Genomic DNA, 1,153,433 nt, shown 5'->3' with positions numbered 1-1,153,433 from the left:
TTTAATAGGTCTTAAAAAAGTTTTAGATCATTTTAAAAACTAAAATCCCATCCTTTCTATCCACAACATTATAAATTCTAATATCAACTGAAGTAAAAGTCTTTAAATCAGTTAGTAATAATACCAAGAATAATAGACAAGTTCGTTATATAATGACAAGGAGGTCAATTAATCAAGAAAATGGAAAAAATAAACTTTTCTCTCACTAACTCTCTTGATAGATACAGTATCAAACTACTTAATATTAAACACACTAACAAGTATGAAGGTTAAAAGAAAGACAAAAACAATAGTTTTCAATGTCCTCTATGGTTGTGATGGATAGATCATCCAGACAAAATCAACAAGATAATAAGTTGAACAATTAAGACTTGATCAAACACATAGAAAGAAATTTCTGTCCAATAACTGCAGAAATTATTCTTCCCAAGCACACAGGGAATATTCTCCAAAGCAGTTCAGATTAAATGACATAAAAAAAAGTTTTAGATCATTGTAAAAACTGAAATCCCATCCTTTCTATCCACAACATTATAAATTATAAAATCAACAGAAGTAAAATAGTTGGAAATTAAAAAACCCCAGATATAAAAGAAATCACAGAAGAGAAAGTTAAATGCTCTGAAATAAACGAAAGGGAACACAATATGATAAAAACAGTAGGATCTGCAGAAGCGATTTAAATAAGTTTATTTTAAAAATTCCTACAGTAATATAAAGGAGAATTTTTCTCAATAGAGAAATTATAATTTCTTCAATAAATTTTATTGGAAAAATTAGCTATTCATATACAAAATGAAATTGAACCCTTTCTTACACCACTCACAAATTTTTCTTTCTTTTTTTTTTTCAGTTTTTGGGTTACACCCGGCGATGCTCAGGGGTTTCTCCTGGCTCTGCATTCAGTAATCACTCATGGTGATGCTCGGGGGACCATATGGGAGCTGGGGTTTGAACCTGAGTTGGCCATATGCATGGCAAGCACCTTACCCACTGTACTATCTCTCCAGCCCCCACCACTTACAAAAATTAACTGAAAAATAAACTAAATACGAATGCGAAACAACAAAACTAATTTGTTGTTAGTAAAAACTAAAAACATGGAGCGGCTTCGGGGTCTAACACATTTTTGGATATGATACCAAAATTACAAATCATAAAAATTAATAAAGGGAGAAACTTAAGAAACCGCTAAACCACCAGGAAAACAAAAAGGTAGCATATAGAATGGGAAAAAATAATTGCAAACTATTTATTAGGTAATAGATAATATTCAAACTATATAAAGAAGTGATCTAATCTAATAATGTTAAAACAATCCAATTTCTAAATGAGGAGGCTTTCAGTGCCACAATCATGACAGAGTAAATTGTATACTTTCAACAGAAAAAGGGTACTAAACATCAAAGAGGACCTGGTTACTGAGAGAATGCTGCAGCTTGAACCAAACCTGGGGGACTGTAATAAAGAGGACATAGAAGAGATTCATGATGCACTGAACTGAAGGTAGGTAAAGAGAAAGGTATAGGTGCTGTAGTCAGAGACAGAGGGGAAAAAATGCAGAGCAGTTGCCTGAGTCAGGAGATCTAAGGAGGAGAGAGCAAAATGGTATACTAACAGGAAATAAATCCAAATGAAGCCCAGAGAGATAAATTAAGCCGGAGTGCCCCATGCAGGTCAAATCAGATAAGAAAAACTGCAAGGAAAGAAAGAAAATTAAAATGCACAGACCTCAGCGCTTCACTGAGGGCTCTTTCCTTCCAGAGAGTCATTTGTTCTTACCGTTTCTTCAAAGTTAAGGCAACACCTAATCTGTGGCTTTTAATCAGAATAAATCATTACCTACTGAAATGTTAAGATAAGTAAGAAATTAGTAAGATAATCCATAGCAAGATGGTTCCTCATACTGAGTAAATGCAACCTTAGTGGTCCTTACTGAGCAGCGATAAGTGAAACAGGAGGCGGCCTGGTTTGGAGGAAGCACATTTCACCTGTGCTACTTTATCTTCGTTTCTTCATCCTTTCTGTTCTCTCTTTTCCTGAATTCCTTTTCTGAGGGTTCAACAAATTATCACAACACACACACAAGTGATGCTGTATTCTATGAACTAAAGATGCAGATGAAGTGGAGAAGTTCAAGAATAGCATAGATAACTTAAAAGGAGAAGAAGGTGGGGTGGAGAAACTTCCCATCTGTTTCTAGACAGAAACTCGGAATCTTCAGATAGTGTTATCTAAAAAATAGAAATCTTTGAGGAATAAACAGTAGTAATAGTACACTCAACTAGCATAGTTCTTATGGAAACCTGAACATAAATATAAAGAAGAAAGAATGTAATGTCCCTCTGGGGGGCTGGAGTGATAGCACAGCGGTAGGGCATTTGCCTTACAAGCGGCCAACATGGCCGACCCGAGTTCGATTCCTCCGCCCCTCTCGGAGAGCCCGGCAAGCTACCGAGAGTATCTCGCCCACACAGCAGAGCCTGGCAAGCTACCTGTGACATATTCGATAAGCCAAACACAGTAATAACAAAGGAGACTTACTGGGCCGCTCGAGCAAATCAATGAACAACGGGAGGACAGTGACAGTGACAGTGAATGTCCCTCTGATTCTCCCTCTCCCAGCTGGGTAACCCGGGACAAGTTACTCAGCTTCTCTGTGCTTTAGTTTCTGCATTTTATTACAAAGATAATACTACTGTATAGGATTATTATGAAAATTCAAATGAGCATATATTCTCAAAAAATGCTTACAAATTGAATTCAACAATGCATATAAAAATTGTATGTTATAATCAAGAGATTTAAAGAAAGGATGTAAGAATAACAAGTAATCCAATTAATGTGATATAACACATTAACAAAAGGGAAAATAAACTCATATGATTTCAGTAGACGTAGAAAGGCATGTAGCAACATTCAACATTTTTTTATGACAGAAACTCAACAAAACGAGTATTACCACCATAGTCTTAGCTAATACCTCTATTACACCTCATAATTACATTTATTTTATTGTTGTGAAATTGCCATTGGGCTACACTAGCACGTGACAGGGACAAATGGAGACTGGCGCCCGCTGGAGCAAATCGACGACTAACGGGAAGTTAAGTGATTAAGTGAAGTGATCATATGCACAGCAGAGCCTGGCAAGCTACCTGTGTTGTATTTGATATGCTAAAAACAGTAACAATAACGGGTCTCATTCCCCTGACCCTAAAAGGCCCTCCAATATGGCAGCTTTGGGAAAGACAACTAAGGAGAGGCTGCTAAAATCTCAGGGCTGGGATGAATGGAGACGTTACTGGTGCCTGCTCGAGTAAATCGATGAACAATGGGATGACAGTGATATAGTGGTATCATTTAAAATTTACTTAGAAGTTTTTAGATATCTAATACCATATTTTAATCATGGAGGTAATTATTTTGTAATGCACAAGGATACCAAATCAACTTTTTATACACCTTAAACTTATGTACTGTTGAATATCAACTGTATCTCAATAAAGCTGGAAAAAATAAAAGCCTTCTGCAAACTAACAAAAACATAAGTAAACTAGATGGGGACAGTTTAGTCATGTTGGGATTTGTACAAATGACTTTATTTTCCAGTAGCATTTATGATATTTTTTTCAAAATGATACTGTTGAGCCCAAATAATTACTTTTTAATAACTGAGCATTTCCTTTTAATCATTAGCCTAAAGCTAAAGGTCAAGTGATAATATGTGAAAGTAGGTCTTTAAAGGAGAATGCTAGACCTAAATATGTAGCACTATAGCACTGTCCTCCTGTTGTTCATCGATTTACTCAAGCGGGTCCAATAACATCTCCATTGTGAGACTTTTTGTTACTGTGTTTGGCATACCGAGCACGTCATGGGTAGCTTGCCAGGCTTTGCCGTGTGGGCGAGATACGGGTAGCTTGCCAGGCTCTCCGAGAGGGGTGGAAGAATCAAACTCAGGTCAGCCAATGCAAGGCAAATGCCCTACCTGCTGTGCTACTATGCCATTTTAGTGGCATAGTAGTATTTCATTGTGTAAATATACCATAGCTTCTTTATCTAGTCATCTTTGAGGGGCATTTAGGTTGATTAATTTATTCTGAATAAAGATGTTATGAACACAGGGGTGAAAATATTCTTCTGAATTGTTTTATTCTTCAAATCTACTGGAAAAATACCTAGGAATGGTGTTGCTCAATCATATAGAATTTCCTATTTTGTCCTTTTCAAGACTCTCCATATCGTTTTTCTTAGTGGAATTTACATTCACAATAGCATACAGCCGATTTCCTTCATGCTCCACATTCTGACCACACTTGTAGCTTTCCATCTTTTTTGCATAAGCTCATTCTCACCGGTTTGAAGTAATAGCTTATTGTGGTTTGATGTGTATTTCTTTAATAACAAGTGATATTGTATTTTTCCCTTGTATCTGTGGGCCATATGTCCATTTTCTTTGGAGAAGTTTCTATTCAGATCTTTTGCGCACTGTATAAAATTGGGTTTCTTGGGATTTCTTTGTTGTTGTGCTTGACTTGTGTGCTTCCTTTACTATGTTTTACATTAACCCCTTGGCAGATGCTTATGCACCAACACTGTTAGACCTCATTTTTTTTAAAAAGGGGGGGTTGTTACTGTTGTCTTTGGGGGGCACGCCTTGCTGTGCTCAGGAATAACTCCTGAAGGAGCTCAGGGGACCGTCTCTAGTGTCAGGGAGTTAACCCAGGTCAGCCATGTGCCAGACAAGTTCCTTATCCACTACACATTTCTGGTCCTTGTAATAACTTCTTTTATGGTGTAAACAATTTTAATTTGATAGGTACTGGTTTGTTTTCCTCTTGTTTTTGTTTTCCTCGTTGGAGTTGTCTCCAAATACAACTCTTATGTTGAGGTCCCAAAGTGAATCTTGTTTTATAGGGGTCACTCCCAGCAGTGCTTAGGGCTTTGGGGGTCACATCAGGAGATGCCAAACAGTAAGTGCTCTCAGTCCCAGCCGTGCTGGGGATCCTCTGAGTCCCTGGGGGCGTCCGCATGAAACTGGCGATCCAAGTCCAGGTCTTACACATAGTAGGCACTGGTTTCCACCCCCAAGCCATGCTCTCCTTCCCTCTTCTGTGTATGTTATGGCTTCAGCTCTTATATCCAAGTCTTTGATCTATTTTGAGTTACTTTTTGATTCTGGTATTAAATTGTCATCTAGTTTTTATTTTGGTTTTGTTTTGTTTGCATGTGACTGTCCAGCTATCCCAAAACTACTTGTTAAAGATTTTTTCCTATATTGTATGTTCTTGCTCCTTTATCATAAATCAGTTTTGTGTGTGCGTGTATTTATTGCTGCTCTCTCTATTCAGTTCATTGTTCTGTGTGACTGTTTTGCTACACTTTTTAATTACTATTTCTTTGCAGTCTAGTTTACAGTCAGGAAGATCAATACCCCTTTTTCTTCTTTTTACTCCCAATTCCTTGGCTTGTACAGGGTCTTTTGTCAAAATAATTTTAAAAATCTGAAAATATTTCAATGCCTTAAGTCCCACTATCAGAAATATTATCTTCTTTAATAAGTCTTATGGGGACAAATGCAGATATAAAGTCCACTTAACTAATATTCAGTGGTCTCATGAGCTTCAGAGCTGCTCAGATTATGCGTTAGGCTTCTCACGGCTCAGCTAGACAAAGCCTAGAGAGCTACCAGCTTTCTTTTTGATTCTTCTCAACTCTTCCACTGGGTGTGAACCTCTGGCCAATCCTATAACTAGCAAACCAGATGGTGTGGATTCCGTCTTTTTGCTCTCCCATTCCCACTCCCACTGTGAAGTATGGCTGAGTGTACACTATAATGAGGGTGCTCACAGAGCATACAGTCACAGGGCTGAGCTGGTACAAAGAAAGAAAGAGGGCATGAAGTGGGCACTCCCCATGGGACTCACTAGGAGCAGTTCTGTCTTCAGTCACTGCACTGTCCTCACTGACAGCTGTTCTCAGTTCTAAGGCACAGTAACTCTCAGAAAATCAGACCCAGTACACAGAATTTCTTATTCTTCTAGAAATTCCAGTTATTTTAAACATATTTCTTATTTATCTTTTTATTTTCTTTCAGTCCTGGGGATCAAACCCAGGGCCTCCCACATGCAACATGCAGATCGATCACTGAGCTACCCTCCCAACCTTCCTACTTTTTATTTTATCTATTTATTTGCAGGCAAGTTATGTTTTGGATCCATATCGAGTGGGTCTCAGGAGATATTCCTGGCTCTGTGCTCAGGAGTTACCTCTAGCAGTGCCCAGAGGACCATATGCAGTGCTGGAGATCAAGTCAGAGTTGGTTAAAGTAGTATATGCAAGGAAAGTGCCTTCTCTCCCATTCTGTCTTTCTGGTCCACCTTCTAATCTTTAAAGGGCAGTCACTAAAACAATAAAATTTAGTCCATTACAGTGGAAACACTGGAAAAAACTTAAGTTGGGAGACATTTCACAAAATACCTGACCTACATGTGCCAAAGATATTATGCTATGAAAGACAAAGGAAGACCTGGGACTTGTTTCAGATAAGAAGAGATTGACCAGAGCAGAGTGAGGGAGGAGGAGGGGGAGGAGGAGGAGCAGGAGGAAGAAGAGGAAAAGGAGGAGAAGGAGAAGGAGGAGGAGGAGGAGGAAGAGGAGGAGGAGGAGGAGGAGACTGAATATACAGGTATATGAGTGGTTTACGTTTTTTTCTTTTATTAAGGATATTACTGGAATGGTTAATAACATTGAAAAAGGATCTCTAAATTATAATTTTAAAAATAGTAGGCATCATAATTGCTTGATTCAGTCCCTGTATTACAGGGTAAAAGAACATCCTTATTTTTAAGAAAACACTATTGTGAACAGTACTGCAATGAACATATAGGTACAGATATCATTTCTACTGTGCTTTTTTGCATCCTTGGGATATATTCCCAGAAGTGGTATTGCAGGGTCATATGGAAGCTCAATTTCTATTTTTTGAAGGACTGTCCATATTATTTTCCAGAAAGGCTGGACTAGTGGGCATTCCCACCAACAGTGAAAGAGCTTCCCTTTTTCCGCACATCCACACCAGCACTGGTTGCTTTTGTTCTTTTGAATGTGTGCCAGTCTCTGTGGTGTGAGATGATATCTCATTGTTGTTTTGATTTTCATCTCCCTGATAGCTAGCGATGTGGAGTATTTTTTCATGTGCCTTTTGGCCATTTGTATTTCTTTTTTGAGGAAACTTCTGTTTATTTCTTCTCCCCATTTTTTGATCGGGTTGGAAGTTTTTTTTCTTGTACAATTCTATTAGTGTCTTGTGTATCCTGTATATTGATCCCTTATCAGATGGGTATTGGGTAAATATTCTTCCCATTCTGTGGGCTCTTTCTGTATTTTGGTCACTGTTTCTTTTGAAGTGCAGTAGCTTCTTATTTTGATGTAGTCCCATTTGTTTATGTTTGCTTCCACTTGCATGGTCAGTTTCATCCTTAAAGATGTTTTTAGCTTCAATGTCGTGGAGAGTCCTACCTACATTTTCCTCTATGTACCTTATGGATTCATGTCTGATATTGAGGTCTTTAATACACTTTGAGCTGACTTTTGTGCCTGGCATTAGACAGAGGTCAGAGTTCATTTTTTTGCAGGTAGCTATCCAGTTTTCCCAGTACCACTTGTTGAAGAGGCTTTCCTTGTTCCACTTCACATTTCTTACTTCTTTGTCAAAGATTAAGTGGTCATATATTTGGGGGTCTGTCACAGAAAATTCAACTCTGTTCCATTGGTCTGCAGTATGTTTCTAGCCCAGTACCATGCTTTCTTAATGACTACTGCTTTGTAGTACAGTTTGAATTTGGGGAGGGTGATGCCACCCATCTTCTTTTTCCCAAGGATTGCTTTAGCTATTCATGGGGGTTTATTGTTCCATATGAATTTCAGGAGTGTTTTGTCTATTTCTTTGAAAAATGTCATAGGTATCCTAATAGGGACTGCATTGAATTTGTATAGTATTTTGGGAAGTATTGCCATTTTGATAATATTAATCCTTCCTATCCATGAGCAAGGGATGTGTCTCCATTTTCCAGTGTCTTCTTTTATTTCTTGAAGTAGTGTTTTGTAATTTTCCTTGTGTAGGTCCTTCACCTCTTTGGTTATCTCATTGTTGTTTTGATTTGCATCTCCCTGATAGCTAGCGATGTGGAGTATTTTTTCATGTGCCTTTTGGCCATTTGTATTTCTTTTTTGAGGAAACTTCTGTTCATTTCTTTTCCCCATTTTTGATGGGGTTGGAGGGTTTTTTCTTGTACAATTCTACTAATGTCTTGTATATCCTGAATATTGATCCCTTATCAGATGGGTATTAGGTAAATATTCTTTCCCATTCTGTGGGCTCTTTCTGTATTTTGGTCACTGTTTCTTTTGAAGTGCAGAAGCTTCTTAGTTTGATCTAGTTCCATTTGTTTATGTTTGCTTCCACTTGCATGGTCAGTGCTGTTTCATCCTTAAAGATGTTTTTAGCTTCAATATTGTGGAGAGTCCTGCCTACATTTTCCTCTGTGTATCTTATGGATTCATGTCTGATATTGAGGTCTTTAATCCACTTTGATCTGACTTTTGTGCCTGGCATTAGTACCCTAAAACAGATGACTGGTTAAAGAAACTTTGGTACATCTACACAATGGAATACTATGCAGCTGTTAGGAGAGATGAAGTCATGAAGGAATCACTAAGAAAAAGATGGCTGGAGGAATCGGTAGGGATGGGAGATGTGTGCTGAAAGTAGATAAAGGACTAAACATGATAACCTCTCAGGCTCTGTATTGCAAACCATAATGCCCAAAAGTAGAGATATATTATGGGGAAATCATGTCTACCATGGAGGCAGGGGGAGAGTGGGTAAGGGGGGGTATACTGGGGATATTGGTAGTGGGAAATGTGCACTGGTGGAGGGATGGATGTTTGACCATTGTGTGATTGTAACTCAAACATGAAAGCTTGTAACTATCTCACGGTGATTCAATAAAATTTTAAAAAAATAAAAAGAAAAGAAACCACTTAAGTTTTTGGTATTAAAAGAATGTTTTAATTGAAACTAACTCTCAAATAGATCAGAAACAAATATAAATCTACGTTGGTCATATGACTAGCTAAATGGAAAGCAAGAAAAGAGAATGATAAAGTAAGTGTGGGCAAGTAAACATTTAGTGAAAGTGGCCACTTAAAAGTTTTCTGTAAGAAAAAATGTATAGTCGAAGTGACATCTGCACTTGTTTGTTCATTGCAGCACTCTTTACCTGGAAGAAACCTGAGTGCCCAAGAACAGATGATTGGTTAAAGAAACTTTGGTACATCTACACAATGGAGTACTATGTAGCTCTTAGAAAAGATGAAGTCATGAAATTTGCATACAAGTGGTACAATATGGAAAGTATCATGCTAAGTGAAATGAGTCAGAAAGAGAGGGATAGACATAGAAAGATTACATTCATCTGGGGGATATAAAATAACAAAATATGAGATTAATACCCGAGAATAGCTGAGATCAACACCAGGAGGATTACTCCATAGCTTAGAGGCCAGCCAGGCATTCTAGGGGAAAGCGCAGTTCAGATAGAGAAGGGAGCACCAAATAAAGGGTGTTTGGAGGATCCTCCCAGGAGGGGAGACGCAGATTGAAAGTAGACTATGGACTGAACATGTTTGCCACTCAATGCCTCTTTTGCTGACCACAACACCCAAAAGGAGAGAGAAAACAGGGGGAAATGCCCTGCCACAGTGGCAGGGTGGGATAGGGGGGATGGGGGGGAGGGATATTATCCATGGTGGCGGAAAATGGGCACTGGTGGAGGGATGGGTATTTGATCATTGTATAAAAGAAACCCAAGCACAAAAATTTGTAAATCTACAACTGTACCTCATGTTGTTTCACTAATAAAAAAAAAAAGTAACTAAAAAAAAAGTTTTCTGTAAGAATAAAATCTTGTCAAAACAGCTTTTAAAAAAACAGTTTCCAAGTCAAGAAAAATCTATGTTCTATCAACATGACGGTTTGAGACTTCTTGCTCTGTGACCTAGGACTGCCAGATCAGAGAAATTTCCCGAATTGCCCTCAGGGAGCTTTCCTTCCCCTCCTGACCTTAGGACAATGGAAACATCCGAAGCACCAAGGGTGCCCAAAGAAACCGCCAAGCCTGAAAGCCTGGAGGCTGCAACCCTGAGAGGGTTGATGATGCTGCAGCTCAGAAGTAGGCCTGGGAGACCATCTAGCCAGGCCTAGAGAAAGGCAGAGAAGGCAACGGCTCCAGGGGTATTCTGAGAAACAGGAACAATGGCTCTTTGTCATTTTTCTGACCTAGCACATGCGCAGTGGGGGAGTCACCAACCTCACACACAGCAGCCTGGTTCTCTTCATCTTGGGCCTCAATTAGCTCAGCCAGGAAGTATTCCCCATATGTCTCCTTCAGAAACGTATCATGGCGCATCAATATTGGCATAAGAGCATCATGATCTTCTACCCTGTTGAAGGGAAATAATTAAGCCAATTCTAGTTGCTTCTGTATTTCCTTCAAAGAAGCATTTGCTGCATACGATGTGCAAGAGGCTTTTGTGTTAGTGAGGGAATATGCACACTAACAGGAGAGTCCAAGAACAAAGCTGTTAACAAAGGTTTGCAATTTTAAACCTTTCAAACATTCCAAATAGAAATAAGTAGTTTGAACCGGAGAGACAGTCTAGTGGGCAAGGCTCTTATCCTGCACACAGCCAACCTAGGTTGCATTTCAGGCACCACATACAGTCTCTCAAGCCCACCAGAAATGATCCCTGAGCACAGTGCCAGCAGTAGGCCCTGAGTGCCACTGGTGTGACCCAAAGACAAACAAAAAGTAGAAATAAGTACTTTGGGGTGAAGTGTAATGGGGTCAAGCAGTGAGAGGTGATCTCTGGGAGAGGGACCCCTTAACTGAGACCTAATGAAAACAGGGCGAGGAAGCTCTGGAAAAAGCCTTGAGGTGAGACTTCCAGGTGGAGGGAACACTGCCTGGTGTTGACTGAAGAACTGTATTCGTCATGGAAGAAATGGGATAGCATTTACCCAAGGTAATCCAAGGAACACAAGAATACCATTACCTAGAGACAATTGTCTACTATTAGTATTCCTTCTGGAATGTCAAAATTATGTGTTAAATATTCTGAGAACTGTTACAATAAAAACAATGCTCACCCATGGTACCCTTTATTCTTGCTATACTTCCCATGAAGGGGGAAAGTACTGGTTTGAAGAAATAAGTACATCCTCCCAATATCTCCATTCTAAAGAGCCATGATCTGACATCAGAGCAGATACATGGGTCCAAGAACCATGATGGTGTTGATCCTCGGACTCAATCTGTTGCCACAGTTAATACTCTGTCTTCTTTTAATACATTCTTAGTGAAATGGAGAGTGTTACTTTACCTGTCTAAGATGTTCATATCATTCTTTTCTGGTATCTTTCTTATAAAACATTCCAAGTCTGTATTAATGTTTTGCAGTGTATCTGATTTGACTGCTAAACTTTGCTAACTTAAGAAAGGACTGTTAATCCCCCCCTTATTTTTATTCCACATTCATCACCAGTTTAATATTTTAACATGTTCTTTATGTTAGTAGTGGACCCACTACTAACATAACCCACCACAGTAAGTGGTTAGTTTGTATATTAGTAAAGTCTCAGGGTCATAATTATCTACATCACCTCTGTCTTTATACCTCTCACAGCATCCCTAGAGCCAGCATCATTCTAAAGATGAGGAGAATGAGGCTCCAGGGTTGATGGGCTGATTTGCCCGAGATGACAGCAAGAGAGCTGATTTGGGACCTGCTCACATATCACAGTAAGCCAACAAAGTGTTTCAAAAATATTCCTTTATTTTGATACTTCCTTTACAAGGTCTCAGAGACAAAAATAGAAGAAAAACACATCTTTGGTTTAAAAGCAGGAGCTGGGGTCAGAGAGCTAGCTTACCAGACTGGGTGTATGCTCTCAGGGGGAGATCCTCATTAGAACTCTGGTAAAGGAGCAACCCCAATGCACAGAGACCCTAAACACTGCAGAGTATGACCAAAATATTTTTATAATAAAATAGAAGCAGGGATTGACATCATGAATCAATCAGCTATCCCTGCCACAAATGCCAAATTTAGTATCTAAAACCCTTACAAGTTAGTTAAATTCTCTATGCCACAGTTCTCTCAATAGCTATAAAACCTAAGATAATGATGTGTGAAGTACTTTTGCTGTTATTAATTTTACTCTTTAGGTAGAAATAATCAATAGTAAAAGAAAAGAATACTTATAACCAATGCATAGAATAAGGGAGCATTAAAGAAGTTTGAATTAGTTGCACTAATTTCCTAGTAACCATTCCAATTCTTCAATTCCGTGCATTATCACTAATCTATTCAAAGCCCTACTCTTCTCACTTCATTTTCTTAAAAACCTTGGTCAGGGCCCAAGTTCTGACATGAACACAGGGCCTTTATTTTCACTGTTAAGACCACGATCTTTTCTTTTTCTTCCTTCAATCTACAAGGCAAGCTGATGTACTCATTGTCCCAAGATTATATCATCTTTCCCATTTACACCTTTATTTTCCCATTAGAATACCCAGTCACCTCTGCATAGATCAAACATGAGTTAAGTTCAACACTGGATGTAGTTTCCTAATGCAAGTTATTACTCATTAAAATCTATCCTCATCACTTTAACTAGCATCCATCTTTACTGATATGTAACATCTGCTTATGCCTTAGCTGCAGGCAGCTACAACAGTCACAGCCAATGTGAATAGGGTCCTCACCACAAGCCAGTCCCTCACCCAGTGTACCACATGCCATGCCATGTCCTGGCATGCACTGAGGGAACCATCCCTGAGCCCCTTTTCCAGGTGAGAGGTCTGTCACCTGAAGGATACATCTGGGGACAGACTGAGCCAAGGCTCGTGCTGACGCCTCCACAGAACCTCTGCTTAGCCTTTGACTGGGAAATCAGCATCTCATCTACAAAAGGGGCAGCAGGGTCAAGTCTGTTGGAGGGCTCAGGGCAGTGGCACAAATACTGTCCTCCAGCATCCTGGGAGGAAAGAGCCCACTGTGGCAGCAGTTGGCTAGGAGATTCCTTCATGAGTCACCCGGAAACCTAGCTAGCTGCTTCTAAATGCACATGCTCCATGAGCCTAGACTGTCTTGCTGCATCCAAGAAGCACTCAGGTCTCTCCTGAACTGCCAAAGGGTGCTGCTAACATGGGGGGGGGGGGGGGGGAGGGACTTTCTCATTACAAAAGAGTTTTTGGTGATACTGTTTTTTTTATTTGGATTTAGGGTGAAGGGGTCACGCTGACAATGCTCAGGGCTTATTCCTGGCTGGCTCTGTGCTCAGGAAGCACTTCTGGTGGTGTTCAGGGAATCCTATGTGTGCTGAAATCAAACAGGGGTTGACCATATGCAAGACAGTGACTTGGTCCCTGTGCTATTTCTCTGGCTCAGGGTTTTGTTTTTTTAAACATGTAGAAGAGACTGGCAGAGGGACAAAGTCACGCGGGTTCCGGGGCCGAGATCTCCAAGCCTACTCGGATTTGGGCCAAGCATCCTCCACCCAGCTCCTCCAAATTCCAGTAGGCGGGGGTCACACCCACCAACTGGCCCCCTGGCGCCGTGTAATCCCATCAGTGGCCAAGACTCAGAGACTATAAAAACCAGCTCCCGGAACCGCGCCGCCGCGAATGCCGCGAATGCATCTTTTTATGACATCTTATATCTCATTCCTACTTTGGACAAACTGGCAGGCTACCGAATGTAGCCTGCCCACACGGCAGAGTCTGGCAAACTCCCTGTGGCGTACCCAATATGCCAAATACCAGTAACAATGATGGGTCTCATTCTCCTAAATAGCCTTGAATGTAATCTCAGGGCTAGCATGAAGGAGACGTTACTGGAGCCTGCTCGAGGCAATCGACGACTAACAGGATGATTTGTGATTGATTGTGATTGTAGAAGAGACTAGTCAATAAATCCACTTTTATACATCTAAACCAAAACAAAAAGCTACATCAAAATGTAATAATAATTTTTCAATAATATGGGAAATACATTAGTATCCTAGTAATTTGTGTCATGAGCAATCACATTGGGAGCTCCGAGATCATCTGTGACCAAAAGGCTTGACCAAAAAAAAAAAAATAGGACCAGAGGGATAGCACAAAGGGTTAAAATACTGGAGCGATAGCACAGCGGTAGGGCGTTTGCCTTGCACGCAGCCAACATGGCCGACCCGAGTTCAATTCCTCGCCCCTCTCAGAGAGCCCGACAAGCTACCGAGAGTATTCGATATGCCAGACACAGTAACAACAAAGTCTCCAATGGAGACGTTACTGGGCCCGCTCGAGCAAATCAACGAACAACGGGAGGGTCTTTACCTTTGCCTTTTTACCTTTGTATGCAAGTGACCTTGGTTGGATCTCTAGCACCATATGTGTTCCCCAGAGTACCCCCCATAAGTGACCCTTGAATAAAGAGCAAGGAGTAGCACCTGTGCACAACTAGATGTGGCGCCATACCTCCCCCCCGCCCACACACACACACACACACACACACACACACACACACACACACACAAATCAGAGCTCTGAATCTAGTCATGAGAACTCAGCAACCCATTAACAAAGTTCTCCACAACCATATCTCCATATGAATCCTTCCTGGAAAAAAATCAAAAGAAAACATCCAAATTGTGGAGCTACAAAGAGTCTCTCCCTTGAGCCCTTTCTAAAATGGATAAAGAGGAACTTGTTCTGCAAAATGCTTTATTTGTGGATGTTTGGTGGATGTTTGGATGCGAGATGCGTGCTGAAAGTAGACTATAAACTGAACACAATGGCCACTCAATACCTCTATTGCAAACTACAACACCCTAAAGGAAAGAGTGAGCAAAAGGGAATGCCCTGCCACAGAGTCAGGGTGGGGTGAGGGGAATGGGGTGGAGGGTGGGAGGGCTACTGGGATCAGTGGTGGTGGAGAATGGGCACTGGTGGAGGGATGGGTACTCTATCACTGTATAACTGAAACCCAAGCACGAAAGTCTGTAAGTCTACAACTGTACCTCATGGTGTTTCAGTAATTTAAAAAAATGCTTTCTTTGTGGTAATTGATAATTTATGATCTTGCATCAGCTCCAGTGCTAATGATAAAGTATGACATCAGCCTCACAGAGTCTCAAATGGCACATGACAAAGTTCAGCAGCACAGAAACAAAACACTGCAGCTACAGAAAACAATTAAGCCAGTAAAAGTTTTAAAGTCAAGGACCATGTAGTCATAAGCACAAGTGCTAGAGCTGGGGAGGAGAGTCACCACTTCCTGGGAATTGTTCAACACAACAGGTTCATGTGTTGGCACTTTTATGACCTGCAGCCATTCAGTGATCATGATGGAGGATCATATAGTCCATCAACAAAGACTGTAATGGAAATGATGTGATTCTCTGAGTGCAAAGTGACATTCCTTTGTATCTTCCATTCCACAGTGGCTTGGAGGAGGTAATGATGTGCTTTATAACTCAGTCAGTAATGGAATATTTCTTTCAAACTTGCAACAAAAGGTTTATCCCATAAAAACTGAAAACTGGGGAACTCAAATGTCTGTTAAACTCTGAGGAATGTGCCAATGAAAACAGTTAATTCCAATAATTAAGAAATCAAAAGCTTTTCAGGGACCCCTGGAAAGGATCTCAGATGAAAAAAATCACATAAATGGGAGCCATTGAATGTGATATGGAGAAGCATGTGACCCAGTGAAGAAAACAGAGATTTGACCAAGAAAAGCCAGGGGGAAAAAAGGTTGAGAAACACAGCTCTAAACTCAGAATAAAACAAGAATGACAGAGTAGGATTGAGCATGTAGCTGAGCAGTAGAGCACTTGCTTAACATGTGAGGTCCTGGGGTCAATACCCCAAAAACACATAAATACACACACACACACACACACACACACACACAACAGAGACCTGCTAATTTGTGGAAGGGCAAACTCACTCATGATTACCCACTTCGTCACTGATCAGGGCTTTCAAGGGCCTCACAGAACTTTCCCAGCCGAATAACATGGTCTTTTGATGACAGATAAACCTTATATAGTTCAGAGAGGAACTGCAGCGATAGTATAGTAGGTAGGGTGTTTGCTTTGCACAGAATCGACCGAGCTCGTTCCCCAACACTCCATATGGTCCCCTGACTGTGCTACGAGTGACCTGAGTGCAGCGCCAGGAGTAAGCCCCGAGAGTCACCAGGAGTGGCCGCAAATTTAAAAATAAAATAAAATAAAACAAAACCAACTGTTTCAAGGTAGACAGGCCCAAAGGCTGCAGACAGCTCTTCCATATAATTCTAACCCAGGGAGAAGTCTCCAGGCAGGTTTGCGGGAGGGGCACTGCCTCCCTGGCAGCAAGACAGCCTCGCACATTCACAGATGGGAAGTTCACAGTTAGGAGCGGCAGGGACAGCCACGCACAGAACAGACCACCTTTGCATACAGAATGCTGGCGCTGCCTCCTTCTCCTGTCTGACGGCATTTTCCACATTCACAGAGGATTTGCATTTCATTAGCTAAACTGGAAAATGTACTGTGGAACAAGCGATTCTCATGTCACTGTAAATGCCATAAATATTGTATTTTTTCATGCTAAGAGAATGTGTGTGTTCTAAAAAAACCAATAAATGTAGAAAAAATATGAAGAAGCCAATTTAGTGGCAGTGCTAAAGAATATAGTGCATTTGGGTTAAATGAGCCTTTTACCACCATTTCATCTTGGGACAGGAGAACCTGCAGTTGGTGCCAAGTAGATTTTTCTTTTCATTCAGTCTGATATGAGAAACAAAGTACCTTTTCTTCCCAAGATCTCTTGTGACCTCTAGTGGTCTTCTTTAAGAAAATCAAATACATCATTCTTAAATCATTTTTAAATATGTTCTATTTTGGAATTTTTAAATCAAGCTGGAAACTACTTAGCTTCTTCTCCATGGGAAAATATCATTATTAAAATTTATAGAAAAGGGGCTGGAGTGATAGTACAGCAGGCAGAGCATTTGAGCACCACCAGGAGTAATTTCTGAGCGGAGTCAGGAATAACCCCTGAGCACTAGATATAGCCCAAAAAACAAAAATAAATAAATAAATGAAAGTTAGAGAAGATTTTATGACTTCAAAGAACCACAAAGCCAATTAGAGGTCCCTGTCATTTAAGTCACCGGGGTCTGATCCAAAAGTCTAAGTGGTCACACCATCATTCCAATTGAGCTGTTAACCTAATTCCATTTGCTGGATCATTTTTCTGGACACAAGAAGATCTAGGGTGAAGTTGCATAGTTTTTCTACCTGCTTTCATACTCTAAGCTATTTAAAATTTAAGCATTAGAATAGTCACTGTCACTGTCACTGTCCTCCCATTGTTCATCGATTTTTCTCAAGCGGGCCCAGTAACGTCTCCATTTTGAGACTTTGTTGTTACTGTGTTTGGCATATTGAATACGTCATAGGTAGCTTGCCAGGCTTTGCCATGCGGGCGAGATACTCTCGGTAGCTTGCCGGGCTCTCCAAGAGGGGTGGAGGAATCAAACTCAGGTCGGCCATGTTGGCTGCATGCAAGGCAAATGCCCTACCCGCTGTGCTATCTCTCCAGCCCATTAGAAAAGTCATTTACGTGAAATTACTCATGAGTCTAAACCAAGTACATTCCTTCAAATCATGAGATTACTGGGGCTGAGGAGAGAGCTCATGGTTCAAGGAAGCATGCCTGCATGCACAGGGATCCGAGTATGTCCCAGTACAACACATCAGCAAAGTACAAGACTATCAAATGCTTCATAACAGGAACTGCTTCAAGAGGTGAAAGTATTTATAAACCACCAATCCTAAAGTCCTATGTTTCATTTCACCTCTTTGATTTACAAGAATATTTTTAGGAACCAGAGACAAGACAGGGGATAAGGTGTTTGTCTTGCATGCAGCTGACCTCAGGCTGATCCCAGGCACCACTCCTGGTCCCCTGAGCACCACACCTGTTCCCTGAACCATCAAAAGTGACCTCTAAATACAGAACCAGGAGTAAGAGCTGAACTCTAATGGGGGTAGCCCAGAAATCAAAAAGAAAGATTACTTTTAAAAAAAGTCCTTGTAGAAGGGCCATCCCCAAAAGGGCATGGAGGGCCTCGAGGTTTCCTGGAGTCTGGAACAGTGGTGCAGACCACAGTGCTCAGTCCAGTGGGTGGGGCTGAGCCTGGTAGTGCTCAGAGGGTCTCTAGATCACCTCAGCTGAGCTAGGGATGAGGGATTATCAGGGATTTTACCGGTGGTATTCAGGGCCCACCAAGCCACACAAGGCAGGGTGCAGGGACCAGTGCACAGGCAATTGAACCCAAAGCCTTACACAGGGTGGGCTTGTGCTCTAACACGTGAGCTATCTTCCCTATTCATCTCCTAATAGCAACTCATATTTACCCAAATTGTTTGGGGGGGGAGGGAGCACTCCTTTTGGGGTTTTTTTGGTTGGTTGGTTGGTTTGGTTTTTTTTTCTTTTTGGGCCACACCCAGCAATGTTCAGGGGTTAGTCCTGGTTCTGCACTCAGGAATTCCTCCTTGTGGTGCTTGGGGGACCATATGGGATTCATGGATCAAATCCAGGTCGGCTGTGTACAAGGCAAATGCCTTATCTGGTATACTATCTCTCTGGCCCCAGCACTCCATTTTAGTCACACTAATCCTTTCCTGGTGAATTCTACTTCATCCCGATGGAGACTTGAAAAAAGTAGTCTACCCTCAGAAAGACTGTTGCATTACTCTGAGAACATCTCAAAAAGACACTAGTGATTAAACTTTACTAGAAATTACAAAGGTGTGCCCAGAGGCAGCTATACTTTATTTCAGACATTATACAAAATAAAGAACAGTAACTTCATAATTAGTGTCTAAGTAGAGAGGCAGATTAAAGCATGATTTTCCACATGACTAAATCAAAGACACAGAACCAGGGATTAGAGAATTAATTTGCTCCTTCTAAATCTGTTGCTAGGTAAAGGCCAGAAAGATAATTATGTCCTCAAATTCATCATGGTTTAATGTCTTCAGAATTATCAGTGCAAGTAACTACCCATAAAACAGACTCAAAAAAGAGTGAGGGAAAAAGAGAAATAAGGTAGCATAAGAAGGTCTGGACACACTTACCTGACGTAGGAAAATGTCTCCTTTTTCCTATATGTGGAAAAAAGACCGTCTACATACGTACATTTTCAGGTACCCCTTTAAGTACCCCTTCAAGTCAACACCTTCAAGGATAAAAACTCAAATCTGAGCAATATGGAAAGAGACTTTCTTAAAACTAGTCACACCTGTCCACCTTCATCAAGGAAAAACATCAACTTCCTAGAGTAACAATTTGTTTATAAATTCACTACGTTGCTCAAATTTTTGCTTGTTTGGTTGGTTGGTTTTGGGGCCACAACTGGCAGTACTCATGGCTTACTCCTGACTCTGTGCTCAGTGATCACTCATAGAGGACTTAAGGAAACTGTATATGGTGCAGGGATTGAACCTGGGTTGGTTATATACAAGGCAAGCACCTTAACTCCTATACTATCTCCCAATCCTAAATTGTCTTTTTTTTTTTATAAAATTCCTTTCCTCCTTACAAAGTACTCAGTGCCATATTTTTGCTAATAGAGACTTATTCCTCTTGTGATTCATTTCTTGCAAATTTTCTTTACATTGGACAAGTGGGATATTTTACCAACAGAGGCTGAACAAGGAAGACCTCAGGATAAGGAACAAACAGATTAAAAAACCATTGGTTGAAAAAAAGTTAATAAAAACCTAGGCCACATTGGTTGGAGAGTTAGAGTCTATAACACTCATTTTCAAGGGCAAGAAGCATAAAAGGAAGAAGAGGGTCTTATTGGATGGAAAGGGAGGGAGATGATCAAATCCAAAAGATCTTAGGATCTAGGTGCCAGACCTAGAATGAGAATATCCTACAAGTTTCCTCAAGTAGCCTCCATTTTTTTTCTTTTTTTAATTTTCAGTTTTATTTTCATAAAGTTGTTCACAATAATTGATTACATTAAATATTTCAACACCAATCCTACCACCATTACACCTTCCCACCACCATTATTACAAATTTTCCCACCATACAAGCCTGGCCTACAGGCAGAAGTAGCCTCCACTTTGAGTGACAAATAGGCATCAGTGAGGAGATCAGCAAAGCTGTCGCAATACTACAAACGACAGAAATATTTGAGTTTTAGATAAGCTGCCTCTGGACTATAAAATATATCGGTTTTAGTATTAGATGTATGTTTGATTTTCTATTGCAATAATGTCTCAACTAATTCCTATATTGAATGTATTTGTTTCAATATTCCTCAAGAAAGATACCAAATGGATTACAATGAAAGAAAATGCTTTTGAAAATGTGTGCCCTCATCTTTACTGCCTCTTGATCCTTCCTGAAAGAACTTTCTGTTTTTGCACACACATGTCTAGTCCACAAAGCTAATTTCTATGGACATTATGTTTTATATACATATGTATGTATATATGTCTTATATATTCTATTCACTTAAAATGGATCCTGCAAAAAGTAGACTAGAAGAGACATAAGGACTAGTGGAGGAGGGTCTTGGGTCCTTTGGTGGTGTTGAAGATGCAGTGACTTTGTACATCAAAACCATACACTTTAACATTACTGTAACATATTAAACTACAATAAAAATTTTTAAAAATTGAAAATAAAGTGTAACCTGTAAAGTATCATTCAGTTTATAACCTGTTAGTTTGCCTAACAGATTTATAAACAGATTTAATAACCGAAAGCATCCAACATTGATGAGGATATATTAAAAAAAAATGACTCCACAGCCCCTGCATGTAATCAGCCCAGCTTCATAGCTTCATGACTACTCTCAGGAAAAATACCAAGTCAAACCAATGAAACTCATGGGTAGATGTGAGGTAGACCTCAGGCTGAAGACCCAAGAGCCCCTTCAGGAGAAGGGTGGGTGAGTTCCCACCCGACTAAGTCCCAGAAGCCACACCCACAACCCATGGTCACCACCGTAAAAGCAGCCCAACTTCACTGTTTCATGACTAATTTCTGAAGAGATGCCCAGCAGAGAAAAGTTTCAGATACACCAGTTTTCGGGCTGCAAACTCTTTGGACCTTCTCAGAATAGGGGCTGGCAGCCCCCACTACTGCTGGAAGCTCCAGCACCCACACTCACACCCCATAGTTGCTGCCAAGCCAATGTTCAGCTTCACAGCTTCATGGCTAATATCTTTAGAAGTACCAAACCAAGACAATGAAGTTCACAGGTACAACAATCTTTGGGATGAATATTCTGGGTCCCCCTTGAGATGGGGGTAAGCTAAAAATTGTCCCCATTCTCAGATCCTGGATTTCCTCAAGGGTGCAGCTATGATATCTCCAAATTCCACAATACCGACAGCCAGTTGGAGCACAGAAAGTTAGATAGGAAAGTAGCACAGGAGCCAAATGAGCTCAATAAGCAAAAACAGTAATACAGAAACCTTAAACCATAACAACATCTCAGTAAATCCTCAGATAATGAGTTTAATAACCCCGCTGTGAGATATAGAAACTTACACCAATTTTCTTTTACTGAACTATTTTTTCAATAGTTCCACTTATCATTTTGTTGTAACAAGCATAAAATAAATTATTTTGTGCTTGCCAAGGGAGAAGGCTTAGGGGAAGAGGTTGGAAACTAGGGACAAGGTGGAGGGAAGGTCACACTGATAGTGGGGTTGGTTTAGGATATTGAATTCGACTATACTGTGAACAGTTTTGTGAACCAGGATGTTTAAATGCAGTTTTAAAAAAGAAAAAACTCATGACTTTATTAGTAAATGACACAAGATTACTATGACTGAATAATTTGGTAGTTTCTATTTTTAAAATTTAATGTTTAATTCCAGAAATTCCACTTCTAGGCATATAGGATATGTTAAGTATTGTACAGAGAAAAAAAACATGAGCAACTGAAAATACATGCATGACTGTTTATTAAAAAATTATTATTTAAAAGCTGAGAACAAATTCTATAAATAAGAAATAATTGAAACAGAAATGGACAAACAGCAGAGAGTAGGGTACTTTTCTTCCACATGGCTGACAGGGTTTGACCCCTGGCATGGTATACAGTCTCCGAAGCCCACCAGGAATGACCCCTAGAGCCAGAAGTAAGTCCTGAACACCACTGAGGGCTAATAACCAATTGCTTATTTAAGTAAATGTACTGTCCCCCAAATTAGTTAGCAAGTGGCAGGGAAAAAAATTTAAAGTGAAATGTGGATATAGTAATTGTTATTCTACAATACTTTTAAAACCCTAAGCAATTTAGTTACGAAAATTTCTAATAGCATAATTAAATCTGTGTGCAGATAGCTTTACAATATGACTTCTTAAAGAATATAATTTCCTGGAGGGGAGGAGACCCTACTTAAATGATGCTTATTCAAGAGAAACTTCACAAATCAGGGGAGATTTAAAAGGTATGGAATAAACTAAAAACGTTATTTTACGCTCAAAATTATTTTTTTCCATTTTATCTGGCTTGTATTGGCATATGTGTTATTATCAAAATGTTATTATTTTGTAAAGAACTTTACAAAAATAAAATTATAATTTGGTAGGGGCTGGAAAAATAGTACAGCAGATAGGGTACTTGCCTTGCATGTGGTTGACCTCAGTTGAATCCCCAGCACTCCATATCTATGATTCTCTGAGCACCACCAGAAATATTTCCTGAGCAGAGCCAGGAATAACCCCTGAGCATCACCGAGTGTGGCCCCAAAACCAAAAAAATAAATTAAAAAAACAAAAAAAATATCTGATTTTTAACTATGAACAGAAAGTGAAAAAATACTTTCCATAAAGAATTTCTCCTTTTCCTAAATTAGGTGAATAATTTAAAGCTGAATTTTATTCTATTCCATGGTTATATTTTTTTTTAGAAATGGATCCGAGAATGCAAAGAAAATGCTCTACCCGGAAAAGAAAAATACAATCGTGTTACATTGTTTTCATCCCTCTCTTTGCTTTCTTCCATCAGCAAACTTCTCTGAAGGCTAACAAATATTCCACCGCCTTCAATTACTTATCTCTCACATATTTTATTCTTTGCCATTAGATTCCCACTATCCAACTCTGCACTTGAAGGTAGGATAAGATCAAAGCCCAATTCTAGTGACTAAAAGTAAGGTATTGGTGACTGAGTGGTTCAGATTGGTAGAGAAGAGTTAAAGAAACGAATTTGGGGTAAAGCCAAGATCCAAACCCTGAGGACAGTAGAACTGAAAGCCAAATGAACAAAGGATAAAAGAAAAGCAATTCAGGATTGAAGGATGGAGGATTTTGGAGGCTGGGAGACAGTCCTGAGTCAGAGCAGACCTTTTCTCCCAATGTGCATTTTACATCTTCTGGTTTATTAGCATAACATTATCTAAGTTATTATTGGGGCCACACTTAGTGTTGCTCAGAGCTGACTCTGGCTCTGCAGTCAGGAATCATTTCTGGCAGTGCTTGGAGGACCATATGGGTGCTGGGGATCAAAGCTGGGTCAGCCTAGAGCAAGGCAAGTGCTCTACCTGCTGTACTATCTTCCATCCCCAGAAGTGGATCTTCTAGTATTGGCTGTTGGATTCACTGGCATAGAATTTTTGTAGTATTCTCTTATCCTTTCAACATCTGTAGAATCTGTAGTGCTATCTCAAAATAAAAAGTAAAGATTCTAAACGAAGAGAAAAATTGAAATCTCTTTATATTGTTGGCATAATGTTCAGTATTCCATATGTTGAATATGTAAACGTACTGTGGTATATTATTCTTTCGCTATTAGTAAATTGTTTTTTTCACTCCATGATCAGTTAGGTTAGAAGTTTAATTCTATATGTCTGATGTGTATCTTTTAAAAAAAATTCCATATCCAATGGCCTCTTTTTCTATTCAAATTACCTTATTTCCCTGATTCAGCTTTCTGCTTTTTTCCACATCTGCTTTCTCACTTCAAAATATTTTTGTCAGGGAAGGTTCCAGTAAGACCATGATAGCGGGAAATGGTCACTCTGGACCAGGACTGAGTGTTAAAAGGAGCTGAAGTGATATGCATGACACCCTCTTAGGGCAATATTGCAAAGCACAGAGCCTAAAAAGGGAAGCAAAAGTGTCCAGCACAGAGCAGGCCAGAGGGTGGGAAGGAACCTGGAGACCCTGTGGAGGGACCTGGAAGCTGGTGGAGGGACAGCGCTGAAACCCTGTGACGGAAACCCAATCAGGAATATCTCTGTAACACAGAGTGACCCAATAACTTCTTGTTTAATCTTTCTGTCAGATAAGCAATCTTTTTAATCTTAAGCTCTCCTCATGTATGAGAGGGCCCGTATTTCCATCTCTGTCCTGTCCAACTAACACTATTTCAGTCAATGAATCTACCATCCAAGTAGACAGGTTTTCTACGTGAAAACCCTGCCACTGAGAATGGTGACTCAGGGTTTTCAAGTTTAGGGTGGATGGTAGATTGGAACTAAAATAATTTACAGTCAGAAATGGAAATGTAGTTGTCTGGATAAAGCTGTGGAAACAAAGGTACTCCTCCCATCTTACCTGGCTCTCCGTATGTGCAGCTGGGGGTAGTGATTGTGCCTGTGACATATATGCACAGAAAAATCCTCATCGAATGCCAGACTTGGAACATTCCCCACTAGATCAAACACGTTTATGAGAGTTGAGCCTACATCACAGAGACAAAAAAAATACCATCTCACTTTATCAGAAAATAACAATACAACCTCAGAAGAAAATACGGTGTCCATTGTAAATTGTTTGAATTGTTACAGTTAAGTAAGTGCATTTTATCTTTAGTATGTGGAGGCCATTCATGTTTCTGTTAGCAATGGGGCACAGCAGATGACTGAAGAGACCTTACCTATGCTCATGTAAGCGGGCACGATGAGAAATATGAAGTGCAACTCTGGCACTGCTTTAAACACAGTCCTGGTGAAGGAAAGGCAGAGGTTTAGCTGTTAATAACAGAGCAATCCCACTATCTGCACCTTACTGGCATCAATGCCATCACTAAATGCAGTGACCCTGAATCGACATGAGTTTCTTTTCTCCTCTGCAAAAGCAAGTCTTGTTCTTCTTTACTTTTCCTTGGATTCCAAACAATTCTTTACTTATCAATACCATGGCACTAGAAAAATAAATGAATAAAGGGTGCCATATTCACACAGTACACCAGATTTCTGCAGTCTTAACCTCTGACCTGACATCGAGATGGTCCAGTATGACATTACAAAATGACTTGAAAGCTGAGCACACAACCCCCTAAGGTCTGCAGGCGTCAGAGCCCCAGAAGCCCCACCGATCATATTTCAGTGTGCCGTATCACTCAGGATGCTTCTGCGGTCTGTCATGACAATAAACATTTCTAAAGATATGTTGAAGAAAAACTGTTTATAGGAACATCCAATCCTGTAATGCTTTAATGCTTCCCCTCCTTCCAAGGCCATTTCTTCCTGACTTGCCCTGCCTGTTAGCCTCACATGACCGCAGCTAAAAGGATATGTACTAAAGGGAGCATGCATTTAAAGAAATAGGTTGTTTCTTTCAGAACTATCACGGATATTCACAATAAATGCTTTTATAGTTATAAATAACAGACAACAGAGAATTTCTACCACAGACAATTTCATGTCATTTAAAAATAATTTTCTTTCCTGTAATTTTTCCCATATAATTAATATGTCTTATCTGAAATGTCACTATCAATAGCCAATATCCTCCCCTCCCCAACAACACAACACACCACACACACACACACACACACACACACACACGTGTAAATGGCTGCTCACCGCAACATTTCTTTGCAACAGCCATTGGAATACTCATCCACAGCCACAAAGAGGTGCATGAACAAGGTGTTCAGAGGCTGCCAAAGAAAAACAGAGCATGATTAAGGGCTGAGTCAGTACTCAGGCCGTTGGATCCCAATGGATGGGAATGGGACAGTCACCAACTGACACATGCTGCCTGGTCTCTATGGATCTAAGGTCTTTGATGTTTAAAGTGGCAGCATTACCCAGGCAAGCATCTGAGCCAAATCTATGACCCTATTTGCCACTTACTTTCCTCTTAGCTCAGAATTATTCAAGGAATCAGAGATCATAAATGAGTCCTACACACTGAGTCCTTCCTTCCCTGCCCTTGAAATGAAATCATGGGCAGGGAAGTGCCTGCAGGGAGTGAAATCGATTATTAACTCAGTGGTCTCGCCCTCGGGGTGTCTACGCCAAGTGAAAGACAATCGCCCTTTCCCAGGGCTCTTGAGTCAGCAGCTGCTGCCCCATTCAAGTGACACAAGGGAGAAGCTCTCTTATGAATCTCAAGGATGGAAGGCAGATGCCACGTTATGAATCCAATGACTTGTTTTGTTCAACATTCCCAGAGTCAGAATAAATATTACTCTGGGGATAGCAGAAAACCTGGGAACTGAAACGTCAAAGTAGCAATATTCTACAATGCCTTTCACGTTAACTCCTCAGATCTTCATTAGTTTTGTTGTTGTTGTTTTGGGGCCACACCTGTGGTGCTCAGGGCTTACTCTTGGCTCTCAGCTCCTCACTCCTGGAGGTGCTCAAAGGACCATACGGGGTGTGTGAGATTGAACAAGGTTGGCTGCATGCAAGTCAAGCATGAGCTCTTTATGTATTTGGAGGTCTCCCCAGCAGTTCTGGAGGCAGGGTGTACTCAGATGTCACCCTTGGTGACACTCAGCCCAGCAGGGAAGCCTGAGGAATCACTGTTCAAAGACTTGGTGCTGAGAGCACCAGAACTGCACCCTGGGGTGCAGAGTGTGACAGGAGTTGAACTTGGGGTCTTTCAGATACGAGGAAAGCACTCTACCCTTGGAAGATAGTAACCCTTGGAACTATCTCCAAGACCATTTGAAGTTTCTAAAAAAAATCTGTATCAGGTCTAGAGAGACATTCCAGCAGGAAAGGCATTGGCTTTGCATGTGACCAACCTGCGTTCAATTCCCAGCACCCTGTATCATTCCCCAAGCCTGTCAGGAGTGATCCCTGAGTAAGCTCTGAGTGCCTCCAAGGATTCACACCCACACCCCTCCAAAAAAATGTTTTGTACCATTACTCCTTGTTTTGTTGGTTTTTTTTTTTAAATAAGAAGTTGGCCTAAATAGGGAAGACCTGTTTTGTATATACAGAGTTTCATAGAATGTCAGACTATCTCAGTGACTATGGAAAAAACTTCAGATTCTAGAAATGATGCAAAAATGAGGTGGCTGACTTGTGAATGTGTGAGTGCACCTAAATCTGGACAACAGGTGTGCTGTACGTATTTCTAGTTTTCGTGGAATTTTTTAGACTCTCACGAGCCTTGGCCTCCCCTTCGGCTTGACAGTGTTTGCTTTAAGAATGCTTATCCACATAAAATGGATAAGCAGACAAGAATTTTGTATTTGTTTCACCCGCCTAAAAACTCTCAAAGGTAAATTACAGAAACCTCAAATTCCAAATAACAAGAATAACAACAGTTCTGATGTAAACACTTCCCATAATTAAGCCCATCTAATCAATTCCACCACAATCCTACCTAATACTGGACTTAAATTCTAGCTCTAAGAATACATGGTTAATTTCTTGTCCTTTTTACATCCCATTTTTATTTCTCCCACCAGGAATTCAGGTTCCCCCTACTGTGGGAAAGTAAGGAATTCTATGGAACCTTTTGTCAATAAAAATGGCATGAAGGGAAGGAGCAATTACCATTACATTAAAAACATATTTTAGCATTCCCAAAACTAAAAAGTCAGTCTAGTAAACTATACCAGATAACAAACAAGACATAAAATGACATGAACACAAAGTAAAAGCAGAAATGATGGGATGAATATACAGCCGCATCGTACAGTTGCCAGGGAAGGGCATCAGCAATGCCACCGGCTCAGGGCACCATCAGAACATCTGCTGCAAAAACAATACCGAGTGTTCATTTTGCTTTTTTCATAAAACTAGAAATCTATGACTTTCTTTTGGATAGCAAAAATAGGCACCAATGTAGTTTCTTCATAAAGACAGGGTGGCATCATTCAAACTTTAGGAAGGCAAGGTATACCTATGTTATTTTTGAAGATTTAATTTTTAGCTTTAAAATTAAAATAATTTAATCAGTTGAAAGCATCCTGGGGAGAAGTAAAATTTCTTTTTCCCTATGCTGCCCAAAGGAAAATAATTTAAGCCATAAATGGAAGTCACTTACATAATTTAAATTTTCTAGTAGATATAATAAAAAGATAAACAGTGAAAATTTTATTACATATTTTCTTTCATCCAATATATTAAAATTATTTTAATAGAAAGTCAACATAAAATTGTAAGATATTTTACATTGATTTTTCTACAATTTTCAGTCTTGTTTATATCTTATATTTATTCAGACTAGTCACATTTCAAATAGTTAATAGTTGTATATGGCTTAAAAGAACAAAGAAGGAAACAAAGGGAAAATTAATGATTGATGTTATTAATTTATAATTTTCCAAAAGGTAAAATCATGGTCTGAATACAAATATAAAATGAATATGTCTGAGATTGATACATTCAACCCATCATTTGATGAGACAACTAGAGAGATAACAAAGATTCACTACACTTGATGAGCTGGTCACTTTAGTTAATTCAATAAGGGAATCTTAGAGTAGGATTGCTGTATATGTTACAAAATAGTCTCCTGTTGGGACATAAACCCCAACTCTTCCTGGAGACATAAACTACTTATATCTCAAATGGAAGAAAATTTATAAGTGAATAGCTGTTCCTACAACTGTCAAGAGCTGTGACAATAAAAATCCAATCACAGGTACCACAAGTATTGAATTGGAAGAGCCTTTGTGACCTATTTCTAAGTTTCAGGTAATTTTCCTCATAGTAGTAACTAGCACAGTGGGTAGGGTGTTTGCCTTGCAAGCGGCCAACATGGCCGACCCGAGTTCAATTCCTCCACCCCTGTTGGAGAGCCCGGCAAGCTACCAAGAGTATCTCGCCCGCACGGCAAAGCCTGGCAAGCTACCCGTGACGTATTCGATATGCCAAACACAGTAACAAATGTCACAATGGAGACATTACTGGGCCTGCTCAAGCAAATCAATGAACAATGGGAGGTCAGTGACAGTGACAATAGTAACTAGGTTTATGGATGTCAGGGATGAGAGCAAAAATGACAAGAGGAAGGCACCATCTAGCAGCCAAGTGAATAAGCTAAATATTATGTTGGCCGGATCTGAGTGTGAACTTGCAACAACTGTGGGGTGTGAACTCACTCGCAACTCATTCATGCCCCTGGGGACACACTATTGAATTCCACCAACTGACAAGCCTGCTGCTCCCAGTCAGTCTCTGGCTCTCTACCCAGCTGGGCCAGATGCTGGACTGGTTCTGGACAGCAAAGGGCAGGGAAAACTCAGACTGGCACCAGTGACCAAGATCCCAATTCCTTGAAGACTGTTGCCTTGGCTTCCATCGGCCTAGAGTTTGCCATGTGTCTACAGCTAGAAGATACCGAGTTAGTCCGATTCCACTATGAAAATCAGAGTGAAACGCGTCTGAGGCCTTATTGTTATTATGATGGAAGGTGTATGTGTGGGTGTGAAGTGCCCTCCAAGCAAACCAAAGGCTTCATACACTGAGACATAGAATGCTGTGTAGTGACCTAGAAAGCACGTGTTCTCACTCCACTAATTCTTTGCTCTCACTTTTCATCAACAAAGCATGACTTGGGCTTTGCCAGTAGCTTACTGATCTGGCTTTCACTGTCCTTTTCTGCTTCCTGTTCCTACCACCAATAACTTTATTTCATCATGATGTTGTACGCTTGCTGCTGAACTGCTGGGTCTAACAACTGAAAAGCTATACCTCTGAACACGAGACTCCCTTTTGAAATGAAGGCTTGTAAGCATGGTGCAGGGTCGGCCACGGCCCCAGAAACACAAGGACTTAATGCAGAACCCGACAGCTTGGAGCAGAAAAGTGAACGGACTATGCGTTGATCCAGGCCATCAGGTCTGTCCGGAGGGGAAAGGGTGTTGCCCCATTCGCCCTCTCCTCTCTGGAAAGAAAGATGGCGGCCACATGGGAGCCTTGTGGACAGCAGGCATGAGCCGGGGGAGTGGGGGCGACTAAAACCTCATGGGAAGGGGGACGTTCCGGTCCGTCCTTCACGTCCTACTGAGGTCAACAGTTGCCCCCCGCGAGCAGCTCTCCAGCATGGCCACAGCCCCATAAGCACAAGGACTTAATGCAGAACCCGGCAGCTTGGAGCAGAAAAGTGAATGGACTATGCGTTGATCCAGGCCATCAGGTCTGTCCAGAGGGGAAAGGGTGTTGCCCCAGTCGCCTTCTCCTCTCTGGAAAGAAAGATGGCGGCCGCATGGGAGCCTTGTGGACAGCAGGTATGAGCCGGGGATGTGGGGGCGACTAAAACCTCATGGGAAGGGGGGCGTTCCGGTCCGTCCTTCACGCCCTACCGAGGTCACCAGTTGCCCCCCGCGAGCGGCTCTCCAGCACGGCCACGGCCCCAGAAGCACAAGGACTTAATGCAGAACCCGGCAGCTTGGAGCAGAAAAGTGAATGGACTATGCGTTAATCCAGGCCATCAGGTCTGTCCAGAGGGGAAAGGGTGTTGCCCCAGTCGCCTTCTCCTCTCTGGAAAGAAAGATGGCGGCCGCATGGGAGCCTTGTGGACAGCAGGTATGAGCCGGGGTAGTGGGGGCGACTAAAACCTCATGGGAAGGGGGGCGTTTCGGTCCGCCCTTCATGCCCTACCGAGGCCACCAGTTGCCCCCCACTAGCGGCTCTCCAGCACGGCCACGTCTCCAGTGCACAGAAACCAATTTCTTAACTATCTGACTTTCAGTAGAAATACTTCCAGGTTCAATAAGTAAAATAGCAGAAATCCAAAACCAACATTTAATTCTTGAACCCAGCTGTAGAAAGCAAATCACTTCACAATGCTTTTTCAGCATGTCTGATTTGGGGGGGGAGGGGTAAACTCTAAATAATAGTGGTGAATCTTTTATTGAAACAATGAATCTAATCAAAGCAGATAGAGTGTTAACTAGAATTCATCTGCCTCACAGGGACTGGGAGGGGTGGGGGGTGGGGTTTTATTGGGGTTCTTCATGGTAAAAAATAAGTTTTGGTAAAGGGAAATGTGTTTGATATTTGCATGACTGAGACCTAAACCTGAAAGCTTTGTAACCTTTCCCACGGTGATTCAATAAAGAAATAAAAAATAAAAATAAAAAATAAAAAAATAAAAAAAAATTTTAAAAAAAAAGCATGTTGCAGGGTGACTCACTGTGCACGGAATATCGGAGTCGAGCTCCCGGAACACAGACACCCAGTTGTCCTGCTGGGCGACATTCCAGTTCGGATAGTCCACAAAGATGGCGTGGGCCATGATCTCCTCTCTGTCATTATGGAGGGTAATGGCAAGGTTTGCCTTTTCCCTGTGAAAATGATTAAAAATGTACAAACAAGTAAGAGAACCAGAAGTGAGAAGATGAACCCATGCCCACCTCCTTTGATTAGCAGAGCTCAGCATCTACCACACAGGAATATGACCTTCAGAAAAGATGGGAATAAAATGCCAGCAATGCTGAGAGTAGACATTTCAGAACATCTGGTGATACAAACTAAATTTTTATTGAAAATTACATTTCAGAGGGTCAGAGTGATAGTATAGTGGGTAGGGTATTCTTGTATGCAGCCAACCTGGATTTGATCCCCAGCATCCCATATGGCCCCCTGGGCACTGGAAGTACTGATTCCTGGGTACAGAACCCTTGAGCACCACTGGGTGTGGTCCAAAAACAAAACAAAAAAGGAAAAAAATTACAGTTCTGGGGAGATAACACAGGGATTAAAGTTCAGGCAAGATATGTGCTCATCTGGTCCCAGATGGGGTAGGTGCTGTATCCCACCTTCTCCAGATGGAACCCCAATGACCATGAGCCTGCATGCAGGTAACCAGGACATTGTTTCCAAACCGTGCGGCCGCATAAGCAGCTGCGCAACATCTTCCTATATACAAAGTGATCTATGGAAAGTAAATCATCCAACATTTCTTCCTGAAAATAAGACTTAGCTCTTTTGCAAACCACAACACCCAAAAGGTGAGAGAGAACAGAGGGGAATACCCTGCCACAGAGGCAGGGTGCGATGGGGAGAATGGGGGATGGGAGGGATACTGGGATCCGTGGTGGTGGTAAATGGGCACTGGTGGAGGGATGGGTATTCAAAATAAATAAATTTTAAAAAAGCAAAATAAAAAAAAAGATATGTGCTCATCTGATCACCAACAGCACATTGCTTGCTTCAGGTGTGAGCATGCTGGGGTGGATGGTTAATCCCTGAGCCACTGGGCCTGAGCAGCACTGCATCCCCGGGATCTTTCCTCGAGCCACAGACCGGGGAGCTGAGAATCACAGAGAGGCCTCCAGGCCTACTGAGCATCACTTCAAGAGAGTCTCTGACCCCTCAAAAAAGAAATTACATTTCATAGGAAAGGTGTTATAGTTATCATCAGTACTTAATATCTTTCCCTTTAAAATGCCATATTTGGTTACATTTTCTCCTTTGTCTCCATGTCAGCATTTCTTCTGGGTTGACGTAACCGTGGACAATCAGGATAGACCACGGTCGGGGGCTGAGAAGGCCACTGTCAATGGAGCTGTCAGGGCCCAGACAGAAAGGTCCTGGATACAAGGGTACATTGCTCCCTCACACACAGCAGCTAATCTAAGAGTTTACCTTCACCTCCTAGCATTCTTGATCTGTTTTCTAAACTCTGGGGGCAGGGGCCTGGATTCATTGATTCTTATAGAAATTGGGCATTTAAAACATTAGCTAATAGAATCACAGAAATGAAGGCCCTACAGGGGCAACCCAGCGAGTTAATAAAGTTAAGAGAAGAAATGTTTCTACTGACTCTTATTCTGGTCAAGAGACATCTTGATGAATAATCCTAACTGCCACTTTGTCAAATGAGCTATGACTTAGAGACACAATAAAGTTTACTATAAAAATCATTATTTGGATATTGAGATGTAGTCTTCAGCTTAAAATGTAATTTTCATTTCCTTAGTTGATTGAAACCTACTAAGACCTTAAACTGGAGGGAAAAGATTCAAAAGTTGCTCAAAAAAATGGAGGCAGAAATTACCATTGTCCTTATTAATGGGACTAGGAGAAAAGATGGAATCCAACCAAAGGAGAAGAACAGCCGAGAAAATAGAAAGATATATGCGTGCTTCTTAGTAGCATGTATAAACAAGCACATACATATATAGATAGATATACATAGACATTGAGGTCACACCCAACAGTTCCAGGAACTGCTCTGGGCTCAGTGCTTGGGGATCACTTTGGATGAAGCTGGAGGAATCATGTACTTCCTGTACTTACTTTTTTCTTTAAATCAATTTACTATGACTTAAATATTTTAATGAGAACTCTACGTTGCTATGGTACATGGAAAACAAGCACCCCTTAATATAAAGTAGAAAATAACCATAAAAATAAAAATACAGTATTTGAAACATGAACTGGAGTGATAGTAGAGAGGGTAGGACATTTGCCTTGCATGCAGCTGACAGGATCCTTAACACCACATATGATCCCCAGAGCCCTGCCAGGAGTGATCCTTGATCACAAAGCCTGAAGCACCACCTGAGCACCACCCAATGTGTTCTCCCATAATCATGCATGTGTGCACGCGCGTGCACACACACACACACACACACACACAGAGCCCTTGGAAAATCAAAGTTGTGCAAAACTTTTGGAAATGTGCTATGCCTGTCTGTTGGCACCTTTCCAAGGAAATCCCAATCCTTGCATTTTTTTTTTGTATGTTTGTATGTGCTTGCTCATACATGCTTTTCTTGACCGTCCTTCTTCTTTGGTTGGATGCCATCTTTTCTCTAGGAGAAATTAATAAGGACAATGGTAACTTCTGCCTTCATTTTTTCTTTAAGGAACTTTTGAATCTTTTCCCTCCAACTTTAGGTCTGAGTAGGTTTCAATCAAGGAAATGAAAATTACATTTTAAGCTGAAGACTACATCTCAAGCACAGGGGACTCCACCTGGTGCAGCTGGCCCATGGCACTGCCCAAACACTGCAGCCAGTTGACCTTGGCCCTGAGTATAGAATACAGTAACAACACAAAGGACTTAGTAGCATGAAGATCTATTCCCCCAACTTCTATTATCTGAGTCCCTGAAGCCCCTCATTCTACTTCTGAAGTTGCTCCTTCCAGCTCCTGGTTCTTTGGGTTCCTGTCACAAGATGCCAGCACCCTGGCCTGAGTTTCATTCTGAGACCTTATTCTAAAATCAGATGACAATTTACCAGGAGCACAGGATCCCATACAAGTCAGTAATGATGGCAGTGGGGGGTGGGGGGGGGGAAGAGGGCAAGGGCTGAGGCCTGGAAGCCCCCACCCCCTTGGGGAAGCAAGGGAAAAGTGTTCCTGGAAACCCAATTTGAATTTGAAATGCAGTTATTCATGGGAACTGTGGATGGTGGTTGAATTCTATAGTACAGTTAGTACAGGACTATAACACACAGACATTCTATATTAAATGGGCTTTTGTGCACTGGCCTGGGAAGTCAGTCACAAATAACTTTATTTCTATGGGAAAATACACGGCAAGTTCCAAATGACTGACAACAAAAATCGAACATTTGTAGCATCATCCTTTTGAATGTATAATTTCCACTTCTTATTACCTTCTAGTCATTAACTCCTCTATAGGAGAGATAAGAAGCCCTGGTGAGCACAAAGAAAGGGGAGGAGGACCAAGACAAAGGGAGAAGCTGCTTTCAGGGACGGATTTTAAATGATTCACTTTAATGAGCCCATCTAAACCAAAAGAGGTCTACTTAGGCACACATGTGTATATATTTCACACAAAATAGATTAAAGTCCAAAGATTGTTATCCAGCAATAGAAATCAGAGTCTTCATTAGAGTAATGTCTCATTTATTCAATTGGTTTAGGAAATTTTCCAAGCACAGCCATAACTCATTTCATTTAACTATATTTGATGGGAATCTTGGCCAAACAGTGTCCCTGTTTTCTGCTTTGTTCAGCAGCAGGAGTGACAAAGGGTCCGTGCTCCCTTTGTGCCACTGCACACTGAGCCACAGCCGGCTGTGGTTTCCCCACCCCTCCACACGCACGGACTTCTTCACTGCGACATCTGGAACTTGCCAGTTCTTTCAGCCCTTTTCCCACACATCTGCTGTTCCATCTCTTCATTTTCTCTCCTGAAATTCTGCAGATTTTTATGGTGAGATTTTTATGGCCTGTATCTGTAACTGAGCTAACCAGCAATGAGATCAAATGGAATTAGTTCTTAATTGAAAATATAGAGCTTTGGGGCTGGAGAGATAGCACAGCAGGTAGGGCGTTTGCCTTGCATGCGGCCGACCCGGGGTCGATTCCCAGTATCCCATATGGTCCCCTGAGCACCGCCAGGAGTAACTCCTGAGTGCAGAGCCAGGAGTAACCCCTGTGAATCGCTGGGTGTGGCCCAAAAAGCAAAAAAAAAAAAAAAAAAAAAAAGTAGAGCTTTGTCTGACTTAATAGTTGAAGTCTTTACCCAAGAATAGTAGAAATAAGTAGCAGTAGGATTGCTCCACAGCTTAGAAGGTGGCCTCACATGCTGGGGGAAAGGGCAGCTCAGACAGAGAAGGAATCACCAAGTAAAGGGTGCGAGGAGGGCCCGCTTGGGATGGGAGATGCGGGCTGAAGGCAGACTATAGACCGAACATGATGGCCACTTAATAACTCTATTGCAAACCACAACACCCAAAAGGAGAGAGAGAGAGAGAGAGAGAGAGAGAGAGAGAGAGAGAGAGAGAGAGAGAGAGAGAGCGCAAAAGGGCATGTCCTGACACAGGCAGGGTGGGGTGGAGGGGACGGGGTGGGAGTGGTGGGAGGGGCTCTGGGACCACTGGTGGTGGAAAATGGGCACTGATGGAGGAATGGATACTCGATCATTGTATGACTGAAACGCAAGCACAAAAGATTGTAAGTCTGTAATGGTACCTCACAGTGATTCACTAATAAAAATTTTTTTAAAAAATTTTAAAAAATAGTTGAAGTCTTTAAACCTAATCATGAACAGTTTTGTAATGGTGTATAACTCATGGTTATACAATAACAGGAATTAAAAAGTAAAAAAAAGTACTCGAAGTCTTTGAGTTTGATTCTGCCATTCATTTTTGTCGCCCTTCCAAGTGTGGTCCAGGAAGAAATACATAGGTGAATCACAAAAATCACAAGAAGAGAAACTGAAACAGTAATCAAAAGTTTCCATAAGACGGGCCACAGCAATAATACAGTGGGTAGGGCATTCGCCTTGCATGCAGTCAGCCAGGGTTCAACCCCCCAGCATCCCATAGGGCCCCCAGAGACCGTCAGAATAATTCCTGAGTGCAGAGCCAGGAGTAACCCCTAAACATCACTGGGTATGACCCAAAAAGTCAAAAAAAAAAAAAAGAAAGAAAAAGAAAAGTTTTCCTAAAAACCAGAGTTTAGGACTTAATACTTAACCAACAAATTCTGCAAAATATACAAAATCTATCCTACTCAAACTCTTCCAAAAAATCAGAGGGAGAATCCCACCCAAACAAATGTGAAGCCAATGTCACTCTAATTCCCAAACCGGAAAACAAACACACACCAAAAAACAGAGACACAGGGACTGGAGTGATAGCACAGCAGGTAGGGCGTTTGCCTTGCACACAGCCGACCCGGGTTCAATTCCCACCATCCCATATGGTCCCCTGAGCACTGAGTAATTCCTGAGTGCAGAGCCAGGAGTAACCCTTGAGCATCGCCAGGTGTGACCCAAAAAGCAAAAATAAAATAAAATAAAATAAAGAGACACAAGGGGCTGGAGAGATAGTGCAGCTAGTAGGGCATTTGCTTTTCATCCCATATGGTCCCCCAAGCACTGCCAGGAGTAATTCCTGAGTGCAGAACCAGGAGTAACCCTGAGCATCCCTGGATGTGGCCCAAAAAGAAAAAAGAAAAAAAAACAGATACAAAAAACAATACCATAGACTATCTCTGAAGAATGTAAAGGCAAAAATTAACAATAAAATCTGGTAAGCTAAATCCAAAAAGATACCAGGATGATCAAAAGAAACAGTGACCAGGATACAAAGACAGCTTATGGAATGAGAAAGTATATTCACCAAACACCCTTCTGATAAGGGGTTAATATCAAAAATTACATCAAATACCATAGGAAAATGGGGTGACGAAATGAACAGAAACGTTCTCAAATAAGACATTCAAATGGCCAAAGGGCACATGAAAAAATGCTCTTCATCACTAATCATCAGGGAGATGCAGATCGAAGCAACAATGAGATATCATATCTTAAAAAAAAAAAAGCAACCAGTGTTGGGGTGGATATGTGTAAAAAGGGACTCTCCTTCATTGTTGGTGAGAATGCCGACTGGTCCAGCCTTTTTAGAAAACAATAGAGACGTTTCTCAAAAAACTAGAAATTGAGTTCCCATTTGACCCAGCAGTACCACTTCTGGGAATCTACCCTGGGGGCCCAAAAACACACAGCAGAAACACCATCTGCACTCCTATGTTCATTGCAGCACTATTCACAATAGCCAGAATCTGGAAACAACCTGAGTGCCCAAGACTAGACAAATGGATAAAGGAACTACAGCACATCTACACAATGGAATACTATGCAGCTCTCTGGAAAAATGAGGTAATGAAATTTGACTCAAATAGATGGACATAGGGAGTTTCATGCTGAGTGAAATGAGTCAGAAGGAAAGGGACAGATATAGAATGACTACATTCACCTGTAGTATGTAAAAATGTAGTAGAAGAATAATATCCATGGCTTGGGGAAACAGGGGTTAAGAGAACTGTCAATGGTTGGAACTAACCACAAGGGTGTGTGGGGCCGAGGGTAGGTAATATAGGGAAGAAACCGCTATGACAATAATAGCTGGGAATGATAACGCTGGACAAGATCCAGGGTTAAAAGTAGGGAAGGGATATTCTTGATAATATTTCAGTATCAATATTGCAAACCACAATGCCCAAAAGGGGGGGGGGAGAGAGAGAGAGAGAGAGAGAGAGAGAGAGAGAGAGACAGAGACAGAGACAGAGAGACAGAGAGAGAGAGAGACAGAGAGAGAGACAGAGAGAGAGAGAGAAAATTAAAAAATATATATCAGGATGATCAGTCATTACCATTAAGTGGGATACATTTCCAATTTGCACAGATGGTTCAACATATATAATTAATGTAACACTACAGTCAATAAAAAGAACAAGAAAAAAACCCAGTATCAGTAGTGTTTAAAAGTCCTTAACCAAACTCAACACCCATTTATGACAAAAATTCTCAGTAAATTAGAACTAAAAGAAACATATCAACATAAAAAGACTGTATGATGAAACCACACTTAACTTCATATTGAGTGGTAAAAACTTGAAAACTTTTTTCTTAATATCCAGAACAACTGGCAGGCTACCTAATGTAACCTGCTCACATGGCAGAGTCTGGCAAACTCCCCGTGGCGTACCCAATATGCCAAATACCAGTAACAATGATGGGTCTCGTTCTCCTAACCCTGAAAAGCCTTGAATATCGCACTTTTTAAAAAAATCTCAGGGCTAGGACGAAGGAGACGTTACTGGGGCCTGCTCGAGGCAATCGACGAACAACAGGATGGTCATGATCGTGATCCGGAATAACATAGACAAAAATTTACTCAAATATACTATAGACTTAGATATTAGATCTAAAACCATAAAGAACATTAAAAAAAGAAAAGAGGTGATGCAATTCAGGACCTCAACATCAGAGATGTATTTCAAAACTTAATTCCAATGACAAGGAAAACAAAAGCAAGAATAAACAAATGGGCTACATTAAATTAAGAAGCTATTACAAAGATAAAGAAATTGCCAAAAAAATAAAAAGGTAACCTTAAAATTGGAAGAATATATTTGCATATCATACATTTGACAAGAGGTTTAAATCCAAAATATGAAAAGAGCTCACACTCTCAAAAAAAGCAATCCAATATAATAAAATGGACAAAAGTCCTGAATAGATATTTCTTAAAATAAGACAGAGAGTAAAGATAGGTCAATGGACTGTTGATCTGCATGCAAAAGGTGCAGGTTTGATTCCTAGCATCCCATGAGCCTAACATTCACCTGTGTGAATTCACATTCACATTGTATATAATACGTTAGAATGGCCTATGGCAAAAATATTGAAAACTTCAATGACAATGTTGCGGAGTAGAAGGAACTCTGGTACACTGTTAATGGGGAAAGTACACCGGTTTAGTTGCTATAAAAATAGGATAGAAACTGCCTAAAAAATAAAAATGGAAACCCCAATGATCCAGCAATATTATTCCTAGGCATTTTTCTGATAGATATAAAAACATTCATTCAAAAGGAAACTTATAGCCCTATAATCGTGGAATCTTTATTCACAATTGTAAAAATATGGAATCAATCTAAATATCTATGGAATCCATCTAACTATCTAATATCCCCTAAATATATACATGGACTTTTCTATTTATTGTTTTATCTATTCAATGGAATACAACTACTAGAAAATGAAACCATAGTTATTGGCATAAAATTAATAGAAATTAAGGTGGCTATGCTATGTGAAAGAAGTGAAGAATAACTATCAAATAGTTTCACTCCTATACAGGGTGTAAATTAATAAAACAAACTGGCAAGAGACAAGAACTAATTCATATACTCTGAGGGGCTGGACAAAGCAGTCTTTTTGGTGGGAGGATAGCACTGGAACTTAAGAGGTGGGAGTGATGACAATTATAAACATATTGAGGTGAAAACTAAGCTCTCACTTCCATAATACAGCATACCAAGCAGAAGTCAAGGAAAAAATAAATCTTGATGTTCTAAGAGTAATTACTGATTCTTTAAAGCAGCAGAGTTACCTTTCAGACACAATAACTGATTCCTTACTGGAGGCAGTAGAGTTACCTTTCAGAATCAAAGTTATTGATTGGTTTACACACTTTCAGATGAAATATTACAATAAGACAATTTAAAATTTAGTATGCTTAAGAGCAAATCCAGGCTTTATCACTTGCCAACAACTTGATCCAGGGCAGGCACTCATTTCCTCACGGTGGTAGCTACCTCCAAGAAGTGTCAGAATATTAAATATTTCCAAAGCACAGAGCATGGCAGAAAATAAGTTCTCAAAACAAGTGGGTAATTATCATTAATTTGACCCATGTCTCTATCAATGGGCAAGGAAGTTGAGATTGAACTCAAGTTTTTCTGAATCCAAAACCCAGAAGAAATCTTTTCAAATCAACTGTTCTTATGACTGTTTTTCTTCTATTTTCTTGCCATAGGTCTCCTAAGTACAAAGTAACAGAATTCTTTCCTGTAATGTGGTAAAATTGATAAAATTTGATAAAATTTGTTCCTTAGTCTCCTTATCCATGTACTTACAGAAGATAGATGATGTTAAGCTTCCCAAAAAGCTTCTGGGTAAATTTTCTAATAAGCTTTTGGATACAACAAATATCCTGAGATTCTGTTCTTCGGCAATGAACCACTTCTACCTTTCCTCTTGGAGAAGTGAGAACTGACATTTTTTATCCTGTCCTAAAAAGAGAGAAAACAGTCCAGTTTATCCAAGATGTCAAGCTCATTCGGTCACCATATTTACAAAGTTGAACATTATTGCACTTCCATGCAGAGGTATTAGACAGTTCCTGGGGTGCCTTTCCTCTGGGGCTGGCTGCAACAAATGTGACCCCAATCCAGTTGACAGGTTTCTCCCCAAGAAAATTATGTTTCTGAGAATTCATTTGTCTAGAAATTTCTGCAACCGTAATCTTTGATTATAACAAAGGTATTCCAACAATAGAATGGACACCCATTGAACGAAATGATTTACTGATTCAGTTTCCTCAAATTTAATCAGTCACCATGGGATGTGGTCAAGAGCTAAATGGAAATTACTCACAGCTGCTGCCCACGTTCCAAACAGTTCCCCAAACTGAAGCCCTGAAGGGCAACAGTTTGAAGAGATATTTTGAGACCAAACAAAACAAAACAAAACAAAAGTTCCGTGGTCAATTAAATACAGGAAATACTACTTATGACAGTCTTCCTGAGGGATGCTCATGTCCATTAAAGAGTCTGAGAAGTTCGCAATATTTGCTTCCTTTGTATAACCCAGTCTTTCCCACACCCCTGTTAAAGGGGAAATCTAATGACAGTGACCATGAGAGTTTAATACTCAGGAAAAAACTTTTGGGAACACTGCTGACAGAACCAACAGACCACAAAAGTGACTTTAATCTGTGAGTGTGTGTTTTTCCTTTTCTTTCTCCCGCCCTTTCTAGGGAAGAACATTCAATTACGTATCGGTGAGCTAAGAAAAAAGACAAATTAATTTTTCACTACTGTATTGATTCTGAGAACTATAAGAATAGTTCTAGTATCTGAAAGGCTGCTTTATATAACCTCACTCTGGTTAATTCCCCCTTCCAAATGTAATTAAAGGTATTCTATCTTTGCTAATTTTTGGACATCAAATATATGAAATTATACCATGTGATGGTGTTCTTTTAAACACAAAATATATAATTACATCATTTGGATTTTTGTTATTGTTGTTGGTTGGATATGTTCTTGTATAATTTTTATTTTCTCAAAGTACCAAAGAACTTGAGTATTGTATAGTATCTGATACATCTTTTTTATTTTATTTTTATACAGTTGTTCACAATAATTTATTATATTCAATATTCCAACACCAATCTCAGCATCATTGTACCTTCCCACCACCACCCAAGTCTGCCCCAAAGGCAGATCCTAAATTATCGATTTTGTATTGCTTGTTATGAATGATCCAAAAAGCTTTCCTTATAGGAAAGTGTGTGAAAATTGTTGTATCTTTGGAGCTGTTAAGCCCCTGTATTAGAGATCACTTAACACACTTATAAATTGAGCATATATATCAATCAAGATTGGTTGCTTTCTACTTTACAACCCATCAAATGTGGTGTGCTACTCTTGGTACATTGGTGGCATAGAGTATGAGATATTGCTCCAGGAATTTTAAAATTTTCTCTAGAGTGATAGAACTGGATGATGATTTGGGGGTTCTGGAGACATCTCTGCAGCATTTTGCTCTCTTCTGAGATTTATTTGTGAGTCTCTGGATCACGGGTATTAATGAGCTTATATGTGGCCCAGAGGCAGTTTGTGGCCCTAACTGCCTGGCACTGGGAAGCACAGGAAGATGGAGGGGGGGGGCACCTATTCTTGATGGTGCAAGCCTAGAGATTTCAGTCACAAACCCCACATACCTGGGTTTTTCAGTGAATTCATTCTCATCCATGAGGGGCTCATCCCCAGCCTGTGAAGATTGGCCATGAGCATGGCAGTGATTGGGTTCTGGAGGTTTTTGGCTGCCGACGCTGTTGGGGCAGGTGGTGACCTTACCTGAGGTGCCCCAGATGAAGTCAGACAGGCATGGGGTGAGGAGGTATCTCTCACAACAAAGATTCTTGAGTTCATCTTTTTGCTAAGGAGGGATTTTAAATTCTGGATCCATATCTAGAATACTATGAATTGTCAACTTATAATAAGTGATATCAATTTTACAGGGCAAAAATACAATTTCTTTAGATATCTAATAATATTAAATCTCTGCCTTTTCCTTTTTGGGCTATACATGGCAGTGTTCAGAGATTACTGCTGGCTCTGCACTCAGGAAATAACTCCTTGTGGGGCTTGGGGGGGTCCTAGAAGATGCCAGGGATTGAACCCTGGTCAGCCACGTGCAAGCACCCTACAAAACGTACTATCACTTTGGCCTCTGAAAAAGATTTTCTTTCCTTTTCTTTAAATTATTCTGGACTATGTCCAGCAGTGCTCAGGGTTACTCCTAGATCTGTGTTTGGGAGCCCAGATGATGCAGGGGCTGGCCACATGCAAGGCAGGAACCTTAACCCTTGTACCATCTCTCCCACTTTAAACAGCTTAATTTTTGAAATTCTATTAAATTCCGAAGTTTAAAAGTTTATTACATTATTAAGTTTTTAACTTATTAACTTTGAGTTTTTAGTAACATCATTAATTCATTGCCTCTCTAAATTTTTTGGGTGTGGTGTCTCCCAATCTAGTACTCAGGGGCCTGGGTCCACGTGTGGTGATACTCAGCCAACTATCAACAGTTCAGTGCTGGAGCCTAGCTGTACTGAGGCTATCAGTTCACAGACTGAGGTGCTAGGGCTGTGAGGGGCTCCCTATGTGAAATCTGGGATCATATTCAAGACAAGTGTCCCTGAACTCGCAACTTTTAGCCAGTCTCTCTTCTTGTCTTTTTTTTTAATATATATATATATAATTTTATTTAATCACCATGAGAGCAGTTACAAAGCTTTTGGGTTTAAGTCTCGGTCATACAATGAAACACCCGTACCTTCACCAGTGCCCATTCTCCACCACCAAAAACCCCATTTCACACCCTTCCCCTACCTGTGGGGCAGATGATTTCCACATTACTCTCTTGCTATTTTTATTACATTCAATAGTTTGACACCAGACCCACCATTATTATTTGGGATTTTACCTCAACACTCAGATCTGCTGAAAAGGCAACAGTATACAATTTGTTTTCTATTGCTGGTTATGAATAACATATGATATCATGTGGCTGCAGTAGTGGCCACGCGATTTTAAAATTCTGAAATTTTAACACTTGAATCTGGAGGCATTTCTGCCAAAACCTGCTGGGTTCTGAGATTTGTTCCTGAGTCTCTGGGATCATGGCTGCTTAGTAGCTTGATCAGGAGCCAGAAAGGCCATTCATGGGCGGCGATTTGGGGTCTCATTGGGACAGGAAGGAAAGGGCCGGCTCCACCCCCATCCTGTGAGGCCCTGCGTGTCTCATCACTGCAGGCCCAAACCTGATTGTCCAGTGGCCTCTGGAGGATGGCAGCCACCGGGCCGCCAGGGGGAACAGGCCAAGGCATGAAGCCTATTCCCACCTGGGTTGGCCCAGCGCCGGTAACCTACTGCAGGGACCAGACGCATTTCTGCCAAAAGCCGCTGGGTTTCAAGATTTGTTTCTGAGTCTCTGGGATCATGGCAGTAAATGGCTTGATCAAGAGCCAGAGAGGCTGTTCATGGGCGGCAACTCGGGGTTTCATTGGGATGGGGAGGAAAGGGCCGGCTCCACCCCCATCCCGTGAGGCCTCACGTGTCTTGTCACTGCGGGTCCAAACCTGACTGTCCAATGGCCTCTGGTGAATGGTGGCCACTGAGCCGCCAAGGGGGAGCAGGCAGAAGGACAGCACCCTTTCCCCCCTGGGGTGGCCCAGCGACAGTAACCTACTGCAGGGTCCGGACGAATTTCTGCCAAAAGCCGTTGGGTTCCGAGATTCGTTTCTGAGTCTCTGAGATCATGGCCGTTAAGCAGCTTGATCAGGAGCCAGAGAGGCGGTTCATGGGCGGGATCTCATTGGGGTGGGGAGGAACGGGCTGGCTCCTCCCCCATCCCGTGAGGCCCCACGTGTCTCGTCACTGTGGGCCCAAACCTGACTGTCCAGTGGCCTCTGGAGGATGGCGGTCACTGGGTCGCCAGGGGGAACAGGCCAAGGCATGAAACCTATTCCCACCTGGGTTGGCCCAGCGCCGGTAACCTACTGCAGGGACCAGACACATTTCTGCCAAAAGCTGTTGGGTTTCAAGATTTGTTTCTGAGTCTCTGGGATCATGGCCGTTAAGCAGTTCAATCAGGAACCAGAGAGGCCATGCCTCCAATTATATAGCTGAGCAGGAGGTGGTTTGTGGGTGTGTCTCCCACATACCTAACTTTTGGCTGTTTTCTTTCTTGGCAAACTTTACCCCAAGTTTTTGGGCTCTGGCCAAAGGCACAGCAGCAATTTTGGGGTATCTGGAATTCTGATGGCGCCATCAGGCTACTGATGCACTCGCCGCACGGGTACAGATTGACCTACTGGCAGCACCATACTCCCGTGTCTGATACATCTTTAAACCCATTTCTCTTTTGTCAGAATAAGAAACTGAGGTCCTTGAGATAAAGTTCCTTATCTCAGGACATACATCTTGTCAGGAACAGCTCTGGACATCTAGTACAGCCCATCTACACACTTCACACTGTCAAAGTGTTCTGTGGGCTGGCTCATGGTAAGCGATCCTCTGTCCTCATGGTCCACTGGTGCTCAAATGATGTAATCCAAATGATGTAATTACTATCTGACTTCTCTTAATCTTCAGGTGTTAAGGGTTTGAGGGGAAAGATTGTGTAAGAAAATACAGGAAGATGGTGTGTCAACCAGCCTTTATCTGATGAACTCATATCAACTTGAACCTCATAGAGTAACTATACTTTCTTCAGTGCCCTGTATGCAAACTCGTCTCTTGGAGATGACCCTCGGTCATTCAAGTTGAAAGAAAGTGATAAAATAGTTGAAAATGCCAATTAATTAACTTAAAGGGGGGAAATTAAACAGGGGGATAACATAGATATTACTATAGCCCAGAGAATTCTCAAGTCCTAACAAACCTAACTTTCTCTCCTCTAAGAGGACAAAGTGGTTGGGGACCCTTCACCTCATGTGTGCTACACAGCCACTGTCTCCAAAGACCTGGTAACAAAGTGACTCTGGTGAACGGTGGAACCCTGGCTCCCAGGCAAATTTTGCACTGTGGAAATGTGGGGCCAATTTTTTTCCTACATTTTCAGATATCATTAAAAACTCCTTTAAACTTGATTAGTCACCAACCCTATTGTAGCAAGGTCACCTGTGTGCGCTTTCTCAGCAGCGTGAAAACACAACTACCATAAGGTGACTAATACGAACCATGCTCAAGATAGATGCTGTGAAATTAGGTACCAGCAATGGGACCCAAATTCTATCACTTGTAAAGACAAGGCTATGTGGTTTTGGGTAAATTATCTGAACTCTGTTCCTAAGGTTTTCTTTCCTATAAATAAGAAATAATAAATAACCTCAAAGAGTTATGCAATCTCAGAGAGCTGCATAAATGAGTTGTTAAAATACAGAATACTGAGAGTAGCGTGTACTAGTCAATATTATAAATATTATTTATTGAGCATCAATATTCTCAGAATTCACAATAGTGGCTATCAAGAAGTCTGTAAAGTCCTCTCCCACTGCAGAGATGCCAAGCAAAGGAAATCAACAGAGCCTGGCAATGTTTGCATGGCACTTCATGGCTTTCCTGTGTATCTCTATTTTGTTGATGACCAAAGTGTCAATCAATATCTTTTGGGATATGCAGATCCCTTTACATAAACAAGTAAGATTTAATCAAATTGTATTCAAGTTTAAATGTTGTGAAAGCACTTCCTTTCTGAGATTTTTCATGACCAAGCTGCAACATAAATTGATTTTCATGTTTTAACTCTAACGCCACTCTTAACAAACTAGTAAAGATTAATTGTTAATATTTGAGAGATAGAACAAGGGTTAAGGCATTTGCCTTGCATGGTCAACTCCGGTTTCACCCCTGGTACCACATAAAATTCCATGAACGCAGAGTCAGGATTAAGCCCTGAGCACAGCTGGGTGTGGCCCAAATCTCTCCCCACAAATGAATAAAAAGTAATTTTAAAAAATAACCTCTACATGCACAAGCAAGTCATTGCAATTCACTCTCCATTATGCCATCTCAAAACATGGCATTCTCATTGAGAAAAACACAAAATTATAAATGAGACTAAAGTTTTTCTTCAATTGTAGGAAAATTTATATGACCAACTACCACTAGAACCCTTTTTAAGTATAAACATGAGTGACATTAAGTCCATTTACTTTCTTGTGTAACTATCACTGCCATCCACATCCAGAATGTTTCTATCTGAAATACTGATTTTGAAGCCTTGGGTCCCAATCCAAGTCCCTTCTTTTTCACAATTGGACATGTGTATCATTCCAGATGGCTGTTTCAGTTGAATGGACTCAAATATATTGACGGAATGACACAACAGTCCAATAGTTGCATAATCATTAGAGGGATGTGTCCCTTCGGGAGACCTTCCACATTCTGTTTCAAGAAGTACTAACAAGAAATGAAATGAAGGTAATAAGGACCTGGCAAACTACCATCTTAGTGGCTTTCAGGGTTCTAGGTAGTTTTATCACAAATGTGTCGCTACAAGTAACACATTTCACTGTGTAAGTAACTGGCCATAGATAATTTTTCTGTTTTAAAAAAAAAGATAAAACAGAGCCAGGGATATGTCTCAGTGGTGGGAGCATGTACTTCCCAGGTGTGAGGGCCTGGGCCCAGTTCCTGCTACCTTAAAAAGAGAAACAAGAATGAGAGGAGAGATACTGTCATTATTTTCTAGCTTAGTATGCCAACCGGCTTTATGCACTTTTGAGGGGGATTAAAGGAGGCACCTGAACAGCAGTACTCAGGAATATAGACTCAGCCATGAGAGGAGACACTCCCCAGCTCTGTGGCCCTCGTGTTTGAGTGCATGACCCAGCGCTGTGGTATTGCTCAGAACCATTCGTGCTGGGGCTCACAGGGTGAAACCTGGCAGTGCTGGGGAGGCCTTGCTGTACAGAACTGAGCTCAGGGCCCTGCACATGTTCAGCCCACACTCCAGACCTCAGCGTTGTTTCCCCAGGCCTACATGCTCTGATTTCATGCTTCCAGTAAGTTTTGTTACCTGTTTTCTATGTAGTCAATACATGCAGTTGTTGACATTCATTAAATAAAACAAAATAAACTTTCAACAGATTAAAATTATATACAAGGAATTCTAAATGTTTTCATGTCAGTTCTCTTTATGTCCCCAAACATATTTTTAAAAAGGGGGGAGGGGTGATCGCACAGTGGGCAGGGCTTTTGCCTTGCACACAGCAGACCTGGGTTTGATCCCTGGCATCCCATACGGTCAACCTGTGTACTGCCAAGAGTAATTCCTGAGTGCAAAGCAACGAGTAACCCATGAGCATTGCCAGTGTGACCTCTCCCCCTCCATAAAAGCATATTTATAGTGAAAAGTTTAAGTTATACTCTGGCCAAGTTTCTCCCCACCCCTTTTTCAAAACTACTTTGTTACTGAGGTAACGTGATTACAATGGTGTTAGTGTTAATGCTTTTAGCATGTAACTTTACTGTATTTCATCCACTGTTTAAGATCACAAAAATTTGTATTTTTCCTTGTATAGATCATTATGAGGGTTGTAGAACTGTAGCACTGTCCTCTTGTTGTTCATCAATTTGCTCAAGCGGGCACCAGTAACGTCTCACAACAACTTGTGAGACTTGTTGTTACTGTTTTTGGCATATCAAATATATCACGGGTAGCTTGTCAGGCTTTACCGTGCAGGCAGGATACACTCTGGGTAGCTTGGCGGGCTCTCCGAGAGAGGCAGAGGAATTGAACCCAGATTGGTCACGTGCAAGGCAAACACCTTACCTGTTGTGCTATCGCTCCAGCCCTAATATTTATATATGGTAAACATACTGTCTTAGGTGAAATCAAACTGGCAAGGCAAACAATAGATCTCTATTGTTGTTGCTATTATTATTATTGTTGTTGTTATATTTCAATTTATGTTACCAATTTATATTACTGGTATATTGGTGGTGCTCAGGAGCTATTTTTGGCTTAGTGCTCAGGAGTCACTACCAATAGGTGTTCATCTAGTGCTAGAGCTCAGCACTAGAGCGCAAACTCAAGCCTCCCACTAGCCCTTTCAGCTCTCTCATCTTCCCCTCAACCAATTATTTCATTCTATATAGCAAAATAGACCAATAGCAGCAAAATGTTTGTTTTGAACAAATGCTTATAGCAAAGACCATATGGCCAATTTACCAGACACATAGATGAATAATTATATAAGCATCTTTTATATTTTTCACATCCTATGATTGTGACATTTGGTGTTTCCTACAAAAATACATAGAGATTAAGAAGTTTTCAAATTGCAAATGTTATATTTTCCCCTTCTTCCTGTCCACGTGTTATTGAAGTGGGAGTCACACACAACTGGTTGTTGGGTGAGGGTGAGGAGTAGCACATTTGAGATGTGATGTGCACAAACACTTGGTTGCAGTGCATCAGGAATCACACAACTTTGTTTTGCCACCAGGGGTGCCAAACAGTAGAGCTACTGTCATGCCACTGTGTGAGGACCTGTGGGGTCTAATTTCTGGCACCATGTTTGAAAGGCAAAAGAGTTCATAACCCCAAACAATCCCCTGGTAAAACTTCTCCAGAAAGCACTTCTGTTTTGTTTTGGTTTGGAGTGTTCAGCCACACTTGGTGGTGTTCAGCGCTGACTCCTGGATCTATGCTCAGGAACCACTTCTGGAGGTACTTAGTGACTACACTTAGGAACAGTATCACACCAAGTCAGCTGTGTGCAAGGCAGTTATGCCTTCCCCTCTGAACTATCTCTCTAGCCCACAAAGAACTTTTTAAAAATAATGCTGGGCATGGTCATTAGGTCATTTCTTCACTCTGAGAAGGCTAATCCTGTGTCAATTAGGAAATGGGATTTTATCATTAAGCATGTAATATTAAGTATTATTATTTGTATTTTAAGTATTATCAAGTATGGTAATACACAGTAACTACCATGTGTTACAAAAGGTTTGGTAAGACTCCAGTAAACCTAAATACACTCTGTCAACAAAGAAGGTAAAGGTAAAGGTAAAGGTAAAGGCCCTCCCGTTGATCGTCGATTTGCTCGAGCGGGCCCAGTAACGTCTCCATTGGAGACTTTGTTGTTACTGTGTCTGGCATATCGAATACTCTCGGTAGCTTGCCGGGCTCTCCATAGCACAGCGGTAGGGCATTCGCCTTACAAGCGGCCAACATGGCCGACCCGAGTTCGATTCCTCCGCCCCTCTCGGAGAGCCCGGCAAGCTACCGAGAGTATTCGATACGCCAAACACAGTAACAACAAAGTCTCCAATGGAGATGTTACTGGGCCCCTTGAGTCAACAAAGAAATTTGAGAATTTTGAAAACCACAACAAGATTTAAAAAAAGAAAAAAAAGCCTGACATAGTATGACAAAGGTCTTCCTGCTCCTTGCAATCACAGTGACCACCCTCGTATTCTCAGGACCTAAAACAGTCCATGGTGAGGACGAGGCACCCAGTGAATGGTCGCGGGAGGGATCACCAAATTCAGTCTCCCAAACTCCCACAATACCACAACAATCAAAAACCTAAAAGTCAATGTATGAAATTTCTTACTACATGGGAATTTGTAGAAAAGACTGATCAAAACGTAACAATTCATGTACTATCTGGATACAAATTTTTTTCCCAATGTTCAGGTCTGTTGAGGACAGTCAGGATCTTTTAACTGCCTATACACATTTCATGTTAAAAAAAGGATTCGAGAGGGAGCAAGGTCTAAGGACTGTAAATGTTATCTTATGTCTTCTTTGAGTAGGGATAGACTTCAAAGTCTATTTCCAGTCAAAACTACCCTTAAACATTTCATTCTCTTTTTTTTTTTCATTCTTAATTTGGGGACTTTTGGGGATTTGTTTGTTTGTGTTTCATTAGTGCTGATAAGATTGGCTTTGATTTTTAACTTAAAATCAAACAGGAAAGAGACATCCAGTATGTGTGAAACATGGTGTCATAAGCTACTGCTACAAATATACAGAAATTCTGAATAAAAAAATACAGGAAAGTATAGAGGCAAAATTGAATAAAAAAAATAACTTGTGAGGGCTATTAACTGCATACATTCCATCAATAAATGCAATGCAGCAAAAAAGAAAGAAAGAAAGAAAGAAAGAAAGAAAGAAAGAAAGAAAGAAAGAAGGAAAAGAGAGAAAGAAAGAAAATAATTACAGAACAAGGGCATTATTCACCCAGATGGTAATGACTATGAACAGTAACTAAGGATGAGATTAGATCTGGCCCCAGGGCAGAGTTTTCATATTAACATTCTATAGGGAGAGCAGGGCCGGGGAGAACAGAACCAAAAACGCCTCCGTACAACCAGACTCCAGAGGATGAGACTCTCTATGAATGAAGGAAAGACAATTCTAAACAAACTAGCCGAAGGAAGTAGTAAGGAGCTGTCTTTGTTCTTAGCTTTCTGTAGAAACCCAAAATCAAAAACAATCTTTAGAAGGAGTCCAAATTTTATACCACTCACATGTGGTATCCCAATCCACACTACCTATACATTATGGAATCATCAAAGACTTCAGATAAAAGACACTGAAAGTCAATCTGAAAATGATTATAAATAAGTATACTTCCAATTATTAAAATCCTAGAAAGTAAAATTTAAGTCAGAGATGTAATTATGAAAAATAAAAAGCAACTCTGAAATGGACAAAATATAATCTAATTGAGTTAAAAATATTAGATGATATTGAAAAGAATTAATAAATGGAAAGATAGTTGTGAAGTTACATAGGAAAACTGATAAAATTAAACTTTAGAAAATGGTTAATACATGTCAGACAGGATATTAAAAATCCTTGTCTTACAATAATTCCAATTTCAACAACAAATGAAGTTTTGTTTGAAAAGAATAGCATGCAATATCTCCGTGCAGAAAAAAATTTCTAAATCCTAAATATAGCAGTGTAGCACTGTCCTCCTGTTGTTCATCAGTTTGCTCGAATGGGCCCAGTAACGTCTCCATTGAGAGACTTGTTGTTACTGTGTTTGGCATATCGAATACACCATGGGGAGCTTGCCAGGCTTTGCTGTGCGGGCGAGATACTCTTGGTAGCTTGCCAGGCTCTCCAAGAGGGGCGGAGGAATCAATCGAAGTTGGGTCGACCTGGTCTGCTCTGTGCAAGGCAAATGCCCTATCCACTGTGCTCCAGCCCAATAAGTATATAATAGTAAAATTACAACATCCCAAAACATAAAGAAAACTTGAAAGCAACCAAATAAAAGACATTGCCTTAAAGAATAATTAAGCTATGAGTTTATTTCTCAAGAAAAAAAAAACAGAAGAAGCTAGTCATATAAGGATTGTTAAACATCATTTGTAAAGGTCAGTATAATAAATATTTTAGGCTTCGTGAGTCACCCCCATGGCAGAAACTGGCAAGCTCCTCGTGGTGTATTCGATATACCAAAAATAGTAACAACAAATCTCACAATGGAGACATTGCTGGTTCCCGCTTAAGCAAATCAATGGACAATGGGAGGACAGAGCTACAGTGCATGAGTCACATGTTTTTGCACAATTGCAAAACTGCATTTACAATTCAATAACCAACAGAGAAAATATGAACACAAGTGGACAGTATCCCAATAAAATTTTACTATGAACACTAAAAGTAACCTTTTTATGATCTTATTTATATTCTAATATATTCCTTGGTATTTGTATTTGCTTAAAAATATAAAAATTCTTAGTTCGCATTCCATAAAAATTATATAATAGGCTGAATTTGTCTTATAAGCCACAGTATACCGACTACCAGAATAATATTTTTTTAAATATAGAGGGAAAGGAACATTGATTCTATTAACATAGAATCCTATTTCTCGCCAAGCAATCCTCAGGAAAAAAGATAAAGGGAAGCAACACTTTCCCCAACTTCAAACTGTTGAATTACTGCAAAATGGTAGTAATTTAAACAGCATGGTACTTGTATAAAGACAGACCCTCAGATCAATAGAACAGAAGTAAAACTCCAGAAACAAACCCTCGGGTATAATATGCTCAGTTAATATTCAATAATGGAGCAAAAAACATGAAGTGACAAAAAAAGTGTCTTCAATAATGGTGTTGGGTAAACTGATTGGCACATGGAAAAAAAAAAGAAAAATGAACCCAAATCTCTTCCAAAGGGCATGCACAAATGTTAAATAAAAATGGATAAAAACCTCAGTATCAGACCTGAATCTATAAGGTACACAGAGGAAATTACAACCAGAACTCCCCATTACATTGAAGCCAGAGGCATCTTAAAGGATGAAATGCCAATGACCAAGCAAGTGGAACCAAAGATAAACAAATGAGGAAAAAAAGATAAGCAAATGGTGGGAATATATTAAATTAAAAAGCTACTGCACCTCAATGGAAATGATAACCAGAATATAAAGACAGCAATGGACTAGGAGAAATTATTTGCCCACCACTCATACAAGGCATATAAAGCACTAGCAGAACTTCACAAGAAAAAAAAATCCAACACATCAAAAAATGAGAAGAGATGAACAGAAACTTCCTCAAAGAAGAAATGCAATGGCCAAAGGGCACGTGGAAAAAATTATCTATATCACTAATCACTGGGAAAATGCAAATCAAAACAACAATGAAATATCACTTTACACCCCAGAGACTGGCACTCATCAAAAAGAACAAAGAGCAACTAGTGTTGGTGAGGATGTGGGGGGGGGAGGGAAGGGACCTTTATTCACTGCTGGTGGGAATGTTGGCTGGTCCCACCATACTGGAAGCCAATATGTCCATTCCTTTTTTTTGAGACATGACCAAGTATACTGACTTGGGAGCTAAGAACTCTGGGGCTTCTTGAAGTGGGAGCTGGCAGCATCCCCCAAACCCCAGAAGCCACACCCCACATTCCACAGCCACCACAACATCCCAGCTCTACAGCTTCATAGCTAATCTTAGAAGAGATGTACGAAGCCAAAACACTGAATCTCATCAGCCCAGTTCCACAGATCCTAGAAATCCTGGAGCACCTAGTCACACTCCCGACTGAAACACCTTCGAATTCCACAATACTGACAGATCAGTAGGAGCACACCATTAGATAGGGAAATAACAGAGAATAGAAACCAACTAAATTGAGTAAATGAAAACATAACACAGAAGACTCAACTAGCGACAAATGGTTTACTAAAAAACACTCAATGACTTTGATGATGCCATGGTAAGATGTAACAATTTTCACAAATTTCCTTTTACTTAAGTAACTTTCAGTAGTCCCACTTAATATTTTGTTGTAACATCGCTAATCATTAGAAAGATGCAAATCAAAACAACAATGAGGTATCATCTCACATCACAGAGACTGGCACACATCCAAAAAAACAAGAACAACCAGTGCTGGTGCTGATATGGGGACGAGGGGACTCTCATTCATTGTTGGTGGGAATGCCAACAGCTCCAGTATTTTTGGAAGACAATATTGGTATTCCTCAAAAAACTAGAAATTGAGCTTCCGGGGGTGTTTCGGTCAGTCCTTCACGCCCTACCGAGGTCACCAGTTGCCCCCCACGAGCAGCTCTCCAGCACGGCCACAGCCCCAGAAGCACAAGGACTTAATGCAGAACCCAGAAGCTTGGAGCAGAAAAGTGAACGGACTATGCGTTAATCCATGCCATCATGTCTGCCCGGAGGGGAAAGGGTGTTGCCCCATTAGCCCTCTCTTCTCTGGAAAGAAGGATGGCGGCCGCATGGGAGCCTTGTGGACAGCAGGTATGAGCCGGGGGTGTGGGGGCGACTGAAACCTCATGGGAAGGGGGGCGTTCCGGTCCGTCCTTCACGCCCTACCAAGGCCACCAGCTGCCCCCCACTAGCGGCTCTCCAGCACGGCCACGAGTCCAGAGCACAGAAACCAATTTCTTAACTATATGACTTTCAGTAGAAATACTTCCAGGGTCAATAAGTAAAATAGCAGAAATCCAAAACCAACATTTAATTCTTGAACCCAGCTGTAGAAAGCAAATCACTTCACAATGCTTTTTCAGCATGTCTGATTTGGGGGGGGAGGGGTAAACTCTAAATAATAGTGGTGAATCTTTTAATGAAACAATGAATCTAATCAAAGCAGATAGAGTGTTAACTAGAATTCATCTGCCTCACAGGGACTGGGAGGGGTGAGGGGTGGGGTCTTATTGGGGTTCTTCATGGTAAAAAATAAGTATTGGTAAAGGGAAATGTGTTTGATATTTGCATGACTGAGACCTAAACCTGAAAGCTTTGTAACCTTTCCCACAGTGATTCAATAAATAAATAAATTTAAAAAAAAAAGAAAAAAAAGAAATTGAGCTTCCAATATGACCCACAATACCACTTCTAGGAATATACTCTGGGAACCCAAACGCACACAGGAGAAATGCCATCTGTACTTCTATGTTCCTTGCAGCACTATTCACAATAGCCAGAATCTGGAAACCACCAGAGTGCCTGAGAAGAGATGACGGGTTAAAGAAACTATGGTACATCTACACAATGAAACAGGAAAAACGAAGTCATGAAATTTGCTTATAAATGGATGGATACTCATGCTGAGTGAAATGAGTCAGGAGGAGAGGAACAGACATAGAACAATTGCATTCATTTGTGGGATATAAAAATATAGAGTATGAGACTAATATCCAAGAACAGTAGTAACAAGGGCCAAGAGGATTAGTCCACAGTTGGAAAAGCCTGCCCCAAGTGCTGGGGGATTGAGAAGGGGCCATTATGATAATGATAGTTGGAAATGATCCTCTAGATAAGAACTGTGTGCTGGAAGTAGGTAAAGGAACAAATATAATAACCTCTAAGTACATGTACTGCAAACCATAATGCCCAAAAAGAGAGAGAAAGAGGGAGAGACAGAGACATAGAGATAGAGACAAAGATACAGACAGAGACAGAGAGACAGAGAGAGAGATAAGTTCTTGTCATAGAGGAGGACTAGGGGGTCTGGAGTGGGGGGGGGTGTGAGGGAAGATAGGAACATTGGTGCTGGGAAATGTACATTGGAGGAGGGATGGGTGTTGGAACATTGTATGACTGAAACCCAACCATGAACAACTTTGTATCTGTGTATCTCGCTGTGATTCAATAAAAATAAATAAAATTTTGGGAGTCATCTGATAAAGGGTTGATATCAAGGACATACAAAGCACTGATTGAACTCCACAAGAAGAAAACATCACCCCATCAAAAAATGGGGTGATGAAATGAACAGAAACTTTCCCAAAGAAGAAATCCGAATGGCTAAAAGGCACATGAGAAAATGCCCTACAGAAAGGAAGAAATCAAGCTCTCACTATTCGCAGATGATATGATACTCTACTTAGAGAACCCAATAACTTCCACCAAAAAACTCTTAGAAACAATAGACTCGTATAGTAAAGTTGCAGGTTATAAAATCAATACCCAAAAGTCCATGGCTTTCCTATACGCAAACAGTGAGAGAGAAGAAAGCAACATGAAAAAAACAATCCCATTCACAATTGTGCCCCAGAAAATCAAGTACCTAGGAATCAGCTTAACTAAGGAAGTAAAGGACCTGTACAAAGAAAACTACAAAACGCTACTTCAGGAAATAAAAGAGGACATGAGGAAATGGAAAGATATCCCCTGCTCATGGGTCGGGAGACTTAACATTGTCAAAATGGCAATACTACCGAAAGCATTGTATAAATTCAATGCAATCCCTATAAGGATACCCATGACATTCTTCAAAGAAATGGAGCAAACACTCTTGAAATTTATATGGAACAATAAGCCCCCACGAATAGCTAAAGCAATTCTTGGGAAAAAGAAAATGGGAGGAATCAACCTCCCGAACTTCAAACTGTACTACAAAGCAGTAATAATTAAAACAGCATGGTACTGGAACAAAGGCAGAACTGCAGACCAATGGAACAGGGTTGAATACACTGACATCTCTCCTCAATCATATGCTCATCTAATCTTTGATAAAGGTGCAAGTAATGTGAAGTGGAGTAAGGAAAGCCTCTTTAATAAATTGTGTTGGCATCACTGGACGGCTACATGCAAAAAAATAGGCTCAGAACTCTGCCTAACACCATGTACAAAAGTAAGATCAAAATGGTTTAAAGACCTCAACATCAGACCAGAAACCATAAGGTACATTGAAGATAAAGTTGGCAAAACCCTCCATGACATTGAAGCTAATGGTATCTTCAAAGATGCCACGCCACTGGCCGAGCAAGTGAAAACAGAGATAGATAAATGGGACTATCTTAAACTAAGAAGCTTCTGCACCTCCAAAGAAACAGTGACCAAAATACAAAGACAGTCTACAGAATGGGAAAGGATATTCACCGAATACACATCTGACAAGGGGTTGATATCCAGGATATACAAAATACTGGTTAAACTCCACAAGAAGAAAACATCCAACCCCATCCAAAAATGGGGCAATGAAATGAACAGAAACTTTCTCAAAGAAGAAATCCGAATGGCAAAAAAGCACATGAGAAAATGCTCTACATCATTAATCATCAGGGAGATGCAGATCAAAACCACAATGAGATACCATCTCACACCTCAGAGACTGGCCCAAATTCAAAAGAACAAAAGCAACCGATGCTGGCGTGGATGTGGCGAGAAAGGGACACTCCTTCACTGTTGGTGGGAATGTCCACTGGTTCAGCCCTTCTGGAAAACAGTATGGACGATTCTCAAAAAATTAGAAATTGAGCTCCCGTTTGACCCAGCAATACCACTCCTGGGAATATATCCCAGAGAGGCAAAAATGTATAGTCGAAGTGACATCTGCACTTGTTTGTTCATTGCAGCCCTCTTTACAATAGCCAGAAACTGGAAGAAACCTGAATGCCCAAGAACAGATGACTGGTTAAAGAAACTTTGGTACATCTACACAATGGAGTACTATGTAGCTCTTAGAAAAGATGAAGTCATGAAATTTACATACAAGTGGTACAATATGGAAAGTATCATGCTAAGCGAAATGAGTCAGAAAGAGAGGGATAGACATAGAAAGATTGCATTCATCTGGGGGATATAAAGTAACAAAGTATGAGATTAATACCCAAGAATAGCTGAGATCAGCACCAGGAGGATTACTCCATAACTTAGAGGCCAGCCGGGTATCCTAGAGGAAAGGGCTATTCAGATAGAGAAGGGAGCACCAAATAAAGGATGTTTGGAGGATCCTCCCAGGAGGGGAGATGCATGTCGAAAGTAGACTATGGACTGAACATGTTTGCCACTCAATGCCTCTTTTGCAGACCACAACACCCAAAAGGAGAGAGAGAACACAGGGGATTGCCCTGCCACAGAGACAGGGGGGATGGGGGGATGGGGGTGGGAGGGATATTATCCATGGTGGTGGAAAATGGGCACTGGTGGAGGGATGGGTATCTGATCATTGTATAATTGAAACCAAAGCACAAAAAATTGTAAATCTACAACTTTAAAAAAAATAAAATAAAATAAAGGGGAAAAAAAAAAAAGAAAATGCCCTACATCACTAATCATCAGGGAGATGCAGATCAAAACAACAATGAGATATCATCTCACACCACAGAGACTGGAACACATCCCAAAGAACAAAAGAAACCGGTGTTGGCAGGGATGTGGCAAGAAAGGGACTCTCCTTCACTGCTGGTGGGAATGCCGACTGGTTCAGCCCTTTTGGAAAATAGTATGATCGATTCTCAAAGAATTAGAAATTGAGCTCCCATTTGTCCCAGCAATACCACTCCTGGGAATATATCCCAGAGAGGCAAAAAAGTATAGTCGAAATGACATCTGCACTTGTATATTCATTGCTGCACTGTTCACAATAGCCAAAATCTGGAAAAAAAAACCCGCGTACCTGAGAACAGATGACTGGTTAAAGAAACTTTTGTACATCTACAGAATAGAGTACTATGCAGCTGTTAGAAAAGATGAAGTCATGAAATATACATACAAGTGGTACTACATGGAAAGTATCATGCTAAGTGAAATGAGTCATAAAGAGAGGGACAGACAGAAAGATTGCATTCATCTGCGGAATATAAAGTAACAAATTGGGAGACTAACACCCAAGAATAGCCTAGATAAGTACCAAGAGGTTCACTCCATGCCTTGGAGGCCAGTCGCACATGCTGAGGGAGAAGGCAGCTCAGATATAGAGGGTAGCATCAAGTAAAGGGTGTTGGGAGGACCCTCCTAGGATGAGAGAAGCATGCTGAAAATAGACTGATAGCCACTCAATGCCTCTTTTGCAAACCACAGCACCCAAAAGGAGAGAGAGAACAAAAGGGAATGCCCTGCCATGGGGGCGGGGGCGGGGAAGGGGGGAGGGAGGGATGCTGGGAGCATTGGAGGTGGGGAATGGGCACCAGTGGAGGGATGGGTACTCTATCGTTGTATAACTGAAACCCAAGCACAAAAATTTGTAAGTCTACAACTGTATCCCCTGGTGTTTCACTAATAAAAAGTTTTTTTTAAAAATTTGGGAGTATTTTGCCTGCTAAGGGGGCAGACTTGGCAGTGGGAAACTGGGGACAATGATGGAGGGAAGGTCACACTAGTAATGGAATTGATACTGGAACACTGAATGTCCAAAACAACTGTATTGTGAACAACTTTGCAAACCATGGTGTTTAAAGTAAATTCATAGAACCCAGCAATTCCACTCCTAAGAATATATCTCATGGACCCAAAAACACAACAGAGAAAAAACATTGGCACTCTTATGTTCATTGCAGCACTATTCACAATAGCCAAAAGCTGGAAACAAGCCAAGGGCCAAAGAATCGATGACGGGATAAAGAAGTTACAGTACATATATGCAATGCAATACTTCTTGGCTATAAGATAAGTTGAAGTTGTGCAATTTGCCAAGACATGGATGGATCTGGACAGTATCATGCAGAGTGAAATGGGTCAGATGGAGAGGGACAGACACAGAACTATCTCAATTTTATGTGGGATATAAAGAACACAGGAGGGGAAAACTGATGCCCAAAGGCAATAGAAAAGGCCATAACCATGCTGCTGGATGCCACGTCACTCAGGGCTCCCCAGCGGGTGAGACCTCCCCCACCCCAAGGGACCCAGACCTGGCAGCCGAAAACCTCCAGAACTTAACCTCCTTCAAGCTCATGGTCACTGTCCACACACTCCTCACCCACGAGTGAACCAATTTCTGGACAACATATATATATGTGTGTGTGTGTGTGTGTGTGTGTGTGTGTGTATGCACACAAAGCTCAACCTTTAACAACATGTTAGTGATCTCTCATAGAAGGGCTTAATGGCCCCTGGGTGAAATACAACAATCTATATACTCTTTCCTCTAAGGAAAACATCTTTTTTTTAAATAAGTTTTATTGGATCACCGTGAGATACAGTTACAAACTTGCATGATTACACTTCAGTCATACAATGCTCGAGCACCCATCCCTCCACCAATGCACATTTTCCACCACCATTGTTCCCAGTGTCCCATCCACTACCCCCACCCCATCCCACCCCCTGCCTCTGTGGCAGGTACAATCCTTCTTACTCTCCCTCTAATTTGGGGCATTATGATTTGCAATACAGATATTAAGACAAAACATCCTGTTTGGTCCTTGGTCTACTTTCCGCACACATCCCATCCTGGGAAATCTCCCCAATTATCATTTACTCAGTGTTTCTTTCTCCATCCCAACTGCCTTTTCCCCCAGCACATGGGGCCAACTTCCAAAACATGGCATGATCCTCCTGACCCTTAACGCTACTGTCCTTAGGTGTTAAGTCTCATATCATGCTACTTTATATTCCACAAATAAGTGCAATCATTCTATGTCTGTCCCTCTCTTTCTGAGGAAAATTTTTGTAGCATTTTCAGATGTTTTTCATAATAAACAATACAAAATAAATTATTTTGGTTGTGCTTTGGGGCAGGGGTTGGGGTTCAGGATGGAAACATCTGAAATATGATGGTGGGAATGTGTAATGGTGGTGGGATTGGTGTTCAAACACTAAATGTAATCAAATATTGTGAACTACTTTATAAAATAAAGAAAATTAAAAGAAATAAAGACCCAATAAATAAATACTGCAGACTTTGTAAGCAAAGAAATAAATGATTTTCATGTAAGATCTTACATAACCATTATCTTTTATAATTCGCTCTGTGATTTAGGTAATTGTGTCCTTTCCATTTGATTGCTTAGTTCATTGAAGACAAATGCTGCCTTTTACACATCTTTGTAACGTGTCCAGTGTTCATCTGGGGGGTTTCCCACGCATAAAAAAGTGTTTCATACAATAGAAAAAAAAAGACAATAGAAAGAAAAGCAGGAGAACTGGTCCTTTGCAGGAAGCTTGTCACTGGGGAAAGAGTGGGGATAGGACAGGGCAGGAACGACTAAAACAATGATGAGGTGAAGCGGTTACTCTGGATGAGGACTGGGTGCTCAAAGAAGGTAAAGTGACATGAATGGTATCCTATCAGAATAGTATTATAAGCCACAGTGCCCAAAGGTAAAAAGAAAAAAAAAGGTAAAAAAAAATAGTGCCTACCATAGAGGTGAGTTATGGAGTGAGAGAAATTAGGGACATTGTTAGAGGGAAGTGGAGGGATTTGTATTAGAACATTGCATGGCTGAACTCAAACACGAATGATTTTGTAATTCATGGTAATTCAAATTTTAAGTAAGTAAAGTAAGTAAAGGCCCTCCCGTTGATCATCGATTTGCTCAAGCGGGCCCAGTAACCTCTGCATTGGAGACTTTGTTGTTACTGTGTCTGGCATATCGAATACGTCACGGGGAGCTTGCCAGGCTCTGCCGTGCGGGCGAGATACTCTCGGTAGCTTGCCAGGCTCTCAGAGAGGGGCTGAGGAATCGAACTTGGGTCGGCCATGTTGGCTGCGTGCAAGGCAAACGCTCTACCACTGTGCTAAAAATTAAAAATGGGCCGGAGAGAGAGTATAGCAGGTAGGGTACTTGCCTTGCATAAGGCTGACACAGTTCAATCCCCAGCACTGCATATGTTCCATCAAGCACCAATACAAATGCTGTATGAAACAGAATTAAGGCCTGAGAACCTCTAGATGTGCTCTGCCTCAAAAAAAGTACTAGAAAATAAAAACTTGAGATGATAGGATGGTGATAGAAATGTAAAGCATCCTGAGTACGTATATCTTTGAAATAAGGCTAGAGATATTTATCTTTTTGTTTTGTTTTGGGGCCACACCTAGCAGTACACAGGGCTTACTCCTGGTTCTGCACTCAGGGATCAACCTGGGAAAAGTTTGGGGAACCATCTGTGGTGGTACGGATCAAACCCAGGTTAACTGCATGCAAGGCAAATGCTTTACAAGCTCAATATCTCCAGCCCTTAACTGAACTTTGTTAAATATTCATAGTTATAAAATACTTGAATAATATTAATCTTTTATAACTCATAGCTATTTACTTTTTAAAATTACTCCATTTTATTATAGTGATAAAATTGAATTTTTCTTATTTCTAATTTGAAAAGTGGGGTCATTTAAAAATAGTTAAATAAATAGTATAAGTATGTGCAAACATTATATTGGTTACAAATAACTTGCTTGAGAAAGCAGCATAAAATGTTTTTCTAGAGCAGTATCTATGAAGGTAAATGTGTTATTTCTACATGCATAAACACAAAAAAGTATTTCAAATACCAAAAACTACTTGTGACTTTCAAATTTCTCTTAATCATTGAGCAATCAAGCCATGAGAAGCCAATGAGGAATATGAAATTCATCAACTAAGGGAAAGAAACCAATTTGAAAAGCCTATGAACTAGCTAATTCCAATGACACAAAACTCCAGAAAAGGGAAAACTATGTAAACATTAAATACTAAATATGCAAAAGTCAGTGCTTGCCAGAGACAGGGTGAGAGAAATTAATATGTGGAGCTAAGAGAATATTTAAGGCAGCCGAACTGTTTTGATTCATACTAAGGGAGAATTGTCATTATATCATGTGTCAAATCCCACAGAATTTACAACACTAAAAATGAATCCTAATGTAAACCACGGACCTTGGAGCGTGAGTAATTGCCTATCGCTAAAACAAATGTGCCACTCTGATAGATGTTGATGGTTGGGAGATAGTTGACAGACAGAAATGGAACAAATAGGAATATCTTTTTCTTTCATTCACGTTTTCTGTACAAATGAAGCTGGTTTTAAAATTTAAAATCTTTTAAGTTCCTTAACCATTTGTTTTTTTGCATATAAGTAATTTTTCTGTTTTTTTTTTTCTTTTTGGGTCACACCCATTGATGCACAGGGGTTACTCCTGGCTCTGCGCTCAGGAATTACCCCTGGCGGTGCTCAGGGGACCTATATGGGATGCTGGGAATCAAATCTGGGTTGGCAGCGTGTAAAGCAAACGCCCTACCCGCTGCGCTTTGCTCCAGCCCCTAATTTTTCTGTTTTGGAAGCAAGTCGAGAATTATACGAAAGCTTTACTGCTATCAAAACAACTGCCATCCTCATATTACTTTTATAGTTAAGGATACTGAGGCAAATAAACTTTACAGAATTACGGCATACTCCAAAAATTTAAATATTTGTTTATCTGACCACAAAGTGTGTTGGTTTGGTAGTAATCATTATTTTTCCTATTATGTCCTGAAAATACTTTCCGTTTCCTTAAAACTGCCTGCAAGGCTTAATAAAATTCCTATTGCTAAAATAACAAAATAAATTAATCAATCCATTTGAATTAAGAATTTTAAGATATCTTGCGATAATCCGTCCACAAATGAAGCAGCGAGGATCTCCGATACTACAAAACCTAGAATGCAATTGGGTACCAGGCCGTCGAGCAACGCAGCAGCGAGCCCCTTGGCATGATGGGAATTGTAGTTTTCTTGCCGGCCTCTTTCACCCTCGAGCAAACAGTGGGTTTGGGTTCCCATTCCCCTCGCCGAGCGCCGGGAAATCACAGGGCCATGTGTCCTCGGACGGTCGTCCCAGTCCCAGACTGACCTGGGAATGCACTCCTGATCCTTTGCACTCGGTCTCCGCGTCCCTTGAGGGCCAGCGAACGCTAATCACCTAGCCCCAACTGCGGGACGCCTTCGAGTGCCACCCAGCGCCCAAGGAGGACGCGAAGTCTGGTTACCACAGCAACGCCCCGCCCGCGGCGCTGCGCATGCGTCTGGGTTAAAGGTCAGCTGCCCCTTCCGCATCCGGTGGTTCGGACTCCCGCTTGCCGAGAAGTTCGGGAGCTGGGGTAGGGTGCCGCTGCTGCGCGCTTTGGCCGGGAAAGTTAACTTGGAAGTCCAGCGTTCGCGCCAGGAGAGTCGCCATGGCGGCGTCCACCGCAGCCGGGAAGCAGCGGATCCCCAAGGTGGCCAAGGTGAGCTCCCGAGGGGGCTGCAGGCGCGGGTCCGGGGCGCGCCCACCCCGAGTGCCCGGGTGTGTGGTGCTGGCGGGAGTCGCCGCTAGGGGAGTCTTGCGGGGCAGTGGGCAGTGGCCGGGCGGCCCGCGGGTAGCACCTGCTCGGCGCGCTCGAGGGGATGGGGTGCTTGGCACGGTCGCGGGGATGCGAGGCGGGGGCTCCGGGGTCAGCGTCTCCAGCAAGCGGCGGTCGCTCTCCCCAGGCCTGCGCTCTGCGCGGCGCCCCCGAGCGGTACATGGCATTGGGTGCCCCCCAAACAATAGATAGCATTGGGTGCCCCCCGAGCAGTAGATGGTATTGGGTGCCCCCCGAGCAGCAGATAGCATTGGGTGTCCCCCGAGCAGTAGATGACATTGGGCGCCCCCCGAGCAGTACATGGCATTGGGTGCCCCCTGAGCTGTAGATGGCATTGGGCGCCCCCCCGAGCAGTAGATGGCATTGGGCGCCCCCCCGAGCAGTAGATGGCATTGAGTGCCCCCCGAGCTGTAGATAGCATTGAGTGCCCCCCCGAGCTGTAGATGGCATTGGGCGCTCCCCGAGCAGTAGATGGCATTGGGTGCCCCCCGAACTGTAGATAGCATTGGGTGCCCCCCGAGCTGTAGATGGCATTGGGCGCCCCCCGAGCAGTAGATGGCATTGGGTGCCCCCCGAGCTGTAGATAGCATTGGGTGCCCCCCGAGCAGTAGATGGCAGCAGGCAGGGAGTTCGGCCCCCACCGGCCGACCCGAGTTCGGGCCCCTTCGCCCCACGTGGGCCCTGAGTCCCGCTGGGGCAGCCAAACGGAGAGAAAAAGAAAATAGATGGCAAACGTATCATCGCAGCATAATGCAGACTAATAGAACAGTGAATTTGGCATCTGGTGTTCCCATCCGAGGCCAAGAGTTAGCTAAGAGCCGCCAGCTCTCCCTGGAGCCCGTTCTCCATTCGGCTCTCCGGGTTGCCCCCCCCCTCCCCCCTGTCCATCTGCCTGTCTCCCTAGATATTGCAGTCAGGGTAAATGGGATCTAGGCTGTTACCATTATTACCGTCATTATTCCACATGCCACATGAAATGCTACTTTGTATCGTTCAGTTCCATAAATTCCTTGGGTACTGGTGGCCCTAGAAATATGTGAGCCACAGGTGTGAATTGGTTTCCTGGCTTAAGAGAATTGCAGCCTTAGGTGTTTGCCCATCCTTGACACCCCATACAGCCCCACCACACTAATAGAAGGGCCTGAGCACAGCCAGTGTGGCTCAGACCGCTACCCCACCAAAACACTTTAAACCCTTAGAGCTTGATTGAACAGTCAAGACAGGGCTGGAGAGATTAATGTACTTGCAGAGGTTAGTGTACTTGCCTTGCACACAGTCCACTCTGGCTCCTTCCTCAGCTCCGCATAGAGTTCCCCAGTGACACTGCTGAGTGGGGGCCCTAAACCTAAATAAAAGTTTAAACCTGGTGATACTGATACTGATTTTTATTATATTTTATTTCAATGTCATATTGAAATAATTGTATTGATTACAGGGCATGTAATCAGTATAAAAATCTTGATGTGGTGGTTCATGCCTCTTGAGTCTTCCAAGTCTGATGTGTATTTTGCTCTTAGAGTCCATCTAATTTTAGACTCGCCCAAAATGATTCACGGCTTCTTTGTTAGACGGAATAGCTCTTAGACCTCAAGCAGCTTACAGTCTGACGGTGGAAACTTACCAAACACCGTCTTTGATTTGAAATGCAGTGATATGCCAGCCAGATCATCTTTCTGGGGCATTATCAGCCATTCCAGCCATAAGATGAAGAATTTTCTAGAAGTTGGAGTGCTAGGTGACATATTTGTATATATTATCTTCCCTGAGTACATCTTAGAAAACCTCTGCTGAGAATTGTTAGCTAGACAGCCTCAAAGTAAGATGTTATAGTAGTCAAACGGAAAAATCCTGCTGGTCTTGATACAATTTTCTTGAAACTTTTACCTATGACCTTAAATATAATAATCTTTTTTTTTCTATTTCGCTTCAAGAAACTAAAGTATGTCATAAAGGGTATTTTTTTAAATAATAATTGTTATAAAATTCACTTCCTAAAAGCATTTTCGTTTCTTAAACATGTGTGGAGAACATCTACTAAAATTAGAAACACCTGTGTCTTTAAAGGTTAAAAACAAAGCTCCAGCTGAGGTACAGATAACTGCTGAACAACTCTTAAGAGAAGCTAAAGAAAGAGAACTTGAACTTCTTCCACCTCCACCTCAACAAAAGATTACAGATGAAGAGGAACTAAATGATTACAAATTACGGAAAAGGAAGGTCAGTCAAAGGGGTATATTTCATTCTGTTAATATAAAGTGCTTAGGGTTTACAGAAATTATGAGCTAAAATTTTAGTGTGTATAGCTTAGTTGATAGTATAACTTATAGTTACCAGGTAGCTACAGTTTGTTGAAATTTATAAAAATATGTCATAAGTTACCACTTTCAAAGTATAAAGAAATTAAATCTACAAGAGACATAGTTTTTGTTGCAAAGTGAATGAGATTTGGCAGTTTAATAGACGAAACAACTAGTGTTTGGAGGAAGGTAAGCTTAGCTGTATGTCCTTTTATGTGTTCTGATCCATATTGTGTGCCAAAAATGGGCCAGAAAAGTAATGCAGAGAGTAAGGCTTGTGCCTTGCCTGCAGCCAACCACTGTTAAATGTCTGGCACCACATATGGTCCTCCAGGCTCTGCTGGCTTGACCTTCCAAGTACTGAGCTGGGAATGGTCCCTAAGTACTGCCAGGTGTGGACCAGAGGATGTACCTCATATGTCAGGCTTTCGGTTTGATCTTCAGTTCCACCTAGCTCCTGAACACTGCCACAGTAGTGACACTGCAGTAACACCAGTAGTAACAGTGAGCACAGAAAGGGTTAAACCCGGGGAAATAGCCTAATGAACACTGGGGAGTGTGATCTGATTGCCTCCTCCAAGAATGTGGGGTTATTTTAAACCATGAATCTTTTGTATCCACCTTAAATAATCTTTATTGAATTCTATTTGAATTTCAGAGACATTTCTTATAGAACTGAAATAGTCATTTTTTTACTAGTAAGAGATACAATATATTAGATGATTAACTCTCATAGGCAACAGGAGAAAATATCACCAATTGCTAATAATTCTATTTGTCTTAAATTATTCTCTTTGTATGCATGTAAGATTTTAAAGAAGTACCTGAGATAATCTTTTGTGGGTTTCTTGTTTCTCAGGAATTCTAGGATGTTATTTCTTAAGAGCCCCTCTCGGAGAGCCCGGCAAGCTACCGAGAGTATTCGATATGCCAGACACAGTAACAACAAAGTCTCCAATGGAGACGTTACTGGGCCCGCTCGAGCAAATCGACGATCAATGGGAGGGCCTTTACCTTTACCTTTTTTACCTGAGATAATCTTTTGTGGGTTTCTTGTTTCTCAGGAATTCTAGGATGTTATTTCTTAAGAGCAAAATGAAATACCTTTTTTGGTTCAAGGGTAATAGGTGAAGAATGTTGTATTTTTGTATTATTTTCCCTTTAACATGACTCTTCGCCTTCCTTCAGACTTTTGAAGATAATATACGAAAAAACAGGACTGTGATTAGTAACTGGATAAAATACGCACAATGGGAAGAGAGTCTAAAGGAGATTCAAAGGTAAATTGCCGTGAAAGTCAGTATATAAAGGTATCAGATATTAACAGGTACGGAAAAATATAGAGAGTTTGCCCGTGGTAGTATTTCATTTTCAGAGTGTAGTTCATGGAATCCGCGGGTTCCAGTAGCACTGAAGTAGGCGAGCCCTGCAGAGAGCCACAGAATTTGGTCTGCAGGCAAGTTTCAGCTCCAGAACACGCCATCTAGAGAAGCACTATCTGATCTGCTTTCTTCATAATAGGATTTTTTTTTTTAAATAAAAAGTGTTCCACCGAAAATGAATGGTCAAGACAAAGAACACGATTTGGTCCTTCCTGTATTCTGTGTTCTGCTAACATAACCCCTGCCCTGGCTATTCCTACCTGCTGTCACTCCTCAGAGGCAGCATGTCTCTTTACTCTGCCACCTGGCTTCTCTCTCTGTAGAATGAGCACCATGCCCACTCACTAATTTCCCTCAGTGTCTCAGTTATGGAGTTACCTACTGCTTTGCCTTTCACCAATTTCTATTTCTCTTCTACTTCCTGGTGCAGATGTAGACTATGAAATTATCTCATTGCATCATAATTTTCTACAGGTTGATCTAATTTTGAGTCTTCCTGAGATTCTATGCATAATGTATATCCTCCCCCGCGCCCTGCCCCCGCCCCCCCCCCCCCCCCCCCCGAACCTGGCTATAGTAGATACTCAATAAAAGAACAAGACATTACGGGTGGTTTGAAATAGTTGACATGTGTAGTATGTGTACTGCTTCTGAATTCCTTTAAATCTTGCTTCTTGAGGGCTCGATCCATATACGAGCGTGCTTTAGATGTGGACTATCGAAATATTACACTATGGCTGAAATATGCAGAAATGGAAATGAAGAATCGCCAGGTCAACCATGCTCGAAATATATGGGACCGAGCTATAACAACCCTGCCCCGAGTCAACCAGTTCTGGTAAGTTTCTAATCTCACAGCTTTAAAAAAATTATTCTTAGTTAATTGTTTTTCAGGTACTATGATTATAGTAGTGATAACTTCTGTGGTTTGTTCTACAAGATTATTACACCTTTACCACCACCAAAGTGTCCAAGACCTTCTGTCACTGACTTGGCATCGCTTCTAGCCCTACTCTTCCTTCTTCCCCTTCCTCCATGGCTTGGTGATCAAAACGCAAAGGTTTGTCATCCATGAATATTATCTATTCTCTTATTTTGGCAAGCAAATTTCTTTTTATTATCATTTAGGTAAGGTGGTTCCAGCAGTGTTCAATTCCTTGGTATTATTGGTGTACAATTTTACTGTAGCCTGCCACCATCAGAATGCCCACATCTTTCTGTCTCTGTGTCGCCTGCAGTTGGTCTTCATCTTGCATCTCTCCCCTCACTGCTTGGTGATGAGTTTTGCGATGCTGGGCCAAGCATTTATTACTGTTCAGTACTGTCTACTCCCTGCTTTGTCTCTGTTCAACAGATGACAGATCATCTGGTATTTGTCCATCTTCCTCTGACTCACTCTACTCAGCAAGATGCTCTCCAGTTCCATTCAAGTGACAAACAGCTTTCTGGTTTGGTTTTGGGGCTATGCCCCCCAGCAATCAGGGGTTAATCCTGACTCTGTGCACAGGAATCACTCCTGGCAGACTTGGGGGACCATATTGATCAAATCCTGGTCAGCCATGTGCAAGACAAGTGCCCTATCCACTGTACTGTGTCTTCGGCCAAGTGACAAACAGCTTTTTATAAGCTAGGAAATTTCTTTTGTTTTTGTGTATCTTTTATTTACATAGTTTTAATCATGCATAACTTTTTGTCTATCCTAATTTTCTTTACATATTAAAATAATACTTGAGGGGAGGCATGCTAGACAGTGATTAGCCTGGTCTAGCATTTACTGCACAATCCCGGTTTGCTTTCCTTCCCTACAGGGTCCCTGGAATGTTGCCAGGCACAGCCCTAGAAGCTCTGAGCACCATGGAGTGGCCTTGGCTGTTCTGGCATTCAGACCACGCAACACTTCCACTGAGGCCCTTGCTTTGAATTGCTGGCCGGGTTGGCTGAAAATCACTGTGGGAGGCACCTCCCCCCTGCCCTCCCCCCACCCCAAATTAAACTATATACTCTTCATTATCCCTCAGTCTTAGTAGCCATGTTATGAAAACTTTGCCATCTTTTATGCATAGAAAACTCCTTGCTGGAGTAAGCCATTCTCTAAGAGAAAATGGACTTAAACACACAATCACCACCATCCCGCTATGGTTTTTCCTTCTAGATTTACAGTATAAGCTGTAAGGGAAACAGTATAAGCTTTAAGGAAGATAAATCCTAAATCTTCCTCATAATCAACAAATCAGGAATTACCTGATTTGGGGCCAGATGAATAGTACAGGGGTAGGGCACTTGCCTTGCATGCAGCCAACCTGGGCTTCATTTCCGGTACCAGTGGTCCCCTGAGCACTGCCAGGAGTTACTCCTGAGCACCACTGACTATGGCTCAGAAACTAAAGAAATTGCCTGAAGACTTTCCCCTTTGTCAGATTGCTTATAATATTTCGAATGTGTTTTATTTTTAAGGTACAAATACACATACATGGAGGAGATGCTAGGGAACATTGCTGGTGCCCGGCAGGTGTTTGAGCGTTGGATGGAATGGCAGCCCGAGGAGCAGGCCTGGCACTCCTACATCAATTTTGAGCTGAGGTACAAGGAAGTGGATCGCGCACGCACCATTTATGAGCGGTATATCCTTTGGATGGCCTCTGAGCGATGCGGTGTTCTTGGAGATCACTGCTCCTTGTCTCTGTCCTCACAGTGGGGACATGCATTGTTTCAGAAGTCTTAAGGTCTCAGCAGTGGCTAGAGAAGTCGGGATGATGTTTGCTTTTCTTTTTTATTTTGCTTTTTTAGATAGGCACTCTGATGTACAAAGTTTCTCATAGTTGAGTTTCAGGCATACGGTGTTTTGGCACCTCTCCCCAGCGTCAGCATCTGCCCACCAGTGTCTCCCTTTCCCATCCCACCCCCCTGCCTACCTCCTTGACAGCCACATGTTAAAGTTTGGTTATTGTAGTTTGGAGTTCCCACTTTCGGCTTTGTTATTCTGTGGTTCAAATATAGGCACATGACAGTTCATCACCGCTGTGTCTGGTGCCCTTTCCCTGCCCCTGTGACCGACCCTCTGTCCCCTTTCCCGTGCCCCCCACCCCCACCCCTTGTCGGTTTCTTTCTTTCCTTCCCTGTTCTCAATTCTATAGTCAGGTTCCAGAATAATGTAGGTATCCCCCTTTGAAGCCCAGAGAGTCCTTTAATTCCTTTGACCTATACATTTTCATCTTTGAAACGAATAAAAATTCTACTATGGGTTGACAGTGAAAATTAGATGATATATGTGAAAGCATTATTATCAGCTAATTTCAGAAATTACCTACTAGTTTCTGTATTTGAATTCTACTTGATAAAATATTTTTTAACCTCAATATCAGCCAAGATTTGTGGCATTTTTCACAGACAAGCACTGAGAGGTGAAAAATTTGAAACTCCTAAGAAAATTGATCCTAGTGTGAGAAACCCAATATGGGCCAGTCTATGGGTTTTAACACCCATGTCTGATAAAAACTACCAGGAATGGTTGATTTTAGGAGTTAAAAATACTACATGGTACAGGTTTCCTAGATGTTATACGTATGTTCTCTCTGTGAGGAGTGATTTTGTATTCTGTAAGTCTTTTTCCCAAGTGGGTGATACAGTTCTCTGTAGAGTGCTGATATGGAGGAAGCAGGGAAAGCCATACTTTTTGTCTCCTTTGCAGAGTATAGAGTAAGAATCAAGGCTTTTGAGCAATTTTTGTATCTTCTGTCAAATTTACTTTCAGTTCAATAAACTTTTCATAGGCCTTGGTATTAGTAGGCATTGTTTTAAGCACTTGACAAATACAGTTATTTGATCCTCTTGACAACACTGGTGCCAACATTGTCATACCACTCCATTCTATACATGAGGAAACTGAAAAGGGAAAAACTAGCTTCACCCTGTGCTCATAGGTAGGAATGGAGATGGGAACTGGTCTCAGTGAGGGCTTTAGGGTCAGTGCTGTTACATTATTGACATTTTAATATATTGCTACCTTAGAAATTAAAGGTTTCCTCGAGGAAAATAAATTAAAAATAGGTAGATTCTGTTAAGATACATTAATTCAGAACTTTATTGACTCAGTAGATTCCATTTGTGACATGTTGGTTTTCTCTTAGTCATTAATTTAAATATTAATGTTACTGAGCGTTTAACCTGATAGATACCATTTATTGAGCATATTCTTTTGACTGGAAACTGCAAGAGCTACTCAAGCATTATCTCGTTGAAAGTCAGATAAGGAAGTTTGTATAATTTTTCTCTATTTAAAATTGAGGCTCAGACAATAGCTTCTTTGGGATCACATGATTAGTGAGTTCTGTATTTTCAAACTTCTGTTTGTTCTTCCTACTAAAGTATTGAGTAAGCTCAAGGACAATAGGCAAATAAGACACTCCCTCCCTCAGAGAAACAATTTTATTCACTCTTAGAATTTAAAGATATTACATCACCATTGTAGTAGTAATTTACATTATCAAGAGTGTGTGTGTGTGTGTGTGTCAGCTTTTGTTTTCCTTTAAGTCGTGTTGCCTCTTACCTGATATTTTCCTTAATTCCGTTGCACTTGTTCTTGTGCATCCGGATGTTAAAAATTGGATCAAATATGCCCGCTTTGAAGAAAAACATGGTTATTTTGCCCATGCACGAAAAGTGTATGAAAGGGCTGTTGAATTTTTTGGAGATGAACATATGGATGAACACCTTTATGTGGCCTTTGCCAAATTTGAAGAAAATCAAAAAGAGGTAAGCTAAAAGAACTTGATTGACTATCATGCATAGTAACTTAAAGATCACTTCCTGTGCAGTGAGATTATTAACACGTGGAGAAAATATTTATAAAATATATAAATATGATTACTGAAAGTATGTATTTGTGGCTAAATTTCAAATTGGGGGCTGAGCTTATAGATTTTAACTCTTTTGTTGTGTTTTGTTTGAAAATTAAATCTTTATATCTTGATGTAAAGTGAGTCATTTGGTTTCCTAATTGAAGACTTTTTTTTTATTAATTTATTTTATTTTTGCTTTTTGGGTCACACCTGGCAATGCTCAGGGGTTACTCCTGCCTCTGCACTCAGGAATCACTCCTGGCAGTTCTCGTGGGACCATATGGGATGAGGATCAAACCCGGGTCAGCCACATGCAAGGCCCTCCCTGCTGTGCTATTGCTCTAGTCCCCCTAATTGAAGACTTTAAAATGATAACCTGGGAAATAAAAAAAAGACCACTCAGAACAGAGAACAGAATTTGAAATGAAAACAGATTGTCCTCTTAAATAAATGAGTTATTTTCTCCCATAATATAATAGCACTGTCCTCCCGTTGTTCATCGATTTGCTCAAGCGGGCCCAGTAACGTCTCCGTTGTGAGACTTGTTATTGTTTTTGGCATATCGAATACACCACAGGGAGCTTGCCAGGCTTTGTCATGTGGATAAGATACTCGGTAGTTTGCCAGGTTCTCCCAAGAGGGGTGGAGGAATCAAACCTGGGTTGACCGGGTCTGCCGCATGCAAAGCAAACGCCCTACCCGCTGTGCTATCGCTCCAGCCCTACATAATATAATATATAAAATAATTCCTTAATATCACATACTATAGAACTAAGAGAGGTGGGTTGAGTTCAAATGTAGAATCTTAATATTTATCATGATGGGACTTCAAATTCTTTTAGTCAGTGGAAAGTATTGACGTCTACGTGGCATCCTATTCATATTCTAAGACGAGCCTTAAGCTAGTTCAGTATTGTATTGGGGAAAGGATAGTAAATTGAAAGAAGGGTGACTTTGAAATTGCCCAGGAAAAAAGGGAAGTTGGCAAGAGGAACAAAGTAGTAAACGTGACAGGACTTGTTAAGCGGTGATGTGGGGAATGAGGGAAGGAGAGGAACCAGGTATTTCCTCAGCTCTGGGTGTAAGCAAGCAGAAGACAGTAGGTGTTGCTTACTAAGACTGGGAAAGGCCCATGTTTGGTAGGGAGAAATAGTCGATATTGATTCAGTTTGGTTGAGATGGCATTCCATTGATAGGTTAAGTAAGAGAGGTGGAGTTCCAAGTATGGTTATATCCTGACTGAACTGCTCTGAACACAAAGGACAAAGGGTCTTATTTTGGACATTATGAGACTTTAGAATGTAAACTTGCAGATAATTTGGTAGGGAGAGGTCTTCCAGTTATGCTGAAGGAACCTCAGGGTGCAGTTACTTAAGGCTGCTTGGGCCCAAAGGTGCTGGAGGCCACCACGGCCCACCTACAGTCTCAGAGGCCTCCAGGACTACACTTCAGAGCTGGTAGGAGCCATATGATGCCCACGATCAAACTTAGGGCCTCAGGCATGCAAGACATGCTACTCTCCAGCCCTTTACGCTATTTCCCCAACCTCCATAAGGTTTGATGTTTTAAGGTTTTCTAAGTTATAATTAGAATGAGAACACTATGTTGTGGACAATAATAATTTATCTATCTTTAGTTTGAAAGGGTACGAGTGATATACAAGTACGCACTGGATAGAATTTCAAAGCAAGAAGCCCAGGAACTCTTTAAAAACTACACCATTTTTGAGAAGAAGTTTGGTGATAGGCGGGGTATTGAAGACATCATCGTAAGTAAACGGCGATTCCAGTATGAAGAAGAAGTAAAGGTGAGTCGTGGTGTAGATACTTAGCTCAGCAGAGAACTGAAATGCGCCACTTCATAATAGTTACAGTAAAGTGAGTAGTGGCAAGTTTGGTGCTCCAATAAATCGACAGCTATTCCACAGGTAGAATAAACCAGTCCAATAGAAAGTGCAGCGTACATCATTTGGATATGCTCTGAATATTGAAAGTCCCTTTGTAAATTGCTGATTGTGTATTCAAGTTTGAGCAAAAAAATGTACTATCTGTGTTTGAGAAAGGGAAGAGTCAGACTTGATCAGAAAAGCCCACTTTTTTGTATTACCCTTTTGCTTGACTTCTTGAAGGTGAAGATAATGGTTTTATTTTCATCTTCTGTAGGGGGGAGCTGCATCCAGCTGTGCCTGGGCTTACTACTGGCTTGGTGCTTAGAGATCGCTCCTGGGCCGTATGTTGTGCCAGGGATCAAACACAGGTTGCTTGCCTGAAAGGCAAGTAGATTTAAATTAAAAGACAGCATTCCCCTTTAGTATTCTATGTATTGAAAAATATTTCTGCTTAGATAAATTAAGATATCTCCAGAGGATTAGTTCTAAATGAAATCAGCAAGGTATGTTCAAGACAAATCACCATTTACAAAACTGGTATCACAGTGAGCACTGTATAATTCCATTGTAATTTTTTTTTGTCGGGGGTCACACCCGTTGATGCTCGGAGGTTACTCCTGGCTCTCTCTGTACTCAGGAATTACTCCTGGCGGTGCTTGGGGGACCATATGGGATGCTGGGGATCGAACCTGGGTCGGCTGCATGCAAGGCAAATGCCCTCCCTGCTGTGCTATCGCTCTGGCCCCCATTGTAATTTTAAATGTAGATTTAAAAAATATGTAGGCATACATAGAAGCAAATGCATTTATGAATTAAGAGACGTCTGATTATTGACTATTTGAAGAGTGATTGTAGATGAAAGGGGCCTACTGGGACATCTGCTGTGCTCTCTGATTAATCATTTCTATTTATAAAACCTTAAATACGCCACTTGCTACTTTTTTTCGATTGGTCCACCACATGCATAGATGCTCAGGAAGGAAGGAAAAGCCTTCTGGTGCTAGGATGGAACTTAAGGCACTGCACTTGTCCGGCAGACATTTGCTTCACCTCTCTAATGCACATCCCCCAGTGGATGCATGTATGAGGGTGTGAATGTGTATGTGTTAGGGGCAAGATGCTGGGGGCATTTGCTCCGCCTCTTTCAACTGCATCCTGGATCTTCAGGGGTGAGGTGGGATGGGAGTGTGTGGTGTGCAACCAAATGGGATGCTGAGGATCGAACCCAGGTTGGTCATATGCAAGGTAAGCACACTACCCACTGTGCGCACAAGTGTGTACACAAGACTACACCCAGGCAGACATAAGGCAAGTGTTCTACTACTGATGTATATTCCCAGCCCAAGAATAATTTTTAAATGTGAAATCGAATGGATACATTACTTAAAAAGCATGGAAAGTCCGTCTAGTTATTTTAGCTCATATTTTCTAGTATTCTTACAAATATAGCTCTTGCTTTTGTTTATTAAATCACTTGTTTTTCTAGTATTCTTACAAATATAGCTCTTGCTTTTGTTTATTAAATCACTTGTCTTTCCAGGCTAATCCACACAATTATGATGCTTGGTTTGATTATTTGCGCTTGGTGGAAAGTGATGCAAAAGAAGAAGTAGTCCGAGAAGTCTATGAAAGAGCCATTGCCAATGTCCCACCCATTCAGGAGAAAAGACATTGGAAGCGCTACATTTATCTTTGGGTCAACTATGCGCTTTATGAGGAATTGGAAGCAAAGGTAGAAAATTAACTTTCATGTCTACTGTTGATGACGACTTCTGCACCCTGACCCCTCTCCCCCACCCCCCAACACACACACACCTATACTTTAGCTGTTTGGATAGGAACTACGTTTTTTAAAACAAGGGAATTTTGTTTTAGATTCTTATAGGTTCTCTTCAGCAATATGATTATATATTTTGTTTAGCACCATCTTAAATTCTATAGATCTGGGTACAGGAGATAAGTTTTATTTTGTTTTTTAAACTTAAGGTACTATTCGGTATCACTTGAATATGAAAATAAGCAACCAACTAGTCCTTCATTTAACTATACTTGGCTCCTGGTTTTCTCACAAAAAGAGGTTACAGCTAGATTGTACTTTTCACTTTTACTAATGATCAAGTGAGATTTTCATATTTCTGAATGTTGCACGTATGTAAACAGAAAAAGATTAGTTTTGCTCTTGATCTAAGGTAGAAAACGTCATTATTTCTTTTTTTGCGATCAGACTTTCAAAAAGCCTTTATACGAGATGCTCTTAGAGTTCTGTGACTGTGTTTGGAGATTCTTTCAAACTATCAGTTTTATACTTTTAATTATGAATAGTGTCAAAACTTGGGAACAGCAGATTGTGAAAACATTCCATGTTGAGGGTGTACCCCTTTCTTTTTATTAGTAAAATTAGTATTCGATATGCCAGACACAGTATTAGCAATACACCTTAATATTTTGTGGAAATTTCTCACCCATTACAGGATCCTGAGAGGACAAGACAAGTGTATCAGGCATCTTTGGAACTAATTCCACACAAAAAGGTACAAGTGATTAAAAAATCTGCTCTTTAATTGTGAAATAATCAGTAAGACAAAGTTCAGCTGAACATTTCCCTGTACTAAGCACCCTGGAAAACAAACTCTTTTCAGCCATAAATATCTTACTATATAATTGTAAGGATTCCTGTGTTAAATGATGAATGATGCCGATGATAAGTTGTAGAAATTCAGAATAGGATTGTAATTGGAGTCAGTAGCCTAGAAGGTGGAGCACATCAGAGGAGAAACAGCACGTGCAAGAAACCCAGTTTCTTGGCATCTGAGTAGGTCAGAGCATGCCTGGGGAACAGTAAATTTTCTTGAAATGAAAGTTTCCCTCTGCTCTGTTTCCCAGTGTCAGACAGTTCCCTTCTATGATAGAAGGCTGTTTACACACAGAGCACAGCCAGATCTGAGTAAGAGCTGCAGGCTTCTGCAGAAAAGTATCTGCATCGTGGTGTCAGTACAGCCTAGCTCTGAAGTGTTAGGGAAACCTAATGTCTAGGGCCTTCTGTTAATTTAAATACAATGACTTGATTTACTCTAAACACATATCTGAAATTAGATGTTTTGTGCTTTGTTTTCTAGTTCACATTTGCCAAAATGTGGTTATTATATGCACAGTTTGAAATTAGACAGAAAAATCTCCCCTTTGCCAGAAGAGCTTTGGTAAGTAAACAGACTCATTGTGCTTCATGAGTTCTGTACGGGAGGTTAGAACTGCAGTCCTCATAGCGGCATTGACTCTTCACACCTTTATGACTCTAGACCTGTAGAAAGCACACAGTCCTTGACAACAGATTGGGTTCTAGTGCATTACTTTTTCTTTTGGGGGGGGGGGGCGGGGTGAGGAAGGGCATAGTAGGAGACACAGCACTGTAGTGCTCAGGGCTTCCTCCTGGCTTTGTACTCTGGGATCACTTCTGCTCAGGTGACCAAGTGGGATGCTGGGGATTGAACCCAGGTTGGCCATGTGCAAGGCAAGCCACCCTACCCACTGTACTATCTCTCCAGCCCCGCAGATAATTTAGCTTGGGGAAATTAACATTTTGTTCTAATATTTGAAACTTAATAGTTACCAGGTCTTTCCATAACATCATGTCTTAGTAGTCTAATCCTGTACAAAAATTTTTGTGTATTAAACACATCTCTTAATACTTGTTCTAAAATTTCTTTTTTTTTTTTTCTCTTTGCACAACTTGCATTGGCACTGTTAGGAAGCAGAGGTACTCATTGGTCCTCGGGGCCATGGATGCCAGGGATAGAGACAAGGTCCCTTGCACATGCAAGGCATATGATTTCCACTTGAGCCTCATTTCCACCTCTTGTTAAGATTTTTTAAGTGGAGGGTCCGAGAGATATTACAGCTGATTGGTCACTTGCCTTGCTTGTGATTCACTCAGGTTAAATCCCCAGCATCTCATACAGTCGTTTGAGCCCTATCGGGAGTGATCCCTGGGAATCATAGGTTTGGCTCAAAAACAAAATTTTCTTGAAAGGATCCAACATAGACATACCTAAGAAATACATAGATTGGGGCTGGAGCAATAGCACAGTAGGTAAGGCGTTTGCCTTGCACGTGGCCAACCCGGGTTCGATTCCCACCGTCCCATATGGTCCCCTGAGCACCACCAGGGGTAATTCCTGAGTGCAGAGCCAGGAGTTATCCCTGAGCATCGTTGGGTGTGACCCAAAAAGCAAAAAAAAAAAAGAAAAATACATAGATTCCTGCAAAAACGCACATTTTTAAGTTATGTTTAACTTCTTAAAAATGTGTTTTAAAATAGTTTCATTTACACTGTAGTATAGTAAAAATATCCTCTACTTTCAATGGCATCTAAAATGAAATCTAATTTTTTTTTTTTTTTTTTTTTTGCTTTTTGGGTCACACCCAGCTTTGCACAGGGGTTACTCCCGGCTCATGCACTCAGGAATTACTCCTGGTGGTGCTCGGGGGGCCATATGGGATGTTGGGAATCGAACCCAGGTCAGCCGCGTGCAAGGCAAACGCCCTACCCGCTATGCTATCCCTCCAGCCCCAGAAATCTAATTTTTATCTAAAAATCACAAATCAAATCACAAATCATCCTGTTAATCGTCGATTGCGTCGAGCAGGCCCCAGTAACGTCTCCTTCATCCTAGCCCTGAGATATATTCAAGGCTCTTTAGGAGAATGAGACCCAGCATTGTTACTGGTATTTGGCATATTGGGTACGCCACGGGGAGTTTGCCAGACTCTGCCGTGTGGACAGGCTACATTCGGTAGCCTGCCAGTTTGTCCAAAGTAGGAATGAGATAATAAGATGTCATAATAGGATGTCTAAAAATGTTATTCCTTAAATAAGAGAGATACAAAATAATCACATAAATGACACTCACGTATGAAAAAAAAAGGCCCTATTCAGGGTCAAGACACAGTTTAAGAAATTAAGTAAACCACCAGCGGTTGTCCAGACAATTCTGAGAAACTTACTGTCTGTTGAACAGACACCAGTGGGAATTGTCCCTCTCCACAGCTTTACTTGTTTCCTTTGACCTCTTAGGAACTGGCCTGAACAGTGTGGTAGCCCCAAAGGAAGCATAGCTTGTCATGTTTTTTTCTGCCAGGTTTTTTGCTCAGCAGAAAACAGCTTCTTGAATAGGTACAGGTTGAACCCATTAACTTACCATAATGATTTGGCCATTTTATTTTCCAGGGAACTTCAATAGGCAAATGTCCAAAGAACAAGTTATTTAAAGGTTACATAGAATTGGAGCTGCAGCTTCGAGAATTTGACAGATGCCGGAAGCTTTATGAAAAATTCCTGGAATTTGGACCTGAAAATTGTACGTCTTGGATTAAATTTGCAGAATTAGAGACAATCCTTGGTGATATTGAGAGAGCCCGGGCAATCTACGAGTTGGCTATAAGTCAGCCACGCTTAGACATGCCAGAGGTAAGGAACTTGAGTTGAAATAGTATGTTTAGATATTCTCTGTAGCGTGTAGCACTGACATCCCATTGTCATCGATTTGCTCGAGCGGGCACCAGTAACGTCTCCATTGTGAGACTTGTTACTGTTTTTTTTAGCATATCGAATATGTGGCCAGTAGCTTGCCTTGCTTTGCCATGCGGGCGGGAGCTCTCAGTAGCTTTATGGGCTCTCCAAGAGGGGCAGAGGAATCGAACCCGGGTGGGCCACGTGCAGGGCAAACACCCTACCCGCTGTGCTATCGTTCCAGCCCTAAATATTCTCTAGTAATACTTTTATTTTGGGGGAGGGGGGAGCACACTCAGTGAAGCTCAGGGGTTACTCCTGGCTCTACACTCAGGAATTACTCCTGGCAGTGGTTGGGGGACCATATGGGATGCTGGGGATTGAACCTAGGTCGGCCATGTGCAAGGCAGCACCCTACCCGCTGTACTATTGCTCTGCCCCCACTCTAGTAATCATTTAAATGTGTGTGCATTTTATAGCACAAAGATACTCTTAGCAAACCTACAGTCTTTTCCACTCCAATTAGGGCTATTTTGTTTGGGGGATAGGCTAGAGATTCGAATTGCCCTCTTCTCAGATAACAAACATCAGGATGAACTGGAACATAGTGGGGTTAGTTGATGCTCTTCTCCTTTTCTCAAACAGAATTGCAAAGGGTCTAGGACAGGCAGCAGGCAGTCCCATCTGGAAGTTAAGGGGAATAGAGGTTGAAGCAATACAATTCCAAGTTCCAACAATTGAAGAGGCCTTAACTAAACCAGAATGTCTTTGAAACTACAATTATCATTCTGCAGTACTGGAAAGTCATCCATTGAAGTCCAGAAATCATCCCTTTGGTATTTTAACTGTAGCCACAAGATGGCACCAAGCACAGTTAGTGCTAATTTGAATAGCAAGAGCTTGAAAACCCAGCCATTCTGTCAATCTTTTACTAAATAGAGTATTAATGGTTTGGGTCCACTGACTGCGTTAGGACAGGCTTTTTATATTTTTGTGGTACCCGTTGTCAGTTTCATCTCCTCACCTGTCAACTTCTAGGTGTCTGGACCACATCTTACTCATCCTTGTCCTTAGCAGGCTATACTTAGCAGGTTGATAGCTGTTTACTCTGCTTGTTGAGTTGAACTCACAGTCACGGTCCTCCCGTTGTTCATCGATTTGCTCGAGCGGGCCCAGTAACGTCTCCATCATGAGACTTGTTGTTACTGTGTTTGGCATATCGAATGCGTCACGGGTAGCTTGCCAGGCTCATATCAAGGAATTTACATTGATAATTTTAGATCGTATATACAAATTTCCTATGGCTGTTTTCACCCAGAAATTTTAATTGCATTGGACAGCAGTATGACAGTGTCATGAAGATTTGGCAAATAGCCCAGCACTTAAAACTCCAAGAATATGGGTCCATTTCAATAGTACAGTGGGTAGGTTTTTTGCCTGCACGTGGCCAGCGCAGGTTCAATCCCTGACATCCCATACGGTCTTCGAAGTCCTGCCAGAAGTTATCCCTAAGTACAGAGCCAGAAACCCTGAGCACCTCTGGATGTGGTGTGTCCCATCCCCCTGCCTCCACCCCCCAAAAAGACTTGTTGAATCCTTTTCCTTTTGTCTCATAATAAAAGATCCTAGCCAAGTTTTGGGTTGCATATAAGTGCCAGTATTTATTCACTTGTCTTCTGTTCCTTGTTTATAGAAGTCCTAGGTTCCAGGATGTCTCAAGTTGGGATGGTTGTGCTTTGAGTAAGGACATGTTGCTGAATGTCAAGACTGACCTATTAGATTATCTTTCTTAGGTGCTTTGGAAATCCTATATTGATTTTGAAATCGAACAGGAAGAAACTGAAAGAACACGAAATCTTTACCGACGATTGCTTCAGCGGACACAACATGTCAAGGTAGCCTTGCTGTATAGATTGTTTTTACATGAATCTGCAAAGAAATACTTAAAAAGTATTATAAAGTCTTACAAAGAAATACTTCATCCTATGTTATGACTGATATTTTAAATTTTTTGTTTTAAATTACTTTCTTTCTTTTCAAAGGAACCTGAATCCCACTCAGGTTAAATCTTAACCAGGTCAACACTCGTATGAATAATTTGAACAGCATGGATTAAGTAAAAAATACTTGCAGGTTTTAAGACTTATTTCAGACATCTAATTAAATATAAAAGTAAACTGCTTCAGGAAGCTGAAAGGTCAAAAGTGCCTGCCATAGAGGCAGGCTGGAGGGAGAGAAACTAGGGACATTGGTGGAGGGAAGTGGGCACTAGTGAAGGGATTGGTGTTAGAACATTGTATGACTGAAACTAAATCATGAGTAACTCTGATTTTGAAATTGATGGTGACTCATGAAAAAGAAAAAAGAGAATCAGTAATACTGTGTAAAAAGAAAAAAAAATAAATGCTTAAGTCCTGTTTTTAAATCTTTCAAGTTTTGGAGGCTGAAGAGATAGTACAGAAGGTAAGACAGTTGACCCAGGTTTGATCCCTGGCATCCCATATGATTACACACACACACACACACACACACACACACACACACACAAACCACCAAGCGTAATTCTTGATGCAGAGCCAGGAGTAACCCGAGTACCATACTGCCAGGTATGGCCCAAACAAAACAGGTTAGGACCAGAGAGATAGTAGAGAGGTAGGGCATTTTCCATGCACATGACCAACACAACTTCGTTCCCTGTCATCCCATAGTCCCCTGAGCACTGCCAGGAGTAATTCCTGAGTACAGAGGTAGGAATAATAACCCCTGAGCATCACCAATGTGGACCAAAAATCAAAAAAAAATTCCCCCTTTCCCTCAGAAAATAAAAGTGTCAAAAAGAACAAAAAAGGCACATGTAGCATGTTAGTAAATCTATACACACTTTGGGGGAAAAGTAAACTACTTCAGCATTAGTCTATTAAAATAGTTGATATTGGGAACCTGAGAGATAGTATAGCAGCCACGGGAACTTGCACTGTGTATATCGTACCTTAGGTCCCTAAGCCAGGAGTAAGCTTCAGCACCAGGTATGGCCCCAAAACCAGAAACCATAGTTGATATTTTATGTTCTTACAGGTGAATATATATACATATATATGTATGTATGTATACACATATATAAAATGCAAGTGGTATTAACAGGAAGTTAGCCTTATTATCATTACATTGTCTTCTGAGTGACACGGGTAATTTGACAGAATTTTTTTAATAGGTATGGATCAGCTTTGCTCAGTTTGAGTTGTCGTCGGGGAAAGAAGGTAGTTTGGCTAAATGCAGACAAATTTATGAAGAAGCTAACAAAAGTATGCGAAACTGTGAAGAAAAGGAAGAGAGGCTTATGCTGCTGGAATCATGGAGAAGCTTTGAAGATGAATTTGGAACAGTAACAGATAAAGAGAGAGTAGACAAACTCATGCCAGAGAAAGTCAAGAAGAGGAGAAAGGTCCAGACCGATGATGGGGTAAGAGCTAGCCCTGAAGCTGTTATCTCACGAGTATCTTGTATCATGAGAAGGGCAAGTGATTTTGAATTTTATACTTCCCAAGTGGTGTGTTTGCAGTTAGATAATGGGAGTAGACAGTCTCTAGGTGAGTCTGACAACTATAGACAAAGCAGTGTATATAGTCCGCCCATCAGAGAAGGGAACTGGTGACAGCTTCGTAAGGATAGTTGATTCTAGGATCTGCATGAAGGGGCATTTCTGGAGCATTGGGCAGAAAGTTAGTGTTAAGGGAAATGTAGCTTACCTTTTCAACGGAACCCAGTCAGAGAAAATGTGGATTATAGGAAGGTTTTTAGACACAAAATGTTCATGGTACCTCCTGTAGGTGCTCCCAAAGGGCTTATATTGGAAGAGACCTACCAGAAAGCTATAAAAATCAAATTGTGGTCAAAGCTGGAACTAGAGAAGTCTTTGAAAAGTAAAAAGTGACTTACCGGAGTTGGTAGGAATATGAGGGTAGTCAGAATGATAATGTAGGTACAGATCAGTGGGTTTTATAAGTGCTTATTTACTAAGTAAATCTTGGAAAATGTGAAGGCTAAACCTAAAACTGCAGAAGAGATGTAGACACTGAATATCTTCTTAGTTGACTATTTAAGAGCTGTACTTCTTCCTTTTTTTCAGTATTTTTTGGTCCAGGATTTTGGCTGTCTGAGCTACAGTCACAGCAACACCAAATCCAGAGATGGTTACTCATTGTCAATCTCTAACTGCCTACCCTTTGACCTTCTGTAGTATACCTTAATATTGTTTCATAAAATGAAAAGGTTAAACTGTTTTCACAGAAAAATCCTCCACTTTAACCAAAATCTGAGCATCTCAGCCACAGGTAGCTATCTTTAACTTTGGGTTTTCTTTTTGTTATTTTTTTGTAGTCTGATGCTGGCTGGGAAGAGTATTATGATTACATCTTTCCAGAAGATGCTGCCAACCAACCCAACCTTAAACTCCTGGCCATGGCCAAACTTTGGAAAAAACAGCAACAGGAGAAGGAGGCCGCTGAGCAGGATCCAGATAAGGATGTCGATGAGAGTGAATCCTGATCTTTTGTTCATACTGAGAAAAAAACTTTATTTTTATAAATAGTTTGGAACTTGTAGGATTCCTGTAAAGGTTTTGTATATATCAGCAACCGCAAATTGAATTTTTCAGCAGCTACTTTTCAAATTACTTCAAAATACACTGGGGTCTGTTTTGGGAATTAACTGCTGGATGTTTTTTTTTTAGTCTGAATCTAAACATTGTTTTGCCCACCTCCTACATCCAGGGATCTAATTAAGTTCTCTATTTTATACGGAACTGCAGATTTTTGAAAGAATCTTTTTCTAGAAGTTTTGAAGTTACATTCCGCAATACTCCAGTTGCCTGATCTCATGCTTTTGGATGGTATTTTATGCACTCAACTCAGCTTTTTCATGTCTGAATTTTCATGTCTGAATTTTTCATGTCTGAATTTTTCATGCACTGAATTTGAGCTCCACTCCTGCCTCTGCCACAGTTACATAATTTACCCTTAATTTCAGTTTACTCATACATACACGGGCTAATATTTTTCCAGTTCATTTTGAAAATTAAATGATAAAATATCATTTAAGTGCTCAGAATAGTGTTACTAGCAAGTTTATTTATTCCTTACTATTGACAGCTATCATTACCCGCATGACAGCTGTCACTTAAAACTAAATGTTTTTGAAAGCATTACTTGGAAAATAACTTTCTAAATAAGATCTTTTTTTCTTTACTAAGAAATTTGAATTTTAATTATGCTGTAATGTTATGCAAACTAGTTGAATCCTCTAGTGGTTTGAGAATTGCTAACACACATGCTGTGAAAAATTTTCATCCCATGCTCAAATAAATATGAAAAACCAAACATTAAGTCTTGTTAATAAAATTTCTTTATACTTAGATTGGGTAGAGCCTTTGATACATTTAATTAGCAGTACAGTCCATTTGTTTCCAAGCTACAGAATCATTTCTACCTAAAATACCAATAGACATCTCCCATTGTGTTGCAGATGTATCTACCCTGAGGGTTGACACATACTTGCCTTGGCTTTGGTGGTTTTGTTTTGTTTTGTTTTGCTTTTTGGGGTCTCTCCCGGTGATGCTTAGGGGTTACCCCTGGTCCGGTATTCAGGAATTACTCTTGGCAGTGCTTGGGGAATCATGGGATGCTGGGAATCAAACCCAGTTTGGCCACATGCAAGGCAAACGCCCTACTCTCTGTGCTGTCCCTTCAGCTCCTTGCCTTGGTTTTAAAACATGTGAAAAGCAGCACAAGGATGAAAGCTTACTCACTGATGTAGTGCTCATGTTCTCAAGCAGAAATGATTTGCTTTAACTGATCTGAGGGATTATTTCCTTTAACTTGACTTGCATTTATCAGGACTTTTTTCCCCCTTATTTTGGTCACAGCCCAAACTGTTTAACTAAAACTGCATCTATACCTCAAAGGCCAACTGCAAATTAATCACTAAATTTTAAACTATTCACCCAGTGTTACTAAATTGTATCTTGAAAATACAATAGTGTGACGACAATAACTAGACAAAAACCAGAAAAGTGAGGTTATAAATTTTAAAAGATCAAAACTTTATTTTCACCTTGCTGCTTGAGTTCTTTTAAATGGTCCCATTGTGTATCCCAGAGTGTTGAATTACTGAGATGTCTAGTAAAGTGGAGCAGTTAGGGTTTTAATATCTTCAGTTAAAGAGTAAAGGAGCGATACAGTCAGGTCAGATTTCTAATGTGTGACTTAAAGAGTATTTTTAGAGTTGTCTTAAGTCACTTGTATGCATACAAAAAAATCAATGACCATGTTCTCAACATAAATTTCTTGCACATTCCAGCATAAAATTATCTTGGGGGAACATAAAGGATCAGTTGTTCACCTTCAACTCCATCAAAATAGATGCTATAAACAGTAAAAGCTTGGAAATAATCATTTCCATGGGTTTTATCTTGTTTGCTCACTGGTATTTTCAGGTATTACAGGTGATGAAAACTACACATAAAAATGTGTTTTCACATGCACTGTGCTGGGGAGCCAGGAACATGGCTCTGAGGGTTGGAATGATGCTGTGCATTAGGGGTCCCAAGCCCCACTGCTGGCACCACTGCCAAGTGTGCCCCATTTCCTCCAAAAAGAAGTAAGTGCTTGACCTATGATATAGTGATAACGGCCTTAATTTAGAAATTCAGGGGGGCGCGGGCTGGGGGGGAGAGTGGCGGGGGGGGACAGAACCAGAGTTTCTCCTTTTAAAAAAAAAACATCTTTTTAAAGTTCAGTTTGGAAGCTATTTTGAGTGGTGCTTAGGGATCAGATCAACTCCTGGCAATACTGGGAGAACCTATGTGGCGCTGGGGACTGAAACTGGGTCGGCTACATACACAAGGCAAGCGCCTACCTGCAGTACTATTGCTCTCACCCTGAAAGGCAGGATTTTAACCAAAATATTTCAAGATAAGGTAAATATTTAGGTCTTGCAATATGAATAGGAACTAGGAAGAACTGCATAGAAACTAGGAAGATCTGCACAAGAAAGGATGCTTACGTATATGCTGGAAAGATTATTTTAAGTAAGCACTTGAAAAAATGCTTAGTGTATAAATGAAGATTTGCCAGTCAGTCATGGTCCTCCCATTATTCATCGATTTGCTCGAGCGGGCCCAGTAACATCTCCTTCGTGAGACTTGTTGTTACTATGTTTGGCATATTGAATACATCATGGGTAGCTTGCCAGGCTCTGCCATGCGGGCATTATACTCTCGGTAGCTTGCCGGGCTTTCCGAGAGGGGCGGAGGAATTGAACTTGGGTCGGCCATATTGGCTGTGTGCAAGGCAAATGCCCTACCCACTGTGCTATCACTCCAGCCCAATGAATATTTAAGAGAAATATTCTAAATTACGATCTCCATTCAAATCATTTTAAAACCATTCACAAAACATTGAGTCAACAATGCATTTTATTATACATCTTAGATTATACATTTCATATATGCTTTTAAAGCTCTAACAGATCAATACAAAATAAAGTCTATATATGCAGCAGTGGTTCTCAGGCCCAGAACTGAGATTGAAACAATTTTTCCCCCTAGCATAGAGTAAATATCATAAACCATGATAGTGGAATGTTTCCCTTCTGACCTAGCTGCCTTTCTGAATAAATTTTATTTCAGTGAACAGCTATAGTAGGTATAATATTGTTAATTAGAAATGAGACATAGAAAGTTTATAACCTATGTTTTCCTGAAGTCTTTAAGAACTAATTGATTACTTTTTCCTAACAGAGCTCGACGATCATCCAATGAAAATAACACTGTTCATAAAATATTTGGAACTTCAGCCTAAGAACCACTGCCCATGGTTATTCAATATCTTCAGGCCTCACAGGATGAGGTAATGGTATGATGGATTTCTTCTCAGTGTCCCTGGAAAGGGCTTTCCTCATATCTGTTAGGAAGCAAAGTTGAATGTAAATACCCAAATATCAAAGCACGCAAATCAAATTTAAAGTCTATTAAGTAAAATTCCCATTCACAAATACATCAGATGCTAAAGAAATCTCAGTTGAGATTTCATCTCCTCATAGAAATGATCTTTTAACAGAATCTTAGTGAAATAACAAGATATCTGTAATGGGATAAAACAGTGATTAATTGAAATTCACCGCTGGTTAGTTAAGTGGGTTTGGAAAAGGCAGGTTAAAAGAAATTAACCTCAAAATCTAATTCCAAGCAATATAATTTTGTTGAACTTATCCAAAAGCAGAATTTTTCAGTCTGTAGGAAGAATCTGAATGTTTCCATGTCCTCTTAGAGATGCTCTCCCAGGAGCTTACCATAAGCATCTTCATCAGGCTCGCCATTGCTGGCTGAATAGTACTCGATGACAGTCCTGTACACGCTGTAGCCCAGCTGCTTGTACATGTTCACTGCAACTTGGTTAGAAACTCGTACAAAGAGATCCACAAAAAATCCACCCTTTCTTTTAAGGGAAAGAAAAAAACAAATTCGGAAAATGTCAGGCAAATGTTAGAATACCTAAAAAATTTCAGTGAGAGGGACTTAGAGCTTATCAACTTTAATTGCTGAGGATAATTATCTTGCAGTATAAAACAGATGACTTTCTGCTTTGCATACTAACATTTCAAAAACACAGATCTTCATAAAAGATAAAAGCATTTTAAAAATTCTGTTACTAGGCTTACATCATAGTAATTGGCAAGTTCATTTTGCCAGTCATGCAATAATTTCAGTCATTTATATACAGACTGGAGCAAAACGCCAGTGTGGCCATGACCCAGCTGTAGCAAGAGAGGACAATGGTCTCATTCCTGAAGTCTCCACCACCTGATTCAGTTGATCCTGCTGATGAATGCACTGTGTTGAATTACACTGTGTATATATGGGTGGATTTGTATTATGTGAGTTAGCATCAGTGTGACTGTAACTTGTTCATCCTCACTTTGTTTAATATTCCAGTGTATAGATAAACACTGCAGGCTCCATGTAAACCCTGTGAACAAACATTTCCAATTTTTATTACAAACTGTTCTGTTTATGAATATTCTTGTGGTTCTCGTGGCACAATATAGATCAGATTTATAGAGATGGGGTATGCACATCTTCAGTTTATTAGGTAGTATCTATCTCCCAGCCTGCTTACAATGCCATACCTTATTACACCACGTGATCAAGACTGCCCGCAGCACTTAAGTCATCAAATATTTTTATTTTTGAAAAACTTATAGTGTACTGGTATCTCAGAGCAAATTTAATGGGCATTTCTGATTTGAGTTTATTGGCTATTTAAATCTCTCACTCTATAGTACTTATTGTTCTTTTTATGAACTCTATTTCTTTCCTCCCAACTGTAATTCTCTAAATAGATGTTAAAGATACCTCTTAGAGATAAATTTTAGAGATATCTTGAACAGTTTTTCTTTTTTCTAAGTTCTTGATTACTTTGATACCATTTAGCATCTTTTTCTAAATTTTACTGTTACAGAAATACAAAATTTTATACCAATTTCAACTGTGAATAACTATTCTAAACATTTTTGGGTCTTGAAAGTTATATAGTTTTATACCAGTCAAGTATGCTTAGTCTCTAAATATTTGTCTTTTATTGTACTATGTCTGCTTTTCCTTGAAATTATCAAAGTCTGGGGGCTAGAGAGATAGATAGTGCAAGGGGTAATGCTTGCCTTGCATACCAACACTGATTTTATTCCCCCTCCCAAAAAAAAAAAAAGGTTGAGAAAGGTTCCCTCTTTTTTCTTTTTGAATATAAAAGTGAATTTACAGTCATTATTTCTTTAAGATTTGGTAAAATTTACCAGAGAAGTGATAGTTTTCATTGTGGAAAGATTTGGTGTTTGTTTTTTAATTTGGTCCACACCCGGCAGTGCTCACAGGGCTAATATGGGGTATCACGGAGCAAACTCATATTGGCCACACAGTAACAACACTTTTTAAAGTATGTCATTAATAAACTATAAATGATAATCATACAAAAATAATTCTCTTTCTTATTCAGTTTAGAGTATTTTAGAATCCTTAGGGACTTAGGGACTAAGAGTTGACTTCTTTTTGATTAACTCTATTTCTTCTCTCAATGAGTTCAAGTTCCTCTTGCCTACAACTTGACTCAGAGCCTCAGAGCCTTTTTTCAGGTCAAGATTACTAATAAAAATTTAAAATAAATAAATACCATTTAATCATTAAATACCATTTCTAAAAAAAAAAAGATTACTTCTTTAAAACTTAGCTTTATCAAGGGAACAACATGACAGTACAGTGCGTAGAGCCCTTGCCTTGTACACTGCTGACCTAGGTTCAATCCCAGCAACCCAAGCACCACCAGGAGGGATCCCTCAGTGTAGAGATAGGATAACCCCTAAGTACTGCCAGTTATGACCCAAAAACAATAACAACAAAACAAAAACCCCAAAACATAGCTTTATCAAATCTACTGATTATGTGCAGAACATTAAGAGCCCTTCCAGTAGGTATTTCCTGTCCTAGATACACTTCTAGGCACTTATGATTCAATACAAAATAAAACAAGCAAACAAGATCAACAAAAAAACAGCAGCACAGGAATGCATGTGGTTGTATCCAGTTTGTTTCCAGCAGTTTGAAGAGCCATGCAGTCTCCCAACATGTACCAGTCACTTAACAAGTAAGATTATTTTTCTTTTAGTTTTTCCAAAAAGACAGACCATATTAACTGCTTATAAACAAACTATTTTCTTTTGTTCTAGGACATTACAAAAACGAACTAGAGATGCTCTGAATCTAGACATTACTGATAGAGAATTTGCAAACTTATGTCCCAATGGTGAGGATACTAAAAAAAAACCTTGAGGCCTAGTCTTCAATTCCACCAATACACAGCTTTATAAATCTCTGGCAAACCGCTCACTTTGCCTGTATTTACCTCAGTGGCAAAACAAGAACAGCAGACTCATTCTGAATATTGAAAAGAACTGTTATGAGGACTGTTACACAATGAAAATGAAATTCCTATAAACTGTAAAGTATAATAGTTAACCTGAAGGAAAAAAGTTTATAAATGCTTATCAAGAGAAAAGAACAAATGGTATTTGAAGAAATAGGTACTTGAAATTAAAGGATCTCACCTTTCTGAAATCTCCTCCAATAACTCCATAAGTTTTGCAGCCAGACCCAGGCGTCGGAACTCGGGGGCAACAGACAGAGCCGTGACGTGGCCATGCCATTCCTCCCTGGCGACTGACCCTTCCGCCTTACCCATAACTGCAACAAGATTTAATTCCAGGATTAAGTGCACAACTTCACCAGAAATGTTTCATAAGTTTGGGACATTTGATCATAAAGGAACATATGACAATGACAAAGTTTTCATTTCAGGTCCTTCTTAAGTTATCTAGCTAATGGTTAATAGTGCTCTTATTTGAATGTCACTTTTAAGTACAATGTTAGATCTAACTGAATCAGAATTAGAAAAAAGTTAAAAGAATGTTAAGCTGAAACCACTAAATTTGAACACAGACCCATAATATACATTTTTTTAGTCTACATATATATGTGTAGGCATGCACGTATACAGAACTGAAACAATCTACAGCTCAGATTTTTATTAGTAATGTACTAACCCAAATAAATTACAATCCTTGCACTATGTGCCAAATAAACCATGTTAAGATTTAACATAAATACAGTATTGTAGCACTGTCCTCCCGTTGTTCATTGATTTGCTCAAAGAAGCCCCAGTAACGTCTCCACTGTGAGACTTGTTACTGTTTCTGACATACTGAATAAGCCACTGGGAGCTTGACAGTCTCTGCTGTGTGGGCGTGATACTCTCAGTAGCTTGCCGGGCCCTCCGAGAGGGATGGAGGAATCGAACCCAGGTTGGCTGCATGCAAGGCAAACGCCCTGCCAGCTATGCTATTGCTCCAGAATGGGTAGGGCGCTTGCCTTGCACGCAGCTGACCCGTGTTCAAATCCCAGCATCCCACATGGTCCCCTGAGCACCGCCAGGAGTAACCCCTGTGCATTGCTGGATATGACCCAAAAAGCCAAAAATATATATCTATAATGAAAAATTCAAGATGATGGAAACCGTATCTGTCTGTGTCCCTGGTCCTAACACACTCCTTAAGACAGGGGAGATCAATGAGCTGTCAAAACGATTGGAGAAGAATAAAATGATAGGCATTGCAATTAGCTTTCCAATTCTATCTAAAAATCAGTTGAAATCAATCATAAAATCTTCATTAACTACCTATCAAAAAAAGTGTCAGTAGTATTATACTTACTGTAACCCATTAACTCTCCACCAGGAGCCTCTGCAACAATGAAGTACTCTGGCCAGTGGGCAAGATACTGTAAGTAAAAAGGAATCCCATACTATGTCGAGCTTGTTAAGGAGTGTGAGAAATAACGGAGACTAACAAGTTCTTCATAAAGTTATGGGTACTCTGAAGAAAGATATGCTTTAGTTCCCAGGCCTAAATAAGTATGATGTCTTAGGAGAGCACTAATTCCTAACACAGCTGCACAAACATATATACCTCAGATGTGAATGGAGACAATACGAAACGTGCAAAAATCAGGCCTCTAAAGCTGCCTCTTCCTACAGATCACACTGTCTAAATCACTGCATAGCACTTGCTACCTGATAGATATTCTTGTTGAATTAGCATGTCCTCTTAGTCACATCTGTCAATGTTTATTCTATCCCTGGTACTTGGCACAATAGTAGAACTCAATACTTTTATTTTTCTGTAATCACACTGGAAAATTAATGACGTGTCCTTACTTTAGCACCAGCACTGAATCTCAGAAAATAACTTTGAAAATTATATACTTATAGAGGTAATATAACAATTATCATGTTTTTCCCCCTCCACTGATTCAAATTCTCCATTTTTAGCAATGTGGAGAAACGCTGACTTGAGTGAATACCTAGATAATCTACTCATTACTTCAACTCATCCTCCCTCAATGTCTTTATTAACATGTACATTTCTATGTTACTTTTTGATGTAAGCTTGCTGATCAGGAGATACCATCAATCATACATTACTGGGGGGGTGGAAAAAATCCTAGGAAACCTAGACAATAGTGAATTCTTCTTTTGAAAGATGGCCATTATTCTGAGTACTCTACAAGCATAACTATAGCATGGTAGGCCAACCAGCCTTCTACCATTCAGCCACTGACACACATCTTAGCACACCCTTTCAGTTAAAAGAAGCCTCTAGAACCAGTCAGACCTGGAATAGAGACTAGTTACCTGTATGTATCTAGTTACTTTTTACTGCTGTATAATACTTCTGATGGGAGACATGTGGTTTCTTTCGCATTTCTCAAGTAACTTTTCAAATCCCTCATGAATATACCATAATTTATAGTGACTACAATATAACTTACCATTTCCTTATTGTGTGGCTGTCATCCACATTTTTATTATAAATCTAATATTTTTAAAGACATAACTAGAGTTAACCAACATTTTCGTCAAGGACTGGAAAACAAATCTTCTAAGCTGTATAGCCTTTACGGTCACTCTTACACTACTCAAGCTAAAAACATGAACAAAGTCCTATATATTATGTAAATTAGCACAATGCTCCTCCATAAAATGTTATTTATAAAACCAGACAGCAAGCCACACATTTATGTTTGCCAACCTCCAACTTTAACTGCCTCTATTTCCAGGAAATGGATTTACATTGCCAAAGTGTTTTAGAAAGATTGCCAACAGTTTATATTAGTAATTTCTGTGACTGTTCCTCTTACCTCATTCTTATCACGATGGTGGGGGCGTCCTTTGTTGTATTTTAGGCACCATGATTTAAACAGGTTCATGCATACGATGTTCCAACACTACACCCCTCACAAGAGTTATCTCCTTCTCAACTGTTCCCCCACCACCACCACAGTAAGCTCAGTTCAGTACTGGATTTTACCATTGCTTTTAATCCCAGTTAATTATAGGTCACACATAGCATCTTGATTTCATTTTACTGCATATGACTTCTGACAAACTAAACTCCGTTATAACTAGGTAAGTTTTCCATGAATCTGGTCAATAAAATTCCATAGGAGTGATATAGTACTTCCCTTGAAAGAGAAAGAACTTTCATCTTCCCGGGGCTGGAGCAATAACACAGCGAATAGGGCATTTGCCTTGCCGTGCTGACCTGGGTGTTCGATTCCCAGCATCCCATATGGTTCCCTGAGCACTGCCAGAAATAACCCCTGTGCATCGCCAGGTGTGACCCAAAAAGAAAAAAAAAAAACAACCTTCATCTTACTGTCCACTGACCTGGGTGTGAGGTCACTGACCAACCACCTGCTCTCAATACGTTATTAAGGGCAGGTGGTTGGTCAGCACAACCCACTGTATTGAAGAACCTCCTTTGTTGAATACAGCCAGACTTATTAGTTAGGAGTAAGGTAGATTCAGGAGCTTGACTTACAATTTAGATGAGGCCATTCTATTAGAAGTTCCTTTGGCAAATTTATGACAATTTTTGTTTCCAGGTTGGTGTTTCATGACATGCAAGGCAGTGTTTTTCAACTCCTATTTTCCCCTTTGTTTCTATATATTAGTTTTCATTTAATTTTTTTTTGTTGTTTTTTTAAAGGATACAGTTTCTGTAAGTGGATCCAAGTTACTGGAAAGAAACAAGAGAAATATCAATAATCTGTGTTTACAGAACTAATTTAACTAAGCCTATTAAAACTAAAAATGCAACAAGGAAAACAAAAGGTGCTAAACCCACAACCTTAAAACCAACTCTAGGACTAAGGAGATGGTTTATATTACCTAGTGACCCAGTAGGCAGTTACAATGACCATAAAGATAGCCATACACTTTCATTTTACTGTTTCTTTACCACATAACTTGATAGTTAATGAATATATATCATAGTCCTGGCACACACTTCATACAAGCTATAAGTCAAACTGCCCTGTGATCTCCACACCTCTGCGACAAATCCTTTCTCCTCTCCACTACCCACTGAACATGGGTTCCATCACCACTTGGTTGCTGCTCCCCATTTCTACATACCCACCTTTCCTTCCCCACTTCTCCAGTCCTCTATTTCGAGGCTGGAAAAAGCCTCCCAGGCCTGATAGGTGCTACTGCATGCCAACCTTGCCAGCATCTCTTTCAGACAGAGCATGTCTTTCCTATTCATCTGCAAAAACCACAAAGTTCTTAGTTTCTTCTTCAATGAACAGAACCACTATTTTCCATCTTCAACTCATGCTGTCTTCACTTTTTCTCTTGGGTATCCATACAAAGTCTTATTTGAAACCCTAAGCAACGCCCAAGTGATGTCTATCACGTTTTAGAACAGTTCCCAAACTTATGGGACTCCAGAGAACTTACGTTTAACTGGGTAATAGCTACTGACATTAAGATGAAATATTTTTACATGATAAGAAGAGCCTTTTAAATGGAAATATAATGAATATATGCCATTAGTTTCAGGTACACAAGATAATAATTCTATATTTGTAAATACTGAAGCATGATCACCACAGTAAATCTGTCACCATATGGGGGTATGGTGCTGCCAGCAGGTCAATATGTACTCGTGAGGCAAGTGCATCAGCAGCCTGATGGTGCCTTCAGACTTTTAGATACCCCAAAATTGTTGCTGTGCCTTTGGTCCGATCCCAACAACTTGGGGCCAAGTTTACCAAAAAAGTCATTGTCACTGTCCTCCCGCTGTTCATCAATTTGCTCAAGCAGGCCCAGTAACGTCTCCATTTTGAGACTTCTTGTTACTGTGCTTGGCATATTGAATATGTCACAGGTAGCTTGCCAGGCTCTGCCATGTGGGCGAGATACTCTTGGTAGTAAACAGCCAAAAGTTAAGTATATGGGAGACACACCCACAAGCCATCTTGGGCTCAGCTATGTAATTGGAGGCATGGCCTCTCTAGTTCCTAATCAAACTGCTTAATGGCCATGATCCCAGAGACTCAGAAACAAATCTCGAAACCCAGCAGCTTTTGGCAGAAATGCATCCGGTCCCCACAGTAGGTTACCGGCGCTGGGCCAACCCAGGTGGGAATAGGTTTCATGCCTTGGCTGTTCCCCCTGGCAGCTTGGTGGCCACCATGCTCCAGAGGCCACTGGACAGTCAGGTTTGGGCCCACAGTGATGAGACACGTGGGGGCTCTTGGGATGGGGGTGGAGCCGGCCCCTTCCTCCCCGCCCCAATGAGACCCCATATCGCCACCCATAAACAGCTTCTCTGACTCCTGATCAAGCTGCTTAACGGCCATGATCCCAGAGACTCAGGAACAAATCTTGAAACCCAGCGGCTTTTGGCAGAGATGCGTCCGGTTTCCACAGTAGGTTACCGGCACCTGGCCACCCCAGAGGGGAAAGGGTGCTGTCCCTCTGCCTGCTCCCTCTGGGCGGCTTGGTGGCTATCATCCTCCAGAGACCATTGGACAGTCAGGTTTGGGCCCACAGTGATGAGACACAAGGGGCCTCATGGGATGTGGGTGGAGCCGGCTCTTTCCTCCCCGCCCCAAGGAGATCCTGAGTCCCCGCTCACGAATGGCCTCCCTGGCTCCTGATCAAGCTGCTTAATGGCCATGGTCCCAGAGACTCAGGAACAAATCTCAGAACCCAGGAGGTTTTGGTAGAAATCCCTCCAGATTTGTTAAAATTTCAGAATTCCAAAAGCATGCAGCCACTACTACGGCCCCATGACATTATGTTATTCATAACCAGCAATAGACAACAAATTGTGTACAGTTGCCTTTTCAGCAGATCTGAGTGTTGGGGTAAAATCCCAAATAATGGTGGGTCTAGGGTCAAAATATTTAATGAAATCAAAGTGGAGAGAGAGAATGTGGAAATCATCTGCCCCACAGGTAGGGGTAGGGTGCAGGATGGAGGGTATACTGGGGTTTTTGGTGGTGGAAAATGGGCATTGGTGAAGGGACAGGTGTTTCATCATTGTACCCAAAAGCTTTGTAACTGCTCTCATGGAGATTCAATAAATAAATTTATAAAAAAGTAAGGTGGAGTTCATGCCCAATTCAATCAGCCTAATCAATGGTTTAATAAATAGCAATACTCCTACATTAAAAAAAAATCTGTCACCGTATACCTTTAAGTCTCCCTTTATGATGAAACTTTTTAAGACATATGCACTCAGTAACTTTCAAATATGCAGCACAGTATGATAAAGGCTATAATGTATATTTCATATAAATAAAGGCTATAATTTAAATTTCAGAACTTACTTTTGAACCTTTTGAGCACCTTCAGCTATCTTTGCATGAATACCTTATTTCCCTGCATAATGATCACCACTACAAAATCATCTCACCCTTAAGTACACTTGCAGAAATTTTTTTGTCATGAAATCTACATCATGCAAAGAAATGCAGTGACTTTTTTTCCCCTTTTATTTTTTTTTAAGTTTTGGGGCCACACCCAGTGAAACTCAAAACTTACTCCTGGTTTTGTGCTCAGGGGCGCTCTGAGAGGGGCGGAGGAATCGAACCCGGGTCAGCCGGCCCGGCCGCAGGCAAGGCAAATGCCCTACTGCTGCGCTATCGCTCCAGCCCAAATGTAAAAGTTTGTTAAATTGCAACATTTCTTCCTTCACTGCTTCATTCCCCCTTCATCACCCTTATCCAATGGTTGACCCTCAGGGTTCTCTACCAAAGTGCCCAAATCAGAGTAAGAAACAAGAGAACACGGGAGAGGAGGGAGCCCCTGACTGGCACACTCTGAAGAGGCCCTATCAAGCTCGATGAGTTTTGAAATCTCATTTATTTGTTGGAAATGTCCACAAGTGCATTCCTCCTCCTTGTCTCACTTTCATATAAAATCACGCCCGTTCCTAGGCCTTCCCGTGCCTCCCTCGCAGGCACAGTCCTGTCCCAGGTCCACACCTGTCACCCCTGCACCTGCCAGGATCCTCTCTGGCTAACGAGACCCTCGGCGGCTGCTACCTCCTCGGGAAGCTTCGCGGGCCAGAGCCTCGGTCAGTCTCCAGCACCGAGAACTCGCATTTCAGAGACGTCCCGGGGCAGAAGCCGAAGTCTCGGTCCTGCTCGGAGGGAGTCTCGGATTCGAGTCCTACCCGGGGGGTCCCAACTCCCGGGCCTCGGAGCTTGGCTTTTTTCTCAGGGTTCAAACCAGGCTCAGCAGTCTTTCAGGACAAACGACACGATTGGGGACTCGGGACAGAAACATCGAAATAGGGTGGTGGGAAGGTGTAGCGGTGGCGGGATCGGTGTTTAATATTAAATGTAATCAAAGATCGCGGACTCCTTTATAAAATTAAAAAAGTAAAATGAGGCTGACGCTGCCAGCTCACAGGCTCGAGAGGCTGTTAGGGACGCGGTTCCCCCATGCCGGGATGACAGCCGCCCATGGCCCTCGGGGCGTGATGCCCCCGAGGCACACCCGCGACGGTGGCCGAGCCCCTCGAGCCCTGCTGACCCCCAGGCCTCCCTCTTTGCCGCCGACACGACCCCGCAGACCCTCCTCGCCGACCCCCGCCCCCCGCCGTCCCTCCCCCCACCCAGGGCGCAGGTGCCCAGCCCGCTCCGCTATCTCTGGGAGGCGGGAGGCCCGAAGCTGCAGGCCCCAGCCCGGTCACTGACGGCTGCGCCCGGGCGCGCGCGCGACCCCTCCGCGGCCACACACACACACACACACACACACACACACACACACGCACACGGCCGCGCGCGCCCCACTCACATGTTGTTGAAGCGGAACAGGTCGTCGCACGTAAAGGCCCGGAGAGTGGTCATCTTGCCGTCGCCTCCCGAGCCGGCGGGCTACGACCGGTCGCTCGCCCCGCCGGAAGTGGCCTGGCCAGGAACTTCTTCCGGGCCACGAGTTGCTAGGCAACGCAGCGGCCACGCACTCCCTCTCGTGGGCAGAGTGCGGAATTGCCACTCCGCTCTCAGCGGGTCCAGGGCTTCCATTCCCCAGCCGCAAACCCTGAAGCCCTCCCCAAGTGACTGTAGGGAAAACACTACTGGTCAGTCATTTGGGGCGGAAGGGAGATAGTACAGAGGTAGGGCGCTGGTCTTGCAGACCTGGGTTTGATTCCTGGCATCCCGGATGGTTCCCCTAAGGACCTCCAGGAGTAATTTCTGAGCACAGAGCGAGGATTAAGTTCTGAACACTGCCAGGTGTTCCCAGCCCCCACCCCCACCCCCCCGAATTTTCTTTTTTTGGTACATGTTGAACATTTTATCCTTTTTTTAAAAAGAATTTTTATTAGTGAAACACCACGAGGTAGACTTACGAGTTTATGTACTTTGGTTTCAGTTTTACAATGATCGCGTACCCTTCCCTCCACCAGTGCCCATTCTCCACCACCAATGATCCCAGTTTCTCTCCCATCCCCCATCCCCATCCCACCCCACCCTTGTGGCAGGGCATTCACTTTTGTTCTCTCCTTTTGGGTGGTGTGGTTTGCAAAAGAGGCATTGAGTGGCAATCATGTTCAGCCTACAGTCTACTTTCAGCATACATCTTCCATCCTGGGAGGATCCTCCTAACACCTTTTGTTTGGTGCTCCCTTCTCTATCTGAGCTGCCTTTTCCCCTAGCATGTGCAGCTGGCCTTCAAGCCAAGGAGTGAACCTCCTGGTACTTATCTCGATATTCTTGGATGTTAGTCTCCTATTTTGTTACTTTATGTTCCGCAATATGGTCGATGGTGCTGAATCCTTTGCGGAACCCGGCTTGCTCTCATGGTTGTCCTTCATCTAGTGTTCTGCCAATCCTATTTAGGATGACTCAAGTGAGCAACTTGTAGATGACAGACAATAGACAGATCGGGCAATAGTTGCCAATGTCATGGATGTCTCCCTTCTTGAACAGTAGTACAGTCCTGCTGGTTTTCCACTGGGACGGAACCTTGCATTCAGACAGGTAGCGTGTGAAGAGCTGAGCCAGTGTATTGATGAGTACTGACCGGAGGTTCTTCAGGTGTTCAGGTCTGACCTTGTCTGGGCTGGGTGCTATTCATTTCTTTACTGACAAAATGGCGTGTTGGATTTCGGAAGGGAGAACATAGAGAACGATATATCCATCCTGTGGAATTTGGTATGTCAGCAAGTGAACATGTCTATCGAAGAGATTTGAGTAGAAGTCATGGATAATCTTCTCCATTGCCCTTCTGGAAGATGTGATAGATCCATCAGGATATCGGAGGGCAATCATCTTGGTCTTTAGTTGGCGAAGGATAGGCGGACGTTGTGAATGCTTTTCTCGGCTTCTGCCGCATCTACCAGCACTTCTGCTCTTCTCTCTTTGAGGTCATCCTTGATCGCATCTCTGCACTGCTTTGCGAGCTCAGATGTTCCCTTGCTGTTGCCTGAGGCATGCGCCAAACCACGCTGGCGAATAAGCTCCAATGTTGTCAACAATGGCATCTTCCAATGTTGCTGCAATAGTGCCAAAGAGCTCCCAGTTGGTGGTCGTTCTGGGAGTTCTCTTTTTAAACTTTGCAGCCCTTTCTCCCCACTCTGTGAAGTAGAATTTTGCATGAAGGAGATGGTGGTCCGATCCCGTTTGGAATTTTGGGACAACAGCGACATTGGTCAGGCAAAACCGTCGATTGAATATGATGTGGTCTATTTCGTTGTGGAATCATCCACCGGGAGACTCCCATGTCCAACGTTTAGATTCTGCCTTCTGGAACTGTGAGTTACCATGGATGGTCTTGGTCGACATGATGAACTCAGACAGTCTCTCACCCTGTTCGTTTCATTCTAGGCCATGGGTCCCGATGTGAAGTTCTTCAGCTGATCTTCTCGGTCCTATCTTGGCATTAAAATCACCCACAATGATCTTGTAGAAGGTGTGGTCTTCTTTATAGAACTTCTCCAGCTCCATGTAGAACTTCTCAATTTCTCCTTCATCATAATTAGATGTTGGTGCATAGACAACGAAGATAGAAACTGCTGGCAGTGAGCCACATCTATTCAAATGTAAACGTCTGATTTGGGTTGTTAGGCATTCAAATGAATCAATGCTCGTGGCCAAGTTTGTGTTGACAAGGACACTGACACCTCTGACACCTCTTTTATCACATGTTCCGAGGATCAATTCTTCTCCAGTGTCGAAAACTGCATCATGAGATTGGTGCCTTCTTGTCTCGGTCAGACCAATGATGTCGTACTTGATCTTTCACACTTGTACCATCAGGTTCTCTATGGATGCATCTGATGCTAGCGTACGTGCATTGAAAGTACAGACTGATCATTTTTGTCTTCCTTCGTTGTGGCAGCCTAGTTCGGCCTTGAGATTTTATCGGCTTCTCCTTTCTCATTCTTCTCAGTGCTGCCATGTTGTTCAAGCCTTCAGGGTCAGGTGAATGAGACACATTTAATTACTGGTTTTGGCATATTGAATACACAACGGATAGCTTGCCAGGCTCTGCCGTGTCGGCGGAATACTCTCAGTAGCTTGCCAGTCTTTGCAAGAGGGATAGAGGCTTTTGGGGCGATCTCTAATCGCCCTCATAGGTGTTACCATATTTGAACCCTATTAAGTATGGTATGGCAATTTCGGAAGATGGGTATTTAGTGTCTTATGATGTGTCGCGTGGGTCTGGAAAGCGTCCTGGAGTGTGGTGGCGGCTGGGTAGTGGAGGTAGTGTCTGTAGTGGAGGTCTGCCAGTGGGGTATTTATCTGGTCCTGGTAGGGGTAGGGTGGGTCTTCTGTGCGCAATCCGATCCCTGGGTCTCTGGTGGTTGGTGGAAGCAGACAGCGCAGGGTAGGGTGGGGCTCCTGATTATAATCCCTTTGTCACCTGTGGTTGGTGGGAGCAAGCAGAGAATCTGCAAAGGATTCAGCACCATCGACCATATCCACATGATAACCAAGCTCATTGAGGTTTCTCGGGAGTTCAAGATGCTGCTCTGTTTAACGTTCATTGATTTAAAGAAGGCCTTTGATTCTGTTGAGATGGAAGCGGTCATTGAAGCCCTAGCCAATCAGGCCATTCAAGCTCAGTACATCAAGATCCTCCGTGAGCTGTATTGCAGATTCACTACCAGAATCTCACCATTCTACAAAAAAGTAATCATCGATGTCAAGAGAGGGGTTTGGCAGGGTGATACCATTTCACCAAAACTCTTCAGTGCCACCCTCAAGAACATCATGTGATGACTGGAATGGGAAGGAATGGGAGTGAAGATAGATGGTCGGCAACTACACCACCTCCGCTTTGCTGATGACATTGTTTTAATAACAGCAAACATCAGCCAAGCAGCACAAATGCTGGCCGACTTCGACCGTGAATGTGGAAAGGTTGGTCTACAGCTGAATCTTATGAAGACAATGTTTATGAGAAACAGCCTCGTTCCTTACGCCCCATTCGCTCTCAACGGAATGACCATCTCCGAATGCAACAGCTATGTGTACCTAGGTCGGGAAGTCAACATGACAAATGACCTGGCACCCAAGCTGCACAGGAGGAAGAGAGCAGCTTGGAACGCCTTCAAGAGCGTTGAAGAAATAGCTAAGAGGACAAAGAACCTCCGGTTCCGGGCACTTCTCTTTGATTCCACTGTTCTTCCTGCATTAACATATGCCTCAGAGACCTGGGCCCTACGCAAACAGTATGAGAACGCTATTCGGGTCTCCCAAAGAGGAATTGAAAGAGCTATGCTTGGAATATCACATTTCACTCAAATGAGAGAAAGAATCCAGAGTTCCAACATCCATCGACGATCAAGAATCAGGGACTCTGTCTCATTTGCCAAGGTGTCAAAAATCAGATGGGCTGGTCACGTAATGAGATTTAAAGATGACCGCTGGACTAGAGCTGTTACTGACTGGAATCCATGGGATGTCAAAAGACTGTGCGGACGCCCACCTACCAGATGGTCAGACTTCTTCATCAAGATCATGAATGATCGGTTTGAGGCTCTTCATGTTCCTAGAGCGAACAGACGCCATTGGGCTACACTAGAACCAACAGGGACAAATGGAGACATTACTGGGGCCCACTCAAGCAAATCGCTGATTAACGGGAAGTCAAGTGATCATGTGATATTCCGCAAATGAATGCAATCTTTCAATGTCTGTACCTCTCTTTCTGACTCATTTCACTTAGCATGATACTTTCCATGTAGTACTACTTGTATGTAAATTTCATGACTTCATCTTTTCTAACGGCTGCATAGTACTTTATTCTGTAGATGTACCAAAGTTTCTTTAACCAGTCATCTGTTCTTGGGCATGCAGGTTTTTTCCAGATTTTGGCTATTGTGAACAGTGCAGCAATGAACATAGAAGTGCAGATGTCATTTCGACTATACTTTTTTGCCTCTTCGAGATATATTCCCAGGAGTGGTATTGCTGGGTCACATGGGAGCTCAATTTCTAATTTTTTGAGAATCGTCCATACTGTTTTCCAAAAGGGCTGAATAAGTCGGCATTCCCACCAGCAATGAAGGAGAGTCCTTTTCTTGCCACATCCATGCCAACACGGGTTGTTTTTGTTCTTTTGGAGATGGGCCAGTCTCTGTGGTGTGAGATGATATCTCATTGCTGTTTTGATCTGCATCTCTCTGATGATTAGTGATTTTCTCATGTGCCTTTTAGCCATTCGGATTTCTTCTTTGAGAATGTTTCTCTTCATTTCATCACTCCATTTTTTGATGGGGTTGGATGTTTTCTTCTTGTGGAGTTCAACCAGTGCTTTGTATATCCTTGATATCAACCTTTTATCAGGTGGGTATTGGGTGAATATCCTTTCCCATTCTGTAGATTGTCTTTGTATTCTGGTCACTGTTTCTTTTGAGGTGCAGAAGCTTCTTAATTTAAGATAGTCCCATTTGTTTATCTCTGTTTTCACTTGGTTGGTCAGTGGAGTGTCGTCTTTGAAGATACCGTTAGCCTCAATATCGTGGAGGGTTTTGCCGACCTTGTCTTCAATGCACCTTATGGATTTTGGCCCGATGTTGAGATCTTTAATCCGTTTTGATTTGACTTTTGTGCTTGGTGTTAGGTAGAGGTCTAAGCCCATTTTTTTTGCATATGGTTGTCCAGTTATGCCAGCACCATTTGTTGAAGAGGCTTTCCTTGCTCCACTTCACATTTCTTGGTCCCTTATCAAGGAGTAGATGTTCATACATTTGGAGTTTTTGTGTATGGATATTCCACTCTGTTCTGTTGGTCTGTGGCCCTGCCTTTGTTCCAGTACCATGCTGTTTTAATTATTACCGCTTTGTAGTAGAGTTTGAGGTTGGAGAGGGTAATGCCCCCAACTCTTTTTTCAAAGAATTGCCTTAGCTGTTGGTGGGCATTTGTTGTTCCATATGAATTTCAGGAGTGCTTGATCTATTTCTTTGAAGAATTTTATGGGTATCCTTATAGGGATCACATTAAATCTGTATAATGCTTTGGGGAGTATTGCCATTTTGACAATGTTAATTCTTCCTATCCATGAGCAGGGGATATGTTTTCATTTCCTTGTGTCCTCTTTTATTTCATGGAGTAGCGTTTTGTAGTTTTCATTGTAGAGGTCCTTTACGTCTTTAGGCTCATTCTGAGGTATTTGATTTTCTGGGGTACAATAGTGAACAGAATTTGTTTTTCACGTCACTTTCTTCTGTCTCACTATTTGCCTATAGGAAGGCCATGGATTTTTGGGCATTAATTTTATAGCCTGCGACTTTACTGTACAAGTCTATTGTTTTTAGGAGTTTCTTGGAAGAGGATTTAGGATTCTCGAGATATAGTATCATATCATCTGCGAATAGTGAGAGCTTGATTTCTTCCTTTCCTATCTGGATGCCTTTAATGTCTTTTTCTTGCCTAATCGCCATTGCAAGTATTTCCAGTAATATATTGAACAGAAGTGGTGATAGTGGGCATCCTTGTCTTGTCCCTGAACTTAAAGGAAAGGCCCTTAGGATAATGCTTGCCATGGGTTTGTCGTAGATGGCTTTGACTATCTTGAGGAAAGTACCTTCAAAACCCATTTTGGTGAGAGTATTCATCATAAACGGGTTCTGGATCTTGTCAAAAGCTTTCTCTGTGTCTATTGATATGATTATAAGGTTTTTATCTTTTACTTTTGTTGATATGATGGATTATTTTGATTGATTTCTGAATGTTAAACCATCCTTGCATCCCTGAGATGAATCCCACTTGGTCGTGGTGCATGATCTTTTTGAGTTGTTGGATTCTATTTGCTAATATTTTGTTGAGGATCTTCACATCCGTGTTCATCGGGGATATTGACCTATAGTTTTCTTTGTTTGTGGTGTCTTTGTTTGCTTTTGGTATTAGGAAGATATGTGCCTCATAGAAGCTGTTCCAACCCCCAAATTTTTTTTGGTAAGCTTCAGGCCATCAAGTCATTCAGCTACATACTAGGGTACCAAAACCTGACTAAATATACCAAAAGGCTTTTTTTAATTTTTATTTTGAAATTAGATTTATTAGTTTAACCATTTGCTAATTTAACCATTTACTCATCCATTATAAAACTATGCCTATATTCTTATGGTTAATTTGGACTGTGAAAAAAATTTAAATGGAAGGACCACCAAGGATCCAAACATTTAAAAATGTTAATATTTGAGACAATTCCTTCGTGATAATATATACACCATGGGTTAGCCATCAAAGATATAAGGACCTTATTTGTAATAAAAGAAAAAGTATCACTGTATCATTGTCATCCTGTTGTTCGTCGATTTACTGGAGCAGGCACCAGTAATGTCTCTATTCATCCCAGCCCTGAGATTTTAGCAGCCTCTCCTACTCATCTTTCCCAACGACTGGAGGCTCAGGGTCAGGAGAATGAGACCTGTTATAGTTACTGTTTTTGGCATATTGAATACACCACAGGGAGCTTGCCAAGCTCTGTCCGTGTGGATGGGATACTCTCAATAGCTTGCCGGGCTCTCCAGGAGGCATATATATATATATATATATATATATATTTATATACATAAATATGTATATATGTGTTTCCCTCTGTGATTTGTTGCCTACTGTCTGACCCCCATCAAACATGGTGCAGTAATTATGGTAGAAGTGTCTTATGATGTGCCACAGGGTCCGAAAAGCAGCCTGGAGCATGGCGGCAGTTGGGTAGTGGAGGTTGGCTGCTTGGACCAGGTCCCTTGGGGTGGGGAGAGCTCTAGCCCACCCCTTCTGGTCTGGAATGCCCCCAATGAAAACAGTCTGGTGCAGAGTCCAGTGGCATAGCTATGGGGGCCTCATTTTATGCTCCCTTCCAGAGAAGCAGCTGTGAGTTCTCGAGGGTGGCCGATGAGGAGTTTATCTGGTGCTGGCAGGGAGTGGCTTTTGGGTGTGACCCCTGTGTTGCTGGAGATTGGGGGAAGCAGGCAGAGGATCTCTGCTCCTGGGTCCTGTTGAGCCCCGAGTCCAAGGTCACAAAGTTCCACATTTCTTCGGTTCTGTGGGACTTCACTCATGTGTGAAGCTCATCCTGAGCATCCAGAAAGCATCCTGGAGCATGGCGGTGGTTGGGTAGTGGAGGTCAGCTGCCAGGGCCAGGTCCCTTGGGGTGGGGAGGGCTCTCACTCGCCCCCCTCTGGGGTGCCCTGAGTGAAAACAGCCTAGCAGGGAGTCAGGTGGGGAGAAAAAGTACCAGAAAAGAAAGAAAGAAAGAAAGAAAGAAAGAGAGAGAGAGAGGGAGGGAGGGAGGGAGGGAGGGAAGGAAGGAAGGAAGGAAGGAAGGAAGGAAGGAAGGAAGGAGAGAGAAAGAAGGAAAGAAAGAAAGAAAGAAAGAAAGAAAGAAAGAAAGAAAGAAAGAAAGAAAGAAAGAGAGAGAGGGAGGGAGGGAGGGAGGGAGGGAAGAAGGAAGGAAGGAAGGAGAGAAAGAAGGAAGGAAAGAAAGAAAGAAAGAAAGAAAGAAAGAAAGAAAGAAAGAGGAGATGTTATCACTCTGGAAGCAGACAGAAAGCCACCAGGCTTTAGGAAGTTAGAGTAGAATTTGCAACCACTGGCCTGTGTTGAGTGAGAAAGGGAGTGAAATAGGAGTATACAAGGCCCAGAACTATGATGCAAGCCATGTGCATGATCTCAAACATCCTGTAGCACTTTTTTAAAAGAAGGTAAGTTAATAAGAGAGGGTACAGGAATATGCCTAAGGTAGGGAGCATATTTCAGGATTCTGAGGTTGAATCCATAGCAACCCAAGGTCCTCTAAGCACAGCCAGGAGGTATACCTCCAGCACCAAAAGGTGTGACCCCCAAACAAAGCTAAACAATCCATAAAAGAGATTTATTGAGCAATTTAATTATTTGTAAATATATATCTTTTATTACTCAGTAGATAGAAAATATTGCAATGTGCAATCAATAAAAAAATATGAGTTTGGGGACTGGAGTGATAGCCCAGTGGGTAGGTCATTGGCCTTGTAAACTGCTGACAGGTGTGCTCCAGGTGGAACCTACCGGCCTCTGGTGAGATGGGGTAGGGCTGCCCCCGGGAGAGGCCAGGTGAGATTTTTAAGTCTAAATGAAAGTTGATCTACACAAAGACAACTCGTGACTCCTGCAAACCCTGCATCTAGGGTCACCAATATGTAACCATGGATAAAAATTAAGATGTGGATATGTCATTTGGAATCATAGTAGCTAGATAGTAAAGGCAATGCATTTCAGGGCTTGGGAGGCATAAAGGAAATTAGAACATGCTGGAAACACAGGGAGGGTCTCCTTTGTCTCACTGAATGCCTACTTTTGTCAAAAAAAAAAAAAAAAAACACCTGCTACCAGTTTCCATTCCTGAGCACCCTGAATGACTCATCTTCAAAAAGGGAGCCCAGCAGTTGGGTATTTAGGAATATTTATGTAATGAGTAGGTGAACAATGATATAAAGATTACACATAACCCTTAGATGTTTATCAACAGGGTGATCAGGTTATCAACAAACTTCTTTCACTGCTTCCATTTTTGTATCTATGAAAGGCGCATAATCAGTCATATCTTTTATGCTGGGTTGTCATGAGGATTAAATGAGATGTTTATAAAATAATCACACATGCTTGGCATTTAGGTGTTTGTCAGGAAAAACCATAGGAGTTGGAGAGCCCATGAGTTAAGGCCCATGCCTATGTGAGCCTGACCAGGTCTAGGCCTCAGTATCACGTGCCCACCCCCAAGAGCCCACCATGGCTCAGTCTAGACCTGCAGTTCCCCTTCCAGCAGCAGTGTCAGGTAGGCCCAAGGCCCACAGAGTCCCTGGCCCCACAGGGCCTAAGCAGCATCCTCAGGCCCCCTCACACTGTACATCTGAACAACAACTTAGCTCAGAAACACTAGGAGTGGCCTCCAAGCCACCTGAGCATAGCTCAGAAACACTACCCCGGTCCCTGGCCAGAAAAATAAAGAAAATAAAGAAATTTAATATTTTTCATTTTGGAGAATTCCAGTTCTGAGATGGAGAGAGAAGAAGCAAAAATCCCGATGTCTTCGCACGATGGATAGAAGTGTCGCCTGTGTGGCTCACAGCCCCGGGAAGCAGGTCCCTGTGCTCTCGCTCTCTTGCTTCACCCACCCAGAAAAATCCATCACCCACAAAAGAGAAAAAAAAATCATGCTGCTTATTCCCCTCCCCCCACACCAAAACTATAAACACAACTCAATATATGGCTTTTATTTTAAAAGTGCTGGGTAGGGTGTTTGTTATAACATTATAGTGAAGGTTATGTGTTCATGATAATGTTGAGATTCATGGTGTGGGTGTGCACAGTTCACCTCACTACATGAAAGTGCCCAAGACCAACCAACCCACGCCTCTGTGTCACCTCCAGTTCATCCACTCCAAATCTAATGTTCTTAGTTCTCCAGCAGCCAGAGTTTGTTTTCAGTTGATATTATCCATACCCTTGTTTTGTTTCCCTAACTACCATGCTTAGTGAGATTATTTAAGGCTTGTCCTTCTGGCTCTGTCTTATTTGCTCAGTCTAAGATATCCTATCTCCATCCAAGCTACAGAAAACAGCATGATTTTATCTTTTCTTATATCTACACAGTATTCCATTGTTTGTATGGGCCTCTGGGGTGTTTCTATACCCTGGCTATTGTACTGAGAGCTGCAATGAGTATGTGTTCCTGGTTTAGACTTTTTGGATTATTATATTTTGTGTTTCCCAGGTAGATGCCAAGAAGTGGAATCGCTTGACCATACTTTTTGGTGCTGTTTGTTTTTTAGTTTGTATTGCCTTACTAAAGGAGACATAGGCATTTTAATATGAAAATTAATAAACTTGTGGAAATGTACAAAGAAAACAATAAATTACTCAACAATGTACCATCCAGGAATAAACCATGTTTATCCTTAAATACCTTCAGACATATGGGGCCAGAACTATATAGTAGAGTAGGTATGGTGCTTGTCTTACATACAGATGACCCAAGTTTCATCTCTGGTACCCCATATGGTTCCATAGCACCATCAGAAATGATTTATGAACACAGAGCAGGGAGTAAGTCCTGAGCACCAACAGATGTGGCCCGAAAACCAAACCAAAGCAAGAAAAAAACAGAAAAAGCACTTTTTAGATTTCTTTGTTTCAGTAGGAGAGAGATTTTTTACTTCAAGTGGGGACATATCACATAGGTCAAGATTAAAGAAAAAGTATTACTTTAATTTCCCTTGACTTTAACAGAAAAAAAGAACTGAATTAAAAAATTAAAGACATTGTTGGGTACGGATGATCCTCAAAAAATTAAAAATTGAGCTCCCATTTGACCCAGCAATACCACTCCTGGGAATATATCCCAGAGAGGCAAAAATGTATAGTCGAAATGACATCTGCACTTGTTTGTCCATCGTAGCACTGTTTACAATAGCTAGAATCTGGAAAAAACCTGAGTGCCCGAGAACAGATGACTGGTTAAAGAAACTTTGGTACATCTATACAATGGAGTACTATGCAGCTGTTAGAAAAGATGAAGTCATGAAATTCATACACAAGTGGTACTACATGGAAAGAATAATGCTAAGCGAAATGAGTCAGAAAGAGAGGGACACATTCGCCCTCTCCTCTTTGGAAAGAAAGATGGCGGCCGCATGGGAGCCTTGTGGAGAGCAGGTCTGAGCCGGGGGTGGGGGCGCAACTGAAACTTCATGGGACGGGGGTCGTTCCGGCCCGTCCTTCACACCCTACCAAGGTCACCAGTTGCCCCCCACGAGCGGCTCTCCGGCACGGCCATGGCCCCAGAAGCACAGAAACCAATCTCTTAATTATCTGACTCTCAGTAGAAATACTTCCAGGGTTAATAAATAAAATAGCAGAAATCCAAATAGCGGCCAAGACATCATTTAATTCTTGAACCCAGCTGTAGAAAGCAAACCATTTCACAATGCTTTTTCAGCATGTCTGATTGGGGGTGGGGGGGGCGGATAAACTCTAAATAATAATGGTGCAACTTTTATCGAAACAATGAAGCTAGTCAAAGTAGACAGAGTGTTAACTAGAATTCATCTGCCCCACAGGCATTGGGGGTGGGGTGGGGGGGGTTATTGGGGTCCTTCGTGGTGAAAAATAAGTATTGGTAAAGGGAAATGTGATTGATATTTGCATGACCGAGACCAAAACCTGAAAGCTTTGTAACTTTTCCCACAGCGATTCAATAAATAAATTAAAAAAAAAAAAGAAAGAAAGAGAGGGACAGACATAGAAAGATTGCATTCATCTGGGGAACATAACGTAATAAAATAGGAGACTAACACCCAAAAATAGCCGAGATAAGTACCAGGAATATTACTCCATGGCTTTGAGGCCAGCCTCACACACTAGGGGAAAAGGCAGCTCAGATAGAGAAGGGAGCACCAAATAAAGGGTGTTGGGAGGTTCCTCTCAGGATGGGAGATGTGTGGTGAGAGTAGACTATAGACAGAACATGATTGCTACTCAATATCTCTTTTGCAAACCACAGCACCCAATAGGAGAGAGATAACAAAAGGGAATGCCCTGCCACAGAGGTAGGGTGGGATGGGGGGGATGGGGGGTGAGAGGGATACTGGGATCAGTGGTGGTGGAGAATGGGCACTGGTGGAGGGATGTGTACTCGATCATTGTATAACTGACAGAATAAATAGCAGCACAAAAATTTGTAAGTCTACAACTGTACCTCATATTGTTTCACTAATAAAAATTTAAGGAAAAAAAAAAGAATATTTCTTAGGATGTAAACTTTTTTTCTTTTTGGGTCATACCCAGTGATGCACAGGAGTTATTCCTGGCTCATGCACTCAGGAATTACTCTTGGTGGTGCTCGGGGGACCATATGGGATGCTGGGAATCGAACCCGGGTCGGCTGCGTGCAAGGCATACACCCTACCCACTGTGCTATCACTCCTGCCCCTAGGATGTAAACTTTTTACCTGTCACATTGTACACACTATCCATTTTAATTAAGATTTAATTTCAAATTGTTAATAATAAATTATATTTTTATAACTAAAAAATAAAGATATTGTTGGGCACTAAGAAATATAGGTAACTTAAGTTTTGCTTTAAATTTTAAAATCTGGGATTCAGTAGTAAAATGTGTGTCGTGCATGTACAAAACCCTGCAAGAGTAATAAAGAAAGCTTTAGGAATATATTGTATTATGCATATTTAATGTTGTCAACATCTCAACAAAAATTTAAATATTTTATTTATTCCGTTGATTTGAGGATCAAACTGGGGCCAGTCATGTGTTCCTCCAGCCCTGGAATCTTATTTTAATTCTTCATTTTATTTTATAATTTTAGGTGCTAGTATCTGTTTTGGGGCTGGAGCAATAGCACAGCGGAGGGCGTTTGCCTTGCATGCAGCCAACATGGCCAACCCGAGTTCGATTCCTCCACCCCTCTCGGAGAGCCCGGCAAGCTACCGAGAGTATCTCGCCCGCACGGCAGAGCCTGGCAAGCTCCCTGTGATGTATTCGATATGCCAAACACAGTAACAAGAAGTCTCATGATGGAGACGTTACTAGGCCTGCTCGAGCAAATCGATGAACAACAGGAGGACAGTGACAGTATCTGTTTGACCTGATGGGTGATTTTGGCCTCTGCTGCTGCACCCTCCAGAGTGTGTCCTGTTTGTTTTATTGTTACACTTCTGAACATCTATTTAATCTGTGGTAATGCTGGCCACCTCTCCCCCAGTTTTGCTGTCTCATGGTTTTTATGCCTATTGTTGAGTGGCTGTATTTTACTAGTATTTACTGTATTTTACTAATGACTGTATTTTACTAGTTTTCTGACTCCATTTTTCATTGGGATTAATTGATGTCTGGATGTATTTTTATTTGTGTTTTCCTTCACTTTGCTTTTTTGCTTATTTTTCCAGCTACTCATGGTTCTTGTGCTCTTCTCTCAAAGCCCCTTTTTCTCTAATATCTGGGCATTAATGAGTTCCATCTCCCCAGAGTTTTATAAACATAACTTCTCTGTTGTTTCATAGTATTTAAACTTTCTGGAGAGAACAGAGACAGAGTAAGGCCAGTATGGTCTTATTTTCTGCCCTGTGGGTGACTTACTTTATGTTGCATGTAATTAGTCAGATCACGTCTAGGAAATGAAGCAATCTTAACCACATCTGGCAGTTCTCATGGCTTACTTCTCCTGTTTCTGTGCTCAGGGGTCACTCCTGGCAGTACCCGAGGTACCATATGTGGTGGCGAGGATTGAATCTGGGTTGTCCATATCCATGGCAAATGCTTTACCCTCTGTACTACCTCTCTTGTCCAACAGTGGCAAATTTTAAACTTAGTAAATATCTAGTTCAGTTGTTTAACACTAGAATTGCGATATATATATACATATATATATATATATATATATATATATATGCTGGATTCCTTGCACTTAGCCAGTGGGAGATAGATAATGGAAAACAACAGGGTTTTGCTTTTTAAAAACTCAATATGTATGCAGTTACAATTCAACTCAAAAATTGCATTTCTGGGTAATAAATGGAAATTTAAGTTCACACTAAAACCTGTAAACCGTTATAGGCAGAATCAGAATTTATAGAGGGTGCATCAGAAGCCTGATGGTGCCTTTAGACTTCCTGATACCCCAAAATTGCCACTGTGCCTTTGGCCGGACCCCACAACTTGGGGCCACGTTTACGAAGAAATTAAATGACCAAAATTAGGTATGTGGAAGCCACACCCACAAACCACCTCCAGCTCAGCTATACAACATTTATTGACCTTGTTTCAGAGACCCATAAATCTCAAAAGAGATCAAAAGCTGCAGTTAGACTGGCGGCATGGGCACGCCCTGCAGGGCATATGCCAATAGTTTATTTCTCTGGAAAAGATGGAAACAAGGGCCATGATCCAGAGATACACAAAAAAATCTCCGAACCAAGCAGCTCATTGCAGAGATGCTTCTGGACTTTAAGCCAGGCTGAAATCACTGGATGCCTCAGATGGGGGCAGGCATCGCCCCTCCACTTGCCCCTAAGAACCCCAGCGGCCACCAATTTCCAGAACCCAATGAGAGGTGCAGGTACGCGGTTTCGGTGACAGCAAACTCCAGGCCTCAAGGGGATGGGGTGGTCCTTCTCATCCCCACTCCCCATGGACCCTGGAGGTCATGCCCACAAACTGCCCTGGCTGCTACTTAAACTCCTTAACAGGTATGATCCAGAGATACACAAAAGAAGCTCCTAACTGAGCAGCTCACTGCAGAGATTTCTCCAGACCCTAAGTATCTAAAATTTTAGAATTCCAGGAGCATACAGCTGCTCTTGCTGCTGTGCGACATCTTATGCTATAAAAAGAGATACAAAAGAGAGTATGGGAAAGATTGTCTGTCATAGAGGCAGGAGGAGGGGTGGGATGCAGGGGATACTGAGAACCTTGGTGGTAGAAGGTTTGCACTAGTGGAAGGTTGGGTGATTGATCATTGTATGATTGAAACTCAAACAGAGGAAAGCTTTGTAACTGTATCTCAAGGTGATTAAAAAAATAATTAAAAAAATCATTAAATTAGCATTCTGAGTTTAAAAAAAAAAGTAATGTGGAGTTAGAGTTCTAGTTCTCACTCTCAGAGAACCCAGCAGGCTACTGAGAGTATCATACCCACCTATATGCCTGACTAGGAACACCTGTAAAGGTGATTAGAGGCTGTCCCAAAAGCCTCCATCCATCTCGGAGAGCCCAGCAAGCTACCGAGAGTATCCCGCGTGCACAGCAGAGCCTGACAAGCTACCCGTGGCATACTTGATATGTCAAAAACAGTAACAATGAATGGTCCTCATTCCCCTGACCTTGAAGGAGCCCCCAATATGTCATCGGGCTACACTTGCACATGACAGGGACGAATGGAGGCGTTACTGGGCCCACTTGAGCGAATTGAAGAACAACAGGGTGATAGTGATAATGAATGTGGAGTTCATGCCCAATTCAATCAGCATAATCAATGGCTGAATAAATAGCAGTACTCCTACATTAAAAACAAAAGAATTTATAGAGGGACTGTTAAATGGACATTATAGCTTAATAAAACTGGCTTTAGAAAAACAGAAGCAGGCTAGAGTAGGGTAGGGTAATTGCCTGGCAGGAAGTCTGAGTCCCCAGCATGGCACAGTGGCTCCTGCCCCCCACCAAGAGTGACCCTTCAGCAGGGACCCAGCTAGGAAACCCTAGGCACTGCGGGGGTGGCACAAAACAAACACAGAAAGACAAAAACCAGAGTTAACAGTCATTATTACATCCCCAGTGTTTCAATAACTTGATTTAAAAAATATTACATTCAAGCTGAGTCCCACAGTTATGTAGACTTCTAAGACATGCTGCTATTGCTTTCCATTTCAGCACATTTTATTTTATTTTTGACACACAGAAAAACACTGTTTCTGTTTGAGTGGCACATTTTCCCTGTATTAAAGATGACTCAGAGAACTTGTATTTATCATTTGTCATTGTGTAATTCCTTTTACTGCTTAGTTGGGAAAAAAGACCAGCCTTCACCACATTTTATCACGAAACACTCTCCTACTCATTGAGATGAAATCCCCTGTAAATAGTGCTGACCCAGGTTTGCCTCATCACGGCCCAATTCTCTGTTTAAACACGCCAACAGCTTGATGCTTCATCTGTTTTCGTTCTGTTTCTATTGTGGAAAGAACCAAGGGCAGTCAATGTGTATTTTGACAAATCCTAGGCAAATGCTTGACAGCTTGGATGGGTGGCAGCTTTCAAATAGAACATTTATTTTTAATAAAATAATAAGAAGATCAACTCTGACCATCATCTGTCTTAGTTTTACAAGGCATGCTGTACAAATGCAAATGCACTTACCATTCACTCACCCTCCTACTACAAACAAACAAGACTGACTGCATTTATCTGCTTCTCATTCCGGTAAGAAGATTTTGTTTTTGCCACACCCAGCAGTGCTCAGGGATTGCTCATGGTGGGGCTCAGGGGCCCTTATTTGGTGCCAGGGATTGAACCCGGGGTGACTGCATGCGAGAAAAATGCCTTACCCAGATGTACTATTTCTCCAGTCCAGAAAGAATGTGTTTGTTGTTGTTGTTTAAGTACTGTATAAACTCAGAAGTAGAGAATGGAGGAGGAGACCGTAGTGAGAACTGGCAACAGAGCCATGTTTGCTGCTCACAGCTTGCCTCAGCAGGCAGGGGCGGAGATCAGCGACTTGGGCAGGGAAGGGGAGAGGGGTGGTGGTTGGTTTCCCCCGCAGGCAGGCAGCGTTGCCGGGCTCAGGGCGCAGCAGGTGGCGGGCGTGAGGGAGGGGGAACGGGTGTGCTGGGGAGGCACCAGGAGGTGAGTGCCTGTTCTCAGAGCAGAGACCCTGGACAAAGCATGTGTTCTAACCATTGGGCAGGACAGCTGGAAACAGGGCAGGCCCAGAAGTCGTCACCCTGAGAAGTGAACCCCCTGCAATCTCTTTGCCTCCCAGCTTAGCTCCCCAAATGCTAGCAAACATTAAACCCACCCTATCACACACAGTTGGTTATTGAAGGATTTTTCTGTGAAATCTTTCAGACCGAAGAGCAAATATTTTGGGCTTCTTTGGTTTGATCAGGCTGTCTCTTGATCATTCTGAGGGCAAGGTCATCTGCTCACAAACTCTGCCCAATACAGTTTCTGTTAAGTTTTGTTGTGATTTACCTTTAGTCATAAATACTAAAAGCACAAAGTAGAGGCTCCAGCCTCAATATAGTGATTAAAATAATCAAACAGAAAAGTAGGACTCAGAGGAACAAAATAAAAGATCTAGTTATAACTAATACTCACAGAGATAGGAAAACATTGCATCCGTAGGGTGCAAAATAGTGTACAAATCACATTCATAAGCATAAAGTAATTCATAAATATTAAAGATAATATTTGGGGTGTACGGGGGGTTGTATGCTCAGTAGTGTGCAGTGCTGAGGAAAGAAAGTAGTTCAGTCACCTGCAACACAAGCACCTTACCCCAGGGACTTACTATCTCTCAGGCCTCTGCATATAAATTATCCTAAAATTGACAATTGATGCAGTGTACCCAAAGTTTTTTTTTAGTTTTTTTTTGGGGGGGGACAGCTACTTGTCTTTTATTATCATCATTATTGTCATTATTGCAGGAAATCATTATAGGCAAAATTCTTAGATATCTGCAATCTGAAAACTTCCTTTTGAATTTTCCAACTTCTTTTGTTTTGTAGGTTTTTGAGACATTCTCAGCCCAGTCCTTGGGGGTCACTCCTGGTAGTGCTCAGGGATCCATAATGGAACCCAAAGCTCCCTCTTGCAAAGCATGTGCTCTAGCCATTGGGCAATCTCCATAGCCTAGATTTTCATGCGGAACAATTAAAGGATTTATCAGATGTCCATGTAGTGTGCCTTGTCGAGATGATTTCCCCTAGTTCTCATGTAAGTTTTTTAGTTTTTAAAAAAAAAACATTTGCCATCAATGCGGTTTAAATGTTTTAGTACTTGCCTTGCATGCAGGAGGCCCTGGGTTTGATCCCTGACAGCCCACAGTCCCATGGCACCTCAGCCTGGCTCAGCCCACCCCAACACCCTGTAGCACCACCAGGGACAGCCTCCACAGCCTCTGAGCCACTGGGTATGAGCCCCAGACTCAGCAATAACATCAAAAGAAAAAAGTAAAGAAAAAGAGGAAGTAATAATTAAAACATATTTTACAAAGGAGTCAGTATGGTAGTTCCTAGTTATTTAATTTACAGGAATTTTAGGAAAAGAAAACAAATAAAATTGGAGAGAAAATGTCATTTAAAACATCAAAGAAATGGTTTCAGAAAAGAAATTGAGTTCCAAAGTAAAAGAGAACACTTAATCTCTCTCCAATCAAATTGATGAAAAGTTCCAAATCAAGATCACTGTATCACTGTATCACTGTCATCCCATTGTTCATCAATTTGCTTGAGCAGGCACCAGTAATGTCTCCATTCATCCTAACCCTGAGATTTTAGCGGGTGCCACACTGAAGGCTCTTTCAGAGTCAGGGGAATGAGACCCATCATTAATACGGGGTTTTGGCATATTGAATATGCCACAGGGAGCTTGCCAGACTGCCATGCAGGCAGGACTCTCAGTAGCCTGGCAGGTTCTCTGAGAGCGAGAACTAGACTTATAAGACTTCACTCCCGTGTGCTTCCTGGAGCTTGGTTTTCTAGTCTCTGGATCTTGGCCGTTGATGGAATTACACGGCGGGGGCAGTTGGTGGGTGTAACTGTCTAGCTATTGGAAGATGGGGGATCTGGGTGGAGGAGGCCCAGTCCTGATTTGAGCAGGTTTGGAGATCTCAGCCCCGCGTCCCGCACACCTAGGTTCCTCTGCCAGTTCCTTCATGTGTGAGGCTCGTCCGAGGGTGTGGAGAGTGGTCTTGAGCATGGCTGTGGCTGGGTTCTGGAGGTCTTCAGTTGCCGGGGCTCTGCTCAGGGTGGGGAGGGAAACTCAACCAGCACCCCCCCTCCAAGGTGCCCTGGTGAAGACAGCCAGATCCAGAGACTATAAAACCAAATCAAGATATATCACTGAAATTTGAAAACATTAGACAGAAGACCCTACATGTTTCTGAGAAATAGGTTGTGTATTAGGAAGTGTTTGACATGTAACAAATTACCCAGTCTTCATGACTGAAAATAATGCATGGAGTAATTGGGTAGAATTCTGTTCTGGGTTGGATTCAGGTTAAAGACATGATCAAAGATACCCCCCTCCCTCCGCCCCATCAACCCACTCACAGGTCTGAGTCTATGGTGGATGCCTGAGACTTCTCTCCTTAGAGCTTTAGTTTGGATTTGTTCATAAGTTGTAAAACAGTTCTCCACAACTGAAGAGCCCACCTAATACCAAAGTACTTTCCCAGTCTCCACTGGCTTTAATGACTGGGGCCAGACTCACAGTGAGAGATTATCTGATGGTCTAGATAAAGTGAGAGGAGTTTCTTTGGGAGTCATTGTGATGATCATTCAGGCCAAAGTCAAGGTAAATTGTAATATGGGTAAGGATTAGTTATCAAACAGCATCACATTTTATTTTTTATTTTTATTTTATTTTTTTTGCTTTTTGGGTCACACCCAGCAATGCATAGGAGTTACTACTGGCTCATGCACTCAGGGATTACTCCTGGTGGTGCTCAAGGGACCATATGAGATGCTGGAAATTGAACCCGGGTCGACTGCGTGCAAGGCAAACACCCTACCCACTGTGCTATGGCTCCATTCCCTAGCATAACATTTTTAAAGAGTATCTCTGAGAAGTAAGAGAGTTAACTATTTGGATGGAAAATATCCATCCAAATAGTTAGCACTAGCAGATAAAGAATCTGAAGAGCATGTTAGGTCCTGAAGCAATTCACCTTCAGAAGATTATAGTGAATGATGTGCCGCAGCAAAGCAAGGAAGTGAAGAAAGTGGACAGACAGGAAGGCAGGAAACAGGATATTGACTCTGGAGAAGGGCCTAGAATTCCCAAGGCTCTCTAGCAATCCTGGAGACAGCTGGTCCACATCCCAACAGGACAGCTCTAGGAGGGTCTCTCAATGGAGGCAAAAAGAAAATAGTACATTTTTTTCTGAATTATTAGGTCACATTGAAAGGAATTTCTCAACACTGCAACGGAGATAGAGATGAATTTACAAGTACTTTAAAAGAAAGAAAACCCAAGAAAGGTCCCTAAGAGACACCTCAAATTCTGGAGGACATCCCTCTCATCTCTCATCTTCAAGCACCAAGAACTATATCCAGGACTAAGCATATCTCCAGGATGGGCTGAATATTACCAGGAGTGACCCCAGGACCCTCTGAGCACTGTTTAAGAATCCTCCCCCCTCAATAGACAAATAGAAAAAGTAATTATTACTCCAAGAGAAAGTAATTATAACTCCAAGTGGGGGTAACCAAAAGAAAATATAGAAGCTGGAGTACATTAGGTAGAGTGCTGTCCTTGAACATGATCAACATAAATTTGATCTCTGGAACCATCTATGACCACACCACCCTGAATGCGCCCGATCTCATCTGGTCCCTGAGCCTGCCAGGAGTGATCCCTTAGTGCAGAGCCAGGAGTAAATCCTGAGCACCATCAGGTGTGGCTCCCAAACAAAACAAAACAAACAAAAACAAAATATAATTGCACTGTAGTTTATACCTAAAAATATAGTGTCATACTAAGAAAACACATTAATTCATCCCTATTGTTCTATAATTACTTAGGGAGAGAAAAAAGTGCATGTGTGTGTTTATGGTGAGGACAGATGTCTCAGAAGGTTAGCCTTTTGCATTTCATTATTTGGGCTCAGTAGTTAATGTCTAATATTGGAAGAGAAATCAAGAGCCATTTGTTTAAGTCTGTCTCTGGAAATATGGAAGTAAATAATGAATACACATTCATTGTACATTATCGAATATTATCCCCTTGTCCTGTTGCTCAGGGAAGAAAACAGAAAACGCAACGGGGAATGGGCAAGGACCAGGGTACTGTGTTTCCCTGTACACCAGCAAATATTTGACTATGAAAACATATCTCATAGGGCAAGAGAGATAACACAGGGACTAAAAGGCACTTGCTTTGCACACAGCCAACCCAGGTTTGATCCCTGGCACCACACTGAGTACTAAGAATGTGGGGCATGTGGGGCAGGGATTGAACACGCTGGGGCTGTGCTGTCACTTGAGCTGTCGCCCTGACCCCCATTTTTATTTTTTAACAAATCCTTACCTTCACCCTCCCTAAATAAAGTGCGGGGGGGGGGATCATTGACTGAATTCATAATTATTATTACTGGTTTTTGTTTGTTTCTTGGGCCACACCCAGTACTGGTCAGGCATTACTCCTGGCAGGGTTAGGAGGACCAAAAGGGGTTCCAGGGATGGAACCCAAGTTAGCCACGAGTAAAGCAAGTGCCTTATTTGTTGTACTCTCTGCCCTGAACCTCCCACCAATATGCATTGCCTAGAGAAACAAACAGGTTCTGCAGGACTCACTACCCTTTCCTTTTTTAAGAGTCATGAGTTCAAAGTTAGTCCAAAGGAATGCACCTTTCCAAACACATTTTAAATAACTCACTCCTTGTTCATCAAAAACAAGCCATTAAATGTATCTTCCATGTTTTTCAAATTGGATGAGTAACATGGCCCTAATAATTAATAGATCCTCAGGGAATTAAATCCCTCTAAAAGTAAGCTGGCTGTCCTTTCAGAAAAAAATTAAAAAGCTCATAAACATTCTACATGATGTGCTTACAGTGTGACTAATTAATTATCCCAGTGACTCGTTCCTGCATGCACATGTGCAGACACTCCTCTGTGATACATGTAAAACAGTCGACCCAGACAGAAACTTATGGCTCAGCGTCGCTGCCCTCCCCATGAGGCACAGGCAAACACCTGGTGAAACTTGTGTTTGGGTTTGTGTCCTTCAGCCCCATCTCAATGACTAAGGCCTTCTCTCCCCTTCAAGACCTTTTCCTTATGAGAGCAACAGTAGAATGAGTAGCCCTGAGGGAAACACTTGTTTCCTGGGATCTGAGTTTTTAAACTTTTAAAGGTAATGCAGATGATTTTAAGTCAAGTTATATATACTTTTTGAGTAATCATCATAGGCAAATTTCTTCCCGTTTCATTCAGGGTTGTAAGAGCAGCACATCTACATTTGTTAAACTGTAAAAGCCCTACAAATGCCATTCCCCAAATATACTTTGATCTAATGCTTCTCAGTATACCTCTCTCTCTCTCTCTCACTCTCATACACACACATATATGCACACAGACGCACAAACACACTCTCTCCCTCTCTCTCCCTGTCTCTAACACACACACATACACACACATTCTCTCTCACACACACGCACACATATGCACACACACTCCTTCTCTCTCTCTCTCTCTCTCTCTCACACACACACACACACACACACACACACTCTTTCTCCCCTGCACCCCACCCCCCGCACTTTCTCCTCCCTTCTTGGACCTACGGTATCAGGTAGGGCTGCACTCAGACACATGGCCACAGTATTGGTGGGCCACATAGGCCCAGACAGGGGAAGAATATAGGCTCAGATGCCCAGGAGAGCACAGGTAGTAACAGGTGCTGAGCACAGGAACCTCCAGAGACTAGGAAAGCTGGGACAGGATAGGAACTTCTGGGGTGCAGTTGGGAGGCCCAGTGACAGGTCCAGGCACAGGGATCTCGTCTATGTCCACATGGCCATGGCCTGAGACTGAAGAAAGCATACGTGGGATAGAGAGAGTCGAACAGGGGATCCGTGGGATAGAGAGAGTGGAACAAGGGAGTGGGAAGACTGCAGGGGGCGAGGCAGGAAGTCATTTAGGGGACAGGTAGCATCAGGGACAGGCAGGTGAAGGAGAGGCCTTGACATATGCGGAGAGACCTGGACCCATCTACTTCATCTATACAGTAAACTAACTTTCAGTCTTCCGAGTTTTATATGCAAATCTTTCATACAATTTTCAAGAACCCACCAGCACAGGAAAAGTTGCTTTCGTGTTAACACTTAACCAGCTCTCAAGAGATACAGTGTTCAGTCGATGGATTTACATTTTCAGCAGCAAAATCTTGTACTTGCTGTTAAAGGATATTCACCGAATATTATTTTCATGGAGATTCAACTATATCTTAATCTGAGATGTGTAATTCCTTTCATTTACTTATGGTGAGCCCTTTACCTTGGAGTTCTGCCCAGTTCCACCTAAGAGACACGTGTACTCTTTCTTGGCATATTCCTCTCTGGAGATACCTGCATTCTCTTGAATGTCTCTGTATCTCTTCCTGTCTTTCTCCCTTTCTCCCTCTCTCTTTTTATCTCCTCTCTTGCTCTCTCCACTCATATTTATCTAAATAAAATTATTTTAATTTGGGCCTGGAGTGATAGTACAGCGGGTAGGACATTTGCCTTGCACACAGACAATCTGGATTGATTGATAGATAGATAGAGTTGATAGGGGAGAGAGAGAGAGAGAGAGAGAGAGAGAGAGAGAGAGAGAGAGAGAGAGAGAGAGAGAGAGAGAGAGAGGTTGTACAGGGTTTATCTTATATCCTGCCAATACTGTTTGAATTCTGGTACCACATTCGATTCCCAGAGTGCTGTCAGACTTCACTAAGTGCACAGCCTGAAGTAACACTTGAGTAACTTGAGTTTGTTTGCCCCAAAGCAAACAAGCAAAATAAAACGTAGCTTTTTTAGTTCAGAAGATGGCTCACTGGCTTAACACATTTGTAGGTAAGTACAAGGACAGGACTTAAACCTTAGTGCTGCCACGTGTCCTGATGTGCTCAGGAGAGTCTCTTGTTGGTCACCACCAGCGAGAGTGCCTGGAATGTGGCTTAGTGGAACGGAGGCAGAAAACAGCTTAGCAATTTAAATCTCTTGCAAGTGCAAGCAAGTGCAAGCAAATTTGTGAGTCCAAGCCAGGTCTTCTTGCAGTGGCTGAGGTGGTTCTGACAGCAATGTTGCTGGGAACTGAGACAGTAAGGTCCAGCAGACGGCTCAGTGGTCTAGAAAGCAGTTAGGGAAAGTGTGTGGTCCTGAGCTTACTCCCTGCTGCCAGTCATCCATGGTCCAGGGTTCCCTCTCCACAGGCTTCCAGTCTTCTAGCTAGTTCATGTATCTATATATTTTTTATTGGTTATTTGATCTTTGGTATCTTATTATTCTTTGCATTTTTCTTTTCAATTTATAGTAGATGCACGTCTGTTTTGCATGGCATATTTTGAACGTGTATGTGTGTGTGTGTGTGTGTGTTGGTTTGGTTTTGGGCCACATTCAGTCATCCAGTGATGCTCAATGCTTACTCCTGGCTCGGCTCAGGGATCAATCCTGGTGGGTTCTGGGGACCATATAGGGTAATGGAAATAGAATCTAAGTTGACCATATCCAAGGCCAGCTCCTTAACTGCTGTACTACTCAGGTTCATGCATAGTGTTTTGTACATGAATAGACAGCAGAAAAAGAGAAAGGTAAAATTGACCAATATATAATGAACTCATCATTTTCTCATACATTATAGAATTTGTAAGAAATAGGAAGTTTGGACATCGATTCTAAAGAAAATAAAATCATCTAACTTATTCTCTTTGCTAAAACATAATGCTTTAAACATATTCATTAAAATTATTTAATAAATCCAATTAATGCAAATGTAAATCTCTGCATTTATCTTCATAATAACCCATTGTATCTTATAGGTAACATGCTAGCATGAGTAAATGGAAATAAATGTGGAAATTTCTCAAAGTTCATTATCTAATAATGTTTAATGTGCTTATGATACACTAAGGACTCTTTAAACACTTCTCCTTGGTTTCTGGATCCAGCAGTGCCCAAGGCCACTCCCAGCTCTATGCATGAATATTGCTTTCAGTGCAGCCAGGGTCTCTGGGGGGAATCCAACCTCCCACACGCATGTGAGCACTCAGCCTGCTGAACTATGCCTTTGACCTTGGACTAAACTCTGCAAGGCTCTTATAACCTCACCGCATTACAATGAGCCACGGTGCTCTTGTTATCCTTGGTCAGTAAGCCACACGTTCAGCAGTAACATATGCTTTTTGTTTATATCTATTTTATAGATAATGTAGTCATAGTCTTACCCTTCAAACCCTTTCCTCGTTAACATCCCAGAACCACATCAGCTAATTTGGTAGCCACATGTCACTTGTGGCTCAGAGGCATTCATGAAATGTCTGGTATAAAATGAAGTGTGTAATGAGTGCAAAAATACACTAGATTTGGGGTCAGATTGCTGGTAGAGCTGGTAAGACACATGCTTTGCATTCTACCAACCCTGGTTCAATCCCCGGCATCCCACATGGTCCCCTGAGTCCCTCCAGGAGTGATTCCTGAGTGCAGAGCCAGAGTAATCCCTGAGCACCACAGGGTGTGGTACAGAAAAACGAAAAGAAAGAAATGCACTCGATTTTACTTATTCGTTTGTTTTTTAAAGGTCACACCTAGCAATGCTCAGGAGTTACTTCTGGCAGTGCTTGGGGGATCATGTGGGATGCCAGGGATCAAATCTGGGTCGACTCTGTGCAAGGCAAGCACCCTATCTGCTGTAGTATCTCTCCATCCCCCAAGAATATTTTTAAAGAATTTTTGGGCCACACCTGGAAGTGCTCAGGATTTAATCATGGCTCTGTGCTCAGAAACCAGCAGGGTTGGGAAACAATACAGGACGCCAGGCATCCAAGCAGGATTGGCTGTGTGCAAAGCAAGGCTTGCTTGCCCCTGAACTATTGCTCAGGACCCTAAAAAAATACACTACATTTTAAATACAATTTAAAAATATGCTTGTAAAATGAGTTTAATATTTGAGACTGATTATTTGTTAACACAGTGTTTGGTATATTACAGGTTTGCTAGAACATTTTTCTTTTTGTTGGTTTTTGGATCACAGCTGGCAGTGCTTAGGGATTATGCCTGACTGTGCTCAAAGATCACTGCCATCCTTGGGGGGTGCTGGGAACAAAACCCAGGCCTGCCACGTGCCCTCCTGCTGTACTATCTCTCCAGCACGAAGAAAGCACTATCAGCAAGAGAGAATAATTACTGACTTAGTAATAATCATTGATATCACCTGCTTCTTTCCCTGTTTATTAATGTGACTAACTAGAAGCTTTTAATTCATCTATGTTGGTTGCTAATTTTTTTTAAAAAATTGAATCATTGTGAAATTTAGTTACAAAGTTGTCATTGAGTTTCAGTCATAAAACGTTCCAGCATTCATCCCTTCACCAGTGTACACTTCCTGCCACCAATGTCCCCAGTTTTCCTCTTACCCTCCCAAGTCCCCGCCTGCCTCTATGGTAGAGACTTATTTTTTCTTTTTCCCTTTTAGGCACTTTGGTTTACAATACTGTTACTAAAAGGGTATCCCAATTACTGCCGGTGTAATCCCAAAAATCAAGAACCAAACCTACAAATACTCAACTTCATTTCTGTAATGAGATTCCACATGACTGTTATGGGGAAGGTCTTTGGACTAAGACAAATCCCATTTTTGTGGAGTTTTTACTAGAATTGAGATAGGCCCTCATTCCACCAGCTGCCTCAGTTCAGTGAAAGCTCGGGGGGTGGTAGGGAAGGTGGATTTTCCTTCTGCACCAGCCTGATGGCAAACCTTGGTTCCCACTTTAACCAGTTTATTAAACGCATTGGTTCAGATTCTCCTGACTAACTCTTTTGACACTTCTGTGTCTGCTCTCCTGGCAGTCAGTGCTGTACAGGGCAACTCTGAACTGGCGCCACTCATGTGAGGATGCTGGTGAAAACAGATCTTTTCCAAACTAGAGCTGGTTTTCTGATACCACTGTCTCCCTTCCTTCTCTCTTCATCATTTACTTATGATTCATCAATGCTATCTGAACTTCCCTATAGCTCCAACCTGATTACGGTTTAGAAAACGACACGTACCACACTGAAAAACACTTATTTTTAGAATTTGCCAATCCAATACCATCAAGTGATAAAAAGACTTGATCCAGATACAGTACCATTTTTTACAGGCATTTGTGTGTGTGTGTCTTTGTGTGTGTGTGTGAGAGAGAGAGAGAGAGAGAGAGAGAGAGAGAGAGAGATCAAGTCATATTGCTACTAATCAGGGTATGCTCCAAAAGTAGATGGAAGATGCAGATTAAACTTCATCAGAGGGGCCGGAGTGATAGGACAGCAGGCAGCTTGCCTGGCATGCAGCTGAGCCAGGTTCGATCCTCAGCATCCCATTTGATCCCCAAAGCACTGCCAGGAGTGAGTAATTCCTGAGTGCAGGGGCCAGAAGTAAGCCCTGAGCATTGCCAGGTGTGACCCAAAAGCCAATAAATAAATAAACTGTCATCAGAGGTGAAGCCATACTTATGAATGAAAGCATTTCTAGTGGGGTTTCCTGCTGTTTGTGTTTTCTTGTAGATCTAAAATTATAATGTCCATATGATGCCGAGACACTTCAACAGTTTCTGTTTCTATTCTGGGTCCCCATGGAAGGAGTATTTGGCTGTGTATGCAACATTAAAATTTAAAAAAGAAAGAAAAGAAAAGAAAGAATAGAAAGCCTTTTCCTTGGCTGACATTCAACTATTAAAAATATTTTTAGATTTGGAAACACATTCTCCTGTCCCTCTGCCCAGCACTTATATTTTTACTCTCCTCTTATTCCTTCCAAACTTCACCAAAATCTGTTTCCTGACAATTTGAGAAGTGAGAAATGTCTGCGTGGGGGGAAAAAAGTGAAGACATATGTTGTAATTCTTAGCAGGGAAAACATTGCTCAATGGCAAAATCAAGGCTGTCTTGTGATGTTTTCATCTGCTCACACTAACATTTGCTATTTTGATCCTGTTCTCATCTCACTGAGGGCTGCTCCGGCTAAGGGCCACTCAGACACTATGGCCCAGAGCGAGAGCATGCATTCTGCGTGCAGGGGCGCCCCAGTCACAGGGTTGATCTCTGGGACCTGGATCATGTCACAGAGCTGGGCAGTAGCTCCCGGCACTGCTGGTTGTGGCCAATCACCATCCCCCCAAATTAAAACACCCCAAGACAAAACAAAACAAACCCAGATACTGTGACCTGCTTCAAATCTGCAGTGTTCTGCTTTCCAAGGATGAGGAGACCGTGATGACCTTCATCTGGAGAGTGGGGAGGACATCCACACGGACTGAATTGTTACTTTAAACATGTATTGTAAATATAAAAAAGCAGGCAATCCATTTTAGTCGTCATTCTGATTTCTAATAGTCCTTCCTACTGTTGGGTTAGAAAGTTTGGTTAAGGCAGGACAAATAGTACAGAGGGGTAGGGTGCTTGCCATGCACTCACACCAGCATGGGTTCAAATCTTGGCACTCCATATGGTTCCCTGAACCCAGGAGTGATGCCTGAGCACAGAGCCAGGAGTAAGCCCTGAGTACCACTGGGTGTGGCCCCAAATGGAAGCAAGTAAATAAACAAAAACACCATCCACCAGGGAATTTCTGACTTTCGTACTGAAAATGGCTGATTTTCATACTGACCAGAATTAAAAAGTAAAACAAACCAAAACAAAACAATCGCTCCCCCCATCCCCAAATCCAGAAAATTTGGTCTATGAACAAAAATTTAGCAAGCAGATACTATCTCCTAGGCATAGTCCCAAGGTCCAGGAATATGGCAGTAAAGAGAGCAGTCTCTATCCTGTTGATGTTGAAACAGGAGGAAATGCTAGCCAGGGCACTTCAGAAATTGTGTAACACTGTGGTAGGGTAGTCTTTAGGGCCCGGATTAACATTTGATTAACTGTGACTTTTCATTAACTCCAACTAAGTCAAGTACTGTCTTTGGATAATACTGGGAATTCTTCCAGGCTGAAACACTATCGTTTCCTTCTGCTCCTTGATTTTCCCCTCTTACCAGTACATAAGCTGCTGGGAAAAAAGTGTAAACATTTTCATTTACTCTCCATGGGTGATCTAACCACAGACACTGTGGATTTCAGATTTACATGACATACGGAGTGCATAATTATATTCTGCTTCTAAAAGAAAAAAAGACAAGTGGAAAATATTTCAAAAATCATTTCACACATGATTATGATACAGTATTACAATGTATTATGTGCAAAATTCCATGAAAAAATCATTTACAAAAGGAAGTACAACACAGTTTCTGCTGAGGGTTCTAAAAGTACAGCAAAAGCTAAAAAGGTACAAGGTAAAAGCCAAGTAGATTTGATGACTCTGCATCTTTACACAGTACAAAAACATGTTCTTGTAACTGGTGTTACATTGATACAAGACCCTCATACTCTGTGCACCCCAAAATAGATTTTACAAAACATAAATTTAACTCCACTATATAGACAATCTTATAACACGAATAGGCTTTTTGGTGTATCTGCAAACTCTTTTCCAAACAGCATCTTCATTAACGAAAGTCACATTACACATTACTTGGTTCTGTTCAAAATAATTTGATATTATTAGTTTTGATTTATGTAGGAAAATGGAAAAAGGGGGGTTATCTTAATTTTTTTCTCACGAAATTTTAAAGATTATTTTCAACAGCAAATTACATACGGTACAGATCTTGCCAAACCTCATGGCATATTTACAGTATTTTCAGTATTGGTGGTTCCATCCATCCATCTCCTTTATCCCATGCCTTTCAAGGAGCCTGAACCAGCAGTTAATGCTCCTTAGTTCTTGATTTGAATCTATATTACTCTCTTGACCTCTCTCTACATTCATTTTTCTCCCAATTCTCAGCATCACTTGGTTAAAACATGAAACAGCACAAAACCACTGAGTATTGAACAAGGCAACAGCACATTAGGGTTCTAAAGACATTCTGGAGTCAGTGTCAGTTACATATTGCCTTAGAGATTCAGCAGTCTCTTCCCACCAAATAGTCAAAACATCCAGTTACAGAAAAGAGACTTTTAAAATGCAATACTCTCAAACCCAGCAAGAGATTCTGTTTTGTATATTAAAGGTTAAAATCACATGCATAATTATAGAATATTTTAAAGTTACAAAAATATCTTAAAAACCAACAGTTTACCTGCAACTGCTATAAACATTTCTATGAAATATATAAAAACACAAAGGCTCTTTTTTAAAAAAGAAAAAAGGAGAAAGAAAAACAAAAAGAAAGCAAGAAAAGGATGGAGCCATCCACAGATTTGAGAAGTACCTGACGCACTGCATTGGGCAGCCTTGTCAAACACCTGCTGTTGAACTCAAGCGGAGAGCTTGTACCTTAATTGTTTATTCCGCACACACACACACACACACACACACACTCACACACACACACATGAGCCAGTCTAGGAACTAGCTGGAGATAGGAAACAGACAATCAGGGATACCTGAACTACTAAACGCAATTTACCATCCCTGAAGGAGAATCCATCTGTTGCACAAACCTCATGTCACCTTGCCTGGGCAATGTGTCTGACGATGTGCCCTTGGCCAATCTCACCTGTGGATGGCTTAGTCACTGAACTTGGAGTCTCCAAAGAGGAGAGACCTTTTCAAGCACAAGTCCGTGGGAGTTTAAAGGCAAGGTTCCTAACCTCCCTGCTTTGGATGCACCGCCGAGAAGTCCCATCTCTCTCTAGGAGGTGGTGAGATCTTCTTCCCCATTCTGGAAGATGACGCCATAAGGGTCACTCTTGATGCGCTTGTAGACGAAATGGAAGATGTGGGGTTGTGGCCGGCTGTGGAGCTCGGCCTTGATTTTCTGAGGGTACGTGTCCTCTGCCAATTGCTGCCAGGTTTCATCAACAAAGAGGAATAGACTATACTCCTGAGGGTCCTCCACCTTAAACTTCTCAGCACAGAGCTGACACACATCCTCAGTGGTGACGTAGGGCCTCACCAGGAGAGTCTTGCCTGTGCAGCCACTGCTGACCTCTTGGAATGCAACTCGGAGGTAATTCTGTGAACAGAAAAAAGAGAAAGATGTTGGGGACAAAGTCAGAAGGGGTGGGGGGATGGAGCAAGGGACACGCACACAGGATACCAGCAACACAAGTCTTTTGTGACTCTGTCATCTTGTGATTTTTCCTGGCACTTGAGGATGTCCAATATGGGGGCCAGTGGCCTTGACATGCAAGGGAAGGGGCTAGTACTGGACAGCTGGGAGAACAGCTGCAAGGACTGAGTTGCTTTTTATTTTTTCCTTAAATTTTTATTAGTGAAACACCATGAGGTACAGTTGTAGACTTACAAATTTTTGTGCTTGGGTTTCAGTTATACAATGATCAAATACCCATGCCTCCACCAGTGCCCATTCTCCACCACCACCAATCCCAGTATCCCTCCCACCCCCATCCCCACATCCCACCCTACCTCTGTGGCAGGGCATTCCCTTTTGTTATCTATCTCCTTTTGAGTGCTGTGGTTTGCAAAAGAGATATTGAGTGGCAATCACGTTCGGTCTATAGTCTACTCTCATCACTCATTTAATCCTCCTGGTACTTATCTCGGCTATTCTTGGGTGTTAGTCTCCTATTTTGTTACTTTATGTTCCCCAGATGAATGCAATCTTTCTATGTCCGTCCCTCTCTTTCTGACTCATTTCGCTTAGCATTATTCTTTCCATGTAGTACCACTTGTATATGAATTTCATGACTTCATCTTTTCTAACAGCTACATAGTACTCCATTGTGTAGATGTACCAAAATTTCTTTAACCAGTCATCTGTTCTCGGGCACTCAGGTTTTTTCTAGATTCTAGCTATTGTCAACAGTGCTGCAATGAACAAACAAGTGCAGATGTCATTTCGACTATACTTTTTTGCCTCTCTGGGATATATTCCCAGGAGTGGTATTGCTGGGTCAAATGGGAGCTCAATTTCTAATTTTTTGAGGATTGTCCATACAGTTTTCCAAAAGGGCTGAACCAGTCGGCATTCCCACCAGCAGTGAAGGGGAGTCCCTTTCTTGCCACATCCGCACCAACACCGGTTGTTTTTGGTCTTTTGGATGTGGGCCTGGACTGAGCTGCTTTATTTTAACTTACTTATAACCATTATTTTAATTGTCTTATTTTTAAATCTTAGGCACCACAATTTATAATCCTGTTAATGAGAGGGTTTCACACATGCTGTTCCAACACCACATCCTTCACCTGAGTACCTGATTCTCTCCACCACTGTCTTGGTATCTTCTAGGCCCCCAAGCCCCATCTCTGCCCTCAGCATCTCCACCCACCATGGTGAGGTCAGTTCTGTCCATTCTCAGGTTCTGTTGCCTTTTAGTTGCTGTATTTTAATTATCTACAAATACAAAAAGAAGGAAGTACCTTCTGCCCAGTTGTGATCTTTCAGTGTCACTAACAGGCCTTTTAAGAAATCCTTGGGTTGGGCTGGAGTGATAGTATAGCAGGTAACATATTTGCCTGGCATGCAGCAGACTCAGATTTAATCCCTGGCACCACATCTGGTCTGAGGTTCCCTGAGCTCTACCAGGAGTGATCCCTGAGCATAGAATCAAGAGTAAGCTCTAAGTACTGCAGGGCATGGCCCAACCCCAAAGGAATAAGAAACCACTGGGTAAAGGATGGAGACATAGTCCAGGGTAAAGTGTTTGCCTTGCATGATTTCACCCCCAGAAACACATAATGAAGTGTGGCTCCAAAGAAAAAAAAAAACACAGCCTACCGGAGTTCAATCCCCAACATCGCTTAGCTAGTGCAGCTAGTGTTGTCCCTAAATAAACAAGCAAACAAAATCAAAAGAGGTCTAGAGAGTTAGTGCAGTAGCAGGTAGGGCGTTTGCCATGCATACAGTTGACCTGGGTTCAATGCCTAGCATCCCACATGGTCCCTTGAACACTGCCAGGAGTAATTCCTACATGTGGTGAGCCAGGAATAAACCCAAAGCACTGCCGGGTGAGGTCTCGAAACCAAAAACCAAAACAAAATAAAACAAAAGGAATCCCTGGGTAAGAGTGTGAACCAATCCAATGTTGGGTTTATTCCTAATTTGGAAAAGAAACCAATTAGCAGAAGAATTGGAATCAGGAAATCTGCAGGAAGAGATACCAAAAATATGTAGCCGTTACAGCAGGCCCTGTGCCAACCGTGGAATACAAAGGCAGTCACATACATTACATCGGACCACAAAGACAGGGCCCATGCTGGACTATTTTCCATCACCCCAAAGGAAATTTCATGTGACTCTTCAATTATACAAGAGCAATATGGAATAAGTTGGCAGGAGGAAAATGTGGATTCTGTCAAAAGTCTTCGGAGCTGGAGCTGATCAAGAGCAACGTGGTGAGACAGGGAAGTGAAAGGCAATGCTTGCAGGCCTGGTAGGTGAATAATGCTGTTTAACGCCAGTCATGAAATAAAAGAAACCTGTAATCTATCACACACAAAGCCCAGAAAAGCTGTGAGGAATCCTAAACTCTACACCAGGTTGTCTGAGATTTTCTGACCCTACATAACTTCTCCAGTTGCCACCTTTTTAGGAGTGAGGTTATGAGATAGGGTAGAAAACACATTTTTCAGAAGGAAAACAAATACATCTTCCACTTCTAAAATTAGTTACCCTACTCAGGAATACAGAGAAACGGTCTCTGCCAAGGAGAAGGTACTCAAGAGTGTGATGAGGGCTTCTGTGTATGACTCTGTGTGTGTGGGTGTGTGACACACAGGGAGAGAGAGAGAGAGAGAGAGAGAGAGAGAGAGAGAGAGAGAGAGAGAGAGAGAGAGAGACAGACCAGAGGAACTTGTGCAAAGCTCTCTGGAGCCTTTGCCTCTCCTCTCCTTGAGAAATACTATACCCTGGCTCCCCGAAAGGCTCTTGTACAGTTCCAGAGTAGGACCCGCATAGGACTAAGCTCAGCTGCCCAGTCCAAATTAATTTTTCTACAGGGGAGGGTTGTGCTCAGGGCTTACTTCTGACTCTACTTCTGGGTCCCTCCTGGCAGTGACTGAGGGACCATGTGCAGTGCTCAGGATCAAACCAGGGTTGGCTGCCTGTCTCTTACACCCGGCATGGTCTCTCCAGCCCCATCGGATGCTCAGCTATCACCACTGGCCATAACCAGCTGCCAGAGCTAATGCTACTTGTGAGATTCTGGGGCCTTCTGTTCCTTGGCAAAGGAGAGTTTTAGACATTGCACCTACCCCTTTCTCTCTTCCCAGAGAGACCAGCCACCCGCAGAGTTAACCTGTCTGTTTCCATCCGGCTGGATCTGAGGAAATCAAATCCACACCGCCTGTGCTAACAGTTTCCTCCTGCTTCAACTTCTGCCTGCTAGGGTGCCTGGCTTCAATCTGAATGGCTGTGGGAGAAATCCTGCCTTCACTTAATTTTATTTCTCAATGGCAGCAAAACTTGGGCTGAACCCATTGACTGTTTTTTCCAATTCAAAGAAAACAGAGAAGTGAAACAACAAGGTCAGAGGGTGTTGAAATACCCTTTTCTGATAGATAATTCTAACAGGACGGCACCTGAGCAGAGCAGGCTGGAGGACCAGGGAACAGCCACTGCCAGGGAGGCAGAGCAAAGCCAAGTGCAGGCATGGAGAGCAAGAGGCCGAAAACCCAAAAACCAGGACGCAGTGCAGAGATGCCCCCTGACCCCGTGCCAGGCTGCCTTAACCAGGGCAACTTGGGGGCGGGGGTGAGCTTCCCTCCCTGCTCCAACAGAGCCCCAGCAGCTGCAAAACCTCCAGAACTCAGTTGCCACCATGCTCACAGCCTCTCTCCACAGGCTCAGATGAGCCTCCCCATGTATCATTGTACTCTAAATTTTAGTATTCCTGGAGTGACATCTCATATTCTACACCACTGATGTACCAAGAATGCACACCACATCTGATGGGGTTTAAAGTAGAAAGCAATAAATCTCATGGGGAGTGGCTGGAGTGACAGTACAGCGGGTAGGGTGTTTGCCTTGCACACGGTCAACCCAGGTTCCATTCCCAGAATCCCATATGGTCCCCCGAGCACTGCCAGGAGTAATACCTGAGTGCATGAACCAGGAGTAACCCCTGTGCATTCCCGGGAATGACCCAAAAAGCAGAAAAAAAAACCCAAATCTCATGGGGAAAAATTATATATATATATATATATATATATATATATATATATATATACACCCGTGATGTATTCGATATGCCAAACACAGTAACAAGTCTCATGATGGAGATGTTACTGGGCCCGCTCGAGCAAATTGATGAACAATGGGAGGACCGTGACCGTGAATATATATAAATATATAAGCACACAAGGCTCAACCTTTAACAAACATGTTAGTTATCTCATTAAGCCCTTGCTTAATGGCTCCAGGATGAAATGCAACACTCTCCACAAACATTCCTCTAAGGAAAATTTATTGGACCATTTTTAGTGGGTTATTCATAACAAGCAATACAAAATTAATTGTTTTGGTTCTGTTTTGGGAGGCGCAGTTTGGGATTTGGGGTGGAAACATTCAAAATATGGTGGTGGGAAGGTGCATTGTGGTGGGATTGGTGTTCAGCTATTAAATGTAATGAATTATTGTGAACAACTTTGTGAAAATAAAAGAAAATTTTTTACAAATCCAACAAAAGGGGCTGGAGAAATAGCACAGCGGGTAGGGCATTTGCCTTGCACATGGCTGACCCGGGTTCAATTCCCAGCATCCCATATGGTTCCCCCAAGCACTGCCAGGAGTGATTCCTGGTGCAGAGCCAGGAATAACACCGAGAATCGCTGTATGTGACCCAAAAAAGAAAAACAAAAACAAAAACAAAAACCAGGGCTGGAGAGATGGAACAGTGGGTAACGTGCTTGCCTTGCATGTGGCTGACCTGGGTGCAACTCTCAGTCCCCTATGTGGTCCCCCGAGCCCTGCCAAGAGTGATCCCCGAGTGCAGACCCAGGAAGTTGAACACCAGGGGGTGTAGTCTTTAAGCCAAACCTCCGCTTCCCACCAAACATACAAAATCAAAACCCCCAAGGCAAGGCGACGGCAGCCTCCCTCCCCATCAGCACACCTGAAAATCGTCCACGGAGGGGACAGTCCTGTTGGTCGTTCTCCGTTTGTGCCACTGCCTCAGGGTGTCTCTGGCCTCAGAGCTGAGCAGTCTGGCTGCTTGTTCTTCTTGGAAATTCTTAATCAGGGAGAGTGCTCCATAGGCGCTGGTCAAGTAATAGCCTCCTAGAAAGACACAAGGAGTGAGAAGCTCTTCAAGTCTTTCCTCTTCTGCTGACAGCAGGGAACAGGAGGCTGAAGCTGGGCTTTAGATTCTCCCACATCCTCTCCTGTGGAACCACAGACACCTCTCTCATCTATCAGGCATGCATTTGTTCCCAGGACTGTACTAAACCGTCCCTATCTGAGTCTGGGTCAGGGAGCCTGAGGGGACTTCCATTCTAATGGGCAAGACAGAAGAAAACCTCTCAGTTATTGCAGTGCAGTGGGAGACTGCTCCACAGAGAAGGCCTGGGCACACAGGCTGACGGAGGTGGGAGGTGCCTGCAGGGTTCCCTACGCAGGGGCAGAATCAGTTGCCTTCAGAGAGGGCCTGCCTGTTTTCAGAGTTTCTGAGGCTGATGACCATCAGCAGGATCTCCTGGCAATGCTGGCAGAGAAGCCAATTTTCAGGAATGATCTTTGCTCAGTTGGAAGGAAACTGCATCTTGCAAGAACTGAAGTCTATCCAAGGACTATCTATTTCTGTTCAGGAAAAGTGGGGTGCCTTGAAATAACTTCTTCCTCCCAATTCCCTTCCTCTGGCAATACTGTCAATGACAGTATTAACTGACAGTATTAACTGTCAACAGTATTAACATTGACATTAACTGTAAATGACAGTGACAAACAGGGAAAAACAATTGGCTGGTGGTGTTCCTTTCTGAGAGTTGGGAGCACACACAGCAATGCTTTCTTGTTTTAGGGTTGTAGTAACAAACTTACAGCAGCACGAGACATGTATATGTCAAGATATGTTCCTAATTTTGTCCTAAACTCTAATAAGATGGCTTGGGAGGAATCTGAGAGCTCTGGTACCACTAGAGGGAGATATAAAATGTTGATTTTAAATGGCCTAGTTGAGCACAGCACCTTTTCTTTTTATTCCTTTTATTTAATTTGGTTTTGGTGCCACAGCTGGTGGTACTCAGGGCTTACTTCTGGCTCTGCACTTAGGAATCATCTTGATAGGCTCACGGGTCTGGGTGCTGGGATTGAGGGTGCTGGGATTGAACCCAATCAGATGTGGGTAAAACACATTTTAAATTCAAATTCTTTGATTTTTGTTTTTGGGCCCCACCCAGCCGTTCCCAGGGTTTACTCCTGACTCTGTGCTCAGGGAACCAAATGGGATGCTGGGGACTGAATCTGCGTTGGCCGTGTTCTAGGCAAGCACACTACCTGCTGTACTCTCTCTCTCTGGCCCCGAAATTCTCAAATCCAAATTGAATCTGTGCTATGAATCCAACTCAGGTACTGAGCAAAGAGTGGGTTTGTAAGCAACAGATCTGAGTTCCTATATGCAGATCACTGTGAGCAACAGAATCTAAGCCCCTGAATCAGGGACCAGAATTTAGTTAGTATTCAGTTTGGTCTAAAAGCTATCATCTCTATGGCCAAAGTAGTCAGCTGCTAAAGCAATTCCCAGAAGAATTCCCTCTGTTCAGGTAGTGATTAACATTCAAGTTGATGGGTGGGCTATCGTCTATGCAGTCTCTCAGTCTCTCTTGGAGCTCATTTGGACCTGGAACTATCCAGGGGTGCCATGGTAGCCTCAGGTATTATTGGGGGATGATTTCTAGTTTTTGCTTAAAGAAAGTAGGTTTCCAGGTGGACACTGAATATTTTTTTTCCCTGAAAAAAAAGGTCAGATAAATTCAGAGACTTTTTTTTTCTTTTTGGGTCATACCTGGTGATGCACAGGGGTTACTCCTGGCTCTGCACTCAATTATTCCTGGCGGTGCTCAGGGGACCATATGGGATGCTGGGAATTGAACCCGGGTTGGCTGCGTGCAAGGCAAACGCCCTACCCGCTGTGCTGCTCCCGCCCCTAAATTCAGGGACTTCTGATCATAAGCAGAATTCCTTGAGAATTACTTTGGATATGTAACCTGGGATGGGGGGGAGGGATGTTGTATTCAGGGGACTAACAAAAGGGGGGGCAGGTAGTTGCATCATCTAAGCCCACATCTGCACATAAATAGGTAACTCAAGGCTTCCAAGTTATCCAGGAGTTCATTTTCTTTCTTGGATTTGCTTCACATCAACATGTCTTGGCAGAAACTTCCTCTCCTTATATAGAATATAGGTCGGTATTTTATCATGCAAAGAATTTGGATGTTTGTTACTATGGTGATCGTCTAGAACAGCAGAAATAACCAAGACCCCTTCTGTGAGCTTGTCTTTTTAAGGGAAAAAAATGGGGCCTGTGCATTGTGAAACCTGTTTATCTTCATACTAATAGAGGAGTCTATACAGACAGTGGTCATGAATTGTGGCCAGAATCATTTTCTTTTCTCCAGTAAATTTAGTTAGGGTTTGTATACAAAGATTCATGACAGGATTTCCCAAGGAAATCATATCTCCAAAATGTTCCCTGGAAGAAACTTGAATGTCCTGACAACTGCCCCCCCCCCCCCGCCCGTATCTTAACCCTAGATATGTATCTTAGTCTCCTCAGAACTCAATACTGGGTTTTCTTCTCAGGGGGGCCTGCCCTCCTCTGCCCCTCTGAGGTGTCGTGCTGGCTCAGGGTTCCTGATGAGCATCTTTTCATTTTGTCTCTCCTCCCCCCCTCCCCAGACAGATATGAATAAGCCTCTTTCATCCCTTTACCCTTTAAACCCGTTTATCTCCCCTGATCAGTATTCAGAGCTCTTGCACCAAGCTCTCCCGGTAAGCTGCTGTGGTCAGCTTGGCGCTCTCCTGGCTGCTCTGCTGTTTGGCTGGAGGGGAAAGATGCCTGTGGTTTTGTCTAAGAACTAAAAGAAGCTAGGTTTAGTTACCATGCCATGATTTCCGGCTTTTTAGTGCATTATTACTGCAGTTTTAGATTGGCTGGATAGAGCATTTTGTGGGAGGAGACTTTGGTCACGTTTATTTCTGGTAATAAGTGTCCAGGAGTCCTTGAGATATTGGGAAAGGGCATATTAGAACAGAGACAAATTTCCATCTCTGGTGGGAGAATTCGGACAGCCACTTCTGGTCACCTTCCCTGTATTGCCCCAGAGCAAGGTCCTGCTCTAGCACTGTGTTGATGACAGATGACAGGTGACTGTCTTCACCTCTAGAAACTGCATGTCAAAGACCAGGATGAGTAAATGAACACAGAGGGGGGAGGCTGCTGAGCTGGTCTTAGACAGAGCCTGCTCCCAGTACACCATGACCCTGCCTGCTGGTGGCCATCTGGAGACAGCAGGATGGTGCAGTGGATTGGATCTGCTTATAGAGAACCGATGCTCTGCAGACCAGGAGGAAGAGGTGGCGGCAATGCGGGGAGATACAGTCCAGATCCAGTTTGCTTTGGTTTGCAGGCCTGCCACCCACATCTCTTTTCTGCTGTTTAAGCAGGTATTTTCATTTATGAAAAGGCGTCATCAGGTCTCTTTTAAGCATACAGCACTCATGGCAGGGTTAGAGTTTTGCTGAAACGTAAAACCTTCCTCTAATTGCTGCCAGATGTTCCAGAATGTGGCTAGTGTTGTGCTCCCAGCATTCTCAGTGACACAGAGCCTGGCCCCTCAGTGTCTGAAGGAAACGCCTCCCTCCTCAGCTTGCTTCCAGCCAAGTCCCAGCTCCTGGACTGGTATCACCACACAACTTTTCTCATTCAAATGAACTTTCCCTGTACCCTCTCTGTAAATTTTAAATTCTCTGCTACCAAGTTTCACACTCATTTATGCACTGATTTGTTCATGAGGCAAATATTTAAAAAAAAATCGGTCACTCAAAATTGTACTAGCATGTGGGGTCTGCCAGGTGCTTTGGTCATTGAACTATTCAAAGAATGGAGAGCATAAGCTTGTTGTTTCATATAAGTGTGTGCGTGTGTGTGTGTGTGTGTGTGTATGTGAGAGAGAGAGAGAAACACAATAATTATAAGTTATTTTGTAGAAGAGAAAATCTGTGAAATTTTCACATTAAAACAACATTATAAAAAATTCCAAAACCAAAAGTGAGATCTTGATCAGTTTCATTACTATAATAGCAGGATATTCTGACAATAGGAATAGTCTGAACATTCTCTAATGAAAGTTTATAAATTTCTCTGGGAACCAAAAACAACATTTTTTTTTCTTTTTGGGTCACACCCGGCGATGCACAGGGCACAGGGATTACTCCTGGCTTTGTACCCAGGAATTACTCCTGGTGGTGCTCAGGGGACCATATGGAATGCTGGGAATCAAACTCAGGTCGACCATGTGAAGACAAATGCCCTATCCGCTGTGCTGTCGCTCCAGCCCCCCAAAACAACATTAAAAAAAACATGGCATTTTTTCTATTGAGCAGCTTTTTTGTTTTGGTGGTGGTAGTGGGGCCACACCTCAGGGCTTACTCCTGGCTCTGGGCTCAGAGACCATTCCTGCTGGGCACAAGGGACCATATGGGGTGCTGGAGACTGAACTTGTGTGAGCCACTTGCTAGTCACTCACTCTCTTTCCCTCTCTCCAGTCCCCAATGAACAGAATTTTTATTGCACCAGACCAATCTCAGTGATGTATAATTACAGCATGGCTACATCTTTGGTGTTTTTTTTTCCTGACCTTTCCAAATTTTCTACGATGAACATGTATTCTATAACCAGAAAAAGTCATTATATGTTTTATGCGTGATGAGAGTAGACTATAGACTGAACATGATTGCCACTCAATGTCTCTTTTGCAAACCACAGCACTCAAAAGGAGAGAGATAACAAAAGGGAATGCTCAGCCACAGAGGTAGGGTGGAATGGGGGGGATGGGGGGTTGTGGGATACTGGGATCAGTGGTGGTGGAGAATGGACACTGGTGAGGGATTGGTATTTGATCATTGTATAACTGAAACCCAAGCATAAAAATTTGTAAGTCTACAACTGTACCTCATGGTGTTTCACTAATAAAAATTTTAAAAAAAGACATTATACGTTTTAATTTTTTAAAAAGGGAAACCAATCCTTCCGTAAAACAAGGAAAAAAGCATCCATATAAACTGCATAATGGATGCAGGGTTTCATTTTGTTGGCAATAAAGAGTTAACTTTTATATTAGGTGAATGTCATCTCAAGAAAAACAAAAAGAAACCAAACTGCAGTAAAAGCACCCACTCCTCCCATTTTTTCAAAAGCACAATACCTTCTCCATGTAAGAGTGATGGGTCTAAGAGCTCCATCATGTATTCGATTTCCGTGTCCAGTTCAAGCATGTCACACTGAGCTATGACATAGGTCAAGACTGGTAAAAAGTCATCAGCTCCATACATCCTTCCTGGGATTAGGAAGAAAGGAAAAGATGAGCATATTTTCAACCTCATTTTTCTTTCCTCATTTACTTGCTATTTTTAGTAGAGAACGAGGAGCCATTCCTGGGAATATGCTATTAACCAAACTGGTGGGCGTTTCAGGAATCCTGTGTAGCTTGTGACCCACCCTGCTGCTTAAGCCTCAGACCAGCCCTAACTCACAATTTCAGAATGATCGTCTGTGAATCAATAAACACACAAGTGCTCCTTGCTTTCATTATTCACATCAAGTTGTGCAATAGAACAGAGCACTCTGAAATACTTTCACTTTCAACCAGTACAAAAAATGTAGTCTTCACTTAGATTAATTCTTAGTGTTTTTTTTTTCTGTACAGAGTAATTATTAAGACCAAACTCAAATGAGAAACAAACTGCTCTGTATTCAATGTGGCCAGGCAATTTAAATTTGCTAACTGGGCACATGTATATGTATGTGTATACATATATATTTCTCGACTGGGATTGATATTGTCATCCGGCCCTTCCTCCACCCACCCACCGGAACATTTGACATTGTCTGGAGATACTTTTCAACAACACAACTACCAGGTGGGGGTGCAGCTGGCATGGGGGATGCAAGTAAACTTCCTCCAGGAAGCAGGGCAGCCCCCGCAACAAAGAATGACCGGTCGAAATGCCATTAGTGCTAAGGCGGAGAAACTGCTTCAGAAGAACACCACTGTGTGCAGAAATGACTTTAAAAATGACCTTATAAACTACAGAAAATACATTTCTTATAAGCAGAATAAGTGAAACTTTATAGGCACTATTCATATGCTGTCATTACCAGACCTGGGACTTTTGTTTTACGGTCTCCTCTCAGCAATTTGTGAGATACACACACATTCCTATCTATTCAAGCAGTGGCTCATGGAGTCTGTGCTTTTTTTCTGTGGTGCTCCTCCAGAAAACAATTTCACTTGGATGAAAAGTAGGTCATTGTCTACATAACTACAACAGACTCCCTGGAACCTCAAACAATGCAGAACTCAATCACTATTCATGAATCACAACCGCTCCTGCATCCATAAGTGCAGCTGGGGAGAAATCTGAGGGTGTACTCTTCAACCTTGCTGAATTCCAGTTACATTTCCTCAGTTTACACAGAACACACAGCCAAGGAAATGGTATCATAAAACCTTCATTATTATTGAATGCTCTAAATTCTTCTACATGCTATGATGATTGACACAAACCCTCCTTGGTTAAAATGTACTGATGAGAATTGTTTTATCTCCGTTTTACCCTTGTGGCGGCTTTTGTATTGTCTCATCGAATCTCCAACTTAGGAAGGATCAGGTCATTTTCAACATATCCAAAGAGAGGATGCAAAAACTATGTTTTAAGGCTGGCCAACAAAGCCAGAGTACCATAATTAACTAATGAATTAACTGATTTTGAGGCCTTAGATTTAAAGTAAGAGCCTAAACTGAATCTGGGTCCAGTGCCCTGAACTAAATCTTTATCAAAGTACCACTGTACAAAAACGTTGTTGCCTTCTTTGGTGTTAGTCCCCAGCTAAATGTCAGTTTGCCAGATATCAGAGTAGCAGGACTTGTGTGAGCCACTTGGTGAAATGGAGAGAGTGAGAGGAGCGATTAGGAATGGGGAGTCTGACACCACTGGTGGGGAGCGGGAAGAGGCTCGCCTGGGAGCTGCTTACCTGAGTTGCTTTCCATGACAGTGTAGATGAGCTTGCACACCCTGAGCAGCAGCATGACTTTCTTCTCTGGTGAATACATTTTCTGCATGGTCATGAACTTGACTTTGATTTTCTCTACATCCACAAAGTCGGGGGTTGGGGCGAAGACCCCCAGCTCCTGTGGGTTCCTTTGCCGCACGAGCTGCAGGTTCTCCTTGAGCTGTTTCCACGAGCCGTCAGCCACGTGAAAGTCCTTCAGCATGGCCTCGACGTGGCCCTTCAGGGGCTTCAGGATGCATTTGTGCATGGCTTTCTCCAATACCACATCTGCCGAAGAAAACGCAGCTAGTGACCACTGTCTGGAGAAAGATGCAAAGCCACAACTGCTTTCTTGGTGTGAACATTCGCAACTCCACACGTGCCAGCAAGTTAGAACTTCACAGCCGCCAGCCGCAAAGCCACTCAGCCCCATCCCCTCATTCCCATAAGGCAGAGAGTGAATCTTCCCTAATCAAGCAAGATTCATATTCATTTACAGACATTAAATACAATCACATATATCTGATTTAACTCCTCTCACACCCTATTCACTCCTCCATAAGCACATTCTAAATATTCAAAAACTTTTTTTTTTAACCTAGGCCTTCAGCTGATCATTCAGTTGATAGGTAAGCAAATATTATTTTAAAGGCAGAGTTTTCTAATAGCAGAGGTTAAACGAGTTCCCCGAAAATATTTTCTGAGGAAGAAATTCAGCTCAATACACGTACTCTCTTAGATTGGATTATGGACCTCCGTCCCCCCAATTATTTTACTTACTAGAGAAGACATCCCTGGGATATTAACTAATATTACATAAAGTTTGCGAATTGGGTAATAGGGTTAACAATGAATCTGTGTTAATTTTGCTGTAGTTTTGTAACAGAATGTTCCTGTTTTTTGGAAACACACCAAAGGCTTTAGTGGATAAAGGGACACAAAGTCAGCAATTAACACTAAAATGTTTCAAAGAAGAAGCCAGTGTCTTAATAGGTGGAGAACAAGCAAATGTGGCAAAGCGCACACATTCAAAGAATCTAGGTGAAGGGTATACATGAGGTTTTTTTAAATGATTTTTGCAACCTGTCTGTAAGTCTGGAATGATTTCAAAATAAGACATTAAGCTTTTTTGAAGTGTGTTTCTGTTCAGGGTTAGGAAACACCTTTTGGCGTGGGACGCATTTCCCCCTCTTCTTGGAACAGTTGCACCATGAAACAGCCTTTGCATTGTTGCCTGATACTAAAATGATCAGTGTCATAAATCTGGGGGTCCAGATCAAAGATGATTTATACAACAGGTTTTATTTCTCCAATGTGGGATTTTCAATTTCAAGTGTCTGCACATTTTCATGAAAGTTTTCTGGAAACACCTAACGTATGACACTGCATTATAACACCCTTTAGAAATCTATGGATACCATTATATATTAGACTGAATTGTCTGAGAAAAAAACTAAGGCAGATGCATAAGTACTAAAAACAAATTTATCTTCCTCCAAACTTAAAACTGATTTTTAAAGTTAATGCTAATCCCATAATTACCAGATTCCATAGTCCAACCATTTTTCCTCTATTCTTCCACCTCCATATCATATCCTGGAGATCTCTTGTTTCAATATAGAGTTCTATATTATTATAGAATAAGAGGTTGAAGCATAAGAGGCTATAAAGTGAGAAGAAAAGCAGAACGACAGTTTTTACTTCATAGCTGACAGTAGAACAAATTACTTCACTTGCATTAATGGTGTGATTTTATGGTATCTTTGATTTTACCTTATATGGTCTTAACAAAGAACAATAGCAATAAAAACTGAGTATTCATTTGAGGTAAATACTATTCACCTTAGCACTTTATATAGTTATCTCATCTAACCGTTATAACAGATCTATTATATTTGTATACTATTGCTACTAAGTTCATATTACAGATGAGAAAACTGGCTTGGCAATGTCTAATGTACGGCTTTAGGTTGCACAGTTATTTTATTTTTTTGCTAGCTTTATGGGGGCGACATCTGGTGGTGTTCATGGGACAAGAAGGCTATATTCAATGGTTCTCAGGGGCCCACTGCATACTGGGAATCAAACTTAGGACCTTGCACATGCAGGGCTGCGACCTATCTTGACATATCCTCAACTCATATGCAAACACTCACAGAATTATTTAAAAAAGCATAAAAAATCTCTTAATTTTAAAATTCTAAAGCTTTAAAAACACTGGCCATTTTATTCATCTACCCAAAGTTTCTGAAAATGCCATTAATGATTATCAGTTAAAATGAGGTCATCACCACGGGCAAAAGTCATGTCAATCATTAATTAGGAGTGTAACGTGAATGTTCTTTCTAGCGTTATTCATCACCATCCCCATAGAGGAAACAACCCAAAGGCCCACTCAAGGGAATGGGTACAATGGCTAAATTCATATATTGAACACTACAATGGAAGTCATCAAAGGCAGCTTCATCGAAAAGGAGCACATTCATTGTACCTTCCGAGGCAACATGGATGAAGTTCATAGATATAATACTGTGTGAAAGAAGCCAGAATAAAAGAGTATGCTCTTTAACATTTTGTTTGTATAAAGTTCTGCAGCAAGCAAAAAATCTATGATGGCAGAAGTCAGGACGGTGGGTACCATGGGTTGTGGGGGCTGACTGAGCCTCTTCAGAGAAGGGACATGCTCTCTGTCTAGATCTGATGAAGGCCGCAGATGTGCGGGTATTTGAACATCTGTCAAGCTGAGCACTTAAGAAGTGTTACTTTACAGATATAAGTGAAATGTCGATCGACACGTATAAATCAACCAAGTAGAAAGCAAGTGGACATGGCCACATCCAGAGGAGCTCAGGGGACCACACAAGCACCTGAACCCCTGCACTGTCTCTCTGGCCTTCAGTCAGACAAATCAGCTCCAAAATGTCATACTGTTGCCTGAGGATGAAGCAGGAAGCTCACTGCTAACAAGCTGAGTGGATCCTATCTTTGCTGCACACATGCAACTCCTTCTTGCTACCAGGAAGGGACATGGACATGGGCCTTACTAACCCCACCTTTAGTCAGAGGGCTGGAACCTAGGTCCAATCATCAACTGCCTATTCTCTTCAAACCCAGAAGACCTTTCTCTTCTATGGAGGAGATTTATTTTCACAGATTTTTTTTTTAAGGTTAAGTTTAAAAATGAGCAGAGACACATAAACGAATTTTGGAACCCATTGGCTTTTGGCAGAAATGCGTCTGGACTTTGCATTAGATTACCAATGCCGAGCCATACCAGGTGGGAAAAGGTGTCGTCCCTCCGCCTATTCCCCCAGGCAGCTTGGTGGCTGCCGTCTTCCAGAGGCCATTGGGCAGTCAAGTATGCGCCAGCAGTGACAAGACACATGGGGCCTCATAAGACGGGGGTGGTGCTGGCCCTTGACCCCCCCTCCCCCGTCCCAATGAGACCCCGAGTTGCTGCTCATGAACAGCCCCTCTGGCTACTGATTAAGCTGCTTAACAGCCATGATCCCAGAGACACACAAATGAATCTCGGAACCCAGTGGCTTTTAGCAGAAATCCCTCCAGATTTAATTATTAAAAGTTCAGAATTCCAAAACTGCGTGACCACTGTGGCCGCACAATATCATATGCTATTCGTAATGAGCAATAGAAAATAAATAGTCTAATATTGCCTTCGTGGCAGGTCTGAGTGTTGGGGGAAAATCCCAAATAATAATGGTGGGTCTGGTTTTGAAGTATTGAATGTAATCAAAGTAGAGAAAGAATAAATGTGTAAATTATCTGCCACACAGGTCGGGGGAGGGTGTGGGAGGGGGGTATACTGGGATTTTTGGTGGTGAAAAATGTGCACTGGTGAAGGGATGGGTGTTACATCATTGTATGACTGAGACTTAAACCCGAAAGCTTTGTAACTGTTCTCACAGTGATTCGATAAATTTATATATATATAAAGAATCTAATATTACATTAAATAAGATCAGCTTGAGAAATAAAAAATAATATAAATGAGACTCATTCCCCAGCATTAGTTTCCAAGGTTTGACCTTTTAGATTCTCCTCACCCCAACCTTTCATAATTAAAAAGAAAAGAAAAAAAAAACACAAAGTAAAATTCAAATGACAGGAAAAACATGGTACAAGTGGCTTTTTTCCAATAGGAAAAATATTTCTGCTCATGAAGCAATGGGGAATAATGATTTGAGAAATCTAAGTATCAGAGCATCTTCCAAAATATTGTCTAAGGAAAAAAAATGATCAGTCACTTTTCTTAATTACTACTCTCTGTTGTATTCTGTTATCACTGGTTGCTTTAAATTCAAGTAAGCCACATTTTAAAACTGGAACAAAGACATGTTCTAGAAATTTCACATGCACTGATTTTTCAAATCCTCAAACAGATGTCATGGGTGGAGGACTACCGTTTCTTCATTTCACAACCAAGGAAACTGCAACTCAGAGAGATCAATGCAACACAGCCAATAAAAGTGGAGTAGGGCAAGGGCGGGGTGGGGGGGAGAGGGGGGTGGGGCACACATAGGATTTGAACCTCCCCAGAATTATTCCTGAACTCTTTGATTATATTTATTGTATTTTGTTTGCTTTGTGGCCGCTTCTGGCAGCGCTCAGGGCTTACTCCTGTCTCTGAGCTCAGGGATCACTGCTGTAGAGTCTGGGGTGGTGGGGGTTCCAGGGATCAATCCAGGATTAACCACCTGCAGGGTAATCATTTTACCTGCTGTAATAGCTCTCTGGCCTGTTTATCATATTTTTCACTAACATTTATCAGGCTTCTATAAATCCAAGTGCTATTTGAAGTAGAGCTGTATATATTATCTCACTATATGATAATCCTTACTTTGGCCCAATAGGATGTGATACCACTGTCATTTTGCAGATGGTAAAGTCATTATCAATCGTATAGCTTTATAATGCTGGTGGAGATAGGATGCACACTCAGTTGTTTCAGTGCTACATAAGTCAAAGACTAAATGGTATGATGTGCCTTCTTTGTATAAGGAGAGAAAAAGGAGCTGATAGTCTGTTTCTATGTGTGCTAGCATCATTTCCTCTGACTGTGAAACTGGATTAAGGATCAGAATTGACATGGCGTGCTGCTCAGTGTGTTCTAAGCACCCTCATATGCCTCAGACCTACTATTTAAATAATTCATCTTCTGAGAAAGAGAACAAAAGGGAATGCCCTGCCACAGAGGCAGGGTGGGGTGGGGAGATGAGGGGTGGAAGGGATACTGGGACCCGTGGTGGTGGAAAATGGGCACTGGTGGAGGGATGGTTATTAGATCATTGTATAATTGAAACCCAAGCACAAAAATTTGTAAGTCTACAACTGAACCTCATGGTGTTTCACTAATAAAAATTAAATTTAAAAAAGACACACAATTCATCTTCTGGGATGGGTAAATATTTCCTGCTTGTCCGGGTGTGGGTTTTCCCAGCAGCTCACCCTGACTTCAGTGTGATGGCTCACTTGGCAGGTGAGCCTTGGCAACATCGTCCAGTATCGGGAAGTGAGAGTGGAGTGGAGCAGCCAGCCTGGTCCCCCTCAGAAAGCCAGGCATCATGCAGAGCAGGAGCACAGTCCTGCAGGGGAGCCCAAGGCAAAGTTTAGGAAATATCTCAGAGCCATCCCACTAGACAGGAGGCAGCAGGGAAATGTATACAATATGGTACCATCCAGTATGATACAATACTATACGATTTCTGATACGATCAGTCCTGAGGGAGGGTTACCCCAGGTGGAAAAGGATGGTGTAGACTCCCACCATTTTCTGATGCCAAGTACTCTGGTGGCTGGAGAACATATCAGACTTGAAAATGTAATGGGTGGAGCAGGGGCAAGGGGCAAGCTGGAGAGATAGTACAGCAGGTAAGATGCTTGTCTTGCATGTGGCAAACCTGAGTTCGACTCCTGGCACCCCAGATGGCGTCCGAAGTATAACCAGGAGTAAGCCCTGAGCATAACTGAGTATGCCCCAAGAACAAACAAGCAAACAAACAAAGAGACAAAAAGCCATGGGGATAGGGGTGAAAGGGGTGGAGAGATAGTATGGTAGTAAAGGAGCTTACCTTGCCCACAACCATCCAGGGTTCAATTCCTGCCCCACCAGGAGTAATTCCTGAGCACAGAGTCTGGGGTAAATTCTGACTATAGCCAGACATGGCCCAAAACAAACAAAAAAAGATAAAATAAAATAAACTGTCACAGGGGCTACTGCAGTAGGATCCCAAACTGCAGCAAGTGAACATCCAAGGGCTGTGGACACAATGACTACCAGAGAGACTGAAAAAACTATGGGCACAGATGTTCAGACACACGGATCAGATACACAGCCCAGCCAGAGCTGTGTACGGACCTCAGTCTCAGTGGGAAAATCACTCTCACTTTCACTCAGAGTCATCACACACTTTTGCCATTCAGTAGAACAATTTATCGAGCCCAGCTCAGCAGAGCTGGCAGTTTGGAGAAATGGAAAAGAGCACCTGAAAAGCCTAAATGTCCCCCACAGCCATCTGAGCACTTTGCTAATACTCTGTGTAAGTTTCTTATAAGGCAGGTCACCTGCTATCCCAATGGTACTCAGGTTCAACAGTCTTTCATTTTGTGATCTTGAGGGAAGAAGATTACTTTTCTGAGCCTCAGCTTCCTCACCTGTAAAATGGGAACTCATAGCTTCCCGCACTCAATGACTGCCTCTAGGCACCAGCCATTTAGGAAGCTAGAGAAATGAGTGGTTCTTTCCTTTGAACCTGACTGAGGTGAGTGCCTTTAAAAACGGACACTAGGACATGAGGATAGTACATAGGGCTGGTAGCTTGTCTTGCATGCAGCTGACCCAGGTTTGATCCCCAGCATCCCATCTGGTCTGTGAGCACCGCAAGTGGTAATTCCTGAGTGCAGAGCCAGGAATAAGCCCTGAGCATCACTAGGTGTGCCCTCCATATTACTGGTCCATGCCCAGCAAGCTACCGAGAGTATCTTGCCTGCATGGCAAAGCCTGGCAAGCTACCCGTGACATATTTAATATGCCAAACACAGTAACAAGTCTCACAATGTTACTGGGCCCATTGGAGAAAACTGATGAACAAAAGGAGGACAGTGACCGTGACAGTTCCACATCCTCAAAACTATACAGCAGCTCAATCTCTTGGGTAACTGAGGGTTTTTAAGACAGCAGGAAGTAGTAGGTCTCAGCCCTACTCCAGATGAGAATGCATGTGGGACAAAGGGTTAATCACTAACAGTTCTTGGTCTACCTGGGGGACAAAAGTCAACCTGTTCCTGCTCGGTCCATTCCAGGCCCCAGGTTGATACTGTTCCTACTGTTTACAGGTATTTATTAACCAGCATCTATTTTGATTGGCTGGGACCTGAGCTCCAGAAATGGCTGGAGTCTCAAACTTCCTGGCATGATGTTTTAAAAATACACTGGACTTTTAAAGATCAGACCTGCCTGACCTTTCATTCCTCTTATCCCCATGAACAAGCTACTCCTCTACTCACTGAAGCCAAAAGTAACAAGTTACGCCTAGACCCTCTGCACCTTTTTACATGCTATTCCCTGCCTGGAATATCCCCCACATGTGGGTGGGTGTCTCACCTTCTGTGATGTGGATTCTGTGAAACCTCACCTCCCTGCCTCTTTCACCTGGCTCCAACCCCACTCTCTGGGTCTTCTGCTATTTTTGGTGGCCTCTGCAGTGAGACTCATCTTCTCTTGGTATACAAGACCTGGGGGTTGTCTTGTGAGTCACTTGTAGTTGCTAGCCTAGGATCCACCCATGTGCTTTAAGAGGCATTGTCCAATTGAAGGGAAAATTCTCCTTTGGGTGATGACATAAAAATGAGACTTCTCCTTACCCCTGCAGAATATAGGACATGCAACTCTGGTCGTGAAGTCATCACTCAGGTGCAGCGCTGCCCACTCCACCCCTATAAACTCCTCTGTTGCCCTGCAGGGATGTAGTGTCCCCTAGAATTGCTCAAGTATTGTTTGCAATGCATACAATGGCTCATAGATAATAAATGACAGGACACCTTATCATTAGAAGGGAAATTCCACCAACCCAGCAGAGGTGATGCCAAGATGAAGATGGGGCACAGAGGAGGTGATTCATTTAGTTTCTTGTTATTTTGGTGACTTCAAGGAAGGATTTCAGGGTAAAGTATAGGTTATAGACTTAATATTTTGTGTATGGAAACTGTCAGATTGGTGTCAGTGCCTTCTAGTAAATGGCCAATAAAAACCAAGGCAGGGTAGAAGAGACCAATCTGCCCGACAGAAGAATTCCGAATAATTTGTGAAGCTCTGCCAGGCTGGAGAGTGGAGATGAAATCTAATCCTGTCATCCCTTCTGTGTCAGCAGGGTTTGCTGGCTGACTTCCAAAGAAGAGTATGGAAGAGTGGGGAGAAGCATTTAGCTTTATAATGCAGAAAACTGACAAATGTGACCTTGAGCCAGGGATCCACAGTCCCTGAAGTGTTCACTTCAACCAACAGAACAATTCAGGGATCTCTTGAGTCATGTTCTCAATTACTTTTTCAGCTGGTGATATGTTCTGCTATAGAGGTCTCTTGGTATCTCTCAAACACTGTGGAATCAAGGATTCCTGGGCAAAGATTCACAACTCCAGAGTCTTAACTAGTTTTTGGGGTGTGGATCATACTCGGCGATACTCAGGGGTTACTCCTGGCTTTGCATTAAGGGATTACTCCTGTCGGTGCTCAGGAGACCATAGGGGATGCTAGGGATTGAACCTGGTCGGCTGCATGCAAGGTAAATGCCCTACTCCACTGTACTATTGTTCCAGCCCCTGAACCACTTTTATTTAATTAAATAAATTTATTTTAATTATAAAATAAGTAATCCAATACTGATGTAGAAATTATGCAACAATTGATTCCGTGTGTGAGAGGAGAAGATGAATCTTGTTATAATCTTCTATTTAAACTAAATTTCAAGGGCTTGGGAGATGGCTCAAAGGGCTGTAGTATATGCTTCACATGATGGAAGCCAGGATTTGAATCCCAATACCATATCAAGAGTGGCCTTTGAGCACTGCTGGGTGTGGACCTCAAACTAAAATAGTATTATTAGCAATAATAATAAATTAAAACAAAATCAATATTATTTAGAAAAGAATATGACCAGTCTTTTTGTATGCTGCAAGAAGTTACTTCCTACCCTTCTCTATACTTGTTGGCTGTAAGAGGACATTTTCTTCTTCCAGGTGATCTGAGGCTAGAATAGAAATCAGTCAAGGTTTTAATCTCTCCTAAGCATAAACATACCTCTTTGGTCATATTTCTTAAAATGATTCTTTATCTAAAAGTAGCAAAAAATAATTCAAACCAGATACTAAAGTATGAGCCAGACTTCAAAATTAATTGTTTTCATTCTTAGAGAATCACTTCAAATCTTTTTTTCTTATTCATGCTATGGTCACTGATGTGTAACCACATTCAAGTATCATATCTCTATAAAAAACTAATAAACCCCTACACATGTAAATGTAAAATAATATTCCCTTTGAAATTAAAATGGAATTAAGTTAAATAATACTCTTAAAATTATCAAAATACTCATTAAAATATTCATTTTAGTTTGCAGAAATTAGGGAAAGCAAGATATCAGTCTTATTTACGTCTATTGATTTTTAACAATCAAATAGTTGACTTTTTTGCATTGTTGTGATAATCTGTGGTAAACTGTTGAATGAAATATAGAATTATGAGCATTTTTGGAATTTGAATGAGAACTTTTGGAGAAATTTTGTTTCAGTTGAAGACTAGAAAACAAAGGGATTTTTCCAAGATTAATATCAAACCAGAATTAAAATAAAAAATACTAACTTAAATAAAATAAAAAAATACTAACCACAAGAATGCAGCAAGTTCTGCAAAATGAAGATTTCACTAACCACAAATTTTGGGCTAGTTTTTCCTTATTGGTTGAAAAAGACAGAAACAAAAATGGCAGGACATGAAAATTCCCAGTGGGAACACATGTTGGAATAGGGAATAATATATCCTGTCTCTACTTTACAGGTTGTAACACAGTAATGAGTAAACCTCATTTATCTATGAATTTACTAATCCCAGGGCTTTAAGTAGGAGTCAAAATCTGTCTTTTCTGTTAAAATATCTGTTTATTTTATGCACCACACTGGAACTGAGGGCAGAAAGTGAAAGTGGGCGGATAGCTGTCCATGTCTAATTTGTGGTCCTGGAATGTAAAGAACTGGCTAGCATGAAAACTCACATTTACTCTCTCTGACTTCATTCTCTGATCAAGAGAGTTAAGCTGATGTCCATGTACTAATAAATATTTATTAAGGAATTTCTAAATGGCAGGTTTGGGGTAGAAGTATTTTTAATTATCCTTAATAGGGATACAACCACCTGGGGTTGCAATTTTCATTTTTGAGATTAAATTTATCTTTAATGGTCTAGAAAGTACAGATCTGAAGAGCTGCAGCAGTAGCAAGGAAAGTCAGTGTTAGATGGCTGAGAACTTTTGTTTTTTTTTCAGTTGTTTTTTCTCTAGGCAACTGATGAACCACTCTTTGAAGAAGACAAATTAACCATATATACTAAAGGGATATGCAGACAATGAGATGGCCATTTTTCACATATGAAAGCTAGTTTTAATTCTAAAGGGAACAAGCCAATAAAATACCTCCTCTAACTCTAATTCCCTTAATTTCAGGATGCACATTCTATAAATCTAGGCTTTAAATTTAAATCCCAGATCCCCTTTCAGAAATTATGGGAAAGGACAAACACAGCTTTTTTTTTTTTAAACAGAAAACCCCAACTGGCATTCTTGAAATGCTTTTAGAATATTAGTGGCCATCTGTGAGCGACAAATTTGACTACTGGGATTCTGGAGATGAAATTTAATGTGAATTACATCCTCCCAGGAAGTGAGACATGGTGGGAGTGAGTAGACAACTGAGGAGAAGATCTAGATTGAATCCAGGTTCTCCAAATTACAGCAATCCTTCTGCAAGTCACTCTACATATCCTGCCTGGCTTCTATTTCTGAACTTCCAAAAAATAAACAATACGCACAAATGTGCCAACCTTGAGTTGGTTGCAAGACTTAAAGGAGTTGCTTCATTACCAAAGATTTAGTAAACGAAGGAATATTTTATTTAAGAATATACAAAACATAGCTAGAATAAATCAATTTTTTTACTAGAATACTCAGTTAGTGATCAGCACAATTTAAGAGGGATTGTTTTTCTAAGAGTCGCTCCTTTCCTTCCGGTAAGGTCTGTAATGAATTTCCCGTCAGCCTCTCTACTGCTCTGACACACTTTCCTCCTAGTTTGAAAAGCCCAGTAAGTACCATGCCACACTTTTTGAAGTTCACTGTACTTTAAAAAGAGGATTATGATTATACTGGTGAAGGGATAGATAAGATGAAAAGCCTGCTTTAATGTGAAAGTTTAAGAAAAGAACCAAGCCAACAAAGAATGCGGCATGGCTTAGAAAGGGAATCCCGAGCTCCTCAGAGAGCTTTAGTCCAGCTGTAGAGAGAGTTGAACTTGTGGTTCCAATTCCCTACACTACTGAATGCACACTGCAGCGAGGGGTGAGGTTAGAAAAACAAAGACTTTGATTATACTGCAACAGAAATGCAAAGTCTTTAGACAGTCCTTAGCTGCTGTGACCTTGGTACAAACAGCTCCACCTGGCAAATCCCACTGTCTTCCTCGTGACACAGAAAGCTGCTTTATTTAGCAGGTAAGGCCAGGTCCCACACAAGTCACTTGGACGGTTGCCTGTCTTGAATGAGGAGCTCCACAGCTGTCTGCCTCCTAGCAATCACCTTAGATTTGAAGTTGGTAGCAGCAGCAAAGCCTCTGCTGGTCTATTTTTTAAAGAAAATGAGCCCTGGTGCTCTCAGACCAAGTGCTGCCTCTGAACCTCACTTGGGTCAGGCTCCGGGCTGGCTGGGCGGCTTTGTGCCTCTGACGCCTTCCTCTGTGGGCTGCTTGCTGCAGCACAGCACATAGTTCACGGCTGACATCAGCTCCAGCCTTGCTTTCCTTGCCTGGCCCCCAAGAAGTGTGTCCTGCAGGTCTAGGGGTTCTTGTAAAGGTTAAGTCTGTGCTGCTCTCCCCTGGGAGGCACAGATCTGGGGGCACAGGGAAAGAGGTGGCTTGCGTGGCTATTGTGCCTTCTCTTGGAAGTCTCGATTTCAATTCCAGAGCACATCCAAGGGCACATTCCTTCCAGCCCCTCTCTTCAGCAACACCCGCTCTAACCACGCCCCATCCAACCCAGCTCAAACCACAAGAAAACAAACAAGGCTTTGATTCCTTTGTGAGAAAAATCAAAGAGCTGCTGAAACTCATTTAAAGGAGGAGGGGGGAAAAAGAGGGAGGGAGAGAGGGAGGGAATGAGGGAGGGAGGGAGGGAGAGAGAGAGAGAGAGATGGGAGGGATGGGGAAAGAGAGAGAGAGAGAGAGAGAGAGAGAGAGAGAGAGAGAGAGAGAGAGTCCACTCTCCACCACACACTGTTTACTACTTTCACCAAACTAACCCAAGCAAAAAGAAGACATTTGGATATCACTTTAAGAATATTTGGTAGCTCTTTTGGCTGCTGCTCCCTAGTGAATGAGATCCCTTGAAATGAGCCTTTAGTGTCAACCTGAAATTAAAACAACAACAACACCAACACACACACACACACACACACACACACAGCCCCATCATCCCTTTAGTACTCTTGCCCTGGAAAAAAGAGGATTTGCCACATTCAAATTTTCCTTGCTACAGCAACTATTAACCAACCAACCCTTTAGTGAGGTTATGGAGAAAGTATTTATGTTCTGGACTTTGGAGAAAACACCTTCCACGTGATCTGCAGTCCAAGTCACTTCTATTAAAGTTACATGAAACACATTTTCCGTTTTATTTTTATTTTTGGCCGTGGTGTGGGGTGGAGGTAAGAATGATTCCAAAATAGTGTCTCTTACTGAATTCTGTGGGACTCAAAGCAGTGGGGGTGGGGAGTTCCCCAAGGAGAAGATCCATAGGGTGAGTATCCCCACAGGATTCCTGGAGGCCAGTCAAGTTAGGCTTCCTGAGTGCAGCTCAACATACTGATGTGTCCACTGTCCACGGCTGCAGCTCTCTGACAGCCCACTGCACCTAGATAAAAACTTTACTTCCCAAACCCAGCAACACCAAACACCCGCTGCCTCGAGAGAGAACACAAATATAGGAGACCCACGTTAAGGAAACGCTCCATAGAATGGCACACACAGAGCACAGTCCCTGTGAAGGCTCATTCTGCAGTTTAGAATCAGCGGCTCCCCAAACACGGCCCAGCCGGGGCTGGAGCAGTTCTTTTTGGGAAGCGAGGTCTACAGCGAGAAGCTGTTTCCACTCAGTTAGGAGCGGGGTGGAAGACTGGCCACTTCTGATCTTTGGAGAAAGCTTCATCCCAAAGAAGCAATTCAAAGAGCCCTTTCCTGATGGCCTCTGGTAATTTATCTACTTAAAAATGAGATCGAGGTGGCTGGAGCATTAGTGCATTATTAGTGCAGTGGGTAGGGTGCTTGCCTTGCACACAGCCGGGTTCTATCTCTGGCACCCCAGATGGTCCCCTGAGCATTGCCAGGAATGATCTCTCAGAACCAGCCCTGAGCACCGCTGGGTGTAACCCAAAACGAGAGAGAGAGAGAGAGAGAGAGAGAGAGAGAGAGAGAGAGAGAGAGAGAGAGAGAGAGAGAGAGAGAGAGAGAGAGAGCGCTAAAGCAGAGAGAGTGCGCTCAAGTTGGCACTTACCTATTTGATCCTCGGGGATCAGCGACTCGATGGGGGGGTCCAGCTCGGAGCTCTGAGACAGGTAGTTCTTCACCTGGGTCATGAACTGCCGGATGGTCTGCAGCAGGTCGGTGCTGGACACGTGGCACTCCTTGTTCTCCTGCAGAAAGCTCACGTAGTCCTGCACCAGGCAGCCGAAGTAGGTGCACTTGTCCCGGGACAGCTCGGCGATCCTGCGGACCATGCGCTTCTCGGGCGTCAGGAAGGAGCTGAACACCCCGCTCACCTTGCGGAGCTGCGACTTCACGAGCCGCGGCAGCACGAAGGAGCTGCTCCTCTTCTTCTTGGACTTGAGCGGTGGGGCCATGGTCTCCTGGTCGCTCTCCCCGTCGTAGTCCTCCGGGCTGCTGGCCGTGTCCCCCTCGTAGCCGAACAAGGGCATGCTGCGCTCCAGGTCCAGGGAGTCGGAGGAGGACGTCGAGATGCTCATGTCGCTCAGCCTCTGCCCGCCTCCGTGCCAGGGGGGCCGCGGTCCCGGGCCGTCCTCCGCGGCGGGCGGGGCTGCCCCCGCGCTGCCCGCGGTGCCCGCGCGCGGCCGGGTCTCGGCTGGGGCCCTGGCGCCGCCCTCCGCCTCCAGGAAGGACGCCTGCTTCTTCAGCCGCGGCGGCGGCACGGGCGGCGCTCGGCTGCCCGGCGCGTCCCCGCGCGCGCGCGGCCCGGCCGTGCCGAGCGGGGCGGGGGCCTCGGGCGCGCCGCCGGGGGTCTCGGGCGGGTCATCGGGGGTCTCATGAGGGCCGTCGGGGGTCTCGGGCGCGCCGTCGGGGGTCTCGGGCGCGCCGTCGGGGGTCTCGGGCGCGCCGTCGGGGGTCTCGGGCACGCTGCCGGCCGGCCCGGGCATGCTGCCGGGGGTCTCGGTCGTGCAGGCGGGGGTCTCGGGCACGCTGCCGGGGGTCCCGGGCACGTCGGCGGGGGTCTCGGGCACGCTGCCGCCGGGGACCGCGGGCGGCGGGGGCCGCGGCGGGGGCGCGCGCGGCGCGGGGCCATGCGGGTCCCCCGGAGGGTCCCGGCTGTGCACCTCCAGGAAGAGCGGGTTGATGAAGCACAGCGCCCCGCCGCCCCGGCCCCGCTCCAGCGCCGCGGGCGCGCGCGTCCTCAGGCCGTGCAGTCCATGCACCAGGCAGAGCTGGCGCGCCGCGGGGCGCACGGCGCCGGAGACAGGCCTAGGGGGAGGTGGAGGGTTGGGGGGGTTGTTGTCAGCTGGAGAGCTCCAGAAATCTGAAAGTCATTATCAGTGAACACAAGAATGTAAATACAGTACACTCGGGCCGCCCCGCACACATTAAACAGCACCCCAGCACGACAACGCGCGTCCTCGGGCAGGGAAGGGAGGCGCTGCACCCGGCCCTGCTAGGCTCCTAACTTTGGAATTTCCTCACTGGAAAGGGGGGGGGGGGTAATGCTGCCAGACCGGGCAACAGGCTCCAGGGGGACTCCAGGGATTTCACTGACAAAGCCCTGCACAGGCGCTGGGGCGAGAGCACAGCGGGTAGGGCGCTTGCCATGCATGCAGCTGACCGGGGTTCGATTCCCAGCATCCCATATGGTTCCCCCGCCCCCCCCCCCCCCCCCCCAGCACCGCCAGGAGTAATTCCTGAGTGCAGAGCCAGGGGTAACCCCTGAGCATCGCCGGTGTGACCCAAAAGCGGGAGAAAAGAAAAGTCCTGGACAAATGACTTGGCTAACACGGAACTCCAGCCGAGCCTTTTCCAGGTAAGGATAAAAGAACTTGAAATCGTAAATCGTCCTGGCAGGATTAACTGGGAAAGTCATAGAAAAAGCTCCCATCTTGCAAAAATTCTGGGTCTCCTTCAAAAGCAAGACCCTTTCATCAACTTCTGGTGGGGGTGTGCACCAGCTAGGGACTCTACAATCCCATTTAAAAAATATTCTCCCCTCCCCCGTTTTTTTTCTTTTTTTGGTGGCACAGGGGATGCACACCCGGCGGCGCTCAGGGCTTTCTCCTGGCTCTGCACTCAGGGATTGCTTCTGACAAGGCATGGGGTGCTGGGATCAAAGCCAGATCGGCTGCATGCAGGGCAAGCATCTTAATCGCTGTAGTGTCTCTCTGCCCCCAACCTACTGTTCCCCTTTAACAGGCAGGACCCAAAGCTGGGCCTGAGGATGCGGGGGGGGGGGGGGGGGGGGGGAAGGATATTGCACAATTTAAGTTTTACATATTCATATGAAAACCTCAAAAGGAGGAAAATTATCGGTCTCGTCATCATAAAAAAACAGGTGGCGTGTGTGTGTGTGTGTGTGTGTGTGTGAAATTTAGGCAAATGTTAAGTGTGAGATCAAGAGCCCACTGTGTCCACACGCCCTGTGCACTTTACAGCTGTGTCTCTTTTCCCAGCAAGTCCAGGAAGGCAGTGGGATGACAAACGTCTGCTGCCCTTTCCACTTGGATGAGGCTCTTGTCTGACTGGGGTTTGCTAAAATGTGCTTCCCCCAAGGGCTGAAGCGGCAGCTTCTGGCGCTGGGGAGAGGTGTAAGCTGGGAGCCAGTGCCCGGCCACTGCTCTGTCACCTGCTCTGATGCTGGTGCTCCTGTTCTTCCTACTGTGAGCCCTGGCTCTCCAGCACCACAGCTGAGAGTTACCTGTGGCCACTGGGGCATAGAAATTTACTTAGTGTGTTGGAGGAAATAATTTTAAAATTTTCTTTAATGGCAAGAAATTCTGGAGGGGAGGGGTCACACCCAACAGTGCTCAGGGATCACTCAGGCAGCACTTGGGGGACCATATGCCGTGCTGTTTGGGTTGGGCCAGGGCCTGCAGTATGGAAGGCAAGCACCTTACTGCTGCACTCTCTCTCTCTCTCTCTCTCTCTCTCTCTCTCTCTCTCTCTCTCTCTCTCATCCTGAAGGCTGGAGTGATAGCACAGCGGTAGGGCGTTTGCCTTGCGCGCATCCCGCCTGGCTGAGCTGGGTTTGATTCCTCCACCCCTCTTGGAGAGTCCGACAAGCTACCGAGAGTATCTTGCCCGCACAGCAAAGACTGGCAAGCTCCCCGTGGCGAATTCGATATGCCGAACACAGTAACAACAAGTCTCACAATGGAGATGTTACTGGGCCTGCTCGAGCAAATTGATGAGCAACGGGAAGACAGTGCTTAAAGTGCTTACAGAGATCAGGGGCTGGAGTGGTAGCATAGCGGGTAGGGCATTTGCCTTGCATGAGGCCGACCTGGTTTCGATTCCTCCGCCCCTCTAAGAGAGCCCAGAAAGCTACCGAGAGCATCTCGCCTGCACGGCAGTCTGGCAAGCTACCCGTGACGTATTTGATATGCCCAAAACAGTCACAACAAATCTCACAATTTCTTGTGAGATGTTACTTGTGCCCGCTCGAGCAAATCGATGAACAATGGGAGGACAGTGCTACAGAGACCAGAAATTTAAAATTATCTACTACTTCCTATATCTATTTCTATTTCCTAATATAGATCTCAGTGGAAATGATCCTATTACCTTTGGTTCTCCTTAGATTTCTGTCTCTTTTGGGGAGTGGGGGATTAGGGGATTTGGGTCACACTTAGAGGTACCCAGAGGCTGTTCCTGCCCTGTGCTTAGGAGTGACCCCTGGCAGGGCTCGGGGAACCATAGGTGTTGCAGGAGACAGAACTGTGAGGTGACATTCAAGGCAAATGCCTTATCTCCCATACTGTCTCTCTAGCCTATCTTCCTAGATTCTATTGCCACAGCTACAGGCTTTATAAGGTACAGAACAATTGGTTAACATGGATATGTTTCTTCCATATAGACTTAAGCCTCAGTGGTACAGGAAGAGAAGATGGTCATTATTATTAAAGTTTGAACCTTTGATGCAGGGTCCAGTGCCAACTCTCTAGTTGTGTTTGTCAAATGAGCAAATATGTAAATTTCTCATTACAAGAAGAATATATTAATTTGGCCTCATTTAGTTCTGATTAGTGGTTGCTCAAAGTTATTTTTCCCTTGATCTTTGCAGAGCAAAGTGCTATCCCTGTACTTCATTTCATCAGCCATGGCAGGAACATACTCTGCACACTGACCACCCAACTCAGAGTCATGTCCTTAAAAATCACTCAATCCAAGCTGGAGAGAAAGTACAGTAAAAGGCACTTGCCTTTTACATGGTAGACATGGGTTAGTCCCACATAGTCCTCTGAGAACTGCCAGGAGTAATTTCTGAGTGCATAGTCAGGAGTAACCCTGGAGCCAGGAGTAATCCAGGAGCATTGCCAGTGGTGGCCCCCAAATAAAAACAAAACAAAACAAAACAAAAAGGAATCCAACAATCTAGTGATTATATTTACTTAAATTTAAGATGTGTTTTAAATTCTCTCCAAATGTACATAAAACTCTGTTGCAAGGTATAGTGCACCCATTTCATTTTTATCAAGACTCTTTTCCACAATCCTATACCAAACTGCCTATCCAACCTGCCTTGGAAATATGTGGCAATTCTTCTGAAGCAATCTATGTTTTAGCAGGACATTTGAAGCTGCTGCCAGGCTTCTCTGTGAATACAGGCTCTACACATACAGGCTCTCTTAGGAATGTTACCCACTTCAAAATAAGTTATTAAGTGTAAGGGGAAAATATGCAAAAAAAAAAAAGGGAACACATATGTCATTATTTGCTGGGTTAAGTGTCAGTTTCTAGATTCTAGAAATCTTGACATTTGTAAATCCCAAAGTTTATTAACATACCTTGGTCTGATTGCAAATCTGCTTGAAAACAAAGATCCTAAGATCACGAGTTTTTTTCCTCATCTAGAAGTAATTTTGCCTCCTACCCTTCGAAAAAAACTCACATGGAATTTCCATGGCAGTGGAACAAAAAAGTGAAACTGGGAGAGCTGTATGTTATGGTCCATCATTTGCTTCTGTGCAGTTGAACAGTAGTACGTTTATGGCACCAAAAAGAGGGAATGTGAATGTTCAGCTGTGAAGCAAGTGCCAGAGCAAAGGTGCGATGGTAGGGTAAGGGATGTGGGCCACACAACAAGTCTAGGATCAAATAACTGAAGAGAAAGTAAGACACAGGTGCCTCTGCCTGTGCTGTCAAATGCCATTCAGTATCCATGTGTTCTTCTAGATCAAAACCAAGGCACATGAGTTATACTATGTTGACTTTTCCTTTCCACCAAGCACCATCTTTCCCCAGTATGATGACACAAAAAACTTGACGCCATAGAAAGCAACATTTCATTAGGACCTGGAAATATTCTAGCCACACTCATTGATGGGAGCAGCTAGGGAGATGTGAAATTCAGGAACTTAGTCTCTGAACTTGGAGAGCTCACACAATGTTTGACTTGGAAAAAGACTCTAGAAAGTATGATTTAGGGATAATGGACCTGAGTTTTGTGATGGAGATGGAATTTCTTTCTTCTTCTTCTTTTTTTTTTTGCTTTAACTATCTATCATTAGACTCTGTTCATGAATTCATTTCTTGGGGGCGGGGCACCTACTTACTTAGTCCCAGCTCAGCTAATTCTTCAAGCTGAGCCTCAGTCTTGGCTGCTGAAATGGCATAAGGAAGCTTCAAGGTAAATGGCAGAACATCCCTGATTTAAAAAAGAGAGAGAGACACACACAGAGAATATTTATAATTATTTGCCTCGTTTCCTTTGCTTGATTTTGTTTTTATGCTAGAGATATTTTAGTTTAACTATTTTAAATGTCCTAAGAAGACTGATCACATCATATCCAACTCTAGGATACAATCTCTGCCAAAATTTATCATACTCTTTTGAGAGAATGAAAGATGAGCTTGCCCAATGTTGGTATCTGTTGTGAGGACCAAATTCCCCTGCTGGGTAACTCAAAGACATTTAGAGCTAATATCTGAATGACTTATTATGTTGGTAGATCTAACATACATAAAACATTTATGTATTAATTTACTAGATGTTTTGAATGTTGGATCCAACTCCTTGGGCAAAAATGTATAATTTTACATTGAGATTTATTAACCCATTGTCTTCTATAGCAGATTCTCAGTTAATAAATATCTGTTAGATTTACTCATGAATTCTTCAAGCTAGATTCTGTGCATTGTCCTTTGTGTGGAGACAAAACTTCTTGTGTTAAGGTAGCACTTCTCTAAATGAAATGCATGAATCCCCCAGGGCTCTTGTCCAACTGAATACTCTGATTCTAGAGGTCTGACAGAGCTGGAGATTCAGCATTTCTGACAAGCTCTCAGGCAAAGCGACTGCAGCTGCTACTCCTGGATTGAAGTTTGTGTAGAAAGACAAGTGTAAAGAAACTCCTGCAGCAGCCCCGCCCCAAATCAGCTGGCATCAGTATAAGCCTGGCAAACACTTGAATCATAGCAGCACAAAGCAATCATCTCAATAGGAGGCAACTGAGTCAGAGTCTGGTCATTGGGAGGGCTTAGTCATCACTAGTAAAGACACAGACGGTGACCTTTGCCTCAGGAAGGGCAAAGGAGGACTCAGGCCTTTTGCCTATTTTCATAGACAAGGGTTAATACTATACTTTGAATATTAGCGAATTTCCCCTAAGACTGAAGACTTAGCCAATCCAGACAAGAAAAATGAATCTTTGTAATGAATGAATACATATTAGGTAACAATGATGACTTAAACAACAAGGAGTTATTTTCTTAGAGGTGGTATTCATCTGATTAACAAAAATTAACCCACTCATTCAATAAATGTTTGTGTGCTGAACACTGTTCCAGGTGCTAGGAAACAAGAGACAGAAGTCCCTGCATGGAGCTTCATTCAAGTAGACAAAGACAATAAAAAACAAATAGGCAAACTTGAGACTATGAGAAAGGAACATGTGACCTTTACCTGTAAGTAAAGTGCAAAAGGGGAGAAAAGAAAGAGTTGCAGGGGAAGCCCATGTGTAGTGGCATTTGACTGATGATCTCAAGGTGTTCAGAGAATGCACCATGTTGGAAAGCACCTTCTAGGCAGAGGGAGTAAGCAGGTGCAAACATCCAGGGCACAAGAGGGTCTGGCATGTGTGGGGAAACAGCAAGAAGGCCACTGTGGTCACTGTGGGAGAGGTAAGGGACAACCCTTGGAACATCTGCCTCCCTTTTGTTATTATAAGATAAACCTGAATAGTTGCTTAGAGAAAATTAGGTAACATTGAAAGACTGAATCATATTACATCTGGATGTCCAAAAAATGATGAACCCTTGAAGTTACTGACAGTGAATAATAACTTAGTGAGTTCAATAAAAAGAAAATAACATGAATGGATGCAATGGTGTCACATGTGAACAAAGGTGCTCCCATATGAGTGTAAGGAGTCAGTGGACAGAATTCCGCTTTCCCGGCTCGTCAGTCCCGGCCCTCCTGCGTCCATGGGACCCTTTCACCCATGCCTTGATGTGCTCACTTCCCCTCCATGTCCACTTGTATCTGTTCTAGCTGAAGCAGGTGGAGATTCTGGCGGGATTTGTAATAGTCATGGCATGAGCCAGGGGAGACCCTAATTATAATCTTTAGTTTGGTTTATGGGAATCAGGACTTTCTAACAAAGCACCACACAAGTATCTATTTCCATGGCTCAACTGACTTTATTGAAATCAACTTTCTCGACCTAACTTTGGAGGAAAACCACACATGCAAAACCAGTCTGTGTTTATTTTAGGCTTGACCTGGCCTAGTGCTGCACCTGAAATCTAAACATCACACGGCTGATTTAGAGTTTCCTTAATAACATATGTGATAGGAAACCACACCTGTCATTTGGTAATGGCTAGTTCTAGGCTTTGAACTACTAGAAAATTAGATGTTGGGCATGAGTCTCTCCCGCTGTGTCAGCTATGGGTGCAAAGGAGCATTGCTTCCTCACATGCATGCGTGTACACAGAAAGCACTTCCTGCTCACCTGCAGGAGGTCATTGAAAGGATCCTGAGATTAAGCCTCATAAAACAGACATTAAAGCTATCATTTTATGGATAAACATTTGACCCAAGAGTTTCAGTAGAGGCACAGTCCAGATTAGTTTTTGACTTTGTATTGTATGTCTAAAAGGAAGGTGGAAACATTATTGTCCACCCACTGATGCACTGTGCCAAGCACTTTAACTCATGTGGAATACACATATGCCCTAAAAGGAAGCTTCTATATCCACTTTTCACAGATTGGGAGCATAAGATGACACAGATAGGGTGTGTTGGAACCCAGCACATGGTCAATATGAAATGTAGTTGGGAGGGGACCCCAAGGTCTTTGTAGCTTTATAGGGTAGCAGACAATAAGGGCTTTGAGGTCAAGGCAATTCAGGTCCTATACTTGCTATTTAATGATGTACACATCTTTAATGATGTACACGCTCTCTCTGAGCCAGTGTCTTCATGATTCTCTAATCTCAGCATTGCTATAAGGGTTAAAAATTATGCATGGACAGTGCCTAGCACAGATTCAGACTCTCCTCTCATAGAACTATAATTCTTATTATTTCCTCTAATTCTTTGATTGATACTCAGGGTATAATTGGAGCATCAGCAGCAACAAAACCAGCTGGAAACTGAGCCACAGACTCAAGGGTGCCACTCCAGACTCACTGATGAGCATTAACAAAAACCCATGGACTGTCCAGCACAGTGACATTTGAAAAAAGGTCCTCTGCGCTTCACTGCTTCTACTAAATTGATAGAGCTACTGCACATTGGAAACCAAGGTTTGCATAACTATCAGTACTCTTAGTTGTACTTTTCCATGTACTTTCTTGATGTGGCAAATCATATGCTAATCGATGCATTATTCTCTCATCCACTGCCAATTTGCATATGCATTCTGTGAGTGTAGATACCAGAGTTGTCAACCTGAATCACTGTCTGTCTGCACATATTTATATACTAAGAATCAACTGACAGATTTCAAAACTCTCTTTGATAAGATTTGGTTAAATCAACAACTAATAATTCAAACACAGATTGTCAGCAACGTGTGATATGTAGTACAAAAAGAAGCAACAAAAACATGAAAAACCTTTGAATTCTGAAGGGGATAAAAAGCAAAAACAAAAAAAAAGGAAAGGGGGAAATGAATCAGGTCTTAGTCGCAAAATGTTCACAGTGGATTATTCTATAAGCACATTATATTGGTATCATGCTTTGTAATTTACAAAGGACTTTCAGGTACTATATCTTCTTCAATCATCAAACAATCCCAGACCGCAGATATTCCACTCTATTGTGAACACTGAGGGGAAAGAGATGGTATCTTTGGTGAGCTGAGGCCAAATAAGGTCTTTCACAACAGTCACACAATCATCACTAAAAAGCAAATTGTGAAGAGTATATATGGACCAACTTTACCTCTGACCCACTAGGGAGTGTTGAAATAGCTTAGTGCCTGTGCCCTGAAGGATAACTCAACAGAGCAACAGGTCTAATTCAGATCCTGAGAAACAACCAAATCCTTAACTTAAAAGAAAATAACACAAATCCAAATAGACTCCTCTACTTGAGAATGATGGCTGTGAGAAGTGACCCTAGTGCCCAAGACCCCTCTAAGGTATGGAGGCAAAGAATCTGTATGTATCTAAACCACAGGATCCACACTACCTGGAGGATGGGGCCCGAATCCAACAATTAAACTTAAAAGACGTATCTGTCAAGAAGTTGGGTTGTGGGGGATTAGTCAGTGGTGGAAGGATAAGGGATGGTGGAGTTGGAGGTGGGAACCGTGTATGCCTGAAAACCTACAGTAAACAATGAAGGAAAGCATGGTGTCTAGATTTAAAAATAAAATAAATTGAAAATAAAATTAAATGGCCTCCATAATTTTATTGGCCTCTGCTCTATGGTCAGCAATGCAGAGGGGTCTGGGGAGCAGAGACAGGAATTAATGCTGCAGGAAGGGCTTCCCAGCACTGCAAAGGACTTGGATGGAAACACTGTGAAGTCTACAAAGAAAAGAAACAGAAAGAAACAGAAAAGAGAAAGCCTTCCATAACTTAAACTTCACGTATTTTTGGTATCATTGTGATTAGTGGTTTACTGTGTGTAGACTGAAGTGGTCACAATAGTCAAGCAGAGGGCAGGAGACTGCCCAGTGGACCCAAGAGCAGGGAGGTAGGACTTTCTAGGCAGGTTAAAGGAAGCCGCAGTTGCAGATGACACTGCATATCCTGGAGAGTTTTCCAAAGTACCAATAGGGAACATTCAGTGTTCTGGGTTTACGCCACAGGCCCCGTTCTGTGTGTGCATGATTGCACAGATGTACAGGGGAGTGTGCGAGGTTTCTGCCTGATGAGGTGAGATGAAGGGTGTTGGGTGAGTACCCTTCATCTTCCACAGCTTGGAAGCATGAGAAATTACACTTCCAGGGGCCTGGGAAGCTTGATCTTAATCTTGGCATGTGGGACTCAGTGACCATCTTATCAGTTACATAAACAAAAGAGTTAATTCTTGGTCCTTTCAAGACAGAATATGACAAACCTTACCTACCCCTCTGCCCTGATTATATTGCACATTCAGCCAGGTTCTTAAAATTGTAAGAGACAAAGAGGTCTTACCTGCTGATGCAGTAGAATGCAACGAGCCGGAATAAATCCGCGAAACTGATTCCAGAGCCTTCCAGGGAAAAGGCTAGAAAAGAGATTTGGGAAACCAGCTGAGTGTTGCTGAGTGTGTTCTGGGCAAGGGAAGGCCCATTCAGGTAGTCTGTGCTTCTTGTAGGGACTGTCTCCAAGCTGGAAACTACAGTGCTACTTATTAGAACCAGCTGGGAGGAGGATGGAGGGAGTCAGGAAGAGACCAGTAAATAGTGGATGGCCGTGGAGTCCAGCCCCTGAGTCACTGGGAGCACATGCTCCAGTGCTTGGTAAACAGACCAGAGCAGGCTGGAATTGCACAACAACTTTTTTTTTTTTGCTAGACCATAAGTTGGGCAGGGGTCAAAAAGCCCAAGTGGCTAGAGAGAGGCCATCAACACAGGACAGGGTTTGAAGACACCAAAACCTCATCATTCTTGACTCTCCCTGAATAAGTCTCCTGAACTACACTCCTCCTTGCCAAACCTGAACTCTTCTGAAAAAGACAGAAGGGAGAAGGGGAGCACAAAGATTGGAGCACAAACACATTCCCATGTACCAACTTTTGGTTAATTTCAGTATGAAGAATTGCTCAAGGCCTATTCCTGGCTCTGTGGATCACTCCTGGTACTGCTCAAGAGCATATAGAGTGCAGGGAGAGAACCATGCGAGGGAAGCAGCTGCTGCATGATCTCTCCCGCCTCCTAGAGGAAGAACTGTCAAATTCCAGAATGCCCCACACGTCTCAAATGCACAGGTTTCACCAAAGGAGAAGAAATGTTCCATCAAGATGGCGTGCAATTATGTACATATTACCAATGGGGGGACAGGAGTGGCTTGACTATAAATATATAATCATTAACTACTTACCTGCCACACCTTCTCAACCAAAATACTACTTATGTAGACATTCTTCCAGAAATATTCTTTTCTTGGGAGGAAGGGGGTTATACTGAATGGTGCTCAGGGATCATTCCTGGGGTGCCAGGGATTGAATTTAGATGGGCCATGTACAAGGCAAGCAGTTTGCCATCTGTATTATCTCTCTAGTCCCTCTTCCAGAAATATTCTAAATGGCACAGGGATACAGCTCATTGGTAGAGCATTTGTCTTGCCTGTGGGAGACCCTGGATTCAATCCCTGGCACCAAAACAAAACAAACAAACCATAAAACATCATAAAAATAGATCCTGGCACACGATGCAACAAAAATATACTAAGTACCCTCAGCTTTATGAATGAATCCTCATTTCCTTAATCATAAAATTTCCCTTATATTCATTTACTTATGTGCATGAGGGGGCGTTTAACACACCATACTTTTACTTATTTTGTTTTGTTTGTATTATTTTGCTTATATAACATTTCAGCGTCCGGGACATTGTCTTGTTTGCCAAGGTGTCGAAAATCAGATGGGCCGGACACATAATGCAATTTGGAAACCACCGCTGGACTAGAGCCATTACCAACTGGATTCCACAGGATGTCAAAAGAACACCTGGCCGCCCACCTACGAGATGGTCAGACTTCTTTGTCAAGACCCTGAATGAATGGTTTGATGCTCTTCGTGTTCCTGGAGCGAGCAGAGGCCATTGGGATACACTAGCATGCGACAGGGATGAATGGAGACATTACTGGTGCCCGCTCGAGCAAATTGATAATGAGCAATGGGATGACAAGTGATACAAGCGATAGAACATTTCCATGGCTTTAGGCATGTGTCACCAATCATCATCTCTCTCTACACACACACACACACACACACACACACACACACACACACACACAACATTCATTCTAAAAAATAGAAAATCACACACACACAAACACAAACCACAAATTGATGAGTTAAGAGGGAGCCAATGTGGGGGAAGTTTAGCATCTTAATCTTTATTATCTGTAAAATGGACAATTATAGTATTTCTTTTGTCCCCATGGGGTAACAGTGGGAACAAAAATTTAAAAAACTGGGATGAAATCTAGAAAGACAATACAGGGAGTAAGGTACATAACTTGCATGCAGCCAACCCTGGTTTGATCTCCAGTATCTCATATTCCTGAGTGCTGCCAGGAGAAACCCCCAAGCCAGGAACAGCTTTAAGCTCTGTCATATCTGGCTCAATCCACACCTCTAATAATAATAAAATAAAAACTGGAATCAGTTATGTGACAGTAGTGCATAAAATAGGAAGTGGTATTTATGATCAAAGATGATGAGAGCACATACCCCCGGTGGCTCACTCTTGGATGTCCCATTGCTCGCACCTACCACCAAATCTCACACTTGGGCATCATCAGACAGACTATGCCAGCAAACATAGTTCCTGTTGCTAAAACTTCTTGTTGCACTTTCATTTGTTACTGTCTGACAAAATGGAGCACTCTAATGAAGCCTCAGGAGGGTGAGAAACCAAATCACAGTGTCAGCATGTTAAAACACTTCATCCAGACACAGAACGTCTGTATGCCTTCTGGTCCAAATGTTTCTTCTCCCAACTCACTCAGAAGGGGCCATTCTGGTGAGCCAGTGTGGGGGTGTGCTGAAAGGTCAGGTTGACTCCTTTGTCACACCAGCTCTTTCAACTATGTTAACTGAAGTGGGGAGGATTGGGGAAGTGCTAGAGGCCTTGGCAAAATAGGGATGAAAAACTCCCAGGAGATGAGACCCAACAGGCACACATGCATACTTAGGAAGGTTTTGTAAAGGCAGCTGTACTTGGAGAAGGAAAGGAAGCAGCTTCCAGGCTAACTAGTTATGGTTGGGTATTATAAGAGATTTACAAACAAGTCAGTTCAAGTCCTTCTTGGCTAACAGGCTTTCATAAGGCAACTCAGAATTACCCTTTTCCCTCACTTCTGTTATTTAATTCACTATCTTTAAAATAGTCATTTTGGAATCTATAATCAGATTGCCTCCTAATGTAAATAAACTGGTATAAATCACTTGCCAGTTCAATGGCTACTCATGTCTTTACAAGTAGAAATGTTTCCTTGGCCTCAGAGACCTTGGAATTCTTGGAGGAAGAACATCTCAGGATGCAGGTTCGTGTCTGAGGTTGATCAGAGGCTGGTCACTGAAAGGCTGGTTGGTGTCACGTTTGTCAGAAAAGTCACCTCTAGCCTGAGTTAAAGGTGATATGGCCCAGCCAGATTGTGCCTATATACTAAGCTAAGTAACTATCTCCCATCCTACCCCTCCCTGTCTGCCCTGAAATTGGTCTCAATACAATACATTCCTTCACATGCAGGGACTGAGGCTTAAGTAGTCTGAAATTGGGAGTAAGTGAGATTCCTGGTCTTGGTTTTATTATTGAGAAAGTTGAGGGCTCCCAAATTTACCTTAATGTTTTTTCTCACTAACCTGTGATTTTAATGATCCCTTCACCTTTGGGATGCATATCCAACTTCCTAACCTTTGTTGAAGGCTGGCAGCCCAGCAGAACTGAGTGTTCCCTTTTTTACTTAAAACTTGGCCTCCTGAGACTACATTTCTGGAAGCATGGAATCGCAGAAAGAAAACCAGTGCTACTGAGCATTCCCCTCCCTTCAAAACTTTAGGCAGCTAACTTTTTCCAAAGGCCTAGATTCTGCCTGTGATTAGCGCATTTGATAGAAGACTGAACAGTGATTGTCCGGAGGGAACACATGGAAACACGTCTGCCCTAGCATTATCCACAAGAAGTGCAGACACAGGATTTTAGCATTAAAAGGCTGAATCACAGCAGCCTGCCTTGCAGCTTAGTCATCAGCAAGCTTGGGAGCTGGGCTCTACTTAACTGGGAAGGGAGTGAGAAGTTGCCTGTATTAGCCTTGCCATCTGCCAAGGATACATTGCATATAGGTTGTTCAACTAAACTGTAACTCTGAGGTTGCTGTTGCTCCATTATACACCTGAAAAACCAAAGTCCATCAAGTAAGCCGTTCAGTGAATAGGAGGCAGTGCCAGACTATGCCGACTGTTTTCATCTCAAGGCTATTTCTACTTCCACAGGCTCAGGAGACCAAAGCCCTGTCAACCAGGACCTGGACATCCAATGACCACTTACTGTAGGTGCTTTCCTTTATGGTAAATTCCTTGAGGGGGCTTCCAAATTCACAGGGCAGGCGAAGGGAGAGGACTTTCTTCTGCATTTTGGTAGATTTACGAACCAGGAAGATCTAGTGAAGGGAAAGAAAAACAAGTTTAAGAAACATCTAATAGACCAGAACCTGGGCAGACAATTTTCACTCATCCAACCTGCACAATTCGAAATTTCTTTGCAGCTCAACTGCAAGACTCCAAGTAAAGAGGCACCAAGAAAAAAGCCATGGATGGATCACTTTCTTTTAGCTGGCTTCAGATCAATGATAATTTGATTTTTGGCCGCTCTTGGCAGTGCTCAGGGTTTCATTCTGGCTCTAGGAATCACTCCTAGCAGGCTCAGGGGATTCTAGGTTGTGATGGGGATCAAACCCAGAGAGACTGCAGGCAAGTCAAGTGCCCTCCTCAGGGTACTATCTCTCCAGCCCCAAAACAGTAGTGATTTTACTTTAATAGAACTTCTCCCTCAAGAGTATGAGTTCCATTCGTGTATGTGATCATTTTCAGTTTGGTGATTGACTTATAAGCTCCTATTCCATGGACTCTACCTCACTGTCTTATATGAATAATTTGATTGAGGAAATCTAAGTTCTAAACACAGGTAACTAAGCACAGGTTCTAAACACCTATCACTAAATCATAGATGACTGCTTTGCAAGTCACTGGCTAATCTGGTTCATGGATTGGCTGGGACAGAAACTTAAATTTGTTGTTTCTAAAGCCTAAATGTCTAGTTCTGCTTTAAAATGACATGATTTGGCAAGATCAGGCATGACAACAATGTACTGGTGATGAAAAATAGAAGCTTCATGTTCAAGGCAGGCTGATGTGTTTTGAGGTTCTCTACAGCTTACACGAAAGCTGTAAACGTCAAGTCTATTTCCTCCCAACTCATCTCACTTTTTGACAGCTGCCTCCAGACTGCAATCCTGTGTTAAGACCTGTGCTTTAAACTAGCCAAGCCCAGTGTTGATCTCAGAATGCCATTCTGGTCAATGAATCATTCCAGGGGGCACCAATTACAACACTACAAATCGAATGATGATCTCTGGAGTGTACACTGCAGAAGACTGGCTGAAACCAGGTTACCTTCCATAGCCCATGACCCTCCTCCAAGGATCCTGTCCTGTTTCTTCTTTTGCCTTTGCATTTGGACACCTTGCTCTCCACTTCTCTACCTATCTTTAGCTTTCCCAATCATCATTCCTTCCCCTGTGTCCAGTCAATAACTCTTTTGGGGATGTTCAAATATCATGGTAATTGGGTGTTTGGGAAAAGAGTCAGACAGGAAAGTAGACCTTGGAGTTCTTTTTCCTCCAGCACCCCTGAGGGGGCAGTTATGAAACTCATCAAGCGACCCATTCTGGGACTTAGTGTCTCTGATGTACCCTGAAACAGATGTTTCCTAAGTACTAGCCTGTTGATAAAAGCCCAACACACTGCTGGGAGGTAACTGCTGGTTGGCTGGGAAGAAGTACCACTTTCTTAAACAGATTGGGATTTGCTTGGGCCTGGAAGGGGAGGAGAATACAACTTTGAGTCTTATTTCCTGAATATCTATGGTCTTAATACCAGAAGCCTAAAAAAGTAATGACTAGAGACCAAATCCTTCCAGCTATTTTTATTAATAAAGCTTTCTTGGGGCTGGAGAGAAAGGAGAGTGGACAAGGCACTTGCTTAACACCTGGGTCCCATTCATGGCACCCCGTGCCTGCCAGGAGTGATTCCTGAGTGCCGAGCCAGAGTAATGCCTGAACACCATTGTTTGTGGCCCCAATACAAAAACAAAATAAAGTTTTCTTGAACACAGCTGCACTCTCATATTTACATTTTGTTTAAGGTTGTGTCGGCACTTCAGTGGCAGAGACTGGCAGTTGTGTAAAGACTGTGTCATTTACCAACCCAAAAGAGGACTCATGCTACCAGAGACCGTCTTTCCAACTTCCTCTCCTCATACACACTCAGTCCACTGCTTTCCTTCTCCCTGATTCTGTCACTTTTCCTTTTAGAGCCCAGATTCATGTTGCTTCTGGCGTCACACTTTCCTCAGACTGCCCATTGTGCCAGGTGTCCTGTCCAGAGATCAGTCAGGAAGGGAAAACATCACTCCTGACTGGTTCTCCAGGATGTCTTGGCAGGAAGGGACATTCAGGATAGCAGGAGTGAAGTCAGGAAAGTAGAGAACTGTTTAGACACATGACAAAGTCCTGCTGCAGCATCCTCTGCAGATATACAGAAGCAGACAGACAACCTGCAAAAAAGTAGGGTCTCACAGGAGGAGGTTCTCATCATAGAGACAAAAACCAGAGGCAACAACTCGGCAGGCTGGCCAAGGAATTCTCCAGGGATGATCAAACATTGTTCCAAGTCACCCTGCATATGTTCCAACAGAGGTCCTGGTCCAGTCTGTTTGTCATATGAGAAACAAAGACTCACTCATAAGTAAAAAAGTGATAACAGATAAGCTCTGGCTGATAAGAAATGTTTGTTTGGGGGCCCAATTGTTACAAAATTATTCTGTGGGCTACTGATGGAATTTTTCCTTTGCTCCTCCATCCATTTCTTAGTTTTTATTCCTTGTTGGATGTTGTTTCAATTTGAATTTCATCCATAACTAATTTTATTCATCCTTTTTTTTGAGGGTGATGGTGTTGGGCCATACCCAACTGTGCCTGGGGCTTTCTTCTGGCTCTGTGCTTAGGGTTCACTCCTGGTGGGGCTCAGGAGACCCTATATGGTGCTGGAGATTTAATTTGTGGCAGGGCCACAGATTAATTAATCTGTCAAGGCAAGAACTTCACCACTCTATAGCCTGTATTTATCCTGGTTTTTTTTTTTTTGTGCCTGCCTCTAATCCAGAGCTTCACCCATGCAAGGCAAGTGTTCTATTTTTGCCTACATCCCCTGCCTCTACTTTTTGTTTTTGGAGTAGAGATAATACTCGAAGTATTGTCTAACAAAACTTTTTGTGATGATGAAAATGTTCTATACTACGTGCCATCCAGTATGGTAACTCCTCAGCTGAATTGTGGCTAGTGCGACCAAGAAACCCAATTAAAAGTTTATTTTTCTCTAACTTACTCAGTTTAAATAGTTTCCTGGAGGGTGTGTGGCTACCATAGTGGATAACATAAGATATGCTAAAAACTGAATTAAAAAAATTTGAGGAACTTGTATAAAGTTGGTCTGGAGCGATAGCACAACGGGTAGGGCACTTGCCTTGCACGCGGCTGATCCGAGTTTGATTCGTCCTCCCCTCTCGGAGAGCCTGGCAAGCTACCGAGAGTATCTTTCCCACATGGCAGAGCCTGGCAAGCTACCCGTGATGTATTCAATATGCCAAAAACAGTAACAAGGTCTCACAATTTGTTGTGAGACGTTACTAGTTCCTGCTCGAGCAAATCTATGAACAACGGGAGGACAGTGCTACGGGAGGAAGTGTATAAAGTTGTGGAGTGGTCTTGATGAAGATGAGACTGGTTTTGGGTAGGCAACAGACGAAGAAATGAATGAGGATTTTGAACCCTGCACAGTCACTGAAAAAGCTCAAGAAAAAGAAAATACCATCAGTTAGATTTGAGAATTCTATGGCTAAATTTTTGAAGGATGGACCCAGTTTAGATGCTGGCCCCTGGAGAGTTTCTAAGGCTCAAACTGAAACGTAATACAGTAGGGGCAACCAAGGACCCCACAATCAGGCTCACTCCCAATTCTGGTATCAATAAGTCCAGTCAAGGCTCTGGCCATTGGCCCTTCCTCATTACCCAGATGCTGCATTATCCTGAGTCCAGGACACTTTCGCCTCCTCCATGGCAAATGGACAGGTTGTGAAGGACAAATAACAAAGGGCTTTGCTCTGGGACCTGCTTCATAGTTTCCAGAATCTTACCTCATTGTAACCCCAGTACAGACTGGGATCCACGCTCCCTATGTGCTGGGGAGAACTCCCTGGAGTTCCAAATCTCTCAAAGGAAGCATCAGCCTTGCCTGACTCAGTCTGTTCTCCGAGTTTCTGAGTCTTACCCCGGGAGGTTGGGACTTTAGAACTTCTGCCGCCTCCTCCTCACTCAGACTCAGCTGTAGCCAAATGGGATGGGTGTGGAGAAGCCGATCCAAAATGCTGAGCCTGCTTGAGAGGCTGTCATAGCCAGAATCTCGAGGACAGGTCTTCACATCCTTTTCCTCAGAACAGTCATCGTCCTTGTGTCTCACCATGCTAAGTAAGAGACAGAGTGATGACAGGGTCAAAAGACAGGCATACCTTTCCCATAAAGGACCCATCCCCCTCTAATCTTGCATACCTTCCCCATGAAGTAGAACACCCTTTCCAATCTCAGAGGAAATGTCTACATAATCTCATAGCATACCATCATCTGTGATCCCCACCACATCTTTCACCAGACTGAAATTTTTCTGAGACCAGAAAACAGATTATAATTTTCCCCGAATCATGTCTGTTAGCCAGAGTATTCAATACTACTCAAGACACCCAATTTTTTATTTCTCACCCAGCTTACTATGCAAACCCATGCATCTGCATAGTTATTCTATACCAAACTGAAATGGTTCTAATTTCTTGTCACACATCAAGGCGCTTTTTAACTAATATGATTATTTCTGACCATGGAATGGTAGTGTTGCAGTTTCTAAAATCATTTTGAGATTATTCATAATATCTATAGTGAAAACAGTACAAAGTTCCAGTCTCTGATTTATGGGAAAACAAAATGTGGGTTATCCATACAATGGAATTTTTTTTAGTCATAGTCATTCTTCCTTTTTATAAATAAAGTTCTGACAGGCTGCAACATCAATAAACCCTGAAGACATCAAACTTAGAAAAAGAAGACAGACAGACGATTAACATTGTGTGGCTCCTTTTTTAGTGGAATATATGAACTATGTAGAATAGACAAACAAATAGACAGAGGTAATAGTGGCTGACTGAGCTGGGGAGGGGGCATGATGGTAGTGATTGCTAATGAGTATAGAGGTTTTTTTGTTTGGAAATAGTGAAAATGTTCTGCAAGTTGTGGCAATGACCATACGGCAGGTGATGCTCATACTGAGCATAGATGGATTGTACACTTAGAAGTTTTGGATTGTTCTTGGCAGCTACCGCAAGAACACAAAAACATTAACTCAAAAAAATATATGTACACTTATGTTCACTGCAGTGCTTAGTACAATAGTCAGGATATGGAAACAACTCAAAAGTCCAAGAACAGATGAATAGATAAAGAAGTTATGGCATATGTACACATGGAATACTATGCAGCTCTGAGGAAAAAAAATAAAACTTGCAGTTGGCTTCAACTTGGATGAAATGGAGGACATGCTGTTAAGCAAAATATGTAAGAGGGAGAAGGACAAATACTAGATAACCTCATTTATCTGTAGTACATACAGAATAAAATAAGGGAATGGACAATATCTAATAAATGACAAAACTTTGGCTTCTGATTACAAAAATGAGATTATGAAGCATTTGGGGGGATGGGAGAAGAAGACTGAAGTGACTTAAAGACAGTGGTGGAGGGTCTTAGACATTTTGGTGGTAGGAAGGTTCAGCAACTTTTTCAGAAGCTTTGAAATTAACACTATTGTAACCTACAATAAAAACTAAAAATAAAAAAATGAATTGCGATGTGTAAATAAGAGCACAGAAGAACTCATACTGACTTTTAGTTGTTGCCTTTGAAATCAACACTATTGAGTTTAGTCCCTGTTTTATAAATCAGAAAATGGAGGCACAAAAAGTCATGAAGTTGTGCCTTTCAAGATAGACCACATGCTGGGACACAAAACATACATCCATAAAATTAAGAGGATAGAAATTATATCAACTCTTCTTTCAGATCATGATGCACTGAAAATAGAAATGAATCACACAGAGAAAGGGAGAATCAAATCAAACACCTGGAAAGTAAACAGCTCACTACTGAAGAACTGGTGGGTTAGAGAGGAAATCAAAGAGGAAATCGAAAGACTCCTGGAAACAAATGAGAATGAGGACACAAGCTACCAGAACTTGTGGGAGACAGTAAAAGCAATGTTAAGATGAAAATTTATAGTTCTGCAAGCATTCATCAGGAAAGAAGAAAGGGCCTATATCAATAACTTAACCTCACAGCTTAAGATCTTGGAAAACAACCAACGAAAGGAGCCTGAACAGGCAGGAGAACGGAAAAAAAAAAAACGGAAAACAATCCAAAAGATCAACAAAATTAAGAGCTGGTTGTTTGAGGAAAACTTTTTTTCCTTGTTTCATTAAACAACTTGCAAGACTCACGAAGAAACACAGAGAGAGAACCCTAAAAAACTGAATCAGAAATGAAAAGAGGGACATCACAACAGTCCCAACAGAAACTGCAGAAATCTATAGATTATCAGAGATTACTTTGAAAATTTTATGGCACAAAACAAGAGAACCTTGAAGAAATGGACAAATTCCTGGATTCTTATAACCTCCCAAGGCTGAACCAAGAAGATTTGGAGTACCTGCACAGACCTATTACCATTGAGGAAATTGAAATGGTAATCAAAAGTCCCCCCACCCCCCCAAAAAAACAGGCCAGATAGATTCACTAGTGAATTCTTTCAACTCTTTAATGAGGACCTGTTTTCAATCATTTTCAAGCTTTTCCAGGAAACTGAAGAAACAGAAACACTCCCAAAGAGTTCTTATGAGGCAAATATCATCCTGATACCCAAAGCAGACAGATATTTCACAAGTAAAGTAAAGTAAAGGCCCTCCCGTTGATCATCGATTTGCTCGAGCGGGCCCAGTAACGTCTCCATTGGAGACTTTGTTGTTACTGTGTTTGGCATATCGAATACATCACGGGGAGCTTGCCAGGCTCTGCTGTGTGGGCGAGATACTCTCGGTAGCTTGCCGGGCTCTCCGAGAGGGGCGGAGAATCGAACTCGGGTAGGCCATGTTGGCTGCATGCAAGGCAAATGCCCTACCGCTGTGCTATCCCTCTAGCTCCAGTGGCGCAATCGGTTAGCGCGCGGTACTTATACGGCAGTACGTATATTTCACAAAAAAAGAAAATTTCAGACCGATATCCCTGATGAACACAGATGCAAAGATCCTCAACAAAATAGTAGCAAATAGAATCCAATGATCCATCAAAAAGATCATATACCATGACCAAGTAGGATTCATCCCAGGGATGCAAGTATGTTTTGACACTCACAAGTCAATCAACATAATACACCATATAAATTAAAGAAGATAAAAATCATATGATCATATATGATCATAGATGCAGAAAAAGCATTCGACAAGATCCAGCACCAGTTTATGATGAAAACTCTCAACAAAATGGGATTCGAAGAAACTTTCATTAATATAGTCAAAGCCATCTACCATAATCACAGAAAGCATTTTTCTCAATGGGTAAAAACTAAAAGCCTTCCCCCTAAGATTGGGGACAAAAAAAGGTTGTCCACTCTCGACACTTCAATTCAATATACTCGCCATAGCAATTAGGGAAGAAAAAGATACTGAGGGCATCCAGATAGGGAAGGAAGAAGTCAAGCTCTCACTACTTGCAGCTGACATGATATTATACTCAGATAACCCTAAAGTCTCTACCAAAAAGTTCCTAGAAACAATAGATTTGTATAGTAGAGTGGCAGGTTACAAAATCAATACCCAAAAGTTCATTGCTTTCCAATATGCAAATAGTGAATGAGAAAAAAGTGATGTTAAAGAAACAGTACTGTTCACAATTGTGCCACAAAAAAACAAGTACCTCAGAATCACCTTAACTAAGGAGGCAAAGCATCTGTACAAGGAAAACTATAAAACTTTACTTCAAGAAATAAGAGAGGATACAAGGAAATGGAAACACACACCACGCTCATTCATATGAAGAATTAACATCGTCAAAATGGCAATACTCCTCAAAGCACTATGCAGGTTCAATGTGATCCCTGTAATGATACTCATGGCATTTATCAAAGAAATTGATCAAACATCCTGAAATTCATATGGAACAATAACCCCACATGAATAGCTAAAGCAATCCTTGGGAAAAAGAAGATAGGAGACATCACCTTCCCCAATTTCAAAGTGGTAGTAATTAAAACACCCTGGTATTAAAGACAGACCTATAGAACAATGGAATAGAGTTGAATATCCTGGCACTGACCCTCATATATACAATCACCTAATCTTTGACAAGGGAGCAAGAAATATGAAGTGGTGCAAGGAAAGCTTCTTTAACAAGCGGTGCTGGGAAAACTGGACAGCTACATGCAAAAGAATGAACTCTAACCTGTACCTAACACTACACACAAAAGTCAGATCAAAGTGGATTAAAGACCTCAACATTAGACTTGAATCCATAAGGTACATGGAAGAAAACAGAGGCAAAACCCTTCTAAATACTGAAGCTCAAGGCATCTTCAAAGATGAAACACTGCTGGCCAAGTAAGTGGAAGCAAAGAATAACAAATGGGGCTATCTTAAACTAAGAAGCTTCCACACTTCAAAAGAAATAGTGACCAAGATACAAAGACAGCCCATGGAATTGGAAAAACTTTACCCAGTACCTATCTGATAGGGGGTTGATATAAAAAAATATACAAGGCACTGGTAGAACTTTACAAGAAAATACACCCAATCCCATCAAAAATAGAGAGAAGAAATGAACAGGAACTTTCTCTCTCTCTTTTTTTAACTTTATTGAATCACCGTGAGACAGTTACAAGTTTTCATGTTTGGTTTACAATCACACAATGATCAAACACCCATCCCTCCACCAGTGCACATTCTCCACCACCAATATCCCCGTAATACCCTCTCTTTCCCACCCTCCCCCTGCCTCCAGGGCAGACAATATTCCCCATAATCTCTCTCTAGCACAGATGACTGTTTAAAGATTTGCATCTCCCTGATGGCTAGCGATGTGGAGCATTTTTTCATGTGCCTTTTGGCCATTTGTATTTTTTTTTGAGGAAACTTCGAACAGAAACTTCTCAAAGAAGAAATTTGAATGGCCAAAACACACATGAAAAAATGCTCTACATCACGAATCATTAGGAAGCTGCAAATCAAAACAACAATGAGACATCATCGCATGCCAGAGACTGGCACGCATATAAATGAACAAGAACAACCAGTGCTGGTGTGGATGTGGGGAGAAAAAGATCCTCACTCATTGTTGGCAGGAATGCTGACAGGTAGGTACAGTCTTTTTGGAAAACAATATGGATATTTCTCAAAAAACTAGAAATTGAGCTTCCGTATGACCTCACAATACCACAATACCACTTCTGGGAATATATCCTGCAGAAACAACACCTGCACTTCTATGTTCACTGCAGCACTATTCACAATATCCAGAAGCTGAAAACAGTCTGAATCCCCGAAAACAGACATATGGATAAAGAAATTAGGGTGTATTTATACAGTAGAATACTTCACAGCTGTTAGGAAAAATAAGGTCATGAAATTTACCTATGAATGGATAGACTTAGAGTATATCATGCTGAGTGAAATGAGTCAGAACAAGAGGGACAGCTATAGAATGACTGCATTTATTTGTACGATATATAAAAAACCCCAGTATGACTCTAATATTCAATGCCAGGGGAAATGGGCCAGGAGGACTGGTTAATGGTTGATCAATGGTGTGGGAGATGGATGGTAATTAAGATAGAGAAGGATCCTCTATTTTAGTAATATGACAATACTAGTTGGCACTTGTCACTCTGGACAAGAATTAAGTATTGAAAGCAGGTAAAGGGATATACATGATAACTTTTCAGCATCTATATCACAAACTATAATGCCTAGAATGAGAAAGGGAGAGAGACAGAGACAGAGACAGAGAGAGAGAGAGGCAGACTGGGGCTGGGGGTGGCTTGAGGGGGTGAGAGGGAAACCGGGAACACTGGTGCTGGGAAATTACACTGGTGGAGGGATGGGTGTTGGAACATTGCATGACTGAAATGCGATCATGAACAATTTTGTAATGCTTTATATCACTGTGATTCAATTAAAAAAAGGAAAAGAATAAGTGATGAAGCTGTCCAGAATTATACATAATCATTAGATGGCAGAGTTAGAAATTGAAGATGCTTGATCTGGTATTCCTCCAACAGAAGACCTTGCCTAGTGTGTCTAGTCACAGCCAAGCCAGCTGCAAACATTCTCCTTTTCTACAATTGCCTGAAAGGAGGAGTTAGTATACCAGTAAGAAGAAAGAGGGTAGGCAATGGCTCCGTGGTTCACAGCGCCTGCACTGCAGGTCTGAGATGTTGGATGCTTAGTGCTATTTATGGGTGCTAAGTGGGACCCTGGCATCATGCAGTCTTCAGCACACAACACATGCAACACACACAGGCTGTGTCTGAACACAATTAAAGCGTGTGGCCCCTGATGTGCATTTTAACGAGAATGTGCATGAGCAGTTAAATGAGCTCAAGTCCCATTCCAATAAGCACGTATGCAAGTACAACCCTGTTTGAGCACTAAAGGTTAAGTGTGTGAGTGCTGAAACCACATGTGTGTGACCCTCACAAGCACCACAACCAAGTGAATGCAACCTCTGTTTATCAAGTCAACAACAGTGCGAAAGGAAAAACATTTTAAAGAGAATCTTAAAACTGATACCGCTTGAGCAGTCTGCTTCAGGATATGCCTCTGTGAAGAGAAAGAGGGTAGAACTCCCCAGACAAGCTCTGGGATCTTTTCACCTCAACATTGTTCAGGACCCACACTTCTCCAGATCTCAATGAGTGGTCTTGGGGGAGCTGTCTTGACCATTTATGTGCAGAGGACCAGATTCAGGTTGGGGTTCACAGGATCTATAATGTCTAAACCTTAATATTGGCTTGAATTCCCCAAGTCTGAGGAAACTAGATGGTGAAACTGCATATTACCTCAGAGTGGGTTCATCCTTCCAACGAAGGAGTGCCACTTCCTTGCAGAGCATACGTTCCACAGAGACTGAACAGAAAAGGCCCATCTGAGGCATCTTTTTCAGATGTGCAGATGTGGGAAGTGCCTGTAGTGGCACGGAACTGGCCGGAAACCCCGCCCTGCTCCTCTTTTACTTTAAACAAATCTAAAGAATCTCATGCTTCGATTTGATACTGACATTTTTTCTCCCTTTAATAATTCAGAATTTTCCTTTTACTCCACTGCAAGTTTCCAGCTGGGGAGTGTCTGTGTCCCAGAAGGCGTAGCGTCCCATTCTGCAAATGTCATTTCCCAGCCTCTGGAATCTTTGTAGCTGGAAGAAAGACTCTTCCAAATAAAGCTGAAGTTAATGTTCCTTTCAAAGGTGGGCAACCTTTCTAGCCCTGGCTGCCCATCAAAGTTTCCTTAAGACCTGTTTTTTGTTTATTTGGGTCATACCCAGTGGGGCTCAGGGACTCTCTCTTGGTGGTGCTTGGAGAACCATATGTGGTATTCAGAATTGAACCAATGTTTAGTTTAAGTTTAGCTTTAAGCCTGTACTATCTCTTCAGCTGCCTCAGATACTCAGGCATCACTTCTGGTCATAACCAGCTACCAGCATGAAAGGCAAATGTTCCACCCACTGTACTATAACTACATCCCACTTGAGGATTTTAAAATTTTGGTTGAGAGATTGCACCCCAGACCAAATAAATCATATCATTTGGGATGTGGTCAGATTTTTTTCAGTTCCCCAAAATGTGCAATCAAGTTTACAATCATCACTTGATACAGGGCTGAAGTCTGTCTGAGAAATCACCAGGGAGTTGTCGACCTTTAAAGGCTGGTTTCAGCCTCAGAGGCAAATTCTGACCCCAAGGCTGCATTTTGAAGAAAGCAGCTGCTTGAGACCTTAGAGCAAAATGTACAGGGATGTGATTCAGTGACAGAGCACTTGCCCTGCACATGTGAGCCCCTCGGTTTGATTCCTGGCACTGCTATCAAAACAAACAGACACTCCCCAAAAAACAACGGAACCCAATCCAACTAGGTGGGGGTGGGGGTGGAAAGTGGGTAAAATGTCAATTGAAGGATGATAAGAAGCTAAAGAAATATTCCACCTCTACCATCCTGGCTTGGTTATACTTTACCAAGTTCCACTCCAACCATGTCTAACATGGTACACCTAACACATATGCACTGGGAGTTGATACACTGACATCTCTTATTCCTAAGAAGGGCACAGCCTGTGAAGGCTCTGCTGTTTCAAGATGCTAGAAGGCCTTTGTTCTGATCGCTGACCTTAGTCTAAAAAGTCAGGGACAGAGAGGAAAATAGTGAACAAGACTCATGACTCTTCTCTCAAAGAAGTAACCATAAATTAAAGCGTGTCTCTGCAAATGACTAAACTAAAGCCTTTATTCAGCCAGCCATTTGAGGCTTGTAACCTATTATTATTGGACAAATTGGCTTTCATTAAGGGCAACAGCAGAAAAAAAATGAGGGAAATATTAGAGCTTTTAAGGCTGGCCCAGGTTCCCTTTAGTGGACAAGGCACCCAGAACCCTGATGCATGTATTGGCCGATTAGAACTCTCAGCAGCTGCCCTTCTCACCGACATGCCTACAAGGTATACACTCTCCAGGGAGCAGGCCCACTGCTGAGCCCACACTGTCTGACGAGGAACAGCCTTTTGGCTTCAAGGTGGGGCAAGTCCAGGATACTTTCATCCTGCAGAGCTCCCAGCAGACCACGAGGCTAGCATCATCCCTCTTTCTGGGTGTCTACCTTTGTCCCATCCTTTATCCCTCCCTGCTTGACACGTCACTCTTGAGAGCCTTTTTCAATTAATTTCTGCACAAGCTTCCTATCCTAGCCTCTGTTTCTGGAGAATACAACCCAGGAACTTGATGACATGACTAGAAGCTAAGGGAATACCTAAAACAAACATTTGCAAACAGACATGAAGGTGGGCAAAGATGAGTGGCTTATGAAAGAGAAGCCTCTCGGGCATCACCCGGAAGTCTAATGAATCACCTGGTCTACACTGGACAGGCTAATGTGTGAGACCTAATCAGGTCAATTTTTATTTTGGGGCGGGTGGGGAAGGCCTCCTAAGTCATGCTCAGGAAGCCGGGAGGCTACTCCTGGCAATACTCAGCCAACTGAACCACACCTTTTAACTTTTGAACCTGGCGATGCAGTACTGCTCAGGCCCAGGGATGCTGGGGCAACTAGGAACATTGCCCACTGCTTAGGGGTAGAACCAGGGACTGACACATGCAAGGCATGTGGTCCAGCCCTTTGAGTTAGCTCATGGCCCCTCAGCAGGTTTTTTCCTGAATTTCATCTTTCACCTCAGTGGTAGGTAATAAAACCTTCACGTAGAATTGAGGCAACCAGGAATCATGAATTTCACCTACTTTCTTTCACTAAACAGGTGAAAGATTATTAGAAAATGAACATTCACAATCTTAAAATATCCCTCTCAAGATTGCTTATCACAGAAGGCCAGGTCCCCTGACAAAGCTGAAGTCTTTCAGACATCCCCTTAACTACATGATCAGTGCTAAGATCTCTAACATCAGGACCTGATACCAGTGCCTCTGGTATCATGATCTGAGAAGGTTAGAATCATACAGGTATTCCTCGTGGCTCAAATGTGTTTAAACAGAAAATGAAGCAGAAGGAAACAATCAGACAAGTCCAAATTCAGGAACTTTCTGTAGAACTACTGGTCTGAAGTCTTCAAATATGACAGTTATGAAACACTTTTCTAAAGGTTATGGGATTATTACAGATAAAAATACAATTAAGAGATGGAAACTATAAGATACAGAGTTGATAAAACGGGCATTAGAATTAAAAAAATATGAAGGATGTTGTGGTTTGCAAAAGAGGCAATGGGTGACAATCATATTTGGTCTATAGTCTACTTTCAGAATGCTTCTCCCATCCTGGGAGGATCCTCCCAACACCCTTTATTTGGTGTTCCCTTCTCTATCTGAGCTTCCTTTTCCTCATTGTATAATTTAAACCCAAGCACAAAAATTTGTAAGTCTACAACTGTACCTCATGATGTCTCACTAATAAAAATTAAAAAAAATATGAAGGACAATTAGGAATATCTGAATATGGATGTATATTAGATGCTACTGAACTTCCTAAATGTAATCCTCTAATTTTACTTATTTTTTATAAAACAATATTTTTTATGGCTGGAGCGATAGCCATAAGGGCGTTTGCCTTGCACGCAGCCAACATGGCCGACCCGAGTTCGATTCCTCTGCCCCTCTCGGAGAGCCCGGCAAGCTACCGAGAGTATCTCGCCTGCACGGCAGAGCCTGGCAAGCTCCCCGTGACGTATTCGATATGCCAGACACAGTAACAACAATCTCCAATGGAGACGTTACTGGGCCCGAATCGATAATCAACAGGAGGGCCTTTTTTTTTTTTTTTACTTTTTATTGAATCACTGTCAGGTACAGTTACAAAGTTGCTTATGCAATCATTGGGTTACAATTATACAATGTTCCAACACCCAGTCCTTCACCAGTGTTTATTTCCCACCACCAATACTTCCAGTTGAATGTGGTCATTTTATTATAGTTATGCAGAAAAAGGTTCCTTTTCTTTGTTCTTTTTATTTTTTTTCTCTTGGGGGGCACTGCTGACCATGCTCAGGGGTCACTCCTGGAAGTGTTCAAGTGACCATATGCAATGCCAGGGAATGCAATGGTTTTGGCTGATGCAAGGCAACTGTCATAAACCCTGCAACTAGATCTTCAGGCCTGAGGGTATCTTAGGGTGATTCTCTGCCCAGTTGGGCCAGTGTTTAATGCAAAGGCCTGAGAATTCACTGCTGGCCAGAGCCTGTGGTGCCAGGGATTATCTGGGCTACACTAGCCATAATCAGGTGTTTCTAGGGCCATACCGGAGGTGTTTGAGGGACCATATGATGCAAGGGCTGTAAAAGCGGTCAGCCACATGCAAGGCATACACATCTACTATATCTCTGGTCCCTCAGGGTTTTTTTTGTGACTATAAATTTACTTTTGTCAATTATTAGTACTATTTCCAAATATCTAAGCCTGCTTTTACAGAGAGATAAAGCTTGGGATGAAGTGAGACCTAGAAGTGAATACACTGAGCCAACAACTAAGTACTCCACAAATGCAAGGTGCCCTGGGGAGAGAGAACAAATACTGTAAAACTCACACCCTATGTTCTCCCCATTCCAACACACCTGGAACGGTGTGGCACTGCAGATGACCAGTGTATCTGTCCCCCTGCTCTTGAGGGGTCAGAGGAGGGAATGGGGTTCTCTAGCTGCCCTCATCACACTTGAGTCCAAACTTCAGAATGGGGGATGAGAGGAGCCTTCCATTTGGCTGCCTGCCCTACATTCCTGGGGCCAGCCATTATTAGCTCAGAGAGCACAAGAATAAAAGCTTGCAGAAAATGCATTCTAATGTAGAGCAGCTGGGAAGACAGCGGGCTGAATTTTATTAACATTCACAGGATCACACTCATCTTGAAGAAACCAGTAATTTATAGCAGAACTTATAAACGGTGCCTCTCCTTGTCCTAAATTCCTGGGTATGGCATCGTCTAAAGAATAAACCACTACTGAATGGTAATATGGATGGTCACTTATTTACCCAAAACATCACTTCCTGTCCAAGTTGTGGCTCTCGAAACATATTGGAAGTATATATAATTTGGTTTTCTTTGATTTTCTAATCTAGTATTTTCCCAAAAAAAGAGACAGATAATTAACAATGCATTGCATAAAATACATTAAAAAAAATCTTGGTAGAGGGGTTTCTGCCTTTACCAGAAAGGGGGGAAAACATACCGGCACAATTCCTACTGTCAATTAACATTGAGTTATAGAAATTCAGTTAGGCTTTTGAATAGCAAAAATAAAGTTAAAATGTTCCTAGAACCAAGGCAAAATAATAAATTATTACTATCAACACAAGTGGTAGAACTTTATCCAGTTAGTGGGTCTCAGCATAGGCACAGAACTCTGAGCAGTAATATGCTCAGTGTTGGAATAATAGTAATAGAACAAGTATATACCAAATCCAAAGTGACACCCCACCCAGTAAGGCCAGAAAGAGAATGCAGAAAGTAGGGCAGATGTGGCTGGTCCTGGCTCAATTCCAACACCACAGATGTTTCTTTGAGCCCTGCTAGGAGTGACCCCTGAGCACAGAGTGAGGAGTAAGTGCTGAGCACAGCCAGATGTGACCCCCCCCAAGACACCTTCATATGCTTTTAAAATAAGCAATTTATACCACTTTTTATTTGATAAAATATGCTTGATGTTTACTAAGGACAAAGCTACTTCAGTTAACATTAGTTGTACTAAGAGGGCCAGGCAGCTGCTCCGAGGATTAGCAGGCACTGCTGGCACGCAGAGACCCTAGGTTTGATGCCCAGCAGCGTTGGGCCCATGTGGCACCTGGTGAGTATTGTCTGGAGTGACCCCAAGGGTCACTTCTGAAGGTGCTGGGGTACCATATGCTGTGCTGGGGATTATACTGGGGTCGACTACATGTAGGGAAAATGCCTAACCCCTGTACCATCTCTCTGGCTCCTTTGTTCTTTCCCTATCCCTAAGAAAAGAATGTGTCTCAATGATTTTGATCATGGTCACAACTGGGATCATAAAGAATGTGTCTTAATACATTAGTTTTGGCTTGTTTGGGGCCACAACCAGTGGTGCTCAGGGCTTACCTGTGGTTCTGTACTCAAGGATCACTCCTGGCAGAGCTTGGGGGACGATGTGGGATGCCGGTATTGAATCCAGGTTAGCTGCACGCAAGGCAAATGCCCAACCCATTACACTATAACTCCAGCACCAATAAATTTTCTTTTTATATGTGTGTGGGACCTTCCAGTCACATTTATATTTAATTATGGCATTTGGCGAACAAGAAAAAAACTGTGGCATTGCAGATGAATTTGGGCATAAACATTTTGGACAGCATTATTTTCTCTGCATTGTTTGAAAAACCTTTGTTTGGAGCTAGAGGGGGGAAATTACCCTGAACAAGAGGACAGAAAGAGAGAGAGAGAGAGAGAGAGAGAGAGAGAGAGAGAGAGAGAGAGAGAGAGAGAGAAAGAGAGTGAGAGAGAGAGAAGAAAATTGCCTGCTATAGAGGCAAGTGGGGGGGGGTGGACAGGAGGAAAACTGGGGAAATTGGTGGTGGGAAATGTACACTGGTGAATGGATGGGTGTTGGAACATTATATGACTGAAACCCAATCATGAATAACTGCATATCTGTGACTCAATAGAAAAAAAAGTAAAAAAACAAACAAACAAATGAAATCCCCAAAGGGTTCTACTATTGCACAGTCCCTCCTTGCCTTCGGTCAAGCTCTTCTTGAATTTCTACTACCACAACAACTTCCTACCTACCCGTGGGGCCCAAGCTTGAGAGCTGTCTATGTCTCTATGTTCTACAGCTGCAAGTAATCTTGTGACCCACTTGATTCCAGGAGCACTTGTTAGGTATACTCTATGTTACAGTATTTCTCTCTAACTAGCCTTGCTTTATGCCTAGGCTTTATTAGGTCAAGCTCCTGCTTTGTGCATGACAGGGTCTGGATGCGAGATGAACAACAGACCTATTAGAAATCAAATAGGCTAGTTATACTGATAATACAGTGATATGGGTGATAGGTATAGCCGTATATCCAAAACAAAGACTCAGCAACACTGAAAACATGAGATCTAAGCAGCAACCACTGGAATTTTGTAATGAGCCTGTCAGGCTGATAAGCTGGGGTTCGGGGAGGGAATACGAAAACACTGGTGGAGGGAAGTTGACACTGGTGGGATTGGTGTAGAAATACTACATGCCTAAGACTCAACTATCAATGTTACTTTGTAAACCATAGCTCTTTAATTAAATTTAAAAAATTAAAATGAAAACAAATCAAATGAGAATAATAGATACTTCATAGGAAAAAAATCAAATAGGTTTAGAACAGTGGTTAGGGCACTTCCCTTGCACATGGCCAACCTGGGTTCAAATACGAGCGTTTCATGTGGTCTGCAGAGCCACCAGAAGTGATCTCTGAGTGCAGAGACAGGAGTAAGCCCTGAGAACCACCAGGAATGGCCAAAAACTATAAAGAAAAAAAAATCAAATAAGTTTAATCCTAGTAGTGAGGAAGAGGAGAAGGCCAGGGACCACAGGGCACCAGGCACTGGGACTCTACTCTTACATGTTTTTTTTTTCTGGGTCCCCCATAGTTTACCCCTGAGCTAGGTCTTTTCTCAAAGAGGCCTCAACAACAAAATCTCACTGACAGTTCATCTCAGGAGACAAAGGGTTCTTGTCTCTGTGTTTATTAGGAAATAGGTGGCAAAAATCACCATAGCCGACAATAGTACCATTGGCCATTGGCCATCTTAGGGCCTGGGGCAAAAAGACGCAGTCCAAGTTCAGCTAGAATAATAAGCCCAAGCTTTCAGTGCTCTCCTCTTCACTGCTCATGAATTCCCTTCCCGGACACCTACTCTAGACCCGCATTGACTGGCAAGCAGTTTTGGGTATAGTCCATGCTGAGAGGCTGGAGAGATAGGATAGTGGGTAGGGTGCTTGCCTTGCCCATGGAAAACATGGATTTGATCCCTGGCACCCCTTATGGTACACTGAGCTAGCAAAGAGCCAGGTAGGACTAAGCCCTAAGCAAAGTTATGGCTTTTTTTCCCCTTTATAGTTTTTTGGCCACATCTGGTGGTTGTCAGGGCTTACTCCTGTCTCTGCACTCAGGGATCACTCCTGGTGGGCTTAGCAGACATGAACAAAGGCAGGTGTAGCCCCAAATCAAAAACAAAACTCAAACTAACCAACCAAACAAAAATACATGCTGTAGTGTTTGGTTTTTGTTTTTGTCTGCACCCATCAATGCTGGGACTTGATTCGTGTTTGGATGTACTCAGGGCACCACAATTCATACCCTGAATCAGAGATCAAACCAAAGGCCCCTGTACACAAAGCATGTGGTCAGTTTACTGAGCTATCTCTCTGGCCCTCTGATGCTGAATTATAACCTAGAATTATAATTCTATGCCCACAACACCAACTCAGGACAATGGTGATATGTAGCCTGTTTAAGGTCCAAAATACAGAATTTCTTATTTCACCACTCTGGTCACAGCACAGTTAGGGTTTCAGCAAAAGCAAATGTGCACCTGCTGGGTGAGCACATAATAAAGAGCATTGGCAGGAAAGTGAGGTTTGGAAAAATCCAAACAGGAGCCCCAGATAAATATACTTTCTGGGGCTTTAGCATACAGTTAACATAAGGATTCACTTGCTTGGAATAAAAAAAATCTCATTTCCTACATAGTTTTGTAAAAACATAGATAGCAAGATGAAATTTTCCAATAAGGAATGTTATGGTTTCAGTAGATTGCATCCTGATTTTGGACTCCTCAGATTCTTCAGGGCCTTGGTAGAAAGAGCCTTTGCAATCAGACTCTGATCAAAGCTGCAGTTGCCTCTTCATAACGGTGAGGGCATGGTCCTATCTTTGCTTGAAGCCCTTCAGTTTCAGCTTACTGTCAAACAATTATTGTTGACAAAAGGAAACTGTTACTACAAAAAAAAATATGAGAAAACTGATTATCAGATCCTGATAACTGTGAGTTACCAATATTCTAGAGAACTGTGAATCAATATTCTTTTTAGTCAAGTTTCTAGGATGTCTCTTTTATTGTCTCCTGATTTTCAGATCTTCGTAAGGAAAGCAATGTTTCCATTGTAGGTAACACAAAAGCTATTCTATAAATAACATTCATGGGCTCTGTTTTGTCAGCATTTAATGCAAACCTTTTGGGGATGGCTTCTGGCAGGCCCATGAAGCTGGTATGTTCTGTGTCTTCCATCAGGTTCTGGTACCAACTTGGTTCTAAGGCTTGCTGTTCTCAATTTTCAGACAGACCAAAAGACTGTAAACTGCTTCTCTTGTTAATTCTGTGTTGAAATACCCAAATATTCTGCTTCTCTGGGGTCCTCCCTTCCTTATAGAGTCCTTATAGAGAGTCCTCAACTATGCCAAAGCCTAACAAAGCTTTTTCACATGATATTGCCACAATCAGCTGTGATGGTAAGAATGGCACAGCCTGGCACATGGCACTGCCCAAGGACACAGCCTCCAGCTGCAAGAGACCAATACAGGCATGCCTTAAGTGTTTGGACCAGGTCGAGGAGAAATCTCAGAGGGCTGGAGTGTGTATTCTGTATGCAGCAGCTCTGAGTTTGAATCCTGGCAGTGCATGGCCCTGGGCACAACAACAGCTGGGGAGATGATCCAGACAGCCAGGTACGTACAGGGACCTGGGTCAATCCCAAGCAATGCATGGTCATCCAAGCACTTCTGGGAGTGGCCCCCAAGCAACAGGAAAACTGTACAGCCCCAATGCTAAGCAGTGGCCAAGATGTCAGTCTTAGCAGGACACAAATTAAGGGCTTCCTAGAAATGGGGGAAGAGAAGGGATAAAATCAGTGGTCTCTGGAAAAACGCTGATAGACAGGCCTCCTATGTAGAGACAGAGAAAGCCACAATTCAGATAGGAGAGATCCAAATCTAGCTGACAAAAATTTCTGAAACAGAATCAATTCCAATTTGTGTTATACATACGCACATATATATACATACTTACATACATACACACATACATACATATAGAGAGAGTGCAAAAAAAACCTAAAGAAATTTCAAAACCTAGCAGTGAATGTCTAATAACTTTCTAACATTTTCAATAAAAAACAAGTTTTTCAATCAAAAAGCCACAATTCCCCCAGTTCCCCTTTTGCATAAAAACTGCATAAAAACTCTACTTCATGAAATCAAGTTGAAGAAGGAAGATTCATAATCATTCTTTTTGTTTGTTTGTTTTAGCCATAATGGTCAGGGGTTACTCTTGGCTCTGCATTCAGGAATCACTCCTGGTGGAGCTCAGAGGACCATATGGGATGCCGGGGATCAAATCTGTGTTGTCTGGCCACATCCAGCGATGCTCAGGTCCCTGAACTCAGGAATCATTTTGTGTGGTGCTCAGGGGACTATATAGAATGCCAGGGATTGAGTCCAGTTGACCACATGCGAGGCAAATACCTCAGCACCGTACTGTCTCTCCGGTCCTCATTCTAGTTACATGTAGACCCTTGATTAATTTCTCCTTTCATAGGAGAGAAACTAACAGGTTAGTTGAAAATTCTGTAGTCTTGAGATTTGGAAATCAGCTATTCATATGAGAACCACTGTACATTTACCCGAGTTTCAAAGGATACTAGAAGGCCATTCATTTATCTCTTAACTTGAGGTCAAAATGCTAGAAATGGATAAAGATGGACCCAGTTCTGACTTGTAGTTTACTGCCACTAGACAAGTCGATAGTTCAAAAACTCAGGAGACAGGTGCATTTGGGGCCACACCTGGCTCCAAATGGCAGTGTTCACGGACCATTCCTGTCAGTGCTGGAGACTGAACCAGGGTCTTCAGCATGCAAGGTCAGGGCCTTAATTACTGTACTATCTCTCTGGCCCTTGTACAAGTTGATAGTTTAAGTTCTCAAGACCTTTAATATGCCCTTATGCCTGAAAAAACAAAAACAGAGCATATTTGGGATCATGGTCTTTATTTCTGTATGAACAAGAGCTGCTGTTTTCTGAAGGTTGAGGCTTCAGTTTGCTCACATACTTCTCTTTTTTCTTTCCTTCCTTCCTTCCTTCCTTCCTTCCTTCCTTCCTTCCTTCCTTCCTTCCTTCCTTCCTTCCTTCCTTCCTTCCTTCCTTCCCCTTTTCTTTCCCTTCTTTCCTCCCTCCTCCCCTTGTTCCTTCCTTCCTTCCTTCTCTTCTTTCCTTTCTCCCTTCCTTTTTTTTTCTTTGCAGGAATAGTTGGGTGACACCCTGTGATACTCAGATAGAGCCTGGGTTGGTCACAGGCAAGGAAAGCACATTATCCTCTCTCTGTGAGAGATCACAAACTTTCTCAAGGTATGTCCCAGAAGATTTTTGTGAAAAACCTTTAGAGAGTTCAGTGACTTTTAAGCTATTTCCTCTGAAGACAAAAAGAGAACAAAACAGAAATGAGAAGATGGCATGCATCTGCTCAGGGAGGAGCACAGAGTGAAACAATTTGGTGACATATTTTGCGCGTAAACTTCCTCTCATTGACTCTCCAGCCAGAGATGAAAGGGCAAATTCTGAGCCAATCCTGGCAGAAGTGTCCATTTGTTCCTGTAAAACAAAGCAACAGGAACAAAGAACCTGTTGTCCTGGTTACCCCTGTAGCAGAAAACAGGAGAAGGAGCTGGCCCGGCTGGGGCTTGGCCTGGCTGCTGACCTGTGAGCAGTGGCAGTCACGGCGTTTCCGGAAAGAGGTATTTCTTGGATCAGCAATTCTCAGTCTAAACAGTATTGGGCTCTGATATTCTTTCATAGTTGTACTAAATCACAATTTCTTTCCAACGCAGCAGATCTCTGTAATAGAATCAACTACCAACACAGTAAAAAGCTAAGCCTATAAAGAGTAAAGTTTATCTAATGTGGGAGTGAGCCTCTAGTGGCATGGTTATCACTGTCTTATAGGAAAGCTAGTCACTAAATTGAAAGTTGCTACTTGCCAATAAATTAAATCGATTTTCAGGACACTCTGTGCCTTTCATGATGATCAAAATCTTCTTGTGTGTCCAAGATATAGTACAGGGGGTAGGGTGTTTGTCTTGCATGAGGTAGACCCTGGTTTTATGCCCCTGCACCACATAGGGTCCTGAGCACTACCAGGAGTGATCCTTAAGCATAAGACCAGGAGTAATCACTGAACACCACCCAAACCAAAACCAAACAAATAAAATACAACAGAACCAAAACCTAACCAAACCAAAACAAAAACCCCACCTTCTAACGAAACAAACAAACTTCCCTGTCAGTCAGTGTGAAAACATGCATGTGCTATCATTTAAAAGTATGGAGAAACAGTGGAAAGACACATGCCAAGACAAAGATTACAGAGTCAATAATACAACCAAAAGTCATCCTATTTTAAGGTATGGGTTCATAGTAAACATTTTTATTTTCACATTTTAATTTTTCTACAATGTACAACAGTAATGGGCTGGAGCAATAGCACAGCAGTAGGGCGTTTGCCTTATGCACGGTCGGCCCGGCCAAGCCAGGTTCGATTCCTCTGCCCCTCTTGGAGAGACCGGCAAGATACTGAGAGTATCTCGCCCACACGGCAAAGCCTGGCAAGCTACCCGTGACGTATTTGATATGCCAAACACAGTAACAGAAGTCTCACAATGGAGATGTTACTGGGCCCGCTCAAGCAAATTGATGAATAACGGGAGGACAGTGCTACAACAGTAATAAAAAAAATCTTAATTTTTTTTAAACACCTTTCCCAATATAACAGGTTTAATCAATCAGAACAGCCTAACCAGCTTTTTGGGAGCATTTTTTGAAAAAAGCTGTGTTGACACCCGCTTCCCTCATACTTTAAAGTTGATGAGTCTTGAGTTTCATACTTTCTAAAACTATTGCCCTACTTGGAATTACTGGCTACCTCCCTAAAGTCCCTAGAACATCTGATAAATTCCTCTATTATTTCCTCATTCCATGATTTGTTCATAAATGTGTTTACTAGTCTTTTTCCTTAGGTGTGTAAAACTTCAGGTTCCATAATATCAGTATATTAACAAATAGCACATGATAAGTATTTTCTTTAAGTTGGATTTAGTTGTTGCTTCATTGGAAACAAAAACTAAAGAGTAGAGTTCTGAGTCAAGAGTTAGTCAACTTTTGGAATTCTATTCCTTGACACCATATACACCTGGGGTTTAAAAATCAGTAGATATCTTAGGTGATTAAGGGGGAATTCATCAAATTAGTCACAGCGGAATATCTTCTGTGGGTATGAGAACAAAAGGCCTAAGCGTAAAACCATTACCACTACAGGACTTCCTCTAGTTAGGATAAAACTACTACCCTCCCCACCCCCCCACCTCCCGGGCCTCCTGTCTAGGCCACCTCTTCTGAGGAGGAGTGACTGTGCATATGGAAAACTGACAGTCTTTCAGAAGATACTGTCACTCCAAGAATAGGAATTTCTGTATCCTGTTTCCCCATCAGCTATTTTTAAGACAGAATATGAGCAGGCAGCAAAGGCAAGTTAGTGGAAATGTATTTTCATTATTCTTCAAAACAGACAACATGTAAGAAGGAATCATACAGTTTGATAACATACCAGATTATTCAAGAAGCCTATAATAATGCAAGATATATCTAATATTCTGTAGGTGATGATTATTAAAAATGTCTCAGGTTCTGCTGAACTGGATTAAAATGCATCATCACAACAGGTAGAAAATAAACCTTTCTTGAAAGCTGAGGCTGGCTAAGGGAGAACAATGTGCAGTAAAATGTTGAGGGTCTTTAAAATGAGGCCCAACCTAAGCCATGGCCACTGGTTGAGACAGTTTACAAATATGACACAGTAAGAAAATGTTTTCTTCACTATACTGCACACAAAACACACATACACCAACGGCATAAGGAGACAAAAATCCAAGATGATCTTCGTACCCAGTGACTTCAATTTCCAAATGACTTCATAAATACGCTCTGGAAAATTTTCCAGAAGAGGGACTGCAGAATAGACAGCACAGTGGGTAGGGCGCTTCCCTTACACAGGATGGTTACTCCACCAGGAGTAATTCCTGAGTGCACAGCCAGAAGTTACCACTGATCATCACTAGGTATTCCCCCGAACCTTTAAAAATAAAACTCCCCAAATTAAAAAAAAATTGAGAAGAGCTAAAGTGAGAGAAAGATCAGAGCAAATTATAAAAGGGGAAAGAAAAAAATTGACATTAAGTTGTGTATTTAAAGTAACTGCAATGAAAAGTTAATATATATTTTAAACACAGGAAATTGTATTGGATGCAGATGTATTCTGTTTAAGGGCAGAATCTAAACTCTATAAATAGCTGTATCAGATTTAGACACACACATTTTTTAGTTATGACTCAGTTAATAGTGTTGGTCAAATCAATTCATGAGAAGCTACATATTTCTTTCTATAAGCACTGAACAAAGGAAAGCCAAAGCATCAGCAAGGAAGAGTTTTATTAGTTCCCACTCTGATTCCCCAACCCCACAGTTCATTACCTTTAAGTTTTGAAAAATATATAAATAATATAATATCTATATATTTATACTTCTCTTAAATTCTTTTAGATTCTCTTTTCAAATCCTCTCCCCGAATTTTCACAACTTCACAGTTCACAGTTTCCAACCCTATTACCCACTGAATATCACTCACTGGTTTATTTTCACTTAGCCTGGAACTTAGACCTGTAAACATATGATGCTCTATCAAGCCCTATTCCTGAGTCCCACAGTTAGGAAACTTATTGCAAGAGCCTATTCCCAAATCACAATGCAGTTACTCTAAATTGCTACCATTTATATGGTTTCAGAAACTCTCTATCAACACACACATCCAAATGGCTAAAAGGAAACTAGCCAAGACTGAGTACAGTTATCCTAGAAGAGGCATCAGTACCTCTCATACTCTCTGGATGGAAATGCAAGAAAGACACTTTAACTCTGGAGAAATGCTGAGCATCATTTACTAATGCTGATTATACATTTTACTATCTAAATTCCATCCAAAATTCCAAATTTCCAACTGATGTGACCCAAAAAGGACATGTCTAAGAACACTCACATGACATACCTCAAAATACCTCCAACTGGAAACACTCAGATATCTGTCAAAAGTACAAGGGACAAACAGTATTGTGTTTGCACAGAGAAACACTGCACCAACCTCTGATTAAAAGCAGCCACACAGCGGGCATGAGGATAGCTCAAAGGCTGAGTGTTTGACTGTGGACTTGAAGAAGATCCCTGGCATCACCCCACATACTAAGTGCAAGTTCAGTGGCATTCCCACGGAAATGGCACATACCACAATGAGCTCTCCAACATACTGCAGCCAAGTTTGCAAGTCTAGTCAGTGTTACAAGCAAGTGTGTGGCCCCTGCTCATTGCAACAAAAAATGATAAAGGGAGTAGTGGTGAGGGGAGAAGGTATGTGTCTTATGATTCCAGAAACTAACATCTGGCAAGAGAAGTGAGAAAAGTGATTAATCTTGGGTTTAGGGTAGACAGTGATCAGAAAGGGGCTTTTGGGAGTGTTGGAAATGTTATTTATTTATCTGGGTGCTATGATATGATATGTTTATTTGGTGAAAATTTAGCACAAGGAAAGCGTTTCAAAAAAGCAGTCCTGGGGCTGGAGTGATAGCACAGCGGGTAGGGTGTTTGCCTTGCATGCGGCCGACCCGGGTTCGATTCCCAGCATCCCATATGGTCCCCTGAGCCTCGCCAGGAGAAATTCCTGAGGGCAGAGCCAGGAGTTAAACCCTGTGCATAGCGGGTGTGACCCAAAAAAAAAGCAAAAAAAAAAAAGGGCTAGGGAAGGCCATAGATGTAGGATAACGTTGGTTTGCTCTTCCTCCCTGGCCGCTGGGAGCTTGGGTTTGTTGATTGCTGCCTCAACCTGTCAATTACCTTTGCCTCCTGATCACTCTGTTGGCCTGTAAGTATTGTCTTTCTCGTCTCCTTAATGTCCTTTGCATGGTTAGTTATTTCAGAGCCATTGCTTTTTGTATGGATACAGGAAGACAGTTAAAAAGACAAGCCTGTAGCTTGGGAGTTGATTGACTCCAGATAATATTACCTCCTGGACTTAAGTTTAAGCTTAAGCTCTCTCGACTTAAGCCTCAGTTGCCCTTACTTTCTAGATCCCCAAAAGCAAGGTCCCAACGAGGGACTGGATGGACCCATGGCAAGTGGTGAGCTACCCTGGCATTGAAATGGGCCTAGTTAAAGTGGCATAATGCTTAACTGTAAGTTAAGAGCATAGTCACGAACAAATTCTTCATGATCGAAAAAGAAATAACTAGATTTGGGCCCTGCTGTGGTTAGGAATGATTGATCCTGCCTGAGCACTGTAGTCTGAGTCTGTGGTGAGATGTCCCAAGGAGAGTCACCCTATATGCCTAAAAGTGTCTATTACTGTGTCCATATAGAATGGTAAATATGGGGCTGGAGTGATAGCACAGCGGGTAGGGCATTCGCCTTGCACGTGGCCAACCCTGGTTCAATTCCCAGCATTCCATATGGTCCCCTGAGCACCGCCAGGAGTAATTCCTGAGTGCAGAGCCAGGAGTAATCCCTGTGCATCGCCGGGTGTGACCCAAAAAGCAAAAACAAAACAAAACAAAACAGAATGGTAAATATGAGGAAGTAGAATTAAAGATATTAATCAAGCCTAAGGAGAGGAGAAACACAGTTAAGGTTGTTTTGCCCTTGCGGGCTGCAGGTGATTGAGAAGACTGGGAAAACATTTTGACTGCGCTTCCCCTGGGGAGGCATGGTTGGGGGGGGAGGCGTGGTGAGAGAGAAGAAAAGGAGCAGCTGCAGGGAGACAGAAGAAGAGGGCAGACTGAGGGGGACAGAGATAGAGGAGGCAGATATAGCGGGAAGAAAGAACTGTGGGGTTAGAGAAAGATGGTGACAGTGACAGAGGGACAAATAGATTGGAGAAATTAGATGGAGAGAGACACAGAGAGACAGAAGGACGGGTAGATTGAGTGAGCAGAGAGTTTGAGGAAGATTGAGGAAGAGACAGAGACAGAGACGGAGAGAAGAGACACAGAGTTAGAGGAGAAGGTTGTGAGTTAGAGAAGGCTGAGAGCTGAGAGGGGAGACTGGAGAGGAAGTTATGGAGAGCGTTGGAGTAAGTTAGAGAGAGGATTGGAGAGAGCTGGGAGAGACGAGAGATGGCTAGCAACCAGCATGGCCCTCGTTCTTCCTTCATCCATCCAAAGCAACCGTTGCCCGGGTGGAGAAGCGACTCGAGAGCACCGAATGCAGGCTGCGCGAGAGAGCCCAGGAACATCCTTTCACGTGTAATCCCCGAGTGAAGGAGTTTACACAGCTCCACGTGGGAGGAAATTACACACACAGACTGCTTGAGTCTTTGCTCAAGAGACTAATCTTGACAGACTCTGACTACAGTGCTCAGGCCGGATCAATCATTCCTAACCTCTTCTAATCTTGTGTTATATTCTTTAGATAAGTGAAGAAGTGCAAGGCTGCCTAAGAGAATGTCAGTCCGAGATGCCTGTGATTTTAGTCTCATTGTTGTCAGATGGTGGCAAAAAAACTGAGGATTTCCATAGAGGCTAGTATTGATGACTAAGTGCTGCTGCTCAGCACTGGCCAGCGCTGGCCAGCTGTGTGACTGGCTCTTGGGGTGCAGGGTGGAGTTTCCGGTCCCTGGACCACCACACACAGCCATCCACTTGAGTTAGAGTCTACTAGGAAAGGGATGACAGTGAGGAAACATAGGAAAACAAAAGAGGTCCAGCTAAGGCAGCAGAGTCTTCCGTGATAACTGGGCTTTGCCAAGATTCTAACGTGCTCACACCTAGACCTCACACCTCACTGGAGGACATTCTGCATGACCCCCCAGGACAAAGGAAGCTTCAGGCACACTCTCAGCCTAGAGGTGATAGGTTCAGGTGGTGCTGTGGAGCCTGAGATATCAATCACTTCTACCCTTGTCCCAGCTGAAAAGTATTATAAAATACTGGGGCCAGAGAAGGGAAAGTCAATTCTTTGTTTTTCCTGTATTCTAATCTTTGAAGGAACTGGAGTAGAAAGAAAGAGTAAATAAGATGCAGCATTTAGAGCAAATGATCAGGAACAAGAAGCCTTTCATTTTCCCCCAGCTTCTGATGTCTGTTTTGGGTCAAACGTAGCAGCGAATGGGGTACATTTAGTCAGCTCCTGCTCTAGCAGCAAAGGTTGACAACAGCACACACTAATAGGATAGCTGTGGAGGAAGCACGGCTATAGCATAGCAAACAGTGTTCTGGGTCTTTTTCTTTCTGAGGGAAGAAGCAGAAGGCCTATCACACATTTTCAATTTTTCACTTTTTACATACTAGCTGGCACTTCCCAATTGCATTACAAGGGTTACATTTTTTTTGTAAATGGCTTCTGATGCTCAAACATTTAAAGGTCTCAAAGGGCTGACATCATTAATGCATCCATTCAGAAAATATTTATTGTACACAGGTGACAGAAGAAAAGTAGTGTTCAGGGTAGTGCTTCCTGGAGGAAAGGCTTTCAAGACAGAGGGAAGAGACAGTACAGAAGCTACGAGGTAGGACCTGGTGGGGCTGGAGTTACGCACTGGAAGGATGAGATTGTAAGAGAATATGTAACCCTTATGTAAGGGAGTGGAGGGGAGGACTTGGATTCCATAAAATATCACAGCTATGGCGATTTCTGGTGGGGTGCCTCCCAGCAGTACTCTGGGGTCCATGGCCCAAATTTAGATCGACGACTGGTAGTACAGGCATGAAAGGTTTCTTGTTTGGAGGCCTCTAGGGCTGTCTGGCCATGCTGACAGTCCTCAAGGAGTCAATGAGGTATCAGGCATAGAACTTGGGGCCTCCCACAGGAAAGGCACATGCTTAACCTCCCCTCTCGCTTGTTATTACTTTTGGGTCCACACCCAGCAGTGCCCAGGGCTTACTCCTGGTGGGGCTCGGGGATCATATACAGTTCAAGGATCAAAATGTGTGCAGGGGCAAGTGCCCTACCCACTGTACAATCTCTCCAGCCCCAATGCTTAATCCTTTGAACTATCTTCTTGGCCCTAATGGTTTTTATTTTATTTTACTATTTATTTACTGGAGGGTGTCACTCCTGGGAGTACTTAGATGGTTATTTCTGGTTTGGTGTTTGGGAAGTTGCTCCTGGCAGTTTGGGGAGAACACTGGTGCCGGGGTGCAAACTTGGGCCTACGACATATACTCAGCCCATTGAACTATCTGTCTGGCCTCTAGTCTTCATTTTAAATGAAAAACGACTAAAGGGTTTTGAGCAGAGTATTAGCATGAGTTAGATTTATATTAATTTCATGAATTATTTTGTTTTATTGTTTTGGGGCTGGAGCGATAGCACAGTGGGTAGGGCGTTTGCCTTGCAAGCGGCCAACATGGTCGACCCGACTTTGATTCCTCCACCCGTCTCGGAGAGCCCGGCAAGCTACTGAGAGTATCTCGCCCGCATGGCAAAGCCTGGCAAGCTCCCTGTGACATATTCGATATGCCAAAAACAGTAAGAATTGTCACAATGGAGATGTTACTGGGGCCCACTCGAGCAAATCGATGAACAACGGGAGGACAGTTTTGGGGCCACACCTGGTGATGTTCAGGGGTTACTCCTGACTCAGGTACTCAGGAATCACTTCTAGTAGTGCTCAGGGGTAGTATATAATATGCTGGGGAATAAATCTGGGTCAGCTGCATTCAAGGCAGTGCCCCCAAATGAGTCATTTTCTATGCTTAGATAGCAGCCCAGAGGAGACCTGGTGGACCAAGTAGAAGTGGATGCACCAGTCTAGCTATTTCAGTAGTGCTGATTAGAAATGGATCTCTTGGAAGGCATACATCTGGGATTTGGAGATGGACCGGAAGGGCAGTTCTGAGAGAAAGAGACCTCAGGGATGACTAGGAAGCCCAACCATCTGGAAACAAAGTTATTAGGATGGGGAAGGGCATATTTTGAAGGGAAGCCAAGGATTTTGTCTTGTTTTTCTAAGTGTGAGACGTCAAAGGTCTGATTGGGCGGACAGAAGAGCGCTGACAGGACCAGTCTTGAGCTATCAGTTGGGAACTACCCATAAACAGATGGTATCAAAGTCAGGAGGTCAAATTGGATTGCCTAAATTAGTGTCAAGAACGATTTTGAAAATATCATGTTGTGTTTACCACATATCAGTATCGTGCTAAGTTCCTTGTAGTTACCAACTCATTTAATCTTCCTAACAGCTCTATGAGATAAAACTCTGTAATTATCATCATTTTATTGGTGTGTACCTTGAGGCACAAAAGTTTTAAGAATTTGGTTCAAGGTGAGTGGGAGAGAGAAGGGGTATGTGTGAAGAGAAGAGGCTCGGGGCCTGGGCTCCAGGTATGAGGAGGGCAAGGACACTAGAGGAAACTACCTCTGGGCCACAAGCAGTAGCGGGTGAACCTAACAGTCAGGAGCATGCAGTGTTCCTGGAGCCAAGAGAACACACTAACCGTGCACACAACAAGGGTAGGTCAGATGGGTGGAGAGCTGGGAACTGGCCATTACATGGAAAAGAGTGACACTGACTTTAGCTAACCTAGTCTTGAAATCAGCTTCCTCCCATTTTTGAATACAGCAATTTTCTTTGTAGCTGAAACTCTGCCACCAGCAGAAACCTCAAAGGTTCCCATTGTTCATACTCATCTCTTCTAGAGGACAGCAGTCCCTGGACCTGTTACCAAACCTTGCCATTTAAAGTGGCAAGAACTTGCATACTTCACATTTTTTGATCATTTGATTTCAAATGTTTGCCTTCTACCTAGGGGTCCTAAAACTCTATTTGGAAAAGGCATCTGTATTCCTATATTCATTACAAAATAATTCGCATTTGCCAAAACAAAGAAATAACACAAGTGTCTGAGGACTGATGACTGGATAAAGAGACCAGGGTGTACATACACATAGAATAGTATTCAGCTAAAAGGAAAGACTAAATCATACAATTTGCTGCTATGTGGGTGGATGTGGTTATGAGTATCTCCATGATACCATATGGATGGAGTAACACACTGAGTGAAGTCAGCCAGGAGAGAGACAGACATAGAATGGTTTCTCTCATACATGGGATATAAAGACACATAGTAGGGGAATAATAAATTGCCAAGGCAAAAGAGTCTGAGAACTGATCATGGAATAGACCTTATGAGAGGATGGGGGATTAGGTTAAGACGAACTTACGATTGGGGTATGTGAGGTGTGGTGTTGGAACGTTGGAAACATGGAGCCATATCACTAACTGTATTATAAATCATGGTGCCATAAAAATTAAAGTTTACCTTATCATCCAACATATTTTCTATAGCGACAACATCTTGTGATGCTTGGGATATACCAGGGAATGCGTGGGGTGTCATGGGGTGTCACGCAGTCCTGGGGGTTGGATTTAGGGTTTCTCATGCTAGGTGTCTGATCTACCACTTGAACCATATTTCTGGTCTCCATTCTATATATATTAAGCTTTTGAACATTGTTCTGAGTAGGGGTCCATGCCATAAGAATAGGGTAAAGATCTCCCGCTCATCTTAATATTAACTATAAGTTGTCACAATGTAGGAAGGGGAATGGCATCAATGTTCAATATAGCAACTTGGTACTTGGAGCAGAATTCAACAAACTAAGAAACTTCACGATGACTATGACTGGAATCAGTCAGGCCATGTTGGCGGCTCAGTCTCACTGAGAACAGTGCAGCAGTGGATGGTCACTGCAGTGCATCAGTGAAGCCACTAGAAGGTGCCATGGCGGGATTGCAGCAATGGCTTCCTCTGTCCCAGCTTCCCTGAAGGCGACCCTGCCAGTTGCAGGCCTGTTTCCCTTTCCTCTCCTCTCGAGGTCAGGCTGACCTGCTTCCTCTGGGCGAGACTCTGCTCTGCACCATTTGCAAACAGTGCAGAGCCCTCTTTCCCAGCCCTCCTGACTTCTCCATTCAACAAATGGAAGAATTCAAGCAAAGCTGTTCAAGAAGAATCTCTGGCACAGAAGTGTCTGCCTCATCGGTCTGGATTTTTCTCATGTCAAGTAAAATCCCACATTCACAGAATAAGCAGGACAATGACTTAGTACATGGCAAACACCACATATGTTGTGAGATAAAGACAATATTGTCTTTCCTTGGTCCTTCCCATTGAAAAAACAACACCAACAGAAAAATGCTTCTGAAATTTCAGTGTTAACAACACAGCATTCCAAGCAATGCCTGTCCATCATAGCCTTATTCACAACAGGTAGTAAAATGAGTCAAAGGGGAAAGACAAATACCATGTGACTTTACTTGTGTGAGAATAGAGAAACAATGAATGTACACAATAAACCAAAACCAGACTCTTACTTTACAAAACCATACTCTACTAAACTGGGTTAAAACAGATCAACTATATTGTTATTAAGGGAAGCCAGACTTTTGGTGACAAGCCTTGAGATATAGAAATACCAGATTAACACAGCCTGTACATCTTAATGTATGTAATGTCTAAATCAATATATAACAATTTAAACCTAATTATGTTACAAACCAAAATTACTCCAAACAAACCCAACAAACACATTAAGTTTTAAAAAGTTACAATGGAATGATTACTAATCATTAAATTTTTAGAAAAGAAAGATAGAAAAAGGTATCAGAGATTAAATAACTGCTAGGCACTCCCACCAGGGCCTTTCAGGATGTAATTCTTCCAGAGTTCCTAAGATCCCGATAGATTATGTGCAGGGAGGGGGGTCTCACTACAACCTTGAACTCTAGTCTGTGATGCTGAGGTCCATTTCATGTTGCACCTCATGGATGTGGGAGAAATAAGGGACAGCCCACAGGTAGAAGCATGTCACAAGTGGAGAAAAGGAGGAGAGGGCAGTAAGGATAGAAGGGAACACTTTGACAATGACAGTTGGAAAAGATCACTCTGGACAAGAATTGAGTGCTGAAAGTAGGTAAAGGGATACACATAATAACCACATAGTACCTGTACTACAGACCATAATGACAAAAGGAAAGAGGAAAGAGAGGAAGAGAGAGAAGAAAAGTGTCTTCCGTAGAGGTAGACTGGGGATTGGGAGGAGGAAAGGGGGATATTGCGGGTGTTGGTAGTGGGAAATGTACACTGGTGAAGAGATGGGTGTTAGAACATTGCATGACTGAAACCCAATCATGGACAACTTTGTAACTGTTTATCTCACAGTAATTTAATTTAAAAAATTTAAAGAGATAAAGCTCTTTGTTTAACATGTCTATTACCAGTGATTTAATTTTGCTCAACAATGCAAAGGGAAAGACAGATTCAATTGGCCGGAGGCCCAACAACACATGGTTCCCTGAGCACCACCAGGAATTACTACTCACTATTGAGCTGAGGATAGCCCTGAGCACCACTGAATATGTCCCCAAATCAAAATAATAATAATAATGATGATGATGATAACAACAATAACAATATTGCAAGGGTGAAATCCCCTAGCTAAAATTCTACAGAGTTTGACTTTACAGTGAATATAAAGCAGGAATCTACATAATAAAAATTGACTGTGGAGCAATTAACTGATCAAAGCTGTTTGTTCAGTTTGGGAGCTGTTGAAATAACTTGGGTCCCTGGTCTACCCCTGTCGTTTTGTAAAGAAGGGAAAGGATAGAATGCAGATAGAACTCAAGCACTCAGTCTATTTAAAGTAGCCGTAAAGTATGTCCCTCCAACCGCACTTTCTTCCCTTCAAGGTCAGAGGGGAACAAGCTCAGCTGGTTTGAAACACACCTGGACAGCCAGAACTGCACTTGCCTGCTTGCCTCCACACGGCAGTTCCCGGCCCAGCGCTGACACGCAAATGCCGCTTCATGAACCTCCCCTTCACACTGCAGAAGGCAACTTAAGCCCATTTCCAGAAGAAAGGGGGAAGCTGATAATGAATCTGGCTTCCGACATGTCCTACTGCAGTGAATCTACTTCGTTTTCCTTGCCAGCAATGAACTCTAGCCTGTAAGAACTGAAAGGCTTTGTGGGTTTCCTGCCACCTGCCAACCAAGGCACTCCCTTTCTCCACAGGAACCTTCTCTGGCCACCCACTCACAACCTGTGTAGGTTGTGCCCTGGATTTACAACCACATCCAATTTCCAACACATTGGTTCACAGTTCAAGCTACGTATGGTAAGGGCTGTTTGAGTTTGTTCTGACCTGAGAATGCAAAATGAGTCCATCCTCTTTAGTGCTCCCCTTTAAACCTTCTGGAGACTGAGGCGGGCTACACTGAATTCTACTTTGCACACGGAGGGTCCCGCTGCGTTACTGTTTCCGTCATTGTGAGAAGGTGGATATGGCAGATACAACTCTAGATTTCCGGGTTCTGGTGCCAGGAGGAATTAAAAGGGTGTAAAGTTCAAGTGCCTTCAAAGTGAATCAAATAAACAAGCAGACAACTTGTTCCTAAAGCCACTCCCCTCTCCTCCAGAGCTGGACGTGGAGAGGCTATCGCATTCCCAGTTCCCAAACCTGTGGACCAGCTAACAGGGCAGCCTCCACCAGCCATGGACCACCAGGCTCCCAACTCGAACCCTGTGCCTCGGCCCCTGAGTTACCTGTGGGCTCCTGCGGGTTCTAGGCCATTTTCCAGACCGACATCTGTCTGCACCATCTCCTGTTTCAGTTCTCCGATCTCCCAGGCGATTGTGTCAATGAGCTATTCAAAGACAAAAATAATGTGACGTCAGGAGGTGGAAGGGGCGTGTCCAGGCCACGCAACTTAAGCCACTTTTGCAGGAGCAGGGAGATGACTGCCTGGGTTTTTTTTTTTTCTTCTTCAATATTAGATCAGTGAATTTCCTCTACCCCAAAGTGGGGAAGTTGGGGTAGGGAATAAAGGAGGGAGCAGCTTCTTAGAAAGAGGAAGAACTTAGGTTTCAGTATTGCCCTCAAAAAGAGAATCTGACGCCCATTCTGGTTTCTCAACATAAATACAGAAAAAGGAATAAACAAATCCTGGTAGAAGTAGGCTTCGATATTTATTTTGTAAAGTGAATATACAAAAGGTAGTCCCTGGATCTGTATGTGTGCAGTCATAATGGGCAGAGAAAGGAGCCTGAAAGACGCATCCAGCTCAGAGATCAACGGTCGGAAATAGTATATACTTTGATCCTGTTCTTTGTATGTTTTTGTAAATGAAAGACTGTTCAGGAAAAGAAGAGTAGGGGCAGTGTGGGGGTATCTGTGGGTGAATGAGCCATAAGGAAATCAAGAGGGAAAGTGATCTCTTGCTTCGGAGGACTCTTTGTTTGTTTTTGTTTGTCTTTGTTTGTTTTGGGCGGTTGGTTTTTTTGTTTTGTTTTGTTTTTTTTGTGGGCACTATATTCAGTCACACCTGGTAATATTCCTGGAAGGCTCAGGGGACCATATGGTTGCCAGGATAAACCCTGGTTGGGTACATGCAAGGCAAGAGTCTCCTCCACGTGCTATCGCTCCAGCCCCTCCTGGGGTCTTGTAGCCCACCCAAAACCTGGAAGAAAGCAAGATCTGACCTGGGAATCTACTCTAAATTCTTCAACTGCATCTTTAATGTGCTATTTAGGTACTAAAACTGTTGACCACCTGTCCTCAAAGTGTGACATGATTCACTCATTTGTTTTAATAGGGTCAGCTCCAATAAAGCTGTGGGGATTGGGGGCAGGGCCACTCTCAGTCCAACAAAGTGAGCCTCTTTTGGGTTTAGTGCTGTGATGCAGCTCAGGCAGGTGTGCTTAGGGTGCCATAAGGCCACAGCTGATGATGCTGGGAGCAGGGTGGGGAGGAGGCAGACAGTGCCAAAAGTGGAATTCAGGGCCTCAGTCTTGATATGTGCCTAATCATTTAAGCTATCTCCCCAGCTCCATTAAGACATTTTTTTCTCACCAAAATGCGATTTATGTCAAAATTAAATATATTTTTTTCTTAATTTATAATATAAAATGTGTTAAGATATATAATCCATATGCTCTTTGGTACCTTCTATAATTTTGAGGGGTGTAAAGGGATCCTGGAACTAAAAAGTTTGAGAGCTGCTATTCTAAGTCATCTTATCCTCTCTTACATAGCTTTTGGCCCATCCAGACACAGAGAAGCTTCATTTGAGTGTTTAGGTTTGTGTTCATCCATCACTCATTGAGTCAATAGAACTTGACAGGCACTCACTCCACTCCTGGCACTACAAGGAGAAAGTAGGGTTGACGAAAGTTCAATTTTTGTGGAGGTGACATTCTGGTGAGGTACAAAACAAAATACAGAGTTCTGGGAAGTTCCAAAATGAAAATAGAAAAGGGTGATGTCATAGCCCCGGCTAAGGGGCCACTCTACCTAGCCAGATGTTGAGGACAAGCCCTTAAGGAAGCAATGAAGCCACTGAAAGGGAGCAACCCCCAGGACCTGGAAAGTCATGAAGGCAGCATGTCAGGCCTCATCTGCATTACAGAGTACAGGAGCCTTATCTCTGAGCTCTTTACACTAAGTGCCATGAGAGGGTGAGAGGGTGGTAAGCCATGAGGAGCACTTCATGTTTTCAGTCTAAAAAGACCATTTGGTCACATATTTTCCAACACCCTTCCCTTCGTCAGTGTACATTATATGACTGAAACCCAATCATGAACAACTTTCTAAGTCATCGTGAATCTCACTATGATTCAATTAAAAAACAAAACAAAACACTGAAAACACCCCACAATTATTTGTTAAACTGAATCATTTGTGTGTATGTAAATTTTATATACCAAAGACATGTTTGTGCATGATAATTATCCGCTCTAGAATAGGGGTTACCTCTGAAAGGCAGAAAAACAGGTGGCATCACAGAGGGATAGATAAAGAGAAGCTTTAGTTTTGGTTGGTTTATGATTATTTTTTGGGGGGGTCATACCTGGTGATGCACAGGGGTTATTCCTGGCTCATGCACTCAGGAATTATTCCTGGTGGTGCTCAGGGAACCATATAGATTGCTGGGAATCAAACCTGGGTTGGCCACGTGCAAGGCAAATGCTCTACCCGCTGTATTATCATTCCAGATACGAAGCTTCAGTTTTTTTTATCATTAAAGTATTAAGCAAATATAGAACAAGGCTAAGATTTGAACAGATGGGTGGTTTGTGAAGCAGGTGTATATTTTAATTGGAAAGTGTAAGATCAGAAGGAGAAATTCCAAGATGGTTTAGGAAGTATTGAAAGTGGTGCATGTAAGAGATGAAGGTTGCTTGGACAAAGGTGGTAACAGCTGAATTACATAGAAGAGGGGGAAATCCAGGAAGTATTTGACAACAAAAATGACAGGAGTTGTGAAAGAGTGAATGTGAAGGTGGAGAGAAGAACTAGTTTTTGGTTCGAGCGATTAGATACATGGTAGAACCTTTGACTAATGGGGAAAAAAGTGGGGGGATCAGTGTCAAGAAAGAAACTGAGCAGGACACTGGTAAGTTCATGTCATATTTGTGTTGCTTCTTGGCAATCAAATAAATTTGATGAATAGCTTTTGATATTTTGGCTGAAATTATTCATATATATATGGAAATGATTCATCTACAGGTTGGTATTGCAAAGACCTATGAGAGGGAGATATTATTTCAGAGGAGGGTGCAGGTGGGGAAGGTGTTCCCATACTTGGAATCAAAAGTGGGGTGATGAGTCATATCCTCCATGTAGGATCCCTCCCCTCTGGTGTGCGACTGGAGTGGGGGCTTGAGGTGGAGCTTCAAGGGGCCTGGGAGCCTGGGGGAGAGAAATCAAGAAATCCCCTTTTGCACACATCCCAGTGGGAAAATGTAAAAAGTCTGACAGTGCCAAATACTGGAGAATGTGGAAAACAGGAACTCCTCCTGCTGAAGGAATACTATTCTTAGAACCATTTTACGGAGTAATTTCTTTTCTACTTGACGGTATACAAACCCAGGTCATTCTGGTTTGGTACGAACTTATCACAACTTACCATGTAATTTTCAAATGATAGAGAATTTTTTGAGACTCATATCAAACGCAGAATGTTTTACTTATAGATTCCAAAGAAATGGGCAAGAGATGACCCAGGTCAGATAAGTATCAGAAAGATAGGTTAGACTAAACTTTGTTTGTGTGACAGAATTGTTTTGGTTCACTGAGGGAATTTTCAGAACTTGTCTCTATTTCATTTTAATTTTGACCCATTTATTTTGGGGAAGTCCTCGGGGTAATGTTCAGGTGGCCTCAGGGCCATCCCACTGATATAGTGCCAACTGGGCTGGATGGCTCAATGCAAAGACCGAATAATGTGATGTTGCTTGGTCCAGTGGGTCTGGGGACAGCATGGCAACATCCAGTGGTGCTTGAGGGGCCAGGAGGGACTGAGGACATCACCTGAGCTCTAGGAAGGAAGGCATGTGTTCTCATCCCGTGAACTACTCCTGGCACCTAAATAGACTCTAATTCAACTCCCTCATCTTCATTCTCTACTTCAAAATATAGTCCATTCCAAACATTCAACAGAGTTTATGTACCTCGAATTGAAATTCCTTTGCTCTTCCAGAATAAAATCAATTTTTCCCCATTTTAAAAAATCTTGCTACAGTTTACATATTAAGTCAACATGGGGCAAGGAGACATTTATAAGAATATCTTCATACATAACATTTGAACTCTTCTAAACCCATGCCACCTCAATAAATAAAAACTATAAATAATATATTTTCTTCACCATTACCTGAAAAATTATTAGAAAACCCAAAGTACAAGCACTTAAATATCTATCAGTAAGGTAAGGTAAGGTAAAGGCCCTCCCGTTGATCGTCGATTTGCTCGAGCGGGCCCAGTAACGTCTCCATTGGAGACTTTGTTGTTACTGTGTCTGGGGCTGGGGCGATAGCACAGCGGGTAGGGCGTTCGCCTTACACGCGGCCAACATGGCCGACCCGAGTTTGATTCCTCCGCCCCTCTCGGAGAGCCCGGCAAGCTACCGAGAGTATTCGATATGCCAGACACAGTAACAACAAAGTCTCCAATGGAGATGTTACTGGGCCCGCTCGAGCAAATCGACGATCAACGGGAGGGCCTTTACCTATTCATATGCAATAAATAAAAAAACACATGAATAGATTAAATAGGACAGAAGTAAACTTTAAGACCAAGGTTCTTCAAACACCTGTTTGCGTATTGCTGCTAATCAATGGGAATGAAAAGGCTGAATGATTGTGTTCCACTGCCTTGGTAATTACTGTTGGTCTGCAGGAATCTGTCAGTCCACAGGTGTTAAAAAGGTGAAAGAATATGTTTTATACTCAAGACCAAGTTAATTGTTACCAGAAGAGAAGAAGAATGTGGATAATTGGGTCAAAAGGAGTCAAATTCACATGAAGAATGGTCTCAGACACTTAATTGCTCAGTGTCACTTATACAGTTATTGTTTTAAAATGATTCACACCTGAAAACTATTCAATGTTATAAGTCTTTGTTACCTCCATAAAAAAGTTTAAAGAACATAATGGTTAAGATTTAATATAGCTGAGCAATAAGTGTTTAGAAATCATGTGATTTTCTGTTTAAAATACTTCATACTCAGGATTTTCAGAAAAGTAAGACAAAGCAATGGTGGGTGTATCTGAAAATGAAAGGAGATAGGAACTATAAAAGCGGGAGAGTCATGAGGGTCTGGAACTGCACAAGCACTTTCCCATTTCACTCTGGGCGTAGTCATGGCTCCAAATGGGAAAGCCACACACAGTCCCCCTGGGAGCAGAGATCCTGGCCGAAGGGGCCAGCCACAGCCTCCAGGGAAATTAGCAGGGGAGGCTCATCCCAGGCAGGAATTGTCCCCTGAGTCAGTCGCCTTCTGCCCCAATCGTTCTCTCAGCACCATACTGATTTGAATGTAGAAATTCCAAAAGGTCTTTCCTAGGAGGAAATGTCCTTTCCCTTGGAGCTTGTGTCAGATTTCTCCTGGTGCTGACACGGAAGCTGATTTTCCAGAACCCCGAGTTCCACACTAAGTTCCTTCTCGATACCCAGCCAAAATACAGATAACCTTGACGTAGGAGCACTCAGGTGCCAAAGCACAGATTTGCAAATCACTTACCTGTAACGCAAAAGGAAGGTACAGTGAACCCCAAGGCACAAAGAGAAGATGCCAGAGGCAACCCTGTGTGTGGGAGGAGACTCAGCCAGGAACAAAGGGTTCAGTTTCAGCCCTTCCTCTTCCCCTTCTTTCTTCTGCCTCAACTCGTCTACCTGACACCTGACAGGACTCATATGACAGACAGAACATGGGGTTTCTCTGAACAATCTGATTATATGCCCATCCGCCCTCTCCACCAATTATCATCCTCAAATATCTGCTTGTACAGAGGCTTGTTAAGGTATTTTGGACTGGATTGGAGAGGGGATTCCACATAATTCATATACATTTGAATTTCTCCATTGTTCCTTACTCTAGATATTTCATCTCATCCAACATGTAATCACTTAATCACTTAACTTCCCTTAGTCATCGATTTGCTCGAGCGGGTGCCAGTAACGTCTCCATTTGTCCCTGTCGCGTGCTAGTGTAGCCCAATGGCATCTGTTCGCTCTGGGAACATGAAGAGCCTCAAACCGATCGTTCATAATCTTGATGAAGAAGTCTGACCATCTGGTAGGTGGGCGGCCACGCGGTCTTTTGACATCCCGTGGAATCCAGTCAGTAACAGCTCTATTCCAGTGGTCATCTTTAAATCTCATTACGTGACCAGCCCATCTGATTTTTGACACCTTGGCAAATGAGACAGCGTCCCTGATTCTTGATCGTTGACGGATGTCAGAACTCCGGATTTTTTCTCTCATTTGAGTGAAATGTGATATTCCAAGCATAGTTCTTTCTATTCTTCTTTGGGAGACCTGAATAGTGTTCTCATCCTGTTTGCGTAGGGCCCAGGTCTCCGAGGTATATGCAAATGCAGGAAGAACAGTGGAATCAAAGAGATGTGCCCAGAGCTGGAGATTCTTCGTCCTCTTAGCTATTTCTTCGACGTTCTTGAAGGCTTTCCAAGCCGCTCTCTTCCTCCTGCGCAGCTCAGGTGCCAGGTCATTTGTCATGTTGACTTCTCGACCTAGGTACACATAGCTGTTGCATTCGGAGATGGGCGTTCCGTTGAGAGCGAATGGGGCATCAGGAACGAGGCTGTTTCTCCTAAACATTGTCTTCGTAAGATTCAGCTGTAGTCCTACCTTCCCACACTCACGGTCAAAGTCGGCCAGCATTTGTGCCGCTTGGCTGATGTTTGGTGTTATTAAAACAATGTCATCAGCAAAGCGGAGGTGGTGTAATTGCCGACCATCTATCTTCACTCCCATTCCTTCCCATTCCAGTCGTCGCATGATGTTCTCGAGGGTGGCACTGAAGAGTTTCGGTGAAATGGTATCACCCTGCCGAACCCCTCTCTTGATATCAATGATCATTTCTTTGTAGAATGGTGAGATCATGGTAGTGAATCCACAGTACAGCTCACGGAGGATCTTGATGTATTGGGCTTGAATGCCCTGATTGGCTAGGGCTTCAATGACCGCTTCCGTCTCAACAGAATCAAAGGCCTTCTTTAAATCAATGAACGTTAAACAGAGCGGCGTCTTGAACTCCCGAGAAACCTCAATAAGCTTGGTTATCATGTGGATATGGTCGATGGTGCTGAATCCTTTGCGGAACCCGGCTTGCTCGCATGGTTGTCCTTCATCTAGTGTTCTGCCAATCCTATTTAGGATGACTCGAGTGAACAACTTGTAGATGACAGACAATAGGCAGATCGGGTGATAGTTGCCAATGTCATGGATGTTTCCCTTCTTGAACAGTAGTACAGTCCTGCTGGTTTTCCATTGGGATGGAACCTTGCATTCAGACAGGTAGCGAGTGAAGAGCCGAGCCAGTGTATTGATGAGTACTGATGGCAGGTTCTTCAGGTGTTCAGGTCTGACCTTGTCTGGGCCGGGTGCTGTTTGTTTCTTTACTGACGAAATGGCGTGTCAGATTTCGGAAGGGAGAACATTGGGAACAACATATCCATCCTGTGGAATTTGGTATGTCGGCAAGTGGACATGCCTATCGAAGAGATTTGAGTAGAAGTCATGGATAATCTTCTCCATTGCCGTTCTACAACTACAACTACAACTGGTCTCATTCACAAAAAAAACAACATGTAATATTCTCTAAAATTTCATTCCTTAAGAGTAAACTTTTCTGGTGACGTTGTCACCTGCCAAAAGAAGCTAGTTCTAGTCAGCTTTCCCATGTTAGAGCCAACAGGAGTTTTAATGGAAGAGGTTTTTATCAAAGTTGGTGTTCTTACCAAAAGATTTTCCAGATCCAGTCATGGAATCCAAGAACCCAATATATGCTGGTCCTGGTCTAGAATCCTCATCTGAAGTGAAAGGGGGACCTTAAGCATCTGCCTAGCTGACAAGAAAGTGGTGTTTCCCATACCCTTGTCTGGTGGTCCAGGTCACATGGGGCACCTGGAAATGTGACCCTGGAGCCAAGTAGCTGTTATTTAGCATAGTCACACGGGACACCGAGCTCCATGGCACAATGTTGTTGGTGGGACAGTGGCTTGTGCACATGGTATCTGTGTCACTTACACATAATTGCCCAAGCAGTGACTAAGGTCACTATCCAAGAGCTAGCCACTGAGCAACACGGGAAGCATCAGAGGCTGCCCAGAGGTAGCCAGGGTGTTGCTTGTGTTGTTTCCCTTCAACAAGGGGTGGTGTGCTTGTCTTTGGAAACAAGGAGAACAAGGGCAGCTGGCAGGCTGGGAACTTCTGCAGTGCCATCGTGGGAAAAGCCCACGGAGGGGCCTGGTAACCGTGACAGCAAAGAGGAGGGCAAGCGGAGTGAGGGGTTGTCTCTGGCTTCCTCCCTCATTCTGGGATTCCCTAATCGGCGACTGTTCTATCATAACAAAGCAGATGAGGGCTGATATTTCCCTTGGATGACTGAACTACCTGACATCCAGCCCAAGGGCAGGAGGAGAATGTGGGAGGGACCTTGTTCTCTCCTGCACATTTGGTATCACACCCAGGGATTGGTCTAGGCAAGGCTGGGCCCATCTCTCTGCAGACTGGAAATCTCAACTCATATGAACTGTTTTGGGGAATTCCCAGGAGGAAGGAACCACACTTCAGGCAATAGGCTTGAACAGTTGTAAGGCAGGTGAGCTGGCTGCTCCAACCTTGGAGTTGGTAATTCTGACAATAAGGGCACAGCAGCTTCGGGCTCAGAAAGGCCTGACTTCAGATCGGTCTTGGCCCACTGTGGGTTGAGTCCTGAATCCACTTGGGTGCACTGGTCCTTGAACTCTGATTCTAAGGCTAGTGCTAAGAGAGAAGAATGTCAAGGAACTAAAATAAGGCAATGAAGCCAGAGAGATATTACAGAGCAAAGGGCAACTGCCTTGTACTTGACTGACCTGGGTTTGATCCTTGCTTATCATATGATGCCCCAACCCCACCAGGAGTGAACCTTGAGTGCAGAGCCGGAAGTAAGCCCTGAGCACCACTGGGTGTGTCCCAAAAACCTCTCTCCCTCTATTCCCAAATAAAGATGATGAAAGGGTTGAAGTACAGAGGGTAGGTACTTGCCTTCTATGAAGCCAAAAGGGGTTTACTCCCTGGTACGAAATAAGCCCTCCCTAGCCCAGGAGTGATCCCTGTGTTCAGAAATAGGAGTAAGTACTGAGCACAAACAGGTGTGGCCACAAAAACCAAGGAGAAAAAGAGAATGAAAAGAACAATGAAATGAAAAGACTGCAAAAAGCACCAAATGCTCCTGATTCGCTTACTATTTTAAGTTCTTATATAATGCTCAAGCACTGATGGTGGCTCAGTCACCAACCAACTTGCAAAGAGGCCCTTTCATCGCCCAGACACATCTGGAATGACAAGGAACAGTGCCTGTGGAACCCAGCCTTCCGCCCACCAATCTGCCCCAAGAGCCTGTAGTCTAAAGGATTTCCCACGGGTAGTTTATTCCCCAGACAGCAGGGCGAGAGAAATCAGCTGCCTGTACCCTCCTTGCTGGCACTGGAGAGCAGAGACAGGGAAAAGGGGGAGAGATTCCAAATCATGTTTTCTTTCTTGAAGGGTTAGATAAAAGAAGAAAATCTGTCTAGAAGGTCAAATAAAAATAAAATGAGAAAGCGCTTATAGAGTAAGCTCTGATACAGTGCTCTTCAAATCCTAAGGCTGAGGCAGGAATGTTATCGGTGGCTTCAGAATGGGATGTGGTGCAGATAACATAGAAACTTGAAAGCCAGAGTGTGGGAAAAGCCGTGTTTGGCTCCCAGCTATGAGATTTCTATTCTCCAAGTGCATCCACTTGGCCTTGAGCTGTGCCCGGGCTTTCACAATCACATTGCCCGGGTCTATTTCTGCTGAGCTTGGTAGAGCCTCCTCCTGGGTTGGAAGGCACATCTCATGTTGGTTTTTTCCTAAAACAGGCTGAAAAACCAAAAAACTTCTTACCAATACTGAATTCTTCTTTACCCCCAGGAACAAGAAAGAAGGGAGGCATCTTTCTTCCCGTGCCTAGCTGAGGAGTAGCTAGGGAAGGACGCTAGGTGTCTCAGAACCTCATGATTTTTGAAGGCTTTGCTTCCTAAACACTGTATGTTACCACTCCCAAAGACATGTGCATGTATATATTTGGAATTTTCTTGTAATCAAAAGCATAAAATGGGAATACATTCCTGTTAGAAAGAAAATGATTACAGTTAGAGCTGAATCTCTTTTGGCCATTACCATAAACCCTTTCACCCACACAGGGGGAACCACTACTAGCGGAGATGTGTGTACATCATTCTTGAATGCCATCATGCTGTTTCTACCCAAAAGCACTGTAGTGATGTTTGGTCCCCTGACTTTCTTATTTCATTTTGGGAAATGCTGTGGCATGTGTCCACACTGACACAGGAAGCCCCAGTTCACTCTTTTCAAGTAGAAATGGTTTCTCATCACAGGGCTATGTCAGTTTATGGACAGACCACCTGTAACCATTCTATTTTGATAGGCACTTATGTCATTTCCAGTGTTTTGCTGCCACACGCAGTCCTGGGAAGAACATTCTGTGTGTTGTGTGGAATCGTAGAGAAGAGCCTGCTTGAGCTGACAGGTCCACACATGTAACCTTGTTCTGCTGGGCTGGGTCCAGCTGACCCGCCTCCACTTCACTTGTCACTTCACTTTCTGACTTCACTTGTCAGGGTCTGGGATGACCAAACTTTTCAACTTTGATCATTCTGATAAACAGAAGTGGAATTCTGTTGAAATTGTTTTGTCTAGGTTAAATTTTGGTTATTTATTTGTATTTATTTTTCAGAGGAAAAATGCTACCCATTTGGGATTTTCTTGAGTTTTCTTATAAAACTGCATTCATTGTCTTAAATAAAAGATTGCTCTCATAGTTTTTGTTGTTGTTGTTGTTATTGTTGTTTTGGTCTTTTAAAGTTCCCTAACCATGTAATGCTGATAGGACCACAGTTTTTATGAATTCTCTTTCTTATTTAGTCTTGTCTAGGAAAACATTTTTTTTAATTATGGGGGGAGGTACATTGAGAGTGCTCAGAGTTTATTCCTGGCTCTGTGCTCAGGGATCACTCCTGAAGGTGCTTGGGGAAAAATATGTGGCACCAGTAAAAGAACCCACATCAACTGTGTACAAACATCTTATCCATTGTACTATCTCTCTGACTCTTAGAAAGATATTTCATTTTTATCTTGAAGTAATAATCAATCTCATCAATTTTCAGCTTGGTCTTAGATACAATTTTGCCCTTTTATATTTATTTATTTCCAGGTCTTTCGTTAAATGAAATTAAACCTGGAATTCAATTTTTATGTATGGTGTGAAGTCAGAACAAAGAGGTGTGGGATGAGGTATAATAGTCAGAGGTTGGTTCCTTAAGCCCTCAAGCCTAGGTTCTGGAGAGCTATTATGGCCTGAGGTATTTACTATAGTTTTTTTTTTAATTTTTATTTATTGAATCACCATGAGAATAGTCACAAAGCCTTTCAGTTTAAGTCTTGATCGGTAATACAATGATCAAACACCGATCCCTTCACCAATGCACATTTTCCACCACCAAGAACCCCAGTATACCCTCCCTCTTATACCTCCCCCTGCCTATGTGGCAGATTTCCACTTTACTCTCTTTCTACAGTCAATATTATGACAAAAGGCCCACCATTATTATTTGGAATTTTCCCCAACATTCAGACCTGCCAGAAAGACATCATTAGGTAATTTATTTTCTATTGCTGATTATGAAGAGCATATGATGTTGCATGGCCACTACTGTGGCCATGTGATTTTAGATTTCTGATATTTTAGTAATAAGTCTAGAGGGATTACTGCCAAAAGCCACTTGGGTTCTCAGGTTGGTTTGTGTGCCTATGGTATCATGGTCATTCAGGAGCCAGAGAAGGCGTTCATAGGTGGCAACTCGGGGCCTTGTCAGGGCGGGGAGCGGGGCCGGTTCCACCTCCTATCCCATGAGGCCTCTCACTGCAGTCACTCGTCACTGCAGTCTCATACCTGGCTTTCCATTAGGTGCTAAAAGATGGCTGCCACCATGCCGCCACTGCCAGGGGGAAAAAGTGGGGGAACAAACACCCTTTCCCTCCCTGGTTGGTATGGCACCATAGTTTAATGCACAGTCCAGATGCATTTTGGTTGGGCATTATGTTTTGCTCAAATTTCCCCATCATTCAAGCCTGCCTTCCAGGGACAGATGCTGAATCATTTACTTTCCATTGCTCACTTTGCATATCAGGAAAGATTGTGTGGCCATGTAAGCGGCCGCACAGTTCAGAATAGTTCTGGTGCCCACATACTGGAGCCATGCTTGTAGAAACTCATGGTCGCCGGGATTCCATCTGGAGAAGGCGGGGAGACTGCACCAACCAATCTGGGACCTCTCAGTGATATCGGCTCGGTATGGGGCCTGGAGAATTCTCCAGGTGTTGTGGTGCCCGCCAGCTAGGTTTCTTCACTGCTGTGTGCCGCAAGATAGCGCCAGGGGGCGGGTTGAGGGTGTGACTTCTGGGATCAGGGGTTGACTGGGAGCTGGGATGGAACTTCCCGGCCCAGCGCCCCCATGCGGTTCAGAAGAATAGTCCTGGTGCCCACATACCGGAGCCATGCTTATAGAAGTTCATGGTCACCGGGATTCCATCTGGTGAAGGTGGGGAGACTGCATCTACCTCGTCTGGGACCTCCCGGTGATATCAACTTGGTATGGGGCTTGCTACAGTTTTGTAATGTGCCCAGAGGCCGGAGGGCTCAGGAGCCATAAGGCAGCCTTGAGTCTCATTCCCAAAGGGAAGAAGGGGTCTCAACAGCTTTCAGGCCACAGTTCTTGGTAGACCTGTTAATTCAAGTCTACTCCAAAGCATTCTAATCCAAAGTATTCAAAACACTTTCAGAAGCTCCTTATTATAGAAAAACATTTTAAACGATGCAATAGGGCAAGGGGATATGGCTCAGTGGATCAGAACATTTGCCAGAGAAGTGTGGAGTGAAGACTTCAAAACCTGGTGCCACCTCACCACGTGCTGAGCATAGTCCTGGCAGCTCTGTTGCCTGTGGTTCCCAGGCCGTGGTGAGTTTCAGCTGCTTGGCAGCCAAGTGTGTACAGGTACCCCAACTGAGTGTGTGAAAGATGCGAGCACCACCATCACCCTGAATGCACCAACATCAGGATGTGCATGAACACCCAAAAAACGGTCTCAGCCCCAGAAAGCACCTGGCCGTGAATAGGAGCACTATAACCATGACTGGCCCCTGTGAGCACCACAACTAAATGTGTGAGCACCACTTCCAGGCATGGTTATGGCTCATTGCAACATCAGTGATGGTGAAGGGAAGGGAAAAGATGCAAAACTAAAAAGTCCCTCATGCCACTGGGTGTGGTCCTGTGGTCGGAGGGGCCCCCGGCACCTCTGGGCCCCAGCAGTGCCTATATTGCTAGACTTGAGCATTGAACTGTCTGGCCTCGTTAGCCAAATCTCACGGGGAATGATACCTATGGCCCCTCTGAGCATGTCCTGGGAGCACCTCCAATCAACTTAAAATAATTTAAGAAAAAAAAAAAGGGACCAGACCTTATCCAACTGTAATAAGGTACAGGGGAGGCACTTGCCCTGCATGCGTCCAACCCAGATTTGACCCCCAATATCCCATATGGTCTCCTGAGCACTGCCAGAAGTAACCCCTGAGCATCACGGTGTGGCCCCAAACTAAGAAAATAAAAATTAAAAAAAATAAGATTTTGGCCAGAATTGATCCTGAGTGCCAAGCCAAGAGTAAGCCCTAAGCACCTGGTCACTGCTGGGTATGACCCAAAAACAAAACTGAAAAGTTCTATAAGCAATCCCCCACCCCAATGCCATCCACTGAGTGCAGTGAAGAGTTGTATGAACAATTCCCTGCATCTATATATTTACTTAGTAGGGTGAGGCTGGGTGCCACCTGGTTTTGCTCAGGCATTTGTTCAAGGATCATTCCTGGCAATGCTCAGGGGACCAAATGAGGTGTTGAGATGAAGCCTGGGTTGGCTGCATGCAAAGGAAAGTGACTTGCCCGCTGTGCTCTCTCCAGCCCCAATTTTCTTTTTTCAGCTTAGAGTAGTACCTAGTAATATTAAGAGGAAACAAATGCAGTAAATAATTTAATATCTACGTGCAGAAGTTTAGCTAAATTCCTGGCTTGGAATTCCCTCGGCTCTACTCCTTCACGTGGTGTGTGCTTGAACGAATAATTCCGAACCCTTAAGTTTACTTGTCTGTGAACTGAAGACCAGAGGGCCGACTTTTCAGAGCTGCTGAAGAGCTTGGAAAGTGCTGTGGCCCAGGTCTGCAGCTATCACAATCCCTCCTACTTGCTGTTGGAGAGAGCTTCGCCACTGACATCCACCAAAGTAAGAAAAATGACAGGTCTGGCTCAAAGGGTGCGGGGTGTGTGGGACGGCATGAAGGCAGCAGAATAATGGTTCCATGTATCCACCAGGACTTGAGGAGATGATACACAGGCAGTCCTAGAGCACTTGCATTTTATGGGGCCTTGTGAGGTGCTGCCAAGTGTCTCTGCCAATGATGTTACTTCCTTCAACATTTCACTGTAACATGCCTGAGAAAAGAAGAATCAGCCCCAGCAGAGGCTCTGTCAACATGGATGGATATGCACCTGCTGCCAGGTCTGGTTCTCCAAATACTCAATTTCCCAGCCACATCTCACAGATGGTCATGTGGGGAACTCTGGTGTGTGTTCCTGTCCCTGTCAGAGTGTGTGTGTGTGTGTGTGTGGGGGAGTGATTGTGAATTGGGAGAGGGGCTGTGTGTCCTGTAAGAGAGGTTCATCCTTATCTGGGTGGGGTTCCTGCCTTGTGTTCTGAGCTGCCACGACAGCTCCAGTCCCCTACGACACTGAACTTTAAGCAGAGGGGCAGGGTAGGAAAAACAGTCCTGCAGGGAGGGTGCTTGCTTTTCCTGTGGCTGATCCCAGTTTGGTCCCCAGCACAATATACAGACTCCTGAGTCCTCCATGCTGTGACCCCTGAACCCAAACCAACCTCTCTGTTCAAACAGGGATGCAAAATGAGTGAAGTCAAATTATTTAATATCAGGTGTTTGGGTATCTCCGTTTAGAAGTCTGGCAACGATTTTGTAACCAGAGTACACCAGCAAAACTTGATTTCTGTATAGATTGATTCCCGATAGTAAAATCAGTTTTGTTAAAGGTTTTGCTTAATGAGACAGTTTTCAAGAAACCCACTGATGACATGACACGAGGACTGACTTGTACTTACAGTGGAGAGAAATATTTGCAATTAAGGGAGCCCTGAAAATTCTGAACTCAGTGTTCCGAGTGTTCACTGTAGCCCCAGGGAACCTTAAGGCATTGATGGTCAGGCTCCCAAAGCTTTAGGTCAGAGCTGAAAAACCTCTGCAAACACCCAGCTGCCTCTGCTGATGCCAGAGTCCCCAGCACAGGGTCCTTCATGCCGTCTGGGGGTGATCAGAATGGTGGAACTGATTCTACACATGAGCCATAGCACCTTTGTGAGAGGAAAGATTTCTCAGGGCCAGAGCCAGCTTTGTTGGGAACACAAAGAACCAGAAAGCCTGTAACCCCATGTCTGAGTGACCCACATTAACTGCTGGAGGCTGGAGTCCCTTGGGGCCTGATTCCTCACATCTGGTTGAGACTATGCTGAGGTGATTCCAAAGCTCCCTTGAAGATGGAGCCAAAGTGAACTGTGGGAAGCATTATTTGAAGCCAACCCTTGGCTGCTTTCCTTCTCTGCCCCACTCTACTATGAATCTCCCTCAGATGCCTGATAGGCCACTTTCACAACCCAAATAACAATACCACCACCAACAACTTAGCACTGGGTCTGTTTCTGGAGGACTGACCTAATATGATTTTTCCTGTTTCTCACTATTTGAGGTAAAGGCTCTACCTTCGAGGGTATTGCTGGGGTCAGAGGGTCCCCCCAAAGCCCCCACCTGCATGCATACCAATTCCACTGAGCAGGGACTACACTGTTTTATATTGTCTCAGGTTTCTCTGTGCTCAGGTCATTCCGAAGCACACATCGCTGTTGAATGTAGTATTCTCTCCTTTCTTCCATCTTCCTCTTGATACTTCCCTGTTCACTTTCCTTCTAGACGGGGGTAAACCAGGACACATAGGAGGTGGAGCCATGAGGAGTCCATTAGAACCTTGGCTTCCCATAATGGGGAAGTAGCTGACATTGTGGAGGACACAAAAAGAAACTAATGCAAGGTTTTTCAGTTATTCAACTCTGCTGGGACAAAGAATAGAGGAAAATCTGTTCTGCAGGGTATGCAGTAATATGCTCTGTATGGGGGTGGGGGGAGTTCCTAACTGAATCACACATATCAGATATGGAAAATAAAATAATACTACGCTATCATTTTATTAATTTTTTAAAATTGGCGCCACATGCCCAGGGGCTTCAGGTTATGGGGTCTTGCTCCTGGGGTGAGGGGTGTAGAGACCTCCAATGACAGGGTTGGATTTAGGACCCCAAGCATGCCAGGCCTATCTACCACTTGAACTATCTCTCTGGTTCTTACAGTTAAATATAATTGATTTGATTGAGCAATACAGGAAATTTGCAGACATACGTAGTTTCCAGTTTTACTTCAAGCGCAGTTGAGAATTCAGAAGCCTGTCATGCTGTTGGTAAAGCAAATCTCCTAGATAAAATATATGCTTTTTGACAGCACCTATGAAGGGAACTCCCTTAAAATGGGTCATTTAGCATGATTTTAATTGTGCCAGATTCAGAACCTGTTCTCTTTTTATTTTTAAAAATGCAAAACTTTGTGATTTTTTTTTTCAGGGTGAAGAGTGCACACCTAGCTACGCTCAGGGTATACTCCTAGCTCTTTGTGGTGCTCTGAGAACTATACATATGGAGTGCTAGCAAACTGCACTGCAGCAAGCTGCATGCAAGGCAAGCCCCTTGCCCACTGCACTAACTCTGCTGGCCCTGTTCTCTTTCTAGAATGAACTCCTGCACATCAGATGGTATCACAGATAACCTGGTATTCACAGCTACCACTGGTTTCTCCCCTTTATCTGTTATGTTCTTAGGAAATTCCACTCTGCCTCCAAAGGAGCATTCACTGGTTTTTAGTGGTGTAGGAACAAATTGCAGCAACTCTGCCTTGATCAAGCTATCATTAAGCAGAAGTCATTGACCTTAAAACAGTTTGTCTAACGACCAAATTATAAACAGCTTCTACACATGTAAGAGAGACCTGAGCTGGTCATACCTGGAAACACATTTCATACTTACTACAAACAGGTGGGAGAGCTGGGAGCAATGGGCTGACATAAGTCAGCAATTTAGGGCAACTCACAGAAACCCAGCCAGAATTATTGCTTTAAATTATATTTGAAATGATCCTGGAAACACTGATCTAACGTTTGTGATGAGACATGATTTAGTGTGTCCTTTGAAAAAGGTGAAAATACAACGTAAAAGATGCATGCAGTGTCTCTAGTTCAACAGTGAAATATGGAAGCAGCTTGTTGGGCTCTATTTTGAAGCAGTCCTTTCCTGATCCTAATTAATTTTGTTAGGTAAGATGTTACTGGTGCCTGCTTGAGCAAATTGTTGAACAACAGGAGGACAGTGCTACAGTGCTACAGTTGTCTGAGGACAGTAGTGCATTAGGTTCCTTTATGACCACAGAAATCATAGATAATAAAGCTTCAGGTTTTCATATTAAGTAATAAGCATAAGGCTAGAAGTACTAAGAAGAACAGATTTCTTTCTGACAGTCAGGACTAATGCTTAGCTACAACCCTGTGCTTTGTCATTTTATTTTGCATTTTTTCTCACTGTTTTAAAGTTACATTTTTATATAGAGTATTTATTAACCACAGGACTAGAGGTCGATGATAGGGGAGGAAAAAAAAGTGCAAGGGGCTCAGTCAAATAGAAAATACCATAAAGTATAAGACCACTCCAATTTTATATATCACCAAGAAGAAAACCTATTTTTTACACATAATACAAGAACCAATTGTATTACAAAAAACATCGCTACAGAATATAAATGATTTTAGAGAGGATAAACTTTGAAGACCCTATTCATGTTAGAACTGAAATGCACTATGGGTCAGAGTGATAATACAGAGGGTATTTCACTTGCCTTTATACAGCTGACCTGGGTTGGATCCCTGGCATCCCACATAGTCCCCTGAGCCCCACAGGAATGACCCCTGAGCACAGAACCAGTAATAAGTCAGTGTGGGATGCCCCCCAATAAGCCCCCAAATTAGTACTAGTTGAAATGTAGTGATCTTGTTCTTCAGAGAACTCACTTGCAGAGTTTGCAGTTGTATAGACCAAAGGTTAGTGCTTGCTTTGCTGTCTTGTGAGAAACGTTTCTATAGGGACTAGCTTCCTGGGATTTATAAAATAGTAACTTGCAAGATGAGTAGCTGACATTCCAGTCTCCTGGGTTCCACTGAGTCCTCAGCAAGGGTGACAGGTCTCTCTTGGAGGCATTCTACATAGGCTTGTTGGAAGCATAGCAACTTCACATCTTCACACAGTGAGCAGGCACCTCAGCACCATATCTCAGGGAAATAGGAGGCCATGATGCCATTACTGTGGAAACTGAGAGCTAAGATTCGAGCACAGTGCCATTCAAGCATTCAGAGGCACTCCAAGGTCAACAAAGTTTGGTCAAGTTCACCACTAAGATGGACCTTGTCTATCCCAGATCTGTTCATCCACAAAAGGCTGCTCCTACAGTTAAGAAAATATGCAAACTTGGGGTGGAGCAAGAAAAAAATTCTCTTTCAAAATCATAGTTCAGTATGGCCCAGGAGGCCCAGGCAAGAGTTATCTGGGGTCCTCTGCCCATTTGCTTCCCTCCTTTATTCTTTTTTTTTTTTTTTTTTTTTTTTGCTTTTTGGGTCACACCTGGCGATGCTCAGGGGTTACTCCTGGCTCATGCACTCAGGAATTGCTCCTGGCGGTGGTCAGGGGACCATATGGGGTGCTGGGAATCGAACCTGTGTGGGTCATGGCTGCATGTAAGGCAAACGCCCTACCCGCTGTGCTATCGCTCCAGCCCCCCCTCCTTTATTCTGACTAAGGTGCAGACTCTGTGAAAATAGATGCTGACTTATGGACAACTGACAAATTGTGGAGAGTGGTTGCTAGAAAGAAAATCTAAAGGTTTGTTTTATTACCCTATATATCATTAGCCAGTTTTGTTGAACTATAGGAAATTGGTAAGTTTAAGGATCAAAAATTGTTAAATACTGGCATGGCAGTATCAAGATTATAAACATTTAACCTTGCAAAGTTAGATACACAGAGTTGCTAATAGGAAGTCGAATAGGCTCTGACTTCCTGTTGACCCTAGTGAGCCAAATCAATCTTGGACACACACTATGTATTTGTATAAAAGTTATGTCTTATACCTTTTGGAAGATTATCTGAGGCTAAGAGACTTGCCAACAATGGGGTCTTGGTAGCATGTGTGTATAGGGATTGGATGTGTGGCTTGATCTCTCTGGATTTCTGTTTCTTCAAGAGTTAAATAAGAGGGATGTATTTCTAATGCCTCTGGCTCACTCATTGATTCCCAGCTGTCCTTCTTTCCCTTTCCGGAATGCAGTGGTATGAGTGTTACAGACACATTCACTTCCCCTTTTTCTGCCTCCATCTTTCCACTAAACAGCTGTCCTCAATGGGTGCTCTACAAGCACTAGGAGAGAAATAATGACTCACTCTTTCTGGAAGATATGTATAAATATATGTGTATATGTATAAGTATATACACACACCCACAAATCTCAGATATGTATAAATATGTGTGTATATAAATGCTATGTATGTATATCATATATAACTTTAGGCTAGGAAACTATTTATGATTCTAGGAATTGACTTAAAGAAATAACCAAATATATGTATATGCATACTTGGCAGCATCATGCATCACAGTGAACAATGGAAAAAGAACTAAATACCTAATAAGAGTGGTATGGTTAAGTAAAATGTGATGTAATAATATAATGAGATACTACACAGTCACTAATATGGCAATTCCGTTTACCTATTGATATGTGTACTATTGGCCAATATATAAATATAGTATTAAATGAAAAAAAGTTGCAACATAGGACACATTCTTTAGGCTTATTTATGTATTATATTTAGATGCTGTGGATTTATATAATATAATAGCATTATAGACAGCAAAATTCTGGACATATGAGCATCAATGTATGCATAGTGCTCACTTCCAGATAGAACAGTTGGAGGAAGGGCATCACAGGTAATTCTTTTTTATGTTTTCTGTAGCAAATAGTCCTTTTATAAAGAAAACACATGTTTTATTTTCAATTTGGAAATAGGAAAAAGTAAAAGGGGGCTGGTGACTTAGCTCTAACTGTTGTAGTACATGCCTTGCATGCAGAGACCCTGAATTCCATCTCTGGTACCACAGTGGTTCCCCAAGCACCACTGGATACAGGACTAGTGGCCCCTGAGCATCTCTGAGCACAAGCAGTAAACCTTCAGGTCTGACCCTTGGTATCCAAAAGAATAAAAGAACTGTTTGGTGGTAGAATTCATACAGATTCTTCAGTTCATGACACAGCAAACTCAACAAGTTTTCTTCAGAGCTCCTGGGCAAAGTGATACAATACCCTATTGAGAGGTACTGACAATGAAAGGGTCAGCAACATGCACTTGTTGGGTGCTGATCTTAAGAAGTCAAAGGAAACCAGATATTTTGTCAATTATCATGGCTAAACTATTGAACTATGGTCCTCTTGCTCTAAGGCTAGGGTCTTGTTATTCAGTTATATCTATTTAGGCCAACATTTTTCTTTTTTTGGACAAACATATTCAATTACATACTGGGGGACTGACTTAAAAATGGAATCAAGTCATTCCTCTTCCCAAAGTATTGCTACATATAAAGAAATTTTCTCTATTTGTCTAGCTCCACTACTACTGAATTCAACTCCAAATGCTTATTAACTTCTAGTGCACAGAGAAAGTCAGGATGTGTTTAAATTGTACTTCCTCAAATGTTTCTTCTTCTTTTTTTTTTTTTAGTGGGGTGTGAGGGTGTCACACCCAGTATATCTCAGGGATTACTACTCCTAACTCTGTGCTCAGGGATAACTTCTGGTGGGGCTTGAAACACCATACATGGTGTTTGGGATTGAATCAGGGTGTGTAGGATCCAATCTGCTGTCCTATTCCTCGGACCCTTCAAATGTTTCTTACCCAGCACTTGCAGTATAAGATGTGAGCAGCCATAATTTTGAAAACAGGGTTACTGCTCCCTAATGCTCAATGATAACTGATGAAATGGGCTTAACATTTGACTGATTAAGGTCACTCTGGGCAGGTGTACATTGGGGCTCTCCTGGAAGGCAGGAAGGCAGCCAAGTGTGCAGGACTCTAGGGCATGTTGCCTTCTGGCTGCTTGGCTGCTTGGTTGACCTTTCTGGGAACACTGTTTTTTAGTTTGTTTGTTTTGGTTTGGTTCGTTTTTTTTTTTTAGGGGGGTATTTTGTTTTAATCATTTAAAGTGCATTTTCATTATTATTTTTGTTCAGTCACTGTGATATACAAAGTTATTCATAATAGGGTTTCAGGCATATATTTTTTGGGTTTTGTTAGTGTTTGAACCACACCTAGGAGTGCTTAGGACATACTCCTTGTTCTGTGCTCAAGGCGAGGTTGAGAAACCATATGGGTTGCTCGGTATTGAATCTGTGTCAGCCATGTGCAAGGCAAGTGACTTGCCTGCTGTACTATCTCTCTGGTCTTAAGGGAATAATGTTTGGCAGAAACTTAAAAAAAATGTTGTCAAAAAAAAAATGTTGTCATGGCCCCTGGGGCAGTAACTTTTGTATTTGGAATTTCAGTTTCAATTTGAAAAAACAAAATGAAATAAAACTAAAATGAACTGGTAGAGATCTATAAAGGAAAGAAAGTAGAAAGGAGGTGTAGTTCTATAACTTGCACCATTAAAACAAAATTTTTTTTTAGTTCATTGATGAAATTGATAATAAAAAGTTATATTTTTTTTCCCTGGTGGCCAGAGAGACAACTCAGCAGTCTGAGTGCAAGCTTAGCATGAAGAAGGTCCAGGTTTGATCTCTGGACTCCATGGACCCCAAGCTTCACTGGGACCAACCCTGAGCACAAAGCTGCGAGTAGTCCTTGGGCATGGCTAAGTGTTGCCACATAACCTAAACAAATAATAACTAAAAATAATCTCTCTCACCCCTCAGCATATAGAAAGGAGTAAGAGAGTAAAACCTGGGGCTGGAAGATAGTGGAGTGAGTGGGCACTTCTCTTTCACAGTTCAATCCCTGGTAATCGCGTAAAGTTCTCGGAGAACTGCCAGGAGTGATCACTGAGCACCACTAGGTGTGGTCCATCCCCTTTCCCTCCCCCACTCCCCCCCAAAGAGTAGTACCTGAGTTCTCATCATATCAATAAAATTAGTTTCTTTCCCCCCTCATTTTGTTATCTAATGAGAAGATATGTTACCTGGGGTAGTATAGTAATCATTTCACAATAAGCATGCTATACCTTAAACTGATGATGCCAATTAGTTATCAATAAAACCGAAGACAACTTCTGTAAATTACGTTGTCTTCTGCACACATATATTTAATTAGGAAAGATGGAGGAAGGAAACTATGAAAAGGGAATGCAGATTTTTTTTTAATATGAAGCTGGTCAGTTTCGGTCTTGTGAAGATGATTTGTAACTGCAGGGATGAATCACTGAGACTTTGAAACTTACTGAAATGCAAAGGGTTTTTTTCTGCATCAGGCAGCAGCACTTAGATGGAGAAGCAGCTGCGGCACCCTTGGTTCCTCATTTCCACAGGACACTCACGGCAAGTACAGTCTGTGCCACACCACACACTGGCACCGCTCCTTTCGACTGTGAGTGAGCACTGGGCACTTTCTGCCCACTCCTGCTGATAACCTGTGGCTGGACGAGCTCAGAGCAGGATGGATAAAGCTTTAGAGATTGATCCCTGTGGGTGCCTTTCATCTCACTCTTATCCTGAGCTTCTTAAAATCATCGCCCCCCCCAAAAAAAAATTGGCTTGTATATCTCATCTCTGAGTCTGCCTTTGGGGAATCTTTTTTTTTTCTTTTTTGGTTTTGTTTGGGGGCCACACCTGGTGGTGCTCAGGACTTACTCCTGGCTCTGTGCTCAGAGGATCACTCCTGGTGGCGTCTAGGGACCATATGAAGTGCCAAGGATGGAACCCTGCAAGGCAAACCAGCTGTACTATTATTGGTCTGGACTCTAAATGAGGGGTTTTTTCCCCAGTTTTTATAGTTTTGCTTTTTTTTTTTTGGTTTTGGGGCTACACCTGGCAGTGCTCAGGGATCACTCCTAGAGGTGCTCGAGGGACCATATAGAGTGCTGGGGATAGAACCAGGAACAGCTGCATGTAAAACAAGTGCCTTAACCTCTATATTGCCTCCAGAGTCCCTCAATATTTTTCTTTTTGCAACAAGTTCAACACAAGACCTCTTAAGCCATCTTGTCTACCTTAGGCTGCCAGATAAGCTTGTCCCTTTAGGACCTCTGTCCCTCGCTCCCAAGTATGCCCAGGAATTGGGTAAACAGAGGTATTTTAAACTATTTTTGTGACTTTGCTTAGATTACATGGGCAGCATTATCGCAATGCTAGTGTAGTCTGCATCTTCTTTACACAAAACACCTTTGATAAAGAAGTTTGCAAGCCTATTTTTGCCATTAAGAATAAAGCTAAAAAAAAAAAAAGAATAAAGCTAAGAGAACACCATCTGCCAGACTGGTATTTCTCAAACTGGAATTCCTGTGTGCATCACCTGTGGACCTTGATACAATGCAAATTCTGGATCTTAGATGTGGAGTAAAGCCCAAGATTATGCATTTCTAAGCCTGAACTTCTGGGCATCTTTGCTAGAAAATGCCTTTGTGGACTAATATTCCACATGTGAAGCAAGGTGTGAATGAGTGCCCATAGGGCACCAGAGGACAAGACTTGGAAAGTGAGAGGGAGATAAAGAACAAGAAACTGGCAAATAGTCACAACTCAGTAGCAACTCTGACAAGTTTAATTTGCTTTGGTCTAACTGACTTGACATCTTAGTAAAGCCCTTCTGATCACTGAATGGACTGTATTGCTTCTAAAGCCACTTCCCTCTCCTGGTCAGCAAACACCAGGAACTGCATTCTGCAAATGACACTCAGAATGAAACTCTGTGCATGATGCATGCCAAACCAGAGAAGTTTTAACCTTCTAATTCAGAACAAGAGAATGAAGAAAGTATATGTGTGTGTGTGTGTTTGTGTGTGTGTGTGTGTGTGTGTGTGTAAGGGAAGAGGAGGCTTTTATCACCATCATCATCATCATCATCATCATCATTATGTCACAGCTGATGGTGTTCAGGGGCTACCCTTGGCATGATGCTCAGGGCATGATGCAACAACTGCATTCTCATAAGGCTCCAAAATAAATTACATGTATATAGAACCTAGACATGTATATTATGGAATATGTCCATGTTTATACAGTTGTAAATGAATGCATGCACATGTGTGTGGGGAGAGAGAGAGAAAGAGTGAGTGAAAAGAAAACAAATGGAACCAATTACCTATCCCAGGTGGATCTGGAGTAGTGGTACTGAACATATAAGCTTCCCTAGTGCTACTCTTGTCTTTCGTAATTATTCTATATGTCCCAAAAAGCAGCCCCTGAAGCCCTGGGGGCAGGAAAGCAGGAGTGAGAATAGCGAACACAAGAACAGAAGCCAGGCTGCCCAGAGCCTTCCTTGACTTCCCCCAGCTATTTCTGCAGCTAACTTTACCTGTTTACTGTTGAGAAATCTTTCTTTTGGAAAGATCAGGTAGTTCTCTTCCTTGTCCTCAGAATCAGCCTGCTGCAGCCTTGAACACAGCCCGAGGACCACAGCCATGGCGGCTCCCCCTTCTCTCCCAGAGCAGGCTCAGCCTGCTCACGCCGCGGTCCCTGCGCTAACCACACCTACGCGGGCCACAACAGCTTCCCTCTTGCTCCAGGAGGCGCTGGCAGGAGGAACGCGAACCCACCCACTCACGAGCCCCGGGCCACGCAGCGCGGCTACAGACTAGCTCAGACTCCTGAGAGCTACGGGTTCTGCGGGGTGAGAAGGCGACTTTCCTGGACCTCAGTTTCCTCATCTGTGAAAGGAATGATGAACACATGAGAGCTGGTGGGAGGGGAGTGGCAGGCACATTCCTGGGAAACCCCCGGCTGACTCAGCCTCCACCGGTGCGCAGGAGCACCTGCAGGCGCAGAAACTGCTCATCCTGGTGGCCTCACCCAGGCCAGTGTTTCCAGGAAAGAAATCGAATTTCATTATTAATTTTGTGTTATTATGGGGGGGGGGGGGAATTAGGGAATTCAAGTAGGAATATTGGGGAACCCAGGGTCTCAAATATGCAAAGTATGCACTTTACCACTGAACAACATCTCTGGGTCAGATTATACATATATATGAAACAATTGTGGTAGTGCTAGGGATTACACCTGATTACGTTGGGGATAAAACACAGAACCTCACACATGCAAGGCATGTGTTTATCACAGTTTTGCCCATGGCCCATCAATTATTCTTAAATTTGAAGTATGTGTTTGGGGGGGGGGGCTCTTGGAGCTACGCCTAGCTGTGCTCAGGGGTTACTTCTGGCTCTGTGCTCAGAGATCTCTCCTGGCAGGGCTTGGGGGATCATATGTGGCACTGGATATTGAACCTGGGTTGGTTTCTTGTAAAAGCAAGACCTTGGCTGCTCCACTATCTCTCCACGACACCTCCCCCGTTTACTTTTAATTGTACATCCATGACGGTGAATAAAACATTTTCAGTGTTGGGGGAAACACTAGGTGCATTTAGTGTGGTCCTGGAGGCAGGCAGGAAAGGGTTGTAGGTTGAGTGGAAGGAGTGGAGGAAACAGGCGGAGCCCATGGGGAGGAGGATCACTCTAGTGACAGCAAATGTCTCACACACAGCGATGCAAAGCAGGCACAGTGCTCCCTGCGTGTCCTCTCTCCCACGACGCATGCCCTAAATTTAGATCCTTTCAAAAGTGGATACTCAACCAATGACCACAAACATCTCTGAATGAAAGGAAAAAGGGACTGTTTATTTCTGTTTGGAAGTAAATTTTGCTTTTCCAAGTTTGATGGTGAAGAGTTTTGAACTTTTGGGGGAGAATTTTTTTAGGGATTATTCCTGGTGTGATCACACATGAAGTGTGGGGATCAAACCTGGGTCAGCCATGTGCAAGGCAAGAGTCCTGCTTGCTCTGGCCCTGAAAAGCCTTGAACTTTTTAACTTGAAGTATTGGTAAGAAATGATGATGTGAAGTCGATGAGATATGACTGACTTTGATCCCCGGGCACCACATATGGTCCTGTAAGCCCACCAGGAGTGATCCTCAGTGCAGAGCCAGGAGTAAGCCCTGAGCACTGCTGGGTGTGGCCCCAAGATCCCAATCCCCACCCCATCCCCATGCAGGGCGGGAGACATTTGCTGTCACTAGAGTGATCCTCCTCCCCATGGGCTCCGCCTGTTTCCTCCACTCCTTCCACTCACCCTACAACCCTTTCCTGCCCGCCTCAAGGACTACACTAAATGCACCTAGTGTTTCCCCTTTGGGTTATTTGAATTGTTCTCTACTGACACTGACAGGCATGCTGAGAATGAGATTCATTCCATGGTTTTATTTTACTTATCAGATTGTTATTTCTCCCCAGGCTTTAAGATTCAAATTCATCCCAATGTTCTTGTATTTAGAACATCAAACAATGCTTATGACATGTTGAGGCAATTGTCGGTTAATGTGTAAGAGTGAACTGATGCTGGGTGGAGAGACAGTAGAGCAAGGAAGGCGCTTACCTTGCATGCAGCGAACCTGAGTTTGAACCCGAGTACCACATATGCCCCACCCACTAGCACTTCCAGACATGGCCCCCAAAAGAACAACAAAAAGAATGAACTGACACTTTTAATTCTTGGAAAATCTTAGGAAGCCCATGTCATTTATCACCTCAAGAAATCCTCCCAGCAGGATCCTCCCAGGAGGGGAGATGCATTTCGAAAGTAGACTATGGACTGAACATGTTTGCCACTCAATGCCTCTTTTGCAGACCACAACACCCAAAAGGAGAGAGAGAACACAGGGAATTGCGCTGCCACAGAGACAGGGGGGATGGGGGGATGGGGTGGGAGGGATATTATCCATGTTGGTGGAAAATGGGCACTGGTGGAGGGATGGGTATCTGATCATTGTATAATTGAAACCCAAGCACAAAAAATTGTAAATCTACAACTGTAAAAAAAAAAATAAAATAAAGGGAAAAAATTAAAAAAAAAAAAAGAAAAGAAATCCTCCCAGCATGCTGACATAGGATTGGGATCTTTGTTAGTTCCATTTTATAGAGGAAGAAACGGAGTCTGTGGTTCCTCCGGGGAAGGCTACTGGAGGTGATGTAGCCAGAACCCTGAGACTTACGAAGTCCCTAGGTTGAGCACATAGATCTCAGACACACTGGAAATACTATTGGGCTTCATTTCATCTGTAAAAATGCATATGCGCAAAGAAAATGCATATGTGCATCCCTATTGGCTGTCCCCAGGATGAACTTACTGACTTTATCTGGGAACCCAGGACTCTTCCAGATCCCCTCCTCTCCCTAGAAACTCAACATTCCTGCATCTCCGTATCTTCTGACTCCTTAGCACTTCCTTCCCTTTGCTGATAAGTGGAGTATGAGGCTGCTCAGGATCCTGTTGAAAGCTTGACTGGAAGCCAGGGCTTAAGGCTGGCATGTACATTTCTCAAATGAGTGCTTGGGGCAACTCCCAGTCCATTTATCTAAAGCTGCCTCTACCCTCCTGATGGGCCCACCCTTCCAAGGACGGTTTGGAGAGTCATTGCAACATGCATGTCATACATCAGTGAGGCCTCTGGGCCTCACAACTGTGTTCTTTTCCATATACTTCATATGGGATTTTCCTATCTTTTGTGGTAAAGGCAGTTACAGCATTAAATATGACTATTTTGTGTAAAAAGAACAAAAATAAACAAACAAACAAAAACAGGAGATCTACCTAAAACTAAATTTTTAGAGGCAGCGGGGGTGGAGGGTGGGGGTTGATGGGAGGGAACCTGGGGATACTGGTGCTGGGAAATGTACACTGGTGATGTTGGAATACTGTATGACTGAAATTAAATCATGAACAACTTTGTAAGGGTCTATCTCACAGTGATTCCATAAAAAAGTTTCAAAAAATGAATGTTTAGCCCCTGAAAATTAAAATCATCAAACCACTGCATTGTCCACTTTATCTAATTTGGTGGGAGGGGGCAAGTGCTAAGTGATATTTGGCCCAGCAGAACAGGACTTACAGTGGGATGTTTGGAGAGTGATTAATTCAGTGCTGCTTGAGCCCAGAGATGTGTGGGTGCTGTGGCGGGGCTCAGGCATCATGGGGTGCTGGGACCAAGCACGGGGCTCCGTGAAGATCAAGCCTGCACTTCAGGTCTCTGAACTGTATTTCCCTAGCCCAGGTGGGCCCCACTTTATTTATTTTATTTTGGGGAGCCACACATGGCCGTGCTCCGGGGTCACTCCTGGTGGTGCTCGGGGCCCAAATGAGATGCTGGGCACTGAACTGGAGTTGGCCAAATGCATGTCCTGAACTACCTGGCCCGTTTCCCATTTTAGGTGGCACACCTGCTCTTTAGTTAGATACAGTTCCCACTTTACCCTGTAGTGCTGTGGATCCATTTGGCAACCATCATTAACCAATTACACCTAGCTTGGCGTTACTACTTAAATTATCCACTTGGCTCCTGTAATCATTTGAAATTGTGACCTCTGCTATATATTCTTTCTGGGTATGCTCAATGACCCAGATAATGGGCCAGGTGAAGCAGGGAAGGTGGTTAGAAAGAGAATGAGTCTGATTGGAATTACATGCATGGGAAACCACCAATAACAATATTGTAAGTTACAGAACTTCAATCAATTAAAAATGTTATTTTTATTAAATACAATTTAAAAAGAGAATGAGTCCTGTTCTCAGAAATCAAGTACTTATTTGCCTTAGCATGTATCTGTTCATTTGTAACTTTTACCTAAACTCAAGACTGCCTCTAAGAATTCAATGCCAAAATGAAATCATCTACCAAGTAAGTGGGCAGAAAACATTTTCTGATAAGGGCAAAGCAGTAAGCATTTTAGCCTTTGTAGGCGATATATATATATTTTTTAATTTTGCCTTTTGGGTCACACCCAGCAAAGCACAGGGGTTACTCCTGGCTTATGCACTCAGAAATTACTCCTGGTGGTGCGCAGGCATCGGTATGAGTTTGCTGGGAATCAAACCTGGGTTGGCCGCAAGGCAAATGCCCTACCCGCTGTGCTATCGCTCCAGTCCCAGGCAATATATTTTCCAAAGCAACTCAGATCCACTGTTTGGGTCCAGAGCAGCACATATAAAGCCATTTACATAAATGAATAGACACATTACAAAAATCACAGGGACTGAATTTAACATGTGCTGACTTTGTCCTAAGTGTCTCCTGTCTTTGATTTTCCTAGTGACTTCACAAACTCAAGGGAGAGAAGTTATTTCAGAGAATATGGGACAGAACAGAAAGCAAAAGATCAATATCTCTGATAAACACAGCAAAAATTCTGAACAGAATACCAGCACCTTCAATTTAACAATGTATCAGGATGCATTATACATTATGAGCCAGAAACATTTACTCAAGGGATACAAAGACTGTTCAATATACACAAATTAAATCAATAAAGGAAAGATGAACTCATAATAATGGCCATAAATGCTAGGAAAGTATTTGACAAGATTTAGCCCCTATTTATATTAAAAGGCAATAGGCCACATATGATAAATATACACTAACATACTAGATGGTGTAAAATCTAAAAACTCTTTAAAATCAGAGAGGGCGGAGAGGTATAGAAGGCATATAGATAGATGGATAGATAGGCATGGAATATTGAGGGAAAGGCTAGCCTTGCATGAAGCTGGTCTGGGTTTGATACCTGTCATCCTATATAGTCCCCTGTGCCCTGCCAGAAGGAAGCACCGAGCACAAAGCCAAAAGTAAGCTTTGCTAGGTGTGACCCAAAAACCAACATAAATAAAATCAGGAAGATGACAAGGGAGTCATCACTTCTATTTAATTTAGTATTAAAAGTCTTAGGCAGAGTGATTAGAACACAAGAAATGAAGAGGCAAGAAATAAAAATAATACAGGGGTCTAAGTCATAGTACAGTGGATAGGGCATTTTTTGCACGCAGTCAACCAGGCTTGATCCTGGCATTCTATATAATCCTCTGAGCACTACCAGAAGTGTTCCCTGAGCAATGAGCCAGGGCTAAGCCCTGAGCATCAGGGTAATACAAAAACAAACAAAATTTTTTAAAAAAAATTTAACAAAAGAAATGGGCTGGAGCGATAGCACAGTGGGTAGGGCGTTTGCCTTGCATGCAGCCAACATGGCTGACCTGAGTTCGATTCCTCCGCCCCTCTCAAAGAGCCCAGCAAGCTACCGAGAGTATCTTGCCCACACGGCAAAGCCCGGCAAGATACCCGTGACGTATTCAGTATGCCAAACACAGTAACAAGTGTAATAATGATACTGGGCCCACTCGAGCAAATCAATGAACAATGAGAGGACAGTGATACAGTGATACAGAACAAAAGAAATGAAGGGAATCCAGATTAAAAAAAATAAAGTGAAAATATTATGAAATATTATTTATGGATAATGTGATAATACATATAGAAAAAAATAAAGACTCCACTAAACAGCTATTATAGGGCCAGAGAGATAGTACAATGATTAAGGTCCTTACTTAGCATGCATTCATGTCACTAATTTGAATCTGGCACTGCCAAGTGTGGACCCTGAACACAGAACCAGGTACAACCCCTGATCATAGCAAAGTGCATTCCCCAACCAAAAACAAAACAAATCTACTAGAAAGAACTAATGAGTACAGCAAAGTGGCGATAAAATACATCAAAATCTATGCATTACTATATGCCAACTGTAAATGAGAAGAAATATTAAGAAAAGAATTTCATTTACAGTTACATCCAAGATAATTAAATTCTTAGGAATAAATTAAGAGAGTATGTGAAGGATCTGTATAACGAAACTACAAGTCACTGTTAAAAGTTATATAAGAAAAAGTCAGAGATACAATACAGGACTTAAGGTTTGTGTCTTGCAAGTGGTCAACAGCCCAGAATCAGTCCTTGGCACTTTCCCCTGTCCCTTGAGCACTGTCAGGAGTAACCCTAAGAACAGAACCAGGAGCAGCCCCAGAGCACCATCATAAGTGGTTCCCCTCCCCAACCAAAAAAAAAAATTCATTTAATGAGAGCTTAAAAGTTGGGATGTCTATTCCATGTACATGGATGTGGAAAATTAGCATAGTAAAAATAACCTTTTTAGCAGAACCAGTATGAAGAATTCCCTTTAAAAATTTCAAAGACATTGATGAAGGAAATAAAAATATTAACCTACTTAAAATCATAAAAGACTTGAATGGCCATAGCAATGCAAAGGAAAAAAATAAAAAATAGGGACTTCATGTTATTTGACTTCAAATTATACAACACAGTGACAGTAATTAAAGTTGCATGATAATGAACTAAAAACAAACACACAGATTAATAGAATCAGAAGCCCAGATATTAACCCACACACTGATATTTAATCTATAACAAAGGTTTGAGGATCATGCAATGGAGAAAGAAGAATGTCTTTAACAAATGGTATTGGGAAAGTTGTATAGATACAGGCAAATGAGACTGCACTTCTCTTCAACCTCTTACAAAAATCAATTAAAAATTTATTAGGGTCTGGAGAAAGAGTACAGACTTACATGCATCCAACCCTGGTTCGATCCTCAGCATCCCACCCCCTCACCCCCAACCCCGGCTTTTCTTTTCTACTCCAGGCACAACTCCCCTGCTTTTGCATATGCTTCTGCCTTGCCCAGAAATGCTCTTATCTTCTCTTGGCTTTTAAGCCCCTGGCAGAGCTCTGCAGAAAGGCAGCCCACTCCAGCCACCCATGCAACGCTCCTGCTCCCCCACCCTGCCTCCAGCCCAGTTTACCCTAACTGCTCTCTTCTTCCCCCATCACCCCATGCTCAGACCCGGACTTAAGGTGTAGGACATTTAAATAAATGTTTAAATATTTCAATATTTAAATGTTTAAATATTTCACATTGAAATAAATGTGCAATATGTGTAAAACACCCTTCTGCACCAATATACATTTTTTTTTCCAGATACAACAAGGGAAGGATTGGAGCTAGTCCCAGAAGAAACAATTCAGAACAATGGCACCAAATCTATGCAACACAATTTTCTTGCTTTCATTTTCTTAACGTTTGAAGGGCCTGGCCCAGAGATGATTTGAAAACCACAGAAAGGGTTCTTCCCTATCTGCCAGTGCTGCCCAGGATTTCTCAACCTTGGTAGATGGCAAGTTGGGGCCAGATAGTTCTTTGCAGTGGGGGAGCTGCCTAGGCATTGTATAGGAAGTCAGATAGCTCTATCTCCAGCCAGAATGTTCCAACCAATGCTATTTCCAGTGAACCAGTGGCATGGGCAGAACTGCTTGTCCTGGCCCAAAGCCCAAGGAACCTTTAACTCTGAGACATTAGCATCTCAGAGAAAATCCCAGAATCTGGAAGTAGAGCGAGAGAAAAGCATGCTGCTGATGTGCGTCCTCAGACGAAAATGATGCACACAGAATGCAAACACACGCGGGCCATGAGGCATCCAGAGGGAAACCAGCCTGCACACAGGACACCCAAGTCACAAAAATGACTCAATGGCCCCCTCTCCCACCACAAGAAATATCAACTTCTTTACTAATGTACCCATAATAGTTACAGACATACCAATCTCACTGCCAGTGTAAACTTCCCTCTACCATACTCTGCAAATTCCCTCCCAGCCTACTGCCTTAACAGGTACATTTTTAGTTTAATGATTATGATTTGAGTCCAATGATTATCATCTTGTTGACTCTATGCTTTAGACATGCAAATATGCCAAACCTCTATACCACAGATGTATCTAGAGTCCCTGACCCTTGCCCCATTGCTTCCTGTCTGCCTCTTCTTTTTTTATGTAGGAGTATTGCTATTTATTCAGCCATTGATTAGGCTGATTAAATTGGGCATGAACTCCACCTTACTTTTTTTTCCTTTTTTATAATTTTGTTTATTGAATCACCGTGAGAAGAGTTACAAAGCTTTCAGGTTTAAATCTCGGTACAACGAAACACCCATCCCTTCACCAGTGCCCATTTTCCACCATCAAAACCCCCTGTATACCCCCCATCCCACATCCTCCCCCTACCTGTGGAGTAGATGATTTCTGCATTACTCCCTCTAGACTTTGATTACATTCAATATTTTGACACCAGACCCACCATTATTATTTGGGATTTTACCCCAATATTCAGATCTGCCAAAAAGGCAACAGTAGACAATTTGTTTTTTATTGCTGGTTAGGAATAACATATGATGTCGCGCGGTTGCAGTAGTGGCTGTGCGATTTTGGAATTCTAAAATTTTAATAATTAAATCTGGAGGGATTTCTGCCAAAACCTGCTGGGTTCCAAGATTTGTTCCTGAGTCTCTTGAATCATGCCCATTAAGCAGCTTGATCAGGAGCCAGAGAGGCCTTTCATGGGTGGCGACTTGGGGTCTCGTTGGGGAGGGGAGGAAAGGGCCGGCTCACCCCCATCCCTTGAGGCCCTATGTGTCTTATCACTGCAGGCCCAATCCTGACCTCTGGAGGATGGTGGCCACCAAGCCTCCAAGGGGAACAGGTCAAGGTATGAAACCTATTCCCATCTGAGGTGGCCCAGCACCGGTAACCTACTGCAGGGACTGGACGCATTTCTGCCAAAAACTGCTGGGTTTCAAGATTTGTTTCTGAGTCTCTGGGATCATGGCCATTAAGCAGCTTGGTCAGGAGCCAGAGAAGTCATTTTTGAGCAGTGACTCGGGGTCTCGTTGGGGCAGGGAGAAAAAGGCTGGCTCCACCCCCATCCCATGAGGCCCCACGTGTCTCATCACTGTGGGCCCAAATCTGACTGTCCAATGGCCTCTGGAGGATGGTGGCTACCAAGTGCCAAGGGGGGCAGGTGGAGGGACAACAACCTTTCCCCACTGGGGTGGCCCGGCAATAGTAACCTACTGCAAGGTCCAGAAGCATTTCTGCCAAAAGCCGCTGGGTTTCTAGATTTGTTTCTGAGTCTCTGAGATCATGGCCATTAAGCAGCTTGTTCAGGAACCAGAGAGGCTGTTCATGGGCAGCGACTCGGGATCTCCTTGGGGTGGGGAGGAAAGGGTCGGCTCCACACCCATCCCCTGAGACCCCGTATGTCTCATCACTGTGGGCCCAAACTTGACTATCCAATGGCCTCTGGAGGGTCGCGGCCACCAAGCCACCGGGGGAACAGGCCAAGGCACGGAACCTATTAACACCTGGGGTGGCCTGGCCTGGGACTGGACGCATTTCTGCCAAAAACTGCTGGATTCCGAGATTTGTTTCTGAGTCTCTGGGATCATGGCCATTTAGCAGCTTGATCAGGAGCCAGAGAGGCCTTGCCTCTAATTATATAGCTGAGCTAGAAGTGGTTTGTGGGTGTGTCTCCCACATAACTAACTTTTGGCCATTTACTTTCTTGGTAAACTTTGCCCCAAGTTTTTGGGGTCTGGCCAAAGGCACAGCAGCAATTTTGGGGTATCTGGAAGTTTGAAGGCGCCATCAGGCTGCTGATGCACTCGCCTCACAGGTACAGACTGACCTGCTGGTGGCATCATACCCCCTCTGCCTCTTCTGTCCTCCATTTCTCTCCTTCCCTGGCCTTTAAATTTCTATAGTTCAGGGACAAAGGTTTGCCCAGCTTCAGTATGTTGCATTTCCTCATCCATCTTTTCTATATACCATAGATAAGTGATATCATCCATTTGAGCTGCTTCTTCTGACTTACTTCACTTATGATATCTTCCAGTTCTATCCAAGTTGCAGCAAACAGCACAATTTCATCGCTCATTGTTGCTGCATAGTTTCCCATTGTGTATCTATATCTATACCACACTTTACACTTTCATTATCTACTTGTCTGTCATTGGATAATGTTGGCTGCTTCTTGGCCAAATTCTGCTAACTCCCTTTCTCCTTCCCACGTTCTACATACATCATCCTACAAACACACGGCTACTTCCTTACGGTTACCAGACAGGATTTAGCCAAATCTAAATTTTAGATTAAACTGGAACAAGTGTTTAGTGGAAGCATACATTAATGAGCACTTCCAACAATCAGGCCATGGAGAAACTGGCTGCCCTTTTCCTACCTTTCCTCCATGCACTGTCCTCCCGTTGTTCATCGATTTGCTCGAGCGGGCCCAGTAACGCCACCATTGTGAGACTTGTTGTTATTGTGTTTGGCATGTTGATCACGGGTAGCTTGCCAGGCTTTGCTGTGTGGGCAAGATACTCTCGGTAGCTTGCCGGGCTCTCCGAGAAGGGCGGAGGTATCGAACCTGGCTCAGCCAGCGCCAGGCCGGGCCATGCTCAAGGCAAATGCCCTACTGCTGTGCTATCGCTCCAGTCCATGTATCAAGGACAGTCTCCTAAGGCTTGGCCAGAAATTGCAGACTCTGTTCCTACTGAACCTCAAACCTCTGAGAAAAACAGAAGCTGAGTGTCTCCTCTCTTGCACACTGCAGAACCTCTGGGGGAGTGCAGAAGGCTGAGCGTCCCACATGGCTGGGCCTCTCTCCCAAGCCAACAAATTATGATTTCAAAATGACAGCTCACTGACCAAAGCCAGTCTCAGGGACATTTTCTTTCATCCTTGGTTTTTAAAATTGGGATTATTATTATTATTATTATTATTATTATTATTATTTTTACAAAACTTGAGGATTTCTTATTTCTCTGAAAAAATGTTCGAATATGTCTCTTGTGTGAACTACAACTGGACGGAAAGAAGTAAGTTTCCCCACCCTGGAAAAGCCCTGTACTCTTGTGGAGATGGTCTTCACCAAAACCGCCTGTCTGACATCAGGCCCACTTGCTCATTTTTCTCATGTAATTCTGTCTGGCCTATATGTTTCTGAGTTCATAATCAAAGAGTTTTTCCATGCTTTGGTCTTCAGGATTGCCTTTGTTGAGCCCTGAAATTGACACCCTTGATGAATGTCCCTTTTAACGAGGGCGGGACTTTGGTTTTCCTTCCCAATTTTTACTATGATTTACAAAGTAAATCTAGTTCTGTAGGCCAATTCTCAAGTTCTGTTCCTTTGTACCTTTATTATTTTATACCTGTGTTTCTTTATATTCTACATGTAAGAGAAATCATTCTGTATTTGTCCCTCTCCTTTTAACTTGAATTAACTCAGCACAGTATTCTCTAGTTTTATCTATATATAGTGGCAAATTGCATGCTTTCATCTTTTCTTATAGCTAAGTAGTATTCCATTGTAAATATATACCATATTTTCTTTATCAAGTTATCTGTTCTGAGAAACTTGGGTTGCTTCTGGATATTGGCTATTGTGAATAAAACTGCACTGAAGTTAGGAGTACAGATGTCCTTTAAAATAATGTTCAGGGGCCATTGGGATAGATGCCAAAATATTGGTCTTATGGGAGTTCAAGTCCTATTTTGGGGGGAAGTCTCCATACTGTTTTCCATAGAGGCTGGAGTAGTCAGCATTCCCACCAACAGTGGGTGAGGGCTCCACTCTCTGTCATTCCTGCCAGCACCATTTTTTTCTTTTCTTTTTGCTGTATGCCAGCAAAAGGTGTGAGGTGTGAGGTGATATCTCATTGCTGTTTTGGCTTGCATTCTGATAAGTAAGTGATAGGAAACAGGAAGCAGAGAGATAAGGAGATAAGGAGATAAGGAGCTTGCCTTTCACACAGTCGTCCAGGTTCAATCTGGGGCATCACATATGTCCCTCTAAACACCACCAGGAGTGACCCCTGGGCCCAGAACTAGAAGTAAGTCCTGAGCACAGCCATGTGAGACTCCCCAGACAAAGAAAAAGTGATAAGAAACACCTTTTCATATACTTATTGGCCATCCATATGTCTTCTTTGGGGACTATTTGTTTGAGGGCTGGACTTCTTAGTTGGCTTCTCATGAACAGATTATGACAGAAATGAGGAAATCACCTTAAAATTAGGTTATAATCAGAGGTGGCCTTCCTCTTTTGTATTCTTTACGGTATCACTGGCCCTGGAGAAGCCAGCTACCATGTCCTGAAATCAGACTCAAGGAAAGGTCCAGGTGAGTTTTGAGTTCTCACCAAGTAAACCTTCTGATGAGGGCCAGAGAGATAGTTTAAAGAACCAAGCACACGCTCTACATGCAGAAGGCTAGAATTTTTATATCTCCCTACCACCACAACTTGCTCTCAATCTCACCAGGCCTTGAGCTGTAAGACACTGAGTTACGCTGTACCCATTTCTGACCCATTGTAACCTCGAGACAATCAAATTTGTGGTTTTAAGTCAATTAGGATTGGGGCAATCAAGAATTACACAGGAATTCATAATGCTGTTCAGATTTTGTTGTGAACGTGGTTTTCTGCTTACCACAAAAAGAATATTATCTTTGGAAAATAGCTTCCGTCCATTCACTGTAGTCCAATGAACCTAATTAAAGCCCACATAAAAAAAATTGTCAGACGTTTTGGCATCTGAGATTTGGCATAAAAAAATAATCACAGGGCTGGAGACATAGTTCAGTGAAAAGAAAAAAGACTCTTTCTTTGCATGTGGCCAACCCAGATTCAATCCCTGGCAACCCATCAGTAGTGATTCCTGAGTGCAGAATCAGGAAGAAGTCCTGAGCAGTGCTAAGGATAGCCCCAAAACAAACAAAGACTTGCTTGGTAGGAAATCTACTTCAAAATTCATGTGGGCTTTTTTAAATTATTATTATTGGGCTGGAGCGATAGCACAGCGGGTAGGGCGTTTGCCTTACACGCGGCCAACATGGCCAACCCGAGTTCGATTCCTCCGCCCCTCTCGGAGAGCCCGGCAAGCTACCGAGAGTATTCGATATGCCAGACACAGTAACAACAAAGTCTCCAATGGAGACGTTACTGGGCCCGCTCGAGCAAATCGATGATCAACGGGAGGGCCTTTACCTTTACCTATTGGAATTTCCTACTTGCTGTTAATGAAGGACTTTGACACAGTGATTATCTATTAAGTTGTTACTTTCTGTTCAGGAAAAAAAAAATCAAGAGAAAGACTTCAAAGGATATTTTTATTATCATATAGATGGTTATCCATTTTGGATTTTAACTTTGCAAAGTTATTATAGATTGTCTTTCTGAGTTCACTAAAAATACATTACCTTGCAAAATGTCATTTGGACCAACTTTACTGGTTTAAAGGCACAGACTGAATAAAGTTTTGACATATGTTCATTTATATTGTATGGAACTTTTTTGTTTTTTCTGTTTGTTCTTGGGCCACAGTTGGCGGTGCTCAGGGCTTACTCCTGACTCTGTGCTCAGGGATCACTCCTGGAGGGCCTGGGAGACCACCTGAAATTCCAGTAATAAAAAAACCCCACCTGGGCTGCTGGGGATAGAATCCGATCCACAACATACAAGGCAAGCACCTTACTGGCTGAATTATCTGTCTCTTAACTTTTTAAAAATTGTCCACTGAAATAATATTTTAAATCTATACCTTTTTTTTTCAATTAACAAAAAAGAAAACCATATTACTGAGGGATACTATTCCATTTAGCCAAAGAATATGAAAAGATGAATTCAAAAGGATACTTGCATTTCTATATTTATAACAAGTACTGTTCATTCTGATAGCCAAAGCAAAGAATCAACCTAAATGATGACTTTAACCAGTCATCAACAGATAGTACTCCCTTCCAAGTCATCAACAGATGACTGGATAAAGAAATTTTGGAAATACTTCTTTGATGTTAAAAAACTTGAAATTGAGTCATTTGGAACAAAATGTATGGGATATTAGATAATCATACTAAATATCATATATAAGATGTGAAAGACGGTTATTGAATAGTTTCACTCATATGAAGAATAATAATTAAAGCAAACAGAAGGCCAAAGAGATAGTGTAGGGGTTAAGGTGCTTGCCTTGCATGTGGCCAACCCAAGTTCAATTCCCAACAGCCCATCTGGTCTTCTAAGACTTGCCAGGAATGAAGTAACTATTGAGCACAGATCCAGGAGTGAGTCCCGAGCACTGCCAGTTCTAACCCCAAACAAGTAAACAAAAAATTAAGCAAACTGGCAAAAAAACAAATCTTTTAGACTCTGAAAACTATGGTAGTTACTAGAACAGGGAAGGGGAAGATGAAAGAAATGGATCGAGAGATCTTTTGGTGATGGGATGACATTGGAAGTTTGTTGGTAGTTATGATAAATCCTATTGACATATAGGAGTTTTGAGATAGATCTCAAATTTCCATAATAATAACAAGACCCAGAGACTGTAAAACCCAGTTCCGGGAAGTGCACGGCCGCAATCTCATTCTTACTTTGGACAACCTGTCTGGCTACCGAATGTAACCTGCCCACATGGCAGAGTCGGTCAAACTCCCCATGGTGTACCCAATATGCCAAATACCAGTAACAATGATGGGTATCATTCTCCTAATCTTGAAAGAGCCTTGAATATGGCACTTTTTAAAATCTCAGGGCAAGGGTAAAGGAGACGTTACTGGTGCCTGCTCGAGGCAATCAACGAACAACAGGATGATCGTGATCGTGAATAGCACTGTAGCACTGTCCTCCTGTTGTTCATCGATTTACTCAAGTGGGCACCAGTAACCTCTCCATTGTGAGACTGCTGTTACTGTTTTTGGCATATCGAATACGTCACAGGTAGCTTGCCAGTCTCTGCCGTGTGGGCAAGATACTCTCAGTAGCCTGCTGGGCTCTCTGAGAGGGACAGAGAAATCAAACCCGGCTCAGCCACGTGCAAGGCAAATGCCCTACACACTGTGCTATCGCTCCAGCCCCCATAATAATATAAATGACAACTTTTTGAAAAGGAAGGATCCATATCTCCTTGGTATCCACTTGCTCATGAAACTTTGTGTTTCAAGTAAACCTGGAGAAATACATGGTAAAGGGAAGCCCCGAGAATCTATTTCACTGCTGACTTTTTAGTTTTTGGTCCATATTCAGAAGTACTGTGATGGTGAAGGAGAGAGGGTCTCACATGCACTCCAACTTTTTGAGGTATCTTCCTGCCTCGCTGCTGGTTTCTAAAAGACAGACTTCTTTAAATGGAGAAGAGAAAAGTACCCAACAGGCAACACCCAGCATCACAAATTCATGGCCACAATATGTGGGAAAAACTACCCTGTAATACGTACCCAACAGGCAACACCCAGCATCACAAATTCATGGCCACAATATGTGGGAAAAACTACCCTGTAATACCATGAAATCTATTATGTTTGGAAACAAGAACAGGAACTCTTGTCCAGTAACTTCATGTCATTCTTAGAAAGCCATGCCCTGGGACACTGAGCTGAGTCTTGGAGGAATTTAAAGCAGATGGTGAAAGATGAGATAAGCACAAGTATTTAACAATGACAACAGCTCACAGGTCCTGGAAGGGGGGTTGGGGTAGGGCAGGGAACGCAACTGTCCTTACCTCTAGAGAAGTTTCCTGGGAGAGAGTTTGCTGGAAGAGCAGAACATGATCTGAGCAGAACCCTCAGCAAGGTCAGAAAGGCTGGGAAAGTCACAGGAGGAAGACAGACCAGTCCCTCACCCTGTCCCTGACGTACACCAACCAAGCCCCTTGGACTTCAGTTTTTCTGGGTAGGCTCAGTTTTTCTTTTGTTTTGTTTCATTTTGTGTTTTGGGAATCCACCTGACAGTGCTCAGAAGACTATATGTGGTGCCAAGAATTGAATTGGGGTTGGCCATGTGCAAATCAAGTGCCTTAATCCCTGCATGACTTCTTGGGCCCTGAACCTCAGTAATGTTACCTGTAAAAAAGAGGATGCTTAGCGTAAGTAAGATATCAGTGTCCAGTGCTTGATGCAACTATCCAACCAGCCGCCACCAACCTGTGGCTACCAAACACTCAAGATAGGATGGGTCTGATATATATGTTCATATACATTTTGGTACTCCTCTCCAAAAACACTTAACGGAGATGTTAAATATTAGATTAATTTTATGCTGATTGCTCACTAACACGGTAATACCTGTATTCGAGTAAAAAGTTATTAAAATAATTTTACTTGTTTTAAAAGAATATAATTAAAAAATATTAAAGTGACCTTTTACTTTAACACTTAAAAATGATACCTTTGTCCTATTTTGTATTTATTTCCATGGAACAATAGTGCTCTAAGATCTCTTCAGGTAAAAGTGTCTCCAAAGAACAGGGGGGAGAGAGAGAGAGAGAGAGAGAGAGAGAGTGAGAGAGAGAGAGAGAGAGAGAGAGAGAGAGAGAACTAAAGACAACTGCCTGCCATAGAGGCAGGCTGGGGGTGCAGTGGCAGGAGGGATGGGGAGGAGGATATTGGTGGTGGGAAATGTATACTGGTGGAGGGATGGGTGTTGGAACATTGTACAACAGAAACCTGATCATGAAAACTTTGTAACTGTATCTCATGGTGATTCAATTAAAAAAAAAAAAGAACTGGGGCAGGGAGGTGCTTTGGATGTGACTCAAATAGCAGAGCATGTGTTTCGCATGTGTGAGGCCCTGGGTTCAATCCAGGGCATTCAGGGGAGGAAATTATTACTACCTTTTTAAGAAAGAAAAACAAAAGACACAACCAAATACTACATCTCAGGTATTCTCTGCAATACTTTCATGAGTAATTACTGAGATGTCAATGGTTCTGACCAAATCTCAAATACTCTTTTGCTTCCCCTGCATGATGTGGTGCCTCCCTGGATGCTTGGCAGGCAAGGTGGTATGTGATCACTGTCTGGGGGTGCTGGCAGATCAAGACAAGTGACGCTTGTATTTATGCTGGTAAGCAGCCACAGCTCCATAGAAGGATTTATTGAATGAAATTATTGACTGAAATGTGACTCTGGGTCCCTCCATTATTTTTTTCTTTAATTTTAAAATTTTGGGGTTTTTTTGTTTGTTTTTTGGGTCACACCCGGCAATGCTCAGGGCTGACTCCTGGCTCTACACTCAGGAATCTATCCTGGAGGGGGACCGTATGGGATGCTGGGAATTGAACCCGGGTTGGCCATGTGTGCAAGGCAAACACCCTCCCCGCTGTGCTATCGCTCCAGCCCACTTCCATTATTTTTCAAGTCTCTGCTATCTCCTTCTTCTATTATACAATAGTGATTTGTTGTGCTGGGTTGTGCGTGCAGAGACATGGATTTTCAGTCGGAAAACTCCAATGGTGGGAATCACCAAAACCAACATGTACATCTGTGCCAATTCTGGATGATTCAAAGTTTACCTTCATGAAGAATTTGTGAAAACGAATGAACCATTGGGGGCCGGAGAGATGTACAGCAGGTAGGGCATTTGCCTTGAATGTGGCCGACCTGGGTTTGATCCCTGGCATCCCATATGGTTCCCTGAACACTATCAGGAGTGCTTCCTGAGTGCAGAGCTAGGAGTAAAGCCTGAGCATCACCAGGTATGACCAAAAACAACAACAACAAACTAAAATAAAGAAAATAAAATAAAATTGATGAACCTTTCAAATACCTAGAAGACTGATAAATAAATGCACTCAGTTGGGATAAAATGAATGATAACCCTTAATTAATCCACTTAGAAAAGTCACCTTTAGCAATTAGATTTCTTCACAGCTAATCAAGCCTCTTACTATTTTACACAGCTACTCTATGGTGTCTGTGAACTACAGTCCTTGCCTTTCTGCTTTTTTTCCTGAAAGACAAACATGACATTCCTATAATTTAAACCATGCAAAGTGACCAAAAGTGGATTTCTTAAACTGAGCCCAGTTGAATGGTACCAGCTTGTTTGTGAATGAGGCTCAGGGCACCTCCACACAGAATGAGTAATTTTAAAGCAAAAAAAAAAAATGTAGGGTCCTTGTCCTCAAACATTTTCCTCCCATCAGTTATTAACTAGTTCTCTTGGGGACAAAGGGAGAATGGGAAGCAGGGGTCTCTAACAATTTGTAGGTAAGTGAGGGCAGATTCTCCCAGGAATTCCTGGAAAAAACAAGTTGCTGAGTGGGCAATTCACTCTAGTTCTCTCCTGGCATCATTCTTATGAGAGGGTCAGCTCTCTTCATGGTCAGAGATGTGACAAAATGGGGAAACACGTTCTTATAACAGAGCCCTATTATGAATTAAAATATTGCTATGATACTGGGAGCACCACTAGTCATTCACAGATAACATTTTTACAAATTTATCTTCAGATAAAAGTAAAAGATCCAACCCATGGGAACCTAGTGTCAGTGGATAGAGGAAGACCACTCCAATACAGGATGGACAGTTAGGAGGGATTGAGTGGTGTTTTAGGGAAGTCAAATACTGGCAGGTGTAAGCTAGAGACACAGCCCAGATTAGCACAATGACAGAGTCAGTAGAAAGAGTTGGGAGGTGGTAGAAGCACAGCCTGCAAGTCGTTTACTATGAAGTTGTAGAATGCTAAGTTGAAACTGGGTCCCAGAAGGAGAGGGAGTATCCAAGAGATAACCTGTAGGACGAAGTGATTTGGGTGAAAAAAATGAAGTTCAGTGGCGCAGATGTACTGTCAGTGTCATCCATTATCTCCCAAATGGATTCACTGTGCAATTTAGGAAAATCAAAGAAAGATAAAGAGAAGTGAGCTTCTCGGCTTTGCTATGGGATCACATGGAACTTTTACAGCTTTCATAACATCATTTTTAATAGTCTCTTGGATATAACAATCCCTTGAAATCTGTGGATTTAGTGTCCACTTCTGTTACGGAGGTGTAGGCAACTAATGATCTGGTCAGGGTAGCACCTGCCTCCTCACTGCATTTTCAGAGAAATTTTAAGTGGGAAGATTCTATTTCTTGCCAGCAGTGGAAGGAAATGAACATTAGGGCTGTAGAGGACTGTGGAAAGTGTGTTTATCTGATATCAAACTTCTGCGGTCAGTGCTTCCAGGATATAAGGCCACATGAATAATAATCATGGGAAATTTTTCGATTATTACAGAATGATCAGCTACTCTATAAATTGTTGAGGGCCTTCATGATCCATGCATGTTCTGTGACTTAATCTGAGTCATTTTCACAGGTAAAAAGATAGGAAACCACAAATCAAGGCTTGCTGTAATGGTTAGAAACTTTGGTTTCAAAGCACAAACTAAATAAGGGAAGTTAATTATAAAAAAGAAGTCCAGAGATTGCCTTTGAATTATCAATCCTTTACACAAAACCTGATGAGTCCTAATAACCAAAAAAGCGTACTAAGCAAGTGGAAATCAAATGGAAGCCAAGAAAGCAATCCTAGAATTCTCAAGTGTAGAAAAGTTCTAGAGGTTCATGTGGAGCGTGGCTTTGGATCAACTTAGAGTTGCACCAAAATGTGGCCTGAACCCATCTTGTTAGTTGAGCCTTAACTTTCAAATCAAAGGTCACTTTCTTAAGAAAGATTTTTCTAAAACTCCCCTGTTAGGTTAATTTTTCTCACTTCCTCATTTGTTGTTATTGGTATTTGGGCCACACCCCACAATGCTCAGGACTTATTCCTGGCTCTGCATTCAGGGATCACTCCTGGCTATACTCAGGAAACCACATGAGAGATGGGGATCAACCCAGGTTGGCCATATGCAAGGCAAGCAAGCACCTTTCCCTTTTTGGCTTGTTCTGTTTGGTTACTTGTTTAGTTTTTTTGTTTTGTTTTTGGATCACACCTGCCAATGCTCAGGGGTTACTCCTGGCTCTGTATTCAGGAACCACTCCTAGCAGTGCTCAGGGATGGAAGCCAGGTCAGCTGCATGTGAGGCATCTGCCTCATGCACTGTAGTATCTTCCTGGCTCCAAGCAATCACGTTTCCTGCTATCCTCTCTGCAGTCCCCACAGCACCCCTTTTACTACTAATACAAAGCAGTGATGTCAACTAGGATTTATAATTAGTTGTTTAGTGTTGAAACTATTTCTTTTTTGTTTTTTCGGGCTCTCATGAAAACTCCATAAAGTCAAGAGTGGCTTCTGTTTTTTTCTGTTCCAGTGCTGAGTGTAGAGTTTAGTTGATCTGAATGCTCAATAAATGGAAGTAGAAACGAAGCAGGAGCATGAAATAAGGGCCAACAGGCACCAAAGTGGAGAGGGACAAACCACTTAGCAAATGAACCTTACCCTGGCATTTTAAAACTGTATCTCTAAAGGAATCTGTATAAAGTGTTCGAAGGGTAGTTTATTTCATACATGCAAATACGTATATGCCAAAATAATGAAATAAATAATACATGATATATGTTTGTTTAATGTTATAATATTTTATGATAACTACTTATAGAATAGCCATGATAAATACAAAGTCTATACAGAAGAGCAACGAAAGGAAAAAGTATAAAGTAACTAATTTACACGGGGCATTCAACAAACAATTTAAGCACTTGGGGCTTGGGGTTGGGAAGGACAGTAACAAATATGATGAGGCACTAGGCATCTTACAGGAGGACAGTATGGCTCACACCCGTGTGGACATTTAGATGGGACATAAGTTTGACTCCTGCCTCAAGTACCTACTTTGCTTCTTTTCCTGGGGCACCTTTAAATTAACCACTTAAGAGTTAAATGCAGAGAAAAACGAGTGACATCAGGCCCAATTCCCTTACAGTAAGTGAGTGGATGGATGGAAACAACCTTCCAAGAAAACTAAGACTCCCTTCTCCAGATGCTAAAGGAGCTCCCTGCTGACCCCCAGGGGTGCCTTGTGCCTCCTCATTCAACAAGCTATAATTCGCAAATCACTAATTCAATACATCAAGTTCTCAACACATCAATTCACGCAGTCCAACATTTTCCACGAGGGCATTGGGACACAGGAATGATGGCAGAAGACTTGCCTCAGCAGGTTGAGGCAGGCAATTCATCTCTTGCCTGACTGATGTTTTTGTAAGACAGACCAGAAATAGCTGTCAACTACCTTAACTGCTGTTCAACCAAAATTAAGAATAAAACACAACTTGATTTACCCAGGACTGCAGGAAAAATTGGCTTTGAAGGACTTAATGTTGGTACTTTCGGAAGACAATTTTATCTTATTTGGGGGGTGGTTCGGGGACACACTGGCAATGTGCAGAGCTTACTCATGGCTCTGCACTCAGGGAACCATATGGGGTGCCAGAGATCGAACCTGGGTCAGCCACGTGTAAGGCAAGCACCCTGACCACTGTAATATCTCTCAGCACCCCAACAACAATTTTAAATAAGCTTGATTTTCTTCTTTTGCAGTGACTTTCAAATCTAACTACTATGTAAAACCCAATCCCACTGTGCTCTTAGAATATAGTGGTAATTATGGAGGAGCTGGAACTTAGGCTAGTACAGACAATGCCTCAGGTTAAGGTGGAGTTAGAGTTCATGGCTTCTACCAGGCAAGAATAAATATCTCAGTGTAAGATGGAATCTAGAAACTAAGGATAAGTCAGGAGTCTGGGGTGGGTAGAAGTGGGGGTCAGAGTTGGGGGACTAGTTCCTGGTCTAAGGAAACTCAAGAATCCCCATCTCCTCATCTGCCTCATGTGGGTAGATGTCATACTTTTAATTAAAATGAGTAATCTATTGAGAAGTGAGACTCTATGTCCATGGAGTTTAACCATTAAAGGATTGAGAATAGAGACCATCTGTGTCAACATACTATTTCTTCTAGGATATTTTTGTCCAGGAAGTAAAGATTACAAACCAATAAATAACCACACTGTTCACTGCAGAAAATTCCTTAAAACAAGTTTGTCCTGGCTTCAAGATTTGCTCACCTTGTGGTAGCTTGCTTATCAAACAATGATTTACTTGTTAGGATGCTTGAAGGTCTTCATTTGATTCTGAACTATTAGCTGCTCAAATGCAATCATTTCAGTTCCTTGAAGATAATGCAGCTTAATGAACTTGGATTGAGACCCCAGAGCTCCATAAATATGTCTCTTAACGTACCTTTGCTAAAATACCAATAAAACTGTCCTTCAATCAGTGAGATTGTTGAACTTAGAGCTGTAACACTTTTCTGATGAATTTATTATTTTTTTAATTTACAGTTTAAATAAGAAGAAATCAGTTTTGATCGCTTAGAAATGGTCACTGTATATGAAAGTGAAAAAATACTTACAACATATTAGGGTAGGCTAATCATTAAGCATTATCAATTTCCCTATGTAAGAAAATCAAGAGGTCTTTTATATACTCCTGAGGGAAAATGATCTGATGCTGGAATCCTTGCTTATTCTTTATCTTCCTTTTTCTATTTTCTGACATGATTCTGTATTTTCCAAATGTTCAACAAGTGAGTACACTTCATTTTGAGGGGAAGCAAAAGGACATAAAGCAAAAATCCCAAGAAGAATTTAACTATTCAAGTGTAAAGTAAAAAGGATATCAAGTCTTAATTTAAAACACAGAGACTAAGAGCATAACACCCACGTGTACCCAAGTATAAACACCCACTTAGAATATGAACACATTAAGGAAGCAAGCACAAAAATTTTGCCATATTAATAATAATACAGATCATGAAAAATTACTGTGCTAATAAAGCTGCCTTTGTCCTATCTTGTGAGATTTAAGAGAATTATGTAATATTTGACAAAAGACACCAGAAATTACATTTACTCACCCTAAGGCACAGGCTCTCCAACGTTATTACCCCTCCTCCTTTCTATAAATAAAATTACTCAGCATTCCTCCTCAGGAACTGACCTTTTTTAAGTGAACAAACAGAAAGCACCCACCCAAACTGCACCTGAGACTACTTCCACCGCCTTGCATCACTCCAGTGCTCCTCGGGGGCTGATTTGGAATACACAGGTGTAGGGAGGTCCAGGGCTCTGGTTGCCCCTGTTATTAACAAATACTTAAAGGACTCATACAATCAAAGAGCAGATGACATAGGCCTACACCATTGATTCAATGGAGTGCTGAGTTCAGCTCCCATCATAAATCTGTCCATGGGGGGGGGGGGGGGGAGTAAAACCCAACAGCTGAGCCGTTCACTACTAAAGATTGCATCCATTGTCTCACAAGAATGGCATCTCTGGGTGCAAGGGCCCTGAGACTGTCTGGGGGCACTAAGTCACAAACTCCATCCTACTGTAAATCCCGGTAACAGCTCCCAGCTGGGCTCAGGCGGGCTCGGTCACCCTGAGCTGGCTCAAAACGCACAGTTTTCCTCTGCAGCTTGCCGGAGCGCCTGCAGCTCCCAGGCAGCCCAGTGAAGCCAGCACGCTGACCACAAGCGATTCCAACCCAGGATTCCTTTTACCTTAAAGAAACTTCCTCGCTTGTCCAGACCTCGGGCGCCCATGGTCCAAGCTGACATCTCCCCAGCAAGGCTCTCTACGGCACGCCTGGGACTCCTGAAGGTAGAGACATTTTTAATGGTTAGTCCAGCCTGTAGGAAATTCCTCTGTAAGCCACAGAACACTCACAACAACAGTCCTGCCAAGATCTTTTTCCGTCAACAACACAGTGCCATTTATTTCCCACCAAAGCCCTTCCATCTCCTTTCAGGCCAATTTCCTGCCTCAGACAGCACAGTTCCTAGCCTGGGCCCCACCTCACGGCCCCACCTCCTGCCTCCCCAGCTGACAAAGAAGGTCTCTGCACTTCCACGCATAATGATTGCTTTGTCTTTGCCTGACCTCACGCTCCAGTTCTACAGGGTCCAATAATCGATGTCACTGTAATAAGCTATGAAGCTCATGGACTTAAAAGTGGCTGATCGTAGAGGGAAGGCAGAAGAATGCGGCTCGGCATGGCCCGGGAAATCCTGCTGGAATGGATGAGGTCATCCTAAGCTCGGCTAGCCCTCTCCCCCAGGCAAGGTCAACACAAGGGCACGGGGAATCAAATCCCCCTATTTTCTCCTAAGAAATCAATGAATGGAGATGGACTTCTGTGGCCCCATTTACAGAGATCAGTTTGTGTAAGAAACAACAAATAAACAGCTCTGAAACCTACGGAAAGAGCAGGGTTTATATTCTGGAACGTAAAGGGAAAGTTCAAGCAGTGATATGATTCTGATTCATCACAAGGCTATCTGAGTTTGGAATTTCCCTCACTCCTGCATGCAAACCCTTTTACCTTCCTCTTCAGCCCTCAAACCTTCGATTCCCACTTCTAAGTACAACACAAACACACCTGGCCACCACACCTTAACCCAGCTAGTGAGTATTGAGAGGAAGGATGCTTATACCTTCCTTAGTTGCTGGGGAGTGGACCAGGATCAATTATACATTGCTTTCCGATCCACACTGGCTTTAGCTCATCACAACATGCACCGAGATACAAATGGTACCAAACACCACCCCAGACACAAGAAGGGAAGTTACTGAAATATTAAGTGGAAACATCTCCAAGGTTATGCTGATGAATAGTATAAGGGACCCAGTCGCTGAGGGGAAGGGATAAGACATGGAAATCACCCTAGCTGCTGCCGTGCTCGGGTTGTTTTATTATTACCCGGGGGACAGAAACAGCAGCGACGAAGTGTTTCAACAAGTAGAGAAGAATAAATACTTAAAATTGCCGTGATAGCAAGCAATTTGAAGTCAGGTTCATTACTGCCCATGATCTCTCTGTCTCATACTCATGACTGACCACAATGACCTGGGAATTCCATCTAGGAAAAAATAATAATACAGAGCACACCCACCCCTCTTTCCAGAACCTTTACTGATTGTAGTTATTCCTCTACGGCTCATTCACTTTCAGGGTTTGGTAATAATCTTCCCTCTGCTTCTTTGTGTTTGTTATTCTGCTCGGGTGATGACAAACATTTCCAAAAACCTACTGAGAAAATGGGCGAACTTTCCATGGCAATTCTGTTGATATCCAGGGCTTCAGGGTCTTGGCTCAGAAACCAAAAGGAGCCCCAGTCCAAGTTCATCACTGAAGAGTAAAGTCCACAGAAAGGAGGTGCTCCAGAAAGCAATGCCATGATCAGAACTTAAGAGTGGACTCTGGAGCCACACGGTAACGTTGTGGAGCAAATAATTAACTCTTCTGACTTAGAAACATGCAAATAAAAAAAGTACAGATCTTGCAAGCAAGTCTAAGGTCAGTGATTCTTCTTCCTTCCAGGCATTTTCTCAGTTGGAGAATTTGACATCAGCCAGCAGTTAAGAACGAATTTTTTTCCTCACTCAGATCTAAATCTCTTTCTTCAGAAGTTCTGTGTTGACAAACCCCTTCTGATGAGCCAGGACAGGCAGGAAATTTCGCCTTTAGCAACGGAGCAACTCAGAATCCAAAGCTTTACTCTTTAATAGCTGCCTGTAAAACACATTCCCTTTCGCTTGAGTGGTATGTGATAAACCACTGAGTCTGCATTCTACCACTTAGAATGTCGGCAGTTTCTTCCAGAAGATCCAGGTGCTTCTTCCTCCTGCTCCAGGCTAGAGATGAAGCAAGTGACAAGAACAGGCGGCCAACTGCCCCAACAGGCATAGATTCAAAGTATGTTTGTAGGTAGGTTGTTCTAATTTTTTTTCAAAAAATAAAGTTCTTAAGAGCACAAAAAAGTTTTGATTTAAGGTTTTTTCCTAAAAGAGTAATAGTTTCCTACCCAAACCATAACCTTAACACCTCAAACTAGCTTGGACAGAAACCTAAAGTGATCCCTTCTGTTCATGTTTGGTTCTCTAGCCCTGCCCTTGAAGTTGCACAGCAACTTCCTAAAGCCTAAAGCCTAAAGCCTAAAGCCACCCCCAAGAAGAGCTAGACAAATAAACAAAACAGGTACCGTCGTTGTTGCTGGAGAGATTCAAAACTTCTTCCAGACTTAGTGGAAGTGAGCTTCTTTGCTGGTTTCTGAAGGGTGAAGCGGATTTTTGTAAAACAAGCCTAGCATGTCCAGCCGATCATTCCAGATGCTAACTGAAAGCTAACAAAAAAAAAAAAAAAGGAGCCCTAATGAGACGAAAGGACATTGCAAACATTTTGGAGCTGCCAAAGTCTTTTCAATAACACCACAGAAGGAATGTAAACGGAGCTGGGCTGAAGGACAGTCTGAAACAGGACGGCCCTATCCTCATTCTCCCCACAACACTACGCTGTCACTCAGCCTCTCTGAGGCTTTGCAGATAACTCCGAGAGCAACCACGAAGGCGCAGGTTCATCTGGAGCTACTCAAAGAATGCAAGGATGTGTCCAGCTGGACCCAGGCTGCCTTGATGGCCTCTGAGCAAGGAAGATAGCTTGAGACCAGTGGCCCAGCACTGAGGACAGGCACTGAGGCAGCGCTGTGTGCTGGAGAAAGGGATCAGAACACCGAGTGCCCGGTTTCCAGTTCACTGCTCAACAGAGTCTGGCTGAGTCACTGGACACTCTTCCAGCTTTTGGTCTACCTGGCCACAGGCCAGATCTTGGCAAGATAGAAGGTCCAAGATGTACTAAGTGGCGGGCATTTCCCATGTCCTCTCCCCACCTCTCCTGGATTTATTTCATCAAATGATTCTCTCCCAACTCTACTTGCCCTGAGATATGTGGCAGGGATAATACGGCTACTGACATCCACTTCTTGTTAGTCCAAGATGAGGAAAATTATCTACCCCATGGGCTTTCATCTCCAAGCTGCAGTGAGAAGTGGCCTCGAAAGTGTTCTAACTGGGCTTTTTCTTCTTTCTAGCAGTTGAATAAGGCAGGGAAAAATGGATTTCTAAGTAAATAGTAATTATTTTAGAGTCATACTGACTCAAGTGGGAGAAAGTGAGTAACTCTTGGGAATCCATCTGCTCCAGACGGATCAAGAGAATTGTGCTTCGCCTTCCCCACACCTCCTGTGTCTGAATTCAAAAATGGTCTCTGCATATTTCCATAATTATCTTTGTACTACCAAGGGCTTTATAGGTTGGACAGAAAAATTGGATTCCAGGTTCAAGTTGTGTCTGTGAATTTTAAGTGTCTTGTATCACAGTCTGGAACTTATTTTCTCTCAGTTGGTAGTTTTTAAAAATCAGTTTAAAAGTACAAATGTTTTCATTAAAAAAAGAAAGAAATTTATGGAATATAAGAGATCAGAAGCAAAAAACTATTTCCGCAGTCCTATTACTCAATAACTTTATTATTTTTTAATTAGCTTTTTTTGGCTTTGGGGCCACACCCTGTGGTGTTCAGGACTTATTCCTGGTTCTTCACTCAGAAATCCTTCCTGGCAGGATCGAGAGCTTTATGGGTTGCTAGGGGTCAGGTCCCAGTCTACCACATGCAAGGCAAGCACCTTCACCCCTGTGCTGTGTCTCTAGCTCCATACTCAATAACTTGAAAAAACAAGAAACAAAAAAGAAAGAATGAAAAGGAATAAGGAACAATGCTCAGTGCCACAAATTTCCCAAGAGTAACCAAAAACTATTTATTTAGTTTTTTAGGCAGTGCTCAGGACTTACTCCTGGCTCAGGGATCACTTTGGCAGGGCTCAGGGGACCAGATGTGCTGGTGGAGATCAAACACTCACGGCAAGTGGCTTACTCACGATACTATTGCTCGTCCCTTATTATTATTTTAAGTTCTGTGCTTTCCTCTCCTTTTCTTCCCTTCAGTGCCAAAGATCAATGCTAGGACCTTGCACAGACAAGACAAGTGTTCCACTGCACTGTAACTGTGGCCCTAATCTTATGTTTAAAGCAAGGTGCCTTTCTATCTCTCAGGAATGACCTGCACATGGAACTAATTCCTGGTGGAGAGCCAGCTTTTCCCTCCTTGAAAACTTGATATCTAGCAGAGACTTCACTTGCTCACGCTGCAGAAGCAGCAGAGGTGTGGACATACCCAGAAAGGCAATGCTGGATGCCTCCCCACCCCCAAACACACTCTGCCTTAGGTGAAACTACCAGCCATAACCGTGAGCTGCTTCTTACCTCCCCCACTTCCTTCTTTGCTCCCACCCCGCAGTTTTTTCTGCTGAAATTTTTAGTATTTTTCTAATTCTTTCAATAGTAACACAGTTTCTGATGTATAAGTTTTTCACATCCTTTGTTAAATTGACTTCTAGGTTTTTTTTTTTTTTTTTTTTTGCTTTTTGGGTTACACCCGGTGATGCTCAGGGGTTACTCCTGGTTTTGCACTCAGGAATAACTCCTGGAAGTGCTCGGGGGACCATATGGGATGCTGGGAATCAAACCTGGGTCGGCCGCGTGCAAGGCAAATGCCCTACCCGCTTGCTCCAGCCCCATGACTTCTAGGTATTTGATGTTTTAAATGGCTTAGTCTCTTTTGGTGTCTCTGTCCTCTAGCTTATCTAGCAATAACCAATTATTGTGTGCTGATTTTGTAGCACACTACATGTGGTATTGGTTTATTTTTCCTAAAGGGCATTTTAGTGGAGTCTTTTGTTTTGTTTTAAGCTTAGTTTGTGTCTTCATTATTGTTGATTTTCAGCAATCTTTTTATTTCATCTTTGATTTTCTATTTGACCCAATACTTATTTAATAGTAAGTCACTCAGTTTTCAATTGTTGGAGTCTCCTCCAACTTTTTATAGTTAACTTCTACCTTTATGTCATCATGGTCTGATAATATACTTGATGATTATTTCTATTTTTGTAAATTTATGGATATTTGAATTATACCCTTGCATGTTGTCTATACTGGATAATTTTCATGTGCATTGGAGAAGACCATGTATTTACTTTTAAGAAGTAGAGGTTCCTGCACATGGTCTATTAGTCCCAATTCTTCCTATTCAACATGTAGAGTTCTCATTTCTTTATTGATCTATCTGGTTCTATCTGGTTAATACTTTTCATTGAAAGAGTGGGGTGTTGGGGCCTGAGTGGACAGTATAGCAGAAAGGATGCTTTGCACATAACTGACCCTATCTTCTATCCTGGCATCCCATAAGGTCCCACAGACCCTGCCAGGAGTAATCCCTGAGCACAGATTCAGGAGTAAGTCCTGAAAACCAAAAGAAAACCAAAAAAAGTAGGATGTCAAATATTCCACTCCTGTTGTGTTCCCACCAACATATCTCCTCAGGTCTATAGCACTTGTTTTATTATTATTATTATTATTATTTTAGTTCACAACCAACAGGGATGTGCTCAGGGATCACTCCTAGCAAAGCTGATGGGACCGTATATGGTGCTCGGCGTTGAATCCAGGTTAGGTGTATGCAGAGCAAATGTGCTATCCACTGCACCATCACTCCAGACCCTAGAGCAGTAGCTTTATAAATATGGCTGGTTCCTCACTGATACATAATGCAGGTTAAGTGTTATGGCTTCCTGATCTACAGATCCTTCAACCAGAATGTAATACGCATGACTGTCTCTTATTACTTTCTTTAGCTTGAGTGCTATTTGGTCTTGATATAGTATCATTGTCCCCCTACTTTTTTTAGTCTATTATTAGACTGTCTGATTATTTTCTAACCTTTAACTCTGCGTCTGTGTTTATCATGGAAGTTCATATGAGTTTCCTGCAAACAGTGGAAGGTTGGATTTTGTTCTCTTGCTATATCAAGCCAGTCTGTGCCTTTTGATAGGACAGTCCAAGCCATTGACATTTAAAGAAATTATGTATGATGGAACTTAATGTCAATTTTCCATATGGATTTTTAAAAAAAATTTTTTAATTTATTTATTTATTGAATCACTGTAGGAAAAGTTACAAAGCTTTCAGGTTTAGGTCTCGGTCATGCAAATATCAAACACATTTTCCTTTACCAATACTTATTTTTCACCACGAAGAACCCCAATAAACCCCTACCCCCCCAACCCTCCCAATGCCTGTGATGCAGATGAATTCTAGTTAACACTCTATCTACTTTGACTAGATTCATTGTTTCGATAAAAGATGCACCATTATTATTTAGAGTTTACACCCCCAAATCAGAAATGCTGAAAAGGCATTGTGAAATGATTTGCTTTCTACAGTTGGGTTCAAGAATTAAATGATGTCACGCGACTGCCATTGGGGCCGCGTGGTTTTGGATTTCTGCTATTTTACTTATTACCCCTGGAAGTATTTCTGCTGAGAGTCAGATAATTAAGAGACTGGTGTCTGTGCTTCTGGAGCCATGGCCATGCCGGAGAGCCGCTCGTGGGGGGCAACTGGTGACCTCGGTAGGGCGTGAAGGACGAGCCGCGAATGTCCCCCTTCCCATGAGGTTTTAGTCATCCCATCACGACCACCTCATACCTGGCTTTCCACAGAGCTCCCAAGTGGCTGCCATCTTTCTTTCCAGAGGGAAGAAGGCAGAAGGGACCAACACCCTTTCCCCTCCGGGCAGACATGGTGGCATGGATTAAGGCATAGTCCGTTCACTTTTCTGCTGCAAGCTGCTGGGCTCTGCATTAAGTCCTTGTGCTTCTGGAGCCATGGCTGTGTGGGAGAGCCGCTCGTGGGGGGCATCTATATGGATTTTGATAATTTTTCTATTCAACATCCCTTCCTTCCTTCCTTCCTTCCTTCCTTCCTTCCTTCCTTCCTTCCTTCCTTCCTTCCTTCTTGCAGCCATTCAGTATTCCTTGCAGAGTTGGGTGATATGCAATGCTTTTTAGCTGTTGTTTGTGAGAATGTTTTTATCACTCCCTTAAACATCATTATTAATCGTGTAGAAGATTCTTAGTTAAAGATTCTTTTCATTCAGTACCTCTTCCATTTCATTCTATTCTCTTTTTGCTTGTAGAGTTTCAGTAAGAAGCATCATGTGACTGTTTTCTCTATATGTGAGGCTTTACTTTTTGTTTCTGCTTAAAGGAAACTATCTCTCTTGTTCTTGCCATCTGATTACAGTGAATCTCAGTGTTGTACTATTTGAGCTAATCGTGTTTTGCACTCGTTAGGCCTCTTGGATTAGGGCACAAGTCTCTGTTCTCAGACTGGGGACATTCTCAGTTCTTATCTCTTCCACAGCCATTCTGCCCTGTTCTCTCTTTGTCTTCATATGGAATTTCTATGATTTGGAACTTACTTCTCTTGCTATTGTCGAATACCAAGAACTCTTCATTCTTTAAAATCTCTTTTCTATGACCTCTTCTTTATTGATGAAAACATGTCCCATGACTTTTAAGTGACTAATTCAATTTTTGGCTGATTCCATTCTACTTTGAGTCTTGCTACTGTATTCTATAGCTCCTTTTATTCAATTCTGTTTGAATTGTTTCAATGAACATTAGAGGACTGTTGTTCTGAAGTGCTCCTTGGGCAGTGTTGTAAGTTCTAATGAACTTTCTTGGGCCTCTGTCCTCATCTGCTGATGCAGCTAAACCCTTTCACTTTTTCACTATTCCTTGTGCTTCCTGAGAAGCTCCCAATTCCAGGTGGTCTGAAGAGTGATCTGGTGCTCCCAATCCTAATATCAGGCTAGCGACTCTGACTCTACTAATGTCTGGCAGCCACAAATGCCTTGTGAGAATTTCCTTTATTTTGGAAATATCAATCTAATGTCTGTAGTTATTATTTGTATGCACCTAAATTTGTATGCATAGGATGTCGGGCACCAGTAACAAACTGTAACTGCTGTAGTATTAAGGTATAATTACCCTGGATCTGGCCTAAGGGTCATAGTTGCTTGGTTTTGGCAGAGTGACCTCACATTATAAGTTGGACAGTGACTGGATATTGTGGTCATGTGTACCCAGTAACAACTGTTCAGCAAGCTGACCTTTGTAACTATGGGGGAAGTTTTAAAACTTTCCACTTCATCAATAATATATTTATGCCCCCCCCCCCCCATTCAATTGTAGTGTGGTGGAAAATATTTCACTTTCTAGGGGAATAAAAGTCCCAAGTTTCATCATTTGCCTACAAATGAAAAATGTAAATATTTACTAACATAATACTTCCATCATGGCCAATTTCAAGTTACCAGTATGACAACAACAGATTTTCAAAATTCATGAAAATGTAACAATCGTAACAAACACTTAAAAAAAGGAGAACTGACTGTAGTTCACTACTGTATTTAATTCACCAACTCTAAACCACAAAGTCTCTGAGAGGTTGCTTTTGTTTCCTCATTGCTGAAGTAAAAAAAGGAGAGAAAAAGGAAGAATCTAGATCTCTAATCAGAAAACCAGTGATTTATCCATGAAACCACATTATTTGTCATTGGTAAGATGTAAAATATTTCTGGCTCCCCTCTTAACTAAATCAAATAGTGCCTCCAGGAAGACTTAAACAAGTTCCATTCATTGTGTTAGTCATAGGTCAGAGACTGAAGAGGAGAAGATTTTCTTTTGTGTTCAGCTCCTTGAAGATTAGACACTGGATAGCCTATCTTATTCTTAATTGAATTATCAATACTTTACATGGTGCCTGGCATGTATGTGCTCAAAAAAACATTTGCTGAATAAGTGCATGAGGTTTTACAGAAAGGTCATTGAAGCTGAAAGGAAGTTTCTGAAGAATTTCTTTTTCTTTTTTAATTTTATTTATTTATTTATTTTTAGCAAAACACTATGAGGTAGAGTTGTAGACTTACAAACTTTCGTGCTTGGGTTTCAGTTATACAATGATCGAGTACCCATCCCTCCACCAGTGCCCATTCTCCACCACCAATGATCCAAGTAGCCCTCCCACCTCCACACCCCATCCCCCCACCCCACCCTGCCTCTATGGCAGGGCATTCCCTTTTGCTCACTCTTTCCTTTAGGGTGTTGTAGTTTGCAATAGAGGCACTGAGTGGCTACCGTGTTAGGTCTATAGTCTACATTCAGCATGCATCTCGCATCCCAAGAGTCCTCCAAACATCCTTTACTTGGTGTTCCCTTCTCTATCTGAGCTGTCTTTTCCCCCAGCATGTGAGGACGGCTTCCAAGCTTGGAGCAGACCTCCTGGTACTTATTTCAACTAAAGAATGTCTTTTTCAATAGCCGTAGATGATGAGAGGAATCAAAGTTTCAAGAATGATGTGGCAAGACCAAATGCTAGAAAGATACATATCATGCTGAGGAAAAACATTATTCTTGGGCTGGAGAGATAGTGCAAAGTGTGCAAGCTTTCAATGAGTAGCTCCTGAGAACAACACAGTAGCTCCCAAACCAATAAACAAACAAACAAACTGGAAAACAAACAAACACAAGAAAAACCAAGCCCATTCTCCATATCTCACTATAAAACAAAAACCTTGTTTTGGGTAATTCAAATGTTCTCTCTGTCACTGGATTTTCCTTGTAGTTTAATCTGGAGGCCTTTCCTTTCTCCCGAACATGTAAACACACCTCTATAAGTCCATAACCATGTTCCCCAGCTCCTTCAATTTCCTGTAAATAACAATTCTAGAAAAGTTTCCAGGTGTGTTTCAGACAGCATTAGAGTTCACAAAACAATAAAAGTTTCACTAGAATAGATACAAACCAGTCAATGAAATAAAACTAACTAAGCACCTTGGCAATGATTTCCTGTCTTAAGACTACTTACTCTACCAACCTATATTTTTATATTTAATGTTTCATTCTGGGTCTACCAACTCTACCAACCTATATTTTTATTTTTAATGTTTCATTCTGGGTCTATGTAAAGCACCAGTTGAGCAGTATGTTTGGCACCCAATTAGAATTTGATAACCCCTGGTCTAGGTTTCATGGCCTTGGTTACTTTTTTTGCTTTTTGCTTTTTCTTTGGGTCACACCCAGAGATGCACATGGGTTACTTCTGGCTCTGCACTCAGGTATTACTCCAGGTGGTGCTCAGGGGACTATATAGGATGCTGGGAGTCGAACCCGGGTCAGCCTCGTGCAAGGCAAATGCCCTACCTGCTGTACTCCAGCCCCAGTGGCCTTGGTTCTTACCTTGGTTCTCACCTTGGTGGCAGAGTGTTGAATTAAAATAAAATACCATAATGTCTACAATTATGGTCTTCATTCAAGTAGAAAAGTTTGATTTAGTGTTCTTCATTAAATAAGTCAACAAAATACTTAAGTTATAAAAAAAAGATCTAGAATTAGAAAAAATTTTGGCACTTAAAGGGTAGGCACTAAACCATCTGCAAGAAAATCTGAAAAGAATAGCTTATTCATTATATGTTTTCATGGCTTAGGTTTTCACTTTTATGGATTTTTGTGCATGTATAGTATTTTTACATGTGGCCTAGCCCTACACTATTCAGCACAGAGCCACTAGTAATACATGACTACTAAACATTTGAAATGTGGCCAGCATGACTAAGGAACTGAATTTTCAGCTATATATTTTAACAAAACCTAAACTTTATTTTACTGACATATTAGTTTACATGACTGCATCCAAGTCTCGTTAAACTGAAACCAGCTGCCTTCTCCTTCCAACATTTTCATGCTGGCAGTTAAAAACATCCCCAAGAGGTTGGGGTGATGGCTCAAGCAGTAGAGCACAAAGCGTGACAGACCATGAGTTCAAGCCCCAGCATTGGTATCCCCCACCACTAGTACTGCAGCCAGTGACGTGCACTCTCAAACCACACACACACACACACACACACACACACACATGCTACAGACATCACATACACCTTACAAACACATATCACACACCACACTCCAGTTACTACATACACACACTATGCCATATCCACTACAGCACACACACACACACACACACACACACACACACACACACACTCAGTAAGCATCCTGCCCCATTTTTGAAATCAATTCCCCAGAAGCACATTTGGGAATATTTTATAACCTTCAACCAGCTTTCATTGATCAAGGTCCTATAGATAGTAAAAAACTGGATCACATGCCTGAGAATTACACTAATGCTGCTTCTTTTAGTAAAATAAGACCCATCTCTCTGACTAGCATGGTATCCAACAAAAGGGAAGGCCAGAGACTAATAATTGTCTCTTAAAGACCTTCCTCTCCTGGCTCTTCTTCAGAAGGCAGAACATGTTTTTGTTAAAGACAAGAAAGGCAATTTATGTCTACCCTACACTGCTAACAATCCCCCTTGGCCTAACTCTAATGAGAAAGGAAGAGGAGGATATACAGTATAGCTCACACCTCACTTCTCTGGGGAGAGTGGCCCTACTGTTTGGGTTCACACAGTGCCTTACACTCTTTACTCACCAAACCCCATTTTCTCTACCTCTTCTGGCCCCATGTTGTTGCCTGGTGTATCGATTTACAAACAAAGGGACTCCCTTATAATGACAGCTTTTGTCACGGCGACTTTCCTCTAGGAATCCCGCTCTCTGTTAGACCTGTGCTTTGCTTCTCCCTATTTGAAATTATTTTCTGTATCTTTCGTATTTCATGGAGGTATACAGTCAGAGTAGACAGAAGTCAAAGTGTTCAGCTGCCAGACTTGTGCCTTACTTCTGCATTATTTTTTTTTGGGGGGGGGGGTCTGGCTGCAATTTAGAAAAGAAAATATTTGTGAACAACTCTTCCTCTTTTATAGAACTCAGTAATATCTATCTACCAAAAAAGTATCCAAAGCACTCATCTCTCTCTAAATTTTTGGCTTCTTTTTCTGAAATGTAGCTTCAAACACTGACTTTCCACTTAACATTCCACATTCCATTCTTGTGAAATCTTTCCTCCTCTTTCATTAAAGAAACACCAGGCCCGAGACCTTGGGCCTCAGCTATTCCCTCACTTGCTAAAACCATCGATGGGGCCTTGGAAAGAGGTGATCTTAATGGTTTTAGCAGCAACTTAATGTTTTTACATCCCTGCTCTGTGTCCATATCGTACTATCCTGTACCTTGCAGGCCCACACAAAAGGAAAGTCCTTGGCAGCATTCTGTTTCACTTTTTTTTTTTAAATTGTAGGGTGGGAGGGCAGCAGGGCTATGTAGTTTGCTGGGGGACACCAGGGTTACACTTGGTGTTACTCATAAGGCCATCTGAACCTGAGAATAAAGTTCAGGTCCTCCTCATGCCCTCTATGAACTTCACCCTCTCATCATAGGCCCTCCACTCACCTTAGAAATTAATATCAATATTCCCTGGTTGGGCACTTAAGCCTGCTACTGATCAGTTACTAACTGCACCTTGTAATCTCAACAGTGGTGTGTGTGTGTGTGTGTGTGTGTGTGTGTGTGTGTGTGTGTGTGTGTGTATGTGTATAGATTGGGTCTGACCCCTCCAGAATAGTGAGCCCATAAAAGTGGAAATGGAAAACATGCCTGATAAGCACCCACCTATCTTTGTTAAGTATTTTCACATGTAAATTTTTGCAAAAATCAATGACCACCCCGCTAAACCAAGAACCAAGTTATTCCAAGTCAGTCACCTAAGCTGGCAGTCCCAAGCTAAGATTCTGAGGCAACACAATGCATGGGGCACTGCTGAGTGTTTATTTTGGTTTAGAAACTACACTCACCTGTGTTCAGGGGATCATATGGTACTGGAGATCAAACTTGGGGTTCCCTCATGCAAAGCATATGCTCCAGCCCTCTAAACTATCTTTCTGGCCCATATTTCTACTTGTTAATAATTATGACTTGCCTCATCTGAGCCAGCTCCCTCTCCTCCTAGATGGAAGAGCACCACACACACACACACACACACACACACACACACACACACACACACACTTTAACGCCTATTTTCTCTTCCCTCACTTTTCTACTGATGTTCCTTGAGAGAGCTCTCAGTAAATCCTTGTACTTTAACCTTTGTCCTAGATTCTAGTTCACTATTTCTCAAGGCAATCTTGCTTGAATGGGATAATATTTATAATTAATAAAAACATTTTACTATTAAAATCCAGAAGTGATACAAAACCAGACTGTGAATAAAAAAAAATTAGATGTTCTTATGAAATAACCACTCTCTCTAGTAATATAACTATCATTATTTAATTAAAAGTGACCAAAAACATTTCCAATTATTGTAAATTTACAAGAGATAAAAACTTATTTGCAAATTACCAAGTAAATTGTTCTGTTATTCATTCTAACATTTCTATAAAATGAGAAATCTTTTTATCTTTATTGACTGAAATATTGTGAGTTAAAGTACTGTTAGTTATGGTTTCATAATTCCAACACCACACCACCATGAGTATCTGCTTCCCTCCTCCAAGGTCCCAAAGGTCTCTCCCTTGCAAACACCAATGTCCCTTCCCCTCAAATTCAGTTTTGTGATCAACTCTCCTGTCCTGTGCCATTGGTCATCTGTTGCTACCTTGTTGTGTATCTCTAGTTCCACTTCAGAGAGATCATTCTTCCCTTTCCTTCTGAGGCTTCACCCTTCATATCTTCTAGTTCCATCTATGACATGGCAAACTGCATTATTTTGTCCTTTCTTGGACCTGCATAGTATTCTATTGTGTATATCACTTAATCACTTAACTTCCCGTTAGTCGTCGATTTGCTCGAGCGGGCGCCAGTAACGTCTCCATTTGTCCCTGTCGCGTGCTAGTGTAGCCCGATGGCATCTCTTCGCTCCGGGAACATGGAGGGCCTCAAACCGATTGTTCATGACCTTGACAAAGAAGTCTGACCATCTGGTAGGTGGGCGGCCACGCGGTCTCTTGACATCCCGTGGAATCCAATCAGTAACAGCTCTAGTTCAACGGTCGTCTTTAAATCTCATTACGTGACCAGCCCATCTGATTTTCGACACCTTGGCAAATGAGACAGCGTCCCTGATCCTTGATCGTCGACGGATGTCAGAACTCCGGATTCGTTCTCTCATTTGAGTGAAACGTGATATTCCAAGCATAGCTCTTTCTATTCTTCTTTGGGAGACCTGAATGGCGTTCTCATCTTGTTTGCGTAGGGCCCAGGTCTCTGAGGCATATGTTAATGCAGGAAGAACAGTGGAATCAAAGAGATGTGCCCGGAGCCGGAGGTTCTTCGTCCTCTTAGCTATTTCTTCGACGTTCTTGAAGGCGTTCCAAGCCGCTCTCTTCCTCCTGCGCAGCTCGGGTGCCAGGTCATTTGTCATGTTGACCTCTCGACCTAGGTACACATAGCTGTTGCATTCGGAGATGGCCGTTCCATTGAGAGCGAATGGGGCGTCAGGAACAAGGCTGTTTCTCATAAACATTGTCTTCGTAAGATTCAGCTGTAGTCCTACCTTCCCACACTCACGGTCAAAATCGGCCAGCATTTGTGCCGCTTGGCTGATGTTTGGTGTTATTAAAACAATGTCATCAGCAAAGCGGAGGTGGTGTAGTTGCCGACCATCTATCTTCACTCCCATTCCTTCCCATTCCAGTCGTCGCATGATGTTCTCGAGGGTGGCACTGAAGAGTTTTGGTGAAATGGTATCACCCTGCCGCACCCCTCTCTTGACATCAACGATCACTTCTTTGTAGAATGGTGAGATCCTGGTAGTGAATCCGCAATACAGCTCACGGAGGATCCTGATGTATTGGGCTTGAATGCCCTGATTGGCTAGGGCTTCAATGACCGCTTCCGTCTCAACAGAATCAAAGGCCTTCTTTAAATCAATGAACGTTAAGCAGAGCAGCATCTTGAACTCCCGAGAAACCTCAATGAGTTTGGTTATCGTGTGGATATGGTCGATGGTGCTGAATCCTTTGCGGAACCCTGCTTGCTCGCATGGTTGTCCTTCATCTAGTGTTCTGCCAATCCTATTCAGGATGACTCGAGTGAACAACTTGTAGATGACAGACAATAGGCAGATCGGGTGATAGTTGCCAATGTCATGGATGTCTCCCTTCTTGAACAGTAGTACGGTCCTGCTGGTTTTCCATTGAGATGGAACCTTGCATTCAGACAGGTAGCGAGTGAAGAGCCGAGCCAGTGTATTGATGAGTACTGACGGCAGGTTCTTCAGGTGTTCAGGTCTGACCTTGTCTGGGCCGGGTGCTGTTTGCTTCTTTACTGACGAAATGGCGTGTCGGATTTCGGAAGGGAGAACGTTGGGAACAACATACCCATCCTGTGGAATTTGGTATGTCGGCAAGTGGACATGGCTATCGAAGAGATTTGAGTAGAAGTCATGGATAATCTTCTCCATTGCCGTTCTGGAGGATGTGATGGATCCATCAGGACGTCGGAGGGCAGTCATCTTGGTCTTATAGTTGGCGAAGGACAGGCGGGCGTTACGAATACTTTTCCCGGCTTCTGCCGCATCTACCAGTACTTCTGCTCTTCTCTCTTTGAGGTCTTCCTTGATCGCATCTCTGCACTGCTTTGCAAGCTCGGACGTTAGCTTGCGGTTGCCTGAGGCATGCGCCAAACCACGCTGGCGAATTAGCTCAAGAGTTTTCGAAGATAGGCGATTTTTTGTGGCTATCTCTCTCTTGGCGTTCCTCGCACATTCATGGAGGTGCTGAACCAGTCGATCGTATTCCTCGTCAATGTTGTCAACAATGGCATCTTCCCATGTTGCCGCAATAGTACCAAAGAGTTCCCAGTTGGTGGTCGTTCTGGGAGTTCTCTTTTTGAACTTTGCAGCCCTTTCTCCCCGCTCTGTGAAGTAGAATTTTGCACGAAGGAGACGGTGGTCCGATCCCGTTCGAAATTTTGGGACAACAGCGACATCAGTCAGGCAAAACCGTCGATTGAATATGATGTGGTCTATTTCGTTGTGGAATCGTCCACCGGGAGACTCCCATGTCCATCGTTTAGATTCTGCCTTCTGGAACTGTGAGTTACCATGAATGGTCTTGGTCGACATGATGAACTCAGACAGTCTCTCACCCTGTTCGTTCCATTCTAGGCCATGGGTTCCGATGTGAAGTTCTTCAGCTGATCTTCTCGGTCCTATCTTGGCATTAAAATCACCCACAATGATCTTGTAGAAGGTGTGGTCTTCTTTATAGAACTTCTCTAGCTCCATGTAGAACTTCTCGATTTCTCTTTCATCATAATGAGATGTTGGTGCGTAGACAACGAAGATAGAAACTGCAGGCAGTGAGCCACATCTATTCAAATGTAAACGTCCGATTCGGGTTGTTAGGCATTCAAATGAATCAATGCTCTTGGCCAAGTTTGTGTTGACAAGGACACCGACGCCTCCAACTCCTCTTTTATCGCATGTTCCGAGGAACAATTCTTCTCCAGTGTCGAAAACGGCATGATGAGATTCGTGTCTTCTTGTCTCGGTCAGACCAATGATGTCGTACTTGATCATTCGCGCTTGTACCATCAGGTCCTCGATGGATGCATCTGATGCTAGCGTACGTGCATTGAAAGTACAGACGATCATTTTTGTCTTCCTTCGTTGTGGCAGCCTAGGTCGGCCTTGAGATTTTGTCGGCCTCTCCTTTCTCATCCTTCTCAGTGCTGCCATGTCGGTGAAGCCTTCAGGGTCAGGTGAATGAGACCAGTTGTAGTTACTGGTTTTGGCATATCGAATACACAGCGGATAGCTTGCCAGGCTCTTCCGTGCGGGCGGAATACTCTCGGTAGCTTGCCAGTCTTTCCGAGAGGATTGTGTATATATCTACTAGATTGTGTATATATCTACTATTGTGTATATATCTACTAGATTTTTTCTGTTTTCCTATTTCCAGTTTCATTTTCTATTTATTCTCTATATCCTTTTTTTAAATTTGTTTTTATTTTTCAAATTAAATCACTTTGGGATATAACCTTACAAAGCTGTTCATGATTAGGCTTCAGTCATACAGTATTCCAACACCCATCCCTCTACCAGTGTATATCTCCCAGCACCAGTATCCCCAGTTTCCCTTCCATCCAACCCCCACTCTCCACCGCCAGCCTGCCTATATGGTAGGTAGTTTTTTTCCCCTCTGTCTCTCTCTGTCTCTGTTTCACTCTCTCTCTCCTTTTGGGCATTGTGGTTTGCAATACAGATACTGAGAGGTTATCATTAATTTCCCTTTGCCTATTTTAACACTCAGTTCTTGTCCAATGTGATCATTTCCAGCTATTATTGTCATACTGGTCCCTTCTCTCTCTTACCTACCCCCCACACCATACTACAACTGTAGATGGGCATTTGGGTTGTTTCCATATCCTTGCTCTTGTACTAAGCACTGTGATAAATTTACGTGTGTAGATCCTTACAAAGTAATGTTTATTTGTTTGGGGGGTACTGGTGGGTCACATGGCAGTTCTGTTTTGCTCTTTTTTGAGAGAGAGATCTCCACATTGCTTTGCACAGCAGTTTGGCCAGATGGCACTTCTACATCATTGAATGAGGGTTCCTTTGAGAAACATGCTTTCAGTGGAGGATATAACTTTCACTTAAAATCTTTCTCGACCAGCTTTGCATAGTAAATTTAAAACTTAAAAATATCTTGTTAAAGTTGGCAAAACCCTCCATGATATTGAAGAGAATGGTATCTTCAAAGATTGGCCACTGGCCAAGCAAGTGAAAACAAAAATAGACAAATGGGACGATCTTAAACTAAGAAGCTTCTGCACCTCAAGAGAAACAGTGACCAAAATACAAAGACAGTCTACAGAACGGGAAAGGATATGCACCAAATACATATCCGACAAGGGGTTGATAACAAGGATATACAAGGCACTAGTTGAATTTCACAAGAAGAAAACACCCAACCCCATCAAAAATGGGGTGAGGAAATGAACAGAAACTTTCGCAAAGAAGAAATCCGAATGGCAAAAAGGCACATGAGAAAATGCTCTACATCACTAATCATCAGGGAGATGCAGATCAAAACAACAATGAGATATCATTTCACACCACAGAGACTGGCCCACATCCGAAAGAACAAAAGCAACTGGTGCTGGCACAGATGTGGTGAGAAAGGGACCCTCCTTCACTGCTGGTGGGAATGCTGACTGGTCCAACCCTTTTGGAAAACAGTATGGACGATTCTCAAAAAATTAGAATTTGATCTCCCATTTGACCCAGCAATACCACTCCTGGGACTATATCCCAGAGAGGCAAAAAAGTATAGTCGAAGTGACATCTGCACTTGTTTGTTCATTGCAGCACTCTTTACAATAGCCAGAATCTAGAAAAAACCTAAGTGCCCAAGAACAGATGACTGGTTAAAGAAACTCTGGTACATTTACGCAATGGGGTACTAGGTAGCTGTTAGAAAAGATGAAGTCATGAAATTTACATACAAGTGGTACTACATGGAAAGTATCATGTTAAGCGAAATGAGTCAGAAAGAACGGGATAGACACAGAAAGATTGCATTCATCTGGGGAACATAAAGTAACAAAATCGGAAACTAACACCCAGGAGTGGCTAAGATTAGTACCAGGAATTTTGCTCCATGACTTGGAGGTCAGTCACATGTGCTAGGGAAAAAGGAAGCTCAGATAGAGAAGGGAGCACCAAATAAAGGGTGTTGGGAGGATCCTCCCAGGATGGAAGATGCATGCTGAAAGTAGACTATAGACCAAACATGACTGCCACTCAATGCCTCTCTTGCAAACCACAGGACCCAAAAGGAGAGAGAGAGAGAACAAAAGGGAATGCCCTGCCACAGGGGCAGGGTGGGATCGGGGGACAAGGGGTGGGAGGGATGCTGGGACCCGTGGTGGTGGAGGATGGGCACTGGTGGAGGGATGGGTACTTGATCATTGTATAACTGAAACCGAAGCACAAAAATCTGTAAGTCTATAACTGTACCTCATGGTGTTTCACTAATAAAAAAATATCTTGTTAATTTTACTCCCCAAACACAAAACACACACAAAAAAATCATTCATTCAAAAAGATAAATTTCTACCAATGTTCATTGCCTTTAGGATATTGAAACAATCCAGGTACCCAATGACAGATGAGTAGACAACAAAGTTGTGGTATCTATATACAACGGAGTACTATGCAGTGACAGGAATGATGAAATAATGCCATTCACCACAACTTAGATGGAACTGGAGTATATCATATTAAGACGGAAGTTGGAAGAACAAGGACAAATACAGGATATTCTCACCAATCTATATATAGAATAACATGACAAGGAAATATAAGATATCAAAAATGGGAAAACTCTTGGCTCCAGATTACAGAAATAAAAATGTCACCAGGGAGAGAAATGGAGTGGGCATCAAGAGAGGAGGTCTCTGCTTAAAATGCTCCCCGCTGACCAGCCAAGAACTTAAACAACTGCTAACAGATTCTAACAAGGACATTGCTAGCAACACAATAGTAGTTGGAGACTTCAACACTGCCCTATCACCTCTAGATAGATCAACAAGATTAAAACTCAGCAAGGAAACACTGGCTTTGAAGGAAGAGATAGAAGAGAGAAGGCTAACAGAAATATACAGGGCTTTGCATCCCTAAAAGAAAGAATACACATTTGTTCCAGTGCACATGGAACATTTTCCAAAATAGACCACGTGCTGGGTCACAAAACATATCTCAATAGAATCAGGAAGATAGAAATTGTATCAACTATCTTTTCAGACCACAATGCAAAAAAAGTATAGTAGAAATGACATCTGCACTTATATGTTCATTGCAGAACTGTTTACAATAGTCACAATCTGGAAAAAGCCCGAGTGCCCGAGAACAGATGACTGACTAAAGAAACTTTGGTATATCTACATTATGGAATACTATGCAGCCATTAGGAAAGATGAAGTCATGAAATTTGCATATAGGTGGATCAACATGGAAAGTATCCTGTTAAGTGAAGAGTCAGAAAGAGAGAGACAGACATAGAAAGATTGCACTCATTTGTGGAATATACAGTAACAGAATGGGAGACTAACACCCAAGAACAGTAGAGATAAGTTCCAGGAGGATTACTCCACAGCTTAGAAGCTGGCCTCGCATGCTGGGGGAAAAAGCAGCTCAGATAGAGAAGGGACCACTAAGTAAAGGCACACTCGGGATGGGAGATGCGGAGTGAAAGTAGACTATAGACCGAACACAATGGCCACTTAATACTGCTACTGCAAACCACAACACCCTAAAGAGGGGAGAGGGAGAGAGAGAGAGAGAGAGAGAGAGTGAGAGAGAGAGAGAGAGAGAGAGAGAGCGCACAAAAGGGAATGCCCTGCCACAGAGGCGGGGTCGGGTGGGGGGATGGGGTTGGGGTGGTGGGAGGGATGCTGGGACCATTGGTGGTGGAGAAAGGGCACTGGTGGAGGGATGGGTACTCGATCATTATATGACTGAAACGTAAGCATGAAAGTTTGTAAGTCTGTAACTGTACCTCATGGTGATTCACTAATAAAAAATTTTTTTAAAAAGGTGACCCCCTCTTAAAAAAATAAAAATAAATTACTTTAGTTCTGCTATGAGGGCAGGGTTTGGGTTTTGGGATGGAAATATTTGAAATATGGTGGTGGAAAAGTGTAATAGTGGTGGTATTGGTGTTTGAATATTAAATATAATCAATTATTGTGAGTAACTTTATAACAGTAGAATAAAATTATGACTGAATCTTTGACAGTGCTTAAAAGGCACTGGCCACTCAACAATTTGCTAAAACAAAATGTTATCCATGGAACTACATCTTCACTACTAATGGTGTTTCATCCCAAGAAGGAAAATTACCCTGTTATTCAAGTCACATGGAACCAATGAGAAACTCATCATTTAACCAACCCGTGGAGCATGCATATGTTTGAATTTCCTGTTTTTCTCCAAGAGGCTGCTGTCCTAACCAGGGTCGGGTATGGTGCGTTTTGTGGCCCAGCACTGCAGCAGCCCTGGCTCAGAAGACAGACTGTCTTCATTTTATACGGGAAAGCAGGAAGCCCTCAGCAAAGCCACACAGCACAAATATCCCTTCACCAACATGGGGACAAGCACACTCAGCAACCACCCAGAAGCCCTCCACCGCTGACTCCTGTCCTAGGACTGATCTCAGTTCTTTGCACACCAGAGTGCCCCTACCCAATGTTTGGGCACTGATGTCTTTTGCAGCCTCTGTCACATAGCAGGTTGCTGATGCTGCCATTTCTCAGGCCACAAAAATGCCTCACAGAGTAGAGAGCAGACCAGCTTACTCAGACAGAGGTCAGATTCAGAGAAATTTAGCCACTTTGGAGCCATCATCCAGAAAGGTTGAAATTACCACTGGCCTATGAATCAGTCCCATTATTATCATATAATGGCTCTCAAAAACTTTCCGCTGCAGAGATACCTGGAGAACAGCACCTTCACCAGCCTTCCCAATTGCTCACTGCATGTGTCTCTTAAAAGCGGGCACTGAGGAAGAGGCATAATTACATCTGTGGCCTTTCTCACAAAAGAAGAGGACTGAATCTACCTATGAGGAGCATCATACAAATCAGAGGGTCACAGAACAGAAACAATAACCTTAAGGCTTAAAAAACTGCAAAGGTCTTGAAAAACAACTCCCTTCGATGGAAGAAGTCTGAAGAAAAATGAATGACAACTAACAATGACTCAAGATCTTAGAGTGAATGCTAAATAAAAATACAAAAATTAAAGGGCGACATTGATGGGATAATTGGTAAAACTGGAATGCAGGCTGTATATTAAAGTGTTGCATGAAAGTTCAACTTCCTAAATTTGGTAACTGTGTTATAGAAATAGAAGGTTATCCTTCTTTCAAGCATTAGTCTAAAATACTACTTTCAAACATTAAGTAATTATGAGTGTAATGCACTTAACTGAGAAATGATGCATGTGTCTTAGCTTGCTTAGAAAAAGGTGTGTCTACAGACATACAGAGAATGAATTTTAAAACATAGCAATAAGATTAAAATGTATTATATGGATAAATAGCATATTAATATTCTACTTACTAATGACTTTAGTGTGAATTTAAAATCTTAAAAAGCATTTCAAAATTTAAGAGTACATTTCATTATTAATTATATAAAACAAAACAAGCTTCTTAGTGATGGCTCAATATTATTGAGCAGCTTATGAGGCAACACTAGAAAATGTTTAATCAGAGAGGGCAGGAGGATTCATTTTTTGTTCATTTGATATAAGATGCATTTGTGGGCATAGTTTACTAACTTACTGAGAGGTCTGTAACACAAAATACTAAATATATTATTCTCACCCTCCGTTTTCATCACGGCTGTGAATTCCACTACACTGTCTTCTCCTCTACATCTCAGAGTTACAAGAATTTTAAATGTGTTCATCTTTCCCTTACTTTTCTTTCATACTTACTATATCACTATCACTATCACCCCGTTGTTCATTGATTCGCTCAAGCGGGCCCAGTAACATATCCATTCGTCTCTGTCACGTGCTAGTGTAGCTTGATGATATTTTGGGGGCTCCTTCAGGATCAGGGGAATGAGAATCATTCATTGTTACTGTTTTTGACATATCGAGTACGCGACAGTTAGCTTGTCAGTCTCTGCTGTGCGGGCGGGATACTCTCGGTAGCTTGCCAGGCTCTCCGAGAGGGATGGAAGCTTTTGAGGCAGCCTCTAATCACCTTTACAGGTGTTCCTAGTCAGGCATATAGGTGGGTATGATACTCTCAGTAGCCTGCCGGGTTCTCTGAGAGTGAGAACTAGAGAACAAGAGGTCGTATGGCCCTGAATGCTTACTCTATATGTGTGTTTATTTTCATTATACTTAAAAATAATCTAAAAATTGAATTAAAGTTTTTGTAGTTCCCAAAAGACTTCTGAAAGATATCTAGGTCCATAGGACCAGAGTATTAGAACCCTTGTCTAAGTTGATCACTTACACTCTTGTGCTATTTTTCTACTGGCATGGTTCTACATCTTTAGAAATGACCTGAACGCCAGAATCATAATCAACAAATACACATTACACACTCAATAATGTGCTAGAATCAGAAAACAATTGGCATATGATGGTTGTATATAGCTTCCCCCTTGGCCTTGAACACATGCATAGCTTGACACTTACTGTGACTGGGATATTTACTCAATGGAAGCAGCCAACTGACACACAGTGGGTGTTTTACACACGTGTGCTAAGTCATAGAATGCAGCTAGCTCCAAGGTGCTTCTGATGTGAGAAAAAGAATAGATAATTCAAGATTTTCAGGTAGATATCCAGATTCTTTTTTTTTTTTTCAGTGAAACACCATGAGGTACAGTTGTAGACTTACAAACTTTCGTGCTTGGGTTTCAGTTATACAATGATTGAGTACCCATTCCTCCAACAGTGGCCATTCTTCACAACCAATGATCCCAGTAGCCCTCCCACCTCCCACCCCATCCCCCCATCCCACCCCTGTGGCAGGGCATCCCCTTTTGCTCACTCATTCCTTTAGGGTGTTGTAGTTTGCAATAGAGGTATTGAGTGGCCATCATGTTCGGTCGATAGTCTACTTGCACATGCATCTCGCATCCCAAGCGAGTCCTCCAAACATCCTTTACTTGGTGTTCCCTTCCCTATCTGAGCTGTCTTTTCCCCCAGTATGTGTTGCCGGCTTCCAAACCATGCAGCAGACCTCCTGGTACTTATCTCAAATATTTTGGGGTGTTCGACTCCCATTCTGTTACTATATATTCCCCAGATGAGTGCAGTCTTTCTATGTCTGTCTCTCTCTTTATGGCTCATTTCACCTAGCATGATACTTTCCATGTAGAACAACTTGTATGTAAATTTCATGACTATATCTTTTCTGACAGCTGCACAGTATTCCATTGTGTAGATGTACCAAAGTTTCTTTAACCAGTCATCTGTTCTCGAGCACTTGGGTTTTTACAAATTTTGGCTATTGTGAACAATGCAGGAATGAACATAGAAGTGCAGATGTCATTTCGACTGTACTGTTTTGCCTCTTTGGGATATATTCCCAGGAGTGGTATTGATGGGTCAAATGGGAGCTCAATTTCTAATTTTTTGAGAATCGCCCATACTGTTTACCAAAAGGGCTGAACCAGTCGACATTCCCACCAGAAGTGAAGGAAGGTCCCATTGTCCCCATATCTGCGCCAACACTGGTTGCTTTTTTCCTTTTGGATGTGGGCCAGTCTCTGTAGTGTGAGATAATATCTCATTGTTGCTTTGATCTGAATCTCCCTGATGATCAGTGATGTAGAGCATTTTCTCATGTGCCTTTTTGCCATTTGGATTTCTTCTTGGAGAAATTTTCTGTTCATTTTGTCACCCCATATTTTGATGGGGTTGGATGTGTTCTTCTTGTGGAGTTTGACCAGCGCTTTGTATATCCTTGATATCAATCCCTTGTTCAATGGGTATTGGGCAAATATCCTTTCCCATTCTGTAGACTGTCTTTGTATTTTGGTCACTGTTTCTTTTGGGGTATAGAAGCTTCTTACTTTAAGATAGTCCCATTTGTCTATCTCTGTTTTCACTTGCTTGGCAAGTGGCATGTCATCTTTGAAGATACTGTTCGCTTCAATGTCGTGAAGGGTTCTGCCAACCTTGTCTTCAATGTACCTTATGAATTCCGGTCTGATGTTGAGGTCTTTATTCATTTTGATTTTACTTTTGTACATGGTGTTAGGTAGAGATCAGAGCCCATTTTTCTCTGCATATAGCTGTCCAGTTTTGCCAACACAATTTGTTAAAGAGGCTTTCCTAACTCCACTTCACATTTCTTGCTCCCTTATCAAAGATTAGATGATCATATGTTTGGGGGGAGATGCCAGTATAGTCAATTCTGTTCCATTGGTCTGCAGCTCTGCCTTTGTTCCAGTACCATGCTGGTTTTTTTTTTCTTTTTTTTTTTGGGGGGGGGGTCACACCCAGCGATGCTCAGGGGTTATTCCTGGCTCTGCACTCAGGAATTACTCCTGGCGGTGCTTGGGGGACCATATGGGATGCCAGGGATTGAACCCAGGTCGGCCGCGTGCAAGGTAAATGCCCTACCCGCTGTGCTATCACTCCGGCCCCTACCATGCTGTTTTAAGTATTATTGCTTTGTAGTACAGTTTGAGGTTGGGGAGGTTGATTCCTCCCATTTTCTTTTTCTCAAGAATTCCCTTAGCTATTCATGGGTGCTTATTGTTCCATATGAAGTTTAGGAGTGTTTGCTCCAATTCTTTGAAGAATGTCATGGGTATCATTATAGGGGTCACATTGAATTTGTACAATGCTTTGGGGAGTATTGCCATTTTGACAATATTAATTCTCCCTATTCATGAGCAGGGTATATCTTTCCATTTCCTCGTGTCCTCTTTTATTTCCTGAAGTAGCGTTTTGTAGCTTTCTTTGTACAGGTCTTTTACGTCCGTAGTTAAGTTGATTGCTAGGTACTTGATTTTCTGGGGCAGAATTGTGAATGGGATTGTTTTTTTCATGTCACTTTCTTCTCTCTCATTATTTGCGTATAGGAAAGCCATGGACTTCTGGGTATTGATTTTATAGCCTGCAACTTTACTATACAAGTCTATTGTTTCTAAGAGTTTCTTGGTAGAGGTTTTTGGGTTCTCTAAGTACAGTATCATATCATCTGCGAATAGTGAGAGCTTGATTTCTTCCTTTCCTATCTGAATGCCCTTAATATATTTTTCTTACCTAACTGCTATTGCAAGTACTTCCAGTACTACATGGAACAGCAGTGGAGTGGGCACCCTTGTCTCGTCCCTAATATTCTAGGGAAGGCTCTTAGTTTTTCTCCATTGAGGATGATGCTTGCCATAGACTTGTGGTAGATGGATTTAACTATATTGGAAAGTCTCTTCTATACCCATTTTGGTGAGGGTTTTTTATCATAAACGAGTGCTGGATCTTGTCAAAAGCTTTCTTTATATCTATTGATATGATCATATGATTTTTATCTTTTTATTTGTAGATAAGATGGATTATGTTGATTGATTTCTGAATGTTAAACCATCCTCACTTCCCCGAAATGAATCCCATTTGTTCATGGTGTATGATCTTTTTGAGGAGTTGTTGAATTCTATTTGCTAGTATTTTGTTGAGAATCTTCACATCTGTGTTCATTAGGGATATTGGCCTGTAGTTTTCTTTTCTTGTGGTGTCTTTGTTTCCTTTTGGTATTAGAGAGATATGAGCTTCATAGAAAGTGTTTGGGAGAGTTTCTGTTTCTTCAATTTCCTGGAAAATTTGAGAAGAACTGGCAGTAGGTTCTCTTTAAATGTTTGGAAAAATTCGCTAGTGAATCCATCTGGACCTGTGTTTATACTCTTTAGGGGTAGCCAGGGGGAGGCATCAACAACTCTTCTCCTAGTTGCCCAAGTTCAGGGTCGACCCGAGTGGCTCCGGCAGCCAGGGTTGCCTTGCCTGGCCTTGGGGCAGAAGGTGGACGAAACAAGGGTCAAGCCAGTTGGTTGATCAGTTGCCATTTATTCCATTCTCCCCACATGCCTGCCCCAGTCTCTCTAGCCTCCCATTCTAGTCTCACACTGCTCCTCATTCCCGTCTTCTTCTGTCTCTTCCACTCATCTCTCCGTGCTTCATCTTGCAGCCTGGGCTCTCTCTCCACGTGCCTGCTCCTGTATTCTTCTACATTCTTCTTTCTCTGTCCCCCTTGCTAGCCTCTCCATGGTAAATCTTGCTGCCCTGCTCTCTCTCTCATTCTCCCCAGCTCTCTTGTCTCTCCAACTCCCCAGCACTCTAGGCTGACACTGCAACCAGTCAGGTAGCAAAATCAACATAAGAAAGCCCTTCCTGAGGGCCCACCAGGTTCAAAGGGAACACCACCAGAGAGGTATTCCAAAGCCCTTCCTGATTGCCCAAGGGCAAAATACTTTCTAAGGTGTTTTTCTCCTTTCCTCAGTCCAATAACTCTATCAGCATCTCAATACTAGTTATTTTTGTGTGGACAGAGTAAGAGATAACATTGAAGCTTGTAGGGCAACTCTCCTGGGAACAACTTGCCAAAGACTCAGATTACAGCATTTAGGCCAGATTAATCATTCCTAACCCTAGCAGGGTCCAAATCTAATTATTACTTTTTGGATCATGACTACATTTGTCCATGACCAAGCTCTTAACTTATAGTTAAGCATTATGGCATTTTGGCCAGGCCCATCTAGATGCCAGAGTAGCACATACCTTACTGCTTGCCCTGGTTCCATTCATTCCCTCATCGGGACCCTGCTTTTGGGGGCACTAGGAAGAAAGGGCAGCTAAGGCTTAGGTGAGAGAACAGATGCCCAGGAGGAAAATATCACTGAGAGTCACATAACAAAAGCATACTGTCTTCTTATGTGCATACAAAAGGACATTGCTCTGAGTAAACTATGCAAAGGACTTAGGGAGAAGTGAAAGACAATATTTACAAGTCAACAGAGCACAAAGAAAGAAGTAACAAATAAACACAGAGGAATAGGAGCATTGTGTTTAGAGCAACCCAGTATACCTCAACTACCTGAGGCTATGCAGGAAGGATAAAACATTGTTATCCTACAGACCTGGGCTTTTGTTTTGGGGGAGACTTGATTACAGTTTCAATATCCTTGATATTAATAGGACTATTCAGGTATTCTAGAACTTGGTTCAGTCTTGGGAGATTATAGGAATCAGGAATTTATCCATTTCTTCTAGATTCTCTTGTTTGTGGCATACAGACTTTCAAAGTAGTCTCTGATGATCTTTTGAATTTCTTTGGTTTCTATTGTGATATCCTCCTTCTCATTTCTGATTCGGTTTGTTAGGGTTCTCTCACTCTCTTTCTTTGAGTCTTGCTTGTGGTTTATCTATCTTGTTTATTTTCTTGAAGAACCAGCTCTTGGTTTCATTGTTTTGGATTGTTTTTTGGGTTTCCATGTCGTTGAGTTCTACTCAAGTTTTATTATTTCTTTCCTTCTGCCTGGTTTGGGTTCCTTTTGTCAGTCCTTTTCTAAGATCTTGAGCTGTGAAGTCAAGTTGTTTATGTGGGCCCTTCCTTCCTGAGAAATGCTCGCAGAGCTATAAATTTTCCCCTTAACATAGCTTTACCTGCATCTCATAGGTTCTGGTGGCTCATGTCTTCATTCTCATTTGTTTCTAGGTATCTTTTGATTTCTTCCTTGATTTCTTTCCTGACCCATTCATTGTTCAACATTGCGTTGTTTAATTTCCAGGTGTTTGATTTGGTTTTCTGTGTCTGTATATAATGAACTTCTATCTTCAGTGCATCCTGGTCTGAGAAGATAGTTGATACAATGTCTATCTTCCTGATTCAGTTGAGATATACTTTGTGGCCCAGCGCATGTTCTATTCTGGAAAAATGTTCCATGTATACTGGAAAAGAATGTGTATTCTTTTTTGAGGGGGGTACAGGGTCATGTATAGATCTATCAGTTCTCTGACTTCTATTTCTTCCTTCAGAGCCATTATTCCATTATTTTCTTGCTGAGTTTTAATCTTCTTGATCTATCCAGGGGTGATAAGGCAGTGTTGAAGTCTCCAACTACAATTGTGTTGCTTGTAATGTCCTTCTTAAGGTCTGTTAGCAGTTGTTGTGGGTATTTGGCTGGTCCTTCATTGGGTAAGTATACGTCTACGAGTGTGATTTCTTCCTGCTGTACATATCCCTTGAGTAATAAAAAATGGCCTTCACTGTCCCTTCTAATCTTTTCAACCTGAAATCTATGTTGTCCGGTACTAGTAAGGCCCTCCAGTTTGCTTGCAGGGTTGTTTTCCAACTTTTGACTTTTAGTCTGTGTTTGTTCTAATTGTTCAGATGTATTTTGTAGGCAGCAGAATGTTGGGTTCTGTCTCTAAATCCATTTTGCCACTCTGTGTCTCTTAATTGGTGAATTTAGACCATTGACGTTGAGAGAGATTATTGTTATGGGATTTTGTGTCATCTTTCTGTAAGGGTTTGTTGTGCTCATAGGGGTTTGTCTTGTCTTATAGTAGCCCCTTTAGCCCTTCTTTTAGGTTTGGTTTTGAGTCTATGAAGTTCCTGAGTTGCTGTTTACCCAGAAAATAGTGTACCGTTCCTTTGAGTTTGAGTGAGAGTTTAGCAGGATAAAGTATTCTTGGTGAAGTGTTCATTTCAGTGAGTTTTTTTACTATATCCCACCACTGCCTTCGGGCTTAGAGGGTTTCCTCTGATAGGTCTTCTGTGAATCTAAGGGATGCTCCTTTGTATGTGATTTCCTTCTTTGACCTCGTTGCTTGCAGTATTATGTCTCTATCAGTGGCATCCATCACTGTAACTATGATATGTCTTGGAGTGTTTTTGTTAGGGTCTCTTTTAGCTGGCATCCTCTGGGCTCCTTGAATCTGGATGCGTGCATTGTCCAGCTCCGGGAATTTTTCAGCAGTGATTTGTTTAACCGTGACTTTTTCAGTGGGACTATTTCCCTGACCTTCTGGTACTCCAATGATTCTAATGTTGTTCCTCTTGGAATCATCCCCTAGGACTCTGATTCACTCTAGGGATATGTTGAGGTCTCTTGTCATTGTTTATTGTTGCCTGTAGGCTTCCTGCAGCTCATCTTCCAGCTCACTGATTCTATCTTCAGCTGTAGCCATTCTATTGTTGAGGGCACAGACTGAGTTTTTTTATTTCATCTACGGAATCTTTTATTCATGACATTTCTGTGTGTAGCTTTCCAATTTCTCCTCTCATTTCTTCCTGTATTTTCTCAATTATTTCTTTCATGTCCTCCTTCAATTTACTGGATATCTGTCTCACTGTTTCATTGAGTTCATTGAACATCTTCATTACTTCATATCTGAATTCTTTATCAGAGAACTCCCTTAGGTGAGTAACACCTAATGAGGCTACTGGTCTCTTTTCATCGTCCTCTCCTCGTGGTGGCAATTCACAGTGTTTCTTCATTTTAGTGTGGTGGTATGGAGATTGAGATGATACTAGAGATTGCTGTGTATGAGTAATTACCTGTGGTCCTATCTGGCCCCAAATTAGGCCGCACCCACTCCCGCAGAGGCCACACCCACTTCTGAAGAGGCCACTCCCCCTGCGGGTACCTGTTGTGTGTGGGGGTACAACCTCTTGGAAAAGGAAGAGGCTCATGAACGGATGGTGGCCCCGTGTCCTAGAGGTAGCCTGGGGCACGTGCTCTAGGAAATTGGAGTTCTGGGTTCAAATAATGACTGACCGGGGCAAGGAGAAAGCCAGGCGCTGGTTAGGGGACCAAGAGTGATTTCCAATTTCTTGAAAAAAACAAATGAAGAACTGAAACTTGCTAAATTTCATAGCCCAGGGGCCAAAGCTAAGTACAACAGGTAGGGCAGTTGCCTTGCATATAGCTAACCTGGGTTCAATCCCCAGCATCCCAGGTCTCCTAAGTTCGCCCAGAGGTTCCCTAAGTGCAGATCCAGGAGTGAGCCCTAAACACTGCCAGGATGGCTCCCCAAAACAAACATACACAATAAATAAAATAAATGTCTTAGACTGATGACTATACTGACATAAAATATGTTAAAGCATATCTAATAAGAAAAATTGTCTAAACTACTCAGACTTAATAACCCGGATACAATTTTAAAATTACACTGTTCTACAGAGAACATCCCCAAAGATTATAGTTAGATAGGACTCTAATAATCAGTTTTGCATCTAAGTTAAGGAACATATTTTATTTTATTTCTATTTGGGAAGGGGGAACTGAGTCATACCTCACAGTGTTCATGGCTTAGCTCTGGCTCTGTGTCAGGGATTACTCTTGGGGGGACTCAGGGAACCCTGAGTGGTGCCAGGATCAAACTCAGATTGAGGGCATGCAAGGCAAATGCCCTAATGCTGTATTATCTCTTCAAACCACAGAAGCATATTTTAGCAGTCCTGTTTTGTACTAGTTGTGTGTGCATCTGTCTTCTATATCCTACCTTCAATTAGTCAACAAAACACACAGATGCCTTCCTTCTATGTGAAATAAGCCATGAGGCCATGCTCATATTATATATGTCTGCAAAAGACCAGTGTTTTTAAAACTCTAAAACAATCACATTTTACCAGGACGATGTGGCTTGGAAGTAAAGAATTTGGCCTTGTTTACTGCTTGTTAGAATTAAGGCTAACATCCTGTGATAGAAGACAGTTGGAGAAGTCAGAAAGTCAAAGCACCCAGTATTGGGTAAACTGCTTTTCTTGTTCATCAGAGCTAAATCTCACTGGTTCTTGAACTGTAACCAGGTCTGGTTATAATAAGAACCAGAAAAGTTTAACCACAAATGGATAAACTTTTTTTGCCAAAAAAGTCTGATGCCTTGCTGGTCAAACAATACCAAACAACTTTAGGAAAGTTCAACTGTTACTCCCTCTCCAAAAGAGAGGACATGAACCCTGAAAAGTAAACAGTGAATCCAGAATGGTGCTAAGTCAGGGAAACACAATAGGTCATTTCCTCCCAGTTATAAGTCTGGCAGTAAGGGAGGTGGGTAATGGAGTAGTGGGCCAGAAAAAGCACAGTGGAGAGGGCACTTGCCATGTACATGCTGATCCCTGATTCAATCCCAGGCACCACATATGATCCCGTGAATCCTGCTAAGAATGATTCTAAGTGCAGAGCCAGGAGTAAGTCCTGAGTACTGCTAAGAACAACCCCAAACCCCAACACAAATAAGCATAAAAAAAATCCAAACACTCTGTTTTGGTACCACACCCACCAGTGCTCAGGAATTATTCCTAGTGGGCTCCAGGGACAACACAGAATGCAAGGGATCAAACCCAGGCCAACCACAGACAATGCAAGCATCCTGCCCACAGTACTCTCTCTCCATCTCCAAGACTAAGACTTTATCCCCTTCCAATTAAATCTTGTTTCTGCTTGAATGATATGCCCCCACTGAGACTGCAGACTCAAATCTGGCCGTTATGAACTGGAGGCTCCTTTCATGGTGCCACAGAGAGACATTCACGCACAGGGAGATGAACATGGCGGGGAGAAGGCTACACGCCCACCTAGGAGTATTCTTGCTTCTGACTGATGAACAGCCACTTTATAATGGCCAAAGCAACAAAAACAGCCCTGAGCACTTGCTAAATGCTAGGCCCTGAGCCAAGCCCTTTATGTTCTATGTTAGTTCATTGGAGTTGTTATAACAAAACACTACAGTCTGGAGTTGCTTAATTTATTTCTGGAGACTGGAAGTCTGAGATGGGGATGCCAGCATGGTCAAATGAAGGCTCTCATGGTGGTATACTTCTCATTGTAGCATCAGTGGAGGGAAAGGGCTGGGGAGCCTGTGAGGTCTTTTCTACAGCACTTCTCCCATTATGAGGGCTCTACCCTACGTACCTTCCAAAAGGCCCTATCTCCTAATAATACTGAACATTAGGATCTAAACATATGATTTGGGGTAGAGGGGTATTACCAACATTCAGACCAGAGCATATTATAATAGATTGGGTTCCAGAAGCAAATTCTAAGACCAAGATTCTAAGACAAGTATTTATAAGGGGAAATACTCCCTGGAACTATTGCCAGGTAAGTGGGGAATGAGATAGGGAAGAAGATTTTCAAGGCAAATACCATTGTGGACAATAAGATTAATCTGACAAGGCAACTACAGCAAGCAGAGTCAAATACAAGTATCAGAGCAATACCATCAGAAAGGGAGAGGAGAGAGAGAAAGAGAGAGACAGAAAGAGACAGAGAGAGAAGGAAAGTATCCACCATAAAGGCAGGCTATGGGGCAGGAGGTAACTGAACAGAAACTGGGACATTGGAAAATGTACAATAGTGAAGGGATAAGTGTTGGGACACTGTATGACTTAAACCCAGTCTTGGACAACTTTGTACCTGTGCACCACATAGTAATTCAATTAAGAGAATATATGTGTGTATATATATCTATATATATATTCTCTTACATGTATATATAATATATATAAATCAGCATATTTAAAAAAAGAAAGGGATAGGGGTACTGGGATATTTGCATAACTAGTTGTTGGTTATGGGTTTCTCCCAAGAGGCATAATTCTCAGTGCTCATTTGGCGAAAAGATGCAACTATAATGAGCCAGAAGTCAGGCTGGTCTGTATTGAAATTTTCAAAGTTGGGCCTCTCATGTGGTCTACATAATTCTTAGAATATGCAGGAGAGGTTGGCACACAAGTCAGACCACATTTTATAGGTATGAAAGTCAGATATAAAGGTGTAAAATAATGTTCCCAAAGTCAAGAGGATGTAATATAATGTTATAAAGCTATCCTACCCTTCTTCTTGCATATATATGCATGCACATAATATTTTTCAATTTGAATTGATTCAACAAATGGATAAGAGTCATATGAGATAGTGCTCATCTTTTATAAATCCACATGTTTAGCAATAGCACAGCAGGTAGGGTGTTTGCTTTGCACTGCGGCCAACATGGCTGACCCGAGTTTGATTCCTCTGCCCCTCTCGGAGACCCAGCAAGCTACCGAGAGTATCTCACACACACGGTAAAGACTGGCAAGCTACCTGTGACGTATTCGATATGCCAAACACAGTAACAATTGTCACAATGGAGACGCTACTGGAGACGCTACTGATGAACAACGGGAGGACAGTGACAGTGACAGTGACATGTATTGTAGAATATAGTCTGTCACTCCAACTTAAAAACCTTAAAACCCTAATGCTCATTACTTCAGAGTGTGGCTATATTTAGAGATAGGGACTTTGAAACAGTGACTGAGTTCAAATGAGGCTGTCAGGGCACAAATTCAGTCTGATCCATGTCCTTTTAAGAAGAGGAATTAACAAGAAGACCCAACTCTCTAAAGAGGGAGCAAAAAGACGGTATCTGCAAGCTAAGCAAAGGAACCTCAGAAAAGTCCAATGCTATGGGTACCTTGATTTTTTTGTTAGATTTTTCAGAGACAAAGAGGCCACAACAGGCAGTACTCAGGGCGTACCCTTGGCTCTGTGCTCAGGGATAACTCCTGGCAGGGTTCAGGGAACCAGGAACCTGACTTGGCCTTGTGTAAGTCAAGTGCCCTACCTTTTGTACTATTACTGCAGCCCTGGCACTTTGATCGTGAACTTCCATCCTCCAGAACAGTGAGTAAGTAGATTTAGGTTGTTTCAAGCCATCAGTCTATGACACTGTGCTACAACAAGTATTAGTAGACAGATTCATACAACATGCTAATTCTTGTCATTGACTAGATGGAGCTATGTGGATGCTAAAAGAAGATTCTATTTCAATCTTAGTGCACCAGCAGCCTTGGTCCAGAAACATAGCAGTGAGTCCTGGAAGACACCACAGTGCTGGAGATCTCTCTGGGCCCCATACCAAGACTGTATCATCAGGGCACTCCAGATGGAGCAGGGGCAGTCTCCCCACCTACTCAGATGGAATCCCGGTTAGCAAGAGCTTCCACAAGTAAGACCCAGGTATGCGGGTTCCAGGGCTGAATCTTCAGGCCACATGGCAGCAGAGGAGAGCCAGGTTGTCCCTCCCCAGCTCCCTGCCTACTATGTGGCCTGGCTGTCACCCCCACAATGTGCCTCCAGGTGCCATCATAGCGCACTAACAGCCCTGGTCCAGAGACTCCCAATTGAATCCCAAAATGGGTTAGTGCTCTACAGAGATGTCTCTGAAACCCAACCATTTACAATCTAGAATTCTATAACCACGCGACCGCTTTTGTGGCCTTGCAAGCTCTCATGATATTCAAAATAAGCAATGGAAAATAAATTATCTAGCACCTGCCCCTGGCAGGTAGGCTTGAATGGTGGTGGGAAAATCTGAGCAAAACATAATGCCCAAGTGTAGAGAGAGAGTATTGGGGAAATTGCCATAGATGCAGGGTGAGAACTGGGATGAGGCGGGGGAATACTGGAGACATTGGTGGTGGAAAATGTGTACAGGTGGAGGGATGGTGTTCGATCACTATATGGCTGAATCTCAAACATGAAAGCTTTGTAACTATCTCATGGTGATTGAATAAAATTTAAAAAAAAGAAGAAGGAAGAAAAAAAGGATTCTATTTCAAGATAGTATGACTTTTTGGTGGAACCAGCAATGCAAAGTAGATAAGAAAGACAAGAGCAGTCAAAGTTATTTGTTGAGTGCAGCAATAGGAAGAGAGCTCAGGAAATGAGAAGAAAGTGGAGAATTTGGCATTTTACACATAAATGCATCTATTTGATCCTCTTGTCAATCTCAAAATGGAGAATCATTGTGTCAGATGTCCTACAATTAAAGTGGTAGAGCTAGGATTAAAACCAAGTACATGCAACCCCAAGCATCCTATCTATTGACTACACCATTCTCATCTCAGTTCCCATTCCTAAGGGTGTAGACTGAAGGCCCAGGGCACTTCTTCAACCTCTTTCAACACACCTTGAAAATTTGGTGGCAGGTCTCCATCTTATTTCTATCAATGACTGCCTCTTGGGAGTCTGTGTTCCACTGTTTTAAGATTTTAAAATGTTCCAACATTTTAAGAATAAATCTCCAGAAGTTGTCCAGCTTGACCTTTGTTCTCCTAGCTAGCTATTCTACCTTCTTAAAGAAGCCCAGCCTTTCCCCGTCTCCTCCCTTACAGTGCATCTCCCAGTGCCCAGGCTCTCAGCTCAGCTACCTGGTCCAATCCACTGTGGGGCCAAATAGCCTATCCTCCACAGTGCTTACCACATCCTGCCTGCTTCTCTCTGCTTGTCCTGTGTCTCCTGCCAGCTCCTGCTTGGCTCTGGCTCCCATGGCTAGGGCGTGCTCTCCAGGCCATGCCAGGGTCTCATTATGAAAAACAGACCCAAACATTTACCCTGGACTGTAGGAAAATAGATGAGATCATGGAATTATTGACATTGATCCCTTTTTAGGAAAACTTATGGAGAATGGGGAGGAGTCGAGATTAAAGAGTGGGTAAATGTTATTCTAAATGGAGGCTTTATTTTCTGAATATGCCAGGAAAGGTGAAGAAACCCATTATTAAGGTGATGGACTTGAACACTTAGATAAATACTGATAGCTACTAAACTTTAGTATAATATTCCTAAAACATGAATTTTGTTGTCTTTTAAATGCTTTCATGCAATGGATCAAGGGCTGTGAACATGGACAAGATTGATTTTAGAAAATTTGACAATACTCTTAAAATATGCTAAAAAATACTATGTGTGGGGGGCTGGAGCAATAGCACAGTGGGTACGGTGTTTGCTTTGCACATGACCAACCAGGTTTGATTCCCAGCATTCCATATGGTTCCCTGAGCACTCTCAGGAGTAATTCTGAGTGCAGGGCCAATAGTAATCCCTGTCCATTTCCGGGTGTAATCCAAAAAGCACAAAAAAAGAAAAGAAAGAAGAGAAATACAATGTGACTACCACTAGATACTTATTTCAAGAATATAAGAACATGAGAACACTTACTCAAAAGCATAAATGTACATCTATGTTCACTGCAGTGCTATTTATAATAGCCAAGATAGAAAAAACCCCAATGTCCCAAACAGATGAGAGGATAAAAAATATCGTCTGTGTACATAACAAAATACCACTGTGCTATTAGAAAATAAAAAATCTTGTCTTTTGCCACAACATGAATGGAACTGAAGGAGGTCATGCTAAAGAAACTGAGAAGAAGAAAAACAAATATTGGATAATATAATTCTTATGTGGTCTTTAAAGAAACAAAGCAAGGGAAATTCTTTCTGCAAGGGAAGGCGATGGAACTAGAATGCTAATGGTGAGGTTAGAACTGTCTTTTGGAGAACCACACGCCATAGAAATGCCTCCAGACCTTGCACCAGGCTGTTTCATTCAGAGCAACCTGGAGGGGGGTGAGTGAGGCCCTTCCCCGCCCCAACGGAGCCAGCCCCAGCAGCCAAAAACCTCCAGAACTCAACCGCTGCCATGCTCACGGTGCTTTCCACAACTCGGGCTGAGTCTCACCCATGAGTGAACCCATTCCTGGACCATGCAGCCCCATTCGCAGCCATGCAACATCTCATATTTTACACCACTGATATACCAAGAGCAGCAGCCTACATTTGATGGGGTTTAAAGTAGAAGGCAACCAATATTAAGGGGAAAATACATACATACAAACATACAGACAGACAGACAGATAGATAGATAGAAGCACACAAGGTTCAATGTTTAACAACATGTTACTAATCTCTTATAGAAAGGCTTAATGGCTCCTCGATGAAATACAACAATCTTCTCACACTTTCCTCTAAGAAAACTTTTCTGGATCATTTTCAGCTGATTATTCATAACAAGCAATACAAAATAAATTACTTTGGTTCTGCTTTGAGGGCAGGGTTTGGGGCTCGGGATGAAAACATTCGAAATTTGGTGGTAGAAAGATGCAATGGCAGTGGGATTGGTGTTTGAATATTAAATGTAATCAATTACTGTGGACAACTTTATAAAAATAAAATAAAATTTAAAAAATGAAACAAAGCAAGGGAAAAGATAATTGCCAATGGAAACAAACCTTTAGGCTCTGCCACAGAACTGGGGATGCCAGCAGCAAAAGAAGTGAGCGAAGGGGAGGGTGGGTCCAACGGCTGTGGAGGAGGCACAGGAATACTTTGGTAGTGTGTGTAATGTAGAAACACTGTATACCTAAACCACAAAACATTTACAGTCTTGTAGATGAATATCAACCATACCCCCAGAATTGAAAATAATAATAATATAATTATAATAACAAATAAACTTTTGGATTATGAAAATAAAAAAATGGAAAAATAAGAATGTGGGCTGGACCACAAAATGATTGTTTAGTTTCCCAACCATAAAATCTCCAGAATACATCTTCTCTTTCAAGTCCATGGACCACAAATGATCAGTGTTAGATTTCTTGCTGTTCTAATCTGCCTGCAAATCTGAAGGCCTCATCTTCCTAACTTAACTTACTTTCTTTCTGGGATTTAGATTAATTTGATCTACAGTAGCCCTAATCAAGAAAATATTCAAGAAAATATTCAAGATTGACTTGCAATTGAATTGGCAAGAGAAATGAGCTATTAAACCAGAGAAATAAGGAATAAGTAGATTTCTTAAAACAGTAAAAGTAACATTTAAATGCAAATAATGAAAAAATGGAGCTAAAGCAGACTGCATTAAAATGTAAAACTTTGGGGGCCAGAGTGATAGTACAGTGAGTAAGGCAATTGCCTTGCACAGGGCCAGCCTGGGTTCAATGCCTGGCAACACAGATGGTCTCCCCAGCCTCACTTGGAGTAAGAGCTGAGCCCAGAACCAGAAGTAAGTCCTGAGTACTGTTGGGTGTGCCCCCAAAACGAAACAAAAAGTAAAACTTTGTTCAAGAAAACATATTACTGATATATATATACATATATATATTTATATATTACAGTGAGCAGGAGGGAGGAGTGTAAATACAGACATCTAAGAAAGAAATATGACCAGAATATAATTTTTAAAGAATCAAACCTGAAAATCAATAAAAAGACAAAACAACATTAAAAAGCATAAAAATCTTCAATGTGCCCTTCATTAAACAGAATTCCTGTATGTACAGTATATGAGAAGGTGTTCAATTTATTACTTAGTAGGAATAGCCACATTAAAATCAGATTGAGGGGTCAGAGCCATAGTACAGAGGGGAGGGCACTTGCCTTACATGTGGCCAAACTAAATTCAATCCCCAGCATACCATATGGTCCCCCAAGCACCGCCAGGAGTAATTTTTGAGTGCAGTCAGGAGTAACCCCTGAGCACTGTCAAGTATGGTCCCAAAACAAATAAACAATAAATAAAATCACACTAAGATATGTCTATGCAACCAGATGAGTAGACAAAATTTAATGAGCCCCTGGAATTCTCATACATTTGTGGTGGGAATAAAATTTTGGTCTAACGACACTGGGGAATCTACCAATATCTAAGTCAATTTTCTTTTCTTTTGTTTTTTTTTGCTTTTTGTGTCACACCCAGCAATGCTCAGGGGTTGCTCCTGGCTCTGTACTCAGGATCTACACCTGGTGGTGCCCGGGGACCACATGGGATGCTGGGAATCGAACCCGGGTTGGCCGCGTGCAAGGCAAATGCCCTACCCGCTGTGCTATAGCTCCAGACCCCGTAAGTCAATTTTCTAACAAGGAAGTTCTCTCCCAGGTATTCAACCAGGAGAAATGTGCATGCGTGCACACACACACACACACACACACACACACACACACACACACACACACCTATATCTACACATATATATGTTTACAGAAAGACATAGGAATCAAATATTTATTCATCATTATTCATAACAGCTTATACTAGAAAGCATTTAACATTCAGCAACAGTAAATAAGATGAATGCATCATATAAGGCTATATGATAGAAGCACCATGAATAAAAGAGTTATTATTTAATGAATGAATCTCAAAACATTGTGTCGAGTAAAAAGAGTACATCACAAAACTACATATTTTATGACCTACATTAGGCATAACAAATATTTGGTGGCAGATACTAATATAGCAGATGTCGTCACTTGGAGGTGACACTGACAAAAATGTATCTGGGGTTGTAAAGATGTCCTATACTTTGATCTCAGTGATGTTTCCTGGGGTGTATATATGAAATTCTCTGAGCTATATATCTAATATTTTACTTTTACTGTATGAAAATTATACTTCAATAAAAATAGGACTTATTTAAGCCGAGAGCAATCAAAAGTTAGACAAGAGCAAACTTTTTTTAAAAGTTGACATTGTCTTCAACAGTGAAAGGGGGGTGCTTAGATCACCCTTTACCCCAGTGTATAGAAAGGAAAAGGACAGAGAATGAAAGAAATCAAGAGGTGGAAAGCAGGAAGTAGTGGGAGACTAGGCATCAGGATTCCAGTAATAACAATGATAATAGACAGGGGTATAGCTACATATCAGATATACAAAACACAGACTCAACAAAACTGAAAACGTGAGATCTAAGCTGCAACTGCTGAAACTTTGTCGTGTGCCTGTCAAATTGACAGATGGGGATAGGGTGGTGGTTGGATAGATAATTATTGAAATATTATTGAAATTGAAATTTTTTTCAATTGAAATATTATCTGCATAAAACACAATGATCAATAAATTTGTAAATCAAGGTTCTTCAATATGCGTTTTAAAAATTAATAAAAATTTAAAAAATAAAGTTAGCATTGTCTTCATCTCAATGAATGGACTGTCTTGGGAAACGTTTTCTTCCATAGGGCAGAGATAATGGATGACTCTGGCAAACAGCCCGAGTAATTCTAGTCATTAAAATAATCCAACCAAGAGCTGTTCTTCTGTCTCCATGTTTATAAACAAAGTTTTGAATCAGGACTTGATGCTCTAAGAAACGTTCTTGTGAACAAAACAAAAACAAAACAAAAAAACAACTATAATGAAAATCTGGAAACAGCCCAAATGTCCGAGAATAGAGGACTGACTAGATAAAGAAATTATGGTAGATATACACAATGGACTGCCACTTGACTATAACAAAGGATGAAATCATGCAATTAGCAACTATCTGAGTGGATCTGGAAAGCATTATGCTGCATGAAATTAGCCAGAAGGAGAGGGAATAGACATAAAATGATCTCTCTCATACAAAGGATATAAAGAAGCATGGTAGGGGGAAAAACAGAGGCACAAAGGGAACAGAAAGTGGAGCTAGTTTCCAATAGAAAACTCACCATAGTGTAGAGGAGGCAGTGGGGTGAACTGAGATGATGATGGAGGGAGGTGAACACTTTCATGGAGGGTGTGGTGCTGGAATTATTATGCATGAAACCATATCAACAGCAGTTTTGTAAAATCACACTCCTTTCAACAAAATGTTAAAAAACAAACAAAAATCCCTACACCAAATGGATGATAGAAGTAATCTAGTCAGAGAGTATCATTCTGAATGAAATGAATCAGAATTGGAGGGACAAACATTGTATGATTGCCCTCATTGCGGGATGTATTAAAAAACATAGTAAAGGTAAAGGTAAAGGTAAAGGCCCTCCCATTGATCGTCGATTTGCTCAAGCGGGCCCAGTAACGTCTCCATTGGAGACTTTGTTGTTACTGTGTTTGGCATATCGAATACTCTCGGTAGCTTGCCGGGCTCTCCGAGAGGGGCAGAGGAATTGAACTCGGGTTGGCCATGTTGGCCGCTTGTAAGGCGAACGCCCTACCGCTGTGCTCGAGATTTATATCTAAAGATACTAGGAACAGGGGCAGGAGGACTGGTCCTGGAAGGACGCCTGCCACAAAGGGGGAGGGGAGTGTAGTTAGGACAGAGAAGGGACCACTATGATAATGATAGTTGGAGATGATCACTCTGGATAAGAATTGGGTGCTGAGAGGAGTAAGGTGATACACTCTCTACAATGCCTAACATGAAAAAGAGGGAGGAATAGAGGAAGAGAGAGAGAAAGAGAAAGGAGTGGGGAAAGGAGAGAGAGAAATGTCATGGAGGCAGGCCAGAAGGTGACTTGGTGGTGAGAAATATACACTGGTAAAGGGATGGGTGTTGGAAGATTGTATGACTAAAACCCAATCATTAACAACTTTGTAACTATGTATCTCACAGTGATTCAATTTTTTTTAAAGTTATTTGGTCTATAGTATATTTGGTGTCTCACTGCAAACCAGTAAGTTGGCACTCTGGCTTATGTATTACCAGTGTGAGTGTAGTCAGTTGGAGTTCAACTTGAGCAATAATCACCATTTGCTTATGCTGGCAAACATCAATTTGACGTGATGGACCGTGATCGAGACAATAGTTAATACATAAACCTTTCTAGCCCTTCTCACTGCAATCATCAGTGTACCCATCAGTACTGTAGTCAACCCACCCAGAGGCTTCCCTTACTCCTGAATCTTTGGTCCCTGAGAAGGTCTCTTTCCACTGACTGAAGATTTTTCATTGTACCCTTCATCTATACCTGGCCTCCAAGCACAACAGTCTGGAACTCTTGATATGGTAATTTCTTCTCCCTCTTAGACTGAGTCCTCTTAAGTTGGTGTCAACCCCTTTGTGCCACTGCCCCGGTCTCCTATGTCTGTACATCACTATCAGTCTGCAGTTTACACAAACCCTCGGACAGTTTCTTCTCTTGGCTTTTAACACTAGATATACTGCACCAGAGGCATATGTCAGCTGAAGCAGGTGTAGGTGGCATTCCTGCTGAAGTCAGGGTTCCCCAAACCTGCACCATCTCACAGCCCCACCTTTACCATGATTCCTACAACAGATAGTAAGGTAACAGTGATGGCCATTTGATTTGCAGGAACTGCGGACTGTACTTCCCATGACTGTGCTTCTGTTCTCTTCTAGAACTCAGCAGTCCCCATGGTGATGAGGGAGATGAAGCACTGCTCCTTGTAAATGCTCACTTAGGAGAAATGATGGTCCATTGAGTGATACCTGATTGTGCAAAGAAATAACAAACTTTTCCTACATTCTACAGGATTCTCATTCCACAAGCATATTGGACAAAATGAGGGATGGCAGAGACGGGAAAGTAACTGATGGCACTTGGATCAACCAAATGTCAATGGCCTTTGTCTGCGTGGCACATTTTTACCAAGCACTCCGGGTAAAAGCACTTCGGCTCAAGGCTGTGAATACAGCATGGACTTTTTCAGAACACTCTGAAATTTACTTGATTGAGAACAAGTCACATGTAGGAAAACTAAAACAAAGGATAGGAGGAGGTTGAGAAAAAGGAACTTGTTTCTTTCTGATAAAACACAAGGAACAAAGAGGGAAATTTTCAATCCTTCAAACTGGGTTTGTTTGGGGTTTTTTGCCTCATATATTAAACTTCACATTTTCTGGAGACTGCTGTTTTGAGGCATTAAGAGACTTGTATTAAATATAAAAACCACAAACCCCTCGCACTTTCTGTGCTGTGCCATTATCTGGCTCTTGGCAGACTCAAAATTCTTCCTTTTAAAACTATTTCCTTTTGGAGGTCAGCTGAAAGTCCAGCTCAAGCACCACATTGATAAACTGAACACAGGGCCACTCTTAAAGGCCAGCCATTATGGGTCCTAGTAGAAAAACACTTTGCGGTGCCAGGCTTCTGAGACATAGTGCCTCAAATGTGGCTTTGTGTCAACGCAGCTGTATCCACAGGGGAAAAGTTAAAAGACTTATTTAAAAATGTTTCCACTTCTGGAAGCCCTCTCTCTGCAACTTTTATGCAGTGTAGGAATCCAGAGCTCATAGGGAGAAGGATGATCATTGGACTTGTGGACCAGGGTTGTGTGTATGGAACCCTTGGAACAGCCCTCAGTCTCTGTTTCTGGGCCCTAAACTTAGATCCAATGGGACACAAATGAATGTCTTGATTATTGGTCAACATCGAGGTCCCGTCGTCCTGTGCTGTTTATATTTAAGGACAAAAATAATTAAACTATATATTCGTTCTGAACACGGGATAAAAGAATGAGCTCATTGGGCTCTTCCCGACCACCCTCCTCCCCACAAATCTGGTGGTTTAAACATATCCAGTTTACATGTCTAGTGATTTTCTTTAAATCCCCAGAGGGTTAGGGATGATTTCTGTCTATACAATGGTCAAGATTCCCACAGGAGTTACCATGATTCATAAAGGATCAACAAGGGGGGAAGTCAAATTACTTGGGTCAATGAAATAACTTATTCCTGATGGAAAATGAAAACAAATTATTTTAATCTTAAGACAAGAAGAGGGGCTGGAGCAATAGTACAGCAGTTCGGGAGCTTGCCTTGGATGGCCGACCCTGATTCAATCCTCAGCATCCCATATAGTCTTCCAAGACCACCAGGAGTGATCCCTATTGTTTTGTAGAGCTAGTAATCAAACCCAGGGCCTCATACAAGTAAGGCAAGTGATCTCTCACAGAGCATCGTCCCTGACTTTACATTACTCAATCAATACTTAATCAATGTATTTATTTTCTGAAGGAATCGATATTTTCAATATTTTATTATTTTGGGGGTCAACACATGGCAGTGGCCAGGATACCTGGTTCTGTGCTTAGGAGTCACTCCTGGCTAAGGGGCCATGCATGGCTCCTGGGGGGGCGTCCATATGCTGTGGTAGGGTTCAAACAGGGTCACGACCACCGTCATAATGCTAAGCAAGAGAATTAACCTTTGCACTATCTTTCCAGCACTGTGGAATCAGTATTTTTTCCCAATGAGACAGGTTATTTCTTTTTCATACTGCTTCAAAATCTAGTGACTATTTACATTTGGAGCACAAATATTCAAAACCATTTATTCAATCTGAAGTCATATTCCAAGAGCTTGCCAGTCTCACGTGGCCAACCTACGGGACTTGGAAGAGGCAACTCCACTCTCAAACCAGTGAATTGATCCCACTGCTAGTGTCCACTCCATCCCACAGCCACATGCATTTTCCTACACGAACCACCCTGATTCAATTAAAAATCACATTCACAACTCTTTAATTAGAACATATTCCAAGGATTGCCTGAATTTCATAGCTTTTTGAGAAATCCCTTTGAGCTTTGGTTTAGGGAAAAAATAATGCTCATACAACAAGTTAAAACAAATAAAATGCACACAAATGCTAAATGCTTTAGGTGAAGAAAAAAGAGGAATTGACAAGCATTCCTGAAGAATATCTTTGGCAACTCAGTTATGTCATTAACCTATTTAGTAATGAAAGAATGTTGACTGCAAGGCAAAGCACCAACTTTTGCCTGCCTAAAGTAATAAAAACAAGCATGTGAACAGAATAAAAATGGAAGAGTTGCCAGGGTTAAAAATCTGAGACATAACATTTATAAATCTGAATTTCTGGCATCTTTTGAAAAATGACAGGTCCTACATGCCCATGTGATAACAGCTGACTTCATGAAGTAGTTGATACTCCTTTTCCACAGGAGAATGTGTTTTCTCGTTGGTGACAGTCCACACTGCTCCCAGTCACACATCAATTGCACAACAGCCTTATTTTTAAGTCTGTGCACCCAGCAGAACACATAACTTAGAGACACAAGTCAGCTATCTGGAAGTATGACAGCCTAATGATAGGGTGATAGAGTCACATTCTATTGGCAATAAGAAAAAAATTAGCAGAAATAAGAGTACCAGTTATCAAGTTTGTATTCAAGTGGTTTTAACTAAATCTCAAAGAACTTTGATCTTATATCTTGGTAGGATACTTGATCTCAGATTCAGAGGCAAATCCATGCTTTTTATCCTTTGAATTTCAGAGATAATGAAGGGTTTAACATATAGCTCACCAGAGCACAGGACTACAATTACTGTTTCCAATATTACTATCCAAACTCTACCTACATCCTTTCTAGAACTATTCTCAAATTATTGTAACATTGCAGTTTGATCTACTTGAAGAATTAAAATATAATTGACATCACATGTAGTTGATTTCTTTTGACATACTCTTTTAAGTTATTTTTACTCTGAATCTTGTTAGGCTGGAGCCATAGCACAGCGGTAGGGCATTTGCCTTGCGTACAGCCAGCCCGGCCGAGATGGGTTCAATTCCTTCGCCCGTGTCGGAGAGCCCGGCAAGCTACTGAGAGTATCTCACCCGCACGGCAAAGCCTGGCAAGCTATCCATGATGTATTTGATATGCCAAACACAGTAACAAGAAGTCTCAAAATGGAGACATTACTGGGCCCGCTTGAGCAAAATCGATGAACAACGGGAGAACAGTGACAGTGAATCTTGTTATATTAAAAGTTATAAATGATTCATTATCCATGCATTACATATTTTATTTATAGAACTATACAATGTATTCTTTATAAAGTTAACATCTTTTATTTGAAACATTTTGAAGCTTGAAAGTGATTTTGTAAGAAAAATATTCTTTTATTTATTTATATATTTTTTGGTTTTTGGGTCACATCTGGCCATGCACAGAGGTTACTCCTGGCTCTGCACTCAAGAGTTACTCCTGGCAGTGCTCAGGGGACCATATGGGATGCTGGGAATCGAACCAGGGTCGGTCGCGTGCAAGGCAACCGCCCTACCTGCTGTGTTATCTCTCCAGCCCCGTAAGAAAAATATTATGATTTTAACTAGATTCATTCTTCTCAAAAGAAATTTAAAGAAAGTGACTCTGTACTTCAACACAATGTGCTATTTTCCTTTTGAAGTTTCCAGTAGGTTATAGTAGTATAAAGATTACTGAAACACACAAGGGTGTATCTCGCTAGTTGTACAGTCAGCTGTGCGCTCTAGAAGCAGTGTCACCCTTTGAACTAGCTGTGCTGTGTAGAAAGAAGCTTTGTTCTCTGAGCCTAAATATCTCTCTACAGTTTGCCCTTGAACAATAAAGGATTAAAGTAGTGGGGCATGGCAACGCAGACCCATTTATATTCCCTGCAACTATCTAAATGTATTTTCTCTTTGTTTCAATCTTCTTAATAACATTTCACTTGTTCTGGTTCAATTTTTATCGATTTGTTTTGAGGACACATCTGTGATACTCGGCAGCTACTTCCCGTTCTGTTCTGGGGGAGTGCCCTGCAATTATGGGTGTGCGGGACTAAACTCAGATGTCCACCATCAAAAAATGTGCTCAGCATTATGACTGTCTTCCCAGTCCCCAATATTCAGGTTTGCATCATTCCTCATCCCATGTACTCTAAAGGTAAATTGTATTCGGCACCTGGCAGACAGAGTATCTTGAAGAATTTCAACTGGTTTTGTTTTGTTTTGGAGGGACACACCAGAAGTGCTAGGACTGAGTCCTAGCTCTGTGCTCAGGGATCACTCCCTGCATGGTAGCGGGATAGCACGCGATGCTGCGGACTGAACCTGGGTTGGTGACGTGAGAGGCGAGCACCCTGCCTGCTGCACTATCTCTCTGCTCTGGATTCTAAAGGTGTGTGTTTGCAGTCTAATACCTTTCTTTAATGAAACCTAGGAAGTTGTCTCCAAAAGATATTTCTCTAGAGTAGATCTGTAGTCCTCAGCTGTTCCCCCACTCCCAACCTCCTCATAACACGCTCTGGTTGTATTGCTGTTTAGGGCAGGAGATTGGAACCCAGGGCTATATATGTGTGTGTGTGTGTGTGTATATATATATATATATATATATATATATATATATATATATAACCTGGCACTCTGTCCTGCCTATTCTGCATAGACTGGCTGACGTATTCTTTTTTCCAAGCTGCAAAGTTTCTGAATCAAACATAAAAATTTCCCAGAGCAGCCAGATGGGAGGGATGTCCCATCTCAGACTGATCTTTCAGAATGTTCTTGCTTTCCTCACAGAAATTCTTCCCAAACCTCTTTCAGGCACATCACTGGCGTGAGTACCTGAAGGAGTAATCCATTCCTTCCCATTCCTTTCTATTTTTCTGAACCTCATTCAGTCAAATTTTTCAAGTCTCACCTCACAGCAGAAAACTTTAAGAAATCTGTGCCAAAGGCTCACAAATAAATCTCAAACAAAGATCAACAGGCTTCAGAGATACCTCCAGACCCCAGGCTGAATCTCATTTCTGAGGCACTCTGGAGGGGGCGGGTGGAGGACAGACCCCAAACAGAGATCTGGCAGCTGAAAACCTCCAGTTAAAAATTTAACTCCACCAGTGTCACCTTATAGAAAATTTCACAATTCCTAGAGCAACATTTCATACTCTTCTCCACTGATATACCAGAAGTAGCACACCATATTGAATAGGATGTAAAATAGTAGTCAACAAATCTCAATTTAAAAAATACTAGCACACAAGACTCAACCTGTAACAACATGTTGATAATCTCTTATACAAGGGCTTAATGGCTCCAGGGTGAGATCCAAAATTTTCGCACACTTTCTTCTAAAGAAGCCTTCTTTGATAATTTTTAATGAATTATTCATCACAAGCAATACAAAATAAATTTTGGGGGGCCTGCTACTGGGGCAGGATTGGGTGGTGGTTGGGAAAATTCAAAATAATGGTGGTGGGAAGATGTACCAGTGGTGGGATTGGTGTTGGAATACTGAATGTAATAAATTATTGTGAACAATTTTATAAAAATTAAATTTTTTAAAAAGTCTATGCTATTTTCACCTTGTTATACTCAATCCCCATCTTCACCTTATAGCACTTACAGGCACCTTATCCTGGAATCAGCAAACACCCTTAGCAGGATTCCCAGCCAAGGAAGTGAAAAGAACTAACTGCCATGGGAGCTCTGTGCCCTTTCCTCAACAGACTTCCAGGGCACATCCTGGTCCACAGCACATCCCTGAATTTTAACTGTGAGAGACTCTGAATGACTTTCGCGTTTGAAATGATGACCTTTAGGTCTGGGAGATATATCAAAGATACCTTCATGTGAAGATGCCAAATTTAATCCCCAGCTCACCTAGTCTCGTGAGCACCCTGCGTGTGGCCCGGTGCTCTGACCATCACTGTACACATGGCTGGGCACCAGCAAAGAGCCTTCAGGTCTGAGCACTGCTTGGGAGGGATGTCCCATCTCAGAGGGGAAAAATAAAAACAGAGATAAAAGAAAAGGTCACTTTCATTGTAGAGTAAAACTTTTCTTAATCAGAAAATTTTTTCTTAATCCAAGGTATAGACACTAAGAGCAGAGCAAGAAGAGGTGCTTCTTCTCTGTTCCTAGCATCACTTCACAGTAACCTTTTAATTCCAAAAGGCAGCAAAGCCTTGTAAGACTGCATTTGTTGAGTTGGAACAACTCCAAGTAAGCTACAGAGTCAGTTCACTTTAACTTAAAGAACAAAAGTCAACTCATGTTCAAGGAGGCTTGAACTATGCCAAAAAATAATAAAGACCTTTATGAAAAAGCTCCTTGCATGGTGTGTGTGAAGGAAATTGTGGCTTCAATGGTCCTCGCTCCCGAGAGGGCAGACACCGGGCAGCAAATGAGAGGAGCCACAGGAGAAAGGGACGTGGAGTAAAAGCTCCATGTAGAAAATGATGGGAACTTTCCAGAATTTCATTACACTTCAGCTCCAACAACAAAATACCTACGTACCTTAACTAAAGAAAAGATATCTCCTGATCAATTGTTATCGACAAGATCAAGGACCATCAATGCCTGTGAGAGGACCTGGGGAACGTGTGTGGGAAGATTATCCGGAGCCCCGGGGAAAGCAAATGTTTCCATTTGAAGCTTGGTCACTCCCTATCATGGATGAAGATGCTCTCCCATCAATTTAGAATGTGTTTGGAATGTAAATACATTTTCTTAATTATCAGAAGTGCTTTTGGATCCTAAGAGACCCAAAAGGTACATATGAATGATTTATATGAATAATTATAACCATTTCTGTGGGGGGCTCTGTATAGAAAGAGAAAAAGGATCTATGCTTTATACACTAAAAACAAAGGGAGAGCATCTCTTTGTTTCAATGTGTGTGCCTTAAACACTGCCTGCTCCTCATCACCTGAGAGAAAATTCTTTATAAAGAACAAACACACATTCTAGGTAAGTGCCCTCTCACTGACACGCTGGAGAAATCCATGGGTGGGTGTTTTGAGATGCAGACTCTTTGGACCAGGCATGTTCTCTCTGAGCTCATTTCCTTAAGACAAGCAATTTATGGTGGAAACTGGCAGTCAGTTTGCAATATTAACTTTTAGCAGTTTTATTCCACCAAATATATATGTAACACACTGTTCAGTGAAACAATATTTGACCAAGTCAGAGAATGAGCGGGGTGTGGTCCTGCCAACCAAATTGTAGTAGAAGAGGAAGGTGAAGGAGGATTGGAAAGGAGCAGAGCAAGGACCAGGTGTAGGAGAAAAAGCCAGGAGTGAGGATTTCACTAACTCTCCCAGGAAGGAGCAGGAGAGGGAGAAAGGGCTACTCTAGTCTAACAATTTTCTTATGACCCAGTGGGCTTCAGGCAGATTATGGGTAGGAAGAAGTATCAGGCCTAGGAGCCAAGCCAGCTCCGCTGCTAAACTGGTTGGGTGACTTTTGGTAGGTGACTGACTCACCTGAGTTTTCATTTCCTTGTCTATAAAATGTAGACAATAGTTCTGACTTCACAGTGTGGCTGCTGCAATAAAACAACTCAGCTCATGAAAGCTGCAGGCAAACTCTAAATCGTGAACACAGGCAGGAAATTCTCATTGCCGCGAGAAAGAAGGTGGTTCCCCTCCCCCATCTTTGTTTTTATTTCTGTCAGAAGTATCTAAGCAATATATAAGAGCAGAGGGAAATGTGCATGTCACCTTCACTCACGGACTACTTTGTGTCTGCCATGGAAACCGAATGGTGTTAGGCAAAGCTCAAGACAGAGGAAGGGGAATGAGCAAAGGCCAGGCATATCAGTGAGGCGCGGGAGTCTTTCCCACTGAGAAAACAAGGAACCTTGTATTTCTGATGGCATCTTGCTGTGTTGGTGGGAGGGGGTAGAGGGAGGGTCCACACTCTGGGGCTCAGGAGTTACCCCAGCCCTGAGCTTAAGGCCTGCTCTCTGCAGTGCTCAGGGGATCATGTGGTTCAGAGTTTATACCCAGACCCCTGTATAGCAAGCATGCACGCAGCCCTTTGGGCTATTCTGCCCCAGAATCCTGTGATTAATAAATAGGTTGTTCCTGCAGCCATGAGAAAGAAATCCCCTTCATGACACAGGATGAGGCCAAATGGGGCAGCAGTGGCTGCAAACACAGTAGCACAGTAGCACTGTCCTCCGACTGCTCATTGATTTGCTCGAGCGGGCCCAGTAATGTCTTCATTGTGAGACTTGTTGTTACTGTGTTTGGCATACCGAATACGTCATGGGTAGCTTGCCAGGCTCTCCGAGAGGGGCGGAGGAACTGAACCCGGCTCGGCTGGGCCAGCTGCTTGCAAGGCAAACGCTTCAGACTCAAAAAACACAGTATTCCCAGAAATTCTCCTGCCTTTCAAACTGTCCCCAAGACCCCAGTTCCAGTTTCATCTCTTTCTAAATTGCCCACTGGATGCACTTCCTCCATCTAGGACTTAATCGATCTATTTAATATTTTTTCAAAGTAGAAATTATTTTACTAAAAGGACACATTGTCAATCCACTACCATTACAAAATCCATAAAACAAAGCAGCTTTTCTCCTACTAAGACAGACATTACCTATTTTGTCTCCTCCACATAATTCTCAAACCTTCTCACTACTAACAGTTTAGAATACATCTTTCTAGTATAATCTCCCCCTTACTATTGAGGTAGATGTGAAAAACATGCATAAGTCTGTGATGGACAGCTATGAATTTTTATGCATATCAGTATCTAGAAAACAAAATACCTCCCCAAATCTCTTTGCCCTCTCTAGACATCTACTTCACAGAGAAGTACTATTCTGATTTCTATCATCATATTTCAGTTTGCCCGTCTTAAACTTTATATATATATAAATAGATCCAAATAGTATGTGCTCTTTGGTACCTGACTTCTTTTTTCCCTTTCTCTTTCTCCTTTCCCTTTTCTTCCCCCCCTTCCCCTCCACTTTCCTCTCTTCCCTTTCCTTCCCTCCTCCCACACTTTCCTCTTCTCTCTCTCTTATGTAAAGAAATAGGCACTATATTAGACCAACTTTCACTGAGGGAACTTCAAAAAAAATTCTTCTCTCTCTTTCATTTTAGTTTGTCCTTCAGCAGAGCTTTACCTTTAGCCCTAACTCAAAGCTCCTACAGGCACTTAAAGTTTATAATCAGATCCAGACCTTTGGTTCTACTAGGGAATAGACCCACTTCTCTGTGGAAGGTAAAGAAATATAAGTCAAAGTAACTAAACAGAAAGTTATTCTATCTATAGAATTGCATATGCCTTTTGACCTAGATATATCATATCATAGGAACTATGCAAGTTAGAAGGCAGTGGATAATATACTCAAAGTACCAAAGGAAAAATATTTCCAACCAAAAATTTTATAACCAGAAAAAAAATCAAGACCAAAAAAGAAATGAAAACTTTTTCAATTTAAAGGCAAACATGAAAACAAAACAAGAGAATTCATTGCTATCAAAATTATCCCACAATATATACTGAAGATTGGTGGAGAGAAATGGACACTGATGAAGGGATCAGTGCTGAGATACTCTATGGCTGAAACCCAGTTATGAAAAACTTTGTAACTTCACAGTGACTAAATTTAAAAGAAAAAGAAATAAAGAAGGTTACTAAGGAATTCTTTCTTGAAATGAATAACACAGTAACTTGAATCTATGTGATGAGACAAAAAGCACTAGTAAACTTAAATACAAAGGAAAAAAGCTTCTGTATCTTATTGACTTGGTAGTAATCTAAACTAGAATGTTCTATTACATTTTCTATCCCTGAGAAAATACTAAAAACCAGAACTGAAACAATTGAATTAAAATAATATACTATAAAACATCTAACACAAAAAGAAAGCTATAATTAAAAAGGGGGGGAAGGGCTAAGACATAGCTTTTTGAAAAGTGAATAGTGGGCCTGCAAGATAATACAGCAGGCAAGGCACTTGTCTTGCATGCAGCCAATCCAAGCATGATCCCTGTCAACCCATATGGTCCCCCAGCATCTCCAGGAATTATCTCTGTGCACAGAGCCAGGAATAAGCTCTGAACACTGCCAGGTATCCTCTCACCAAAAATAAATAAATAAAGCAAGCAGATATAACTAGCCCTTACCAGTATTCATCACTGTTCACTGTATCACTGTCCTCCCGTTGTTCATCAATTTGCTCGAGTGGGCACCAGGAACGTCTCCATTGTGAGACTTGTTATTGTTTTTGGCATATCGAATATGCCACGGGGAGCTTGCCAGGCTCTACCATGCAGGCAGGATACCCTCGGTAGTTGCTGGGCTCTCCGAGAGGGGCAGAGGAATTGAACCCGGGGCAGCCTCGTGCAAGGCAAACGTCCTACCCGCTGTGTTATCACCCCAGCTGAGCAGTATTCATATTAAATGCAGAGACTATATTCTCCAGTAAAGCTGCACGCTCCAGGAGCTGTGGGGCTGGAACAGTTCGGCAACTTAGCTTCTCTTTGAGATTGGCTATGGAGCTGTATACCCAGGTCATTGACATGCTGAAGGATGTCAGGTTGGGTTGGGTTCTGGAGGATCTGGAGATGATTCAGTGGAAGTGAGATTAGTAATTTCCTTCATTTAAACATTTTTTTGTTTGGGGGCCACACCTGAAGGTGATCGGAGCTTATTTCTGGTTTTGTGTTCAAGATTCCCTCCTGGAGAACTTGAGAGACCAAATGGGTGGTGGAGATTGAACTATACCCACTGTAATATCTGGCCCCTAAGCATTTTTAAAACTTGTAATCTAGGTAATAGGGATAAAATAGCGTTAAGGTTATGATATTTTTGTACAAAGTTACTGCATACTACTGCCACCTAGGCTCCAATTTCCCTCCATTTCATTCCTATTTCCTCAGAAATTATCCCTGGCTCTGTGTTCAGGGATCACTCTTGGTGGTACTTAAGGGATCATATGTGGTGCTGGGGATCAGGGATTAAACCTGGGTCTGTTAGGTACAAGACTGTACTATCTCTCTGGCCTCTGTTTAACTTATTTTTCTTAGGATGACACCAAGTTTCGACCAAGTCATAGGAAAAGGCAGGAATTCATCTTTTCTCACAGCTTAGTCCTTTCTCATTCTGTGATAGCACACCTTTATCCACTCCTCTGTTGTAGGATCTCTGGGCTGTTTCCAGATCTTGGCTATTAAAAATAGCACTGCAACACATAGGTGTGCAAATCATCTTTTCAAACAATGTGCTGTGCTCTTAAGGTAGGTGCCAGGAGGTGGAACTGCTTGATGCTGTAGCAGTTACATTTTCAATATTCTGAGAAGTTTCCATGCTGTCTTCAACAGAGGCCAACCAAATTTATTATCCCTTCAACAGTGCATGAAAATTCACTTTACACCACACCAGCCAACACTGCTTTTTTCTGGTGATTTTGAAATATATCCTTCTCACTAGTGTGAAGTGATATCTCACTGTCATTTTGGTTTGTACTTTATTGATAAAGGGTTATGATGAACATTGTCACATGACTGTGTATGTTGTTCATATGTGGGGAGTACACTCCTAGAGCCCTGCTATCTGGGGCCACTAGCACTACGACAGTGTGCGCTCTCCAGGGTATATCCAGAGGTATGAAGACATTGCAACTAAAACATGTATAAGCACTGCAGCCAGGTGAGTGACCCTGTGTGAGCAGATGAACAAGTCTGGGAAATGAACTGTGCTGCCCTGCAAAGTACCTTTGTCAAGTGGTATGACACGCCGCCCCCAGCAATCCTCAGAACCAAGCATGTGTGACAATAGTAACTACAAAACAAAGGGAAGGTACCCTTCGGGCCTCCTGGATGTGTACCTTCCCTTTGTTTTGTAGTTACTATCGCCACTCAATGCCTCTTTGGCTGATCACAGCGCCCAGGAGGAGAGAGAGAACAGGGGGGAATGCCCTGCCACAGTGGCAGGGGGGGATGGGGGGATGGGAGGATGGGGGGGGGGAGGGATATTATCCTGGTGGTGGAAAATGGGCACTGGTGGAGGGATGGGTATTTGATCGGGGTATGACCGAGATCCAAGCACAAAAATTTGTAAATCTACAACTGTACCTCATGTCGTTTCACTAATAAAAAAAAAAAAGGGAAGGGGTGAAATGAGATTAGGATCTAAATAGATATTTCTTCAAAGAAGATTTGCAAATAGTTGCTGAGCACATGGAAAGATGAATGATATTATTGGTATTAGAGAAACTGAAATCAATACCACAATGAAATGCCACCTTACAAACAAACATTCGGATGACTTGGTTAGATTTAATAAAAAAAGAATGAGAGAGTGAGAGAGAGAGAGAGATGATAACAAGTGTTGGTGAAGAGTGGAGAAATTGGAAAAATTGGAATCCTCACATATTGCTAAGATAAAATGATACAACTGCCAAATAGACAACGCTTCAGAAAGCTCAAAAAAGTTGGGCTAGATAGAAAATAGGCATTTGCCTTGTTGGCAGCCAACCTGGTTCAATTCCTGGCACCACAAATGGTCCTCCCAGCACCTCCAGGAGTGATACATGAGCACAAAGCCAGGAGTATGCTCTGAGCACAGCTAGATGTGGCAAAAATAGAAGTTTAAAAGAGGTATCCTATGACACATCAACTTCCCTCCTTAGTATATACCCCCCCCAAAAAACGGAAATGCACACTCACATAAAACCTTTTATGTAATGTTTAAATCTGCATCATCTGTAATTGAAAAAAGTGAAAATAAGTCAATGTCTATCAATTGATGTATGGCATATGTAATGAAGCAAATGCACACACGGAAGTGACTGCAAATGATCATGAAGTTTCTTTTGGGGATAATGGAAATGTTCTGAAATTAGGCAACTGTGATGATGCAAAGTCTTTTGCATATAACAAAATCACTACACTGTCTACTTGGAAAGGGCAAAATGTTTGACGATCATTCATCTTTATTTTCAAAAACTTTAAAAAAATGTAATAATTGCATTAAAATGAAATACACTACTCTATTTCTCCAGGGCACACTTCTTATTCCTTAAGACACAGCACAAATGCAAACTGAATTCACAATACCTGATGAATGAAATATAATAAGACTAACCATAGACTGACAATGCAAAATGCTTAAAAATAAGCTTGAAGAGGTGAGAGCAATTGTACAGAACGTAGGTGCTTGCCATGCAGGCAGCTAACCAGCATTCAATCCCTGACACCCCATATGGTCTCCTCAGCTCCTTCCCCCACCCCACCGTGGAAGAGATCCCAGAGTTAGAGCCAGAGTAAGCCCTGAGCACTGCCAGGTGTGGCTCCAAAACAACACAAAATAAATAAACAAATAAATAAATATAAAGTTGAGGCAACTGACAAAGGTTATTTCACATTCAAAAACAAAAAATTAAAACATTGATAACATTTCATAAATGAAGCTAATATCTCTGAAGACTTTTTAACTTAAAAAAAAAGACCAATTTTTTGTAGAGTGACTTTTTACTTTGCTTTCTTTTGCCTGCTCTCCACCACTTGACATACATTTAAGGGCCTGGGATATGGCTCCATGGTACAGCACATGCCTCACATGTATGAGGCCCTGGTTTGATTTCCAGAACCTTAGAAAACAACCACACTATTTAACTATATTGTGTAATTAGACAAAACATGCTAAAAGAAGATGAAAAGTATACACAGGTGCCTCGTGGATAGGGAAGATCCTTTGCTATACACATACCCTTTCAAAAAAAATGAATCAGAGGAAAAGAAAGATGAATTTTATTATATATATGTGTATGTATATATATAATAGCATTCGTAGATTAATACACATCATGAACACAATAAAAAGATCCAGTAAAGGAAGGTCTCATCTTGAGTGAAGTGAATGAGAAGAGGAAGGACTAAGACAGGGTGATTTCCTTATCCATGATACACAGGATAACTGGATGAAGGAATGCAGTGGAGTAAAGGGGGTGGGGGGAGTGTGCCTGGATCACCCTTAGTCCCAGAGTATAGGGAGAAGTACAGAAAAAGAAACCTTGAGAGGTGAAAGAAGATGAGAAAAGGAAGTACGGAGAGCAGGTGTCAGGAGCCTCGGGTACATTGGTACTGTGGGGAGATGATATAGCTGAATATCCAAACCACAGACTCTACAACAACCAGACTTTAAAATGTAACTGCCATGGACATGGAGAGTATCATGCTGAGTGAAATGAGTCAGAAGGAGAGAGAGACATATAGAATGACTGTGTTCATTTGTGGAATAATTAAAAAAAAATAGTATGAGACTAGTATCCAAGGCCAGGGAAAACAAGGGTCAGAAGGACTGGTCAATGGTTGGAAAGCTTGTCACAAGTGTGTAGGGGACAGAGGGCAGTTAGGATAGAGACCAGTATGACAATAATAGTTGGAAATGATCACTCTGGACAAGAACTTGAGTTAAAAGGGAGTAAATGAATATACATGATAATCTTTCAGTATCTGTACTGCAAACCATAATGCCCAAAAAGACAGAGAGTGAGGGCAAGAGAAAGAGAGAGGGGGGTAGGGAGAGAGAGAGAGAGAGAGAGAGAGAGAGAGAGAGAGAGAGGAAAAGTGCGGGGGGGGGGAAGGAAAGAGGGAAAACAGGACATTGGTGGTGGGAAATATACATGGTGAAGGGACGTGTTGGAACATTATATGACTAAAAACCCAATCATGAACAACTTTGTAACTGTGTAACTCATTGTGATTCAATTTAAAAAAATCTTAAAAATTTTAAAAAGAAAAGAGTGAAAAAAGAGTACCAGTTACTGTGGCAGACTGGAAAGTTCAGGGTAACTTGGGAACACCAGTGGAGGCAGTTGGTACTGGTGGTGGTACTGGTGCTAGAACTTTATATGTCTAAAGTTCAACCATAAATAACTCTGTAAATCAAGGTTTTATTATAAAATAAAAAATAAAACAAAAGGTCCAGTAAAAAGGATGGTTAAGAATTCGACCAAAAATTTTTTTTTCAATTTTTATAATTTTATTTATTGAATCACCATGAGAGCAGTTAAAAAGCTTTCGGGTCTAAGTCTCGGTCATACAATGAAACACCCGTACCTTCACCAGTGCACATTCTCCACTCCCAACAACCCCAGTATACCCCCATCCCACACTCTCCCCCTACCTGTGGGGCAGATGATTTCCACTTTACTCTCTCTCTATTCAATATTTTGACACCAGACCCACTATTATTATTTGAAAATTTACCCCAACACTCAGATCTGCTGAAAAGGCAACAGTAGACAATTTGTTTTCTATTGCTGATTATGAATAACATATGATGTCACATGGCTGCTGTAGTGGACGCGCGATTTTGAAATTTTGAAATTTTAACACTTAAATCTGGAGGGATTTCTGCCCAAACCTGCTGGGTTCCGAGATTTGCTCCTGAGTCTCTGGGATCATGGCCATTAAGCAGCTTGTTCAGGAGACAGAGAGGCCATTCGTGGGCGATGACTTGGGGTCTCGTTCGGGTGGGGAGGACAGGACCAGCTCCAATCCCCTCCCGTGAGGCCCTGCGTGTCTCATCACTGTGGGCCCAAACCTGACTATCCAGTGGCCTCTGAAGGATGGCAGCCACCAGGCCGCCAGGGGGAAAGGCCAAGGCATGAAACCTATTCCCACCTGGGTTGGCCCAGCACCGGTGACCTACTGCAGGGACCGTACACATTTCTGCCAAAAGCCGCTGGGTTTCAAGATTTGTTTCTGAGTCTCTGGGATCATGGCCATTAAGCAGTTCAATCAGGAACCAGAGAGGCCATACCTCCAATTATATAGCTGAGCCGGAGGTGGTTTGTGGATGTGTTACCCACATACCTAACTTTTGGCCGTTTACTTTCTTGGTTAACTTTGTCCCAAGTTTTTGGGGACTGGCCAAAGGCACAGCAGCAATTTTGGGGTATCTGGAATTCTGAAGGTGCCATCAGGATGCTGATGCACTCGTCTCACAGGTACAGATCGACCTGCTGGCAGCACCTTACCCCCTCCAAAAAATATTTCTAAGTAATTCAAATAAATCAGTAAAAGCTCTAGTATGCAAATGGTGGAATTAGAAGTGAGGAATGACCAAAACAAACAAAACTCCTCAATTGAAAGGATAGATACATGGCTCATTTGAAAATGCTGAAACTTCTTCACAATAAAATTGAACATTAAATGAAGAATGTAAGATTTTCTCATAAAATTAGCCAAGATTAGAAAAGAATATTGAAGTTATATTCACCTAGGCTTGATTTTCTCCAAAGGTATTTAAATTATTTTCATCTATACTGAATTTACATAGAATTTCCTTCCCCCACTGCTGTTATACATATAACAGCTTTGAACTCAGTAATTTGCCATGTGCAGTGGAGAGGAAATGAGGTCTAAGGTGAGACTTAATACCTGAGGCTCATTCTTATAAACGGGGACAGTAAAGCTTTGGGGGATGCATCTGCATAAGGCACATCAGTGGTGGTAGTAGCAATGGTTAAGTGGGCATGACAAGACTCTTGCAGTGCCTCCCAACTCTAAAATGAGCATATTTTCACTAGTCTCAAGAGAATGACAAGTCGCTGAATCATCCCGAGGAAATCGGTTTCTGTGTTGAGTTTTTGGAATGGGAGAAAGGTCCAGCAGCCCACACTCCCACCTGTCATACTCCACAGAGAAAAAACACAACACCACAACCAGACATCATAAGTCTGCCAAGGCACCACATTGTCCCAGCTCCAAACCTCCTGACAAATTTCATAGTTCTGACAGCCCACGAGGAGCACTGAAAATTTGATGGGAAAGTTGCATAGAACGCCACCATGCTCACTGAGCGAAAACAATAACACAAAGGCTCAACTAACACCAACAGCTCAGTAAATCCTCAAAAAATGACTTCAGTAGATGATTGAGAGATATAACAATTATCAGAAATTCTATTATATTAATCAATTTTTTATAATTCTATTTACCATTTTGTTGTAATAAAAATCATGCATTAATTTTATGCCTACTAAGGGGGCAGGCTGTGGGGAGGAGGTGGGAAACTGGGGACATTGGTGGAAGGAATGTCACACTGGTGGTGGGACTGATGTTGGAACATTGCCTGAAACAACTGTTTTATGAACAATCGTGTAAAAATTACAATGCTATGTTTTTTAATAAAAACAAATAAACACAGCGTACTTGCAGAGTTTTAAATACACTGTTGCTATGGTTTTCATAGTAATATGAATCATACACCTTAAATTTTCAGGGGCCAGGATGTGGTAGAGCACCTGCCGTGCAAATGTGAGGTCATAGGTTCAGTCTTGTGGGCTTAGTACCAGCCCACAGGTATGATCCCAGTGGCTCTGGTCTTTGTGCTCCCTTTGTCAAAACAAAAGCCTGCAATGGGAAAGTTGCATAGAACGCCACCTCAAGGTGGCAGGGCACCTCAATCAAGTGTGTGATCCCTGGTCCTTGTAACAATTAGATGAACAAGAAAAAGGGGGCAAGAGAAATTTGCACCCAAAAAAATCAAACTTCTTAGAAGAGATAGAATTGGAAAAACTATAGGATAATAACTACAAACTCAAAACCCATTTGTATTATTTAATTATAGTAACAGAACAGAAGCTCAGTATCTTCTCGTATTATAAAAAAAAAACCTAAATATATACAAATTTGTGATTCAATAAACATAAGAACCAAGGGCTGAAGTGACAGTACATCAGGTAGGGCATTTACCTTGCACGTGGCTGACCCATTGGATTCCCAGTATCCCATATGGTACCCCAAGCACCACCAGGAGTAATTCCTGAGTGCAGAGCCAGGAGTAACCCCTGCACATCGATGGGAGTCACACAAAAATAAATAAATCACTGTCCTGTCCTGTCCTCCCATTGTTCATCGATTTGCTTGAGCGAGCCCAGTAACGTCTCCATTTTGAGACTTGTTGTTACTGTGTTTGGTATATTGAATACATCACGGGTAGCTTGCCAGGCTTTGGCGTGGGGGTAAGATACTCTCGGTAGCATGCCGGGCTCTCCGAGAGGGGTGGAAGAATTGAACCCGGCTCAGCTGGGCTGGCTGTGCAAGGCAAACGCCCTACCGCTGTGCTATCACTCCAGCCCACACCAAAATAAATAAATAAAAATAAACATAAGAACCAATCAAAATTATATATCCCTAATAGGTAAAATGAAAAAAAGATTTAAGTAATTGGAGACAGCATGGTCTCCTTACTGGAAGACCACTGATGAAAAAACTCCTTAATTGAATATCAAGATTTAATATAATTCGAGTATATGCCAACATAACTGTGAAGAATGAAGTTAAATTAATTTGTTTCATTTTCCAGAAGAACAAGCTAGTAATGTCTAATAAGAAATATAAATCTCTTTATAGTTTTATTTTAAACAACTGATTGGGGAATTGAGCATAAATCCTTCAGCGTTGGTGTAAGGCTATAATGCAAGTAATTCACTTTAATTTTAATTGAGGCAGGAATTAACCAAGGGAAGGAGGGAGGGAGGGAGGGAGGGAGGAAGAGAGGGAGGAAGGCAGGAAAGAAGGAAATAAGGAAGGAAACATAGAAAGAAGAAGGAAGGAAGGAAGGAAGGAGGGAGGGAGGGAGGGAGGGAGGGAGGGAGGGAAGAAGGAAAGATGGAAGGAAGGTAGGAAGGAAAGAAGGAAAGAAATATGGAAGGAAGGAAAAATAGAAGGGAGGAAGGAAGGAAGGAAGGAAGGAAGGAAGGAAGGAAGGAAGGAAGGAAGGAAGGAAGGAAGGAAGGAGCATCTGAGACAACTGTGCAGTCAGGGAAGGTCACAGAATCACAGAAGTCTGGTTTCTTAGGAATGGGCCTTTCACTGGCTAGGTTAGAGTACACTACATGACATCTGGGTTCCTGGCTAATCATACAGCTATGTAGTTGGAACTCTGTGAGGTACATTCTTATGGCCAGATAAATGCAAGGATTAAATATACCAAAGAATAGGAGATAGTACAGTAGCTCAGGCATTTAGCCTCGCATGTGCAGAGCCCAGAGTTGATCTCCAACACAACAGGGTTCCCTGAGCATTGCTGGGTGCAGCCTAGAAGCCCCCAAGTACCACCAGATCCTCAAACCCTTGCACTGAACCACTAGTGGTTGCCTGGGAATCACTGTTGGGGTCCCTGGGCCTCCCAAGCACCACATCTGGGCACTGCTTAACCAAACACATGTAACCACACAATGTAAAAGTGGCTGGAGCGACAGCCACTTTTACATTGTGTGGTTACATGTGTTTGCCTTGTGCGCAGCCAGCCTGGCTGAGCTGGGTTCAATTTCTCCGGCCCTCTTGGAGAGCCCAGCAAGCTACCAAGAGTATCTCGCCCGCACAGCAAAGCCTGGCAAGCTACCCCTGACGTATTCAATATGCCAAACACAGTAACAACAAATATCAAAATGGAGACATAACTGGGCACACCTGAGCAAATCCATGAACAACAGGAGGACAGTGACAGTAAAAAGTGCTTCCGGGGCTGAAGCGATACCACAGCAGGTAGGGTGTTTGCCTTGCACATGGCTGACCCAGGTTCAATTCCCAGCATCCCATATGGTCCCCTGAGCACTGCCAGGAGTAATTCCTGAGTGCAGAGCCAGGAGTAACCCCTGTGCATTGCCGGGTGTGACCCAAAAAGAAAAAAAAAAGTGCTTCCAAGCATACAGATAGTACTGATGTAAGGCTTTTGTACTGAAGGAAAAGAAAGCAGGAGGGCAGAAGAATTGGATACAAGACATTACTCAACCAACTCCACAGGATGTTACAATATCAGAATTGTCCTAGTTGGGTTGAGTCAGCTCAGCTTTTGCACCCCCTTGTCACTAGTGAATGGATTTGGGTCTCCCTGGGAATGACCATGATGTTAGACCAGATTCTCTCTACCATAGATGAACTAAACCACATTCAGCTACATTCAAGTTTGACTATTTCAACATTGAAAAGAAGTGTCAGTCACTTGATGACATTTTACTCATTTTAGATATATCATATAACCACTGCACAAGTTTTATTCCATAGAATTTCTAGAGAAAATTCCAGCCAAACCACATGTAGAATCTTGGAGACTGAGTTAGTGATTTGAAGTAGGCAGCAATAATATCTGTTATTGTTATCTGTATATGTTCCGGCCTGTAGGAAGAACCATTCTAGCTGGCTATTTGTTAGGGTGCTTCTCATACAACACCAGAAGTCTCTCTGCCTGCCTCTGCAAGTCCTCTTCATCATCTTACATAAGGGTGATGCATAAGACAGCAGCCAAGAAAGAATCCCATGAGCACGCCATGATCAGAAAATAATTTTTAAAAAGTAAATAAATATACAATAAAATATACAATACAATCAGTAAATAATAAAGCACAAACCATAGTACAAGGTGTGATCAAACCATAGTACAAGGTGTTATCTTTGCATGTAGCTGACCCATCTTTGATTCCCAGCACCACAAATCCCAGTCCCCCAAACCGCACCAGGAAGATACCTGAGCACAACCATGTGTGCCCCATGCCCACCTTCCCAAAAAACTGCACAAAGATGAATTAGAGATCACTATCACTGTCACTGTCCTCCCATTGTTAATCGATTTGCTCGAGCGGGCCCAGTAACGTCTCCATTGGGAGACTTCTGAATTAGAGATCAGCACCCTAAAATTAATAAACTATTAACTTAGATCAAAGATCCTATTAGAATAAACAGGAAGTTAGCTAAAGAAACCAGCAGCCACAGACCTCAAACATAGTCATCAGGATAGACACTGGCCAAAAAATGACATAGTTCAACTAAAATTATACACACACATACACACACATATGTGTGTGTATATATATATATATATATATATATATATATATATATATCTGAACTGTCCTGCCTGTCCTCCCTGTTCATCGATTTGCTTGAGCAGGCCCAATAAGGTCTCCTTTGTGAGACTTCTTGTTACTGTGTTTGGCATACTGAATACTCTCGGTAACTTGCCAGGCTCTGAGAGAAGGGCAGAGGAATTGAACCTGGCTTGGCCGGACTGGCTGCGTGCAAGGCAAATGCCCTACCGCTGTGCTATCGCTCCAGCCCATATACACATATATATGTATATGTTTTGGGGTCACACTTAGCAATGCTTAGAGCTTAATCCTGTCTCTGCACTCAGGGGTCAATCCTGGAAGGGTTCAGGGAACCATATGGGTGTGGGGATTGAACCCAGGTTGGCCATGTGTAAGACAAGTGCCCTACGACTGTACTCTCTAGTCAGCCCTTAAAAATTATATTTTAAAATGAAAATGTTGTATCATGGAAATGAATATTTACTGTTCTCCCAAAATTTATGGGCCAAAAGCTCAATGCCTAAAATTATGGTATCTGGGAGTGATTAGATTGTGAGGGTGAAGTCTTAGTAAATGGGATCAGTGCTCTATGTCCAAAATTTAATTATGAATAACTTTGTAATTCATAGTGTTTTAATCATTGTCCTCCTATTGTTCATCGATTTGCTCAAGCATGCCCAGTAATATTGTGAGACTTGTTGTTACTGTTTTTGGCATATCGTATACGTAGCTTGCCAGGCTTTGCTGTGCAGGCGAGATACTCTCGGTAGCTTGCTGGTCTCTCCGAGAGGGGTGGAGGAATCGAACTCGGGTCAGCCAGGTCAGCTGCATGCAAGGCAAATGCCCTACCCACTGTGCTATCGCTCCAGCCCAGTGTTTTAATAACTTTTTAAAAAGAGGTCTCAGAGAGCATCCTGTTTCTTTCCACCAGTGTCCAGGACATAACTAGGAAAAGAACTTTCAACCAGCCATGGCACCTTCATTACAGACTTCTAATCTCCAAGTTTGTGAGAAATAAAGGTTTAACATTTATAAGCTACCCAGTCTGTGGCATTTGTTGCTACAATTAACACATATTAAGGCACCATGCATTTAACTTCCCCTTTTAAAAGAAAATCTTCCGGGGCACCTGTTATTTGCCTCTGCCCAAAGCTTTTGACCATACTCCCCAAGCTTTGCACAGTAACTACCATCTTTTCAACAAAAATGCAAAAAGAAAACTTCAATTCCTGGTCTCACTGATGCTGCAATATATGGTGTAGTGGCATGGTGTAGGTCCTGTCAAGCAGAATACTGGTGCAAGGTTTAGCTGAAAACCAACTGAAAGAGAAGGGGTCATCACCATGGCAGAGCTGGCGTGGCTGGGAGCAGTGCAAGGAAGGAGTCACAGTGCACTGGCTTCCTGACCCTGAAATGCTGATTTTGTTGTGCTATTCTGGAACTGACTTGGGAAACTAAACCAAGCCCTCCTACCCCCACCTCTTGACCCATATTGTGATTCTGAAAACTCAGCTCCTCAATTTTCCTTCCTGTATAAACAAGATAGAGGCAATGCAGTTGTATGTATCTAAACACCTTGACAATCAAATGTATTTCCTATCACTCACAACGCGAAATATAAACTTTTAAAGAAACATTTCTATCAAATGCAATATCAAGTAGAAACCTTATATACATAGGAGACAACAGCAGATGATAGGAAATGGAATTATTCCGTCCCCAGCACTGCAAAAATAAATAAATGAACCAAGAAAAAAAAGAAACTGAAAGAAATGGAGTTGTTTTAACATATAGCTTGGTCTTTCTGTCCTCAGCTAAGAACTCTGACAAACTCTGGTGGCCTTAACTTTAAGGGAAAATACAACGCCCTTAGAAAGGCTGAGCCAGAGAGTCCTTTTTATACTACATCCTGGGGGCTGGAGAAATAACACACTTGCCTTGTATGTGGCTAACCCAGGCTTGCCCCCCAGCACCCCAGATGGTCCCCCCAACCTACCAGGAGTGATGCCTGAGTACTACAGGTATGGGTGTGGCCCCAACCCCTCCAAAACCAAACAAAACTACTATTTTTTTCTGTTTTATCTCCCATCATGCCTTATGTTCTACAATCCAATGCAATGAATCATTATTTTCAACCAAACCTTATAGCTTTCAGTCTCTATGTCCATTCAGATAAAGCCTTCCCTTTTTCTAGCATGTCCATCATAGCTCTCACGATCACAATCACAATCATCCTGTTGTTCGTCAATTTCCTGGAGAAGGCACCAGTAATGTCTCCTTTGACCTAGCCCTGAGATTTTAAAAAGTGCCATATTCAGATTTTAAAAAGTGCCTAACCTTTCACGGCTAGGATAATGAGACCCATCATTGTTACTGGTATTTGGCACATTGGGTGTGCCACGAGGAGTTTGCCAGACTCTGCCGTGTGGGCAGGTTACATTCGGTAGCCTGCCAGGTTGTCCAAAGCAAGAATGAGATAATAAGATGTCGCGCGACTGCAAATGTGGCCGTTTACTTCCGGGAGCTGGGTTTTATAGTCTCTGGGTCTTGGCCATTGATGGGATTACACGGCGCTGGGGGGGGGGGGGGGCAGTTGGTGGGTTGACCCCTGCCTACTGGAAGACGGAGGATCTGGGTGAAGGATGCTCAGCCCCGATCAAAGCAGGCTTGGAGATCTCAGCCCCAGGACCCGCATGCCTTTGTTCCTCTGCCGGTACCTTCATGCGTGTAGAGAGTGGTCTCAGAGTGGTTGTGGCTGGTTCTGAAGGTCTTCGGCTACCAGGGCTTTGCTCGGGGCAGGGAGGGAAACTACAGCTCTAAGTACCAGAAGTATGCCCAGGCCTCCTCAAGACCCAGATATATCATGTGTCACTTAATGACAGGGAGGCAGCCTGAGAAATGTGTCATTAAAAAAATAGCATACATAATAAAGGGGAGCCGGTTGAGTTTCCCTCCCCGCCCCGACCAGGACTCCAGCAGCCGAAGACCTCCAGAACCAGCCACCACCATGCTGAGACACTCTCCGCACACATGAAGGTACCGGCACAGGAACAAAGGCATGCGGGTCCCGGGGCTGAGATCTCCAAGCCTACTCGGATCGGGGCTGAGCATCCTCCACCCAGATCCTCCAAATTCCAGTAGGCAGGGGTCACACCCACCAACTGGCCCCCTGGCGCTGTGTAATCCCATCAACAGCCAAGACCCAGAGACTATAAAACCCAGCTCCGGAACCGCGCGGACGCGACATCTCAATGTCTCATTCCTACTTTGGATAAACTGGCAGGCTACCGAATGTAACCTGCCCACACAGCAGAGTCTGGCAAACTCCCCGCGGTGTACCCAATATGCCAAATACCAGTAACAATGATGGGTCTCATTCTCTTTTTTATTTATTTATTTATTTATTGAATCACTGGGGGAAAAGTTACAGAGCTTTCAGGTTTAGGTCTCAGTCATGTAATTATCAAACACATTTCCCTTTACCAATACTTATTTTTTACCGTGAACCCCAATAGAACTCCACCTCCCACCCCTCCCAATTCCTGTGAGGCAGATGAGATCTAGTTAACACTCTATCTACTTTGACTAGAATCATTGTTTCGATAAAAGATGCACCATTATTATTTAGAGTTTAAGACCCCCCCCCCCCCCAAATCAGACATGCAGAAAAAGCGATGTGAAATGATTTGCTTTCTACAGCTGGGTTTAAGAATTAAATGATGTCGCACGGCCGCGATAGAGGCTGTGCAGTTTTGGATTTCTGCTATTTTACTTATTAACCCTGGAAGTATTTCTATTAAAAGTTAGATAATTAAGAGATTGGTTTCTGTGCTCTGGAGTCGTGGCCGTGCCGGAGAGCCGCTCGTGGGGGGCAACTGGTGACCTCGGTAAGGCATGAAGGACGGACCGGAACCCTTCCCATGAGGTCCCTGCCGCCCCCACCCCCGGCTCAAACCTGCTGTCCACAAGGCTCCCGTGCGGCCGCCATCTTTCTTTCCAGAGAGGAGAAGGCGAATGGGGCAACACCCTTTCCCCTCCAGGCAGGCATGATGGCGTGGTTTAACACATAGTCCATTCACTTTTCTGCTCCAAGCTGCTGATTTTCTGCATTAAGTCCTTATGCTTCTGGGGCCGTGGCCGTGCCGGAGAGCCGCTCATGGGGGGCAACTGGTGACCTCGGTAGGGCGTGAAGGATGGACTGGAAAGCCCCCCTCCGGGTCTCATTCTCTTAACTCTGAAAGAGCCTTGAATATGGCACTTTTTAAAAAAAATCTCAGGGCAAGGACGAAGGAGACGTTACTGGGGCCTGCTTGAGGCAATCGACGAATAATAGGATGGTCGTGATCGTGAATAAAGAACAATTACCTACATTTAGATGGTATAGCTTACTTTACATATGGGCTATTTGGTATATAGTCTTTTGGACCATCATCGTATGTGCAGTACCTCATTGACCAAAATGCTATTAAATGAAGTATGTGCAACTTCCACAAATGTCTTACAAGTGCTTTTTCTTGTCCTGTACAGTCAGTCCAATAGTCCTTATAGACCTATCAGTTTCATCTATAACTATCCTCTCTAGTTATCATCTAAGTAGTCTATAATTTTTCTAAGGCACAAATACAAGTAATACAAGTCATTAATATATCACAATAGGTGGATTTCTCTCTTTTCTTATTTTAACTTTCTTTCACCCACTATTATCTAGCAAATTTCACACATTGGCTCAGCCTAGCAAGAAACTAGTTAACAAAGAAAACTGGAGAATGTATAGCTAGATGGGTCAGTCCAGCAGCAATGCAGAGCAGTAAGAGAAAATCAAAAGTAAATCTAGGGATCATGAAGAAAATAATCGGCTCAATAGGTGCAATTAGGATCTGTGAAATCACAAGAAGTGGGACAAAGGAGAGGAATATTTTGTCAGGTTCAAAAAAAAATTGTTCCTTTTTTGAGACACAGTACACTATCTTTACTATATGAATCAAGAACAAATGCATCTATGCATCTCAATATGAGGGGTTTTTTTTGTTACAAAACAGCAGAGATGAAATGGGGACAAGTATGCCTGGGGGAACAGCCTCCCATAGCTACTGTCAGAATGAGGGATTTCTTCCTGAGACAGAAACCAGGAAGATCAAAAGCAGAACTGATGAGGATCAAAGTAGTCACACACTTTCCCATAGTATCACTGAGATAAAAACCGCATATGACATACTCTTGACCCGCTGTACAGACAGATTCCACCCCCAGGAGGCTGTGGAGCTACTATTATTGTCTTTCTTCTAAAGAAGGAGGAACTTATGGGGGAAGTAGGAGTGAAGGCACCAGAGAGAAGATGTACCGTCACCTGTATGTTCATGATGGCTGGGAATGTGAAAGCTGGTCTGGCACAGAAGACTTGAGGTTTGAGGAGGGATTTTTTTTAAAAAGTTCAAAAGTGAGATGAAATATAAAAAAGTTTTTGTCCCATAAGGGTCTATCTCACAGTGATTTTAAAAAAAAGCCTTTGTCCTGAGGAGGTTGGGAGTTTCTTGAAAATGAGGTTCTGACTCCACCAACATAAGTCACTAGAGGGAGAAGTAACATAGTAAGTTGATGCATTTGCACATTCAAGTCTACAATGAACACAGGAACACAAGCTACAAAGGAGTAGAATATGGGTAAAGGTTCTGGAGTTCTAGATGAATCTCAAACAATGAGATGGTTTAATATGAATAACATCTAGTTCCTAATGACTAGAGAAGGGGTACCTTGCAAATAAAATCAAGCTAAGCAAAACCATAAAATAGTTTTTTTAACAACATATTCTTCACGAACAATACACAGCTGACTGCTACCAAAATAAAAGGAAAGAAAGTCTACTAACCCTTTCTTATTGATGTTTGATATCTATCCTCCAGTTGTTCATCGATTTACTTGAGTGGGCCCAGTAACATCTCCATTTTGAGACTTGTTACTGTGTTTGGCATATCGAATACTTGCCAGGTAACTTGCCAGGCTTTGCTGTGTGGACGAGATACTCTCGGTAGCTTGCCGGGCTCTCCGAGAGGGGCGGAGGAATCAAACCCAGCTTGGCCAGGCTGGCTGTGTGCAAGGCAAACGCTTTACTATCGCTCCAGCCCAATGTTTGATATACAGGATACAAATAAGTAAAGAAAGAATAAGACTGAAAGGCTGGAAGAGTACAATAGTAATGAACAGAATTGAATCCTAAAGTCTATGCGGTGGTTGTTAAAAGAGATTTAGATATCTTCAAGGCATTGCTACTTTATAATTTAGGGGTCTGATGTGCCAGGCCATGGTCCACAATGCGAGGCTGTTTTTCATCTTCAAGTATTCAGAGAGAACTAAAGAGGTGCTTAAACAAAATATGTTGATAAGCTCCCAAAACAAAGGAGGGAGAGGCCTCTTCCAGAGATGACCAATTGATGTGTGCTCTGCTTGGGATTATTTGCAAAACAGTATGTCATAAGCAAAAAAAAAAAAAAAAAAACCCAGACCAAAACAAAAAAAAAAGTCTCTCATTTCCATGGGTCAGCTTGAGTTTCCAAAGCCAAGTTATGTCAATTTAGCCACATTTCCTGTTTATTTTTTCTGGAAGAGCTATTAGACTAGAAAATTGGAAAAACCTGCTACCCATCAATCTTAATTCCCCAAAAGGGAAACAGTAGTCTGTCTTCTCACTATGGCTCCATGAATGTTAGACTAGGTGAGTCCATCCTGGGACTCACCAAGAGGGAAGCTTTGAGGAGCTTTTTTTTTTTTTATCTCTTTGTGCCTTGGATTCCTCACGTGCAAAATGGGTGTTCAACAAAACAACCTACGAAAAAGTACTTCTTAGCACAATGTCTTGACTACTGTAAGAACTAGATAAATGTTAACCATTCTAATGGCTGCTATTAATCACTGGAGATTATTAAAAATATTTTTTAAATCTCGGTTTATTAAGTTGATAAGCCAAAATAAGGAGTATTTATATAAATAGCCATCTCCTTTTACAGAGCACATTCTGAAGAAATAATATCAAATACAGGGGGCTGGAGAGATAGCACAGCGGGTAGGGCATTTGCCTTGCACGCGGCTGACCCGAGTTCAATTCCCAGCATCCCATATGGTCCCCTGAGCACCGCCAGGAGTAACTCCTGAGTGCAGAGCCAGGAGCAACCCCTGTGCATCACCGGGCGTGACCCAAAAAGCAAAAAAAAAAAAAAAAATCAAATACAGGCAAAGCACTTTGCAAGTTAAATTACTGTTAAAATTATGCAACCATAATTTAATAATGTTTATATTAGCACAAGCAATAAGAATGGCAATAAATAATTTAAACTTCATTACACTTATCTACATAAGTATTAAGAGTGGCTTCGCATTCAGGATTTGTAACTGTATTTGTATCTTCCATTGATGTAAATCAGTTAAGTATCCATTGTGCCTAAAAGATTAAACATCATTAGCAAACCCTAATTTTTCAATCCCTCCACCCCTCTCAGAGAGCCCGGCAATCTACCTAGAGTATCTTGCCTGCACAACAAACCCTGGCAAGCTACCCGCGATGTATTCAATATGCCCAACACAGTAACAAGTCTCAAAATGAAGACGTTATTGGGCCCGCTCGAGCAAATTAATGAACAACGGAAGGACAGTGCAGTGCAGTGCAGCAAACCCTCCACCAGTAGCTAAGTTCTAACTTAGAACTCCTAATTCTAAATTAGAACTTTCAATTCTAACATCTACTAGAAAAAGTTGCTTAGAAAATATTCAGAGAAGAATGGTCCTAAGCAAGGCAGCTTTAAAGCTAAAAGCAGGCTACCATTTAGAATCAAGTCTTGAATTTTGGAGTTCCTTTATTTATGTGTTTTCATATAATGTATGCGCTCGTTCATCTATTTCAATGACCCTAAAATTGTTGCTATCCTTTGGATTTATCATAAGAAATTCATTTATTAGTTCCAAATAAATACAACAAGCCTAATAGAAAGAGAAAAGTGCTATTGTTCCTACAGGTTAAACCGAGGCAGTTCTGGAAAAAGAAGGGAGGCATCACCTTCCACAATTTCAAACTGTACTACAAAGTTGTAATAATTAAAACAACATGGTGTTGGAATAGAGACAGACCCACAAATCAATGGAATAGAATTGAATATACTGACACATACCTTCAATTACATGATCACTTCTTAAACAAAGGAGCAAGAGATGTGAAGTGGAGCAAGGAAAACCTCTTCAACAAATGGTGCTGAGAAAACTGGACATCTGCATGCAAATAAATGAACTGAGACCTCTGTCTAATACCAGGCAAGTCTGATCAAAATGGATTAAATCTGATCAAAATGGATTAAGGACCTCAATATCAGACCTGAATTCACAAGGTACATGGGGAAAAAATGTACCCAGAACCATCCATGACACTGAAGTTAAAGGTATCTTTAAAGATGAAACACCACTGACCAAGCAAACATAAACAAATGGGACTACATTCAGATAAGAAGCATCTGCACCTCAAAAGAAACGGTGACCAACATACAGAGTGAGTCTGCAGAATGGGAAAAATTATTTACCTAGTACCCATCGAAAAGGGGTTAATATCCAACATATATAGGGCACTAGTAGAACTTTATAAGGAAAAAAACCTCCAACCCCATCAAAAAATGATGAGGAGAAATGAACAGAAACTTCCTCAAAGAAGAAACACAAATGGCCAAAAGGCACATGAAAAAATGCTCTACACTACTAATCATCAGGGAGACACAAATCAGAACAATAATGAGATATCACCTTACACCACAGAGACTGGCACACATCAAAAAGAACAAGAACAACCACTGCTGGCATGGATGTGGGAAGAAAGGAGTCTTTCATTCATTGTTGGTGGGAATGCTGACTGGTCCAGCCTTTTTGGAAAACAATATGGGCATTCCTCAAACAACTAGAAATTGAGCTTCCAATATGACCCAGCAATACCACTTCTGGGAATATACCCCCAGGGTGCAAAAACACAGAGCAGCAGTGACATCTGCACTTGTATTGCAGCACTGTTCACAATCTGGAAACAACCTGAGAGCCCAGGAAGAGACGACTGGTTAAAGAAACAATGGTAGATGTACACAATGGAATACTATAGAGCTGTCAGGAAAAAAAATAAAATTCGCTTATAAATAGACGGACATGGAGTTATCATGCTGAGTGAAGAAAGTGAGAAGGAGAAGGACAGACATAGAATGACTGCACTCATTTGTGGGGTATTAAAAAAAACATAGTATGAGACTAACACCCAAGGACAGTAGAAACAAGGACCAGAATGAATAGTCTACAGTTGAATACCTGTCTCAAGGGCTGGGGGTGAGGGCAGTTGGGATTGCAAAGGGACCATTAAGACAATGATGGTTGGAAGGGATCGTTCTGGATGGGATATGTGTGCTGAAAGTGGTCAAAGGACCAAACATAATGGCTTCTTGGTATCTGTATTGTAAACTACAATGCTCAAGGGGAGAGAGAGAGAGAGAGAGAGAGAGAGAGAGAGAGAGAGAGAGAGAGAGAGAGAGAGAGAGAGGTGGCAGGAGGGATAGGAGGCATACTGGTGGTGGGAAATGTACACTGGTGAAGGGTTGGTTGTTGGAAAATCGTATGACTGAAACCTGACTACTAAAGCTTTGTAACTGTATCTCATGGTGATTTAATTAAAAAAATTTTTTTTAAACCTAGTCTGTTCTCACCTCCCATTGTAGTCTTGGAAGAACAGATCCATCTACCCCATACCTGTTCTACACCATTTCAAGTCCACAAGTTGGGCTTAAAAGATAGCACAGGCACTTGCCTTGCATGTAGCTGACTCCAATTTGATGCCTCAAATGGTCTGCCAAGCACTACCAGAGTGATTCCTGCAGACAGAGTCAGGAGTATGCTCAGAGCACTTCTGGGTATAACCTAAAATCCAAAACCAAAAGCAACTGAAACAATCTGCAAGTTTTCCAGGAAGCTTAGAATACTGAGTTGACTAGAAACAAAAGACATGTGGGACTCTTAAAGGCTGTACTGTAGACTAGAACAAGCTTTGTGGACCTATCTATGTTCATTCTATAGATCATATTTCTTTTCTTTAATTGTAGCACTGTCCTATAGTACTGTCCTCCTGTTGTTCATCGATTTCCTTGAGCGGGCACCAGTAATGTCTCCATTGTGAGACTTGTTACTGTTTTTGGCATATCAAATACACCACAGGGAGCTTGCCAGGCTCTGCCACGCGGGCAGGATACTCTAGGTAGCTTGCCAGGCTCACTGAGAGGGACAAAGGAATTGAACCCAGGTTGGCTGCATGTAAGGCAAATGCCCTACCCACTGTGCTTTTGCTTCAAAAACAGTAACAACAAGTCCCACAATGGAGACATTACTGGTTCCCGCTCGAGCAAATTGATGAACAGCAGGAGGAAAGTGCCTCTTTTCTTTAATACAATGAAAACTTTATTTTTAAAAAATTCTATTAAAGAACTGTGGTTTACAAAGTTGTTGATAGTTGAGTTTCAGGCATAAAATATTTCAACACCAACCCCACCAAGCAGTGTCAACTTCCCTCCTCCAGTGTTCCCATATTCCCTCCCCACCCTCTGTAGATCATTTCTGGGTAGTCTAAAAACATCTTTTAGATTTAAGAAAGAAAATGAGTCAAGTTCTGGTTTTCAGTTTTTCATCATTTCAGTTTTCTCTTTCCTAACCTACACAAACACTTACAGTTAGATAACTACTAAAATTGAGATCTGGACAACACAGTTGGAACAGATGATAAAAGGTGCAAGTTCTTCTTGGACAAGTGTGTTATTTTTTTTAAGTTGATTTCTTTTTCTTCTAATGACCTTGATTTTTTTTTTTTTTTAGATTCAACTTTTTTTTTTTCCCTTTATTTTATTTTATTTTTTTTAAAGTTGTAGATTTACAATTTTTTGTGCTTTGGTTTCAATTATACAATGATCAGATACCCATCCCTCCACCAGTGCCCATTTTCCACCACCATGGATAATATCCCTCCCACCCCCATCCCCCCATCCCCCCTGTCTCTGTGGCAGGGAAATCCCCTGTGTTCTCTCTCTCCTTTTGGGTGTTGTGGTAATGACCTTGATTTTAAGCTTTCCCCAAAGATCTGGTTTTCCATCATCTTTCCTCATATTTAAAAGTGGCACTTTCTGACATCTGCACTTGTTTGTTCATTGCAGCACTCTTTACAATAGCCAGAAACTGGAAGAAACCTGAGTGCCCAAGAACAGATGACTGGTTAAAGAAACTCTGGTACATCTACACAATGGAGTACTATGTAGCTCTTAGAAAAGATGAAGTCATGAAATTTACATACAAGTGGTACAATATGGAAAGTATCATGCTAAGCGAAATGAGTCAGAAAGGGAGGGATAGACATAGAAAAATTGCATTTATCTGGGGGATATAAAGCAACAAAATATGAGATCAATACCTAAGAATAGCTGAGATCAACACCAGGAGGATTACTCCATTAACTTAGAGGCCAGCCGGATATTCTAGGGGAAAGGGCAGTTCAGATAGAGAAGGGAACACCAAATGAAAGGTGTTTGGAGGATGCTCCCAGGAGGGGAAATGCATGTTGAAAGTAGACTATGGACTGAACATGATTGCCACTCAATGCCTCTTTTGCAGACCACAACACCCAAAAGGAGAGAGAGAACAAAGGGGAATGCCCTGCCATAGAGGCAGTGTGGGAGGGGGGGTGGGGGGAAATGGGCACTGGTGGAGGGATGGGTATTTGATCATTGTATGACCGAAACTCAAGCACAAGGATTTGTAAATCTACAACTGTACCTCATGGTGCTTCACTAATTAAAAAAAAAAAAGTGGCACTTTCCACACCCAATTTTATCAGCTGAGCCCTTTAAGGAAAGAAGGAGAAGTAGCAATTCTTAGGTCAGTATTGGACTGCTGAGAGGAGATATTTTGTCTCTTGTTGGAAGTGGATTTAAATCTGGCTGTCCACATTCAAGAAGCAGAAAGAAGCTGACAATTTCATACATCACATTATTTCATGGGAACTCTCATTGCTTTTTTTTTCCAGTATGATACACTCTACTTTATGCTCAGTGAAGGTAGAATTGGTGTTACAGCAGCTGAAAATGGGAGAGGAGTTCTAGGTCTCTTTCTTTTCAACAGATTTTCACAGCACACCTTTGTTTTTAACTTAGCTGTTTCTCAACATGGAGAAATAACTTGCACTGTCAGTTCCTAAGGATTCCAAAGTTATGTAGCACAAATTATTTTGCTTTCCAACTTCTTTCCAATAAATCAGTTGCCATGTGGAAAAGGAATTTGCTATGGACTCCAATTATTTTTTTTTATCTTGGGGGTTGGTAAAGGTAAAGGCCCTCCCGTTGTTCGTCGATTTGGGGGTTGATTTTTTAAAAAATAATATTCCTTCATTGTTATTTAGGGGGGCTCCAGAGTCATCAAAAGTAAATGTGTTCCAAAGCACAGCACTCAAAAGGAGAGAGATAACAAAAGGGAATACCCTGCCACAGAGGTAGGGTGGGATGGGGGGATGGGGGGTGGGAGGGATACTGGGACTGGTGGTGGTGGAGAATGGGTACTGGTGGAGGGATGGGTATTCGATCATTGTATAACTGAAACACAAGCACAAAAATCTGTAAGTCTACAACTGTACCTCACAGTGTTTCACTAATAAAAATTTAAGGGAAAAAAAAAGTAAATGTGTTACAGCAAAGCGAGAATTACACTAGCTAAACAATAATCAGGACAGTTTCCCTGATAGGATTATTATGGGATTAAATAAATTGATAGATATAAAGTGATTATAAGATCACAAAGCACACAGTTACCACTTCCTATTTGCTATTATTGCTGCCTATTTGTGTGCTTTGTATTTCCCTGCTGGTAGCTCCTGACACTGACACTGCTGGATACACCCCTGTACTCCGAAAGACCATCGAACTTCTTTCCAGTTCTAAGCACTGCAAAGTCACCGTTTAAAAAATAGCATATTTTTCATGGCCTGTAAATTCCATCACATAAGGGACTATTCCAATTTCCCTACTAGGAGATAACTCTCAGGGTTGACAATATCCTGGCACTAAGGCTTATATATATTCAATTAGACAAAAAAGCCTAAGGCCTAAGCCTTCCTTTGTTAACCAAGCTTCTGTACCTGTAAAGATTTCTGGCTAGTGTTCAGGTTCAACTATTTATTATGTCAGCAACAGATAAGGCAGTCTAATTTTGTCCTAAGCTGCAACATTTTAGAGTGCTTTTCACACTGGGAGGAAGCTCTAGATCAATAAGTACATGGATGGTAGATGTTGGAAATGTCTAACCATTAAATATAATTCTAGGTAGGAAGGCTACTCTATTTCCAGAATTTTCTGATGATCACTAGGACATGGATGACATGTGTCAGGCACTTTCCTCCTGATACTACAGACACTGCCAATCAGGTTTCTGAATAGGGCTCCCTCAAAATCCTTTTCAATACATCACTCCAAGCCTTCAAAAAGAGTTCAATGTACTCTGATTCTATCAGTGAAGGAGTGAGGCCAAACAGCCAAATTGTCTTGTCTGCCCAAAGTCTTGCACTGGTCAGCATAGAACATGTTCTTAGTAGCATTTCATATCTCTCTCTCTCTCTCTGTCTCCCTTCTCTGTCTGTCTGTCTGTCTGTCTCTCTGTCTGTCTGTCTCTCTCTCTCTCTCTCTCTCTCTCTCTCTCTCTCTCTTGTTTTCAGGCCACACCTGGTGAGGCTCAGAGGTTGGCTACTCCTTACTCTGCACTCAGCAATCACTCCAGGTAGTGCACAAGGGACAATATAGAATGCTGGATCAAACTCGATTTCTAACTCTAACTATAAAGATGACTGTGTCTGTTATTCACAGAGCTTGGGAGGGTCAACAGGGCAGGTGAAACAGAAAATTCCAAACAGGAGCTCTATTGATTCAATGAGAGGGTGCTACCAATTATCTTCACTGAAAAGGTTAGAGTTATATTTCCTGTATGTTCACATAGTATTTGGTGATGCTCTCTGTATAACCAATAATCAAGTTCTAATGAAGGCCAACCATATCTATCTAACTCTTGCCTGGATGCACAACAGGGTTTTTTGTTTTTGTTTTTGCACTGCTACCTCAAACTTCCTAATGACACATAAAAAGACTGCACTCACTGTGGGGTGGGGGGGGGGGGGCGTGGAATGGGTGAGGGGGGGTGTACCAAAACTGTTTTCCAATGGACCAAGCTAAGACCAGGTATGATGACTTCTTGTTCAACCTATTGAACTGGTTAATCATTTGTTCTTGCTTTTGCGGGGAGATTGGGTGAGCGTGGGGGGGAAAGGTCAGCCTCATGGTGCTCACGAGATCATATTTGGCGTTATAGATTGAACTGGGGGTCTGCTGAATGTATGCCTGAACCCCTATGCTATCTGTTTGGACTTGTTCTTGCTCTTAAATTGCCCTAGCTCCTAACACAATAAGACACTATATTCTGAAGAGGAAAACTAAAGAAATCCTGATTGCAGAGAGAGTAGTCATTGGTCAGGTGATACTGAATGGACTTAAGATTGTCTCTACATCCTGAGGACAGGTATCAAAAGCTTTCAAGCAGTGATGCAAATGCAGTTGGAAGACTGGCAACAATTTAGCATTACTATGGTATGACTTCAGCAATGTCTCTTTAAGTCTGGCCTACAAAGAAAAGCACCTTGGTTGGAAACTTTGTAAAATTAGACCTAAGTGGGCTAGATAAAAACATGTATAAGAAAAATGAATTTTCTCCAGACTCAAAAAAGCTTCAATAATATTAAGATTCAACCCATCCTACATGTGCCATGTGCCATAGAGAGCTATGAGCAATTCCTTTTTCTTTCTTTTTTTTTAATTGAGTTACTGTGATTTATAATATTGATGATAATGGTATCCAGTGTACAAAATTTCAACACCCCACCCATAACCAGTGTGACTACCTCCCAATCCCAAGAAGAATCCCAATTGATCAATTCTTATGGTCTTTGGGGATAGGGATGGGAGGGGGGGATGTGTGTGTGTGTGTGTGTGTGTGTGTGTGTGTGTGTGTGCATGTGCATGTGTATGATGCATGACAGACACACCTGGCAGTGCCAGGGTTATTCCTATCTCAGTGTTTGGGGGTCACTCTTGGCAACACTTAGGGAACAATATGTGCCAAGTATCCAATCTAGACCTCTTATATGCAAAGCATGGGCTCCATTCCATTGAGTTATCTCTTCAAACCTTTTATCTCTTGAGGATAGGAGTGTGTATGAAAAGCTTCTTAAATAAGTGAAACATGTCTTTTTTCATATTAAGTTTGTGTGCATAATGTATAGGAAAGATGACTCCATGGATTACAACAGACCACAAAGCTTCTAATGGAGGCTGTCTGGGTTCCCCAGAGGAAGATGCTAAGACAAGTTCCATCTTCCTCCCAACAACGGAGTCGTTGAAGCTGTTGCTGACCACAGGTACTATGCTGGGCTGTGACTAATCAACTTCCAGAGGTCTCTGTGGTGTACCAAGATCTGCAGGAAGTAGACAGCAATGAATCACAGTGCTCAGGAGTGGAAAATAAATGTGATTCACATTAATGGAAAGAAAAGGTTGAACAAGAAAAAAAAAAACTACAAATTAAAACCACACACTCACGCATCAGCAAATACCTCCCTGAGCATGTCAATATAATTCTTCTTTTTAAAGTTCAAAGAAGGAAAAACCAGCAACATTTCAAAACAAAATTGAATTAAACTGTTTATGGGAAAACTGAACTAGTATAATGCATGCTTTATAAATTATTAACAAATTTAATATAACAAATTATGTTGAAGTTGCCATAAGAAAAAAGAATATATTACTTTTTCTCTATCTGAAACAGTTCTTTATAATCTTTTTTAAAGTTCTGTTGAATACTATAGAATTTTTTACATGAAACTAACTTAAAGCAGACTTCTCTTTGTAAATAGAATTATTCCCTCAGAAGCCTTCTCTCAGGTAGCATCATATAATTTCTCAATAATGAATTCTCTAAAAATAAAAAGGATGATTCCTTAAAAACCCATTGATATACAATTTAAAAATGGGAAACCAACAAAAACCAAAGAACAAAGATAGCAGGACTGATCACTTTAAAATAATGAGGATCATTAGAAACAATGGGTAGAGTCATAGTGCTTAGATTTAGAGTAGGAATTAATTAATAATCCATATGGGTACCAATTTTTAGTTCCTCTGGTAGTACTTAAATTTATTATTTTTTTAATGGAGGAACCAGGGAGATAGTACAGAAGGTATGACGTTTGCCTTGCATGCACCTCACCCAGGTTTGATTCCTGGCATCCCATATGGGAACCTCGGGCACTGCAAGGAGTAATTTCTGAGTGAAAACCCAGGAACAACTCCTGAGCATCATCAGACTCAAAACCAAACAAACAAAAAAGATAAAAAGGAATTTTGAGTAAGTTGTTTTAAAAATGGCCAAGTTCACAAACACCAAATTAAGTTGATATTTGGGTAAAATGGGGTTTATTCTAGAACTGGGTTTATTCTAGAACTTGGTAGATTTAAAATCAATATACATCAGAAATTGAATGACTTAATACAGTGTGGTGGGTGGCTGATTTGATGGGGTATTGTGGACAGCTGTGGTGAGCAGTTGTTACAGTCAATGGTGATGTTAAGGAGAAAAATGATGAGTCAGAGCCAAAGGACAGTAGGTAAAGCACTTGTCTGGCACACAATCAACCTGGGTTCAATCCTCAGCATCCCATATGGTTCCCTGAGTCCCCCAGGAGTGATTCCTGGGTGCAGAGTCAGGAGGAATCTTTGAGTACCTCCAGGTGTGGTCCCAAAACAAAATAAACAAAAAAGAAGTAAAATGATATTATATTTAAAGTATTTCCTTTTAAAGAAAATGACACCAGAATCTGGCACGTGGATGTTCTTCCATAGGGGGAGGGAAGAGAAGGAAAGAAAGGAAGAATCACAGGACTCTTCATTCACATACCACACATGTGTGCAGGGTCCTCACACTAGGATAATTGCCTGCATCGGCCTGAAAAATGGCTTATTTTTGTTTAATTTTTCAAGTTTAGGAATTTTCTTGGGTCTAGCTAACCAAATGACTGAAATTATCACTTTAATGTTTTGTTGTGAGAACTCATAGGCACATAATTGCATTTCCATTTGCCAGTACAAAGAAAACCATGTCAGAAATAGAATTTGTTCTCTGTGGCTTGCATATAATGCTACTGTTTTCTATTCTGGCCAATTAGCAAAATTTCCAAGCCCCCAAGACTTGAAGAGTAGTCATCATTTCAGGCACAGAAAGCATTTTATTATGCTTTCCCATAATTTCTTTATCTTATTAGGTCCACCTCAGCAAAACTGCAGGTTTAGTTCCAGACTATTAAACAAATATTGCAGCAAAATGAGTCACAGGAATTGATTTGTTTTTTTACCATTGTATGTAAAAGTTTATTTATACTAGATTGGATTCTACTAAATACAATCACATTGTCTTCAAAAACAGTACTTATTATCATCAAAACCTTCAGCAAGTCATAATCCTTTTGTTTGTGGAAGGTCTTATACCAAACTGATGATTGATAAAGATGTAGTTGTTGAAAGTTGCAGTAGCTGTGGCAAGTTCTTTATTATTATTATTTGAAAATAAATCTCAGTGCCAGGAATTGAGTCCAGGTTGCATAAACTTTACCCCTAAGTGACATCCCTAATTTGCAGTAACTTCTAAACATAAGACAATAATGAAGGTTGCTACATTGATTGACTGTTTTTATTAGAAAAATTAAAAATAGTGAAATAAAATAATTTATTTACATAAATTTATTTAGATCAATGTGAAGGCTTGAGAGAGACAGATGTTCGAGAGAGAACATGGGCTTCATCAGAGGGAAAAGTCAAGAGCACACATCTCAAGTCAAGATGTAGACCAGTCAAGATCTCCAGGATGGAGCCATAAAGTAAAAGAAAGAAATCACATATTTCTGGTCAAGACATGGGCCAAAGCTCTCCACATGCTCAGGCCAAGCCTCATCCGCAGTGAGTCCGCAGAAAACCCAGGAATTCGGGACTTGTGACTGAAAACTCCAGGTTCAATGGAATGGGGAATGAGTGACCTCCCCCCCATCTCCCAGTTTCTGGCAACTTGGCAGCCACACCCACAAGCCACCTCTGGCTGGCACCAGATAATCTCATCAATAGCCATGACCAGAAACCCATATATCTCTTGGAAAAGAGTACCAAACAATTCGCCATAGCCACACCACCAGACCCTGTACCAAGCTGTTTCATTTGGGGCACTTCGTAGGGGGGCAGGTGAGGCCCCTCCTGGTCCCAAGGGAGCCAGCCCTGCCAGCAGAAAACCTCCAGAACTCAACCATCACCATGTGGCCGCTCTCCACAGGCTAGGGTAGAGCTTCATCCATGAGTGAATCTATTACTGGACCACAGGACATCTCATACCTCCACTCATATTCCAACAGTATTCCAACCAATCTTAGAGGAGAATATACTTTTACAGACACACACACACACACACACACACACACACAAAGTTTAACCTTTAACAACATGTTAGTAATATTTTATTTATAGAAGGACTTAATGGCCCCTGGGTGAGATACAAGAATCTTCACACACTTTCCTCTAAGGAAACTTTTTTGGAGAATTTTCAGTGGTTTATTCCTAACAAGCGATACAAAATAAATTATTTTGGTTCTGCTTTGGAGCAGGGGTTGGGGTTTGTGATGGAAATATCTAAAATATTGTGGTGGCATAGGTGTTCAAATATTAAATGTAATCAAATATTGTGAACTACTTTATAAAAATAAAATTAAAAAAATAAAGAGTTAGGATTAAGGTTAGAGTTTAATGTCAGGGTTAGGGGCTAAAAGTTAAGTGTTCAGGGTTAGGGTTAGGACATGGGTAGAGACAGAACTCTCTTCCAAGGGAAACAAAGAGGAGAGCATAACACAGTTGCCCCCAAAACCTCCCATAAATTGAGGAAGCAGAAACTTGGACACTGGATTACCAAAAAGGACAAAGTTTAATTTGCAACCAAATTGTCCCTGATGATGCCAGCTATGCTTCCTTGATGAAGGCTATAATCTAAAACTAAATCTAAATACAGTAAGTAAAATCTATGCTGTCTTGTGGCAATTATTAATCATTAAATGTTCACTTAGGAGGTTGAAAATAAAATGTGAGGAAAAAAATAAGATGTGGGACAAAATGCAGGATGGAGAATGAGCCTTGATCACCTTTTTCTTTCTCAAAATATTACTGTAATAGCAATACCATCCAATAGCATTTGACCCACAAGAGAACATGTTTCAAAAGTGGAATCAATCTTCTCAAGATGCCACTTTATCAACTAAGTTTATATCATATTCTATTTACTTTTTCATCTCAACAATTTTTCTAGCATCTCTTTTGTAAGCCGATTTCATCTCAAGAAATCATTTTCTCATCCAAATCAGTTGCTCATTCATAAGAAAAAAATCCTCAACCATTCAAGTGTTATCCTGAGATTGCAGCAATTCTACCACACTTGCAGGCTCCAAAGTTATCCTTAAGACTTGAAATCAACTTCTTTCAACTCTCTGTTAATGTTGATTATTTTTTTCATTTTCTCCCTTTAATCACTTGAATGTTCTCAAATAGTATCTTGAATGGTGAATCATCCACAAAAGGTTCCAATTTTCTTTGCATAGGTCCATCAGAGGAAGAAAAGCTATCTATGACAGCTACAATCTTAAATAAAAAGGCTTGAAAGTTAAATTTCTTTATTCAAGGGTTGCAGAATGGATGTTGTGTTGGCAGGCATAAAAGTAAAATTAATCTCCTTGTACATCTCAATCAGAGCCCTTAGGTGACCAGGTACATTGTTAATAAGCAGTAATATTGTTTTAAAAATATTTTTTCTAAGTAGCAGTTTTCAGCAGTAGGTTTAAAATACTCATTAAAATAAGGGCTGGAATTGGACTGGAGATACAGTTCAACAGAAAGGGCACTTTCCTTGCATGTGGCCAATTCTGGTTCGAATCCTGGGAACCACATATAAACTCTGAGCACTGACAGGGAACAGCCACTCTACAGTGCTGGGCTTGGTAAGAAGCAAACAAACAAAAAGGGCTGGAGAGCTAGTACAGAGGTTAAGGTGCTTGCCTTTCATTCCTGCAAGCCCTGACACCACATATGGTCCCCTAGCAACACCAAAGGACATTCTTGAGCACAGAATCAGGAGAAGCCCCTGTGTACCACTAAGTATAGGGAAGGCAGAGGAGGAAGAAGAGAAGAAAAGGAAGATATGGAAGAAGAAAGGAGGGAGGGAAAAGAGCATGGTGCTCCTGAGTCATCACAGGTAGACTGGTTCAGACTCTGGAGCCTTCTGGGAATGCAGGTGGGAAGACTCCCTTTTCTCTCTGAACGTCCAGCAGCCCCCACCCACCTAACACTCTCTATCATTGAAATAGTCCAGGTTTGGAGGCTGAAGATGTAGTACAGTGGGTAAGGCATTTACCTTGCACACAACTGACCCAGTTTCTCACTAAAATCAGCCACTGCTAACTTATTTTCTCCTAATTTACTTGCCTAACCACTGGCACAAGAGCTACAACTCTTAATCTGGGAGAATATTCAGTTATTTAATGATATCAAAACTTATTTTCTATAAATTAGAAACTAAAGCTGAAAATGACAAGAAACACCAAGCATTACAAGTTATATAACTAAAATAATATTACATTACAAATCAAGATAACATTAAGATATAATATCATGCCAATGAAACTGGCACATGTCAAAAAAAATCTAAAAGTCTCATCATAAAATGGAGACTCCCTCCCCCACCAAATAACTTAACACCAAGAAGGCACATACTGACCCACACATCTGATACTTTCTGCTCAGTCTTGTGCAGTTATAAAGACAGAAGCAAGCCCCTAAATCTATAGGCATTCCACAGTGTTAAAAATGCATATGATTTCATTAATGGTCGCATCAGAACGCTCTAGTGGGATAAACAAGGTGCCAGAACTGAGACACCAGAGTTGAGGTCTGTACTCATAGCCCTTTTGCTCAACACATAGAATACATATATATGTGTATAAAATATGTATAAAATATAAAATATTTGTATATATAAATAAAAGGGGCCCTGGTGAGGACAGCCAGGTGCAGGGGCAGGAGACTCTGCGCTGTTCTCTTACAGGAGCTGGATTTTATAGTCTCTGGGTCTTGGCCGTTGATGGGATTACACGGGCTAGGGGGCCAGTTGGTGGGTGTGACCCCTGCCTACTGGAAGATGGAGGATCTGGGTGGAGGATGCTCAGCCCCACCCCGAGCAGAGCTCCGGCAGCCGAAGACCTCCAGAACCAGCCACAACCATGCTGAGACCACTCTCCACCTGCATGAAGGTACTGGCAGAGGAACAAAGGCATGTGGGACCTGGGGCTGAGATCTCCAAGCCTGCTCGGGGTGGGGCTGAGCATTCTCCACCCAGATCCTCCATCTTCCAGTAGGCAGGGGTCACACCCACCAACTGGCCCCCTGGCACCGTGTAATCCCATCAACAGCCAAGACCCAGAGACTATAAAACCCAGCTCCCGGAAGCGCACGGCCGCAACATCTTATTACCTTATTCTTACTTTGGACAACCTGGCAGGTATGTAACCTGCCCACACGGCAGAGTCTGGCAAACCCCCGTGGCATACCCAATATGCCAAATACCAGTAACAATGATGGGTCTCATTCTCCTATCCCTGAAAGAGCCTTCAATATGGCACTTTTTAAAATCTCAGGGCTAGGATGAAGGAGACGTTACTGGGGCCTGCTCGAGGCAATCGACGAACAACAGGATGATCATGATTGTGATCGTGATATATAAAAAAATTCATGAGTTTTCTGCATTATAATGCTTAGTCATTCAAGGCAAGTTTTTTTCCACAGACCTTTTTTATAGGTCTAAGAATACAGCATTCAAGCCACCCATAACATATGCTTTATGACTTATAACTCACAAAAAAACATAAAACATCAAATCTTTTCTCTGCTAACTTGGAAAGAGTTTTGTGAATTTATGACTGCAAATCCCAAGCAATGTAAAAACTCTGTCTCCTTTCCTTCCAGCTAATGTCTCTTCTCCTTCCAGCTACATTGTATGCATGCCAGAAGAGAGAGCCAAGGTACCGGAGTAGGAAAAGAAAAGACATTTTCACAGAATCCAAATCCTTCTCCCAAAATGTAGGAAAATAAACACATCAAGACAATAGATAATTTATACATTCTACCTGCTGCTCTTCATTCTTATAAGCTTGAGCAACTGGTTTGTATGAATGCTAAGTCTAATCATGTTAAGCAACTGCCAAGGTGGTAACAAGTATTCCCTGTTGGAGAGGAAAGCTCATAAACTTCAGAGAATTTCATAAATTTATGATGAAGGAAGACATAGATAAGGTAAGGTGATTAACCCCCAGCTAAAGTCTGAGATTTTTTAAGTTTCTAGAACCAGAGGTTGTGCAACTTTTAATAACCATCTTACCTCCCATTCATAACAAACTAGATAACCATGTTACTTCCCATTTATTATAAATTAGAATATCACTTAGGATTTCAGATTTTTCCCAAATAACTAAAAGTAACAGTGATAAAGGTTTTTAAAGTTCACATTTTATTTGCCCACTTTACCAGGAGCCGGAGGAAGCAAGGTATTTACCCTAAGCCAAAGACAATAGTAGACACCCCGTAAAGGTTCCAGTAAAGGCAGAAAAAAATTTCTCTGACTTTTGCCTTGGTTTGGGCCAGGTGATATGTTTTAGTCAGTACAGCACCTATAAGTCTTGTGTATGAAACCTCTAGGGCATCCACTTGCACTCCTGGTCCTCGGCCATCAACGTGAGAGGTGCTCCCCTCCAGCAACTAGGGCTCACAAGGACTTAGAATGTACCAGGTGACCAGGCCTGAAACTAGACCATAGCAAGAAGCCAAGTCCAACTAGAATTATGTCAGAAATAGTCACCCAAGTGACAGAGCTTCACTAGCCATTCCCCAGATGTGTGTCAGCCCAACCAAGATCAGCAGAGCTGCTCAGAATCCCACCCTGATCAGCAATCCCTAGCCAGCCTTTGGTGGTGTGAACAAGATAAATTTTTATTATTCATCTTTCTACAGAATCTGGGAGTGATTCACTGATTCAGAGATCAAAGGGCAAGTATAGGAAGCATGGGGAAGAATTTATAAGGGTTTTCCTCTTTCCTTCCCTGGAAAAATGGATGGGAACAAACAAGATATAGTTAGGAAGTTCATGACAATGGAAAAGATTTTCCCAATTTCTCAACTAGCCTTGCCTTCATGACATTTGGTGGGATCATTCCAAGATACATCCTTCATAGCCATCACAGGTTCCCAGTGAGACTAAATCCCTCTGCCACAGTGTCACCTGCCCATGGTCATACTCTGTGTTGCCCTCTTCTTATTCATCCTTAATTTTCTAGCTATACTTCCAGGCATGAAATCCATATAAAATATTCATCCCCTAATTCCTGACCCAAACTGAGAAATGGCTCATTTTCACAAAAGATAACCAACATTTAGGGAGCACTTGAATGTGTCAGAGGCATCCCTGATGGTTTCCCATTTTCCCCTCTGTAAAGTGGAGCCACAAACAGTGCCCACCTACCTCTAAAGACTGTTGTGAGGGGGGAAAAAGCATAATGTGTCCAGAACAGACCAGTCTCATATAAGCTTTACATACATGTTATAGGCTGTTGGGCAAGACTTACCTTACTATTTGTCAGGCTTCTAAGCCATATCTGCTGATAATGAAAAGAATGGATGGAACTGAGAAAAATCCAAAAGAAAAAATAAAGAGAAAGGGAATATATTCTCTCTTCACAGAACTTCTTTAAGATTCTTAGCCAGCTGATGGCAGTACTAGCTTTAACTAAGTGACTAAGGAGAACAACAAGATTTTTTTTTTAAATGAGGCATTCTCTAGTAATGATATCTAGGCCACACATTTCTATTGTATAAAGAGATGCCTGGGAAGCAGAGAAGATAAAACAGTGATGCTGGATGTGTTATGCTGGGATTTTGCACTGAATGATGCCAAAGGTACTAGCTTGCAAGAAGAATTTTGTCCAAAAGGATTCAGAAAAACTCTGAAACCTCAGGTAAGTGGAGGGCTAGACTTGATCTAGACATCATCAGGGCACTCCTTAAGGTAACAAAAAATAGCACCTAAAAATCCAGTCTTAAAAACAAAACCCATAAGTGTCATACGGGAAAAGATGGAGAGGTGAAGGACCACCCCTGGCTCTGCTGTGCCAGTTGTGCAGGCTGAGGCTGGTGCTCGGCTCGGTGGGACTGCCAAGGTCACATCCTAGTCTTTGGGAGCCCATGCCATCAAGGATCAAACTCAGAGCCTTATACATGCCTTGCATATGCTCTACCATTTGAGATAGCTCAAGATAGCCCGTAGCCTCCACAAAGCCAGCATTTGACAGGGTCTCAGAGCTTAATCTGGGGAGAATATGGATCATCCAGTTAAAACTCACCTCATCCCTGAGTATTCATGGGAAAGGAGGAATTTCCCAGAGGTTAAATTCTCCACTAGCCCTGCCTTGCCTAATACTCCTCGGATCTGGATCCAAATTATAGCCAAGGAAAGGAGAAGGAAGTACACCCTATTTGCTCTGCAGACACCTGCTTGGAATTACCATTTGTGTTTAAACCACAGGTCACATTAGCATAGTGTTCAAGGCAGTGTACGGTAAGATCATTCACACAGCCTAGTTTCTCTACTGTCAGGAGTAAGCTCTGAGTACCACCAGGTGTGACCCAAAACCCAACAAACAAACAAAATACAAATACAGGATATTGCTCACTGGATAAAGCGCCTGCCTTAAAAGCTTGAGGACATGCGATGAACCCTCAGGCAACTGTGTGTGCCACACATCATTGTGACAGTTCTCTTCTTGGTGCCCAGAAACTGCTGTCTGTGATCCCACTGACACAGCCATTCCCATCACTGCAGGCAGCTTTGTGTGTGCACCACAGCTAAGGTAAGCGTCACAATTAAAAAAGTGTTCATAGGAAAGAGAGCACTGCAACAATGGTGGAAGAAAGTGGCCAGCCAGAGAGAAGGAGAAGGAGGAGGAGGGGGTACCAAAATGCAGTCAAATATTATGTATGAAAATGACAGCAAAAGTACTGTAAACCACAGTGCCTACAGTTATTTTAAAATATACGTATCAGGAAGAAAGAGGAAAGAAGGAAGGAAGGAAGGAAGGAAGGAAGGAAGGAAGGAAGGAAGGAAGGGAGGGAGGGAGGGAGGGAGGGAGGGAGGGAACGAACCTGTTAGGGCAGAGCAATAGTACAGTGGGTAGAGTATTTGTTTGCTTTATACATGGCCAACATGGGTTCAATCCCTGGCATCCCATATGATTCCCCAAGCACTGTCAAGAGTAATTCCTGAGTGTGAAGCCAGAAGTAACAGTAACTTCTGAGCATCACCTTGTGTGGCCCCCCAAAAAAAAAAAACCCAAGAAACAAAAACAGAAAAACCATCCCCCAAACCAAACCAAAACCTGCCACAGGATGGTGAGGGAAGTGGACGCTGGTAAAGGGATTAGTATTGGAACTCTGTATATCCAAAACTCAATCATGAATAAGCTGTATCCATGGTGACTAAGTAAAAATTTAAAATAATAATAAATAATTTCAAAAATAAATAAAAAGGTGTCCAGCTAGGAGAATAGCCCACTTAGTGTCTGTGTGTGAGCACTGCAGCAACTCCCAGCAGCACTGAGCACAGTCAAGTGAGCATTACAACAGCATGGTGAGGATCACAGGAAATAGTGGAGCACCACATTCCAGCCTGTGTGACACCTGCAACAACATCGTTGTATATCATTGCAACAATGTCGACAGAGGAAGGGGAAGTGATTAGAGAACGAAGACTGTCTGCCATGTTGTCCCTATTCATCTATTCTTTTATTTTTTAATTTTTATTTAAAAAAAGGTACCGTTGTAGACTTACAAATTTTTGTGTTTGGGTTTCAATTATACAACGATCATCTATTCTTTTAAGTTGTATTCTGGCCCTGCTGCCACTGAAGCCCTACACCCATCAACCATAGGACCAAATGTTTGGCCCAGGTGAGACTCTCAGGACCACATGGTTTCTTGAGCACTGACTGGAATGACCCCTGAGCACCACTAGGTTTGACCCAACATTGCTGCCCCTGCCCCCAAGAAATACACACACATACACATACACGCATATTATCCTAAAAGCAAAAATTGGAATGAACTCATATATTGCACATTTAGAAGTAATTTATATTTCATTTCTATTTTTTATACCAAGGTCAATTCTCTAGTGTTGCACATGTGAAAACATTTTTCTTCTTGGCTAACAAGCAAATAAACTACAGTACCTCATAGCCCTGTCTGTTCCTGTTATTGTTGAGTTTACTATTTAATTTTGGGGTAGCTATTTATTTATAAAAGTCAAACACAAAGATGTTTGATCTAACAAGAAAGTCAGAGGAAGCAAAAGAGAAAGCCCTGATCCCAAAAGATAAGAATTGAGAAAAGGCTTCAGAATTTATTCATGGAATTTTATAATCCCTATAACTATTTCATAATTTTCAAGAGTTGAAACTCTCTCCAGCATTTACGTAAGTCAAATGTATTCATTGTCTACTATGAGTCAAAGTCTGTGCAAGAAGAAATAAGGTGAAGAAGGTGAGAAATAAATCCACCCCCTGGCCTAAAGGCAAACAAGAAGTAAAAACAATGATGACCCACAGTGGACCCCTGATATAAATAATAAATAACTGATGATTATTTTACACTATATGAAAAAAAGCATCTCACATAACATGAGCAGATACCACGGATTATGAGCTTGTGGAGGGAAGCTAGCTTCCTGGGAGAACTGAACATTTAAGTGAAGGCAAGCTCTGTCAAATGATGGAAATAGTCGCAAAATCCTCGCTAGCTGTGTGGCCTTGGTTGAGCCGCTTCATCTCACTCAGATGCCATTTGCTTTACCTGAAACTAAGTAGAATGCCACCTGCCTTGAGTGCTGTTGCATGGGCTTAGTCAGAGTGCTGATGGAGGAACAGGCCCAGCAGAACACTTCCTCAGGGCAGCTTCCTGCTGCACTTGGGATCACAGAGGTGACCAGAGCTGGTCTCTGGAGACACATGGCCTTTCTCCAGGGCTCAGCTTCCTCATGACACGGTGACTGGTCTCAAAAGCAAGTATGACAGGCAGAAGTCATGTCATCACCCCCGGGAAAGTCAATAGTGCAGCAGCTTTGATTCTCAGTAAGGCAGTCACTGTGTTTCCAGGGGTTCCTTCACTCTCATTGCTCCATATCTAGTGCATTAAGAACGAAATTACTCAGGTACCTGGACACAGATATGCAAACGGTCCTCTTATCAGAGAAGCCAAATCCAGAAAGTATACAACATCACTGTTACACTGATGGATTCAAAAGTGAGATTGTAAAATCCCAGTAAATGCCACACACTGGGTTTCACAGTCGCGCTACGTACCCCACGTCAGGCCAGCCCCAACTTCACCAGCATCCTGCAGGGCTTGTGCCTTTGATCTTCTCCAGCAGCCGTTCAGAAGCGTGGATCTCTCCTCTCCATCACACCTAGAATCAAGCCATGGGGGTGGTTGACATTTCTGAAAACGCATGATCATCCACACAGAAAACATGCCTCCTGAGCCAGGTCTGGGATGGAGCTAACAGAGAAGAGCAAAGCAAGTGGTCTTACTTCCTGCTCTGGGCCTGCATCCCCATCACTGGGCAAGGAAACAAAACAGGGAACTTACTTTACCAGAATGTTCTAGAAATCCCTGGGCCAGTGCTCATATTTCTAAAACTCAAGGATGAGAAGCCAGAGCAATAGTACAGGGGTAAGGTGTTTTCCTTGCACGCAGCTACCCAGGTTCAACCCCCCGCACCCAATATGGTTCGCCAAGCCCACCAGGAATGGTCCCTAAGCACAGAGCCAGGAGTAACCCCTGAGCACCACCAGGTGGGGCCTAGAAACAAAATAAATCAATAAAACTGCAGATTCATCGTTTCCTTTAAGAAATGGACTAGGCCGGAGTGGGGGGTGGGGGTGCTAGAGCAGCCAGTGTGCATGTCCAGCTTGTCTCTAACCTGGGTCCCACTCCTAGCACCACATGGCCTTCTAAGCACTGCACGCTGTAACCTGGAGGCCCTGAGCTCTGCCAGGGGAGTCCGTGGTCCCTAGCGCTGAGAGGTCCTACCAGCAGCACATCCCTCGGCCCTGGTATTGAAGCACCAGCCTGACTGGCTGTGGCTGAGTGTGGTCCCTGGGCTTCCTCAGCACTGCAGGGGGGATCACGTCAGCACCCCCAAGTGGGATGAATCACCAGTAATGCTATCTTCTCCTTTATCAGGTAGATGACAGTTTGTTTCTTTTACCTCTTGCAGGACACATTTCCTAAGTATTTTAAAAGAATCTTCCGACCTAAGATTCTGTTTTTTAATTTGGTTTTGGGGCCACACCCAGCTACACTCAAAGCTTACTCCTGGCTCAGCACTCAGGAATCACTCCTGGCAGGTGCAGGGGACCAGATGAGGTGCTGGGATCAAGCCCGGATCAGCCTCATGCAAGGCAAACACCATACTTGCTGTACTATTGCTCTGGCCCTAATCTAGGGTTTTGGAGCTCGAGCTACTGTGAATCAGCTCCTAAATTATCTCCCTATTTTTTAGTTTCTTTTCCTTTTTTTTTTTTTGAGGAGGGGAGAGGGGAGAGGGAGAGATCAAACACCCATCCCTCCACCAGTGCACAATTTCCACCACCAATGTCCCCATTATCCCTCCCCACGCCCACCGTGTCTCACCCCTTCCTCTGCCTCTATTGCAATTTCCCTTTTACTCTCTCTCTACCGATGGGTATTATGGTTTGCAATACAGATACTGAGAGGCCATCATGTTTGGTCCTTTATCTACTTGCAGCACACATCTCCCACGATTCCTCCAACCACCATTGACTTAGTGATCCCTTCCCTATCCCAGTTGCCCTCGCCCCCAACTCATAAGGAAGGCTTCCAAACACGAAGCAATATTCCTGGCCCTGTCTCTACTGTCCTTGGGTGTTAGTCTCAAATTATTTATTTTATATTTCACAAATGAGTGCAGTTATTCTATGTCTGTCCCTTTCTTTCTGACTAACTTCATTTAGCATGATACTCTCCATGACCATCCATTTATAAGCCAATTTCATGATTTCATCTTTCCTAACAGCTGCATGGTATTCCGTTGTGTAGATGTACCAAAGATTCTTTAACCAGTCATCTGTTCTCGGGCACTTGGGTTATTTCCAGGTTCTGGTTATTATGAACATACAAGTGCTACAATGAACATACAAGTGCTACAATGAACATACAAGTGCATATGCCATTTTACTGTATTTTTTTGCACCCTTGGGATATATTCCCAGAAGCAACACACTAACATTTTCCAAATTATCTAGATCATGTGTACAGTTTTCTGGCAAAGAGAAAGCAAAACAAAGACTTAGTTTCCTTTGACCAAGAATCAAAGAATGGCAACATGAAGAGGCCACACAAGGGCCAGGTGCCCGGCACTGAGACCTGAGAACAGGGCGACTGTGACTCCAACCTCTGAGCAGAAGGACACTGTGGAAGGTGGCTTTGCTCAGACAAATCACGCTGGGCGAATTTGCTGCTACAGGTCACATCGAGGGGTCTGAACGATAGTCCAGCATGTCGGTGTTTGCCTTGACTGACCAGGGCTTGATCCCAGCACCCCCGCTGGTCTTCCTCAGAGCTGCCACGAGTAATCCCTAAGCACTGCCATGTGTGACCCCAAAATACAAAACCATACCATTCATATTGAGTGGATTTACTCACTGAATTCACAGAGTGGATCTGCTCACAGGATTCAAATTACTCCACTCTGTTTTACTCTCTAGATCTTCCTCCACATCTTTCTCCCTGAACTACCTTGAAGCTCTTAGGCGTTCCTATGGGGTTTCTCCACTGCCCCGCCTTCACTGGGGTAAGGACATTACTGACAACCTATGTCGGCTCTGCAGCACTTTCAACTCCCTACAACCAACCTGTGAGATGACTTAGTCTAAGGCAAATTAAACACAAACACAAGTGCAGGTGCTAAGATCATTTGGCAGAACTCGGCAGTGAGGCTCAACTCTTTACAATTCTCATCCCTGGTGACATAACAAAAAATTTTAGCAAGTCCCCTGGACCCCAAATCATTCACAGCAGAATCCCTGGGCATCAGACCCAAACAGCCCTACTACTCAACGAGCACCGGAGGGCTCCAAAGCACAGGGACGGCTGAGGACCAGCAGCCCAGTGATTAACAATTCAACTCTTGATTTCTACCCACAGTCATATAGTTCACACCATGACCTAACTCTACACACATGTGCAAAACACACACATTTTATAAAATAATGCTGAGCACTTACATTCTGCAATTTTCCACTCCATTAACTTCTGTTGAAAACAATGCTGGATGAGCCCCATGTCACAAACTGATGAGTCACAATTCACTAGCGGATTGTGACCATATTTGGAAACAATGCTGCCTTAGGGATCAAGAATATGGTAAAATTAATGATTGCATTCTATTCTTGAAATATAAACCTTTCTCAAAAATTCCCAAGGAGGATGTGAAGCCTAAAAATAGACACATACCCCCAGACACTCATTTAAAAAAATCTTTATTTACTTCAAATCTTTCACTTCACAAACAAGGAAATTTCTCATTCTAAATTTCCTCTGGTCGGAACATCTACTGATGAACATTTTGTTCAGACCACTAAACATTATTTTATTGCTTTGCTATGATATTTTGAGGGTTTTCAACCTTATAGCTTATTTAGATGGTTTTTATCTGTATTGCTCAGAGTGCAGATCTTAATTTTCCCTCTTCCAAAACACAATGCACTCACAGGGCAGAGAGCATGCAGTAGTCATTTGCATTTGGTACCTGTTAACCGAGCTTTAGTGATGATTCTGGCATATATTTCCAATTAGGATTTAACAAAATCAAATTCTACAGAGGTTGATGGAAAATTCATCTGGTCTTACAGTGTCGTTTTCACCTTCAGTTTCTCAATAGTAACCCTGCTTTTGACATCAGACTTCCAAGTGAGTTATTTGCTGCCCTAAGCACCAGAACAAAATATTCAGAATTAAAGGTTGTTGCCAGTACCCAAGTCTCACTCATGTTGCTGCGGAGGCAACTCTAAGTGCTTCAGACAGTTTTCTGAAAGCGGGAAAGGGAAAAGTTCCCCAGACATTTTGATTTTGAAAGATAGCATAATTAGGGAGCCCAGAGATGGTGCACAGGTGGGTAAAGCACTTGCCTTGCGTGTGGCTCACCCAAGGCTGACCCCAGCACTCCAGATGCCCTCCCCCAGCCCCAGTGCTATGAAGACTGACTTTGAGCTCAGAGTCCAGAGTATGCCTTAAATGTCACTGCAGGTGACAACTCCGCCCCCCGCCCCCAAAAAAAACTTAAAAGGAAAAATGGCATAACTGGCTGAATCCAACCCAATCTACAGAACAGATAGTAAAATGCCCCAAAGTGGACCTGTATGGCATATGCTATAAAATTTGCATACAGAAACTTAAAACACCAGTAACTGAGAGGTGACCTTTATGTACAGAAACTCTAAGTATCCATGAAACAGAGAAGCCATCTGATTGAGGCTTCCCTTTGGGAGAGAGAAGCGAAGTTGGAATAGCTGGGGAAGCTGTCTCCACCTCTCTGTGCTGGTCTCACAGAGCCTGGATCCAGAAAGCACTTTCTGAGCAAAGGGAGTAGGTTTCCGACCATCACTGAACTTTATCACAGTTGAGTTCCTAAGAGAAATGTAAATTCACCTCATTGATACTGGCTTCTTAGCAAACTACGACTCCCCTAGGGAATACTGATGTGTTTATTGCCTTGAAAGCCTGAAACTATCTTAACTTTAACTAAACTTTAATCTAAAACTTTAACTTAGTTTTTCCCAGCAATGCATGCCTGGAGTTGAAGGGCTTCCATGCTGCTTCGGACAGGCAGTGCTGGGGGCTGCCAGGCCATCACTGCTGGAGCCTGACGGACAGACAGTGCAACGTCAAGACTGACCTCAGGGCTCACAAAAGCAACCTGTATCATCTATCACTTTGAATTATCTTCCTGACCCCAAAACACTTTTATCTGGCTTTTATCAGTCCAGATATAAAAGAGGGTGGTCTGGAGTGTTGTTTTTTGATCCTTCCTTCTTCCTTTCCTTTTCCTCATGTTTTCTTTGAATTGGCTGTACTGAAGAAAATCATTGCATCTATTTCTCTAGGGAAGAGAGGAGAAAACTACAGATACCTGTGCATTCCCTGAGCAAAACTCCCTGTGGCTCAACTGTCCAATACAGTGGACACCAGCTTATGTGGTGAGTAATCACTTGTTAAGAGGAAATATGTATCATGTTTTGAAGACGGAACAAAAATGTGAAATACTCATTAACAACTTTTTACAATAACTGTATGTTGAACTAGTTTTATGAACCAGTTTAAATTATTAAAATTAATTTTTCCTATTTCTTTTAATTTTTGAAAATGTGACAGCTGAAAATTATCTTAATCTGTTTTTTCAATCTTGTTGATTTGATCAGTTTGAGGTGTTGAGAATGAAATTCAGGGTCTCACACATGAGAGGCACGGATTTGACCACTGAGTCATTATCCCCAGGCCCTAGAAAATTTTAAATGATACAGATGGCTGACAATATATTTTCACTGAGCAATGCTTTTCACAGATTAATCCTCAAAGCCACTAATATCACAGGAATCCACCTCTCACCCTGCCACCTCTTGGCTGAGTTGGCTTATTTACTATATTCTGGGCATGTGCGCGTGCACAAACACACATACACACGCACACACATACACACAGAGTCTATTTAGTCACAAACACCTTTCCCTCTGCTGCTGCCTTTTGCTACTAATCCTTCCCATCCTTTAAGACCTGCCTCATGCCCAATTCAATCAGTTTAATCAATGGCTGAATAAATAGCAGTACTCCTACTTGAAAAAAAAAAAAGACCCACCTCAACATACAACAAGTTATTGCTGAAATTTACTAAAAATTGCTCATATGGGTCTAGAGAAATAGTACAGCGGGTAGGGCACTTGCCTTGCACATGACCAACCCAGGTTCAATCCCTGGCATCCCATATGGCACCGGAAGCCCACCAGGAGTGATCCCTGAGTGCAAAGCCAAGAGTAACCCCTGAGCATCGCCAGGTGTGGCTTACCAATAAAGAATTATTAGCATATGTTCATGTGACTCCTAAACCTTCACAGTCACACCATGATCTAGTCTACTCTAGGCAGGGTCCAGAGTCGTGCTTGTTTTTCAGTCACTATTATTCCTCCTCTCGTTCCATGCAGCTCCCACCTCTACTCCCCCAATCTACTCCCCAACTATGTTTCCGCCTCATCTCCCCTCACCCTGGCCCCCGCTCCTTTGAAGCTTCACTGTACTTAATAGATCTTTATATAACTTTGCAGTGTGTATTATCACATTACATATATGCATGGAGCGATAGCACAGCGGTAGGGCGTTTGCCTTGCACGCAGCCAATGTGGCCGACCTGAGTTCGATTCCTCCGCCCCTCTCGGAGAGCCCGGCAAGCTACCGAGAGTATATCGCCCGCACAGCAGAGCCTGGCAAGCTCCCCGTGACGTATTCGATATGCCAGACACAGTAACAACAAAGTCTCCAATGGAGACGTTACTGGGCCCGCTCGAGCAAATCGATGAACAACGGGAGGGCCTTTACCTTTACCTTATAGTATATCTGCATCATATTATAACTACTTTATGATATTGCTACTTAGATTTTTTTTTTAATCCATGTGTTTCTCTCTGAAGAACAGGGCAAAATCTGCTCATCTGAATCTTCATGGGAAACGTTGCTTGGAGACCACAGCCAGTACTTAACTAGTGCAACACATGTTAAAGCCTGAACGCTCTCTCGCCACCCTTCATACAGACCTCTTGCTGTTAAAACAGAAATGGGGAAATTGTTGCAGGGACACTCCGGAGAGATGGAACCTAGAAAGCAAAGCCAAGTCGCTGGATTCCACGAATCCTCTGGTGGGGAACATCCACAGCTTCCCCGGACAGCTCCTTCACCCAAGGCAGGAGAGGCTGCGTAGAGAATGACCAGGCGTACAACGCGCTAAAGAGGATGGAAATGCCCAACATTCCTGGCATTCTTGCTGCCACCAGCTTCTGATAATAAGAACTGGAGGACTAGTTCCAGTTCATTTTTGGTGTAAGCTCAACCAAGAGATCCCTGACCCTGATTTCACCTTCATTAAGGTAGAAATAAGAACTAGCTGCATAAGAAGATGCTGATAAATATATGGATGTATGAGCAACTCTATAACTCCAGCCCCACCCAAACTAGCCCAACCCCTTCGGGAATATGTTTGGTTATAGTTAATGCACTCTATAGAAATCTTTCCTGCCAAGCTTAGCCCCTGAATCGAGATGGGATGTACCTCAGCAAGGCCTTGTGCTTCCTATATTCACACTCTCTCTTCCTGGAATTCTTTTTATTTCTTTTTGGGTCACACCCAGGAATGCTCAGAGGTTACTCCTGGCTCTGCAGGAGCCAGGAACTACTCCTGGCAGTGCTCGGGGCACCATATGGGATGCTGGAGATGGAATCTGGGTTGGCAGCGTGCAAGGCAAATGCCTCTCACTCCGGCCCCTTGAAAAGGCAAAGAAACTGGTGCCCAGATTGGGGTCGCTTGCTTCCCTCTTTTCCGACCTAAAAGAGTAAAATCTCATCCTGATTCAACTCCCCGTCGTCCTAGGTGCTAGAGGCAGGGAGAAGCTCCACTCTATGCAGATCCCATGGGCCCAACTGTGCTGGCCTGAGGCTGCTTAGCAGAATCGGCAGGACAATTATTCCCACAGTCCTCGCCGTCCTCGTCTTCTTTCATCCCAGTAGCATCCCTAAGCCCAGCCCTCTAGCAACACCACCTACACGGGGACTCTCCATAGTTCAGACTGTCCAGCACCCTCATCTGAAGCTCTGACTGTATTCCTGGCGGCCATGCTGCTCCCCCCACTCCAAACACAGAAAACTGTGGGGTGGGAGAGGAGATGGGGGAGGGAAGGAAATATGCAAGAAATTAACACAGTAAGTATGAGAAATTCCAAAGCAAAACATTCCTGATGAGTTCTCATTCTTTATCTATTTTTGCCTGAAATGGACACAATAAATCATCCCAAATACTTATGTTTGCAGTGAGAATATTGTATTTCCCTATAAAATTCCTCCTGTTAACCATTTACTTCTCCTGTTAAATAAACCTCTGGTAACTTATTTTCAGTATAAAGTTGTTTTCATAATAGCAATTATAGAATATGAAAAATTTCAGAAACAAATTTTTATTTCTTTTTAAAAGCAGTGTGATGGAGAAAATATTGGTAACTTTAAATTACCTCAAAATTGCCCGTTGTGAATGCCCAAAAGAAGAGAAAGAGAGAGAATGAGAGTGAGAGAGGAGGGAGAGAGAGAGAGAGAGAGAGAGAGAGAGAGAGAGAGAGAGAGAGAGAGAGAGAGAGAAGCACCTGCCATAGAGGCAGGTGGGGGGGTGATGGGAGGGAACCTGGGGATACTGGTGCTGGGAAATGTACACTGGTGGAGGAACAGGCGTTGGAATACTGTATGTCCGAAATTCAATCATGAACAGCTTTATAAGGGGCTATCTCATAGTGATTCAATAAAAAAAGTTTTAAAAATTGCCCATTGTGAGGAGGTCCAGAGCGATAGTACAGTGGGTAAAGCGCTTGCCTTGCAAGCAGCCAGTCCAGGATCGATCCCAGGCAACCCATAATATCCCCCAAGCCCACCAGGAGTGATCCCTGACTACGGAGCCAGCAGTATGTGTAAGTCCTGAACACTGCCTTTGGGTGTGACCCAAAGACCAAAGGGCGAAAAGTGTCCACTGTGAGCTTTCATCACAACTCTAGGGGCCTTTCCCACTTGCAGGAGGTGATATTTAAGTGCGGCCAAGCCTCCCCTCCCGGTGGACCATCTTTTACTCTGCTGTGTTTTCTTTCAAAGAAGCTATGGATTTTGTTGACTCCAGTAATCTAAAACATAACACTGTACCTCAAAATCAGAACCTTTGGGCTTCGCTTAAATATCAAAATGAAATGAAATAAAATCTACATGTTTATTTTGGCATATTTTTCCTCAAATAAATATGTTCACAATATTGGAAAGCTTTTATCTTTAGAAATCACCAAGAAAACAATACACACACACACACGAGTATATCTCCACGGTAATTTTTTTTTTGGTGACCATTTTTAATTGTATATTGCCAATTAGAATACCATTGGAGCAAACCATTCATTTGTTTAACAATTTTTTTTCTGGATTTTGCTCAAGGTCTAAGTTGGAGAGATAAAAGGCACTGTTTCTAGGTATAGGCGTCTGAAACACACACAGAGATATATGCAGTGACCAGGAGAAGCATGGGAAAAATGGGTCTTTGTTTTGGGTGATTTTGTCTTGTTTTGTTTTTTGTTTGGGGGTTGCACCCAGCAATGCTCAAGGCTTCCTCCTAGCTCTGGCTCTGCACTCAGGGATCATTCCTGATGAGTTTGAGGGACCATGTGGGATGCCAGGGATGGAGCCTGGGATGACCACATGCATGGCAAGTGCCCTACCCACTGTACTATTGCTCCAGTGCCCTGTTTACTTTTAACAGTTTGATTTATTTGATTTGTTTGATTTATTATTTCCCCTTTTTTGTTCCCTCTGCTGGGGGCTGGAGCGATAGCACAGCGGTAGGGCGTTTGCCTTGCACGCAGCCAACATGGCCGACCCGAGTTCGATTCTTCCGCCCCTCTCGGAGAGTCCGGCAAGCTACCGAGAGTATCTCGCCCACACGGCAGAGCCTGGCAAGCCACCCGTGACGTATTCGATATGCCAAACACAGTAACAACAAAATCTCCAATGGAGACGTTACTGGGCCTGCTCGAGCAAATCGATGAACAACGGGAGGGCCTTTACTTTACTTTACTTTACTTTACTGCTGGCGTTGTTGCTGTAACTATGCTACCCACTGGGGTGGCTTGTAGTGCTCACAGTGCTCACGCAGCACTCACCGAGGGTGCTCACCCCCATACTGAAGTCTCAGTGCTCACATACACCTGGCTGCACTGTGACAAGAAATTACTTGTGGCACTGGGGGATCACAGAGCTGCCAGAGTCAAACTAAGCACACAGAATTGAACTTGGGGACTCAAGCTTGCAAGGCAGATGTGGCAACCGCTCACCCCTCTCCCAATGCCTCGCATTTTAGCACAGACAAAACCACTCAGCCAAAGCAGCATGAGAATTCCAGCTGTTCCCAGGGTGACTATTAAGTCAGGTGGAAGGCCAGCCCAGGAGAGGGCCGACAAAGGGAGGGTTTCCACCACACAGTGCACACCCACAAGCGCAGCTACTCTCTACAGGCACGGACTGTAGGTGGATGGACCACAGAAGGCAGGTATGAAAAACCTCAACTCCCTGGTTGGACTAGAACCAGAAAGGACAATTCTAGACACAAACACTAAATGGAAGTAGACACACTCAACTGTGCTAACAAGGAGGAGGAAGTACTAGATATGACCAGAAGAAGAAGGAAGCCGGGAGGAGTTGGTGTGGGTAAGGGGATAATTATTTCTTTTTGAAAAAGATTTTTTTTTGTTTTTGTTTTTGTGCCATACCCGGTAATGCTCAGAGGTTACTCCTGGCTCTACACTCAGGAATTACTGCTAGAAGTGCTCAGGAGACTTTATGGGATGCCGGGAATCAAACCTGGGCCAGCTGCATCCAAGGCAAACACCCTACACACTGTACTATCTCTCCAACCTCTGATTATTCTAATTTTAGACAAACTGGATCAAATTTGAAAAGAACAACGTTAGGAGTGATCCCTGAGCACAGAGCTAGGAGTAAGCCCTGTGCACCACCAGCTGTTGCCTCCTATTGAAGAAAAAAGACCAACACTAGTTGCTGGTTGAGAAATTAATAGTAATAAGTGAATACTTCTATATCAGAATTAAAATCTCCCCTTTGGGATTGGGGAGCTAGTACAGGGATAAGGGCTCTTGCTTTGCATTTGACTCACTCACCCAGATTCCATCCCTGATACCACATAAGGTACCACCAAGTACTACCTCTGAGAACACCTGGTGTGGCCCTACCTGCAACCCCCCTCCCCCCAGACTATATAGCGCTGGTGAGGCCTTGGCCGTGGGGATGAAGGGCCAGGACACAGGAGTGGGAAGCTGGTCTGCCAGCCTGCTCCACTCCAGAGGGGCTCACAGTTGCTTCACTCCAGGAGAAGCCGAATCTGAGGTCTGGGGGAGACACAGATCGAGTGTCCCTCGGGCAGGGACACTCACAGGGACAAAGGCACCGCTCCAGCCCCATGAGACATGTCTGCAGGGAGAAAGGCCTTTATATCAGACTCCATTTTGCCTCACTCTGGACACTGAACTTGAATAAAAACATGATGAAGCTGATGTCTGTATGGAAGTGGGCAGAAATTAAATACAATTTAATCTTGTATTTTGTTAATCTTGTAAGTGCAATTTTATCTGGAAAATTTCTAAAGAAATGCTGCAGAAGTGACCTGGAGGAAAGTAAGAAAGGTTTTCCTTGCATGTGAAATGGATTAGACTTGATCAGTAGCATGTTGGTGGGCTTAGGACCAAGAGGACAGAAATTAGAGAAAAGCAAATTACAAGATAAAGAATTTTCATATTGTTTTTTTGTTTGTTTATTTTGACTTTTTTGGGTCACACTCGGCGATGCTCAGGGGTTACTGCTGGCTCTGCACTCAGGAATTACTCCTGGAGGTGCTCGGGGAACCCTATGGGATGCCGGAGATCAAACCCAGGTTTTTCGTGTGCAAGGCAAACGCCCTCCCTGCTCTGGCCCCCAAGAATTTCCGTACTGTTGCATCTATTAAAAATACATAGCTCTGAGCTGTACAGCGGGTAGGGTGCCCCCTGCACAGGTCTGATCCCAGCACCACATGGGGCCTCCTCAGCCCAACAGATGATGAAGAGCCAGGAGTAAGCCCTACGCACACCACCTGGTGCGGGCCAAAAGCAAAACACAAACAAAAAATTAAATCGAATTAAATTAAAAAATAAAATACAGGGGTTGCATTATATATTATACAATGAATATTCTACATGAAAATGCTACCTTAGAATATTAAGTAGATAAATATTAAAGTCCGTGTGTGTGTGTGTGTGTGTGTGTGTGTGTGTGTGTGTTGCCAGGCCGGGATCTAATTCAGCACCTCACACATGCAAGCCATATATATTTTCTACTACCTGAGCCGCATGCCTGTCCTTGAACACCAGGAGCTTGTGGCAGGCCACGAGGCTTTTATTGTTGTTTGTAGGGGGTCACGCTTGGCAGCGCCAGCGCGGGACCCAGGTCTCTGGAGCTGGGTATGAGTGGGGAAACGTGGTCCCAGGGATCAAACCCAGGGCCTCACATGCTGTGCTGTGTTCTACCAACTGGCTTTCTCTCCGGGTCTTATTTGTGCTTACATGTACACACATGTGTTAGCGGCGGTATGAACAGTCATACGCTGAAATGTGTTGATGCTCAAAACTGCCTCCTTCTCATAGGAGCTTTGGCTGCATATTATCTGCAGGCCTTTACTCCTTAGCATAACAGATTTTCTGTCCCTGACAGGCAAGGAGCAATCGCAGACTAGAACAGGGTTGGGGGTGTCTCGAGTCAAGCGCGCCCTCTACTGTCTACATAGAGAAGTGCAGCTTTTACCGCCCAGAGTAGCTCAGAGGGGGAGGTCTGTGATTCCCCCAGGAACCCTTAATCCGATCTATTTGGCTCTTCTGTCTTGATAACACCACCTCCAACAGTAAGTGCCACAAAATGCTCCCCATTCTCTCGCCAAGCTTTGCCTTTCTTGAGCGTTGCCTAGGGTGCGGGAGAACTCCAGTATTTCCACTCGGGCCCCACAGTCTTTCCCACTGATGTTATCTCCATGGTGGCCCAGTGTCCTTCCTGTCCTCTCCCCACTGTGCGAGGTCACCTGCGAACAATGACGGACTGCAGAACCAGTCCATCCGGACTGGGATGTCTATCTGGCTCCTAACAAATAGCCTGGTGTTTGGAGAACTGCCTCCAAGTAATACTGAAGGCATCTGTAAAACATGGGTTTACAGGCTCTGTTGATTTTTTACTTGGAAGCCACACGAAGATATTTGAATCAAAGCAACCACTAGGTATACTGAGTTATTAGTCAATTATAACTCAGGGCTAGTAACAAAGTCTTTTATATTGAATATATATGTATATGCACGTATAATGTATATATACATATAAAACCCAAACCTATCCACTGAACTATCTCAATATACCAGTATCTGTAAGTATGCAAATAAGAAACTCCTTACAAAAACAAATAGGGATTCATACACACACATAAACCAGTTGCTTTAACTATTTTCTGACAAATAATGCATATCAGAAATGGCCAGAATATGAAACAGAGAGATAGTACAGTGGGCGAAGTGCTTGCTTTGCACGTGGTCAACACCAGTTTCTTCAGCATAGCATATGGTGCCATGAGCAGCGCCAGGAAAGATCCATGAGCACAGAGCCAGGAGCAAACTCTGAGCACTGCTGGGTGTGTCCGCCACAAAAAAAAAGAAAAAGAAAGAAAGAAAGAAAGAAAGAAACCAGAATCACTGAAACAACATCCAATGCATCCCCAATTATATCAGCAAAGGGCGGAGTTCTTGACAGTGTTTGCCACCCAGAACACACACAAATCACAGAAGTGTCTGGAAAAAACAAGGCAAGCGGATCCTGTCCCCATGCCCAGTCCTTTACCTAGCCCCTGTGATATGTGCTGTGTGTGCCCACTGGAGCCAGAAACCAGAAGCCCTGCTTCCCAGGACCATGGCAGGATGGGAATGGAACTCGCTCCCCCCAACACCTCTGTCTCGGTGTTGGTCTAGAAATTCCCAGCGCCCCCAGCCCCTACCTTCAGCGGGGTGATACCATTAGCATCATTTGTACCACAGTGTGAAACTCTTGCCCATGGAGTAGATTTTCTCACCATATATCTAGGACAGAAGGCCTTTCTCTTCAGATGCCTCCCCCCACTCCCATATCATGCTCCCCTTGATGACTCCCCGCATGAAATACTAACACCCAGATCTTTGCTCAGGATTCTAGGGAAAACCTGGGTGGTTTTTGTTCAAGTCTAACTTGGCCAATGACTTTCCAGACAGACAGCTTTCGGTGTCCCAAGCAGACAGGAGCGGGGTCTGGGGTGGAATGCTCTCAGGTCCAGGGCGACTCACAAGAAGGTCCTTGTGGGAGAGTGTCGAGCACACAGCCTGCAGTTTTCTCCATTTCCAGAGTCACTGGTGCATTTCTGGCCACATATGTAAAGGACAGAGGTGAGGTGAGTACTGTGCATTCCATGACCAAAGGCCTGTGTGCAGAGTCCTGCTTGTGGAATGAATGAAAGAGGAGCTCAACTTGAGAAAACCACACTAACCTCAACCACACGTGGTTAAAGGCAAGAGAGCTGGAGTCTTGGTCTGAGAACTGAGCTGGATACGGGGTGGGGGGAGGGGCTGTGGGAGGGGTTCCTGGGATATTAGTGGAAGGAAGCAGGTGCTCTGGCAACAGATGTGGTGTTGGAATGATGTAGGCACGAAACTATCAATAAGAGAGATAGCACAGTAGGTACGGCACTTGCCAACCCAGGTCCAATTCCCAGTCCCACATATGGCCCCCTAAGCCCTGCCAGAAGTAATCCCTGAGTCTAGAGTAAGCCCTGAGAATCTCTGGGTGTAACCCAAACTGCACCCTGATCCCCCCCCCCCATTCCCCTCTCCCCTGTGAAGAGAGTATTGAAGAGGCCATGGAGACAGTACAGCATATAGGGCATTTGCCTTGCACATGACCAACCCAGGTTCAATCACGGCACCTATACTGTGCTCCAGTACTGTCAGGAGCGATCCCTTAGCACAGAGCCAGAAGGAGACCCTGACATGGGTGTGGCCTCCAAAAACAAACGAAAAAAAAAAGAGTACTGAAAATCACTATACCTCAAGTAGAAACGGAGTGGGGGAAACATTTGCTGTGATGTCACTGTCACTATCCTCCCGTTGTTCATCGATTTGCTCGAGCAGGCCCAGTAACGTCTCCATTTTTTGAGACTTGTTACTGTGTTTGGCATATTGAACATGTCACAGGTAGCTATACTCTTGGTAGCTTTCCGGGCTCTCCGAGAGTGGCAGAGAAATCAAACCGGGTGTGGCCAGGCTGGCTGCGTGCAAGGCAAACGCCCTACCTCTGGGCTATCGCTCCAGCCCAAGACCCCGAGATGAGCTGCAGCTAGATTCTTCAGAATTCTCCCGATACCTTAGATATTCTTGAAATCCAAATACTGACCCAGGCTGCCACCCACAGCGAACACTGCTAGGAACTTAGGGTTCGAGCATGTGGGTAGGGCAAGGGGCTTGAGATTGTTCTGCATTTTCTCAGTTGGCTGCGGAGCTCCCTCTGCTGGCCTGCAAGCATGAGGCCAGCAGGTCGCACTGGGCCCTCCTGCCCTTCCTCAACCCACACCATTCTGATGCTAATAAAGACCCTTACCAAGGCCTGCTTTCCCAAACCCTCACAAGCCCAAACTGGATTTTTACATTCCCCGCAAAAGGCAAAAAGCAAAGAGAGCAGAGTCATTGTTATTTTGCCCAGCACCAAGACAGAGACAGTGTCCTGATGAGAAGTGAGCGGCCTCAGTGGTACCTTCCCTGGGAACTGCTTTCTGCAGGCAGTAGAGGCATGGGAAGATGCATGGTGCTGACTCATACCCCATCCATACCATACCACACACACATGGTGGTCTGCTGGTACTAAGGACATCGCACATCCTGCTTTTACTAGATGTGAAGGTTACTTTACAGCTTCTGTGTTGTTTAGTCTGAACTGAGGTGTTCACTCTTTGGTGCAGGAATCTTTCCAAGTAAACTAACAGTTATTCTTTACTTTATACCAATTCAGTTTATAAGAGATTTCAGAGGCGAATACTCAACCCTCAGAAATTGAGTACTTGCTGAAGGATCACAATATAATTCATCTGAGCACCAACACGGGGACTCCTTTCATAAGTAAGAAAAATGATGATGAGGCAGGACAGAGGAAAACACACTGACCTTGCATGCAACCAGCCTGAGTTTGATCCCTGGAAACCCTCAAGGTCCCCTCACCCCCACCGGGAGTGATCCTTGGGTGCAGAGCCAGGAATGAGCCCTGAACACTGCCTAGCGTGACCGTCCCCCCCCCCAAAAAAAAAGAAAAATGACAACTGAACTGGGTCATGTTTAAGAAGCCAAACTGGGGGCTAGAGCAATAGCACAGCGGGCAATAGCACAGCAATAGCACATGTGCTATTGCCTTGCATGTGGCCAACACGGGTTCAATTCCCAGCATCCCATATGGTCCCCCAAGCACCGTCAGGAGTAATTCCTGAGTGCAGAGCCAGGAGTAACCCTGGTGTATCGCTGAGTGTGACCCAAAAAGAACAAAAACAAGAAGCCAATGTCACGGAGAGCCTGTTTCTATGCAGAGCAAGGGAAGCAACAAAAACCAAGGAGAAGGGGGAGCACTTAAAAGCAGGATCACTGAACTTTTACAGAGATCAGTTACTGAAACTAACAGTTATTTAAAACTCATTAAAGTAAAGGCCCTCCCGTTGATCATTGATTTGCTCGAGTGGGCCCAGTAACGTCTCCATTGGAGACTTTGTTGTTACTGTGTCTGGCATATCGAATATGTCACGGGGAGCGTGCCAGGCTCTGCCGTGCAGGCGAGATACTCTCGGTAGCTTGCCGGGCTCTCCGAGAGGGGCGGAGGAATCGAACTCGGGTCGACCATGTTGGCTGCGTGCAAGGCAAACGCCCTACCGCTGTGCTATCACTCATTATTCAATATTAATCAACCTTTTAAAGTATCTATTTCCTGTCTGGCACTAGGTGCTGTGTCCAGGCAAAGAGCAGCTAGGCAGGGTCCCCTGGGAGTCCCCAGGACAGGAGATAGTTCAGGGGTTAAGGCACTGACCTTGCATGCAGCTGACCCCAGTCTGACATCTCCCGGCCCTGGAGCACCACCAGAAGTGATGCCTGAGCAATGCTGGGTGTGCTCCAAACACAACAAACAAAAACACTTGGAATGCCCTCACAGAGAGCTACTGAGGAAAAGGCAGGTGGATCTAGGGTGACTTATCCACTGAAGGCTTCAGGAATGATTCTCCTGCAAGCGAGAGGTGGGAGAGCGGGGGCTGGAGAGAGAGTACAGTGGTAGGTGCTTACCCTGCATGTGGCCATTAGGCGGGGGGAGATCCCCAGCATCCCACATAGGCCCCTGGACATTGCCAGGAGTAATTCCTAAGTTCAGAATAAGGAGCAAGCCCCTGAGCATCGCCAGGTGTAGTCAACCCTCACCCTTCCAAAATCTCCTTTAAGGTTCATTAAAAAATTGAAATGGAAATATATGCTCCAATGATGCTGCCTTGGCATTTATCTGAAAGATGTGGAAATACTAATTCAAACAGAGGTCTGCTGGCCAGGGCGATAGCATCGGGTTTCTGGCATATGCCTTGCAGGCACCTGACCCAGGTTCAATCCCAGTACCATTTGACCTCCTGAACCTCACCCAGTGCAGCCTGGAAACACCTCACCACCACACCCACTGTGTCACCAGGGGGCCTTCGTGATCCCAGCACTGTATCCCTGCATCCGAGCACTTAGCAACCTGCCCAATGGGCTGAGGATGGTCAGAAGTGGGCGCCAAGCCCTCTAAGAATGGCTTGGGAGCTCCCCCTGCCTCTGCCTAAAGATATTTCCACCCCTGAGCTCATAACTCATAAGATCACATCATTTGCAATCACTAAATGCCCAACATTGATGACAGGATAAAGAAGTCAGTGTGCATCTCTAGTCAGTAGAATTTAAAATGATGCTATCATGATTTGGGAGGCAAAATGGATGGAACTCAGGTGATCAAGCTAGCACTGTAGCACTGTCCTCCCATTTTTCATCGATTTGCTCGAGCAGGCACCAGTAACGTCTCCATTGTGCTATTGCTCCAGCCTGTGATCAAGCTAATTAAAGTAAAAAAGTGAGGGAAGAATTACTGGATGATTTCACTCATGTGTGCAATATGTAAAAAAGCAAAGAAGCTGGCAAAAAAACAACTAAACTAACTCCTAGACCCAGAAGATGGAAACGCCGTGGGTGGGGAGGAATAGGTATAGGAAGTCCCCTGGAGAGGCGGCTGTGACCCAGGTATGGGGGCGTGGAGGGGGCAGTGACTCATACAGACAGGGCTGAAAGTTGCACCACTGAAATTATAAGCCAGTGAGTCAACTAACAAAAACAAAAAGAAAAAAAATACCGTGTAAGTATCTACTTAGTCTGATTGAGCCAAAAGGTTCTGAACTTGTGCAGAACCCATATAAGGAAAGATTAACCACTTAGACATTAAAATCTAAAATAATTAAACAAACTTTTTATAGGGTTTTATTTTCATTTTATTTTTTGTTTTGCTTTGAGGCCATACCCAGAGGTGCTCATGTATTACTCCTGGCTCTGCACTCAAGAATCACTCCTGGTGATACTAAGGGGACCATGGGATGCCGGGGAATCAACTGTGTGCAACCAAGCAACCTACCCTCTGTACTGTCACTTCATCCCTTTTTATTTTATAGTATAGTATACCTAACATGGTTATAATAATGTTAACTTCTGTGGTTTGATGTGCAAAGTTATTGCACTCACACCACCAAAAAGGTGCCAACGACCCTCTACCATTGTCTTGTTTTGTTTTATTTTGTTTTTTGTTTATTTGCTTGGGGTTGCACGCAGTACTGCTCAGGGTTACTCCTGGCTCTGCACTCAGCAATAACTCTGGCAGGGTTTGAGGGGCCATCTGGGTGCTGAGGGATTGAACGTCTGGGCAGAAAACAAGGCAAGTGCCGACCCCCATACTCTCTCCAGCTTCCTCCACCCCTGTCTTAGGTCAGCTGCAATCCCCTCTGCCTCTCTCCCTGGGGGAATAAACAGGGCTGTACTCTATATGTTTCTAAATCACCCTACCTCTGTGGCTAACTTGTCAGAAGAAACATAACGTTTCTTAAGGGCTTGAGGCATCAGTGGTCTTCAGGACTTGCAGAATTTTAGGTTTTGTATCCTCAGCCGGAAGCAGCATTAAAAGCACAAGCACAGGTTGGTTTCACAAAGACTGCCCACAAAGGAGTGTTTGGAAACTTTCTGGATAAACCTAGCCAAATAGCACATCAACTTTCTCTGCGGTCGTTGCCTCTCATAAAAGTGCAGAGAAAGGAATGCAGACAGATTTCCAGGATGATATGACATTGCCAGTTTCCTGGAACATGGGAGTCTTCTAACCTCCAGAAAGTCACGCACACAAAGTCATCATCACTCTTCCCTAAGCAACAACGAAATTGATAATTACACTATGGCTTCTGTCTCTCAAACTTAGTCCTGGGAGCTCAGGGGTCAGCACACAGTGTCGGCAGAGTATCTCGGTCTTCTGTGTACAAGGCAAGCCCCTTACCCATCGTCCTATTTCTCCATCCCCTCTCTCAAACTTTCTTGAGTTTGGGGAGAATCTGTGACTGGGCTCAGTGCAATTAAATAAGGATGGAGTATGTCAGTCTCAGGGAAGGAAACTCACAACCAGCCTCCCAGCCTCCAGCCCCTTCTCCCTTTCTTTGGCACGTGTGTCCAGATGACATGCCACAAAATGGAAGTGCCTGAGTCCTGAGTTACCAAGGGACCAAGAACCACCCTAACACATCCACTAAACACACCGTTGGGTGTTTGGGGCTCATTTGCTAGTCTCCCCTTAGAAATGCAACAACCTGCTGAGACTGGAGCTCTTCCTAGTCCTGACCATTACAAAGAGGTCAGAAGTCACAGCACCGCCTGGCCGCCTTACTCTGGCCTCTATTACCATAGCTACAGGTGCAAATGGCAAGAACAAACAGTGAGGACATTGCACATGCCAATGAAATTCAAATATTTCTCTCTCTCTCCTCTCTTTCACACACACACACACACACACACACACACACACACACACACACAGCTCTTCTAATCCTGTTTTGTGGCAGGAGCTGCTGTTATATCCATTTCACATGTGAGGAAACTGGGGTGACTGGTGTACCTAGCTCTCCAGAGCTAATAAGTAAAATCTCCAGAACAGATGTTTCATTTTGGTTTGTAGTGCTGGGGATTGAACCCAGGGCCTCCGACATACAAAGCAAGCCCTCTACTGATGAGCCTCCCTCTGCACCAGACTATTCATTCTTCTTTTTCCTGGGTTGGGGAGTTCCCAAGATGTGCACTCAGGGACCCCTCATCCAAACAAATTTGCAGTTCAGTGTGCTGCTGCTTGGGCCTTGCGCCCTGTGCTGTGGGGCGAATATGGGCAGGAGGCCTCCAGAACTGCACCAAACAGTGCTCCGTGAGGTGCCAGGGCTTCACCCAGACCCATACCAGGCCTGCGCGAAAGCCCTGGTGCTCCTGCTGGTCCCCTGCCCTGTGGGTTCTTTGTCTCCAGCTGTGCTGCGCCCCCCTCCAGCCCCCCCCCCCCCCCCCAGCCTCGCGTCTCAGCCGCAGCAGTGCTCTGCAGGAACGCGCTGACCCCTGGCAGACTCCTGAGCAGACCCCGGAGTCACCTGGGGAACCCCTATCTCTGAGAACAGCCCCAAGGTTGGGGGGGGGGGGTCCCAGACAAAACAGTCTAGCTCTTTCAGAACATGATCAGCAAGCAAAGACATGCCTAGGAGAGAACAGAATACAGCACTGTAGGGTCTTCTAGATATAGAGGGAAATAGAGGCAAAAACAGAACAGGAAATTGTCACTACCTTATCTATACTTTAAGGGTGCCTGCTGGCTGGTCATGGGAAATACCCTGTTCTTTGGGCACCTACTGAATTTTCATGTGCTTGCTAACAGTCCTTACTGTCTCTGTCAACTTAAACTGTGGCTTACACATTGGGAACCTGAGTTAAGTGTCCTTATGGACGACCAACATAGACAGAGGGCTAGACAGAGGGCTACGGTGACAATCCAACTGTCCAATAGGCTTCAGACATCACAATAGTCTTGCTCTGCTTACACAAAAATTCTTTTTTGTTTGTTTATTTGGGGCAACACCTGGTGGTGCTCAGGGTTTACTCCTGGCTCTGTGCTCAGGGATCCCTCCTGGTGGGGCTCAGGAGAAAACATGGGGTGCCAAGGATCAATCCCGGGTTGGCCATGTGAATGACAAGCACCCAACCTGTTGTCTTGTCACTCTGGCCCCTGCAGAGATTTTTGTGCTATCCAGAGTTCACAGCATGGCAAAGCATGTGTTGTGTAAGCAGAGAATGGAAATATTTCCCCTGTATTTTGGGAGGAAAATCTTCAAAATACACAAACTCATAATCACTAGAAGCTATCTCTGCAAACAGCGCCAGGTCTGGCTATTTCAGTTCTTCCTTTCACAGGAGTTAGGCACAAGGAGCCTTCACATGACATAAAGCTGCCATCTCCACAGGGGAAAGGGCTCAGGGAATACAGCCCCCTTAATAATTCATGCTCTGAGTCACACTACACTCTGACCCAGGAGCTGAATTGGTGAGTAGCTGATGTTATGCAGTTCCATCTTTGTGTTTCTCTGAGCTGTTCAAATTGTGTATGAGTGGATCAAAATGTACCTTTCTAATCAAAAATCAAAGCTATAGGGCTGGAGTGATAGTACGGTGGGTACAGCATTTGCCTTGCACACAGCCGACCTGCGTTTGATCCCCAGCGTCCCATAAAGTGCCCGAGCACCACCAGTAGTAATTCCTGAATGTAGAGTCAGGAGTAACACCTGAGCATCTCAGGGTGTGGCCCAAAAAGCCAAAAAAATTAAAAAAATAAATAAAAGCTATTATTTCTTAACGAGCTGTTAACAGGAAGGAAAATGACTCCACTATTCCAGAAACTGTAACTTGGTCTCTTTAGGGCTGGGTTTGCTGTGTCTGGGCAGATTTAGGATCTTTCCCTGGAGGCACAAAATGTCCTGGTATCCAAAAAAAAGAGAGAGAGAGAAAGAAAAAAAATCCATCACATTAACTTCAGCTCTCCATGGAATAGCAGTGTCACTTTTGGAAGCATGACAAAGCTGGACTGTCTGGCCAGAAAAGGCTTTATTTAGAAAAGTGTTTGGGAAAATTAAAAAAATACTCAAATTTGTAATGTTTGGATGAAGTATCTTTCCTGTGGCTCACTTTTAGCCTTTCTGACAAGCAGGAACCAAAGCAAATCTTCTCTTTGTCTAAGGCAACACCACATTCCACACTCCAATCCCAGATTCCACACATTATAACACTGGGATCCTGAGCAAGCTCATGGTGACCGGGTTGGCCGAAACAGGAATTGTGACAGTTAACACTGGGATACACTAGCATGAAGTGGGGTGACTCTGCGGGACACCCCACCCAGGGCCTGGCCTTGGAAGGCTGCCACAGGAGCTACTCATGAATATCCATCCTCCTTTCTGGCTACAAACATATTGAAAATGGTGGAGGACAATGCTGGACTCAGAACTGTCTCTGAAATATCATACCAGAAGTTTCCACAAAGACCACTCTCAAGAACCAGAGAGGTAGTAGAAGGGTTAAAACATCTGCTTTGCTTGCAGCCAACCTGGTTAAGTTCCCAGCACCGCACAGCGAGGGGTCACTCCTGAGCAAAGAAGCAGGAATAGCCCCTGAGCACAACCAGGAGAGGCCACTATAGCTCCCCCAACAAAACCCAAAGGAAAACAAAAAACACTACCCTCTGGCATCAATTTTTGCTGCTTTTAAGATCAATCACAGTTCTTTTTACTTACCGGCTGGGAGACACAGGGCTATTAATATAGCTAGAGCCCTTAGTCATCCCTGCCTGGTTTTTTGTTTGTATTTTAGAGTAACACCAAGCTGTGCTCAGGGATAATTCCTGGCTCTGTGTTCAGGGATCACTCCAGGTGGGGCTCCGAGGACCAAATGAGGTGCTGAGGATCTAGAGAGAGTTAGAAGTGTAAAGGTACCTTACCCACTGCACTATCTCTCTGATTCCCCTTTCTGTGATATGGAAACGCAATAGGAATTACTGTCGTCATTATTGCCAGGAAGGTGATTTTTATCTGCCAAGAAACAACGGATCTCATACTCACTGGGAGGAGCTCAGAGAACTGAACCAGAACTCAACCACCTGACCTCACCTCCTTTCATGCCCTCTCGGGCGGGTCACTGCTCCTTGGATACAGAATTGGGAGGACTGTAAAAGGTCTCCTCTGAGGGCTGTGCAGTGAGACAGTCGGACGGATCCTCTGAAACACCCCTAGTAGTGCCCCATGGGGTCAGTGGGATGTGCCCATTTTCTAAGCTATCATTTTCTCACAGCGGTTTCCACACTCTGGCTGTCGTGCTCCCTTCTCTAAAATCTCCTCCAGAGACTAAAGGGCGCAGAGTTAGGGCACTTGCCTTTCATGGGTGCTTGGGCTCTGAGGGCTGTATCCTGCCTGAATCCCCATCACCACATGGTTCCCAGAGCACCACGGGGGTGGGAGCGGGGTGGAGAGGGGGGAAGCGGTTGAGTGAGGGGGGTGGGAACCACACCTATGAGCAAAGCCAGGAACAGCCTCTGAGCACTTCTTCCAGGTGTGGTCCAAAACAAAATAAACAAAAAAATATATAAATAAATTCTACTCTGTGTGTCCTGACCCACATTTTCCACTACTGCTTTTAAGGAAAAGGAGCAGCAAAAGTCCTGGATTTAAAGACAACTTGGGAGACTTGGGATGCAACCAGACATAAACAGAAAACTTCCCTTGACCTGTGTCCTTCCTTGTACCCTAAAGGGTCTCTGATAACCCAAATCTCTGCAGAGATACCTTTCTTCCAAATATACAAGCGCCAATAAAACACATATACATTAATTTGAACTCTTGTAACAAATAGCTGTGATACTCCTGAAGCATGGTTTGAATGTTTTCAACACAAATACTCCAATGCTTAGTGAGACCTGAAAACTATCTGTGGGGCCTGAGTAGTTCCTAGACGATGGAGGCCTTCCCTAGCAGATATCTATCTCAAGTAAAGAATCAGAGGTGGCCCAGGACTGGATTTGAGATGTGTCCTGTGTAGGAGTGAAGTTTGCAAGTTGCCACTCAATGATTCCACAAAACCCTGTGATGCTCCTTCTGGATACCAACCCCCAAAATGCAAAAACACTGACTTAAAGAACTACACGTACCCTCATGTTCATTGCAGCATTATTCACACAGTCAAGAGCTGGCAACAACCCAAGTGCCCAGTAACAAATGACTTGCAAAAAAGTAAGTGGCATACTAAACACCATGAAGTAATGAACCTTGCGGGTATGGCGCTTAGTAAAGTAAGTCAGATGGAGAAAGATGCTGTATGATTCCATTTATCTGTGGTACATGGGGAAAAGAAATTAGGTATAAGAAAACAAATTGGAGGTTGTAGTAATAATACAGCAGGTAGAACATTTGCCTTGCACGATTCTGATGAGGTTTGATCCGCAGCATCCCATATGGTCCCCTGAGCATCACCAGGTGTGATCCCCCCACAACCAAAAAATTGAATAAACAAAATATTACTCTATATTAAAAAAAGAAAACAGACTTGTAAACTGTAAAATAAAATTAGTGGTTACCAGAAAAGAAGGCAGATGGTTAAATTGGGTAAATGCAGCCAACAGTATGATGAAAGATAGACAATCTTTTCCTTGCAAGTCCGGGGGCTCTCGAGCACTGTCCATTGGTCCTCCCAGCTAATCTCCATCCACAGCTCACTGTGAGGGACTGAAGAGACATATGGCTCTGCTCTGGCCCGAGGTGCTGGGTTACTGAGACTCCATGGACACAACCTGAGGTGCCTGGGGCGTCCAGGGCCATACCTGGTGATGCTGTGGGACCATGTGGTGGCAGGGCTCAAGCTGGAGTCATCTGCATGCAGCTTATGCACCTCAACCCCTGTTCTATCTCTCTGGCCCCTAGAATTGGACTTTCAGTAGTGAAATGTATGAAGTATGTACTCAAATATATGCTAATTTCTAATGATGTCCACCTCAAACATACACTTTCATAATGTAATATCACTTCAATTTGCCTTTATGTAAAAGGAAAATGGGCTATAACATTATTCTATAATATTATTTGCCTTTCTAGAGATTTTATAAGATTTAAGATTTCGAGGAAACCATACTTCTGAAACACTAGATTGTAGCATGTGTTCATTATGATCAAAGGGCTCGGGGGTTTCATATGTATATCATATATATCCATATGTATACATATATAAATTATTGAATTACTATGAGATACAGTTACAAGGGCTGGAGCAATAGCACAGCGGGTAGGGCGTTTGCCTTGTATGCAGCCAACCTGGGTTCAATTCCTCTGTCCCTCTCAGAGAGCCCGGCAAGCTACTGAGAGTATCCCACCCACACAGCAGAGCCTGGCAAGCTACCATGGCGTATTCAAAATGCCCAAAACAGTAACAACAAGTCTCACAATGGAGACGTTACTGGTGCCCGCTCGAGCAAATCAATGAAAAAAATGAGAGAACAGTGCTATAGTGCTACTACAGTTACAAAGCTTTCATGATTGAGTTTCAGTCATACAATGATCAAACACCCATTTCTCCACCAGTGTACATTTTCCATCATCAATGCCATCAATGTCTCCAGTATCCCTCCCGCCACTGCCACCCCACCCCTGATTTTATAGCAGGCACTTTCCTTTTAACTCTCTCTCTCTCTCTCTCTTTCTCTCTCTCTTCTCTCTTACTCTTTCTCTCTCTCTCCTTTTGGGCATTATGGTTGCAATACAGATACTGAGAGGCTATCATGTTTGGTCTTTTGTCTACTTTCAGCACACATCTCCCATTCTGAGCAATCCCTCCAATCATCACTGACTTAGTGATCCCTTCTCTACCCCAGCTGCCTTCTCGCTCAGCACACGAGGCTTCCAACCATGGAGCAATCCTCCTAATCCTTTTCTCTACTGTCCTTGGGTATTAGTCTCATACTATGTTATTTTATGTTCCAGAAATGAATAGAGTCATTCTATGTTTGTCCCTCTCTTTCTGACTCATTTCATTCAGCATGATACTGTCCATATCCATCCACTTACAAACAAATTCTATGACTTCATCTTTTCTAACAGCTGCATAGTATTCTACTGTGTAGATGTAACATGGTTTCTTTAACCAGTCATCTGTTCTCAGGAACTGGTATCATTTCCAGATTCTAGCTACTGTGAACAGTGCTGAATTGAACATGCAAGTGCAGATGTCATTTCTACTGTGATTTTTTGCACCCCCAATATTCCCAGAAGAGGTACTACTGGGTCATATGGAAGCTCAACTTCTAGTTTTTTGAGGAATGCCCATAAAATTTTCCAAAAGGGCTGGACCAATCTGCATTCCCACCAACAATGAAGGAAAGTCCCCTTCTCCCCACATCCGTGCCAACAGTGGTTGTTATTGTTCTTTTTGATGTGTGCAAGTCTCCCTGGTGTTAGATAACTCATTGTTGTTTGGATTTGCATCTCTCAGCTCAGGTATTTGAAGACTGGACTTATGCCATGGTTTCTAAAAGTGAAATCTGGGCCTGGAGTGATAGCACAGTGAATAGGGCATTTGCCTTGCATGCTGTGGACCTGGGTTCGATTTCCAGCATCCCATATGTTCCCCCGAGCACCTCCAGGAGTAATTCCTGAGTGCATGCACCTGTGAATCACCGTGTGTAACCCAAAAAGTAAAAAAAAAAAGTGAAATCTGACTTAATACAAAAAAAATAATAAATAGGGCTGGAGCCACAGTACAGCAGGTAGGGTGCTTGCCTTGCACACAGCCAACCTGGGTTTGATCCTCCTCATCCCATATGGTCCTAAGTCTACCAGGAATAAAACTTGAGTGCAGAGCCAGGAGTCAGCCCTGAGCACTGCCCGATGTGACCCGTCCTCCAACCCTCCGCAAAATAAATAAATAAATAAGCAAAGTAAAAAACCAGGAGTGCAGGACCCAAGGGATAGCTCAGTGGCAAAAATCATTTATTTGCCTTGCAGTATGAATACAAGGGTTTGAGCCCAGATGCAATTCCCTTCCCCATCTACATGTGCCAGGTGTGGTGCCAGCAACTCTAGTGTTTGGGATCCTGGCACCAAAAGCAAGTGTGCAGGCCGCCGACTCCACATAGTGCCATAATGCCTCCTGTGGGCACCAGAGGTAACAGGCTTGAGAAATCTGGGAAGCCCAGTGAGGAAGGGCAGGGGAAAAACAAACGCTAACTGGCAAGTAAATAAATGCAGAGATCATCCAGATCGCATGTCCTCCTCTCCCAGAAGGGAGCATAACATGACACTCGCCATAGCCATGCCACCGGAGCGCTCGCCAGGTTATTTCACTCAAGGTACCCCGGAAGGGGGCGGGTGAGACCCCTCCCCGCCCCAAGGGACCCAGCCCCAACAGCCAAAAACCTCCAGAACTCAAACCACTGCCCTGCTCACAGCTGCTCTCCACACATTCGGGTCGAGCCTCACCCATGGGTGAACCTATTCCTGGACCACATGACTGCAAATGCGGCCATGCGGCCTTACCCATACTCCAAGAGTACTTCACCACATTTGATGGGGTTCAAAGTATGAGGCAACAAATCTTAGAGGGAAATATTTTTTTACAGATTATATATATATATATATATATATATATATATATATATAAGCACATCCAGGAGTTTAGTTTATAGTTTGCTGCAGGTTGACTTTAGGTTGACCTTGCGACCACTCACTACTTTTGGAGGAGCGATAGCACAGCGGTAGGGCGTTTGCCTTGCACGCAGCCAATATGGCCGACCCGAGTTCGATTCCTCTGCCCCTATCGAAGAGCCCGGCAAGCTACCGAGAGTATCTTGCCCGCACAGCAGAGCCTGGCAAGCTACCCGTGACGTATTTGATATGCCAAACACAGTAACAACAAAGTCTCCAATGGAGACGTTACTGAGCCCACTCGAACAAATCGACGAATAACGGGAGGACAGTTTCTTTCTTTCTTTCTATATAAAAGCATACAAGGCTCAACCTTTTACAACATGTTAGTGATCTCTTATAGAAGGGCTTTATGGTCCCTGGGTGAAATACAACAAACTTCACACTCTATCTTCCAAGGATACTTTTTTTGTAGCATTTTCAGAGGTTTTTCATAACAAACAATACAAAATATATTGCTTCGGTTCTGCTTTGGGGCAGGGATTGGGGTTCACAATGGTAACATCCAAAATATGATGGTGAGAAGATGTAATGGTGGTGGGACTGGTGTTTGATATTAAATTTAATAAAAAATTGTGAACTACTTTATAAAATAAATTTAAAAAAATAAATGCAGAGATGCCATAAAACAAAGTATCCTCCACTTTGTTTTGTTCACCATCTTTTTAAATTTATGCGGAATAAAACCCTCTCAGAGAGCCTGGCAAGCTACCCAGAGTATCTCACCCGCTCGGCAAAGCCTGGCAAGCTACCTGTGGCGTATTCGATATGCCAAACACAGTAACAAGTCTCACAATGTTACTGGGCCCGCTCAAGCAAATTGATGAACAACGGGAGGACAGTGACAGTGACAGTGGAATAAAAACTGCATCAAAGAAATGAAGGATTTCACGAGAAAAAGAAATTCCTTTTCCTATAACAAAATTTTAAAAAAGCTATTCTCATGTAGGAACTAACATAAAGTTAGAAATCCTGGCACATGTTTCTGCAATGAGTAAGGATAGCCACAGTTCACTTGCGAGTTTAGTTCATAATGGTCATTTCCTGGAACCTCGAGGCTTGTAGGGACCTGATCTAATCAACTCTTTACAAAAGCCTGTTTCATCTCTGTGGAGCAGTTTTATCACTGGAGATTGGGATTTAAACTCCCTATGTTGAGAGGGATATGCATGAAGAAGGCAGAGGGGAAGTCCCCGAGCCGTTCTCCTTGGTAGGCGTGATGGGAACCGCCCTGGCTCTCTCTTACGTGTGTGCCACGGCCACACTCTGCTTCAGCAGTCTGGTCAGCAACCCCCACAGGACAGGGGAGCAGAGTCCTAAGCAGAAAGTGTATTGCCCAAGGGACAAGGGTCTTCACTTGGAGGAAGGTGGTGTCTGATGGTGTCATCCATCTCCTGGGCTACATCCCAGTGACATGCTCACTCCCGGTATCTTGGAGGTACCCCCAGGATGACACCAGGTTCATCACCCCTTTTCCCTTTCCAGCTTTAACAGTGCTTCCAGATCACCTGAACACTTCCTTGAGCACAGTCCTTGAGCACATCACCCGGTTAAATATCTGAATTTAAGTAAAATAAACACACTCTTAAAAACTGTTCTGCCATTAATGATGAAAAAATAAGCCTTTTTAAAAATGTTCTCTCCTATCCTCTAAGATCAATAATAAGCAAGGGGTCGTCTGCTCTCCCCACTTCTAAGCAATTAGTACTAGAGGTCCTCACCAGATAATCAGAGAAGTAAAAGAAACGAAAAGGATCCAAATTGGAGGAAAAAAAACTAAAATTAGGGGCTGGAGCAATAGTACAGCGGGGAGGGTGTTTGCCTTCCATGTGGTCGACCTGGGTACAATCCCTGGCATCCCAGCTAGTTTCCTGAACACTTCCAGGAGTAATTCCTGAGTGCAGAACCAGAAGTAAATCCTGAACAACACAAGATGTAACCCAAAAAGAAAAAAAAAGAGAGAGAGAAAACCCTAAAATTATCTCTATACACAGATGACCTGGAGCGATAGCACAGCGGGTAAGGTGTTTGCCTTGCACGCAGCCGACCCGGTCGGCCCAGGTTCGATTCCTCCGCTCCTCTTGGAGAGCCCAGCAAGCTACGGAGAGTATCTCACCCGCACACAAAGACTGGCAAGCTACCCGTGACGTATTTGATATGCCAAAACACAGTAACAAGTCTCACAATGGAGACATTACTGGGCCCACTCAAGCAAATTGATGAACAACAGGAGGACAGTGCTACAGTTAAATTGAATATCCACATGCAACACATTAAAGTTGGCTCCTTACATTGAACTATATACAAAAATTGATTCAAAGTAGATCAAATACTTAAGTCTTAGAGTTAAACCTACAGAAAAACTAAAGAAAATACGAAAAAGTACCAAGACATTAGATAAAAGTAGTAAAAATATATTGGATATTACACCTAAAGTACTAGCAACAATAATAATAAAAATTGATTAAATAAAAAACTTAAAGCATCTATACAACAAAGGACATAAGTAATAAAGTGAAGTGTGTAGGGGAAAACATTTGCAAATCAGATGCTAATAAGTGATTAATATTCAGAGTACATAGAGAAGTCCTACCTACTGATAATTCAATATCACAAACAAACAACCGAGAACCAGAGTAGTAGTACAGTGAGTAGGGCATTTGACTTGCGTGAGCTGGTTCAGGTTCAATCTCCAGCAGCACATGGTCTCCCAAACCCCACCAAATGTGATTGTGATCACTGAGCACAGAGCCAGGAATATCCCTGAGCACCCCTGGGTATGTCCCCAAAACAATAACGAAAATAAACAACTGAATCAAAAGAAAGATATGCAAGTGGTCAACAAGCAGATGAAAGGATGTTCAACATTACTTATCGTTAGAGTATTAATTTGGAAATTATGACAAATTAAATGACAATGAGATACCATATCACACCCATTAGGTTACCTTCTACCAAAAAATTTAAATGCTGGTAAAATGTTGAGGAACTTGAATGAATAAGAACTGTTAGTAAATAGCATTCATAATAGTCAAAATGTGGAAGCAACTGAGTGTCAAAAGATGATCAGATAAATACAGTGTGGTACATACATGCAGTTAGAAATTATAAAGCCTTCAAAAAGAAGAAATTTCTGGTCTAAACAGAGATTAAAAAGGTGAAGGAATTTGCCTTGCACATGCCAACTCTAGTTTGATTCCTGGCACCGCCTACGGTCCCCTGAGAACTGCCAGTGGTCATCCTGAGCACAGAGCCAGATATTTCCCCCTGAGCACTGCTGGGTATGACCTCAATAACCTCTTCAATTCCGAAATAAATGGGGGGATAAAAAGAATATTTTTTTCAAACGATAAAACCTTTATTTTTATTTTATTTGGGAGGGCACCCCTGGTGGTTATCAGAGCTTATTAAGTTTATATAATATAATGTACCCCTTTATTATAACTTCATTTTGTACTTAGAACTTTTCTAATAATATATATTAAAATATCATTGAACTAAATGATATTAATTCTGTGGTCAATTTGTATTTTTTTAATTAATTTTTATTAGTGAAACACCATAAGGTACAGTTGTAGACTTACAAATTTTTGTGCTTGGGTTTCAATTATACAATGATCAAATACCCATTCCTCCACCAGTGCCCATTTTCCACCACCACGGATCCCAGTATCCCTCCCACCTCCATCCCCCCCCATCCCACCCTACCTCTGTGGCAGGGCATTCCCTTTTGTTCTCTCTCTCTGAAAACAATATTTTTTAAATCTTCACATCTTATTGTTAGATACATAACCCATAGGTGGTATCCAAGTGCTCTTACCCTTCTAAGAATCCAGAGGTAACATAAGTGCTCTTGACAGTTTGACAACTCTCCTAAATTCCAAATAGGGCAAAACTTTTCAGTCCTTTGTTTCCTAGTCTCCCCCCACTCACCCCCTGCCCAGTCCCCAATCCTTGTATGTGATACCCACCTATTACAACTTCATTCCTCAGGAAGAATATCGTACAGGCCAAAGACAAAATCTCCTCACTCTTTTCCATTTGGCATGGGTGAAACACAAATGATTCAGGGCTGATTTAGTGTGTCCTATCAATTCCACCTTAGGTCATTCCCGCTTTTTAGGGGCTCTCCTAGGCTTCCCCCGAGACCAAGGTGGACACTGTTCCTTAAGCCACTTCCTCTGGCTGTTGATCCTGAAGCCCAGGGGGCAGAAGCTGTTTCTTCATGGCCCACAGGGCACCACTAGACTCCAGAATAGATTGCCCCCGAGGAAGGACACTGGTTCCCTTAGGAAGAGTGCCCACAAGCCAGGTACATTCTGGATTTTCTCTGGTGAATATTGGCGTTGTCAGCTTCATGGAGTCTTCATGAAAGAGAGAAGCAGACGCTGGTTCTCCCTACTGCTCTGTCTGCCATCTCCAGTCTTGGAGCTCTCCTCATGCCCAGGACACCAGCCTGCCTCAGCAACATACCTTGGCCACATCCATTCTTCAACTTTCAGAAGCAACTGCCATTAGCCTGAGCCCCCAGAAAAGCCTAGCAGGCAGGAATGAATAGCTGGGGCCACAATAACCATACTTACGGGCGCCCAGGCTCCCCAGTGCTGAGCGCCTTAAGCAAGCCTCCCTCTCGGCTTCACACTGGTCTTTGCTCTAGCTCTCCTATTCGAAAACCAGATACGGATCAGGTGTTTGACGTAATTGGCCAATTCTCTCCGAGTATCACAGTCAGGGGAAAGCCCTTTTGGGAGGCCTCAATGAGGGTCCTGTACTGATTTTTGTCGAACTTGGTTCTCTTTGGTCTTGGCCTACTTCAGGAATGTGAGAAGTCATGGCCTGCAAAGCTGGGGCACCTGGTGAACTGGACAAGAAGGAATGTTTGACACATGCTGCAACACGAATGAACTTTGAGGACACCAAGGTGAGTAAACTATGTCAGTCACAAGACAGGTACTCTCTGGTGACGTGTACATGAAGTGCTCAGAGTGGTCAATGTGATGGAAACAGAAAGTAGAATGAGACTGTGAGGAGATCGGGGAGAGAAGGATGAGAGGTTTTTGTTCAATGGGTAAAGTTTGGTTTTTAGATGAAAAGAATTCTGGTTGTACATGGTAGTGATAGTTATACATAACCATGAAAGTCCTTTAATATCACTGAACTACAAAGAAAATAAGATGGCAATTTTGTTATATTTTTATACAATTAAAAATAATTGCTAAAAAGAAGGGAAAGACTATAATTGACCTTTTATTTGGAATACTTTTTGTTCAAAATAAACAAGAGGTGAGAACTTGGCATTCCACCAACAATTGTTTTACAAATAAAAGATATTTAAAGGGGCTGGAGAGATAGCACAGCGGATAGGGCGTCTGCCTTACACGCGGCCGACCCGGGTTCGATTCCCAGCATCCCATATGGTCCCCTGAGCACCGCCATGAGTGACTCCTGAGTGCAGAGCAAGGAGTGACCCCTGTGCATCGCTGGGTGTGACCCAAAAAGCAAAAAATAAATAAATTTAAAAAAAGATATTTAAAGACTGAAGGGGATTCTCTACCAGATCTGCCCCTTCAAACCCCAAAACCCATCACCTTTCCTCCCTTTCTCTTATTTCATCAATGAACTCCTAAGTAATTGTTAGTGCACAGACAGGTTGGGAACTTCCCAGTGACCAGCATTTGCAGAGAAAGTTCTTTTTGGGAAAAGTTAGGGATCCCTCAAGAGTCTGGGCTTGTCAGCCTGAGCACATTTTGCAGTGCCATCTTCCACTTCTTTCTGTGGGCTGCACTTAAATCCCCAAACACCTTTACCTTCAATTCCTTTTAAACACTACTGTGATGCGCCGTTTGTAACTTGTGTGTGCATGTTGTAATCAGACATGTTTACATATATGTTGTAATCATATAACTTACTCAGCATCCATTGATGTAAATGCCCTTATCTTATGATGCCATGATCATTCTTCCTTGTTCTCTAATGTAAGACTTGGTGTGCTGCGGTCAAAGCTATAGCACAGTAGGTAGGGCGTTTGCCTTGCAAGGTGGATTCCCAGCACCTCATATGGTCCCCTGAGCACCATCAGGACTAATTCCTGAGTGCACAGTGCAGGAGTAAACCCTGAACATCACCAAGTGTGATTCAAAAAGAAAAAAAAAAAGGTGTGCTGTGCTCTGTGTGTGCTTGATTAAATAATTTCGGTTATAATAGTACTTGAACAAAACCTACACACCCCACCTCTTAGGGTTCTGGTGAAGGATGAAAATAAAGACCATCCAAAACACTTTTTCTTCAAGTTTCCTCAGGAAAGTGAATCAGGAACCTAGAGCTAATGTGCCTGACAGTGAGAGCTCCTGCTGGCACTCCGAGGCTTTCTCAGAACACAACATGATTGTCCTCTTAGCCCCAAAGGATATCTGGGCATCTTTTTCAACCCTGCACAAATCTCAGGAAATCTTTCTGCTACCCCTGTTGAATCGCAGCATGGAGCAGTATGCACGTGCCTTCAACTTTCCCCCATTACAGCAGGTGAGAACAAATGCTTGGAAAGAATAAAGTAGGGCACGGGGATTGTGAGAAACTAAAAGGATCTTATGTTTAAACAATGCTCAGGATTTTTTTCCTTTCTCCAGAGAGAATTTAGGAAAGGCTAATAATCCCTGATTCCTCCAAACTTGCGGGGATTTATATTTAACTACAGAAAATCAAGGTTATTCAATACCCTGATGGGATTCACTCAACCAGAACTATTCCAACTTTCTCAGGAAACTATCTCATCAAGCCTAAAGGGCTGGATTCCAACTCTACTTGAGAGACCCTCTGTTACAGCACAGGTAGGGCCAAGCTGGACAGAAACTTGGGGATTTTCAAAGATCACTGTGAGGGTAGAGAGATAGGATAGCAGGCAGGACACTTTCCTTTCATGCATCTGACCTCGGTTCTCTCCCGGGAAGCTTTCAGGAGCGCAGAGGTAGGAATAAGCCATGAGCACTGCCCCATAACAAAACAAAGCAAATCATTATGAGCAGAAGCTGGGGAGAAAAAGAAACAGGCCAAGAATGAAACAAAATCAGTCAAGAGGATGAGGATATGTAACAAACTAGGAAAGAATCGATGCAGGATTTGAGATGGTAGCAGTGGGATTATGAGAAGTGGGAGAAGTGATCAGTCAGGCATATCGGGCATGGATGGGGGAAGATGTTCCCAAGTGATTTCAGGAGACTCGGGGTCTCTCCTGGCAATTCCAGGTCAGCCAAGCCTGAAAATTCCATAGAAGTGTACTCCTCTAGCCTTACGGTCCTGGGGATTGGCTAGGCCACACCAAGGGTGTTCAGGGGCCCCTGAGGCAGCACAATGTGGTGCTGGGATGGAACCTGGGTTTGTTGCATACAGGGCAAGTGCCTGGACACCAGCACTATCTCTCTGACCCAGGGGTACACTTTGAAGGCAGCGCTGACTTGCTGAGGATTAGATGCAGAATACTGGCAGAGCACAGGTAGGCAGAGGTGTTGAGGCTGAAACCTGGAGGGGCACGAGTGCCTGCAGAGACAGGAGCGGGAGGACAGAAGCAGGTCTCACTGAGGGGAAGGAGCTGGCGGGGACACATTCCATTTGATATTCTTACAAGCCCAATCAAGAAGTGAGCTCAAGGGGGCCATTGGCTCTCCAGTGGCTTGTTCAGGGCAAGGGCTTGGTTGGGGACGCCCCATGTACAGAGGTACTTAAGGCAGGGTGGATGGTATCAACTAGCACAAGTTTCACGGGGAAGAGAAATGACCCAACGACTAAGTTCCAAGGTACTCACGGATCAAGGACATGAGATGCTGGCAAAGATGGCTCAGGTGCAGTCCTTAAAGAGTAGAAGCAAGAGATGGTGCTCTGGAAAGCCAAGGAGGAAGGACAGGTAAGGTACAGGACAGGTACATAAGTATGTTTTGTTGTTTTGGTTTTGGGGCCACTCTTGGCTCTGGGCTTATTCCTGGATCTGTGCTCAGGGACCACTACTGGCAGGTTTTAGGGACCACATGTGATGCCAGGGTTTGAACCCAGGTCAGCCACATGCAAGGAAAGCACCCTACCCGCTGTACTATTGATCTGGTCCCATTTTTTTTGTTGTTGTTTTTGTTTTGTTTTGTTTTTGGTAGGAGAACAGGTACTTATGCCAGATACTGCTGAAAAATAGGAGATTGTATCAAAAAAGTGACCACTGGATTTAGCAACAGAGAAGTCGTGGTGACCTTGACAAGATGAGTTTGAGAATAAACTTTTTGACTAGAACAGATCTAGGAGTGAGTGAAAGGGGTTCAGGGGCTTAAGATGGAGAGTAGGTCTGTGAAGAGTTGTGTTAATGTTATGATGGAAATTTATAATATGTATCTTTGGTTTATAATTTATTTCTAAAGAGATGCTTGTGGCAGCTTCGCCCACTGCAGGAAGGTAACTGGCATCTGGGGAGTGCCAGACGCAGCGCGGCGCCCCTGGAGACGGTTCACCATGGGCTGCAGTTTCCAAAATAATAAAACCCTTCCTTTGGCCAAAAAAAAAAAAAGTGAGAGACAGAGATACTTGTGCATGGAAAGTTTTAAAAGATGCTCACTCTCTCTGCTCTTGGGATGAACTCCCATGTTCCAAGCTAAGAAAATGCTGAGTTTAGGAAATGTCCTATAGCCATACAGGTAAGATGGCATGAAGAGCATATGCGGCCATGTTGCTTGAGCATGAAGCAAGTAATGATGATTTTGCAGCAATGCCCTCTAAAAATAGACTCTTGGACCCCTGAGCTTTGTCTAAAGTTTCAGGTGCTTGCCTAGCCTAGACCTATAGATCTGATCAGCCGATGTAAAAAAGATCTCTTTGTTCTGTGGCCATGGATAGTCTCAGCGTGCTTTATTAAGCAAACTCCCATTATAAAGTTGAAGAGAGGTAGATGTGCAGCCAGGGGCGATTCCCTGAAGATGGGAGAATGAATGAAAGGTCAGAGAAAACTCCGCTCCTGTTCACCCCACAGAGGCTCACAATTCTATTATCCATCTTGGCAGGAGGGCAGGCAGAGCACAGGGACACAAACGCAAGCCCTGTCGATAGTTTGCACAGACGCAAGCCCTGTCAATAGTTTGAGGTGGGAGAAGGGATGTCCTGGTTAGCTCTGGTTTCTCAGTGAATGAGGACAGTCATTGGGTTAAAGATACTACAGGGATTAAAGGTTTCTGACTTGCGTACAGGTGACCCCAATTGGTAGCACCACATACAGTCTCTCAAGCACTGCCAGGAGCAATCCTTGAACACAGAGCCAGGAGCAACCCCTGAGCACTGCTGGTGTGGCTGCAAACCCCTTTGATGCTCCCCCTACCCAATACCCCCCAAAAGAAGTATGGACATCAAGTGAGGATGAGAAGGGTCGGAATCTGTGGAATTTTAAGGAGAAGGGAATCAGAATGAAAAAAACAACCAGAGCATCTCTTTTTCAACCCATGAATGGACTGGAAAATTCATTTTGAAAGTTGCTGTCATCACATTCTAAGTGGAATAAAATAGGATCAAAGAAAAAAGGAAATAGCAGAGTAGCAAGTGTTAAATCCCCCAACTGATATTCTTCTCCTGTAAATGTGAACATAATACCAAAAGGGCTTGTCAAAGGCTGATCTGAGGAGAATGGCGGACAGACTGGTGAAGTGGAACAGGACTCCTTCGAGCTCTTCTAGGCACTGCAGCCCTGGCTGGCTGGGCACCACAGGGACGGGGCTAGTGTTCAGCTCTGTTTGGAGCCAGGGGTGTGCCTGAAACAGGGGCGTCAGGTCTATGCAAAGGGCGGGGGGGGGGGGGGTGTAGAGTGCCAGGCACACATTATGGCTAGAAAGGTGCCAGGTTAGGACATGAAGTCGATAAGGGGCAATGACCAGGTGGCAGGATTAATGAATGATAGAGTATATGGTGGCTGAGCTGAAGCCCTTTTATTACAGACAAACAAATAAAACTGCAACATTTCACCTTCCATCCTTTAAACTGAGAGCAAGAAATACATTCACAAGATTTAATCAGTTTATCAAAATTTTATTTTTGCCTCTGTGCTGGACTTTTCTTATGGCACATATGAATACTTTAAGTCATTTATGATATGACATCATACATTGGCCAATTTTCCTAGAGCACTCACCAAAAAAGATTTTCCTCAAGACAGTTTTGTTATAATAAATAACAGTCAGATAGTTGTAAGGCATCTTCAGTTCAATTAACATTCAACACAATTTTTTGTGTGTATTTGTGTAGTTATTTTGCTGTTTTGTTTGGTTTTTGGGCCACATCTGTCTGTGTTCAGGGCTTAGTCCTAGCTCTATGCTCAAGGATCATTCCTAGCAAGCTCAAGGGACCATATGGGGTGCCAGGGTGGAACAACCCAGGTCAGCTGTGAGCAAGACTAATGCCCTATCCACTGTATTTTCATTCTGATCCTCAACAACTATTTTCATTGTCATTATTGATTTTCATTTATGGAATGATATTTATTTCAGAAAAGCATCATAGTCAGGCCGGGGTGATAGTACATTAGTACAGTGGGTAGCTCTGCATGTGACTGATGTGGGTTTGATTTCCAGAATCCCCTGTGGTCTTCTGAGCACACCAAGAGTGATCCCTGAGTGCAAAGCCAGGAGTAACCCCTGAGCATTGCTGGACGTGAGAAGAAGAAAGGAGGATGGGGAGGGGAAATGGGCAGGGGGAGGGGAAGAAGGAGGAGGAGGAGAAAAGGAGGAGGAGGAGGAGGAGGAGGAGAAAAGGAGGAGGAGGAGGAGGAGGAGGAGGAGGAGGAGAAAAGGAGGAGGAGGAGGAGGAGGAGGAGAAAAGGAGGAGGAGGAGGAGGAGGAGGAGGAGGAGAAGAAGAAGAAGAAGAAGAAGAAGAAGAAGAAGAAGAAGAAGAAGAAGAAGAAGAAGAAGAAGAAGAAGAAGAAGAAACAGCAGCACAGCAAAGAGAATAAATATATAAGCTACCAACTCAGAAATGTCTATGACTCATGGGGAAATATTTGCTTTACCTTTCCCCAAGATAAAATGCTACTACTTTGGGCACTCATTTTCTTTCATTTATATGACTATTACTTTTTTCAATCTTGTTGTTATTGTTTTATTTTTGGGTCCCACCGGGTGGTGTTCAGGGCTTTCTCCTGTCATTCTGCTCAGGGATTACTCCTGGCAGGGCTCAGGAAACCATATGGGTTACCGGGGATTGAATTTGGGTTGGCTGCAAGCAAGGCAAGTGCCCTATCCACTGTACTATCTCTTCAGTCCCCTTGCAATTATTATTTTAATGTTTTCTTGATCCTTAAACTGAGTGAAAAATGCCTTAGGAAAAAAACAAACTAAAAAGAGATAGTTTACATCAAAAAGTAAAAAGAAATAGCTTCTATCAATTGCTCAGATTAGACCTCATCATGATCTAGCTCTTGAGATCTTGAACTACAGTGTAGGAGACAAGAATGCTATTATGGAACCGTAACAGTCAACTGTTTCCACATGGACCTGCTGTTATTCTGACTTCTCTGTCTCTAGAAGACAGAGCGGGCTGCCTGCTTGGAGGAGCAGACAGAATTCTGCTGGGCTGCACATCACGGGTGGGATCTACATAGTAAGCTGCAAGATCCCAAGTTAGCAATGCACTTCCCGCAAGTCTCATGTGAAGATAAATAAAAACAATTTACCTAGTTCACTTTCGTGCCCTGCCAGCTTCCAACACCATTCCAGGAAAGGGAAGGGGTAGAGATAGCAACTATTGCTCAGGAAAGGAGGAAGTGGAATAGAACCAGGGAGAGCGCAGTGATACGGTGCAAGCACAAGGTCACACACCTATTACCCAGCACTGTCCCCCAGACCTGAATGCAGTCTCAGGGGTGCAGCACTGCCATTTCAGACCCCCACTACCTTACATCTAGGTAAACATATGTGCAAGCATCCAATCCCAGCAACAAGAATAATCCAAAAGTGCAGGTGAAGGAAAAGAAAGAAAGAAGAAATATTTACAAGGATAGCGTACTGAGATGATTACTTGTTTTTCTGGAACATCATGTGTAACTGCACTGTATTTATTTGACAAAGGACTAGACTGGAGAGTTAGGAGACTAATTTCTTTGTTTCTGTTCTGGGATTTATTCTTTTACTTTTGGTTTTGGGGTTACACCTGGCAGTACTCAGAGCCTACTCCTGGATTTTCTCTGAGGAACCATTCCTGCTGTGCCCAGGAGACCATACGGGATGCCAGGACAGAACTCTGTAGACCCCGTGCAAGGCAAGCACCTTACCCTCTGTACTGTTACTCCAGCCCCTAACGTTTTGTTTTGTTTTGCTTGTTTTGCTTTTAGAGTCACACCGAGTGGTGCTCAGAGCTTATCCTAGACTCTGTACTCAGGAATCACTCCTGTCAGCGGTTGGGGGAATATATGAGGTGCTGAGACTAGAACTGGGCCAGCCATGTACAGGACAATATCTAGGCCTATAAAGAGGTATGTCACTGTTTCCTGTTACGATTAAGAAATTCTCCTTCAAGAGGCCAGAGAGATAGTTGAGAGGGTAAGGCATTTGCCTTGCATATGCCCAACCTGGGTTCAATCCCTGGTACCACTATGGCCCTCCAAGTTCTGCCATTAGCATTGTACAGGAACAAAAGTAAGCCCTGAACACTGCCAGGTGTGCCCCCACCACCCACCAATGGCCCTTCCCGCCAAAAAAGAAAAATTCTCCTTCAGCACTTTTTTTTTCACACATTCTAGACATTTTCCATTCTTTCAATTCTGACATTCTAGCCCCACAGAGGGAGAATGCCGCCCCTCCCCGCCCCCCCCCCCCCCCACACACACATCATGTTCCTCTGGTTTGGCTACTGGATGAAGGGCTTGGAGCACTGAGCTTTTTTGTTTGTTTGTTTTGTTTTTTTGTTTGTTTTTGGGTCACACCCAGCGATGCTCAGGGGTTACTCCGGGATCTGCTCTCAAGAACTGGTCCTGGCAGTGCTTGGAGACCATATGGGACACAGGGATTGAACCTGGGTTGGCCATGTGCAAGGCAAACTCCCTTCCCACTGTCCTACCTCTCCAGCCCCTCTCCTTCAGCTCTTGATGCTTTCTTTACTCCCAGTCTCACAGATCTCAGTAACTTCCATCTGACACTTCATCAATCATGCCTCAAGAAACTGGAGCCAACAATAATAGAAAGAAAGGGCTAATTATTTCCCAGAAAAGATACTTAAATATTTTGGACAGCTCGTGATGACATGGAATATTTCCAATCAGGCCTAAAAGCATCAAAGTCTACAGTAGAATTCTGAGAAATTAACCCCGAGTAGGTTCCGGGGCCGAGATCTCCAAGTCTACTCGGATTGGGGCCGAGCATCCTCCACCCAGATCCTCCAATTTCCAGTAGGCGGGGATCACACCCACCAACTGGCCCCCTGGCGCCGTGTAATCCCATCAGTGGCCAAGACTCAGAGACTATAAAAACCAGCTCCCCGAACCGCGCGGCCATGATATAATGACATCTTATTATGACATCTTATTCCTACTTTGGACAAACTGGCAGGCTACCGAATGTAGCCTGCCCACACGGCAGAGTCTGGCAAACTCCCCGTGACATACCCAATATGCCAAATACCAGTAACAATGATGGGTCTCATTCTCCTAAAGAGCCTTGAATATAATAATCTCAGGGCTAGGATGAAGGAGACCTTACTGGGGCCTGCTCGAGGCAATTGACGAATAACAGGATGATTTGTGATTGTGATTGATTGAACATAGCAGCAAACACCAAAAAACACTACCAAGGTTTCTGGTGGCTAGTATGACTATAAAGGGGCCATCGCTTGTGGCAGAGGGCAAGTGACAAACCTCACATTTTCACACGTCACAAGAAATGAAGGCGAAGTCACGGTTCCCACCCGTTGGCCTTGGGCTGTTGTGAGCTTGACAACAAGCATCCCAGATTGTGCAGGGCAGCCAGTGACTGCAACACCCCTTCCAATCCCCGATCACTGCACCCAGATTACTCCCGCAACCAGCACTTGTGGCTCTGTCTTGTGGCAGAGAGATTGTCTCAGGGCTGTGGGGCATGTTCTGCCTGTGCAGACAGAACAGAAGTGCTCACAGCCACGCTTAGTCAATGACCGGCCACACGGCCACACTGGAGGAAATATCCCAGAAGCTGACCTCAGCGTCAGAGAGATAATACAATGGGAAGGCACTTGCCTGCTTGCAGCAGACCTGGGTTCTATCTCCAACATCTCAGTGCTCAGGACTTACTCCTGAAAACCACTGGGATTGACTCCTGAGTGCAGAGCCAGGAGTAAGCCCTAAACACCAGCGGGTGTGGCCCCCAAACAAAACAAAACAAAACAGAAGCTAATCTCTCCTTTCACCTCCTGTATAGATAAAGAGGCAGAGATTCTGTATGTACACACATACACACACACTCACATGGGTATATGTGTGTATACGTATGTACGTATATACATGTATACACATATAAAAACACACATATATAGAGAGTATTCGATATGCCAGACACAGTAACAACAAAGTCTCCAATGGAGACGTTACTGGGCCCGCTCGAGCAAATCGACGATCAACGGGAGGGCCTTTACCTTTATATAGATATAGATAGAAAGATGGAGAGAGATAAAGAGGGAGAGAGAGAGAGAGAGAGAGAGAGAGAGAGAGAGAGAGAGAGAGACAGCAGTTTCCTATAGGGACACATCCTGTCTATGATAGGACTGGAACCCCAGGTCACCCAAGGATCTATTTTCTCCCTGACTCTCACCATCTGTAAAGAGATGATCTGATGCTTTGGGAGACCAAGCTGTCCTAAGTTGGCCTCCTCTTGTTCACCAAGTAAAACTCTTGCCTCCCTCCCTAGGTTGAAAGTCCACAAACAGAGGCCAGAAAGATAGTACAGGTAGGAAGGCATTTTGTTCTGCATACTGCTTGCCCTGACTCACCCTGAGAACCAGAGATGGTTCCTTGAGCACTGCCATAAGGGATCCCGGAGCACACAGCAAGGAAGCCCTGAGCACCAGTGGATCTGATCCAAATTTCCCCCTCCACCTCCAAAAAAATCCAAAGAGTAAGAATAAAATCTCTCCTCTTTTTCCATTTTGCAAAGCCCATCAGAGAACCTCACCTGGACAGAGCCATAGTCATGATCTTTCTTCCCCAAAACGCATCACATTCCTCTTGATTTTCAGACTCACCTTCCACCCCAAATTCACATAAGAACTAATTCATCCATCAGAGCTAATCCTGTACACTGTGACTCCGAGCATGACAGAGGGGTTTTAGTAGGGATGGGGTGAGGACTTCCCATCAGTGACCAGGAGGGCCGGGCACCACTTCTGGTGATACCGAACCCAGCCGCCCAACATGCTGAATGGTTCAATGCTCAAACCAGGCTGTTTCAGCAATGAACAGGGGATCTAGAATCGAAGAGTTTGTTTTGTGGGGTTTGGGGTAGTGCTTTTTGTTTGTCTGCTTTTGCAGGGGGAGGCTTTGGACATACCCAGTGTGCTCAGGACTTACTCCTGGCTCTGCGCTCAGGTATTGCTCCTGGTAGGGCTTGGGGGACCATATGGGATGCCAGGGATCAAAGCAGATCTACCCACCTAGCACTGAGTAGAGGTGGAGCCTAATCCCTACCCTTGCTCTGAAGCAGAAAAGGCCACTGTGATGCAAATAATGAGCTCCTGGAAAAACCCAAAATCTGAGAAGGAACAAGAGAAGCCTCAAGAGAAATTCAAGGCTGTAATAAGAATATGAAGAGATCATCAAGAGTTCAGGTTCTAGTGGTGTGAGAGTACTGTGGTTAGGGCATTTGGCTTACACACAGCAGGCCAGGGTTTAATCTCCAGTACCCCATTTGGTACCCCAAGTCCTACCAGAGCCAAGTAAGTCCTGAGCACTGCTGCATGTGGCCAAAAACACCAAAAAGTAAATGTTTTTTTTTTTTTAAAAAAAATAAAGACTTCAGTGGCTGGAGCAATAGCACAGCGGGTAGGGCGTTTGCCTTGCACGCGGCCAACCCGGGTTCAATTCCCAGTATCCCATATGGTCCCCTGAGCACCATCAGGGGTGATTCCTGAGTGCGGAGCCAGGAGTAACCCCTGTGCATCACCAGATGTGACCCAAAAAGCAAATAAACAAATAAAACAAAGACTTCAGGTTCTTCTCATTGACTGTAGCAACCTCCATAGAGAGAGCCAGGCAGGGGTAGCATGGGAAAAACTATCACAGAACTGAACCTGCAAAGTCTACCTGCACGCACTCTCTATCCCAGTGTGGCCCACATTTTAACTGAGATGTATGCTAGGCTTTTGTTCTCTGGAGAAACCCATGTTCTCTCTTGAACACATACATCTTTCTCATTCTTTCTCTCCCCTCAGACTTTTCTAAGTAAATTTACTTGACTATTTGTCTCCTCTTAAAATTTTATTCTGTGAGAAACGATGACAGGACTAGAAAACCCACGCAGAAGTTAGGAGTGACTTTCCTTTCCTGCAAAGAGCAATTCATCTGTCCATGGCTTCCTGATGACCAGGTGGTAGGAACCAGTCCTGCATCATTTAGATCAAGTGGATTTGTGATAAGGACATAAGATGCCTTATGATGTTTGTGGGATGCTTATCATCTGTATCACATGGGTACTCATAGCCAACTTTACCAATCCTAACGCTCCCAGGCATTTTCCTGAGTGGCATATACCGAGCAGTAAGGCAGTGGCACCCTTTTTTTCTTTTTGGTTTTTGGCCACACCTGATAAGTAAGCTCAGGGCTTACTCCTGGATCTGTGCTCAGGGATCACATTTGGCTGGGCTCGGGGGATCATATAGGGTGTCAGGGGGTGACCACAAACAAAGCAAGCACCCTACCCACTGTACCCTCAATCCACTTCCCTGCAGTGTCCCTCTTAACTGGAGACTACCTCCCTGGAACCCATTTCACCAAATCCCTGACAATACCTGGCAATTCAGTCAGAAGTCAGCAAAAGACCAGCAAAAATTCACGAGCAAACAGAGGGACCTACATTGAGTTGGAGCCACATCGCCCGGCAATGTCTGGAGACCACCAAGGCTGCACCTGGTTGTGCTCAAGGGAACATGCGGAGTTGGGGATTGAACTCAGGAATTCCACACACCAGGCAGATGGCTCAATCCTTCCAGCTAGCTCCCAGGTCTCCAGGAGTCTCAAATAATCCTAGCCCCGCAATCCCTGTGCTAGTTTATAAAGAAGTTTAAACATCGTTTTTTTTTTTTAAAGAGTTTCTGTCTTGTATTTCCAAGAGGAAAGTCAATGCAAAGAGAAAGAATAAAGAGCTTTGGGGGGGGGGGGGCAGGGAAGGATGGAGAGATAGTACAGACAGTACAGATAGATGGGGTACCATGGTCCCCATATGATCTCCGAGGCCACACCAGGAGTGATCCCTGAGCACAGAGCCAGGAGGACACCCTGAGCACAGCCAGGTGTGACCTCAAAACTTAAGAGAAAAAATAACTTTAGGATTTTCAGGCTAATATTTGGAATGAGTATATTTCCAAAGTCGGACACTGACTACTATCTTGTCCTCAGCAATATTTTAAATAGCCGATGGAGGGAAGTATAGAGAAGCATCTTCAAGAATCAGGTCATCAAGGATAGTTCTGAAGGTCAGGAATCAGGTGATGGAGACAAGATCCCACGCTGCAAAGATGAAGTGGACAAATTCAGACACAATTGATGGCTGTGTAGGGCATGTGGGATGCTAGCACGCATGCCAGGTAGATTTTACTAGTCTCAACCCCCTCAGGCCTGCTCTCCTGTGCCTGAGGGAGACCTGTGTCTCAGAGTTTGTCTCCTGTGCCTGAGGAGCAAGGAGCCAGCACAGCTCTCCCTGCCTTAAGACTCTGCCTTTCCTGCGCCTCACTCGGCTTGTCACACACACCATTTCAGGAGATATTCAGCTCAAGTGATTTGCAGAATTTTATGGGAGACCTTCTTTTATGAGGGACACACTTCCCCAACATGCAACATATAAACTTTCTCACAACTTTAGGGAGTATTAAAAGTCACTAATGGAAGTTTTTGCTATCAAAGACCGTTGGGGGGGTGGGAGGGTCATACCTGGCTGTGCTCAGGGCTTACTTACTCCTGACTCTGTGTCCAGGGATCACTCCTGACTGGGCTCGGGAAACCTTATATAATGCCTGGATGGAACTAGGGTCAGTCACATATAAGGCAAACACACTACTTGCACTATCTCTCCAGCCCATTATCAAGACCTCACACAGAGGACAGCAAGTAATCTAATCCCCTGCTCCCTTCTTTCCCATTTCCAACTTTTTAAGTCTTCTACAAAACAGATGCTTATACTTTACATCATTAAGGGTCCATAAAAACAAGTCTACTACAAAACACACTGTCACTTAATGTACTTGTTCACTTGTAATGAGACAGTGCTGAGTTAGTCTGCAGTGGCTTTAATTAAGTGATTTTATTTGCTCTCAGCTAACATATCACACTTCTTAGGATGACACTAAAAACACTTAATGATCATAGTGCCTGTAAATATAATCACTCTTGTACATCTGAAGCAAGAATGTTGTTAAATATCAAGTAACGATTCACCATAGCCAGGCCCCTGGACCCCAGGCCAGGCTGTTTCATTCAGGGTAACCCGGAGAGGGGCAGGTGAGGCCCCTCCCACCCCAAGGGAGCCAGCTCCGCCAGCCAGAAATCTCCAGAACTCAACCTCTGCCATGTCACAGTTGCTCTCCACATGCTTGGACGAGCTTCACCCGTGACTGAACCCATTCCTGGACTGTGTGGCATCTCATAATCTCATGTAAGAATGTAATAGCAGGATTCAGGATAAGGAAAGAGATGCAAAAGCAAGGAATTTTATTGCTAGCTCGAGCTAGGGTCCACGTCCACACTGACACAGTGGCTTCAAGACAAGGCCCCCGACTCTGGTCTAAGAGGGCATCAGACAGCATATGGTTACATAAGCTACTCGTCCTTTGTGGTTAACAAAAGACAATTTCTGGAACTAGCATTGCTGATACGGCACATAGTGACTGATTAAGCCCAACTGCTGGGCCCAAGGACTTTCCAAGTGGGGTCTTGGTTGGCTGGTTTCACATTGTTTCATTTATGGGAAACCAAAACTGTTTCAGTTCCAGTAACTGAACCCAAGGCCTAGTTGATTTTTCTCATTTCTGTTGCCTGTCATGGCGTTGCCATTGCTTATTGTGTGACCCATCTCTTCACTCATACCTCACACCACTAATGTTTCAAGAGAAGCACACCACATTTGATGGGATTTAAAGTAGAAGGCAACCAATCTTAGAGGAGAATATAGTTTTACAGCAATATATATATATATATATATATATATATATATATATATATACACACACACAAGGCTCAACCTTTAACATGTTAGTAATCTCTGATAGAAGGGCTTAAAGGCCCCTGGATGAAATGCAACAATCTTCACACACTTTCCTCTAAGTAAATTTTTGTGGGGCATTTTCAGCGATTTATTCATAACAAAAAATACAAAATAAATTATTTAGATTCTGCTTTGGGGGAAGGGTTCGGGTTTGGAATGGAAACATCCAAAATATGGTGGTGGGAAGATATAATGGTGGTGGGATTGGTGTTCGAATATTAAATGTAATCAAATATATTAACTACTTTATAAAAATTAAATACAATTTTTAAAAAAAATCAATAGAACTTTTATTGAAGTGCTCATCTTGCATATGGCCAATCCCAGCCTAAATTGCTGGCCCTGGATATGGCCCCCTGAGCATTGCCAGGGGTCACTCTTGAGCACAAAGCCAGGAATATCCCCTGAACACAACTGGGTAGGGCCCCAACTCCCCCCCCATAAACAAATAATAAAATATAAAAGACTCAAGTTTTGTATTGATTATGTTATTTTTGTTGGATAACATTGGTTTGTCCTTGCTCTTCCCACAGGGAGCTTAGGTTTATTGAGTTACTCCCAAAACAGTGCTCCAGAAGCATATCCAATTCCATCATGCACTCCTAATCTTATATTGCTTTTCTCTTTTCTTTATGATCTTTGCATGTTTTAGCAAAGTCCTTTTTGTATAGACACAGGAAGACAGTTAATGCTATGCTTTTGTAACATGTATCACTTGTATCACTTGTCATCCTGTTGATCTTTGATTTGCTTGAGCAGGTGCCAGTAATGTCTCCATTCATCCCTGTCGCATGCTAGTGTAGCCCAATGGCATCTGCTCGTTCCAGGAACACGAAGAGCCTCAAACCATTTGTTCAGTGTTTTGACAAAGAAGTCTGACCATCTCGTAGGTGGGCAGCTGCATGTCCTTTTGATGCCCCGTGGAATCCAGTCAGTAACAGCTCTAGTCCAGTGGTCATCTCTAAATCAAATTACGTGTCCGATCCATCTGATTTTCGACACCTTGGCAAACGAGACAGCGTCCCTGATTCTTGATCGTCAATGGAGGTCAAAACTCGTATTCTTTCTCTCACTTGAGTGAAATGTGATACTCTAAGCACAGCTCTTTCGATTCCTCTTTGGTATACCCGAATAGCGTTCTCATTCTGTTTTCATAGGGCCCAGGTCTCTGAGCTGTATGTTAGTGCAGGAAGAATGGTGGAGTCAAAATGATGTGCCCAGAACTGGAGGTTCTTTGTCCTCTTAAACACTTCAAGGCATTCCATGCCTCTCTCTTCCTCCTGCACAGTTCTGGTGTCAAGTCGTTCCTCATGTTGAGTTCTCGATCCAGGTACACATAGCTGCTGCATTTGGAGATGTCCGTTCCATTGAGAGCAAATGGAATGTCAGGGACTAGTTTTTCATGAACACTGTCTTGGTGAGATTCAGCTGTAGTCCAACCTTTCCACACTCACGGTCGAAGTCGGCTGGTATCCGTGTCACTTGACTGATATTTGGTATTATTAGAATGACGTCATCAGTGAAGAGGAGATGGTATAGTTGTCGATCGTCTATCTTCACTTCCATTTTTTCCCTTCCAGTCATCGCATGACGTTCTCGAAGGTGGTACTGAAGAGTTTCGGTGAAATGGTATCACCCTGCCGAATCCCTCTCTTGACATGGATGATCACTTCCTTGAAGAATGGTGAGATCCTGGTAGTGAATCCATAATACAGCTCACAGAGGATCCTGATGTATTGAGTTTGAACACCCTGTTTGGCTAGGGCTTTGATGACCACTTCAGTCTCAACAGAATCAAAGGCCTTCTTTAAATCAATCAACGCTAGACAGAGCAGCATCTTGAACTCCCGAGAAACCTCAATGAGCTTGGTTACGGTGTGGATATGGTCGATTGTGCTGAATCCTTTTTGGAACCCGGCTTGCTCGCATGGTTTTCCTTCATCTAGTGTTCTGCCTATTCTATTCTATGCTTTTGTAACATGGGAGTTAATTGACTCGGAATAATATTTACTTCTGGGCATCCATCATATTTACCCAACTTAAGCCATAGTAGCTCTTACTTCCTAACACCCCCAAAAGGAGGGTTCCAGCAAAGGGCAAAAATGGACCCAGGGAAAGCTGTAAGCCACTCTGGCATAGGAAAGGGACAAGCTAAGTGCCATAAGAAGCATTATAAGTTAAGAACATGGTCATGGAACAAACTCTGTCATGACCCCAAAAGAAGTAACTGAATAAGGACCCTGCTGGGGGTTAGGAAAGACTATCTCTTACTGTGTTCATACAAAATGACTAGAAATATTAGTCACAAGTAAACTTACTATGATCGTTTAAATGGAGTATTAGCTGAGGAAAGAAGAAAGCAATACACCCTGAATGGAATCCAGCCCTTACACAGATCTCCTAGTAATCTGGAGTTCTGAACTCTTAGATGAGATTTTGTCCTTGAGTTAATAACCAAGAACTTCCCCTGAAGTAGTGGCTTTACCTCTGTTTGTTGTTATGACAATGTTCAAGCCCACCTATGTGTACCCCCACCCTTCATGGTTTCTATATAACTATGCTATTAGGAGGGAGATGGGGGATGAGATCTAACTATGCTGAAAAAATTACTATGCTGTAAAGGGGGAAGAAATACCTATGCTGTAGGAGAATGAAGCTGTAAGGAGAAGAGAGAGAAATAAACAGTCCCTGACCAGCATGGGTAGGTGGTTCTCGGCCGACGAATGCTCACCTCCCGAGTGCCCATACTCTTTGAACTCACAACTAGGAAGTGAGGGGTCAGGTAATCAAATGACCCAACTGGTCATTTTACCAGATTTTTGGGGGGCATACCCAGTGATGCCTGGTCATTCTGGGTAACTGCTGGCTCTGCACTCAGGAATCATTCCTGGTGGTGCTTGGGGGACCCTGCGGTATGTTGGAGATCAAACCCAAGTTGGATGCATGCAAGGTGAGCACCTTACCCACTGTACTATCACTCCACCCCCAAATGGTCATTTTAAACCACGCTTACAAGGGATGTAGCCAGATCACAAAAATAGGGCAGGGATAGGTGAAATGCAAAAGCACAGGAGCTCAGACTGGCAGACCAGTGATGATGGGTGATGCAGGCAGGCAGACACTGTGAACGGATAGTGAGAAAGATGATGAGATGTACGGTGGACCACACAGATCAACAGATGGCAGAGGATAAAGAAGCCAACTCAGACAGCATGGAGTGGCAGACAAGAGTCCAGCAACAACAAGAGCAAGTCCTGACTGGCAATGAGCTACAACTGGTAAAAAGAGCAAGAAGCCCTCGGGGCTGCTGCCTCAGGTGTGGGGACACCTGTTCGAGGTGGCAGTAGCCTGAGAGACACTGTGAGCTGTGAAATGAAAGGCCAGAGTTTGCAGGCATGCTAACGTAGGGGGTGAGGTGGGCCATGCTCAGTGGTACTTAGGGGCAACGAGAGTGGCGCCAGGGATTCAAACCAAGGCCAGCCACATGCAAGGCAAGAGCCGTACCTCCTGTATTCTCTCTGTACCCTGGCATGCTATTCTTACACGCTATCTTCAATAACAACCTGAAAGTTAGCCAGTTATAACAATCACATGTTGAAGGTGCACCACTTTGGACTGATGGGTTAAAAACTTAAAATAATTAGTTTTATTTTTTTTTTAAAGTTAACAAACCACATAGGCACGGACCCTGCATTGACAGTTCAAAAGAACTGGATCGTCCAATTTTGTCAGTGCATCCACATGGGGGCTCACAGCCCTTGCCCTGCTCTAAATGTGGACGCCCTGGCTGCTAGCTTGCCCTGGGTAAGCTCCACTGCACTCAGTGCCTCCCGGGGGCTCCACTGCTTAGAGTGAAAACATTTATTTAGATCATTCAAAGGGCTTTGAACTCAACAGGTTAAAATTACTCTTAGCATTTGCTCCCCACCCTTCCCCTTGGCCACAAATGCAGAAGAATGTGAGCACACACAGACACACACACACACACACACACACACACACACACACCCCTGAACAAACAACCCTACCCCACCCCATCCAATAAGACCTTTTTTCTTAAAACCCTTCTTTCTTTGGCTTTTTTGAAAAATTTTTTATACAGATTTCTAAACAAGACTACTAACATCCATGATTTAAAAGAAAAAGAATTTATGAAACAAATCCTGAGATAAATGATAAGTTTGCTTGGCCTTAGAGACCAATACCTTCTGATGGCTAAAAAATCACCTGGGGGACTAGAAAGATAGTATAGCAGGGAAAGCACTTGCCCAGGAAAGAGTCCTAAGTGCAGACTCAGGAGTAATCCTGTGCATCACTGGGTATGGCCCCAAAACAGGCAAATAAAAAACAAATCAACACACAACTCACCTTGTCATGGGCCAGTGACATGGCTAGTATAGTTGATATAAGCAGGAAGATGAGGGAAGCCCCACAATATCATGGCAATGCAAGTGGGGGAATAAAGCTACCAGTTCTAAGTGTGGCCCACCTTGTGGATACAGAAAACAAGACCTGATAAGACCATCACCAGCAGCAGGCCCTGAGGAGACTAGACCCCTCCATACAGAAAGGGCCTGAAATGAATTATTAAGAACCCTCAATTTCTTTCTTTAATGTGACTAACCCTCAGCTAGCCCAGACCAGAGAAAGCTGGACCCACCCTCCAAGAGAAGATCCAGCATGTTTTCAAAAGAGACCACTCCCAACTCTACCCACTTAGCAACAGCTCTAGCAATAGACTCTTAAGAAAGTCCCACCCGTGGGCACCTTGGAAAAACTCTATAAAAGCCACCTTGAACAAAGGGAGAGTGCACATATGCTGCTTGTGCCCATGGGTCAAGCACCTGTGGCGCCCACATCTTCCCTCTTGAGTTTACTTTCCTATCTAATGCTGGGATGCATCCAGGGGCTCTCTCCGCCCTTAGAGAAGCCCATGTTCTCTCTTGAGCACATTACTCTCTCTTGCTGTCCCTCCCTCCTCACCTTCAAAAAGCCTACAAATAAAATCTGTTTTATTTCACTGCTCATCTACTCCTGAAATTCTTTTCTACAAGGCAAGACAAGAACCCGGTAACCCTGGATAAGGCCTAGGACTAACTTTCCTTTCCTGCAAAGAACAATTCCTCATCCCGACCTGAGTGAAATCGGGTGGTGGGGATCAACTCCTGTGCTGAGAAGACCAAGCAGACATCAGGTTTGGCCTGCTGGCCACCTGGAGGGGTGGGCGGGGCTCAGGCTGTGAGGAGCAGGGGCTCATAGCAGACTTTATCAGTCCTATCTTCCCAGTTGGGGCTCGGGGTGGCAGAGGTGGATCGAGAGGAAGTGACTGTCTTTCTCTCCTAGCCTCACATAAGCCACTGGAGGGGCCATGGACATCACGTGGGTAAAGCACTTGCTCTGCATACATGGCCCAGGCTCCGCCCTGACACTGGAAGAGGAAGTAGCAGCTCCCCACTTGCCAGCAGCTGAGAGCCGCTCCAATTTAGGGGTCTCCACTGCATAGTTTAAGCATTCTGCAAGATTCTGAGAACTAAAGTCAACGATTCCCCAAGATCAGAGATTCTGCCCCAAGCCTTACCGTGGTCAGTTAGATAACCAAAAGACCCCAAACTAGCCAGATCACCCCTGCATTCTCTATAACATTCTTTTATGTTTGTTTTATTGGTTAGAAGTGGGGATGCGGGTGCCACACCCCATGATACTAAAGTTACTCCTGGCTCTGCGCTCAGGTATTTCTCCTGGCAGTGACTGGGCGTCCATATGAGATGCCAGGGATCAAACCCAGGTTGACCACATGTGGCAAGCACTCTACCCTTTGTTCTATCACTCCAGCCCCTCTGTAACATTCTTGTCACCTGACATGTAACACAAAGACCCAGTTTTCCTATTTAAAAAACACACAAAATGAGTCATACACAACTTATTCCTATGCTAAATACCTCCCCCCCCCCCCACACACACACACACTGGAGAATTTCTGACTCTTACTTTCCAATAAACTTTTTCAATTTTTTCCTTTTGTTTTTGTTCTGAGTTTGAGCATTATATTCACTCTTGAAAATATTGGAACCAAGAGACCTGCCTGCACCACTCTTGTGTCAGCAGCACTTACAGTCTCCTGAGCCCGCCAGGGGTAAGCCCTGAACCACCGGGTGTGGCCCCCAAACATAATCAAACAAACAAACAAAACCTCACTGGGTCTTAAATATCTTACCACAGTGTCACCTTACCCTGGGTTCTCCATCTTCCCCAGTTTCTCACTGACTCCCTGAAACAAGAACTCTGCCACCCCACCCCTCTCAGTGCAATTAATCCTGAGTGGCCTGGTTACTGGGGTGTGAAAAGAACTCCATAGCACGTTGGGGGGGGGGGGGGGGAACTCACACACCTGGTTTCAAAAGGAACAATGGATGCTCCAAAACTGGGCGAGCACCTGCAGCCAGGAGGAACCTGCCATCCGAATTAGAATAAGCCTTGTTCTGGGATGTGGCCTTCTCCTTCTCCGTGTGTGCCGCTACTTTTTCAGGGATAAATGTAGACAGTGACCCTGGAGAACCGACCTGGCCAACCCTCAGGGAGAAAGTGAGAGAACTGCAAAGTCAACTGGATTTTTCCTCTTAAGGGAGGTGACCTGCCAAGCTGTGCCAACAGGACACAAAGCCCTAAATTGCCATTCACAGCTAATTGCTCTGAGAAAGGCATTCTGGGTCAGGGGAGGGGGCGGAGGAGTTGAGATCCCCTTGGAGAAGAATCCTCTGGGGCCTGCTTTCATTGTTTAACTTCTTTGCTTCCTTCAGATCTGCACAAATCCTAGAGAACTGACAAGTTATTACATGCCTGGAAGCTGGCAACACACCGCTGTAACTTCACATTTATGAGGGAGATTACTGTACCTTTTTTAATGTCGGGAATAGATGTTTTATGATCCTGAGCAACATGTTTTGACGGCTTAGATGTCAGAAGCCTTTAGAGCAAGGAGGCATCATGTCCCAAAGTGGATCTGAGGTGGTGGGTAGACGGGGAAGGCCTCCTCTTCCCGGCCCCCACCCCCATCTCCCCACCACGGCAATGAATTCCTGAGAGGTAATAAAACCAATAGCTCCACGTTCCTGAAGTCTACCTGGTGGACAAAGGAACTAAGGCTTGAAAAGACCTTTACCTGGAACCAGCACAGACCCAGAGAAGGCTGGAACACCCAACCCCACCCCCCACCCCCGCCCCCGCCCTCAGTGAAGCTCCAGCAGGAACAAAGGCCAGGAAAAGGAACTTCAAAGAAGATCATCTACCAACTCTAACCCTTGGCAAATACCCTAGCAATAGACTCTTATCTAGGTAGAAAGCCCCAGGTCTCTCCCAAGCTAGACAGCTTGAGAGAAACTCTAGAAAAGCCAACTTGAACAAAGAAAGTGTGCGCACAAGCTGCCAAGTCCCTGCACTGCTCAGTCCGGGTGTTGTAGGTAAGGGTATGGCAACCGATCACATGCGTTGCCTGCTCTCCCCTCTTGAGACTTGTACTTTCCTATCTTCACATCTAATGTTAGGATGTATACTGGGGCTCTCTCTGCCTTTGGAGAAGCACATTCTCTCTTGAGTGCATTTCTGTGTGTGTGTGTGTGTGTGTGTGTGTGTGTGTCCTCTTTCTCTCACTCTTTCTCTCCCTCCCTCCCCTTCCTCAAAACCTCCAAATTAAATCTGTTTTTCAACTTCACTGCTCATCTCCTCCTGAAATTCTTTTCTATGAAAAAAGCAAAGGAACCAAAAGGCCTGAATAAGCTCTAGAACTAACTTTCCTTTTCTGCAAAGAGCAATTCCTCACTCAGCCTGAGTCTTCCAGAGATTAACTCCCATGCCGCAGAGAACAAGTGGATGGCTGCCAGTGGGGCTGGCAGGAATGGAGGTCTGTGCCAACCAGGGGTTCTCCAAAGACTTTATCAGTCCTAGACTTCCCAGCTGGTCCAAGGTGGCAGAGGTGGGTTGGGAGAAAGTGGCAGATCCCCTTGTGGAGGCTGCTGTCTCTTCTCTCGGCATCACATAACTCACCCAGGGACCCCTCCAGCATCAGATCTCTAAAACCCAGAAGAGGGTTCATAAGGAGTGCCCCATTGCCAAATCAAGTTGGCAAACATCCTATGTTATAGTACCAATATGGTACCAGCCTGAGGCCTTCAAAGCAGTTTAAAAGATAGGCACCGACAAGTCCCACAGCAGAACACCTATTCGGCATGAAGCACTTCTCTGACACCTTCTGTACCTCCTGAGTATTTCTTCAATAAACTGTACCCTAAAACACAACTTGTAAATTTTGTTCTACACATAGACTGCAAGAAAGGTGCCTCTAAGTACAACGTTTAGCAAGTCGGTGATGGTAATGAAAAATTATTAGACTTGAAGTTTAATTCCAGCTTTGGGATTTTAACCTCTCCAGGACCCAGTTTCCTCACCTACAAAACGAATGCATCGAACCAAATGAGCTGTTCTGAGAAACAGCCGATACTATCTTCAAAAGCATTTTATAAAGTGCTATAAATAAGATTATCTGCTATGAACATACTTCTTGCTTCGTGACTCAACTCAAAATGCATTTACAAATGGGTACTCTGGTTCATTCTTTCAACTCCCATTCCTTGAGAATTAGGCAGTGAGAGCTATGACTTAGCCTAGGACCTTAGCTCACAGGGAGTAGATAGGGGCACTCCTGCCTATTCCTAATAAGTGACTCATGTCCAAAGAATCTAGTGACAATGAAGGGGTGTCTTACCAGCACTGCAGGGGGAAGACAGGGAAACGGCTCAACTCCAATACTTAGATGTCCAGAAGACTCGCTATGAGGGCTGGATGCAGAGAGAAGAGAAACACAATGTCAAGATGATACTGTGACCATGGAGGTTCCTGAGGTAATGTGGAACCTTTACTTAGGAACTAAACTATGGAGAAACCTGGTGACAGGCTGAGAATGTGCTCATTGGCAACGAGCCTTCAGGCTGAATGATGGGGGGATGCATGTCCTTAAAGGAACCATCTTATCCAAGAAAGGTTTTGATAGAGGAAAAATAGACCCGGAAAGCACATTTTTATTTTCAAAGTGCAGGTTGTAGGCTGGTGGATACCAGAACAGTTAATAAATTCATGGACTGGAACCCTGAGGCACACTCTACAAAGGTTCTGAGTAAGGATCCAACCAGAACTCATTTCAAGCTTTTTTTTTGGAAAGGATAAAATAAGACAACTATCCCTACCCAGAAGAGATTAAATTTTTATTTGTTTGGGGTTTGGACCTCCCTGGTCACAGGCTGGACAGTCCAAAGCCAGGACCCAGGAATGTGGTGGTGTTCGGGCCTCAACACTGGGGACCACCAGGACCACACCCTGAGCACTCGGGGCATCCAGGGCTACACTGGCAGAGCTCAGATTGCGGGGTTTGGCCTAACATGCTGGGGAGGGGACCCAGAAACCCATACATGGAAGGTATGTGCTTCTGTCCACTGAGCAGGCTCCCAGGCCCAGGGTCGTTGTAAATTTTGAACTCAGCTCTTCATTTCTTCAGGGATAATCTCAATGTAATAAGGAGTATACATATAAAATGGCCCAATCACTAAGACATTTCCCTTGAAAAGAGAAGAAATAAAGTCAGAGAGATAACACAGCGGGTAGGACAGTTACCTTGCTGGCAGCTGGCCTGGGTTCCATCCCTAGCACTCCATATGGTTCCCTGGACCCACCAGAAGTGACACCTAAGTGCAGAGCCAGGAGAAAAACCTGAGGGGGGGTGCGGAATAGAGAGAGGGAGGGAGAGAGAAAGGGGGGAGATGGGGAGAGAGAGAGATGGAGTGGGGGGGGAGAGAGAGAAGGGAAACAGGTTTATATGTATCCTCTGCACATAAGAGGGTGTAGTTCGGTAAGGAGGCTGTCAGGAGAAGAGCTCCTCTCTGGAATGGGCTGAGATCCCCGACTTTGGAGAGGGACAGGACAACCATAAGTGGGGATAGAAGGCCAGAATCAAGTTATCTCTTTACTAGAAGAAGTGGAATGGAAGCGCCGCACGAACCAAGCTTTCATGTGCCTGCACTGACAGTGGGTTGGTCTCATTGAGGTGGTTTCCTTTTCTGATAACATGGTTTGTGGGAAATGGCCTCTGGACACTGAGGCCTTGCTCTTCCCACAGGCAACCAGCCTGCAGCTGCCAGGGCAGAGTCCCTGTAAACCAGAAGTTGGAAGCAAGGTCTGTCCCTCCCCCTGAGCTCTACCTTCACTCAACCGGGGTCCCTGCTGCCCTTCCCTAGATGCCAAAGAGCTAGTTCAGGTCTCCTCTCACTCGAAGTCAATCCTGATTTGATCCCAGGTATCACCTGATCCCTCCAGCACCATGAGGAAGTGGCAAGGGGAAGGGACTAGAAACATTTTCTTTTCAGCCTAAATCAAAAAGAAAATGAGGAGCTGGAGAGATAGAGGCCTTGCATGACGCCAACTATAATTCTATCCCCAACTACATCTATGGTGTCTGGAGCCCTGCCAGGAGCCAGGTATAAGCACTCAGCACTATCTGGGTCGCCCCTAGCCCCTCATTTCCACCCCCACAAAAGGAAGTGAACATCTCTATACACACTTGTCAAAGTAAAGAGTTCCCCCAAGGCTGGAGAGACAGCACCAGCAGGTAAGGTGCTTGGACCAAACTGGTTTGATCCCTGACACCACATATGGCACCATCCTGAGCCTTCCCAGGAGTGAGCACAGCTGGGTGTGCATCCTGCCAAAAAAAAAAAAAATTCTTCTGAATGTGACCTGGGATTTACAGTTAAAAGAAAACATGGCCATGGGGGGAAAAGCAGTCTGCAGCCATTGTGTGTCTGAGGTCCAGGTCAGATTTCCAGAACCAAAATAATAAAGTATGACTATACATCAGCTTCGGAGAGCCCGGCAAGCTACCGAGAGTATTGGATATGCCAGACACAGTAACAACAAAGTCTCCAATGGAGACGTTACTGGGCCCGCTCGAGCAAATCGACGATCAACGGGAGGGCCTTTACCTTTACCTTTACCTATACATCAGCTGGGCTGGAGCGATAGCACAGTGGGTAGGCCTTTTGCCTTACACGTGGCCGACCCAGGTTCGACTCCCCCCTAGAGCCCAGCAAGCTACCGAGAGTATCCCCCCCCCCCACACACACACACAGCAGAGCCTGGCAAGCTCCCAGTGGCGTACTCAATTGCCAAAAGCAGTAATAAGAAGTCTCACAATGGAGACATTACTGGTGCCCGCTCGAGCAAATTGATAAACAATGGGAGGACAGTATTACAGAGATACATCAGCTGTCACCTCTGACTGCCAAACTTCCTAAGCCACCAGGTGGGGACCAGGAAAACCAAAAGCAGTGGAAAAGAACTTTCCATTGTACAATGATGCAAGGTCCCACCAACAGCCCGTCTTTGTTTAAAGTGTCATTTTGGTCATTGTGAAGTTTTACTCAAAAGTTGATTTTTTTTAAAGCACTTCATTAAAGTTGATTTTTTTTAAAGTACTTCATTAAAGTACTATTCCTCTAGATTATTGACGTGGCCCAATATTGCTCCAATATTTACAAATTCCTCTTGGAATTTGTGTGGAACTCAAAGCCGTTTTATTGATGACAGCATGTTCCGAAGAAACCTCCCCAGCATCTGCAACCCTCAGGCATGCAAGAAAGTGCGACTCTTCGGGTGTGGGGTTGGTGCGCAGCCTCTTCTGCTAAATAAGGGGGGAAATACCCGCGAAGCTCAGAGCTGAGCGAGAGGCGCTTCTGGGAGCCGGCAGGGGTGGCCTTACCCTGGAGTTCGGAGTTCTAGATAACAAACCCACAGGCTTTCGCGCTGAAGCCAGAGAACCCAGCGTGCCCGCCGGCCCCGAGGGGCATCGGGTGGTGAGTGCGTGGACACAGCGCGCGTGAGGGCTGCAGCAAAGAGGCTGAGCCTAGAGGGGCGGGGACCCCGCACCCCGTCCCGGCCGGCCGGGCAGGACTCTCCGCTCCGGCGGCGGCTGCGTCACCGCCAGTCTCGGCCACAGCCCGGGACCCCGCAAGGGTCTCGCTCCAAGCCTCCGCCCCTGCGTCCTGGCCGGCGGCGGCGGTCTCCGAGCCCGGGCGGAGCGTGTGCCCGCCGGTCCCCGGGTCCCGCCCGCGAGCCGCCCAGAGGCAGAAACTGACCGAGGTCCCGACTGCGACCCCGCGCGCGCGCACCTCCGACCACCCCTCACCCGCCCCGGCTCGACCAAGGCTGCCCCAGAACTTGGGGGGCTGCCTGTCCGCCCCCCGCCTCCCGGCGGCCCTGCTCCCCGCGTCCCCGCGCCCTCGCCCGCGGGTCGCCGGCGGAGGGGAGGGGCAGGGAAGGCGACCGGCGCCCGGACCCCGCGCCCCTCTCGGGTGCCCCCGGAGCCGGCCCGGGTGCAGGGGAGGGTCTCCGCGGCCGCCCGCCCCTTACCTCGCGCGGCCCTCCCCGCGGGTCCCGGAGGCGGGGGGCGCGGGGGCCCCGTGGACAGGCGCGGGGCGGCCCAGGGCCGGAGGCGGGGAGGGCCGGGCTTTGTGTCGGCTCCCGCCCAGCCCGGCCGCCGGGAGCTGGGGCCCGGGGCAGCGAAGGCGCCTGCGCGGCGCGGCGCGGTCCCGCCGCCCCCGCCCCTGCGGCCGCGGGGACCGGCGGGGCAGAAAAGTCGCCCCGGCCTGGGACGCGCCCGGCCGCGCGGCGCCGCGGGGTCTGCTGCACCCCAGGGCGGCCCCCTCGGAGACCCTGCCCGGCGCGGCCCCCCGCGCCCGCCGCCCGGGCCGGCTGGAAGCGCCTGGTTGCGACGCGCTCCCGGCGTCCCTGGGACCGTCGCGTCCTGCAGTGCCGGAGCCGAGTGGCGGGGGGCGGCTGCCGTTGGCCCGGAGCTGCCGGATCTTGGGCCCGGGAAAGGCTGCCAGGCCGGGCGGGCAGTCGCGGTCTGGCCCCGCGGGACCAGCTGCACCCGAGCCGGCCTGTCCGGGGCCGCGGAAGACCCTCCCTCCCTGGGCTGGACACCTGAGCGAGGTCTGTCCTGAACCGACGCGGAGAGTCGAACCGGACTAAAGCCTCAAATTTGGCTCAGATGCTGCTGCCACGCTCTGCTGTATTGACTCCACTTGGTGTCGGTCCTTGTGAGTCTTGTCGAGCTAAATTCTAAAACTGATCCGTCGCCTACGATCAGTCCAGCTCCCAAGAGAACAACCCGCTGCACTTGGCTTTCTCTTCCCCATTACCCGTTCACTATCCAGTTCATCACCTGTAGTGCTAGGCACGGTGCTCTAATGTTTAGGGTTAAGTAAAAAAAAAATCTTCCTGCCTTAGGGAAGGGAGGTAAAGAGGGTAAAATGTGAACATCAGAAATATAATAATTTAGAATGTCAGCTTCTGCGGGTGGGGGCATCAGAGGAGTGCTGAGTGCCAAAGGATGTAGAATCTAATAACTGGAGGCCTAGCAGAGAAGATGGATTTTTTTTGTTGTTATTATTTTTTATAAAAGTTGCTCATGATTTATCACATTTACTATTCCAACACCAATCCACCACCATTGCACCTTCCCATCAACATTATTTTCAATTTTCCCAACCACCCTCCAAGACTGCCCCTATGGCAGGCCCTGAATAATTTATTTTATACTGCTTGTTACAATTCGCTAAAAATGATCAAAAAATATTTCCTTAGAAGAAAGTGCGTGAATATTGTTGTATCTCACCATGGAACCATTAAGCCCCTGTAGAAGAGATTACTAATGTGTTGTTACAGATTTAAGCCTTGTGTGCTTATATTTTCTTAATGGAGATTGATTGCCTTCTACTTTACTTCCCAGCCAACTGGTGTGCTACTCCTGGTTTATATCAATGGTGTAGTGTTTGAGATGTCGTGCAACCAAGAATGTGGCCTCAAACTCCAGGAATTCCAAAATTTTGAATGGGGTGATACATCTGGAGTCAAATTTTTAACTGAATGGTGACTTTGAGTGCCGCAGACACAGCCTAGTGCAGTGTCTGGAAGCATCTCTGAAACTTTTTGATCTCTTTCAAAAAGTTTCATTTATGAGTCTCTGGATAATGGCCATTAATGAGCTTATTTGGCGCCAGAAGCATTTCATGGATGTGACTGCTAGGCTTCCAGAAGAAGAGAGAGATGGGGGGAGCTACCCACCCCAGCTCCGTGAGACCCCAGAGATTTCAGTCACAAAACTTGCATGCCTGAGTTTTTTCAGCAGATCGATTTCTGGATGAGGCTTGTCCTCAGCACTGTAGACTGGCTGTGAGCATAATACTGATTGTGGAGTGTGGAGGTTTTCGGCTGCCAGGGCTGTTTGGGTGGGTGGTGGGCTCACCCACCCACCCTGGAGTGCCCTGGACAACTCAGCCTGGTGCAGGGTCCAGAAGCAGAGAAGATGGAATTTTTAAATCAGAACCCAGAGATGAGGATAGGGATAGCTGGGTTAGGGATTAAAGGCAAAAAGGCTGGTGCTGATTGGAAGCTGGGAGGGCTTGGGGGGAGGGCAGACAGGTTATATTGTTGACAAATCAGTCTGTCAGATGGAGAGCTGATATCAAGGCAAAGGCTGAAGGGAGTTAGGAGGCTGTAAAAATAATCCAGATTGGAGAATAAGGTGGGCAAAAGCAGGGTCATAGCCAGAGAGGTAGAGGAAAAAGACAGGCAACTCCCACTGTTTGAAAGTTTGCATTATACAACAACCTTTCTTTTATGATAAACCAACATTATTCCCTGTTCTGCCGAGTGAAAGAATATGAGATAAAAGTAGAACAAAGCATTGCTTTGATTGTTTGTTTTGGAGCTGTTTGATTTGGTGGGTAGTGGGATTTTTTTTGGGGGGGGGGTGGACGGGAGGCGGTGTTTTATTTGGTTCTGGGCTACACCTGGGAGTGCTCAAGGGTTACTCTGGAATCACTCCTGGCAGGCTCATGGACCATTTGGGTTGCAGAAGATGAAACCAGGTTGCCCTACGCAAGGTAAAGACCCTACCTGCTGTACTATTTCTCACACCTCTCCAGTTTGGTTTTGCAGCCGCACTGATGGCAGGAGGGCGTGTCCTCAGAACTTTGTAAAGGTCCTGCTTTTTGATTCTCCTATTTTCACTATGTGGAGGAGGCCCAGTCCCAATCCGAGCAGGCTTGGAGATCTACGCCCCAGGTCCTGCACACCTGGGTTCCTCTGCCGGTTCTTTCATGTGTGAGGCTCATCCGAACGTGTGGAGAGTGGTCCTAAGCATGGCTGTGGCTGGAACCGGAGGTCTTCAGCTGCCAGGACTCTGCTCGGGGTGGGAAGGGAAACTCAACCCACCCTCCTCCAAGGAGACCGGGTGAGGACAGCCAGGTGCAGAGGCAGATCCTCCACCCAGATCCCCCATCTTCCAGTATGTAGGCGTTACACCCACCAACTGCCCCGGGCGATGTGTAATCCCATCAAGGGCTAAGACCCAAAGACTAGAACACCCAGCTCCCGGAAGCGCATGGCCGCAAATTATCTAGTTCTTACTCCAGAGAACCTGGCAGGCTACCAAAAGTATCTGCCGTGTGCTCTCTACGCTCTAGAGAGCACACAGCAGAGTCTGGCAAACTCCCCATGGCATATTCAATATGCCAAAAACCAGTAACACTGATGGGTCTCATTCTCTTGACCCTGAAAGAGCCTCAAATATGGCACTTTCTAAAATCTCAGGGCTAGGACGAAGGAGATGTTACTGGTGCCTGCTCGAGGAAATCAATGAACAACAGGATGACAGTGATACAGCGATACAATGATTTTCACTATGTGTTGGTGTTTCATTAGGTTTGGGATGTGTTAGGGTACCCACCATTTTGTGGATCTGAAAATGTTCCAAAAAACTTCCATAAACAATTCAAGCCATTTCAGTGGACAAAAGACTTTACAGCAACACTCTATTTTCAGTAAGTGAAAGAAGGCTGAGTTTGGTTTTTCCTGTGCATTTTGAGGCTGGAACTGCCAGGAATTCTTTGGAGGTTGATATGTGGGAGAGGCGAGAGGTGTGCAGGGGCAGTCCTGTCCACTTCCCTCACCCTTCTGATTTCAGTCTCAGAATGGTTCTATTTTGTAGACAAAACACTCGAGGCAATGCTGAAGATATGTGATGTCTAGTCCTTTGCCCCTTCCCCCACCCCTTGTAAAAACTTCCTATTGTGGGAATTGCCTCATGAATGTCCTCACAGTCTCTGTGTTAGAAGTCAGACCTGTTTGCTCCTGTCCTCCATCAGGAAAATGTCTACAACTGGAGAGAGGCATTTATTCATTCTAAATTAGTTATTGAGTATACCTACTATGTGCCAAGCACTGCTGTGTTGCTATCCTGGATCTCATGGTCTAATGGAGAAACAGAGTCAACATACCAGGCAAACAAGAAAAATGTGTGGCATGATTGGTGATACATGCTTGGGAAAAATTAACCAGGAAAGAAAAATAGCAGGTGCATTGAGACTTGCGGTGGGGAGGTAGGGGAGATAAAATCCTAAAAAAATTACAAACCAGAGACTCACAGGCCAAAATGACCTGCCTTGCAAGGGTCAGTCCATGAGCTTGGTCCTCAGTGCTGCTCCCTTGCAGTAAGCCACACCCCAGAGTCCCTGTTATCTGGGGCCCCTGCTGTCACAACTGGGTCTACAATAAATGTCCAGCACATAACCTAGTGTGTGTGCAAGTATCACAACCAAAGACGTCAGAGCACTGTGACTAAAAATGAAATCCCCTCTAGAGAGCACTGTGTGAGCACTATAGCACACTCTAGCAACCCCTGAGGTCATCACTACAGCCCAAATGAGTGCAACCTCTGGCAAGTGTATGTGCAAGCACTACCACTCAAGTATGAAGCTCAGCAAGTACCACAAACAAGTATGTATGTGCTGCAACCAAGTATGCAGAATCCCCTGGAATAGCATCAGAAAAAAGTAAGGGGAGAGAGAAAATATTTTTAATTAAAAAATAATAATAAATCTTAGACTTTCATCTGGATTTACCTCACACTTTACCTCACACTTGGAAGGTTTGCCCATTGACCCCAACATCCCTGGAGACTACAGTGGTGACACTAGACAGCTGCAGAAAGTCACAAGTACTCTGAGGGCGCTTTTTCAGCTGAAGACCAGCTCTCCAAGAAAATGTCATTTCTAATGAACTTATTTCCCCTCAGAGTAAACGAAGCAGCACTGTGTCTGGAAGCATGAGAGAGCTGGCAACACAGCAATTTGTTTCTATTGAGGGGAGTAAGTAAGAGATCGTCTTCAGCACATAAAATAAATCTGAAAAAACAGGGCCAGAGAGGTAGTACAGAGGTTAAGTCACTTGCCTTTCACAGGCTGATCTTGGTTTGATCCTCAGCACAACATATCCCAAATACCATGAGAAGAAAACCCTGAGCACAGCTGTGTGACCTCAAAACAAAAACACTGTCACTGTCACTGTCTTCCCGTTGTTCTTCGATTTGCTTGAGCGGGCCCAGTAACATTTCCATTGTGAGACTCGTTGTTACTGTGTTTGGCAGATCAAATAAAAGCAAGCAAAAGAAAAAGCAGTTTTGTACTATAGGGTCAGAGAACAATCGTAGACAGTCACAATGACACTAATTTTTGAACTGCACTGAAAGTGAGTGATGTATTGTCTTGCTCAATCCCCGGGTTCACCCTGGCAGACAGGTAGAGAATAGTAGTGGATAGTGGACAGCTAACTAGTTCTGAATATCAAGGATAAGCTAGTGGTTACACTGTAGTTAGAAACACCTATCTCCTCTCTAAAGGTAGAATAGTATCTTCAGAGGCAGGCAGTTCTTAATAGGAAGGAGAATTTGACAGGAATACTTTTTTGTTTTTAACTATTACTCCTGTTTCATATTCTAAGAGAAAAGGTCAGTGACTGTCTCTAGAATATGGTATTTTGGGGCCAGAATTCAAGTTGTATATTTTTGATGCCAGGAAACAGTACTGGGGCCTCATAAGTGCAAAGCATGTGCTCTACCACTGAGCAACATTTTCAGTCCTTCATGTTGTAGTTTATTCTGTATGTTAATGAACTTTCTGAATACTTAAAATGACATCAGAAACAATTGATAATTAATCTGTAGCACTGTCCTCCCATTGTTCATCCATTTGCTCAAGTGGGCACCAGTAACGTCTCCAGTGTGAGACTTCTTGTTACTGTTTTTGGTATATCGAATACACCACGGGGAGCTTGCCAGGCTCTGCCATGTGGTCAGGATACTCTCGGTAGCTTGCTGGGCTCTCCGAGAGGTACATAGAAATTCGAACCCGGGTCAGCCACGTGCAAGGCAAATACCCTACCTGCTGTGCTATCGCTCCAGCCCATTGATAGTTAATCAGAAAAAAAAAATCAAAAATTGAATATATGTTAAAAGGACAATAAGAGTCAGAATCTTAGCTTATTAGCAAGTCTTTTTTTTCCCTTATATTTATTTATTGAATCACTGTGGGAAAAGTTACAAAGATTTCAGGTTTAAGTCTCAGTCATACAATGATCAAACTCCTTTACCTTCACCAGTACTCATTTTTCACCACCAAGAACCCCAATAAAACCCCCCTCCCACCCCTCCCAATGCCTGTGAGGCAGATGATTTCTACTTAATTCTTCTCTACATTTATTACATTCGTTATTTTGACAAAAGATGCACCGAAATTCTAAAAGATGTTTAGAATTCCGCCCCCCAACATCAGAATTGTTGAAAAGGCATTGTGAAATACTTTGTTTTCTATATCTGGTTATGAGAATCATATAATGATTTTGGATTTCTGCAAAGAGCCAGATAATTCCAAGATTGGTTTCTGTGCATCTGGTGTTATGGCTGTGCTGGAGAGCCACTGGTGGGAGGCAACTTGTGACCTTGGTAGGGAGTGAAGGACGAGCCAGGACCGCTCCACCTTCCCATGAGACTGCAGTTGCCCCTCACTGCCGGCTCATACCTGGCTTTCCTATAAGCTCTGAGGCAGCAGCCACCTTGATGCTGGGGGGGTGGGAAGGCGGAAGGGAGCAACACCCTTTTCCTCCCAGGGAGGCATGGCGCCGTAGTTTAACGCATGGTCCATTCACTTTTTTGCTGCAGGCTGCCGGGCTCTGGACTAAGCCCTGCAAAAGGAGCCATGGCCGTGCTGGAGAGCCGCTCCTGGGGGGGCAACTCATGACCTTGGTAGGGCGTGAAGGAAGAGCCAGTACCGCCCCCTTTCCCATGAGACTGCAGTTGCCCTGTCACCTCTGGCTCATATCTGGCTTTTTTTTTTTTTCCTGAGGCGGTGGCCACCTTATATGTGGTCCAGATACATTTCTGCCAAAAGTTGCTGGACTTCGAGACCTGTCCCTGAGTCTCTGGGATCATGGCCATCAATCAGCTTGATTAGGAGCCAGAGAGGCTGTTTGTAGGTGGCGACTCAGGGTCTCCTCGGGATGGGGAGGAAAGGGCGAGTTCCACCCCCATCTTGTGAGGCCCCGCGTGTCTCGTCATTGCAGGCCCAAACCTGACTGTCCAGTGGCCTCTGAAGGATGGCGGTCACCAGGCCATCAGGGGAACAGGCCAAGGCACTAAACTTATTCCCACCTGGAGTGGCCCAGCACCAGTAACCTACTGCAGGAACAGGACGCATTTCTGCCAAAAGCCTTTGGGTTTTGAGATTCGTTTCTGAGTCTCTGGGATCATGGTTGTCAAGCAGTTCGATCAGGAACCAAAGAGGCCATGCCTCCAATTATATATCTGAGCCAGAGGTGGTTTGTGGGTGTGTCTCCCACATACCTGACCTTTGGCCATTTACTTTCTTGGTAAACTTTGCCCCAAGTTTTTGGGGTCTGGTCAAAGGCAAAGCAGCAATTTGGGGGTATCTGAAAGTCTGACAGTGCCATAAGGCTGCTGATGCACTCGCCTCACAGGTACAGATTGACCTGCTGGCAGCACCATACCCCCTACTAACAAGTCTTGACTGTAGCAACTACATTTTGCTTTCCCTGACTTAAGCTATCGAGAGCCAGGAGTCATTTAACTAACCTCTCACTGAGCACAACCCTCTAGCGATAGCAATTCACTGGTAATCGGTGGGTTGACGTGTAATCTTCTTTCTCAATTTTGTTTTGAGAATCTGAATCTTATGACATCTGGGGTCCTGCCATACACAGGGAATCAACTAAACAGAATGAGTCCACCAATCAAGCTGATATGATTGAAGTGTAGTGTGGAACATCTGGTCCTCTTACTCCATGACCTTCAATTCCTTTAAAAACTCCTTTTGCTCGGCACCGCCACGAAGCCCCGTGAGCCTGTTACTTGCAGTGTTTGCAAGTCTAAATGTCGCACACTTCCCTCGAGACAAAGCCCTCCAACGCCAGCAACCCCCAAGTCTTCCTGGATGTGGACATCGGAGGGGAGTGGGTTGGCTGAATTGTCTTAGAATTATTTGCAGATATTGTACCCAAAACTGCAGAAAATTTCCATGTGTTGTGTACAGGAGAAAAAGGGACTGGTGACAGCACCGGGAAGCCGCTCCATTTCAAAGGATGCCCTTTCCATCAAATTATTAAGAAATTTATGATTCAGGATGGAGATTTCTCAAATCAGAATGGGACAGGTGGAGAAAGTATTTATGGTGAAAAATTCAAAGATGAAACCTTCTACTACAAGCATGATTAGGAGGGTTTATTGAGCATGGCATACGCAGGCCCCAATACCAATGGTTCTCAGTTCTTTATCACAACAGTTCCAACTACTCATTTGGGTGGAAAACATGTGGTGTTTGGCCAAGTGATTAAGGGTATGGGTGTGGCAAAGACACTGGAAAATGTGGAAGTGAAAGATGAAAAACCTGCGAAATTGTGAGTTATTGTGGAATGTGGAGAATTGAAAGAGGGGGATGATTGGGGAATAGTTCCAAAAGATGGCTCTGGTGACTGTCACCCAGATTTCCCTGAAGATGCAGATATAGATTTAAAGGATGTAGATAAAATGTTATTAATAGCAGAAGACCTAAAAAAACATTGGAAATACTTTTTTCAAATCCCAGAACTGGGAGATGGTTGTTAAAAAATGCACAAAGGTTTTAAGATATGTGGAGTGTTCGACGGCTGTCACTGAGAAAGCCCAGGGAGCAAAGCTGCAGCCTGTCGCTTTAAGCTGTGTGCTGAATATTGGGGCTTGTAGACTGAAGATGGCAAATTGGCAAGGAGCAGTAGACAGTTGTTTGGAGGCTCGTAAAATAGACCCATCAAACACCAAAGCACTGTACTGTAGAGCTCAAGGATGGCAAGGATTAAAAGAATCTGACCAAGCACTGGCTGATCTTAAGAAGGCTCAGGAGATAGCACCAGAGGATAAAGGGATCCAGGCAGAGTTGCTGAAAGTCAAGCAGAAGATAAAGGCACAAAAAGAAAAAGAGAAGGCAGCATATGCAAAAATGTTTGCTTAATAAGTAATAGTTTTAATGAGTGGGTTGTATAAAAGCAGTAAAAAAATAACGGTCTTTGTTTTATTGTGTGATTCATAATGTGTTTGATACTTCAGTTTGCCATTGTTTACAGTTCAGGAATACTGATAAGGATTCACTAAATAACTTTGCCAAATATGGTGAAATTGTTATTTAAAAATGGCTATCTGGAGGCTGGAGCGATAGCACAGCGGGTAGGGCATTTGCCTTGCACGCAGCCAACATGGCCGACCCAGGTTCGATTTCCAGCATCCCATATGGTACCCCGAACACCGCCAGGAGTAATTCCTGAGTGCATGAGCCAGGAGTAACCCCTGAGCATCGCCGGGTGTGACCCAAAAAGCAAAAAAAAAAAAAAATGGCTATCTGTGTTATTCACAAAGAACGCGTCCAGCTTATTTTAAACCTGAAAGACACACTTACTGAATAAACAGATTAAAGCTTAAATTTGTATATTGTTTCTTTCATTTCCTCGCTGTATCTGTGGTTAATTCGTGCTGGTGTCTTAGAGCTAGATCTGCACATCAGTGGTTGACAAAAAGGTTTTGTGGATCAATATAGTTTGTCACAGCTATTTAGTTCTATACTCATAACTCAAAAGCAACCATGTACAAAATGTAAACTAATGGATATAGTTTCCAATAAAGCATAAGTCATGAAAAAAAAAACTCCTTTCTGGGCCAGAGTGATAGAATAGTAGGTAGGGTATTCCCTTGCACATGACTGACTCAAGTTTGATCCCTGGCACCTCATATGGTACTCTGAACCCCTCTAGGAGTAATCCCAAAGCATGACCAGATGTGTCTCCACCCCCGAAAAGAGGTTATTCATTTCAATATTTATTTTAATTCTAATTATTTTAATTTAATGTAGTTTTTTAAAATTGTTTTCTTGGCCAGTTTCCTAATCTAGATGTTTCTTTCGCTCTCTTATCTGTCTTCCTGTATAAAAAGGACTTGGTAGGGCCTCTACCAACTGGCCTACCCTCTATCACTCTGGTCCCAGAGTTCTTCACTTAATCACTTAACTTCCCGTTAGTCGTCGATTTGCTCGAGCGGGCGCCAGTAACGTCTCCATTTGTCCCTGTCTCGTGCTAGTGTAGCCCAATGGCATCTGTTCGTTCCAGGAACATGAAGGGCCTCAAACCGATCGTTCATGATCTTGACGAAGAAGTCTGACCATCTGGTAGGTGGGCGGCCACGCGGTCTCTTGACATCCTGTGGAATCCAATCAGTAACAGCTCTAGTCCAACGGTCGTCTTTAAATCTCATTACGTGACCAGCCCATCTGATTTTCGACACCTTGGCAAATGAGACAGCATCCCTGATTCTTGATCCTCGACGGATGTCAGAACTCCGGATTCGTTCTCTCATTTGAGTGAAATGTGATATTCCAAGCATAGCTCTTTCTATTCTTCTTTGGGAGACCTGAATGGCGTTCTCATCTTGTTTGCGTAGGGCCCAGGTCTCTGAGGCATATGTTAATGCAGGAAGAACAGTGGAATCAAAGAGATGTGCCCGGAGCCGGAGGTTCTTCGTCCTCTTAGCTATTTGTTCAACATTCTTGAAGGCGTTCCAAGCCGCTCTCTTCCTCCTGCGCAGCTCGGGTGCCAGGTCATTTGTCATGTTGACCTCTCGACCTAGGTACACATAGCTGTTGCATTCGGAGATGGTCGTTCCATTGAGAGCGAATGGGGCGTCAGGAACAAGGCTGTTTCTCATAAACATTGTCTTCATAAGATTCAGCTGTAGTCCTACCTTTCCACACTCACGGTCAAAGTCTGCCAGCATTTGTGCCGCTTGGCTGATGTTTGGTGTTATTAAAACAATGTCATCAGCAAAGCGGAGGCGGTGTAGTTGCCGACCATCTATCTTCACTCCCATTCCTTCCCATTCCAGTCGTCGCATGATGTTCTCGAGGGTGGCACTGAAGAGTTTCGGTGAAATGGTATCACCCTGCCGCACACCTCTCTTGACATCAACGTTCACTTCTTTGTAGAATGGTGAGATCCTGGTAGTGAATCCGCAATACAGCTCACGGAGGATCCTGATGTATTGGGCTTGAATGCCCTGATTGGCTAGGGCTTCAATGACCGCTTCTGTCTCAACAGAATCAAAGGCCTTCTTTAAATCAATGAACGTTAAGCAGAGCGGCATCTTGAACTCCCGAGAAACCTCAATGAGCTTGGTTATCGTGTGGATATGGTCGATGGTGCTGAATCCTTTGCGGAACCCTGCTTGCTCGCATGGTTGTCCTTCATCTAGTGTTCTGCCAATCCTATTCAGGATGACTCGAGTGAACAACTTGTAGATGACAGACAATAGGCAGATCGGGCGATAGTTGCCAATGTCATGGATGTCTCCCTTCTTGAAGAGTAGTACGGTCCTGCTGGTTTTCCATTGGGACGGAACCTTGCATTCAGACAGGTAGCGAGTGAAGAGCCGAGCCAGTGTATTGATGAGTACTGACAGCACGTTCTTCAGGTGTTCAGGTCTGACCTTGTCTGGGCCGGGTGCTGTTTGTTTCTTTACCGACGAAATGGCGTGTCGGATTTCGGAAGGGAGAACATTGGGAACGACATAACCATCCTGTGGAATTTGGTATGTCGGCAAGTGGACATGGCTATCGAAGAGATTTGAGTAGAAGTCAAGGATAATCTTCTCCATTGCCATTCTGGAGGATGTGATGGATCCATCAGGACGTCGGAGGGCAGTCATCTTGGTCTTATAGTTGGCGAAGGACAGGCGGGCGTTACGAATACTTTTCCCGGCTTCTGCCGCATCTACCAGTACTTCTGCTCTTCTCTCTTTGAGGTCTTCCTTGATCGCATCTCTGCACTGCTTTGCAAGCTCGGACGTTAGCTTGCGGTTGCCTGAGGCATGCGCCAAACCACGCTGGCGAATTAGCTCAAGAGTTTTCGAAGATAGGCGACTTTTTGTGGCTATCTCTCTCTTGGCGTTCCTCGCACTTTCATGGAGGTGCTGAACCAGTCGATCGTATTCCTCGTCAATGTTGTCAACAATGGCATCTTCCCATGTTGCCGCAATAGTACCAAAGAGTTCCCAGTTGGTGGTCATTCTGGGAGTTCTCTTTTTGAACTTTGCAGCCCTTTCTCCCCGCTCTGTGAAGTAGAATTTTGCACGAAGGAGACGGTGGTCCGATCCCGTTCGAAATTTTGGGACAACAGCGACATCAGTCAGGCAAAACCGTCGATTGAATGTGATGTGGTCTATTTCGTTGTGGAATCGTCCACCGGGAGACTCCCATGTCCATCGTTTAGATTCTGCCTTCTGGAACTGTGAGTTACCATGAATGGTCTTGGTCGACATGATGAACTCAGACAGTCTCTCACCCTGTTCGTTCCATTCTAGGCCATGGGTCCCGATGTGAAGTTCTTCAGCTGATCTTCTCGGTCCTATCTTGGCATTAAAATCACCCACAATGATCTTGTAGACGGTGTGGTCTTCTTTATAGAACTTCTCTAGCTCCATGTAGAACTTCTCGATTTCTCTGAGTAGCAGAGTAGTGCAGCGGAAGCGTGCTGGGCCCCAGAGTTCTAATGTTTGAAAAATTATTTTTGAGGTAATAGATTAAAAAAGTGTTCAGGGGCTGGAGTGGTAGTACCATGGGTAGGGAGCTTACCTTGCACACAGCCAGTGCTGGTTTGATGTCCGACATCCCATATGGTCTCCTGAGTAATGCCAGCAGTGATTCCTAACTGGAAAGCCAGGAATAACCCCTGAGCATAACTGGTTGTGGCCCCAAACCAAAAACAAACAAACACATAAAAACCCAACCAGAAAAGATCCCAAAGGAGTGTTTATTATATTATTTAAATCTCCTAAGGCATGTTTATTCAAGTTTATTATACTGCTGTACAAAGTTATTACTATATTCCTGCCATGGAAGTGCCCATGACCCCCTACCCTATCCCCGTGTCACCTCAGTCTGACTGTCCTCCCACCTGTCCTCCATTATTTATTGATTGATAGTTTGGGTTCAGTGTGTACTCTTACATATCTCAGCACCACCCATGTGCTCCAGACCCTCCACCTGTGTAACCCCGTCCTCCAAACCTGCGCTCTCAGGTCTGTAACGTAGTGTTTATTATCAATGGAGAGCGTCCCTGACTTTGACTTATGTCTGTATACCGCAGATGAATGAAATCATCTCGCAGAGTAATAGGATGCTGGAGGAGCTGCATCTGGGCCACAGAAAAGACCTCCCGGAGGAGGTTTTGTGTAAACTGAGACTAGACCATAAGGACTATGCAGGCTCGTTTCTGGGGAAGTGCATCCCACTCTAGAGAGAGGAAATCAACAGAATCCAGGCCCTAAGAAGCAGGGCAGAGAGTGTGGGGGCATCGCCTTCGGGCTGAGAGTACCAGACTCGCAGGGGACACTGTGGTCACTTCTCGGTCCCTCCACACTTGTCCAGTGCTGTCTGGGCTCCTCCGCTGTGTAAGCCCGGCAGCCCTGGCCTTCCTGCTCTCTGTGCCCCCTGCCCCTCGAGCACTTGCAATTTAGCTGCAGCTGTATTGGCACCATTAATAGAGGGTCAGACCCCAGAGGGCACATGGCTGAGCAGCAAAGCAATCCCTAGTGACTCCCACCAGCATGCACGTGAACTTCACAACTATGTCATTGCACCTGTTGGCAAGCATGTGTGCAGGCATCACGCCTTGGGGGTGGAACCCTTGCCAATCCCCAATTAAATATGTGAATACTACAACCTGGTGTGGGACCCTGGTAAGCAGCACAACTAAATGTGTGGACACTGCAGTCAGGCCTCTATGTGACAACTGGTCATCACAGGGCCATCACAGCAGCAGCCACAAAGAAGGGAGGGAAGGTGAGACAAAGAGTGGGGAGTTGGGGTTCCCCCACAGCACTTTCAAGGAAAGGAAAATGTCAGGGAAAAGATGGACAGGACAGAAGCTAGGGGGTCAGGGTAAGTCAGGGGCAGGGATAAGGTAAAGGTTCAAGCCTAGAAGTGGCTGCATTGGATTGGCATAAAAAAAACCCACAGAGGAAGGGCCAGAGAGTTAGGACAGAAGTTAAAGCACTTGCCTTATACAAGGCCAACTCCATGTGTTGCCTGGTACCACATAAGGCTCCCTGAGCTCCAGGAGGAATGATCCCTGAGCACAGAGGCAATAGTAAGCCCTGAGAACTACTAGGTATGGCTTCCATCCCGCCCCCAAAATTAAAACCCCAGAGCTGGCTATAAGAAGAATCAAAGGGGCGAGAGTGCATGAATGAAAGGAAATGATCAGGTGACTGAGTATTCATGGAGAGGACTGGTTAGGTAAGGGCTGGGGAGTAGAAAGAGAGTCGAGTCAGGGTTCAGTGCTAAAGGAAACAGCCCAGCTCTCAAAAGTAGTCACTTGGCATGTTGAATGGTTGAGCTAGAACATAATGCAAATGGCAACAGGGGCAAGAAAGGGGCTATGCCCTGCCCTGTTCCTCTTTACAGCAGGTGCCCAGGAGCCAGAGGGACAGCCTTGGTTGAGGGCTTATCTTGCACTCGGCACCCCAGACTCCACCAGGGTTGGTATCTGAGAGCAGAGCCAAGAGTTATCTTGAGCATCACCCTGAGCAGCCCAAACTCCCATGGAGAGCCGTCCTTCCACTCACAGAGGAAAGTGACATTCTTCTCACCAGAAGCTTGGAGTCAAGGCCAGGAAGACCCTGCAAGAAGCCAAGTGAGTGGTTCTCCAGCACACAGGGTCACCCTGAGCACAGAGCTGGGAATAGGCCCTGGGCACGCTGAAGTGGCACCCACCCCACAATAATCTTTATCTGTATTTTTCCTCCCCTTACACTTTATTTTTTCCACAATTGCTGCTCTTTTTGGGGGGAGGCAGGGTTTCTCCAGTGGTGTGTAAGAGTCCTAAGGCCACCCCACACAATATCTGGCCCAGGGGTAGAGGTATCTGTTTGGTGTTTGGACCAGGTGAGGCGGTATCACTGCCCCCAGCAGTGCTCAGAGGGTTACGTGGCACCAGGCTTACACTCTGTGCTCCAGCCCCCTGAGTCATCTCCCCGGTCCCCACCATTGCCACTCTGTTCTTAGTGGTGTATACTCACATTAGCTGTGTTTTGGGTCTTCATTCTCCTGTGCAGGTGCCCATGTGCCTGTAGAAACAGTTGTTTGCATGCTTTTCTCTATTGATTTCTTTCCCCTGATTCCCGCCCCTGTGCCGGATGCCGTGGCAGTGACAGGAGTTTGCACAGAGACTGGGGGTGCGGCAGACTCTCTTTGTGATGTTTTGCCTAGGGCTGCACACTTTAGTTGTGGTATTTTCACACACTGACAGATGTTCCAGAGACTGCATACCATACTGTATACTGGGCTTCTGGGGTGAGGAGGTGGGGAGTATTCCCACAGTCAGGACTCTGAGACCCCCCTTGCTAATGCACGTGGGCAGCACTAGGGTTCAAACTTAGGGCCCTGGGCCTTGCATTTGGGGTTTTTGTATTTAATATTAGGGACTATACTGGACTAGGTAAGGTTAGGGCTTACTCCTGATTCTGCTCTGGGATAACTGCTGGCGGTGATCAGGGACATATGGGATACTGAGGATTGAACTCAGGACAGCCTCATTCATGCAAGGTAAGTTCCTGCCTACTGTAATATCTCTCCAGGACCTCAGGCTTTGGAAAGCAGCACTTTAGCTTCCGAGCTATTCAGCCCACACCCCCACCCCCAGCCCTTGCTACTTTGTCTTACCGTCAACTGAATTCTTGGGCACAGTTAGAAACTCTAAGAAGAAAAATGAAAAAATTTCCTCCCTATAGCATGAAGGTAGACTGTGCATGGCTCTCTTATACATTGCTTCTAAATTACACATGGATATAGTTTAGATTATAATTTAGTTGGGTTTGGCAACCGATTCCTGTATTAAACTTGGATGATGACTTAAAATAAATATTTGTTCATTCACTTGATCATATGACATCCCATTATTTATTGATTTGCTCGAGCAGGCGCCAGTAATGTCACCATTCATCCCTGTCACATGCTAGTGTAACCAAATGACATCTGTTCGTTCTGGGAACATGAAGAGCCTCAAACTGATCGTTCAGGGTCTTGACAAAAAAGTCTGATCATCTCATAGGTGGGCGGTCACGCAATCTTTTGACGTCCCATGGAATCCAATCAGTAATGGCTCTAGACCAGTGGTCGTCTCCAAATCGTATTATGTGTCCAGCCCATCTGATTTTCGATGCCTTGGCAAACGAGACAGCATCCCTGATTCTTGATCGTCAACAGAGATTAGAACTCTGGATTCTTTTTCTCACTTGAGTGAAGCGTCATACTCCAAGCATAGCTCTTTCGAATCCTCTTTGGGAGACCCAAATAGCGTTCTCATCCTGTTTTCGTAGGGCCCAGGTTTCTGAGGCATATGTTAATGCAGGAAGAACAGTGGAATTGAAGAGATGTGCCAGGAGCCGGAAGTTCTTCGTTCTCTTAGCTCTTTCTTCGATGCTCTTGAAGGCGTTCCAAGATGCTTTCTTCCTCCGGCACAACTTAGGTGCCAGGTCATTCGTCAGGTTGAGTTCTTGACCTAGGTACACATAACTGTTGCATTTGGAGATGTTCGTTCCGTTGAGAGCGGATGAAACATCAGGAATGAGACTGTTTCTCATTAACATTGTCTTTGTGAGATTCAGCTGTAGTTCAACCTTTCCACACTCACGGTTGAAGTCGGCCAGTATTTGTGCCGCTTGGCTAATGTTTGGTGTTATTAGAATGATGTTATCAGCAAAACGGAGGTGGTGTAGTTGCTGACCATCTATCTTCACTCCCATTTCTTCCCATTCCAGTTGTCGCATGACGTTCTTAAGGGTGGCACTAAACAGTTTTGGTGAAATGGTATCACCCTGCGGAACCCCTCTCTTGACATGGATGATCACTTCCTTGTAGAATGGTGAGATCCTGATAGTGAATCCATAATACAGCTCACGGAGGATCCTAATGTATTGTGTTTGAAAGCCCTGTTTGGCTAGGGCTTCTATGAACACTTCCATCTCAACAGAATTAAAGGCCTTCTTTAAATCAATGAATGATGGACAGAGTGGCATCTTGAACTCCTGAGAAACCTCAATGAGCTTGGTTATCATGTGGATATGGTCGATTGTGCTGAATCCTTTTCAGAACCCAGCTTTCTCGCATCGTTGTCCTTCATCTAGTGTTCTACTAATCCTACTCAGGATGACTTGAGTGAAAAGCTTGTAGACGACAGACAACATGCAGATCAGGCAATAGTTGCCAATGTCATGGATGTCTTCCTTCTTGTACAGTAGAACAGTCCTGCTGGTTTCCATTAGGATGGAACCTTGTATTCAGACAGGTAATGTGTGAAGAGCCGAGCCAGTGTATTGATGAGAATTGACGGCAGATTCTTCAGGTGTTCTGGTCTGACCTTGTCTGGGCTGGTTGCTGTTCACTTCTTCACCAATGAAATGGTGTCCACCACCTCCACTACCCAGCTGCCATGCTCTTTCGTGGCCGCGCAACACATCATAAGACACTTAATATCCACCTTACAAGATTAATACACCATATTTGATGGGGTTCAAATATGGTTTGAATCATGGGAACACCTGCAAGGGCGATTAGAGGCGGCCCTAAAAGCCTCTATCCCTCTTGGAGAGCCTGGCAAGCTACCGAGAGCATCCCACCTGCACAGCAGAGCCTGGCAAGCTATCCATGGCACATTCGATATGCCAAAACCAGTAAATACAATAGGTCTCGTTTGTTCATTTTATTTTTAAAAATATGACTCATTTGAGGTGGAAAAATCAGAAGTTAGCATAAAACACTTGAGATGTCATTTTTTAAAAAGTGTGTATTTTGTGACTGAAATCTTCAGGCTTTCTCGGAGTCGGAATGAGCTACTTTCCCCACCACAAACACACATTCGCTATACTCCTGAAAACACCAGAAGCCACCCCCATGCCACCAGGTAAGTTCTTCTACCGGCCTTGTTTCAGAGACTTATAAATAAATCTTGAAAGAGATCAAATGCTGCAATTAATCTTGGACCTGCACAAGACTGAACAGACTTAGGTGAGTCAGATAGGGGCAGGTCAGCCTGGTGCTTACCCATGCAGAGTCCTGGCAGCCACTTGGTCCCACAATCTAAAATCACCACCATGTTCCTGGCTGGAGTCCACCATCTTGGGATGGACCTCACCGAGATATAATCTGCTGAAAATTCGGGTGTGCAGGTTTTGTGGCTGAAATCTCCAGGTTTTCTTGGGATCAAGATAGTTTACCTCCCCCAGACCTCCCTGGACTTCTGGAAGCCTCAGCATTCATGTCCATACCCCAAGGCTGCCACCCAGTTTAAAAACTTACTTCAGCTGTACCTTCCTGATAAAAATACTGAACACACTGAACAAACACGAAGACCTCTTAAGTACCTATATTGCAAACCATAATGCACAAAAGGAGACAGAGGAAGAGGGGTGCCTGTCGTGGAGACAGGTCAGCTGGGGGGCAAGTATGTTGGGGATGGTGGGAGGGACACAGGGGCTTTGGTGATGGAAGGTGTGTACTGGTAGAGGGATGGGTGTTGTGTCATTGTGTGACTGAAACCCAATCATGAACAGCTTTGTGATGGTCTATCTCACAGATATTCAATAAAAATTTTAAAAGTAAATTAATTAAAATGTGTGTACTTGTGTGTGTGTGTCCTTTTTTAATGCCCCAGCCCTTTTTCACATGTAAGGACCAGCCAGGTATGCTAGAAATGTCCTTGCAGAGGAGTGGGAGAGAAAACCCCACATGGTACTTAAAATTTCGGGTGAATGCCCGAGTAAACTATGAATGATGCCATTTACTGAGGTGAGAACCATTTCCAAGGAATGAGAAATAGAGCCCTGATTGTCTTTTATTTACTAAAATCTTCTTGTCTTGAGGGTCAGAAAGATAGTATAGGAGTAAGGCACTTGCCTTACATGTTACCAACCTTGTTCCAACCACAGTATGACAGTATTCCTGAGCCGTACCAGGAGTGATCCCTGAGTACAGAGACAGGAGTAAACACTGAGCGTAGCTGGGTGTGGACCCCAACAGATAAACAAACAAAATTATTGACTACTGAAATAAAATAAATCCATATCCTGATCATTTACAATCTGAGGTAATCACAAATTTTCCAGTCTTGCTCACAGCCCATGTTACTTTCCTTATTCTCTTTAGTCTTTCTTCCTTTTTATTTTGAATATTTATTGAGGGAAACTGATATTTTTCTTTATTTAAACACCATGAATTACAAAATTATTTATAATACAGGTGTTTCAGGTATTCAGTGCTCCAACACCAATCCTCCCACCAGTGGGACCTTCCCTCCAGCATTGTCTCCATTTTCCCAACCTAACCCCCTACCTAATACTACCTGATACCACCTAATACTACCTAATACTACCCACTACTACAAGCACAAAATAATGTATTTTGTATTGCTTGCTACAACTAAATGGCTAATGGAATTATTATAAAATACTTCAGGAAAAGAAAAATTGTGGAAATCATTATAGCTCACGGTGGGGTCGTTAAGTCCTTGTCTAAAGGATTACAAAGTTGTTCATAACTTATTGAGCCTTCTGTGTTATTGTTTTAGTTTGCTGTTACTGATTATTTAGTTAATTGTTACTTTCCCATATAATTTGATGTGCTCCTACTGGGATGTTGCTATTGTGGATTTGGAGGTGTCTCGCTGATGCATCTGTGTCTGTGCTCTAGGATCTGTAGAACTGGGCCAATGTATGAACTTACACGGTGACAGCTGTGGGATGTGGGTGTGGCTGCCGAAAACTTGCAGAAGTGTGGGAGGGGCCAGGGGACAGTGCCTCCCCCACTCCCCACCCCAGAGTTTTCAGCCTGAAAACCCTGGAATTTCTGTTGGTTTGGTGTCTTAGTCATGAAGCCCTGGAGTTGGGCTGTGGTGGCGACTGTGGGTGTGAGCGCAGCTGCCAGGGCTTTGGCGGGGTAGGGACTCAGTCTGTTTAGACTGTGAACCTGTGAAATTTTAGCGGCTTAACTTACATCTCCTCAAAGATTTAGCTGTGAATCTGTAAAGCTGGGCTGATGGCTGTGTTCTGAAATTCTTATCAGACCAAAGTCAGAATTCCTGGTTTGCTTTTTCCCGTTCAGTCTTTTTTTTTTCCTTTTTGGGTCACACCCAGCGAAGCTATGTAACTCCTGGCTTTGCACACAGGAATTACTCCTGGTGAAGCTTGGGGGACCATATGGGATGCCAGGGATCGAACCCAGGTAGGCTGCGTGCAAGGCAAACACTCTACCCGTTGTACTATCACTCCCACTCCACAACCCATTCAGTCTTTGCCTTACTATTTTTCCAACTACTTTTTAGTTCTTTTTTGACCTGGGATCAAGCCAAGGGCTTCCACATGAAAGGCAAGTCTTCTGTGGCTACATCCCCATTCTTTTTCTTCCCTTCTACACTCATGTTAATGGCATTTGCCTACTTTATCCCCAAAACATAAATACTTCCTTTTCTCTCCACCACTACTGCCACTGAACAAGGCCAGGTCATATTTCATCTTGCATCCACTGCTGCCCCCTACAGGTTATTATACACAGTGCAGGTCAAATGTTGCCTGTAGAGGGGTAATTGAATTCATCTATTTCCAGTTGTCCCCAGGCTTCTTACAGTCTTAGAAGAAATCTAAAATCTCTTGGCCCATAGAGTGTTCATGCTCTGGTCTCTGTTCCCCTCTCTGACCCCATCTCTTCTCACTTTCCTCTTAGTTACTCTACTTTTAGCTTTTGAGCTCATTTCTTTGCTGGGAACATCCTCTCCTTGTTCTCTCTTTGTAACTCTGGCATGAAGCATGCCTTTGAAGACTTACATGCTGAATATGTACATATGTAGGATATGTACTTTTTTGAAGGGATTCCTAGGAATATAACCTATGTCTCTCACATGGAAGGCATATGCTCTATCACTGAGCCATATCCCCAAATCCCCAGCATTCAAGATATTCTAATAACTTTCAACGATAAATGAGCTAGTTATAAATTTCTAAGTATAGAGCTATGCTTGCTAATATTTTAAAAACTATAATTACATTGTTTTCTTAAGCCTAACATTGCTGTTGAAAGTCCTGAAGTCAATTTAATTCTAGCTCCATTGTAGGTGCCTTATTTATTTATTTATTTATTTATTTTGTTTTTTGGGTCACACTAGGTGATCGGTGATACACAGGGGTTGCTCCTGGCTCTGCACTCAGGAATCACTCCTGACAGTGCTCGGAGGATGAGATGCTGGAAATTGAACCCAGGTTGGCTGCGTGCAAGGCAAACGCTCTACTGGTTGTACTATAGCTCCAGTCCCTGTAGGTGCCTTTCTAATTCATGGGAATTTTAACCACGATTGAAAATACTTCATCTTCTTGTGGATCTCCTGCAACATGGCTCTTCATGTTTCCTCCTGAATACTAGGTCTTTTTAAAAAAATTATTTATTGAATCACCATGAGAAAAGTTGCAAAGCTTTCAAGTTTGAGTCTCGGTCATACAATGATCAAACACCCTTCCCTTCACTTGTAATTATTTTTTACCACCAAGAACCCCAATATACCCCCCTCCCACCGCTCTCAATGCCTGTGAGGCAGATAATTTCTAGTTTACTCTCTCTCTACTTTGATTACATTAATCATTTCGACAAAAGATGCACCATTATTGTTTGGAATCCCCCCCAATAATCAGAACTGCTGAAAAGGCATTGTTAAATAATTTGTTTTCTATTGCTGGTTATGAAAACCATATGATTTTGGATTTCTGATATTTTACTAATTAAGTCTAGAGGGATTTCTGCAAAGAGCCGGATAATTATGAGATTGGTTTCTGTGTGTCTGGTGCCATGGCCGTGCCGGAGAGCCGCTGTGGGGGGCAACTTGTGGCCTCAGTCAAGCGTAAAGGACGTGGATACTAAGTCTTTTAACTCCTCTATCTTCCATCTCCATTCTAGGTTGCTTTTTGGTGAAGTGTTGGTCATTTGGCTGTATATCTGCTCTTCACCCTATCAGTATCCATATCAAAATATTCTTGTTCTCTCTCTCCTTTTGGGTGCTGTGGTTTGCAAAAGAGGCATTGAGTGGCAATCATGTTCGGTCTATAGTCTACTTTCAGCATGCTTCTCCTGTCCTGGGAGGACCCTCCCAACACCCTTTATTTGGTGCTCCCTTCTCTATCTGAGCTGCCTTTTCCCCTAGCATGTGCGGCTGGTCTGCAAGCTATGGAGTGAACCTCCTGGAACTTATCTCAATTTTTCTTGGGTGTTAGTCTCCTATTTTGTTACTTTATATTCCCCAGATGAATGCAATCTTTCTATGTCTGTATGTAAATTTCATGACTTGTATGTAAATTTCACGACTTGCATGTAAATTTCATGACTTCATCTTTTCTAACAGCTGCATAGTACCCAATTGTGTAGATGTACCAAAGTTTCTTTAACCAGTCATCTGTTCTCGTGCATTCGGTTTTTTTTCCCAGATTTTGGCTATTGTGAACAGTGCAGCAATAAACAGGAGTATTGCTGGGTCAAATGGGAGCTCAATTTTTAATTTTTTGAGAATCGTCCATACTGTTTTCCAAAAGGGCTGAACCAGTTGGCATTCCCACCAGCAGTGAAGGAGAGTCCCTTTCTCATTACATCCACGCCAACACGGGATGCTTTTGTTCTTTTGGAAGTGGGCCAGTCTCTGTGACATGCATCTCCCTGATGATTAGTTATGTAGAGCATTTCTCATGTGCCTTTTAGTAATTCAGATTTTTTCTTTGCGAAAGTTTCTGTTCATTTCATCACCCCATTTTTTTTTTATAAGGTTGGATGTTTTCTTCTTGTGGAGTTCAACCAGTGCTTTGTATATCCTTGATATCAACCCCTCATCGGATGGGTATTGGGTGAAAATCCTATCCCATTCTGTAGATTGTCTTTGTATTCTGGTCACTGTATCTTTTGAGGTACAGAAACTTCTTAATTTAAGATAGTCCCATTTGTTTATCTCTGTTTCCACTTGGTTAGTCAGTGGAGTGTCGTCTTTGAAGATACCGTTAGCTTCAATATCGTGGAGTTTTTTGTCAACCTTGTCTTCAGTGAACCTTATGGATTTTGGCCTGATGTTGAGATCTTTAATCCATTTTGATCTGACTTTTGTGCACGGTGTTAGGTCGAGGTCTAAGCCCATTTTTTTTGCATGTGGTTGTCTAGTTATGCCAGCATCATTTGTTGAAGAGGCTTTCCTTGTTCCACTTCACATTTCTTGCCGCCTTATCAAAGATTAGATGTTCATATATTTGGGATTGTGTGTACAGATATTCCACCCTGTTCAATTGGTCTGCAGACCTCATTTATTCCAGTACCATGCTATTTTAATTATTACGGCTTTGTAGTAGAGTATGAGGTTGGGGAGGTAATGCCTCCCCGTGTCTTTTTCACAAGAATTGCTTTAGCTATTCGTGAGCATTTGTTGTTCCATATGAATTTCAGGAGTGCTTGATCTATTTCTTTGAAGAATATCATGGCTATCCTTATATCTCCTTTTCATTCTTTCACTTCCTCCCTTTCTCTCTCCCTCCCTTAATGAGGGGAGATAAAGCCCTCCCTTGGGCTTATATCTCTGCTTTCTTAGTAAATTTGTAGTGCTTATTTTGGTGTAGTGACTCCAATAATTCTAGATAGTGTATGTTGTGACATTTATTACCTTTTTATGGCAATTGTATTGCTTGGGCGTATAGGAGCACATACTATTCTAAGGGAACAGGCTTTGGAACTGGTGAATGTGTTGTGGGAAGGGTCAAAGATCTGCTCCAGTCTAAGTTGTTTCTGGTGAATTGAAGGATGTGTGTTGTAATTTCTATGTTTACACAACAACTTACCACACAACTAGTGGCTTTAAAGCACACATATGAATCACTGGAAATTTCCGTGGATCAAGAGTCTGAGTAACAACTCAGGGAGTTGTGTTGGCTTTGTACAAGACTTTAACACAGGTGTTGGCCAGAACGTCATTCTCGGCCTTGATCTCTGATAAGTTTGTGTGATTACTGGCAGAATTCATGAACTTGCAGCTGGATAACTGAGACTTCTTAGCTCTGTGTAGATAAATTAAACCAACCCATAGAGGATAAACAAAAAGGTCTTCATTAGAACTTACAAGGTGAGGAATTCAGATGTTATTAAAGCTTGTCAGAGACTTAGAGGCAGGTAGAGAAGTTGGAAATACTTGTGGAAGAAAAGAACAAAAGGCTTCAGTCCAGATACAACCTGCTGCTTGGAGGGGCCTCTTTCAGTAGTTTTTGGGTCATTGGTACTTAGAAGCACCAAAGCTACACCTGGTCATGATCATGATTCAGGTGAGTAGCGGCATGTGGTACTGAGGACTAAACTCAGAACCTTGCACAGGCTAGGTGTATGTTATACCACTTTAGCTACCTCCTCAGTTAACCTGGAGTTTTATTTTTCTACCTTTTAATGTCGTATTTATTGTAGTCTAGGTAACAAGATTCTAATAGTGGTAATTTTTATGGTTTTTATGTAAATGATTACTGAACCTCACCACTACCAAATGCCCAAGATCTTCCACCAATGTCCTTGTATAAGTTCTAGTCCTCTTCTTTACCCTCCGTTCTCTCCCTCTTCTGCTGAATAATCTCACTTTTGCAATCAAAGTCCAGGGGTTTGCTATTATTAGATACTGTGTTCTATTGTTTTTCTTTTTCTCTGTATACCAAAGCTACCTGTGACATATTTGATATGCCAAACACAGTAACAACAAAGTCTCACAATGGAGATATTACTGGGCCCGCTCAAGCAAATCGATGAACAATGGGAGGACAGTAACAGTGACCACAGATGAGTGAGATCACACAGTATTTGTGTCTCTTCCTTTGACTTAATTTCACTAAACGTGATGCTTTTCACGTTCATTCAAGTGGCAGCGAACAGTGAGATTCCATCCTTTCCTACACTTGCAAACTATTCAATTGTGTGTGTGTGTATACATATATGATCCATCCAACTTTTGTTGGACACTTGGGTTATTTATATATCTTGGCCATTATACTAAGTTTTGCAGTGAATATAGGTATACTTGTGTCTTTTTAATTAATTTTTTGCGTGTGTTCTTGGGTTAGTAACCAAGAAATGGAATCACTGAGTCACATGGTAATTCTATTCTTTGTTGATAAGTGTTCTATTTTTCATGCAGGTTGAATCAGATGAGATTTCTATCAATAATGAAAGAGGTTTCCTTTTCCAATACATTCTGACAGTACTGGCTGTTTCCAGTCTTTATTATATATGCCACCCTCACTCCTGGACAGTTTTTGTTTTCTTTGCATCCTGCAGTTTTCAGTGGTTACTCCTGACTCTGCACTCAGAAATTACTCCTGGTGATACACGGGAGACTATATGGGATACCGGAGATTGTATTCAGGTTGGCCGTGTATAAGGCAATTGCCCTACCCGCTGTATTATGATTCCTGCCCCTTGGTCAGTTTTATATAATCCTGAAGTGATATTCAAGACTTACTAAGGTAGAGAGGGCTGGAGGGATAGCAAAGCGGGTAAGACTTGAAGTCAAGAATGAGAACCACTTCGTGTTCGATTCCTCCGTCCCTCTCGGAGAGGCTGGCAAGCTACCAAGAGTATCTTGTCCACACGGCAAAGCCTGGCAAGCTACCCGTGATGTATTCAATATGCCAAAGACAATAAAAACAATCTCACAATTTGTTGTGAGACATTACTGGTGCCCACTTGAGCAAATCGATGAACAACAGGAGGACAGTGCTACAGTGCTACTAAGGAAGAGAGATTTGGATATTAGCACTTTTATAGCAATGTGGTGGGTGTAGAGGTAGCCAGATTCTAGAATAGCTACTGTACTAGATGTTTCAGCCATTAAATCAGTTCTTGGCCTGTTTTATTCTGGAATCACTTGGGAATTTTTTGGAAAACTCATGTGGGCCCTTCTTTTGAGGTTCTGATGTAATGGGTCCGGAGTGTGGACTGAGAAGGACTTTCATTTATTTATTTAATTTTTTTCATTGAATCATCATGAGATTCAGTTACAAAGTTGTTCACAATTGGGTTTGAGTCATACAATCTTTCATCACCCATCCCTTCACAGTGTACGTTTCCCACCACTGATGTCCCCAGTTTCCCTCCTGCCACCAGTCCCCAGTCTTCCTCTAAGGCAGACACTTTTCTTCTCTCTCCCTTTCTTTCAGGAAGACCTTAAAAAGCTGCTCAGGTGAAAACAACCTGAAGTCAAGAATGAGAACCACAAGTGCTATAAATGAGAAGCAAAGTGCTCACAGGGAATAAACCTAACATCTCTGTTCTTCTCTCTAAGGATGAAGCAAGCTCCAGCTCACATATGGCTAATAAAGAGTGGTGGCCAGGGTGAAAGAGATAGTACAAGGGTTAAGGCCCTTGCCTTGCAATGCAGTCAACACCATTTTGATATCTGGTAATGCCCATGTCCCCCTGAGCGCTGTCAGGGTCACTCCTAAGCATACAGTCAGGTATAGCCTCAGAGCATCACTCCCAACCCCCAAGCCCATATGATCAGGAAAATTGGTGGTCAGACAAGTTATCATGTTACTTTTGCACTACCCAAAAACTTGAGGTTGTCAAGAACATTAATTCAAGGACCGATCAGAGACTCACTTTTAGGGAAGATTTCCAAGGGAGTAGTTAAAATTTTCCTTTGCTACTACATTTTGTCTGTGTTTGACTTTATAAGCAGTGCTAAGAGAATGTTCATCATCTTTTCCATCTTGCAAATGACTTCGTGTTTGAGAAAGCAGTTTCTAACCGTGAAGTGATCTCACTTAGATAGGCGTTGCCCAGGGTGACAGCACAGAGACAGAAGTGGAGGTATGAAGGAGCCTGTGGATAGACACAGCCAACAAGGAGAGGTCAGGAGAGCAAAGCTAGTGATGCAGAGTTGGGGCTCTGCTTGCTGGACTGAGATACAGTACATGGACGTCGAGGTCTTGCACTATCTTGGTGATGGAATGGTTTCTTCCATCAGCTATGTGTTTGCTTTCACATGTGCAATCTGATCTATTATCACTGATGTGACTCCTGGATCTGTTTTGCTTTTGAAGAAGCGTGTTTGTGAGAGGAGTGGTCAACACACATAAGTGCTTAAGGGCTATTCTGAGTTCTGTGCTTGGAGATCACTCCTGGTGTTGCCTGAAGATTGAACCAGGGTCAGGAGAACCAGGATCACAAGCCAGGAAAGTTCCTTAATCTAGTCCACCCCTCCTTGCTCCCCACCTTTTCTTTTGGTTTTAGAGCCACACTCAGCAGTGTTAGAGGTGCTACTTCTGGGTTATTGGAAGAAGATTTCAGGTGGTCACAGAAAGCTGTGCTTGCAAGAGCATGCAGGGCTGGAGATAGAATCAGGCTCCCACGTGCAAAGCCTATGTTCAAAACCTGCCATGTATCTCCAGCCCGTAAACCCTGACATTTCTTTAACCAATCACTTTCCATATGAGTTTCTGTCTTTCTTTCTCTCTCACCTCTCCTTCCACCCCATTTTTATTGTTTATATTGTCAGCGGAGGACATTTGCTCTCTCAGATCTTCAGAAATATCTGCCTTTCTATGACAATCAGCACTGAAGGACCATTTCTGAAGAATACACTTAGAGACACTTTGCATAGCTGTTCAGTGTGGATTGGCTATTTTCTAAATCTGCTGGAAACTATAATTCCAGGCTCGTTTGCTCTGTATAAGAGGTATAGAGATGTATCCATGGATGTGTATCCATTTTTTTCTAGACCTTTTAAAAATTTTTTTCCTCCCAGAAAGCTATTATTTAGATTCTACATATGTTGAAAAGACTTGTCCGGCCTCCATTCTTGAACATTTTAGCTTCCAGTGACATTTTTTTACACAATATACTTTATACTCTTCCCACATAATTTGAAGGTATTGTGCTTTACCATCTGTTTTTTTTTTTCATTTTGGGTCACACCTGGCAATGCCCAGCAGTTACTCCTGGTGGTGCTCAGAGGATGGGATGAAGGGATAGAACCCATTTGGATGCTTGCAAGGCAAATGCCCCACCTGTACTATTGCTCCAGTCCCTGTCATCTCCTTTTGTTAAAAATAGATCTAACTGAAGTTAGTGGGAATTTCCTCCATGTAATCAAAATAATTTTCTTTTTCTCTGGAAGTTTTCTTTGTTTTTCCAATGGAAAATTCATGAAGCTCTGGGGCTGGATATTTCACCCCATACCTTGTTTTATCTACTTTAGTATTTATTAAATTTATAAAAATTCAAAAAATTAGAAACTAAGCTGCCACACATCTCAACAATTCCACTTCTGGAAACATACCCCAAGGATCTAAAAACACAATGCAGAAAAAGACACGTTCAGTCCTATGTTCATTGCAGCAATCTTCATAATTGTCAAAACCTGCAAATAATCCATGCCCAAGAAAAGATGACTGGATAAAGAAGTCAAGGTACATATACACAATGGAATACTACTCGGTCATAAAGAAAGAGGAAGTCGTGCAATTTGCTGATATGTGGATGGATCTGGAAAGTATACTGAGCGAAATGACTTAGAGAGACAGACACAAAGTAACTCACTCATATGCAGGATATAAAGAAACATAGTAGGAGAAGGACTAATGCATTAAAGCAATGGAAGCCAAGAGTAGAACTGGTCCTTAGTAGGAAGCTTGACAAAGATAGGGTGGGGGAGGGAAGAAGAGTTGGGATAGGCCAGGGAAGGGACCAATAGGACAATGATAGAAGTGGTCACTCTGGACCAGTACTAGGTAGTAAAAAACAGGTAAAATGACAGGCATAGTAGCCTATCAGTAATAGCAGAGTAAACTACAATGTCTAAAAAATGAACAAAAACAAGAGGTTTAAAAAATTAGTGCCTGCCAAGAGGCAGACGGAGGGGCAGGAGGAAAATAGGGGAAACTGGTGGAGGAAAATAAACACGGATACAGGTGAATGTTGGAACATTGTAGACCAGGAACTCAATCACGGATACCTTTGTAACTGTAATTCCTGGTGATTCGATAAAATTTTTAAAAAATTGTCATAAACTCAGAGCTCTTGGTGAATTTCATACAGATCTCTATTGTATGTCCTGAATTCTTCCTGAATTCTTCCTGAATTTGTTGCTTTTTTCAAATTTATTTATTTATTTTATAAGATAGTTCACTATATTTGATTACATATAATATTCAAACACCAATCCCACAACCACTACATTTTCCCACCACCATATTTGGGATATTTCCATCCCAAGCCCCAAGCCCTGTCTCAAAGCACAACTGAAATGATATATTTTGTATTGTTTGTTATGAAAAACTGCTGAAAATGCTATTAAAAAGTATCCATAGAAACCATGTGAAGATTGTTCTATTTTGGCAGAGGCCATTAAGGTCTTCTTTAGGATATCACTAACATGTTGTTAAAGACTGAGTGACGTGAACTTTTATATATATATATATCTGAAAAATATATGTGTATATCATATATATATATATTTCCCCCTGTGATTGGTTGTCTACTATTTGAACCCCATCAAATGTGGTGTGGTACTCTTGGAGAATGGGTAGGGAGTATCCTATGATGTGTCACGTGGCTGCAATTGCGGCTGCATGGTCCAGGAACAGGTTCACTTGTGCATGAGGCTTGACCCGTACATATGGGGAGCGGCCTTGAGTGTGGCAGTAGTTGGGTCCTGGAGGTTTTTGGCTGCTGGGGCTGGGTCCCTTAGGGCAGGGAAGGTCCGACCCCCTCTGTGGAACCCCTCTTTGCTTTGTTTTTAAGGAGACTTGTGAGGAAGAGGGAGTTGTATGATTGATCTGCCATTTGGATATCTCTTAATCCAGGATCATTATTTGGATATAAAAGTAAGAGATCCCTGAAGATCCAAGGGTTAGGGAATCTTTGATTTGTGTTGTGAGGAAAGTGTGACTCTTCTAGTGGTGTTCTAAAGAGGTCCCATCAGGTAACTTCATATCACGATCACGACCACCCTGTTGTTCGTCGATTGCCTCGAGCAGGTGCCAGTAACGTCTTCTTCATCCTAGCCCTGAAATTTTTTTTAAAAGTGCCATATTTAAGGCTTTTTCAGGGTTAGGAGAATGAGACCCATCATTGTTACTGGTATTTGGCATATTGGGTATACCACGGGGAGTTTGCCAGACTCTGCCGTGTGGGCAGGTTACATTTGGTAGCCTGCCAGTTTGACCAAATTAGGAATGAGATGATAAGATGTCGTGCGGCTGCATTTGCGGCCGCGTGCTTCCGGGAGCTGAGTGTGATAATCTCTGGATCCTGGCCATTGTTGGAGTTACATGGCAGTTGGTGGGTGTAACTGTCTAGTTACTGGCAGGTCCAGTCCCAAACCGTGCAGGCTTGGAGATCTCAGCCCCGGGTCCCACACACCTGGGTTCCTCTGCCAGTTCTTTTATGTGTGAGGCTCATCCAAGTGTGTGGAGAGTGCTCCCAGCATGGCCTTGGCTGGGCCCCGGTGGTCTTCAGCTGTCGGGGCTCTGCTTGAGGCAGAGAGGGAAACTCAACCCTCCTTCCTCCAAGGGGCCATGGTGAGGACAGCCAGGCATGGGGACAGGCTTTGTCTCATGCTTTGAACTATGCAAGCAAGCCGGGTTCCACAAAGGATTCAGCACAATCGACCATATCCACATGATAACTAAGCTCACTGAGGTTTCTTGGGAGTTCAAGATGCCACTCTGTCTAACATTCATTGATTTAAAGAAGACCTTTGATTCTGTTGAGACAGAAGTGGTCATCGAAGCCCTAGACAAACAGGAAGTTCAAATGCAATATATCAGGATCCTCAATGAGCCGTATTACGGATTCACCACCAGAATCTCACCATTCTACAAAGAAGTGATCATCCATGTCAAGAGAGGGGTTCGGCAGGGTGAACAGAAACTTTCCCAAAGAAGAAATCCAAATGGTCAAAAGGCACATGAAAAAATGCTCTTAATCACCAATCATCAGAGAGATGCAGATCAAAACAACAATGAGATATCATTTCACACCACAGAGACTGTTTCACATCCAAAAAAACAAAAGCGAACCGGTGTTGGCATAGATGTGGGGAGGAGGGGACTGTCTTTCACTGCTGGTAGGAATGATTTTTGGAAAACAATATGGACATTTCTCAAAAAACTAGAAATGGAGCTCCCATTTGATCCAACAACACCACTTCTTGAAATATATCCTGTAGATGCAAAAAAAGCACAGTAGAAATAACATCTGCACTTGTAAGTTTATTTTATTTATTTATTTTATAATGTAGGAGCGCTGCTATTAATTCAGCCATTGATTAAGCTGATTGAACTTGTATGTTTTTTGCAGCACTATTTGCAGTAGGCAGAATATTGAAAAAACCCGATTGCCTGAGAACAGATGAAGATGGTCAAAGAAACTTTGGTATATCTACACAATGGAATACTATGCAGCTGTTAGAAAAGATGAAACCATGAAATTTGCATGTAAGTGGATCAAAATGGAGATTATCATGCTAACAATGAAATGAGTCAGAAAGAGCGGGAAAGACTCAGAATGACTGCACTCATTTGTGGAATATAAAGTAACATAATAGGAGAATAACACCTAAGGATAATAGAGATAAAGGCCAAGAGGGTGACCCCATGGCTTGGAAGTCGATCTCATGTGCTGGGGGAAAAGGCAGAAGGGATGGAGTAGAGACCACTAAGCAAATGATGGTTGGAGGGATCACTTGGGATGGTAGATGTGTGCTGAGAGTAAACTATGGACCAAACATGATGGCTGCTTAGTGCTTATATTGCAAACCATAACACCCAAAAGGAGAGAGAGAGAGAGAGAGAGAGAGAGAGAGAGAGAGAGAGAGAGTGTAAGAGGGAGTGTGTCTGCCACAGAGGCAGGGGGTGTGAAGGGATGGGGGTGGCAGGAGGTACACTGGGAACATTGGTGGTGTAGAATGGGACTGATAGAGGGATGGGTCCTCGAACATTGTTTGATTGAAATGTAATCACGAAAATTTGTAAGTCTGTAACTGTATCTCACAATGATTCATTAAAATAAAAAAAAAGAGGAAGGAAGGAAGGAAGGAAGGAAGGAAGGAAGGAAGGAAGGAAGGAAGGAAGGAAGGAAGGACGGGGCAGTGAATTGTATGAACTCTAACTGCCCCATCTTTCTGAAATGTCCATAGTACTCCTGAGGGACACATCTTGCCTTCCAGTGCATCCTGTACTTAGTAATGGGAGGCACCTAAACTGAAAGCAGATGTTACTTACCCACACATGGAAGAATAAAAATTGGGTCAGGATTTTATAAGATTAAGTCTTCTCAAGGAAACATATTAACAACCTATTCTCTGGTTAGTCCTAGAGAAATGATAGATTCCAGTAGGAGAGATGAAGATCTGAAGTAGAAGACTCAGCTTCTCCTTCCAGTCAGGAGGGAGACTCTGCAATCTTTCTTCATTTAACATGAAGTGAGAAATATCCACAAGGTGATGGAAATACACAATTCCAAAAATGATCCTACTGACAGGCAGCTTCAAGGACCTGCCTGGACCAATGAATTAAAGCAGAGTCAAAGGGAGCATCTCAGCAGTGCTAGAGTGGATGAGTGCTGTATGTGCTAAACAGATGCCTTTCCAATGTACCTCAAGTCTGTGATAATGGAGGATAGAATGACTAAGGTTTTGTTTTTTCTATTTTGAGAACTAGTCTGTCATGCTTTTCCTTTGAAGAACATGTCTACTGAACTCTTCATTGGATGGTCTCCAAAAACAGGGCTGTCTACCTACTGTGTCTACCTACTGCCAGATAGACTGGGATTGTGGTCATCATGAACATCTGAAACCAACCCTACTGTTTCATCCAGCAACACCCACTGCATCTGCACTTTACAAAGGGGCTCTGTGTGTTCTCTTTACAGCTATGTTTTATAGCTAAAGTACTCACCTACCATTCTGCCTAGATTCTTGTTTGAGCAAATGGAAATAAAAATGGTAGTAGTCTTGGTCTCTATTTTTTTGGGGGGGGGGAGGAGGATGTGGAGATGGGAGTGAAGGGAGCGCCTGGAAATGACCAGGATTTATTCCTGACTCTGTGCTCAGGAATCACTCCTGGAAGGCTTAATAGACTATATGGAATGTGAGGGATTGAGCCCTGGTCAGTCATATGCAAGTCAAATGTTCTACCTGCTGTGCCATTGCTCCAGTCCTTGGTCTCTTTTTTATGCCCGTACCATTTAACACTATTTCCCACTATTGCCTGATGTCTAGACTTTATCCTACCGACCTGTAGTCAATCTCTACCACCAATAGAGTGTAAAAGACATTCAGTTCCATTTTGGGGGCACGAGGACTGTGTGCAGGCACTTGACCATGATGTTGGCACCTTGGCATCTCTAGGTACTGGCTGCTATGTATTTACCATAGACACTCTGATTCTGAGGTGGAAAACTCTGAGAACTCTGTGTTCCATTTGTACTGTGCCTACCACCTGAAAAGGACACAGCACTTCAACAGTGTTGTGCATTTTTTTTATGTTTACAAAGTCACAACTTTTTCTTGTAAATGGTTAGGACACAATCAAAGAAACCTGGTATGTTGATCAACTACAGCAGTATTTCCGTATAGTAATCTGAATCATGGAATTTATTTCTTAAGGCAGTTGGTCGTAACAACTGACCACAAACTCTGTCAGTTAAAACAGCAAGTATTTATTCTTTTATAGTTCTAGACGCCAGAAATTCAAGTCAGTGTTGGTTTATTCTTAATGACCCAGGGGGCATCTGTCGCACTCCTCACATTTAGCTTCTTGATGGTTTTCTGTTTCCTTGGCTGGTGGCAGCATAATCTCAGTCCCAATCTCAGATGTTACATAACCTGTGACAGTAAACCAATATCTGTCTGTCTAGGGACAAAAATTTTCTCTTCTGCAGGTAATAGTTGTTGGATTGGGACCTACCAAATTTATATGATCTCATGTTAACTTGATAGTAACTGTGAAGATTGTTTCTAAGTAAGATTGTTTCTAAGGTATTAAGATTGGAGGGGATTGGACTTGAACGTGTGTGTGTGTGTGTGTGTGTGTGTGTGTGTGTGTGTGTGTGTGTACCTTACCTACTGTACCAACTTTCCAGGCCCTCAATTCTTTAATTTCATTCTTTCACTTTTAAACTGTAGAGCAGTGCTTCAAACCTTTTGCTTATGGATCCCTTCTGAACTTGCTTCTTTATGATGTCCTCCTGATTAGGACTATAGTCTCATTCTGTGGTCTCTTTACAGATTTTTCACTTGTGGCCCTCTTGGAATTTCCTAGAGTTCCCCAAGCACCATATGTTCTCAGTTGAGAAACAGTCCTTTCAAATGCCCTTTCCCATGAGAGAGGAATGAACACTGGACATTAGTTTCAATTTCATACTCTTTCATGCATGCATTATACTTAATAACAAACTTCATAGAAACTTTAATTTAATTAACAAGTGAAAAAAAGTAATTCAGCCTGGTAAAGTATTCCTGCTTTATTCTGTTATATCTATAGAATATATTCAGCTACATGCTTCCTGCTTTCTTGCAGCTTTCAGTGAAATGTGGGCACCATGGGAGAGGCAGAAAGACAGTTTGCAGGTGAAAGGAATCTAGTGACTTGTATCAAGTTCCTTTGAGTTAATATCACATGTAGGGAGATGTCCAAAGAGGAAGGAAAAAGGAAAACTGCTTTGAATGAAAATTCCAGAACACTCAAATTAATATTTTTCTTTTTAGGGTTTGGGCCACACATGGTAATGCTCAGGGGCTGCTCCTGGCTTTGTACTCAGGAATTAGTCTTGGTGGTATTCAGGGGTTTGTATGGGATGCTGGGGATCAAACCTGGGTCAGTTGTATGCAAGGCAAATGCCCTACCCACTGTACTATCACTCTGGCCACTTCACTTAATCACTTAATCCCCGTTATTCATCGATTTACTCCAGTGGGTGCCAGTAACGTCTCCATTGATCCCAGTTGCGTGCTAGCATAGCCCAATGGTATCCATTCTAGGAACATGCAGAGCCTCAAACCGATCATTCAGGGTCTTGATGAAGAAGTCTGACCATCTTGTAGGTGGGCGTCCACGTGATCTTTTGATGTCCCGTGGAATCCAATCAGTAATGGCTCTAGTCCAGCGGTTGTCTGTAAACCTCATTACGTGTAGAACCCATTTGATTTTTGATGTCTTGGCAAATGAGACAGTGTCCCTGATTCTTGAGCGTTGATGAAGATCAGTACTCCGGATTCTATCTCTCATTTGAGTGAATCGTGATATTCCAAGCATAGCTCTTTCGATTCCTCTTTGAGAGACCCGAATAGCGTTCTCATCCTGTTTTCGTAGGGTCCAGGTCTCTGAGGCATATGTTAATGCAGGAAGAACAGTGGAATCAAAGAGATGTGCTCGTAGCTGGAGGTTCTTTGTCCTTTTAGTTATTTCTTCAACGTTCTTGAAGGCATTCCAAGCCGCTCTCTTCCTCCTGCGCAACTCAGGTGCCAGGTCATTCATCATGTTGATTTCTCGACCTAGGTATATGTAACTGTTGCATTCAGAGATGGTGGTTCTGTTGAGAGTGAATGGAGCATCAGGAACAAGGCTCTTTCTCATAAACATTGTCTTCGTAAGATTCAGCTGTAGTCTGACCTTTCCACATTCACGGTTAAAGTCGTTCAGCATTTGTGCCGCTTGGCTGATGTTTGGTGTTATTAGAACAATGTCATCAGCAAAGCGGAGGTGGTGTAGTTGCCGACCATCTATCTTCACTCCCATGCTTTCCCATTCCAGTCGTCGCATGATGTTCTTGAGGGTGGCACTGAAGAGTTTTGGTGAAATGGTATCACCCTGCCGAACCCCTCTCTTGATATGGATGATTACTTCTTTGTAGAATGGTGAGATCTTGGTAGTGAATCCACAATAGAGCTCACGAAGGATCCTGATGTATTGAGTTTGTACGCCCTGATTGTCTAGGGCTTCCATGACCGCTTCCGTCTCAACAGAATCAAAGGCCTTCTTTAAATCAATGAACGTTGGACAGAGCGGCATCTTGTACTCCTGAGAAACCTCAATGAGCTTAGTAATCGTGTGGATGTGGTCGATGGTACTGAATCGTTTTCGGAATCCGGCTTGTTCACATGGTTGTCCTTCATCTAGTGTTCTGCTAGTCCTATTCAGGATGACTCGAGTGAACAGTTTGTAGATGACAGATAATAGGCAGATTGGGCGATAGTTGCCAATGTCGTGGATGTCTCCCTTCTTGTATAGTAGTATAGTCCTGCTGGTTTTCCATTGGGATGGAAACTTGCATTCAGACAGGTAGTGTGTGAAGAGCCGAGCCAATGTATTGATGAGTACTGATGGTAAGTTCTTCAGGTGTTCAGGTCTGATCATATCTGGGCCAGGTGCTCTTTGTTTTTTTACCGACGAGATGGCATGTTGGATTTCGGAAGGGAGAACATTGGGAACAACATATCCATCATGTGGTATGTGGTATGTGGGCAAGTGGACGTGGTTATTAAAGAGATCTGAGTAGAAGTCATGAATAATCTTCTCCATTGCCCTTCTGGAAGATGTGATAGATCCATCATGATGTTGGAAGGCAGTCATCTTGGTTTTGTAGTTGGTGAAGGACAGGCGGGCTTTACGAATGCTTTTCCCAGCTTCTGCCGCATCTACCAGTACTGCTGCTCTCCTGTTTTTGAGGTCATCCTTGATGGCTTCTCTGCACTGTTTTGCCAGTTCGGATGTTAGCTTGTGGTTGCCTGAGGCATGTGCCAAGCCACGTTGGTGAATAAGTTCAAGAGTGTTCAAAGAAAGGCAGTTTTTTCTGGTTATCTCTCTCTTGGCATTCCTCGCACAATCATGGAGGTTTTGAATCATTCCATCGTATTCCTTATCAATGTTGTCAATGACGGCATCTTCCCATGTTGCCGCAACAGAGCCAAAGAGCTCCCAGTTGGTGGTCGTTCTGGGAGTCCTCTTCTTAAACCTTGCATTCTTTTCTCCTCATTCTGTGAGGTAGAATTTTCCACGAAGAAGACGGTGGTCTGATCCCGTTTGGAATTTTGGGACAACAGCAACATCGGTTAGGCAAAACCGCCGATTGAATATGATGTGGTCTATTTCATTGTGGAATCGTCCATCGGGAGACTCCCATGTCCAACGTTTAGATTCAGCCTTTTGGAACTGTGAGTTACCATGGAAGGTTTTGGTTGACATGATGAACTCAGACAGTCTGTCACTCTGTTCGTTCCATTCTAGGCCATGGGTCCTGATGTGGAGTTCATTGACTGATCACTCTGGCCACACATTAGAGAAATTTCAAGCCAAGTTAGCTGCAGCACTTACGACCATTTACATAGAAGAAAGGATTTCAGAGGAAGTCGATAGGAGTTTCAGCTTAATTTGAAATGTAGAGAAAAGGCCAAGAGAGGGCTAGAGTTTTGTGTAAGTTGTCCTTCCACTTCCCCTGAACACCGAGCTCTAATATGATATGGAGGAATGTGCCTCTGCTTTTTGTTCTTGGGTAAGGCCCATCAATACTATAGTTACTTTTATTGATTGTGGGCCCAGGCTAGTAGAAGAGAGCTCTGTAGGAAATGACTTGACAGCCCCAGGTTTCCATAGCAGTTTCATAGCTAGCACTTCCTCCCACTATTTTCTTTCTATCCTCAATCCCGGGTGCTCAGGAAGTCTGGTGCAGCTTTGCTTTCTTACTGCTTCTCCTGTAAGTTTACATCTTTGTGTGTGTGTGTGTGTGTGTGTGTGTGTGTGTGTGTGTGTGTCGTTGGGGGGGGGGGGGGGTTGATGCTCAGAGGTTACTCCTGGCTCTTCATTCAGGGATCACGCCTGGTGATATTCGTGTGAGCATATGTGATGCCGGGGATCGAATCCAGGTCAGCTGTGTGCAAGGCAAAGTGTGGGGAGCCAGAGGTCTCCATCTTGGCTTTGTGGACCTATACATTCCTCACAAGCACATGGCATCCCACCACGCGGCCCTTGGATGATGCAATCTGGCTAGCCCCTCTGTAACTCTCCACTCCTTATACGGCTATCTTGACTGTCCATCCACTGTCCACTGAGCGTTAGCTATGACAGAGGTCAGATTAATCTGTTTTGCGCGAGCGCCACCTTAAGGTATATAAGTGCCTTGCAGACAATAAAGCTGGTCGCATACTTTCCATCTAGGACGTTTGTCCATTCCTTTTTATTCGGGACCCCCCTCGCCCAGCATACCCCTCACAGGTGGAGTCCTGCAGGTCAGGACCACACAGCACCCCACAGCACCCCATAGCACCCCACATCTTAGGCCCTACCTGCTGTACCATTACTCCAGCCCCATGAGTTTACATCTTAATCCTAATTTTCCTATTAATCCCTTAATCCTAATCCTATTTATTCTCCTAATTTTCCCCCAGGAGTGTTTTTTGGGGGGGAGAATGTTCTTTATTTTTGGTGCCACGAATAAAACCCATGGCCTTATACATGTAGAGCATGTGCTATACTGTTGCATTTTTGTATTGTCGCAACTCAACTCAACAACACATGATACGATACATAAGAAATGAGAAACAGAACAGTGGAGTGTGGGGAAGACAGGCCTGCACATAGGCTGGGTGCAGGATAGGACACAGAGGAGGTCTTTGGCGGGGGAGGGGCCTCCCCAGCCGAGGATGGGCAGCGGGCAGACTCTTCAGTGTCATCCGATCTCTCCCTTTATGGTGCAGTCTTAGTCGTCATTATGGCCATAGTCTCAGTCATTAGAGTTCCATCATCCCAGTCTCCTTGCGGACCTCAAAGTCTCCAAAGTCTCAGTTTTCCTCTTCATCTTCTTGTTGTCTTCTCTTCATTGGTGCGCGCCCTCTCCTTTTCTTTTGCACTCTGCTTCTATGTGTGCCTTGTGCTCTTTGCTGTCTGTCTTCTGTCCATGCTGACCTTGTAATCTCCTGACTTCTCCCAACCTTTTAACCTCATAACGTCGTAACTTCACTATCTGACTTTCTTCGCCCTCTCACCTGACTTCTAACCTGACTTCTTTGTAACTTTGTCTTCTGAGAGACTGACCTTCTGACTTGATTACAGCAACTGACCTTCTTCACGTTCTGACCACTCCAGCCCCTTATAGCATAGTTTATATAGAAATCATGTAGGGTGGGGATACAAAGGTGGAGTTGAACATTAACCAATCAACAAAGAGAGGTAAGGCCACTCCTCCAGGAGATTAACTTGAGGACAAAATCTCATCTAAAGAGATTACTTCAGATTACTAGGAGATCTGCTCAAGGGTGGGATTCCATCCAGAGTGTGTTGCTTTCTTCTTTGCTCAGCTAGTAATCCACTTAAATAGTTATAGTAAATTTACTTCTTATAATATTTCTAGCAAAGCCATTTTGTATGAGCACAGTAAGAGATATCAGGCTTAAAGTTTGGTTCTTCCTGAGGACATCTCACTATATATTCCAGACCACAGTCCTCAGGCCAGGTTAGTCCTTCCTAACCCCAGCAGGGTCCTTATTCAGTTACCTCTTTTGGGTCATGACAAAGTTTGTTCATGACCGTGTTCTTAACTTATAGTTAAGTATTATGGCGTGTGGCCTGGCCCATTTTGATGCCAGGGTAGCTCACAGCTTACCCTGGGTCCATCAGTCCCTCGTTGGGACCCTGCTCTTGAAGTGCTAGGAACTAAGGGCAACTGAGGCTTAAGTCAAGTAAATATGGATGCCCAGGAGTAAATATTATTTTTGAGTCAATTAACTCCCATGTTATATAACATAGCATCAATTGTCTTCCTGTGTCTATACAAAAAGGACATTGCTAAGTAAACCATATAAATGACAGAAAGGAAAGAGAAAAATAATTTAGGATTATTAGTTGTGCCTCAGTTGCTCTGTTGTAGAAGTGACCCAATAAACCTTAAGATCCCTGCGGGAGCAGCAAAGTGTTATCCAGCACTACATTACTGAGCCACATCCCTGGTCTTTAGGAGAAACATTTTGAAAAGCATTTAATTTAATTGAATTAATTAATTAATTTCCATTTGGGAGGATATTGAGGGCTACACTCGGCCATGCTCAGGGTTTATTCCTGGCTCTGTCCTCAGGAATCACTACTGGTGGCACTTGGGGGAAAATATGTGGTGCCAGAGATTGAACTGGGGTCTACTATTTCATGCCTATTTTCACTTTTTTATATTTCAAAATATTAAAACTTTTACTTTTCCATATTTTTGGAATTTTAGTCTGTGTCTTTAGAATATAAGAAATTATTACTTAGCCTAGGGATGTGACTCAAGTGGTATAACACATGTTTTATTTGTGCAAAGCCCTGGCTTCCATCCCAGGCACCTCATGGTTGTGAGAAATAGGAATAAAATAAGTAATTTTGGGCCATAGAGATAGTACAAGAGCTAAAGTGATTGCCTTGCATGCAACTGATTCCAATTCGATTCCCTGGAATCACGTGGTCTTCTGAGATCCTGGGGAGCAGCCCTAGAGGTCTCCAAGCACTGCCAGGATAGACAAGGTAATCTCCAGCACTGTAGGTAACAAGTAGCACTGCATCCTTAGGCCCTTGAATTGAAATGCAGGCCTGAGCAGGTTGGCAAAGAATCCCTGGAAGAGGACCCAGGCCTTCGGGAACAGCCCTGGGGGTACCCCTTCCCTCACAAAAAGAAATTATTTGCGAAGATAGCTCAAGGGAGTGGAGCACATGCTCTTTATACAGGAGTCCCAGGCTCAACAGCCAGAACTTCATGGTTCCCTGAACACCATGAGGTGTAATTGCCTCCTTCGGATCCCCCAAGAGAAATTTTTTTCTCAAGCCTTTATTTTATTTTATTGCTTTTTGGGTCACATCTGGTAATGCACAGGGGTTACTCCTGGCTCTGCACTCAGGAATTACTCCTGGCGGTGCTTGGGGGACCATATGGGATGCTGGGGATCGAACCCAGGACGGCTGTGTGCAAGGCAGCCACCCTATCTGCTGTGCTATTGCTCCAGCCCCTTTCAAGGCTTTAATGGTGTACTTTTTTGTACCCAAAAGGAACTTGTGACAGGAACCTGGTGTTAGGTCCCTAGGGACCCTGAGGGAGATTCCAGAGTTAAAACTCTAAATTTTAACTCTCCCTTTCCTGCCCCCTCCCTAGCAGAGCTTTAGAGTGAAACCATTCCCTATTGGAATGCAAATTTTGGAACCATTTGTTGGGCCCTCCTTATCTGTTACCTCCCTTTGGAACTCTTCCTTTATCCACCTCCACCAGAATGCAGGGCTGAGAATCAAAGGAAGCCAGGTGATAACCAAATGTCCCAGTTACCAGATGCCCACTAGCCACAGTGCCTATGTATGTAAATGCTGATCTTCGCATCTATAGGCTAAGGAGTGATGTACTTTTAAATGGATTGGTTAAGAAAGTATATGTTGTTACAAATCTATTGGCTATGAAATGTGCGGGCTTTGCTGTAACGGCCAGTGAAGGCCTATATAAGATCCCCTTTGAAGAAGTTCGGGGTCTTGCCTCACCTAACTGACCTGCGTGTCTGTGTAGGTGGCTTGACCCTGGCTAGCCAGTCTTACAATAAACCTTGCTTGCTGTTTGCAGTCTCTGAAGTCTCTTTGTCATTAAAGGGAGATCACGATCCGTGCCCTAACACCTGGTTTTTCTTTTTGTAATTTTTTAAAATTTTATAAGTTAGTTCACAATATTTGATTACATTTAATATTCAGACACCAATCTCACCACCAAATTTGGGATGTTTCCATCCCAAGTCCCAATCCCTGTCTCAAAACACAACCGAAATAATATATTTTGTATTGTCTGTTATGAAGAACTGCTGAACATGCTTACAAAAAAGTGTTCATGTAGGAAATAGTGTAAAGATTGTTCTATTTTGGCAGGGGCCATTAAGACATTCTATAGGATATCACTAACATGTTGTTAAAATTTGGGTGATGTGAGCTTTGGTATATATATCTGAAAATATGTATATATGCATATATATATATTTCCTCTGTGATTTGTTGCCTACTGTCTGAATCCCATCAAATATGGTGTGGTAATTATGGAGAATGGGTAGGAAGTGTCTTATGACAAACGAACGGCCTTGTGGTTCAGGAATATGTTCACCCATATGTGAGGCTTGGACTGAGTGTGTCGGAGCGGCCTTGAGCGAGGTGGCGGTTGAGTTGTGGAGGTTTTTGGCTTCCAGAACTGGGTCCCTTGGTCTGGATGGTGGCCAATGATGAGATTATCTGGCACCAGCAGGAGGAGGCTTATGGGTGTAACCTCTGAGTCTCTGGAGACTGGGAGAAACAGGCAGAAGATCTCTGCTCCCGAATTCCATTGAGCCCAGAGTCCAAGGTCACAAAGTTCCGCATTACCTGGGTTCTGTAGGACTTCACTCATGCGTGAAGGTCGGCCCAAGCCTGTGGAGAGCGGCCTTGAGCTTGGTGGCAGTTGGGTTGTGGAGATTTTTGACTGCCAGATCTGGGTCCCTTGGGTCAGGAGGGCTCTCATTCGCCCCCGTCTGGGGCGCTCCGGGTGAAATAGCCTGGCGTGGAGTCTGGTGGTATGGCTATGGGAGCCCTCTTTTTGTAATTTTTTTAAAAATTCAGTTGCTGTGAAATTAGAAAATTATTCATAAAATGGTTTGTTTTCTTGTGCCAAATCCTCTGGGTCCTCGGAAGAGACCATTTAAGCATTGCTCTAATACGTTTAAAATATCTCATTTGTTTTCATCTTGTGCTTTAAATGGAAGTCTGTAATAATTGCTTTACAAAAATAGCTCTTGTGCAAGAAAGGAAAGAGATGAGATGAAAGTCAATATACATATATATATATATATATAGAGAGAGAGAGAGAGAGAGAGAGAGAGGTGTCTGATTTCTAGAGTACTGGAATGGCCTGCACAAAGTGAAAAGGATTTGAAACCAATTCCCAGTTGTTTTATCTCTGGATTAGAGATGTTAAATGGGCAAAGGTATTTAGATAACTGGAGGTCGCAAGGAAGGGAAAATTCACCTCCAAGAAAAGTTAAAGGACTGTTGATTCTATGTATCTGGAACCTGAAATGCAGAGAGCTGAGCTAAAACCCCTTTCAAGCTGATGGAAGGACTGGTACTTTTGTAGATGACTACCCACAGGACAGATAACCATTGTGCACCCAAGGTACTCCTCAGAATAAAGAAATGAACCCAACTTCTGTGCCCTGTAGGCTGAGTCATCTGCTCACCCACTTCCTGCCATGTTTGCATGGCTTTGAACTCTCATCATCTTCCTGCTGGGTCCCCATTATTATTTCAAAACTCACAGCTAAATATCTTCCCTGGGGCACCAGTTCCCACACTAATTACAAGAGAATTGCTATGACATCAACCACTCTTTCCCACATTCCTGTTTTCTTCCCTTTTTAACTAAATATTATGATTTGGAGGGTGGAAATAGGGGGTGGGAAATTGTTTTATCATAAGCTCAAATGGGTAAGCTCCCCCTTTGTAAGTGAGGCAGATCTTGTGGGACTTTAGACAGAAAAGGGCAAACTCAATCCTCACTGCAGTAGAGTAAGATTCTGAGTTTATTTTACAATGTAGGTATTTCCAATAATAGCAGGTCATCTATAGCATATCTGATTTCTAAGAAGTGTGGTTGGATTTGAAATCTGGGGAGTAATCTTTGAACTAGATCTCTGCTGTGTTTTTTGTGGGTTTTTTGTTTGTTTGTTTGTTTGTTTTTTTGGTCACAACCAATGATGATTAAGCATAAGTTCTGACAGGGTTTGGGGATCTTATATGGTACAGAGAACAGAACCAATGTCAGCTGCATGCAAGGCAAGCACCTTATCCATTGTGCCATCTCTCCAGCCTGGTTTGATCTTAGCTTTTAGTTGAATTCTCAGCTGTTAGGCCTGTTAGCATCAATCCTTCTTTCCACTACCAAAATCAGGGCTTAATGAAATGAAATGATTCTCTTTTATTCTCCAAATTCACCAATTTAACTCTGAATTTAAACATATTATTTTCTATAATTTGTTTCCAAAATGGAATGATGGACTCTTTTGCTAAGTCCATAACCTCCACTGGTGTAACTGACAACACAGTTTGACCCCCTAGAAAACTATTCTATCCGTAGGAGAGCAGGGCAGATACCTGTCTACATGTAGAGCACTTCAAATAGTAATGTCTGTACAAATCACGGGGGCCTTATAGAAATGTGGGCTCTGGTATAGGAGGTGTGGGTGGGGCATGAGGCCACATTAGTTAACAAGCCTCCAGGTGCTGCTCTGATCTGGTGTTGCTCAGGAAACACCCTGCAAATTCAGCTGCTTGAAGTTTTAGGCATGTGTCTCACTTCAAAACAGCCTGCTCAGGACCTAGAGTCATCTTCTCGACACTATGAAAGAAACTATAAAATCTGTCAGCATGGTTAGCAACTTAATAGTCTCTACCTGCTTTGCCCAATACTGCAGCCACTCATCATATGTACCTTTAAATCAATTAAGTAATTAATTGGTTGTTGGGCCATGCCTGGTGGTGCTCCAGAGCTCTTCTGTGCTCAGGAGATCATATGTGGTGCCAGTGGTTTTAATCAGGGTCTTGGACATTTGCACACAAGGCAAGAGCCTTACCTCTCATCCTCTCTCTGACCTCCCTTGTAGCTTTTTACTTTGTTTTGTGAAGCAGGCAGTTATCTGAGAGTGAGGCCTTTCTGATAATGAGTTCTTGAGACATAATTAAAACCAAGAAATGGAAATTGAAATAGTTGCTTTTTATTTACTAGCCCTAAAGCTGTTAAAAGCTCATCTTGTTTAAATTTAAAATTTTTTTTTGTGGGGGCAACCTGTAGGCACAGCAACTAAGGTCTGGTAAGACTTTGGTGCCAGCCCAGGACTGGAGAAGGCTGGATACCCTACAGAGTGGTCAAACTTTAGCAGAGAAAAAAGACCATGAAAAGGAGTATCAATGAAAAGTTTAAAGATTTTCTATTATAACAATTTAATGGTCAACTCTCACATCTGCAGAAAATTCCAGGCCAAAGTAATCTAAAGAATAGTCACATAAAAAGTGCTCCTAAAAGCCATTCAAGGCTCTCTCCACCTTTTTATTTAAAGTTGTTCACCATATTATATTCAATATTCCAACACCAATCCCACAACCATTACACCTTCCCTCCACCATTATTTCTAACTTTCCCACCACCACCACCCAAGCCTGCCCCAAAAGCAGATCCTGAGTAATTTATTTGGTGTTGCTTGTTATGAACTCCTAAAAATGATCCAAAAAGGATTCCTTAGAGAAAAGTGTGTAAAAATTGTTGTATCTTACCTTTCTCTCCACCTTTGGAGAAGTCTGCATTCTCTCTTGAACACATTACTCTCACAGCAACCGCTCCCAATTCATAATCTCTAAATAAAGCCTTTTTATGTCACTGTTATCTCCTTTTGAAGTTTTTTTTTTTTTTGTGGGGGAAAGACAATGAATGGACCTGCAGAGCCTGCGTAAGGTCTAGGACTATCTTTCCTTTCCTGCAAAGAGCATTTCCTCATTCCAGCCTTAGTCCATGGCTCTCTGAAAAATCAGGTGACAGGGATCATTTCTCATGCTGTGCAGAACACGTGGACTTCACGTACAGTTTGATGACTGCCTCATGGGCTGTGAGATGTGAGGTATGTTCCATAAGGTAGTCAACACAGTCTTTCATCAGTCCTAGAATTTTACCCAGGCATTTTTTGGGTAACTGAGGTGGGTGGAGAGGGAGGTGGTAGATTCCCTTTTCGAGGCTGCAATCTCTCCTTTCTCCCCATTCCATATAGGTCACCTGAAACATTCTGTTTTAGTTTTGGGCCATATCCAGGAATGTTCAGGGCTTAGTCTTGGCTCTACACTCAGGGATCACTCCTGGCAGGGCTTGGCTAACCATATGTGGTATTGGAGATCAAACCTGGATTAACTGTGTGCAAGGCCTACCGCTGTGTTATCACTCCAGCCCCTTCATATGACTTTTAAATGTAAATTTTGAAGGTTAAAAAAGATAAAAGTCTCAATTGCATAAGTCACATTTTAAGTACTCAGCAGCACATGTGCTTAAAGGCTCCTATGGGACATAACTGGTCTTGAAGACATCTGATAGTTCCACCAAGTAGAAAGTTGAACCTGACAATGCTGTTTTATAGGAATTTCAAAAAATCTCTTTCTAGTACAAGGTTTTAGTTTTTGATTCTTCCTGTTTGAGTTGCAAAACATAGTATATATTTTTAAACATAGTATATATTTTTAAAATCTACACAGTAAAATTACCAAGAGGGTCAATTATATATTTATGAGTTGAAGGTCTGAACCCTGGAAACATACAACTGGGCATTCCAAAATATGTAACCATGTAATCCTCATAAGAATCACTGGTCAATAGTTGGAATCTACTACGTGTATGTGTGAGGTGAAGTGTAGGTAAGATAGAGAAGGGACCAGAATAACAATAATAGTTGGGAAATGATCATGCTAGACAAGAACTGAGTGTTGAAAGTAGGTAAAGGGATATACTTGACAACTTTCAGTATTTGTATTGCAAACCACAGTACCCAAAAGGGAGAGAGAGAGAGAGAGACAGAGAGACAGAGAAGGAGGAGGGGGAGAGAGAAGTGCCTGCCATAAAGCAGCAGGCTGGGGATGGGGTGGGGGGGTAGGGGGAGGTACATTGGGGACACTGGTGCTGGGAAATATACACTGGTGGGGGGGATGGGTGTTGGAACACTGTATAACTAAAATCTAATCATGAACAGCTTTGTAAAGGTCTATTACACAGTGATTCCATTGGGGAATAAAAGAATAAGGATGAAGGTTGGGACTGTGCATTAAGTGCACTCTGGTGATTCTAACATGGGACCCAAATGAGGATCATGTTTTCAGATGTGAATTCAGTACCATGGTGGCATCAACATACAGTGAAGAGTGCTAAGAAATGTTTCCAGGGAATGTGTGTATGTGTGTGTGTGTGTGTGTGTGTAACAGAAAATTGGTCCTGGGTGGAGAAACCTTGTCTTGCTAAAATAAGGCAGCATCCAAGTAGGCAGGGAAAGGTCCCTTCCTCTTTTCTATCTACAGCAAGAAATCCAACCCACAGGAATGCTAGCCGAAAGGTTCTCCATCTTTTGTGAAGTTGCTCCTATATGGGAAGCCCCTTTTATTTATTTATATACTTATTTATTTAATCGTTGTGAGATACAATTACAAAGCTTTCATGTTTGAGTTTCAGTCATACAACGATCCAACACCCATCTCTCCACTAGTGCACATTTTTTCACCACAAATATCCCCAGTGTACTCCCACCCCATCCCAACCCTCCCCCTGCCTCTATGGCAGACAATTTCCCCCATACTCTCTACTTTTGGGTATTATGGTTTGCAAAATAGATACCGAGAGGCCATTACTTTTGGTCCTTTATCTACTTTCAGCACACATCTCTCATCCGAAATGCTTCCTCCAACCATCATTTTCTTAGTAATCCCTTCCTCATTCCAGCTGCCTTCTCCTCCTGATCATGAGGCAGACTTCCAACCATGAAGCAATATTCCTGGCCCTTATGTCTACCATCCTTGAGTGTCAGTCTCATATTATATTATTTTATATTCCACAAATGAGTGCAGTCATTCTATGTCTGTTCCTCTCTTTCTGACTCATTTCACTTAGCATGATACTGTCCATGTCCATCCACTTATAGCAAATTTCATGACTTCATCTCTCCTAACATCTGCATAGTATTCCACTGTGTAGATGTATCAGTTTCTTTAACCAGTCATCTGTTCTTGGGTACCTGGGTTGTTTCCAGATTCTGGCTAATGTGAACAGTGCTGCAATATACATACAGGTGCAGATATCATTTCTATTGTGCTTTTTTTTAATTTTAATTTTAATTTTTTTTATTAGTGAAACACCATGAGGTACAGTTGTAGATTTACAACTTTTTGTGCTTGGTTTTCGATTATACAATGATCAGATACCCATCCCATCCCTCCACCAGTGCCCATTTTCCACCACCATGGATAATATCCCCCCCACCCCCATCCCCCCAACCCCCCTGCCTCTGTGGCAGGGCAATCCCCTGTGTTCTCTCTCTCGTTTTGGGTGATGTGGTCTGCAAAAGAGGCATTGAGTGGCAAACATGTTCAGTCCATAGTCCACTTTCGACATGCATCTCCCCTCCTGGGAGGATCCTCCAAACACCCTTTATTTGGTGCTCCCTTCTCTATCTGAACTGCTCTTTCCGCTAGAATACCCGGCTGGCCTCTAAGTTATGGAGTAATCCTCCTGGTGCTGATCTCAGCTATTCTTGGGTATTAATCTCATATTTTGTTACTTTATATCCCCCAGATGAATGCAATCTTTCTATGTCTATCCCTCTCTTTCTGACTCATTTCGCTTAGCATGATTCTTTCCATGTTGTACCACTTGTATGTAAATTTCATAACTTCATCTTTTCTAACAGCTACATAGTACTCCATTGTGTAAATGTACCAAAGTTTCTTTAACCAGTCATCTGTTCTTGGGCATTCAGGTTTCTTCCAGTTTCTGGCTATTGTAAAGAGTGCTGCAATGAACAAACAAGTGCAGATGTCACTTCGACTATACATTTTTGCCTCTCTGGGATATATTCCCAGGAGTGGTATTGCTGGGTCAAATGGGAGCTCAATTTCTAATTTTTTGAGAATCGTCCATACTGTTTTCCAGAAGAGTCTATTGTGCTTTTTGCACCTTCAAGATATATTCCCAGAAATGGTATTGTGGGGTTATATGGAAGCTTAATTTCTATTTTTTTTAAAGAATGCCCATATTGTTTTCCAAAAAAGCTGGACCAGTCGGCATTTCCACCAACAATGAAAGAGAGTCCCTTTCTCTCTACATCCGTGCCAGCACTGGTTATTCTTGTTATTTTTGATGTGTGCCAGGCTCTGTGGTGTGAGATAATATCTCATAGTTGTTTTGATTTTCATCTCCCTGATGATTAGCGATGTAGAGCAACTTTATGTGCCTTTTGGCCATTTGTATTTCTTTTTTGAGAAAGCGTTTGTTCATTTCTTCTCCCCATATTTTGATGTGGGGAGATATTTTTCGACACTGGAGAAGAATTGTTCCTCAGAACATGTGATAAAAGAGGTGTTGGAGGCGTCGGTGTCCTTGTCAACACAAACTTGGCCAAAAGCATTGATTCATTCGAATGCCTAACAACCCGAATCGGACGTTTACATATGAATAGATGTGGCTCACTGCCTGCAGTTTCTATCTTCGTTGTCTACGCACCAACATCTCATTATGATGAAAGAGAAATCGAGAAGTTCTACATGGAGCTGGAGAAGTTCTATAAAGAAGACCACACCTTCTACAAGATCATTGTGGGTGATTTTAATGCCAAGATAGGACCGAGAAGATCAGCTGAAGAACTTCACATCAGGACGCATGGCCTAGAATGGAACGAACAGGGTGAGAGAATGTCTGAGTTCATCATGTCGACCAAGACCATTCATGGTAACTCACAGTTCCAGAAGGCAGAATCTAAATGATGGACATGGGAGTCTCCCGGTGGACAATTCCACAACGAAATAGACCACATCACATTCAGTCGACGGTTTTGCCTGACCGATGTCGCTGTTGTCCCAAAATTTCGAACGGGATCGGACCACCGTCTCCTTCGTGCAAAATTCTACTTCACAGAGCGGGGAGAAAGGGCTGCAAAGTTCAAAAAGAGAACTCCCAGAATGACCACCAACTGGGAACTCTTTGGCACGATTGCAGCAACATGGGAAGATGCCATTGTTGACAACATTGACGAGGAATACGATTGACTGGTTCAGCACCTCCATGAATGTGCGAGGAACACCAAGAGAGAGATAGCCACAAAAAATCGCCTATCTTTGAAAACTCTTGAGCTAATTCGCCAGCGTGGTTTGGCGCATGCCTCAGGCAACCACAAGCTAACGTCCGAGCTCGCAAAGCAGTGCAGAGATGCGATCAAGGAAGACCTCAAAGAGAGAAGAGCAGAAGTACTGGTAGATGCGGCAGAAGCCGGAAAAAGTATTCGTAACGCCCGCCTGTCCTTCACCAACTACAAGACCAAGATGACTGCCCTCCGACGTCCTGATGGATCCATCACATCCTCCAGAATGGCAATGGAGAAGATTATCCATGACTTCTACTCAAATTTCTTCGATAGCCATGTCCACTTGCCGACATACCAAATTCCACAGGATGGATAAGTCGTTCCCAATGTTCTCCCTTCCGAAATCCGACACGCCATTTCGTCGGTAAAGAAACAAACAGCACCCGGCCCAGACAAGGTCAGACCTGAACACCTGAAGAACCTGCCGTCAGTACTCATCAATACACTGGCTCGGCTCTTCACTCGCTACCTGTCTGAATGCAAGGTCCCGTCCCAGTGGAAAACCAGCAGGACCGTACTACTGTTCAAGAAGGGAGACATCCATGAAATTGGCAACTATCGCCCGATCTGCCTATTGTCTGTCATCTACAAGTTGTTCACTCGAGTCATCCTAAATAGGATTGGCAGAACACTAGATGAAGGACAACCATGCGAGCAGGCCGGGTTCCGCAAAGGATTCAGCACCATCGACCATATCCACACGATAACCAAGCTCATTGAGGTTTCTCGGGAGTTCAAGATGCCGCTCTGTTTAACGTTCATTGATTTAAAGAAGGCCTTTGATTCTGTTGAGATGGAAGTGGTCATTGAAGCCCTAGCCAATCAGGGCATTCAAGCCCAATACATCAGGATCCTCTGTGAGCTGTATTGCGGATTCACTACCAGGATCTCACCATTCTACAAAGAAGTGATCGTTGATGTCAAGAGAGGGGTTTGGCAGGGTGATACCATTTCACCGAAACTCTTCAGTGCCACCCTCGAGAACATCATGCGACGACTGGAATGGGAAGGAATGGGAGTGAAGATAGATGGTAGGCAACTACACCACCTCCGCTTTGCTGATGACATTGTTTTAATAACACCAAACATCAGCCAAGCGGCACAAATGCTGGCCGACTTTGACCGTGAGTGTGGAAAGGTAGGACTACAGCTGAATCTTACGAAGACAATGTTTATGAGAAACAGCCTTGTTCCTGACGCCCCATTCACTCTCAACGGAAAGACCATCTCCGAATGCAACAGCTATGTGTACCTAGGTCGAGAGGTCAACATGACAAATGACCTGGCACCCGAGCTGCGCAGGAGGAAGAGAGCGGCTTGGAACGCCTTCAAGAACGTCGAAGAAATAGCTAAGAGGACGAAGAACCTCCAGCTCTGGGCACATCTCTTTGATTCCACTGTTCTTCCTGCATTAACATATGCCTCAGAGACCTGGGCCCTACGCAAACAAGATGAGAATGCTATTCAGGTCTCCCAAAGAAGAATAGAAAGAGCTATGCTTGGAATATCACGTTTCACTCAAATGAGAGAAAGAATCCGGAGTTCTGACATCCGTCGATGATCAAGAATCAGGGACGCTGTCTCATTTGCCAAGGTGTCGAAAATCAGATGGGCTGGTCACGTAATGAGATTTAAAGACGACCGCTGGACTAGAGCTGTTACTGACTGGATTCCACGGGATGTCAAAAGACCGCATGGCCGCCCACCTACCAGATGGTCAGACTTCTTCGTCAAGATCATGAACGATCGGTTTGAGGCCCTTCATGTTCCCGGAGCGAACAGATGCCATTAGGCTACACTAGCACGCGACAGGGACAAATGGAGACGTTACTGGCGCCCGCTCGAGCAAATCGACGACTAACGGGAAGTTAAGTGATTAAGTGATTAAGTGATATTTTGATGTGGTTGGAGGCTTTTTCATGTACAATTCTACTAGTGTCTCGTATATCCTGGACATTAACCCCTTATCAGATGGTTTTGGATAAATATTCTTTCCGACTCCATGGGCTTTCTCTGGCAGGCCCTTTTATTTATTTATTTTTTTTATCATTTTTTTAATTAGTGAAACACCATAAAGTACACTTATAGACTTATAAATTTTTGTGCTTGGGTTTCAGTTATACAATGATCAAGTACCCATCCCTCCACCGGTGCCCATCCTCCCCCACCACGGGTCCTAGCATCCCTCCCACCCCCCTTCCCCCCCCCCCCCCCCCCCGTCCCACCCTGCCGCTGTGGCAGGGCATTCCTCCCTGTTCTCTCTCTCTTCTTTTGGGTACTGTGTTTTGCCAGAGAGGCATTGAGTGGCAGTCATGTTTGGTCTATAGACCACTTTTAGCATGTCTCTCCCACCCTGGGAGGGTCTTCACAACACCCTTTATTTGGTGCTCTCTTCTCTATCTGAGCTTCCTTCTCACCTAGCACATGTGGCTGGCCTTCAAGTCATGGAGCAAAATTCCTGGTACTAATCTGAGCCCTTCCTGGGTGTTAGTCTCCCGTTTTGTTGCTTTATGTTCCCCAGATGAATGCAATCTTTCTGTGTCTATCCCGCTCTTTCTGACTCATTTCGCTTAACATGATACTTTCCATGTAGTACCACTTGTATGTAAATTTCATAACTTCATCTTTTCTAACAGCTACATAGTACTCCATTGTGTAAATGTACCAAAGCTTCTTTAACCAGTCATCTGTTCTCGGGCACTCAGGTTTTTTCCAGATTCTGGCTATTGTAAAGAGTGCTGCAATGAACAAACAATTGCAGATGTCACTTCGACTATACATTTTTGCCTCTCTGGGATATATTCCCAGGAGTGCTATAGCTGGGTCAAATGGGAGATCGAATTCTAATTTTTTGAGAATCGTCCATACTGTTTTCCAAAAGGGTTGGACCAGCCTGGCAGGCCCTTTTAAACCACAGATTTTTTACTGGATTCAAAGTTCAGAGTTATCTGAGTATGTTGCTAATTTGGGACAAATGCAATAGGCAATTCAAAAATATGGGAAAGCTTTTTTTCCTCACCCAAGGAAAGAATTACCTCAAAAATATCAGAGTGGTAGCTAGTTCTTAGTAAAAGCATGGAAGGCTGGATCCCCTTCAGATCAACTGTTGGCTCAATGGTAGGGATTTTACCATGTTATCCTGAGAATGTCATGGCCGTGAAACTTAATGGAATTTCTAGTTGGGTTCATTTTTCCAGGATAAAATCAGTTCCATCCACACCAGGCAGCGAAGAGACTCAAGCCTAGCGCATATCAACCTGTTCTAGTGAACTCATCAAAAATTTAAAACTTTTTTTTAAAAGAAAAACTAGAGGATATTCCTTATCAAAAAGTTAATTATTATGCTTCTTTATCTAAAACTGCTCCTAATAATAATTATTGGTATGCAGCCTACAGAAACAGGATATAACATGTTTCTGCAGTGGGCCCACCAGTTTACAAAATAAAGAAATCTAGTGCCTTCTGGTATGTGGATTTATTCCTCTATCTAGTGCCTTGAGATTACCCTCATGGATGTTCCCATTTCAAGGAAAAGATTGATCAGCTTGTCAGGAGTTGACATTTTTTTTCCAGACTTTCAGACTGACAACTCTGAAACCCAATGAATCATTTCCTGGGCTTGATTATAGCTAAGGTAGCATGCGGTTTCAGCATTTTTTGCAGGCAAGGTCCAGAGTTCTATTGTCAGCATAAAGAAGCTCCAGAAGATGGCCCTTCATCCACTTTCCACTTAAAGATTTAAGGCCTTGAAATCTCTAGGGGGAAATATGAAGCAGGCAGGCTACAGAGAAGGAAGGGCTCCTGTATAAACTCTTTACGGGTGGCCAGGGGGGCCCTGGCGGCTCTCCTCCTCGCCGCTCACGTTCAGGGGGCCCTGGGCCGCTCACCCAGCTGGGGTGGCCTGGGCCATGGGGCAGATGGTGGACGAAATAAGGGCCAAGCCGGTTGATTGATCAGATGCCATTTATTCCATTCTCTTCACGCGCCTGCCCCAGTATCTCTGAGCCTCCCATTCTAGTCTCACACTGCTCCTCATTCCCATCTCCTTCTGTCTCTCTCACTTATCTCGCACTCCATCTCTCAGCCTGGGCGCTCTCTCTCTCTCTCTCTCTCTCTCTCTGTCTCTCTCTCTCTAGCTCTCATCTCTCCAACTCTCCAACACTCTAGGCTGACACTGCACTCAGTCAGGTAGCAAAATCAACATAAGAAAGCCCTTCCTGAGGGCCCACCAGGTTCAAAGAGAACACCACCTAAGAGGTATTCCAAAGCACAGTAGAAATGACATCCAAAAAGCACAGTAGAAATGATATCTGCACCTGTATGTTTATTGCAGCACTGTTCACAATAGCCAGAATCAGGAAACAACCCAAGTGCCCAAGAACAGATGACTGGTTAAAGAAACTTTAGTACATCTACACAGTGGAATACTATGCAGATGTTAGGAGAGATGAAGTCATGAAATTTGTTTATAAGTGGATGGACACTTCCTGACTGCCCAAGGGCAAAATACCTCCTAAGGTGTTTTTCTCCTTTCCTCAGTCCAATAACTCTATCAACATCTCAATATTAGTTTTTTTTTTGTATGGACACAGTAAGAGATAACATTGAGGCCTATAGGGCAGCTCTCTTGGGAACATCTTGCGACAGACTCAGACTACAGCACTCAGGCCAGATTAATCATTCCTAACCCTAGCAGGGTCTGAATCTAATTATTACTTTTTGGATCATGACTGCATTTATCTATGACCAAGCTCTTAACTTATAGTTAAGCATTATGGCACTTTGGCCAGGCCCATCTCGATGCCTGGGTAGCACGTAGCTTACCGCTTGCCCTGGTCCCATCCAGTCCCTCATCGGGACCCTGCTTTTGGGGGTGCTAGGAAGAAAGGGCAGCTGAGGCTTAGGTGAGAGAACAGATGCCCAGGAGGAAAATATCACTGAAAGTCACATTACAAAAGCATACTGTCTTCTTGTGTCCATACAAAAAGGACATTGCTCTGAATAAACTATGCAAAGGACTTAGGAAGAAGCAGAAAAACAATATTTACAAGTCAAGAGAGCACAAAGAAAGAAGTTACAAATAAACACAGAGGAATGGGAGCACTGTGATGGGAGCAACCCAATAAACCTAAACTACCTGAGGCTATGCAGGAAGGACAGTGTTATCCTACAGGCCCCCTATGGCAATGAATTCCTCGGAAGTAATAAAATAAATAGTCCCAAGGCTGCAAAAATTCACCTTGTGGACACAGGAACTAAAGCCTGCTAAGACCTTTACCTGGCACCAGCATTGACTGAGAGAAGGCTGAACTCCCCTTTGAGAGAAGCTCCAGCAGGAACAAATACCAGGAAAGGAATATCAAAGAGACTTCAACTACTCTCAACTGTACTGCTTGACAACCACCCAGAAACAGACTCTTACCGAGATAGAAAGTTCCATCTACATGGCAGTTTGGGAGGAATTCTATAAAAGTCAGGAAGTTATAAGTGAAGAACAGAAAGATTGTAACATCCTGGGTTTTTTTTTTCTTTTTAAATTTTCACTTGTATTTGTTGATTAAAACATTATGTAAGTTTCATGTGTATGACATACTTTGACATTTATATTCTGAGACTCATGAACTCTTATCAAAACTTCGAAGTCTCTATAGTACATATTATTTATAGTAAGTAATGTATACTCCTATGAGGTTATTTTTTGTTAATTTATTTATTGAATCACTGTGAGAAAAGTTAGAAAGCTTTCAGGTTTAAGTCTCGGTCATACAATGATCAAATACCCATCCCTTCACCAGTGCATATTTTCCACCACCAAGGACCCCAATATACCCCCCATCCCACCCATCCCAATGCCTGTTGAGGCAGATGATTTCCACTTAACTCTCTCACTACTTTTATTACATTCATTATTTCGGCAAAAGAAGCACCATTATTGTTTGGAATTTCCCCCCAACAGTCAGACCTTCTGAAAAGGCATTGGGGAATAATTTGTCTTCTATTGCTGGTTATGAAGACCACAGTGGTTATGATGTCACACAGCCACAAGATTTTAGATTTCTGATATTTGACTAATTAAGTCTGGAGGGATTTCTGCCAAAATCCGCATAGTTACGAGATTGGTTTGTGTGCCTCTGTGGAGAGCTGCTTGTGAGGGCCAACTTGTGGCCTTGGTGAGGTGGGAAGGACCTGCCGGTTCAGCCCCCCACCCCGCCCCCACCCCATGAAGCCGCAGTTGCCCATCACCTCTGGCTCATACCTGGCTGTCCAATAAGCTCATGCTGCCAGGCGGGGGGAAGGGTGGGGGGGAGGGATGGTAGAAGAGTCAGACACCCTTTCCCTCCCCGGGGGGCATGGTTCTGTAATTTAACACATGGTCCATTCACATTTCTGCCAAAAGCTGCTGGGTTCTGAATTAGGTCTGTGTGTGTCTGGGTCCATGGCCATGCTGGAGAGCCGCTCGTGGGGGGTAAATCATGGCCTCGGAAGGGCAGGAAGGATGCATACTCCTATGAGTTTTGATATGTAGATTTGAAGTAGGTTCTTTTAGAGAGTAATATGAACAACTCTGTTACTCTATTCATTCAAAATGTATTAAGAATCAGTGCCTCCAGAGGTAGGGTGGGATTGGGGGATGGGGGGTGGGAGGGATACTGGGACTGGTGGTGGTGGAGAATGGGCACTGGTGAAGAGATGGGTATTTGATCATTGTATAACTGAAACTCAAGCACAAAAATTTGTAAGTCTACAAGTGTACCTCAAGGTGTTTGACTAATAAAAATTTAAGAAAAAAAAATCAGTGCCTCCAACAAATTGATTCCCCTCATTTATAACATATTTTTGTCATTTGTAACAGATGGGTAATCTTTTTTTGGCATAGGTATCATTTATATCTTCAATTTTTTTCTTCCTAAGAAGTATTATAAGTTAAATTTAGAAGGTAGATTAAATTCTCCCCTTTGTCACAGAGGCATCTTGGAAATTGGGGGGGGGGGAATCTAGCATTCAACTGTATCAGGAGGGTGAATGGGTGTCCCTTTAGCAATGCTACTTCAGGGTCAAGATTCTGGATTGGTGCTATCACCTCTTAGCTGTGGCTTCTTAGTGTCTAGGGAGCAACCAGGTGAGAAGGTTATGGAGAGGAGATTATGGAAAGTGATGCAAAACATCTCCTTACCTTTTTTTTTTCTTTTTTTGGGTCCCACCCAGAGATGCACAGGGGTTATTCATGGCTTTGCACTTAGGAATTACTCCTGACGGTGCTAGGGGGACCATATGGGACACTGGGAATCAAACCGGGGTCGCCCACATGCCCTACCTGCTGTGCTATAGCTTCAGCCCCTCCTTACCTTTTTGACCTAACCATCCCACACTGCATGAGCTAGACATTTTTTTTAATTTCTGGAAGGGAAGACCATGTTTACACTGGTATCTAAACCTACTTCTGAACTGGGCAAAACCTTGACTGGATTTAAAATTCTGGCTTTTATTATATCTTATTTTGGGTTCAGTCTATGTGGATATAGTCAAGATCCCAAATCAGAGTAAAGGAGTTACTACAGGCATAAACTATGCCCATGATGACTTCTAATCTGGAAGTTAAAATCATTTTGCTCTTGGAAGCTCACCCATAGCCTGTAAATAAGATGGTTTTTTTTTTTTAACTCCTGGTAGAAGTGTGGTTAAAGGAATGTAATTCTTGTTTCTTAGTCAAAATGTGTGAAGTAGTTGGTCCAGGTAGGCCAACTCAAGTCCAAGACTTTCCTTTATTTTCTGGCCATAATGTCTTTGTTAAATGCATGGATTTGTATTAATATTCAGGTTCAGATGGTATTTTATAAAGCTGTTCATGATTTATTATATTCAATATTCCAACACCAATCCCGTCACAAGTGTACTTTCTCACCACCATTATTTCCATTTTTCCCAACCACCCCACTATAGCAGACCCAGAATAATATATTTTATATTGTTTGTTATAATTCACTAAAATGATAAAAAAATTTCTTTAGATGAAGGTATGTGAATATTATTGCATCTTCCCATGAAGAACATTTGTTCAGTATTCACTTACTTTTTCTTGTTGTCACTGTATAAAAATGTTGTATAAAAGATGTGCAAATAAATAATTTCCTATTAAAAGGAAGTTGGCATTTTCTTGCTTCCTTTCCTACTTATACTCCAAGAAAGCTGGTTTTCCTGGCTCTTCATTGTAAGCTATGGGCTTTGATCTGACTTAGTTTTAATTCAAAGTTTGCTAAAAAAAGAAAAAAGAAGAAAAAAGAAAAGAAAAAAACCCCAACCCTGTAGATTATGAAGAATTCACCATATCTCTTTTTCTACTTTAGCCATTCATAGATCTCAGTGGAAGGACAAAGAAAAATTAATTTTGAAAGCGTCATAGAAATAGTGTATGTGTGCTTTCTGTAAGCTGTTATTGGTATACCAGAGATATCAGTGGAGATTAGTGTAGGAAAAATGTAGCTTTTTAGGCAAACCATTAGTTACAGAATTAGAATCAGTGGTTCTCAAAATAATAGTAGGCTGTGTTGGCGAGCAGGCATTGGAGACTATCTCATTCTCCATCTATGTGTTTCTTATAACTGCTCACTCTGCATTGGCCTTTATCTCCCAGTCCTAAAAGTTGTTTTCATGTAATGTATTTTTATTTTATTTTTTATTTATTTTATTTTTTGAGCTACATTTGGCAATGCTCAAGGGTTACTTCTAACTCTGCACTCAGGAATCATTCCTGTCAGTGCTTCAGGGACCATATGGGATGCCAGGGATCGAAACCAGATCAGCTGCATACAAGGCAAGTATCCTACCCCCTATACTAACACTCCTGTCCCATGTGCTGTATTTTTAATGTCAAACTAGTTATGGATGGGAGAAAAGCAAACACTAGTCCTCCGGAAAGAGTCCTGAAAGTCATTAGATCCTGGAGGTGGATGTTGTTTAATGATGTTTGTTACCTTCAAGTTTTACAAAGAACAGATTATCATTCTCTAGAAATCATTAACACACTGATTTTAATCTGACTATATCAAAACCGAATCCTTATTTTCCCCAAACCTGATATCCATTTTATTCAAACTTACTTTCCTAATCAGCCCTATAAAAAGGGTTTTGTCAGATAACAAGGCTACCATAGTCTCAGGTTTCAGGTACTCCGAATTTTTTTTTTACCCTTATATCCCATTCCAGCACTGACCTTTTTCTTTTGAATGGCAAACATCCAAACTAGAATTTGTTAACAATGATGTTTGAGAGTTGGTGACAATATGCAAATTCCTGGACCTATTACTAAGTCAGGAATAGGGTCCAGACATCTATCTGTTTTAGCAAGTGTCCAAGTAATTCCAATACATGCTTCCTGGGAAAAACTGACTTAGATAATAAGATAAATAAGAACCTTAAAAAAAAAACAATCATGTGAGGTTGGTGCTGAAGAGAGAAAACAGTGGGTAGGGCATTTGCCTTGCAGGTGGCTGACCTGGGTTCAATTTCTGACATTCGTATACTCCCTGGAGCCTGATCAGAGTAAATTCTGAGTGCAGAACCAGGAGTAACTCTTGTCAGGTATGACATCCTGCCCCTTTCCCCAACCAAACCAAACCAATAAAACTTATGAAGCTGACTATAAAATACTCACCTTTTAAGCAAACAGAGGAAAAAGATTCAAATACTAAAATAGAGGAAAAATTCAAAAGAACTTTTAGATATTCTGGGATGGGTATTTCAGAAACCTGTAATTAGTAGACAAAACAAATTCTAAAGCTAAAGTAGTTGGTACTATGATTTAAACTATTTGATGGTGCTTTTGTTTTGAAGGGCCACACCCAGTGGTGCTCAGGGCTTACTCCTACCTCTGCACACTCAAGGAACACTCCTGGTGACTTGGGGGATTGTATGTGGTACTAGGGGTTGAACTTGGGTTGTCCACATTCAAGGCAAGTACCCTCCCCTCTGTACTATTTCTCTGGCCCTGGTGACTGGAATTTAACTAACAAATTAACAGAACATCAATTAAAACATTTTTTGGTATTCTTGTGAAAAAAAATCCTTTATCAAACACAGGAAAGAGATGAAATATCTGATTAATATACCAAAAAAGAAAGCACTGACATGGAGTAGAGTAAATATTTATTTTTCAAGATTTGAAAAATGTTTTACATTGAAAGTACCTTTATAAACACATAAGTGCCTCTTTTTTCAGCCACATACATAGTCATGGCTCAGAAATATTCCCAAATCAAGAATTTGGATTCTACAAAAATTCTGAAATTGCTTGTCATATTTAACTCCAACTTTTGTATGCAGTTTTCTGGGCTTAGTTGCTGGGTTAATTGCTCCAGAGAACCAGAAGATGTGACATCATCAGATTTCGCCTTTGACAGACAGGATAAGTTAGAGGTTTTGTGAAGAAATGTCATTTATGTATAATTTAAACATTTATATTAATGATCTCAAGTAGAAAAGTGCCCTTCATGGAATAAATGCCAAAACTGCCATTTTATATCTACCCCCCTCCAAAGAAGAAAATGAGTGATAACTATGACTATTGACTATGTTTAAAATCCATCCAATTTGGCAAGTGTTTACTAAATTGAGGTTTAGTAAAAATTTCTTAAATTGATGGAACTCTTGGGTATATTTCATTAAGGAAATAAGTACCCTGAGTGTAATAGTAAGCCTTTTAATTACGTTGGAGGAGCCTTATTATTCTGTTCTTTGTTTTGAAACTAAGCATGAATTTCAATATGAAATGAGTTCCAGGGAATGTGTGTTGTTAATCTTCTCTGCTTGTCCGTGGCCTCAATTCCAGATCTGTTTTGTTTGTTGTTTAATGTCTGCAGTGCCCCACATCTTTGGATGATGATGCAATGGACACATGGCCTTTATTTATCTAAGAAGAGTTGACTGAACCATCCTGTTCCTGCAGTGTATGAAAACAGACAGCTGAATATTTGGAAAAACCTCAAAGATCCATTGATTGTTTTCATGCATCCTTTTGGTGTCAGGAGTGCGTGTATGTGCGTTTGTGTGTGTGCACTGAACAGCTATTGTAGAAAATATAGAAATAAGTGAGACTCATTAATTAGTGTAAGACTACAAAACTTCAACATAAAAATGCCCTATTTACTTCAAAATAAGTGATTGAAAATGGGTTAGAACATTTATGCGATTTTCTATTGATGAATAATTATACTATTTTGAAAATGTGGACATTAGTAATCTTGAGAGAACATCATCATCATCATCATCATCAATTTTCATTCCCCATGCATCCCCCCATCTGATAATTCATAAACCGTTGGGTAAAGGTTTTTGTTTTGCTTTCGAGCCAGACCCAGTAAGGCTCAGGGCTTAGTCCTGGGAGGGCTCAGGGTACCATTACGGGGTTCCAGGGGTTAAGCTTGGGTCAGCTGTATGTAAAGCAAACATCCTAATCTCTGTACTACCTCTCAGGCCCCATCATTAGGTAAAATTTGAAGGCTTTATTTAATTATATTGATTACAAACTGTCTGTTGTTCCTAGTTTAGATGTCACTATTAAAAACAGCACTGTGTCATTCACTGCTCCTTCTCCTCTTTTAACATTTAGGGTTTTCTTTGAAGCTTGAGTGCCTTAAATTCCAAATTTCTCTTTGACATACACACACTCTTAAATTTCTAGCATGCGTATTTATGACTGTGAACTACAAATGTCTAGGGAAACATCATAAGCAGTCTCCCCCCCCCACCCAAACTCCCCCGAATTCATAACTTTTTGGAAACTACAAAACGTTTCTATGAAGTTACACTGTCAGGCCAGGGAGTGATACAAACAGTAGAGTACATGCCTAGCATGTGTAAGACCCTGAGTTTGATCCCTTGCTTTGCATTCTTGAGCATTCCTGGGTTTACCCCTGGTGGCCCTGATTGCATATGAATCTGAGCATAATTCCACAGCCTGGCTGAGCACTGAACCATCCACTGGCACTGCTAGTGGATCCAGGCACCCTAGCACGGTTGGGTGTGGCCTGTTTGACTTTCTTTCTTTCTTTCTTTCTTTCTTTCTTTCTTTCTTTCTTTCTTTCAAGTGAACACCCGTAAAAGGACAAAGTTATTATTTTCCTTTGAAAGGTGGAGGTCATCACCTGGGAAGTTCCCATTGTTTCCTCAGTGAACCCACACCCTGTGCTCTGCTTCCCCCCCCCCCCCCCACCAGCACACACACACACACACACACACACACACACACACACTCAGTAGTGCTCAGGGCTTAACCCTGGCTCTGGGCTCAGGGATTACATCTTGTGGGCTTGGGTACCATAAGGGATGCCAGAGACCAAACCCAGATAAGCCATGCAAGGCAAGCAGCCTACCCACTGTATTATCTCTCTGGCCCCTGAACCCACACTACCTGACGGCCGTGACCCAGATCAAGCTTAATACATATTTTTCAAAAATAGAGGCTGTCCTGAGGTTATCTCCTTGTATGGTCAACAAGAAAGTACAGCTTTCTCACATACCTTCAGGGCCACAGAAATAACCCCTGGTGCATAAGATTATAATTTAAGAGGGGTGGGGGAGGGTGGACCACTAAACCTCGTATATTTCAGAAAAATGCTGCTATACTGTCAGGTTTAGGATATTGAAAAAAGTTCTCTGCAAACCCTTCAAGTTTCCCCCAATACAAGGAGCAATGAGTATGGCAACCTCAGCAATTTTATGTCACTTAGCCAGATGTTAGCAATTCAAGATGCAATGTTTGTGGCTGAGATCTGTGCAGGAATAGGCCAAATGCTTGCTTCAGAAAGAAAACCCTCAGTTCCTAGGGATGCCAGAGAATATGGAGACTCCACCTCAGTCCTCACTTCACTCTTTCAGAAACCCAGCGTGAACTAACAGTTTTTAAATATTGCCCAGAAAAGTGTTAAAAATCAAGTTTCACATAAAAAGCTTAAAGCCAAAATGAATGAAGTAAAATAAATATTAAACATAAAGAGTTTTTTTTGTTATGCTTTGTAAGTGCCAATCAGCATGATGTAAATACTATTCCACAGCCAGAATCTATTTAAAAACCATACAGAGTAGAACAACATTTTTTTAGATGTAAACACTTAAAGCTAAGTGCCTGTGATCCCCTCCACCTGTGAAAACATCTATTTTTGTTCTAGTTAAATAAAAGTTGGTTCTGTGAGTCAGTAACTATTTTCCTTCTGATTTTCAGCAATGCACTGTAATGAGTTTCAGGTGGAAACCCATCATGTTCACTGATCTTGACCTACTTTCAGATCTGGATATTTATATTTTGAGAATAATGCAAGATAAGAGCATGGCTCCTAACAACTTGCTATTATTATCTTTTAAGAGGAATTTTCTTTGGGTAAATTGTAATTTTCACAAATTAAAACTCAGAACATCAGATGGGATGGTGAACCTGGGCTCTGTTGACCATGATCATTAGTACCACAATGTCCTTTCTCACATATCCATGTGGATGAAAGCCTTTCTATATATCTCATGTAGCCTACAGGACAACAGAGCCAAAGTCCCTTTAAGATTTAGAGATTGCCCTGCCCCCACTTTCTGAACTTGCCACTTCATCCTTGCAATTTGATCACATTTTCCAGCTTGTCAGGGGAGGCAAGACAGAAATAGCAGAAGGTTAACACTTCCCTACAAGGTAACTGTGCTCTTTTCACTTTCCATGCACATTCCAAACAGGTAACCCTCCAAGGAAAAAAGCAGTGCACTCTGCTCAAGAAAGTATACAGAACAGAGAAGTTTATTTTACACTATTCGTCCAAGAAAACAATTGCCATAAACCAGTGCAAAATGTGCAACAGAATCAGTAAGTGTGTCTTAGCTCTGAGAGCCCAAATTGGTGATTTCCTCTCCTGTTCCTCTATCTGGCAGGTGCCCCATCGGCCACTGCTGGCCTTGGTTTGCACCATCAGTGGAAACATCTGACCAATTTTTAGCAGGTTATTTTTACAATTCATACCAGAATGTGTACAAGGAATGGGAAAAACCATACCGAATGAATAAGTGATCAGTGCTTAAAGTAAATACAAGGGACAGCACAGGCAAGAATCCACAGTTTCAATAAATACAAGTGTAACAAGCATGGGTGCGGCTCAACTTGGTGGAACTAGTCTGCATAATAATTCAGCATCATATAAAATCTAGCAGGGCTGTTGAGCAGTGGTTGGCAACAACATTCACAATAACTTATGCCCATGAGTGATTCTGCATTGAACACATTCTGTGGTTCCGAAGGGGACAGTTCTCTCTCTCTCTCTCTCTCTCTCTCTCTCTCTCTCTCTCTCGCTCTCGCTCTTGCTCTCTCTCTCTCTTTTCTCTTTTCCTTGCCATCCCTCCAAGAGGGGAGGAGAACAGCTGGAGCAGCTTGGTGGTGATGTCCCATGAGGAAGGACATTGGTCCAAGAGCCAGCTGTCAGGGTCCAGTGTACTCAATACCGAGTGGCAAATTGGGACTTTATTGAGGACGTCTGTGCAAAGTGCGCTTCTCTCCATTTTCCGAGAAACCAGTGTCTGTTAATTCTGCACGGAAAGCAGTGGTAGCCTCTGGGTCACTCCCTCTGGGTCACTCCCTGTTACCTCAAATCCCAAGCGACGAGAACACGTCTTAGGGCCTCACACATTGGGCGGCTTCGTCGCTGACGGCCTAGCTCCTCTCAGGTGCGTAGTTTAACCAGGGCCCCTTGTCAAAGGCCTCAGGCAGGCTAGAACTATTGCTTGAAAGACTAGAAAAAACCTACTCAGAAAGCGATGGTGGTCATGGGTATGAGGAAAGCTGTCTTCTGTTTAAAACCCTTGCACTTCCCTGGGTAACGCCCGAGGACTTTCAGGGAGGCAGGCTGGAGCATGACACAGCATGCCCTCACCCACTGTTCCTCAGACAGGTGGACATGTACTCAACCCCTGCAGATGTCAACAGGCCCTGGGATTCGCATCCCAGAAGGCACAGTAGAGACAACCTGGGGACCATCCACTAGTCCAGAGCTCAATAAAAAAAGATGCAAGAGGAGCACTCCATCTCTGGAGGGAAATGAATAAAGAAGGAGCCTCCCTAGAGCAAAACAACACCCCAAACCCTAGGAATTACCTCAAAACAGGATCATCCCCACCTCTCCCCATCTCACTGCACCCTCTCCTCTCTACCTCTTTGACAGTCTCAGGTCATAAATTAGGGTTGTCTTCCATTCAATAACTTATAAAAGAAGGAGGGGTCATAACAAGTTTTGCCTGGCTTAGGCCAGTTAGCAGCCAGTTTTTCTAGAATCTCAGTCTCTGTTCAAAAATGGAGCTTAAAAATTCACGTGAATGTCGGAGTCTTCACATGGAGGAGGTGGAGGGCACAGAGGGTGGCCAGGGGGAACCCAGGAGGACCCAAAAAGGAGGGGAGGAGGGAAGGGGAGGGAGAGTCTGGGCCCCCAGACAGCTTCGGAGGCCGGTGAGCTCCCAGCCCTGGGGCCCGTGTGATTCAGGGTGCAGCCAGGGTCTCGTATTGCACGGAAGAAGGACTGCCTCAGCAGGCAGCCCTGCCCATCAGTGGTCCCCGCACATGGGCAGGTTCACGAAGGTGAACACGTTGAACTCGGTCATGATGGAGAAGCACAGGAACACACCATACAGGAAAAGGCACCCGCATCCAAGCTTCTTGTCCAGCTGCCACTTATTAAGGTGAACCCCGAACACCTGCAATACATGAAGGAGGTCAGAAGGCCCTTGGAGGGGCATAGGGCCAGGGGGCAGCAGGATTGCTCTTTTTAATTTTTTAATTTGAACTTTATTTAATTTTATTTTGGTGGCAAACACCTGGCAGTGCTCAGGGGTTACTCCTGGCTCTGTGAATTGAACCAGGGTCAAATAAAAAAAATTCAAATCATTCAACACCATATAATGGCTAATCTCATTTACATAAATATGTTCTCAACTCTGGCTACTGAAATGTATTGTATTAAAATTTGTTTTTTTTCGGGATGCCAGGGATTAAACTGGGGTCAGCCACATGCAAGGTAAATGCCTAACCCCTAAATTATCTCTCTGGCTCCAACTTTTTAAAAGTCACATGATTTTCAAAGTTATTTGTAATAGTGTTATTTCAGGCCTATAATGTTCCAACCCCAATCCCACCAGCAGCACACCCTTCCCTCTACAATGTCCCCAGTTTCCCTCTCACTTCCCAGCATGCCCCTTGGCAGGCATAAAACTTGCTCTAATAATACTTAAAAGAATAGCAAGTGGAATTATCAGAAAGTAAATTAATACAAGTCAGTTTGTGATGGCTGACTGCTATCTATAATCATAAAGCAGTCAACCATCACAAAATGTAATCTCCTCATCGGCCATCCTCCAGAACTCATGGCTGCTTCTCCTGGAAGGGAGCATAAAATGAGACCCCCATAATCATACTCTCTCTCTCTCTCTCTCTCTCTAAGGTAAAGGTAAAGGCCCTCCCGTTGATCATCAATTTGCTCGAGCGGGTCCAGTAACGTCTCCATTGGAGACTTTGTTGTTACTGTGTTTGGCATATTGAATACGTCACAGGGCGCTTGCCAGGGTCTGCTGTGCGGGCGAGATACTCTCGGTAGCTTGCCGGGCTCTCTGAGAGGGGCGGAGGAATCGAACTCGGGTCGGCCATGTTGGCTGCGTGCAAGGCAAATGCCCTACCCGCTGTGCTATCGCTCCAGCCCCCCCCCCCTCTCGAGAGAGAGATATCGGAGAGAGACTGGTAAGCTACTGAGAGTATCCCACTTGCACGGGCAGAGCCTGGCAAGTTCTCTGTGGCATATTAGATATGCCAAAACCAGTAACAATAATAGGTCTCATTCCCCTGACCCTGAAAGAGCCTCCAATCATTGGGAAAGATGAGTAAGGAGAGACTGCTTAAAATCTCAGGGCTGGGACGAATAGAGACATTACTGGCGACTGCTTGAGTAAGTTGACGAACAAGGGGATGACAGTGATACAGTGATACAGTGACTGCTATATGATGTTACCTTATGTAAATAAAGAAATTCAAATCATTCAACAAAATATAGTATAATGCCGATTCTCATTTACATAGATAAGTTTTCCACTCTGGCTTCAAAAATATATTGCATTGAGTTTTACTTTGTATTGGATCTTATTGTGGTAATTATAATGTCTTCCTTGTCAAAAATAAAATTTTTAAAAACTTGAAAAATTCCTTTTAGAGTTTACACGAAATAGATAAAACCTCCAAATGTAAAATTTAAATGGGAAAATCTGAATAGGCCTAAAAACTACGGTGTTTTATCCTAAGAAAGAGAGAATAGAATGAGACATCATCTCACACCGCAGAGACCGACACACATCAAAAAGAACAAGTGTTGGTGCCAATGGGGGAGACAGGAACTCTTCTTCACTGCTGGTGGGAGTGCCAAATTGTCCATCATTTTTGGAAAACAATATGGGCGATATGGGCAAAAAAACAATACGGGCAAAAAACTAGAAATTGAGCTTCCATTTTACCCAGCAATACCACTTCTGGGAATATACCCAGGGGGTCCCACAAAACACAACAGAAATACCATCTGCACTCTTATTTTTATTGCAACACTATTCACCATAGCCAGAATATGGAAACAATCTGAGTGCCTGAGAACACAGATGACTGAATAAAGAAACTATAGCACATTTACACAATGGAATATGATGCAGCTGTTTAAAAAATGAAGTCTGAGTTTGCTTATAATTGAATGGACATGGAAAGTAGCATGCTGAATCAAATAAGTCAGAAAGAGAGGGACAGACATAGAATGACTGTATTCATTTGTGGAATATAAAAAATATAGTATGAGACTAATGTCTGAGGCCAGGAAAAACGGGGTGAGGAGGATTGGTCAATGGTTGAAGCTTGCCACAGGTGTGTGGGGAGCAGAGGACAGTTAGGATAGAGAAAATACCAGTATGCCAATAATAGTTGGATATGATCATTCTGGATTAAAACTGAATGTTGAAAGTAGGTAAGGAGATATACATGATCTCCTTTCAGTATCTCTATTGCAAACTTTAATGCCCAAAAGGAGAGACAGAGACAGAATCAGAGGAGACTGGGAAGGAGAGAGAGAGAGAGAGAGAGAGAGAGAGAGAGAGAGAGAGAGAGAGAGAGAGAGAGAGAGAGAGGAAAAGTGCTTGCCATAGAGGCAGGCAGGGGAGAGAAACTGGGAACATTGGTGGTGGGAAATATACACTGGTGAAGGGATGAATGTTGGAACATTGCGTAACTGAGACCCAATCATGAACAATTTTGTAATTGTGTATCTCATGGTGATCAATGAAAAAAAACCCCAAAATGAGAAAATTGGTTTTATATTAGAAAATATATTATAGATATTGCTTAAATTTGGCAGTGGAATTTCTTGACTGTATTTATCCTTCATGTTGCCTAAAGTAGTTCAGCAAAATGAAGAAGAGGGAGTCAGCAAAACCTGCTAGTTGCAGAAAAATCATTTTAATGATGGGACTAGTTGACACAGTCACTGTGGCCACAAGAACCTCCTGGAACTCCAACCCTGCAGTGCTCTGAGACAACATCACCTGCCTGCCCCTTCCCCATCTTATTCTCAGGAGGCCCTACCCTCCCTGAGATGCTATCAGCTCCTGGAGGTCCAGAATTCTTCCCATTCCTGTGCATGGAGACAGTGGTTATCCCTCTGCTCCTGTGTTGCTTCCACACTGTCTTCTTCTCTCATCCCTCAAAGCTCCAAGCTTGCAATCTGGTCTTCTTACTGATCTTACTGGGACCATCGATGCTATAGCCATGATCTCGGTCCCCGTCTTTAGAGTCATAAGTCATGGCTCACGGGTACCCCTGTGGTCCTTCCTCGTGAATTCACTATTCACCCACAGCATCTTCCCAACACCTCATCCTTAGCTGCTTGCTCCTATTACTATCTCCTAGCAGGGGTTTAAAGGGCTAGCCATAAGAGGACACCTAAACTTAAATAAAAAGTAAAACTCAGTTTTTCATTTGCAGTAGCCACATTTTAGTCAATAACCATGTGGCCAATGACTACTGTTCTGTAAAGGTATAGGCCACTAGACATGTCCGGTGCCCACCAGTATCTAGCAGAAAAGGCTTTGTTATTTTGGTGTCAAACCTTGCATTCTCTGACTGCAATCTACTGTCTTCCTCACCCCTACTACGAGTCCCCTGTCCCAAGTCTGTGGGTCACTCTGACTCACAATTCACTGAGATCACTACTGCTTCATGGCATTTCGTCCACTTTGTCCTTCCCTCTCCATCTTTCTCAAATACCAGCGATCCCTAGAATCTCTTCTGGGAGTCCACCTGGACTTCTTTTTCTCTGTCTAATTTTGTTATCCTTGCTGACCAAGCTATGATCCTTTGGCTTCTCTCTGTTCTTTTCTGCTTTTACCCAGAAGTAAAGGAAAGATTAGAGGAAGAGGCCCTGCCATGAAGATGAGGTTCACTTTTGATTCCAGACCACAGACTGGGACAGGGTGTTACTGCTTGCCAGTTTTTTCCATCTTATGTGTACACTTCATGCCTCTCTTCAGACTCTATACATGTGCTTCTCTAACCTCAAAATCTGACTCCTTTTCATGGGGCTCCCTCCACCATTTGCACCTGTTATCATCCACCTATCCACCTCCAAGTGCTCCTTGTTCCAGATTTTATTTTTTTCTCTTGCTAAAGGACATGGTTCCATGGTTTTATCGTTATTCTCCCACTCCTAGATTACTTTAATGGGAAAACAAGAATGGCACTATCCTTGCTTAAAAACAATTACATTTTTTCTGATTTTCATCTCTCTCCTTCTCTCTTTATTAAAAGCAAGATAAACAAAAGAGCTGTCAAAAACACCTACGTCCAAGTTCTCTCCATACATTCTCTTTTCTCTTTTCAACTTAAACTTCTATACCTTTGTGGACAGTTCCACAAAGTCATGCTCTTCAAGGGCCACTAAAAACAGCACTTTTTTCCCAAATGGATAATGCTGGTGATGCATCTCCCACATTGGAGCTCCCTCCACCTTGAAACACATTCTACATGTGTCTTCCAAAGCCATGCCTCCTTGGACTTCCCCCTCCCTCCCTCCCTCCCTGCCTCGCTTTCCCCCTCCCTGCCTCCCTCTGTCCCTCCCTCCCTCCTTTTCTTCCATACTTCCTCACTATGAATTACAAAATTATTCATGATTGAGTGAGTTTTAGGCATACGATGTTCCCACATGAATTTCTTCACCAGTGTCTACTTCTGTCCACCCATGTCTTCACTTTCCCTCCTGCTCCCCAGCCTACCTCCATGATACTTTCTTATTTTTTCCCTCCCCCATCCCTGTCTTTTAGGCACTGTGCTTTACAGTACTGTAAACCACTGTAACTTCATAACCTATAACTCTCTGAGTACACCAAGACTCAGATCTTGGGCTTCTCTTTACCAAGGGAGGTTTGCTCCTATGGTGGAGTCCAGTTGCATAACCTTAGATACAGTCTACATTCTGGTATCTTCAGCTAGGACAATTCTTTACTCACACTCATCTTCCAACAGCTTTCTTGACCTCTGCTCTTGGATGTCAAAAAAGCACTAAAAAGTTAAGGTATTCGAAATATTTTTTCCTTGTGAAACTTATTTCTCTTCAAATTTTTAGCTATTCTGTTTTTTTAGGGTTTTAATTTTTTTGCTTTTTGGGTCACATCTGGTGATGTTCAGGGGTTACTCCTGGCTGTGCACTCAGGAATTACTCCTGGCAGTGCTTGGGGAACCATATGGGATGCTGGAGATCGAACCCCAGTCAGGCACTAACAAGGCAAATGTTCCCACTGGATGATCACTCTGGCCCTCAGTTATCCTGTTATGACAGCTCAATGTCTTAACAGATCTACAATATAGTCCAATGTCAGGCATAGTCTTGGACATGACAGAGAGTTTGCTTTTCTATTCACTCATTGATGACATCTTTATAGACCTCAGTTGTTCAACTGTATAATAGTTGCTAGTGAGGTTGGTATCAGGGACTATCTCATGGGAAACTTGTCAGTTCCAAATGGGGAAATATATGCAAACCATTAAGCACAATATATAGCTAGGACTAGCATCATAACCCTAAGCTATACCATTCCTGAAGAATCTCAACTACAAAAGGATGAATTACGTAGATTCTATTTTACATAAGGCAGTATTTGTTTGGGTAAAACCATGACATTTGATTCACATTTTATCCCATAAATTACCTCTCTTGCTTCCCGTCTATCTTTATAAATTCTCACTCCCTAGTGCATATACTTAATATAAACACTAGTATTTCCCTGAAAAATTAAGAAAACCCTCATTGCTTCTCAGAGTGTATTAATATAAAAAGTCAGCAGCATACTCATACATTAATGATTACTTCTTGTGAATCAGTGGGTGTACTAGTGCAAATTTGTTTCCACCAAATGTATTAGTTGAGTTGGAATATGAAATTATACAAGTAGTTATAATTCCTAAGTTACTGAAATGGCCAGTAACTGGCTAAATCATTTGATTTATGGAAATGCTTTGTAACCACCTGGAGTACTTAGTTCATTGGACTCAAACTTCTCTAACTAATGTTTCAGGAAAAGGAGATTCTCTCCTTTACTTGTGATAATATGGTTTGTGTCTGACACGAAACACAGTCATGTTTCTGAGAGTGGGCTTCAGGAACTTGAAGGCCTTCTGAAGAGTTGCTCAGATCCACTTCTAGAAGAAATAATCATGAACAAGATGGACATCTGGAGGTCAATAGTCCTTACTAACAGGGAGGCCAACCCCATCTGGTATCCAGACAAAACCCAAGGAACCAAAACACCCAAGGTGTGGGTGGAAACCATGGAAACCTAGTATGGAGAACTGCGAACCTACCGTGACAAAGACAGATGCCAGGAGCAAGCCCACAGAGTAAATCAGTCCCCTGCTGTTCAGCCGAATCTACAAGAGAGGATGAAAGAGAATTAGGTTTCTGCTTAGTTTAGAGCACTCAATCAACTGCATATCAATGATTTCAAGTCTATCTTCTAGGATGGAGAGCCAAAGGATAGCCTTGGAAGCCATGCTCTGCAGCTTGCAGGACATGCTTCTGAAAACACTCAGGGGAGTTGTTGTCTCATTCAATTCCAGCCCAAGGGAATCTTCCCATCTGCAGTGGTGCCTTTTGGACTACCCTCCCACTCCCCAGCCCCTGACATTTCCTTATTAAATTGAACTCCAAGTAAAATTTTAAACATGGATGATAGAAGCAAAATATTGAACAAACATTAATAGTCTCCTAAATCTTTATTTGGGGAGGTGCTTCTAAGTGACGCTCAGGAGGTTTTGTGTTTCTGCCACACCTGGTGATGCTTAGGAATTACTCCTGGCTCTGCATTCAGGATTTGCTTCTGGTGGTGCTCAGGTGACCAGACAGGATGCTGGGGATCGAAACTGGGTCAACTGGCTGCAGGGCAAGCACCTTACCTGCTGTACTATTGCTCCAACCCCAATGCTCAGGAGGTCTAGGGACCATCAACTGGATGATGAATGATTCAATGCAAAAGCCTGATGATGTGAGGCTTCCCGGGCCCTGAAGTACTAGGGGTTATCTTAGCAACCCCAGTGGTGCTGGGAGCTTTCAGGGCCACACCCATCCACAAGGGACCATGTGCTGGGGGAAACTAAACCCAGATAGGGACATGTTAGGCATGTTACCTAACCACTGTACCATCTTCTGGTCCTATATTCTTATTTCTTTTGCATTAAAATATGTGAGCTATTTTCCTGACATTGTGGAAGAAAGATGGAAGAGTGTTGTTTTTCCTGAGTAAGCAGAGGGAAGAGTTAATTTTCTGTTTCTCATATTCAAAAAAGAATTTTGTTTTGTTTGTTTTTCACAGTAATGCCATGGAGTTAGTAGCCAAACATTGAGGAAAGTTCTTAGCAAAAAAATTTTGGAATTCTTAAAGGATAGGCCTGTCCAATAGAACACACTTCAGTGATAGAAATGTCCTTCATCTGTATTCTACTATGTAGAAGGCATTAGGCACATGTGGCTGAAGAGCATTCAATATGTGGTTCATGCAACTAAATAATCAGATTTTCATCCTATCATTAATTAGGTAAAGGTAAAGGCCCTCCCGTTGATCGACGATTTGCTCGAGTGGACCCAGTAACGTCTCTATTGGAGACTTTGTTGTTACTGTGTCTGCATATCGAATACGTCACGGGGAGCTTGCCAGGCTCTGCCGTGCGGATCATTAATTATCCAAACTTATATTTAAAAACCCACACAGGACTTGTGCCTGCTATATTAGGCAAACAGGTTGAGAGTATTTGGAGCTGAGGTGATCAATAAAAAATTATAGAGTTTCTCCCACAAAGAAAGTATGGAAAAAAGATGTCCCTTTTGCTTTGTTTTTTATTTTTTTTAAAAAATGATTGTAATTAAAGTAATGTGTTTACAATGGCGTTGGCATTTCTGTACAGTACCTCCCCTCACCAGTATCAAAGGGTATATCAAGTTTTAAAAAATGTTTTTAATTGAATCACTGTGAGATAGACCTTTACAAAGATGTTTATGATTAGGTTTCAGTCATACAGTATTCCAACACCCATCTCTCCACCAGTGTACATTTCCCAGCACTAATGTTCCCAGTTTATCCTTTTTGCTTTGATAGAGGCCATGAGACTGGCATCCTCCTGAAAGAGGGGTTATGACTTTTGATTTTTGGTTTTGGGTCACACATAGCTGTTCTCAGTGCTTACTTCTGACTCTGCAAACAGAGATCCTCCCTGTCAGGCTTGGGAGACCATGGGTGATGCCAGAAATCTAACCTAGGTTGGCCGCATGCAAGCCAAGTGCCTTTTCCACTGTGTTATTTCTCTGGAACTCAAGAGGAAACCTTGTTAGCAGTGGGGTTCATAGAGTGCTCTGGGAAAATCATTAGCAGTATCGTTTGAGGCCTTATTAAAAATGCAGATTCTAAGAGCCCATCAGGATTCCTTAGTCAGAAACTCTAGGGACAGGGAACGTCAATCTGTGCTTTCACAAACTTTATGGGTGATGCTGATGTACAAAAAAGTTTAAGAAGAACTGATTGATTTAGAGAAAGTATAAAGACTAACTCCACTGCTTCTTTCCAGAGTTCTGGGGATGGGACTTCAATATTCATTTTCAATATTTCTTTCGGAAATTCTTTTGTGTGTCCAGATTTGTAATCCCCCTCACCTCCCCACTTCATCCCAGACTTTTACTGCTTGGAGTCAAAGACTCCCTGTATCACAGAAAGAAACAGATCGACTTTCTTTCTTTCTTTCTTTCTTTCTTTCTTTCTTTCTTTCTTTCTTTCTTTCTTTCTTTCTTCTTTTCTTTCTGTCCTTCCTTCCTTCCTTCCTTCCTTCCTTCCTTCCTTCCTTCCTTCCTTCCTTCCTTCCTTCCTTCCTTCCTTTTTTTCGTATGTAGGAGTACTGCTGGGCTGGAGCGATAGCACAGCCGTAGGGCATTTACCTTGCGCTCTGCCAGCCTGGCCTAGCTGGGTTCGATTCCTCCATCCCTCTCGAAGAGCCCGGCAAGCTACCAAGAGTATCTCACCTGCACAGGAAAGCCTGGAAAGCTACCTGTGACGTATTCAATATGCCAAACACAGTAACAAGTCTCAAAATGGAAACGTTACTGGGCCTGCTTGAGCAAATCGATGAACAACGGGAGGACAGTGACAGTGATAGTGACAGGAGTACTGCTATTTATTCAGCCATTGATTAAGCTGATTGAATTGGGCATGAATTCCACATTCACGGTCACGGTCCTCCCGTTGTTCATCGATTTGCTCGAGCGGGCCCAGCAACGTCTCCATCATGAGACTTGTTGTTACTGTGTTTGGCATATCGAATACATCACGGGTAGCTTGCTAGGCTCTGCCGTGCGGGCGAGATACTCTCGGTAGCTTGCCGGGCTCTCCGAGAGGGGCAGAGGAATCGAACTCAGGTCGGCCATGTTGGCTGCGTGCAAGGCAAATGCCCTACCGCTGTGCTATCGCTCCAGCCCTGAATTCCACATTACTTTTTAAAATTTTTTTAATTGGATATCCATGAGATAGACCATTACAAAGCTGTTCATTATTGGGTTTCAGTCATAAATGATCCAGCATCCATGCCTACATCAGTGTACATTTCCCACAACCAATGTCCCCCATTTCCCCACCACCATTCTCCAATCCCCCACCCCCTATCCACAGCCTCCCACTATGGGAGGCACTTTCCTTCTTACTCTATTTCCAATTTTCCTTTTATGCATTATGGTTTTCAATACAGGTGCTAAGAGGAGATTGACCATTTTCACTAGAGAAGTAAGTAGTGACTTAAACATCCAATCTTTCCTGCAGGAGTCACCGGGCAAAAAATAATCTGTCTCACAACCCAACATTTTACTATAGGGTTAATAGGCTGGGTTCTCTCTCCTGCTTCACAATCTATATTAGTCACATATCTGGTGGATTCCAAATAGGAAATTATTCTTTATGATTAAATGCATTCCTAGGAATAAAGGATTCAAATATTGTCTGAGAAACTAGAGCAATAAATTGGCTTGATAGTTCAGCATCAAAAATGGGGGGATTCCGTGACTTAGACCTCCAAGCCTGCTTGGATCTGGACTGGGCCTCCTCCCCCCAGCTCCCCAGTTTTCCAGTAGCTTGGCAGTCACACCCACAAACTGCCCCTGGCGCCATGTAATCTCATCAATGTCCAAGATCCAGAGACTATAAACCAAAGCTCCCGGAAGAGAGTGACACAGAATTTCCTGACCCTGCACCAGGCTGTCTTCACTGATCTACCTTGAAGGGAGTCGGGGGGTGGGGTGGGGGGGGCTTTGTGTTTCTCTCCCTGCCTCAATCAGAACCCTGTAAATCGAAAACCTCCAGAACCCAACCGCCGCCATGCTCAAGGCCACCCTCCACATGCTTGGACGAGCCTCACCCAAGTGGGATCCTGCAGAAAAACCCATATGCAGGCCCTGTGACTGAGAACTCTAAGCTCACTTGGATCAGGGCTAGGTCTCCTTCACTCAGTTTCCCAGTTTTTCAGTAGCTTGGCAGTCATACCCACAAACTGCCCCCAGTCCCATGTAATCCCATCAACAGCCATGATCCAGAGACTATAAACCAAAGCTCCTGGAAGAGAGTGACACAGAATTTTCTGGAGCATGCAGCCATATTCATGGCCGCTCAGCCTCTTATACTCTAGCCCACTTACATACCAAAAGTAGCACACATTTTTTTGATTTTAACACACTTCCTTGTATTCTCTTATATATGGGCTTAAATGGCTCCTGAATGAAATACAACAGCATACAACAACCTTGACACACTTCCCTCTTATTGTGGTGGGAAGGTGCTCGGAGGTGGGATTGGTGTTTGAATATTATCTGCAATGAACTATTGTGAACTACTTTATGAAAATTAAATATATAAAAATTGCAAAAAATATGGGGGGGATTGGCCTCATCCTAGTTCATTTTAACTTCCTGTAGACCCTCTACCAGGATGTGGATAGACATTCCTCCTTTTATTAGCAGTTTTAGAAATCTAATGTACAGGATGCACAGGCTTCTTCCTGAAGCCAACATCCAGGAGAATATCACAAATGCACTGCATTGAAATAGAATCTACAACAAAGGATTCTGTCAATGCTAACTCTAGGATAATCTCAAATGTATTTGGGTCTGGATTGAAAAGGAGAGGGATGCATCTGAAAGTAAAATAGCAATCCTCATATAGAGACAAAATCCCTGAGATGGTCCTCTATCTAAGTTCCTTGGGTTGACTTTGAAACTGGAAAGATACATTAAGAAATTCTCTTTGTAGAGCAATAGTACAGCAGGTTTGGTGTTTACATTGCACGTGACTGATCTGTGTTTGATCCTTGGCATCCCATATGGTCCCCAGAGCTCACGGGGAGTGAACCTTGAGTGAAGAGCCATGAGTAAGGCCTGAATATGGTGTATGGTGTGGGTCCCCACCCCCGAAAAAAAAAATTCTCTTTGCCTCTTAATTTCCCCCTCCCAGCTTTACTGAGACTTAATTACATTAAAAATCATGTGCATTTAAGGTATTTTACATACTGATTAGATATACTATTCACTTAAAAACTGTGAAATTATTCCAATGGTCAACTTAGCTAAAATTTCTATTATTTCACACAATTACCCTTTTTCCTAGTAAGAACTAGATCTATCCTAAGATTTACTCATTTAACAACTTCAATATCATATAGTACCAACTATTCACCATCCTGTACATTAGTTTTTCAGAACTTATTAATCTTATGAACAATCTGCACATTTTGATTAAGCTCTCACTTTTCAATATAGCACAAAATCTTCAAATATTGGGGATTTTAGTGTATTTCCAACCTAGCTCATCCTCTGAATGTCAGGGTTGAACACTTATCAGTAACAAGAGTTGAATAGAGTCAAGAGATAATAAACGCAAAGCTGCAAGCAGGAAAATTCTTTTTCCAAATCTTTAAAAATAAATTATGTTCAACCAAAACTTTTGAACTTTTCTTTTCTTATATTCACACAAATTCTCAAAGAGTATTGTTGAATCCCTAAAGACTAACGGTTTCTAAGTATATTACAGTCTTTCATTTCTCTCTCTGCAATTTCTTCCTTTTTTATTAATGAAAGTTGGACTCTCAGAGTCTTCATGGATTCCTTGTTCTCTGATCCAGTGCTTCCACATGGACAGCCAGGATTAAGGTTCCTTTAGTCGTCTCTGGTACAACTCAAACATATGCCAAGCCATCAGAGATGGTAACTGCTTCGGTGCTGGGGCTGACTATACAGCCAGGGGCAAAATCTGGGGCTTCACTTATCTTGGAACACAGCTCCTTTATTTGATATCAATGGCAGAGAAGTTTGATGGAGACAGGATCATGCACACCCAGTTCAAATATTTCCTCTCTGAATTTTTCTAGAAAATGTCTGCTAACCTTTTGCTTAGGGTGTGGGGAGACCCAGATTCCTCCCTTCTGAAGCCCTTACCGTCATTCATGTGCTTACTATCATGTTTTAGCTAGGACTTAATTCCTTTTCTCCATTTTCTGATGCGTAAAATGGGGGTGATTTATTCCCCACAAAATGGAGATGCTTGTGAGAATGAAATGAATTGCTCCACATTAGAAAGCCTGACAGAGACCAGTTCTTGATATGTTTGGGCTACTCTCTCCCACCCAGTCACCATCTGCCTGGCCCCACTGCCCTGGAACCTTTATTTGCTGCTTGAAAACTCTTGACTTGCTTAGACTATGGACAACAGCAGCAGGTGGGGACCACATATGATTTTATACTCTGGTTGGCACAGGATTGAACACAGGGGTTACCACATGAAGAATGAATTGATGATTTTACTATGGGAAATAACAGGGCAGCCTGGTCAGAGAGCCTGTGAGACCTTGGACGTTACCTCTGGAAGATGTTTCAAGAGCAATGAAATCCCTGTTCTATATTACTGTCTCCCTTTTTATGAGTATATAATTTTTCTCTTTTCTTAAAACTTACAAGCATTCCTAAAAGTTGAAAGACTCTTGTTGTTTAAGGAACATCATCATAAGCAGCTGATAATAGTACACTTTACCACTAAATGCTGGCCTGCATCTCCTTAAGTAGGAGTGAATTATCATTCATCACTTTTGTTGTTAGATGCCATTTCTTTACATGAAAGTCACAAATCAAAACTGTGCCAATTACATGTATTTTCTTGAGAAACGCATATACCCACATGTAGCCCAGATTGCAGCCATTACAGAGTACTTCTGTTCCCAGAGATTTCCCTGGGCTCTTCAACTCTTCCCAACGGGGCATCGATTCTCTAACTTTCTCCATCATTTGTTGGTTTATCCTGGAAGTCAATGGTTCTCTGTGCTTGAAAAGTCATATAGATGAAATCCTAATCTATGCACTCTATATGAGGATGCTACTACTAAGCATGATTTTCCAAGACTTCTTATTTTTAATTGCGTCAATAGCTTGCTTCTTTTGTTTTTGGTTTTGGGGCACATGTGGCAGTACCCAGAGCTATTTCCTGGCTCTGTTATCACCACTTTTGGTGATGCTCAGGAGACCATATAGAATGCCTGGGACAAACCAAGTTAGCCTCATGCAAGACAGTGCCCTATCTGCTGTGTTTTACTTCCAGTGTCACTTCTTTTTTGTAACATACATATTCTGTGTTTATTTAATTGTTCTCCTCTTGATTGACATTTGGACTGATTATAGTTCTGGACCATTGTCCAGTTTATATTAATATTATAATTTACAAACATAATGTAAAGAGACCTATAGTGGCTCTTCCTCAATGACAGAACTATTAATAAAGAGGAGAGAGCCAGAGACATCTCTGAGGAGTTCAAGTACTCTCTCTCCTTTATGCTAGCATCCTTCTGCTGTGGTTGGGTACTGGTAACTGGAGGATCAGTTCCCCACCTCAGTGTATTCCTATTTCCCTTCTGAGATGTTCAGTCATTTGGGTGCACTCCCATTCCACCTCCACTCTGCTCATATCTCCTTTAGTCCGTTGGCATTTTCCAAATTCACTGGTTCTTTCTGTCTTCTCCCCCAGGAAATGCTGATCTTGTATTGACTTTGACTGGACCTCATTCTTACTCTCCGTAGGTAATACCAAGGTAAAGGTAAAGGTAAAGGCCCTCCCGTTGATCATCGATTTGCTCGAGCGGGCCCAGTAACGTCTCCATTGGAGACTTTGTTGTTACTGTGTCTGGCATATCAAATACTCTCGGTAGCTTGCCGGGCTCTCCGAGAGGGGCGGAGGAATCGAACTCGGGTCGGCCATGTTGGCTGCATGCAAGGCAGACGCCCTACCCGCTGTGCTATCGCTCCAGCCCTCAAAAGGCAAAAGAAATTGTCTTGAGTTTTTTCACCACCCCTAACTATCCAACACTGAGAGAGGAGAATAATCAGTGAAAGTGTGATAAACAATCTAGATAAGAAATAAATCAGGAAAATAGGCCTTTTGTGGGAAAAATATTCCTTTGTATAGGCACTCTAAAGCTTAACAAATACAATATCATGTTACTCTCTGAGGCAGACATTTAAATGTTTATCCAATCACTGGTAATTGTTGTGCTCTGTCAGCATTGATCACCTCCCTTTTCCATTTATGATCTGGTTGTTCTTGTAAGTCCACACAAAATGGTAGGAAACCTGGGATTTTTTCCCCAGTAATAAATTATTGGTAATAATAGCTGCTGGATACCAAAAGGTGAAGAAAATAATGTTGAAGATGAGAGAATCAAAGAAGTACAAAACCAAGTACCAAACCAAGTGACCTTTCAAAGAAGTATGAAACCAAGTGACTGATGTGACTGATAGATAACAGTCAATTTCACTGTTCAATTATTATATGTACATTACAAAAATCACACCCATTTATGCCATGCCATTTTACAATTACATGACAAACCTGTGAAGTCACCAAAAGTGTTATAATCTGGGTGGTGCTTTTTTCCCCTTGTCTTAGTCAAGGTGACATGATTTAATATTGTACATCTATTTATGGGCCGGAGCGATAGCACAGCAGGTAGGGTGTTTGCCTTGCATGCAGCCAACCTGGGTTTGATTTCTCCACTCCTCTCAGAGAACCTGGCAAGCTACCGAGAGTATCCCACCTGCATGGCAAAACCTGGCAAGCTCCCTGTGACGTATTTGATATGCCAAAAACAGTAACAAGTCTCACAATTTGATATGAGACGTTACTGGTGCCCACTCGAGCAAATCAATGAACAATGGGAGACAGTTCTACAGTCTACTTATGCTTTTGGTGTTGGGGCCAAACTAGGCCGTCAGGATGAGCCCACGTGGACTGTCCTGCAAATGGGCAGGAACACAGGACCCATGAAAATGGGCGAGATTACTCGTGTGTCCAGAAGGGCTTGGATTAGGCTGAACATCTCTTTCTTTAAACTGCCTTTAGTAAATAACTTAAATCTTAGTAAATCATAAGAGTCAGACCCAGCTTGTTTTTGATATGCAAACCCCAGGTGTTTTCCCAGGTTGTCTTTGACATGCAAACCCCAGATGCTTGTGGGGGAGATGGGGGGGGGAACCCCGTGGGGGAGAGAGGCTGGGGGGGCACCCCACCCCAAAGCTTTCAGCTTTGCATTTCTTTCCAGACATTACAAAACAATGTATGACTCAGATGTTCTACCTATAATTTCATAGCTTCTTTTAGAGGTGTGAATGGGAGGGTGGTAATAAAAGGAGATCCCAAGATGCTCTACCTTTTGTCACAGGATCTGAGTGAATCTGCGCCCTCTGTGAAAAATAATTTCTCTCATGTTCCTTGTCTCAGTGCCTCAGACTGAATAAATGTTCACACAACATTTGTCATATAAATTTATTGCCCCCCTTCAAAGTGCCCAACCTTTCACTTCTGTCTTAATGTCCTTTGTGGTTCACCCCATCTCTTTAACCCCATCTATCTCACCCTTACTCCAACCTCTGCTCCTGTTTGATAACCTCAGTTCTGTTGTCAGAGTCCAAGGGTTTGTTTTCATTAGACACTATTCATTCCTTTGCTTTATTTCCTTACATACTGGGTGATGCCTTGGCTACATGAAGCCAGCATCTTACTTTCCTTCCCCTTCTCAGATAGCCCACACAGATTCCAACCATTCTTAATTTCTGCATCTCTGTGCCTATGTGACCTAGGAGTGTGTGTAGAAACAGTGCTATTCTCTTTAGTGCATGCACACATTCTGACCCATAGGTGTGCATTCTTGTTTTTTAATAAATGACTTGTATTATTTGGAAAGAATGCTATTCTTTTTCAAATAAGCATTCATTCTTATTATTGAGTATATATTTTGCTTAAATATGTGATTTACTATACGTTTTTACTTTGATTCTTGAATTCTTTCCTGAAGCAACGTCAAGACCTGGGTTCAGGGGCAAGGCTAGCAGTGTTGGCCCTGACAAGTCCTTCTTCCTGTATCAGCTACAAATATCGTATATGTGTATCTAGGGGATAGAGTGATAGTACAGGGGTAGGGTGCTTGTTTTGCATTATGCTGACCCGGTATCCCATATGGTTCCTAGAGCAGCACCAGGAGTGATACCTGAGTGCAGGACATGGAGTAACCCCTGAGCAGCATTCGGTATGGCCACTCCCCAATATTTGTATCTACTGGTGATTCTGAATTCATGTATGTGTGTGTATGTGTGCATGCAAATGCATGCATATGTTTGCCTATGTATATTGGAATAAATGAGAAAGTGTAGAGAGCTGGATGAGAAGACTGGCCATGGGGAAGGTACCTAAAATCATCATTGTTGTTGTGGATAAGCAATATAATCTGAGGTTACAAAGTTTTTTATAAAATTGTGGCACAGTTTTCTTATAGCAAAATTCATGCTTCTTAGGTGAACTATTGGATAAGTTTTGACAAATTATGCACCTGTGCAAATTATTCTTAATGAGAATATAAAACAGTTCTTTACCCTGAGGTAGATAATCTGGTGGTAGGCCCTTGGCAGTGAGTTTTGGGAACTCACAAAACCAACATGAGATCTGGAAGGGAGTTTCTTTGTAACCAGCCCAAGAGTCATGAAGGCTGGACCCCCTTTGTAGGTGATTCTGTAGGAACTAAGACTAGATAAAATTTGAAAGGTACCAGCCGGATGCCCTTCGGAGAAAAGATATTACAGCAGAAGCTAAGTGAAGTTTGTCAGAAGGAGAGGAACAGAATGACTGCTCTAATATGTGGTATATAAAGTAACAGAGTGAAGAAGTAGCAAATTCCCAAAGGCAAGAGCAAACAACTGGTCTTAATAGGAAGTATATCACTGTAGAAAGGATAGGTGGATGGGCATGGAGGTTGTGGGGGATGAGGGTGGGACACTGGGACATGGTAGAAGGAAGCTGACACTATGACAGAGAGTGTGGTGTTGGAATGTTCTTTGCCATTATTAGTGGCTAAAACAATTTTTTAAAAGGCCCGAAAGACTTAATGGAGAACAGCTGAATTTAAAGTCAACATCCTATAGCACAGAAAAAATGTCTTAAAGAGCTAAATTACAGAGTTACAAATTTCTACTACACTTGGAGCCATCCCAAAGGAAAGGGATTAAGAATAGAGCCATAGGCACACCTGTGAATGTATGCCAAAAATAAACTACACAAATATAATAAAAAATAAAGCCAACATCCTAGCAATGGTAAAGTTTCTCAGTTTTGTTGCCTTAGAAACTGATGAGGAGTTCAGGATTTTAAAATCATGCTGGAGGGAGCTAGTGCAGTTATTTATGAGTTCTGATTTCCATGGACATTTTGCCTGAATGTGGAGGTGCGCGAAGCAGAAGGGCGGTATCCTCTCTATTGTGACCTACTTAACTGGCTGGAAACAACCCCAAGAACTCCGCAAAAGAAAAAAAAATTGTATCACCACAAAACAAACTCAACTCTTTCAAAACTAGTTTTTTAGACATCGGCTAAATCAGAGACTGTCTACCTAGCTCGACTACATCTTTTGTTTGTTTTTTGGACCACACCCAGCAGTGTCCAGGATCACTCCTGGCTCTATGCTGAGGGATCTCGCTTGGAGGTGCTGGGACTACATGTGGTGCTGAGGGACTAAACTGAGGTTGGTCAAGCGTGCAACAGGCAAGAGCAGTGACCTCTGCACTCTCTCTAGCCCCTCTGGATTACATTTGAAACAAATCCCTTCATATTTGGCCTGTCAGTATTGATTTTAACAGGGTTTTTTGATTTTCATCCCTGACTGTGGCCCCCTCCATCCTTGTTTCCTTCCTGGGGTTCCCTTGTCGTACTGCTGGCTCCTTAATTTCATGCCATAGCACCATCCCTCCAGCCCCCACTTTCCACCAAGTGATTTTCACCTATTCATTCTCACTTCCCCCTCCACCTCTTCCAAAATATCCTGGCGGGCCCACAGGTGAGGAGGGTGTATGGCCCCTAGTGGAGAAACAATGATCTAAATTATTGTTTTCCATTCACTGCCTCACAGATTCAAGGCCCATTTAGAGCAGATGCAGAAATCTCCATGGCAATGCTTATTCCAGAGCTTGTAAGGCACAACTTGATTGTTCAGCCATGACATTTAACTTTGGTTTTATTCTTGCCTTGGAAATGTGCATTTTCATTCTTCATTTCCCTCTGGGCAATTTTTTTTTTGCTGAGGAAACAGGCTGACTGATTCCAAAGTCAACAAGAATTTAGTCCATGATGCATATATATTGTTTAGTACAGATGCACACATAGAGACTCATTCATAATAGTTTCGTGATCACACGTGGGTCATAACATAGATCCCTTCATCCTTTTGAGTCTGAGGGTTCCCACCCGCTGTCCTAAAGATTATGCTTTCCCCTTATTACTGTTTAAAGGTTTGAGGTCAGCTCCACCCATCTAGTGGATTCTTTTAGGGAAAAATAAGAAGCCCATGGATTTTTGCTAATGCATTTGTAACTTGGAACACATGTTGTATGTCACTATGCATTTTCTTCTTCAGATAGTTTGGACACATGTTTTGGTGTAAGTTCCAAGTGGAATTTACATTGTGTCTGGTACTGACTTTACATTGAAAAATATCAGTGGGTGGGAATTCATTCCTTGAACAATTAAATGAGTAAGAAAGTGACTAAAACTATTTTTTATTAAAAATCTGTATTTTGGAATGGAGCCACACCCGACTGTGCTCAGGGCTTACTCTTGACTGCGTTCCTGGTGGGGCTCAGTGGACTGAACCCAGGTCAGCTGCATGCAAGGCAAGCATCTTAGGCACTGTACTCTCTTGCCAACCCCCTGGAAAGGAATTGCTTTAATGGAATCTAGTGATTATGTCTTTTTCTTTTCAAAGTGTTCTCACACTTTGTTTGAGAACACAAAGTTGCATTTAATTCCAGGGATAAGTAGTTTGGGAATTTTTCTCCATAAATAGATGAGACCTCTGAGGTTCAGACAAGCTAAGCACTTAGCCAAAATTATGAAGTTGGTAAGGGGTCAAGTATGCAGTTAGAACTGAGATCAAACTATGGGGGACATTTCTTGGAGGCTTCGTGGCACAGGGAAAAGCCTGAGTTCTCCCGTTCACTATTAGGAGTTCTTGGTACTGGTATCTGGGCCTTTATTATCTTTCCTTTCTGTATGCATCCTGAGTGAATTCTAAGAGCCATGTTCAGCCCCCACCCACTTACATTTTGGTGGGGTCTTCCAACAGCTATACCTGACTATGTCTGAGTGCTTTATTTTAGACTTTGGAAAGTGCAAAGCTGTCTTCTACTCATGGCTCCTGGATATGGATATTTAAGCACTTAAATCCCCTACCCTTCAGATGGGGTCATATACTCTTCCCAGAGCACTGCTGACACAGAGACTCAGCTCCAGCTGTACCTGCAAAGCAGTGTTGGCTGTTTCACCTTCCCAGTTTGCCTCCTTACTTTCCTATGGTACCTTTCTGTTCCTCCCAAATTAACTTTTCCCTGGAACACCTATCCCAGGACTGTGGTTTTCAGGAGTTCTCCACTCTGATATATAGACTCTATCAGCTTTAGACCTTGGCTAGCCAATAAGCCTTTCTACAGAGAACCTGTAAGGATACTGCCTATAACAAATGGCACCGTATTTTTCTGACACCTGAAATATTATGGTTGAGATTCACTTCAAGAGGAATGGGTTGTGCCCCTGCAATTCCTAGAAGAACTGATAGAACCTCAAGAAGAATCATTTATTACTATGTTATCAAGCTATCCACACATCACAAATCTAGGCCCCTGGCAATAGTGTGCAAAATGGCCCTGATAGTGGCCTTCTAGCATTCCGATGGATTTTATCGTGTCAAGGTGCCTTGCACACAGCTGACCCAGGTTTGATTCCCAACACTTCATATGATTCTCGAAACCCACCAGGAGTGATCCCTGAGGATAGCAGGAGTAATCTCTGAAAAACATGAGGTATGGTCCCCAAATCAATACACACACACACACACACACACACACACGCACACGCACACGCACACGCACACGCATACGCACACGCACACGCACACACACATGTATACATACATAGATTACTGAATAATTCTGGGGTAGTTATTATACAGAATTGTAATAGTATAATAATTCTACTCTCATATTTGCTCTTTCCTAAAATGCCTCAACTGGTCTTACTGCCTTCAGTCTTTCCCACATAGTAATCATACTCCTCTTCCTAAAAGGTACTTATAATACTCTCGAACCTTCTCTTTTCCTTCTCTGTTACCATGGCCTTCATTGTCCTTCCAATTGATTTGGCTTCCTTCTGTTTCCGGTTATATTCCTGCCACTCATGCCTTGACTTCTCTATTTTCCATGCTTGACAGCACGCTTGCAGCCACAAAAGCTGTGCTTGGGTTTTGATGTGTGAAACTTTCCCTTGTTCTCATATAAGCTGTTCTGCTTGGGGCAAATTCCTTTACCCTCTCTACCTGCTTGGATCCTAATATTCTCAGAGTTACTTCCTCACAACTATTCCAAGTCCCCAATGTCTGTCACACAGTGCGCTGTCCTGTCTACGGAATCTCTAGGAGACTATACACCACACTTTGGGAATTGCTTATGCAACTGTCTCCATCCAGAAGATGTAGGGCCTGGGGCAAGGGGTTGTGTCTGTCTTGCTTACTGCAGCATTCCCAGTGATGCCTCCAGTGTAGCACCTATTTATTGTTTGATCAGAGAAAGAACAACTTGAGCAGGAGACATGGGGGGGGATGTTTGTAATAATCTCTGGTATTTTAGGGGAGAAGAGAAATACAACCAAAGCTTAATCTTGGTTCTGTGTTAAGGAGTGACCCCTGGCAATGCTCAGGGGACCATGTGCGATACTAGAGATTTGAACCAGGGATTGGCAGAATGTAAGGCAAGCACCTTAAACCCTGAAATGTATCTCTGCCCCCATCACTTCTTTTGACTTCTGCAAAATCTGGAATCAAGTGAACTCTTGCTTAGAAAGAGAAAAAGACAGATTTACTTATCCCTTCACTATTTTATAGGCTTGTGTTGCATATCTAAGCCCACGCTCAGAAATCTGGGTTTTGCCTTCGCTTCCTTGAGCCCCCACCTCTTGATTTTTCTTCATTTTGCTAGAACACGTGGAATAGACATTCATTAACATAATAGGACCAGCAAATGCTCATTTTCCAAACTTCGAATTTTAGAAATATGTCTTATTTGAGGACTTAGGTAGCTAGTTGGCTTCTGAACAAGCCACAAGTGCTAAGAAATGTCAACATCTGTAAAACTGTATTCATTTCTTGCTCTCAAATGCCTGGACTTAATACCATGCACAAAACAGATGTCTCCATGGTAATTATCCAGTACTTATGACTTGGAAATCCCATTTCAGTTAGTTTGGAGAAATTACTTCAGAACTGTCAGCAGGTCTTTTGAGAGGGAAAAAGGCCATTAAACCCACATACTGCTCAGTTCTGATAGGACAAATGCAGAAAAATGTCATGGGGTTGCTGCCATCCCAGTTGGAGGGAGGTCTTAGAGTGCACTTTTGGAAATGACGTCTCCTGGGGAATAGATGAGAGAGGAACAAAATGCATGAGGCAAATAAGCTGTTAAATTTCCTGTTCCATCAATCTGGATTATTTTTCCAGGCAACTTCTGCATCTTAGTATTAGGTTACATAGTGAGGCACGCAAAGTGTGCTTATAAGTGGATATAAGAGATTGGTCACTGGTGACCCCAGGAGAGCCAGAGAGGGATCCAGGGACTGTACTAATAAGCCATTCTCATGAAAAGATCCAGAATGAGTTCACTAGCCCTCAAACCGAAATATCAATAAAATATCACTGTGGTGAAGATGGAAGACTGTCCAGGGTAGACCATATGCCAGGGTATATTCAAGAGGTCATAAAGTCATTAAAAGCTGGGGAAAATTCCAGCCTTTGGAAATGGAAAAAAATATTGTTAAATGACTGGACATAAAAGGAAATAAAAATGAAATAAAAAAGAATGAGAATAAAGGCACAAATTATGAGAACCTATAAACACAGAAAAAGCAGCACTAAAAAGGAAGTTCACAGCAATTCAAGCTTATATCAGGAAACAACAAAAGAAAGTTCAAATAAATAAACTAATCGTACATCTTGAGAAACTAAAAAAAGAACAGCAAATGAAACCAAAAGTAAGCAGAGGGAGAGAATAATGAAAAAAGAATAGAAATCAATGGTATAGAAGTCAATAATGCAACTTTATAAAAATAATAAATAAATACATTTTTAAAAAAGAAAAGAAATCAGTTTTTAATACATAGGGGCATGGGAAGAAGAAAGTCTTTTTTTCCTTTTGTTTTCAAGAGAATGAACAAGACTGACAAGCCATTAACTAGAACCAAAAAGGAACAAATAGAGAAAATGTTATGTGGATCAGAGATGAAGTGGGAGAAACTACAACAGATACCTAGAAAACATAGAAGTAGTAAAGGGTAACTATGAATAACTATATTTTACTAAGAGGAGAACCTAGAAGGTGAATTTTTTAGAATCATATATCCTCTCAAGACTGAATCAGAAGTGGGTGAAAAATTTGGACAAATTATTAGCAGGTAATTGAAATAGCAATAAAAAAATTTCCCCATGCCCCAAACAAACTTACAGCTCCAGATAGGGTCACAAGTGAGTTCTACCAAGTTTTCAGATATGTATTTCCTATACACCTAAAGCTTTTTCAAAAACATTTATGAAACAGGAATCCTTCCTGAAAGCTTCTATGAATACATAGAAGTGTACACTAATGCATAGAAACATTACCCTAATACTAAAAGCACAGAAATAGTCTAAAAAATAAAACTAGAGGGGCTGAAGAGATAGTACAGGAGGTAGGCTTGCCTTGCACGCAGCTGGCCTGGGTTCAAATCTCTGGCATTCCATACGGGCTCCTGAGCACAGCCAGGAGTCATTGCCTAGCATAGAGCCAGGAGTAAGTCCTGACAATTGTCAGGTGTGGCCCCAAAACAAAACGAAAATGTATCAGAGACCAATATCTCTGATAAGTAAATGATTGTACACCAAGTCAAGTGGGATTTATTCCAATAGATACAAGTCAAGTAATGTAATATACCATCTCAACAAAAGGAAAGATTTAAAGAATCACTTGATAATAGCAATAGATATAGAGAACATTTCCAGTTGTGGCAGAGAGAGAAGAAGAAAGAAGAAGAAGGAAGAAGAAGGAAGAAGGAAGAAGAAGGAAGAAGAAGGAAGAAGGAAGAAAGAAGAAGAAGAAGAAGAAGAAGAAGAAGAAGAAGAAGAAGAAGAAGAAGAAGAAGAAGAAGAAGAGTTCAACATCCATTCATGATAAATCAAGCAAACAAATGTCCCAACAAAACAGAGATAGGAGACTACTTCAAGCTTCTAAAGGCCATATACAATAAACCCACAGTTAACATCATACTAAACGAAAACCTGGGAGATCAGGTACAAAGCAAGCATATCCACTTTCTCCACTATTAATTAACATAATATTGGAATCTTCACCACAGCAATCAGGCAAGAAAAGAAATCAAATGTATCCAAACTGGAAAATAAGAAGTAAAACTATCACTACTCAATGATATAAAATATTCATAGAAGACCCTAAAGATATACTAAAAATCTTAGAGATTAAGGGCACACCTCAGCTCCTTCTTGACCTTCAGCTTGCTGCTCTACCATCCCAGGTGTGGCTCCCTCTCTGGCTGATATCACTGGGCTATTCCAGAAGTGAGGCAGAGCACTACAGAGAGGAAGAGCCCCCCCGCCCCCCCCCCCCCGTGAGTTCCAGCAGCCTCCACAAGGACCTGCAGCATATTAAGGGCCCACACCACAGCTCCTGAAACAACAAATTGCACGCTGCTCATGGCTATTCTTGCTGTCATTCTATGAGGACAGTCAGAGAGCAACCTGGGTCAGCTGTGTGCAAGGCAAATGCCTTACCCACTGTGCTATTGCTCTAGCTCCAGTATATGATCTTTTTGATGAGTTGTTGGATTCTATTTGCTAGCATTTTGTGGACAATTTTTGTATTTGTGTTTCTCTATGATATCAGTTTGTATTCTCTTTTTTGATGCTGTCTCTGTCTGCTTTTGGAATCAGAGTAATGTTCAGTTCATGGAAACTTTTTGGGAGTCTTTCTGTTTTGTTGATTTCCAATGTTCCATTCCCCCTGCCCCCGCCCTCACCCCAGACTTTTCTTTGTCTTTGGGAGGGCAGACTGGTTTGCCATCTTAGAAAACACTCCTTAGGATGGTAAGACAGATGTTAAAACAACAAAACCCAAAGCAACATAGCACTATATCTATTCCTGCAATTAAAAAGGCAAAAAGTAATAATTTCTTAACCATGAGTCTGACAGAAGAGCACTTGTGTCCAGGTTCTCTGATGGACATGTAAACCTCAGGCCATTCACTTACATTGGACCTGAAATAGAGATGTTTAGTGAAAGAAAGAGCTACTGGAAGCAGTAAGGATAGAGAAGGTACCACTATGACAGTGATATTGGAAATTATTACCCTGGAAAAGAACTGAGTGCTGAAAGTAGGTTAATGACATACATGATAACCTTTCAGTACCTTTATTGCAAACCATAATGTACAAAGGGAAAGAGAGACAGAGAGAGAGACACAGAGAGAGAGAGAGAGACGGTTGGGGGTGGTCGTAGTGGGAGGGAAACTGGGGACATTAGTGTGGGAAATGTACACTGGTAAAGGGACAGGTGTTGGAACATTGTATGATTGAAACCCAATCATGAACAACTTTGAAACTGTGTATCTCATGGTGATTGAATAAAAATATTATAAGAAAAGAAACTCTCAACAAAATGGGAATTAAAGGAACTTTCCTCAATGTAGTCAAAGCCATTTACACAAGTCCACAGAAAACATTATACTCAGTGGGGGGAAAACTTAAATCCTTCCCTCTAAAATCAGGCACAAAACAAGGTTTCCCACTCTAACCACTTCTATTTAAAACAGTACTGAAAGTACTTGCTATAGCAATTAGGAAAGAAGATATTATTAAGGGCTTCCAGATAGAAAAAGAAGTCAAGATTTCACTATTTGAAGATCACATGGTACTATATTTAGAAAGCCCTAAAACCTCCACAGAAAAGCTCCTAAAAATGATAAAGTGGCAGACTACAAAATTAACACATAAAAGTCCATGGAGCTGTAGTACAGTGGGTAAGGGGTTTGCCTTGCAAACATCTGACCTGGGTCTGATTCCCAGCATTCTTACGGTCCCCCAAGCACTGCCAGGAGTAATTCCTGAGTACAAAGCTAGGAGTAATCCCTGTGCATCACCAGGTGTAACCCCCCCTCAAAAAAAAGTCCATGGCTTTCCTATATACAAATAATGAAATAGAAGAGAGACATTAAAAAAAAGTCCCCTTCACAATTTGTGCCTCCAAGTACCTAGGAATCGGCTTACCTGAAGAAGTGAAAGATCTATGCAAAGAAAACTACAAAAAAATTATTTAAAGATACAAAAGAGATCAAAAGAAATGGAACTGTAACCCTTTCTCATGGATGGAAAATCATGTTAGCATCATCAACAAGACAAAACATTGAATATTACACATATTTAATGCAGTTCCTATAAGGATATCCATGACATTTTTCAAAAAAGTAGATTAAACACTCCTAAAATTCATATGGAACAATAGGGACCCCAACCCCACAATATGCTAATCTATCATCAGATAAAAGAAGATAGGTGGTATTATTTTTTCCAACTTCAAATTGTACTACAAGTGTTTTATTAAAAATAGCATGGTACCCAGACAAAGACAGACCCTTAGCTCAATGTAATAGAATTGAAAACCCAGAAACAGACTCTCAGGCATATGATCAAGTCAATTTTTTATAAAGGCTCAAAAAATATAAAGTGAAGCAAGGAAAGTAGTCTCTTCAATAAGTGGCATTAGTAAAACTGGTCAGCTACATGAAGTTAAATTTGCTCGAGCGGGCCCAGTAACGCCTCCATTGGAGACTTTGTTGTTACTGTGTTTGGCATATCGAATACGTCACGGGGAGCTTGCCAGGCTCTGCCGTGCGGGCGAGATACTCTCGGTAGCTTGCCGGGCTCTCCGAGAGGGGCGGAGGAATCGAACTCGGGTCAGCCATGTTGGCTGCGTGCAAGGCAAATGCCCTACCACTGTGCTAAAGTTAAATTAAAATGGATTAATGACCTCAATATCAAATCTGAATCCATAAGGTACACATATGAAAAATACGAAGAATTCTCTATAACATTGAAGCTAGCAGCATCTTTTATTATGAAATGTCACTGACCAAGCAAGTGAAAGCAAAGATAAACAAATGGGACTTCTTAATAAATTACTAAGCTTCAACACCTCAAAGGAACTGACAACCAGGACACAAAGGCAGTTAATGGAATGGTAGAAATTATTTATCCAACACTCATCTGATAAAGTTGTTAATATTCAAGATATTCTATCACTGATAGAACTTCACAAGGAAAACCATCCAACCCCAATGAAAAAATGGGGAGAAGAAATGAACAGAAATTTCCTCATAGAAGAAATACAAATGGCAAAAAGGCACATGAAAAATGCTCTACATCACTAATCATCAGGGAGATTCAAATCAAAACAATAATGAGATATCACCTCACACCAAAGAGACTGGCAATCATCAAAAAGAAAACAACCAGTGTTGGCATGGATACAGGAAAAAAGAAACCCTCATTCACAAGTGGTGGGAAAGGCTGACTTGTCAGTTTTTTTTTAAGACAAATAGACATTCCTCAAAAATATAAAAATTGAGCTCGCATATGACCTAGCAATTCTACTCTTTGAAACTTACCCCAAGGGCCCAAAAACACAATGCAGAAAAGATATCTACATTCCTATGTTCATTGCAGCACTATTTACAATAGCCCAAATCTGAAATAACCCCAATATGCAAGTAGAGATAACTGGATAAAGAAGCTGTGGTACATCTACATAATGGACTGCTCAGTTGTAGGAAAAGATGAAGTCATTTGCTGACACATGGAGGGATTGACCAGATGACTGGAGGTATTGCCAACTTCCTGACTTTTAAGTAATACTATAAATTTATAGTAGTTAAAACAGTATGATACTAGAATATACAGACTTTCAGATCAATAGAATTGAATTGCAAATACGGAGTTAAACCCTCAAATGAATGGACAGTAAATTACTGACAAAGGAACTAGGTACATTAACCAAAGAAAGAAAAGTTTCTTAAAAAAACTGGTACTGGGAAACATACACTGGTGGAGGGATGGGTGTTGGAATACCGTATGACTGAAATCCAATCATGAACAGCTTTGTAAGGGTCTATCTCACAGTGATTCCATTAAAAAGTTAAAAAACAAACAAACCTGTGCCTGTGTTTCATTTGGGGCATCCCAGAGCAGGGCAGGTGAAGTCCCCTCCCTGCACCAGTGGAGCCAGCCCCATAGCAGAAAACCTCCAGAATTCAACTGTGGCCTTACTTATGGCTGCTCTCCACATGTTCAGACGAGCCTCACCCAGAGGAATCATCAGAAAAACCCAGACATGCAGAACTTGTGGCTGAAAACTCCAGGCTCAATGGAACCAGGAATGGGGGACCTTCCTCTATTACCCCTTTTTCTAGTAGCTTAGCAGTTATACCCACAAATTGTCTCTGGCACCATTTAGTCTCATCAATGGCCGTGATCCAGAGACTCAATAAAAAATCTCAGAAGACAGCATAGAATGTTATGCCATAGCCATGCTGCCGAACCCCACACCAGATTGTTTCATTCATGGCAACCTGGAGGGGGTGGATGAGGACCCTCCCCGCTCCAAGGGACCCAGGCCCGGCAGCCAGAAACCTCCAGAACCCACCCACCACCATGCTAATGGCTGCTCTCCACAGGCTCCCATTAGCCCCACCCATGAGTGAATCTATTCCTGAACATCTCATACTTTACACCACTAACATTCCAAGAGTAACACACCATATTTGATGGGATTTAAAGTAGACGCTAAACAATCTTAGGGGATACACACACACACACACACACACACACACACACACACAAGGATCAACCTTACACACGTAACAATATGTTACTAATCTCTTATAGAAGGACTTAATGATTCCTGGGTGAAATGCAACAATCTTCACACACTTTTTCCTAAGAAACCTTTTTTTTGGATCATTTTTAGCAGAATATTCATAACAAGCAATACAAAATAAATGATTTTGGTTCTGCTTTGGGGACATGGTTTGTTTGGGGTTTGGGATGGAAATATGGTGGTAGGAAGGTGTAATGGTGGTGGGATTGGTGTTCGAATATTAAATGTAATCAAATATTGTGAACAACTTTATAAAAATAAAATAAAATAATAAAAAAATGGTGCCTGGCTGCTAGAATTTCACAAGAAAAACAATCCAACCCCATCAAAAAATGGGGAGAAGAAATGAACAGAAGAAATGAATTTCCTCAAAGAAGAAATTCAAATGGCCAAAAAGCTCATAAAAATGCTCTACATAACTAATCATCAGGGAGATGCAAATGAAACAACAATGAGATATCATCTCACACCACAGAGACAGGCGCACATCCAAAAAAACAAGAACAACCAGTTGTGGGCAGATGTGGGGAGAAAGGGACTCTCCTTCATTGTTGGTGGGGATGCTGACTGGTTCAGCCTTTATGGAAAACAATATGGTCATTCCTCAAAAATCGAAAAATTGAGCTCCTGTTTAACTCAGTAATACCACTTCTGGGAATATACCTGGGGCCCCCAAACACACACAGCAGAAACACTGCCTGTACTCCTATGTTCACTGCAGCACTATTCACAACAAGCAGAATCTGGAAGCAACATGAGTGCCCGAGAACAGATAACTAGTTAAAGAAACTTTGGTACATCTACAAAATAATATACCATGCAGCTATTAGGAAAAACGAAGTCAGGAAATATGCTTATAAATGGATGACCATGGAGGGTATCATGCTGAGTTAAGTGAGTCAGGGGGAGAGGGACAGGTACAGAATGACTGCACTGATTTTTGGGATATAAAAAAAATATGAGACTAATATCCAAGACCAGGTAAAAAGGTGCCAGGACAACTGGTTAATGGTTGGAAGCTTGACACAAATGTGTGTATGTGGCAAAGGGCAGTTAGAGTAGAGAAGGTGGTAGGAAGTATGACAATAATAATTAGAAATGTTTGCTCTGGGCAAGGACTGAGCATTGAAAGTAGTTAAAGTGATATACATGATAACTTTCAGTATCTGTTGTGCAAACCATAAAGCCCAAAAGGAGAGAGATAGAGAGAGAGAAATATATCTATGACTGCACTCTATGATCTCTGCAGAGATAAAAGCGAAACATGATGGACAGTGACTAACTACATACCCTGGAGTCTATGTGGGTTTGTGGGTTGATTAGGATAATGAAAGTGTACTTAGAATATCAAGTTTCTTTTTTTTCTCTTTTATTTATATTTATTTATTTATTTATTTATTTATTTTTATTGAATCACTGTGGGAAAAGTTAGAAAGCTTTCAGGTTTAAGTCTCGGTCATGCAATGATCAAACACCTTTTCCTTTACCAGCACTTATTTTTCACCACCAAGAACCCCAATATACACCCCTCTTCCACCCCTCCCAATTCCTGTGAGGCAGATGAATTCTACTTAATTATCTACTTTGATGGGCTAGAGCGATAGCAAGCAGGTTTGCCTTACATGCAGCCAAGATGGCCGACCTGAGTTCATTTCCTCCACCCCTCTCAGAGAGCCCAGCAAGCTACTGAGAGTATCTTGCCAGCATGGCAAAGCCTGACAAGCTACCTGTGATGTATTCAATATGCCAAAAACAGTAACAACAAGTCTCACAATTTGTTGTGAGATGCTACCGGTGCCCGCTTGAGCAAATCAATGAACAACGGGAGGAGAGTGCAGTGCTATCTACTTTGATTACATTCATTATTTCGACAAAAGATGCAGCATTATTGTTTAGAGTTTACACCCAACAATCAGAACTGCTGAAAAGTCATTGTGAAATAATTTGTTTTCGACAGCTGGTTGTAAGAACCATATGATGCCACACAGCTGCAATAGCAGCCGCACGATTTTGAATTTCTGATATTTTACTTATTAAGCCTGGAGGGATTTCTGCCAAGAGCCAGATAATTACAAGATTGGTTTCTGTGACTCTGGAGCCATGGCCCTGCCAGAGAGCCGCTCGTTGGGGGGCAACTAGTGACCTCGGTAGGGTGTGAAGGACAAGCCGGGAACGCCCCCCTTCCCATGAGGTAGCAGTTGCCCCATCACTGCCGGCTCATACCTGGCTTTCCAAAAAGCTCTGAGGCGGCTGCCATCTTGCTGCCCAGGGGGAAAAAGGTGGAATGGAGCGACACCCATTACCTCATGGGAGAATACCAAGTTTCTTACACCTGCCTTCTACCTGCATTTTAGAAACCAGAGAAGTCAAAATGTATTCAAAATTCACATAGTTCTGCATTTTACTTCTTTAAAACTGTGACAAGAGTTGGTCGGAGGATGGAAGAGATGGCTCAAGGGACTGGAACATCTGCTCTGCTTGCAAGAGTCCCTAATTATATCTTGGCATTACATGGCCCCCAGTACCTGTCAGGAGTGGTCTCCTAGCTCTGAGCTGGTAGAAACACCAAAGTAGAATGGCTGTGTCTCCAAAACAAACAAACAGACAAACAAAACAAATGAAACAACAAGATAACAGCAGGTGGATTGCTGATTAACTTTAACAAAGTCATTGTCAGTGCTCCAAGACAAAGAAGTCAGGGATTCTGGGGTACCAGTAAAGATGTGACAGCCTAAACCTGAAGCTTCTAATCATGTATTGTTGTCCTCAGGAATAAAATTTGGAAAATGAAAATATAAGGAATTCTGACAGTTTGTAAAATAATTAGGCATCAACAAGGAGCTTTATATTCAAATTAGAGGCAATACTGGTATGGGTTTGAAGTTGGAACTGGTATGGGTTTGAAGTTGGAACACTGAATACCTTAAATTGTTAAATTTAACAGCTTTGTAAATTATGACTGTAAATTATGGGCTGGAGTGATAGCACAGCGGTAGGGCGTTCGCCTTACAAGCGGCCAACATTGCCGACCCGAGTTCGATTCCTCCGCCCCTCTCGGAGAGCCCGGCAAGCTACCGAGAGTATTTGATATGCCAAACACAGTAACAACAAAGTCTCCAATGGAGACGTTACTGGGCCCGCTCGAGCAAATCGACGATCAACGGGAGGGCCTTTACCTTTACCTTTTAAACTTAAAAAAATTAATATTTTCTATAACAAGCCTAAATCTTTTTCTATAGAAAATAAACAAAACAACTAAGCTTAAATGTAGAGGCAGATTTATGCATTTTTTAACAGATGTCTAAAAACTTAAAATATTGATGTATTAGATATCTATGGCATTATTATAACAGAAAATCTTATGCAGCAAAAGTATTCAATAGCAGAAACACAACTAGGCAACTTTTGGCACAACTAGAGTATTATACACCTCTAAAATTATAAATGATATTCATAAATATTTTAATAATTTGTTGATACTAAAAAACAGAGTAATGTATAAAAATATACAGTAGGCGGGGGTCACACCCACCAACTGGCCCCCTGGCACCGTGTAAACCCATCAATGGTCAAGACTCAGAGACTATAAAACCCAGCTCCCGGAAGAAAACAGCGCAGTCTCCTGCCCCCGCGCCTGGCTGTCCTCGCCGGGGCCCCTTGGAGGGGAGCGGGTTGAGCTTTCCTCCCCACCCTGACCAGGGCTCCGGCAGCCGAAGACCTCCAGAATCAGCCACCACCAGGCTGAGACCACTCTCCGCACACATGAAGGTACCGGCAGAGGAACAAAGGCAAGCGGGTCCCGGGGCTGAGATCTCCAAGCCTACTCGGATCAGGGCTGAGCATCCTTCACCCAGATCCTCCGAATTCCAGTAGGTGGGGGTCACACCCACCAACTGGTCCCCTGGTGCCGTGTAATCCCATCAACGGCCAAGACTCAGAGACTATAAAACCCAGCTCCCGGAACCGCGCAGCCGCATTTGCAATATGCCAAATACCAGTAACAATGATGGGTCTCATTCTCCTAAAGAGCCTTGAATATAGCACTTTCTTAAAAATCTCAGGACTAGGATGAAGGAGACGTTACTGGGGCCTGCTCGAGGCAATCGACGAATAACAGGATGGTCGTGATTCATGATAAAAGTATATAGTGTGATCTTAGCTACACAAAACAACAAAGAAGAGAACAGATATGCTTCTAAATAGAAGATGAAGGACCAATCATGATGGGCTCTCATTATCTGTATTGCAGACCATAATGTCCATAAGTAGAGAGAGAGTACGAGGGAAATTGTCTGCCATAGAGGCAGGAGGAGGGGTGAGACGGGACAGGGGGATACTAGGGACATTGGTGGTAGAAAATGTACACCTACTGAGGGATGGGTGTTTGATCATTGTATAGCTGAAACTCAAACATGAAAGCTTTGTAACTGATGCTCATTGTGATTCAATAAAAAAGTGATAATAAAAAATGAAAGTTAATTATTTTTACCTATGGATTGGATTATTTATATTTTCCCTGTTTATTTTTGAGTCAATCAGTGGTGCACATTATTTGCTCCTGGCTCTGTATTCAGGTTTTACTCTTGGAGGGGTTTGGGGGGCCATGTGGGGTGCCAGGGATTGAAACAAGCCAGCCATGTGCCAGGCAGGCCACACTCTTGCTGTCCTATCTCCCCACCACCCTGGATTATGTTTGGTTCTTGTTTTACACTCTAAAGCTACTACATCTCATGGGAAGTTGCAATTCAGATATGGCTAAATACCACTTAAATTAATTAACATGAAACAAAAACTCAGAATTTAGTTCTTAACCTTGTCCCAGTGACATTTCATAACTTCTAGTAGGCAGGTGCTACTCTAAACTGTTCTCTAATTTCCTATGCAGACCAATAACTACCTTTGTAGTAAGGAAAAGGGGAACAAAAAAGAATAGCTTTAGATTAGTTGAGGGCATAAAAAATCCAAGAGACCATTTTAGAATGGTAAAAGATAATAAATGTGATTTAAACTTTAATAAAATAGCAAGGCAACTTTAATGAGAGAGTTTAAACAATATTAATAATATTGCTCTCAGTTTGAGTATAGAAAAGATGTAAACTGAAAAGATGGCTCACATGTTACCCATAAAAGGAGCCCAAAGAGATAGGATTGGCCAGGGTACCCCATCAAGGCTAGAGTGAAAGTGGGCAGCCAAACCCTGTGTGTGCTGGTGTGCATGGCAGAGATAAACCTTACTAGAGAGAGGGATGTCTCAAGGAGCAACAGCTTCATAGCTCCCATAAAAGATCAGCCAGGAAACCCTCTTTATTTATTTTACTTCCAACCCAACACCCCAGACAATAGATACAAAACACTTGTATTTATTGATTACTGCTTCTTCTGCCTTTCCTGGGCACATACTTAAATAATGTCCTAGATCCCCACTATAGCTGGGTGGGGAGCCTGTTACTTGTCTGGGTGGTAGCAGGGGCAGATACCTCATATTTGATTTCCAGGCCTCATCCCAAAATAATCTGTATGAGCTTCCACTTCCCTGATTTCTTTGCTTTCTGCATGGATTTTGGAGTATGGCTACAAGATCATTAGAAATATGATGGAATAAGTCCCAACCCCTGAGTTTCTGCTTGGACAGTTCATAGAAGTTGGCAGAATCTATCTGCAGTGGAGTTTGAGTAACTCCACTGCGTTGCAGGGGCTGTTTTTAACATGGTAGTACTATACTATTTATTCTGATAACTACAATTTTAATTTGACCTTTTGTGTGGAACGTGTGCATGCAGTAGGTCTGGTTACTTATTATTTATATCTTTCCAGAGAGTCTGGGAACAAAATTGAGCAAGGAATGTGACTCTTTGAGTTTCTTTATCTCACTGATTGGTGATGCAATATATATGGGAAGTAATGGGGCATGCTATACAGAGTTTTAGGATTGCTTAGAGAACTTAATGATATATCTGGCTATCTGAGCTTCTGAGTTTTGTTATTATGGCTGTCCATGTGCATAGCTGTCTAGTCCTCCACAAGTCTCCAAGTCCAGTAGACTTTTCTGGACATAAATCTCTCACACAAAGCCCCGCACCACGTTGTTTCCAAGCATTGAGCCAGCAATAGCAAACAGTAGCCCACAAGCACTGCTAAGTATGGTCCAAAAACAAACAAACAAAATAAATAAAAAGAGACACAATCAAGAAACTCAAGAAATTGGGGTTATCCATTCCAGGAGCCCTTCCTAAATTCTGCAGGCCAAAGAACGAGATCAGTGAGATCAGAGCAAAGCATGTGCTCAGCCTGTAGAGCTATCTCTATTATGTTTCGTGGGTCTTCCACCTGTCTCCTGTGTGCCTCACTGTACAGAAAGTTGAATGTAATTCTCAAGCATCCATTCAGAGAAGTGCTTTCACTGGGTCACTGGGTTGTGTACAAAAACTGGAGGACAATGTTTCCTTTCAGTGATAAGAAGTAATCTCTAATAACGATGTCTTCTTCAGTCTTTGGTTGCTGTCTAGCACGGAGGTTTCCATGAACAGGGGGAGGTCACTGTGGCAAGTTGGGAAAGATCGCTGATATCTACTAGGGCTGCAGTGTACCTCATTGGAAATTTTTCTGAAGCAATAATCAGTTAAGCCTTAAGAAATAACACAAAGGCCATCACCTTAGCATGTGACCATGTCTAAGTTCCTGGTAAGAGATCTTTTTCCTTTTTTCCTGTTCCTCTTTCTTTCTTTCTTTCTCTCTCTTTCTTTCTTTCTTTCTTTCTTTCTTTCTTTCTTTCTTTCTTTCTTTCTCTCTCTCTCTTTCTCTCTCTTTCTTTCTCTCTTTCTTTCTTTCTTTCTTTCTTTCTTTCTTTCTTTCTTTCTTTCTTTCTTTCTTTCTTTCTTTCTTTCTTTCCAAATCACCATGGGGTGCAGTTACAAACTTGCAGACTTTTGTGTTTGCATTAGAGTCATACTCTGATAATTTACCCATCCCTCCACCAGTGCCCATTCTTCCACACCAATGTTCCCAGAATCCCTCTCACAACCCCCTCCCCATCCCCCCCACCCCACCCCACCTCAGCGGCAGGGCATTCCCTTTTATTCTCTCTCCTTTTGGGTGTTGTGGTTTGCAATAGAGGTATTGAGTGGCCATTGTGTTCGGTCTATAGTCTACTTTCAGCACACATCTTTCAACCCAAATGAGTCCTCCCAACATCCTTTACTTGGTGTTCCCTGAGATCTTTATTTTGTGTCATTTCTTTAATAATAATAATAATAATAATAACAACAATACAGTTAGTTTGGTTTGGGTGCACATTCAGGATGCTCAGGGATTACTCCTGGCTCTGCACTCAGGAATCACTCATGGTGGTGCTCAGGGGACCATCAGGGATACTGGGGATGAAACCCAGGTCAGACGTGTGCAAGGCAAGTGTTCTACTCACTGTGCTGTTCTTTGATTCCAAAAATATAACTATTTTGTGTGAAAAATACACTAAAGTAGGAGTTGCCAAATTAGGAGCTATGAGCCAATTCTATTCTTACCAAATAGCACAGCGGTAGGGCATTTGCCTTGCACGCAACCAGCCAGGCTGAGCTGGGTTTGATTCCTTCGCCCCTCTCCGAGAGCCCGGCAAGCTACCAAGAGTATCTTGCCCACACGGCAAAGCCTGGCAAGCTGCCCAGGACATATTCAATATGCCAAACACCATAACAACAAGTCTCAAAATGAAGACGTTATTGGGCCCGCTCGAGCAAATTGATGAACAACGGGAGGACATTGATAGACAGACATATCATAAATTAAGAATTATTTTAAAACTTTAAATGGTTAAAAAAGAGCTTAAAGAATCATAATAGATCATAACATGTGAAAATAATGAAGTTAAAATTCAGTCTCTAGAAAGAAGTTTTACTGAAACAACAAGGCCCATTCATTTTACACATAGGGCTATTTCAAGATGCAACAACAGCATGGTATAGTTGAATCAGAAACCACAAAACCAAAAGCACTACTATATGGTCCTTTACATAAAAGATTGTCAATCTTGCACCTAATTATCCCACAAGACTGGCTTTGGCACAACTTTGAGAAATTTTGTTTCTCCTTTAACATTGTTTTTCCCTGAAATAAGTTGCAGTGATTGTGGCTACTAAGAACTTGATTGGAAGAGAATTCACAAAGAAAAGGCACTTACATAGGATCCGTAATCCACAGCCAGAGTCTGCAGGGCCCAGGGGAGCCCCAGACCAATAAGAATGTCAAACACATTGCTCCCGATGGAGTTGGAAACGGCCATGTCCCCCATGCCTGCAAGGACAAGAAGTCATTTGAATGAGGGATATGATCGATACAGGAGAGTACAGAGGTCCCATGAGGGATTCTCACAAGCTTTTGTCTATGGCCTGAGAGAGCATGCATTAGTTCTCCCTAAGGACAATGAGTGACACCAACTGTAAAAAAATTGAATAGGACAGATTGGGAAGAAAAGGGTAGGGATGAACAGGACAGGATATATATTCCATTCTATCCAATGTATAGGATAGAATGAAATGCACATTCTCTCTCTCGCTCTTTTTTAACTTTTTAATTGAATCACAGTGAGATAGACCCTTACAAAGCTGCTCATGATTAAATTTCAGTCATAAGTATTCCAACACACATCCCTCCACCAGTGTACATTTCCCAGCACCAGCGTCCCCAAGTTTCCTCCCATCACCCTGCCCAGCCCCCATCTCCTGCCTGCTTCTATGGCAGGCTTTCTCTCTCTCTCTCTCTCTCTCTCTCTCTCTCTCTCTCTCTCTCTTTACTTTTGGGCAATGTGGTTTGCAATAACCAAAACTGGAAGGTTATCAATAATATCTTTTTACCTACTTTTAACATTCAGATCTTGTCCAGCATGAAATTCACATTCTCTTGAATGTCAACCATTCCAGTATGATACCATTTACCTCCAATATGATCATTGACTAAATGTAAATGTTCACAACCCATATGTGGCTCCTCAAAACCCTGAAACAACCTTATAGAAATTAATTAAACTCAGTTCTATGAAGCTGCTCATGAGTTCATCAAACCAACTGGTCTTCACGGCATTCAATTCTTCATCCAAATAAATGAGCAATATCAAGAAAAACAGTAACCTCAGAATTTTGAGTGATTTTGGAAAGAAAACACTCTGCTAAGTTGTTCATTTGTTTTGGGGCCATACTTGGTAGTGCTTAGTGGTTTCTTCTGGCTCTGTGCTCAGGGATCACTTCTGGCAGGCTTGGGGAACCATTATGGGTTGCCAGGGATTAAACCCAAATTAGCTATGTGCAAGACTTGCAACCTACCCACTACCCACTATCACTCCAGTCCCCACTCCTTTAAGTTTTGTAACTACATATAGTGTTTGTTGTGAACAAATACACTTTAGTACAGATCAGGTCTAGAGATGAGAATGGGTGCTGGGCTCATAGATGTCTATCTAGGGCAATTATCAAGAAGAGAAACTGTGAGTCTGGTTGTGAAGGAGGGGAGGGTCTGCCATATGTGAAGATTGACCTTGGAAACTGTCAGCAGATGGGTACTGTAACTGGGGAAACCTTAGGTTATGTAGTCTGTGCCTCCAAAAATGAATTTCTTTACTCATAAAGAAAGAATGTGGGGCCAGAGTGATAGCACATTGGGTAGGGCATTTGCCTTGCATGCAGTTGACCCGGGTTTGATACCCAGCATCCCATATGGTCCCCTGGGCACCGCCAGGAGTAATTCCTGATTGCAGAGCCAGGAGAACCCCTGAGCATTGCTGGGTGTCACCCAAAAAGCAAAAAAGAAATGGAAAGAGTGTGTGCTTCATCACAGACTTATAAATTCCAATTAAATAAGAAAATGCACCTACATGACTTTGCTTGGTATTTGGCATGTGGCATTCAGCAAGTTTAGATAACATTGTATTTATTACATTTATTTATTTATTTATTTATTTATTTTAGTTTTGGTGCCACACTGGGTGCTCAGGGGCTATTTCTCATTTAGTACTTAGGGTTGCTTTTGGTAATGCTTGGACGACAATTTGGCGCTGGGAATACAACCCAGTCTTCTCACATGCAAAGTACACGTGCATGTTGAGCTACCTCTCTGATCTCATTCTTTAATAGGGCCCATATCCAGTGGTTATTGGACCCTAACTCCAGGAGCTTCTATGTCAGGGACTGATGTAGGACTTGGCATATGTTAGATATGTGCTCCAGCAGTTGAGCTATTACACATTTTACTTTTTAAACTTTTGGTTACATGAAGCTATGCTCAAAGTTGACTTTTGGCTATGTGCCCAGGGATCACATCTGGTGATGATTGGGGCATCATATGTGGTGCTGGGAATATAACCTGGGATAGCTGCAAACAAGATAAATGTCTTTCCCATTGTACTATCTCTCCAGCCCCTCTATGACTCTTTTAAATAAAAGAAGGACTATAATACCTACAGAGGAGGTTGCTTTCTAGAAAATTTCCATGATTTTCTTTGCTTGTGTTTTGTGGTACTAGGGTTCAACCCAGGGCCTCATCCATCTCTGCTGTTCCTAAAGTTGGGTCCTTCTGGCTAGTTTTCCTGATTAACTGATGTCAGGAAGTCTTTTGATCAACATGACATTGAAGTTCTCTATTAATTCCTCCAATTCACAATTTGGTGTTCTGGTAATTGCCATGTGGACCCAACCCCAACTTTTCTCTTTCTGTGCATCTGAAGCCCTACCTTGTCTGGCCACAATGAGGCTGGCCATGCAGTCAGGCACACTGGTCCCAGCAGCCAGGAAGGTAATCCCCATGATGACATCAGGGATCCCCAGGGTGTAACCAATGATGGTGACCTGGAAAAAGCAGCAAGTAGTGATGAGCTGAGCACCAACCTAAATCCCACCTGCCAGGTGCAATCTGGACATGCTCTTAGGACAGCATCTACTCTCAAAATGAGACAGGATGGAGAATGCAGGAAGGGCTGCTGGTGCTGCAGGTTAGGGTGCCGGAAACAGCTCTGAAGCTCGTGGTTTCCAGATAGGCCTTTATAACTTATTCTTTTCAGGATCAGCACGTGGCTTGAGAAGGGAAAATGGTTTCTAAGAAAAGGCGACATAGGGCCATAATATCTGAACTCAGTTCTAGGAAACCCAGAATGGAGAGCTGACCACTGTGCAGGGAATTTGAGCCTCCAAGAACAAAGATGCCTAGCAGAAATTTCTAAGAACCTGAAAGGGGTTAACTTACACTATCCAGTCTTGGAGGAAAAAGCTTATACAGCTTATTCCTGCCCTTTCTCTCTGGAAGCTTGGTAATAACTATGAAGATTGCCTTCTGCACGCCAGTCACTTCTATTTAGTTCTGTGCTCAGGCCCCAGGTTAAGTGGTGTCCATAGATTTTTAACTTATTTAATTCTATAAATAACCCTATGGAGTAGGTGCTAGGATTGACTTCATTCCTCAGGAAAGAAAACTGAGATTTATGGAAGCATTTACCCAAGGCACAGGTTCTAGGAAGTGGCGGGGTGGGGGGGCGGGTGGGGGGGCGGGGGGGTGGGCATCCGCTGAGACCGCAAGGCTCATTTTACATAGTGAGAGGACAGGGAAAAAGTGCAAGCAGGTGATACCGCAGACATTACTTCCATTATAAACCCATAGAAGTGAATCCACTCTTGCTGCTAATTTCTAGAGGAAGCCAATCAGAATTATGAGTGGGAAAATAGAGGTAAGTGGAAAAATAGACAATTCCCTGTCTGTTGGCCTAAGGAGAGGATAATTAGCAAGGGCTGGAGCGATGATGAGGTCATTTTAGGAACGCCACTTGATCTCCCTCAACTTTCTCCCTTCCTATAAAGTTACAAGAAATGCAAACCAGATGTTGTAAGGAGCACAGCTCCTCACTGTTCCTCCATGACCAACTAATGGAAAGACAGGGACGTGTGAAACTTTGAAAGGTCTCAGTGGCGCTTTCCTGACCCAAAGTTTTGGGGCTGTTCAGTGAATCCCTTGAGATGCCTGACCCACCCTCTTTCAAGCCAGAGCATGAGTCTCATTTCCTTTCATCACTGCATTAAACTTGGAGTGGCTTTGAGCCTCAAAGGCTTCTACTCTCCAGGGAGGAAAGTGAGATGCAGGATCATACAATAATTTTTGATGTTCTGAGGAGTCTTTTGTGAAGTGGAACTACAGGCATTCTGGCCAAACTCTGATTTTTTCTTTTTCCTCCCCTTCTAACCCAAGCCTCGTGTCTGCAGGAACCTGATTTGGTACTGTGGTACTTGGCTTGAACAGGAGTAGGTGCTCCTGTTGCCAGCTAGCTGGTATCAACTGAATTTTGCTGTTAGGTCTTGATACTAGAGAAATGGTTCTTCAACTGGCTGGGAAAAAAGAGGTCTCTTGCTTATCCTTGTTTTCCCCTTACTCCCAGACATTTCTCAGACTTCTTGGAACCTCCAGTAGTGCAGAAGGAGGCAAATATCAGACCAAGGGGTTGTTCGAAGTTCAGAGAATGACTGCAGAGAAAAACTACTGTATAGTTGGGAATCAGTGATAGGAACAAGTTCCCTCAAAGCTGGAATAGTACTGACAGTCAATGACCATTTCAGGTAAAAACACTGATGAAATACAGTGTGAGGGAAAAAGCTAGATTTGGACTGAGAAAATATGATAGTCAATAATGAAAAGTCGATTGTATCAGGTTTATAAATTTTCTATTATTCCAAAGTAATATTTTCATAACACTATTTTGTATCTCTTGAGCTTAATTTGCTAGAATTTAAGTTGCATTTCCATCAAACATGCAAGCACTTATTGAGAGACCCATAATTTTGTCAAGGATTTTACTTCCTGTTCAATTCCAAAACTGCTGAATTGGGTCTGTTGCCCAGTTTCAAAAGTGGAATTATAAATAAGAATGTGTTCTGGATGGCTAGATTTCCCAAAATGGCTTTGGCTCAAAAACTCTTTTGAGTCACAGCCCCCAGTCAACGCCAGCCCACGAATCATTATTTCAGTTTTGGAAAGAACCTTAGTGTGGTCTCCTGGTCAGTGACTGAATTTTTGGGTGGATGAAACTGAGACTCTGATAGAGGAAGTGACATGCAAAAGAGATGACTGCCCAGAGACCTTCGTGCTTTTCTCTTGCTTTGTGACTTCTGCTATTTTTCCCATAAGAAAAGGGGGAATCTCTAACAATACTGAAAACATGAGGTCTAAGTTGCAACTACTGGGACTTCGTAATGTGTCTGCTACAGTGAAAGGCATGGGGTGAGGAAGCGTGTGGTATGGGGGTGGAGAGAACTTGACACTGATGGTGGGATTGGTATTGAAATATTACAGGTTTAAAACTCAATTATCAATAACTTTGTAAATCATATTTTTAGTTAAATAAAATTATTTAAAAAATTAAAAATATGAAAATTGGTAGTCTAGTCCCTTATGCCATTGATATTGGCTTGGTCAATAAAAGGTGGGTGGAATGATGGTTTTTCACACCCAAGTCAAGGCCCTGGGAGACACTTTGTATTTCTGCTTGTGCTCTTGCATTCCAGTAATCTACCACAAAAAAGCATTTGCCAGGAAGCCGCTGGTCCAAGGAGAATGAGTCAACACATGAGGGAGACATGAACTCTACCTGTTGCCCAAGTCAAATGTAATCCAGTTCCCACTAAGGCTAGTGAAGGCACAGTCAACCTGAACTCATGTGAGCAGGGAAATAAAGGCTGTCATTCCACATCCATGAGTTTGGGGGTAATCTGGTAATTACAGCTTATTGCAAACAGCCAGTGAAGTGAGTGGGCTGCAATCCCAATTTCCTTTCCACTATGTGCACTTTTCTCTAAAACTTACTCTAGCAATGTGGCGGGATCCTTGCTCTAGCAATGCAATGGAGTCCTTGCTCTAGCATTGTGATGGGGTCCTTGCTCTAGCAATGTCATGGAGTCCTTGCCACACTTACCATCCACACCATCATGTAAGAGAAGGCTGCGATCCATAACGTGGAGGAAGCAAATGTCACCATAAACCATTTTTCCCAGCGGGGCTTGTTGCAGTTGGGTACAGTGAAGTATAAGACAAAACTCAGTGGCCAGGTGAATGCCCATTTTATGGTTTCCAATTTGCCAGCTAGGAAAATTTAAAAAGACAACAAATAACGGTTACCTCCGTTTCTCTCTGATCAGTCCTACACTCGCTGTCCCTAGACATTTATGTCCTGATTGATAGCCTATAAAATAAACCGCACCGTATTGCTCCTTTCCTAAAAAGACTCAGATGGTTTTATTTCATCAACAAAACTGGCATATAAAACAAAAGGCAGGTAACTTTTGAGTAACAGATAATTAGTGTATGGTTTGAAAAATAGGGTCAGATGAGTACTACTCCCAGAACACCAATGGTGACGGGGGGGCGGGGTATGGTGTGTTGAGGAGAGAGGGGGTGGGCACGGGTAGGAAGACTCTCCACCAGCCTCTGAAACTCATCTCCACGTCACAAACGTGACTACATTAGAAGGCACCAGTGGCCACAGCGCCATCTAGTGGAATTTTAGTGCATGGTCTCCTGGCTCGACATTGTGGAAAGGAAATCTGGAGATCTGTCAGAATGCTGCTGGAGTGTTTGTAGTCCAAGCTGACAGGATTTATGCATATCTGTAAAATAAGCCGCTTGCAAATGCTTATTTTGTTTACAATCTCATGAATTCCTTGTGGCTTCAGAATAGATAAATTATTTGTTCTTGTTGGCATTTATTACCATTCTGTTTCAATGGTAACTCATCTCTGTGGAGAAATATCTACTATCTACTTAGATGCACTTCATATTTTAAAGGCAATTCAAAGACATCCCTATGTCCCCAGAAGTCCCCTTTGTCTTCTCCTAGTCAGTCACCCCTCCACTGCTCGCCCATGAAGATGAATTCTTTCTAGTCTCCAATTTCACAGAACAGCCTTCCTTCTCTACCCCAGAAGAAGGCATTTCTACACATTCTAATAATTAATATAACATTTAACATAATTTATTTCCAGTACTTTTTCAATGGGCTTCTATGCCTCTTATCTCAGATTTAAGATCTAGTGAAGAGTTGGTAAGCCAAGAGTGAGAACGCAGAAATTGTGTCTGGCTGGATTGCTAAGCAAGAAGAGACTTTTTTTTGTGAGAGGCTTTTTTTCTTTAAGTTAGAACTCCATTGTAACAATAACAAGTGAAACTTCAGTGAGCACTGATTGGAATATAGAGGCTAGATAGGGGGTCCAAAGGGCTGAGCACATGCTTCGCAAGCAGCAGGCCTGGGTTCCATTCCTGGCACCATGTAACCCCCTGAACAACCAGGGTCAGCTCAAGCACAGCGCTGAGAGGAAACGGGCAGCACGGCCAGGGGTAGCCTCCAAAACAAACGACAAACGTAACTCCCTGTACAAAACAAGTCATACTGAAGTGTGCTTAAAAAACTTTTTTTTTAAGGATCAAATTGGTCAAAATTTCCGTTTCTGAGTAAAGAAAGGGGTGAGGTAAATCATGTTTCCTTTTGAGTGTGTCTTGGCTCTAAAAATGTGAAGGACCAGTTCCTGTTATATGTTGTATTAAACTTTTTAGAATGCTTAATTCTTTGGGGGTAAGAAAAAGTTATTATTGCTCACTCTTTGATTCTAGAGCTAAGTATTATTTCATAGTTTGCTGCAGGTTGATTTTAGGTTAACCTTGTGATCACTCACTACTTTTGGACTAGCCTATTTTAGTTATATAATTAAATATATAATATAAATAAATATAGTTAAAGGAGATATAGTGTACACTGTTTTAAAATCAGTTGGGCTGGAGCGATAGCACAGAGTGTAGGGTGTTTGCCTTGCACGCGGCTGATCGGGGTTCGATTCCTCCACCCCTCTCGGAGAGCCCGGCAAGCTACCAAGAGTATCTTGCCCGCATGGCAAAGCCTGGCAAGCTACCCGTGATGTATTTGATATACCAAACATAGTAACAAGTCTCACAATGTTACTGGGCCCGCTCGAGCAAATCGATGAACAATGGAGGACAGTGACGGTTTTAAAATAGAAAATATAGAAAAAAACTCAAGCATATTTCCATGTAGGAAAGACACATGCATATTTTGATTTATTTAATAAAAATGATTTATTTATTTTGATTTATTTAATATTTAGTGGGCTGGAGCGATAACACATTGGGTAGGGCATTTGCCTTGCACGCGGCTGACCTGGGGTTTGATTCCTCCACCCCTCTCAGAGAGCCCGGCAAGCTATTGAGAGTATCCCGCTCTCACGGCAAAGCCTGGCAAGCTACCCATGACGTATCTGATATGCCAAAAACAGTAACAAGTCTCACAATGGAGACGTTTCTGGTGCCCGCTCGAGCAAATCGATGAACAACGGGAAGACAGGGCTATACTGCAATATTTAGTATTTTTACTATTATGTATTTACCTACATATACACGAGAATACTTTCTGTTAGTCAATAGGCTTTATTTGTGCAAACGATAAGAATATATGCATAATTTATACACGTCTATAAATTATATATACTATGCATAATATATAACATACACATGCATAAATTTTCCTAACAATAAATTCACGTAAATTTATATTTGTGCACATATTTTATGCATATACACAGCAATATGTCAATATAGAAATATATTTACCTCTATCTATGCACAAATCATATCAAAGGTGCATGTACACATTGTGTAATGTGCATGAACCTAGCACATATATGCAGATATAACATATGTATATACATGTCGTGTGTGCCTATATTTACACACTCCTACTTATTTGTTCATTGGACCCACTACAGTCTAGGCCAAGAGAGAAGATGCATCTGAATGACAGAGACACAGGGTGTCCACATCCTTCTCAGGTCTCTGTGGAAGGGACAAATATCCTTATCTGTGGAAGAAATTTTTTACCTAACATAGCCTGGAGGAGCCCAGGCTGAGTGCTCCGATTGTTGGCTACAGTCTGCTGCTCTGAAGCACCCTGCTCCTTCTAGCTTTGGGGGAGGCCTCCCTACTCATTTGAGGGAGACTCGCAAACAGAAGCTTCTGAGTGTGGAAGTGAGATTTCTCAACAGCTTCTGATGTGGAACAGGCTCATAACGGACCCATGTCCACAGTGGAGGTAGAAGCTGGCTTTTAAACAGACTCTGTTATGTCTCAGAAAAACTGGGAGAATCCCTAGATGAGTTCAGGCTTCAAGGCCCTCATGACTCCAGGGAAAGCCCAAGAATCAGCAGCATCAGCAGCATCTACTGGGACATGTTAGGGAGGTGAAACCTTGGGTCTCATTCCAGAGCTTTTCAAACAGAGCCTGTGTAGGATCAAGAATGCCCAAGGGAGCAGGGCTGATACAGAAGAACATGAGAATTCACCTCCTGTCTTGGTCGTTCAGGCTCCTGGAATGACACAGAGACTCAGGGAGTGGGTAGGGTCACACCAAGCCTCCCTTGTCCTCTCAGGTCTCTGCTGCGGAAGATTGGGCATCCAAAGCCCGCACCTACACCCAGGTCTCCTGAATACGAGGAGTCAAGATTCTCTGGCCAAGTCTCTAGATATTCTGTGACCTTGCCACCAAGGTGGGGAGACACCATGAAAGCTGACAAGTTAGATCAAGAACTCTGCTCTCATCCAGGAAAGAAATGAACAAGTGGCACTCAGCAGTCCTGTCCCACCTAGGCAGAAGGCCCGAGTATCGGAGCCATTGTCAGGTCTTGTCCCTGTGTTCCACCTGGAGGGGTGCACTTGAGGACCCTCTAGGATTCTAGGATTCCTTGCATAGATTCTGGCTACACTTAATTCTTCAATTGGCCTGATGCTTAATTTTTTTTATATAGTTAAAGCAAAACAGTTTTATTTAAACAAATTTACTTAGAGAAATGTGACGGGGGAGGAAAGGACGGGGAGGGAGAAAGAGAGAGGGAGCAAGAGTGAGAGAAAGAGAGAGGGAGAGAAAGAAAGAGGGAAAGAGACAGGGGGAGAGAGAGAGAGAGAGAGAGAGAGAGAGAGAGAGAGAGAGAGAGAGAGAGAAAGACATGCATTCAAGAGAAAACATAAGCTTCTCCAGCATGAGAAAAGCAGAAAATAACTTTTTGAAGAAAGTTAAATATGATTTCTCCAAACGGTTGCCCTGGAGTTCTCTGCATACATAAAATTTAATCTTGGTGCTGTCCCGGGGAAAGCCCTGATAGTTCTTTCATATTTCTATTTTGATATTTAGAATATTCTGTAGCTTATTTATGAGGGGATCCACCCTTTTTTGAGTGGTGCCTCTGCTTATGCATCTCAGTTTCTCCATCTTCAAAGATCTCAATATATAAATTTTATCTTAAAAGCATATGTTCCTCATCCCTTTGCTATACTTAGGGATAAGCAATTTCTTCTTAGTTTCTGCCCCCTCCCCGTAAACAAGTCTCCCTCATTTCCAGTCCCCAACTATATACCGGAAACACTTCCCTTCTAGCATTCACATAATGTTAAATCTTCAGGGAATGTGTGGTTGGAAGTCCATCTTCCATAGCTGCTTCCTGCAGGCAAAGGGGATGGACTTACCTATGAAAGAAAGTAAAATATTGTGCTCTCTTAACATTAATGGTGGGCCACTGCCTTCATACAGTGAAGCCTTTAGCTGAATATGCATCTGGAACTCAGTTTCAGGCTGCTGATGCTGGACACTGAAGACAGGGAAGTAGTACTCTAAGTATGGGTCCCCAGGATTCCTGTGCCCAAATTTTCAGGCGCTGTGGAGTGAGGTATGTGGATAGCCTCAAGTAGCCTCAGTGGCCAGTCAGTAGGGATAAAGAACCACAGCCATACAGCCACAAGGAACTGAATTCTGCCAGCAATGTAAAGGTACTTGGGAATATTTTTCCAGAGCACTTGAGAAGGAGAGTAGACCTTTCTCACACAGTGAGATGGCCTTATGGGGCCTCTAAGAATCTACCCAGGGCATGCTAGCTTTTCTGACTACAGACTGGAAACCGGTTGACAAGTATGTAAAGCTATCAAGTTTGTGGTTATTTGTTGCCCAGCAACAGGAAGCAGACACAAGGTATGAATGGAAAGTCAGGTCTTTTAAATGTCTGTGTTCTGGAGATAGGGAAGAAGGCTGCCAAGAAATATAGATAAAGGTGAAAAAATTGATAAACACCAGTATACTTTCCCCCTCCTAAAAGCTAACCTACTGAAAAACTACTTTACTTTGCCTAGGTGTTTATGGAGTTTGGGACACAAAATCTGGGCAGCTACTTTGGTACATGCTTGACAAGTTTAATATCTCAGAAGCCCTGAGCTGGGCAGATAGCTCAATGGGCTGGTGAGCATGCTTCACGTGTGAGAACCCTGGGTATAATCTCTGATGCTCATGGTTCCCCAAGCACACTGGGAATGACACCCTAACACTGAGCTGGAAGTAGCCCCGGCATTTCCAGTTGTGGCTCACATAACCAACAACCAAACCCCAAGTCAACCAAATAAACAAAAATCTCAGGAGCAAAGGGAATCCAGAGGCAATTCTGCTCTGAGTTTTACTGGCTGTCCTCTGGACATATAGAGGCACCAAAAGATTTGCCACCTAGAGATAACACAGGCCTAAGAAACCCAGCTCACCTCACCTCCCAGCATCAAATGACTTTTCAGGTGGATCTAGAAATAACTCCTTAGAATTGATGGTCCTCCCTCAAGTGGAAACTTCCCAAAGAAGTCATGACCATCCCCGACCCTACATTCTTGACAGTAAATGTGATTGGATGAGCCTGCATGCTCCATGCTGGCCTCAGGTAGCCAGGTACTTTAAGAAGGGCCATGAAGGAGCAAAGTTCTTTGGGCTTTGAGGTCAATGGGTGGTATGAGGAAAAGCACAAGGTTCTGAAAGAGCCAAACCCTTACTGGAGGTCGCAGTTAGGGAAGACGAACACCACACTGGTGACGAATCCTGAATGACGCTATAAGCCTTGCCCCTTTACAGTATCAGAAGGCATTCCTCGACCAGCCTTTTTGTGTAGGGGCTAGGTTGGGGCTGGGTGAATTATTTGCACAGGTCTCCCTCTCTGGTGGTGTTTTTTTCTGAAAATAGAGGGTCTTGGGAGAGGAGGGATGTGAATGCGGGAAGGTAGAATGATGACTAGCCAGGTGGACACCACGTAGCTGTTGCTCTGGGCTGGTGGCCAGTGCCACAGGTGGATGAGGCTCGGTGAAGAGACTCTTCCCATGAGCATCGAGCTGCCTCATAGACATACGACAAGATCATTTGTTCCTTAGCACCCACAGAACAGATAAGAGAGTTAACGGCTAAGGTTTGCCCCACGAAATGCCAAAAAGGATGCATATGGATCAAGAGCGCAATCACATGTCCTCCATTTAGCTATCTCCGACCCTTAACAACACAGTCTAGCCCCTAGAAAGAAACAAAGATCCTTTCCTGTTCACATAGAAATAGACTGCCAAAATCAAGGGCACCTACTCAGAGACCTTGGTACTAGTCCCATTCCCAGTTTAGACACAGGACATCTTACAGGGAGGGTCAAAGGGTGTGTATGGTCCTTCGTCGTCCTCCTCCTCTTCTTCCTCCTCATCATTTTCGTTGTTCTCATTGTCCTCATTCTCATTCTCTGTTTCGTTGCCAGCCTCAGCCACAACGTCGTCCCTGTGGGTCCCATTCACCCCTCGGTCAGGGGCACTGCTGGGCCCTGTCCCATTCTCCACTGTGTGCTTAACTGGGATTTTGATGGCCACCTCAGATTCTCCATTGGCATAAGCCCTGCTGTTGATCAGTCTTTGCCTCTAGAAAGAGAAAGACACACTCTGTCAGAATGGCTCTCCCTTACACCCAAATTGCCAGCTACGGGCCCCTTCCCAGGCAGCAACAGAGCCCCTCAGAAAAGCCTAATGGGAAGCCTGAGGGACTCCACACATGAAAATCCAACTCAGACAACGTTCTCCCAGCAGCCAGGATGAGCCTTTTATGACCTCGTGAATTTCAATGTCCTTTAGAGAAAAATTCCTGCATATCAGCTGTACACATTTTTTCTATTCGTGTTCTTGATTTACTGTGCACTTTGGTGATATTTCTTTTTTATATTGACAAAAACTTTTGGCACAAATGTGAAAAAACAACTTACATGGGATGGTTTTAGTCAAATGAAAGGTAATGATGAAAAAGTTGTAGGATGGAAAAAGAGAATTTTTCTTTCTTCTATCATAGAGGGAAATATATATATGTATATATATATATATATATATATATATATTATTAGCACTGTCCACTATCCTCCCGTTGTTCATCAATTTGCTTGAGTGGGCCCAGTAACATCTCCATTGTGAGACTTGTTGTTACTATGTTTGGCATATCGAATACGTCACGGGTAGCTTGCCAGGCTCTGCCATTTGGCTCTGCCAAATTCAATTCCTCTGCCCCATGCAGAGCTCTCGGAGAGGGGCAGAGGAATTGAATTTGGGTCGGCTGCAAGGCGAATGCCCTACCGCTGTGATATATATATATATATACTTTCCCCCTGATCACTTAATCACTTAATCACTTAACTTCCCGTTAGTCGTCGATTTACTCGAGCGGGCGCCAGTAACGTCTCCATTTGTCCCTGTCGCGTGCTAGTGTAGCCCAATGGCATCTCTTCGCTCCGGGAACATGGAGGGCCTCAAACCGATCGTTCATGACCTTGACAAAGAAGTCTGACCATCTGGTAGGTGGGCGGCCACGCGGTCTCTTGACATCCCGTGGAATCCAATCAGTAACAGCTCTAGTCCAACGGTCGTCTTTACATCTCATTACGTGACCAGCCCATCTGATTTTCGACACCTTGGCAAATGAGACAGCGTCCCTGATCCTTGATCGTCGACGGATGTCAGAACTCCGGATTCGTTCTCTCATTTGAGTGAAACGTGATATTCCAAGCATAGCTCTTTCTATTCTTCTTTGGGAGACCTGAATGGCGTTCTCATCTTGTTTGCGTAGGGCCCAGGTCTCTGAGGCATATGTTAATGCAGGAAGAACAGTGGAATCAAAGAGATGTGCCCGGAGCCGGAGGTTCTTCGTCCTCTTAGCTATTGCTTCGACGTTCTTGAAGGCGTTCCAAGCCGCTCTCTTCCTCCTGCGCAGCTCGGGTGCCAGGTCATTTGTCATGTTGACCTCTCGACCTAGGTACACATAGCTGTTGCATTCGGAGATGGTCGTTCCATTGAGAGCGAATGGGGCGTCAGGAACAAGGCTATTTCTCATAAACATTGTCTTCGTAAGATTCAGCTGTAGTCCTACCTTTCCACACTCACGGTCAAAGTCGGCCAGCATTTGTGCCGCTTGGCTGATGTTTGGTGTTATTAAAACAATGTCATCAGCAAAGCGGAGGTGGTGTAGTTGCCGACCATCTATCTTCACTCCCATTCCTTCCCATTCCAGTCGTCGCATGATGTTCTCGAGGGTGGCACTGAAGAGTTTTGGTGAAATGGTATCACCCTGCCGCACCCCTCTCTTGACATCAACGATCACTTCTTTGTAGAATGGTGAGATCCTGGTAGTGAATCCGCAATACAGCTCACGGAGGATCCTGATGTATTGGGCTTGTATGCCCTGATTGGCTAGGGCTTCAATGACCGCTTCCGTCTCAACAGAATCAAAGGCCTTCTTTAAATCAATGAACGTTAAGCAGAGCGGCATCTTGAACTCCCGAGAAACCTCAATGAGTTTGGTTATCGTGTGGATATGGTCGATGGTGCTGAATCCTTTGCGGAACCCTGCTTGCTCACATGGTTGTCCTTCATCTAGTGTTCTGCCAATCCTATTCAGGATGACTCGAGTGAACAACTTGTAGATGACAGACAATAGGCAGATCGGGCGATAGTTGCCAATGTCATGGATGTCTCCCTTCTTGAACAGTAGTACGGTCCTGCTGGTTTTCCATTGAGATGGAACCTTGCATTCAGACAGGTAGCGAGTGAAGAGCCGAGCCAGTGTATTGATGAGTACTGACGGCAGGTTCTTCAGGTGTTCAGGTCTGACCTTGTCTGGGCCGGGTGCTGTTTGCTTCTTTACTGACGAAATGGCGTGTCGGATTTCGGAAGGGAGAACGTTGGGAACGACATACCCATCCTGTGGAATTTGGTATGTCGGCAAGTGGACATGGCTATCGAAGAGATTTGAGTAGAAGTCATGGATAATCTTCTCCATTGCCGTTCTGGAGGATGTGATGGATCCATCAGGACGTCGGAGGGCAGTCATCTTGGTCTTATAGTTGGCGAAGGACAGGCGGGCGTTACGAATACTTTTCCCGGCTTCTGCCGCATCTACCAGTACTTCTGCTCTTCTCTCTTTGAGGTCTTCCTTGATCGCATCTCTGCACTGCTTTGCAAGCTCGGACGTTAGCTTGCGGTTGCCTGAGGCATGCGCCAAACCACGCTGGCGAATTAGCTCAAGAGTTTTCGAAGATAGGCGACTTTTTGTGGCTATCTCTCTCTTGGCGTTCCTCGCACATTCATGGAGGTGCTGAACCAGTCGATCGTATTCCTCGTCAATGTTGTCAACAATGGCATCTTCCCATGTTGCCGCAATAGTACCAAAGAGTTCCCAGTTGGTGGTCGTTCTGGGAGTTCTCTACTTCATTTCCCCCTGATATATATATATATATATATCAGAGAGTCTGGCAAGCTACCGAAAGTATCCTGCCCACATGGCAGAGCCTGGCAAGCTACCTGTGACATATTCGATATGCCAAAAACAGTAACAACAACGGGTCTCATCCCCCTGACCCTGAGAGAGCCCCCAATACGGCAGCATTGGGAAAGATGAGTAAGGAGAGGCTGCTAAAATCTCAGGGCTGGGATGAATAGAGATGTTACTGGTGCCCGCTTGAGCAAATAGATGAACAACGGGGTGACAGTGATACAGTGATACACCCCCACCCCCAAAAAGATTTAAAAATATACAACTGAAAACCAGACCACACCCAGGTTTCACAGCAGGTCTAGTGAGGAAAAATGTGGAACCAAAGTAGAAAGGGATATTATTATCAGGTTAGACGCTTCTACGTTCAGACCAGAACATTTACACCCCTTCAAAAACTTTCCCATCTTGTCCAGTGGACAGAGAACCACCCCCTGCCCCCACCCTCTGGCCCCGGCCCAGTTACCTCATTGATCAACATGCGACTGGCCATGGAGAGCCGAGTCTTGGGGGGAAAGTGGCTGGTGATCATGATCCGAAGTCCAGCCTCAGAGAAGGAAAGCTGGTGGGGGTAGGCTGACAGCAGCTCGTCCACCATGATCACTGACGCTTTACGGTGGAAGTTGGCTAGGGAAATTTTAAAAGGAAATAAAAGTAACATTGAGACCAGGAGCAAAGAAAAAAATCTATCTCAGCCTTCCTTTCTGTTTCCTTTTTCTTCTTTCTCTCCTTCATCTAAACTTCTATCCTTTCCACCCATGTATTTTCCCATGCTTATCTTTATTTCTATCCTTTTATGTCCTTCCTTCCTTCCTTCCTTCCTTCCTTCCTTCCTTCCTTCCTTCCTTCCTTTCTCTCCTTTCCTTCATGGAAAGGAAAGGATTGTAGTCAGAAAAATTTCAAGGAATGAAAATTTGCTTTCCATGAGGATACAGATAGCTTTTCTGAACATCATTCATTGACATGGTAGGAATGAGCAACACCAAAGAAGATTTTGTCGCTGTCCTCAAATAATTCTCTACCCACTACTGAAATCTGAGGCATAGAAAAGACTCTGACTCTCTCCAGATGAAGCACTCCTCATTCAGCTATTAAAAGGGACAGAATTTACATCAGTGTCAAGTGAAGGCTTGGTGGGGAAGTGTCCAAGTCACTACAACCCAGCCCTATGAGCAGGGCTGACAAGCTGAATGAGTGAGTGCCCACATTTGGGTCTAAGGTTCAGAATAGAAATGGGACAAGTCTTGTGTAACTGATCGGAGGCCTGGAACTGGGGCTGGGGGAGAGTGCAGCAGTTAGGGCAGATTCTGGCATGCTCTTGACTTGGGTTTGATCCCTTATTCCACAGCGTCTTCCAAGCACTACAGCGTGTGTGACCCTGAAGGAACCCTGAGCACTTCCAGGGCTGTTCAGATAATCCGTGGCATTACAGGGCCCAAGAAATATCCTTAGGTTCTGTTGTTGAACTGCTAGTCTGGCTGGCCAAGAATTGCTGGGAGTGGCCACTGTCCCACTTGAGCACTGCTTGGGAGGCGTGCCACAACAAACAGTGAGTTTTACCATGGTCCAAGTCTCTCTCCATGAAGGTGCAAAATGAGCACACTGCTCACCGTACCTGGTCTTAGCTTCTTGTGGACTCGTGTTTCCTGGCCACTTAGCCATGCAGGTCTCTTTGGAACACTGATTATTATTAGGAAAAACTCTTGAAAATTATTGATTTATTAAGGTAACATTTAATTTACTACAGGGTAAATGTTTATGTTTTTGGGGTACAATTTTACCATATCATGTCCATCTGAATATTCTTGTCTTTGTTTGAAACAGAATGTGCTTATAATCAGTTAGAAAAAGGGTATCAAATAATGCCTTTCAAAATGCAACAATTGTCCTTAGATTTCAAGGTCAACACATATTTAGAAATAATATACAGTTTTCCCAATTTCTCTTTCTTTGCTTTTCCTGTTATGCAGCCTTATGGGACAAAGAAAAAAATAAGCACACATATTCCAAGTTTTAAAAAAGTAAGAGATATAGCTCAAAGTGGCATGTGTGAAGCCCCCAGTTTGATTCCTGACACAACAGGCCTCTCAAGAAATCCTGAGTGTGGCTCTGGTGGTCCCCTAGCATGGCAAGAGTGAGCACTGTGATGCTGCTTTGAGAGGAACAATGTTATTACTTCAGAACCGCACCAGTGGGCTGAGTCCTGCCAGGAAGAACCCCTCCTGCTTCTGGCACTGCTGGGAGAAGCCCTTATTAAAAAAAAGAAATAAACAGGAAATTTTTAAAATTAAATGAAAATGAAATACATCTTAGGCAAAATTAGATAATTTTTTGTATTCTAAGAGAATAATATTTGGGAATCTTGTAGTGTTACTTTTAGGTTATTAATTGCTTAACAAGTTTCTACTGGAGATTAAAGATTACTTTGTGGAAAAAAAGACATTTTTTTCTGTCATTTTGCACTGTGGAAACAAAGATAAGGTAGCCTGAAGATAAATTTATGCATAATAATTATGTGTAATTATCCTAAGTGGAATATCACACTAAACATTTTTATATAGTCTGCTCATTACAAAAAACTATCCTCATTTTTTAGGAGAGAAAATTGATGCTTAGAACAGTTTAATAACTTGCTTCCCAATGATGCAGCCAAACCATAACCAAACCTATACGTCAAACCTACGCTCTCCTCTCCTCCCCCACCACACCCTATTTTCCCTGTGTCAACTCCAGCAAAGATTTTGCCCCAGAACTTCCATAGGGTGTCCAAGTTGGCATTTTGCCAGGTGTGAGGCTGTTTGATGAAGTTGCCCAAAGGAGAAAGGAAGCCTAGAACCTTTTTCTCCCCTCCCCCCATCCTCATTGTCTCTCTTAGGGCAGCAGCCTCCCCTAAAGCTCAGATGCAAGCCTGGGGTGGTCCTGGGGGTGACAGGTGAGCTGGAGGCCTAGCCCTTCCTCGTGGGCATGATCTCTATAGTTACCTTTCTTGAGAAGCACTACGGTAGCATCACAGTTGCTGCTGTCATCAATCTCAGCGTTGTTGGCCAAGCCATTGACCATGTTCCCAGCACCTTTTGTCCTCCTTTCAAAGCACTGATGTATGCAAGCATTATATCTGAATAAAGTGACAAACAGAAAGAACCAGTCATTGTTCTCTGTTCCTCCTAACTAGTGCCCTGGGAACTCTAATAGCTTCCTCAGTCTGCACACCTCACGTTATCCTAATATTATGTTATACCATTTCCCCTAGGAAACAAGAACGTGTTCTCATGAGACATCCTTCCCCACTAAGTGAATCACGGTCTACGAATTACAAGATATTGGTAGCCTCCATTTCTATCTGCCTCTGGTTTCCTGAGGTCACAGGTTAAGAGCCTGTGAATCTCCATGACTGTTGTGCCAAATTTCCAGGTCCAAAGAGCTCTTGATTTTCTGGAAAAAATCTGGGCTATGATTCTCAGAAAATGACTGAGTGGAAGTAATGTACAATGATACAAGTGTTTGGGAGGGCTTCAGCAGACAAATATTCTGCTTCCCTTCAAGTTTAGTATCAGAAGATTCCCTTTAACAGAGGATCCTTTAGAATCCTCTATTAAAAAACTCACATACCAAGATAGCCAGATGGTCACTGTATCTTTTGAGGTGCAGAAGTTTCTTAATTTAAGATAGTCCCATTTGTTTATCTCTGTTTCCACTTGGCTGGTCAGTGGAGTGTCATCTTTGAAGATACCATTAGCCTTAATATCGTGGAGGGTTTTGCCCACCTTGTCTTCAATGTACCTTATGAATTTTGGCCTGATGTTGAGATCTTTAATCCATTTTGATTTGAATTTTTTGCATGGTGTTAGGTCGAGGTCTAAGCCCATTTTTTTTGCACGTGCTTGTCCAGTTAAGCCAGCATCATTTATTGAAGAGGCTTTATTTCTTACTCCCTTATCAAAGATTAGATGTTCATACATTTGGGGTTGTGTGTACGAATATTCCACCCTTTTCCATTGGTCTGCGGCCCTGACTTTGTTCCAGTACCACGCTGTTTTAATTATTACAGCTTTGTAGTAGAGTTTGAGGTTAGGGTGGGTAATGCCTCCCCATGTCTTTTTTTTTTAACCCAAGAATTGCTTTAGCTATTCGTGGCGTTTGTTGTTCCATATGAATTTCAGGAGTGCTTGATCTATTTCTTGAAGAATTTCATGGGTATCCTTATAGGGATCACATTGAATCTGTATAATGCTTTGGGAGTATTGCCATTTTGACAATGTTAATTCTTCCTATCCATGAACAGGGTATATGTTTACATTTCCTCCAGGTGGAGTTTTCAGGGCATTGTGGACCACTATTAGACATAATAGGTCCCTCACCCTACAAGGTCTCAGGACTTACTGAATATGGGAAAATCCATGGGGGTGTCCCAGCACCATGATCTCTGGCTTCCTTTAGAAGTGGAAGCCAGGCACAGCAACTCTAAATTGCCAACTGGCTGGCTACATAAACAGTGTTTCTTCGTTTCTACAGATGTGAGGCATTCTTGAGCCTCTTCCCTCTTTTCTCTGTAGCAGGTGATTCTTCTCGGGTTAGAGCTGCTCCGAGTGGGTGGGACTCTAGGCAATAAGAACAATCAAAGTGCAGGTGGAGCAGGCCTCGAGGCTGCCACCTCTGTTTCACAACTCCTTCGGGCACCCAGGGAGCTTGTGGTTCTTCCCCAGTGCATGTGCAGTGAAGTAGTCAGCAGTGGTGGTGGCGCCTCTGAAAAATGACACCGGAAGGTCAATCCTAGGACTCTCAGGCAGGGTTTGTGAGAGATAAGTAATGGGATGTCTATTTTGCAGTCCTAATGAGACAATGAAGCTAGATACTGAGCTTCAGTACCTGTCCAGATCACAGAGGGACACAGACATCCATGTGTTACTGGGTTCATGCTACTGAAGACTCATGCTCACTTGAATCAAATCAATAGCTGACATAGAGGCCACAGGAAGAAGCTTCTTTGTTCCACAGATGTAGGAATGTGATCAAACCATGGTACTGGAAAGCAAATGATCACCTTTTATTAAAGAACAGAAAACAAGGAATAAATGGGAATAGATTACAAAGGGAAAAGAAATAACAGAGGGGGAAGTTTATTGACTGAAAACGATCCCAAAAATGTACCAACCAATTTTAATACTGAAATTGATTTGGATTCTTATTTTTAACATACTTATAACATTTAAAAGAAATCTATAAAATAGACATTTGTAAAACCATTAAAGCTTTAATGTCGAATGATAATGGAGACATTACTGGGCCCCCTCGAGCAAATCGATGAACAATGGGAGGACAGTGCCAGTGACAGTGGCTATTGTGAACAGTGCTGCAATGAACATACAGGTGCAGATGTTACTTAGTAAGTAAGTAAGATATTTAAGTGTATCAAAGAATTAGAATAGGATTAGTTTTAGGTGTGATGATCATAGAATATTATGCTACGATTAGGTCTTTATGTATATATGTGAAGAGAAATTTTTATCAACGAATTGGTTCAGTATCTGGGCTTCAGATCAACTGTGTAATATATTTTTATTTGGACTTGTGCAACAGATAATAATACTATGTATATTATTAAGAGCGATTTCTTGAAAAGAGTTGATTAATAAGTTAATGATGCTATCACATTTTGTCCTTACAAAATTCCTTTAAGTCAGGAACTATTATCACCCCTGCTTTGGAAAAAAATGAGAATGAGATTTTAAAATGGCTGAATAACTTGGTGGGTAAATGAAGGATAGGATATCTGGTCTCTGAAGAAATCAAAGTGCTTGATTTTATTAACCACCAAACCATCCTGCCTCATCTAGGCACAAAATCTGAACCAAACGGAAACAGTGGTATAGAAATTAATTGTCACTAAGACTAATTATGCCTCAAGCTCCCTTAACATTTCTCCCTACCTCACTAAACAGGGATTTTTTTTTTTGGCTTTTTGGGTCATACCCGGCGGTGCTCAGGGTTACTCCTGGCTCTGCACTTAGGAATTACCCCTGGCGGTGCTCAGGGGACCATATGGGATGCTGGGAATCAAACCCGAGTTGGCTGCGTGCAAGGCAAATGCCCTACCCGCTGTGCTATTGCTCCAGCCCCCCAAAACAGGGATATTTTTTGATCTTTAGACAAAATATTTAAAGTCATTGTAAAACTATCTACCAGAAGCAGCTGATGATTCCAATATATATGGATTTTAAAAAATTGCTGTTATTCCATTTTATATATATAATTGAAGGCTTTAAATTTTATGCTTGCACCTGAAGTTGGTGCATAGACAATGAAGATAGAAACTGCCGGCAGTGAGCCACATCTATTCAAGTATAATTGTCCTATTCATGTTGTTAGGCATTTGAATGAATCAATGCTCATGGCAAAGTTTGTGTTGATAAGGACACTGACACCACTAATGCCTCTTTTGTCGCATGTTCCAAGGAACAGTTCTTTTCAAGTGTTGAAAATGGCGCGATGTGATTGATGCCTTCTTGTCTTCGTCAGACCAATGATGTCGTACTTGATCTTTCACATTTGCACCATCAGTTCCTCGATGGACGCATCTAATGCAAGCATACGTGCATTGAAAGTACAGACAGTCCTTTTTGTCCTTCTTCATGTTGGCAGCCTAGTTTGGCCTTTAGATTTTATCAGCCTCTCCTTCCTCATCCTTCTTAACGCTGCTGTATTGGTGGTTCTTTCAGGGTCAGGGGAATGAGATCCATTGTATTTACTGTTTTTGGCATATTGAATATGCCACGGATATCTTGCCAGGCTCTGCCGTGTGAGCGGGATACTCTCTGTAGCTTGCCAGGCTCTCTGAGAGGGATAGAGGCACAAATGCTCGTCAACTTCGACTGTGAGTACGGAAAGGTCGGACTACAGCTGAATCTCATGAAGACAATGTTTATGAGAAACAGTCTCATTCCTGATGTTTCATTCACTCTAAATGGAACAAACATATTCAAATGCAACAGTTATGTGTACCTCGGTTGAGAACGCAACATGCCGAATGACCTAGCACCTGAGTTGCGCAGGAGGAAGAGAAGCTTGGAACGCCTTCAAGAGCGTAGAAGAAATAGTTAAGAGGACGAAAAACCTCCAACTCTGGGCACATGTCTCTGATTCCACTGTTCTTCCTGCATTAACATATGCCCCAGGGACCTGGGCCCTACGAAAACAGGATGAGAATGCTATTCGGGTCTCCCAAAGAGGAATCGAAAGAGGTATCCTTGCAGTATCATGCATGCTTCACTCAAGTGAGAGAAAGAATCCGGAATTCTGACCTCCATCAATGATCGAGAATCAGGGACACTGTCTCGTTTGTCAAGGCATCAAAAACCAGATGGGCTGGACACGTAATGAGATTTGGAAACGACCGCTGGACTAGAGTCGTTACTGACTGGATTCCACGGGATGTCAAAAAATTGCGTGGCCTACGAGATGATCAGACTTCTTCATCAAGACCCTGAATGATCAGTTTGAGGGACTTGGTGTTCCTGGAGCCAGGAGACACCATTGAACTACACTAGCACGTGACAGGGACAAATGGAGACGTTACTGGCACCCGCTCGAGCAAATCGATGAGTAACAGGATGTCAAGTGATCAACTGATCAAGTGACCCTGATGTTATTTTATTGTGAAGCACGCAATTTTATATATCAGATTTTTATAAAACCCACGATTAAAAATCTCTGATTGCAGAGGGGAATGGCCAACGGGCAAAGATTTCAATTTAGAACTAGGGACCTGAAACTATGCAGAACATCCCACAAGCACAGTCACTACTGTTCCGCATTTTATTTGTATCCTGCTGGTGTGAACAGCTGGAAGTTTGGCAAAGCTGAGGCATCAGCAGAAAGACACCTCATTAGCTTCATATTGGACATGGCTTAGGGTAGGAGAGATATACTGTTCACTTGTTATCTTAATGTCCACATGCTCTGCCAGTGACTCATGGGATCTACATCTAGGTAGAGAAAAGCAGTGTCATAAAATGCCTACTAGCAAAATTCCTCAACCCTTCTTCCACAAGGGAGATCTTGTTTTGAACATCTATGTGGAGGAAGGGTTGAGGAAATAAAAAAGACACCGAAGGAAGATGTCTCTATATAAGATATACTAATTTTCTAATAACTATTATAAAATGTTACTTACTTTATAATAATTATTTCAGAGAAAAAATAGATGTTTCAATCTTTAAAGAGGTTGAAAATGTCTAGATATTTTGGATCAACTTTGGGTCATCTCTGGTTTTGATAAGATTCAATATGTTGGTATTTTTAAGTGGGAGATAGTTGCTTGGTAAAACCACCTGGTATCTCTACACCAGAGTTCTCTAGCAATGCCCTCAGGAATAAGACCCACATCTTGGGTCTACAAACATCATCTTACAGTTACTTAGCGGGAGGTTGGAAACTGTATTGAGATGACTTTTAGCAGGTCACTTTAAGTCTGAACCTGAAAACTATCCAAGCCATCACCTACTTCCACTGGAAATTTGCAAATAGTTATACTGAATTTTCTTAAACCAGGGCTCTTGGTCACTGGTGCCAGAATCAAGGTTTCAACTTTAAGGAAAACTTGATTTGCGAACTCTAGAATGCTGCCTGAGATGTCCAAACTGGCAATTTCTATAATGCTGGACCATTTCTCTTTTTTGGTGTGAGCCCCCAATTTTTCTTATTGTGGTATAATTCATTCAACATATTTTCAAAAATAATTTAAACCCCTTTTGTAAAGTTTATTTCAGAGGAGAGAAAGCAATGTAATTTAAAATGATTTTAAATAATAGAACCATAGTTAATATGTTAAATACAGAATACTTTGTATTTTAGTCACAGCCTGTTGTGTTCAGAACTTACTTCTGGCTTGGTTTGGGGAACAAAATAAGATGCCAGGGATCAAATATGGGTTGGAAAGTTCAAGGAAAATGCCTGACTTGCTGAACAATCTCTCTAGTTCAACAATGTAATTTTTGATACAGTAGTAAGCTGCTCTGCTCAGACTCCAAAGGACAATATAATAGGGGTGGTTTTCAAATACAACCAGAAATTCTTTTATTTTCCTCCTTTCCAAAGGTGAAGCAGATCTCATGAGTATGTGCTGTATTTATTGACTTGTTTTTATAGACTACGGCAGAAATCACGTTGTATGACTCGTAAGAACAGACTTGACTGAAGCTTTGCAGGATTCTTCTCACTCATGAAATTACCTGTCAGAAGGAAGCCAGTCCCAGTGTGGAGAGGACAGGCAGCCTGCGTGGCAATGTCAATCAACAGTTATTACCACACGGTCAGGCACACAAGCAGACACTGCCACCAGCCCCAGTCAAGCAGGTGATGGCTGGCCTAGCCAAATTCTGACCTGAAATCTCAAACTAGAGCCTAAGTAGACCCCTCTTGTTAAACTGCTTCTGCCTAGTGCTCAGAAATTATGAAACAACCCCTGTGTGTGTCTTTAAGTCACAAGTTTGGGCCTTACATGCAGTGGCAAATGGCTAATATGATAGGAATAATGTAGGTGTGCAGCTCTCTGATCCATGGTTCTATTCTCTTAACTAGCTGGTCCCATTTCCTCTCACCCTTTATGGAAACTTAATGAGTTTATCTTCTATTTTTGTTATGAAACACAATGAAGATATGTTCCAGAGCTAATTTGTTTGGTCCTGAAGATGGGTGAGGGTTTGGGAGTTTTCTCAAATAAAATACTGAAGTTTTGCATCTATGATGATAAGTAGAACAAAAGGGTCTTTGCTATCACTATAATAAAAGTTGCAAGAATTCACTTCAGGCTGCTGAGAAGGCAAACGAGTGTGATGTGAAAACTAACCAGCCAAGTATCTGGCCTCTCCCATGCTCTGTGTTCACATTATCAGATTATGTTGAAAGTAGGAATTGGTTTTGGAAAGGAAGTAGAGAAAGTGGTTTACTTACTTCATGATGATAATGTAGATCAGATACATCATCACAAGGACTAAAGACTCCCACCTGTGTACAAACCAAGACTTGTTAGTTAAAGAAGCCACTGAGGCAGATGTGGAATGCACTGGGCTCTCATCAAAGATACATTTGATGTGAATGACACATAAACCTATGAAGTATGCTTTCTTCAGACGTGCAGAGGCAATAAATATCTCAGTGTACAGACACTTTCGATGCCCCATACAGCTTTCAGTGAACACTCCTTTTCACTTCTTTTCACTTTTCCTTTTCACTTAAAAGGAAAATACTGCTTCCTCCCTGTTGCTTTTTCACACTTCTGATTCTTTGAACACAACAAGCCTTATGCAATATTGCCAAATATATGTGCATATTTACAACATTTTCCCATGCTTAATCATTCACTAAAACTATTCAGATAAATTTAAAAAGAGCAAATCAGAGGAACTATTAGAGATAATGAAGGGAATGTTTACATGAAATTTAGGCATAAATACATACAGAATGAGATGGAAAGGAAGAGGAAGATGAGAGAGATGAGGAAATGGAGAGAAGGAAGGTTAAGAATTGAATGAGGAGGAACAAAATGGTTGAGAAAGGAAAAAATGAAACTCATTAGATTGTGTCTTGAATTTCTGGTAACTCAAATACTTCTACTTGCTTTATTTTAGCAGTTTTCTTTCTTTTTTTTTTTTAAAGAGAAACCTAATATCTTGCTTCACCCTTTCTTGACAATTTTTATTATTTTAAATATATATAACATATTTATTTTTAAAGTGAATAACAATGAGACACAGTTACACAGTTGTTCATGATTGGGTTTCAGTCATACAATGTTCCAACATCCATCCTTTTAATTTTTTATTTTTAATCACTGTGAATTGCAGAGCTACAAAGTCATTCATTATTAAGTTTCAGGCACACAATGTCCAACATCAATCCTTTCTTTTTTTTAAATGTAGGAGTATTGCTATTTATTCAGCCATTGATTAGGCTGATTGAATTGGGCATGAACTCCACCTTACATTTCCCCCCTTTTTTTTATAATTTTATTTACTGAATCACCATGAAAGCAGTTACAAAGTTTTCAGATTTAAGTCTTGGTCATACCATAAAACACCCACCCCTTCACCAGTGCCCATTTTACACCACCAAAAAACCCAGTATACCCTCCATCCCACACCCTCCCCTTACCTGTGAGGCAGATGATTTCCACATTACTCTCTCTCTACTTTGATTACATTCAATATTTCAACACCAGACCTACCATTATTAGTTGGGATTTTACCCCAACACTCAGATCTTCTGAAAAGGCAACAGTAAACAATTTTTTTCTGTTGCTGGTTATAAATAACATATGATGTCACTCAGCCACAGTAGTGGTCGTGTGATTTTGGAATTCTGAAATTTTAAGAATTAAATCTGGAGGGATTTCTGCCAAAACCTGCTGAGTTCCGAGATTTGTTCTTGAGTCTCTTGGATCATGACCATTAAGCAGCTTGATCACGGCCAGAAAGGCCGTGGGGCGGGAAGGAAAGGGCCGGTTCCACCCCCATCCAGTGAGGCCCTGCTTGTCTCATCACTGCAGGCCCAATCCTGACTGTCCAATGATCTCTGGAGGATGGTGGCCACTGAGCAGCGAAGGGGGAGCAGGCAGAGGGACAGTACCCTTTCCCCCCTGGGGTGGCCCGTCACCGGTAACTTACTTCCAGGTCGGTACGCATTTCTGCCTAAATCCGCTGGGTTTTGAGATTTGTTTCTGAGTCTCTGGGATCATGGCTGTTAAGCAGCTTAATCAGGAGCCAGAGAGGCTGTTAGTGGGCGGCAACTTGGGGTCTCGTTGGGATGGTGATGAAAGGGTTGGCTCCACCCTCCATCCTGCAAGGCCCCGCCTGTCTTGTCACTGAGGACCCAAACCTTACCGCCCAATGGCCTCTGGAGGGTGGCGGCCATGGAGCCACTGGGGAACAGGCCAAGGAACAAAACCTATTCCCACCTGGGGTGGCATGGCTCCGGTAACCTACTGCAGGGACTGGACACATTTCTGCCAAAAGCCACTGGGTTCCAAGATTTGTTTCTGAGTCTCTGGAATCATGGCCATTAAGCAGCTTGATCAGGAGCCAGAGAGGCCGTTTGTGGATGGCGACTCGGAGGTCTCACTGGGGTGGGGAGGAAAGGGCCAGCTCCTCCTCCATCCTCTGAGGCCCCACGTATCTTGTCACTATGAGCCCAAACCTGACTGTCCAATGGCCTCTGGAAGAATGAGGCCACCGAGCCGCCAAGGGGGAGCAGGCAGAGGGACAACACCCTTCCCCCCTGGGGTGGTCTGGTGCCAATAACTCATTGCGGGAACCAGACATATCTCTGCCAAAAGCCGTTGTGTTCTGAGATTTGTCTCTGAATCTCTGGGATCATGACCATTAAGCAGTTTGATCAGGAACCATAGAGACCTTACCTCCAATTATATAGCTGAACTGGAGGGGGTTTGTGGGTGTGTATCCCACATACCTAACTTTTGGCCATTTACTTTCTTGGTAAACTTTGCCCCAAATTTTTGGGGTCTGACCTAAGGCACAGCAAAAATTTTGGGGTATTTGGAAGTCTGAAGGCACCATCTGGCTGCTGATGAACTCGCCTCACAGGTACAGATTGATCTGCTGGAGGCACCATACCCCCCAACATCAATCCTTTCAACAATAGTGTCCACTTCCTTCCACCAATGTCCTCAGTTTCCCTCCTGTCCCCAGCCTTTCTCTAGAGCAGGCACTTCTCCCCACTACCGTTGTCCTCGAGTTCCCTTCCGTAACTTATCACTCCAACTCCACCTTCAATCAACTTTTAGCTGTATAATAAATGAGTCAATGGAGGAAATATTTATGAAGAAATTCCAGTTTTGCCCTATTCCTCCATTTTTATTTTCAACTTTCAAGCCCATAAAATAATCTTAAAGAAGGTGGTCTCATGTAAAAGAGAGGAACAGAGATGAGCTATGATATTTATATAAGTAGCTTGTTAAATCGCAGACATTTCTGAGAAGGGGAACTGGATTCCTACATAATGAGGAGTGTGCCCATACAAGGGCTTCCAAGCATCCATTAAAAATGACACACAGGGACTAAGGCTGTGGCTCAAGTGTAGACCATACCCACTCTAGCACCACTGGGTATAGTCCTCGTGGTTCTGGAGTACCAGTGGGCCCAAGCATCATTGTTAATGCCTGTATCCCACCCCAAAAATAATGACTATGCAAATGTGTGTCTTTTATGGAAGGTGCTCAGGATGTTGTTGATTGAGAGAAAAAATTAAGGTATTCTCCAAATCCTCTTACTTCTGTCACATTGATCAGCTTCTCTCTCTGCAAAACTTCTCAAAGGGTTGCATAGCCTCCATTTCAGTGCCTTTTACTCATCTGGAAAATTTCTTTAGTCTCACTTCCATATCCATTGATCGTCTGAAGAAAATGGCACCAGGACCTCTGTCTACACAACTTCAGGAACTTTACCTGTATCCTGTTTACTTTCAAGGAAAATTTGGAACTTGGCTACCTACCCGCCTTTACAAATCACCCTCTGCTCCTGACTTGGAAGAGGCCACATTCCAGATTTCTTTCTGACCCCTAACTTCTCCACTTCCTCAGCTATAACTCTAAGTCCAGATTCTTCTTCTTTTCTTACCTGCAGGCTCTGCCTTAGTGAAGTCATCCTGACAAACTGGTGTAAACACCAATTTACACATCCACTCCACACCTCTTCCAGCTCCAGGTTCACATATTCAACTATCAAGTTGGACTCTCCTAAATGTATGTAGGCCAGGATTCTTGTCTCCTGTTTCCTATTTCACTTCCCCCTGGGCTTGGCCATCACGGATCACTATATCATTCTCTTCCCAGTTGAAGGGCACATCTGGAAATCAATATGGAGGCTTCCTTTCCCATCACTCCACACCTAGTGGAACTCTCTGTCCAAAAGCTTTCCTCAGTTGTTCATGCCTTCCCTCTGTACTGCTGCCTCCCTCATATACCTTAAGTTTCAGCCAGAGAACTGGCTCCTTTGATGCTGCTAAATCATGCCATTTTCCCCTAAAATTCAATTGCTTCCCAACATACCCAAGGGGAAAAATGCCCTCTCCCTGAAGAACTTACACTATTCCTTCTTTCTAGAGCCTTTGCACATACTCTTCCTATGGCTTTCCCTTCATGACTGACTGGCCCTTTGTATGCTTTAAATATCAGTTTAAATGTCACCTTCTTCAAAATGTCTTCTCTGTTACTCACTTTCCAGCACAAGATCATTTAATGTTCTCTAACCTTCTCATTCTATGACAATTTTATTTATCATTACTTATTTTATCTCACACCTGCTTCTAGGAGTCACTGACACCACTTCTCACACCTGAACCTCACATCAGTTATGTGGGCTGTTAATTTCTGGAGCTTGAGAATGAAGTCCCTGACAGGTGACTTCCCCAACTGATATCTATTTCTTCCCAATTTCCCACTGTTTTCTCCACAGCAAAAATTATATCATATCTCAATCACATTTGAGCTGGGTGAGATTTTCCTCAAGCATCAATTTTTAGTCATAGTGATCAGTAACTTGATCATGATGCTAGATCAATATATATATATATATATATATATATATATATATATATGGCACATACTAATTGGGAAAAGTAAAGTTTTTTACCTCTTTTAAATTTATATACATTTTATTTATTAATTTATATGTATAAATTAATATATATTAATATTATATATACACATTAATTTATATACATATATACATATAATTAATTTTTTATTTACTCACCATGAGATACACAGTTACAAAGTTGTTCATGATTGGGTTTCAGTCATACAATGTTTCAACACCCACCCCTTTACCAGTGTACATTTCCCAGCACCAATGTCCAAAGTTTCCCTCCTACCATCCCAGCATGCTTCTTTGGCAGGAACTAGGAAAAGTAAAGTCTTTATTGATAGCATTTATTTTGAAGTAATAGACACTGAAAACCTTAAAGGATGATGTCACTGTTTCAGTGCATGAATCGATTCAGTGAGGTGTTACCAGACTGTCAAACTGTATCACAGTCTGAGTTAAGCCAAGCACTTCCTTAAGTGATATATTTATATTATCTAATTCCTTTAGATACTCTGGATTTTTTCTTCAAAACTAGTTTTTCCATGGCAGTATTTGAGTTTTGTTCTTGGTGGTCACATTTCAGGGGTGCCTGTGGGATAGGCATTCTATGCTTCTGTTGGCATTTCTGGTTTTCTCTGAGCTTAGGCTCAGGGTATACCCTGCACCTGTCCCTCCTACAAAGAATGCCAGCGTTGGGCTCCCTAAGATGCTGTGCCTTCTGGTTTCTGACCTGAGTATTTGATTATCAATTCCTGGCCCAGTGCACATCTGGGTCCCTTCCCCAGTGCCAGGGACACCTGAAATGATCCTATAATTACATGTCAATTATCTTTCCAACTCTAGCCTGAGGTAGAGTTCTTAAACTTGGTTTTAAATTAAATTAACTAATTATTGATGCTAGAAAAGATGGTCTCATATAAAAGAGAGGAACAAACAATGGCCACATTGGAGGTGGAATTTTGGCTTTCTTTCAAGATATTAAGGCACTATTGCCAATTCTCTACTGTATCTTAGAGGAGAGAGGAGGAAGCAGTTAGAAAAATTTGCTTTAGGATACAATGTTACTACAGCAACCCATGGAAAGCAAGATCAGATCAAAACACTCAGAAAGCAGAAGGCAGAGCACCTAAATATATTTTATGGTAGTTTAATTAATCAAATTTATTTGACCTTGGGTCAGTTAATTGTCCTTGATCTAAGGTCAAGCTTGGTTTTGGGCTTTGGATCAGGTCTAGGATGGAGCTTGGCCTCCAGGAAGCGTTAGGAAAGAACCACAGGGTTGAATTGGATCCCCTGCAGATCTCTGCCATCACACGGTCACTTCCCTTTCTGTAGTTCACTTTCCCATCCGCCTCTCTTCATCATGACTACTCACTGTCCTCTGAGGACAAGGTCTTACAGCATAATCTGGATTTATTTCTTCCCTTCCCACAAACTTCAATCTTAAACCCTTTTCAAGTGCCCTCTGATTCCTACTGCCAGACCGTCCTTTCCATGTGGATGGCCTCCCTCATGTGCTCAGCTGGAAGGCACAGTTCTACTTCTAATAGTCTACAACAGCTAATGGCCACCTCAAATAAGATAAAGAGCCACTGTCTGCGTGTTATCTACCTCCTTTTTACATCTAAAGTCACAACTTGAGGCGCAGAGAAGAAGTAAAATTGTGGCCCTGGCTTCAGTTATGCCTTCTTTGTTCCTTCACTGATGAAACACTCTGAGTTCTGGTAACACTGTGGGCTCTGCAGGTCATTGTTAAGAGGAGGACTTTTGGTGCTTTCTATTTAAAATATGCTTGGGGTAGATGCATAATAAAAGCACTCAAGAATAGATTCTTCTCCCACCCTGCCTCTTCACTGCTAATAAAATCCCACTAATGAGGAACCTTTGATTTCAAGGAAGATTGGTTCCCCTCTAAAGCAAACAATGGTTGGGCTAAAGTGTTAACTCTATCCTCAGCAAGGACAGATCCAGTTGTGACCGAAGACTGTAAGGTGGAAAGATGTTCAATAAACGACAGAGCCTCTTTATCTTTTTGGTCTTCAGTCTCAATTTGATGGCTGGAATAAGAGCAGTCCTCTTGAAACCATGAGGGAATATTAAGGAAAATGTGGAGTCACCACACCACTCACATCTGGGGTGCTTGTTATGGAAGAAATAGAAGTCACTTTTTAAATCTGTTACCTTAGACTCAAACCCTTCTCCCTGCTGTTTCTTTACACAGTGGGATTTACTGCAGTCCTCTGCTTCAGGAATGGTGAAGGAATCTAAACCATGGGTGCTGGGCCTGCCAGGTCCTCCTGTATTTTAATTGGATAAGGTTCACTTCCTCCTAAAGAGTTCTCTAGTTTCAAAATAAACAAAACAGAAATTCCTTTCCTTTTGAGGACTTGGGTTGAACTGGTTACCTGTCTTAAATTCCCTAGGACATGCTGGAATGTTCTGCCACAGGAATACAATTTGCTGCTTAAGGAAGATAGTATTGAAAGACTACTGCTTAAATTGTTCAAGTGGAGAGATCTGGCTTTACTGAGAGATATCAGAGAAACTAAGTCCCAGACATATCCTGTCAGCCACACAAAAATATCTGATTAGCTGGCAAGAGAGTGCAATTGAAAAAAATCTTAAAATTCAATATATTTCCCATTCAAATGGGCAGTTGAAATTGCTGGAAATCCCCAGCCTGTTATTGACCAGAGGTACAGTCTTTAAACTCTCTGGTTCACTCATGTGAACAATGTTATCCCTTAGCCTAACCATAAAGTCACTATGATTAGATGATTGGCAGACAGTATGGGAAAATTGTTCTGGGACCACTAGAGACCCCACCTCCTATTCTGCAGTTGTTTTTTAGCACTCGTGCCAGTGTGATACTTAAGATTCCTAGTCATGTCAAAGCGTTCTTGGGAATTTGCCGCTCATTTTCCCCTGGTCTTCCCATCCTCTTGTAATTCAGTGTATAGGTGCTTTGGTTCTCTGGAGGGGTCTGATGACTTCAGAATCTTAAGCAGAAGACTCCAAGTTGTACCTTAGGTAGGTTACCTAAAATCATAGGCTGTTAAGCCTTGGGAAGGAAAAGGAGATAGACTCTCCTTGACTTGCTCCCCTTTAAAGATGTTTTAAGGGTAAGAATTGAAACAGACAAATTAAGAACAGGGTAGGGACTGAAATACATTTATAAGAACCCATAGTTTTTCCTGTCATAGTTTTTGTCAGCAAGTCTAGGTAGATAGTAATAGGATACAAAAAACTACTCCACCCAGTAGGTTTTTGAAAAGTTTTCTGCAAACACACACACACACACACACCCCAAACAAAAAAAACAAAAAATGAAAAACCTGTGTTCTGCAATCAACTGTGATTCCTTTGTCCTGGGGGTAGTGGCATTACCAAATATCATCAGCACTGAACAACATGTGGTAGGGAAAGGAGGTCAGCACTTTGTGTCAGGTCCAAGTCCCAGTGGATCCCCAAAAGAGGTTGTCTCCGACCTTTACCCTTTAGCACTTCTGGGCATTCCTGTCCATTTCAGCCTGTTTATTTAAAGACCTCCTTGCTTTTCATCCGTTGTAGATAGATTGTGTCCTAAAGCAAATTATTTGAGCTGTAGACTTCTCTCCTCTCTTACAGAGACTTGGCAAAAGGAACTTAATACCTTGAAAAAACGTCCCAAGTTTTACCTCCAATATGATAAGGTCCGTCACCCCAATTTCTAAAGGCACAGATATCCTAAGACATAGATAAGTCTTTCCAGCAAAGGATCAACATTCACTTTACTAAAAGAGGAAAGTGGTGAATTCTCTCCTTTTTCAAGTTCCTTATTTGTCTATGTCTGTGCCACATGCATCTAATTCTAAAACGCTCATTCACACGTCAACAGATCAACTATTTGAGAAAAACATATCACGAATGTACAATGCGCCCAATTTATAGATCTGTTTCTCACACAACTGACTTGCTTTGAATCCATTTCAAAATGGGGATTTGGACAGTAGGTCTAAATATAAACAAGTTCATTCCCTTTCTTTCCTTTACTTCAAATGGTCTTTGCTGCACTTGGCTTATAGCACAACAAGAAGAAATATGAAGGGGATAAAAGTTACTTACCAGGAAACTTTCTCATCGTAAATAAACTGTGGGGAAAAATAAAAGTGATAATTAGACAGACACACATGAAAGCATGCATACCTGCACACATTAAATTCACATGCTTGTGTCACCCGGGTAGTGGGAAATGGGCCTGGGGTTCCTGCGGGCCAAACCCTCTGTGCAGGTTCAGTTTGTGTTTGTGGAAGAAGGTTGCAGTGACACACTGGGGATGAATGTCATGGAGAAGAGAAGCATTAGGCTCTCCCAACCCTTTCTGACATTTCTGTAGGGACAGGGACACATGAACATTAGCTTATAAACCAAGATTCACTGGAGAATTTAGGTCTGAAAGGGCTGCAGGAACTTGGTGAGGCTTCGAAATAGGAGTGACACGTGGGTTCCATGTCAAACACTTTCAGAGTTAAATAAATACTTTTTATTTATTATTATTCCTTTCACAGAAGTCTCCTCAGTGGTGCTTAGGCCCCCGTTAGCGCCTCCCTCCCCAGGGTCAACACTGGTTATACTGGGTCTGGCTGTGTGAATCTGGTGGTTTGATATTTGGGTCTAGCAGTGCTGTGTTGCTTGCTCCTCAGCACAGTGCTCAGAGGCCACAGAACCACTACTGGCAGTACTTGGGAGGCCATGTAATGCTGAAGGTGGCATGCACTCCTTCCCTTTGATCTATCTCCCAGACCCCATTCCTGTCAAACTTTTTCTGCTTGACGTTCTCAACTGAACTTTCAGTTGACTGTTTTGCTTGTTTCCTTAAAATAATTTATTTTCAAAGGAAATACTACATTATAATCAGAAATGGAAAATCAACTGTCCTTGCCATCCTGTGTAGCAGGTAAAACTAAGTGCACTAACAAGAGTGATTGAAAATCCTCCTTGGACACTGTGTTCTGCCCTCCACACTCTGGGTCCAGGATGCACACGAGTGTCAGTGGGAAAAGAAAGGCACCGTCACAATGGAACACTGAGGAGTGATGGCGTCACGCAGTTCACTGCGACTTGGATGGAACCTAGAGAATATCATGTCAGAAGGGGTAAGTCTGAAGAAGGTCAGATGATCTTACTTAGCTGTGGCACACAGAATAATAAGATGAGGAAATACAAGTTATCAAAAGTCGGCACATCCTTGGACCTAGATTATAGAAATGAACAGACCAGGGAAGGAGAGAAATGAAGGAGGGGAATAAGTAGAGACAGGAGGTAACAGGGGCAGGGACCAGGGGCTCTAGACATATCAGAGGTGGTGTATGTACACCACAGAACCACTGACACTGTCAGCACGAGACACAAACCACAATGACTAAACTAAAAAAATGCCTATCAAGGAAGCAGGTTAGAGCGTGGGCAGGAATTTAAGGACGATGGTGGAGGGAAGTTGGCACTGGTGGTGGAATTGATGCTGGAACACTGTACGAATGAAATCCATTACAAACAAATTAGTAAATCATGATGCTTTATGATTAGTAAAATATACTAGATATTATTTAAGTCATATAAAATATATAAAATTTTATTTAAAAATAGAGAAACGTAGTGATATATATCTATATATTATATATACCCTTGTTCATATATCACCCAAAATCACTTCCTGATTTTTTTTTTTTTTTTTGCTTTTTGGGTCACACCCAGCGATGCTCAGGGCTTACTCCTGGCTCATGCACTCAGGAATTACTCTTGGCGGTGCTCGGGGGACCATATGGGATGCTGGGAATCGAACCTGGATCGGCCATGTTGGCTGCGTGTAAGGCAAACACCCTACCCGCTGTGCTATTGCTCCAGCCCCCCACTTCTTGATTTTGTGGTGTTAAACACTGGTATAATCCTGGATTTTGATTTACACCGAGAACAAGAGTTGCAGAGAACATGAGTGATTTTGCCAGAATGTATCAATTTGCTCCAAAATTGCTTCAAGAACTCAGGCCTAACTCTTGATTTCTTCTTCTTTCAATGACATACTGACTTGCCTTGATGGCATATGGTTGAAATCAATGGGTGCAGCTATATATTTTATTTTATTTATTTTAATGAGAGTTTGTTTGGAGGTTCTAGCAGGGGAGCACAGCTACTTGTATATTCAGTCCGTCTCTATTCGGGGAAGGCTATTCTCTTCAACATGGAGTGGTGAGGGAGGAAGGAGACACCTGCCTAGCCAGCCAGATCAGCTTAATCAACCCTGGCGATCAATGGGGCGAGAGATGTTGCAGCCAGATCGCCAGCACAGCGGTAGCGCGTTTGCCTTGTGCGCAGCCAGCCCGGCAAAGCCAGGTTCGATTCCTCTACCCCTCTCGGAGAGCCCGGCAAGCTACTGAGAGTATCTCGCCCGCAAGAAAAAACCTGGCAAGCTACCCATGACGTATTCAATATGCCAAACACAGCAACAGAAGTCTCACAATGGAGATGTTACTGGCCCCACTCAAGCAAATCGATGAACAACAGGAGGACAGTGCTACAGTTATTTTAATGAATCACCAGGAGAGCCCGGCAAGCTACCGAGAGTATTCGATATGCCAGACACAGTAACAACAAAGTCTCCAATGGAGATGTTACTGGGCCCGCTCGAGCAAATCGACGATCAACGGGAGGGCCTTTACTTTACCATGAGATAAAGTTATAGACTTACAAACTTTTGTGATTACATTTCAGCCATACAATGTTCGAGTACTCATCCCTCCACCAGTGCCCATTCTCCACCACCAGTGTTCCCAGTATCCCTCCCACAACCCCCACCCCCTGCCTCTGTGGCAGGCACAATCTATTTATTTATTTTTTAACCAGGAAGACGAGTTCTTAGTTTCTCTCTCCATACTCCTGAGTTATGGCTTTCTGAAGATCACCTAGGAGTGGTTTTTCTCTCAGGTCATTGTGCCTCTGGTCACTCCAGAACAGTACCATATAGGAATATCTGGACTTAAAACCAGCAACTGTGTGAAGAAGCTGAACTAACCATGTGAGCATCCCTGCTCACCCCAGCAACTGTAACTGTCAGTTGTGAAAAACGCATAGAAAATCTCAAAAATGTGCAGGACACACCTCAGAAAACCCCTAAAATTTCACCTTTCAACTATCTTGAAGGATAAAGAGAAAAGATCCACACTTTTCAACAACTCATTCTTCCTCACAAGACATTAAATAAGACATGAATTTCATTAGTTTGGGGATGTAAGGTGTTCAGATTCAGTTGGTTGACATTTGCATGAAAATTTCAAACTAGGGTCAGAAAAATAGTATGGGGGTTAAGGTGCTTGCTTTGCACATAGCCAAACCCAGTTCTATTCCTGGCATTGCATATGCTCCATTGAGAGCCAGCAGAAGTAAGGAGCCCTGAGCACAGCCAGACACAGCCTAAAACAATAGCCCCCCACCCCCAGACAAAGAAGTCAAACTAGAATAGGAAGAGAATGAGGAAATGAAAGGCTACAATCTCAAGAACCTGGTTGGATCATGTGGAACCCAGTTCTCGAAAGGCATGCACAGCTGCTTTCGTATAATCACTACTTGAAAAGAATGTTGTCAAGAAATCACGGACCGAACAAATTATTTAAGCTGGAAAACATTTTCTATTAATTTAAGTTAATTCAATATCAGTCCTGGGCAGCTGGCTGGAACAATCAATTCATAGGCACTTAAGAGAGCTGGAGATGCTGGGGAAGAGTTTATTAGAATGCCAATTTAATTTTCATCTATCAGGGAAGGAAGGCAATACTACATAACGAGTAAACAGCCCACTTGGAAACCCTGCCACGTGTGCTCTGGATGGTTTGGGGGCTCAGGTTAACATGTCATTTCACATTATGCAATGATCATGTCAAAGAAAATATCTGAATGAGCTTATTGTACAAGGTATCTCGAACTGAGATCAGAATTTAGAGGAAGCATGATCAGAGAAAACTGTCAAACCTGGAAGAGATAGGGTAAGACACGTTCAGGAGAGAAGCTCTTGAGCTTGAGTTGGGTGTGAGGAGGTCAGGGATCTTCGGAGGAGGAGATATGGTTCCAGGACTCAGACAAGGAAGGAGATACTCAGATAAACTCAAAATGGCAGAGATCTCTCAACCTCCAAACAACAAATGCAGTGATGCCTAATGTCTATCCCGGTAAACCAGCAATCTCTGTAGCCCTGTCACTGATGAGAAAACAGTGTATTTAGTTTTACCCTGATTTCTAAGAGAAATGGGTTTTAAAAGAAATGAGAAGACCCATGAAAGAATAACACAATGAATGGAATGGTCTAGAAACAACGGGTTAGAACAATGTCATTGGAAATAGGCTTGAATAGGATGGAGAAAAGAGCCAGAGGGCAATTTAGAAAGTGCTTTTAGCATCTGGTGGTATTTGGGGGAGCCATCCAGCTAGGCTACCTGAAAATATGGAAGTTGGTACTGTATAGGAAGTGCTCCTTCGGCAGAGTTCTTTACTGTGCCATCCTAATGGAGTGTTGAAATCGCCTGTGTAAGAGTCCTTAGAATGACAATAATGGTGTGCACTCACTTGGTGTGGCTGGTGGTTTAGGGGGACCGGAAGGAAGGGGGAGAAAGAGGAACACCAGCAGAAGAGATCTGTTACTACTCCTTAAAGACTGTGCCTTTATTCTCTTATGAAACGTGTTGCCACATATTACTTTTCATGCTCCATGGTTTAAAGGGGACAAGACAACTTTCTCTACCTCTCAGAGGAGGATTAGGAGGGAAACAGAAAAACATCCTTAAGTCTCATCACAATCAAGGGTAAGGACCCATATTTCCACACGGGCACCACTAGGTGGTGCTCACGTCTCGGCCCTCTGTCCATGTGGGCTTTGCCAAGGCCGAGGAACTAGTCCAGGCCGTTTTGCAGCTCCATTACCGTTTTGCAGCTCCATTACGTTCCTGGAAGGAGGCACAGGCCTCAAGTCAGTTCAGCACTGGAAGGAGTCCTCGGTCAGCACCCTGCTGCCTTGGGGCACGGCGCTGCCTTTCCCACGCCCACCCAGGAGAAGCTACAGCCAAAGGACGGGGCTTGCAGCTTCCAGAAACGAGCCACTCCCCCTCACCTCATGGATTTTGGGGAAACAACGGTGATTGTCTTTCCCCTCCTCACCCTCCACCTGCTGTTTCTGGGCCAGACACTGCTGCCAGCCCAGCAACACGTGGCTGGTTCTACAATTCGGGTGCTCCACTGGCAGGGAGGGGTATTCTCGATCCAAACACAGCTCGTTTCAGCAGCCGGTGGTCTGACCTCGAGCTCTCGGTGTTCTGCAGCTGAGTGGACTCTGGGCACCCAGGAGAGAACTTGGAAAGACACTCTGCTCTCTAGGCCCTGAGAAATGATCAGGTACTATGGAAACAGAAGCCTCCGCATGGAGGTCTACTCTGCAGTTCACCTGAATTAGCCCAACATCAGGCAGGGAACCCCCAAATCCCAGATGATGGAACACCCCTGGGAACGCCAAAGGGTGTGCCGTCAAGATGGGAGAGTAGGGGCAAGGTGGGGGGCTCAGTCAGGGTGCGGGCGGGAGCCGGGAGGCCAAGCTCCTCCTCCGAGCTTCAAGGAGGTAGCCAACTCTACACCATGGCCAATCTCAAAGTCTGCTTTGCTTTGAAGAGTAACCAGGGCGCAGGGGTGTGGCACTGCTGAAGCTAAGATTTCATGGCTCATTTGTAACCTCTGGCCTTATTAGAATTTTAAGCAGCAAAATAAGAGAAAATGACACCATCATTATCTTTCAAGAGACAGGACTTTAAAGATCTCTCTATTGCTGGAAGCAGAGGTCGCGCCTCCTGCCTGCACAAACTCCAACAGAACTTTCACTCACTGTCGTGTGGAGACCTCAAAGGTGCCCAGATAGAGTCCTTAGCTCTGAGGACTAGGGTGCAGATGGCTTTGCTGAGGTCAGTGATTGCAGCTAAGCACTGGAATCAGTTAGAATACGTGGGAAAGCTCCTGCTCTCTGCTCTGCTGTGGTTGCTCCACACTTTACAGCTCCATGGCATTCCAGCATGAGAGTCTCTAGAAGCGGATTTGATCATGACAGAAGTTGCAGGAGGGCAGGGGATTGAGGTGGCCTGAAGGCAGGTCTTGGGCAGGTGGCATCCAGCCAATCTGTGGGGCAGGCGGAGACTTCGGGGTAGAGATGATCATCACTAAACTGAAACCTAGTGCAAAACCTAGCCTGAAGTTGACAACCTGTTTGCCCTGAAAGAAGGGGCTTCCACCTTGAAAGGAGGGGTTCCCATAACCATCCCACCTACTGCTGGGCTTCTCTCCTGTTCTAGGAGCAAACACAAGTGATCCAGCCCTCAATTAACCCCATGTCATTTGGAGCAAGGCACTTCCTCTTTGCAAGGTCAGGTGCTACAAAACAGAGGAATCTTTGTCCAACAAGAATTCCAGAACTAAACACAGAGCCAAGAGTAGCATGTGAGCAGCTGGGTGTGTTCCCCCTGCAAAAAGAAATTCTTCAACGTTCATCCCACAAACAAATTTTCTAGCTACCAAAGTTATTTCTACCTCACAGGAAGGAGGACTGAGATTTATGGGGTGAGGGTGTTCATGACCTAAGAGCTCCGGCGCTGTCGAGCTGGAGGAGGGGTCAGCTGCAAGTGAGCAGGAAGAAGGGGCCCAGGTCTAAGTGGCATGGGTGCATGATCACCAGTGGGCAGGGTGTGGGATCAGCTCAGGGAACAGGAAAGTCATCACCTCTCTAGCATCTTTTCATCCCTCCCTGTGTCTCATCCCTTAACCTTGGTTTCACTTCTCTTTGTTACTGTCATACTAAATTCAGGGGAATGCAAAGTTTGTTGCTGTGTATCAGAGACTGGCTTGACACAACCTTGTGTGAAAGGAGTGACAACAGCAGTGCTTCTGGGGCTGCCTTAGCCATATGGGCAGGTGTCAGGGATCGGGCAGAGGCCTTGCGCCTGCAAGACTGGTGTTTGGCACTGAATCATATCCCTGGTCCCGGAGGTGTCTTTTCTTTAAGGTCAATGTAGAAAGACCATCTCTGCGTCATTTAAGAACATGTGTCACAAGGAAATAATTGCAGGAAAGGGGAAGCTGAGGCCATTCCCTCCTGTTTGAAAATGAGTATGTGACACAAGGAGCAGACACACTCCCCACTGGGACTGTGGGTGGGTGAGGGAAATTCACCATAATTTCCCAGAATGTGCGATAGCACAGCAGTAGGGTGTTTGCCTTGCATGTGGAGGGCCTGGCCCAGCTGGGTTCGATTCCTCTGCCCCTCTCGGAGAGCCCAGAAACCTACTGAGAGTATTTAGCCCGCACGGCAAAGCCTGGCAAGCTATCCATGGCATATTCAATATGCCAAATACAGTAACAACAAGTCTCAAAATGGAGACATTACTGGGCCCGCTCGAGCAAATCGATGAACAACCGGAGAACAGTGCTACAGTTCCCAGAACGTGAGAGACAGATTTTATTGGAGGTTAAAATCTGAATTCTTCCCTGGGGTGGAGAGTGTCCAGTAAGTACAGTGAGCTGCAATTCCCCAACCTGGGACAAATTCCCAAACATCAAGAACCATTGAAAGCCTCTTCCATTTGTAAAATGGGAACCAAAATTCTCAGCTTTTAGGGTAATGGGTATTACAATAAAACTTTATGGACAAACCCAACCCTTTGTAGCCTAGTGTTAAGTACCAGGTCTTTTCTTGCTAAAATACGTGGATGCTTGGGAGAATATATTTTCTATGGCAGGACTTACTTCCCCGAAAGTGTACTATCCCAAAATGGCCGGAACCAGCAACACATGGGCTGTGTAAAATGAAATTAAGTAAAGTCCAGTTTCTTGCCATATTTCAGGAGCCCCATAGGCATGTACGGCAGGGGACTACTGGACTGGACAGAGCATACTGCAGGTCAGGTCCATCTCCACAGACGTTCTGTTGGACAGCACTGCTCAGCGGCTGGGTCTGCCAAGCTGTCTTTTTGTTCTATGAGACCCATATTGCAATGAGTCCTCTAGAAGGGAGCGAAGCATTACCTTCGGTGATCTTCATGACCATGACACCACAAAGGCCCTCAAACAGGTGTCATGGCCCACCTGGTCCTTGTGGGCTAGTCCAAGCCCTCTGGAACCTGTCTCCTCCTCCACTCGGGAGGTTTTCCTTTTCTTGATGCGCACGACACCTGATGCTTCTCAAAGCAGAGATGAAGGGTAAAAATAAAGCTTTCTTTCTAGGGCAGCAGTTAGACTGATGGTGGAATGACTCATTTGCATTTATGTAAATTACACGATTATGTATTATGTAAATTATAGTAAAATTTCAATAAAGAGACTGGCAGGCCTGCAGGAGGGAATATCAACAAAGGGCAAGACTAGGAGGTAGGAGCTGTCAGTGGTCCAAAGTTGTTAGGAGGGAGAGTAGCAGGAATGGGGCTGTAGCAATCTATAGACTATTGATAAAGTAGATGCACAGGAGGTTGTGTTCCAGTGTCCCCAGGACTTTGAAGGTGAAACTTCTTTTCCAGAGAGAGCCAAAGTCCTAAAGTCCTACTGGGCCATATCCAGCTCCCCTGAGTCCAAAGACTCACTGTAGAGAATATCACCAGTGTTATGGGGGCACTTCATGGGGATGCAGGGTGGTGGAGAGAAGGGTTCTGAGAGATATACCATATATTTTAAAAATTGTAATGCTTTAGCTACAGTGATTATTTAATCTTAATTTCTTCTGCTTCTTCTCTCAACAACTACAAAATGAAGAAACCCCACAAGACAAAGTTCAGGTGAAACTCAAATTTCAAGGTGAATTGAGTCCCTTTCTCTCAGTTCTCCTGTTTCACAGCTGGTTCTAGAATACATCAGCTTTATTTCCTCCTGCTTTTTGATTCTCAGCTCTGTCCATCTTCATCAGTGTCCATTTCAACTGTTTCTGAATCCAGTAGTAGTGACTCTATCAATGCTCCCCTCTTCCAGAAGCAGCATTGGAGAAATATTTGGGATCTGGGTCCCATGGATTGTCCTGAGGACTCTTCATGTGGTCTGAAGGGCCACATGTAGGGGCCATCTATAGGAAATGCATCTGGTTCCTTTTAGTACGGTTTGCTTTCTGGGTGGATGAGTTTATTTATTTATTTATTTTTTGCAAATTGGGGTACAGGGGATTGGGCCACACCCAGTGTTGCTTGGACTTACTCCTGGTTTTCTGCTCAGGGGTCCCTCCTGATGGTACTTGGGAACCATATGTAGTGTTGGGGATCAAACCGCGATAAGTTGCATAAAAGTGAGGCAAATGCCTTTATGTCAGCCTCGTGAGCGAACTTTTCATTGTCTCACTCCTGGAGACCAGTAGTTTTGTTTCTTGAAGATTTCAGAACCATGCAAACAAGGCAAAGATTAAAAATTCCTCTTTGGTTAAATTATTTAAAAGATTGAATTGTGACTAACAGGGAGGACTTTTCATTACAGTAATTTTCAGTGCCCACAGTAGGGTTCCACAGAGAAGTTTCATATTACATAAGGAAGACCAGTAGGGAAGTGGTCTCACAGCAGTGGCAAATACAGAGAAAGAGGAGAATGAAAACCCTTGACACAAAGAAACCTATATGTTTGCATGGACCGGATGCATGGAATATGCTCAGGACAGTGAGAAATCACTGAGAAAACATCTTTGTAAGAAAAGAATCTTACTTAGTTCTGTCTTGCTTTGTTTTGTTTTGTTCTAGGGCCACACCTGGCGGTGTTCAGGTTTCCTCCTGGCTCTATGCATAGGATCACTCCTGGTGGTGCTCAGTACCATATGAGATGCTGGGAATGGAACCCATGTTGGCTGTGTGCAAGGTAAGAGTCTTATCCACTGCACTATCATTTTAGCCCATCTTGATATTATTTAAAAGTAAAATAGGTTTCAATTAGGAAATAAGAAGGAGGGAGTATGGGAGGAGTGAGGAGGGGGGTGGAGAGAGAGAGAGAGAGAGGGAGAGAGGGAGAGAGGGAGAGAGGGAGAGGATGGGGCCACAATCATAGTACAAGGGGTAGGGCATTTGCCTTCCTATGGCTGGCCCGTGTTTGATCCCCAACACCCAATGTGGTTCCCGGAGCTCACTATGAGTAATCCCAGAGAGCAATGCCAGGAGTAAGCCCTGAGCACTGCTGGATATGGCCCAAAAACCAAAAGCAAAAAAGCCTGGGAGAGATATATTATATAGAGGAGAGAATATGGGCTTCTTCAGAGGAGGGAGAGACGAGAAAACCTCAAAAACTTTTTTAAAAAAAAGGAATTACATCTCAGGTTGAGATTCAAGTGACCTTGGAGTAGTGATGTATGTCACTTGCCTTTGCAAAGCTGGTTTTATAGGGTTTTCCTAAACTTCCCTGTTTGGCACTTTCTATGTAGGCAACAGCCTGTTTCCAGGGTATTGTCATCAAAGAAGATAACTGAATTGTTGGTGGTCCTCTTAGTTTCTTACCACAGACTTTTGTTCCTCTTGAAGGGTCTCCTTTCCTGAAGGGCACGACTGCCTTTCCTAAGTGCTTTTTACAAGAGTTTTGACTGATGCTAGTTTGAAGCTTCATGGCAAAAATGACACCGAGGGCAAAGAGCAGCAAGAAATCTAGACACCCAAACCGCAGCATTGTTTTTCCTCCAGCACTTCCAAATGCACTCTAGAAGAAAACGTTGTTTCGTGCAATAGATGACTGCTGAAAGAAACGGCAACCCCATACTCAAAGTTGAGTTTCTTAAGGATGGTGTTACAGGTACGAAGTCTGAGAAAACCAAGTGCATTGTGATGCTGCAGTAGATCCTGGGAAATTTCCCTTGCCCCAGTGGCATCGTCAAGTGATCAATGACCAATGAACCAAGTCCCAGCCTCAAGAATCCAAACTTTACCTTTTCCTTTATTTCCTTAATAGTTGAGAGTCTTAATTTTTCTCAAAGTTGCCAAGCTCCAGTCTTATCTCCTGTTCTGTATATACTCAGCTCACACCTTCAGTACTAGCTAAACACCCCTCTTCTGTTTGTGCTTTGCTACCACATGAAGAAATGTAGCCTCCTCCACATCCAGCCAGCTCAGCTCTGTGTTCATCTGCTCACACTCACTCTGTAGAGAGACCTTCTCAGGTGAGTGGTTCAGCAATCTAAAGACGCAAACATGCTTCAAGCTTCACACATCATTATCATCAGTTAAAGCTACTGTATCTAGAATATGTCCAGATAAATTGGACAGAGGACAAGTTATTTGACACATCATCCAGGAGGTGTCTATGCTGAGAGAGAAGGTGAAGACAGAGTAAGAAGGGACACTCAGAGATTTGCTGTCAGGAGTGAACATTGTGATATGCCCATTGGGTCTGGGCTGTTCTTGTCTCATCAGGTGTCTTTATGAGAGTGGTGGTATTGTTCTATAATCTGGCAAAGCAGAGAGATACACACATTTTCATCACTGCCTTAAATAGATCCCTTTAAAAAACAATTTTAAAATCACCCTACAATAGCCTAAAGGCAGAATAATGGAGTGAACATTTTCAGCAATGTTTGCACACCCAGGACAAAGTTCCCACACAGACAATGCTTGAAAAGTATGGAACAAGAAAAACAGAATAATATTTAAAGTTTGGGATGATCATGGTAGTGTCTGGGATTCTCTGATAGTAATTGAGATCAATAATAAAATTCTGGTAGGTATCCTTGAGTCTACTATTCAGGAATTCAACAGATGCATATGCCTGAGGTTGCAGAGTGGTGTACCTGGACCCTTTTGCTCCTAGAAGACATTCTTCACCCCACAATGGTCCTTGGAATCAGCAGACTATTCTTAGGAACCCAGGTCTTCACTGCAGGGAACTACTTCAGATTTAAGAACTTATCTAGATCCTTGTGGAAAACATGCTATCAAACATCACTTTGAGATTTACTTTATACAGGTTTACACTGAAATATCCTACAAGTAAGTGCTTCGTACAAGAGGTGAGCAGACCCTACATGGAATTTGTCTTCGTAAAAAAATTAAGGCCCACAGAAATCAATTTCCGGAAAGTTGTTAAAGCCAGTAAGGGGGAGGGGGTGGAGGGCTCAGGAGTCAGATCTTCCAAGTTCCATTTTTGAGTTCTTTACAATATTCCATCTTCCTTCACCCAAAAGATTCAGCTTGCCAAGTTAAGGAATATGGGTTTGTTCCCACAGGTGACATGGAACCAACTAAACAAGGAAATGTCATTTCAGTGGTTCATTGTAAAGAAGCTGCTTGGATTGATGGGAAGGGGCAATGATGGCAGCAGGTGGCAACGATGCCATTGGGTTACAACATGGATCTATAGCTATTCTGTATCAGTTTGGAACATTGTAGAAAGCTTTAACTGAAGTGGATTTTGGAGGGACATATTTGGGACATTTTCATAAGATGAAAACCCACAGATTAAACCAAGTGGGTGTGTGGTAGTTAGGGGGAGAGGCAGTTTACTATCATTCACAAAACTGAGTGGCTAGAACAGGAAGAGTGGCTAAATTCCAAGAAGGGGGTATTGTGGTCTTGGGGAAATCACCCCCAGTTTAGAGATATATTGAGTTTGGAACATGCAGATGTCTGATTATTGACACAACCCTGGATCATTGGGAGCCTCCATTGCTGACAGTATAATGTGGAGGCACCATCAGTAAAAGGCAGAGTGTTTCCTGGGAGAACATACAGAGAAAGGAAGGGAACACAGAGGGGAAGGAGGTTACAAAGCACCAAGGAAGAAGTGAGCTGGAATGATGGGGGTGGGTGGGGATGGAGGAGCAGTCACAGAAACGCTACACAGGACCCTCATGGAGTCAGATAAGAGCCAGAGCAACTGCTGAATACCAACTAGGAGATTGGGGTTTGAGATGATTAAAGTTGCCAGAGGTAAGAAAAGCTGCTTTCACTCAAAGAGACCCATTTGCCCAGAATCCTCAAATATATGTCATATAGAAGAGCAAGGCATAGCCTCGAGTGAAGGATGATTTGGGGGTTCAGTGGTAAGGAAATTCAGGCCAGGTATCCATCATACACTTACCACAATGAGCGCTACCACAGACAGTGTGTAGTAAATGGAGTCTCTCAGCAGACACCAGGAGGAAAGGGCCACAACCTACAGACAAAGGGGAGAAGACAGTAAGAAATAGGGCATTACACTGTGGAAACAAGAAAGGGAGGCTCCTGGAGCTTTTGCATCAGTAATAAACCAGAAACACAATCTAGAGTCTGTCTTCTGGGGTGGATCCAGTGAACTCTGCCATTTAGTCTGTCTCTGCCGCCCCTGCCCACTCGGCCTGCTTTTATTTAAACACTGTGGTTTACAAAGTTGTTTGTTATGATTTGTTACAGGCACTCAATATTCCAGCCCCAATCCCACCACCACTGTCACCTTCCCTCCACCACTGTGTCTATTTTCCCAATCACCCCTCAAGCCTCAAGAAGGCTGGATGTCTTTAGGTGTAGGAATCTGGATTTCCTGAAAAGCAGGTGCTGGGATGGAATTAAGCCTTCACAATCTTATGTGGTGGAGAGACCATCAGAGAAAATGGCTGAGAGTTTTAGGTAGCTTTGAGGGCTCTGATCCCGAGAAAGAAGAACGGGTGGATGTGTCTCCAGTTGCAGGTAGTCGCAAGAATGTCAAGTAAAGTAAAGTAAAGTAAAGTAAAGCAAAGCAAAGTAAAATAAAATGCCAGCCACATTTGAGGAGTCTCAATTCTCCCTGCAATCAGCTGTTTTGGGATCTAGTGCCAAGAGTCCATATTCCTGCTGTGGTGGGGAGGCACATAGGTGCTGTGGTAAAATTGGAGGCAAAGTTATTAACCCTTGGTTCAATTCTTAAAAGTCCTTCGAAGTGGATAAATTTGGTAAAAGGGGTTCATTAATGGTAAGTGAAAACTAGATTTTTTTGGTGATCATATGTAGCATATATAAATGTTGACAAAATTATATATACCAGAATCGTACGTAATCATATAAATCATATAATCAAATCGGATCAACTGTTCAAAATCAGATCAGCTGTTAAAAATAGCAACATCTCCTCTCTGCCCCTGGCCGAAAATATCTAAACGTTTCTTTGTCGCCTCGGTCTGCAGAGCAGGATCATGCTGTCAGACTCTAGCAGGGGTGAGGACAGACCCAGTGTGAGATCAGGGTAAGCTCCTGGGCTGTCACTCGGAACTTGTTTCTGCCTTCCTAGAACAATGTCAACTGTCCTAGAGTCACAGCACATGTATGGCTGCTTTTCTCCTTATTTTTTTAAGTGAAAAAGGACACAGCAAATATCAAGTCTCTGCTAAGCCAATGCCAGGCATATCCTGCATCAAAGTACTGGAAAAGGGACCCCAGGGACAAGGCAGCGCGTGGTGCCTCTTCTCTTAGAGCTGGGCTGTAAAGGAAATATCATGCAAAGTCAAACTAGAGTAGACATCCTGCATTCAAATAACATGAAAGAGATGTCTTAAATAGAACCACAAATGAATAACAAGGTCAGTCTCTTTCCATTAACGCATTTCCTCACTTGTTATGTGGACACTGGTCTTTTCTGTTGCTAATTTAATCATGTTAGGGTTCTCAGTTTCAGACCTAAATTACAGATGACGGGGTTGTCAAGAAGAGGCTTGAAACACAAACATCATATTAGGACAAATATAAAGTGTTCTTTACCCTTTTATCATTGTATCGTTGTATCATTCTCTTTGTAATGTCAACTTTGAGCACCTGTGCTTATTACTCACAGTCTATAGAACAGATTAAAACTGGACTAGAACACTTATTCTCCATTAGGTCATAAAAGGTTATGAATATTTACAACAATTATAATTAGGCAAATGGATTTAAAATGTTCTTTAAAAGTTCTGGATTTCTTTTAAAAAAATCACTTGAACTGTTTAGGTAGAGGTGGTTCATTTAACACATACTATTATCTTTGCTATTACCTGTTATACCACAACAAGGAATTGCAAAGGGACTTTAAAAATAAACAAGATACAAACACATTAGGAAAAGAGAATGCAAGAGCTGATCAGAATAATAAGATCGAGGGCCAGGAGAGTGCCCGCTGGGCTTGATTCTCTGCTACCCTTGGCTCCTCCCCTTCTTCCCCCACACCAGCACTGCCTGGTGCAGCTGTGAGGCTTCCAAGCACCTCCAGGTATGGTCTGGGGTATGGGAATCCCCAGCACTGCAGGGCCTCAGAGCATCGCATCCTTGGACCCTTGCAACGAAACACCTACTCAGTGGCCACAAACTGCTGGTGGGGTCTCTGGACTTCCAGATCACCACCTGGAAGACCCTACCCTCACCCCATTTTTTTTGAGACTGGAAAGCAGAAGAACAACTTGCCATACAGCCAGCAGAGGGCTGGAGCAATAGCAAGGCAGGTAGGGCGTTTGCCTTGTACATGGTCAACCCGGGTTCTATTTTTCCGTTTCTCTCTGAGAATCTGGTGAGCTGTCGAGAGTATCCTGTCCGCATGGCAGAGCCTGGCAAATTCCCCTTGGTGTATTCAATATGCCAAAAACAGTAATAATAAGTCTCACGGTGGAGACGTTACTGGTGCCCACTCAAGTCAATCCATGAACAACGGGAGGACAGTGCTACAGTACTATAGCAGATAGAGAAGGGAACACCAAGTAAAGGATGTTTGGAGGATTTGCTTGGGATGCAAGATGCGTGCTGAAAGTAGACTATAGACCAAACACAATGGCCACTCAATATCTCTATTGCAAACAACAACACTAAAGAAAAGAGAGAGCAAAAGGGAATGCCCTGCCACAGAGGCTGGCCGGGGTGGGGGTGATGGGGTGGGGGTGGGGGGGAGGGCTACTGGGATCATTGGTTGTGGAGAATGGGCACTGGTGGAGGGATAGGTACCCGATCATTGTATGAGTAAAACCCAAGCACGAAAGTTTGTATGTCTACAACTGTACCTCATGGTGCTTCACTAAAAAACAAACAAACAAACAAAAAACCCAAAACATCCTCAAAATGGGGGGGTTGAGGGTGGCCCTGCAAGTGGAAGACAAAAAGGCAGTTCAAAAATATACCCCCCTGCCCCCTTGCCACACACACACACACACACACACAGACACACACACATACCTGCCTTTGAACACACACTTTGAATAGATCAGAGACTTCACATTCTTCAATTTAATATAAAATAAGCTGGAAGAGAATCTTAAAGGACAGAAATCTCAGAAAAGAGGAGAAAATGGAACATGTAATTCAGGGTAAAATTCTCAGAAGTTAAGGACATACTTTTTCAGAGAAAGAGGGTACTTTGAATTTCTGTCTTAAGGGACAAAGACAAAAGCATGCCAAGGTACAGAATTATAAATTTTTCAGATACTCAGACATCAAAATATTCCAGAAAGTATGAGGTACATAGGCTTATATACTTTTATATACAAAGGATAGAAAAAGAAATTTTATTTCTCAACAAAGACATTCAAAATTGGAAGAAAACAATATAATACCTTTAAAATTTGAAACGGCAACCTGGAATTTTACAGTCAATTGAAGCATTCATTAAAGGTGACAGAAAAATAAAAGTTTATTTAACTCAAATAACTCACTTCCTATGCATCCTTTCTCAAAGTAAAGAAGCAAACCACTTGTCATAAAACATCACATTACAATATGGGGTCAGAGAGATATATAGTACAGGGGGTATGACATTTGCTCTGCATGAAGCCAACCTAGTTTGAGCCCTTGCACACATATGGTTCCCTAAGCACTGCCAAGAGTGGTCTCTGAGCACAGCTAAGTGTGACCCAAAAACAAAAGTTAAAACAAAATCAAATAAGAAGACACAACCAAATAGCAAAGAAAACAAAAACAATTATATTACAGTATATTACTATTACATCAAGCAACTATTGGAATTTATAAAGCTTCCATAATGGTAGGGAAGAAAAATTCTAGAAGGACATTTCAAAATAAAACACAGCCAGCTTAGAGATCAACCTCAGTATAATTGAAACTGATTAAAGGATTACAGAAAAAATGATACCAACTAGGCAGAACTGATAGGTTATCTGATAATTTTGATCTCAAAGAAGAGATGGCAGAACAATTCCACAACAAAATGACAATTATAAGTCACAGGGAAATCAGAACTATGTAGGAAAGAAGTTGATTCTGTATTAATAACTTTGACCAGTAGTCACAGTTACAATAAACTAAGAATAGCCTATAGTAAAACTTATGCTATCACTATAGGAGTTAATGGAGAGGTGTCGAGAACTTCTAAGACCTCTACATCTGAACTGCAAAGTCAAAGGAAAATGAAGTCAGATGAATGAGTAAAATGTTGTGGCATAAATGTGCATATATATATATACATATATATATATATAATCAACTGCCCCCGGCGTCGTGTAATCCCATCAATGGCCAAGACCCAGAGACTATAAAACCCAGCTCCCGGACATCTTTTTTTTTTTTTTTTTTTTTTTTTACCGAAGATAGCTTTCAATTTCTTTTTTTTTTTTCCCTTTATTTTATTTTATTTTTTTTAAAGTTGTAGATTTACAATTTTTTGTGCTTTGGTTTCAATTATACAATGATCAGATACCCATCCCTCCACCAGTGCCCATTTTCCACCACCATGGATAATATCCCTCCCACCCCCATCCCCCCATCCCCCCGTCTCTGTGGCAGGGCAATCCCCTGTGTTCTCTCTCTCCTTTTGGGTGTTGTGGTCTGCAAAAGAGGCATTGAGTGGCAAACATGTTCAGTCCATAGTCTACTTTCGACATGCATCTCCCCTCCTGGGAGGATCCTCCAAACATCCTTTATTTGGTGCTCCCTTCTCTATCTGAATAGCCCTTTCCTCTAGGATACCCGGCTGGCCTCTAAGTTATGGAGTAATCCTCCTGGTGCTGATCTCAGCTATTCTTGGGTATTAATCTCATACTTTGTTACTTTATATCCCCCAGATGAATGCAATCTTTCTATGTCTATCCCTCTCTTTCTGACTCATTTCGCTTAGCATGATACTTTCCATATTGTACCACTTGTATGTAAATTTCATGACTTCATCTTTTCTAAGAGCTACATAGTACTCCATTGTGTAGATGTACCAAAGTTTCTTTAACCAGTCATCTGTTCTTGGGCATTCAGGTTTCTTCCAGTTTCTGGCTATTGTAAAGAGGGCTGCAATGAACAAACAAGTGCAGATGCCGGACATCTTATTATCTAGTTCTTACTCTGGAGAACCTGGCAGGCTACCAAAAGTATCCGGCCCACATGGCAGAGTCTGGCAAACTCCCCGTGGCATATTCTGCCAAAAACCAGTAACAATGTTGGGTCTCATTCTCCTGACCCTGAAAGAGCCTTGAATGTGGCACTTTCTAAAATCTCAGGACTAGGACGAAGGAGACATTACTGGTGCCTGCTCGAGGAAAACGATGAACAACAGGATGACAGTGATATATATATAAGGTAAAGGTAAAGGCCCTCCCGTTGACCGTCGATTTGCTCGAGTGGGCCCAGTAACGTCTCCATTGGAGACTTTGTTGTTACTGTGTCTGGCATATTGAATACTCTCGGTAGCTTGCCGGGCTCTCTAATATATATATATATATATATATATATATATATATATAGTGGAATACTATTCACTGACAACATGCTGTTTGCTGTAACTTGGATGGAACTGGAGGGTATTATGTTGAGTGACATAAGCCAGTGAAAAAAAGATGAGAAGTTGATGATTTCACTTATCTGTGGTGTTCAGGCAAACAAGACAAGGATGTAGACAATACCTCCTGATAATAAACACTGGGAACTAGAACACAAACTGTGAGAATCATAAATTAGGTAGAGGTATGTGGAAAGGAAGTTAGTATCGTGAGGTGAGGGTATTTCATGTACTACGATTATAAATGTCAACACTATTACAAACACATAACCCAAACTATAATAAATTACAAAAAAATAAAATAAAGCAAAGAAAATGGAGCCAGTAACTATCATCTACATATGTTATTTAGGACTGGAGAGGTAGGACAGTGGATAGGCAGGTTTCTCTCTGGCCAACTCAGGTTTGATCCCTCACACCACATGAACCCGCCAGGAGTGATTCTTGAGTGCAGATTCAGGAATAACCCTGAGTATCATCGGGTGTAGCCCCAAAGCAAAAGCAAGGAACAAACAAAAAAACATGTTACTTAGAGATATTTAATGACTACTTGGAACAATGGAACTAGTGGCAAGTATTTACTCAAGAGTGTGAAAATGACTGTCTTTCTTTGGTGTGGATCAGGGGCATACCTGAGGGTGCTCAGAGCTTACTTTTGTCTCTACCCTCAGGGATCACTTCTGGCAGGTTTGGGGGACCATATGGAGTATTGGGAATTGAATCCAAATCGGCTATGTGCAAGCCTAGCATCCTCCCCAATATTCTATCTCTCCATCCCCTCAAGAAAGCCTTCTAGAATTGGTTCTCTCTTTGTTATATGTATAAATAACTGTAATATAATTTAAAATGTAAAAAGTAGTAAAGTATAATATAAATTATTCATTTGTATTTTCTGCTTCAAGAATATGCTTTGCAATAGGTTTAGATGCTCAAACGAGGTGGATAATAAAATCATTTTCTCTTCAATCAAAGACAAATTTAATGTCAGGACTCTCACAAAATTTCATTACAGATTCAGAGCCTAAATAATTATTCTATAGAAGTGATGAACTGAAGGACAAGAAGGAGTCAAAGGAGGGTGGGAAGGAAGGAGGAAGGGAGAGAGAAAGGGAGGGGGAGGGAGGGGAGGACAGAGAGGGAGGAAGGGGGGGGAGAGAGAGGGGAGAGAGAGAGGGGAGAGAGAGAGAGAGAGAGAGAGAGAGAGAGAGAGAGAGAGAGAGAGAGAGAGAGAGAGAGAGAGAAAGCATTTCCTCTACGCACTCCAGCAGTTTCCAAAGTGGGTGATTTTGCCTTTTTGCCTTTCCTGGAGGTGGGGAAGGGGTTGGAGTGAACCAGGGAATGATAATCCCTTTGCACGCCATTGGGTGGTGCACTTTTGATTTGTTTTTGATTTGTTCACTTTAAGAAAGCAGATATTCAGGGAGCTGCTGGGTAATTTTACTTTTGAAAGGGCGGAGGTAGGTCAAATAAGTTAGAGAATCTCAGCTAGAGGAGTTAAGCAAGGTTGATTCTATGGTGAGATTCACAGCATCTAAGGTGAGAACTGTGACCATCACTTAATTCCTACCTCGATTTATTTTTACCTCTACTTTATTTGAGCCTGCAACCACTACTCATCAGAAGAGCTAATATTTATTTGATACTTCTGCAAATACAGGGTGATAGAAAGGTTATACCATTTAATCCTACAGCAGCCTAATTAGATATTCAATACCACCTTCACTTGTCAGCAATCTGAAGATGGCCAAGTTGAGAGAGTTGACCAAGATGGTACAACAAATAGTGTGTGTGTGTGTGTGGGGGGGGGGGGTAAGGGGCTGGGAGGAGCTTGTATGCAAGCCAGAAAACCCGAGTCTCAAGCATTTGTCCCAGTGCATTTGACTACACTGTTTCCCTGGGGTTATGGATAGTAAAGAGATGTTGGCTTGTATTTGCCTCCCAGGGAATTTTATTTATTTCAATTTTTATTTTAGACACAACAGTTTATAAAACTGTTTAATGATAGGGTTTCATAACTCAATGTTCCAATACCACCATTTCTACCAAAATGTCCACCCTCACCCCTCCACTCTATCTCAGTTCTGTAGATTAGTTCTGAGGCTCCACTGTCTTTGACTATTTGCTATTTCACTCCTATGTTTCTTGATATCCCACCTATAAGAAGAAGAATTTTTATCTGTTCCTCTCGTTCTGACTATTTTTTTCCATTTCCTTTCACCTAACAGAAGATCGCATGATTTCATCTTTTTTTTTGTGAGTTTTATACATGTTATTTTCAGAAAGTAGTTCACAATAGTTCATTACAGAAAACGTTCAAGTCCCCACCCCCTCATTCCCCGGCCCCCACCCCCTCCCCCACACACACACCCTGACGAGCATCTGCCCAGCAGAATAAGAGGGAAATGTGTGAAGGTTGTTGTATTTCATTCTGGAGCCATTTAAGTCCGTATACAAGAGAATACAAGCAAGTATTTTAAAAGCAAACACATGTGCTGCTTTAGGTACATCAGTGGGCTAGAGTATACTTATACTCCAGGAAATACTACATTGATCTCTTCTGGGAGCTTTATTTTATAGTCTCTGGGTCTTGGCCACTGATGAGATTACATGGCACTGGTGGCAGTTTGTGGGTGTGACTGCCAAGCTACTGGAAAACTGGGGAGCTCGTGGAGGAGGCTGAGTCCTGCTCTGAGCAGGCTTGGAGATCTTAGCCACGGGTCCTGCATACTGGGTTCCGCTGCCGGTTCTTTCATGGGTGAGGCTCATCCAAGAGTTTGGAGAGTGGCCTTGAGTATGGCTGAAGCTGGATTCTGGCGGTTTTCAGCTGCCCAACCCTCCCCCACCTCGGAGGTGCCCTGGTGAAGACAGCCTGGCGCCGGGTCAGGAAATTCTGTGTGGCTCTCTTCCAGGTCATCATTTTTTTTTAATAGCTGAGTAGTAGACAACTGTGTATATACACACCACATTTATTTATCCTGTCATCTGTTCTTGTGCAACTTGACTGTTCATAGATTTTGGCTATTGTCAATAGTGCTACAATAAACACTGTCAACTGTCACTGTCTTCCCGCTGTTCATCAATTTTCTCGAGCAGGCCCAGTAACGTCTCCATTGTGACAATTGTCACTGTGTTTGGCATATCGAATACATCATGGGTAGCTTGCCAGGCTTTGCCATGCAGGCGAGATACTCTCAGTAGCTTGCTGGGCTCTCCGAGAGGGGCGGAGGAATCAACAGGTCAGCCATGTTGGCCGCTTGCAAGGCAAATGCACTACCTACTGCTGTGCTATCCCTCCAGCCCACAATAAACAAAGGAATGCAAATGTCACTTCTGAATAGAGTTTTGGGTCCCTTAGAGTAGATGCCAAGATGTGGAATTGTTGGGTCATAGGAAAGCTCAATTCTTTTTTTTTTAAATTTTTATTAGTGAGACACTATGAGGTACAGTTGTAGATTTACAAATTTTGTGCTTGGGTTTCAATTATACAATGATCAAATACCCATCCCTCCACCAGTGCCCATTTCCCACCACCACGGATCCCAGTATCCCTCCCACCCCCCATGCCCCCCATCCCATCCTGCCTCTGTGGCAGGGCATTCCTCTCTCAATTCTTACTTTTTAAAGAAGAGTTCATATTGTTTTCCAAAATGGTAGAACTAGTTGACATTGCCACCCGCATGGAGGAGGGTTCATTTTCCTCACATCTATACAAAACTGTTCTTTTTTTTTGTCTTTGTTCTTTTGATAAAGGAAGGGGTTGAGGTGGCGGGAGGAATACTGGGAACATTGGTGGTGGAGAATGGGCACTGGTGGAGGTATGGGTACTCCATCATTTTATGACTGAAACATAAGAATGAACGTTTGTTAAGTCTGTAACTGTATCTCACAGTGATTCACTAAAAAAAAATTTAAAAAAAGTAAAACAAACAAAGAAGACAGTGGCCACAGTTTTGTTTTTAAAATCAACAGATTTAAAGAGTTTAGTGCACAGAGCTAAAGCATAAAGGAGAAAAACTAATATAGGTATAGATTGGTATTATCACGTCCTACAAGGGAGTCAATTAGGTAAAAAAAAAACTATCATTGTTTTTTCTCATTCATTTATAAAAACTCAAAAACAAAAAACTCACACAAATTTATCTTGCTGTTTGGTGATTGATTATTTCACCTTTTCACAAATGTGAATTCACGGAAACCTTTTCCCAATCACAATCACAACCATCCTGTTATTCGTCGATTGCCTCGAGCAGGCCCCAGTAACGTCTCTTTGTCCTAGCCTTGAGATTTTTTTTTTTAAAGTGCCATATTCAAGGCTCTCTCAGAGTTAGGAGAATGAGACCCTTCATTGTTACTGGTATTTGGCATATTGGGTACGCCACAGGGAGTTTGCCAGACTCTGCCGTGTGAAACCTTTTCACAAATGTGAATTCATGAGGTTCCTGTTGCTCCTGGGTGAAGAGTGTTTTATCTCTAGATGGAGATCAGTAAGCATGTTATTCAGCCCAAACACATTTATGGTCTAAGAGGGACATGCTGCACCTTTGCATAAATAATAAGAGACTCTGGCATTGCTGGCTGGGGAAACTGTAAAGAAGAGTACTCATCATAGCACTTTGCAGAATGATTTCAAGGAAGTATAAGTCACTGTGGCAAAGAGAACATAACAGGGGTTCTGAGAGAAAACCAACAGTAAGTAATCTGCCCTTGATTCATTAATCAATAATACTGATGGTGCAGATTACAAAGGTCATCCTCTGGAAATCTCCTTCGTAAATTAACGTGAGAGGCTCCATTTCCACCCCTCCACCCCCAATAACGTGAGGAAACCCTCCTGGCTGGAATTTTAATTTCGTGGGTTTTTTTATTTTTCTATTTCTGGAGTGAAATTCATACTTTCTCTATTGAATACACAGTTTCAACTTCCTTTATATAAATCCATTTAGCTTCAGAGTGTAATAGTGCAAAGAAAAAATCCATGCGAGGATAACACATTGTCCTTCGTTCAAATGTTGAGTTATAATTTTACTGAAACTATTTCTAGGAAGTTAGTACAGTTGTCTTTGATAAAGAAATGCATTGTCATATGTATGTCACATCTATATATAGCATTTGTATAACAATATATAAAGAAGATAGGGTATATGTGTGAATACAATATAATATATATGGTGATTAAAACTGATACTGAAAACACATTTTAAAAGGCTCAGCCTACTCTGCCTTTAAAAAAAACTGTTAAAGCAAACAGAACACCACAATACCTACATAACAAAGAGCACAAAACTGTTACCATCTCAGAGAAATGCTGTCATTTCACACAATGTTCATGGAAAAGATCTGAAAAATCACAACACACGTTTTATTCCAAGATTTGTGCTGTTACAAGTTTTACAGCCAATTCTCATCTCAGGAATACTGGTTGCACAAAACAGAACAAGGTAATGGCTCTGAGTAAAGGTAAAGGTAAAGGTCCTCCCGTTGATCGTCGATTTGCTCGAGCAGGCCCAGTAACGTCTCCATTGGAGACTTTGTTGTTACTGTGTCTGGCATATCGAATACTCTCGGTAGCTTGCCGGGCTCTCCGAGAGGGACGGAGGAATCGAACTCGGGTCGGCCATGTTGGCCGCTTGTAAGGCGAACGCCCTACCCGCTGTGCTATCGCTCAGGCCAGCCAATGGCTCTGAGTGTCCCCACAAAATCTGAGGAGAGTCATGCTTTAAACAGGCGAGGGCTTGACCTGAGTTTCTCCTCCAGGAGCGCCATGGTGACGCCTTCTGCTCAGTCTTGAAGTACACGTTTGCTTATTTGTTTGTTTTGTTTTGTTTTTTGAGCCACACCAGGCAGTGCTCAGGAATCACTGCTGGCGGTGCTGGAGGCCATATGTGGCGACAGGGACTTGACTCTGTTAGGCTGTGTGCCAGGTAAGCTCTTCGTTAACTCCTGTGTTGCCTCACTAGCCTTCAACTACACTTCTTAAATACTTCTGTGCTGAGAAGACTCACTGAAACACAACAGGGTCCTACAAACTAAAATGTACAGTTGGAAGCAGACAATAACTGCCTCATGAAAACAAGAACAGTTTTTTTGGTTTTTGTTTTTTTGCAAAATACAATGACCATGTGCTTATTAATACTCACAAACCAGGAACAGAAGATGAATGTGTCTTATAATTTTTGAAGGAAGCTCATTTTGAGTTTTAGGTGAAGAAACAAATGATGAGTAAAAAGCAGTTACTGAACAATATATAAACAAAAATAAGGCCACATCAGGGCAGTGCAGGCAGACAATAATCTCCTGAATGCTCTTCATTGATATGACAGCCACAGATACAGATGCTTAGAATGAATGACCTGGAGTCCCTGAGAGCCAACATTTTGTGCAGTAGTTCCTATGTTAATTATAAGTTATTACTTGGTTAGTCTACAAAATGAAATGAGTTGGTTGCTCTAACATGTCAGAATTGACAGGGAGTTAGCTATGCCTCTATGAAGACAATGTTTGATATTTGGGCACAGGAGAACCAGGCCTGAAGTTAGCCAGGTATTGCTGTGCCACATTGCAATACCAGGCCCTTCCTTAATATGAGTTCGGTGAATAAAGCAAGGGTATTTATGGGCATTTAAACTTCATGCAATCAACTTAGCTGAGTATCTCCAGAAATGGAATCTGAGACAAGGGATTGACAGCACATAGTTCACCTGGGAGGTGATTCAGAGAAACTGTGGAAGGGTGGAGGGAAAGAAAGCAGGAGATGAGAGGTAGATAGTCTTGGTGGGATGTTTCTGGGAGACCACTGGGAAAATAGACCTTTCCTGGTCTCATCCAAGGTAAGAGGGTGCTGCAGTATTCATCCATCCACTCCCACCCATTACTGTTTGAAGCCTGTACCCAGGACTCTTCATACCCTGACTTGTCCATGCTATGGGCAGTGATGGAGAAGGCCCAAAGGCAAAAGAGTGCAGAGAAATTCTGTGGGAATTCAAATGCTAAGGGCAAGATGCCACAAGTTGGACTCTAGTAGTATCCATTCCACTTTCAAAACATGCAGTTACACAATAAGCCAATAACCAGAATAAACATTCTTTGTCTGTCCTTTCCTCCCTCACTGCCTGTCTCCATCTCTCTCTCATATTCTCTCTCTTTCTCTCTGTCTCTCTCACACATGCATGCGTATATGTGCGGTGTGTGTGTGTGTGTGTGTGTGTGTGTGTGTGTGCGTGTGCGCGCACACACAGACAATGATTTTTCTAAGTTTTAAATGCAACCCAGACTCACTTAAAGATTGAAAGCAAAACATAGTAATTATGCTATGTTAAAAGCTGACTAGAGTTCTCCTTGGACCACAAATAAATCTCAAAGAGTGCAGGGGGTTTCTTCTTGTAAGCAAGGGCTGCTCTTTGATCTGGTTCCTGGTGAGTAGGTACACTTAGTTATAAAACCCCAAAGATGCAGTTTTTTGGCATTTCATAACTAAACACACCTATCATATGACATGAACATTTTTCTTAACAAATGTGGCTTTTCAATAATAATAAAATTCAACAAAACAAAAATGCAATTACAGTGTTCCTTGTTAAGGCTAATGCTATATACTAATTTTAGTATCTGCATCTCCTTCCTAATCTAAAGTTGATCTATAAAAGCTTCCAGGTCAAACAGGTCACACTCAGCTAAATTTGAATTTCAGGTAAAAAATAAAAATATCAATTATCACATAGTAAATATACTAAAATATGCTTGAGGCTTATCAGAAATTAAAATTTTGTGAGATGACTGGTATTTTTATTTGTTGAATCTAGTGAATCTCTTTTGTTAGATGCTGGGTTTACAATTGTGTTGCCCTTGTTGGGTTAGGTACAAAACTGGGAGTTTAGTGATTTTTTTGTTCATTTTTGGACCATATCTGGTGGTGCTCAGGGCTTACTCCTGGATGTGCCTTCCGGGATCACTCCTGGTGGGACTCTGGGGACCATATGAGGTGTGGAGTTTGAATCAGGGTCAGACACATACAAGGAGAGCACCTACCTTCTGTACTATCTCTCTGGACCTTATTTTGAATAGGTATTCTTAAAGCAAAGAGAAAGTTGAACCATCTCATGTTGGATATTCTGTTTGGAAGTTTTTTTTTCTGTTTGTTTGTTTTCTGCTGCTGTTGTTGGCTACATATTAGTTTTGGAGAAGTCAATTTCCAAAACACCAAGACCTTTTTTTGGAGGGCCTACCCTAGCAGTGCTCAGGGGTCAATCTTGGTGGGTTTGGTGTTGGAAAGTATCCTACCCACTTTATTATTTCTTCAGCCTGAACATCAAGACTTTTGCCCTCTCTCAGAAATGCTTGAAGTCCTGGCAACCTGGGGGAATCCTTGAACTCCAGTGCAGTTTTCAGTAGCGCCCTCAGAAGGTAAGGTATTCATTCTTCAGCTTGCCACAGCCTCTTCCTCTCTATTAAATATATTCCCACCCCACTCCCTGTGCCAGCACTTGCTACAGCAAACCAAAAGTCAGTTATCCTCTATGACATTAATTCTGTGCTTAGAAACCAATTTTTGAAAGTCAGTTATCAAAACAGTGAAAGGGAGGTGAAATAATATGTATTTCCTTATGTTTATTATAAAAGGAGTTGGTAATTTTGAAATAGTTATAAATGAAGTAGAAAGCTGCAGTTACTGTAATAGCACATGAAAAAATCTTACGTTTCTATTGGAGACAATGTCCCATGTATGGCTAATCATTAAGCATTTTTCTTGGCCTCATAAACAGAAACACAGAATGTTAAATATAAATATTTGAATTAAAGTTCACAGATTCCCCTAATCTAGTGCTGGAAATGGAATACCCAAATTTCTACTATTTCTTAGTTTGTGGATTTTGGTCATTTAATTAATTATCCCACCACCATTGCAAGGACAACAATATGGCTCTGAGTTCATTCTGGTTAAAATGATAAGAACTTGGATGAAGGAGGCTCAAATTACTGACAAAAACACTGTTAGGGGTTATCTGTAGATTTAAATTATGTGTGCTTTCTGTTGTGCCCGTTATTATAGAGAAACTTGGCTGTATTTTTATAGTTTTCCAGGAAGAATTAAAGTGCCTTACAACATTCATTCTCTTATCTCAGCCTGATAAGTGCACAATTGGAATCATTCTGAGGAGAGCTCTTGAAAAGATGCTTTCTCACAGCTTAGTGTGGACCCCTTGCTGTTCACCCCAAGAGTGGTCTGGGATAACTTGTTAGAAATGCAGTTCTCAGATACTACTCCAGACTTGCTGCTTTAGAATCTGCATTTTTTTATCTTTTAAAAATACTCTTTATTATGGTATAACTTACATTTACAAAATTACACCATTTAATAGGACAAAAGGAACTATTAGAGTGAGAGAAGTGTTGTCAGAGAGACAAAGAATTCCTGTGTTCCAGTCACAGCTGTGAAATGGAAGCCAGGAGTCTGGTGAAGGACCACCTTTCTCTGGGACAGTGAGGTCTGCATGTGATGAGATGGGCATGGGTAGTCACTTAGGATCTTTGTGTCCAAGAGCAAATGCATGTATTTTGGGTTGCAAGTGCCAACTATAAGTATTGCTTACATAGGGTTTCCTACTTCATGTATTTCTAGCATTAACCATGCCTAAGATGCTGAGGGAAATCATCTCTTTGTACAATCCCTTTGTAGACTTATGCCAGAAAATTCCTATACATTCTGTGTGTTCCTACTCAAGCAAGTATGAGAAACTCACATCAGAGTGGTGTTGAATTATTTACTATTGGGTTAGTAGTCAGATACACAAAGAAGGCAAATATGTCCTGATTCCAACCATGAAACCTAAAAGGACAATCTCAAACTTGAAGTACCTAATTTCAGTGTCTACTAACTCAATACTAGAGTCTTCAAAATAATGTGGGGCTTCTTTGAATTGTTGACAAAAATATATATCTATCTATAATGAATTCAGAAATATGGCAGTTATCTAAGAATATGTATTTGACTTTGTTTCTGAAAATAAGGCCATGGCTAAAATTGCAGTATTACATTAGCATCTGGTGTCTATACTATTGCCAGGTACATCAGTTTTGATATTTTCCATGCTGTCAGAAAACTGGTAGTGGAATTATGGGGTAAACTGCTCTATTTTCCTTAGTCTTGATGAAACAGAATGCTGAAGATAAACAGGACAGAATAACAGGAAAGTCACTTCTTTTCAGTCCACATATTTGGATATAGATACAAAAAATACAATTTTTTCTGTTGTTGCTACATCTGTCAGTGCTTAAGACAGTTCTTGAAAACCTGTTTGGAGGCTCTAACAGGGGAGCTACTAAAAACCCACAATTGAAGACAAAGAATGGTCTAGTTCTATTTAGGGAAGGCCATCTTCCTGGACTGAGTGTGCATCTTTGAGAGGGACGCACAAGGAGAAGTGAGTGAGGAAGAAGACACCTGCCTAGTCATCCAGGTCGACCAAGTCAATCTCAGAGATCAGTGGGGTGACAGATGTCACAGTCAGCTTGCCCTCACATCTAGGGCTTGCTCTTTGTTCTTCGCTGAGACATCACTCCCGGGATACTCAAGGGCCTACATAAGTAGTGACAAGGAACAAACCCATGTGGGCTGCATGTAAGGAAAGAGCCATCACTGCAGGACTGTATCTTCTGCCAGACGTATTCTTTTCACACTGGACAGGATACACTGTGCTCTAAGGAAACTACTTTTAAAATTAAGCTTTGTACCTACTGTTTGACAAATAATGGGACTTTAACAGGATCTGGACTAATCTGGCTTATAATGGAGTGAATAGTCACAGGAAACATGAGTGATCACAATGCTCCAGGTTGGAAAAGAAACTCCTGTGCCCTCTGAGGAGTGGGCCAGTGGCAGGCAGGGCTCCCAGGAGAGTGACGTGATAATGTGATACTAAAGAATACTGCTTGCTACATCAGCAGTGCATTCAGCCCCACATGATCTCGCAATCTATTTTAAAAGACTGCTGTGACGCAGTGGTAGGGAGAACAGGTGAATCTCATGGACTGACTGTGTAGCCAAGGCAAATTGAAAAATTTAATGAGTGCTTGGAAAGTACTTTTTCCTCTCATGAAAAATATTGAAACTTGAAGCATGGAAATTCTATACAATGGAATACTACACAGCTGTCAGAAAAGATGAAGTCATGAAATTTGCATATAAGTGGATCAACTTGGAGAGTATCATGCTAAGTGAAAGGAATCAGAAAGAGAGGTACAGACATAGAATGACTGCACTTATTTGTGGAATATAAAACAACATAATGGGAGACTAACACCCAAGGATAGTAGAGATAAGGACCAGGAGGATTCCTCCAAGGCTTGGAAGCTGGCCTCACATGCTGGGGAAAAAGGCAGTTGAGACAGAGAAGGGACCACTAAGTAAAGGATGCATGGAGGGCTCGTTTGGGATGGGAGATGCATGCTGAAGGTAGACTATAGATCAAACATGATGGACACTTAATACCTGTATTACAAACCATAACACCCAAAAGGAGAGAGAGTAAAAGGGAATGTGCCTGACACAGAGGTCGGGGGGAGGGTGTGATGGGGGAGTAGCTGGAGGGGGAAATACTGGGAACATTGGTGGTGGAGAATGGGCACTGGTGGAGGGATGGGTACTCAATCATTGTATGAATGAAACAGAATCACAAAAGTTTCTAAGTCTGTAACTGTATCTCACACTCATTAAAAAATTTTTTTTAAAAAAATGGAAAAAAGTTTAAAAGGTTTTCATTGATCATTCCCTACCCTTCAGCTTTAAAAAGAAATAGCTTACTCTGGTTTCTTGATTTCATTATCTTTCTAAAACTTTTGAAGGTAGTAATTAAATTTATAAAAACCAATTTCTTCTTCCTGGATTATCTCTGACTACTTGGTAAACAAATGTTATGTTTATCTATTTTAGTCTTTCCTTTGGGGAGGATTCTTAAAGACTGGTAGTCTTTTGAAGCACATTTATAGGCTAAGTTGAGTAACATAAACTAGCAAGGACTTTCTTGGCTAGGTGTCCAGATCTTCTTTCCCCAGTTACTCTAAATAGTATAGCCAATTGCTTACAATTACTGAGAAGATATGTACGATGCTTAATTTCATGACACTAATTACCTCTTCTCTACCAGTCTAGTCACATATCACACCTGATTGTATACTTGAGGCTCTGAGAGCTCTTCAAAGACTTAGACACTCCTCTTCACTTTAGTGTTTTCCCTGGGTTGAGATTTTCCTGCTCTGGCTCAATACAATCACATCTTATTTTTGGCTCTAGAAATTCTAGACCACTTGGTATGCGCTCCTGGACTGGCTAGCATCAAGACTGTTATTTTCAACTATCCTGTATATATGAGAGATAAATGTCCCTCTGAGAATCAATTGTGTGGTAGTTCAGACAAAGAAAGAGGGTCTCTGCTCATAAATGGATATATTTCACAGCAATCAACTAATGAATTAGAAATATGTTGTGGATAAGAGACAGCACACATGTAAATATGAAATAGGCACTTCAAAGTCCTTTTTTTGTAGTCACAGACTCAGTTGTATTTGTTTCTTAGTTGGATATAATTTTATTTAGTTTTTGTTTAGTTTTAAAATGAATTATGGGGGTTGGAGTGATAGCATAGCAGGTAGGACGTTTGCCTTGCATGCAGCCGACCCGGGTTCGATTCCCAGCATCCCATATGGTCCCCCAAGCACCGCCAGGAGCAATTCCTGAGTGAAGAGCCAGGAGGAACCCCTGTGAATCGCTGGATGTGACCCAAAAAAGCAAAATAAATAAATAAATAAATTTAAAAATGAATTATGAAGATTAATTTATAAAATTAAAATGGACCAACTTTAAAAATTTTTATTAAAGAACTGTGATTTGCAAAGTCAATTATAGTTGAGATTTAGACATATAATATTTCAACACCAATCCCACCATCAATATTAACTTCCCTCTCCCAGTGTTCCTATATTCACTCCACACCCATAACCCTTGCTCCATCCCGACCTGTCAGCTTGACAGGCACATTCCTGTGCTTGCAGTTAGATCTTATGTTTTAGTGTTGTTGAGTCTGTGTTTTGGATATATGGCTATATCACTCTTCTATAACATCAGAATAACAGGTTCCGACGTCTGTTCACCCATTACTTCCCATCTCTTCTAAGCCCCTTGAGTTCTTTCCTTCCCCTCACTAAACACTGTGGTGAAGGGTGATCTAGGCACCTTCCTTTTACTACATTGCCTTCCCTCATCCAGTATTCTATATACCACAAATAAGTGAGATCAGCTATTGTCTTTCTTCTTCTGTCTTACTTCATTCGACATTATTTTCCAGTTCCAACTAGATCTCAGAAAATTGCATGATTTCATCATTCCTTGCAGCTACATAGTAGTCCATATTTTATATATATATAAAATATATATATATATATACACACACACAACATCTTCATAATCCACTTCTCTGTCATTGGACACCTAGGATGGTTCCATATCTTAGCCATTGTACTGAATGCAGCAATGGATAATGGTCACTGTCACTGTCACTGTCCTCCCGTTGTTCATTGATTTGCTCGAGTGGGCTCAGTAACATCTCCACTGTGACACTTGTTACTGTGTTTGGCATATGGAATACATCACGGGTAGCTTGCTAGGCTTTGCCGTGCGGGCGAGATACTCTCAGTAGCTTGCCGGGCTCTCTAAGAGGGGTGGAGTAATCGAACTTGGGTTGGCCATGTTGGCCGCTTGCAAGGCAAACACCCTACCTGCTGTGCTATCACTACAGCCCAATGGATAATGGTGAAAATGCATATTCAATTATAAAAAATTTTGTATGCCCAAGTAACCAACATTCTTGTCAACACAGAGAACATTTCTCTATCATTTAATGTTGCCAACCATTCTCCTTTCTTTAATTTTTAAAAAAATTTAGTCACCATGTAATTATAGTCATTCATGATTGATTTCATGCCTACAATGTTTCAACACTGATCTCGTCACCAATGCCCCTCCTCTCATTTGATTCCCATCCTGATTTTACAAGAGGTGCTTTTTTAAAAAATACATTTTTGCAGTATGATTTATAGTTCTGTTGCTGATAAGAGTTTCAAACTTAACACTTACTCATTTTTCAGTACTCTCTCCAACCTTCTAGTTGAATGCTTCCCTGCACCATAGATAATATCCCCTCCCTGCCGTATCCCCAACCCCTTCCTTCAAGTGACATATTTCCTACTTAATACCAATTCTCATGTTATTTGTTTCCATTGCCTTTGGATATTCATTATTTCACCACAATGTCTTATTATGTCCCACATATGAAAGATCATCCTGTTTAGGTCTCTCTCCCTCTAACTTAACTCAAAAGCATGATACTCTCCAGGTCTCTCCATGTAGCAGCAAATTTCATGACTTTATCTCTTCTTATGGTGAAGATATATTCCATTGTGTATATGTACCATAGTTTCTTTATCCAGTCATCTATTTTTGGCCATTTGGGTTGTTTCCAGATTTGATTATTGTGCTGCAAGAAACACAGGGGTGCAAATGCCTTTTCTCTTTTTTGCTATTGGGTCCTTGGGTATATTTCAAGGAGGGAGGTTGCTAGTTCAAATGGAAGCTCAATTCTTAGAATGTTTAAGGAATGTCCATACTGTTTTCCAGAAAGGCTTGACCAGTAGACATTCCCACCAGTGAATGAGAGTCCCTTTCTCCCTATATCTATGCCAGCAATGGTTGTTCTTTTCTTTTTCTTTTTGATTTGTGCCATTCTTTGTGGCATGAGATGATATCTCTTTGCTTTTTTGATTTGCATCTCCCTGATGATAAGTGATGCACTGCATTTTTTATGTGTCCTTTGGACATTTGTATTTCTTCTTTGAGGAAGTTTCTATTCATCTTTTCTCCCCACTTTATGACGGTTTTGGATTTTATTTTTTGGTAAAATTCTACCAGTGCCTTATATATCTTTGATATTAACTTTATCAGATGAGTGATGGTTAAAAAGTTTCTCCCATTCTGTATACTGTCATTGTATCCTATCATCATTTACTTTGAGGAGCAGAGTTTCTTAATTTAATATGGTTGCACTTAAAGAAATCTTCACTTTCTGAAGATGAAGTCATGAAATTTACATACAAGTGGTACAACATGGAAAGTATCATGCTAAGCGAAATGAGTCAGAAAGAGAGGGATAGACATAGAAAGATTGCATTCATCTGGGGGATATAAAGTAACAAAATATGAGATTAATACCCAAGAATAGCTGAGATCAGCACCAGGAGGATTACTCCATAGCTTAGAGGCCAGCCGGGTGTTCTATGGGAAAGGACAGTTCGGATAGAGAGGGGAGCACCAAATAAAGGGTGTCTGGAAGATCCTCCCAGGAGGGGAAAGGCATGTTGAAAGTAGACTATGGACTGAACATGTTTGCCACTCAATGCCTCTTTTGAAGACCACAACACCCAAAAGAATAGAGAGAACAAAAGGGAATGCCCTGCCATAGAGGCAGGGTGGGATGGGGGAATGGGGGTGGGAGCGATATTATCCATGGTGGTGGAAATGGGCACTGGTGGAGGGATGGGTGTTTGATCACTGTATAGTCGAGACCCAAGCACAAAAATTTGTGGATCTACAACTGTACCTCATGGTGTTTCACCAATAAAAAAAAATAAAAAAAAATTAAAAAAAACTTTTTGAGACCAAATTGTAGAATTTACCAGTATTTAAAAATTTATTTTATAAAAGTATTTAAGAATAGTATACTCCCTTGATTTAGCAAAAGCAGATTGCAGCAGTTTTAACCATCTCTGAGATTTTTTTATATAAATTTTACTATATTAGTGATCTGTTGAAAAAATAGTTAACTTGATGGCTACATATACTTTCTAGTGATTTGTAAATGAATGGAGCGCTAGTTTGAATTATAACATATTATACTACATTATTAATATAGTATAATTTTATACTTGTTTATCTTCAAATAAAATGGTATAACTTTGGGGTATTTTTGTACAAAATTATTAAATGTAACATAATATTAAAAAAATCTTCACTTTTTTTGCCACTCAATGCCTCTTTTGCAGACCACAACACCCAAACAGAGAGAGAGAACACAGGGGATTGCCCTGCCACAGAGGCAGGGGGGGATGGGGGGATGGGGGTGGGAGGGATATTATCCATGGTGGTGAAAAACGGGCACTGGTGGAGGGATGGGTATCTGATCATTGTATAATTGAAACCTAAGCACAAAAAAATTGTAAATCTACAACTGTAAAAAAAAAAAAGAATAAAGGCTTAAAAGAAGAAAAAAAAATCTTCACTTTCTCTTGCTTGGTCTGTGGATAGATAGATAGATAGATAGATAGATAGATAGATAGATAGACGACTTCCCTACATTATCAGTATACCCAAGGCGCCTAAACCCTGTACCCTTATTACTTCCCTTTCTACTTTCCTTCCTTCCCCTCTCAAAATATCTATCTATCAATCTATCTATCTATCTATCTATCTATCTATCTATCTATCTATATTTCCAAAGCACTCAACAGCATTGAAAACATGAGATTCAAACTACAAGCAGCAAACTTTAAAAAAAAATCTTCACTTTCTCTTGCTTGGTCTTGTGCTTCATCTTTGAAGATGTCTTTAGCTTCAATGTCACGGAAATATCTGCAGATGTTTTCATCTATGTATTTAGATAGATGATTTGGATTTAGGTCTGATATCAAGGTTTTTAATCCATTTTCATGTAACTTTTGCACATAATGTTAGAAAGAGGTCTGACCAGTTTTTCAAACACCACTCAATCACACCATTTATCCCCACCTAATTAGTGCTTGGTCTGATTTCTAGCGCTATATATTTCATTGTTCTAGAATTTCACAAAATTATCATGCATATAATTTCACATCTACTTATTTTACTTGGCATATTTTTTTTGGTTTTTGGCTCACACTTGGCAATGCTCAGGGATTACTCCCTGTGTATCGCCAGGTGTGACCCAAAAAACAAACAAACAAAAAGAGAACATATGCCCCCACAATGAAATCTACATTTACAAGGAATGATGAAATTTACTGCAACCTGAATAGAACTGTAAAATATTGTGTTGAGTGAAGTAACTTTGCAAAAGAAGGACAAACACAGGATGATCTCAGAGATGTGGTATATAAAATAATTCAATGAGGGGATGTAATGTAGTAAAGAGTGGGTGACTAGATCGTTCATGATCAGAATACAGGGAGGAAAAGGTCAGAGAAAGAAGGAAATTGAGAGGGGAAGGAAGGAAAGTAGAAAGGGAAGTAATAAGGGTACAGGGGTTAGGCACCTTGGGTATACTGATAATGTAGGGAAGTCGTCTATCTATCTATCTATCTATCTATCTATCTATCTATCTATTTATCTATCTATCATCTATCTATCTTTCCAAAGCACTCAACAGCATTGAAAACATGAGATTCAAACTACAACGAGCAAACTTTAAAATGTGCCTGTCAATGTGGTAGATGGGGCAACTGGACTAGGAAAGCAGGTGGTGGGTGGGAAATGGGACCATTGGTTGAGGGAAGCTGATACCTGTGGTGGGATTGGTATAGAATGTTATGTAGAATGTTACATATACATGTTGCCTATATATTTTGTATATATGTACATATATATATATAAAACTCAACTATCACTAACTTTGTAAATCATGGTTCTTTAAATAAAAGCAAAATTGGGCTTTTGGGTCAGTTATTCAGCCTCATTATGGGCAGACAAGCTTAGCAAGTTACAGTGAATCTCTTCCCTACATTTGTAAAATGGAGATAATCTTATGCAGTACTACATTATTCTGCTAGTCCGTTATAATAAAGTATCATAGATTGGATAATTTAGACAACATAAGTCATTTTTCTTGAAATTATGGAAGGTTAATTGCCAAGATCAACTCATTGACAGGTTTGCTTCTTTTGATGTCAAACTCATTGACTTACACAGAGCTATCTCCTTTCTGTCTTCTCATTTGCTTCTACCTCAGTTATCTTGTCCAAATATTCACTTATCATAAAGACACTAGTACATGGCATTGGAGCATATAATAACCACCTCATTTTTAACTTAATGGCCGCCTTAAAGATCCTAACTACAAAAACAGTCATATTACCTGATACTAGAAGTTAGAATCACAACATCAATTTGGAAGATACCCAGTTCAGCCCATGGTATGCAACCATATTAAAGAATTATATGGGAATAAAATAATATAATATAGAAAAAAGTCATTAGACTATTGCCTGCAACTTATAGACATTCAATAAAATGCTGTTTCTATTATTTTTAAAGGAAGTTGGCCAACATCTTTCCCACAGCTTTTGATATCTATTTAAAAAGTTTCCTGGGCTTTCCATTTTCTTGTAAGATCCCGACTCACTGATAATTTTCATAGGTCTTCTCATGCCTCAATACTGAGAGATTGCCAGTGAATGAGGATGAGTTTTTTATTCCTTTACCCCATTATAGTGGTATTTATATGCCACTAGAGTAAAACTGCTTATCTCTTTGAAATGATTATTATTAGTGCATGACTGAATCAAAGTTTTCAGTGCAGTAATGCTGGCTTTAATTTTTCACAGACATTCGATTTTGTTAGCTCATTCTAACTCATGGAATTCAGAGTTTGTAGTTTATAGAAAAACTGAGAAAATTTATCTTCTGCTTTCAGATTCCACTCATCTCGTTAAATAGGAATTCTGCCAAGGCTCTCTCTCTAATAACAAAGGAGGGATTTTATGATTTGGATCTAAATACTCACCAAGTGCTTATCAAAAGATTTGTAGAAAAATGTTCTGTGCATAGTACTCAAAATCCATGACATCACAAATATTTATCAATAAGTAAGTGAATAAATTCAGTCTAAGAATAAAAAGAAACAAATTATCTATACACGCAACAGTAGATGAACCTTTAAAATATGTTAAGGGGACAGAGCAATAGTTCAGCAGGTAGGGCATTTGCCTTGCACGCAGCTGACCTGGGCATCCCCTCTGGTCCCCCGAGCACCACCAGGAGTGCATGCACTCAGGAATTACTCCTGGCGGTGCTCGGTGGACTATATGGAATGCTGGGAATTGAACCCAGTTCGGCCGTATGCAAGGTAAACGCGCTACCCGCTGTGCTATTGCTCCAGCCCCGGCATATGTTATTTTAAATGAATGTTTGTCTTGAAGGTAGATGCCCCAAAGTTGAAATGTTCCCCCAAAATAGAATTTCTAGGTTGTATGGCAGCTCAATTCTAAGTTTACTGAGAGCTCTCCATACTGTTTTCCATAGGGCCAGCCAGCATTCTCACCAGCAGAGGATTAAAATTTCTTTCTCACCACATTCTCACCAACACAGATTGTTCCCACTATTTTTGATATGTACCATTCTCACTGGTGTGAGATGATATCTTATTGTTGTCTTCATTTGGATTTCCCTACTGATAAAGTATGCTTAGCATTTTTTATGTGCCTACTGGCTATCTGCATGTCTTCCTTCAAGAAGTGCCTCCTCTTATCTGCACTCCTATGTTCATTGCAGCACTATTCACTGTAGCCAGAATCTGAAAACAACCCGAGTGCCTGAAAACAGACGAATGGATAAAGAAACTATGGCACTTCTACACAATGGAAACTATGCAGCTGTAAGGAAAAATGAAATCATGAAATTTGTCTATAAATGGATAGTCATGGAGAGTATCATGCTGAGTGAAATGAGTCCAAAGGAAAGGGACTGATATAGAATGACTGCATTCATTTGTGGTATATAAAATATATATGTATATATAATATATTAGAAGTATATATAGAAATATATATAATAGAAATATATATTTATATATGTTATAGAAGAATAATATCATGGCCAGGGAAAACAGGGGGTTAAGAAGACTGGTTAATGGTTGGAACTAGCTCCCTTTAGTTTCTGTGGAATGTATTTCAATCACTTGGGTGCTGTGGCAATTCAAAGGCTGTCTTTATTCTAAATGTCTTCCAGATTTCCAAAGTGTGCTGCCACTGTTCCCCTCTGAATCAGGGAAAACAAAGGCTAGTTTCTTTTTTTTTTTTTTTTTTTTTTTACTTTTTTTTTTCCCCCCTTTATTTTATTTTATTTTTTTTAAAGTTGTAGATTTACAATTTTTTGTGCTTTGGTTTCAATTATACAATGATCAGATACCCATCCCTCCACCAGTGCCCATTTTCCACCACCATGGATAATATCCCTCCCACCCCCATCCCCCCATCCCCCCTGTCTCTGTGGCAGGGCAATCCCCTGTGTTCTCTCTCTCCTTTTGGGTGTTGTGGTCTGCAAAAGAGGCATTGAGTGGCAAACATGTTCAGTCCATAGTCTACTTTCGACATGCATCTCCCCTCCTGGGAGGATCCTCCAAACATCCTTTATTTGGTGCTCCCTTCTCTATCTGAATAGCCCTTTCCTCTAGGATACCCGGCTGGCCTCTAAGTTATGGAGTAATCCTCCTGGTGCTGATCTCAGCTATTCTTGGGTATTAATCTCATACTTTGTTACTTTATATCCCCCAGATGAATGCAATCTTTCTATGTCTATCCCTCTCTTTCTGACTCATTTCGCTTAGCATGATACTTTCCATATTGTACCACTTGTATGTAAATTTCATGACTTCATCTTTTCTAAGAGCTACATAGTACTCCATTGTGTATATGTACCAAAGTTTCTTTAACCAGTCATCTGTTCTTGGGCATTCAGGTTTCTTCCAGTTTCTGGCTATTGTAAAGAGGGCTGCAATGAACAAACAAGTGCAGATGTCACTTCGACTATACATTTTTGCCTCTCTGGGATATATTCCCAGGAGTGGTATTGCTGGGTCAAATGGGAGCTCAATTTCTAATTTTTTGAGAATCGTCCATACTGTTTTCCAGAAGGGCTGAACCAGTGGACATTCCCACCAACAGTGAAGGAGTGTCCCTTTCTCGCCACATCCACGCCAGCATCGGTTGCTTTTGTTCTTTTGAATGTGGGCCAGTCTCTGAGGTGTGAGATGGTATCTCATTGTGGTTTTGATCTGCATCTCCCTGATGATTAATGATGTAGAGCATTTTCTCATGTGCTTTTTTGCCATTCGGATTTCTTCTTTGAGAAAGTTTCTGTTCATTTCATTGCCCCATTTTTGGATGGGGTTGGATGTTTTCTTCTTGTGGAGTTTAACCAGTATTTTGTATATCCTGGATATCAACCCCTTGTCAGATGTGTATTCGGTGAATATCCTTTCCCATTCTGTAGACTGTCTTTGTATTTTGGTCACTGTTTCTTTGGAGGTGCAGAAGCTTCTTAGTTTAAGATAGTCCCATTTATCTATCTCTGTTTTCACTTGCTCGGCCAGTGGCGTGGCATCTTTGAAGATACCATTAGCTTCAATGTCATGGAGGGTTTTGCCAACTTTATCTTCAATGTACCTTATGGTTTCTGGTCTGATGTTGAGGTCTTTAATCCACTTTGATCTTACTTTTGTACATGGTGTTAGGCAGAGTTCTGAGCCTATTTTTTTGCATGTAGCCGTCCAGTGATGCCAACACAATTTATTAAAGAGGCTTTCCTTACTCCACTTCACATTACTTGCACCTTTATCAAAGATTAGATGAGCATATGATTGAGGAGAGATGTCAGTGTATTCAACCCTGTTCCATTGGTCTGCAGTTCTGCCTTTGTTCCAGTACCATGCTGTTTTAATTATTACTGCTTTGTAGTACAGTTTGAAGTTCGGGAGGTTGATTCCTCCCATTTTCTTTTTCCCAAGAATTGCTTTAGCTATTCGTGGGGGCTTATTGTTCCATATAAATTTCAAGAGTGTTTGCTCCATTTCTTTGAAGAATGTCATGGGTATCCTTATAGGGATTGCATTGAATTTATACAATGCTTTCGGTAGTATTGCCATTTTGACAATGTTAAGTCTCCCGACCCATGAGCAGGGGATATCTTTCCATTTCCTCATGTCCTCTTTTATTTCCTGAAGTAGCGTTTTGTAGTTTTCTTTGTACAGGTCCTTTACTTCCTTAGTTAAGCTGATTCCTAGGTACCTGATTTTCTGGGGCACAATTGTGAATGGGATTGTTTTTTTCATGTTGCTTTCTTCTCTCTCACTGTTTGTGTATAGGAAAGCCATGGACTTTTGGGTATTGATTTTATAACCTGCAACTTTACTATACGAGTCTATTGTTTCTAAGACTTTTTTGGTGGAAGTTATTGGGTTCTCTAAGTAGAGTATCATATCATCTGCGAATAGTGAGAGCTTGATTTCTTCCTTTCCTACCTGAATGCCCTTAATATCTTTTTCCTGCCTAATCGCTATTGCAAGTACTTCCAGTACTATATTGAACAGCAGTGGAGAGAGTGGGCATCCCTGTCTCGTCCCTGATCTTAGAGGGAAGGCTCTCAGTTTTTCCCCATTGAGGATGATGCTTGCTGTAGGCTTGTGGTAGATGGCTTTAATTATGTTGAGGAAGGTCCCCTCTATACCCATTTTGGCTAGGGTTTTCATCATAAAGGGATGCTGGATCTTATCAAATGCTTTCTCTGCATCTATTGATATGATCATATGCTTTTTATCTTTTCTTTTGTTGATATGGTGGATTATGTTGATTGATTTCCGAATGTTGAACCATCCTTGCATCCCTGGGATGAATCCTACTTGGTCATGGTGTATGATCTTTTTGATGAGTAGTTGGATTCTATTTGCTAGTAGTTTGTTGAGGATCTTTGCATCTGTGTTCATCAGGGATATCGGCCTGTAATTCTCTTTCTTTGTGGTATCTCTGTCTGCTTTTGGTATCAGTGTGATATTTGCTTCGTAGAAACTGTTTGGAAGTGTTTTTGATATTTCAATTTCGTGGAAAAGCTTAAAGAGTATTGGGAGTAAGTCCTCTTTAAAGATTTGGAAGAATTCACTAGTGAATCCATCCGGGCCAGGACTTTTGTGCTTGGGGAGACTTTTTATTACCATTTCAATTTCCTTGATGGTGATAGGTCTGTTCAGGTATTCCAGGTCTTCTTGGTTCAGTCTTGGGAGTCTGTAGGAGTCTAGGAATTTATCCATTTCCTCGAGGTTTTGATGTTCCGTGGCATAAAGCTTCTCAAAGTACTCCCTGAGGATCCTCTGAATTTCTGTGGTTTCTGTTGTAATGACCCCCTTTTCATTTCTGATTCGGTTGATTAGGGTTTTCTCTCTCCCTTTCTTTGTGAGTTTTGCTAGAGGCTTATCGATCTTGTTAATTTTCTCAAAGAACCAGCTCTTGGTTTCATTGATCTTTCGGATTGTTTTTTGGGTTTCCATCTCGTTAATCTCTGCTCTGAGTTTTATTATTTCCTTTCTCCTGTTCGAGTTGTGCTCCTTTTTTTGGTCCTTCTCCAAGCTCTTAAGCTGTGAGGTTAGGTTACTTATGTGTGCTCGCTCCTCCTTCCTGAGGAATGCTTGTAGAGCTATAAACTTTCCTCTTAACACAGCCTTTGCTGTGTCCCATAAGTTTTGGTAACTCGTGTTCTCATTTTCATTCGTTTCTAGGAATCTTTTGATTTCCTCTTTGATTTCCTGTCTAATCCACTCGTTGTTCAATAGTGCACTGTTTAATTTCCAGGTGTTTGATTTAGTTTTCTGTTTTTGTGTGTGATTTACTTCTAATTTCAGCGCATTATGGTCTGAGAGGATTGTTGATACAATCTCTACCTTCTTAATTTTATGGAGGCATGTTTTGTGGCTCAGCATGTGGTCTATCTTGGAGAATGTTCCATGTACGCTTGAGAAGAATGTGTATTCAGCTTTTTGTGGATGAAGTGTCCTGTATATATCTACTAAGTCCCTTTCTTCCATTGTTTCCCTCAAATGAAGTATGTCCTTGCTAAGCTTGAGTCTGGTTGATCTATCAAGAGGTGACAAAGCAGTGTTGAAGTCTCCCACTAGTATTGTGTTGCTATTGATGTCTTTTTCCAAATCTATGAGTAGTTGTTTTAAGTACTTTGCTGGTCTCTCATTAGGTGCATATACATTTATTATTGTAAGTTCTTCCTGTTGTACAGATCCTCTGATCAATAAGTAATGGCCTTCACTGTCTCTTATGACCTTCCTCACTCTGAAATCAATGTGGTCTGATATAAGGATGGCTACCCCAGCTTTTTTATGGGAGCTGTTTGCCTGTAGGATTGTTTTCCAGCCTTTGACTCTGAGTCTGTGTTTGCTTTGACTATTGAGATGCGTTTCTTGCAGGCAGCAGAATGTTGGGTTCAATTTTCTAATCCATCCTGCCACTCTATGTCTTTTAATTGGTGCGTTTAGCCCATTGACATTGAGAGAGATTATTGTTATGGGATTTTGTCCCATTGTTATGTTAAAATTGGGTGTATTTGAGGGGCCTTTCTTGCCTTAAAGTAGCCCATTTAGTTGTTCTTGTAACCATGGTTTTGAGTCTATGAAGTTCCTGAGCTGTTGTTTGTCTGTGAAACTGTGTGTTGTTCCTTCTATTATGAATGAGAGTCTTGCTGGGAAAAGTATTTTGGGGGAGGCATTTATTTCATTGAGTTTTTTTACTATGTCCCACCACTGTTTTCGGGCCATGAGGGTTTCATCAGAAAAATCAGCTGTGAATTTTAAGGATGCTCCTTTGTAAGAGATTTCTTTCTTCGATCTTGCTGCTTTCAGAATTTTGTCTCTGTCTAAGGTTTTGGTCATTTTGATCAGAATGTGTCTTGGGGTATTTTTATTCGGATTTCTTCTAGCTGGTACCCTTCGGGCCTCCTGAATGTGGTCACAAGTTTTCTTCAGCTCTGGAAATGTTGTAGCAATGATGTCTTTGACAGTTTCTTCTTCATCGAGGTTTTCTTCCTGTCCCTCTGGGACTCCAATAATTCTTATGTTACCCCTCTTGGCTTCATCACGATCTTCTCTTGCCATCTGTTCCCGAATTGTGAGTCTCTTTTCCATTTTCTGCTCTTTTCGGGAGAGTCTCTGAACTTCATCTTCGAGCTCACTGATTCTGTTCTCAGCCGCTGTTACTCTGCTGCCGAGGCCTTCCACTGAGCTTTTCAATTCGCCTACGAGATTTTTCAGGTCTGACATTTCTGATTGCATTTTCCTCATTTCTGCCTTCAGATCCTCTTGCCTTCTATTGGCATTGCTTTCCATTGTTTCTTTTAATTCCCTAAGCATCCTAAGTAGCTCCCTTCTGAATTCCTTGTCAGAGAGGTTGTCTAACACTACAGTACTGTTGGTGTCATCTGGGCTAGACTCTTCAATATGAATGTTTGGTGGGCTTTTGCGTTGCTTTACCATTGTGAGAGGTGTGGTTTAGTCCTTCACGTTCAGTGTTACTATTCTGCTTGATATGCAGTGTGAGTTAAGATAGGCTTATGAGTTATTGGCAACTGTATTTCTAGTGGCTGAGCTAAAATAGAGAAGTTTCCATCTAAGAAGTTAGCTTATGGTTCCTATGGCATATGTAGTGGGAAAACACTTCGCGGCCGCGTTCGCGGCCGCGGCTCCGGAAAGAGTCCCTGGCACTGGGCGAGGAGTTGGGAATGTCTCCTGTTTGGAATTGGAGCTGTTCAGCTTTGTTGCCCAGAGCTGGGCCTCTGTGCCCGTCCCACGCGGCTCAGGGGTTGAAAACCGGCTGTCTCGGGGCTGTTTCTAGCTGCGCGTGCCCAGAGAGGAACCCAGGCCCTTGGGGGCGGGCTGTACCTGTTGGAATTGGAGCCGTTCAGCTTTGTTGCCCAGAGCTGGGCCTCTGTGCCCGTCCCACGCGGCTCAGGGGTTGAAAACCGGCTGTCTCGGGGCTGTTTCTAGCTGCGCGTGCCCAGAGAGGAACCCAGGCCCTTGGGGGCGGGCTGTACCTGTTGGAATTGGAGCCGTTCAGCTTTGTTGCCCAGAGCTGGGCCTCTGTGCCCGTCCCACGCGGCTCAGGGGTTGAAAACCGGCTGTCTCGGGGCTGTTTCTAGCTGCGCGTGCCCAGAGAGGAACCCAGGCCCTTGGGGGCGGGCTGTACCTGTTGGAATTGGAGCCGTTCAGCTTTGTTGCCCAGAGCTGGGCCTCTGTGCCCGTCCCACGCGGCTCAGGGGTTGAAAACCGGCTGTCTCGGGGCTGTTTCTAGCTGCGCGTGCCCAGAGAGGAACCCAGGCCCTTGGGGGCGGGCTGTACCTGTTGGAATTGGAGCCGTTCAGCTTTGTTGCCCAGAGCTGGGCCTCTGTGCCCGTCCCACGCGGCTCAGGGGTTGAAAACCGGCTGTCTCGGGGCTGTTTCTAGCTGCGCGTGCCCAGAGAGGAACCCAGGCCCTTGGGGGCGGGCTGTACCTGTTGGAATTGGAGCCGTTCAGCTTTGTTGCCCAGAGCTGGGCCTCTGTGCCCGTCCCACGCGGCTCAGGGGTTGAAAACCGGCTGTCTCGGGGCTGTTTCTAGCTGCGCGTGCCCAGAGAGGAACCCAGGCCCTTGGGGGCGGGCTGTACCTGTTGGAATTGGAGCCGTTCAGCTTTGTTGCCCAGAGCTGGGCCTCTGTGCCCGTCCCACGCGGCTCAGGGGTTGAAAACCGGCTGTCTCGGGGCTGTTTCTAGCTGCGCGTGCCCAGAGAGGAACCCAGGCCCTTGGGGGCGGGCTGTACCAAAGGCTAGTTTCTTAGGTAGCACTCTACAAAGTAAGAGTGTTAGACATGCACTTCATCTTTCTCTTCTCCTTCATAACTGTGAAGTTATGAGTCACAAATGTTTTCTTAGTCAACCTTTACTGTGCTGGGGGTAAGATAGAATATGGTGGATAAGGACTTTACTATCTGCTCCAAGCAACCACTTCTTGGCCTTACACTTACCTGGAGTACTGAAACCTCTCAACTCTTTTTTAAAGTTCTTAAAAATGCGATGATACAGTTCATATATCTGGTTCATATGTATTATTAAATCAGTATCTTTGTGAGAGGAGTGTGTTTAATTTCCTATTATACCACCTTGCTAATGTTATCCCAATACTCTTTACTCATCACTGTGGAACGTTCCCATTACTCTGTTAATTTCTTAAGGTATGTATTTAACTTTCCAGACGATAAAATTTTCCTTAAAAGTTACTTTAGGAAACAAATCTCTAAACCCAGCAGCTTTTGGAAGAAATGCGTCTGGACTCTGCATTAGGTAACCAGCCCCAGGCCACCCCAGGTGGGAGTGGGTTTCGTGCCTTGGCCTGTTCCCCCTGGTGGCTCATGGTCTGCCATCTTCCAGAGGCCAATAGAGAGCCAGGTGGAGACCCGCAGTGAGGGGACATGTGGGGCCTCATGGGATGGGGACCAGGCTGTCCTTTTCCTCCCCTGCCCCAACTAGACCCTCAGTCGCTGCCCACGAACGAGCCCTCTGGCTACTCAACAAGTGGCTTAAACCATGATCCCAGAGACTCAGAAACAAATTTCTGAACCCAGCAGCTTTTGGCAGAAATCCCTCTAGATTTAATTTTAAGATTTCAGAATTTCGTGGCTGCGCTACATTGTATACTATTCATTGTCAACAATGGAGGACAGGTTGTCCAGTGTTGCCTTTTCAGCAGATGTGAATGTTGGCTCAAAGTCTCAAATAATAATGGTGGATCTTGTGTCAATATTGAATGTAATCAAAGTAGAGAGAGAAAGAGAGAGTAATGTGGAAGCCATCTGCCACTTAGGTAGTGGAGATGGTGGGATGAGGGGTATCCTGGGATTTTTAGTGGTGGGAAATTTACACTGGTGAAGGGACGGGTGTTTCATCATTGTATGAATGAGACTTAAACCCAAAAGCTTTTTATAAAAAAAGTTACTTTAAGAATTCCCTTATCTGTGCTAAATATATCTAATTATGACATCCTGTCATTTATCATTGCCCAGTGCTTATACTAGTTCAACAAACGTGACAGCTAAATATTTTACAAATTACTCAAGTTAACTTTTCTCAGAGAAAGCACTAAAGTATAGCTTCTTCTGTGAAATAATGTAATAGAATAATTAAAATGATGTTGATAAGGTGTGACTTGTTTGTTTTTTCTTGAACCTTTATCTATTGATCCTTTATCTATAGTACATATACCCTACTGTGCAATAAAATTTAATGATATTTTCCCATTCAGTGCTTTTTTTACATCTTCAATTTGTCTTCCAAGTAGAAACAAGAGTCAGAGTTTCTACATATACATAGAAGGTATAAGTGGCCTTGGGGTTTCTAAAAACAGAAGTTAAAAATCATGCTAGATCAATTAATTTTCAAATGTAACTAAATGGAACTTATCTTGTCCAGAATAAAAAATAGCCCATAGCTTGTTTGATGGTGATACTGTGGGGATAATTGGAGTGATAGTTAAGACTCTAAAAACTCATACATCATAGAATAGCCATGATTTTACCTGTAAAGTGGGGATATGATGACTGGGAAGGATGGTTTATGTGCATTTCTATCATCTTCTAGAAAGAATGCAAATGAAAACTGCATCTTGGTGATAGGCACATCTTTTAACAGAATGGTTTCCTGAATATGTGTCTTCGTATCGTTATATCTTCCCTATATGCCTGCTGTCTTCACACACTGACACTGACTCACTCCCTCCTATCTGTAACTCCTAGCAAAGGAGTCTGATACTCTCTAACAGGCCAACTTCTCTTGAATTAAGATCCCTATAGGGATAAATGACATAGGTTTGCACTCACTTTGGATCATGGAAATGATAAAACTGCAAGAAGTTGTGGTTGAGTGTTAATGTTACACAGCTGTTGTCTCCAGCTGTTATTAGCAGCTGCACTCCATCTCTCAGAAAAGATCTGACGGGGGAATTAGCTAAGAATGGACATCCATGAGATTGTCTCAGTAAACTCAGAAGGAATGAATTGTTGGGATGTTGGATTGGTAGTAGCTTGTTTCTACCATAATATCATGCATATTATACCTGATATATTATAACATGCTTCTAATATTGTCTCATCAAGTAAACAGGGCATACGTTGATGCCTCACTTCACATAAAGAAATTGAGGACATTTACTTACACTTATACTTTTCAAGTCTCAAATTGCGGCTATATGGCAAATTTTTAAAACATAATTAAAAATGTTCTGACTTACTGCTGTTTTATAATACATGTGTTTCTGGAAAACAGCATCACATTTAATCTATGCATTTACCCATGCTACACCCACCCCCAAAGTTCTGTTTAATTCACAAATTTAATGCTTCAGTATCAAATTGGCCTTGCCACCATTCCTACAACTTCCTTCCACTTCCCCTGTAAGAGTTCTTTTTATTGGGGGATAGAATGATAGTGCAGCAGGTATGGGGTTTGCCTTGCATGTAGCCAACCTGGGTTCAGTTTCTGGCCCTCCAAATGGTCTCTTGTGCCCCACTGGGAGTGATTCCTCAGTTCAGAGTCAGAAGTAAGTCCTGAGCATGACCAGGTGTGGTCCCCAGAAAGAGTTTTATTTACCTATATCTTACTGTTAATTTTCTTTTATTTATATATTGAATATGAATGAAACCATCCAATTTCTGTATTTCTCTTTGTGGTTAATTTTACTTAGCATAATTGTCCCAAGTTCTATGCTTATTGTTATAAAAGGCAAACTTTTATCTTTAAAAAATTAATGTAATTTAAGAATCCTAATTTAAAAAGTTATTGATAGTTATTATCTTTTAAATAGCTGAATGGTATTCCATTGAATCTATGTATGCCACAACATATCTATATAGTCATCCTAAATGGATGTTTGCTTGCATGTCTTAAATATTGAAATAGTGGTGCAGTGAACATAGAGGTCTATGTACCTCATTGAATTAGTGTTTTTATAATCTTCAGATAAATACATAGGAGTAGAATTTCTGGATCCTATGGTATTTATTTTTTTACTTTAAATTTTTATAGAGTTTTCCTTAGAGATCACACCAATTTGCATTACCATCAACAGTGTGTGAGACTTTGTCTTCACATCCTTGACAACACTTGTTTCTACTTTTTTTGATATTGGCCATTCTCAGAGGTATGAGAGGATAATATCTCATTGTGGTATTTTTTGCATTTACATAATAATAAATAAAGTTGAACATTTTTTGTGTGTCTGTTGGTGATCTGTAACTCTTTTTGAGAAAAATAACCAAACTGTCTCCCCAGTGTTTAACTGGATTGATTTTGTTGTTATTGAGTTAGATGAGTTCTTTATATATTTTGTTTGTTTTTCATTTGTTCGCTTGCTTTGGGAAATGCTCAGGATTTACTACTGACTCCATGCTCAGAGAATTATATGGAATGTGGGAGATGGAACTTAGGTCAGCTGGCTCTGCATCCGGGGGTCATGCCTAGCAGGGTTTGGGGGCCATGTAGGGTGCCAGGGGTAGGATCTGGGTCAACCACATGCAAAGCAAGTTCCATACCCACTGTACTATCCCTCCAGCCCCTCTGGTGATTTTTTTCCCATCCCAAAAGATTCTTAGTTTGATGTAGTTTTTAACTTTATTTATTTTGGCACTTGTATTCTCTGTTATTAGAGTCAAATCCTCAAATACATCTTTGACATCAATGTTGAAGAGTATATAATCTATACTTCATTGTGTGTAGTTTTTGGCTTTAGGTATTACATCAAACTATTTCATTCACTTTGGCTTTTTTTTTTGGCTTTTTGGATCACACCTGGCGATGCACAGGGGCTACTCCTGGCTCTACACTCAGGAATTACTCCTGGCGGTGCCCAAGCATCCATATGGGATGCTGGATATCGAATCCGGGTCGGCTGTGTGCAAGGAAAACACCCTACCCGCTGTGCTATCGCTCCAGCCCCAAAATATTTCATTTACTTTGAATTAATTTTTATCTATGGTGTTAAGTGACAATATAGTTTAATTTTTCTTTCTTACCAAGGTATCATGATTTATTATATTGTAAATGATATTCTCATGCATACATCATTCTAACACCACATCCAACACCAGGGTGGCCTCCTCTCTTTGACAGTCTCATAGGTGCCACTCCCTACATTATTTTCCCTGCTAAGTTCTGGCAACTAATAATAATTAACTCAGTCCCCCTGGGGTGTCAGTGAACTCCGAAGAATGAGTTCTATGCTTTTTAAAAACATGATTTTTTTGTGAGGGAGGAAGGGCCTTATCTAGCTGTTTGGGACTTACTCCTGTCTCTGTGATCAAGGTTCACTCTTATTAAAAAATTATTTTGCTTAAAATTTTGTATTGATATTCTGTGATTTACAGTGCTATTAATAGTTTTTCATGCATATAATCAGGGATTGGTCCTGGCAGTACTTGGCTTGGCTCTTCACATGCTACCTGTCTGAGTGCAAGGTTCCATCCCAATGCAATCCAAAACCAGCAGGATTGTACTACTGTACAAGAAAGGAGATATCTACGACATTGGCAACTATCACCGGATCTGCCTACTATCTGTTGTCTACAAGCTGTTCACTCAAGTCTTTCTGAATAGGATTGGCAGAACACTAGATGAAGGACAACCATGCGAGCAAGCCGGATTCCAAAAAGGATTCAGCATGATCGGCCATATTCACATGATAACCAAGCTCATTGAAGTTTCTCGGGAGTTCAAGATGCTGCTCTGTCTAATGTTCATCGATTTAAAGAAGGCCTTTGATTCTCTTGAGACTGAAGCGGTCATCGAAGCCCTAAACAAACAGGGTGTTCAAACAGAATACATCAGGATCCTCCATGAGCTGTATCAGGATCTCACCATTCTACAAGGAAGTGATCATTGATGTCAAGAAAGGGGTTCGGTAGGCTGATACCAAGGCTTGGAACACCTTCAAGAACATCAAAGAAATAGCTAAGAGGACGAAGAACCTCTGGCTCTGGGCACATCTCCTCGATTTCACTGTTCTTCCTGCAGTAACATACACCTCAGAGAACTGGGTCCTACGAAAACAGGATGAGAACGCTATTCGGGTCTCCCACAGAGGAATTGAAAGATCTCTGCCTGGAGTATCACGCTTCACTCAAATGAGAGAAACAATCCAGAGTTCTGACCTCCATTGATGATTGAGAATCAGGGACATTGTCTCATTTTCCAAGGCATCGAAATCAGATGGGCTGGTCACGTAATGCAATTTGGAGACGAACGCTAGACTAAAGCCGTTACCAACTGGATTCCACAAGAGGTCAAAAGATCGCGTGGCCAGCCACCTACGAGATCATCAGACTTCTCATTAAGACCCTGAACGAATGGTTTGAGGCCTTCGTGTTCCTGGAGCTAGTAGACGCCATTGGGCTACACTAGCACGTGACAGGGACGAATGGATACATTACTCGCGCCTGCTTGAGCAAATCAATGAGTAACAGGATGTCAAGTGATCAAATGGTCAAGCATTACTGTGAGATAGAGTTACAAAGCTTTCATGTTTGAGATTCAGCCATATAATGATGGAACACCCATCCGTCCACCAGTGTACATTTTCCACTACCAATGTCCCCAGTAAACCCCCCTCCTTCCCCTACATCCCAGTCCTCACCCTGCCTCTATGGCAGACAATTTACCTAAAATTCTCTTTCTAATATTGTGCATTATGTTTTGCTAGAATTTTCCTCCACCATTCAAGCCTACCTGCCAGGGGAAGATGCTAGATGTTTTCCATTGCTCATTTTGAATATCACACAGATGCCATTGTAAATGTAAATTTCTAGGTTGTAAATGGCTTGGTTCCAGAGACATCTCTGTATGGCACTAATCCATTTTGGGATTCCATTGGGCATCTCTGGGCCAGGTCTGCTGGTGTGCTAAGATGGCACCGGGAGGCAAATTATGGGTGTGACAGCCAGTCTGCTGGGCAGGTGGGGACCCAGGGAGCGACAGCTGGGGTCCTCTGCCACCATGCAACCTGGAGATCCAGTCCTAGAATCCACATACTGGGGGCGGGGGGAGGGCAGGTCTTGCTTGTGGAAGTTCTTGGTCACCAGGATTCAATCTGGAGTAAGTGGGGAGACTGCACCTGCTCCATCTGGGGTGCCCCGGTGATACTGGCTTGGTATGGGGCCCAGAGAGATCTCTGGTGCTGTGATGTCTTCTGGGAATCACTGTTGTGTCTCCAGGCCAGGGCTGTTGGTGCGCCAAGATGGCATTCAGAGGCAAATTGTGGGCTTGACAGCCAGTCTGCTGGGAAGGTGGGGACCTGGGGAGGAACAGCCTGGGACCTCTGCTGCCATGTGGCCTGGAGATTTAGTCCTGGAACTGCATACCAGGGCTGAGTGGGGACAGGCCTTGCTTGTGGAAGGAAGCTCTTGGACACTGGGATTCCATCTGGAGTAGGCAGAGAGACTGCACTTGCTCAATCTGGGGTGTCCCAGTGAAATTGGATGCCTGCACATTTGATGACCAGGGTCCTTACTCTTTTACTTATAGTCCTCATGTATGTTCTGGATATAGTGCTCCCTGGGGTCACCACAGGGTTGACATATGCTTGCTATATGTGGTTACATTCTTGGGTGTAGTGCTAGCACATATTTTTAGCTGTAGCACTACTCAGGGTTATAGCCTTTAGTTGTGGTGCTCCAACAGACCTATCTGGTGTGACTGGAAATCACTGGTAATGTTCATTGTGTATTATAAACAGAAAAACTGCCAGGCATAGGGCCATGCTCACTGCAAGTGGCAGTACTGGGGGTAGGGTTCACACACTCATATCTGCATGGCAGTCACCAGAACTAACCACCAAGCAAGTTTCCAGTCACTTGGCTCACCTGCATAGGACAACTATTTTCTATTCTCCCCCCCCCCCCACCCAGATGTTCTGTTCACCTCTGACAGGCCTTTTTCATTATCCTTTGGGTATGGAGACAATTTTTGTGCTTGGGTTCCTGCATAGAACAGCTGTTTAGTGGAAAGTTCTGTTATGATAAAAATGGTCTATAGTCTGTGTTGTCAAATATGGTAACTGTTGCCCACATATGGCAACTAGAAACTTGAAATGTAACTAGTGTTATTAAGAAACTGAGTATTAAAACATGATTAGTGGCCACCTTATTGAACTGCACAATTAGAGATGGCAGTGTGTTAATCCAGAACACTTCATTACAAATTTCAAATAAATATAACATTTAAAATAAGAGCATGAGAATGATCAAGTCTCTGCAAGAGTGGACATAGACATGCTGTCCCTCTTGGAGCTCTTGTTTGAGAGCTGATTATGTTAAAATTCTGGCACTCAGCATCTGAAGTTGTTAACAGTTAAATTTTTAGTGTCAATAATAAGACATTTTGAGAAGATTTTAATGTCATCAAATCTGCCAAATGGATGATAGCAAAATGGCCTGAGGTATTTCAAGTCGCTTGGGTAAGTGCTCAAGATATAAAGCATGTGTAGTAGCTGCTGGGTAAGTATTTCAAAGTATAGAGCAGGAGACGTTTTTAATAGGAACCCCTTTCTTTTCCTTGCTCAATTAAAGACTCAGAACTCAAGAAGCCACATTGGTATCTTCTCATGTTTAAAAAACAAAACCAAACCAAATAACTGGAAAAATACCCACAACTGAACTTATTTGAACTCATCTTTATGCTTCAGGGTTGGAAAATCATCCAGCATGGTTGGAATGTGAAGTTTGCTTACAGAGTTTCTATCCTCTAGATTAGCCAAAAAGCATGGTGCATTGCAAATGGCCTTGTCAGAAGTCTACACAAACTTCAAGAATGAGAATAAAAATGTTCTGGACCATGCTTCTTGAAACAGATATTTACAGGCAATCTTGCCAGCAAATATTCCCCTTCTCCTCTGGTTCTCTTTCCAGATCCCTAATTTTGCAAGTTCACTGTGGGGAACTGTAAAACTTCCCCGAAGGTAGATTCTCAGAACCCATCATAATATCCCAGCGTTTTGCCTACTAAGAACTTCATGGGTGTTTAAACTCTGGTGGACAGAGGATAAGGAGAGTAACGAGTCTGTAACAGAAGATTTGGCACTCTCTGGCTATAATGCCTGAGGTGAGATAATGACCTACCATGAGCACCCTGGCTGAGGGAAAAGTGAGGAAGGAAAGCAGAGTGATGTTTCTGGCAAGAAAGAGAAGGAGCAAAAGACTAGATATGTATCACAAAACTCATTTTTCAGTGTGGTTCGGAGTATGGCTATAATAGACAAAACCTGGGAATTATTTAGAAATGCAATCTTTTGGGCTGGAGTGAGAAAGCATGGGGGTAAGTTGCTTCCTTTAATGAGGCTGGTTTGAATCCTGAGCACTGCATATAGTTTCTTGAGCACCACCAGGAATGATTCCTGAGCGCTGAGTCAACAGTAATCCACGGGGTCAGGAGAGGTGGGATAGGTCAGAGAAGGAACCACCACAATGATAGAGGGAAGTGGTCACTCTGGACCAGGACAAGGTGCTGGAAGGAGATAAAGTGCATGATATTAAACTATCAGTACTTTAAACCACAGTGCCTAAAACGGAGGAATGAAAAAAAAGAAAAAAGTGCCCATCTCTCAATCGTGGGATATAAAACTATAGTATGAGACTATTATCCAAGGACAGTAGAAATGAGGGTCAGGAGGACTGGTCCATAGTTTGAAGCTTGCCACAGTAGGGGTGAGGAAAGAGCAGTTAGGATAGAGAAGTGACCACCATGACAATAATAGCTGGACATGATCACTCTGGACAAGAACTGAATGCTGAAAGTAGGTAAAGGGATACACATAATGGAAAAAGGAAAGATATATATATATATATATATATATATATATATATATATACAGATGATAGATAGAACTGCCCATCCTAGAGGTGCACAGGGAGCAGGGTGGCTGTGGGAGGGAGGCTGGGAACACTGGTTGTGGGAAATGTGCACTGGTGAAGGAATGGATATTGGAACATTGCATGGCTGAAACCCAACAATGAACAACTTTGTTACTGTGTATCTCAACGTGATTCAATAAAACAAATACAAAGAAAAAGAAAAAAAGAAAAGAAAAAAGGAAAGTAGTGCTCTTCATAAGGGGCAGGAGAAAACTCAGCATATTGGTAGCAGCTGGAGTGATAGCACAGCGATAGGGCAGTTGCCTTGCGCACAGCCAGCCCGGCTGAGCCAGGTTCGATTCCTCTGCCCCTCTTGGAGAGCCTGGCAAGCTACCAAGAGTATTCAATACGCCAAACACAGTAACAAGAAGTCTCACAATGGAGACGTTACTGGGCCCGCTCGAGCAAATCGATGAACAACGGGAGGGCAGTGATGATGATGATGATTGGTGGCGGGAAGCCAACAATAGTGACAGGATTGGTGTCTGACTGAAACTCAGGAATAACTTAAAGGCACTCTTTGAATTAGACCCATAGAAGAAAGAAGCTGGCAGTTCAGAAAGTTTTACATTTTAGGTAAGAAAACTTTTCAGAGGCTATGAGGTTTTCATTCTGCAGGACATTAAAAGAAGTTCTTTGAGGTGTGAGATGATATCTCATTGTTGTTTCGATTTGCATCTCCCTGATGGCTCCTGAAAGCTCCCTGATGGCTGTGGAGCATTTTTTCATGTGCTTTTAAGAACAAAAGCAACCAGTGCTGGCATGGATGCGGGGAAAAAGGGACACTCTTTCACTATTGGTGGGAATACCACTTCTCAGAATATATCCCTATGCTGAAAAAAAGCACAGCAGAAATGACATCTGTACCTATATGTTCATTGCAGCACTGTTAACTGTTCACAATAGTCAAAATCTGGAAACAACCCAAGTGCCCTAAAACAGATGACTGGTTAAAGAAGCTTTGGTACATCTACACAATGGAATACTATGCAGCTGTCAGGAGAGATGAAGTCATGAACTTTGCTTCTAAATGGATAGACATGGAGAGTATCATGCTAAGTGAAATGAGTCAGAAAGAGAGGGACAGACATAGAAGGACTGCACTCATTTGTGGAGTATGAAACAGCATAACATGAGGCTGACACCTAAGGATAGTAGATACACGGGACAGATAGATTGCTCCATAGCTGGAAGCCTGCCTAATGAACAAAGGGGAGAAGGCAGCTAGAATAGAGAAGAGATCAATAAGAAAATGATGGCAGGAGGAATCTGTCAGTATGGCAGATGTGTGCCAAAATTAGATAAAGGACCAAACATGATAACCTTTCAGTGTCTGTATTGCAAACCATAATGCCCCAAAGTAGAGAGAGATTATGGGATTATGGGGAATAATGTCTTCCATGGAGGCAGGGGGAAGGTGAGAAAGGGGGATATACCAAAGATGTTGGTGGTGGGGAATGTGCACTGGTGGAAGGAGGGTGTTTTATCATTGTGTGATTGTAACCCAAACATGAATGCTTGTAACTATCTCATGGTGATTCAATAAAATTAAAAAAAAAGTTCTTTGAAAAATGATTTTTGGGCTTTGCCAACATTTAATATGTAATGGTTGAGATCGTTTTGGCTCCAAGACCTCTAATCATTTGCTTTACCAGATAAAACTGCGTGGGTGGTCGTGTGATAGCACAGCGGTAGTGTGTTTGCCTTGCACTCGGCTGGCCCGGCTGACCCGGGTTCAATTCCTCTGGCCCTCTCAGAGAGCCCGGCAAGCTACCGAGAGTATCTTGCCTGCACAGCAAAGCCTGGCAAGGTACCCGTGACATATTTATTATGCCAAACACAGTAACAAGAAGTCTCAAAATGGAGATGTTAGTGAGTCCACTTGAGCAAATCGATGAATAATTGGAGGGCAGTGCAGTGCAATATATAATGGGAAATGAGAAGCCCTCTCACTATACTCTTTCCTGTCTTTGCAACAGATACATAATGAGGTCAGAGCTACAACTTCCTGTAGCTCCACAAATATTCTATTTAATTTGTTTAAAAATTAAAGCAGGATTAGTTAAAAAATTATCCACAGTTGAGTTTTTTTTTAAATAATGGAGGAGTAATGCTATTTATTCACACAATTAAGTTTTGGACATAGTGTTGTAGCACTGTTCCTACTGCCAGTGTCAACTCTCCACCAGCTTTCCCAGGTTCCATTTCCTGTGCCCCAGCCCCCAGAATTCATCTGGACAGGCATCTTTCTAAAATTTATTTATTATTTATTGAATCAGCGCAAGATACAGTTACAAAACTTTCATGTTTGAGTTTCAGTCATACAATGATTGAACATCCATCCACCAGTACCCATTCTCCACCACCAATGTCCCCAGTATACTCCACTTTTCCAACCCTGCCCCTGCTTATTTGACATTTTCCCCCATTCTCTCTACTTTTGGGCATTATGGTTTGCAGTATAGATACTAAGAGGCTGTCACGTTTGGTCCTTTATCTACTCTCAGCAAACATCTCCCATCCTGAACGATTCTTCCAGCCATCATTGACTTATTGATCCACTCTCTATTCCAGCTGGAAAGGCAGCTTTTTAAAGTTTGCTAATTAAAATTTGGGTCTCATGGGGATGGATAAGTAGTACAAGTGTGTGTGTGGGGGGTGGGGGTCAAAGGAATAGCACACTGGGGAGGACATTTGCCTTGCATGCGGCTGATCCAAGTTCGAGCCCTGGCATTCCATATGGTCTCTAGAGCACCTCCAGGAGTGCTTCTTGAGTTCAGAGCCTGGAGTTAACCTTGAGAATTTCTGGCTATAACCACCCCCCCCCAAAAAAAAGGGGGAAATGTAGTACAGTGGGGAGGGTACTTGACTTGCACACTGCTGACCAGGATTTGATTGCTGGCAGCCCATATGGTCCTCCAAACACAACCATGAGTGATCTCTGAGCAGATAGCCAGAGATAAGGTTTGGGTATCACTGGGTGTAGCTCCAAACCCCAAAATAATTAAATAAATAAAGTTTGGGTATCATAACTTCAGTGTTTGTTGACTCTGTGATTTGAATATTTAGCCATGCCATTCCTTTTATACCACTGATATACCTGAGTCCCTTTGACCCTTATCCCTGCCCCACTGCTTCCCACCTGTCTCTTCTCTCCCCCTTATAATTTCTTCCTTTTTCCTCCCTATACTCTGGGCCAACGATGGCCTTTGTGTCCCCTTTTAAACCATTGTATTCCCTCATTCAATTACTCTAAGTTCCACATATAAGTGAGATCATCCTGTGTTACCACGCACTTTATTTGACATTATACCTCCCAGTTCCATCCATGTTGCAGAGAACTGCATGGTTCATCATTCCTTATAATGACATAGTATTCCATTATTTAAATATATAACATCTTCATGATCCATTTATCTATCATTGGACATCTAGGTTAATTCCAAATATTAGCTATTGTACAAAGTGCTGCAATGAATAATAGTATATGTATGTGCCCATTTGGATGAGTTATTTTCTGTATTGGGGTTAGATACCTAAGAGTGCAATTGATGCGTCATATGGTACTTCAATTCTAAGTTAACTGAGAACCATCCATACTGTTTTCCTCAGGGTTTGATCCATACAACATTCCCATAAGCAGTGAATTAGAATTCTTTAATTCCTTTTTCACCAAATCTCTGCTAATACAGATTTCTCACACTATTTTTGATACGTGTTAGTCTCAGTCTCACTGGTGTAAGGTACTATCTCACTGTCATTTTGATTTGGAGTTTTCCTAATAATAAGTTACGTTGAGAATTTTTTCATTGCCTGATGGCCATTCTTCCTCAGAGAAGTCCCTGTTTATTTCTTTTCCCCATTTTGTAAAAATTAAATCACAGTGAAATACACAATTACAAAGTTGTTCATAATTGAATTTCAGTTGTACAATGTTTCAACACCCATCCAACACCAGTGTACATTTCTTACCATCAGCATCTCCTGTTTCCCTCCTGCTGTTGCCTGCCTCCTGCCCCAGGCAGCCTCTATGGCAGACATTTTCTTCTCTCTCTCTCTCTCTCTCTCTCTCTCTCTCTCTCTCTTTGATTCTCTTCATTTTTTATGGGTTTTTATGGGATTTTTGGTCTATGTGTATTTTATGGGCTGGAACTATAGCACAGCGGTAGGGCTTTTGTCTTGTGCGTGGCTGGGTGGCCGAGTGGGTTTGATTCCTCCACGATTCCTCTGCCCCTCTTGGAGAGCCCAGCAAGCTACTGAGAGTATCTCACCCGCCCGGCCAAGATTGGCAAACTATCCGTGACATATTCAATATGCCAAACACAGTAACAACAAGTCTCATGATGGAGACGTTACTGGACCCACTCGAGCAAATCGATGAACAATGGGAGGACAGTGCTACAGTGCTACAGTGTACTTTATATATCTTAGATACCAATCCTTCATACGATGTGTTGAGTGCAAATATTTTCTCCCATTCCATTAGCCTGAGCTCTAAGGCCATGTTTCTTTGTTTGATTTTTTCTTTTTGGGTCACACTCGGCAATGCACAGGGGTTACTCCTGGCTCTGCACTCAGGAATTACTCCTGGCAACGCTCAGGGGACCATATGGGATGCTGGGAATCGAACCCACGTCAGCTGCATGCAAGGCAAATGCCCTACCCGCTGTGCTATCACTCCAGCCCCAAAGGCCTGTTTCTTTACCATGCAGAAGCTCTTTAATTTTTTAAAGTCCCAGTTGTTAATTTTTGATACTATAGACTCTGACAATGGCATAGTTTCACTGAAGACACCTTGGAGGTCCAGGTCTTGGAGCATTCTGTCTATTAACCTTTGCACAGATGCTCAAATCTCATTTCTCAGAAAAACAGACCCTCTACACTAATAGGATCTGAAAAACTAACCCAAACACACAATAATATGGCAGGAGGTGGGGTCTTGCCAAACTTGTTCCCTGATGTACCAGAAGTCCCAGAGACATTTGATGCTAGCTGACATGAACTAGCTGTCTGCCTCAACCCTCCCGCCTCACCAGAGAAACCTCTATTTGTTAAGCTTGAACAGCAAATAGCTAACTTCTGACAATACAATTCATATATTTTTTTTGCTTTTTGGGTCACACCTGGTGATGATCATGGGTTACTCCTGGCTCTGCACTCAGGAATTACTCCTGGCAGTGCTTAGGGGACCATATGGGATGCTGGGATTCGAACCCGGGTCAGCCGCATGCAGGGCAAACGCCTACTCGCTGTGCCCTACCCGCTCCAGTCCCAATACCAATTCTTATTATTTGATTATATTCTTCTCAGGAAGCCTAATCTCTCACCATCTATAAGGTTTCCCATTACAGAACAGTAGAAGAATGCACTGGCTTTGGAGGGCTTTGAGCTTGAGATGCTCAAGTGTAATCATTATCTCCTCAAGCTTTCCCCTCACAATGAAGATCCACAGCACACAGACTTTTAGGATTACCCGATTCATTACTGCTTTTTTCCCAAAGGAAAAAGAACCACCATCTAATCTTATTTCTAACATGCCGGTAGCTTTCCCAATGATAAAATGATCTGCTTAAGAAAGAAAGAGACATGGGGAGGCTTTGCAGCTTATAGCCTATGTGTGTTGGGAGACCCTCAGGCAAGGCAGATTTTGATGGAATTTCTAGTTGCTGGATTAGTGTGTAGGATTATGGGGTACATCAGTCAAAGAGAATAGACATCTAGCTCCTCTGACAATGTAAAGGAGGTCTTTTGGGGAAAGAAGGGCTCTTATAGCCCTTTTGCTGGGTCATAAGTATTTTAAAATAGTTTCTAAAACCATAGGTATCCCCTACTCTCCATATTTTATTTTGGATAAACTATATTCTCAATTCAGATTTTCCCTTGCCATAAGTTAATTTTCACCCCAAATTTATGATTTTGATAGCAAACCATAACTCCATGAATTTTCTTTTAAGAAGCTTAGCTGATCCCTAACAGGATACCCATGACATTTTTCAAAGAAATAGACAAAACATTGCTGAAATTCATATGGAACAATAACGCCCCACTAATAGCTAAATCAATCCTTAGGAAAAAGAAGATGGGTTGGCACCACCTTCCCCAACTTCAATCTGTACTACAAATCAGTAGTAATTAAAACAGCATGGTATTGGGCTAGAAACAGAACCACAGACCAATGGAACAAAGTTGAATATTCTGTCACAGACTCCCAAATACATGACCACTTAATCTTTGACAAAGGAGCAAGAAAAGTGAAGTGGAAAAAGGAAATCCTCTTTAACAAGTGGTCTGGGAAAACTGGACAGCTACCTGCAAAAAAAAAAAAAGAGCTCTGACCTCTGTCTAATGCCAGGAACAAAAGTCAGATCAGAATGGATTAAAGACCTCAATATCAGACATGAATCCATAAGGTACATAGAGGGAAATGTAGGCAGAACCTTCCATGACATTGAAGCTAAAAGCATCTTTAAGGATGAAGCACCACTGATGAAGCAAGTGGAAAGAAACATAAACAAATGGGACTTCATCAAAGTAAGAAAAAGAAAAAGTGGAAAGTGCCTGCCACAGAGATCTGCTGGGGGATGCAAGAGGAAGGGTGGGGAGGAGGGAAACGGGGGACACTGCTGGAGGGAAGGGGATGCTAGTGAAGGAATTGGTGTGAATACTGTATACTTGAAACTTCATGATGAATAATGTTGCAACTTACTCATTTACAATGGTTCAATAAAATTTTTAAAAAGCAAAAAAAAAAAACAAACAAACTAAGAAACTTCTGCACTTCAAAAGAAACAGTGACCAAAATACAGAGAGAGCCCACAGAATGGGAAAAAATATTTACCCAATACCCATCTGATAAGGGATTAATATCTAGGATATACAAGACACTAGTAGAATTATATAAGAAAAAACTCTCCACCCCCATCAAAAAATGGGGAGAATAAATGAACAGAAGCTTCCTCAAAAAAGAAATACAAATGGCCAAAAGGCATATGAAACAAATGCTCCACATCGCTAATAATCAGGGAGATGCAAATAAAAACAACAATGAGATATCATCTCACACCACAGAGACTAGCACTTTCTTTTTTTTTAAATTTTTATTAGTGAAATATGAAGAGGTACAGTTGTAGCAATTTTTGTGCTTGGGTTTCAATGATTGAGTAACCATCCCTCTACCAGTGCCCATTTTCCACCATCACTGATCCCAGTATCCCTCCCACTCCCCAAACCCCATCCCATCCTGCCTCTGTGGCAGAGCATTCCCTTTTGTTCTTTCTCTCCTTTTGGGTGCTGTGGTTTTCAAAAGGGCATTGAGTGGCAATGATGTTCGGTCTATAGTCCACTTCCAGCATGCATCTCCCATCCTGGGAGGATCCTTCCAACACCTTTATTTGGTGTTCCCTTCTCTATCTGAGCTGCCTTTTCCCCGAGTGTGGAGACTGGCACACTTTCAAAAGAACAAAAGCAACTAGTGCTGGTGTGGATGTGGGGAGAAAGGGATGCTCTTTCACTATTGGTGGGAATGCTGACTGATCCAGCCTTTTTGGAAAACAATATGGACAGTTCTTCAAAAACTAGAAATTGAGCTTCCATATGACCCCACAATACCACTTCTGGGAATATATCCAGAGAAAAAAAGCACAGTAGAAATGACATCTGTACCTATATGTTCATTGCATCACTGTTCACAATAGCCAAAATCTGGAAACAACCCAAGTGCCCAAGAACAGACGACTGGTTAAAGAAACTTTGGTACATCTACACAATGGAATGCTATGCAGCTGTTAGGAGAGATGAAGTCATGAACTGCTTATAAGTGGATAGACATGGAGGTATCATGCTATGTGAAATGAGTAAGAAAGAAAGGGACAGATCTAGAAGGACTGCACTCAATTTGTGTAGTTTAAAATAACATAACACAAGACCAACACCCAAGGATAGTAGGTAGAAGGGTCAGAATGATTGCTCCATAGTTGGAAGCCTACCTCACGAGTGGGCACAGAGAGGACAGCTGGAATAGAGAAGGGATCATTAAGAAAATGATGGTTGGAGGAATTGGTTGGGATGGGAGGTGAGTGTCAAAAGTAGATAAAGGGCCAAACATGATAACCTCTCAGTATCTGCATTGCAAACCATAATACCCCAAAGTAGAGAGAGAGTATGGGGAATATTGTCTGCCATGGAGGCAGTGGGAGGGTAGGAAAGGTGGGGGTATACTGGGAATATTGGTGGTGGGAAATGTGCACTGGTGAAGAGATGGGTATCTGATCATTGTGTGATTGTAACTCAGACATGAAAGCTTGTAACTATATCTCACGATGAATCAATAACATTTTATTTTTTTATTTTTTTCCTTAAATTTTTATTAATGAAACACCATGAGGTACAGTTGTAGACTTACAAATTTTTGTGCTTGGGTTTCAGTTATACAATGACTGAATACCCATACCTCCACCAGTGCCCATTCTCCACCAAAACCAGTCCCAGTATCCCTCCCACCCCCTTTCCCCCCATCCCCCATCCAACCCTACCACTGTGGCAGGGCATTCCCTTTTGTTATCTCTCTCCTTTTGAGTGCTGTGGTTTGCAAAAGAGATATTGAGTGGCAATCTTATTTGGACTATAGTCTACTCTCATCACGCACTTCCCATCCTGAGAGGAACCTCACAAACACCCTTTATTTGGTGCTCCCTTCTCTATCTGAGCTGCCTTTTCCCCTAGCATGTGCGGTTGTCCTCAAAACCATGGAGTAATCCGCCTGGTACTTATCTCGGCTATTCTTGGGTGTTAGTCTCCTATTTTGTTACTTTATGCTACCCAGATGAATGTAATCTTTCTATGTCTATCCCTTTCTTTCTGACTCATTTCACTTAGCATGATACTTTCCATGTAGTACCACTTGTATGTAAATTTCATGACTTCATCCTTTCTGACAGCTACATAGTATTCCATTGTGTAGATGTACCAAAGCTTCTTTAACCAGTCATCTGTTCTTGGGCACTCAGTTTTTTTCCAGATTCTAGCTATTGTAAACAGTGCTGCAATGAACAGACAACTGCAGATGTCGCTTCGACTATACTTTTTTGCCTCTCTGGGGTATATTCCCAGGAGTGGAATTGCTGGGTCAAATGGGAGCTCAATTTCTAGTTTTTTGAGAATCATCCCTACTGTTTTCCAAAAGGGCTGAACCAGTCGGCATTCCCACCAGCAGTGAAGGAGGGTCCCTTTCTCGCCACATCTGCGCCAGCACTGGTTGCTTTGAATCAATAAAATTTTAAAAAAGGAAGAAACTTAGCTGGAGGCCTGGGAGATAGCACAGGCATTATCTGCACCTGATCCTAATGTATAACATAGCCCCGTCTCAGTACGCCTGGGTGTGGTCCTGGTGGTTCCTAAGTTGTCCCTGATACAGAGTGCAGTGCAAGCAGCACTGCATCCTTGGTTTCTGGCATTGGACCATGCCAGCAGGTCAAGTATCACTGGGAGTAACACATGGGCCCTGTCAGTACCTCTTCGGAGGCTCCTTGCCAAGAAAAACTTATTTTTGACACATTGATCAATAAACAGATCAATAAACAGAATTTCTTCTATTAGTCTTCAATAATCTAAATACAACACATGTATTAAAAGGTCAAAGAGGCCCTTATGTATCCATACACCAATGCTCCAAATGGAGGGACTGTTGCAAACCTAAGTAAGACCCAAAGCATGCTCAAAGTGATGGGAGTTTAGCTAAGTTGGTAGGACAGCTAGGAAAAAACGTACAGTAGAATTTCCAAAGTGGGGTAGCATGAACCAACCATTCTAATGCTCAGGGATCCCGTGGCTTCACGCAATAGTTCATTACTTCTCTAGTTGGCATCGATTGGGGCAACTTGAGAACTGGGACCCAGAATTATCTGAAGAATGTCTCTTCTTATATTCTGTTTCTGGGCTGGAAACATTAAAACACTATGGTGGGAGTAGCAGGGATTCAGGCATCTTTCTCTCCTTGAAAGGTCTCTTTAGCATAGGAATGGCAGAGGATCCCTTTCCTTTGAGATCAAAGGCATAGGAAAGGGAGAGGGGGAAAAAGCTCCATTGCATTTTATATAGCAATGTAAAAGACTATGCCATGTCATCATGTCAGTATAGCTTCTGGAAGGGAAAAAGGAGATGGTAACTGAACTATTTTTTGTTTTCTGTTTTTCCTTTTTTTTAAATTGAATCACCATGAGCTACACTTAAAATGCTTTCATGTTTGAGTTTCAGTCATATAATGATCGAACATCCATACATCCACCAGTGCACATTTTCTACCATCAATATCCCCTGTATCCCTTCCCCCTCCCTATTGCAGATATTTTTCCTTTTATTCTCTCTCTACTTATGGGCATTGTGGTTTGCAATACAGATACTGAGAGGTCATCATGTTTGGTCCTTTATCTACTTTCAGCACACATCTCCCATCCCGAGTGATTCCTCAAACCATCATTGACTTAATGATCCCTTCTCTATCCTAGATGCCATCTTCTCCAGCTCAAAAGGCAGGCTTCCAAGCGTGGAGCAATTTTCCTGGCCCTTTTCTCTACTATCCTTGGACATTAGTCTCATATTATGATATTTTGTATTCCACAAATGAGTTCAGTTATTCTATGTCTGTCCCTCTCTTTCTGACTCATTTCACTTAGCATGATACTCTCCATGACCACCCACTTATAAGTAAATTTCATGAATTCATCTTTCCTAAAAGCTGCATAGTATTCCATTATGTAGATGTACCATAGTTTCTTTAACCATGAACCATTTTTTGAAGAGGATAAAGAGATTTGCTGCCATGTCTTTCAGCCACCACTGTTGAGCAGAGGTGAGATAGGGAGACAGTTAGGTGCTAGTAAACAATTCCAGGAGTTTTTCTGGGAGCTCTTGCAGACTCAAATTATTCACCCTGCCATGGTCTTACATGTTGGTTTAAGAGGATATGATTCATACCCTGAAACAGTAAAAGTAACTGCTATTACCTTTTTAAAATCTGAGAACTGAGTCATTCATGTCTTGTTGTGATGGATGATAAATTTCGAGAATAAAGAGACTGTGCTCTGAGAATTTTCTCTGATTCTCTCCAAGTTACTAATTCCTGTCACTATTCTAACTCAACTTAATTATAAACTTATTGTACCATTAATGCTCACAACCACCTCTGAAATAAGCACTCATTTCCCCCTCCCCCGATATGAATAGATATTGAACTCATTCCCCACCCCCATATGAATAGATATTCAAGAGACATACAAATATCTGCTTAGGGTAGGGAAGATAATTCGAGTCGGTGAGCACATGCTAGCATGTACAAAACACTGGACTTTATTTGTGTCCTTCCCTCAAAAAATAGCTGAAGACTACCTACTTAGTTCAAGGGTTAATGGGTTGAATTGTGTCCTTTCAAAATGCACGTATTAAAACCAAATGTATATATTGGAGTCCTGACCACCAGTACTTTGGAATGCGACTATATTTAAAGATGTGGCATCAGAAGAAATTAGGTATATGGTTCCTCCTAATCCAATATGACTAGTGGATTTTATGTTCTGTTTTTATTTGTTTCTGTTTTGTAGCTACATCAAGTAGTGCTCAGGGTTTGACTCCTGGCTCTGTGCTCAGGGACCCATATGCAGTGCTGGGTATTAAAATGGGGTTGACTGGTAAATGACAAGCATATACAAAGTCTCTCTGTGTACATGAAAACATGTCAACCCTGTACTATTTCTCTGGCCTACTTTTAGTCTCTTTATAATAATGGTGGTTAGGATACAGGCATGCACAGATAACTTATCATGTAAGGACACAGTAGGAAGACAGATGTTCTTCTAGAGACCCCAAAGAAAGCAGCTGTGATGATATCTTTATTTGGACCTCTGGTTTCCAGAATAAGGAGAAAATAAAATTTCACCTTTAAGCCTCCTTTCTCTTCTTGCTGGTACATGTTATGGAAGCCTTAGCAAACAAACACAGTGATGAATGGAATTTGAATGCAGGCTTTTTGAGTAGTTTGTGTTCTCATGTATTCCACTTTGGGGTTAAAAAATGAGAGAATATTCCTTGAGGATTTTCACCAGTAAATTATTTTCTCTATACCTCTAGTCATTAATGCACTTAAAAACAGACCAGTGTGCTCGCTTCGGCAGCACATATACTAAAATTGGAACGATACAGAGAAGATTAGCATGGCCCCTGCGCAAGGATGACACGCAAATTCGTGAAGCGTTCCATATTTTTAAGGCTGAACCAAGAAGACCTGGAATACCTGAACAGACCTATCACCATCAAGGAAATTGAAATGGTAATAAAAAGTCTCCCCAAGCACAAAAGTCCTGGCCCGGATGGATTCACTAGTGAATTCTTCCAAATCTTTAAAGAGGACTTACTCCCAATGCTCTTTAAGCTTTTCCACGAAATTGAAATATCAAAAACACTTCCAAACAGTTTCTACGAAGCAAATATCACACTGATACCAAAAGCAGACAGAGATACCACAAAGAAAGAGAATTACAGGCCGATATCCCTGATGAACACAGATGCAAAGATCCTCAACAAACTACTAGCAAATAGAATCCAACTACTCATTAAAAAGATCATACACCATGACCAAGTAGGATTCATCCCAGGGATGCAAGGATGGTTTAACATTCGGAAATCAATCAACATAATCCACCATATCAACAAAAGAAAAGATAAAAAGCATATGATCATATCAATAGATGCAGAGAAAGCATTTGATAAGATCCAGCACCCCTTTATGATGAAAACCCTAGCCAAAATGGGTATAGAGGGGACCTTCCTCAACATAATTAAAGCCATCTACCACAAGCCTACAGCAAGCATCATCCTCAATGGGGAAAAACTGAGAGCCTTCCCTCTAAGATCAGGGACGAGACAGGGATGCCCACTCTCTCCACTGCTGTTCAATATAGTACTGGAAGTACTTGCAATAGCGATTAGGCAGGAAAAAGATATTAAGGGCATTCAGGTAGGAAAGGAAGAAATCAAGCTCTCACTATTCGCAGATGATATGATACTCTACTTAGAGAACCCAATAACTTCCACCAAAAAACTCCTAGAAACAATAGACTCGTATAGTAAAGTTGCAGGTTATAAAATCAATACCCAAAAGTCCATGGCTTTCCTATACGCAAACAGTGAGAGAGAAGAAAGCAACATGAAAAAAACAATCCCATTCACAATTGTGCCCCAGAAAATCAAGTACCTAGGAATCAGCTTAACTAAGGAAGTAAAGGACCTGTACAAAGAAAACTACAAAACGCTATTTCAGGAAATAAAAGAGGACATGAGGAAATGGAAAGATATCCCCTGCTCATGGGTCGGGAGACTTAACATTGTCAAAATGGCAATACTACAGAAAGCATTGTATAAATTCAATGCAATCCCTATAAGGATACCCATGACATTCTTCAAAGAAATGGAGCAAACACTCTTGAAATTTATATGGAACAATAAGCCCCCACGAATAGCTAAAGCAATTCTTGGGAAAAAGAAAATGGGAGGAATCAACCTCCCGAACTTCAAACTGTACTACAAAGCAGTAATAATTAAAACAGCATGGTACTGGAACAAAGGCAGAACTGCAGACCAATGGAACAGGGTTGAATACACTGACATCTCTCCTCAATCATATGCTCATCTAATCTTTGATAAAGGTGCAAGTAATGTGAAGTGGAGTAAGGAAAGCCTCTTTAATAAATTGTGTTGGCATCACTGGACGGCTACATGCAAAAAAATAGGCTCAGAACTCTGCCTAACACCATGTACAAAAGTAAGATCAAAATGGATTAAAGACCTCAACATCAGACCAGAAACCATAAGGTACATTGAAGATAAAGTTGGCAAAACCCTCCATGACATTGAAGCTAATGGTATCTTCAAAGATGCCACGCCACTGGCCGAGCAAGTGAAAATAGAGATAGATAAATGGGACTATATTAAACTAAGAAGCTTCTGCACCTCCAAAGAAACAGTGACCAAAATACAAAGACAGTCTACAGAATGGGAAAGGATATTCACCGAATACACATCTGACAAGGGGTTGATATCCAGGATATACAAAATACTGGTTAAACTCCACAAGAAGAAAACATCCAACCCCATCCAAAAATGGGGCAATGAAATGAACAGAAACTTTCTCAAAGAAGAAATCCGAATGGCAAAAAAGCACATGAGAAAATGCTCTACATCATTACTCGTCAGGGAGATGCAGATCAAAACCACAATGAGATACCATCTCACACCTCAGAGACTGGCCCACATTCAAAAGAACAAAAGCAACCGATGCTGGCGTGGATGTGGCGAGAAAGGGACACTCCTTCACTGTTGGTGGGAATGTCCACTGGTTCAGCCCTTCTGGAAAACAGTATGGACGATTCTCAAAAAATTAGAAATTGAGCTCCCATTTGACCCAGCAATACCACTCCTGGGAATATATCCCAGAGAGGCAAAAATGTATAGTCGAAGTGACATCTGCACTTGTTTGTTCATTGCAGCACTCTTTACAATAGCCAGAAACTGGAAGAAACCTGAATGCCCAAGAACAGATGACTGGTTAAAGAAACTTTGGTACATCTACACAATGGAGTACTATGTAGCTCTTAGAAAAGATGAAGTCATGAAATTTACATACAAGTGGTACAATATGGAAAGTATCATGCTAAGCGAAATGAGTCAGAAAGAGAGGGATAGACATAGAAAGATTGCATTCATCTGGGGGATATAAAGTAACAAAGTATGAGATTAATACCCAAGAATAGCTGAGATCAGCACCAGGAGGATTACTCCATAACTTAGAGGCCAGCCGGGTATCCTAGAGGAAAGGGCAGTTCAGATAGAGAAGGGAGCACCAAATAAAGGATGTTTGGAGGATCCTCCCAGGAGGGGAGATGCATGTCGAAAGTAGACTATGGACTGAACATGTTTGCCACTCAATGCCTCTTTTGCAGACCACAACACCCAAAAGGAGAGAGAGAACACAGGGGATTGCCCTGCCACAGAGACAGGGGGGATGGGGGGATGGGGGTGGGAGGGATATTATCCATGGTGGTGGAAAATGGGCACTGGTGGAGGGATGGGTATCTGATCATTGTATAATTGAAACCAAAGCACAAAAAATTGTAAATCTACAACTTTAAAAAAAATAAAATAAAATAAAGGGGAAAAAAAAAAAGAAAAAAGAAGTATCAAGTTTGTATCGATATTAGATAATTATGATTATCGTGTTTCATGTAAAGGAATTACAAAACTCTTTCTGGAGTTTGTTTTTTGACTTAAAATACACAAATAAATATTTTACCTTGCTAAAGAAAGATAAAAAAAAAAAAAACAGACCAGTAAAACTTTCTTGAAAATTTCAGGGTGGTTGTGCAGAATTGTGAGGAGAAATAAATTTGAAGTGAAGAGACGGGGGAAAGCTCAACCTGAAATGAGATTATTTAAAATAGGATAAGGTTTTTTAAAAAGTTCCCTTGAATCTGGCTTGGAAGTTGGAGATAAAAAGAAAAATCACATGGCTCCTCAGAGCTTCTCTGTCTTCATTATGCTGCAGTTAGTTATGTAACATGCAGCCTTGTCTGAACCGGGGACAGGAAATTCCTACTGGGATACTACTGCTCTTCATATAAACCCTCTTTCTCATAATTGTTGCTGTGATATAGGAAGAAAGGTGTCAAGGGCGAGTGCTAATAGTAATTGAGTATGTGGGTAGTTTGTGATGCCTTGTGGATATCTGCTATATCTCTCACAGGATAACCACTGGCTCCTGGTGTCTGAGAAGGAGCCTGAAATCAACTCTCTAGGCTGAGCTGTTCAGCCTTACCCCAAGTCTCTGGTGGCATTTATCCACTGTTTAGGAGAGACAGAGTTACACAGACAGGCCTGGCTCCTTCAGTCCAGGGTGGGTCGCACTTGCTTTGGAACTCAGAGTTGTAGCACCTGCATCATAACCCAGCTATTTCTTTCTCTTCATTCCATCAAGATGTTTTAGGTGTTAAATCCTTAAAGCATTTTGCACCCAAAATTCTGTCTCAATGTCTGCTTGTGTAAAATTCAACTGAAGACAATGCATAGTTAACTCATTAAAAATTTCTATACTCTGATTTGACTTCGACCTGAAAGAGTTTTAAAAATAGAACAAGAACCAACACTTAAATTGCAAGACTCAAATTTTACAAACTAGATTTAAAAGGTACCTGTCAAGATGGCAGTCTGGGGTTGGGGTTGGGATTAGGAGGGGGGATCTGGGAACACTGGTGAAGGGAAGATGACACTGGTGATAGGTTGGTGATGGAACTACGTATGTCAAAACCCCAACCATGAATAATTTTGTATGGGGCTTTATCAAAATAACACTTGGGGGAAAAAGTTTAAAGATAGGACAAGAACAGAAAATACCTAAAAGTACATCAAATAATAGATAAACCTCTGGGAAAAAGAATGAAAACATTTGATAGGAAAGCGTAACTATTCTAGTGAGGTGTGCTCAAGAATGAAGCTAAAGATCACACTGTGAAGTTAAGGCTTTGAAACACTGTCCTTGGTAAAAGGGTTTAAGGAACTGGAGAGACAGAACAGCAGGTACTTGCATTGAATGCGTTCAACCCAGCTACAATCCCTGACACCTCATATGGTTCCCTGAGCACAGCCAGGGGTTATCCCTGAATGCAGAGCCTGGACTAAGTCCTGAGTACAGCCGGGTGTAACTATGCATTGAATGATAAACAAAGAGGAGAGATTTGATACTCAAACACAACACACATACGCACACATCATCTCCACCAGCAAATTTCTGTTTAGGTTGTTAAACATTAACACAGTGGTTTATGTAATCTGCTCTGACAATTCCTACTAATTCAGCCTCACTTTTCATTGTTAGTTTTAGTGTTTATAGCAGAGTTATTGAAGTTCTAAGTCAGAGTTCTATCTACCTCAGCAATAGAAGCAGTAACAGGCTATTGTAAATATTGGTGCAATTGTAGTCAAACCCCAGATGGCATAGAGAGCTGTCTCAGAATCACAGACGGCACTTTTCGAATTCTACAATTATTCTGAGTCTTTGGTGACTAAGAGCCTGTTGTGAGTTATGTAAGAGATGGAACACAGACATGTAAGTGCTGGTACTTGTTTTCCCAGTGCCTCCAGTCAGCTTGATGTGAGATGATATGAGTTAAAACCATAAGAAAAACAGAATGAGGTCAAGACCAATTTAAACACCAATTTCTGGGGGAAGGGGAGTTTCTGATTATAGGGTGCTTCGGACAGTTTCTAGGAGAATAAGTATTGAACTGGGCTCTTTATGAAGCAATTTCTAGGTGAAAGTCCCTGCACTGTCAAGACCATAATAGGCAATTTATACTGATTGTTTTCTATATATACACCTGTTGCCATCCTAGGCTCTTTCCAGTCATTGCTGCAAGTGGAAATGACCTCAGCAAGCAAAAGGTATTATTTTATACCCACTTTACATATAAGAATACTGAGGAAAAAGAATTTTCCATTTGCGGAGTCATATGGGTAGTAAGTGGCAGAAATGGCAGTCTACCTCCAGAGTCCAAGTACCTAGACATATTCTCAATTACAATCTTTTCAAGATGTCCCTCCAGTTCAACCGAAATGGTAATAAATGACATAGCTGATTCTTTATCTGGCTGCAAAGAAAGTACTTCCTATGATGGGGATTATTAGACTCAGGAGAATACTCAAATACATCAGTTTTTTAGAAACTACTTAACAGTCTAAGTTCTAAATTTAAGTTAAACTTCCAAGAGAATTTTGACTGTCACAAAGATCCCAGGTTAAAGTCACCAAGTCAAGGAGTACCTGGTCTCCAACGACTATTTAGTATTCCTGGAGCAATATGTTGTAAGCATTACTGTGGCTAAATGCTATGGCAGGTTTCAGAACACACACACACAAAAAAACAGAGGGTTCCTTCATTCTCCTGCAGTTTGGAAATCTGAAACAAATTCTCACACTGCTACCTTTCCAGAGAATCAATATTCAACGGATAAACATTTATCATGGGTGTGCTGGGTCACTTGTTCTGACCTTATGCTTGTCAGTTCCCATATCTATACATTGGAGGAAGACTGATCTTCATTGAAAATAAGATATTAACTGCTCTGCCTTCCTCACACTGTTGAAACTGCTTGTCTCATGGATATGCACCATGAGGAGATGAGGGAGGGGCCCGGGTGATAGAAGATTTCAAAAGATAGCAGCCTGTGCCAAAACAAACAAGGATGGTGTGAGAGGCATAAGCACAAAGAATATCTTACATCTATGTATAGAACAGGGTGGTGCATGGGAAAAGTACTGAGATTGGAGTGACTCAAAGTTCCCATGATCCAAGACTGAGAGTTACTTGCTACCCAGACCCACACAGCCTCCAGGTGTGTGAAAAGGTATGTCCTGTGATGTGCAAGGGTGAACATCTCCTGGGATTCAGCATTATTATACACACCTAAAAACCTAACCACAGAAGGGAGTGGACACTGATGTACGATTGGTGTTGGAATACTATTTGTCTAAAATACAACTATCAATAACTTTGTAAATCATAGTTATTTAATAAATAAGTGAAAACTGTGTATGAAAAAGGAAAAGAATAAAACACCATGGTAAATAAAACACATTCTCACACTGCTTATTTTCTAGATCTAGACCCAACACTGGGATGGAAACATTGACAATGCATGAACATCCCAAGGACAAACAGGCATCTCTCTTGGGGATGGGCATATCAGCTATGCTCAAAGCCTTCATCTTGTTCTGTGTTCGGAGTGATCCCTGGTTGTGCTGGGGGGACTAGATTCAGCGTTGGGGATTAAACTAAGGTTGATTTCATGCAATGAGAACCTTCCTAGCTTTACTATCTCCCTGGTCCTGCAATGGGGATTTCAAGGCCAACTTCCAGAAAAGAGATTAGGAGAACTGAGAACCAGAGGACAGTTTCCATTCTTGATGGTGCACCAGAGATATGGCTCTCATTATTTATTAAACAGGTCAAGTTGTATTTTGTTTTGGAGGGAGGGCATACAGAGGTTCAAGGATAACATATTTTAGAGAAGGAGATTTGGAGACCATAAGGAAAAAGTCTTCTAAAAATTTATTGAACAGAAACGAGTGGCCCAGATCCCAGACCCCCAGACTCTGCAAAGGCCCCTCCCCAGCCGAGGCTCCCTTGGAGTGCTTGCCGAACGGCGGACCCTGCAACATCAGAAGCACAACAGAGGGAACTCCAAATCCAGCAGGGAGCCAAGCAACCCTCCCACCAACAGATATGGCAGTGTGATGGGTATAGCCTCTGGGGAAGTGGCTGCTCATGCGGCTGCAGTTATTTTCCCTTTTTCCAGCACATTGGACTCACAGCTCAATCTCCATTACCTAATCCTAAAGCGGACATCCTGATTATCCCAAACACATTAGGACATAGGCCACTAGCCTATTCCAATTAAAACATACCGAAAACTCACTAAAATAACAGTGAACACATTAATCGGAATAAGCATCACCTAACAGAACAGACTCTATGAAGCTGCACTACTGGTCTAACATAAAGCAAAGAGGAACACCAAAGAGGGAGTATTCTTAAAGAGGAAAAAGGAGACTGGCATAGACCAAGCCCATCTAGAATACTATCTTGCAGAAAGAGAGGGTCATGGACAGTGAACTGGAGGCATCCACCTCCATAATACCACAGCAACATGAAGAAACAGTGCAGATCCCATCCACGAGGAGTGGATGAAGAAAAGATCTCTGAAGCCGCAATAGGGACTTCCCACAAATATAATCTCTCCAAAAAACATTTCAGAGATGAAATGTTGAGGATGTTCAATGAGCTCAAAGAAATGGTGGAACAGGCATCCAGTAAAATAAAGGAAGACATGAAAGAAACAGTGGAACATATAGCCAACAAAATACAGGAAGTAGTGAGAGCAGAAATAAGAAAGCTACAAAAAGAAGTGTCACTAATAAAAGATCTGGTAGCTGAAATTAAAAACTCAGAGGGTGCCCTCAACAGTAGAATGACAACAGCTGAAGACAGAATCAGTGAGTTGAAGATGACCTGCAGAAAGCATACAAGAAGCAAGATAAAATAGAAAAAAAAATTCAGAATAGCACTCGGTCGGGTGAATAAGAGACCTAGGGGATGAATTCAAGAGGGACAACACAAGAATTATTGGAGTACCAGAAGGACAGGGAGGCAACCCCAATGAAATAGCAATAATTAAAGATATCATTGCTGAGAAGTTCCCAGAGCTGAAGAATGAAGGCATCCACATCAAAGGAGCCCGAAGGGTACCAAATAAAAGAGACCCTAATAAAAAAGACTTCAAGACATATCATAATCAGAATGACAGATGCCACAGATAAAGACACAATACTGCAAGCAGCAAGGTCAAAGTAGGAAATCACATACAAAGATGCACCCTTAGATTTACAGCAGACTTATCAGAGGAAACCGTCTGAGCCTGAAGACAATGAGGGGATATAGTGAAAAAACTCAATGAAATAATGCCTCACCAAGAATACTTTATCAAGCTAAACTATCATTCAAACTTGAAGGAACAATATACTATTTCATGGATAAACAACAGTTTAGGTGCTTCATGGACTCAAAACCAACCTTAAAAGAAGAACTAAATGGGCTACTGTAAGACAAGAAAAACCCCTACAAGCATAACAAACCTCTACAGAAGGATGGCATAAATCCCATGAAAATAATCTCTCTCAATGTAAACAATCTAAATGCACTAATTAAGAGACACAAAATTGCAGAATAAAAAAAACTGAACCCAACATTCTGCTGCCTACAAGAAACACATCTGAACTGTCAGAGCAAACACAGACTCAAAGGCAAAGGATGGATCAAAGTCAAATTATGGAAAACAATGCTTCAAGCAAACAACTCCCTCAAAAAAATCTGGGGTGGCCATACTAGTATCTGACAGCATAGATTTCAGGCTGAAAAAGATTAGAAGGGACAGCGAAGGCCATTTTTTGATAATCAAGAAATATGCAGATTAGGAAGAAATCACACTCCTAAACATAAATGCACCCAATGAGAGGTCAGCTAAATACTTAAAACAACTGCTAATAGATTTCCAGGAGGACATTGGTAGCAACTCAATAGCAGTAGGAGACTTCAACATCAGCCTATCTCTTCTTGATAGGTCAAAAATACTAAAACTCAGCAAGGAAATACTGATTTAAAGGAAGAAATGGAAGAGATCTAATAGATGTATACAGGGATATTCGTCCCCCCAAAAACCGAATACACATTCTTTTCCAGTGCACACGGAACACTTTCTAAGATAGACCATGTTCTGGACCACAAAACATACCTCAAAAGAATCAGAAAGACAGACATTGTATCAACTATATTTTCAGACCATGATGCACTGAAGATAGAAGTTAATCACACACAGACTCGAAGAATCAAATCAAACACATGGAAACTAAACAACTCCATGTTGAACAATGATGGGCCAGGAAGAAAATCAAGGAAGAATTCAAAAGATTCTTGGAAACAAATGAGAATGAATGCACAAGCTACCAGAACTTGTGGGATGCAATTGAACAGTGTTGAGGGAACAATTATAGCTCTGCAGGAATTTCTCAGGAAGGAAGAAAGGGCCCACATAAATAACATCACTAGACAGCTCAAGATCTTAGAAAAGGACCAACAAAAGGAGCACAAGCCAGGCAAAAAGAAAGAAATAATAAAACTGAGAGCACCTCGAGGAAATGGATAAATTCCTAGACTCCTACAGACTCCCAAGGCTGAACCAAGAAGACCTGGAATACCTGAACAGACCTATCACCATCAAGGAAATTGAAATGGTAATAAAAAGTCTCCCCAAGCACAAAAGTCCTGGCCCGGATGGATTCACTAGTGAATTCTTCCAAACCTTTAAAGAGGACTTACTCCCAATGCTCTTTAAGCTTTTCCACGAAATTGAAATATCAAAAACACTTCCAAACAGTTTCTACGAAGCAAATATCACACTGATACCAAAAGCAGACAGAGATACCACAAAGAAAGAGAATTACAGGCCGATATCCCTGATGAACACAGATGCAAAGATCCTCAACAAACTACTAGCAAATAGAATCCAACTACTCATCAAAAAGATCATACACCATGACCAAGTAGGATTCATCCCAGGGATGCAAGGATGGTTCAACATTCGGAAATCAATCAACATAATCCACCATATCAACAAAAGAAAAGATAAAAAGCATATGATCATATCAATAGATGCAGAGAAAGCATTTGATAAGATCCAGCACCCCTTTATGATGAAAACCCTAGCCAAAATGGGTATAGAGGGGACCTTCCTCAACATAATTAAAGCCATCTACCACAAGCCTACAGCAAGCATCATCCTCAATGGGGAAAAACTGAGAGCCTTCCCTCTAAGATCAGGGACGAGACAGGGATGCCCACTCTCTCCACTGCTGTTCAATATAGTACTGGAAGTACTTGCAATAGCGATTAGGCAGGAAAAAGATATTAAGGGCATTCAGGTAGGAAAGGAAGAAATCAAGCTCTCACTATTCGCAGATGATATGATACTCTACTTAGAGAACCCAATAACTTCCACCAAAAAACTCCTAGAAACAATAGACTCGTATAGTAAAGTTGCAGGTTATAAAATCAATACCCAAAAGTCCATGGCTTTCCTATACGCAAACAGTGAGAGAGAAGAAAGCAACATGAAAAAAACAATCCCATTCACAATTGTGCCCCAGAAAATCAAGTACCTAGGAATCAGCTTAACTAAGGAAGTAAAGGACCTGTACAAAGAAAACTACAAAACGCTACTTCAGGAAATAAAAGAGGACATGAGGAAATGGAAAGATATCCCCTGCTCATGGGTCGGGAGACTTAACATTGTCAAAATGGCAATACTACCGAAAGCATTGTATAAATTCAATGCAATCCCTATAAGGATACCCATGACATTCTTCAAAGAAATGGAGCAAACACTCTTGAAATTTATATGGAACAATAAGCCCCCACGAATAGCTAAAGCAATTCTTGGGAAAAAGAAAATGGGAGGAATCAACCTCCCGAACTTCAAACTGTACTACAAAGCAGTAATAATTAAAACAGCATGGTACTGGAACAAAGGCAGAACTGCAGACCAATGGAACAGGGTTGAATACACTGACATCTCTCCTCAATCATATGCTCATCTAATCTTTGATAAAGGTGCAAGTAATGTGAAGTGGAGTAAGGAAAGCCTCTTTAATAAATTGTGTTGGCATCACTGGACGGCTACATGCAAAAAAAATAGGCTCAGAACTCTGCCTAACACCATGTACAAAAGTAAGATCAAAATGGATTAAAGACCTCAACATCAGACCAGAAACCATAAGGTACATTGAAGATAAAGTTGGCAAAACCCTCCATGACATTGAAGCTAATGGTATCTTCAAAGATGCCACGCCACTGGCCGAGCAAGTGAAAACAGAGATAGATAAATGGGACTATCTTAAACTAAGAAGCTTCTGCACCTCCAAAGAAACAGTGACCAAAATACAAAGACAGTCTACAGAATGGGAAAGGATATTCACCGAATACACATCTGACAAGGGGTTGATATCCAGGATATACAAAATACTGGTTAAACTCCACAAGAAGAAAACATCCAACCCCATCCAAAAATGGGGCAATGAAATGAACAGAAACTTTCTCAAAGAAGAAATCCGAATGGCAAAAAAGCACATGAGAAAATGCTCTACATCATTAATCATCAGGGAGATGCAGATCAAAACCACAATGAGATACCATCTCACACCTCAGAGACTGGCCCAAATTCAAAAGAACAAAAGCAACCGATGCTGGCGTGGATGTGGCGAGAAAGGGACACTCCTTCACTGTTGGTGGGAATGTCCACTGGTTCAGCCCTTCTGGAAAACAGTATGGACGATTCTCAAAAAATTAGAAATTGAGCTCCCATTTGACCCAGCAATACCACTCCTGGGAATATATCCCAGAGAGGCAAAAATGTATAGTCGAAGTGACATCTGCACTTGTTTGTTCATTGCAGCCCTCTTTACAATAGCCAGAAACTGGAAGAAACCTGAATGCCCAAGAACAGATGACTGGTTAAAGAAACTTTGGTACATCTACACAATGGAGTACTATGTAGCTCTTAGAAAAGATGAAGTCATGAAATTTACATACAAGTGGTACAATATGGAAAGTATCATGCTAAGCGAAATGAGTCAGAAAGAGAGGGATAGACATAGAAAGATTGCATTCATCTGGGGGATATAAAGTAACAAAGTATGAGATTAATACCCAAGAATAGCTGAGATCAGCACCAGGAGGATTACTCCATAACTTAGAGGCCAGCCGGGTATCCTAGAGGAAAGGGCTATTCAGATAGAGAAGGGAGCACCAAATAAAGGATGTTTGGAGGATCCTCCCAGGAGGGGAGATGCATGTCGAAAGTAGACTATGGACTGAACATGTTTGCCACTCAATGCCTCTTTTGCAGACCACAACACCCGAAAGGAGAGAGAGAACACAGGGGATTGCCCTGCCACAGAGACGGGGGGATGGGGGGATGGGGGTGGGAGGGATATTATCCATGGTGGTGGAAAATGGGCACTGGTGGAGGGATGGGTATCTGATCATTGTATAATTGAAACCAAAGCACAAAAAATTGTAAATCTACAACTTTAAAAAAAATAAAATAAAATAAAGGTGAAAAAAAAATAAATAAAACTGAGAGCAGATATTTATGACATGGAAACCAAAAAAAATCCAAAAAATAAATGAAACCAAGAGCTGGTTCGTTGAGAAAATAAACGAGATTGATAAACTACTAGCAAGACTCACAAGGAAAGAGAGAGAACCATAATAAACCAAATCAGAAATGAAAAAGGGGTCATCACGACAGAAAGCCAAAGAAATTCAAAATATCATCTTAATTTGATACGCTATGAAACAAGAGAACCTAGAAGAAATGGAAAAATACCTAGACTCTTATAACCTCCAAGTCTGAGGCAAGATTTGGAATACCTGAATTGACCTATCACTATCAAGTAAATTGAAACAGTAATCAAAAGTCTTCCCCAAATCAAAAGCCCAGGTCCAGATGGATTCACTAGCGAATTCCATACAATTTTTAAAAAATTTTTATTAGTGAAACACCATGAGGTACAGTTGTAGACTTACAACTCTACCTGTGTACATGTGTAGACGAAGTGGAGTAAGAAAGCCTTTTTAACAAATAGTGCTGGCAAAACTGGAAGGCTACATGCAAAAAACTGGGCTCAGATCTCTGCCTAGCACCATGTACAAAAGTAAGATCAAAATGGATCAAAGACCTCAACATCAGACCGGAATCCATAAGGTACATTGAAGAAAAAGTTGGCAGAACCCTCCAATTTTCTTGCATGTGTTTGTCCAGTTATGCCAACACCATTTGATGAAGAGGCTTTCCTTGTTCCATTTCACATTTCTTGCTGCCTTATCAAAGATTAGATGTTCTTACATTTGGGGTTGTGCGTACAGATATTCCATCCTGTTCCGGTGGTCTGTGGCCCTGTCTTTGTTCCAGTAGCACGCTGTTTTAATTATTATGGCTTGTAGTAGAATTTAAGTTGGGGAGGGTAAATGCCCCTCCCCCCGCCCCACTTTTTCCCCCCCAAGAACTGTTTTAGCTATTCGTGGGCATTTGTTGTTCCATATGAAGTGCAGGAGTGCTTAATCTACGTCTTTAAAGAATTTCATGGGAATCCTCTGATAGGTCTGCTGTAAATGTAAGGTGCGCTCCTTTGTATGTGATTTCCTTCTTTGACCTTACTGCTTGCAATATTGTGTCTCTATCCATGGCATCCATCATTCTGACTATGATATGCCTTGGAGTGTTTTTATTAGGGTCTCTTTTTAGCTGGCACCCTTCTGGCTCGTTGGATCTGGATGTCTGCATTCTTTAACTCTGGGAACTTTTCAGCAAAGATTCATTTCACTGTGTCTTTTTCACTGGGGTTGCCTTCTTGTCCTTTTGGTAGGTACTCCAGTTGGCTCTAATGTTGTTCTTCTTGGAATCATCCCCTAGTTCTCTGATTTGCCTTAGAGCTATTTTGAGGTCATTTCCTGTTGTTTGTTGTTGCCTGTACGATTTCTGTTGCTTATCTTCAAGATCACTAATTCTTTGTTCAGCTGTAGACATTCTACTGCTGAGGGCTCCCACTGAGGTATTTTTTTTTATTAGTGAGACATCATGAGGTACAGTTATAGACTTACAAATTTTTGTGCTTGGGTTTCAATTATACAATGATCAAATACCCATCCCTCCACCAGTGCCCATTTCCCACCACCACGGATCCCAGTATCCCTCCCACCCCCCATTCCCCCCATCCCACCCTGTCTCTGTGGCAATGCATTCCTTTTTGTTCTCTTCCCACTGAGTTTTTAATTTCATCTACCAAATCCTTTATTTGGGACATGTCTTTGTGTAGCTTTCTTATTTCTGCTCTCATTTCTTCCTGTATTTTCTTGACTATCCGTTCCACTGTTTCATTCATTTCTTCCTTTAATTTTCTGGATGTCTGCTTGATTGATTCTTTGAGTAGTTCCTTGAACATCTTCAGCATTTCATCTTGAAATTCTTTATCAGAGAGATCGTATTTGTGGGTAACCCCTGATGAGAGTTCAGGTCTCTTTTCTTTGTCCTCTCCTCATAGTGGAGATTTGCACTGTTTCTTCATGCTGATGTGGTTGTGTGGAGGTAAAACCTTGAGGTTCACTAACAGTGTTCCCTCTTATTGTGCAAAAGGTTCCTGAATAAGGTCGCTTGATGGTGCTCAAACTTCTCCTCTTCTACAATTTGTCCTTCCTCTCAGACATTAATCTGTGGCTTATGATAGGCATCTAGTATAGCGTTGGAGGAAGTGCTCTTTTATATTGGGCTTGAACAGCTTCTTGCATCCTGGAATTGGAGTAGGCCAGTTGATCATTGTTGTATTATGTTTGTGGTGACCAGAATTTTTCCCAAAGAATTAGGTGATACAGGTTGGGATGTGAGTTGAGAGTGCTGGGAGTGGGAAATATATCTGCACCTGCCTCATAGAAGGCCACGCCCACTTCGAGGAGGCCACGCCCCCTATGTAGAGGCTACACATCCTGCCCTTCCTGATGCTAGCCCGTGGACCTGGGTCCAAGGGCCACTTCCAAACATTTAAAGAGGACCTATTGCCAGTCCTTTTCAAACTTTTCCAGGAAATTGAAGAAACAGAAACTCTCCCAAACAGTTTTTATAAGACACATATCACCCTAATACCAAAAGCAAACAGAGACATCAAAAAAATTACAGGCTGATATCCCTGATGAACATAGATGCAAAGATCCTCAATAAAATATTAGCAAATAGAATCCAACAACTCATCAAAAAGACCATACACCACAACCAAGTGGAATTCATCCTGGGGATGCAAAGATGGTTCACCATTTGCAAGTCAATCAATATAATCCAGCATATCAATAAAAAAATAAAAACCATATGATCATATCAATAGATTCAGAGAAAGCATTTGACAGATCCAGCACCTGTTTATGATGAAAACTCTCAGCAAATTGTGAACTTTCCTCAAATTGTGAAGGAACTTTCCTCAATAGAGTCAAAGCCATCTACCACAAACCTATGGCAAGCATTATCCTCAATGGGGAAAAACTAAGAGCCTTCCCTCTAAGATCAGGGACGAGACAAGGAAGCCCACTCACTCTCACCACTACTATTAAATATAGTAATGGAAAAACTTGCCATAGTAGTCAGGCAAGAAAAAAAGCATCAAGGGCATCCAAATAGGAAAGGAAAGATCAAATTCTCACTATGTGCAGATGACATGGTAATATATTTAGAGAACCTTAAAGCCTCTACCAAGAAGCTCCTAGAAACAATAGAGTTGTATAGTAAAGTTACAAGCTACAAAATCAATACCTAAAGATCCATGGTTTTCCTATATGCAAATAATGAGAGAAGAAAGTGATACAAAAAAAGGCAATCCAATTCGTAATCATGGCTCAGAAAATAAAGTACCTCAGAATCAACTTAACCAAGGAGGTAAAATTTCTGTACAAAGAAAACTACAAAAGGCTACTTCAAGAAATGAAAGAAGACATGAGAAAATGGAAACACATCCCCTGCTCATGGATTGGGAGAATTAAGACCGTAAAAATAGCAATACTCCCCAAAGCTTTATACAGGTTAAATGCAATCCCAATTCAATTAGGGTACCCATGACATTCTTCAAAGAAATTGATCAAACACTCCCATAATTCATATGGAACAAGTTCCCACGAATAGCTAATGCAATTCTTGAGGGAAAAAAATAGGGGAATCACCTTTCTCAACTTCAAACTGTATGACAAGCAGTAGCAATTAAAACAGCATGGTATTGGAAGAAAAGCAGATCTACAGACCAGTGGAATAGGGTTGAATATCCTTACACACACCCTCAAATATATGATCACAGAATCTTCCATAAGGGAGCAAGAAATGTGAAGTGGAGCAAGGAAAGCTTCTTTCACAAACTGTGCTGGCAAAATTGTACAGCTACAAGCAAAAAAATATGGGCTCAGACCTCTTCTTAACACCATGCACAAAAGTCAGATCAAAGTGGATTAAAAACCTCAACATCAGACCAGAATCCATAAGGAACATTGAAGAAAAGGTCAGCAAAACCCTCTACGACATTGAAGCTAAAGGTATCTTCAAGGATGAATCATCATTGACCAAGCAAGTGGAAACAGAGATAAACAAATGGGACTATCTTAAATTAAGAAGCTTCTGCACTTCAAGAGAAACAGTGACCAAAATACAGTCTACAGAATGAGAAAGGATACTCACCCAATACCCCTCAGATAAGGGGTTAATATTAAGGGTACAAGGCACAAGGCACTCTACAAGAAAAAACATCCAATCCCATCAGAAGTAGTACATGACAGAGACGAATGGAGACGTTACTGGCGCCCGCTCGAGCAAATTGATGAGTAAGTGATTAAGTGATGTCAAGTGATCAAGTGACCCATCAGAAAACGAGGTGATGAAATGAACAGAAACTTTCCCAAAGAAGAAATCCAAATGGCCAAAAGGCACATGGGAAAAAATGCTCTTCATCACTAATCATCAGAGAAATGCACATCAAAACAACGAGATATCATCTCACACCACAGAGACTGGCACACATCCAAAAGAACAAAAGCAAACGATGTTGGCGTGGATATGGGGAGAAGGGGACTCTCCTTAATTGTTGGTGGGAATGCCGAATGGTCCAGCCTTTTTGGAAAACAATACGGATGTTTTCAAAAAACTAGAAATCGAACCCCCATTTGACCCAGCAATACCACTTCTAGGAATATATCCCAGAGATGCAAAAAAGCACAGGAGATGAGAACAGATTACTGGTTAAAGAAACTTTGGTATATCTACATAATGGAATACGATGCAGCTGTTAGAAAAGATGAAACCATGAAATTTGCACATACGTGGATCGATATGGAATATATCGTGTTAAGTGAAATGAGTCCGAGAGGGCCAGACAGAATGACTGCACCCATTTGTGGAATATAAAGTAACATAATAGGAGAATAACACCTAAGGATAGTAGAGACAAGGGCCAGGAGGATCACCCCATGACTTGAAGCTGATCTCATATGCTTGGGGAAAAGGCAGGTGGATGTATAAGAGACCACTAAGAAAATTATGGTTGGAGGGATCACTCGGAATGGTAGATACGTGCTGAAATTAGGCAATGGACCAAATATGATGGCTGCTCAGTGCCTATGTTGCAAACCATAACACCCAAAAGGAGAGAGAAAGAGGGAATGTGTTTGCCACAGTGACGGGTGGGAAGGGGTAGGGATGGCGGGAGGGACACTGGGAACATTTGGTGGTGGAGAATGGGCACTGGTGGAGGGATAGGTTCTCGAACATTACTTGATTGAAATGTAATCACAAAAATTTTTAAGTCTGTAACTGTATCTCAAGATGGTTCATTAAAATAAAAAAATTATAGGCACACATTTCAAAATGGTAAGCCTTCTAAAGCCGCATGCCAAACCATCAAGGAAAGTTAGACACTCTCTCTAGTGAATTCCATTCTTCCATCAGTTAGTGCTTAATACTAAAGCAACTGGAAACATTGGCAAATCTGCCTGTTTCCATGATATTTAAATTCTAATTGAAGAAACTGTTTATATATTTATTAAACATTTATTATGTATATTATTAAATATATAATATACATAACACGTTCTATGATGATATATAAAGCAGGAAGAAAAGAACAATTTCTTCTGGTGATTGAGAGTTCTAGGTAGGATGTGTGTGAGCTTTGCAGGAGGATGGCCCATGTAAGTGCTAATGAGATGATGACATCCTGTAACATGGAGGATGAGAAGGGGTGAGTATTCAGAGACTTGGAGCAGGAAAGCTTCTGAAAAATGGAAATGCCAGTACAAAGGAAGGAGCGTGGTGTTTCTGTGGAACTGCAAAGAAGAAGCCAGTGAGACCAGAGGGAAAAGAACGTGATGAGATCAGCGGACATTGAAGTACTTAGTTCAATGGGGAAAGTAGAAAAACTAGCCTAAAATCCCGGGAAGGAACAACAGGAAGATGGCAGTGGGAGTCTGTGGCAAAAGGTGAAACTGAAGTCAAGTGGTGAGCGTGCTTTTATGATGGAGTAAACAGGGTCCCACACACTTCCTACCAGTTAGAAGAGACTGAGAAGCAGCACTAGATTAAGCCACATGGTGGTTCCAGGGCCTTTTATGAGTTGTTGCAGGGAAGTGAAGCATGCAAACTAGCCTTAATTGGAAGCAAGGGCATTGATAATTCCGTACTGTGATTCCTCTATAGCATAATAGAAATCTGTATGTTAACACATCTCCTTGCCTTGTTTATTTTCCCACTTAGTCAAAGTAAGTTTAGAGATGTACTCATTGATTTCATCAAGTTTTCCGAGTCTTTGTCCCAGAGAATTAATATTCAAATTACTGTCTTTGGGAGGATTATAGGATGGACATGTGTCATTATCTTCATTCTATTTTCTCCTTCAATTGTGAGATCCTCATCTTTTAATGCTTTCACGTGGGATTTGTAAGCAGTTACACAACCATCAATATCATGAAATTTTCACTTTTACGAAATTTTCATATCCAACAAATAGCCATATGCTGGACAAAGAGACTGATGTAATGAATGGGAAGAGACTCAGGGAAAGCAGTGTGAAATGGGCCCTATTTTTCCTCAAACATTCAGACCATTAGAATGTGCTTGGGGATTGACAACTCTGCTTCTATATGCATCCAGTTAACAGCAGGGGTTCAAATAATGAATATACTATATTTGGGACCAGTGGATACACTATACACCATACTTTTAAAAATTGTCCACCGAACATGATTGCCACTCAATGCCTCTTTTGCAAACCACAGCACCCAAAAGGAGAGAGAGAACAAAAGGGAGTGCCCTGCCACAGAGGCAGGGTGGGATGGGGTGATGGGGGGGGGGGTGGGAGGGATACTGGGATCAGTGGTTGTGGAGAATGGGCACTGGTGGAGGGATGGGCACTTGATCATTGTATAACTGAAACCCAAGCAAAAAAATTGTAAGTCTAAAACTGTACCTCATGCTGTTTCACTAATAAAAATTAAAAAAGGAAAAAATAAAAATAAAACACAAAGATTGAAACAGCTCTAAAAAAAGTCCACTTCAAAAACCCATATTATTATTTTACTTTTTAAAGGTCTATTGTCAGAAGGTAATTTTACACTGAAAATAAAAGCACACATGAAAAATGGAGAAAGTGTTGATAATCTGCAAATTTACTTGGTTCTGCTTCTTCATAAAACTGTGTGATTATGTAAAAGACCCCAGCAAGAAGCACAGGTACAAAGGACCAACTTTCACTCACATTGTAGAGTGAGTTATATAGCACTTGGCACTGTGCAATTCATTCGGCTCTTAACCACTTTATAATCTATAATTTCACATTCATGGGTCTATTCACTAACTCATGAAGGGACCCAAAGTTTGCAGTGGGGCAAGGGAATGAAGAAGTAGGTGAAAACAACAGCAAGTTTACACACTGTCCACACATACACTGAAACATCTTAAGGAAGCTGAACCCAAAGTACAAGAGTGAGTTAGGTCCCGAGTCTGACAGTTGTGTTGATGTGGACAGGTTATGCACCTTCAGAGTGTGGCCCTCTCACCTGCAATATGAGGGACAGATCATCTGTCTTTCTAAGGTTTTGCTCTGGTTTGACCATTTGTCAGTGGATATGCATGGCTTTGCCTGCTTCATCAGTCTGTTTCCACAGTCCTATTCTCTTGGTCCAATTTTTCTTGATCTTCCTATACCAGAGAGACACATAAATGTCTCATAATTGTGTTTATGTTTGTTTGGGGGGGTTGTTTTTGGCCACACCTGGCTATGTTCAGGGCTTACTCCTGGCTTTGCACTCAGGGTCCACTCCTGGCAGGCACAGGTGGTTTCATATGGGAAGTTGGTGATTCAACCTGGATCAATTATCTGCAAGGCAAGCACCCTACATGCTGTACCATTGCTTCAGTCCCTTATTTATATTTATGGACAGAGGAACTAAATTCTATACTTCTTGTGCTCTAACACCAACTCATAAAATTCAGATGTGTTGCTTTGCAACATCTGTGAAGCAGTATACAGATACAAATTGAGTGAGGTCTTATTTTTTACATTTCAGCACTAAGTAATTTTTAAGCACTGTGATCTATGGGCTGAAGTGATAGCACAGCCGGTAGGCATTTGCCTTGCATGCGGCCGACCCGGGTTTGATTCCTCCGTCCATCTCAGGGAGTCCAGAAAGCTACTGAGAGTATCCTGCCCTCACAGCAGAACCTGGCACGCTCCCCATGGCATATTCGATCAAAAACATAACAAGTTTCACAATGGAGACGTTACTGGTGCCTACTCAAGCAAATCAATGAACAACGGGAGGAAAGTGCTCCCGTGACAGTGATATATGGAATAAAAATAAAAATCAATGCCAACTGCCATTACTTCTAGTTTCATTGTTTGAGTTAGTTTCAATCAGAGTATTCTGTCACAAGAGAGCTCAGTTAAGTAATATGTAACTCTCCTTCATGATGGAAGGCTGTATGGGAAAGGGTGGGAATTTTTCTTTGCCAATGGTCATTTTGATATTTATAACAACATTTGTGGGCAATACCACACAAGCAGATGGACAGCTGGAATCCAATGAGAAGCATGTGCCTCTGTCCTGCTATGTAGCATGACTAGAACACATGACCACGTAGTTTTTTTCTGGTCCATGGGGCAGATGGTTCCCAACCTTGCTGAACTCAGAAAGTGGTAATTAGAATTACACAGATTCAAATACACCGAGTGCAGGATGTTCATGTGGAACCCAAATGGGCCATCTGCTTTCAAAATAACTTTGAAAAGGAGAGGTCTGTTGAGACAGAATCCTGGGTATGATTCTCCAAGTCCCCTTTAGTACAGGGAGAAAGTGGGAAGTTAGCTCGTTTGGCCAACTTTCCTTTACTTGATTGCTCACCATGGCTAATCAACACATTCAGTAGGGGTGTTACAAAATTGAATCCAAGAATGATTACAGGTTTTAAGAGAGGCTATACCCAGGGAAGGAATTCTAGCTGTTATCAAAAGTAGCTTCAGAAAGTAGATGCAGTTATTAAGAACAAATGAGGGGAAGATCAAATCCCACCCCAGACAAGGCAAGCACTCTACCTAGAAAGCAGCCTGATAGGGCGAAATGACCACTTTTAAAAAAAGAAGATACTAGATTGTACTAGTTTTCTTTTGGACTGGTAAGTTTGATGTGTTGAATCTGTTAAAGTGTTGAAACTGAAGATTTAACAATTTGGTCATTGCGACTTGCTGGGAGAAATTTTGAAAAATAAGGTCACTAAACAGAGATGACTGGTGTAAAGTCAAAAAGCCTACAAAGTAAAAATATCTTTTCAAAAGGAAGACAACTCAGATTATAGTTTTGAATGAGAAAATGGTGAAAGTTTGAAAAGGAAACTCATGGGATTGGATATTCATTTGGACAACTCATTTTTTAAAGGCAGGCAATATAACTTGCTCAGAATAACAAGAATTAGTCCGGTTGGAGAGATATCACAGGAGGAAAGAGCTATCTTGTATAAGGCTGACCCAAGGTTTGACCCCCAGTACTATATATTGTCATCCAAGCATTGCCAAATGTGATTCTTGTTTTGTTTTGGGGCGGGCTGGGGGGGGGGGGCTGAAGCAAGGGGGCAGGGTACATCCAGCTGTGCTCAGGGCTTACTCCTGGCTCTGGGACTAGGAGTCACTCCTGGCAGTGCTTTGGACACCATATAGGATACCAGGGACCAAACCAAAGTTAGCTGCATGAAAGGCAAGTGCCCTGCCCACTGAATTATCTCTCCAGGCCTCAAAAGTGATTCTTTAGCAAAAGTCTGGAATAAACCATGAGAACAACCAGATATAACCCCAAAACCAACCAAAGGAAACAAACAAATTAAAAAAGAATCACTTAAGATCAAAATTATTTGAGTTTGGAATTACCTGAAATTACAGTACTATGGCCATATTTTTTTCAGGATGCAATAGTACCGTATTTATTAATTTATTTTAATTAAAAAAAATTTTTTTAGGAGTACTGTGCTGGAGCGATAGCACAGCGGTAGGGCGTTTGCCTTGCACACAGCCAACATGGCCAACCCGAGTTCACTTCCGCCGCCCCTCTCGGAGAGCCCAGCAAGCTATCGAGAGTATCTTGCCTGCACGGCAGAGCTTGGCAAGCTACTTGTGATGTATTCGATATGCCAAACACAGTAACAACAAAGTCTCCAATGGAGACGTTACTGGGCCCGCTCGAGCAAATCGATGAACAACAGGAGGACAGTGACAGTGAGGAGTACTGCTACTTACTCAGCTACTGATTAGCTGATTGAATTGGGCATGAACTCCGCTTTACTTTTTTTCCCCATTTTTTATAATTTTACTTATTGAATCACCGTGCAAACAGTCACAAAGCTTTCGGGTTTAAGTCTCACTCATACAATGAAACACCTGTACCTTCACCAGACCCATTCTCCACTTCCAAAAACCCCCATCCCATACCCTCCCCCTACCTGTGGAGCAGATGATTTCCACATAACTCTCTACTTTGATTACATTCAATATTTTGATATCAGACCCACCATTATTATTTGGATTTTACCCCAAGACTCAGATCTGCTGAAAAGGCAACAGTAGACAATTTGTTTTACATTGCTGGTTATGAATAACATATGATGTCGCATGGCTGCAGTAGTGGCTGTGCGGTTTTGGTAAAGGTAAAGGTAAAAAGGTAAAGGTCTTCCCGTTGATCATCGATTTGCTCGAGCGGGCCCAGTAACGTCTCCATTGGAGACTTTGTTGTTACTGTGTCTGGCATATCGAATACTCTCGGTAGCTTGCCGGGCTCTCCGAGAGGGGCGGAGGAATCGAACTCGGGTCGGCCATGTTGGCCGCTTGTAAGGCGAACGCCCTACCCGCTGTGCTATCGCTCCAGCCCGTGCGGTTTTGGAATTCCAAAATTTTAACAATTAAATCTGGAGGGATTTCTGCCCAAACCTGCTGGGTGCCGAGATTTGCTCCTGAGTCTCTTGGATCATGGCCATTGTGCAGCTTGATCAGGAGCCAGAAAGGCCGTTCATGGGTGGCGACTCGGGGTCTCATTGGGGTGGGAGGGAAAGGGACAGCTCCACCCCCATCCTGTGAGGCCTCATGTCTCATCACTGCGGGCCCAAACCTGACTGTCCAATGGCCTCTGGCGGATGGTGGCCACTGAGCCGCCAAGGAGGAGCAGGCAGAGGGACAGCATCCTTTCCTCCCTGGACTGGGCCTGCGACAGTAAACTACTGTGGGGTCTGGATGCATTTCTGCCAAAAGCTGCTGGGTTTCGAGATTTGTTTCTGAGTCTCTGGGATCATGGCTGTTAAGCAGCTTGATCAGAAGCCAGAGAGGCTGTTGGTGAGCGGCGACTCAGGGTCTTGTTGGCTCCACCCCCATCCCATGAGGCCCCGCTTGTCTCATCACTGCAGGCCCAAACCTGACCGTCTAGTGGTCTCTGGAGGATGGCAGCCACCAGGCCGCCAGGGGGAACAGGCCAAGGCACAAAACCTATTCCCACCTGGGGTGGCCCAGTGCCTGTAACCTACTGCAGGGACTGGACGCATTTCTGCCAAAAGCCGTTGGGTTTTGAGATTTGTTTCTGAGACTATGGGATCATGGCCATAAGGAGTTCTGTCAGGAACCACAGAGGCCATACCTCCAATTATTTTGCTGAGCCAGAGGTGGTTTGTGAGTGTGTCTCCCACACACCTAACTTTTGGTCGTTTACTTTCTTGGTAAGCTTTTTGGGGTGTGGCCAAAGGCATAGCAGCAATTTTGGGGTATCTGAAAGTCTGAAGGCGCCATCAGGCTGCTGATGCACTCACCTCACAGGTACAGATTGACCTGCTGGCAGCACCATACCCCCTTATTTTAATTTTTTAGTTGAATCACGGTGAGATACAGTTACAAAGCTTTCATCATTGAGTTTCAGTCATACAATGATTGAACAACCATCAAACCACCAGTGCACATTTTCAACCACCAATGTCCCCAGTATCCCACCCCCCACACACACCATCACAACCCTCCTCCTACCTCTATGGCAGACAATTTTCCACATACTTTCTCTCTACTTTTGGGCATTATGGTTTTCAATACAGATACTGAGAGACTATCACATTTAGTCTTTATCTACTTTCAGCACACACGTGCAATCCCGAGCAATCCCTCCAATATCATTGAATTAGTGATCCCTACTATATTCCAGCTGCCTTCTCCCCCAGCTCATTACACAGGCTTCCAACCATGAAGCAATATTCCTAGCCCTTGTCTCTACTGTACTTGGCTGTCAGTCTCATATTATGATAGTTTATAATCCACAATTTCTCCTTCATCATAATTGGATGTTGGTGCATAGACAACAAAAGATAGAAACTGCCAGTAGTGAGCCACATCTATTCAAATGTAATCGTCTGATTCAGGTTGTTAGGCATTTGAATGAATCAATGTTTATGGCTAAGTTTGTGTTGACAAGGACACCGACACCACCGATGCCTCTTCTGTCGCATGTTCCGAGGAACAGTTCTTCTCCAGTGTTGAAAACTGCATGATGTGATTGATGCCTTCTCGTCTAGGTCAGACCAATGATGTTGTACTTGATCTTTTGCACTTGTACAATCAGGTCCTCGATGGATGCATCCAATGCCAGCACACATGCATTGAAAGTACAGACAGTCATTTTTATCCTTTTTCATTTTGGCAGCCTAGTTCAGCCTTGAGATTTTATGAGCCTCTCCTTCTTCATCCTTCTTAACGCAGTCATATTGGTGGCTCTTTCAGGGTCAGGGGAATGAGACCCATTGTATTCACTGTTTTCGGCATATCAAACATGCCATGGATAGCTTGCCAGGCTCTGCCATGCAGGCGGGATATTCTCAGTAGCTTTCCAGGCTCTCCAAAAGGGATAGAGGCTTTCAGGGTGGCCTCTAATCACCCTTGCAGGTGTTCCTCTGGTTCAAACCATCTTTGAACCCTATCAAATATGGTGCAGCAATCCTGGAAGATGGGTGTTAAGTGTCTTATGATGTGTCTGGAAAGCGTCCTGGAGTGTGGCGGCAGCTGGATAGTGGAGGTCGTGGAGGTAGTGGAGGTCTGCCGATGAGGCATTTATCTGGTACCAGTAGGGTGGGTCTTCTGAGTGTAATCCCTGGGTCACCTGAGGTTGGTGGAAGCAGACAGGGCAGGGTAGAGTGGGGCTTCTGGTTTTAATCCCTTGGTCACTGGATATTGGTGGGAGCAGACAGAGGATCTCTGTTCCCGGGTTGGTTGAGCCTGGAGTCCAAGGTCACAGAGTTCCCCTTACCTGGTTTTGTGGGGCTTCACTTGTGCATGAGTCTCCGCCCAAGCACCTGAAAAGCATCCTGGAGTGTGGTGGCGGCTGGGTAGTAGAGGTAGTGGAGGTAGAGGAGAAATGGAGAAGTTCTATGTGGAGCTGGAGAAGTTCTATAAAGAAGACCACACCTTCTACAAGATCATTGTCGGTGATTTTAAGGCCAAGATAGGACCGAGAAGATCAGCTGAAGAACTCCACATTGAGACCCATGGCCTAGAATGGAACGAACAGGGTGAGAGACTATCTGAGTTCATCAGGTCGACCAAGAACATCCATGGGAACTCACAGTTCCAGAAGGCCGAATCTAAACGTTGGACATGGGAGTCTCCTGGTGGACAGTTCCACAATGAAATTGACTACATCATATTCAATGGTCGGTTTTGCCTGACCAATGTCGCTGTTGTTTCAAATTTCCAAACAGGATCGGACCACTGTCTCCTTCATGCAAAATTCTACTTCACGGAGTGGGGAGAAAGGGCTGCAAAGTTTAAGAAGAGAACTCCAAGAATGACCACCAACTGGAAGCTCTTTGGCACTATTGCGGTAACATGGGAAGATGCTGTCATTGACAACATTGACAAGGAATACGATCGACTGGCTCAGCACCTCCATGATTGTGCAAAGAACGCCAAGAGAGATAGCCACAAAAAAGATGCCTATCTTCGGAAACTCTTGAGCTCGCTCATTCACCAATGTGGCTTGGCGCAAGCCTCAGGCAACCGCAAGTGAATGTCCAAGCGTGCAAAGCAGTGCAGAGAAGTGATAAAGGAAAACCTCAAAGAGAGAAGAGCAGTAGTGCTGTCAGATGCGGCAGAAGCCGGGAAAAGCATTTGCAACGACCTCCTGTCCTTTGCCAACTACAAGACCAATATGACTTCCCTCGGACATCCTGATGGATCTATCACATCTTCCAGAAGGGCAATGGAGAAGATTATCCATGACTTCTACTTGGATCTCTTCGATAGCCACGTCTACCTGCCCACATATCAAATTCTGCAGAATGGATATGCCGTTCCCAACATTCACCCTTCTGAAATCCGATATGGCATTTCGTCGGTAAAATAGTGAACAGCACCCAGCCTAGACAAGGTCAGACTTGAACACCTGAAGTACCTGCCATCAGTACTCATCAATACACTGGCTCGGCTCTTCACACGCTGTCTGAATGCAAGGTTCTGTCCCAATGGAAAACCAGCATGATTGTACTACTGTACAAGAAGGGAGACATCCACGACATTGGTAACTCTCGCCCCACCTGCCTGTTTTCTGTCATCTACAATCTATTCACTCAAGTAATCCTGAACAGGATTGGCAGAACACTAGATGAAGACAATCATGTGAGCAAGCCGGGTTCCAAAAAGGATTCAACACAATCGACCATATCCACATGATGACCAAGCTAATTGAGGTTTCTCGGGAGTTCAAGATGACGCTCTGTCTAATGTTAATTGATTTAACGAAAGCCTTTGATCTGTTGAGACAGAAGTGGTCATTGAAGCCCTATCCAAACAAGGCTTTCAAACGCAATACATCAGGATCCTTTGTGAGCTGTATTACGGATTTACCACCAGGATCTAACCATTCTACAAGGAAGTGATCATCCATGTCAAGAGAGGGGTTCGGCAGGGTGATACCATTTCACCGAAACTCTTCAGTGCCACCCTTGAGAATGTCATGCAACAACTGGAATGGAAAGGAATGGGAGTGAAGATAGACGGTTGGCAACTACACCACCTATGCCTCACTGATGACATCGTTCTAGTAACACCAAACATTAGCCAAGTGGCACAAATGCTGGCCAACTTCAACCGTGAGTGTGGAAATGTCAGACTACAGCTGAATCTCACGACGACAATGTTTATGAGAAACCGTCTCGTTCCTGATGTTCCATTCACTCTAGACAGAACAAACATCTCCAAATGCAAGTTATATGTACCTATGTCGAGAACTCAACACGATGAATGACCTGGCATTTGAGTTGCACAGGAGGAAAAGAGTGGCTTGGAATGCCTTCAAGAGCCTCAAATAAACATCTAAGAGGATGAAGAACCTCCAGCTCCAGTCACATCTCTTTGATTCCACTGTTCTTCCTGCATTAACATACAGAGATCTGGGACCTACAAAAACAGGATGAGAACACTATTTGGGTCTTCCAAAGAGGAATCAAAAGAGCTATGCTTGGAGTCTCACATTTCACTCAAATGAGAGAAAGAATCCGGAGTTCCGACCTCCGTTGACAATCGAGAATCATGGATGCTGTCTCATTTGCCAAGGCATCAAAAGTCAGACGGATTGGACACGTAATTTTTGATTTGGAGATGATCGCTAGACTAGAGCCATTACCAACTGGATTCCACGGGACGTCAAAAGATCGTGTGGCCGCCCACGTACAAGGTGGTCAGACTTTTTTGTCAAGACCCTGAACAATCGGTTTGAGGTTCTTTGTGTTCCTAGAGTGAGCAGACGCCACTGGGATAGACTAGCATGCAACAGGGACAAATGGAGCTGTTACTGGCACTTGCTCGAGCAAATCGATGAGTAACGGGATATCAAGTGATCAAGTGATATTCCACAAATCAGTGCAGTCATTCTATGTCTGTCCCTCTCTTTCTGACTCATTTCACTTATACTCTCCATGACCATCCACTTACAAGAAAATTTCAGGACTTCATTATTCCTAATAGCTGCAAAGTGTTCTATTGTGTAGATGTATCAAATTTTCTTTAAACATTTATGTGTTCTAGGGTATTAAGGTTGTTTCCAGATTCTGGCTATTGTGAACAATGCTGCAATGAACAAACAGTTGCAGATGTCCTTTCTCTGTGCTTATTTTGCACCCTCGAGATATATTTCCAGAAGTGGTTTTGTGTGGTCAGATGGAAGCTCAACTGCTAGTTTTTTTAAGGAATTCCCATATTGTTTTCCAAAATGGCTGGACCAGTTGTCATTCCTACCAACAATGAAAGAGAGTCCCTTTCTCCCCACATTCCCACTTGGTTGTTAGTTATTTTTGGTGATCAATGATGTAGACCATTTTTTCATGTGCCTTTTGGCCATTTATATATATTTTTTAGGACTCTTATGTTCATTTCTTCTCCCTATTTTTTGATGGGGTCAGGGCCACATTTTGTAAGAAGGAAGAAAGGCAGGAAGACAAAGAAAATAGGAAAAAGGAAAGGAAAGAATATTAAACAATCTTTTTGGGAGAAAGTTTAGTGTAGAAGTCTTCAAGCATTAGGTAGGTTTGTTGAACTGGATGAGGTGTGGAACTTTAATTAAATCTGATCAATCAAATTTGTCATATAAATGTGAAATCATGTCTTGCTTGGTATTTGACCAGAGATTTCACACAATTTCCAAAATTTAGTGTAGGATAACATTGCTTTATTCTTTCTCTTTTGCCACAGGAAGCTTAGGTTTACTGGGTTACACCCATCACAGTACTCCAGAGACATTCCCATCCCTGTGTTTATTTTTAACTTCTCCTCTGTGCTCTGTTTTCCCTATCTGTTAATCACTTATACCCCCAAATTAGACCCTATGACTTGTAAGGTCAGATTCTCCTGAGGACTCTGAATTTTGTATTTGTAAGTCAAATATTGCTTTTCTCTCTCCCTTATGTCCTTCAAATAGTTTACTTTAGAGCAATGTCCTTTCTGTATAGATACAGGAAGACAGTTAATGCTATACTTTTGTACCTTGGGAGTTAAATATAATATAATATAATATAATATAATATAATATAATATAATATTTGCTCTTGGGAACCTATCATGTTTACTCTACTTAAGCTTCCGTTGCCCTTATTTCCTAGCACTCCATAAGCAGGGTCCCAACAAAGGGACTGGATAGACCTAAGGCAAGCTGTAAGCTACCCTGGCATCGACATGGGACAGGTTGAGTACCATAAAACTTACAATAAGAGCACAGTTGTGGACAAATTCTGTCATAACCCAAAGAGAAGTGATTGGATAATGACCCTGCAGGGATTAGGAAGGACTAATCTGGCCTGAGAACTGTAGTCTGGGATCTGTAGTGAGATGTACCCAAGAGAGCCATACTATAAGCTTAATGTGTTCATACAAAATGAGTAGAAAGATTATTAAGAGGTAAATCTAAGATGATTGTTTATGGACTAAGGAAAAGAGAAGTATGTCCTTAGATAAATTTCTGTTCTTGAGCAGATCTCCTACCAGGAGGAGATCTTAGAAGAGCTTTCCCAGAAGGAAGCGCTTTACATATGTTGATTGTGTTATCTCACCTGGGTATAGATGCTACCCCCTAACCCTTGGAGGTTGGTGTTTTGAATAAATCTGCGAGACTGGGGACACTAGAATGAGAGACAGAGGAGACAAGATTAAGGAGCAATGTAAGACTGGAATAGGGCGCTCAGTGAGATTGGAATAGGTGTGCAGAGAGAATGGAATAAATGGCAGGATGGAGATTGGAATAAATAGCAGCTAATCACCAACCAGCCTGGCCCCTGTTTTCTTGTTATTTTATCCATCATCATTGGCCATCGAGGTGGGAAAGCAGTCTGGCCACTGAATGTATGTGGAGAGAGAGCTACCTTTATTTTTGAACATATAATTTAGGACCATTATAGGGTAAAGTCAACATTGTCCGCTACTTTTTCCTGATAATGTTTGATTTTTGTCATCATATTGTCAAACCAAATTGCAGTATTTCAGCATCCAAATTTGATTTCCCAAATTAACCTGTCCCTGAAAATGAACTTTGTTCAAAGTATTCTGATATGGGTTGGGAAGGGAGAGGGGCTAGAGAGGAAGTGGAAGATACTAGGGTCTGAAATCAGGTGTCAAAATGGTCACCCAGAGGGCCAGGAGAGAGACAGCATAATGGGTAGTTCTTTGCACTACACACAGACAACCCAGGTTCAATCCCAGGCATCCTATATGGTTCCCTGAGCACTGCCAGGAGTAATTCCTGAGCCCTGCCCGGTGTGGCCAAAAAACAAAAAGGAAAAAAATGTCACTCAGAAGATGGAAAATGGGAGTGCTAAAAATGTGAAGGCCAAACAGATGAAATTTGGAATAAGGCTATGATGAGAAGGTGGTAATTGCTAGTAGAATGTGAAGTCTTTCATAAGTAGAACAAGGCTGGGAGAAAGAATTCTTTGAAGTGAGGACACAAAGCTTATGAAAGAGGAGAAAAGTGGAAGAAAACTAGGGGATTCCCCAGAGCCAGCAGTCAAGGTTCTGAGCTTCACATCCCAAGGCATAACCAGCTGTATAAAAGGTTCACTAGGGTAATGTTAGAAATATTGTCCATATGGCATGAAGCTAATTTAGAAGCATCAAACATTCAAAGGTCTAGAAAAATATCTGGATTTTTGGTTCTTCTCTTCTCTATGACATATTCCTTAGTAAAGTGCTCCCAAGTACTGCCTTAAAGCTTTATCCTGACTATAGGCAACTTTTCACCAGGCCTTCCAGCTGTGCTTAGCCCCCACTCTGCTTCTTCACCTACCCTGGCCCTCAGAAGCATGACCTTTCTTCTGCATCTTTTGCCTGCCTCTATGTTCCTGTCTTATTGCCTTGGCATAGCAGTTCCATCAGCTTGGAAGGTTCTAGATCTTCACATGGCTCCACAGTTATGCCATGACATTCACAAAGAGGCTGTTGTTTACTGCTCCATATACAGGTAGTCCCATGACAACCTTCACCTCTTGCTAGTCACTAACATTACTCTCCTAACTGTCTTCAGACTTCTACTGAAGTTTCCTTATACTATTTACTTCTTTACCATCCATCATCTTCCCTCATCTGCATACAATATAAACAACTTCAGAACTCAACGGAAGATCTTGTATTAGTTACCATACCAAACTCTAGAACTGTCAGTAGATGCTTTCTGGTATACTGACCATGTTAGTTTCTGTTTGTGTTTGTGACCATGTTGCCCTTATTTGTGGAACAAGATTCAGTGGCACCCTAGGCTAATTTGGTAAATCTCTCACAAACTGGAATAACTGGGATGAGCGTAGACTCAGAAACCAGAGAAAAAGATCTGCTCTCCTTTTACACTTCAGGTCCAACATGAGTCAGACACCAAGGTAGCTGCTGTCATTACCAGGAATTCATAGTTTTTTGGATGATAGACATACTGGTCCTCCCGTTGATCATCGATTTGCTCGAGCGGGCCCAGTAACGTCTCCATTGGAGACTTTGTTGTTACTGTGTCTGGCATATCGAATACTCTCGGTAGCTTGCCAGGCTCTGATGATTTGACTATTACCTCTCAAGTAAACAATTTGATGGCTAAAACAAAAACCCAACCCAAACTCCTAAAGAGAAAATATGTACTCAAATTTTGCAAGCTCCAGGAAAACTCTTCTTACACCTGATAGAGAAAGGAATTCCTACTTTACAACAATAGTTGAGTGGTTTGGCAACGATCAGCCTCCTAGATGAACAGGTGTTTAGACCCATAGAGGATTTGGTCCCAAACACAGTCATTTCAGTTCTTTAAGTCCATCTTTGAAGCAGCTTGTCATTGTCTTTTAGCACCATAGCACTGTCCTCCCGTTGTTCATCGATTTGCTCGAGTGGGCACCAGTAACATTTCAAAACAAATTGTGAGATTTGTTGTTACTGTTTTTGGCATATTGACTGTCAGGGGTAGCTTCCAGGCTTTGCCGTGTGGGTGAAATACTCTTGGTAGTTTGCCAGGCTCTCCAAGAGGGACGAAGCGATAGCATGGTGGTTAGGGCATTTGCCTTGCACTTGGCTGACCTGGGTTTGATTCCTCCATCCCTCTCAGGGAGCCTGGCAAGCTACCGAGAGTATCCCGCCCTCATGGCAGAGCCTGGCACACTCCCCGTGGCATATTTTATATGCCAAAAACAGTAACAACAAGTTTCATGATGGAGACATTACTGGTGCCCGCTGGAGCGATTGATGAACAATGGGAGGACAGTGCTGCAGTGCAAGCATTGACCAGGTAGCTTGTCATGTAACCAGAAATTCCCCGTTTGAGCCCTCTTTTTGCATTGCTTTTTTTTCTTTGCAAAGTAAAGTTGAATTGTTGAATTTGAAGTGCACACAATCAATCCCTTCTAAGCTGCCTGGTTGCCCAGTTGGGGAATGATGATATGGTGTTTCCCAGCGTAGTGAGACCAAAAGTTCATACATAGAATCTAAGCCCAATACAGGCTCTTGGTGGAAGTCAGCCCCCATTATCACTAAAGAAAGGTAAGGCTTGATGGTTCCTAAGTATTCTTTGTGGACTTAGGCAAAGCAGAGTTGGCAGGGTTTGTAGATTGGAACTGGGGAAAAGGAGAGATTGAGAGAACTAGAATTATTTGAGCACCAATCAACTGATTTTCTGCACAGTTTGGTTTGATTCCTTACATGGAAAGCTCAGAAAGACTCTTGTGGAGGCTAGAGTGACAATTCTGTGGATAAGGTGCCTGCTTTGCAAGCAGTTGACCCGGGTTGGATCTCCAGAATGTCATATGGTCCCCAGGCCCTGGCAGGAGTGATCCCTGAGCACAGAGCCAAGAGTCAGCCCTGAGAACCACCAAACCACCTAGTGTGGCCCCAAAATAAAAAAAGATCCCTGTGAGCCTTTACAGGTCGTAGGAGCAAAACCAAGCCACAGCTATCTTTGAAACAGCCTGTTTTTTTAAAAAAAGAAATCAAACAACTCACTAGTAACACCAGAGAGAGCTTTTCCCCTCCCTGAATCACAAAAAACTGGCTAGCTGTCACTTTCAACCATTTGTCTTTGCTTCTGAAACAAAGATCTTCTAAAGAAGAGACAGAATAGAGGCCAAGGGCTGAGTGGGCTGGATGAATCAATCAGGGGCAACCCCAAAATGAGTTCACAGAGAGATGAGCCTTCCACTGCTTTATGTGCTATAGATGGTCACTCAGCCATACTGTATTAGGATTCAAAAAGCCTTAAAAATCCCCTACACATTTCCATGGCAGCTATAATGAGGATACATATAAATGTATCTTAAAACAGAATCTCAGTCTCTTCAAGGAAACTGCAGGGGTTGTCCTCAGGGGACATGTCCTCCTGGGTAGCCAGTCCCAGTACTTTCCATAAAAAGAGTTTAAAACAAGGGGCCATAGAGATAGCTTAATGGGCACACACTTTGCAGGCAAGTGACCTGCATCCAATACCAGGCATCACATGTAGTCCCCCAGTCTCCCCAGGAAATATCCCTGGGCACAGAGTTGGAAACTGCTCCCGAGCACTGCTTGCTGTGACCTAAAGGAAAGGGAATCTAAAACAGAAAAAGTCATGATATCCCATACAAGTGTTCTAGACATGTGTAATAATCTGGAATGGTTCCTTCCTTCAAACATGAGATATGTGCTTCTGCAAGTTACCACTTGACATCAAGGGCCCCTCTGTGTTGTTTTGTTCAGCTGTTTAACATGTGACCAGAGAGATTCAGAATATGTGTCTTGGAAGAAGAGTGTCTAATTCTGAATTCTAACTCTACTACTCCTAGATTTTTGCCTAGAAAGTTTCTCAAACTTCTTCTCTGGACTCTATTTTCTTATGATGAATAATATCTATATCACAGTCATGATAAAAGGATTAAAGTAAGTGAATATATCTAATATTATATTAACTAAGCTTAGATTTCCCAAAAGATTATTTATAATAAAATTTTTAAATATTTTTCTTTCTTAAAAGTATTTTATTGGATTTTATACCTCTTGGATATAAGTACTTGTTTTTAAATGAAAAGATCTGAGTGTTAGGTGTTGTGTCCAATAATCCATGATTTCCTGGTACAAGATCACCATAAAGATTTCCTTTATGTCAACAAAATCCATGGTAGTCTGGGAGTCCTCTTCACTTGCCAGAGGCAGCTGGTGATCTCATGAACTGTGCCCTAGGATTCGCGGCACTGTCAAAGGCACTGCTCAAATCGCAGGCCCCAAGCCTCAGCCACCAGGTTAGCACTGATCTCTGAAGCGACTCATCCCTGGCTAGACCTCTAAGCCAAGGCTTTCAGGCTAAAAAGATGGGAGCAAGAAAATCACTAAGGACATGCAGGTCGAGTTTCTGCTGACTCCCTTCAGAGACCAAGTATCTAGTTCCTCAAATGAAAAAATTTTTAATTTTAAAATTAAAAATAGTGATAGGCAACAGAACAAAATCATATACACACATATTTAGTATACATATTGTTTGTTTGCTTTGCTTTTGCGTCAAACCTGGCAGTGCCCAGGGCTTGCTCCTGGCTCTACTGTCAGGTATCACTCCTGGCTGGGTTTCGGGGACCATATGGGGTTGATGGAGATAGAACTGGGATTGACTATATGCAAGGCAAGTGCCTTACCTCCTGTATTATCTCTTCAGTACCTTGCCACTATTTTGTTTTTTGAATTTATTTTAATGGGCTGGAGCGATAGCACAGTGGTAGGGCATTTGCCTTGCACGCAGCCAACATGGCCGACCCGAGTTCGATTCCTCCACCCCTCTCGGAGAGCCCGGCAAGCTACCAAGAGTATCTCGCCCGCACGGCAGAGCCTGGCAAGCTCCCAGTGAAGTATTCGATATGCCAAACACAGTAACAACAAAGTCTCCAATGGAGACGTTACTGGGCCCGCTTGAGCAAATCGACGAACAACGAGAGGGCCTTTACCTTAAGGGCTGGAGCGATAGCACAGCAGGTAGGGCGTTCGCCTTACAAGCGGCCAACATGGCCGACCCGAGTTCGATTCCTCTGCCCCTCTCGGAGAGCCTGCAAGCTACCGAGAGTATTCGATATGCCAAACACAGTAACAACAAAGTCTCCAATGGAGACGTTACTGGGCCCGCTCGAGCAAATCGACGATCAATGGGAGGGCCTTTACCTTTACCTTTAATGGAAGAAAGATGCTAATGGAAAACCTGAAACAATTTTTAGAAGCTGCATATTGCTGTGATCAAAGATATAAAAAGAGGGTGGGAAAATAAGGTGTATGTACATAATATCAGATATCTTAAAGTGATGAAGGCTAGTTGCCTATCGGTGTCTAACAACTGCACCTATCCTTGGATTCTCCTCTGCTGGCTTCCCAAAAAGGACCCAATTCCAACTTTCTATGCTCCAACTATGATCTTAGAATAAAATCTCAAATAAAACACACTGAAGCCATTTCTTTGCCATATCCACGGAAAGTGGTGGCTCATGTATATTTTCTATCAGCAGAGGGAGAGGGGTTGCTTTCCTTGACTAGGACAGGAGTAAGAGTCCCAGGACCAGCTCTTCTCCATCTTCCTTTGCTTATAAAAGACAAGCATTTGCTGCATGAGCTCTCCCATTGTCCCAGACCGTTTGCACTTTCTAGAAAGGTTAATGACATGATTTGTTTTGTACTTGGAAATTCAAGTTCAGGCCCAATCTTAAGATTTCCATTTAAATATAAAGTTAGATTTCCCTGTAGGAAAGAGCATCTGAATCAGAAGAGAATAAACATCTTTGTTTGTTTGTTTGTTTGTTTGTTTTTTGGGTGGGCACACCTGGCCATGCTTGGGGCTTACACCTGGCTCTGGGATCAGGGATCACTTCTGGTGGTACTCAGGGGACCACATGTGGTGCATGAGGTCAAACTAGGGTTAGGTAAATGCAAGGCATATGCCTTACCGGCTATATTATCTCTCTGGACCTCAGAATACACACAGAAATAAAAGAGATTGACTTCATGTAAAAAAAGTGGACTAGGAAAGTTTTCTGTTAAATTTAGTAACATGACAAAACTTTCCTGGGTTGTCTCTTCTGCTTCTCCATCTTAAAGTTGCAAACTAAGTCCCTCTTACTAGATGAATTTGCATGTAGAATATGGCTTATCCGAACTCAGTGAGCCTGGAAGACATCCTCATGAGCCGATGGGCCTAGAATTATAATAAAACATCTCAGCTCTCCCTGGGCTTAAGATAGTAAGGAAAAGAGGGAAAGGGGATGACTGAGAATGGGGTTGGTCAAGTCACAGCACATGAAATGCTGCAAACTTCAACAGATCTTCCTCTGGCTTCACCATTCGCAAAATTAGGATGGCCAGTGGTCTGTGGGGATCCTTGGTTCCAGTTCACAAAGGTTGAGGTTGATTTGGGATGGGTAGAACTGCCCAGCACTCAAATGTCTGCATCTGAGATTTTAGAAGGAGCTAATGTGAGTTTCACTACAGGTGACAACCTCAGTGTCTCAGTAAGCAGCTGACTGCTTATGAGAGTGGGCAGAATTCTACCTGACAAAGGCAGCTCCACACAGTGGCTGGCAAATAAATGGCTGTTCAAACAACTGAAACACAGGAACTGAACTACAATAATTAAAATTTAAAATGTATCTGACAAGTCTTCAGGTGGTAGGGAGGGAGGGAACGTGGGGTCATTTGTGGGAGGATGGGGGCCACAGAATGGAGGGGTTGGAGGTGGGGATGGTGTATGCCTGGGCCCTTTTAGACTACTTTGTAAGGCAATGCCTAAATAAAAATTAAATTAAAAGTTTTTCCAAATAATACAGAGACTATATCTGCAAACTCTTTAAGTTCCTGGAATACAACTGATTAGTCTAAATATTATTCAAAACATCTGAGAAACAATAAAATCTCACAATGTGCCTCAGCAACCCTGTCAAGTTTCTGGACCAGACACACCTTTACTTCAAAATGTGTTAGAAAAGAATCTGGCTAATCTCTGAAAACAAATTCTTCTAATTTTTCATATACAGTTTTTGTACTTGCTATAGCCAGGAATTTTTCACTGACCTGTTTACATTCTCAAAAATTCTGGAAATTTCCTCATCCCCCCCCCCATTATACTACCTTCATTTTTTGTTCATCAGCAAATCGTCTTTGTGACATCTCCAAAAATATTCTAAGTCTAACAGCCATTCTTATTACCTTTATGACCCAGAATTAAATGGCTTCCTAGTGCATCAAAATCCCCACAAGCACTTCATGACCCAACTAAGTCTCTCTCACTCACAACTCTCACTTCTTCATGGGACTTCAAAATGTCTTTATTTCTGCCCCTCAAGCGTTCCATGCTTGCTCCTTTCTGAATACCTATTACTCTCTACCTAGAACTTTCTTTCCAAGATCTTCAGAGTGTAGCTTTTTGTGTAAGTTCCTTGAGATGGCTCCACACTGCACCCCCTGAATTGTTCACACTCTGTTTTCACTAAGTGAACAATAAAAAAATTAAAGAATTAAAAATAAATATTTGATTGTGTATTGATTTACATGCTATTGTACTGGTCTCTGAGGGCAGGGAACTTTCCTACCATGTTAACCTATTTATTACCTGTGTTCATACATAATGGACAGTAAATGAATCTAAGAATGTCCACAGAATAGAACTAATTTTAATTTATGCACGTCTCAATTATGCCCACGGGGTTTTCATTGTTTCAATCTACCCTCTTTTGGGATCCCTGGTGGAACACTGACATTCATTTGTGTGTCAGAGTCCTGTCCAAGAGTTCCCTAGCATATTTGTGTCAATTTTGGAGATTTGTGTATTCAATTTCTGATGTTTCCCAGGTTCCAAATATTGGGTGGGCTGGAGTGATAGCACAGCGGTAGGGTGTTTGCCTTGCATGCAGCTGGCCCGGCTGAGTCGGGTTCAATTCTTCCACCCCTCTTGGAGAGCCTGGCAAGCTACCGAGACTATCTTGCCCTTACGGCAAAACCTGGCAAGCTCCCCGTGATGTAGTCAATATGCCAAATACAGTAACAACAAGTCTCACGATGGAGACATTACTGGGCCTGCTCAAGCAAATTGATAAACAATGGGAGAACAGTGACAGTGACAGTGAAATCTTGGGCATTATATCAGTTATCACAGACCAACCAAGTGTCAACCAAGGTAGGCACTGTGACTCTTAGTGATAAGGATAGAATGGATTTAGGGGGCTTTTCAGGGAGTTCTTAGTCTAGCACCAATACTCTCTACCAGAAGTAAAGCAAGTTCCTGTATTTCTGTAGACTCTTTATGGATTTCATTCCCCGCCCCCCCCCCCCCCCCCCGCTGTGAATGACGTGATCACAACACATGCAACTTCCTATTGCCTTTGGCATTCTATTTCTTACTCTGCCTTGTGAAGTCAAGAGACCAGTCTTTCACAGTGTCTCAAATCTGAATGGCATACTTCCTCTGCTTAGAGAGACTCAACTGTCTAAAGTGGTGCTTGGAATCAGTCTTCATTTCAGTTGGTACCATTTTCTTCATGGAGTTAAATGTGATATTTTTTCTCTTTATTAAACTATCAACAATAGCAGAGATATTTTCAGAGAACTGTTTTAAAAATCAATACCTCTTCTTCTTTTCTCCCTCTCCCTTACACTTACCCTTTCCCTCTCCCCCTCCCTTTCTCCCTCACTCTCTCCCTATCTCCTCCCTGTCTCTCTATCTCTCTTCCCCCACTTTCCCTACTTGTGCTAAGCTTCCAATCATGGACCAGTCCTCCTGGCCTCTTTTATGCTGTCCTCAGGTATTAGTCTCAAACTGTGATTTTTAAAAATCCCACAAATAAGTGCAATCATTCTATGTCTGTCCCTTTCCTCCTGACTTAAATCTTAGCATGATACTGTCCATTCATTTATAACCATGTCCCATACTTCATTTTTCCTTGCAAACTCATAGTATATGTACCATAGTTTCCTTATCCAGCCATCTGTTATCTGGTACTCAGGTTGTTTCCAGATTCTGGTTTTTGTGAATTATGTGTGCTCAGCAATCCTGGTGGTACACGTTACTGGGCCCGCTCGAGCAAATTGATGATCAACGGGAGGGCCTTTACCTTTACCTTTACCTTTGAGGGACCATATGTGGTGTCGGGATCAAATCTGGGGTGGATTTGAAGAAAGGAAAGTCCCTTTCTTTAAGGCACTTTACTATCTTTATGGTCCCTAGAAATAGTTTTCACTGATAACTCTTCCAAACTTAGAATAGAGCCTGGAAGATAATAACTTGGTGTATATATATGTGTATATATATATACATATACATATATATCTGTTGAATTGATGAATACATTTATTTCTAAAGGCAGATTACAACAAATATTTCCACTCAAAACACAGTGGATTATATTACCCTGAATTTAAATTCAGAGATGATAACACAAAGAGAATTGTCTTTAATTACATTATTGTGCAGACATATTGTGCAAAGCTTGTGATTTGAAGGACTGTACAGCCTCATGTATAAACTGTAGTATTATAGCTGCTTGGAATTTATCAGGAAGCACCCTGATGACTGTTACATGAGAGGAACATATTGTAACAGACCTCTTAGTCCTGCACTTACTGCTAATATTTCATTTTCTTTTTTATGATTGGATGCATTCCAATAACATTTCATTTGGAGTGGAATTTTCTCAAGTTCTTACATTCCTTAGTTCTCTCCACAGATTCTGCTTTGAATGATGGGTGGGTATGGAGGTGAGACATCTCTAGGCTAAATTCTGGGTTGAGGGAAGACATCCTTGGGCCCAACACAGAGCTCAGAAATTGATGCACAGGTGCCTAAATGCACCAGAAGTAATGAGCTCAGGACAAGTCTGATTGGGTGTGAAGGGACATTAGATGGTCCAACTTTTCCTTTTCTCTAGTCACAGATTTCTGCTTACTCAGTGAGGTGGGATCTCTGGTAAAAGAAAGATACTATGTTGGGAAAGAATTGAAGGATGGTTTCAAATTAGAGGAAATTTAATGTGAAGGCCTCTGCCCTAAATGCACTCTTTCAGCTGGACCCAGGAGAGAGTCTTCCATGTCTGCCACTGGCTGGCAAAGATCACTAAAAGCCTCCCCCTTTACTGGCTCTTTGAATGGCATGTGACTGAGTCTCTCAGAGTCTCAGCTCCCTGCTCAGTCTAGTTAGAGTCCCTATCAGAGGGTTAATGTGAGGACTGATTAAAAACTGTGAGAACAGTATCTGGCACAGGTGCAAGAGTGTGTTTGTTAAAGAGAAACAAAAACTAAAACAAACTTATGCCAGTCAGACATTTCTGTCCTCACAACAACCACCATTCAATCACAGGTGCAGCTACTTGTGGGGGGTAGGCCTCAAAGTAGGATGCAGCCTGGGAGATATGGTTCTCAGTTGGATATAATCATGAAAAGAAGTACAATTTGTGCTAAAAGACACTTTTTCTGGGTTTGTGCTCAGTTGCAGTGGCTGGAATGGGTTCTTTGTATGTTGAAAGGCTTTCCCTGCATGGTAGATAATCTTTCTAAGAACATAGATGATGAAATATTTACCTTAATGCACTTTATAGTTTCTGTTGGATCTCAAGGTCTTTGATCCACTTTGAATTTACTTCTGTGTGAGGTGTTAGATATGGATCCAGCTTTAATTTCTCACACAATCCAGTTTTCCCAGCACCATTTGTTGAAGAGGGTATCTTTGTTACATTTTATGTTCTCAGCTACTTTATTGATAATTAACTGCCCATATATCTGGTGTTTTGTCATAGGGTATTTGATTACCCCTAATGACCAGAGAGTCTGTCTTTATTCCAGTACCATGAGGTTTTGATCACTATAAGTTTATAAAAATACAGTTCCAAATTGGATAACAAAATACCTCCCAATTTCTTGTTTTTTAGTATGGTTCTGGCTATTCGTGGTCTTTTCTGATTCCATACAAACTTTGTTATTGATTTTCATAGATTCTGGAAGACTATCATCTGAATTTGGATGGGGATTATACTGAATATATAAAACAAGTTGGGTATGATAGTCATTTTAATAATATTAATTCTTCCAATTCATGATCATGGAATATTTTTTCCTCTTCCTATGGTCTTCCTCTATCTCTTTCTCAAGTGATTTGAAGTTTTCACGGTATTGATCCCCCATGTGTTTTGTTAAGCTGACTCTGAGAAACTTGATGTTTTTTGGATACTATGTTAAATGGGATAGACTCCTTGATTGGTCTCTCCTACACTTCATTCTTTGTGTATAAGAATGTGTTCTGAGTTTTGTGTACTGAATTTGTACCCAGCTACTTTGCTGTATTGGTAGATTGTTTCTAGAAGCTTTTTCTTTAACACTTTAGAGTCTTCTATGTATATTATCATGTCATTTGCAAAAAGTGATAGTTTGAGTTCTTCTTTTCCAATTTGGATGCCTTTGATTTGTTTTTCTTGCCTTATTGTTGTGGCCAGGACTTCTAATACTTCTAAAATTATGAATGGATATTGGATCTTGTCAAAGGTTTTCTCTGCATCAACTGTTATGATCATATGATTCTTATATTTCCTTATATTAATGCAGTACACTATGTTAATTGATTTGTGTATGTTGAATCATCTTTGCATCTCTGAGATGAATCCCACTTGATCAGAGTGTATGAGCTTTGTGATATGTTGTTTTATTATGTTATCTGGTCCTAAAGGAAATAGTATGGAGGGCTCTGGTAAACATAGAATTGAGATCCCATACAACTTAGAAATTCTACTTTAGGTAATTTACCTTCAGGACAGGAAAATATTTATTTAAAAAGACATATGCACACAATTTATTGCAGGAGTTAGTAAAATAGCTGAGATATGGAATCAACCTAGATGTCCAATGATAGATAAATGGATAATGAAGATGTGATATAATATGTGTGTATAATTAAAACTATGCACTACGAGGAGCCATGAAATCATGCAATTTGCTGCAACATGGTTGGAACTGGAAGATATCATGTTGAGTGAAGTAAGCCAGAAGAAGAAACACAGGATCATCTCACTTATCTGTGTAATATAGACTATTGGATGAGGAAATGTATGTAGTAAAAGGGGGATGCTTAGATCATCCTTGGCCCCAGTGTTTAGAGAGGAGACAGACAGAGAAGGAAAGAAATCAAGGGGGGGGGAGAAGAGAACAAGAAGCAATGGGTTAACATGCATCAGGGCTTCAGTGGTAACAGTGATAGGAGTGAGCAGTATAGCCATATACCCCAAACACAGATTCCACAGAACTGAAAACATGAGATGTAAGAGGCAACCCCTGAAACTTTGTTGTGCCTGTCAGGTTGACAGGTGGTGGTGAAGTGGGGATTGGAATGGGGAGGGAATCTGGGAACACTGGTGGAGGGAAATTGATACTGGTGGAGGGATTGGTGTTGAATTATTGCATCAAATATAACTATCAGTAACTTTGTAAACCATGGCTCTTTAATTAAAAAAAAAAGCCATCCTCTTCACTTGCTTCAAGGAGCAACACGAGATTCAATTACATGGAAGGAATTTTCATTCCAGCTGCCAGACTCTTGTCTTCCTCCTCATGTTTCTGGAATGATGCATCTGAGATCACATTTTCTGCTACACCCAGAATTGCTGGACAAAAGGAAAGTGGCCTCTTCATTTTCTCCCACACAGAAACAGACTGCTGTTTCTGAGTACCTCTCCTTCAAACCCAAATGCAAACAGCAAAACCAAGAATATTGCCATGGCTACCTAAAATTATTTCCAATAGCTCTGGACTCTGTTGATTTGGAAATGGCAGTGAATTGGACAGAATGACTCAGAGGGGTGGTCAAGTGTGATGGTTTAGAGAATGCCTGGCCAACAGAGAATGAATCTCTATGAAAATTTCTAAAAAAAAAATAGGTCATTCAGATGACACCATAAAACTTCTCAGCATATACCTTCAAAATACAGAAACATTAGTTTAAAAAAGACATATGCACAATGTTCATTTCAGTGCTTAGTACAGTAGTCAGGATACAGAAAAAAAAAGAAATATCCAGGACTATGGAAAATCATATCCCCTGTCCAGAAAAAAATACACTCAAGGTTGGGATAGTCTCCTAGGCAAAACAGTTTAGGTCTTTTAGAATATATTGGGAAAGCAAAAATGCACTCAGGGAAGAATAACAGGGCAAGCAAAAATGAGCCCAGAAAAAACTAGTATAAAACAGTTTGTGGTCTTTTAAATGCAGAAATATTATCTATAGAAAAGAATAGAATAAGAAATTGTCTCGACTTTATGCTATACTTTAAGGTGCCTGCTGACTGTTTTTGTGAGATACCCCAGTCTCTGTTTCCTAACTGTCCTTAATGTCTTTTTCTTTTTTTTTTGCAGAAACATTTATTTATTTTTTCTTTTCTTTTAACTTTATTTTATTTATTTTTACTTTTATTAGTGAAACACCATGAGGTACAGTTGTAGACTTACAAATTTTTGTGCTTGGATTTCAGTTATCCAATGATTGAGTACCCATTCCTCCACCAGTGCCCATTCTCCACCTCCAGTGCTCCCAGTATCCCTCCCACCCCCATCCCCCCATCCCACCCCATCCCTGTGGCAGGGAATTCTCTTTTGTTTTCTTTCTCCTTTTGGGTGCTGTGGTTTGAAAGAGAGGCATTGAGTGGCAATCATGTTCGGTCTATAGTCTACATTCAGCATGCATCTCTCATCCTGGGAGGAACCTCCCAACACCCTTTATTTGGTGCTCCTTTCTCTATCTGAGCTGCCTTTTCCCCTAGCATGTGCGGCTGGCCTCCAAGCCATGGAGTGGACCTTCTGGTACTTATCTCAACTATTCTTGGGTGTTAGTCTCCAATTTTGTTACTTTATATTCCCCAGACGAATGCAATCTTTCTATGTCTGTCCCTCTATTTCTGACTCATTTCACTTAGCATGATACTTTCCATGTAGTACCACTTGTATGTAAATGTAATGACTTCATCTTTTCTAACAGCTGCATAGTACTCCTTTGTGTAGATGTACCAAAGTTTCTTTAACCAGTCATCTGTTCTCGGGCACTCAGGTTTTTTCCAAATTTTGGCTATTGTGAATAGTGCAGCAATGAACATAAAAGTGCAAACACAGACTCAAACTTGTAGGATAACACTCTTTTGTCCTTCCTCAGGTAGCTTAGGTTTGTCAGGTCACACCCATCTAAGGACACTGAACTTGTATTGTAAGCAATGTCCTTTCTGTGTGAACACAGGAAGACAGTTAATATTATGCTTTGTAACTTGGGAGTTGATTGACTCCGAATAATATTTACTCCTGGGCATCTGATTTCTTGACTCAGTTGCCCTTAGTTCCTAGCACCCCAAAAGCAGGGTCCCAATGAGGGACTGAATGGACCCGGGGAAAGCAGTGAGCTACCCTGGCATCAAAATGGGCCAGGCCAAAGAGCCACGATACTCAACTATAAGTTGAGGGCATGATCATGGACAAATGCTGTCATGATCCAAAAGTAAGTAATGACGAGAATAGGACCCTGCTGGAGCTAGGAAGATTAACCTGGCCTGAGGACTGTGGAATGTATAGTGAGATGTTCTCAGGAAGGTAAAGGTATAGGTAAAGGCCCTCCCGTTGATCGTCAATTTGCTCGAGCGGGCCCAGTAACGTCTCCATTGGAGACTTTGTTGTTACTGTGTCTGGCATATCGAATAGAACCAAGCTAAATTTATATCTCTTACTGTGCTCATACAGAATGACATTGCTAGAAATATTAAAAGTAGATTTATTATTACGGGCCGGAGTGATAGCACAGCGGGTAGGGCGTTCGCCTTACAAGCGGCCAACATGGCCGACCCGAGTTCGATTCCTCCGCCCCTCTCGGAGAGCCCGTCAAGCTACCGAGAGTATTCGATATGCCAGACACAGTAACAACAAAGTCTCCAATGGAGACGTTACTGGGCCCGCTCGAGCAAATCGACGATCAACGGGAGGGCCAGATTTATTACAACTATTTAAGTAGATTACTAACTAAGGGAAGAACACACCCTTGTTGGGATCCCACCCTTGAGCGGATCTCCTAGTAATCTGAAGTAATCTCTGTAGATGAGATTTTTATCCTTGAGTTAATCTCCTGGAGGAGTGGTCTTACCTCTCTTTGTTGATTCGTCAGTATTCAACCCACCTTTATGTCACCATCTTATGTGACTGCTATATAAACTAAGATGTAAGCTTGGAGAGGAGAGTCAGAAGTGAGAGAGCTTGGGTTCCAGAGATCCAGAGTCAGAGCCAGAAGGAGAGAGGTTCTAAGATTGGGGCCCAGGAGATAAGGAGGCAGAGAAAGACAGGTGTGAAGAGGATTGGAATAAACTACTATTGATATAGACTGGCCTGGCCCTCGTTTCTTCTTCCGTCTGCCCTTGGCCAACAGCCGTTCCGATCCAGGCCACACACAGCGGCTCAAGGGCACCGAACGCAGGCGGTGAGACAGTGCCATCCAGTGAGCCCGTGAACACACAACCTTCGGCGAGATAAGATTTTACACAAACTCTTTTTTTTTTATTCTGTCATTAAAGCTACTTTTATTTTATTTTATTTATGTATTTCAGTTTGGCAGATTTATTTATTTACTTATTTTTGCTTTTTGGGTCACACCCAGTGATGCTCAGGGGTTACTCCTGGCTCTGCACTCAGGAATCATTCCTGGCAGTGCTGGGGGACCATATGTGATGCTGGGGATCGAACCCAGATTGGCCGTGTGCAAAGCAAACGCCCTACGGGTTGTACTATAGCTCCAGCCCTGACACAGACTCAAACTCTCAATGTCTTTTTAAACTTAAACAATGACTCATGTGTTGAGAGCCTGGGTGGGAAAGTAATATGATATTGAATAAGTGGCCTGCCTAAGACCACTGATGGCTGTCCTGGTGACCCTAAAACTTGGAGATTCCATGTGTGTTTATCTTCTTATATGTTTGTTTATCTCATTCTCTGGGACCAACTTCTGCACTGCATGAAGGTTGGAGGCGTCAATCTGATTAGCTTTAGACACAGGAAGAATAAATGGAGAAAGCTGTTGCAGTGTACATATTCAATAGTATTAATGTAGTTGTAAGAAAATATGAAATCAGCTTGCTGCAACTTGGATATAACTGGAGTATACAAGTTAAATGAAATAAGTCAGTGAGAGAAGGACAAATGCCAGATGATCTCATTGATCTGTGGTATAATAAAATAACTGATAAAACCTTGACTTTAAAAACAAAACTAAGATTACTGAGCAGGGGTGTGGGAGATTTGGGGGGAATAATGAGATGAACTAAAAACAATATTAGGAAATTAGTGGAAAGTCTTGGACACTTTGTTGATGGTGAGGCATGGTTATTGTACATAAAGATAATAAATTTGATACTATTATAAACACATTACCTAAACTAGCACTGTAGCACTATCCCACTGTCCTCCAGTTGTTCATCGATTTGCTCGAGCGGGCCCAGTAATATTTCCATTGTGAGACTGAGATTGTTACTGTGTTTGGCATATTGAATGCGTCATGGCTAGCTTGCCAGGCCGTACTATCCTGGCGAGATACTCTTGGTAGCTTGCCGGGCTCTCTGAGAGAGGTGGAGGAATTGAACTCGGGTCAGCCAGGTCGGCCGCATGCAAAGCAAACGCCCTACCAGCTGTGCTATCGCTCCAGCCCATAAACCATAATAATAACATTACAAAACCCAAATGGGCATAGATTTGAACAGACTCTCCACTGAAGATGAACATGAAAGTCTGGTAACTACCAGAATAGTAAATTTGGAATGGATCTGGTTTCAGAACATCATTTCAAAGAGGTAACACAAACCAGAAACAAGTGATACTGTCCAAAGTTTAAGCTTGCATACATCTCTGGTTTAAGGATGCTGATGTTATTGAAGTAGAGCAGCGCAGGGACAGGTGGCCATCCTTAATGAAGCTCTAGACCAGGAACACTGTGTGTCAGGGGAAGACCACGTCTGAGATCTTGTCAGGACATGGCCCCAACGGGCCAGTGGGTAATGGTCAGTGAATAGAAATCATTTTTTACAGTACAGTGCGGGAAAAAATTCTCAAAAGACTACCAATTACAGAACTTTGGCATTAAGAGAGGCCATTAATGACTCCTGGGCTAAATGGTGGGCTGCCTCTTGCCCAAAGAACAAGATTTATCCCCAAATTTAAGCAGAGCTGAGCCTTCAAATGGAGCTTCGCTAGATATTGCCCCCTGATTCATTTAGTCTGAAACTAGAGTTGGGGATTTGCCTTAAAAGAAGAACAGTCTAGGCAAATGGCCTGCAGATGGTACTGGGAGAAGGCCAACTCTACTGGAAGGTGATGGATCCTGTGCCTGGTCCAGCTGGACCTGCTCCTGACGTTCATGTATGATTGCACCACAAATTCTTCCCTGAACATGATTAAATATTCAAGTATCCTGTTTCCTGCATGAGCATTTTACCTCCATCTCCCCCTTGATATCTCAACAGGTCACCCCCGTCTTCATTTTATTTACTTATTTATTTATTATTATTTTTTTTTGCTTTTTTTGGGTCACACCCGGCGATGCACAGGGGTTATTCCTGGCTCATGCACTCAGGAATTACTCCTGGCGGTGCTCAGGGGACCATATGGGATGCTGGGAATCGAACCCAGGTTGGCTGGGTGCAAGGAAACACCCTACCCGCTGTGCTATCACTCCAGCTCCCCGTCTTCGTTTTAATTAAAATATTTTTTTTTTATTTTTATTTATTTATTTATTTATTGAATCACTGTGGGAAAGGTTACAAAGCTTTCAGGTTTATGTCTCAGTAATGCAAATATCAAACACATTTCCCTTTACCAATACTTATTTTTTACCATGAAGAACCCCAATAAAACCCCAACCCCCACCCCTCCCCGTCCCTGTGAGGCAGATGAATTCTAGTTAACACTCTATCTGCTTTGATTAGATTCATTGTTTCAATAAAAGATTCACCACTATTATTTAGAGTTTACCCCCCCCCCCCCAAATCAGACATGCTGAAAAAGCATTGTGAAGTGATTTGCTTTCTACAGCTGGGTTCAAGAATTAAATGTTGGTTTTGGATTTCTGCTATTTTACCTATTGACCCTGGAAGTATTTCTACTGAAAGTCAGATAGTTAAGAAACTGGTTTCTGTGTTCTGGAGTCGTGGCCGTGCTGGAGAGCCGCTCGCGGGGGGCAACCGGTGGCCTCGGTAGGGCGTGAAGGGCGGAGCGAAACGCCCCCCTTCCCATGAGGTTTTAGTCGCCCCCACACTCCCGGCTCATACCTGCTGTCCACAAGGCACCCATGTGGCCGCCATCCCTCATTCCAGAGAGGAGAGGGCGAATGGGGCAACACCCTTTCCCCTCCGGCAGACTTGATGGGCTGGATCAACGCATAGTCCGTTCACTTTTCTGCTCCAAGCTGCTGGGTTCTGCATTAAGTCCTTGTGCTTCTGGGGCCATGGCCGTGCTGGAGAGCCGCTCGCGGGGGGCGACTTGTGGCCTCGGTAGGGCGTGAAGGACGGACCAGAACGCCCCCCGACCCATGAGGTTTTAGTCACCCCCACTCCCCCGGCTCATACCTGCTGTCCACAAGGCTCCCATGTGGCCGCCATCTTTCTTTCCAGAGAGGAGAGGGCGAATGGGGCAACACCCTTTCCCCTCCGGCAGACTTGATGGCCTGGGTCAACGCATAGTCCGTTCACTTTTCTGCTCCAAGCTGCTGGGTTCTGCATTAAGTCCTTGTGCTTCTGGGGCCATGGCTGTGCTGGAGAGCCGCTTGTGGGGGGTGACTGGTGACCTCGGTAGGGCGTGAAGGACGGACCGGAACACCCCCCTTCCCATGAGGTTTTAGTCGCCCCCACATCCCCGGCTCATACCTGCTGTCCACAAGGCTCCCATGTGGCCGCCATCTTTCTTTCCAGAGGGAGGAGGGCGGAAGGGAGCAACACCCTTTCCCCTCTGGGCAGACTTGATGACCTGGATTAACGCATAGTCCTTTCACTTTTCTGCTCCAAGCTGCTGGGTTCTGCATTAAGCCCTTGTGCTTCTGGGGCTGTGGCCATGCTGGACAGCCGCTCTTGGGGGGCAGCTGGTGACCTCGGTAGGGCGTGAAGGACGGACCGGAACGCCCCCCTTCCCATGAGGTTTTAGTCGCCCCCACACCCCCGGCTCATACCTGCTGTCCACAAGGCTCCCATGTGGCCGCCATCCTTCTCTCCAGAGAAGAGAGGGCGAATGGGGCAACACCCTTTCCCCTCCGGCAGACTTGATGGCCTGGATTAACGCATAGTCCTTTCACTTTTCTGCTCTAAGCTGCTGGGTTCTGCGTTAAGTCCTTGTGTTTCTGGGGCTGTGGCCGTGCTCCAAACTTAACTCTGACTTTCAGGGAGAAAGATTGGGTGGTTTACTTCTTATTGATCACTTTGTATATAGATGTCGCGCGGCCGCGTAAGCGGCCGCGCAGTTTTGAGAAAAAGTCCTCGTTCCCGCATACTCGAGCTGTGTTTGTAGAGGCTTCTGGTCACCGGGGTTCCATCTGGGGGAGGTGGGATGCGGCACCTACTCCATCTGGAACTTGCGGGTGATCTTTTTGGAACCTGTTTTTTCTTTTTTTTCCCTCCGGGATCCCGCACCCTCCAAATTGTTTAAACATATTAAAGCACCATGATTTACATAGTTATTAATAGTTGAATTTCAGCTATACAATGTTCTAACACAAATCTCACCACCAATGTCAACTTCCCTCCACCAATGTTTCTAGCTTCCCTATAACCCACCATCATCACTGAAATGCATTCCTTGACAGGCACATTCAAAAGGACATATCGATACCACTATACATTATACCACACCACCTTGCACAACAGCTAGACTATGGAATCAACCTGGGTGCTCAACATCAGATGACTGAATAATGAAGAATGATATAGAAACACAATGGAATACAGTTACAAGGCATGATAAAATAATCTGTTTCACTGCAACTTAGATGGAACTGGAGGATATCATGTTAATTGAAGTGAGTCAGAAGAATGACAAATACAGAATCATCTCACTTATCTCTGATACATAGGACAATAGGTAGAAGGAATGCAAAGCATCAACAGGGGTAATACCCAGATTACCCTTGACCATAGATCATAGAAATGAGGACAGGGAAGGAGAATAAGCCTTGGGAGAAAATAAGAAGAGATGAACAGGAGGTGACAGGGGTTGGGGTCAAAGGCCTCAAGCATAAGGATGGTGTAGTGGTGTGGTATATGTAAATTTTTGAAGTATAGAATCAACAACATTGTAAATATGAGTTTTTTCACTTTGACAGGATGGAAGGAAGCCCCAATTTTTAAAAATTCTGTTGACAAGTGTGTCTAGTTTTTTTTAGCCTAACCTGTCCTGCATCATGGCTTCTAAGGGAACCTGATGTTTCTCCAGATTGACACACTAGAGATGATATCATGTTCTCCCCCAGGGAATGATAATCTATTAATCAAAATCTATAAAGTAAGATGCGGTGTTCTGTGGGTCTCTCATTACCTGTTAGGTAAATCCACCACTGAACTCTCATAAGAGAAAGCCCCATGGTGGGTAATACATCTGATTGTAACAGAAACTTCTGGATGAGCATTGGGATAAGCACGCCTACTATCTATGTCTGATCACCTCTGTTGTGCTCATATGTCAATTTCTTGCACTAGTCTCAACTCCAATATTTATCACTTATAAAGACACATAAGAACTAGGGCTAATCTAGAAATGTAATAATAACATCTGGAAATTCTTTTTAAAATCACAGGTTCTCCACTGGGAAAGAGGATGAGTTTCACAGTCAGCTGATGATCAGACTCATGCCTTCACACACCAGCTTTCTCATTTTCAGTGGAGGAAAATAGTATCTTAAAACTTTGCTACTACATTTCTTCAAACATTTAGTGTCTGCACATTGGAGAGGAGGTGTAAATTTTTTATGTGTAATTTGTTTCTTCTAACTTTCCACATTTCTTTGATAAAATTACTCATTCACTCATTTACTATTTCCATCCTTCCCTATTTTACAGAAAGGTTTTTAAATTTCTTTCTGCTGGGGATATGGTGCCGCCAGCAGGTCAATCTGTACTGTGAGGTGAGTGCATAAGCAGCCTGATGGTGCATCAGACTTCCAGAAACCCCAAAATTGCTGCTGTGCCTTTGGCCAGACACAAAAACTTGGGGCAAAGTTTACCAAGAAAGTAAACGGCCAGAAGTTAGGTATGTGGGAGACACACCCACAAACCACCTTGGGCTCAGCTATATAATTGGAGGCATGGCCTCTCTGGTTCCTGACCGAACTGCTTAATGACCATGATCCCAGAGACTCAGGAACAAATCTCGAAACACAATGGCTTTTGGCAGAAATGTGTCCAGTCTCTGCAATAGGTTACCGGTGCTGGGCCAACCCAGGTGGGAATAGGTTTTGTGCCTTGGCCTGTTCCCCCTGGCAGCCCGGTGGCTGCCATCCTCCAGAGGCCACTGGACAGTCAGGTTTGGTCCTGCAGTGATGAGACATGCGGGACTTCACTATATGGGGGTGGAGCTGACCCTTTCCTCCCCATCCCAACGAGACCCCTAGTCATTGCCCACAAACGACTCTGGCTCCTGATCAAGCTGCTTAACAGCCATGAACCCAGAGACTCAGGAACGAATCTCGGAACCCAGCAGGTTTTGGCAGAAATCCCTCCAGATTTAAGTGTTAAAACTTCGGAATTTCATCTCATGGGAAGAGGGGCAGTACTGGTTCATCCTTCACGCCCTACTGAGGTCACGAGTTGCCCCCCACGAGTGGCTTTCCGGCAGGGCCATGACTCCAGAGTCAAAAGGACTTAATCTGGAGCCCGGCAGCTTGCAGCAGAAAAGTGAATGGACCCTGTGTTAAACTATGGTGCCTTGCCTCCCCGGGAGGAAAAGGGTTTTGCTCCCTTCTTCCTCCCCCCCCCCCCCCCCCCCGCAGCATGGTGGCCGCCACTTCAGAGCTTATTGGAAAGCCTGGTATGAGCCAGCAGTGACGGGGCAACTCCACTCTCATGGGAAGGGGGGCGGTACCAGCTTGTCCTTCACACCCTACCAAGGTCACGAGTTTCCCCCCACGAGTGGTTCTCCAGCACGGTCATAACACCAGATGCACAGAAACCAATTTCGTAATTATTCTGGCTCTTTGCAGAAATCCTTCCAGACTTACCTAGTAAAATATCAGAAATCCAAAATTGTGTGGCCACAAAGTGGCTGCATGACATCCTATAGTTCTCATAACCAGCTATAGAAATCAAATTATTTCACAATGCCTTTTCAGCAATTCTGATTATTGGGGGGAAATTGTAAACAATAATGGTGCATCTTTTGTTGAAATGAGTGTAATCGAAGTAGAGAGAGAGTTAAGTAGAAATCATCTGCCTCACAGGCATTGGAAAGGGTTGAGGGGGGTATATTGGAGTTCCTGGTGGTGAAAAATAAGTATGGTGAAGGGAAAGGTGTTTTTTCATTATATGACCGAGACTTAAACCTGAAATCTTTGTAACTTTTCCCACAGAGATTTAACAAATAAATATAAGAAAACAAAACTTTGGAATTTCAAAACCGCATGGCCACTACTACGGCCACATGACATCATATGTTATTCATAGCCAGCAATAGAAAACAAATTGTCTACTGTTGCCTTTTCAGCAGATCTGAGGGTTGGGGTAAAATCCCAAATAATAATGGTGGGTCTTGTCAAAAAATATTGAATGTGATCAAAGTAGAGAGAGAATAATGCGGAAATCATCAGCTCCACAGGTAGGGGGAGGGTGTGGAATGGGAGTATACTGGGCTTTTTGGTGGTGGATAATGGGCACTGGTAAAGGTATGGGTGTTTCATTGTATGACAGAGACTTAAACCTGAAAGCTTTGTAACTGCTCTCATGGTGATTCAATAAATAAAATTATAAAACAATGGAAAAAGTAGTAAGGTTGTAGTTCATGCCAATTCAATCAGCTAATCAGTGGCTGAATAAATAGCAGTACTCCTACATAAAAAATAAATTCCTTTCTGCTATTTTTTGTATCTCTTTGTTTCCACTGGTGTTTTGGTTATGAGTTCTATTCCTGTCTTCTCACAGATTTTATAATTATTGTATCATAGAAAGCATACATATAAGAATGACGATTGATGAATAACAGTCTCTCCCCCACCCCAGGAATTTAAAGTTCTTCTCTCATATGTTAGCTAAAGAGTTAGGATGGTTGTTCAGATTTCATCAAGACTTCACTTGAATCAGGGGGAGGATGGCTGAGCTGCAGCTGTTTTGATCAGCCCAATCCTCTAACATACATCTTCTGAGGAAGAGTTAGACTCTTAGTTCTTATCAAGGTTGAATTGGAGATTCATGCCAACCTTTTGAATCTTTTAATTTCCATAATTTCCATTATAGGAAGAATGTGGGAGATGGGAGTGATGGAACCATTTTCTGCCTTTATGTCCGTTTTCCTCTGAAGATTTGGAGTGGGGCGGAGAGGATGACTATCAGACAAATCATCATTATGCTTTCTAGTGCCCACACTCCAAAACCAGAAGCCCACATCTTGATCTACTAGGGCACACTGCTCATTAGGAAAGGGTTCTGCTCTCTGAAAATCAGTTTATCAAGACTTTCTTTGATAGCCTAATATAAAAGCAAGCTTTTTATATTATCCAATGTTTCTGTTCCCTCAGGAGCTTAGGACTTCTGTATCCTAACTGAAAGAAGAAATTGCTGAGAATGGCAGCTGCCATATTTAACATTAGAGAAAATGTCAAATGTCCTAGTTCTGAACTCTTAAAAGCTTGGCCTAGTTGTGTTTAATCCAGGAGAATTGACCACAAAAGATATCAAAAGGTTGATTTTTCAAGGTTCAGACTTGAGTATACAGCAAATGCTTTATGGGTCCCACTCACATCTCTTCACCTTTACCACATCAGGTCCATCCAACAGCCAACTCCTATCTCTTTTCTTGGGGGGGGGGGGTTTCTCAGCATCCCATAGGCCACCTGGATTTACTAAGTCCAGTAATAAGGAATATCTGAGAATTAACATATCTTAAAACAACTTTAAGCAACAATTGGTAGATGTTGGTGGTAAAAGTCCTGGCTCTGTTCTCTCTGGGTGACAGAATTTAGCAGTCCATGTTCCAAACAATCATTCAGATCCCCCCAAAGTCAATCCCAGCCATCCACAGTAGTAACTTGCTAACATTTTCCATGGATGCTTTCCTTGTCTCAATTCCCAAGTGGGTGGGCCCGGGGATCACCTTACAGATCAAACATTTGCATTTAAGCCATATTTATGATCTGCTTTCAGGGAAATGCAAATCAGACGTGAAGCTTCTAGGTGCTTTTTGAGTTTCTGCAAAGGAGCCAGCATAGATAGAGAACTATTTGAAGGAAAGCAAACCCAGCCAGGATTAGATGTTTCCCATCAAAGAACATTAGGCACATTTTAGGGATGCTGAGAGAACTGATGTTGGAGTTCTTTATTATAAACTGGGGCCACCTGTCGACTGTAATAACTAGAATATGAAAGTCTGAATATAGAACACAGTTAAACTGTTTACCTTTCCTTTGTGATTATATCTTTTAAGCTTAACATACTTAAATGGTGGATTTAAATTCCTAAGTACATTGTTTTAAAACATTGAAATGAAAAATACATTAGTAAGTAATATTAGGAGCTTAGTGTTCTATGTCCATTGTTATTATTTTTTGTTCTTAAACGAAAAAAATCTTTAGGTACACAGTCCTGAAAATATCTTGCAGAGATGCCAAGAAGTGCTCCATAAGCCACTTTCTAAGAAGCAATTTCCTTCTTGTCCCATAAAACTCCCCAAAGCACCTTTAGGTGAACACCAAAGCACTGGGTCTGTTTGCAAACTTCAAATACAGCAGACATTTAATTATGTTGAGTTCATCAAAGACTTAATTGAGACAGAAACTCAGACCTTATGGCTTAATTACTTTAATTTCAGATGGGTAACAGACTTGGTCTCAAACAGCCCTTTGAGCTAGATTATATTAGAGAGAGCCCCACAGGCCCCGGCTGGTAATTCTCTCAGTCAAATGAAAGTTCAGGGCCACATCAATAACAGAACTGAGTGAGTCTCATGATCAGTTTTATTAATAAGTTCAATTCCCAACATCTATCCTTGCCATGAAGTTAAACTGCACGGGCTCCACTTTCTGTGAGAGCTGATCAATATGTAAATAGCTCAAGATATGAAGTCATTTTTTATTTCTGACTGATTTTTCTTCTCATTCAACTGACACACAGACAACATAGAGGCAAGGATGAGTCTTCTGAGACCCATTATAAACCAAATTTTTCTCTTGATTTTCATTTAGAAGACTTCACTGACCTTCCCTCTCCTCACTGTGCATCTTGAAGCTCTTTTACTATTTAGTTACCCATAGAATTTGCACAAACCAGTGAATAAAGGTAGAATTTTGGGGCTGGAGCGATAGCACAGCAGGTAGGACATTTGTCTTGCATGTGGATAACCTAGGTTCGATTCCCAGCATCCCATATGGTCCCCCAAGCACCGCCAAGGGTAATACCTGAGTGCAGAGCCAGGAGTAACTCCTGTGCATTGCCGGGTGTGACCCAAAGAGCAAAAAAGGTAGAATTTTGAGGCAGAGATCCTAGGGATCATTATATTTTTCTAACAGATGAAAAAGGGTCAAACCTTTATTCAACATGTACATTCATGGTTTTTTCTTTATAATCTGAAAATATGTTTCATCCTTACAGCAATACCAGGAGGTAGATGTGCTTGTACTCTTTAAATGAGAAAGCTGAGGCTTAAAAAGACGAAGCAACTTCTCTAAGGCTGCACAGTCAGCCAACAAAGAATCAGGAGTCCAATCTAGTCCATTCTGATTTCTGAGCTATGGTACTTAGCAAAATAGTCTTTTGATTCCTCACCAAAAATTTCATGGATAAATAAAAGTCTTGGAGAAAAAGAGTTCCAGGTGGCTTTGGAACTCTCCAAGTGAGCAGAGGACAAGGAAAGTCAGGGAAGGGTTGACAATCCGTGTCATTCTATGGGCTATTTCTAACAACACTGTGGCTGCTATTCCTTTCCATGATTGTGTAGTGTTGTGAGATGAACTTGGCTAAGAACTTCCTGAGGTAATGGCAAGGTGACCACTACCAGCACTGGAAAGTTGAGGGAGCAATCTGCATTGTATGCAGTGTTTCCTCTGGGTCAGTGATGAGCAGCACTGCCAATGAATTATGAAATACAAATGAGTTCAAGCCGTTTCATAAGTAATTAGCTACATGGCATTTTGCTAGACACTTCCCAGTCATTAGTTTCATTTCTTTACATTATTTATCCTCTGATAGGCTTGCCTCTGAATCAAGTTCAGAAGACTAATGTACTAATGACAACACTAATAATAGCCAGGCTAATAGTCATACTGCTAATGTTGACAACGCTTAATGAAGAGCCTGTCAACAGCAGCATCATCAGGCTCCTCTGCAACTTGTGGCCACTCAGCAGCTCTGGCAGCGGTGAGAAGGCATCCAGCACAAACAGAAGCCCAGAAAGAGTAAACAGCACCAAAGGTAGGGACAATGAATTGTTTTAGTTCTCACTTTCTGCAGGTATTAGAGAAGAGGAGGGAACCACTATTGTATGGGTCTACAAGATCTAATACAATAGCTAATGAATCAGAGGATGAGGACCAAATCTAGAAAGTTGGGCAGAATTCAGTGGTCCTGCGTGGAAACAGCTGAGCAGTGGCCTTCTCAGAAAGATAATTACAAAGTCACAAAATCATTCATGATGGAGTTTCAGGTGTACAATATTCACTATGAGAGTCCATTTCCTTCCACCAGCGCCCCAGTTTCCCTCCTGCCACCATGCCTCCTCTAGTAAAGGCACTGCTGCCTTTTCCCTTTAGACACCAGGGTTCACAAAACCGTTACTTAGAGAGATTGCACTCATTGCTTTACCTCCTCTCAGCACCTAGTCCTCACCCAGAGTGACCACTTCCCTCTCTCATTGTTCCTTCCCTGATTTATCTCGTCTGCCCACCCAGTGGCAAGCTTTCTACTAAGGATAAGTTTTCCTTGGACCAGATTTCAGAGACCAAGGATTAAATTCACCAGATCACTCAAGTCAACCAGCATGAAGATAATGAAACTATTAAATGGGCAGTTAAGAGAATTCATGTGCTAAAGTCCATTCTGCACTGGGAACTCTGGAGAAATGCTGGGAGCTCCTTGCATTTCCAGAAAGGCCTGGAAAGGGGTATGGAAGAAGGTTCTCAGGAGATTTTCTTAACTGTCAAAATTAAGTAGCTGCTTCCAACAGGATATTGCAGGCTCCAAAACCAGAGAACTAGTTTGAATCACCAGGCTTTTCAATGCTGCAAGTACAGCCTTCAATACATTTCTGAAAAATGACTTTACTAGATGCTTGAACTGAAGACTCAGGGACTTATTGTTTCTGAGTAAAACTCCTACAAAGAATTAAGACATCGGATTGGGCAGGACCACTGCAAACCTGCAAGTACCTTTGCCCACAAGCTTCACTTTTCAGTGACTTCTGAGTGACTTCCCCAAATAGCAGAGCTCATAAATGATGGGGTAGAACAACCCTTACAATGGACTAGTCCCTTCACTAGCAGGGATAAAATGCAGGTATGCAAATCCCCTCAAAACTGGCCTCATAAGGAAGTCCAGTTAAATGGGAATAAAATGCTTAAGCTTGGTAGAAAAGAAAAGGCTGGATCCTAGAGTAACATCCAATTGTTTTAGTAATAATAATCTTCAGGCTGGAGCGACAGTACAGTGGGTGGGGTGTTTACCTTGCATGCAGCCAATCTGGGTTCAATCCCCTGCATCCCATATAGTCCCCCAAGCACCGCCAGGAGTAATTCCTGAGTGTAGAGACAAAGCCATACTGGAACTATTTTAGGTCATTCTATTTCAGAGTAGTGACAGTAAAAATGAATGTGATACCTTTAGATGTGTAGCCTGCAGGCTAGTTAATTATTTACATGGGAGCTCTGTACTCAATCGACATGGAGACCAAATAACAGCATCAGAGAAGTTTCCAGTTCCAGTTGGGTTAGCTTCCTGCAGTTCACTGAGATTCCACATCAAAGTACTCCAAGACCACTTACCCCAGGCTGACTGTGCTCCATCAAGACAGGTCTTTGTCTCACCTCCAAGTTGCACCCCACCCCCCACATAGCCGAATTCTGTCACCCGCCTCATTTAGTCTTACCTGCCCTGCAAAGAGTCCACAGACACCAATGATGCACAGGATGTTGAACACCGCTGAGCCCACGATGGTCCCAACGCCCACATCGCCCTTGGTGATGAAGACGCCTGAAACACAGACCCTATGTCAGACTGGCTTATGGCCAGCGGCATTCTACTGTGGGAAGTGTTCCTAAAATATTAGACTGGTTATTCCCAGGATCTACAGGAAACAACTGAGCACCAGAGAACAATTTGTCATCTGTACTGGGGGCCCTCTCATGGGACCCTGACACTGTATCTGGGACATGTTCTTGCAAAGTTAAGCATCACTTTAATAAAATCATCATGGCAACCACAAATGGGCTGAGAAACTGGTGTTCTGTTCCCCAGGTAGACAATCTATTTGTGGGAGGGTCATCTGCCCCTAGTGGAGGCAGGGTTGAGATACTCCCCAGATAATCACTTACCTATGACCGATGTGAATAGTTCTGGAGCTGAACTGCCTGCTGCCATGAATGTGGCTCCTGCCACGTCTTCACTGAGGTTCAGGCGCTGCAGGAGGTAAAAACAAAACCCACGTGAGTGAGAATCTCCGTCCTCCATTCAGTCTCCTGATCCCTGATGCCTGACCTCCTATAGGCCCCATGATGGTTCACTGTACTTTAGGGCGGGATTAGGGAGGAGACCTGTGCATGCAAGTTAGAGAGCCTTGACAAAACCTAGCCCCCTCCCAACTCAAGCACCCTGGGGAGTCGGTGCCCCTTGGTTACCTGCATGCCACCAAATAATCTTATTTTTTTAAAAGAGAAACTTAGAACTCCTGTTTCCCCCACCCGCAAATCTGGTATCCAGTCTTCAATCCTTGATGAAGGCTTCGGGGGTCAGGGACACTCTCTTAAAACCCATCCTACATCCTCAATGAAGTCCTAAAACCTTGGTGAAGGGAGGTAGAGGTTGAGTCTGAGTAGAAAGAGGGGGGATGAGCCCTGTTAAGAAATTTGACACTCTGGACTCTTCAGGTGGCCTTGTTTATCATCCAAAAAGTGATTTGCTACAAGAACTATACACTACAAGTTAGTTAAAATATTCAGCTTTTCTGCATTCAGTCATGGCTGAGAAGATAAGGTCAGTAAAGAGTCAATTGTTTGCTGGTGTCCCAGTTGAGAAGTTATTCTTGAATGATGCGGTACCTCTCCCAACTGACTCCAGGAGCTGCACTTTCTTGCTCAGCCATGCTCAGCCAGGGAGGAGCAGCATGGCCTCAGCAGGAGCCACAGGTTTCTCCAGTCAGCAGTAGGTGGCAGCAGGAGCCCTCAGGGAGCTCAGAAGTGATGGACTTTGGGAGTCCTGAACTGTTTCACAACCCTCCCCTCCACCCCCACCAGAAATGACCAGCTAAAATACAAACAACAGTGCTGAAAAGCCACTACAAGGACAGGTACTTCCGGCTGAAAGACATAGCTCAAGGGGACAGCCAGAATCCAGGCTCACCAAGGCAAGAATTTTGTGAAGTGTGATGGCTAAACCTAATACACCATGACCATGCTCCCTGGGTGGTTTATCAAGACTTGTTCTGACGGGGCCAGATAGATAGTTCAGAGTTAAGGCAATTGTCAGTATGTGGCTGACTCTGGTTCCATCTCAAGCACTGTTTATGGCCCATCCCTCCAAGCACTGCCAGAAACGATCCCTGAGCACAGAACCTGGAGCTCTGAGCACCACTGAGTGTAGCCACAATCCTCCCCCCTGTCCTCAAAAGAAAAAAAAAGTTACTCTGAGCCTTGCACTGCTGTGTCCACTCCCTGACAGGCCCTAGGTGCAGAGATGATGCCTTGGGCTCATCTGTGGTTCCTCTCCTCATTCCCTCTGTGCACTTTCCTCTGTGTTCTTCTGCCCTTTCTCTATCATGCCCTTTTCAGCTCTGACCCAGGTCACCTCTCTCCAGATACCTAGAGTCACCAGCTAAAGCATTTCCTGCCTTTAGCCTTCTTCCATCCACCACACTGTGTTCATTCAAAGCCTTCCCTGCTGCCTCCTGAGCATGAAGTTAGTCTGTTACCAGCAGCCTGAAGTCTCCAGTGTACCCTGCATGCTAATTCCAGTGCAGGATTTTTGCTTACACTTTTCTCTGTACAAATACCTTTCCTTACAGCATACTGTCACTGAGACTTTTCTTGCAGGAAAATCTCTAACGCTTCCCATGCATAAACCTATTCTTGAGCCCTTTGCTTAGTTTGCTCTCCCAGGTTCTATGCACCCATCCTGCCTTCACCTTGGCACTGCTTAGTGTCCTTAAATCCAAGAGTGGCAGTACTGTGCACTGTTCCTTATTTCATTAGTAGCCTTTGGGGCTAAGCATGATTCAGACAAAATCATTCACCAACAGTGACTGTGTGGATGGAATCCCATATTCAAGGACTATGTCACCCATTACCCAAATCATCACTCTGCTTCCCTGTAAAGAGACTTGGTCCAAAAATCTGCTCCATCTATCCTATCTCACTTGGATATCAGGTTACCATCATGCTCTTGTTAGCGTTGTTCTTGACATGTCTCTCTACCTGTTCTACTTTGAACTAGTTGTGTCCATCTACTGCGTCCATCTACTGTGATACTTGGCCAACTGGGCTGAGTCAGATCCAATGCTAGGGTCTGAGCATATAGTGCTGCTACATCCTTGTGGTGTCAGGGACTACTATGGCCACCCTAGCAGTGCTTGCGGGCTTCGAGGGCTACATCTGGCACTTTTCTAGGAAGCCATGAGGTGGTGGAGTTTGCATTTGTGTCTTGGCACATGCAAGCCTGCATCACAGTCTCCTGTACTATCTCCCAAGTCTTCATTGGATTTCTCAGTATTTTTGCACAATTAGTCATATGACCAATGATAAAACCTCTGGTTATCCAAAGCTTTGGGGATATCATTCCATGCAAGGGAAACTGAGGGCCAAGCAGACAAATGGCTTATTTAAAGGTGCTGTGCAGATAAGAGGGCCTGAGAGAATAGCTGGTTCTCTCCCTCCACCTTCCTTTCTTTTATTTTCTCCATTGACTTTTCTTTGCTTTCTCTTTTCCCACATTTAAATTTTTTTTCAACAATAAGGCATTTGAGAGACTGTCTGAGTTCATCATGTCGACCAAGACCATCCATGGTAACTCACAGTTCCAGAAGGCTGAATCTAAACGTTAGACATGGGAGTCTCCCGGTGGATGATTCCACAACGAAATAGACCACATCATATTCAATCGATGGTTTTGCCTGACCTATGTCGCTGTTGTCCCAAAATTCCGAACGGGATCGGACCACCCTCTCCTTCATTGTGGCAACATGGGAAGATGCCATTGTTGACAACATTGACGAGGAATACAATCGACTGGTTCAGCACCTCCATGATTGTGTGAGGAACGCCAAGAGAGAGATAGCCACAAAAAAACGCCTGTCTTCGAAAACTCTTGAGCTTATTCGCCAACGTGGTTTGACGCATGCCTCAGGCAACCGCAAGTGAACGTCTGAGCTCGCAAAGCAGTGCAGAGATGCGATCAAGGAAGACCTCAAAGAGAGAAGAGCAGAAGTGCTGGTAGATGCGGCAGAAGCTGGGAAAAGTATTTGTAATGCCCGCCTGTCCTTCGCCAACTACAAGACCAAGATGATTGCCCTCCGACGTCCTGATGCATCTATCACATCCTCCTGAATGGCAATGGAGAAGACTATCCATGACTTCTACTCAAATCTCTTCGATAACCATGTCCACTTGTTGACATACCAAATTCCACAGGATGGATATGTCGTTCCCAATGTTTTCCCTTCTGAAATCCAACATGCCATTTCGTCAGTAAAGAAATGAACAGCACCCGGCCCAGACAAGGTCAGACCTGAACACCTGAAGAACCTGCCATCAGTTCTCATCAATACGCTGGCTCGGCTCTTCACACGTTACCTGTCTGAATGCAAGGTTCCGTCCCAATGGAAAACCAGCAGAACCGTACTACTGTTCAAGAAGGGAGACATCCATGACATTGGCAATTATCGTCCGATCTGCCTATTGTCTGTCATCTACAAGTTGTTCACTCGAGTCATCCTAAATAGGATTGGCAGAACACTAGATGAGGGACAACCATGCGAGCAAGCCGGGTTCCACAAAGGATTCAGCACCATCAACCATATCCACACAATAACCAAGCTCATTGAGGTTTCTTGGGAGTTCAAGATGCCGCTCTGACTAACGTTCATTGATTTAAAGAAGGTCTTTGATTCTGTTGAGACAGAAGCGGTCATTGAAGCCCTAGCCAATCAGGGCATTCAAGCTCAATACATCAAGATCCTCCGTGAGCTGTATTACGGATTCACTACCAGATCTCACCATTCTACAAAGAAGTAATCATTGATGTCAAGAGAGGGGTTCGGCAGGGTGATACTATTTCACCAAAACTCTTCAGTGCCACCCTCGAGAACATCATGTGATGACTAGAATGGGAAGGAATGGGAGTGAAGATAGATGGTCGGCAACTACACCACCTCCGCTTTGCTGATGACATTGTTTTAATAACACCAAACATCAGCCAAGCGGCACAAATGCTGGCCGATTTTGACTGTGAGTGTGGAAAGGTAGGACTACAGCTGAATCTTACGAAGACAATGTTTATGAGAAACAGCCTCGTTCCTGACGCCCCATTTGCTCTCAATGGAACAACCATTTCTGAATGCAACAGCTATGTGTACCTAGGTCGAGTAGTCAACATGACAAATGACCTGGCACCCGAGCTGCGCAGGAGGAAGAGAGCGGCTTGGAACGCCTTCAAGAGCGTTGAAGAAATAGCTAAGAGGATGAAGAACCTCCGGCTCCGGGCACATCTCTTAGATTCCACTGTTCTTCCTGCATTAACATATGCCTCAGAGACCTGGGCCCTACGAAAACAGGATGAGAATGCTATTCGGGTCTCCCAAAGAGGAATTGACAGAGCTATGCTTGGAATATCATGTTTCACTAAATGAGAGAAAGAATCCGTGTTCCCAATGCCTCTTTTGCAGACCACAACACCCAAAAGGAGAGAGAGAACACAGGGGATTGCCCTGCCACAGAGGCAGGGGGGGGATGGAGGGATGGGGGTGGGGGGGATATTATCCATGGTGGTGGAAAATGGGCACTGGTGGAGGGATGGGTATCTGATCATTGTATAATCAAACCCAAGCACAAAAAATTGTAAATCTACAACTGTACCTCATGGTGTTTCACTAATAAAAAAAAATTAAAAAAAAAAAAAGAACCCGGAGTTCTGACAGCCGTCGATGATCAAGAATCAGGGATGCTGTCTAGTTTGCCAAGGTGTCAAAAATCAGATGGGCTGGTCACGTAATGAGATTTAAAGACGACCGCTGGACTAGAGTTGTTACTGACTGGATTCCACGGGATGTCAAAAGACCGCGTGGCCGCCCACCTACCAGATGGTCAGACTTCTTTATCAAGATCATGAACAATCGGTTTGAGGCTCTTCATGTTCCTAGAGCGAACAGAAGCCACTGGGCTACACTAGCACGTGACAGGGACAAATGGACACATTACTGGTGCCCGCTCGAGCAAATCGACGATTAACGGGAAGTCAAGTGATCAAGTGATCAAGGTATTTGAAATGGAGTGAATATTTCCTGGCCTGAACTACAGATTATTTCTCTTCCAATTCACCATTCCCAGTAGCTGAAAGCAGTAGCCTTTGGGTTCCTCTGTTCATCCCAGCATTAGCCCACCAGAAACCATGGGACATACAATATTAAATCACCAGAAAGTGAGTTGGGGATGCAGAGGGGGAGTCAGAATTCTGGGTGGAGGAGTCCCCTTAGCCACTGTGAATGTTCCCAGGATTCACCAATCTGCTGATAAAGTCTTCAGGGCCAATGGAGTATACATTTCATCACGAATCACGACCATCCTGTTATTCGTCGATTGCCTCGAGCAGGCCCCAGTAACGTCTCCTTCATCCTAGCCCTGAGATTATATTCAAGGCTCTTTAGGAGAATGAGACCCATCATTGTTACTGGTATTTGGCATATTGGGAACGCCATGGGGAGTTTGCCAGATTCTGCCATATGGGCAGGCTACATTCGGTAGCCTGCCAGTTTGTCCAAAGTAGGAATGAGATAATAAGATGTCATAATAAGATGTCTCGTGGCCGCGAATGCAGCCGCGTGGTTCCGGGAGCTGTTTTATATAGTCTCTGAGTCTTGGCCGCTGATGGGATTACACAGTGCCAGGGGTCCAGCTGGTGGGTGTGACCCCCGCCTACTGGAATTCGGAGGATCTGGGTGGAGGATGCTCAGCTCCGATCCGAGTAGGCTTGGAGATCTCGGCCCGGGTCCCGCTTGCCTTTGTTCCTCTGCCGGTACCTTCAGGTGTGCGGAGAGTGGTCTCAGCATGGTGGTGGCTGGTTCTGGAGGTCTTCAGCTGCCGGAGCCCTGGTCGGGGCGGGATGGAAAGCTCAAACCGGCTCCCTCCAAGGGGCCCCGGCGAGGACAGCCAGGCGCGGGGGCAGGAGACTGCACTGTTCTCTTCCGGGAGCTGGTTTTTTTAGTCTCCGAGTCTTGGCCCATCAACAAATCTCATAGGAAATAAAAATACATCAGGTCTCTAAATCTATATCAAACCTGTCTTTATTGCACCAAGCATTCAAGACATGTTTCCTTCTCAGCCAAAGTTGTTGAAGTGCCAGGAGCCACATCATCTTCACAGGATACTAATACAAGCACCTTTTCTTGTTCTAATCACCTTGCACTCAAGACCTGGCCCCAGTGATGGCAGCAAGGAGAACTTAAGAAATAGTGCTCCCTCTTCTTTGCTCACCCCTTCACCATTGCTGTGGGTCTCAGAGGAGAAAACAGGTCTGAGGGAATCAGCTTGATCCACTCAGGTCTCTGAGTAGTAGAGAAGGGACTGCCTGAAGACTTTGAAGTCTTGAGGCTTAAGTCGAGCGGGGTTCAAATCATGATTTCACCCCTGTCTGTGTGACCTGGGGCAAAACACACAACATCTTCAAGACCCAATGTCTAGGTCTATAAAAAAAGTAATAGTACTAGTTAGTTACCTAGTAGAGATCTCTGGGACAACAAAACAGATGCCTGGGAAATTCACACCATTCTTCATACCAACAGGGTCCATTTCTGTTACATTAGCGACTCAATGAAATGTTTAAGTGCTCTCAGTAAGCATTTTTTCTTCACTCTTCCCCTTTTAGCTTGTCTTGTCAACAAGTTCACCTGGGGTTTGGGAGATAGTTTCCAGAGCTCAATCCCAAGCTCTGCAAGCTCTCCTCCCCTGACCAGTATTGTCAACTACAGCTCTAGTGGTCCCCAAAAAACTGCCCTCCCAGAGCACCAAACCACTATGCCTGGCCATCACTGTTGGGCTAAGTGTCAACCAGAATGACCCCTGGCCTGTCAGCACTGCCAGGTGTGATGCTCTATTTAAAACAAAAAAACAAACAAACAAAGAAAAAACAACCCTCATCCAGTATATTTTTAAAAATTGATTTTGGCTTTGGGCCACACCCTGTGATATTCAGAGTTTACTTCTGGTTTTGTGCTCAGAATTTAATCCTGGTGGTCCTCGGGAATTATACAGATGCTGGGGATAGAACCTTGTGGTCACATGCAAGGCAAATTCCCTGCCTACTGTACTATCTCTCCAGCCCCTTGTCCAACATCTATTAATAAGATTTTCTTGCTCTCCAGTTGCTACGGCCTATGGTGTGAGTTCACAGGTCTTAAGGTTTTCTTTAATTGTTAGATAGGACACATTGTGGGAACAGTATGCACATTTCTAGAACAGGGTATTTTTTAATTTTGTTTTTCACAAGAGGTTTTCATGGTAAAGAGGCAGTAGTTTACTCTGCATGAAGAAAAAACATGTGGGGTATGTCTGAGAGCAGGACAATTCCAAGAGCTTCTGACTTTTACTCCATAGACCACCCTGTTCTCAGAGCAAATCTCTCTAGGAAAAGAACTTCTACATTCAAAGGTTCAGATGCAGCATTTGTTCAGCTCAGCTATAACCTCATTCACTTTCCTCCTCCTGCTACCACCACACAGAACACCTCCTCACCCACTGGGGCACTCTAGGATTCTATGTAGAATCATTCTTTTATTCTAACAACAAAAATCAAAAGGCTTCCAGGAAATAGAAACAACTGCTCCAACCAGTAAGTGTTGTTTACTTTTTTCCCTCAAAGTGGGGTTTTTGAATCCCAAACTCAACATCACTGAAACCCATTGAAAATGCAATGCCCCCCCCTCCTGCCCCAAGACCTAATGAATCCAACCCCTACGGGGAAATGGAAGAGAGGGATGTCTAAGTTTGAAAGACACACAAAGAAACCTGAGTTCTAGATGGAGGGTGTATCTGGGAAAGGTCCTTCATTAAAAGTAAAATAAAATGGAAAGTTTCCAGAGAAAGGAAAGTACATTTCAAAAATAGACAAAGACATGAAAGAATCAAGAGAATGAAAGAATTGTAGATGTGCTGAATATTTTCTGATGGAAGGAACTGAACTTGATATGTGACCTGGTGTTCACTGGGCTGATTTCTAAGAGTCTTTTTCTTGGTCTCTGTGACCAATTCTTCTATCACCTTTTGGCCCCCTACTTAGAGTGTTTCTCTACATATATTTGTAGGAAGCATGACCGGAATGTGTGGTTGGGGATTTCTTATACTGTAAGGATGCCTCCATGAACCATTAAAGGAGAGTTTCAGTAACAGACGGAAATGGAGGAAAGTAATATGGTGGAAGTGAGAGGCAGAAAGGAAGATCATCATTTTAAAAAACAAAGAAAATGAACTTTAGAATAAATGCAGAGAAGTTAACACACAGAGCACCATGAGTTCAGTTAAATTGAGTGGTGGAGAACTCGGCTAAGTGGGGTAATGTTCCTATCTAAAAATTCCAAATAGGTTTGTGCTATTTTTTTCCTGATATAGCCACCATCTTGAAACATGAGCAAGCCTGGTATTCTACCTCAGGCTTTCTGGAGGCTACCACTCCCAGAACTCCTAGAATGGGGCTGAAGCAAGACCAAGGCTGACTCCAACAATCAAACAGTTCAAGGCACATACCTCACAGATTTTTTCCAAGGAGGGGACAAAGAAGTCGTCACACACAATGGCCAGTGCGTAGAACATGTACATAGCCTGTAAGAGAGGCAAGAAAAGTTAGGGTCTGTGCAGGACCAGGAGGATTAGCTTTGCTTCAACATCATTCTCTGCCATTATGAATTCAACACTTTACTCAGAGTAAGTATAAAGTCTTTGCTATGCCAGTGAGGTCCTGCATCACTTCATCAATCCTCCCTGACTTCCTTACTTATGCTTACCTCACCCTTGTCCATCTAACTCAGAGTCTACCTCAGGGACTTTGTATCAGCTGTTTCCTCTACTCGAACCTTTGCTAACTTTATTATGTCCTTTAGGCACCTGATTCAATGTCAACATAAGCAAGAGTCTTAGACCCTTCCCCTTCCTCCCACTTCTCTCTATTCCCTTATACTGCTTTGTTGCTTTTGAAATAAATGTTAATTATTCTGTGGTTTATCTCCCTGTCTGGAATACCATAGAATGTGAACCTCATCTATCTCAGTTCCAGCTCATCATAGGATATAGTGCATAATATGTGTTCAGTAAATACACGCAGAATAAAGGAAGCAACATATTCTTCTAATGAGTCACTCTCCTGTGCCTATGCAACCTCACTTTCTGGTCTTTGTGATAAGGGAATCCTTTATAATTTTATATTTTGGCCACAAATCACTCATCTAACTTACAAAACTCTGTATTTCTTATTTCATGGAATATTGTTCAGATTCCATTATTGGTTAACTTCTCTGCATTTATTCTAAAGTTCTTACTAGTGAAATCCTTTTGGGGGAGGGTTGTTGGACCACAGCTGGCTGTGATCTAGTCTTAATATGTGCTCTAGGCTCAACAATCTCTCCAGGCAGTGCTTGGGACATCATATGTGGTACCAGGGATTTAACCTGGGTTAGTTACATGCAAAGAAAGTTTCTTACCCCATTGCTATCTATCTAGCCTCATGGGACCATATTTTTATCAAAATATCCACCATACTCCATGTGGATACCTTTTTCTTATAGAAGCTGATACTTGGTCAATTAATATGTAGCATTTCCCAGTGCTGGAGATTGTCTTAAGGATGAGGACATTGTCTAGTCTGACCCAATTTGATGGCAAGAAAGGATTTATAGTTCATACCAGAAGAATGTTTCCCTTTATAAGGAAGCTATATGTTTGGCACTGACAGACACAATGAGGGATCTGATGCTAAGTTGACTATGTGTCAACATGCAACTCTGAGTCACTAATCATGTGGTGTTATAGTTCACCATGCCTCTGAATTTTATAACATAAAATATTGGCAAACTGGTATGATTGGCAGTTTCCCTGTAAATTGCAGTCCAAAGCTTCTAACAGAGGTGGTTCTTCAAGTTTCAGAATCTTAAGTGGTGTCATCTCTTTCATTTTGAACACTTTGCCTTTTCTTTTTGAGAAATTCCCCATGGCAGGGCCCTTCAGTCACATATTCCTTACTTCTCTGAACACATAATACAGGAACATGATCTAGTCTAGACATCATAACACTCAACTCTTGGTCATGTAAAGATGGGTGGACCAAAAGTTTATAAAAAGCTGGGTGTGAATTCATAGAGAAGCTGGAGGAAGGGTTCTCTCCCTATGATATATAGCTGCCATCCAAATCTGGAGTGGCCAAGTCAGTCTTTCTGAGACTATGCTTACAGAGTAAGAAGCAATACCAGAGATGAGACAGGTACATAACCCCACAAAAACAAACAGACATGCAGACACACACATGCACACATGCACGCTCACACAAGTGTCTGTAGCCAGTTTAGCGTAAAAAGTAAGCAATTTTTACAATTTCATGAGCTTATATGATTTTTATGTTTAATTTGATTGAATTGAGTTTCTTCACTGGTAGCTGTCCTTCATTACCTCTGTGGCAACTCACGCATGGAACAGTCTTCCTGGCCTTTAGCTCTTGGCTGTTAGACTAACTGATCATCTTTACGCCCTTTACCAGCTTGTTTCATGTTCACATATGTTCACTTGATGATTTTCACCAGATTATAAGATTTCCAAGTGTTTTTAATATTTTATTCTATGGAAATATGACAAATGTACAAAAATGTATGCATTAGGGAATATTCATTTCAAAATGCTGACTATAAACAAAGGATTAAAATCTAAGAAACTATACTACGGGAGATGAGTTATATAAACTATAATTTAGTAAAATATGATTAAATAAAATACTGTTAAAATGGATTGTGTAATTTCATGTTTAATGATAAGGAATTTTTTTACTGTTGTTAAATAAATAGATGAAAAAGTGTGTATAGTCTTCTTTATTAAATTATCTATATTTGAGAATGTATACATCCTTGTAAAAGTATACCTGCATGTGAGTTTGCAAATGAAAATAGTTTCTTCTTTGGTGGATATGAGAATTTTATTATTATATTCATATTTTCTACTGACCCACTCTGAATGTCCTTGTGTGTCTTTGTTGTTGCAGAATATTTCAAAAATAAGTTCACTGTTCTAAACTTTCACAATCTCTTAGGAGCTTGTGAGGCTTGATACAGAGGTAAGGCCCCAAAATAACCTTTTATCCGATTACCCTATTCAAAACTGTACAAATTATTTGTCTGTGAGTTTCATTTTGGGAATAATGTCAATTAAAAATGAGTGCTATATTTTATAGCTTTGTGGATCAGTCAGAATATATATATATATATTCCCAAGTTGTAGTGGACTCAAACCGTTCCTGCTGTATGACTTGGCTGATCCAATGATATACAAGCATTATCATTATCTTTGAAGGACATCTGAACACTGCAATTGGAATTCAGAGTTGCACATTTGTAGGCTGACCAAGATCTAAATAAGATGTCGGTATCTGGAAGGCATACTCAGGTCACTGAAACAGTACATGATAATAAATCAACTCTTCAGGAACACTCCCCAATATTAGATATTGATCCTTTTGTTTTTGAGGCAAGAAGCTCCTTTTAACATTATTGCAATAGCAATGCTTGGATTGAGATGAGAAATAAACAGGTCTGTCAGGCTTGTGTGCTTCAAGGGTGATGGCCATGAAGGCATTGTGAGTTCTGCAAAAAGCATGAGGTATTGAGCATCCCATCCTCAAGCATCTCTGGGATCTCAGAGAGGCCTCATAGGCAAAGAGGTCCTTTCTGGCTACATGGTACCTCCAAGCATCTAAGAATAAATGTACCTGCCAGAGCTTACCAAAAAAACAAAAAACATTATAACTCTGCCACTTTATCCACTGAAAAAACATATTTCCATTGAGAAAACAGGCAAAACAACCAGGTGTTGATTTGGAGTGAGGGAAGGCTCTGCATGTGTCGGGGTAGAGAATTCTGTACCTTCTGTTCAAACTTGCTATAATCCCAAAATTACTCTAAATATATCTATGATTACTACGACCATGACTACTTCTACTATGAAAAAACTAACACACTGGGGTTGGAGAGATAGTTCAGTGAGTAAGGTGCTTGCTTTGCATGTGGCTGACCCAGGTTTGATCTCTAGCATCCCATATGGCCCCTGAGAACTGCCACAAATAATTCCTAAGTGCAGAGTCAGGAGTAACCTCTGAGCACCACCATGTGCTCCCCAAGAAAAAACAAAACCCCCTAAAATAAAAATAAAAACACACAAAAATGAATAGAGTAAAGGAATAAGACAAAGGCACAAAATCAAACTTGAAGATACAGAAACTGTACTAGAAATGTAATACTGATAATATTACATACAATTTCCCCAAATATCTTAGAGAGGGTTGTATTTTAGCACTTCTACATTTCCAAAAGCTGGCATTATGAAGATGATACAGGGATTAAGGAACTTGCCTTCTATGCAGCTGACCCTAATTCTACCCTAGTACCACAAGGTACTGCCCTTTGAGCCCAGAGCCAGAGTAAGCTCTGAGCATTGTTGGAAGTGATCCCACTGAGAGAAGAAAACCCTCTGTTTCTGAAGGCTACAATAATTTAATAAATGATGATGATACTACCACTGTTAATAAAATTTGCCACTATTTACTGGACAAAGAATTCTGATGAGTACTCTAAAAGTATCTCTAATTCCTATGCAAAGCAGGAGTTACTGATCTCATGTCCCAGCCAACTCTGAGTATCATGACCTATCCAAGGACACTGAGTCAACAAATAGCAGAAACGAGATTTGACCTCAGGATTCCCTTCCCCCACACCTTCCCATGGAACCTGTGGTCTTCCCATACACAGGTCATTTCTGAATTCCACCACATGCCCAATTTTCTATTTCCAGTTTCTATACTAGGAAGATGTATTCTCCAAACACACACACACACACACACACACACACACACACATACACACGTAATTTCAGAATCCATTCCCCACACTTGGGGTCTATTAGAACCCTGGATATCTCTCCCTTTTTGCAGGGCACACTTGTTGGTGCTCAGGGCTTACTCCTGGCTCTGTGCTTAGAAACCACTTCTGGAGGGGTTTGATGGACAATGTCTGGTCTGGAGAACTGAACCTGGGTCAGCCACATGCAAGGTAAGCACCCTACCTTTTGTAACATCACTCCAGCTCCAGATATTTCCATTAATTTTGTTTTATAAGTTTTGTTTTAGAGGCTGAATGTTAGTACTTCAGGTAGGGTCATTGCTTTGCATATAGCTGACCTAGATTCAATCCTCTGCACCTCAGGTGGTCTCCTGAACACTGCAAGGAGTGAGCCATGACTGCAGAACCAAGGGTAAATAAGCCATGAGCACTGATGGATATGGTCTCAAAACAAACAAAAGTTTTATTTTAATGACACATAAGCAAATACATTATTCAAATAAATGTATAAATACAATCAATTTGAACATGAATGAATTCTAGTTATCTTTTTATTCTTAATAAATTCCTCCTTTTACATGCATTTTCCTGTATGACTGAATGGACTATGAGCATTACTGAAATGAGAATCTTTGAACATAAGATTTAGAGGAAGAATTTTTTTCTTTTTTTATTAGTGAAACACCATGAGGTACAGTAATAGACTTACAAATTTTGTGCTTGAGTTTCAGTTATACAATGATCAAGTACCCATCCCTCCACCAGTGCCCATCATCCACCATCACGGGTCCCAGCATCCCCCCACCCCCCAACCCCCTGTCCCACCCTGCCTCTGCGGCAGGGTATTCCCCCTTGTTCTCTCTCTCTTCTTTTGGATACTGTGTTTTGCAAGAGAGGCATTGAGTGGCAATCATGTTTGGTCTATAGACTACTTTTAGCATGCTTCTCCCACCCTGGGAGGATCCTCACAACACCCTTTATTTTGTGCTCTCTTCTCTATCTGAGCTTCTAGAGGAAGAATTTTTAAGATAAAAACTTGTCTTTCAACATAAAATGATTTCACCTCATTTATGGAATATGAAAAATTAAATTTTAGTAAAACATAGCACTGTAATACTGTCATCCCATTGTTCATCGATTTGCTCAAGTGGGCACCAGTAATGTCTCACAACAAATTGTGAGACTTGTTATTATTGTTTTTGGAATGTGGAATACATCATGGGTAGCTTGCCAGGCTTTGCCATGTGGGCGAGATATTCTCGGTAGCTTGCCAGGCTCTCTGAGAGGGGTGGAGGAATCAAACCCGGGTCAGCCGAATGCAAGGCAAAAGCCCTACCCGCTGTGCTATCACTCCAGGCCTTAGAAAAACATAGTAAATGAATAATGCCCAAAGACAGGAGTGGTCCATAGTAGAAAGCTAGCCACAAAGCAGGAGTGAGAGCACAGTTAAGAAAGAGAAGAGAGGTGCCCAAATAATAGCACAGCAGGTAGGGTATTCGCCTTGCGGTGGACCCGAGTTCGATCCCCAGCATCCCATATAGTCCCCTAAGCACCGCCAGGAGTAATTCCTGAGTGCAGAGCCAGGAGTAACCCTCAACATCACTGGGTGTGACCCCAAAACTAAACAACAACAACAACAACAACAAAAAAAAAAAACAAACAAAAAAAGGAGAGAGAAGGGATCACTCTGGACAAGAACTGAGTGCTGAAAAGAGATAAAGTGATATGTCTGATACATTTCAGTAACAATATTACAAGCCAAGGTGCCTAAAGGAAAATAAAAGAGAGAAAGAGAAAGAGAGAATGTGTCTGTCACAAGGCAGGCTGCCAGGGTGGAGTGGGGGGAGGTAGCAGGGTAGCAGGTGAAAGGAAAATGGGGGACACTGGTGGTAGGGAACGTGCCCTGGTGAGGAGATTGGTGTTGGAATATGTGACTGAAACTCAATCATGAACAACTTTGTAACTGTATATCTCATGGTGATTCAATTTAAAAATACACTGTCCTATGACAGTGTATTTAAATTTATATATAAAAATAAAGAAGTTTGAGTGAAAAAAAAAACCCAAAATGCAAAACAAACAAACTTGTCCTTCTTCTGACTTATTTAACATTATATCTTCCCAAAACATTTTGCAGATGGAGAACTTATGTTTCACAACTTTTTGTATAACTTTTATTCTTCCTGTCTTATTATTTTTATAAGGTACACTATAGCACAGCAGTAGGGCGCCTGCCTTGCGAGCAGCCAGCCCGGCCGAGCTGGGTTCGATTCCTCCGCCCCTCTCGGAGAGCCTGGCATGCTACCGAGAGTGTTCAATATGCCAAACACAGTAACAAGAAGTCTCACAATGGAGTTGTTACTGGGCCCGCTCGAGCAAATCGATGAATAACGGAGGGCAGGACAGGACAGGATAAACTATAAGATTAACCTCTCAAACATTCTTGAATGCCAAATTCCCTGGGAGAGTCAGAGTAGACACGAAAACATCCATATTTCAGATCTGCCAAATTCCCTGAGAGAGTCAGAGTGGACACGAAAACATCCATATCCTGGATCTGAGTCTGTGACCTGCCTCTTGGGGCAAGGAGTAAATGTGGGGTACATTGAGGAAATGATAGGTGAGGGGAGACTGGGGAAAAAGATGATTCATTCAAGTTTCAATTAAAAACTCATGATCCTGGGTTCTCTGTGCCTGAGTTTGAACTGGGTTTTGATTCCATGCTCCCTTCATGCTCCAGGCCTTATGTTTATCTATCCTGTTTTCCACTTTCCTTTCTTTTCTTCCCCTCTCCCCCTTTTCTTAACGTGCAGCAGCTGTATCCTCTCCACATTCATCCCCCCCTGTCCCGGCACAGCCATACTCAGAGTGAAGTCCCCGTTTGCACAAAGTGACTGGATTCCAAGGAGACTGATTCTCAGAGTCTACCTGGTATCCCCATTGGAAGGCATCAAGGGGAAAACCTGGATAGCACTGACTGGCACAGCATCTTCAAAAAGAAAAAAAGCCTTGGAGGTAGCCTGGACAGGTAAAAATATTCTTGATCAAGTGCAAACCTTGAGCTTCTCAAGCAATATGACTCTGAGCAACTCTTCCACCTTTCTTATCCCTCATAAATCTTCCGCACCATGCTCTCTAATAAACTTGCGAGCCTTTTGTGAGGAGTAAATGGAAACAAAATAGGGCACAGTATATAATACTAAAAGAACATGCCTCAGCTAAACTGTTGGAGGCCAGGAGACACATGGATCTGAGTTATCTCAATTGTCCCAGGAAAGACCACAGAGATCAGCTAACAATCGGCTTACCCTAGACATCAGCAAATTCAGCTGAAACTGACCAAGAGTAATCCAGTTCAGATGGTCTCAAAGAACACTGTTAAATAGTTGTGAACTGTTGTATGTCACTGATGTTTAGAGGTCACTTATTATAACAGCATTGCTGTGGCAATAGTAATAGATATAGCCATAAGGGAAAAAGTGCCGTAATTAACCATTATGAGAAGTGACTTTCAAGAGACTGATTTATTTAAAAAAATTGAATCACTGTGAGATACATAGTTTCAAAGTTATTTGTGATTGGATTTCAGTCATACAATGTTTTATTATCCCTCCCTTCACCAATGTACACTTCCCACCATGTGTCCTTAGTTTCCCTCCTATCACTCCTTCCCTCCAAGTGGGTCTCCATGGTAGGAACTTGTCTTCTTTTGTCTTCTCTTTCTTGCTCTCTCATTTTGTGCATTATGGTTTGCAATACAGGAACTGAAAGGTTACCATGTTTGCTCCTTTAAGAGGTTGGTTTTTTAAGTCTCAGATTTTCTACTATGTCTGGAATTATCCACAGCCATGTGACAGTTTTAGCAAATGAGCATAAGGGACAGAACCAATTAATATTAAACCTCTCTTCATGCCTTGACTTGGATATGATATCTTGATTTGTGCAGCCATTATACAACTACAAGACAACAAGAATGAAGACACACACCAACACCCCAAGAACAGCATTACCCTAAGGCTACCATCATTAACTGAATAAATGATGAAAATCATGTGTTCTTTTTTGCATTTCTTAGGAGGTAAGAAAATGAACTCCCTATTTTGCTTCAGTTGTCATTAGTCTTTATTTTTCTCTGCTTGCAGATCTGTGCTTCCCTGGAAAACATGGGCACAGAAGATTCATTTACAGGGTAAAGACAATGGAGGAGATCAGAGAAGACCTCACATAGGAGGAAATCAGAGAAGACATCGCACAGGAAGCAGCTACTGGGACTAAATATATGCTTAAAACCAGAGAACTTTGGTGACAGTGGTTAAACTGGAAAATACGCAACATAATAGAAAATCATCATGGTATGTGACTTAATGGAGGTGAACAGGCTCTAACTGGACTGTTGATGTATGTGAGGGCTTCTGGATTTTGTGGCAGTCATTGTACAACCACAAGACAACAAGAATGAAGATACACACAAACACCCCAAGAACAGGAGGACCCTGAGGCTGCCATCAACAATTGAATAAATAATCATTTTTTAAAATTTCTTAAGAGCAAATATTTCTCAATAGCATGACACAGAATATTAGGGAAAATATTTCTCAACAGCATGACATTAAACCTATTGTTTTATGTGGCAGTTACAGTCAGTAGTTTTCACACACTCTTTCTTTCTTTTTAATGAATCACCATGAGATGCTGTTACAAACTTACAAACTTTCGTGATTATGTTTCAGTCATACAATGATTGATTACCCATCCCTCCACCAGTGCCCATTCTCCACCATCAAAGTATCTCTCCCACCACCCCCACCATTTCCTACCCTCTGCCTCTGTGGTAGGCACATTCCCTTTTACTCTCTCTCTCTCCTTTTGGGTGTTATGGTTTGCAATACAGGTATTAAGTGGCCATCATGTTTGGTCTATAGTCTACTTTCAGCATGCATCTCCCATCCCAAGCGAGCCCTCCAAGCATCATTAACCTAGTGGTCCCTTCTCTGAGTTGCCTTTTACCCCAACATGTGACGGATTTCAAGCTGTGGAACTATCCTCTTGGCCCTTATCTTTATTATCCTTGCATGTTAGTCTCCTGTTCTGTTACTTTATATTCCACCAATGAGTGCAGTCATTCTATGTCTGTCCCTTTCTCTCTGACTCATTTCACTTAGCATGATACTTTCCATGTTGATCCACTTATATGCAAATTTCATGATCTCATCTTTCCTAACAGCTGCATAGTATTATACTGTGTAGATGTACCAAAGTTTCTTTAACCAGTAATCTGTTCTCGGACACTGTTTGTTTTTTTTTTTTCCAGATTCTGGCCATTGTAAATAGTGCTGCAATAAACATACAAGTCATGTCATTTCTACTGTATTTTTTGAATCTCTAAGATATATTCCCAGAAGACACACACAATTTCTTTTTACTACATCATCTGTACTCATGTTGTTATCTTTAATTTCAATGAAAGTGGTACTGCAGGAGAGAGCATGAGAGAGGGAGTGAGAGAGAGAAAGACCAAATATCATAGCACACTAAGGCTATGGACAAGAAGATTGCAGGGTTGTAGGGAAGAGGAACTGAGCACATATGGATATGGATGGCTTCTGATCCCATCATACTATTCAGATCTTAATCATTTAGATAGCTCCACTTCCTTCAAACATCAGTATCTACCTCAATTTGTTTGAACACTTGATTTAAACTTCTGCAAAGTTACCAAAAGGAGTAATGCTATCAAAAGGGAGCATTAACATGCTGGGCATCCCTTAATCAATGTCTTATCTCCCTTGCCTCCTGGTAGGGTTAGTAGGGTAAGTATCCAGGAAGGGCAAATCTTCCTGAGTTTCTCTAGGTGAATGGAATGTCATATTCCCACAGTGTTGAAAACTGGATTGAGAGGATTTTCTGAATAGTCTTGTCCTCTCTGTCTTACATCCTATTCCTCTCAGCAGGATGGAAACCCTCCACCTCCAAACAGTCACTTACAAGCTAATCCTTACTGCAGGGTCTGGTTCAGGAAGAACCCATAGTGCATCAAGAGAGAAGGATGTTTGAGAAGATGCTAGAAGGAATGGTATCACTTTATCACTTGACATCCCATTAATCATCAATTTGCTCAAGCAGGTGACAGTAACGCCTCCATTTATCTCTGTCAAGTGCTAGTGTAGCCCAATGGCATCTGCTCACTCCAGGAACATGAAGAGCCTCAAACCAATAGTTCAGAGATTTGACGAAGAAGTCTGACCATCTTGTAGGTGGGCCACCACGTGAACTTTTGACGTCCCCTGGAATCCAGTCGGTAACGGATCTAGTACAGCGGTCTTCTCCAAATTGCATTACGTGTCCAGCCCATCTGATTTTCGATGCCGTGGCAGACGAGACAGCATCCCCGATTCTCAATCACTGACAGAGGTCAGAACACTGGATTGTTTTTAGCACTTGAGTGAAGCATGATACTCCAACTATAGCTCTTTCGATTCCTCTTTGGGAGACCCAAATAGCATACTTATCCTGTTTTCATAGGACCTAGGTCTCTGCAGGGCATGTTAATGCTGGAAGAACAGTGGAATCGAGATGTGCCTAGAGCCGGAGGTTTTTCATCTGATAGCTATTACTTTGAAGCTCTTGAAGGCATTCCAAGCCACTCTCTTCCTCCTGTGCAACTCAGGTGCCAGGTCATTCGTCATGTTGACTTCTCGACCTTGGTACACATAACTGTTGCATTCAGAGATGTTTGTTCCATTGAGAGTGAATGGAATATCAGGAAAGAGTTTGTTTCTCATAAACATTGTCTTCGTGAGATTCAGCTGTAGTCTGACCTTTCCACACTCACAGTTGAAGTCGGTCAGCATTTGTGCCAATTGGCTAATGTTTGGTGTTATTAGAACGATGTTATCAGTGAAGCAGAGGTAGTGTAGCTGCCGAACATCTATCATCACTCTCATTCCTTCCCATTCCTGACATTGATTGATGTTCTTGAGGGTAGAAATGAAGAGTTTCCATGAAATGATATCACCCTGCCGAAACCCTCTTTTGACCTGGATGATCATTTCCTTGTAGAATGGTGAGATCCTGATACAGCTCACAGAGAATCATAATGTATTGAGTTTGAACGCCCTGTTTGGCTAGGGCTTCGATGACTGCTTCAGTCTCGACAAAATAAAAGGCCTTCTTTAAATCGATGACTGTTAGGCAGAGTGGCATCTTGAACTCCCGAGAAACCTCAATGAGTATGGTTATAGTGTGGATATGGTCGATCATGCTGAATCCTTTTCGGAACCTGGCTTGCTTGCATGGTTGTCCTTCATCTAGTGTTCTGCCAATTCTATTCAGGATGACCTGAGTGAACAGCTTGTAAATGACAGACAACAGGCAGATCAGGTGATAGTTACCAATGTCGTGGATGTCTCCCTTCTTGTACAGTAGAACAGTTCTGCTGGTTTTCTATTGGGACGGAACCTTGCACTCAGATAGGTAGCGTGTGAAGAGGCAAGCCAATGTATTGATGATTACTGACGGCAGGTTCTTCAGGTGTTCGGGTCTGACCTTGTCTAGTCTAGGTGCTGTTCCCTTCCTTGCCAATGAAACGGCATGTCGGATTTCAAAAGGGAGAATGTTGGGAACGACATATCCATCCTGCGGAATTTGGTATGTGGGCAGGTGGACGTGGCTTTCGAAGAGATCCGAGTAGAAGTCATGGATAATCTTCTCCATTGTTGTTTTGGAAGATGTGATAGATCCATCAGGATGTCGAGGGTTGTCATCTTGGTCTTGTAGTTGGTGAAGGACAGGCAGGAATTGCAAATGCTTTTCCGGGCTTCTGCCACATCTGCCAGCACTGCTGTTCTTCTCTCTTTGAGGTCTTCCTTTATCACTTCTCTGCACTGCTTTGTGAGCTTGGACGTTCACTTGCAGTTGCCTGAGGCTTGTGTCAAGCCACATTGGCAGATAAGTTTGAGAGTTTCTGCAGACAGGTGTCTTTTTTGTGGCTATCTCTCTCTTGGCGTTCCTTGCACAAACTTTGAGGTGCTGAACCAGTTGATCATATTCTTCGTCAGTGTTGCCAATGACAGCATCTTCCCATGTTGCCTCAATAGTAACAAAGAGCTCCCAGTTGGTGGTCATTTTGGGAGTTCTCTTAAACTTTGCAGATCTTTCTCCCCGCACCATGAAGTAGAATTTTGCACGGAGGAGACAGAGATCCTATCCCATTTGGAATTTTGGGACAACAGTGACACCAGTCAGGCAAAACCATCGATTGAATATGATGTGATTAATTTTGTTGTGGAACCATCCACCAGGAGACTCCCACATCCAATGTTTAGATTTGGCCTTCTGGAACTGTGAGTTACCATGGTTGGTCGTGGGCAACATGATAAATTCAGACAGTCTCTCACCCTGTTCATTCCATTCTAGGCCGTGGGTCCCGATGTGGAGTTCTTCAGCTGATCTTCTCAGTCCTATCTTGGCATTAAAATCACCGACAACGATCTTGTAGAAGGTGTGGTCTTCTTTACAGAACTTCTCCAGCTCCATGTAGAACTTCTCAATTTCTTCTTCATCATAATTGGATGTTGGTGTATAGACAATGAAGATAGAAACTGCTGACAGTGAGCAACATCTATTCAAGTGTAATTGTCCGAGTTTTGACAGCCTTGTTTGACCTTGAGATTTTATCAGCCTCTCCTTCCTCATCCTTCTTAATGCTGCCGTATTGTTGGCTCTTTCTGTGTCAGGAGAACGAGACTCATTGTATTTACTTTTTTGGCATATCAAATATGCCACCCAAATCTTGTCAGGCTCTGATGTGCATGTGAGATACTCTTAGTAGCTTGCCAGGCTCTCCAGGAGTGGTAGAGGCATTTAGAGCAGCCTCTTATTGCCCTTTCAGGTATTCCCGTTGTTCAAACCATATTTGAACCCCATAAAATATGGTACGATAATCTTGGAAGATGGGTATTAAGTGTCTTATGATGTGTCGCATGGCTGCTTTGTTGCTATGCATTACCGAAAGTGGCATGGAGCATGGCTGTGGCTGGGCAGTGGAGGTAGTGGAGGTAGTGGAGGTCTGCCGATGAGGTATTTGTAGTATAGTGTTTGAAATCTAAATGAGATACTCTAAGAAATAACCCTCTTCTAAAGGTTTAGGGAAGGTACTCTTACCTAATTTCACTTCCAGGGTTATTTTGTCAGCTGGAATTTCTTAAAGGGAATGTGGTGATAGGTACATTGCAGTGGAATCACGGTCATAGTCACAGTCCTCCCGTTGTTCATCAATTTGCTCGCGCGGGGCCAGTAACGTCTCCATCATGAGACTTGTTGTTACTGTGTTTGGCATATCGGATACGTCATGGGTAGCTTGCCAGGCTCTGCCGTGCGGGCGAGATACTCTTGGTAGCTTGCCGGGCTCTCCGAGAGGGGCGAAGGAATCAAACTCGGGACGGCCATATTGGCCACTTGTAAGGAAAATGCCCTACTGCTGTGCTATCTCTCTAGCCCTGCAGTGGAATAGTCAGGCCTAAAGGAATCTACAGAGAAGGAAATGACACCAAGAGCTACTCACTGTGGGAAGCTGCTCTCTCTTTCTGTGGCTTGAAGATGTAGAAGGAGGGAATAGAGTTTCAGTAACCTTGAAAACATGGATATGGGGGCTCATAATGGACACTGATAGAGGCAGAGGAAAGTATCTGCTCCAGGATCTGAACAGACAAAGTCAGACAGAAGAGATGCCCAATTCATTTTTTTTCTTAAAGAAAGAACTTTATGGAATGAGGGATGATAATTTTCTACATTTCATCTGGATTTCCTGTTTAATCTTAACCAACAGAAGTATTTGTCTGACTTGGCCAAGAAGAGTCTTAGAGAATCAAGGTTTTGACAAAGGACCACAGTAAAGGGGTGGAGACTTCGGGATGAGAAGCTTGAATATTTTTCATGTTGTCAGGGCTACTGCCCAGCACCCCAGTCTCTGTGGCCCATGGGACGTGGGGAGGTGGGCATAAGAGAAGCAGCTGAGGGGTGGCTTGTTTCTCTGTGCAAGCTGTTCTAGGGGAGAGTCTATGCTCTTTCTGGGCCAATGTTGCAGGAGAGCATATGCTTCATGTGACCTTGATTTTTCATGTGTCTTGATTTTTCAAGACAGAAGCTTTAAATCTGGACTTTCATGTAAAACCTCTTGATCTCTGAGTAATGGAAACTGATGTTGACACTCACCTTTTTCTTTTTCCTTGGCTGACTGCTCCAGGAAAACTGGGCTCTTGGTTGTTGCTTAAATAAAGCTAAACTCTCTTCCCCTGTGTTCTTGACCATCTGTTCTCTTACTCCAACTCCAGCATTGGCTCCTTTCCTTCCTTCAATTCGAACCTCAGCCTTTGAAGTCCCACTCTGAAGGTGCAGGGTGTCTCCCTTCCAATTCCCCTCCTTTGTCTACTGAGCTTCATCTACTTTCTCTTTATTCCATTGTACAGATTGTCTTCTAACATACTAAAGAATTTAATTGTTATGCTTATTTAATGTTTTCCTCTTGAGCATGCAAGCCCACAAAAGGCCTTTATTCCTTTGTTTCTTTCACCCTCTAGTATGCCTTGAGTATCTAGAACAGGGCTTGCACTTAGTATGGGCTCAACACATACTTAATGAATTGCTGAGATCAATAATTGTAAAGTATTGCACCAACCAAATGAGAACTGGGGCTACTTCAGCTCTGGATCAATTGTACCTTTACTAAAATCAGACAAGTGAGGACCTTAGCAGTTAAAATAACTTTTTTTTGAAGTCACTCTATCCTACTGGTTTATTCTAAAGTCCCAATCCTAAATCTACTGAATCTGGGTTTCTCTCACAATTTCATCCTCAGTCCAAGGTTCCCCAAATAGCCAGAAGATGACCTAGATTTCTCATGTGGAGACTCAACTTTAATGGCACCATCTTTCCACCAAGTCTCCAGTTTTTCCAAACAATAAGATTCCTGCAGTTATTGAGCATGAACACATTTCTGAACTCCAAAAATTTCACATTGAAGCTTAGGTCCACTAGGGTATATGATGATAAAAATATCCACAATATCTGGAGAAACTCCTCAGATAGAATTTTGGGACCATTTTAGTCACTTCCACATCTTCAATCTTACAACAACGCATGAAACTGTTTCTGAAGTTTTTATGGAATGAATGAAAAAAGGAAGGAGATATTCCTATGGGACAGGTCCTGGGCTCATTGTTTGATCTACACTAGCTCATTTCTCACCTGGGCAAAAAGCAACAACAACAACAACAACAACAACAACAAAACACCAACCTACGGTCAATGGTGTGGGAGATAGATGTACAGTTAAGACAGAGGAGGATATTTTATGACAATACTAGTTGAAAATGATAATTCTGGACAAGAATTGAGTGTTGAAAGCAGGTAAAGGGGTATACATGATGACCTTTTAGCATCTGTATCACAAACCATAATGTTTGAAAAGAGAGAGAGAAAGAAGAGAAGAGAAGTACCTGCCATAGAGGTAGTCTGGAGTGAAAGGTTGCTTGAAGAGGTGGGAGGGAAACTGGGGACACTGGTGCTGGGAAATTACACTGGTGGAGGAATGGGTGTTGGAACACTGTATGACTGAAAAACAGTCATTAACAATTTTGTGATTCTCTATCTCACAGTGATTCAATAAAAAAATTAAAAAACAAACAAAAACAAAACCAACCTCTAAAGACAAAGAAACTGAATTTTGGAATGAATGAAAAACATACCCTATTCACAGAGTCAGTAATCATTCTAATTGCTGCTGTGTAGGAGTGGTCCCTGAGTAAGGAGCCAGGAGTAAGCTCTTAGCACTTCCACGTGTGGCCAAAAAACAAAAATCAGAGAAAAAAGTGTGTGTGTGTGTGGGGTGGGGGGAATCAAAGAAAAGTGTGACATTGGTGCCTTTCTGCCATAATCCTTACCTTGGAGACAACTCTGGTCTGTAGCCTGCACCACATTCATTTTCTTGCAAAGGACAACAAATGGGTTTACTTGGTTACCCTAAAATGCAAATTCCTAGGCTCTTCCCACTTAGTCCATCATGCTGATGTGGCTCCAGTGCCCAACATGAATCTCTGAAGGTCACAGGGGAATTTACAGAAAAGAAACCCACATATGACTGTGGGGCAGGCAAACAAACTAGGGAAAGAGGACTCAAGTCAATCTAATGGCACAGCAATTGTCTGCAGTATATGAATGCAGAGCATCTGATGTGAAATCTAAGCAGATGTATGAATTCTATGTTAGCACTAAAGAAAGACACTATTATTTCGCTCTTTCTTTAGAGATTCATCTGGAAAAAAAATAAGAACAATGACTTCCACACCAGGGATTCAGAGTAGATGTGAGATATTTTAACTTTTCTGGAGGACTTAGCATTGTCAAAATGGATTCAACTGCTTCAGTATCTGAACTAGCAACTTGCGTGGAGTTTTGCAAAGGAAATCTACAGTAGGGCAGGGATTTTGTTTGTTTATTATTTATTTATTTATTTATTTTTGGACCACATTTTACCTTACCTTTATCAGTGCTCAGGTTAAGCCATTTGCATGGCAAGCATCCTACCTGCTGTACCATCTCTCTGGCCTGACAGTAAGCATATTAATGCCAGAGTTTAGAGAGCAAAATATAATGTACGGTATTGTGTGTTTGAAAGATACAAAGGTGATTGAAGCTATCAAGCTATTTGAATTTCTGCTCTTCTGTCATTTTCTTGCTATTCACTCTTCCAGAGTCTTGGAAGTAGCTGGCCATTGCAGCTGCCAGATAACTTCAAACAGTGGAACTGCAAGCCAGTCCTGGGTGTGCAGGCTGGACTTCCAAAAACAGAGTCAGTCTGAGACATGGTCCTTCAGGCAGGCTCACAATCTGGCGCCTCTTCAAACCCATGTTCTTTAAATATTTATTCAAGATTTATTTAGTGGAGGAGAGAGGAGAAACGAACTTTCTATTAATAAAAAAGAATGTATATATTTTTTAAAAAACCTCTAACTAACTCATTTCCACTGGTGCAAACACAGTCAGTGTTCTGCAAAACTTTTTGCAAAGGCTTCCCCACTTTTCTGTGATTGTGAGTCACTTTCCAGTTTATGTTGTGTTGTTTTAAAGTAGGAATCTTTTTGTGGGGGAAAAATCAGAGATTTGCTAAACACATTTTATTCATTGTTGATAAATATCTGATATTGAATCGGGGGCTCAGGTTACAGAGGTGACATGGTGTTGGAGGTCCTGTAGGAAGTGTGGCACTGTAGCACTGTAGCACTGTCCTCCCCTTGTTCATCAATTTGCTCAAGCACGCACCAGTAACGTCTTCATTGTGAGACTTGTTGTTACTGTTTTAGCATACCAAATATGCCACTAGGAGCTTGCCAGGCTCTGACTTGAGGGTGGGATACTCTCAGTAAAGGTAAAGGTAAAGGCCCTCCCGTTGATCGTCGATTTGCTCGAGTGGGCCCAGTAACGTCTCCATTGGAGACTTTGCTGTTACTGTGTCTGGCATATCAAATACTCTCGGTAGCTTGCCGGGCTCTCCGAGAGGGGCGGAGGAATCGAACTCAGGGCGGCCATATTGGCCGCTTGTAAGGCGAATGCCCTACCGCTGTGCTATCGCTCCAGTCCTCTCAGTAGCTTGCAAAACTTTCTGAGAGGGATGGAGGAATTGAACTCAGATTGGCCGCCTGCAAGGCAAACGCCCCACCCCCCTACCCGCTGTGCTATCTGTTCCCAGCAAACAAGTATGCAGATCCTGGGGGAATGGGATGCTGTCCTGTGGGGACAGGTCAGGTTTCATGTTTCCAGAAGATGTGTGAATTTCTCTTGCAGTAGAAGCCAAGACAATACTTTCCTTCCTCCAGGGCTTAAGAAAACCAAAAAGCACAGTTTTTTGGAAGAAGATGCAAGGAAGTTCTTAGGAGACTAGATAAAGGCATCAGGGTAAAGCACACTGAAGCACAAAAATATGATTCCTTTAATGTTGAAAAGTGACTACAGGACAGTGTGAGCTGAATACTGCAGTTATATTCTGCACTTTGCGAAACAGGAATGCAAGAAATTTAACAACCTGTTATTTCTGCTCTCCTCCAATATAAGCAAGTAGCCCATAGAGGCAGAGACGCATCGTTGTTGTCAAGCAAGAATCAGGTAGTCTAGGCTCATCTCAGCTATGTGAACCAAGGTTAATTTAACCTCATAAAGATGTAAATTTTCCTCGAATATGAAGTGATAAAATTATTGATACTAGATAATACATACAATAATGCATAAAATAATACAGAGAATTTTGGGGAGTAGAGTTTGAGCTACACCCAGCTGTGCTCAGGATTTACTCCTGGCTTTGTGTTCAGGGATCACTCCTGGAAGTGTTTAAGGTACCATAAGTGGAGTCTGGGACCAAACCCAGGTTGGGTGAGAGCAAGGCAAGTGCCTTACCTGTTGTACTGTCTCTTTTGCTCCAAATTTCTATACCTGGACTGTTACAAGCATTCAATGATGCTAAAAATATGAATGTTGTCTGTGCTAATGTTAACCAATTTGTTATAAGTTATAAACTCAGTTATGAACTGAATTGAAATAGACTTAGAGAATCCTTTGTTCATTAAAAAAAAACCAAAATAATGAGTAATATTGATAGGCTTATTCCTCTCTTAGAGAATCCTTTGTTCATTAAAAAAAAAACAAAAATAATGAGTAAATATTGACAGGCTCATTCCTCTCTTCTGTTGCATCTAGAGTCGCGCAGGGTAAACAGTAAATGGTACACTCACAGGGAAGCAGGCAGACAGGAATGACTTGCAAAGTTCCTGGTTTTCTTCTTTTCCCTGGATTCCTACAAGTTACTGCCTATCCAAAGAAACCCAACCCAAGTTTCACATTCCAACAAACACATTATTGATGATTTCCTAGTGGTTAATGGAGATGGCCAAGGCAATGGTAAATCCAACATCCTCCCTTACCCCCTCCCCCCACATTCAATGTTAATTGCAACTGGAAAGTAGATGGTGTCTAAAGCTAAGAGCATCTGTTCCATGTCTGTGGAAAGTTTCTCCAGCAGAGAAGACAGATCCATAGCCAATTTATTTTTTGCCCAAAGAAAAACTCGACTTTTGCACTATTGTTGGTCATGATAAGATTTTCTCTGATCTACAGAACCACAGGAATGTTAGGTAAGATATCCAAACAAGGAAAAATCAGGACAACCTCAAGAATCCAAAATCAGCAATCCAAAATCAAGATGCAACCAACAAAGAAGACTGTCCAAATAGAGATAAGAAAATATTGCAATAAGGCTTCATAACTAGCTAGTAAGATACCCTCACCCATATAAAAATATAAAAGAATACATCGGGGACAGAGCGATAGCACAGTGGGTTAGGGCATTTGCCTAGCACGTGGCCCATCTGGAGTTCGATCCCCGGCACCCCATGTGGTCCGCCAAGCATTGACAGGAGTGATTTTTGAGTGCAGACCCAGGAGTAACCCCTGAGCATCGCTGGGTGTCACCCAAAAAGCAAAAATACATAAATAAATAAATAAATAAATAAAAGAATACATAAATATCCAATTAAGTGACTTGGAGAGTAAATTATTTGAATGTATGCTATTACTTATAGTTACATGACTAACCTTGCTAAGGACTAACAAAAGAGTAGTGTTTTTCTTTTCTTTTGTGGACAATATATACTAGAGCAGTAGAAGAATGAATGTTATTGCTTCTGTCAATAATGAAAATGCCACCGAGACTTTGAATCTACGTATATGAGCCAATACCTAGATAATAAGCAATACCTAGATCTGGGGAGATAGCCCGGGGTGCATGCTTTGCATGTCTGGGACCCCGGTTTGATCCTCGCACCACATGGTTCTCTGAAGCGTTGACTGCCTGCCGCAGCCTGGAGGTCCTGCAAGTACTGCCAGGGTTACCTTGGTTACCCCTGGCATTGCACACCCTAAGCAGCTCCACTGGCCCCGAGACCCGTGAGCACTAATTGTTTATAAATATATAACAGACATAGAAAATACCGCAACAAGTTTGTACTAAGCCAGGAAGTGTGCTTTTGTGGATCTAATGTGAGGTGTAGTTGACCAGTTGTAATTCAATATTTTTAAAAGATATGTTCATAGAATACGGGAGATGTTTTAAAAGTCTGGAGGGCAACTTTTGCATGTGGGAGGCCTGGGTTTGATCCCTGGTACCACCTGGTCCTCTAAACAGTATTGTGGAATTTGGCCCCACAAACGAACAAGCAAACAAATAATAATAATAAAAAAAGATAACTATGTTTAAGATGAGGAGAGACCTCAAAAGCTCACAGGGATATTGTTCAAGTTTTGCATACACTAGGCCCTGAATTCAATCCCAGTATTGCATACCCCTCAACCCCGAATACCTCTGGGATGGCTCTGGCAGCCTCCACAACCATCTATATACTCTGAGCAAAAGACTATTGCCAGCATTGCGGACCACAGCCACTATACATTGCTGAAAGTGACCTACAAGTCTTCCCACTGACCTCAAGCACCAAGAGAATCCCCTATAAAAAATGTCTGTAGCTCACAGAGGAGATGCTGTTTGTTTCGTTTGGCCACTTCTGACAATGGGCACTGGCATCTTCCAAGACATGACAGCTTCCCAGCAGTGCTTTGTTTTGCCCAAGAAAACTCCCTCATCTTGGCTCCCATAGAAAACTTTCTTCAGCCCATTAACAGCACATTCTGAAGGTGGCTAGGGTTTAGGAGTCAGGGTTACTTGTCAAAAGAGAGGAGAGACAGTAGCTAGAGTGCATGCATGGTTGCACCAAACTCAGGTTCAATCCCCAGCACCATAGGGTCCTTAGAACATCACCAGGCGTAACCCTGAAGGTCCTTGAACACTGCCTGGTGCAATCCTGGTGGTGCCCAGTGCTACATGGTCTGAGCAGTATTGCATCCTTGGACCTTTGCATTGAACTAGTTGGCTGACAATTGTGAGTGCAACCCCCTGGCTCTCTGAACCCTTCTTGGTTGCCTCTGCACACTCTCTCCCCCCAAAAAGAGAGTCAAAAGTAAGAGTCCATGAATCAATACTAAGTCCTCCTAGTACTGATAAGGAGAATCCTGGACCATAGTCTACACTACGAGGTCTCCGTGGGGGAGTGCCCTGGTTGCATACAATGGTAACCAGCTCTTTGGTGCTCTCTTTATTACTTTATTACACCATTACTTCCTACTGTTTCCTAGGAATCACCTCAAATTTACTTCTTGTACACTGCATGAGCTGGTGCAGACTTGTAGCAGATTAAGAAGACAAATTATAAAACTTTCAGGAATTATGCAAACCTGTTGATGTAGTATTGATACTTAAGACTGGTCATGGAAATTTGTATTTAACTACCCATTACGGCCTCTCCCCTGAGTTGAGCCACTTAATATTAGAATATTATCAACATTTAAATATTGAATATTTACCAGTGCCCAATTGTCTTCACCCAAATGCGAGTCTTAGAGTTTGGGGAACAACTAAACTGAGTATGAGTAGCAGGTGCCCAAATGAAGCTAAATATAAACACTTATGGTAAAAAAAATAAATTTACCATCAGTGCTACTAGAATTCCTTCTTTGATTCTGAGTACACCTACTCAGCAAATTTATTTCTACGTTTAGAATTTAGAGAAACTGAATGAAAAGAGTGCTAGAAACTATTGCCATTTAAAATAATTCCAGAATAAAATGTAGATTTATTTGATTGTGCATAAAAAGGAAAATCTAGGATTAAAAAAAGAGCTTTAAAAAAGACCAAATGAAAAAATGTAAAGAAGACAAAATTTTGCTCCTCAAAATCCAATTAAAAAATAAAAAGAAATATCACAACCTGGGAGAAAATAGTTGCAAACTGTATATTTTATGAAATACTTGCACATACAGCACATTTACAATTTCAAAATTATAAAAATAAATCAACTGAACATTAGGTAAATATTTGAGCAGACACTTCATTAAGAATAAAAATGAATTTGAAGGAAGCTTATGAAAAGATGCTTACCATTATTAGTCATTAGGAAAATGCAAAGGAAACAACAGTAATACACTCATTAGAATGGTTGAAGTTAAAAAGATCAACAGTATCAAGTGTTACTGAGAATGTAGAACAACAGCGTTAGTGGGAATGTAAAAGTTAGAGCCATACTGGGGAAAAGTTTGGCAATTGCTTATAAAATTATATATATATATATATATATATATATATATATATATATATACCACCTAGGCATTTACCAAGAGGAATATAAATATCCATGGATGCTAATTCTGTACATAAATGTTTGAAGCTACTTTATTCATAGTGCTCTCAAAGCAGAAACAATCTAAAGTCCATTAGCGGGTCTATACAATGAAAGTCTAATTGACAAAAAACTATGTGGATACAACAACATACCCAACTATATGGGTGGACCTAAAGAGAAAGTGACTAACACCTGACAGAAAAGATCATCAGTAGTAAGAAATAGCAAAATTCTACTCTTCTTGATGTGACATGCTATTGTTATTGTGAGATTCCCACTAGATACATAAATGTCAACCAAATCATGAGTAAACAAAACACAAATCCAAACTGGTTTGGACTCTTTAAAATTGGGAGGCTCATAAAAAAATTGAGACAAAGAATTTGTCATGGGTAGGAGACTAAAGAGAAATAAAACCTCATGAAATGTGAAGTTCTGGGTTGGACTAGAAAAAGAGATTAGTGATAAAACTGGTGAATATGAATAAGTTATAGAGATAAATTAATGGTATACAGTGTACTGAATCGTATGATATCAACATTAATTTCCTAGTTTTGACCATTGTACTATGGTCATCCAAGATATTAGCAATTGGGAAATAGAGATTAAAGGTATATTAAAATTCACTTGTATTTTTGAAGGTTTTATATTAAATTATTTCAGACTTGGGGCCTGGGAATATCTTAGTGGTAAAGCTCCTGCCTTGCAAACATCATGTAGTGTCTGATTCCCAGTATTATCCCATACAAACAACAAAGTGTGGGGCTTCTGAGAATATTGCCACTGAAGTTTGTGCAGGCAGCACAACCAAATATGTGAAACTCCCAGTCATCACAACCACAAAAATATAAAAGAAATTTAGTAAGTAAAAAAAATATTCAGGGGCCGGAGTGATAAGTTCAGCGCTTATCTTGCATATAGCCAACCTGGGTTCAATCCCCAGTACCCTTTACTGTCCCTTGAGTCCGCCAGGAGTGATTCCTGACTGCAGCAATAGGAGTAAACCCTGAGCAATGCCAGGTGTGATCCTCACAAAGTCAGTAAATAAATAAAATATTTCAAATTAAAAGTAAAAACGGGGATTTGGTATGGAAGTTATACCTTTATAACAGTGATTAAGAATAAGCAGCTCTGAGTTTCTCAGATTTGTGTCAGAGTCTTATTATGAAGAAAAGGAAAGCTTTGTCTACATGTTTCTTCTCCATCCCCTAACTTAAGTCATATTTCAATCAAAACAATTCCTTTTTTTTTGTTTTACAAACACAAAGACATATGTGCATAAATGCACCTACAATTTTGTTTGTTAATAATTAGACTTGTTTTATTTATGCCAAAAGTAAAAATACCATTGCTAAGCAAATAATTTCAACAGCATGATTATATTCAAAACATTCAACTTGTTCTAGACCTTTAGACAAAACCCACTTTTATGAAAAATAATAGTGGACAGGTGTTTCTGGGGATAGATGATGAATTTGAGATGGTAAAACCAACAGATGGACACAGTAGTGAGAGAGCAAATATTTAGTTTTAAACTAAATAAACTAATTAGGGCAGGAGAAACCCTGATATGTGACATTTGTCAATTTCTATGGTGTAAATATTTTACGTTACCAAGGCTGACTTTAGGTTACATAGTGAAGTTGTAGAGAAATATGTACAGAGGGTGTTAATGGTCTAGGACAAGCAATTCCAGGGCACACAAGGATAAGATGGTCTGTGCAGGAGACTTGACAACTGAAGAATACTATTTGAAAATAAAGGAAACCTTTTCATATGGTTGATAAAAAACATAGAGGAGTCAAGGTGTCAGCATAGCAAAGAATACCTGGGGAGAAAAGAACCACAGCTTGCCCTCAAGAAGGCATAAGCTATAAATTTCTAAGTCCTCTGGTCATCTGGAGCCCACATTGTATGCAGCAAACAGCAGGATGCTTGCAGACACCACAAAGAGCTGGGTGTGTGGATAGTCCAGAAGGTCTGGGGCAGCAAGTAACACCACGCCACAGCAGTAGTAAGAATGACCATGGAGAAGACCTCAAGACCACCAAAAAGACTTCTTTTTCACATAAGTTTTCAAAACAGCAGACATTCAGCTCTCACAAGCCATCTACAGACCCAAAGACCAGTGTTTTCTAATTAGACTTTCTTTTCTCTTTCCTTTCTGAAGTTAGTAGCTATAGTAGCTGTAGCACTGTCCTGTCTGTGCATTAGGAGAGAAAATATCATACAAAAGAAGACTTACATGAATCTAACTACTAAGAGTCTTGAGATATGAAGGTCCCACCAGGTATCACAAACCTTTGAGAAGTCATACACAACTGAAGTGTTTGAGTTGTCAAGATGACATTTTTTCTTTTCTTCTTTTTACTTATTGTCTACTACCAACACTCCAGCTATAAACAATGCCTTTATCTGAATACAACATAATTATTTAGGGTTTGCAGGAAGAAAAACTACACTTATTAAGTGGCTTAACTCAATGGTGAAATTATTCAGCTGACTGACTTCTCTCTCAATTTGGGTTACCGGGGTGGAGAAGAGGACAATTTAATAAGACAAACTTATTATTAACACCCATTACCAATTTTCTCACTAGAATACTTTGCTAGTTAGAAAGATGTTTTATTTTTGAATTTTCTTCTTTATGCTTAAAGTACTCGGGGTCCAGTCTTTGAGGGTTTGTATATTGCTTGAAAAACTCTGCTTACCCTGATATTGAGGGCTGGAGTGATAGCACAGCGGGTAGGGTGTTCGCCTTACAAGTGGCCAACATGGCCGACCCGAGTTCGATTCCTCCACTCCTCTCGGAGAGCCCGGCAAGCTACCGAGAGTATTCGATATGCCAGACACAGTAACAACAAAGTCTCCAATGGAGACGTTACTGGGCCCGCTCGAGCAAATCGACGATCAACAGGAGGGCCTTTACCTTTACTTTACCTGCTTAAAGTACACACATGGTGATGGATTTAAGTAAAGGCAACCTGTCTGTTCTTTCTATGACTGTGATTTTTAAGTATCAACTAGACTTGGGTTGTTAAAACCTTGTGGCATATTTCTCATAAGAAGAAAGAGATCCTTAAAAACTCAGGGGAGTCCAGTGGCTTGTTGATGTCATTTTGTGGGGGACACACCTAGAGATACTCAGGGGTTACTCCTGGTTCCTCACTCATGAATCACTCCTGGCAGTGCTTGGGAGACAATTTGGGGTGGGCTGTGTGCAAGACAAGCACCTTACCTATTGTACTATATCTCTGGCAGCCCCATGGTGAAGTCCTTTTATGTACTAATAATCTTAATTTCATAAATGAAAAACCAAAACTCATGGAAGAGAGCCAAAGTTTTCCATTCCAGGGCATTCCTGAATCTCTCAAAGGATGTAGCATATAATTGGTGTCACTACAATAGAAGTGGTCTCCTGAAGTCTTCCTAGAGTAGTGGCTCTTGGAATATGCCTCTAGTAATTTGAGTTATATACTGCCCTGGGTTAGCTACATCTCTTTTCTTTCCTACGACTGAGATTAACAGATGAAAGAAGAAATATGGTGTTTCTGGAACTATAAGCTTGATAGATTGAAATTGGATGGTGGATTTAAAAAATTCACCAGTGACCACTAAGTTTTGCTTCCTTTAAGAAAGGTCAGATGACCAAAAGGACCTCCAAATAATTCATTGTGCTCCCACAATTAAGTATTTGTTGTTGTTGCTACTTTTTTAAAATTAATCACCTGTGAGATATAGAGTTACAGAGTTTGTGACTTATTAGCTTATATTTATATTTATATTAGCTTATATTTATATTTATTAGCTTATATTTCTTTTGCAGATGATTTAAGTCATAAGCACATGGATTTTTCTCTTCTTGCTTCTCTGAGATGAATAGTAGCATGAGGGGATTTACTCTTTTTGAGAGTGATATTAAGTTCTGTTTGGGGCAGTATTAAAACTATGGCTGCTCAGGTTGTGCTTAACTCATACTATATTTCAAAATTACTGAGAGTTGTAAAACACTTATTTAGCAAGAAGAAAAGTATCCGTTCAAACTATTGAGAGTTGCTTATAGTAAAACTGAGCAGGGAGATTCTAAAACTTCTAAACCTACCCTTGAGCGGCTACTAGCACACGCTCATGCAAATCGATGATTAACGGGATGACAGTGCAGTGCTATGCTGAGTCCACTGCAAATGAGGATATTCAGAAAGTAAAGGTGGAGTAACTTTGTAATATTCAAAACCATGAAAGTTAACACTGTTGTAACCATGTTATCTTAGCTACATTAAAAAAAACAGTCATAGTCTAAAAATCTGGGTTTTGGAATAGTTCTAAGCAGAGTGGATCATCTATCTTTCAGATGGGAGGCAGTTGTATAGATAGCAGCAGGACAAGGATGAGTTTTACTTAAAGGCTCCAAGAAGAGCGGGACTATCTTGAGGGGCCTGTGTATGTGTGTGGGGGAGAGATGATCTGATAGGTGTTCTCTACAGAGGGGAAAAGCTATGAAGAGCTAGCTAATTTTTCCATTTCTAAAAGAGAAAATGGGAATGGGAATGCTCCTGTATTTTTTTTAAAAAAATTTTGTTAGTGAAAAACCATGAGGTGCAGTTGTAAACTTACAATTTTTGTGCTTGGGTTTCAGTCATACAATGATCGAGTACCCATCCCTCCACCAGCGCCATTTTCTACCACCAATGATCCCAGTATCCCTCCCATCCCCCATCCCTCCCATCCCAGCAAGCCCCTGTGGCAGTGCATTCCCTTTTATTCTCTATCTCCTTTTGGGTGCTGTGGTTTGCAAAAGAGGCATTCAGTGGCAATCACATTCGGTCTATAGTCTACTTTCAGCATGCATCTCCCACTCTCGGAAGACCCGCCCCCAACACCCTTTACTTTGTGCTCCCTTCTGTATCTGAGCTGCCTTTTCCCCTAGCATGTGCTGCTGGCTTCCAAATCACGGAGTGATAAGAACCTTCTGGTATTAATCTCGACTATTTTTGGGTGTTAGGCTCCCATTCTGTTATTTTATATTCCACAAGTGAGTGCAATCTTTCTATGTCTGTCCCTCTCTTTCTGACTCATTTCACTTAGCATGATACTTTCCATGTAGTACCACTTGTATGTAAATTTTATTACTTCATCTTTTCTAACAGGTGCATAGTGCTCCATTGTGTAGATGTACCAAAGTTTCTTTAACCAGTCATCTGTTCTCAGGCACTCGGGTTTTTTCCAGATTTTGGCTATTATGAATAGTGCAGCAATGAACATAGAAGTGCAGATGTCATTTTGACTATACTTTTTTGCCTTTCCAGGATATATTCCCAGGGATGGTATTGCTAGTTCAAGTGGGAGCTCAATTTCTAATTTTTGAGAATTATCCATACTGTCTTCCAAAAGGGCTGAACCAGTTGTCATTCCCACCACCAGTGAAGGAGAGTCCCTTTCTCACCATATCCGTGCCAACACGGGTTGCTTTTGTTCTTTTGGATGTGGGTCAATCTCTGTGGTGTGAGATGATATCTCATTGTTGTTTTGATCTTCATCTTCCTGATGATTAATGATATACAGCATTTTCTTTTTTTTTTTTTTTTTTTTCATGATCTTTTTTTTTTTTTTTCCCCCTTTATTTTATTTTATTTTTTTTAAAGTTGTAGATTTACAATTTTTTGTGCTTTGGTTTCAATTATACAATGATCAGATACCCATCCCTCCACCAGTGCCCATTTTCCACCACCATGGATAATATCCCTCCCACCCCCATCCCCCCATCCCCCCGTCTCTGTGGCAGGGCAATCCCCTGTGTTCTCTCTCTCCTTTCGGGTGTTGTGGTCTGCAAAAGAGGCATTGAGTGGCAAACATGTTCAGTCCATAGTCTACTTTCGACATGCATCTCCCCTCCTGGGAGGATCCTCCAAACATCCTTTATTTGGTGCTCCCTTCTCTATCTGAATAGCCCTTTCCTCTAGGATACCCGGCTGGCCTCTAAGTTATGGAGTAATCCTCCTGGTGCTGATCTCAGCTATTCTTGGGTATTAATCTCATACTTTGTTACTTTATATCCCCCAGATGAATGCAATCTTTCTATGTCTATCCCTCTCTTTCTGACTCATTTCGCTTAGCATGATACTTTCCATATTGTACCACTTGTATGTAAATTTCATGACTTCATCTTTTCTAAGAGCTACATAGTACTCCATTGTGTAGATGTACCAAAGTTTCTTTAACCAGTCATCTGTTCTTGGGCATTCAGGTTTCTTCCAGTTTCTGGCTATTGTAAAGAGGGCTGCAATGAACAAACAAGTGCAGATGTCACTTCGACTATACATTTTTGCCTCTCTGGGATATATTCCCAGGAGTGGTATTGCTGGGTCAAATGGGAGCTCAATTTCTAATTTTTTGAGAATCGTCCATACTGTTTTCCAGAAGGGCTGAACCAGTGGACATTCCCACCAACAGTGAAGGAGTGTCCCTTTCTCGCCACATCCACGCCAGCATCGGTTGCTTTTGTTCTTTTGAATTTGGGCCAGTCTCTGAGGTGTGAGATGGTATCTCATTGTGGTTTTGATCTGCATCTCCCTGATGATTAATGATGTAGAGCATTTTCTCATGTGCTTTTTTGCCATTCGGATTTCTTCTTTGAGAAAGTTTCTGTTCATTTCATTGCCCCATTTTTGGATGGGGTTGGATGTTTTCTTCTTGTGGAGTTTAACCAGTATTTTGTATATCCTGGATATCAACCCTTTGTCAGATGTGTATTCGGTGAATATCCTTTCCCATTCTGTAGACTGTCTTTGTATTTTGGTCACTGTTTCTTTGGAGGTGCAGAAGCTTCTTAGTTTAAGATAGTCCCATTTATCTATCTCTGTTTTCACTTGCTCGGCCAGTGGCGTGGCATCTTTGAAGATACCATTAGCTTCAATGTCATGGAGGGTTTTGCCAACTTTATCTTCAATGTACCTTATGGTTTCTGGTCTGATGTTGAGGTCTTTAATCCATTTTGATCTTACTTTTGTACATGGTGTTAGGCAGAGTTCTGAGCCTATTTTTTTGCATGTAGCCGTCCAGTGATGCCAACACAATTTATTAAAGAGGCTTTCCTTACTCCACTTCACATTACTTGCACCTTTATCAAAGATTAGATGAGCATATGATTGAGGAGAGATGTCAGTGTATTCAATCCTGTTCCATTGGTCTGCAGTTCTGCCTTTGTTCCAGTACCATGCTGTTTTAATTATTACTGCTTTGTAGTACAATTTGAAGTTCGGGAGGTTGATTCCTCCCATTTTCTTTTTCCCAAGAATTGCTTTAGCTATTCGTGGGGGCTTATTGTTCCATATAAATTTCAAGAGTGTTTGCTCCATTTCTTTGAAGAATGTCATGGGTATCCTTATAGGGATTGCATTGAATTTATACAATGCTTTCGGTAGTATTGCCATTTTCACAATGTTAAGTCTCCCGACCCATGAGCAGGGGATATCTTTCCATTTCCTCATGTCCTCTTTTATTTCCTGAAGTAGCGTTTTGTAGTTTTCTTTGTACAGGTCCTTTACTTCCTTAGTTAAGCTGATTCCTAGGTACTTGATTTTCTGGGGCACAATTGTGAATGGGATTGTTTTTTTCATGTTGCTTTCTTCTCTCTCACTGTTTGCGTATAGGAAAGCCATGGACTTTTGGGTATTGATTTTATAACCTGCAACTTTACTATACGAGTCTATTGTTTCTAAGAGTTTTTTGGTGGAAGTTATTGGGTTCTCTAAGTAGAGTATCATATCATCTGCGAATAGTGAGAGCTTGATTTCTTCCTTTCCTACCTGAATGCCCTTAATATCTTTTTCCTGCCTAATCGCTATTGCAAGTACTTCCAGTACTATATTGAACAGCAGTGGAGAGAGTGGGCATCCCTGTCTCGTCCCTGATCTTAGAGGGAAGGCTCTCAGTTTTTCCCCATTGAGGATGATGCTTGCTGTAGGCTTGTGGTAGATGGCTTTAATTATGTTGAGGAAGGTCCCCTCTATACCCATTTTGGCTAGGGTTTTCATCATAAAGGGGTGCTGGATCTTATCAAATGCTTTCTCTGCATCTATTGATATGATCATATGCTTTTTATCTTTTCTTTTGTTGATATGGTGGATTATGTTGATTGATTTCCGAATGTTGAACCATCCTTGCATCCCTGGGATGAATCCTACTTGGTCATGGTGTATGATCTTTTTGATGAGTAGTTGGATTCTATTTGCTAGTAGTTTGTTGAGGATCTTTGCATCTGTGTTCATCAGGGATATCGGCCTGTAATTCTCTTTCTTTGTGGTATCTCTGTCTGCTTTTGGTATCAGTGTGATATTTGCTTCGTAGAAACTGTTTGGAAGTGTTTTTGATATTTCAATTTCGTGGAAAAGCTTAAAGAGTATTGGGAGTAAGTCCTCTTTAAAGATTTGGAAGAATTCACTAGTGAATCCATCCGGGCCAGGACTTTTGTGCTTGGGGAGACTTTTTATTACCATTTCAATTTCCTTGATGGTGATAGGTCTGTTCAGGTATTCCAGGTCTTCTTGGTTCAGCCTTGGGAGTCTGTAGGAGTCTAGGAATTTATCCATTTCCTCGAGGTTTTGATGTTCCGTGGCATAAAGCTTCTCAAAGTACTCCCTGAGGATCCTCTGAATTTCTGTGGTTTCTGTTGTAATGACCCCCTTTTCATTTCTGATTCGGTTTATTAGGGTTTTCTCTCTCCCTTTCTTTGTGAGTTTTGCTAGAGGCTTATCGATCTTGTTAATTTTCTCAAAGAACCAGCTCTTGGTTTCATTGATCTTTCGTATTGATTTTTGGGTTTCCATCTCGTTAATCTCTGCTCTGAGTTTTATTATTTCCTTTCTCCTGTTCGGGTTGTGCTCCTTTTTTTGGTGCTTCTCCAAGCTCTTAAGCTGTGAGGTTAGGTTACTTATGTGTGCTCGCTCCTCCTTCCTGAGGAATGCTTGTAGAGCTATAAACTTTCCTCTTAACACAGCCTTTGCTGTGTCCCATAAGTTTTGGTAACTCGTGTTCTCATTTTCATTCGTTTCTAGGAATCTTTTGATTTCCTCTTTGATTTCCTGTCTAATCCACTTGTTGTTCAATAGTGCACTGTTTAATTTCCAGGTGTTTGATTTAGTTTTCTGTTTTTGTGTGTGATTTACTTCTAATTTCAGCGCATTATGGTCTGAGAAGATTGTTGATACAATCTCTACCTTCTTAATTTTATGGAGGCATGTTTTGTGGCTCAGCATGTGGTCTATCTTGGAGAATGTTCCATGTATGCTTGAGAAGAATGTGTATTCAGCTTTTTGTGGATGAAGTGTCCTGTATATATCTACTAAGTCCCTTTCTTCCATTGTTTCCCTCAAATGAAGTATGTCCTTGCTAAGCTTGAGTCTGGTTGATCTATCAAGAGGTGACAAAGCAGTGTTGAAGTCTCCCACTAGTATTGTGTTGCTATTGATGTCTTTTTCCAAATCTATGAGTAGTTGTTTTAAGTACTTTGCTGGTCTCTCATTAGGTGCATATACATTTATTATTGTAAGTTCTTCCTGTTGTACAGATCCTCTGATCAATAAGTAATGGCCTTCACTGTCTCTTATGACCTTCCTCACTCTGAAATCAATGTGGTCTGATATAAGGATGGCTACCCCAGCTTTTTTATGGGAGCTGTTTGCCTGTAGGATTGTTTTCCAGCCTTTGACTCTGAGTCTGTGTTTGCTTTGACTATTGAGATGCGTTTCTTGCAGGCAGCAGAATGTTGGGTTCAATTTTCTAATCCATCCTGCCACTCTATGTCTTTTAATTGGTGCGTTTAGCCCATTGACATTGAGAGAGATTATTGTTATGGGATTTTGTCCCATTGTTATGTTAAAATTGTGTGTATTTGAGGGGCCTTTCTTGCCTTAAAGTAGCCCATTTAGTTGTTCTTGTAACCATGGTTTTGAGTCTATGAAGTTCCTTAGCTGTTGTTTGTCTGTGAAACTGTGTGTTGTTCCTTCTATTATGAATGAGAGTCTTGCTGGGAAAAGTATTTTGGGGGAGGCATTTATTTCATTGAGTTTTTTTACTATGTCCCACCACTGTTTTCGGGCCATGAGGGTTTCATCAGAAAAATCAGCTGTGAATTTTAAGGATGCTCCTTTGTAAGAGATTTCTTTCTTCGATCTTGCTGCTTTCAGAATTTTGTCTCTGTCTAAGGTTTTGGTCATTTTGATCAGAATGTGTCTTGGGGTATTTTTATTCGGATTTCTTCTAGCTGGTACCCTTCGGGCCTCCTGAATGTGGTCACAAGTTTTCTTCAGCTCTGGAAATGTTGTAGCAATGATGTCTTTGACAGTTTCTTCTTCATCGAGGTTTTCTTCCTGTCCCTCTGGGACTCCAATAATTCTTATGTTACCCCTCTTGGCTTCATCACGATCTTCTCTTGCCATCTGTTCCCGAATTGTGAGTCTCTTTTCCATTTTCTGCTCTTTTCGGGAGAGTCTCTGAACTTCATCTTCGAGCTCACTGATTCTGTTCTCAGCCGCTGTTACTCTGCTGCTGAGGCCTTCCACTGAGCTTTTCAATTCGCCTACGAGATTTTTCAGGTCTGACATTTCTGATTGCATTTTCCTCATTTCTGCCTTCATATCCTCTTGTCTTCTATTGGCATTGCTTTCCATTGTTTCTTTTAATTCCCTAAGCATCCTAAGTAGCTCCCTTCTGAATTCCTTGTCAGAGAGGTTGTCTAACACTACAGTACTGTTGGTGTCAACTGGGCTGGACTCTTCAATATGAATGTTTGGTGGGCTTTTGCGTTGCTTTACCATTGTGAGAGGTGTGGTTTAGTCCTTCACGTTCAGTGTTACTATTCTGCTCGATATGCAGTGTGAGTTAAGATAGGCTTATGAGTTATTGGCAACTGTATTTCTAGTGGCTGAGCTAAAATAGAGAAGTTTCCATCTAAGAAGTTAGCTTATGGTTCCTATGGCATATGTAGTGGGAAAATATTTCGCGGCCGCGTTAGCGGCCGCGGCTCCGGAAAGAGTCCCTGGCACTGGGCGAGGAGTTGGGAATGTCTCCTGTTTGGAATTGGAGCCGTTCAGCTTTGTTGCCCAGAGCTGGGCCTCTGTGCCCGTCCCACGCGGCTCAGGGGTTGAAAACCGGCTGTCTCGGGGCTGTTTCTAGCTGCGCGTGCCCAGAGAGGAACCCAGGCCCTTGGGGGCGGGCTGTACCTGTTGGAATTGGAGCCGTTCAGCTTTGTTGCCCAGAGCTGGGCCTCTGTGCCCGTCCCACGCGGCTCAGGGGTTGAAAACCGGCTGTCTCAGGGCTGTTTCTAGCTGCGCGTGCCCAGAGAGGAACCCAGGCCCTTGGGGGCGGGCTGTACCTGTTGGAATTGGAGCCGTTCAGCTTTGTTGCCCAGAGCTGGGCCTCTGTGCCCGTCCCACGCGGCTCAGGGGTTGAAAACCGGCTGTCTCAGGGCTGTTTCTAGCTGCGCGTGCCCAGAGAGGAACCCAGGCCCTTGGGGGCGGGCTGTACCTGTTGGAATTGGAGCCGTTCAGCTTTGTTGCCCAGAGCTGGGCCTCTGTGCCCGTCCCACGCGGCTCAGGGGTTGAAAACCGGCTGTCTCGGGGCTGTTTCTAGCTGCGCGTGCCCAGAGAGGAACCCAGGCCCTTGGGGGCGGGCTGTACCTGTTGGAATTGGAGCCGTTCAGCTTTGTTGCCCAGAGCTGGGCCTCTGTGCCCGTCCCACGCGGCTCAGGGGTTGAAAACCGGCTGTCTCAGGGCTGTTTCTAGCTGCGCGTGCCCAGAGAGGAACCCAGGCCCTTGGGGGCGGGCTGTACCTGTTGGAATTGGAGCCGTTCAGCTTTGTTGCCCAGAGCTGGGCCTCTGTGCCCGTCCCACGCGGCTCAGGGGTTGAAAACCGGCTGTCTCAGGGCTGTTTCTAGCTGCGCGTGCCCAGAGAGGAACCCAGGCCCTTGGGGGCGGGCTGTACCTGTTGGAATTGGAGCCGTTCAGCTTTGTTGCCCAGAGCTGGGCCTCTGTGCCCGTCCCACGCGGCTCAGGGGTTGAAAACCGGCTGTCTCGGGGCTGTTTCTAGCTGCGCGTGCCCAGAGAGGAACCCAGGCCCTTGGGGGCGGGCTGTACCTGTTGGAATTGGAGCCGTTCAGCTTTGTTGCCCAGAGCTGGGCCTCTGTGCCCGTCCCACGCGGCTCAGGGGTTGAAAACCGGCTGTCTCAGGGCTGTTTCTAGCTGCGCGTGCCCAGAGAGGAACCCAGGCCCTTGGGGGCGGGCTGTACCTGTTGGAATTGGAGCCGTTCAGCTTTGTTGCCCAGAGCTGGGCCTCTGTGCCCGTCCCACGCGGCTCAGGGGTTGAAAACCGGCTGTCTCGGGGCTGTTTCTAGCTGCGCGTGCCCAGAGAGGAACCCAGGCCCTTGGGGGCGGGCTGTACCTGTTGGAATTGGAGCCGTTCAGCTTTGTTGCCCAGAGCTGGGCCTCTGTGCCCGTCCCACGCGGCTCAGGGGTTGAAAACCGGCTGTCTCGGGGCTGTTTCTAGCTGCGCGTGCCCAGAGAGGAACCCAGGCCCTTGGGGGCGGGCTGTACCTGTTGGAATTGGAGCCGTTCAGCTTTGTTGCCCAGAGCTGGGCCTCTGTGCCCGTCCCACGCGGATCAGGGGTTGAAAAACGCTATACAGCATTTTCTAATGTGCCTTTTAGCCATTCGGATTTATTCTTTGGGAAAGTTTCTGTTCATTTCATCACCCCATTTTTTGATGGGATTGGATGTTTTCTTCTTGTGGAGTTCAACCAGTACTTTTTATATCCTAGATAGGTATGGGTATTGGGTGAATATCTTTTCTCATTCTGTAGTATGTCTTTGTATTCTGCTCACTGTACCTTTTGAGGTGCAAAACCTTTTTAATTTAAGATAGTCCTATATGTGTATCTCTGTTTCCACTTGGTTGGTCAGCGGAGTGTCGTCTTTGAAGATACCATTAGCCTCAATATCGTGGGGGGTTTTGCTGACCTTGTCTTCAATGTACCTTATGGATTGTGACCTGAGGTTGAGATGTTTAATCCATTTTGATCTGACTTTTTTGCATGGTGTTAGGTCTAGGTCAAAGCCCATTTTTTTTTGCATGTGCTTGTTCAGTTATGCCAGCACCATTTGTTGAAGAGGCTTTCATTTTCCACTTCACATTTCTTGCTGCCTTATAAAAGATTAGATGTTCATATATTTGGGGTTGTGGGTACAGATATTCCACCCTGTTCCATTGGTCTGTGTCCCTGCCTTTGTTCCAGTACCATGCTGTTTTAATTATTACAGCTTTGTAGTAGAGTTTGAGGTTTGGGAAGGTAATGCCACCCCACGTCTTTCCCCCAAGAATTGTTTTAGCTATTCGTGGGCCTTTGTTGTCCCTTTCTTCTTCCTTAAGAATGCTTGCAAAGCTATGAATTTTCCTCTTAACACGGTTTAAGCTACATCCCTTAGGTTCTGTTAGCACGTGACTTCATTCTCATTTGTTTCCAGGTATCTTTTGATTTCATCCTTGACTTCTTTCCTGACCCACTCGTTTAATATTGAGTTGTTTAATTTCCAGGTGTTTGATTTGGTTCTCCGTGACTGTGTGTGATTCGTTTCTATTTTCATGGCATTGTGGTCTGAAGATATTTTTTGATACTACTTCTATCTTCCTGATTCTATTGATGTATGTTTGTGGCCTAGCACGTGGTCTACTTTGGAATACGTTCCATGTGCACTGGAAAAGAATGTGTTTTCTTTCTTTTTTGGTTGTAAATCCTGTATAGGTCATTAGCCCTCTCTCTTCTATTTCTTCCTTCAAAGCCAATGTTTCCTTGTTTAGTTGTGTTATTGTTGATCTATCCAGAAGTGATAAGGAGATGTTGAAGTCTCTGAGTGTGATTTCTTCCTGTTGTACATATCTCTTGATAAATTAGCTGTCCCGCTAATCTTTTCAACATGAAATCTATGTTGTCTGATACTAGTATGGCAACCCCAGTTTATTTTTGAGGGAGCTGTTTGCTTACAGGATTGTTTTCCATCCTTTAACTTTGAATCTGTGTTTTCTCTGACTGTTTAGATGAGTTTCTTTTGATCGGTGCATTTAGACCATTGACATTGAGAGAGATTATTGTTATGGGGTTTTGTGCCATCTTTCTGTAAGGTTTGGTAGTGCTTATAGGTGTTTTCCTTCTTGTCTTTCAGGAGCCCCTTTAATCGTTCTTTTATGTTTGGTTTTGAGTCTATGAAGTTCCTGAGTTGCTGTTTATCTATAAAATGGTGTATCATTCCATCGAGTTTGAGTGAGAGTTTAGATGGATAAAGTATTCTTGGTGATGCGTTCATTTCATTGATTTTTTCACTATATCCCACCATTGTCTTCGGGCTTAGAGGGTTTCCTCTGATAGGTCTGCTGTAAATCTAAGGCGTGCTCCTTTGTATGCGATTTCCTTCTTTGACCTTACTGCTTGCAATATTGTGTCTTTATCCACGGCATCCATCATTCTGACTATGATATGCCTTGGAGTGTTTTTATTAGGGTCTCTTTTAGCTGGCACTCTCTGACTCCTTGGATCTGAATCTGCATTCTTTAACTCTGGGAACTTTCCAGCAATGATTTTTTTTCACATTTGAAATATAGAAGCATATAGGAACATTTTTGAAATTCTTTCACTGGGGACACTAGTATTAATATTTGAGCTCATTAAATCATAATTATTATTGAAGTAGGGTCCCACATTATATTTAGAACCCTTATCAAGGCTAGCACAAGGTAACTGCCTTATAATTACAGACTTTTTTTTCTAAAACAGTGCTAATTCTTTTTTTTTATTTTTTAACATTTTTATTAGTGAGCCATCATGAGGTACAGTTGTAGACTTACAAATTTTTGTGCATCGGTTTCAATTATACAATGATCAAATACCCATCCCTCCACCAGTGCCCATTTCCCACCACCACGGATCCCAGTATCCCTCCCACCCCCGATCCCCCCATCCCACCCTGCCTCTGTGACAGGGCATTCCCTTTTGTTCTCTCTCTCTTATTGGGTGTTGTGGTTTGCAAAAGAGGCAATGGGTGACAATCATGTTTGGTCTATAGTCTACTTTCAGTATGCTTCTCCTATCCTGGGAGTATCCTTACAATAGCCAGAATCTGGAAAAAATCTGAGTGCCCGAGAACAGATGACTGGTTAAAGAAACTTTGGTACATTTACACAATGGAGTACTATGCAGCTGTCGGAAAAGACGAAGTCATGAAATTTACATACGAGTGGTACTACATGGAAAGTATCATGTTAAGTGAAATGACTCATAAAGAAAGGGATAGACACAGAAAGACTGCATTCATCTGGGGAACATAAAGTAACAAAATAGGAGACTAACACCCAAGAATGGCCGAGATTAATAAATAATAAAGTACCAGGAATTTTACTCCATGGCTTGGAGACCAGCCACACATGCTAGGGGAAAAGGGAGCTGAGATAGAGAAGGGAGCAACAATGATTTCTTTGACTGTGTCTTTTTCATTGGGGTTGCCTCCCTGTCCTTCTGGTACTCTTATGATTCTAATGTTGTTCCTCTTGGCATCATCCCCTAGGTCTCTGATTCTCCTTAGAGCTATTGTGACGTCTTTTCCTATTGTTTGTTTTTGCCTATACAATTTTTGTTGCTCATGTTTAAGCTCACTGATCCTGTCTTTGCTGTAGTCATTCTATTGCTGAGGGCACCCACTGAGTTTTTAATTTCATCTTCCGAATCCTTTATTTGTGACACCTCTTTTTGTAGCTTTCTTATTTCTGCTCGCATTTCTTCCTGTATTTTCTTGGCTATCCGTTTCATGGTTTCTTTCATCTCTTCCTTTAATTTTCTGAATGTCTACTCCATTGATTCTTTGTGTTCCTTGAGCATCCTCAGCATTTAATCTCGGAATTTTTTTATTGGATAGATTGTATTTGCGGGTAACCCCTGTTGAGGATGCGGGACTCTTTACTTTGTCTTCTCTTCATGGTGGAGATTTACGCTGTTTTCTCATGCTGCTGTGTTTGTATGGAGGTAAAGTCTTCAAGTTCACTAGCACTTTTCCCTCTTATTGCGGGAAAGGATTTTGAATAAGGTCAGTCAGTGTAGGTCACCCTTCTCCACTTTTAAAATATGTCCTTCCTCTCAGACTTTATTCTGTGGCTTATGACAGGCATCTAGTGAAGCGCTGGAGGAGATGCTCTTTTATATTTGGCTTGTACAGCTTCTTGCATACTGATCTTTTGTTGGAATTAGAGCAGGCTGGTGGATTATTGTCATATTGTGTTTGAAGTAGCGAGGACTTTTCCCACAGAATTAGGTGATAAAGGTTGGGATGTGAGTCCAGAGTGTTAGGAGTGTGGAATAGAAGGCCTCTCCCACTTTTGAGGAGGCCACACCCCCAGCCAGTCCCAGGGACAGGCTTTCTGATGAAACTGTGGAGAAGTGCGGTGCCATGTAGATGTGGGCCAGCGCTCCAGCAGAACTTGGGCAGACTTCCCCAAAGTCTCCTCTGGCTCCCACACGGTGGGGATGCGGTGTGGGGAAGAGGTGCTTGGGGCATGCGGGGCAGGGACATGCTCACCGAGGAATGAACCTGTGGAGTAGTGCAGTGCCACTGCTCCTGTATTTTTTAATGTGAACTGAATCTCTCAGTGATGTACTAAAAATGAGAAATTGAAGAGGAAAAGGTTTTACTATACAGATTTTTTAAAGGTGAGAGGCAAAAGGTTTTGAAAATCATTTCCAGGCAAATAGAAAAGCGAGCACCAAAGAAAGGAGTAAGTTTCTTGCACAGTCAGCAAAGCCAACTTTGATGCTTTTGGTTTTATTTTTTTAAATTTTATGTTTTGGTTTTTGAGATAGTTTGATATACTTAAATTACAAGATTGGACCAGGAAGGTGAATGTAAGTTTATTGGTCCTCAAGTGAGTGCAGAGAAGGAGGAAATAAGGTAACCCAGTAGCTTCTCGAAATAGATGTAGAATAATCATTCAGAACTGTTCAAGAAAACCTTTTCATATCATGCACTTCCAACTTTATTGTTTTTTTTTTAAATTTTGGGGCCATATCAGGCTGTGCTCAGCGCTTACTCCTGGCTTTGCTCTTGGGTATCACTCCTGGCTGTATTCAAGCCAACAGGTGGAGTGCTGGGGATAAAACCCAGGTTGCTGCATTCAAGGCAAATGCTGAACCTACTACACTATTTCTCTATCCCCTGCAGATCCATATTGTATGCTTTGACTGACTGTCAAAGTTCAGGGAGCCTGTGAAAGCTGTATGCAGATTATGGAAAAATCATCATGTATCTATCCTTTTGACTGATTCTAAAAAGATTTAATTTAACTGCTCTAACCTCAAACCACCTCAGAATGTTAGAGGAAAAAAAATCCTTCACTAATTTTGTGCCATGATGCATTTAGGGGTCTATGCCATTAGAATTCTAAGATGGCTCTGCTGCAAATAAACATTTTTTTGTGGTTAGTCAAACTCTAATCTACTTACTGTTGAGAACAAATTTTGTAAATACAATCAAGGTCTTTAAGCAGTTGATCTGAAGACAACGAGATATTTTTAGGGATCTAATCCAGGATGATAAGTTCTTATAACTGACTGGGCTTGTCTGAATCAATGAGATTCAAAGAAAGGAAAACACTTTCTCTGAGGGTTGACACCTTACTTTAGCCTATGAGACCCTAAGGAGACCCAGTTATACTGAACCAGTTCAGATATTCTGAACATCTGACCCACAAACTGTGAGAAAATAAAATGTCATTGTTTAAAATTTCTAAGTTTGTGGTAATTTGTAAGCTAGAGATAAAACACAATATTTGTTATTGTAGATTTGTCACTACAGTTATCCCACCCTAACCAGTGCATTGGCCTATTTACTTTATTAACTTTAGAGCTCAATGCATCATCACTTCATTACATTTAGAAAATTTCAGGATAAATTTTTTTAAATTAATAACACATTTCCAAGATCATGTATTTATAATGCTAGTTTATGCAAAAACAAATAACTTAAACTGTAGGCCAAGTCTTCTGATTTTTGATTAGCATGCTTCTTATAAAATACACCAAAATTAGGCATTGGTTTCAGAACCCTATGGTTTCAGTACCCTGTGGATACCAAAAGCTGAGAATGCACAAATCCTTTATATAACTTTTGCATGCAACCTGTAATTATCTTCAAGTATATATTAAGTCATAATTAGATATATAAAATATCTAATATGTTCTAAGCATTATGTAAACAGGTGTTAAGTTGCATTGTCTAGGTCATAATAGCAAGAAGAAAATTCTGAAAAGTTTATACATGTTCAGAACTGATACAATAATTGAAAGCCTAACTCTAAAGTACATATTTTCAATCTGTGCCTAGCATATCCACAGTTTTTGGAACCAAAGGAGGTTGAGGGCATGTGTTCCCAAGAATGAGCACCAGCAAATATGAAGAGGTAGCCTAATGAGAACCAACAAAGGTTGAACGGCCAGGCTTCAAAGTCAACAGCTTTCGTGCCTTGTCCACATAAGTTTCATAACTCTCACAGACTAATATGAATGGTGACAAAGAAAAAAGCTTATCAATTCAAAGGAACAAATGCTACAAGAACTTCTAGTGTAAAGAAAACTGGCTTAGCAATTTTGATGATTTGTTGAGAAAAACCCTTAACTGCACCATAGTTCTCAACAGTTGAATATTTTGTAAACTTTGCAGTTGCAGTTGCAAAGATGTCCTGGTTCTGGGATGTGCCCAAAGGAGACTCATCTAATTAGAGAGGAGAGAGTTGCAATCAGGACCAGGAGTTATTGGAAATATGAATCTTCATGAATCTTCTGGGAGACCATCAAAGGAACTGCAGTTTCAGCATCTGTATCCAAGCTCAGCTCAGGCGAAGGGAAGGTGGGAGAGTTGATTTTGGCTTGGTCATTAGCCCAGCTAAAGCTGAGCATGCACCTCTCCTCATGGGAAGGGAAGAGAGGAGGAATCTAATAACAGCTTGTTGATGCAGTCACCTGTGAGATCCTGGCTTCTTCCATTCCATTTCATTCATTTCACTGAAAAACTTCATTGGAATGTAATTTATAACCATAAAATTCACTCATTATTACTGTAACAATTACAGAATTTTTAAACAATGTGTACAGTTGCTGCAACCATTATTACAGTCCAGTTTTAAAAGACATCTAGCATTCACAAAAGTTTTTCGTTATTTATTTAAAATCAGTCCTTATCTCTACCTCTCTTTGTAGGCAACCAGTGACCCACTTTCTGTCTTCTTAATTTGTCTTTTCTAGAAATTCCATTTAACTGGAATATATAATATCTAATCCTCTGTGCAAGCTCTTTTATTCAGCTTAGTATCATTGGGCATTAATTCATGATGTGTAAGGCATGGGTTTTGGAGACTAGAGACAAGTAGGGAAAGCAAAGTTAATAAACAATCACACAAATAAATGTATAAGGATATAGTGACCAAAGGATATGTACAGGGTGCAAATACTGCACAATAGGAGATGTGATTTGATATGGGTCTAAAGAAGTCACACAGGTCTCACTGAAATCTGCAGGTATGAGTGGTATAGTCTTCCAGATATAGAGAGGTAAACATTTGAAGAAATGGAAGGTCAAGAGTTGTTTGCACACATCATAGCAGTGAAGTGGGTCGTCAGGGAAGTACCTGGAGGCCTACCAATCTCACTTTTTTTGTTTTGCTTTTTGGGTCATGCCCGGCGATGCTCAGGGGTTACTCCTGGCTCATGCACTCAGGAATTGCTCCTGGCGGTGCTCAGGGGACCATATGGGGTGCTGGGAATCGAACTTGTGTCGGTCATGTTGGCTGCATGCAAGGCAAACGTCCTACCCTCTGTGCTATCACTCCAGCCCCCCAATCTCACTCTTATCCCACAGATGACTTGAATGTTGACAGAGTCAGAGAGCTTCCCACCAAAGGCAAAGACTACTGAGATTTAAGCAGGTATGCATGTTAATGGATAGCAGAAATGGAAAGTGTGTGGTGTGAAATACAGACTGCTTCTCACATTATTATGTGTGGAAGGATCTCCTAAGGACCTTTCTAAAGGGACAGATAATTATTCCAAGAGTTGAGGTGGAAGACAGACTGCATTCTATCTAGTGCCAGATCATGGTCATCTCTGTTTTTTGAGTTGCCAGTAATGAGAATACCTGGTGGCAGCAGCAGCTCTAGCTTCAGAGAGGAGTGTGCAAAGGTCGCAGGTATGGGAGCAAGATCTGGACTCAGTCTAATGGGCAGGTCACTTGAGGTGTAGTGTTACTATGCTATGGGAAAACTGGAGTGTCTTTATATGGACAATGACTATTCTAATATCTCTGACAATGAAAGCTAACTATGTTTTCCAGGATGCAGTGTTCAGGAGCTGTCTTGTAGGACTAGGGGATGAGGTGTGGGGTGAGAGGAGGTGGGACGGGATGTGGGATGGAGTATAATGGGCTTCTGAGCCAACTTTAGAAAAGAAGCTATTTCATACATGCATGAGATCTGGTTTATAATGTCTCGCTTAAAAAAAAAAAGATGGGAGGGGTCATTGAAGAACCCTGTGGTATCCTGTGGCATCTGGGGAATGTGGCCTGCTTTTTGGCAGTGACAGGGAAGCCCTTCCTCATCTCGAATAATCCTGGCTCTTGGTTACTGTGGAATTTCAACAGTGGAGGGGAGGTATGGATTAGGTGTGGATTAGTAACAAAATGTTCCTTCCAAAGGCTGGAGAGATAGTATAGGGGGAAAGTCACCAGTCTTGCAAACGGCTGAAATGGGTTCAATCCCTAGCACCATATTGGTCCCTTAAGCCCAGCCAGAAGTTACCTCTAAGTTCAGATGCAGGAGTAAACCCTGAGCACAGCTGGTTGTGACCCAAAGCCAAAATCACGGTCACGGTCCTCCCGTTGCTCATTGATTTGCTCGAGCGGGCCCAGTAATGTCTCCATCATGAGACTTTGTTGTTACTGTGTTTGGCATATCGAATACATCACGGGTAGCTTGCCAGGCTCTGCCATGCAGGCAAGATACTCTCGGTAGCTTCCTGGGATCTCCGAGAGGGGCGGAGGAACCGAACTCAGGTCGGCCATGTTGGCTGCGTGCAAGGCAAACGCCCTACTGCTGTGCTATCGCTCACAATGGAGACGTTACTGGGCCCGCTCGAGCAAATCAATGAAAAGCCAAAATAAAACAAAGAAAGTTCCTTCTAGCTATATCCAGACAATACCTGATTCATGGGACTTAGGAATAGTGTTTATTTCCAAAGAAAGGAAAGTATTTTACTAATCAATTAATTTTTATCAGTAAAACTCACTTGATCACTTGACATCCTGTTACTCAGCGACTTGCTCGAGCGGGCACCAGACCTCCACTACCTACCTCCACTACCCAGCCTCTGCCATGCTCCAGGTCACTTTCCAGACTCTGGGGCCAAGACTCACGCATGAGTAAAGCCCCACAGAACCGGGTAAATGGAACTTTGTGACCTGGGACTCCAAGATCAATGGGACTCAGAAACAGAGATCCTCTGCCTGCTCCCACCAATCTCCGGAGACCCAGGGATCAAACCCAGAAGCCCCACCCTGCCCTGCCCTGCCCTGCCCTGCCTGCTTCTACCAATCTGTGGCAACCCAAGGTCACACCCAGAAGCCCCATCCTACCGGCACCAGATAAATACCTCATTGGCAGACCTCCACTACTTCCACTACCCAGCCACTGCCATGCTCCAGGCCGCTTTCCGGACCACACGGCTGTGAAGAAGCCACATGACACACAATAAGATACTTAATACCCATCTTCCAAGATTACCACACCATATTTGATGGGGTTCGAATATAGTTTGAACCATGGGAACACCTGCAAGGGCAATTAGAGGCTGCCCTAAAAGTCTCTATCCCTCTCGGAGAGCCTGGCAAGCTACCAAGAGTACTCCTGTATGGCAGAGTCTGGCAAGCTATTCGTGGTGTATTTGATCAGTAAGAATAAAATAAAAGAAATAGTTCTTTGTTTCTTCCAGGGACCTGAAAAGACATAACTCTAAACCAGTGACTGCATTTTGTCCTGGCACTACAGAAGTACTGTGATATATCCTCCAGTGAGAAGCAGATGGCCTCATGAATACACTGGGAGATGGTTGTGGGGCAGTCAAGTAGGGGGACGTGTGTCAGGGCAGCAGGGCCAGACCCCTGCAGGTCCCCACCCAGCCCTGCTTCAGAGGGGACCTGCCAATAGCACCACTCTCCCCCCAGGACCAGCAAGTGTGGCTGACCTAGATGTGTGATTCCTTTCAACGCCACATGGGAGCAAGAGTAGGAAAGCAGCAGTCCTTTAATCTGGGCTTAATTAAACACAATATGCATAGAGGGAAGCAATCCTGTACAAGTGCAAAAGCCAGGCCAGCTGAGTCCAGAGGGAGCATCTCTGACGGAAGAAGCTGAGTACACAGACATGCTTTGCTATCCATATGGAAACTGGATTTCTTTCTTCCAGAGTTGCATTTGTCTACAACTCTACAGTTGTCTGGAAGACTAACTCATATCTGCTCAGAGCATTTACTCACTGATGTAATTATGTTTGTCTTTGCACCTACAGCATAAACATCTTAAGTTACTAGCAACTTCTTATATTTCCCATGTTTATTTCCCACTTCACTTTGAGTCAGTAAGTGCTCACACAAATGACATACATTGTTTTCAAAGCCCATATTGTCTTGCTTCCACTAGGTCTTATTTTGCTTTGCTGCTACTGTTATAATTATGTATATACTCACACAGCCTGTTCCTCCTTAACCCTTGGATATGGTGGTAAGTGGAACAACTGAACCTCCCTCCAACCATGCTATTCCCTCTCCATTTCTCTCACTGTCTCCCCATGAGGAAGCTAATTTAAAGTTGGGGCTCAAGTTGTCAGTGGACAGATATCACTAATAGGTTTTTCTATTCAAAGTGTCTACCTATGTACCTGCTCCTTTTCACTCTGTTTTTTTATTTTGGTGATTGTTCCATCTTAGATACTGAGTAGAGAAAATGAATCTTGGGCTGGTGCGCACCATTTTATGAGAGATCTGCACTGGTTGGTATCAGATACATGGCTAATACCTAATTTTGATATTGTCTTCTAAGAAATGCTCCACAAGAGGAGTATATGTTGTGATTACCAACCCCTGTTCCCCAAACTTTAGTGTATGTATGTGTCTCTAACCCTTCACATTAGAACCCTAATGTGAAGGGTTCTATTTGTGTGTGTGCACGCTCTCAGAACTTGTTCTTGGTTATGTATTAGAGACCACTTTTGGTGGTGTTTGGGGGATCATATGTGATACTAGGATGGAACCCGGTTGACTGCATGCCAGGCAAGCAACTTATCCATTGCACTATGACTCCAAACTCCAACATTATAAATTTTTGAATGACACAACAACAATGTGCCCTTGGAAGATTCCGCCTGCACCAGCACTAGCATTACAAAGTTATTTATGCTAAAGTTACTTATTTCTTTCAAACTTCCTGTTGGTGCTGTTGCTGTGCCACATCTAAATGTCTGAACTCACAAAAGGAAGACAGAATGATAAATAACCCCTCCCACACTGCTCTACCCTGAAGGCTCTGCGGGAAGGTACATACTCTTTTTTACCTGACTTCGTATTTATTAGGTCAAATGCAACTGGAAATTTCTCAGGGCTTCTTGACAGTGTTCTTTGAGGTTGCTACTGGGTTTGGGATTGCTTCAGAATACACAGTTTGCCCCCTTTTTAAAATAGCTTCCCACGTGGCAGATGAGGTCTTTAAATGGTGGTTTTGATTTTCTGAAGTGGTTAAAAATTCTCCAGTTGGAAAATATGTGAAATTAAGTGGATGGCTAGGGCCAGCAATATTATTTAAGGTTAAAATGAAGTTTGAGTGAATTATAAGGCTCCTAGCTGGATTCATTAAAACCAAACTCTTTATCTCCCAATGACAGAGAGATACATAGAGAAAAAGTTCCCCAAATCCAGAAATGCTGGGGATAATAGCAACATGAGTGGTAAAAATGTGGGAACTCTTAGAGCACTATTGGAGAGAGATCACTCTTAAATGGGTACATTCTGAAGTGGATATTATGGTGGAACTATTTATTTATTTAGGTTTTTTTCACCACACTTGCAGATAATCAGAGCATCCATACCTAACTAGGTTCTCAGGGGCCATGCTGGCTTTTTGCTCAGGGACCATGCCTGTTGGTGCTTTGGGGGGCCATATATGGCGCTGAGACATAAACTGGGATAGTGATTGTAGCTGAATGGTAGGCAAGCATCAAACATTTGTAATATTTCTCTCTAACCTCCTAAATCTCAGCATTTGCAACTATAAGTGGCACCTAACGTGGAACTGGGTCCTAATTTGAATTTCTATTTGATTTGTGAATAACAGCACACACACTACCTAGGTAGGAAGGGAAGCAACCTAGACATCTTTTATTTGTTTTAGCAATCAACCAATACTTAATTAACCCACCCAGAAAGTGCATCGCCCCACTGGTTTCTGCAGGGAAGGCTACTCCACCATCTCCTCATCGTGTCTCCCTCTTTCTCACAGGGAAGCTTACACCACAATCTCCTCATCCTGCCTCCCTCTTACTTCTACCTTGCCATCATTTGTACCCACACAAGAAGACCTCAAAAATACTCTCTGAATGGACACTTCATAGTCCACTAGGGGTTCATACATACAGTCCAGGTAATTGGCTGTCCTACTATTTTCTATGATACACATTTCAAGAATGGAGCTTGTTGTCTCTGCAAAAAGTCACCGAGCAAACTTTCCCTTACCCTGCTACAGGTTTCTCTGATACACACATAATAGATAGGCATGGATCTAACATATATTCTTAGTTTCACTCATTAGATGTGTGAGCCTGAAGAAGATATTTCAAAGAATGAAATTCTGTTTTTAACCTATAGAATGGAGATAGCATGACATCTCTCCATGAGTAGTTGAAGAAAAAAATGGAATCTTGATACTCATGAGAGATGCCATATTATGAATAGACTATATCACATGGCCTTCACTTAATATGTACTCTAATTTTATCCTTTAATTATAAATGGAAGATATTACAGGTCATTTTCCTTGTTTTACCATTGAGAAAATAGACTCTAACCCTCATGGGTCATTCACTCTGAAAGACTGAGAGGGTTAGTTTTGGATTCTTAGTATTATACCATAGACACTTCCTGGGATACTGGTATTAAGAGGTTCTTCTAAAAGAGCTTCTGTGAACCATTCTTACAAGCTGATAAGCTCAGCTCTCTTAAGTACCCTCTCTCTCTCCACTCACTCCCCACCTATGGACAGAGATCTTTTTTTTTTTTAGTGGATTTATTTTTTTTCCCTTTTTTTTTTTTAATTGAATCACCGTGGGAAAGGTTACAAAGCTTTCAGGTTTAGGTCTCAGTCATGCAAATATCAAACACATTTCCCTTTACCAATACTTATTTTTTACCATGAAGAACCCCAATAAAACTCCACCCCCCACCCCTCCCAGTCCCTGTGGGGCAGATGAATTCTAGTTAACACTCTATCTGCTTTGATTAGATTCATTGTTTCAATAAAAGATTCACCACTATTATTTAGAGTTTACCCCTCCCCCAAATCACACATGCTGAAAAAGCATTGTGAAGTGATTTGCTTTCTACACCTGGGTTCAAGAATTAAATGTTGGTTTTGGATTTCTGCTATTTTACTTATTGACCCTGGAAGTATTTCTACTGAAAGTCAAATAGTTAAGAAATTGGTTTCTGTGCACTGGAGACGTGGCCGTGCTGGAGAGCCGCTAGTGGGGGGCAACTGGTGGCCTCAGTAGGGTGTGAAGGGTGGACCGAAACGCCCCCCTTCCCATGAGGTTTTAGTCGCCCCCACACCCCCGGCTCATACCTGCTGTCCACAAGGCTCCCATGTGGCCGCCATCTTTCTTTCCAGAGGGAGGAGGGCGGAAGGGACCAACACCCTTTCCCCTCCGGGCAGACATGATGGCCTGGATTAACGCATAGTCCTTTCACTTTTCTGCTCCAAGCTTCTGGGTTCTGCATTAAGTCCTTGTGCTTCTGGGGCTGTGGCCATGCTGGAGAGCCGCTTGTGGGGGGCAACTGGTGACCTCGGTAGGGCGTGAAGGACGGACTGGAACGCCCCCCTTCCCATGAGGTTTTAGTCGCCCCCACTCCCCCGGCTCATGCCTGCTGTCCACAAGGCTCCCATGTGGCCGCCATCTTTCTTTCCAGAGAGGAGAGGGCGAATGGGGCAACACCCTTTCCCCTCTGGACAGTCATGATGGCCTGGATTAACGCATAGCCCGTTCACTTTTCTGCTCCAAGCTGCTGGGTTATGCATTAAGTCCTTGTGTTTCTGGGGCTGTGGCCATGCTCCAAACTTAACTATGATTTTCAGAGAGAAACGTTGGGTGGTTTACTTTGTATATATGGATCACTTTGTATATAGGTTTTGAGGCAAAGTCCTAGTTCCCGCATACTCGAGCTGTGGTTGTAGAGGCTTCTGATCACCGGGGTTCCATCTGGGGGAGGCAGGATGCGGTACCTACCCCATCTGGGGCTTCCCGATGATCTCGGCTCTTTTTGGAACCTGTTGTTTTTTTTTTTCCTTCGGGATCTGTGGATCCCGCCCTCCATGTTGTCCTTCTCTTTGGCTGAATGCTGTAAATATGGCGCTGGGGGGCGGGCTGTGGGTGTGACTTCCGGAATCAGAGGTTACCTGGGAGGTGTAGTCCCAGGAGATTTGAGGAAAAGTCCTAGTTCCCGCATACTCGAGCTGTGCTTGTAGAGGCTTCTGGTCACCGGGGTTCCATCTGGGGGAGGCGGGATGCGGTACCTACCCCATCTGGGGCTTCCCGATGATCTCGGCTCTTTTTGGAACCTGGTTTATTTTTTTTTTTTCCTTCGGGATCTGTGGATCCCGCCCTCCATGTTGTCCTTCTCTTTGGCTGAATGGACAGAGATCTTTTGCATGTATTACTTGTATCATTATCTCTCAGATACAGTCTGGATCAGGGTTCAATACAAAATTAGAGTATACAAGATACCACCAGACAACTATACAGGCACACCTTAAACATATCAAAAGTTTGGTTTCAGATCACTATAATAAAGCAATTTTCACACTAAACCAAGTAACATGAAATTTTTGGTTTCTCAGTGCATAAAATGATATGTTTACACATTTATCTATATGTGTATAATATCATTATGTCTGGGCTGGAGCAATAGCACAGCGGGTAGTGCATTTGCCTTGCAAGCAGTCAACATGTTCGACCCGATTTCGATTCCTCCGCCCCTCTCTGAGAGCCCAGCAAGCTACCGAGAGTATCTTGCCCGCATGGTAGAGCCTGGCAAGCTACCCGTGACATATTTAATATGCCAAACACAGTAACAATTGTCACAATGGAGACATTACTGGGCCTGTTCGAGCAAATCAATGAACAACGGGAGAACAGTGACAGTCACATCATTATGTCTGATAAGTGTATGGACCAGGGATGTGACTCTAGAGTAAAATGCAGGCTTCTTATGCATGATACCTGGATCCACAGATAAAATTCAAAACATGTATATACCTCAATTTACAATACTTTATTGCTGAAAAAATGCTAAGCATCATCTGGGCCTTTGGCAAGATTTAAAAATATATTTCCTTTTTATTAAAGCACTAGTGTTCTGCCAATCCTATTCAGGATGAATCGAGTGAACAGCTTGTAAATGACAGAAAACAGGCAGATCGGGTGATAGTTACCAGTGTCGTGGGTGTCTCCCTTCTTGTACAGTAGAACAGTTCTGCTAGTTTTCTGTTGGGATGAAACCTTGCATTCAGACAGGTAGCGTGTGAAGAGGCAAGCCAGTGTATTGATGAGTACTGATTCCAGGTTCTTCAGGTGTTCGGGTCTGACCTTGTCTGGGCTGGGTGCTGTTCGCTTCTTTACCAACGAAATGGCATGTCGGATTTCAGAAGGGAGAATCTTGGGAACGACATATCCATCCTGTGGAATCTGGTATGTGGGCAGGTGGACAAGGCTATCAAAGAGATCTGAGTAGAAGTCATGGATAATCTTCTCCATTGCCCTTCTGGAAGATGTGATAGATCCATCAGGATGTCGGAGGGCAGTCGTCTTGGTCTTGTAGTTGGTGAAGGACAGGCAAGTGTTGCGAATGCTTTTCCTGGCTTCTGCCACATCTGCCAACACTGCTGCTCTTCTCTCTTTGAGGTCTTCCTTTATCACTTCTCTGCACTGCTTCATGAGCTAGGACATTTGCTTGCGGTTCTCTGAGGCTTGCGCCAAGCCACGTTGGTGGATGAACTTGAGAGTTTCCGAAGAAAGGAATCTTTTTGTGGCTATCTCTTTCTCGGCATTCCTCGTACAATCATGGAGGTGCTGAACCAGTTGATCATATTCTTCGTCAATGTTGTCAATGAAGGCATCTTCCCATGTTTGGCAATAATGCCAAAGAGCTCCCAGTTGGTGGTTCGTTCTGAGAGCTCTCTTCTTGAACTTTGCAGCCCTTTCTTCCCGCTCTGTGAAGTAGAATTCTGCACAAAGGAGACAGAGGTCCGATCCCATTTGGAATTTTGGGACAACAGTGACATCGGTCAGGCAAAAACGTCGATTGAATATGATGTGGTCAATTTTGTTGTGGAACCGTGCACTGGGAGACTCCCACATCCAATGTTTAGATTTGGCCTTCTGGAACTGTGAGTTACCATGGTTGGTCTTGGTCAACATGATGAACTCAGACAGTCTCTCACCCTGTTCATTCCATTCTAAGCCATGGGTCCTGATGTGGAGTTCTTTGGTTGATCTGCTCCATCCTATCTTGGCATTAAAATCACTGACAATGATCTTGTAGAAGGTGTGGTCTTCTTTATAGAACTTCTCCAGCTCCACGTAGAACTTCTCAATTTCTCCTTCATCATAATTGGATGTTGGTTCATAGACAACGAAGATAGAAACTACTGGCAGTGAGCCACATCTATTCAAGTGTAATTGTCCAATTTGGGTTGATAGGCATTCGAATGAATCAAGGCTCATGGTCCAGTTCATCTTGACAAGGACACCGACACCACTGGCACCTCTTTTGTCACATGTTCCAAGTAACAGTTCTTCTACAGTGTCAAAAATGGCGTTATGTGGTTCATGCCTTCTTGTCTTGGTCAGATCAATGATTTTGTACTTGATTATTCACGCTTGCAATGTCAGGTCCTCGATGGATGCATCCAATGCCAGCTTATGTGCAATGAAAATACAGTCATTTTTGTCCATCTTCGTTTTGGCAGCCTAGTTCGGCCTTGAGATTTTAACAGCCTCTCCTTCCTCATCTTTCTTAATGCTGCCATATTGGTGGCTCTTTCAGGCTCAGGCGAATGAGACCCATTTAATTTACTATTTTTTGCATACTAAATATGCAGTGAATAGGTTTCCAGGCTGTGCTGTGTGGGCGGGATACTCCAGGCTCTCCAAGAGGGATAGAGGCTTTTAGGGCGGCCATAGCACAGTGGTTGGGCGTTTGCCTTGCACTCAGCCAACATGGCCGACCCGAGTTTGATTCCTCCGCCCCTCTCGGAGAGCCCGGCAAGCTACCGAGAGTATCTCGCCCACACGGCAGAGCCTGGCAAGCTCCCCGTGACGTATTTGATATGCCAAACACAGTAACAACAAAATCTCCAATGGAGACGTTACTGGGCCCGCTCGAGCAAATCGATGATCAACGGGAGGGCCTTTACCTTTACCTTACCTAATCGTCCTTGAAGGTGTTCTCATAGTTCAAACCATATTTGAACACCATCAATAGGTAATCTTGGAAGATGGGTAATAAGTGTTTGTGTAGTGGCCTGGAGCATGGTGGCAGCTGGGTAGTGGAGGTAGTGGAACATTAGATGAAGGACAACCATGCAAGCAAGCTGGGTTCCAAAAAGAATTCAGCACAATCAACCATATCCACACAATATCCAGGCTCATTGAGGTTTCTCGGGAGTTCAAGATGCTGCTCTGTCTAATGTTCATTGATTTAAAGAAGGCCTTTGATTCTGTTGAGACGGAAGCAGTTATCAAAGCCCTAGCCAAACAGGGCGTTCTAACTCAATACAACAGGATCCTCCTTGAGCTGTATTATGGATTCACTACCAGGATCTCACCATTCTACAAGAAAGTGATAATCCATGTCAAGTGAGGGTTTCAGCAGGGTGATACCATTTAACCGAAACTCTTCAGTGCCACCCTCGAGAATGTCATGTGACGACTGGAATGGGAAGGAATGGGAATGCAGACAGACAGTCGGCAACTATACTACCTCCACTTTGCTGTGACATCGTTCTAATAACACCAAACATTAGCCAAGTGGCACAAATGCTGGCCAACTTTGACCGTGAGTGTGGAAAGGTCGGACTACAGCTCAATCTCATGAAGACAATATTTATGAGAAACAGACTCATTCCTGACATTCCATTCGATCTCAACAGAACAAACATCTCTGAATGCAACAGCTATGTGTACCTAGGTCGAGAAGTCAACATGACAAATGACCTGGCACATGAGTTGCACAGGAGGAAGAGAGTGGCTTGGAACACCTTTAAGAGTGTCGAAGAAATAGTTAAGAGGATGAAGAACCTCCAGTTCTGGTCACATCTCTTCGATTCCACTGTTCTTCCTGCATTAACATACACATCAGAGATTTGGGCCTTACGAAAACAAGATGAGAACGCTATTTGGGTTTCCCAAAGAGGAATCGAAAGAGCTATGCTTGGAGTATCATGCTTCACTCAAGTGAGATAAACAACCTGGAGTTCTGAACTCCACCGATGATCAAGATTTAGGGACACTGTCTCGTTTGCCAAGGCACTGAAAATCAGATGGGCTGGACACGTAATGTGATATGGAGATGACTGTTGGACTAGAGCTATTACCTACTGGATTCCAGGGGATGTCAAAAGATCACAAGCCTATCCACCTATGAGATGGCTGAACTTCTTCGTCAAGACCCTGAATGATCGGTTTGAGGCTATTCGCATTCCAGGAGCGAGCAAATGCCATTGAGTCATATTAGCACACGACAGGGATGAATGGAGATGTTACTGGTGTCCACTCAAGCAAATCAAAAAGCAACCAGATGTCAAGTGATCAAGTGATCTAGTTTCTAAAGCACTGTGATTTACAAAGTTATTCATAGTTAAGTATTAGACATACTATACTGCAGCACCGATATCACCAACACTATGAACTTCTCTCCACAAACGTTCCCAGTTTCCCTAGCTTACCACCCTCTACACCCTCCTCCACCAGCCCAAACCTGCCCTCATGTCAGGCACCTTTCTAAGATTGGTTGTTAAAGTTTGGGTCTCTTGATTTTCATGTTGTTTACTTTGTGTTTTGGATATATGGCTCTATTGTTTACCTTAATATCACCTTTGTACCTTAATTCCTTGACCTGGACCCTATTGATTCTCATCTGTCCCTTCTCTTCCCTGCCACTCTTTCTTTCCTTCTCTGCCCTATAATCTGGGGCTAAAGTTGATTTGGGCATCCCCCCTTTAAAATACGGAATTCCATCATCCAGTTATTATAATATCACACATAAGTGATATCATCCTGTGTTTATCTTTCTTCTTTGTTACTTAATTTAACATGATGTCTTCTAGTTCCACCCAATTTTTAGTAAATTGCATTAATTTCATCATTCCTTACAGCTGCATAGTATTCTACCGTGTATATACATATCACATCTTCATGATTCACTTACCTGTTGTTGGACATATAGGTTGATTATAAATCTTAGTTACTGTACTGAGTACTGCAATGAATAATGGTGTGCATATGTTTTGTTTCTTAAAAGTTTTTTAAACTAAAAAATTTTATAAAACTACCAAATCTGTTAAGTGCAATAATACAGTATATTCCCATATCTCAAAATATTCATGTCACTTTCATTTTGTGATGCTGCCCAATTTTGGGATGGCTATCCTGGAGTAACTTCAGAATCAAAGATGAGCCTCCAAACTGATATTTCTAAACTTAACTTGTAAGTCAGAAGAAATAACCACAACAAAGGCATAGGAAAAAATATAATCTTTGCAACTTCAAAAAGAAAACATGGGTGATTTCACCTGCAAGTCACTGTCTGGTATCTCCAGTCAATTTATTAACCTTAACACAGGAAGTCTGCCTTGAGTATGTGTTCTCAACAAGAAGAGCCTATTGTAAATAGCATGTTCAGTTTGCAAAAAAGATGACTAGCATCTTATTTTGACCCCAAATATATTGATTACTTCTTTATGTATTTCAATACTTAATTACACACATGCAAACTCTCAGTTTCACTTACTCTAGAGTTTACACAAAGAACAGTTTTAATCTGGGCCACATTACTTAACTTCGACCTTCTTCCAGTTCTGTAGCTCAAGTGTATTTTCCTTTAGATATTGCCTCTTAGCATTGCCCATTTCCATTCCCCACTTCTTTCTGTGCTGTAATTGAGTAACCAAAAAATTTTGCCACTTTTTTCCAACCCTAAACTTAGAAAGATTCTTTGGGGTTAAGAAAGATAAACCAGACTGATCTGCAGCTTTTCTCAGGAGAATGTGATAATCCTTCTCTTGGAGTAGCCACTGAGTTACATTCTTTTAGTTTTGACTAGGCCAAACAGAGTCTTTAGAATACCTTTACAGGGTCAGAAAGTTAGTTTGTAGGGCACTTGCATGAAGAAAACCCTAGTTTGATCTCTGCACTGTATATGGTCCTCTGAGCACCAGTAGGTGTGGCTCCCAAACCAAAAACCAACCAACACCCCCCCCCCAAATAAAATAAAATTCTCCTTCCCACAAAAAAATCGCAAGAAATAGTTTTATACTGATAAGGATCCTAGATCTCTGCCTGAACAACATTGTCAGTGGAGACTGAACAATGGTGCTCTCCTTGACCCACCATCACTTTTCTCATAGTTGCCACATTAAAAAAAACACACCCCTTGGGGGCTTGAGCAATAGAAAAGTGGATATGGTACTTGCCCTGAATGGGAAAACCCTGGTTAGATCCCTGGCACCCAATATAGTCCCCCAAGTCCACTAGGAGTGATCTCTGAGAGCAGAGACAGTAATAAGTCCTGAACACCATGAGGTATGGCCCCCAAACCCAAACCAAACAAAGCCTGCCTTCCCTCCAAAATAAACAAACAAACAAACAAACAAACAAACACTACCGATAACATTTCTTGACCATTTTCTATACATTCCATATATATTCATTGTATGTTCTGTGCAAGCTCATTGTTCTTGCTCATAATTACACACGAGTTTCCTAAAAAAAATTTAAGGCATGTATTCTACCTCTCTGAACTATCTCCTGATCCCCTTTTCAACCTAGATTTTAGTCTTCACCATCCCGTGTTCTTAGGATGCTTTTGCAAGATTATCCATGAGCAGCTGGATGGGGCACAGAGAGGATGTTCATGTTAAATTATCTATATTTTAAAAATTATTTCAATGTTTATACATTTCCTATATATTTAAAGCAAGCTATTAAATGCAGCTTTCCTTTTACTAATTCCCATAACTGCTTTTGGTAAATGCAGCAAATAATTGATATAGGATTACTCTATACAAAGATGTTTTGCCTTTCTCTCCCAGCTTCCTTTCTCCTTTCTGAATAATTTTGGACATAATGCAAATTAAATGCAAACCTACCCATTCCCTCAGCAATGATACAGAAGCATAATGGCAGGAAATCTGCTCTGCCCATCTTAATGCAATATTAATCACCTACACATAATACACATGATGTTTATTCCTAACTTTGGCATGGATTTGTCCGTCCCATACTGTGGAATGTACATTATTGTCGAGGAGTTGGTGTTACCAGCTTCAGAGAATGTTCTGGTTTCATATTTTGTGTCAAGGAAAAGGTTTTGCATTTGTTAAAGCAGATTCAAGAATTATTTTGCATTTTAAAAGGCAGGGACAACTGTGTGGATAGCTTCAGATTGCTTCTGGATTATTAGGTCTGGCTTTCAATGGTCAGCCCCAAGATCAGTGCCAGTCCACAGACATTTCCTGCTGATCCAAGAAAAAGTTATTACTGCTCTAATGCTAGTGTTCTTTAACTTCTGGTCCGTGGATTGATATCTGTCCACAGGTGTTAAAAGGTTGAAAACCACTGGTTTAGATTAAGCAAGAGTTGGGCCTTGTGTGAGTTTCCTGATCTCCTCCATTTAGGCAGGAAAGCCAAACTTTTGAAGGCTGGTTATGGAATCTGACAGACACCAGTTCCAGGTCTAGTCCTGTGATGAATTTGTTTCTCGAGTAACTTTGCAGAGACTATCTCTCCTTTCTGAACTTTGGTTTCTTCATCTGTAAAATGGATTAGATGTCAAGTGAACACAAATCTAGTGCTTATTCTGTCTGTCCACAAACTGGCAGAATCACAGACAGGTTGGCTCCAGGATCTGGACTAGTCATCTGCTCATACCCTGAGGTTAACATCTGTCCTTCTGGCAATTTGAACTCAAAGAAGAAAAGTGCAAGTAGTGAGCCCAGTTAGCTCTTCAATTATTGATGTGAAAAGCCCCTCAGTCAACTGATGGTTGGCATAAGATTTTCACTTTGCTGTTGCCCAGAGCCACAGAGGGTAGGAAGCAGCCTCTGGGCTCCAGTGTGGTTGGTGCATCGCCTTCACCAGCAACCCGGAGAAGTGTTGTTATGTTTCCTTTTTTATTGGAATGTCATATAAAACACTTTAGTATTTATCAGACATTAAAAATCTTGATACAATTTTATACACTGAATACACCTTTAGAACCAGTAGATCACCAAAATAGGAGAACATGATGAGCACTCTAGAAGTCCTTCATGCGCCTCAGAGTCACTGACCCTTAACACTAACCATAAGCATGGAATTTATCTGTTTTATACTTTAACATAAGTGAAATCATACAGTCGATGTTCTCTGTATTTGGCTCAGTTCTGTATTTCAGATTGAAGCACATGTTCCATACAGTTGCAGATCATGCCTGCGGTTGTGAAGTATATAACATCAGCACTATTTGTATTTCCATTACTGTGAATCATGCTGTTTGTTTCCAGAGTTTGGCTTCTACAACACTATTTCCAGGAAATTCTAGTGTAGTTGAGGCATGAATTTCTGTTGATGCATAGGAATGGGATTGCTAAGTCACAGGAACCCCATGTTGCCGTCCAAGTTCAGCACAAAACTGTCAAATGTTTCACAATGCAGTTGCCTAATATATATTGCCCTAGCAGTGAATGAGAATTCTAGTTCTACATCCTTATCAACACTTGATATTAGCAGTCTTTTTCCTTTAAGTCATGCTGGTGGGTGTGTAATTATAGTGCATTACACTTTTTATTTTTCAAATTATTTTATTTGCAAATATATGTACTTTAAAGTAATTTATTTCTAGTAGTTTCTTGGGAAGGTCACACTTGGCATTCCCCAGGGATGACCCCTGGGGCAGAGCTCAATGGACTGTTGTAGTGGTGAGGACTGAATCCAAGTTGGCCATAAGCAAGGCAACAAACCTATCTGTTGTACTGTCTCCCTAGCTTTAAGATGTATTCTTGATATACACTTTTTGTTTGTTTTGGGGTCACGCCCAGTGGTGCTAAGGATTTACTCCTGGATCAGTACTCAGGAATTACTCCTGGTGGGATTCAAAGAACTCTAGAGGATGACAGGGATTTAACCGGGTTGACTGCATGCAAGACAAGTGCTCTGCCTGATGTACTATTGCTCTGATCCTTGATATACATTCTTTGTTAGATATTTGTAAATTTAATACTTTTAATTTGAAAATACCACTTAAATATGTGCCACTGGAGAACAAGGCACAGAGAAATATGGGACACATTTTGGAGGGAAGGAGCAATGAGCTGAAACTGAGTTCTTGGCTTAGAATGAAATCTTTGGATTTGAAAGAGGGCAAGAGCATATGTAAAAGAATACTGAAAGCTAGAAAGTCTAATAGACTGGGGTAGAGCTAGATAGTACAGCAGGTAATGTGTTTGCCTTGCATATTGCCGACCTGGGTTTCATCTTTGGAAGCACACATGGTTCTGATATTAGCCAAAAATAAGCCCTGAGCTCTGCTGGGTGTGGCCTCAAAATCAAAAGAATTAAACAAAAAAGAAAGAAAGGATTAAAGGGAAATAAAGAAAGAGGGGAAAAAGGAAGGAAGGAAGGAAGGAAGGAAGGAAGGAAGGAAGGAAGGAAGGAAGGAAGGAAAATAATCTCTTGGATGAATACCAATGGGGGATTTAGTAACTTTTTTTGTTTTTGGACCCATACCCAGAAGTGCTCAGGGCTTACTCTTGTCTCTAAAATCCTGGCAGTGCTTGATGGGATTGGATGCGGAGGGTGGGGTGGAGGGGAGTAGGGGGGGTGGAGGGGTGGGGGGGCAGCAGAACATATGCTGTGGTGAGGATCCAACCAGGGTCAGCCACAAGTGCCTTACAGTATTTCTATGTTCTCAAAACTTAGTACTTCTGGGGCTGGAGTGATAGCACAGTGGGTAGGGCGTTTGCCTTGCACGCGGCCGACCCGGGTTTGTTTCCTAGCATCTCATATGGTCCCCCGAGAACTGCCAGGAGAAATTCCTGAGTGCATGAGCCAGGAGTAACTACTGTGCATCGCCAGGTGTGACCCAAAAAGCAAAGCAAAAAATAAAGAAACCAAAAAACTTAGTACTTCTTTTGTCCACATTTAATCGAATACTTGTTACTAAAGTAAGAAAAACAACAAACCACAATGGAAATTTTCAAAGCTAGGCAAGAAGGGAATGGATAGGATAGAAAATTGAAAATAGAGTAAGGAGTTGCAGAAACAAAAGAGAAATCAGAAACCTAAAGAAGGCTAAACAATTTTGTAAAGAAAATCACATTTTCTTTTCTTTTTTCTTTTCTTTCTTTTCTTGAAAATCTCATTTTCTATGTAACATATTTCAGGGAGTGGTTTCAGGTCAACTTAGCAAAGGTTATTGGTCACTTTAAATCTCAACAACATAAAGGGTGTCTTGTCAAACAGATAATGAGATGGCCAGGGGGTAGGAATAGTAATACTTAACAGGGGAACACAAATCAGGCAACTTCTTTTTGATCCTTCACCTGCTCGACAGACAGCAGTCTCATAATCAACACCTCACATGTGCTAGGCAGACAGCAGGACAGCAGCTGTTTTCATCCACAGAGCCTGAGAACAAAGGAAAGCCAAAGGAACCAGGAGCCATTGGGTTATGGGCCTCAAGAGGTAGACCTCGGAGGCCTCATGTTAGACTACAGAGTGTACAGAACTATAGACCAGGAGGAAAGATACCAGCATGGACTGAGAAGAAAGAACCAGCAAGGTATCAGTATAGACCAAGTACAGCAAACGGAGCAACTAGGGAGGAATAAGTCTGAGACCTGGACAAACGCTGGATCGTTCAAAACTATTTTCTTAAAGCTGTTAAATAAATAACTTCATAAACATCTTGAGCTTCATAGGCTAATTTTATATATAAAGTTCAAGGGTATACTCAGGAACTAAACCAGTTTTGTGATAAGTGTCTATAAAGAAGATCAAGAAACTTGATTTAAAATGAAGAACAAGAAAAAGTAAGTGTTTTCTGGTATAGAAATTTCAGTTTTCATGACACTACCTCTATCATGTGGCTCAAACAAGAAGCTACATTACATTAATCAAAGAGACCAGTTTCAAACTTTACAATGCAAACTATAATACTAGTAACTCAATTTTTCATTACTGGAGAGGAAGAGCAAGGCGGATAATCCTATAATCCTGAATGCTTTAATATTTGGCTCTTGGATGTATCTTGATATTAACACATGAAAAGGTATTTCTGCATTTTGTGAAATTCAAAATGCCTGAAATAAAATGATGATCCGATTTGCTCTACTCTCGGTTCCCTGTTGAGATAAGCTGGACTCCCTTTCTCTAGTAAGAGTAAACACTTACTGAGGACACCATGAATCCCAGCACCATGCAGAGTCTCAGATGCAGTTTTCCGTCTAATTTTCACAGCGATCGCATGATGCAGGCATTATTAACTTTTTTAAATAGAGGAACAGCTTAGAAAGATCCCAGAACAGGTATTCCAACATAGGCCTCCGACACTGAGGCCATTGTTCCTACTACACTGGAATCTTCTCTTTCAAACTAAAATTAGGGACCCTGATGCAGAGAAATAGATGGTCAATACTATTCTGTGGCAAGCTCCTGAAGACTGTTCACATTGTGGATTTTCATTATCACTAATATTTACTAATTTTACTAATTCACTAAATTTACTAATATCACTAATATTTACAATTCATAAAGTCACCTATAAAATGAATTTGTGCATACTAAGCTATTCCCCCTTGAAGAAATATGGGGTTATATATTTTGAATCTGTAGTAATGACATTTACCTGATCACTGTACTATCTTATTTTTAATGTGTTTAATAATTAAGAATTTAATTTACTATATATTTTTATAGTTTTGCTAACATTGAATTTACAACAACCAACCATTCTTGAGTGAAGCTCATCTAACACATGTGTTTTCTCTGCAAGACACATTACAACCTTCTTGGATTTAGGAACATCCACAGCACTTCAACATTATGCTTGAAAGCAATTTTAAAGAGCAAAACCAATGAAAAAGCACAAAATTGCACAAAGCATGCTACTCAGTAGAGTAGAAAAAGGCTCTTGCAGTATTAGGGCTGAGATAAAAATACAGTGTTCCTTTGTAGGTTTCAGGTACTTGTGCATATATGAGTACCTGGAGTCTGTGAAATCAGCAGGGAACGGTAACTAGACTCTGGCTTTCCCCTAGGAAGTCAAGTGGCTTGTCTGGGATAGTCTGACAGTCACTTTTAATTCACGGCCTCCTTTCAATGCTGACAAAGCAACAGTTTCTGTGAGCATTGCCCAATGTAGTGTTTCTCATAGGCAATAGGAAATACCATGAAGGGGCAAAGCTGCAATATGCCAGCTAAACTATTTGCTCCACTTGGGGATCATTTGAGTTGGTCACAACTCCAAGAAAACTGAAAAAGAGCTGGGGTCACCACCAGCAGAAACCTGATTTAAAACATTTTAAAGTCTCTTTTACTCAGACTATAATCCTGGCCTGTAATGAAATAAAGATATGCCCATTAGAGACCAACTTGCAACATTCCTAATGGTACTCTGACATTTGTACTCAAATGAAAAGTTCTCCAACAACATGTCTAACAGAACATAGACAAATCTGAACTCAAACTCATCTTGCCTATCACTGCTGATCAACAAATGATAACCACAGGACTCCTTAATAATAACTACATTATCATCATCTTAATGCTGCATGGACAATGGAGATATCCAGCAGCAAATTGCACTCACTTTTTGCTACCATTTAACCAAGACATATACTCTCCTCAAAGTCATGTGGACCAAGGTAAGCCTCTGTCCAGAGGTGCTTCCAAATTTTCACAGGAAAAGATACTATGCAGTTGTTAGAAAAGATGAAGTCATGAAATTTACATACAAGTGGCACTACATGGAAAGTATCATGCTAAGTGAAATGAGTCAGAAAGAGAGGGACTGACATGAAAAGATTGCATTCATCTGGGGAACATAAAGTAACAAAATAGAAGACTAACACCCAAGAATAGGCGAGATAAGTACCAGGAGGTTTACTCCATGGCTTGGAGGCCAGCTGCACATGCTAGGGGAAATGGCAGCTCAGATAGAGTTGGGAGCACCAAATAAAGAGTGTTTGGAGGATCCTCCCAGGATGGGAAACGCATGCTGAAAGTAGACTATAGACCAAACATGATTGCTGCTCAATACCTCTTTTTGAAGCCTCAACACACAAAAGGAGAGAGAGAACAAAAGGGAATGCCCTGCCACAGAGGCAGGGGGGAAGGAGGGTGGGAGGGATACTGGGATCAGTGGTGGTGGAGAATGGGCACTGGTGGAGGGATGGGTACTCGCTCATTGTATAACTGAAACCCAAGCACAAAAAGTCTACAACGGTACCTCACGGTGTTTTCCTAATAAAAATTTTAAAAAAAGATATTGCTTGTTACAGTGAGCTAAATGCACCTAATTTTGAGTGGGTAAAATGTATAGACTTTATCTTCTCTGAGTGGTTGGCTCTGACACAGGAGAAAACTATTTCATTGTAGCACTGTAGCACTGTCCTCCTGTTGTTCATCAATTTGCTCCAGCGGGCACCAGTAGCGTCTCCATTGTGAGACTTCTTGTTACTGTTTTTGGCATATTGAATACGCCACGAGGAGCTTGCCAGGCTCTGCTGTGCGGGCGGGATACTCCCGGTAGCTTGTCTGGCTCTTCGAAAGGGACGAAAGAATCGAACCCAGGTCAGCTGCGTGCAAGGCAAACGCCCTACCTGCTGTGCTATTGCTTCAGCCCACTATTTCACTGTAAGTTTACTTCCCATCCCCCCAATAAAAGATAAAATAAATAAACTATTTCATTGTAAGTTTATTTATCTTTTATTTGGGGGATGGGAAGTTGGGCCATATCTAGTGGTGCTCAGGGATTACAGCTGGCTCTGTGCTCAGAAATCACTCCTTGTGAGGCTTGGGGTACTACTTGCATGCAGATATCTTATTTACAATTTAGATTCACCTCCATTGTGGACACAGAGGGATCAATTATGGGTGTATTAGTCCCATGTAATTACCAATCAAACCTTTCCTATCCTGACATCCAAATAAACATGGAATCAAGATAAAAACATATTTTTATTACATAGTTTCAACAATAATCCCTATATTCCCAAGCAAATCATATTTCCAAAGAATCTTCTATTTGGGGCTGGAGTGATAGCACAGCGGTAGGGCGTTTGCCTTGCACGCAGCCAACATGGCCGACCCAAGTTCGATTCCTTTGCCCTTCTCGGAGAGCCCGGCAAGCTACCAAGAGTATCTTGCCCGCACGGCAGAGCCTGGCAAGCTACCCGTGATGTATTCAATATGCCAAACACATTAACAACAAAGTCTCCAATGGAGACGTTACTGGGCCCGCTCAAGCAAATCGATGAACAACGGGAGGTCAGTGACTCAGTGACTTCTATTTAGAAATTTGGGAGCTTGCTTCCTACACTCACTTCTCCATGGTAAAGGATTCCTGAGTGTTGGCTTGTGTCAATTGCTTTGACCTGCAACATGTGATGCTGAATAACTAAATGCCAATTCTGACTTCTCTTGAGACCCCACCTGGCTGCTATGTGAATAAATAGGACTAGCCTAATGGAGAATGGCAGGGAGTGACCACTTGTTCTCACAGTTCTAGTTGAGAGCAAATCAGCTGCCCAAGAACTCTCTCTGGTGGCTGACAGCTGACCATGGCCACATGAGGAAGCTTTTGTAAGATCAGAAAAAAAATCAGGTGATTGCAGTCCAAATGATTCATGACAGAACTCAGATAAATAAATATATCTTAGTTTAAGTTCTCAAAATTTAAAGTTGCATGTCACACAGCTAGCTGAAATAATACCATTCATTTCAGCACAAAACTGAAATCAGTCCATTAACCCTGTGAGTGGGGAAACATCATTACTCCAAGTAGGATGTTCTGCCAACTCTTGAAAGATGGCCTATGGAAATAAGAGTTCGGCAGTCAGTTCTGAAAACTGTACTAGAATACTTTCCATATGGAGACTTGTGGTCCAAATTAGCATATTCAAAGTTTGTGAAAAGCCTAGCACTTGGAAAATAAATAAACAATAGCTCAGAATTTTTTAAATTATGAGAGAATTCTTATTTCCTTTGTAATATTTAGAGTATCTTTTAGTAGGAACCTGAGACAACAGTTTAGGAAATAATTATCTAAAATGATAAATGACCACTGGTTCTTGGTCCATGGCCACAGATCGGACAAGAAGTATAAAAGACATAGACATGAATTTGAAAAAGGAATTCCCACATTCCAAAGTAACTGGGAGTCACTGCTCTTGTGTTTAGGTTGCTCGTCGCTTCATAGAATTATATCTGTTAAGGCCACAAGAGGGTATGTCGGGCATTCCTGCTAAAGGGCTGGAAAATGGATGAGTTGGCTCGAATGAGCATTTGCCAGTTATTGCCAATATTCTATATTTACAGAAAACTGGCACTTTGTAAATACCAAGCTGTGCTATTTATGTAGCTGCTTCTTATCAATATGTGTAGGGATTCTGTGATTTTCACTGATATTACTCAAAGGCATTCAGTTTTAGATAAATGAGGGCAATAGAGTAGCTGAGGCCGTGAACAAAACAGGGCCTGGGTCCCTACTCACTCATGAAGGGCAGAACAGGTATGAGCTGTTCCCAAAGTCTGGAATAAAGATCTCTCCTCAGATATGGACAAATAAGTGGTGAGAGACTTGTCATTCAGGGATCTGGAAGTCTAAGAATTCCAAGCCCACGTTGGCCTTGGACCGGAGGTTAATGAGGCCTGAGGAATCATAGTCCTTATGCCATCTCTCAGAGACCCCTTATAGCTAACAGGAACCAGGAAAGGTTGTTTCTAGAGCTAAGTCTAGAATAAAGGCTGAGGACACTGATCAAACAGCATGCCACTGATCAAATTGGGAGTCCCTTTCAAACTTCTTCCCCAGAACCCTATTTTGGGAAGAGGGCTTCCCTTCCTGGGTCCCCCTGACACGCCACCAGAGCTCTCAAGCCTTGCATCAAATCTCAGCTCTGTAACTCATGAGTTGTATTCCATGGGGAAATTGCTAAAGTTCTCTGTTCTTTTTCTCATCTTTAAAATATTTAAGATAAAAATATATAACCCAGGGAATAAGTAATTTACCTCTCAAAGTCTTAACTATCTGCACAATGAGAACAGAAGGCCAGGTGACAGGACAAGCACACAGACAACAATACTTGGAAAGCTACTACTTCCCAGCTTGTGTCTTATATTAGACACCCAGGAGGTGAGCACCATGATATTCTGTCTTCCTTGTCTCTATTCTGCACCTCTCATTTACAAAGACCAATACATTTTATTTGATTGAAGTCAAGGCATTTACATGTGCATTTTTCATAAGCAATTTGCTCCCTGGAATAAGTTACTTCTTCAGGCTTCAGTTTACTCACTTATGAAATGGGGGTGACATACATTAGAAAGGATTAGAAGACAGCATGTCTAGAAAACAGCAATGCAATTACCTCACATTGTAAACCCCCAGCCAATGCCATACCTTCAGACTATGTCTTGTAGCAAAAGAATCAGGCTAATATATTTGCATGTTACATGATTTTTTAAAGTTTGCATGAAAATTTGTATATAAATGATTTTATGCCTGCTAAGGAGGAAGTAAAAGTGGGTTGAAAACTGGGGACATTGGTGGAGGAAAGGTCACACTGCTGGTGCGATTGGTGTTGAATCATTGAACACTGACCCAACTGTTTTATGAACAACTTTGCAAATCACTGTGTTTAAATAAAATCTCAAACATAAAGAGATAAAATTACTAATAGACTAAATCAGGAATTGTCAATACTTTTCACAATAATTAAAAACATGACTATTGTGAAAGATAGCAACATATTTCTCTACATAAATTGTACTCCTATATATGGGGCAGCAGCTGAGGGCACTGTTTTTTTTTTTAAATGTAGGAATACTGCTATTTATTCAGTCATTGATTAAGCTGATTGAATTGAGCATGAACTCCACATTATTATTTTTTATTCATAATTTTAATTTTATTTTACTATTATTATTTTTTAATCACTGTGAGCTACAGTTACAAAGCTTTCCTGTTTGAATTTTAGTCATACAATGACCGATCACCCAACCCTCCACCAGTGCACATCTTTCACGACCAAGATCACCAGTATCGCCCCCATTTCACCCCTTCCCCTGCATCTATGGCAGTCAATCTCCCCTATACTCTCTTTTTTATTGCTCGTTATGAGTAGTATAAGATGTTCTGGAATTCTAATATTTTAAATAATCAGGGTCTGGAGAAATCTCTGTAGCGAGTTCCTCAGTTCAGAGATTCTTTTGTGTGTCTCTGGATCACAGCTGTTAAGGAGCTTAAGTAGCAGCAGGAGGCAATTTGTAGGTGTGACCTCCAGGATCCCATGGGGCAGAGGATGAGAGGGACTGGCCCATCCCCTATGAGGCCTGGAGTTTGCCATAACTGAATCCACATACCTGCACTTCTCATGGGGTTCTGGATGTTGGCAGCTGCCGGGGTTTTTAGGGGGCAGGAGGAGGGACTATGCTTGCCCCCAAGCAGGAGCTGGGATCACAGATCACAGATCATAGATCATCCTGTTATTCGTTGATTGCCTCGAGCAGGCCCCAGTAACGTCTCCTTCATCCTAGCCCTGAGATTATATTCAAGGCTCTTTAGGAGAATGAGACCCATCATTGTTACTGGTATTTGGCATATTGGGTATGCCACGGGGAGTTTGCCAGACTCTGCCGTGTGGGCAGGTTACATTCGGTAGCCTGCCAGTTTGTCAAAGTAGGAATGAGATGTCATAATAAGATGTCGCGCGACCGCGAATGCGGTTCCGGGAGCTGGTTTTTATAGTCTCTGAGTCTTGGCCGCTGATGGTATTACACGGCGCCACGGGGCCAGTTGTTGGGTGTGACCCCCGCCTACTGGAATTTGGAGGATCTGGGTGGAGGATGCTCGACTCCAATCCGAGTAGGATTTCAGGCAGCAAACTGTTAGTGAGCACATCCAAGCAGGAGCTGGGATATGTGTGACAAACTTCCAAGGACAGCAGCACAGAGATAAAAGTGGAAACTAAAGGGTGTCCCCAGGTCTACAACGTGGAATGTGTGGGAAAAGTCTGGGAAGTGTGAAATAAGAAATAAGACTGTATTCCAGGATATCTCTCTCAAGATTAAAAAACTGTTTAGAAAGCAATGAATAATGGTGTGCATAGTCCTTCTGAGTTTTTTTTTTTTTTAATATATCCTAGGGTTAGATGCTCCAAAGTGGAACTGTTGGGTCATATGGGCTGCACTCAGTACAATGGCCAAGATATACAAACAACCTAGGTTTTCAACAACAGATGAATGGATTATGAAGGTGTGGTATATCTATCACAATAAAATTCTTTACCACTGCAAGTAATGATAAAATTATGTAATTTGTTGCAACCTGATTGGTTTGAAAGATATCATGTTGGTAATGTATGCCAGAAGAAGAAAGACAAACACAGGATTATCTCACTTATTTATGGTATAAGTATATTAGTGCATCATTTTTCCTGCACTGACATGTGCATCAGAGACCTGGGCCCTACGAAAACAGGACGAGAATGCTATACAGGTCAACCAAAGAGGAATCAAAAGAGTTATGCTTGGAGTATCATGCTTCACTCAAGTGAGAGAAGTAATCCAGAGTTCCAACCTCCATTGATAATTGAGAATCAGGGACGCTGTCTCATTTGCCAAGGCATCGAAAATCAGATGGGCTGGACACATAATGAGTTTTGAAGACAATCACTGGACTAGAGCCATTACCGACTGGATTCCGCCGGACGTCAAAAGATCGCATGGCCGCCCACCTACAAGATGGTCAGACTTCTTCGTCAAGAACCTGAACAAACGGTTTGAGGCTCTTCGTGTTGCTGTAGCAAACAGACACCATTGAGCTACACTAGCACTCGACAGGGACAAAAATGGAGACATTACTGGTGGCCACTGGAACAAATCGATGAGTAACAGGATATGTATGAAGTGATCAAGTGATTTGTGGTATAGAGAATACTGGATGAGGAAGTGTAGTAACGGGGAGATGCCTAGATCACCCTTGACCCCAGTGTATAGAGAAAAGGACACAGAAGAAATCATGGGAGAAAAAAGAGAATGGGAAGTAATGGGTGAACAAACATGAATGCTTAAGTTATACTGGTGATACTGTGTGAGTGGTATAGCCATATACAGAAAACATAGACTCAACACTGAAAACATGAGACCTAAGCTGTAACCACTGGAACTTTGTAATGTGCCTGTCAAGTTGACAGGAAGGGGATGGGGTGGGAGTTCACTGTGGGAATGGAATATGAAAACACTGGTGGAGGGAAGCTGACACTACTTGTAGGATTGTGTTGAAATACTATATGCCTAAAACTCAACTATCATTATCTTTGTAAATCACAGTTCTTTAAGTAAAAAAATATATTAAAAAAAGAGTAATCCCCCAATAGAATGCCTGACAATAAGGAACTCTCTCAGGATTTCCTCTTTTGCAGTTTACGAAACATCTATTTCCAGAGTTCTTTGACCTTTGCTGACATGAAGGAAAGTGTAATCGTTTTCCTTGTGGGTACAAGTTTATAAATAAACAGTTGTGGCAAAAAAAAAGAGTTGGTTGGTTAAATGAGCACCATATGGGGCCCCAGCTTACATAGATGGGAGTGTTAATGGTTGGCAGTTTATTCCAAATGTTCTCTGAACCAGTTTCTTGGGAACTGTTCCCAATTCAACACTGAAAGAGGTAATAAAACTTGAAATCATTGGGGTGATACTGAGAAGCTTGAGGTCCTTAAGATGTAGAAGAGATCACCAGCAATAACATTCTGGAAAATATTCAGGAGTCTTTTAAGACAGCAATAGGCTCCCTGAGATATCAGGGAGAGGAATCATGGTGGAGGGCTCCAGAGGGACAAATTGGCTTTTTTCTTTTCCACTAGCTGGAACTCGGTGGGTTTAGGAAACCCCAGCTACATTACCAAACCTCACCCTGGCCATCCTTAACTGATAACGTGTTTGAGTGCCTTTCAAGGATGGACTTTGGATTTGGTTGCTAAAACAATATCTCAATAAACAGAGCCTAACTCTTCCTGGAAAGAACTGAACACAGAGAACATTGTGATTATCATTAATGATGTTGCTTGTTTAGTCACAAGTTATTTTACTCAGAAAGGTCTCTGAATCACTATAAAATTATGAATCAGACACATCTCTGTAGGATAACTCTGTTTTGTCCTTCCTGCATAGCCTCAGGTAGTTTAGGTTTATTGGGTTGCTCCCATCCCAGAACACCCAAGTCACTCCCATTCTTTTGTTTATTTGTAACTACTTCTCTATGCTCTCTTCCCCAAACAGTTAATCAGCTTATTCCCCTAATCAGTTTCTGTTAATTTGTAAGGTCAGATCTTTCTAGGACACTAAACTTATATTGTAAGTGTTAGGGTGTGGATCAAAATCTCCCTTTAACGACAAAGAGACTCCAGAGACTGCAAACAACAAGCAGGGTTTGTTGTGAGACTGCCTAGCCAGGGTCAAGCCACCTACACAGACATGCAGGTACAGCAGGTTGGGCAAGACCCCGAGCTTCTCCAAAGGAGATCTTATATAGGTCTTCACCGGCCATTACAGCAGAGCCCACACATTTCATAGCCAATAGATTTGTAATAACATATACTTTCCTAACCAATCCATTTAAAAGTACATCTCTCCTTAGCCTATAGTTTAAAGATCAGCATTTGCGTCAGTGCTTAGGAACGTCCTGGTTTTTAGGGCAGTCCTGGGTCTTGTGAGAGACATCTGGTTCCCCCATCCTTCTTGTGACTTGCAACTTGGGGCACCTGTATCCGAGTTCCTTGCTCAGGGGCAGAAAAACAAGTTATTTTGCAATGCGGGTTCCTGTAAAGAGGATCTGAAAAAGGCTATCGAGACCTGTTCCTCACATTCTTAATCTAGGAATGACAAGTTGGTCAGTATTCATCTGGTTCAGTACCTCGTTCCTCACATTCCTCCCTTTCTCTGCTTCAGACTGAGAAATCTTCCTCAGCAGGCTGTAAAACCTGATACTGTTATTTTAGTACCAGAAGCTGGATGGTGTTAATTCGGTCCAACAAAGCTCACAAAGCAGTTGAGGACCCTGGGACCAACAGTCACCAAGAGCAAGAGGATGACTAGTCTGCCCAGAAGCAAGATGGCATCGGCTTGAGTGGGTCAGCCAGGCAGCGGGTTGCAGTGAAGCCGTCTCTCTGGAAGTGTCAGTGGAATTGTCAGACAGCAGCTCCAGGTCACTCACCATCTGCTGGGGGCCTGCGGGTGCACAGCTCCTGCCAGGCCCAACCAGCCATGGCGTGCAGACTGGCCCCGCTCGGCAGTCTGCTTCCTCGCTGCCTCTGACTCCTGGGGCTCGTGCTGTTGATGCGCGCCTTTGCATGGCTTGCCAACCACTCTTCTGTTGGGGACTGAGCCAGCAGAGACAAGCACGAGATCCTGCCCCCCAAACACCTGAACAAGGTGAAGCTCGAGCCGGATGGGCACCTCAACAAGGACTTCCATCAGGAGGTGCTCCTGGGGAAAGACACAGATGGATTTGAGGAGGACACTGAGCTGCGCAAGAGCAGGCAGGAGCTGATGGTCATCTTCTCTAAGGTGGATGCCGACACCGACAGGAGGGTAGCTAGCCAAGGAGACTGGTTAAACCAGGACTTGTACCAGCTTTCCCAGGCATCCTTTTCTCTTCAGCGCTGCTCAAGGCCCTCCCGGAGCTTGGCCATGGAGTCACGGACCACCCCTGTGTGATTGGCATAGAAGCAGCATTCTTCTCCTAACACTGCACATAAACCCCCATTCTTCATTGCCTTGGGAGGGGGACTTCCCTGTCTACCTGCCTACATAAGTAAGTTAATATTGCCTTTCTCCTCTCCTTATGTCTTTTGAATAGTTTACTCTAAAGCAATTTCCTTTTGTATCGACACAAGAAGACAATATTATGCTTTTGTAACTTGGGATTTAATTGGATTCGGATATTGTTCATTCCCAGGCATCTGCTTTCTCAACTTAAGCCTCAGTTGCCCTCACTTCCTAGCACCCCCAAAAGCAGGGTCCCGTCGAGGGACTGGATGGAACCAGGGCAAGCAGGTAAACTATGTGCTATCCTGGCATTGAGATGGGCCAGGCCAAAGTGCCACGATTCTTAACTATAAGTAGTAGTTTGATCACAGACAAATGCTGTCATGATCTAAAAGTAACGATGAAACTAGGACCCTGCTAGGAATAGGAAAGACTATCTGGCCTGAGCACTGTAGTCTGAGATCGAGATGGCCCTAGGAAAGCAATTCTATAAGCGTAAGGTATTTCTTACTGTGTCCATACAAAATGATTTATATTATGTATGCTTATATGTTTATTGGACAAGGAGAGGAGAAACACACCCAGGGGATACTGTTCTAGGGTGGGTTCATCTGTTAAATGAGAATCTGTTCTCAAAGCAGCTTTGCAGTGTGTCCTGACTAGTTTAGATGAGGCTGAACATTCTTCAAACTGCCTTCAGTAAATAATTTCAGGATATTGTAAAAGGCAATTTTTCTTTTCTCACAGAAACCTAGCTGGTCTTAGATATGCAGATCTCAGGTGAGCCAGGCCTGATCTTTGGGATATAGATTTCTGGCTCTAGCCAGACTAGTCTTTGGGATGCAAATCCAAGTGCTTGTAGCTTGTGAAAGTGCTTGTGAAAGGTTTCAGTCTTGTTTTTGTGTCTTCTTTATGGAGGCCAAAATTATTGGCCTGCAGATGTAAAGAAACAATGTATGTTTTGCCACCTCAATGTTCTTTCTGTAACTCCTTTTGATGACATCACTGTATTGCGCCCTATAGAGGTACCACGATCTATATCAGGAGATTTTCGGGGCTCTCTGGGGGAACACAGGCCTGAGAGAATGGGAGACAGGAGTGAATGAAGAGAGGATTGGAATAAACTGCAACTAAGACCAACCAGCCTGGGTCTCGTTTCTTCCTTCATCTGCCCTTGGCCAACAGTTGTCCTGATCCAGGCCACACACAGCGGTTCAAGAGTACCGAATGCGAGAGGTGAGACAGAGCCGTCCAGAGAGCCCGTGAACACACAACCTTCAGCGTGTATAATTTTTACATATCTCTTTGCAATGTCCAAGCAACATGGGCAGCATAGACATTTTGAAGAAACATGAGGCACGTTATTGGAATAGGTGGCCCTTCTTCCCCTGACTTGCTCTCAGTGTCTTTTAAGAACATTCCAGTGTCCTGAACATTTAAAACAGTACGGTTGTCTCAAAGAAGGTATTTTCTTTAAAAGGTCATCCTATGACACCTTGAACTGACTGAACTCTCAGGGCCTTGTTAAAACTATATATTATTTTCACCAGTCACTGTTCCTAACTCAGTGGGAAGACCCTATTTCAGCCAGAAAATTAAGCATACCTTGTCCACTCATTCATGCATACGATGCACCTTCAGTGAGCCACTCTGGCATCTAAGAAGCCATGCTGGGCACTATTAAAGCACAGACTTAATGATGACATAGGACCAGAGAGTAAGGCTAGAGGGAAGATATATTACCCACATAGCATATATGGTATTTTATATTAGGTGGCTCTATGCATTAAATTCCTTAAAAGATAAAGAAAAATTATTTAAAGTGAATATTATAAGATATCTAAACAACAACCAAAGGAAGAGTTGGAGAAGGAAGAGTTGGAGAAAAGAATAAGAAGTCACTGGTCCAGATCTTCAGGATGAGTGCAAGGTATGGGCGCCCAGGTGCAAGCTTTATTCTTGATTGACTCAACTGCCATGTTATGGCAGATACCACCAGCACCTGCCCTCCACCCTGGTTCTAACAATTCTAGTACAACAATTTATCATTTTCATACATTGGGTAGAGGACTACAGAGCCATTTGGATCCTATTGAAGTTCATTCTCGGCCAGTGATAGACAAACTAAGGGGAATAAAAGTGTGGTTGGGATAATCATAAGGGCATATTCTGCACTATCCTCCAATGCCTGATAGGATTCGGCCTCAGCTACCATAAGGGCTACAGGCTTTATCACAATCATTTCAATGGTTGCTTTCCCTCCTTGACTCACTCCCTGCACTATTTCCCAGTATCATCTTTTACCCAGTATCATTTTGTTCGAGTGGGTACCAGTAACATCTCCATTGTGAGACTTGTTGTTACTGTTTTTGGCATATAGAATATGCCACAGGAAGCTTGCCAGCTCTGCCATGTGGGCAGGATACTCTCGGTAGCTTGCTGGGCTCTCTGAGAGAGATGGAGGTATTGAACCTGGGTGGGCTGCATGCAAGGCAAACTCCCTGCCTGCTGTGCTATCGCCCCAGCCCATTTAATATAGTACAACAGATAAACTTTAAATAGCAACACCACATTATATACTGAGCTTTAGAATCTATGTTTTCTGAGCTAAAAGTACTACATACTGTCCATACAGCTATATTAACAGCTATATATAACTTTAAACACTGGTAGTGCCTTTTTAGAGGAATATAGAATGTCAGCTTATTTTCTACACTATAAAATAAAAATAAAATATGGGTACTTGGGATGAATTGATTAAGTGATATATTAGACAAATGAAATGAGGAGGTGCTGGCAACAGACTGTGGTGGTCCATTCTCCATGATTACATGTTTGGCAGCTAAGCAGTATGAATCCTCTTTCTACTGAAAGAGAGATAGAACTATAAAATTGCCCCTATTTTATCATCATTTGGGACTCCTCATAAGATCATCTTTGAGACCATCTGCTCCAGTTCTCATTCCTCAGACTTCTGTCTACATTGCAAGGTGACCAGGGCATTATCCAATGTCCCGGATAAGGGAACAGTAGTTCAACTCAATTTTTCATCTGTGGATGTCTAGATAGGCTTAAAATTTCAGAAGTCTGCATCTATTGTAGTACACAGGTTTTAGAAATAAACCTACCTGACATGATGATGGTAAAGATGATTATAAAAATACTACTACAACAACCACTACCATTAACTCCTCATCAGTTTGTGCTTTAGAAACACAGAAGAATACCAGGATTAAAGTGGGAGGATAATGAATAACAGGATTAAATGATTTCCAGTCATTTCACTGGAAGAAGGGATACCACAAAGGATCAGAAGAAGACCAGAAGAATGTGACAGGCAAAAATTTGGCATCTAATTCAGTGTTATCAAACAGCGTATAGTGCTTCTTCATGGTCATCAAAATGTACTTCAGATATTCCAATAGAGCGTAAGGAAACTGAAGCATTTATTAAGCAATCTCTCTGTCAAGTGCTTCTTATGGGGGCTGGGAACTTTTGAGTTCTTATGAGATATCTTGTATTCTAGAAGAACTGGCTCTGGGACCACAAAAAGTCTAGAGCTGCAGGGTGTGGAAGTCAGTAAGGATATAGGTATGATATCCATGTAGCGTGGGACATTCCCAAGAATATAGAAAGCCTGACTTCATGAATTCCTCACCAACACCTGATTGGCTGAGTGCCTGGGTACCTGAATGCTGTATTTATCTCATGACAGATGAAAAAAACAGCTTGGCAAGTCAAAGCAAATTACTATTGGCTCTGTAGCAGTGAAAACCCAGAGCTGACACTCAGGTGGGTTTTATTCAGAGAGCATGTTCTAATCTACATTGCTTTCTATCCATTTCATCGTTCCAGGGGAATCAATGAACTAGCTCTTTGGGCAGTCTCATGGGTTCAGTGGTTAGAAACGAACCATCTAAATTATTTTGAATTATGTCTTGTGAGCAGGGCGGGGAGAGAGTAACTTAAGATCTATGGAAATATAATTTACTCTCTTAGTTGCTAATCCTCTCTGGACACCAATTTTAGCTTTGTGTTGACACTGACAAATTTGGGACATGCTCAGCAATTTTCCAAGAGTAAACAGCAAATTCCACAAAGCTTCTCTAATCATTTTTCCCTTCCAGGGTGAAATCCCTTAACTAAACATGTCTGCTGAGCCAGTGAGTTGTTGCTGGAACCTTTATGACCAGGTCCCGGAGGTTCCCTTAAATTTCAAAATGTTTGTAGCCACTCCTACTCTGACAGGAAGTGTTGCTACAGAGATCTCTGCTCCTGCTCAGATATACTCTGTCAGGGGCTGGAGCAATAGCATAGCGGATAGGGCGTTAGCCTTACAGGCCGCCAACCTGGGTTTGATTCCCAGCATCCCATATGTCCCTTGAGCACCAACAAGGGTAATTCCTGAATGCAGAGACAGAAGTAACCTTGTGCATTGCCATGTGTGACCCAAAAAGAAAAAAAAAACAGACATACTCTGTCTTGTTCCAAGCATGGCACTCTCTGAATGGATAAGGATCTTGTCAAAAGAAATATTTTGTGATGGGTTATGCATGAATGACCTGCTAAGCATGAGTGCAGCTCTTATCATGGAGGGCTGGAGAGAAACAGAACACTTTTAAATCTTACATTTTTAAGCAGCTAGTATGTGCTTCCACTTTACATATGTGGTCAGGTAAAGTTGTTGAGATTCTTCCAAAGCATTAAGCTGTTTGGGTGACAAACAGATGTTCTCATCTGGTGTCCATTCCCCTTGCTGAACATTCCATCCTGTTCTGGGCTCATCCATTGACTTCCTGCAACCTGATAGCTCAAATAGCTAAATCCAGGTCTTCTCTTAAAAGTATAGGAGAGATTTATCTGTTGGACACTACCTTTATTCCAGACCATATTTTTTCTTGATTTCAAGTTGACAACAAAGAAAGGAAATTTGCCGAATTAGAAGTGATCTCCAGGTATTGCAATGAGGTAATACTTCACTGAAAAGTGTGGATATTTAAGGTTATCATAATTTCAATGGAATGAAATGAAAAACTGCTTTTGGTTATATTAATTACACTTCAAGTGCTCAAGACCCACTTGTGACCTGCAACAACTGCACGGGATGGCCAGATATAGTATGTTTCCATCAGCATACAAAGTTCTGTTTGCTAACCTAGGTCTATAAAAATCTAGTCTCAGAGTCAAAAGAGGCAAACAATAGCTTTGGAGGGACAAAAATAACCCCGGCGCTGAGATGAACTTTAAATTTTGATGTGAAGAACTGCCTCTTCAAGTGTTGAGGAAGGAGGGAGAGGAAGAAACCTCCTCCACCCCCTGCTGGCTCCCACTGGCCCTCCTGCCCCTTTGGAGTGAGCTATTGAATTTCTTAGTTTTTCCTTGGCTCGTAAAAAAAGCAATCTGGGCCTCATGGAACGGAGGACATTAAGAAAAACAATTCCTCTAGATAATAAAATTAAATAGCAGTGACAATGAAAAAAAAACTTATGCCCTAAACAAAGAACAATGGTTTGTGAAGCTCTTTTTAATGGACACCTTTCCTAAGACTGGAAGGGAACAAAAAACTTAGGAGGGAGGTAGACCAACCTACTTGGGATGTTGGCTCTCTTGGAGAAACTCCACCACCTCCAAAGCATCCTTAAGAACACAACCAAACTCATCTCTTTCTCTCTGGGTAGGGAGATGTCTGTAGGGTTCCTGAGCCCAGATTTCTTCTGCAGGAACTGGGAACTGATGCTATCTGCCTCCTAAAGGAAGTACGGCTTCTTGATCACTTGAGTGATTAAGTCCTTAGTGCCAACCTAGCCCAGCCCCACTAGCTGTAGGAGATTCTTAATCAGGTGAAAAAAATAAGAGAAGCCAGTTAGAGGCTTCGGGGGGACGCAAATTAAGAACACTGAACAGTCCAGGAAGGAAGTAGACAAGAGAAACAGGTTCACAGGGTTATACGAAGGGCAGACAAAGATCTGCATGGCAGCAGGAGGAGTGAGGCTGCCATATTGGGGAGCAGGAGCAGAGAGGATAATGCAGCACATGTACTGCATTGTTCCAGGTTGAGAATTCCACAGCTCTAGGGAAATCCCAAATGAACTGTAAAGGACCCCAGTCCCAGGAGAACAGTATTTGAATAGTATTTCTCCTTTGTCCTTGCCTCTCAATCACATTTTATCACCTCTATTCAAGGTGTCTTCCTCAAATGGGTTTCCCCTGCAGTTTTGGGGAATAGAACACTGCAACAGTTTTCAGGAGCAAGACAGAAATGAGCACAATTCTTAAGTTTTAAAAGCTAATCTTGGAAGTGCATTTATTTTAGTGATATTCCTGCATCTCAACTTCAGATGATATGCTCTCACTCTCCCTTTCTCTCTCTTTCAATAAAAAATATTTGCTTCACTAAAACAAACAGAAAACTGATCTGAAAATAAGAGAGCATTTGGATGCAGACTCACAAAATAAGTTTTCCTATTTTCTCAGACATTGTAAATAAACTCCACTGCTTAAGAGTCTGGGCTGGAGTGATAGCACAGCAGGTAGGGCATTTGCCTTGCACGTGGCTAACCCGGCCGACCCGGGTTCAATTCCTCTGGCCCCCTCAGAGCTCAGCAAGCTACCAAGAGTATCTTGCCTGCACAGCAAAGCCTGGCAAGCTACCCACGACATATTCGATATGCCAAACACAATAACGACTCTCACAATGGAGATGTTATTGGGCCCGCTCAAGCAAATCAATGAACAATGGGAGGACAGTGCTACAGTGCTACAGTGCTTAAGAATCAGAAGGCATGGAGTGGAAGAGGAGGAAAATGTGGACAGGGGCTGGGATACTGGAGAGAGTATCAGGGTGTCTCAGGGATGGACCACTGGAGTTCTTGTTGCCATTCCTGGGGAATCTCCATGTATAGAAACTCAGCACAAATATTCTGTCTTACTTCCCAAATAACCTATTGTGGAGAAGGCACCATCCAGGGTGGGGAGGTGCAGCTGCACTTATCTTGAAGAGTGGGAAGGCATTTTCTAAAGAATAACATAATGACTTGGCGGGAACAGGAAGTCTATGATCAAAGATTTCAAGATATGACAATCTATGGGGTCTGACTGAGAAGAAACAAATGAGCTAGAGACGCTCACCTGCGGGCATCTCAGGATAACTCAGGCTTGCTCCAATTTGGAGTCAATCCCCTCCTATCCTAGTACTAGGACTGAATAGGATAAAAAAGCCCGAGGGGATCCAACATGGCCATTTCCAGTCAGGCAAGAAAGGGCCCATCAGAGGACAGTGCAAACTCTGGAAAACACTCTGGAAAGTCATTTAAAAAGGGGAGTGAGAGACTAGGTATCATCCAGCTGCCTCAAGGTCTCTACAGAGCATGTCGCTGGGACCACAATCAGAATCTAGTATTTGTGAGAAAAAAAATGTGCTTCTCACGGGACAGTGGGATCCTATAAGGTGAGGCCAAGCATATCTTAGATTTCTAGAAGTTTCTAACTCAGCTTTATGCTACTGCAGAGCATTAGAGAGCAATGCTTTCTAGATGGCTGAGCACAGAAGTTTTGTACTTAGCTTTGTGACATTTTGATTCATGCATCCAACTATTTCTTGCTGGCCCTGACATGTCACAGGTGAGCCTGAAAAGCATCTCTGCTTATATCCAACAACATTCATCTAACAGTTCTTGAGCACCACTGGAAGTGCAATGATGGCAAGCTAAAGAGGTTAAAGAACCTTTCATTCCTGCACTCAATAGAAACACCTTTGTTGGTCAGTGTGCCAGACATTGTTCAAAAGACTTCTTCCAAGAGGTTAGGTCATGTTAGGGGAGTTCATGTTCTTCTGAGTATGGCTGAGTTCCTGATTTTGGATCGGGTACAGCAACCCACCCTAACTAGTGCTCAGTCCCTGTTGGAGAAGTGCACTGGTGTAGTGGGCGCCGGCTTCACCCTATACCACCTGCACATGGACACCCCAGGGATCACACTGAGCATTCTCCACCTGGGTCTTTTCCCAGTAGGGATATGCTTGGTAGCAGGCAAGGTGCTCTAGATAGAACAAGTCTGCAGTTTCATGTACCTGGAAACTTATGAGATAGATGCTGACCCTGACCTTTGGCCTCTTTGTCCTGTAGTGCTATATATTAGGACTAGGATCAAGTTAATTGTGGTGTTAGATACCAGTTATGATGAAGTCTAAGGCTACAGGTTGATGGCCAATCTTTTAATAAGGCGCCAAGAGGGAAACTTTTTGTCCACTTGGATGCTCTGCCACTAATAACAGAGACATAATAGACTAGAAACATGAAGAGCAAACAAGGAAACCTTCCTCTCCCTTTTGTTGATTTAGTGAATACACAAAGGAGGTGGAGATAAGGAGTAAGAGCTTTGCAGCTCCATCAGTACCACCATCTTGGGAGGATGGAAATTCACTGTTTGCATCGAGAGTGGAAATCTCATCTCTGACATGTTAAGGCAGCATGGTGCTAACAGCTACTTGGAAATTCTGGATACAACTCTGTATCTGTGTCTCCTTAGCCTTGCAACAAGGGAGCCTTGGTGCCAAAGATGGCAGCAGGTATCCATATTAATGACTCCATGTAACTTTCCTGAAGGAGAGAGGATTGCAGAGTCTACTTTATAATTGAATATTTTAAAAGAGATGATCTTTGCTGAAAATGAACTTCTCACCACCCCTTCACCCTTTCCAGGGATTGGAATAAAGACCTGAAACGAATTCTTTTACTGGCAAAAGTTAATTATGGGTTTATGAAAGTTTGACTCTTTTTTCAGGTCCCAAAGCAAAGCAATGATAGCAGAACCGGTCCAAATACGTAGCTGGTCTGACTCTAGTGTCTTAGGAATTTCCTATTGATATAATCTAAAAGAATATTGAAAGTGAGGTCTCTGTATCTTCCAACAACCCTCTCCTCTCTTTCGGTGTGCTTATTATTGCAACAGTATACAGTGGAAGCAAGGTTTGTGACTTGCAAAATCGAGAGGAGCCATGGGCTCTCTCCTTGTTTTCTGTCATCCTCTCAGGGTTGTCAGGTGAAACCATGCTGAAAGCTGCTCAGGTCAACAGCCCACCTGAGTCAGTCCTTTGGTATTTAAAGCCTGAACACCAGGTAAGGGAGTGGAGAAGTCTTCTTGGGAAAGACTTCCAGGACCAGATCTAAATGATCTAAATCTGCAATTTGAGATCACGTGGCACCTCATTCCCTCTGTGCCTTTCTTAACTGTTAACCCACAAACCCATGAGCAACATAACACAGTTTCTGGGTATGTAACTAAATTTGGGGAGTATGCTTGGAAGCATTATATAACTGGAATGGAATAGATAGCATTCCAGGAGAGAGTGAATGCCACAGAACATAGTGACGTACTCTGTTTGGAATTTGACATGGGTCTGTACAGGAGTGGAACTATTCCTCAGGTACACATAGACACACACACAAACACACATACATATACATAAATTCACAACACCCTTCCATGTCTCTGCAAAGCGGACAGAGCAAATCAAAGGCATTCTACACTCTGAATATGTGGATATGTGGCCAGTAAGAGACAGAAGGAGGGAACAAACTCTTAATTATTACTTACTAGGTGCCATATGTTGTTTCCATTGTTATTTCACTGAATCTCACTAATCAACAAACTTTGCCCACAACCACATGCCAGACCAGATCTGGACATTAAACTATGGACAAAACTCTCTCTATTCTCATGGGACTTCATGTGAATGAGGTTGACAGTTAATAAAGTAATGATATATTAGGTCACACAGTGATAAATAGTATAGAGAAAACTAGATATGGGTAAGAGGAACGTCAGTGGCACTTTGCAAAAGGCCTTGTTATGAAAGAGCTCCATGGAATTTAAGCCAAGAGAGAGTAAGGTCAAAGAGAATAAGTATATGTGACGTTGAAGCTCTTGCTTTGAACCATAATATCAAGGAAAAAGTATATTTGGGTGACTTTAAAGAAGGCACTTTTGAAGACAGCTCACAACTGGGCTTAGAGGACCTCTACTAAATTGTATAGGAGGGGTAACGGGAAGAGACCTCTTTAGATACCTCCTCTCCACCTCTCACTAGCAGCGGCTTTCCTCTGGATCCTTTCAGCAGAGGGCTGGAAAGGGTACTTACACAGAGCACGTGAAGAAGCACAGCTCCCTGCCTCCTGTCCTCGTTGGTAAAGATGTCATTGGGAAATTCATTCAGGGCTAAAAAAAGGAGAAAGAAAAACAGTTCAGTACGGATAACATTGCCCATGCCAGAGGTCTGGGACAGTGTTGCCAGTTCTCTCTCTCTATTTCTCTTTCTCTCTCTCTTCCCTTCTCTCACCTTTTTTGGGGGGATATATGAAGTTCAAGGACACCTGAGCACTGAGGAATATACTCCTGGCTGTGCTCAGGGAACCATATGGGATGCTGGAGATTGAACCCAGGTTGGCTGTGTGCATGGCAAGTGCCCTTCCCACTGTCTCCAGTCTCCAGTCTCACTAGTTCTCTTTTTAATGATGGTTTAATGACTATGGATGAGAAAAAGTTACATTGTATTATGTTCATGAATCTCTGCTTGGAACTGAGTGTTTCCCTCAGATAAGAACATCAGCACCAAGTCACATTAATGTTGGAAATACCTGAGATGCAAGCCCAGTAAATAATTTCATATTTTCCACTACTGTAGTATACTATACAGCTTCCACTTATTATATCCATAATGCATATTTTTCAGGTCATCCTTTGTGACTTAAACATGTTCATAAAGAAACATGTGAGCTATCACATAAATTTATTTGCTAATACTTTGGCAACTTCATTTCTAGGGTATCTAGTTCCTTTTGTATCCTTACCTATTCCAGGAACTGGGATGACAAATTTCCTAGCGCTTTGTGTCCCTTCAACCTTTTATCACAAAAGCTGTCATTCCCATATTATAGAGAAGGATCTGAAGGACAAGACAAGTTAGATAGCATACTTGAAGATTTACAGATGTCAGTCTTCAAAGTAGAACCACACCACCAGTAAATCCAGATCAGTGATCTGAAGAGACAGATCACCACTGTCACCTTCCCTCTACCTCCAATTTCCAAATGCTCTCTTCTTTCTTGTTACTTCGAGCAAGAAACAAGAGATGCTTCGATGCTCATAATTCAGCCACGCCCTTCCCCACACCCCCGACCCCAAAGGAGACAAGTAGCTGCTATTTTTTCCCTCAGTATTTTCTTGTGTAACCATCAAAGGGCTTTGTGGCACTTTCCAGTTCAAGGTTTAACCATGACCATCCTATTCTGAACCATCAGAGCCAAATTACTGTATTGATCACAAGAGCCATCACACTGGTTAACTAAAGTCAGAGGGCTACCCTATACTACTACATGTTGGAGCATGATGGCTCCCAAGTATCAGTGAGATGGAGGATTGTGCTATAAGTTCTCTTACTGAAAGCTGTTAATTTCTATCCCACAGGTTTCTGACATGAGGAGTGCTGCAGCTTTGAGCAAGAAATAGGGCTCGGAGGCTGGAGTGATAGAACAGAGGAGAGGACGTTTGCCTTGCAGGGTTCTATCCCTGAGAACCATCAAGAATAATTCCTGAGTGCAGAGCCAGGAATCATCTCTGAGCATCGGTAGATGTGACCCAACTGCTGAAAGTACAAAAAATAGTGTTCAGGGTGGCAGGTGTGAGATGTTAGCTCTGTGGAGCAACAATTCCACAGGTCTGCTGCTGCTACTCATCCTCAACAAAGTCAGCTTTTGTCCTTCTGACCTCTCTGACAAGGCTTTTTTTGAAACAAAATTTTGAATTTTATAAAGTTGTTCACAACATTTCATTTCATTTAATATTCAAACACCAATCCTACCACCATTACACCTTCCCACCACCATATTTTGGATGTTTCTATCCTGAACCCCAATCCCTGCCCCAAAGCAGAACTGAAATAATATAGTTTATATTGTTTGTTATGAAAAAACACAGAAAATGCTATAAAAAGTATTCTTAGAGGAAAGAGTGTGGAGATTGTTGTATTTCACCTAGGGGCCATTAAGCCCTTCTATGAGAGTTCGCTTACATGTTCTTAAAGGTTGAGCTGTATATATATATATATATATATATATATATATATATAGCTGTATATATATACACATATATATGTACACATATATATCTGTAAAAATTATAAGTCCCTCTAAGATTCGTTGCCTCCTACTTTGAACCCATCAGATGTGATGCAGTACTCTTGGAGTATGCGTAGGGTGTGTGGTTTGAAGTATTGCACAGCCGCGAATGCAGCTGTATGGTTCAAGAATAGATTCACTTGTGGGTGAGGCTCGGCCCGAGTGTGTGGAGAGCGGCCGTGAGCATTGCAGTAGCTGGCTTCTGGAGGTTTTTGGCTGCCAGGGCTGGGTCCCTTGGGGAGGGGTGGAGGTTGCCTCATCCAACCCCCTCCAGGGCACCCAAAGGGAAACAGCCTGGTGCGGGGTCCAGTGGCATGGTTATCACGAGCGTCATGTTATGCTCCCTTCTGGGAGAGGAGGACACATGATCTGGATGGTGGCCGATGATGAGATTATCTGGCGAGAGGTGGCTTATGGCTGTGACTGCTGAGTTACAGGAGACAGGGGGGTACGGGCGGAGGATCTCCATTCCCTGTCCTGTTGAACCCAGATTTCTCAGACTGACAAGGGTTAATCAAGAACCATATCACTCTTTTTTGATTCTAGGAATTTAAAAAAAATTTGAAACATCAACACCCTTTATTTGGTGCTCCCTTCTCTATATGAGCTCCCTTTTCCCCTAGCATGTGTGGCTGGCCTCCAAGCCATGGAGCAAACCTCCTGGTACTAATCTTGGCCATTCTTGGGTGTTAGCCTCCTATTTTGTTACTTTATGTTCCCCAGATGAGTGCAATCTTTCTATGTCTATCCCTCTCTTTCTGACTTATTTCGCTTAACATGATACTTTCCATGCAGTACCACTTGTATGTAAATTTCATGACTTCATCTTTTCTAACAGCTACATAGTACTCCATTGAGAAGAATGCTGAAAGTAGACTATAGACCAAGAATGACTGCCACTCAATGCCTTTTTTGCAAACCACAACACCCAAAAGGAGAGAGAGAACAAAAGGGAATGACCTGCCACAGAGGCAGGATGGGATGGGGGCGATGGGGGGTGGGAGGGATACTGGGGCCGTGGTGGTGGAAAATGGGGCACTGTTGAAGGCATGGGTACTTGATCATTGTATAACTGAAACCCAAGCACAAAAATTTGTAAGTCTACAACTGTACCTCATGGTGTTTCACTAATAAAAATTTTTAAAAAATTGAAACATCATGAATTACAATAGTTAATGATAGTGTCTAATGCATAGAATGTTCCAACGCCACACCCTCCAGCACTGCTTCCCTTCGTCATTGTATCACGGTCCTCATATTGCTCTTCCTCTCACCCTTCCCTGTGGTAAGCTCAGATGAACAGGCATTTCCTTAAAGAAGGCATACGGATAGCCAACAGGTAAATTAAAAATTGCTTTCTATCACTTATCATCAGGAAAACACAAATAAAAACAACATTGGAATACCAGTTAATACCAGTGAGACTAGCACACATTTTAAAAATAACAAAAACAATCAATTCAGTGTGCATATGGGGAAAGGAACCCCATTCACTGCTGGTGGGCACACTGACAGGCTTAACTTCTTTGGAGAACAATACAAACACTTCCTCAAACACTAAGAATTGAGCTTCCATATGATCTGGCAATTCCTCTTCTCAGCACCTACCCCAAGGACTCTTGAGCACTATTTTTAATCTAGGCATTTTAATTCAAATTTTCTTGGCACTAACAAACAGCAAATGGATGCATGGAATTAGTGTGAATGAATAGATTCCACCTGGTCCTGAATTGGGGGCAAAAGGGGTCCCTGTCTGGTTTCAATGTCCAGCCAACTCTGGGAACTGGCACAAGTTCCTAAAGAAAAGTCAATCTGTGGCCTTCACCGATATTTTGGGCAACAACCTCACAGCAGCTCAGGACAGGCAAAGATGCTGTCTAAAATCCTGGTTATGCAGGTTTGGACTTAAAGTAAGATTTGCTCCCTCAGTGCTCTGGAATCCTCCTCGCTACTAGGAGGGTCGGCGGGCTTGGCAATGATCCCATTAGAACTGCCCTCCACCTGGTATCTGATCCATTCACAGCTATGGCCCACCCTTAGCCCCTCTCGAGGATGTCTTCTACTGTCAGAAGTCATATGAGAGAATGAGAAAATGTGTACGAACTCTGGGGTAATGCCAATCACAGATCTGGGCCAGCAGTGCTGGGGTCTCTGAATAAGCAGCTGGCACTGCTGGTCTTCCTCACAGAACTGAGTGTGACAGGTCAATTGAGATGCAGCATGTGTGAGGGAGAGAGGCAAAGGACAGTCTGCTAAATACTCTCAGTTTGTTTCAAGAATAACAAGTTTCTTATTTGGTGCTTCATGGCAATGGAGAAAAAGACCAGGTTAAGTAATACCTTCTAAGAAGTTTTCTCTCATTGGACCCCCTTGTTCACTACAGCTCCTGTGCAAATACTTTTGTGGCTGGTGGTTGAAATTGCAACAACTATTTCAAAGGACTCATGTACAATTGGCAAAGAATGCCTAACATGTGGGCGCCAGGGAGAGAGCTCAAAGGACTTGAGCACAACCTTTGTATGAAGGCAGCTGAGGTTACATCTCCAGTACCACATGGTATGCTGAGCACTGTTAGGAGTGACCCTAGAACACTGAGCCAGAAGTAGCTCTCAAGCGTAGCTGGCCATAGTCCCAACATTTAAAAAAAAAAGTCTAAACATTTTTGTTTTTCTTTATGCATGCAGTCATCTTTTGAGAAAAAAAAAAAACAGGAGAAGAGACATCTTTTAAATTTGTACTCCAGGGGATAAGTCTTCCCTGGAGAGCCCCCAGGCCAATGTTTGAGGCTAAGTCCCTCAAGATCAGAGTTGGAGCTAATGATTTGAATGCCAGCAATTTATTTGGAAGGTGATTCCAAAAGAGCTATGGGAAGGGAAGGAAGGGAAATGGTTAATCTAGCAGGCTGAGATTTACTGAGGCCCCTCTGACTGATGGGTTAGAACATGTGTCAGAGCTTTCCACTACAACCAAGAACTGGGGGCTTGTCCAGAGATGCCCACTTATCACTGTTTGGTCTGTCTAAAAAGGTATTGACACCAAATCACTCCCATCCATTCTATTTTGCCTTATACTGGCCAGGTCCAGAATATTCCTAGTCTAAAGACAGGAGAGGTCACAGGTGCCTCAAGATATCGTTCTTATGTCAGGTGTTGGGGTGATAGCTATGTATTCTAGCTGGGTGGTCTTTCTAGCTTCCTGGGAAAGATTACTTTGGTTTATTTGCAAAGGGAATTACTATATGACCCTGACTAGTCACAAAGATTGTGAACTTAGAATAGCCCTATTACTGTAGATCCAATGGAGCAATAGCAATATCTGGGGGTTAGGAGGGAGACTTCTACTACTTATCATTGCTCTCAGATATCCCCTCGGCCACTGTTTCTGAAAGTGAGTGACACTGCCCACTGGGAGAGCCCTGGAATGCTGGGCTGGTGTGGAAGTAACCCTGGGTGCATTTAAAAGACATTGGGAGACTTTTTTTCTGAAATGGCCAAATAAATTTGGGGATCTTTCAGTGAAATCAATAGCCTAATAATACATACTCTATTTCATGGAGTGCAGTTTTGTCTTGGTTCTACAGCAATACAGTATAGTATAAATAATGACAATATTTCTAAGAAAGGCATCTAAGGTCAAGGGCAGGTTCCTCCACTGGGAACTTATCATGTTTGGGCTTTATCTTACACCGCCCTGGTGTGGCCTTTGGAGCATGTCACTTAATCTTGCTGGATCTCAATTTACCTTTGGGATGTCTGAGAAAATTCCTAAAGGCCCACCTCACAGTTCCCTAGCATTAGAGAACATAGGAATGTCCACAACTTCTCCTCACAGTGTCAACAGGATGAAGAAATCATGAGTACAAACACTGACTCCCAACCAGTAAGGGGACAAGTCAGTCTTCCCCGCCTGATCCAACAGTTCAAGAAAAAGAATAGTAATGCCACTGAGACTACTTCTCCCAAACTGAATACTGCCCACCCCGCTTTCACCCCAACTCACCATATATGGCCCACACAGACTCTTGGGGAACATGCACAGGAAATGCTTTTTTTTTTTTTTAGAGTTAAAGCTCTCTCAAAAAAGTACATGGAGATAGGATGATAGATGAGTTTTTGGGAACCTCAACTTAGGTATCTATAAAACAGGGAAGGGGTCTCTGTATACCTTGGAAACTGATCTGGATCTGATACTATCTCATCTTCTCTATACTTTTGTTTGCATTCTCACATCCAATCCTGAAGAACTGTAGACACTTTTCAGTCAGGGCTGGAGCTGGGATGCGCAACCATCTTTGGGAAATAAAGGGAATGCATTTTCCTTCACATGAAAACAAGAGTTTGTATCAGCGCCCACAGAGTAGGCTCAGATCTCACCTGCACTATCCTCCCTTTCATCTATAAAATGGCTCATGGATGGCCTCCTTGGGGGCTGCTGAGAATAGAGCAGACAGTATCTGTGTGAAATGCTTCTCTCGATGTTCCTCCAATTGCACTGCTGCTCTCCATAATGAGAGCAACCCTGGCCTCCTGCACGGAGCTCAGGACATGTTTCTTTCTGATCTTAGTGTTGAGATTCACTATCTCTAATTTCTAGCACTTTGTGCCGATGCGTTCTTCCAGAATTGTGTTTAGTCCAAGAAAAATGGATAAATGTGTGTGCCTCCGAGGGCTTTCCATGTTCAAGCATGTGGGGCCACACAACCCACATAACATACAGTTACAGGTTTGACCATGACACCTTCTCAAGCCCCTAAATACTATCCCAACCCCCAAAGTCTCCTTCTCTTCCTCTTTTACTTTCCTATAATTTTATTTTCAACGCATCTTGTCAGCCCCTGGGGGCCAGCAAAGGCAAGTAGTGCTGTTCCCATAGAAACCGCAGAGCCCTGTATGAAGTGGATGGCCCTGACCAAGGCAACAGCAGTCAGAAGCCCTGATTCTCTATCCTGCTGCTTTCCTGAGGCCCAAGCTTGATAATCTCAACAGAGGTTTGAAAGTGATGGACAGTGTTTTTATTTGCTAGGAGATAAAAAATGAAGTGGAATATTCATGGCACCTTTGAACATATTAATCACACTTCTGGAACCCTATACTGAACAGATCCTCTTCCCTTTAAGTGACGGCTAACTTAAAGTGATGCTCTTGTTTTAAACACTTAAATCTGGCCTCATGTTTCCCTCGCACTCCCCTCCCCCATAAAGTATTCTGCTCCCTCTTCGTTTGGTAAAAATAGGTAACTACCAGGTGTGCTAATACTTGACTTCCACAAAGATGTCCCTATCCTTCTGTTAGACTCAGTGATACTGTGTGAATGTCCAGGACATAAATATCCACGGAACTTTAGCTAGTTGTTGCCTGGATATACCACTGTCTCAACAACTATGAGTGCTCTCTTGGGAGAGAAACCTCCATTTCTCTCCAGGTTGTTGGCACCACCAACTGAGACCTATGAAAAGGAATGATAAAAAATACTAAGTATACTCAGAGAGCTTTCCTCCAAAGAGACAATTTTAATACAAGCATAAATTAGGATTATGAGCTGTGAAATGACAGTGGGAGGGACAATTCCGCCAAATGCTCAAGAACCAGATTCTCATCTTCATGACTATTCACTGTATTCACAAATAGATCATTACTCTTTGCTCCAGAGCAAATGTCTTGGTACTCTTGAAGGTTAGGTAGGGCCAAAAAGCATTGATTGATGGAATATTAGTAATACTGCACGTAACATTCCTGTAGGCCTTTTAGCCAACACAATTTACTACCTTGTATTTTTTTTGTCTAATGGAAACATATCACAATGATAGGGTGTTCCATCAGCCTGGAATCCTAAGAAACTAATATTAAAAGCACATCCTGGGACTGGAGCAATAGCCCAGTGGGTAGGGCATTTGCCTTGCACATAGCTGACCGGGTTCAATCCCCAGCATCCCATATGGTCCTCTGAGCACTGCCAGGAGTAACCTATTAGTCCTCAGCATCCTGAAAATTTTTCACATACAGCATAGTCTCACAACAATCTTTGGTTTCTTCTGCCTTCTTTTATCGCCTGGGAAAGGCAGGTTAAGGTCAGAGTATATTTATACTCCAAAACCTAGCAAAGTTTCCAGCATGGAACAATCAATGTATGTTTATGGGTCAAATGAACATATTTGTCAAAAAGGAAGGTCCATGAATAAAATTATCCACAAAAAAAGTGTGTGTGAATGTGTTACATTAACAACTAATTTTTCAAATGCTTAGTGTCTGAAAAATTTAGATATTTTACTGTTCTCCTATTATGCTTATTGAAGTTTAGTAAGCCACAGAGGGCAAGGAGAGGTGTTTGGCAATAGGTGAGTTCAGGGTGCCCTGGGAACAGAGTCAGCAGGGTTTGACTTTAGAATTATCTATGCCTGGTTCCAAGGATGATGATGATGACTGAGTAAAATTGGAAATTTTATCAAATAAAGGAGGTGCCAAAAATACATACCTACATAGCCCTTCCCATGTGCCAGGTATCATACTTCTTTAACTTAGAGAATAACCAACAACACAATTTTGCCTGATCACTGATGAGTCACAAGTTGAGTAAATGAAAATTAGGTAAGGGAACTCCAAGCTCTTTTTAAAATAACCCCAACAAGGGCTGTAGTGATTGCAAGCAGGTAGGGCTCTTGTTCTGTATGTGGCTGACTTAGCTAGATTTCCCGTACGCCATATAGTCCCCTGAGCCCACCAGGAGAGATTCCTGAATGCAGAACCAGGAGTAAGCCCTAAGTACAGCTGGGTGTGGTCCCCAAACAAAAAATAATCCCAATAACATAAGTATCCTGAATGCAAAAATGGAATTATTCTTTGGGTTGCAATTTACAATATGTATTTGAAAAAATATATATCACTTTTTCATTGCTTCTACATGATAGGAAATTTATCCCCAATATATAGAGAAACAAATCAAAGTCAAAAAAGACCTGCAATGATTCCAAATTAGTGGAGAAGCTGAGAGACATAACTGGGTTCTGATTTTCTATCATGTTGATTTCTTTATTACAGACAGGTCAAGTTGACCTTTGCCCTCTGTACGTTTAAAGGCCTTTTCTTCAAAAGTTAGAAGCAAAGTTCTGGATCCAAATGGATTGCTGTATGCCTGGAAAGAAGATTATGAACAGCATCTCAGGATATAAGCAAAGACCATGATAACCAAGAATCTAAATATAGCATTCATAATACTGTCAATTTAAGGGAGCTCTCAAATTTGGCATGTGCAAAGCCTAAAGTTGAATCCTTAGCATCACTGCCCACTGCTGCTCTGTTGGTGCCCAAGCAGTACCATGCTGCAGCGCCCAAGCAGCAGACTTGCACCACCAGGCTGGGTGTAACTGTGAGCAGCTCCTGGGCCCCGGAGGCCCTCTGCTCAGATGTGACTGGGAATATTTGCTGAGAATGGTTGTCTCAGTCAAATGACTATCCAGGAACATTTGGATATAGCTACTCGGATTTGATAAGAGCCTGCTGACCTGGACTCGAAGCCATCTATCACAACTCACTAATTCTATGGTCTTAGAAGAACTCCTTAACTTCTTAAAGCTTCATTTTCTTCACGTCCAAAGTGAGAAAATGGAGCCAATACCAGCTTACATTATTTTTATATGGATTGTGATACTTATACAAATGATAATAAAAGAATCAGGCAAGTAATTATCAAATGACCTTTCTACACTCCTTAAACAGTTGCAAAGGTGCACATCTTTTCATCTGTGGACTTGCTGCAAAGTTTAGAAAGAGGGAACTGTCTAGATGTTACAGGGTAGAAGTAGAAGAGTTCTATGATGCAAGAAGTTTTTAGGTAAAGTATGGTGGAAGGTGGAGGAAGGTGGATGTATTAATATCTCACCTCACTCATCACTTGGCAATACTGAGACATGTTTTGTATTCTGTTTGCTAGATTAAGCGCTAGTTACTCATAGTGAAAAAGGACTTTCTAATGCCCCTTTGATTGACCTTCTCTGTCTTATTTTCTGACCCCTCTATTTGGGATCATTTCCCAAATAAACTGAACAGAGTTCAGTTTTGGTCAGGAAAAGAAAACTATATGCAATTTTGCACTCCTCTGTTTCAATAAAAGTTATTTGTTATCCAGCAAGAGACTCATTCATATTCAGGTAAAACCAACTTCACATTCCCAAATGGCAACAGTGTTCAGTGGTGTTATTCACATGCATTTATAAAGAAAAGATGAACTTGCATCATTGATAGCCTCAAGTAAAATCTTCACTCCTAAACGCTGGTTGGGAGATTGTCTTTACCCCTTTTTCATAATAAAATTTTTCTAACACCCTTGAGAATCTACTTGATTTTTACCATAGAGCTGTTTTTCTCATGTTCATATTGGCAGAAGATTTTAAACAGTCATACCACAAGTTTTTCTCCTGGAAGGGAATAGACATTCTTTGCAACTAAAGTATCACAATCATTAGTTACATATACTTTTGGCCTGGCAGGGAACTGAAGTGTAATTTGAGAACTGGAAACATGCTTCTTTATTGATAACAAAAGTCATGGCATTAATGCTGCTTGTGTCTCCAAACCAGCAGCTACTGTAGGAAAGAGAGCAATTCCACAAATAATGTAATGTTTTCAGACCAGCATCATGGCAGCAGAGAAAAGAAGGCCAGTTTATATGTGCAAGAGCCTATAATTCACATTTGTTGCTCACATGGGATTACCACAGTTTGTCACTAATGAATTCTCATTAAAGGAAATGAAATATTTATAGGATAGCCCTGTGGTGTTGCGAACTTTATGGCTTTCTTAAAGTACTCTGTTCATCAATATGTCCCTTGGTGCCCACATCAGAGACAAGAAAGTTTGGGTGTTTGGATGTATGGCCTAGGTGCAGCATGTCTCATGCTCTCAAGACTGTTTATTGATCTAGAAAAATTCAAGTGAGAGTGCTGATTCCACAGAAAGACCCCACAGAGAACTCCTTCAGAGGAATCATAAAGGAAGATGAAATGCCTGCTTTACTTGAGCACCCATGGAAAGGAAGAGACTAAGTGAAAACTTTTCTTAGGAAAAATGCAATTAAAATAATTCTTGACAGCCTAAGAGAAGGACCACATGGAGGGCGGGAACCACAGATCCTGGAGGAAAAAAAAAAACAGGTTCCAAAAAGAGCCGAGATCACCGGCAAGTACAAAATGGGGTAGGTACCGCATCCCGCCTCCCCCAGGTGGAACCCCAGTGACCAGAAGCCTCTACAAGCACAGCTCGAGTATGCGGGAACTAGGACTTTTTCTCAAATCTGCCGGACTACAGCTCCCAGGTAACCTCTGATTCCGGAAGTCACGCCCACAGCCTGCCCCCCAGCGCCATCTTTACAACATACAGCCTAAGAGAAGGACCACATGGAGGGCGGGAACCACAGATCCCGGAGGGGGGGAAAAAAAAAAACAGGTTCCAAAAAGAGCCGAGATCACCGGCAAGTCCCAAATGGGGTAGGTACCGCATCCCGCCTCCCCCAGATGGAACCCCGGTGACCAGAAGCCTCTACAAGCACAGCTCGAGTATGCGGGATCGAGGACTTTTTCTCAAAACCGCGTGGCTGCTTATGCGGCCCCGCTTATGTGGCCGCGCGACATCTCTCTATATACAAAATGATCAATGGGAAGTAAACCACCCAACCTTTCTCCCTGAAAATCAGAGTTAAGTTTGGAGCACGGCCACAGCCCCAGAAACACAAGGACTTAATGCAGAACCCAGCAGCTTGGAGCAGAAAAGTGAAAGGACTATGCGTTAATCCAGGCCATCATGTCTGCCCGGAGGGGAAAGGGTGTTGCCCCATTCGCCCTCTCTTCTCTGGAAAGAAGGATGGCGGCTGCATGGGAGCCTTGTGGACAGCAGGTATGAGCTGGGGGTGTGGGGGCGACTAAAACCTCATGAGAAGGGGGGCGTTCCGGTCCGTCCTTCACGCCCTACTGAGGCCACCAGTTGCCCCCCACGAGCGGCTCTCCAGCACAGCCACGGCCCCAGAAGCACAAGGACTTAATGCAGAACCCGGCAGCTTGGAGCAGAAAAGTGAACGGACTATGCGTTAATCCAGGCCATCATGTCTGTCCAGAGGGGAAAGGGTGTTGTCCCATTCGCCCTCTCCTCTCTGGAAAGAAAGATGGCGGTCGCATGGGAGCCTTGTGGACAGCAGGTATGAGCCGGGGGTGTGGGGGCGACTAAAACCTCATGGGAAGGGGGGCGTTTCGGTCTGCCCTTCACGCCCTACCGAGGCCAACAGTTGCCCCCCACGAGCGGCTCTCCAGCACGGCCACGACTCCAGAACACAGAAACCAATTTCTTAACTATCTGACTTTCAGTAGAAATACTTCCAGGGTCAATAGGTAAAATAGCCTAAATCCAAAACCAACATTTAATTCTTGAACCAAGCTGTAGAAAGCAAATCACTTCACAATGCTTTTTCAGCATGTCTGATTTGGGGGGGGGTAAACTCTAAATAATAGTGGTGAATCTTTTATTGAAACAATGAATCTAATCAAAGCAGATAGAGTGTTAACTAGAATTCATCTGCCTCACAGGAACTGGGAGGGGTGGGGGTGGGGTTCTATTGGGGTTCTTCATGGTAAAAAATAAGTATTGGTAAAGGGAAATGTGTTTGATATTTGCATGACTGAGACCTAAACCTGAAAGCTTTGTAACCTTTCCCACAGTGATTCAATAAGAGCCCGGCAAGCTACCGAGAGTATTCGATATGCCAGACACAGTAACAACAAAGTCTCCAATGGAGACGTTACTGGGCCCGCTCGAGCAAATCGACGATCAACGGGAGGGCCTTTACCTTTAAATAAATAAATTAATTAAAAAAAATAAAGCAAAGGACAAAATTTCTTATAAAAAAATAATTCTTTATTGAATGTAGGCGTTCCCATAGACATATACATCAAGAGTTGGGACTATTTATGCATTTATTTATAGAGGATGAAGAATTTATATAAAGTGATTAGATGTCTGCCACAGTTATGGAAAATGAGAGTGTGGGCATAATTTTTACACTGATGATCAACGTTCTAAAATTTAAAAAATTACAGCATTATTTACACAGTGATTCCTGTCATCATTGCCTTTGATGCACACACTTTTTAGAGTAGAATCCATTTACAAATATTTCAATATAATCCCTCATATTTAGGCAGGCGTAATAAATTATTAGTTACATAAAAATATTGCAATCTAGTCGATAAAATGAAACCACTTTATGGTCACGGTCCTCCCGTTGTTCATCGATTTGCTCAAGCCAACCCAGTAACATCTCCATCGTGAGACTTGTTGCTACTGTGTTTGGCATATTGAATACGTCAGGGGTAGCTTGCCAGGCTTTACCATGTGGGCGAGATACTCTTGGTAGCTTGCCGGGCCCTCCGAGAGGGGCGGAGGAATCGAACTCGGCTCAGCCGGGCCAGCTGCACGCAAGGCAAACGCCCTACCACTGTGCTATCACTCCAGCCCAAAATGAAACCACTATCTAGGAAAACTCAGAACTTATTGTAGGAAGTGATTGTATATTGTAGGAAGAACTTATTGTAGGAAGTTACTTTATATTCCACAAATGTGTGGAATCTTTCTATGTCTGTCCCTCTCTTTCTGACTCATTTCACTTGACATGATACTTTCCATGTTGATCCACTTACATGCAAATTTCATGACTTCATCTTTTCTAAAAACTGCATAGTATTCCATTGTGTAGATTTACCAAAGTTTCTTTAACCAGTCATCTGTTCTTGGGCACTCAGGTTTTTCCAGATTCTGGCTATTATAAACAGTGCAGCAATGAACATACAAGTGCAGATATCATTTCTATTATACTTTTTTGCATCTCCGGGATATATTCCCAGTGGTATTGCTGGGTCAAATGGGAGCCCAATTTCTAATTTTTTGAGAAATGTCCATACTGTTTTCCAAAAGGGTTGAAGCAATCAGCATTCCCACCAGCAGGGAAGGAGAGTCCCTTTCTCCCCACATCCACACCAACAGCAGTTGCTTATGTTCTTTTGGATGTGTGCCAGACTATGTGGTGTGAGATGATATCTCGTTGTTTTGACCTGCATCTCCCTTATGATTAATGATGAACAGCATTTTTCATGTGCCTTTTGGCCATTCAGATTTCTTCTTTGAGAAAGTTTCTGTTCATTTTATCACCCCATTTTCTGATGGGGTTGGATGTTTAATTCTTGTAGAGTTCAACCAGTGCCTCATATATGCTTGATATCAACCCCTTATCAGATGGGTATTGGGTGAATATCCTTTCCCATTCTGTAGATTGTCTTTGTGTTTTGGTCACTGTTTCTTTTGAGGTACAGAAGCTTCTTAGTTTAATATAGTCCCATTGTTTATTTCTTTTCCCACTTGCTTGGTCAGTGGTTTTTTGTCCTTAAAGATACCTTTAGCTTCAATGTCATAGAGGCTTTTGCCAAACTCGTTTTCAATGTACCTTATGGATTCCGGTCTGATGTTGAGGTCTTTAATCCATTTTGATCTGACTTTTGTGCATAGTATTAGGTAGAGGTCTGTGACCATTTTTTTGCATGTAGCTGTCCAGTTTTGCCAGCACCATTTGTTAGAGGCTTTCCTTTTTCCACTTCACATTTCTTGATCCCCTATCAAAGATTAGATGATCATAGATTTGAGGGTGTCTGTAAGGATATTCCACCCTGTTCCATTGGTCTGCAGCTCTGCCTTTGTTCCAGTCTCATGCTGTTTTAATTATTACCGCTTAATAACAAATCATTCTTATACATTTTTCGCTCTTCATTTTCTTCACTTGAGTGATGGAACAGTACGGGTTTAAGTGAAACAATTTTTTTTTTGCTTCTACATTGTGTTTAGCCTCCAATTAGGCTTTTTAAGGTGTTGACCAGTAGGAATCAATGACAAGCACAATATCCTAAGAATGCCACAGTATTGTCTTGCAATGAGCAGATCAAGAATTTTCAGTTTGGAGCAAGAAAGAGAAAAAACAGGAGATTTAGAAATTAATTTGTGTCTACTAATTTCTAATTGTACTTTTAACCTTGCCTTGCACATGGCTGGCCCAGCAGAGCTGGGTTCAATTCCTCCGCCCCTCTCGGAGAGTCTGGCAAGCTACCTAGGTATCTCGCCTGCCTGGCAAAGCCTGGCAAGCTACCCATGACGTATTCAATATGCCAAACACAGTAACAATAAGTCTCACAATGGATATATTACTGGGCCCGCATGAGCAAATCAATGAGCAAATCAAAGGGAGGACAGTGCTACAGTGCTACTTTTAACCTTGTGCAAAGTAGACTCTGGATTCTACTATCTTTCTCTGAAGAGTGTTCAGTTTTATTTTAGCAGGAAATTAAATGACTAGAAGGTCATCACCGTTGATATTTGACTTATCTGGTTTTGTTATTTTAGTCTTGGAATGTGGTCCTTGTGGGATTTTAAGGAACTGTTGTCAAGTCGATTCAACTTTAAGGACTTGAATATCAAACTCTGTCTTCCCAGTTCTGGGTAGTTCCTTAACCATCTATCTATTCAAGAATTTTTAGACAGGTGACTTGTTTTACCTGGGCTGTTTGAAGTTGCCCATAAAGTATGGAACAATGTGAGAGCAAGTAAATGATTTGAAGGAAATGTATATGCAAGTTTTAAGGGATCCTGTCTCCTTTTCTGGGATTACCCTACCCTCCCCCCCCCCCCCCCCCCAATTTCTAGGAACTTCAAACACTAATCTCTGAAGCCTCAGTCAAATGAGATTGCTTGAATTCTAGCCTCAAGCATTCCACATACTGGTTAGTTTAGTTAGTGGAAAAGACAAGTGGTATGGCTCTCATAGGGTGGATTCCTTTTATTTTTAAAGGTTTCATAGACTCTGCTTACTTTATTCATTTCCCAGAACCTTAAAAAAAACAATTGGTTCTCTTTACTTTGTGTGGAGTCTTTAACTGCTCCTACAGGAGCATTAATCAAATATGTCACTCTGCCATGAGTGGAAATAAAAACATCAACATAGAGTCCTGAATATAACCTACTGCAGAAAATTTACAGTAAACTAAATTCACATGAAAGGCTTCCCAAACTTACTGTTAGCCGTAGGGCTATTAAATTCCCCCATGGAACTAATGCAGCCTGAAGTAAGTGTGGGTCACTGATAAATACGGCCTGGAAAAAGACAAGAGCACTAGTAGATTAACAAGATAAAAAGGTTAGGAGATCAAGATTTAGACAGAAAGTGCCCCAATTCAGTAGGAGACTGCAGAAAGAGTTGCTTCAGCATTCAAAAGCCCTTAACTATAAATAGTTCAAGGTCAATCCAAAGAAGCAGCATCTGTGGTAGTTCTGATGCTTCTGACAGGTGAGGCCCGAAGGCTCAGAAGCAAGAGTGTGTGTTAAAAAAGAGAGCGATATTTAAATCCAGTCATAGTCAGGGGAGTAAAATCATGTTCCACATTTTTTTTGGTATCTGGAGGTTTTCTTACATGTTTCCTGTAAGTGTCAGATTTTGACATCCCATATGAAGTTGGCAAATTGAAATTCACAAAATAGAAGGTAGGTGTTTAATAAGTGCTTTTCAAGTCTGGACAAATTTGTGAAGCTTTAGAAATAGGAAAGAAAGGCAGGCAACATAGTCAGTAATGTAATACCTTTCAATAGATAAGCTATTTTAAGAAACCTCAATAATATAAGAATTGTAATGTATCCTTTCACCATTCTGAGCAAGCGTAAGACCACTGATTTTCAATAATGTATATATATATATATATTTTCAGACAAAAAAGAAAAGCAGGCAACAACCCAAACTGTGTATTAAATCTGGTCATTATATAAAGTGCATAAAAGTATTAATGTTTAAATTTTTTAAAGGGAGAAAAAACTATGCTTATCTTCTGAATTAGTTGAAGCCAAAATACAAATACCACAACTTGTATACAAAGTCAGAGGAAACAGTGACACAAAAGACGAGGGGAAAGCTGTCACTTTGTTCTTGCATCAGAAATCTATATTTTTCATTACAAGCCAAAGACCAAATGGACCCTCGGAATTTAGATTCTGTTGTCATTGCTGGCTAGTTTGAGTCTTTCTGCATGTTTACATTTCTTGAAGGATTGGTTGGAATTGAAAACATATTCAAGTAAATTTTTAAAAAGTCAACACGTTATTTTAAGACAATAAGGACAATGTTAAAAATAAATGTCACAAGATAACTTTGGTCATGATGTCACAGAACAAGATACTAACATGTGTACTTACTTTCATAAACTGGAGCAGTTTATGGATGAATTTAATGTATTAACTATAGTTTATCTGGCACGTTGGACAGTGAATTCACGTAGCAGGTGTGATGAATGACTTTCCAAATGATGGAAAAGAAGTTTATATTATTACCTCCTTTTATCCTTCTTATATAATCATTCATTTTGAGGGTATTTCACATAGGTGAATGAAAAAGACTATTAAAATTATTATTTTTAAAATAACTCTTTCAAAGTTTGAGATACACTTTTCTTTTGGTGGAAAGGATACAAACAAAATCATTGTCCTATTTTTCTATAAAATAGTCTCCCAATGCTATATTAAAATAACATAATTACTGCTGAGACTGTGGCCAAGTGGTAGACCTTTTGCAAAGCATGTGATATAAGTAATAGAAATGTGGCCTTTCCTTTGGGTCTTCAGCAATAGGAATTATCACATAGTGACTCAGAGCTACAAGACTCCTGTCAAGAACTAAGACCCAGGAGGAGGAAGTTATTTTCTTTTATGCCCTAGCCTGGGAAGCCATGCAGAGAATTCCTAACAAATTCTGTTCCTTGGGAGAAGCTACAAGGTCTAGCTGGTCTCAAAGGGCAGAAAGTAGATTTTACCTCTTTTCTTTTGGTTTTAGAAGGAGGGAAAAGAGTCTGGAAGAGCACATGACTTGGAGTTATTTCTGTGGTCATCACTGTATCACTGCCATCACGTTGTTCCTCGATTTACCCTAGAGGGCACCAGTAACGTCTTTATTTGTCCCAGCCCTGAGATTTTAGCAGCCTCTTCTTACTCGTCCATGATTGGAGGCTCTATCAGGGTCAGGGAAATGAGACCTGTTACAGTGACTGTTTTAGGCATATCGAATATGCCACAGGGAGTTTGCCAGTCTCTGCCTGTGTGGGCAGGATACTTTCAGTAGCTAGTTGAGCTCTCAGAGAGGCATATCTACCTATCTATCTATCTATCTATCTATCTATCTATCTATCTATCTATCTATCTCTATATTTCGCTCTATGATTTGTTGCCTACTGCCAAAACCCCATCAAACATGGTGTGGTAAATATGGAAAATGAGTAGGAAATGACTTATGATGTGTCTCCCTCGGAAGAGAGCATAAAATGAGGCTCCCATAGCCATACCACCAGACTCCACACCAGGCTGTTTTCACTCGGGGTGCCCCAGAGGGGAGCGGGTGAGACCCAGTCCCGGCAGCTGACCTCCACTACCCAACTGCTGCCACTTTCCATGCCACTTTCCGTACGCTTGGGCCAAGCCTCACACATGAATGAAGTCCCAAGGAACCCAGATATTGTGGAACGTTGTGACCTTGGACTATTTTTTTCTGTGGTCATACTTGATGATAAAACCTGCCACTATTTGTCTCTATCTGAAATGATAACTATATTTGTATTCCCTTTTTAAAAATTTTAGCCTGCAAATTTTTGCAGGCTATCGAATGTAGCCTGCCCACAGGGCAGAGTCTGGCAAACTCCCCGTGGCTTACCAAATATGCCAAATACCAGTAACAATGATGGGTCTCATTCTCCTAAAGAGCCGTGAATATAATCTCAGGGCTAGGATGAAAGAGACGTTACTGGGGCCTGCTCGAGGCAATCGACGATTAACAGGATGATGAAATGAAATGAAATGAAAAATTTTATTGAATCACTGTGAGATAGTTACAAGCTTTCATGTTTGGGTTACAATCACACAATGATCAAACACCCATCCCTCCACCAGTGCACATTCCCCACCACCATTATCCCTAGTATAATCCCCCTTTCCCACCCTCCCCCTGCCTCCGTGGCAGACATTATTCTCCATAATCTCTCTCTACTTTTGGGCATTACGGTTTGCACTACAGACACTGAGAGGTTATCATGTTTGGTCCTTTATCTGCTTTCTGTACATATCTCCCATCCAGACCAGTTCCTCCAGCCATCATTTTCTTAGTGATCCCTTCTCTATTCCAGCTGTCTTCTCCCCATTGTTCATGAGGCAGGCTTTCAGCTATGGAGCAGTCTATCTGTCCCGTGTATCTACTATCCTTAGGTGTCAGCCTCGTGTTATGTTGTTTCATACTCCTCAAATGAGTGCAGTCCTTCTATGTCTGTCCCTCTCTTTCTGACTCATTTCACTTTAGTATGATACTCTCCATGTCTATCCACTTAGATGCAAAGTTCACGACTTCATCTCTCCTGACAGCTGCATAGTATTCTATTGTGTAAATGTACCAAAGTTTCTTTAACCAGTCATCTGTTCTAGGGCACTTGGTTTTTTTTTCAGATTTTGGCTACTGTGAACAGTGTGCTGCAATGAACATATAGGTAAAGATATCATTTCTACTGTGCTTTTTTCATCCGCGGGATATATTCCGAGAAGTGGTATTGCAGGGTCATATGGAAGTCCAATTTCTAGTACTTGAAGGACTATCCATATTATTTTCTAGAAAGGCTGGACTAATGGGCATTCCCACCAACAGTGAAAGATTGTCCCTTTTTCCCCACATCCACGCCAGCACTGGTTGCTTTTGTTCTTTTGAATATGTGCCAGTCACTGTGGTGTGAGATGATATCTCATTGTTGTTTTGATTTGCATCTCCCTGATGGCTAGCGATGTGGAGCATTTTTTTATGTGCCTTTTGGCCATTTGTATTTCTTTTTCGAGGAGACTTCTGTTCATTTTTTCTCCCCATTTTTGGATGGGGTTGGAGGTTTTTTTCTTGTATAATTCTACTAGTGTCTTGTATATCCTGGATATTAATCCCTTATCAGATGGGTATTGGGTAAATAATTTTTCCATTTTCTGGGCTCTCTCTGTATTTTGGCCACTGTTTCCTTTGAAGTGCAGAAGCTTCTTAGTAGTCCTATTTGTTTATGTTTGCTTCCACTTGCATGGTCAGTGGTATTTCATCCTTAAAGATGTTTTTAGCTTCAATGTCGTGGAGAGTTCTGCCTACATTTTCCTCTATGTACCTTATGTTTGATACTGAGGTATTTAATTCACTTTGATCTAACTTTTATGCCTGGCATTAGACAGAGGTCAGAGTTCATTTTTTTTTTTTGCAGGTAGCTATCCAGTTTTCCCAGCACCACTTGTTGAAGAGACTTTCCTTGTTCCACTTCATATTTCTTGCTCCTTTGTCAAAGATTAAGTGGTCATATATTTGGGGGTCTGTTATAGAATATTCAACTCTGTTCCATTGGTCTGCAGGTCTGTTTCTAGCCCAGTACCATGCTGTCTTAATTACTACTGCTTTGTGGTACAGTTTGAAGTTGAGGAGGGTGATGCCCCACATCATCTTTTCCCCAAGGATTGCTTTAGCTATACGAGGGGATTTATTGTTCTGTATGAACTTCAGGAGTGTTTTGTCTATTTCTTTGAAAAATGTCATGTGTATCCTGATAGGGACCTCATTGAATTTGTATAAGTGCTTTGGGCACTATAGCCATTTTGATAATGTTAATTCTCCCTATCCATGAGCAGGGGATGTGTCTCCATTTGCTAATGTCCTCTTTTATTTCTTGAAGTAGTGTTTCGTAATTTTCTTTGTATAGGTACTTCCCCTCTTTGGTTAAGCTGATTCCGAGGTACTTGATTTTCTGAGGTACTATTGCAAACGAGATTGTTCTTTTTTTTTAAAATTTTTATTAGTGAAACACCATGAGGTACAGTTGTAGACTTACAAATTTTTGTGCTTGGGTTTCAGTTATACAAAAATCCAGTACCCATCCCTCCACCAGTGCCCATTCTCCATCATTTACGTTTTTTAAAAATTTTTGTTAGTGAAACACCATGAGGTACAGTTGTAGATTTACATATTTTTGTGCTTGGCTTTCAATTGTACAATGGTCAAACACCCACCCTCCACCAGTGACCATTTTCTACCACCACGGATCCCAGTATCCCTCCCACCCCCTATCCCCCCGCCCCCACCCTGCCTCTGTGGCAGGGTATTCCCTTTTGTTCTCTCCTTTTGGGTGTTGTGGTTTGCAAAAGAGGCATTGAGTGGCAATCATGTTTGGTCTGTAGTCTACTTTCAACATGCTTCTCCCATCCTGGAATGATCCTCCCAACACGCTTTATTTGGTGCTCCTTTCTCTATCTCTATCTCTATCTCTATCCCCTAGAGTGTGAAGCAAAATTTCTGGCACTAATCTCGGCCACTCTTGGGTGTTAGTCTCCTATTTTGTTACTTTATGTTCCCCAGATGAATGCAATCTTTCTATGTCTAATGGGATTGTTTTTTTAATATCTCTTTCTTCTCTTTTGTTATTTGTATATAAGAAAGTCATGAACTTTTGGGTGTTGATTTTGTAGCCTGCCAATTTACTAAACAGGTCTATTGTTTCTAGGAGCTTTTCTGTAGAGTCCTTAGGGTTTTCTAAGTATAGTATCATATCATCTGCAAATAGTGCTAGTTTGACCTCTTTCTTTCCTATCTGTATTCCCTTGATACCTTTCTCTTGACTAACTGCAATAGCCAGGCCTTCCAGTACTATACTGAATAGGAGTGATGAAAGTGTGCAACCTTGTCTTGTGCCCAATCTTAGAGGGAAGGCTTTTAGTTTTCCCCATTGAGAATGATACTTGCCATGGGTTTTGATAGATGGCTTTGACTATATTAAGGAAAGTTCCTTTGATGCCTGTTTTGCTAAAAGTTTTCATCATAAACGGGTGCTGGATCGTGACAAATGCTTTCTCTGTGTCTATTGATATGATCATATGGTTTTTGTTTTTTCTTTTGTTGACATGATGGATTATGTTGATTCATTTGAGAATGTTAAACCATCCTTTCATCCCTGGGATGAATCCTACTCGGTCATGGTGTATGATCTTTTTGATGAGTCATTGGATTCTATTTGCCAATAGTTTGTTGAGGATCTTTGCATCTGTGTTCATCAGGGATATCGGCCTGTAATTCTCTTTCTTTGTGGTATCTCTGTCTGCTTTTGGTATCAGGGTGATATTTGCTTCAACGAAACTGTTCAGAAGTGTTTTTGATACTTCAATTTCATGGAAAAGCTTAAAAAGGATTGGGAGTAAGTCCTTTTTAAAGATTTGGAAGAATTCACTAGTGAATCCATTTGGGCCAGGACTTTTGTGCTTGGGAGTCTTTTTATTACCGCTTCAATTTCCTTGATAGTGATAGGTCTGTTCAGGTATTCCAGGTCTTCTTGGTTAAGCCTTTGCAGGCTATAGGAATCTAGGAATTTATCCATTTTCTCGAGGTTTTCGTGTTTCGTGGCATAAAGCTTTTCAAAGTATTCCCTGAGGATCTTTTGAATTTCTATAGTTTCTGTTGTAATGACCCCCTTTTCATTTCTGATTTGGTTTATTAGGATTTTCTCTCTCCCTTTCTTTGTGGGTTTTGCTAGAGGCTTATCAATCTTGTTTATTTTCTCGAAGAACCAGCTCTTGGTTTCATTGATCAGATCTTTCGGATTGTTTTTTGTGTTTCCATCTTGTTAACCTCTTCTTTGAGTTTTATTATTTTCTTCTTCCTGTTTGGATTGGGCTCCATTTGTTGGTCATTCTCCAAGCTCTTAAGCTGTGAGGTTAGGTTAATTATGTGGGCTTGCTCCTCCTTCCTGAGGAATGCTGTAGAACTATAAACTTTCTTCTTTTTTTTTTCCTTTTTATTAGTGAGACACCATGAGGTACAGTTGTAGACTTAGAAATTTTGTGCTTGGGTTTCAATTATACAATGATCAAATACCCATCCCTTCACCAGTGTCCATTTCTTACCACTATGGATCCCAGTATCCCTCCCACCCCCCATCCTCCCATATCACCCTGCCTCTGTGGCAGGGCATTTCTCTCTGTTCTAAACTTTCTTCTTAACACAGATTTTGCTGTGTCCCATAAGTTTTGGTAACTCATGTCCTCATTTTCATTCGTTTCCAGGAATCTTTTGATTTCCTCTTTGATTTCCTTTCTAAGCCACTTGTTGTCCAATAGTGAGCTATTTTTTTAATTTCCAGGTCTTTGATTTAGTTTTCTGTTTGTGTGTGTGTGATTTATTTCTAATTTCAGCGCATTGTGGTCTGAGAAGATTGTTCATACTATCTCTATCTTCTTAATTTTATGGAGGTATGTTTTGTGGCTCAGCATGTGGTCTATCTTGGAGAATGTTCCATGCACACTTGAGAAGCTTTGAGGATGAAATGTCCTATATATATCTACTACTTCCCTTCCTTCCATTTTTCCCCTCAGATGAAGTATGTCCTTGCTAAGCTTGAGTCTGGTTGATTATACTTGTATTTCTAACAGCTATCTAGTAACATATATCAACTGAGAGTGGTATGTGAGATCCGGCTCAGCGTGAGCCCAAACAGTGGGAAAAGACTGTATGGTATGAGCCAGACTTGAGTGGAGCTTTCAAGAAGGGAGGGCTCATGCAGCGACAGAGAGGCAGCCCTGCTGGGAAGGACGCAGAGGCAGAGGTGTACTGGTGAGAAGGAGGAGGAGTCACTCTGTGTTCTAATCAGGTGAGTACTTTTCAGTGTTTTCCTCTTTGAACCGACAGACGAGTTCTTTAGTAGAAACAGTGATGGCTATTAATGTGTCAGCAGTCACTGTCTCCCTTACATTATCTGTCTAATCCCTATGGAAACCCTTATGTGCTTTCCAAAGTGAGGGAACTGAGGTTTGGTCCACAAAACAAATGTGATCCTAATGACAGATCTTCTAAATCAAGTGTTTTTCTTGCTACTTCACAGTATCAGAATCATGGTGTCAGGATCGCATTAATTGGAGTTAGGGAACATTAAACTCTTCACTACTTGTTTCAGTCAGAAAAATTGATGCTTCTGCAATCTTAGATTTGTTTTTTTCCCCAAAAGACTTCACCCAGAACCTAAAGAGTATCTGGAATTGTATTGAATTTCATGGTATATTAGGACCCAGAATAGGACTCAAGGCAAAAATTGGACTGTTTTCTTGATTTTTACTAAACCTCAGGCTAAAGAAACAGAAGCTTGAAGTGCATCACCTCTGGATTTTGCTCTCAACGCATGCCTTGTGATATTATTCTTTTTTTTAAAAATAATGTAGGAATACTGCTATTTGTTCAGTCATTGATTAAGCTGATTGAATTGGGCATGAACTCCACATAACTTTTTTATTTTATTGTATCACCGTGAGATAGACTTACAAAGCTTTCATCTTTGAGATTCAGCCATACAATGATGAAACAGTGCACATTTACTACCACCAAGTATCACCCCTCTCACATACTACACATTGCAGTCCTCACCCTGTCTCTATGGAAGACAATTTCCTCAATACTTTCTCTCTAATTTGGAACATTAATTTTGCTCTAATTTTCCCACCACCATTCAAGCCTACCTGCCAGGTGCAGACACTAGATAATATATTTTCCATAGCCCATTTTGAATATCACGAGAGCTCACTGGGTGCGATTGTAAATGAAAATTTCTAGATTGTAAATGGTTGGGTTCCAGAGACATCTCTTTATGGCACTAATCCATTTTGGAATTCAATTAGGAGCCTCTGGGGCCAGGGCTGTTGGTGCACTAAGATTCACATTACAAAATTTTCAGCAGATTATATCTTGGTGAGGTCCATCCTGAGTCAGGTTGGGGCATGGTGGCAATTTTGGATTGTGGAAGCAAGTGGCTGCTGGAGACACTGCTTGGGTGGGCACAAGCTAACGTGCCCCTTCCAATTTACTCTGGTCTGTTCAGTCATGTCTGGGTCCGAGCTTAACTGCAGCTTTCTATCTCTTTCGAGATTTATTTAGGAGTCTCTGAGACAAGGCCGATAGTAGAACTTACAGGGTGGCATTGGAGTTATTTCATGGGGGTGACTTCCAGTTCTTCCATGTGTATTGGGAAGTGGGGGAGGTATCCCATCTCAACTCTGAGTGAGCTTGTATAGCTGAACCAGAGATGGTTTGTGGGTGTGACTCCCACATACCTACTTTTGGCTGTTTAATTTCTTGGCAAATTTGTTCCCAAGTTGTTGGGGTCTGACCAAAGGCACTGTAGCACTATAGCACTGTCCTCCTGTTGTTCATCAATTTGCTTGGACGGGCACTAGTAACGTCTCCATTGTGAGACTTGTTACTGTTTTTGGCATATTGAATATGCCACAGGGAGCCTGCCAGGCTCTGCCATGTAGGCGGGATACTCTCGGAAATCCGGGCTCTCTGTAGAGGGGTGGAGAAGGCACAGCAGCAATTTTGGGGTATCAGAAAGCCTGAAGGCAACATCAGGCTGCTGATGCACTTGCCCCGCAGGTACAGGTTGACCTGTTGGTGACACCATACTCCCTGTGATTCTTATCTAGGGCTTCCTATTCAAACAAAAGGGTTTTTTTTTAGATACTTCTATAGCACAGTGGTAGGGCGTTTGCCTTGCACACAGCCAACATGGCTGACCCAAGTTCGATTCCTCCATCCCTCTCGGAGAGCCCGGCAAGCTACTGAGAGTATCTCGCCTGCACGGCAGAGCCTGGCAAGCCCCCCGTGACGTGTTCGATATGCCAAACACAGTAACAACAAAGTCTCCAATGGAGACATTACTGGGCCTGCTCGAGCTAATCGATAAACAAAGGAAGGGCCTTTACCTTTTACCTTTATCCCAAAAGGAACTGGTTGGGAGTTCTTACCTTATTTTAGTACTGGGAATGTCTACTAGCATCTTGAAGATTTCACAAAGAAAATGCAAGGAGCTGACTCAGATTATCCTGCTACCTGAGAAGGATACTGATGCAAAGTATGTTGGCTTCTTTGACAGTAAATCTATACACAACCAAGGGCCATGATTTTATAATTTTACATTTTGTGGTCAAGGGATGCTGGAACCTTAATATCTGCTTGATAAGAGGATGCACAAAGGTAAGCCTCCCAGAAGATCCAAATTTCCTAGAGTGATATTCAATTTAAATAGAAATCTAATTTTTTAATTTCATATTTAATATAATAAAATACTTCTCTAAATTAAACATTTAATTTAAATATTTAACTTTGAGAAAAACTGACTTGGTGTCTCTGTAAACCCTGAAAGTTATAAGGCACCTGAACAACCTCTGTTCATGGATCCCTTTACCATCTTCCTTGCATTGGTTCCTAGGATACTTGAACACCCAGTAGCCAGCATCCAGGGATCCCCTGACATAAAAGTGTCTGTTGCAAACCTCTTGACCCCCATGTCCTTTTCTCTTTTCCCTGACAGTCCTGCTGATCTCCATTTACTCTGTTCTCCCACCTGATTTTATAAGGAGCACTTTAAGAGTCAGTTTCACATGTGCACTCATCCTTGGCTCAGGTTCTGGGAAACCAGGCTAACACAGGAATAACACAAATCCTGCTATTTCTATAAGCATCACCTTGACCACTCATGCACTCAATCAATGCACAGACTGGGTTCAAGACCCAAGTGCAGACCGGAGGTTGGGTAGTGGGCAGTACTTGCATTCCACACCCTGAATTATGGCTATGTTATCCTGTACTTTCTCTTCAAATGACAGTAGAGTCCCAAGTGAATCACACAATACCTGGTCAGCTTGTCTATTCCCAGGGGGCCAACTTGAGCCCAGTAGGGGAACTTTTACTTTTTTTCATTTTAAATTTCAGCATGCGTTTGAATCCATGCTGCATGGAAATGGGTGGGCTGATGTTTAGGCTGGAATGATTCTAGACTGCACTTGCATTGAAAAACTGTCAGCAAAAGAAGTGGAGAGAATAGGGTTAAGGTAGGGAGTAGAAAAGTTGCAGAAACAACCACCTGTGGCCCAAGTTTTCAAGCTGGATGACAGTCTAAGGGGGCACTTGTCTGACTTCTCTAAACTGAGAGGCAGCAGTGAGATTGTTTTATAATAAAGTTTTTATGGGTCTTGAACATGTTCCAGACATTTCTCTGTTCTCCCATCACATCATTAAAAAATGTGTTTTTACAAGGAAGCTCAGCTCCAAATAACCACACAGAACAGGGTTTGTGGTTGTATCTGGTTGTGTCTTGGACTGTTGTAAGCAGAAACAGACTCAGGTGACAAGGCATAGTTCTGAATCTAGAGTGTTGTGTCAGATATGCATACTGAAACCCTGTGATATGAAATAAAATGGCAACTTGGTTTTGTAAGTGAAAATGATGTAATTCTTTAGACTAATTTCCAAATAATAGGAAGGAATGTTAAAGACAAGGTAAGAAGTATAACTAATTGTCAAGTGCTGGATCAGGCATACACCAGGGAGTAAGTCTTGGACATATCTTCCACACAAAAGGTATGGACCACACAAACTTTGGTCAGCTTTGTCTTTCCCAAGGGGATACTAAAAGACTATTAAATGGATGAAATCAGCTCTTTTTATGCTTTCAGTTTTAACAAGCCTGGTTAAATAGCACTGTGTCTAACATCCGTGGCTGCTAGTGCTATATACAGACAAGAAAAATCAGTTCTGCTGCATAAGTCTATGTATCTACCCTATCCTCATTTCCCTATCAAACATGGCAAAATTTGCACGCTATAATGACTTGGAAAGAAAAGTGCCCATTTTACGAACAAATGAGTAGCACTTCCTTGTAAAGGAAGTATAGATTTATCACATTCTGTTCATTGTGAAGTCAAGTAGGACACAAGAGTGACTGTACACGTATAGTGAATGCTGTGTGCCTGCCCAGAATCATTCACTGTTCTTGGTTTACCTGATACCTAGAACCACAATTATCTTATGTTCACCAGAGCAAAAAAGGTTCAGAAAGAATTCTTCTAAGAACTGTTCTCACCAGCATGTGAACTCCTGACCTAAAATGCCTGGAAGATTAGGTCCTTGCCCTAACAGCAATAAACAGTCATTTCCTGCCTCTAGGTGGGATGACTACACTATACTATTCACAGTTATGGTCCCATGAGCTCTAGCTGAGGTCAATTCTGAAACTGAGAATATATCTTTTCTGGTACCTTCTCTTACTAGATGCGGTTTCTCTCATTATATCTGGAGAACTGTCCATCAGTATATCACTATCAGAATTTCTCGTTTGAGGACCAATCTCAGTTAACTCCTTGTTCTGGTATTTGATCTTAAGATTCTACGGAGACAGAAAGAGAGAGAGAGAGAGAGAGAGAGAGAGAGAGAGAGAGAGAGAGAGAGAGAACAACAGAGGGAGAGGTGCTGCCTTGCACATGGTCGGCCCAGGTCTGATCCCCAACACCCCATATAGTCCTGAGAACACCAAGAATGATTCCCTGAGCACAGAACCAGGAGAAAGCCCTGACATTGCCCAATGTGGCCTGAAAACCAACCAACAAAACAAACAAACAAAAAACAAGATTCAATGGAAATAAGACATTCCTCTGACATTGTTTTCAAAGGTAAAATGCACACCAAATGAGAGGTATGTTCTTGTGTACTCAGGAATGACTGAAACAAGATTTCCCCATTTTAATTCCTTCTTTCTTACAATTTATTTTAATTTTAGGCAGAGTGATTTATGATCTTTCAATTTACAGAAACTCAGACAGAGCTCAACACGGTTCTAGCTCTTTCTATTCCATGGTCACCTCAGATCTAAAACAAAAACAAAACAAAACAAAATTACCATCTTAGCTATGTGTCTTGGACAATAACTGAAGGCTCAAGTATTTCTCCCCTTGAAAATCTCTGAAATAGGGCAAACTGAGTAAGATTCCCTTTTCTCAAATCTCCTTTTGAAGTATAAAGAGGGACCTTGGAAAAATTACTATTCAATAAATTATTTATCAGCTTATTCCATCACTTAGGATGTAATGAGTGGGGTCAAAACCACACATACATTCTTGTGAGATGCCCTGAAGATTTGTATCTGCAAAGCTTTCCTTGTCAAATTATCTGCCACTTGTTGACTGAGCCTAATGCTGCAGAAGTCCTTTGCTGCTCTGGGACTTGAAACCCCACTTCCAGAGAGAGAGAGAGAGAGATAATGCTCTTTTTCATAAAAATAATTGAAAAATGTTAAAAATGCATGACTGATATGGGTGGGAGGCAGTGGTGGTAGGCAACCCAGAGACAGGGTGCCATGGAGGGCATCTGAGCACATGGTGAAGACTGAGTAGATAGATGCTCATCAGAAGGAAGACCAGCAGCAGGCCTCTCTCCCTCTCACAGATCTCATCCCAGAGGAAACCACCAAGTCCTGCCCGGAAGGAGTGTGAGCTATTTTTACTTGGAATGCTATGAGCTAGGCCAAGAGAACCACAGCCAAGAGATACAGTATACAGCAAAAGCACCCAGGGAGCATTTTCCCATCAAACCCGGTCCCTCTGAGGACCCAAAAGGCCAAGCAGCACAAAGGCGTGCAAGCAGAGTATCTCCGAAAAATCAGTGCTATTTCAGAGTTTCAGGGGTGCAGAAGGAAGAACCACTCTTGCAGGGGCTGGAGATGAGGTGAGCAACTACACAGTAGGTGGTGTGTAATGGGTGTGTCCCAGGCACCAGACTTCTAACTCATTGTTCTGACAAACTCCATCTCCCACCCTCACCATATTTCTGTTTTCTGACTCATCTTCTTTCCCTAAAAATCTTCCAGATTCTGTTCCTCTCCCTCCCCTATCCCAACATCCACCCTTATACATTCCATATGTGCTTCACATTTCCAAACTGATCTATTCTTTTGTACTCCCCACCTGGTCCAAAGTGGGAAGAAAATAATAATTGCAAGTTAGAGGAGTAAATGCATGGAAAATATACAGTATATGGTTAGTTTTAGTTTATTTGTTTGATAAAAATTTTGGAGTACTTACTCCTTACCAAGTGCTGTGTTTATTGTAAAGCAACGAGCAGTGTTTACCTGGTTTGCCTATTTTTCTCTCATCATGTGCTCCTGCACTCCTGTTCTCCTTCCAGAGTATGCAGAGATGAATAGACCATGTTAATGGTCTTCCTCTGTGAGGTAGCAGAGCTATGACTGGAATAGGAACAGCTGATGTGATCCCCCAGGGGGATGCAAATGAGACACTGCAACATTGACAAAGAAGTGATTCCCACCTGTAGTGTTTCCCTATCCTGCTGATCATCAGGTTGGCTGATGTTTATTCCTGTCACCCTGGCACTGGGGACAGAAGCCATCATAAATTCAGAGAATTATCTGTCAGCCACATCAGAAATGTTGGGGTTTAAAAATAATTCTTTGGCTAGAGTATGATATTGGCAATCAGAATTAAGACATACTAATGGGAAGATTAGAAATAGCATGCTCTTTTTTAGAAAAAGATATTCATATAAAATTCCTAAAAATACACAGAGTTCATGAGCCTGAAATCTTCAATTGGGGATGATGGTGCTGGAATTGATAGGTTGAAGGGCAGATAAATATTCAAGATAATACCAAACGACTTTCTAAGTGATTGGTGATTGTGCTAATTTATAATCCCACCAGTAGTGTGCAAGAGTTTACATCAGTGCATATTCTAGGATACAGTTGATAAGAGCAGGCTCTTGATTTTTTCAATTAATGTAAATGACAACTTAATGTGGACTAAGTGCATTGCTTTGTTATTAATGAGATGGAGAATCTTTCTATGTTAATACACAAATTAGGTTTTCTTTTTTCTGAAGCACCTACTTTTACCTTTTTGGACATTTTTTCAATTGGATTATTTGTCTCATTCTTAGTGATTTTATAGTCTTTTATATTTAAGGTACTACTTCTGTGTTGATGATATATATTGCATTTATCATTTTAAATTTATATCTTATATCATGATAAGCAAACTTTTTAAATTTTAATACAGCTAAAGGCATCAATCATATTAGGAATACCTTCTTTAAAAATATAGGGAGGTATGATGCCACCAGCAGGTCAACCTGTACCTGTGGGGTGAGTGCATCAGCAGCCTGATGGTGCCTTAAGACTTCCAGATACCCCAAAATTGCTGCTGTGCCTTTGGCCAGACCCCAACAACTTGGGGCCAAGTTATCAAGAAATTAAATGGCCAAAAGTTAGGTATGTGTGCGACACACTCACAAATCACCTCCAGCTCAGCTATATAAGCTCATTTCTTGACCTTATTTCAGAGACCCATAAATTTCCAAAGAGATCAAAAGCCACAGTTAGGGCTGGTGGCATGGAGCAATGTGGGCGAGCAGGCACACTCTGCAGGGCATACGCCAATAGCTCATTTCTCTGGAAAATATGGAAACAAGGGCCATGATCCAAAGACACACAAAGAATCTCCGATTCAAGCAGCTCGCTGCAGAGATGCTATGAACTTTAAGCTAGGCAGACTTCACTGGGTGCCTCAGATGGGGGTAGGCATCATCCTTCCACCTGTCCCCTAAAATTCTGGCGGCCGCCAACTTCCAGGATCCAATGAGAAGTGTAGCTTTCAGTACCCAGTGAGAAGTGCAGGCTGTCCTCACCGGGGTCCCTCAGAGGGGTGCGGGTTGAGCTTCCCTCCCCACCCCAAGCAGTACTCTGGCAGCTAAAAATCTCCAGAAGCTTGATTAACTGCCACTATGCCCAAGGCCACTCTCCATATGCTTGGACAAGCTTCACCCAAGGGAGGACGAGCCTCACCCAAGACGGGATGAACCTTACCAGAGAAAGGATCAGCAGGAAAATCCAGGTATGCAGGAACCCTCACTCAGCTTAAGTAGAAGATGTGGGGAAAGGCACTAATCTCACTGGAGTACAAATGCAAGACCACTGAGAAGTCCCAAACTTCTAGGGAATGGCAGGAACAAGTTCACATGCTTCAAATAATTATGAGCAGAACTAAGTTGTAAATATATGGGAGATGGGGAAAGAAAGTATGGGAAATGGGGGAAGGACAAAGCTGAATTTTAGTAAGGTTTCACAGCTGTCACTATAAATAAACACACAGAGAGAGAGAGAGAGAGAGAGAGAGAGAGAGAGAGAGAGAGAGAATATTAGTTTAAAGAATGGCAATGGAATATGTGGCCATGGTGTAGAGGAAAGAAATAATTTTGCCTGAGATCAAAACATTCGTGACCAGCACATAAGAACTACAGATGAATATTTTTAAAACCCAGAAGAAGATAAGAATCAAGAAAGGAGAAAAGTCCCCATCTGTCTCGTAACTGCAAAGATCCTATTTTGTTCTCGGCCAAGAGTTCACAGAAACATGAGTGTCTGGTAAAATCTTAACTCTAACCCCCCTATCTTAAGTGTTATTCTAAATAGCTCTATCACTGATTCATTTTTGTTTGTTAGCAGATGTCCAGGTAAAGTCTATCCCATACTTCAAAGACAATGACCTTAGATTTTTTAAAAATTTTATTTTCCAGATATTTAACTAATTAAAATATATGCATAATTTATAGGAGTGTACTATATCTAAGCTTTAGGGATACAATGTTACCATACACTACCTACTAGCAAAATACCCTTCCTGTTCTCTCATCCTAAGACCCATAACTACAATTCTGTTGTCAGAGTATAAGAGTTTGCTTTCATCAGACATTGTCTTTTCCATTACTTTCTTTATATACCACATTTAGTCACTTGGTATTTGTCTTTCTTTTCCTAACTTGTTTTGCTTAAAATTACACCCAACAGTTTCATCCATGTTGTAGCAAAATACAAGATTTTTTTCCTTATAGCTGAGCAGTATATATATATATATATATACATATATATATATAAATATATATATTATATATATATAATCACTGTAGCACTGTCCTGTTGTTCATCGATTTGCTCGAACGGGCGCAGTAACATCTCCAATGTGAGACTAGTTGTCACTGTGTTTGGCATATCAAGATACTTTTGGTAGCTTGCCAGGCTCTCCAAGAGGGGTGGTGGAATCGAACTCAGGTTGGCCAGGCTGGCCACATGCAAAGCAAATGCCCTACCACTGTGCTATCACATATATATATATATATATATATATATATATATATATTGCCATGGGCTAGAGCGATAGCACAGTGGGTAGAGCGTTTGCCTTGCAAGTGGCCAACATGGCTCACCTGAGTTCGATTCCTCCGCCCCTCTCTGAGAGCCCGGCAAGCTACCCAGAGTATCTCACCCGCACAGCAAAGCCTGGCAAGCTCCCCGTGACGTATTGGATATGCCAAACACAGTAACAACAAGTCTCACAATGGAGACGTTACTGGGCCTGCTCAAGCAAATCGATGAACAATGGGAGGACCATGATATTACTGTACTACTGTCCTCCCGTTGCTTTGATTTGCTTGAGCGGGCACCAGTAACGTCTCACAAACAACAAATTGTGAGATTTGCTGTTACTGTTTCTGGCATATAGAATATGTCATGGGTAGCTTGCCAGGCTTTGATGTGCGGGTGAGATACTCTTGGTAGCTTGGTAGCTTGCCAGGCTCTCTGGGAGGGTGGAGAAATCAACCTGTGTCAGCCATGTGCAAGGAAAATGCCCTATCCACTATTATATATATATATATATATATATATATAATTTGCCACTTTAAAAAGCAGAAAATTACACAGATGATAAAACTCACAAATACTTTTCAGATTTGATTTCATAAAAACAAGAAAAATGTCAAGAGAATCTCTGGATTCTGATCCACCTCTCTCTTGGGATTTGTGGATGGAGATGGATGGACTGAGGGTTAGGAGACAATTTTTAACTATTAGGAGACAATTTTTCTGTTATGGTTAATTAGACCAGAAATTACCTTATCAATTCCTGAAATAATGTAGGCAGTGTACTGAGATAGTTGCCCTAGAACACATGGCAGTCCACAGTGATCTAAGTCTCTGGTCAAGAAATCAGGGCTTCAGTTATATTGGTGATATGGATGAGTAGTATAACTATATGTCTAAAACACAGACTCAGAAACACTGAGAATATGAACTCTAAGCTGAATCCAGTAAAATGGTATAATGTGCTGTCAAGTTGACAGTCAGAGATAGGGTGGGAGTTGATGCTGGGAGGGAATATGGGAATATGGAAAGAAGTTGATACTGGTGGTGAAATTGGTGTTGAAATTATATGCCTAAACCACATCTCTCAATAACTTTGAAAATCATAGTTATTTAATTAAAAGCACTGTCCTCCCATTGTTCATCGATTTGATCCAGCAGGCCCAGTAACATCTCCATCGTGAGACTTGTTACTGTGTTTGGCATATTGAATACGCCATGTGTAGCTAACTAAAAACTTAAATTAAAAAATTTAATTAAAAATTTAATTAAAAAGAATTAATAAAAGGAAAAAGAAAATAGTTTTGAGTGAATTGGAAACCATTCAGAAGACCAGCCTGAGATCATTCAGAAGACCAATGCTGATAAGAAGTAGGTTTCTGTAGTCCTTCACAGTCTTCAGAAGTTTCCAGAGTTAAGAATGCATTTTAGGATCAAGTATACACATGATAGGCACTTTTTCAGTTCCAAGATCATTTTCTACTTCCGTCTACAAAATCTTAAAGATACAGTACTGCATTCAGAAGGAAAATGGGGTAACAATTTCTTTGTGATTCAGATTGCTAATAGAAATGTTCCAGATAAGGAGCCAACTCTAGGCTAACATATAGGGTGTCAGTAAAAAGCATCACATACTGCAAATTATAGATGCACTGTAGCACTGTCCTCTCACTGTTCATTGATTAGCTTGAGTGGGCACCAGTAAGGTCTCCATTGTGAGACTTGTTTTTACTGTTTTTGGCATATCAAATATGCCACGAGAGCTTGCCAGCAAATTATAGTAATCAACAAAATTCTTCTGAACACAATCTGATTCTACTTTCATTGTCTAAAAGACAGTTCAGCCCCACTGCTCTCAGGACACCTACTAAGGATAATAGATAATAGGGGCAACAGATAAAGGTCCACGAATGATAAGCAGTCTGATGTTTGAGAGTGCTTTCTCTGATGATAGGATCTTGGAACACTATACTCCATTTTAATTTTTAAAAGCTTTTGAGGTCAGTTTTATTAAAAAAAAGAGAAAAAATACCTATCGAGAGAAATATGTACATATTTAGAACAATATCTATGAAATTTCTGATATTTAGTAAATGTGAATTCTAATCTGGAACAAAAATATCAGTCAACATTCAATATATTTTTGTTTTTTGATTTTTTGAGTTATGTACTATAATTAAATTTAAATTTATTTTATTAAATAAAATAATAGCAAAATGCATTATTTTAATTCACGATCCTAAAACATGAAATCACAACGAATCACGACCATTATGTTATTCGTCGATTGTCTCGAGCAGGCCCCAGTAACGTCTCCTTCATCTTAGCCCTGAGATTTTTAAGAAAGTGCTATATTCAAGGCTCTTTAGGAGAATGAGACCCATCATTGTTACTGGTATTTGGCATATTGGGTACGCCACAGGGAGTTTGCTAGACTCTGCCATGTGGGCAGGTTACATTCGGTAGCCTGCCAGTTTGTCCAAAGTAGGAATGAGACAATAATATGTCATAGTAAGATGTTGCACAGCCAACATCTTACTAAAATAAAATGCATTATTTTAATTCAGGATCCTAAAACATGAAAACCTATATATGCAAAAAAAAGAAAAACCTCAAGGGGCCAACAGATCAATGGGTCCTGGCACCAACAGGATTTTTTAAAAAAAATTTTTGGGTCATACCCAGTGATACCTGGCAAGCTACCAAGAGTGTCTCGCCTGCATGGCAAAGCCTGGCAAGCTACCCGTGACATATTCGATATGCCAAACACAGTAACAAGTCTCACAATGAAGACATTACTGGGTCTGCTAGAGCAAATCAATGAACAACGGAAGGATAATGCTACAATGCTACCCAGTGATGCTCAGGAGTTACTCCTGGGTGTGCATTCAGGAATTACTCCTGGCAGTGCTTGGGGGACCATATGGGATGCTGGGCATTGAACCCGGGTCAACTGTGTACAAGGCAAACACCGTACCTGCTGTGCTATCACTCTGGCCCTGGAAATTTTTTATATCTGGATCTGTAAATGGGTCCAAGAGCCTAGTAATACTGAATCTCACCATGGCTTGATGCCCTTTTGTGTTGAGAAATTATAGGGAATTTCTGAATCATCAGATTGTACAGAGCTATGCACTCTCCCTAGAAACTCTGTGACCAGGTTACATATTCCAAATATTTCTGAGCATGGTCTTCTAAGCATGGTCTTCAACTTGATCTTAGTTTGTGCAGTGCAAATTGTTCCTGCCCAGTGAAATTTGGTTTGACCAATTTCCTAATTGGATTCATCCACAGGGCCTTCTGGAATGAAAATTTTACAAAACTAAGCATCATCCATGGAACCTGGAATATGGAGTTAAAACCAAGGTGTTTTCTCCTCTGGGAGGTAATTAAGCTAGGCAGAAGAGAACTACCTTCTTACTGTTTTTTAGGCTTGTTCTTAGACTTTTCACATGGAAGAGGAGAAAATAACCCAATTCATAGAGTTCTTTAATGGAGCACTACAGAGTTTTTGCTTTATCTTCCAAAGTAAAGAGCTTCTTCCTGACTTCTTATGCTAGTCCTTGATTTGCTCAAAGCAGGATGAGAAGGTACAAATGGACCTCAGAAGTAACCAGGAGAAGACCTGCAGTTATGGATCTAACTTGGTGCTCTTCTTGGTGTTATATACCACTCTTTTGGTTGGCAGGACATTTTTAAGGGCCACAAGTGAAAATGGGGTGTCATGATATAAAACTAGGGGACCAGCAACTAGGCTAGGGAGACTGCATGAAGGAAACAAGTTTTGAAGAGACCCACGGTTGGGAAAATATCAAGAACCACTACTCTAAAGCACCTGTCTTCCATGTGTCAGCCTGGGCTTAAAGAAGAAATGATCAATGTCTAAAGCCTGAAGATTAGAACTGTGACCATATGATGGATGTCAGAATAAATAATTATAGTCCCAAGAACCCATGGCTTATAAGTCTTTGTTCCATAGCATAAGGAAGTTGACCTTGGTGATACTGTCTCTATCAGTCTTTGGAGGTGGGGTATTACAAGTATCTGTTTAGGATGAGATGATATAAACATCTAGAGAAGATCATTGGTATCTGCCAATTTAACCAAAATTTGAAGGAAACATTGGGCAAATATAGATTCATGAAGAAAACAAACAAACAAAAATTGTACAGGGGCAAGGAATTTAACTCTATGGTAAAGTGCATGCTTTGCATGCAAGAGACATGGGTTTGATCCCCAGCACTACAAAAAAGAGAACAAATAAAGGAAGAAGGAAAGAAAGAAGGAAGAACAAGGAAGAAAGGAAGAAAAAGAAAAATAGAGAAAGAGAAGACAAGGTGCTTGATGAGAATTCAAATAACTGGAGCACATGCTTTGTATGCTGAAGGCCCATATTTGAACCCAGACTCACATGGTCCCCTAGCACCACTTGAAGTGCCCATCAAGCACTAAGACTAGAGTAGCCCCAAATCCCCAGCATGTACAGAAAACCAATGATAATCCAAAGGAAAAAACAGAAATATAAAACAACAACTCTTTATGGGTTTTAACTAAAACTGAAGCAGCATCTAATCATAAATATACATCATATTGGAGCTGAAGCAATAGTACAGCGGGTAGGGCGTTTGCCTTGCACGAGGCGGACCCAGGTTAGATTCCCAGAATCCCATATGGTCACCCAAGCACCGCCAGGAGTAAATCCTCAGTGCACAGCCAAGAGTAACCCCTGAGCACTGCCAGGTGTGACCCAAAATGCAAAAAAAAAAAAAAAAAGAAAAACCCAAACACACAAAAAGTTAAAAAAAAAAACCCATGATACATCATGTTAATGCTTGGAAATGAGTTTATAATCACTATCAATAGTACCACATGATAAATACATATTAATAAAGTTGAGCACCGTGGCTTACCCTTTAAATTCACTGGCAAGTTTAATGTGATTTACAGATGGATGTTTCTATTATCTTCTCCACTCAGTCGTAAATGAACCCAGTCCTAGTTTGAGGGGTTAATTTAACTCAAGATGGAATTTCTTGATGTCTGCTAAACTGTGCACCAAGATGAGCTTCAGTTCTCCAGAATACGAGGGGTCTATCAGAGACTTGTTAATTTGAAAATCACGGCTGACTCATATTTCTCCTCAGAGCTTTGATTACTTCATGTTGAGGAAGAAAATTTTTGTTCTAGAAAATGTGATATGCTATTATTATCATTATTATTATGCACAAGCATGCATTCTAGCCTAAGACAAGTAGTCAATCAATCTTATCAAAGTAGGGTAAGAAAAAGAAATGAAAATGAAAAAAATAAACTTGAAAGAAGAGTGAAGGTGGTATGGAATAAAAAGGAGCTACCCTTGCATTCAAGTATTATTATGCTCAACCTTGTTTAGTTTCTAAGATAAAAAGAGATTAGGCAATTAATCCTATGTAAATGCTTCTCTAAATTTGACAGCATATTCCTAGACCACTAAGAAAGAAATGTTTACCTAGAAAGCAAAGAAACTATTATTTATAATGCATATATGTGATTCAACACATATATGCATTTTAAATATGGTGTAAAATAATATTTTTGCCATTTTAATACAAAGTAATTTCTTCTATTTAGTATTTTTGTCATTTGTGTTATTTTGATAAGTCTACTATCCAAGATTATATTTAAAATTCAAGAGTGAGTTAGATGGAAATGCTTTCCATAAAGCATTAAAAGTGAGTAAATCAGCAGGTTTTTTTAGAACCACAGTATAAGTCTTATTATAATTTTTCCCACAATAATGTTCAAATTTAGATTAAATTATGAGCCGGAAACATAATTTTAAGTAAATGTTGCTATGTTATAAAACAATGATGTATTTTTATGCAGTAATTATATAATTTAAGGAGTAATTTTAGAACTGGAATCAAGTAGTATAATGATAAGATATAATTTGATATGCATAGGATAACATATTTTATGGAAGTGGATGTAATAAAAATGGAAATTTTGTGCATTAAAATGAAAGAATCAGGTACAATCAGTGTGGTGTCATGGTATATGGCCTGTGGTATATATATGTGGCATTTTCCCACTTGTAAACATCTTACCTCAAAAAAAAAAATGACCACCATCACCAAATATCCCTGTTTGTGTTTAGGAACCAGGAAGAGTCTAGGGTTACCTCAATATCTAGCCTGTGATACCCTTCTCTCATTACACTGCAGGCGAAAATAAGAAGAATTTATTTTGAAACTTGTTCATTCTTTTATATATAATTTTTTTTATTGAATCACTGTGAGATACAGTTACAAAGTTTCATGATTTTCAGTCATACAATGGTTACAAAGTTTCATGATTTTCAGTCATACAATGGTCACAAGGGCTGGAGCAATAGCACAGTGGGTAGGGTGGCTGCCTTGCATGCGGCTGACCAGGTCAACCCGAGTTCTATTCCTCCACCCCTCTCAGAGAGCCCGGCAAGCTACCGAGAATATCTTGCCCATACGGCAAAGCCTGGCAAGCTACCCGTGACGTATTTGATATGCCAAACACAGTAACAAGTCTCACAATGGAAACATTACTGAGTCTGCTTGAGTAAATTGGTGAACAACGGGAGGACAGTGCGACAGTGCTACAATGATCAAACAGCCATCCCTCCACCAGTTCACATTTTCTACCACCAATGTCCCCAGTATCCCTCCCACTACTCACACCCCACTCCATCCTCTGCCTTTATGGCAGACAATTTCCCTCTTACTCTCTCTCCACTTTCTGGTATATGGTTTCCAATAAAGATACTGAGAGGCTGTCAAGTTTGGTCCTTTATCTAATTTCAGCACACATCTCCCATCCGAATCAATCCCTCCATCATTGACTTAGTATCCTTTCTCTATGCCAGCTGCCTTCATCTCCAGCTCATGGACACACTTCCAACCATGGAGCAATCTTGTCTCTACTGTCCTTGGGTGTTAAGATTTGTATTATTTTATTTTATATTTCACAGATAAGTGCAGTCATTCTATGTCTGTCCTTCTCTTTCTGACTCATTTCACTTAGCATGATATTTTCTATGTCTATTCATTTATAAGCAAATTTCATGACTTCCAACAGGTAGATAGTATTCCATTGTGTAGATATACCATAGTTTCTTTTAACAGTTATTTGTTCTCGGGCACTTAGGTTGTTTCCAGATTTTGGCTACTGTGAACAGTGCTGCAATGAACAGACAGATGCAGATGTCAATTCTCCAGTGCCTATTTGCACCCCTTGGATATATTCCCAGAAGTGGTACCGCTGGGTCATATGGAAGCACGATTTCTGGCTTTTTGAGAAATGGCCATATTGCTTTCCAGAAAGGCTGAAACAGTCAGCATTCCCACCAAGAACAAAAGAGAGTCTCTTTGAAGCTCTTTTGTTCTGATCAAGCACTTGATTCTACAGGGGATGCCAAAAAAGGTTATAAGAAAATACTTAGTGCGCCATATTTACTTAAGAATCTTTTAAACTTTTCTGTGAAAAAGACATTATTATTACTATTTTATGTATGAACAAAGCCTAAATACATCCATTTAAATAACTATATTCATGAATTTGAAGCCAGAACTAAATTCAAGATTTGATAGATTTCAGAGTTTAAGCTTTCAACCATAGTCCCAAGAGGCAAGACTCATTGGCAAACACAGAACTTGGCAATTGGCTACATCAGAGCCCATGGGGGAAGAGGCTTGATGTACTTTAACACCTAGGCTTCCAAAGAAGAACCCAATTCTTTAATAACTGTTCCAGGCCCAGAGAACTTGGTGGAAGACAATGGGGGCACATTTTTTTTCTTCAGATTCACTGACAACATGAACAACTCCACAACTCCACATCCCTTCTCCCATTCCTCCTCCTTCTTCTTGCCTTTGGATCAACCTGGTGGTGCTAAGGACTTACTACTGGCTCTCCAGTCAGGGAATCATGCTTGGCAGTCTTTGAAAAATATATATAGCGTTTGCCTTGCACGCAGCCAACATGGCCGACCCAAGTTCGATTCCTCTGTCCCTCTTGTAGAGCCCGGCAAGCTACTGAGAGTATCTCGCCCGCACGGCAAAGCCTGGCAAGCTCCCCGTGACGTATTCAATATGCCAAACACAGTAATAATAAGTCTCACGATGGAGACATTACTGGGCCTGCTTGATCAAATCAATGAACAAAGGGAGGACCATGACCGGGACCGAGTCATACTAGTATGACTATATGGGCTACTGAGGATTGAACTGGAGTTGAATGCATGCAAGACGAAGCACCATGACTGTTATACATCTCCTTTACTCTGCACACCTTTTTCTCATAGATATTCATTGTTCATATGATTAAACCATTTGACCAACAAAATCAAGCAACAATAAAACAGAAGGGGCAAGAATGATTTTCAAAGTTTTCAATGTCAGAAGAGAAAGATAAACGGGTACCCAAACATTGGGTACATGGTATCCAAAAGGTTTTGAAATGTGGAGTCAATACCATCGACATGGTAACAATGTTATTTTATTACATTTATTTCACCACCATCTAGAACATTTCCTCTGGCTATTCTTATTTACTTAAAAACTTACACTAAATAAAAATTTACCACTTTGAGTGTACAGCTCTGAGTTATGACAAAAGTTTATTCATTCAGGATAAAGAAACTATGACACATATACATAATGGAATACTATGCAGATGCTAGGAGAAATGTAGTTATAAAATTTGCTTATAAATGGATGGAGATGGAGAGTATTGAGCTCAGTGAAATGAGTCTGAAGCCGAGGGGCAGATATAAAATGACTGCATTCATTTGTGGTATGAAAAAATACATAGTAAAAGACTAACATCCAAGTCCAGGGAAAACAGAGGCTAGAAGGACTAGTCAATGATTGGAACTAACCACTAGAGTGTGTGGGGCTGAAGGTAGGTAAGATAGAGAAGGGGCCAGTATGACAATAATAGTTAGAAATGATCACATTGGAAAAAAAACAGAGTGTTAAAAGTAAGTAAAGAGATATACCTGATAACCTTTCAGTATTTATATTGCAAACCACAATATCTGAGGGGGGTAGGAGAGAGAGAGGGGGAAGGTAAGAGAAAGATAGAGGGGGAGGAGAGGAAGTGAGAAAGAAAGAAGAAAAGTATCTGCCATAGAGACATGCTGGGATTGCTGGGGTAGGGTGAGAGTGAGGGTGATGGGAGGGAAACTGGGGACACTGGTGCTGGGAAATATACATTGTTGGAGGGATGGGTGTTGGAACACTATATGACTGAAACCTAATCATGAACAGCTTTGTAAGTGTCTATCTTACTGTGATTCATCTGAAAAATATTTTAAAAAGAGAAAAAAGTTTATTCATTCAACCATAGTAACGATCAGAACACATAATCTATCACTAATAAGAATTTCTCTGCCAATCACCCACCAAGGGATTTTCCCCCCTACAAATCTGGGTACTGTCAGTACCTAATGTTACTTATAGTATATAATAATAGAATATGATGTTACTTATAGCATATAACATCATATTCTATTATAGAATATAGTAACATCATATTCTATTATAGTATGTATGTGTTTTAACTTCCTTTTTAGGGCCAACTATTCCTTTGTATCTACATAGCACAACTTGTTAAATCACTTGCCTGACAGTGATCACTGTGCTGATTATATCTTTTGACTACTATGAAAGAAGATGTTTATGAACATGGGTATGAAAATATCTCAAGATCCCACTTTCCATTCCACTGAACGTATATATATGTGTGTATGTTATGTGTTTATATTCATATATATGTACAGGTTCATATGCATGTATATACATACATATATCCAGAAATGTAATAGATGAAGTGTACATTATTTCTATTTTCAATTATTTTGGTTTGTTTTAATGACATTTTATTTCCAGTCTATAACTCTAGACACTATCTAAGACCTCTGTTTCAAGGAAGCCTCTCCCTGGAATTGTCAATTCTATTAATGAATTTGTCTTCAGCACCCAATAACATTCTGAAGCTTTGGTTGCCAATGTGATCAAAAATAAGACTGGACAGGACTTACTAGATCCATCATGACAGGTGTCAGAAACTGAACTATGAACAGAGACAGCTACTCCTGAAGCTTCCAACATAAAGGACATGTGTGTGCAGTTCTCAGGACACATGGCTTCCTGGGCGAATAGACCTGCCACATTCTCTCCTGTCTGCAGCTGCAGCAACTCTGGCATCCACACAAAGCAAGCAGTTCCTTCAGGCATTTAAACATTACTTATCCTCAAAGGCAAGGAAAACAGCTGGTAGAGCTGGTATAAAATGCCACCTACCCTTAAGACCTGGTCAAATATTCCACACTCTAAATTTAGGTGTAGTAAAAATGTAACACACACACAACCACTCCATAATCCCCAAAGCCAAAGAAATGTAATGGCCAAATTCTGTGTCCAACATTCTATGCTCACTGCCTCTGGAAAATTTTTTTCCATTTGATTCAAGTAAAAAAACCTTCATTTTCTTTTTGGTTTCTTTTCTAATTGCTCTTGAAAGCCAAGATATGTCATAAATTCATTTAAAGTCTTGTTAAATGTCAACCTCTGGGTGTGGTTAGAACTATCAGTGACCAACTACAGGTGTTTCTGGAGTCCCTTTTCAACTGTGGAGCAGTTTGATCAATCAGGACTTATCAGACTTGATGTGCAGGGTCTCAGCAGTCATTAATTGCAAGCAAACTAGCTGATCATTAGTAGGCAATTTATTTCCACAGAGAATCCAACTCTACAGTAAAGACAGAAGGTGTGCTGACACATGAACTCACCCAGAAAGCTGTGCTGGCCAGAACAAGGTCTCGTACAGAGAAAGCCCATGGTGATACCATGGCACATTTCCATAACTCAGCATACTTGCCATCTGCTAGGTGGTCTCTTCACTGAGTCATAAACCCTGTGATTCAATTCAGTACTTATTGGGTTCTCTAGGCTCAGAGCAGGATTTAATGTTGGCTAAGCTGCTTAGTTGGGGTAGGAAGCAGACTTCTAACTGTACCTAGAGTTCCTTTCTGAAATCTCTACCATACCAAACCAGGAGGAATTACCTCAAAAAAAGGGTTCTCACTGTCCAGAACACATGTATGAAATGTGGTCTGTCCCCAGAGAAGTAGGAACAATCTCCAAATGGAAAAGCAAATGAGACGCCTCTGGTTTCACTCACTCATTGACATATATTGGTGCTGCTACTATGTGTCTGCTATTTGTTAGATACAGTCATCGTGTGCCTGTACTTTGGGGATAGAGAGAGATATGGTCTTGCAATTAGCGTAAAGTTCCATCTATGAGAAGTGTCCGGAAATGAGCCACTAAGATTCCATGAAAGAATAATTGCCTATGACAGAAAGTAAGAAAAGAAATGAAATGGGGAATAAATAGAGAATAAAAATATTCAGAATAACATAAAGCTAGAGAATCTGGGTAAGGAAGGTAAATGAGGTGTTCATTTAATTCAATAAGGAGAAGCTGACCAAGAGGATGGAAATAGGGAATGTGAGAGGGAGGGATTAGTCAACACAGTCAGGTGGGCTAGGAGAGCCAGATTAGAAGTGCTGGTTTCTATCCTTAGTGAAATATGAAGTTAGTTGTTTTTTTCCCAAAAAGGGGTATGAATTAAAGATGACAGAAAGATTTACCATAGAGATAAATATCTGGAGGAAATCGAAGAAAAATGCTCTACAATACAGTCCAGGAGTGTAGAAGGAGGCATTCCTGTGGAGGAGTATGACAAGGACAACAGTTTTCTGAGTTAACATGGGGTATGAAAGACAGTAGGGTCAAGGAGGATACCCACGTTTCTGCCTTCACTTAATGGAGGGGAGGTTGGACCAGGTACAGAGGCTAAGAACCCAAGGGAAGAACCACATCAGGAGAATAATAAAAAAGTGAGTTTGGACATGTGGAGCATGAAGATTCTGTGGATTCCCAGGAATAGGTGTCTGCTAGACGTAGCACCTAAGATTAAGAATCTAGAGGTTTTTTTTTCTGGAGGAAAACCCTGATTATAAGAGAGATAACAGATACCCCTCACACCCACTCCAGAGAAAGGAACCATGGGAGAATGTGTGACTCACATGTGTGGAGAAAGAAGAAATCTGACTTTTCTGATTTCTTCAGGGAGCACCAGCAACTCTATCCACATCTAATTTCACTCATTCCAGCACATACACTGTTACTATGGAGTCACCCACTAGATTTATTTTGTATGCTTTATGGATTGTAAAATCACTATTTCCCCCAAGTACCTAAGTGAAGTATGGAAATCATCCCAAATTTACTAACTGCTCAGACTTGGTCCTCACAGCCCCTCTTCTCTCTTTCAACCAGATTCTTATAATACTGGCACAATGCATTGTGCCAGCAAGGTTCTGAAGCCACTTTCTCCTGATTTATCTCTCTGACTAACTCTCCCACTTACCAGTGGGAACAACCTTGGGACCCAATATCATCATTTAAAATTGTGGCTATTACCTCATGGAATTGAATAAGCTCTGGTGCATGTAAAGTGCTAGACTCTTATCTGGCACATAGTTGTTAATACATAGTAAATACTAGCCCTATTTAGTGTCTCTTTCAAGATCCTCTGGGTCATGGGGTTCTCCCTCCTACCCATAGCCCCCACCCAACTTTTTAAAAGCACTTTTCTCATAAATGTCTTACTCCAGATGGATAACTGCTCATATCATGGGGTGTTTCTTCTTCATATTTGATACTCAAGCCCCCTATACAATACCCTTATGTGCTATATAAGTCACTGCTCCTTCAATGAATATACAATTTTAAGGAAAAATTTCAAATTTGAGCATATAGTAGGCAGTGGGAAAAGCAAATGCTTTTAACATTTATATTATTCCTTCGAGTCCAAAGTATTTTTAGAAGCATTTCATTATTGAGATGAGTTGAGATGGTCAATAGGCATTTGTTGAATTTTATTAAATTTTTCTTACATTGCCAAACTAAGTTGTGCTGTTTCAAAGTCTTCCATGAAGACACTGGACCCCAATGCCAAGAAGTATAGGTTTCCCAAGACCCCTGAATCCTAAACAATAAGCCAGTTACCAGGCACAATAACACAGTTACCTCACTCACTAGGGAACTCAGGAAAGTTAACCATCCTCTTGGGAGCACTGCTTTCCCCAATCAGCACACAGAATCTCCCCAACTGGATGTGAGAATTAGGACTGTTGGATTCATCTGCAAAGAGATTCTGAGGAGTTTTATGGACTAATTGTCTCACAAAGTGATAGATCAAGTTTAGCAATAAGGACCCCATCAGTTATAAGCGATAACTGCTGGGAAGTCCCTAATTAGGAATTATAAAGATGTGAACCTCCAACCGAATAATTTTTTAAAAATCAAAACTTCAGACAGCTATGTCTTCAGTGATGTAGGTTCTTTTTTTTTAAAAAAATATTTATTTATTTATTTTTGGTTGTAGGTTCTTAAAGGAAGGTCAGTCAGGGGTACAAATGGATTTGAGAAGTAGAAAAAATGATGGGGATTAACGTACTGATTTTTTTCATTTTGTATAATTTTATTTATTGAATCATTGTAAGAGCAGTTACAAAGCTTTCGGGACTAAGTCTCAGTCATACAATGAAATACCCATACCTTCACCAGTGCCCATTCTCCACCACCAAAAACCCGAGTATTCCCTCTTCCCAAACCCTCCCCCTACCTGTGGGGCAGATGATTTCCACATCACTCTCTCCTTACTTTGATTACATTCAACATTTTGACAACAGACCCACCATTATCATTTGGGATTTTACCCCAACACTCAGATCTGCTAAAAAGGCAACAGTAGACAATTTGTTTTCTATTGCTGGTTATGAATAACATATGATGTTGCATGGCTGCAGTAGTGGCTGCACGATTTTGAAATTCCAAAATTTTAACAATTAAATCTGGAGGGATTTCTACCAAACCTTGCTGGGTTTCGAGATTTGTTACTGAGTCTGTTGGATTATGGCCGTTAAGCAGCTTGATCAGGAGCCTGAAAGGCCATTCGTGGGCAGCAACTCGGGGTCTCGTTGGGATGGGGAGGAAAGGGCCAGCTACACCCCATTTTGTGAGGACCCGCGTGTCTCATCACTGAGGGCCCAAACCTGACTGTCCAATAGCCTCTGGAGAATGGCGGCCACCGAGCCACCTAGGGAGAGCAGGTGGAGGGACAGCACCCTTTCCTCCCTGGGCTGGCCCTGCCACAGTAACCTAATGCGGGGTCTGGACACATTTCTGCCAAAAGCCATTGGGTTCCTAGATTTGTTTCTGAGTCTCTGGGATCATGGTTGTTAAGCAGCTTGATCAGGACCAGAGAGGCTGTTTGTGGGTGACAACTTTTGGTCTTGTTGGGATGGGAAGGAAAGGGCTGGCTCCACCCCCATCCCATGAGGCTCCGCATGTCTCGTCATTGTGGGCCCAAATCTGACTGTCCAGTGGCCTCTGGAGGATGGTGGCCAGTGGGCTGCCAGGGGGAACAAGCCAAGGCACGAAACCTATTCCTACCTGGGGTGGCCCAGCACCAGTAACCTACTGCAGGGATGGACGCATTTCTGCCAAAAGCCACTGGGTTCCGCGATTAGTTTCTGAGTCTCTGGGATCATGGCCATTAAACAGCTTGATCAGGAACCAGAGAGGCCGTTTGTAGGAGGTGACTTGGGGGTCTCGTTGGGGTGGGGGGAAGGGCCGGCTCCACCCCCATCCCGTGAGGCCCCACGTGTCTTGTCACTGCGGGCCCAAAACTGACTTTCTAATGGCCTCTGGTTGATGGCAGCCTCCGAGCCACCAAGGGGGAGCAGGCAGAGGGACAGCACCCTTCTCCCCTGGGGTGGCTCAGCAACATTAACCTACTGTGGGATCTGGCTGCATTTCTGCTAAAAGCCACTGGGTTCCAAGATTTGTTTCTGAGTCTCTGGGATCATGGCCATTAAGCAGCTTGATCAGGAGCCAGAGAGGCCGTTCGTGGGCGGCGACTCAGGGTCTTGTTGGGACAGGGAGGAAAGGGCAGGCTCCACCCACATCCCATGAGGCCCCGTTTCTCGTTATTGTGGGCCCATATCTGACCGTCCAGAGGTCTCTGGAGGATGGCAGACACCAGGCCGCCAGGGGGAACAGGCCAAGGCATGAAATCTATTCCCACCTGGAGTGGTCCAGTGCCAGTAACTTACTGGTTCTGCTTTCTAACTGTAACCAATTCACAGACTCATCAATTGAGCAGAACCTCTCATCTTGTCTACTTCCCAAGAAGACAAGAATAGAACAGAACTGTTACTGTCACTGTCACTGTCCTCCCATTGTTCATAGATTTGCTTGAGCGGGCCCAGTAATGTCTCCATTGTGACAATTGTTACTGTGTTTGACATAATGAATATGTCACGGGTTGCTTTCCAGGCTTTGCCGTGTGGGCGAGATACTCTCGGTAGCTTGCTGGGCTCTCTGAGAGGGGCGGAGGAATTGAACTTGGGTCGGCCATGTTGGCTGTGTGCAAGGCAAATGCCCTACCCGATGTGCTATCGCTCCAGCCCAGAACAGAACTAGAGATATGAAATAATCATCTAGAACTAGAGATATGAAATAATCATCTATAGACGATGAATTCTAAGGCCAGATTCTCAAGGCCTCTGGGTTCTGGCAATTGAAAAATTTGAAAACCATGTTGAATAAATTTCAGTTTCAAACAGGAAGCCAAAGACAATTCTGAAGACAGTAAATGAAAAAATTCCTTTATATTTTCTCAGTCAGGTCTCAGACTAAGGGCTTTCCATGGGTAGCCACAGTGTATATATGTCCCACAACTGCCCCTGTCAGAATGAGGGAGAACTGAATCTCCAGGACTTTGGGCAGCTGCTGTAGCTCACTGACCTAGGAAAGTATTGAAATCAATGCCCAATTTGCATTTAATTTCAAGTCTCTCAAAACTGGAATATAACTGGTGCTGTTCGTTTCTCAACTGAGCACCCAGACATGCAGGCAAGCATCTCAGACACTGCACCCTAAGGGCTTCTTTCAGTCTGCAAACAGCAGGGTGAAGCAGAGCAGAATTGGATGGTAAGGGGCCCTCACAAGATGCTCCAGCCAGTGATGAATGTGGGTGGAGTTCAAAATTCTCAATAACCTTTATCACCCTGGCCCAGAGCTCCCTGATGGTCTATGTCCCACCTGCTCCTAAGTATACTTTGTATTGACTTGCTTCCCTTCCCTTCTCATTTTCCCATGGATCCAGCAGTGCTTTCTCAGATCAATTCCTCGGTAAATCTCTTGCACTGACATATTTTTTGCTCAAGGGCTATTCTGGGGAATCCCAGTTAAGAAAGGGAGAGATGAGAATGATCACACACTCCCTCTAGAAAGGAGGGCTTAACTAACATCTGAGAAACAAGAAAGAAATGTCAGGAAAGCCAATTAAGAGTGGTGCCTCCTCCCATAAACGTAGATGTGGAGCTATCCTAAAGCAAAGGCATACTACCTGCAAAGTAGGTAATATGATTAGCATGTGGGCTAGTCCTGTCCACAGTTAGCGTTCCTGACAAAGATGCTAGGGAAAAAAATCTTGAAAAAAACACGTAGAGTCCATAGGAAAGGAAAAAGATGACTGGTGCTATGAATCTATGGCTTCTAGTTTGTTCTTTCAGGGGTAGGTGGGCAGTGAAGCTCTCATGGGATGTGGGGAACCTGGGATTATTCGAAACCAGCCTCTGAATCAGGGTCCTGCAATATGCTCAAAGACAGCAGGAAAATTTCAGGAGGAAACGACAGTTCTGTGGCCAGTGCATCAATAACCCTTTACTTTTTAGGGAGACTTAGTTCTGGTAATTAAGTCCATCTACTTCCTCCTTCGATAAGCAAGAGTAGGTTGTCTCAGGTGTGGTACTATGTTTTAGAACACATAAATTTGAGACTATTTTTTCCCTCCAAAAGCTTGGCATGTGATTCCTTGTCACATAATGTGATGGCTCAGTAAGCCTGAATCTAGCCATTGGACACAGAGGGACAAAGATGGCTCTGAAGGAATGTAGTATTTCTGATGTGTTTCAGTGTCTGAGTGAGTCCAAGACCCAAACACCTGCTGGAAAAAATATCTCCTGGGATCTGAAGATAGAGTATAGCTGGGAAGGCACTTGCCTTTGCACAAATTCAACTCATTTCCATCTCCAGTGCCACATAGTCCTTGAGCACCACCAGGAGCGATCCCTGAGCACAGAGCAAGGAATAAGCCCTGAGCACTGTTGGGTATAAACCCCAAACACAAAAACACTCTCTGTCCGTCTCTCTGTCTCTCTCTCACACAAACACAGTCTATTGGTCTCTCTCTCACACACACATTCTCTCACACACAAACACATGCACACACGTATATATTTGCTCTGATCCCAGAAGAGAGCATGGAAGTGTAGTGACGTTTGGAGTACATGGATACTTTTCTGAGCTAAACTTATCAAATCAGCATGGATCCATGGCTGTGATCTTTTACTTTTTCTTTAAAAAAGCTTTAGAGTTCAAAATAGATGTGTTCTGTAGAAGGGGATGTCCCCTGAATCCCAAGAATATTATGCATGTGAAATATCAGAGGGGAGTGAAATAGCATCATGGATCATGCTGAGAACAACAACAAAACATGCTATCAGCTAATTTATAGTCCTGAATAGGGTCAGAAGACCACTTCTGAAATAAAAATAGAGCACTAAAGATGCATCTGTTGTTATGGAAAATCAATAAGGCCCTGAGCCTCCACTTCATTTCTCCCAGGGGGCAGGAGGAGGGGCATGCCATTTATCAACATCAGGAAGGCTGGGGCTGGACTAGAGCAGCCATACAAGGTCATCCTCTGGCTCCCAACTCCAGCAAACAATTTCTGGTTTCAGATCATTAAGTGAAATCCTACAAATAATCAAAATGACAGATGACAATGAATGAGAATGACTGAGGACTGAAAATGGATGGGATTCCCAAAGGACTTCACAGGGCGAGATTAATGTCCAGGCACCAGGACTTTTTAATTCTCTGTAGCTTTTAATTCTCCATCCCCACATCCCCCACCCCCAATCTGGCTCTATACATTATCCCCTGTGAAACTGATGACTGCACTCTTTGACTTATTTCCAAAACCTTCAAAACTCAGTGGTACTCATTTAATTATTTTTGGCATCAAGTCTAATTGGTTTTATAATATATAGAGTATATACTATATTTAGGTGTAAGGCTGACAAATGGGAAAACTTGTCAGAGAAGAAAAAACATAATCAAACCACTTATTTTGAATATAGTGTCACCTAAGCTTTAGACACATGGCACCTGGTACTCTCTTGACAGAAAAAACAGCACAGGTTAACCCCTTGGCTAAAAATTCTCCCTAGCCTATCGTCTGTGACCCTGAACTTTGGGCGCAGCATTATTCTTTCTTTGCACAGTTGGTTTAGCACATACACATATAATGCAGGACAAGCTTTGTATCTCAAAAATTCTTCCAGCTTTTAATTTATTTGCTATAAACCCCTCCTTCACACGGGCTTCACTTGTATGCAAGTCAATTGGCAATCTGCTCCTTGCAGGTGCCTCTAGCTGCAGACACCTGCTTCTTTCTCCTGCATGAGTTATTTCTGCAAAGGCAGCATCACCCTCATGGGATCAGGACAGAGATTTGGAATCATGGCCTCACCACGACCCAAATCATTCCCTGCAGCTTTTAAAGCAAAAGCCCCCGTCTCTTGCCACATTTCTTCTACCTGTCAGTCCACACTTCATTGCCAGGAGGGGCGGCCCTCAGGGGTCTGACCCCCTATTTGTGATAATAAGCTTGATTCTCTAGTGAGAACCCTTTTCTCAAACTTTTTGGCTCACTTCTGCTCGAAAATATCTGTTTCAGTTCTAGTGACAACCTAGAAATGACTATATATCCTATCAAGATGTTCCACCCACTCCAGAGCTGGCACTGGTCAGGGCCCTGACTGGCACCCTGTGGGCTCAACCCAGGAACGAAAAATGAGTCATTACCTTGCATTGTTATTTGTGTCCAACTCTTAAAAATCTCATCCAGTATCCAGAAGTGTGAGGACAGTGAACCAAGCTGAGAACACAGGAACCAACGAGCACCCCTGCATCCTTTCCTGGCACTTTGTCCACATCCCATCCTGAGCATTCTTCCTGCTGCGAGCGCCTCACATTCTCAGCTGCACGTCTCTCTCTAGAGCAACTCTCTCCAAGGCTCTTGCAACAACATGTCATGTGACTTGTCTACATAGGATATGAGTTCTTTGTCACATATGTGTTTTGCAAAGATTTTTTTCTCAGTCTATGGCTTATCATTTTTATCCTTTCAACAGTGTTTTTATCCTAATAAAGTCTGACTTAGAACCTCCCATCATCAATCATGCTTTTGTTAGTACAGAGAGTTATTGCCAAACTCAGAGTTACTAAGACTTACTCCTCTGTATCTTCAAAAAGTTTTATATATCTTCACTTTATATTTAGGTTTTTACATTTTATATCGTAGAGCAGAAAAAGAAAGTTTCTGGTTTTTCACTACAGAAAAACAAAGTAGTAAAAAATCAGGATTATATTCTATTCGGGCTGGAGCGATAGCACAGCGGGTAGGGCGTTTGCCTTACAAGCGGCCAACATGGCCGACCCGAGTTCGATTCCTCCGCCCCTCTCAGAGAGCCTGGCAAGCTACCGAGAGTATTCGATATGCCAGACACAGTAACAACAAAGTCTCCAATGGAGACGTTACTGGGCCCGCTCGAGCAAATTTCATAAATATATTTATTAAAAATACTTATTATATTTTAAAATACATATTGATGTTTTCTTTATATATCATGTGATGTGAAAATAAAACCTAATTATTTTATTGCTTTTTTTTATTGGTAGCATCTAAGTGAATGACTTGGTGCATCTTCCAGTCACTGTCAAACTTTGGGAACATTTTTGAAATTTGTGTATTTTTAATATCTGACATTTAAAACTCTTCTACTAATTTTAAGACATTAGTATAGCCTCTCAGAGAACCCGGCAAGCTACCGAGATTATCTCACCCGCACAGCAAAGCCTGGAAAGCTGCCCGTGACGTATTCGATATGCCGAACACAGTAACAACAAGTCTCACAATGGAGACAATACTGGGCCTGCTCGTGCAACTTGATGAACAATGGAAGACAGTGCTATTATACTTATAGAAAGTTGTCACAGTTTTTCTTTCATTTTTTTCAATAGCTGTTCACTTAGAGTGAGTATGTTACATAAAAACAGCAGTCATAATCACATGGTTTGTCACTGATGTGATTTTAATGGAGTGTCTGTGTTTCCTGGCAACCTCCATTGTTGACTATTAGCTCTCTCTCTCTCTCCCTCTCTCTCTCTCTAGAGAGAGAGAGAGGGAGAGAGAGAGAGAAAGAGAAAGAGAAAGAGAGAGAGATTTTCAGACATTGGAGAGACTTTCCCTTCCGTTCTACACCAAATGTTTTTCCAAGCTTTCCCCTATGGAGACCATTTCTACAATGTACAGCACTGGCAGATATTCAACTATTAATCAGTTTTGCATCATGGAGTAAAAGCATCCTAATCATAAGAGTTACTTCTAAGTTACTGTACTGATAAATTTAGTTAATATTTTCTTTAGCTGTTTTGAATGTTTCAAAAAATTTTCTTAGTGGCCTGCTCGGATTTTGGTCTAAAGCCTGGGATATGATGATGCTCTAACACAGACTCCAATACTCCCTACTATTAGCCCCAGGGCAGAGGGTTAAACCCTGTATTCCTGGGGCTTTATCAAGCGCCTGAGACCACGCACTGTGGCATCATCATGCTGGGCCTGGCTATGGGTTTTTGCCATTGAAGACCACATTGGAATTGCAGGGGAGGTTGACACCACATCCGTCCAACTATAAAAGAAACAGTGGGCCCTCTCTCCACTGCTGTTCAATATAGTACTGTAAGTAATTGCAATAGCGGTTAGTCAAGAAAAAGATGTTAAGCGCATTTAGGTAGGAAAGGAAGAAATGAAGCTCTCACTATTCGCAGATGATATGATACTATACTTAGAGAATCTTAAAACCTCTACCAAGAAACTCCTAGAAACAATAGACTTGTGTAGTAAAGGTGCTGGCTATAAGATCAATATCCAAAAGTCCATGGCTTTCCTATACACAAATGGTGAGAGAGAAGAAAGTTACATGAAAAAATCAATCCCGTTCACAATTGTACCCCCCCCAAAAACAAGTATCTAGGAATCAGCTTAACTAAGGAAATAAAAGACCTGTACAAGGAAAACTACAAAACGCTGCTTCAGGAAATAAAAGAGGATACAAAAAAAAAAAACGGAAAGATATCCCCTGCTCATGGATCAGGAGAATTAACATTTTCAAAATGGCAATACTTCCCAAAGCATTGTAAAAATTCAATGCGATTCCTATAAAGATACCCATGGCATTCTTCAAAGAAATGCAGCAAACGCTCCTGAAATTCATATGGAGCAATAAGCCCCCACGAATAGCTAAAGCAATTCCTGGGAAAAAGAAAACGGGAGAAATCAACCTCCCTAACTTCAAATTCTACTACAAAGTGGTAATAATTAAAACAGCATGGTACTGGAACAAAGGCAGAGCCGCAGACCTATGGAACAGGGTTGAATATACTAACATCTTCCCCCAAACATATAATCATCTAATCTTGATAAGGGAGCAAGAAATGTGAAGTAGAGCAAGGAAAGCCTCTTTTACAAATTGTGCTGACAAAACTGGACAGCTACATGCAGAAAACTGAGCTCAGATCTCTGCCTAATACCATGTACAAAAGTAAGATCAAAATGGATTAAAGACCTCAACATCAGACCGGAATCCATAAGGTACATTGAAGGCAAATTTGGTGAAACCCTCCACAACGTTAAAGCTAATGGTATCTTCAAAGATGTCACACCACTGGCCAAGCAAGTGAAAATAGAGAGAGACAAATAGGCTATCTTTAACTAAGAAGCTTCTGCACCTCAAAAGAAACAGTGACCAAAATACAAAGACAGTCTACAGAATGGGAAAGGATATTTGTCCAATACACATCCAACAAGGGGTTGATATCAAGGATATACAAAGTACTGGCTGAACTCCACAAAAGAAAACATCCAACCCCATCAAAAAATGGGGTGATGAAATGAACAGAAACTTTTTCAAAGAAGAAATCCAAATGGCAAAAAAGCACATGAGAAAATGCTCTACATCATTAATCATCAGGGAGATGCAGATCAAAACAACAATGAGATATCATCTCACACCACAGAGACTGGCCCACATCCAAAAAAACAAAAGCAACCAGTGTTGGTGCAGATGTGGAGAGAACGGGATCCTCCTCCACTGCTGATGGGAATGCTTATTGGTTCAGCCCTTTTGGAAAACACTATGGACGATTCTCAAAAAAATTAGAAATTGAGCTCCCATTTGACCCAACAATACCACTCCTAGGAATATATCCCAGAGAGGCAAAAAAGTATAGTCGAAGTGACATCTGCACTTGTTAGTTCATTGCAGCACTGTTTACTATAGCCAGTATCTGGAAAAAACCTGAGTGCCCGATAATAGATGACTGGTTAATGAAACTTTGGTTCATCTACACAAGGGAGTACTATGTAGCAGTTAGAAAAGATGAAGTCATGAAATTTACATACAAGTGGTACTACATGGAAAGTATCATGCTAAGCAAAATGAGTCAGAAAGAGAGGGACAGACATAGAAAGATTGCATTCATCTGGGGAACATAAAGTAACAAAATAGGAGACTAATACCCAAGAAAAGTGGAGATAAGTACCAGGAAGTTCACTCCATGGCTTGGAGGCCAGCTGCACATGCTAGGGGAACAGGCAGCTCAGATAGAGAAGGGAACACCAAATAAAGGGTGTTGGGAGGATCCTCCCAGGATGGGAGATGCATACTGAAAGTAGACTATAGACTGAACATGATTTCTACTCAATGTCTCTTCTGCAAACTGCAGCAACCAAAAGGAGAGAGAACAAAGGGAAATGCCCTGCCACAGAGACAGGGTGGGATGGGGTCTGGGGGGTGAGAGGGATACTGGGATCAGTGGTGGTGGAAAATTGGCCTTGGTGGAGGGATGGGTACTCGGACATTGTATAATTGAAACCCAAGCACAAAAATCTGTAAGTCTACAACTGTACTTCATGGTATTTCACTAATAAAAATTAAAAAAAAAATAAAAAAAGAAACAGTGCGCCTGAACTGCCACTGTGGCTGGCAGATTTTATAAAGAATCTCCTAAGCCCATGCAGAGTTGTAAGACAAGTAGAAAATCTTCTCAGGCAGTTTAATTAAGTTGAGTGACTTTCCTTGTTCTGAAAAATAACCAAATCATTTTCTCTATTACTAAAAATGACAATTCAGCATCCAGGCAGATTGCTGAATTAATAAAAATTCATTTAAAAATCTATCTTTTAATTACAAGTGTCTGCAGACCCAACCACTGAGTTAAGGACTGATCCAATTGGAAAGGACAGGGAAAGGGTCTTGGTGCCAAGGACTGCTCAGTCCAATTCTTCCTTAACCACCTCAGAAATAATTCCCAGAGCTCCCAATATCTGCAGTGGAGCTTCTGAATACTCTCTGGATGTACCAAAGGTCCCTAGAGGGTTTTGTAGCGACTACAACTAACCTACCAAGATTCACTCAGGATGTTCTAAACTCAGGAATTTTATAATCATTTGTTAAATTTTTATGCCATTGACATTAGCTTGTGTTGAGTCATTTACACTGCAGAAATCAGCAATGTCTACAAATCACAAGCAAGTCACCTTTCTAGGTTTCCTTTTCACTCATAGAACCAAACCTGAGGTCTCCTAGCCACAGGACTTCACAATGGCAGACACTGCAGACACATTAGACCTGATCATCACCTACAATATTCCTCTTACTCTGTTTCTCCCTCAACTTCCTCAAAGGCATTGTGAAGCAGAACCAGCACAATGGTTACAGAATTCTTGACTTGCCCTCAAGCCTCTGACACCCCCATTGTTGTGCACTATCCATCCCCAGCCTCTGACTGCTGAAATCATAGACTGCCCCATGCTACCTCTCTCTGAAGTCCTTCCTGATTTCTCCATAGAGGACAGAGTCATTCTATACTGAACTTCCATGCTTTACTGATACCTTTCTCATGTTACTTATGACACTTACATTACAGGTATTGTGTGTGTTGACCTCTATTAGGCAGTGTGTGACTATGTGGTTTCACATTAATAATACATGAATGAGAAATAAGCAAATGAATAAACAATGTGGACATGATGATCTACCCCATCTACATCCTGTGCTTGACAAAGAAAGACAGATGAGGGACTCAGTCTTACTGGCATGTAGTTTCTGAGAGTTTCATAGTTAGTGTCAACAGTAGTCAATATTGGTCATGCCTATGTGTGTGTGAACCTGTATGTGTTTATATGTATGGGAAAGAAGAATTGACCACAAACACAACATTGTGTATCAGAGCAGTCATCTCCCAGAGTGCAATGAATTTCAGGATCTGAGCAGAGGGACAAGCTCTCACTTGACACCTAGGGAGTACAGTCTAGCCTCATAATTACTACTAATATCTTAATCTCAGCAGGAGGAACAGTCCTGAAATAATTGCAATACAAGCCCTTTCAGAGATTCACTAGTTTTCCTTTCTTGGACTTTGGTGCTGTCACCTCTAAGTCATTTCATTTTTAGAGAACTATACATATCAAAAAGTTCTACAGAAGAGAAGAAAGGAATATGCTCGGGTGAACTTCTGTGGGGAAGACTTTGACCCCAGTTTGAATCCCCAACTAACAGACAAGAAAGGTAGAACTCAGCTCTTCACCATAATGAGTAGGACAAAGATGACAGGCATATTGAGTAGGACAAAGATGACAGGACACATAAAATCCTGACCAGGACATTACCTGAGCTTGCCAGAACATCTTTGAATAAGAGTCATGATGGATCTGAACACAAGATTTCAGGAGGAGATCTACATGGGTAGATACCCATTCACAATTGACATGAGCATCTATTTTGTATGAGAATATTCTTAGAATTGAAGAACACAGAAAAGGTGGTACGTTTAAAAAGAATATGGCATTCATTTTTGAAATATTCATAAATTGATGATGCCCTTTTTAAATGCAAACAAACTGAGGATTGCTAGCTTTTTCTCAAGACCTAACAAAATGAGACCTCAAGCTAGGTAACAGCAAGGAAATGGCATGCTTACTCTCTTGTGTTACAAATTAGAACTACGATGCAATCAAACACCCCAAATCACACAGGGATGAACTGGCAAAGCTGGGCTCATCCTCAGATTCCTGATGACCTCAGGTGAGTGTGCCAAGCAATATATATATTTATAATTCAGCAGTGGATGCAGTAATATGGCATGTCCCTGCATGTAGCCTTATGAACATGTAATTTCTGCAGCACTACAAGTTTTGTCAGGGGAATATAAGACACATCAAGTTGGAGACATTTTGTTCTCCATGAAACATCTCCAGAATTAAGTGAGTCAGTAGTTACAAGTCCAGTAAGAAGATTCAAACATTACAGAAAAAATTCCCAAAATTTTATCTTACTAAAGCACTGTGACTAACAAAGTTATTCATAGTTGGGTTTTAAGAACACAATATCCCATCACCTATCCCAATCCCGCCACCAGTGTTATCTTTAATCCACCAATGCATCTACTCCGCCCCCCCCCCCCCCCACCTCAGCCTTCCATCTCAACAGGCACATTTTTAGTTTGTTTATTTAAGTCTGGGTCTCATGACTTAAGTATTGTTGATTCTGTGGCTTGGATATTTAGCTCTATTGTTCCTTAAAACCACCTATGTACACTAACCCTTGCCCCCTGCTGCTTCTCATCTGTCTTTTCTCTCCCCACCCTCCACTTATTGTCTTCCCTTCTCTTTCCTTTACTTAGGGGTCAAGGGTAATCTAGGCACCCCCACTCCTTCAAACCATTGCATCTCCTCTTTCAGTTACTCTAAATACCATATATGAGGGATATAATCCTGTGTTTATCCCTCTCCTTCTGGCTTACAGAGCTTTTTAATTCATGTCAAAGATTCCCATTGCTGCTGTCCAATCATTTCTTTTTTTTTTTCCCTTTATTTTATTTTATTTTTTTTTAAAGTTGTAGATTTACAATTTTTTGTGCTTTGGTTTCAATTATACAATGATCAGATACCCATCCCTCCACCAGTGCCCATTTTCCACCACCATGGATAATATCCCTCCCACCCCCATCCCCCATCCCCCCCGTCTCTGTGGCAGGGCAATCCCCTGTGTTCTCTCTCTCCTTTTGGGTGTTGTGGTCTGCAAAAGAGGCATTGAGTGGCAAACATGTTCAGTCCATAGTCTACTTTCGACATGCATCTCCCCTCCTGGGAGGATCCTCCAAACATCCTTTATTTGGTGCTCCCTTCTCTATCTGAACTGCCCTTTCCTCTAGGATACCCGGCTGGCCTCTAAGTTATGGAGTAATCCTCCTGGTGCTGATCTCAGCTATTCTTGGGTATTAATCTCATACTTTGTTACTTTATATCCCCCAGATGAATGCAATCTTTCTATGTCTATCCCTCTCTTTCTGACTCATTTCGCTTAGCATGATACTTTCCATATTGTACCACTTGTATGTAAATTTCATGACTTCATCAAAGATTCCCATTGCTGCTGTCCAATCATTTCTTCTTTTCCTTTTTTCTCACTCCAAGCTCCTTAGAAGTTTCTATTTGTCACCAGCTCTTATGCCACCTATATCCATCTAATTAAATCTTATTTCTCACCACCGTGCACATCGCCCAGAGATAAAGTCCTTGATTCTTCACAGTGATGATGGTGATATTTGCACACATGGGAACAACCATCCAAAGCCCTGGATTTTCACTTTCTAACCTTGAGATTTTCCATGTTTATGTTCTTTGTAGGCTGGAGCGATAGCACAGCGGTAGGGCATTTGCCTTGTGTGCAGCTGGCCAGGTTGAGCCTGGTTCAGTTCCTCCACCCCTCTTGGAGAGCCTGGCAAGCTACCAAGGGTATCTTGCCTGCACGGCAAAGCCTGGCAAGCTACCTGTGACGTATTCAATATGCCAAACACAGTAACAACAAGTCTCACGATGGAGACGTTACTGGGCCCACTCGAGCAAATTGATGAACAACGGGAAGACAGTGGACAGTAGATGGTGGATATTCTTTGTATTGATTCTAAACATTAATTCTAAGTATCACAAATTACATTATATAAAACATGCTGGATTCAAACATACTCTGATCCCCTCCATTAACTTGGGTCCTTTTAACTCCACACCACCCAACCGCTATCAAATGCCTTATAGACAAGCCATCATTTTTCTATTTATTTATTACTTTTCTCTCCTATAAGTTCTCATGACGTTTCTTTTTAATGGCTCCCTTCACCTTCATCTTGAGGCCCAATCATCCACCTGCTCTAGGCTATACGTGGGAAAATTATATTTCCTGAGAAAATGATACAATTGAGGTTATCAGGATATAACACAAGTGGGTCACTGGTACTCAAAGGAAGGAATCCAGAAAACATCAAACACAGGCAACTTGGCAACCTGTAGACATTTTCTATGCATTTTCTAGCTCCCCACTATCTGAGGATAATAGTTCCATTTTTTCTTCTGTTTCTTTAAACATGGTTTCCCCTTTCATTCACCATTTTGCATTATATTCAGTAAAAAACACAGGATTAACAATGATGTCTTTTTCCTCTGTTAAATCCCTCAACCTTCCTGAATTTGCACCCATATTTTCTTTCACCTGCTGTTAAAAGTAGAAATATTCCTGCCGCCTTAGAAGGACTGGTCAATCCTTGATCTGGGTTATATCTCTTTTTGAATTGTTGTAGTTAAACTATCAAATCCCACAGCGGCAATATTTTTTTACTCCATCATTTCCATCAGCAAATAGACAAGCAACAGAATTGTAATCTAAAAATATTCAAAGTGTCTTTCCCTTGTTTAGCATCCTATTATTCAGCTATCATGCTATTTCTGAGCTCAGTTTTCAAAGAAATTCCTGAAAAAGTCTACAGAGTATTTTCATCTTCCTCTGACCAGTTACTCTTTTGCTTACTGAATTCATTTCCCACCCTCTAACTTCCCTAACCTGAACACCTGAAGAACTTACCATCAGTACTCATCAATACATTGGCTCGGCTCTTCACACGCTACCTGTCTGAATGCAAGGTTCCATCCCAATGGAAAACCAGCAGGACTGTACTACTATACAAAAAGAGAGACATCCACGACATTGGCAACTATCGGCCAATCTGCCTATTGTCTGTCGTCTACAAACTGTTCACTCAAGTCATCCTGAATAGGATTAGCAGAACACTAGATGAAGGACAACCATGTGAACAAGCCGGATTCCGAAAAGAATTCAGTACCATCGACCATATCCACACAATTAGTAAGCTCATTGAGGTTTCTCGGGAGTTCAAGATGCTGCTCTGTCTAACGTTCATTGATTTAAAGAAGGCCTTTGATTCTGTTGAGAGGGAAGTGGTCATAGAAGCCCTAGCCAATCAGGGCGTACAAACTCAATACATCAGGATCCTTCGTGAGCTCTATTGTGGATTCACTACCAAGATCTCACCATTCTACAAAGAAGTAATCATCCATATCAAGAGAGGGGTTCGGCAGGGTGATACCATTTCACCAAAACTCTTCAGTGCCACCCTTGAGAACATCATGCGACGACTGGAATGGGAAAGCATGGGAGTGAAGATAGATGGTCGGCAACTACACCACCTCTGCTTTGCTGATGACATCGTTCTAATAACACCAAACATCAGCCAAGCAGCACAAATGCTGAACGACTTTGACCGTGAATGTGGAAAGGTCGGACTACAGCTGAATCTTACGAAGACAATGTTTATGAGAAACAGCCTTGTTCCTGATGCTCCATTCACTCTCAATGGAACCACCATCTCTGAATGCAACAGTTATATATACCTAGGTCGAGAAATCAACATGATGAATGACCTGGCACCTGAGTTGCGCAGGAGGAAGAGAGTGGCTTCAAGAATGTTGAAGAAATAACTAAAAGGACAAAGAACCTCCAGCTACGAGCACATCTCTTTGATTCCACTGTTCTTCCTGCATTAACATATGCCTCAGAGACCTGGACCCTACGAAAACAGGATGAGAACGCTATTTGGGTCTCTCAAAGAGGAATCAAAAGAGCTATGCTTGGAATATCACAATTCACTCAAACGAGAGATAGAATCCGGAGTTCTGATCTTCGTCAACGCTCAAGAATCAGGGACGCTGTCTCATTTGCCAAGACATCAAAAATCAAATGGGCTGGACACGTAATGAGGTTTACAGACAACCGCTGGACTAGAGCCATTACTGATTGGATTCCACGGGACATCAAAAGATCACGTGGACGCCCACCTACAAGATGGTCAGACTTCTTCATCAAGACCCTGAATGATCGGTTTGAGGCTCTGCATGTTCCTAGAACGAACAGATACCATTGGGCTACGCTAGCACGCAACCGGGATGAATGGAGACGTTACTGGCACCTGCTCGAGTAAATCGATGAATAACGGGTATTAAGTGATTAAGTGAAGTGAACTTCCCTTTAAAAACTCTCTTGACAATGTCACTATGGGCTAAATGGTGTGAACACCTTTTCAGTGACACATTCCCTTCTCTTCATTTCTAAGATGCACCACTCTTTTATGATACAGTTTTTATCGTAAAAAATTTAGAGAGATTGAGAACGAGGGAGACAGAGTCACACAAAGAGTCAGAGAGAGAGAGAGAGAGAGAAAGAGGAAGGTAGATAGCGAGAGAGACTTGTTCAAGAGAGAACAGGACCTGAAAGAACAAGCAAGTTCCTCTTTTTCCTGTCCCATCTTGCTGACTGGTCACTCCATCTTGGTTTTCTTTACTGGTATTTCATTTACGTGCTCTAATGGTGAAGATTTGGAAAGTTCATTTTCTAGATAAGTTGTCTTTACAGGTTAAACTATAGTTTTAAGATACCATATATAAACTTATCTGGCTGGTCCAATCCTTTTGAAAAACAGTATGGACGATAAGTCGAAGTGACATCTGCAATTGTTTGTTCATTGCAGCACTGTTTACAATAGCCAGAATCTGGAAAAAACCTGAGTGCCCGAGAACAGATGACTGGTTAAAGAAACTTCAGTACATTTACACAATGGGGTACTATGTAGCTGTTAGAAAAGATGAAGTTATGAAATTTACATACAAGTGGTACTACATGGAAAGTATCATGTTAAGCGAAATGAGTCGGAAAGAGTGGGATAGACACAGAAAGATTGCATTCATCTGGGGAACATAAAGCAACAAAATGGGAGACTAACACTCAGGAATGGCTGAGATAAGTACCAGGAATTTTGCTCCAAGACTTGGAGGCCAGCCACACGTGCTAGGGGGAAAGGAAGCTCATATAGAGAACAGAGCACCAAATAAAGGGTGTTGTGAGGATCCTCCCAGGGTGGGAGAAGCATGCTGAAAGTAGACAGTAGACTATAGACCAAACGTGATTGCCACTCAATGCCTCTCTTGCAAAACACAGTACCCAAAAGAAGAGAGAGAGAGAGAACAAGGGGGAATTTCCTGCCACAGAGGCAGGGTGGGATGGAGGGGGGGTGGGGGGGTGGGAGGAATGCTGGGACCCGTGGTGGGGGAGGATGGGCACTGGTGGAGGGATGGGTACTTGATCATTGTATAACTGAAACCCAGGCACAAAAATTTAGAAGTCTATAACTGTACCTCATCGTGTTTCACTAATAAAAAAATTTTAAAAAAGGTAAAATATATTTTAAAATAAGATACCATATATAAACTTATGTTTCTGAAATAGTTCTCTCCAGGTTTGAAATCTTGATGAAATTCCAGGCACATTTACAATAGATGAATTTAATACTCAGATAATTTAAGTGACAGTTCACTCTATTTCTTGCCAATCTTGTCCTTTCTTCCTATACCTCCATATTTTCTGTTTTGAGAAATGTTATAAGATCAACAAAAATCAAGACATATGCTCATGATTTGTCATGCTTCTTTATGTTCTCCTGTTCTGTCCAATCCATCATTAACTTCTCTCTATTCTACTCTTAAATATGTTGCAAAATTTCTCTCATCTCTCCATATCTATCACCAGCACCATCTCTCTTTGGCCTGCCCAAATGACTTCTGCTGGTGTCTTGTCTTTCATTTTTATCCCCTACAATTCATCTTCCTCTCCATAAGCCACAGTGAACTTTCACAATGCAAAGTAGGCCATTTAACTTTGGACTTGAACATGTCAAGTGACCCTGTTTATTTCTAGATATCAATTGGCATAACATGTAATTACCTTGGCTGTTTTCTTGTCTGTTGTCTTTTTTCCACAACTACAGTAAAGTTCAGGGATCAGGACCCTGTCTTATTTACCACTGTACCAGAAAAACCTGGCACACAGTGAACAACCATTGTCAAATTTGTGAAATAAATCAATAAACACTTTTTTGAGGGAAGGGACTGTTTATAATCTAATCATCTAATCTCAGGCTCTGCACAGCTTCTCGTGACCAGCAGAATCTGTACATTAGAAAGAAGAGCTGTGCTTAAAATAGGTACCAATCCTGAAAGAAGTCGGGCCAGTAGGAGTGCTCCATCTCCACAGAACCTTTTATCGCCCTCAGAAACTGAAAGCCCCTAAATATAGGCCATCCATGAAAGATTCATGAGATCCTGCCACAATGTATCAGAGCCATGGAAATTGGAGATTTCCATCATGGTAGACACTTTGACATTCGTTCCTAATCAGCAAATGCACATATTTTATTACCTTTTGAGGGAAGGATGACCAGAGCAATATTACAGAAGCCTAAATAGGCTTCCCTTTACAACAGAAATGAGGCTTTGCTCTGCAACGCCAACCCAGAAAACCCGTGGGTAACTTGTGCTGCCTATCGACTGAAAAGGGAGGTAGACAGCTGGCTGAATTCCCTTTGTGTGTCACTGCAGAAAATTTAGCTGCTTGGTTTACTTTATTTAACCAAGTCACCATATAGGGGAGGTCTGCAGCATCCCTTCCTGCAGCCAGAGTGTGTGAGAAAAAGAACTATTGTAGGGGGTAGTAGTCAAGGAAATATGTCTGAAATAATTCTATTACTTGACGTCTTGCAGAAATTCTGTTCAGATTTACCATTTGGCCTCCTATATCCAAGCAAAGTCACATTTCTATGTAAGGTAAAGTACAGTTGCACTTTCTCTAATAAATAAGATGCAGAACATTATTGAAGGCTTATATTCTTTCTGCTTCTTAATGGTCCTTGGGTATCTTACAAATAAATTAAAAAGTAAAACTGCTAGGGGATATATGTATAAAGACCTCCTGAAGTCAGGGTACCACGATCGGGGTGCAGAGTGTAGCATCCTGGAAGCTTTAGAAAATATCAGTTCATTGAAGGCTGCATCTAGAGAGTCCAGGCTAATTGGCCTAGGGTAGAGTATGGGCTGCAGAGGTTATTTTTAAAACTATCCAATGATTCTAATATGCTTCCAGTAAGAAGCTCAGAGGATGCAAGGTTCGCTTCTATTATGTCCCAGAGATGAACTGCTGAGTACACTCCACAGATGCTGCCTGTGCATTTTTTGACATCTGTGACAAAGGGGAAATGCTCTGTGTCACAGCACTTCAATTTTCTGTTAAGGGGAGCCTGCAAGTTGGTCCACAGAGATAAGATTTCTTGATCTCTGGGAAGATCCTCAATTCAAGCATGAATTTATTAAGTGAAGTCAGTTCTAAAGAATCAGCAATTTCACATGCATACCACTCAGCTCTGTTTTTTTTAATTTTTCTGGATGGTTATGATAAATGTGTAATTCCAACAAATCATGGAAGAATTTTAATCAGAAGTTTCCTCTATTTACATGTTAATAAAAAAGTACTTATTACTTGACCCCAAATATAAAGTCTTTCTAGGATGATCAGATATTTATTTGCATATGTCTATACCTGTGAATGAGCACTAGGGTCCATACCTACCTCATGGGCCTGCACACTTCCTTTTATCTTGATTTCCATCTATTTAAGGGCTTCCTAAAAAGAAGGCTTTGAATTCTTGAGATAAATATCTTCTATACACAGGATGTGCTAGTCTAAATTTTATCAACATAAAGTACTAACCCTGAGATAAGTTCGAGAAGGAAAAACTCATTTTTGCCCAAGTTTCTTATATTTAATTTTTTTCACTAAAATAGCACAGCGGGTAGGGCGTTCGCCTTACAAGTGGCCAACATGGCCGACCCGAGTTCGATTCCTCCGCCCCTCTCGGAGAGCCCGGCAAGCTACCGAGAGTATTCGATATGCCAGACACAGTAACAACAAAGTCTCCAAATGGAGACGTTACTGGGCCCGCTCGAGCAAATCGATGATCAACGGGAGGGCCTTTACCTTTACCTTTTAACTGTATTTAAACACCATTGTTTACAAAATTTTTCATAATACAATTGTTACAGGCATTCAATGTTCCAGCACCAGTCCCACCAGTGTGACCTTCCCTCTATCATTGTCTCCAGTTCCCCAGCCATTTAAGCAGAACCTCTGCAGGCTCAGGCTATCACTCTTACTTTTGAAACACTGGGAAGGACAGAGTGACACTGTCATAAAGACCACGGGGAAGTGAATGGTTTTCTTTTGACCTCTGAGAAGCTGTTGCTGCCATGAAAGGTTCTTTATCACATGAACTGTTGGGGCCTCCCCAATCTCCCAGGGGTCTCTTACTGGTAGAGCTGGACCTTCTAGTTCTCCCAGAGCTGGGTCTGTGTTTGTCTCTGATTTACAAACCCTTCTTGTGACCACCTAGTTCTAGAGATCTTTGGTGCAAATGGATAATGTATGTGTGAGTACACTTAAGCACATATACTTATACTTGGGTGCACACATATACGCATGTCCATAACACACTGAAAGAGTGTTTCGATAGAATCCCTTCTAGCATATGATCTCAATGTGAAATGGTAAGAAAGAAATAAAACAAGTGGGGAGAAAGTGAATCCAAGAAAAAACTGGGGGCAATGAGAGAAGAAATGTGAAAGAGAGGCTGGCTAATGAGGACAGGGACTGGGGACATTGGTGGCAGGAAATGTGCGCTGGTTAAGGGATGGAGGTTAAAACACTGTATGACTGAAACTCAATCACAAACAACTGTGTAACTTTGTATATCATGGTGATTCAATAAAAATAAAATTTGAAAAAAGAAAATCCAAAGAGATCTGTCCAATTTAGAACACCTGTCACTGTCACTATCACTGTCCTCCCGTTGTTCATCGATTTGCTCAAGCGGGCCCAGTAACGTCTCCATCTTGAGACTTGTTGTTACTGTGTATGGCATATCGAATACATCATGGGTAGCTTGCCTAGCTCTGCTGTGTGGGCGAGATACTCTCGGTAGCTTGCCAGGCTCTCCGAGAGGGACCCAGATGGAGGATTTTGTCTGCTCACTTACTTGTTCTCAAGAATTTTCCCTCTGGCAAGTAATGCATACAGAAAAATCTCTCTCATGGTGTAAAGACACACAGAAAGATAGCAACAAATATCCAAGTGTAATGTTACTGGAGAAGTGATCTATACAACTGAGTTCAGGGATACTGAAAGCTAGGGGTGTTGAGGTCCTTGGGGAAGGAGGTGGGTACACTGCTGATGGGTATGGTGGTGGAGTTATGTACATGAGAAACAACTGTTCATAAAATTGTAAAGAATAGAATATCAATAAAATTTTAATTATGTAAATAAAATTTATATAATTTATAAACAGATAATATGATTCTAGACTATATATGCCCTTAAACTCCAGGCAAGAGAAACTGAACTGATCAAGTGAGAAGAGAAATACAGAAAAGAAAGATTTGTTTTTCTATGCCAGTAATTCACCATCTGGATTTCAGTTAGTTTTCACCTAAAGTATCAGAAAAACTTTTGAATTTAAGTGGTCAGATAACCTTTTCAGGACTCTGGGTCCTCTATTTCACTGGAGAACAAAAAGGATAGAGTGTCGTGTCTGCAAAGTCGAGGACACAAGTCGAGTGTTGAAGAGTTTATGATACTAAATCTGCTTTAAGATTTTCAGTGAAAGGACTAGTACTATAGGACAGATTTTTGTGAGGCAGAGAACCAGATTGAATGATTTATTACTGAGATCCACACTGTTACTCTGTGATTAGGCCCTGGTGGAATTCATCATAGTCAGGCATTTAGCTTCTTTAGTTCTTTTTTTCCCAGGGCTCACCCCAGCAGTGTTCAAAAACTACCAGTGCCAAACCTGGTAGTGCTGGGGGAAGAGGCTTGTCTGTGGTGCCAAGGATGGAACTCAGGGCTTTAGACATGCCAGGTACAAGCCGTCTCCCCATTCTTTGGCTTCATAAAGAAAAAACTAGAAAGTTACACAGATGGGAAAAGTAGTAGAGTTTTTCATCCTTTTGTCTGTTTTAATTTTTCCTTAATGTGATTATTGAGAGCTGGAGTGATAGCCCAGCAGTAGGGCATTTGCCTTGCACCGACCCGGGTTCGATTCCTCCATCCCCCTCGGAGAGCTCGGCAAGCTCAGTATCTCACCACAGGGCAAAACTGGGCAAGCTCCCCTTGACGTATTCGATATGAAAAACACAGTAACAACAAGTCTCACAATGGAGACATTACGGGGCCCACTCGAGCAAATCGATGAACAACGGGAGGACAGTGACAATGATAATTTATAAAATTTATATAATTTATAAAATCACATGGTGGCAGTTGTGGGTCATGGATGTGGCCCAGTTATAGATCCTGGAGCTTCTGTAGCATATACTCCAAATACTGCAAGGATGAACTCTACTCCTTTGTTCTGGCTGAACCTCTCTCATGCTGCCACAACTGTACACTGTCCTATCCATGACTGTCCTCTCTATCATCCTCTTGCTTCTAATTCAGACTCTGTGTTCATCCAGGGATCTATCTCTGAACAAGTCAGAAAACAAAAAAATGAGCCTTGCTGCATTTTGGCATTTTCCAATAGAAGACACTACAGTGATCTAAAATGCTCCAACAGAAGGAATAGAGGAGTCTTTACATACACATAGGTGAGCACACGCGTACCTTTAACATTATTTCATTAAGACTGAAGGTTTGACTGGTAAAAAGACAGTGGTGGGCATCCTGGTAAAGAGTGGACCTACCCAGCACATTGTCTCACTTGAGAAACAGAGGCATTACTTGGTTGAGAAATCAATGCAGGGAATATGTTGTAAGGGGAGATGAATGTACAAGAAAGTTACGATTTAGATATTATATACGGCACAGTTATTATGGTATGAATAAACGGAATATTACCTAAGTGCTTGTGGTAAAGTCTAGATTAAGAAAAAAGAAGCAGCTATGCTAGAAAATGCCTCCTAGTTGGTAAAAATTCTGTAATACTTGCTGTTGACAATAAAGGCATCCATAGTATGCTGGTAACTCCACAAGACTCTTGGGTTCCAGCTCTGAGAGAACAGGAGCATGGTCTGTTGGGAAAGAATATTTTACTGCTCTCACCAGACAGAATACTATCAATGATGGCTGGAGGGGATTCATAAGTGTTAGCAATAATTCTGGGAAGCCGCAAAATTATTGTTCAGAGGCTCAATCCCTGATCCCCCCAGTGCATAGGGAGGGGAACAGAATGAAGAGAATCACAGGGAGCTCTTCAACACTTTCAGACAAGACAAAACACTCACCTCTTTACACTGGGTGAAACCATCTCATTGTGACTACAAGTGGAGGTCCTAGGGCCTGGGAAAATGTTCTTACCATGCATTGTGCCTGCCTAATGGAGAGGCTGAGTTCTTAGTTAAACAGCACGAAGCCCACAGCAGATCAGGGGATACAGCTGGGGAAGTATGTCTTTCTTTCACTGATACAGGTCCAGAAGAGTACAATGGGAGATCCCAGAAAGGAAAAAGAGAAGTAAAGAAAGAAGAAATGTCCCCTGCTGGGAGCTTTTCAGTCTCTCACTCATAAGGCTAACATGGGGATGGCATACTTATCCACAAGAAGCACACAGAGGGGAAACATTCAAACATAAAAGCTGGAACAGAGTATGCCCCATTGGCCTCACTTTGTTAAAAGTGTGTGGTTAAAAGACAGTGGAAAGTGGACAGTTTGGGCTCAGTCACCTCCATGCTGCTGTGACCTCATGCCACATGTTGTCACAAAACACCACAAAACATCCAGAAGAAAACATGGTGAAAAGAAAAGTATTTTGAAAAATTGAAGACTTTCCAATAGTACTCAGTTGGGGGATGGTCTGGGGGTATTAGTTCTGGTGACACTCAACCTGGCAGTGCACGCATTATAGTCTAGAGCTTGAGGACATGATGTGCTAATTGCTCAGGCTGAGCAATGCCACCAGGGCCATCCAGTGGCACTCAGAATTCCACAAAGCAGCAGGTACTGAATTATCTAGATTCTTAGTTGTTCAGGACATGGTAGAGAGACATACCATAGTCCTGATTTCCTGGATCAAAGCTTCCTGTCCAGGCAGGAAATACAGTGAGGAAAATGACACTTGATGCAAAATTGAAAAATGTGAATGTTGTGATTAGACCTCCTTGCAACCAAACATGAGGAGTTTTATGACCAGGGACACATAAATATGACTTTTAGACACAGACAACAGACAGTGGAGAAAACCATATCATCTGAAAGATTCACACAATTCTGTGACAGAATGTATACCTTTAACTTCCCCAGCATACTGTAAATTCACAGCTCACTCTCTTGTGCAAAACATAGGCAAAATAGAGTATAGGTCCTCGTACACATTAGATACCTAATAAATGGTATAGCTGTAACAGATTATACATTGTAGTGATACATGTTTCTTTAGTCTCCTAATTAAGTAGTCCTGTAATTCAGCTTATATCTTCACTTGGATTCTTCTAGAAGTTGATCATGAGATATATCATTTACTTGAAGAGTAAACAGGGAAGGAGGAAGTGAGACAAGGAAGAAAGGAAAAGGCTCACAGTGTAGTCAAAAACTTGTGACCTCAATACACAGCAAGAAACCAATCCCACTGACTGACCAACTTTTTGATGGCATCTTACCTTTGAAATGTTCCACAAAGATGCAGGGAGTCTGGCATTTACTGACCAACTCTTTTGCCTTTCTAACTTAAAATATCTCCTAGGACATTAATTTCAATTTTCAGAAGCTTGTTTTATACAGAAAAAAAACCTACTTACTCCATATTTACAAAATTAAAGCTGATATCTGGGAGAGCTAAGGAATTTCAGAAACTGCAACGTCACCTAGCATTTGCCATCTCTCAGTCTTGGAGGTGCTAGGGCAGGAGCTGACTATTACTAGTGGAAAGAAGACACACTCTGAGGTTTCCCGAATCTCTCCAGCCACCTAAAGATCACAAATCCATATTTCACATCAAGAGACACCACACTCATTTTATTAAAAGAAAGTTATTGAACATTCATGAAACATTGAACATGTATTAAATAAATATTTTAAAAAGCTCACACATTGCACTTGAATAGAAGACTAACCACCCTCTCAAGTTCCATCAAGTACTAAGATTCTATTTAATATTGCATTATGTCAATATAGTCTATGCACTAAAAATCAACCCATATTTACATTGTTTCTCAAATGTACCCAGAAATTAAAACTAAATATGTCAGGGATAGGCCAGGAGATAGTGCAAATGGTAGAACATAAATCTATATGTGCAAAGCCCTGAGTCCATTCTCTGGTACCACAAGGCCTTTTGAGAACCACTGAATGTACTCCTGGGGAGTCTGAGCACCTCTGGGACTGATCACTGCACTGACTAAATCATCAGATCTACCTCACCAGGCTGAGATCACTAAGTGCCTTGAGGCCCCCAAGCACTGCTGGGGAGTGGGTGACCCTATAGAGACATATAAATGAATATGAATGCAAATAACTTTCAATAACATCAACTAAAATCCATATTAATACCTAATTCAAAAAAAAAAAAGGATCTATCACATACCATGCTTCTATCACACATCCTATCATCTATCACACACCACTGCTGAGACCCAAGGAATCCGAAATCTCAGAAAACTGCAGGGAAGAATTGAGTCTGGGGTACTTAGAGACTATAACAGGATTATTTTAAGCACTGTCATAAATCTATAACTATAACCAAGTGTGTAACAAATCTCGACTTCTCAAGTTCCTGTAGGTTAGTAAAACTTCATCGATGTTTCCCACTGCCATTACCAAATAAAATATAACTCATATCTTATATACAATAACCATAGGATCTATATTAACAACGAAAATAGACTGCTCAGTCACATTTTAAAAACAGAGTCTGGAGTAAATCAAATGTGGTAGATACACACAATAGAATATTAATCAGTATTATAAAGGATGGCTATTAAGAAAATGGGAGGAATCAAACTCCCTAACTTCAAACTCTACTACAAAGCAGTAATAATTAAAACAGCATGGTACTGGAACAAAAGCAGAACTGCAGACCAATGGAACAGGGTTGAATACACTGACATCTCCCCTCAATCATATGATCATCTAATCTTTGATAAAGGTGCAAGAAATGTGAAGTGGAGTAAGGAAAGCCTCTTTAACAATTGTGCTGGCATCACTGGACGGCTACATGCAAAAAAATGGGCTCAGAACTCTGCCTAACACCATGTACAAAGGTAAGATCAAAATGGATTAAAGACCTCAACATCAGACCAGACACCATAAGGTACATTGAAGACAAAGTTGGCAAAACCCTCCATGACATTGAGGCTAATGGTACTTTCAAAGATGCCATGCCACTGGCCGAGCAAGTAAAAACAGAGATAGATAAATGGGACTATCTTAAACTAAGAAGCTTCTGCACCTCAAAAGAAACAGTGACCAAAATACAAAGACAGTCTACAGAATGGGAAAGGATATTCACCGAAAACACATCTGACAAGGGGTTGATATCAAGGATATACAAAGTACTGGTTGAACTCCACAGGAAGAAAACATCCAACCCCATCAAAAAATGGGGCAATGAAATGAACAGAAACTTTCTCAAAGAAGAAATCTGAATGGCAAAAAAGCACATGAGAAAATGTTCTACATCATTAATCATCAGGGAGATGCAGATCAAAACCACAATGAGATACCATCTCACACCTCAGAGACTGTCCCACATTCAAAAGAACAAAAGCAACCGATGCTGGCGCGGATGTGGCGAGAAAGGGACACTCCTTCACTGTTGGTGGGAATGCCGACTAGTTCAGCCCTTTTGGAAAACAGTATGGACATTTCTCAAAAAATTAGAAATTGAGCTCCCATTTGACCCAGCGATACCACTCCTGGGAATATACCCCAGAGAGGCAAAAATGTGTAGTCGAAGTGACATCTGCACTTGTTTGTTCATTGCAGCACTCTTTACAATAGCCAGAAACTGGAAGAAACCTGAGTGCCCAAGAACAGATGACTGGTTAAAGAAACTTTGGTACATATACACAATGGAGTACTATGTAGCTCTTAGAAAAGATGAAGTCATGAAATTTACATACAAGTGGTACAATATGGAAGGTATCACGCTAAGCGAAATGAGTCAGAAAGAGAGGGATAGACATAGAAAGATTGCATTTATCTGGGGGATATAAAGCAACAAAATATGAGATTAATACCTAAGAATAGCTGAGATCAACACCAGGAGGATTACTCCATAGCTTAGAGGCCAGCTGGGTATTCTAGGGGAAAGGGCAGTTCAGATAGAGAAGGGAGCTCCAAATAAAGGGTGTTTGGAGGATCCTCCCAGGAGGGGAAATGCATGTTGAAAGTAGACTCTGGACTGAACATGTTTGCCACTCAATGCCTCTTTTGCAGACCACAACACCCAAAAGGAGAGAGAGAACAAAGGGGAATGCCCTGCCACAGAGGCAGGGTGGGAGGGGGGGTGGGGGGGATATTATCCATGGTGGTGGAAAATGGGCACTGGTGGAGGGATGGGTATTTGATCATTGTATGACCGAAACCCAAGCACAAAGATTTGTAAATCTACAACTGTACCTCATGGTGCTTCACTAATAAAAAAAAAAATAAAGGATGGCTATTGGGATGTAAGTTACAATATTAGTAAACCTTAGGGACATTATGTTGAACCAGTCAAGGGACATTTACTGCCTGAGTTTCCTTATGTGAGGCACCTAGAGTGATCAAATTCAGACAGAAAGTCTCTCTTGAGTGCTTGGTGCCAGGAGCTAAGAGAAGGAGGAGGGGATAGGTAGTTGTTTAATGGGTACAAAGTTTCCGTTTTGCAACCTGAAAAAGTTCTGCAGAGGATAGTGGTAATGTTTTTACAAAAATGTGAGTGCACTCTTAAGGCTACTGAATTATGCACTAAAATGGTTAACATGATACATTTTATTTATATTTTACTACAATTTTAAACATTTTAATTTTGTTTGAAATTTTAAAAAACAGAACAATTTTTCTGGACCAATACCAAATAAAAGTTTAGAGCAGGTTACAAATAACTTTTACACAGCTACACTTAAAGGTCTGACAATGGAGGCTGGATTTCACTTTACTCAAATGAAACTAAAGATGGAGAATATGTGAATACAGATATATGTGAATACAGTCAGGTGCATGAACATGTGTGTATGTGTAGGGGTGTGTGAATATGAGGGCTACGTATCCCTTCTTCTAGAAAGATGTAGGAATAATACACCTTGAGCCTTTCCTTACCTACAAAGCTCCAATTCAGCTCTGCTAATACAGATAGGCAGAAACCATGTAAGAAAGCACAAGCATGTAACTGCAGAGTGAGTACAACCTGGAGTGTCTAGAGAAGGCCTTGGAGAACATATCTATTACCATCCTCAGAAGCCTGGGATTCTCATGGGAGCATCCAATCTCAAGACTTTACTACCCCTGATATTACCAACTGACAAAGTCATTTCTATTACCATAGACCAGAGGTAAATCCTGGAGAGGCCACAGGGACTCTTTCCCTATGGATCCCAGCATCTCTGCTAGCCAATTTCCTTACCCCCTTCAAATAGAACAGCCTGCCATTTTTGAGGGGAGTCTGCAGTAAGTATAGTCTGAGTGGGTCATCTTTGGCTGTCAGACATAGGATTTGCTTAGTCTCTGAGAGAAGGCCAGAGGTTCAGTTTTAGGTTAGAAGACAGAAAGTTTCTCTAATTTTACCACTTCTCAAAAATGCTCTAATTATTAACAATTCAGGTACTAAATGGCAGTGTTGACATTTTCACTGGTATTCTATGCAGTAGAGTAAATAATTTAAATTACTAGAATACATGTTTTCTTCCATAGAAGTCAAAAGACATCTTCATTTTGAGTAAAAATAGGAATGAATGTTATTTTTTTTTATTTAAATAATTTATTTATTTATTGAATCACTGTGGGAAAAGTTACAGAGCTTTCGGGTTTAGTTCTCAGTCATGTAGATACCAAACACATTTCCCTTTACCAATACTCATTTTTAGCCCCGAACCCCAATAGACCCCCACCTCCCACCCCTCCCAATTCTTGTGAGGCAGATGAGTTCTAGTTAATACTCTATATACTTTGACTAGATAGATTATTTCGATAGAAGATGCACAATTATTGTTTAGAGTTTACGACCCACCCCCCACAATCAGACATGCTGAAACAGCGTTGTGAAATGATTTGCTTTCTACAACTTGGTTTAAGAATAAAATGATGGTTTTGAATTTCTGCTATTTTACTTATTGACCCTGGAAGAATTTCTATTAAAAGTTAGCTAGTTAAGAGATTGGTTTCTGTGCCCTGGAGTCGTGGCCGTGCCGGAGAGCCGCTCGTGGGGGGCAGCTGGCGACCTCGGTGGGGCGTGGGGGACGGCCCACAAAGCCCCCCTTCCCATGAGGTCCCCGCCGCTCCCCCAAGCCCGGCTCAAACCTGCTTTCCACAAGGCTCCCGTGCGGCCGCCATCTTTCTTTCCAGAGAGGAGCGGGCGGGCCGGTCAACGCCCCTTCCCCTCCGGGCAGGCTTGGTGGCGCGTTTTAACACAAGTCCATTTGCTTTCCTGCTCCAAGCGGCTGGTTCTCTGTGCTAAGTCCTCGTGCCTCCGGGGGCCGTGGCCGTGCCGGAGAGCCGCTCGTGGGGGGCAGCTGGCGACCTCGGTGGGGCGTGGGGGACGGCCCACAAAGCCCCCCTTCCCATGAGGTCCCCGCCGCTCCCCCAAGCCCGGCTCAAACCTGCTTTCCACAAGGCTCCCGTGCGGCCGCCATCTTTCTTTCCAGAGGGCATGAATGTTATTTTTTATTGTAATCTGAATTTCTATCATACCACCCTACCAAAATAGTGGTAATAGAATTATTTGCCATAAGAAAATATTAGGTCATAAAATTTGGAGCTACTGGACCAACCTGGAGACAATCATGCAGAGTGAAATTAATCAGAGAAAGATAGACCAACACAGAATGATCTCTCATATGTGGGGTGTGGTGAAAACATATTGGTAGAATAATGAATATCCAAATACAATGGAAATAAAGAACATGGAAACTGATATTCAGTAGGAAACATGCACTTTAATGGGCCGGAGGGATAGGACAGGGAGGGAGAAACATCTACAGTGGAAGAAAGCATTCAACCAGAAAAAGGAGGTGCTGCTGAAGGGGATAAAGTATTATATATGAAATCCTATTGGCAACAGTACTGTTACTCACATGCAAACCATATATGTTTTGTAAAGTGACATGTATGTCTCGTAGAAGCAGACTGGTGGGTGGAAGAAAATGGGGAGGAGCATTGGTGATGGGATCTGTGTTGAAATGTATGCCTGGAACCCAAGCATAGGTAACTTTGGAATTTTATGGTGACTAAATAAAAATAAAAAAATAGTAACCTGAAAGCAACCCAGTACAATTCCTTCATTTCAAAGTCAAAGCAGCCCAGGGAGATAGATTGATTTGCTCTATGTTACACAGCATCTGAAGTTCCCCAATGCTATTCTCCTCTGTACTTTTCCCTGTCAGAAACGAGAGTCTCTGGTCATAAAGTTTCAGTTTCCAAGAACATCTGGGGTAACTCAATTAGGGTTTCCCTTTATATCTTAGACGAGAAGTAGGAAAAAAAATTATTCATTTGTTCTTGAGTTCAGACATTTTTCTTGATGCCCTTTACAAGTGTTTCCTTTTATAGCATCAGAGAGTGCATGGAGGACCCGTATCTGGCACATGCCTCTCTTCATATTAACCCCAGGATAAGCACAGGTTCTAATATTCAGGTATCATCTTCTGTCTCTATGAACATGTTGAACCCTCCAGAGCTCTGTGTAACTACATGTGCAGGATAGCTAAAGGAAAATGTTACTTACTCCCAGGTCTCCGTGCCCACAACTGCTCCTTCAGTTATGCCAGCCTGCCTTATCCATGGATCAGAAGTGAATATTTGTGGATCTTATCCACAGATAATCATGGGTGTGACTTATGCGGTGCACTGAAGACTTCTGAGCCACTGTGACCTGTCAGAGGAGATGTTGGAGAACAACTGTCTCTGGAATACTGATTATCACGACAGTATGGCAAGAGCTGAAGAATGGAATATACATTTGCTTGCAGAAGGGATGAGCACAGTCCTTTTTCTTGCCCCCTAGTATGGGCCTCCTGATTGTGGAGCCTGAAGCAGGGATATTCTCCCAAATCTCTTTTTCTAAAGGGACTTGACTTCAAAGTCAAGCAAAGTTGTACATATATAAATGGGGGGAAAAGAGTGAAACCCAGGATTAATGGAGAAAACTGCACTGCTTCTAAGTATAGAGCACATATGGATATGTGACCTGGATATGTGGCCTGAAACTTTCCCACTATACTATAAATTCACAGCTCACACACTTGTGCAAAGTCGTCAACATAGGTATAGTTTCTTGCATGCATTTAGTACCTAATAAATGATATGGACACAAAAAATTATATATTATGATGGAATTTGTCTTCTTAGTCTTCTAATCAAGTAGTTTCTATGAATCAGCCTGTATCTTCACTTGAATTTTATAGGAGCTGAACTGGGATAGGAAGAGGTTCCATAGTGAAATAGTGAGCCTGTCACTTTACAATGGGCAGCAATGATTCCCTCCCAGATACCGAGAGTATTCTGGGAGACTTTTTGATGGTAAGTCACTTTTGAGTCGTTCCACAAAGAGGCAGGGGATCTGATATTTACTAATTGACTCCTTCACATTCTGGCTAATTTCATGGCATCAAGAACTTTCTCTGTTCACAGAACAGGCATACTTCCATATCTAGAGAACACCATGAAGAAGGGAGATGTGAGAATCCATTATTTAACTTATCAAGTCACTTATGACCCTGTATTGTTTGACTACTGCTAATATATGTACCACGAGCATTACCAAATTTAGCTCTGCCAGGTCCGACTCTGACAACCCCTACTATCACTGGATCTGAGCAGAATCTCATCACCAGACCTAGCAATTAAACCAATAGTCCAGCCTGGTTGGCTGAGTATCAGTATGAAAGGTCCTGAGGCCTTCTGAGCATTGCTTGGGAGTTTCCCTATCTGAATTTAAAAATAACACTGTCTTGATGACAGGGTAAAACAAGCCACAGAGAATGAAGCAAGGAAGGAAAGACGGAGGGAAGGAAGGAAGAAAGGATGGAAGAAAGGACGGAAGGAAGGATGGAAGGAAGGAAGGAGGGAGTACACAATATAACACAATTTCTATGCATGCATAACTTCAGCCATAGCAGATTATACTAACATTCACAGGACCAGAGAATTCTCTAGATAAAATGTTATTTAGTTAGAGTTCACTATCTGAACTTATATATGGAGAAAGGGCAAGTAAAGCCCTTATCGTAATTACATTTCATCTTCTCCAGCTGAAGTTTGAAGAGAGAGCTTAGAATCTTGGTTCTTTATTACTCTCTGCGATTACAACCCTTAGGTGTTTCACAAATAACATAATTGTGCATTTTATGTCTTTATGAAAATTCACACTTGACTTTCCTAATTCACTACCATTTGCAAAAATGTTGAAACTGCTGGGGTCAAGTGAAGACATGTCTTTACAAAGAACCCCATCCACGCACCTCAGAGCTCATTAATCACATTTTTGAAACAGTTTTCCAACCAGCCACTAATATATCTGTTGTAGTCCATTCATGTATATCTAGTTCTCTGTATATCTTCCAATAAATAAAGGATACTGCATACCTCATGGTGAAATCAAAACCTGCTCTATTTAAGAGACACTTCTTTAGAAGCTGAGAAGCAAGTAAAGTCAACCTCCCAACCTGCCCACACATAAATATTCCTAGCTTCTAAATCCCTGACTTCTTAACTCAAGACCTAGTTTCTAAATTCTTGACTTTGCTGCCCCCCCCATCCCCAGCAACTCTGCTTTCTGAATTATGAGATGCTAATGTCACCATGCTGGTCAGATTTCTGTACTAAATAATTCAATAAAATTTGAAGACAGCAGTTTGTCAAATGGAAAATGGCCCTGTCAGCTAGCTTGGTGATCTTTGGGCCAAACTCATGACATGAAGGAATCCTTTGGATATGTTTCCAGTACTTTTTCCTAAGGCATAGAGGGCAGCGTGGGAATTCAGGCCCAAAGTTCTTTTCTGGACATTTGTGTTTGGATGCTGTCATTGCTTTCTCAGTACCAGAGCCCACCAGGCTCAGATGGGGGAAAGAACATATAAGGGGCATGCATGTTAGAAAGTTTATAATGGGGAATAAGGGAGGGACAGGTCTTATGACCAAAACAACAGAAGGACTCTGGTACATCTAAAACAAATATTGAAAATATGCTTCAATCCAAGTGTGAAAATCACTACTTTTGTTTCCAGACTCCTCACCTCCACAGTTACCACCCGCCTCCTCCAACTACTCATCCAACTTTTGTCCAAATAACTTGTCAAGTTATCATTTGAGACTAGAATCTAAGTACTTCTAGAACGTGGTCAGGAGCCCAAAGGTCACTGCCCATTGACGGTGTGTGCCTTGTGTGCCACAGCGCATGTTCCTCTCCAAAGGGCAGAACTGAGGTGTGTGATCCCACAGATATTCTCTCAATGGCATCGTGTGGCGGGGTAGAGATAAGGTTCCCAGTATCCAGAGGAGGGTGAGCAGCTGCCTCCATTTATTCCCTAGCTCACACTACACCTCTGCTTCTCTACAGTATACTATCACTCTCAACATCCTCCCTCACTCTCTAAAGATCTTCTTAATGCCATGCCCCTTCCCCTGCCACGTCCCACAGGCTCCACATTGGCCACCTGCTTTCCATTTTTTAAACATTGTCCCTGACAAATTCTGACAACAGCAAACATGATTAGGGCAGAAATACTGCTGAGAGCAGGTTTGATGCGACCCCTTGATAAATCATAACCCTCCTTGGAAAACATTAATGCTGTTCTTTAAAAAGCATACCACCCCTTCCCCTTGGCATCTCAAATGTTGGCCTGCAGCTGAAATAGAACTACTGCACTTGTGGGATAAGCCCTAGTGTCTTATCGCTCACATGTACTGCTTCCCAGGGTAGAGCTGGGCTTCTTTTGCATTGGGTTCTTGTGCTGTGACAAGATGGGGCCTGATGCCTGAAAACAGCCATGCAGAGGAGAATCATCTTATCCTTTAACTGTGGACTGACTGGGACACATCAAACATAAAGGGTGGTGAGGAGGGATGTGCTTGGGCAAATTTTCACCTAATTTTATTGGTGCTGAAATACTGTTCTAGCACTTTTAGAAAGAAAACCAAATTTGATTTCCTTTTGATAGTCTGAGATCTGAGATTATAACCACATGACTATGATGATGTGGTCCACTGCTGTGGCAAGCTTTCAGGGGAAGGAGGAGCTGCAAGACATGATTGGAGTCAGCAGGAGAAAGCTGGCGAAGATTACTTACCAACAGCTTGCTACGTAACCTACCCCCTACCATAAGGTCTCCCAGTCCCACATGCCCTCAAAGCCATCAGTCAAAATGTCTCTACCACTGGGAGCTGATGGCCAGCTTTTGTTTGCTTTTACAAAGTCAGGGACTTAGCTTATGTAACAACTCACTATTTGGGGGGAGGGGGCAGGTTGTGTTTGAGCCACATCTAGTGGTATTCAAGAGCTACTCCTGGCTCTATGCATGATTTTAGGACAGGGGGTGATGCAGGGAATTGTTCCAAGCATGGCTAGGGTATGATGTTGTACCAGAAATAAAACTGGGGAGATTATATGCAGGCAGGCTCTTTAACCTCTGTGCTATGTCTATGGTTTAAAACTCAAATTTTTGTAGAAATGACTTAATATCCAACATAGCTGAGTTGTGATCAACATTAAGGGTGATGAAGAATTGGCTCTTTTCTGACAATCAAACTGATCATGAATTAAGCAAGTAGACCTACATTGATAAGATGACCTGGGAGGGGCCAGGCAGCTAAGGAAGTTCCCCAGAGACCTAGGATATTGAGTAAGGTTACAACTGTCATATACAGTAGGGTGGGATATGAAGTACATAAGGGTACCTGTCTGAAAAAACAGCTGGATACTGAATCCCACTATAAACTCCTCTTGCCAAATCAAGTTAGAAAACCTTGGGAGAGGGAGGGGTGTTTAAATACTTATCTCATTCCTTGAACTCTGTTGGTAAACACCAAGTTTTACAAATACATAAAAATTTGCAGAAAACTTAAGTTCCAAGTTTGATAACTTTTCACAGACTAAACACATTCATGTAATCAGCACATTGGTCAAGAAATGTAACATTAGCAGAATCACAGAAGTAGTAGTCAAAAGAGCACCTTCCAAAGAACTGACCCAACACATCTGTTTACCAAGCCAGTATTTACAAGCCAGAATCAATATAAGGGGCAACTCTTTTAAATTATACCAAAAAGCCTTCTGTGGGTGACTGGAGTCCCAAGAAAGGTGAATACTATACTTGGGAACTTAACGTGGTGAAGAGATAGGCATAGCCAGGACCACAGGATGCAGAATGTAACAGGCAATGCTGAGCACAGAGAGGCCTGCCTTTGTCTATGCTCTTCCTTCATTCCTTCCCTCTGCCACCTTCTTCTCCCCACACCTTATACTACATCCTCTCACTAATGGGACAGGGGAAATGACACCACAATGAGCATTCTTTTAGCGTTCTCCTTCCCATCTAATATCTTCTCACTATGAGGGTAGTGCAAGTAGCAGCAGAATGAGAATCCCACTGGCAGCCTGGGGAGAAAAGAAATGTTTGTTTCTGGGATGCAGCTTCCTCCTTCATGGAGCAGCATCCTGAGCCTGAATGCCATCAGTTAGCTGCTGTCTGAACTTTCTGAACTTTCTGAACTTTCTGTCCAATGGCAGGGATCACTGTCATTTCATCTCAACTTCCTGTGAATTCAAGAAAAGAGGTATGCTGTGACCACACTAACTTAGAGAGGCCCAGCTCCTCTGAAGCACCATGCCCTCACTTGCATCTCTGATTAGTATTCTGTGTGTTCCTTATACTCATTCATTTATTTTTGTTTGGGGGCCACATCCAGCAGTGTTGAAGGCTTACTCTTGGCTCTGTGCTCATGGAACACTCCAGGTGGTGCTTGGAGTGCAGGGTACAACCACTTTAGTGTCCCAGGCTTTTGTAGAATGGTATCAGACTCCTACCTGCATCCTTGAAGATTGTATATGCCTTGATGACTAGATCCCAAAGCTCTGCTCTAGTTACAAATGTGGATATATACAAGAAATAAAAAATAAATAAAATAAATAAATGAATCGTGTTTATAAAAAACATTATCTTTATTTTTACCATAATATAATTTTCCAATAAAATTTTCAAGATAATGTCTATCTGGAATATTCTTTCTGATAGCCCTTCAAGGGCACAGATTTAGATCTTGAGCTACAGAACAGTGGCAGGAAGGTGAAGTTCTCATTAGAGAACCTACAATAGTAATGTATTCCTCCCTAAAGCTCCAAGATTTGCAAATCTGGCCAGAGAGATATTCTCATTCATCTCATCTGCCACCACTTTTTAGTTCATGAACTGTTCAAAATCAAGGAGAAGGAAAGAATCAAGTGTGGGACGCTGGGCCAGTTCAATACCAGAGTCGCAAAACTGGGCTTTCTGCCAGGTCCAGGCAGGCTGGCAGGGAGTACCAAATCAGGCTGGGCACCATGGCCGAAAAAACCAAACACATTTCATATTCCTGACTGAGGCTAAGGCTGTCACAGTTTTGACTCAAGGTCCCAGACTCGGGCATCGACAGAGCAATCATTCTGGAAAGGAATTTTGGGCACCTGAAATGTGAACCCATTGATGGGGCAGAGATACTGACATGCTTTGTGTCCTGAATTCCAGCTGTGACATGGGTGCACACTCAATCCTGCTTGCTTGATTTATGTTTCATTCTTCCTGCTTCAACATCCTACTCCTCCATGGCTTTCCCTGCTCTTACTTTTTTAAATAAATAATTCAAGTCCTTGTGTCAGGCTATGCTTTCAATGGATCTGGATAATAGGGATAGGGTCCCTGACTGTAGCCAGCCCAAGATTCTACACATAAGAAATGCCCAGTGACAAACCCTCACGGCATTTTACCATCCAGCCTGTGGGGCTCCCTCCTTTGTGAGTAGAATGGAAGATCTTATGCTCTCAAATAATTGACAAAACACTGGTTGGGTTCCAGGATGGAACACAACATATCTCCCTAAATCCTTGACAACTTCTTGAGACACTGGCCCCAGAGTTACAAGTATTGTACTAAGGCAGCCTCAGGTAGATTAATTCCAATCTCACTCTCTCAACCATGATCATAGGTAGTGGGGGAGTTTATTCAAATAACCTGTGGCACAAAGAAGGAGCTATCATGCTGACACAGGAAATCATTAAAGGCCAAAGTTCAAATAATATGTTGTCCGATGTTAAGATTCGGGGCTCAGGAAAATCATGCGACTTTCAACATCAGCCACACATCTTCTCTGTAACCCAAGATTTCCTTCCCACTTTTAAAACTGTGACTTTTAAAAACAACTTTACAAAAAAATTCCCTGTGATCAGTGCTCGGCAGGCATCAATACATGGCAGCTGTTACTATTTTTCATATTGCCATTCATAATATTAAATTAATCTCAGAGCACATGGGTTTTTTGGCTGAAAACTCCAGACCTTCTTGGATGGGTGACCTCCCCCAGCTCCCCTAACTTCTGGAAGCCCTGGCAGCCACACCCACCTCCCACCACTGCCACCTTGTAAGCTCACCTACCAACTTCACTTCAGAGACTCATAAATAAATTTCAAAAGAGATCAACTAGTCACAAAAATTTCTATAATACCTAATCCCAGCAAAATACTCCAGGGTAAACTCAGGAGCAGGGCGAGCAAGCTCCTGCCCTACCAAAACCCCAGCAGCCACACTCATGCCCCAAAGCCACCTCCATACCTCTGACAAGACAACCCAGTTAAATATTCTGGATTTTCTGGAGCAACATATCCAAACTCTACAATACTGACATCCCAGTAGTAGACACCAGATTGGATGGGAATGAAACATAGAAATCAACCAATCTTTAATAACAAAACATTAACACAGAAGGCTTAACTTGTAACAACAGCTTTGTAAACCCTCAGACAGGGACTTAATGTTCTCAAGGTGAAGTGCAACAATTTTCACAAGTTTTCTTCTATGAAAATACTTTTTGATCATTCTGTTATCCATTTAATGGTAACAAGCAATATAAAACAAATTATTGTGGGCCTGCTATGGAGGCAGGTTTGAGGGGTAGTTGGTAAAATGGAGACAGTGCTGGTGGGATTGTTGTTGGATACTGAATGCCTAAAAATTATCATTTTAACTTTGTTAAAGTTAAAATGTTAAATTATCATTATAACTTTGTAAACCACGGTTCTTACATAAAGTGGGAAAAAAAATAAAATAATCTCAGAGCATTTGAGTCACAAACCCTATGAGGAGCTATGCTGAGAGATGGGTTCTGGTCATCCCAAGGAAGGGACAGTGGGACTATAGGACTCCCTAGGATGCAAAATAAACTGGGAGAGAATAGCTACTTACACTGATTAGTGATAGACTGAGGGGCCTATTTCCCTCCCTAACGGTTTCATCTTACTTCCCAGATTCATTCATTCACTCATTCATCATAGCCTTTAGAACCTAAGCCCTCTACCCTAACACTGGAACTGCAGAGTTGGACTCTAACTGATGAAATCTAAGTTTGCTAGTGTGTTATAAGAACAACTATATGACTCTCTCAAGAACATAATGGGAGCACAAAGGAGACGCTGGACCAACTTCTACTAAAGAGGGTAGAATAACTTCACCTCTGGTGTTGGGGAAACTGTTAATATTGGTGAATTTTCTGTCCAAAAAGAAAAAACATTAAATAAAAGTTATTTTTAGAATAGTACTCTTTTTTTTTTTGTTTTGTTTTGTTTTTGGAACCCACACTTGGTGGTACTCAGGGCTTACTTATGGCTCTGTGCCCAGGTGACTATATGGTGTGCTGGAGATCAAACCTGGGTTAGTCTCATAGAGACAGGCACTTTACCCACTGTAATATCACTCTGGTCACAGAACTCTGTTGTTTTGAAACTGCGTCTGCCAAGGCCCTTTTTCTAGGGCTCCATGTATTGAAAGCTTAAGAACTCCTCAGACTTCTCACAAGGAGATGGAGTCCCAAAGGCACTTCTCCATGTAGTATGATTTAGTACCAAGAACCAACCTTCCACTCCAGAAACATATATTTTTAACTATATTATCCCTTATCACAGAGTTCAAGCTGATCCTCATGCCAGAGAATAGCACAGAGATTTCACCATAAAGATACTAGGTACACCCATCACATGCAGGGGAGCAGGATTAATAACATCTCTGTTTCGCTATGGAAAATCACTTCTCTACAAAGACAGGAAATCAGAATAAGACCAATATAGACTGAATCTTAGTTGTTATATGACCTTGAGCAAATCAGTTGTTCTCCTTGAGCCTCAGAGTCTTGATTCGTGAGATAAAATGAGAATACAATCTTAGAGAGTTGATGTGAAGATGAAATGAAATGATGCAGGAAATGCCCAGAATAGTATCTGTCACATAAAAAGAACTTGACAAACATGAACTACCTCCTTTAGTACATGAAACACAGAGCCAAGAAAATTCAGAGTCACTAGCAAGGTGTGAAGTTCGTACATTACATTTTTTCCAGCCTATGTTTCTGAGGGAAAAAACCTTTTATCTAGAGTAAGAATGGGAATATATATCTTTATCCCTAACAAATTGTGTCATTTAAGACATGTCCTCCTTTTAGGATGCCTAGATCACCCTTGATGTCAGTATTTAGAAAGGAGAAAGAGAAGGAAAGAAATTGTGGGGTGGGTAGGGGGCTGGAATGGTACAGAGAAGAGAACTGGAAATAATGGCTGAACAGGCATCAGGGATGAGAACTGGTGATCTGGGTGAATGGTACAACTATGTCCTTAAAACACAGACTCAGTAACAGTGAAAACATAGATCTAACCTGCAACCACTGAAACTTTGTAATATGCCTGTCAAGTTGACAGGCAGGGATGGGGTGGGGGTTGCAATGACAAGGGAACATTGGAACACTGGTGGCAGGAAGTAGAGATTGGTGGTGAGATTGGGGTTGAAATATTGTATGCCTAAAACTCAACTATTAACTATAACTTTGCAAATCATAGTTCTGTAATAAAAAATGAAAAAAATAAAAAAGATCTTTCCCCCTCTCATATATTCTCAGACATTTGTGAATCTACCTCTGCTCTCATAAAACTGAAGCAAAGACTGGAGAGATACTAGAGGAGGTAAGGCATTTTCAAGATAGTAGCTCACCCCAGTTCAAATATCCAGAAATGGTCGTCCAAACACCAACAGAATGGCCTCTGACACAGAGCCAGGACTAAACTAAACCAAACAAACAAAAAAAATGAGAGTCATAGTTGTCTATAATCATGAAATCCACGCTCTCTATATCTGGGGTACATACTTCACTCAAAATGTGGCCATGTCCGGGAAAAAAGGCTAGGAGGATGGTCAATGGTGTGGGAGGTGGAGTGTAGTTAAGACAGAGGAGGATTCATTATGACAATATTAATTGGCAATGATCACTCTGGACAAGAACTGAGTGTTGAAAGCAGATAAATGGATATATATGATAACATTTCAACATCAGTATCACAAATCATAATGTCTTAAGTGAGAGAGAGAAAGTGAAAGAGAAAGAAGAGATGTGCCCATCCCAATGTAATTATCTCATGGTGATTCAATAAAATTAAAAAAGGAGAGAGAAGTGCCTGCTAGAGAAGCAATGGTATTGGTGATGGCTTGAAGGGGTGGGAGGGAAACTGGGGACACTGAAGCTTGAAAATTACACTGGTGTTGGGATGAATTTTGGAACATTGTATGACTAAAATGCAATCATGAACAATTTTGTAATACTCTATCTCATTCAACAAAAAAAAATTTTAAATGTGGCCATGTGACTAAATTCTGCTCAATAATACACAAACAGCATTAATAACAGCCATTTTTCTCCAAGTCTTTTAAAATTATCCCTCATGACCCTCCCACTTCCTCATTCCCCAATTTTCAGGTACAAAGGAATGTCCAATCTTCTACCAGAAAGAAGTAGATGACAAAAATCCCTGAGCCCCCAAGTCACTTTATGGTAGAGTACCTGCTGATTATTGACTACACCAGAACTTGCAAGGATGAGAAACAACCTTCAATATATTAAGCTAATGTAGTATGAGGCCTTATTTATGACAGCAGCTAGAGCTACCTTGCATAATTCCACAAGTTACTCTATACTTATCCTTCCAGCTTTGTGGATTCATAAGGTATGTGTGTACACTTTCAGGGCCTCAGGCATAAGACTGATATTGTACAATGGAACCCGCAGAAACTGCCAGGTTTGGACTAGGAGGGACTTACTTAACCACACCAGGAAGAACAAGTTAGCAGCAACCACCTTAGCCACCTTTAGCAGACACTGAGCAATGTGAGCATAATATGCAGGGCTTTTGACACAGTCCTTATTGTTCATGTATTCTCCTGCCTGCCATGTGCGGTCAATAGAGTTGAGTCCGTCCTGACTGATTATCATTGCCTCCAGAGAGTTCTATGGACTGCTCATAGCTTGACAACTGATCACAGGCAGACATTCTAGTGGAACAAGTCAAGGCCTCTCTTTATGACATTCACTGCTCAAATTATTTATCCAAGTCATCTGAATCCAAAGAATAAAAGTAACCTGCAACTTTATGGAGAAAAAACACTTATAACAAAACATCCAAAGACATGCTTCCTGGCAACAAGCTCAACCATGATCTGCTTAAAGGCAAAATGTGGAATAAAAATTAATATCTTTGTCCTTATTGCTAGGAAAGAGTAACCCAGTAATTACATCTAACAAAAGACCTTCATTTCCAGACCTTTACCTGGTTTTTAAAATCTGTAAATATTAGTTTTCTCATTGAGGCAGCTTACTTTCCAACTCTTATGCTTTTAAATGTTTAATCAAAAGGCTCTAGCACTCAGAATATTCTGTTTGCTAGAAGCTGCCTCAGCTTCCATATGACCCCACAATACCACTTCTGGGAATATATCCTGAGGATGCAAAAAAGCACAGTAAGAATGACATCTGCACCTATATGTTCATTGCAGCACTGTTCACAGTAGCCAAAATCTGGAAACAACCCAAGTGCCCTAGAACAGATGACTGGTTAAAGAAACTTCGGTACATTTACACATTGAAATACTATGCAGCTGTCAGGAGAGATGAAGTCATGAACTTTGCTTCTAAATGGATAGACATGGAGAGTATCATGCTAAATGAAATGAGTCAGGAAAAGAGGGACAGACATAGAAGGACTGCACTCATTTCTGGGGTAAGAAACAACATAACATGAGGCTGATACCTATGAATAGTAGATACATGAGACAGATATATTGTTCCATAGCTAGAAGCCTGCCTCATGAGCAAAGGGGAGAAGGCAGCTGGAATAGAGAAGGGATCACTAAGAAAATGATGGCTGGAGGAATCAGTCGGGATGTGAGATGTGTGCAGAAAGCAGATAAAGGACCAAACATGATAACCTCTCAGTGTCTGTATTGCAAACCATAATGCCCAAAAGTAGAGAGAGATTATGGGGAATAATGTCTGCCATGGAGGCAGGGGGAGGGTGGGAAAGGGGGAGTATACCAGGGATATTGGTGGTGGGGAAGGTGCACTGGTGGAGGGATGGGTGTTTGATCATTGTGTGATTGTAACCCAAACATGAAAGCTTGTAACTATCTCATGGTGATTCAATAAAATTAAAAAAAAATAGAAAAAAAAGCTGACTCAGAATAATCTTCCTTTACTACCTACTAGTCTGTTCCTTCCTCAGAATTCTTCTTTTTATAAGAGCTTTACTGACGTACTGTGACTTATAACACTAATAAAGAAGTTTCCATGCATATATCAGTCCAATACCATCCTCACCACCAGTGTGCCTACTTCTCTCCTCTACGGTCCTAAAGCTCCCTCCTTACAGATTGCTGGGTGACACATTCTCTAGGAGTGAGGCCAGACTCCTAGTGCTGGTACCAGATTACTGTTGAGTGTTGATGCCCAGTCAGACTCATTTTACACATATAAACAATGAGGGGAAAGAACCAGAAGCTTCAGAAGAATTTCTGCAAGGATGGAATGAAATCTGAGTGTCTGGCATATAGGATATGCTGTTACTTTTTTATCTTAAAAATATAAATACAATAAGCTTTACAAAAGAAATTTTATAAGAGGTCTCAGCACATGCTGTGAGGTTTTCCACCCTTACAGCGTGCACTTACCTGTACTTACCTGTCTCCTGCCAACCAGACCTGCATCTCTCTAGGTCTTAGTGGCTGTTAGAGACTTTCTGTCCATGAATAGACATGCCAGGGGTTCACTGACTCACAGGGTGGTGGTGAGCAAACCACTTCATTTCTCATGTGTGCTCTATGCTGCCTTCTATGTCCTTTGAGAGACTGAACTCCATCCAAGGTTGTAACTTCTATGATGACGATGACATACACTCTGCCTTCCTTGTCTCACTTTTTAACTCTCTCATCTGAATAATAAAGACTTGCTTTTAAAGCCTTGACCTTGCACCTGTTTCTAAGAATTTCCTAACTAATATAGGTACATTATGCATAAATAGGCATCTCTGCCTTCTGAATTAGATAACAATGAATTCTGTGCCTGTGATATCTTAATGCCCTGAATACTGTCCCTCCCAACTTCATGGAGTCTATATTATTGATATAGGAGTAGTCACATAAATTAGCAAAAGCAGTTAGATTGGAATGAAATCCACAAACTCCATGACAGCAGTTGTTCCAGAGAATGGAGACTAGAGTGATTAAGATATTGGTGAGGAAAGGACAGTCATATTCTACATAGTGTTGCATTGACTTTCATTAAAGAAAGACAAAGCAAATATAAGGTCACTGACAGGGTCAGTTCCATTTGGTAATTATACAGAGTATGTAAAATTATCTTCACACATTTCTCTATTAGAAAATGTGTCATATTAGATGAAAAATTAAAATATAATGTATGGGGCTAGAGGGATAGTTCAGCATACTGGAATGTATCCTTTCATGCTGGAGGCATGAATAAAATCTCTGGCACCTCAGGTTTCCTCAAGCACTACCAGAAGCTACCCTCAAGCACAGAGCAAGAAATAGCCCATGAGCACCACTGTGTGTGACCAGAGATGTACGTGTTTGTGTGTGTGTCTGTATGTATATGAACAATATTTATCAATACTGGTGTGATGCAGCAAAAATATGCTGAGATGAAAATTTATAGTATTGCATGCATATACTGGAAAAGAGTGATGTTAAAATCAATTACCTAGGCTTTTACCTTAGGAAACTAGAAAAAATTTAAATCAAATACAAAGTAAGGCAAGAAGATAAGTATTAAATATTAGAACAGAAGTAAACAGTAGAAATGCAAAATTAGACATATGTATATCAATAAAACCAATACCAATGTAGGCTATAAAAATGAAAGGAAAAGAGAAGACAAATTACTAATATAAAAAATGAATCATGGGTCATAACTATTGAACTCACTGATTATAACAAGGATAATAAAGGAATATTATTTATATTCTTATGCTCACAAATGATAATTAGAATGAAATTAACTGATTCCTTGAAAGACAAATTTCACATTAAGGAGAATGGGCAATCAAAATGGGCATCAATTTTTTAAAGAAATGTAATCAATAAATAGTCTTCTAAAAGCGAAAGCACCAGTGTCACCTAGGTTTCTTGATGATTACTACCAAACAATTGGGAAAGAAATCATATCAGTTCTCTGAAATATCTTCCATAAAACAGAAGTAGAGAAATTATTTCCTCAATTATTCCATAAGCCCACCATCACGCTAATTAAAAATAGAGAAAAGAATGACAAGAAATGAAAAGTGCAAAAAATATCTGTCATGAACATAGATACACATTATTCTCAAAAACAATCAGTAAATTGTCCACTTCCGGGTACACCAGGAGACCCAGAAGTCACTCCCACATACTGCCATTGCTGCCATTTAAGTTCAACATATAAGCTCAGCCTTGTTCAAAGACTCATAAATAAATTTTGAAAGAGATCAACTTGCCAAAAAAAATTCTTGGACATTGGTTTCCAGCTGAGACTTCTCAGGTAATCTTTGGAGGGCAGTGGACCAGCTCTCATCCTACCAAAGACTCAACAGCCGCTCCCACACCCCAAAGTTGTCGCCATGCCCCTGGCCAGGCTGCCCAGTTAAATATTCTGGATTTTCTGGAGCAACATCTCCAAACTCCACAACACTGATATCCTAGCAGTAGTACACCAGATTGGGTGGGATGTAATGTAGGAGCCAACCAATCTCAACTAACAAACACATTAACACAGAAGGCTTAACTTACAACAGCAGCTTAGTAAACTCTTCAAGGACTTAATGTCCTTATGGTCAGACTTTTCCACAAACTATCTTCTGCAAAAATATTTTTTGATCATTTCCTTAATCAGTTAGTGGTAAAAAGTAATATAAATGAATTACTGTAGACTTGCTGAGGACAGACTTGAGGGGTGGTGGAGAGAATGGAGATGATGGTGGGGGGAAGATGACAGTGGTGGTGGGATTGGTGTTGGAATATTAAATGCTGAAACAGGCTATTATGAGCAACTTTGTAAACTAATAAAGTGTGGAACATATTAGTAAATTCAGTCTAATAATAACTAAAATTAGTTATAGGACTCAAGAAAATCAGGTTTATCACAGATATTAAAGGCCGAGTAACATTTTAAAATAAGTAAGTATAATACATAAAATCAACAGACTAAAGAGAAAATATATGATCACATCTATAAATGTCATAAAAACATTTGGCATAATCTTACACCCATTCATAATAAAGCATATCCACAACATGTATATAGCTAAAATCATGCTTAAGAGTAATAAAACAAATACATCTACCTCCCAACATTCTGACATTTGATGTTTATGGAATGAATTTGTTCTGTGGCCAGAAAAAAATCTTAAACAAGAAGAGAGAATATTAAAAGATATGAAGGCAGTATCTATGATTCTGTCATTTCCATTTGATATTAGACTGGAATCCCAAGTTAATGCAGTAAAGTGAAAATACATAAATGAAAGATATACAAAATAGAACTTGTGGAAAGAGAAAATTAAGCTCTTTCATTACAGATAAGATGATTCTGTAGAGAATGCCTAAGACTGATATATACATACTCAAAGAAATAGTAAGTGATTATAATATAGTTGCAAGTTATAAGGTGCATATCAAAAAGTCTGTTCTCCTACATACTAGCAATAAATGATCATAGTTTAAAATAAATTCATGGTATCATTAATATTAACAGGGGTAAAATACACAGGTATAAATCTAATAAATATGTACAAGATGTGAGTAAAACTATAAAACTCTGATGAGGTAATAAAAAAGTAAATAAATGAGTACACATTACACTTTCGGGGATAGGAAGTCTCAAGATTATTAGCATGTGACTTCTTTCCAACTTTATCTACAAATTCAATCCAATTTAAATCAAATTCCAGAAAGAGATTTTGAAGATATCAACAAACTGATGATAGAAGTTTATCTGAAGGAATGTATGACATAGAGGAGTCAAAATAATACCAAAAAAAAGAAGAAAAAGCAAAGGACTGTTACATACTATAAAGACACAATAATCTTTAAGAAGGTAAATGAATCCAATATCAATGGAAAAATATTTTGTGAACAGATGGTGCTAGAAAGACATTCAAATGCAAAATATTTAACAAGATATTATCATTATATCTTTTATATTTTGCCTTTTTTGGGGTCACACCCAGCGTCACACAGGGGTTACTCCTGGTTCATGCACTCAGGAATTACTCCTGGCCATGCTCGGAGGACCATATGGGATGCTGGAAATCGAACTCGAGTCGGATCGTGTACAAGGCAAACGCCCTATGCACTGTGCTACCACTCCAGCCCTATCATTATATCTTACACAAAAATGAATCTGAATTTGTTCACAGATCTAAATGTAAAATATAAAAAATTCTAGAAGATAGCATGAGCAGAAGAAAACTAGATGCTATTAATCAGGAGATAACTAGTATAATACCTGAAGTATAATGAGAAAAATAGTTGATAGGTTGGACTTAATTAAAATAGAAACTTTTACTCTACAAAAAAATACTGTCAAGAAAGGTGAGAAGATGCCAGCCAGACACTAGGAGAAAATATTTGCTAAAGGCACATCTGAGAAAGAACTGTTATAAAAATGGCTATTAAAACTCTGCATTGCACTGTCCTCCCATTGTTCTTCGATTTGCTCGAGCAGGCCCAATAACATCTCCATCGTGAGACTTGTTGCTACTGTGTTTGGCATATCGAATACGTCATGGGGAGCTTGCCAGGCTTTGCCGTGTGGACGAGATACTCTTGGTAGCTTGCCGGGCTCTCCGAGAGGGGCCGAGGAATTGAACCAGGGTTGGCCCGGTGGGCTGCAGAGCAATTAAAACTCAGTAATAAGAAAATGAACATGCCAATTAAAAAATAAAGTTTTGAACAGACATCACACCAAACATACAAATGGAAAATAAGAACATTGTCCTATATGTGAGCAAGGAACTGCAAATTCAACAATGAAAGACCAGTGCACAACTATAGGAATGGCCAAATTCTGAAATGTGGACACCAAATGCTGGTAAGGATGTAAAGCAGTTAGAACTCCCATCCATTGTTGATGGGATCATGAAGTGATACTATAACTTTGGAAGACAGTTTGCCAGTTTCTTACATAATTGAAAATACTTTATCATGTGACTTAGCAATTGCCTTTCTCAGTACTTCCTCAAATGAGTTGAACACTTACATCTACACAGTTCTCAAATTTAGAGACAATCAAGATGTTTTTTTAGTAAATGGACAAATAAATGGACTAAGTCCATCCAGTCAATGTAATATTACTCAGTTAAAAAAATGCTATCAAGTCAAAGAAGATATAGAGGAAACCTCATATGTGTTACTGCACTGTAGCACTGTCCTCACTTTGTTCATCGATTTGCTCAAGTGGGCACCAAGTAACGTCTCCATTGTGAGACTTGTTGTTACTGTTTTTGGCATATTGAATATGTCATGGGGAGCTTGCCAGGCTTTGCTGTGTGGGCAGGATACTCTCGGTAGCTTCCTGGGCTCTCCGAAAGTGATGGAGGAATCTAACCCAGGTCAGCCACATGAAAGGCAAATGCCCTACCCGCTATGCTATTGCTCCAGAGATGTTTTACTAAGTAAAATAATCCAATATGATAAGGCTACATACATTATGAATCCAACTATGTGACATTCTAGAAATAAAGATAGCAGTTGTTTCTAGGGGCTTGAGGGGAGGAAAGGATAAATACAGCATGGAGCATATTTTAGGGCAACAAAACTGTTCTGTGGGATACTGGAATGGGAGATATATGAAATTATATATTTGGAAAAATATGCAGAGAAGTGCAGCCTCAAGGATGAGTTAACAGTAAACAATAGAGTTTATTATTAACAATTTGTTATTTTTTCATCAGTTGTGACAAATTCACACCACTAATGCATGATACTACTAATAAAAAAATACTTAGATATGGATGTGAAAGCATAGCTTTACTTTCCACCCAATTTCTGGGAACCGAAGGCTACTCTAAATTACAAAGTCTATTAAGTCAAAATGTCTTTAATACACCTTTATAATGTACACTCTAATACATACAGATATAGGAATATTTAAATTTTTAAAAATTAATTTCTATTTCTGGAGTTCTAAGAAGTGTGCTTGACTTGGCAGAGCAGGGACTATGTACACTGAATGAATCCACACCTTTGTTGCTTTGCTTTCAGATGGGTAGGCACCCTCCTCTGGAAACAAGAGAAGGATTCTCTCGGCAGACTCAGCCAGTCTTGTGAGAAGCTGTCATTCTTTGCCAGGTGCTCAGAAGAGATAAAGTAGTCAACGGAAGTAAAGTCACACTTTGCCAGCATCAGAGCATTTGAGCTGAGATTGGAAAGGGGCTCCTTCGGTGTGAGAAAGGGACAGCCCCTCTCCCTAGCATAGGAGGGAAAGCAGCAGGAAGTTTAGTGGCTTCCAACTGATATTTCAAAAATGGCCTGACCATTTTTCTTCCAGTCTTGTCAGGAATATTGCTGTAGGTAAGCCATGTGACTGCCAATTTACTGAAGAGTCCCAGAATACAGTCTGCTGTCCTCTCCAGAAGGTCAATGATTTTTGCTAACACATTCATCTAACACACCCGTGTATCAACCACCCTGGCATAAGAACACATCCTAAGGCCGCTGCTCTCCAATGCTGGGACCCGGGCCTCCATACCATCCTTCCCTTGAAGATTACCTATCAAACATCCTCCTATAAAGCCCAGGGAGTGCCAATCGCTATCCTTACTGCCTCATTTTGCGTCTGACTCAGCTGTACCTAGCCTTGCCTGATCTTGGCTGCGGGAACTGCTTGTTTGATTAAGAGTAACTTAGTCAGGCCTTTCCTCTGTAATTGATCTGTGAATTTTTCCATAAATAACACTGGGTAGAAATGGTACTGAGCGGGAGGCGGGGGGTCAGGGAGCAGACTGGGGAGGATGTTTTCGCCACTGCTCTCTGACTTCATGGTTTAAATGCCAAATTAGTTTGTCAAAGACAGTTTAACTTCCTTCAACAGGGAACATCAGAGTGGCGGGCTTATTATTTTCTCAGAGCTCTCCAGCATGCAACTTTGGAGGCATTTATCACAACTGGAGATATAATTGCTCATTGGACAATTATTTCCTCCTCTCTTCTTTATAGATTACATACTTAAATTTTTATTAATTTTAATTAATTTATTTTTTATTAAAGTAATGTGATTTACAAAGTTATTCATAGTTCGGTTTCAGAAGACATACAATATCGCAGCACGAATCCCACCACCAATGTCAAACTTCTCTCCACCAATGTTCCCAGGTTCCCTGCCATACCCCCCCTCCCCGCCACCCTCCATTTCCCCACACCCCTCCCCACACACACACCTCCAGCTTGCCCTCCCTCTTTGTTGCTGACTTTGTGGTTTGGATATTTGACTCTATCATTTTTTAACATGTCTATGTACCTTTGTACCTTTGACCTGGTCCCTGTTGCTTCACATCTGTCTCTTCTCTGCTCAACTCCTTTCTTTCCTTCTCCCTATACTTTGGGGCAAAGAGTGATGTAGGAATCCACCTTTGATATTGCATATCCTCACCCAGTTATTCTAAATACCACATATATGCAATATTATCCTGTGTTTATCCTGATTCTCTCTGGCTTCCTTCATTTAACATATGTCTTCCAGTTTCGTCCATGTTTCAGTGAATTGAGTGATTTCATCATTCCTTATAATTCTATAGTATTCCATTGTGCATATCTTCATGATCAACATAACTGTCCTTGAACATCTAGGTTGATTCCAAATCTCAGCTATTGTACTGAGTGCTGCCATGAGTGTGCATGCATTGTTTTCAATGAATGCTTTCTGTCCTGGGGATAAATCTGAGTGTCATACTGCACCACATATGAACGATGCTCAGTAGACATGGTGCTGGGTGAATGGTAAGATGGAACTTTATGACAGAAGTAAGGAACTGAGTTTTGCTCTTAAATTTGTTATGTATATCTAAGCTTCAAAACAAATTAGAAAGGAAGAAAATTTGAATTCTATACATTTTATAGGGATAAGTATTAAGGATTTGCAGCTCCCTTGTACCACATGATCCCCAAAGCAAAGCTGGGAGTGACACCCACCACTGAGCTGGTAATAGCTCCTTAAATACTGTGAAGTGTGTTAAAGTCCCCACCCCTAAAATCTGAAATATAATATGGTATCTGATTTCAATGGTTGTGTACTTTTAGATAACTTTATTTTAACAAAAGCAAATTGTCAATGTTACACCTGGAATTTTGCCATATCTGAAAAACTGAATACAATACATCCATTGAAATATATATTTCTTGTGTAGGAGTAAAACTTCTACATGTAATAGAGTCAATTGCTAGTTTCTGTACCACCATTGCCAATATACACACACCCAAAGCTGGTTAAATGCACAATAATAGTGCTCATGGTTCATGGCTAAATTCAGTATTTTTCTCCATTTTGGGATCCTAATAGGAGTTAGTCACATCCATGGGGAGAAATCATATACTTTATTATTTTTTTAAAGACTGGGGGCATTGATGGTAGGAAATGCACACTGGTGGAGGGATGGGTGTTGGAACATTGTATGACTGAAACATGATAATGAACAATTTTGTAACCACATATCTCATGATGATGCAATACAAAATTTTAAAATATAAAGTAAATGAAATAGGAATGCTTCCCTTAATTCAAATACTACAGTTCTCCCCATTTATTGTCTTTGACATATAATAAAAATTTTAATTCTTGTGTTCATACTCATGTATACAGATGTGTATGGTATATATCATGCTTGGCTATTTACATACTGGTGCTGAAAATTAAATCTGGGAGGGGATTTAAATTTTACCAAAAAAACCCCACAGAAATTCATTATAACTGAGGTATGTACTTATACTTCAGAGGAGAGTGATAAAATGGTTGAGAAAACTTTAAATCATAAATTCTTGAACTTTATTTTTTTAATTTTTATTAGTAAAACACCATGAGGTACAGTTGTAGACTTACAAATTTTTGTGCTTCAGTTTCATTTATACAATGATCCAGTACCCATCCTTCCACAAGTGCCCATTCTACATCATTTACATTTTTTTTTAAATTTTTGTTTGTGAAACACCATGAGGTACAGTTGTAGATTTACAAATTTTTGTGCTTGGGTTTCAGTTATACAATGATCAAACACCCATCCCTCCACCAGTGCACATTTTCCAACACCACGGGTCCCAGTATCCCTCCCACCCCCCATCGTCTCAACCCACTCTGCCTCTGTGGCAGGGTATTCCCTTTTGTTCTCTCTCTCCTTTTGGGTGTTGTGGTTTGCAAAAGAGGCATTGAGTGGCAATCATGTTTGGTCTATAGTCTACTTTCAGCATGCTTCTCCCATCCTGGGAGGATACTCCCAACACCCTTTATTTGGTGTTGGGAGTCCAAATTCTTGAACTTCAGAGTAAAATTCTTCCAGGAAAACATGCAGATATGGTTAATGTGGAAATTAAAGTTTAATTATCAACTACTGATTAAGAGATTTTTTATACTTATATGGTGATTGATGAAAAATTGTTAAAGCTTTTTTTAATTGCATGAGATAGTTTAAAACATTTTTTAAAAAAATTAATGAATTACTGTGAGATACAGTTACAAAGCTTGAGTTTCAGCCATATAATGATCCAACACTCATCTCTCCACCAGTGTTCATTTCCCACCAATGTTCCCAGTGTCCCTCCTGCTACCCCCACCCCACCCTGCCCCACCCCCTGCTCCTATAGCAGACGATTTCCTTCTTACTCTCTCTCTCTCTCTCTCTCTCTCTCTCTCTCTCTGCTTTGGGGCATTATGGTTTGCAATACAGATACTGAGAGGCCATCACATTTGGTCCTTTATCTACTTTCAGCACACATCTCCCATCCCGAGCAATCCCTCCAACCATCACTGACTTAGTGATCCCTTCTCTATCTCTATCTCTATCTCTGTCTCTGTCTCTGTCTCTGTCTCTGTCTCTGTCTCTGTCTCTATCTCTATCTATCTCTATCTCTATGCCTTCCCTCATGGGATACTTTTAAAAATCAGTGTTTCTCTTTAACGTGCTCTTAATTTTGCCGTTATTATTTCATAATGAACATCAGACACTTTAGCACTTAATAATGACCATTTATATTGCTATTTGTTTAAAAAGCAAATTGAACACTACAATTTGGAGCTCAGGGGTCCACATGATTGAAGCTGGATTGGCTGCATGCAAGGCAAGACTCTAACCCACTGTATTATTGTTGTAGCCAAGATATACTTTAATAAATCAGACAATCCAATTAATAACTGATTTTTCTATTAGTAAAATCTTATTCTTTCAGAGAACTTTAAATTCACCCACTACAGGGCTGGAGCAATGGTACAGTGGGTTTCACATTCGCCTCGCACGTAACTGACCCAGATTTGACCCCCAGCATCCCATATACCCCTGAGCACCACTAGGAGTAATTTCTGAGTGCAGAGCCAGGAGTAACCCCTGAGCACCTCACCTGAAGTGAAGACTCCTATATTGTGATGTAACTCCAGTTTCGTGACTGTAGTAACTGATCAGAGGTGGACATGTGACCTAGATTCGGTCAAAAATAGTTCTTGCATATAGTGATTTGTCCACAGAGGGGCATGTGGGCCAGGTGAAAGCAACCAGAGCTTTTCTTGGGATATTTCTAATTTGCGTTACAAATGGTTGCTAGAAGTTGAGATCATAGGATGTCTATCCAGGTGAAGTGGTGACTACATACTCAAGTAACTGATTAAAGTTGAAGGAGAGAACAAGATGAATAAAATGAGGCATCAGCCATATGCCCATATAGAATAGTTTTCTCTAGTGGCTGTTGATTGGCCACATAGCTCTGAAAACATACAGCCCAAAATGGGGAGGCTTCAATTTATTACTGGGGAGGCAAAAACCCTTTTGAGCCTATAAACTTTTGTAGCCTGATCATTTTCATATGGAGAACAGGCATTTTTTTCATACAATATATGAAATCTAAGAGACTTGACTCAGAGGGTAATGGATACAGAGTTACAAGACCATGAATGAGCTGAAATTCTACTTGGCTTTTAAAGTAAAATCTGAGTGTTACCAGAGAGATGATATGGCAAGTGCTTGTCTTGCATGCTGCTGAACCCAGTTTGATTCCCAACATCACATATGATCTCCTGAAACCCCTCAGTGTAATCCTGAGTATAGAGCCAGGTGCAAGTCCTTGGCATAACTGGGTGTGGTCCAAAATAAAATAATAATAATAATAATAATAATAAATCAAAGTCAAACCTAAAGAGAGTATAGTTAACCTTAAAAAATCATGAGAGAAACAGAAGTTCTACTGTGGCTCAGAACAAATGAAAGTCTTTTCCTCCCTAAATATGGAACCTGAAGTCAGGCACTGAATGACTCTGGGTTGGCTCAGGGTTCCATTTCCCTCACCCGAGAGAACAGCTTCTTGTGATTGTATGATGACAATAGTCCTCACCTCACAGACTGAGTACTGCATGAGCTAATCCATGTTTTAAGAACACTGTCATATGGGCAAGGACTTAATATCACCCTGCTCTTTATGACTTTTCCATTTTAATTTGAACACTGGAAGACCTCAAACAAGACTTTTTACCAAGTACATACCAGCATTTTCAGAAAGGATATCCTGGCAAGTCACTGGATACAGAGAGTTTTATAACGAAGCTGTAGACTCAACAGTCAATAAAGTAAAAATCTGGATCATCATTCAAATTATTCTGGGAATAGGTATGGGCAACCATTAAAATATGGTATTAGTCTAAACCAGTAAGAAAAAACATTTTCGTATGTTCCATTTCTTCTGTATCTACTGACAGTTCCAATAGAAGGATCCTAAAGATAAAGTTGGCATCAACTCTCACTAGACACATGAAAAAATCATTTACCTTGGTATTCTACCCTTTGATATGTCAGTACCTGCCAGGAGTGGGAGTTCTAATTGGGTCACCTTGTACCTGTGGAAAACAACTCTGTCAAGTTGACCCTGAGTAATCTAAACACAACTAAATTGCCCTAAAGCACACTCTCTCACCAAGCCCCCAATACTGTTTCAAACATCAAACAAAACATCTTGAACAGATGATTTTGGATTTCTAAGGTTTCAAGTGGGCAGAGATTCTCTTCTCCAAACATTCCTTTTTGAAATTGCACTTGCTTTCATAATACAAAATAGAAGTGGCAAAATAACTGTTTTTGAATCAATGCTTTTCAATGCATGTTTTATACATATGCCTCTATATATTATATACATATATACAAGCATATAATATACATATTTACACAACATAGCTATAGACTACATCTATAGCTATAGCTATGTAATATAGCAAGGTATTTCACAAGTGATTCCATTTGGTCTTTATGTGAAGATATGATGTAGGTACTATCATATCCATTTTTCAGAGGAGAAAATTTGAGTCATGGGGTGTTCAGTAAGTAACTAAATATTTTTCCAGCTGGTTAAGTGGTTGAAGCTTTATTTGAATGTAGGCTTGTCTGCCTGACATTTCATAACAGACTGTCCCCAAATTAAGAAGGCAACAGTATCTAGTAATTATTTTAACTAAAAGTAACACTGGAGTAATTGGGTCAGTTGATCGAGAAGAATGTGCAGAGTAATCCAGAGCAGTGCAATTGAAAGAAAGGTGGCTCTTGGGTATGGCCAAGACAACTTTTGGTTGCTATTCAATTTCCAAAACGAAGCCACACAAATCACTGTCATATGTCACATTTCAGCAAGAAGGGAATCTTTTCCTTCCCTTCAAGTGTTCCATCAGCATTTTCCTTTCTCTACTTAAATGATTTTCTAAATAGACATGACAGTAGTTATATTTTATTTTTGTAGGAAAAAGTAATATATTGAGCTCCTATCTGCAATACAGCAAAAATTCTTTTATTCCATAATTAGCTTAGAATTATAAAACCCCTTAAATAAGGCAAAATGGAGAAAAAAAGGTGAGGGGACTGAGATGATATCTTGAAGTGGTGGAGGAAAATGTCATTTGTCACCATTGCTAACAGTGAAGATCAGGGTTTTACTATATTATCCTTATCCATTAACTGAAATGTAATTCTTATAGTGTAAACATTCTTGGGTTGAAACCTCAACCTAAAAAAAAGATTTCTAATTTGTTCCTACCACATGTGCAAAATAAAAGTCATGCACCTTCTCTCACACAATACCAGACTTTCTCTTCTAATTTGTTTTGTTTTCCTTCTAGTTTTCTTTTCAACATTTTTTATTAAAGCACTATGATTTACAAAGTTAGTCAAAGTTGAGTTTTAGATATAACAATACTGCAGCACCGATCCCAACATGAATGTCAACGCACCTCCACCAATGTTCCCGGATTCCCTCTCCTACCACGCCCCCACCCCAACACATACACAGCCTTCCCTCTAGACAGGCATATTTCTAAGTTTGGTTTTTAAAGTTTGATTTCAATGCTGTTGACTCCGTGGTTTGGCTATTTGACTCTATCATTCCTTAATACCATCTTTCCCTTGCCCTAGCCCCTGTGTGCTTCTTTAAAACAAGGAGGTCAAGCTGGATTCATATCTCATATGGATCAACTCAAAGTGATCAAAGACCTTGAGATCAGACTAGAATCTATAAGTACATTGGGAAAATGTACTTATAGATGTACAAAACACTCCAAGACCTCAAAGGAATCTTCAATGATATGATTCCACTGACAAAGGCTACAGAATCAAAAGTAAATAAATGTAAGTATATCAAACCTAAAACTTCACCAAAAAAATTGAAAATGTGTCTGTCAAGGTGGTAGGTTGAGAGGAAGTTGGGAAGAACCTGGGGCACTGGTGAAAAGAAGTTGACACTGTTGGTGGAATAGGTGCTGGTCCATTGTAAGACTAAAAGTCAACTATGAATAACTTTGTAATAATGGCGATATAATAAAATTTTTAAAAAAACAGAGTGATGGGATTTGGTAGAAAATGCAAAAATTATAAAATATAAGACTTGAATAGGGAAAATTACTGAGTCCTTCACACCTAAGTTCACAGACCAGCTTTCCCAAAGGCAGAAAACTTTGGGTGATACATCATATTTTTTAAAAATTTTATTAGTGAAGCACCATGAGGTACAGTTATAGACTTACAATTTTTTGTGCTTGGGTTTCAGTTATACAATGATCAAGTACCCATCCCTCCACCAATGCCCATTCTCCACCACCTGAAAGTGATACATCATCTTGAACTTCATTTCCTAAAAGGAAAGACAATAAATTCAAAAATGAATAAAAAGAATTAAAGATAAGAGGATATAAGTTTAAGACTCCTCTTCTGAGGGAAAAAAGTCACCTAAAGTGACTTCAGTTTAGTTATTGCCTGATTCAAGTGAAAAGTCCTGGTGCATTTTCTCTGTGGAACAGTAACTAAAATCACTGCAAGGATGATTTCTGAGAATCTAGATTTTGTAACCTCATTAGTTTGTGTAAGAGCTCTTTGTGATTTGACCCAGTTTCAACTCCCAAAGTTCGAAAATAAGACATAAATGTTTTCTCTATGAAGATATAGTTATGTGTCATTAGTCTACTCTACTAATAAAATAGGGGGACAGAGTGCCACACATATAAATTGATTGTTCTAGATGACAGAGCACAGAGGAAAGAAACAAATTCCTTAAATTGTGAGAGGAAGAACTTCCTGGAAAGATAGCTACTTGCACTGAGTAAAATATTTATATCTTAATTATAAATTCCTGACAAAACGGAACTACATCCCTTATATAAGATGCAGTCACAACTGCTATCAATCAGTGAAAATTCACTGAAAGCGTGAAACATTCACATGGTTTAAATCTTGCATTTTGCAGACCTAAATCAGTGTTTTTAGATACGTTGGTGAATGCCTGCTTAATAATGCATTGCTCTTGGGAGAGGAAAAATCATACCCTTATTAACTAAAACATCACATTTGAGTGGCTATCCAGTTGGTTACAATACATACTCTTAACCCAGGATGATGAAACTCTGAGCTCCCAGAGACTTTCATTTGTCTTAGCTGCTGATAATTTCCCTACAATTATGAATGTCTGGGGACATTGAAATGCACATGGAGTGGTGGAAGTCTCTGGGGCTATTTGCCTACGCTTGAGCCATGTGAGCAGTGAGAAAAAACTCCAGAAGCTAACTTAGATATCAGGGAAAAACAGTAACCAAGATCAATTCGCCACACCCTTAGATCTCTTCCTAACTGTCCCCTCTGTGCCTGTTTCCTACTCACAGCTTTCCTGGACCCCACCCCTACTTGACAACCTCAGCTTTGCTATTGAGGTCTAAATGGTTATTTTCACTAGACACTCTATTCCCTTGTTTTGTTTCTTTATATACCACAAGAGTGATATCATCTGATAACTGTTATTTCTGACTTATTTTGCTTAGCACACTCAAGTTCTTTCTATGTTGTAGTAAAATACAAGTTGAATAGTAGTATTCCATTATGGATATATACCACAACCTCTTATACGCTCATCTGTTCAGCATCTGGGCTATTCCCAGATCTTGGCTGCAATAAACAGAAGTGTACATGCATCTTTTCTAATTAGTATTTTAGCATTATTGGTCTAGATGCTAAGCAGTAGAATTGTTGAACCATATGGTACCTCTACTTTTTTGTTAAGTCTCCATACTACTTTCCATATTACTATCCCACCAACAGTGAGTTGGTCATCAATATTACAAAGTATTCAACATCACTGACCACCTGGGAAATTCAAGTAAAAAATTAGAATGATATATGAAGCCTATATTAAAAAACCCTGAATACTATGATTCTCCAATCTGTGCAATGTTTACCTCAACATCCATGAAAGCCCCACCCCCCCACCTTTTCCCTTCTTGACACAGCTCAACCTCTGGTCCTCACAATGTTGATGACAGTTGTGTCTGTCTGCTGTTACTCACTGGGAAGATGTATGGAAAAAAAAGAAAGAAAGGCTCTTTGATTAAGATGGGGAAAACATATTGTGAACAAAAAATATTTGACTTCATTTATCATTCTTAAATTTAACATTTATTATTTTCCTTTAGAGATATAATTTAAAATTATTTAGTTTTAAATAGCTCTGATTTACAAGGTTATTGATAACCGAGTTTTAGGCATATAATATTTCAACACTAATCTCACCAGCAGCATCATCCCTCTACCAGTGTTCCCATATTCCCTCCCCATCCTATCCCAGCCTGTCAACTTGACAGATACATTACAAATTTTCAATGGTTGCTGCTTAGATCTTTTGTTTTCAGTGTTGCTGAGTCTGGGTTATATATGGCTATACAACTCACTCATAACATCAGCATAATTGAAGCCCTGATGTCTGTTCACCCATTACTTCCTGCTCTCTTCTCCCTGCCCAGCCATAATCCCTCCCACCCCACACCTTGGTTTCTTCTCTTCTCGGTCTATCTCTCTAAACACTGGGTTCAAAGGTGATCTCAGAATTCTCATTTTATTAAAGTACACTTCCTCATCCAGTATTCTATATACTATAGATAAGTGACATCAACCTGTGTTTGTCTTTTTTCTTCTGGTTTACTTCACTTAACATGACATCTTCAAGTTACGACTATGTTGCACCAAATTGTATAATTACATCATTCCTGCAGCTGCATAGTATTCCATTGTGTATATATACCAAATCTTCATAATCCATTCATCTGTTCTTGAACATCTAGGTTGATTCCATATCTTAGCTATTGTACTCAGTGCAACAATCAATAATGGTGTGCTTATGTCCTTTTTTAAAAATTTTTATTAGAGAAACACCATGTGGTACAGCTGTAGACTTACAAATTTTTGTGCTTGGGTTTCAGTTATACAATGATCAAGTACCCATCCCTTCACCAGTGCCCATTTTCCACCACCACGGGTTCCAGTATCCCTCCCACCCCCCATCTCCCCCATTCCACCCTGCCTCTATGTGCTTATATCCTTTTGAGAGAGTTTTTTTTTTTAAGTCCTGGGGGTAGATGCCCAAAGTGAAATTGTGGGTTATATGGCAGTTCGCTGAGACTTTCCACAGTGTTTTCCACCAGACAACATTCCTACCAGCAGTGGATGAGATTTCCTACTTTACCACATCCCAACAGAGATTGTTCCTACTTTTTTTTTTTTTTTTTTTTTTTTTTTTTACTCAGACCTAGCAATGATCAGGGGTTGCTCCTGGCTCTGCATTCAGGAATCACTCCTGGCGGTGGTTGTGGGAACATATGGGATGCTGGAAATTGAACCTGGGTTGGCCTTTGGGATCCTGAGGGAAAGAAGAGAGTGACAGACACGATCCCATTGCAGCCCTACTACTGGATCAGGATAAAAGATAATCAGACAAGCAAGATCCAAAACAGAAAAGTTGGAGTAGTGTGCAGTTGTGTGAACTTGCATGTGTGTGTACATGTGTGTCTATATGCAGGTGTGTGTGCATGCAGCTATGTATATGGCTGGGTATACATGTGTGTTCCTATGTGTATATGTCAGTATGCTAGGTAGGGTGTCTCTGCCTGTGTAAAAGTGTTTGTTGAGGTATGTGTTCACGTTTGTGCATCTGTGTGAACATACATAAGTGAGTATGCCTGTATGTGAGAGTGAATATTTGTCTGTGCTATGTAAATGTGCAAGTGTGCTTATGTATGAGGATATGTGCATGTAGTGCTTACTTACTGAGTAAGCACACATATGCATGTGTGGTCAATGGCTGGGCAGGGGTATGTCAAGGGAGCTAAGCTGATAACATGAATCAACTGTTCTTTTGCTCTATCTACACCCTCTAACCCCCCCCCCCAAAGGCTGCATAAATCCTTCTGTTCAGCTTTTGCCATAAATTTCCACACAAATCAATTGGTACAAGGGTCCTTCTCTCCCCTTTCTCTCTTCTTTTCCTCCTTCTTATCCTGCCCTGTTCTCCTCTCCCCTCTCCTTCTCTCCTTTCACCTAATTTATCTCTTTCCTATAAATCCTATTGATTTGCATTAATCCCCGTGGGCTGCTAAAGGCAGTATCTGCCTCTGCAGGGGGCCTAGAAAGACCCATCTAGATTTTCTCTGGTCTCTACTTTAATCCACCTTCCCAGGAAACAGATTCGTGGTGTTTTAGTTACATTCCTAAAAATCAGGATGAGCAGAGATCAGAAAGGTCAGAACTATACCCTCACAAGAGCCTAATGCTCAAAGCAAAAGGGCAGGTGGAGTAGATGTGATGCACAGAAGGAGATCTCCATACTGTCTCACCCCACAGGCACCCCTCCAAAGATGCTTTCCTATAGTGGGTGAGTGGTGGGCTGCTTTCTGGCTTCCACTTGCTTTAATCACCTTTTCTCTGAGCTGAGGAGACCGGCCTTCTTGTAGCTGTGATTAAAATGGAGAGATTTACCATGAGGAAATTCTCCCTGCATATGGGTGATACAATTTCCAATCAAAGGATGAACTCATAATCAGCAACCTGAATAATCACCAGGCTGGTCACTTAGCCTAATGATTTTGGAGGAGAAAGAATTATGGTCATGGTGCATTGTCAGAAATAAAGACAAAGTCCATGCACTGCTATGTCCTGTGCCCATAGGCTTTCAGGGCGGAGCAATATAATGGCCAGTGACACCAGCCCACAGCATCATCTATTTAGTAGATCAGCAGTGCTGGGTAAGTTCTCTTGAATGAGCCTTCTGACCAGGTACAGGAAGTCAAATATTAAAATGGCACATCAAATTCAAGGCCACGTTTGACAGTATACCTCAAAAATATATGTCTTTATCCTGGACTGAATCAAGAAAGGGCAGTGTCTTCTGAATATGAGGAAAAAAGAGTTATTTATTTATTTATTTATTTATTCCTTTTGCATTTATTTAAAGTATACTCCTAGAATAACTTTCTTCCCCAAAATTAGAGGGAAAGCTCTAGTATTGATTTCATAACTGAACCATGACCATAATTCTTTCTCCTCCCAAATCATTAGGCTAAGTGACCAGAAACAAACCTTATTGCATGCTAAAAGCAGCCAAATTTCAGAGCTTTCTTTGCCAGATTGACATATCAGCCTCTTGGTTATTTTCTTTCTGAAAACAAAAGTAAAGATGAGAAACTATGGGGACAGGTGAGTTGGGTGGGTTGTTTGCTTTTGTCCAAACAGTTCGCAACTTTCCTCACACTGAACAACCTTCAAGGAAATTAAATTCTGGCTGCTGATACTTGCACCTTATTGTGAGTTTATTATTTCTGATTTTCAAAATTGCACATATTTTCAAAATTCTCAGAGGCAAAGGGAACCAAAGAACCCTGGAGTAGAAAGGGAAACTCAAAGAAGGGAAGAAAGCATCTCACATTTACCATGAGAAAAATTACAATTAGTAATTTATGACCGGCTTCAAACACCTCCAAAGTGCAGATAAAAAGACTTGCTCTTTGTAGATGGCATTTTTTTTATAAAATCTTTCCGCATTTGCCACCAACCAAGACAGGCAATAGATTCATGTGGAGAGAGGAGGCAATATAGATAAGGAGGGTTCAACTTATCTTTATGATCTAGAAGTAATGGATATTAGAGTAGTAAGAATTTAGAACTCTAATTTAAGGTGTCTTTTTTTCCTACCTCCCAGAATAAGACTGACTGATACATCACCTTCCATTCAAAGAAGAAAATTCAACTAGCAATTAAACCAGAAGCTTATTTATGACTGGAAATTGTATCCTTTCAAAACCAAAATGTTTGCAGGCAATGCAAACATCACAAAATCAATGCAAACAATGTAAAATGTCAGACTCCACTATTCATAAGTCAAACTTTCTCCATATACTCACTTTCAACTAGAATTCTGCAGTCCAACTAATGGTGCCATGAACCTTACTCAGGCAATTATTTTTGCAACGCCTTTTAGAGACTCATGCCTCCTATTTAATACACAATATTAGCAGCGTAGAGCACAGGCAGCTGTGTCCAAGCCACTGAATGTTCAAACCAGCAAACAAAAGAGAGTGAATGGATTTTATTGGCATGAAAAGAGCTTTAGAAGTAAACTAGGAGAGAGCAGAAATAGCAGATGGTAGCTAACCTTCAGGAGAGAGAATAGAAACTAAAATAATGACAGTCAGGCCACAATAATACTTACATTGGAGCGATAGCACAGTGGGTAGGGCGTTTGCCTTGCACGCAGACAACATGGGCGACCCGAGTTCGATTCCTCCGCCCCTCTTGGAGAGCCCAGCAAGCTACCGAGAGTATTCGATATGCCAGACATAGTAACAACAAAGTCTCCAATGGAGACGTTACTGGGCCCACTCTAGCAAATCGATGATCAATGGGAGGGCCTTTACTTTTTACTTTACTTTACTTATTAAGAAATGGCTAAATAATGTGTACTAGGCACAGTGTAAGTGGCATGAAAGTATTTGCATCGAAATAAAGTCCAAATGGCACCACATTTTATTGTTAAATTGAGACTTGAAGGAATCATTAGGAGCCCAGCAAAACCCCATTTTAGACATGTTACTACAAATATGATGGTTTGTTATGTATTTGCAGTGTCAAATTTCTTATTAACGTCTCAAAATAAGGATATATCCGCTGTTATGACAGCATGAATACACAGGCCACAGACTTTTAGCCAACTAGAAACTACTCTCCAGAAACAAAAAGTGTGTTTCCTGATGGAAGATAACAGGCCCCATTTCCAGGGAACTCTGTGAATCCTGCAGGAGCATATCAATTAAATGATTCTCACTACGTTTGAGTCATCCAGCTTCTGGCAAGTATTTTTTCCCAAGAACCATTGCTATCATCTAGTCAACCCAGGACAGGCCTGTTTCAATGCCAAAAAAAAGAACAGACCTGTAACACACAGAAGCACCACAGGGACTGCTCCCTGGGTCCCAGTCAGCAACGTGTTTCTTAATGACAGTCATCAAGCCTCATAAGTAAAGGCCCTCCCGTTGTTCATCGATTTGCTCGAGCGGGCCCAGTAACGTCTCCATTGGAGACTTTGTAGTTACTGTGTCTGGCATATCGAATACATCATGGGGAGCTTGCCAGGCTCTGCCGTGTGGGCGAGATACTCTCGGTAGCTTGCCGGGCTCTCCAAGAGGGGCGGAGGAATCAAACTCGGGTAGGCCATGTTGGCTGCGTGCAAGGCAAACGCCCTACCGCTGTGCTATCACTCCACCAAGCCTCATATCAGAGCAAACTGCACGCATCTGTCCTGAAGGAGAACAAACACTTTCGTAGTTCATGAAATCTGGGAAGCACCAACTACACCAATTTTATAGCCAGCAGTTAAATATTTTATTATTATTTGTTTGTCCCTCAGAAAAAACTAATATGCATACAAAATCTGCTTCCTCTGAATGTCCTGACCTCAGCCATGATTTCTTTTTTTCACTGCCTGCTTAACATCTGTGGCAACGTTTTGCCAGCCATGCCTCACCCCACACCTCAAACCTGGTCAATCGGTTTTCCAAGCCAATTTGCATATAAATGCATACATGTATATATGCACATATACTCAGAGACACACATACGTGTACACCTAGGCACACAGAGAGGCGTGGAGACAGACATATATAAGGACAACACATGTAGATACAAGTACTCACACAGACACACATCTGCAGACACACACAGATGCTCCCACTCACATATACATACTGAGACACATGCTTACACAGACCAACACACATGTACACACAGACTGATATTACCTATGTGCACACCCTTTTCTTCCTCCTGTTTCCTGTCTTGGGGAAGATGATAAATTGCATAATTATCTTAATCCCCCACCCCCCAAAAGCCCAGGTAGTATTTTTATTTATTCTCATGGTTTTTCACACTTTTTATTGCTTCACTACTTAAATCCAGTGAAGATCTATGCCCTAAAGCCCGCCCCAAGCTCCCTCCCCAACCCCACTGCAAGGGGCAGGCACTGGCCATAACGACCTGGAGGAAGAGCAGTGACTGCCTTGTTGGCCTCATTTTCTCTTAAATCCATTCTCTGATAGAACATATTAAAAACTCACCTCATACAGCAAGTATATAAAAGAATGTGGCAACATCTCACAACATTACATGTGCATTTACCTTTTAATACAGCGATTCAATTTTCAGGAGTTTACCTGGAAGATAAACAACTACATATGAAAATAATTTACCATGGTAACAAAATATCAGAGACAATTAAATACTGAATTCTAAGAGATTGGCTACATTAAAAATTTTATATAGAACGGACTATTGAGTTTCCTTTGCCAGGCCCCCACCGCTGGGCAGCAGGAGATTTTGGGGAACACCTGCCCCAGTTCAACCAGGCCACGTCTTCAGGGCACTGCTTCCTACACAGGTTCCTAGGTCAGGAACCTCAATAGAATCAGGAAGATAGAAGTAGTATCAACAAACTTTTCAGACCACGATGAGTTGAAGATAGAAGCGAATCACACAAAGACACCGAGAAACTTGGAAATTAAACAACTCAATATCAAAAGATGAGTGGGTCAGGAAGGAATTCAAGGACGAAATCAAAAGATACCTGGAAACAAATGAGAATGAAGACACAAGCTACCAGAACCTATCGGACACAGCTAAAGCCATGCTAAGAGGAAAATTTATAGTGTGGCAAGCATTCCTAAGGAAGGAAGGGTCGAGATAGATAACCTGACCTCACAGTTCCAGATCTTATAAAAAGACCAACAAAAGGAACCCAAATTTGGCTGAAGGAAAGAAATAATAAAACTTAGAGCAGAAATTAACGACACGGAAACCCAAAAAAACAATCTTAAAGGTCAATGAAACCAAAAGCTGGTTCTTGGAGAAAATAAACAAGATTGATAAACCTCTAGAAACACTCACAAAGAAAGAGGGAGAGAGAACCCTAATAAAACAAATCAGAAATGTAAAAGGGGACATCACACCAGAAACCAATGAAATTCAAAAGATCATCAGAGACTACTTTGAGAGTCTGTATGCCACAAAACAAGAGAACCTGGATGAAATGGATAAATTCCTGGATTCCAACTATCTACCAAGACTGAACCAAGAATTTGGGATACCTGAATAGACCCATTTATATCAAGGAAATTGAAATCGTAATCAAAGCCTTCCCCCCAAACAAAAACCCACCATGCACAAAAGTCAGATCAAAATGGATTAAAGACTTCAACATCAGACCAGAATCCATAAGGTACATTGAAGACAAGGTTGGCAAAACCCTCTACGATATTGAGGGTAATGGTAACTTCAAACACAACACTCCACTCACAAACCAAGTGGAAACAGAGAAAAATAAATGGGACAATCTTAAATTAAGAAGCTTCTGCACTGCAAAAGATACAGTGAGCAGAATACAAAGACAACCTACAGAATGAGAAAGGATATTCACCCAATACCCATCCGACAAGGGATTGATATCTAACATATAAAAAGCACTGGTTGAACTCCACAGAAGAAAACATCCAATCCCATCAAAAAATGGGGTGATGAAATGAACAGAAACTTTCCCAAAGAAGAAATCCGAATGGCTAAAAGGCACATGAGAAAATGCTTTACATCATTAATCATCAGGGAGATGCAGATCAAAACAACAATGAGATATCATCTCACACCACAGAGACTGGCTCACATTCAAAAGAACAAAAGCATCCAGTGTTGTCGGATGTGGCGAGAAAGGGACCCTCCTTCACTGCTGGTGGGAATGCCGACTGGTTCAACCCTTTTGAAAAACAGTATGGACGATTCTCAAAAATTAGAAATTGAGCTTCTATTTGACTCAACTATACCACTACTTGGAATGTATCCCTTTGAGGCAAAAAAGTACAGTCGAAATGACATCGGCACTATCATATTCATTGTTGCACTATTCACAATAGCTAAAATCTGGAAAAAAAACCCGAGTGACCGAGAACAAATGACTGGTTAAAGAAACTTTGGTACATCTACACAATGGAGTACTATGCAGCTGTTAGAAAATTGAATCATGAAATTTACATACAAGTGGTACTACATGGAAAGTATCATGCTAAGTGAAATGAGTCAGAAAGAGAGGGATAGACATAGAAAGGTGCATTCATCTGGGGAATATCAAGTAACAAAATAGGAGACTAACACCAAGAATAGTTGAGGTAAGTACCAGGAGTTTCACTCCATGGCTTGAAGGCCAGTCACATATGCCAGGGGAAAAGGCAGGTAAGATAGAGAAGGGAGCACCAAGTAGAGGGTGTTGCGAGGATCCTCCCAGGATGGGATATGTACACTGAAAGTAGACTATAGACCAAATATGATTGCCACTCAATGCCTCTTTTGCAAAACACAGCGCCCAAAAGGAGAGAGAGGACAAATGGTAATGCCCTGCCACTAAGGGGAGAAGGGATGTGGTGGGGCAGTTGGGGAGGTGGGAGGGATATTGGAATCATTTGTGGTGGAGAATGGGTACTGGTGGAGGGATGGACACTCTATCATTGTATAACTAAAACCCAAGCACAAAAACTTGTAAGTCTACAACTGTACCTCATGGTGTTTCACTAATAAAAATTAAAAAAAGAACTGACTATTGAAAGTTAAACATTTTATTTTCAAGATAAAAATCAGCGATGAAAAATAAACTCTAAAATGTATGCAAGCATATTTAATTATACACACTAATAACATAGCCCAACACATATATAATCATCTTAGGCACTCTGATTATACGTCCCTCTACCTGCAAGTGAATTTTACATTTTACCCATAAGTTTGCTGTTGACAGTGATGCTATATATAGTAATCCCAGGACTGACTTGGTGGAAACTGTATCATAGAAAAGTTAAGTACATGTTTTAATTTGGGGAAAAGTAAAATGGTGATCGGAAAGTGAGGAATAATCTGTGATGAACTGATATTATAATCATAAACTTGTAAATTTTAAAAAGTATATGTATTTTGTTTCTTTTAACTCTGCTTGGAAGTAAGACATCTCTCTAGTGATGGAAGATAATTGGTGCTCAGACCATGATAGTCAATGCCATGTCTGAAGTGCATTATTTCCAAGTAAAAAAAAAAACCTGGGAAGGGCCCCAAGTGTACTAGGGAACCATCTTGGAGATACAAGGTGGTGTCTAGAAATTCTTAGGGAACAGACTGGGAGCAATTTCATCATCAAGCACAATGGCATTAAAGAACTCTAACACATAGAACAAAAAGTGAATCACATGCATCATAAGTGAAGATTTTTAAATTTAATTTTTACTCTTAGGTTTTATATTTTAGGCCACACTCAGTGGTGCACAGGGATTACCTTTGGCTTTGTTGCCAGGGGTTAGGCCTGTTTGTACTCAGGAGATTGGACTGAAGTGATAGCACAGTGGGTAGGGCATTTGCCTTGCATGCTGTTTACCCAGGTTCAATTGCTCCATCCCTCTCAGAGAACCCGGCAAGCTACCGAGAGTATCCCGCCCGCACAACAAAGCCTGGGAAGCTCACCATGATGTATTCAATATGCTAAAAACAGTAACAACAAGTCTCACAATGGAGATTTTACTGGTGTCTGCTCCAGCAAATCAATGAACAATGGGAGGACAGTGCTACAATGCTACTCAGGAGATTATACACAGTTCTGGGAATGAAATTAGGAACAGTTATATGCAGGGCTGACCTGCCCACTTTACTACCTCTTTGATTGGATGACTTTTTCAGAAGGGGACAACCTTAAAAACACCACTGTTAAAAAATTTCCAGAGATGAAGAATGCAGGCATCCTGATCCGAGAAGCCTGAAGGGTACCAGCTAAAGGAGGCCCTATGAAAAGACTCCAAAACATATTCTAATAAGAATGATGATCACCATATCACAATCACTGTCACTGTCCTCCCATTTTTCATCAATTTGCTTGAGAGGGCCCAGTAACATCTCCATTGTGATACTTGTTACTGTGTTTGGCATATCAAATATGTCACTGGTAGCTTGTCAGGCTTTGCTGTGCAGGCAAGATACTCTCAGTAGCATTTCGGGCTCTCTGAGAGGGGCGGATGAATTGAACCTGGGTTGGCTGTGTCAGCTTGTGAAAGGTAAATGCCCTACTTGCTGTGCTATCACTCTAGCCCATATAGAGATATAATACTGAAAGCAGCAAGATAAAAGAAAAAATACACACAAAAGCATATCCCTTAGATATGCTAAGGGATAAAAATACACACAAAAGCATATCCCTTAGATTTACAGCAGACTTATTAGATGAAACCCTCCTGGACCTGAGGACAGTGGTGGGATATAGTTTTAAAAAAAGAAAACTTAATAGAATGGAGGCTTCACCAAGAATATTTTCCCAGCTATAAACTTTGAAGAAATTATTTGAAGAAATGATACACAAATTCATGGATTAACAACAGCTCAAGAACTTCAAATATTCAAACACAATCTTGAAATAAAAATTCAAGGAGCTACTATAAGACAACCCCCACAAACACAACAATCCTCTAAATAAAGAGGGCACACAACCCCATGACAATAATCTCTCTCAGTGTCAATGATCTAAATTCACCAATTAAAAGACACAGGGTGGCAAAATAGATTAAAAAATCGAATCCAACATTCCGCTTCTAACAAGAAACACATTTGAATAGTCAGAGCAAACAGATTCAAAAGTGAAAGATTGAAAAACAATTTTTCAAGCAAACAACTCTCCTCAAAAATCCCAAGCACAAAAATTTGCAAATCTACAACTGTACCTCATGGTGTTTCACTAATAAAAATTTTTTAAAAATCCAGGGTAGCCATACTAGTATCCAACAACATAGATATGAAGGTAAGCCTTCAGAAGCAGCACTGTAGCACTGTCCTCACATTGTTCATCGATTCAGCAGGCCCAGTAACATCTCCATTGTGAGACATTGTTACTGTGTTTGGCATATCAAATACATCATGGGTAGCTTGTTAGGCTTTGCTGTGTGGGCAAAATAATCTCAGTAGCTTGCTTGGCTCTCTGAGAGGGGTGGAGGAATCAAACTCAGGTGGCTGGGTCGGCCGCATGCAAGGCAAACACCCTACTCAGTGTGCTATTGCTCCAGCCCTCAGATGCATGGAGAGCAAATTACTGACAAATAAGCTGGGTGTATGAAAGAAAGAAAGAAAGAAAGAAAGAAAGAAAGAAAGAAAGAAAGAAAGAAAGGCTTTTTAAAAAATAATTGTTCATGGATCTGGAGAATTAACATTGTCAAATGGCAATACTTCCAAAGCATTGTACAAATTCAATGCGATCCCTATAACAATACCCATTACATTCTTCATACAAATGGAGCAAACACTCCTGAAATTCATGTAACAATAAACCTCCACAAATAGCTAAAGCAATTCTTGGGGGAAAATGGGAGGAATCAAACTCCCTAACTTCAAACTCTACTACAAAGTAGCAATAATTAAAACAGCATGGTACTGGAACAAGGGCAGAGTTGCAGAACAATGAACAGGGTTGAATATACTGACATCTCCCCCCAAACATATAATCATATAATCTTTGATAAGGGAGTGAGAAATGTGAAGTGGAGCAAGGAAAGCCTCTTGAACAAATTGTGCTGGCAAAACTGGACAGCTACATGCAAAAAATAATGGGCTCAGATCTCTGCCTAATTCCATGTACAAAAGTAAGATCTAAGTGGATTAAAGACCTCAACATAAGACCGGAATCCATAAGGTACATTGAAGACAAAGTTGGAAAAACCCTTCATGACATTGAAGCTAATGGTATCTTCAAAGATGTCACACCACTGGCCAAGTAAGTGAAAACAGAGATAGACAAATGGGGCTATCTTAAACTAATAAGCTTCTGCACCTCAAAAGAAACAGTGACCAAAATACAAAGACAGTCTACAGAATGAGAAAGGATATTCATCCAATACCCATCTGGCAAGGGGTTGATATCAAGGATATACAAAGTGCTGGTTGAACTCCACAAGAAGAAAATATTCAACCCCATCAAAAAATGGGGCGACGATATGAACAGAAACTTTCTCAAAGAAGAAATCCAAATGCCTAAAAGGCACATGAGAAAATACTCTACATCATTAATCATCAGAGAGATGCAGATCAAAACAACAATAAGATATCATCTCACAACACAGAGACTGGCTCACATCCAAAAGAAGAAAAGCAACCAATGTTGGCATGGATGTGGCGAGAAAGGGACCCTCCTTCATTGCTGGCGTGGGAATACTGACTGGTTCAGCCCTTTTGAAAAACAGTATGGACGGTTCTCAAAAAATTAGAAATTGGCTCTTATTTGACCCAGCAATACCACTCCTGGGAATATATCCTAGAGATGCAAAAATGTATAGATGAAGTGACATCTTCTCTTGTTTGTTCATTGCAGCGCTGTTTACAATAGCGAGAATCTGGAAAAATCCTGAGTGCCCGAGAACAGATGACTGGTTAAAGAAACTTTGGTTAAAGAAACACAATGGACTACTATGTTGCTGTTAGAAAAGATGAAGTCATGAAATTTACATACAAGCGGTACTACATGGAAAGTATCATGCTAAGTGAAATGAGTCAGAAAGAGAGGGACAGACATAGAAATATTCAATTCATCTGGGGAATATAAAGTAACAAAATAGGAGACTAACACCCAAGAATAGCAGAGATAAGTACCAGGAGGTTAACTCCATAGCTTGGAGGCCAGCTGCACATGCTAGGGGAAAAGGCAGCTCAGATAGAGAAGGGAGCACCAAATAAAGGGTTTTGGGAGGATCCTCCCAGGATGGGAGATGCATGCTGAAAGTAGACTATAGACCGAACATGATTGCCACTTAATGCTTCTTTTGCAAACCACGGCACCCAAAAGGAGAGAGAGAACAAAAGGGAATTCCCTGCCACAGAGGCAGGGTGGGATGAGGGAGTGGGGGGTGGGAAGGATACTTTGATCAATGGTGGTGGAAAATGGGCACTGGTGGAGGGATGGGTACTTGATCATTGTATAACTGAAACCGAAACACAAAAAGTTATAAGTGTACAACTGTAACTCATGGTGTTTCACTAAATCGACGATTAACGGGAGGGCCTTTTAATAAAAATTTAAAAAGAAAAAAATAAAAAACTTAATGACTGGCTGGTAGATCTTTACAAGAAAAAAAAACTCAAACCCATCAAAAAAATTGGGGAGAAGAAGAGAAACTTCATCAAAAATGGACAAAAGTCACGTGAGAAAATGTTCTACATCATTAATCATCAGAGATGCAAACCAAAACAATGAAACATCATCTGAAACCCCAAGAGACTGGCACACATTAAAATAAAAAAGATAACAAGCAGTGCTGGTGAGGATGCAGGGAGAAAGGAACTCTAATTCATTGTTGTTGGGAATGACAGCTGGCCCAACCTTTGTAGAAAACAATATGTGTATTCCTCCAAAAAACTAGAAGTTGGCTTCTATATGACCCAGAATACCATTTCTGGCAATATATCTGGGAAGGGGGCTCATGAGCTTCAGAGAGAATGAAAGATCAAGACGGTAGATATTAACAAATTGGGAATCCCTGTGTAAAGTGTACTGCTTCATATTGTACTATTCTTTCAACTTCTCAGAAGGTTTGGAAATTAGGAAAATAAAAAGAGACAAACAGTCATCTTTTTTGCCTCAATTACTGTAAGTCTAGGCTCTTTAACCCAACAGTCAGTCTTAGGTTTTTTATCTTAGCTATTTTTGTATCACAACATCACTTTCACCCCCACCCACGCCTGTCCAGACTTCAGCCCTGGCACCTTTCACTCTGGGCATTTCTGTTGTTTGCAGGCTCTGAACCAACAGGTGTTTTATTCTCTTTGTTCTGCCAAGTATCTCCCCACCCCGACCCCAATTAAGAATTCATTCATTTGTATACTGTAACTTATCTTCCTTTAAATCATCTCAGGTATTGCTGCTGGGCCCATGTGCTTTTCTGCACATCTATGTTCTCCCTTAAAAGCATCTGTGCTATACCATGCGCTGTGTTGTACTGAAACAAAACTGATGTTCTGCTTTCCACAGTAAAATCCCCAGACTGGACCTTCTCCAGATGTAATTGCACCATTGGGACCTGGCACCCCCAAATGCCTACAGAACTGAACTACTGTGGGACTGAAAAGGGATATCTCTGAATACGATGCCCACTAAATAAATAGCAGGGATCCTGCTTCCCCGACTGCCTGTCTCTGCTCAAGCTCTGGATGACACTGTGTTATTAATAACAACAAACAGAGTTCTGGAAGACCAATATCATTCAGTGCCCATACCAAAACAGAAACTGAACCTTTGAGAGCAGAGAAAACAATTCAGCAAACCATCCTGCTGTGTAGGCCCATTAAAAACACCTCCAGGGGGCTCCTGTTTAACTGTTCTTTGGGAGGAAAAGCATTCTGCAGTGTCTGGAAAATGGCTGGACTACATTTGCTTCTTTCCTAATTACCAGACTAGCCATTGCTTCCAGGACTGAGTGGAGGGTTTTTCATCACATTGCAATGACCCTTCTATTGGCTTTTTTTGTGTGCATTTGGGGCTGAGAGGGCAGAGAAGGAAGGTGTTGAGGAAGAGTAATCTTGCTTGAGTGTAGGATAACATTGGGTTTTTCCTTTCAGCCTTGCCTCAGGGAACTTAGTTTAACTTAAAGCAATGTCCTTTCTGTATAGACAGAGGAAGACAGTTAATATTATGCTTTGTAACTTGGAAGTTGATTGACTCCAATAATATTTACTCCTGAATATCTGCATTCTTGACTCAGTTGCTCTTAGTTCCTATCACCCCCAAAACAGCATTCTGGCGGAGAACTGAATGGACCCAGGGCAAGCTGTGAGCTACCCTGGCATCGAAATGGGCCAGGCCAAAGCACAATACTCAACTATAAGTTGAGAGCATGATCATAGACAAATGCTGTCATGATCCAAAAGTAACGATGAGGACCCTGCTGGGGTTAGGAAGACTAACCTGGCCTGAGGACTGTGGTCTGGAATATATAGTGAGATGTCCTCAGGAAGAACCAAACTTTATGTTGATATATCTCTTACTGTGCTCATACAGAATGACATTGCTAGAAATATTAGAAGTAGATTTACTACAACTATTTAAGTGGATTACTATGTGAGGAAAGAAAGCTATACACCCTGGATGGGATCCCGCCCTTAAGTGGGTCTCCTAGTAATCCAGAATAACCCTTTTAAGTGAGATTTTATTCTTCAATTAATCTCCTGGAGGAGTGGTCTTAGCCCTCTTTGTTGATTTGTTAATGTTTGACTCACCTTTGTGTCACTATCCTATGTGATTGCTATATAAGCTAAGACTAAGAGCAGAGAGGAACAGAGTCAGAATCCAGGGGGTGGAGTCAGAAGCAAGAAGGGCAAGTCAGGATCCAGAGATCAGAACCTGGATCCAGGGAAGAAGAAGCAGGGAACGAAGAAGGGGGCAGAGTCAGAATCCAGAGCGAAGAGCTCCAGAGAGAGGAGCGAAAGGGCTCCAGAGAGAGAGATTGGAAGAGACCAGAGGAGAGACTACAGAGACAGAGTCAGAAATAGACAGAAGAGAGCAGAAAGGCATACACAGAAGCAGAACACAAAGGAGAAGCCATCCCAATCTGGTCCATACACAGCGGCTCGAGAGCACTGAATGCAGGTTGTGAGAAAGAGCCGTCCGGAGACCCAGAGAGTCCATTGAAAATTCAGATCATCATCTTCGCATCCCTCCCCGGTGCCTGTAAGGTATTTTTTACACTTGAGGAAGGCTGGTTCCTCAAGTACCTTCATTATCATGCATTTGGATGCCAAACACTGCAGAAAGGAAGGAACATCCCTTACTCTTCTTTCAGTTGTTATTTATTTTGGTTTTGGGCCAACACCAAGATATGTTCAGGGCTTACTCCTGACACTGTGCTCAGGGATTATTCCTTGTTGTTGGGTAACATTGCTTTGTCCTTCAAGAAGCTTAGGTTTTATCTGGTTACACCCATTCATCTGGTTACACCCATCAATCTGGTTACACCCATCACAGTGCTCCTGAAGCACTTCCACTTCCATTGTGTTTACATGTAAACATGTAAACAGTCTTCCCTATGCTCTCCTTCCCACCCAGTTAATCAGCTTTCCCCTTAATCAGACTTTGTTAATTTGTAAGATCAGTTTCCCAGAAATCTATGATTTTATATGTATGAGTGAAATATTGCCTTTCTCCTCTCCTTATGCCTTGTGAATAGTTTACCTTAAAGTAATATCCTTTTTGTATAGATACAGGAAGACCGTTAACATTATGCTTTGTAATTTAGGATTTGATTGGCCTTGAATATTATTCACTCCTGGGCATCTTTCTCGACTTAAGCCTCAGTTGCCCATAGTTCCTAACACCCCAAAAGCAGGGTCCCGACGAGGGACTGAATGGACCCAGGGCAAGCAGTGAGCTACCCTGGCAGCGAAATGGGCCAGGCCAAAGTGCCACAATTCTTTAACTATAAGTTAAGAGTTTGATCATAGACAAATGCTGTCATGATCCAAAGGTAACGACAAGACTAGGATCCTGCTAGGGGTGGGAAAGACTATCTGGCCTGAGCACCGTAGTCTGAGATCGAGATGGCCCTAGGAGAGCAATTCTATAAGTTTAAGATATTTCTTACTGTATCCATACAAAATGATTTATATTATATTTTTATATGCTTGTCGGACAAGGAGAGGAGAGGCACGCCCATGGGATTCTGCTCTAGGGTGGGTCCTCCTGCTGAGGAAGGATCTGTCCTAGGAGCGGTCTTCCCTGAGGCTAAGATTTCTACCCCTGTTGATCTCTACCCCTATTGATTGTGACCGCACCTATGTAATTGTTTCCCCAATTCCTCATGGAGAGAGGATTTAACTGTACTGTAGGAGTGGGGCAGGGGGCAGAAGGAAGAAGAGAGTTCAGAGAGGATCAGAACCCAGACTCCAGAGAAGGAGGATGAAGGGGAATGGAGAAGGAGAATGAAGTAGCTGGGGGAGGAAGAATGGGGGCAGAGATAGAGAGACAGATGAGGAGAGAATCAGAATAAACTACGACTAATACCTACCAGCCTGGCCCTCGTTCCTTCCTCTGCCTGACCATCGCCATCGACCTCTCCGGGGTGGGAGAAGGGTGAGACTACCGAACGCGGGTGGCGGGAGAGATAGAGCCACCGCCGCTGAGTTGGGTGCCGAGCCCCTCTTTGTGTGAGTTTACACACTTGTGGAGCTTAGAGAATCATATGTGGTGCTAGATGCATGTCAGCTGCATGTAAGGTGAGTCCCTCACCTATTGTACTCTCTCTGGCACCAACAAACCTTTCTCTGTTAAACCAGCTTCACTGTTGACCAGAACATGGAACCCCTTTTGTTCATTCCATTGGACACACACAGGATTTACTATTATTTTTACTTAGGCATGGCAGAAACACAGTTTATGTGAGTTTACTATGGTAATATGTATATTCTCCTGTTAGAGATGTGGAAAACACTGCTTTGAGATTTGAAGCAGCTTTGTTGTTACATGAGCAGGCTTTCCATAGTCAGGAGATGACAGAGAACCTCTCTAAATCATGTCACCAACAAATCACTAGTCAATTATACTTAATTTTTTTATCCCTTTGAAGGCATGCATATGCGAGGAACTTACTCACTCACATCTACTGGGTGTAAATAGATGGGTTCTCACATCTTATTCCTCCTACCACTCTTCCCCTCCCCCCAGCTCAGTGGGTGAGGTTTCATAAAGAAGTGAGAAATTCCTTCCTGACTGCTAAAATAATACTTGCCTGCAATTGGGACTTCCTGCTTAAACTTTTAGAACTTTCTCTAGGTTGTGGCTGCTCATTAGAAACACCTGAGGCGATGTTTCAAGCTCCCAAGTCAGAATACCTGGCAAGCCAATTATTTTTGTCACCCTCAGAACAGGAAAGCAGCATTACTCCATTGAAAGCTCCCTAGATGGTCATAATCTGAGGCTATGGTGGCATTTTCACTGAGGCTGATAGGCCAGGCGCAAAATTAGCTTTGGTCAAGGGACAGCTGCAAAAGATGCTGACTCTGGGAGTACTGCCCAGCTACAATGCCAGGTTCTTGCCAACAAACTGATCAGAAAAGCATTCCTTAATCCCATCTTTCTGGGGCACATTCTGTCAGCTATCTGGGCACAGGTCAATCACCTAAATATCTGTTCCCCAACACATGACACCAGATGGAATCAGCCAAGACTAAACAGTGGTAGCCTGTCCCCATCTCCCTCCCCCACCCAACTCCCAAAGCTCCAGGGTTGCAGCTCATAACAGACTCCAAGAATAATTTTATGCAGCAGTCCCCAGCACAATGTTGAGACCAGGAAGGTTGGAGTTCTCTGACCTCCAGTTATCCCAGAAAACACCTGCCCAAAAGGGCCCTCTGGTGGCAGCAGTCCTTTCCCCAGGGCTTTCTAGCCAGAGAGCATGCCCATTAGGACTAACCAGCAGCCAGGGAATGAGCAGTCCCAGTTAATGACCACTGGAGAAAAATCAATTAGTGGAGAAATACTTGGTTATCCTGAAATAAGACAGGAAGTCCCTGGGGGACAGTCCCACTGCTCACAGAAGTGACTGGTCCAAATGCATCATGTGTGGGCACTGCCCTCTCCTATCCCTTCCTCACTGCCTCACTGTGAGAAGAACCTTCCAACAGTCCTTGCTTTCTTAGGGTCAACTATTGGAGGAACTCAAACTATGGCATCTTGAGACGTTAGTTAATTTCTCTAATCCTGGGTTGCTTCAGTCTCTAAAAGCCCACGGAAGCTACAAAGACCCTGTGCATAAGGAGCTTCACTCGTGCCTTGCACCGTGAGAGCTGGCAAAGATGTCCCTCTCTGTCCCAGCTTCTTCTTTTCTCTTGCCTAGTGGATTCCCATGAAGTTGTACTGGTTCACCTGACAGATAGTGGGACAAACCGCCCACATTCCTTCCACAGAGATTCAGAAGCTTAAAGGCACAAGTCCACCCATTAAATATTAAATCAATCACCTGAATATCTCTTATGTCAAATTATCAGTGCCTATATAGCACAGTGAGTAGGACATTTACCTTGCACATGGTCAACCCAGGTGCGATTCCTCTGTTCCTCTCGGAGAGCCCAGCAAGCTACCAAGAGTGTTCCGCCCGCATGGCAGAGCCTGGCAAGCTCCCTGTGGCGTATTCAGTTTGCCAAAAACAGTAACAACAAGTCTCACAATGGAGACATTACTGGTGTCTGCTCGAGCAAATTGATGAACAAAGGGAGGACAGTACTACAGTGCTATAGTACTCAATGTACATCTAAAATGGTCTGCTCTATAAAATACACAAGAAACTGAACTCTGGTCTTCACCTGTCTGATCTGTGCCAGGGGAGGTGGGGCTTGGGGAGGCACAGGGCATCTGCTTTCTACTCTGCGTGATGCCAGTGGCAGAAAGTGACCTTAACGATCCTTTATTTCATAGGGGACTGTAACTGGCAAAGTTCTCTGTTTCCTTTTTGGTCCTTTGTTTATTAACTGAACTACTTTTATAAAGAGGCATCAACTGTTTGATATCCTGAGAATTTATAAGAAAGATTAAACAAATGTTTACTTTAGTTTTTACCAGTATTTGTAATTATGAGTTGGTTCTCTAACAGCAACCAAAAACAATCACTGAGTTCTTTTTTTTTAAAAAGTATCATTATGGACTTGTGAGTTGTCTTAAGACATACTCAAATATCACCATCTTTGACTCGAGGGTGCTTTCCAAGTTGGTTCAGGAATCTTGAACTTATAACTCAAACTGCCTTTGGTGATGGCTTTGCTACCCTGATTGGTGTAATTGTTTTGTCTTGAGTATTTTCTGCCTGGCTCTAGAATCAAACACTTCTTCATGAGTCTCCACTTCTTTTCATTAGGAATAAAATTTAGAGATGAGGGTTTTTTGTTTTGTTTTGTTTGTTTGTTTTTGCTTTTTGGGTCACACCCGGCAACACACAGGGGTTACTCCTGGCTCTGAACTCAGGAATTACTCCTGGCAGTGGATGAGGGTCTTTTGAAGTTTCATTATCAGGGGGACTTAAAGTTCCCTTTCTATGTAGACAGCCCCTATTTGAATTGGGCAGTCTTTTGTGTTTTATGTTTTGAAGGGCCCAGGAGAGAATGCAGTGGGTATGGCACCTGCCTTACCAACCAGGACACAACACAGGGCCCAACACTGCTCCAGGTTCCCCTAAAGCACCATAAGGAGTGATTAGAGAGCACAGAGACAGGAATAAGCCTGATCTCCTAATCTCCTCCCAATATCCTACCCCCACCCCCACCAAACGTTTTAATAAAAAGAAAATTAAAGATTTTTTGCTTTTGTATTTCCTTTGTTGTTTTATTTTGCTTTGTTTGTGTAATTCATATCTGCCTTGGCAATAGACTTCATAGACCAGTCCTTTAATTTGATTATTTTTTCCATTACCTTTCCAATTGTACTTTTATTCTACTTTCTGGGAGATTTCTTTAACTTTACATAACCAGATTTTAACTAAAATTTTCATTTTGGCACTTATAATTTTTTAATTTCTACAATTTTGTGTGTGCTTTCTTTGAATGCTCCTGTTTTAATACTGTGTTGTTTTGGTTTTACAGGGGGCAATAATTAGTAATTCTTCTTATACACAAGGCTATAACTTACCATATTTTCTACATGTTTCAAATATGTTACCCACTGTCCTTATTCCATTGGTATTTGACTTTCCCTGAAACTATGTGATGACCCTTTGTTATTTTTTCTTTAAAAAAGAATATTCACTGTATCACTGTATCACTGTCATCCCGTTGTTCATCAATTTACTCGAGTGGGCGCCAGTTAACGTCTCTATTCCTCCCAGCCCTGAGATTTTAGCAGCCTCTTCGTACTCATCTTTTCCCAACAATTGGAAGCTCTTTCAGGGTCAAGGTAGTGAGACCTGTTGTCGTTACTGGTTTTGGCATATTGAATACACCATGAGGAGCTTGCCAGGCTCTGCCCATGTGGGCATGCTACTCTCAAGAGCTTACCAGGCTCTCCAAGAGGCATATATTTACATATTTATCTCTATGATTTGTTGCCTACTGTCTGAACCCCATCAAATATGGTGTGGTAATTATGGAAAATGGGTAGAAAGTGTCCTGTAATGTGTCATGCGGTCCAGAAGGCAGCCTGGAGTGTGGAGGCGGTTGGGAAGTGGAGGTTGGTTGCCGGGACTGGGTCCTTTGGGGCGGGGAGGGCTCTCACCCACCCCACTCTGGGGTGCCCCGAGTGAAAACAGCCTGGTGTGGAGTCCCAAAAAATAAAGAATATTATGAATTATTATTAAATTAATATTAGTATTAATATTAAAATTAATAATCTTAACTTTTAAAAGATTAATTTTTAAGTGAGATGCAGAAGGTGTGGATTCAAAGCTTGTTTCTGTTGAGGAAGAAACTTCTACCTTCTAGGTGTTAGGGCAGAATAACCAGGCAAAGGTCAGACAATTTTTCCTGCACCTTTAACGTTGATGTTTCTGTATATTAGGTCTTTATTTTTAGCACAGCAGTATTCCTGAAAAAAAGACTCGACTTCTTCAATTTCCTCTTTGCAAAGTAATGATTTGACTTTCATCTTTGGGTGCCACACAGATATCTTTTCATTCACTATGTGGATTTTTCATGAATTCCCAAATTGAGTACATAGATACATACAGATACAGGATATCTGAGAGAGAACATCCCAGGGTGGACTCAGAAAGTATCCTCAGTCCTTTTGCTGGGACTAACGGGGGGCTGGTTTCCCTGTAATGTGGGAAAAATGGATGCCTACAAGTTTAAATAATAATTCTATACAGTATACACTGACCCTTCCAACTTCAGCTCTTCTCCAAGTCTGTGCTTCTACTGACACCCACTTCTTCTGTTGATTCCTTTCCAGACCCAACCTCCCAGAGCAGGGGGTGCAGTCTTCCTTGGCACACTACACCAAGTACTGCACATTTATCCATTTGACAGCTCGAAGAACTGTGCTGGCCTCTCTCCTCAGCTGAGTACCCCTCAAACATGTGGACGGACCTTCCTCCTTGATGTTATAATCATATCATTGGTTTCGCAAGGAAAACAGTACCAGCACAAATGTAATATTACATATTTTATGTCATCTCCCATCTATTTCTATTTAGCCATCCGTCCGTGTCATTAAAATAAAATATAATTTATTAATATTTACGGTTCTTCATGGTCATTTTCTTCTTTTTTTCCACATATCTCACCAGTCTTTTATACATCAAATTGCTTGCAGTAACAAACACACAACACTGTTTCATGCTCTAGCTCTCAGCACATATGCTTCCCTCTCCCCTCAGAGTGCACTCTCTTCCCTTTCATTTTCATGCCGAAAAACTATTTTAGTGCCATCTTTTCCAAGAAGTTTTTCAAGATTACCCAATTTGGTGGTCTTTTTCTGTGCTCCCACAGACCTTCAGGCCAAGTGCTCCATCTCACTGCATTCTGTTTTATATGTATATTTCCCCATTAGACTGGGAGCTCCTTATGAGACTCTGATTGTTTCTCAAGTAGTCAGCACAGAGCCTAGGAAGTAATAGATGTTTAATGTTACTAAAATGCTCAAGAAAGGCATGAATGAACATTCTTACCCAAAACGTATTCGTTCTCTTAGAATTTAAGCCGTAGATTCAAGTTAGTAAACTACACAAATTCCATATTTTCCTTACATTCATCCTACACCATAAGTTGGTTCTAATCAAAAGGGCATCAAGCAAACAACCCTGATTATGAATGAGCTATATAGGACACCAACTTGTAGGTGTCCATGGTCAAGTCCATGCTCCTGATTTTAGTTTTCTCTTATGTGAAGGGAGCTCTTCTTCTAAGGCAAAAGTAGCTTCCTGCTGTGCTAAGCAAGAGGACAATTTATTGAGTAGTTTGCATAATTTCTGGAATGGTGGAAAAGCCATAATTTAAAATCAACTGAATACACATGCAATTTGGGTTATCAGTTGGAGTCAAAAATCACAAAACAGAACCTTCCCACACTGCCACCACCATATCATTGTCAGGGATGTAAAGTGGGCATGGGCCACCTCAGTGTGACCTACTAAACCTTAAAAAGAGGACAAGCTGCTATCAGAACTACTCCTACCAACCTTCTACATCCTTACTCTGGCTCATAAGACTGTGTGTCTCTGCACGTGTGTGTGTCTGTGTGTCAGTGTTTGTGCCAGATGTAGGGTCTACACCTGGAGGGTAGGAGATCAGCACAATATCTTTGTATGCTCTAGACACTGATGACTTAAAATTTCACTATGGTTCCGATGGCAAGAAATACTCCAATTTTTATCAAAAACACATTCTGCTGCTGGAGAGCAATGAAACAAAACCACAGAGAGCTAAAGCTGTATTACTAAACATAACATCCTGTGTAGCCTCGAGAATTCAATAAAGGTTCATATATACAAGAAGAAGTCACAAATAACCAAACTCCGGATGGGATTAAGAGTGCTAAGAAAGTTTCAGACCAATTGTCAGGGATTATATGTAGCATCTCTATCTGCTCTAGTTTGGGGCATCTCACCTAGACCTAGGAGGACCCAATACCATCCCAGAACCTACTCAGCCCTATTGTCTTTCAGATAGAAAGAATCCCAGATCCAGAGAAGAGCCAGAATTCACCAAGAATAGTGAGATGTCTGTCCTTGACTTCAGCAGACTCTTAACTCTAGGTCAATGCCCACCACCCAGCATCTTCACTTCCTCTCAGTAATGCTCTTTCCTGGGAACCACATGCCCCTTTCTGAATATTCTGACTATCATTCACTGCTGCTTATTCCCCACATGCAAGCAAGAATCTCGATTCTTGTTTTATGTGCCAACAGTTCACCTTTTGATGAAATCCTCAGATATGTAATTAGTAACTTTTTTATATCCCTCACACTTGACCAGATATTGTGATATTCTATAGAATATAAGAAGCACTTGTTCTCCAGCATATCAAACAGGTGTGAGCAAGTTCCAACTCTAATAAAATTCTAAAAGGTATATTGCATTTCCAAGAGAAATAACCACTGAATAAAAGGGCTTCATTCAAGATTCAGGGGTGAGGAGTACTACAATACTTTCTGTCCTGCCTTAGTGCAACATCCCCTGAACGGGACAACCCAGACTTGAGGGTGGAAGAGGGGGTTACTATATCCACATTGGTTCACGTAAGGCTTTCTGATAGATGTTATTTGCCAAAGAAAATGAGCCTTGTTTTACTAAATTTCTAAATATGAATCTAGGCTTTGGTGCTTTCAAGGTGTAGAAATATTTGCAAACAACTGTACTTATTTATGACTTAGTTTTCTTTCTATGCCATGAGGCATGGTGGACGATGAGGTTTGTCAGCACAAGGGAAGCATCCAGCACAGAGTAAAGATGTGGTGCCTTGGGTATTATTTTTATTTGAATCTACAAATGGAGAACCTGAATTTTCCTTCCAAAGTCACATTGCTTACAACTGAAAAAAATGTAGAAAAAAAAGTCATAATTACACCAAATGAGTTAAGTCCTAGAGCACAGCATGGTGACTATAGTTAATAATACAGCACTGTCAGTTGAAATTTGGTAGGAATAGGACTCAGAAGCTTTATGCGTTCTTCTTGCTCCTCACCCCACAGCAATTTTCTTTCTTTTTTCTTATGTAGGAATACTGCTCCGACTCTGTGCCAGGCTGTTTCCACTCAGGCCACCCAGAGTGCGGGTGAGAGCCCTCCCAACCCCAAGGTACCCAGCCCTGGCAGCCTACCTCCACTACGCAACCGCTGCCATGCTCCAGGCTGCTTTCCACATTCTTGGGCTGAGCCTCACACAGGGATGAAGTCCCATGGAACCCAGGTAATGAAGAACTTTGTGACCTTAGACTCTGGACTCAATGCAACCTGGGAGCAGAGATCCTCTACCTGCTTCCCTCAGTCTCTAGGGACCCAGGGGTCACACACATACGCCACTCCCTCCCCACACCAGATAATCTCATCAACCACCATCCAGAACTCACGGCTGCTCCTTCCAGACAGGAGTATAAAAGGAGGCCACATAACCATGCCACCAAACTCCACACCAGGTTGTTTTCACCCAGAGCGCCCCCAGAGGGGGGCAGGTGAGAGCCCTCCCTGCTGCAAGGGACTCAGCCCTGGCAGTTGACCTCCACTACCCAACTGCTGCCATGCTCCAGGTCACTTTCTGGATCACGCAGTCACTTTGTGGCCGCGTGATACATCATGGGACACTTCCTACACATTGTCCATAAATACCACACCATGTTTGATGGAGTTCAGACAGTAGGCAACAGATCATAGAGAGAAATATATATATTTAATATACATATAACTATTGCAAGCGGCCAACATGGCCAACCTGAGTTCGATTCCTCTGCCCCTCTCGGAGAGTCCGGCAAGCTACCGAGAGTATCTCGCCTGCACGGCAAAGCATGGCAAGCTCCCTGTGCTGTATTCAGTATGCCAAACACACTAACAACAAGTCTAAAAAAAAAAAAATGGCGACGTTACTGGGCCCGCTCAAGCAAAATCGATGAACAATGGGAAGACCAAAGTACAAGGTACCAAGGTATCACTATCACTATTCTCTAGGGAAAAAATTAATTGTATATTTAAAAATTGTATATTTAATAAAAATTAATTGTATATCTGTGAGGTAGATTATCACAATGGGAAGACCAAAGTACAAGGTACCAAGGTATCACTATCACTATCACTATTCTCCCATTGTTCATCAATTTGCTCCAGCGGGCCCAGTAACATTGTGAGACTTGTTACTGTGATTGGCATATCGAATACATCCTAGGTAGCTTGCCAGGCTTTGCTGTGCGGGCGAGATACTCTTGGTAGCTTTCCAGGCTCTCCGAGAGGGGTAGAGGAATCAAACTTGGGTCGGCCATTTGGCTGCATGCAAGGCAAACGCCCTACCCACAGTGCTATGGCTCCAGCCCATATACATATATATATATATATATATATATATATAGAGAGAGAGAGAGAGAGAGAGAGAGAGAGAGAGAGTGTGCCTGACAAGCTACTGAGAGTATCCCACCCAAATGGGCAGAGCCTGGCAAGGTACCCCTGTCATATTTAATATGCCAAAACCAGTAACTTTAATGGGTCTCATTGCTCTGACCCTCTAAGAGCCTTCAATCATTGGGAAAGACGAGTAAAGAGAGGCTACTAAAATCTCAGGGCTGGGATGAATAGAGATGTTACTGTCACTCAAGTAAATTGATGAACAACAGGATACATATCATACAGTGATACAGGAATACTTCTATTTATTTAGCCACTGATTAAGCTGATTAAATTGCGCATGAATTACTTTTTTAAAAAAATTAATTGTATATCTCTGAGGTGGATCATCACAAAACTGTTCATAATTGGGTTTCAGTCATACAATGATCCAGCACCCATCCCTCCAACAGTGTACATTTCCCACCACCAATGTTCCCCATTTCCCCACACCCCCCAGCATCACTCCATGCCCCACCCCCCAGTCTTCCTCTATAGGAGGCACTTTTCTTTTTGCTCTCTCTCTCTCTCTCTCTCTCTCTCTCTCTCTCTCTCTCTCTCTCTCTCTCTCTCTCTCCCCTTTTCCTTTTGTGCATTATGGTTTGCAATACAGGTGTTGAGAGTCAGTCATGGTGTTTGATCAGGGCATTCAGTATTTTTATAGGGGCAGTAAGACTACTTCAGTTTTTGATTAGATGGGAAATTTGAGGTGCGAATGTAACTGCTGAGGCTTCTAGAAGTACAGGGAGGTGGGGGAAGATAGCCCATCCTGATCCCGAGAAAGCCTGGAGATTTCAGTCACAAAACCCACATACCAGAATTTTTCAGTAGATTATATCTTGGTGAGGGGCTGGAGCGATAGCACAGCGGTGGGACGTTTGCCTTGCACGCAGCCAACGTGGCTGACCCGAGTTCAATTCCTCCACCTGTCTCGGAGAGCCCGGCAAGCTACCGAGAGTATCTCGCCCACACGGCAGAGCCTGGCAAGCTACCCATGATGTATTTGATATGCCAAACACAGTAATAACAAAGTCTCCAATGGAGACGTTACTGGGCCCGCTAGAGCAAATCGATGAACAACGGGAGGACCGTGACTGAATCTGACCGTTACTGTCACCGAGGTCCGTCCTGAGATGGTGGAGTCAGGCCGGGGGTATGGCAGCAATTTTGGACAGTGGAAACATTTGGCTGCTGGGGGCTCTATTTGGGCGGGCCATCAGGCCAACCGGACCTCCTCCAATTTACCCCAGTCTGTTCAGCCATGTCCAGGTCTGAGATTAATTGTGTCTTTTGATCTCTTTTGAGATTTATCTATGAGTCTCTAAAATAAGGCCAATAAATGATCTTGTAGAGCTGATACAGAGATGGTTTGTGGGTGTGGCTCCCACATACCTAAATTTTGGCCATTTCATTTCTTGGTAAACTTGGTCCCAAGTTGTTGGATTCAGGCCAAAATCACAGTGGCAATTTTGTATCAAGAAACCTGAAGGCACCATCAGGATGCTGATGTACTCACCCCCCAGGTTGACCCACTGGCAGCATCATAGCCCCTAATTCTTGTAAGGTAAGGTGATGAACACATTATTAAAAACACTTGATAGTAGTAATAACATATTTAATGCATATGTATACACACATATATAAGGAGCATGTTGCTTGCTTTAACTCTACACAATTTTTGTTTTTTTAAATGCAGATCAGTCTAACCCCACAGTCCATGGCATACCAACTTCCATATTTAGAAACAAAGTTGCAAAAACTCTGAAACATAACAAAAGCCTGGGAGTTTTTTTAATATCTTAGTTGAAATCTATAATTTTATGCTCTAGGTAAGCCTCCTGAAAATGGGACATGGTAGCAGAATTCACTGGCAGGAAATTCTCTGAAATGTACACAATTCTGCAAGCAAGAGAGGAAGCTGTAGAATTTGCTTCACAGCTACCAGAACCAATTCTGAAATTTTTTTACCTAAATTTTCTTTGTCACAATAAATAGCACACACCTTTTTAGCCCTCTTCATTTAGGGAAAATCAACTGAATGACTGAAGTACAGGGCAACGGGTTCCTCTGTAATCAAAATTTGCCTCACTATAATCAAGGAAGAATTCCTCAGACAATAAAGGAAAAAACGCGTTGCGGCATTACTGGTGGCTTCTGTCAGTTGTTCAGCCCATACCATGGAACAACTGCAAAAAGCGAGGGACAGTTCTCAAGTGATACATGAGTGGAAGTTGCCTGAGCAGGGTGTGAGTGCATGTACACGTGTGTGTGAGCACACACACACAAGTGTATAGTCCCATACCACGAGGACTGTCACACCATGTCCAAAGTTCTGCAGATACATACCTCTCTTGGAAAACACTCCAGCCAAATGTGTCAATTCTTTTTATTACCTCTAAAACCTGATAAGGCTTTAAGGGCATCCAAATAGGAAAGGAAGAAATCAAACTCTCACTATGTGAAGATGACATGATTTAGAGAACCCCTAAAGCCTCTATCAAGAAGCTCCTAGGAACAATAGACTTGTATAGTAAAGTCACAGGCTATAAAATCGATACCCCAAAATCCATGACTTTCATATATGCAAAAAATCAGAGAGAAAAATGTAATAAGAAAAAGGCAATCCCATTCACAATCATGCTTCAGAAAATCAACTTAACTATGGAGGTAAAGGAGCTGTACAAAAAAAATACAAATGCTACTTCAGGAAATAAAAGAGGCCACAAGGAAATGGAAACACATGCCCTGCTCATGGATTAGGAAAATTAACACTATCAAAATGACAATACTCCTCAAAGCATTATACAGATTCAATGTGATCCCTTTAAGGGTACCCATGACATTCTTCAAAGAAATTGATCAAACACTCCTGAAATTCATATGAAACAACAAGACCCCATGATTTTCTAAAGCAATTCTTAGGGGAAAAAAAAGATAGGGGATCACCTTCCCCAACTTCAAACTGTACTACAAAGTGGTAGTAATTAAAACAACATAGTACTGAAACAAAGGCAGATCCACAGACCAGTGGAATAGGGTTGAATATCCTTACACACACAAATATATAAACACCCAGATCCTCCATCTTCCAGTAGGCAGGGGTCACCAACTGACCTCACTGATGCCGTGCAAACCCATCAACGGCCAAGACCCAGAGACTATAAAACCCAGCTTCCTGAAGCGCGCGGCTGCATTCATGGCCACGCAACATCTTATTATCTCATTCTTGCTTTGGACAACCTGGCAGGCTACTGCAAACTGCCTGCATGGCAGAGTCTGGCAAACTCCCCATGGCGTACCCAATATGCCAAATACCAGTAACAATGATGGGTCTCATTCTCCTAACCCTGAAAGAGCCTTGAATATGGCACTTTTTAAAATCTCAGGGCTCGGGCGAATGAGACGTTACTGGTGCCTGCTCGAGGGAATCGACAAACAACAGAATGATCATGATCATGATCATGATCGCTATGATTTTAACTTATGTAAATAAAGACATTCAAATAATTTAATATGATATAGTATACTGTCTATTCTAATTTCCATAACTAAGCTTTCAACTTTGTCATCTAAAATATATTGCATTAAACTTATTTTGTACTTGGATCTTATTGTGGTATCATGTCTTTCTTAGCACCAAAGTTTTTAAAAATATTCTGTGCTAATATACATTAGTTTCCATGAAATAAGCAAAACTGACAAATATAAAATTTAGTAAGAGTGAGAAAATTTTAAATAAAAACATATGACTAGGCCAATTAAAGTACATTATTTATCCTAAGAAAGGGAGTATTTTTTTTTTAATTTTTATTAGTGAAACACCATGAGGTACAGTTGTAGATTTACAAATTTTTGCGCTTGGGTTTCAGTTATACAATGATCAAACACCCATCCCTCCACCAGTGCACATTTTCCACCACCATGGGTCCCAGTATCCCTCCCACCCCCCATCCTCCCCATCCCACCCTGCCTCTGTGGCAGGGTATTCCCTTTTGTTCTCTCTCTCCTTTTGGGTGCTGTGGTTTGCAAAAGAGGCATTGAGTGGCAATCATGTTTGGTCTCTAGTCTACTTTCAGCATGCTTCTCCCATCCTGATACTCCCAACACCAAGAACGGGAGTATTTGTTTTATAATAGAAAATATTATGTTACAGATACCTTGTGTGTCTGCATTAATAAGTAAAAGATTGTAATAAAATTCTGGATTTAGAAAAGAAACTGATTGCACACAGAACAATTTAAAATTACTATTAATTCATTATTAAAACTATAAAATCCCTTAATAAGTTAGAAATAAACATAGCTTTCTTATAGTAGCAGGCAACCATATGCACCATTAGTAAGTGCTATACTTAATGACAAATGTTGAGAAGTTTAACCTGTCCTTTAAAGAAGTCCTTTTCCTATTTCTTGAGAAGTTGGTTTCAAGGCTATGAATTCCCTAAGCTGTTGCCTTTCAGTGAAGCTCTCTATTGTTCCTTCACATCTAAATGATAATCTAGCAGGATATTCTTGGTGAGATGTTCACTGCAGAGTTTTTGGACGATGTCTCCCCATACTATTCTGCTAATAGAGTCTCATTTGATTGAGCTACTTTAAATTATATGGCCTTTACTTTGTATGTAAGTTCCTTTTTTGATCTTGCTGCTTCAACATTCTGTTTCTATCTTTGAATTTTGTCATTTTGTGTACAGTGCGTCTTAAGATTTCCTAATTGAGTCTATCTTTGATGTGATTCCATGACTCTTGGATTTTGGTACCTTGTACTCCTCTGCTCTGGGAAATTCTTATATATGATTTCTTTGAGTGCTGTTTCTTCATTGAATTTGCCTTCCTGTCCTTGGGGAATCTAGTGATTCTTACATCGTCCTCTTGAACTCATTCCATAGTACTCTAGTATGCATTTAATTCTTTTTCAGATTAATTTACACCTTCAGCTTTTACCAGTGGTTTCCCTTTCTCATCTTGGAGCTCCTTGATCTTTTGGTCAGCTGCCATTATTCTGCTGTCCAGACGTTCTATTGTGCTGTTTTTATATCACCGACCAACATTTTCACTTATCACTTCTGATTGTAGCAGTTTTCTCATTTCAAATCATATTTTCTTGTGCTCTGCTGACTACCTGTGCCATAGTTTCTTTGAGTTCATTAACGATTCTCACTCACTGTCACTGTCATCCTGTTGTTCATCGATTTATTCGAGCTGGTGCCAGTAACGTCTCCATTTGTCCCAGCCCTGATATTTTAGCAGCCCTTCCTTACTCATCTTTCTCAATGCCGCCCTATTGAAGGCTCTTTCAGGATCAGGGGAATGAGACTTGCTATTGTTACTGTTTTTTGGCATATTGAATATGCCACGGGTAGCTTGCCAGGTTCTGCTGTAACTATTCTCATTATAATGTCAAATTTTTGGAGAACGATATACTCGGCTGTTTGGTGTTTACATCTCTGGCAGTACTGTTTTCAGTCATTGCACTTGGTGGGAGTCTATGCGTCTTCTCATCGGTTTTCTAGCATTCTTGTGATGTTTGGGAGAATTCTTTATAATTATAACTATGGAAGATGCTTAGGATTAGGTTAGGGGTTGCTTTTTTCCTTCTCTGTCATCTTCACTGAATGGCAAGAAGTATAACTGTGAGCAAGAGGAAATTTTGGGTGAGGGGGCGCACACATGTGGCTGTGCTCAGGGTTTGTTGCTGGCTTTGTGCTTAGGGATCACTCCAGACAAGGCTCAGGGACCATATGGGAGGTCAGAGATCAAAGTCCAGTTGGCCCATATGGGATGCCAAGAATCAAACCTGGGTCGACCCCATGCAAGAGAAGCTCCCTACTTCTGTCCTATTGATCCGGTCCAAGCAGCAGGTTAACTTACTGAGAAGTCTGTCGCTTGGCCACATATGTGTAGCGTGGGCCAGTTAATATTGTGCAGATTGAGTATGAAGGTTTCTGGGATCATGCAAGGAGGGAAGTACCCTGCCTCCTGTCCTTGAGTAGGGCCAGTGATGTCAGCCAGAGAGGAGCCTCTCCTGGAGAGACGGAGCAGAGATCAGAAATCCAGGAATCGTGGCATAGGTTGGTAAACTTCACAATTTTTTTTTTAAAGAAATTCCTTTTTGATTCTTACAAAACTGGTTTCAATGTTTTGAATTCCCTAAGTTGTTTCCAGTCCCTAACGCTCTGCATTGTTTCTTCCAATCTGAATGATTATTCTAGTTGTGTTCAGTATTTCCCCCCTTTCTTTACTGAATCACTGTGAGATAGACACAATGCTGTACATAAGACTTCAGTCATACAGTATACCAACACATATCCCTCCACCAGTGTACATCTCCCAGCACCAGTTTCCCTCCCATCTCTCCCCATCCTACCCACCTCTAGCCTGCCTCTATGACAGGCATCTCTCTCTCTCTCTCTCTCTCTCTCTCTCTCTCTCTCTCTCCTGCCCAACCCCTTTTGGGTACTGTGGTTTGCAATATAGATAGTGAAGGTTGTCATACATATATCCCTTTACTTACTCTTAACACTCAGTTCTTGTCCGGTGTGATCATTTGGATTCAGTATTCTTGATGAGGTGCACATTTCATTGAGCTTTTGTACTATATCCCTCCATTCTCTTCTGAATTAAGAGTCTTACTTGATATATAAGCTGTGCATCTTATGGGCTTTCTTTGCATGTAAATTTTGTTTTTGATCTTGCCTATTTTTGCCCAATGACAAAAGGTGAAATGTGAGAATGAGAGGTCTGGTGAGTATGTGGTTGTGCAGCTTAGCAGGTGTGCAGCTGGGCTGCGGTGATGGTAGGGCTGAGCCTGGAGGTGGCCAGGATCTTACCAGAGGAGAAGGGAATCCACTTTGGTTCCAAAAAGGCCCTAGGGATGTCTGCTCAGAGGTAAGCCTCACCTCCAAGGAGGAAAGGAGCAATCAGAGAGTCTGAGAAGGGTTTGTGGGTCTGCAGAGATGGCAGAATCCTGGGGAAAGTAATTTATTTTTTTGCTTTTATTTCTTTATTGAATCACTGTGAGATAGGCCCTTACAAAGCTGTTCATGATTTGGTTTCAGTCAGTTACCCATCCCTCCACCTGTGTACATTTCCCAGCACAGTTTCTCTCATTTCCCCAGTTTCTCTCCCATCATCCCGACTCCCAGTCTGCCTCTATTGCAGGCCCTTTATAAATCGTTCCTGCAATCTGAAATATTATTTTCCTGAGAAAACTGATGTGAGGATTTGATATTTTCTTCCATTAACCATGTTTTAAATTTAGATAAAATCACATGTACGAATTGCTTTCCTAGTTTTTTCTATTAACGTTTTTCTTCAGACTTTTCATACTCATCATGTTTAATGGCTCTGTATTTCACAGAAAGGATGCATCATATTTATAGAGTCATCCATATGATCTGGTGAACTCAGGCTCTTTTATAATCACTGTTTAAATAACTGTATGTTCTGAATGTTATTCTGTTCTGAACTGTCTGTTCTGTACTCATTGCACACAAATGAGTGCCCACACTTCCCACATTTCTGCTGACCTCAAAATACATTTCTCTTTTGTTGCGGGGGAGGTCACACCAATTGGTGTTCTAGACTTATCCCTGGCTCGGCATTCAGAGATCACGCCTGGTGGTATTCTGGGAACCATTCGGGGTGCCAAGGACCAACTCAGATTGGCTGAGTGCAAGCCAAATGCCCTACCCACTGAACTATCACTCTGGTGCCTCAACATACATTTCTAGAAGCTGACTTTTGGGGTCAACGCACATCTGATATATGCAGGATAATCATTTTAAAGAAAAGCTGTGTTATTCCTCAGTTGCATATAATCTTTTATCTCACAGCACCTTTATCTCTGTCATCATTTTAGGATCTTTATTAATTTGATATGGGACCTGATGTCCCTTTGCTATCTCAATTTGTATTCTGTTAAAAACAAGTTAAGTCTGGACATCTTATCTTATGTTGATTTGCCATTTGCATTTCCTCCTTGGAGATTTGTTTTATCCTTTAGCAGAGTATCTATTTTGGGTTCTTAATGTTTTTCTTAGATATTTTTGAAATCTTTTTATAAAATCTTTATGTATTAGGAATACTAACCTTATTTTCAGGCCTAGGTATCTCAAACAATTCCAGCCAGGTGCTTGCTTATTAATTTTGTTAATGAGATGACATTTTGGAGAGGCAGTTTTAAATATTATAAAGTCAAAATTGCTGATACATCTCTCATTTTTTAAATGCATTTACATTAAGCAATACTAGCAAAATCCTCATTGAAATCTCCCTTTTCAGAGAAATACAGTAGAATGTAAGGGAAACTTTTGCTTTTTTATTCTGTTCACTTGCTACCGAATGGGAAGTTGCAAATCAAAATGACATCATATTCTGTACAAAGATGGTATTGAGGGCAAAATAGAAGGCAAAAGCAGGTCAGGCTCTTGATAGAAACTCAGACCAGGAGCCCAAGAAGGCAATCAATACAATGAAAATCTGAAACTGAAGCATCTTCCTGGAAGAGCCTCTTGTTTTTCTTTATTTTCTTTTAAGAATTCAATTTCTATGTTTTTCAATCTTTTAAATTTAACCACAGTAAGACACACAGGTGCAAAGTTGTTCATGATTAGGTTTCAGTCATTTAATAATCCCAAGCCCTTCTTCCGCCAGAGTACATTTCCCACTACCAGTGTCCCCCTATTCCTTCCCATCCCTGGAACAGGCTCTTCTACACCACTCTGCAATATCTGACTGCAGAAATGATCCACCAAGCACACCCTAGTGATACTCTTCTTGAAGAGTAGTTGGGGCATTTTCTCAAGCTTTAGGGTTTTTTTCCCAATTTTTCTGCACTTTTCTATTGTCGCACAGAGAAGGAATATTAATGTCTGGTAAAATTTATTTATTTATATAACACAAATTCACTGCATCTTGGCTTCACAGAAGACAGTAAGACATCACATACCCACATTCTAATATTTACATTTTCTTCCTTTCTTTCCTTTCTTTTCTAACTTATCGAAATTGCTCTCTGGTCCAGAATAAATGCCCCTACGGTACAGTTTTTGGTTTTTCTTTTTTTTTTTTTTTTTACTTTTCAAGTTTTATTTTAATTTTTAATTTTTATTTTATTTTTTTTCCCTTTATTTTATTTTATTTTTTTTTAAAGTTGTAGATTTACAATTTTTTGTGCTTTGGTTTCAATTATACAATGATCAGATACCCATCCCTCCACCAGTGCCCATTTTCCACCACCATGGATAATATTCCTCCCACCCCCATCCCCCCATCCCCCCTGTCTCTGTGGCAGGGCAATCCCCTGTGTTCTCTCTCTCCTTTTGGGTGTTGTGGTCTGCAAAAGAGGCATTGAGTGGCAAACATGTTCAGTCCATAGTCTACTTTCGACATGCATCTCCCCTCCTGGGAGGATCCTCCAAACATCCTTTATTTGGTGCTCCCTTCTCTATCTGAACAGCCCTTTCCTCTAGGATACCCGGCTGGCCTCTAAGTTATGGAGTAATCCTCCTGGTGCTGATCTCAGCTATTCTTGGGTATTAATCTCATACTTTGTTACTTTATATCCCCCAGATGAATGCAATCTTTCTATGTCTATCCCTTTCTTTCTGACTCATTTCGCTTAGCATGATACTTTCCATATTGTACCACTTGTATGTAAATTTCATGACTTCATCTTTTCTAAGAGCTACATAGTACTCCATTGTGTAGATGTACCAGAGTTTCTTTAACCAGTCATCTGTTCTTGGGCATTCAGGTTTCTTCCAGTTTCTGGCTATTGTAAAGAGTGCTGCAATGAACAAACAAGTGCAGATGTCACTTCGACTATACATTTTTGCCTCTCTGGGATATATTCGGTACAGTTTTTGGTTTTTCTTTTTTTTTTTTTTACTTTTCAAATTTTATTTTAATTTTTAATTTTTATTTTTTTTATTAGTGAAACACCATAAGGTACAGTTGTAGACTTACAAACTTTTATGTATGGGTTTCAGTTCTACAATGATCAAGTACCCACCCCTCCACCAGAGACCATTCTCCACCACCAATGAACCCAGTAGCTCTCCCGCCCAACATCCCCCCCCACCCCACCACACCTCTATGATAGGTCATTTCCTTTTGCTCTCTCTTTCCTTTAGGGTGTTGTGGTTTCCAATAGAGGTATTGAGTGGCCATCGTGTTCTGTCTATAGTCTACTTTCAGCACACATCTTGCATCCCAAGTAAGTCCTCCAAACACCCTTTACTTGGTGTTCCCTTCTCTATCTGAGTTACGTTTTCCCCCATCATGTGCTGCCAGCTTCAAAGCCATACAGAAGACCTCCTCACACTTATCTCAACTATTTTTGGGTGTTCGTCTCCCATTCTGTTACTTTATATTCCCCAGATGAGTGCAATCTTTCTATCTCTGTCCCTCTCTTTCTGACTCATTTTGCTTAGCATGATACTTTCCGTGTAGAACCACTCGTTTGCAAATTTCATTACTTCATCCTTTCTAACTGCTGCATAGTATTTCATTGTGTAGATGTACCAAAGTTTCTTTAAACAGTCATCTGTTCTTAGGCACTCGGGTTTTTTCCAGATTTTGGCTATTGTGAACAGTGCAGCAATGAACATACAAGTGCAGACGTCATTTCGACTATAATTGTTTGCCTCTATGGGATATATTCCCAGGAGTGGTGTTGCTGGGTGAAATGGGAGCTCAATTTCTAATTTTTTGAGAATCGTCCAGACTGTTTTCCAAAAGGGCTGAACCAGTCAGCATTTCCACTAACAGTGAAGGAGGGTCCCTTTCTTGACACCTCCGCACCAACACTGGTTGCTTTTGTTCTTTTGGATGTGGGCCAGTCTCTGTGGTGTGAGATGATATCTCATTGTTGTTTGATCTGCATCTCCCTGATGATTAATGATATAAAGCATTTTCTCATGTGCCTTTTAGCCATTCGGATTTCTTCATTGAGAAAGTATCTGTTCATTTCGTGACCCCATTTTTTGATGGGGTTGGATGTTCTCTTCTTGTGGAGTTCAACCAGTGCTCTGTATATCCTTGATATCAACCCCTTATCGGATAGGTATTGAGTGAATATCCTTTCCCATTCTGTAGATTGTCTTTGTATCTTGGTCACTGTTTCTTTTGCAGTGCAGAAGCTTCTCAGTTTAATATAGTCTCATTTGTTTATCTCTGTCTCCACTTTGTTAGCCAGTGGCATGTCATCTTTGAGGATACCGTTAGCCTCAATATCGTGGAGGGTTTTGTCAACCTTATCTTCAATGTACCTTATGGATTCTGGTCTGATGTTGAGGTCTTTAGTCCATTTTGATCAGACTTTTGTGCATGGTATTAAGTCGATGTAAGCCCATTTTTTTTTGCATGTGGTTGTCCAATTATGGCTGCACCATTTGTTAAAGTGGCTTTCCTTGCTCCACTTCACATTTCTTGCTCCCTTATCAAAGATTAGATGTTTATACATTTGGGGATGTGTGTAGGGATATTTCACCCTGTTCCATTGTTCTGTGGCTCTGCCTATGTTCCAGTACCATGCTTTTTTAATTGTTACCACTTTTTAGTAGAGTTTGAGATTGGGGAGGGTGATACCACCCATCATCTTTTTCCCAAGAACTGCTTTAGCTATTCATGTGCGTTTGTTGTTCCAAATGATTTTTAGGAGTGCTTGATCCATTTCTTTGAAGAATTTCATGGGTATCCTTATAGGGATCACACTGAATCTGTATAGTGTCTTGGGGAGTATTGTCATTTTGACAATGTTAATTCTTCCTATCCATGAGCATGGGATATGTTTTCATTTCCTCCTGTCTTCTTTTATTTCGTGGAGTAGCGTTTTGTAGTTTTCTTTGTAGAGGTCCTTTACCTCCTTAGTTAGGTTGATTCCGAGGTACTTGATTTTTGGGGGGCACAATTGTGAACAGGATTGCTTTTTTCATGTCTCTTTCTTCTGTCTCATTATTTGTGTATTGGAAGGCCATGGATTTTTGGGTATTGATTTTATAGCCTGCGGCTTTACTGTACAAGTCTCTTGTTTCTAGAAGTTTCTTGGTAGAGGATTTAGGATTCTCTAATGACTGAAAAAGTGATCCAAAAACAAAAGGCTGAACATTACTACCAAATGTAAAAAGAGTAATAGAAGACAATAAACTTTACAAGCTGACTAGTTGGACATATGTAGCTCTCCCTACTCAGAGTACTCATATCAAGATGGTTGCTTCCAGATTTTGGCTCTTTCCATTTAAACCAGTGTATCTGATAATGCTTACAGTCTATTTTTAATCCTGAAATACTGTACTGTGTGCAAAAGAGATATGTGGGAGAAAATTAACCCTAAAGGTAATATGAACCAGCCAATTACTGGGGAGTTTAAGGCTAAAAACTGATTCAGAAATGATTTACAAATTGTTTGGTTGCTATCCCACACATGGAGACATATAGGGGATTCAGACCAAGAGCAAGTGGCTTGTTTCCTTTTTTTTTGAAAGATTCTAAAAAAAGGCAACCGAAATTAGGTCCTATAAAGTGGTATGAAAAATCTTGAACCCACCTCATGCTGGTCTTGTTGCTATCTTTGGGTGATAATCTCCCTCCTCTTCCTATTTTTTTCCTCCTCTTTCATTCTTTACCTTTTCCTTTAAGCACTTCATCCATGTTGGAAATTCAATAATCACAATGTTTTCCAGAATTTTATGATCCCTGCTCTATCTAAAGTTTATTTTTTTTATTTTTGGGTCACACCCAATGATGCACTACTCCTGGCTCTGTACTCAGGAATTATTCCTGGTGGTGCTGAGGGGACCATATGGGATCCTGGGAATTGAACCCAGGTCAGCTGCATGCAAATACCCTATTGGCTGTGCTACTGCTCCAGCCCCTATATAAAGATTTTATCCAGGAGTTTAATTTAACTCTATTCAGAAGTTTAATTTAGCTCTGTCTTGCCATCCCAACTCAGACGCATTTTTCTTTATGGGTCACTATCTCTTTCTGTTTTGTTTTTGCTTTTTGGTCACACCCAGCGATGCTCAGGGATTACTCCTGGCTCTGTATTCAGAAATTACTCCTGGCAGTGCTTGGGGGACCATATGGTATGCTGGGAATCGAACCCAGTTCGTCCATGTGCAAGGCAAACACCCTACCTGCTGTGCTATTGCTCTGGCCCCTCACTCCCTCTCTCTAATGTCATTATGGCTCAATTAATTAGGCCTGAAACAGAAATGCATTGAATGAATTTGAACCAAAATAGCATGAACCATAAATTTGCATGCCAAATTCTCCAAATTCCTACTTATTGGGGTTAAAAAAATTTCCCTAGTAAATTCACAATAGCCAAAATCTGGGAACAAGATAAATGATCAAGAGCCAATGACTGGATACAGAAGTTATGGTACATATATACAATGATATAGTACCTGGCCATAAGAAAAGATGAAATCATAGAATTTGCTGATGTATAAATGGATCAGGAGATTAGTGTGCTTAGTGAAATGACTCAAAGGTAGAGGTATAGACACAAAACAATTTCACTTAGATGTGGAAAATAAAGAAACAGTAAAGTAGAGCACTTATCGTTGTGGAGCAGAGAGGAGATAGATCAGGGAACGGACCACTACAACAATAATAAAAGGAAGTAATCACTTTCCTGGACCAGCCTATGGGTTGAAAGGAGATAAAGCAGTATGCATGATACCCTACCATAATAGTAATGTAAACCACAGAACCTAAAAAGGAGGGGGGGCAAAAGCAACAGAAAGTCTATGAAAGTGGAGAGTGGGTGCAGAGGGAAATTCGGAACATTTGTGGAGGGAATTGGACACTAGGAATTGGTGTTGAAACATTGTATGACTGAGACCCAATCATGAATACCTTTAACTTTGTAATGATTCAATCAGAAAAATAAACACAAGCAAAATTTCCCTAGTGATACGCTTAGCAAAACTGTAGTCCAATTCTTCAAAAGTTTCTTCATATTGTCACAGAAGAGGCAATGGCCCCATGCACTTAAACTACAAAAAAGAAAAAATACGAGGAATAGGAAGCTATACAGAAACCGTTCACATTAAGAATTTCTGTTTCACATTAAGAATTTCTTGTAACCTGATAGATCCTGAGTTGAAAACAATGTAAGTAAGTATAACAACAAAATTAGAAACAAAATTCGAGTATGTTAGTAGTGTCAAGGAAAGTTCAATGTATCTGTTCTCAAGGTATAAAACTGCTGGAGATGAATGGTACTAACTGCTACTATAGTAAATAATAGGACTTTCATTTCTCAAGACCATAATCCACAATTACCCAAATTGACAGAAAATTCATCAATGCTTTTAGGGAAAGAAAATAAGGCATCCCCTCTGCCTGCTATAGCTTTTCCTTTAATCACTTCCACTTCAAGCTTATTTGACTCACTCATGCATCAAAATGAAACTGTTATGTTAGAAGCTTCACACACTTGAGAAATCCAAGCTACTTCTTGCTGTGGGCTATTCTGGAAAAATCCAAGCAGAAGAGGTCTGGCAGAAGTTAGCCCTAAGCTGTTTAGTGAAAGACAAGGCAAAGTCCAGTGACCGTGACATTTCCCAAATATTGACTTTCTTTTCCTGCCAACTGAGATGATCATAGAATAAAGAAGATTCAAGCTACAGAAATACAGTCATGTCAATATATACTTACTACTCCCTATGGCAGAAGAACACACTCTATTTAAGAAGGAATCCTGGAATTAATCATTTCCAGGCTTATGATGAGTGAGCCCTTGTTAAGACACAAAGGCAGTTTATACCAAGGGAAGAATGGTTTGTCAGTACTCTGATGAAATAATGTCCTCAGAGGGTTTGTGTTTCTCACTCTATGATAACTTGGAGCCAAATATCATGCAAAAAGTAATCTCTCTTTGCTCTGCCCAGGACATTGTCCTCAACGGCAGTGGAATCAAACTGGACCGACAAATCAGACATTCACAAACCAAATCAATAAATGCGGAACGCCATTTTTAGAAACAAGAAATGCAGGAAGAAACTAGGAGACTTGTCCCTAAGATCAATCTCAAAAGAGCAGAGAGGTATCCAAGAATATAGTCTAGTTCAGAATCTTTCCAACCCAGTGGAGAACTGATTTAGTTAAATTTGCCATTAACTCACTTCTGTTTTTATTATGGTCCCTCCCATAGAAAAATGTTTAACAAATATACGTAAAAGAAAAACATGAGTGGATATGTGAGTAAAGATGTTTGTAGAGTCATTGCTTTGGGTATCTAAAACTTGGTTCACTGTATTAAAAATTCTTTTCGGGACCTGTGTTGTACTCACAGCTTAGGGCTACCGTGGGGAGCAAAACTTTGCATGGTCCTTAGAATCAACAGATCTGACAAAGACACTGCCTTACTTTTCAATTGTAGCACTGTAGCACTGTCCTCCCATTGCTCATCGATTTGCTCAAGTGGGCCCAGTAACGTCTCCATTGTGAGACTTGTTGTTACTGTGTTTGGCATATTGAATACGCCACAGGTAGCTTGTCAGGTTTTGCCATGCGGGCGAGATACTCTGGATAGGTTGCCAGGCTCTTCGAGAGGGGTGGAGGAATCGAATTCGGGTCGGCCAGGTCAGCCTCATGCAAGGCAAACGTCCTACACCCTGTGCTATCGCTCCACCGATAGCTCCAGACTTCACTATTCTTAATTGTCTCTTAATTGGTGCACTTAGACCATCGACATTGAAGAGATTATGGTCATAAGATTTTGCGCCATCTTTCTGTATAAGTTTGGTGTAGTTGTTGGGTTTATCTTGCTTTAAAGTAGCCCCTTCCGTTCTTCATTCAAAATTGTTTTTGAGTCTATGAAGTTCTTGAGCTGTTTTTTATTCATGAAGTTCTTCCAAATCTGAATGAGAGTCTGGCTGGGTAAAGGATTCATGGTGAGGTCATTAATTTACTTATTTATTTACTTACTTATTTATTTAAATAAGTAAATAAATAAAAACCTGAAGCATTTTATGGGGCCAGAGAAATCAGATAGCAGTCAGGGAGTTTTCCTTGCTTGTACCCAACCTAGTGGTTATGGTATGGCCTATAATCAAAAGTTAAATAAAATGTTTAAATAGTTTTAGTAATTAAAGAGAAAGAAATGAAAAATATTAAATGCAATTAAATCAATAATCAAGATATGGACATAACCTAAGTTATATATTCATCAATAGGTAAAGAAAATGGAACATTATCAAGAAATAAAACAGCATATTTCCTTCAGTCCTACCATTGTATCATTTAATGAATTGATGCATGCATCACATCCTTCCAGTCCCAATATGTGCTCTCTTTGAAGTCTGGTCATACTCCATAGTTCAGAGAATGGACTTGAACTGTGGAATAGTCTCAGGGAAAAGCACTCAGTCTTGAGTACTAGAGGACTACATGCATACCCACAACAGAACTACCTGCTGAGAGGAAGACAAACTGTCCTCAACTTTGAAATCAAATCTGGGAAATGTCTTCGTTGTTCAATGACTCAGTTTCCATAGGTAATTACTGAAAACAGAGAGATGTGGCCTCATGGAGGACAGACTAAATATTATAATACAAACCTGTGTCCCTGCTGTTTTCTATCACATAGCCCTTCAGCCACTCCTCTGACCATTTCTTAGCAGTTGAGTGACCCCTGGCTCATCTATCAGATCATGACAGAACACAGGATTTTCTTTTCCTTCTCCATGTAGGCTGATTGATAGTGACACAATTCTTCTGTTTTGTACTTCTTTCACCTTATCCCTTTTTTAATTTTTATTTTTTTTTAAATTTTTATTGATTCACCATGAGATATAGTTACAAGCTTTCATGTTTGAGTTATAATCACACACAATGATCAAGCACCCATCCCTCCACCAGTTCACATTCCCCACCACCAATATCCCCAGTATATCTTCACCTTTCCCACCCTCCCCCTGCCTCTATGGCAGACAATATTCCCTATACTCTCTCCACTTCGGGGAATTATGGTTTGCAATGCAAATATTGAGAGGTTATCACGTTTGATTCTTTATCTACTTTCAGCACACATCTCCCATCTCGACCAATTCCTCCAACCATCATTTTCTTAGTGATCCCTTCTGTATTCCAGCTGTCCTCTCCCTGTCTGCTCATGAGGCAGGCTTCCAACTAGGGAGCAATCTTACTGACCATTTTTGGTGGGAGAGTGGAGGGAGCACGGAGCACAGTGAGCAGAATCTTCAAGGACATCATAAAGTATCTTTTTGCCAATGTGGTAGTTTATTTTCCCCCTTTAGAGAATCACATCTAGTTTCTTCTTTGTAAACATCTTCCCAAGTTTTAACAAGAGGTGTGATAAATATTTTCTGGCTCTGTCTAAGGCACTAACTTTTTTCTGTGGTACCCCTCAACATTTTCTAATGTTCCTATTCTTATATCTGTTTTGCTATTATGAGTGAATAGTGTGGGATACATTTCATCTAAATACATGCATTCAAAAGAGCATTTATATATTTTTATATTAGAAATGTAATGGTATAACTTTAAAAATCTGGGAGATACAGAAAATTAGAGGATAAAAATTAAGGTTAACCATAATTTTATTAACCAGAGATTGATACTGAGCATTTTCATATGTTATTAAAATTCCTCACAACCATGATTTTAAAGAGTAGCATAATCTTCCACACAATGAATCCACCATGATTTATCACATCAGTTTTCCAACTTGACACAGGGAATTTTCATTTTTCTTTACTTCTTTTTTCTACATTTATATAAGGAATTTATCTCCCTCAACCTCCTTCTCTAAAGAGATGTTTTACTTGATTGTGCTACAGTTCTTTTGACTCAGTGGCTCACCCACAAATGTGCTCTGAACTCTTCCTAGTTTATTGGCATGAGCAGACACAAAAATTTCTCCTCCTTGTAGGCAATGTGCCCTAAAGAAAAGTCTCACATCGTTATCTTCACCTGACAAAGTATAACCTGCATCCCAATCCTCATGAAACATTTTATTGACATGTTGGCTTCTTTAACTCTATTGACTCTGTTTCTCCACCCTAACTCTGATCTCCCTTCATTCAGTGGCCCTACACCCAGCCTTTGTGCCTAACACTCCTCTTGCTAGAAAGTTAACTCCCAGGTTTTCACATAGCATCTCCTGGAAACTCAGTTTTCTTTGTGAGTCACCTTCTTGACTCTTGACCTACAGATAAAGAAATTATGGGCTCCTCACTCACTGGACTCATTCAATGATATCACCAAGGACCATTTAATTGTTAATCAAACAATTCCTAAAAAGATCTGGTTCTTTTTCATTTTTTGAAAAATTTCTCTCTTTATTAAAACACCATGGTTTACAAAGTTATTCATAAAAAAGTTGTTGCAGACATTCAATATTCCAACCCCAATCCCACCACCAGAGTGACCTTCCCTCCACCATTCCCCCATTTTCCCAATCACTCCCTAAGTCTGTCCCCTTAGAAGGCACAAAATAATTGATTTTTAATTCTTGTTACAACTAAGTGGCTCATGGAATTATCAAAAAATAATTCTGTAAAAGATAGTTTGAGAAAACTGTTAAGTCTGACTGTGGAGTCATTAAGTCTTTGTCTGAGCATGTACTAAGCTGTTCATTGCTAGTTGAACCTTCTGTGTTATTGTTTATTAATCATAGTTGACATCCATGTTACTTCCCCATTTAATTGGTGTGCTCCTACTGGAATGTCAGTATGGTAGAATCTGGAGCGCCAGAAATCCAGGACATATACCAGGGTCATAAGTTTATAAGGCAGCAGTCTTGGGACATGAGTGTGGCTGCTAGGCGTTCAGAAGTATTAGGATGGGTGCGAAGAGGTGGCTCATCCCTACTCAGGAAGACCTCAGAGCTCTCAATTGGTGTACCTGGAATTTTTGGCAGTTTGGATTCTTTACAGAGATTAGTTGTGAAGCAGTGGAGTTGGGCCGTTGTCATGGAAGTCGCTGTGGATGCAGGTGCAGCTGCTAGGGCTTTGGTAGGGTGGTGAGTTGGTGTGCCTCCATCCCAAGAACATCCCAGAGTTTTCAGCTGGGAGACATGTGTACTGTGACTTGTTGTGGCTTGGCTTACACCTCCTCTGAGATTTCATCATGAGTCTGTAAAGTTCGGTCAGTGAATATGCTTCTCTCTTTTTTGTCTTAAAAAAAAACTTATCACTGGTTTTCTGGAGCGATAGCACAGCGGGTAGGGCGTTCGCCTTACACGCGGCCAACAGGGCCGACCCGAGTTCGATTCCTCCGCCCCTCTCGGAGAGCCCGGCAAGCTACCGAGAGTATTGGATATGCCAGACACAGTAACAACAAAGTCTCCAATGGAGACGTTACTGGGCCCGCTCGAGCAAATCGACGATCAATGGGAGGGCCTTTATCTTTATCTTTTTATCACTGGTTTACAACATTATACAATTTAAGGAATATTGCTTAAAACTTCTATAATGTGTCTAACATTTACTGCACCCATCACTAAAATTCCACTGCCTGCCTCTCAATTTGATTCATTGAAATGTGAATGGAACATGAGGTGATTATGCTAAGTAAAATAAGTAAGGAAGTGAAAGACAAATACAGATGACTTTACTCACATGTGAGTGAACTTTTTGTTATTGTTTTGGGGCCACATCCTGCAATGCTGGGAGCTTAATTCTGGTTCTGCACTCAAGGATCATTCCATGCAGGCTTAGGGTAATGTATGGGGTGCCAGGAATCAAATCAAGATTGATTACGTGTAAGGCAAATGCCCTATCTGCTGTACTCCAGCCCGTGAGTGAACTTTTTGACATGAAAATATCAATAAATGTACCAAATGTTAATGGTATGCTGAGTGCTAACATAATGATTTTTTTATACATTCATTACTTTACACATTTTCTTCAGTGAGAATGCAGTTTTTGAAGATAAAATACAGAAAAACCTCTCTATCCCCTCTTTTTAAAGATATTAACCTCAATATTTTCTTCTCCTATTTTAATTTTTAGGGCACAGATTCCTTTTCTACCCATAGGGGAGCTTTACAAACAAAAATTTTTGTTGTTGTTGCTGGTGTTGCTGTTACAGAAGAATTTTCAAAGAAGGAACTGGTTTTACAAGTTTGCTGTAGAAAAATACTTGATTCCACTGGGTATGTCAGCAACCTTTCCTCTGCAGTACCATGATACCCATTAAGGTAGAAAGAAGCATAAGGAATTAGTGATGCTTGGGCAAATTCTTGGGAATGGTTAGATACGCAGTAGACACCACAATAGAATCTCACAAGTGCCAACATTTTCTTGTTATGAAAGAAGGTTCAGCAATCAAAATGGCCTATGCAACACAAGGAGAAACAGTCCCGTCCAAATGGTAGCGAGTGTTTTATTATTGTTGTAGACAACTTGCTTCCTTTCTTCCCTTTTCAGAGTATGTCAGCCAGTAACTAAGTTCCTAAAATAGACATATTTGTGATTCATTTATTCTCATTGAAGATCTTCTGCTGCTCCATCTTTCTTATGGTTCTCTTCTAAAACCAGGAAAATCTTGTTATTATTTTCTCTTTTCCGTTCTGACATGAAAGGCAGCTCCATTTTGTCAGGTGCCCTCCCTCAATACCCGAAGCATCAGGAACGGGTATGATCAGAACAAAATCGCCCCTCTTGACTCCCAGGAGAAAAGCATAAATTGGGACACAGAGAAGCTATAAATATCTTCCACCTGAAGAGCATGGTCAACATTTGCAATAGTCCCCAACTGACAGCCCCAGGAGAACCAATAACTATTTCTTCACCTTCAGGGGAGCCCAGCAAGCTACCAAGAGTATCTCACCTCCACGGCAAAGCCTGGCAAGCTACCTGTGACGTATTCCATATGCCAAACACAGTAACAAGTGTCGCAATGAGGCGTTACTGGGCCCGCTTGAGCAAATCAATGAACAACAGGAGGATAGTGACAGTGACACTCTTCCAAGGCAGTCGCACAGCATTCAAATCTTCTTCCAGGCTGACTCCTGGACCCTCTGACCATGAACACTCTGACAATAACTGGGCCTGCTCCTTGGGAAGCTCTAGGGTCTGTATCAACAGACTAATAAACTGCCTTCCTACTCAGATTTAGAAGCAGATACTCTCAGGATAATAAAACCTGCCCTGCTGAAAGAAGGTTTATCCAAGATCATCAGAAGAGTTCCATGGTTGATTAGTGATTTCTGGGATGACTGAGAGGCATCATGAAGGGACAATGGGAGCACTATACATATGCTAATTGCGCTTTCTTGTTGGGTTCTTATCCAGTTGCTTCAGACTTGATTCTTTGCAACTTTAATGTTATAAATGATGCAGGGAGGTTTCTTCTCCCACACACAGTGATCTCACTCCTGTATGTATTGGGAGGTAAGGTCCTGGCATATCTTACTTTAGTCAGAAATGAATTGGTCATAGATATTGGCTGCATCTTTCAGCCCTAATATTTAATTCCTTCCCCTTCTGCTGCTTTTCACTCCATTTACCAAACTGGTGTACCTTGTGCCCACCTTCTCACTGCATTAGTCACTTCTTTTGTTAGGCATTTGCAACAAATGTTACTGTAGATTCCTTTATAAGAATCACATCCTATTCAAAGTGGACCAGCATATATGTGTTCTCAATAATTTCTTTTTGCACGGTATTGGACTGAATCTATGAAGAAAAGAATCTATGATGACTTTCAAAGAAAATTTAGAGGAAACACAGATTCCAATAACCCAGTGGGTTGCAGGATACTTCTGTCATTGTGATAAACCTGTCCTGTATCACTATCCTCCCATTGTTCATAGATTTGCTCTAGCAGGCACCAGGAACATCTCCATTGTGAGACTTGTTGTTACTGTGTTTGGCATATCGAATACGCCACAGGGGGCTTGCCAGACTCTGCTGGTCAGGCAGGATACTCTTGGTAGCTTGCCGGGCTCTCTGAGAGGGACAGAGGAATTGAACCCAGGTTGGCCGTGTGCAAGGCAAAAAACCCTACCCACTGTGCTATTACTCCAGTCCGTGATAAACCTAAATTTATAAAATTGTCATTCTGCCTTTCATATTTCAATGATGACACATGTGGCCAGGATGCCAAAGGCTTTTTGGTTATGTGCATTTTGTCTCAATATTAAAAGGAATTTGAGGCAGCAAGGATGCTGTGGTTAGATAGCAACTTCTTAAATAACCTGAAAGCAATTGTAGAATGAAACTGAATGGGCTCTTAAAAATCAAGTATTTTAAGCCCCTCACCACCAAGAGGTTTGAAATAAGCCAGGAGTTCAAGACCATTTTGCTTGAGCATTAAGTGAAAGAACTACAACTCAATGAACGGGAAAACCCCATTCACTTCTCTTGCCAGAATTAGCATGTATTGCTTATATATGGAACAGATCACATCTGATCGGCACGTGAGGCACCTATGTACCATAGCACCATGCCCAATGTACTCAAGTCTGCATTGAACTGAACTAAAACTCATAGCCAAATTATCACTTGTGCTGGCACAAATTCACAGATACACAGTAACAAAGGAGCACAACAGAACAGCAGGAGAAAAGTTGAGGCAGGATCTCCTTTAGGGCTTGATTTCATGATAATGCCTATTAAAGGCCTACATACTAAGTTCTTGTACTCACTGGTTTCAGTGACCATTTGCTTTTCTACTTTTACCTATGACAAGTGCATAAGAGAATTTTTATTTAACCACATCACTACAGCACAAGAATCTAAGAACTTCACACTAAACAGAAATCCTGCCTTACTTTAATCTATTTTGTTGTCAGAGTTCCCATGGTGTTTTATTTGACTAAAAGATTCCACTTCTAATATTAAAAGCTTAGAAAAACCATTGGACTCCATTTCCCCTGAAGGCTCTCCCACCTGGTAATATTTATAATTCCTCTAATCTGGCGATGCTAGCATTTTGTTTCTTAGAGTGCCCCAAGTTCTTTTCTTCCCAGCTCCCCACTGTTTCCCCAACTGTGTATGCTCTTGGCAACCCTCAGCTTCATCTTTGCCAGACTAACCCTACATAAAGTTTACTTCCTCAGGAAATCCTTCTGTCAATCTTCAAATAAATCTGTCTCATTTCTTTCCAGCATTCTATCCTATCTAGTAATAATAATTTTTACACTTAAAATTAAGTAAATTAATTCAGCTGCTGGTGTGATGCCTGTTCCTTTCACTAGATTATCATGAAAGGGAGAGATGAATGCAGACATTGGCACTATTACTCAACTTCCTGAAGTTGTCTTCAAAAACAAATGAATCACTGTCTCAGCAGGAAGAAATGATGAGAAACCAACAAAGGACTTAGCACAGACTCCATAAGCTTAAGGCACATAGAGAATGAGGCCATATCCTCAAAGAGGAGTATAGTTAGATAGTTCAACTACACCAGAGCAATATTAAGAGTGTTAAAATGGAAAAGGAGTTGTTGCCAGCCAAGGGCATTGAAATTATGAAAACAAATAAAGCATTTAAAATATATTAGCAGAAGGAAAGGATCAGAGAAGCTGGGGTTTTTTTTTGACAGTTGAAAACTTTTAAATCTTACTTCTGTTTTTTTCAGGAAGCTCAGCTGTGAACTTTTGAGTGCAGCTAGTTCTGGTTTGATGTTAGAAAGTATGGCAAATCCAGATAATGCATAAATGTGGTAAAAATGATCCAGAAATATGGAATGTGTTGACCTAAACCCACAGTAGAACAGAGCAAATGAATGAAAGTACAAATGACAAATTTAACAGGCTTTAGGTTGCAACATATGATGCTACATTACAGTTAATTATTTGGGGGAATACCATCCATGTGCCTTTAAGATGCTGATCCTTTGAGATCCAGATTTGTTTATTCATGAACAAAACTTAGCTCCAATATACACTTATATCTCAATTTTTGTATAATGGACTGGAAATATAACTGGAGGGGAAAAACCCAAGAAAATCACTTTTTTGAAACGGACTCTCTTTATTTTCTGGTTTATTTCTACCAAAATCATCACAGATTTGATTATTTTGTGATCATTTCCTCCAAAGATTCTGTTTAATCTTTAGATTAGAGCTTAGGGGCAATAATTCTTTCTTTTCTCTTTCATAACATTACATTAAAAAGGGATTTCTGCCTTAAAGTGATTTTGTTCTTTTGGATGATTTTAAATCTTCCCCCATGCAGTCCTTTGTCTTTTTTTGGGTTTCCCTACAAGCAAATATTAAGACAAATATTCAAGTTTCCAACTTAACTGAATTCCACAACAAAGCTCAAGAATATTTATAGGAATGCAAAAACACCCACTATCTAACTAGAAGAAATTCACAGTATTTAGATATCCCATTAAATATTACCAAAAAAATAGAAAATCAGGACCCATATGACATGAAATTAGTCAAAAACACAACTGACATGTTGGAACTGACAATAATCACATTAAAAGTTGTTACAACTGCACTCTATAGTTGAAAAACGACATAAAATCATGAAAAAATATAAACAAAATTCAAATTGCATTTCCCTAGATTAATTCTACAATAGTAAAGTAAGTAAAGGCCCTCCCGTTGATCGTCGATTTGCTCGAGCGGGCCCAGTAACGTCTCCATTGGAGACTTTGTTGTTACTGTGTCTGGCATATCGAATACTCTCGGTAGCTTGCCGGGCTCTCCGAGAGGGGCGGAGGAATCGAACTCGGGTCGGCCATGTTGGCCGCTTGTAAGGCGAACGCCCTACCCGCTGTGCTATCGCTCCAATATCTGAGATAAAAGTATACTGGACAGAATTACTGGCAGATTTGATATTTAAGAAGAAAAGATTATGAATATATAGGTACAGTTGAAAATCTAATAATAAAAACCATCCTAAACAAAACAGAACAAATATATTTCAACATTCCTCTCAAAAATTGATATAATATGTAGACAGAATGTCAGGAAACAGTAAACTTTAACAACTAACTTGACCTAACAAAGCAAAAGAGCACACTCTGTAAATATACACAAAAGATATCAAAATAAAGCATACTTAGGGTCCCCGAATGAGTCATAATTTAAGGAAATTAGGCTATACAAAGTTTGCTTCCCAACCACAATGGAAGTAAATTAAATATCAGTCAGAGAAATATATCTAAAAGACATCTTCCGAATGTTTGAAAATATACATAGCTGAATAATCTACATGTTAATGAAGAACACTGAAAGAAATTTCAAAGTATTTTAACCTAAGTAAAAATAAAATTGTTACAATTTCGAGATGCTAGGGAAAGTTAATATATTATGATACATTGCTGTATTGAAAATAAGAAAAATCTTGAATCAGTAACCTCAGCATAAAACAATAGTAAGAGAAAAAGAGCAACTTCACATTAATTTCCATATTGGCTACATTATATAGCATAACCAACATAGTGTTTAATAGTTTCCCGGTTATCTTTGAATTCATTTGGGTTTTTTTTAAGTTTTTCCAAAAATCACAGTCATTCTAACAAGAAGTTTTGCTTTAAATTTTCCTGATCTTAGTAATGATGAGTACCTTTTGATGTACTTGTGGCCAGTTCAATATTTTCTTTTGAGAAATATCTATTTAGTTCATTAATCTAGTTTGTGATTTTTTTTAAGCAAGATAGTTTACACTGAACAAAATTTACTTAGAATGATATGAAGGAGAGAAAGAGAGAAGTTGGCGCTCAAGAAAACATAGGTTTCAGGGCAAAGTGATGGTCCAGCCAGGAGGGCATTTGCCTTGCACATGCCTGACCTGGATTCGAACCTTCTACCCCCAACCCCGGCATCCCATACGGTCTCCCAAGCACCATCAGGAGTAATTCCTGAGAGCAAAGGCAGGGGTAACCCCTGAGCATTGCAGAGTGTGACCCAATGCCCCCAACCCCAACCCATCCCCCCCAAAAAAGAAAGAAAGTAAAAACAGGTGTCTCCAGAGTAGAAAAAGTAAGCAAGGAACAGTGCTCAAAGGAGACTATGGGATAGAGAGAACAAGCCAGCTTCGAAAGCAGAGACCTAGAGAGATGTGTTAAAGAAAAACATGCTGGAATTTGCAAGCTGCAAGTGGCTTTGGAGGAGCTTAAATACAATTCCTCCAAATGGTTTTGGTTGCTTTTTTTCCCCTGGAGTTCTCTGTATACATAAAAATTAATCTAGACATCATAACAAGGAAAACTGTACTGCTGATAGTCTTTCCATAATCTCATAAATTCTTCTGTAGCTTCTCCTTTTCTGACAAGTTCACCCTTTTCTGGTGGGGCTTGAAATTTTGTATCTGGGTGGTGCTTCCCTCAGATTTTTCTTTCCAAATAGCTTGGAACTTGCATGTAAAAGGGATGTGGTCTTCATGCCTTTGGGCTACCACAAGACTAAGCAATCTCTTATGTTATATATTTTCCAAAAAATATGTTACCAGGGCCTCACTACCTATCTGCAAGAAACATACCGTACCTCCCTCTACCCCACCCCACCCCTCACGCTGCACTAGAGATTTAACATTCTTAAAGCGTTAAGGAGTACAAGTGCGAAAGTCTGTCTTCTGTAACTTCTTCAAGCTCACAAATGGACCCAGATCTGACTACGTAGAGGAGTGAAACATCATGCTAACTTATTATTAATGGGGCCCAGATAGAAATACTGTTGGTTTTTGTTTTGTTCTCTATTTTGATTTGCAGTAGAATGATAGTACTGTATACAGTTTGGATATTAATCTTTTCTCTACTATCTGATTATCAAATATTTTCTCTATTTATATGTTTTCTTTAATTATCACTGGAACGATAGCACAGAGGGTAGGGCTCTTGCCTTGCATGCGGCCCGCCTGGGTTTGATTCCTCCATCCCTCTCGGAGAGGCCGGCAAGTTACTGAGAGTATCCCACCCGCACGGCAGAGCCTGGCAAGCTCCCCGTGGTATATTCAATATTCCAAAAACAATAACATCTAGTCTCACAATGGAGACATTACTGGTGCCTGTTTGAGCAAACTGATGAACAACGGAGGACAGTAAGATCAAGATTTCAAAGTTTAAGAATACAAAAAAAATGAAGTTTTCTAGAGCTATTATATGTTCAGTGTTTTAAAGAAAGAAAGTCATTTGGAATTATCTTTGAGGTGGCAAAAGAATTATTAGTTCATTATGCAGTTTCGTGAGAGCCTGGAGAGGGAACATTACTTTGTCAGCTTTTGTTCTCTGAGTACTTCAAACAACAATAATTGAGATTCCTCTAGGAAGTGAGATGCTAATAAGAAGAAGAAACACAGATCTACATCCATTTCATCTGAGCAAAGGACAAATTCACATACCGAGGGACTCACTGGTTTTCTTAAAATGCTGGTTTAGAGAATGTAGACTATTATATTAAGTTTTGTTGTTCTTTAAGGGCCCAGGTCTCTGAGGTGTATGTTAATACAGGAGGAACAGTGGAATAGAAGAGATATGCCCAGAGCTGGAGGTCCTTCATTCTCTTAGCTAATTCATCGATGCTCTTGAAGGTGTTCCAAGCCTCTCTCTTCCTCCTGCACAACTCAGGTGCCAGCTCATTTGTCATGTTGACTTCTCGACCTAGGTACACATAACTGTTGCATTTGGAGATGTTCATTCTGTTGAGAGGGAATGGAACGTCAGGAATGAGACCATTTCTCATGAACATTGTCTTCGTGAGATTCAGCTGTAGTCTGACTTTTTCACACTCACGTTTGAAGTCGGCCAGCATTTGTGCCGCTTGGCTAATGTTTGATGTTATTAGAACGATAGCAGCAAAGCATAGGTGGTGTAGTTGCCGATCGTCTATCTTCACTCCCATTCCTTCCCATTCTAGTCGTCACATGAAGTTCTCGAGGGTGACACTGAAGAGGTTTGGTGGAATGGTATCACCCTGCTGAACCCCTCTCTTGACATCAGTGATCACTTCTTTGTAGAATGGTGAGATCCCGGTAGTGAATCCATAATAGAGCTCACAGAGGATCCTGATGTATTGAGTATGAATGCCCTGACTGGCTAGGGCTTCAATGACCACTTCCTTCTCAACAGAATCAAAGGCCTTCTTTAAATCAATGAACATTAGACAGAGCAGCAACTTGAACTCCCGAGAAACCTCAATAAGCTTGGTTATTGTGTGGATATGGTCAGTTGTGCTGAATCCTTTTCGGAACCCGGTTTGCTCTCATGGTTGTCCTTCACTTAGTGTTCTGCCAATCCTATTCAGGATGACTAGAGTAAACAGCTTGTAGATGACAGACAATAGGCAGATCAGGCAATAGTTACCAATGTTGTGGATGTCTTCCTTCTTGTACAGTAGTACAGTCCTGCTAGTTTTCCACTGGGATGGAACCTTGCATTCAGACAGGTAGCAACTGAAGAGCCGAGCCAGTGTATTGATGAGTACTGATGGCAGGTTCTTCAGGTGTTCACATCTGACCTTGACTGGGCCAGATGCTGTTCATTTTTTTACGGACAAAATGGCGTCTCGGATTTCGGAAGGGAGAACATTGGGAACAACATATTCACTCTGCAGAATTTGGTATGTGGGCAGGTGGACGAGGCTATCAAAGAGATCTGAGAAGAAGTTATGGATAATCTTCTCCATTGCCCTTCTGGAAGATGTGATAGATCCATCAGGACATCGGAGGGCAGTCATCTTGGTCTTGTAGTTGGCAAAGGACAGGCAGGTGTTACAAATGCTTTTCCCAGCTTCTGCTGCATCTACCAGCATGGCTCCTCTTCTATCATTGAGATCTTCCTTTATCACATATCAGCTCTGCTTTGTGAGCTCTGATGTTTGCTTGGAGTTGCATGAGGCATGCGGCAAGCCACATTGACGATAAAGCTTAAGAGTTTCCGAAGATAGGCGTCTTTTTGTGGCTATCTCTCTTTTGGCATTCTTCGCACAATCATGGAGGTGCTGAACCAGTCGATGGTATTCTTTGTCAATGTTGTCAATGACGGCATCTTCCCATGTTGCAGCAATAGTGCCAAAGAACTCCCAGTTGGTGGTCATTCTGGGAGTTCTCTTCTTAAACTTTGCAGCCCTTTCTCCCCATTCGGTGAAGTAGAATTTTTCACGAAGGAGATGGTGGTCCGATCCCGTTTGGAACTTTGGGACAACAGCGACATTGGTCAGGCAAAACCATCGATTGAATATAATGTGGTCAATTTCATTGTGGAACTGTCCACCGGGAGAGTCCCATGTCCAACGTTTAGATTCGGCCTTTTGGAATTGTGATTTACCATGGATGGTCTTGGTCGACCTGATGAACTCAGACAGTCTCTCAACCTGTTTGTTCCATTCTAGGCCATGGGTCCCCATGTGGAGTTCTTCAACTGATCTTCTCAGTCCTATCCTGGCATTAAAATCACTGACAACGATCTTGAAAAACGTATGGTATTCTTTATAGAACTTCTCCATGTCCATGTGGAACTTCTCAATTTCTCCTTCATAATTGGATGTTGGTGTGTAGACAACAAAGATAGAAACTGCTGGCTGTGAGCCACATCTATTCAGGAGTAATCGTTGGAGTTGTTAGGCATTCGAATGAATCAATGCTCATGGCCAAGTTCATGTTGACAAGGGCACCGACGCCTCTGATGCCTCTTTTGTCGAATGTTCTGAGGAACAGCTCTTCTCAAGTGTCGAAAACGGCATGATGTGATTGATGCCTTCTTGTCTTGGTCAGACCGATGATGTCGTATTTGATCTTTCATGCTTGCACCATCAGGTCCTCAATGGATGCATCTAATGCCAGCATCCGTGCATTGAAATTACAGACAATAATTTTTGTCTTTCTTCATTTTGGCAGCCTAGTTCGGCCTTGAGATTTTATTAGCCTCTCCTTCCTTCTCAACGCTGCTCCTTCAGAAGGACTCCTTCAGGGTCAGGGGAATGAGACCAATTGTAATTACTGGGCCCTACGAAAACAGGATGAGAACACTATTCGGGTCTCCCAAGGAGAATCGAAAGAGCTATGCTTAGAGTATCATGTTTCACTCAAATGAGCAAAAGAATCCCGAATTCCGACCTCCGTGGATTGTCAAGAATCAGGGACGCTGTCTCATTTGCTAAGGCATCAAAAATCAGATGGGCTGGACACGTAATGAGATTTGGAGACAACCGCTGGACTAGAGCCATTACTGACTGGATTCCACTGGACATCAAAAGAACGCGTGGCCACCCAACTACAAGATGGTCAGACTTTTTCGTCAAGACCCTGAATGATCGGTTTGAGGCTTTTTGTGTTCCTAGAATGAACAGATGCCATTGGGCTACACTAGTACACAACAAGGATGAATGGAGACGTTACGGGTGCCTGTTTGAGCAAATTTATGATTAACGGGAAGTCAAGTGATCAAGTGATCAAGTTGTTCTTTAAATGCCTTTCTGTCTTTGACTCTTTCAATGAGATTTTTCCTTTCTACATATTTCAGGAACTCCCTTCTCATGTTACCCCTTGGTAATCAGTGTCTAATTGAAATGACTTCATTGCTTAATTCAACTTTAAAGCACCTATAGCTACTTTCTTCTTCACAAAAGGTTTTGGGGATTTTGATTTAAGTTGTGTGTTGTATTGATAAATCAACTGGAAAGAATATACTGGATGACCTGACTCATATTTAGAGTGGAAAGACATATTTCTTACTTTTGACAAGAACCTGACTCATAATGAGAAGGCAGGCAGGCAGGCAGGCAGGCAGGGAGGCAGGAAGGCAGGAAGGCAGGAAGGCAAGAAGGCAGGAAGGCAGGAAGGAAGGAAGGAAGGAAGGTAGGAAGGAAGGAAGGAAATCAGTTGGTTTGGTGGATAGTGAATATAACTCATAGAAGAAAATTTAGTAATAAGGAAATTATAATGTACACTCAAGAGTTCCAAATATGTATTTAAAACGTGATGAGGTATAATTTTACAAGTAGGTGGAATGTGTTCATTTTGGGCTGAAAACATCAATTCTACATATCTGAGTTGAAATGTACACATACAATACAAACACATATCAAAGTGTCCAATAAGAGCATGAGTGTTTACTAATTCAAATACTCAGTGATGTCAAGGATATCTTTCTCATTTGTACTTTAGGCCAAATTCTTTTCTAAATTCAATCCCACCCATATAAACAAAGACCACATGTTATGTATTCTGAAGCAGAATTGGGTTCTGCTGGCTGAGATGACAGTGAAAAGGAGAATCCATATACAAAGTTGGCAAAGGTGGTGAATGAATCTGCATAGATATTTCTGGAAATTCACACACTCACTCACACCTACTTCAAAGGTGAGGAGCAGGAATATCTGTTGACTTATAGCTAAATGACTGAAACTCCATTCTGTTCCCAAACACCTTTCTCCAAGTTCCGTGGTGCCATGCCTGCCTGAACTCTATGCTGCTATCCCTGAGTAGATATCTTCACTGCTTGCCAAAGGTTGCTAGGTACTCCTTAATTTCATCCTTCTCCACTTGCTAGTACCATTCCTAATACGCTCTGACCCTTTTTCTCTGCCAACAAAATTTCTACTATACAATACTAGACCTAAATCAGAAGCCTTCCCCTTTTAAAAATGACCCTTCTGTTCCCACCATGCTCCAATATTCTTAGCATTTAGTTATTAGAGTAAAACGGGGTATTTCACCATAATTATTCTGCTTCCTATTTGTTTGCTCTCCTTTCATCTGTGACTCTCCAAGTCATTAGAATTCTGTCAGGCGAATATAACAGTTGGTATATTCTGTATGCACATGCACCCATGGGCATGTGCATATCCGTGGGTTCATTTGCAAACACAGGAAAGAGGAACCTAAAAGCAGTATTGGAGTGGTCAGTTCTAATGGCAAGATTATTATCCTTTATTTTTCTTTCTCCTTTATGGTGGGTCTTGATAAATTAAACATGATGTAAAAACCTTACTTAGCCACTTGTTTGTTTCTATTTTTGAGCACCTAGCCTTGCTCAGGGCTTACTTCTGAGTCTATGCTCAGGGATCACTCCAGTTGAGTTCACAGTACCATATGGGACTCAGCAATTGAATCTGGGTCCTTTGTATGCAAGGTAAGAACTCCACCCACTATACTCTCTGGCCCCCTCACCGTAGCCATTTTTAAGTGTTAAATTAAATTTTTAACAGTCAAATTTTGTTAAATATATTCACACAGTTAAGTAACAATTCTCCAGATATTTCTAATGTCATAAAACTGAAACTTTGTTCCCATTAAACAGTTTTCCATCCCTTGGCCCCCATAACCACCATTATATTTTCTGATCCCTGAGAATAACTACCCTATATACCTCATATTAGTGAAATAATACAGTATTTTCCAGTTTTATTGGTGTTAGGTGATACTTTACTTACTGACCTTTTGATTTGCATTTTTCTGATAATAAGTGATGCGGAATCTGTCAGTCATCCAAAGAGGCATGATTTCTTCAAGGAAATATCTGGGATATTTGTTTTACATGCCATTGAACTTTGTGAGTACTTTACATATCTTGGAAATTAGCCATTTCTTACATACATGGTGTGCATGTATTTTCTCCCAATCGGTAGAGTGTCCTTATTTTTTTTTTCTTTTTTCTTTTCTTTTCTTTTCTTTTTATTCTTTGGACTAATTTATTCCTTTGGTTCTTTTTTAAAACTTTTTTTAATTGAATCACTGTGAGACAGACCATTACAAAGCTGTTCATGATTGGATATCAATCATACAGTATTCCAACACCCAGCCATGTTATTTTAGCATGAGTTTCTTTCTCCATGCAAAAACATTTTAGCTTCATGTAGTCCTGTTTTGTTAATTCTCCTTTTATCTTTCTTTACAAATAAAGTACAATCATTAAACATAACTCTAAGGTTGAAATCCAGAAAAGTTCGATTTGTTTTCCTCATTATAGCTAATTGAGTCTGGTCTAATATCAGAGTTTACATTGGGAATATTAATTTTAGGTATGTGTGAGATATAAGTATGACTTCATTAATTCATCTATATTTATCTTTTATTTGGCTATTCAGCTTCCAAGCACTATACGTTGAAGAGGTGTTTCTTCCTCCATTTAATGAACTTTGTCATACATTGTCCATACATCTTAGATTGTATTCCAGGCTCTCAGTTCATTTACATTGTTCTTAAATTTGTTTTTATTTCATCACCACACTATTTTGATTACCACAGCTTTGCACGTACTTTAAGGTCAAGGACTGCAGTGTCACCATATTTTTTTTTGGTCACTCAAGGAGTTTTATGAGGGACCAGAAAGACTGTATAGTGGGCAGAGTGCTTGCTGACCCAGTTCAATCTCTGCTGAGCCCTTCCAGAACTACAGATTCCTCTAGATTTTATTACCCCTATTCAATGAATCTTTATTAAGGGTTTATGAAGTTTCCTATGAAATTCTTATAAATTTCATCATGAATTTATTACTATTAAAAGTGAGAATTGGGAAGAAATGGCATTAAATCTGTAATTCACTCTGATATTACTGACATTCCAATAACACTGTCTTCAGCTTGTGGATACCAGTTTTCCTTCCATTTTCTTTTTTGGGGGTGGTCTCTACTTTTTCTGTTGGGGACACCTGGTGTTGCTCAGGGCTTACTTCTAGCTTTGTGCTTAGTGAGATCACTTCTGGTGAGGTTCGTGGGACTACATATGATTCCCTAATATATAATACATATATATAAGTTACACTAGCTCTCTGGACCCTTGCTTATGACTTTTTCAACTTATTCCAGCATAAGTTTATAGTTTTCATTATGTACATCTTTTGTCTCTTTAGTGAAATTTACTTCTAAGTAATTATAATGCGATTATTTTTTAATTTCCTTTCTATGTTGCTCATTTTTTTTCCCCTTTATTTTATTTTATTTTTTTTAAAGTTGTAGATTTACAATTTTTTGTGCTTTGGTTTCAATTATACAATGATCAGATACCCATCCCTCCACCAGTGCCCATTTTCCACCACCATGGGTAATATCCCTCCCACCCCCATCCCCCCATCCCCCCGTCTCTGTGGCAGGGCAATCCCCTGTGTTCTCTCTCTCCTTTTGGGTGTTGTGGTCTGCAAAAGAGGCATTGAGTGGCAAACATGTTCAGTCCATAGTCTACTTTCGACATGCATCTCCCCTCCTGGGAGGATCCTCCAAACATCCTTTATTTGGTGCTCCCTTCTCTATCTGAATAGCCCTTTCCTCTAGGATACCCGGCTGGCCTCTAAGTTATGGAGTAATCCTCCTGGTGCTGATCTCAGCTATTCTTGGGTATTAATCTCATACTTTGTTACTTTATATCCCCCAGATGAATGCAATCTTTCTATGTCTATCCCTCTCTTTCTGACTCATTTCGCTTAGTTGCTCATTTTTAATGTATAAAAATGTAAGTTATTTTATGCTGATTTTGTTTCTTTTAACTTCACCGAAAGTTCTAATAGGTTTTCATTAAAATAGTTTATTAGAAGTTATTATTTTTATTAGGATATTTTAATAGCTTTATATGAAATCTGTAGTGCTTTACGTAAAGATACCACTAAGCAATAAAATAAATTTATATTTTTAATAGAAAATGATAAGTACTTAATAAATAGCTGTTATTAGAGGTGGCGCTACTCATGAGGTTGCCCATGAGGCAATCCAACATAGATCCAAGGTCTGTCTGTGATGGTATATAGAGGCCAGTGGTTTCCAATCACTGATCCACAGATCATTGGTGGTCCACGTGTAGAGAAAGTTTTAAGATCACTGGCCTAGCATCTTAGTTATAACTGCCAGTTTATGAACTGGTATGCAGTGCAGTTTCCAGTTTTCAGGTGTATAAAGGGCAAAGAATACTGATATCATTGCAATCCTCGATAAGATGGTCAAGAAAACCCCTGTTAAGGAAGATGACAGTGTAGTTGAAGAATAGGGGCTTGATTTCATGGCTGCTTAAGTTATGATGTCAGAGTGGGGGATGTATAAGACAGATTTGGAAACCATCTCAAACTCTTGGGAGACCATCACAAACTCATGGAAAATTCAGGCATATTAGTAGAGAATAAAAATAAAGACAAATCATTAACAGTTGATAGTGCTAAGTTCATAAGAAATGTATAAGCAACACCTAACGTGTGCTTTCACCTTGAAATAAAAGCAGGTACTAGGTAAAAGAGATCAAAATTCAAACAGTTCTCAAGGTTCCTAATATGAATCTACAGTGGGAATGAGGTCACTTGAATGCACCAAGTTACAACTGATTGAAACCCCTAACTCAGCGAGGACGAGCAAAGTCAGCAAAATGATAACCTAACAGTCCAGACAAATGCATTAACACCAAACATCAACACTCACAGATGAATTCCCATGTGTGTGTCCTCCATGTATACACAAAGGTTTACGATCACTGGCCTAGCAGCTTGGTTATAACTGCCAGCTATAACTGTCATTTCACAGGCAACAAGCATTCAATTTTTGTCCAGAGAAGGAAAAAATACTAAATTCTATAGAAAAAATAGTTAAAGGAATGTGTGTGCTTCATTTATCTTTTCTGGATTGCTGTATCCAAAACCCTGTCACTGTCACTATCCTCCCGTTGTTCATCGATTTGCTCGAGTAGGCCCAATAATGTCTCCATTTAGAGACTTCTTACTGTGTTTGGCATACAGAATACATCACCAGTAGCTTGCCAGGCTTTGTCGTGCGGGCAAGATACCCTTGGTTGCTTGCCAGGCTCTCCAAGAGGGCCAGAGGAATTGAACCCGGCTCAGCCAGGTCAGCTGCACGCAAAGCAAATGCCCTATCACTGTGCTATTGCTCCAGCCAAAAGTACAGGTTAAAAATTCAAAAGCAACACTGAATAGTAGTTGTCTGAAATGATAATATCTATAGAAAATGAACTGTATTCGCCAGGCAACATCCAGAGAAATATGTGTATCATCATTATTACCTCCCATTTATAGCCCAATCTCCTGGGAGAACACTGATCAGGGTTGCCAAAGAAGATAAATCAATTGGACTTGGTCACTCTCACTTGCATTGAGACTGGGGTGGAATCACTTTGTAAAGAAATCATCTCTCTTCTCTCTATTTAAACAAAAGCCTCTGTCAAAAATGGACAGAAAATATGTTTTGGCAGCCAAGTCAGTGGTAATTGTAAGAATTGAATGCCTGCAATTTTGCAGACTTTGCCATTAAAACATGAGGCAACTACTCCAGTGAAAGTACCAGAGATTCCAGGTCAATGCTGTCCCCTCACCTAGCCTGACTACAGCTCAAGATGCTTTAGCCCTGATAAATTGTGTTTGTTCACAAATTAATTTCTGAGTAGGAAAAGAAGAACAAGCAATGAGAAACTGCAATTAAATTCTCATTTACATTTGTGCCATTTCATTATATTATCTTCGTTCACTCCTAAGGCTTCCATGTTGTCTGACAAGGCCAGGGAGAGTGGTATCATGCAGAGAGATTCTGATCACTCCTAGGCTGTGGGCAGTTCCTAAATCAGAAAGACACTTGGGTTCACATGGCATGTTGTCAGCTTCCAGGTCCTCAGAGTCAAGACAATAGCCTCTCCAGGTTCTCATCTAAAGAGCCAAGCAAGTTACTTCATTTTAATCACTGTTACTTTTTAGATTAAAAAAAAAAAACAAAACAAAACTCTACCTCATTTTATTTTTTTCTCCCACTGTAGTAAATTAGTAAATTAGACTAATTCTATGTGGATTTAATTAATCATATTATTATCATCAACAGAACTTTTCAGTATCAGATGGTTTATTTGCAACTATCATCCTGGTCATGAGCACCAATTCATTCGAATGCGTAATATCCCAATTAGATGTTTACACTTGAATAGATGTGGCTCACTCCCTGCAGTTTCTATCTTCATCATCTACACACCAACATCCAACTACAATGAAGAAGAAATTCTACATGGAGCTAGAGAAGTTCTATAAAGAAGACCACACCTTCAACAAAATCATTGTCAGTGATTTTAATGCCAAGATAGGACCGAGAAGATAGTCCAAATAACTCCACATTGGGACCCATGGCCTAGAATGGAATGAACAGGGTGAGAGACTGTCTGAGTTCATCAAGTTGACCAAAACCATACATGGTAACTCACCGTTCTAGAAGGCTGAAACTAAACATTAGACATGGGAGTCTCCCGGTGGATAGTTCCACAACAAAATGGACCACATCATATTCAATCAACGGTTTTGCCTGACCCATGTCACTGTTGTCCCAAAATTCCAAACGGGATCGGACCACCGTCTCCTTCGTGCAAAATTCTACTTCACAGAGCAGGGAGAAAAGGTTTCAAAGTTTAAAAAGAGAAATCCCAGAAAAACCACCAACTGGAAGCTCTTTGGCACTATTGCGGCAACATGGGAAGATGCTGTCATTGACAACATCACAAGGAATATGATCAATTGGTTCAGCACATCCATGACTGTGTGAGGAATGCTGAGAGAGAGAAAGCCACAAAAAGATGGCTGTCTTCAGAAACTCTTGAGCTCATTCTACAACATGGCTTGGCATGAGCCTCAGGCAACCACAACCTAACATCCAAGCTCGCCAAGCAGTGCAAAGGAGCAATAACGGAAGACCTCAAAGAGAGAAGAGCAGCAGTGCTGGCAGATATGGCAGAAGCCGGGAAACATATTCGTAATGCCCACCTGTCCTTCGCCAACTACAAGACCAAGATGACTGCCCTCCGACGTCCTGATGGATCTATCACATCTTCCAGAAGGGCAATGGATAAGATTATCCATGACTTCTATTCATATCTATTCGATAGCCACTTCCACCTGCCCACATACCAAATTCCAAAGGATGGATATGTCATTCCCAACATTCTCCCTTCCAAAATCCAACACGCCATTTTGTTGGTAAAGAAGCAAACAGCACCCAGTCCAGACAAGGTCAGACCCAAACACCTGAAGAATCTGCCATCAGTACTCTTCAACACACTGGTTTGGCTCTTCACACACTACCTATATGAATGCAAGGTTCTGTCCCAATGGAAACCCAGCAGGACCATTCTACTGTACAAAAAGGAAGACATCACGAGATTTGCAACTATCACCCAATCTGCCTATTGTTCGTTTTCTACAAGTTGTTCATTCGAGTCATCCTGAATAGGGCTGGCAAAACACTAGATGAAGGACAACCATGTGAGCAAGCCAGGTTCCGAAAAGGATGCAGCATAACTGACCATATCCACACAGTGACCAAGCTCATTGAGGTTTCTCAGGAGTTCAAGATGCCACACTGTCTAACGTTCATTGATTTAAAGGAGGCCTTTGTTTCTGTTGAGACTGAAGCAGGCATCAAAGCCCTCACCAAACAGAGCATTAAAACTCAATACATCAGGACCCTCTGTGAGCTGTATTCACTACCAGAATCTCACTATTCAACAGGGAAGTGATCATTGACGTCAAGACAGGGGTTTGGCAGGGCGATACCATTTCACCAAAACACTTCAGTGTCACCCTCGAGAACATCATGCGATGACTAGAATGGGAAGAAATAGGAGTGAAGATAGACAGTTGGTAACTACACCACCTCCGCTTTGCTGATGACATCATTCTAATAACACCAAACATTAGCCAAGTGGCACAAATGCTGGCCAGCTTCGACTGTGAGTGTGGAAATGTCGGACTACAGCTGAATCTCACGAAGACAATCTTTATGAGAAACTCGTTCCTGATGTTCCATTCACTCTCAATGGAATGAACATCTCTGAATGCAACAGTTATTGTACCTAGGTCGAGAAGTCAACATGACGAATGATCTGGCACCTGAGTTGTGCAGGAGGAAGAGAGAGGCTTGGAACACCTTTAAGAGCATCAAAAAAATAGCTAAGAGGATGAAGAACCTCTGGCTCCGGGCACATCTCTTTGATTTCACTGTTCCTCCTGCATTAACATACACCTCAGAGACCTGGGCCCTACGCAAACAGGATGAGAACGCTATTCGGGTCTCCCAAAGAGGAATCAAAAGAGCTATGCTTGGAGTATCACGCTTAACTCAAGTGAGAGAAGGAGCAGTGTTCCAACCTCCATGGACAGTCGAGAATCAGGGATGCTGTCTCAGTTTGCGAAGGCATCGAAAATCAGATGGGCTGGACACACAATGAGATTTGAAGAAAACCGCTGGACCAGAGCTGTTACCAACTGGTTTCTACATGACGTCAATAGAACGCGTGGCTGCTCACCTATGAGATGGTCTGACTTCTTCAAGACCCTGAACAAACGGTTTGAGGCTCTTTGTGTTCCTGTAGCAAACAGATGCCATTGGGCTACACTAGCATGTGACAGGGACAGATTTGAGATGTTACTGGTGTCATCTCAAATTTGCTCGAGCAAATTGATGAGTAACGCGATATCAAGTGATCAAGTGATCATCCTTGGGAGGCTTCTACTTTATGCATTTCCACTAACAGATAAGAAGTGGCATTTTATCCCCATTTGCAGGAGCCATGTTCATTACCAGTCAGCTAGTTTTGTAGCATTCACATGTGAATCAAACAATTTGTTCACATGTTTTCCAAGATGTTGACATACTTGATGAATGTCTCCCAGTCTCCATTAGAGAACCAGCATGCAGCCACAGTTCTCATAAATCTTGAAAGAAATGCTCATGGCAGAGACAATGTCTATTAGGTGCAGAGCAGACATTTAAAATGTCAATTGACTTGCTCCATTCTATTCCCCAAAATATTCCCTTCGATTTCCATTTCAGGACATCAACTTCCCTTGTTGATATCTCATATTGCTATCTGTCAGTGGGACTGAAACCATGAGATTTAAATGGCAACCATGGAAACTACGTAATGTGCCTGCCAGTTAACAAGTGGGGATGGAGTGACGGTTGGTATAGGGAGGGAATCTGGGAACACTGGCAGAGGGAAAATTACACTGTGGAAGGAATGATGTTTGATTATTGTAGGCCTAGAACTCAGCTATCAGGAACTTTGTAAATAATGGCTCTTTAATAAAAATTTTTGAACATATTGTGATCTCAACACCCAAAAGGAGAGACAGAACAAAAGGGAATGTCCTACCACAGAGGCAGGGTGGGGTGGGGGGTAATGGGCGGTGGGAGTAATACGGGGACCCGTGATGGTGGAAAATGGGCACTGGTGGAGGGAAGGGTATTTGATCATTGTATAACTGAAACCCAAGCACAAAAATCTGTAAGTCTAGAACTGTACCTCGTGGTTTATCACTAATAAAAATTAAATAAAAAATATTGTGATCTGCTAGAATTCTCAAGGTATTGCTTCTGTTAACACTTGCTAGACTGTTGCTGAGCTAACCTGGGCTGAAGCACTGAAATAAGAATCTCGAGGAACAAAAAAGAAAAATAGAAGTGGATTCCAATCACTTCTTTTTTTAAAATAATTTTTATAAATTTTTTTTATTGGTTGAGTTTATATATACTTGTGTTTTATGATACTAGTCCTAATGGTTTCTCATGCAAATAATTTCAACATCATACCCACAATAAATGTATCCTTGTACCCTCTTCCAAGGACCCCAACACCCACCCCTCTTAAACTTAATGATAGTGTTTCATGCATACACCATGCCAACATTCCACCCAGAGTGCCTGCATCATTCTCCCAATGGTTCAAGGACTCCTCCTAGCCACACCTCTCCCCAGATAAGCTTAATTTTATAAAACAAATCTTCAATCTGTGTCTTTGGTAATTTGTTGTTCCTTTACTTTGTTTCTTCATAGTTCACATATAAGAAAGCTCAAGAGCTCATTCTGTTCCTTTGTTCCTCTCCTTCAGTGACCCACTTCAATCTGCATGATAACTCTCCAGTTTTATCCTTGCAGCAGGAAATATCATGACTTCATTTTTGTTCTTATAGTGAAGTAGTATTCCATTGTAAATATACAGCACAATTTCTTTATCTGTATATCTTCTTTAAAGAAGTGTCTGTTCATCTCTCTCCCATTTTTTTGCTCCCCTGATCTCTTCTTAAGGATTAGTTATGATATAATTCAGAAGTTTAAAGCACACAATTGATAGCATACCCTGAAGTGTGCTAGTCTTCTCAAACATTCTGAATTCCAGAAGGCACTTTCAGTCACAGAACTTTTACAACTGCTCTTTTATCTTCTTCCTATATTCCATTCTAATCTGAGCTCAATAATATCTCCTAAGAATGCCTATGGACTCTCTTCTTCATCAATCTTATCCCTTTTTCCTGCATTATTTTTCTTGTCAGTGTTTAATCCAACTGGCCAGATAATGCATTCACTTATTTGTTTCTTAATTAATGTATTCATTTGCATTTCCTCCCATACTAAAATGTGAGCTCCATGATGGTGAGGATATTAAGTTCCCAATACCTGGCATAATGGATAATCAATAAATACCCATTGGAAGGATAATTTGGGTAAATTAATGAATCTTAACATGCTGAGAAACTCAAAATACTGCTATTGGTAACAGTGATACTGACATTAGTAATAGCCAATATAATAACAGCTAAGAACTGTAGAACACTATGTACTTTTTTGGAAGGGAGGTCCACATCCAGCAGTGTTCATGAGTTAGTTACTCCTGGCTATGTCCTCAGGAACGGTGTGAGATGCCAGGCATCCAACTCAGGTCAGCTACGTGCAAGGCAAGAATCCTACCTGCTGTATTATCTCTGTGACCCCTATGAGGCATTTTTACATATTTTCTACCTGTGTCCCTTCTAAGTCTCTAGGTACTCGGGGGTCGTATCAATTTGGCTCTTAGTCTTGTTCATAGGTTCCCAAACTTAACTGAGAACATGCTGGAAATTTACCGTTTTTAAGCAAACAGAAATAAAACCTCAATTTCATCTGAGCCTATGATCATCCTCTTCAATTGTCTCTGGGGGTGGGGGTGGGGTGTCGCTCATTTGGGGAACCACTGGCCTAATCATTACTACAGAGTGTGGGGAATCACTGCCCAAGCTCTTTCATTAAAGATTTTCTGTCAGAGAAAACGTCTTAAATGCTATTATGTACATCAAAGGAAAAGCCTCTGAAACAGCTGTTTGCTGTGAAGCTGCAACGTAATCATCATGATAAAGGTTTGTCAGAGAGATCATTTTAGACAGCAGTTTTACAGTTGACAACTTAATTCCCCCTGTTTTGCTCATTCAGTTGATCTATAGTATTCCCAGTTACACCAGATACTTAACACTAGTCTTCCAGAAAAGTCTACCAGAACCTTTCTTTAATAAACATCCCATGACCTCTCAGGGTCTACCAAAATCTAATTCAACCCAGAGTCCCCAATCCAGAGAAAAAGTGGCCATAGAAAAACAAACCCAGAGAGAACCACCACTGCAGGCTGTCTTCCCTTCTGGCTGACACCAGCCATGCTGGCAGAGGGATCTTTTCAAAATGTAAATACACCCTGATTAAAGCATTGCAGCAACACCCCACTCATCTGGGGATCAAGTTTGCCTAGTAACATGACCCACATATAATTCTGTTGAGCCTGAAAGTAGCTGCCAGTGTCTCTTCTCTCACTTATCCTTTTCTCCCACCCTGAAATTTTCTTTTGAATCTTCTAAGTTTGGACAAGACTTTTGAAAAACTTCTCTCAATATTTTACCCTGTCAACATTCTTCCTCTCAATTCCACCCCAGTGTTACTTTCTTCTCTCTTCTAATGCTGCCCCTGGCCCCGCCCCCCGACCCTCACACCATTGCTTACTGGTCATATAGTACATGAGCGATAGTACAGTGCATAGGGCGCTTGCCTTGCACATGGCCAACCCAGGGTTTGATTCCTCTGTCCCTCTTGGAGGGCCCAGCAAGCTACCCAGAGTATCATGCCCCCACAGCAGAGCCTGGCAAGCTCCTCATGACATATCTGATATGAGATAAAGAGTAAAACAAGTCTCACAACAGAAATGTTACTGTTGCCCGCTCAAGCAAATTGATGAACAAAGGAAAGACAGTGCTACTGTGCTACTGTTTAATCTGTAAAGCACATAATTAATATTTGTTGATGACATATTATTCTGCTGTAAAGTGATAAATTCCTTGTGGGGAAACATTGGATTTACTTTTGTTTACTGTATACTATCAGGTTTCAAGTAATGTACTTAGCATACAGCATTGAACTCTGTAAGAGAAATTAATGACTATATCGATGGATGAATGAATGCATATAGAATACTATGCAGCCAGTGTCTATACCACAGGGTTATTATTATCTATTCTATAAGAATACTTACAAATAAATATATTACTTAAGTATTTAAAAACCATACTATCATTCAATCCCAAATATGTCTCTAGCTATATGGAAAAGGGAGAAGTTTAAATTTTTCTTTAACAACATAACAATAATAGAATATCTTTAACAAGAATATCTTTAATATTTAACAATAATAGAATATCTTATAAAATGGCTCACTTAGACATAAATTCTATCAAGATTTAATAACAGTTCATTAATTTAAACACTTCTAGCTACTTTGAGCATGTCATACTGTACCACTTCTACTTTTATCAAAAATTAATTAGTTGAGTTCTATTTCCCACTTAGAGTTCCTGTACTTAAAGAGGTAGAGGGATTACAACAGGTGTCTTGCTTAGAAAACCCTAAAGATTCTACAAAAGAGCTCCTAGAAACAATAGGTCAGTTTAGTAAAATGGCAGGCTACAAATCAACACCCAAAAGTACATGGATATCTTATATACAAATAATTAAAGAGAGGAAAGAGACATTAAAAAAAATCCCGTTCACAATAGTACCTCAGAAAATCAAGTACCTCGAAATCAGCTTAACCAAACAGGTGAAGTACCTATACAAGGAAAATTACAAAACACTACTTCAAGAAATAAAAGAGGACGCTAGGAAATGGAGACACAAACCCTGCTCATGGATAGGGAGAATAACATTATCAAAATGGCTATAGTGCCCAAAACACTTATACAAATTCAATGCAGTCCCTATCAGGATACCCATGACATTTTTCAAAGAAACACACAAAACACTCCTGAAGATCATATGGAACAATAAGCCCCCATGAATAGCTAAAGCTTGCCAGGCTCTGCACTACTGCTGCAACATGAGAAGATGCCATCATTGACAACATTGACAAGTAATACCATCGACTGGTTCAGCACCTCCATGATTATGCGAGGAACATCAAGAGAGAGATAGCCACAAAAAGACGCCTGTCTTCAAAAACTCATGAGCTCATCTGCCAATGTGGCTTGGCACATACCTCAGGCAACTGCAAGCGAACATCTGAGCTCACAAAATGGTGCAGAGAAACAATAAAGGAAGACCTTAAAGAGAGAACAGCACAAGTGCTGGCAGATGTGGCAGAAGCCGGGAAAAATATTCACAATGCCCACCTGTCCTTCGCCAACTACAAGACCAAGCTGACTGCCCTCCAACGTCCTGATGGATCTATAACATCTTCCAGAAGGGCAATGGAGAAGATTATCCATGACTTCTACTCGGATCTCTTCAATAGTCATGTCCACTTGTCCACATACCAAATTCCACAGGATGGATTTGTCGTTCCCAGTGTTCTCCTTTCCGAAATTCGATACATTATATTTTGTCGGTAAGGAAGCAAACAGCACCCAGCCCAGACAAGGTCACACCCGAACACCTGAAGAACCTGCCATCATCAATACACTGGCTCAGCTCTTCACACGCTACCTATCTCAAAGGAAAACCAGCAGGACTGTACTACTGTACAAGAAGGGAGACATCCATAACATTGGCAACTATCGCCTGATCTGCCTGTTGTCTGTCGTCTACAAGCTGTTCACTGATTCATCCTGAATAGAATTGGCAGAACTCTAGATGAAGGACAACCATGCGAGTAAGCCAGTTTCCGAAAAGGATTCAGGACAATCTACCATATCCACACGATAACCAAGCTCATTGAGTTTCTTGGGAATTCAAGATGCTGCTCTGTTCATTGATTTAAAGAAGGCTTTTGATTCTGTTGAGACTGAAGCCATCATTGAGGCCCTAGCCAAACAGAGCATTCAAACTCAATACATCAGGATCCTCTGTGAGCTGTATTGCGAATTCACTACCAGGTTCTCACCATTCTACCTGGAGGTGATCTTTGTCGTCAAAAGATGGGTTGAGCAGAGTGATACCATTTCACCAAAACTCTTCAGTGCTACCCTCAAGAACATCATGCAACGACTGGAAAGGGAAGGAATGGGAGTGAAGACAGATAGTTGGCAACTACACTACCTCCACTTTGCTGCTGACATCATTCTAATAACAGCAAACATCAGCCAAGTGGCACAAATGCTGGCTGACTTCGATTGTGAGTGTGGAAATGTCGGACTACAGCTGAATCTCACAAAGACAATGTTTATGAGAAACGGTCTCATTCCTGACGTTCCATTCGCTCTCAACAGAATGAACATCTCTGAATGCAACCGTTATTGTACCTAGGCCGAGAAGTCAACATGACAAATGACCTGGCACCTGAGTTTCTCGGGAAGAAGAGAGCGGCTTGGAACGCATTCAAGAGCATCGAAGAAATAGCTAAGAGGAAAAAGAACCTCTGGCTCTGGGCACATCTCTTCGATTCCACTGTTCTTCCTGCATTTACATATGCTTCAGATACCTGGGCCCTACAAAAACAGGATGAGAATGCTATTTGGGTCTCCCAAAGAGAAATTGAAAGAGCTATGCTTAAAGTGTCACACTTCACTAAAGTGAGAGAGAATCCAGAGTTCAGACCTCTGTTGATGGTCAAGAATCAGGAATGCTTTGTCATTTGCTAAGGCATCGAAAATCTGATGGACTGGACACGTAATGAGATTTGGAGACAACCTCTGGACTAGAGCCATTACCAACTGGATTCCATGGGATGTCAAAAGATCACATGGATGACCACCTATGAGATAATCAGACTTCTTCGTCAAGACCCTGAACGATCAGTTTGAGGCTGTTTGTGTTCCTGGAGTGAGCAGATGCCAGGCATACAGTAGCATGTGACAGGGACAAGTGGAAACGTTACTGGTGCCCGCTTGAGCAAACTGATCAGTAATGGGATGTCAAGTATTAAGTGATCAAATAAATAAAATAAATAAATTTTTTTTAAAGCAGGAGTCTTACATTAGCCATGAATAACTTCCAGGCCTTATTTATTCCTCTTCCTTTAACAACAGTGACCAGAAAACTTTTAACAAACAAGCTAACACTTCTATAGACCAACCAGTGCTCCAATGTAGATCCATGGTCCCACATAACTCCAGGGATGAGGAGCAATTTATTCAGATTGCCACCACAACTCAACAGCTGTATCTGACTTTTCCCTAGGCAGTATTTACTGCTGAACTGCACAAAGCTGAAGTGAGAAGTTCCAAAAAGAAACAGTTTTTTTCACCAGTGTTTCCCAGAGTGGGCTAAAGCAGTCCTTAAGAGCACTGGAATGATTGGAGGTGGTAGCCTCAGACACAATTAGGAATACTTTGATTGACTCTATAAAAAGGTGCTTGGACATGTACACTGGTGGAGGGATGGGTGTTGGAATACTATATGACTGAAATCTAATCATGAACAACTTTGTAAGGGTCTACCTCACAGTGATTCAATAAAAAAAAAGGTTTTTAAAAAAGATATATTCCTAATGTGCTTATAGTGCACACAGAGAAAAAAAGAAAAAAAATTTTCCAGTGAACGCTGAGCTATCATTTATTTATTTTGTTGAAAATGGTAAATATGCCAAGTAAGTTTGCTTACTGTAGACCAAGTTGCCACAGACTACAAAGAAACATATAGCAATATTTCAAAATTATGAACTGAGGTCCTGGAGCAGCTCCTCCACTTTGTCACTTTGACAGGCAGTGACAGACAACAGAAATGAATGGGCATTTCTGTGTTATAATGCAATTTATTTACAAAACTGAGGGGTGAGAGGATATTACTCAAGGGCTTCAGCTCCACTGGCCTGCATGTGGCTCAGCTTTCTGCTAATAAAAGACAGTTACAAATAAAACTATGACCAGATAAATCCTGGTGGTCAGGACAGATCACCAAAAGGAACTATGAGACAGACTTATCAGGGCTCAAAATTCACATAAGAAGTGCACAGTAGAAAGTCTTTATACATTTCTTTCATTGAGCAATAATTTACATACAGTAAATCCAATGAATTTAACAGTACATATAGAATCTTTTGAAATACACTTACCCAAAAAGAATCATATAAATTCTCTGTCCAAGAAACATGCAGGAACATTCCTAGGTTATGGTAAAACTTCCCTGTGCAACATAATCAGGATATCCAGTACCCTCACTTCATGAGATCAGATAACATGATCTCAAACCTCAACTAAATGGAATCAGGCAGGCTGGACTTTGGGGGCTGGCTTCTTCCACTCAATACATTGTGAGACTTAGCTATGCTGCTATTATTTAGTACCAGTAATGTCCACTGCTCTTGACTGCTCTGTTGTAGTCCACTGTAGGATAACATTGGTTTGTCCTTTCTCCCTGGCTGCAGGGAGCCTAGGGTTATTCTCATCACAATGCTACTGAGACACTCCCATTCCTCTGTGTTAATTGAAATATAGCTCTAAACATTTTAGGTTTAACATTGGTATGTCCTTTCTCCCTTACCACAGGGAGCTTAAGTTTACTGGGTAACACCAATCACAATACTTCCAAGGCACTCCCATTCCTGTGTTTATCTCTTACCTCTTCTGTGCTCTGCTTCCCCAACCAGACAGTCACCCTTATACCCAAATACGACTCTGTTGACTTGTAAGGTCAGATGCTTCTAGGACATTAGACTTGTATTTGTAAGTGAAATATTGCTTTTCTCTTCTTCTTATATCCTTTGCATACTTACTTTAGAGTAATGTCCTTTTTGTATAGACACAGGAAGACAGTTAATGTATGCTTTTGTAACTCAAGAGTTAATTGACTCCAAATAATAGTCACTCCTGGCCATCTGTTTTCTTGACTTAAGTCTCAGTTGCACTTAGTTCCTAGCACCTCAAAATCAGAGTCTCTACAAAATAGTGGATAGACCCAGGGCAAGCTGTGAGCTACCCTGGCATCGAAATGGGCCAGGCCAAACACCATAATACTTAAAGGCCAAACGCCATAATACTTAACCATAAGTTAAGAACATGGTCATGGACAAATTCTGTCATGACCCAAAGTGTAACAACTGGATTATGACCCTGCTAGAGTTAGGAAAGACTAATCTGTCCTGAGTACTGTAGTCTGGATCTATAGTGAGATGGTGTCAGAAGAGCCACCCTACAAACTTAATGTATCTCTTACTGTGTCCATACAAAATGACTAGAAAGATTACTTAGAAATAAGCAAATCTAAGATGGTTGTTGGAATAAGGAAAGGAGAAACACACCCCTAGGTGGTATTTCATCCTTGAGAAGATCTCCTGGTTGCAGAAGATCTTTGTCTTCCCTCGGAAGGGCTTTCATATTTGATTGTGCTACCTCACTGGGTGTAGTTGCTACCCCCAATGCTTGGAGGCTGGGCGAGATAAAGGCTGAGAGATGGAGCATGTGGAGAGACTAGCATGGGGGACAGGAGGAGATGGGAGTGAGGGGCAGAGTGAGACTGGAATGGGGAGCTTAGTGAGACTGGAACAGGCGCGTGGGGAGAATGGAGTAAATGGCAACTGATCAACAACAAGCCTGGCATCCCTCTTCCCTCCTTCAGGGTGTGCTGGTGGCGGCTGTGGGCTGGGGTGGGGAAGGAGAAGCTCATGGCTACCAAATGCACGTGGCAGATGAGAGAGACCAAGCTGCTCACCGCTGCATTCACTTATTTATTTTGAATATACAATCCGCATGCCTCCCTTTATATGCCATTAGTTAGCCCTTTGTTTTCAAGAAAGGGGCATATTGTCATAGGCCCCTATAATCAAACTCATTTCAAATCAGAAAGAGGAGATATTCTGCCAGAAGTGCTAAGCTAGAAATGACATGCACAACCATTATATCCACTACACTCAAATTTCCATGTGAATCAAACTTTACCCCTTCTTCCTTCTCCCCTGCCATACCAAAGGCCCACCATAGTCCCATGTAAAGTTAAAAAAATGTACGCCCTCCAACTAATAACCCCTGCTTCACCAGAATCCCAAGTAGGTAGCCCTGGCAAATTTTCTAGAAACCGTGCATATGTCCGTCTCCCAAGTCTTTCGAGTCTCCACGTGATGGACAAGCCCATGGCATTTCCTCTGTTAACACTGAACTGTGAAGCCAGACTGCATAATTAATACCCATGGTTATTTTTCAATGCCTGCACCTGGCACTCTTAATTTAATTATCTCTTCACGTCTACAATCCACTACACGCTAGTGACCACTCCACCTGGCCATCATTGCCTGAGTCTCCAATCGCCTGCAAGACTTTTCATCTGGAAATAATTAAGAACACAGGGTCCTCTGTCTTGTGGAAAATTCAGTCTTGAATGCTATTGAACCAGGAGAAAGGTTTTATCTCAAATAAATGAATTTTGCTTGCAATAGTGGGTAAAGGGACAGTGTTGATATCCAAGCTTTCAGCTATGCTGTGAGTTTCCAAAAAAATGTGGCAATGACCTTTCAACAAACTTGGAACATTCTGGTTCTGGGAATATTATTTCCCTTGGTTTGCTCATGGTAGACAGTAAAATAATGGACTGGGAACAGACTCACAGTCAAGCTAGAACTACCTCCTGCCCACAACTATTCCTGTGAAGGACATACAGGGTAACAAGTAATCTGGAGAGAATGCCAGTGCCTTGTTCTGTACGATTGTTTCCATTTATTCCTTTACCTAGTCTCATTATTATTACTTGTGAAAATAACCAACTGCAGCAATCCTGAACACAGAAAGAACTCCACTTTCCTTTTACTTACTAATTTTTTGTTGAAAATGGTGATGGGATTGGGAGGCTAACATAAAGTTGCAAAGAAAATAACAAAGGTATAGGAAACATAAAATGGGGTTTAAGTGTGTACCATGCAGTATCCTTATTCGCTTGTCTTCTCTCAGCCTCCTTATTGTCTCTGAAGGCTTACATCTACTTATAAACACACATATATTAGGTTAGAATGATCCAATTTTAATCATCTTTATATAAGAAACCACACCAACCTGTTCTCCATATCTTTTCATTATCTCAATTTCTCTCAATATACAAAGAGAAGCTTCAAGCTTCTAAAAAGTTTTAAGGGGTAGTACCTTCTGCTTGATGCCCTGCCACAAGGTGAGGCTGGGCTCCTGCTGCCCTTACTGGGCCCATTCTGTAATAGGAGGAAGAGGCAGGACCTCCTTTAGGCTAAGAGTCAGCATCTTCCACACCCGACCTGTGCTATATGAAGGGCCACTCACAGCTTCTGAAGAGTACTGTCACCAATGCAGCCTCAGGACAGATCTACTCAACCAACTATGGACTGCCCTCAGTAATTCTTCCTGTCATTTGGTGAGGACAGGCAGAGAAGGAGGAGAGCTACCTCAGACCTAATCCTGCAAGATCTTCCAGTGGGTCTAACTACAAAAACTCACCCTCAGCACATAAGAACACTAAAAAAATGAAGAAAATATGTAGAAGCCCACCAAGTTCAATGAGCAAAGACAGTATCACAAAATGCATAAATAACACCCATTTAGTAATCCTCAGACAATGTCTTCGGTGACACCATAATGAGGTTGTTTAGTGAGCTCAAAGAAATGACGGCACAGGAAATCACCAAAGCACAAGAAATTATAAGAGTTGAAATGAAAAAAAAAACTACTACTATCAGAAATGACAAAAATAAAGAGCATCGAAGGTGACATAACTACTCAACAGAATTTCTGAACAGCAGAATAATAGCAGCTGAGGAATAGATCAAGGAGCTCCAAGATAATAAGGAAGAAACTATAAGGAAAGATCAGAAGGTGGAAAATAGTCTGAAAAAAATGAAAAGCAAACCAGAGAACTATGAGATAAGTTCAAGAGGACAATATAAGAATCATCAGCGTCCCTGAAGAACAGGAAGGCACTTCCAACTCCAGCTTCTCCTCTCATCCAAATCCCTCTAGTCTATTTTATGTACCAGGGCTAGGAGTCGGCATGCAGGGAATCCCTTAATGTTTTCAAGTTCTAAGAAAGTTTAAGCCATAATTTAAAGATGCTTCTAGAGAACAGAAAGAAAATAAAGGGGATAGGTGCTGCCTTGCATACAGAAGACCCAGTTTGTTTTCCAGCATTCTATATGGTCTCTCAAGCCCCTTCAGGAGTGGTCTCTGAGCCCAGAGCCAGGAGTAAGCCCCAAACACCACTTGGATATGGCCCCAAATCTAACTAAATTAAAAATAAATAAAACTGCTTCCATCAGAGGGACAGTGTCCCTCCAGTATTAGGAAACACTATCCAAAACAAAACAATACCTAAAAAAATCTGGAGCTAGACTTAATCTATACTAGGTTTTCAGGTATCTGTAGGCTATTCTGATCCTGTAGACCTAGAGAAAGGAAAAGCTTCTCTAATGTTCCACAAAGGCATGCCTGGCCTGAAGATTTGTACCTGAGCTCAGATCCCCAGGTCCACCAGCAGCCAGGATCTTCCTGAAGTCAGGCAAAGAATACACCTGTTGTCTTTAATTTTAAAGTTCAAGCAAAATGAGCACAAACTACATAATATATCCATGTTTGTTTTAGCAGAAGAAATTCTTCTCTCCAACACTTTCCAGTAAAACTGATAACACAACAGAAGTCAGATTTCAGGTATCAATGAGGGATAGGCATATAAAAAGAAAAGGGTTTGATAGATTCTCATGTCATTATTGGTAGTTTTTAAAGGGTCACCCAAGATCCTTCAGCAACTTGGGAAGATGTCAGGGAGACTCCATCAGTGACTTGAGTTCTGAAGCTTGCTCAAGGCTGGCAACCAACCCAGCCTGTGCTCTCTGTTCTATTCTTGATTTGGCCTCTTAGTTCACCTGGTGTTTTTTTTTTTGGAGGGGGGGTTAAATATCTCATATCCAATGGCATCATGATTTTTTAAATTCATGTAGTGTTCTGGAGGTGAAGGTCATGGTCATGAATCCTTGTTGAAGCTTTTCCCACAAAACCTACCCATTTCCGTTGAAGTGATGTTTTCTAATTTGTTTGTCGGTGAGTACCATTTCCTTCATTTTCACCTGAACTTCTGAGTCATAGAACAATATGGTTTACTGTTTCTTCCAGACTACCCCATCAAATTGCTCCACCCAGTTTGGGAAGTGCTCTGTCCAGTTCAGAGCTGCAAGAGGAGATGACCGTGGAGCTGTTGCTGGCTAACATACAACAAGGGCCTCTACAAGAGGCCTCTGATTCTGGCTTAATTCCCTTTGGGGTGTGCCCAGGGAGAAATTAGCTTGTATAAGTCAGATCCTCTCTCAGGAACTAAACTGAGCAGAAAACAAAAAATAGACCAGAAAGCATCCATTTGAAAAGACAAAGTGGGGCAAGGGCAGGGAGCCAACCTGCAGGCCCCTAACCAGAGCTAATTGCCAGGATCTCCCTTTAATGAAAAGAGACAAAAAAGAAATCACAACACGAAAAGGGTTTCTTTCTTTTGTCCTTTTTGGTAACTAAGTCAGGCATTTGCCCTCTCCATGTAATTCATTTCCCTTGTGGTCCCAACCAGCCCCAGGCCACCACAGGAAATAGTGGATCAGAAGAACTTTCCATAGACAGGTCCAAATATTTGCCTTCTGATGCCACCTGATTAAATCTGTATTTCTGGCCCCTACTGAGAAAAGCAGAAATGCGCTGGCTGTTCCAGAGTCCTTTGCTCAATGGAGCTGAGCACATGGAAAGAAAAGTCTTGCATTTGCTGAAACTTTCCTGTTCTCCCTTAAGACACTTTCCTAAGTATCACTCTTAATCACGGCGGGGGAGAGCAGAACTCAGGCCAACGGAATTCCAATGTTCTCCCTTCAGTAGGATCCGGCTACTAGTAAACAGATAGGATGATTTCCCAAGGTGGACTTCATCTGACTGCCTTGGTTGTTTCACCACTGTCACAGTAAATAGATGAGTCATACAGGTGAGCTGGCTCCCAGACAGTGTTAATAAGGCCACAGTCTTGGTCTTAATTCCTCAAGGTCCTTCATAAACCCCTTATGGTTTTCAATTTGCTCTTCTTCCTTCAGAACCTCCCTTATCTTCAGAAAACTGAAGTTACTGGTTGAGAAGTAAAACTATATGAGACCACTAATGGGAAGAGTAGGTTCCTGCCCTGCTCCTGACTTCCTATAATTTCACTCCTGCTGTACTACATCCTTTGATAGTTTTCTTGAAATCTCACTTTTACTAGCTCTTGAGTTTTAACTCATCCTCCAAAGATGCCAAGTAAATATAGTAACAGCACACTGTGGTCTTTAGATATAAGTAATTAGGAACTTTGCTCATGTGGTTAGAAGTTTCCAGACATCAAATTAGAATCAGAATTAGTCTCACCCCACAACAGTAAGGATAAACATCACCAACAGGCACCGTCAATCTAGACCTTTCAAACTAGTGCTGGTTTGTGAGGGTATTGTCATGGCACCTACCCTACATTTTGGAGAACAGTGAGGGTGATTATTAATTCTTAAAATAATTTTTAATGAAAGAATCATAGTTTACAGAATTATTGACAGTTGAGTATTAGGCATATAATTCAACACCAATCTCACCACCAATACTAACATCCCTCCACTGAAGTTTCCATACTCCATTACACCTACCATACTCCATTACCCATCCACCACCTGCCACCTTGACAGGTCCATTACAATATTTAGTGGTTGCAGCTTAGATCTCATGTTTTCAGTGTTGTTGTGTCTGTACTTTGGATATATAGCTATACCATCACCATTTATAACTGAACCCCTATTACCCCATTACTTCACTTTCTCATCTTCTTCATCCCCCAACCCTCTGCCACCTTGATTTCTTTCTTTCTCTGTCTCTCCCCTCCCTAAACTCTGGGGTCAAATGTTATATAGACATCTCCCATTTTACTACATTTTCTCATTCAGTTATTGGGTATGTGAGAGTGATTATTATTGGCAAACAACTACAAGGCACTGGCATTTTTAGGGAACTGAAGAAGCCCTTCTTTCCCCCCGTCTACAGTCTTCTGAGCCACTGTCCAAAAGGTACTGTTTCCAGGACAGTGACTCCACTCAAATGTCAACCTGACTCCAGTCTACGACACTCTTTCCTTCCCAAGTCTCTCACAGCCTGCTCCATACAAGCTAGCACTTAAACACAGTCTGGCAAAGGTGTTGGTATTTCCCTGTATGTTTGGTTTTTAATCATTTCTGTCCCTGCCAATCAATTTCTACCTACCAACATTAGAATCTCTTTTCCCCAACGTGTGATAGACAGAAATACATGCCTGTAACTATCAACCCCTTCCACCCCCCATTACTAGAACTTCTCCTTCTCAAACTACAACTAATAAGGGTTGGTATATATGCATGCCTGTTTCTTCCCACTGGGTAAGAAAATGCTGAGAAGCATGCTTCTTTTCCAGAATCTTCTCTGCAGGATAAATTTCAGCCCAGTTACTTTGGAATCCTTTAAGATTCCTCGATCATGTCCCGAAAATATGGTCTACACTCAAAACCTTGCTAGGAATCTGCTTCAGGGAAATCCACATTAAGACACAGACTGTGTAATAAACTGGAAGAACCTTGGGGAAAAGGGAAAGTAGACCAGGTTCTGTGATTTGGTATGTCTGCGTCTTAGTGACATCACTGGGACAAAGGTCAAAGGTGTCTGGGTAACTGGGTATCACATATATGATAAAACATGGGAACCACCATAATGAGCTACTAGGATCGTGAGATAGAACAATGGCCAAACACAAAAGCTGAGTTTATTTTTGTTTTGTTTGTGTTATCACCCAGAGCTCTCAGGAGAGTAAGACACTGAAAAGATGAAATCCTGACCATGATTTTTCAACCCAAACTCTGGCTCCTGACTCAGAGTCTTCACTTCACGTCTGCACCTCCCTGCCCTCTTGCTGAAATGTAGGCACAAAATTTATACTTCATATTATTTGAAGACAGAGGGATTACAACATTCTAAAGCTTCCTGACACAGGAGGATAATTTAAAAAATAACAGATAAATTCACTCTCATCTTTGCAAAACAAAGTGGGGAGCTGGATGGGTTTCCTTTAAAAGGAAACTCTAATAAGCAGACGGTCCTGCCCCAAACCACAGGGTTTGCACTCTGACTACAGTCTGAGAGATGACAGGGGATTTCTAAAGGTGAGAAATGCTGCCATAGGGACCATTGGTATAAAGTTATGGTCTTGGATCACTTTCTGCTCTTCTCCTGGAAACACACGTCTTTTCAGTGTATCACATAGGCTAAAAAAGTCTAATTCAGTCACAAAAAAAGGGCAAATATTTATTGTATTCCATGATATACCAAGTGTTATATGAGGAAATAATATGAGATCATGAATTGCTTATTAAAAAACAAAAAAACATGCTTAGATCAGGGAATCACTACTCCAGATTTTCAAAGTAGCCATTTTGGAAAGAATTACACCCACTTCAAAGGCTTTGCACACCAAACCATTTTGGAACTGTCACTTTTAATCTTTTCTGATTTAATTTTTCATTGAGGCAAAACACATGGAATAATATAAAAAAATTCCATGTACAGTAAGTTTTGACACATGTAAACCCTTGAAATCCACAGTCCCATCAAGATAAAGGCAAGCCCATCACCCAAGCAGTTGTTCTCCTTTGCAATGAATCGGGGTGCCATGCCCTTCATGCCAGTTATTCCTAATATGTTTCCTAGGAACAAGGATATTTTATTCACCTAAGATTAAACAAAATTGTCCTTATATTGAAATTACAATGATGACAAGACCATATCTAACCTACAGAACTTACACATGTTTCTCATTAGCTTACCAATGTCATATAAAAATAGAAGAAGGAACAGGTTTCGCTCATGGGTCACACAATACGCTTGACATTCTTGTCTCTTCAATCCCCTCCAAACTCCTCAGTTTTGCTTTGTCTTATTCCTTGTGCTCTGACAGGATATAAATTTTATAGAATGCACCTAATTAGGTCTGCCTCATGACTTCTCTCAACAGGACTCTCCCATAATTGATGGTGTAGGGGCAGGAGGGATAGTACAGCAGGTGGGCAATTTGCCATAAGAGATGGTGTGTCCTTTCCTGGGCATAGTGCTGAGAGGCACAATGCCAAAGAATCTTCACAGGGGAAACTAACCATAGTTACTTTGCCAGGGGAGAGTCATCCAGGTTTCATCACTGTAAAGCTCTTTTCCTCTCCCCTCTGGATTAAAAAATATCATGTGGGGGATTTACCCTGGACTATGTGGATAATCTTGAAACAAGAATTTAGTTACTAGCTTTATTATGGTTCAGCATGGTTCTTGCTTGAAACAATTTTCATCATGGTGGCCATGTAGCAATATTTATAATTCTAACTCCATTCTTTACTCTGAAAGGAAGAGTTATTTCATATTTATTCATTCATTCACTTATTTTATCAACATCGATTAACAGAACCTGATTTTATTCTGTAGCACTGCACTGTCCTCCTGCTATTCATCGATTTGCTCAAGCAGGCAGGTAATGTCTCCATTGTAACAATTGTTACTGTGTTTAGCATATTGAATACGTCACAGGGAGCTTGCTAGGCTTTGCTGTGCGGGCAAGATACTCTCGGTAGCTTGCCGGGCTCTCCGAGAGGGCAGAGGAATTGAACTTGGGTCAGCAGGGTTGGCCGCGTGCAAGGCAAACGCCTCTACAAAGTATAATTTGTTACACTAATTATTTCTTTGATGTATAAACATTCCTAGATTTGAACAAGGATTGTTTCTTCCAGCTGCACGCTGTGCTCTTTTGACATGTCAAGACTGAGACTGCATCTTGAGCGACCTTGAGCCTCATTTTTCTTTTAGAATAGATTTAATTTAATTTCAGAATAGATTTATTTACAGCTCTTCTTTCAATAAAGCATCATTTGGCCTCACTGCCCAGCACTGGAGCCAGTGGTTGTCATGGTTGCTTGCCCTGGGGAAGGAGGCAAAGCATCTGGCATGGGACTGCAGAGGAGATGAGGCTACTGCCCACTGAGCACCCAGGAAGGAGGACTACCGCATAGTTTTTAGTTGATTGCCATAACCCATAACTCACTGCAAGAGGAGCCTGCCAAGAGAGCAAATAAAGAACCTGTATCAACCCCAGAGCCAGAGCCAATTGGTAGTGGAGACTCTGGTCAAAGAAGTATGCCAAGAAGGACCATAATGGGGAATTCTCACCAAGGCGTAGAGTAAGGAATTGACAACTACAAAGATGGATGGGGGATAAGGGTGACAGGCTCCCAGGACTGCTTTCAATCCTGTCTGCCCTCATTTTCTCTCTGGCTTAACTTTTCTTATCATAAACTGTTAATATTCATTGTCACCACTTACTGTCCTCTAGTGAAGTCAGTCAAGATTGTTTTCGTGAAGAACCCTGGGCCAGCATGGGTTCTTCTGGAGCCAGCTAAAGAGGCTGGAGCATACAGCTGACACCCACAAGGTCTCAGGTCAATCTCCCTGAATACTGCCTGGTGTTGCCCTGGTGGCCGAGTGCTCCTGTGCATGAGCACTCAACTCAGATCTTCACTGCTAGGAGAGGCCCCAGGCACTGTAAATCAGAAGATTGAAGCTCCCTCTACCCAAAAGAACTAAAAAGGAACTAAACAAACTGCAAACACAAGTGTTTTTTTTTGTTTGTTTGTTTTTGGCCCACACTCAGTTGTGTTTACTCCTAGCTCTGTACTCAGGGAACACTCCTGGTGGCACTCAGGGGACCATATGGGATGCTAAGGATTGAACTTAGGTTGGCCTGTGTACAAGACAAATGGCTTACCCACAAACTATCTCTCTGGTTCCCTAAAAACAAAGTTTTGTCCCATTGACTGCCACTAATGCTTGCACACATACAAACCAATACTCTCCAAATCTTTCACTAGAAAATTTGCACTTGCACCTTTTCACCTATTTCTCACAGCTTTTTTTTTTCCTTCATCTTTCTCGCTTTCTAGTATGGACTGTGTTGATAAGTGATGCTTCTTCTGAACATCTTAATATGGAGCCCAGTGTCTGTTACTCAACCAATACACAGGAATGGATGTTGTCCAATAATTACTAAGGAACATTCCAAAAGAGAACTAGATTTCTCAGGCAAACCTGGGGCACACACTAATATCAAATGATGGTGGTATTAGAGATACCTAGATACCCATATAAATCCCAGATTTGAGTATGTCTCCCTCTCCTCCCTCTTTTAACACAGCCAACAAGAACAAAATCAACCAGTTCTCATTACTGAATATTCCCATACTGATCAGTTATAGTTCATCAGATGGTAAAGCAGAAGGCAGGTGAACTATAGCCAGTCTGAGCACCTAAACATTGAACCATGTACTCCATCCTCTTCCAAGGAAAAAAAAAGCCATGAACATAAACAGCATTTTCTAGAATTGGTCACTAGTGGATGAAGGAGAGTGAAAAAATAAACAAAATTAAAGGCAGGACTTTCTCTTTAGTGTTCTTCTTCTATCCCAAGTCTATTTATTAATAATAAGGAAAGGCTTCGTTTCACCTCAGTGAAAATTTCAAGCCTCAATTATCTCAATTTCTTTGCAAAGCAATGGTTGTTTTCTTTCTCTGCTTTCAAACTTGGGAAGAAAACTCTTGTTTGTGGAGCCAGTCTGCTCCCTGTTACCATTGTCCAGAGGAATTATGCAGTGGCTGAGATGGAGTGGGCCCTCAGCCTTCAAAACCATGTTGTCCCATCCAGCTCTGTGTTCTTCTCCAGCAATTAATAGCCACATGTGGCCACTTAAAAGTTTAAATTAATGGAATTAACTGAAATTCAAATTTTAACTCTTCAATTTCATGTCACAAGTACTTAAAAGATGTCTGTGACAAGCGACTTCCTTAAAAATCAGAGCAAAGTATTTAATAGAGTTGCAGGCTATAAAATCAATAACCAAAAGTCCATGGCTTTCCTATACACAAACAGTGAGAGAGAAAAAAGTGACATGAAAAAAACAATCTCATTCACAATTGTGCCCAGAAAATCAAGTACCTAGGAATCAGCTTAACTAAGGAAGTAAAGGACCTGTACAAAGAAAACTACAAAATGCTACTTCAGGAAATAAAAGAGGACATGAGAAAATGGAACGATATCCCCTGCTCATGGATCAGGAGAATTAACATTGTCAAAATGGCAATAATTCCCAAAGCACTGTACAAATTCAATGTGATCCCTCTAAGAATACTCATGACATTCCTCAAAGAAATGGAGCAAACACTCCTAAAATTCATATGGAATAATAAGCCCCCACGAATAGCTAAAGCAATTCGTGGGAAAATTAAAATGGGAGGAATCAATCTCCCTAACTTCAAACTTTACTACAGAGCAGTAATAATTAAAACAGATGGTACTGGAACAAAGGCAGAGCTGCAGACCCATGGAACAGGATTGAATATACTCACATCTCCCCTCAAACATATGATCATCTAATCTTTGATTAGGGAGCAAGAAATGTGAAGTGGAACAAAAAAACCCTCTTGAACAAATTGTGCTGGCAAAACTGGACAGCTACATGCAAAAAAATGGGCTCAGATCTCTGCCTAACACTGTGTACAAAAGTAAGATCAAAATGGATTAAAGACCTCAACATCAGACCGGAATCCATAAGTTACACTGAAGACAAAGTTGGCAAAACCCTCCATGACATTGAAGCCAATGGTATCTTCAAAGATGTCACACCACTGGCCAAGCCAAGGGAAAACAGAGAGACAAATGGGACTATCTTAAACTAAGAAGCTTCTGCCCCTCAAAAGAAACAGAGACCAAAATACAAAGACAGTCTACAGAATGGGAAAGGATATTCGCCCAATAGCCATCCAACAAGGTGTTGATATCAAGGATATACAAAGTACTGGTTGAACTCCACAAGAAGAAAACATCCAACCCCATCAAAAGATGGGGCGACGAAATGAACAAAGAAGAAATCCGAATGGCAAAAGTTTCTTTGAGAAAACTTCTTAAAGAAGAAATCCGAGTGGCAAAAAGGCACATGAGAAAATTCTCCACATCATTAATCATCAGGGAGACGCAGATCAAAACAACGAGATATCATCTCACACCACAGAGACTGGTCCACATTGAAAAGAACAAAAGCAACCAGTGTTGGCACAGATGTGGAGAGAAAGGGACCCTCCTCCACTGCTGGTGGGAATGCCGAATGGTTCAGCCATTTTGGAAAACAGTAGGGATGATTCTCAAAAAATTAGAAATTGAGCTCCCATTTGACCCAGCAATACCACTCCTGGGAATATATCCCAGAGAGGCAAAAAAGTATAGTCGAAGTGACATCTGCACTTGTTTGTTCATTGCAGTACTGTTTACAATAGCCAGAATCTGGAAAAAACCTCAGTGCCCTAGAACAGATGACTGGTTAAAGAAACTTTGGTACATCTACACAATGGAGGACTATGCAGCTGTTAGAAAAGATGAAGTCATGAAATTTACATACAAGTGGTACTACATGGAAAGTATCATGTTAAGTGAAATGAGTCAGAAAGAGAGAGACAGACAAAGAAAGATTGAATTCATTTGGGGAACATAAAGTAACAAAATAGGAGACTAACACCCAAGAATAGCTGAGATAAGTACCAGGAGGTTCACTCCATAGCTTGGAGGCCAGCTGCACATGCTAGGGGAAAAGGCAGCTCAGATAGAGAAGGGATCACCAAATAAAGAGTGTTGGGAGGATCCTCCCATGATGGGAGATGCATATTGAAAACAGACTATAGAAGGAACATGATTGCCACTCAGTGCCTCTTTTGCAAATCAGAGAACCCAAAAGGAGAGAGAGAACAAAAGGGAATGAATATCCTGCCACTGAGGCAGGATAGAAGGGGGGATGGGGGGTGGGGTGGGGGGTGGGGTGGATACTGGGATCAGTGGTGGTGGAAAATGGGCATTGGTGGAGGGATGGGTATGAGATCATTGTATAACTAAAACCCAAGCACAAAAATTTCTAAGTCTACACTGTACCTCATGGTGTTTCAGTAATAAAAATTTTAAAATGAGATATAACCCCCCCAAAAAAAGACTCTTTCAAAAGAAAGAAAAAAGCAGGAGTTGGAGCCCCTTGGGAACTTCCCAGGTGCTTTCTCCATTCACATTCAATGATGATGGTAAGGTGAAACCTATGTATATGCAAGTTGGTGGTGGAGAAGTAGAAAAGAAAAGCAGGAAGCAGAGACCTTTAATCTTCCACTGCTTTGTTTTCCAAATACTTACAACCCTCCACCTCTTTGCATGTTAAAACATCCCTGTTAATATGGAGCTTGGTTGGTGGTTCCTAATTGCTCCTTAATTAAAAATAAATAAATAAATTTGATTCTAACAAATATCTGTCTAACCAAAGATTTCTACTCATTATTACTCTGGGACTCATGAGAAAATGTGTGATTGGGTATGATGGGGTGAGGAGAGAAGGATAGAGATAAATTACACCAATGAGTTTTGGAGGCAGGAAAAAGTCTTAGGACTCTGGAGATGAGGTATGCATGGTGTTAAGGAGAGGGAGGAGAGCAAGGAAGGGGAAAGAGACAGAAATCCAGAGTCCAAAGCCCTTTGCATGAAGAAGTTTGAAGAAGAAAAATCTCTAGAGGTCTCCATTCAGGAATAAAGTCATTCACTTTGGAGATAATTATCAGCTTAAACCTTTGCCATGGGAGTGAGGTATTTAAAAGTTGTTCTTTAAAAGAATCATAGTAACTTTCACTTCCCCAAGGCTAGGATACCTTTCAGGAACAATTAGTTGAAGTTGAACTCACTCAAGACATGAATATTTATGAGGGTCCACTGGTGACTATTTTGCCTCTAAAGAAGTGAATTTTCATTGCTGAAAATCAGAACCCTTGGTCATAGAAGAAACTGAGAGCATCCAGCCCCTTCCTCCAGACACCCCTACACTCCCACTCCTTAACACACAAAATAATCCTGTCAAATTGTAGCTTGAAAAAGTAAGAAAAGATCATGGGGCAAGTTAATCACGAGGATTGGACAGGTAGAAAGAGATGTATTTGCCCCTGCCAAACCTGGAAGGGGTTAGCAAAAAGAGAGTTATTTTTAAGACTTGCTAAGTTTGAATTGGCATATAGTCTTTGACTGAAGGCAAGGAGTAAAACCAGATCATAAATAATACCCGGACCTACATGTCAGGGAAAAGTCAAAAAGAAAGAGAAGGTTTTTCATTTTCACAGTGCTATGTTCTAAATCAGAAAACAAGCAACCTTTTATTGAATATGTCAATTATGGTGCCTCAGATTGGGGCTTGAGGCAAAGGCTGAAGCACACTCCTTTTTCCCCCACAGGCAAGAGTTACTAATAAAAATGTACTACTTACCATAATGCCCCAAAGAAGAGAGTAAGAAGGAAACTGTCTGCCATAGAGGCAGGGGGAGGCGTGGGATGGAGTAGGGGATACTGGGGACATTGGTGGTGGAGAATGAGCACTGGTGGAGGGATGGGTGTTTGATCACTGTATGAATGAAACTCAAACGTGAAAGTTTTGTAGCTGCACCTCACAGTGATTCAATAAAATTAATAAAATTAACCGAGAGTATTTGATATGTCAGACACAGTAACAACAAAGTCTCCAATGGAGACGTTACTGGGCCCACTCGAGCAAATCGACGATCAATGGGAGGGCCTTTACCTTTACCTTTTAATAAAATTAAAGAAAAAGAAATGTACTACTTATATCTTCTCATTCTTATATAAAGTGTAAGCCAAAGCGTTCTTAGGAAAACATTTCTACTTATATTGACCTCTACCAAAGAATTTAAATACTAACCTTGTGCTTTAAAGCTAACCTATCAGCTTTAAAAGAAATGCTCTAGAGTCTATCTTTGCCAGATTGCCATCCCAAATCTTCCCAAGTCCCCTCGCATTGGGCTGGAATTTTTTTGCCTATATGTATATCAGGGACTATAAAACCCAGCTCCCGGAAAAGAACAGCTCAGAGTCTCCTGCCCCCGTGCCTGGATGTCCTCACGGGGGCCCCTTGGAGGGGCGAGGGTTGAGTTTCCCTCCCCACCCCAAGCAGAGCTCCGGCATCTGAAGACCTCCAGAACCAGCCACAACCATGCTGAGACCACTCTCCACAAGCATGAAGGTACCGGCAGAGGAACAAAGGCATGTGGGTCCCGAGGCTGAGATCTCCAAGCCTGCTCAGATCTGGGCTGAGCATCCTCTACCCAGATCCTCCATCTTCCAGTAGGCAGGGGTCACACTCACCAACTGACCCCCCGGCGCCATGAAATCCCCTCAACGGCCAAGACCCAGAGACTCCAAAACCCAGCTCTTGGAAGTGCACGGTTGCATTTGTGGCCACACAACATTTTACTATCTCATTCTTGCTTTGGACAACCTGGCAGGCTACCGAATGTAACCTGCCCACACGGCAGAGTCTGGCAAACTTCCCGTGCCATATCCAATATGCCAAATACCAGTAACAATAATGGGTCTCATTCTCTTAACCCTGAAAGGGCCTTGAATATGGCACTTTACAATCTCAGGGCTAGGATGAAGGAGATGTTACTGGTGCCTGCTCGAGGCAATTGACGAACAACAGAATGATCGTGATCGTGATATGTACACCAGTTCAAACAGTTACATGCACCTGACCTCAGTTACATCCCTAATGTACACTTCATATGGTTCCCAGAGTACCACCAGCATTGAATCCTAAGAGCCAATCCTAAGAGTCAATCCTCATAGAGCCAAGAGTAAACCCTGAGGACCACGGGGTGTAAAACAAAATCCCCAAACAAACAAAAAATAGAAATTCCTACCAGATAGAAACTCTACTAATGCATATGGAGAAAATCTACTTTACTCTTTTCTCCTTCCTCCCTCCCTTCCTTCCTTCCTTCCCTTTTCTTTCTTTTTTTCTCCCCTTTCTTGTTATCGGGTCACACCTGGCACTATTCAGGTCTTACTCATGACTTTTTGTTCAGGGATCACTCCTGGTGTTGTCAGAGAACCTTATGTGGTGCCAAAGATCTAACCCAGGCCAGTAGCATGTTGCTGAGCTCTCCTTGGCATCTGGAGTGCCAATCATGCTCACCTGGATGGATGCAAGAAACGGAGTTCATCCCCAGACACTGATCCAATGTGTTTCACAGGATTAAACTTCTCATCTGATCCAGGAAGGTCTGATAACTGATTTATGGAACTACACTATGAGAAATGCTCTTTTAAGGACGACTGTAATTTCCAAAATTTACTGAGAGGAAAAGTCAAGGAGAAGGAGCCAGTAGGTAAATATTCTGCAACTTGTCTGTTGGGAGGTCAAGGGTGGCAGAGAAGAGCTATTTGGGGACTGATACTCAGCAGGGTATCTCCACGGACACGCTCTCAGGGTCTCTATGGAGGAGAGCAAACTGCCTGCCACAACCCTGGGTGGACCATAGTTGAAGGTTTTTCTTGCATTTTCTTCTCCTTGTATCTCCTGCTGCTTCTCTGTGCCCGGTCCTCCAGAGCCCTTGATTTAGCAGGCACTGAGCCTGGCAGATGGAGACACGGGCCAGAGAAAATCTGTGGTCTGAGTTGGTTTCATAATCCAGCCCAGAGAGTGCTGGGTCAACATCTGACTAAAAAGTTAAGTGTCTTTTCTGAAGAAGCCTAGACCTGTGCTTGGACACAGGGCCAGGACCCAGGACGCCAGCCCAGCGTGGTGATTCCATAGTCCTGTTCCCTATTAGGTTTTGGACATCAGCTGCTTTGGAGCCACATTCTCTACCAGCCAGGGGCGAGGTCATTATTGCACCCAGAGCTCCCACTTAAGCCCTGGCTGGGCCCTCACGAAAGGAATAAACTCTTCCCACGTCAGCCTGTCCACCTAACTGTATCAGTCTCCTTCCAGGACACTCATTGCTCAAGAGAAAATGGCATCTTTGCAACTGGGCCCAACATCCCCGCTCAAGTTGCAAACTGACCCTCGAGATGTTTTCATTCTCCAGGAACTATTTTTCCTGGCATACGTGTAACATGCAAAGAAAAAATAGCCTTTGCTTTTTTTTTAAACATCCAATACAAAATAAGTGATTGTTACGGCTCCAAACAGTCTGTTGTAATTCCCTAGGATGTTCTAAAAACAATAAGCCCTATGAAGACTTGTATTCTTTGGCCATTGATTCTCCTCTGGGAGCAGTTTGACTGTACTTGGTTTCTTCCACGGGCTCTGTCATGACACAGGGTACCCTAAGTGGACATCGAACACTAGATACACACTCTAGGCTCCAGGGGTCATCATTGATTGGGACACTTCAGGAGCCCACATTATTCTCAAATGTGCAACTTTTTTCCTTCTCTGTGCTGACAGCAAGCTTGGTAGTCAATTATGAAACTAAAATGATGGATAACTCTGCTATAAAACTAGGTGTGTGGCATAATGCCATCCACAGACCAGGTCTGAGGCCTCAAGACCCAGCAGAATGGTTTGGTGAATAACACAGTTCCTCAACTTCTGGGTGAGGAAATTCTACAACTCTGTCCAAAAAAGAAAAGAAAGGGGCACTGTGATTTAAAAGAAGCAGGGATTTTCCAGGACACCCTGAAAAGCTATTACTAACCTAGTGATCCACAACCAATGAAACAGAAATGGCAGGGGACTCAAAGACATGGCCTTGGGAACTCCATCTGATTTGGAATACTCATTTATCTGGGTATCTATGGATAACTGAACTTCTCCCAACACCAGTATCTCCAAACTCTGTCCCAATTTTCTTCACCATTGTTTAATATAAGGAGGAAAATGGGGTGGGAGAGTGGAATGAAAAACAACAGGATGTACTAATCACAGTGTCCACCTCATACCTGGAGAGCTCATATAGATGGAAAACACCAGTCATGCCTACAAATGAGCTTGATTTACAGCTAGTTTTAACCTTGATCCGTGCTCACTTAGGTGACACAAACTCAAAAATATCTAACAATTTTTAAAGGATCACCTCAAATTTGCAAAGTCAGCATGTATTTTAACCTATCCAGTGTGGACATTAACAAATTTACACAAGTCTTGATAATATTCAATAACATGAGATAACCAAAATGTTCCAGAGGCCAATGGGAATTCGAGTTCAGGTTTTCACTGTACACCTCATTCTGCTTGTGTGGCCATTCCACCCAATCTGGGACTAAGAACACATGAAACAGAAGTAGAAGCGTATTCAGAGATGTGTGAACTTGAGAATTTCCTTTACTCAATCTCCTATGAGTGAGGGTGTATGAGTAACTGAACTCCATACACTAGTCATCTCCTCTCAAAAATGCCTGCAACAATATTCATTCTCCTTCACAGAACTGGTTTGGAAGCTACACAAGAGGATCTCGGTTTTAACAGTAGATAGAGTGCATTCAGTTCTTTAATGTGTTTTGCCTGTATTATTTATTTCTTACAAAAATCCTGTTTCAGGTGTCATGATTCCTAAGTATCATAAAAGCACAAAACTGAAAAGATCGTTCAGAGATCAGCATATGCTGATCCCCTTTGTATCTCTAGCACCCCATCCATCCATCACCAGGAGTGAACCCTGAGCACAGAGCAAGGAGAGGAGTATAAGTCCTGAGCACACCCGGGTGTGGCCCAACACCCCCACCTCCAATTTTTATAAGTAAAAAAAAAAAATAAAAGCACTGAGTTCAACAGTTCAAGAAACCTCTCCACAATCACATACCTAACAAATGAGAAACTGACAGAATCCAAACTGTTGATTCGACTCCCTAGGTTCCCAAACTTAATTGGTCCATCAAGTCCTTTTCAGGGGGAGATAATACGGCATTCATTATCCTCCTTGGAAAACTACCTTCCTTTTTTTTTTTAGATTTAAATTTTTTTTTTATTAAAAATTTTTTTAATAGTGAGACATCATGAGGTACAGTTGCAGACTTACACATTTTTGTGCTTGGGTTTCAATTATACAATGATCAAACACCCATCCCTCCACTGGTGCCCATTTCCCACCACCACGGATCCCAGTATCCCTCCCACCCCCCATCCCCCCCATCCCCCCCTGCCTCTGTGGCAGGGAATTCCCCTCTGTTCTCTCTCTCCTTTTGGGTGTTGTGGTTTGCAAAAGAAACATTGAGTGGCAATCATGTTTGGTCTATAGTCTACTTTCAGCATGCTTCTCCCATCCTTGGAGGATCCTCCCAACACCTTTATTTGGTGTTCCCCTCTTTATCTGAGCTCCCTTTTCCCCTAGTATGTGTGGTTGGCCTCCAAGTCATGGAGTAAAATTCCTGGTATTAATCTCGGCCATTCTTAGGTGTTAGTCTCCTATTTTGTTACTTTTTGTTTCCCAGATGAATGCAATCTTTCTATGTCTATCCCTCTCTTTCTGAGTCATTTCGCTTAACATGATACTTTCCATGTAGTACCACTTGTATGTGAATTTTGTGACTTCATCTTTTCTAACAGCTACATTGTACTCCATTGCGTAAATGTACCAAAGTTTCTACCTTCTTTTTTTTTCTTTTTAAAATTTATTTACTGAATCTCCATGAAGATACAGTTATAGACTTACAAACTTTCATGATTATGTTTCAGTCAAAACTACCTTCTATAGGAGAACAAAGAGCCCAGCAGCCCCTCCTCCTTCTCCCCACCTCAGTTGCACCTGAGGCTACTAATCACCTCTAGATCTTTCCAGTGTGTGTCCCCTCCCCTGCCCCTGGGGAGAGAGGAGAAGAATTTGGTCTTGGAGGAGAGTGGAGGCGTGCCACCCACCTTGGAAAACAGTGATCTAGCCTAAAAGCTCTTTTCAAAAAATACTGAAAATGTTTAAAGATGCTGAAGTCAAGACAAAAGGTAAAGATGTGATCATTCACTAACCAGAAATGCTAATTAAAATGACATCTCAGGCATTCTGCCTTGTCAGGGAATGAGCAATTAAAATTAAATTTAAGTCGGATTTTCCAGGTATCTAAAGTTTACCTCTAATTAAGAATTAGAGAATTTGTTTTTTTTTTACATGGAGATTTTAATGGAAAATTTCCAAAAGTAATTACATTCATTTTCACTGTCTTAAATACACATGGATAAGAATGTTAAGATTTCTAAAAATAGTCTGGCACATTAACGAGTATCAGGCATGAAAATGAGATATAATTGAGTTATATTCTCTGAGTCTGTGATTTGGGCAACACAGTCTGAAGTGACTAGACTTCATTTCCCCACCTACTTCTTGTTTCGAATATTTTATCATGAAAAATTTTAAATACACAGGTAAAAAATAATTACCTGCCACCTAACAATATACAATAAATAAGATAAAAGTAAATAAAAATAAAAATTTTCTTGCCATACATCTATTTCCTCTACCTATCTATTTAAAAAATTCAGTAAAACTTATATTGCAGCATAATCCTTCATGAATACTTCAGCATAAAGTCGTACGAGTATTGTTACAGGTAGTTTTTTACTGAGGCAACTTACATGTAATAAGATGCCAAATATTAAATGAATATTCTCTAAGTTTTAACAAATGAATCTACGTTACTAGAGTTTCCTAGTAAAACACTATTTGAGTCAATCCCACTCTGTACAAGTGTATTTCTGTAGGTTTTAACTAAGGGGTCTGCTAACCACCAGGGGTACAATTTGGGAGGACAGTAAACTGGGGAGAGAAAAAAAAATATTTTTTGTACTAACTTCTAATTAAAATGGATTTCCTTCTATATGCATGTAGACAGCATACCATAGAATATTTGCAATTTTTTAGACTTTATCACCAATGGCTTCCAGGCATTTTCCTTCCCATCACAGTATGGCAGCTATCTCAAAATAGCATGTGTGGCCACCAGCAAATCTAAATGACAACATTTATTGGAACCACCATCAGACCATACTCTTGAATGCGTGAATAAAAGAACAGAAAGATTATTCCATAACCATGTGTTCACTCCCTACACTGACAACTGTGTTTCAATGCACTGAATTCTTTTTGTGTCCTGTGTATCTTTTCCTATGTACTTAAAAAGGATATTCACCAAGCCGCAAAGTGTGTAAATCACCCCTAGAGAAGGGAGGCAGAGGAACAAAGGCATACGGGTCCCGGGGCTGAGATCCCCAAGCCTGCTCGGATCGGGGATGAACATCCTCCACCCAGATCCTCCAAATTCCAGTAAGCAGGGGTCACGCCCACCAATTGGCCCCCTGGCGCCGTGTAATCCCATCAGTGGCCAAGACTCAGAGACTATAAAAGCCAGCTCCCGGAACCGCGCAGCCACATTTGCGGCCGCGCAACATCTTATTATGACATCTTATTATCCCATTCCTACTTTGGACAAACTGGCAGGCTACCGAATGTAATCTTCCCACATGGCAAAGTCTGGTAAACTCCCCGTGGTGTACCCAATATGCCAAATACCAGTAACAATGATGGGTCTCATTCTCCTAACTCTGAAAAAGCCTTGAATATGGCACTTTTTAAAAAATCTCAGGGCTAGGATGAAAGAGACGTTACTGGGGCCTGCTCAAGGCAATTGACAAATACCAGGATGGTCGTGATCGTGATCTTATCCTGTATTCTCTGTCTTGTTTCACTGAGTTTTAATCAGAGGTGATCCTGTGAAGTGGCCTAAATTCAGAAATATAAAACCAGTAGAATACTAGTCAACAATATTTCAGAGGGGGCCGCCAAACAGAACCAAAAACAAGAGAAGGTTTGAATCTGTAATTGCGTGATTGGAACCACATGCAGCTTCCTTTCTCAGGCCAGAGGATGCCCGGGTGGAGCGGAGGCATGGGGAGCCAGCTGGTTTCCTTCCTCAGCTTGGCCAGAGATATGGTGCAGTCTGAGAAGTCTGAACTGGAGTCAAACAGATGCCAAGAGAGAAAAGAGAAAACAGCACTTCCAATGGGAAGCAGCCTTCTTAGGCTCAGGTCACAGGAAGCATGGGCTGTCTTGCTGTCCACAGTGGATGACTCCAGAAGTTTCTGTACTTAGCTCACTATTGCCCACAGGTGAAGTGACTTAGACACAAAGTTGGTGAATACCTGGAGTGCAGTGAACCATATAAATCTTTCCCATTAAATTTACCACTTGCTTAAAGATACACAGTAAAGTAGCAATGAGGGCCAATGGCAACATGAGGGAAGAACTTACCCACAAAAGTAAGTGGAGGTGGGCAGGGAGGAATAGAAAATGAGGAGATCCTTGGGGAAGGGAGGTCGGTAAACTACAGATAGGTGTAGTCTTGAAATTATGTGGATGAAAAATCACCAAAAATAGTAAATCAGAGAACTTCAATAAAAATAATTTTAAAAAATTAATTATTGGATATGAAAAAAATTCACCATTCACAGATTTGTTATGTGGTAGGCCTGTTCGTAGTTGATTGTTTAAGAATCAACTTTATTAAAGTTAGTTTAATAAAGAAACTGCACATCATATATTTCCATCATCTCCCTAAAATCCCTCAAGCCTTTTGATCATAAAACGCACATGCATTCTCCTATGTCTGACCCTTATGCAATTACTGATCTGCTTTCTGCCCCAACAGATTAATTTGAATTTCCTAGAATATTCAAAAACAGTATGTGGTTTTTTTTTGGGGGGGGGGGGGCGTCTGGCTTCTCTCATTTAGCACGATGCCTTTGAGATCTACTTATAATGCTATTTTCTTTTGTTTACTCCTTTAATTGTTGAACAGTATTCCTTTTACCAGCTGAAAAACTTTTGAGCTATTCCATTTGGGGCTATTGTGAATAAAACTGATATAAGCATTCATTTTCATGTATGCTTTTGTGACCATGCATTTTCAAATCTTTGGGTCAAATACTGTTTACAGAAGTGCCTGTATTATCTTGCCTTTCATGAGTCATATACTAGAATTGTAGTTCTATGTTCCTGTCAGCACTTGGTATTGTCAGACATTAAAATTGATTCATACTGGTGAGGAGTCAGTAGTATCTCAAAGTTTTAATATTCATTTCTCTAAGGACAAGTAACTTTGATCATCTTTTAATAAGCTGGTTTGGCCTTGTACTTTTCTTAGTGTAGGTAATGTGATACAGGAGGTTGTGGTCGGTGGGCGGGGAAGTATCTTAAGTACTGCTATATGGTCAAGGACCATGTCTCAATAGTCTTTCATCTCCAGCACAGTACCTTGGACTCAGTAATAGTTTGCTAAAAAAAAAAAGAACTAATTCAGATATTTCTGAAGTGTAATAAAATGACATTCTTTGAAGAGATAACTGTAGGGTTCTCTACTCTGAATGGTCCAAGACTGCTTTTACTTATGTAATTATTTATTTTGCTTTAGCATGTTGGTGTTGGTATGAACCAGTGGTAGCTCACACTTGCCTGTGGGTTAATTAACACAAATTATAACAACAATATCATGTTAATTAAATGTTAACAAATTTAACATTTAATTAAATTAATTATTCTTCTTTCATAAATGGTTTTTAGCTTCCCGGTAACTATAGATAATCTACCTTCTAGAAAGTGATTTGAATCTTCTGTGGGTTTATTTCAGAAGCACAGGCATTTGTTTTGACTCTTTCATTTACAACTATATAAAACCAAAGAGATGGAAGATGTGGGGGTTGTGGCTTTAAAGTTGTTCAAAAATTGTTTGGTAGGAAACTTTATAGGAGGCCCCATACAATGGCGCACCCCAACCCCAAGCGTATGTAACCCATAGGTTGAGATAGGGGCTCTGGCACAGTCATTTAGCAGTGAAGCTCAAAGCAGACAACTGGGGCGATAAGGAGAAAAACTAAGAAAGAGAGATCTGGGTTGAAAGCCTAACTCCTCCAGTTATTGTTTCTCAGACCTTAGGAGGCTCCCAAAACTCTCAGGGTGGAAGTGGGTAGGAAATCCTGGGCTTATGGGTTTGTTTGTTTGGGTTTGGGAAAACAGTATTGGTGTTCAGGAACTTGGGAACCAGGTGGCTGGGAATCAAATTCGGGGCTCCTACATGCAGAGCATGAGGTCTAATAGCCCCTTGGACAACTCCCAGAAAACTTAGGTTTTTTTTTTTTGAATCAAGTGAGAAGATAAAGATGGAAGCTCCATAGATACTGTTATTAAGAAAAATTTTTCAGTAAGTATTCATCAGTGTTCTTTGTGAACAATGCTTGAGATAGCTACTGACATTAGGGCCAGCCCAGATCATCCTTAGGCTAGTACCACATGCTGAAGCTAAACATTTTCCAAGATACTTCCCCTTGGGAAACTGGAGTCCCATTCCTCAGGCATACTAGACAATTAATATAAGAGCTAAGGTCCTTTGACTAAATCATGGACATTTGTGAGTGTCATTAAATCTATAGAATTCTCCATCACAGTGCATGAAGCTTGACAAGGCATGGAGCTTATGCCTTGAATAGGAAACTACATAGGTAGTTTTTTTTCTGTCATGTTTTGCTTCTCTTTCATTATTTATTTTGAGAACTCTCCCTCAAACAAAGTCATGTGTTCTCAGAGCCAATTCAGCCCCAAACACCCAAGAGCACTCTATCCTTTCTGACATATTAAAGACCTGAAGGAAGTGAACCTTTCTGGTCACTGAGAGTCCCAGAAGAAGTTTTACATGAATTACATACTTGTTCAAATCCATGAAGTCTCTGGATATTATGGTGTTCAGCCAAATCAATCACTTGGGGAAAATTGAAGCAACCAAGCAGAAAAGTAAAATGCATTTTCTGAAGTCTTAGTTGGTGTACAGCAGAGAGATGAAAAAAATCTCTAGTCAGTCAGAAGCATAAAAAAAATTCCTGATAAATGCCCACCCAGGAAAGGAAACATAGGGAGGCTGGGAGTGTCATATCATTACTTCTGTCGTGCAAACACAAGGCCTAATGAGTTTAATCATGTAGATTATAAGCCTAGTGAAACCTGGATAAGTGATCCAAGTTATTCTCAAACTTGGACCTAAAGACAAACTGGAAGGAGCAGGCAGGGAGATAATGGTCAGAAAGCCAAAGGATGAGGGTCCTGTTTTGTCACACATCCAGAGAGGCAGGCTCTGATGCTGTTTAATTGTGACTCTTTTTACAAAATAGAGATAGGATATAACAGAACAAGTTGAAGCTCTATAAATGTGGGCAGGAGGAGGAGATGACCCAGACACATCTACTAGCCCGAAGAGACCTGTGGACACACTAGCAAAGCAGTAATGGAAGTGTCCACAACAACTAGGTCAGGTTTCAAGGAAAGAATGAGGAATGACTGTGAGGTAAATGTTTCTTCTCTACCTCTTTCAAAATGCTCCTCAGAAGCCAGCCCTGAACCTGATCCCTGAAAACCACTACAGAGAAGTGGTTAAATGTGTGCACATATATTAAATACACAGATTAAATATATATTGGGTGGATAAATATAATATATAATTTAATATGTATAATGCATATATAGTATCATCTGTTGAGACGGAAGCGGTCATTGAAGCCCTAGCCAATCAGGGCATTCAAGCCCAATACATCAGGATCCTCCGTGAGCTGTATTGCGGATTCACTACCAGGATCTCACTATTCTACAAAGAAGTGATCGTTGATGTCAAGAGAGGGGTGCGGCAGGGTGATACCATTTCACCGAAACTCTTCAGTGCCACCCTCGAGAACATCATGCGACGACTGGAATGGGAAGGAATGGGAGTGAAGATAGATGGTCGGCAATTACACCACCTCCGCTTTGCTGATGATATTGTTTTAATAACACCAAACATCAGCCAAGCGGCACAAATGCTGGCCGACTTTGACCGTGAGTGTGGAAAGGTAGGACTACAGCTGAATCTTACGAAGACAATGTTTATGAGAAACAGCCTTGTTCCTGACGCCCCATTCGCTCTCAATGGAACGACCATCTCCGAATGCAACAGCTATGTGTACCTAGGTCGAGAGGTCAACATGACAAATGACCTGGCACCCGAGCTGCGCAGGAGGAAGAGAGCGGCTTGGAACGCCTTCAAGAACGTCGAAGAAATAGCTAAGAGGACGAAGAACCTCCGGCTCCGGGCACATCTCTTTGATTCCACTGTTCTTCCTGCATTAACATATGCCTCAGAGACCTGGGCCCTACGCAAACAAGATGAGAACGCCATTCAGGTCTCCCAAAGAAGAATAGAAAGAGCTATGCTTGGAATATCATGTTTCACTCAAATGAGAGAAAGAATCCGGAGTTCTGACATCCGTCGACGATCAAGGATCAGGGATGCTGTCTCATTTGCCAAGGTGTCGAAAATCAGATGGGCTGGTCACGTAATGAGATTTAAAGACGACCGTTGGACTAGAGCTGTTACTGATTGGATTCCACGGGATGTCAAGAGACTGCGTGGCCGCCCACCTACCAGATGGTCAGACTTCTTCCTGAAGATCATGAACGATCGGTTTGAGGCCCTTCATGTTCCCGGAGCGAACAGATGCCATTGGGCTACACTACCACGCGACAGGGACAAATGGAGACGTTACTGGCGCCCGCTCGAGCAAATGGACGACTAACGGGAAGTTAAGTGATTAAGTGATTAAGTATCATCTGTGTCTAAAATATGTATAGAATTCTACGTATGTCTCTAAACTATGTGTAGAAATCTTAGACCTCCAATTCTTCTCTCTTATTCTAGGCATGTTCTTCATCCTTCCAGGTCTCTGGCTGAAAAACTAAGCTATAAGGATTAACCTTGCAACATATGTGAGGCAATCATTCCAGCTAAGAACATAGGGATACACACCTCACTGGTAGCAGACTATAAACAAAATATCAACCAGAGCAAAAAGAAGGATGGCAAAACTATTTAAACCTCTCTATGATATTCAATAGAATTTTCTGAGATCCTGGAAATAATTCACATGTGCAATAGTCGACACAGTGTCATTTCACCTACTATACAGACTTATCATTCCTGTAGTTTGTACATATGGGAGAGTCTAGTGAAGCGCCAAAATGAAGTTAACAGAACCTGAAAATGATCTGAGAACTCCCAAAACCCCTTGTAGAAAGCAAATCATCCTCAGGAGGTCCATATAAAGTGTGAAATGCCTTGCCAGCCCATAAATCGTGTATGGAGTGCCTCAATGTGAAACTAAAACCCACGTCAGGAGCCCTTGACTTCTAGCTGAGCCTGAACAGACATCCTGCGGGTGGGGGTGGGGAGGAGCAAGGTAAGTCACCACCATGTTGTGCCCTGACGAGTAGCTGTCTGTCATCAACTGGCAGTTCAGTTATTCAACAGAACCAAAGACAGAGAAACGCTTGATTGAACAAAAGAGAACTATGTACAGCACCCAGTGGGAACTGGAGGCAAGCTAATCATGGGGGAAACTGAGCTTCATGGCATGAATTATCTGACTCCTTTGCAGACATTATCTCCATTTATGTTCATAACAACCCCAAGAAGTAGGTATATTTCAGTTTTAGTACTGCAAACCATAACGCCCAAAAGGAGATAGGTTGGGGGAAGAAACAGGTTGGGGGGAGAGGATGGTGGAAGGGAAACTGGGGACACTGGTGGTGAGAAATGTATACTGGTGGAGGGACGGGTGTTGGAACATTGTATGACTGAAACCCAATCATGAACGACTTTGTAATCTGTGCATCTCATGGTGATTCAATTAAAGAAAAAGAAAAGAAAATTTAAAAAAGAAGTAGGTATTAACATTCTTCTCTCAGCCACCATCTTATATAATGCCTTCGTGATGGACTAGTCAACCTCTGAGTACGGACCAGACTGAACTCATAGCAATTTACAGAGCACCATTGGCTTTCATTTCTCTATTCCTACACAAAGTCTATTTCTTTTCCTCTGTATGCCGTGCTTCTTTTTTAAACTTCTATATAGCCATCAAAATCTAACTCAAATGTTACTGCTTCTTGTGAAGCCATATTTATCAGGTAGAATTAGCACTTTCATGAAAAATACCTAAACATATGTGGATGAAAATACAAATGCCTCCCCACCCTCCATCTCTCAGTCTGTCTGTCTGTCTGTCTGTCTGTCTGTCTGTCTCTCTCTCTCTCTCTCTCGCTCTTTCTCTGATTTTTGTGTCACACTCAGCGGTGCTCAGGGTTTACTCCTGGCTCTGTGCTCAGGAATTACTCCTGGTGGACCACTGATTGCTGGAGAATCAAAACAAGATCAGCTGTGTGCATAGTAAGCACCCTACCTGCAGTACTATCTGACCCCTACAAGTGAATCTCATTCTGTCAACAGGATCTCATTCTTAACATTTGGCACATATATTTCCATACTTGTAAGTTGCCTTTTTGCAACTAAAACATAACATTTCCATTATTTTCTATTCCAAAGATTTTAATCATTGCCCAATATTCCAAGGTATGGTTGTAATATAGCTATGATCTGATCAAATTAGCATACACAAGTTAGCATAAAATTATCAAAATGGGTACCTAAGAGAGAGTATAGTGCTATGCCTTCATCCAAGTTTCCCAAAGTACTTGGGGATGACATAAAAACTAATTAATTGATATGATCTGGACAATGGCCTAATCACCTCTGTCACTGACATTATTTTCTGTTTTGATTTTGTGTTAGGAGAATAGAGACTAAATCGGTTTGTTTCATAGCATAGAACATTGAAGGCTGAAGGTTGGCAAAACCAGGGCAATAAACATAAAATGATATTTAACCACCCATGTAAGTATAAACCAAAGTTGCTATCTAACCTTAAATTTTCATATAAATCCAATGCAGATCAAGGTTTCAATAAGACTAATATTATATAAAGGTTAGCTTTTTTATGTTCATTATCTTATTTTTAACAAACAACTCCAAAGAAGGAACTATGAGAGAAAAGAAAATGGTTGTCCAGAGAGCCTAAAGATTTCATTCTCTCATTAAAGGACTGAGCTAATATTCAGACTATAAGATTTCCTCCCCAAATGTTGTTCTTATTTATACAACATTATGTTATCTCTTCAAAGTCTTTTTTTCCACACTGAGTGACTTCAATGAAGATGCCCCCTAATAGTGTCAAGATGATGACATGTGGGCAACATGTCAGAGAAGGAAATTCATTCAACAGAACATCCTAAGAGGAAACCAAGACCTTCTTTTTGCTAAAGGTGTGTACAGTGTGGTCTTGCTCTTGTTGGCCATACTCTACCAAGTTCTCCCATAGATCCTAGTCAAGAACTGTGTCATCAAATCATGGTTAATTCCTATAGTAAGGGCCCAATACAGAAAATTGATCTCTCAAATATATCGCGAATGAACTGAATGAGCAGCAAATACACAGAAACAAAGTATATGGTAAAGCACAAAGATACAATAAGAAAAGAATCATAATTGGAAAGTAATAGAGAAAGTACAGTGGGTAAAGTGCCTTGCATGCTGCCAATCTGGTATGAATCCACAGCCACATGTGGTCTCCTGAGTACTTCCAGGAGTGTTCCATCATCACATCATCAGGAGTAAGCCTGAGTATAGGTGGGTGTGGCCTCAGTCACCACCCTCCAAAAGAAGAACAACAGCTGGTATTAGAAGTAGGTAGTCCTTCTCTCTCAGAGATTAGATGTGTGGCCACCTTCTCTACGAGCTGCAGTTTTTTCCATGTAAGAACAAATAATTCAGCCAAATTATAGTTTTTAAAGGATACACCTGTGGATTAACAGCCTGGGAAATTGCTTTCATTTAATAGACTTCCTTCTGCAAAACTTTACACAGGTCCCAAGGGATTGGAAATCATACACAGTTGATGAGTAGAGGAATACATACTTCATCTTTAAATTTTAAGTTCTTTCTTTCCAACATTTTAATAGTTATTGTCAGAATCTGTGATGTGAATAGATGTCCATGTTCCCTAAATTATTGCAGAGTCATACAATATAGGATTTTTAAATTTTTTTATTTTAATGAATCATCATGAGATACAGTTACACACTTAAGAGTTTCGTGATTACACTTCAATCAAACAATGTTCGAGTACCCATCCCTCCACCAGTGCCTATTCTCTACTACCAATGTTCCAAGTATCCCTCCTGCCATCCCCACCCCTTCTGACCCCCTCTGCCTCTGTGGCAGACACATTGCCTCTTAATCTCTCTCTCCTTTTGGGTGTTATGGTTTGCAGCAAAGGTACTAAGCGGCCATCATGTTTGGTCCATAGTCTACTTTCAGTACACAACTACCATCCCAAGTGATTCCTCCAGCCATCATTTACCTAGTGGTTCCTTCTCCATCCCAGCTGTCTTTACCCCCAGCAAATGAGATCAGCTTCCAAGCCATGGAGCAACAACATAGGATTTAAGGGAAGACAATAAAGTCCTTTACCATGTAGAATCCACTGTATAACACAATTCTCCAACCTAAATCTGACCCTTGAATGACTTTCAGGCCTTTATAAAATTTAGACACATGGACTCCATTATAGAAATGGGATGAAAAATCTGTATTTAAAGGAAATTTTTCCCAGGTGATTATCATCTCATCCTTAAATACTCTATTGGTTTATTGTGGTAGGTCTAAATATGAGAGATGAAACATCCCCCTCTCTAGGCTAATGAAATCAGTCCCCTGAAGAAGGGTGATAGGTGTACATTCGTGGGAAAACAAGACTGGGAACATTGAGGATGGATTGACCAAAGACTGATATGGGCACATTCAGAACTTTCCTATAATCCTAGTCTGGTATCAGGACATGGATCCGATAGCCCAGGAAAGGAGCACTTATCTTGCAAGTTATGAGCTCTGCACTTCAACAATGTTCTCTTACTCATTTTGTGCGATTCCCTTGACCCTGTGGAACTTCTATTTGCCCACAAAAAGGGTCCAGCAAGACGCACTTCAGACAGCACTGGTGAAGAATGGCCTGTGCAGTTATCTCATCTCTTAATGAAGTACAGGTATGACTGGACTTCCATATTATTTTTATAACCAGAAAATTTAGATGATAAGAAGCACAAATTTGAACCTCATCCTGTTATTTCTAGGTATTCACTGGAAGAAACACTTCTGTATCAAGTGGTTTCCAGGTCATTTAAAAGAACCGAGAAAACCTAGAGAACACATTCCAGGGGGTGTTACCTTAATCATGCCACATCCCGTGGCTGCAGATACACATCCCCGGATGCTGCTTCTTTGTATGCACCCATGTTTCACGGGGAATCTTGTCCAGTGCACTCCCCAAGCATCTTCTTCATAAAGACCATTGGGCAGAAGGACCTGATGTCTTGGTTTCACTTTTATAAATCCGGTAGTGTGTTTGCCTTGCACACGGCAGACCCAGGTTCGATTCCTCCGTCCCTCTATCCCACCCACATGGCAGAGCCTGGCAAAATCCCCGTGACGTATTTGATATGCCAAAAATAGTAACAAGTCTCACAATTTGTTGTGAGATGTTACTGGTGCCCGCTCGAGAAAATCGATAAACAACAGAAGGACAGTGCTACAATGCCCCACCCTACATCTTCTCCTTGAGGTTCTGTGAGGATGGTGTAAATAGGACAGTGGGGTAACATGTAAAAATATTCATGCCTTGATTAATGCCATCCAAATTCATTTGGGTTTTAGCAAAAGGCAAGATTTCATTTTTTAAATAGTTGAGTATTATTCCATTGTTTATATATCCCACAACTTCTTTATTCTCTCAGCTTTTGTGGAGCATTTTTTTCCCCATAAATTGGCTGTTGTAAAGGATATACATGTATATATGTATGTCACTGTCACTGTCACTGTCCTCCCATTATTCATCAATTTTCTCGAGCAGGCCCAGTAACGTCTCCATTGTGACAATTGTTACTGTGTTTGGCATATTGAATATGTCACGGGTAGCTTGCCAGGCTTTGCCGTGCAGGCGAGATACTCTTGGTAGCTTGCTGGGCTCTCTGAGAGGGGCGGAGGAATTGAACTCGGGTCAGCCATGTTGGCCACTTGCAAGACAAATGCCCTATCAACTGTGCTATCACTCCAGCCCATATTTAAAATAAATTTCTGAATTCTTTGGGAAAAAATTTTTAAAAGCATTTATATAAATGTATTAAGTGATTTTTTTGTTGTATTAAGTGATTATTAAATGTCAAATGGACTACAATTTGTACAACAAACTCTGGCAGACATAAAGAAATCACATGTATCAAATTACATTAAAATGCCTAACACAATTTGCTGAGAAAAATGCAGTTTCGGGAGCTATGTCTTTTTCTAAAATATTTTATCCAAAGTTCAAGGATAAACATAATAACTAAACAAAATAGAGAATAGCTAATAAAACCCCCACCTTTAGAAAGTTATTCGATTCTAGCAGAGTGGCATAGTGGAAGCATACTGGAGTCATAATCCAAAGGCATCAGGTACAAAGATTTTATAGACATTTTATCAGATATTTAAAATACACAAGATGGGGTTCTAGGCTGCTTGCCTTGCCTGTGGCCAACTCGAGGTTAATCTCTGACACCCCAGATGGTCCCTTGCAAGGAAGGATGCTTGAGTGCAGGTCCAGGAGTAATCCCTTAGCATGACCGAATTTTGTGGCCCCAAACCCCACAAAGCAACAATAATAATATAGCAAACTAAAAGTTTCTATATCATAAAAAAATCTGTCACTGAAACAAAATTTTAACTCAAAAAACAAAGACCTCCTAAAACACAACCCCATTTTAAAAAATAGGGAAAAGAGCCAAAAAGAAATTTCTCTAACATAGATAAACAGATGTCCAACAGGCATATTAAAAAATTTTTTTTCTGTCAATGATTATCAGGGAAATAAAAATTAAAACTACAATGAGACATCATCTTTCATGAGTGAGAACAGCTGTGTCAAAAAGGCCATAAACAGCAAGCACAGGTAGGGTTGTGGAGGAAAAGAAAACCTTATTTAGTGTTATTGGAAATGTAATCAGGTTCAACTTCTCTGGAGAACATTATGGGGATATCGTAAAAAGTTAAAAGTGCCACTTCCATATAATCCAGTAACTCTACTCTTACATGTCTACCCCAAGAACGAAGCATGACTATATAAGGATATATATGTATATATATTCGTATATATATTCAATACATACATATATATTCAATACATACATCTATAAGGGCTGGAGCGATAGCACAGTGGTAGGGCATCTGCCTTGTGGGCAGCCAACCCGGCCAAGCTGGGTTCCATTCCTCTGTCCCTATCAGAGAGCCCGGCAAGCTACCAAGAGTATCTCGCCCACACAGCAAAGCATGGCAAGCTAACTGTGACATATTTGATATGCCAAACACAGTAACAACAAGTCTCAAAATGGAGACGTTACTGGTGATTTTAAATATGAAATGAATGCGTTCGCTTGAAATATACTTTTCCGTTTATTTTATTTAGTTAGTTTTGGGGCCACACCCAGCAGTGTCAGAGTTTTCTCCTGGCTCTGAATTCAAGGATCACTACTGGTGGGAGACCATAGGGGGTCCCTATGGGAGACCATAGGGGGTGCCTAGGATCAAACCCAGGTTGCCCTGTGCAAGATAAGAAACCTACCCGCTGAACTATTGCTCCAGCCCCTACTTTTATGCCCCCCTCCAATTTAATTTTATTAAAGCACCATGAATTACAAATGTATTTATAGTTAGGTTTTTGATGTACAATGTTCCATAACCAATCCAATCCTGCCACCAGTGTCATCTTCCCTCCACCAGTGTTTCCAAGTTTACTCTCTTCCTTCCTTCCCACAGTCTATTTTTATTGAGTTTAACAAGAAAATCTGCTTTGTATGATCTCTCCAATATAGAATTAGTAAAGGTGATGATGATGATGAGGATGATGATGTTGATGATGATGATGATGATGATGATAATTTTAGTTTTTGAGTCATCCCCCAGCAGTGCTCAGGGTTGACTCCTGGCTTTGTAGTCAGAGATCACCTTGAGGGGATCATACACCATGCCGGGGATCACACCAGAATCGGGAAATTGTGCTTTACTCTCATTCTATCTCTCTGGACCTAGAGATTACTTTTGTAGCATAAAACATTACAATTATAATAAATTTTATATTTGATGTTTGAGAAGAATGTATATGTCTGATAATTGGTATAAAGTTACATAGACATGTCTATTATAGTGAATACAATGGTTCTGTTTTTCCAACTATTTCTATTACTTTATTATTGCTCATTTATAAATTTCTGAGATGCATTTCAACTATCAAGGTCATGAACTGGTTTATCTGACAAGATTTTTCTTTACTAATATTATGATACCGAAAATATGAAGGTAATAAATATTAGATTCATATCAAATTACCTTCAAATCAAACAAAATTTTTTCAGAAAAACTTAAATAAAAAAACAGCTCCATATATTTTATCAGTATGCGAGCAATTTCAGTTTGCTAGGATTGCCTTATCACAACACACAAATTGGATGATAAATTCTCAAAAGGTATTTTTGTCATAGTTCTAAAGACTATAAGTCAAAGCACTGGCAATGGTTACATCTGATGTCTAGGAGAGAGGTTCTGTTCCATGTCTCATACCAAATTTTACTGTTTTCTGCCAACATTTGGTATCATTAGTATTTCTGCTTTTACTTCCTATGTTACTCTGTGTGTGTATGTATGTCCAAATGGGACCCCTTCTAAAAGACACCTGCTGTACCAGATTAGGGCCCAGCCACCAATTACCTCATTTCAACTTGCTTACCACTCAAAAGATGTTATCTTCAAATAAAATCATGTTCTGAGGTACTAAGCATTTGGATGTCAACAAAACAAAACAAACGCTGTCCTCCGGTTGTTCATCGATTTACTCGAGCAGGCCCAGTAATGTCTCCATTTTGAGACTTGTTGTTACTGTGTTTGGCATTGTACGGACAAGATTCAGTAGCTTGCAAGGCTCTCCGAGAAGGGTGGAGGAATCGAACCCGGCTTGGCTGGGCTGGCTGCGTACAAGGCAACCGCCCTACCGCTGTGCTATCACTCCAACCCAACATATTTTTTTTTGTACATAATGTACCCATAATTCCATCACAACCTAAAGATCTGTGCCTACCCTGTGGATTCTCTACCTATAGCAAGACTCAGAAATAGAAACAGGCTTCAAAACACATGTGAAGATAGGAGGTTCCCAAACACAAAGTCACTTAATTAAACATCAAAAAATCACAAAGCAGTCCTTTGGAGATTAAATGTAATTCATTTTATTCCACCTGGAACTCCTCTGCCTCCCTCTTCCCAATTTACTGTTGGTTAAACATGACTTATCGACATTTAACAAAGTTACTAATTCAGACTTTCATGCAAGCGACTGGGCTCATGGTCAGAACCTGGCAAAGGTTGTCTCCAGCTTAGCACTGTCCCTACCCCTTGTTGGCCCTCAGTGCTTGGCAAACTCCACAGCTCTGGGTGAAGAATGCAGTTCTCCCCAGCAAATAGATCAGGGTAGGGTCTCTCTAAAGTACCACATGGAAACCAAATGAAATGTGAACCTCAACATTCATTCAACAACTCCTGCTTCTTCTACATTGCCATACCTTAGTTTCAATTTTCCTTACCCATTCCTTTCACTTTTCTTTATAAAAAACGAAATTAAAAGATTTAAATATCTAAATAAGTGAAATAGCATTTTGTTCACCCTATAATTGTTAGAAAGAACATGAATAATTTTTTTCTGTAGTTTTTCATCAAGTGTATTCATTCATGGGCTTCCTTCAGAGGTGCAAACACACAGTTGTTGAGGGGAGTAAACAAAACAAAATGTGTATCTGGTGGTAAATAAAGTTTCTATATTGCTGTACGCTTAAATGTGGTCCATGTGATAAGAATGAGGACTGGATATAGTTATTAGAAATGAAGCTCCAGTTTGATGAACTCCCCATGGGAATATGACAGCGAGGGTATAATATGAAGTTCTGGAAGCATTCAAATTAATCACAAACAGGGCCTGGTTTTCTGGGAGCTCTGTGTCCAAGAATACTTTTCCACGATTCAGCAAGTTTATAGCTCTTTCAAAGCTTGGCAAGAGTCCCTTTGTTAGGGAGAAGGCATCCCCTTCAAAACGTGGAAAGTCCCTTTGCAAATCAAAGATGACATCTTCATGGCAACCCATAAATTTTTCCACTAAAACTGGGCCTTGTAGAGGCATGGATACCTACAAGAGTCAGTGAAGACCCCTTCGAAGAGCAAATTGAGCATATATCTCAGTCTTAAAAATTGCCAAGTGGAGTTGGACCCATAAAAAGGATCTTGATAATAAGAGCTATCACCGTAAGATAATAAGAGCTATCATCAAGAGAGTACAGACTGAAGTCAGATGCATGGTATCTTCACAATTTCATGTCCCAAGTGCTGCCTGTCATCCCATCTAATTGTTGTGAACTCTGAACCCTGTAGGTTAGCATCTTGCTCAGATGATACCTGTGCACGGTTACTGAATTTCTGTATTGTCTTTGACCCCAGAGTGTCAGTTCTTACTCAAATGTTTCATAATTTCAATAGTTTGTCAACCCTCCTCCAAAAGGCTGTAATTGGAAAAACACTGTGGCTAAGACTGTCTTATCGTGATTTCTATTTATATGAAGGTTTCAGAGGCATGGTACAGTTACAGTCTCCGGGAACAACACAAGTCTGAGATGTACAAGGTTTGAGAACTCATTCATAGAAGAATCTAAAGACATTGATGCTTGTAAAAATGTGAGAGATAAAATGAACCCTGAAGTTTGCTATGGGAGGTAGCTCCCAAGTATGTGAGCCTGTCATGTCAAGGTTGCCACTGGTCAGCATCTGGATCAAAGATGCCAGGGCACAGAAGATCTTGGGTTTGTCATGTAGAACTACCAAATCAAAATATACATTTCACTGTTTCTTTCTTTTAAACGTAAAGATTGTATAGCATTTCCTTTTATAAAGTGAGATGTTACACATTTAATAATTCACATGAATAAAATTCATGGTGTCTGATTCACAGGCTGTTTTTGATCATCTTGGTGAAAAGTCAAGATCAACTCTTTATATACCCCTACCTAGTCCCCTATTCAGATATTCCAGCTCCTTCCATATTTTGTTGGTTCTGTCCTCTGAATTTGGGCAGCACTGGGTGGGTAGTAAAACATTTGCCTTGCATGTGTAAAGTACTGGATTAAATCAGTGGTGCACACACACACACACACACACACACACACACACACACCACTCAAGCAAATATGCCAGGCTAAATTCAGGCAGCACTTGATTTTCTTTGACCAAGAGAACAGGGTAGAAGTGATACTATCACATTTCTCAGCATAGATCTCAAGACGGGTGAGACTATACTACTAAAACCAGTCTCCAGGTTACCAAATTATCAAATAAATTCAAATACATTAAAAATTTTGTCTGAGACCCACTCTCACCCAGATAAACAAAACTACCCAGTTAAAAACATTAACTAATGTGTCCTTTCAAATACATACTGTTTAAATATCTGCCATTTGAGGTGCTTTATACAAGTCATACTGTCTGACAGAGCAGGATTTTCAAAGAATGAATCTTCCCCTGATCTCCCACCCCAACCACCAAGTTACTCCAATGACAGATGTGAGTTTATTGGAGCAAATTTATACTTCTAATTTGTCATCTTATTTACTAGAACTCACTGCTTATAGAAGATCTACCATTTGTGAACTTTAACCATGTGTGAAGCAGGAGGATAATCACTTTTAGTTCACTGTCCACTTATTCCTCAGATCTCAATGGCCATATCCAAGAACTATGTTTTTTTCCAGTTTTAAGTTATTTTTCAAATTTTTAAGAATTTTTTATTGAATCACTGTGAGATACAGTTAAAAAGATTTCATGTTTGAGTTTCAGTCATACAATGATCAAACACCCATCCCTCCACCATTGCACATTTTCCACAACTGTGATTTAATTGTCTTATACTAATAATGGGGAAGCAGAGATGCAGAGGCCAATTGGACTAATGCCATATGCTAAGTGGAAGATCCAAAATGTGACCCCTAGGTCAACTTATTCCAAGCTCACATGCTTACAGATTGTGCTTCAGAAGTTCTGTCTGTGATTAATTAACTCTGATGTGCTGGGGTTAAAAAGTTTCCACTTGGCCATATATCAATATATGTTCACATATATTTCATAGATTGAGTAGGATAAGAGAAGCATAGGCTACTTTAACTCTGTGTGTTATGCCAACACAAACGAGAGATTTTTATGCCTGTACAAAAGTCAAAAGAAGATACTAGGACAGGGGTCAGAAGGCATTTTCTACAAAGATGCAGATAGCAAATATTTTAGGTTTTACAAACCTTACCATCTTGAATGTTTTACTGTATCACAAAATCAGCCAAGAGTAACACATAAACGAATGATGTAGCTGTTTCCAATAAAATATTATTTATAAAATCAGGCATATTTGTCAGCCTTTGACTGAAAAAATATATCATGCCAGAGAAGAGGAAATAAGTGTAAAGTTGGTGCTCCCAACCTTGGGGACAAGAAGAAATGACAAATCATTCTCACATAAAAGTGATATATGAACCACCTACTATTTTGTTAGCTATTACAGAAATGAGTCATTGTTTCTTACTGAAACACTAATTTTGATTGACCTGCAGCATCTACCCAAAGTATTAAAGACCTAAAGGCTATGTTTAATTGATTTTCAAAAAAGTATTCTGGTTAGAAAAGACGGAGTCATGAAATTTACATAGAAGTGGTACTACTTGGAAAGCATCATGTTAAGCAAAATGATAAGAAAGAAAGGGATAGACATAGAAAGATTGCATTCATCTGGGGAACATAAAGTAACAAAATAAGAGACTAACACCCAAGAATGGCCGAGATTAGTACCAGGAATTTTACTCCATGGCTTGGAGGCCAACTACACATGCTAGGGGAAAAGGGAGCTCAGATAGAGAAGGGAAACCAAATAAAGGTGTTGGGAAGATCCTCCCAGGATGGGAGAAGCATGCTGAAAGTAGACTATAGACCAAACATGATTGCCACTCAATGCCTCTTTTGCAAACCACAGGACCCAAAAGGAGAGAGAGAGAACAAAAGGGAATGCCCTGCCACAGAGGCAGGGTGGGATGGGAGGGATGGGGGGTGGGAGGGATACTGGGATCCGTGGTGGTGGGAAATGGGCACTGGTGGAGGGATGGGTGTTTGATCATTGTATAATTGAAACCCAAGCACAAAAATGTGTAAGTCTGCAACTGTACCTCATGATGTCTCACTAATAAAATTTTTTTTAAAAAGTACTCCGATTACCAAGATTTCCTTGTAAAAAGAAGGGAGAAAGGTAAGAGCTCAGTCAGATGCCCCATATCTTTGTCATATATGTTCTATATTTTTGCAACCCACTTCCAATAAAAACTGTGAATACTTCCTCCAGATTTTTAGAAACAGGAGTGAATAATCTTTTAATACCCTTCAACCTCATAATGCAACTGATACCTTAATAATATTATTCCCAAAAAGTTTGTTGATACATTAAAGTTAAATAGAACTAGACAAAATTCCTTAGCCATTTTCAATTATAAGTATCAGATGAGGCAAATAATTCCAGCAAATGACTTTCAACAATATTTATATAAGAGACTTGACCTAGTAGGCTAATTCAAATATTTGAGTAGTCTAGAGTCATGGATTAATATAAGTGAAGTCTCCATCATATTACCATATGATGTGTTTAGAGCTAAGATGCAGAGATACACAGCATTTCCACAGCAGCCACAGAAACACTTGAATTGAGCTAGTTAATAGTTATGTTCAGCTGAGAATATGAAGTCCTACAATACTTAATGACAAGCAAGAATCCTATGCAGCTAAAGTGCATGAGACTGGAGAATGAAGAGGCAATAAAAATACATCTTTAGTTACCACTCATTTTATTCGAATCATCTTAATACCTAATTGTGAGACTACGAATTTTGGACAGATTTGTTTTCTAAATTTCTCTTAACATATATGACACCTAATAATAACTACTAGTAATATTTAAATTAACTAAAATGAAAAAGCTCTATAATCACAGTCACATTTCAAATATCTACATTATTTCAAGTCAGCAGTTTCCTCCCTTACCACAGAATACAGAATATGTTCATCACTGAAGATAGTTCTATTTGATAGAGCTAATTTATAATAAAGCAGCAAAAGCTATGAACATCTTCTACTAATTCTAGGTGGAGCAGCATAAGTTCACATATAGCCAAAATGTCAGTTTCAGCAAATAACCACAAAAGTAAAGGTAAGGTAAAGGCCCTCCCGTTGATCGTCGATTTGCTCGAGCAGGCCCAGTAACGTCTCCATTGGAGACTTTGTTGTTACTGTGTTTGGCATATTGAATACTCTCGGTAGCTTGCCGGGCTCTCCGAGAGGGGCGGAGGAATCGAACTTGGGTCGGCCATGTTGGCCGCTTGTAAGGCGAACGCCCTACTGCTGTGCTATCGCTCCAGCCACAAAAGTAGTGGTCTACAATTTACAGAATGGGTGGCTGACCACTCCATCCTTCTTCCTTTCTGACTTGGGAAGCTCTGGAGCATGTTCCCATAAATATCCCAGAGATGCCTGGAAACAGTGAGATCTAGTTTCCCACAGAAGTCACCTGTTAATGAATATCCTCTTCACTAGTTTGACTTGGTGAAACTTCCAGAAGAATCCAACTGAGCTGAGGTAATTAATTGAATGGCTCACAGACAAATCATGAGAGAGCCACATTTACCTTCACTTGTTGTCTAAAAATGAGATAGTTTCACTGGTGAAACAATGATCACTTATGGAGTCAATCTGTGAGATACCTGAAAAGAAAATGTCTGTTTTTCTACATTATAGTACTCTTCCATTATTATTTATCACTACATTGATGCCTCAGTTTGATCATTTTCAACTACCAAACCTACCTTTGAATCACTCTGGATGCTTCTGAAAATTATGAAATTTGCATACAAGTGGATTGACATGGAAAGTATCATGCTAAGTGAAATGAGTCAGAGAGAGAGGTATAGACATAGAATGACTGCACTCATTTGTGGAATATAAAGTAACAGAATGGGGGACTAACACCTAGGGATAGTAGAGATAAGATTCAGGAGGATTGCTTCATGGGTTGAAAGCTGGCCTCACATGCTGGGGGAAAAGGTAGCTGGGATAGAGAAGGAACCACTAAGTAAATGATGCTTGAAGGGCTCACTCGGGATGGGAGATGTGTGCTGAGAGCAGACTACGGACAAAACATGATGGTCACTTAGTAACTGTATTGCAAACCATAACACCCAAAAGAAGAGAGAGAGAGAGAGAGAGAGAGAGAGAGAGAGAGAGAGAGAGAGAGAGAGAGAGAGAGAGAAAGTAAAATGGAATGTGCCTGCCACAGACACGGGGGGGGGGGGGTGGGGGCAATGGTGTGAGGGGTGGTGGGAGGGATACTAGAAATAGTGGTGGTGGAGAATGGGCACTGGTGGAGGGATGGTTACTAGATCATTGTATGACTGAAACAAAATCACAAAAGTTTGCAAGTCTGTAACTGTATCTCACAGTGATTCATTGTCACTGTCACTGTCCTCCCGTTGTTCATTGATTTGCTCGAGAGGGCCCAGTAAAGTCTCTATTGGAAACTTTGTTGTTACTGTGTTTGGCATATCAAATACATCATGGGTAGCTTGCCAGGCTCTGCCATGCGGGCGAGATACTCTCAGTAGCTTGCCAGGCTCTCCAAGAGGGGAGGAGGAATCGAACTCGGGTCGACCATGTTGGCTGCATGCAAGGCAAACACCCTACCGCTGTGGTATCGCTCCAGCCCAGTGATTCATTAAAAAATAAAAATTAAAAAAAAAACTCTCAAAAAATGAAAATCAAATCAACTTTCAAAGACATTTGACAGCACGAATAATATAGAAGGGACAATATATTCCTGTTTCTGAAAAGTATTAATCCTACAGTCCAGCTTAAAGATCATTTTGCCAATATCGATGAAAACAAGTGGATCTAACATCTCACAGAAATGATAATTACCTATTTGTATATTTGTTCCGTGTGTGTGTGTGTGTGTGTGTGTTTCTGTGTGTGTGCGTTTAAATTTCGGGGTGGATTTTTTTGTTACGGGGTGTCACTTGGCAGTGTCCAGGAATCACTCCTAGTGGTGTTTGGAGGGCCATTTACAGTGCCCAAGATCAAACTAGGGCTGGTTGTATGCAAGGCAAGTACTTAACTCCAGCACAATCTCTCTGATACAATGATTTTAAAATTATTTTTATTTTTCATTTAAAAATTTTTATTGAGAATTTTGGTTTACAATTCTATTAATAATGGATTCTAATGCAAATAATTCTAACACCATATCCTTCACCAGTGTACCCACCTCCCTCCACAAAGCACCACAACATCCTTCCTCCAAAATTGCATTAATCAGTTCTCCCTTATATTGCCTTTGAACCTTTTTGCTACTTTTCCTGTGGTTATATTTTAACTAACTTGTTTTTATTGAATTGCCATGAATTACAAAGTTACAAACATATTTACGATTTTCAGGCATATATAGTTGTGTATTTTTAAGTCCCACATATGAGAGAGATCATTTTGCAACTGTCCCTTTTCTTCTGACTTTACTCAACATAATATATCCAACAATCATTTTTTATTTCCTCATATTCAAATCTATCTTTCCTTTGTATTTCCCTTAATATCTTCATTCAGAGATAATTCAAATATTATATAACTAATCCATTTAAAACGTTCTATTCAATGCTTTTAGTGGATTTTCAGTGTTCTGCAAATATCTGCTGTCTTCTTATACCACAGATACTGATATTTCAAACACTATTTCGGTTCCACAATGAAATTGACCACATCACATTCAATCAAGGGTTTTGCCTGACCCATGTCACTGTTGTCCCAAAATTCAGAATGGGATTGGATCACTGTCTCCTTTGTGCAAAATTCTACTTCACGGAGCAGGGGGAAAGGGCTGCAAAGTTTAAGAAGAGAACTCTGAGAATAACCACCAACTGGGAGCTCTTTGGCACTATTACAGCAACATGGGAAGATACGTCATTCACAACATTGATAGAGGAATATGATCTACTGGTTCAGCACCTCCATGATTGTGTGAAGAATGCGAAGAGATGGCCAGAAAAAGACGCCCGTCTTTGAAAACTCTTTTTTGTTGTTGCTTTTTTTTGGGGGGTGTCACACCCAGCGATGTACAAGGGTTACTCCTGGCTTTGCACTCAGATCCTCACTCCTGAAGAATCTTCCGTAGGTACTCATGAATACACTGGTTTGGTTCTTCACATGCTACCTCTCTGAATGCTAGGTTCCGTCCCAATGGAAAACCAGCAGGACTGTACAAGAAGGGAGACATCCATGACATTGGCAACTATCGCCTGATCTGCCTATGTCTGTCATCTACAAGCTGTTCACTCGAGTCATCCTGAATAGGATTGGCAGAACACTAGATGAAGGACAACCGGGCGAGCAAGCCGGGTTCTGAAAAGGATTCAGCACAATCAACAAGATCCATACCATAACCAGGCTCATTGAGGTTTCTCGGGAGTTCAAGATGCCACACTGTCTAACATTCATTGATTTAAAGAAGGCCTTTGATTCTGTTGAGACTGAAGCAGGCATCGAAGCCTTCACCAAACAGGGCGTTCAAACTCAATACATCAGGATCCTCTGTGAGCTGTATTACGGATTCACTACCAGAATCTCACCATTCAACAGGGAAGTTATCATTGAGGTCAAGAACGGGGTTTGGCAGGGCAATACCATTTCACCAAAACTCTTCAGTGCTACCCTCGAGAATGTCATGCGATAAATAGAATGGGACGGAATGGGAGTGAAGACAGATGATTGGCAACTACACCACCTGTGCTTTGCTGATGACATCATTCTAATAACACCAAACATTAGCCAAGTGGCACAAATGCTGGCCAGCTTCGACCATGAGTGTGGAAAGATCAGACTAAGCTGAATCTCACGAAGACAATATTTATGAGAAACAGTCTCGTACCTGACATTCCATTCACTCTCAATGGAATGAACATCTCTGAATGCAACAGTTATTGTACCTAGGTCAAGAAGTCACCATGACAAATGATCTGGCACCTGAGTTGTGCAGGAAGAAGAGCAGCATGGAACGCCTTCAAGAGCATCAAAGAAGTAGCTAAGAGGATGAACAACCTCCGGCTCTGGGCACATTTCTTTGATTCCACTGTTCTTCCTGCATTAACATACACCTCAGAGACCTGCATTAACATACACCTCATACACCTCGTCCTATGAAAACAGGATGAGAACGCTATCTGAGTCTCCTAAAGAGGAATCGAAAGAGCTATGCTTGGTGTATCACGCTTCACTCAAATGAGAGAAAGAATTCCGAGTTCCCACTCCGTCGACAGTCAATAATCAGGGATGCTGTCTCGTTTGCCAAGCATCGAAAATCAGATGGGCTAGACATGTAATGCAATTTGGATAAGACTGCTGGACTAGAGCTGTTTCCGGCTGTATTCCACGAGACGTTAAAAGATGGCGTGGCCGCCCACCTACGAGATGGTCATACTTCTTTGTCAAGATCCTGAACAATTGGTTTGAGGCTCTCTGTGTTCCTAGAATGAGCAGACTCTATTGGGCTACACTTGCATGCAACAGGGACAAATAGAGATGTTACTGGTGCCCCCTCGAGCAAATTGATGAGTAACAGGATGTCAAGTGATCAAGTGATTTCTGCTCAACAACCCAACAACCCATGGATACACTGAAATGTCTGTCATGTTGCTAGCATGTGTGTGTGTGTGTGTTGTGTGTGTGTGTGTATGTATGGAAGAGATATGCCAATATTGTTTTAGTCCCTTCATTTAAAAAAATTATCATGCCCAACTATTGATTCACCTATTTATATTGCACACACAAAAAATAACAAGACAGGACTCATCAGTAACATGTTTGCTTGGGGCCAGAGCGACAGTACAGCGAGTATGGCATTTGCCTTCCATACCTGGATTCAATCCCTGGCATCCCATATGGTCACCCAAGCACTGCCATAATTCCTGAGTGCAGAGCCAGGAGTAACCTCTGAGCAGCACTGGGTGTGACCCCAAAATCCAAACAAAACAAAACATTATGTTTGCTCAATAAAATGAAAATTTATACACAAAGACTTTTTTCTCAAAATTCTGTTTCTCCTAATTCTACGATTCTTGCTAATATCACAAACCACTTGGGCAAAATAGTTCCTCTTTCCACACTGTTCATTGTATATATGCCAAGCTGCCAATCTTCTCCCTGAAAACCCACATCTGTTGAAGTCAGTTAAGCCCTCACCAGAGTCTACTTCACAGACCCTAATTTGAGCACTCTGATTAGGGAGTAGTAGACCAGTAGAACTTTAGAGCAGGTAAACATTAAACCCAGAGGAAAGGCAAAAGAACAGCACTCTTCATCACCAGCAAAAGCATCAGACTGGAACTGTTACATTACAAATAAAAGACACCCATTTGTCCCATTGTGCTTCTGTAATTCTCAACTCAAGTCTGCTGTGTCTCTGTCTCTCTTTCTCTCTCTGTCCCTCACACACAGAGAACCTGTAGTCTAAATAGTTTTACAAACATATTACCCTTCCTCCCTTCCTCTCTTCCTCCCTCCCTCCCTCCCTCCCTCCCTCCCTCCCTCCCTCCCTTCCTTCCTTCCTTCCTTCCTTCCTTCCTTCCTTTCCTTCCTTCCCTCCCTCCCTCCTTCCTTCCCTCCTTCTCTCCCTCCTTCCTTCCCTCCTTCCTTTCCCTCTCTTCTTTCCTCTCTCCCTAACTCTTTTCCTTCCTTCCTCCCTTCCTCTTTCCTTCCTTCCTATGGGGTTACTATGACTTACAGTATTGTTAGTTATAGTTTCCTGTGTACATAATTCCGACACCACATTCATCATCAGTGTGCCCACCTCCCTCCCTTGTGTATCCCAATGCTTCTTCCTTTCCATCCTTCCAACTCAGTTTTGTGAATCAGTTCTGTTGTGTTGCCTTTAGCCCATTTTTTAAAGACTAAATTATAATTTTTAGGACCAGTTCCATCATTCCCACATGTTTTTTCTTTGGGGTGGGATGGTACCACAACAAAATATCTACCTACTAGCCATCAGCCATAAGACATAGTCACTAAGACCATTATACTACTAAAGTAAAATCTCCATTCATTGAAACCAGGACTCGAAAATTTGGGTGTTGAAACTTAGATAGTCCTGGTCTTCAGAACACAAAAATTCAAAATTGTAGAGAGCTTGGTAGCACAGAATCGGAGCAGAGGTAGGTATCTATTTACAAGAAAAATGGCACTCTTTATTTTCTTAAAAATATCACATTAGAGAATCCATGGGTATGACATCAACTATGACCCCTAAATTTATGGCTCCCAATAATCTTTTGAGTGCTTCTCCAAAATCTTGCAAGGATTTTCTTCCCATTGAGCTTAACTTTTTAGTTATATTCTAAGTTTTTATTTATTTCTACATATCCATTCTTCTCCAACAGCCAGGCCTGAACGTAGCTCAAAAGGAAAAAAAAATGGAAAGAGATGCATTTTTGTCATTCCTGGTATATGTCAAAATAATATTGGAAAAAGAAATCTGGTCAATTTTTGTATTGCTGAAAGACAGTGACTGCCCTAAAGATATTTTTTGGTATAAAAAATTTATAAAGAGTGTGCTTGTAATGGTATTTTTTCAAATGAAAACCATGACACCTTCATCACTTTCATCAAATTTATTATAGATACTGCTATTTCTTGACTACACCTATATACTCACACTTTGTCAGCTGACCTGATAATGTTCATTAGCATATTTCCCTTGACCCCTCACACAGAACCTGTTCAAGATCTTTTTTCAGCTATCTCCTCTTCAGTCTCCTTAGCATTTATGTATGTCATGACTTGGAAATCTTTGAAGGACACAGAACCTTGTTTAAAGGAGATGCTTCTCAGTTTGGGTGTTTCTGGTGCTTCTTCATTACCATAGCTGTCTTATGCACTTCTGGTCAGAACACCACAAATACCAAGACACTCTTTTCTTTCTTGAGTATCACCTTCAGAGGGCAACACAATCATCCTGTCTCATCAGTGATGTTAATTTTGACTAAGGTCATTTCTCACTTAAGGGAAGAGGTGCATTCTATGAAATGTGTTAGTACAGTTTTATCATTGTTCAAACTTCACAGAATATGCTTGCACAAACCCTGATGGAACAATCTAACACACAACTGGGCTAAACGGAGGAAACACCACCATCAGTGCATTGCATCATTTATCCCAACATGGCTGCAAGATTTACAATTCTATTGTTTCCCTTGGGGCTGGAGTGATAGCACAGCTGGTAATGTGTTTGCCTTGCACGCTGCGACATGGCCAAGCAGGGTTCGATTCCTCCGACCCTCTTGGAGCCCTCCGATCCTCTTGGAGCCCAGCAAGCTACCAAGAGTATCTCGCCTGCAGGGCAAAGACTGGTAAGCTCCTTGTGATGTATTCGATATGCCAAAAACAGTAACAACAAGTCTCACAATTTGTTGTGAGACATTACTGGTGCCTGCCGAGCAAATCGATGAACAACGGGAGGAAAGTGCTACAGTGCTACAGTGCTACAGTGCTACAGTGCTACATTATTTCTCTTGATATTTATATGATTTGCTCGAGCAGGCCCAGTAACATCTCCATTGGAGACTTTGTTGTTACTGTGTCTGGCATATCAAATACTTCACGGGAAGCTTGCCAGGCTCTGCCGTGATATTTATAAACAATCATCTATGGGGCCAGAGAGATAGTAGAATACGAAGGGCACTTGCCTTGCATGCAGCCAAACTGGGTTCAGTCTCTGGCACCACCTGTTACCCAACCACCACCGGGGTGATCCTGAGCACAGAACTGGGAATAAATCCTAAGAAGTTCTCAGTGTGACCCCCCAAAAAAACATTAAAATTTTAAAAAATCATGTTCAGGCCGGAGTGATAGTACAGTGTGGAGGACACTTGCCTTGTATGCAGCTGACCTGGATTTGATCCCTAGTATTCCATATGGCTCCCTGAGCAATACAAGGAGTGATTCCTGTGTGCAGAGCCAGGAATAATTCCTGGGCATCATCAGGTGTGACCCAAGAAGCAATAAATAAATAAATAAATAAATAAATAAATAAAATTAAATCATGTTCACATGTTCATCTGTGGAGACACATTCTAAGGCCTTACAATTTCCTCCTTGACCCAATCCTGAGTGTCATGATGACAAAGTTATGGTCTTCCCAATTCACCATTCTTCTACATTGACTAAACAGTACTCAGCATTCTACTATAAGCTACCATAGTAGAATTTCCTCCCCTACCTATTTCTCTCTTCATTTACTATTAGTATAGCATCATGGATTCTTATTTTTATAACTTACTCCTATCTGTATAATTGTAAAGCTTATACTTCATTAAGTTTATCCCTAATTAAAGTTTATAATTCTTTCCTATTATTATACATTTTAGTATGCAATTTTTCTCAAAGTTGACCAATTGGAGAGTTCCTTCAAGCTGGTTTCCATGTAAGAAGATTAACAGATTAATTTTGTTTTTGCTTTTTTTTTTAGGGGGAACAAACCCAGTAATGCACAGGGATTACTCCTGTCTCATGCACTCAGGAATTACTCCTGGTGGTGCTCAGGAGATACTGAGATACTGGATATGGGATACTGGGACTCAAACCCGGGTCAGCCACATGCAAGCCAAATACCCGCTGTGCTATCGCTCCAGCCCAAGAAGATTATATTTTAAGTACAAGATTATAGTTGTCTTAAAGTTAACCCCTTTCCCTAAAGTTTTATTTAAGTAGTACATAATATCTTCTCTCTGTTTTATGTAATTTGGGGTGCCACATCAAAAATAGACAGGGTAACTAAAATCAGGACCTCTTAAACTTTTTCCAATTGTGACCCACTTTACACCCTAGAAATGCAACATAGGTGAGCACTTCCAAAAACACCTCAGATTCATTATGCATTTGAGTTTCCATTAATTTTTGGTCATTGAACGTTCAGAAATTCTTTGCTATTGTTAAATATTTCACCACCCCACCTAATCTTATCAAATACTTTTCAACACAGGGGTCTTAACCCATAGATTAAGAAAATGGAGCTTAAACAATAAATAAAAAAGACCCCAATCAATAAAAAATAAATAAGCACTTATCTCTTGCCACCCCGTCTTCCCATTTAGCAATGCACTGCCATCAGATTCAGACTAGTGAGACCCTCCCTCTAATTTGCAGGTGGCTATACTCTTAATGCAGGAAAGAGTTCTGATCTCTTCCTCTCATTATTAAAGTACTAATCCAATTATGGGGAATCCAACCTCATGACCGCCTCTAAACCTAATTTAAGGCTGAGTTCTAAGCTACTGCAATTCTGTGAGTATGCTCAGGCTTCAGAAGAGATTCACACCCTATGTACATCACTGTAACACTAGCAGGTCTAGTTTGACCCCAATGAATCCAAACAAAATGCCAATGCCAATTCTTGACAGTAGATCCAAAGCTGATGTAAGATGGGCTGATAATCTGGAAACCTGTAACTCTCTATCCTTGGTCTGGTTAGAAAAATCCTTCGTCTGCTAGATTTACCTTTTCCTGAGCTGTGTGTCTTTGCTTTTCTGTAGAAAAACTTTTCAAGAGTTGCCTGTATAATCTGGCTCCAATTCTTTCTCTACAATCATCTTTTAAATTCATTCCAATTAAATTTTAAAACCACTGGTTTAAAAACCACTGCCCATGTCCACAATACCAATGACATTGGAGTCACCTGAATCAGTGTCTCACCCATCCTCCCTGGCCACCAGCTTCTGGACAGACTGCTGACTGTCATGACTGCTCCACACATTTCCCTTATGGCTTTTTCTTAAAGTCTTTTTTCCAGGGTGCCACATTTTACCACTTGGCTGTTCTAAGGATATTCTCTACCTCAAGGCAGAGATACATGCCTCTACATGTTGCAGAGCCTGTAGTTTATATCTCCTACTGTGACCTAAACTCCAGGTGCATATGTCAATCTCTTTCTGATATTTGCCTAGATGCCTGATAGGCATCTCAAAATTAACATCCCCCTCAAAAAAAAAAGAAGAAAAGAAAACCTGATCTTCTTCCTGCAGTACCTGATTCATCAGTTACCTCTTGCACTTAGATCAAGAGTCATGGATTCTTTTCTCATTCATCCACACATTCTCCTTTAGGAAATGCTATTGCGCTGTTGTTGCTTCAAAGAGTAGTTATAGAGTCCGTCAATATTCGAACCCGGGACTTGGCTTTCTCCACATATGCGCCCCAGGTGTCATCTAGGACCCTGGGACACTCACCACTCCTGATCCTCTTTCTATTCGCTGCCAAATCTGTGCTGGTCTTCTTCCTCCCCCAGGTTGTAACCCCCCACCAGGTACCTGTGGGGTGTGGACTCTTCAGAAGTGGGCGTGGCTTCTGCAGAAGTGGGAGTGGCCTAATTTTGGCCCGCAGGTAATCTACTCATACCCAGCAATCTTGAGTTACATCTCAGTCTCCATACCTCCACACAAACATGAAGAAACAACGCAATTCCCCACCAGGAGGGGAGGACGATGAAAAGAGTCCAGAAGCCTCAGTAGGTTCTACACACCTAAGTGTCCTCTCTGAGAAAGAATTCAGGTATGTATGAAGTAATGAAGATGTTGAATGAACTCAATGAAACAGTGAGACAGATATCCAGTAAATTAAAGGAGGACATGAAAAAAAACAATCAAGAAATTATGGGAAGAAATGAGAGCAGTAATTGGAAGGCTACATGCAGAAATGTCATAAATAAAAGAATCCGTAGATGAAATAAAAAACTCAGTCTGTGCTCTCAACAGCTGAAGACAGAGTCGGTGAGCTGGAAGATCAGCTGCACAAAGTCAACAGGCAACAACAAACAATGCAAGAGACCTCAAAATAGCTCTAGAGCAAATCAGAGTCCTAGGAGATGATTCCAAGAGGAACAACATTAGAATCACTGGAGTACCAGAAGGTCAGGGAAACAATCCCAATGAAAAAGACAAGGTCAAACAAATCATTGCTGAAAAACTCTTAGAGCTGGACAATGGAGCCATTCAGATTCAAGGAGCTCAAAGGGTGCCAGCTAAAAGAGACCTTAATAAAAACACTCCAAGACATACCATAGTTAGAATGATGGCTGCCGCCAATAGAGACACAATACTACAAGCAGCAAGGTCAAAGAAAGAAATCACATACAAAGGAGCACCCCTTAGATTCACAGCAGACCTATCAGAGGAAATCCTCCAAGCCTGAAGAGAATGGTGGAATATAATGAAAAAACTCACTGAAATGAATGCTTCACCAAGAATACTCTGTCCGGCTAAACTCTCACTCAAACTAGAAGGAATGGTACACTATTTTGTGAATAGACAGCAGCTCAGGAACTTCATAAACTGAAATCCAAACCTAAAAGAAGGGCTAAAGGGGCTACTTCAAGACAAGACAAACCCTAAAAGCACAACAGACCCTTACAGAAAGATGGCACAAAATCCCTTAACAATAATCTCCCTCAACATCAGTGGTCTAAATTCACCAATTAAGAGACACAGGGTGGCAAAATGGATTCACAAACAGAACCTAATATAGTTCTGGAAGTACTTGCAATAGCGGTTAGGCAAGAAAAAGATGTTAAGGAAATTCAGGTAGGAAAGGAAGAAATCAAGCTCTCACTATTCGCAGATGATATGATACTATATTTAGAGAACCCTAACACCTCTACCAAGAAACTCCTAGAAACAATAGACTTGTATAGTAAAGTTGCAGGCTATAAAATAAATGCCCAAAAGTCCAGGGCTTTCCTATATGCAAATAGTGAGAGAGAAGAAAGTGACATAAAAAAACAACCCCATTCACAATTGTGCCCCAGAAAATCAAGGACCTAGGAATCAGCTTAACTAAGGAAATAAAGGACATGTACAAAGAAAACTACAAAACGCTACTTCAGGAAAAAAAAGAGGACATGAGAAAATGGAAAGATATCCCCTGCTCATGGATCGGCAGAATTAACATAGTCAAAATGGCAATACTCCCCAAAGCACTGTACAAATTCAATGTGATCCCTATAACAATACCCATGACATCTTCAAAGAAATGGAGCAAACACTCCTGAAATTCATATGGAACAATAAGCACCCACGAATAGCTTAAGCAATTCTTGGGAAAAAGAAAATGGGAGGAATCAACCTCCCTAACTTCAAACTCTACTACAATGCGGTAATAATTAAAACAGCATGGTACTGGAACAAAGGCAGAGCTGCAGACCCATGGGACAGGGTTTAATATACTGACATCGCCCCCCAAATATATGATCATCTAATCTTTGATAAGGGAGCAAGAAATATGAAGTGGAGCAAGGAAAGCCTCTTTAACAAATTGTGCTCACAAAACTGGACAGCTGCATGCAAAAAATGGGCTCAGATCTCTACCCAACACCACAGTTTTCCATAGAAGTTGACTAGAGAACTGAATATTTACTGAATAAACCTCAATATACTGAGGTTTCCTTTCTCATGACATCCCATCCAGTGTGGTGATTTCCATTCTTTTTGCTATATGTCATTCTCGCTGGAGTAAGGTAGTATCTCATTGTAGTTCTGATTGGCATTTACCTAATTACAAATGAGGATGAGCACCTTCATACACCTACTAGTCATCTATATGTCTCCTCTGAGGAAGTATCTGATTATTTGGTTTCCCCAGTTTTGGAACATGTTATTTTTTTCTGTCGTTGAGCTTTGTGAGTGCTTTATAAATATTCAATATAAGTATTTTGCTGATGTATGGTGTGCAAATATTTCATCCCATTGAATAGGGTGTCTTTAAAATTTTGGCTCATTTTCCAATGATGTTTTTAAATTTAATGTTGTTCATTCCTTATTTTTGTTTTTTGCTGTCTTTGCCTTTGGATTCAAATTATTGAATATCCCTCTAAGATGTATCTCCTGGAAGGTTCTGGCTATGTTTTCTTCAAAGAATTTTATAGATTCAGCAATTTCATTTTTTGGTATCTTACCCCCATACACAACAGCTATGCTTACTGCAGCACTTAGTATAACTGCCAGATATAAAAACATCTTAAATGTTCAATTACAGATAAATAAAGAAGTTGTGGGACAAACACACAGTGGAATACTATGCAGCTCTAAGAAAAGACAAAATTACAGAGTTTTCTGAAATAAACAGTTGGATAAAATTATACAGTTGGATAAAAATGTAGAATATTATATTAAGCAAAATAAGGTAGAAGTAAAGGACAAATACAAATTAATCTGTGGAATACAAACACAAATAAGACTATAGACCATACTGAACAATGACAAATCCTTAACTTTGTAATACAGAATCAATTACCAAAAGAGGGCTATAGGGAGGGGAAGGCAGTAGAAAACCACTAGAAGAGACATAAAGATAGTGGTGGATGGTTATGGTCTTTCTGGTAGTGGGAGTGGTTATTAAATTCATATATTAATATCAAAAATTTTTGCACTGTTGTAGCTTACTAAACTATAATGAATAAAATTACAATTTGTTAAAGAAAATATGTTTGGGGGTGAGACAACCTGGAAGTGACCAGGGCTATTCAAATTCTGGGTGTTAACCTGACTCCAAGAACTCTTCAACCTCTTCTTCCTTCTTTCCAGAAATTCATGAACATTCTGCCCCTAATTATGCCTTTATCTATATAAACCAGAAATGTGTGTAGAAAAGCTGTTGCTCTCTCTGCTGCTTGCCCACACTGACTCTTCTCATCTTCCTTTTTTTTTTTTTTGCTTTTTGGGTCACACCTGGCGATGCATAGGGGTTACTACTGGTTCTGCACTCAGGAATCACCCCTGGCGGTGCTCAGGGGACCACATGGGAAGCTGGGAATTGAACTCGGTTTGGCCGCGTGCAAGGCAAATGCCCTACCCGCTGTGCTATTGCTCCAGCCCTCTTCTCATATTCCTTAATGAATATTTTCTAGTCTGTATTTCCCTGACTCATAACTGAGTTATCTGGTGATGGGCAAATGAACGTTGTACCTAAATTGGAACCTAATAGCCATGTTCCTGACAGGGCACTTCCTCCATCAATCCTGACCACTTCTTGGTAAAAAGACCTTTTGTGAAGCCACCCACCAATGCCCCTTTGGAATCTATCATCTGTTACTTCTCTTATTCTGGTTGAAGGAATGATTCATGTTCCAAGGGAAACACACTAAGAGGGAACTAGATTCCTACAGCATTGGCCACTGTTTCTCTTCTCTGTAGAGGTGGTCAAGAAGAGTAGGGCTCAAAACAGAACTGGCTTTAACTCTGCAAACAGACAGGAACTATTCACCCATGTCAGTGTGCAACGCTACCATTTGGGTTTGTCTTACTTTACTGAATCATTCCATTTAGACCCAAGATATTTAAAGACTACAAGAGAATAAAGAGCATAAGAAAAATATGTCATCCCACCTTCCACTCACCTCCATGATCTGTCATAATAGAGAAAAGCCTCTCAATGAAATCTGGAGTGAAGACTGAAAAATGAACATGCCAGGAGGATTAACTCACTGAACAAAATGACGTTCTCCAGGAGAGTCTGAGTCAAAGTATTAAAGCGAAGATCAGACTGTTATACTTGTGTGTCTGTGTGTTTGTGGTGTGTGTGTGTGGGGGGGTAACTAAAGTCTTTGACTTCCCTCATTTTCAGCCACATCACTGGTGTTCTCTAGATTTAGGCTGAAGAAATCTCATTAATGAATCAATGATTTAATTTTCTCTTACTACACAGATGGGTAAAGATATCAACAATCATGGTGTGGAGTCAGAAAAGGGTGATGAACAGCTCTATGACCAGGAGGGATAATCAACTTAGAGTTTGTGGGACATAACACCTCATTGGTGTAAATATCAGTGGCATTTTCTTAGAAGCACAGGTTTCTAATCATCAACTGGAGCCACAAAATACCATGGGGTAACTGTTAGAGTGTGTGCAGCTTAGACCTGATAATATGACTACAGGCTCCATCTCATGTCAGATCGTATCAGTGGGCAATAAAAACACAAAAACTAAAAGTGATTTTAAATAGAACTAAGTAAAGGGGTTGGAGAGATATTACTGTGGGTAGGATTTGCGTGCTGCTGCTGCTGCGTGCTCCAGCACCCAATATGATGCCTCAAGCACCACCAAAACTGGCACCTGAGTGTAGAGCCAGAAGTAAGCCATGAGCACTATCAGGTGTGGTCCCAAACAAACAATCCAATTGAATTAAGTGGAGTCTTACTACCACAAAAATACATACTGTCTAATTCCCCTGCTCTTAGGAGGGGGTAGGACAGTAAAACTTTCCCTTTTATCTCCATTTATAACATCATTCAGCAAAGCAAATATTTCAACAATTTTAAATGAGCGAAGTCAAGGGAATTCCTCAGTTACTTGGGAAGAGCATCTTTTAATCTGAAGATTCCAAGGTCAGATCATTCCCAGCTACCAAAGAGTTTCAGTAACCATCATTGAGGTGTCCTGTTCCTCTCTTGTGGCAGGCACTGTGCATGAAGCCTGATAGTATTTCCCTCTGAGTGACAGGATGAAGCAAGTATTCTTCCCTAGAACATATTCTTTCCCTAGAACAAATTAAGAATCTTAGTAGGTATTTTTGAATGCTAATGATTGTATGATGTGAACATCAATTCTTCACTTGACATAGTTAACAAACAAAAAAGAGTTAAGCAGAGGGCTGGAGCTATAGCACAGTGGTAGGGCATTTGCCTTGCACGCAGCCAACATGGCCCACCCGAGTTCGATTCCTCCGCCCCTCTTGGAGAGCCCGGCAAGCTACGAGAGTATCAGGCAGAGCCTTGCAAGCTACCTGTGATGTATTCGATATGCCAAACACAGTAACAACAAAAATCTCCAATGGAGATGTTACTGGGCCCACTCAAGCAAATCGATGAACAACAGGAGGACAATTAAGCAGAGTAAAGGAGCCATTTTCCAGCTGGTACCAGCTCTTCCATCATCTTGGCAAATGGGGCACTTTCTGTGTTTCTCCTGGATAGTTGTGGTTTCCAGAACTTCTTTTATACAAGCGTCAGAAAATTTATAAATGGGAGCCACAGATTCCCCTAGGCCTCAACATCCAATATTAATCTCCTGGAGAACCTGTGGATATGGGAGAAAGAGTTGATGGAGAAAGAAACACAAACAATGGTTCTCAACACCTCCAGTCTGGTAGAATCTCACTGCCTGCATGTTCATCTCTAGTCCTTTTAGTTTCACAGGTAATATCCCATTGCTTCTTGAGCTGCAAAGACTAAAGAAAGTCTTGAACACACATGCACAAAATTATAATATGCTTGAAACAACCACCCTAGGTTGTTTCAAAACCTCCAGGTCCTAGGAAAAGTCAATCATCATTTTCAGGGTTGGGCCTTCCAAAAGTGGATGTCCCATAGATCTGCTTAGACTCTTCCCACCAGTTAGAAACTTCATGATCAAATTGTGCCCCACGTCATTCTTTCTATGCTGCCCTTTTCAAGAAGTTGTAGATGTAAAGAAAAAAGATTCTATTTCTTCTCAAAACTACATTCTGTATTCACTGGGCAAAACGCCACATCACTTATGCAAAATTCTTGCTGAAAATGGTCAGCTTGCATCTAATCAGGGGTAGGCTAATCGGACAAATGCAGAGTATAAACATCCTACAAACAACAGTTCTGGACTTGTCGAATGTTAGTGGTAGGGAAGAAAAAAATGACAAAACTATTCTAATATAAGTCCATAAAACTCATTCAACAGGCTAGAGAACATGCTTTACATGTAGGAGCCCCGGGTTCAGTCACCAGCACTGACTAATTCCCCAAGAAGTGCCAGGAGTGACCGATAAGCACCGAATCAAGAGTAATCCCTGAGCTGGGTGTGTAGCCCCAAAACCAAAAAAGTAATAATAGAGAGATGAAAGAGATATAACTGAACTAGAATAGTAAATCTTTATTACTGTTGTCATTTAGGTAACAAGGCTATAGAATCTTCAACGTTTGTGATTTCAATAAACAGTGACTACCTTTCCCCACCATCATCACCAAGTGCCCCAAAGCACCCATAATGTTCTTGTTGCTTCTCGTCTATCTCTTCACACTCCCACTACCTTCTCATCCTACTTAGTGATAATCGATACTTCTTAGTCATAATCCAAGACCAGGGTTTATCATAATTGTACACTATTTCCTTCTTTAGTTTCATTTTTCTATATACCAGAGGTGAGTGAAATCATCCAGTACTACGATGTGTAACTCCTTGGCTAGGTAACAAGTTTAAAAACCAAAATTATGATTTTTGGGGGGATTGTGATAAATATTAATATAATCACATATTACAGACTGTTGACACTTTTTTTTTAGTTTTGGGTCCACACCTTGCAGTCTTTAGGGCTTATTCCTAGTTCTGTGCTCAGGGATCATTTCTGGCAGTACTCAGGGGAACATTTGGGGTTCCAAGGATCAAACCCAGATCAGCCATATGCAAGGCTACCTGCTGTTGACATATTTTGATCTAAAAATAGCACTCATGTTTTTCATGTATTGGAAGGAAATGACACAAAACTTCATAGAATTTTCAATTTTTATTCTATTTTTATTTATTTTTTCTTTTTTTAATGAATCACCATGAGGTACAGTTACAGATTTACTGAATTTCATGATTACATTCCGGTCATAAAATGACCAAGTACCCATCCCTCCCCACCAGTGCCATTTTTCATTTTTTATATAAAATTTCAAATTTCTCTAGTCATTATCAAGTTCTTTAAAGTTATGTGTGTTATCTGCTGACTTTGACATAAACTTTTGGTTTTTTATGTAACTAATATTTTAGATACCCAAGGAATAAGATAATCTTTCTCTATAAGTTGATACGAATTGATTTCTAGACATGACAAAATGAAAGTAAAGTGGCTTTTCATTTTCTAAAACCAAAGTTGGCATTGGACTTACTCAGTTTTCTTTTTTTCCCTCTTCTTCATAGGGATTTAGTATTTCATTAATCCATCCTTTCCTTTGCCATTTGCTTTCTGAGTTCTAAGCAAAGTGATAATTTCATACCAACCTGGTAAATGTTCAATAAATGACTAATGATTTTTTATGTTTGATAATTCTTAATTCGGTAAAAGATTCATTTGTATGATTTCAAATGCTTCCAAGGATATTGTTTCATTTTTCAATAAAGTATTAGTATATTTTATTGGTGTTGTTCACAGATGGGAATATACTGTATGTGTGCTTAGGAGATCAGGACCAAGTATTGAGAGGCAAGGTGTCATGATGCCTGTCTACAATTTACTTCCAAACTATTTCACAAAAGAAAAAAGAAAAATAACAACAAAACCAAGTTACATATACACACATTTATGTACATATATACATAAACACCTATGTGTACATATAATACCAATACATATCTAATGTAATATATCTGGTCTTTGATTCGTGGCATCAATGTCCTTGGAATTCCTGAGATGCAGGAGTCTTTTGTCATTCATTGGTCCTTTCCTTAGGCATACCTTAATTTATAGTCATTAGGTACTGAGTGGAGCCTAAAGGGAAATACTCTGGGTAGAGGGTGGGACTTCTTATCCCCTCTTAGGGATAAGAAAGCTAATCAATAGTTGTTGATTAAACTTCGAGGAGTCCTCCCCGACTCTCCACCCTACTATGAAGCCCAGGAGAAGCTGCTGTATATTCTCATATGAACATCATGCAAGTTCTAAAAATATAAAAACACTCTGTAACCACAGCTAATCAATTAGAAAGCTAATCAATAATCCTAAACACATATACAGGATGATAATGTACCCAATTCTTGGAGATAGATGCTCTTATGGCTGGGGCGCTCCTGGACCTCACCCTATGCACCTCTTCATCCGGCCCTATCTGTAACCATTACAGTATCCTGTACTATTTACAAAGATAAATATGGGCATAAAATATTCTTTTTAATAAACCAGTACACATAATTGTTTCTCAGAGTTCTGTGGGCAGTGAATAATTTAAACAAAGAAGGGTTCACAAGAACCATTGGTTTATAGTCAGTTAGTCAAAAATACAAACTAACAACCTGGACCTATTATGGGGTAATGTGGTAAAAGCAATCTGGTAAAACTGGGCCTTAACCTATGAAATCCGATACTTCTTCCAGGTAATGTCAGATCTAAATTAAATTGTAGGATACCCAGTCAGGTGATGAGTTAGAATTAGAGAGCTGTTTGGTGGCACTGCAAAACACACAAAGGAAATTTATAAGTCCTTTTATGTAGACAGAAAGATCACATGAATGTTTTGCTCCTACAAATGATGTTGGCATGCAGTCAGAAATGCAACATGTCAATAAGCACAACTTACTTTAAGCACGATGACACAGCATGAACCCAGTGAAGGACAACAGCCCTTCCAGAAAGAACAGGAGCAGATGTTCAAGAATCCAAGAGCTGCGGCATCGCAATTCAGCAACAATCTCCTAAATGAACTGGAATAATCTCTTAAACTCCACTCAGGCATTCCCTCATGTTAATTTCATAACGGCCTTTTTGGTGTTAGTAGATCACCATATTCTGAGTAAAGTTAAAAACACACATGTGAAGCATTTCTCCAAATGACAACGCCTGACCTGTCTGTCCCTGACAGGAAACAAAGGCAGGGAACAGGATCTGGACATCTCCACTTCTCTGCTTCAATTTACATTTCAATATGTCTGGCTCAGGTGCAGCCATGATATCCCAGTAGATTTAAGAAAAACATATTTAGAGGTGAGCAAGCTGGGTGGACCCAGCTTTTCTTCTTCTTTTTTGCTTTTTATTGGGGTCACACTCAGCGATGCTCAGGGGTTACTCCTGGCTCTGCACTCAGTAATTACTCCTGGTGGTGCTCAGGGGACCATATGGAATGCTGGGACTCGAACCTGGGTTAGCTGCATGCAAGGCAAACGCCCTGCCTACTGTGCTATTGCTCCAGCCCTAGACCCGGCTTTTCCATCCATGCCTACAGCTGCCAAAAAAGTCTAGCAGATTCAGGAAAACTTACCCTTGGAGTTAGAAAGAGAAACTTCGAGGAGTCCTCCCCGACTCTCCACCCTACTATGAAGCCCAGGAGAAGCTGCTGTATATTCTCATATGAACATCATGCAAGTTCTAAAAATATAAAAACACTCTGTAACCACAAATAACTGCTCTCCAAGTCCTTCTTGCTGCGTCCAAAGGATTCTCCCTGTTCTGCATCTGCAGAGATTACTGCATTCAACCTGGCAGTCAGAAGACAGAACAGGGTTTGCACTTTGTCATATATGAATATTTTTAACTTTTGTTTTTGGTTTTTGGGTCATATCCGGTGGTGTTGTTCAGGAATTACTCCTGAATATGTGGTCAGGCATCACTCCTGACAGTTCTCCAAGGATCATATGGAGTGTCAGGGATCAAACAAAGTTCAGTTATGTATAAAGCAAGTGCCTTACCAACAGTATTATCTCCCAAGCCCCTAGATGAATATTTTAAACACATTCCTTCTAGAGTCCATTTCTTCTAGGGCAAGCTGTTCATTGTATTTATTTCCTAGTTCAAGTTTCTTTGAGTATATCCACATACTTTTCACTAAGTATACCCACAGATGAACCAAAATTTGCAAAATGAGGATGGTAAGCCAGGAACTGAATGAGGGTGGTCAGCCAGGAACACTGAGAAGGCAGGCAGCGCTGCAGTCATATCCAAATTTCAGGTATGCGTCTCAGAACAGTGCAGAGCTTCACTCTCTGATTTCTTTGTGAGGCAATTCCACTAGAAAATGCTTGAGACCATCTTAGAAGTACACTCACACACACATACACACACACACACACACGTGAAGAACTAAATCTATTTGTTCTCCATTTGTATCTCCCACCATACATTTGAAGGATGGTAGAGTCCACGGTTCTTTTGAATTCTCGAGTTTTGGGATTTCTAGGCTCACTGCTCCAATGGAAAACTGAATCTCACCCTCAGGAAGCACCTGGAAAGGGGCTGGAAACATAGCACGGCAGATAAGGTGCTTGCTTTGTGTGGGTTTGAGCTCATATTGTCTCCTGAGCACTGACAGGAGTGATTCCCCAGTGATCGCTGAGCATCAGCAGATGTAGCCCCAAAACAAAACTAACAACAAAAAGAAGCATCTGGAAAATCTAAAGCAGAAAGTAGCTAAAGGGAGTCTGCGCAGCAAACTCCTCAATGGGGAAAAATACAAGGGCAGCCTTCTGGAACACTGGGAGTAAACTCATGTCCCTAGACCAGGATCCTTTTCTAGTTGTGCTTTGAGGTTTGGAAAATGCTGGAGACAGAGGGAAGGACCATGTTGAAGCCAAGTGCGTGCTCCTAAAGGGCAAACTGAACCACCCTGAAGACTGAGGAGACATGGTTCAGCAAAGAACTACATAGTGTTTCTTTTCTCTTCAGGCAGTGCTGAGCTCTGGTGGGCTTGGGAGGAGTCTGGAGGCACTGCCCTATGAGCATGGACCTCATAATTCTTTGAGTGTCCTGATGAGCCCTATTCCTTTCCCTTTGGTGTTAAAAATTTCAGGTCCAAGCTGAAAAATCCCTCCCCACCTCCTCTCTACCTCTTCCTGTGAAGAGGGCTGGAGAGGACTAGTAAGTCTCACAAGGCCACAATGCACACACAGGTGCTCACACTCTTGATCTTCTGTCTGGCAGAAACAGCAGCTAAAGCTCAGGAACTGGCATGAGGAGACTAATTAGGCTCTTCTGGAAAAGTCACGAACACCTCAGTGAGGGAAGTGCATGGCTTCCTTATGCAGAGGAAACCCATGTTTCCAGCCTCACGCCAGCTGTCTCTCACTCTCAAAACTGCTAATTACTTTCATATGTCCACTCTCATCCACCTGAAGAAAGGATGCAAAGACACATTTTGGTCCAAGATTCAGCAGACTGAATCTGTTACTAAAGGGGGAAAAATCTATGCAAATCATTGTTACAGGAGATAACGATAGAGGAAGACAAAATTGAGTCATGGGGACAGGTTATCAATTAGGCATGAATTATCAGGCAGTGCCATTATACCAATGGCATCCCACATGAAGGGCAAGTAGAGGCAGGCCACTAATCTACCAGTTCCCATTGTCACTGCACTAACTCGGTCACGTGGGAAGCAGAGTGGGCTGCGAAGGAGGAGCAGCTGTAACTGGACCAGCAGGCCTGAGGTGGGGGAGCAAAGGTACCAGGAGCCAGGCAGCATCTGCTTCCTGAAGGACCCAGAGTGCACCGGGCTGGACCCTGAGGCGCAGGCTGGACCCTGAGGCACCCTGAATGGAAAACACTTTTTGACCTTGATTAGGAGGATTTCTACAGCAATACAATTTCACTGAAGACCCCCGAGGTGCATCTTCTGGTCTATCCACAGGCACCTTCACCCACTTTCTCTTCTCATTTCCAGAGAGGTGCTAACAGCAAGCCTTGGTGTGTCTGGTGGTCAGATATGATTGTTTAGGGTCAGATATTATTATTAGGGGCTTTGTGTGGTTGCTTCCTGAGGGGTTCACTTCTTTTCGGCCTCATTTCTGTGAACACAGCAGCACAATAAGGAGTCAGCACAGAAAGCAGAGCCTAAATGACTTTACTAAGTGATACAGAAGAGACAGAAACAGGTGATGCCAGGCCCTTGAGTGCAGTGCTCCCGCCATGCCCACTCATGCAGAAATCAAAGGCTCACTCCTCCTTTTAAAATTTTGCCAAAGGAGGTGGGAACACTTAAAGTTAGGCAGCAAAGAACTTAGGGTGCTGTCCTTTCCCTTCGAGGTCCCCTGCAGGTGAGGTGACCCCTTTCCCCATACACACACTCCACAGCCAGCCTGACTGTGGTTCTCCCCAGCACTGGCCTGTGTACAGGCATAAGTACAGCTGAACCTCCAGTTGATTAATGACTTCCATTTGGTCTCTCTCTCCTTTTAGGTGTTGTGGTTTGCAGAAGTTACTCCCAGAGATCTGAACTGCCAGGCATTTTCAAGATTGGAATTTTTCACTTGACAGATATATGAAATAAGAGTTACAATCTGATTCATGATTAGAGTAAACAGGGAAATCCTGTCCCCTCAATAGATGCCACAATTGCTCATGCCAGGCTCAAGCATACAAACCTACAGCTGGCCATGCCCCAGATTGCTGCAAACTCTCTCTCTGGCCATTGATAAAACCCTGGGGACTTGTTTCTCACCTCTTATTTCTTTTGAGTCTTTCTCTCATCTCCCTCCAGGTATATGGCACTATATAGAGGTAGGATCTATATTTTCCCTAATGTCCTTTATACTGGTATTTCTTTTTTTTTTTAGAGTAAAGCAATTCTATTTTATTTTTATTAGTAAATCACTGTGAGGTATACTGTTACCGGCTTACAAACTTTAATGCTTGTGTTTCAATCATACAATGATTAAGTACCCATCCCTACACCAGTGCCCATTCTCCTCCACCAATGGTCCCAGTATCCCTCCCACCGCCCCCACCCCGTGCCCTCTATCCCTCCCCGCCTCTGTGGCAGGGCATTCCCTTTTCGTCTCTCTCTCCTTTTGGGTGTTGTGGTTTGCAATAGAAGTATTCAGCGGCCATCAAGTTCGGTCTTTCGGCAAACATCTTTCAACCCAAATGGGTCCTCCCAGCATTCTTTACTTGGTGTTTCCTTCTCTATCTGAGGTACCTTTTTCCCCAGCATGGGAGTTCAGTTTCCAAGCTGTGGAGTAGAACTCCTGGTCCTTACCTATACTAATCTTAGGTATTAGTCTCCCATTCTGTTACTTTATATTCCACAGATGAGTGCAATCTTTCTATGCCTGCCCCTCTTTCTGACTCATTTCACTTAAGGACTGGGGCACTTGAAAATTTATATATAACTGTTGATACCCTGCACCCCACAACTACTAATACTCCGCTGCTGACTGGAAACCTTAGAGGTAATATATGTCAATTAACACATAGTTTATATGTTACATGTACTATATACTGGGTTAGAGTAAGTTATTTTTAAAAAGTATTTTTGAGAAAATCATAAGGAATAAATAATACATTTATACTTCTGTTCTGGCTTTATCAACCCTGGAGCTTCACAAAATCTGGTTGCAAAAAGACCCTAATGCAAATGAAGCCAAGCAATTGAAACCCATGTTACTCAGGGCCAACTGCATTTATGTACATGAGGAAATGAATGAACTATGACCTCTTGTTGTGATGTTAAAATTCCTAAAGAGAGCAGAGGGCTACCACCAGAGCCAGAGGATTCAGACAGAGCATACCATCTCTGGCACGTGTAACATCCTGAGCACAGTACCCTTGCCACACCATCCTGTGACTGGAGGCCGATAAGAGAGCTGCCTTGACCCTGTTAGGTAGACTCAGCTACCACCATACAACCGCCTCAGGTTGGGCACACATTCTTTCTCCTCTTTCCCAAATACTCCATTTCATAACTATTCTTGCTCAGCAGAATATCCCTCCCTTCAAGGTTTGTCTCCTACTTTGAATCCTATCCTGCAAGGAGTAGGAGTAGGATAGGAGTCTCTGATGCCCAGTCCCAACTATTGGTCTGAAATAAATCACACTCAGGAAAACCGACAGCCAGGGATGTAATTGTCACATCCTCTCCATCTCCCATTTGAACTATCCCCAACCTGCTGGAAAGAGAACTACACCAGTCCAGCAGGCACAGAGAAAGCCAACCTACCACATGGTGTGCTCCAGAAACACATGGGTGCAAGGGTGGAAATGCCACATAAAGGATCTTATTGTTTGCAAAAAAGACAGAAACAAAATCAATGGTGTCCTAAAGTTGGGACAGAATGTGGGTGTTCCAGAAGCCAGTGACTTGACTGCCAGCAAGCTAACCCTGCAAGCCATAAAACCGAAGATAATTTCTTCTTACACACTTTGCATGCACAGTCTCTGACCAAATGCCAAAATATGTTAGTGTTTTGAAGAGAAGTGATACTATAATTATATCATTGCAGACACCATGTGAAGTCACACCTCTGAAACTTGTATCTAAACACACTGGCCACTGTCCTGTGAGCACCAAGATGCATGACTAGAAGCCTTTGCTGGCTTGTTCTGGAAGACTTCTGAGGAAGATCAATGGGCTGCCAGTGAGACAAGAGAAGCATGCTACTTGCAGGGTCAGAAACTGCTGTGAAAACTCCCTTCCACTCACAAAGAGGAAAATCTGCACTCCCAAGTGAGGATACTTCCAAATGTCCAGGACACCGGTAACAATAATTTTGGACCCTTTCTACCCACATCGTCGCCAACACTGGTTGTTCTTTTTCTGATTCCTGTTAGTCTTTCTGCTGTGAGGTGATATCTCACTGTTTTGATTGCATTTCCCTGATGCTGAGCATTTTTTCATGTCTTTTGCCCATTTGTTTTTCTTCTTTGAGAAAGTTTCTGTTCATCTCTTCTCCCCATGTTTTGGATAGTGTTGGAAATTTTTTTCTTTGTAGAGTTCTACCAGAGCTTTATATATGGATCTGGAGAGTATCATGTTGGTAAAATCAGTCAGAGAGAGAGGAACAGACTCAGAATTATTGTTTTCCTACGTGGAATATAAAGGAACTTCCCAGGGGGAATATTAAATGCCCAAAGGCAACAGAAGCACAAGAGGATTGGTCCTCAGTATGAAATTTGCCACTGGGGCAGGGGTGGGAGTGAGAAAATAAATTAGAGAAAGGAACATTAGGACAACTGTGAAGGAGACATGTGCTTACCACAGAGGCAGCCAAGGCGGGAAGGAGGGACTCTGGGGAGATTGGTGGGGGACAGTGGACACTGGCAAAGGGGCTGTTATCGGAATATCCTATGCCTGAAACTCAATCACAAGTATCTTTGTAACTTTGTAATTTATGGTGACTTCATAAAAATAAACTCAAATAATAAAATTTAAAAAGATGATTTAGGGTACAATCAGGCTACACCTTCACTCAAATATTACTGGGGGAAGGGGGGGAGACAGGGGGAATGGCCCTGGACAGATGTGTGCATGCAGCCCTGTGACTCTGCCACAGAACCACAGAAAATCTGGGACAGATTATTTCCAATCAAGTGGTTGTAACCATCAGTACCTGTTTCTACAAAAGCGAGCAATCTTTGAGCAGCATCTGCAGATACAGAATGAGATGTTGCTCCCGCAGCCCCATTCCTTGACATTCTACCATGTGTCCTTGTTTCTCTGCCTACCCACTGAAGCAACATAATCTCTTGGTTAAAAAAGTGCGTGAAGGGAAAGGGGTAGTTACACAATAAATTTCTAAAGCCCCAGAGGGATTAAACTTGTCATTGAAGTAACACTCTGTTGCTAGATTGTAAAGGGTAAGGAGAGAAAAGGTTGAAGCCTAAAAGAAACTTGGCCCAAATCCCTAATCCCCACATCCAATTCTGAAACCAAAAGTGGCTGTTCACCTCAGATAACATCCAGAAGGTGCCTACAAGTGTCTCAAATTCTCTGTTAAAACTCATAATCTGACTTTCTATGCCAACTAGAAAGAAATGAATTAGAAGAGGAAGGTTTAGGCCATTAGAGTGGAAATGGGCCAGAGCTAAGGACCATTTAGTTAAGGACCTGAGCAAGTGGCTTCCAGACTTGCTCAGGTTCCTGGGGCCCACTCAGAGGTCAGAGCTCAGGACAAATCAGAGTACCTCCACCTATTCTTCATGATTTAGTTCCACCTCAGAGGAGATGAACAGCATCTCAAACACCCATGCTCACTGTGCTCACTGTTTGTCTCCCCAAGGAACAGAGTGGGAAGGAAAAGGGAAAAGATGAAAATAAGTGAAACCACCACTTGCCCTGGCAGTGTTGATCCTGAAACTGCTGATTGCGAGAGGTATCAAAGGATCTTGCAGAAGAGGGACTGTATGTGTGTGCTAAGGGGTGATGTAGTTTTCTTGACCAGGCTCTTCTGTGGGCAGAGGGAGGGGGGGAGGGCAAGGGAGGTCATAGGACAGGATACTATTCAGTTACCACCAACACTCACACTGCCACAGCAGAAATGCAGCTGACAGTGCAAGCCAGCTGATGAATAAGTGCAAGCTAGCCAATGAATAGATGTAGCTGGCCAATAAAACTAGGGCTGCCACATGCTTATGGCATGTGACATCTCCTTAAGAGTCATTCAAGTACCAAATAAAATCATCACCTCAGGGCCCTTGGACAAAATGCTGTGCAAAAATAAAGTTGAAGCATCCAGGTAGCCATGTAGCAAGTAATAAAATGAAGTGTAAAATGTGCCCCACTTATGTATCTCTCAGAAGCAAGAATAGATCCTTTCATGAAAGAGAAAAGAGAGCCTCCATTTAACACTCCTGAAACATGCTTCGAACATTGTCACCTAACTCAGGAACATTCACCGCTACTTAAAAATAATCTTATTCGGGGTCTGGAGAGATAGTACAGCAAGTAGGCTTGTTTTGCATGTGGCCAACCCAGGTGCAATTTCATGGCATCCCATATGGTTGTTCAAATCCTGCCAGAAGTCATATACTTGAGCATAGAGCCAGGAGTAAGCCCTGAGTACTATCAAGTATAATGTCAAAACAAAACAAAAATAATTTTATTAGGCTAAAGAGATGATCCAGAGGACTGGAACACATGACTTTACTGTGAGAGGTCCCAAGTTTGGTCTCCAGTACCACAGGAAACTCATGCACTGTGGATCCTAAGATCCGTTGAGCCTAAGAAGCACTCCACTCTCCAGCCTGATCACTGTCAGGCCTACAAGTAAGGTAAAAGGTAAAGGTAAAGGCCCTCCCGTTGTTCGTCGATTTGCTTGAGCGGGCCCAGTAACGTCTCCATTGGAGACTTTGTTGTGACTGTGTTTGGCATATCGAATACATCACGGGGAGCTTGCCAGGCTCTTCCGTGCGGGCGAGATACTCTCGGCAGCTTGCCGGGCTCTCCGAGAGGGGCGGAGGAATCGAACTCGGGTCGGCCATGTTGGCTGCGTGCAAGGCAAACGCCCTACTGCTGTGCTATCGCTCCAGCCCTACAAGTATTGGTGGGAATGGCTCCAGGTCAACAGAGATAATAATGTTACCTTAATCAATTATACAAGCGCCAGGTTGGTTTTCGTGCCATGTTTCCATTCTAACAATAAGCCACTCCTGAATTTATTGGTATTAAAGAATCCCTTTCAATTGCTTGAAACATGAATTATAACAGAATAGAAAATAAGTGTAAAATGAGTTAAGCTCTAAGGTAGAAAGAGAGAAAATGTGCAGGGAAAAGTTTTCAGGCCATAGACAGAGCAAGGTGGCCCTGCTCTTAGAAAGACCAGGGATTCTATCAGGAAAAACTAGACCAGATCTCTTTTTTGTGCAAACCTTTTGAAAGCAGCATGCTAATAATCACAAGACATAAGGCTAGAAATTGTATTCCTGGGCACAAGAATACTGCTCAGGAGGTGCAGCACATACCCAGGCACCACCAAATGGTGTCTCCTAAAGACCATGACACTGAGTCAGGGGCCACCAGGAACGGCCAAGCACTGCTGGGTGTTGCCCCTATTTAAGATGAGTTGTATGTGACCAGAGTTGAAAGAATGGAGTTGCACATTACTTTTTTCTGTGAAAGTAGAATGGGTTGTTGGTTTTTACTGTCCCACCTCTCCACATCTTCTTAGGTGTCACCTAAGTGTACTGTCTTCTTCTGAAGATGCTCTCAATTCAAACATCGCCTCCGAGAAGCTTTTCTTTGCCCTAACCCTATCTATCTTTCATCTTATTTTCTGCTCAGGACACATGGCTCTAGGAAAGTTTTGGTTAGACTGAGTTGTTGTTGTTTATTTTGGGTTTGAGACGATACCCAGCTCTCCTCAGGGGCTATTCCTGGTTCTGTTCTCAGAAGTGACCCTTGGTGGAGGGTCAAAATGAAGGAGCAAATGTGAAGCTGGTAGAATTCAACTCAGAGGGCCTGTGTTTAAGGCAAGTACCTTACCCCTGTACCATCTTTTCAGCCCAAGATTGTATCAGTCTGTTTAGAAGTATCTTCTCTCCACCATCAGGACATGATTCCTGAGGGCTGAAATGGTATCCTTGCTGCCCAAGAGAGTATTTGAATCAGCAAAAAATTTAAGGTGTGTAAACTCTAACTTATCACTTGATTTTATGTGTGGTCATAGAGAGATTCACCATATGAGAAACTTCCCAAAGCAAATCCACTCTGAGCCAATATCCCTTTTAGCCTGGGACTAGGTTTTAGACTGATGCCCAAATTCATTCCTGCTCTAAACTCAAGACCGTACACACATGTGAGTAACCAAACCAAAGTTCCATGGCCTGAAACTATTTCTTAATAAAGGAAGGGGAAGAGATAGATTACAGAATCAGAAAGCATTAAGAAAATAGTTCAAAGAGACTCCAAAGAAGCAATCAAATTTAGATTGTGTCCAAAATGTCACTTTCCCAGAAGATTTAAAGTTGTTCCCAGCTGTTCTCTGAGCTTGTTTTTGACCTTTCCCAGAAGGCTGAACAGGGCAAACGAAACAGGTAGTTCAAGAAGCCAGGAGCATGTCAATACAGAACATCTGGAAAGTCTGACTGCAAAGCTAGGTTACATAAGAGCTGAACACAGCATCACACTTTGTTTATACTCTCTCTGCCCACAAGATTGCAACACAGTCTCCAGCAAGGACGTGGAGGGCTGCAGATAACCATGACGATGGTGTCTGGGACAAGTAAGGCTTCTCCCCAGGTAGCTACAGGTGAGTCCTGGAGTGACCCTGACCTCACAGGGAACAGGCCTGCACTAGAAAGGGGAGAGGATACTCATGAATTTCCTGCCCTGAAGTCTTGCTTCTTATTTCTTCAGGTCTCCGGAGGAGCCTTATTGATTTTATTTCATACACAATGTTTAACAAAGGAAGAGAGATTTAATATTGACTAAGCATATACAAGCCAGTGCTTCTCCAATTCTACTGTGCAATGAATCAACTGAGAGAGTTTGAAATTCACGACCAGACTCAGTGTGCTCATGTGGGCCTGAGATTCCAGGTGGCCAACAAGTTCCTGCTGTGATACTGCCTTCATCTTTAGGTCACACTCTGAGTAGCAAGAGTTTCGAAGGTAGTAAAATGATGTCACCAGGGGCAATAGGAAGCCAGGGTCTATACATTGGTTCAAGACACTGAAAAATAGGTGATTCGTTGCAAAGGTGCTTTGATGAGGCATCTGGAAGGCAGAACCAGCTTTTCCAGCAACAAGCAGGTCAGGCTCATCCCCCAGGGAAGCCTCTGCACTGAACCTGGCTGCACTTCAGGTCTCAGATGCATGAATTTCTCTAACGTGCAGGGGGTGGGTAGTTTGGTTACAGAGAGAACATGTGCTCTGCAGCACCGACCAAGCTGTTTACTCAGAGTTGCTCGCAGTATCAGCAGTGGGGCTATACAGGCAGGAAATGCCACTTTCCTGCTCACATAAAAGCATCCCTTACCTTTATACAACTCCAAATAATGATTCTCCTTTTTTTTGTTGTTTGTAGAGAGCTGAGGTATAAACAGTAACGGAGTGTTTTGTTTGAGCCTGCTTACATGGAGAAGAATCCAGAAAACCTTTTCAACATTCAGACTGTAAAGTACATCCCATGCCAAAAGTCAAAGGTCTTGGCTATGTGAAGCTAGTGTATTGCTTTCTCTCGCACAGAGTAAAGAAAAAGGAAACTATTGGTTAGTGCTTCTCTAACGTTAATGAGAAGAGGTTTCACCAGGGACCATGTGCAAATGCAGATCATAGATTGGACGATCTAGGGAGTGAGATTCCACATTCAGGATCAACTTGAGGGAGATGCTCAAGCAAATGCAGTGTTTGCTGGGTCTTTGCATAGCAAAAGACTAGGGAATGTGTTAGACTCATAATGTGCTTTAATTAATTTTATATACTAGCAGTGTCACTATGGCTGGGTACCTGAGGTCTTCAGCTGCCAGGGCTCTGCTCGGAGTAGGGAGGGAAATTCAACCCGCCCCCCTCCAAGGGGCCCTGGTGGGGACAGCCAGGCACAGGGGCAGGAGACTCTGAGTTGTTCTCTTCTGGGAGCTGGGTGTTATAGTCTTTGGATCTTGGTTGGTCATTGATGGGATTACACGGCGCCGGGTGCAGTTGGTGGGTATAACCGTGTACCTACTGGAAGATGGGGGATCTAGAAGATGGGAGATGGGGGATCTCCTCCACCCAGATCCCCCATATTCCAGTAGGTACACAGTTACACTCACCAACTGCACCCGGCACCGTGTAATCCCATCAACGGCCAAGATCCAGAGACTATAAAACCAAGGTCCCGGAAGCAGGCAGCTGCATTTATGGCCACATGACTTCTTATTGTCTAGTTCTTGCTCACAGATAACCCGGCAGGCTACTGAGAGTATCCTGCCCACACGGCAGAGTCTGGCAAGCTCCCCGTAGCATATTTGATATGCCAAAACCCAGTAACAATGATGGGAGTCTCATTCTCCTGACCCTGAAAGAGCCTCCCATGTGGCACTTGCTAAAATCTCAGGGCTAGAAAGAATGGAGACGTTACTAGTGCCTGCTTGAGGAAATCGATGAACAATGGGATGACAGTGATACAGTAATACAGTAGTGTCACTAGGTCACACACTCAGACACCCCCTACCTAAATTCACAGTTACGGAATTAGGAAATTTGATCAAGTTCTGAAACCAGGAAATGGGGGTCTGGCTGTTAAGAATGACTAGTCTGACATCAAAGTATATTCTTTCCTCAAGAAAATTATGGTCGTAATTTATGAGAAAGTCAAAACCTATATTCAATATCTTATGACTTCAAACGTGAGAATGTAAAGAATTCAGTTTAAAAAAAATCGGTAAAATTTGTATCATATTCTTAAAAGTGATTAGTTACTGGCTCCACAGTCAGCGAACATTTGTTATATTCAGGTACTGAGCTTGCTCCTCAGAGAAGCTATTTACATAGAAACGATCTTTTGCCACTGCCAGACAAATGGGCTACTGAACACAGATTCCCAAACAACGTAATGACTTCCCTATTGCAGTGCAATTCAGATGACACAGATGATTGCAGACATCTTAATTTAAAAAAACAGGTCAATAAAGGTTTCAGAGTCCATAAAATAAGTAGGAAATCCATCCTGATAAGGCTATAGATAGCAAAATGACTTCCAGTGGGCAAATGGATAGAAGACGTGGAGCTATTTTGTGCTTCTACATCTGCTCTGGAGATGATGCCATAGGTGTTATCTCCCTGTAGCTCGTGGCCCGGAGAACACAAAACTAGACTGATGTGTTTGCTTTCTAGACTCTTAAAAAAAAAGTAAGAACATTCAAGTGTCTTTCATCTTCTGCAGTTTCAAAGGGAAGTCACTCCTAGATGAAGGAGCAGCTTTTGTTTCGTGAGTGCAACCTAAACAATCCTTAGAGTGTCTAGTGGTCGAGTGAAAGAAACTAAAAGCAAGGAAACAAAGTCCAATGAAAACAAGCCCTTAGTCTATGGCTGCAAAACTGAAGTTACCAAAGGTGGGGTCACTGGGTTGAAAGAAAGTAGCTGGCCCAGTGGACTGTGTTGGAGGAATATTGCCACTCCAATGGTGGGCATGGTGTGGTACCATTGTACCCTAAAGCATATAAACATTTAACTTTTGTAAACCAACATAACCTCAGAAGGGAAAAAAAAGTCAAGGAGATGGTAGCATCAAAGTTGACCAATAGCTTACAGAGAGACTTTCTCCTGTGTTTGCTTTAGAAAACCTCATAGCATGGAAGTAAAATGTTTAATATCATTGCAAGATAATAGGGAATATGTATTGGTTTCTCTCTCTTCCTCTATTTCCAGAGAGAAGAGAGAAATTTGAAGTGGGGTTAACTATTGATAATTCCTAGCAGACAACTGAGAAAAAATCCCCAAAGTAGGGGGATCTTCAATCTTCTAAATTGGGAGAATCCACACTTAGTGCTGTGCCCTAATTCCATGAGGACAGAGGACCCTATGCTCAGAATGCCTCCTCCACCTCCGGACCTCAATGCAGGTATCTTCAACTGGCCGTTCATCTGGATCCTTTATAATATCCTTATTAAGCATAAATTGATTTCCCTGATCTGTGGTCCTGCTAGCATTATTAATTGAAGCCAAGAAGGGCTCGTGATAGAATCTAGAGTGCGTGTGTGGAAGGATGCAGAAAAATAATACTGAGGGAAACTTTCCTTCATGTTCACAATTGATATTTTCTCCTGGTGAATAATGCCAAAATTGAGTTAAGTTGTGCTATATTTATGTACCAGTGGTATAGGACATAAGTGATATGTACTCTGAGTTAAAGAGTGCAAGTGTAAGAGGCCTCTCCACACATGAGGCAGTGCTTCCTCAATTCAGTGGCTCCTGGAGCACATCCCCTTAGTTTTGTTTTCCAAAAAAAAAAAAAGAAAAGAAAAGAAAAAGTCAGACCAGACTGTTGCTTAACAGAAGATACTTTGAGTAAACACTCTGCTGCACCTACAATGCAGGCAAGTGTCATTATGTTGCATTTAGGTCAGGTCCAAGACTCTTAGAGAAGTCTGAGAGCTGGAGACAATCATCCCTTCTGCTGCTTCTCAATCCACTGCTACGCCTTACCTGGCACTGGGGGGTCATGTCCTGCAAAGACACGCATGCTATCCATCCATTCATCTGTCGACCATCTAATGAGACTCCATGCTCGAGTCTCTTTTAGGCACGGAGGAAAGAGTAGTGATGTGCTAGGCCAAGCCTTGCCCTCATGGGTTTCTGGGGAAATATTTCTGTGCTGAGTGCTCACAAATAAGCTTCTTTTTTTTTTCTTTCTTTTTTTAAGTTTGAAGTTCATTTTTTTCTCCTCTATATCTCTTCACCTATGGAAGACAGATTTTATGTTACCTCTTAAATAAAAGGCCACCTAATTTAATAAATGATGCTCATGGGCTCAGAGAGAATAGTGGGTAAGATACTTGCCTTGCATGAGGCTATACCAGGTTCAAACTCCAGCACCTACAGAGTCTCTTAAGCCCTGCCAGGAGTAATCCCTGAGCAGGAGGAAACCCTGCACACCCTCAGGTGTGCCCCCCCATTCTAAAAAGTTAAAACAAATGCCATAAAAAAGGAGTGACTCCTGACTAAGCAGAGTGCTGTAAATATTTTTTAAAAATTACCATTATTATTTCATTTACTCTAATTGGGAATCTCTACCATGTTCCTATTTTGAAATGAAGAGGTAAATGTCCTCATCTGATTCCAAAAAGGTAAAGACCACATGCTACAGGATCCTCATTCAATGCTGTTTCTAAAGCGTCTTTTGAATCCTGACCCCCTCATCCCCCAATTTGGCCCCAAACCCCAGAAGTCCTCCCTTAGTCATCTAGTAATCAGAGGTCAAAGAACATTCAAAAGAACTCTGGGTTTAGAAGACCCACTACAGTTCAAAAACTAATCAGCGAAGAGTCCCTGTCCCCACTGACACACAAGCTGTGCATGTCCAAGGAAAGGGTACAGCCAAGGAAGGCCATGGGTGGAACCCCAAGGAAGGGCAGCAGCCAGTCCAGGGCAAGGTTTTGCATCCACTGACTAGCTACCACTGCATAACTTCCCTTGCGGAGGCTCAAGTGCCTCAGTTACAAATCCTGTGCTACTTTGGCATGGTAAATGCTGGGATGGTATGCAAAGAAATGAGATGCTGTGATAAGATTTCAAGGTCGCTTTCAGGATGGCACCGAAAGAAAAACCATCCTGATATTTCCTCATAAAAGGGGCAATGCTTAAGACTCCCTAATAGAGATGGATTCTAAAAGAGACTAGCTGAGTAACAAACAGTCAAGTGTGGGGAAGTCTCGATATATCACTGTATAGGATAGCGCCACTGGCCCTTCCTTCCTGAGGCTTTATTCCCCAGAGGTGTCAAGGCTCATGGTAGTGTCACTCTTCCACAATCCCTGATTTCATCCCACATAGGTCTTGGACAAATAGCACAAGCAGCCAAACAGGAAGAGTTAAATTTAGAAACACAACTGTCAATTTGCCTTCAAAAAGAAAAGAGAAAATGAATTCATCAGGTCTTAAAATTCAGGCTGGGCCGAAAAACCCAAATCCAAGTTTTCAGGCTGTGGGTTATTTAAGATGCAAAGGCATTGAGAAAGCCCAAGAATAAATCTTTCGTCACTACTGCTCTCTCCTTCAGAATCTCATTCCCTCCAAAACACATTTTCTTTACATAATTAGCATTCCCTCATAGGCCTTGCCCAGCCCCCTGTGAAATGTCAAGCCTTTAGTTGAAGGGGTTTTCTATTTTTAATTTTTCAGGAGTTTCAAAAAAAAAGGACCAGAGAAGATCACATCCCTATGCTTACTCTGCTAAATGGCTTCACTCTGGAGTGGGGTTTGTAGGCCCACTGAGCAGAAGCGTATGATGGAGAACACTGGAGAAAAAACATGGGAAGGCTTTGTTTTTGTTTTTTAAAAAAGGCTCTTTGCCTATCAGATCCCAGACAAACTATGTTTGTGGACCTGCAGAGCTCACTTGCTCTGATCTTCATCACACTGACCCTGAAGACTGACAGTCAGCCCAAGTAACCTAGACTCAGGAACCGGACATGAGAATCAAAATCCATCACCCACTGAATCCCTGCTCCATGCTAGGCTTAAGTCTATACTCAGAGAACATACCATTAATAAAATAATCACCCAAACAGCATCTAATGATCATGCATCAACTATTCCACACAGCAATCTATGTGAAAAGACACGAAGCTCAGGCCTGTGAGGCTGTTATTTCTAAAATCTGAGAGACCTTTTCTATAATAAAGTATGGTAATTCATGAACATAGTGCAAAAAAAATAGACAAAAAATCCTTGAGAGGGTCCCTGTCAAGGAAGGAGCCCTAAGATTCCTGGTCTGAATCTGCTTCTGGGTTGTCTGACGGAGGTAGTAGACATAAAATCCACTTTGAAATATGAAGAAAGTGAGAGCTGAGAAATTTGAAAGAAATTTCAGGCCTCTTCATAGCAAGTAACAGAGGACGGTGACTTAAAAGCTATTATGCCACCCCTTGAAAAGGGACAAAATCCTTACGGTCTAAAGAACTTAACCATCTTTCAATAGATCTATAAAACTTGATTAATTTTTTTTTGTAGGAGTACTGCTATTTATTCAGCCACTGATTATCTGATTGAATTGTGCATGAACTCCACCTTACTTTTTTTTCATTTTTTATAATTTTATTTATTGAATCACCGTGAGAGCAGTTACAAAGCTTTCGGGTCTAAGTCTCGGTCGTACAATGAAACACCTGTACCTTCACCAGTGCCCATTCTCCACGACCAAAAACCCCAGTATATCCCCATCTCATACCCTCCCCATACCTGTGGGGCAGATGATTTCCACATTACTCTCTCTCTCTCTACTTTGATCACATTCAATATTTCGACACCAGACCCACCATTATTATTTGAGATTTTAGACCAACACTCAGATCTGCTGAAAAGGCAACAGTAGGCAATTTGTGTTCTGTTGCTGGTTATGAATAACATATCATGTCACATGGCTGCAGTAGGGCCATGTGATTTTGAAATTCTGAATTTTAACACTGAAATCTGGAGGGATTTCTGCCAAAAGCCACTGGGTTTCGAGATTTTCTCCGGAGTCTCTGGGATCATGGCCGTTGAGCACCTTGATCAGGGGCCAGAGAGGCTGTTCATGGGTGATGACTTGGGGGTCTCCTTGGGGAGGGGAGAACAGGCCCGGCTCCAACACCATCCCATGGGGCCCAAAATGTCTCGTAACTGCGGGCCCAGACCTGACTGTTCAATGGCCTCTGTAGGATGATGGCCACTGAGTGGCCAAGGGGGAGCAGGCAGAGGGACAACACCCTTCCTCCCTGGGGTGGCCCGGCGACAATAATGTACTGTGGGGTCCAGACGCATTTCTGCCAAAAGCCACTGGGTTTTGAGATTTGTTTCTGAGTCTCTGGGATCATGGCCATTAAGCAGCTTGATCAGGAGCCAGAGAAGCCGTTTGTGGGCGATGACTTGGGGTCTCATTGGGGTGGGGAGGACAGGATCGGCTCCCTCCCCATCCCGTGAGGCCCTGCGTGTCTCGTCACTGGGGGCCCAAACCTGACTGTCCAGTGGTCTCTGAAGGATAGTGGCCACTGAGCCACCAGGGGGAATAGGTCAAGACACAAAACCTATTCCCACCTGGGTTGGCCCAGCGCCGGTAACCTACTACAGGGACCGGATGCATTTCTGCCAAAACCCGCTGGGTTTCGAGATTTGTTTCTTAGTCTCTGGGATCATGGCCATTAAGCAGTTCAATCAGTAACCAGAGAGGCCACGACTCCATTTATATAGCTGAGCCTGAGGTGGTTTGTAGGTGTGTTTCCCACATACCCAACTTTTGGCCGTTTATTTTCTTGGTAAACTTTGCCCCAAGTTTTTGGGGTCTGCCCACAAAAGTTTCATCACCTGCTAGCAAAGACCTGTGCTTGTGAAAAGCATGCATCAGCTCTCTAAGATTCTACCTGCAGGTTAGCACAGGGAGGAGCCAGGCATTAGGGAAAGGCCACATGGTGTGCCTGGATTCTAAGCCAAAACTGGATTTCAACTCTAGGGACTGTCACACATTAGGAGAATAAAGGAGATACTGTAGACAGAGCACTTTGTCCAAACTAGCTCCAAGGAGATATCTTTTAAATGCTTGAAAGGAACCTATGGATTTAAGTTGTGGCTTAGGAATGTTGATCTTGCATCTGAAATAATCATACCTAACAGCTGAGCATGCATTTGTCTTTTGGTGTTCAAAGAAAGTAACAAAAGACTGATTTTCAAAAGCTAAAGAGAGATTAACAGAAAGTAACCAAGATAGTGAGGAGGGTCTGTAAGCCAGTTCATACCTGTGAGGGAATCCACATGCATGTGCCCCTGTGTGTGTGTGTGTGTGTGTGTGTGTGTGTGTGTGTGTATTTAGGGGGAAAGGGAAAGAAATGCAGCTGAAAAAGTAGAGAGGTCTGAACAATGAACACATTAATACTTTAAACCACAGCTCCCAAAAGGAGAGAGATAACAAAAGGGAGTGCCCTGCCACAAAGGCAGAATGGGATAGGGGGTTGGGGTTGGGAAGGATACTGGGATTAGTGGTGGTGGAGAATGGGCACTGGCGGAGGGATGGGTACTCGATCATTATATAACTGAAACCGAAGCACAAAAATTTGTAAGTCTACAACTGTACCTCATGGTGGTTCACTAATAAAAATTTTTAAAAAAAGAGTTAAAAATAAACTTGAAATCGTAGCTCCACCTCCTAGAAAGCCGGTTTCACCCCTGGTCTGCGCGGGACGGGCACGGAGGCCCAGCTCTGGGCAACCAAGCGAACGGCTCCTATTCCAACCAGGTACAGCCCGCCCCCAAGGGCCTGGGACCCTCTGTGTGCATGCCCAGCTAGCTCCACCTCCTAGAGAGCCGGTTTCACACCTGGTCTGCGCGGGACGGGCACGGAGGCCCAGCTCTGGGCAACCAAGCGAACGGCTCCTATTCCAACCAGGTACAGCCCGCCCCCAAGGGCCTGGGACCCTCTGTGCGCATGCCCAGCTAGCTCCACCTCCTAGAAAGCCGGTTTCACCCCTGGTCTGCACGGGATGGGCACGGAGGCCCACCTCTGGGCAACCAAGCGAACGGCTCCTATTCCAACCAGGTACAGCCCGCCCCCAAGGGCCTGGGACCCTCTCTGCGCATACACAGCTAGCTCCATCGACGTTCCCAACTCCTCGCTCAGTGCCAGGGACTCTTTCCGGAGCCGCGGCCACGTTAGCGGCCGCAAAATATTTTCCCACTACATATGCCATAGGAACCATAAGCTACCTTCTTTGATGGAAACTTCTCTAGTTTAACTCAGTCACTAGAAACACAGTAGCCAATAACTCATAAGCCTATCTTAACTCACACTGCATATCAAGCAGAATAGTAACAGTGAATATTAAGGACTAAACCACAGTTTTCACAATGGTAAAGCAACGCAAAAGCCCACCAAACTTTCTTATTGAAGAGTCTAGCCCAGATGACACCAACAGTACTGCAGTGTTAGACAACCTCTCTGACAAGGAATTAAGGAGGGAGCTACTTAGGATGCTTAGGGAACTAAAAGAAACAATGTAAAGCAATGCCAATAGAAGACAAGAGGATCTGAAGGCAGAAATGAGGAAAATGCAATCAGAAATGTCAGACCTGAAAAATCTCGTAGGCAAATTGAAAAGCTCAGTGGAAGGCCTCAGCAGCAGAGTAAGACCGGCTGAGAACAGAATCAGTGAGCTCGAAGATGAAGTTCAGAGACTCTCCAGAAAAGAGCAGAAAATGGAAAAGAGACTCACAATTCGGGAACAGATGGCAAGAGAAGATCGTGGTGAAGCCAAGAGGGGTAACATAAGAATTATTGGAGTCCCAGAGGTACAGGAAGAAAACCTTGATGAAGAAGAAACTGTCAAAGACATCATTGCTACAACGTTTCCAGAGCTGAAGAAAACTTGTGACCATATTCAGGAGGCCCGAAGGGTAACAGCTAGAAGAAATCCGAATAAAAATACCCCAAGACGCATTCTGATCAAAATGACCAAAACCTTAGACAGAGACAAAATTCTGAAAGCAGCAAGATCGAAGAAAGAAATCTCTTACAAAGGAGCATCCTTAAAATTCACAACTGACTTTTCTGATGAAACCCTTATGGCCCGAAAACAGTGGTGGGACATAGTGAAAAAACTCAATGAAATAAATGCCTCCCCAAAAATACTTTACCCAGCGAGACTCTCATTCATAATAGAAGGAACAACACACAGTTTCACAGACAAACAACAGCTCAGGAACTTCATAGACTCAAAACCGTGGTTACAAGAACAACTAAATGGCTACTTTAAGGCAGGAAAGGCCCCTCAAATACACCAAATTTCAACAGAACAATGGGACAAAATCCCATAACAATAATCTCTCTCAATGTCAATGGGCTAAACGCACCAATTAAAAGACATACAGTGGCAGCATGGATTAGAAAATTGAACCCAACATTCTGCTGCCTGCAAGAAACACATCTCAATAGTCAAAGCAAACACAGACTCAGAGTCAAAGGCTGGAAAACAATCCTACAGGCAAACAGCTCCCATAAAAAAGCTGGGGTAGCCATCCTTATATCAGACCACATCGATTTCAGAGTGAGGAAGGTCATAAGAGACAGTGAAGGCCATTTCTTATTGATCAAAGGATCTGTACAACAGGAAGAACTTACAATAATAAATGTATATGCACCTAATGAGAGACCAGCAAAGTACTTAAAACAACTACTCATAGATTTGGAAAAAGACATCAATAGCAACACAATACTAGTGGGAGACTTCAACACTGCTTTGTCACCTCTTGATAGATCAACCAGACTCAAGCTTAGCAAGGACATACTTCATCTGAGGGAAACAATGGAAGAAAGGGACTTAGTAGATATATACAGGACACTTCATCCACAAAAAGCTGAATACACATTCTTCTCAAGCGTCCATGGAACATTCTCCAAGATAGACCACATGCTGAGCCACAAAACATGCCTCCAAAAAATTAAGAAGATAGAGATTGTATCGACAATCTTCTCAGACCATAATGCGCTGAAATTAGAAGTAAATCACATACAAAAACAGAAAACTAAATCAAACACCTGGAAATTAAACAGTGCTCTACTGAACAACGAGTGGCTTAGACAGGAAATCAAAGAGGAAATCCAAAGATTCCTAGAAACGAATGAAAATGAGGACACGAGTTACCAAAACTTATGGGACACAGCAAAAGCTGTGTTAAGAGCAAAGTTTATAGCTCTACAGGCATTCCTCAGGAAGGAGGAGCGAGCACACATAAGTAACCTAACCTCACAGCTTAAGTGCTTGGAGAAGGACCAAAACAAGGAGCACAACCCGAACAGGAGAAAGGAAATAATAAAACTCAGAGCAGAGATTAACGAGATGGAAACCCAAAAAACAATCCGAAAGATCAATGAAACCAAGAGCTGGTTCTTCGAGAAAATTAGCAAGATCGATAAGCCTCTAGCAAAACTCACAAAGAAAGGGAGAGAGAAAACCCTAATAAATCGAATCAGAAATGAAAAGGGGGTCATTACAACAGAAACTACAGAAATTCAAAGGATCCTCAGGGAGTACTTTGAGAAACTGTATGCCACGGAACATCAAAACCTCGAGGAAATGGATAAATTCCTAGACTCCTACAGACTCCCAAGGCTGAACCAAGAAGACCTGGAATACCTGAACAGACCTATCACCATCAAGGAAATTGAACTGGTAATAAAAAGTCTCCCCAAGCACAAAAGTCCTGGCCCGTATGGATTCACTAGTGAATTCTTCCAAATCTTTAAAGAGGACTTACTCCCAATGCTCTTTAAGCTTTTCCACGAAATTGAAATATCAAAAACACTTCCGAACAGTTTCTACGAAGCAAATATCACACTGATACCAAAAGCAGACAGAGATACCACAAAGAAAGAGAATTACAGGCCGATATCCCTGATGAACACAGATGCAAAGATCCTCAACAAACTACTAGCAAATAGAATCCAACTACTCATCAAAAAGATCATACACCATGACCAAGTAGGATTCATCCCAGGGATGCAAGGATGGTTCAACATTCGGAAATCAATCAACATAATCCATCATATCAACAAAAGAAAAGATAAAAAGCATATGATTTTATCAATAGATGCAGAGAAAGCATTTGACAAGATCCAGCACCCCTTTATGATGAAAACCCTAGCCAAAATGGGTATAGAGGGGACCTTCCTCAACATAATTAAAGCCATCTACCACAAGCCTACAGCAAGCATCATCCTCAATGGGGAAAAACTGAGAGCCTTCCCCCTAAGGTTAGGGACGAGACAAGGATGCCCACTCTCTCCACTGCTGTTCAATATAGTACTGAAGTACTTGCAATAGCGATTAGGCAAGAAAAAGATATTAAGGGCATTCAGGTAGGAAAGGAAGAAATCAAGCTCTCACTATTCGCAGATGATATGATACTATACTTAGAGAACCCAATATCCTCCACCAAAAAACTCCTAGAAACAATAGACTCGTATAGTAAAGTTGCAGGCTATAAAATCAATACCCAAAAGTCCATGGCATTCCTATATGCAAACAGTGAGAGAGAAGAAAGCAACATGAAAAAAACAATCCCGTTCACAATTGTGCCCCAGAAAATCAAGTACTTAGGAATCAGCTTAACTAAGGAAGTAAAGAACCTGTACAAAGAAAACTACAAAACGCTACTTCAGGAAATAAAAGAGGACATGAGGAAATGGAAAGATATCCCCTGCTCATGGGTCGGGAGACTTAACATTGTCAAAATGGCAATACTACCGAAAGCATTATATAAATTAAATGCAATCCCTATAAGGACACCCACGACATTCTTCAAACACTCCTGAAATTTATATGGAACAATAAGCACCCACGAATAGCTAAAGCAATTCTTGGGAAAAAGAAAATGGGAGGAATCAACCTCCCGAACTTTAAACTCTACTACAAAGCAGTAATAATTAAAACAGCATGGTACTGGAACAAAGGCAGAACTGCAGACCAATGGAACAGGGTTGAATACACTGACATCTCCCCTCAATCATATGATCATCTAAACTTTGATAAAGGTGCAAGTAATGTGAAGTGGAGTAAGGAAAGCCTCTTTAACAAATTGTGCTGGCATCACTGGACGGCTACATGCAAAAAAATGGGCTCAGAACTCTGCCTAACACCGTGTACAAAAGTAAGATCAAAATGGATTAAAGACCTCAACATCAGACCAGAAACCATAAGGTACATTGAAGACAAAGTTGGCAAAACCCTCCATAACATTGAAGCTAATGGTATCTTCAAAGATGTCACGCCACTGGCCGAGCAAGTGAAAACAGAGATAGATAAATGGGACTATCTTAAACTAAGAAGCTTCTGCACCTCCAAAGAAACAGTGACCAAAATACAAAGACAGTCTACAGAATGGGAAAGGATATTCGCCGAATACACATCTGACAAGGGGTTGATATCCAGGATATACAAAATACTGGTTAAACTCCACAAGAAGAAAACATCCAACCCCATCAAAAATGGGGCAATGAAATGAACAGAAACTTTCTCAAAGAAGAAATCCGAATGGCAAAAAAGCACATGAGAAAATGCTCTACATCATTAATCATCAGGGAGATGCAGATCAAAACCACAATGAGATACCATCTCACACCTCAGAGACTGGCCCACATTCAAAAGAACAAAAGCAACCGATGCTGGCGCGGATGTGGCGAGAAAGGGACACTCCTTCACTGTTGGAGGGAATGTCGACTGGTTCAGCCCTTCTGGAAAACAGTATGGACAATTCTCAAAAAATTAGAAATTGAGCTCCCATTTGACCCAGCAATACCACTCCTGGGAATATATCCCAGAGAGGCAAAAATGTATAGTCGAAGTGACATCTGCACTTGTTTGTTCATTGCAGCACTCTTTACAATAGCCAGAAACTGGAAGAAACCTGAATGCCCAAGAACAGATGACTGGTTAAAGAAACTTTGGTACATCTACACAATGGAGTACTATGTAGCTGTTAGAAAAGATGAAGTCATGAAATTTACATACAAGTGGTACAACATGGAAAGTATCATGCTAAGCGAAATGAGTCAGAAAGAGAGGGATAGACACAGAAAGATTGCATTCATCTGGGGGATATAAAGTAACAAAATATGAGATTAATACCCAAGAATAGCTGAGATCAGCACCAGGAGGATTACTCCATAGCTTAGTGGCCAGTCGGGCATTCTAGAGGAAAGGGCAGCTCAGATAGAGAAGGGAACACCAAATAAAGGGTGTTTGGAGGACCCTCCCAGGAGGGGAAATGCATGTCGAAAGTGGACTATGGACTTAACATGTTTGCCACTCAATGCCTCTTTTGCAGACCACAACACCCAAAAGGAGAGAGAGAACACAGGGGATTGCCCTGCCACAGAGGCAGGGGGGGATGGGGGGATGGGGGTGGGGGGATATTATCCATGGTGGTGGAAAATGGGCACTGGTGGAGGGATGGGTATCTGATCATTGTATAATCAAACCCAAGCACAAAAAATTGTAGATCTACAACTGTACCTCATTGTGTTTCACTAATAAAAAAAAAATTTAAAAAAAATAAATAAACTTGAAATCATATAAAAAAAGGTATATAGAGTGGAAATGGAATGAGATTTACTGCAGAAAGTATAACAGGTTTAAAAGGAGATTCCCTTGGTTCAGCTCAAGAAAGACAATTTTAAGAATCCCAGTTAGTCAAGGAGTTACAACTCAATCACTGAAATCATCCAAGGAAGTAACAGAAAACCAGTCCGAGGAGAATGGCTAAGTTACCCCAGCAGTGCTCAGGAATGTCCCGAGCTGTGCCCAGTGATATTAAGGGACCATATGTGCTGGGGATCAAAGTGGGGCCTGTTATATGTGGGGCCTGTTACTATCTTCTTGGCATCCAGGAGTGTTTGGAGTTCATGAGTAACTGATGATCTTTTTATTTTTAATAGTTTATTTATTTTGGCTTTTTTTTTTGGGTCACACCCGGCAATGCACAGGGATTACTCCTGGCATTGCACTCAGGAATTACTCCTGGCAGTGCTCAGGGGACCATATGGGATGCTCGGGATCAAACCCGGGTCAGTCATGTGCAAGGCAAATGCCCTACCTGCTGTACTATTGCTCCAGCCCCATAACAGATGATCTTGAGAGGAGATAAAGCAGTCATCTAGGTGTCACCTGCAGGCCCAGCATTGCTATCTAATCCCTTAACAGTGTGCTGTTTCACAGCACCTTTGTAGTTTCAAAATTCCCTCATATGATTCTCACCTTTCTTTTTCTCAGAAAGAGTAAAGGAAAGCAGAGCCATTTCTGGGCCAAAGATGCAGAGGGCATGGGGTGGGGGATGGGGAAGCAGTGAGAAGATCCTAACTGGGTGCCGCATCCACCCTCCATGGACCAAAGCATTGGAAATGGACAAGGTTACCACACTGCACTACCTTCTCCTGCCAGCTTCTTTCCAGAACAGACTCCACATTGTGTAGGGCACAAGCTCGGTGCACAGTTAGCCACAGAAGCCCAGAATAAAGGTTTCTCCACTAAGGAAGAGACAGATGGTTTATTCCTACAGTCACCACTACTAGAACTCTCTTGCCAATAGGGAAACACAACAGCAGTTTCTGCCCCCACTGCACCCACCCAGACACCAAACAAGTTCTCAGCTCCAATCTTATGAGGCTGAAATAGCTGGAAACTTCAGATCTTCTTGATGCCTCCACATTGGCAGCAAGTCAGGAAGTCATGCCCCTCTACCTTTTCTCCCCTGGGGAAGAAGTGAGTCTGATAAATAACAAATATTCTTTAGTGTCTCCCCAAACTCTTTGCTGAGTGTAGCCCTGTAGCACTCTCCTCTGTTGTTTATCGATATGCTTGAGTGGGCACCAATAATGTCTCCATTGTGGGACTTGTTGTTATTGTTTTTTGGCATATTGAATATGCCACGGGGAGCTTGCCAGGCTCTGCCGTGCAGGCGGGATACTCTCGGTAGCTTGTGGGGCTCTCTGAGAGGGACAGAGGGATCAAATCCGGGTCGGCAGCGTGCAAGGCAAACGCATTACCTGTTGTGCTATCACTCCAGCCCTTGATGAGTGTAAGCATGCAATAATCTGTTTTGCTGCATAACAAACCAAACTGGCAGCTCAATTCCGCAACAATTATTGCTTTTATGGCTCTGGTTCTAAGGGTGACTGAGCTCAGGCAGACATTGTCTCTCAGGTTCTCATGTGCTTGCAGTCTGCCAGGTACAGGGTTAAGGGCACACAGAAGGTCTCTTTCTTCATTCACACATTTGGTTGTTGAAGCCGACTACCAGTTATTGCTCAGCTGGAACTGTTCACTGGTGCCAAATGTCCATGCAATTTAGCTTTTCTCAACATACCAGTCAGTTTCCAAAAGCAACCTCTCGAGACAGGGAGCTCTCAGCACAGGGAATTCAACAGCCTTGGACATGACATGGTTTTTGCTACCTTCTCTCTTCTTATGGTAAGTCATAAAGTCAGTCATATTCAAGAGGTGCAGGGTGAGAGATACTTCTTTATGTCAAGAGAAATAGCAAAGCAATTTTATTGTTAGAGCACCTTCCTTCCTCCAAGGCAACATTCTATGGTCTTTGAGGGATACAGACACCTCAAATTCCAGTGGGAATTGACCTTCCTCGTGTCAGCTCTGGGGTGAAGAACCTTGTTGAGCTTGACCTTTACTTCTGTGAAAAGCCTCTGGAAGTTCTATACTGAGGGACTGTAAATTAGAGAAGCAGGCAGGACAAAAAGAAAAAAAAAGCTGTTTCAGGCTTTCCTGCTTTAAGCAAATTGAGTCCCTTTGAAAGATGATTTTATGTGAACTGCTGATTCCATTTCACACAAGACAGAATCCAGAGAGGGATTAAATGGTGACTTGAGGATATGGACACATTTTTCTTTTGACTCTGAAGTCAGAAAACTCAGTATGTGCCCATAAAATAGCAAATAAGCTTGAGACTAAAAGAGCAGCCTCTTAGCAATGCCACCACCACAATTCCCAATTTCTGGTCAAGATTTAAACTGAATCTTTCCCTGAGTTTTCTTAAGTTCCAGGCCCCAAGCCCAGCAACATCTGTAGAAATAACTCCTTTACAAGAGTTGATTGCAAAATAAAAAGAGCTGCTGCAGAAGGAGCTTAGGTAGGATTTTCATAGTGTTCCCCCCACTTTTTTTTAATTTTGACATGCTTTAAGCTCCCCCAGGGTCTTCAGAAGTCAGGCATATTCAGGGAGGCAGTCAAAGATGAATTAGGAAGGAAGACATATTTCCTGGTCTTCTCAAAATTCAAGTGCTTCCTGTACCCAACCTCAGTGGTTCCTCAGCTTGTATGGCCTGGACCCAGTGCAATGAAAGCTAGTGCCTGCAAGACAAACTCATGCACACAGAGGATGTGCAAAGTGTCATTATTCAGCTTCCCTAAGTTGGGGGTGAGTTATCCAACACATTCAATAACATTGAAACCACACAGTTAGAAAAGGGGAAACAGACATTTAGTAATCCCCATAAGTGCCTCTCTCACCTCCCCACACCCTTGACTTTTTGGTGCACAATGACCCAACTTCCAACTGCCAGAACCTGCCTCCCTTCGCCTAAGTTTTCTCTGGTCATGGACACTGCTCTCCATCTGTGAGGGGCAAGCTGGACATGCCAGGACATTTCCATTCCTGGAAGTAGCCTTCAACCAATAGAGCAGTAATGGAAATTGCTCTATCCATCCACTAGCAACCTCACTCCAGAATGGAATAATTCCAAGAAGTCTTCATTTTATCCCAGGGTTTCCCAGGTGGTTAATCTCCACTACCTCAAAGGTTAACTGTTGATACACCAGACACTTAGCTACTTTGTCCTTCTTCCCCACTCCCTTTGGGACTCCCAGCCCAAATAAACTACACAACCCAGATGCTTGTCTCTGTATCTGCTTCTATAGCACCCAAAACTAAATCAAGGTTACAGAAAGCCATTAATCTTCACTAAGGGTAGACTGGTTGTACAAATTATATGTGCATCTCAAGTCACCCACTCCAAATCAACCAACATGTGAGGAAATAATAAGTAAACAGGGAACACAAATAAGCAATAAATGATCAATCCAGATTCTGCTGGTACAGAGATAGTTTGTGGAAACGAGTCTCACACTTTCTAGTGATACGAACATGCAGAGAGTTGCCTCTTCAGTATGGGCTGGTCCTCTTCCCAGAGAGGACATCTAATTTCCACCGAAGGTGGTGTGTTTTTCTCAAGGATTGTGTCAATTCTGGTAGGGAGAAATGCCAGTCAGCCTTTCTAGAAGCAGCTTCCATTTCAGAGCGTGCATGGCATTTTGGCCATTTTCTCAATGAATCACATATTTTGTCTACCTTCACAATCCTTTGTCTCACATTTTCAGTATAACTATACATTTTTTGCATCTGGAGGGTAGAAGGTTTTAAATATAAGATATCTATCCCCACAGCTCCTCTCCCTCTGCCATCAAATAAAAATCACAAATTTGGAACCTAACAGCATAGTACAGGGTTTAAGATGCTTGCATGCAGTTGACCTTGCTTTGATCCCTGGGCACTTCATATAGTCTCCTGAGCACCTCTATGAGTGATCCCTGAAGACAGAGCCAGGAGAAAGTCCTGAGCACAGCCACATGTGGCCTAAATTCCCCCCACATCAGCCCCAAATAACAAGGTTTCTGAGTTCTGTTCATTGTTCTGCTCTGAAGAAAAATAAGAGAGGGTGAAAAAATTAATGGCTGTTGTCTATAACCAACCTTTCTTAGTCAACCAAAGACCTTATTAATTTTCCAAACATCAGAAATATCTCTTCAAATTGACTAACATGGACTTATAAGAACATGATCAAAATAAATAAGTCATTTCCTGAAGAGAAATAGATCTATATATTAACATTTAGGTGGAAAGTTTGTCAAATTTTTGATATGTTTCAAATACTCATAAAATGTGCAAGACACAGAAGTTTAAAATGTAGGGAAGCAAGAGTTTTAAAATTGGAGGGGAAGAAAAAATGTGTAATATTCTAAATAAATAGCACATGAACCTATGGCATCGTGCCAGAACATTAATTCCAGACTCATAATGGCAACTACTAAGAGAACTGAAAAAGTACCCCTGGGAATTGCTAAACAGAGCTACTAGCCACTAAGTTATTTGATCTGGGCCCCATTAAAGAAAACTTCCTTTTGTGATCTATGAGCACAAAATGATTCATGCAAAAGAGCATGAAATTAGGGTCAATGGATAAAAACACTGAGCAATAGGTACAACTCTATTCCAACTTTCCTTCCTTGAATATTAAAATCTAATTTGATACATTGGTTCAATATTTGTGAATAAATTGGAGCAAGGAATAGAGAAATGTTGTTTCTGGAATACGAAGAACAACTGTCCATGGATCATGGGTATCCTCTTTTTGTAAGATTTAAGGCTGGTCCTGAGAGAAGCTATGTTCCTCTGTGATTCATGACAGATAAAGGCAGTGGGACAACTTTCATTTCCTCCATCTGACATTTTGTACCCAACCTTGAACACTCAGTCTCTTGAACAAATTTCTATCATCAGTGCTTTTTTATTAGATTTTTCCCAGGAAAGATCAAGAAGACTTAACATATGTAGAGTCCTCATTCCCCAAGAATGATCCACAGGGACGCTGACTGATATAAGCAACATATATGCTCTAACAATTAGGAATGTCTTCACTTTCCAGCTAAACATAATAGCATTTCAGTCCCCTCAAACAGCAGAAATTCCTGTGCCCTAACCAAGACATGAGGAAATCACTCACAGTCTCTGATAAATAATCAATCAAAGCCTGGGGGTGAGATCCCTTTGTGTCAGTATTAGTGGGCACCGAGGAAATGGGCACTGTGGATTCATGGGATAAACATATTCTTTGGGGGTGGGGGGCTGGAGTGATATAGCACAGCACCTTGCACGCAGCTGACCCGGGTTCAATTCCCAGCATCCCATATGGTTCCCTGAGCACTGCCAGGAGTAATTTGTGAGTGCATGATCCAGGAGTGACCCCTGTGCAATGCCAGGTGTGACCCAAAAAGGAAAAAAAAAACAACATATTCTGTGTGCATTCTGTTAATTATGCAACTTAACCTTTAGAAGCATGAATTTCCCGACCTCCCCCCCACCTCCCGACACACACACACACACACACACTTTGTGGGGCAGGAAACCAAATCTTAAAGCCTAAAGACATTTAAGAAGAAAATATTGGTCCACAGTTCCATAGTCCATAGGTGTTTACATCAAAACTTCTTTCTCGGTCTGTGGGACCCTGACTCGCAGACCTCACTTCAAACCCAGACTTCTGGTTTTATCAGTGACTCCCAAAGCAAGATGGGTATTCTGAGCACTTATGACTGAAGAAATAGTAGCTTCAATGAGTCCATTCTGAGTCCTTAAATCCTGTCCTTGGCTTCTTCTAGAGTGGTCTGCCTCAGTAGTCTGAACCCTGTTTCCTGTCCTTTTCCTGCCCTGTGTCCAAGTTCCTAATAGGTTGGTCTCTGGATGAGCCCCAAGGCCCATCCAGAGACCAACCTTGAAAAACCATCCTTGAAAAACCATCTCTTAAACTCTGTGCACAGGGGACAGGGACTTGGTAGGGAGACAGGCTACCAGACTGCTCTCAACCCACGGTATTTGATAAAAGGTTTTGAAAAATTTCTGTGCATCTTAAATCAATTAAAAAATTACTGATTGAGATTCTGTGATTCACTATACTGTTAATAATTGTTTCTCATGCACATAATTCCACTACCACATCCATTACAGTGTACCCACCACCCTTCCCCAAAGACCCTAATATTAATTTATAAATTTTTATGATGGATTATAGTGCTGCCAGCAGGTCAAACTGGGGCCAGTGTACCAACAGACTGTGGTAAGTTGGAGGTGGGTCGGCCAGTGTTGGAGTACACAGAGCTTAGGTTTATCAGATTGTACCCATCACAGTGCTCCCGAGTCACTCCCATTACTTTGTTTGTCTGTAACCTCTTCTATGCTCTCTTCCCCAACCAATTTGTAAGGTCTCATCCTTCTTAGACACTGAAGCTGTACTGTAAGTTAATATTGCCTTTCTCTTCTCCTTATGTCTTTTGAGCAGTTTACTTTAATGCAATGTCCTTTTGTATAGATACAGGAAGACAATTAATTAATATGCTCCGTAACTTAGGAATTGATTGGCTTTGAATGTTATTCACTCCTGGGCATCTGCCTTCTCAACTTAAGCCTCAGTTGCCCTCACTTCCTAGCACCCCGAGGGCAGGGTCCCGACGTGGGACTGGATGGAACCAGGGCAAGCCGGTAAGTTATGTGCTACCCTGGCATCGCGATGGGTCAGGCCAAGGTGCCACGATTCTTAACTATAAGTTAAGAGTCTGATCATAGGCAAATGATGTCATGATCCAAAAGTAACGACAAGACTAGGGCCCTGCTGCTAGGAATAGGAAAGATATCTGGCCTGAGCACTGCAGTCTGAGATCGAGATGGCCCTAGGAGAGCAATTCTATAAGCTCAAAGTATTTCTTACTGTGTCCATACGAAATGATTAATATTATGTATGCTTATATGTTGGTTGGACAAGGAGAGGAGAAACACGTCCTAGAAGCAGTTTCCTGTGTGTCCTGACTAGCTTGGATGAGACTGCTTTTTTGGAGATGTAGATTCCAAGCTCTAGCAGACTGGTCTTTGTTGTGCTAATCTAAGTGCTTGTAGTTTGTGAAAAGGTGAGGCCAGGATTACTGGCCTGAGGATGTAAGGAAACAATGTATGTTTGCGGCCTCAGTGTTCTTTCTGTAACTCCTTTTGATGACATCACTATATTGCATCCTTTAGAGGTACTATGATCTATATAAGGGAGATTTCAGGGCTCTCTGGGGGGACACGTGCACCAAAGAACCTGGGAAGATGTGGCTGAGGACAGAAGCGGAGAGAACAAAGGCACACGTGCTCGAGGATTCCTGAGGCCTCCATGACATACATCTCTTCCATGTAATAAACGGCTACTAAGACCAACTAGCTTGGCCTCGTTTCCTTCCTTCACCGGACCATCACCATCGACCTCCCTGGAGTGGGGAAACGGCCAGACTGCCGGCCTTTTATTTTTTGTGTGTTTACACAGGCCAGCCTGGAGCCCGCCAAGGAGAGCCCCCAGCAGCCACCTGCTTCCACAATCCAAAATCGCCACCATATCCCCAGCTTTAATCTACCATCTCAAGATGAACCTCACCAAAATATAATCTGCTGAAAATTCGAGTATGCGGGTTTTGTGACTGAAATCTCTGGGCTTTCTTGAAGTTGGGATGGGCTACCTCCCCCCCACTTCCCAATACTCCTGGAAGCACTGGCAGTCACTCCCAAAAACCAATTCCAGCTTCACCCTGTAAATTCTACTACAGGCCTTGCTTCAGAGACCCATAAATAAATCTCAAAAGAGATCCAAAGCCACATTTAATCTCAGACCCACACATGCCTAACTGATTGGGTTAAATCAGAGGGTTCAGGTTGGCCTGATGCCGCCCAAACAGAGCCCCCAGCAGCTACTTGCTCCCACAATACAAAATCGCCACCATCGCCCTGGCCTGACTCCATTATTTCAGGATGGGCCTGACCAAGATACAATCTGCTGAAATCCTGGGTATGTGGGTTTTGTGACTGAAATACTCAGGCTATTTCAGGGTCAGGATGGGCTACCTCATTGCATTTCTAGAACACTTGGCAGTTATATCCACATCCTAAAGATGCCACTCAATTGAAAAGCTACTCCAGCCTACCATTCCTATAAAAATAATGAGTGCCCTGAACAAACACCATGACCTCTTAGCACCTGTATTGCAAACCATAATGCACAAAAGGAAAAGAAGAGAGAACACAAGAAGGAAAATGTCTCCCACAGGGGCAGACTGTGGGTGGGGGATGGACTGTTGGTAGATGGTGGTAGGGAAACAGGGGACACTGGTGGTGGGACATGCACATTGAAGGAGGGATAGGTGCTGGATTATTGTATGACTGAAACCCAATTATGAACAGCTTTTTTAATCTCACGGATATCCAATTGAAAAAATTTTTTAAACTAATGTGGAGTTCATGCCCAATTCAATTAGCTTAATCAATGGCTGAATAAATAGCAGTACTCCTACATTAAATGGTGGTGAGGAATATGCAGTGGTGGAGGGATAGGTGTTTGATCATTGTGTGATTGTAACCCAAACATGAAAGCTTATAACCATCTCATGGTGATTAAATAAATTTAAAAATAAATAAATAGTCACTGTCACTGTTCTCCCGTTGTTCATCAATTTGCTCAAGCAGGCCCAGTAACATGTGAGACTTGTTACTGTTTGGCATATCGAATACATCACGGGTAGCTTGCCAGGCTTTGCTATGAGGGTGAGATACTCTTGGTAGCTTGCTGGGCTATAAATAAAAGAAATTAAATAAATAAAATTAAATTGTTATGAAAGTTTAAAACAAATGATTGATTAGATAACCCCCAGAAACACCACTATTATAATTTAGACATTTATGTTCTTACGTGGCCCTGTCACTGGCCTAGAAGAGGCCTATTCTAGGACACACACAATGGGAAAGGTGGGCCAACTGACTGCAGAAAGTCCCTAGCTTGGAGAAGGCAATAACTTGTCAAATGTCCATTCAGAGGATTAATTCAGAAAAGCTTTCTAATTCCAATTGTTTCTCTAAGTCTGTTTCCAAAGCAAAGGCTTGAAGAGACTGCGATGAGCCTCTGAAAGAGAGAGAGACAAGGCCATCTCTAGCTAGGCCCACTTTACTCTGTAAGCTTCATGACTCCAAACCTGACTTGGGAGTGTCCCCGCCAGGACTACAGTGCTCCAGGGTGGTAGTCAGAATCTCCAGGCCCTGCTCTCAGGCTCAAGTCAGATCATGGTTTGTATCTGGTACCTTGACAGTCCAGGTTTCCCAAGGACGAGGGACTGGATAAGGGAGTAGGGAAGAAAGGCATATATTCGGAAACCAAACATGAGTTAGAAGACAAGATAAGCTCCACTGATAAGACCAGGAATGAATGTGTGTATGTGCATGCTATGTATGTGCATGCTGTGTATGTGTGTGCATTAAAAATACAGAGAACCAGGGACAAATTACAGTAATTAATGTTTTATAGCAGCTGAAGCTAACTCAAAACCTGGCACCCCCTCTAAGCATTGCTGGACATGATCCTGAAGATCACAGAATTTCAGGTCTAACACTGAAGCATTGGTCCAATGCCCCCCACCCCTGGCCTTACGAGTAACACTTGGAACAATGACCTCTGCCCCTGAAACTTAATACTGGTGTTTCTAAAATGGTCAGGTAAGGTAAAGGCCCTCCCGTTGATCGTCGATTTGCTCGAGCGGGCCCAGTAACATCTCCATTGGAGACTTTGTTGTTACTGTGTTTGGCATATCAAATACTCTCGGTAGCTTGCCGGGCTCTCCGAGAGGGGCGGAGGAATCGAACTCGGGTCGGCCATGTTGGCCGCGTGTAAGGCGAACGCCCTACCCGCTGTGCCAGATGAGCCTCTAAAAATGAATACCGATGTGACCAGCGAATTGCTGATAAAAAAAGAAACTAACAGAAAGATAAGTGTGTTGCCTTAAGTTTGGCAGACACTCTCCTATTGCTTGTTTGTTTGGCTACATGTTAGCTTGTGTGTTTGTTGACGATCTGGGGAAAAGTGTGACTGTGGGAAGCCCCTCCACCAGGTTCCCATACTAGCGTCCCTGCACTATCCAGAACCCAGGTGTTATCTCTGGTAATGGTCTCATCTTTGATTGTAAAAAGAGATGTTTCAAACTACTGATGGCTTATTCTAGTCACAGAGCTTGGGTTAAAAAATCCTTCTTAGGGTGAGGTAGTGAAGGGGGGTATACTGGAGAGATTGGTGGTAGGGAATGTGCACTGGTGGAGGGAGGGGTTGACTATTGTGTGATTGTAACGCAAGTATGAAAGCTTGTAACTTTCCCACAATGATTCAATAAAATTAAAAAAAAATCCTTCTCAGGTGACACTGATGAGCTAAACTAGGGCTTCTCACAGCTGAGTGCATCAAACAAGCCTCCCGCTAAATAAATAAATAAATTGCTTAAAACTAACCAAAGGGACCATTGTCCATAGGTCCTGACTCAATAGATTTCAGGTAGATGCAGAAATTTTTAAAATTTTATCTTTATAAAGTATTTCAAATATTAAATGTAATCAAATATTGATTACAAATATTGTAATCAAATATTGATTACCTTCCCACCACCATATTTAGAATGTTTCCATCCCGAAATCCAACCCCTGCCCCCAAAGCAGAACCAAAATAATTTATTTTGTATTATTTTTTATGAATAATCCTCTAAAAATGATCCAAAAATTTCTTAGAGGAAAGCGTGTGAAGATTGTTGTATTTCACTCAGGGACCATTAAGCCCTTCTATAAGAGATTATCAACATGTTGTTAAAGGTTGAGCCTTGTGTGCTCTTACACACACACACACACACACACACACACACATATAAATATACTTGTAAAAATATATTTCTTCCTAAGATTGGCTGCCTTCTACTTTAAATCCCATCAAATGCGGTGTGTTACTCTTGGAATATTAGTGGTGTAAAGTATGAGATGTCCAGAAATAGATTCACTCCTGAGGCTCAACCAAAGCATGTGGTGAGTGGCCATGAGCATGGTGGCGGTTGAGTTCTGGAGGTTTTGGGCTGCCTGGGCTGGCTCCTTTGGGGACTAAGGGGCTTCACCACCACCACCCTTCCCCAAGGTGGCCCAGAATGGAACAGCCTGGTGTGGAGACAGAAACTGTTTTTAGGCTTCTGCAATTCGAGTCCACCTTCACCATGTAGAAGTAGCCACACAGAGCACATAAATTCATGTATATGGATGTATGTTCCAATAAAACTTTAGATACAAAAAAACCATAGATTGAACAGATTTCATGGAGTGCTCTGATTTTCTGAACCCTAGCTAAGAGGAAAAAGTTTTGGCACCAACATTCTTGAAGTTTCTTTTGAATTTTATAACCACAAGTTCTTAGTTCCTTAACTCAATTCACCTTAGTGTAAGAGTAACTTACCTAGCCCCTAAACATCATGATACACGCATTTCTGACCTTCAGATATTTTACTTTCAATGGCCAAACATATTCCAATGAGCTAATGCAAATGAAAATGCTTTAGAAAGTCTAAAATACTTTAAAAATAAGCCAACCAAAGCATCCACGAGCAAGATCTATCATCCTTTACCTATGCTTCAAGAAAATTCCAGGAAATTACTGGGTCAGGCATTTAGAACTGCTTTTTAAAAGCAAGGTTTCAAGATTTCTCACTAAAACATAAGTCCTGAAAGGTGTAAGAAAAGAATAGCTTCTGATCCTTGATTCTCAGAGTTACAAGCTTTCAAACTCTTTGATAGTGTGAAGAAAAACATGTGATTCCCTTTTTTATTCTATTTTTTCTACAGGTTAAAAACGATATTAGTGGGGAGCCCCCCAGTTAATGGCTCTGCATCTTCTCCAGCTGTAAAAATGTTGCCTTATTGCTGAACTTACCCATCCTTAATAATCTACCCATCCTGAAAGAAATCTTCAATCAACATGGAAAGTATCATGTTAGTGAAATGAGTCAGAAAGAGGGGCGACATAGAAAGATTGCACTCCTCTGTGGTATATAAAGTAACAAAATGGGACACTAACACCTAAGAATAGTAGAGATAAGGACCAGGAGGGGCGGAGGAATCGAATTCGGGTAGGCCATGTTGGCTTACTCCACTGGTAGAGGGATGGGTACTCGATCATTGTATGACTGAAACACAAGCATGATAGTCTGTAAGTCTGTAATTGTACCCCATGGTGATTCACTAATAAAAAAAAATTTTTTTTTAAATAGAAATCTTCATATCTCATGAAGTTTCAGTGAAATCTCGGGATGACAAATCCCCTATAAATAATGGCCAGCAGCTTGCCTTTCTGATCATTAGGACAATGTTTGTACTATTTATTAAGCTTGTTGTATGAGATTCTACCTGCTCTACTAAGTGAAAGTTTATTGCACTTAAATGATTACCACAAATCTGTAAGGAGGGAAAGTTCAGTTCATTTTGCAGATGGTTGGAAATGCACTTAAGAGTTTAGAAAACACACTCGGCATCACAGGTTAAAAGTGATGGTACTAGTTCCCATTTTTCTGTAGAGGAAATGGGAAAGGCATTTGCCTTGCATGCAGCTGACCCAGGTTGGAATCCCAACATCACATATGGTCCCTGAGTCCTCTCAGGACTGATCCCAGAGAACAGAGTCAGGATAAGGCCTGAGTATAGGTGGGTGTGACTCAGGAATAAACACCCCCCCCCCAAAAAAAAAGAAGGAAAGAAAGAAAATAAAATACGGAATTTAGTATTTACTTCCTGTAATTCATCTCTTTCCACATTCCAATATTCATCTTTATCTTTCCCAAAGATCTCACATTTACAAAGAAAAGATACAGCATGCAAATGGGTACAACTAAGATCATTTCTGCCCTGACTTATGATCCTCTTGAAATGAAAAAAAAAAAAAGCAGATTACGTTACCTTGACCAACTGAGAATCATGAGGATTAAAATAGCAGCTATGCCAGACTAGGGAGACTAAAGTTTGGGCTATGATCTTTTAATAAATCATAACAAGAAAAACATATAAGAAAATCATCGTGAAGTCTTTTTTCACAAAGCCAAGCAAATTTGGGAATAGATAACATAGCAGAAACTAACTAGCTGTCGACTCAATCTATTCTTTCTTCTACCAGAGCATTCCACTGAAAAACACATGTCCCAGACTTCCTTCTGAGGGTCTAACTCATGAAACCTGGCAGCCCATGAGCCTCTATGCACTTTCCCCTTAAAGAAGCATAGTGACCTCAGAAACTAAAAATGTTAGGATGAGAAAGCTCAAAATGGAAGACTCCAAAATCCCAGGGCTACCCACAGCTGGCATTTTATATGAGAAAGAAGTAAACTCTTTTTACATTAAACTGGAGGACTTATCTGTTCTGGCAGCTACTGTAACCCTATCTAATTCACAAATAGTTTTTATGCAAATTAAAAAGCAGATCATAGGAGTTTCTAACCTGTTCCACTTAAGAATGTCAACAGTTATTATTTGAATCATGAAATCCTATGAAAATTACAACTGTAGAGCAGTATGTGAGCAGGTACAGTAAATTACAGATTTTAAGACAAAATTAAAAACAGTCCTGGCTGGAAAAATACAGGGGTTCAGGCCTGCATGTGGCTACTCGAGCTCCTCAGAGTGACCACAGACACAGAGCCAGGAGGAAGTCCTCAGTAACTCTAGATATGACCCCAAAACAAAACAAATAATAACCTTAAAAACAAAACCCACAGTCAATTCTCTGTTAAAATTCTTTGATAAAATACAGAGGTGACTGAAATTTGTCATTCCTAATATTCTGAATAGCACTGTAGCACTGTCCTCCTGTTGTTCATCGATTTGCTCGAGCAGGCACCAGTAATGTCTCACAACAAATTGTGAGACTTGTTGTTACTGTGTTTGGAATATCGAATACATCACAGGTAGCTTGCCAGGCTTTGCCATGCAGGCGAGATACTCTCAGTAGCTTGCCAGGCTCTCCGAGAGGGGCGGAGGAATCGAACTCGGGTAGGCCATGTTGGCTGTGTGCAAGGCAAACGCCCTACCCGCTGTGCTATCGCTCCAGCCCCATAAAATACATTATTCAAATTAATTTTACTTATTTCTACATTTTTATGTTAATCTGTGGTTGCTTTAAATTTGTATTAGGCAGGATAACTTTTTTTTTAATTGAATCACCATGAGATAGTTACAAAGCTTTCATGATTGAGTTTCAGTCATACAATGATCGAACACCCATCCATCCACCAGTGCACATTTTCCACCACCAATGTCCCCAATATCCCTCTTGCCATCCCCACCTCATCCCACCCCCTGCATCTGTGGCAGGCACATTCCTTCTTTCTCTCTACTTTGGGGCATTATGGTTCACAGATACAGATACTGAGAGAGGACTTCATGTTTGGTCCTTAGTCCAATTTCAGCACACATTCCTCATATCAAGCAATCCCTCCAACCATCATTGACTTAGCGGTCCCTTCCTCTATCCCAACTTGGCAGGACAACTCTTGATCACACAAGCACCAGCTTTTCCATCTAATTACCAATATATAGTGAGTACATGTGGCATTTTGTGGTTCTACTATTTTGATAAGTCTTGTGACCTTAGGCAAACTGTTTATCAATTCTAGATCTTGGTCTTAGGAGATAAAAATCTAAAGACTTGGTTCTTTGATGCTTTGCAGATTGGCTATGCCAAACCCTGTGACTTAAACTACCTTGCCATGATGTTACAGGTAAAAATTAAAAATAAAATAAAATAAAATAAAAACAAGAGGACCCAATCCTTTGTTAATAAATGTCTCTGCAAGCTATGCCTGACTCCAGGTCTCCTACAGGAACCACATTCTCCATTAGACTCATCCACATTGCTTCTCTCCCAAGGACTTCTGATCACTCCTCAGTTAGAATTCATAATCCCTGCTCAGGGCCTGTGGTTTTCCCCATTCCAGTAAATACCTGATCCAGGAAACATTTCTGGCACACCCCCTTATGTTCAGAGCCCTGTAAACCTCTTCTGGGCCCCAGCACAACCCAGAAAGTTGTCATTCCCATCTTTAGGGACCTTAAACCCAAGTCAAGCAGAGAGGGAGCACAACCCTTTATCAAAGGAAAATCCAGCAATCTAAGATCATGGCTCATGCCAAGTCTCTCATTTAAAATAGCTCTTTACTTCCAAAGTTTATTTGAAAGAGGTACTCTGAGGAAAGGCTCATTTCCTTAAAATATCAAAGACCTAAAAACCAAAAAATGATAGATTTTTCTGGAGACAGAGTACAAAGTATATAAATAAAATTCTGCAAAGTGTACAAATAAATATTATGAGGAATTCTTTTCTACTACAGTTGTCTACCACCCTCAATATTACATTTAGCTAACTTAATTTTCCGTGGATCAAATTTATTCAAAGTTAAATTTCTCTTAATAGGTCATCTGAGTAAACAGTTTTGAGTGTTATTTGCCAAAAAACAATGTTTCCAGGCCCCAGATGGAATCAGCAGTGTCAGGCTAAGAAAACAACCTTAGAAATTCACAGAGGGCTGGAATAATTGCAGAAAAATTGGAGCCTGGAGGTCAGTCTTTTTCACGCAGCTTTGGGGGTAAAATTACACGTTTCCACCAAAATGGTGTCTTTGAGGGATGAGGGATGAAAGTAGTTTTCTAAAAAATTCAAACTGTACAAAGCACTACATCTTTAAAGCGGCAGTTGTCCTACAAAGAATATGCCACTTCATTGGTGACCCACACCAACCACAGATTGATCCCCCAGCACAGCAGGGAGCCTGCATCTTGGCCTTCTCGGATCCTGGTTTCAGAGAGAAGAAATGAAAAATAGAGAAGAAAATGGAAAATGGGGGTGGGGGGCATGTTAGAGGCAGAAAATTAGGGAAAAAGAAGGGATGGATTAGAGTAGGGAAGAAAACTGGGTTGAGATATGACATCATGTTTTGCATACATAAAGGAGTCATCAAGAGAAGTAGAGTGGCGCAATTTTAGAGTGAAATTTTCTTTAGATATCTTCTTAAAATTATTGGGTTTTTGCATTGGAAGGGATAGAGGGGATAAATTAGTTGCACAGCCTATTTCACAGTCAGTTTTTATAGATAAGAAAGAGGACATATGGGAAACATATCAGTCCCTTACCCTAAAAAGATGCAAACAGAATAGAGGAATTCCCTCTCCTAATTCTTAATTCACTTCCTTTAAGGACTTCTGAACAGAGAGATTCAGAGAAGACCTTTTCTATTCAGAGAAGACCCATGACATTAAAAGCATCACTAGTTATACTTATGACACAACAGTCAAATTCACTCCTGCCTGTGACCCTACAACACTACTCACATGGCAACAGCACACACTGGCACCCCAACTACTTACTTTAGGATTCCATTGTGTGGCAGAGAGAACCTTTATGTATCCTCTTCCTCTTGATGTCTACATAACATTCTGCTGACATCATCACAAACAGGAAGAAAGCCAGTCCAGAAACTACCTCTTACTCCTTAATCTTTATATTTAAGACACTGGAAAGCAGACACTACATTCAACCAGTATAAGCAATATTCATTCAGGACAGCTGTGATGTCTTAAGAGGAACTGGACAATGTTCTGTGAATGGATCTTGGTTCATTCCAGCTTAGGTACATCAGCCTATGTGAAGTTAGAGGTAGAGAAGATGAATAATTTTATAGTTTCACTGCTAAGCAAAACTTTAGGAATAGTTTGGCTCTCAAGTTTTCTTTATATATCTTATGTCAATGGCTTGATTATGTTCTGATAGAACAAGGATTCCTCCAGGCACTGGAATCATTTGCATGGCAGTGTACTCACCATGATGATAAGACCTCCAGAGTTGGTCAGTATGAGAAGGCAGTACCTGAGCAACACTGTCCAGTTGGCTTACTCTTTAGATCTAAGCCAACTGAAGAAGTGGTCTTTTGTCTGAACCCAACGCTCCCATTAGAGAGGGCTCTAATGCAGCTCTGTGATTCACTGGTACTGTGAGGATGGGTATCTCCAACAGATTGCAGGTAATTCACAGGTGAACTCCAACTCTAGTGCCCAAATGTGCTATTCATGCTTTATTACATCATTATCAATTCTCACAGAAGTTATGAAAGTCAAAATGATTCTCAATTACACAGAGAAGTAGAGAGAGATTGGAGAACCTATGTTATCCAAATCCTATTGTCTCTAAATTTCTAAGCTGAAATTCAAATCCAGGAGAGTATGATCCAAGAACCAGGTTAGAGATGTGTCCACATGATATCCTGAGTTATTTACAACTAAGCTAGACAGATACAATATATGTCCAGAGAGAAATGAGATTTCTGGACCAACCTTTCCAACACACTTTCTGTGATCATAAAAATGATTTTATATCTGTATACAGCATGTCAGTCAGCAACTTTGTGAAATTATTAGGTACTCAACAGGTGACTGGTGCAACTGAGTCTAAATCTTTCAATCTACTTCATTTAAACTCATTTAATTTTAGGTTGACATTAAATAGTCCATATTTGAAAACATAATTAAGAGAAACATTGTGCCAAAAATATCCAAAGATATAACAGTCACTGCAACCAAGGCAGTCAGATCAGGCTTCCTGAAGGACAAAGACTTTAAACAGATACGTAGTCTGGTAGGGCTGGAACAGTATCCATCCTATTTCCAGCATGATCCTATTTCCCAGAAAATTTGGTTCTAACGAGAGGCCCTCACACACCAGACCCATCCCCATATTCACAGAGGCTCCCTCTCCCTGTCCACACCACCACATGCTGGGCTTATGCTCTTTTTAAAATGTTGAATATACTCTAGTCCACCTAAGAGCTGAGTCATTTTCCCCCCTTATAATAGCTTTTAATGGACTTTATTCTTTTTTGCCTGTCACTGGGAAGACAGCAAATGGCATTTGGATGCAGCAAATGCCACTCACAGAAAGATGTGGCATGACTGTCCCTCAACAGAGGATGCTCACTCTTGGGCACACCTGTCCCTGTGGGGTAGCAAAACCCAGCCCACAGAACTGGTCCTGGCATCAGTCTAACTCCCTCTTTTGCCATACCGGTGGTGATGTCTAATTTCTTTAGTACTTTCTTTTAACATTCTAGTCAATTTCTACCTATTAGCAGCATAAACATGTTAAAAATATATGAGTACAAATCCAGACCAATAAACAGCACTTACCAATCACTCACATCATCTGATGATACTCTCTCCCCAAGTCCATCCTCCATAAATACACATTTCTCCAGTTACATGTGGTTCTGCCCCCTCTGTGGGGTGCTTGAATCTATATGTTTATTTTACAATTCTAGCTTAATTAGCTTTCCATGTACTTCATTAGCCTTCCTTCTGATTTTGATCAACAATCACAATAATCCTTAAATTCTCCAGCTGAAAAAATGTACTTTATGTATGGTAGTTGTATGGTTTCTTTTTGGAAGGAGGTAGTATATTTATTTTTAATTCTTTATAGCTCTGCTTAGAAGCTGACTGTTCAGATTCTCAGAAGGTAGGCACCTCTCCCCATGTTCCCCAACACGAGCAAAATACAACTTTACAGAACACCCTCTGAACTCAAAGGTAGAATGTTCTTTGGACTTTAATAGAGGCTTTTTATTTTATTATTTTATTTTATTTATTTATTGAAGTCTTTGGACTTCAATAGAGGCTGCTTATCTATTATTTATTTTTATTTTATTTTATTTTATTTATTGAAGTCTATGGACTTCAATAGAGTCTTTATCTCCTTCCATGATGAAACCAGATATAAGACAGACTTTTGGAGGCTTTTGGATGTAAACTCCATCTATTGTCTAATTCCTGAGACATTAAATGGGGCATATATAAAGCTGAAGTTCCTCACCAGGCAAAAGAAAAAAGTTCTAATTGTGGAGAATCCAAGATAAAATGAAGCCTTCATCCTCTGCTTATTGCCTTCATCCTACAGCTTTGTTTTTATACAATCTGAGATCTAAGAATGGCTTAGATTTGTAAACGGTTGTTAAAAATCATCTTAATATATCCCAGTCTACTGCCTGCAAAGCTTAAGGTACTTACTATTCAGTCATTTCTGCACCAAGTAAGCTGACTCTTGGTCTAAATTACAAGAGACGTCACTCACCTCCCCAAAAGGTGTCTGGCATTCCTAAGAACTGGCACTATCATCTTAGGTTCTGTTAATTCTTGGTCTCCTTGATTCCTTCTGTATGCTTATTTTCTCTTTAAGTACAGTAATGCTAGCTTTAAAATGTTTCATATTTTCCCTGAGGAAATATGTGCACAATATCAAATACTAATGACAGATAAGTGAATATTCGCTCCCGTCAACAAGATCAATGGCAGAAATGGGTATCTGGCTCAGTTGCAGAGGTAGGGAAATACTCTAGAAGCCCCTGTATCTTTACTGTGACAGAAACAAAGTTCCCAATTAACGACAAGTCAGAGAGGAATCCAGGGACTGTGAGAAGATGAGCAACAGAACATTATCAGTGCTCCTGATCCTGATCCAGTTTCCACTTGACTGCACGTGCAAGAGAACAGCATCGGAGCCTCCCTAATATTGACTTACCTGTCCCCAACTCTCCTAGAACAGAGACACAGAAATAGGAGCATACTCAACCAGTATACCCTGGGCATTTCCCTCTAACTTTTGAAAACTCATGCTCTAACTGTCCTTGAAATGCCTCTGTATCAGAACTCAGAAAAACATAGCATATTTCAGCATTTCCTTGGCCATTAGAAGAATAAAGAATCACCATTTCCTGGAGAGCCATTACCTGGTTCAGTGCAGTTCTTGTTGTTCCAGAGTCCTCCATCTTCGGAAGTCAGAGTGTCATTCACCTGAAGTAACTTCCTACCACCCATCCACTGTCGGTCCTGCCCGAAGAGGTCCATTAAGTCAAGGTCTAGGAAGAGAAGATAATAACCACACATCACAAAGGGAAAAGTTAGCTATTACCAATGCTGGGCGCCCACTGCCTCAGTCAGTTATTGGCTTAGTCCTGCCTCTATCCTCTTAGGCCTCACCAATGTCCACTTAACCCTAAAGCAACGCAAGAATGAACTGTATGGATTCATTTATGTGTGCATTTTTTTCCAATGTTTTGACCATAGATGTTGGCTGGTTGTATGTGAAGATCCTAAATCCACAGGTGCAGATAACTATACATTATATGAAGATTTTCAAATGTAGGGGGTCGTTATCTCCAATCCGTGTTGTTTAATAGTCAATTGTAGTTGAGCCACCTTGCCTATAAATCCCTCACCCGTTCACCACCTGGATCCAATTAGGTGCAGCAGAGGTAGCTCTCAGCGATTGATAGGAAGTGGTATAGAACAGTTCCATATGGGTTAGCTTTGAGGTGTGTGGTCTAACCTGAGTTCCAGAGTTCTCCTGAAATTACACTAAAGTTGTCTGAAGTTTAACTCTCTTGATAAAGCACCCTCTATTGGCTGCTTAATTCCTATTTCCAATTATATGCTAAGAGACTTTTAAAAACAAGTTCTTCGGGAAGGAAGTCCTGGTTTATAGTTGCTAGTCAATTTCCAAGGTGTTAATAATTCCAATCAATATAATCTCACTGGACCAGATTTGGAAGAGATGGACACAGTAAGATGGGTCCAATAAGCTCCAATAAGGTCCAACATTCCCCCTACTAGTTTTCTCTTGACCATCTCCCAAAATAAGCCACTTGCAATTCAACATTAAGTCAGGATCTACTGCAGGGAGGTGGGAGGTCGCCCAAGCTAAGATACATTTTTAACATTCCCAGAACATGGGCCAGTAAATGCCACAAAACAAGATTTAAATAAACAGATTTTGAAAGCACAAATGGACTGGGCAGAAGACCACTGAATGCAGGTCAGTAATTGATTATAGACTGTGGGTGAGATCTCCAGTGAGATAACCATGGCATAGAGTGCCAGAGGAAGGAAGTGACTGCACCGGAAAGGAAATGCAATACATTCTGTTGAGGATCAGTTGGATTTGAATAGTCTGAAGCACTGAGATCTAGGAACTTTGTGTGGGTGTAGATGCCTCTGGGGAGAGAGCTATGCTAAAGAGAAAGTCAGGACAGTTATTAGCATACAGAGAAGGATGTGAGACATGAACGAATAAAGTTTCCTAGAAAGGGTGAGCATGCGGGATGAAAGAGAAGGGACAAAAGAAGGAATCTTGGGTAAATCAATATTTTTTTAGAGACCAAACAGAGTAAGAGGATTCAACAAATGTCCTTCAAAGAAATGCAAAGAAAAAGGGAAGTAGAGTCACAGAAGGTAATTTAAAACAAACAAAGGTTGAAGAAAATGTTGACCATACTGGACAGATCAAATAAGACAATGGCAAAGAAATGACAGCATGGAGCTGCAAGCACAGGGGTGCTTTCTTAAGGTTTGAGGTGATTGTGATGGCAAGATCTTCAGTATAGAGTTGCTGTGTTTAGCAAACTGATCTAAATGCAAGACATGGGCCTAATTTTCAAACTGTGTTCTTCACAGGAGGTCAAAGGCTGAACCCAGGCACATCAAACATGCTTTTCTGCAGTGTACAGTCTACCCAGTTTTTCATGGTGATTCAGTTTCCAAAATGGCTTCAACTGTATTGCTGAATTTGATCCTCATACTACCATTCAGGAAAGGAAAACAACTCATTGTCTATTCTATCCATTATTTTTGCCAACACCTAATTACTGTAAACTTAGAATAGGTGCTCTGTAATTACAAGTCAAAATAATTATTCCCACTTGTTGGATGATAAAGGGAGACATGGAAGTTTCTGGAAATCACATAAACCATCAGGGCATATGCAATAGCAATTTATACACTGAAGTCTTCCTTAAGTCAAAGCAACCTCCTCACAGACATTAAGTAATCAATATATCACACTGGTAAGTGGTATGCTGTTGGAATTATGTGTTGAAATTATGAGAAACCACATTCATAGTATTTTTAACCACAGAATCACAATTTGCATTTAAAAATTAAATAAAGTTCCAAGTAAAAAATAATCATGATAGGGGCTGGAGCAATAGCACAGCGGGTAGGGCGTTTGCCTTGCACGTGGCTGACACAAGTTCGATTCCCAGCATCCCATATGTTCCCTGAGCACTGCTAGGGGTAATTCCTGAGTGCAGAGCCAGGAGTAACCCCTGTGCATTGCCAGGTGTGACCCATAAGGCAAAAATCAATCAAACAAACAAAAAATAGCCAGGATAGGGGCTGGAGCAATAGCACTTCAGGTAGGGCATTTGCCTTGCACTCAGCCAAACCAGGTTCGATTTCCAGCATCCCTTATGGTCCCACAGCACCGCCAAGAGTAATTCCTAAGCTCAGAGCCAGGTATAACCCCTGTGCATGGCCAGGTGTGACCCAAAAAGCAAAATAATAATAATAATAATAATAATAATAATAATAATACTCTGTCACTGTCCTCCCGTTGTTCATCGATTTGTTCAAGCAGGCCCAGTAACGTCTCCATTGTGACACTTGTTACTGTGTTTGGCATATCAAATACGTCACGGGTAGTTTGCCAGGCTTTGCTGTGCGGGCGAGATACTCTCGGTAGCTTGCCAGGCTCTCTGAGAAGAGTGGAGGAATCAAACTCAGGTCAGCCATGTTGGCTGCATGCAAGGCAAATGCCCTACCTGCTGTGCTATCACTCCAGCCCAATAATAATCAGGATATCTAAATATATCTTATGAATACTAGTCAAGGGATTCCTACCTTAATTCTTAAAAAAAGGGGGGGAAATGTGGAACACCGGATTCAGGAACCTTTAATCCCCCCCAAAAAAAATCCTGAATACACATTCTCTACTACACATGGTACAGTCTCCAGGCAGGCACACAACTCAAACATTCATAAAATCAAAAAGGAAACATCATACCAAGTACCTTTTCAGACCAGAAAGCCACAAAAGTAGAAATAAATTCTACAAAAAGTGGGAAAAGATTAAATACTTGGACACTAAACATCATACTGGTAAACAGCAGCCAGATAAAAGAGGAAATCAAATAAGAAATAAAAAGATTTCTCAAAACAAATGAGAATGAAGATAGTAACAACCAGAACCTATGCAACACTGTAAAAGCAGTACTAAGGAGGAAGTTAATAGTTATTCAAGCACATACAAGAAGAAAGAAAAAACTCAATAAACAATCTAATTTCTCAGCTAGAGAAACTAGGAAAGAACAAGAAACAAGAACAAGAATACCAACACATATAGAAGTCAGGAGTTAACAAAAATGAGAGTGTAAATCAATGGCACAGGAAACAAGAAAACAGTACAAATGGTCAACAAAACGTGTTTGAGTTGGTTCTTTGAAAAAGTAAACAAGATTGTGGCAAATCTTTAGCTAGACTAACCAAAGGAAAAAAAGAAAGATAACCCAAATAAACAGTATTAGAGATCAGATGAAGAAATTATGAGAAACTTCAGAAATACAAACTATCAGAAGAGGTTACCATGATCACCTTTATGCTACCAAGCTTAAGAACCTAAAAGAAATAGATGAAATTTCAAATCACAGGAACTCCCAAGATTTAACCAAGAGGAAACAGAGACACTGAACAGACAGATCTTAAGTTAAAAAGAAGTAACAACTAAAAATCTCCCACCAAACAAAAGCACAGGCCCAGATGTATTCACTGGTGACTTCAAACAAAGCTTCAAAGAAGTTCAAATTCTTCAGGCTTTCAAAAATTGAGAAAATAGTAATCTTTCTTAACAGCCTCTATGAAGCCAATTCTAATAAGCCACTTATTACTATGAATCTAAAATCAGAAAGAAACACTACAAAAAAGAAAATTATAGACTAATATCCTTGATAGCACAGCGGTAGGGCGTTTGCCTTGCAAGCAGCCAATCTGGCCGACTCGAGTTCGATTCCTCCGCCCCTCTCGGAGAGCCCGGCAAGCTACCGAGAGTATCTCGCCTGCATGGCAGAGCCTGGCAAGCTACCCGTGACGTACTGATACGCCAAACACAGTAACAAGTCTCATGATGGGGACATTACAGGGCCCACTCAAGCAAATCAATGAACAACGGGAAGGACCATGACCGTGATCCTTGATGAACATCAATGCAAAGATTCTCCAAAAAAATCCTAGTGAGGGGCTGAAGCGATAGCACAGCAAGTAGGGCATTTGCCTTGCACGTGATCGACTCAGGTTCGATTCCCAGCATCCAATATGGCCCCCCCAGCACCGCCAGGAGTGATTCCTGAGTGCAGAGCCAGGAGTAACCCCTGTGCATTGCCGGGTGGACCCAGAAAGCAAAAAAAAAAAAAAAAAAAAAACTAGTGAACTGAACCCAACAAGATAACAAAAAGATTATACATCTGATTGAGTAAGGTTCAACCCTAAAAATGCAAGGATGTCTCAATATGTGCAAATCTATTAATGTAATATATCATATCAACAAAAGGAAATATAAAAATTATGGTTATATCAATTAAAAGTTTTAAAGAAGATCCAGTGTCCATTCTTAATTAAAAACAACTTCCAAAAGATAAGAGATATAATATGAACATACCTCAACATATTAATAGTCACGTACAACAAACCCACAGCCAAAAATCATACTTAATGTGGAAAACTGAAAGCCTTTACCCTGAGGTAAGGCACAAAGCCAGGATGTTCACTGTCACCACTCTTATTTAACATAGTTTTGGAAGTCTTCACCACAGCAATCAGACAAGAAAAAGATATCAAAGGAATACAAATTGGAAAAGAAGCCAAACTATTACTATTTACAGATGGCATGATAACACACATTTAAAACCCATAGAGTCTGAAAAAAATCTTAGAAACAGTAAACCAAAATAGCAAGATATATAACTATAAATAATACACAACTATTCATGACATTCCTGTATGCAAATAATGAGGTAGAAGAAAAGTACATTGATAAGATAATCTCTTTTAAAATAATGCCTCAAAACAGCAAATATCATGCTGAATGAAATAAGTCAGACATAAAGAAATAGACATAAAATAACTGGACTCATTTGTGGGATATTAAAAAAATAATATAGGACCAATAACCAGGACAATAAAAACAAGGGACAGGAGGACTGGTCCAAAGTTGGAAGCCTACCTCAAATGCTGGGGGAAAACGTAGCTAGGTGCAAAAGGGGCCACCATGACAAAGATAGCTGTAAATGAACACTCTGAATAAGAACTGCATGCTGAAAACAGGTAAAGAAACAAATATGATAACTTCTCAGCAATTATACTGCAAACCATAATGCCTCATATGTGAGACAGAGAGAGAGAGAGAATAAAGAGAGAGAGAGAGAGAAGGGGGGAGAGGGAGGAGGGAGGGAAACTTGGGACATTGGTGGTGGGAAATGTACACTGGTGGAAGGGTGAGTGTTGGAACACTGTATGACTGAAACTGGACCATGATCAGCTTTGTAATTCTGTATCTCATGATGATTCAATTAAAAAAACCATCAACTACCTAAGGTTCAACTAAGCAGGGGTGGGGGGTCTAAGACTTAAATATAGTGAAAACTGAAAATAACTGCTAAGAGAAATAGAAGAGAACACCAAGAAATGGAAACACATAACTTGTAACTGATTAGAAGAATCAACATTGTCAAAATGACATTTATATACAAAGTATTATTTTATTAGTGAAACACCCTGAGGTACAGTTATAGACTTACAAATTTTTGTGCTTGGATTTCAGTTATAGAATGATCAAGTACCATCCCACCACCAGTGCCCATTTTCCACCACCACGGGTCCCAGTATTTCTCCCACCTCCCCATCCCCCCCCATCCCACTCTGCCCCTGTGGCAGGGCAATCCCTTTTGTTCTCTCTCCTTTTGGGTGTTGTGGTTTATACAAAGTATTTTTAAGATTCATCCATTACCTTTTGAAAATTTAGTCACTGTGAATTACAAAGTTGTTTATGGTTGGATTTCAGGCATACAACGTTACAATCCCTCACTGATGTCTACTTCCCTCTACCAAGGTCTCCATTTTCTCTCCCACCCACTAGCCTCTCTCTAGCAGACACTTTATTTATAAATTTTTAGCACCGTGGTTTACATTAGTATTAATGATTCATGCTAAACACTTTTACTACCTTTCAGTATCCTCTCCTCCTCCAAAGTGACCACTTCCCTCCACTACTATCTTAGAGTTCTCTTTTCCATCTTATCCCTCTACCAACCCTGCCCTCAAAGAGGCAAACTTACCACTTAAGATTGATTTCTGGATAATACAGAGGGTAAGGTGTTTGCGCTGCATGTGGCCAACTAAGGTGTTATCCCCAGCATCCCTTATGGTCCCCAGAGGACCACCAGGAATAATTCCTGAATGCAGAGCCAGAAATAACCCATGAGAATCACCTGATGTGATCAAAAAAGCACGCACGCACACACACACACACACACACACACACACACAAAATGACTGATTCTCATGATTTTTGTTTCTACTGCCTTTGGGCATCTGTTACTCCCCTATATATTTATATCCTACGTCACATGATCACTTGATATCCTCTTATTCATCAATTTGCTCGAGTGGGCGCCAGTAACATCTCCATTCATCCCTGTTGCGTGCTAGCATAGCCCAATGGTATCTGCTCATTCTAGGAACATGAAGAACCTCAAACCGATCATTCAGGGTCATGACGAAGAAGTCTGACCATCTCTTAGGTGGGCGTCCATGCGGTCTTTTGACATCCTGTGGAATCCAGTTGGTAATGGCTCTAGTCCAGCGGTCACCTCTAAATCTAAAACATGTCCAGCTCATCTGATTTTCGATGCCTTGGCAAACGAGACAGTGTCCCTGATTCTTGAGCGTTGATGGAGGTCGGAACTCCGGATTCTTTCTCCCATTTGAGTGAAGCGTGATACTCCAAGCATAGCTCTTAGATTCCTCTTTGGGAGACCCAAATAGCGTTCTCATCCTATTTTCGTAGGTCCCAGGTCTCTGAGACATATGTTAATGCAGGAAGAACAGTGAAATCGAAGAGATGTGCTCGGAACTGGAGGTTCTTCATCCTCTTAGTTATTTCTTTGATGCTCTAGAAGGCGTTCCAAGCCACTCTCTTCTCCTGTGCAACTCAGGTGCCAGGTCATACATCATGTTGATTTCTCGACCTAGGTACACATAACTGTTGCATTTGGAGATGGTCGTTCCATTGAGAGTGAATGGAACATAAGAAACAAGACTGTTTCTCATGAACATTGTCTTGTGAGATTCAGCTGTAATCCGACCTTTCCACACTCACGGTCAAAGTCGGCCAGCATTTGTGCCGCTTGGCTGATGTTTGGTGTTATCAGAACTATGTCATCAGCAAAGCAGAGGTGGTATAGTTGCCAACCATCTATCTTCACTCCCATTCCTTCCCATTCTAGTTGCATGAAGTTCTCGAGGATGGCACTGAAGAGTTTCGGTGAAATAGTATCACCCTACCCAACCCCTCTCCTGACATCGATGATCACTTCTTTGTAGAATGGTGAGGTCCTGGTAGTGAATCTCCAATACAGCTCACGGAGGATCCTGATGTATTAAGTTTGAACACCCTAATTGGCTAGGGCTTCGATGACCGCTTCCATCTCAACAGAATCAAAGGCCTTCTTTAAATCAATGAACGTTGGATAGAGCGGCATCTTGAATTCCCAAGAAACCTCAATGAGCTTGGTTAACGTGTGGATATGGTTGATGGTGCTGAATCCTTTGCGGAACCCGGCTTGCTCACATGGTTGTCCTTCAACTAGTGTTCTGCCATATTCAGGATGACTCGAGTGAACAGCTTGTAGACGACAGACGATAGGCAGATTGGGGAATTGTTGCCAATGTCATGGATGTCTCCCTTCTTGTACAGAAGTACAGTCCTGCTGGTTTTCCATTGGGATGGAACCTTGCATTCGTACAGGTAGTGTGTGAAGAGCCAAGCCAGTGTATTGATGAGTGCTGATGGTAGGTTCTTCAGGTGTTCAGGTCTGATCTTGCTGAGTCAGGTGCTGTTCATTTCTTTACTGACGAAATGGTGTGTCAGATTTTGGGAGGGAGAACGTTGGGAACGACATATCCTACATATGAGGGAAATCATTCTGTGTTGGCCTCTTTTTCTCTGACTAAGTTCACTTATCATGATACTGTTTATTTTATTTTTTTTATTTAATTTTCTTTATTTAGCATTGTTTTTACTAAACCATCAGCACTGAATCACAGCAAAGTAAAAACTCCACTCTGGGATATATGTATATATTTACATATATATTCTTTTATTTATTTATTTATTTATTTATTTATTGAATCACTGTGGGAAAGGTTACAAAGCTTTCAGGTTTAGGTCTCAGTCATGCAAATATCAAACACATTTCCCTTTACCAATACTTATTTTTTACCATGAAGAACCCCAATAAAACCCCACCCTCCACCCCTCCCAGTCCCTGTGAGGCAGATGAATTCTAGTTAACACTCTATCTGCTTTGATTAGATTCATTGTTTCAATAAAAGATTCACCACTATTATTTAGAGTTTACCCCCCCCCCCAAATCAGACATGCTGAAAAAGCATTGTGAAGTGATTTGCTTTCTACAGATGGGTTCAAGAATTAAATGTTGGTTTTGGATTTCTGCTATTTTACTTATTGACCCTGGAAGTATTTCTACTGAAAGTCAGATAGTTAAGAAATTGGTTTCTGTGCTCTGGAGTCGTGGCCGTGCTGGAGAGCCGCTCGTAGGGGGCAACTGGTGGCCTCGGTAGAGCGTGAAGGGTGGACCGAAACGTCCCCCTTCCCATGAGGTTTTAGTCGCCCCCACACCTCCGGCTCATACCTGCTGTCCACAAGGCTCCGATGCGGCCGCCATCTTTCTTTCCAGAGAGGAGAGGGCGAATGGGGCAACACCCTTTCCCCTCCGGACAGACATGATGGCCTGGATCAATGCATAGTCTGTTCACTTTTCTGCTCCAAGCTGCCGGGTTCTGCATTAAGTCCTTGTGCTTCTGGGGCCGTGGCCGTGCTGGAGAGCCGCTCGTGGGGGGCAACTGGTGACCTCGGTAGGGTGTGAAGGATGGACCGGAACGCCCCCCTTCCCATGAGGTTTTAGTCGCCCCCACACCCCCGGCTCATACCTGCTGTCCACAAGGCTCCCATGCAGCCACCATCCTTCTTTCCAGAGAAGAGAGGGCAAATGGGGCAACACCCTTTCCCCTCCGGGCAGACATGATGGCCTGGATTAACGCATAGTCCGTTCACTTTTCTGCTCCAAGCTGCTGGGTTCTGCATTAAGTCCTTGTGTTTCTGGGGCTGTGGCCATGCTCCAAACTTAACTCTGATTTTCAGAGAGAAATGTTGGGTGGTTTACTTCCCATGGATCACTTTGTATATAGAGAGATGTCGCTTACATGGCTGCGCAGTTTTGAGGAAAAGTCTAGTTCCTGCATACTCGAGCTGTGCTTGTAGAGGCTTCTGGTCACTGGGGTTCCATCTGGGGGAGGCAGGATGCGGTACCTACCCCATCTGGGACTTCCCGATGATCTCGGCTCTTTTGGAACCTGTTTTTTTTTTCCCCCCTCCGGGAGCTGTGGATACCGCCCTCCATGTGGCCCTTCTCTTCGGCTGTATGCTGTAAAGATGGCGCTGGGGGGCTGGCTGTGGGTGTGACTTCCGGAATCAGAGGTTACCTACGAGCTGTAATCCCGGCAGATTTGAGGAAAAGTCCTAGTTCCCACATATTCAAGCTGTACTTGTAGAGGCTTCTGGTCACCGGGGTTCCATCTGGGGGAGGCGGGATGCGGTACCTACCCCATCTGGGACTTCCCGATGATCTCGGCTCTTTTTGGAACCTGTTTTTTTTTTCCTCCAGGAGCTGTGGATCCCGCCCTCCATGTGGCCCTTCTCTTCGGCTCTATGCTATAAAGATGGCGCTGGGGGGTGGGCTGTGGGTGTGACTTCTGGAATCAGAGGTTACCTGGGAGTTGTAGTCCCGGCAGATTTGAGGAAAAGTCCTAGTTCCCACATACTCGAGCTGTGCTTGTAGAGGCTTCTGGTCACCAGGGTTCCATCTGGGGGAGGCGGGATGCAGTACCTACCCCATCTGGGACTTCCCGATGATCTCGGCTCTTTTTGGAACCTATTTTCTTTTCCCCTCCGGGAGCTGTGGATCCTGCCCTCCATGTGGCCCTTCTCTTTGGCTGTATGCTGTCTCATGATACTGTTTAAATCTATCCTTGTTAGAGCAAAGCCTACTTACAGATTTAATATGATAAAATTATATTGAATAAATAAAAAGTATTGCAAAATTTCAATAATGTTCTTCAAAAGCTTGGAACAACTTCTACAAAATTTTGTATGGCACTATAAGAACTTCCTGAAGAGTTAAAGCTTTTCTAAGGAGAAAAATATGAAAGACATTGTATTTCTCAACTTTGAACTATACTACAAAATGTAATTTAAAAAATCTCTTATATCAAACTCCCTTTGCTCCATCCAAACACCTATGGAAAGCGTCCAATTATTCGAAATGATCACTTGGAAAAAAAATCTGAGTGTTGAAAATAGGTAAAGGAATACACATAAAAGCCTTTCAGTATCTGTTTTGCAAACCATAGTGCCCCAAAGGAGAGAGAGAGTGAGAGTGAGTGAGAGAGAGAGAGAGAAAAGAAAAGTGCCTACCAAAGAACCAGGTGAGGGAGGGTAAAAAAACTGGGGGCACTGGTGGTGTGAAATGTACAGTGGTAAAGAGAAAAGGGACAGGTGGTGGAACATTATATGACTGAAAATCATGAACAAATTTGTAATTATGTATCTCACTGTAATTCAATTAAAAAATTTTTAATTATAAAAAACCTGTGCAGCACTAAAATAGAGTTCCAGACTAATGAAACAGAATTGAAAGTTCTGAATTAAACCTCTAGATTTATGAACAGTTAATTTATGACAAAGGAGCAAAAACATCTCTTCCATATATGATGTTAGGAAATATGGATAACCATATGTAAAAAGATAAAATTAAAACCATATCTCACACCATTCACATAGGTAAACTCAATTCACTCTAAGTGAATTAAAGACCTTAAGATCAGACTAGAATGCATAAAGTACAGTGAAGAAAAAATTTGAAAAACTCTCCAGGAAATTGACCACAGAGGTGTCTTCACAGATGACCACAGAGGTAAAGATCACACCAAAAAATGGGACCGTATAAAAGTAAAAAGCTTCTGTACAACAAAATAAACTAAACTATAATTTAAAAAAAGGCACCCTACAGAATTGGAGAAAATATTTGCACACAGTACATAAGATATCCAAGATCCATAAAGCACTCACAAAACTCAACAACAAAATATCTGATGACCCCATCCACAAATGGGAAGATGAGATAAACTGATACTTCTTCAAAGAAGACATACAGATGGCCATTAGGCATATAAAAAAAAAGTGCTCATCATCACTGATGATCAGAAAACCATGAAGTAAAACAACACTGAAATATCATCTCATACCAGTGCAAACGGCATATCTCAAAATGTATGGAATTGGCAGAGTTGTATGAATCAGAGTTGGTGGGGTTGTTATCAGAAAGAATCTTCATCTACTTTTGGCGGGAATGCTGTCTGGGCCAACTTCTATGGAAAGCAACATGAAGATATCTTTTAAAAAATATATATGAATAGAACTCCCATATAACCTAGTTATATCACTTCTTGGCATCTATTCAAAAAACACAAAAACATTAATTTGAAAGGACATATGTAAACCTATGTTCATCACAGTACTTACTACAATAGCCAAGATACAGAAACAAGATCAAGGAGTTGTAGTTTATGCACATAATGGAATACTATGCAGCTCTAAGAAGGGGCAAAATCATGGAATTAGTAGCAATGTAGATGGAACTAGGGGGTACCATGCTCAGTTAAGTAATTCAGAAAGTAAGGGACAGATATAGAATGATCTCTCTCATATGTGACACCTAAAGATATTCAGCAAGATAGCAACAAAAGGCTATAGAAAACACAACAGAAGAACTGATCCACAGAACTAACTTTTCTGGGAGGGGGGGGAGAGCAGAGTTGAAAAGATGGAGTATTGGGAGGTGATATACTGATGATAGAAATGGTACTGGAATAATGTACACATGAAAACATCATTAACAGTATTGTAAATCAATAATCAATACTTCAATCAAAACTTTACAATATTGTAAATCAATACTCATTACTTGAAATTAAAGAATCCTGGAGAATGCCAGCCTAACCAGAATAACTGAGACTTAACTATTTGTATACGAGGCAGCCACATATATTAGTCATACAAAATTGTGAGGACAATAATAAAAATAATTCAAGGTTAAAACAAAACATTAGATTCTAATGGACCTGAGCGGTTTAGTCACATAGGATGAAGAACCAGAGACAAGTACCTGGATGAAGTCTCAGTGAATCAAAGCACTTCTGCAGATGTGCACCTCAGATGCCTCAGGCATAAGAGTGCATAGATATTTATCCATCTACTCCCAATCTCCCTTTGGTTTAAAGATTTCCTAGAGGACTTCCAGCCTGTCACACTGGTGTCCAAGGTGGACTCTGGCGCCCAGAACAAGGCCAGAGATAATGAAATGCAGTAAAGCGTCAGTGGCAGTATAGCTAGAAGAAAGTGCTATGGCTATGGCACCACTGGCATCTGCCAGACTCCAGGATTTCCTACGAAAGAGTTTCTTATGAACTGAAGAAGGGGCCATTCTTCCACTCACACAATCTCGGTCAAGGAAAAGTGCTTTGTGAGACTGCAATCCTATTACTCAGGAAGACTCCAAAGATCTGCAAAGAGGGAAAAGTGTCCCTTCCAATGACTTCCAAAGTTCTTTCTTAGGCCAAGTTTCCATGGCTCTGCAATTCTGAGAGAAAAGCTGATACCAATTAAGAGATGTAAAAATAAAGCCAGCTATTGTGCAGAAAATTAGAGGATTTTTTTTAAAACATAATGATCCAATATCTTCAGGAATTAGAGACTATTAAGGCAGCACCTCTGTATTCCAAAATCTACAAACTTTTATCTCAACAAAAATATGTTAGACCACTGATATATTAATGCAAAAGCCAGAGTCTGAGAAAACAAGAAGGATGAAAGCAAAGTATTCACGAGCATTCACTGATTCTCCATTCTGAGAATCAAGAATGATAACAGTATACCCCATTTCACTCCTGCTCATAAAATTCCCAGTGAGGAAGGGGCAGTTGGTTCTGGAATCAACTTAATTTAGGAATAAAAAAAAGACAGTGTTAATCTAAGACCACATCAACTACAATTTAATATTTGTTATGGCTTCCATTTATTAAGAGTCCATTATGTGGGAAAAACTTTCCATTCTTCAACATTTTCATCGTAACAGCAGTCTTATTTTGAACTATTAGCTCCATTTACAAATAACAAAACTGAACTATGTTGAGATTGAAAACTTGCCCAAGGTCTTTAAACTGAGCTGAGCCTGAGAGTGAAAGAAATGGGATTTGAACACAGGTCTGGTGACCCCAAAGGCAATAACCCTGACAGATCCCTAGAGGGAATGAAACCAACCCAGTTGCAATAGCTATAGAAAGAGAGATCACAGCCTGGACCTGTGTATTTATCACAGGGGTAAATGCAGTCTCACTGGAACTATGACCAGAAGGTTGTTTTCCTAGCAATGATTGCGAATAGCAGTGTTGCACAAGCCTCAGTCCATAAACGCATCACAATGAGAAAATAAATGGTTCTAAAACTACACTCAATGCACAATGCCACCCCCAGTGCATATTTCCAAGAGACTAGGGGGTCAGGACACAATGGGAGGGTTACATGCTGGGGTTCAGGGAGGCAGTGCCAAGGGCGCATAGTGGGAAGATGAAGTGGGAGTGGAGAGGTGTTGCATTTGGGGTGTTCACTGCTCTTCACTCACTCCCAATTTTCTTGGTCTTCTCTGCTAGAGACAGAGGCTGTTCGGCAGAGCTACACTTGAGCAATGTCAACAAAAACACTTGGCCCTTGTCCACTGCATTCTTGGCTCCTCGTCTGGCAGGCTCTGGAAGTTGCATGTTGGCCTAATTAGTCAGAGGAGGAGGGCGCGCGGGTGGGGGTGAAGAGAGAGGCAGCAAACTCATGTGTCACATGTCACCACAGAGCTGCACGGATGACTGCAGATACCAAGAAAGAGGCACAGGAGCGGACCCTGGAGATAGTGTGGGGTGCCTGCCGGAGGGAAAGTTTCCAACACAGACTCCAGCCACACGCACAAAGGAAGGAAAGAAAGTGAAGGCTGCGTGCCAAGTTTCCATTACAGAGCCTCACGCTCACTCTCTCTGTGTGTTCCCTCTCCTCTCTACCCTCCCTATCCTCTCCTTTCCTCTGCTCCTCTCTCTCCACCACTCTCTCTCCTCTCTGTTCTCCTCCTGTCTCACCCTCTCCCCTTTATCTTCTCTTTCCTCTCTCCTCTCTTTCACCATTCTTGCTAACTCGCTCACTCTAGTCCCCCTCCCTTTTCCCATTTCACCCTTGTCTTACAGTGACTAGGACAGAAAGTCCAAGGATTTCAGACTACAAGAACAGCTTGCGGGGGAGCTGAGCAGAGCCCAGCTGAACCAACCACGTTTCACACATCACCTCACTCCAGGATCTTTAGGGACTTCCTACAGTCTTCCTACTGCTGCTGCTGAGGTTAAAAGCAGCTGATCCAGGACTTCAGGCTCAAAGTGGCTGCAAAGCCCGGGCATACACGTTCCCACCTCTGGAGCCTGGGGAAGTGGTCTCATGGGATCAGCTGGTCGAGAGCACAGGAAAAAGGCCCCCTCCCCAAGAGCTGGAATGCTACATTTCTGACTGAAAGCTGGGATGGAGCAAGTCACTGAACCCATCAAACAACCAGAGTTGCTGTCCCCTCTCTGTCCCCTCTGCAGATGAAGAAACTGAGTCTGGGGAAGTCTAATGCAACACTGGCAGGGAGAAAATGAAGCTCATGGCGCAAGAGGCCGGCCAATTAGGCAGTGACTGACGCTGACCCTTTAGGCTGGCTCAGCGATGCTCACTGAGGCTATAAATACCTCGCCCTGCAGTTTACACAGCTGCCTCCACTCTGCACACCCTAGTCCTCATCCCAAGATCAGAGGTCAAGTTTGCATAAGTTCACAGCTAGCAGACAGTCTTCTGCCTTAGGAGGGTGAGAGAAAGGCCCAGGGAGGCAAGTAATGAGGCCCCGGCACTGACCTTATGCTCATGGATTTCCATCAGGATTTTCCAGCCATAAGCAGAGCTTCTCTCATTGTTCTTGGACCTAGGGAAGATGCACCTCAAACCCACCCAAAAGACAGGAAGAGGCCCTAGGCCAAAAGGGCAGGGTGCTGCCTGCTCAAAGCTCATAGAAACACAAAGACAAATCCACAGAAAGACTCACTGCAAGGAGCCCTTGTTAAGACTTCTCACTGATGATGTTTACACCCGCTGTCCAGGAGAATCTGGCAAACCAGAAAACCGGGCAAGTTCAGTTTTCCCTCTCCCATTAACCTCTGCGGCAATCACAGCAGCAGCTTTCATGAGGAATATAAAAGCTGCCCAATTTCCAGGCACCTGGTCACCTGTTCATGGGGGAAGGCCCCAAGGAAAGTCCTCCTGCTGAGGGACAGATCCCTTCACTCAGGGATGGAAACAGAGACAAAGTGGCCCCAAGTCCCTCGCCCCACTGAAGGCTGACCTCTAAAATCTGCTCAGGGAAATCTGTTAGCAGAACCCCTGGTCCTTGCTCTCTCTGTGTGTGAGTGTGTGTGTGTGTGTGTGTGTGTGTGTGTGTGTAAGGGGTTTGTGTGTGTGGAGGGGGGAGCTCAAACTGCTGGTGCTCAGATCTGGAAGAGCCAGAATCTGCATGAGACATTCAGAGCTTCTCCTGCCAGGATTCAAGGGGCAGCCCTGACCCTGGAAACGCTCCAGATTCTGCCCATGCCTTTCATCAGGGGAAACAGACAGGCCCCCTTACCCATCTCCCATACACACCCACCAAGGGAGGGGAGAGGAACAAACCTTCTCATTCCCTATAAATGCCAAAATTCCTCCTGCTGCAGCTGGAGTGCTTGCCCTGTATGCAGCTGACCTGCGTTCTATCTCCAACATCTTAAAGGTCCCCCTGCACTGCTAGTAGTAACTCTTGAGTGCAGAGCCTGGAGTAGCCCTAAGAATCAACAGTTGTGTCCCAGGATCCATCCCCAACTGCTCCCGCTGCTACAACTCCCCTTTCTGATGCCCAGAGCTACACAGCTCCACAAGCATGCCTATGTCACGCCCCTTTGAAGCTGAGCTTTAGGAACCAGAACTGATCAAGTACCCAGTTGAAAGGTATGAGCTAAGAGTTCCAAAGACTGATTGCCACAATTGCTCGGTAACACAGAACCATAGTGAGGTACTGTGTAAGGGTTGGGGGTTCAAATAATGCTACCTCTTGAAGGAAGACCTTCCTCAGGGAGCCTAAGGCCCTGGAGAAAGAGCTCCTTCATCTTCAGGACAGCTCCGCAGACAGAACCGTTGTCTGCTCATCATCATTAAGTTCTGCCCCCCCCCCCCCCATTCTGCCCATGTAATTGGCCCCAGGGAGCCCTGCCTGTTTGTGTGTTTCTCTTCTGCCTATCCCTCTAGTCTGAAATTTGATGGATGTGCTACTACATTTAGTGTCACAGTGGTTCACGGGTGTCACCATCGCCTGCCTGGGATTGCTCAAGGCAACCAGCACACCCAAGGGAAGGGGGAAGAGTTGAATATCAAAGAGGCTCTAGATCATTCATTAGAGACAAGGTCCTTCATTTGGGGTGCTAAATTTGAACAAAAGGTCCAGAATCCAGCTTTTATCTGGATCAGGCCGAATAGCTTGTATCAGGAGTGTGTGGGAAATGCAGTGCCCAGGGCCTGCCTCAGATCTCTGGCATGAGATGCTGCCCTCAGACAGGTAACTCATGCACTCCTTGGTGTGAGAAGCTCCACTACACTGTGCTCTCTTTATCCTTGTGTCCCCTTCAAGGCCCTAGTAGAGTGCTCACCTTGCTCTCCCCATCTTTCAGGCTCCAAACACAAACAACTCCCTAACTTTCAATATTGGCATGACACTGAGCACTGCAGAAGCTCTAAACACCAAGCACCCTGAGACCCTTTCTCCCCTATCCGCCTCACTGCCTCTCTCTGAAAGTTATCTGGGAAGTAATCAAGTCCCAGCATCCTAGTATTAGAACTTTTGCTTTCCAAACCTGTGCCATCTTCCTCCACCTGCCTAATTCCCTACTTCCCTGCAGCCTGAACAATGGGTTTGTCTGAACAATCCAAGGGATTAAGCCCCAGGATGACACCCCTTCCCAGAACCTGTCTTCCTCTGAATGATCTAGAAACACAGGAATCCAAAGACTCAGGGGTGCTTCTCTGGCTTCTTTTCCTCTGTCCTTTGTTGATTACCTGGAGGGATCTTTTTGCCTCTTGATATCCTTTCCACGTTCTGCAGAAGCTCAAATATAAGGTCCCCACATAAAAAGTTTCTTTCATCTGCCTCCTATCCCACCATCAGAGGGATACTCCACTCCTTCTCGCTCCCTTTTCCTTATTCCCTCAGTCCCACTCTCCATCTCAACTACACACACATAAACATATATAAGAACGCATGCACACACACACACACACACACACACACACACACACACACACACACAGGAGATTTCTTAAGCCTCAATGTGCATTAACTATCACCTAGCGACCTTTTTAAATGCAGGAACTAGAGTAAGCTCTGAGATCCAGAATTTCTTACAAGTTCTCAGTGGATGCCAGTACTGCTGGCCCTAGCAGTATGCTGAATAACAGGCTCCATTACACATTCTTAAATGAAAGCATGCATGGATAAAAAGGTCTGAGTTGCCATATGCAAATGTAACCTCCAACTGGGCCAATTTTATAAAGGAAAATGCAAGTGTCCTGGGCAATGCATTCTGTAGTACCTCCAAACAATCCCAGAAAAACAACTCCTGACCCTGACCCAATAAAGTGGGGCAGAGTATCCCCCAATGAAAAGAATGCCTGAAGCAAAAAAAAAACTAATGTTCTGACCATTTGTGGTTCTCATCTGATAGAAGAAAGCTGCTGAAGATGAGAGATACTTTCTTCTTTTTGTATGAGAGCACTGCAGACCTACTGTTAATTCCTGTCAAAAGCCAGTACATGCTGGGTCACCCTGATGATTACACTGTATTCAGGAAGAAATACTGAAATCATGTGCCCACTGCATCTGATGATGAAGGAGGAAATGAATCATATTTATCAGGCAGCAGGTGGTATCTTGTCACTAGCACCCCACCAGTTGCAATTATCCTGCATGAACATTCAAAGAGGAAGCCAAGTCAGCTCATAAACCTGTATTTGTGGCTCTATGATACATTAAGTAACAGAGACAGCTTTTAAAGGGTAATAAGGGTGGATACAGGGGAGAAAAAGGGAGGAAAGGAAAGAAGTGACAAGAAGCATATATGCAATTTAATGGATGCAACATGGATCTGTGGATCCAAGTCTGAATCACCTGTCCTTGATTGCGAGCTTCAGTGCCATCTGTTATGAGCACTGGAGCTGCTTCTTCAGCCATACGGCCCAACTTCAATCCTACCAAGGAATCTTGAGAAATAAAGTGGAGATCCACTCTTTAAAAGCTCCTGATATGCTCCCCAGAATAATTTTCCACTTGTTAAAAATCAGGACCCCAATACCACTGTGGAACAAAAATAAACAAACGGGATTACATCAAAATAAAAAGCTTCACCACAACCAAAAGAAACCAAAGCCCCAATAGAAACAAAAAAAAATCCTACCTAATAGGAGAAAATCTTTTCACACATAAATCAGATAAGGTTTTTATATACATGATCTACAAAGCACTCTGAAAACTCAACAAAAAAATCCAAAAAATCCTATGATCCCATCCACAAGTGGTCAAGATGAACAGACACTTTCCCAAAGTAGATATATGGATGGCCAATAGGTATATGAAAAAAGTTGTCATCATCACACACAAATAGGGAAACACAAATTAAAGCAACAAGGAGATATCTTCTCACACTGGTGAAAATGGGGCATATCAAACAGTCTGGAAACAGCCAATGTTGGCAGAGTTGCAGTGAGAAACAGACCCTCATCCACTGTTGGTGGCAATGTTGTCTGACTCTACTTCTGTGGGAAGTAATAATGAAATCTCTCAAAAATATTGGTATAGAACTTCCATAAAACACAAAAACATTCATCGGAAAAGATATATGCATGCCTATGTTCATTGCTGCACTTAGTACAATAGACAAGATATTGAAACAATCCAAATGCCCAATTACAAACTAATGGATGGAGACATTGTAATATATACACACGATGGAATACTATGAAGCTCTAAGAAAGGACAAAAATCATGCCATCTGCAGCAACATGGATGGTACTAGAGAATATCATGCTAAGTGAAGTCAGTCAGAAGAACAATGACAGATACAGAATTATCTTTCTCATATGTGGTACTTAAAGAAATACAGCAAGTTAGCAACAAACATCCAAAAGCAACATGAAAGAACTGATCCATAAAACTGAGTGGGCGGGGCAGTTGGGGTACTTGGGAGAGGGAGGTGAGCACAATGGTGATGGGTATGGTGTTGGAATTATGTGCACAAGAAACAAATATTAATAGTATTGCAAGCTATAGAATCTCAATTTTAAAACATTGAAAACAAAAGAGTACAAAATAAACCTTTCTGTGGTGATGTAAATGTCCTGGGATGGCACTGTTCAATATGGTAACAACCAGTCACATGTGGTTCTTATTAATTTTCAATGTGGCCAGAATAGACATGGAGTTTCCAATTCCATTTCATTTCCATTAATGTAAATTTAAATTAAAATTCTCACATGTGGCTTGTACTTACACTAAGGGTTGATGGTTTCTTATACATAGGTTGTCTAGTTAAAAGGTTAAAAACAAAGGCAGAACTCCAATTCCCTCAGCATGCTTCAGGGACAAATGGAAATGAGTCCTTGAGACAGAGATGATCACACATTCCTAGTCAGACAAGGAAGATGGTCTTACCTTATTTTTGTTCTCTTTTGGCTTCCTTCTTTGGAAGAAGAAGGGCTGCCAATAACACGGATAAGAGAAGACTGGAATGAACCATAAACATTGAAAACTAGCCTTAAGGCCTTAAAACAAACAGTGGCATTGCTCTGGCAGAAAAACTGTCTTTCAATCAGTATTTAAATAGAAACAACCCTAGAAAACATATGTGACTCACTTAAATGACATGAGTCCCAGGAAGTTCCCCATTTTGAAATCGGTGACCTGAATTTTAGTACCAGATCTGATACCAGCTTTCAGATGCTGGGTTTATATCAGTTGCTTTCTCTAATACTGAATGAAGAGTCAAACCTATATAATTCCTGAGTTTGGATTTTAAGAGGTCGAGTGAAGTTGCTTGAGGAAAGACAAGTTGAATCTCATCAGCTGTGCACTCTGAAGGATGGAGCACATATTGAAGAATGGAATGAAAACATTAAAACCCCCATATCTGTATCACATACAATCTAGAAAATGCAGATATTTAAAATGTAAAGTTCATACTGAGAGTACCACAAACCAAATCCATCTTCCAGCATCTCCCATAACTAATGAAGCAGCAGGTGAGAAGTGTGTGGAATGGATATGAAGTCCTTCCTTGCTCATTCACATTCAGAGTATCCATCATACATAGTACATTAGACGTGGACAAAGTTAAGCGGAGTAGCAAGTATTATCGTACCAGTAAAATCATTAAACTATTTTGAAATGAAATAGGTGCCATAATAGTGACATCTTTTTATACCACAGAGATAACCATTGATGATCTTTTGGCAAGGAATTTTGAAAGACCTCCTAAGCAGTGCTCAGATGAACTGGGGGGCTACTCCAGGGAATTCTTAGCCATATGGACCCAATTTAGTGATAGGGCTTGAGGATGCTTTTATTCTTGGCTCTTGTAATGGTGGGTACCACTAGACCCTCTCCATTATGGTTAGGGATAGTGGAGCAATGAACAGGGAAATGCAAATGTCATTTCGACTATATTTTTTTGTTTCTCCGGGATATATTGCCAAGAGTGGTATTGCTGGGTCAAATGGGAGCTCAAATTCTAATTTTTTGAGAATCGTCCATACTGTTTTCCAAAAGGGCTGAACCAGTCGGCATTCCCACCAGCAGTGAAGGAGAGTCCCTTTCTCGCCGGATCCATGCTAACACTTTTGCTTTTGATCTTTTGGATATGGGCCAGTCTCTGTGGCATGAGATGATATCTCATTGTTGTTTTGATCTACATCTCCCTGATGATTGGTGATGTAGGGCACAATCTCATGTGCTTTTTGGCCATTCGGATTTCTTCTTTGAGAAATTATCTGTTCATTTCATCACCCCATTTTTTTGATGGGGTTGGATGTTTTCTTCTTGTGGAGTTCAACCAGTGCTTTGTATATCCTTGATATAAACTCTTTATCAGATGTGTACTGGGTTAATATACATTCACATTCTGTAGATTGTCTTTTTTTCCTGGCCACTGTATCTTTTGAGGTGCAGAAGTTTCTTAATTTAAGATAGTTCCATTTATTTATCTCTGTTTCCACACGGTTGGTCAGTGGAGTGTCATCTTTGAAAACACTGTTAGCTTCAATATCATGGAGGGTTTTGCCGACCTTGTCTTCAATGTACCTTATGGACATTGGTCTGATGTTGAAATCTTTAATCCATTTTGATCTGACTTTTGTGCATAGTGTTAGGTGGAGGGCTAAGCCCATTTTTTTGCATGTGACTGCCAGCACCATTTGTTGAAGAGGCTTTCCTTGCTCCACTTCACGTTTTTTGCTCTCCTATCAAAGATTAGATGTTCATTCGTTTGGGTTTGTGTGTAAGAATACACCACTCTGTTCCATTGGTCTGCAGCCCTGCCTTTGTTCCAGTACCACGCTGTTTTAATTATTACTGCTTTGTAGTAGACTTGGAGGTTGGGGAGGGTAATGCCTCCCCACGTCTTTTTCCCAAAAATTGCTTTAGCTGTTTGTGGGCATTTGTTGTTCCATATGAATTTCAGGAGTACATAATCTATTTCTTTGAAGAATTTCATGAGTATCCTTATATGGATTGCATTGAATCTGTATAATGCCTTGGGTAGTATTGCCATTTTGACAATGTTAATTCTTCCTATCCTTGAACAGGGAATATGTTTCCATTTTCTCCTGTCCTCTTTTATTTCATGAAGTAGCGTTTTGTAATTTTCACTGTAGAGTTCCTTTACCTCTTTAGTTAGGCTGATTCCAGATATTTAATTTTCTAAGGCACAATGGTGAACAGAATAGTTTTTTCATGTCACTTTTCTCTGTCTCATTATTTGCATATAGGAAGGGCATGGATTTTGGGGCATTAATTTTATAGCCTGCAACTTTACTGTACAAGTCTATTGTTTCTAGGAGTTTCTTGGTAGAAGATTTAGGATTCTCGAGATATAGTATAATATCATCTGCGAATAGTGAAAGCTTGATTTCTTCCCTTCCTCTCTTGGTGCCTTTAATGTTCTTTTCTTGCCTAATTGCTATTGCAAGTACTTACAGTACTATATTGAACAGAAGTGGTGACAGTGGGCATCCTTGTCTTGTCCCAGATCTTAGAGGGAAGACCCTTAGTTTTTCCCCATTGAGGATAATGCTTGCCATGGGTTTGTTATAGATGGTTTTCACTATCTTGAGGAAAGTTCCTTCAAAATCCATTTTGGTGACTTTTCATCATAAAAGGGTGCTGGATCTTGTCAAAAGCTTTCTCTACATCTGTTGATATGATCATATGGTTTGTATCTTTACTTTTGTTGATATGATGGATTATGTTGATTGATTTCCAAATGTTAAGCCATCCTTGCATCCCCGGGATGAATCCCACTTGGTCATGGTATATGATCCTTTTGTTGAATTCTATGTGATAATATTTTGTTGAGGATCTTCGCATCCATGTTCACCAGGAATATTGGCCTATAGTTTTCTTTATTGGTGGCATCTTTGTTTGCTTTTGGTATTAGGGATAATGGGCCTCACAGAAGCTCTTTGGGAGAGTTCTTGTTATTTCAATTTACTGGAAAAGCCTGAAGAGAACTAGCAAAAGGTCATCTTTAAATGTTGAAAGAATTCACTAATGAATCCATCTGGACCTGGGCTTTTGGTTTTGGGAAGGCTTTTGATTACCACTTCAATTTCTTTTATATGAATGGATCTATTCAGGTATCTCAAGTCATCTTGGTTCAATCTTGGGAGATTATAGGAATCCGGTAATTTATCCATTTCTTCTAGGCTCTCTTGTTTTCTGGCATACAGACTCTCAAGCAGTCTGTGATGATCTTTTGAATTTCATTGGTTTCTCTTGTGATGTCCCAGTTTACATTTCTGATTCCGTTTATTAATATTCTCTCTCTCTCTCTCTCTCTCTCTCTCTCTCTCTCTCTCTCTCTCTTTGTAAGTCTGGCTAATGGTTTATCAATCTTATTTATTTTCTCAAAGAACCAGCTTTTGGTTTCATTGACCTTTCATATTGCTTCTTGGGTTTCCATGTTGTTAATTTCTGCTTTACGTTTAATTATTTCTTTCCTTCTGCCAAATTTAGGGTTCCTTTTGATGGCCTTTTTCTAAGATCTTGGGCTGTGAGGTCAAGTTATCTATGTAGGCCCTTTCTTCCTTCCTTAGGAATGCTTGCAAAGCTATAAATTTTCCTCTTAACACAGCTTTGGCTATGTCCCATAGGTATGGGTAGCTCGTGTCTTCATTCTCATTTGTTTCCTGTTATCTTTTGATTTCATCCTTGACTTCCTTCCTGACGCACTTGTTGTTCATCCTTGAGTTGTTTAATTTCTAGGTGTTTGATTTATTTCTCGGTGTCTTTTGTCATTCGCTTCTATCTTCAGCACATTGTGGTCTGAAAAGATTGAGCAACAATCTATCTTCCTGATTCTATTGAAGTATGTTTTGTGGCCTAGCACGAGCTCTATTTTGTAAAGTTTTTCATGTGCACTGGAAAATAATTTGTATTCTTTCTTTTTGGGGTGTAAAGCCCTGTATAGGTCTATTAGCCCTCTCTCTTCTAATTCGTCCTTCAAAGCCAATGTTTCCTTGCTGAAGTGATAAGGCAATGTTGAAGTCTCCGTCTACTATTATGTTGCTAGAAATGTCCTCTTTAAAGTCTGTTAGCAGTTGTTTTAAGTAGTTAGCTGGTCCCTCATTAGGTGTGTATACATATAAGAGTGTGATTTCTTCCTGTTGTACATATCCCTTGATAAATAGAAAATGGCCCTCATTGTCCCTTCTAATCTTTTTCAACCTGAAATCTATGTTGTTGGATACTAGTAAGGCCAGCCCAGCTTTTTTGAGGGAGGTGTCTGATTGCAGGATTGTTTTCCAACCTTTGAGACTGTGTTTACTCTGACTGTTCAAATGAGTTTCTTGTAGACAGCAGGATGTTGGTTTCAGTTTCTGGATCATTTTGCCACTCTGTGTCTTTTGATTGGTGCATTTAGACCATTGACATTGAGAGAGATTATTGTCATGGGGTATTGTGCCATCTTTCTGTAGGGGTTTGTTGTGCTTATAAGTGTTTTCCTTCTTCTCTTACAGGAGCCCATTTAATCCTTCTTTTAGGCTTGGTTTTGAGTTTATGAAGTTCCTGAGTTGTTATCTATAAAATGGTGTATTGTTCCATTGGGTTTGAGTGAGAGTTTAGCTGGATAATTATTCTTGGTGAGGCATTCATTTCATTGGGTTTTTTCACTATGTCCCACCACTGTCTTCGGGCTTAGATGTTTTCCTCTGATAGGTCGCTGTAAATCTAACGGGTGCTCCTTTGTATGTGATTTTCTTCTTTGACCTTGCTGCTTGCAATACTGTGTGTCTATCCATGGCATCCATCATTCTGACTATGATATACCTTGGAGTGTTTTTATTAGGGTCTCTTTTAGCTGGCACCTTTCGGGCTCCTTGGATCTGGATGTCTGCATTCTTTAACTCTGGAAACAATGATTTCAGCAATGATTTCTTTCACTGTGGCTTTTTCATTGGGGTTGCATCCCCCTCCTCTGGTACGACTCTAATATTGTTCCTCTTGGCGTCATCCCCTAGGTCTCTGATTCGCCTTAGAGCTATTTTGAGGTCTTTTCCCATTGTTTGTTGTTCCCTATACAATTTCTATTGCTCATCTTCAAGCTCACTGATCCTGTCTTCAGCTGTAGTCATTCTACTGCTGACGGCACACACTGAATTTTTAATTTCATTTACCGAATCCTTTATTTGTGACACTTCTTTTTGTAGCTTTCTTCTTTCTGCTCTCATTTCTTCCTATATTTTCTCAGCTATCCATTCCACTGTTTCTTTAATTTCTTCCTTTAATTTTCTGGATCTCTGCTCCATTGATTCTTTGAGTAGTTCCTTGAACATCCTCAGCATTTCATCTCAAAATATTTTTATCAGAGAGAACATATCTGTGGGTAATCCTTGTTGAGGATTCTGAGGATTCGGGATTCTTTTCTTCGTCCTCTCCTCGTCGCAGATTTTTGCGCTGTTTCTTCATGTCATTTTGGTTGTATAGAGGTAGAACCTTCTAGTTCACTAGCACTGTTCCTTCTTATTGCTGGAAAGGATTCTGAATAAGGTTGGTCAAAGGTGGTCACCCTTCTCCCCTTCTAGAATATGTCCTTCCTCTCAGACATTATTCTGTGGCTTATGACAGGCATCCAGTGAAGCGTTGGAGGAGGTGCTCTTTTATATTGGGCTTGGACAGCTTCCTGCGTACTGGCCTTTTGTTGGAATTAGAGTAGGCCAGTAGATTATTGTAGTTGAGGAGGCCAGAACTTTTTCTACAGAATTAGGTGATAAAGGCTGCGATGTGAGTTGAGAGTGCTGGGAGTGGAAAATATAACTGTGGCCTCACAGAAGGCCAAGCCCACTTTTGAGGAGGTTATGCCCCTACAGTGGAGGCCACATCCCCAGCACTGACCTAGGAACTTGCACTGGAAGGCTACTCCTCCAGGAGTTGGGCCGGTGGTCCAGCAGAACTCGGGCAGGTGTTCCCCAAAGTCTCCTCTGGCTGACCAGTGGTGGGGGCACGGCATGGGGGAAGGGGCGGGTGCATGGGGTACATGACTGGGACACGCTCCCTGGCTGCCCAAAGAACCTGCAGAGGAGGGCTGCGCCGCGATGAGGTGGGCAGGCGGTCCAGCCCGGATGACAAAAACGTTTAAGAAAAAGTTATTGGCACTCAGTACTTACCCAGGGGAGGGATTCATTAAATCTATACTGGTAAATCAACTTTTAAAATACTACTTTGTAATTTGGCACCATCATCCCTGACAGCTTCTCTTCTCCTTTAATCTGAATCATGCTCAGGTTTCATTTGGAGTGTGGCCTTTCCTACTGCCAGCTGCAGAGAATGGACCAGTAACTCACTCACTAAAGACTTGCACACTGGGATTGATCTGACCTCTACCTCTGCAGACCATGATGATGATGGCTCCCAGAATTACCCATAACTAAACCAAACCAAACTGGAAGACTCACGCACTCTTTTCCAGTGTGTCTGAAACTAGAAAGGGAAGAATGAAAAGCTTCAAGTCCAAGCATGGATCCTAAAGCCAAGAAAAGTAGAGCTCAAACAAGCGTCTAAGAGAGCACAGGTACTGAAGGTGTCCACTTTATCCTCAATACCTGAAGCAGGACTAAACATAAAATTGCATCATTTCTTTACTTTTTTTCTATTCTAGTATTTCCCTTCAAGTGTGACTTAGATGAAGCTTGTTTTTTGTTGTTGTTTTTTCTAACAAGTATTAAAAGAATCTTAGCTAATATGAACTTCTATCTCTTTTTATTTGGTTAGTTTTGGGTTTGGAGTCACACCTGGCAGTCTTCAGAGCTTACTGCTATTTCTGTGTTCGGGGTTCACTCTTGGCAGTGCTGGTAGATCACTCGTGGTTGTTTAGGGATCCATATGTGGTAGGAGGGATCAAACCATGGCTGGCTACATGGCAAACACCTTACCACTTTTACTATTTCTCCAGCTCTACATGCTGTCATCTTTTATCCCATGCTATGCAAAGTATGTCAAAACCCAATAGAGAAAAACCCAGTAAATTGTTCTGCAAACCTCCCTGCCTTCATTTCAACTGTGTCTGTCTCTGCTGAGCAGGGAGCTCTTTCTGTACTCTGTATAAATTCTATTCATCTTGCAATTGAAAGTGTTGTAACAGCTTCTATGAAGTCGATCAATAAATTTGTTAGAGTAACAGTAAAATACATGGGAAATATCCTAAATTTTGTTTCCCTCACACCTGAGAAATGAAGACTTGGATGCTAGTAATTTATTCTGCAGAAAATGCCATGGAAGGATCAAGAGATAACAGAAAGCAAGACAGTGAAAGAGAAATGAGGATGCATCAGGGTGCACTTTGGAAGTAACCATTCCTGAAAGTAGACATGGTCCCACTAGAAACTCAGTGATGAAGCCATGATGCTCTCCCAAACTTTCTAACTGATGAGCACCAATTCCTTCATGAGCTAAAATGTCCTGGGGACACAAGCCACTCGGAACTCCTGGCTTCTCTTTTGAGTGAGTCATGCCATCTTCACATTCTGGAGAAGTCTACGGGACAAGAAGCAGAAGGAATTATGGCCCACACTCAGATAATACTGCCACCATAACAGGAGTTTATGAACTAATGCTGAACTGCTCACTACAGCTGGAACCCAAAGTGGGTGGAGGGGTGTTACTCTAGGGAATAGCAATTGAAGTTAGCTACCCAAGATAACTTTGGCCCTATCTTGGAAACTATGTCTCTTGAAACAAGGGCAAAGATGTGGTTGGTTCAGCGTCACAGATAGGTAGATCTCCTAATGTTTGGTGTCTTTTTCCCTCTCTTGTCATCAAAACTTGATGCCAGAACTAAGGCTTTTCATGCATCACAATCAGGATAGGACTGATAAGTAGAAAAGGCAGTGGAATTTTAATTTAATATAAAGTGATTTCTTTATTACTTTTTTTCTATTCTTTGGTCCAGTATTTCTACCTTTCCCAGTTGGAAACTGAAGAAAGCATGGAAGAGTGGCATGGATGAGTGGAAAAAAGGATAGTATCCAGGCCCACATGGGTTTCAGGGTGAAGTCAGAGATGCACTCATGGAAAAGGGAAGCAGGACCCAAATGGCCAACCCACAGAGGCAGACGCATGAAAGATCAAGCAGGTCTGCCTCCACTTTCTATCTGAGCAATGCATTGGTCAGCTTCTCGCATCTGAGTCAGAGAGAAAGATCTATCCGCCATGAATTTCTCCATGTATATTTCTACTAATTTTTCTGAGGAGTTAGACTTTTTTTTATTTCAAGAGTCTTAACAAGAACTTAACACTACACTCACAAAAATTATCATCTTGTTCAGTATTTGGGAGCTGCTGTGTGCACTAGTCTTTATACCTCTTTGTGGTTTGTTCTCTGCATAGCAGTCTTCTTTCCATCTAGCCCACATTCTCTCCCAAGTCATGGTAGGTTTTTCATTCCAAATGCTGAGAGACTTCCATGAATCATAGTCACCCTAGGTTTTGGTCAGTAAGTCTTTTGAGAGTGACCCAAACAACAGTGAAGAATGACCCAAGAGTGACCCAAAAGTGAAGGATCTCCTCTACTGGATAGGAAGGGGAAAAAAGGAGTGGTCAGTAAAATCACTCACTCACACACACACACACACACACACACACACACACACACACACACGCTAGGAAGGGGTAATGGAGCAGAGATTCTTGAAACAACGGAGCATGCCCTGTCTTCTGGAATCAGGTACTTCTCACTCCATGGTAGAAAGAGAAAGGGGGCAAGGGTCACAGACAGAGTGAGCAGGCCTAGTAAATGTCGCTGTGGTCCTTATTCCAGATCCTGTCCATTCCTTCCTGCTCTATAACATGTAAAGAGTGGGGGTAGCCTGGTCCTGCCTTGACTCCACATCTGAGCTGCCGTTATTTTATCATTGTCAGTAGAAACTGGTTCAGGAGTAGCAAATGAACCCATTAGGTCAATGAGATGTAAGCACAGATTTGCTGGCAGCTTCTGGGATAGATCTCTGCAAAAATAGCTGTTCTTATGATATTTTTCTTACCTTTTGTGTGAATAGGTGAAGCCCAGAACCACTTTGGCCCTGCTGCCACTAAAAGAGATGCTGGTCTTGGAGGGGTAAGAGAGAAATAGGACAGGGACATCAGAACCTTGATGGATCACTGGACTTTTGATTGTACCTGCTGGTCAGCAGTAAACCAACCATCTATCAGATTTCCATGTAATAATATTTTGATTTATTTTCTATTTTTGGCAGCCTAAAGTATCATGACTAACAGATCAAAACCTTTTTTGTTTGTTGTTTGGGGACCATATGAGGGGACTTACTCCTGGCTCTGTGCTCAAGGATCACTCCTGGCAGGCTGAGCGGACCATATAGGATCAAAAGAATCGAACACAGGTTGATCACATGCAAAGCAAGCATCTTCCCTACTGCACTATCTCTCTTGCCCGAAGAGTAAACCCTTTGTTAAGGATATGCAAATGTTGTTATGAAAAGTATCACACCAGACTTGGCTCTGCAACTTTCTAATCTCTATGACCTTCTAGGAGCCTCTTCCTAGAAAACGCCCCTATACCTCTGTAAATGGTTCCATACACTAGTCTACCTGGATAGGAAGATTTTTAACAATGGCAATGAGATCTTAGCACAGAGTTCCTGACCCTTTCTTAAGGCTGTCCAATTCATCATATCACTGTACGGCAGGAGAAGGCCTCCACACCTCACTTCTGGCTGCCCAACAGCAAGTTGGGCTCAAGCAGCTCAAGCAGCAATGGAAAAGAGGTGGGGTGTGAAAAAGGATGAGGAGTCCCCTGAATAAAGTTCCATCTCTTGGAGAGGATCCCTTGTCTCAGCAGGGTTTAGGAGAGGCACAGGAACAGTGTCATGTGATTGATGAGGAGTCTGGAGCCTGTGATAAGGCTCAGGAAAGAGTGGAGGCTTTTGAGGCACATGGAAAGCCTTTCCTTGCCATCTCTCCCTTCCAGGGCCACCCTGATTGGGTTTCCAATTAGAAACACATGACATCTGCGACTCAATACTATCCTGTGTTCTCTAATGACAGGCTTGTACTATCACCTCTGCCAGATGATAAACAGGAAGTCACTGAGTAAGAGGAGCATGTCCCTTGGTGCCAGAGGCTGTCACCTAAGTCGGAGGGCAGAGATCCAAGAGCCATGTCCTAGACCACAGATGACGCCTGTGGGGCCTGCCCCTCACACACGTCTTCCCCAAAGAGTGGCAGAGAACAGCGCTCTGGTGGTTCCCATCTTACATGGGAAGCAATAAACCAAAAAAAAAAAAAAATCTTCTACTGAGCCACACATTCCAGTTCTTCTGGCATGCACATAAGCAGTGCTCAGGGTGTTAAATAAGAAAAGTATTTCATATTTGGCTCATTTAGTTAACTTTATAGTAAAAATAGCTGTTTACTACTGTTATTCCTAACTACACGGTGGATGACACTTCAGCAAGACACTTCAGCCCTTTGTGAGCATTATACACTGTGTACTAGTTAAGGGTGCTTTCATTCACAGTAACTGCCATTCTGGCAGTGCCTGTGCCCTACCAGGCATTATCCAGGGTTCTTATATGCCTTCTGGATACCTTGCTTAATTTTTTGTTGTTGCTCTTGGGCCACAGCTAGGGTGCTCAGGGTTTACTCCTGACCCTGTGCTAGGTATCACTCCTGGCTGAGCTTGGAGACCATATAGGCCACAGGCAAAGCAAGCAACCACTCTACATACAATGTGTAGGGTGCCTCACTTATCTTTGATCTACAGTCCAGTGAGGTGAGTACTTTATCCCCAACTTTCAAAATGAAAACTTAATAGCTCATAATCTAAGACACAGTTACCAACTGTTTCAAACTGTATGTCTGGTGTTTGCCTTGAACTAGATCAAAAGATAATGCTTGGGATATGGTCAGACTAAGAACTGTCCTGGTAGAATGAAGTCATCATCATTAATTAGAAAGAAAGGCTACTCAGTGGCAAAGTCTGTCCTGGCTTCACCCTCACAACCATATCTACTAGCAATCACTTCAGTAATCTTCCTTTTATCTCTTCTTATCCTGAACTCAGGAGCCCATTACTCACTTCAGTTTTGCTAACAGGCCATTTAGCAGAATCTCTCTTCCCTGCACCATCAAATACTTGGAGGGACAAGGCAGGTTTTTAAAAGGAAAACAAACTTTGTAACTGTATCTCACAGTGATTCAATTGAAAAACAAAACAAAAAAAAATGAAAGAAAAGAAGATGGGGGCATCATCAGAAAAGTTTTATTGTGTCTGAAAACACAACAAAAGTACTAAAATGTTAAAGGTAGTACTCAGGTGGTGGGCATCTGAGTGCTTCACGTTTCTGGATGGTTGAACATGTTCATGTAAAATACTGGAGTGGAAGAGTGTAAAAGGTTTCAGAAAGTCCCAGAAGTACAAGAATATTAATAGCATCCTTCTTTTAGCATCTAAGAGCAATATAAAAAATGATTTTAGCTAAAATCTACAGACAGTAAGTTCTCTTAGACAGAGCTATCTTTGTGTCTGCTGTATCACAAATGCCTCCAACTCATGATGAGGTGTTGCTGCACAGCAGTGCTCAGCTTCCAGACCATATGTGGGATGTCTGAGAGACCCAAGCTCTCCCTAGTAGAGTGGCCTGGTAGCCACACCAGTGGTTACATGCACTACAAACACTCAACACTGAATCTCCAGACGGCGGGGAGGAAACAGCCCATTCCAGAACCAACACTCACAAATGCAAGACCCTTTGCTCCTGAGGCATCTGTGCATTACAGGCATGACATCCAAGAGCCTTCTTGTCTCTCAAGCTGCACATTCTTTTCATCTCCTCTTCCAGGCCCACAGTCTTGTTTATCTTGTCATCTAAGGGGTTTGGAGGATTTCCCCGCAGTAGCAATGCTGTATCAGCAAAATACCCTATCCTGGAAGACCCATGAAATAACTTGGCCCAAAAGCAAATTATCTTTAAGCAGCTCTATTTTCAGCCCCTAGTCCAGATATCACTCTTACTGGAAAACTTACCTGAGTATAATTTAATTGTGAACAAGGCTTTATCTACATTCTAAAATTAAAATGAAACTCTCAGTGAAATGACTCATTTCTTGGGCAAATCATTGCCAGAATGAGCCAGGGTCTAATTATTAACTGCTCAATGTCCTGAAAACTGTCTTGATTTCTAAAGACACCAAACTCTGTTGAGTTTTCTCTCATATGCTTTATCACCTCTTGCAAGCCCCTGCATGTTCTCTGAAGATTTCAGGAAAGCTCAGATTTCATGGGAAAGCCAAAGGAATAGATTCACTCATATGTTGCTCATCATCACTTTTGCATTAATACAACTGTTAGTTCAAAAGAAGCTCAAGGACTAGAGAAGTTTGCGTTTCCTTATTTCGGGAAGAAATGTGAAAAGTGACTTTTATGAAAATCCTTTGCTTTCCCAAGCCCTTATACAAACTTTTAAATATAAGAATAAAAGCTCATGGGGCCGTAGAGATAGTACGGCAGGTAATATGCTTTCCTTTCATGCTATCGACCCAGGTTTGATCCTCAGAATCCTGTATGAACTCTGAGCGACACCAGGAATGATTCCTGAGAACACAGCCCAGAGTGAGCCCTAAGCATCACCGGGTACGGCCCTCTGGACAAGACATGCCCTGTCAGAACAGGGATATGCGTAACGGCTGCTGAGACAGCTCACAGTGCTTCCTGCCCCCAAAAGCATTATACTGACCTCCCAAAGCTAGGAACATCTACACCAGTTGATTAAATTTTCTCAAAGTCTAAAAAGAGTAAAACAGTTTAGTGACAACACTGCAAGTGGGTATCTAACCAAGAGCAGGTGCATAAGGGCACAGAGACTGGTAACCCCGGCTCTTGATCCTTAGGATTGTAGCCTCAAGAATTAAGCTCAAAGGAGGAAAGGAGAAGTACCCAGAAGAATGTGAGCCATATCCAGGATTCACTTGGTTACAACTAACACTGACAGATTCCAGATCCTTCCAGATTCAAGGTATCCCCACAAAGCAGGATAATTTGGACTTTGCACTTCCCAGTCAAAGACATCAAAACGAATGAGTGTCTGATGAGTAATTCCTGAAGGAGCACGGAAGGAAAAAAATCAGCATCAGTCCCTCTTGGAGGTGATACTGGTTTTTGTTTTGACATTAAGCCTTTCAGAAACTGAAAAACAAAATGCTCTCTTCATCTCCTGTAGGGTCACAAAGGCATGGGGAATCAGACATGTGTGGTCTGCCAGCTTCTGTTAAGCCCTTTTGCCAACCAGGGATTTACTGCCTATTCCTCTGGGCAGCAGCCATCCCAGAGAGGAATCGATTGGGGAAACTACTGTTCAGACTCAGGCTGTAAATTTTCTTAAATAGCCCTGTGCATCATTACAGATGACTCTGGGTGGTTGGCTCATAGGAGCAGAAGACAGCGACAGTCCAGGCTAATGTCACTCTGTGCCTCCTTCCAAGATTTCTCTTTTAAAAACATATTTTTGCAAATGGCCATTTTTTTTTATAAGAAAGACCCAAATGAATTCTTTCCAGTTGGGTTTAAGCCATACCAGATGAGTCATCAGAAGTCCAAACCTGGGGATCATTTCGTGGAAGAATATAATTTTGGAACTAGCAGAGTCCTCAGAGAGTGTGCAGTAAAGAATGGGCCAACAGAAACACACCGTGAGCCCTGGATACAATTTCACCTTTTCTACCAGACATATTAAAAAAGTAAAATGCAACAGGTGAAATCAATTTAAAAATTTATTTTCGCTAACCTGATACATTCAAAATATTATCATTTCAATATTTAATAAATATAAAATATTTTATCACCTTTATTGAGGTATAACTTACATACCATACAATTCACTCACTTAAAGTACAGTGAGATAATTTTTATACAGCTGTATAGCATCATATTCTAACCTTCAAATGTTATCTTTACCTCAAAAAACACTTAGCACCCAAGAGCACCCTATCAGCCTTCTGCCCAACTGTTGGCAACCACTAATCTACCTTTAAGCTCAGTAGATTGGCCTATTGTGGTTAATTCACATAAACATAACCTGCCATCCTCAGTCTTGCAGCCTTTGCTATCTGCCTTCTTGGACTTAGCATAATGTTTTCAACGTTTGTTCAGGTGACACCACACATCAATGCTTCATTCCTTTCAATTACTAAAAAATATCACATTGTGTGGATATATAAAACTATCAACGGTCATTTTACATTATTTTTCATACCAAGTTGTCATGGTATGGAGCCATAGCACAGCGGGTAGGGCATTTGCCTTGCATGCAGCTGACCCGGATTCAATTCCTCCATCATTCTCGGAGAGCTCGACAAGCTACCGAGAGTATCTCGCCCACATAGCAGAGCCTTGCAAGCTTTCTGTGGCATATTTGATATGCCACAAACAGTAACAACAAGCCTCACAATGGAGACGTTACTGGTGCCCACCTGAGCAAATCTATGAACAACGGAAGGACAGTGATACAGTGATACTAAGTTGTCAAAAGTGATTGTGAATCTTTTAAATCTGTCTTTTTTATTTTTTTAGTGGGCTGGAGTGATAGCACAGCGGGTAGGACGTTTGCCTTGCACGCAGCCAACATGGCCGACCAGAGTTCGATTCCTCCGCCCCTCTCGGAGAGCCCGGCAAGCTACCGAGAGTATCTCGCCCGCACGGCAGAGCCTAGCAAGCTCCCCGTGACGTATTCGATATGCCAGACACAGTAACAACAAAGTCTCCAATGGAGTCGTTACTGGGCCCGCTCGAGCAAATTGATGATCAATGGGAGGGCCTTTACTAATATTCAGGGTTTACTCCTGGCTCTGTGGTCAGGAATCACTCCTGGCTTTATGAGCTTCTACCCCTATCATCTATGTTTTGACTTTATTTTGTTGTTTGTTTTTGGGTAACACTCGGCAATGCTCAGGAGAACTCATGGTTCTGCCCTCAGGAATTACTCCAGGCAGTACTCAGGAGACCACATGGAATGCCAGCAATTGAACCCAGGTTGGCTGCATGCAAGTCAAGAGCCTTACCTGTTACACTGTCTCTCTGGCCCCACCATTGTGAATCTTACATTTGGTAAGATTTGGTCTCAGTTTGGTCAGCCACATTTCAAGTGGCCTGTGGCCATGAGTGGATCCAGAATTAGTATTTCCATTAAGTAAATACTCTTGGGAGAACAAGTACTTGCACAAAATCATGTGCTACACAGAAGTCAGTGGCTACATTAGAGCTTTAAACCAAATGTTCCTATCCTCATCCAAGAGTGCCCTCGTTTCTCCTCCTCTATGCTTTGGGCCACAGAGAAGAGTAAGATAAAACAACAAAGACACACTTAACTCAATCCTCAAAAATAGGTTGGTTATCATTTAATTTTAAACCAAGGCAAGGAAAAGGAGAAAACAAAAGGGAATGCCCTGCCACAGGGGTGGGGTGGGATGGGGGATGGGAGGTGGGAGGGCTACTGGGAGCATTGGAGGTGGAGAATGGTCACTGGTGGAGGGATGGGTACTCGATCAATGTATAACTGAAGCCCAAGCACAAAAATTTGTATGTCTACAACTGTACCTCATGTTCTTTCACTAATAACAATAAAAAAAACAAGTCAAATATCTGAAGGGATAAAGGGATGGGGTCGTACTCTGCCACAATCACCCTAAATAGCAAACCTCTCTTTGCTGACTCCCAATAGCAGCAAATACTAAAAAGACAACAAAAATGAAAGAGTTTCAATGTATCAGGGCGAGAGAGATAGTTTAGTGAGCTAGAGTGCATGCCTTGTATGAAGGAGGTCTGAGTTCAATCCGTGGCACTGTACAGTCCCCAAAGCACAATTAGGAGTGACAGCTAGGAATGACTTCCAAGCCCTAAGATGGGAGCACACCCTGATGGGTGTGGTCCCCAAACCACAAAAATATTAAATGGGTCACCATGAATTTCTCTGAGATCCCTGAGAGAAGTTGACACATATGCCCCTTACTCTATAGGATGCTTCCTGGAAGAGATACAGACACACCATGGGACAAGAAATCTTTTGGGCTAATGAGAGTCTCTGAACTTCCACTCCTGGTTAACATTATTGCAGTGGAAGCCCGCCAAGTGAAATGAAAGAGTGGTGCACTGCTTTTGTATCCTATGGCATACTGGGAACAGCAGCAGCACCACTTCTGTGGCAGTTAGTTTGCGCCTCTAAGTATCCTCAGAGATAGTCCTCTAAGTACTACATCTCATGCTTCACACAAATAGGATGCATGATAATGATGGTTATTAGACTTATATATGAAAAGAGTAGATCACAGAGAGATTAAGTAAGTCATTTACCCATGGTCACAGAGGATCAGAACAGCAGGCATTTGAACTTGGGTAATCTAGCTCCAGAGTCCAGGTTTCTGACCACCATGCAACCCTTGAGAAGCCTGGACCAGCCAGGGAACTCAGACCTTTTCCCATGAATCTCTTCCTCTGTGATGGAGTCCCATGAACCTCCAGGCCCAGCAGACTGATGTCTGGAATCAAACCTCTCAGCTCCAGGGGACATACGCTCATGACATCCCATTCCACCCCACAATGAGATTCACTGCTACAGGCATGAGTCAGGGAGAGAATTTTTTTCTTTTTCCTTTCTTTACTTGTGAATTATTATTACTTGTCATCACGCTTGTTGTACGAGCCACAAGAGTCTGGATTTATTACAAGGGAAGGAAAGCTGCTGAGTTGGTTGCTGAGAAATGGCAGACTCCAGAACACTTGCAACCACCGTTTTTATCCCTAAAACCAGGCTCCCCATCACCACCTGGCTTCCTGATTTGTTTTCTCCAAGGTCCTATTCCAAGACTCCAGAGGCCAGTGAGTATAGAAAATTCAGCCTCCTTGCCTGGCCAATTTTCTATCCCCCAGACTTTATTCACTAACAATTAAGAGTGTGTGTGTGGAGGGGGGGGAGGGTGTTTCATGTGACCTGCTGGGATGCCCTGTTCAAGATGACCACACAAAGATACCCAGCATTCAGGCTCGGGTATCCTATTGGGGGCAAATAGACACAAAGATACCTTGCCAAGTCACCCTGTAGGAGAAGCATGCTGGTATGACAAAAGCCAGTTGACAGTCTAACTGGGGGTGAGCACAGACCTGTGTATCTGGTCCACACAGTATTGTAGAAGTTCCTGGTTCTATGTAAAATTCCAGATTTCTAGCATCTCTTAACAAACTGGATGACCTACCAAAATGAGCCCTGGGTTACTGCTAGGTGGGCTCTAGGGGAGCATGTTTCCACTTGGCTGAGGTAAACTCCAGCCAACTTGCCATGTCTTCCCCACTCCCTGCTGCCTCTCACCAGGTGCTTGGACATGAACATATATGTGCATACTGGCTGGCTAAGGCTGAGGACAGTGAGTGCCTCGCTTATCACACTGCACCCTCTTTCCCGTTAGGCCACACTTCCCACCACACTTGGAGTTGTGGTCAGCTGCATTCTCCTCTTCTGTGACACCACCCCTCTGTGCCCTGCAGTTACTTTTCTCCTTTTCTCTCCTCCTTCTGAGCTGCCCTTGCTCTTACTAACACTGGATTGTGGAATGCCCAAATTTACATTTGCCTCATGGCAATGCCTCATTTCTCCATACACTTTCAGCAGCACTGAGGAAAGGAATCTCTCACATGATTCTCTTGGTTCCTTTTCCTGCCAAATTGGTTGAGCCCATATAGGCAGTCACAGAGAGTAGTGTGGCATGAAAAGAGCCTTCTGGGGAACTTGAGGAGGCAATTCCAGGACAAAGAGGCATGCCTTCTGCAGAGCCTTACCAGTCACACCCATGTGTAAATCTTGAAAGGCTACAGAAAACATGCAGATCTGACTCTTATAGGTAAGGATCCGATGACTCAAAATTAATAACCATGAAACAACTAAACATGTGAATGCCAGATTGCATAGCTTACAGGTCTGGGAAGTTCTGAGAATTCTCACTTGACTCCTCAGAAAATCGCAGGTCCTGTGGTTAACAGTGGAATTGGGCCAGGGTGATGTTTGACAATGGATCTATTAGGCTATTAGTATGGGCCACACACACCTTCACCAAATGTAGAGGCAAAACAATATCATGCCTCTCCTGTAGTTAGATTGTCCAGAACCAATAGTGATAAGTCACTTAAGCTCAATACTTCAAATCACTGATTGAAATTTCCAGGATATGACCAGGGCCATAAGGTAGACTAATGGATTTCTCCAAGAGATATGAAACTTCAGGTCTGTCCTCTTCTTCCACTTATTACTACAGAAAAAGACACCTGAGTTCATATTCCACAGGGATAAGTGCTGGGTTGCCTTCTGAAATGATACCACTCTGTCTGCTTCATGGGGGCATATTGCCTAATTCCATGGGAAAACTAAGAATCCAGGAACTGTCCCAGATGTATCCACAAGACCTAGCCTCATTTCAAAAGCCAAAGTACCTATTGCCATAATTCTGTGAATCTAAATGCACACAGCACTCCTACCAGGATATTGTGCAGTCGAGCTCTACTTCTGATAATGGTTCTCTCCAACACAGAACATAGAAATATGAGCACATTATTCTAAATAAAATGACTGTGTGTGAACTAGAGAATTGGGGGGTAAGGACTTGCCTGGCACATTGCTGACCCAGGTTTGCACCTGGTCTTTGAACCAAGACCAGGAGTAAGCCCTAAGCTTGGTGTAGCCCAAGAAAAAGCAACACCACTGGGGTTGGTCCCAAAAAACAAACCAAAAAATTAAAAAATAAAAACTAAAATAAAATACATGCTGTCCCCTTCCCTGTCTTAAAAGCCCTACTGGATAAAGAACTGGGAGTACCATATAAAAGGGTTGTCCAATACAAAATATGGAGAATCCTCTGAAAAGTTCACATGATCCAGTAAGACAAAATCACATAGAAAAATATCTTGTGCTGAAAAAACATCCAGGAAAACTATTTAGGGTTCTGGAAACCTCCCCCCAGTTCTAACTTCAGGCCTTTTTGAAGCTGAAAGATGAGAGATAGGGAAGGAAAAGGAAGAGAGCTTGTGCATATCTGCTGGAAAGTATGAAACAGAACCACTCTGCTAGCAAGCTGATTTCAACAGATGACAGCACTGATTAAAATCAGCTGTCTGGGTTAATTAACGCCTATTGCCACAAATATATCAAGCCCTTGTCACCACTATAGCTTTTTTCTTTTTGCTCCACGTTTTGGCGGAAAAGACTTTGCTACTAAAACTGAGGATTGATTCAACGCAAAGGTCATCTGAGTCTACCCTGTGATGACTCTGCCCCTTCTACTGTCAAAAGACTTTCTGGCTGTATTTCAAAGCTAATTATTTTGGCCCCAACACCTCTTTAGTATTGAATACATAGTTGTCTGGGGTAACATTTGCCCTGGCTAAAATGGCTAGCTGTGTCAAGAGGAACAATGCTTGCTCGAGATGGTTGTAAAAGATAACAAGAAATTTATTAGAAGCCACACACAGCTCTCTGTGTTTTCTTTGATGGAATCAACCACGGACATAAATTTCAAATCCACACTGTTGAGCTGTAACCACTAAGAATGTAGACTGGCCGCAGAGAAAGTCTGTTTGGGGTCTGATGTTATGAGGCACGAAGAATATAAAGAACCTAGGTGATTTCCTCAAGTAAGGGAACTGAGATCAGCTCTTTCTGCCCGCTGTCTGGGAAAATCATGCATAGGAGCTAGCTGATAGTGGAGCCCCATGCCCCATTCCCACAGTCCACACGGGGATTCCTCTGTGGGGGTCCTTCTTATGGCCTCCCCATTTCTGTACCCATATTTGCCAGTTTCTCCACATGTGTGCTTTTCTATAGCTTTAGGAGTTGATCAATACTCTGAAAAGTAGAGATGATTTCACTCTGGCAGGAGAAGAATGTAAACCCTTCACGTATCCAGTGGATTGGATAAGATGGCTACATCTCAGCTTCCTTGCCTCGGAGATATGGTCTGCACGATCTGAGACTCAGGGTGGGCACCCTTTGCCCTTTCCTTGGTCTTTTGTCTCACTTAGACTCCATTTCAGTCTTTCTTAGGGGAAGGCTCCTTGCACCCAAACTTGTGTTTAGAGAATCCAAACCAAGAAGCCAAATAAAGAGATGACATTTAAATGTATAATTGTTTTTCTTCCTATCTGTGGTTCATTACACAGGGAACACTTTAGCTTGGTTTAAGTTGCACAAAAATCAAAATAATGAGCAAAGAGAAAATGCCAAAGGAAGAAGGGACACCTTTGATCCAATGTAGGGCTTCATGTACAAGTTCTAACTTGAAAGGTTCTACCAACTGTATCAGTCCCTCGTTACTCTGAATAGACTTAAAATTTCTTTGCTTGTATTACTGCCTTTCACTTAGGGAATGAGATGGGGGGGTCTCTTACGAGCATCATTTATCATCTTTTGGGGCAACAGCACGGCATAGGAGGAAGAATAAAAAAAGTTTTCAAGGGGACAGAGTATAGCAGCCAGGACTCTTGCCAGTCCCTGAAGCACCACAGGAGTGATCTGGAGTAAGAGATCCAGGAGAGCCAGGAGTAAGCCCTGGGCTCTGCTGCTTGTGTGACACCCCCACTCTGCCACTCCCTCCATCCCGCACAAAATGAGTTATCAGCAAATGATGTCTATCTTGCAACAAGGATGTGAGTGTTATGGCCAATACTCAATAGCACTGAAAGTTGTTACTGTATATAAAATTATATGGACTAATTTGAGTCTCAAAATTCAGTTGTAACAGTTAATAGACGTAGGACTAAAGTATCTTAAGAATTTGTCTGGAGGTTCCAGGAAAGAAACTCAGCTATTATACTTGCCCTCTGAAAGAGAACAATTCAGTTCTATTTAAGGTCGTCCTCTTCCACCAAGCACAGAGTTTCACAACAGATATACCTGGAGTGTTGAGAAAAGAAGAAAATGTCTTCCAGATCTGCTGAATCAACTCTGACATTCAATGGGTTCCCAGAAATTACTGTCAATTTGACCTCACATCCAATTATAAGTTCCTGGCACCTTCCTAGATCTCAGTAAGAGTTTGATTCCCTTCACCACTCAAAGTCAGAGAAGTATATAAAAAGCCTTTTGGATTTCTTAAGCAAATACATTATTTGCCAAAACTACTTAATGTATTTAGTGGCAAAGAATCTCAAAAGGATTAAAATATGTTTTAAAAACTCTAAGATCATGAACCTCTCCCTTCACCACACCTCTCTTCTGATAGGTTACTCAGTGGAATTTAACCCTCCAGGCAAAGATATTTGATTCTAAATAAACTATAACACACCCTGTAGACTATGGCAGTCATAATTCCCAGGTCAATGAAAAATACCATAGGAAAGAAGATGCTAAGAAATGTGACTGGCTTTGATGACACATGCATTGAATAATTAACCAGCAACTTACAAGTTTAGACTGCATCAATTAGTTGATCGTCCAATTTAGAAAAATGACTGTCCCATTTGGCTTCACCAAGAAACAGACAAATATCCCAATCTCAGGAACCCGATTCTCCTGACATGTGGCTCCTTGCAATCAAGATAGTGGAAACTCATGCAATTGAGAAGTCACTTTGAAACACTGTGCAAATGGTATAAGTGGTGGTTTGGAAAGTATGTTGGAAACTTAGCTGCCAACAACCAAAAATGAGAGTAATTTAAGGCACTTTAAGTTGCCAGAAAACATGCCAGACCCTAGCACTTCACCCAACACAGACAGAGAGCACATAGTTGTTGAATGACTTACAGAACGCTGACACAGCACATTTCTGCTTGCATACATGGCATGCCCACAAGAAGGCTTTCCAGATCATACCAGAGACAAGAGACAAAGCCTTAGGAGTGATGAGTCTCTCGCCTCAAGGAAAAGCCTTCAGAGTGTGCCAAGAGCAGAGAGTCTTGACTTTACAGAGCTCAGACAGTCTTGACTTTACCGAGCTCAAACACGCACATTAGTGCCCCTACAATAACACAATTCCAGTGTTTGTTACCACAGCATATTATAATTGTGATAAATAGCTAAAAGCACAAATATCACTGCTAGCTCTTCCAGTCACAGATCACTCTAGAAATGCACACCATGACTGGAGACCAGTACATCTACTTTTTCAGTCGTCATAAATTGGTCACTGCACCACTACTCAATCCCTCGGCAGACTGAAGATTCTGCGCTGCCCCTGGTTTCCTTGTGGTAAGCTCATGTGTTTTCTATATGCTGGACAGTCAAAACAAGGAACTGACAAAGAAGATGAATGAACATCAAAGAAATATAAAGTGCTCACATTGAAAAGGAGATGTAAATAGGGGATCATAATATCAGAAGAAACAGCCAAGTGTGGAAATGCTGAACCTTCCTACATTTGAGAAATCGTGTAGGCATCAAGAGGAATGAATGAGGTAGGAGATAAACTTTAAGGCACAAAGAAAGTGGATGATGAAAGAATAAAAACATTTAAGAGGAAATGTCACTGGCAAAAATTCATATTAAAGAACTCTTGAGGGGGCTGGAGAGATAGTATAGACGGTAAGGCACTTGCCTTGAAACAGACCCAAAATTGATTCCCAGCAACCACTTATGTTTCCCTGAGCACCACCTCGAATGACTCCATTGAGTGTGACCCTAAAAGATAAACCAAACAAAAGCAAGCAATAATGCTTTGATTAGAGCTACAGTACAGTGGGGATGGCCTTGCAAGCGGCTGACCAGGGTTAGATCCCCAGCATTCCATATGGTTTCATGAGCCCAGGAGAAGTGAATCCTGAGTTCAGAGGCAGGAGTAAGCTCTAAGCATCACTAGATGTGACTCAAAAACAACCAACCTAACAAACAAAATATAAAGACAACAAAAATTTCAGGGCTGGAGCCATAGTGCAGCAGATAGGGCAATAGCCTTGTACACACTGTTTTCCAGCTGTTCATAAATTTGCTTGAGCGGGCCCAGTAACGTCTCCATTGTGAGACTTGTTGTTACTCAGTTTGGCATATTGAATACATCATGGGTATCTTGCAAGACTTTGCCATGAGGGTGAGGTACTCTCCATAGCTTGCCAGGCTCTCCAAGAGGGGTGGAGGAATCGAACCTGGGCCGACCAGGTTGACCAGGTGTAAGGCAAACGCCCTACCCACTGTGCTATCACTCCAGCCCCTGCCTTGTACACAGGTGACCCAAATTTGGTCCCAGGTATCCCATATGGTCTCCAAGCCTTAGAGAAGTGATTCCTAATTCCTGAATACATATCCAGGAGTAATATCTGAACATGCCAGGTATGACCCATAAACAAAAACAAAGACCTCTTGAAGGGCTAGAGAGATAACTCAACATGCAAAGCATATGTTTTATATCTATTTAAGAGAATAACCCTTGAGTATGGGCAGGGATGACCTCCCCCCAATATAAATATATTAATTAAAAAAGAACTCTTGGGGATACTTCTAACACAGAAAAGATAAAAAGATAAAGCTTGAAAGCTGACCTAATTTTAGAAGGGAGTAGAACAACTTTCCAAGGCGTAGAAAAGACATTTAGCACTGTCAGTAACATAAATACTAGTTAAACTACTCAATAATTTTTTTACAAAACAAATAAAATTCTTCAGTTCTAATCCTTCTAATGTTTTAAATCAAGTGTACTGATGTAAGGAGTTTTACTCCTTTTCATTTCAGTATATATTTATCACAGATCATAAGACAGCTTATAATGATGTGACAAAAATTTCAAAGTTCACCAACCACCATAACTTTTCTTGTTGATTATTAAGAATGCTTTGTATGGTTTTGGCTTACATGGTCACTCTTAGGTTCTGTACAACCACGGAAGGATTATAGGGATGCCAGGCACAGAAGATTCTCCCGAAAAGCAGATGCCCGTAATGAAGGCAAATAGCAACGTTTTCCCTACAGGATGGTCCTGATTCCTGGCTTGAATAAGCAGGCAAGATGTCAGCAATGTGATTGATTTTCTCCAAGCCTCTTTTTTTCCCATTTGTGGGATTATGCTGTGCTCCAGAACAAAAATGGACTGACTAGTAAGAAACGCAACCATTCAGTGTTCACAAACAGTATTACCATGTATTTAGTACGCATTTGGAGAATGAGTTTCTTCACTGAATGCTCTCAACTAAGATACATAAGAGCCTTATCACCCTGTTTGCAAAAGAGGAAGCAGCCTGAAATAAAATAAAGCAGTAAGCACAATCCACACCATTAAGCATGATTAGAAACCTAAGAGTGCTGTTCAACAGAAAGAAAATGTACACAAATACAGATCCCACTACAAAACTTCATATTTCCTAATGTTTGCAGTCACTGTCACTGTCCTCCCGTTGCTCATTGATTTGCTCCAGCGGGCCCAGTAACATTGCGAGACTTGTTGTTACTGTGTTTGGAATATAGAATACGTCAGGGGTAGCTTGCCAGGCTTTGCTGTGCAGGCAAGATACTCTCCCGTAGCTTCCCGGGCTTTTTGAGAGGGGCAGAGGAACCAAAGGCAGAGGAATCGAGCTCGGCCAGTCAGCCGCATGCAAGGCAAATGCCCTACCTGCTGTGCTAAAGTGAAGTTAATTTTAATAATATATTTTAATTAACCTAATATGTCAAAAATGTTTGAACACACAATCAATATGAAATGATTAATGAAAAATCATCATTTGTTGTGCTAAATCTAGTGGATGTATTACACTAGCAGTATATCTCAATTCCACGTTTTAAGTTCTTGATGAACTGAATGTGGCCCATGCCCAGAGCATTAGACAGAGCTGGGAGCTGCCTCGAGAAGTGGAAACGTTATGTGACCTCATGTCTTCCTTCATGGAATTATTACCCTGGTAATTCTGCTCTTTTCTCCTAAATAGTGTTCTAAGAAAGATTTAAATCATTATAATGAACCAAGGACATTTCAGAAATTAATTTATTTATATCTTTAATTTTCTTTTTGTACTGAATTTTTAGGCCCAAAAGCCAGAAAGATAGTACAACAGACAGGGACACTTGCCTTGTAAGACCAGGTTCAATGCCTAACATTCCCTACAGTCCTCCAAACCCCACCAGGAGCAATTCCTGAGGTCAGAGTGAGGAGTAATCCCTGAACTTTAATGTGTGGCCCCAAAACCAAACCAAATAAACAAATAAACACCTCAGGTCACCTTGGCCCCAGAGTACAGGGAGGATAAGAGGAGAAAAACAGGGGCAGGGGAGAAGAGACAGATGAGAAGCAACAATGGCAGAAGTTAGGGGGATTTGGGTATATCCATGTTGTTAAGGAAGGATAGAGCAACATATGCACACTACAGAGTCAACAACACTGAAATCACAAACCCAAATTTTAATAATGAAATTTTAGAGGTGCCTGTCAAAATGGCAAGCCGGAACTGAGGTGGAGGATAGGATAGGGAATCTGGGAACACTGGTGTGGGACGTTGCTTCTGGTGGCAGGAGGGTGACAGAATATTTTATGTCAAAAACCCAAGTATGAATACCTTTGTAATTCACAGTGCTTTAATAAATTAAAAATGTAAAAAGACTATGAAGCCAAACAACTGATAAGGTACTTTTGTGAGGATGTGGATAAAATTGAGCACAAAGATATGAAAAGAATGCTTTCATGTGCTTTTGTGGCCACACAGCATCTCATACTACTCATAACAAGCAATACAAATTAAATTACTTAGCATCTTCCTATGGGGTAGGCTTGGATGGTGGTGGTCACTGTCATTGTCACTGTCCTCCCACTGTTCATCGATTTGCTTGAGCAGGCCCAGTAACGTCACCACTGTGAAACTTGTTGTTACTGTGTTTGGCATATCAAATACATCACGGGTAGCTTGCCAGGCTCTCTGAGTAGGGCAGAGGAATCGAACCCGGGTCAGCCACATGCAAGGCAAAATCCTACCACTGTGCTGATTTGAAATAATACTGGCAGGATTTGTTTTGAAATTTTGAATGTAAACAATTACTGTGAATAACTTTATAAAAATAAAATTTAAAAGAATTTTAAAAAGTAATGTGGAGTTCATATCTGCTTCAGTCAGCTTAGTCAGTGGCTAAAACAGCAGTACTCCTGCATTTAAGATAAATAGATAAATAAATAGCTTTCAGCACCTAATAAGGTTTCAGACCAGAAGAAGCCACACAGGAAAAAGTTGGATAGAATGTGTCTCTGGTTTTGTCTTTCATTTTGTTCTGTTCTGGTTTTCTTGTTTCACTCATTAAATCTTTAATAAACAAAATTAAAGGACAAACTAAGCAAAACCTCAAATTATAAGAACAAGATAGCAGTTACCAAATGAAAAGGTGATTATGGGTATATAAGTAGGGTGAAGGTCCAATTGTACGTGAAAAAAGGAAACGGGAACTAGACTTTTCCTGGTGAATGTAAGCAGCATACACAGGTGTTGATTTATAAAGCTATGCATCTGAAACTTATCATAAAAGTAACATATATTATAAAATACAAAACCTTTTAAAAATTGTATATTTTTTTAATTTACCTTTTTGGGTGACATCCGGTGATGCACAGGGATTACTCCTGGCATTGCTTGGGGTACCATATAGGATGCTGGGGATCGAACCGGGGTTGGCTACATGCAAGGCAAATGCCTTACCCACTGTACTATTACTCCAGCCCGTAAAATACAAAACTTTTTTACTTCATTATTTCCTCCTAAAAATGTTATCACACATAACCATTAGATGGTGATTAAAATCATGAAATTGAACACCAATAAATTACTATTATCTTCATTCCATATCACAGTCTCACTGATCATCACAACACTGTATTTTATATCACTTCTTCTTTGATTCAAGATCAAATCCAAGATCATACTGCTTCAAGTTCTCATGTTTTCTTAGTCTTAATTTATCCAAGTTAGTTATTTTTCCTTCCTTTGTCTTTCTGGTCTTGCCATTTTTCTTTTCTAAAAAACACTGGGTTGTTTTTTTTTTAAAAATTGTATTAACTCATCATTATTTACAATTTACAGTCATATGTTATTAACTATTATGTTGCTTTTCAGGTCTTAATCCTTGTTTGTAGGTATCAATAACACAGAAATCAAGGTATAGAAAAAAAATAAGTGAGTGTTCAAGTCTGCATTTTTCTTATGGTCACACTTTTTTCAATCTGCTATGAGGAATAATGATTTTATAATTACCCACCCAAATTAACCATACTTCCAAGCTGATCATACTTAGACCACGAATACTGCTTTATCACTTGATCACTTGACTTCCTGTTAATCATCGATTTGCTCGAGTGGGTGCCAGTAAGTCTCCATTTGTCCCTGTCCCATGGTAGTGTAGCCCATGGCATCTGTTTATTCTAGGAACACAAAGAGCCTCAAACCGATCATTCAGGGTCTTGACAAAGAAGTCTGACCATCTGGTAGGTGGGTGGCCACACAGTCTTTTGAGGTCCTGTGGAATCCAGTCGGTAACGGCTCTAGTCCAGGGGTCATCTCCAAATCGCATTATGTGTACAGCCCATCTGATTTTTGACACCTTGGCAAACAAGACAGTGTCCCTGATTCTTGATCGTCAACGGAGGTCAGAAATCCGTATTATTCCTCTCATTTGAGTGTAACATGATACCCCAAGCATAGCTCTTTGGATTCCTCTTTGGGAGACCCGAATATCATTGTCATCCTGTTTTCGTAGGGCCTGGGTCTCTGAGGCATATGTTAATGCAGGAAGAACAGTGGAATCGAAGAGATGTGCCCAGAGCTGAAGGTTCTTCGTCCTCTTAGCTATTTCTTCAATGCTCTCGAAGGCGTTCCAAGCCGCTCTCTTCCTCCTGCGCAACTCAGGTGCCAGGTCATTTGTCATGTTGACTTTTCGACCAAGGTACAAATAACTGTTGCATTCAGAGATGGTCGTTCCATTGAGAGCAAATGGAGCATCATAATCATTGTCTTTGTGAGATACAGCTGTAGTTCGACCTTTCCACACTCAAGGTTGAAGTCAGCCAGCATTTGTGCTGCTTGGCTAATGTTTGGTGTTATTAGAACAATGTCATCAGCAAAGCAGAGGTGATGTAGTTGCTGACCATCCATCTTCACTCCCATTTCTTCCCATTCTAGTCATTGCATGACGTTCTCGAGGGTGGCACTGAAGAGTTTCGGTGAAATGATATCACCTTGCAGAATCCCTCTCTTGACATCGATGATCACTTATTTGTAGAACGGTGAGACCCTGGTAGTGAATCCATAATACAGCTCATGGAGGATCCTGATGTATTGAGTTTGAATGTCCTTATTGGCTAGGGCTTCAATGACTACTTCCATCTCAACAGAATCAAAGACCTTCTTTAAATCAATGAACATTAGACAGAGTGGCATCTTGAACTCCCAAGAAACCTCAATAAGCTTGGTTATGGTGTAGATATGGTCGATGGTGCTGAATCCTTTTTGGAACCCGGCTTGCTTGCATGGTTGTCCTTCATCTAGTGTTCTGCTAATCCTATTCAGGATGACTTCTTTATGAAATCTAAAATATTTTCACATTTTATATAGGCATACAAATAGACATATATTACATATGAAATTATTTAGCCTTTAGTTCTCACAATTTCATTCCAAATTAACTGTGGTGTGTCTCCTAGGAATCCGAGAGTGATTACCATGTGATTACCATACTCATTGTTACATGAATTGTGTAACATGGAGTTCCAGGATCATGAAAGTAGGGAAGAACCCAATCCCACCTGGAGCAAGTCCGTGGAAAGAAGACCTTTGGAGAAGGTTCATCCCAGCCCTAACCAGCACCCCTATCAAAAGAAATGAATATGCCTGCATCTTCTTTCTTATGGAAAGATTTAATGTTTGGGTTTCCCCACCCTCACCCATTCCCCTTTCACTGATTCCTGTAAGTCTCAAGCTCACATCTCCAGCCCTGTCTCTGCCCCTGGGCAGTCGTTAGAGGTCCATAAATCGGTGGATCTGTGAAGATTAAGTCAGGGCCAATGTATTTACCTGGGATTCTGTTTTCTTTTTACTAAAGTCCAACATATCTCTCACTTTCTGATGAGTTCAGTTTGTGTGTATATCAAACTTTGCAGGTGTGGATCAATAGGAATTTCAGGTTATCTTGTCTTCTGAAAATCATGTAGCAATTACAATTACTTTTGAAAAGGCTTCTCTGGTCATGTCATTCCTTTTTGGCTTGTTAGAGTTTCCTTTGCTCTGAGGTTAGACAGCTGAATTGCACTCCAAAGTCTTATTGAGATATAACTGACATATAACATTCTGTATGTTCAAGCTAAATCACACAATGGCTTGGTATTTATATGTAACACTGTAGCACTGTCCTCCCGTTGTTCTTCGATTTGCTCGAGTGGGCCCAGAAAGGTCTCTGTTGTGAGACTTTGTTGTTACTGTGTTTGGCATATCGAATACATCACGGGTAGCTTGCCAGGCTTTGCCGTGCGGGCGAGATACTCTTGGTAGCTTGCTGGGCTCTCCGAGAGGGGTGGAAGAATCGAACTTGGGTTGGCCAGGCCAGCCGTGTGCAAGGCAAATGCCCTAGTGCTGTGCTATCACTATTGTGCAATTTCAACATAATATAATTGTTTAACCCCTCAATCATCACCTTTCATGATCTACTCTTAGAAAATTTCAAGAATCTAATACAATATTGTTCAGTAAAATCACCATATTGTAAATCATAGTCCAAGAACATATTCACTATTGGAAGTTTGTAACCTTGAGGCTGGAGTGCTAGTACAGCAGGTAGGAGGCACTTGCCTTGTACACAGCCAACCTGGGTTCAGTCCCCAAAGCCCACAAGTTGTGATCCCTAAGTTCAGAGCCCAGAATAAGTCCTGATCACTGCTAGGTATAACACCCCCCAAAGAAAAATAATAATAAAACAAGAAAAAAAGGAAAATAGTAACCTTGGCTGGCATATCCCCTTTCCCCTCAACTCCAAGCCTCTGGCAACAACCATTCCATTCATTGTAGAATTTCAATTGTTTTTAAAATCACATAGAGATCATAAAGTAGTTTTCTTTTTCTATGCGATTTATGTCACTTAAAGTAATCTTCAAGCAGAAGACTCAATTCTTACTGCACTGTCCCATCAGCTTGTCTGTCTTCTAGTTCATCCACATGGTTCTGCCCCTTACCTATCTCACTGTAGCACAGAAATATTTATCTTTGTCCTCTGACTACACCATGTACATAACCAGCTCCATACTTGGTGAACACTAGGTTCCTCCTTGTAAGCACATCTTCAAGTCTTTCCTGCTGATTTTCTCTGTGATCCTTCCTCAAAGAAGTCTTGTCTAGACATCTCCAGAAATCCAGCCTAATTTGGGGTTCTCCACTTCTTGCTCTTAAACACTTCCATTCTAGCACTTATCTCGGTTTCTGATTATACACTAATATTGTAAATTAGATTGCCATCTGTCTTTCTCAGGATTCTCCCAGCACTGGAATTCAGAGTTGGGTCAGACCTGGGTTTATAGTATTCATTCAAAAGGCACACAGACTAAATTACTAGTAACCTAGAAGCTGTGACAATGACTCACTGATGAAAAGATGGGAGGCCTCGACTGTGAAGCAACAATAAAGTGAAAGGAAAGATTAGAGAGAGAAATGTTGAAAATTTAGTAAATGGATGGAAGAATAAATTTAAAACAAGTTATATTTGAAGAAGCTGGCAGTTTTCAGTTTTACAACAATAGTACAGAATATAAGGATTCACCTGGAAATGTCCAGGGGCAGTTGAAAAATGATATTCAAGAGAGATATGCAGACAGATTATCTAAAGAAGTATGGAAGGTGCTAGTGAATAAGGATGTAGTTGCTGAGGAAGATGATAGGAGAGAGATGTGTGCTGCTTGGGTAGGACCAGAGAAAGAGAACAGCCAATAATGAAAATCATCCTCAAGTGTAATAGGAGATCTGGATCCTAAGAATGCTGTTTGTGGTTGGGGTGTTACTTCAGTGGCACCATACAAGCTCAATTCCTGCACCACAGAATCAAGCAAAAATGCTGTCATCTTTACCTGCATAGGTTTCACTTTACAACCAAGTCAATTGTATATAATTACAATGCAATTTTATTGAGAGTAGTCTGCATTACAACATTATGAGCACACAATTCAATTAGCTGTAGAGGGTCAAAGGAGGGGTACAAACCACTTAGTTTGTTGTTTCTCCGCAGTTGTTCATTTGCAAAAAGCAAGGGGTCTCTTCTAAGTGAGGGTCCTCATCGGTTCTCACTGAAGAAAGCCAAGGACCACGTGGGTGACTTCAGAAGGCATCTCAAGTCTAGCCTGTTTTATCAGAACTGCCTGTTGATTTAATTTATGAAAGTCTTCCCCCACAGTCAGGTCATTATCTAGTCTTGACTTTCATGTGTCAGCTTATACTGATAGCATAAGTCACATTCTCTCTCTCGATTTCCATCTCTGCATCATTCTGATAGTACTGGATCTCAAAGGCCCACATCTTTTTATCATCTGGGGCCATTATGTCAATGTAAATACAATCTAATCTATCATGATCAACACTGCATGTGAATGGTCTGAAAAAGGTTTCCAACAGGAGGAGACGCAGGGTTAGCAACATCATAGCCACTGAAGAGAAAAGAAGAATTAAATTCACAATAAATGAGAAGAGGCTATGTAAACTGAATCCTCCCACAATGTCCCTAATCCTTTCATTTTTTCAGAATCACTACACATCTTTTCAGAATAAACCTCAGAAAAATAGACATGATAGTAAGTATCCAGGACTTGGGGTCCTCTCAAGTTTTGAAAAATCTTCATTTCAATTAAGTTACATTAAACGTTTTCAGAGAATAAACATTAATACCTGAAGATATTCCAAAGTAAGTCACTTGGAAACTATTTCTGGAATTATCCAGATGTTTCTGCAAGTGACCTTTCTTTGCATTTCCTAACTCCACCCCCATCCCGAAACAGCTATGCTTTAGAACTATTTGATTGAATCATTTCACTTCTGGTAGACAGATTCACTATTCCAGGGCTTCTTAACAATTTCCCCCTCCTAACTCCTCTTCACCTGATAAACTTTTACTCAGCCTTGGTTATTTGGATATAAAAAATTGGTCTGAAAATCAAGCTCCGCAAGATATACAAATGAGGCTGGAGAGAGCTGGGTGGACATCACGCCCCTAACAAAAACAACAACAACAATCCAAGGTTGGGACAATCCCCTAGGCAAAACAATTAAGATCTTAGAATATAATGGGTGCAAACATGCATCAAGGTAAGAACAGTATAGCAGGGAAGAACAGATGAACAGTTCAGGGTCTTTTAGATATAGATGGTAATATAAGCAAAAGCAGAATAGGATATTGTCTTGGCTTTCCTCTATATTTTAGAGTGGCTATTGATGGCTGTGTGGAATAGCCCAGCCTCTGCCCTTCACTGCTCTGTTCAATGCTGATGTGCTTACTAACCGTCCTTAATGTCTCTGTCAACTTAAACAAATGAATCACATGTTGGGGGCCAGGGGGATGAAATAATATTGACTCAATGGCCAGTCTATGAACTCTCTCATACTGCCGGGGGCGGGGGGGAGTTGGAAATAAAAGCTTGGACAATCCTAGTGGGACAGTCCCAGTGTGTGTGTTGTTTATTTGCCTCATTCTCTGAGACAGTCCAGTCCAACTGGATCTGTTTGGCAGGGATCAAGACAGAGCTCACAACAGAGTTCAGTGGCTGAGCACAGGCAGGCTCTGAATGTGGGAGGCCCACGCCCAGTTCCCTCGCTGTCCTCTAAGTTACCACAGTCCCCTAACACCACAAGAAGTGACCCCCAAACACAGAACCATAGTCCTTGAGCACTCTAGAGTGTGGTCCAACCGTTCCCACAAAAATCCAGCATTTACTCACAAAAAAATCCTAAAAAATTTTGTTTTAAAACAAAAAAAATTTTAATTATGTGATCACATATAGGATTGTGACCCACAGTTTGTGAAGCTGGGCCCTAGCTTCATTTATTAATATACTACAATATTATGTCAGAAGACCAAATTTTACAAATTATGTTTTCTAGTGATTAATATAGATCCTGGGCAACCACACAGGATAAGTTCAGTAATTCTCTTTAAAAATTGCTTATTATTTGAAAATCAAGAGCATTATTTGAGTGCCATATAAAGTGTCCCTAGATGAAAAGAATAATTTATCATTGGTCTTTATACTTCATGGAAAAGTATAAATAATATATATATTATACAAATATTTATTTCATTATACTTTTACTACTTTATAAATTGCTGGCTGCTGGGCTGGAGCGAAAGCACAGTGGTAGGGCATTTGTCTTGCACGCAGCCAGCCCGGTCAAGGTGGGTTTGATTCCTCCACCCCTCTTGGAGAGCCCGGCAAGCTACCAAGAGTATCTCGCCCGCATGGCAAAGCCTGGCAAGCTACCCATGATGATATGCCAAACACAGTAATAATGAAGTCTCAAAATGGAGACATTACTGGGCCCGCTTAAACAAATCAATGAACAACGGGAGGACAGTGACAGTGTGACTTTATAAACATATGGAAAGAAAAGGAACTTTATGAGCAAGTTTTTATTGCCTAATTAATTAATATTGAATTTTTTATGTGGTGTGCAGGGAAAATTTTGTACTTCAATAGGAAATTAAGCACTGCCTAAAACAGACCTCCAGATTATCCAATTCTAACTATTCACTGTTATTGAGTTATTTCACAATTATTTAATCTGATAATAATGCAATATAGTTACTATCATACATGTTCATTTTTTCCAATAGGTGCAATGGACTTCCCCAGTATTGCCTCTATTTATACCTCTATTTCAATATTCCCAATCTATAAATATGCCTGTTCTTTAGAGTCTCCCTTAAAATACTGTAACATCTTACTAGTTTCCTTATCCATGAGTTAAATACAATCGTTAATATTTATATCTATATGAGTTATGGTTTACCATTTCTGAAAAAAATATTTAATAATGAATTAGAGGATTTATTCCATTATTTTAAAGAGAAAATAAAATGGCTAATATATTCAGAACATAAAATACGTAGAAAATGTCAGCCATCTGCCATGTTCCCAGGTCTCTGTTTATTATCCAGCCTCCAATCTATACAATACCTCTCAAACACAAAACCAGCAGAACTGACCTTCTTCCACACCTGGCTGTTGACTCGATGATCAGAGAATGAGTAAGCAAATGAATGAACGGACAAATGAATGAATGAAGCTGAAAACTGAACACTGGAGTATTGGAGTTTTTTTACCTCCCACTGGGCCTCAGGCAAACTGTTTCTAACTTAAGCCTAAACTTTCAGTTGAAAATTAATCTTCCTCTTGGATCTGGGTCCAGAATTCTCATTTACAACCTTACAGGTCACACCTTCTCTCCTGCCCTTTTGAGGAAATCCTTTGAGTTATTATTCTCAAAATTCTAAAACTCAGAGCTCAGATGGAAACTCCCTTCAGTAGGATCTGATAGTATTGAAAGAGATACGCTTAAGCCAACTCCTTCTTCCAAAGAGCCAGTCCAGGGGCCTTGAAGGTATAACTGGGTCAATCAGAGGCAGCCTTTCAGACCTTGCTGCCTGGTGAGATCAAGTTCACTTATTATTCAGCATTTCTACAGTCCTTAACATTCATTTCTCAGCACTCTTTTTGCCAAAGAGACAAAGAGTAGCCATTCTGTAGTAAAATGACCCTTCTTCTCCAAAGATGTAGATTAACTATTCATCACAACTGCTCTCAATGAGAGCTAAGTGTGCCAAAGACTCTAAATTCAGTATCTTACAAGTCTGGAAGTAGCATCCTGGCAGCAAAGAATAGAGCAGAAAATGCCACAACCCAAGTACTAGTTACAAATCACTTATCTACTCATCACAGCCAGTTCTGGGAAGTTCCTGGGCTAGTTCAATAAATTACATACAAGCACTTGTCAATTTTACAGATTTCAGACCTACCATCCTTGCCAGGCCTGAGACATAAGAAGACCTTCCAGGCCATAGCCCCCAAAGGAGAGCAAAAATCATGTAAAAATAGAAGGGCCAAGAGCACAGAGCTGTGGTTCTGCTTCTTGTGGTACCCAAGTGAGCATCTAAACCCAGGACTGGCCTATGCACAGATCCTGGTATACCACCAGACCACACAGGCTAATCAAGAACACATGACTGAGTAGAAGCACCAAGAAAAGAAATCATCTTTGACAGGTCCCAATCAGGAATGCCTCTTCATACGTCTTGAGCTCTCTCACCACTTAATCAAACCTCAGACACATTTCTGAAGCAAGACTCGGCCACGTGCACAATTTCTTTGGATTCAGTTCACTTGCCTCTCCAAAATTTACTGCAAAGTCCTGTCATGGCCACACATACCTAACCAAACTTGCCAGTCCAAAGATCTTGGAGACAAGGCCGAGTGATGTATGAGTGCCTGTCGGAACTAGTAAACTTCCTACATAGTAGTGCACCCTGAGTTGCCAGCCCAGCTCCTCTGACCCTACTCTCCTACTGCTATAATTTCCACTTGCCTTGTTTTCTACAGAAGTTTCTTCCCCTGGCATTCAAGTAGTAGATAGTGGCCAGTATGCAGTAAATCAATGGTGCGAAAGAGTCTCTTTGCCTCCAGATTGTACTGTCTCTGGGCCATCACTGTGCTCTGCAGCTCTCCGTGGGGTCAGCTAGCATAGAGCGGAGTCATTGTCCAAGTGAAGAAGGCAGGCAGGAAGTTGCAGGGGAGAAGTGGGAGGCAATGAGTTCTTGGGACTTTTTAAAAACTATAGATTTGGGGGATCTGAAGAAATTCAAAGGACCCACTTTGTGGACACAGGAGGACCTAATGCCTGAGAAGACAACTTTGTTTAGTTGGATTGGTTGTGGGTGACACCCAGAGGTGCTCAGGGGTTATGCTTGGCTCTCCAGCACTCAGGAGTTACTCCTGGCAGTGAGGCAGACAGAACAGGATGCCAGAGATTAAATCCTGGTCAGCTGTGTGCAAGACAAGTGCCCTACCCACTGTACTATTACTTCAGCCCCCATGAAGTGATAGTACAGTGGCAGCACAGTTCCAGAGAAGCCTCTATACCCTTGAGAGAAGCTCCAGGAGTAACAGAGAGTTGTGATAAAGACATGGAGGAGGACCATCAAAAGTTTCAAACACTTCTTGACAATACCAGAACAAGACTCTTGTCTAGGCAGAGTAAGAGGAGCAGCTGGGGAAAGTGCATATAAACTAAACTGGATGACTAGCACGTATGTGTTGCTAGCCCATGCTGCCCACATCCACGCTGCTGAGCACATGCTGCCTGCATGAATGTCTATATCCCCCTCTTGAGATGTATAGCACCCTCAGCTCTGGAGAAACCCATGCTTTCTCTTGAACACTTTTCCCTGCCCAGAATTCCCCTTCCTCAAAATTTCTAAACAAAAGCTGCTTTTACTTCAGCATCTCATCTCCTACTGAAATTCTTTTCTGTGAGGGTACTGTAGCACTGTTCTCCCAATGTTCATCAATTTGCTCGAGCGGGCCCAGTAACATCTCCATTGTGAGACTTGTTGTTACTGTGTTTGGTGTATTTGAATACGTCACGGATAGCTTGCCAGGCTTTGCTGTGCAGGCGAGATACTCTCGGTGAGTTCTAGAACTAACTTCCTTTTCTTGCAAAAAGCAACCCTTCACTCCAGTCTGAGTCCAGAGGTCCCTGAGAAATTGGGTGGCAGAAAACATTTACCATTTGGCATAAAACAAGAGGATGTCAGGTGCAGCTTGATAGCTGCATCATGGGGCTGACAGGAGAAGTCTGGGCCCTGCAGGGCTCATAAAAGACTTTCTCCAGCCCTTGAACTCTCGGGCACTCCTTAGGTGGCAGAGGTGGATAGAAAGAAGGTTGCAGCTTTCCTTCTCAAGACTGGCACCTTTTTTCCCACCATTTCACATAAGTCACTCAGGAAACCCCTGTCAGTAACACCAGCATCCAAGGACCAGGCTGTTTAACCTCCTCCAAAGCTGGTAATTCGCCTGCCTCGAATCAGGCTCTGCCAGCCAAAGAGAGTGGACACACTCTAAAGGAAGTTAATGCTCCAATTCATTTGCTTCTTGGCAAGAAGGATGAATTACTGCAGAGAACATCTAAGCTTGCATATCAGGCTGCCTGAAACTGTCTGCACATCAGACTTGTAGTTCAGTCCACACTTAAGAGAATGCTGCTTTCCCCAGAACTCCATCATCTGGAGGTGGAAAAAGCACTGTAAAGAATCTTCTGTCAGCAACACAAACACATATTTTTTAAATTTTTTTTAGATTTGTAATTTTTAATATTTTTATTGAATCACCATGAGATAGTTACAAAACGTTCATGTTTGAGTTTCAGTCATACAATGATCAAACACCCATCCCTCCACCAGTGCACATTCTTCACCACCAATGTCCCCAGTATTCCCCCATCTCAACCTTCCCCCTGCCTCTATGGCAGACAATTTCCCCCATCCTCTCTCTCTACTTTGGGGCATTACAGACAAAAGCATATTTAAGAACCTATTTCACAACATGACACTGAGAATACTACTTCAAAATAGCAGAAGGCAGAGTTCCACTCCACTGCAGCCTGCCAGTCAATGGCAAAACCATAGCTCTGTTCCCAGCTCTAATTCTCTCAACTTGCGGCCAGTACCAACTACTGCCAGGCTACCAAGAGTTCCAGGAAAGCAACTCTTTCTTTCTGGGTCTTGGATAATGCTCATGGAAAAAGCAGATAATGATTAATGAATATGAATATGGAAGTATGGGTCTACAGAATCTTCGAACACATGGATGGATGAAGGAAAATAACAGAACCCTAGAAAATACTATATCCACCTCCGTGGCCCTTGGGAGGCAGAGGAGAAGGAAATGAAAATCGTTCTTATTTCACACCACGGCCTATGGTGCTCCCTCCCTCCAGCCCACCCACCAAAGGTCAGGACAGAGAACTGAACAGGCAGCACCCCAACCCTGAGTCTTCATGGCCAAGGAGAGAAGGCAGTGCCTTTGCCTGAGAATAGAGGACTGCTGATGATGGTGACACAAAGGCCTGGTCTAGAAAACTCTGTCACTGCCTTCAACTTGCATAGTTGATCCACAAGTAGGTTGAGGCTTCTCCTTGGGATGCCTGTTTGTGTCCGGTACTCCTGGGCAAACATCAAAGCTGCCTTCCTGAATACTGGAAGGCATCCCTAGCAAGTATCCAGTCCATTTTCCCACAAATGACTTCAGTCCACTGATTCCAAGAGAGCTTTGCAGAGGTTCCCAGCATGAGAATCACACGTGGAAATAGTCACGTTAGGTATAGTCTCTGCTTCTACAGAAACTCCCCTAAACAGACACTGTTTAGCCCCCAGGTGGACATTCAGACCCTAGTCCTCCAGCATATGCCCAGTCAGGAGGAAACTAAGCACTACCCTCTCCAGCTGCAGGACATGTTGACTCTGTCGAAAAAAAGCACTGACTGGCTATTTTTAACTGAGGGTTTTTAGGTCAATTCTGCCATTTTGCTTAATACAAGCAGGGCAGATTGTGAACAATAAGTGAGTATGGAGCTTTTCATTCAGGCATGACATCAGACACAGAAATATTGGAAAGACCTGTTCTTAATGTTTTCTGGGTTTTGTTTTTTGTGTGTACTTTAAATAAGCTTTTAGCAGAACTTCAGTTATTGTGATCACACTTTCTCCTGTGTAATTAACACTTTTCTCCATTTTGTGATTCCTCTGCTGCATTACTATCTCAGGAGCCAAGCTGAGGTGTGTGTGTGTGTGTGTGTGTGTGTGTGTGTGTGTGTGTGTGTGTATACATATGCATGTGGTGCGTATATGTGGTAGGTTAACAAACAGAATACAAGCACTTTTAATAAATGTTCTTGAAAGAAGAAAAAAGACATCTATGAAGAAAAGGAAAAGGAAGAGAAAAGGGAGGAAAAATGAGGCTAAAATTAATAATAGTTATTATTTCAGCCCAAAGAGTGGAAAATACAAGTCATTGAAGAGTCCCTTGTCTAGCTACCCTTTGTTTCTGGAGATCAACACTTAACATGGATCAAAAAGGTTTGGGTACTCTAGGCTGCAGTTTGCCAGGAAGACTTTCAACCTAACATATATGACCATGAGATTCAAATTCAGTGATATGTTTTGCTTTAACATCTGACATACAATTTAACATCTGACATACAAATTAAATACAACCACTTTGGAAAATTCTTTATTAAGATCTATGAGGGGCTGTAGCGATAGCACAGCAGTAGGGAGTTTGCCTTGAACGCAGCCAGCCCGGCTGAGCTGGATTCGATTCCTCCACCCCTCTTGGAGGGCCCGGCAGGCTACAGAGAGTATCTCGCCTGCACGGCAAAGTCTGGCAAGCTACCCATGATGTATTCAATATGCCAAACACAGTAACAACAAGTCTCACAATGAATGTTACTGGGCCCGCTCGAGCAAATTGATGAACAATGGGAGGACAGTGCTAACAGTGCTAAGATCTATGAATGCTGACTATCCTAAGGCTCAAAAATTCTATGCTGGATTCATCACTCAAAACTTTGGCAAGGAACCAGGAGAAACACCTACAAGAATATTCTGAGAGGCATGACTCATAATAGACAAACAACAAAAATTACTCAAATGCTATTCAATTCTCAGAATAAAATGCTAAGTGGCAAGGATAATTAATAATCTACAGTCAGTCAGAATGATGTAGAATTAGATCTTACAAGCATAATATTCAGGAAACAATAAACACTCATTCCAGCTACACTGAAATAGCACACAAAATTGGGAAAAACTAGCCTCTGCTGATGAACTGGAGCAGAGGTCATTCTTGGGGAGGGATTTCTAGGAAAGGACATGGGAGAGTTTAGGGTGATGATCTCCTTCAGCTCTTGATCAGACAGCCTCTGTTCAATCTATAAAAATTCATAAAACTATCATATCTTTCTCTACATAAATATTCACATACATATACATACATACATACACCCATATTAAACTTCAAGAAAAGTTCTTAAGAATAAAAAAAAAAATCAGTCTTTCTGCATTAAAACCATCCTTATCATTTCCTAGCTGGGTTGATAGATAAAAGGCGGCAGACAAATATTAAAAGGAACTTAGGCTGGATATAAAAGTAAGAAAACAACATTTCGGCCTGAACATAGATAAAGCCAAGAGGAGAACAGGGGCATGCTGAGGAGTCTCAGAATCCCACATAAAAGCAGTATGATTCACATCTCTCTCCCATACCCAATTTTCCTCTCCATAGGGGGGCAAATCTTCATGCAACAGCATTCAGTCACACATTCACAGTCATGGTGTCAACATCTCATTCAAATAATTATGAGTGTGTAGTGATATGATACAGAAGTAGGGACCACAGTAAAGGCATGGGGTTTGGGAAAAAATAAAACTCCCAAATTCCAGCCTGGCCCTACTATATTTAGAATGTCCTGGAGAGACTGGACCCAAGCTGAATCTGCATGTGACATAAACAGATGTTGAGGCCCAGAGAGTGCAGACCCAAGGACCCCATGACAAACTATGTCTTATGAAATCTCTTTCCAGAATGGCTTACAGACAACAGAGCAAATGCAGGCAGGGGGTTGAGGCAGGAGAGGAACAAAGGGTGTCATAAACTGGCAAGGCAGAAAAACACAAAACATGACAACTCAGTGCAACATTCTGTGGATCAATAACGGTGGGATCTAGAGTTTCTGATCCCACTTCATCTCTTTCCACTGCAGGAAGAACTTTACTTGGAAGCAGAAGAAAAACAAATGAACAACAGCAATGCCTAAAACATCTTTAAACCCCAAATTTAAGAATCTTCCCAAAAGGGGGCTGAGAGATCACTGCCATTTGTGGTTTTGAGAAATGAGTTCATCAAACATTGGTTGTATTGACATCATTTCTCATTATTATTTCAGTCTATGTGCTATTGAACTAATGATAATTTTAAAATTCCAGGCAGAATTTGGAAGTGTTTGAAGCCGAAACAGCTCCTTTGAGGAATAATATCATAGAGAGGAAAAGGGAAAATCTATGAGATCAGTTATGCAAGGAAAGTATTAATGTCAACAAATCTGCAGATACTGAACTATACAAAAGTTCCCTCCCTTCTTTTCTTTTTTTTTTTAATTTTTTCCCCTTTATTTTATTTTATTTTTTTTAAAGTTGTAGATTTACAATTTTTTGTGCTTTGGTTTCAATTATACAATGATCAGATACCCATCCCTCCACCAGTGCCCATTTTCCACCACCATGGATAATATCCCTCCCACCCCCATCCCCCCATCCCCCCTGTCTCTGTGGCAGGGCAATCCCCTGTGTTCTCTCTCTCCTTTTGGGTGTTGTGGTCTGCAAAATAGGCATTGAGTGGCAAACATGTTCAGTCCATAGTCTACTTTCGACATGCATCTCCCCTCCTGGGAGGATCCTCCAAACATCCTTTATTTGGTGCTCCCTTCTCTATCTGAACTGCCCTTTCCTCTGGGATACCGGCTGGCCTCTAAGTTATGGAGTAATCCTCCTGGTGCTGATCTCAGCTATTCTTGGGTATTAATCTCATACTTTGTTACTTTATATCCCCCAGATGAATGCAATCTTTCTATGTCTATCCCTCTCTTTCTGACTCATTTCGCTTAGCATGATACTTTCCATATTGTACCACTTGTATGTAAATTTCATGACTTCATCTTTTCTAAGAGCTACATAGTACTCCATTGTGTAGATGTACCAAAGTTTCTTTAACCAGTCATCTGTTCTTGGGCATTCAGGTTTCTTCCACTTTCTGGCTATTGTAAAGAGCGCTGCAATGAACAAACAAGTGCAGATGTCACTTCGACTATACATTTTTGCCTCTCTGGGATATATTCCCAGGAGTGGTATTGCTGGGTCAAATGGGAGCTCAATTTCTAATTTTTTGAGAATCGTCCATACTGTTTTCCAGAAGGGCTGAACCAGTGGACATTCCCACCAACAGTGAAGGAGTGTCCCTTTCTCACCACATCCACGCCAGCATCGGTTGCTTTTGTTCTTTTGAATGTGGGCCAGTCTCTGAGGTGTGAGATGGTATCTCATTGTGGTTTTGATCTGCATCTCCCTGATGATTAATGATGTAGAGCATTTTCTCATGTGCTTTTTTGCCATTCGGATTTCTTCTTTGAGAAAGTTTCTGTTCATTTCATTGCCCCATTTTTGGATGGGATTGGATGTTTTCTTCTTGTGGAGTTTAACCAGTATTCTGTATATCCTGGATATCAACCCCTTGTCAGATGTGTATTCGGTGAATATCCTTTCCCATTCTGTAGACTGTCTTTGTATTTTGGTCACTGTTTCTTTGGAGGTGCAGAAGCTTCTTAGTTTAAGATAGTCCCATCTCTGTTTTCACTTGCTCGGCCAGTGGCATGGCATCTTTGAAGATACCATTAGCTTCAATGTCATGGAGGGTTTTGCCAACTTTATCTTCAATGTACCTTATGGTTTCTGGTCTGATGTTGAGGTCTTTAATCCATTTTGATCTTACTTTTGTACATGGTGTTAGGCAGAGTTCTGAGCCTATTTTTTTGCATGTAGCCGTCCAATGATGCCAACACAATTTATTAAAGAGGCTTTCCTTACTCCACTTCACATTACTTGCACCTTTATCAAAGATTAGATGAGCATATGATTGAGGAGAGATGTCAGTGTATTCAACCCTGTTCCATTGGTCTGCAGTTCTGCCTTTGTTCCAGTACCATGCTGTTTTAATTATTACTGCTTTGTAGTACAGTTTGAAGTTCGGGAGGTTGATTCCTCCCATTTTCTTTTTCCCAAGAATTGCTTTAGCTATTCGTGGGGGCTTATTGTTCCATATAAATTTCAAGAGTGTTTGCTCCATTTCTTTAAAGAATGTCATGGGTATCCTTATAGGGATTGCATTGAATCCAAGGCTGAACCAAGAAGACCTGGAATACCTGAACAGACCTATCACCATCAAGGAAATTGAAATGGTAATAAAAAGTCTCCCCAAGCACAAAAGTCCTGGCCCGGATGGATTCACTAGTGAATTCTTCCAAATCTTTAAAGAGGACTTACTCCTGATGCTCTTTAAGCTTTTCCACGGAATTGAAATATCAAAAACACTTCCGAACAGTTTCTACGAAGCAAATATCACACTGATACCAAAAGCAGACAGAGATACCACAAAGAAAGAGAATTACAGGCAGATATCCCTGATGAACACAGATGCAAAGATCCTCAACAAACTACTAGCAAATAGAATCCAACTACTCATCAAAAAGATCATACACCATGACCAAGTAGGATTCATCCCAGGGATGCAAGGATGGTTTAACATTCGGAAATCAATCAACATAATCCACCATATCAACAAAAGAAAAGATAAAAAGCATATGATCATATCAATAGATGCAGAGAAAGCATTTGATAAGATCCAGCACCCCTTGATGATGAAAACCCTAGCCAAAATGGGTATAGAGGGGACCTTCCTCAACATAATTAAAGCCATCTACCACAAGCCTACAGCAAGCATCATCCTCAATGGGGAAAAACTGAGAGCCTTCCCTCTAAGATCAGGGACGAGACAGGGATGCCCACTCTCTCCACTGCTGTTCAATATAGTACTGGAAGTACTTGCAATAGCGATTAGGCAGGAAAAAGATATTAAGGGCATTCAGGTAGGAAAGGAAGAAATCAAGCTCTCACTATTCGCAGATGATATGATACTCTACTTAGAGAACCCAATAACTTCCACCAAAAAACTCCTAGAAACAATAGACTCGTATAGTAAAGTTGCAGGTTATAAAATCAATACCCAAAAGTCCATGGCTTTCCTATACGCAAACAGTGAGAGAGAAGAAAGCAACATGAAAAAAACAATCCCATTCACAATTGTGCCCCAGAAAATCAAGTACCTAGGAATCAGCTTAACTAAGGAAGTAAAGGACCTGTACAAAGAAAACTACAAAACGCTACTTCAGGAAATAAAAGAGGACATGAGGAAATGGAAAGATATCCCCTGCTCATGGGTCGGGAGACTTAACATTGTCAAAATGGCAATACCCTCCCTTCTTTTCTTCGCCACCATCCCTGTCTGTGGGTCTTGTCACGTATGTCGATCCTTCAATATGCCTTTGATGCTCATTTGGGGTTTGGGCTTTTTTCCCCCTCTCTAAAACCATAATACTATGGTAAATAGATGCACACAAAATATGGGATGCAGCTTGCCTGTCTAGAGAAAGATGAATTCCCCATACCTCTCCATGCATCAGATGCTTCCTTTCCATTTTATTTTAATGCCTTAACTCATCTTACTATTAACATGTATATCCACCTTTGAAACTTTCTAAGGTCACAGGAAGAAATTTTTGTTTGTGTTTATATGAATTCTGAACAAAGTCAAAGCCCCTGGACCTTGGTTCCTGGATCAGTTTTCCCAGAGTACACACCCTCACCAAATTGTACTCTCTCTCTCTCTCTGTCTCTCTCTCTCTCTCTATATATATATGTATATATGTGTGTATGTATATATGTGTATATATGCATATATATACACATATATAAGCTCACATATAAACATATATAGATTTATATATAGACATCATAAGATACTCCCTACCCATTTTCCATAATTACCACACCATATTTGATGGGGTCCAGACAGTAGGCAACAAATCATAGAGGAAAATATATGTATTTATATAATATATTATATATAAAAATAAATATATATAGAGAGAGAGCCCAGCAAGCTATTGAGAGTATCCCACCCACACAGCAGAGCCTGGCAAGCTACCTGTGGCATATTTGATATGACAAAAACAGTAACAATATCAGGTCTCATTCCCCTGACCCTGAAAGAGGCTCTAATCATTGGAAAGACGAGTAAGGAGAGGCTGCTAAAATCTCAGGGCTGGGACGAATGGAGACGTTACTGGCGCCCGCTCAAGTAATTCGATGAACAATCAGATGACACTGACAGTGATACAGTCATATATAGGTTATAGAGCAGAGTCAAAAGGCATAGCATGCATTTCATCTAAATTCAACTAAAAAATTCTTTCTTCATTCGTTCATTCATTCATTCAACCCATAAATTCTTTTCCCTCCTGAGAATTTCACTCTATAATACAGAGACATGGTGACATTTGGGATTTTCTATCTTATCTGAAGAGATTTCTTTGTGAAATGGTAAATAATTGATCTAGAGCCCATTGCTTGGTACAACCTAAATACTCTCATATATCAATGCAAGAATTGTGGTCAACTCAGCACAATTTTCAGTGGAAAAAACAGTGTGAACAATATAGATGATAAACCTGATAGGACCATAGAATAAAATCATCTCCTGTCTAGACTATAGACTGAACATGATTGCCACTCAATGCCTCTTTTGCAGACCACAACACCCAAAAGGAGAGAGAGAACAAAAGGGAATGCCCTGCCACAGAGGCAGGGTGGGATGGGGGGATGGGGGTGGGAGGGATACTGGGATCCATGTGATGGAAAAATGGGCACTGGTGGAGGGATGGGTATTTGATGATTGTATAGTTGAAACCCAAGCACAAAAATTTGTAAGTCTACAACTGTACCTCATGGTGTTTCACTAATAAAAAATTTTTAAAAATCATCTCTTGTCTAAGAAATATAACTGTCAGACACCAATGAGGAAAATACAACATGCTAGGTATTCCAAATGGACGGGGTGCCATACAGGAATAGGGCTATGCAAGTGATGGAGATGCTAAGAGGCATATTGGGACTGGTGCTAGGTATCCCCAATATTAGCATCTTCAAGAAGCTATTAGCATCTCTAGAGTAGGAGGGGAAAGGAGTGTCAACAGAGCTCTGGCATCAGATCATTAAGGAAAAGGCTTCCAGTGAATGTCCTCAAGACCAAGAAGGCTGCCTGAAACAGTGTATGAGGGGAAGTTGGAGGCAGGGGTGAGACACTGTTGTACTTTCTGGAAGTCAGGGGGCAAGAGGGCTCGGGGATCCAGCACCTACAAGAGCAACAGAGCAGGGGAAAAAGGAAGAATGATCTAAAGGTACACAGGATCTCCTGGGATGCCATTCTGACAGCTAAAAGAACAGGGCAGCTCAGTCTTAGCATGAGTAGACTGAGTGAGAACAATAAAGCTACAGAATGAAATGAACATATAGAAACCTTCTAAGTTAATAAAATACTACAGGTTTTCTATTGGCAAGAACACAGCCCGGCAAGCTACCGAGAGTATTTGATATGCCAAACACAGTAACAACAAAGGCTCCAATGGAGACGTTACTGGGCCCGCTCGAGCAAATCGACGATCAACGGGAGGGCCTTTACCTTATATATTAATATTTTTTTAAATTTTTATCTCTGTAGCAGCACTTGAAGATTTAGGCCACTCCTGGTGATACTCAGCCTCACAGTGGAAGTCTCAGGCCTGGTGTTGTGGTGCAGCATGGGCCAACAGAGGTGGGGTCCATCACGGCCACTCTAGCAGTCCTCTGGGGGGTTTATGTACTCTTAATGCTAGGGACTGAATGGTTGTGCTCCCCCTACATTCCTACAGTGAAATCCTAGCTCCAAGGGAGATGGTATTAGGACATGATCTTTGGAAAGGTACTTGGTCAAAAGAGTGGGATATGGATGGAGTATGCACCCTAATTAAGACGTTGTAGAAGCTCCTTCCTTCATGTGGCACACACAGCAGGAAGCAGGTCACTTCCAGACATCAAATTCATGGGAACTTCATCTTAGAATTCTAACCTCCAGAACTGTGAGAGATATTTTTTTTCTTACTCCTCCAGTCTATCATACTTTCATTTCTAGCTTTCCCTAGCTGATTTCAACAACCTGTAAGTTACTCAAAATAGGAGGAACTAAGGTAAATTCACAACAGGCAGTTTTCCTGTTATATTAACAGGCCCACTTTATAGACTCCCGGCTATCACTAGTGATGATAGATGTGAGTGCTGAGAGATAGAAGACCTTCTGGCAAGAGGTCAGAATGGAAAGGAAAAAAGGTGGTAAGAAACTAGGCCTGAGGGAAGAAGAGGTAAGAACGAAAATGAACCTTACCCTCAAGGGAAAATGTACAGAGATGGAGATAGCTTCATGGATTCATGTGGAGCAAAAATAAAGAACTCTGTTTGCACTCCCTAAGACTCAAACACACCCATGCTGGCCACCTACATGCAGGGATAGTGCAACTGTATTAGGTGGGTGCTGAGATCTAAAGGATAACTGAGGAGATATCAGCAATGAATAAAAAACAGCAAAAGAGTAGGGGTAGTCACTGATCAACAGTGTTTAATTCAATGACTGAGAGTTTACATGAAGGAACAGAGCAATCCCTCTTCACACACTGTCACACCAAATTCTAGACAAGTGCAAAGAAGCCAAGAGATAAAGGGAAACTTCACAATAGTGTCTTCTGGATGAACTGTGTGTGTTTGTGTTTGAGAGAGAGAGAGAGAGAGAGAGAGAGAGAGAGAGATCACCCTGACTCACTAATATTTGTGTCTGTTTACAGTGCTGTGCTTAATTTCCATAACTGACTATAAATGAGCAACAGCAAAAACTTCTGGACTCCTGCATCTCCAGGAAAAGTTGACTTGCAGGCACCCAAGTTTCTGCAGACATGGGCACTTTCCTCAATATAGGCGGCAGAATGCTGGGGCCCATTTACCACCATAGCACTGAGAACCAAAGCCCAGAATCAAATGTCAAAATAAATATAGTGTAATAGATATAGTAAAGTTGGTGTGGTAATGACTCATCCTCTTAGTTCTTTCTGAAATATCTCTGTTCAGTGGTTCATTTGTTCTTAGTGTGCCAATGAGACTAAGGTTCTCTCACACAGCTCCCACCAAAGTCAGAAAAGGTGCCATCCTTGAGTGATGAGAAAATCGGGGTAGAAAGAGAGGCAGATATCATCAATAAGAAAAGGAAACCCATACTTTCCACCACTTTGTGCTTCTCTTTCAATATCATTAGGTCTTTGATGAAGCAGAACTAGCTGCAGCAATACAAAAGTGTCCCAATATCAGCAGTTCAAATAAAAACCAGTCATTGGCAGTACAATAACTCAAGGAGCAAACCAAATATACAACTGAGGTTTGTTCTTAGGAAGACAGTAAATCATAGCATCTACCTACTGCCAAGCTCACAGCAGAGCTTCTTAAACTTCCTTCACATCCAGTAAGAGACTTTCTTAGGACAAAGTTTTTGGCTTTTGTTCCCCAAAGACTATGATTCAGGAGATAGGAGTTAAGCCACTGATTATGTATATCTGGCAAGCCCAGAGAGGGATATCAAGTGATACTGGTAGTTCAAAGGATCTTGCTTTGAAATCACCAGCCATTTACAATGAGCAAATATTTATGACAAGCAGAAGAAATTCATCAAGCTGTGCAATCTCAATGGTTCTGTGAAACCAATAGAAATATTACATTTATAGGAGTAATTTTTCTTGAGGCCAAGAAGAATAATGCAGGGCATGCTTAGAAGCAAAACTACATTGGTCTGGTTATAAATAGCCTTTGTAGAAATCATATTTCCAATATCTTCCAGGAGACGAGCAATTTACAATAAGTGATACAATAAAATAGCATAATCGATGTGGGGACTATTTAGGGGAAAAGTTCACAGTTGACAAATGATGAAACTGAGGACAAAAGCAAATATACAAGTTAGCAGCAGGGCTGGGACCAGCACCCTTGTCCCCAGACTCACTGTTCAGTATTCCCGTTACAGAAAATGGGAGCCAAGCTTCCTATCCATGAGCTTTATTCATGAAAGAAAATATAATGATGAAAGAGGATTGTGAAGCTTTACTGTCCTTCATGGAGGAACAATACAGATAGGACCTGCACAGTGTTAACATAAAAGATTTAATTCCTGGTGTCTCCTAAAATAAACCCTCCTTTGGGGCTGACTCTCAAAGTGTTCATGGGAGGAAGCATGGCCAGATAAGCTCCCCTCTATCTCCACATCCTCCACTTCTCTTCCCTACCTACTTCCCAATGGTCTGGAAAACACAGGTAAAAAAACAACAAGGTTTGAAAGTGCCAGCAAGAGATACTAGGACACTCTGCAAGCTTTCAGGAGCATCCTTTCCCAGACAGGGAAAGATGTGTCCATTTATGGTTTGTTTGGGTCGAAACAGAAAGATGATGTTCTTACCATCTTAGGAAAGCCACTGTCCACTCCTCTGAGGCTCAGAGATGTTGTTTGTAATTGTGTGAACACTAATGGTCTGTAGAACTAGAGGGCCAAAGATACTGCCTTCCCCACCCCAACGTTTCATTGCTATTGCAAACTGAGTCAATGGTGAAAATATTGTTTTTCCTTCTCATTTTGTTATCAGAGGAACAGTCAGCATGTGTGTAGAAAAACCAAAGCAACTGTCAAGAAGAAGAGATAAGAAAAAACAAAATCTCTGTTTAAAGAAGCAAAGGTCACCATGTGACATACTTTAAGGAGATGCTTTAGTTTGATACCAATAACCCTCTTGATCTGTTTTCTAAGTTGGTATTTCTTTCTTGCCACCATGGTGCCATTAACATCATGCTTCTGCCTCTATTTGCTATAGAGGTTCCAGGGATTTCTGATGAGGAACAATTCTAGCTAGAAGTGCAGGGTTGAAAAGATAAGGAAGGAACACTTGATGGCAGGCAGGGAATGTTGCAGGAGTAAAACAAAAACTTTAAAGTCATTCAAAACACTCTAAGACCGGAAACCCAGGGGACAGAGCTCCATACAGTTATGCTGCAGCCATTGTCGATGGCTCTACTGGTTAATACACATTCTACTGGATTACTACCAAAATGAAGCCATCACTGGACTTACACTGACTTGTAGCTCTCATGCACAAAAATGTTTGGTTAATAATCTAATACTTTAAACAATTTATAACATTTTAACATCCAATAACAAATAATTCACTTTTTATATTTAGTGTAGATGTCCAATAGAATCAACAAAAAAATCTCAACTAGTTTAGTGGCATGCCAAGCAGCCTATGAAATGGTAATTATAAAAGCACTGACAGTCATTTTAATTTAAAAAATATTAAGTCATAAAGCTGGATCATCATGATGATATGTAAGTCCAAAATGCAACATACCACACATTACTAATTTTATGATGACTGCCTGTCTTATTTTATGAGAAGATCATTCAGTTCGAGGATTATTTACTACCTACATAAAAATATTTATGCCTGTGACCTTACACTAAAAGAACACTGAAAACTGATATTTGATCTTGGAGGGAAGCATAATTTTTACTCAATGTGTCTGTATTTCAATTACTACTTATAAAGTTGGCAGTATGCCATCAAAGAAAAAATTTGATTTCTTTCAGTTGAAACAATGTTCTCTTAAGCAAAAAATAATAATTTAACAAATATTTACTGAGCTTCTCCTCTACTCCAATTACAGAGAAGTGTATCCGGTAGGTGAAGTCCCTGCCCCTGGGGCACTAATAGTCTCATTTTGGTAGAGGGAGGAGAGGTAACAGAAACAAAATGAGAAAATAAATGAATAACATATCAATTGATGACACAGGTAAGTGCTCACATAAATGCCCCTGTGACTTGCACGCACGCACACACACACACACACACACACACACACACACACACACACTAAAGAACTTCCAGTTGCTGCTTCCCATAGGGTTAAACCATGACCAATATTTGACACATTTCATATATTCGTCTTCTGGTGTTGTAATAAATTACTGTGAGCACTGTGGTTTAAAATAGTCCAAATTCTTGCCATTCTAAAGTCTGAAGTCTGAAGAAATCTCACTAGACTAAAGTCAAATATCAGCAGAGCCATATTCTTCCTGGAGGCTCCAGGGGAAAACTCATTCCTTCTTTTTTCCAACTCCTAAAAGTGTCCCACATTCCTTGGCGTCTCATCCTCTTCCATCTTCAAATCTGCTTCCACTATTATTTCATCTTCTCTCTGCCTCTCCTGCCTCCTACTTATTAGGACCACTCTGATTACTATAAAGCCATGGGGTAACTCAGGATATAGGTTCTATTTCAAGATCTGCTGATAGGCAATCTTAACCTCATATGCAATTCTTAGATTTTAAACATAAATTCACAAGCTTCAAGACTTAGAAAATGCATTGGCCTTATTTCAGAGACTCATAAATCTCAAAAGAAATCAAAAGCTGCAGTTAAGCTGGACCCATGCATGGCTGAACAAACCAGGGTAAATCGGAGGTGGGCGGGTTAGTCTGGTGCCCACCCAAGCAGAGCCGCCCGGTAGCCACTTGCTTCCACAATCCAAAATCGCCGCCATACCCCTGACCTGACTCCACCATCTTATGATGGACCTTACCAAGATATAATCTGCTGAAAATTAGGGTATGTGGGTTTTGTGACTAAAATCTCCAGGCTTTCTTGGGGTCAGGATGGGCTACCTCCCCCCCCCCCACTTCCCAATAAGCACTGTCAGTCAACCCCATGAACCAACCCCAGCACCACCCTGTAAGCTCTACTACTGGTCTTGCTTCAGAGACGCATAAATAAATCTCAAAAGAGATCAAAAGCTACAGTTAATCTCAGACCCATGCATGGCTGAACAGACCAGGGTAAATCAGAGGGGTCAGTTTGTTCTGTGCCCACCCAAGCAGAGCCCCCAGCAGCCACTTGCTTCTACAATCCAAAATCGCCACCATGCCCCTGGCCTGACTTCACCGTCTCAGGTTGGACCTCACCAAGATATAATCTGCTGCAAATTTGGGTATGCGGGTTTTGAAATCTCCAGGCTTTCTCAGGGTCGGGATGAGCTACATCCCCCAACTTCCATGTATTTCCAGAGGCCTCAGCAGTCACCACACACTGCAAAGAAGCCACCCAACTGAAAAGCTACTTCAGCCTTACGGTCCTGATAAAAATACTGAATGCCCTGAACAAACACCATGACCTATTAGCACCTTTATTGCAAACCCTGATACACAAAAGGAGAAGGACAGAGAAACAAGAAGAAAAGTGCCTCCTGTAGAGGGAGGCTGGAGTAGGGGGTTGTTGGGGAATGGTCCTAGAGAAACAGAGACATTGGTGGAAGGACATGCACACTGGTTGAGGGATGGGTGCTGGATCATTGTATGACTGAAACCCAATTATGAACAGTTTTGTAATGGTCTATCTCATGGATATTCAATTAAAAAAAATTAGGGGCTGGAGTTTTAGCACAGCAGGTAGGGTGTTTGCCTTGCATGAGGCCGACCTGGGTTCGATTCCCAGCATTCCATATGGTCTCCCGAGCCTGCCAGGAGTAATTCCTAAGTAATTTTGTGACCCAAAAAGCGAAAAAAAAAATTTTTTTTAAAAAGTAATGTGAAGTTCATGTCCAATTCAATCAGTTTAATCAATGGCTGAATAAAGAGCAGTACGCATACATTTAAAAAAAAGACTTAGAACAATGACATATTTGAGGAAGAGGGGGGGGGATTATTCTGTCTATCACATCCCAAGAAGAAGCTTCTTCTGCCACTCCCTGTGGAATTATTCAGTAATTAATTTTTAAAGTGTTTTAATGTCATTTCAATTTATTTTTTGTTTAATTGATATTGCTGCATAAGACTATGTAAATTTTAGGAGTGCAGTTTTAAACTTCTTCAAATATATATTACCATATCATATTAAGAAGCATACTATAGGAGTTATAGTGCCGCCAACAGGTCAATCTGTACCTGTGAGGCGAGTTGCATCAGCAGCATAATGGTGCCTTCGGACTTCCAGATACCCCCAAAATGCTGCTGTGCCTTTGGCCAGACCCCAAAACCTTAGGGCAAAGTTTACCAAGAAAGTAAACAGCCAAAAGTTAAGTATGTGGGAGGCACACCCACAAACCACCTCCGGCTCAGCTATATAATTGGATGCATGGCCTCTCTGGTTCCTGATCAAAATGCTTAACAGCCATGATCCCAGAGACTCAGAAACAAACCGTGGAACCCAGCGACTTTTGACAGAAATGCGTCCAGTCCCTGCAGTAGTTTACTGGCACTGGGCCACCCCAGGTGGGAAAGGGTGCTGTCCCTCCACCTGCTTCCCCTGGCGGCCCGTTGGCCACCATCCTTCAGAGGCTACTAGACAGTCAGTTTTGGGTCCACAGTGATGAGACATGTGGGGACTCATGGGGTGGGGATGGAACCAGCCCTTTCCTCCCTATCCCAACGAGACCCTGAGTCGCCACTCACAAATGGCCTCTCTGGCTCCTGATCAAGCTGCTTAACAGTCATGATCCCAGAGACTCAGAAAAAAATCTCGGAACCTTGAGTGGCTTTTGGCAAAAATGCTTCCGGACCCCGCAGTAGGTTACTGTTGCCAAGACACTCCTGGGGGGAAAGGGTGCTGTCCCTACGCCTGCTCCCTCTAGGCAGCTCGGTGGCAGTATCCTCCAGAGGCCATTGGACAGACAGGTTTGAGTTGTCAGTGATAAGACACATGGGGCCTCACGGAATGGGGGTAGTGTCGGCCCTTTCCTCCCCATCCCAACAAGACCCTGAGTCGCCACCCACAAATGGCCTTTCTGGCTCCTGATCGAGCTGCTTAACGGCCATTATCCAAGAAACTCAGGAACAAATCTCAGAATCCTGCAAGTTTGGGCAGAAATCCCTCCAGATTTAATTGTTAAAATTTCAGAATTTCAAAATCACATGGCCCTACTGCAGCCACGCAACATCATATGTTATTCATAACCAGCAATAGAACACAAATTGTCTACTGTTGCCTTTTCAGCAGATCTGAATGTTGGGGTAAGGTAAGGTAAAGGTAAAGGCCCTCCCGTTGATCGTCGATTTGCTCGAGCGGGCCCAGTAACATCTCCATTGGAGACTTTGTTGTTACTGTGTCTGGCATATCAAATACTCTCGGTAGCTTGCCGGGCTCTCCGAGAGGGGCGGAGGAATCGAACTCGGGTCGGCCATGTTGGCCGCTTGTAAGGCGAACGCCCTACCCGCTGTGCTATCGCTCCAAATAATAATGGTGGGTCAGGTGTCAAAATATTGAATGTAATCAAAGTAGAGAGTAATGTGGAAATCATATGCCCTACAGGTAGGGGGAGGGTGTGGGACAGGGGTATATAGGGGTTTTTAGGGGTGGAGAATGGGCACTGGTGAAGAGATGGGTGTTTCATTGTATGACTGAGACTTAATCCCGAAAGTTTTGCAACTGTTCTCACAGTGATTCAATAAATAAAATTATAAAAAATGATGGCCAACCCGAATTTGATTCCTCCACCCCTATCGTAGAGCCTGGCAAGCTACCGAGAGTATCTTGACCGCATGGCAAAGCCTGGCAAGCTACCCGTGATGTATTCGATATGCCAAACACAGTAACAATTGTCATAATGGAGACGTTACTGGGCCTGCTCGAGCAAATCGATGAACAACAGGACAGTGACAGTGACAGTAACAGTGAAAAAAAAAAAAGTAAGGTGGAGTTCATGCCCAATTCAGCTAATCAGTGGCTGAATAAATAGCAGTACTCCTACTTAAAACAAAAAAAAAAAGCATACTCTACCAGACTCCTTCTTAACTCTTTATTTTTAATTATTGAATCACTGTGAGATACAGTTACAAAGCTGTTCATAATAGTTTCAGTCATAAAATGTTCATACACCCATATCTTCATCAGTGTACATTTCCCACCACCAATGTCCCCAGTTTCCCTCCTGCCACCTCTCTCTCTTTCTCTCTCTCTCTCTCACTCCCCGTCTCTCCCACCCCCTTCTCTCTCTCCTTTTGTGCATTATGGTTTGCAATATAGGTACTGAGATGTTATCATGTTTGTTCCTTTACACACTTTCAGCACAGTTCCTATTCAGAGTGATCATCCCCAACTATCGTTGTCATAGTGGTCCATTCTCTCTCCAACTGCCTGCTACCCATAGCATTTGAGGCAAGCTTCCAACCATGGACCAATCCCCATGGACCGATCCTCCTGACCCTTGTTTCTACTGTCCTTGTCCTTGGGTATTAGTCTCATATTATGCCATTTTTTTTATATCTTACACATGAGTGCAATCATTCTATGTCTCTCCCATTTCAACTGACTCATTTCACTCAGCATGATACCCTCCATGTCCATCCATTTATAAGTGAATTTTGTGACTTCTTTTTTCCTAACAGCTGCATAGTATCCCATTATGTAGATGTACCATAGTTTCTTTAACCAGTCATCTGTTTCTGGCCACTCAGGTTATTTCCATAATCTGGCTATTGTGAACAGTGCTGCAATGATTTTTCTCAGAGATATTAAGGACACCAGAAACAGTGTTATGAGTTTTTCACTTACAGCAGTGTTTCTCAATTGGGAGTCGTAAGGTTTCCTGTTGGCCCCCAGGATATTCCAAGGGGGCACAGGTGAAACTCATGTAATTGGAGGGCCATGTCTTGAGACTAGGGAGTCAACTGGTAGGACAAAGGGACCACAAAGCAGGTAGGAGAGATAGTACACCAGATAAGGGGATTGTCTTGAACATGACTGATCCAGATTCAATCTTCAGCACCCTATATGAAACCCCAAGCCCTGCAAGGAATGACCTCTAAACAAGGAGCCAGGAGTAAGCCCTGACCATCACTGGGTATGATACCCAACCTCCCCCCATAACCAGAGAAAGAAAACAAATCCAGGAAGGTATATAATATATTATAATCAGAAGATGGTTGATAAACATTGATCACTGTCACTGTCCTCCCGTTGTTTATCGATTTTCTCAAGCAGGGCCAGTAATGTCTCCATTGTGAGATTTGTCGTTACTGTGTTTGGCATATGGAATATATGGTAGCTTGCCAGGCTCTGCATGCAGGCATGTTACTCTCGGTCGCTTGCCAGGCTCTCTGAGAGGGGCGAAGGAATCGAACCTGGGTTGGCCACGTGCAAGGCGAATTCCCTACTGCTGTGCTATTGCTCCAGATAAACACTGAAATAAAAAGATAAATTCAAAACTACCATAGTTTGCCAGTGAGACTTTGGGAAAGTCATTTTAATGTCAATGAGAATAATAATATCTCATCCATGCTTCTGTGGAGATAATTTCATGAGATAAAATATATGAAACAATGGGGCTAGAACAATAGTACAATGGGAGGGGCATGCAGGCCTGGCCGGAATTTAATCCTTGGCATCCCATATGGTCCCCTGAGCACTGCCAGGAGTAATTCCTGAGTGCAGAACCAGGAGTAGCCCCTGTGCATCATCGGGTGTGATCAAAAAGGAAAAAAAGAAAAAAACGAAAAATTATGTGAAACAAGTGTGTACCTGGAAAGCAGAAATAAGCTGATTCATAATATGTAGATTCAGTTGTTTCTAATTCCTTCTATCCATGAGTGAAATGTATTCTTGTAACAAGCTGAAACTTCCAAGCTAAAATATAAGACAGCATTATAGGACTCTGTGGCAATTAATGGCATATAAGCCACAATTTCCTGATTCCCCACTCAAAGAAATACATAAAAATGACTATTGATTATGATGAACTCCTGAAACACAAGAATAGGCATGAAAGGCAGAAAGTATATTGACCTCAGATGCAAACCCAGTCTAAAAAATATGTGATTGCTGCTGCAGAAAGGATCCATCCAAGAACACCTGCCATACCAAGAGCATAATTTTCTTTATCGCTCCAAATCCTCCCACTGCTGGAATTATAAATCAACCAGAGAAAAGTGGATGGAAGGGTATATTCTGACCTCTGAAGAATAAATGAAAAGATGGGATATGGGAAAACTACAGAAAGGATGCAAATCAGAATTGGAAAAAACAACCAGTTGAAATTACAAAGAGTAAAGTTCCATCTAGATATTTAAACTACGAAGCAGCTAGTAAAAGAGATTCCTACGCAGGCTGAGTCATCATGGAAGAATCAACATAAGCACTGGGAATTTGTCCAAGGACTAGGAACATCCACCTGACCTTAGGTGAAGATGAGCGAACAGTAACCTGACACAATGTTGCAAGGTAAGTGCCTTCAAGGACATGGAAGTCTGTCCACAGGCAAAATAGACTGAAACTTCTCTTTCAAAGGCAGTCAACTTAAAAAATTCTAAAATATTATAAAAATTCAATTCTTTTCCACAATGTATAAAAGAATACTAGGTTTTTAAATAATGAGTGCATAATTTATAGGAAGCAGACATACATTTTAGAATCAACTTGGTAATCTCATTGACATGCAAGTAAACATACTTCACCTGTTTCATGAAGAAGAGATAGAGAATGATTATGTATCTGTATTCTCTCTCATAGGTGGAATATAACATACTCTCAGATACACAGGCTCCTGGCGGAGACCTGCAGGACAATCCTGGGGGATGGTGACGTCCCCACCCTGCACACCCTGAACAGCAGCACTCACACCCCAACAACTGCTGCCATGCCCATGGCCACACTCCACTGCCTCACAACTGAGCTCCACAAAGATGACAAACTACCGAAAATTTCAAGTGCACCAGATTTTTCTCTTGGCTGAAAACTCGAGGCCTTCTCGGAGTGGTGATTGGCAACCTCCCCCACAACGCCAGCCTCTCAACCCACTCCCACAATTCCAAAGCTCTGGCAGCCACACCCACATTCCACCACTGCCACCATGTAACTTCAGTGCCCACTTAAATACTCTGGATCTTCAGGAAACAGGGACATCTCCAAACTCTACAATACTAACATTCCAGTAGGAACAAATCAGATTGATAAGAATGTAACATAGAAGGCTGGCTAAGCTTACTTAACAACAACATTAACACACAAAGGCTCAACTAGCAACAACAAGTTAGTAAACTCTCAGACAAGGACTTAACATCTCCATGGTGAGATACAACAATTTTCACAAATTTTCTTTCCTTAAGTATTAATTGATAATACCATCAGCCAGTTAGAGGTAACAAGTAATATAAAATAAATTATTTGGGGCTTGCTACAGAGGGAGGCTTAAGGGGTGTTTTGGAAAATGGGGACAACAGTGGAGGGAAGGTGACAGTAATGGTGGAACTGATGTTGGAATAGCGAATGCCTGTAACAAATGCATATGAACAACTCTGTAAACCATGGTTCTGTATAAAGTGGGGAAAGCAAAAGAAACATACTAAGTCTCAGAACTAAATGTCCAAAGGCAACTAGTTCTGAGAACTGGTCTCTAAGACTGAGCTGGCCCTGGCAAGGAACAGGCAAGGGTGGAAAGTGGAACTTGAGGGGAGAGCCCAAGACAGGGTGGAGGGAAGCAGAGGCTCCGGGGTGGGGGGGGGTGGGGGGGGGGTGGGGGGGAGTTTCGGGATGCTGTATGCATGAAATTAAACCATTAATAGTATTATAAATCACAGTGCCCAAAACTAAAAATAAATAAAAATTTAAAACTTTTTTTGTTTTTTTAAAAAAAAAGAAGATGGAAAAGAGATTGCAACAGAAGTCGGCTAATATGAAAGACAAGAAACAAAAGGATTCTTAGAAACAGAAATTTTTTTTTAGCAAAAGCTATCTGAAAAGTAAGATTCACCTTCTGAATATAAAATCCTAGAAGGAGAAGCATTTAGAGATTTTTAGAGAATAAAAAAGAAGCTACAAAAAAAAAAAGAGGAAAATAAAGAAAGATATTATGGTAAACGTAGAAGACAAATAGCAATCTAAATTAGTAATGCTTCACTGTCCAATATAAAAGAAAAACCATCAAGATTATATTTCTTACACAAAAATAAAACAATTTTAAAAAACTGGCATTTTATTTTAATTTTTTATGGAACTAACACTGGTTTATATCATTGTATGGGCTCATGTGTACAGTATTTAATGTGACATCTGTATAAACTACATTACTGAGCTACAGCATCAACTACCATTCAACATATCAACCAATCTACCCAATTTGTTCACTTTACACCTTGTGCTCCTCTGGTGACCATCATTTTGTTCCTGTAACATAGTGGGTTGCTTTTGTCCTGCTTATTTGATTTAAAACTTACTTTTTAAGTTTGTGTCTCTGTCACAATCATCACCAAAGATCTCGTTTCCATCCAAAACTATAAAATTAGTGTTTTCTTTTTTAAAATAAGTGTTGCTTTTTTTAATTTTATTTATTTTATTTTTGCCTTTTGTGTTACACTGAGCAATGCTCAGGGGCTACTCCCCGCTCTGCATTCAGGAATTACTCCTGGCAGCACTGGGGGACCACATGGGATCAAACCCAGGCCAGCCGCGTGGAAGGCCAACACCCTACCCACTATACTATCATTCTGGCCCAAAACTGGGATTTGAAAATAAATACATAAAACTCCCTTAGTAACTTAAAAATTAAAAAAATCACTCTGCAACACAACTGTAGAAAGATAATTAAACTTTAATTAGAAGACTTTTTAAAAAATATTCATGACTACATAAGATTTTAAGACATCGAAGATAAATCTAAAATGCTAGCCAATGAATAAAAATAAAGCATTACATTCAAGATATTAGGGGGAAAAAGTAATAAGAGATTTTAAAAAATTAACAAAGCTGCAATTAATTACTTCAAAATTAAGGGGAAAGCTGCCCTCAAAGCCTAAAGCAACACTAGCAAAAACAATAGAAAATAAAGTACTATATTTAAGATATTAGAAAGGAAAACAAAGGAATAAGAGAAGATTTTTAAAATTAATAATGGTGCAATAATTAAGAATAAGGGAGAAAGCAAAAACTAGTGAAACTATATGAGAGGGAACTTATGACTTGTTGAAATAAAAATAAGTCTCTCAAGTTTGACAAAGGGACAAAATAAAAAGACACATACATTAGTGGTGAGAATATAGCACATAATGCAAATCATAGGACAAGCTAAAACTAAAAGTAAAACACATAATTTGGTTCATTTTAAAAATCTGGGTAAAATTTAAATTTATCAGGAAAATATGAATTACCTACAGAGCAAAGTATCAATGAAGGAAATTAAAGAGTTCATCAAAAATTTCCTCAAATAAGGTCAGTTTTTTTCTTTAAGTTTTAAAGTTATAGTTAATTCCCATGCATCCCAAAATAGGTTAGAATGCAGAACAAATTTTTTAAACTGTTATAAAAACCTGAAAGAGGGGAGATATATGTTAATATTTATCATGAATATAAAAGAAAAATTCTATGGAATTTTTCAAAAATAAAATTCAATATATTAAAAGGAAAATCTTATCAAGCTATTCATTTACATCACGAGAAGTTTAGTATAAAACTTATTTGTCTTCTAGTCAACACTTTAATAATTACAAATAACATATATAACATCCAATGACTTAATAATAAAATATAAAACCTTGGAAATACAAGAAAATGTTCATAACACAATAAAAAGTAACAAAAAGTCAACCGTAAAATAATATAAGTATATGAAATAAAATGTTCCCAATAAGTAGTAAATTAATGGAAGTAGAAAACCTAAGGCATTGGTCTGTATAACAAATGTGTTTTTGTTATTACTTATGTAGTTTAAAACAAGAATGAAACACAAAATAACACAAAAATAAAATATAAAAACAGAATTTTTCTAAATAATTAATAATATAATTAAATAATGTTCTCAAATATATCTAAGAAAGAGATGTGGAATCTTAACAATTTTTAAAAAACATGATAAACTGAAGAAGCACACCATGAATGAGAACAATCAATGCTATAAATTGCCTTTCTTTCACAAATTATTTACGAATTTGACAAAACCTAGAGAATTTGGGGAAAATTTAACAGAGATTCTAAAGTTCACCTGGAAAGATAAACAAATGATAGTAGCAAGCAATTTTTTTTCCAATTAAAGAGAAGAGTCTTGCCATCTCAGACAATTAACAAGCTAAAAGACTCTAACAAATAATTTATGTACAAAAAGTAGAACAAAATAGACATCACAAAAATAAAATAGCTTCTGATTCACAAGAAAACAATTCTGAACACGTGTGAGTAAAAAAAAAATTATGTTAAACAAAATAAGTCACAGGGAGAACAAAATGTGGATCACTCATCTGCAGTATAGAGAAGGAAAAAAAAAGGGAACGGACAGTAACAAATGATGACAAACCCTTGTCCCTGGATTACAAAACAGATATCACCATGCAATGGGAAGTGGCTGGTGGAAGGGACAATTGAGAATACGGACTAAGGTCACGTAAATTCAGTGAAGGTCTTTTTTGAGCCCTTATTATTATAAACCTGTTACCTTAACTACAATAATAATTATTAAAAGGAAAAAATACTCAGTCAAATGTTTAACTATTAAATGCTCAACATAGGGGGGTACGGTGCCACCAGCAGGTCAACCTGTATCTGTGGGGCAACTGCATCAGCAGCCTGATGGTGCCTTCAGACTTCCAGATACCCCAAAATTGCTGCTGTGCCTTTAGCCAGACCCCAACAACTTGAGGCCAAGTTTAACAAGAAATTAAACGACCAAAATTTAGATATGTGGGAGCCACACCTACAAACCACCTCTGCCTCACCTATATAAGCTCATTTATTAGCTTATATAGCTAATATTATTTCAGAGACTGGAGCAATAGCACAGGGATTGGAGCGACAGCACAGTGGGTAGGGCATTTGCCTGCACACAGCTGACCCTGGTTCAGTTCCTCCATCCCTCTCAGAGAATCCAGCAAGCTACCAAGAGTATCCCACCCGCACGACAGAGCCTGGCAAGCTACTCGTGGCGTATTCGATATGCCAAAAACAGTAACAATAAGTCTCAAGATGGAGACATTACTGGTGCCTGCTTGAGCAAATCAATGAACAATGGGAGGACAGTGCTACAGTGCTATTTCAGAGACCAATAGATAAACATCAAAAGAGATCAAAAGACATACTTAGGGCTGATGGTGTGGAGCAATAAGAGCGAGCAGGCACACCCTGCAAGGCATATGCCAATAGCTCATTTCTCTGGAAGAGATGAAAACAAGGGCCATGATCCAAAGACACACAAAAGAATCTCTGAACCAAGCAATTCGCTGGAGATGCCTCCGAACTTTAAGCCAAGCCAACCTCACTGGGTGCCTCAGATGGGGGCAGGTGTCATCCCTCCGCCTGTCCCTTAAAAATCTTGGCGGCTGTCAATTTCCAGAACCCAGTGAGAAATGCAGGTACGTGGGTTCGGTGACGACAAACTCCAGGCCTCAAGATATAGGGGATAGGCTGGCCCCTCTCACCACCCACCCAAGCCGTCCACATGGGATCCTGGAGATCATGCCCACAAACTGCCTCCGGCTGCTACTTAAGCTCCTTAATGGCCATGATCCAGAGACACACAGAAGAATCTCTGAACCAAGAAGCTCGCTGCAGAGATGCCTCCGGACTTTAAGCCAGGCCGACTTCACCGGGGTGCCTCAGACAGGGGAAGGCATCGTCCCTCCGCCTATCCCCTATAAATCCCAGCGGCCACCAGCTCCCAGAACCCAATGAGAAGTGCAGGTTGTCTTCACCAAGGCACCTTGGAAGGGGGCGGGTTGAGTTTCCCTCCCTGCCCAAAGCAGAACCCATCTGCCACTATGCCCAAGGCCATTCTTCACATGCTCAGACGAGCCACACCCAAGAGGGGATGAGCCTCACTCAAGACTGGATGAACCTCACCAGAGAGTGGACCAGCAGGAAAACCCAGATATGTGGGAATCCGTGACTGAGATCTCCAAGTCCACTTGGATTGGGACTGGGTGTCCTCCCCCCAGGTCACCAGTTTTCCAATAGCTTGGCAGTCACACCCACCAACTGCCCCTGGCACCATGTAATCTCATCAACCGCCACAACCCAGAAACTATAAACTAAAGCTCCTGGTACAGAATGACACAGAATTTCCTGGATATGATATTCTATCCATAACAAGTAATACAAAACAAACCATTTAGCACTGCCTTTTCGGCAGGTTTGAGTGGTGGTGGGACTGGTGTCAAAATAGCAAATGTAACCAAAGTAAAGAGAGAGTATGGGGGAAATTATCTGCCAAACAGGCAGGGGAAAGGTTTGAATTGGAGGGATGGGGGAATACTGGGGATTTTGGTGGTGGAAAATGTGCACTGGTGAAGGGATGGGTGTTAAATGACTGCACGACCAGAGCTCAAACATGAAAACTTTGTAACTGTATCTCACGTGAATCAATAAAAAGGGGGAAAATAATAATAAAATAAAATTAACATTCTGATACTGGAGCAATAGCACAGTGAGTAGGGCATTTGCCTTGGGCGTGGCAGGCCTGGCCGAGCAAAGTTCGATTCCTCCACCCCTCTTGGAGAACCCAGCAAGCTACCAAGAGTATTTCGCCCATATGGCAAAGCCTGGCAAACTGCCCATGACGTATTCGATATGCCAAACACAGTAACAACAAGTCTCACAATGGAGACGTTATGGTACGGCTTGAGCAAATCGATGAGCAATGGGAGGACAGTGCTACAGTGCTAACATTCCGAATTAAAAAAAAAAAAAGTAATGTGAAGTTCATGTCCAATTCAATGAGGTTAATCAATGGCTGAATAAATAGGAGTACTCCTACATTTAAATAAATAAATACACAAACGCTCGACATAGAATAGATTTCAAATGAATTAAGGAGTTCAATCTGTTATTATTAAGGGATAACAGCAGGACGAAAGAAGACACAAAAAGTTTTTGAGATAAACATACAATTGAGAATAAAATATATAAGAATTAAACCAGTTCAAGGGAGGACCAGAAAGTATGTGTAAGGCACACCTGAGAACAAGTCCTGAGCACAGTTGGGTATAGAACAAAAATAAATAATTTTTTAAATACAAAGCAGAAGAGATAGCTTCGAAACCCCCCAAAAAATCTGTATGCCAAAAAAAGTGAAACTTTTAAAATCATAAAAATAATTTTATCATTATTACAGAATTCTGACAAGTCTTTAAGAAAGACACATCCTATTTTGGGATGAGAGTGGAGGAGAGGCATGAAGTCATTCTCACAAGGAAAGAAATATAAATGCTAAGTGAAGATTTGTAAAATTCTTCAGCTTTCCCTGTAGAGAAAAAAAAACAAACTAATATGTTAAAGAACTATAACATGCAATTCTGACAAAGAAACAGGATTTTCAATGAGTTTAGATTCCTAGAAAGTCACATATCAGTATGTTTACAATGGGTATGCACTTTGATATTGAAATTGCACTTCCAGGAACCCAACCTAAAGAAATTAAATTAAGGTGTCTAGTACAGAAACCTGTACCACTTGTAATGACATAAAAATATCTAAATACAGAGGCTGAAGAGATAGTACAGCATGCATATGAACTAGGTTTCATCCTCAGCACTCCATATAAGTGCTGAGTACGGCCAAGTGATCCCTGAGCACAGAGCCAGGAATAAGCTTGAGAACCACCAAGTGCAGCCCAAAAGCCAAAAACCGAATATGTGAAGAATATACACGTGCATGCATATATACAAACATATATATCAAATGGAAGCTTAAATAAAACATGATTTAATTAAAAAAAACAACATAATAGTTATCATAATGGGAGCAGAATAAAACATTCTGGGTTCAAATACTATTTGACCACATAGAAACTTTAAAACCTTATGCAACTTACATAAACTCTTTTAATTTTACTTTTATAAAGTAGTTCACGATATTTGATTACATTTAATATTCAAACACCAATCCCCCACCATTACACCTTCCCACCACTATATACATAAACTCTTTGCATCTTGATTTTCTTTGTAAGGAAAGTGGTACCTAACCCACTGGATGTTGTGAAAATGAAGTGTCAGTAAAGGTAAAAGAATTTTAGTATAAACATGAGTGTTCAATGCACGTCACTATCTATAATGCCAGAAAATACTGTGATTTATTATCATCTACTATTGTCATATAGACATTAAAATGAACTTTTAAGTTTAATTATCATCTACTATTGTCATGTAGATATTAAAATGAACTTGTAAGTTTAATGCATGAGAAAATGTTAATGATAAAGAATAAGCACAATCTATAAATCTCTTCCATAAAAAAGAAAAGAACATTTTTCTACTGATTTTATGGTGCCAACATTGCCATGAAAACAGAACCTGACAAAGATGACTCAAGAAAACTACAGCAACACCAAAACCATGGATGACACAGATGTTGACATCTTCAGCAAAATATGACCATACTGAATTCAGTAAATTATAAAATAATATAACATGATCAATAAATTCAGAATAAGCAGGGTAAGCAAAGTTATCTTCACGATCAAGATCACCCTGTTGTTCGTCAATTGCCTCAAGCACACACCAGTAACAACTCCTTCTTCCTAGCCCTGAGATTTTAAAAGAGCCATTTCAATGCTCTTTCAGGGTTAGGAGAATGAGACCCAACATTGTTACTGGTATTTGGCATGTTGAGTATGACACGGGAAGTTTGACAAACTCTGCTGTGCAGGCAGGATATTTTTGGTAGCCTGCCAGGTTCTCCAAAGAAAAAATGAGATAAGATGTCATGTGCTCGTGCGCTTCGAGGAGCTGGGTTTTATAGTCTCTGCATCTTGGCTGTTGATGGGACCAACCTGGTGCTGGTGGCAGCTGGTGGGTGTGATGCCTACCTACTGGAAGATGGGGGTTCTGGGTGGAGAAGGCCCAGTCCCAATCCGAGCAGGCTTGGAGATCTCAGCCCCGGGACCCACATGCCTGGGTTCCTCTGCCAGTTCTCTCATGCATGAGGCTTGTCCGGACGTGTGGAGAGTGGTCTCAGCATGGCTGTGGCTGGTTCTGGAGGTCTTTGGCTGCCGGGGCTCTGCTCAGGGCAGGAAGGGAAATTCAACCCGCACCCCCCTCCAAGGGGCCCCAGTGAGGACAGCCAGGCGTGGGGGCAGGAGACTCTGCCAAAGTTATCTTATTTCTCAAAAATTTAATTTATTAAAGTACCATGAATTACAAAGTTATTCATGGTTGGATTTTTGACATACAATGTTCCATCACCAATCTTGCCACCAGTGTCAACTACTCACACCAGTATTTCCAAGTTTCCTGTTCAACACTGCCCCAACTCCATCAGCCCCAGTTTGCTATCTTGATAGGCACCTTTTAAATTTGGTTATTAAAGTTTGGGACTCACAATTTCAATGTTATTGACTCAAGGTTACCTTTATGTTTGAAAATCAACCTCTGCATTATACCATATTAACTGAAGACAACAGTGAAGAATAGAAATCATGTGATTACATAATTGATGCAGGAAAAGGATCAAACAAATTTTAGTACTCATCTCAGCAAACATGGAGAGGATGGAAGTGTTCTCAACTTGCTATGAAGATGTCTACAGCAAACATTGTACTTAATGGTGAAGTACTGAATGCTTCTTCCCTAAGATCAGCGACAAGGAAGATTTACGTACTGTTGTGGAAACCTTAGCCAGTGTTTAAGACAAGAAAAGGTAATGTAAAATACTGAATATGAAGGTTTATGCCATTTTTTCATGTTTAACAAAATAAAAAACAACCCAAGGAGCCAGAGAGAAAACATGGGATAAAGTGTTTGCCTTGCATGGCTAACCCCAGATGGATCCTCTGTACCACATCTGGTTGCCTAAGAACCACTAGGAGTGATCTTTGAGCACTGGGTCAAAAAACAGCTCTGAGCATCACCAGATGTGGCCGACATTTCCCCTCAAATATAATCCAAATGTTCTTCAACAGGTAAATGGATAATGATGATATATAATGAATACTTTCTTTTCATAAAGAGAACTGACTCACTAACACAAACAATGATTTAGATGAAACTCGGAGATGCTATTTCCATAAGAACCCAGTGTCAAAAATTACACCTTGTCAAATTCTATTTGTATAGTGTCCTAGATCTGGATTTTATAGTCTCTGAGTCTTGGCCGCTGATGGGATTACACGGCGCCAGGGGGCCAGGTGGTGGGTGTGACCCCTGCCTGCTGGAATTTGGAGGATCTGGATGGAAGATGCTCGACTCCAAACCCAGTAGGCTTGGAGGTCTCGGCCCCGGAACCCGCGTGGCTTTGTCCCTCTGCCAGTACCTTCATGTGTGCGGAGAGTGGTCTCAGCATGGTGGTGGCTGGGTGGTTGCCCCCGCGCCTGGGTGTCCCTCGCCGGGACCCCTTGGAGGGGAGCGGGTTGAGCTTTCCTCCCCGCCCCGACCGGGGCTCCGGCAGCCGAATACCTCCAGGACCAGCCACCACCATGCTGAGACCACTCTCCGCACACATGAAGGTACTGGCAGAGGGACAAAGCCACGCAGGTTCCGGGGCCGAGACCTCCAAGCCTACTGGGTTTGGAGTCGAGCATCTTCCATCCAGATCCTCCAAATTCCAGCAGGCGGGGGTCACACCCACCACCTGGCCCCCTGGCGCCGTGTAATCCCATCAGCGGCCAAGACTCAGAGACTATAAAATCCAGATCCCGGAACCGCGCGGCCGCATTCGCGGCCGCGCGACATCTTATCAGAACTTTTTTTTAATGACATCTTATTATCTCATTCCTACTTTGGACATACTTGCAGGCTATCGAATGTAGCCTGCCCACAGGGCAGAGTCTGGCAAACTCCCCGTGGCGTACCAAATATGCCAAATTCCAGTAACAATGATGGGTCTCATTCTCCTAAAGAGCTGTGAATATAATCTCAGGGCTAGGATGAAAGAGACGTTACTGGGGCCTGCTCGAGGCAATCGACGATTAACAGGATGATGAAATGAATGAAATGAAGTGTCCTAGAAATGGATGAAAAGGGTGTTTCTGCAAAGGAGTAAGTGTGAGGGATAATATTGTCAGTTATCTGTATTGCAAGTTCATTTCATAAATTTTAAAAGAACAACATATAGTTTGTGTGTGATGATGAAAATATTAAAATATAGTGTGGATGGGGGTATGGTGCTGCCAGCAGGTCAATCTGTACCTGTGAGGTGAGTGCATCAGCAGCATGACGGTGCCTTCAGATATCCCAAAATTGCTGCTGTGCCTTTAGCCAGACCCCAAAACTTGAGGCAAAGATTACCAAGAAAGTAAACGGCCAAAAGTTAGGTATGTGGGAGACACACCCACAAACCACCTCCAGCTCAGCTATACAATTGGAGGCATAGCCTCTCTGGTTCCTGATAGAACTGCTTAACAGCCATGATCCCAGAGACTCAGAAAAAAAATCTCAAAACCCAATGATTTTTGGCAGAAATGCGTCCAGTCCCTGCAGTAGGTTACAAGCATTGGGCCACCCCAGGTGGGAATAGGTTTCGTGCCTTGGCTTGTTTTCCCTGGCAGCCCAGTGGCCACCATCCTCCAGAGGTCACTGGACAGTCAGGTTTGGGCCCGCAGTGACAAGACACACAGGGACTCATGGGATGGGGGTGGAGCTGGCCCTTTCTTCCCCGTCCCAACAAGTCACCACCCACAAAGGGCTTCTCTGACTCCTGATCAAGCTGCTTAACGGCCATGATCCCAGAAACTCAGAAACAAATCTTGAAACCCAGCAGCCTTTGGTAGAAATGCATCCAGTCCCCAACCTCAAATATATGAACATCTAATCTTTGATAAGGGAGCAAGAAATGTGAAGTGGATCAAGGAAAGCCTCTTTAACAAATGGTGCTGGCATAAATGGACAACCACATGCAAAAAAATGGGCTTAGACCTCGACTTAACACCATGCACAAGAGTCAAATCAAAATGTATTAAAGATCTCAACATCAGGTCAGAATCCATAAGGTACATTGAAGACAAGGTCGGCAAAACCCTCCACGATATTAAGGCTAACTATATCTTCAAAGATGACACTCCACTGACCAAGTGGAAGCAGAGATAAACAAATGGGACTATATTTAATTAAGAGGCTTCTGCACCTCAAAAGATACAGTGACCAGAATACAAAGTCAATCTACAGAATGGGAAAGGATATTTACCCAATACCCATCGGATAAGAGGTTGATATCAAGGATAGACAAAGCACTGGTTGAACTCTATAAGAAGAAAACATTTAACCCCATCAAAAAATGGGGTGATGAAATTATCAGAAATTTTTCCAAAGAAGAAATCCGAATAGTTAAAAGGCACATGAGAAAATGCTCTACATTACTAACAATAAGGGAGATGCAGATCAAAACAACAATGAGATATCATCTCACACCACAGAGACTGGCCCAAATCAAAAAGAACAAAAGCAACCTGTGTTGGCGTGGATGTGGCAAGAAAGGGACTCCCCTTCACTGCTGGTGGGAATGCCAACTGGTTCAGCCCTTTTGGAAAACAGTATGGACGGTTCTCAAAAAATTAGAAATTGATCTCCCTTTTGACCTAGCTATACCACTCTGAGGAATATATCCCGGAGAGGCAAAATAGTACAGTCGAAATGACATTTGCACTTCTATGTTCATTCCTGCACTGTTCACAATAGCCAAAATTTGGAAAAAATTCGAGTGCCCAAGAACAGATGACTGGTTAAAGAAACTTTGGTACATCTACAGAATGGAGTACTATGCAGCTATTAGAAAAGATGAAGTCATGAAATTTACATACAATTGGTACTACATGGAAAGTAATATGCTAAGTAAAATGAGTCAGAAAGAGAGGGAAAGACATAGAAAGATTGCATTCACCTGGGGAATATAAAGTAACAAAATACAAGATAAGTACCAGGAGGTTCACTCCAGGGCTTGGAGGCCAGCCGCACATGCTAGAGGAAAAGGCAGCTCAGCTAGAGAAGGGAGCACCAAATAAATGGTGTTGGGAAGATCCTCCCAGGATGAGAGATGCATGCTGAAAGTAGACTATAGACTGAACATGATTGCCACTCAATGCCTCTTTTGCAAACCACAGCACCCAAAAGGAGAGAGAGAACAAAAGGGAATACCATGCCACAGGGGTGGGGTGGAATGGAGGAATTGGTGGTGGGAGGGATACCGGGAGCACTGGAGGTGGAGAATGGGCACTGGTGGAGGGGTGGGTACTCGATCATTGTATAACTGAAACCCAAGCACAAAAAATTGTAAGTCTACAGTGGTACTTCATGGTGTTTCACAAGAAAGAAAGAAAGAAAGAAAGAAAGAAGAAAGAAAGAAAGAAAGAAAGAAAGAAAGAAAGAAAGAAAGAAAGAAAGAAAGAAAGAAAGGCCTCTGTTCCCTGCAGTAGGTTACAGGTGCTGGGCCACCCCAGGTGGGAATAGGTTTCATGTCTTGGCCTGTTCCCCCTGATGGCCCGGTTGCCACCATCCTCCAGAGGCCACTGGACAGTCAGGTTTGGGTCCACAGTGAGGAGACACGTGGGGCCTCACAGGATGGGGGTGGAGCCGGCCCTTTCCTCCCTGTTCCAATGAGACCCCAAGTCACTGCACACAAATGGCCTCTCTGGCTCCTGATCAAGCTGCTAAACAGCCATGATCCCAGAGACTCAGGAACAAATCTCAGAACCCAGGAGGTTTTGGCAGAAATTCCTCCAGATTTAATTGTTAAAATTTTGGAATTTCAATATTGCACAGCTACTACTGCAACTGCCCGACATCTTATGTTATTCATAACCAGCAATAGAAAACAAATTGTCTACTGTTGCCTTTTTAGCAGATCTGAGTTTTGGCATAAAATCCCAAATAATAATGGTGGGTCAGGTGTCAAAATAATGAATGCAATCAAAGTAGAGAGAGAGTAATGTGAAAATCATCTGCCCAACAGGTAGAGCGAGGGTGTGGGATCAGGGTATACTAGGGTATTTGGTGGTGGAGAATGGGCACTGGTGAAGGGACGGGTGTTTCATTGTATGACCAAGACTTAAACCCGAAAGCTTTGTATGTGCTCTCACAGTGATTCAATAAATAAAATAAATAAAAAATTAAAATAAAATAAAATATGTGGTGGAAATATGCCACAACATAAAATGTATGAATTTGTTCTGTCATTATGCTCAGATTTATTGAATGTAAACTCAATGTATATCCTTTCAACACAGACCCCATTAAATCTTGTGACTTCAAATGACCAATAGCCCACTTAAAAGTTCATTAATGCGCCAGAGTGATAATACAGCAGGTAGAGTGTTTGCATGCAGTTGACTCCGGTTTGATCCCCGACATCCCATACGGTCCCCCAAGCAATGTCAGGAGAAATTCCTGAGTGCAAAGCCAGAAGTAACCCCTGAGCATTGTGTGACCCAAATACAAAAACAAACAAACAAACAAACAAGTTAATTAATACAAGATTTTTACTGTTTTTCGATTTTTCTTGGGGCCACATTGGCAGTACTCAGTGCTTACTCCTGACTGCACTCGGGGATCATTCCTGGTGGCTTGGTGGACCATATGGGGCTCCGGGCATCAAACCAGGTTGGTCACATGCAAAGCAAATGTCCTACTCACTGTACTATCTGTTGCTGTGGCCCCAGCAAATGATATTCAAAGCCTGGGTTACGTTCCTAGGAAACTTTCATTTGGAGGGAGTAATTATTTAACAGAACTGTAACATAACACGAGGGGGACAGAAAAAGTTAGAATCTTTTAAGATTAAGGACCTCTAACAACAACCAAAACATGAACTGACACTCTAAAAAATGACCAATAATTCTAATAGTTATATATGAGATGCCTAGATAGAAGGTAAAATAGTGATGTTAACTTTCTCCTAAAGGAGGGTGAGTAATTAAGGAAATACAGAATTTGCTATAGAAAACCATTCACTCTGAAGTTCCTTAACTTTCTTCATATAGTGACTACACTACATGCCAAATAATTCCAAACAAAATTGTAGTACTTCAAAACCATTCTTGGAGGGGGTTGGAGCAATAGTACAGCAGGTAGGGCATTTGTCTTTGCACATGGTCAACTCAGGTTTGATCCACTCCATATGGTCTCCCTGATTCCCCCAGGAGTGATTCCTGAAAAGCAAGAAGTAAGCCCTGAGGACTGCCAGGTGTGGCTCAAAGACAAACAAGATAAAGCAGTTCTTGCAGAATAGATCTAACTCAGTGGTAGGATTCTTATCTTGAATGTATGAAGCCCTGGGCTCAATACTTGGCATCAGAATAAAAGATTTTAGAATTTGAAATAATTTCACTATGAGCTGAAGACCTCCGGAACCAGCCACAGCCATGCTTGAGACCACTCTTCACACTCTTGGACAAGCCTCAAGTATCAAGAAACTGGCACAGGAATCCAGGTGTGTGGGACCCGGGACTGAGATCTCCAAGCCTGCTCAGATCGGGACTGGGCCTCCTCCACCCAGATCCATCTTCCAGTAGCTAGACAGTTACACCCACCAACTGCCACTGCCCACCCCCCACCCGCACCATGTAATCCCATCAATGACCAAGATCCAGAGACTATAAAACCAAGCTCCCGGAAGACCTCTGTCTAGTTCTTGCTCTTGGAGAACCTGGCAGGCTACCGAGATTATCCTGCCTGCACGGCAGAGTCTGGCAAACTCACTGTGGCATAGTCAATATGCCAAAACCCATTAACAATGATGGGTCTCATTCTCCTGACCCTGAAAGAGCCTCCAATGTGGCACTTGCTAAAAACTCAAGGCTAGTCTGAATGGAGACGTTACTGGTGCCTGCTCGAGGAAATCAATGAACAACAGAATGACTGTGATACAATAATACAGTGATGAGTCTTTTTGACGTCCCATGGAATCCAGTCGGTAATGGCTCTAGTCCAACAGTCGCCTCCAAATTGCATTGTGTATCTGGCCACGAAAGGGGGACATCTCGTGTCCCCCTATGAGATGGTCAGACTTCTTCATCAAGACCTAAACGAATGGCTTGATGCTTTTCGTGTTCCTGGAGTGGGCAGACACCATTGGGCTATGCTAGCACGTGACAGGGACGAATGGAGATGTTACTGGTACCCGCTCAAGCAAACTGATGAGCAATGGGATGACAAGTGATAGAAGTGATGAGTCTTTTTATATTAGATGGATTTCTGCTCATTTATTTCAGGTGCTTTTCTCAATAAGTATTTACTAAACCTGAAGTTATAAACCCTGGGATAAGGTCCCAACTTAAATTCTCTTTGACACAAGATTCTTCAAACATAAACTGAGATGCTAAGAGAGAAATTTTCCCAGTAAGACTTCCATCTTTTATACTCTACAAATAGCACATCTGAACTCTAACACAATAAACGAGTTACCCAAATAAACTGCTTTCACGAAGCATTTATATAGAAATATTGTGCAAATGAAAAAAAAATATCAAAGAAACTTACGTATCACTGAGTTCAGGTTACCAAATCTGAAATTAATCAAACTGCAATGATGGAGAAAAACCTCCATGTCCTAATTTAATTAACAATAATTTTTTATTAATTGCATAGATTAACTTCATGCTCATTTCTCTGAATTTACAATCTTTGATAAATAATGCACTACTATAGTAGAATTGCCTTTACTTCCTACCCTTTTTTTAAAGATAAAACTTTTTTATCCAAAAATGTTTTGGAACAGGTGATAGGAATTACTGAATTATTCCTTCTACTTAAAAAAGCTTCAAAGGATATGTGTAATTATAAAAATACAAGTTATCCTTGTGAGAGTAGACTTCCTAGATGTGTTCACTGTGGCAGTTATAGGAACCTACACCAGTGATAAAGTTGGACAAAACTTAATACCTACATGCACATTTACATATGCAAATAAAACTAGGGAAGGCCCATTAAGGTCAGTGGATTGTTTCAATATCATTATCCTGACTGAAATACTATATTTTAATTGTACAAAATGTTACCATTGAAGATAACTGGGAAAACTATACAAGAAATTTCTTTTTATAATTTCTTACAACTGCATGTGTAACTCCAACTAGCTCAAAATTTTTACCTTAAAAGGAAAAGACATGGTAAAGACTAAATCTTAATCCTACCCCTGACCATGAGTCTTCCAAGAAACACTCATTTTGTTCATGTGTACAGCACCTACAAGAGAGAAATGTGGTATTCAGAAAGAGAGGGAAAGAGGGGAGGAGTAAGAATTGAATCATTGGAATGACCCCCCGGTTTATCTAGATGAGTAATCCAGTTCTTCATACCCACACTTGCCCTTGACATCTTCAGCCGAGAAGAATATTTCTAAACAAATCTATCCCATTGTCAGGTCTTTTCTCTTTCTCATTTTCTTACTGGATTCCCAGAAGCAGTCAAGTCTTCTCCCCCCAAGAGAGGATACTGAGAGAACCTGGGAAATCTGACCACCACTGATAAAGACTGAAAACTAGAGACATGGAGGCCTGCCCAGTGACACAGTCAGATGACCACACAGAGGTGCAATGTGCAGACCCTCATGTTGCCATTTCCAGTCATCTTTTAAATAGTTCACTTAAATTTGAGTACATGCCACGGATTATCTGACATCAAAGATAGCACATAATATAGAAAAAAAAATTTTTAAAGCAGAGATACAATAGCAGATTGGAGACACAAAGCCTATTAGGGGATAGAAACTCTCCAAGACAACTATCCTACTTAAGGATACAAGAGATCATATATTCATGAAACAGAATAGGATATTGCTAAAAACAAATGAAAGTCCTTGAAAATTAAAAATATGACAGCATGAAATAAAAGCTCAGGGAAATAATTGGAGAATTGAATGAGAAAATCTAAGATTGATATTGGTGGTGGGATTTGCTATGTACATCAAAACCAGAAACCTGAAGTCTAATGCAAGCCTATTACCTAAACTATAATTTCAAAGAAAAAATCTACAGAAATCAGAGCAAAAAGAAGAACTTATGAATCAGAAGTGAAATTATGAAAAAAAATCACAAGGTTTATTTAAGTCAATCATCCAAATAACAGACCACACAGAAAAAGATGAAAATAAGCACAGAATAAATAAGCATAGGATAAAAACACAAGTTCCAACATATAAACGACAAAAGCATACACTTGATCACTTGATCACTTGATACCCCGTTACTCATCGATTTACTTGAGTGGGTGCGAGTAACGTCTCCATTCATCCCTGTTGCATGCTAGCATAGCCCAATGACATCTGCTCATTCTAGGAACATGCAGAGCCTCAATCCGATCATTCAGGGTCTTGACGAAGAAGTATGAACATCTTGTAGGTGGGCATCCATGCGGTCTTTTGACATCCCGTGGAATCCAGTCAGTAATGGCTCTAGTCCAGCAGTTGTCTTTAAACCTCATTATGAGTCAGGCCCATCTGATTTTTGATGTCTTGGCAAATGAGACAGCGTCCTTGATTCTTAAGCGTTGACGGAGATCGGAACTCCAGATTCTATCTCTCATTTGAGTGAAGTGTGATACTCCAAGCATAGCTCTTTCGATTCCTGTTTGAGAGACCCAAATAGCGTTCTCATCCTGTTTTCGTAGGGCCCAGGTCTCTGAGGCATATGTTAATGCAGGAAGAACAGTGGAATCGAAGAGATGTGCTCGGAGCTGGAGGTTCTTTGTCCTCTTAGTTATTTCTTCAACGCTCTTGAAGGCATTCCAAGCTGCTCTCTTCCTCCTGCGCAACTCAGGTGCCAGGTCATTCATCATGTTGATTTCTCGACCTAGGTATATATAACTGCATTCGGAGATGGTGATTCCATTGAGAGTGAAAGGAACATCAGGAACAAGACTGTTTCTCATAAACATTTCTCAAGAACATTTCTCATGAACAAAAGCATCCAGATTAACGAAAATAAGTGAGTGTTCAGAAATTGCATGAACAAAAAAATTACAATTATCAGATAATGATTATCTCACCAAACATTACCAGCACATATGCTTGTGGGGTTGCGCAGGAGAGAGAATTTCATACTAAAACTTTTAAAACTCAGGGGCTGGAAAGATAGTATAGAAGCTAGGGCCCATGCCTTGCACATAGCCAGCTCAGATTCAATTCTAGGTTTGAGTTTCCAAAGAAAACCATGGTGGGCATGCGGAACTTGAGCATTGGTTGGCCGAGAACCATTACACTGGCTGGCGCTCGTCGATGGACTGGACTGACTGACGAAGGACTGGGAGAATGGGGAAACAGGACCCCAGGCTTGTTTTGGTAGTCAGTTTATTTCTCTCTCCTCCCCAGCATAGTCCGATATCTTCCTTACAGTACAATCGTACTTGTAATTTTGGTTGTAGTCCCGTAATTATAGTTCCATCATCTAAGTCTCTTTATAAACCTCAAAGTTCTCTACTTCCAATCCTTGTCTAGTCCCCTATTTCCCATTACAGCATAGTTACAGAGAAACCATGAAGGGTGGGGGTACACATAGGTGGGGTTGAATATTGCCATAACAACAAACAGAGGTAAAACCACTCCTTCAGGGGAAGTTCTAGGAGATTAACTCAAGGACAAAAATCTCATCTGAGGGTTCAAAACTCCAGATTATTAGGAGATCCACTCAAGGACGAGATTCCATCTAGGATGTATTGCTTTTTCCTTTCCTCCATTTAAACAATTACAGTAAATTTACTTCTTATAATATTTCTAGTCATTTTGTATGAACACAGTAAGAGATATATTAAGCTTATATATTAAGCCTGGCTCTTCTTTGACACATCTCACTATATATCCCAAACCACAGTTCTCAGGCCAGGTTGGTCTCTCCTAACCCCATCAGGGTCTCTATTCAGTTACTTCTTTTGGGATCATGACAGAATTTGTTCCATGACCATGCTCTTAACTTATTATACTTACGGTGCTTAGCTTGTCCCCTTTAGATGCCAGGGTAGCTTACAGCTTGCTCTGGGTCTATCCAGTCCCTTCATTGGTACCCTGCTTTTGGAGTGCTAGGAACTAAGGGCAACTGAGGCTTAAATCTAGTAAATATGGATGCCTAGGAGTAAATACTATTTTGAAGTCAATTAACTCTCATGTTGCAAAGAATAGCATTAACTGTCTTCCTGTGTCTATACAAAAAGGACTTTGCCAAGCCATGCAAATGACATAAAGGGAAGAGAAAAGCAATATAGGATTATAAGTGGTTAATGGAATTGGATTGCCTCAAGGGAACTGCTGTGGAAGTAACTCAATAAACCTAAGCTCTCTGCAGGAGAAGCATATCCAATGTTATCCAACACTAGGCACCACATATGGTCCCCCAAGCACTGCCAGAAGTAATTCCTGAGTGCAGAGCCAGGAGTAACCCCTGGGCATTGCCGGCTGTGGCCCAAAAATAAACAAAAGAATAAATATATAAAATTTTTAAAACTCAGCATCATACTTCTCAGAGGTAACACTGAAAGCCAGAAGATGACAGAACAATGCCTGCAAAATCGTGAGGGAAAAAGAAAGTTTCCAATAAAATTTACCCCTAACCCATCTTCTAAGTGTGGGAACAGAATATATGTTCAGACACCCCAAATCTGAAATTTTTACTTTCCATACCTCTTGTTATAGGAGGCACCTATAGTGTGTGATCCCCAAAATGTATACTCCAAAGGAAGGAATAAACCAAAAATTACATACACATCAGTTCCAGGAAACAAGGTTGCGGACATAGGAAGAGCTGTGGAAAAAAAAAAAAAGACAAGGAGGATGAAAGGAGGCTGGGCTGGAGATCAGACGGTCACCTGTCTAGAATAGGACAGAAAAATATAGTCAAGACTTTCTCAGAGAATTAGAGAGAACATCAAATAGCAGTGTACACATGAAGAGGCTATGAAGGCAACTGGAGGAAAAAGCTTCAATTAGTTTGAAAGGCTTAGAAAACTAAACAGAAAAATAAGTTTACATTTAGACAAAAAAATGCAAGTCAGTGTATTTCACAATTTAGCCATAAAAATCACTGACATAGCTATAATATGGTAAATACTAACCACTAACCTAATCCAATGGTGCCCAGTCTAACTGCACACTGAATGAATAAATAAAATGCTTTAAGAATAAAACAACATAATGCTTAAGTTATACCCCAGAGCACCAGAGCAAAATCTAGGACCAGGACTCAGACATAAATAAGGTTTTGAGTAAGCAGATATTTATAACAGGCAGAGAAAATTAAGACCTATAGAATTAAAGACACAATTTCACACCTCATGTACACTATTCACAGATATTTATCTATAGCAACTTTTTATAATCTTGACTTTTAACAGTCATATACCACCCACATGCTTTACCAGTAACCAAGGACAAAACATCCAAAAATGAATGTTTCATTCACTTTCTTAGAAATAACATTAATGAGTCAATGTCGTGAAGCTGTTTATGTTGCCTGCCTTCCTCCTGGTTGCCCATCACCCTCCTTACACACCTTGGCTCAATGTCCAAGTCCTACTCAGGAAATATGTCTGTTACTTTCTGTTGCCTTGAAGCTCCAGTGCAAATGACTTGATAAGGTCAAGCAAGGCAGAAGCATAAAGGGGAAAATTAAGGAGGAAAACATAAAGTTGTAAACATGAAATGTCTTCAAACTAGGCCCTCCCGTTGATCGTCGATTTGCTCGAGCGGGCCCAGTAACGTCTCCATTGGAGACTTTGTTGTTACTGTGTCTGGCATATCGAATACTCCTGGTAGCTTGCCGGGCTCTCCGAGAGGGGCGGAGGAATTGAACTCGGGTCGGCCATGTTGGCCACTTGTAAGGCGAACGCCCTACCCGCTGTGCTATCATTCCAGCCCATTCAAACTAGGTCAGAGATATTCTTCTTGCTCATCCTCTCCTAGATGTAAAGAATGACTAATAAAAAAAGGAATGAGGGTAAGGTTTCATATGGTTTAAGTAAGCAAATTTAATTTGGACAACTCCAGAAATGTCCTCTCAATGTCTACCTAATCTCTATGATCAGAAGTTCAAAAAGTTATGTTCGAAAGTCATAACCAATATGCTACATGGTCACAGACAGGTCTAGACAATTTCTTTCTTTCTTTAGTTTTGTTTGTTTTTCGGAAGCCATACCCAGCAATACTCAGGGTTACTCCTGGTTCTATATCCAGGAATTACTCTATCAATGCTTGGGAGACTATATAGGAGATGTTGGGAGTTCAAGCCCAGGTTGGCCACATGCAAGACAAGCACCCTACCCACTGGACTATCGCTCCAGTCTCTAGTTTTTTTTTGTGCGGGAGAGTGGGAGGCAGACCCAGCTGTGCACTGGGATCACTCCTGGCGGCACTTTGGGGACCATCTGAGGCCCAGAGATAAGCCCATGCCACCCAATGTAAGGCCAGCACCCTTCCCACTCTACCATCTCTCAGGCTCCAGGTCTATCCAATATCTATCTAAGACAGAAATGTCTATATATTGATAATATAATACCCTCCCCCATTCTGTACAGAGCAACCTTGCAAGAAAAACAAGGCCTCATTCACCTAAACTTTGCACCTGACCATATCACTGCATCTCCCACAGCATCGGGGGATAGCAATTTTTATCCCTTCCAGCAATTAGAAAAATTGTCTCCCCTTCACCTTGTCCAACACTTGATATTATTATTAATTATTATTATTATTATTATGTTTTCTTTCTTTTTTGCCATTCTGATACTACTAAATGATGACTTTCAAGTTTAAATTTTCTTGAGAATGACGAAAACTGAAAATTTTTACTTCTCTAGTTGTCATTTTCAACTGATGCTTTGCTTTATAAATAGCCTTCCTATGTCTTTTACCCAATTTTCTCTTGTGGGAGAGGTTGCGGATTGGGGGCCACGTGATATGTCCTTGAGATCACTCCTGACAGTGCTCATGGGTCCATATGTGATGCCTGGGATTGACCTGGGAGTCAGCCACGTAGAAGGCCTTGACCCCTTGTAGTCACTCTCTGGCCCATTTTACCCAGTTTTTTGAGTTTTCCTTTTTGTCCCCCTATCCTTTAGCAATGTAATTCCTTTCCCCCTACCCCAAGATTCCAGCTTCTTCTGACCACCTATGCTTCCTCCATAACATTCATATCAGGCATAATTATTTAAAATGAGTTGTCTGATCCTTCTTTTTTCAGCAAAGTCCCAGAACCATGAGACAAGAGTTTGGGTATCTGTCCCCAGCATCACTGTCCCCAGCAACTCATCAAAAGTCTGTCAGGTATTCATCACATGAATAAACAAAGGTCCCTTTGTGTCCTGGTGTGTACCAGCCAGGAACTGGCTCTGGGGTGTCACTGAATAAAGGTCTCATAATAGAACAATTTACAAAGGTAAAACCAGAGTTTGGGAAACTAGTGAGTGACTGGAAGGTTTCCAGGACCAGCATCAATGAGAAGCACCACCCCACCTCCAGAAGCCGAAAGAGGGTTCCAAAGAGATGACATGGGCCCTGTGAGACCTGCAGTCACAGAGAAGTTGAGGAAATGTCATCCAGTCTCATAAATTGTGACTCAGTAATTCAAACTGCCTGGGTCAGGCCCATCACATTACTCAGAAAAATTTAATTCAAATCCATCAAACTTCAGAGTCTTAGATTCTACAGGATAAAATCATATTTAAAACCACTGCAACTGATAAAAACAATTCCCAACCAAGTGCCACTGAGTTGATAGTACAAGTGATAGTACAGTGGATAAGGTACCTGCCTTGCACATAGCTGACCCAGGTTTGATACCCAGGATTCCATATGGTCTCCTGAGCCCACAAGGAGTGATCCCTGAGCACAGAGCCAGGAGTAAGCTCTGAATCTCACCAGGTGTGGCCCCACAACAAAACAAACAAAAACAAGTGTGACAGAACTTAAAAGCAGAAAAAGTCCTAAAGATACAGAAAAAAAAAGTTATCTTACCAGAAGCAGCATCTGTTAGCGATACTGCTTCAGGCATATTTTCTGCATGTTCAAGTTGAATTTTCTGAACTCCATGCCTCAGTTTCTCCATTAGAAAAGACTGCACTAGAAAACCTCCGCTACCCAAATTACTTCACTCAGAAGAAAATAAATCTCCTTAGAGTTGCCAAACTCTAGTCCTATCAGCCAATTTCCACTAGACCTTGGAATTCTCAGCAAATGGCTGGTTTTGCAATTCTTTTGGCTTTGCCAACCCTCCGGGGTAAAAAATATATATATATATCTTCCCACAAGGATTCAAAGCTTGCAAGTAGAGGAAATGTTTGAGAAAAATCTGGGTTGATGAACAGCTAAGAAAAGCCAGGAGGAAAGAGACACATCTATCTATATATGTATATGTTTATGCAGAAAATAGAAAAGGTTGAAAAGCAATGTGTTTCTAAAATACTGCTTTCTGTGAAGCCAACCTTCTGTTACTCCTTTACTCCCAGTTGACTGAAAAAGGCTGTTTGATTCCTATCTTCTATTCATGTCCTCCCAAGCCCAGGCTAGGAAATGCAGTACAGGAGCTTTTGATGTGGGGGGCTTGGGTTCAAAACTTGACACTTAAGAAAGTGACACCAGAGGCCAGAGCAACATACAGGGAGTAGTGTGCTTGCTCTGCATATGTCTGGCCTGGGGTCTATCCCTGATACTCTTTTTGGTCCTTCCAGCCAGCAGAGCAAGCAGTGAGCCTTTAGCACAGCCAATGTGGCCCCAAAACTAAACAGAAAAAGAGAGAGAGAGAAAGAGAGAGAGAGAGAGAGAGGAGGGAGTGGGGGAAGGGAGGGAGAAGGTGGGGCAAGGGAGAGCAAGGGAGGGGGAGGGAGGACAGTAGGCAAGGCACTCTACCTTCCTGCAGTTCCATTTTAACCCACAAAAAAATAGGAAACAGCAGCAACTTTGCTGGATTGGGGGCAGAATTATAAAGCATGAAAAATAAAAGAGTGTGCTAGCCAGTGAGGTCCTGCGAATTTTTATCACAAGAACTCCTCTTAAGAAATGAGGTCAACTTGGGAAGAATAGGAGTGGACACAGCCACTTCTCCCTGAAGGCTGCACAGGGATGCAAAGATTAGGGCCAGTCCCCTGAGAATGGAAATCCAAGGTGCTAAAGATGGGTTCAAAAAAAAAAAAAAAAGATGGGCTCTCTGACCTGAAACTGAAATCTGCAGTTCAAATCTTCACCACAGTCCTCTTTCTAAAGAGCTCCTCTGGATCCCACAGAAGCTAAGATGAGCAGCAACTTTGCATGTTTGGAATGTATTTCAAAAATGCAATGAATATGTAAACATGTATATGTTGTAAACTATTAAATCACGCAAGTAATTATTTGTTTAGATCCTCAGTTTTTCAAAAACAGCCACAACAAAGTTTCCACACCATGAACACTCTCCTCATGATGGAACCTAACACTCAGCCAGGGAGCGAGTGATGCCATCTATGTCTCCTGTCCTTGAACAAATGTCGCTGTCTTGACCAGAAGAAAATAGTGGATGTGATACAATTGACTTTACCAGCTAATTCATATAAACACCATCATCTCCCACTTTTCCTTGGAATCCAGCTGCCATGCTCTGGAAGTTCAAATGGAAGCACATGCAAAGGAAACTTCTAAGTATTCTGGTTGACAAGTCACCTGAGATTCAGTCAAGAGCTGGCGTCAACCACAGAAAGGAAGTGATGTTGTCTTCAGGTGGCTTCCATACCCAGCTGTTAAATCACTATCTTCAACCTCTGCATCTGAGGGGCTAGACATGACAGAACAGAGAAAAGCTATCCCCACCATACTCTGTCCAAACTCCTGACTCAAAGAATCCATGAGCAAAAATACAAGATGGTTATTCTTCACCAGTAAGTTTCAGGGTGATTTGAAATACGGTAATATTGGGACAGAAAGTATCTCAAAATTCAGAAAGATGTTTAAATATGTGTGTATGTATAATTTTTCTTCTCCACTATTCATCTGCCAATATTCATGCTTACATTCCTCCTCAATGGAAGCAAACCATCTAGGAGAAATGTCTATAATTATTTCTGAGTTAGAAACCCTGGCTTTATCCACATCAGTTTTAGAAAAAGAACCAGATTCCTTGTTTTAAAGAAAAACTTAAGCAGTTATCAGCCATACAAAATGTAGCAAGTTAGGAGCTAGAGACATATAACAAGGGTTAAGGCAATTTTCCTTACACAGAGCTGACCCTGGCTCAATCCACAGCACTGAACATGGTTTCCTGAGCACCAGAAGGAATGATGGTCCCTGAGCAGAATACCAGGAGTAAGCCCTGATTACCACCAGGTGAGGCCCAGCCCATTCCTCTAGATACAAAGGTATTTCCTCAGTAAAGCAAACGAGAAATAAAATCCCCATTAGCAAATCTTATTTTAATTGGCTTTTAAAAGACGAAATTGAGACCTTCATTGACAATAAGAGCACCCAAGTCACTTCTCTCTCGCTGCTGCTGAAGACTCGAAAATCTACAAACAGGGTTTTCAGATTAAATAGGAAATGTCCATAAAGTCTACTTAGCACAGTAACTGGAATTAAAGCCAGAATTTAACTCAAGTTCCAATGATTATTTTTACTGAAGTTTAGTTGTTAGAATTAGCTTCTTGGTCCAACTCTAACCCTTCCTGACCTCAGTTAAACCACATGCATGCACCATCTCAGCAGAAAACAATGGACTCCTAGTTTGATTTGATTTCCAGAGCTCATATTCCATAGGATTACAAACACTAAACAACATTGTCTCCACTTTGGTTTGGGGTTGGTAGGGGGAAAAAAAAAAAGGATATTCATTTAAAAAAAATCAATATGTTAAAAAAAGTAACTTTTGAGAGGTTACATTTAATGGTAACCATTACAAGCCTTTTGAGGTGAATAAGTAAAAATGTTACCTTTGATCATATGAAGGGGTGCCTACATGGTTATATAAATATTACAAAGCTGAGTCCTCCCTGGAAACAGAAATACCAGGAAAGGAGTTGAGAGAATAAAGCCAGGTCACCTCAGTTTTTCTTTCTTTTCCTTTTTTAAACCCTTCTATACCCTCGGCTGTGTTTCAATAAGAGGATCACTCTGGACTCTAAGTCACAGTGTCTCTCAAATAAGGCTAGGTCCAGATTTTGTATCACATTTAGCAGAGAAACAGTCAAGATTCCAGGGTAAAAGTCAGTGATATGTTTAACTTTGGCTGAATAAAAACCCCTGCCAGCAAAATAATCATTTGCAGATTAATATCTTTTAAAATGATCCCTTGAAACTTGTGCTTTGCTGCAAAGTTTTATTGTTCATACAGAATGAAATTATCAATATCCAATAGAAGAAAAGGTGATTTTCAACAGAAGTACAATGAAACATGGCAACCCCAACCCCACCATCTTAAAACCGCTGGCTTTGTACTGTTCAGTTTCTGGGAGTTCCTAGGGTGGGGACCTTCTCATACCCTAAATTTATTTAAGGGGTTGAAGATGAAGTGATAATAGGAAATGTAAAAAGATGAAGAGAGAATAGGAAAGGTAAAAAGAGAAAAACCTAAGTGAAGAGAGAAAAACGGCTGCACTGTGAAGTTAAATATAAGTGGGTGGCAACTGAACCAAAATGCATTTGCTAGAAACACCATTTCAGAATGACATTCCAGGGGCCAGGGTGAGGATGGTGTTTACCTTGCATATAGTCAACCCAAGTCCAATCTCTGGCACCCCATATGGTTCCCTGAGCACCACTAGAAGTGTTCCCTGAGCACAGAGGCAGAAATAACCCCTGAGCTCCTTTGGGTGTGGCCCAACAACACCCCCCCCACACACACCACCACCACCAAAATGACATTCCAGGTATCATGTTGGCTGATTATCTCTTAGATCTTGGGAAGCAGTAGGAACTCTACCATGGCTTGCAGAGCCCCAACAGGCACGAAAAAAAAAAAAATAGCTGGAATATAATTGACTTGGAAAGGCCCTTTTCAAAGGTACATACCACCACTCACTTGGAAAAAATATATATAGGAAAGATTAAAAGGGGCCTAATGAAAATTCTTTTCTAAAGAATTGATAAATAACTTCAATGAGGCAGGTCTGACTGCCCTTGGAGAGGTCCAGCTTCCCCACCTGGCCCAGTTCCCTTCCCGATGTCAGTCCCCACAGCCAGACATCTGGGACTCGGAGCTAGAGTTTTAGCAGCTCAACTGAGCACCAGGACAGACTCATATTACCATATATGTTGAAGTCTGTTGAGTCGTCTGCTAAGACATGGGGCCGGGGAGATCATACAGAGGAAAAGGTGCTAGGACTGCATATGATTCGATCCCCAGCAATGCATAGGGTTCCCCAAACACCACCAGGAACGTTCCCTAAGCAGGGTTTTCCCAGAAGAAAACCCTGGAAAAAAGGAGGTCTGCTAAGACCCGAATCAAAACCTTTCACCATGAAACACCAGTCCAGAAAATCAAGGGTGTTGCCTTTTGAAACGGATAGCACCTTTAAATATCTTTTAGCAACCCTACCAAAATGCCCTGCTTCTGCACTCCTTAACACCTTGTTAGAGCTTTGTTCAACTTAAATCCAAACCCCGACTGCGTGTCTGCTTTTTCTCCAACCACTTAGACAGCTGTCTTCTCAGGGACAGTACTAGCCCAACCACTGGGACAGAAAATGGTTTTACAAGTATTCTCTTCCTTTATCTTCCAACTATTCCCTCTTTCATCAGGCAGTTGCACACCGGTGTCCCGCCTGTTTTCAACAGACAATTCTCCTGAGATGAGTTCTCCACGAAATCAAGAAACGCCAAGGGCAAAGATGGGAGTTCTGGCTTGAAGGATGGACTCGCTGGGAAGACCGTACCGCGATGCGCAGAGAGAGCACCAGAGACGCAGGCAGCGCACGCAGACCAAGCCTTTTCTTCCAGCTGCAAGTCCAAGAGGAGATCCGTTTTCCCCAGGAGTGGGCCTTGGAAGTACAGAGGTCCCCAAACTCATTTGGCCCACCGCCCCCTTTTCAGAAATTTGCCCAGCGGCCCCACACCAAATTCTACAATCCTTAGGGGCACAAATAGATCTCTGCACCCCCAATAACAGTACCTGACCCTAATACTGCCCTCCCGGCAATCTCGATCTTTCCAGTGTGCCCCCAATTGCCTACTTAGGGGGTGGGGGACACTGGCCAAGTGGCCAACACTTTTGTCCTATTACAAGTCTCGCACCTGGTACGGAAAGGTGGGCACCGAGTTTTCTCCCCGTCCACCTGTTCTCTAGGAAGAACATACGGAGAACTGGGAGTTGGCCAACCATCGCCCCTTCGTGCTCCCGATCAGCCAGAGAGTGTACAGGTGGCCACCTGCGCAGGTGGCCAATCTTCCAGGACAACTTGACTCCTGGCCTTACTGAATTGGCTGGGAGTGGCTGTCCCCAACACCCCCTCTCCCCCGCCCCTCTCCAGCAGGCAGTTACGGGCAGCGCCAGGAGGCACAGGTAGCCCGGCTCAGAGCGCGCCTCGACCGCGCGCTCCTCGGAGAGGCAGAAACAGGGGCGCCCCCGAGCTCCTCCGAGGGGCCAGGGGCGCCCTCGGCCGCCACCCCCGGGCGCTCCCGGTCCGGCCCCGTCCGCCCGGCGCCCAGCCCGGGGACCCCTGGACCGCCAGTGCCGCAGCGCCCACTCGGGGCAAGCAAGCGGCGCGCACTCACCATTCTTCTCCTGCATGCTCGACAGCGACCAGAGCAGCAGCGCCACCAGGGCCAGGAAGCAGAGCTGGCTCAGCAGCAGGTCCCTCCGGCGGCCCCGGCGCCGCTCGCGCACCACCTCCTCGCGGCTCCGCATCCTCGGCGGCGGCCGCCCGCTGCCCACGGCCGGCCCCGCTCGCAGTCGCCGCGCGCGCCCGCCGCGCGCCCGCCCGGGGCCGCGGGGCTCCCCGGCGTCGCGCTCGCCGCCGTCCCCGCGGTCCCCGCCCTCCGCCGCCTCCCTCGCCTTCTTCTTCTTCCTCTGCCTCTCCCCCTCGTCGTCGTCGTCGTCGTCCCCGTCGCCGCCGTCCCGCTCGGCCGCCTCCCGGCGCTCGGGCTCGCGCTCCTGCTCGCTCGCCATGGCTCCCACGCTCGCTGGGCGCCGCGCTCGGCCTGGGCGGCGGCGCGGCGGGGGCGGCGGGGGCTGCCGGGAGGCGGGGGCGGCGGCTGGAGGAGGAGCGGCGAGGAGGACCGGCGGGAGGAGGGCCTGGCGGCTGCAGGGGCGTCGCGGGGCCGCCCGCCTACTCCCCGCTCCGCGTGCGGGGCAGCCGGGGCGCCGGGGGCCGGGGGCTCCGGGGCTCAGTGCCGGGGAATGGGGGGGGGGCGAGGGCCGGGCACTCAGGGGTCGGGGACCCCGGGAGCGGGGGTGGGGCGGGAGCCGGGGGGGCGGGGGCCGCGGAGCCGGGGGCCCGGGGGTCTGCGTGCCGGGGCCGCCGAGCCGCGTGCAGGGCCGGGGCGGGGCGCGGCGGGCACCTGGAGCGAGGCGGGGGCGCGGGCAGCCTGCAGCGGCGCGGCGACGGCGTGGGCACTGGCGGGGGGCAGCGCGGGGGACGCGGCCGGGCGCTGGCCAGCACGGCGGCGCTGGGGCGCGTGGGGAGGAGACTGAGCTGGGGAGGGAGCCCCGCGCGCAACCGTTCGAGCGCTCCGTGCCGGGGGCTGGGGGCGGGCAGCTGCTCAGGAGGTCCCCGCCACGCTCTCGAGAAACGCACGGCGCCGCCGACCGGCGGATCTCCAGGAAAAGGGATTCACCCGAGAAACTTTCCGAACCCACGGAGGGTCCCGTCCGCCCGCTTCCCGGCCTCTGCCCGGAGACTCGGAGCCACGGGTGCGCTGGGCTGCCCCGCGCGCGCCGCGGCTCCTGCCGGCCTCCTCCCCGGGGACCGCCTGGGTTTCCTTCGCCCCCTTGTGGGGATCCCCTGGTGCGCTAGTCCTAGGACCTGAAGCAGGACTCCCCAAAGGCTCGCCGGGGTGCCTGGGCTCCCCCCTCTGGCTGGGCTCACACTTCACTCCCGGATCGTGCTGGAAGGCACTGTTGCTGGGCTAAGCTGGCTGCGAGCGAGATCCTCCTGGCCACCCTGGCTCTTCTACAGGAAGCACCAGGCCATGCTGACGCTTGAGGTCACTGTCCCTCGTCTACCGTGCCCCTGCAGCTGTCCTCATCCAATTCGAGCGTTGCCTGTCCGAGTGGTTGTCTATTAAAAACCTCGAGTCCTCCAGCACCCGCTCTCCCGGGCCTTCCCCCGTGATACTTCCCTGGGGCTGCAGCGAGGAAAGTGGACAAAGCCTGGAACAAGATCGGCTTTTTGTGATGAGGCTGAATACAAAGGGTGTATTGGGGAAAGACCCAGGCGTCAACCTGCTATCAGTATGGATGACAGGGCATGAATCCTATTTGGGGGAATTTAGCTTGCAGCCCTCAAAGGAGGTAAGAAAGGATAGGTGACTCCCCCCCCCCCCACACACACACACACGTCTCAGCACTTGATCTAGAAGGAGCCATATTGCCCAAGTGTGCCCCCACTTGTGGAAGAACTCTGACCCCTCAGACACCCAGATGATCCCACACTGCCTCTGAGGACAGCAGGGCAGGACAACGAAGCTGTTCAGCATCCAGGGAGACTTGAGAGTTAATTTTGGCCAACTAGACTGGAAGAGAATAGCTTTTCTAAAAAGCCTGCAGTGTTCCCTCTGCGTTGGTTCCCAGAGCTATTAAAAATATGTTGCTATTGGGGCTGGAGGGTTGTACAGCAGGTAACCTTGGACAAGGCAGGCCTGGCTTTGATACCCCGCACCACATAACCGCCTGATCACCACCAGGACTAATCCCTGAGCACAGAGCATGGAGGAAGCCTACACACAGCTAGACATGGCCCAACCCCTCAACGTATTAGAGTTCCAGAAACGATTCCAGACTACTTCATTCTACTCACCAGGAAAGAGGCTCCAATGACCTTTTCTGGAGTGAGACGGTGTCAGACTCACTGGCTGCAGAATGAAACAGCTCAGGGACAAAGGATGGTGTGATCCAGGTTTTATACACAGAAATGATTTTTCAGTCGAATCGCCATAGAACTGGGAAGGGGATTGCAAATCAATGCAGAGACTAAGACCTCCAAGCACCAAGCAACTGACTATCCTCGGGAAAGGGCACTGGTCCTCAGGCTTTCAGTAGCTTGGACATGGGGGTTCTTCATCAAGCACATCAGTGGTTCCCTAACAGGAAGGAAAGGGAGGTCCCTCTTCTCCCTCTTCTCTTCTCCTTCCAAAAAACAACCCTGGAGAAGGAAGTGAAGGCACAGTGCTCAGAGTCACTCCTGCCAGGCTGGAGTCATGTCAGTATCAAACCTGATCTTCCTGTGTGCAAGACATTCACATGAGCCCTTGGCACCATCTCCCCTTTCCCAGAAGCTTCTTTTTGTTCTATCTGCCATCTTGCAGTCTCCACCAGCTTCTCTCAGGAAATGGAATTTTGGTAAATGCAGTACTTACGTGCTATTTATCTTTCACTATAAGGATCCTCATCAATCCTGAGGTAACATTTGCCTTTCATGTCTTAATCTGTTTGCTTTTGATCTCACAGTTTATGACCTGAGTCTTAGGGAGAAAAATCCCAGGCCCTGCCACTTTAGTCTACAAATTAGCTTGCTTGGAAAGAGAGGCATTCACGCAAGTATGTGGGGGCCTTCATTCCTGTCAGGTATAAGACAGACATATTTACACAGCACCTCCCTAGCCTGGCTCAGGCACAAAGGTTCATAGTCCACACCCGCCCCAAATCCCCTCTCTGCCCTCACTTTCCACTCCTGTCAACATTCAGTTCCCTGTAAAGATTTTTGGGCCTGATGTGGAGCCATAAAGACTTGGTTCATTTTTTTTTCACATCTCAGCCTATATAGCAAAGAATAGAATACCTCCCACAGCTGCGTTTGCTGATTCTCAGCTCAGTTCAGGTCTGCTGTCAGCCAATGAGTGGGGCCTTATCATCCAGAAACCCAGAGTTTCCTGTGCCCTCCTGTCTTCCTTCCAGGTTTCTAGCTTCCCCAGGCCCACAGCGCCCACACCCAACCATGCAGTTTCCACAACAAAGCCTGGTTGTGTCTCCATAACACCAAACAATGACAGTGGTATCAGATAAGCCAGGAGTGAAGATGAAGGGAGCAAAGGAGAAACATCTAAGAAGACAACATCCATTGTTGAGAAGGCAAATCAGCCACCATGACTGCTACATGACCCTGGAACCTGGGACCCAGGGAGAGAGAGGAAAAACTGAGAGAGTCCAGAGAAAATTCCTAACCAGCAAGGTGAGGCGTGGGCCCACGGAGCACTCCAGGGAACGGCTCTTTCCTTGCATGTTCCTAGAACAATGCTGCAGATGGGGCACTCTGGAGTGCCCAGAGATGGAAGTATCCATACCTCTAGCTGCTTGTGTTTTGCATGCTATGACAGGGCCCAAGCTGACCAATCGCCCTCACCTTCACATGTCCCACCCTGTTTATACAAAGAGGCTCAGATTTGCACAGAGCCCCAGCTTCTGCTTCTTTCCCCCCTCATCCTTGTCTGCTGCTTTTATCATCAGCCAGTCCTTCGACTTTTCCTGAGCTGCCAGTAATTTGAAAAATGGGAATCAAACATTGCTATGCATGTGTGTTTGCATACCACATCCCAAGACACCCTGAGCATCCTCGCTGCAAGCTGGTGTTCACATCATTTTAAGGTTTGTTTACAACAGGAGTACAAGAACTACTTCATAATGGCATCGAACTTTTCATTTTCTCTTGCTCAACTGTCTGCATTTGCTTGGTGATTTTTAATTCACTATGAGAAACTGTACAATTCTTTTCCTCAGTGGTGTACTGTAATATTTATACATTAAAAAGCTGCTCGTGATTTTATTTTGCTTTTAGGTGTAACATAGGCCCTCCCGTTGATCGTCGATTTGCTCGAGCGGGCCCAGTAACGTCTTCATTGGAGACTTTGTTGTTACTGTGTTTGGCATATTGAATACGTCACGGGGAGCTTGCCAGGCTCTGCCGTGCGGGCAGGATACTCTCGGTAGCTTGCCGGGCTCTCCGAGAGGGGCGGAGGAATCGAACTCGGGTCGGCCATGTTGGCTGCGTGCAAGGCAGACGCCCTACCCGCTGTGCTATCGCTCCAGCTCCAGGTGTAACATGCGTTCAGTAAAATGCACTGAGAGTCCTCCCTAGTTGAATCACTTTGTGTTTGTATATTCATTAACCTTAACTGAGTTAAGGTTAAGCTTAAAAGATTTCCTAGGGCTATAGTGGATAAGGGCACTTGCCTTGTAGGTTCATTCTATCCCCAGCACCATACATGGTTCCTCAAGTCCCAACAGATTGATCCTTGATTTCAGAGCCTATGGTAAACCCTGAGCATTGCTGGTATGAGACAAAGACAAGGAAAAAAAAATTTGAAAAAACTTCCTGCCCATCCTCATGCCCTTAAGCACTCATATGCCAAGCCCCATCTCCCACCAGTCATCCATCTTCCTGTCTCCCTCTGTAGATCATGCCTTGTTGCCTATCCTTGAACATCAGGTCTCCTGTGTTCAGTTTTGTTTCTGTAAGATTCATCTCCCTTGCCCTATGGAGCTGCAATTGTTCCCTTCAGCGTTGTGTAGGTGTAGCTTAGCTTTCTTTTTACCTGATGCTTCAGTTCCCTTCCAAGTTTAGTGTAAGCCAAGAATAACTAAACCACTACCTCTGGATCAGAGACAACTGACGTTCCAGATTGGGGTGTTTTATATGAAAGTTCAGCTAAAATTGAAATAGTCATCACTGCTTCTCAGACCGGCTGCACCATGTCAGAAGGGACCCACGGGGAGCTGCAGTACAACAGGTCAACTGGCAAGCTTGGAGGGTCAAGCTTTGAAAGACAAGCCTAGAAGAATTCCTCAGAGCTGTATAAATTTGGAGTCAGTCTCTAATGGAAAACCTTCGGTACAACCCACTTCCTGTGAGCTCTCTTCTTCTCCAGTCCTTTTCCTGCTGACTGAGAGGCAAGTGAAATAAGAAAGAGTCTCACGTCAGCCCTGGCAGAGCCTTGGACATCAAACAAGGGTGCCATAAAAAAATACCAGGGAAGCTGTTAGAAATATCAGTTCCCAACTCTGTCTTGAGACGACAGAATTTCCGAGGCCTAGAAGCTTATTTTATTCACCAGCTCTGAGAGATCTCACTGTGTTAAGATCCCACTGTGTTTGAGATCCACTA

At 42.1% G+C, this 1,153,433-nt stretch overlaps 5 protein-coding genes, 1 non-coding gene and 1 pseudogene across 6 annotated transcripts in view; 3 read left to right on the top strand and 4 right to left on the bottom strand.

Moving 5' to 3' along the window:
* Nucleotides 1-40,835, bottom strand: part of CFAP61 (cilia and flagella associated protein 61) — a 402,292-nt gene extending 361,457 nt beyond the window's left edge. The window contains exons 1-6 of the mRNA XM_056121438.1: nucleotides 40,693-40,835; nucleotides 31,475-31,625; nucleotides 25,954-26,030; nucleotides 25,023-25,090; nucleotides 24,701-24,827; nucleotides 10,377-10,509 (exon numbers count right to left, since the gene is read on the bottom strand). Of these exons, the coding sequence (XP_055977413.1) occupies nucleotides 10,377-10,509; nucleotides 24,701-24,827; nucleotides 25,023-25,090; nucleotides 25,954-26,030; nucleotides 31,475-31,625; nucleotides 40,693-40,835 (699 nt within the window). The remainder of the gene's footprint in view (nucleotides 1-10,376; nucleotides 10,510-24,700; nucleotides 24,828-25,022; nucleotides 25,091-25,953; nucleotides 26,031-31,474; nucleotides 31,626-40,692) is intronic.
* Nucleotides 40,836-64,145: 23,310 nt separating this feature from the next.
* Nucleotides 64,146-85,007, top strand: CRNKL1 (crooked neck pre-mRNA splicing factor 1). Its single transcript, XM_056121416.1, has 14 exons — nucleotides 64,146-64,273; nucleotides 66,455-66,607; nucleotides 67,876-67,967; nucleotides 68,749-68,907; nucleotides 70,524-70,690; nucleotides 72,643-72,821; nucleotides 74,544-74,714; nucleotides 76,336-76,527; nucleotides 77,267-77,326; nucleotides 77,912-77,992; nucleotides 80,020-80,259; nucleotides 82,095-82,196; nucleotides 83,513-83,761; nucleotides 84,679-85,007. The coding sequence occupies exons 1-14, from the start codon at nucleotides 64,223-64,225 to the stop codon at nucleotides 84,844-84,846; spliced, it is 2,064 nt and encodes a 687-aa protein (XP_055977391.1). The 5' UTR covers nucleotides 64,146-64,222; the 3' UTR covers nucleotides 84,847-85,007.
* A 2,747-nt stretch (nucleotides 85,008-87,754) lies between these two features.
* Nucleotides 87,755-99,175, bottom strand: NAA20 (N-alpha-acetyltransferase 20, NatB catalytic subunit). The gene is made up of 6 exons (XM_056121413.1): nucleotides 99,057-99,175; nucleotides 94,956-94,980; nucleotides 92,614-92,704; nucleotides 91,453-91,588; nucleotides 88,648-88,793; nucleotides 87,755-88,259 (listed from the first exon to the last, which is right to left on the bottom strand). Exons 1-6 carry the CDS (start codon nucleotides 99,107-99,109, stop codon nucleotides 88,174-88,176), a joined length of 537 nt encoding a protein of 178 aa, XP_055977388.1. The 5' UTR covers nucleotides 99,110-99,175; the 3' UTR covers nucleotides 87,755-88,173.
* A 29,175-nt stretch (nucleotides 99,176-128,350) lies between these two features.
* Nucleotides 128,351-254,751, bottom strand: RIN2 (Ras and Rab interactor 2). The gene is made up of 12 exons (XM_056121682.1): nucleotides 254,658-254,751; nucleotides 206,133-206,233; nucleotides 174,923-175,115; nucleotides 170,865-170,976; nucleotides 166,801-166,873; nucleotides 161,763-161,854; nucleotides 157,173-157,522; nucleotides 156,269-156,989; nucleotides 142,426-142,731; nucleotides 140,597-140,728; nucleotides 135,289-135,452; nucleotides 128,351-130,229 (listed from the first exon to the last, which is right to left on the bottom strand). Exons 1-12 carry the CDS (start codon nucleotides 254,712-254,714, stop codon nucleotides 129,906-129,908), a joined length of 2,625 nt encoding a protein of 874 aa, XP_055977657.1. The 5' UTR covers nucleotides 254,715-254,751; the 3' UTR covers nucleotides 128,351-129,905.
* Nucleotides 254,752-413,045: 158,294 nt separating this feature from the next.
* LOC130030272 (peptidyl-prolyl cis-trans isomerase D-like) lies at nucleotides 413,046-414,341 on the top strand (annotated as a pseudogene).
* A 54,585-nt stretch (nucleotides 414,342-468,926) lies between these two features.
* Nucleotides 468,927-1,148,428, bottom strand: SLC24A3 (solute carrier family 24 member 3). The gene is made up of 17 exons (XM_056121654.1): nucleotides 1,147,891-1,148,428; nucleotides 1,041,195-1,041,323; nucleotides 757,542-757,618; nucleotides 676,150-676,224; nucleotides 667,522-667,606; nucleotides 667,077-667,180; nucleotides 554,659-554,733; nucleotides 541,687-541,712; nucleotides 532,934-532,987; nucleotides 525,967-526,100; nucleotides 523,452-523,612; nucleotides 519,828-520,095; nucleotides 513,260-513,426; nucleotides 510,041-510,155; nucleotides 507,500-507,612; nucleotides 477,069-477,134; nucleotides 468,927-470,890 (listed from the first exon to the last, which is right to left on the bottom strand). Exons 1-17 carry the CDS (start codon nucleotides 1,148,282-1,148,284, stop codon nucleotides 470,741-470,743), a joined length of 2,193 nt encoding a protein of 730 aa, XP_055977629.1. The 5' UTR covers nucleotides 1,148,285-1,148,428; the 3' UTR covers nucleotides 468,927-470,740.
* On the top strand, nucleotides 608,182-608,288 carry LOC130030937 (U6 spliceosomal RNA). The gene has a single exon (XR_008793582.1). It is a non-coding gene; the product is annotated as a U6 spliceosomal RNA (small nuclear RNA).
* Nucleotides 1,148,429-1,153,433: the final 5,005 nt, after the last annotated feature.

Source organism: Sorex fumeus, unplaced genomic scaffold (genome assembly GCF_029834395.1).
Source record: "Sorex fumeus unplaced genomic scaffold, SorFum_2.1 ptg000044l, whole genome shotgun sequence".
In the NCBI taxonomy this organism is placed as follows: Eukaryota; Metazoa; Chordata; class Mammalia; order Eulipotyphla; family Soricidae; genus Sorex; species Sorex fumeus.
Note: the sequence above shows the minus strand (reverse complement) of the source record. Positions and strands in the feature narration are given on the sequence as shown.

Excerpts from the sequence above, each read along its gene's own strand:
- CRNKL1 (XM_056121416.1), top strand. The coding sequence starts at position 64,223 with ATGGCGGCGTCCACCGCAGCCGGGAAGCAGCGGATCCCCAAGGTGGCC. Across the intron at positions 66,608-67,875 it reads ACAAATTACGGAAAAGGAAG|ACTTTTGAAGATAATATACG; the intron begins GTCAGTCAAAGG and ends GCCTTCCTTCAG. Across the intron at positions 83,762-84,678 it reads AGGTCCAGACCGATGATGGG|TCTGATGCTGGCTGGGAAGA; the intron begins GTAAGAGCTAGC and ends ATTTTTTTGTAG.
- NAA20 (XM_056121413.1), bottom strand. The coding sequence starts at position 99,109 with ATGACCACTCTCCGGGCCTTTACGTGCGACGACCTGTTCCGCTTCAAC. Across the intron at positions 94,981-99,056 it reads CTGTTCCGCTTCAACAACAT|TAACTTGGATCCACTTACAG; the intron begins GTGAGTGGGGCG and ends GTTTCTTTCCAG. Across the intron at positions 88,794-91,452 it reads TTGGAGGAGATTTCAGAAAG|AAAGGGTGGATTTTTTGTGG; the intron begins GTGAGATCCTTT and ends TTCCCTTAAAAG.
- RIN2 (XM_056121682.1), bottom strand. The coding sequence starts at position 254,714 with ATGTCAGCTTGGACCATGGGCGCCCGAGGTCTGGACAAGCGAGGAAGT. Across the intron at positions 206,234-254,657 it reads AGCGAGGAAGTTTCTTTAAG|CTCATTGACACAATCGCCTG; the intron begins GTAAAAGGAATC and ends GTCTTTGAATAG. Across the intron at positions 175,116-206,132 it reads GAACCCGCAGGAGCCCACAG|CATGGTGAGACACAAGGACG; the intron begins GTAACTCAGGGG and ends TCTCTTACTTAG.
- SLC24A3 (XM_056121654.1), bottom strand. The coding sequence starts at position 1,148,284 with ATGGCGAGCGAGCAGGAGCGCGAGCCCGAGCGCCGGGAGGCGGCCGAG. Across the intron at positions 541,713-554,658 it reads CTGTGGTAGCGCTCATTGTG|TTTATTTACGATGAGAAAGT; the intron begins GTAAGTGTATGA and ends TTTTCCCCACAG. Across the intron at positions 477,135-507,499 it reads CTGTGGATTACGGATCCTAT|ATTCGGCTGAACAGCAGGGG; the intron begins GTAAGTGCCTTT and ends CCTCTCTTGTAG.